The sequence below is a fragment of the Triturus cristatus genome, chromosome 5_2, assembly GCF_964204655.1.
Source record: "Triturus cristatus chromosome 5_2, aTriCri1.1, whole genome shotgun sequence".
Classification (NCBI taxonomy): Eukaryota; Metazoa; Chordata; class Amphibia; order Caudata; family Salamandridae; genus Triturus; species Triturus cristatus.
Window position 1 is genome coordinate 534,939,933 of NC_140588.1, and position 1,128,650 is coordinate 536,068,582.

Sequence of the window (1,128,650 nt, forward strand, 5' to 3'; positions counted from 1 at the left end):
CTGTGCAGGACATGGCAGGCACAGTCCCTAGCCAATGAACTACTAGGTTCCCTCTCTCACAGTGACCACTTCCTGTGGAGTGCAGCATCTGGATGCACCATTTTGCCCACTCTCAAGATGGCGAGACCCCTCTCTTGGTGTACAGACCTCACTAGCCCACTTCTGGGGTGGGGCTACCTCAGGGCTACACGCCCCTGGGGAAAACGATTTGGTAACTGGTTTGCCCTCAGCTTTCCGTGCCAGCCCATCTACCTCTACAATGGGGCAGCCCTCCCCTGGTGCTAAACATCTGCCTGAGTCATTAGCACATCTCACCAGGAGGGCAGAAAGCGGTCTCATGGAACAGGCTTAATGTGTGCCCTGGAAGGCACAGGGGTTTTAATGTCAACATTTTGGCAGCTTTGCCAAAGCTGCACACTGAAACAAGTTACATTAATTTCGACCTGAGATACAAGTTGGGCTTAATGTAACAAGTTGTTTGATACCTTAGAGTGCCCACTTTGGTCGCACTGCTCAGGGGTTAGCACAGCTGAGGAATCAGCATGTAACCCTATACTCACCAATTGGGCGACTAAGTCTTTCCCCTGAAAAACTGTAGCTTCACTTGTTTGACTGCTAGGACATGTTCTGTCTGTGTCATATGTTGCACCCTGTCGTTAGGGCTCGTGGGACTGCCAGAGGGGTGACTTACACACATGTCCTGGGGAAAAGGCGCTTTCCCATTTCTGTCAATGGCAACGTTAGGCTAGCAGTGATTGGCTGCTCTACACGTCTGCAGTGGCGGACTGGGGGACTTGTTTCATTTTGGGGACCTCCAGTGTGGCATAATCAGTGCTGCAAGCCCTGGGGTATCCCTCTAACTTACATGCCCTGTGTTCCACTGTACCATTTACTAGGGGCTTACAGCTAAGTTAGCCATTTGCAGTTCGATACAGCCAAGTCAAAATACCCTTTAGGTTCAGGGCAGTGGCACTAAAGTCTGGTTAGCAGGCCTCAATGCACTCTCAGACTCTACAAACCAGCAGAATAAGTCAAAAGACTTAGGGGTGACCATACAAAAACGAGGCATTTCCTTACATCAATAAAAAGAGAAATATCAATAAATCGCTTTAACATTCATTTAATTACAGAAATTTCGTGCCCGATACGTACCAAGCCGACACATTTTGCTAATATGCTCAGATAAATTAGGTTGCTTTTGTATTGTTGCCTACTAATAACCTCTAAGAAATGACCACTTTTCTTCTATTCCATTATTATATCCTTTAAGAATGTATCACTTTGTTTCTGTTCCGCATCAGAGTACTTACTTAATGAAGTGAAACATTTGTCTGAAAAACAAGCACACCTGGATGGCCCCATAAATGTAGCACAAACCTTTAGCTCTTCTCTTGATCTGGTAGACCTGTACCTGACCCCTTTACAATGACAGAGCTCCTGCTGGCTCTACCAGTGTAAACCTCTGACATAATGGCCTATCTGCGAAAAGCAGTCGAGTTTGAAGTGAAATATCACTACAAAAGTCGGACGCACAGCGTAATCCTTCCAAAAATATATATACCACAATGTTAATCCATTTGAATCAATTTTATTACAAAGTTTTCTATATATTCAACTCAATCAGTTCCTTTAATCTTATCACATGAGAGGCATTTCTGTACTTTAAAGTTTCCAATGCGGCAGGTCTGCCCATCCGGGCCTTTTTCTGTAGCACGAGGCTTACATTCATATCTTCAGTAGTTAATCTTTAACACCCAATGCATTTCAGGCTTTTTCTAAGCCCCTTCATCAGGGGTTCACTACAAATTTTAAAAAACATTAATGTTAGACTTTGTATTCAGACCTCCATACATTGATGATATCTGATGTTACATTAAGCAGTGCATACATTGTCTTAAAAATCACCATATTATCAACGTTTTCCTTCTAAATACGTGAATACACGCTTCAAATATATATATATATATGTGTCTGGATGGAGGATTTAGTAGGTGTGTGACTGACTGCTTAAATGAGTGATTAAATGTGTCTCACTAAATACATGGGTTAGTGACTAAACTGTGTGAATGTCTGTATCACTCTGTCTGTTGTTGCGTAACCTGCTGCATCAGTTGATCACTAGCTACATGAGTGTCTATATGGGTTATTGATTAGTTGGCTGAGTATTTGTATGGGAGACTGAGTGTGTGTGTGGTTGGGTGAGGGGTGTGTGACTCTGTGCATAGATGTGTGAGTGGCTGATTGACTAGGTGTATGAGTTTAGGAGTGCATGTAGAAACAGTTGTATGGGTGAGTGAGTGTATGTATGGGTGTGTTGGTGAGCGAATATATGTCTCAGTGGTACATCTCCAACGAAGTAGAAAAGTAAAAGGCAGTGTATGTCAGAGTTGGTGTATAAAAATAACTATACGTAAGAGTCAGTGATTGTGAGAGTGACTGTATGGATGAGTGTATACTTGTAATAGTGATTATATAAGACACAAAGTATGAGTTACTATCTGTATGAATAGATGAGGTGGTGTGTGTAGAACTGTATAGGTTAGTAAATGTAAGTGTGATTGATTCTTTGCATGAGTGACTAGGATGACTTTCATAACTGACTAGGATGAGTGCTGGTGTGTCAATGTCTATATAGGTGTTTGAGTGCATTTGATAGTGTTCTATTGATCAGTGACTGCATGTATGAGTGATTCTATGGGTGAATGAGTAGATGTGTGTGCAGACCTAGGAATCAGTGAGTGGGTATGTAGTAACTGGTATTGGTGTGTCAATGGTTTCGAAAATGGTACTCAGTATTTTACAGTGAGTGATCAAATGTTATACTAGTGTGTGCGGAGGTGCATCAGATTGTCGCATGGATGATGTCATCAGTGATGTCATTTGAGATGTCATCAGTGATGTCACCGACCATGTCATGAATGATGTAATATGTGACATCATCAGCAGTGCTTTGCGGGGGCGCGAGTTATAGTAAGCTGAACTAACTATAACGGTGGAATTTCTATGGTTTTGTACGAGTGAAATGTCCAGCTAACTATAACGCCCCTGAAACCTATGTTTTTTCAGTGAATTTCTAAGGCTTTTTAAATGCTAATTTCTAACTATAATGTCCCTGAACCTTATGTTTTTTTCAGGGAAAAAAAAAAATCTATATATATGTATTTATTTATAATTGGTATCCATGCATCCATGCCTAGAAACTGTTGTGATGGCGTTTTATTCTCCCCTGCAAAATATAAACAGACCGGTGTATAAAATCAGTAATAACGGGTGCTTAGTTACATAGAGCCTTGTTGTCTAGGTAGGCTTCAGTGTGCTGTAATAACAAGAAGTGGTATTAAGCCACATACTGGTGTTAATGCTACAATCATAGGAACAAAGAAAGGCTAAGTTGCCCCGTCATGTTTTCGAATCGTTGATCTACTTTTTTGCACAAAAATCCATGAAGTCGGTGCATTAACCGCCTGAACAGTCTTTGTCGGAGAATAGTTTGAGAATGAAACTTTCAACTTACTCAAAAAGTCAAAAAGCCTAAGGCGCTGTTTACTTCAAGCAGGGCTAGCATTGCTTGAGTCTAGGTGCAAGGTATGGGTGCTGTAGGAGGACAGTACGCTCTCATATGCCCAGTGCTTTAAGTGGGCTGGGTCCTGCCGGTGCTCAGCACCAGCAGTTCTGAAAAGCAGGTGCTGAGACGGGTCCTTATCAAGCTCTCCATTTTTGCCGTCACCCTCCGGGTGGAAAAAAATCTTAACTCTTCAGCACTGCCACCATTCACTGCCTCTGTACTGTTACTGCCTCTGCTATGGTAGCACACATTTTTAGTTTATGTGTCTGTAAGGCTCGCCCTCAATTACATCGGCCACGCCCCTTTGAGAGAGACCCCCCCACCAGTTTTTTCGTCCCACTTAAAGCCCTACTTATTCCAGATAAAATCCTAAATCTCTAAATGTTGGTTTCAGAGTGACTGGGCCCCACTGCTTTCCTCTCAGAGATGCAGCGGGCGTGGATTGGTTAATAATGGAACAAGGTGGCTTGTGCAATTATGGTCATTGAAATAAGCACGTGTTTTCGTTCCTTTTTTTCTGATTTAAATATACTTTAAATGCAGCATGGAAAAGTGAGATAAGACATGAATATGCAATGTGCAATAATATAAAGTACACTGAATTTTACAACTAAAATACGCACCAGTCACGAAGCTCTTTTATATGAAGTCATATTTGCGCATATTTCATTTTATAAAGTTGTATAGATAGTGTTTTGCAGACTTCAAAGCGCTCCTGGCTTTGGGAGGTAAGAGAACTAAAGCAATAATGGATGGGAGAGTTGCCCACAATCACACCGCACGATTAACTGTACCGCCGGGATTGGAACTTAAATCCTAGATCACCGTGGTTATTCTATATGAGAGACTCTGGCTCTTGTAATTTACACAGTACATTTGTTACTACTGATCTCGTTTGTGTGTACCGGGGTGTCGTATGGAGAGAGAGAGAGAGAGAGAAAGAGAAGGTGTGTGTGTATGTGTGTGTGGTGAAAGTGAAAGGGTGTGTGCGTATGTAGAGAGAAAAGGTGTGTGAATGTGTGCGACGAGCTTGTGTGTGTGTGTGCTGTGTGTGTTCGTGTTTGAGGTGAGGAGAGAGTGTGTGTTTTTGTGTGGCGAGAGAGATTAAAGGTGTGTGAAGAGAAAGGGTGTATGTATTGAGAAAGGCTGTGTGTATGTGTGTGAGAAGTGTGTGGGAGGAATGAGAGAGTGTGTGTGTGTGTGATAGAGTGCTCGTTCATGTGTGAGGTGAGGAGAGGGGAGAGAGTGTGTGTTTTTTTGGGTGGAAAGAGAGAAAACGTGTAGGGAGAGAAAGAGTGTGTAAGCGTGTGTGTCCAGAGAGAGAAAGGCTGTGTATGTGTGTGCGAGAAGTGTGTGTGAGGAATGAGAGAGAATGTGTGTGTGTAATGCATGCTTGTGTGTTTTTTTGCGCCTTTTCTGTCTGAAAAGTTGCCTCAGTGCAGCTGCACAAAGTGAATGCTGTTTTCAGATATAAAAGAGTCCAGATACGTCCAAAGCCACGAGAACAGCTCACCACAAAACTTCACACGTGGTGAGAATCCACCTGACCTGTTCTTGTGCAGTGTTGTGTTGTGACAAAAGTGAAGCAGGTCTTGCAGCTGTGGACTGGATTGCTGTACAGACCTCCCTGCAGGTTAACTATTTGCACTCCGTGTACAAGAAGAAGGGTGTTGGCTGGAAAGTGCAAAACCAGCCGCAAGGGCTATTTAATTGAGACTCTATTCAATTAGTGCTCCCTTCTGTGGTGATTGGGCCCTCAGGCCCTCATGCATAGAAATGAGGGACGCAGACACCGGATGACTGGTACAGCAAACTGGCCTCGAGCACGTGCGCTCGGCCCCTTTTATTGTCAGGGTCACCTGACTGGTGACGCCTGTGGTGGGTGGGTATTCAGTGTGGGTTACATGCCAAATGGAACACTAGAACGTATCCAGCCGGATACTACATCCCTCCCAAACTTTAATGAAGGTCAAACCAAAATGAAGTCTGAACCTGTGGGAGAAAACACAAGTTCCAAACAAACATAAATAGGCGATCATGACTTCCACGTAGTCTCTTGGCTGATGGTCAACTGCCGGCGGGGGTGTTCTGACAGCCGGGACCACTCTGTCTCCTTGGCACAATGTCCGAGTGCTCTATGGATGCGTGATTTTGGACTTACAACGTGGAAGTGCGCTTCACAGTCTCTTTCTTGTACCGCCGTCGGTGGAAGTGTGGGTGGACTGATGGTGGACCCTCGTTATTCTACTTCCCGCTGTATGCCCTGGTAGAGGTGTTATCTCCAACTAGTAGTTGTCTTCTTACAGGACTCACCGTTGCAGGATATCCCTCTCACGGATACCCCTCTCTCGTGGGTGTCCCCTCTCACTGGACGACCCGGAGGCCCTTTTGTTGCCAGGCTTCCACTGGAACGGTTGACCGCGCCTGGTCGCTCCAATCGCGCTGGAGTCGCTGCTACGGGTCCTCTTTCCGTGTCCGAAGTTCCACCTAAAAGGGTGCTGTTAGCACTTGGTCCTTCGCGCTCTGCCTCTGTTCTCCTGGGATCTCCAGAGCCAGCTTCAACAGTCCATCTCTCGTCTTGGGATCCGCTGCCACCGGTGTCCCTGAGGCCTCTGCCCCTTGGATGTCCACGGTCCTGTTTCCGTGACGTCCCAGAGGTGGTTGTTACCAACGGACCGGCCTGCTCGTCTCTGTCATCCCCGGGTGACCTTCGGGTTAGCGCATCGACGTATACTCCCAGTGGGGCTGATGTTGTTTTCCAGGTACTGGGTCTGGGTGTCCATGCACCTTCTCACTCCCCTCTTCGGGTACTCCTTCCGGTGTGTGTGTTGATCTGTCACGCACACCTCTGTGCTCTTCTCCTTTCTTCTTCGGGTGTTCTCCTTCTGGTGTGTGCGTGTTGATCTGTTACGCACACCTCTGTGCTCTTCTCCTTTCCTCTTCGGGTGTTCTCCTTCTCCTTCCATTGCGACGCGATCCAGTCTTCCTGCCTTCTTGCTCGTCCTTACCAGGCTTCTTCGTGTAGCGTGCACTCTACGCGTTTCTGTCTGGTCTTGTCCCGCCACTAGGACACTGTCTTCCTTTCCCTCTGTGACTGGACCGAGCATCGCGACCTTCTGTCTCGTAGTTGCTTCTGATGTTGCTTCTGATGTCGAGTGATGTTACCGGACCTCTCTTCCTGCTCCTCCTGGTCCTCTTTGTGAACCTCTCATGGGGTCCTCTTCACTTCTCTTCTCTCCGGCTCTGACCCTTGGCAGGTCAGTGTGCTCTCTGACCTCTTGTAGGCCTGCATCCTTCTTGCGACCAACTGGTGGTCAGCGCCGTCCTCCTTGCGACCATCTGGGTGGTCGGCTTCTTCTGTGCGACCGTCTGGGTGGTCGGCTTCCTCCGTGCCACCATCTGGGTGGTCGGCTCCTTCCGTGCGACCATCTGGGTCGTCGGCTTCCGTCTTCCTCGCGACCATCTGCTGGTCTGCTGCTTCCTCCTCGCGACCATCGTGCTGGTCGGTTGCTTCCTCCTTGCGACCATCTTGCTGGTCGGCTTCTTCCTCCTTGCGACCATCTTGCTGGTCGGCTTCTTCCTCCTTGCGACCATCTTGCTGGTCGGCTTCTTCCTCCTTGCGACCATCGTGGGTGGTCTGCAACCTTCGCGCGACCATCTGGGTGGCCGGCAACCTTCGCGCGACCATCTGGGTGGCCTGCTTCACGAGGTGCGTCACGTCGTGCGACTACCTGTGTTTGCTGAATTGTCGAGTGCTGGTGCAAGCTTCTCTTCGTACCGTCGCGGTGCATCTTCAGAGTCGCGTTGCTCCTTGCGCCGTGTGGTTTCTTGATGTGGTGGCTTCTTGGCGCCACTGGGTGTACTCTCTGCGCGCTCCTCAACCTCCTTTGTCCCTGGAGCAGTGTCCGCTTTTCTTGCACGTCTTCGCCCTTGCCAGGTGCTGAGCTCCTAAATCTTCGTTCGCTTGTCTGGTGTTGCTCCTTTTCTTACGATTGCAGCGACAATCTGTGGCCACCAGGTGCCGCTGCGCTCTCGCTCTGTCTCAGCTTCGTGCTTCTGGTGGTCCGCGCCACCGCTCCGTCGACCTGCTCCTGGTCACTCCTCTTGGCGCGCTTGTATCTTCTTTCTTCTTCCCTTCTTGGAGTTTCAGCACTCCTGGCGCGTTCCGGCACCTTGTCTCTTCATCCTCCCAGGCAGTGTGACGGCTTGGCGCCACCGTGGCATGGCAGCTTTGCTGCGCACTCGCTTTTGCACATCTGTAGATTCTTCTCTCTTTTTTCTTCCAATCCCCCGGTCTCCTGTTGCTACTGGGTTTTCTATGGCTTGCTGTAGGCTTGTATGCTTCTTTTCTTTTCTGCAGTACCAACAGTGTCCACTGGGTGGCAGGGGAGCACTTTTCCAGGCACCGACAGTCTTTCCTCCAACTCTCTGGGCTTTTCCTAATTAGCAGCTGGGCCTCCGTGCAGCTTTGACGCTGGGATCAGAGCCTCACTCCTGGGTTCACAGCACAGGACTCATGCAGCCAAAGTGAGTGGTAAGGCATTTCGTTTTCTCCTCATCTACACTGTGTGTGCTGCTGCTGGTGAGCGTTTGTTCCTCTCGGTGCACCTGTACTTAATTATGGGCTCAGCAGCCCTCTCCCCTCTCCTGAGTTCTGGTTGGCTCCCGCCTGGGGCACCTCGCGCTTCACCGCGCCGCTGGCCTTCCGCTGCCTGTGCTTTGATCTCCTGGGTCCCTCGCGCTTCCCTGGCTGCGCGGGGACACACACTGCTACTGGCAGCCCGTTTGCGGATACTACACCTTCCAGCCAGAGGCTGCTCGGCGCTATACAGTTCTCGTGCGCAGTCCCCTCTGCTGCTCCCCAGGTAGTCCTCCAGGCGAGACACGCTCGGGGGCAAGCACAGAAATTAGATGTTTGCACGCCCGACGCTGCAGAGACAGCGTTAAAGCGCCAAGACCCCGGCGAGAAAGCGTCGAGGCTCCATTTCATGTCCTCGGTTCTAAACATGAACGTCAGAGAATAATACAAGGGAGTGGTAAGGACAGGTTCAGTAAAGAAGTAACCGGTATTTACGGCTGGGTGACAGGCTGTCAGAGCACGACCAACAACTCCTGGTTACGGTACAATAAGGACCTAACGTGAAGAGTTTAGTTTACTTAATCCCTGTAGGTGTAATTATTAAAATCCAAAACGTGTCAAATGTCCTGGAAACTTAACAGTAGGCACAACAGTATGACTCAGGCGTCGGGCGGGGATGGGGTCGTGTTTCATGGGACAGGTTAGCGCTTCACTGAGGCGACTGAAGCAAATGGCGCTGTTGCTACTACAGCGCTTTGTGTTTATTTGGGCCGGTGTGAGGAATTAGCTGGGTTCAATGTGCTTAATGTGTTTTGGTGCCGCCCTGAAGTAAGCTCATACGATGGGACATTTGGCACCAAAGTGGCGTCCTGCCTTGAAATCACAAGGGTGTACGGGGCGCCGCTTGTGACATGCCTCGAGCACTGGATACCGGACATATGTAAGAATATTTCTTTTTTCGCTGTATCCGTGATATACTCCGCATATTTCGGGTACATTTTAATGTACCTTCTTGTTCATCGTCTCTTAATTTACTCCTCTGCATCTATTTTCCATGCCTTTGAAAAGATATCTATATATCTATCAATCTAACAAAAATGAATCCATCCGTCTACCAAACACTTTTTAAGCATCCACTCAGACATCCATCGATCCATCCACCCAGGTATCAGCCATTCATCCATCAGTCCACAGGCTATGCAGCCATGCATCCATTCATTCAAGCATCTCTAACTACTCCATCTATCCACCATCCAGCTATCCACCATCCATCGATACATCCACTCAGGTATCATCCGTTCATCCATCAGCCCACAGGCTATGCGGCCATGCATCCATTCATTCACGCATCTCTAACTACTCCATCCATCCTCTATCTATCTATCTATCTATCTTTCCACATATCTATCCATCTATCAATCTCTATCTATCTTTCCATTTTGCTGCAACCCACATATCTATCTATCTATCTATCTATCTATCTATCTATCTATCTATCTATCTATCTATCTCTATCTATCTCTATCTTTCCATTTATCTGCGACCCATCTATCTATCTATCTATCTATCTCCCATATCTTTTTAGCTGTCTTGCAACCCAGCTCTCCATTCATCCATTCTCAAATCCATCCAGCCAATTACATAGCCAACCATTAATCCACCCACGCGCAGGCGCGTCTCTTAATCGCCATACACGGACAGTCATAACGAGGTATATATAGAAATGTGACCTGGCGTGTATGTACCCAAAAGACTAGAAACGACCCCTAACTTGATTAAACACAGCTGCAGAAATGACAGCAGGTGAGGGACATCCCAGGGAATGCCAACTGCCCCCACTGCAGGCTTATGAAGTGTAAACCCACTGTCCTCATGCGCACATACTTTACAATATAACTAACATCACACAAGTCAGCGCGTGAAGGGGTAAGCAAGCCCACGCGACTTAAAGATGAGATCCCTCTGAGATTCTATTAAAGGACCGGAGGCTTCGTATTATGCTTCTCTTTCTTATTTATTGCTACTCACAGCAGCCAATGAAAACTTATCTTATGTAAAACAAACTACATTTCCCATGATGCATGCACCACATCACTTCCTGCATAGCCCCATAAGAGCCAGTAGTACCGGAACCTGTCCTCTTTCTTTGCTGCTCACGCAGAAAGATAAGTTGCTGACTTCGTTCTTACTTTTAATTGATGTGATCTATATGTTATTGCAAGCCGCACGGCGCATTGTTCGGCTTAATTGTATGCCTAGAGCCGCTTTGCTGTGTAATGCTTATTGGGGATTTACTCGTACTTTGCAGTGTACGCGCGTTCGATTACGCGCCCTTGGCGCTGGGAGCGGAAAGGTTGGCTGCTTTTCGCGACCTGGAATATTGAAATTTTGGCAGCTTAACGATCCTAATTTCACGACTTCAGCGCTTACATAGCGCTACTTGCTTGAAGACGCGGCGCTCGGCCGCACTGATCTGGGTGCATCCAGCGCGTTCAGCGCTTCATTGTACAAGCACAAGGGTACCGCTTCGCCTTTGGCGAAGTACAATTATATGCATATAAGCGCTGAGGCTCCCCTCGTTAGCCGTGCGCTGGGAGCCTGTCACTTTTGCTTTCTGTTCAGGTTTCGACGTGCGTAGCCCAATTGGGCTATATTTGGTAGGATTTGGGCTACGCACGTCGCTACTGCCCGGTTTTATGTCATTTTCTTTTGTTTTCATTTATTCTGGCTGTGATTTCCACGGAGAGCACTGTTTACGCCTGGCTGGCTGCAAAAACAACCTGGGCCTGGAGGGAGCACACCTCCTTGGACTTCCTTGCTCTTTTTTGGCTCCACTACGCCCTGTGGGCTGTAACAATTGGGACACAGCTTTTGCTGAGGAGCTAGGTACCTGTGCTGTTGTGCTGTGGGTTGGCTCCCCCCTTTTGACTCCTCCCTACTGTTGCCTTATGAGCAAATACGTCTATAAATTTGGCTCCACCATGGAAAATTGGGTGCACTATGAGGAGGATGACACCTTATATGAGGAGGAAGTAGGTACACCTTCCATCGAGGAAAATATTGTTGATGCCCTGGACGCTTCCGTGCAGGAGTCGGTCAACAAGGCCCTGGAGAAGGCAGTTCCGGGAACTGTACAGCAGGCATTGGCGACTGCGTTGAAGCCTATTACTAGGCAGTTGGAGAGGTTCGCGAAGCATCGTGGCTTCACTACCCCAGCAGGGGCTCCGGCAGAAGGGCCACAGCATAAGCCTTGGCCTCATTCTGCCTCTTACTCTTCACTTCCGCGTCCTGAGACGGAGAGAGAGAGGGTTCAGGATACCGACTAGGAACCTGGTTCCACCTCATCGGACACCCCAGATGATTCCCCTCCCAAGAAGAAATCTAGGAAGGCTAAGAATGTGGAAACTCCACAGACGACCGCTACGCCTTTCACGTTTAACCCCTAGGACATTGTTCATCCTAGGTTCTCTGGTTGGCTGCCCGCCCCAGAGGTGGCGGCGTACCTGCATGAGAATTTGCGCAAAAGTTTTGACAAGGAGGTGCAAAACAGACTGCGGTCTGAATGTCCCCGACCGGATCTTTCAGACAAGGTGGCTGAAACGCCTCAAATTGAGTCTAGTCTACTAACTTTCCTTAAAAAGTTTGCCAAGGACCCTAAGAAGGGTATAGATCGCGCCTGGCGGGGGTGTCAAGACAAGCTTCTTGATGTGGTCGGTCCCTTGGCCAAGATCTTGGAGATGGCTCTAGAGGCGCAGGAATCGGGAACCACTATTGATTCCCACGTGTTGGCAGGCTGGACCCAGCGGGCCATCTGCCTCTTAGGAAATGCCAACTGCGCAATCTCCACGGAGCGCCGAAAGTCCATTCTGATGCGCATGGACACTAATCTAACAGAGTTGGCGGCGGCAGAGCCTGGCCCTTTGGCGAACGGAAACCTCTTTGGCGACTGTTTCGTCAAGGATGTGGCGAAATACGTGGGCACTTTCACGACCCTGGACAAAGCACAGGCAGGAAGCAAACGTGTATTTCAAGGTGGGGTTTTCAACAGGGCCGGACGAGGCCGGGGACGCTCGTTTGGCAGTAAATTCTCCCAAGGTCCTCAGCGAGGAGACTTCGGTCGCGGCAGGGGAAAGTGGGGCTCTACCCACGGCGGCACCTTCTACCCCACCAGGCAGCGCTTCAACAAGCGACGCTTTAACAAGGGCTCCTATCGGGGAGAATTCCAGAATACCAAGTCTTCAGGTGAGCACTCCAGACTTATTTCTTCTTCCCTTGGGAGGACGTATTCAGCAGTTTTATCACAATTGGGTTCAACTATCGCAGGATGCCTGGGTTTTGCAGACAGTTCAGGGGTTTCATCTAGATTTCTTCCAGACTCCTTTTCAGGTTCATCGGCCCAGACAGCTTTCTTTTTCCCGACTAGAGTGCGATTTCATAGATTCAGAAATAGAAGGATTGCTGCAGAAACACGCAATAGCTCTTTGCGACGAGGGCCCTCGCGGTTTTTGCAGCAATATTTTTCTGGTACAGAAGAAAGGCGGTGATTACAGGTTGGTACTCAATTTGAAGGATTTCAACCAGTACATGACTTACAAGCACTTCAAGATGGAGGGCATCCATCTGTTGGCAGACCTACTGAAGCAGGGGGACTGGTTGGTCCGTCTGGACCTGAAGGACGCCTATCTATCCATTTCCATATATCGCCCCCATCGCAGATTCCTTCAATTTCAATGGCGGAACCGGCGGTACGAATATTTGGTCCTTCCTTTCGGACTTTCCTCAGCACCATGGTGCTTCACCAAGGTTCTGAAACCTGTCGTAGCCTACCTCAGGGAACAAGGGGTTCACATGATTGTCTACTTAGACGACATGCTCATCATGGCGCAGTCTCAGACATTGGCGGTTCAGCATTTTCGCATGACCATTCGTATCTTGCAGAACCTGGGGTTTGTGATCAACTAACCAAAATCGGTTCTGTGCCCCACGCAGACGATAGATTTTCTGGGGTTCGTCTCTCAGACGGCCCAGCTCAGTCTTCCACGTTCCAAACTTCGGGATATCAAAAAGGAGCTTCGCTCCCTCCTAACCAAACAAATGGTCTCTCTCAGGCTGATTGCCCGGATAGGGGGACTTCTTGCGTCGTCCATTCAAGCAGTATTTCCGGGACCCCTACACTACAGGGCCCTTCAACGACTCAAAATTCAACACTTGCAAAAGGGTCTTTCATACATGGACTTAGTCCCTCTTTCCCTGGAGGTGCGGGAGGAGATACAGTGGTGGTTGGCCCACGTGGAAGCGTGGAACGGCAGAGCAATTTTCGGCTCTCTACCGGAAGTTGTCATATAATCCGACGCCAGCCGTTGGGGTTGGGGAGCGTGCTGCGGAAATATTTCCACAGGGGGACGTTGGTCCCTAGAAGAGTTAAATCTTCACATAAATTGTTTAGAACTCCTGGCAGGATCATTTGCGATCAGGACACTATCTCCCAGACAGGTCTCATGTTGCATCCTTCTTGGGATAGACAACATATCGGCGGTACGGTATATCAACAAACTGGGGGGCACGAGGTCCTCAATGCTGGTAGAGATAGCGAAGGACTTTTGGCATTATTGCCTGAGTCATCAGATTTCGGTCATAGCCAAATACATTCTGGGTCAGTCGAATGTGGTAGCGGATTGGAACTCACGCCATCTCAAGGACTACAGCGACTGGCAGCTGCTCCCACGAGTTGTTCAGTGGTTGCAGGAGATATGGGGTCTTTGCGAGATCGACCTGTTTGCTTCCAGACTGAATCGTCAAATGACGAAGTTCTTCAGCTGGAGGCCGGACCCATTGGCTCTAGCGACGGATGCTTTTGCACAGGATTGGACCCCGACTTTGAATTATGCGTTTCCACCCTTCATTCTCATTCCTCGCGTCTTCACACAGGTGATGCGCCAGAAGGCGGAGGTGATATCGGTGACTCCCTTGTGGAAGTCGCAGCCTTGGTTCCCGTTACTGCTGGAGGCGAGTTGCGACTTCCCCAGGAGGATCCCTTGGTCCTCGACAATGCTCCAGGACCCTCATGGAGAGATGCACCCGATGGTACTATCGGGGCAGCTGTCCCTGATGGCCTGGAGACTTTTCGGCAGCGTTGGCAAATGCCAGGTTTTTCGGAGCAAGCTTCAGGCTTCATCAATCAAGCGTGGGCCCCCTCTACCAGGAAGCAATATTCTTCAGCCTGGGGGTGCTGGGTTCATTGGTGCATGGAACAACATGTGGCTCCCGTGGGGGCAGAATTACCCTTTATTGTAAATTTCCTGTCCGAAAAAGCGTCTGAAGGTTTAGCGTATCGCTCTGTTAATAATTTCCGTTCAGCCATTTCGGCGGGTCACTCTCAGATTGAGGGCAAACCTGTCGGGATGCACCCCTTAATATGTAAACTCTTAAAGGGTATCAGAGTAGCTAATCCACCCAAACCAAAATATTCTTCTTTGTGGGATGTCTCGCTGGTTCTTTCCCTGTTTAACAGATGACCCAAGAACAATATGTTGTCCAGGAAACAATTATCGACCAAACTGGCCATGTTGCTATGTCTGGCGGATGTTAAGGCTCTAGATATTACAGGTAGAGTATTTACTCCGGAGGGAGTTTCGTTTAATATTACGTCTAGAACTAAAACCATGTCACGCAGCGTAGACTATCATGCTTTTCTTGACAATGCTAAACTTTGTGTGGTTCAATGTCTTAAGGCTTATGAAGAATGTACCAGGCCTACCAGGCCTGATGGTGTGGTACAATTATTGATTGCTCTGCAGAAACCATACAAACCTGTTACTGCGGCTACTATAGCCAGATGGTTAAAAAATGTTATGCAGGAAGCAGGTATTGATACTCAAGTCTTTGGTGCACATTCTGTTCGAGGCGCTATGGCCTCTAAAACCTTCATGTGGGTTCTACTGTTCAAGATATCATGCATTCTGCGGATTGGTCTTCTGAGTCTACATTTAAACAGTTTTATTATAAACAGGTGGGTGACATATCCTCTGTAGTTTTTAATCAGCGTTAAACTAGCATAATACGAAGCCTCCGGTCCTGTAATAGAATAAAAAATTAGCTAGCATTCGGGCCAAGAATTTTCAATTCTATTAAGGACACGGAGGCGAGGATTTTCCCACCCGGTTAAATTACTGTATTGTAATTATTGCCCACCCGTTTGCATACATATTCTGGTTATACAGAAGTTACGGGTTGTTCTATCTCTGTTTTTTCAGGATCCGAAAAGAAGATGGATTAGTCGTATTCCTGTTTGAAGCTGACGTTCCTCCCAGCTGTTCTGGTTCTTCCACGTTGGAAGCTGTTGTTGGACTTTTGTTATACTTATTGGACTTTAATGTTCGGAGCAAAGAAAGAGGACAGGTTCCGGTACTACTGGCTCTTATGGGGCTATGCAGGAAGTGATGTGGTGCATGCATCATGGGAAATGTAGTTTGTTTTACATAAGATAAGTTTTCATTGGCTGCTGTGAGTAGCAATAAATAAGAAAGAGAAGCATAATCCTCGCCTCCGTGTCCTTCATAAAATTGAAAATTCTTGGCGCGAATGCTAGCTAATTTTTTATCCAACATCGAAGTCTTGCAAACAAGACGAGTTGGTGAATTAGCAGGAAAGAGCAGGTCAAAATTCAGGAATTAGGGGTAGAGGAAGGACCTCACGGTAACATAAACTTCCCGGCTTGTGCACCACCTGACGTCATATCCTAATAGGCAGTTCCACCCGGGGCATGACACACACGATTTGCAGTTTTTTGCAAATCGAAGGGAAATCCCTTGCCCGAGCGCCACGAGGCGGCTTTTGTGAGGACTGTTCAGCGAGCTAATACTGTCTTTGTGGCCCTGCCTTCATAATGGCCGATAATTGGCGAGTAATTTGTAGTTTCCAATAATCCCTGCGGGGGAGCTTCCGAGGAGGAATAAACCCAGATAAATTGCACCCAAAGGATGCGGCAGATTTTCATGTTACTGGAAGAAAACTTCTCAAATGGAAACCTTTAAAGTTGAAGTGATTAATCAGGGTACAACAAGGGCAGAAGTGGTGGGGGGATTACTGCCAGCAGGCCCGAGAGCAGAAGGACCAGACCAAATAATTCCTAGTAGCGGGGAGAAACGGGGAAACGACTGACACCTTCCCCTCAGAGACCCCACTGTCTGAGCCGGGCCTGAGCCCCTGTGCAGAACCCCTCTGTCCACAAAGAGAGTTTCACACATAAGCACACCTGCCCCCCCCCTTCATCGGCCATCCTCACTGCCCTCTGACCTTTATGGTCATGCCACGCTCCTTGACGCAGCCGGGCACTGTTCTATGGCGCTGCTCGTTTGAAAAAAGATTGATTTTGACACCCCCGCTTCTAATACAACCCAACCGAACTCTTTCATGGCCCTTGTTTCGTTTGGTCGGAAGCCTGGCTCATGTGAAGGTTAATATTGGGCTGACGGCAGCTGTGATTGACACCGGGAAAGGTGTCGAGGGCAGGTCGAGCTGTGATATTTACTGCCAACTGCTTGCTAGAGACCCTTTGTTAGTTGGAAAGCTAATTTACCGCTATCAAAAGTGCCACGGAGTTAAAGGACTGGTAATGGCTGCTAATTTAATTTCAGACTCCTGCACCCAGCTCCTACTGCATTAAAGGCTTGCTATTTAAATACAGGTGAAGGGTATTTTTATCTGGAGCGAGGGGTATTTATAGCTGTACCTCATGCAGAAACCTCGAAAATAATTATGTATATCTAGCGTCTATCTATTTGTCTATCTATCTCGATCTATCTATCTTTCTGTCGAAAGATAGATAGATAGATAGATAGATAGATAGATAGATAGATACATAGATACATAGATACATAGATACATAGATACATAGATACATAGATACATAGATACATAGATACATAGATACATAGATAGATAATTTCGGAGTTTGCTCGTAGTTTATTTAAAGATACAACACATTCATGTTCACTCCCGACCACTGTCCACGATGGATTTTTGTTGTGTAAAAAAATATAGAATTTTCTAATCTAAGATTCCTTCCCGGGAATATCAAAGGGTAGGAGCTGGACATTTTTCTAGTCGGTTGAAATTAGTGGAAAAAAGATTCCCGCCTTTAATCTCTTTTATCCGAGGAGCCTAACAATGCGTGCTCGACCCTGCTAAGTGCACACGCTGGCTCCGCCACCGCTGGCTGGGTCACCTCAGATGTGATGCGGCACTGGGAAGGTAGCTTTCAGAGCCCCCTGCTGCAGCGCCATTCCTGGGATCTGAGTGGAAAGCTCTCCGTTGCGAGACCATCTCGTTTCAGAAGTGAAAAGTTGGATACTTTTGAAGGCGAAATAACCCACAGTGTAAATGGTGGCTTTGTGGAGAGAGAGTGGGGTGGGCAGAAGTGATAGCAATCTGCTGAAGCTCTTCATCAAGACCAAATTACGAGAAAAGTTTCTGATTTGCCATATATCACTGGTGAAGGGCAATATTTTCAATAACGGTCTTGAGATGCGGTATTGAAGCAGCCATGCCGTACATAACTCGCGTTATACACAACTTGCTCCCTGAGGTCACCACAGCACAGTAGGAGATAGCACCGCATTACCGCTGCTCAGCGGCCGCACTAAAATCGACTTCAGAAGGATAAAAACCCGAATCTACCCCCTGGAACCTGTGACCTTCAGACTGTCTGCTGCACATGTCTTAAAAATATACCTTAGCAGCAGACTTCTACACCAACCGAGCTTACAAAAAATACAGAGATTAAACCTACTGAAATAAAAGGTGTACTTTAAGGAAACAGATTTTAATATGACATGCCCCTGGGACTTGGCCCACCCGGGGGCTAAATAATAACGAAGCGCGGGAGCCCACGCTTCGTTTTTTTTATTTTCGGCTGAAATTCTCGCTGGGTGCGCCAATCTCGACAATTTTTTGTTTTTTAAAAATGCTTTTTTTTGGGCCTGGGGGTCCTTGTGGGACCCTCTGAGCAGGCCTAGGGGTCAGGGTGTTTCTACCCTACCCCCTTTTCTTGTTTTGCTGCATAGTTTTTCTGTTTTCTTGTGCCTCGGTTACCGAGGCACAAGATGGCTGCCAACACTTCCTGGTTTGGAGTGTTGACAGCCAATTAACATGAAGCTTGTGGTCGGGAGGGGGCGCGGATCCACCGTGCCTCTAAATATCACTATCTTTGTTTCTTAATTTCTCAAAAACTACTGAACGGATTTACACCATTTTTAAAAAAGGTTGCTTTCTGAGCCAAGCAGTACCTTTTTTTGCCAAATTTGGTGTAATTCCGTTCAGCAGTTTTTGCTATAACAGTGTCTAAAGTTTCCTATGGGAAATTTATTTTTTTACCTCTATTTTTTGAATTTCTCAGGAACTACTGAACGGATTAACACCATTTTAAAAAAAGGGCGCTTTCTAAACCCAGGGCTACCTTTTTGCCAAATTTGGTGTAATTCTGTACAGCAGTTCGGGCTGTAGCTGTGTCTAAAATGTCCTATGGGGAAAACGTGTTTTGGGACACCCCTTTTTCTCGGCCCCGGCTTGACGAATCAAAAAGTTTATCCACAGAATAATCCATCATTTAATCACATGTATATTTCTTTAATTCGAGACTTTATATCACCCATACTTTTCAAATGTTGAAGAAATGCCTATCCGGGCCTTTTCGACAGCACCTGGGAAATACATAGTCCTTGGCAGCCACTTATGAAATTACCCAATTGGTGTATAAAGTCTTGAGTTGAAGAAATATACATGTAATTAAATGATGGATTATTCTGTGGATAAACTTTTTGATTAAAATGGAATATGGAAGGAACCAGAGTGTTTCAGAACTCGTACTTTTTTATTTTTATTTGTTTTTAACTTTATTTTTAACATTTTGCACATTACATCTTTCTACGACACAGCATGAGTAAATCAAAAGGCGAAGACATCAAGCAAGTAAACACTGATCACAGTCCCATCTGGCCACACATTCCCACAGGGGACCTCGACACGCGTCCAGTATTATAGGCTATACACATCTCACCCCGCCCCATGGGTTCCTTATATTGCAATATCCTGATAGTGTTGTGCGGCACAGAGAAAGCATACAACATGTGGACTATACACTCTACCTTCACGTCTCTGGGAGACCGCCCGACCCCGTCTCACTGTATACCGGTGCCAGAAAACAAGCACCAGGGGCGCCATGAACCCCAACCAAGAGCATTCTGCGCTGCGATGGAACAGCCTCCCAGCCCCCCCCCACACCGAACAGTTTGTGTGTCAGTGATAGCCCAGAGGAAGCAAGTCTCCCCCCTAGACCCCCGTATCCTGCTCCAAAGCGGGGGAGTCCAGAACTCGTACTTTGCTGTGCTCTGTGCACGTGGAACGTGATACACGCTCCACTTACTTGGTCAGTTATCAAAGGAGTGCTGCGGGGGCATAGCACGAACGCTGCTGCACGTATAAATTTAGCCCAAGAGCATCAATTACAAAAAAAAGAACATTATAACTTCAAAACAAAGGTGTGCAGACTTTCATTCCAATAATGAGTTTTTGTAAATACCTGTGCCACAGTAGTCTAAGCAAATTGCAGTTGGTGTAAAAGTTTGTCTAGAGATTAAATTAGAGTAGACAAAATGTGCTGAATGATAGTGTTCACTGCTGGTGTATGCAAGGAGAAATCAATGAAGGGCAATATCTTTTAGGAGGGAAAGGTGGGTGAAACAGGTGCAGGTTGGGGGTAGGGACAGGGTATTATCCAAGAGAGCGGCTAAATTCCATACTAGTCTTAAAGGATCTGTAGCCTTCAGGGCCGGACTGGCCGTAGCGGGCACCGGGCATTTCCCCGGAAGGCCGCCAGGGTGGGGGCCGGTTTTGGGCCCATGGGGGCTGTTTTTGTGACAGGGCTGTTTTTGCAGCATAGCTGCAATATCGGAACCTGTAACAAAATCGGCCGAAACCGGCCATGGCAAACAGCTCGGCTGCATCCCCAACCCCCTGGTGGGGGGGGGCGGCCGAGCACTTTGCCAGGGCCGGTTGTGGTTCCCAGTCCGGCCCTGGTAGCCTTGCTGTAGTGTAAAACAAACTTAGCAGTTATTCACTACCAAGCCATTTAAAGCTTAAAAGAATATGTCCTACCTTTTAAATGCACTGCAGCCTGCCCAGGAGGCTGCCTACGGCCTAACTTAGGGGTGCCTTACATGTAATAAAAGTGAAGGTGTGGACCTGGCAAATAGATGAACTTGCCAGGTCGACATGGCACTTTAAAATTGCACACGCAAGCTCTGCAGTGGCAGGCCTGAGACATGTGTGAAGGGCTACTCACGTGGTTGGCACAATCAGAGCTGCAGGCCCACTAGTAGCAACTGATTTACAGGCCCTGGGCAGAGGTAGTGCATTGTACTAGAGACTTATCAGTAGATCAAATAGGCCAGTCCTGGAGACCCCAAATGCCATTACATTTTGTACACAGAGCACACACGCTTTAGCACTAGACAGCAGTGGTAAAGTGCCCAGAGTCCCAAAACCAGCAAAAATTAAGTTCAGCACATAATCAAAACAAGCATTGGCATAGCCAATAGGTCTCGCCTTCGGGACCTTATAAGTGTTTAGCCATGCAGCACATTCTCCTGTTAATAATCCGGCCATACAATTTTACGCCCTATGATGTTTAAGGACGCGATCTGTGTGTCATGGACAGACACATGCTTTGTAATGTACCGTGGTAACACTGGGCTGCAGAAGTCAGTGCAAACTATCAGTCTATGCAGTTCGACCAGTGGAGATGTCTGTTAAAAAAAACATATCTCCCACTCATGTGGTAAAATGCTGGTGTGTGCAAATGGTGGCAACACATCATACTGTAAGTACACCAGCCGGAACATGTGAGGGTTTGGGCGAGTGGAGGACACGTCTTCAGGAAGAGGGGAGCAGAGACTTTTTGAAGCAGTTCAGGGGATCAAGGGGTGGGTGGGCAGGTGTATGGGGAAAAGGGAAGAGAGGAGATCGGAGGAGGAAAGAAGATGGAACCAGGAGGAGAGGACGGGAGTGGATCCGGAGGAGGAGAGAAAGGATGTTCAGTAGAGAGAAGAGAAGTGGTGAGTATCGGAAGGAGGATGTGTGGGAGAGGAGGGGGAAGAGAGGATATTTGGAGAGGTGGAGGGCGGGAGAGAGGACCAGCGGAAGGGTGGGATGTGGGAGAAGGAATAAGAAGGAGAGGTCCAGAGAGGGTCTGTGGGAGAGGAGAGAGGATCAGGTGGAGGGGATATGAGGGGATGGTGGGGGAGAGAATTATCAGGGTTCAGGGGAATAAGGGCAGGTGTTGAGGAGGGGATAAAAGGCTATGAGGAGGAGGAGGAAAGTGGAGGGGGACACGGGAAGGAAAGAGAATCACGAGGAGGGACAGAGAGTGGATCAGAGGCTAGGAGGAAGAGGAGAGGGAATGGGGCAGGAGGACAGGTGTGCAGGAAGGAGAGAGGCCAGGGAATCACGGACGGGCAGAGAGAGGGTCGGTCGAGAGGGGGCGAGTGAGGATTAGTGAAGGGGGAGCCAGGGAATGGTAATGGAGCAGGAAGTGGGTAAGGGAATGAGAGGGAGAGAGGGGGGCAGAGATGACTCATACAGAGGGTGGAGGGGAGGGCAGGACGGAGAGCCGGTGAGGATTATTTCCAAGGATGAAGCGAGATGACAAGAGGATAGGAGTGGCAAGGATGAGGGGGGGGGGGCAGCGGAGACATGAGAGGAGACACATAAGGATGGCGCATGAGCCCAGGCAGTGAAAGGAAACTGAAACAAAGGTCGGGACCGTGAGTGCCATCAGCGTTTTAAAAGGCTGATATCAGATCTATGCTTTCCCAGTAATATCCCTGTGTTCCTCCACATGGTGCCAGGACTTTATCAACATTGTTTTAAAAAAGCAAGCCATTTCTGTGACTCAGAGAGGTACAGCGCAATCTGAGGATGAAACGTATTTTTCCATCTGGGGCTCTTGGGTCTGAATTGACGTTATCGCTGGGCCACAGATGTGAGATGAAAAGCGGAGAGAGCCCTTGGCGGACACGTGCCGTGCGCCACCAGTGCATGAGCAAAGGCACAAGCGCAGTGCATTGCGGGATAAGTGTTACTCTAGCGAGGTAAACAAGCCCGGGAGTGGTGCGCGCACTTGTGCCCGCCGCTGCACGCGAGTAACAGATGGCACACTGTGTGTCTCTGCTCGTAACCGCAAGCCATAGGCCATGGGCAGATACATTTCCTGGGAAAGGTGGGACATGCACCCGCCTTTGCCCAATTGCATGCTGTCTTTGCACGTAAAGCCCAATAGAAATAAAGCACACAAAAAAAACACATGAAAAGTCCAGATTGATTCCAAGAGGTCGTTTTCCTAGAGCAGCACATGCTCGCTGGGCTAGGCTCAACCTAAACAGGAGGTCAGAAGCAAAAAGAGGGGGAAACCAAAGCAAAAGATGCCAGGTCTAACAATGAGCAATATGAAGTATTTTCACAGTCTCCGTCAGAGCTAACCTACACCTGTTTAATACCGATGAATTTTCGTCTATGGATTTGGGGTGGTCTCTTGTACTTCATAAGGAACTCCTGGGACAGACAATGGCCAGCCATTCTTGCACTGTCTTCCTACAGACTCATTCTCCACTTAAAACTGGGAGTCATGCATCCTGAAATGTGTCTCTTGGGACTCTGGTGTACATTTAGACACTTGTACATCCCTGATAAAATGGGACATCTGGTCAACCTTGTTCCATCATCATTGCTGTGCACCAGCTTTAATATGGTGGACAATCCGGGCACCTCCTGACAGCTTTTTCACCCTTGTGCCTCTAATACAGAACAAGATCGATGGTAGAGGGTTCCCCCATGCAAATAAGGGAACTGCGCCCTAGTGAATGCACTGGTGAACATCTTGCACTGGTGTGATCTATATTGCAAAAGGGGCTGCATACGTGCCTGTTCTCCCTTCTGTATTACCAAACACACCTGGGATGCAAAAAATGGGTGCACCCATGTATCTGTGTGCCTAGCAAATTTCAGGAGATAATAACTGTGTAATAACTCTGGTGGTTAATGTACTTCCTAGAGAGATCTATGCTTTGTCTTGCCACTTTTACATCATAAAATAGATTAGGGGAGTAATTGGCCGCTGCAAATCATATCATGTAACATGCAAATTACAACATTGTATTTAATGTAGATAGGTAAGAGGGTTACTGCTCTTGACATGGGGTCATTTTGTTAGTTGTAGTTTATAAGTTGCAAACCTTTTAATATAGCAAAGTGAGCTATCAACCACCCGTAGCAAGGAACTGTATGAAAACTGCAAGTCATGCCCCTCAATCTGTTGTTATTCTAAGGTTGCTAAAAAGAGTTCCCTTCAGTAGTAATAACATTTTAGTTGTAGAAACTACCCCAACCACTGTGTTATGTTTTAAATCCAGCCTTTGTGTTTCTCCCAACCATGCATTCTTAACATATAATACCTTCCAGTACAAACAATATGACTCTACATGTTGTAACCCTCTTATTCTTATGTAATATTTAATTAAACACTTGCATACAAAAAAAACAATAGCCCCAGCACACAGCTCGTAGAGGGATATGACAGCTGTAGCCACAGTAAGTCAAGAAAGTGTAACAAGCCTAGAGGGGTCCTTTCTACATATACTCTGGGAGTGTCCCCTAATCAACACCTACCGGATAAAGGTGCATGAGTGTATGAGGACAGTATGGGGGGTGGAAATTCGACTTGAAGCCAAAAGGTGTCTTCTGAATATCTGGGAGCCTACGGATCTGAATGCAAAGGGTAAAACATGGGTAACGCTTGGGCAGATGGTAGCTAAGCGTAACATCGCCCGCCTTTGGGGAGCAGTAGCACCACCCACACTCAACGCTTGGAAAAAGGACATGGACTGGTGCATGATACGGGAGAAAACAGTGTATGTAGCTCGTGGCTGTCCCCGAAAGAGGATAGCGATCTGGACTAAAGGGAATGTTTACGGTGGAAGTGTATGTGAACCCCCAAATGTCCCCTCCCTTGACGAACCACTGACGCCTTAATGTATGCAAAAAGCAACCACCTTATACTGTTTATCATCACAATGTATGACATCTCTGCATGACTATGAATCTGTAACACTCATATAAGCAATGATTTTTTGTACACAATGACCATTTTCTTTGGAGGTATTAATAAAAAGAGTTATAAAAAAAAAGAAAGTGTAACAAGTATTCGAATGTGTTTCTTTTGTTCTTTATTCTTCTTTTTGTTCCTTGGTTTTCTGTATTTAACACAGGTTACATGCCATACAGGTTTACAAGCCAACACGTGTTTCTGTCGCCAGCAAGGGGATTACCTCGCGACTTTTTCAAGGCTGAATAAAATACAGAATACATGTTCAGCAAACAAGTTGTTCACGGTGCAAACTAGTACAACAGTACTGACCCGAGTGTGAAACAACCATCCGAGAAGTGAATGCCGAAAAAGCCAAAAGGAAAAATGGTAACGTGGATTACCAAAATTCACCCGACAGTAAACACTTGCATAGTTTATTGTCCCTGTATAAAGCGTGTGATGAAAAGTGCTCAGACACTCAATACACTGGAAAAAGTAGTGCTATAAAATACTTACATAAAAAAATAAGTAAATTCTATTCAAATTGTTTGTGTAAGTACTTATACAGAATTACCTCTTACAGTGCATGCATTTCTCTTAAACAGCGGGGTTGATCAAAGTCAAAAGCCTGCCTCCAAATCATAGTGCCTCTTATTCTGTTGTGATAAGTGGAGTAGCTTAGTTTTGCTCCGTTGCATTCGCATGTGGATTTTAAGCACCTGATATCTCCCAGGTAGGATGGTACACGAATAAAACAACGGCTGGTGGCCCTTTAAAGCATAAATTTGTTTGGGCCCAGCTGGAAGTGAAAATAAGCTCTCTTACCCCCTGCAGTTTGGTTCCCCGAACGTAAATCAGTCAACGTGCAGGTGTGCCTGAAAGTTGTCCCACTCCTGGAGTCTGCAATTACGCCGGGACAAAGTCTGCAGCTGCCCGAGGCTCCCGTATGGGGCCACCCTAAGCGGGCGGCCCCCTTTAGTCCCATTTGGGCATTTCCCCACCCCCACTAATAATGGGGGGACTCTAAGAGGAGTCCCCTTACCAGACGCGTCACTTCCGGCACGTAGAGGAGGGGGAGGTATTTATACCTCCCCCGGCCATCTTGGCATCCTCTTTGCGCCAGACACGCCGTCGGTAGTGCTTGACCCTTCGCTGAGCGAGGTCCGCCCTTGTTGCCGTTGTGTGGCCGCTTGGCCAGGGAGCTTCAAGCTTGGTTTTGCGTCGGTTGATGAGGTGAGGGTCCGATCGCAACGGCACTATTGGGGCCAGTTGATTCCGGGCATAATTTTAGCAGTATCGTGGGAGAAGTTGTAGCATAAGGCTTGAGCGTCTGCCCTCCGCTGACCCCGGGGGGGGGTGGTCGCGGGGGAGTGGTAGGCGGTATTTGCCAGGGCACACGTGGTCTCTTGTTCAAAAGGTGGCGGACAGCGCTGGGACAGGGGCATAGTTCGATTCCCGGTCAGGGAGGGGGCACTTCGGACAGAGTGCAGTCGGGCAAATGCACTCACCACGGGGCACATGTCTCCTTGCCGGGGGCCGCGGGGGCTGTGAGCGGTGTGCCCGGGGAGCATTGTTTGGTGTATTGTTTGGCGGGAGTCTCTGGGGATTCGCGCCCCCGCCCTCAGTAGACCGGTTGGCATGCTCCGATGGAGTTGACCTGGAGGGGGCAGGCTCGAGATCACAGCTGTCGAATGCTCGGGGGCCGCCCAGTGCCGCCGAGGGAGATGCGGAGTTTGCCTTCCGCGGTGCCGCAGCTGTGGTGCTGGCCTCGCCCTTCCTTTCCTCCTCCCGGGAGTGGGGGCTGCGTGGCTCAAAGCGCGGCTGGGCGCGGGGGCCATGCAGGGGGAGACGGAGTCCGAGCTGGTGTTTGAAGAAAGGGAGAAAATAATCCACCAGACTTGTCAGGATGTCCCGGGTTTTCGCCGGGGTATTCCGGAAAAGGTGGCATGTCCCAGTTTTAAGACTGGAAATCGCGGGAGGGGCTCCTTTGTGTTTTGAAAGCAGGGAAAGGCAGTTGTTTCCTCCAGTCCGACATAGCCTGGTGTGTTAGCGCTGGCTGAAGTATGTGTACGGGTAAACTATACGTAACTGGTTCGAATTCTAAGACAGCAATTTCATTATGAGGCAAGCGACCGGGTCTCAGAGTTGTTTTCACTTGTGTTCTCACTGCCTGTTCGGTTGTCTCGGCTCAGGGGCACCGTCATCCTGTGTGCAGCGCAGCCGATCTGCAAGAACATTGAGGTGCTGTGTACACCAAGTCACACTGAGGCACTCTGCTGTTCTTGAGGCGCGCTGTCACTCCTTTAGGCACACTGCTCACCGAGGCACACTGTAAACTTACTTTAAGTGTGTCACATAATGTTTATGTTTCCATCGGCGCGTTTCACAAGTCTGCATGCAAGGAAGCTGTTTCTAAAAATGATACTCAAGTGCCAACTCTTATTTTCCCTCTGCAGTAAGGCTTGATAAGGGACATGGTTTTCACACATTCACACTTATGTGCCACCCCAGTGCGCGCCAGACAACAATGGGATATATATCTCCAGAGGTTGCGTGGCTGCGGCAGGGCCACTGCTGTGTCTCGGATCCGGGCGTTGTTGCATACTTGTGGGGTATATATAGTGGCTTGTCTTAGTAACAAAGGGCCTTCGGCGGTGCAGCGGGTGCCTGCTTTCTTGTGACGACGATTTTGTAATTCATTGCTCTCCCGGGCCACACAAACCTCGGGGACTACCGAGCTTGGGGCCTCTTGCGGGGAATCATGCACGTTCCCGAATGCTACCGGATATAGGGCAGATGCCATGGTTGCCTTCTCCACGGCAACGTACGGGATATGGGGGCGCAAGCAGTTACAGAGGGTTCTAAACGAACTTGGGAAACTCTGATCCCCCATCGAGAATCACTTATATAGTCGGTGCCGCCTTGGCATTGCTTTCTGGCCCATGAGACTCAAAATGGCCTCGAGGCGAAAATGGCTGCCACCTCCCAGGGGATGTGCAATGGTGGGGGTTGCATGCAGCGCTTGGGGGAAGGGTCGAAGCATTTGTTACCGCAAGCGTTCACTTCCAGCACAGGCTCTCGCGGTTTATGCGGCAGAGCCCGATCCAATATATTTAAAATGCACGGAAACAAGGTTTGCGCTCACAAGTAATGGGCCGGTTGGCTAGGGGTTTACAATGGAGTGACAACAACAAGGTTGCAGGTTCGATCCCCTGTCGGGTCGCTAATTGACAGTCACATATCACCGTCATCAAAGTGTTTTCAGGACGGCCTTGATGCTTTTGCAGCGCTGGGTGTTAATGTCTTAGAATGGATACTTTGAAGTAATTTTCTAGAAAGCCCCGAGCCCTCCGCATGTCAGCTATTTATGTATTTAGGCCGCGAGAGGGACATGCTACTTTTCCGAGCAACTATTACCGACAATGGTGTAGCACATGTTCGACAGGGACGGCAAGTCCTTCTCATGCACGGCTCCAACATCATTAGTGAAGGAACTGGGGGCACTTCGACCGGCTCTTAAAGTTAAAGAATGTATTATTGTTTGTACACCTGTAACAACTGGTAGTAAGAGCAATTTAGTTGTGGTCGGGTATAAGGGATAATGCATGTTCTCGAATGTCTGGTAGGCTGATGACTATTTGGCTTGAATTTCATTTTGTTCCACACCGGAGGTAGCGCAAGTGGTTACAGGGTGGCGCTAAGAGTGGTAGTAACCATTTTAATAATTACCACAAGTTGTGTTGCAGAGGCATTAGTTGACCCACGAGGAAGGACAAACTGCCAGGCAGGCAGAGGTCACTCCCACCATAGTTTGTAAGGCCGTGGTGGGTATTACCTGGAAGTTAGTGTTGCAGTGGGCATGGTGTTCTTCCTCGTTTCGCCAGTCTCATGTTTCCCATTGTGAATCGTCTGCCACTTTGGGTTCTGGGTTTTGCGGCTCGGCCGGAGCATTGTGCGGAGTAATTACAGATCGGTATGCCTTCCTCACCCCCAGAGTTTGACTTGCTAGCAATAAAGGTCATTTCATAATCTTTTAAATGTCACTGACAGTTGTACTCGGTCGAGGTAAATGTCACGCAGGGCAACCTTAAACCTGGGCAGCTATGGGTAGGGGCCGCTAGCGCTGGGTTGGCTCGGTAACAAAGCTAGAATTGGGGCTCATTTATTGTATGCGACTAATAAGCATGGACTAACCCAACAGTGGGGCCTGCTGCAGGTGCAGTGCTCCTTGGTAGTAAAGATAGGGATGCAATGATATAGCAGATAAATACCGGGCTAGGCCCAGCCTTCACCTGCAAGTGTGGGGGGCTCGGCCGCTTAGGATCACAGCACCTGAAGGTTTGAGGTCAGGAGTGCATTTACTAACATTCGACAGCAGATGCTGTAGTACTCCAGCTGCCCTGGGCCTAATTTGTGGGGGCACCTGCATGGAGTTAAGTGAGCCAGTGCTGTTCTCACATGCCCACTGTGAGGAAGGTTACTGACCGTGCAGGTAATTGGCACTAGGCTGAGACCTCTTCTCCAAGTCAATTGGCATGCTGTGATGAATTCATGCCAAGCCAAGGTCACATGACCGCAGATTGTGCGTAGGTATGTAAAGAAAGCACCTTATGTGAGGTTCCCCCTTATGGCTAGAGCCTTGGCCACCTGGAGCTGTCACAGTTGATATGCCCCCTTTTCAGTCACTTGGCATCCTGTTAATGATTTCGAGTTTCAGACAGAAGGGACAGGTTGTCCGGTATCTGATACGTCGCTACTATGCTCCCGGCTAGTGCTGCTTCTAATGGTTTCGTCTGGGTTTGGCTGGTTTTGCACACATTACCTGTTCCACAGGAGGGGCCGCTGTGCCTCGGGGAGTGATTCTCGCAGCAGCTGCGGGTTGTTGTGCTTTTCTTTGGAGGAGGGATGTTCGGTGTATACCTCGGTGTCCTGCTGGGCACCTGGAGGGCATGCACCGGGAGAAGTCTGTGTCGTATTATTGTAGTGAGCAAAGATTTCGCCGCTTGGCCAGCAAGGTCCTGGGGCCACCAGGAGTTATGCATGTGGCCCTTCGCAATGTCTTGTTGATGAATGGGCTATAGAGGACAAAGGGTAAAATGGTTGTCGGTTCTGGCCAGGGCTCGGCATGCAGGGTTTCATCTTTCTCACCTAATAATCACATCTTAGACTGGTCATTGATAATAGCATGGTTCATCTTTTGCCCCTACTTAAGCGAAAGTCACGGACTGGCCCTGTTTGGCTATGGATAGTTAGCTTTTCTCCGCATGTGCCGCCGTTACAGTACAACAAGGTCAATTTTGTCTCCAACGCGGGGATTGTGAGCCGCTATTCCGTTTCCAAAGCGAGCCCGCTTTCGGTACCTGGCTCATCTGCAGGTGACCTGTCCGGTTTGCGGAAGTTGTTTAGGTAATGGTCCGAATTTTGGTAGAGCTTGCTATACAAGGGAGGGAGACACCTATGGCTATGTTCAGCACGTTAAGGTGACAGCCCCATGAGTTCAGAATGTATGCGTTTTCATGATTCCATGCAGCAAAGCCAGAATTGTGGCTTCAGTTATCCTATGCAGCTAACAAGCATGGTTAAGGCCAGTGGTATTGGCGGGTGGTAGGTGCCTGTGGTTCTGTAGCACATATCCAGAGGCAAGGCCGGAAGTCACACAAGAACAGGTCCGCCTGCCTTGCCTCCGGTTACCAGCCCTAGGGTGGGAAAGTATAATTCTACACTGACTCAGGAAATTACATCGCAAAGAGAAGCACGGCAAAATGTTGAGTCGGCACTGGGCAATTGGCTACTTGGGAACACCTGAGGGTACCATATAGCATCAGATACCAGGTACACTGGGTGGGCATTCCCCTACAGCCCAGGGCAGATATCAGGTCGCTCCAGTTAAGACTTATTCACCCGCGCTTTTGCCAGGGCAACAGGCGGGTGGTGGCAGTTTTCATCCTACAAGGATGGTGTGGTACAGAAAAGTTTGTAGACACTGCGTTAGAATAGACGGCGGCAGGGTACTATTGACCTTTTGGCATCCCAACGGTTCATGTACGGGCAGGTTATGCGCAGTATATTCCCTCTGGTTCCCACTGACTTGCTGCTCCCTGGTTAACCTTAGACTTGTCTGCTCCCTGGTTACCACCTAAGGGCTAGCCAGGTCTGGGGATTTAAAAGTTTTGTTCTCACCATCCCAGGAGCTTTATGAAGGGGTTCAGACTTTCAGCAGGCGGGGAAGATGTAGTCGGAGCACAATTGCCTGTGATCACCCATATAGTTGGCATTTCTATTGCAGAAGGGGCAGGTATAGTTGTTCATGTTTCGCTCCTTGTCCTCATATCCAATTACTTGCCCAACTTTTTGGCACGCTGGGTTAGTGCCTATGTTGCCAGGCTATTATAGACCACCTGGCTTTCCCCATTTTCCTGGCAAGGGCAGGTAGTTGTCTGAATGGCCCCTCGTTTCCCACAGTCTTGTCTGCCCTTTCGGGCATTCCTCCTTTGGGCTAGAACTGAGATGGCAGTTAGGATAGATAAGTATCAGCAAGTGGGTAACATACACTGGCTAGTCAGCGTCATCGTGCCCCAGGGGCATGCGCGCTTTACAAATTCACAAAGCGGCAACCAGAAGGGTGCCAAGTGGCATAACAAGTAAAGATGTTAAGAGGTGTGTCTCTGGCGTTACAGCTGGATGGAGCCAGTCCCACATAGAGGTTCGCCCGGGGGGGTTAATGGGGTGCTCCTTTAGATCCCCATGACCTAGGCGGGGTGTGGCATCTTCCACATCAAAGGTTAGGCAATAGATTACAGACAATGCGCCCGGTAGCGAATCAGCAGTTTCTCTAAGCGGGTATGCCGAGGGGGCTTCCCAGAGGGAGCTGAGCGGTCACAAACCCTATAAAGTATATGGGATGCAGGGCAATTGCTGGGGTGCAGCCGTGCTCAATGTTCATATGCCGTTATGGACATCCATGTGCGCATTGATTTAGCAAGGAAAGGGACGGTGCTACGGTTAAGTATAACCCTTCCCGCCCTTATAGCTTAATTGGCTAGCGGGGGTAGTAACGGTCTCCTAAAAAGTGAGCTGCTGTCCCTGAGATCGGAGACACATGTGTCCAGCCACACACGGTGCCAGAGGGGCGGCATCCAGTGTAATCAGCAAATAGGTGGGGCATCTTGAGCCAGGGTGTCTGAAACTGTCCCGCCCTGAGCGGGTTGGAGCCGAGTCTTGCGACGCAGTGGACCTTTGCTGCGTGAGGTGTATAGTGCTTGGCACAACTTCACAGGCACAAAGGGCGTTTTGTTTCTTCAGACACAGCGGATCAATGCTTACGTTTAGGGCCTGGGATATAGATGGGGCATCATTAACCAGCAGGGATGCTCCCTTGCACCTAGATTTGCAGGAGGCCCTAGACAGGAGAGCCAGCGGGCAAGACGATAGGTGACAGATGCAGCAATTTGATCCCTGCCAAAGCAAACCAAGGTTTTTATGGCCAGACGCACAATAATCACCCGTTCACCCTTGCCTCACTGAAGGTAGTCTGTTAGCAGAGGTATAGAACGGGACGGCTTGCGCCAGGGTGTGGATATTGCAGGGGCAACACAGCAGATAGGCTGCTGCCAGACGAGGGTGCTTGCGGGCTAGGAAGCCAGGCAATGTAGCAGAGCCAATCCTAAGGACCCCTCTCCCCCACCGAACTGCCTGCGAATGCAAGTTCAGTGGGTTTTGCAATGTCGTAGGTATTTTCCCGCCCATACAAGGGCAGAAGGGTACATTGTAGGAAACTGCATAAATAGAGTGGGGGCAAGACCTATAGAGCATCAGGGATCTCAGCTGGTTAGCAGGTACGTTGGCATCTGTGTTAGAGCGTTAGTTAAGCAAGTCTAGTAGTAGGCGTAAGTTCTCTGCAAATTGTTGTTGTGACTGCAATAGTGTGCGCTAGGCGGAAATCAGTCTTGTTCGCCATGGATTATTAATAGAGAAGGTCTGTGCACATGTCGGGTCAACCTCAACTAAGTAGGTGCACTCTGCTCCCAAGTCGGGTTACGGGTCGCTTCAGTGATGCACGAAATGTCCCGTCCAAATAGCCAAGTATATAGGCTGGTTGTGGAAGCGGTTCGATAAACAAGTGTGCTGCGGTTCCATTGAACAAGGGGATAGGGTGCACAAAAGACTAGAAGAGCTGCAACTACAGGGTTCAGGAGGTGGGAGCCTCTTCAGCTTGAAGGAAGATAGCGATGTTTAAGAGTGAGCCCCCTCCTGGGAGGTCATCACATCCTTGCAGGGCATGCGAGGCACTGGTACATTCCCAGAGAAGCATAAACCGCTCCATGCGCAAGTTCGCAGAGCATGGGCCTTTGGCTTCATCAGGCATGAGCCATGCCGGGCGAACACCAAAGGTTATTTTGACAAAGTTGGGGTGCACTTGGCACAGGTGGGCTTGGATCTGTTCCTACTGGACATGAAGATGGCCCGGAAAGTTGCAGGTTTCAGTGAGAAAGGAACTGTTTTGGTGGGGGGGCTCTTTAGGCGACGGTGGCCGCCTCCAGAGCTGTGGCGGAGTTACAGGGCGATCTGGAAGCATATGGGTACAGAACGGTTACCTCTGCAAGAGCACAATAGGGGTGCCAGAGCCAAATCACAGGAACCTCGTGTGGAGGGTCCTGGAACAACTACGTCGGCGCCCCGTTAGTCCTTCGTGCGGTTGTGGGCCTGAACAACCGGGGGTTTGCCTTGCTTCGCTCCACCCTGAAAGGGGCGTGAGTAATAAGGGACCAATGTGTCACGTGATCCAGTAAAGGGATCACCCCCCATAAGGGTAGCGCTGATCGGTTTCTCCACAGTGCTTGGCTCATCAGTCGGGCAGGGCAGCATAGGTTGGTACAGCTGCCTGCCCTTGGATCGCCCGTAAGATAACCCACTGAAGAACCAGAACCTTTTGGGCCTGGCGGCGCAGGGTACGCCTTAATATCCTGGGTTCTCCTGCTTCAGCTAACAGAGACACGGGGACACTCTGTCGGCGTAAAAGATCAGATTTTATTAGCTGCAGCTAGTACAGTTGTCCTAGAAGTACACACTGTATGTTCTCAGGAGACTGCCACTTCACTCCGTGGCGCACAATCTTTTATAGTACATAGGTAACATATACATTAACGAAGGACACACCTAAAACATACATGAAAAACCAGTAGGAATAGCCCGAAGGAAAGTCAGAGCCATTAGAAAAAGTCAGAAAACAAAAGTATCGAGTAACTCGAAGAAGCCTCTCCTCCAACTGTGTTTGCCACCCCTCCCACAGGTTAAGGTATTAACATGTCTGTAACTGGTTTGCAGGTGGCGAGATACGTTTGTGTGTTTTGGAGGACAGTTGTGAAATGAGAGAATACGAGCGGAGGACAGCGAAGGCTAGAAGATGAGATAAAGTCAGAAGAGAATAGTGTGAACCAACAGATAGTTAAGACAGGGATTATAAAAACCAGACAGGGATTAGTGTACTCGGCCAGTCTCTAACACCAGCTTTGTAAACAGGGGCACAAGGCTATTTCGACACAATATTGCAGGAAAAGCAGAAAAGACTTCGATCGTCGTGCTGCCTGAGTGAGGGCAACACAAAATGGCGGCGGAGCACAAAATGGCGGGTCGAAACGATCACAATCGAAAATCGAATTTTCTCAGACCCTCCTTTTGCCAGAACTCAGGCAAGATACATAGACTCACGTTAATCTGAGTCAATGTCGATGGCCATGAGGTCATCGAGCTGTTGCTGTAGCATCATTCTAATATTCTCTGTTCTTTGTGACTTGGGTTTAGGGATGCATATAGTAGCACAAAGATCGCAGATTGCGGGGCCACAATGCATACAAAGGCAACAAGAGAAAATGATGGCTAAAACTATTCCAAGGAACGTCAATACCTTCCAACCCCATTTGGACAGAAGTCCCCAAAACCACTCCAATAATGACTAATCTCCTTTGTCCTGATGAATTGACTCAGAGATTATATGTAACTTTGAGATAGCTTGGTATACTGTAGGAGCGTCATCAGGCATGAAAATACAACAACTTGACCCGATCAATTTGCACACTCCACCACGGTCCGCAAGAACAAAATCTAAGGCAACTCGGTTTTGTAAAGTCATAAGACGATCCGCCTGTAGTTCTGCCGTGATATTACTTAAGGCTCCTACAGTGATGTCTATAGTGGTTTCTACGACACGAACCAATTGCCTTATATTTCTGCTGTTGGCCATTGGACCCCAAAAAGGAAGAAATCCTTTGAGGAAATCTCCTCCCTCTTGTCCTGCTGTGTCTTTAGAATTAATAATCCCTCTGCCATATCTGTTTCAATGATGATTTGCAGAAGCGGTGTATGTAGGGGGAAGAAGGAAAGCTAAATAACAGGTACCAGAAAAAGCAGTTGGCAACCACGTGTAAGCCCTATCGTGGCAGATAAAATACGTGCCTTGAGATGGTACTAGAGGCGGCGAGTTCTGAAGGGAGTAGATATATGTGTGGGAACAGCTGTTTCTTTGTACGATGTCAGTAGACTGACCATTTTTTTGCAGACAGAAATTTCCTTTGAGGAATAGTCCAAATCGGTGGAGATTTTCCTTGTCTAACCTTATCACTAAGGCTAGTGACATAATGGGTGACATTCCAGTTAGTCAACAGAAATCTTACTATTTTCCATGATTTTAGCCATGGCTACCATTCCCTTTATCAATGAGCTGTGACTAAAATCTGGACCACCAATATATGAACTAATGGGTCGTCTGAATTTGCTTTGATAGGTATTGGAGAAGATAACAAAATAAGCCCAAGCAGAACCCTCATAAGAGAACGGAAGAACGAAATACGGCATTCCTTTTTCTGTGGTATGTGGCGCAAGTCCACACACCCAACAGTCAGTTGTATTGATCACTAATTGGTGTTGATGTAATAACTGGACAAATGAATTATTGTAATATTCAGTTCTTCTTATGAGTTCATGTTGAGGAAGTGTATGAAATAGATGTGGAGAGACAGTAGAAGAAGACGAGGAGGTAGAAGGAGAGACAACTTTTCGCTGCAGAGCAATAACAATCCAATTTATACACGCCAAAAGAATACACAATAATATGATAATACATAAAGCTATACTAAAACGATTGTACATTAATCTACAGGATTCTTTTTTCATTTTATCCTTTCTCTCTCTTTTGCCTAATGTAGTTTCCATCTTTCTAATGGATGCTCACAGCAATCTTCCTCAATCACTTGATTATGATTATCTGCCGTCCTATGACACTGCAAGTCCTGCAGGCCTATTGCCACTACTCAGGTCGCAACCAAGACTCCTACCGTGACCCTGCAACCGGGATAGAATACTACATAGGAGAGAGAAAATCTTAAGTGTTCTTTAGTCTAGGTTATAGTGTTCTTTATCAGGTGCAGTTTGGTCTCGGAACAATGTTCGCGGATTTGTCGTATTCATGCGACGATGTGGTGTTATTGCTTCCTGAAGAATGTCGCCGTCCTCTTTCTCAGACAATGTTCCATTCAGGCGTGCATCACTAAAAGGTACAAATCCTGGAACCTTCTCACTCTCAGAGTCACTAATGCCCTTACGCACCCATTGATCGAAGGGTAGAGGCAAAGGCACTTTCTTACAATGCACGCCGTGAATCCAATGTTTCTTTCCTTCGACTTTCACTGCTGTTCTTGTAGTAAGCAAAACCTGACGAGGTTCCTTCCACGAGGCTCTAAGTTCTTCGTTCTTTGGAAATTCTTCACGCAAACCCAGTCACCTGGTTGGATGGAATGACCTGGGTCTGTGGAAGCCTCCGGCAAAGCACTCTGAACCTGTTGATGGAGAACACGCAATTTAGTTGTAAGTTCATGCAAGTAATCAATCAACATTGGATATGGCAAGTCTGAGTATTTCTTAGGGCGAGGGACTCCGCATATATTAGCTGGGCGCCCAAAAACCACCTTGTAAGGGCTAAGTCCCAAAGGAGAGTGTACAGCAGTTCTGGTGGATAGAAGAGCCAAGGGTAAAGCATCGGGCCAATTAAGTCCTGTACTAGCCTGCACTTTCGCTAGTTTTAGTTTTAAAGTTCCATTGTAGCATTCCACTAAACCCGCTGACTGTGGATGGTTTGCCACATGGAACTTTTGCTTGATACCAAGACCCGCACAAACTTTTTGCATGGCTTGGCCCACAAATTCGCTCCCATTGTCACTCCAGACAATGCGCGGCAAACCAAACCTGGGGAAAAATTCTTTTAGTAGAACTTTGGCTGTGGATAAGGCTGTATTGTCTTTTAGAGGGTATGCTTCTATCCACCTAGAAAAGGCGCATACTACCACCATAACATATTTGAGGTTGTTGCATCGTTCTATATGAATGTAATCGATCTGCAACACTTCAAATGGATATGTCGGAGGAGCAAAGTGACCTGCTGGAGTTGGGGTTCCTTTTCCCGGATTGTACATCAAACAAACAATACAATGTTTCACTACATTGTCTGCACACCTTGGGATTCCTTCATTTTGCCATACTGGAGCCAGAAGCTTGCATATACCTTTCGCACTTAAGTGGGCTGGACCATGCGCCATAGTAACTACTGGGAGTACATAGGCATCTGGTAACAGCCAACGTTGGTATTCAGATAATTCCACCAAACATCCCATCTCATCTAACATTCCTGTACTTTCTTTCCACTTGCTCAATTCTTTCTCTGTGGCCTCTTCCTGAATTGACCTTACACTTTCTACTGTATCCTCATACATTCCTCTCTCTCTAACCCAATTCGCAGGACCCGCAACATACATTAGACTTGTAGCATCTCTTGCTGTCTTTTTCGCTACTTCATCTGCAAATGCATTTCCTCGACCAACATCGTCAATAATCTTGTGCGCACTACACTTCACAATTGCTATTTGGGCAGGTAAAGAAAGTGACTCAAGAAGATCAGTCACCAATTGACCATGTTGTATTTTAGTGCCGTGGGAAGTAAGGAATCCCCTCTCTTTCCAAAGACGCCCAAAATTGAACGCCACACCAAACGCGTACTGGCTGTCAGTATACACATTCACTCTTTTTCCTTTTGTCAACACACATGCTCTCGTCAAAGCTATCAGTTCTGCTGCTTGAGCTGAATTGTGTATGATACGTGCGGTTTCCACGACTGTATGTAATGTAGTAACAGCATAGGCTGAAACTGTATCTCCATTAGGAAGCTTGAAACAAGAACCATCCACCCATAGAATTCCATCCGGATTTTCTAGCGGCGTATCTTTCAAATCAATTCTTCCTTTTGTCTCTTCCTCAGTACGGAGGAAACAATCATGTTGTTTTTGAACGTCTTTATCTACTGGAAGAGGCAACAAAGTAGCTGGATTTAAAGTGTTACATCATTTGGTGTGCACATGACTAGCCAAAAGTGTCAGCTCATATCCAGACAAACGAGCACTCGTAAGATGTTGTGTTTTTGTTTGGTTTAATAAGGTATCCACTGCATGCAGCAGCATAACAATAAGTGTGTTATCTAGCACTACTCCAGCAGACTGTCGAATAGAAATTGCTGCTGCTGCTGTCGCTTTAAGACAACTAGGCAATGCTTTGGCTACTGGATATAACGTAGCCGAAAAATATGCACATGGTCGCTGTTTGTCTCCAAAACGCTGTGTTAAAACTGACAACGCACAACCCTCTCTCTCATGGACTTAGAGCGTGAACGGCTTACTGTAATCGGGAGGCCCCAATACAGGAGCAGAACACAGAGCAGCACACAAGTCAGTGAAACTCTTCTGACATTCGTCAGTCCATGGAAGGGGCTGAGGTGTATCTTTCAAAGTGAGTGCCAACAGAGGCTTGGCTAACAAAGAAAAGTTTGGAATCCACTGCCTACAATAAGAAGCAATACCCAGAAAGGCACATACCTCCCTTTGTGTGGATGGCACAGACATTTGCACAATCGCCTGAATTCGTTCTGGGGTTAATCGCCGTCCCTCCTTTGATAGGAGATGACCCAAATAGGTAACCTCTTGACGAACATATTGTAGTTTAGAAGGTGAAACCTTGTGATTCAGATCAAACAAATGACGTAACAATGCAACAGTCACGTTCTTGCAATCTCTGAATCAGCAGCGATTAACAAGTCATCCATGTATTGTATAAGAGCAGCACCAGACGGTAAATGAAAAGTATCAAGATGACATTTTAAAGCTTGGCTGTAAATAGAGGGACTTTCACAATAGCCCTGAGGTGCGCGCTTAAACCGGAAGCTTCGGCCTCCAAGAGAGAAGCCAAAAATATCCCGACTTTCTTCTGCAATGGGAATACTAAAGAAGGCATTCTTTAGATCGATAACAGAAAACCAAGTTGCTGTGGAAGGTATCATTGTCAACAGAGCAGTGATATCTGGGACAACAGGAAATTGTGGTACAACAATTTTATTTACCTCCCGAAGATCAATTACGAAACGATATACAGGAGGCTGAGAAGGATCAGTGCGTTTAAGAACAGGAAGAATAGGACTATTGCATATGTTACCTCTCGTTTCCTCAACCACATCCTTCTGAATCAAATCATGAATGATTTCCAAAAGCGCTTTTTCACCTTCAGTGGAAATTCTATACTGCGGAATACGTGGCAATTCAACATTAGGCTTGAGAGTGACAACATAAGGTGGAATCTCAAGACAGCCCACATCGTTCGGACCCGTGGCCCAAAGCGTTGCCGGAAGAGAAAGCAATTCAGGTGGAAACTGATCTTTGGACAAATACATTGGAGAAGTCAGTTTTTGTCCTAAAGTAAGATGTACACCAGAAGGAGAACAATATATCGTAGCATGCATTCTTTTCAATAAGTCCAAACCCAACAGATTCTCACCGCAACCATTCGTCAAAAGAAGCGGAGCTTCCAAATCATAAGGGCCAATTGAAATAAGCAAAGGGCAAGAAACCGGATTACGAATAGGGGCGCCAGAAAATCCTACAGATACATTCGTTAAGCCAAACAAAGGTGCCCCAGGGAGTTTGGAATGAATGATAGAACTTCTCATCGCCCCAGTATCTAGGAGAAATGGCTCTGAAACACCCATTGTAGTGACATTAACATAAGGTCCATTCTGATCTACTGTAATCGACACAACTCCCTTACTTTGTCCAAGGCTGTCCTAGTTAGCATGAAGACTTTCATTCTCGCCTTCAATATAATGGTCTTCATTGTAATACTGTGTAGACCGAGCGTTTTGCTGATCAAAGTAATTCACGGAATTAGGAGGAGGAAGGACACGCTGTTCTTGAGTCAACACACCTCGACCTCTACCTCTATTTGCTGACTGGAGGCCACCACGACCTCGTGGAGCAGATAATGCTCCACTGCGCTGCAATAAAACCGGACAACTATTCTTAAAATGACCTTCCTCTCTACAATAGGCACATTGATTAGGTCCTAACAAAGGGCGTGGAATATATGGCTCAGGTTTTTGATACAACCTCTGAAACTGCGGAGGCTGTTGAAACTGAGGCTAAACATAGCGAGGAGGATAAGCTTGTTGCAAGAGAACCTTCGTTTTCAATTCTTTCGTCTTTTTCTCTTGCTTTTCTTTTTCTTCTTTATCTCTATTTTCATAATATTGTGCAGTAGCCAATATCTGGGCAGAAGAAGAAACAGCCCATGAACTTTCAGAATCTTTCAATTTGTGTGACAACTCGGGAAGCAAATTAAATACAAATTTGTCCACAAATAATCGCTGTCCACCCTCTGTAGCCATATCTTGACCACTGTGATCAATAAATGTCTCCTCAAAACGAGTAAAGAAATCAGAGACACTTTCATCTTTCTTTTGTTTGTATGCCGCTAAATTATCCCAGTTAACTCTCAAGGCAGGCATCATCGTTTTCATTAATGTAATAATCCTACCAGGGAGTTCTGAAACCAAAGCATCAGGCTTAGCACCACCCACTTGAGCTGCATCCGCGGCAGTTATAGCAGCCCAATCACCACCTAATGCTTGAACATGATTCTCTCTACGAATATTAACCCATAATGCTTGTGGGACTACATTTCCCATCAACATATCGATATTATCTAGATTCATGATGCAAGCATCAACCGTCTGTGATAATTCTTTATAATAACCCGCAGGGTTTTTACGAGGATCCGGTAGAGTTTGTTTAAGTGCTAAAACTTCAGATCTCTTCCATGGGACATGTACCCATATACGCTGGAAATGAGCAGGAATAGCTGGATTATTACCTTGAGCCGCAACTTCCTCCTTCCACACTGGAGGAACCTCTCTCATGGGATAATTTTTCAGTGTCAGTCTAACCGACGGATCGGAATCAAGGAAAGTCTGAGAAGACAATAAGGTTCTAAAGGTAATAAGTGTCCTTACAGCGTTTTCAACCTTAGAACCCACAAGAAGTCCTTTACCAAAGTCGGCCTGAACATCTAACAGACCCTGTGGAACCGAACTCAAATTCACATCCTCCCATTCTTTAATGAGAGTATCACACGTTATAATGAAAACATATCTTTGCGTAGGCGCATTCCATTGTGAGAAGGTAGGCATAATATCGGGCACACTGTACTGGGGACCCCTCTCGATCCATTTACGTGCGAGAGAGTCCAACCTTTCTCGTTCTTCAGAATCTGGGAACTGACTACGAGACTGTCTTCGAGCAAAAGCCGGAGACACATTTAAAGCTTCAAAGAAAGGAGATAAAATACTAGTGACAGTGTCCGTGAGTCGCTTACGCATAGACGGAGAATTGGACATAAGTATAGGGGACAAGGTATTAGGCGAACTAACGGAAGGAGAACCGGTAATTGCAGGAGGAGCAGAAGGCAAAGGAGATCGAAGATCAGGAGATGAGGGCAAAGAAGTTGAAGTTAAAGGCAAAACTGGTAGAGGCGGTAATACTGGAAGGGGCAAATGTGGAAGAGCCGGAGCAGGCGGAGGTACTACTGGCGGCTGAACAGGCTGTAACAACTGGGGTGCATTAGCACCTTGTGCATAGGGCGGAGGCAATCTCAATAAATGAGACATTAGGGGATCTTCTTCTAAATCTTTCTTGTTATCGGACGGGGAAACAGGCAACACCGGATAGCATTTATCTATCGCCATACAATGCTGTCTTTCTGAAATTTCCATCGCATTATCAATTTCATCATCTTTGAATTGTTGGGCAGCCTGTATAATTGTCATACCCTGTGCTTTCCTATCTCGTTTTGTTTGTTTAATTTCTCTCTGTTTGGCTTCCTTACGCCAAAGGCGGAAAGAGTCAAACATTGCCGGCCGGGCTTTTCTTTTAAATAAAACTGCTTCCAAATTATCTAGCACATCAGAATCGAAACTACCATTCTCTGGCCATTTTAAAACACCATCTTTCTTCGTGTATCGGGTCCATGTCTTGTTAAAGGCAATGGGGCCAATACCATGTTTTGAATAGAGCTCATATGTGGGAGTTCCAACCGAAGGAATCGGACAAGAGTCCTCAAGCCGGGAATCCCTATCACAACCAAAGCAACAAAGTTTTCCAAACTTAGTCAGACCAGGCATCTCGTGATTTCACCGGACTTTTCACAAACATCAAGGGGGTAAAACTCAGTTTACGCAGCACAAATGCACTTACCCCTCGGCTTTGGCTATTGCAATAGTCGAATCTAAGGACCAAAGAAACAAAGGAACAAAGAACCAAAGGACCAATATTGTGGGAGCGACCCACCAAATACTTAACTAAGGATGTCTTCTTACGCCAACAGAGGCCCGTCTATCGTCTCGCCTTACCATACATCACCAAAGGAAGGGCCAAGGCAGGGCGGCAGTCAGGGCAGCAGTCGTCAGTAGCCGTCAGGAAGGAGTAACCGCGCTGCAAAAGACCTTCGGACCACTTTCGACATACAGGGGTCGCTTGACGTGGCTCGCGATTCCTCCAGAATTTTCTTGCGGGGTTCCTCACGACCTTCAGGCAGAACCACTACCACTGAAGCCGCCCCACGTTGGGCGCCAGTTGAAGAACCAGAACCTTTTGGGCCTAGCGGCGCAGGGTACGCCTTAATCTCCTGGGTTCTCCTGCTTCAGCTAATAGAGACACGGGGACACTCTGTCGGCGTAAAAGATCAGATTTTATTAGCTGCAGCTAGTACAGTTGTCCTAGAAGTACACACGGTATGTTCTCAGGAGACTGCCACTTCACTCCGTGGCGCACAATCTTTTATAGTACATAGGTAACATATACATTAACGAAGGACACACCTAAAACATACATGAAAAACCAGTAGGAATAGCCCGAAGGAAAGGGAAAGTCAGAGCCAATAGAAAAGGTCGGAAAACAAAAGTATCGAGTAACTCGAAGAAGCCTCTCCTCCAACTGTGTTTGCCACCCCTCCCACAGGTTAAGGTATTAACATGTCTGTAACTGGTTTGCAGGTGACGAGGTACGTTTGTGTGTTTTGGAGGACAGTTGTGAAATGAGAGAATACGAGCGGAGGACAGCGAAGGCCAGAAGATGAGATAAAGTCAGAAGAGAATAGTGTGAACCAACAGATAGTTAAGACAGGGATTAGAAAAACCAAACAGGGATTAGTGTACTCGGCCAGTCTCTAACACCAGCTTTGTAAACAGGGGCACAAGGCTATTTCGACACAATATTGCAGGAAAAGCAGAAAAGACTTCGATCGTCGTGCTGCCTGAGTGAGGGCAACACAAAATGGCGGCGGAGCACAAAATGGCGGGTCGATACGATCACAATTGAAAATTGAATTTTCTCACCACCATATTGCATACTTTTGTATGGAATAAACCTGCAGCAATATTTTTCCCAAACAAAAGTTGTGTTGTGTATTTATTTATGCATGCATACTCTGTTGTGGTAGGGGTGGGGTGTGTTGCCATAATGGGACTATGCGGCTGCCCGCGGCCCCCGCAGGGGGCCACCCTAAGTGGGCGGCCCCCTTTAGTCCCATTTGGGCATTTCCCCACCCCCACTAATAATGGGGGGACTCTAGGAGGAGTCCCCTTACCAGACGCGTCACTTCCGGCACGTAGAGGAGGGGGAGGTATTTATGCCTCCCCCAGCCATCTTGGCGTCCTCTTTGCGCCGGACACGCCGTCTCCCACCCTACCGCTTACCCAGCGTGGGGTTGGCAGGCGAAGTACATAGGATGTTGTAATGTTTTCTTTGTCATTGCAGGCGGAGTTACAGGGCGATCTGGAAGCATATGGGTACAGAAAGGTTACCTCTGCAAGAGCACAATAGGGGTGCCAGAGCCAAATCGCAGGAACCTCGTGTGGAGGGTCCTGGAACAACTACGTCGGCGCCCCGTTAGTCCTTCGTGCGGTTGTGGGCCTGAACAACCGGGGTTTGCCTTGCTTCGCTCCGCCCTGAAAGGGGCGTGAGTAATAATGGACCAATGTGTCACGTGATCCAGTAAGGGGATCACCCCCCATAAGGGTAGCGCTGATTGGTTTCTCCACAGTGTTTGGCTCATCAGGCGGGCAGGGCAGCATAGGTTGGTACAGCTGCCTGCCCTTGGATCGCCCGTAAGATAACCCACCATATATATTGCATACTTTTGTATGGAATAAACCTGCAGCAATATTTTTCCCAAACAAAAGTTGTGTTGTGTATTTATTAATGCATGCATACTCTGTTGTGGTAGGGGTGGGGTGTGTTGCCATAATGGGACTATAAATATTTCACTGGGTCCAGCCTGGATCCCAGGTCCGACTCAGTAATAATACCTGTCGGATCCAACTGATCTCCCCTCATTTCAAGCACTAATCTGCAGGCTCAATGTTCAACACCACGTGTGTTTCGAAACTATGTGGGCAGCTCCGTTCCTATATTAAAAGCCAGGGGCCTAACATACAGTCCAACCCAAGATGGCCTCCTCAATACGAATAACATTCATTCTGGGAAATTACAGCCATCGAGGCAGAAGTACCGAAAATGAAACAGGGCGGAGTCAGTCAGTAGAAGAGAGAAGGGGCACAAGCAGCGCTTCATGGAAGAGCGGTTTTTCTCGTGATCTGGGAAGCCGATTCAGGCTCTTGGATGTGAATGACGGAAAAGATGGTGGTTGTTGTGACAGTGAGATCTCCGAAGTAAACAGCTGAGACCAAAAGGAAACCTCGTAGAACGGAAACGGTGCAAGAGGCAGACACTACTAGAATCCCAAGGCTAGAAACATGAGCATGCGGAAGTGCCGAGGAGGAAGTCGCTCGGTGCTGAAGGGCGGGGCAAGCTTTCCGGGCGGTGATAGGGGGGAACAGGTGTTCGGGAGGAGGAGCCGGAATGGTGCTGACTTTCACTCCCAGCAAGCTCTGCCTTACGCTGCGTGCCTTAAATTGCTTCCTCTTGAACGGTAGTTGTGCCCCTTTAATTGCAGTATGCGAGGAGGACTCGTCGCTGTGCTGATTAGGGGAGCTCGGTGCACCACTGTCGCAGACTTTCATCTCATTTAAATGGGAGGAACATCTATCCGCACCGCGGGCAGCAGTGCACGCTGGCTGCTGCCCTAAACTGCCCATACGCTTTCCACAAAAATATCTGTGCTCAAGCCACGTATCCGCCCCCCACCCGACCTATAAGTGAGCTGACTACCCTAGAAGAGGCGTTCGAGTAGCCCCCCGGGGCACAAGGCACACACCCATGGCCTGGGTGCTGAAGATGATGGACGAGGTGATCGAGTCTGTGGTACAGGATTTCGACGCCAGCCTGTCGGACATCGGGCAGGAGCTGGGAGCCGGAGTGTACAACATGAGGTTAGACGACCCTGTCGCTCGTGTTCACCGCCTGCAGCATCCTCCTGCACCATTCACACAGCTTTCCAAATAAATTCTTGCACAAAGACCTTGTTCTGTAGAACATTCCTTAACTTTAGTACCGGTTTCCAGTTCTAGGCGCATACACGAGGGAACTTCGAGCTGACCGGGCAGTGCAAAGAACATGAAAGCACACTTAACGGAATATCTTTTGCTTGTCTGTAGTGATCTCGACTTTGCTGCTTATATATGAAATTATGCATGTAGCACAAGGAGCTCGTAAAAAAAGGTTAATCTGTGGAATAGTGCATGTGAGAAACCCTAGAGTTGCAGCTTCGAATCTAGCCTTAAATGCAGCCGAAAATACATTACACCCCACAGTCTTAGAGCTTGTATCTCATTTACGGAGAAAGCGTGCTATAATATGACTTTTACCATAGTGTTATGTTACCGTTGCAGGGGTTAAATTGAGAGAGTTCTATTTTCCAGCATTGCCAAATTAATCACCCTTTTGTGTTCCAGGCGAAATATTAAGCATTCTTCTTGGCCCTTCTAGTTTGTGTCAGCAGTTGGGTTGAGTGTTGAGACACGCGGATGTTAATAGAGATTTGTGTAGCGGTGCATTGTCATTAGTCTGACACGTTATCTGATATTAACCAAGGATCACACAATTATAGCCGAAGATTAGAGCTAGGACTTGGAAGCCCAGGGCTCTATTCCAAAGTCAATAATTTAGCGACTAAACTACTAAACTACATTACCCTTTTCTGTGTTCAGGGGAATACCGACTTGGAAATGCACAACTGTAAGTTTACAGTGGATGCATGTTTATTATTGTGAATGCAAGTTTTCCAGTTGGCCTAAAAACGCCAGGGCAGCTATTCTATTGAGGTGACATTCTGCCTCACTTAGTACGACGATTGAAGTTTTTGAGTCGGCAATATGCTATTTTGTCATCCTTTTTACATTTCTTGAACTTTGTTTTGGAGGCAGCGATATTTATAAATGTGATGTTACGTGCCGTAACGTAATAAGTGACAGTATGAGTAACAAGGGAACCCGATCTAGGTAGCTTTGGACCTCGGGTAATTACGTATATTTTTAAAGAACAAAGGTCCTTAGCTTAAACATAAATGATGTAACTATGTTAACATAGACTTAGATAAGAACTATGCACGTTCTTCCAGTGTCCAGCCAGACAGAGGAACATTTATTTCGAAAATTACAAAAGGTTTTAAACGAGATAAAGAAGCACGAAAGTAATGAAACAAGGGCACAATCCTGTACCGAGTTTTTAACAAGGAAATTAAAAAGAAGAAAAGAATCGCAGGCAAAAACTTGGGAGCAAATACGGAGGCTTACAATACAATATAGAACTCAAGTAAGCTCAGACCAACAGAAACCACAATACGTTTTTCACAGTGGATAAATTGTGGAACTGTTTTGGAAAGTCGACGTTTCGATCCCTAGCTCCTAATACAGTGGGATCATCATCAGGACTACAAATTAAAAGTTGCCTGATATGAGTTATGCGCCTGTTGGAATGAACAAGGAAGAAGAAGAAGACAAGAAAACATAGTCTACTGTTACAATAGGAAAGGAAGCATGTCAGCATTCTTAGGCAATATACAAAAACAACTGTGAGGACCTAGGGTGAATGGGAACATAGAATTGTGACACATGCACTGAAAGAAGTAGCAACAGTGAACAAGACGAAGGACTTTGTGAACAATGGTGAGCCAATGGCACTGGCTTTAGCGCGGAAAGATCGAACCGTAGTGCTGGCCATTGACAAGTGAAAGACGGCAGTGGGAGTTAGGCAATATTTGGACGGTCCTGTGAATTTATTCGCACTAGAATGGCAGCTTTTGTGAGGGGGTGAAGAGGGTGACGGCGTACTTGTAGATTGCTTGCCGGGCACTAAAAGTGATTGAGTGGTGAATCTTTTGAGTGCGAGGTGTTGTGGTGATGGTGATCGTTGGTAGCTGACCTTCAGTAAGATAGTAGAGTACGAGGCGTCGTCGTGTTGGCGCTAGGCGTGAACACTGGTAATCGATCTGCGGATGACCATCAGATGGAAAGGTGGAGGTATTGGTATTGCATAATTATGCCTTTTAAAATGAGGAAAGAAAAATTGTTGGCCAACTGATTGGTTTTGGGCTTATGCCCCGGGTGAAAAGAAACGGAGGTGTCAATACCTTGGGGGGAGGAGGAGGCGCCGCTCGTGGTCACGTCAGGAAGGTAAAATATTTGCTCCCAAGTTTTTGCCTGCGATTCTTTTCTTCTTTTTCATTTCCTTGTTAAAAGACTCGGTACAGGATTGTGCCCTTGTTTCATTACTTTCGTGCTTCTTTATCTCGTTTAAAACCTTTTGTAATTTTCTAAATAAATGTTCCTCTGTCCGGCTGGACACTGGAAGAAGCAACGTAATAAGTGTCTTGTCAGAATTTGAATTGGTGTTTTTGCTCTTGCTCTACGGGGATCTGTCTTCATCTAGCCCAGTCATTTTTTTTTTTACTAGGCTCAGATCAGAAGTAGTACTTTTTATAATCTCCGATGTGCTCGGCTTGTGCATAGGGTTTTGGTATATGGCTTAATGCCTCAAGTAAGCCTACACATTAAGAAATAAAACCATAACCATATATATATCGGTTTACATCTTCTGATTCTAAGGGAGTTCTTGATACCTGGTAATTGCTCGACTACCAGTTTGCAAATGTTGGAAATATACCATGGAATTACCCATTGTGAAGGCCCTCCAGGGTTCAGCAGGCGTTAACAATTTTTCATGCTTGTCTCGAAAAAAGACGTTGCCAGAGAAGGGATGTTATTAACAGAACTCACAATTTGGTCAGAGCGAACCATGATGTTTAATGCTAGGACGCATGAGGTGTTTATATACAGGAAATGCTATTTCTAAAAGATGCACTTTATAAGGTCACTCTTTGCCGCCCTCGGCCTAGCTGTTATAAGGTCTAGTTATTAAAACACTTTACTTAATATTTAAAAACACGTTGGTGAGGGAAGCTGACATTTAAATACTAACGTTAATCTAAAGTACTGCATTAACAAACGTTGGTTCTATGTTTGTATGACGCAGTGAATTGGGTGTGAGTACATCACACCTATTGTGAGACAGTGCCTCTTTTAACATGGTTAGCCTCCAATTTTTGCCTGGTATTTAATGTTGTATAATTGTAGTTCACAGAGTCCCTGCCAACCAGGTCCCCTGTTCCAGTGCTGTTCCCTAAAATATATCCAAAATTTGTACTTCTGCCCCCTGTAAGTCCCTAGTAAGTGGTACCCTGGGTACCTAGGGCCTGGAAGCTGAAGAGGGCCCCCTAAGAACCCTCCCTCACTAAGACCATGCCAATGCCCTTGCGAGGGGAAAAACGACAGTCGACATAGTGCCCTGCCTGGGTGCCATGCCAGCCTACACTACCTGTAGATATAGGTAAGTCACTTCTCTAGTAGGCCTTACAGCGCTAAGGCAGGGTGCATTATTCCGCAGGTGAGGAGAGCATATTTGCATGAGTAGATATGCCCCTACAGTACTTAAGTCAATTCTTAAATATTGTTAGTGTCAGGGAAGTGACGAGGAATACATGGGCTGGAAACTCAATAACTATAGTTCCCTTAGCACAATGATGGATTCACTGAAACCAGGAGAGTTTGGTACTAAAACCGCTCCTTATAAAAATCCACATTGATGTCAGTGGGAGATTTGTTAAAACCTGTACTTAGAGGGCATATCAGAGGGGCCCCATTTAAAAAAAAAAAAAAAACCCTACCAACCATGGTGTGGGCACTGGCTGGCTTTAAGCAGCTGGCCACACACAGGCATGTTTCTAGCCTGCTGGGTGGACAGCCACTGCTCTCAGGGACCAGAAACAATGTAAATCCTGGGCAGAGGTGTCACACCTCCTCCCCCTGGATGGGCCAGTGCTTTAAGGGGAAGCTTTAACGGCCTGCCACCTTTTGTAATGTGACCCCCCGTCTCTGCTGCTAGCAGAAGATGGCAAACCCCCCGGTGTACACCCCCACTTTGGGTGGGAAAACTCAGAAAGACCAGGAGGTGTGCCCACCTTTGCCAACCCCACCCCTCAGGAGGAGGAGGCTAAGTTAAGCACACTTTTTCAGTCCCCTCCATCTTGCAGATGAGGGGGGGACTCCAATCAGGGCTAGGATAGCCAATGATGGATAAACTACCGTATTTGGTGCCACTTCCTACAGGCTTCGCAGAGGCCTAGAGACATTGCCTATTCCACCAGTGGAATGGACAATTGTGGATGCGCAACCCTCACCACTGTTGTATCAAGGTTAGGGTCCATCACGTTAAAATCGCTGTAGGACCTGGTTGGAGATTCAGAATTATATCACATTCGGGTTCACTGCGGTGGAATGTATACTCTAAGGAAGTTGTAGTGTTTGCCCTCACGAAGACTGTGCAATCAAACATGCATCTGACAGTGAGGGAGGGATAGAAGGAAGAATTTGCGAGGGAGTATCGTGACTCCTCGAGAACCCCTGGTGTGGCCCTCGTGGAAAACCTTGTCGTATGCAAACTGGGGAAAAACTGTGCAGTGGGTTCCGAAGAGGTGAGTCTCCTGAAGAAACAGCACAGCTAGAGAATGGCACTTGGCAACGCAAAGGTCTATGTTTCGTTAAAAGTGGTAGTTGAGACCGTTGACGTTGCAGGTCATGAAAGTAAATAGGATAGGATAGTATTTGTAAAGCGCACTATACCCGTAGGTGTCAAGGCGCTGGACAGACTAGCAGAGGGAGAAGTGCAAACAGCTGATTAAGAGGGGAATAGACATGTTTTTAGAAGTTTCCTGAAAACTGAAAGAGAGCTTGTGTTGGCAATGGAAGGAGGGAGTGAGTTCCAGAGTCTGACGGCGGCAGCCCAAAAGGAACTTCCTCCCCATCTGGATCTGCAAAATCTGGGCGAGACCAGTTTTTTCTGTGTGGATGATCTCAGAGTCCTCCCTGGAGTGTACCATTGAAACAAGGATTTGAGTTGGGGTGAGCCTTTACTATGCATGGCCTTATATACCCTAATCAAGACCTTGATGGAAATACACTCTCTGACAGGGAGCCAGTGTAAGGTACGGATCCCCTCTCTGGCAGACTGATGTTTGGGAATATTTAAAATCAGTCTTGCTGCTGCGTTCTGTACCACCTGGAGCTTATTCAGTGATGTTGCAATGATATTGAGGTACAGGGCGTTGCAGTAATCCAAGATGAGAGGTAGTCAGTGCGATGATAGTAGGCCGATGCAGTTCGGAGGGAATGAGTGGAAGCACCTTTCTGAGAGTTCTTAAAATATAGAAACCTGTGCTATCTGTCCGACTGACTTGGGCATCAAAGGTCCGGCCCTCATCAAAAATAACCCCCAGATTTTTTGCTGTTTTTACCGGGGCTGGAAGAAGCCCGCATTCTGCAGGCCACCAGGCATTAGACCAGATGGAATTCTGTGAGCCAAAAACATAGTACCTCTGTCTTGTCCACATTGATCTTTAAAGAATTGCCCTTCTTCCAGCGCATGATGTTTGACATACATAGATTGAACTTCTCTGCGACTAATTGCAGGTTGTTGGCGATGGAAACAATAATTTGGGTGTCGTCCGTGCAGGAGAGCACCTGGAATCCGTAAGATCTCGCCAGCTCAGCCAGAGGGGTCACATAAAGATTAAAAAGAGTAGGGCTAAGTGAAGAGCCCTGCGGGACCCCGCACGGGAGGGCAAAAGCTTTCGTTCTGAAGCCTCCACAGCTGCCCGGTGCATTCTCCCTGTTTATAAAAGAATGGAGAAGCTGCATGGCATTTCCTGTAACCCCCACTTCCCGCAGGCGTTGGGTCATGCATGCTGGGGAAACGGTGTAGAATGCTGCCGATAAGTCAAGCAGAATCAACACCGCCGAGCCCCCTTGATCTACCTGCAGCCAAATGCAGTCACTGGCTGCATTAAGGGCAGGTTTGGTGCTGTGACCGGCGCAAAATCCATTCTGGGAGTGATCTAAAATTTACTGTGAGTCAGTGTATTTCATCAATTCAGTATTAATGAATGTCTCCAGGATTTTTGCCGGGGCTGGAAGAAGGGAGATAGAGCGGAATTTTTTTTAGCTCCAAGGGGTCGGCATTGGGTTTCTTAAGGAGCGAAAGAACAATAGCTTCCTTCCAGATAGCTGGGTAGGAACCGGACAAGAGTATCCCGTTGAAGCCCAAGTGGCAGTTAACAACAGGAAGTCAGCCGCCTTTGAGCTGGGCAGGGGGACCCGTCAGGGATGCCCCCTGTCCCCTCTACTGTTTGCCCTAGCACTGGAGCCACTGGCAGCTTGGATACGTAAGGATCTGATGATTAGGGGCATGCTTTGTCCACTATGGTTCTTACCTCCCTGTCTATAAGGACCATGTCAGGAGTGTACGAAAAAGAAGTGAATAGGCCTCCTTCTTTGGATCTGATTTTTCTACAATTTTATGTGGCTGTTTGCAGCACCCAAGCACCCTGTAACATTTTCTTACTCGTGCTGAAACAGAGCAAGCCATCTTTTTTTTTTTTTTTGTTTTTGTTTTTGTTTAAAAGAGGGGATATTCTTCACTTGTACATCCACCTGGTGCATTATTCTCGACGCCGAAGGCTTCCTCACCTCCGCGACTTCAGCAAGCTCTCAAACCTTTTGGTCTTGTCACTCAGATGGCTTCCTAAACTAAGATCTCTGGGAATCTGAGAAATAAGGGTGTCCGTTTAGCGCCCCCTGTCTCTACCTACTCCTCTGTAAACCTTGTTTCTGAATAGCTTTCTCATGTATTGCTGGTCTTTATCCAGCAAGGAGAAAGTGGTAACAAATCTGCCTAACTCTTTATTGAAGGGATCACTGAAGAGACTACTGTCCACCACCACCACCACTGGTTCCAATGATCCATAGATGCCAGTTCGCCCAATTTTCGGTCAATCTGGATCAAGAGAGATGGGCATCTCTCCATAGAGAATGTTGAGTTACTGTCTCTGATGAAACACACTGCACCCTGCGCCTATCCCAAAAATGTCAGGAGAATTGAAATTTTGAATTTTTCTGGCCTCTTTGGCAGTGTCCAGGATTTTTATGAAAGGACTCCATATCAAGAAGCTTGTCCTTGCAAGCCCGCCAGGAGCTGTTCATCCTTCTTTTAGGATCTCTTATAAACTTCGTAATAAAGGTGGTCATTTTTCCATCTATTTGTGGGTTAATGCCACCTGGCCTGTCTTGGGCATTCTGCTTTTGGTTGGGCCCTGCTGTCCTTATCTAGTGTCTTCTGAATCCAACATATTACGTACTGAGTCACTCTTTCTGCCGGTGTTTACTTTGCAGACCGTGGATGATAAATGTCATCTTGATCCAACATACTCGCTGGTTCCTTGACCCCCAGTATCAACTTCAGGAGGGTTGCTTTCCACTATGTGAGTTATGACACCGTTCTCCGGGCACCAACGTCTACTATGACCAAGTTGGTCACTTAAGTCCTTTCTGCTCCTATCACTCAGTCTTCCCCATCACTGAGGACTCCCGATGGGTTGTTGTCCTCTCCGGGGGAATTCCCAGGGTGAAGGTCATCCCCAAGTCTCTTGAAGCAACAGAGGGAAGGGAGGTTGTTGCCGATTTTAGCCTTGGCTTCACCTCTTTTTAGGAGCGATCTGTAGGTGTATGGGCGAGAATAACCCCTCTCCCCAATTCTTCCCCCTACGTGAGGAGAGCCATGCTGCGTTTTTTAATCTAGCATTAAGATCTGTTTGCTCAGAGGCTTTAGAGCAGATTAGACACTTTTTGTGAGGATGCATTAAAGGCATCTACAGATTCTAAATGGTGTTCAGGTTTTCATCGTAGATTATACTGACCGCTTGGACCTTTTATGTAGTAGGGATTATATTCTGGCTATGGAGTATAGTTCTCTTTGGTGTTCCCCCTTAGATACATTGGGTTGGACAAATACCTCACAGGCTCTCAAGTCCCTACATTGTCCCAAGACTGTTTCTGCAAAGCAAAACCAGTAGCCTATTAGCTCCCTAAACTGCCCTAAAACTGTGCTTGTTTCTGTATTCAGAAGCAGTAAACTGCAATTATTATCCATACTATTTTCCATGCGTACCTCACCAGTTCTCCTATCTGCCCCAACAGAAGAAAAACAGCAAGGCATACAATGCTCTTTTCTGGCTCATCCAGTGTTTTGAATGTGGCTTCTCACCAATAAGCCACACCCAATCCCTGCACTCCCACCTGGGAGGCAAATATACCACTGCACCTTTGAATAATATACACTTTTGAGCATGTTTTACCACCCCTGGCACAGCAAGACTTCAACACAAAACAAACAGCACCTTTTGAAAAGGGGTTTTATTTAATAATAAGAATAAGGCTTGGGGTTTATTACATAATACTCTCTAAACAAAGGCTGTCTCAGATACCAAATGCATAATATTCAAATATATGTAGCAAACTTATAATCTAAAGGCATGAATCAATAACTGAGCAAGCAATAACTGATATAAGATAAGATACACTGGATGTCCTGCAAGAGATCAGAACGATATACATATATATATATTCAGTGAAAAAACCATGGGTTTCACACACGTTATAGTTAGGAATTAGCATTTAAAAAACCTTGCAAATTCAGTGAAAAAACCATGGGTTTCACACACGTTGTAGTTAGGAATTAGCATTTAAAAAACCTTGCAAATTCAGTGAAAAAACCATAGGTTTCACACACGTTATAGTTAGCTGGACATTTCACTCGTAAAAAACCAATGAAATTCCCCCGTTATAGTTAGTTAAGCGAACTATAACTCGCGCACCCGCAATCCACTGCTGATGACGTCACATATTACATCACTCATGACATGGTCAGTGACATCACTCATGACATCACTGATGACATCTCAAATGACATCACTGATGACCTCATCCAGTGAATGTGTATTTTTCTGAAAATTAAATATGTTTTATATATGTATATCTCACGGACGATGGAAGAATAAATGGGTATATAAGTGTCTAAATGGATGATTTGTTTTTGAAAAATTGATTGTATAACTGACTGATTAAGTGTGTCTTAGTGAATATATGGCTTACAGAGTAATGTTTAAATATGTAATTATCTGTATCAGTCTCTCACTTTGTGTATAAGTGGCTGCATGGGTTGGTGAGTAGCTCCATGGGTGTTTATATAGGATATTAGGTGGTTTTTTGAGTATCAGTCCGAGTGTCTGCATGGTTCGGTGGGGGGTATTACGTAGTGCATAGGTGCATGAATGAGTGACTCACTGGTTGTATGTGTTGAAGACAGCATGTGTGCAGGACTGTATGGGTGGATGAGTGTGTGTATGGGTGTGTTAGTGAGTGAATGACTGTCTCAATAGTGTCTTTATGAGTAACTACATATGTTTTAAACTAGTATATGTGACTATTGGTGTATATAAGTGAGTATATGTGAGAGTGAGAGATTGAAAGAGTTCCTGTATGAATAAGTATGTGTTTCTATAAGTGATTGTTTAAAAGACTAAGTATGTGTAAGTTTCCGTAGAAGTAAGTGTGGTGGTGTGTGTATAACTGTATATGCAAGTAAATCTATGTTTGATTCTTTATTTTCATGAGTGAGTATGTGTGTCAGTAACTCTGTGGATGAGTGGCATTGTGTAGCAGGATGTATAGGTGTATGAGTACATATGATGAGTGAGTACATGTATGAGTGACTGTACAGGACTGTTCGTGAATGAGTGGATGTGTATGTGGATCTTAGAATTACTCAAGAGGTTGTTGTAACTGGTATTGGTATGTCCATTTTTTTGAAAATTTTAGTCTCTATTTTTGAATGTGTGTTTAAAAGGTTATATTAGGGTGAGAGGAGGTCTGCCACTCTGTCACAAGGATGATGTCATCAGTGATGTCATCAGTGATGTCATGAGTGATGTCACTGACCATGTCATGAGTGATGTAATATGTGACAACATCAGCAGTGGATTACGGGTGCGCGAGTTATAGTTAGCTTAACTAACTATAACGGGGGAATTTCATTGGTTTTTTACGAGTGAAATGTCCAGCTAACTATAACGTGTGTGAAACCTATGGTTTTTTCACTGAATTTGCAAGGTTTTTTAAATGCTAATTCCTAACTATAACGTGTGTGAAACCCATGGTTTTTTCACTGAATTTGCAAGGTTTTTTAAATGCTAATTCCTAACTATAACGTGTGTGAAACCCATGGTTTTTTCACTGAATTTGCAAGGTTTTTTAAATGCTAATTCCTAACTATAACGTGTGTGAAACCCATGGTTTTTTCACTGAATTTGCAAGGTTTTTTAAATGCTAATTCCTAACTATAACGTGTGTGAAACCCATGGTTTTTTCACTGAATTTGCAAGGTTTTTTAAATGCTAATTCCTAACTATAACGTGTGTGAAACCCATGGTTTTTTCAGTGAATTTGTATGGTTTTTTAAATGCTAATTCTTACCTATAACGTGTGTGAAACCCATGGTTTTTTCAGTGATTTTGTATGGTTTTTTTAAATACAAATTCTTATATTAAACGTGTGATTTTTTTTTTTTTGCAAAGTTTTTTACATCTTTTTATTTTTACTTTATATTCTCTTTAAACACTATGCTTAAATTTGAAAAATTCTGCAATATATTATTTTTTCTCATTTTTTTTTTACTAAACAGGTAAGATATATTAGTATAACATAGTGATTCTTTTTTTCCAATTTTTTTTTTTTTTTTTTTACGTGCGCGTACGGTAAGCTTACGTTTTGCGTAATGTACGTAATATTTCTACTCTTTTTGCGTATGGTTACGCAATTTACGTAGACGTGCGTACGCGGCGCATACGTTACACGTGTACGTTACGCGGAAGTGTTGGGGCGTGCCTGTTATGCGCGTGTCTTTTATACGCGCATGCGTACTTTTACCGTAAGCGCTCCGTAAGCGTAACGTACGCGCACGGTGGGTCATGTGATCAAGAAACAAAACTTTTGATTGTTTTAAAGTACTTTCAGTTCTAGAACTCTCCTACACCACACCCATTCCCCTCATTTCTGCTTGTGATCCCTTAGGAGAAGGAGCTGAGTTGTCTTTGGGATACGATGGCAGACCAGCACTCCTCTTCTGAGAGTGAGGCTAGCAGCACCACCATCAGGCAGAGAAGGAGGAAACAGAAGAGCTCTTTTATATGGGAGTATTTTACGTTTCCTGAGGGCCAGAAAAAAGTAAATGCTGCTTTAGTGACTTGCAAGCTTTGCCAGCGTGTACTTTCTAGAGGTAATCCTAACAAGAAGTATTCCTTCGGGAATCACACTATGTTAAGACACCTTGAGGATGTACACCCTAGGACACATGCTCGACATACTGGAGGAAACCCTTCAGTAAGTCGACCAAGCACATCCACAGCAGCTCAACCGAGTCCATCTTCGGCAGCTCAGCTGAGCCCTTCATCTGTGGGGGGAGATTCACCTTTTTCTGGTCCTCTGAAAACTAACCATCGATTTGCGAGGGTTACAATGCGGTGCTCAAATTGCCATGGTCTAATTGTTCGTGGGGAGACCAGTGTTCCCCTAATTAACAACAGAATAGACCAGCACATTTGTCCTACCAGCTAATATTCCCATTCTTCCTTTCCTCTGTCCCTGCATGAACACAACGGCTGTTTTAAGAGCCAACCTTACCTCTCAACTTTTTTTAATTTTTTCTTAAAAACGTATTTTTTTTTTTTTTTTTTTTTTTTTTTTTTAAAAACACTAAAAAACAATTACCACATTACAAGGTCCTTGAGGGATTAATAACGAAATACTGAAAATCTGTTTGAGGAGAAGTGGAAAAAAGGGACCATCAAATTTCTGACTTACCTGACCCACCCAAAAATGTAATTATCAATTTAAATTTTATTGAAATTGCTTGAAAAAATGGTTTTATTTTTCGAAAATTTTCTTTCTCAATCTGAAAAAAAAGAAAAAAGTATTAATATTTAATAAAACATTTTATAATACAGTACACGTATTTACATATTTTCCAAAAACAATTTTTTGCAATTTTTTTGCTGTTTTCAGAATATATTGCATTTCACTATAAATCGTGAAAGCAATTGCATTCATCACTTAACAGCGGGCAAAAAAAAAATAACAATCTCAAAGATTGTTTTAAAAAAGCCCAGAATCTCTTCTCACTTAAACATAACATTATAGAAATGCAAAATATTCAAAAAAAATATCATCTAATAACAATAACTATTTCTAAAAAATACCGTCTGACAATTTTGTTACAGAAGCATAATCACAAAAATAATATATCTCAAATAACTCCACAATACATCTGGTTACCTTTCCTTTAGGCCAAATGGTAATTTTAAAATTCTTTTTTGATTAAATTTCCAATGGTAATCCAATAAAATTCCAAAATTGAAATTGTACAGATGTTACCGATTCTCTCTAAAATTTTGGTTTCCGAAAGATTAATTAGGAATTAAATAAGTCCACAATACAATTGGTTACCTTTCCTTTAGGCCAAATGGTAATTTTAAAAATCTTTTTATTTGAAAATTCCAATGGTAATCCAATAAAATGGTAAAATTGTTTTGTACAGATGTTGCCAATTCTCTCTAAAATTTAGGTTTCAGGAAGATTAGATAGGAATTTGCTAAATCAAAAGGCAAACGTTGCTTAAAAACCAATTGACAATCATTACACATTGTCCAGCCTTTTTTACATTTTAGATAAACTGTGTAATGACCAGAAGTTACAGTAGGTCCATCATGGAAAATTATTGCAACTGTTACAAAAGTTTTTCCTGAAATTGATAATTGCTGTCCTGTAAACTTCTTTATTAAAGTATCCAATCTTGAACCATCAGCTCTACATCGTTGCATCATTAAAATTACATACTGTCCGTATTCCTTTAAAATTAATGTTGAAAACATGTCAGATTGACACTCACCGCATTCCATGCTATGATTAGCATCTTTAACTAATTTAGCAAAAGTGACTGTTTTACTCTCTGGCAATGTTAAACAAATAAACCTTTCAGAATCAACATTAGAGCCACATGTATTGTAACAGTTTTCACAACTATGTTCCCATTTATAAGAGAGACCAAACATATTTTCAATTTGTACCCCTTCTTCTTCCAGTACCTGAAGAAAATACATCAAGAATTCCTGTGCGTCTTGCTGTACATTTTGAGAAAACTGTGTACATCCTGAACATACATCTAAAAGTTTTCTAATTTCAGTAGCACTTTCTATTTTAGTTTTATCATTACTCAGCTTTTCAAAAAGGAGACTCAACTCAGAACAGAATCTTTTTCTCTGATTTACTATTATCTGCTCTTGCAAACTTTCAAGATAAAATACAACATTCAGCACTACATTAGCGTAGCAGTTGACACCAGAGCTATTTTCAAAATGACAACCAACAACCTCTTCAACATTTTCCTTTTTCTTTTTGCTTGCAATTACATCACTCTTCTTTTTTTTTTTCTCCTCTCTACATCCTCATTACAGATATTCTCAATTCTCCTTTTTCGAGAAACAACACGTTTTTCCAACACAGGATACTGACCTAAATGAGGAGCATAGGTTCTTCTTAATCTATTATACTCCTTTACACAATTTGCATCACCACTAACTTTTGAGTCATCCAAGTCTATCATGAATAAACCTGATAATGTTTTCACTCGTGACAAAGCAACATAAGCCATACCTTCTTTGAACACAGTTGAACCAATGTTCACAAAAGCACAATCTACAGTCAATCCTTGAGACTTGTGAATAGTTACAGCATATGCTAGAGAAAACGGAAACTGCTTCCTACGTACATATAAGTCTTTCACAAGCATGAAACGAACTGTACAACGACAAATATCTTTAACTTCTTCTATCTGATCAAATTTTATTTTTAAACATTCAATTCCATCTTTTTTCTGGTAATTAATAAAACCCACAACTCTTCCCATAGCTCCATTCACTAAACCTTTTTCAACATCCAAATTTCTCCTTAAAAATACTCTACAGTTCATGCAAACATATAGATTTTTTTCTAATCCAGCAGTTTTGGAAATGTTCTTCTCTAGTGAATCCAATTTATTTTTCAGTTTGCCTGTTAATGTAATAGTAATTCTTTCATGCTGAATTTTGTCCACTGCTTCCAATTTCCTTACCTCTTCCTTTTCCAATTTCAAAAGTTCCTCATTGAATATTGAGCATTCACGTAGAGTTGGCATTAAGCAGATTACACTTTTCTTTTCTGCAATGTTCTTGTATATTTTCTCTGCAACTATTTCTTCCTTTGGGAATAAATTATGTAGCAACCGACTCTGTAATGCTTTCGTGCCAGCTTCAGTGAGTAGTCCAATTCTGATATCTTTCAGAATACTTCCATATTCTTCATCGTTTGCTTGCCTCATATTAGTAGTAAGTTCCTTGTACTCAAAGAAGGACCAAATATTTGCATTACCAATGCTTCCCAATGACTTCTTTGTGTCTTCATGTGTCACAGTATTAAACACTGGTTGTCCTTTAACTGGAGTAAGCTGTAGAAGATCCCCAAAAACTATGACATGTTTTCCACCAAATAACACGTCATAGTCTGTCCTTAGAATTTGCTGCATTCTTAAATGCACAAAGGCAAGCATTAAGTTTGATACCATTCTCACCTCATCAATAATGAGAACTTGCATCTTCTTCAATACTCTTGAAACTTCCAAGCATGCTTCTCCAGTTAGCTTGTGGTATTGTATTTTGTTCTCATGCTCCACTGGTAACATTAGCAAACGATGTAAGGTGATTCCTTTTATGTTATATGCTGCTAACCCAGTTGGAGCAGTAACCACACAAGACAAAGTTGAATCCGTTTTTTGCTGTAGGTAGCTTCTGATGACTTTTATTAAGAAACTTTTTCCAGTTCCAGCTTGTCCGCTTACATACATCCTGATCGGTTGAAATGATGTGCATGAGCACTCTTTTTTTTCATGTAGTAATCCGTGATCAATTTGGTTTCTGATCTCTTCATAAATTTGTTGCTGCTCTTCATTCAGTTGTCTTTCCAAATTTGGTAAGTCTATTAATTCTTCTTGAGCTTGATTCATAGCCGTTTCCACTTCAGTCATAGCTATTGCAGCTTCATTTTCTACGATTGGTTGTCCTAGGGGATCTTAACTGAGTGTTCCAGAACTTTGGCTGTCTTGAGAACTGTCTCTAGCTACTTCAGCTGCAATTGTAGTTTCCTGTTCAATTTCTTCATTTAACATTTGGACATAAGTTATGAAAGTACTGCATTCTATGCTGTCTTTGCAAGCATTAAAGGAATCTTCATAGCTTTGAAATTCTCCCAGTAGTTCGTCCTCTAAACGCCATGGTTTAAACAGCTGTAAAAGAGCCAAGTAGTAAAATTCCTTTTTGTCAGTAGTTTCGCAACTGAGTTTCCTGTGATTTATCAAACTTCCTTTTGTTTGCTTCACCAAACATCCTTCCTCACCAATGACTTTATATTTTCCATTGTTGATGTCTTCTGTGGCTTTCCGTGAATAAATGTAGTTCTGCAGCACTTCATAGAGACACATGTTCTCAAGATGATGACTTCTCTTTGGGTAATATGTGTCCAACATGTTTGATTTCAAAATATCTGTACTTTCTGGGTCATTCTCGGCCAAATATTCAATTTCTCCAACTGATTTCAGTACCCGATTTCTCATTGCTGCAAGGCCTAAACTTGCCCAAATTATTCTTCTTGATTTCGAGTAGAGACTTGCAGAAGATAACCTATCTGAACATTCGTAGGATCCAATTTCTCGATGCGATAACATCTTTAAACTGAAACTGTATAGCTTCTTACTGACAGTCTTCTCGTGAGAAATCTCTTCCCACATTTCTTTCAATTCAGTTTTTTCTGATTTAGTAATGTAAGACGTTACATATCGAGCAACAGCAATGGAATTGTCAGCTACATACTGTATATCCATGTTAGCATTCCACATGGATAAAATGACTGGGTTGTAGTCATTTATATTTTTTGATTCTTCTTTTCTTTTTAGGTTGTAGGTATTCTTAGATGATTTTCTTGTAATAGTATGTCTCACAGCTGACATAAAACTGTTTACTCTTCCATTTGAAAGAACAGGTCTAGGAAATCCAAATCGACATTTAGTGTAGAATTTATCTTTGCTCTTGTATTTCCGTCGACCAGTATTTTCCACACCGATGACTTTGGAAACGTAAAACTTGCTCCTTTAACTTTTTCTCTTCTGTGCTTTTAGGTATAGCACATGTTGCATATTCTTCAATGAAAGATAACACTGCTTCATCAGTATCTGTTCCACACTTTGGGGCATCCTTGATCCACAACAGCATATGAATATGAGGAGCACCTCTTGCTTGGTACTCTTTTCTCCAAAAGAAATCCACAACTTCTCCAAGAGGTGGATTTTTTTTATTGCAGATGAAGCACATCATGGCCTCTAATCTATGATTGAAATATCTGCAAACATTAACCGGATCCAATGAGCACAGTTCTCCTGCTGTCTTGTATTCGATGTTTTTAATGTTTGAATTTGCCTCTCGTAGAAAATCCAGTAAATCATCCCAAGCGTACTCGGCACAGCTTAGGGTAAGGAACCATGTTGGAGTTCCTAAATTCCGTAACATGCATTTTAATTCACCATGGCGTCGGTACCAATATTCATTTGTCCCACGCTGACAAGCCATCAGATTGATCAGTTGTGTTTCCAAATGATCATCTCTGTGCTGCACTTTCTCCATAAAATCCTTAGCAGACACATTTTGTAAATGTACTCCACTTTTTAAAATGTAATTTACTGCATAAGATAATGCAGACAAGTCGCTTTCAAATAAAAGATGGAACAAATAAGGAATACTTTGTCGAAATCTTGGATCTTCTGCATATAGTCTTGTAGTCCGATACTCAGAAGCTGGAATCTGTTCTGGACGTTCATCGTATCGTCCTCCTTTTCCTGTAGGAAACAGCTGGGGAAAACATCGAGCTTCCAAGCTCTCCTCCCATACACTCACGGGAGTTCCTTTTGCTTTCTTCATCTGAAACAGATCAATAGTGTCTCCCATAACTTCTTTTGAATGAAGAGGATGTATGCTAAAATGTTCTTAAATTTCTTCTTCCTTTGACTTGTCCACTTTTTCAATTTGTCCAGAATGTCCCTGCAAACCAGTATTCTCTCTCACTCTGCATGGATCTAGACTTTGAAGCACCTTAATCTTCTGTTTTACACTTTTTTTACTATATTCTCTTAGAAACTCACGAAATTTATCAATAGATTCCTGACGCACAGTGCAAATACTACTACAATTCCAAGTATACACTGGGGCTTTAGGACGTCTCCCCATAACCTCATCCGCCATCACTTGTTCCTCATCTCTTGGAACCATTTTCTCCTTCTCCATTATACAACCATTTTTCACTTCATAAGCACGACCTCTGGTGTCAACTGCATGCAGCAAACTATTACTTTGAAGATAACTCTCTTCATTAAAAAAAGGTTCTCTACTTGAACTATGCATCCATTCTCCTAAAAACACTTTACAAAAGTTTGTTCTTTTCACTAGTCTTTTCCTTTTGCTTTGTGATTTCAGTACATTGACCATTTTATCTAATGTACGCATCCTGTTCAAAATTAAAATGAATAGTTTCCTTTTTAATTCTAAAGCCTTTGCTACAATGGCTTCAATTTCTTTTTTTTTTCTTATAAAATTTTGCTTTTTTCTTATATTTCTTCACATCGTTTATCAAATTGGACATAACTCTTCTCTGAAACATTTTTCTACGAATCTCTTTAAACGCTGTTTTTCTTTTTAAGTTAATCTTTATTGTTTCTGAAGGTATATTTGCATTAACTAAATGCTCAATTTTTTTCCTGTTGTTTTCTATTTAAAACATTATTTCCAGTACAGACATTTTGTACATTTTTCCTTTTTTTGAAGATATTTTTAAAAAAATCTTTTGTCTGCTTACCAGAAGACTTTCTCTTTTTCCCAACATGAGCATCTCCAACTAACTTAGGTCCTCCAGTTGTCTTCAAATATAGATTTTTTTTGTGGTTTTTCCTTACTCTGGATTTTGTAGGCATCCTAAATTTTGTTCACTGCTCTTCAGCAATACCTGAAAAAAACTAAAAAAAAATTCCTTTATTTTATTTAAATATATTACTATATTTTTTATGATCTTTTCAAATCTTAAAATACTATGTACCCCTTTCCTACAAGTGAAAATCACAATAAAACCATCACAAATTAAATATCTAAAAACAATTCCTCTTTGCACACAGAGTCATGGTTTGATATTAGGCAGAAAACGAAATTTCTTTGCCAATTTGAAAGCACACTTACTACTCTTTTTTTGGCAAGTGATAAGTACTTTTACAGTCTGACACATTTTCAATCCACTTTTCAGATTCTGAAAACAGCACATGTCCAAACAGGTTTTTGAGACCAGGAACATGTGTAACCTGGGTGAATGACTACACTCCAGTAAGGGCAACCAGCCTTAGTGATGCTGAATGTATTTGCATTACTCACTGCAACCTCAAACCCCACTCGGTTGTGAATACTATGCATGATTCTACAGGGTAAGCAGCTTGGTGTGTGCTAAGAGTCTGCTTCTGCAGAAAAATAGCTGCCCCTTTCCTACTAATGCAAATCTAAAATTACCAGAGTAATACGCAATAAATCTCTGTCAACAATTCCTCTTTGCACACAGAGTCATCTTCTGATTCTATGCAGAAAACAGTATTCCTCATTTATACCAGTACACCTTAATTTATGGTGAAAACATAGTCCATAATATTTTACATGTTCCTTACATTTAAATTTCTCCCAAAACACAAAATGATAAACACAACTTCAACAAAAGGAATTCCAATTCTATTATTCATTTCTTAATTTACCACATACATCCCCTCTCAAACTCATAACTCACCTTTAAAATTAGTTAGTTGTGAAAGAAATGTGGCACTCAAACAGCAGATTATCAGAGCCAGGATCTCTGTTCTGTACACCTCTCTCCTCTCAGCAGAACCAGATAATGGCAATGTTTCCCTCTCTTTTTCCACACATATACATGTTAATTTCAAATCTCAGTGCTTCCCCCTTTTTTTCAAATGTAATCACACATTTCTATTGGTTGAAAACCAACCCTTTTCCAAAAGTACCCTTCCCCCAACTTGACTTCTGCCTAGTACCCTTCCCCCAACTTGACTTCTGCCTGCTACCATAGCAACAGCTCATGGAACACTGCTGTGTGGAGTCCGGTCAGAAGTTCACCACACAATGTTTCATTTCCAAAGAGCAAGAGTGCTTGGCTTTTCTAACCTAACAGCAAATCCATAGTAATGTTCATTGGTAATACATTTTTCTGTACCAATACAAAACATGCTTCTATAAATTGACACATGCAGCCTAGTTTTTAGTGTAGAATGGTATGAAACAGCCAATGAGTTCTTTTTATTTTAAAAAAATATGTATGCCTCCATTTCCAAACTGTCTTTCATTTCTTTTTCCCATTCTACTGAAATACACCTCCTGAGTGCATCCAGATCTCCTTTGAAGATGTTCACAGTGTGGATTGTAGGGCACAGCTATGTCTTCTGGAGTGAAAAGTATGCAGAGAAAACAGGTATGGTGAGAGACCTTGCTTTGCCAAATGTAGACATTAAATGGATTGGTCAGAGAGGGTTAAAGTGGCACCAATTGATGCCATTGGTGAAATCCTTCATGCAAATCCAACACCCTGACCTCATAATAGTGCACTGTGGTGGCAATGACCTAGGCACTTTGACTGGGGTAGGTCTGGAAATGCTTATGAAGGAGACCTTTGCACAACTGTTTTCACTTTTCCCTAAAACTGCCTTTGCGAATTCTAACATATGCCAAAGGCAAAAATGGAACTGGTCCAATCATTTTTGTCCACAGATTGACAAAGCAAGAAAGCACGTCAACAAATCTGTTTCTGCTTTCCTCCGAGACTATGGTATGGGTTCCATTTACCACAACAACTTGCGTTACAACATGCAAGACATTTATAGAGGAGATGGTGTACACTTCACTGATGAAGGGAACAGAGTCTTCCTCTTGAACCTTAGACTCTGCATCGGTACTTACTTGTAGGTACCACTAAAAAATCACTTCATAAACACAACGGCTCTTTTTAGAGCCCCCTAATATCTAAACACTTAAATCTGAATTTTATTTCTTTTTTTTAATTTTTTTTTTCTACCGTACGCGTACCGTAAGCTTACCGTACGCGTACTCCGCGATTTTAAAAAAAAATTAATAAATGGTTTTTTCGTACTTTTGTGTCCTTCTTTGACCCCCTTTCAAATGTTAGGGGGTCTGTAACTCTCTTCCTTGCCCCCTTTTCACGTTATCTCCCTTTTTTTTTCTGTGTGAAACACATGAAATGGCGGCCGACACTTCCTGATTTTGTCCGATTCGAATGTTTACAGTCATGTGACAACCAATCAGATTTGAGCTCGCGCACGGCACCGTACGCGTACGGTAAGCTTACGGTAAGCGCACGGAGCGCGCTTACAGATATATATATTGATTTAAATGCTATTTTCTCAGGAACTACTGAACAGATTTACACCAGACCTACAAAAGGCACATCCTTGACCTGCGGACTACCTCTCTGCCAAATTACAAGTAATTCTGTTCAGCCGTTCGGGCTGTAGCTGTGTCTAAAGGTCCTATGGAAAAATGCATGGGGAAAACGCGTTTTGGGACCCCCCTTTTTTTCTCAGCCCCCGCTTCACGAATCACCCCGAGACTTTCAGGGTAGGAGCGGAGCGGAGCGCCCCATTAGTTTTGAAAATTTCGCGAGGATTCGTCAACCGGTGCCAAAGTTATTCAAAATAGAATTTTGAGATTTCCTATGGAAACACGGTCCTAACTATAACTACCTACTGGCGACCGCCAGTAGGTAATATAGAGCAGAGGAGTACTCCGGATGTGCACCTCCCACACTGCAAAGAAAACACCTCAAATGATCAAAGCCACTGGCCACACATCACAATGGCAATAACCACAAAACGTAATACATCACCTAGCATCTTAGCCCACTTCCAGGCGGGGGAGCCTTCACACAGCCGGGGATCAGAGCTTCAGAAACCAGGGTCACTCCGAGATAGACACGTCTGCCCTCGCTCGGATTCCAAACTCCCAGCCTGCAACCCTCAGCTTTAAACACACTAGAAGATTCATGAAAGACCTCCTCCCACCGTCAGAGGATTTTTCCAAGCAAGCATCCTCATGGCAGTAAGGAGCTCTCACAAGGCCTTCCACAGTTCATTAAACAAAAACAATCGCTCAGGAAAACAGCAAGACCTTGAATGTGAATAACCCAAACAACTTGCAAGCACTGCTGTGCACGCAGCAGCAAGGCAGAGTCAGACATGAGGCCCTGTCAAAGGCAATAGTCAGCACCTATAATTCTCATCCACACAACTTACAAGCATCATTGTGCACACAGAAAAGTTTGAAACCAGGTAAAGTCAGAAAGCAGGATGACATGAGGCCATGTCATAGCCAATAGTAAAGACAGCAAGATTACAGGACGGAAGAGAAGCAAGTATATGCAGGACCATCCTACATTAAAGCTAGGGCAATATAACACACCAAAATCAGTTGAAATGGTGGCAGTCGGAGGTCATCACAGGGTGCCAGACTACAAGAGTGGCTCTTTCACTACATTCCACCCCATGACCTTCGACTATCACCATTCACATATATCAAAAATTAAATCTCTTAACTAAAGACACAACTATGTTCGAAAAACACTGGATTTTATAATTGTAAAACAAAACTATGATTGAAACACTGCATTTCTTAAATGAAAGCAAAACCATTTAAAACTATATTACTTAATTAAAAGACAGAAAACTGCATTTCGTAGTTGAAAGCATACCTACAAGTGAAAAACCTCATTACACAACCAAAAACACAACTACTAATAAAGCACATGTTGAAACAGCAACTCTTGTGCTGAAGTGACTGCATAAAAACATAAAATTCAAAGCAAGTCTTCACTGAAAACAAAACTATGTTTGAAAGACTACATTTCAGAACTGATAACTACAACTGTGAGTAAAGAACTACATTCCCAAATACATGTTGAAGCAGCAACTATTGTGCTGAACTGAAAGCACAGAAATAGCTCATACGTATCTGGATACTTGTTGAATAGATATACAAAATAAATGATGCAAGCATATAAATGCTCCTAATGTCTCTAATGGTTAAACTGAAATCCCTACTGCTAAAACAGCCAAACTCGTATATATATTTTGCTAAAAGCAACAGTTTGTTTTCTCTTTTCAATCTGCAGCTCAAAAATATCTACTCTAATTGCAGCACAGCGTATCTGTTGGTCTCCTTCAAAAAAAAAAGTTCCTCTGTGTGAAAAACACACAGCCCTCATGCATTTAAAGTCAACCTCATGTGAAGAAAACCGTTCCAATTGCAGCACATTCTGTTGTTCCCTCTTGTCTTGAAAAAGCAGTCTTTCTGTGTAGGACACAGCTTTCTGACATCTATCTTCATCTCCATCGCCACAGTTCATTCTGCTCAACAAAGGAGGATCCCACCCGTCCGTTCAGCAAAGATGGACCCCATCCGGTCCGTTCAGCAAAGAAGGACCCCATCCGGTCCAGTCAGCCACAGGAGGACCCCATCTGGTCCGGTCAGCCACAAGACTTCAGCTTCCACTGTCGGACGATCACTCCAAGCTTTGGGGGGGGGGGAGGGGAGGGGAAGGAGGGAAGTGGGTCCCACGCACATGGGGACAGGGCATCACACACTCCAACACGTTGCAGTATCATGATCTGAAAAAGAAACCAGCATCACTCTTCTTGCAAAGAATATTTTTCAAAAGCATTCCCGTCTGCATAGCTCTCCGCTGGCTCTGGGGAATTATCTGAGAATTCTACCCACACTTTAGCCTCTGAATCCTTGGTATTAGAATGAAACTCTCTTTTTCCCTGCACAGCAAGAAGGGCTAGGGCAGTCTCCTTCCTTACTATTTTTTCACTCACTGCTGAATACATGCTCCCTCTATCTATTGGCAGAAACCCAAGACACTTCATCTGCTCCGGTAATTTTCCTTTCCTCAACTGGCATTTCACCTCCTATGAGATTTGTCTGGCTTGTGCATTCTGGCACTTAAGAATCACAGTTCTGAGAAAATCTAGGGGGATATACATCCCTTCATTGTCTGCCCATCTGTTTGTATGGTCTTTATCTCCTAGGTGCTCGAAATTAATCATGCACACCAAATTTGAATCCTGTATCACCACCTCTTAGCCTTTTCATCTGTAAGGAAATTAAATGCTCTGTCATGCACAGTAGCTGTAGCTGCGCTTTGCAGTACAATCTGGGGAATCCTATATCTTCATCTCCACTTCCGGACTTTTATTAGGACCTGAGAAATCACATTGTATTTTTCCCTTTCCCTGTTCATTGCAAAAACTATAAAGAACACACTACACATTCCTGAATTGACTACATTTTAGTTTCTAAAATAACATTCCTCCCTGTAAAGCAAAATGTATTATTCACCAACATGTCTAAGTTATACCTACGAAGAGCGATCGTTAAATCTAAAATAAATAAAAAAACGGATCTGTTCATTTTCCTCACGTTTTCTAAACTCACATTTTTTCACATCTGACCCATCCCAGCTGGTCAAAACAAATGGCTTGAGTACATGTTTAATTCTCACTTCAAAAAAGACTAACTTGTTTTCAAATTGCTTTAAAAATACATCTCTTCATCTAATGTTCAAATCTGTTACAAGGATGGCAAAAGGACACCTTTTAACTCCTATTCTCTGTATCTCTTTCCTACATCATTTTTTCAAACTATCCGAAGCTGCTCTCTGTGTGTCTCTCAATCCCCCTTAAGCAGTGCCCTACCTTACACAGGCTACCGTGGAACCTACTGGGTTCCTTGCCAAAAATAACAAGCAGAGCCTTCTTCCTCTGCTGCCTCTAGCCCCCACCTTATCTCCTCCAAGGCCGAAGTGCTATGCACACCTGCCAACTTTCGTCTGCTCCCATCTGCTCTGCAACTCTCCTCATGGGGGGGGGGGGGGGAACCTGTGCCTTTGCAAGCCTCCCAAACATCTATCTCAAAGAAGCTTCTCTCTGTCTACAGGGGCGAGGAGCTGGGATGACCCCTCCCGTAGGAATTCCTCCTCCGTCTTCACAGAAAGTCTGACCTCTTCTCATCGCTGCTGGATGATCTCATTGTAAGCCTCCCAAACATCTATCTTAAAGACGCAAGCACTTCACCATCACTAAAATACAGATTGTGTATTTCATTTCTCCACCTACACCAGATTTTTATGTACCATCCACTCCCAGGATGCATTTCATGTCTGAGACGGAAAACAGCCTCACATTTTTTTTTTTCTCTCAACCCTTTCACCTCTGTCAGAATACACCGCTGTCTCCCTTTCTTCTGTTCTTTTCCCAAAGCTATAAACTGTCCCCTGTCAGACCATGAGTCTGTATTTCACTTGTCCTAGTGCACATTTAAATGCGTGTCTGTGCAGCACAAATTCACACTGGCCTGAACAGTCACAGAACTGCCTTTGATTTAAACGCACATTTCTTTCCTGACATTTCTCTCATGTTAAATCACTTCCTATGTTAAAATAATGTATACATTCTCGTACTTCTAATCAAATCATATTTTTTTACATGTTACATTTTACAAATCAAGAACAACCAGGACAACAAGAAACTTATTCCAGGCATTTTCAGAAAAAGACCAAATTCATTAGTTCGCCTGGGAAACAATTGCAAGTGCTCCTTTTATTTTATCATGTTCTCAAAGAAACCAAACTATTTCAAGCGCTTTTTCCTAAGATGTCAATCAAAGAACATCCCACATTTCAAGGTTCCAGTCAATTCCAACCTTCAAACGCACTGTTCTCTTATTAACCCTGCCTCTGCTTTTCCTATACTTATTTTGCATGATACAAACCATATCCTTTTTCTGCCACAGTCTGGTAGATTTCCCACTTTTCTTTGCAATAATTTATTCTGACAGGTTAACATTGCAGAGGTATTCTTGGCTACAACAAACCGTGTCTCTCATGTCTCAAATTCACACTTCAACTGAACATACTTTGTATACATTTCTTAATAAACACTTGAAAGGGATCCAGCCCTTTCTGCCTAACGTAGCAAATTATTTATAAGCACTTTTTACAAAACACACTTAAACACACACTCCAATTCTCACTCAACCCAGCACCATTAGCTCACTCACGGGCTAGCACACCATATGTACTACCTCCCATCCAAATATATACATATATCAATTGGTATCTGAGAGTCCGCTTTTAATTTCTAGAAACCATATTTCTTCCCCTTTTAAATCAACGTTCACATCCTGCCGACTACGCCAAAATGTTTTGAATGTGGCTTCTCACCAATAAGCCACACCCAATCCCTGCACTCCCACCTGGGAGACAAATATACCATTGCACCTTTGAATAATATACACTTTTGAGCATGTCTTACCACCCCTGGCACAGCAAGACTTCAACACAAAACAAACAGCACCTTTTGAAAAGGGGTTTTATTTAACAAAATGCAAAGACTCTAGCACTTTTAGAATAAGGCTTGGGGTGTATTACATAATACTCTCTAAACAAAGGCTGTCTCAGATACCAAATGCATAAGATTCAAATATATGTAGCAAACTTATAATCTAAAGGCATTAATCAATAACTGAGCAAACTATAATACTGATTAATAAACAAGCAATAACTGATATAAGATAAGATACACTGGATGTCCTGCAAGAGATCAGAAAGATATACATATATATAGAGCAGAGGAGTACTCTGGATGTGCACCTCCCACACCACAAAGAAAACACCTCAAATGATCAAAGCCACTGGCCACACATCACAATGGCAATAACCACAAAACGTAATACATCACCTAGCATCTTAGCCCACTTTCAGCCGGGGGAGCCTTCACACAGCCGGGGATCAGAGCTTCTGAAACCAGGGTCACTCCCAGATAGACACGTCTGCCCTCGCTCGGATTCCAAACTCCCGAACTACCAGCCTGCAACCCTCCGCTTTAAACACACTAGAAGATTTGTGAAAAACCTCCTTCCACCGCCAGAGGAATTTTACCAGAACTGGCCAAGTTCCAAGCAAGCATCTTCATGGCAGTAAGGAGCTCTCAAGTCTCTTCCTCCATTCGCACTTCTTCCAGCCTCTGTTGACTAAGCTCTCACAAGGCCTTCCACAGTTAATTAAACAAAAACAATAGCTCAGGAAAACAGCAAGACCTTGAATGTGAATAACCCAAACCACTTGCAAGCACTGCTGTGCACGCAGCAGCAAGGCAGAGTAAGACATGAGGCCCTGTCAAAGGCAATAGTCCGCACCTATAATTCTCATCCACACAACTTACAAGCACCACTGTGCACGCAGAAAAGTTTGAAGCAAGGTAAAGTCAGAAAGCAGGATGACATGAGGCCATGTCATAGCCAATAGTAAAGACTGCAAGATTACAGGATGGAAGAGAAGCAAGTATAAGCAGGACCATCCTACATTAAGGCTAGGGTAATATAACACACTAAAATCAGTTGAAATGGTGGCAGTCGGAGGTCATCACAGGGTGCCAGACTACAAGAGTGGCTCTTTCACTACATCCAGGAGCTCTAGTGGTGCTGTTAGGACATCGTACGGCTTTTGTGTACCTCTGCAATTGAGCTCTCCACTTTGCCACGCCCAGTAGTAGGCTGCCTTTCCAACGCAATGCAGAGCCATCAGGGTGACCCTCAGATGGATATCAAGTCTATCTCTGGCAGCCAGGCCTCTGTCCCGCCGCAAGTATCCAATAGAAAGTTAGTTCTAGTACATTGCTTGATAACTCGGCAATGTGATGACTGTTATGAAAGTCCCCCTCAATAAATACAGTGTACAGTACATACAGTGTACGAGGAAAAGTACTTAACTCCTGCTAAGCAGCGAAGAAATAGGAAGTGCTTTCCTTTGTACATTGTTTTACTTGGGCAGCTCCAAAGATGATTATTGGATTGTTGATTCTCCTTTTGGACTCATGGGTTTACATAATCCCAATGTTACTGTCTTGTTTACTACATGGCTGGATATGGGCTGCTAAACCCTGACAGGCTAATCACAATTTTTTGATTTTCAGCAGTTGCTTATCCAAAACAGTAATTTCCCCAGCCTTCCTTATGCAGGAACATATTTTTGCAAAGGCTTAACTCCCATCTGTGTTCCTCTCAGTATTCTCAGAGCAGGGGTATCAGAAACGTACTGGATTTCTATGGGTTAGGGATGCCCATAGGTGATAAACAGGGTGCAATGAAATTTGGAAAGCAAGTGAAAGCGAAATGACGGGTAAAGGTACCTGTCATTTGATCAAAGGGATCACCTTTGTACTGTATGCAAACATACCACAATTATATATTTCACAATCTGCACACCCTAAGACTTGTTGAGTGCCAATCTTCCCTTGCACTGATCGACTGGTAGTCCGAATGTGCTGATAATGAGAATTGCCGGATTTGTACCTTTTTTACCCCAGAACATGGTAATTCCCTCCAGTTTCCCTAGTCCAGAACATCTCCCTCCTAAGGCTTCACCAACATCTGTGTTCCTCTGGGTCTAGCTTTGCATCCATACTATATTTCAGAGGTTCTTAACTTGCTGTCCGAGGACCCTGGGGTTCCTGAGGCCTAGCAGGGGGTCTGTAACAGTTTTATAAAATTAAATAACACCAAATTAATCAGTTATAATTAATCAAGTATATACAAATACGGAAGCAACAATAATTAGTAAATATTTTCTATATTTGAAAGTGATTTATTGAAATTACTTAAATTTGTGAGCATTTATATGGCATATGCTTGCGTTTGTATTTTTGTGTATTATTTTGACGTCCAAATCATAGAAATTGCTTAGGCTGGGGTCCCCAGCTTCCAATAATGACCCAGTGGAGTCCCATTATTCCAGTCATGATTCTTTGGGGGTCCACAGAAGTCAAGAAGTTTAGAGCTACTCTATCTTTACAGACACTGTAATTAGACTAAAAATTTAAATTTTAAAAGTTCAAAATGGTGTTTGTGATGACATGAAATGAAGTGGTCACCCTACCTGTGTCTCCTGCACATGGGGGTACAAGACATATATGCGTTTTCTATGGATTTGAGGAGGAATCTATGCACCAGGCAGCACTCATTTTGTGTGAGTAGGGAAGGGGGAGGGGCTTCTGTGGTGTTGAATATGAAATGTGGGCCTGGAGTTGGAGGACAACATACCGGACATTTCTGAAACTAAGACCCATGGAAATCCATGGTGATGTGGCTTGTCTGAATCACAATTTCTTCACTTCTCTATGACGCAAAACTCCTGAAATTAAGGCAAACAGCAAAAGTCCTGTCACCCGTTTCCGCACATCTCTTTATAACAAGCATTTGCAATGCAATAGGTCTCGCATTTACACGAGTGTAAGAGGCATTGTCATTTATAATGCCAATAGCTTATTTATGTTTTAAAAATAAACAAAAATAAAAGGCATTGTTATTTGAAATGTCAATAGCTCAAACTCGCGTAAATGCGAGACCAATTGCATTGCAAATGCTTGTTTCCCTTGTCCAACTGATGCGAGCGACACTTAGAGAAACTGGGTTTCCCTTTGGGTAAGTGCACAAAACCCCACTCGCTTGTGGTACTTCACATCTAAGAACAATATCAGCGTATGTACAGTGCATAGGTCAAAACAAATTCTTGCATCACTCGAGGCAACCGTTTTTTGCTTATTTCAATATGTTGAAAAGTTTGGTATTTTAGATAATGTTTTGCATGATTTGGATGTGTAATTTATGTACAGATCTGGTCGCAATTTGGCCCAACCGAATGTATTTAAATGTACAGAAAAATGTCTCGAAGTTGAGAAAGGGTCTGAAGGGGCGCATGGGGGCCCCCGCCTGCATGCGTAGACCACCGCCAAGTCTTCGCTGAAACGGAACACACATGTTTTATTTAATAAAATTTAGATTTGGGCCCTGAACGAGGCGCATTGAAGCATCTGCGCGTCGTTCCCACAGTGCTAGCTTTCTTCATGGCGCACAGAAGATGCATATACCTCGTCCGATGTCATAGCACACAAGATGGTAACAATACATAAATCATTACGGCGTTAACGGTTCGTCAAGGGAGGGGATCAGGGGAGGTTCACACAGGTTTCCGCGGTACTCATTCCATTTTGACCAAATTGCTACCCATTTCCGGGGACAACCCCGGGCCACATAGACTGTCTTCTCTTGCAGCATGCACCAGTCCATGTCCTTCTTCCATGCACTTAGCGTTGGAGGTGTTCCCGCTCCCCATAGGCGTGCTATATTGCCTTTTGCGATTACCTGTCCAAGCGTCGCCCATATTTTGTCTTTTGCGGACAAGTCTGTGGGCACCCAGATGTTTAAGATGCAGCTTTTAATTTCGGGTCGCAAGTCTACCCCCCAGACATTGCGCATACAGTTGTGCACCCGCTTCCAGTAGGCTTGTATTAGAGGGCACTCTCAAAGTATGTGGAGGGACATCCCCACCTCCCCACACTGTCTCCTACAAAGCCCGTCCACACTTCTACCCATCAATACTAGGCGTGTACCAGAGATGTAAATCCGGTGTAATATTTTTAGTTGTATCAGTCTCAATTTTGCTGAAATCGCCACTTCTCTGGGCGAGTTAAGTGCCTCTCTCCATTCTTTTTTTTTTTTTGTATTTTTATTTTATTAGAAACCGTTAGCACACAATAAAAGACATACAAGGGCCTACAACCACCAGGGCCGGCCGCTATAGAGCCCGAGGGCCCGCAGTGTAACGCCATACATTCAAATGAACCAGCGGCAAAGTACCCGGCAGTCCGTAAGCACCTATAACAGACCATGGCCATAGGCCAGGAGCGGTTCAAGACAACGGTTTCATTTTTTATTAAACATAACACACACTCAAGGCAATGAGAGTCCGAGATAGCAGCGTGCTCTTCCCAGGACGGGGAACAAAATACAGTGTCCAAAACGATTCTGGTCCAGAAGCGGTGAAGGGGGGCAATGGGAAAACAAAGCATGGAACACACATTACACACTCCCGCAGAATGCGCAGCTAGGGGGTCAAAGCAATATCGACCTCTAATGGCAAAGGCGGGGCGCAGATACGGCCTCGATATAAATTCCACGGACCCCATACCCTACTCCATTTCCCTGGCTTACCTCTCGCCACATACACCGTCTTTTCCCTAAACATACACCAGTCCATATTCTCCTTCCATACATCAACCGTGGGCGGCCTCGGGGAGCCCCATAGCTGTGCAATGTTACGCTTAGCCACCATATACCCCAAGGTCACCCACTGCGTCTGTGCCGCATTGCAATCATTCGGTTCCCAGACATTCAACAAACACCTCCTAGCCTCTGGCAACAGGGTCACGTGCGTGACCCCCTCCAGTACAGTATGGAGACCGTTCCAGAATCGCACAATCTCTGGACATTCCCACAATATATGAAGGAACGTGCCTGGCAGGCCACATCCACGCTTACACAATCCATCCATCGAATAACCCATACGCAGCAAACCGGGCCCTGTGACATACACTCTATGGAGGATCTTCAGCTGTACAAACCGGAGGCGGGCCGGGATCGCCACCTCCTTCGGGGAGGCCACCGCCGACACCCAGTCCTCATCATCCAGCTCTAAGCCATCGCCTGTCCATGCCTCTCTCAGACGGAGCAGCAAGTCCGCGCGATCGTTGATGAGTTTCTTGTAAATCAAAGAAATAGTGCTGTCGGGCACATAGCCATCCAACACTCTATCCTCCAGTGGAGAATACTCGGGGATGGCAGCAGCGTCCGGAAAAACCGAACACAGCGCATGGTGGACTTGAGCATATCGGAAATACTCTTTATCGTTCAATTTATATTCCTTTTTAAGCATTTCAAACGTTTTTGAAAGCTCCCTTCACCCAAAGATCACCCACCTTACATATACCAATCATGTCCCATTTCTCAAAGCCTTTCGATCTCCACAAACAGCCCAACCGCCCAGAGGCATACAGCGGCGTCGCCCGAGTCAAGCGATCCCTTCACCCCATCGCAGCATTCGCCGCGTGCCACACACGCACCGCCACCCGCGTGGGTCCCGTCAGCCGCGTGTCCGGGGTCACAGAGTACAGCGCCCTATTATAATCCCCACCTGGAAGCAGGAATTTATCCATCTCGAACGCCGGGTTTAAGGCAGGACCATATATCCCGTGGTTCACAGCCGCCAACTGAGACGCCCAATAGTATCGTTTGATATCAGGGAGTGCAACCCCCCCATCGTACCAAGGAAGCATTAACTTGGCGAGAGCAATCCGCGGCCGCCCGTCCCAAAACAGTTGACGCTGAAGACCCTCAACCTCCCGGAAATAGCGGGCCGGTACGACATCCAGAGTATTTTGCAAGGCGTACAAAAAGCGAGGCAGCGACATCATTTTAAACAATGCCGCCCGTCCAAGCGGTGAAAGCGGAAGTCGTCGCCATCTTGCGACGTCGGCCTTCAGCCGCTGGAGGGGAGGGAGAAGGTATAGCTCATAGCGGACCGCGGGATCCAGTGAGATAAAGATTCCCAAATATTTGAACCCCAGGGTAGCAACCTGAACAGGGCAGTCTTGCGGCAGGAGGGGTCTTCCCCGGAGAGGACGTAGACGCACGATTTGGCCCAGTTGATAACCAGGCCGGAGTTGCGGCCAAAGGAAGTCAACACGTCCACCAATACCATTAGTGACTGTCGGGGGGAAGTGAGATATAGAAGGATGTCGTCCGCGTAAAGGGAGACACGGTCTTCGAATTCCGGCGTCCATCTAATGCCTCGCAACGACGGCTCCCAACGCAGCCAGGCGGCGAGAGGCTCCAAAGAAAGCGCAAAGAGAAGGGGTGATAGTGGACATCCCTGTCGCGTACCCCTCCCCAGTGCGAAGGGAGCCGACACCCTACCATTCACCACCACCTGAGCCAGTGGGTCAGCGTATAACAATTTTACCCAACCAATAAACTCAGGGCCGAATCCAAATTTCGCCAAAATGGCCCAAATATATGGCCACTCCAAAGTGTCGAACGCCATAGTAGCATCTAGAGATGCCAAGATGGCCGGCTCCCGTATAAACTCGGCTCTAGCCAGCACACCGTGTAACCGCCTCAAATTTAGGGCGGTATTCCGATGGGGTATAAAACCGGACTGATCCTGATGAATCAAGTCGCCCGCGACCCGAACCAGTCGGTTAGCCAACACCTTAGCCAGAATTTTGGGTTCTGCGTTCAACAGCGAAATGGGCCTATAGGAGGCGCAGCGGTCTCGCGGCTTCCCATCTTTGTGTATCACCACTATGGTGGCGAGGCGTTGGTCAGGGGGAAGGAAGCCCGCCGCACGTGCCGCCGAAAACATGTCACGAAGATACGGCGCTATCTTATCAGGACGTAACTTATATAGTTCAATGGGAAGACCATTAGGACCACCCGCCTTACCAGACGCGATCGAGCGAATGGCCAAAGCAATCTCATCCGACGACAACTTCGCCTCCATCAATGTTGCATCCGCCTCCGATAAGGTTGGCAGTGCGATGTCTCGAAGCAACAGATGAGAATCCTCCTCCGAACGCACGGAAACCGGAGAGTATACCCCGCGGAAGTGATCCGCGAAGCAGTCAACAATCTCAACAGGGTCAGTCACACGAACTCCATCCATTCTCTCCACAACGGGCACCACCCTGCTCGCTCTCTCCTTCTTATCCAACCAAGCAATCAACTTCACGGCCTTATCCCCCACGTCATACAGACGCCCTTGCTGTTCTCTATACATCCCTTTAGCAGCTTCCGTGACTAGCGCTCTATAATCTGACTGTTTGAGGCTGAGAACATGCAATTTCTCATTCGTAACTCCACGCTCCAAGTCCTCCTCCATTTTAGCTATTTCAGTCTCCAGGCGAACCACCTCAGCTCTCTCGCACCTCTTAGTATGGGAGATAAGAGACAAGGCCTGCCCCCTGACCACCACCTTATAAGCCTCCCATAGGGAGACGGCCGACGACACCGACCCCACATTATCAGTGAAGTAGTAATCAGTGGACTTGACCAACTCTGCGCGGATCTTAGGGTTACGAAGATACCAGGGGCCAATAGGTGCCACTCTTCCCTCTGTGCCAGGGTCAACCCTCAGTTGCAACCATATAGGGGAATGGTCAGAAATACCTCTGGCTACGTGACGCACCTCCCCAATCATCCCCGCTTGGGTCGCCGGCATGAGCATATAGTCGAGTCTCGTGAGACTCCCATGGGCCCCCGAGTGAAAGGTATACTGCGCTTGTCCCGGGTGCATCATTCTCCAGCAATCTACCAGTCCCAAAGTGTCCAAAAAACTCCCCAACCAGGCCTGAGCCCTAGGGAGATCCCTGGGGGGGTGACGGTCCTCCAATCCAGAGACCACGGCATTAAAGTCTCCACCCAGCACCAAAACCCCCCCAGGAAGCCCCAGAACCAAACGCCCCAAGTCAGCAAATGTAGTCGTCTGCAACCCCGGGGGCACATACACAGCCACCAGTGAGATGGTTCTACCCTCCCATCTTCCCACCAGTGCCACATATCGCCCCCTATCACCGTGAAGCACCTCGTCCACTGCCAGTGGGAGGGAGGTCCTAACTAAGATGCCCACTCCCCTAGAGCCAGAAGTGAAGCCAGAGTGAGCGGCCAGGCGATAGCCCCTCCTATTTAGGGCCTGGAAGGAGTTCCCAACCAAATGTGTCTCCTGCAGGAAAACGATGTCGGGCGAGAGCCGCTTCAAGAGCCGCTTCAAGAACTGTAACACCACCCCGCGCTTGATCCTGTCCCCCAGACCATTCACATTCCACAAAAGGATTCGCAATCCCCTATCCCCCATCCCACTCCCGCACATGAATCCCACATCCCGGAGAGCACAACCCGGAGAAATCAGCAAACAACTTCACATTGCCCTGCGAAACGAAAAAACAACAACCATCCCCAACAACCCCCCTCCCCCACAGACCCAAAACCACAACTCCCCCCTCCCTGCACCCCTGCTTGACCTCGAACAGCCCCCCCAACTTGCAGTGTGCCTGTCGCCCTAACATTTACCACAAAAGAACCCCAGAAGGAGGAAAGGACCCCAAAAAGCTCCCCGCAACCCCCAGACATTTGAAGGGCATGATGTGCCGGATTAGAGTGTAATTGAGCCAAGGTGCAATGAATAGTCAATCTAGTCCATCGCCAGGGACCAAGTTCTAGTCCTGCTCCACCACATCCCGTCCGCTCTCCTCCGCCCGATCGTCTCGATCCTGTCCCCGCGGTAGGGCATCCAACCAGTGACCAACCGCCTCCGGTCGGTCAAAAAAGTGGGAACGACCCTGGAACTCAACCCGCAACCTCGCAGGGAATAACATCGCGTATTTCAGCTCCATGTCCCTCAGGCGCCGCTTGACACCCAAAAATCCCAGCCGCTGTTTCTGGACCGCTTGCGTGAAGTCCGGATAAAAGCTGACATTGGAGTTCTCAAACTTCAGCGGCCCAGCCACCCGCGACGCCTGAAGGATAGCATCTCTATCCCGAAAGTTAAAAAGTCGAGCGATTATAGGCCGCGGGGGGGGCACCCACTTTGGGCGCACCACCCGGAATCCTGTGGGCCCGCTCCACCGCAAAGAACTTGCTCAATCCCTTGGGCGCGAGACGGTTGATCACCAGATCCTCCACAAAAAGATCCGCAGCAGATTCCTCCGATCTTTCCGGCACTCCGATGATACGGACATTGTTCCGTCTAGCCCTGCTTTCCGAATCCTCAAGCCGACGATCAGTCTGGTCACTGGCTAGCCGCAACCGACGGACCTCCGTCTGCAGGGCGGCCACGTCCACAGTTAGGCTCGACGCCGCATGTGACAAGGAGTCGACCCGCTCGTTGGTTTTGGACAGATCTGCCCTGACCAAATTCACATCGATCAGTCCCGCGTCCAACTTATGTGCCAGGGTATCAAATCGCTGACCCACAGCAGCCTTCATCTCCTCAATGGCGCCCATAACGTCCTGCAGGGTAAACGCCGGGCCCGCCAGCCCTTTAGACCGCTCAGGCGATTTATGCAGGCCAGCGGGGGATCCCTTTAGCTGCGCGTAACGGTCCATGTTGTTGGCCTGAGCATAGGATCCCCTCCGGGTTGACTTAGATTTCGACTTGTCCCCTTCGAGTCTCGCCGCCATCGTCCGGAGGCCACCAAGGTTGGCACCCGCCAGGGACAGGGACCCGTTGGCTAAGTTAAGCGGACACTGCGATCGCAGGCAGGACGTCTGTGGATAGTCCGAAGATCGGGCCAGTCACTCCGTTGTCCGCGCTCCTCTGAAACACCAGGGTCCCTCAGCCGATCTCAAACAGCAGACTTGAAAACGAAAGTGAAAGTGCGGGGTACGGGGCAGGTCAAGCCCTGCATGCCGCTGTTGTTCACTTCGTACCCGGGCACCTCACCAACTCGAGACCGGGACCTAGGCACCAGCAGGCCGCAAACTTCGGAGGGCAACCATTCGGGTTCCCGGCGTCCGATCAGAATTCGGAAAACGGGTGGCACCTCAGCGCGAATGCATCAGCAAAAGCCCATCGAATTTACCAGGATTTAGTCAGGATAGACGTGGGAGGTTGCGGAGGCCCTCGAGAGCCTTAAGCCTATGCGGCCATCTTGGTTGCGCGCTAGGCTCCTCCCCCTCTCTCCATTCTTTGTCATCAATCTCAAGACCGTCAGTCTCCCACTTTCTCCTAAGGGCAAGCAAGGGGTCAGGGGTGTGATGTATAAGTGTTTTATATTTGAGGGAGATAGCCCTCTCCGGTAAATGGCCGTCAAGCAGTCTGTCCTCTAGGGGGGAGGACTCCGGGAGCGTCGTTCCGGGTAGGATGTTAGACTGGAGTGAGTGTCTGATCAGTATGTATCGAAAGTATTCCGTTTGCGCTAAGTCGTACGTTTGCTGTAGTGAGGCAAATGTCACCATACCATTGGGCCCCCATAGGTCTTTTATACGGGAGATCCCTATCAGGTTCCAGTTGCGAAACCCTTTTGTACGACCCAGTGTACCCAACCTTTCGGGACCCAGAGCGGGGTAGCCAAAGTGAGTCTGTCAGCCCATCCTAGTTTGCGACTCACAATATTTCAGAGTTGTACAGAGTGCTTTGTAGGTCCTGTGAGGGGATATTTGTTAGGTCTAGAGTAGAGTGCAGCCTCAAAGTTCTGTCCCTGGGAGGAGACACCTGTCCATCCCATACCCGGGATCATCCCCACCACTATATGTACCCTGGTTTATGGCAGAAAGGTGCGCTGCCCAGTAGTATTTTCGAATGTCCGGAAGTGCTATACTCCCATCGTACCACCCCAGTGTTAGCTTCTGGAGCGATATACGTGGCGTTCCGGCCCACAACAGGTCCCTCTGAGTGGCCTACATATCTGCAAAATACTTTTGTGGGACTAAATCTGAGTAGTTTTGGAGGGCATATAAAAAACGCGGAAGCGCCATCATCTTGAAAAGAGCTGCCCGACCCAGTAGGGACAACAGGAGCCTCTTCCAAATGGCGGTGTCTCTTTTGAACCTTTGCAGAGGTGGTAAGAGATTTCTCTCGTATCCGGTCGTTACGTCCAAGGAGATAAAGATTCCAAGGTACTTGAACCCCTCTTTGGCCATCTTGATCGGGCAATCGCGCGGTATTGAAGGAGGGGCGCAATGTAGGACATACAGCACTGATTTCCCCCAGTTGATACTGTAACCTGAGTTTCTCCCAAAACTGGGCAAAATGTCTAGGGCAACTTTAAGGGATTTGGAGGGGGAAGCGAGGTACAGAAGGATGTCATCCGCATAAAGCGAAATCCGGTCCTCCTGCCCATCTGAGCCCCCATAGTGAGAGGTCTTGTTGTATCCAGGCCGCAATAGGCTCCAGGGAGAGGGCGAAAAGCAGGGGTGAGAGGGGGCAGCCCTGGTGCGTCCCTCTTTCCAGTGTGAAAACCTCTGCGATCTTGCTGTGCGCCACTGCTTGGGCCAATGGTTCGGTGTAGAGGAGGCGCACCCACCCAATGAAATTAGGACCGAAGCCCTTCTTCCTGAGGACCGCCATCATATAAGGCCATTCGAGTGTGTCGAATGCCATAGCGGCATCCAACGAGACCACAACCGCGTCTTCCTGGATCGTGTGACAGCGTCCTGACACTCCGTGGAGTCGTCGCAAGTTGAGCGCAGTGTTGCGGTGCGGCATGAAGCCCGAGTGGTCTGGGTGGACCAGTTTGGTGATTATCGGCTTGACCCTATTTGCGAGCAGCTTCGCGAGGATTTTGGGTTCAGCATTTAACAATGAAATTGGCCTGTAAGAGGTGCACAGTTCTCTGGGTTTCCCTTCTTTAGGGATGGCCACCAACGTGGCGATGCGCTGGTCTCTCTGTAGTTTCCCCCGAACTTTACTGTCCTCGAACATGTTTTTAAGGTGTTGACCCAGGCAGTCTCGTTTGAGCTTGTACAGCTCAATAGGGAGACCATTGGGTCCCAGGGCTTTCCCAGGCTGGAATGGATTCCCTTGTTAATTCTTCAAAATGCATATAATGATGCTGGACCAAATGTCTGCCTCCGGACTGGAGACATGCGAAGATAGTGGTCTTTCCAAAACCAGATCGCCCTCCCGAATAATGTGCATCCTATCGGCCCGTTTCTTTATTAAATATTGAAGCCAAGATACTCACTAAGATTTTGGCAGGTAGGCTGATTGATACCGCACCTCCCAGCCTAGATCCATCCAGAGCAGGCCGGCTTCATGCCACAACATGCTACTTGACATGATATACAGAGCGCTTATAATGCAACAGCCGCTGTTGATAGACTAGATAGACCAGCAGCCGTACTACTAGTTGACATGGACAAGGCATTCGATTTGGTCAACTGGACATACATGTTCGTTATTGCAACATTTAAATATTGACTATTGAGGGGTGGCGAGTAGGACCCCTCTCCCAAAATGGGATATAGATAATTAATATTTATACGTTGTTACAGCAATGAAGGAACTTCCTTCAATCAACTTTGGAGAGTAAGTCATCCGGTCACCTTCGAAAGATCACAACCAGTTTCTGCAACAGCTATACAAGTCAACGTAAGCGCTATAAATGTGCTGCAGACTGAGTAACAGCAGAACAAGAAACCTACCCACTTCTTCCAAACTACACCCTGTAAAACACTCCTCACGTACAACGTTCACTTACTGGCATCTAGATTTGAACTATGCGGTCCATACACACACCGAGACACACACATTTAAACTGCCTTGTCATGTCCCACTTGGACTACTCTATAATTATGTACAAGTGACCTCCCCCAAAAAATTACTAACCGGTTAGAAACCCTTAGACTTCATTGATTCATCTTTTGCACTAAAGCAGTGCATGCAATTGTTGACTTATGCAATGCCACTGGGTGAGTTCAATATACCACAACAAACCCAATAATGCACATCAATTTAATACATTTAATGCAGTCCACTCCAAAAAAATGGAAAGCACCTGAATGTGTAGGTACATCAATTCTGACAAGTTCTGCAATACCCATGCTTATGTGCAACACACTGTGCGCACAAGCCTCTCACAACACACTAATATGACCCACATAGGCAACACGACAAACCAACCTTTTAAACCATACACTCTGAAGACCAGGAACCAGATGCAAATCAGAGTGCATGATAACTTTGCCAGGGCAATGAACCTATATAAATCTAACAGAGACAACCTAGGAAAGTGCTTAAACCTTTGCAGGGGTAGAAAAAGAGCGTAAAATAAGCCTGGGCCATGTAACTAAAACCACGTCATGTCAGGTCTGAACAATGTTCACTCGCTATGAGTCAAAGCGAGGATCAAACTTAATGTTTCTATCATTGACAAAGCAGTTGGGGGGAAAAGGTCCAACAAACCTGCTGCAATTCCTGTGCTACGCCCCAACTAAAAAGCTCAGCTCATCATCCGCTAACTTGCTCTATTAACGTTCATTCAAGCACATCAAACGAGGAAGGATCCAAGGAATACAAGTTCCAAGACTATGGAACTCCTTCAACCCCTCCTTGAAAACTGAACCTCCTTCAGGACACTTCAAATAGTGAAATATTCAGACCTGTATGGTAATAGGTCTTTCGAGGTACCGGCGCTGTGTTTTTGTTCTTCTGACTAACCGCTTCTTTCTACATCTTGCATTCTTAAGTAAACGAAAGGTTACGTACAGAGCAGCAACAAACCCCATAAAAAAACTACTATAGTAGTCTCTTGGTGTAAAAGGGGCCACCTCAATCATTATTAAGCGGCCTTGCTCTGTTCATTTGCAAGAAAACAGGGAGTTCTTGACTAGCCAAAGGTGTTATTAACCCTTCAAAAGTAATAAACTAAGGCCACGATGACAAACTAAAAAATTGTGGACAATAAACTAATCAGTAAAGTCCCAGCTATGTATATTAAGGATGCCATCCAGAATTTTTGTTAGCAATTGCCCAAATTTGAAAAAGTGCACTTGCTACGAATTGAAAATATACTACGATCTATGTTAACACTCTCCATTTGCAGGGGGCACATAAAGGATGGAGTTGCCTTTTGGACCTTTACCCAGAAAGGCCTTGCTGCCGCACACTGCGCATCCACAGAGCCACCATTTGAAGCGCTTTGATGTGCAACCCAAACATCTCCACAGTGAAAGTATCACAGGGATCTTACCTGACTGTGGGCCTCTGCCCCACCCCCTCACTCCCGGATCCAGCGGCCCGTGTGAACAGGAGCATGAAAAGGCAACGTCCGTTCCCTTTCGCCGGAACCGGATGCGTGAGTGACGTCACTGTGCTGCACACCATAGGTGGGACTGGACATGAAAGACGGACTAAAGACGCCTCGTCCCATCGGTATGACGGTCATAGTGGAAACAAGGAATATGGTTTGCTGTTGTTTGACCCTAATTGCCACTATCATGTAACTTTTTCTCGGAATGAAATTAGTTGCCTGCATTAGAAGACTTTTAGTTTGTTCTGTTGCAGCCGATGCTTTAAACGTTTTTTCTGTAACTGACGTGTTCGTTAGCTGCAGAGTCGGTATTTTTACTTGAACAGCAATGTTATGTCTTGAAAGGGAAGCATGCGATTACTTTTTTTTTTTTTGGACAGATTTCGGCAACATCGTAAATGGATGGCAGTTCGAGTACAAAAGAAACAAGCGCTCGCCATTGCCTTGTCCTCCCCGTGACCCCGTGCGCCTCTGAGCTCCGTGCCTGCTTCACAGCTGTCGTGAAGCCTTTTCTTATCTGCTTGTTAAATAAACAAGCAGATAAGAAAAGTCTTCACCACAGCCGTGAATCAGGCAAGCCAGTCCGGCAAAAAGCGAAAGGAAGGCAACGAAAAACCCTCCTTACCATAAACGCTGGCGCTACCCAATGGAAATGATGGGCGGGGCTTGAGTCCCCTTCTCAAAAGTAACTTGTTTACTATAGCTCTCGCATGCGCTCCAACGCCAGACGAGACCTAAAAATGGTACCCCATGTGTCAGTGTGCCTATTCCACTTAGCAGGAATTGGGCAAAACTTTGTACATTGCTATACCATATGGTCAAAGTTTTGGTCTGTTCCTGTCTATTACAGGAGATCCACCCACAGCTGTGAGATACTGTTTTTATGAATTGAAGTGTTGGAACATTGTGTGGTAGGACATTGCTTTTTCCCTCAAATTCTATGACTTTCTGCCAAAAAATGAGGATGTTTTATGTTTTAAAATAAAGTTTGATGTTTGCAGGGCGTTCTTAGTTTTAAAAAAAACAGTGGAAGCCGCACCACCCTGGCCTCCTCCGAGTGTCTGTTTTTCAGAAATGTCTCAGATTCTGAGAGTTCTTTAGGTCCCTGCTCAACCCAAGCGCAACCTCTGCAGCCACCCACAGTACTTTTGGTATTTTAATTGGGAGAAGTGTGAGAATATTGGATGTTAAGTCATTTGCTATATTATCTGTTGGAGTTCTCAGTATGTGTGGATTCATTTTGTAAATCGATGTCCACAAAATTTTTGGGGGAAAAAAATCTCCAGACTCTCCTTGCTTCATGTGAATCCATAAACCCAAATTCCAGGGTGCTTTTCTTTGATACATAACTTTTCTTCATCTCTATTTTCTTTCCATTAAGTGTTTTGTATTATCAAATGACACATGGATGTACATAGTGAAAAAACAGTGTAAGGCACTGGCCGATTGCAGACCTTTGAGCAAACTACGAACACTACACATTTCTGTGACAAGATTCGGACCGACGAAATAGTGAAAAAAATGAATTCACCCCCCAAATCCATACTTTCTTTTACGTACATTAACAATACCATGATAATGGAGCGCTTCCTGAACTAAGAGAGGGTTTTATAACTAGTACCACCAATTGTATTTTATTTGCACTAGATGGTCTTCAACAAATATTGAAATATGGGTTGTATGATGGACAAAGGAATGCCTAAATAATGCATGCGTTTACAACGTAAGTGTAACCCCGACCATTCCTAATCAATGCAAGTCTAAACCACGCATGCCTAAAGTACATAAGTATATTAAAACACATTAAACATACTTGAACCACGCATACTGTTACCATGCATCACTTAACCGGGCATACTGTAATAACGTACACAATCAAGTACATTGAAAACGCAGTCCTTTAAAAGTAATTCTTTTTTTAACATTGTTTTCCATCTACTTTATTAAATTACACGCAGCTGTTTTACTTTACCTAACTATTTTTAAAAACACAACTTTTAGGGAAAAAAATAGAGAAATGCACATTTTACATTTACAGGTTTCGAGGTATCCCAATTCCACAGTAGTCCTTCCTTTATTTTTGTGAAACATTACGTGTTCCCCCTGTATGAAAAGGCTGATTTTCTGTGCCTAGAATGCAAATATTTTTTTTTTTATTAAACGTTCAAAATAAATACTCGTTCTCACACAAACCTAAGCTGTCCAAAACATTTTTTTTTTTTTTTAATTATGGGACCCCACAGAAAACAATATATAAACTGCCGTCCACCATTTTGTAGTCAGTGGTACATTGACTTAGGGCCTGAATTTGAGGGCGGGTGGACCACCACCGACAGGCCGTCGGTGGCGGTCCAACAGCCCCTTGTCTGCCCATACCGGCGGTCAGACCCACAGTGGTGGGGGGGGGGGAGGGGAGCCTGCCGCTTTCGACAGGATTGGTTATCCCAATAGGGCAGAGGTCAGATTTGTAGTCTTGAATGGCGGCGGTGCAGAGTTTGGAACCGCTGTCAGGATTACAACATCCCTTTCCATTAGCGTTTTCATGATGGGAAGACATGGCACACAGTTCATGTACTTGCAGGAAGTGCTCCTTTTCACGGCGGCTTGTGCTGGGCAGCAGCACAAATGTCCTTGAAACGAAGCACTTTGCAATCGCCAACCCGGCGGTCACATCGTAATGCAGCAGTTGGACCGCTAACTGCTTGTTGGGCGGTCTCCTGACTGCCGTGATAGCGGGCGGCAGTCTGACCGCCCGACATCATTATCAGGCCCTTAGTTCATGACCACACGCACCGTTAGGAGCTGTGAACCGTGAGCCACTGTCTGTGGAGAATACAGCTTTTTAGCTACCGAAATAGGTTAATGTTTAAGAATATCTGTACTAAGCAAAAGCTCAATTTATGCCTCAACATGTATTGAGTTAGTATTTATAATATTTTACAAACTTTGCACAAAATTAATTCAGAGGATAGTTCGAGTTCCCTTGAGTAAATTACAAATCCGGAAGGTATAGGAACTCTAATTTATTGCATTGCCACCGTATTATATGCATTTTTTCTTTTTTTTTTTTAGGCAAACTCTAACCACACACATTTAAGTTTTGCAGATTCGTTGTAGAACATTATTTCAGAGATTAAACCATCAATTTTAAGACACCCTTCGTAACACCTCTGGTCAATTGTTTTACTCTATCCAGAATATAAAAAATAAATAACTGAAGCAGAAGGCTTACCTCAAAGCAGCTGCTGGACAATGATGGGGGGGCTAAGCTAGTATTCTTTATCTGCCGGGTGATTACCTCACGGCCGGAGCTAGACAGTGACCACGAGGCAAAATTAGTATTCTTTTTCTGCTGGGTACTTCTTTCAGGACAGATGCTGAACAGTGACTGGTGAGCAATATTATTATTCTAACTCCGAGTACTTACCTCAGGGCAGGTGCTAGACAGTAACAAGGGGGCAAAATTACTATTCTAACTCAGCTGGGTACTTATCTCAGAGCAGGTGCTGGATAGTGACTGAGGGGAAAATTACTATTCTTACTCAGCCTTGTACTTACCTCAATGCAGGAGCAGGATAGTGATCGGCGGGGAATTATTATTCTAACTCTGCTGGGTACTTACCTCAGGGCCGGTGCTGGGCAGTTACTGGGGGGCTAAATTACTATTCTAACTCAGCCGGGTACTTACCACAGAGCAGATGCTGAATAGTGACAGAGGGGCAAAAATTACTATGCTAACTCCACCAGGTACATACCTCAGGGCAGGTGTTGGCCAGTAACTGAGGGTCAGAATTGCTATTTCTCTGCCGGGTACTTACCCCTGGGCAAGTGTTGGACAGTGACTGGGGGGCAAATTTACTATTCTTACTCCACCAGGTACTGGGAGGCAAAATTACTATTCGTACTCTGCCAAGTACTTATCTGGGTTTAATCCATTGTTCTTTTGCTCACCACGCCACCTCAGTTTGGACCCAGCCATATGCAAATCAGTCATTACACTGCTCCTCATGGGAACAGTCAACCCTGAACTACCAAGCCAGGTCCTCCCATGACTGGAAACAAGCATCCTGGGACCAGTTTCAGGGTATTTCCCCTCATCGGCCAGGCTAGCTTGAATCCAGTGGCACAGTGAGCAACGGTCCCATTTCTGGGAATACCCATCCCACTTAGGAAGAAAAGTGCTACGCAAACATATGGACAGAATGCTGAATAAATCATACATTCACCCCCATGCAAGAGACAGTGGCTGGGGGCCAAATTACTATTCTACGTCCGCCTGGTACTTACCTCAAAGCAGGTGCTCGACAGTGGCTGGGGGGAAAAATTGCTATTCTAACTCTACCAGGTACTTACCGCAGTGCAGGTGCTGGACAGTGACTGTGGGGCAAAATTACATAATAAAACACTATTAATTCTTATCCTTTTTCCTTTCACCTATACATTCTTTACCTTCCAAAAAAAAACAAAAGGCATTGCTTCTAAGGACAAATCAAATTTCACTACTAGTTTTAAAAATTCAAAGTGCTGACAAAAACAGTGACAATGAAAACAAAACAAACATCCAATCCCATACGTTTTTTCGCAAATCCAAAAGGGCCAGTTTCTTTCTTATCGCAGTAAACATCTCGGACAATAATCCAACTCTTTATCCATCCAACAAGACAAAAGCCACATCACCATCAGGTAATGTGAAACTCTTTAAAAATTCAAACCATAAAGTTAGCAATCCTCCAAAGCAGTCAACGGAACGTACAATTTTTAACTCCTGTAGTGTTTTAACGGTTCTCTTTCTCCAGAGGCAAAAACAAATAGCAAATGTATCTTTCCTTTTCCAGGCAAAACAACACAAGTCTACAGTTAAAAAAAAGTCAAGTACACATGTACTTATACATTTTTCTTTCTTCTTTTTTCAACAGATTTACCAGCCAAGCAAATTATGTAAAATCATCACATACAGGAAATAAGCTTTTAAAGTATGGCGACTATCTCTACTGTAAGGAAATATTGACTGAGCCCAGGAGTCATTGGAAGTGTGTGCTATATTTCTCATCCCATTTTACAGGCAGAGTGGTTACTCTGGAAGATACCATTGTTAGGACAACAGAGCATAACCACTCTTCCTCTGCAATGGAAACCGAAGTATTAAAAATGTACAACAAATAAAACTACTAGCACTTACCTCCAATGAACCCTGTGGATCAATCAGTATTGAGGAAGATAGCACAAAACATTCCCATACACATTGCTAGTAGCTTGCCCACCATACTCAACTTTGGGAGAATGGTCCAGAGGCAAAAACTGGAAAGTAATCCCCACTGTGTAACCCCTCCCCGCCCCCCCACCTATGGAGATATTAACACCCCCCTCAACTAACTGTAGATTTCTCCAATGTACCTTTCCCCCAGCATGACCATGAAAACCCTCAAAAAAGAATCTTAATTATTAACACATCCCATAACCTAGTTACACTGGAGAATAGTCCAATTTTGATGATGGATGGCACGTTTAAGTCCACACCCCTTCCATTCACCCAAATTTATAAAATTCATGCCAACATAAATAACACAACTGTCCCATTAGTGTATGCCTTACTCCTTGACAAACAATCCTTCATTTACACTGAGTTTTTAAAAGTGGTTATCAATAAAAATCCTAGAAAAGTGACCATAGATTTTGAATTGACAATGATTAATACAGTCATAAAATTGTACCCTGATACCCAAATTCAAGCATGTATTTTTCCACTTTTCTCATGTGTATTGGCGAAAAATAAAGCCTCCTTAGTTGAGCATTTCTTGGCAAGCAGTTAGCTGTAATATGACTTAAGGAAATTAACTAGGTTTATGTTTTGTACCACCTGACAGTGTAGATGAGTTCTACAGTTCAATTACTGAATCTGAATTTTTTACACAAAACCAAGACAAATTGGCAGCATTACTACAGGACTTTGAAGATGTGTGGATTGGCTTTCTTAGCAGGTTGGGGGCGCAGGAGGAAGCTAAGGTTTCCCATTAAATGGTGGAACTGCTGCACAACGTGTTTGGAGGGTGGTGCAAAAACTAACACTGCCATAGAGGGATGGCACAATTCCATCAACAAATCAATTGGCAAACATCACTCAAACCTCTATCGTTTCTCGGAAATTTGCAGAAGGAACAAAGTTTCTAAGAAATGAGACTTGCGCAGTCGCTGCCAAGTAGCCTGAACCAATGTGTCCAAAAAAGTAAAGAAATGTCTAAAAGACTATTGGGACAAATTCAACAATTTTCGTTGATGGTGGCTTCATACTACCTTGACAGTCTTGCATACATATTACATTTATAACCCTTACTACCACTACCTACATTACTTGCTAGTTTTAAAACCACAATACAATTCATTTGATATTTTTCCAATATTTTTAAAATTCTAAATTAAACGAATTTTGGGGTTCCTACCTAAAGCTGTTTTCTCTTTTTTTTTTCAACCCTTGCGATTAGCCCGCCATCACATTACAATTTACCCCCCGCCATATTACTATGGCGGGGGATACCGCGGCGGACGGAAAGTCCTTGCGCCGCTTTTCCGCCGGTCGGCAATCGTCTCGATTGACGGCCGCGCAGAAAAAGTTCACAATATGGTGGCGGTGCCTGATTACTGCGGTGGGAATGCATTTCCATGGCGGAGACTCCGCTATGGAAAGGCATGCGGAAAATAACTTTGGGGGCCCGTTAGGGTCCCCGGGATGGGTGGGGGGTGGGTGGCGCCTATGGTACCCCCCTTCATTGCCATGCACAAGGTGGCTTGGGGGCAGTATGATTTACACACTTTTAGCTGTCGAGCCTCTTTTTGAGACCATGTGCATGAATATATCTTCTTATTTCCTTCCTTTCCATTTGTTAACAATCCTTTTTAAAGTTTTAGGCACAACGTGCATGAAAAGTAAAGCAAGACAAGTTGGTGAGAAAAAAGTCTTAGAGTTGCAGTTAAATTTTGGGGCATATGACAGGCAGGCACATTGCAATATAGAATAAGGCATAGAGTGCTTCAAAATTCAAGTTAATGTCCACTGAAGAACAGCATAGTAGTGGAGACATTTATGGTCTTTTAGACAAAAGAGAACACCTTTTTCATCAACAAGGGACACTCGTGTACTCAACAAGAGAGGAGGAATGTGGCATATGACTACTCCCTGTTATCCCATGAAGTACATACAAAAAGGGCCTTCTCCTTTCTTGTGGCATTAACTTCTACGTGGCGCATACGTGCCATATTTTGACCAACCAAATTTTGTGTTTTGATGGTGCTTTGGATGGTTTGTGCAAGGTATTGAGTGTGGCAGGGCCCTCCGAGTAATACATACATGTTACATACACGTTAGGCATGACTTTATGCCAGAGTGTACACAAATTTAGTGTGTTCATGTGTGACAGGCTTAGAAGGTAGAAAGTTAACTAGCTTTTTGAATGGTAATGCCAACAAACGTGTGCACAATCCCCAATATTTTAGTCAGAACTCAATTTTGATATGAATTGCTTTAGCAAACCGAGAACTGAATTTTTTCAGTGTGGATGCTGAAGACCTACATGTTGTGATGACAGGCCACAAGGCCATCCTGCCTTGTTATCGATCTGACTTGGAAGGATGCACAGTACTTATATTTGATTGCTTTCCGTACAGTTTTGCAAAAGGTACATTGTCCATGTTCTGAAGCAGCAACATAAGTGCACCCTCAAAGACAAAGGTGTAGGAGGATGCTGAAATTAAGGCGGGCAAGGCATGTGGACTGGTTGCTAAGGGGACACGTCGAAGAGCCAATATCTTAATGCAGATTCAACAGCCTTGTAAAGTATGCCTGGAATGGCTTGGCATAGTGGAATTTATTTAGAAACCATAACCAAACACGTCAAATAATATGGCTGGAAGCATAAATGCAAATTAGTCACAGGTTAGACTAACATAGTAGGGATGCGTGATGAAATATGTGTGATGCTTGTCTAACGATTTCTCTGATTTTTGTTCTGAATGTTGGTTTGTATTTTAATTATATTTTGTAGATGAAAAATTGATAATAAATAACCATATGTAGTAAAATGCCAGTAACTATGTATCTATTGCTTCCGGAAACCTGGGTGAAGCTCTTCTTTCTCTATACCCCTTGCATGTAAGAGATCATGTGAGAGGCTTGTCTGACTCCTAACGCACCCCATCTAAAAGATCATAACTTCTAGAGAGGAGTGAGACACCTGCCAGTTCTCCTTTTTCTGTAAAGAGGGCGCAATATGTACTTTTTGTTTATCTTTTTGTCTTCCCCGCTATTCCCACACCTACTGGTTTTTTTGGGTTTTTTTAAAAAAAAGAGAAACTAAATAACAAACCTAAATCTCAGTAAGAGAGAGTAGATTATAACCAACCACCTACACTGCTGTTTTATTAAATAGAAAAGTAAATGACACCAATTTAGGAAAATAAAAATAATTGAAATATTGGTGAAACACCTGCCATTTGCAACCAGCGGTGATCTGAAATCTGTTGTATTGCCAATGTGACTGCTGGCATTCGTAATCCTGTGCGAGTGCAGCTGCAGACAGTCGGCAGTCGCTGAGAGAGGCCTCGGCGACCTGCGGGGGTGACTCGGTTACTTCCGGGTGCAGCCTGCGGTCTTAGGGAGGATACACAAACAGATGCAACTGTGAAAGTAGGGGCCATGGTGAACATGTCCAGTTTTTCTGGTATACCTACCTTCAACCGTTGTGATGCCCTAGCAGATGTAGATTGACTCTCTAGAGAAGAGAACGGTTCCGTCAGTCTAATCCCAGAGAGGATATGAATTTGTGTGCTAAAGATATCATAGGGAGGGAGATTGGGGAAGGAGCTCTCTTGAACGATACATATAGTAATAGCACTGGATATAGAGCTTAGAAGATTCTGCGAAAAAACATTGTCAGAGTGGTCCTTCTCGCCAATAGTCCTGGTAGTTGGAGATTTCAACCTACATCCTTGTAGGACATGTGCTGAGTAAAGGAGGGATCAGAAAAATTTAGAGGGATTAGAGTGGATTCTTTTTAAGGACTCAGGTCAGGGTGATAATCTTAATCTTTTAGTCTCAGAGTTAAACCTTATTTATCTTTTACCTAAAGAAGAATATGACTTATCCATGGCAATCCTGAATTTTAAGGGAAGAAGTAATAATACATCTATTGATTATTTTTTGGTATCTGCATGCCTGCTTCAGTTTTTGGTAGATTTGAAAATAGTATGGCGCATTTTTAGTGATCACAACCTGATTACGGCAGTATTTGGTTGATGCGATCCTGCGGCCAAGACTTCCATCATTTTATACAGATCTGCTCAAGGGATGCGTATTAGTTGAATTAAAGTCCTTCCGGAGGACTTTCTAAGGAATTTGGTCCAGAAGTGTAGACGTGAATTTAAGGTGTGTCTGAATATTGATGCTCATGATCTTGCCATTTTTAAAATTTATTTTTATCAAAGGTTTTTTATTATTTGCTATAACAAACCATTACAACACATCCCGATGTGCAGTTTCTGTGGTGTTTCTGACATATCTTCTCAATAACATCTACATTGCATGCATTTCAAATCAAACAACAAACCCAAATAAAGGTCCCTATGTGGGGAGGGAGAAGGAGGGAGGGTGGGAGAAGGAGGGAGGGAGGGAGGGGGAAGGGTCTCCCCCATAAGAATATTTTTATGAAAAAAATAAAACGACATGTGTGTCTCAGGGTACAATGGAGTACCACGTCTGGTGGTGATTGCAGCACGGTTATTCGTTTATCTTTACAATCGATTCTTGTCTTGGCACGCTACACGTGGGCTAGATCCTGCCCTAGGGTGCCAAAAGAGTGTTGGGGGCTAATGGGGAGGGGGGCACTTGCCCCCTGTCAATTTGTTGAGGATCTGGGGAGGAGTGAAGGGATGTTGGTTGCGTCTGTTGCAAGTAGCAGCAATAGATATGTCAGATGTCCTTAGGACGAGAGGTTGGGGGCTGAAGTGTAGCATAAATTTCAGTTTGTGTATCACAGTATGACATGCTACGCATCCACATGTCTTTTGTTGGACTTGTTTTTGTTCCCCAGTGCACAGCAATTTCTCTTTTCGCTAGCAACAACGCTAAGGTGACGAATCGTCGGTCACATAATCTTATGGTATTGACTATTCCCAGCAAGGCCAACTTGGGAGATGGAGGAAAAGGGGTAGCTGTCATATCAGAGATCATTTGGAAAACGTCAGTCCAGTAAGTTACTATCCGGGGGCATACCCAGGTCATATGGGCGAAGTCCGCCTCAAGAGCTTGGCATTTTGGGCATGTGGATGGCCTAGTAGGTTCATATTTGTTCAGCTGACACGGTGTAATGTACTCCCTATGCACAAACTTGAAGCGTAGGAGTTTATGCTACAAACTTGTCCATATATGTCAGTTCAGTGCGTGTAGAGAGATTCGTCATAGTTATTGCCCCGTCCGTTCGGGAAGAGGGAGCCAAAAGTATGCAGTTTTAGTTTGGTATGTGTACCCTGTACCACTACTTCAAATGTGAGTGGTAAGTGCGGGTTGTGACATAGTTGGAGCTCTGGGGAGTAGAGGGAGACATCACCTAGTTTCCGGCTCAACCGACGCCAAGCACAACATGTAGGGGAGAGAGGTAGCACATCATTTGGATCCAATGGAATACCCCTGGAAATAATTCCCCCAAGGGGGTGGGAGAAGCCAGGTCTCTCTCAGACTTTGTGTAGTGTATGCGGGCGTCTTGGTGAAACCAGTGACGGGCGAATTGTGCCTGTGCAACCAAGTAGTATAGGTGAAAGTCGGGAACTACGAACCCACCCCTGTCGTATGGGAGCATAAGTGTCCAGTGCTAACCGAGGCCTGCGCCCTCCCAAGATCAAACGTATCAGCAACCCCTACAACTGTGCGAAAAAGGCATTGTTAAGTGGAATAGGTATACTAACGAATAGATAGAAATGAACATTCATTTTATGAAGGGCGATATGACCTGCCATAGAGCTAGGTAGCTGAATCCAATGCTCAACTTGTGAGCTAAGTTGTGTAATAGCTGGTCCATAGTTGAGGCGTATAACTACCTTGTGTTTATGTAGCGTAATACCCAGATACTTGGTAGTATCTGCAGCCCAACAAAGTGGCATCTCTAGCTCCCCCGGAGTGGCAGAATCAGTGATTGGAAACAGCTCTGACTTATTCCAGTTGATCCGCGACCCGGACATTGCCCCAAACCGATTTATTTCTTCAATTGGGGGCTGTAGGTTGGTGTTAGGGTGCCTGACAAACAGTAATATGTTGTCTACGTTTTAATATGTCATAGTCCTTTTTATAATATACTGTTTTATGTAGGCTTTGATCTTGCATTTTATTTATTGTATTGTGATGGTATTTTGCACTTTATAGTTCTCAGCACCCTGCACTTTAAAAAAAAAAGAAGCTATAAATTGACTGCCTTTTAAGAAGCACCTGTGCATACCTGTTATTAAGGCCCTAAACAGGCCCACTAGAATTGTCTTATTGTCAAGGGTTTTTTATGATAAGTTGCCCATATTATTGTATTGTGATATGTGTAAATGTATTGTTCTTTTCTTGGATGTTTTAATATCCGAATAAAGATATATTGAATTGAAAATGTTGTCTACGTAAAAAGACATTAAGAGGGGTCCGGACTGAAACTGGAGACCATGGAACAGATGTTGTTCCTGTAGGTGTCTGACCAGGGGGTCCATAGCTATTATAAAAAGCAGGGGGGATAAGGGGCAGCCCTGCCGAGTCCCTCGTGAAATAGGAATTGGCTTTGACAGGGAGCCATGATCATGCCATTTTGGATTTTTTCTCTATTATTTGCATTGAGACCGATAACATCAAGACAATTAACCCAGGACTTAAATGGTTTGATAAGAACTGCTCAAGGGCCTATAAAGATCTAAAGTTAGCCCTTAATTTAAAACCAAGGCAGATATGCGCTGTTAAAGCGACCAGGAGGACGTATGCATTAGCTCGCAGGAATAGATTAAGCGCCCTGAAGAGGGAAGCCTGGGAAAAACGTAAGGAGGTATGTAATACAAGGTATAGTGCAGACATCTGGAGAGTAGTTAATCAGCCATTATTCAATGAGGGCACAGTACCATACTTAAGTGTTACCATACCTTCGCAAAAATGGGAACATCATTTTGGTCATTTATATGCAGGTGACAGTTATTTCATTAATATTGTCTGTCCTGCTAAAGGAGCCATTGTCTATTTTGAATTGGAAGAGGTGAGGGAAGGCATAATGGAACTGTCATTGGGGAAGGCAACAGGCCCAGATGGGGTTCCAGGTGACCTTTTTAAATCGTGTGTAGATTTGTTGGCCCTACTGATCACCCAACAGCTGAATGTGGCAGCACATGGTCACATTCCCTTTTCATGGACGCAATCGGTCATAGTACCCATTTTCAAACAAGCATTGGCATAGCCAATTGGTCTCGCCTTTGGGACCTTATAAGTGTTTAGCCATGCAACAGTTGCATAACTAAATACTTATAAGGTCCCAAAAGCGAGACCTATTGGCTATGCCAAGCGGGCGTGCGGCCGTGAAAGTGATCGTGATCAAACATCAAAGCGGCCGTGCGGCAGCGAAAGTGAAAGTAATCGCAGTCAAGCGCAGCGCGCCCGCGCACATGCACTGTAGCTCTAGGCTGGCCTAGTAGCACTTTTTGGAGCCCTCTTAAAAAGTCTCGCCAGACCAGCGCATGCGCTGGGTCAGGCGAGACCTAAAAAGGGAATCGAGCTGATCCAGCGTGCTACCAACCCATTTCTTTGATAGACGTGGAAGTAAAAGTGCTGGGTAGGGTCTTGTTGAAGCGTCTAACAGACTGGGCTAATAAGAACAATATTTTGTCAGAAATTCAATATGGGTTTAGGTCGGGACGAGGTACAATAGAACAGTATTTGAATTTATATGTTGTAGTTAATAAATACACTGAGGTTAAAAAAGTAAAGATGTCCAGAGGATAGGACATAGAACGGTCCCCGCTTTGTTGTATGCGGAGGATTCCCTTCTTCTCTCCTGCACAGCTAATGGCCTGCAACTTTTAATATGATTTTATGGAAAATCTGGGACTAAAAATCAATTATTCTAAATCGTATACCATGGCCATAGAACCAAGAGGTACCAAGACTAAAACCTATGTAATAAAGGACAACTACATAGGTAAGTTGGAGCAGTTCAGCTATTTAGTCATCCTGTTGGACAACAAATTGTCCTGGGACCCATTATTGAAAACAATTAATCATTCATTTAATAGGGTTGCCTTTAGCATTGATTCTGTTTCCAGGCGTTTAGGCTACAGTCATATAAAGTCTGTTACACCTCTATAATGCTAAGTGTTTTCCAACTGTAGCCTTTGGAGTGTAGATTTCGGGGTACAAATCTTCAACTTCTGTACAAACGGCAGAAAATAAGTATTTAAGGAAATTGTTACGAATACCACAGAATGTCCCTGCAGAATTAGTACACGATGAGATAGGGGCAGGTTTCATAGTTAATTACATAAGTTTGCGCCCTATACTTTTATGGTGCTCCATATGGACCAAAAAAGATTTAGAATTTAACAGATTAATATTGAGGGACTGTTCGAATATGGACTGTAGCTTGCATATGCCCTGGTTGAGTTGCATTAAAACTACCCTGACAAATTTGGGCTTTTAATTCGCCACAGTTAATGTTCAAATCAGATATTCTAGGAGTTGAGAGAGCATTTAAGGTGTATACGCAAGAAGCTAGAATTCTAGACTCGCAGCACAAACCTTGCTATACACATTATTCCATGGTGAAATCTATAGATAAAATAGAGTTCTATTTAACATTGGAGATGCTGGTTTCTCACAGAAGACTTTTAACATATTTTCATTTGAATATGTTCCATCAGCTAGTAGCAGGATGGTATAAGCCACTAGACCCTCCCAATTTGCAGGTAATGCGTTCTCTGCATTAGACACTTTACATATTGTTTTGATTTTCCCCAAATCGGCCAATCTGCGACATAAGTATATTCGCCCTCTACTTGTACCTTTGAATTTTAACCAAGCAATCCCCGCACTCTTATATCTTCAGTTTTTAGACAATGTTCTGTTTTCTGGTATTTATCCAGATTTTTATCAGGCGTGAATTATGCTTATGTTTGATACTAAATCTTTTATTGGACTTTATATTATGGAATAATACTTATTGATGTTTTTATTGTACTCTTATGATTGCTGATGCTAGTCGACTAAAGTAAATATTGATTGACAGTAGTTTCTTCTACTTTCATATCAAAATCTCTTGTATTCAGCCCTTATTTTTATATAGTAATATAAATGTTAACAGAAACAAAGGTTGCACTGATGTATATATTAAACCTACAAAGTGAATTATTTCTATCAGGGGGGGAGAGGGGTGGAGTGGGGGGGGAGAGGGGGGTGGGAGGGGCTGAATGAGAATGAATGCATGGATATGATGTTTTACTGGGGTTGCACTGTAGACATACGTCTTTGGACAGCACTTTAGATCACCTAATTAAGTTCTATAGTTCTAAAAATGAACCACAACTGGAGAAAGCAGTGGATCTTAAATGGTTTGGAGTTACAACTGTTTATGCACTCTAATATATACAGATCAGTGCATACCTTGGAGATATGAGTGCAACCCCATCAAGTCACTAAATTTGTTAATCTTTTTCAGGTTATCTTGCATAGCTTGAATAGGAGAATATTATGCAGCTCCGATCTTTTGAATATGCAGCTTTATGTGAACAAATACAGATTGGGAATTAATGTGTTGTGTATGGATTATTGCAATGGATGCAAAATAGTAAATTGATCAGTTGTATTCAACACAGACTTAGGTCACACCCTTTACAATCCACCTACTACCAGTAGCTGCATCATGTCCCAGAATAAGACAGTTGGAACATAAGGAAACATGTAGGAAGTCTTTCCAGTTATTTGGGTATATGAGCAAATACTTTTTTGTCATGGTTTTAGATAACCACACTGACTTTCTAGAGCCATCGACCATATGAAAAATCATCAGTTGATTAAACTGCCGATCTCTGCCTGCAAGAGAAATTCAGATTTCCAAAACCCCTGCAGGCTCCATAGTTTTTGGTTAATGGCAGCCATGTAGGCACACAAGATCTGTGGCTGCTTAGAGGAGCACAGTCAGAGAAAAAAAGGGACTTTTGCTAAGGTGATTGGACCGGATTACCACAACTCTTTGCAAGGAGCATTTTTGGGGGAGGAAGAACACGGAATAGCAGGACATGGGATTACCCAAAAGCAAACAAAAATGGATTTTGGGATGTGGTGGGTCCTAAACTAGAGGCTATATTAATCAGGCGGTTGGTAAAGAAAGGATGCCACCAGGGAACCGGTTACTCAGCCTTATGGTGCTGTCTTGTATTTATCAATATCCTAGTTAACTGGAAATGCATATAGTACCCTAAATTGAGCTGTTATCCAAGGACTTAGGCCCCATCTGGAAAGACAGGTCTGGCATTTGAGGGAGAACTGTATTCCCTTCTGGAAACTGCATTTTAGTAAAAATTGGACGTAAAAGGATCATCTTAGAAACGCTTGAAAGATTTGCATGTTTGCGGTAAAAAATCTTCAACTGCGTAGAAGCGTAATTTGATTCCCTGGTTGCAAACTGGATTCAGGAGAAATAGCAGCACCATCGACGATATTGTAGCACTTGGCATGCACCCCTAAACGCATGCCAAATTGATTTTGAAAAAGCGTTTGGCAGCATTGACTGGAATCTGATTGGTTCAAGCTGAGCAAATGAGGGCTTGCAACCAACACACTAAGGGCAAATGTACGACCATTGAATTATGTGACTTGAAAACTGCGACAAATTGTGAGTCGCAAAATGCAATGTACAACAGTGTCTCAGACACTGTTTGCGATTCCCAATGGGGTAGCAAATTGCATGCCTCATGAATATTAATGAGGCTGTCACAATTTGCGACTCCATTGGGAATGGCTAGCACTCCCAGGGATGCTGGCCTGCTGGGGTCAGCAGACCACTATGTCTGGGACTGCTTTGTCAATAAAGCAGTTTTTTTAAAAACGCAGCCCGTTTTCCTCAAAGGAAAACGGGATGCATTTAAAAAAGACAAATTAAACTTTCCAGTTTAATTTTTTAAGGGCAGGCAGTGGTCCCTTAGACCACTGCCTGCTCTTGAAACATATTTGCACACCCATTCACAAAGGAGGAGGGCTTCCCTGGGGAACTCCTCCCATTTGCGAATTGTTTACCATCTACTTGAAGTAGGTGGTAAACAGAGTTTTTTGCGACCGCAAATGTGGTGGCAAAACACTCCTACATGGCATTTGCACTCGCTATTAGGAAGGGACACCCTTGGCATGTCCCTTCTTACTAGCGAGTCGCTAAACCTATTTTGCGAGTCGCAAATAGATTAGCAACTCGCAAAATAGGGTTAGTACATTGTAACACAACAACAATTTGGTCTGGCACTCTGTATTACAGTTTCTCAGGTTACATCACATGGTTATACAAGATATTGATTCAGCAGGTATTATTCCAATTTTTCTTTATTTGGTAACTCTTCACAACAAAATAAAACCGTAGCCAATGCGTTTCATCCTCTCTGACTTCTTCTGGGCAAGGGAAAGCGTGTTTGCCTTCTATTATGGATGCTGTCTGTAACGTATAATCCGTTTTTCTCAAAGTGATGCTGGAAAACCTTTTCAAGACTCTCTTCCTAAGGTAAGTAACTATCTTCCTGATAACCAGTCTCCTGTTAGGTTAAGAACGTTAGCCAGGGTCTGGCATAAGGTGATGGGTGTTATCCCATTCCAACTTTCAAAATGGTAGCGTGTAGCTCGCGTTATATCCACAGACCGTTAGTACATTGTGCATCCGGTTTTTGCGGTCGCAAATGGGCCAAATGTCCCTTTGCGACTGCAAAAAACTATTGTGCATATGGCCCTTAATAAATACAATAATAGTCCTATCTTCCAATAAATGGATACAAGTAAAGCTTTGGGCGAGACGGAACCCGGTCTCAAAAATCTTCATTGATAAAGGTTTGAAACAGGGAAGCGTGTTGGCATCTATTATGTTCAATCTGTTTCTTGGTGACATGGATGAGCAGCTGTTACGTTTTTAAAAATTTGCAAATGATATCGTTCTATTGGTCCACTTCATCATAGGCTCGCTCTCTCTATTAGACCCCTTCACCGTAGGTGTCCAACACTCATTGGCCAACCTGGAACGCTACTGCAGAAATAACAATTTAGAAATCAATGAAGAAAAAACCACAGTCATCCCCTTTTCAGGGATTCGTAATAAACTTAGTAAAATATGGGTGATGGGTCCACTCACAATCACAGGTGCAAACACATAACTACTTGGGTGACATTCCAAGCTTTAGGCCATCATAAGCCGCTTATGGAGTCTCTTGCCATGAAAAAAGCAGGCAGATTTGTACAAAAAAAAGTATGGAGTTATTATACATGCCTTTATTTAACACCACTCTGCAAAGTCCTGAATGACTTACTGTCTCTAACATATGAGCTGACGCCTTCCCTGGCAGATCAGTCACTGGCTCAACCAGTCACAGTCTAAGCTGTATAAATCTATTATCAGCTAACCAAACTAAGCTAAGGAATCCCAACCTTATCTGAAGTTGAGTCCCATAGAGCAGTCATTGGCTCAAAATGCTGCTTTATTAAAATTATTTTGGGGTGGATATGAGTAGGGTGGAGTGTGGTTGATTGGAGTGGGATTAGTTGGGTATAATTGTTTGTAGATTGGAGTTGGGTAGATTGGGTGAAGTGGGGTAGATTGGGAGAGTGGGGTAGTTTGAGTGGTGTGGGGTAGATTGGGATGGGTGGCGTGGTGTAGAGTGGAGTAGATTGGGGTAGATTGGAGTAGGGGAATGGTGTAGATTTCATTGGAGAAGATTGGGGTGAAGGGTAGAGTGGAGTGGGATTTATATGGGGTAGATTGAAGTGGAGTGGGTAGATTGGGGAAGAGTTCCCTGCAGTGGATTGGGGTAGATTGTAGTGCTGTAGTTTTGTGTTGGAGTGGGGTAGATTGAAGTGGAGTGGGGTAGATTTGGTGGATAATGGTAGGTAGATTGGACTGAAGTGGAGTAAATTGGAGTTGAGTTGGATAGAGTGGTGTGGGGTAGATGGGATGGGGTGCAGAAGATTGGAGTATGGTGGATTGGATGAGGTAGTTTTGGGGTGGAGTGGGTAGAATGGATGGGGTGGATGTGGGGTGGGTTAGATTGGACTGGAGTGAGGTAGAATCTGATAGAGACATCTAGCCGCAGATTCTTTAACTTAGAATATCCCCAGGTGTCAGACAGGATCCAGAAAATTCTTTGCAGCGGCACCTCTGCGTGCCGGGGGATGGCCCCACACGACCCCGCCCTGACGCTGACGTCCGTTTCCTTCTTTCCCGCGTGCAACGCGGATCCGGAGTAAGCGGTTCCTCTGGCCTGTTTTCAGGCCCCTTTTGACGCTTTACGTCTGGAACAGTGTGTGATGCCTTCGGGCTTTAAAACCTGTATCTCCTGTTTGCGGCAAATGTCCTTGACAGACCCACATCTTATCTGTATGTGGTGTTTGGGCGAACACCACGACTCGACAGATTGCGACGCCTGCCAACACCTCAAGCCAAAGTCCAGGCGGGAGCACCGGATGAAACTCCTTTCGGCTCGACTGTCCCGGTCGGAGTCCTCTCGTCGTCCGGCCTCTTCGTCGCCGGCAGACCCCTCTGCTTTACAGTTGCGGCGTCGCTCGCCCTCTGGGGCCCGGAGACGTTGTTCACCCCTTCTGGGTAAGTCGCGGCGCATGTCGCAGAGGTCCACGACCTCACTTCCACCTGTTGTTGGGGGCACTAGTTCCCGGAGCCCTCCGGACGTGCGCCCCTGGGAGTCGCCCATCCCCTATCTGGCCTATCCGGGCACGGGGGCGACTCGCACCCAAATGGAGGCCTATGCCGCGGCTCTGCAGGCCTCCCTTGGGTCCGCTCTTGTCTCTGGGGCTTCCTCGGGGCCTCTGCTACTTGCGGGGTCCCCGACCGACTCGGCGGTGGGTTCGCCCCCGGCGCCAATTCAGCCCTTACACCCCAGGGACAAAGGAGATATGGTGTCATCAGGATGCGGCCCGGCGGGGTCCCCCTCTACGACCCATAGCGCCCCTGCTGCGCCGCATAGTCCCGTGGGGCTCCCTGTGGTGTCACAGGTGGATGCTGGTGCTCAAAGCATTGCGTTGAGCACACCTCGGCCTCTGGACAGGCAGCTGCTTGCCCGGAGCCAAGGTCGGCGCCGTTCCGGTGCCGAAAACTCACCTCCCCAGCTCTGACTCCGCTTCCTACTTCAGAGTCGGAGCCTGTTGTGGTTGAGGCTGATTGGGCTCTGGTGTGGAGCTGGTGGATTGCCTCCCCGGCTCCGACGCCACCCCCTTCTTCGGAAGCGGGGCTTGTCGTGGTGGACGTGGAACGGCGCCGGATGGAGCTGACTCGGCGGCGCCGTATGGAGCCGAGTCTGCGCCAGACGAGGCAGGGTCGGTGCCGACCGGAGTCATTTTGGTGCCGCATCGGCACCGGGTTGTAGACTCTTCTCCAGAAGCTTCTGCAGAGAGTTTGGCGTCGCCTTCACATTCGTTTATGCTAGATCTACCCTTGCCTGTCCCCCCCCCCCCCCCCCTCCCTCCTTAGAATTTGTGGACCCGGCAGGATCCCTGCCTCCTCAGGACCACCGTCAGGACCCCCATTCGTCAATAGGGCTTCCTTCCTTTGGGCATTGGTCGCACCCTCAGTGGATTGGTAGGCGTAGTTTACAGCCCTCGCCTACAGATGAGTTGCTGTCCCGTCCTCGGAAGGCTGTCGAGGCCGGTGTGGCATTTCTTAGAGTAGTCTCCTTACCCACTTGTGTTCCAAACATGCAGCCCCCTTCGATCCCCTTGCCTATAGACCCTCTGCTTGGTGTTCTTCACCATGGGTCGGGGAATGTGGAGCCCCTTCTGCCATTTGAAGCTTCTCCTTATGATGCCCTTTTGGGCACCTGGGCTCGACCGGGTTCCGGTGATCCGGTAGCTTGTTCTGTCTTGCACCGCCACCGACCTGCTCCACATGATCCATTTTGCTTATTTGTTCACCCAGACGTACAGGGGTTCTTTTTGCAAACTGCTTTCCCTGCCTTGCCTCATTTAATGCTTTCTCCCTCCAAAGAGTCCAGATGGCTTGAGTCGTGGGGTCGTAATATCTTCACCTCCACTAGTGCTGCCCTTCGCTCACTAAATACAGTGTGTGTCTTGGCTCGGGCTAACTCTGCATTGTGGTACTCTGTGGAGTCTCTTTTTTCAGACGCCTCTGAAGACGCTCCTGTTGACCGCCTTCATCTTCTTCGTGATGGCCGTGACCTTGCTGAATTCACGATCCGCTCGCCCTTGGATACTGCCGATTCATTGGGCCGAGCTCTGGCTGGTTCGGTTGCCTTGAGGCGCCATGCTTGGTTGCGGGATAGCATCTTCCCGGAGAATATCCGGGAGCGACTTGTTGATCTACCCTTTGATGGGGTTTTATTGTTTGATGCCCATGCCGAATCGGCAGTTCAGCGCCTCCTTGCGGGCTTTCGCCCTCCGCCTTAAGCCTATATTTCCCAGGTTTTCTTTTTGCACGTTCTGGGGTGGTTACCCTTCCATTTAGCATCTTTTCGATGCCTTATGCGCTTGAGCTGGCAATAAGCTACTGTGGCAGTGTTCCACAGATTGTTGTGTCTGGCCTCAGACTGTGGTTTGACCCAAGAGGTGTTCCCCATTGTTTGGGGTGTCCTTACCCCAAGTGGGGTAGTTGTACGCTATTATATAGCTCTGCTTTGTTATGTGGGCCTAGAGATCCTTTGGGCTCTATGCGTCCCCTGGTACTCTTGCTGTTGTACGGTGTCCAATGTTGTAACTTGATGCACTCTTCTATACGTCATGGGTCGTCTTGCTTATATGCGTCATTCTCCTCTTTGGAAGGTTTTCATGGTGTTTTTCAGGCTTAAAACGGATACCACCTGCCATTTTTGTATTAGGTGTGCTTCTATACCACCCATGATACATGGTCGTTGCTCGTTTACCCTTCTTGCTATATATAAATATATATATTACCTACTGGCAGTCGCCAGTAGGTAGTTATAGTTAGGACCTATTTTCCATAGGAAATCCGCAGCATTCTATTTGGAATAACGTTGGCGCCGATTGACGAATCTTCGCAAAATTTTCCAAACTTTTGGCCAGCTCCGGTCCGCTCCTATCCTGAAAATTTCACGGTGATTTGTCAAGCGGGAGCCGAAAAAAAAGGGGGGTCCCAAAACGTGTTTTCCCCAAGCATTTTCCCATAGGACCTGTTGATGCAGCTACAGCCCGAACTGCTGAACGGAATTACACCAAATTTGGCAAAGAGATAGTCCTCAGTTCAGACTCGTGCCTTTTGCTTAAATGGTGTAAATCCGTTCAGTAGTTACTGAGAAAATTAGAGTTAAAAAGATAGATATATCTGGGCAGAGCCTAACCTCACATCTCATCGTGAGATCTGATTGGCTGTCAGTACTTCATCCAAGAAGTGTTGGCAGCCATCTTGGGGCCAATATACATGATAGCACCTCATTAAAGAGCATTGCAGATAATAGAAGGTTTTAAGACTTTAGTTACATTATAAATCATTTGTTGATGGTACCATACTCATTTTGCTAATTGTGGTGTGTTCTAAGGTGATTTTACCATGTGAAAAAGCCTTCTGCTGTGATATCATGAATCATGTTTGAGAGAACTATTTTCTCACGCTTTTCACACAGAGGTTTGGAATGTGATCTATAAGCTAAACTGAGAGCATATTTTCTGTAAATTCACATTATCTTTCTCAGTCATGTGAGAATGAAGTTTGACATTCTCAGTAAAACATGTACATCCAACAAGGGCAGAGACTGTCAGTTGAGTTCTTTGTGTTCTACTGCAGCTTCCCAGTGTTCTAAAGAACAACTAGAGCGCTAACAGTCCTACTTATGACAAACGTATTGCACACCTGAAGCCATCTCGATTGGAATAAAGTGGTAACTCTTAAAACATTTAATTTAAAAAGGAACAAAATTCGGGGGTTCATTTTGCCATAGAAAGTATGATTAGTGCTGCAGAAATGAAAATTAGGGCACATTTTGAGTGACTTCTCAAATCCTCTTCTATTTCATTAAAATTCTGACATGCAGACTGAAACATGCACTTTCAATACCAGTAGCAGACTTCCCTGGTGAGCAGTAGCTTTACTACAGTGATCTAATAAGCAACTAGAATGCTAACATTCTGAATTTATGGCAAATGTGTGACACATCTGAATTCCTTCTTGATGTTATCAAAATAGAAATCTGAAAGTATTTCCTACTGAGGAGACTGTAGTAAATGAGGAAATTAGGACACTTCATAACAAATAAGTCTCCCAAAATGGCCACTAGAGACAAAAGAGTCCAAATGTAGCACAAATATCACCCAGATGTAGCCCACGTATAGCCCAATGACAGAATGTCCCAGAGTGTTCTAACGAACAACTAGAGCGCTAACAGTCTTACTTATGACAAAAGTATGGCACACCTGAAGCCATCTTGATTGGAATAAAGTGGTAACACTTAAAACATTTAATTTACAAAGGAACAAAATGAGGGGGTTCATTTTGCCATAGAAATTATGATTAGTGCTGCAGAAAGAAAAATTAGGGCACATTTTGACTTCTCAAATCCTCTTCTATTTCATAAAAAAATTCTGACATGCAGACTGAAACATGCACTTTGAATACCAGCAGCAGACTTCCCTGGTGAGCAGTAGCTTTACTACAGTGATCTAATTAGCAACAAGAGTGCTAACTTTCAGAATTTATGGCAAATGTGTGACACATCTGAATGCCTTCTTGATGGAACCAAAGTAAAAAACAAAGTATTTCCTACTGAGGAGACTGCAGTAAATGAGGAAATTAGGAAACTTCATAACAAATAAATCTCCCAAGATGGCCACCAGAGACAAAAGAGCCCAAATGCAGCACAAATATCATCCAGATGTAGCTCAATGACAGAAGTGTGCAAAACACTTATTTTTTGTGTATTTGCAGTTTTATATAGTGCAGACTTGTCAGGTATTGGAGTGCTTTACATGAGCATTGGTTACATCACACAAGATCAAATTCATTTTGGTTGTAGACATGGGGAGATTAAGTGATTTGACCAGAATCACAGAATGTTGAGCTGAAGCAGAAACTCCAACCTGGTTCCCCAGTTGCAAAGTCTGCAGCTCTGGAAGTAACACCACATCCTCTCCCCTAGGTGCAACATTTAATCAAGTGGTCAACTGGATAAAAAAACATAAAGATTACAAATAATTTAAAAGTTCTTTGTCGCTATTTGAAATCTCAGAAAATATGTCCTCATTTTAGTTTTTTAGAGCACTAACCATAATTTTGATGCAAAGAAGACCCTCTCATATATGTAATTTCTAAAGGAAATGCTCTAGGTAATACAGTTTTGATTACATCAAGATGACGTCAGGTGTTCCACACTTTTGTAATAAATCTAGAATGTTAGCAATCTAGTTCATTGGTATACTGTTGAGAGGCAGAGGCCAGGGGCACGGACTCTGAAAATTGAAGGCAGGTAGGAGAGTGCAGAGGCAACAATTTGACCACACTGGGCAGGCAGGAAGGGCAGTGGCAGCACAACAGACTATGGAGGGCAGTGGAAAGGGGGGCAGGGGCAACAAACCAACAATACAGGACTGGCAAGAGAGGCTGTGGCAATATAATAGACCATTGTGGGCAGAAGGAAGAGGCAGTGGTAGTACAACCATACATGCCAACAGACCCGTTTCAGCCAGGAAACGGCCAATGTTTTTAAACTCAAATGGGCTTTATTTGATCTGTCTCCTGTCTACAATCTCCTCTTTTTCAATGTTACTCAAAGGGGAAAATCAATACCCCAGTTTTTTTTCAAAATCTCCCTCTTACCAAGTTCAAAATGTTTGCAAGTATGGTACATTGGATCATGGTAGGCAGGAGGAATTGGGGTAGGGACATGGACTCAGATAACAGAGGACAGGAGGGACATGGAGAGGTGCACCAAACTGACCCTACAGGGCAGGCATCGGGGTTTGCAGCAGCACAATACACCACACAGGGCATTACGGGACGGGAGTGCAGCACAACAATCCATAGAAAGCAATAGGGAGGGGACAAGACCATGCACATGGACAACAGAGAACAGAGAGGAAAGAGGCAATGGTAGCTAGCTGACCATAATGGACAGACAGGAGAGAAAGCTGCAGCATAACAGACCATAAAGGGCAGGAGGAACGGATCAGGGGCATACAATGGAACAGACAAGCCAGGAGGGAGGGAATAGGGGTGTGCACATGGAAACAGAGGGCTGGGGGCAAGAGGGCAGGGCAGGAGCAGCAAGATAACCATGGAGGTCAGGCAGGATGGGCACTAGAAACAAGACACACCATGGAGAGCAACAGTGAGCTACGAATCCATTTGTGAGCGTAATGGTATGCCGCGTGGGGACTACCTGCTTCATGCGGCCTTGGTGTCGGCTATTCAGCGTCGGTGGAGGAGTGGGTTATCGGAGCCGCAGACGTCTATGGCTTGCCAATATGTGGTGTTGGCGGCGGGCACCATTAAAGCGGTCACATGTTTATATCGGCGGGTGACTAATGAACGGCTGGCCCCCCTCGACAGGTTGAAACAGCGCTGGGAGGAGGATATTGAAAGGGACATACCTGATAAAGTATGGGCTGAATTGCTCGAGCGCCCTTGGAAATGTTCTAGGAATGCCCGTTTCCAACAGATCCAATTTTTTATTTTGCACCGCGCTTATCTTACCCCAGTTAAGATTCAATGCTACTTTCACACACTCACGGCGCCCTGTCCCCGCTGTCGAGCGGAGGGGGCTGACCTCTGCCATATGCTATGGGGTTGCCCTCAGATTAGGGCTTACTGGTGGGAGGTGTGGTCGTTACTCTGCACTATCACGGACAGGGAGATCGAATTTGGTATGAGTCCGTGCTTGTTGCACTGGTTTCCCCACACTTCCAAGAATAAAATAACCAGTAAATTTATTGACCTAGGGCTGGTCTTAGCCAAGCGGGAAATTACTGCCAATTGGAAGTTGCAGCGGGTACCGCGATTGCAGAAATGGAGGGCGGAATTTACTCGGTGGGCAGACTGTGAAGCGGTCATTCGGGTGCAGTTGGCTACCTGTGCTCATAGCGACAGGGCGTTGGAATCAGCCCGTGCCTGGGGTACGCTAGCGGAACTTCTGAAGGCTGCCGACACTGATACGGACGAGGCCTCCGAAACGGAGGTGGTGCAGATCCTGCCCTCCCCTGAGTCTGGTTAGAAGAGTGTTGAGGGTTCGGACACTATCACGCTTGGGTTGCTGGTGGTCCTGTGTTGGGAAAGTCTATGGTGTAGAGTGAACGACATGAGTGCCTTGATATGTATCCAGTCAATCGTCATGCCGGAGGGGGTGGGGGTAGGGGGTGGTGGTTGAGGGGAGGGACGTAATACGGGGCAGTTGCTAGGTTTTTGGATTAGTTGTATCGATAGCATCAAGGAGCCTTGTGAGTGGAGTCTTCGCGACTTATACGTGTACAGGCTGCCAGCATATGGACACTGGATGGTGGAATTACAAGGGACTACTCCGCAAGGTTGCAGGGGGAGCAATTACTCAGTTAGTGCACCATTGGGTTACAATAGAGTTGACGGTGCAAAGGAAGCTGTGCCTTAATATGTCTCATGTAAGTGCTGGATCTTGATTGCATTGTTCTTGAGTGATTTGAAATGCAAATAAAAATATATAAAAAAAAATAAAATTGAGAGCAACAGTGAGACTATGATGGCATACACACAGACCATGGAGGGAAAGTGGGAGGGGGTCAGGGGCAGCTAGCTGACCACACAGGGAAGGTGGGAGAGGCCATGGCAGCACAGAAGACCATGCATGGCAAGCGGGAGGGTTAGTGGCAGCACAATGGCTATGATGGGCAAGAAGGATGGTGCAGGGGCATGCACAAAGGACCATGGAGGATAGAAGGGAGGGTCAGGACCTGGGCACAGACCAGAGAGTTCAGGGGAGGGGGGGGGGGGGGGGGGGGCTCACAACAGAATGCGCGGGGCAGGCAGGAGGAGCAGTTGCAGCACAACAGACCAGGGAGGGAAGAAGGGTGTGGCAGTAAAATGGACCATGGAGGACAGGAGGAAGGGGCTAGGGGCATGGCATGTGGACAGGCAGGGTGGAGGTGGCAGGGACAGGTTACAGTCATCTGACTGCTAGGCAGGTGGGAGGGGAGTGGCAGCTCAACAGAACACTCAGAGTAGATAGGAGTGGCAGGTCCATGGAACATAGTGGGCAAAAAGGATGGAGCAGGGGTATGCACAAAGACCTCGGAGGGCAGGGGGAAGGAGAATTGGGGCAGAAAGCTAAGCACAGAGGCTAAGAAGGAGGTCAATGATGGGCCATAGAATTGGGCAATGGAGGGCAGGAGGAGTGGACTGGTACATAATGCTAAATGGAGGGCAGTGGCAGCACATCAGACCATGCATGGCAGGAGGGAGGAGGCTAGTCCATGGATTCAGACAACAGAGGATAGGGAGGAGGTGGATGGGGCAGCAAGCTAACTGTTCAGGGAAGGTGGGTATTAGGAACTTTATTGTTTTTAAAAAGGGTGTCTGTGCGAACTACTTAAAATATGAACAAGTATGCAGCATAATCTCCCTTTTATTCAGGAAGAAGAGGACGTTTGTGACTGTGACTCCGGGCTCACTTGGCAGAAACACCCCCTGACACTCCACCCCCCATCGCAAAATGTAATGCCCGTGAAAAGGGTAGGTGGACGCAGTGTTATATAGAACATAGTCCTGAGAGCACGATTGAAAATAAAAACTAGATATAGTATATGGTATAAACTATGCACCAAAAAGTGTGATATAAGATGAACCGGGAGTGAAATATAATATGCAATACATTGTGCGCAATGACAGATTCATTGGAGAGCGCGAGATAGCACAGGCACTAGCGCGTGCTATGCGATATGCGCCTTGGAGTGTAATATGCACAGGGCAGTGTTGTGTAACCTAACTAGTCTCTAAAGTTGTAATATAAAATATGTGCTGGGGAGTGTAACGTTGCATATGCACTGTGACAAAGATATGGATCCCAGATTGTAATATATATGGCATAGCGCTGTGCGTTATAACCTAGCCATTGAGGAAGGCACGTTAGATGGGGCAATATAATCCGTGCGAAGGCAAGTGTGGCATGACATATTCACGGGGTGGTGTTACAGTGCACATGGGCTAGAGAGTGTCATAGCATGCGCACTAGCTGGTGGAATACAACACAGAGGTGTGTGGCACTCGGCGGGCACTGGTGGGTGTAACACAGCATTGGGCTCAGCCAGGAGCACGCTGTGGCTCTCAAGTGAGGTTCGTCTCCTTTCCAGAGAGTAAAATGAAAAGTATTACACATCCGGCGGTGGATGTGTGTTTTATTAACCGTGAGGAGGGTTTCTTGCATAGTTTGGTCAAATAAATTTTTGTCGAATCCCCTTTGAATGGCTTGGTGTGCGTGTGTATTAAATGTGCCCGTCAATAGCTACCCATGTTTGTATAAATAAAAAACAAGAGTGTCTACTTGGAGAGTACCCACCGGCGGGGGGGCTGGGATTAGGCACGGTAGGGCGTCAGACACGTCAGAGCTTCACTAGCGGTGTAAATACATTACTTGTGGATTCATTGTATGCATAGTCGCCGTTTAATGAATATCGCGCAAATAGTCATGGTGATAGGTACATGTCCTAGGTGTTTCTATAAATATATATTTTTTAAAAATCATAAAAAACAAAGGCCGGCCCCGGGGATGGGGTCCCCGGGGCCATAAGTGGCCTGAGGAGGGGGGCAACGTAGCCCCCCTCCTAAAGAATAAAAAAAAAAAAAACAGGCCATGACCCGGGGGTTGGCCTTGGGAGGGCCAAATTTATTTTTTCCAACAAAAAAAATTAGGGTGCAGGCCCTGGGGGATGGGGTCCCCAGGGCCAATAAATTAGAATAAGGGGGGCCACACAGCCCTCCTTCTTAAAAAAATAAAATAAATAAAAGACCGGCATCGCGCCGATGGCCACGCCCCCTCCTTGCAGCAATCAGCAAACGTGCTCCCTGGCCAGTGGTAAGTTGGGGAATTAATTCCCCTTCAATACTGAGGGTCCCTGAGGGCCAACTAGCCCAACAGGTATCTCCAGTATGCGCCAGGGAGCTGCGTTGCAGACAGGTGTTCTGAGGCCACGCCCCTTTTTACACCTCTATGCAACGCAGCTCTGTGGCGCTTACTGGAGGTACCTAGTGGGCTAGTTTGACCATAGGGACCCTTAGGATTCAAGGGGACTTAATCTCTCAACTTAGAACGGCCACAGGGCGCGTTTACACAATGATGAAGCGAGGGGACGGGGCCTGAGGTGAGGTGTGCAAACACGCCCAGTGGCGCGTTTTAAGTTGGGGAAATGATTCCCTTTCAATCCTGAGGTACCCTGGGGGCCAACTAGCCCACCAGGTGCTTCCAGTAAGCGCCACTGCTCTGTGTTGCAGAGAGGTGGTGCAGGCCGTGCCCCTTTTTACACCTCTCTGCAATGGCGCATACTGGACGTACCTAGTGGGCTATTTTGGCCCTAGGGACCCTCAGGATTCAAGGGGACTTAATTTCCCAACTTAAAAAACGGCCACAGGGCGTGTTTACACAGTGGGGAAGGGAGGGGACGGGGCCTGAGGTGACGTGTGCAAACACGCCCTATGGCACGTTTTAAGTTGGGGAAATAATTCCCCTTCAATCTTGAGGGCCCCTGGGGGCTATCTAGCCCACCAGGTTCTTCCAGTAAGCGCCACTGAGCTGCGTTGCAGAGAGGTGGTCCAGGCCGTGCCACTTTTTACACCTCTCTGCAACGCAGCTCTGTGGCGCTTACTGGAGGTACCTGGTGGGCTAGTTGGACCCTAGGGATCCTCAGGATTCAAATGAACTTAATCTCCCAACTAACAAGCATTTACAATGCAATGGTCTCGGCAATATTATAGGTAGAGCTATTGGTATTGCTCATTATTTTTTTATCATTTTTGTATCCCTAAATAAATGGCATTGTCATTTCTATTGGCATTAGCTTTTTTTTTTGCATATGTGATGCCTATTGCAATAGCAGAGAGAGAGTGAGGTAGTGAGATAGAGAGAGAGTGAGGTATAGAAATAGAGAGTGAGGTAGTGAGAGAGAGTGAGGTAGATAGAGTGAGGTAGTAAGATAGAGAGAGTGAGGTAGATAGAGAGTGAGGTAGTGAGATAGAGAGAGTGAGGTAGTGAGAGAGTGAGGTAGTGAAAGAGTGAGGTAGTGAAAGAGTGAGGTAGTGAAAGAGTGAGGTAGTGAAAGAGTGAGGTAGTGAGGGAGAGGGATGTTGTGTTGTGAGGTAGTGATATATAAGCATAGAGTGATGTTGTGATGTAGTGAGATAGAGAGAGAGGAAGTGAAAGAGAGAGTCAAAGTGAGTTAGTGAGATAGAAAGAGTGAGGTAGTGAGATAGAGAGTGATTGAGGTAGTGAGTGAGAGAGAGAGAAGTTGTGGGATAGTGAGGTAGTGAGATAGAGTGGAGTAGTGAGGTAGAGAGTGTTATGGAAAACACAAATTATCTAAGGTGAAGATAAATATAAACGGACCCTGCAGCGTGGACTTAGATGGCCATAAGGATTTTTAACGTAGTTGTTGACGACTTAATCAGTATTGTAGAGCACGTCATCTGAGTTCACGTATCTGCATGTATCGCGCCAAAGAACATTCTTGAAGTGTTTGCAGAGAACAGCGCTTCTTCGTTCAAGACCTCTTCAGTTTAAAGTTATTTATGTGGCAGCCGGGAACAGAGGGCCACAGTTCCACAAGCTCTCAACGAAAAGCGCGCGCAAGACACAAACGACGTCAAGATAACAAATACAATACATTGTGCGGGATTACCATAGCTCCTATGACCAGAGACTGCAACTCCTAAGCGCTGTACAGACAGAGCAATAAAGTGTCATGCTCAGTGAATGATAGAAATGCTACAACCTCAAAAGGTATAAATAAAAACTATACCCAACTGAAACCTACTGTGTGTATACTTGTGAACACCCGATGTAAGGAGATAGAGAGGGGATAGTAAGAAAGATAAGTAATGGGCTTGTACCCTGTTTTAACGAGAGTGATTGCCCTGAACTGTCTCTTAAAAGTGTAGCATGGACTCTGCTTTAAACTGCATTATTCATCACTGGAAAGTAAACACATTGCCTTCTATAAAGGTTGTCATATAAAGATGTGATAATGTTATGTATTTCGGATGTGGTGATCTATACCTTGATGTAAAGTCCAATGCATGAGGACATCTCGATGGTGAATAGTTCACGCATAAAATAGAGGTGGATGTAGTAATAATTTGTGGTAAGGTCAGGTCAATAATGAAGGATACTGCAATAGAAAAGAAACTGCTTAATGTTTGAGAGATGGCTACATGATGGGTCTATAACGATTAATGGAACAGAATTCACCATTTGTTCTAAAGGATGTAAGAAAAAGATTAAAGGCCCCTAATACTTACATCGTATATTTTTATTTATGTCTGTGTAGATAAAATTGACATACTGGTGTCTCTTGATAAAAAGAAGGAGCCAGAAATAGGACGATACTGCAAAAAGAAATGAAGGCCACTCAATGCTTCCTTCACATTACGTAATGAATTAACAAAATTACCTGGAGTTGCTATAAGTATATTTAAATGTAAGCCGGAAAAGAAGCCGAAAAAGACTGAGGATTTCAAAAAAGTATGAAAATTATACTTACATCAGAATTCAGACGATGTATATGATATAGGATAAATCTAGGAAATAAAGAAAAACACGGAAAACAATATGACAACCTGCTAGTGAGGGAAATCGGTGTATACATACGATATCACAAAAAGATGTGATGAAACTGGTGAATATGTGGAAACGTAATGGGGATGCGGTGGAGCGACGAAGGGGCAGTAAACAATGATACCCGGTCTATTACCCTCGTCACTCAATGTGTTACATATGAGTGAACCCGCCCACAGAATCAGGGTTCAAAACTACAGAGTTGAAATCTAAATAGGTGTACATGCAACACAAAAGCTGCATAAGTGAAACTCTGTAATATGTTACGGCACGATGGCTAACATGGTAGAATACTGAGCTCTAAAATATATATGTATGCGCGATGGGACAAATGGGCGAACGCTATAGAGGGACTCTGTCTCCTAGATCGGAGGCGTCCAATATTGCTATTCAGCGATAAAAATCTATGTAAATAGTAAGTTAGCGCTGTCTTATTGTAGACTTACTTGAGAATTGCAACATGTGCGCCCGATAACATAATCCTCCTCACGCTTCGATAACCGACGCTGCAACGGCTTCCGCATTATGACATCTTCCTGTATGTCACATGTTAGAATGTGGCCAATCTGGGCCAGTCTCTACGATGTCAACAAAAACTTTAATCGTTCCGTGCGGGCAATCCCCAGCAGTCTCTAACAATGTGGAAAATGCATGGAGCGTGCGGTGTGACCCTCGATTGATTAATATTGCCAGATAAATGTTCTAATAAACAAAAAGGAAAGTATCCAAAAAAGTGGAATACTATAGATAACCATAAATACAGTGGCGTGATCAGGGAAAGACGTATGAATATAAAGAGGGTATCTAAACAATAATATGAAACAAACATCCAAGGGTCTCTCCAGAGGCAGCTCGGTGCCAGCTCCAGCACCAGTCCCTACAGATGGCAGGCTCCGAGACTGGAGGGCGCTCGGCGACTCACTCTTTCTGAGTAACGTGGATCCCCAGTTGCCGTCGGCGAAGTAAAACAGCCAGAGAGCGGCGTGCTCTTTGTTTTCAGTCTCTCCAGGCAACGTAAACAAGGAGATCAGGTGAGGGAGCAACGCCGGGACACCACCGCCTTTCTCCGAGGCACAGCAGAAAATGCCTCGGAGAAAGGGAGTGTCCTTTTCGGATTGGGGGGCGTGTTTTGCTGTTGTCTCCTCCCTGAGACTTCTCGCAAAAAACACGCCCCCCGATCCGAAAAGGACGGGGCTTCAACGGAGTGACTGGACCTCTTCTCCAGTGGCTGGCCAGCATTTAAGAGGCCAGCCAATGGAGAACAGGAGAGAAGAGGGGCGGGTGCAAGCCCCTCTTCTCAAAGTCACTCCAACTCATTAAATCTCGGAGCGAGACTGCGCAAGCGCAGCCTTTCGCAGCCGAGACCTAAAAACGGCCACAGGGCGTGTTTACACAGTGGTGAAAGGAGGGGACGGGGCCTGAGTTAACATGTGCAAACACGCCCTGTGGCACGTTTTAAGTTGGGGAAATAATTCCCCTTCAATCCTGAGGGACCCTGGGGGCCAACTAGCCCACCAGGTGCTTCCAGTAAGCGCCACTGCGCTGCGTTGCAGAGAGGTGTTCTAGGCCGTGACCCTTTTTACATCTCTCTGCAACGCAGCTCTGTGGCGCTTACTGGAGGTACCTAGTGGTCTAGTTGGACCCTAGGGACCCTCAGGATTCAAGGGGACTTAATCTCCCAACTTAAAACGGCCACAGGGCGTGTTTACACAGTGGGGAAGGGAGGGGACAGGGCCTGAGGTGACGTGTGCAAACACGCCCTGTGGCGCGTTTTAAGAGATAGTTTTAATCCCCTGCCCTATTATATACTAGGGGCTTACAGAGGAGGTCATGCTAATTACAGGGGGACCCCAACGCATAGTGTTCCCTAGAGTATGTAGGTGTTTTCACTGTATTCTGAGTGTCTTTTAACATAGCACTGGCTCTAGGACTGGTTAGTCAGACTCAGTTACCACCAGTATCCGTCTGAAAAAGTTGAGGGTACAGGATGATTTTGCAACAAGGCTTCTTTCTGCTCTTCTGTTTGTTCTTTCTGCACGTTATCCTTCTTCCAGCACTTTTCTTCGTCTTTGAGGACTTCTGTTGCTTCTTTCTGCATTTCTTTTTTTTCTTTCTGTGCGTTTTTTCTTCTTTCTTCACATGTCCTATCTCTGTAGGCATAGTTAGAAATTAGCATTTAAAAAACCTTTGAAATTCACAGAAAAAACCATAGGTTTCAGGCACGTTATAGTTAGGAATTAGCATTTAAAAAACCTTAGAAATTCACTGAAAAAACCATAGGTTTCAGGGGCGTTACTGTTAGCTGGACTTTTCACTCGTATAAAACCATTGAATTTCCCCCATTATAGTTAGTTCAGCTAACTATAACTCACGCGCCCGCAATGCACTGCTGATGACGTCACATATTACATCACTCGTGACATGGTCAGTGACATCACTCATGACATCACTGATGACATCTCAAATGACATCACTGATGACATCATCCTTGTGATAGAGTGGCAGACCTCCTCTCCCCCTAATATAACCTTTTGATACACACATTCAAAAATAGAAACTAAAATTTTCAAAACAATGGACATACCAATACCTGTTACAACAACCTATTTAGTGATTCTAAGATCCACATACACATCCACTCATTCACCAACAGTCCTATACAGTCACTCATACATGTACTCACTCATCATATGTACTCGTACACCTATACATCCTTTTACACAACGCCACTTATCCATAGTTACTCACACACATAGTCACTCATGCTAATAAAGAAACAAACATCCATTTACTTGCATATACAGTTATACACACACCACCACACTTACTTCTATAGAAACTTACACATACTTAGTCTTTTAAACAATCACTTATAGAAACACATACTTATTCAGACAGGAACTCTTCCAATCTCTCACTCTCACATATACTCACTTATATACACCAATAGTCACCTATACTAGTTTAAAACGTATGTAGTTACTCGCAAAGACACTATTGAGACAGTCATTCAATCACTAACACACCCATGCACACACTCATCCACCCATACAGTCCTGCACACAGGCTGTCTTCAACACATACAAACAGAGAGTCACTCATTCATGCACCTATGCACTACGTAATACCCCCCACCGAACCATACAGACACTCAGACACTCATACTGATATTCACTAAGATACACTTAATCAGTCAGTTATACAATCAATTTTTCAAAAACAAATCATCCATTTAGACACTTGTATACCCATTTATTCTTCCATCAACCTTGAGATATACATATATAAAACATATGTAATTTTCGGAAAAACACACATTCACTGGATGATGTCGTCAGTCATGTCATTTGAGATGTCATCAGTGATGTCATGAGTGATGTCACTGACCATGTCATGAGTGATGTAATATGTGACGTCATCAGCAGTGCATTGCGGGCGCGCGAGTTCTAGTTAGCTGAACTAACTATAACGGGGGAATTTCAATGGTTTTGTACGAGTGCAAAGTCCAGCTAACTATAACGCCCCTGAAACCTATGGTTTTTTCAGTGAATAAATATATATATATATATATATATATATATATATATATATATATATATATATATATTATGTATGTATGCATATGCAAATTACCATGGGTACTCGTCTTCCTACATCTCCACTTCTCTTCGCTGCTGCGAGGTCTGGTCCTTTAGCTCCATGGGTCAGGGAGCTTTTCAGGGCTGCACTTGGGATTGCACTTTGTCTGCGCTGCAGGGTGTCTTTCAGTACACTTGGGTGCACTTTGTTGCCTTTCCTGCATCTTCAGCGATAGGTCCCTGTTGTGTCCTATGTGGAGTGGTTCCTCAGCTTTGCACTGCTCCCTTTTTGGTGTGCAGATACTGAACGATATCTCTCTTTCTGGATGAGGGTTACTTTTTACTCCCAGTCAGAGGATGTGGTCTACGATTCTGAGACTCTTTCCTATATTTATACGCCGTTTGGTACTCTGGTGCCTCTGCTGCCTCTTCCTTCAGATGTGCGCCTTTCATTGAGTATCACCCTCTACTATGTTGGTTGTGCCTGCAGGACAGCTCTTCTGATGTTCGTCGTGCTAGGGTCTGCACCCTGCATATCTGTATTTCGTGAGTTAGTTCTCACCTTAGTCTTCAAGCTGCCTGGTTGAGCAGTCTTATGCTTATTTTAGCTACGCCACCTTGTTGTCTCTGTGGCTGTCATCTCTATGCATGTTTTAGTGGGGGCCCGCATCAGGTCGCTTCAGATTGTTACTGTTCGCACCTGTCCCCCCTTTTGGTGCCTGGGTGTGCACTTGGCGTGTTTCTTGTTTCCTCCTTTCCTTCTAGGACATTGCTCAGTTCCTACCCCTTGCCCTTTGGTTCCTGGCTGTAGCTTCGCCGGCCTTCCTTCAGTGGGCTAGCCTGGTAGGCTCTGATTGCATCTCTTCATATTTTACCCAACCTTTGGTTGGTGTCCCACATACTATGCCATTAAGCTGAGAGTGGTCCTTCTTCCTCCTTCGTTCGGATATATATATATATCTGTCTCTGTGTCTCTCTCTCTCGGTATGGTGTGGCACCATTATGGCATTTTTTGTGGCTCCTTGCCTCCCGTTATCTTTTGCTCAGTGCTTGGGCACTTTCTACGGTTCTGTCGCAGACCCACCTCCCCCCTGGGGTATGGCTATGGTATCTATTCAAAGTTAAGGAATCTGCGGCTAGATGTCTCTCTCAGATGTACGAGTTACTTACCTTCGGTAACGATGTATCTGGTAGAGACGTTGTCTAGCCGCAGATTCCTTAACGCCCACCCGTCCTCCCCGTTCTGCGAAAACCTTGCCAGGTGGACTTCTCCTCTTGCCTACTTTCAGTTGCCATTGGGTTTCTTTAAGGGGCGCTCACATAGTTGCGCTCCTGTCGGAATTTCCATATGCAGCTGACTCCCTCCAAAGGGCTTTTTCCTGTAAATAGTGCCTTTTCATTCACTGTCGTCAGGATATTCTTCTTCTTCTTGATGATCTCTTCAGCTCTGTTCGTACTTCATTGTTATAAGGGAAGACACCTTCTTCAAGTACATTGCTGTTCTTTCTGTATCGAAGGTACCTTCTTACAGTACATTGCTGTTCTTTCTGTGCTCCGTGCTTGTTGGACGGCGCAGTTCTACATGGTAATGACAATCACAGTTCTACATGGTAATAACAGTCTATTTTTTGGTCTGTTGAGATATTCTTGCCTTGTTGCTCGCACTTTGGGAAGGTTCTACACTTCACTATGCAGGGTTCTTTCTCTTAGCGTAGTTCCGTTTTTGCTTTTCCACTTATATGTAGACAGTGTCTCATATTGTCTTTTATAATGGTGTTTTGCACCATCCGCCTTATTTATTTTGCTTATTTTTCATCCTTCGCACACTGTTTCCATATTTCCACAGTTTTTGTTGGTGGCTCCGTGTTGTGCCGCGGAAAAGTTTCTCTGAAGAAAACTGACGTCAGCGCGCCGGGAGAGACTTATATGAACTATCTGACGTCACGTACATGGATGACGTCAGGGCGGGTCGTGTGGCGCCGTCCCTCGGCGTGCAGATGTGCTGCTGCAAAGAATTTTTTCCGGATCCAGTCTAACGCCTGGGGATATTCTAAGTTAAGGAATCTGCGGATAGACAACGTCTCTACCAGATACATCGTTACCGAAGGTAAGTAACTCGTACTTTCGGTGACATGTGGTAGACTGGAGGAGAGTGGAATGAAGTGTGGTAGCTTATGGTAGAGTGGAGTTGGGTAGATTGGGTGAATTAGAGTGGGTTGATTGGAGTGGGGTAGATTGGGGTGGAGTCAAGTTTGGAGTGAGATAGATTGGGTGGATTGAAGTGGGTTAGATTTGAGTGGGGTAGATGGGGTGAATTGGATTGGAGTGGTGTAGAGTCGGGTGGGCTAGAGTGGTGTGGGGCAGATTGGAGTGGGGTGGATTGGGGTGGGATAGATTGTGGTTGGGTGGAGTAGGTTAGATTGGAGTGGGGTAGATTGGAGTGCAGGGGGGTAGACTTAAGTGGAGTGTGGTAGAGTGCTAGAGTGGAGTGGCATAAATTGGGTTGATTGGCGTGTGGTAGATTGGAGGGGATTGGGGTAGATTGGAGGGGAATGAGGTATATTGTTGGAGTTTGGAGGGGGTATATTGTGGTAGATTGGAGTTGGGTAGGTTAGAGTGGAGTGGAGTTGGATAGTATGCAGTGGAGTTTGGAGAGGAGTGGGGTAAATATGAATGGAGTGGGGTAAATTTGAACTGAAGTAGATTGGAGTGTGTTGGATTGGGGAAGATTGGAGCAGAATGGGGTAGATTTGAGTGGTGTGCGTTAGATTGGGATGGAGTATGATGCATTAGAGTGGGGTGGGATAATTGGGCTAGATTTGCGTAGATACGGGTAGAGTGGAGTGGGGTAGATTCGACCCTAGTGGTGTGGATTAGGGTGGATTGGAGTGGAGTGTGGCAGACTAGGTTAGAGTGGGGTAGATTGAAGTGCAGTGGATTGGGGTGGGGTAAATCGGGATGGGGTAAATTGGAGTGGGGTAGGGTATATTGGGGTACATTTGGAGTGGAGTTGAGTGGGGTAAGTGGTGTGCAGCAGAGGGATGTAGAGTGGAGTGGCGTTTTGTGGAGTGAATGGTGTAGATTGGAGTGACGGGGTGTTGAGTGGTGTGTATTAGAGTATTTTAGAGTGGTAGGGCGTATAGTGGAGTGTCGCAAAATGGAGTGACGTGGCAAAGAGTGGAGTGGCATATTGTGGAGTATGCATGGTGTGGTAGTGCACTGCCATTACAGACCACACACTTTCAATTGAAATGACCATTACATTTGCTCCATAATATGGTTTTACAAACAAATGTGCTCTATTTGTACTAATTCTGATATATTCTGAAACATCAGCACAGTTAATTCTTTTGTTGTGTGCTACAAAAAAACTTCCTACAACCTTGCCTCTTACATATATACTCAGCAGGAGTGTCACATAAATTCTGTTACTTTGAAGTCAGAGAAAGTAAAGTAACCACCAAGCACCCTCAGTAGAGAGAGCTTGACATTTAACCTCTGTTTTTGAATGCACAGCAAATGTAAACACATGAGAGCAAGATTTAAAACCCTGTTTTTAAAACAAAAAGCCCAAATTTTTAAGTATTATGATGTACCACTGATAAATGGATCCACATGTCTGGCTGACCTCTACGTCGGGGAACAGCTCCTGATCCAACATAATATTTTAGGGAAGTGAGAAGAGAACAGATATAAATCTGTGGGAGATTTTGTTACCATTGATACTTGGAAAAAATGGGCAGAGATAGAATGCGGTCTAAGCCGATTTAAAGATTCACTTAAATGGTCTTTCCTCTAAATCAAGCAATTTTTAGCAAGTATAGGCATGATCATATTCTGTGCAAAATTAGAACTTAGCGAGGCTCTTTTAGAAAGATGTAGATCAATAAATAATTAGCTGCAAATTCTCAACGAGCATAAGGATAAAAAGGTGTACGAAAAAGCTTGAGATAAATGGCAAGCAAAAGAAGGTCCACAGATTCCAAGAGTGGTCTGGAACAGAATTAATACATTTAACATAGCATTACTAAGAGGTGCCAATTTTAGGAAAATGCAATTTTACACCAAATGGTTAATATATAGGACCCGGACCTTCTTGCATAGTATATATCCCCAGATAGAGGATAAATGCTTTCGGCGTGCAGCAGAAGAGGGGGGTACATGGACCCACATTGTTTGGGACTGTCCAAAGATTAAATAATTCTGGGAAGAAATTGTGGAATATTGCAGATATAAGCTAGGTCCTAGGATAGTTATCGATAGATATATTGCAATCCTTGGGTGTTCTCCAAATATAATTGTTAGCACTACACAAGCGGAAGGTCTATATATGATGGCTCTAGTGGCGAGATCACTAATACTTCAACATTGGCGAAGCAAGAATATACCTACATTTCACCATTGGCAGGTCAAATTGCATAAAGTCCAAAAACTAGAGAAACGGCATGCCTTATGATCAGGCTTGTATGGAAAGTTTAAGACCCGCTGGACGTCTATAGGAAGTTAGCCAGTAGATAATCAAGGTCAATTACAAAGTGGTTGCTATTTAAATATGATATCTGTAGTTCTTATTGGGAAATGTGCAATAAGCGTTTTTAACACCTCGTTTTAAGTTACACCCTCTTTTTTTTTTTTATATATGGAGTATACTAAATTGTTTAATCATGGATGTTGGATGATATGTGCCAACCAAAAAAAGAAAAAATGTGTATATCATAAGCACTTTTGTATATATGACATTGTGCAATGAACTCTCAAAAATATTATAAAAAACAAGGTTTGGACAATGGAAGGGACAAACTCAAGCTGGGCAGCCTAAAGCAAATAAAGCCCACGTCCAACGATTCGTATTTAACCCTACCCCAGGGACCACATAATAAATATTTTGGTACTATGGAGGTAGTTCTAAAATTCTCACTCTCACTGTATTCACTTCCCCACTCAAAAACAAAAAACCAGTTCCACTGTAATCCGGTATAAATAAATGCTTTATATCGCCATATAACTGGTTCCTATGGTATGAACAGTTTGAATCAAGTTTAATTTAACCGGTTCCGAGTCTTGTGTTTTCCAGCAGCGGAATATTGATTCTGTAAGGTCCATGTATGTTACGAATTGGGTGAGTCCAGACATGTGTTTCTTTATGCAGACGATGCACTATTTTACCTCAGGACACCACAGGAGTCTCTTGGAGAGCTGCGCGTTCTAGATGAATTTGGTGCGGTCTCAGTTTTGTGTTTGAACAGGAGAAAGTTGTTGCGGTTTCCTTGGGTGGCACTGGTGGAAACTCCACAGAAGAACCTTCCGGTGGGAACGGAATAGATTCCGCTGCTTGGGAATTATAGTTGCTCATTTGAAGAAGGCCCAAATGCAATATAACATGTGGTGAGTATTGGACTCCCTTCGTTCCTTGGTAACGTTCTGGAATACCTTGCCGCTTTGGCTCATGGGCAGGATCGTTGTTTATAAAAAGGTGCTCCTGTTGCGCTATCTATATATCATACAGCACATCCTTTGCCCCCTTCCTGCTTTGGTTTTCAGTTATTTGATCTCTCTATGCTTACATTGCTGTTATGGGGGGGGCAAAAGTAGTAGGGTAGCTAGGGCTACACTGATAAGGAGCTATGAGTACCGAGGGCTAGAGGCGCAGTGGTTGGAGTTCTATTACTTTGCAGTTATGATGCATCATGTGGATCGATGGTTAGTGGGAGGCAGTGGTTGGGGGAAAAACAGTTGCTGGCAGGGACTGTGGGAGATGAGGAGCTCTCGGTATTATTGATGGTGGGATCAGGGATAACAGCAGACGGACCCTACTTGGTCAGGCAGACAGCCAGATTATGGCAGCGATTGGTAAACGTGGTGCTTCATAGGGCACCCTTTCATAGGGATTTGCCGGTATGGATACTCACCTCGATTCGACGCATAGAGGCTGATATGACTTATCAAGCATGGCTGGAGGGAGGCTGTGATAACTGGGGACAGCTCTAGCCGGGTGAGACATTTATCTCCATTGACTATGCACAGTCGGAATTTGGTGTGGGCCCTGGCCACTTCTCACAATATGCAGGCCTAGCTGAGTTCGCTTGGCAGACCTGGGGGACTTTTCCCCCTAGGAACTTCCAGCTTAGAACCAAAGGTATGAAAATGCATTATAAGTTGCTACAATTAGCGCTGGTGCTTGCCAGGAGGCACATCGCGATTGTGTGGATGGGGCAGGTCTGGTGGCCTCATCGCTGGGGATGTGAAGGATGTGCTGGAATGGTCTCTTGCAGAGGAGATACCAATGAAGAGTAGCAGAACAGACGGGAAGCTTCAGGAGGATGCGGAAGTGTGTGTGGCACTGTGTGACCGTTTTCTGGCACCCGTGGGAGATCTCAGTGACGAGGATGCTGATGCTTAAGGATGTGTTTGTTCACTCGTGATTGAATACCTTTTGTGAGGTGCCTGTGGGCTGACCCTCCCTGTTGTGCCAATGTCCTTGTGACAATTATTGCTTGCATTTGAACCTCCTATGTGTAGAACTGTGCCTTATTTGAAGTGTTTGACTTCGACCGGGACAATTTACTGGACGACCTTCCTTCTGCACCTATTTATTTATATGATTTCTATGAAATGTTGTTTACAAAGCAAGTTGCGAAATAAAAAAAGGTTTCTAAAATAAAACAAAAAGTTAAAAATTGTCCCTTGTTTATCATAATCATTTATCAACGCTGCAAATGTTAATAGTTGCCCATTTTGGAACAAATCTCCCACTGTATAGAAATCAGCCTCATTCCACTGACTCATTTCTCTGGGCAGAAAGTATCCCTCATTTTGTTGATACCCCAAATATCTAGTCTGGATAAAGCAATCCATGCAAAAAATATTTCCATGTCCTCCTCGGTGCATATGTCTTGGTTTATGTACAAGTCTGCATAGCAATCCTGGAACGCTTGATTTATATCTGTTTGTAAGTGAGCCAGTCTATCTTTTATACATGTGATTGGGGGCATGTGGATGTAAGTGAGCCAGTCGATCTTTTGTACATGTGATTGGGGGTAGGCCCTCTTACCCTTGAGCACTCTGGACAGTAGAACACCAGCTTTGTCAGCATCAGTATTAGTATGGATAGTATAGTTTCCCAAACTCTGGGTGGGTCGTGTGACTATTTTTGGTGGCGCGTGGATGTCTAAGCAATAAATAAAGATGCCTTTAAATTCTGTATTTATCTTGTTAGATTTTCTGGTAGGACATATGTCGGGCTTTGTCTTCTGACAAATTGGTGCTTATTTTATTGAATTTTGTGTATGGGGATTGGGGTTTACAAATTCTTCTCATTTTGTATTCAGAGAAAGAAAAGTGAATTTTGGGACAATCTTGCTGGGGTACAGTGAGTATGAATGGAAAGACTGTAGGATGTTTTTTTTTGGTTTTTTTAACACTCTACAAAACATAAATACCTATAAATGAACTGTACTCAATCAGCAGTCAGGAAAGCCAAATTAATGGAGCACATTTATTGGTAATTCTGAAGTGTGATGGAAACAACGATTTTAATAATATCAAAACAAATCAAGATACTTTTCTTGGTAATGCAGAAATGATAAATAATCACCTAAACCCAGTTTCCAACATATTATTATTTGTGTGCAGTATAGTTTTATCTGTAAAACTAATGTTAGTGTCCATTTCCATTGCAAATATGATGTCTATAATTGTCAGTGTGCTACCACACAAATTAAAACATTGACTGCCCCATGTTCATTAAAGCAAGGTAGGTCGCAAAAGTTTTTCATTCTAAAAAGTGGGTCATGGTTTTAAAGGTTTGGGAAGCACTGCTCTATGTAATCAAAACATCCTAGACGCCCTAATAGTGCCTTATCATCTTTTGCAACCATTTTTAAGTGCTCATAATTGTGTGTGTCAAGTAGTGTATCTTTATCTAGTTTTGCCAATTTCTCTTCTAACCTCTGCATGTGTCTCATCGCAGCCCTTTGGCTACCAACTGTGGTTTTCATTTATGTTCCCCTAATTGCTATTTTAAAAGCTTCCACTCTGTTAATAGAGGATGTGGAACCAGTGTTATTGTCAGCATTTTCCTTTGTGTCTTCGGCTATTATTATTCAATCACACAAAAAAGAGATAGTGGTTGTTTTCTACTGTACATCCTCCAAGTCCAAACCTATACGCAAAAAATATGACCGTTTGTGTGCTCTTTATTCTGACTGGAAAAAGAGATCCTGTCCTATGGGAAACCAAAGACAAAAGATTTGAATTGGAAAGCCTCACCCACATTGTCACGGCATTGGCTGGTTCGCCCATCATGATAGGATAATATCACCATGGTGGTCTTGACCTCTAGAAGAGCGAGATCAGAATAAATAAGTCAGGTTATTTTAGAGGTTCAAATATAACATTAAAAGTACCTCTGTGTATACCCGAGGTAATACCTTTATTATGTGGGTACAGAGGCCAGGGCTAAAAACGAATTAAGATGATATCTTGAGCTTATGTCTCGGTCATTATCATATCTAAGCCGCGGTCCGTGCAGGTAACAGCGGTGGGGCCGTGTGGCGGGGATTTCGAAGGATGATGCAGAGGTAAAATGAAATACATAATTAGTATTTCCTCGGCATCGACCTCCAAAATCACCCCTCCACGCGGCCCCACCATTGTTGCCTGTACAGACCGCTGCTGAATATCTATAATTTGCCAACATGTCTGAACCTCTCTATGAACCCCAAAAATGGTCTAGGGCTTTTAGTCAGGGTAACACCCGAGCCCCTAAAGTCCATCCTACGTCCTCCTGCTTACATGCAGATAAAAATAGGTCTTGCCTCTAATGGTCCTGTAAGTTATTTTCCCCTGTGGACCGAGAAACATAACTGTGTAGGAATTACAAATCAATTTTCTGCAATATCATCTCCCTTTTCTTGCAGTTTGATCATTCTTTTTTTTTTTTCATTTTTAATCCCTTAGACCATTTCTTAAAATGCCAAAACATTTAAGTTCGATAGTGCACAGTGCATATTTACAGTTGTCACAAAAATATCACAGCACACTTGGAAAAAACATTGAGCATGCACGACCAGTGCATCGACCTATCATATTCTCCCTCTAAAAAATAAAAATACTGTTATACCTGCTGCTCAGCCAGGGTGACTGTGTGAGAGAATGTTGGTGAGTGAAATGTTGAGTGTGTGAGGCAGTTGGTGGATGAGCTGAGCAGTAGGAAGGCTGCTCTTGGTGGGTCTCTTCATTGTAATATCATACTTGGAATAAACTTACATGAAAACTACTTGGACTGGACTTTCTTCTGTTCACAACATTTTGGCGACGATTTGAAGAAAAGAACCTACGTGTGTTACCTGAAAGGACTTTCATTATCAAGCTTGATGTAACTGATTGTCTGAAGTTGTACTTTAAGATGCTGGCAGCCCATGGTCAAGGTAAAGGAACCTTTTTGAAATTAGAGCTGTATATTTAAGCAAACTGGCACCCCTGAGCCCCACCAGTGACCTTGTCATCGGTCGCCTTAACCCAAGTGTGCCAGTTCCTCCAGGACTTTCTCTCTCTCTCCCTATCTTGCTACCTTGGGAAAGGTGTCCCTTAAGTATTTTGTATTTCCTTGGGAGAGTGTCAAAAGAGGAGAAACAAGTTAGTGGTTTCCTGTGTGATGTCCTGGGAACTGTAAAGGCGCTCTCTTCGTGTAGAGCCTTGGTTTGGGGAGTGTCTGCTAAGTATCCTCGAGTGTCACAAGCCCCTGTCACTGTTACGTGGGAGAAGCTACGGCATGGAAGAGGAATTCCTGCCTTTTTGTGCACAATGTGCGGTGTTTGGAGTTTTTTTCTACCTAAAGACAACTGGGAACTGTTGCACAACGTTTACTTTTAAAATTTCTGCTCGTGCACCCACCATCTTGCTGCTGCCGTGAGGAGGAGCAGTGGAATCTTTGATGACGTCCTTGCTTCTTCGTTCCTCACTGCTGCCGAGTGATGTCTGCATGCAGCGACACGTCATGAGCCATCCCACTCAGCGTCACGAACATGCCGCCATCTTGTACTTGGAAGTAGCACCGGAACACTTGAAGCTCGAACTGTTCTGCGGTGGAGTCCGTATTTGCCAACTAAGTTCCATAAAGTCTTCAACCTTCATGGGTGTTGTGCACACAGTGTTCCAACCCTTTTTATTCTACAACCCTGCGGTTCCTAGTGCAACCACATGAGGCAAAGTTCATTTTGACTTTGGTAAATTAATTCATGTGTGAGGTGAAGTACTTCACAAGTCTGCTTCATCGGTCAACTCGAGTGAGATTTCGCGCTCTGGTGGCATTACGAGACATTACTTGTAGAGCTTTGCTGAAGGTATCTTCCATTAATAAGCATGCTAAAAGTTATAAATAAGCCTAGCCAGAAAAGAAAGAACAGTATCCCAGTAATTACCCAGAGTTCTACCCAAGGTGATAACAGGTATGTCTTTTTGAGAAAGTGCAGAAATTTTTTGATTTGTTGCTTGCGTGTTTGTTGGGCTGGCGTCATTTCCAGTTCACTTGGATCCAAGGAAAACGTATCAAAGTTCATGAAGTAGCCAGAAGCAGTGCGATCAATTGTTGAAATTGCATTGGGATTTATTAAAATTGCATTTTGCTCTCGTCGAGGCATGTTGAATTCGACGTCTGCATTAGGTCTAATTGCAACCTGGTTATTATTTTGAGTTTGATTTTGAAGTTGAACTACTGTTTCAAGAGGAACGAGTTCCATAGCATTGTTGCATAGTCCTTCATTCCGTACTGGAGGCTCTACAAACGTGATGACTTTGTTTGAACTTCTTGGATTGTAGTGAGAGGAGGGTGTCTGTTACTGTGGAGTCCATGAGGCCTACTGCTCAGTCGCCACGTAGTTTGGTTTGATTAAGTTGATTGAGACAAATCTTTTCTCCTTTTTCCCGGCAAGAGGCGGCAAAAGTACAGTTCTTGTCCTTGTACTACTAGGACCTGTACAGGCTTTCTGTAGGATGACCCGAATTATTTTTTTGTCTGCTATTTTCTCTCTCACCAGATCCCCGACTTTTGGGATCCAGACAAGTCGTGCCGAGACTGCCTTGACTTCCCCAGTGACGGTCTGTTTTTTGTGGACGTTACTTTATCTTGTCCTGGATTCTTTTAGATCCTGTAAAACAGCCAAACAATCACGGTTATCAAATGATTTCTCATCCGCCACTGTGCCTTCACAATCAAGATCAGGTACCCACATTCTTGTCCCAAATAAGACCTCATATGAAGTGACACCCCCTAGAGTACTTCTTGGCTGGTTGTTGAGGGCTCTCTGTACCCCATATAAGTGATTGATCCAACTACCGCCCTTGCCTAATACCCTTGCTGTTAAAGATTCCTTTAAGTCACGGTTTTTCCTCTCCACAACCGAATTTCCCTCAGGATGGTACGGAGAGGAGTACTGCAGTGCTATGCCCATACTTTTCATAGCCTCTTTGTAAGCCCGAGAGCGAAACGCCCGGCCACGGTCAGAATGTAACGTACCAACTGCGTATGTCCCTATAAAGACTCGCAAATCTTTGATAACAGTTCGAGCATCAGCCGAGCGCTTAGGCCATACCCATAGGAATCTTGAGGTATGGTTTGGTGGCAGACTGATTCCGAGCACCCCCACCAGGAATGTTAGCCTGTTTGCATTAGCTAGCTCACAGTGCCACTAGTGTCTCCTCTTATCGGGGAGAGACTAGTTTCTGGCAACCTTAGAACATGACAACCCTGATCCCTCAGGATCGCGGAAACAATGTACTACCTTTCGCTGAGTCACTCGTGCTTACTTATTCGTCTCAGAGAGTTACACAGAAGAAACAGTCGGGCGGGTTACAATAAGTATTTATTGCACAGTTGTTCTTCTAGTGTAAAGTATATGTGCTGCGACAACCATTAGACAGTAGCAGAGATATATGATCAGCAGTACAATGAATATAAAAGGATAGTACACTTCTACCATTTTGCAATAGCCATGAATACATACATGAATATAAAATGCATGGTAAAAGAAAGCACGTACTCCTACGATGCCTATCTAGATGTGCCTAAGTTTACCTAGCATGTGAGTAGGTGTGAAGTCAAGAATACCTTTAGGTTTTAGTTGAACCCCATTACCCGAAGTGTGAGAATGTAGGAGCCCTTCTTGGTCTCGAGTTTGACATCCCGCGAGGGATGATCAGACAACTGTCAGCTGGAGCGTCTGCATGCAGGAGCCTCGGCATCTCTGGTCAGTGTGTCGGCCTGGAAGTCTTGGTTCCCTCTAACTAACACTAGCAAGAGGTGTTGTATTTATACAGAAAGTATCTCGGGTTCCTTTGATTCTTGTATTAGCCATTTGTCGCGCTGGGCAGGTAAAACAGGACACGATGAGTGTTTGTGCCAAGGGTTTTATTTGTTGCATGGTAAACAAAATAACCCTGTCCAGGCGATGTCTTCCTCAGGGGGATCGAGGTTTCTCCTCCTTGGCGTCTCTCTGGAGTGTAGGTCGTCGGGGCGATTAGGGATGCAGGGAAAAAACAAAAAGATGCACTCTGATTAGTGCTGTGCTCTGTTTTCGGCAGGGTGGAGGGAAGGTGTGAGGGAAGAATACACCCGGTCAACTCTCAAGACAGTGCAGGGCAAGGGGCCGTCACCAGAGGAAGAAGGGATTTACGCTGCGCATTTTCCCTGCCGTCTCCCCAGTGGAAGCTTGCTCTATCCGCTTCCCCCGCCTCGCGGAGGTATTGACCCCAGCCTCCCAGTGCCCGAAAGGGGGCACGCACCTGTTCTAGCCACGTCCCTCCTGGCTGCTCCTCGGCTGCCTCATCGATAGTTCCAGTTGCTCCTCTCCGTCTCTTGCTCTGCACCACGCTCTCCGTCTTCTGCACTCGGTCGTCTTCCTCCTTCCAGCCTCTGACGACCCCTCATAGGCTCCTGGGGTCTTATTCGGTGGTGACGCTCTGTAGTCCCACCTCCAAGGGGCGGGGCCGACGTCCTCTTCATCCGGGTTGTTAAAGGGCCAGCTATGCAGGGTATAGGAAGCCTCACGTCCTGGAAGACACACCTCCGACTCCGGCAGCTGGAAGGAAGAAAAAGCGGTGTTTCCATGAGGTAGGCAGGGTCGTCTGGGGTCCGTGGTGACAGGAACCCGACACCATTGTTGGATTTGAGGATGACGTATGGGATGAATCTTGTACGTGGATATGGGGAGGAAGATGGTGTAGCCCCAGCCTGGTTTCCAAGAACCCTTATGAATATTCATTCATACTGTGTCGGTCTAAAGATGAAGACATAGAACGCTATTGTTCAGGGAAACCCTCCTTCTGCGCCCAGGACTAGAACTAGGTAAAGGTTCAATCCTAAAAGGCTTGTTACTGTGTAGTGTAAGGGAGGTGATGTGGATGAAAGGGTATGATGTTACCCGGACCTATATCAGGATACCTATATGAAACATAACAATATATAATAAATATTTTGTTACCTTCTCGCAGGACGCTCATGAGCCTCTCACAAGAGGTCCGGGAGAGGAAGCACACCCTAAGGAAGGATTCTGATTAGTTCATTTGGATGTCTTTATTTAGAAGAAGATGATTCCATCTTTTTTACTTCATTTCACTTTTGGACTTAGGATAGGAGAGCAAGCCAAATATGTCTAATCTCACCAGTTTCCCTTTCAGCAGAAAGAGGTCTTCATCAGATTCGAATGAACAGCCAGGGGCTTCTGCACCAGCTCAACCATGTCAAACACCCAAAGAATCCTTGCTTTGTCAATTCTTTGAAATGAGGCCAGTGGCCAAGAAAGTTTCTGTGAGGTATGTTACCTGTAAACTTTGCAGCAAAGATTTCTACCGGGGGAGCCGAAAAAAAAACCCCAACACTATAGCACGAGTACCACAGGGATGAAGAGATACCTGAAGTCTACACATCCGCAAAGGCTTGCACGGGTAGAGTTGGTTCGTGCTGCAGAGCTAGACAACTCTACAGAGGTGTGGTAAATAATTTAATTACCGGGACTTAATTTGATACAGAAACATAATAAAAATAGCTCAGTAAATAAGAGGCAGAATCCGTGGTATTAGAGGTTCGGAATGGGCTTTATTCCAATGGGCGATTCGAATCGGTTGCTCCAAGTTCCATCACCACGAAGGTTCAGGAAGTGAAGTACATACATTATTGATAATTAATCACTTTTATACAATAGGCATTACAGTGAAGCAAATGCAAGAGGCGTAACAATTGATAGCAAAGATAACATTTCACATGCGTAGCTGAAAGAGGCGTAATTGGGAGTAACAAGGAAACGTCATTGGTTGTGATGTCACATATGGGTGGACCTATGAAATAATTTCGCAATGTCAGCAGAAATACTTGGCAGAGATGCGCGCACAGCAGTATGACGTGTGATTGACGTGCAACTAGGGGGTGAAGGGGACTTGACATTTAGCTCTACGTGTGGCGACAGAAGTCTGGAGGGTCAAGTCAACCTAATCCCAAATCATATCTAACATCCTATGTTTAAAGAACTATGTTATCCAGAAGAGAGGTCTCTTAGAGTAGAATCTTATTCTATACTGACTATACTGACTGTTAGTGCGTGTACAAGCGTCTAAGTGTCTACACTAGATGCGAGGGCAGGAATCTTCCATAGTAACAGGGCTCTGAATTACTTGCATAAAGACAGAGAAACCGGGCCCTTGCTTGGTAGCTGGAAGAATGTTTACTTAAACTACTAGACAGGAATGCATTGGGCAGGGAGCGGAGCAGATAATTTCGAAGGTGAAATACAGTTTCTTGGCAGGCAATAGGCTGATGTCAGACTTCGTGAGCCGCGCAGGGAATGAGACAAAGTTCATGGTCGCAGATGCAGGCTCAGACTGGAGCTTCAGAGACAGAAAGCAAGAAAAGCTTGATGACAGAATCAGGGCCTACTTGCCTGGACTGTAAAATGGCATAAGTGAACCATATAAAGCCGGTGGCCTTTCATACTTAGGAATGGAATATCCGGCCTATTCATGGCGGATCTGAGAGAGGACATGTTGACGGTGGACGCACATGTGTTTGCGTCTTTATAACTAGAACTGGAGGGAACATACATGTACTTGTGATTCATACATGAAACCGTTGGGGTCCAAGATAGGGGACATAACTGATCAGAAAAATCCATATTTCCACATTCCCTCCTTGTCCCCTACTTGCCCGTCAAGAGATATCAATCTTCATCAATCCATTGATCTGTTCATATAGCATCATTTGTTCTTCTTTTTTCTTCTGGGACGAACGAGATCTTGGTGGTGGAATACACGATGTGGCACACAGACCACAGATCGCTGGTCCACATTGTAGGCATAGACAGCAACTGAATAGTATGAGAAAGCCAATACCTAGGAAGGATAGGACCTTCCATCCAAAGGTAGATAATACACTCCAAAACCAACCGGACCAAGTCCAGGTGCCTGGATTCTGGTGTATCTGGCTTGCAATCTTATGAAGGCGAGTTATGGCTTTATATACAGATGGCGAATTTTCTGGTATGAAAATGCAACAACTTGATCCGATGACCCTACAAGCTCCGCCCCTATCGGCCAGGATGACGTCAAGGACAAGACGATTCTGAAGCACAACAATCCGCATAGCAGACTGTTCTTCTGTTAAATTGCCTAAGGCGGAAATAGTTTCGTTCACTACTGCTTCAAGGGTTCTAGTTAATCTACGTATCAGCTTACTATTAGTAACGGTACCTATATAGGGAAAGAGACCTTTATTGAAATCCGTGTATTTTTCCCATGCTGTTTCAGTGTAATCGACAATTGGGAGATCTCTCCTTTCTCTATTGTGTACTAAATGAGTATTTCTGTGATAATCAGGAGGAGCTAGGAAAACAGGTGGCAAAAGGAATCCAATGTAGCAGGTACCATCCCAATCTAGAGGCAAACGTACATATGCCGTCTGACCACATATAAAATAGGAATGGCGGGAAGCTCTAAATATCGACTTGCCTTTATCACTGAATTCTATTACAGTGGTGCATCTACTATGGCCCATATGTATGGAACCATTCTTTCTTACACATAATTCACCTTTTACTGGAAATACTGACATGGCGGGCAAAATTGGAGTAGCTTCGGATTCGACATTTAGGATCATAAGATTAAGCGTAAAATTACCTAATCCATATACTTCATTTTCTAGATCAGTTCCTGTTCTCTTGGGAAGTCCCTCCTTGTTAGGGTAGCAGACTTTAAGTAAAACTAAGTTTAAATTTCCCCATACCCAGTTGTCTTGATAAACTGCAGAATTTGAATCTAGGGGATTAATTAAACTAAACCATGCTCCACAGGAGCCGTTGTGTGTGAATGGGTATGGAAAGAGAGGTAGAATTCCTTTATAATTCTGATAGGGAGGGAGTCGGCCACATATCCAACAATTTGTAGCATTGCTAACCTGATGGGAATGATGTAACATACTAATAAACGTGTTATTGCGCAGCGCAAATCTATAAGACAACTCATGCAGAGGTAATTCACTAAAAGAATGTTCAGCAGTAACATTATAAACATGTCTAGAAATAGGATAATATATGTGCAACAATATACTTGCAGTAATTATTAAAAGACTTAAGAAAAACAAGATTAATAACGTCACTGTGCAATGACTACGCAGTGATTTACAGTATGCATGTCGTTTCAACATTTTTCGGGTGTTTTCTCTATTCAGATCTAAGGGATACATGTCAGAGACAAATTCAACCGCTTCACCTTGGAGAGGACTTAAACAATCAAATTTCCCGACCGGTTAGATCTGAGTTTTAGTTTATATTGTTCGTGACTACTGGTTTCAACAAAAGGAAGTTTTGAGTCAATGGGTGAAGACACACGAGGTGTGGTGTTTACGTCCGATGGTAGTCCATGAAATTTCTTGATATGACTTGAATGTATCCAGCCTTTTCTGCCTTCGATCTTCACGGCTGTCCTTGTGGTGAGCAAGACCAGTTGCGGTGACTTCCACCTAGGATCCAGCTGAGTCTTTCGATCAAAGTTCCTCACTAAAACGAGATCCCCTGGAATTACGTCATGGGGTTTCACCTCAGTGTTGTCAGGAAAGGCTGCAGCTACCTGTGAACGACAAGATTGTAGTGCAGACATCAAGGAAGCCAAATAATCTGTCAGCATATTACAGTCAATATCAGTTATTTTACGTGGTATAGGCGTCCCCCACATATTTGGTGGTCTGCCAAAGATCACCTCATACGGGGATAGCCCTGTTCGAGAGTGTGCTACCATTCTCATGTAAAAGAGTGCAACTGGTAAGGCTACTACCCAGTCGACACCTTTCTCTCTGCATATTTTGGACAATCTGATTTTCAGGATCTGATTATGTCTTTCTACGAGACCTGCTGCCTCGGGGTGTCGGACACAGTGGAATTTCCACTGATAACCTAACAAAAGTGAAACGTGTTTCATTAGTTCGGATGAGAACGGCTGGCCGTTATCTGAGTAGACAGCACGTGGTAAACCGTATCGTGGGAAGAATTCTCGAACTAACTGTTTGGCAGTAGTCGGGGCAGTGTAATCTGAAACCGGGTATGCCTCCTGTCCAACGGGAAAGAGCACAGACAACTACGAGAACATATTTGAATCCTCGACATCGTTCCATCTGGATATAATCCATCTGGAGCACTTCAAAAGGGTGATCAGGAGACTGAAATCCACCCTGTTCTACGGGAACGCTTTTTCCTGGGTTAAACTGACAGCAGATCATACAGGTACGAACTTTTTGCTTGGCTGCTGCTCGTAAATGTTTATTGAACCAAATGTGTTGGATGCTGTCTAGCATAGCTTTTTCTCCTAGATGCGCTGGACTATGTATAGTGTTAATAATAACTTGGACCATTGAATCAGGAAGGAACCACACAGATTTTTCCTTCGTCATCCATCCTTGGTCCGTGTGAATCCCTCCTAATTCAGTCCATTTCTTTATTTCGTCTGGTGTAGCATGCGTCTGTATGTCAATTACATCAAGAGCGGGATCTTTAATCGTCATACAATGTGTTGGCGTCGGGACTATTGTCTTTGTCATGTCGGATGTTTGAGTTTGAGCAGTCTGTTTAGCTGTTCTGTCAGCTAGATCATTTCCTTGAGAAATGATATCAGTAACTTTCGTATGAGCTTTACATTTCATAATTGATATTGCAGTGGGTAGATGTATTGCATCTAATAAGGCATGAATGAGGGGTCCGTGCTGAATGTGGGCACCGTGAGAAGTTAAATAACCTCTCTCTCGCCACAGCACGCCGAAGTCATGTACAACTCCGAATGCATAACGTGAATCAGTGTATATGTTGACTCTTTTATTTGTGGCTTGAATACAGGCTTGTGTCAGAGCGACGAGCTCTGCGGCTTGAGCTGACAAGGTATTTATGCAATTTGTTTCAATGATTTCAGTGTCTGTTGTGACTGCGTAAGCAGCCACTAACTCCCCTGTACTTGTCCTCATACATGAACCATCTACGTACAACGTCAGGTCTGGGTCTGACAATGGGACATCTGTCAAGTCTTGTCTGGGTTTCGTCGTGATTGTAATAACGTCAATACAGTCATGCGCTAGTGGATCTGTTCCAATTACGGGTAAAAGTGTGGCAGGATTCAATGTGTTACAACGTCTGATTTCTATATGTGGCTGAAACAATGTTAATTCATACCCTGTAAGTCGCGCTATAGTCAAGTGTTGTGTTTGCGTTCGATTCACGAGAACCTCTACTGCATGTGGTACTTGAACTGTCAATGGATGTCCTAACACTATGGCATCGCTTTGTCTTATTGCTAAAGCTGTTGCTGCCACCGATTTCAGGCATGCAGGCAAAGCCTGAGCTACGGGATCTAATGTACTAGAAAAATACGCACATGGTTTGTGGGATCCTGCCTGTTCCTGTGTGAGTACTGACAAGGCAGTACCTTCGCGTTCTGTAACAAAGAGTGTAAACTGTTTATTGTAACATGGTGTTGCTAAAACCGGTGCTTGACATAAGGCTTTCTTTAAGCTTTCAAAAGCTTGTGTATGTTCCTGAGTCCAAGGGAGAACAGTCGATGTGGCTGCCTCCTGTGTTGTCAACTGAATGAGTGGTTTTGCTAGAAATGCATACTGAGGGATCCACTGCCTACAATATGAAGTGAGGCCTATGAAAGCCCGCACCTCCTTTTGTGTCTTGGGTATTGGCATGTTAGCTATTAACTGAATGCGGTCGGGTGTAAGCTGCCTTCCCTCCTTGGACAGTGAGTGTCCAAGATAAACAACTCGCTGGACACAGAATTGCAGCTTAGAAGGGGACACCTTGTGCCCCTTTTCGGCTAGAAATTGTAAAACTGTCAGTGATGCTTTTTCACATTCAGGTTCGCTTCTAGCGGTGATCAGCAGATCATCGACATATTGAAGCAGGGCAGTGTTTACTGGCATGAGGATACTGTCGAGTTCTCGTTTCAGTGCTTGGCTATAGATGCTGGGGCTTTCTGTAAATCCTTGAGGTGCGCGTGAGAATTTAAAGCTACGTCCATTTAAACTAAATCCGAACAAGTATTGGCTTTCCGGATCTATAGGGACGCTGAAAAAGGCATTCTTGAGATCAATTACAGTAAAGAATGTTGCTTCAGAATCAATAGCTGTCAGTAATGACGAGATATCTGGGACCACAGGGAATTGTGGCACAATGCACTTGTTTAATTCGCGCAGATCAATAACCAATCGATATACTGGCGGGGCCTTCGGATCTGTTCGTTTAAGAATCGGAATTATCGGTGAATTACATACATTGGAGTCTGTTTCTACAACCACTCCTTGGGCAATGAGCTCGTCAATGATTTGTAGTAAAGCCACTACAGCATCTGGTGGTAACTTGTATTGTCGCATTCGTGGTAGTACCACTCCTGCCTTTAGTGTAACTCGATATGGTGTAATATTCATGCAACCAACATCAGTAGGGCCTTGTGCCCATAGATGTGTAGGTAAAGTCTGCAGTCGGGGATCCATGTCTCTAGACACATAGTGACCTTTGAAATCACGTAAAAACAATCTTACTCCTTCCGGAGAACAACATATTATAGCTCCTAGAGCTTTCAGTGTTTTTATACCTAACAAGTTTTCTGGACATGATTTAGTAAGCAATAAATCTGTAGTTCTGGTCAAGGGTCCTATCGTAAGTGGAAGAGGCTGTGATACTTCATTAACAATAGGTTTTCCTGAAAAACCAAGGGAAATATTCTGTGAGCCTGAGAGGGGTGCCCCTGGAACTTCACTACGTTTTATGGTTGTTCGACTTGCCCCTGTATCGAGTAAAAATTTTCTATCTTGGCCTAATAATTCACTATGTACATAAGGTCCTTCTTGGTCTACTGGGACCTCGATAAGGGGTAAGTCAACTTCCCTCTCTAGGCTTGTTCATGCGTATCGTTGATAATCAGGATAGTCGTACTGTGCGGTCTGGTACAGCTGTCGTGTCGTGGTTTGTGTGGCAGCAACAGGCAGCGCTGGTGCAGCTGGCACAAACTGTATAGACTGTTGTGGGACTGGCATGGACTGTGCATGCTGCGGGGCTCCTTGTTCATTCTGATCCTGTCTAAGTGGCCGTGGTCTTTCTTTTGTAATACCTGTGGCGATATTACGCTTCAGGACTGGGCAATCGTGTATATAATGACCTGGTTGTTTACAATAGTTGCATGTCCCTTTTACAGGTCCTGCTGAATCACCGGAATGTGTCGTACCCTTTTTATGTCCTTCAGCTGGAACTGTCTGGGAGACTAGCATCTTCATTTTCGTGTCTTTCATGCGTCTTTGTTCATGATCTTGTTCCTCTCTAATTCTATTGTGATGATACTGTAACATTTGTAACATTTGTGATGGGGTGTTACCTTGCCAAGTACTCTCGAATTTTAATACTCTATTCTTCACTTGGGGCAAGGAATTTTCAACTAATTTTGTCACAAACAGATGTGGGTATGATTCGCTACTTGCTTTTATGCCACTATTTATACCAAAACATTTTTCAAATCGTGCATAGAAATCACTAGTGTCTTCATCTTGCTTTTGTTTACAGGCTGAAATTGCACCCCAGTCTTCCTTTTTCGTAGTTAATAAACGTGGCAGTACTTGTACTAGTAAACCTGGTAGTGCTTTAGTTTTGTCCCCAAGCCCCGAACCTGGACCTCGGGCCTTTTCTTCATTTTCTAATGCTGTCCAGTCTATCTTTTGGTCTCCCACCTCCCACTCTTTTTCCTTGAGTTTTTCATAAATGCCAGCAGGCATCAATACCTTTAATATTGTCATAATGTCGGGATAGGTATACTCTCCCATGAGTAACATGTCTTTAATTTCTCGGTGGAAACCCGCTGGGTCTTTGTCATGACTGGGTACCACTTTCTTCATTTCTAACAATTCTATTTTCGATATGGGCGTATATACAAATACACGTTTAAACTGATTGTCCTCGCCCTTTATTGGGTGTACTTCTCGTAAGGGATTCTGTCTGTCCATGTAATACATCGGTCTTTCCTTGATGGGCAGTGAGACATGTTCTGGACATACAAAAAGAATGTACTGCTTTCTTGATTCTAGTATTTCTTTAATTAGCTTAGTACCTGAACCTCTCCATCTATTCGTGAGTAATTCAGTCAATATATCAGGTAAGGGACCAGGATCTGAATGTTGGCTTTTATATAGTATAAGAAGTTGTTGAATCATATAAATCCCAGCTAAACGCTGTTCATCTGGGGTGAGATTCAAAAATGTGTGGGCTACGGTATCATCATCATACTTTCCGGGACTGTCAACCCAATGAACGGCTGACCTGGCTAATTCTTGTTCATCCATAGAATCGAGAAAATGATAACCCCTTCGTTCTCGCAGTAATTTGTCAGCGGCTTGGAACGAATGCTCGGGGGACCTTATATTTATTATAGGTGTTTGGAAATTCCTGTTATTATCTGGACATATCGGACGTATCGGGTCAGCAAAACATCTAGTACTATTACAAGATCTTCCTCTACCTACATAGGCTATGGTGTCTGACTGTCCTGTGGGCAGTCCTGATCCTTCCTCCTCCTCGTTTTGTTCGGACTGGTCTACCGCTAATCTCTCTTCGTGTAGGCGTTCTATTTCTTTACGGATCTTTCGGCACATGGCTATTATACAGTTTTGCTTATCATGTCTCCCTTCTGATATATTCTGGCTCCATCTGGTAAGAGTTTGCATTGCTTCCGGGTCTACCCCCGGTCGGTCTTGATTTCTGATCACACAATTTATAAGGAAACGTAACAGTTCCCCTTGTATCTCCACTTTCTGGTATTCCATAGCTCTGTTAATACATTCAGAATCTCGCCCTGTTTGGACAAAATGATATATATTATCTAGATGCATAGTCATTCCTGGTAACTTCCCTAAATACACCGCGGCTCGTCGGATACGTAATGATGCCATGATCATTTCGTCCTCTTTGCCGGGCACAGGGTCATATCTACAATCTATAAGAAGTTCCTTAAGCGTACGGGCATTTATGAGTTTGGGGGTACGTGGATGTGCTGATTCTTGAAAGGTAAGTTTATTTATTCTGGGTGGCGTAGAAAAAATATTAGTAGCACCTCCGGTAGCCCCGTCTGGGGTATCTGGCGTGAAAGGATTTGTTGAACGCGATACAGCAACTATAGGTGTGGGCACAGCTATAGAAGTAGCTGTAGGAACAGATGTGGAAACAGATGTGCTTGCCGTAACTTGTGTCAGGATTTGGTGCTGTAGAGATACAGATACAGGATCTTGGCGTTGAACCTCCCCGGCCAACGGTCTATGTGGGGCGGGGTTAGCATACTCGGGAGCTGCGTCATCTAAATATGAGGAAAGAAAAACATCTTCTGCGGTTCTAGGATGCCCTTTTATTGGAAACAATGGGGGTGGCAAGTCTTTTGGTATCCCCGCAGTAGCCTTAGGTAATCCCTCGGCCAGAAGGGGATACATACCCTTCATAAGGGCATTTCTTTGTCTGTCTACTTGTTCTGATTTCACTCGTGTACCTTCTTCAATTAATAGATTTTCTCGGACTTCATTTGAATTCTCTTTACTCCTCTCTTCCTGTCTACGTGCTTTTTCTGTACGTCTATACGATTCTTTACGCCATAATTCAATGGCGTCTTTCTGTGATTGTCTAGCTTTCTTTTTCCATAATTCTTCCTCTACTTTCACGATGCACTCTGCATCCCAGGTCCCAGCTGCGGGCCACCTCTGACTTTCTGGTAATTCCTTAGTGTAGTCTACCCATAAATCAAGAAATAATATAGCGTCTAAGCCGTGTTTATGATACATGAAGTACCCTGGAGTGTCCCTAGGCGGAATAGGAACAGCTTCTTCGAGTACCCCTTTTCTAGTTGTGATCTGTCTTAATTTCGAAAAGAGCGGCATATTGAGAACTGATCTGATACTTGATCTTGAACAAACTTAATACAATAAACACGATAATGAACAGTCATTCATACCACAATATGCAGAACGTATTAACACATTTAACATTTAACATTTAGATGAGCAAACAATGGTGATGGCGATCTAAAGAAAACTTAATCACTAAACATAATACTCGGCATTATCGGAATTATTCTGAATTTATATACTTGATATACTAGATATACTGCTAAACAGTACAGATACACTGCTGAAACAGTGCAGACCGGATTTGTGTACCCAAACCCGTCTTGACCGGCACAACCTATGTGCACGTCAGAACGCCTCCCCAGTAATGGTACTCACCGGGTAGCTCGGAACGGAACTGAACTGAACTGGACCGGACTGGACTCGACTCGAAAACTTCGGACACTTCTGAGCTTCGGAAACCTGGTGGGCCTCTGTATACCTCGGATCTTGCTCTCTCAGCTAGGCTCTGGTCGGGATACTTCGCACTTCTCACCGCCTCGTCTGGGTGTTGATCGCAGCCTCAGTCGCCCCCGCTTGACCGGAGGGAGATACAGGAAATCCTGCTGGTACGCGTTGTTGTCCGTCCAGCTGTGGCAGGAGACCGGGCCTGCAACGCACCGCCGGCGCGTGAGATGAGAAAGTGTCCCTGTTCGGGCGCCATTCATGTGGTAAATAATTTAATTACCGGGACTTAATTTGATACAGAAACATAATAAAAATAGCTCAGTAAATAAGAGGCAGAATCCGTGGTATTAGAGGTTCGGAATGGGCTTTATTCCAATGGGCGATTCGAATCGGTTGCTCCAAGTTCCATCACCACGAAGGTTCAGGAAGTGAAGTACATACATTATTGATAATTAATCACTTTTATACAATAGGCATTACAGTGAAGCAAATGCAAGAGGCGTAACAATTGATAGCAAAGATAACATTTCACATGCGTAGCTGAAAGAGGCGTAATTGGGAGTAACAAGGAAACGTCATTGGTTGTGATGTCACATATGGGTGGACCTATGAAATAATTTCGCAATGTCAGCAGAAATACTTGGCAGAGATGCGCGCACAGCAGTATGACGTGTGATTGACGTGCAACTAGGGGGTGAAGGGGACTTGACATTTAGCTCTACGTGTGGCGACAGAAGTCTGGAGGGTCAAGTCAACCTAATCCCAAATCATATCTAACATCCTATGTTTAAAGAACTATGTTATCCAGAAGAGAGGTCTCTTAGAGTAGAATCTTATTCTATACTGACTATACTGACTGTTAGTGCGTGTACAAGCGTCTAAGTGTCTACACTAGATGCGAGGGCAGGAATCTTCCATAGTAACAGGGCTCTGAATTACTTGCATAAAGACAGAGAAACCGGGCCCTTGCTTGGTAGCTGGAAGAATGTTTACTTAAACTACTAGACAGGAATGCATTGGGCAGGGAGCGGAGCAGATAATTTCGAAGGTGAAATACAGTTTCTTGGCAGGCAATAGGCTGATGTCAGACTTCGTGAGCCGCGCAGGGAATGAGACAAAGTTCATGGTCGCAGATGCAGGCTCAGACTGGAGCTTCAGAGACAGAAAGCAAGAAAAGCTTGATGACAGAATCAGGGCCTACTTGCCTGGACTGTAAAATGGCATAAGTGAACCATATAAAGCCGGTGGCCTTTCATACTTAGGAATGGAATATCCGGCCTATTCATGGCGGATCTGAGAGAGGACATGTTGACGGTGGACGCACATGTGTTTGCGTCTTTATAACTGGAACTGGAGGGAACATACATGTACTTGTGATTCATACATGAAACCGTTGGGGTCCAAGATAGGGGACATAACTGATCAGAAAAATCCATATTTCCACAGAGGCTTCAACATCATTTGTCCAGTAGATACTGTGCTTTCCCAGGTTCTTAGTGCACAAACTGACAATAACCCTGCTTCCTTCAATAAAGCACTATTTTTCTGCTTGTATTAGCAGATCCATTTTTCATCAGAGACAAGCAGGTCTGCCAAGGAAAGCTTGTCCAAGAGCACCAGTGCCCCCATAAGCACAGGTGTTTTTTATACCGTTTTATGTATGTTTTTCTTTTTTATGTTTTTTAAAGAGTTCCTATTGGTATTTGTTTAACACTTCAAGTTGTATGTTTTTATCATATCCTTAAAAAAAAATGTAAATACCCCAAAAACACACACAAAAAATGTATAGTTGTGGAATACTATTAACAAAAACGTCTCTTTTCAGAGATGCCCTATAGTTTCCTGATGTATGTTGTTGGAACTATATCTTCTCTAAAGCTCTCGCTAGACTCTCATGAGAGCCAGGGAGGCAATCCCTCGTGTGCAGTCCAAGGGGGCAGTGCTTCCTTCTTTGCTTTCGCGAGATCGTACTTTTTAAACTGGACTTTACATTTACATTGAATGTAGCCTGATTTATTATGTATAATTTATATACACCCCAGAATAGTAACAGTGTGTTCATTTTAATGAAATGTAATCCATTATATAATTGTGGTGAAAAGTAAATCACTTCGATTTATGAAACAAAAACACACGTTTTATTTGCATGAGAAGAACATTATTTACTTTGTCCGTTTATTATTATTATTATTATTATTATTATTATTAGAAAAAGTTCACTCTACTTTTTTACGATCCTGTGAGTCTCGCTAGATTGTAAACCTTTTTTTAGAGGAAGAATTTGCACTTTCCTTTATTACAGTACTTTTGCCTCAGAGTCCCCTTATAGAAGGGTGCATGGAGAAAGTAGACTCTCAAATGAGAATTTCTCACAGATTAACAACGGTGCACAGTAGGGTGTAAGGAGACACTGGGATCTCACTGACCCCTCTCCTCAACCTAACAACTGTGTATAGTAGATTATGAGATGAGACCGGCCTCTCTAGTGAAACCTTGCCTGAAGGTAACCAGTGTGTAGAGTAGGGTGTAAACAGACACTACCTCTCCACTCACACCTTTCTCCAGGCTCAGCAGTATGCATAGTAGGGTGAGGAAGGTACACACCTTACATTTAAGACTTACTATTCCACAGTAAGTACACCAAGTACTGGCCTCTCTACTGAGACCTCTTCCCAGGAAAATAACCATATATATCAGGGTGTGGGAATGGATTTGACTGCCCAGTCACAGCCAGTTCTCCCTAGGATGACAGACATATACAATAGTGTGTAGGGAAAAATTCTCTCTGATAACACCTATCTTCGGAACAACAGGAATGTGCAGTACGATGTTGGCAAGGAGGGCCCTCTCTGCTGACACCATTCCTTAGACCAGCAGGGATATGCAGTGTTGTCTGGGAAGGGAGTGACCTGTCCGTTAATACATCTTACCAGGGCCAAAGGTGTCTGTAGTAGGGTTTGAGAAAATATGATCTCTCTTGCTCATACCTCTTCCCATGCTGACCGGTATGTATAGTAGGCTGTGGGGAGTAACTGCCCTGTTTGCTGACTGATCACTCTTGCATGATATGTCTTCATAGTACAGTATGGGGGGAGACTGACCCCTCTCCTGTTACCTGATTTGGATGATGGGTGTGCAAATTATGGTGTGAAAAGGGGCATACCTCTCTTCTCACAGCTCTCCCCAGGATGCCAGATGCCCATGTAAGATATAGGGATAAAATTACTACTTTCCTGAGAAGACTGTCTTGCATAACAACTTTAGAGACTATTGTATAGATACACACTTCCCTGTCAGGTGATACATCTCCCCAGAGTAACATATGTGCAAAGTAGACTGTGGGTAGAATCTGTTCTCTCTGCACATTCCTCTTTTCATGTTGATGAATGTCTATAGTAGAGTATACAAAGGAGTCTCCTCTCTGTTGAAAACTGTATCTTGCACAACTGGCTTTCATATTTGAATGGGGTGACATACTCACCTCTCTTTCAAACATCTCCCAATGACGACAGTCATATGTAATAGTGTGTGCACAGCAGCTTACAGGAGTGTGTCTTAGAGTATGAAGATGCACTTCCCTCTGTGCCAAAACCTCTCTCTTGTATCAGAGGTCCCTATACTATAGCATGGACAAGGACTGACCTCTCTTCTGACACCTCACAGTTGCATGACAAGTCACCATAGCTGCATAACAAAATAGGTGGCTTCTCCATTACTCCGTTTCTGTAGGATAAAAGCTATGCATAGTACCATGGAGATGCATATACATGCACCGGTAAGAATCTATAAATCCACCTTGAAGCTTGCCAAAGCCGCCTACTATGACGCCAGAATAAAAAACTCCTCCAACTCGGCGAGGGAATCTTACCTCATAGCCAAAGAACTACTTAAAATACCAGTGCCACCCTCATCGCACCCACCTCCTCCGGACAGAAGTAAGGAACTGGCTACCTACTTCGATTCCAAAATTGCCCGGATACTAGCCTCCCTCCCACCTACCAGTCCATCCAACCACACGGACAAAGAGGCGGCCACTAACCCTATGGGTAACAGCCTTCACCCTCAGCTGTCCACATTTAGAGCAGTATCTTTGAACAAAGTAGTCTCTACACTGGACACTGGCCAAGATGAAAAGCGGCTCTCCCCTTGACCCTGCCCCTGTAAGATTCTTAAAAACAGTGTCCCCTAGCATAGCTCCCACTATCATGGAACTAATCAACATCTCTCTTTCGCAAGGCTCTGTTCCTCCGAACTGGAAGAGCGCTGTTGTCAAGGCTCTTCTCAAAAAACCTCAATTGGACCCTGATGACATGGCCAACTACAGACCAATCTCGCTTCTCCCATGCATCAGCAAGATGGCTGAGAAATTGGTTAATGTGCAACTTTCCCAGTACCTCGAGGCCAACAAACTCCTGCGTCAGTCTCAAACTGGATTCCGCCCCGGCCATGGCACGGACACCGCACTCCTCGCTGTCATCGAGGAGGCAAGGTGCATTCTGGATTCAGGAGGATCAGTGGCAGTGATCCTCCTGGACCTCAGTGCAGCCTTTGATACGGTGGACCACCGTGTCCTTCTCCATCGTCTGGCCAGGGCAGGAATAGCGGGCGCTGCGCTCGCTTGGATAAACTCTTTTCTATCAGGCCGCTCATTCCAGGTTTGGGACGGCTACTCACACTCTGCCCCTCTACCACTCTCAAGCGGAGTCCCCCAGGGGTCTTCGCTTAGTCCCACCCTGTTTAATGTTTACATGGCCCCCCTTGAGGATGTCGTTACCCCTTACGGGATAAAAATAGTGAGCTATGCGGACGACACGCAACTGGTCGTCTCATTATCTCACCTTGACAACCACCCAGACAACCTATTGAACTGCCTCCAGGACGTTCACAGCTGGATGAGCGAGTCCTCTCTGAAGCTCAACGGAGCGAAAACTAAAATCATGCTCATGGGCAAGAAATGGACAACCATTCCCCCGTCGGTCTGGCCAGACGTTTTCGGTGAGGTGCCAACCCCGAAAAAGGAAATTAAGACACTGGGAGTCTGGCTGGAACCTGAGCTGACCATGAAGACCCAGGCAGCCAAAACAGCAGGAATCTGTTTTGGACTCATGTGATCCATCCGCAAGATCCTTCCACTTCTTCCTCCCCTATCCAGAAAACTACTGGTTCAGGGTCTCATTCTTGCCCGGCTAGACTACAGCAACGCCGTCTACCTCGGTGCCCCCGAATCCACCTTGGCGAAACTCCAAACGCACTCAAAATGCGGCGGCGCGGCTCATTATGAGTCTCCCCCCCCCCCCCCCCCCCCAGAGCTTCGGCCAGGCCTGCCCTCAAGGCCCTACATTGGCTTCCTGTGCGCCAGAGGGTAGAAGTCAAGGCTCTGTGCACTGCCCACAAACTCATCAACGGTGTAGGCCCAGCTGCCCTGAAAGACATGGTCACCCCCTACAAAGCTCCCAGACTCCTGCGCTCGGACAACGAACGCCTGGCCACTGTCCCTAGATTCAGGAAGGTACGCACCGGTGGGCGACGCTTTGCGGTCAAAGCGTCCTCAGGATGGAACTCACTTCCTCGCAGCCTGCGTCTGGAATCCTGTCACCTCCTCTTTCGTAAAAGATTGAAAACTTTCCTTTTTCCCAAATAGTATCCCTCCCCCTCCCCTCAGATCTCCACTGATTTCATAGCGCGGGGATGCCTCCGGGTCACCAGGCGCTCTATAAATCGCTAAATAATAATAATAATAATAATATTTACAGTCCCTGAAGATGAACTGCCAGTTTTAGTGAATATTGCAATACTAGAATAAAATAGAAATGTATAATACGTATTAAGCAAAGAAGTCAAGAGTAACTTTAAAGTTTCTGTTACAACAAAACAACGTAACCACAAAACTACAACTACATTAGCAAGCTATATGAACACCTATTAAACAAACAAAGCAAACCATTATATAATATATAACATTTTTCTTTGACGCTACATGCGCTAATGTCTCCCCCCATTTTGCTTTATTTGCCTACTGGATTTTTATTCACATGGCACTTCTTTTCCAGTCTTTTAACCTCCTTAGCCTGCCAAAGAGTCTTCAGTTTCCTGGTATATCACGGCACACTAAGTGGCAAGAAAGTTTCAGCAAAGTGTCATAGCTGTTAATTACATGCAGAGTTAATGCGTGCTGCTGAACTGCACAGCTGTTAAGGTGCTTCCACAACCTTCCAACCTGAATGCACTGTGCTTGAAGAGGTAGTTATTGCTGAACAGCACAATAATCCTGCTTCTATTAACAAGGCTCTTTTCTGTTGCTTACGTAAGACAATAATTATTCTCTCAGACAAGTTTCCATTTTCTCCAAAATCACACAAAATAACAAACAAGATAATTTACATACTACTCAATAATTCATAACCGTGATGCATCACTATATTGTCTAAGGTTTACTACATTCTTTACCCACAATCACATATTTATATCTAGTGTACCAGTAACTTGTTATTAATTTATCCTGTAACATTCAGCACCCTCAACCAGTTTATTTTCTTTTTTTTTGCAATTAAATTCTAACATGCCATGAACTCTGCTTCCAAAACAGTTTATAAAGTAACACATTCTTCTTGACACACCTTTGCTAACACTCACCACAATTTTTCACTTTAGAAGTAGCAATATAACTACTCAAACATCTCATAGGGCTAAATTATATGCACAATGAGGTTCATAATAACAGTAGTGATTGTATTACATTATTTGTTTTATAATTTACGAAACACTGCTTCCTTTAGAAACCAGTATATACAGTTGAAACACTTAATTTTTTAACAATCTGCAAACCTTGCTTACATCTCTCTACATTATGTGTACCTCTCAAAAGCTATATTAACCCATCTACACCTCCCAAACAGCTTTTCAATCTGATAAAATGGTGTAGAATAAGCTTGCCAACATTAGCACATCTACTGACACTTCACAGCAAAGTTTATAAATATGTTATGAAATACCTGAACTTGAAGTTCTTTCTTAAATGCAGATGAGGACACCAGTCTCCATCCACTCCACTTAATTGACTTCTGCTAAGCAAAACTCACAGACTTCCTCCTCTAAAGGACCAAGGACAAACTGAACTATCTCTGGTTCTACATCCAGTCACATCACAGCATTTATTCAACCATGTACTAAAAATGTTAGCTATTAGTTGAGGCTTGGCCCTTTTTTACTTATTCTACCCACACAATCGTAAAGCACCTCGAGGCATGCCCAGTAATTTTCCTTGCAGGTCTTGCGATTGTCTTGCGGGATCACGTTGGCCTCATGCGGTAAGCCTTACTCACTGAAACTTGCACTCTACTCTTGTGAGACGCTTCCCAGATCGTAACCCAATTATAGGGAAATAGTAGTATATGGGAAGCAACAGCCTCTTCACTGAGAACCCTCAGTTGGATAATGGGTGTGCATACTAGATTATGAGGAGGGACTACCCTCTACTTTCAAAACCTTGCTCTCACATAACAACTATGCATAGTATGGCATGTGCACGGACTGGCCTCTCTGCTGAGACCTCTGTTGTATAACTGTTGTACATAGTAGGGTGTTTTATGGGACTCGCCTCTCCTTTCAGACATCTCTCTCAGATAACGGGTCTGCATACAAGTCTGTGGGAAGGAACTGGCCTCTAATTTCAGACCTCTCTCTCAGATAACGGGTGTGCGTAGTAGGGTGTGTGGATGAAGTAAACTCTCCTTTGAGACCTTTCTCTCAGATGACAGGTATGTGTAGGGTGTGTGGATGGACTGGCCTCTCCTTTGGGACCTCTCTTTTAGATGAAGGGTGTGAGTAGTAGTGCATGGGGAAGGATCTTGCCTCTCCTGACACCTCTCTCTCAGATGGCGGATGTGCTAATAGGGTGTGGGGAGGGACTGCCCTCTCCTGTCAGAACTCTCTCAGATGACAGGTGTGTGTGGTACGATGTATGGAGAGAGACTGGCCTCGCCGCTGACGCATGTGTGTAATATGGTGTGTGGATGGACTGGCCTTTCCTTTCAGACCTCTGTCTCAGACGACAGGTGTGCGAAGTAGTGTGTATAGAACACCAGGCCTTCTCATTTAACACCTCTCTCTGAGATGACAGGTGTGCGTGGTAGGGTGTGTAGAGAGAGACTAGACTCTCCGCTGAGACGTCTCTCTCAAATGACGAGTGTGCATAGTAGGGTGTGCATGGACTGTCCTCTCCTTTGAGGCCTCTTTCTCTGATGATGTATGTGTGTAGTAGGATGTGTGCATTGACTGGCCTCTGCACTGAGATCTCTCTCTCAGATGACGGATGTGCGTAGTAGTGGAGGCAGATGGACGGCCCTTTACTCTCAGATATCTTTCTGACTTGACTGGTGTACATATTAGTGAGTGGAGAGGGACTGTCCTTTCCTTACAGGCCTCTTTCTCAGGTGTCGGGGGTGTGGGAGAGAGACTGGCCTCTCAACCTGTCATCTGAGAGAGAGGCCTCAACGTATGTACGAGGGTGTGTGGATGGAGTAAACTCTCTTCTGGGACCTTTCTCTCAGATGACTGGTATGTGTAGTAGTGAGTGGGGAGGGACTTGCCTTTCGTTTGAGACCTCTTTCAGATGACGAGTGTTCATAGTAGAGTGTGGGGAGAGACTTGCTTTTCAGTTGAGACCTCTCTCATATGATGGGTGTGCGTAGTAGGGAGTGGAGAGGGACTGGCCTCTTGTTTCACACCTTACGCTCAGATGACAGGTGTGCTTAGGTTGTGTGGATGGATTGGCCTCTCCTTTGGGACTTCTCTCCAAGATGACTGGTGTGCATATTAGTCAGTGGAAAGGAACTGGCCTCTCCTTTCAGACCTCTCTTGCAGATGAAGGGTGTGCCTAGTAGGGTGTGTGGATGGAGTAAACTCTCGTTTGTGCCCTCTCTCAGATGACAGGTGTGCGTAGTAGGGTGTGGGCAGGGACTGACCTTTCCTTTGAGACTTCTCTCTCAGATGATGGGGGTGCGTAATAGTAAGTGAGGATGGACCAGCCTCTCATTTTAGATCTCACTCTCAGATGATGGGCCTGTGTACTAGAGTGTGGGGAGAGACTGGCCTTTCCTTTGAGACTTCTTTCTCAGATGATGGGTGTGAGTAGTAGGGTGTGGGGAGAGACTGGCTTCGCTTTTCATACCTCTCTCTCAGATGACGGATGTGCATATTAGTGAGTGGGAAGGAACTGGCCTCTCCTTTCAGACCTCTCTCTCAGATGACTGGTGTGCGTAGTAGGGTGTGTGGATGGAGTAAGCTCTTGTTTGTGCCCTCTCTCTCAGATGACAGGTGTGCGTAGTAGGGTGTGGGGAGAGACTGGCCTCTCATTTGGGACTTCTCTCAGATGATGGGTGTGAGTAGTAGGGTGTAGGGAGAGACTGGCCTCTCCTTTCATACCTCTCTCTCGAATGACGGTGTGCATATTAGTCAGAGGGCAGGAACTCGCCTCTCCTTTCAGACCTCTCTCTCAGATGACGGGTGTGCATAGTAGGGCGTGGGGAAGAACAGGCCTTTTCTTTGGGACTTCTCTCACAGATGACGGGTGTGAGTAGCCTTTCCTTTCAGACATGTCTCTCAGATGACATGTGTATAGTAGTGCATGGGGAGGGACTAGTCTCACCTGTCACACCTCGCTCACAGATGACAGCTGTGGGCACTAGGGTGTAGGGAAGGACTGCCCTCTCCTGTCAGACCTCTCTCAGATGACTGGTGTGCGTGGTACATTATTTGGAGAGAGACTGTCATCTCTGCTGATGGATGGTGTGTAATGGGTTTGTGGATGGACTCGCCTTTCATTTCAGACCTCTGTCTCAGATGACTGGTGTGTGTAGTAGTGTTTGGAAAATATAAGGCCTTCTCCTTTCACACCTCTCTGTGAGATGACAGATGTGCGTGGAGAGAGATTGGCCTTTCCGTTGAGACCTCTGTCTCAAATGATGAGTGTGCATAGTAGGGTGTGTGCATTGACTGATTCTCGTCGCTTCCTCCTCGAGTGATCGCTCCCCTGCCTGCGCTCTCTGTGCAACGTGGTATCGTTATTTCAAAGCTGCACTGTTTGGCGATTTTAAAGCGTGTGCATTTCTTTGCCATTACTCGCTCATTTTAAGTAGACCTGTGCATTGTTTGTGTGAGCCCCCGGCGCCCTGCTCTGCCCTCCTCTCCATTTTGAGCTTGTTGTTGTTGTTGTGCTCCGTCCCTTGAGCCCGCCACGCCTCCCAGCTGAGCCGCCCTCGCCCCTCCCCCTCCACTCTCCATATATGACAGTAGTTCCCGCGCGCAGCGTTTACGCGCAGCGCCCGCGCCCAACCCGCGCCGAAGGTGCGCCAAAGGTAAGCCCGTCTACGCCCGTCCGCGCCTGGACCGCGCCCAGCGCCAGACCCCCTGCCCCTCGCGCTGCGCTGCCCTCCCGCATCACCTACGATGCCGCCACCCTCCTAGCCCTCAACCCCGGTCGCGCCCCCAACTGCGTCCAAGCCGCTCCTGGACACACTCATGGACCTTTCTCCTGCTACTCCTGCAAATTCAGCGGCACCGACAACATCTCCGCTACGACCACACCACAGATTCCCGACCCCAACCACCTACAATGCATCCTTCTCAACACCCGCTCGGTCCACAGGCACACCATTGACCTATGGAACCTACTAGACACCATCTCTCCAGACGTTGCCTTCCTAACAGAAACATGGATGAACGCTTCCTCCGCCCCAGACATCACCATTGCCATTCCTGGAGAATATAAGATCACACGCAAGGACCGTACCACCCACACAGGAGGAGGCATCGCCATCGTCCTTAAGAAATCTATCCGCATCTCAACCAGCTCTGACGCCAACCTCGCCAACTCCGAACACCTTCACTTCCAGATCCACATCGACCCCAAGACCACACTCAGAGGCACCCTCCTCTACAGACCACCAGGACCCCGCGCAAAATTCAGTGAAGACATCACGGACTTCATCACTCCACACGCGCTCCCCTCCAAAGACTACATCCTTCTGGGAGACCTCAACTTTCACCTTGAAAAGACCAACGACCGCAACTCCACCACCCTGCTGGACAACCTCGCCAACCTCGGACTTAAACAACTAGTCACTTCCCCCACCCACATCGCAGGGCACACACTCGACCCCATCTTCACCTCCAGCAACCATGTCTCCTTCAGCCACACTACGGATCTCCTCTGGACTGACCACAGCTGCGTTCACTTCACCTACAACAAGCCAAAACCCACCAACAACCTCCAACCAACTCTGCAAAGAAACTGGAACAAAATCACCACCGACCAGATCTCCGCATCGCTCCTTCTAAACACCCCAGCCCACTCTTCTAACCCAAACCAAGCCGCCGCCAACTTCACCCTATGGCTATCCAACACCGCCGACACCCTAGCACCACTGAAAAAACATCAAAGAAAACCTGGCAGCAAGAAGGCCTCATGGTTCAACGATGATCTTAAGAAGTCCAAGAAACTCTGCCGCTCCCTTGAAAAGGTCTGGAAAAAAGACCCATCCACTAGCACCAAGGACGCCTTCAAAAACGCCACCCGCACACACCACCAACTAATCCGAAAGGCCAAGAAAACAGCATTCAAGGATCGACTTGACAACAACGCCCACAACAGCAAGGAACTTTTCAACATCGTCAAAGAATTCTCCAACCCCTCAGCCAACTCCAACGACATCACCCCCTCTCAAGCCCTCTGCGACTCCCTAGCCTCATTCTTCCACAACAAGATTGCAGACATTCACAACAGCTTCGACAACCAACCCGGAGACCAACCCACCCAACCATTTGCTGAACATTCTCCCCCCGTAAACACCCTCAACGACTGGAACCCAATCTCCACTGAGGACACCATCCGCCTGATGAATTCCATCCACTCAGGATCCCCCACAGACCCATGTCCTCACCACATCTTCAACAAAGCAGACTCCGTCATAGCACCGCACCTCCGAGACGTCATCAACTGCTCCTTCAACTCCGCCACCTTCCCGGAAAACTGGAAACACGCTGAACTCACCGCCCTTCTGAAAAAACCCACAGCGGACCCCACCGAACTCAAAAACTACCGCCCCATTTCGCTCCTTCCATTCCCGGCCAAAGTCATCGAGAAAGCCGTCAACAACCAGCTCGCCGCCTTCCTCGAAGCCAACAAATCCCTCGACTCCTCACAATCTGGCTTCCGAGCAAAACACAGCACTGAGACCGCCCTAATCGCAGCAACAGACGACATTCGAACTCTATTGGACAATGGAGACACAGTCGCCCTCATCCTCCTCGACCTCTCTGCAGCATTCGACACAGTCTGCCACAGCACCCTGTTACAACGCCTCAATAACATCGGAATACAAGGAAAAGCACTTGAATGGATCACCTCTTTCCTCTCCGGAAGAACCCAGAGAGTCCGCCTCCCACCATTCAAGTCCGAGGCCACTGAAGTCATCTGTGGCGTACCACAAGGATCATCACTCAGCCCCACCCTCTTCAACGTCTACATGAGCCCCCAACACAACTTCAACATCATCTCTTACGCGGATGACACTCAACTAATCCTTTCTCTCACCAATGACCCCAGCACCGCCAAAACTAACATACACGAAGGAATGAAAGAAGTTGCCGAATGGATGAAACAAAGCCGTCTGAAACTGAACTCAGACAAAACAGAAGTCCTCATCTTAGGTACATCCCCCTCTGCATGGGACGACTCCTGGTGGCCGGAAGCCCTTGGAAAAGCACCCATCCCGACAGACCACGCACGGAACCTAGGCGTCATCCTGGATTCTTCACTCTCAATGAACAGACAAGTCAGCGCCGTATCCTCATCCTGCTTCAACATTCTTCGCATGCTCAGAAAAACATTTCGCTGGATCCCCACCGAAACAAGGAAAACAGCCACCCATGCTCTAGTCACGAGCCGACTGGACTATGGAAACACCCTCTACGCAGGTACTACCGCTAAACTCCAGAAGAAACTCCAACGAATCCAAAACGCCACAGCCAGGATCATATTAGACATCCCGCGCAACGAACACATCTCCAGTCACCTGAAAGACCTCCACTGGCTACCCGTCAATAAGAGAATCACTTTCCGACTGCTAACTCACGCACACAAATCACTCTACGACATCGGACCAGAATGCCTCAACTCACGACTGTCCTTCTACACCCCCTCCCGCCAACTACGTTCTTCCAACCAAGCCCTCGCCACTGTACCTCGCATCAACAGGACCACCATGGGAGGCAGATCCTTCTCATACCTGGCTGCTAAAACATGGAACTCACTCCCCGCTTACCTTCGCCTCACCCAGAACCACCTGGCATTCAGAAAACAACTTAAAACGTGGATATTTGACAAGTAATCCTCCTCCCCTTTCTAAGCGCCTTGAGACCCTCTGGGTATGTAGTGCGCTATATAAATTCTCTGACTTGACTTGACTTGACTGGGCTCTCCTTTGAGACCTCTTTCTCAGGTGATTGATGTGTGTAGTAGGATGTGTGCATAGACTGGCTTCTATACTGAGACCTCTGTCTCAGATGACGGGTGGGCTTAGTAGTGAGTGGGGAGGGACTGGCCTTTCGTTTCAGACCTCACTCTCAGATGACTGGTGTGTAGATGGACTGGCCTCTCCTTTCACAACTCTTACCAAGCAAATGGGTGTAAATAGTAGACTCTTATAAACACCATAGTCAGTAGTACGCCTTCCTACAGCAGCAAGTGTGTATACTACAGTATATTCAAATGTCACTTACTCCTTTCTACCTTTCACAATCCTGTTAAAAGTCTCACGAGATTGTAAACGTTTTTGAAAATAAGAATTAACTATCTCCTCATCAAAGTACTTATCTCTTACATACTTCCTCTCAAAAACAGGGACCACAATATGTATTCCTACTAATATAGTGTATTGAGAACTCATCTACTCAAGATCATAAAAATGTATTTAAAACAATATACAATTATTTTCTTCACAGTAGTTATCCCTTAGATCATTAAATACTTTATTCTGGCTTTCTGCCCAAAAAAGTACAACATTCAATACAATATATACATGTTGTCCAAAAAAAGGGCACACTGCAAAAATAAAACCCATTACAGAAAATATCCAGTTCCCACTAATCAGTATGAAATAGATAAATAAACAGCCAGTCATCCCTTAAAAAACTTCACAGTTAAATTGGTTTTACAATTATTTAAGGAAAGGTACATCAGTTAAACTCCAGAAATTTATAAATATCATATTTCAAGCTCAACATCAAGAAAACTAAGGTAGAAAACAGCCTTATTTATTACTCCAGTACTTTGCTTGTAATTGACCAGCTCCTGTACAGTAACTTGGATACCGCACATACAACTACCTGATTGGATTCTGTATGGAGGAGCTGCATGGCAACTGCGAGTTTGCGGCAGCCAAGTTGCTTGCACAGCGGAATAATCCATATTTTCCTGGGACTAGTATAGCCTGGACAGAAAAAACAAAGTGCAGTAAAGATTCATCAGCGTGTTGGCAAACAGGACATACAGTACTCAGTGTAGTAAACTGATTCCATTTAGCTAAGAGTGATAGTAAAGGTTAAGTGCAGTTGCAGAATTTAAGAAAAAGGGACTTTGCAGTTAACATGTTTATATAATCCAAAAAAGGCTCCCAATGGGAATTAGGTTTAAAATCTAAGAGGGATGTGGGAGACCCCTCGGTCACATTCTGGATTTCGCTAAGATACATGGGATCCCAGTACGATTCTTTAAGTGCAACCTTAGACAAATAAAGCGTATCGCTGAGGGAGAATAATATTCCCTTGACCCGATTTGTGCCAGCCACCTATAGACATATGATAGCCACATAACTTTTCCAAATCTGTCCAATGTTACTAACTGCTCCAGTGCTCCACAATAGTCTTGCAGATCTCCTCTCTAAATCTAGAGGATCAGCATGCCTTTCTGTTGCCCCCTTATTTAGTTTTTCTTTTTTTACTTTACAGAAATGGTGGCTGTTTCATTTCTAAAATTCCAACAGCCAGCCAATCGGAGCACTTGCCGTAGTCCTTCGCTCCCGCGAGAGCGTGAAGGCTCACGGGGGAAAAACGGGCCTCTCAACTAATCAAAGGGCTCCATTAATTACTTTACCCTCTTGCGGGAGCCCAAATGCCAAAATATACAAATATATTTTACTCTTAATATCTCAAAAACTACTGAATTGATTTACACGAAAATTTACAAAACAAAAAGCACAAACTTCCAACCGAGATTTAGCTTTCTGACGATTTTGGTGTAATTCCGTTCAGCAGTTTTTGCTATAACAGGTCTTAAAGAAGTCTATGTAAAATGCATAGGGATTTCCTCTTTTTTCTCGGCCTACGCTTGACTGGTCACCCTGAAACTTTCCAGGAAGGAGCAGAGGTGGCTGAAATTTTTTTGAGGGGAACGTTTTGTGAAGATTAGTCAAATGGGGCCAAAGTTATTAACAAACCAGAAAGAGCTCGGTCTATAAAAAAGCAGACCTTACTATAACTACATAGTTAAGACCGCCACTAGGTTATATGTTAGTGTGTATGTATGTTTGTGTATGTATGTATGTGTGTGTGTATATGTATGTATATATATATATATGTATATATATATATATATATTCACTGAAAAAACCATAGGTTTCACACACGTTATAGTTAGGAATTAGCATTTAAAAAACCTTGCAAATTCACTGAAAAAACCATAGGTTTCACACATGTTATAGTTAGCGGAAATTTTACTGATAAAAAACCAGTGAAATTCCCCCGTTATAGTTAGTGCAGGCAACTATAACTCACGCGACCGCAATCCTCTGCTGATGCTAATACTGTATTTAGACACTTATTTGCCCATGTCTTCTTCCATACATTTTTAGCTATACATATATTACAAATATTTTTTTTTCATAAAGACACATATGTCATCAGCAGAAGATTGCGGTCGCGTGAGTTATAGTTGCCTGCACTAACTATAACGGGGGAATTTCACTGGTTTTTTATCAGTAAAATTTCCGCTAACTATAACATGTGTGAAACCTATGGTTTTTTCAGTGAATTTGCAAGGTTTTTTAAATGCTAATTCCTAACTATAACGTGTGTGAAACCTATGGTTTTTTCAGTGAATTTGTACGGTTTTTTAAATGCTAAGTTACTTTACGCCATTCGTGGCGTGCGCGCCCACTTAACGCAGTTCGTTCCGTGCGCGCACGGTGCGCTTCGCGCACCGTGCGCGCACAGTAAGCATGCGGTGCTTACTGTGCTTACGGTGCTTATAAGCCATGCACAAATGGTGCCCTTTGGGCACCATTTGCACACGGGGTGGAGAGAGTGTGGATAATTTTTTCTTTGATGATTTTTGTTAAAAATATTATGGTTTTTCATAGCTCTGATAAGCCCTGCACATTTGGTGGCCTGCGGACACCAAAAGCACAGGGGGTGGGGAGAGTGTGGATAGTGTTTTTTTTTTTTACTTTTTTTACCGTACGCGTACGGTAAGCGTAATCGGCGAAATTTGCGAAAAAATAAAAATGGAATTTTTGGCCTTGGGGGGTCTAGGGGGACTCCCTCATCATGGCTATGTGTGTGTGAGCTGTCAAAACAGCTCCTTTACATGTGTTTTGGTTTAATTTAACAAGCTAACTCTCAGTGCGAGAGAGAAAATGGCGGCTGCGCTTCCTGGTTTCAGCCGATTCGAATGTTTACTAAGATCTAAGAGCCAATCAGAATCGCGCTCGCGCACGCCACCGTACGCGTACGGTAAGCTTACGGTAAGCGTACCGTAAGCTGGCTCAGATATATATATTGATTTAAAGGCTATTTTCTCAGAATCTACCAAACAGATTTACACCAAACCTACAAAAGGCACTTCCTTGACCTGAGGACTACCTCTCTGCCAAATTTCAAGTAATTCTGTTCAGCCGTTCGGGCTGTAGCCCTGTCTAAAGGTCCTATGGAAAAATGCATGGGAAAAACGCGTTTTGGGACCCCCCTTTTATCTCAGCCCCCGCTTGACGAATCCTCCCGAGACTTTCAGGGTAGGAGCGGAGCGTAGCGCCCCACCTATTTTGAGAAATTCGCGAGGATTCGTCGACCGGCGCCAAAGTTATTCAAAATAGAATGTTGCGGATTTCCTATGGAAAAGGGGTCCTAACTATAACTACCTACTGGCGACCGCCAGTAGGTAATATATATATTCACTTACAAAACCATAGGTTTCACACATGTTATAGTTAGCTGGACATTTCACTTGTAAAAAACCATTGAAATTCCCCCGTTATAGTTAGTTCAGATAACTATAACTCGCGCGACCACAATCCACTACTGATGACGTCACATATTACATCACTCATGACATGGTCAGTGGCATCACTCATGACATCACTGATGACATCATCCTTGTGATAGAGTGGCGGTCGCCTGAGTTATAGTTATCTGAACTAACTATAACGGGGGAATTTCAATGGTTTTTTACAAGTGAAATGTCCAGCTAACTATAACATGTGTGAAACCTATGGTTTTTTAAGTGAATTTGAAAGGTTTTTGAAATGCTATGTATGTTTTATTATATTTTGTATATATTTATTTTACAATAAGCTACCTATGTATATAGTTATAGATTGACTGTATCCTGTAATATGGAATGGCTCGTTTAAAATGTTATTTTTATTTTTTTTTAAGGTTTTTCACCGTGCGCGCACCCCGCGATTTTTTTTAAAAAAAAGAAAATGTTTTTTTCACCCTTCGGGGTCCTTCAGGGACCCCCTGACAAAGGCTAGGGGGTCAGGAACTCTCTACCCTGCCCCCTTTTCACGTTCTCCACCTTTCTTTTTCACTGTCACACACAAAACACACAAAATGGCGGCCGACACTTCCTGATTTTGACCGATTCGAATGTTGACTGACATGTAACCACCAATCAGAATTACGCTTGCGCACGTTATAGATATTTATGTGTTTTTAAATGCAATTTTCTCAGAAACTACTGAACAGATTGACACCATATAGGCAAAAGGCACATGCCTGACCTGAGGACTACCTCTTTGCCAAATTTCAAGTAATTCTGTTCAGCCGTTCGGGCTGTACCTTCGACTAAAGGTCCTATGGGAAAATGCATGGGGAAAACGCGTTTTGGGACCCCCCTTTTTTCTCAGCCCCCGCTTGACGAATCACCCCAAGACTTTCAGGGTAGGAGCTGAGCGGAGCGCCCCATTTGTTTTGAAAATTTTGCGAGGATTCGTCAACCGGCGCCAAAGTTATTCAAAATAGAATTTTCAGATTTCCTATGGAAACACGGTCCTAACTATAACTATCTACTGGCGACCGCCAGTAGATAATATATATCCAATCCTAGGCAATCGATAACAAATGCCAGGCACTGACTCCGTGGAAATATGACACTGTTGTTTTAATGCCTTCACAACGATAAACCTGACGTGTTCACACACACATATATATATGTATATATTCACTGAAAAAACCATAGGTTTCAGGGACGTTACAGTTAGTTGGACATTTGACTCATATAAAACCAGAAAAATTTGCCCGTTATAGTTAGTTGAGCTAACTATAACTCGTGCACCCACAATGCACTGGTGATGACGTCACATATTACATGCACATTTACTTACAAAACATAAAAAATACATACAAACAATACACTTATGTATTTGAAAACAGGAAACCGAATCCTTGGAGCCCTAATATTAGTTGTGCTGCGAAGAAAACTTACAAGCACCAAAAATACAATTCGCAATTCACATTAATCAAGATCGCCCTCATGTCAACCATGTGTACCAAGCTCCATCAGTACGCGAATCCTATCCGCAATATTGCGCATCCTTTACGAGTTTAGCATTTCGTATCTGACGGCTTCGTAGCACCGCGTCCCGCCTAACATCATATACGTATAAGGTCGCGCCAACTGCTTGTTTGGTATGCGACGGGTGCGCGGTACCAAGCCGCACGTTACGTCATATACGTATGGGGTCGCGCCGGCTGCGCGTTCCGTATGCGACGAGTGCACGCTGCCAGGCCCTGTGTTACGTCATAGACGTATGGTATCGCACCGGGTACGCCATTCCCTCATTTTTTTTTTTTTATGTCTCAAAACTATATCTAAATAAGTGTATATGAGAGCAAGCGATAATCTAAAATATTTTAAACATTTATATATTTCTAACTGTAATAAACTTATATTATGGTAAATATATTTTCTCAAAATCATGTCGAGTGCAGCCTCCATGCGCGCTCGGTGTGTTACACGATGCCCCGTGTGTGTGTGTGTGTGTGTGTGTGTGTGTGTGTGTGTGTGTGTGTGTATTATTGTGTTGCAGTATGCTCTGTTGTCAGGCTTTACCAGTATAGTAGTGTCATATGTGAGACTTTCAGATTCACGTTTGACATGCATTGCTTGACTGTATTGAGCGTTATCACTGTGTATGACGTAGCCTCTCTGCTGATCCTCCCTCCATCCGAGCACATTCACATGTGTGCGCTTCGCGATAGCAACACTTTCAATAATACCGCACACCATTGATATGCGTGTCTGCGCATATCCACAAGCTTGACAACGACATGTGATGTTGTCCATTCAATGTTTTCGGACAGCATCTCATTAGCGATAGTTGCCGCCCTCCCGGTACATGCTACATTATTGTAAATTGTGGATTGTGCGACGTCAAAACTGCAACAGGGACAGACACACGTAAGTACACTTCCTGCCCAGGCAGGAACTGAACAACGCCCAGGGCCCCGGAACATTTATTCACACCCCTACGCTGGCCTGGCGTACGCAAGCCCAGCCCACTTTGCGTACGTATAAATAGGATAACGACGATGCCACATGTCCCAGTTCGTCCACACTGCCTCAGATGATATGCCCGCATCCACCTCGCATATAAGAATGCGCAATTAAAAAAAAAGGGATCCATGAGGTGTACACCATCCTGGCAATCAAAACTAGATCTGAATTGTGAACCCTGCTGGCCGTTGTGTTTGGACACACACCAATGACAGCAGGTGAGCAGTGGGGCCTGGGTGCACAGGGGCTGAATTGAGCGCGGTGCGACCGGAGGGGTGGGGTGCATCAGCCTGGGTGCGCAGGTGCAAACAAGCGATGTTGCCGTGCGTAATGATGTGATCTTTGACCTCATTCAGTCACATCTGTCTCATTTTAAGGACCTGCTGGACCCTACTCTAGGCCTGAGCCAGCGGGCAGCGCTGCCCTACAACAGACACGTGGCGTTGGCTTTTGGGGCACTGTAGTGAGCTGATTACTAAGTGTACATGCACACAGGCTTCCCCCACTGCATTGTACGCGCACATTATGCTTCTAGCATGCGCTCTGTTCCTTTGTATGTGAACGTTGGCATAACATATTATTTAACCTTGTGTATTCTCGTGCACTCCAACTCCTCTTTGAACCACGATTACCACTAACAGTTGGTAGATCGTACTTCAAGAAGGAAGGATGCACTCAACTGGTGTTCTCTATTAAGCTTGAAATAAACCTTCATTTACCTCCGACGTTTCCAGCATTATATTATTTGTCCCTTTTCAGACACTGAGTTAGTGGCACCATAATCGGCGGAGCGGACGTTCAGCCCGTGATGATGCCCTGGGCATTCTGGCGCCTTCCATTGTGGTATCAAGACACTGTCCCCGACCGGAGACCTGCTGTGCCACCCTGAGAGCACCACCCCGGAGTTGGAGCTCGCACCGGCACGTCGTTGGACACACCGGTTGTGGCAGGTGAGCAGTGAAGCCTCGGTGCGCAGGAGCTGCAATTGAGCACAGTGCGGGGTAAGGGGCTGGGGTGCAGCAGCCTGGGTGCACAGGTGCAGGCAAGCGATGTTGCTCTAGATAATAATGTAATCTCTGGCCTTATTCATATCTCGGTTTCATTTTAAAGACTTGCTGGACCGCACTCTTTCTCGCGGAACCCAGCGTCCCAGACACACGGGTGACGGGAGGTGAACAGTGAAGGCTGGGTGCAGTAGGGCGACGCTCTGTCTCCTCCTCCCTCTGTTCTTTTGACTCTCCCTCCCCTTCTCCCTTCCACCCACTCGCTCTCTGTCCCATTCTCACTTTCTTCCTTTCATTCTGACTACCTTTCTTTTTCTCTTGGACATGGCACACATACTTAGGTTTCTTTTTTGTCTTGCAGGTTTTGTACGCTGCTTCCAGGGGAGTCCCACCCACTTATTTCATGTTTTACTGTTTGTTCAAATAAAGTTGCGTTTCCATTTATTTGTGTTGTTTTAATAAAAGTTATTTTTTTTACCAATAAATAAGTGAGTGTATGGGTCTTCTTTTTCTGACACTTGTCTGTAGTTTATTGTTTAAATCGGCGGTTGATTGGAGGTTATGAGGGAAAACATTTTTAATTTTGCGGTGCACCTACCAAATATAAACCAACAGACTGTTACATAAATGAAGCCTTGGTAATTCTACAACTGCAAGGGTTCTATGAGTGTATCACTTTATAACACCATGAGTACTGCCCGTGTGATTACAGAACCAATAAGTCACTGCCTAGGGCCACCGAGGCTTCAGTGACTGTCGACGCCCACCCTGCATATTTAAGTGAAGTCCCGGACTTGAGTTGGCCTCGAAGCCCCCCGAACAATTACTAAACAATACCCGGGGAGGTGGCGATCCCCTAGGCTGCTAAATGTCTCTGCCCTCCCACGCCTAATTTACATGTGAGATTAAGGTCCCCAGTGCTGCAGAGACCCCGTAATATAATAATAGGATAGGCCCCGGAACATAACCCACCGAGGGCTCATTTAAATGAATGGGTGAGACCCCGCTTCATTTTCTTTTTTCCATTTTTACCATCCGGATCCGCTTTATTGAAGCGATACAAGGTTTTCCTCCTCTTGCTTCAACGAGGCAAACAAGGATTTTCTATCACAGGTTGGAAGCCATGCTCCCACCCTTTAATAGCAAACATAAATGTCCCGCGGATGCACACCCCAGGACGTAGTATGAGCTGCGCCTGGGAGGTGGCGCTCCATAGGGCCATGATGCATTGGTTACTGCATAACTACAGAATTAGTATAAACGCATACTAACACTACTTGCACACGTGTTGAAGAGGCAGAGGAAGCCCAAAATCCAAAAATTTAAATACTACCAGAGGTCGGATGACATAGCTCGATGAGCCGACGACCCTGGGATGAGTAGAAACAGCTTCACCAAGAAAACGGGTCTTCAGCAGAACGCAGGAAGCTCAAAATATTGGTGAGTGCTGCCTTCTTTTTACCTTCTCCCGCTCGTCGCCAAATTTATGTAGTGAAGAGGAAGACAGCAGTGGATCCGATAAGTAGATTTATTGCAGGAAAAGAAGACAGCTTAAACAACCACCAAGAGGAGCAGACAGCAAGGCAACCGTCTTCTCCAGCACCGTGTGCAAACTCCCCAAGATTCCCCTCATGACAGCCCTAAATTCTAACATTACATACTTACCTTCTAGTAGCATTACATACTAACATTCTACTATGACTTACATTGGAATACTACACAGAGCACATGACTTTACAGCAATGAGCTCATGGTTTCATCCACGAGTCTTGAGCCCGGTAGGGGTGAGTAGTTCGCTTCCCACTCCCTGTATTGTATAAACGCAAACTAACACTACTTCCACAGGTATGCTACAGCGCCCAGAGCACATCACTTTACAGCAATGAGCTCACGGTTTAATCCCCGAGTCTTCAGACCAGTAGGGGTGAGCAGTTCGCTTCCCACTCCCTGTATAGTATAAACGCATACTAACACTACTTACACAGTTATACTACAGCGGCCAGTATGCTACAGTGTCCAGAGCCCATCACTTTACAGCAATCAGCTCGGTTTGATCCCGATATCCTCTTCTTTCCTACTCTTTTCACCTTTTTTTCCCCTTACTCATTTCAACGGAATCACAAAATGGCTGCCAACACTTCCTAGTTGCAACAGCTCGCAGCCAATAAGCAGCAAGCTCGTGCTCGTAACGCCTCAGCCAATCAGATGACAGAATTCCCAAATATCGATATCTGCAAATTTCTATATTTCCCCAAAACTACTGCACGGATTTACACCAAATCAACAAAAGCGTGCTTTCGAGACCAAGACCCTTCTCCCTGCCAAATTTGGGGTAATACCGTTACCCGTTCGACCTGTAGCCTTGTCTAAAGTTTCCTATGGAAATTGCATGGAGAAAACACGTTTTGGGGCCCCCCCCCCTGACGAATCACCCCCAAACTTTCAACATAGGAGCTGATATGAACAAGGAATGTGTTTGGAAAATGTCATGAAGATTCACTATTAGTCATTAGAGACCTGTTTGTCTTTATTTATATGTTTATCATTCGATTGGGAGGGGCTATACGTATTCATTTTGGATAATTGCTGCGCTTTTATTGATTAGCTATAAAGTTGGTCAGAATGGTTACTGACCGAAAATGGTTAAAGCCAAGAGCAGGGCCAAGTCATCAAAATAACTTTTTTTCTTCTTTATTTATTCAAATTCCAGTACAACCAACAACAAGCCTGTTGCACACATTTTCAGTATTATTTTCTCATTGCACATGTAAGTAATACCATGTAGCACAGAATTCCATTCCTCCTCCCCTCCTCCTCCCAGTCAAAATAACTTTTAATACTATTAACATGTTTGCAATACTTTAATACCCTGCACTATGTCACTGGATTTAATTCACTTTGTTATATACATTTATTAGGATATTGCATTGCTTTTGACTATGAATAGTTTGGTTCGGATGGTGTGGTACTTCTGGTGTAGGACCAGCAACCTGTTTTACCTGTCTAGTTGCTTTCTCAGTGCTGGGTTTGACGTTGATTCTTGTGCTCTAAATTCCCAAGGTGACACTTTATCTGAAGCCGCAGGAATCTTATAGCAAAGCCCTTCTCGCTCTCCCTCCCTCAGGATATTTTGAAGAGGTTCCTCTGCCTCTTAAAGCCTACTCTACATAGGACCCGATGTTAAAGGTCAAACATTACCGATAGCATGGCAAACGTATTAATTGATCAGAACACAAACCTATCCATGTAAATCCTAAGCAGTAATGCCAGAAACACCAACCCATGACAAGGCCAGTACTGTAGCGAAACAAACTCATAACAATCTAACCACCAGGGGCAGCTCATGTGTGTATATCAGGCTTCTCCAATGAGTAGCTCGTGAGCTCCTGGTAACTCTCCAAGTAGCAAGTAGCTCTCCTGTCGTCACCACAATTAAATTGGAAGCTTTTGCTTGGTTAAATGAATACATGTTAACCAAAATTGAAAAGCGTGCATTTGAAACAAAAGTATTTGCATTTTCTGAATTGATAAACTGATGTTTGGGAAAAAGCGGCTGAATTTCTGAAATATATTTACAGCTCAATGTTAGAAGTGAGATTTCTGGTTGGATAGAGTATGCACCTAATCCAGGCAGAACCCACCACTCTAGTCAGGGTGAGGGAGTTACACACCCCCTTAGTAGCTTTGCAGAGCAGTCAGGCTTATCCCAGAGGCAATGTGTAAAGCATTTGCTCAACACACACAGCAGTGACACAACAAATACACCACAAAAGAGACTACACAGTAGTGTAAAAAAATATCCCATATATTATATATAACACATAAACCACAATCACATAAACCATAAATCACTTTGCCAACTAGCCAATTGTCATAACAATACAGGTAGTGCAATAATCTAGACTTATAAGTTGCACACATCATAAAAATATCACCACTGTTCATAATATGCCGTTGCACACATCATAAAAATATCATCACTGTACATAATATGCCGTTCTTGAAATGATACTATCCTGTCTGTATAAGGTCTGACAACATACATCATAAATCAGGGCACAAAACATGAATCAGTTGGATAATGCACACAAACATATTAATCATCTACTAGCATCAGGGGTACATAAATCACAACTGTTGGCCATACCTTGCCAGGAAATGTGAGGCACACCAAATGTATCCCAAAATCAGGGCATGGAATGCAGCAGGTTAGGAAAAGAAAAACACAAGAATCCTCATATTCACCATGAACACACAGGATGCAGCATCCCTGCCTTCCTACTACACTTTATATGGTTTTCTTCAACAGTAGGTGACGGGGACCCCCTGCCTACCTATGACCGGGAATGCAGTAATTCGGGACCTACGCGAGTTTACCCCGATCTGCAAAACGGGAGTTACAGTACACTTAAAGGTATGTGAATGCCAAATGGGTGCAGGGGCACACTCGGTCCAATTCGGTGGAGTGACCTCGCTGGTTCCTCCCTGCGTATTGCCAGGAACACACAGAATGCCCCAAACAGCGAGAAGCATCGGTAACGACGTAGGGGACTACCTGGGTCCAACTAAGGCAACTCTCCCCTCTGCAGCGGTCATATGGGACTACAGGTCCCCAACCGTCGCCTTCCTTGGGGAGAGCTGAGCCTGCCGTCTCTGGGAGAATCTCCAGTGACGCATCCTCTACACCCAGCAGCAGCTGCCCAAGAATTGTAGGGCCGCGATAGGGTCGGTCACTTTGGGAATCTCCGGCAGCACGCTGGTCTGGCGGTCGTGGGCAGGTGGTACATCCGAGCTCCTCTGGGCCATGAACTGCTGCTGCAGCTCCTCTCCCTCGCTGGAGAGTGCGGCGCAATGACAAAATGCAAGCGCTTCACGGCAGGACGAGCCCACGCTTTGGGCACAGGCAACCAACACACAGCCCTCCTTTCTGGATTCAGGGCGCGGGTAGCGCTTCACCATGCACTAGTCTATTATAGTGAATGAAAGGCCTCCTGAAGCATTCACCAAGCGCTATGATTCCCAGGGCAGCAACCAGCGCTTAACACAAGCTCGTGCCACAAAATAAAGCACCCAGTACACGCTAGTTTGGTGTCCAGACCTTCTCCTCCAGATAGGAGCAGCAACTGCAGGCCGATCCACCTGACACACATCAGGGGCAGTGCTCCTCACACAGTTCTCCCAGCTCTCATTCCAGGCAGGTTCTTTTTGATCCAGCAAGGATCTGTTGAATTAATTTATCTCCCTGAGACTTCCAACAAGAGGCAATCACACAGAAGCCCTTGGAGATCTTCTCAAGCAAGATACTACAGCAGGGGAAAGAGCAGGCCCAACTGCTGGTCAACCCACCCCTTACACAACAGAGAGAGTAGTGCTCCTCATACAGCTCTTCAGCTCTTCTTCTTGGCAGGGTCCATTTGTTTCCAGAAGTGATCTAAGGTTCTGGAGTTTAAGGTCTTATACTTGTACCCCATTTTCGTACTGTATTCTTTGTTTCAGAATCTCTGAGCTCCGCACAAACCAGTTCTACCCTCCCTGGTCCAGCCTGACCACAAGGGGTGGGGACAGCATTGTGCAAAGGAGACAGCCTATTCAGGTGCTAGTGAAAGTTCCTCCCACCTCTCTAAATGCAGATGGTCTATTCAGCCTGGCTAGGAGTCACCCAGGAAAGGAAGGACACAACTCAGGTCCCTTGTGGCTGTCTAGAGTAAATGCACATCCTTATCTCCTGTCACTCCAAAACCAGGCGGTGAATACACCAACAGGCAGACACACACAGAATGGTAAAGCAAGAAAATGTAGACTTTCTAAAAGTGGCATTTTCCAACACACAATTTAAAAACCACTTTACTAAAGGGTGAGTTATTAAATTCTGAGTTCAGAGAGCCTAGACTCCATCTCTCTATCTTGTCCCAGTGGAAAGTTACACTTGTAAGATGTTACAAGATGTTACAAGGCAGCTCCCATGTTAACCTATGGGACAGACAGCCTTTCAATAGTGAAAACAAAATGCACGGTATTTCACTATCAGGACATGCAACACACACCAGTATATGTCCCACCTTTCACATACACTGCACCCTGCCCACAGGGCTACCTTGGGCCTACATTAGGGGTGCCTTACATGTAAGAAAAGGGACGGGTAGGGTCTGGCAAGTAGGTGCACTTGCCAGGTCGACAGGGCTGTTTAAAACTGTGCATGCAGACACTGCAGTGGCAGGTCTGAGAGACATTTACAGAGCTACTCATGTGGGATGCACAAGCAGTGCTGCAAGCCCACTAGTAGCATTTGATTTACAGACCCTGGCACACTCAGTGCATTTTACAAAGAACTTACCAGTAAATCAAATATGTCAATCATGGATAACCAATCATAATCACAATTTACACAGAATATGCACCTTAGCACTGATCAGCAGTGGTAAAGTGTCCAGAGTCCTATTGCCAATAAAAACAGGGTCACAAAAATAGGAAGCAAAAGCCAAAATATTTGGGGGTAAACCTGCAAAAAGGGCCAGGTCTAACACTGATAAATATCAAATGATGTTGGAGAGACTATTACTAATAATATTAACTTGGTGCTATGGGCAGATATTACCCATGTAGAAGCATTTCACAAAAAGGGCCAGGTCTAACACTGATAAATATCAAATGATGTTGGAGAGACTATTACTAATATTATTAACTTGGCGCTAGTGGCAGATATTACCCACATTGACAAAGTTTGTTTTACATTACTGCTGGCAACCGTCCCTTAAGCACGCAGGTGATCAATGGAAGTAATCTTTCATATGGTGGCCGCTGATATAATCTTGTCAAATGTAGTTACTACTGCATCTCTAATAATATTAGTAGCTCAAAGGGATTTCCATTGAACACAATTAGGTCTTAGTACAGAAAATATCTGAGACCCCTGGTGTATATCTGTGACATTAGTGAAAAGTTATTTTTCGACAACAACAAGCTCCTCTAGCATCCACCGTGAAGATAAAGATTTTACTAATAAGAACAGCCATATTCAAATAAAAAAAGCACTTGCACGTTTGTACTCACACCCCTAAACCTGCGACCATGAACAGAGAGGAACACTTCACCGCGTCCTTCGTCTTCTAGTGAGCACTATGTTGGAAGGGCATCATAGGAGCTAGTCAACCACTGCTAGTTGAAAGTAGTAAGTTAGTGTGTAGAATCCGGCAGTACAAAGCACGTCATTACTGAATGTCTCAATGACGACCAGTTATATGGCAAACACAAGTAAAGTCATAAGTTACATCTTTACTAAGAAAAAAAGGTGTTTCGAAGTATAAAGGCTGTTACAGAAGGTTTCAAGAACATTCCCTAATGTTATTAAAACAAAAAGCTTCCAGCTAGTACCACATATTTCTTTGCTTGACTATTGTAATATGTTCCTGAGAGGTGTGGCCTAAAGTGATTATTATTCAGTTTGGTGGAAGTGAGGAGCTACTACGGGGAGGGTACAAATAATGCACTAACTAAAAATTCCCTGGCCTCAGATTTCTAAACTGCTTTTGAAATTTCCAAATATCCTGCAAGTGCCAAAGGTTTATTAACAGGAGACACAGACCTAATGGAGAATATCGTAGTTACAAATCAGTAACTTTAGCTTTTTTATGTTCAATGGTTATATTTTCCAGAATGAGTCTCCAAGTATCGAAACGTATCTTTTATTCTGCTTTACTCTTCTCGTACAGACGTGAATCTTTTTGGATAAAAGTGTTGTGTTACTCTTGAAAACATTTTATGACTCCCCAATTAACCTTTAGGAAGCAAATTTTACATTAAATGAATTTATTGCATTTCTTTCTGTGGGGATGGGAGGACCCACAAGAGATAGATAAAATTATCTTTGGTACAGTTGATTTATGGATTAAATTAAGTGAATATTCTGTTGTTGTTTTTTAGTGATGTTTTGGCCTTACCCATTTTCAAGCAAGAAGACTGTAATTTGCAGACGGACAGTGAAGCCAACCAACCGCCATTTAGATATGTTCTCTGCGCTGCCACCTCTCCAGCTGTCAAACTACATGATGAAACACTCACCTACTTGAACCAAGGTACTCATGAATATTACTTCGATTTGTAAGCATGCCTTATATTTTTGGACAAATTTGTTCTGTTTTGGATTTGGTTGTTTGGCTTGGATAGTCTTCTTTGGTTTAAAACTTAGAAATTCACTGAAAAAAACCAAAGGGTTCAGGAACGTTATAGTTAGGTTGACATTTCACTCGTACAAAGCCAGAGAAATTCAGCAGTTCTAGTTAGCTGAGCTGCGGGAGCCGGCATTGCTTTTTATCCCCAGGGACCTGCTAAGATGCAGCTTCCTGGGGGTAAAAATCAAAATGTTTAAAGCAAGCACACTGTTTGCTATGGGATGGCGGTAGCGGCCTAGGGGTCAGGGTGTTTCTACCCTGCCCCCTTTTCTTGTTTTTGTAACATTTTTGAACCTTTTTTCTTGTGACTCGGTTCAGCCGAGCTCCCAGATGGCTGCCAACCGTTCCTGGTTTGAAGTGTTGGCAGCCAATCAGATCTCAGGCTCAAGATGGGGAGAGGAGTTAGCCTAAAGGCTAGGGCAGTTGACCTCGAATCTGGGGAACTGGGTTCGAGTCTCGGCAATGACGCTGAACACCCTGTGATTCTGGACAAATCACTTAATCTCCCCGTGCCTAACAAAAATGAATGTGTGTCCTTCGGGTCAAGTTTGCGCTATATAAAATAGTAAAAAAAAAAAATCGGGAGGGTTCACGTATCCTCCGCGCCCACCGTTGTGTATCTGAGCAATGTTTACATTTCTCAGGAACTACAGAACCGATTTACACCATTCAACAAAAAGAGTGCTTTCTGAGCCAAATTTGGTGTAATTCCGTTCAGCAGTTCGGGCTGTAGCCGTGTCTAAAGTTTCACATGGAAATTAACATGGAGAAAAAGCATTTTGGGACCCCCCTTTTTGTTGTCCCCAGCTTGTCAAATCACCCCGAAACTTTCAACACATCAGCTGACCTGACCGCCACATTAGTTTAAAAAACTTCACGAAGATTCCTCAAACGATGCCAAAGATATTGGCAAAAGGCAAAAGAAAAAACGCTTTTCCTATAGAAACAAGGTCCTAAATATAACTACCTACTTGCGACTGCTAGTAGGTGTGTGTGTGTGTGTACTACACACATATATACTTACCTTAACTATACTTTTGTGTGGTAAAAATGTGTGTGGTAAAGGCATTTCGTGGTAATGCTTGCGTTGTAAAGGCAGTTTCCTAAAGTCAGATATATTAATTTAAATAAAATTCCACTTCCTGATAAAATAAAATGAAGGAAAGGAAAAAAGTAATTTAAAAATACAAACTCACTTTCAAAATGTACATTCATTTGTTGTTAGCTAAAATACATTATAGAAACATCTATTGTCCCAATACTTTGGACAATGTACTCAGCAGTTGAATTTTATTTAATTTCCCAAAACGTGATTGTAAATGTGCGTGGCATCTGTCTGTATGGAAGGTTTAAATTTACCATTGTGTTAATTTCATAACTGCATTTATATACTAGGGTGTATTGATTGAATGATCCATTAAAACCAACACGTCAGCTTTTCCACTCAGAGCTTGTTTCACCAGGCACCAGAGCCATCTCTCTGGATATCGGTTTTGTTTTGTTCTACTTTTCTCCTTCTTGAACTTGGGTATTCCACAGCTCTTCAACAGCAGTGAAGTGGTGGGAATAATGTGCTAGTCTGGCAGTGGCAAGCTTTTCCTGCAGGAGCAACACATGTTCAGTCACGTTTTCTAATACATTGTTTGTTTATTTGGGTTAATTACACTGTAAACAACATTACACTAATCGTGAATGCTACTCATTTTGCTTAATGCCACAAATAGAAAGTTAGTAACTTTATGGAAAATGGCACCTGATTTTGCTGGTAGGACGAGCATTATTTGTTAATAGGTCCGTTAATATTGATATGTCTACCACTTCCTTTCCGTACACATTTCGTCACAATGATGCATATGTGCCCCCGACTATAGCTGAATACCACACAGCCTACACAAGCAAAAATCAAGAGCAGTGCTGTTCCATTTTACCACCAGTTCCAGAAAATGTAACTGGTTCATGTAGGGTAGCATAAAATCCTTGTAGTTCAGGGTCCATTGAGAGTAGACATTATTCAAGCATTATACTAGAATCGAATGTATTGAAGAACCTAGGGTAAGAGCCCTATTGCTGCAAATAATTAAGATCTTCAAGTCTACATAATTGATATATTAACTTTAAGGAATTCTCGAATGTGTTACTAATAATAGAGGAATATTCCAGAAGGCCCCGTAATTGCAAGGGTTTAGCCCCTTGAATCGGCCAGACGAACAAGTGTATTTTGGGTTCAGCCTTCCCAAAACAAGCACTGGGAAAGTCAATAGGTCTCGACAGTGAGACTTATAGGCTCTGCCAACGTCCTTATCTCATGCTGTACAGCATACGCAAATGTTGTACAGCATGAACAAAAGGGAAGAAAAAAGGCTCAATGATGTGGCACTACATCATTTTCTACAAGTGCATACCTTATGACGTATTTGTTTGATGCAGGTGCCTTTTTTAAAAAAATTGCCGATCCAAGATGGATTGGTAAATAAAGTTTCAAAATTAAGTAGAACAATGGCGGTACTTATAAAGTGGAAGGTCCGGCAGTAATTTACTGCCTGCCCCTCGCAAAAACAAAGGTAACATTTATATTTTGTTTAAAAGGACAACTGGGGAGGGGGAAAACGGAGGAGAACGGGTATGGGGAGGGAGGGAAAACGCATGAGAGAGGGGCAAGGTAGCAACAAGAGGGCAGGGAAAATGTAGACGAGGGAGAGCACATACAGGGGCAAAGGGTGAAGAACGCGGGCGAGCGTAACCTGAAGTGTGGGAGAAGAGAAGCACACAGTTGATCAACTTCAGCACATCACATGGGAGAAAAGCAAATGGACAAGAGAGCAGCAGTACGAGGGGGAAAAAAAGCACACATGTAAGACAGCTGGAAAACACACACCCTCTGATGGAATGTTTCTGCAAAAAAAAAGTTAAAGGACACAAGGAAAGAGGCTATTCTCCAGGGATGGACAAGCACAAGATTAACAAGGCAAGCCATTGAAGAAGCAAGCAAATGAGAGTTACAGTAAAGCTAACCAATGGTTAGCAATGGGTGGGCTTTAAGCCAACTGTAAGTTCTTGGTAATCCGACAATTGGTCTTTAGCAACCAGAAAGCTCATGCTGTCTAGTAAGCGCAACCTCAAAACAATAGAATATTGCTATTATTTAGTCTTTTTACTGTCCCACAACGGCTGAACTATAGACTGCTCGATTCTTACCTTCCTCTAGCACAGCCCTAGCTCGGTCCTGATGACGGGGATGGGTGTGGACTTAGTGTGTAAACTGCATCCTTCAGTAAACATTCTTTGAATATCTCCTGCCACTTGAGCTCAGTTGCTTACCAAATAGGAGCACAGTAAGTTATGAGGCGAACTACCTTTGTGTTATACTCTTTTATTTGTGATTGTAGCAAATGGTTCGCACTTCCGTTTATTACAACTCGTTAGCCCTACTATGATCAATGTAGAGCGTGCCCTTTCGCTCTTGAAAGTGGTTGCCATGCAACCCTTTCTTCATTCATGAGCCCTAGATAATTATACTTGTTAAGGAAGTGCGCTGTTATGGTTGCTACACTTCCAAATCAACATTTTTTTGCTCTTCATGAGGTTAACTGAGAGCTGATCTTTGGAACAGTACATCTCTAGTCTGTTGAAAATGTTGTTGCCCAACTGGACAACTTAAAAAAGGCTGGAACATAAGCATTGCTGATATTTGCAGAACCCCATTTATTCTAAGTGGGTTCCCTGTATAGATCAGCAAGAAAATAATTAAATTATATTCTCTACCCAACGATCCAGGTCTACCAATATTGCACATCTAACATTAACATTTTTCTGGGCCGATGGGTCCTTATGCAACTTTCCTCAACCACCTGGTGGCGGATCCCTAATTTCCCTTTTACAAATGTACAAGTTGGAGTGTCTTCTGAATGCTATGTATGGTACTGAGATGTGGGGGAATTTCACATTGTAAGGCAATCCAGCAAGAAGAAAATAGATTGTTTTAGGAGGGTGTTATCTCTTCCCTGGTCTCCTGCCAACTTTATATGTCATAAAGAACTTGGGCTGCCATATCTTGAAGACTTGATCTAGGTACAGCCGGCCTTGCTTTGGCTGTCGATCTCGAAAAACCCTGAGGCTTTTTTGACCAAAGAGATAATACTGGACCACCACTTCCTGGACATGGGGCTACAAATCCCTTGGATTTCCTATGTCAAAACTGTATATTGCCAAATAGTGATTGAATCTATTTTCTCAGACCCCTCTACATGCATCAGTAGAAGTAAGAAGAGCGTGGCTGATATATTTTATGATTATGAGGAAACCCAAAAGTGAAAGGATCTTACAGGAAAACCAATTGTGAGTAGGGATCTTGATTTCTGGGATTTGAATTGCACTACCAACTATATCTGGCTTGCCCGAAGTTGGTCGGAGCATTCCTTCTTATTCCGTTTTAGAGCAGACACTGTTAAATATCTGCTCTGTTTTCTATTGGGCCATGCCTATCACCTTGAACTTTTACCTTCCCCTTGTGTTGATCTATTAGGCCAAACGGTGCCCCATTTTTTTTTGTGTACATTTTATGCATGTTCTTCCAGGCTCTATTTAATTCCACTTTTAAAGAGGCATCAGTGTGATTTTAGCCAATACAGACCTGCTTTTAGATTTTTATTATTTTTAAATGATGAAGTTATTTTTAATGTTGGCTCATTTCTTTAAATCTACCACACGTGCACATAGATTAATGCTCTGACAAAAAAAGTTCCTGCTTTTCTATTTTTTATCTATATTGTATACATATGCACATTTGCACTTCATGTATTTTGAATTGTTTTATTGTTTGTTTGCAATGTGACTTACTTTTATGGGTGCTAAAAATGCTTCCTAAGAAAGTTTTGAACTGAACTCTGCTGCAATCCACTCCAGTGTAATCCACTGTAACGCACTCCACTGTAATGCACTCCACTATAATCCACGCCAGTGTAATCCTCTGTAGTTCACTCCTTTGTAATCCACTCCACTGTAATCCTCCATGATCTACTGTAATACACTTCACCATAATATACTGTAATCCACCAAATTGTAATCTATCCGACAGTAATCCATTGTAACCCACTCCAATTCACTGTAATCCATTCCACTGTAATCCATTCCAATGTACTCCACTTTAGTCCATTCCAATCTTATCAACTGTAATCCACTCCACTGTAATCCACCCCAATCTACTCCATTGTAATCCACTCCTCTGTAATCCACTGGAAACCATTCCACTGTAATATGCTCCACTGTAATCCATTCACCTCTACTGTAATCCTTTCCACTGTAATCTACTCAACTCTAATTGACTGCACTGTAATCCGCTCCACTCTAATCCACTGCTGTGCTCCTCGACACTCTATGCCAGGGGTCTCCAACCATTTTTGTAGTGAGAGCTACTTGGGATCAATTCAAATCATTGTGAGCTACTGAAGGCCAATCCACTTGTGCAATGTTATGAGACATCCACACACCCAGTTTCATTGACTTTAAGCTTAATGTACATAGAGACCGATATTATGGTTTGAACAAAATACTTGGACTAGGGGCACTATGACAGGGCTGTCGTGTGTCACAGTGATAGTGTGGTCTTTGGGATGTATGAACATGTGTGTGTATGAATGGGATACATGTGTATGTGTAACTGAGAGCCTGTGTTATATGTACTTGTGGCACAGGTCATACCTTTTAACATATTTGGCATTGTTACATTTATAACACAAAGATACAACCTTTTTTTAAATGGGAGAAAATTAAAACACAGAAAAATGTTCTGCAAAAATGTTCATAATATGAAACATTTTTCTGCACTTTACATTCCTCTCACTTAAAATAATAGCTGCATTTTTCAGTTATACATATGGCACAGTTTCTAGCAGCCACTGGGAGCAAGATGCCTGCTGTGTGGAAAGAACAACACCCAAGCGAAAGTTTCAATCAATATTTTAAGAAGTAACACATAAATTGGGCTACAATGGTACAATTGAAACAATTGTGAAAGAGGGGTGACATGTAGAAGTAAATACAGAAAATACACTTAGTACACTTAGTATAACAAATAAAGGAATAGTTGGGAAAGTGCGATTTTTGGTAAAGTCCATATGATTGATCGCATTCGCCTCCTGTTCATATGTGAATAGGCTTTTGAACTGAGACATTGCGTAGACTCTTAGTATGCGTCTACGTTTCGACCCTATGTAAGGCGCAAAAGCTTTTAATAAGCGTCACGGCGGGTCTTCTTCGGGACGGAGGAGTGTATGTAGCCTGCGGAGTAAAAGAACTTCTTTAACCCCTTCCATGCTCATGACGGAACGATTCCGTCATGAGCATCGGTTGAGCTGTGCTCATGATGGAACCGTTCCGTCTTGGCCCCGCCCGCACTCGAACCCTTCAGCACCGCGGGGGAATCCGCGCAGCGCTGAAGGGGTTAAGGGTGTGTGCTAATGCGAACAAGTAATTAAATCAGTGTTCAGAAAGGTAATGATGCTTACCCTGCGCAAGAGTCATTAATCACTGCGAGTGTATTATGCTTCTATTTCCAAAAACGGGGTCGATTTATGTTTGACCTGTGGGGTAATAATATCAAATATCAATGAAGTGATAGCTATTACAAGGACCGGACAAACTATGGGCTTTAACCAAGCTCAGACAAATAAATCAGGCTTTGTGCACGTGCATATGTGGCTCAGTGTACAAATAAAGAAGCGAATAAATATTGGAATCTAATAAGCACTGAAATTGGAATACAGGAGAAACCCATGTTTGCTTTTAAACGAGCCAAAAACATCAAAGACTATGTAGTAAGTTCCTTCCTTGGAACGGAAAAACCACAAGACCTGAGACAACAACTTAACTTACCACCATTAATGGGACATTTCAAGTGTAGCACATGTAAGGCTTGTGAATCTACACTAACTGGTATGACTTTTCAACACCATGGAAGAACATATCACCTACGACATCACAGTAACTGCAACAGTCACAATGTGATCTATGCCATCTAATGCCCCTGTGGAAAAATCTACGTAGGACAGACTACCCAGAAAGTAAAAACTAGGATTCTACAACATCAAAGTAAAATCCGTTGTAATGTGCAGGGAGCGCCCCTGGTTGACCACTTCATCACAAACATCCACACAGCTGATGACCTACAATGGTGGGTAATTGAAAAGGCGACACTCCATTCCAGGGGCGGGAGCATACTCCAAACACTCAACTTTAAAGAATGCAGATGGATTCACCTGCTAGACTCAGTTAAAAATTGGTTAAACGAACAGGAGGAGACATATAAGCAAATGACAAGACTTTAGAATCTTTCAATTGCATATGATTTTGTATGAGCATGCCCAGGAAATCCTTCTATGACCATATTTAACTTGTACTACGGTACTTTAATTCATGAATGAAAAATTTTTTATGGAAAAATCAGTGACGATTTTTGTTTATGCATACCCTGAATATGCTTCCTTGTGACTACATATGACTAACTCATTTGCATTATTCTGCTGACCAACCTACTGTTTAAATAAACTGTATTCCATTTGTGTTAATATTTAAATGTCACCTCTCTCATTATTTACCCAGTGCTTAAACGCTATTTGAATTAGTTATCTGAATGTTGGAACACCGTCAAAATGTGGTAATTCATTTTTTAGTCTGTGTCTAATGTCAATTTTGACACCTCCCCTTGACTCATGGCCACAACAGAGTTAGCGAGTTAGTTGCTCTCTTTACATCCCATCCCTTGCTTCTACACAGGTGTTACTAGTGAAATCCCTGCTCCCTCTGTCATGTGTGAACGTGCACGTCAAAGCCACGCTCATCTGCATACATAAACAGGCTCCAATCTCCCGCCTCAGTATCGCTTCGCACTGAGAGCTGGAGAGATGTCATTCTCAGCAGATCGTGGTAAGTGTCTTAACCCCCTGGCCCTTGACTTTCTGTAAATCTAAAATAGAGACTTCTTTTAAATGCCTCCCTTTCTTTGCAGTAAATCACCCGACTGACTGAAAGACTTAACCACTTGGACTTTTGCCAAACCTCTTTGACTCGTGTCTCTTGTGAGGTACGTTCTAATTAACTGTGTATCATGTTCATGCTGGAAATTAATACGGCAATTATTTACCTCCGAACTAGCTTTTTATTAAATGCCTCACTTTTAAATCACCCGACTGGTATGAATAGACAAACAGCAATTATTAAGCTGTCCTTTGACTTCCTTTTAAACAGGCTCCTCTTTAAATCCCTCACTTTCGCTTTGAAATAGACAACCACCTGGCTTTTGACCTTCTTTCCAAACAGGCTCGGCTACAAATCCCTCTCTTTTTTGCTTCAGCTAAATCACCTCACTGGCATGAAGGAATTAATTGCTTAGAGATGTGCTAGTACCTCTATGTTATCCTCATGTTCGGAGCAACTTTTTCTGGGGCGCTTCTTTATTTGTACACTGAGCCACATATGCACTTGCACAAAGCCTGATTTATTTGTCTGAGCTTGGTTAAAGCCCATAGTTTGTCCGGTCCTTGTAAATAGCTATCACTTCATTGATATTTGATATTATTACCCCACAGGTCAAACATAAATCGACCCCGTTTTTGGAAATAGAAGCATCATAATACACGCGCAGTGATTAATGACTCTTGCGCAGGGTAAGCATCATTACCTTTCTGAACACTGATTTAATTACTTGTACGCATTAGCACACACCCTTAAAGAAGTTCTTTTACTCCGCAGGCTACATACACTCCTCCGTCCCGAAGAAGCCCCGCTGTGACGCTTATTAAAAATTTTTGCGCCTTACATAGGGTCGAAACGTCGACGCATACTAAGAGTCTACGCAACGTCTCAGTTCAAAAGCCTATTCACATATGAACAGGAGGCGTATGCGATCAATCATATGGACTTTACCAAAATTCGCACTTTCCCAACTATTCCTATATTTGTTATACTAAGTGTACTAAGTGTATTGTCTGTATTTACTTCTACATGTCACCCCTCTTTCACAATTCTTTCAATTGTACCATTGTAGCCCAATTTATTTGTTACTTCTTAAAATATTGATTGAAACTTTTCTCTTGGGTGTTGTTCTTTTCTCTTCCTGAATCATGGATACATGTTACATGTAATGTATTTATATTGTGAACATCCCAAAGCAATTGTATTTCCCCGACAGAACCATTGTAGCCATATAATACAAATACCCAGGTTCTGAGGGACACAGGGTCACCCCATTATTTTTCATAATTGCTGTGTGGAAATTTAAATTACTCCCATTAAAAAAAATGACTACTTTTCAGTTAGGAATATGGCACATTGTCTACTGGCCACTGGGAGCAAGTGACACGCTGTTTGTAAATGTGATGCTTTGAAATGGGAGAAAATTAAAACGAAAAATTAACTGTTATGCCTGCTACTCAGCCGTGTGACTGGGTTTGTGGAAAGTTGGTGTGGTGATGCTGTGGAATGCTTTGAGTGTGTGTCAGTTGTAGGATGGGGTGAGCAGCAAGCAGGAAGGCTGCTCCTGGTGGGGCTCTTCATACAATCTATCTTTATCTTAACATCTCACTTAATAAATCAACGTACATAATCTGTCCTGGAACTGGACATCTTTCATATACAACATTAACTTAATCACTAAGGTAACTTCATTTTAATTTTCTATCATTTAAAAGCATTTGGAAAAATCTATTTTTTTCCTCACACTCCAATGCAGAGTTAACAAGGACTTTTCTTCAAGAGTTAAGTGCCCCAGTGCTTCAGTTCTGAAACTCTGTGCCCCAGCCTGGGTCATAAATCTGACTGAGCACTGCTCATTATCAGGACTTGCTATCTGCAGCCTGATGACAATAATGTAAAATAAAAACAACCTTCCCATAACTTTAAAAGGAAAATGTGACCCTGTTTTTATTTAAGAATGAACTCAAAGCTGTGATCTGCTCTTCAAGTGTCTGTGAGCTACTGGTTGTTCTTGGAAGCGACTGGTTGGAGACACCTGCTCTACACCAATAACTTTTAGCCGAACAGCAGCCATACTAGTGTACAACATGGCTAAAGCACAAGCCAATAGCTCTCACATAGGCAAGACTTGTTTTTCACGTGCCTACCGCTAGAATATTTTTCAAACACATCAGACAGTGAAGTTTGTTTTGGGGGTGGTGGAAGTTTTGTATAGAATGAACTCAACCCAAAGGTATCAGAGCGCCCTAATGCAGAGAGCCCAGGGGGTCACCAGAAAAGTGTGTCACCGAGTCGCTTGGCGCTTACAAAGGTCAGGCCCAGTCTGAGAACGCAGACTTCTTATTTATAACCGGAAAGTGATACTGAGCTGAGAGCAATAGGTGTCATTTTCAATAATATCCACATGGGCGAAGGAAGCTATTTACGACCCCTACATGAGGAGCAGTATTTACATTTTGTGTGAGAAATCTGCAAATGTAAAATGATGCAATACAGCTCTATAAACAATTGTATCAACCTCATACCTGAGACTTCAGGGCCCAATATGAAAATTTTGTTTCTTGCTGTTTATATTTTTCCATTTTGAGTAAGACGTGTTCGGCCGTTTTGAAATGTCCCTTATGGGGCGTGGCCAGGATTAACTGGCATATGGCTGGACTCTGTCCGAAATGGGACCCACGACCTTAGCAATGAGAATGTGGCGCGCTCTTGTGTTATTTAAATTCTCATTGCTGCCAAGCTATCTCAGTTAATGTGTGACATCATCAGTCAGACTTGGTATTTATGATAGTGGATTTGTGCACTGTGAAGAATGCAAACTGTCGTTGCTCGAAAAGTCGGAGTTTTTACATATGGCTCTATCTGTGAAACGTACTCACCATTAGAGGTAATAAAAAAAACATTTGAACGTGTGTTTAGCAAATAGACATACATTTAGTGTTCGAACGATGATCAGCAAACAATCTGATGTACACACAAACATACAAAGTTGCACTCAACATTTACACTAACAAGCATATGGTCACAGACAACACAAAAGCAAGAGAGATGAACCGATTGATAGTGCACAGGCATGTTTGTGCACACAGACCAACAAAGTCACAAATCCAAATAGACCAGCAGGCAGACATCCATACACACAGGTTAACATACATCCATACACACAGATTAACATACATCCTGGCACCCATGCACACAAACACATTTAAATGTACCTCTGGACACAGACCATAAAATATACAAGCACACCGGCCAACAGACTTTAAGTACATGGACAACATAAAGCCATACACAGTCACAATCATACACACATGGATCATGGGACAGAGGAATTCCCGCAGGGTAGGATTATCCCTCGGCATGTACTGTCATTCATACTATTGCAGCAAAGGCTCCGGTTGGATCAACTCACGCTAGAGGAGCGCACGCTTCGGCTCTGCTGGCTCCGTAGCCAGAGACGAGCGGGCTTTACGACCCCATATGCCCCGGAGATTCCGTTGGGCATGTGCACGGCTCTCCCTCATGGCGGAGACTGGTCGGCGTTGGCAGGTTGGGAGGACCGAGGGGTTCACATGCTTGGCTATCTCTATCGTGACGGAGCTTTGTTGCCGTTCCACGAGTTGCAGAGGGATTTTGATTTGCCCAGGGGGGATTATCTCCTCCACTCGGCTCTGGTGGCTGGGATTCGGAAACACTGGCGGACGGGGCTGTCGGAACCCCCGACGTCCCTGGGATGCCAGTACGTCGCGATGGCAGCGGGTACCGTGAAGGCCATCACCTGCCTCTATGGGCGGCTGTCCACGGAGAGGCTCGCGCCCCTGACGACCCTGCGGGAGCGGTGGGAGGGAGACCTTGCCAGGCCTATCTCGGAGACGACGTGGTCGCAGTTGCTGCAACGACCTTGGAAGGGCACGCGCAACGCTAGATTTCAATTGGTTCAGTTCTATACTCTTCACAGGGCCTACTTAACCCCGGTGAAGATTCTGCAATATTTTGGGGGCTCCTCGTCGGGCTGCCCCTGGTGCCACGCGGAGGGGGCTGATTTCGGCCATATGTTCTGGTCCTGCCCCGGGTTGGGCTCTTACTGGACGGATGTGGTGGCGTGCCTGAATCGCGTGACTGACCGAGTGTTGACAGTGGACATGGGAACTTGCCTTCTGCTTTGGTTCCCACATACCCCCCGTACAAAAATCACAAGCAAATTTATCGATCTGGGGCTGATAATGGCGAAGAGGGAGCTTACCATGCACTGGAAGGCAAGAACGGGGCCGAGTGTTCGGAGGTGGAGGGTGAGCTTCCTGGCCTGGGCGGGGACTGAAGGGACGCTTCGCCTACAGCTGGCTAGACGTACTTCCAATGACAAAGCGCAAGAGGCTGCCGGGGCGTGGGGGGCGCTGGTGGAGGAGCTTCGCCGCCTGGGGGACCGAGAGGAGGGGGGTGAGGGCCAGGCGGGCGCGGCCCGGCCTGGGAGGAGTGTGGAGGGACCTGCTGGGACTCCCGGGGAGACTGCCCAGGAGGGGACTGCCTGAATATTCCACGGGGGCTATCGCTATTTGTGCAAATGTATCATGTTGTGCACGGTGGTCCGGCTTCGGGGTGGTATGCATGTGAGGGGTAGAGTACAGCCTTTGGTACTTTTGGAAACGTGGGTGGGGTTCGTCCTCTGATTCCGCGTTTAGCTCCCTAGTTGCGTGGGGCACCTTACACCCCACTGGATGGAGAACCCGTGGCGGGCACACTGGCAAGGGGGGGTGGGGGTAGAGAGGGAGTGGGGTGGGGGGTTTAGACTGGTTTTGTTGCGAGCTTATTGTCTTTGATATTGTTCCTACTGGCCTGGTTATCCTTCACAGGAATACTGAATGTAATGTGGACTTCATGTTGTTCTACGTCGGGAAAAACTAATAAAAATTGTTTAAAAAAAATGGGACAGAGGAATAGACCGAGGGATGGATGAACTGATGTTTGCTGGATGAGTGATGGATGCATCATTGGTTCATGCACACCTAAACTTTAGTTGCCGAACAGAGGAAATTGCATCAGAGATGGTGAAAGTAGTGTGGTTGCAATCCTTAGTCAATCTCTGGGTGCTTCTTTGAGGAGTAATTTGTACCAGGATATTGCATACTTGAATCTCCATGGCCACCTATTGAACTTCTCTAGATTATCTTTAGGTACTAAGCAATGCACTCTGCAAGTCCATTCCTTCCTTAACATGTATTTAGTATAATCATAAATGTCAGTAGGACATAGATGTAAATACTTAATTTCAGTGCTATACTTGTACTATACTTAGAGTTGCTTTCCTTTTACAATCCTGTTTATCAGGTGTGTCATTGTAAATGGTTCATTTAAAGTTAAAATAGAATACAACTTCCGGAATTCACTGATTTTTCAAATAACAGCCCATATATAGTAACATTTCATTGCATGTAGAGAGATCTGGCATTGCTAATGACCCTGCAGTATACATGCTCTAACTTTACCAAGATTCTTTTCCTACAAACACATAATTTGGTGTTTATGATGCGGGCAATTTAACTTATTTCCTGTTGTCCTACTTTCAGAGGAGTTACTTGTGTTTCCTATAATGGAATGTTCTAAAAGCTTGGATGAAGAAAGCAAAATCTTCAGTAGACTAAATATTTTACTCTACTTTCATTACAATAATGCTAATAATCTGGATTTACATGTCCCTGCAGGTCTGATGGGCCCTATAGAGTGAAATGTTTTAATGGAACATCGAACAGACAAAAGTTACTGAATTATTTCGAAATTAATGCTTTATTATCTCATACCATGCTGTGATATGTGATATATGCCCAGACTATTGCAGTAGGAGGTGCCTGGTCTCATAAAGGAATCTTTGAAGACAGGACTATAATATTATCATAAATTAATCTAAAACAAGCCCAAAGATTAGCTACAGCCCTTATCTATGACATTTATACACTTCTATGAAGGCACAAAACAAAAAGTCTGCCTTTGGGACTCCTAGAATCCCAAATTCATATATTTTATTGATAACTGTTTCCTGGAAAATATTTGAACTGCAAGTTTAAAACGTAGTTGGGGTAAACAAACACACAAATCTGTTCAGTTATTGATTACGCACTTTAAAAAATCCTGTTTGTTAATGTTCATGTTGTAGAACAAAAGACAAAACGGGTGTGCTGAAACATTTTTCAATACCACAGTTAAATAGGTAGTGTTATGAGTTCCCGAAGTATCTCATGGACAAAGAAAATATTGACGTGAACGCATATCAGGAAATACAATGTTTGAATTAGAGTAGAGTAGAAATAAATGCCCCCTGAAGAAGCATCTTGAGTCTAAAATAAAACCAAAACATTTGACAACAAGCATTTGCAATGTAATTGGTCTCGCCTTTTGGACATTATATGTATTTAGCTATGCAGCACATTAGCCTGGGTGCTGAAATATCTACAGTTTTTTAACATGGAGGGAAAGTGAGCACCAAACTGCGTGAAACCCCAGAAATGGGAACACATGGAGAGAAATATTGCCTTTCAGTGGGAAATGGTATAGTCCAACGCTCTGTTTTTAATATAAAATCAGGGCCGTCGGTGGTCATATTACTGAAAATACAAGATTTGAAAAAAATATTATTGTCTACGGGTGCTCGTGGAGGACAATTTCGATGGACTGGAATCTAGAGAATGTTAAAGTGATTCTGGTATTTTACTGACTTCTGCTGGTCGTTTTCTATCAAGAAAGGTAAATAGAGGCAGTTGCCAGAAAAATTAAAGAAAAGAAAGTCCCTCAGCAGAAAGCACATCTGGTGTTTTACTGCTCTACTGGTCGTTTTTTTTTTTTTTGAAACCGTTTATTACAAAATTCAAAAAATATACAAAGATGGGCCTACAACCTTCAGGCCGGCCGCTAGCAAGCAAGAGGAGCATGTGATACAAACAATAGCACGCATGTCGCGGCAAAGGGAAATGCACAGGAGTTAGAAGCGGTGGTAGCCACACCATTCGGACCCCACATAACGGTTTCATTTTAATATAAATAACAACAAAAGAACAAGTCCACAAGGCAACCCACAATCGGAAACAGCAGCATGTGCTCCCCTAGAGGGGGGACCCTACCAATCCATAGGAGTATCAAGGGGGGGAAAAGGTCAAGACGGGGATTAGGTGGACTCGGTGCCCGGAACCGGGGAGATAAGCTGGCTAAGGGGACGGGGCCGGTGACGGATCGGGCAATAACGGCGGGGTACAGATTCCCCCACGGTAGGCGTTCCAGGGGCCCCATACGTTCACCCATGTCCCAGGCTTACCTCTCGCAACATACACCACCTTTTCCCGAAACATGCACCAATCCATGTTATCCTTCCATGCCGAGACAGTCGGCGACCTCTGGGAACCCCACAATTGAGCAATGTCGCGTTTGGCCACCATATATCCCAGAGTCACCCACCGCGTCTGTGGCATCGAATAGTCGGTGGGCTCCCACACATTCAGAAGGCATCTCCTCGCTTCGGGCAGCAGCGACACACGCGTTACCACCCGCAGGACCTCATGCACACCACGCCAGAATCGCTCCACCTCCGGGCATTCCCACAAAATATGGAGAAAGGTCCCCAGAGAACCACACCCACGCTTACACAACCCGTCCACAGCATAGCCCATACGCAGTAGCCTTGGCCCCGTAACATAGACCCTATGGAGTATCTTGAGCTGGACGAAGCGAAGGCGGGCCGGTATGGCCACCTCTTTCGGGGAGGCCACCGCAGATACCCAGTCCTCGTCATCCAGCTCCAATCCATCGGCCACCCATGCCTCACGAAGGTTGATCAGCAGTCCCGAGCGGTCATTGATAAGTTTTTTTATAGATTAATGAAATCGTGCTGTCCGGTACATGTCCATCTAGCACCCTATCCTCCAGAGGGGAATACTCCGGGATGGAGGCAACGTCTGGGAATACGGAGCATAGCGCATGACGGATCTGCATATACCGAAAGTACTCCCTGTCCTGCAACTGGAATTCTGTCTGTAGCATCTCGAACGTTTTGAATCCCCCCCTCGTCCAGAGATCACCCACCCTGCTGATGCCTATCATGTCCCACTTCTCAAAGCCCTTCGAGGTCCACAGGGAGCCCAACTGCTCAGATGCGTATAGTGGCGACGCCCGGGTCAAACGATCTTTCCACCCCATCGCCACATTAGCCGCGTGCCACACTCGTACCATGACACGCGTGGGGCCCGTCAGACGTGCGTCAAGCGAGCTTCTACTGGTCGTTTTTTATCAAGAAAGTTAAATAGAGGCAGTTGAACAGGAAAAAAAAAGTCCCTAAGCGGAAGCAGACAAGTCCTAGGGCTGATCTCCAGAACCCACAAAGTACATACAGATATAAGTATATACTAAAGTACATACAAGAGGTCTTGCATGCTCGACCTAAAAAGTAGTCAGTAACTAGAACAGGATCAGAAATAGCCGCATCTTAAAGCTTTTCTAAGGTTGCTTCTTTAGGCCCTGGTAGTATAGCCATGCATCAACAGTTAGTGTGGCAGAATCGGGATTGTTAATTTTAGGGCACCTCTTTCGTAGTATTGTTGGAGTTCTTTCCATGCCAAGATTATAAAGTTCACCTAAATTTTCTATATACGTAGAGGTGTTCCCTACATCTCTTGGTATTCTTCTGTCATGAGGCCGTTTGGACAACATTTGACATTCACTGGTAGAAGGATGGGATAGAGGAACATTGCAAGAAGTGTAGGATACATCGTTTTACTTCCGTGAAGCAAAACACAGACCTTCTTTTTCGAGTGTTTCTATAGCTAGGGACGAGGTCCGAATGCATATAAATGTAGTTATTTCTGCTTGTCTATGAATAGCTTTTCCAAAGACTCCTTCTGTTTTTCTGCATTTGATTTCAGTGAATGCATAGATAGCCCACTCCTTTGAATGTGTACAGTGCTGCACTGTGGTTCATGGCATCTCCTCCATTTGGCCAATTCAAGTAGGCGGGATCCGGCGTCGGAGGACTGCCTGAATTCTAGCCTTACCTCTCCAATCCTGTCATTGTGGGTTTCCAAAAGCCTTACACATTGCTTATCCAAAAAGGTGCACACCAATACCTTTTCCCATTTTGAATTTAATTAAGGTTAATTCAACTAGTTAATTAAATTAGGTTGAAGTATGTTACAAGAGCCTAATGCTCAGAAGAAGCCAGTGTCTGAAAGTGGCTTATTAGTTCAGGAAAGGGTAGCCCCAGCCAATTTAATTAGCACTATCTGTTTAGACAAAACACAGTTCTTAGAGAATCTCTGCTTAACCCCGGGTAGCTATGGCACAAGTGGCAGGCACTCCCTAGAAATATGCATGTTAAGTTCAGGCAGTACCAGCAATTGTAAAGTAACAAAACAACACAATCCAATTTCCACAGCAATTCAGACAAATAGAGAAAAATGTAATAAGCAAAAAAAAAACACACCAAGACTATTCAAATTTCATAAAGAGAGCTGGAAGTTTGAATTATTTTTTAAAGTGTTAGTGGTAAATGCACCCAGAAAAAGTAAAACACCATTGAAAAATATCAGTTGACAGTTGACTGGGACCTAGGTCTGATTTCAGGCTGACCGCAATGGAGCAGATGTAAGATACATCAAGTGAGTCGCCCTACTCAGAGTTTTTACCATAATGTTTCTGTGGGGGTCTTATTTAGACTTGTGGGGGAGTACCCTCCCTGCCAAACTCTCCATCCACCCACTCCGTTTAGAGTTGGGCTTACTGTCCTGTTTCCACCGGTAGAGCTTCTTCTCATCAAAACCATTGATCGTCTGTCTGTCTGTCTGTCAGTCAATGAACAGCATTTAGTGTGGATGTCCCAATATCATTTTGTTCAGGACTGCAAGGGAAAGCCAGGACCCAAACAGGAAAAAAATGCCCCCCCATTATCTCTATTAGTGGTTTGTTTTTTGGAAACAAACTCCTGCTGTGGCTTCTCTTGGAGAAATATCGATCTACACCAGGCAGACGGAAGCTCCATGGCAAAACTGCAGGTCCAACGGCAGGTTGCTTGCCAGACTCTAAATCTGGCCTTTAGTCTGTGTTATGGATGTCAAAATCCTCAAGCAAGGCAAGGGTGAAGGAGAAAGCGGGTGAGGGTCCCTATAATTCACATATGTTGTTGTCAGGCTCCTGCTGAAGCTGCTAGTTTTGGTACCAAAAGCTCAGAGCGTGAGAAACCTGGATTTTGTAGCCTCTGAGGTCTTCTCACTGCTAGAATACATCTGCCTTGTTCCAGCCAAAAGTTTTACCTTTAGTATTAGTCACTTTTGTGGTTCTAGAAATCCTCCAGTAGGGCAAGGCTGGAAGCAGGACTCCACGAAGCCGGATTCACTACGGGGTCCTGCTGAGTCTATTTTCTGCATGGCAAACAGCTTAGAGCGGAATATACCAGTTTTGGGTGCACCCACCCTAGGTAAACCTCTGCACGTTGTCCCTGTCCTCCAGAGGTGGAAAAAAAAGTCCCACTATTTTCCAGCTGCGGGAAAGAAAGTCTTTGTTTATCCCTGCAATCCCCAGTTGATCTCTAAATTTGACGGACAGTTGTCCATTAGGGTGGCAGATGGAATGTCTTCTGCCACCCTGAGGGCAGGGTACTGTCTGCCAAACTAGATGTGACCCTTAGTCTATCTTGTTTAGGCTCCGAGAAATGACAGTTCAACATTTGGTAGCTTTAGTCCACCTTATCTGAAATCATCAGAAAGGTTTGTAATATTAAGTCAAGATCGGTTAGCTTGCCAAATAAAATGGTTTATATAACAGAGCTCGGTTAGCTTGCCAAATAAAATGGTTTATATAACAACGTTTGCATCCTTTTATATTGGAGGCATAGGAAAGATGAACTTCAACCTTGGTTCCATGGCCATTTTACAATTTGTCTTCTACCCCACAACAGCATTTGAAGGCTGTTCTACCTTTTCACCACTGCTAATTAAAACGTCCAGACTTTTTGATTGAAATGCTTAATGATTTAATTCATTTTGTAGCCCTTAATTTGGCTACTTGGCCATCTTCCTTGACACAATTTGTTTAAAGGCAGGACTTCTCTTTGCTGCCGTTGATTTTGTAACCCTAGAAAATGGAAACTCATTCAATTGTCAACATGTTGTCCAATGGTTGCCCTAATTCCTTGATTATTTCAGGTGGTTAAAGAGAGTATTTCTAAAGAGGAATTAGGGTGTGGCTTCTAAATTATGTCAGCCACACATTTTCCTTTTCTTGGAATACTAGTGTGATTGCATGAATGATATATTTAACCGATACCTTAGGAATCGTACTGAGAGTTTGTTTCCTGGTAATTTCTTGACATGGAATTCTCTTTGGCCATCTCCGAGCTGTCAAGTTTTGGGAGTCTTTTGATTATCTGCTCATATCTGCAGATGCATGTTCAAAATGCAGAAAACATATTGTTCATATCTGGATAGTTAAAGGATCTACCTACTAGCACTGCTTTTTGTCTTTTAAGTAGCATTTTCGTCTATACAAACATTTGCTTTTCAAAAGATTATTTATTTATTTATGTGTTTTTTAATACAGAGTTGATGAAACACAAAAGTGGTGGCAGAACGCTCTCCAAGAAGGTAGCGTTGTGATGAATCTTGTTAATTTTAAGGTATACTATACATTTATTATGAACATAGTTACAAATGATCTGCCACTGTGTTATGGACTATTGGCAAGGATGAGGTAGTTCAGTCTGGTTTAGTTTGCAAGCATTTGGAGTGATAATTCTGGTCCTCCCATTTGCTAAGCAGTGTGTTTTGTCTGCTGCAACTGAGAGACCTGGTTATAAGTACTGTAGTAATGTCACTTGTCTTTTGAAAGTTTCCAGGCATATGATAATACTAACGTTTGGGGGAAAGGCTTTCCATATTCTTGGGCTGCTTCCTGTGAAGGACTGATTTAGTGTTCCTTTTTTTTTTTTTTTAAAGATCGGGATTCCAGTTGGAAGTTGGCACTTCTGAGTGAGGGAAGTGTGTCTGACTGGCGTATGAACTGGCATAGGACAAGCTGAGACAAGATAACAGCTGACAGAAATTGAGTTTTCTGCCCTCTATTATTCCTGGATCTTTCTGCGGCTATTGATAGTGTAATCACCTGTCTCTACTACTAGAGCTAAAAGATATCTGTATTCAAATAAACATCTGCTTGCTTGGGCCTCTTTGTTCAAAATGGAGCATCTAAAAATTCACTGGGGACAGAATCTATCTTGTTTTTAGGATTTAATCTGTTTTTATTAAAGAAAACAAAGTATCGGAACGGCAGCAGCAGCTGGCGCCTACAACCCTTCGGGCCGGCGGATCACAGCTCCTGTAAGTCAGCCCCCCAGGATCCCAACCCGAACCCCATAGGCGGATCCCCTTTAAACACAGCATGTCGCCTACAACCCCTTGGGGCCGGCCGCGTCTTAACTGCAAGGTTCAAGCGGGTCTCCGAATTCTCCGCAGGGTGACTCTGACTGTTCTTCCCCCCGTGCCATCCAGTGGAGCCCGCCCGTGGGGAACCTCCCCGCCATGTGCTTACCCGGGAGGGATATTCCCCTGGGAAGGCTAAGATTCCGTTCTGGGCGTAAGGCTTCGTGACCATGGTCTGCCCTAAAGGGCATCCCCCGCTTCGATACTTCCTGAACCAAAACAACAGGGAAGAACTAAAAACATTCCCCCAAACTTCCCCCCACCTATCCAGCACCCCCACCCCTAACTACCCCGTCCCTCTGCCCTCCCCCCTCCCTCGTCGTCCAGTGCGTGTCGTCAGGCCTACCGGAAAATCACCCGCAGTCCCTCTCAGGTAGCCCGTGTCAGTTGCCGTCAAGAGGCGTTCTCCTCCTGCTCGGCGAGCCTCAGAAGCTGAAGATAGCGTGGGCAGGTCAGTTCTCTAAATTCCATGACCAGTAACGACTGGAACGGCTGCCATATGTCCGCGAACCGTTCCGCCTCGCCCGCTGCCGCCAGCGACATCTTCTCCATACCCAATACGTGCCACAGTCTGTGGAGCCAGCCCGTGACCGAGGGAGGCGTGGCCGTGCGCCAGTGTATCAGGATATTCTGAACCGCCGACCCCAATGCGATGGCTATCTGCCTCCCTCTGCGGGATTTCAAGGGGTACATCAGCTGATTCGGGAGGCCAAGCAAAACATAGACCGGCAGGCGCGGCAGCTCGACTTCAAAGTGGGAGTCTACGTCGTCCAGTACCTCCTGCCAATAGGTGCCCAAGAGAGGGCAATCCCATAGGATATGCGTAAGCGTACCCACCTGTCCACATCCCCGCCAGCACGTCTCCTCTTTACTATGATCCATAGCGTGTATGCGTTCTGGGGTGTAATACCAATAAATCGAGACTTTAGTGAAGGTCTCTGTGAGGCCTGTGTGGTACGCCGAGTGCCGAGCCCTGTAGGCTATCTGTTCCCATTCCTCAAGGCTCAGGGCTCTGCCTAATTCCTTTTCCCATCGCTCCCTCCCTGGGTTATAAAAATGTGACGGGGGCGTTTGGAGAAACTGGTAGAGGTCGCTTATGAGCTTAGTATCCGAGGTCCACGACAGGAGCCAGCGCTCATAAGGAAGGAATCGTCTGTCCGCCGACTCTCGAACCTGAGGGTGCAACGCCCAGTGGCGCGCCTGCGTGTAGCGCATCCTCTCGGTCTCTTGGAATGTATATACCTGTCGGAAGCTCCGAAAGGGAATCACCCCTTCCGTATCGTACAAATGACATAAAGCCCTGCAGCCCGCCGCACGCCAGTGAGCGAACGCACTCCGTTCCATCCCCGGGGTAAAATCAGGGTTATCCACCAGGGGTGTCAGCGGCGAAGGAAAGGTCGTGAGGCCGTGTGTGATGTTGGTGGCGTCCCATACCCGCAGCGGAACTCGGGTGATCAAGGAGACGTATAGGTTAGCGGGGCGGTGCGCCCTACGCAGGAACGGCACCTCCTGTAGAGGCCTGCCCGCAACCGCCTGATCCTGGAAGAGCCAATGTTTGTCGGACTCCCACTTGCTCCATTCTACTAAATAGCGCAATTGTGTCGCTTGAAAATTTTTGCGGAGGTCCGGAATACCTAGTCCGCCCGCCTCCGGCGCCAGCATCGAGTGCGCTCTCCTCATCCGAGGTTTCTTGCCCTGCCATATAAAGCGTGCGAGGTCAGCCTGCATTTTCTGGATCCATCCGGCCGGAGGCTGGAGCGGTAGCGCTCGGAACAGATACAAAATCTGGGGTAAAATCATCATCTTGACCGCTGCCACCCTGCCAAGCAGTGAGAGGGTGTCGCGGTCCCATCGGGTTAGTTCCCCCTGTATTTTCTTGCCCAGGGCGGCGTAGTTCGCCGCGACCATAGCGGGTAACGTGGGGGCCAACATAATTCCCAGATAGGGTACAGTATCCGACGACCAGACTATCGGCACCCGATGTTGTAAAAGAGTTCTGGTTGTCTGTGAGAGAGAAAGGTCTAGAGCTACCGATTTTCCCATATTCATTTTGAATCCCGTGACCTTCGCAAAAGCTGTTAGCTCCGTTATGCACGCCGGCAAGGGCCGCAGCGGGTCTTCGAGGGACAGTATGACGTCATCAGCGTAAAGGCTGACTGCGTGGCAAAAACCGCCAAATTTCACCCCTCTTACCCCCTCATTATCCCGTATCCGCTGCGCAAAGGGCTCCATGTAGAGAGCAAAGAGTAGGGGCGACAGCGGGCATCCCTGCCTTGTGCCTCTCTCGATGGCAAAGCTCTTGGAACTATGCCCGTTTACTCGCACCACGGCCGTCGGGGATTGGTAGCAATTGAATATCATGCGGCGAAACTTGTCCCCCATCCCTATTTTCACCAGTACCTGTTCTAGATAAGGCCAGTGGACGCGGTCGAACGCTTTCTCAGCGTCTACCGCTAGTAACATTCTCTCCCCTGGGATCCGTGACGCCTTTTCAATGAGGTGGGTAATCCTCTTGGTGTTGTCCACCGTCTGCCTTCCGGGAACGAAACCCGCCTGATCCGGATCTAGAAGGCCCGGCAGATGTGGAGCCAGTCGCGCCGCCAATATACCGGTGTACAACTTGAGGTCAATGTTTAAAAGAGATATCGGCCTATATGACCCGCACTGTGGTCTGTCTTTCCCCGGTTTGGGGAGGACTACCAGGGACGCCTGCAGCAAATCCGCCGGAATGGCCCCTGGTTCCGCGAAGGCGTTAAAAAGACGCGTGAGGACCGGTGCTAGTGCCGTACAAAATGTTTTGTAGAATAGGGACGAGTAGCCGTCCGGTCCCGGGGACTTACCATGCTTGAGACGAGCGATGGCCGAAACCACCTCCTCTATCCTTATTTCCTTATCTAGGGTCTCCGCTTGAGAAGGTGTCAGGGACGTCAAAGAGACCGAGTCCAAATATTCGTGTGTCGCGTGAGCGTCTGGGGGCTCCCCGATGTAGAGGTCGGCATAGTACCGGCGAAAGAGTTCCGCTATGTCAGCCTCCTCCGTGACAGGCGAGCACGTCGGGCTGGTGATCTCTTTCACCATCTGCCTCCGTCGCACCTCCCGGAGTTTACTCACCAGTAGCCTGCTGCATTGGTCTCCCCCCGTGTAGTAGGCATGCTTTAAACTCAGCGCCGCATACTCCGCGCGGTCCATGTCTAGCGCCGTCAGTGTCTTTCTCGCCTCCTTGAGCTGCCGCCAGACCCGGGGGGCCCCCGTCCTGCAGTGCATTTGCTCCAGCTCGCGGACCCTCTGGGTGAGTTCCTCCCGCTTCTGCCGCCTGGCCTTATTATCCGCCGCGGAGATCACGATAAATTCCCCTCGCAGGACTGCTTTCAAAGCTGCCCATTGGGTCGCGCTAGATGTGTCGGAACCCCCGTTGTGTGAGAGGTAGTCCTGGATCGCTGCCGTGACTTGCGCGACCACCTCCTTCCTACAGAGTAAGGAGTCTCGGAGCCGCCAGATCCGTGGGGTGCTGAACACCGGTGGCCAGGTAAACGTCGCCATGACCGGGGCATGGTCCGACATGGAGATCACCCCCATCTCCGCCGATGTGGCCAAGGAGTACATTGGTCCCGTGACCAGAAAGTGGTCTAGCCGCGCATAGATTTTGTGTGCGTGTGAGTAGTAGGAGTAATCCCTAGCGGTGGGGTGCAAGCGGCGCCATAGGTCATGTAGATCCATCTCCGCCAACTGGGCCTTGCAACCGGCCGAGAACTCCCCCACCTGCGGGGAGCGGTGTGCCGACCTGTCAAGGGCCGTGTCAAAGACCATGTTATAATCGCCTCCGAAAATGATATGCCTGTCAGGCGTTGCCATGACCTCCCCCATGGCAGATCTAAGGAAGGGTTCCTGCCGATCGTTCGGGCTGTAGAGGGACCCTATCGTAACAGAGAGGCCTGCTATTCTGAACCTGTAGGCCAATAGCCTGCCCTTTTGTTCCGCCTGTTTATTGAGAACCTCTCCTCTAAAGCGGCGGGCCACCAGAATCGCCACCCCCGCCGTTTTCGTGCCGTTAGATGAGAAGAACTGCGAAGGGAACGCGCGGGATCGGAGCCTGAGGCAGTCTCGGGGTAAGAGGTGCGTCTCCTGAAGCAGACAGATATCAGCCTGGGTGTTCTCTAAGAGGGACAGAACCGCCCTCCGTTTGACTGGATTATTGAGGCCCCTGACGTTAAGCGTCACAATGTTAAGAGTCTTGGCCATCTTTGGATGAGACAGCTGCCGCCATATAGCCATGCGTCCCCTCTGCAGCCCCTTGACTCGGGCCCGAGCGTAGCCGCCATAATCGGGACTTTGTGCACGCACTGGACGACCCCCCCTCCCGCTGTGATCTCCCTCCCTCTCGCCCCATGAGCCCCCCCCCCCTCCCCCACTCCACTCCTTCCTCCCCAACTACCCCCCCGCCCGCCCCCCAGCCCCTTCCCCTGGCAACTTGCCATTAACTTAGGGCTGCCCCTCCCCAATCTCCCCCTTCCCGTCCCCCAACCCCAGATCCTCATAGTCCAAGTCCAGTTCCCCTGGAAACCAAACTGTGGCAATATATTCAAGTGGACGTCCAGCCACCCGTCCCTCCCCGCTCACCCCCCCCGGGCCCCAAACCTGCAAATTGAAGATGGCGAAAGCGTTCTCCCCCCGGAGTGATTCATGCAGTTAGCGCCACATCGGTGGCACCGGTGTTCTCCGCCACTTCCATCACCGCGCTTTCCATGCTAGCTCTGATGGTGGGCGAGTCCGGTCTCCCGGAGCGCTCACGGGTCCGCCTCCTAGACACTCGCTGCCAGCCGTCCCCCCCGGAGCGCCCCCGTCGCTGTATTGTCGTGTCGTCCTCCTCTGCTGCGGTGATGCCCAGGACTCCACACGTTTCCTGCAAGGAGCGGAGGTGATGCACAGTACCGTTCCACCTGAAGATTAGTCGAAAGGGGTGTCCCCAAGCATACGGCGTTCCGTGTTCTCTGAGAAAGTCCGTAGCAATTTTAAAAGATTTCCGTTTTTGAAGTGTGATGGCCGATAAGTCTTGGTAGAGGGCCACCGGGTGTCCTCTGAAGGTCAGTGACTGCCGCTTCCGTGCCTCTGCCAGAATGCGTTCTTTGAGCGGGAAGTCCGGGAGAAAGGCGAGAATGTCCGGGGGCGGCGCTGATGCTCTCCGTGGGGGGCCCACCCTGTGCGCCCTGTCGATGCGGATGGGGAAGTCCTCCTCCTCGCCCAGAACCTCCCTAAACAGGTCCCGTAAATATCCCGCTACATCCGCCCCTTCTTCTTTGGACGGCACTCCTCGAACCCAGACGTTGTTCCTCCGCGATCTGTTTTCGAGATCCTCCACGTGTGCCTGGAGGTCAATTTGCTGGTCCCGGAGGCGCAACACTTCCTGCTGCAGGGATTCGAACTCTTCGTCTCGTCTCTGGCCAGCGTCTTCCACCGTGGCCACTCTTTCTCCCAAGCCATCCATCTCCCGGCGTAGCTCTCGCACCTCCCCAGCCACTTCGGTTTTCAGGGTTTGGAAGTCCTCCCTGAGGGAGCTAAAAAGGGACTCCATAAAGGACCTGGTGACCGGGGGCTCTCCGTCAGCAGCCCCCCCCCCCCCGGGCCTCCAGAGGAACCAGGCGATGGCAGTCCTCTGTCGGCTCTGTGTTGTGTTCTGCCGAGGAGTTCGGGGAGTGTGCGCTCCCCCTTCTGTCCACCTCTGCTGCCCGCCATGCCGAGGAGGAGGCAAGGCCCCTCGACCGTACGACCCCGCTCCCCACCTGCGGCGGCCCCCGGTCCTCTGCGGCACTGTAAGGCACCCTCGGTCCAATCCACGCCAGTCCCCTCAACGGCTACTGCGCCCTGCTCCAGTGACCAGGAATGCCGGGCCCCTCAGCCCCTCCGGGCCGGGCCCCTGTCCCTTCCGCCGTCCAGGGCTCTGCGCACTGCCTTTGTCTTGCCTGTGGGAGCGTGGGTCCTCTCCATTGGCTACGTCCCCGCAGTTACCGGCTCAGGCCCCTCAGCAGGTGCAGGTCTCCGACCCCATCTCTCCCCAGTGCACCGGGCTGCGTGTTCGCGCCACAGCCGGATCTCGTGGAGAGGCAGCGGGGTGGGGAGGGAGGCCGCCGTCCCTCATTCCACTCCTGGTCTCTCCCGAGTGGCAGCCCCCCTCTGCTCCGCCGCGTCTGTGCAGGCCGAAAAGTTACTGCCTAGCCCCCTCCTCTGGGGACCTCACCTCTCCTCCGGGCCTGGCTGGGTCCTCAGTCGCTGCGCGCGTTGTCTCCCAGGGCCCACAGCCCCACGTGTAGTGATCCCAGGCCGGTCGCCTCCTCCAGCCCAGGGATAAACTTTTCTCTCCCCGCCGCGTTCCGCCGCTGCCGCTCCGCTCGTGCTTCCCTTTGGCGGCCTCCTCCTCACCGCTGCCCGCAGGGCGCCATGCTCTGGTCCTGCGTGTCCGAGCTTCTCTCTGGTGCCTCTGTATCCACGTGGCCGTAGCGCTCACCGGGGGGGGGGCCCCTTCTGCGTGTCCACTCGTTTGTCGCCTCAGGGAGCTGACCTCAGCTGCGCCCCACTACTCCGAGTCTCACCACCGGCCTCCACCGCTGCTCCGGCGCCTCGTGCACAGGTCGCCGCTCTCCGCCCGGCTGCTTCTCAGGGCCAGCCCAAGGCAGGGCGCGTACCTTCCGGGGCCTGGTCAGCCCCTTGCCCGCTGCTGACGGTGTGTTCGCCCCACCTGGGCCGCTGCCGGGTCTCGCGATCAGGCGCCGATTCTCAGCCTCGCCGGGCAGCAGGCCTTGTACCCCGGCTCGGCCCTCTCGAGGTCGCGCAGCCGGGCACGATCTCTCCGCTCCCGGCCCGTCACTGCGTGTCTTCACAGGGAGTCCTCCCCCGCGATCCGGTGGGTGCCGCCAGCGCGTCCGCGCACTTCAGGTCCTGGCACACCCCCCCCCCGGTGCTCCGCTGTCGCCGCTGCTCCGGCTCTCACCCGGCCTCGTTGGGAGAGGGGGGGGGGGGGAAAGAAGCCCGCACCGGCTCCAAGTTCGGCGTCTCAGGGGCCCGACGGCCGGCCGAGGGGACGTCCCCCGCCCGAACCGCTGCTAGCTACCAGTTTGGCCTCTCTCCGCAAAGCTCGCTCGTACCGCCACAACTCCTCGTATCCCCTGACGCCGGGGGAGGCTCTCTGGCCTTCGGTGTTCGTCGGCCCCTTTTTACCGGTCCGCACAGCTCGAGGGGCGGATCCTTCCTCCAGCTGCCGCCGGGTTGCTGCTCACCCACCAGGGTTGGCTCACGGTCACTGCTGCGCGCGTTCCCGTCTCACCGCCGCTTTCGGCGAGGCCCCGCCAGCAAGACCGGGCTCTCGCGACGATTCCTGGCCGGGGGCGCTCTTGCCCGGCCCGGCTCTATGCTCCACCTCTTCCCGGCACCTCATCTCCGGCGGCGTCCTGCCTACTGCCCAGGCTTCCTAGAGGCCCCGGGCCGCTTCACAGCTCCTGCCGAGGCTCCGCCATCTCCGCCGCCACTTCTCGGCGCTGCTTAGGGAAAGATACAGCTATTAAACCGGGGTCTGGGGCCCAACAGAGCGGGAGCCGGCAGGAAAAGCGTCCGCTCACGCCGCCATCTTGGCCACGCCCCCCCTATCTTGTTTTTAAAAGAGATATTTTGTATTGAATTTATGCATGAGTATCATCCATCATCTCAGGTGTTTCCAACCAGTCAATAGGAAGCTACCAGTAGCTCTCAGACACCTTCAGAGTAGCTCACAGTCATGAGTTCATTGCTAAATAAGCATAGGGTCACATTTTCCTTTTAAAAATTAAGGAAAGGCTGTGTTTATTTTACATTATAATCAGGCAGCAGATAGCAGAGCCTGATAATGAGCAGTGATCAGTCAGATTTAGGAACCAAGCTGGGACACAGAGGTGAAGAATTGGAGCACTGAGGTATTTAACTCTCAAAAAAATTCCTCGTCAACTCCATATTGGAGCATGAGAACAAAATGTTGTTTCTGAATGCGTAGAATGTGGGCTGGGACTCCGATGTAGAGGATGTTTCCGTAATCAAGTCTACTTGTGATAAGAATCTGGGTGACCGTTCGTCTGGTGTTCAGTTTAATTCACTTGAAAATCTTGCGTAGCGTTCGCAGGATGTGGAAGCATGACGAGGAGATAGCGTTGATCTGTCTGTTCATGGAGAGGTTGCTGTCTAGGATGATCCCGAGGCTCTTGGTATGATCATGGGTGGGTGGGTGTCCAAGTTTGGAGGGCCACCAAGAGGCGTCCCTGGGGAATTGGTTGTTGCAGAAGATTAGGACTTCAGTTTTGTCTGTGTTGAGGTGGAGGCAGTTGTTTTTCATCCAAGCAGTGATGTTGCTCATGCAGTTGGCAAAGTTTGCTTTGGCGGTGCTGGTTGAGTTGGTGAGGGAGAGTATGAACTGTGTGTCGTTGGAGTAGGATACTATAGTGATGCCATGCGCTCTGACGATGTCTGCGAGGGCAGCATGTAGGCATTGATGAGGGTTGGGCTGAGCGATAATCCTTGAGGGACTCTTCAAATGGGTTTTTTGGGTTCTGAGGTGTAGCGGGAAGTCTAACTTTTCGAGTTCGGTCTGTGAGAAAAGAGGATATCCACTTGAGGGCTGGTCCACAGATACCCAAGTGCTGAAGCTTTCTGATGAGTGACTAGTGGGCTACTGCATCTAAAGCTGCAGAGTGTTCGAGCAGGATGAGTGCGGCCATTTCTGCTCAGTTGAGGATGCTTCTGATGTCATTGGTGGCCGCATTGAGGGTATTTTCTGTGCTGTGGTTGCTGTGAAAGCCTGAGTGGGAGCTGTCTAGGAGTTGGTTGAGTTTTAGGTGGTCTGCGAGTTGGGTATTGATGGCTTTCTCCAGGACTTTAGCTGGAAAAGGCAGGTCCAAGTAACTAAGTAAAGTTTTATTGTATAGTTAGTAAAAAAGTCCTCAATGACGTGAATTTTTTTTTAAAAAAGTGTAAGAAACCTGCATGTGTACTGCATTCAAACAATTAAAACACCTCAACTGCCCAATTTCAACATACAGTGAAGGATTGTTGATTCACAAAATGGTTATGCCAGATTTTAAAGTAGACATCAGGAGCAACATAGCATTGGGATTCTGCGGTAGTATACTGTCAATATCTAAGGCCATAAGTTGTATATCATGTAGTTGTTAGTCTGCACATTGTGAGGCCGATAGGGAATACTAAAGTGCAAAGTGTGTTTTATTATCTTTTTTAAATTAAAAAATGCTAAGGCAAAAGGCTCTAAAGCAATGGGGTTGATGCTTAAAGCCTGCTTTATGTCCTTGAAGGCATACTACTTTGTTTTTCATCAGTTGCTATACAAAATGCTGGCTGGTGCCCACTATATCCTCATTATTCACAGGTGTGTTGTAAAGTAAGAGTGCGTTAAAAATGAAGGAGTCCTCATTTAAAATAAAACCGCATACGCAAAGGGCCCTAGTACAAGGCCTCGTCCAGCAGTTTCTTACGCAGGCTAAAAAAAATTGTTACCTGGCAGGCTAGGGAAATTGAGGTCCGCTCAGCCAGGAAATGACAGGTTGCCTGCAGGTACAGATATGCTGTTGCAGGACTGCGGGCATGCCCAAAAAATGTGGGTGATTGTCATCCACATAAATGGCAGCAGTTCTTGTCATGCAATTGTGACAAGATTTTTTGCAGAAGTATTACTTAATCTAAAGTAGGCTGCTCTTTCTCCATGGGAACAGCCCACGCTGCTTTAATGCTGAGAGCTTCTATTGTCGGCCCCAAATAGTTCCCCACGATCTTTTTAGATTTTCGCTCATCTACATCTCTATTTCCTGCTAGCACAATTTGTTCAAAGAGCCACTTGCGAAAGCACGGAATGTCCAACATAACCTGACAAAAGCATTCATTCTTTGTTTTTTTACACCAAATTCCAGCCACACATGAGCAGGAGAGGATAACTTGGGCAGGCCAAAGATGGCTTTGTAAACATTCGTTTGTAACAAATTTAGCGTAGCTGCTCTGGTTCAATTTATGATTTCCAAACCCTGTGCTACCAAAGGGACAACAAGCTGGGCTGCCGTGACTGTAAGAAGGTGCTGGTATGAAGGGCAGCTGAGTTTCTTTTGAAACAGTTTGAAAGCAATATTTAGTGAATGCGCTTTTGCCCATAATGAAGCAAGATGTTTGAAGGTCACCTGGTGTTTATGTGAACACGCAGATACTTGTATGAGGATACATCTAAGAGTTTGCCCTTAACAAACCAATTGAATAACTTACTTTGAACTGAGGCAGACAACTTTTGTTTTACTTATGTTTAGCTCTAAGCCTTGTTTCTCTATATATGCTGCCAACTTGAGAGTGAGATGGGTCTATCTATAGCTGCTGAGTGTGCTGGGGTCTGCTGTTGGTTTTTTAAATAGGGCGTTGACTTCTGCATTTTTCCAGGAAGGTGGTGGTGGTTATGGAGGTGTTGATAGCAGTGAGTGCAGGAGAGATGATGGCTCTTCCAAGGTTGTATATGAAGTGGGGGCATGGGTCTGAGGGGGCTTCTGAGTGGATGGTATTTATAAAGGCGGTGGCTTGTTTGTTCGAGCAGGGCTTCCAGTTGCTTAGCTGCTGTTTGACAGTGAACAAGGTTTCTGGTTGTTCGGGGGGAGTTCATATTGGTAGGCTGTGGGTCAATTGTGTAGTAGATCTTAGAAATATATTATGTTAGAAGAAGTTTGAGAGGTTGTTGCAGAGTGCTTGTGGTGGGATGATGATGTTGGCAGCAGAGGGATTGGAGAAGTCCTTGATGATGGTGAAGAGTTCTTCGCCGTTGTTGAAGCTGGCTTCGAGTCATGGCCTTTTCCTTGCATCTCGTAATTGTTGGTGGCAGAAGTTGAGGGCAGCTTTGTATGTGAATCTGGCAATGGTATTTTTGTCAAGTCTCCAGTTTCTCTCAAGCTGTTTGTAGTGGTGCTTGGACTCTCTGAGGTTGTTTGTGTGCTACCTGGGTTGTTTGTTATTTTGTACGTCTTGTTTCTGATGGGAGCGGTGTGGTTGGCACAGTTGTTGAGACATTTATTGAAGGGCTTGGTGTCGACATCAAGGTGCCCGGTGTGGTTGGGTGGGCGTTCCTCTAGGGTCTTGGTTTAGTTATCTTTGGATTCAATGTCTTGATGACGCTTTGGGTTTTTCTGGTGGGGTGACTTGGTGGGCAAATATCTTGAAATATATGATGTAGTGGTCGGACCATATGAGCGGGGTCATGTGGGTAGAGGTGAGCCTGTTGTTGTAGGAGAAAGTAGGGTAGAGGGTGTGGCCTGCTATATGGGTTGGCCCTTGCACAAGCTGGTAGAGTCCAAGGTTGCTGAGGCTGTCGAGGAGGGCTGTGGAATTGGGGTCTGTGGTGTCTTCCAGGTAGAAATTGAGGTCCCCACGGAGGATGTAGTTGGGTGATCTGATGGAGAGGGGAGCGATCCTTTTGGTTGTAAGTTACTAGTACTGACATTTTAATCCTTTTGCTGTTTTATTGCAAATTTCCTGTTTTTCAGTGCTCATCTTACTGTCATGCGAAACTGAATACAATTGAGTTGACAACGATAACACTTAGAGGCTGCTGGCCAGAAGCAAGACTTCTGCTGTGATTATAGACACCATTTGCAATATTGGTACTTAGTGTCCAGTTAAAATATGTTTAGATCTTCTAATGCTGTATAGAGATGTTTTTCCTGTTATGGAACAATAAATATGTTAAATTTTCTTATTACGTAAACCTATTATGGGTAGGATGACTGCATGAGTTCTGTAGGATGCGCCGCATGGTTGATCATTGAGCATGTGGTCATTTTCTGATATACTTGAAAATGCACTCGTTGTTTTGTCACTTTTCCTGAGATAGCTGGCTGTGTAAATTATCTTCATGAATTCCCGATGCTGTTTACTGCAAGACCTAAACACACAAATAGCAGCTTACGTGAGTTCGCTGTGAGCTGTTCGCCAAAACAAGCATACGTAAAAAAGTAGCAAACAGATGTGCTGAGTAAATTTAACAAGGCTGCATCTGTGGGCTGTGGACTGCATTTGGTTTGCTGCCGTTGCTAGGCAGCAAGGAGTGGGATAGGTTGACAGACACCAGCAAGTGTCATGTGCAGGAAATATCCATCACATCAGTTCTAACTCTGCCAAGGGCGCAAATTGTTCTTTGTACCTAGGGACTCAATATAGGTTTGCAGCAGCTGAAACACATTATGTTCCGTGTTGCGAAGTAGTACCAGTTGCATTTTCCAACTGGTAAATGCATGGAGTGAAACTGGAGATTAACTGTTTTTAAAATGTGGGATACTAAGGCAATTCTTTTATGATTAGATTTGGAACCATTCCTTTTATTTACTGTCTAGATATTCGCCCATTAGAGGCTTTTTACCCTGAAGCCCAATTTATAAAAGCAATATATTGTTCTGTCCATCAGACCCTTCTTTTCGCAAGGAATACATCGTGTTTGTTGGTTGTCCAAAAACATGCAATACCCCTGCAGCTTATAATAGTATACTGACCATGCCTCAATTTGTATGGTAAAATCGAATGAATGAAAATGAGTATAAACGAACCCTATTAATTTTTTTAATATGCCCAAATTAGTGAGTTTAGGGATAGTGGGTATTTGTGAAGCTCTGAATTTGTGGTTACAGATACTATCAAGTGATTCAGAGGGCATTTTGCAAAATGAGTTCTTTCTTGCATTCTGGTTTACAGTTAGAAAGCAAAAATGCAGAAGATTTGAATTGATAATACATTTCCTACTATTCTGTGTTCCCATCCTTTTGCAGATAAAATGGTTCTTCTGTCATGTGGGTGGCCTCCCGCCTGCAACACAATAGGCTTCAAAGTACAAGATGGGAGCATCACGTTTTTGCAATGTAAATGGAACCCATTTGTCCTATTGTACGCAGACCTGGGCCATGGGGGTGGCAGAAAGACTGTTGGAGCCTTGGGGGTAAGATGTCGGTCGGACTCCCTGAAACCAAGTCGGTCGGAAATGATTCTGACAAGGAGTTGGTTGGAATGCTTTCCAATCAACATCGTAATGAGGCCCTAAGTATCTCCAGTGGTAATTTATTTGGCATTCAGACACAACACTGGAACAGGCTCAAACCCACAACCCCTTCCAAACAAATATCAGCACAGACAATTCTATCCAACACACACCACCCTTTTGAAAAACCAAGATGACGACCTATTACTGAACCAAATAATACATCCAAAGGAAGATCTGGCAGACATGATCAATCTTTCACTTTCTCTGGGCACTTTATTCCCATTCCTTCAAGTGGTTCCTTTGCAGAACTCTGTCCACAAATCACATCTGAAGTCAGCAGGCTCACTTGACAATAAATAATTATTGACAATACCACATTTCATGCAGCAGTTTACATACTCTCTGTGAACATTTAACAAATACACTAGCAACATGTTATCGCTAACGTGGTGTTGACAAAAGAAAAAGAAGCCGGTAAACAAGATGCCTGGAAAAACTTGTTGAACGCTGTAGGAAAGAGAAAAATTGCACAACTAATTGGATTCGGACAACTGGTTTGTTCACACTATGAAGGAGAAGTTGGCGGTAGGACAAAGAAATTACTGAACGCACGCGTTACTGCTGCCTGCGCAGCTCGGAAATCCTCTTAACAGGCACTCCAAAGATTAAGTAAAATGGAGGCATTTAAGGGGGGGAAGCTCCGTTGATTTTAAATCAAAACATTCTTTCCATTTGATAATTGAAGCAATTATGGTACCGACACAGTCAGTAGTAGGGGGAAACAAGCCACATATTTGAAGCATTCAAACCTAGCTCTGCTACACTTAGGCACTCTGTGTGTGTGTCCTGTGACCTAGCACAGCCATGAGACAGCCCTTCAGTATAATTGGAGATCCCTACAAGGAAGTTCGAAATTTGTTTTCGTAAACACATGGTTGAGGAGATGTGACAAAGCGTTGGAATGGTGCCCTAATGGTAGAACTTTAGCAACAGCAAGGAGGAAACTATAAGAAATTGCACTCACAAACTAAATGGGATCACTCATTCTTCAGCTGTGGAAGGGACTAGAATGATTGGACTACATGTATCTCTATGTTGGACATTTTATGTCATAATTAAGGTATATGTGGGACACTTGTATGTGTGAAAAGTACTGTGGGCTGGGGTCCAGTGGCAAATTCTTTTTTTCTCGAAATATCTTTTGTTTAAAGCATTCTAGTGCTTACCGTTTTGTGCCAGTCAAATGTCTGTATGTGTTTTGTAAATATATGTATGTGTTTTGTAAATATATGTAAAAGTCCACCCGCACTATGTTTCATGTGCCTTATTATGAAATAATAATGATTGATTGAATGGGACATGCAAAAGTTTTTGAAATTACCATAAAGTTATTACCTACATGTACACAATGATTAACCGCTTTATGTACCTATACATAAGTTATTGCCTTGATTGATGGTGAACAGGGGGCTATATTGTTAGGCTTCTATGATCCCTCCCCTGTTTGTCCCTAAGTGGTCAAACCCTGTTAAGTAATGAGTCTTCTGATAGTAAAGGCTAAGGTGTTTAATCACTAGCGCAAATAAAATGGGGTACAAAGACACTTCCCTTGTGCATGTTCTGAGTTTGAGCATGTGCTAATGACTCTTACTCCTGCAAGTGGAGAATGATAGTTGGACAGGATCCAGCCTTTCATTCTGGGCCCTGTTTTCAGTTTAGTTAGGACTGTTTCTAAGAAATCTCAACTCCCCGGGTTAAATGCTTTCTTGCATCAAGTGTTATAAGGAGAGCCGGAAACTCCCTCAGCTTCGATTTATTTCAATAAGGTGGCCTCTCTACAGACTCTTTCAGAGCCCTGTCTACCCTTTAGAAAGCCAAGCTGATCCTCCCTTATCAACAACAAAAGGATCCTGTCCAACCTGTTGATCAAGATTTTGGTATCTGTATTTAAGAGCGTTTTGGGACAATATGGTTTACCTTCCTCTGGTCTCTTCCGGATTTGGGAATGAGTGTGATTTCAGCACCACACACTGACTTAGCTATTCTCACGCTTTAACTGAAAGAATTATATTTGTGAGCTGCAAATCTGCATTGTCCTTATAAAAGGATAAGAGAATGCCATCGGGTCCTGGGGTCTTGTTTAGCTTCTTCACTTTTATAGCATCTATTATCTATTGCTTCTCAATTCTTTTGTCTACTTCTTCTGCCCACTCTAGAGATCTCACCCTCATGTGCGAATCCTGAAATTTGTCTACGACCTTTCTATCAGTTGATTCTGATTCGTAGAGATTCTGGTCGAAGTGGGCAAACACCGCCTTCTTCTCCATTCATCCGTGGTCAGAATACCTGGTGCTATTCTACTTTGTGCTCTATATGCTTTTGCCTTTTATTCATGCATGTACAGTGCTGGCAGTGTGTCTGCACTGTTCCCTTTCTCATAAAAATACTGCCTCCCCCGCAAGAGTACCAGTTTAACCTTTTTAGTTCTGAGTGCCTGAGGTTGTCCCTTCAGTTCATATCTCTGCGTTGTTTCAGTGATTGAGCTTGTTTATATTTCTTCTCCATTGCAGAAGGTTGCTCCATGTGCTTGGATTCTGCTAGTTGGTCGTTCCTACATGCCTTGTGGAGGATTGCCAACGCTTCTCCTCTAAAAAGCATCCCAATGTTTATTTAAGTTGGGTTCTTGGGGAAGATCATCCTCCACAAAATAATCAAGGATACTTTTTCGAAGCTCTTTGCTTAATGTTTTTTAAATGAGCTTATGCACATTTTCCTGGGGTGATAGGTGATGCCCTCCCTCCTTCTCACACCAGGTCTAAATGGGAATGGTCTAATATGGTGCTCCCAACCATCCACAAACCAACCAGCCTGCCTAAAATGGTTTGGGAGCGAAACAGGTCAATTGTGGTGTACGTTCCATTTAAAGCCGAATAAAATGAGTAGTCCTTGATGCCAGGGTGTGCAAAACTCCATTCTGTAGCTCTTAATCAACTAATTTTTCAATCAGCATCTTGAGAAAAGCCTTGTGACAGGATACCAGAGCAGATCTATCAAAGTCCCAAACCAGATTTAGGACTTTTAAAAAAAATCAGTGATTCTCTCAAAACTTTTCTGGGATATAATGTAGTGTCTGGCACACCCTTTTCCCCGCCCAAACTGATTTTTATGACCTCTTCTACCATTTATCACACATTCCTAATGTTCCCTTTAGTAAAAATTGCTTTCTGGCCCATTGATTAAGCTGCATATGGCCCGAGCTGGAGAGAATGGCCCGAGCTGGAGAGTATGGCCCTGGTGCGGAGAGTATGGCCCGACTGCGGACGTAAAGATACGACTCGTAAATGATGTCAGTGAATACCAAAAATTGTAAAGTTAGACTTTTATCTCAGATTACCTTTGTGAATCAGCCCCATTGATTTTGCCCCACCACATACTGTTCCGGCGGTCCCTCTCCGGGCTTTTTCACCCATTGTGGGCCGAGGAGTTGCTCTTTCCAGCCCACTCTTTCAATACAGTACACTCAGACATACATGTGCAGTGTATTTGTCTAAAATCATACGTGCCCTAGGTTGTGCTCCCTTCTTTAACCCATCTCTGAAGACTTGGCTTGTGTGGATATTTCATATGAAATCTGCTTACAAGTAAAGAATAAGGGCCGAGTTCTGTTGCGCACCGTTATTGTTGCTGCTTTTTTTTTATTGACATAAGCACATGTATACATTCAGGCATTTGTTTTGCATATGATAGTAGATTAGAACCATATGAGCGATTGGCAGCGAGAATGGCATATGGAACAAGACAGTCAGACATAACAGGCACACTAGACATTTGTATGTAACTACAGTGGCATTACAATTTTGGAACATCAGAGGGCGGCATATCGAGTAACTAGTGAGCATTACTCCAGGGGGTATGTGCGGGTGAGGTATGGATAATGCATGTGGGATTAGGCATTATTTGGGGAGCGCAGATCCGAAGGGTCTTGAGAAATATGCATAGGGTGTTTCAGTAGGTATGATTGAAGTGGGCCCCGTATGTCCCGAGGGCGTGAGGAAATGGGGAGGAGTTCGGCATATGTACTGGTCTGGTCCTGCCATAGTATCATATCTGTAATCCATTTCTTGAATTTTGGGGCCCGTCCCCTTCCCCAGCGGCAGGCCACACGATGTTTGGCCAGGACCAAGCTGAAAGACACAAATTTGCAGAGGTTAACTGGGATCTGTTTGGTATACCCTAACAGGGCAGTAAGAGGGGACATGGGGATGTGCATTGAGGTCATGGATTCTAACGCTTCAAAGACCTGTTGCCAGTAGGCATGTACCTCCAGGCATCCCCAAGCCGCCCTGCATCTATCACATCTATTTGTGTCTCGTAAGCCAAGCCTTTGGAGTTTCTCCGGGGTGTAATAACAGAGGTGTAGGAATTTGTAATGTATAATTCGAAGACCACTTAACCCTAGCTGCGCATTGAGGGTAGTCAACATCAACATATAAGTTGTGATATAGTGTGGAGACAAGGTGCGATGCAGTGAGTGTGCGAAGGACAAGGTGAAGAGGGGCCACCGTCGTAGGCTCCAAGGGGTACGTTGATGTGCAGTCCATGATCCCATGTCTAAGTCTAGCATATAGAAAGGTTTCCATAGTAGTGGGTGGAGGGTCTGAAAAGAGTTGCTGAATAGTACGAAATTTACCATTAAGATATAGGTCACCCCAACAGTGGATGTGACGTGTGGTAGCAATTTAATTTTTTTAATGCACTCTTGTAATAATGATAGATCCGGGTGGTAGACAAGCGGGAGTTGTGGGAAATATAGGCAAGGTATTTGCAAGCGCTTGGTTATCCGGGACCAGGCCTTGATCGTGCAACCCACAGTTGATGGATGGGGCCCGAGCGTACCTTCCTTGGATAATATAATTCCATCCAAGGGTATAGGGTCCGCCAGCCAGTGTTCGGTAGCGACATGTGGTGTAGTTATTGTTGCTTCCCAGATAGCATGTGAAAATAGATGGGGTTAAGTCCTTGTCGGTCCAGTAAGTGGCTGGACCTTGAATAATTAAAATGAAATGGAGCTTTACTTATAGCATTTGTAAGCGTTGCTGTTGGAACCTGTCACGCAGTGTAACAAATGAATTGTAGTGACGTTGTTGGGATTAATGTAACCTCTGATATTTCCAAGCAATCATGTACATTTATTTCATTTAAGAACATTTTATGTTGCAAGGAAAGGATCATTGCTGAAGCACTTTTAAACCACCTTCAGAGTCTGTTGAGCTGCCCCGTCACTATCTGTGAAAAAATAAAAGGGCTTATATGTGACAAAAAAATAATCATAGCACGTACTTTATAATGTGGGGGCGTGGCTTGGAGGCTGTTGGGAATGGACGCGTGAGCTACGAGCCCCGCATCCAGCCCGGCCATTATCCTATATATTGAAGCCCCGGAACTGCTGTGAGTCCTCCGGGGGCCGGACCTGGCCGCCCCGACTCCTGCCACTGCGAAACGACCAGCCGGGTGCCGCTACGGCTGAGTTAGATTTCAAGACGCGACGGAATTACGGACTGCCGCCGGCCATCTTGTGCGGCCCATCCTCGGAGGGAAGTCCCCGGCGTGGCGTGAATGTAGCGCCGGCCGGAAGTGCGGGGCGGCTGGCCGGGAGAACCGGAAGTTGGGGATCAGCGATAAAGAGCCGATCGCTGCACCGGAGCGGTGAAAAACTCTGTGAGAGGGCGGAGCAGGGGCACCTGTACTGCAGGACAGCGCGACGCCCCAGATACCTCGTAGCGGACCCTACGACAGCGGCGGGATTCTGGAGAGCGGGGCGAGGAGGGCGGTTCCCCCCCATGCGGAGGACACATCTAGGGCTGTGAGGCACCACCCGAGTGACTGCGCCTTGCACTAGGACAGAGCGCTTGGCATGGTAGCCCGCCCAGAGTAGAGCACGAACAGCGGCGAGGACGGCTGTAGAGTTCTCCTGGAGCGCTGTGGGCCTGAAGATGGAGTGGACCCTCCTGCTTTCCCGCGTGGGACACGGAGTGCAAAAAAAAACCCCCGCTCCTGCATCCCACGTCGGCTGGAACACACTGGTGACTGAGTAGGCCCTTCTCAGCGGCAGAACGATCTTAGAGGGCGCTGCGCGGGGCAGCCCTGTTGTCCCCCATTGGCCATCGTGGTGGGTGAAGGGCTGAGGCCTCATCCTGCATCGCGTGGGCAGCCGTGATCTGGGGCGGCGGGGCTCCCGACGAGCCATCCTCGACTGACCGTGGAAAGATGGGAAAGTCACGCCTGAAGCAAGGCGCCACTGCCGTCGATACGACGGGGGACACACCCAGTGAGAAGGAGGGAGACGGAACTTGGGAACTACCGGTGGGCCTCCAACAAAAGCAGCTGGACCAGATCCTGCAGGCCATATCTGATACAAGAATTGCTCTGCAGCAAGATATAGCGCAAGTCTCCACGGACCTGGGGTTGCTCCGGGGGGGATCACCGGAAGCTGGCTGATCGAGTCAAGCAGACAGAGGCCACGCTTGAACAGATGGCACCAGCCCAGAAAATATCTGATGCCACTATAGAGGATCTGAAACGGAGGGTGCAGACACTGGAGAAGAGAGCTGAGGATGCGGAGGGACGCAACCGCCGCAACAACATACGTGTGGTAGGGCTGCCCGAAAAAATCGAGGGGAGTGACATGCTCACTTACATGGAGACTTGGCTACGAGACGTGGCCGCACCTGAGGGACTAACGCAGTTCTACACACTGGAACTAGCGCATAGAGTTCCGACTCATCCTCCAGACCCTGGCAGACCTCCCCGCCCAGTGGTTGCACGCCTTCTGCACTTTAAAGATCGGGACATCATTCTCCAGAAAGCCAGAACAAAGGGCCCCTACCGAGTGGAAAATGTGTCTGTCTCCATCTACCCCGACTATTCCTTCGAAGTCCAACGGCACCGGTCCTCGTTCCTGGCGATCAAAAAGGCTCTCCGGGAAAAAGGCATCCAAAATTCATTGTTGTTCCCTGCCCGTCTGCGGATCATGTTGGGCGGCAAAACATTCTTTTTTAATGACCCTGAGGCCGCATGGGGCTGGCTGGAAACGTATAGATCGGAAGCGCAGGCCCGTACCGCCAGAGGAGAATCGCGGATGTCCTCGCCGAAGCCTCGTTGAAGCCGTCGTAACAAGAATCGGACAACTGGGATGCGGTCCCCCCTGGCGTCACAGACTGAGCTGGAGCGGAGAGCGGCATTGCAGGCGGTCTCAGCCATCTCAGGAGCCACTGCATCGTCCCTGCCGAGGACTCGGGCTCCCCAAAGGGGTCTGACACTCTGCAAAGTGATGAAGTCGAGGAAGATGCTGCGGTGCTGCCTCACGTCACGGCGGGGACAGCGGACGGCATAATGGACACCTGAACTATTCCTGGCTTGCCGGTGACAGTAAGGAGGGTAGCCGGGGGCTGGAGGGGCACCGTGCTGAACTGTTGACTCTGCATTGGGGATGGGGTTGCAGCGGGTCTACAAGGGTTTGCCCGGCTTTCCACGATTGTGGGAGTTGGGAGCTGGGGTGGGCGCACCGGGGGCAAGGAGTGTCCGGGGAGATACTGTAGAGACTGTGCAAGGATGGTCATTGGGAACTCTTACCGTACCCGTTCGGCCCCGGCCCACCTCCTCCTACTCACACTAGCTGTGAGACTCTGGTGGCTACCAGAGAAGTTAGTTAACTGTATTGTATTTGGATGGGTAACTACGGTTGGGCACCTGTTCTGGGCGCGGGTGGGATTGGGGGTTGTTTGGGAGTTGAGGGACGTTGGAGCAATGTCTAGGACTGTGCAAGGTTGGATAGTGCGTGTTAAACGGTGTGATGGCATCCCTTCCTGAGTTGAAATACATCACCTGGAATGTGAGGGGGCTCACCTCCATGGCGAAACGTTGCAAAGTCCACGCTTACCTGGTGCGTAGAGGGGTGCAGGTGGCTTTTCTACAAGAGACTCATTTAGATCGGACAGAAGGGCGGGCCCTACATAGGCGCTGGCGGGGTCAATTGTTTTACACCACCTATTCCAAATTTGCAAGGGGTACCCTTATTTGGGTTAGAGCGGGTCTTCCCTTTCAGTCCCTCACCACGCAGGTGGATCCGGAGGGAAGGTTTGTGGCAGTTCAGGGCCGGTTAGATGGGAGGGAAGTAACTTTATGTAGCCTTTATGCCCCAAATGTAGAGCAGGCGGCCTTCTTCACGCGCATCTCAGGGACTTTAGCGGAGTATCTAACGGGTCCGACCATCATGGGGGGTGACTTCAATTCAATCACTGATGTCCACCTGGATAGATCTCATCCACCCCTTGCCCAGTCGGCAATACATCGGGCGGCTAGAAGTAGACGGGACTGGCAGACTGCGTGGGGGTTGGAAGACACATGGCGGGGGCATCACCCGACGGACCGGGACTACTCCTTTAATTCCACCCCGCACGAGCTGCATGTGCGCCTGGATAGCATATTGTGCTCTTCAGACGTGCAGGCTCTGATTCGTCATAGCGAATATCTGGCGAAAACCATATCGGACCACAACCCCTGTTTGGTTATAGCACAATGGAGTAGGCAGCGTCAAGCTATACCCACCTGGCGCTTAAACCCACGGATGCTGGAGGACTCTGTCTTCCAAGCGGAGGTCCGCGATGGAATAACGAATTATTTTGCAGAGAACACGGGGACAGCATCGCGGAGAGCATGGGAATGAGACTCGTTCAAGGCGGTCATCAGAGGGATATGTATTTCCTCCACGTCCGGGGTCCGGAAAACAGTATTGGGAGACATAGAGAAGGCGGACACCACGCTGCGCACAACGGAAAGGGCCCATAACACGGGGGAGAAATCCCACGATGAGGTGGTTGCTGCGCGCGAGCGAATGACAGTGCAAGTGGAATGGCTCCGCTGTTTTGACTACAAGGCGTACCTCACCAGAGCACACGCGGAAAGGGACAAAGTTAGATCACTCCTGGCCTGGCTGACGAGCCCCACCGCGCGCGGCTCCCCCATACTCTCTCTGACCACCGGGGAGGGAACAGTGGTGTATTCTCAGAGAGATCAATGATCAGTTCCTGACATATTACACCGCCCTGTACACTAACACCATGCGGGACGCTCCCGGGGAATTGGAGGAGTTCCTGGCAACGGCCCGACTACCGAGACTGGATCCAATCCACAAGGAGGAGTTGGGAGGCGACATATCGCTAGGTGAGATCCGAACGGCGATCAAACATATGGCTCGTAGGAAAACTCAGGGGACGGACAGGCTTCCCGTGGAATTCTACGCGGCCTATGTGGAATTGCTTGCCCCGCAATTACAATCCATCTACAGGGAGGCCTGGGAGGAAGGACAATTGCCCACTTCCACGCGTGAGGCACTGGTTATACCTCTCCTGAAAAAAGGAGGGGACCCGGGTGCCAGGACGGCCTACCGCCCACTCTCCATGCTAACAGTGGACTATAAGATCTTGAGCAAAATCTTAGCCACGCGGCTGTTGGATCATATGGCCACTCTGATACACCCCGACCAGGCTGGGTTCATCCCTCGACGTAACACGTCGACGTGTATCCGGCGCCTGTTGCGGGTTATGGAGGTGGACTGCACTGAATACCCTGCCGCCTTGACACTATCTGTAGATATGGAAAAAGCCTTTGATAGTGTGGAGTGGCCTTACTTGTTTAGGGTCCTGCAGGAGTTCGGTCTGGGGGATGGGTTCGTGCGATGGACAAGATTGCTATACACCAACTCTGTGGCTAGGGTGCGGACGGGGACCACAATATCAGCCCCCTATCCAGTGCGACTGGGAACAAGACAGGGCTGCTCGTTATCCCCCTTGCTGTTTGCCTTGGCTGTCGAGCCCCTGGCGTCTCATGCAAGAATGGGACGCGCCTATGCCGGACTACTATTAAGGGGGGAAATCCATTATATTTCCCTTTACGCGGATGATTTATTGCTATTCCTGGCTGACGCGAATGGGGCCCTCCGGGGCGCCAAGGCTCTACTGAAGGACTTTGGTCAATTGTCGGGCCTGAAAGTTAACTGGGGCAAGACTTGTGTATACCCCATAACACAGCATGGGCGGACTCCACCCCTCCCTGGGAACAATACGCTGTGAGGACAGTTGTCTGCCGTATCTGGGAGTACATATTTATCACACCCAGCAAGGCCTGTTGGAAGGGAACGTGGGTAGGGCAATCAGGGGCCTGGTTGGCAGTATCAGATTCTGGAGCACCCTTCCGCTCTCGGTGGCGGGGAGGGTGGCGTTACTGAAGATGGTGGCGCTCCCACGCCTGTTGTATTTTTTCCGTACGCTCCCTATTTGGGTACCGGCGTCGCTATTCAGCAAGCTCACGGCCATGGTTACGGGCTTTATCTGGGGAACTGGCAGGAGGCGGGTGGCGCTGGCCACCCTACGACGGCCCAGAGCTGAGGGTGGGCTGTCAGTACCCGACTTCGAGTGGTATTATCTGGCTGCCCAGTTACAATGGCTCACGCTGGCGGTGGCTAGGGAGTTTAGAGGCCCGGAAGGCCCACAGGGCAGACTGATCCCGCGCCATGTGCTTTCCTTTATTGTCTTACAGCAACGACTCGATTTGTCACAATTAACTCTTCAAGATCGAACGCTCCGGCTGTGTTGGAACCGAAGCCTACGGAAGGCCGGCATTGCTCATCCCTTACGCCCCAGAGATCCCATTAGGCATGTGCACGGCCCTCCCGCATGGAGGGGATTGGTCGGGATTGGCTAACTGGGAAGACCTCTGGGTACAGATGGTGGGGGACCTGTACCTAAATGGAGTGCGTCAGCCATTCCAGGGGCTACGGGACTCCTTTGGGATCCCGAGGGGAGACTATCTACTCCACGCAGCCCTGGTGGCAGGTCTCCAGAAGCACTGGAACGCGGGACTATCGGAACCCCAGACGGCTGCAGGATGTCAATATGTGGTCATGGCAGCAGGCACAATTAAGGCCATTACGTGCCTATACCGGAGCCTGACGACAGAACACCTAGCCCCTTTGAACGCTCTAAAGGACAAATGGGAAATGGATATTGGGAAACCTATCCCTGCACTGACGTGGCCCAAGCTACAGAGACGGGCCTGGAAGAGCACACGTAATGCCCTGTTTCAATTGGTGCAGTACTTCACCTTGCATAGGGCATACTTGACGCCAGCTAAATTATTTCAGTATTTCGGGGGCCCTACACCGCAATGCCCTCGGTGTGGGAAGGAGGGGGCTGACTTCAAACACATGTTCTGGTCCTGTGGGTCACTAAGTCGCTACTGGGACGAGGTTATTGATTGCTTAAACCAGGTGACAGGGTGGGACCTGGAGGTGGAACTGGGAGTTTGTTTGCTGCTACGGTTTCCCCACACTCCGCGTACAAAAATTACGAGCAAGTTTTGCGATTTAGGGCTAGTTATGGCCAAAAGAGAAATCACCCTGCACTGGAAATCGAGTGTTTGTCCCAGCTTTGCGAGATGGAGTGCGACTTTCACCAACTGGGCATGTAGTGAGGGCACGTTCAGGCTACAGTTAGCACTGCGGGGGAACGATGAAAAGGCGCTGGACATGGCACGTGCATGGGAGGCACTAGTGGTTGAGCTCCAAGGGTGGGTAAGGGATGAAGTAGGGGACGATGATACAGTGGAGCAGCCTGCGGAAGTGCAGTAATAGAGATGTACCAGGTAGAACACAAGCGATGGAACGAGTTCACCACTTTTACTTACAGAACTGAGCCTGACCATTGAAGTGGGGAGTAGCCCACAACCAACAACACAGCAACTTTTTTTTTTTTGACACACTTTATTTTTAACAACACAGCAACTTAAAACAAGCATTGGCATAGCCAATAGGTCTCGCTTTTGGGACCTTATAAGTGTTTAGCTATGCAACAGTTGCATAACTAAATATTTATAAGGTTCCAAAAGCAAGACCTATTGGCAATGCCAAGCGGCCGTGCGGCCGCGAAAGTGAAAGTGATCACAATCGCGATCAAACATCAAAGCGGCCGTGAAAGTGAAAGTAATCTCTGGTAGCCCTTTTTGGAGCCCTCTCAATAAATCTCGCCAGACCAGCACATGCGCTGGGTCAGGCGAGACCTAAAGAGAGAATCATCCTTATACCTTGTATTATGGCACACTGACATGGGGGGGGGGGGGGGGGGGGGGGGGGGGGGGAGAGGGTGAATATGCATATAGGAGTGCTGATGGGTACAGAATATCTGGATGACAGCGAATTAGATCATATAACACATTGATTTCCGGAAGTCAGATATGTCCATCAGCATGAGGGTAGTTAATGAAAGGTAATTGTAACTGAAAATATGCAATAAAAATTGTTTTTGCAAAAAAAAAAAAAGAACGTACTTTATAATGCACAGGGAGTAACTACGAGCTCAGTCACACCACTCCTCCTATATTGAGATGAAAGGGGCCATATACATTTTTGGGGAACAAGGAGACTGAATGCTGTGTAAACTTTACTATTTCTTGGTCCCTGCAGGAATCATTCACCTGTCTTTTATTATTACAGTCTCTTCTTTCCAGATGTGGATGCGTTTAGACCCACATTGGTTTGTGGGGTTTTCAGGACTTAGGACGGTGGTGGTGTTTTTACCTTGCTGTGATGATTGTGCCACTGAGTGGCCGAAGATTGTCAGAACTCGATATTTCATTAACAGCATCAATGCCACTAAAATTGCGTTGAATTGCTTGAAAGGTTGAAACTGCAGTGCTTACGAAGGCTGTAAGAAAGATCACAATGTGGCACTCAATTTAAAGTTCAAACAGCGGAGATATCGGCATCGGTGGCAATTTATTTTGGTTGATAAATTAGTGCCATGTAAACTAAGGATGAACGCATTTACCGTACACGTTATTTTAAAGCAATTGTTTACATGGAGCACGTGAAAATTGCAGAGGGGATAAAATATAAAATTTAGAAGACAGAGATCCAGAAAGGAGGTGCCTAAGGCACCTGACCGGGATATGCTGTGTTCATCTCCAGGCAGGGACCCGAGACAAACCCACAAACCTTTAGCCACTCTTATGTGATGGCTGAAGAGGCCTAAAAGGTATTTCTGTATGGTGTGGGTTTATTTGCTCAGGTATGATATTTGAAATATCCATAAACACTCCAACCCACAGTAGAAGTTTCAGGTGCACGATTGCACCAGAAGAATAAAATGTCACCTGGGAAAGTGAGCATCAGCCCTGGCCAGTAGAGCTTAGTTTTTAGGCTGTTACGTTGATAGTGCTTTATCTAAGTGTGTGAGTGCTTTATCTAAGTGTGTGAGGTTTATTTGATGAACGAGTTCGAAAAAGGATGCAGTGCCTCTATACAGAACTAGGTATGTGATTTACTGAATAATTATTTATATTTAGCACCTGTGTTCTTTTCCAAGGTCAGTCGTATGAGCTAAGAATGCTAGATAACCGGACGATGGGCGATTTACCCGAGATAAATGGACAGCTAGTGAAGGTAAGGTAAAAATGTAATATATTTTGTTTAGCTATTTTTCATCTATCCTTAGTTTTAATTTTCATGTTTTAAGTTGGATATCACTCACTACTTAAAGGAAAATACTGAAATGCTCAACCATCGGAGCTGAGATGCCTCAGCGCATGCATGCACAGCTCTCCGTGTGCCCATATCTTACCCTTACGGCCAAGCTCTCTGTTCTGTCCATTGTGAATGTTTCTTTCGGTCCATCTTGTTTTTAATCTGTTGTGCTAGTGTCTGCAGGTAGAACTGCAAAGACTGTGACTCCAATCATCATAATGGAGAAGCTTAGAATTTCTTTACATTACTGTGCTGAAAAGGTCAATTTGTGTAACTGGCAAGATACCTGTGAGATCCACTCTTCCTTGTTGTCCAACAACATTTTGCCATGATGAAGCAGTAGGCAAGTTCCCTTCTTTTTTATATCCCCCGAGTGACTTATCAGTCACGGGTTTGATTAGATGCCTTCACTGCCTGCCACGTCCAGATGGTCTAACAGGGGCATTGCAAAACCAAGTTGTGCACCAGCAATCTGTGTGATAAAATCAGCGAAGGACAAAGGGGCCTGTAAGGCCTAACACCACACTTAGCCCTGAGGTCCATAATACCCGAATGGCACTTCCAGTACCCCTTCTGCAGAATAGCCATACATCATTGCACTACTCCATCTTCCCCAGAGTTACTACTCCAAGCTATGCCTCTCATATTTGGTGCAAACAAGACTTTGGTTCTGTGTCTGTGTGCCTCCTGATTTAACGTGAGCCATTTTGCCCAAGGGTACTGAGAAACCAAAATAAAAAAGACATGGTAGACACATGCAGGCACTGCCCATAGTCAGGCAGCCATCGTGCACAAACTCCTCTAGTGCAAAGGTGGTTGTTTGCTTCTGTCTCACCCTTCTAGAGACCGATCCTTTGCTTAGATCAGGCATTCCATCCATCATCAATGGAACTGGTGGTGGAAAAGGATTCCTGTTTTCCTGTTCCATCCAGAGATATATTTGAATGCCATCATCAGTTTTTCCTTCGGTAGAATCTGTCTTAGCCTATTCAGGGCCTGATAGCTGTACACCCAGTGGCTCAACAGCTATGTGTGCCTTGTCAAATATTACAATTGGCTTAATGTCACCTGGAGGACTCGAAGACTTCATGCCACCACAGGATGCGTTATTCTCCCTAATCACCCTCATTGCAACAGCAATTGTGTACAGTATATATTCAGAACCATTTGCAAAGATGCTATTAGGGCCGGCTTTAGGGCAGTGCGACTGAGACGACCACACAGGCCGCTGACCTGTGGAGGGGGCGCTGACCTCGGGGGGTGCTGTGTTTAGCAGTGACTTATGATTGGAGATATGAGGGGAACTTTTGTCCGGTGGTAGTGAGAGAATCCGAGGAGGTGGTCATTGGGTGTGGGGGCTCCAAAAATGATTGTTGCACTGGGTGCCACCAGCACTAAAGCCGGCCCTGGATGCTATTGGTGTTTCTCAGTCATTTATGTTGTGGTCCAGTTTGCACATCAAGCTTTTCTGCTCCTTTGGTTTAAGCATTATTTTCTTTAGCCCTATCTAGGTGCCCTTGTGAAGAAAAGTGTGCCCTATCTAGGTGTCACTTATTTCGTTGAATTATTTGACAACCTCTCATCCTTCTTGCGTTCCTGCTCAGATATCTCAAATTTGTATTGCATTTCTAGAAGGCTGAAATAGTTGAATCTTCATTCAGTACTCTAATGGTCTAAGACTAGCCAATATTTATATGCATAGATTTAAAATGTTAGGTCTGGCCTAGAGGCAGTGTATGCAGTTGTAAGTGTTTTGAAAATCATACAGAAATAATAAATGATAATACTTGAAAGCTCTTTAGGTTGGCACCCTGCAGCTGTTGTTTTTTTAAATTGCCATTCATATCTTGGAACAGCCCACAGGACATCACACTTAAAATGGGTCAAAGGGTCATTCCCATTGTGGCTCGTCTCATAGGACTGCTATTCCAGGTTTGGAGTGTCAGACCGTGCTACTAATGGCATTTTGCTGATTTATGTTTGACTTTGCATTGAGAAGTGGCAGGACTGAAGAGGCCTTTTTTAAGTAGTCCATCTCAAGCTCTCTCTGCTGCACATTACACATCGGCTCTTCATGGAGCTGTTGCACCATTGCTTCTATTTTATGTTACATGAAAGTGTCTAAGTCAAGAATGCTGCCATAGTCTGCTAATTTCTCTCCCTTGATTATAGGACCTGTACTTTGCTACTGTATTCTTTATAGACTGATGGATTTCAGACACCCTGTCAGTACCTAGCAATTCATGTATTATACTGTAAATTGCATATCTGCATTGTTGCTTTTCTTTTTTCAACATGAGCCACAGGTATCAGAGCGCTGTATTGATACAACTTTTTCATAACATACCATCATGACAAAATAACATATTATCTAACAAAGTTCATCAATTAGGCCATGAATATGATTCCTATGGTGTTCCAGATACTGTGGGCTGATCCAGAGAACGTGCGGCCATATGTCTTTGTTTTTCAAACTCTTGGCCATTGCAGTAGAATGTAACTTGCCCTCCATGGGGATTGGCTACCTCCTGAGAAAGTGAGATTGCAGGCTGGATACTTGGCGGGAGGGGTGGGGGGGCGTCGTGCGGTGCTTTGTAAGTCAAGTATGCTATATTCAGTAAGGTGCTGGCTTTTATTGGACCCCTATGTAGAGACATATGAGAGGGTGTGATGTGGTTGAAACATCTCGGTCCCGTGATTAGTCTTGCTGCAGCATTGGGGGTCGCCTTGGGTGGTGCAAGATGTGATTTTGTTGTTCCGTTTGTGGTAGCACTTCATATTCTGGTCTGGATATGACCAAGGATAGCACTGCAACTTTCAAGTCTGGTGGCGGAATGAACAGTTTCATCTTCTTGACGAGGCTGAGTTGCAAAAGGGTACTGCATGTGGATGTACTGATGTGGGCATACATGTTGAGGTTTTTGTCAAAGATAATCCCTTGTGGTTTTGTTGATTCGAGGATGACGGTTTTACATAGGAGGAACTGTAGGTGATTAAACCGCTCTAAAAGGGGGGAGAATTGTGGGAAGGGGATATGAGGAGAAATTCAGTTTTCATGGCATTAAGCTTAAGATGTTTTTGTATAAGGCAGATTTGGGTTTTAGGTAGAGTATGGTTGAGCCAGATAATATCCTCCAGGTAGGCTATCTTTAAGTGTAGCTGAGTGTCATTTGAGTACATATGGTACGTAAGGTTTATGGGGAGACGGTAGATGTTTGAGGGACCCCCCCCAAGTCTGACTCGGGACGAACCTGATAGTGAACTACCCTGTCGGATTTTTTGCGAGTGAGTCTGTAGATAGACGTTGAAAAAGTTGAGTGTTTCCTGTGTCCCCCATTCTGAGGTCTCTCTAAACTCCGAGCAATGTCTGAGCAACTCTTGCAGCTGTCTATACTTTACATTTTTGTTTTGTTTAAATCTTTTTATTCAAATTTCAGGTATAACAAAGAAGTACACATCTTCAGTATAGTATGTTGTTCGATACTGCATTTCAGTTCTTATAAATGCAAACTTTATTGACAGCTTGGAATCTACTTGCCACCGTCCTAGAAGCCTGCCATATTCCCCTCGGCGGAAGACCGGAAAGGTACAGTGCCGCTTCGCCTCCCTAGCCATTCTCTTAGCAAACAGAGGTATAGCCATGCATTGGGCCCCGGCAGGACCCCCCGAAGCAGCCAGGATAGGAGTCATGAAGAAGTGGAGGGCGGCGGAGGAAGAGGTGTTAAGAGATGAGGCGGGGAACTCGCAAACATCCCATATCTCTAGAATGGGCACAATTATTGCACCAATTCACCCACAAAACGACGCACACGGAATCAGACAGCCTCACAATCTCAGGCCCCACCCCTACCCCCCATGGGACCAGCGGAAGATAATGCAAGACCAGACCCAGACACCTAGAGCTGGACATCTAATAGGACCTCACCAGGCGATCCCCACCCACTGTGTCCAACCGACCAGCCATGGCCCTACCCCGCACACACGATGTTACATAATGCAACGAAACCGCAACCATTCACACAATTAGTACATTCTTGTAGCTCCCCAACAGCTCCCACCGTTCACCCCCAAGGTTCGTAGTCTTACTCCTACATCGGCTGTTCTAAAACCGATACCTTTTTCTTTTTAGATGGGAACGCATTCACTAAACATCATACTAGAGAACACAACACTGGTAAATGAGGAGCTCACATAACAAACCTATGACCGCGGGATCTGTACCCAACCAGGGTCCAGTACGTATATTAGTACAGAACTAACCGCTAGCCAAGTGGGTACCTCCCAGAATGCTCCACTGTACTTTGTATTAAATGTCAGACTTGTAATTAGACTATGAACTCTATTCTCTACAGTCATCTGACAAATGTATGTGAATATATTACAATGCTATGATGTTCAATTGTAGAATGAAATGCAAAATACCAATAAACAAATTTAAACAAAAAACGAGGCCCTGCGTATCTTGGAGGGATCCTGTAGCCATGTACGGTGTGCGTTATTTAATCCGAATCGCTGTGTCCCTGGCATATGTAGAGTAGGAGGCAAAGCATCGGTGTTCTGCTCATCGAGCAGCAAAAACAGGAGCCGTCAAGGGGCTAAGATGTGTCTCCTGTGACATAGCAATTTGAATGTTGTGTCTGTCTAAATAGGCTTAAACCTGTCTGCATTTGCATGGATTACCAAGCCCTCGGATGTTCCAGGTCGCAAAATGAACTTCTGATCTCTCCTGACGCCCTGTCATGGTATCAAGAAGAGGTGCATCAGGATTCCCAAGCGGCAAGTGTCCACCAACATGCATGCGTAGAACAGTAATTGTAGTACATTTCAAGCTGTAACATGCACTATGTACTCCAGAAAATATGATCCCCCTCCTCCTCCTCCCACAACGACAACCCAAACTTGTCAGTCAAGATATCTTCTCTATCCCCAGTATGTTCCACAAGTGCTGGAGCCAACCCGTGTGAGAGGGAATCCGAGGAGTCTTCCAGTGAAGCTAAATGTTTTGAGTGGCCGTTCCTAGCGCTATTGCTATCTGGCGCCCTCTTCTGGACCTGAGAGGGTATGTTAGGGGGTTCGGCACTCCCAAGAAAACGTAGGCAGGGAATATGGGGAGCTCCGTGTCAAGGTGTTTATCAATTTCGTCTAGGATCTGAGACCAATACTGTTGTAAATGCTCACATTCCCACAGGAGGTGAACCAACGTACCGGTGTTCCCACAGCCCCTCCAGAAATCCGAGCTTTGCGTGGGGTCGACTCTGTTTGTGTTCTGGAGTGTAGTACCAGTAGGTGGCTAATTTGGTTAGTGTTTCTGTCGGGCCCATATTGCTTGCCGTGTCCTATAATATACACCCTCCCATTCTTTACTGCTACGTTCGCATCCTAGATCGCTCTCCCAGAGTGTGCGACTTGCATTGTATGCGTGCGTGTATCGAGTGAGCAGCGTCTTATAGGCGTCCAAGATCAATTTCTTATCCGAAGATCTTGTGATGAGCGATCGTTCATAAGGGGTGAGGTGTCTCTACGGGTATGGTCTATTGTCAGGGTGCAATGCCCAATGTCGAAGTTGCAAGTAATGCAGCCTTTCTGACTCAGGAAGTCCATAGTCTGAAAAAATAGTGGGCAAATGGTGCATTTTCAAGCAAATTTGAGGAAGCCGGAAGGTTACTAAAGCAATTGTGAATCTGTTCTAACAAAGACAGTGACTGGCAAAACTGGGTGTAAGGTTAGGTTTGTGCCTGAAACAAGAATATAATCATGCACACATTGACACATGCCCCAGTGATTTACAGCACAAAAAGGGCGGGTGCACGCACTGCCAACCCTTTAAACAAGTTGGATGAGAAATGTACACTACCAGATCTAGAACCAAAAGAAGCCTTAGGAAAACAATCTACCAGGCCAACATTGTGGCAAGTGACGATGATCACACCCAAGCCAGTTCACACTAGAAGGGGGGGGAAAGCCTATTTTGGAAAACTGAGACCATTTTATAGGATAGTTTGCTCTCAAATATCAAAAATGACATATGAGAGAAAATTAGTGAAAGAAAAGGTTGAAAAAAGAGAAAAAAGTGTCAGAAAAAGAAAGGGCGATCAGAATGAGCAAAGGAGATAGTGAACAACCAGAAATAAGGATGGCAGGGAAAGAACAAAGAAGTGAAAGACCGTGGAAGATGGAGAGAAATATGAAGACTAGTGATGGATATGAGAGGAAGGATATAGAATGAACAGAAAGAGAAACTAAGAAGAGAGTTTAGGATGAGTGAGGATGGAAAAATGAGGAAGGGAGGCAATAAGAATGAGTGAAAGTATGTATAGGGAGCAGCAGGGCCGATTGTATGACGCGGGGGACAAGGCGGGAAAGTTGATTGCATGGCTGGACAAAAAGGAGAGAGTGAATCGTGTGGTCCCCGAGTTGCGTGCTGCGGATGGTGTGTGTGTGACTGCGCCGGATGAGATTGTGGAATGCTTCGCTGACCACCTCCGGGCGGTGTACTCCCCGGTGACTGACAGGGACGAGGATGACTCTCGCCTCCTACTGAGAGATATTGCTCTGCCCGGCCTGTCCGTTGAGGACCGGGAGCGGCTGGATGCCCCCTTATCGTCGGATGAAATAGCGACCGCGATTCGTTCCCTTCGCTCGGGCAAGGCTATGGGTCCTAATGGTCTGCCCATTGAACTATACAAATTGCGTCCTGATAAGCTTGCGCCCTTCCTCAGCCGCATGTTCCGCGACTCTCTTGCGGCGGGTTCCCTCCCGGCCGACCAGCGCTTGGCCACTATAGTCGTTCTCCCCAAGGAGGGCAAGCCGCGTGACCGCTGTACCTCTTACCGGCCTATTTCACTGCTCAATGCGGAGCCTAAAATCCTGGCGAAAGTCCTGGCCAATCGATTGTTGAGTGTCGTGTGCGACCTTATTCATCCGGACCAATGCGGCTTTATCCCGCACCGCAACACCGCTCTTAACTTGCGGCGTCTGCACGGGGTCCTCGCCAGGGCGGAGCTCCTCACCGAACCGGCCGTGCTGGTTTCTTTGGATGCCACGATGGCATTTGACACTATTGAGTGGCCATTCCTCTGGGCCGTCTTGGATAAATTCGGCTTTGGAGAGGGATTTATTGGCTGGGTGAGGCTCCTTTACACGGGACCCATGGCTCAAGTGGTGGTGAATGGGCGGGTCTCTCGGCCCTTTGCCCTCGGCAGGGGCACGAGGCAGGGGTGCCCGTTGTCCCCGTTGCTTTTTGCTCTCGCCCTGGAGCCACTTGCTGCCTGGCTCCGTTGGGAGCCCTCGCTCAGAGGGATCCGGTGGGGCCCGGGCTTTGAAGATCGGGTCTCGCTGTATGCGGACGACATTCTCCTGTATCTCACCTCACCGCGGCAGTCACTCAACGTCCTCTTTGACGTTCTGACCTCCTTTGGGAACAATTCGGGTCTCACGATCAATTGGTCTAAATCCTGCGTTTATCCCATCGCTGGTGGCCCTCCTCTCCTGCCGCCTCGGCTCCCGATCCAAATATCTCTGAGCGGCTTTAAGTACCTGGGGATACACGTTTCGCTGGACCCGGTGGCTCGCTACGAACAGAATCTTCTGCGTCCACTTCGGCGACTTCGTGAGGACACGGCCCGGTGGTGCAGGCTGCCCCTGTCCCCGCTGGGTCGGGCCGCGCTGTTTAAAATGATGTCCCTTCCCAGGTTCCTCTATGCACTCCAGAACTCCTTCGACGTTATCCCAGTGGCCTACTTTCGGGAGGTGGAGAGCCTGCAGAGGAGACTGGTGTGGAACGGCCGGGCGCGTATTGCTCTTGCCAAGCTCACTCTCCCCTGGTATGACGGGGGCATCGCGCTTCCTGACATTCGCAGGTACTATTGGGCCTCGCAGCTATCTGCCATTAACCACGCCACGTATGCGCCCGGCTCGAATCCGGCGTATGAGATGGACAAGTTCCTGCTTCCCGGCGGGAACTACAACAGGGCACTTTATTCCCGCCTGGCTGACCGGACCCTTACGGGTCCTACTAAGATTGCTGTGCGGACCTGGAGGGCTGCCACTGCGGCCATGGGCTGGAGTGAGCAAATGACATGTGCTACTCCCTTGTTTGCCTCCGACCGCCTGGGCAGCTTGTGGACCACCAAGGGGTTTGACCAGTGGGACACGATCGGTATTAGCAAAGTGGGAGACCTGTGGCACAAGGGCGCGGTCAAGACTTTCGCGGTGCTCCAGGCCGAATACGAGCTGACCGACAGGGAGTTCTTCCGCTACGCCCAGGTTCGACACGCCCTGCTCTCGGTCTTCGGGGAGGGGACCAAGATCCCTGTTTCCTCGCCCCTCGAGGACCGCGTGCTTGACGGACATGTCCCCGATAGTACTATTTCTTTAATTTATAAAAAATTGATTAATCACCGGGCGGATCTCCTGGTGCGCCTTCGGGAGGCTTGGACTGGGGATGGGGTCGAATTGGACGACGAAGACTGGCAGTCTGCACTGTCGTCCCCCAAGGAGGTTGCCATTCCGGCTCGTCTCCGGTTGGTACAGCTCAAGATTCTCCACCGGGTGTATGTTACGGGTCCGCGCTTGGTCGCGATGGGATTTTCCGACGACGGGCTCTGTAAACGAGGCTGCGGGCTCAGCGCCACCTTTCTTCATATCCTTTGGGAGTGCCGCGAGGTGGCGGACTACTGGCGCCGGGTCCACACGGTTATGGGACAGGTCACCGGGGTTGTGCTGCTGCCGGAGGTGCGTCGCTGTGTCCTGAATGTGTGGGAGCCCAATGACTACAACGCGGCTCAGACTCGGTGGGCGGCCCTAGGGAACATGATTGCCAAGAGGGATATAGCGCAACTTTGGGGCGCTCACCGGCCGCCCACCGTGTCAGTATGGAAGGAGAATATGGACTGGTGTATGTTTCGGGAGAAGACAGTGTATGTGGCCCGTGGCAAGCCGGGGGCATGGGGTAGAATTTGGGGTCAATGGAATGCGTATCGCGGAGGCATCTGTACACCCCCCCTGGTAGACACTGATATCGCCATGTCCCCCTGACCCTTGACGGCTCCTGGCGCTTTTTGTAACAACTACATATGGACGTTCATCTCCCTTGACCCCCTTCCCCCCCCCCTCCGTCCCCGGCCCCCCGGTACTCCTCTCTTTAGCGGATTGCTCAAATGTTCTGACTGGAGTTTCCCGGGGGGAGCCTGAACCGCACTGGTATCCCTCGTAACTCGCCTTTTGTTTTTATTGTTTTTCCTTTTGTTTCTGTTCTTGCTGGACTGACACTTGCTGTTCTTCGAGAACTATCTTGAACCACTGCGGGGCAGTGCCCTGGGAACGGACTGCAGCCTTGATATGTGTGTATTTCCTTATGTACCTAGCGGCCGGCCCGGGTGGTTGTAGGCCCATACTTGTAACCGAATTATTGTTCAATAAAAACTTTTTCAAAAAAAAAAAAAAAAAAAAAAAAAAAGAATGAGTGAAAGGCAGAGTCAGAAACATATTAGACTTGTTCTGCCAAAAGTCCAGTGGGACAGGGACAAATGCAATCGTTTGTCATCCTTGTGCCTTTGAAATATTGCTATTAATAGGGAAAAGCTTGCAGCATAGTTGCTTGCAATAACATCTGTAAAGAATACACAAATTACCAAAACCAGTCAGGGACTATTCACTCCCCATGACATTTTTGTGAGCCATACGGGTCTGTGTAGCATTCCACCCTTTCAGCTACACCCACGTTTATTATATTACCAGAATTCTGCTCCTATTATTATAAATGCACATCTATTCCCATTCTAATCTGCAACAGCACTATCGGGGTGCTCCTACACGGTACCAGTGTTTGAGTGCAAAGTTTCCAGCCCAACTATACTGCGCAATGAGTTATCAGGGAATATTTGATGTATACATTCACACCGCCCCTCTATTTAGCACACATTGGAAGTTTCCATAATACCCAAGTGAGCATATTTACCGTGGATCCTTAATGCTCCATAACACTAGGTTTTTTGGTAAGCAAGGTGTTAAAACAAAGCTGTATTCTGTTAGAATGTAGTTTTGTTAATGTGAAGTGTATGTGACTGGTATTTGTCTTTTTCATTTGTTGAAACTGGAATGGGTATGAGTAAAGGGGATGGGGACAGTGCGTGTCTGGTTTTAGTGCTCTAAAATCAATGATTGACGAGAGCTGTTGAGAGGTGAGCATGAGAATCGTGAATGAACCGGTTTGTGTAGTGTTGGGTTGTGCATAGTAATTATAATTGTGAGATGTGAGGGTAGGAAGGTCTGATCTTTTCTGGTGGTAAGGCTGGTTATGGTGTTAGATGAGGATTATTGGTGAGTGGTAGTATGTGTGGAATGTCTTGGCGAGTGGGAAATAGTGTGTTGTGGATGAGGGAATAGGAAGGGTTCAGGTAGTATTCTGTATCAGATCACACGTTTCACCTCCTGTTCAACTCTGTAGGTAAGCCCTAATTTAAATAACCTGAAATGCTATCACACACTTTAGAATTCTTCTCTAAACATGCCAAAAACTAGTGCTAAGCAGGCTCAAACATAATTGAACACAAACAAAACAAATGAAGCAGCCTCAACACTTCAACTAGGCTTGCGTTTAACTCTTTGGTCCTTTTTTACTACAGTATTGAAAGGAAGCCCGTATCATGCGCGCACAAACAGCAAATTCATAGAAGTGGATTGTACAGCAAAAAAGCTACCTGCTTTTACCAACGTTGCTCTGGCCTTACTCTCTGCGCTGCTCAGTGCTCAGAGGCATTGTAGGGGAACCGAAGGAAAATGGCTATCTTAGTTTCTCTTTCTGAAACTTAATGGGCTGTGCATGCTGGGAGGGAAAGAGGTGTCAAGTGAGGTTATGATAAGCCATACATCTGTTTCAAGAAGGCGGCTGCTAAAAATAACAAGTTTCCACTATCTTTGATGCTTTAATACATTTCTGATTCTCAACTTTGCTCCCATGGGTTTCAAATTAGTATTCCAAAATCCGTCTTAATGGTTTTTTTTACTTCGCTACAATCAATCGGGCATCTCAGAAGCTTTTGGAGGACCCAGGTTACATAGGTTCTGCAGGGCCCCTCTCTGTTTTTACGGCAGCATACAGACCTCGTTCAAAGTAAAAAATGTAATTGGGCACATTTTGAGTCAGCTGCAGCAGAGGACACAACCTTATCATCTACTCCCCGCCGTTCCTCCTTGTCACCGGGCTACCACTCGTGTGAAAAACGTACCGAGCGCTGGGAATTGGAAGCGGACTGGACAGCGCATTTCACACGCGCGGCAAAGGGAACGAAGCCGCGCGGACACGCCTAACGGTCTTTCTCGCCTTCCTCCGCATACTGCGTCACTGACAGGCACTGTACCGTCCTGCTCAATCAAAGAATAGAGCGTGTCTCCTCGTCGATATGCGATACACCCAAGCATGGCAGGCGACACAGTACTATGTGGCGACACAGAGTTTGGAAAGCTCTGCTGTACATCAAAGAGGTGTCCCAAGGCTCGGCACTCTGTGGCATACCAGTGTGTGAAGGAAGTCTCACCTATCCCTGGGCTAAAGTCTGGGATGTCGAGAAGTGGAGTAAGAGGAAATGGGAAGGTGGTCAGCTTGTGTCTCTTGTTAGTCTGACCCCATGTTGTTAAGATGGTGTGTGTAATATGGGAGGCGTAGAGGTTGGGAGGTCTATGCAGCTTTTTAAGGAAGGAGATCTTCCTGAGGGATGTGCTCGCTACAGCTCGGTCCTGAAATAGCCAATGCTTCTCTGACTCAGTGCGGTTCCATTCAACCAGATGCCGTAGTTGCACAGCTTTGTAATAGTTGGATGTCAGGAATCCCAAGTCCACCTTCATGAGGCAGGAGGGTGCTGGCGAGTTCCTTAATTTGTGGTTTAATACCCTGCCATATAAAGAGGAAAAGCTCCAACTGTGTTCAATTTAGCCAACCTGTGGGAGGCCGTAGTGGGAGCGCCTGGAAGAGGTATACAATTTTGGGTAAAACAGTCATCTTAATGGCTGCTTTCCTCCCTAGCCAGGAAATCGGGTAATGCTTCCATCGCTGCAGGTGGGAGTAGATTTGAGTATGTAATTTGGTGTAGTTAACTGATGCCGTGGTTTGCAGAGTGAACGCTAAGTGAATTCCCAAGTATGGGACTGCGTCCCCAGACCATTGCATTGGGTGCTGACTTTCGAGGCAAGCCTGCGCGTGTGGCGATAATGAGAGGTTGAGGGCGGTGGATTTCGCAATATTGACCTTGACCCCGGACGCCTTTGCGAAGGAGTCCAGCTCCGTCAGAAAAACTCCCAAAGCTACAGATGGGTCCGCTAAGGTTACGAGAACGTTATCCGCATATAGACTTATGGTGTGGACTTCACCCCCAAATCGGACGCCAGTGATGTGTGGGTGGTCCTGTACTCTTTGAGCTAGCGGTTCCATGTACAGTGCAAAGAGCAGAGGTGACAGAGGGCACCCCTGTCTTGGGGAATGGGGCCAAGGTGTGTCCGTTAACTCTCACGGACGGCGTAGGGGAACGATAACAGTTTAAAGCTTGTGCCTTCATTTTCTCTCCCAGGCCAACTCGGATTAGTGCCTGTTCCAGGTACGGCCATTGGACCCGGTCGAAGGCCTTTTCTGCGTCAATAGTAAGGCGCATGTAGTCCCCAGGAATTTGTGATGCCTTCTCTGTGATATGTAAGACCCTCATAGTGTTATCGCTGGTCTGTCTTTGGGGGATAAATCCCACCTGTTTGGGAACGATTTAAACCTGACCTGTAAGGAACTAATCTACGCGCCAAGATCCCAGTGTATAGTTTCAGGTCTATGTTCAGGAGAGAAATGGGGCGATATGCCCCGTAGCTAGTTTTATCTTTCCCTGGCTTGGGAATAACCATGTTTGCAGCCTCAAGCATGGATCTGGGAATCACCCCGGTGGATGCAAAGATATTGTAGAGCCTGGTCAGTAAGGGTGCTAAAGTGGAGCAGAATTGTTTGTAAAAGGCTGCCGTGTAACCGTCCGGGCCGGGGGGGGATTTGGCTAATTTAAGTCACGAAATGGCCGCTATGACTTCCTCCACTCGTATGTCCCCTTTTAGTTGTTCCGCCTGTTCCGGGATCCGTGTAGGGAGGTGCGCCTGCGTCAGATAAGAGTCAATGTCTTTGTCCACCAACCTCTGCCCGGTTTAAAGCTGGGCGTAAAAGTCTCGAAACGTCTCAGCTATAGCCGCATCCTCTGTGACTACTCTCCCCGTCTGATCTCGGATCTCCTGGACCCCCTGTAGCTGTCAAGTCTCGCGCAGTTTGTGAGCTAACAGACGCCCACATCTGTCCCCGCCAATATAAAACGAATGGCGCAAGCGCAGTGCTGCATATTCCACCCTATCCTGGTCTATGGCTGCTAATTGTGCCCGGGTTGCCGTCAGTTGGCGCCAGGTTCTAGGCGCCCCTGTTCGTAGGTGCATTTGTTCTAATTCCTGTACTTTCTGTGTGAGGTCGTCTCGCTTTTGCCTGCGCTCAGCATTGTCTGCTGTCGAGATGGCTATTAGTTCGCCTCTGATAACGGCCTTAAGTACTTCCCATCGGGTAGACTGGGGGGTATCGGGATTGTCATTGTGTGATAGTAATCGTCAATTGCGCGCTGTATCTGGGCAACTATGTCTGCGTGCTGCAGAAAGGTATCCCGGAGACGCCACTGTCGCGTAGGGCATTGGAGAGGTGGTAGGGTCAGGGTGGCCACTACAGGAGCATGGTCTGACAGTGATACCACTAGGTTTTCGACAGCTGTCGTGATGTCGCGCAGAGCCGTAGAGTCTATCAGGTAATCGAGTCTCGCGTAAATTTTATGGGCATTAGAGTAGTAGGAGTATTCTCTGAGGTGAGGATAATGACAACTCCAAAGGTCCACCAGACCTAGTTCGTCCAATCTATTCAACCCTGCAGAGGAGAGCGAGCCAACCTGGCCAAAGCGGTGAGCCGACCTGTCAAGAGTGTTATCAAAGAATAAATTAAGGTCAACCCCCAGGAGAATCTTGCGCTCAACTGTAGCAGTGGCCTCGGTCAAAGCCTCATGGAGGAACCTTTCTTGACTTTCATTTGGTGCGTACAGAGACCCAATGACCAACATGTGTCCCCCAACCGTGAACTGGTAGAATAGCAACCTGCCCATGATTTCTCCCACCTTTTGTACCATCTTCCCCCTAAAGGTCCGGAAAACTAAGATCGCAACCCCTGCTGTCTTAGAAGGACTAGAGGAGAACAATTGTGTGGGAAATATGCGAGGCCTGAGGCGGTGACAATCTTTCGAGAGCAGGTGTGTCTCCTGTAAAAGACAGATGTCCACATCGGTACTCTCCAGGTACGAGAGGATCGCCCTACGTTTGATAGGTTTGTCGAGACCTCTCACATTGAGCGTGAGAATTTTGAGGTTAGTGAGGGACATCTAGAGTTCTAGCAGCATAGTGTGCGCTGGGGGACCCAGGACTGAGTCTGTGTGCACAGACTACTGTGTAGGTGTAGAGTGGGCCCAATATGATAACACCAAACCCATGGGTGCCGGGGAGCAGTGGACGGGGACCCAACTAATAAAAAACCCTTCATAAACTGACAAAACAAACTCAAGAAAAAAGATTAAGAGTTCAAAGTACAGTCCGTCACCCAAGGACGATTGGTGGGAAGTCTTTACGGGGACCATAGTGTGGCCAATTCTGTCCCTCTGCCTCCCCCCGCCGCCCACCTCAATGTGAAAAGGAGAAAAGACAGATAGCTCATACTTTGTCCATGGGGTTTGTGTCTTTGCCAGGGCCTCCGGGAGAGTCTCCAGTACCGCCTGCTGCCCCTTCGTGATCTCTGCTGGGTCAGGTCATTTTGTGCGGCATCGGCGTCCTTGCTGCTGCTATCGCAGGTGCGTGTCCCCGGCTCCTGGAGCGGGACTGCGACCCCCGTCATCTTCCTCGGGGATGATGACACCAAGCAGCAGGCTTGCTTCAGGGAGGGAGCGCAGTTGATAGAGCTTGCCATCTAAGCGGAAGATGAGTCGGAACGGATGGCTCCAGGAATATGAGATGTGGCGGTGACGGAGGTGCGTAGTGATGGGTCGAAAGACCTTGTGTTTATGCAGGGTGAGCGCAGCAAGATCCCGATACAGGGTTGGGGTCTGGTCTCGGAAGGTAATCGGGTGCATTAATCTGGCCTTGCGAAGGATCTCCTCCTTTGTGCGAAAGTCTTTAACACGGACCAAGATGTCCGCCCTCTGTCCACGTGTCCGTGCCGCGGTTCTCAGCCCACCAGAGAGGCCCAACATCCCAGCTCAGACTGTGGTAGTCTCAGTGCGCAGTGGAAGGGGAGTGAATGGGCGCCTTTCCTGGTCTCTACTGCATGCTTATGGGGCCCCCGGTACTGTCGGTGACTCCGCGGCTGGGGGATGTCGGCCAGTTTTCCAACAAATCAATGCGCAACCCAGGTGTACCTCCCTTCAGGGTACTATGGGGCCGCTCCCCACCTCTGACCGGTGGAATGATTCCTCATACGGCAATCAGGGGTTCGACGCAACTCAGCTCCTGTCATACCCGTGTTTCCAGAGCCTGATGACTTTGTGCCTAATAGTTATGCTGGACCCCAGTGAAAAGTTGCTGGTAGCTGGCGAAGGGGTAGCGAATGTCCTCTGGGGTGCTAGCCCAGAGTTAGGGGTTGAGCTTTGGGCCACACGACGCACCCACAAGCCGCACCCAGACCTAGCCAGGCCGCTTCTGTAGGGTGCCAGGCCCCGCTCTCAGCAATCGCCTCCAATGGTGGCCGCGCTCAAGGTCTCCCGGGATCTCCCGCTCTCTACTCGCCGTCGGTTCTCTCTCCCGGGGATGTCAGGCGGCTCCAGGACGCGGGTCAGTGCCCAGGGTACTATCCAGGAATTACCACCAGAGGTTAGCTCCTTCGGTGCCCGTGTGTTAAGGTATGCTCAGGCCTCGTCCTAGACTTCGCGCTGGTGTGCCCAGGGCCTTTGGGCCCTCGCCTCTCCAAACTTCAGGGTTTCCTCTCTCGCGCCTCTAGTTGTGGCAGGGCTGTTGTCAGCGTCTCTGCGTGGGGCCCTACATGCCAGAATTGTCGGGGGCCCCCCTGGCTAAGCCCAATCTGTCTTCCTGCCTCCCCGCTCCGGTGCTCCGGTATGGTCGGGCCTTGATGGGTGCTCTCTTGCCCCCTGACACTTTGTCGCCAGCCTAAGGGTGTAGTGGCTTCCTGGGCCGCTCCCTCTGCCGCTCACCTTAGTGCCCAGCCTGTCCCGGTACAACCGATCTTGATGTTGAGGAGGGTTTCCAGGCCTGTGCATTCGGTCGAGCCTCACTGTCCCAGGGCTGCGCCTCTCTGATCCCGGGCTGCACTGTGCACGCGTGTCTCTGCCGGCGGAACACCCAGCTCGTCAGCACGATCCACCACCCGCAGTACTTGGCCTCCCAGAGGTCGTTGTGGTCTCCTATGCTGGGGCTACCTATGGGGAGCAGCAGCACAGCCTCGCGGCACCGAACCAGTCACTGGTGTTCACGGCGCCGGTGTCTCCGTCTCCGCACCTCCCGAGTTCTCCAGGGGTTGCGCCGAGTTGGTGTGCTGTCCCTGGTGTTTCTGGGGCTATGGGTAACCGATAGCCAGTGCTGTGGATGGTGGTCGGTGGGAGAGGCAGCGAGACACGTCCTACCTCGCCGCCATCTTGGCCACGCCCCCGGCAATACATTTTAACAGGCGTTCCATATTCATTCGTTCTCCTCCCTGCCATCTCACATATCTTCCAACTCAGAAATTCTGTGTTCCGCTTCTTCATTATGACTATCATGCTTCTCTAGCTTTTGAGCAATGAAGTCCATGCAGGTGCACATAGTCCATTTTTGTCTCAATTGAGTTGAGACTCTGCATTCTTGGTCATCAGGAGGGATTTCATATCTTCATCTGGGATCTGTGAAGTGCTAAGGGAATGGTCCGCCATGGTCTGATCTGTGTCACCCTGCTGTATTCGAGTCAGCTTGCGGGGTTCGAATGGTCGATTGGCATGTTTCCCCTCAGTTCTGCCCATTGCTGGTCCTTCAATGGCTCGGCAATACCTTCAGCCATCTCAGCCCAGACAGCCAGTGGCTCCCAATGAGGTCTCTAACCCCCGCCGTCCAGCCTTCTCCGGGTAACTCCGGTCCGCAACAGTAGAAACCAGGTGCAGGGCCTCTTCTCCCACAGTGCGTAGACTGCAGCCCCCAAATTCTGTTCTTACTGTACAGTCCTCAATCCGCTTTCTTGCCAGGTATGTAGCATCTGTGGAGCGTTGTCTCCTTCAGGCAGCGTCCGTCTCTGTGGCAATGCCGCTCGTCTAGGTCATAGGCTGCTCAGCTCAAGGCTGTCTCCCGCCAGGGCCTCCCCCATCTGAGCTCGACTCTCTGCGGCTGTTAGCAGCCCCAGTCACTGATCGGGCACCTTCGCTCGGTGTCGCGGGCCTCCCACACCGCTCCTCACCTTGCATACAATGCTGCTTGCTCACGACGGCCCCATCCAGCTGCAGCCTCAGCCGCCTCAAGCTCAAATTCAGCACGGCCTTGTGGTGCCACTGCAGGCCGCGTCCTACAGGCCCCGCGTGGGGAGATCCTTGGTTTCCGGTGCCGGCAGGGACGATGGAGCAGCCAGCAAAGGGGGCTCCGGAGATCCCATGGTGTTTAGAGCAATGCAGCCTTTCTTTGAGTAAGCCGCAGTGGACCACGGAGAAGGATTATGCCGGATATTAGTTCCGGACCGCTGGAGCCTCACACCGATGTGGCCATCTTGTGTGCACGCCCTTTAGCACCCCCCTCGCAAATGTCTATACTTGACTGTTTGAGGGGCATAGGACATGTCTAGGAGGTTGAGTAAGTAGGAGTTGTTCTGGTCCAGGACTTTGAGTGTGTCCTTTATGACCCATAAAGTGGCTGTTTCTGTGCTATGGCCTGGTCTAAAACCAGATTGTAAGATGTCAAGCAGGTCGAACTGTTTAATGTTTTGAGTTAATTGTGTACACATTTTTCTAGTATTTTCCAAGAGAAAGGGGATATTCAACATTGGCCAATCTTTACAACCCTTTCCAAAAGAAAGGTTCACCCACCTTTGTGGAAAGTCTGGCGCTGATCCGATTAAATCAGGCGGGTTGGTGCTGTTTTTTTAGGAATTATGTCACCTGTCCAGTCTTCAGGCAGTCTGAGATTGTTCCTTGGGTTAATGATGCATTAACAATCTTCGTCCAAAGGGGGAGAAGAAGGGACAGATATTTTTGTGATTATTGAGTGAATTGGGTCAGCAAAGTGTGAGGAGAGTTTCAGTGAAGCCATGATATTTTGGTCTCATCTTCATTGAGTGTTTTGAATTCACACCAAGTTGCATTGTTTTTGGGGATTATAGGGGTGGTTGGATGCCAGAACCTTCTTGGTTATTGTGATACTGTGTAGGGGTTTGAGGTAACTACTTGCATAGTTTGTAACTTCTCTCTGTCGTTCGCGATGAAGCTTTCAATTTTCCTTAATTTCTCCTAAAAAAAGGACAAAAATGCCTTGTAGTTCTCTGTTGAACTGTTTTCTATCATGGCTGAAGTGTTGGCACTGGTTTGCTGTTTGACGATGTGAAAGAGATTTACAAGCTGGGTTTTGGGGTTCTTGATTTGGGATCTGAAGAATGACTCATTGGCATTCCATATCAGCTTCTTATAGGTGTTTAATAACTCCCAGAGTTGTCTAACATGCATGGAGGATTGTTCTTGCCTCCATATCCTCTCTGCCAGTCTGAGTCTCCCCTTTCTTCATTTAAGTTATGGTTGTACCAGGTGTGACATTTTTTGTGCCTTTTTGAGGTGTAGGAGGTTACTACCCTCATAATGTGAATCATAGACTGGTTGCAGTCATCAATTAGATCCTGTGCGTTCTACTATTCTCTTGATGGTTTGAAGTTCTTGGGGCAAAGGTAAAATTGGTAATTCCTGTTTAAGGTTCTGGGATCTCTTACCCAGTGTTTGGGTTTGAAGTTGTATGCCAGTAAGATCAGTGACTGACTGCAATCCCACCACCCTGCCATATAGAATGATTAAGTCGTTTAATTGTGTAGATGGTACCAGGGTATCCTTTAGAGGGGCTGAGGAGTGATTTAACCATGTTTCAGTCAGCAATATAATATCTAGGTCGTGTGCTAGGATTGCATTAGCTATGTTTGTGGTATGTTTGGTCTCCGACCTGCAGTTGTGCAGCATATATTTTAGTATCACGCCTGTGGCTGTGGACGGGGTTGCATGATCTGGGATGGGCAGGATCACAATTAGGTTCTCGTGATTCAGGGCCTGCCCTTTCGGGTGTGGTCTTCGGTTATTGGCAATTATTTGTAGGTCATAAGATGTCAGAAAGGGGGGTCTGAAACGCTTCCTCGTAGGTTTGTATCAGGAATTCAATACGGGAGAAGATAGGCTCCGTTTAGCGGCTTTCTCTGAATCCTCTACTTCACACAGACAAACCCGGCCTCCAATGGTTTCCCCACCCGCTGACCCAAGTGCAGCCTCAAGTGGAAATCGAGTAAATGGTCAACAGACGATCCTGTGTGACAGGACCAGTAGGGGTCAAGTCGAAATAAGGTATCCAAATATGGCACCACATTTCGCCTCTTAAATGATATTATATTACCTGACCCTTTATTTGTAATTTAAAATCTTCTTTAATTTAGGGAAATTCTGATTTTTTATTTTTATTTTTTTTTTTTTAGTTCACAATTCTGAAAATGCCACTTTTTGAATGTTGGCATTATCTTGTCCCTACCATTTTGCGCCTTCTGCCAGTGTTCTTGGCCACATACCCATGAATGGCTCTGCTGTTGGGGGTTGTGTATTGCTTCCAGACCTTAACAGGGGACTTGGGTGTGGAGAAGGTGGGTTATCCTGGCAAGGTGGATGGGGAGGGATTGTACCCAACCCTACATTCACTTCAAAGGGCTTTGCCTCTTGCACACACAATGGAATCTGACACCAGGCCAGCCCTGCCTTTTGTCACCCCCAGATTGCTTGGAGCATTGAGGGGAGGAGGAGAAAAAGAGTCCAGAACCAAAGGGTGGGGCTGTGGAAGGGGGTAGGATAGAGCTCCCCCCACACAAAGGCTGGTACCAGGTATAAATATTGGACCTCCTATGCCACTCAGCAGAACACCTCTGAACCTGTGAAAGTGCAGAAGGACTGCTGTGCTGCCAGAGGATCGCCCTGTTGCTTGAAGGACTGCCTTGTTGTCTGAGAAGGAAGATTGGACATGCTTGCCGTCATCCCAGGCTAACCAGAGTGACTCCAAGGGTCACTTGGCTCACCTCCTATGGAAGTTACAATGACAGAACAACCTTCAGAGCACTCCCTACAACTGCCCAGCTGACCTTCTGCAACTGGACCCATCTGCGCTCTGCTGGAGTGAGTCCCTGATCTCCAAGAGCTGTCACCCAGGTCCTGGAGCTCTGGTTGGCATCAGAGTGTACTCCTCCAGATGAAAAAGTAATAATCCTGAAGTTTGGGCTCCTCATGATTGCCAGCTGGCGCGTTTGCCCCAAGACTCTGTTGCACGCGACAACCGCCAACATGAAGCTCCTGTGAGTCCTGCTCTTCGCGTTGACAGCGACTACCAGTGGCGATCAACAATTCGAGACCTGCACTTCATGAAACAGCAACGACAACCTATGACGACTGCTAACACGAAACTACAACATGAACGTCCACGATGCCCGACTAGCTCTTTGCGTTACAGTGACGACAGCCCGCAACACCCGGCCTGCTTTTCATGCAACAGCAACATCTGTTTGCGATGCTCAGCCTCCTACTCGTGGACTTCTCCACTGCAATCGGAAATTTTTGCGCCGTACTTAGAAGGCAACTTTTAAGCTGGGCTAACTTGCTCCTTGTATCTGTCTTGCGCACCTTCTTGGTGGGCCTGAGCTTGTGACATTACCTAGGTCTAGCGTGACCAGATAATCGCCAGTGGCGCATTGTGGTTTTAGATGCTATTTTCACTTTAAACTTGAGTAAATCTGGTCTTATTGATGATGTTTTTGTCAGTCTGGTATACACTTTTTTCTATATGTATTTATTGACATTTCAGCAAAAAACAGTTCCACATTACAGGAAATTTTAGCAAACAGTACAATCACAGTAAGCATCCTGTGGAATTTCAAATTTTGTCAAGGCCATCCTCAACATATGAAATAGCAAGCAGCAAGTAAACGATACAACATTAAAGAGTAACAGAAAGACCCCCTGTGCTCAGCTCCTTCCATACAGTAGTGTTTAAATGTCTCTTGTATTATAGGCGAGCCGCAACAGCTCGTTCACCTACATAGTGCCTGGCTGAGGTGTCAACGTATGTCCATCCAACAGGGTCACCACCCTCCTCTCCATCCTTGTCGGGGGATCTGTATCAGTGCAGCATCCCGGTCTTTCTAAGTTCGCCCCTGTGGTGGGGGTGGCGCGTCCGTTGTCAGTGAGACGATGGATCATGGCTCATCATGCCAACCGGTCGTCTGGCAGTTTGTTGTCGCGCTTTACTCATTTCATGTGTGCTTCTTCCGCGCCAGCCCACTCAGTCAGATTCCGTAAGCAATCAGTCGTCAGGGGGATGTTGAGCTAAAGCATTGAAGGCTATATGCCGTTTGGCCAGAGTCAGTCCAAGAATTGTGAATTTTCTGCTCAATTTCTTTTTGTTTTGTTTTTTTGTAGGGATTAGTCCAAATAGGCATTGATTCAGCTCTCTAGATATCTGGCATCCTCGGGCATCATGAGGATGCCCCAAAACCTCATTCCAATGACTTACTATCTAAAAGCAATTCCACACAATATGAAGGAAGTCCGTCTGTGAGTGTCCGTAACGCAGGCATCCCGTGTTTCTTGTGGGGTATATTGAGCGCAGGTGTTTAGGCGAGAGGTATGTAATGTGGACAATGTTGAATTGAGCAAGTTTAATGGTATAAATTCCTTGTGTTGTGTTATCACTTTCTTACTGTTTGTGTGCTGTATTAATCCTTCACACAGTTAAGCCTGACTGCGTTTGTGCCAAGCTACCAGAGGATTAAGCACTGGTTAATTTAGTGACTTTTGTGGTTCACCCTGACCAGCATTGTGGGTGTGTCTCCCCAACCAATCACTGGATTTCTTACACCTATCATCGATACACCACCGTCAACTTTGTTGAATCTGCGCCCGTCCGCGACCCGACCGCGACCAACGGCAGAGATCTTGCATCTCTGACAACCCACCGCTACAACTCAGCCGCCCTCCACGCACCCAACTCCGGTAGACGCAGAGACTGCCAATGAGCCACACCTAACACAACCCACGGCCAGTTCTCCTGCCTCCACTGCCGCCAGAACTTCACCAACCCTGCCCCCAGCACCACCAAAACCAACACCAGCGACGCCCTCAGATGCATCCTCCTCATTGTGCGCTCCATGCACAAACAATCCGTGGAGATCTGGAACCTACTCGACTCTCTCTCGCCAGACATCGCCTTCTTCACGGAGACCTGGACCAATGCCTTCTCCGACCCTGACATCAGCACCGCCATCCCAGAAGGATACAAGATCCAGAGGAAGGACCGCATCAACCACCCGGGAGGGAACCTCGCCATCTCCCACAAGAACACCCTCTGCTTCACCACCTCCAGCAAAACCGTCCCCTCTGCCGAACACCTACAGATCCAGACCAGCTCCACGCTCCGCGGAACCCTCTTCTACAGACCCCTAGACCCCCGGGCCCTCTTCGCCACAACCATCACCGACTTCATCGCACCCCACGCCATAGCCTCAATGAACTGCACACTCATCGGCAACCTGAACTTCCACCTCGACAACCCCACCAACCCCTACTCCTCCACTCTGCTGGACAACCTCGCCAACATCGGACTTAAGCAATTCGTCACCACACCGACACACAGAACAGGACACACCCTCAACCCCATCTTTGCAGCAGGGAACAGTGTCCACTTCCGTCACACTACGCAACCCCCTTGGACCAACCACCACTGCGTACACTTCACCTTCGACAAACCAAAAGCACCCAAACCAACCCCACACCCACCTCGAAGGAACTGGAGAAAAGTCAGACGAGCAACTCAACGCCACGCTCACCCAAGACAACCACACCCCGGCATCCGACGCCAACATCGCAGCCAGAGAACTCCACTCCTGGATTGCCAGCTGCGCAGACAAACTCGTCCTGCTACGCAACACCAACAAACACCGCCCCAGGAAAGCCGCCTGGTTCACCACCGATCTCCAAGAAGCCAGACGCACCTGCAGATGCCTGGAGAAGAACTGGAGAAACGCCAAGACTCCCGAAAACCACACCACCTACAAGGACGCCATGAGAACAATCACAACCAAATCAGAACTACCAAAAGGACTTTCATCCTAACAAAATCCTCGCAAACTCCACCAACTCCAAGGAACTCTTCACCATCATGTGGGAACTCAACCCCCGCAGCGAAGCCACGGGCATCACCCCATCCCAAGACCTCTGCAACAAGCTTGGAACCTTCTTCTACCTAAAGATCAAAAACCTCTATGACAACTTCGCCAATCACCCATCGGAAGTCACTACCGGCCCATCCGTCACACACCAGCCAGCCCACAATCAACACCTGGACTCCAATCACAGCCGAAGACACCATGTCGACCATGAAAGGCATCCACTCAGGAGCCCCCCACATCTACCACAGAGCCTCCTCTGCCATTGCACCCAAACTACAACACATCATCAACACCTCCTTCGAAACAGGCACCTTCCCAGAAGACTGGAAATGAGCAGAAGTCAGGCCCCTGCTCAAGAAGCCGTCCCCACTGACCTCAAGAACTACCGGCCCATCTCGCTCCTCCCTTTCTCAGCCAAAGTTGTAGAAAAGACAGTCAACAAGCAACTAACACGATTCATCGAAGAAAACGCTATCCTCAAGCCGTCCCAATCTGGATTCCGGAGCAACCACAGCACCTAGACCGCCCTACTCGCCGCCACAGATAACATTCGCATCCTCCTGGACCAAGGACACTCCGCCGCCCTCATCCTACTCGACCTATCAGCAGCCTTCGACACCGTCTCCCACCGCACACTCATCGCCAGACTACATGACGCCGGCATACAAGGACCAGCCCTAGACCGGATCCGATCATTCCTCATCGGAATAAGCCAAAGAATCAGACTACCATCCTTCCTCTCCGACCCAACGATCATCACATGCGGAGTCCCACAGGGGTTGTCACAGAGCCCTACCCTCTTCAACTTCTACGTGGCCCCCCTCGCAGCCATCGCCCAACAACACGGCCTCAACATCGTATCCTACGCCGACGACACCTAGCTCATCCTCTCCCTCACCAAAGACCCCGCCACCGCCAGACTCCACTTTCAAAGAGGGATGCAGTAAGTAGGAATCTGGATGACCAACAGCTGCCTTAAGCTCAACGCCATGAAGACATAAGTCCTTGTCCTTGGAACCACCCCTCGACATGGGACAACACCTTGTTGCCATCCGCCCTCGGAAGCCCACCAGCCCCCTCCGCCCACGCCAAAAACCTTGGCATCGTATTTGACTCATCCCTCACCATGAACCGACAGGTCAGCGCCGCCACCTCCATCTGCTTCAAAACCCTCCAAATCCTCTGCAAGACTTTCAAGTGGATCCCCCCCCTGAGTCAAGAAAGACAGTCACCCACCAGAAAAATAGACCACATAACATCTCTAGTAAGATCAACAAAGTGGCTGCCATTGGAAGTTGGCTTCAGGTCCCACTTTTTTAGGTGATAAAGTATTCTTGGCCTGGACTTGAGTGGTATGCAGAGGAGTACATGTTGTGAACTGATTTGTGTCAAGAAAATAAACTTGGTTCTTACAATTGCTACAAATGACGCTGTGAGTGACAGTCAACATAGTGAACATGGATATTGTAAAGCCAAAAGCATTTGGTTTTGCATAGCACAAGTACATGCATCATGGAACAACAAGCTTTTTGTGTTGATGTATTCTGCACAGTTCTAAACAAAGTAGTACTAGGAACCTATTTTTAAAGTTGATAATTTTCATAAGCTCATTGAACCCCCATTGACAAGGAGTCTGACATGAGAAGTTGTTAAAAATGGTATCAGTCTCAGAACACGTGTGTGCCAGTTGTAGTGATCACAAGCTCGTCTTCTAGAACTACTATAACCTGTTAGATTGATTGGCCGTAGCAGGCACTGGGCATTTCCCCGGTGGGCCGCCAGGGTGGGGGCCGGTTTTGGGCACCTGGGGGGCCATTTTTGTTACCAGGGCCTGCAATATCTGCCCCCTGTAACAAAAGCGGCCCATACAAACAGTTTGGCCGCACCCCTCCCACCCTCCGGGGGCCGGCTGAGCAATTTGTCAGGGCCAGTTTCGGTTCCCAGTCCGGCCCTGGCCAGGGTATTGTTTCAGTGATGCATTACTGCCAGTGACATAGTATTACTGCCTGGGGAAATACAGTTGGGGTAATTACTGAAGCGTGGTATAGAATATTTCTGGCAGAATACCCATATCTATGCATTTGTACCTAAACAAATATTGCCTGATGCTGCATTTTACCGCATGGGCAGTAAGATTTATAAACTTAGCTGTACCAAAAAATGAAGTAGACAGACAGACAGACAGACAGACAGACAGACAGACAGACAGACACACACTCACACACTCACACACTCTCACACTCACACACTCTCACTCGCACACACTCTCAAACTCTCCCACACACACACACACACACACACACACACACTCAAACTCTCTCACACACACACACACACACACACACACACGCACACACACACACACACACTCTGACTTAGATAGATACTCATGGTCTTTACCCAGTTTAAGACCAGCTTAGAACTCGTTTAATTTTGGGTAGTACATTCCTTACCATTGTTTGTAGGCAGTAATTTTTCCTGTAATGTGGATTACTCCTGGTAAAGCAGTTTCAATCGCAATGCATTTACATTAGTAGCAATCTGCCAGTAACAGGCGGGATTTACCCTCCATCTGTATTTATCAGTTACTTTTGACAGTATTCCTGTCGCAGTAGTTATGTAATATTGCTTAGCAGAATAGGTGCTCCCTGGAATACTTCTCTGTATGGATCCAAACTCCACTGCCATGCTTGTGGGCGATGTAGTAGAGTATAGAGTAGTTTGACCTTGTAGGTAAGTGATTGCATCTGGAACCTGGTCCGTGACAAACGGGGCTGTGCTGGAGTTGAATCCTTAAGAAGGGGTTTGTGACCCTACTGGCCTTAGTGTAGATTTGTAAGGCAGCAATTGATTGGGAAAACTTTTTTCAGTGAGTGAGTACCCTGTTTTGCCCTGTATATGCATGCTTAGGGCACAACGCTTGAATAAGTGAACAGGCATACCTAGGAGTAGAACTGAAACACATTTTAACAAAGGAGTTTTAGTATTAAACTTAAAAAAACTATGTTAAAGAAATGTATCTGGTACTTGAACATTGAGCTCTTTAGCACTACAAACTCACCTGCCAAGTTACGTCATGGATAAATGTTACTGATCGCGTCCCTAAGTAATCACGCCTTCCTATCCCAGATTACTTTCAACCGTTTCAAAAATAGAGTAATTCAGAAAATCTCTACCTTTTCTAAAGGTGGATCATGACATCTTTTCATTCTCGCTTTTGAATCGTTAATTGTTAAGACGAACTTTAACTGTTAATATGTAATGAAAAACATTTTGCGTTAACTATGGGATTGACACCACCGCCGATGCTAATGTTGCCCTTCTGTAATTGCGCAGAATACTTGCTGAGGGAGACAGTTGTGCACTATATTCTTTACGGATAACTTTAAGACCTATTTGTAAATGACAACACTGATATTTGTTATTTTTTTTTCCTCCCTAGAGTATAATACGAGTTGTCTTCCATGATAGGAGGTTGCAGTATAGTGAACACCAGCACCTGGAAGGATGGAGATGGAATCGTCCGGGGGACCGGCTTCTTGATTTAGGTAAAGTGAGCAGTGGTATAAGGGAACTGGGTACGATCATGAGTTATTTGTAATTTCCACCTGCACAAATATGATCAGGGAGAAAAATTCAGATCACTATTATATATTGTGCTAGATCGCTATACTGTCCCTGTTATCAAGATAGTTAATTTGAACAGAAGTATCTTGTCCGGCCCACTAGAATTTTTATATCTTCTAAACAAGCGGTTCTTAAACTTTTGTGGAACACCCGTGAAGCACTACTGGAAGCCAGGGACCCCCTGCTAAGCACTTTCTATGATTTGAATCTCAAAACACTACACACAAAAAGCATGAACATCAAACTGATAAACAAGTTATGTAAATTATTTAACTCAAAAACAAAAAATATCTGAATATCGATATTTTCACTTTAATGGATCAGTTGGAGGTTTTTTTAAATCTAGTTTTACTTCTAAAATAGTAAGAAATATGGTAGACTCTAGCATATAACTTACCACTGCTGCTTCAGTTAAAGCCACCAATAGCCCTTACTAGATTCCGTTTGCTGTACTAAATGCTGCTCTCACAAAGCTAAATAATTAAAAAAAAAAATTTTTTGTCGCATATGAAGTTGTCCACAGCAGAATGCCTACATCCCTGACAGGGCCGGCATAGCAAGTCAATATTCAAAGAATAGTTACAGGTGGGAGGGGATGACACAGCAAGCCGGCTACAACCACTACGGGCCGGCCGCGTTAGTTGGAACAGGGAGTCTTGAGGATCCCATATTTCTCTGTCGACATGTGATGTTGGACAACATCTTATGAACAGTAACATTTCCACTCTCGTGTTGTGTGTATTGTAGAATATATTGTGTTTGATATGGCGTATTCTGTGTTTGGGGGTATGGAGCATTGTGTCCAAGTGACCCAGCGTCTCCTATGCGCGGTGTATCGTGCGCTGGATGGGGGACCTTTTTACCTTCAGGTTACTTCACGCCAATGGGGCAGCATTGGGGGGGGAGTAGTGGTGTTGGTGTCAGCAGTGTGTTCCAGTAAATACGTTTGCAGGGGTGCCCATAGATCCCGTGGAAGGGGGTAGGAGTTCTGCATATGTGTGTAATTGTTCCTGGCAGTAGACAAGGTCATGAAGCCAGTACTTAAATTTTGGAGCTCTCCCTCTTTCCTATCTGCAAGCGACCCTCCTTTTAGCTAGCAGCAGTGCGAGGGATGTGTATCTGCGGATTTTAGCAGCTAGGGGTTCGGTGTAGCCTAAAAGCGCGGTCAAGGGATCTTCGGGAATGTGGAGCCCCGTCATTTGGTCCAGCGCGGCAAGTACTTCCTTCCAATAGTGACGAACGGGTGGGCAGTCCCAGGCTGTGTGTTGAAAATCGGCACCCTCACTGCCGCATCGAGCACATTGTCCCGGAATTGCAGGTGGTGTAAGCGCGCTGGTGTGTAGTGTAGACGGTGGACACATTTGTAATGGATAATGCGTAATTTGCTACTGGCTTAGATATCACCCGTCTGTCTACAACAGAAGGACCACTGTTCCTCAGTCAAGGGATGTCCCAGTTCTATTTCCCATGTGGCCTTTCCTAAGGGGGCGCGTATTCTCTGTTTTTATGTACTGTGCGATATAGTAGTGATATTACATGGGTGGGGGCAGTTTGTTGTAGGATGTTGTGCAGGGGGGGCATGATGGGGGGCTCCCGGGGGAAGCAAGGCGTGAGGGCCCTCACATCTTGGTGCAGTCTAATGTAGTAGAAGCACTCTAGGGGGGAAGGGGCCACCGACCCAAAGAATTCGTCACTTGTGCGAAATTTGTTCTTATTGTACAATTGCCCCCAGGTTTGTCTGGACAGTTTACGAAGGAGTTTACGGCAACCCCCTTCTTGCGTGACTGGAATGTCCTGCCTGTTGGCCAGGGGAAGAAGGGGGGGTGGGGGGGGGGGAGTACAGCAGGGAGCTTTGTGTAAGATTCGCTAAGTCTCGCCATGTGCTGGTGGTGCAGTGGACAGTAGTAGAGGCAAGGTGCCGCGGAACTGCGGGGTGCTCAGGTAGGCAGTGCTTGGGATAGGGTTCATGTACCTGTCTTCAATTGCCAGATGTGGCATATAGGGGTGGGGGGGTTCATCCAATAGTAGGCAGATTGGGCCTGGGCGCAGCTAAAATATAATTCCAGGTCTGGTATTTCGAATCCGCCCTCACTGAAGGGATGCGTTGGGGTGTCGCAACGTAGCCTAGCCTGCTTTCCTCCCCAAGTGAGTCGAATGAGTTGGCTTTTGACGGCTGAGAAGAAATGTCTGCTGGGAGCATAGTAGATGTTTATGAGCAAATATAAAAGTTTGGGCAGTATTACCATTTTGATAAGGGCAGCTCTGCCTGCCATGGACAGCGGTAGCGCAATCCACCGCGTGACTTTATCTGTCAGTGAGTTCAGTGCACTTCCATAATTAGCTCTGATGAGGTGTTCTCGGTTGCGCGATATCACTATGCCGAAATAAGTAAGTGTGTCTTCACACCATTTTAGGGGAAAGTCCGGTACAAATTTGGGAGTGGAGTCGGTGAGGGGGTAGATTTGTGATTTCCCCCAATTAATATTTGCTCCAGATAATCGTCCAAAAAGGATGAACAGTCTTAGGATGGGATTCAGCCTATCCTCTGGGTTCCGTAAGTACAGGGTGAGGTCATCTGCATATAAAGAGATTAATATTTGCCTTTGTGGGAAAATTATGGCATGATCACGGAAGTGTTGGCGGATCTTGGCGGCCAAGGGTTCGACAGCCAGGGCGAACAGAAGGAGAGATAGGGGGCACCCTTGTCTGGTCCCTCTGGCTATAGGAGAGAGGGATGACCGTTTACCGTTGACCAATACCGTGGCCTGCAGGTTCGTGTATAGCCGATTTATCCAGGCTAAGAAAGGGAGGGGGAAGCCCATGCGGTGCAATACAAAAGCCAAGTAATCCCATTCCAGGGAGACAAACGCCTTGGTGGCGTCTAAAAAAAAAATGGTGGCTGCATTTTTGTTGGGGTCTATGTCGTGAAGGATCGCGAAGAGGGTGCGCAGATTGTGGGAAGTGCCTCTGGTCGCACAAAACCTGACTGGTCGGGGAGGACCAGCACGGGCATGAGGGGGTTGATGCGGTTAGCAATTCATTTTGATAAAATCTTGGCATCCACATTAATGAGGGACAGGGGCCTGTATGAATCCACCTGCGTGGCCGGTTTTCCCGGTTTGGGCAGGGAGACGACTAGTGCTTCGCGCATTGATTGTGGCAGAATGCCCGTCTCTCGTGCTAATGCCCTTCCCAGTCTTTCTCCTTCGCCATACCGTCGTGCCTGATGGTATTTCCCTCTAAATTTACATTCTCTCTCAGCTGTTTCTTGGTACTCCGTGAGGAGGTCCCGCAGAGCTCTATGTTCAGGGGTAGGCGAGGTTTGGAGGGTGAGTTCCACCTGCTTAATGCTTTGCTCTAACTTCCGCAACGTGTTGCAGATATCTTTCAAGACTCCCCTGCTCGTGGCTATGCATATGCCACGGATGGTGACCTTAAAGGCCTCCCACACCGTAGTATAATGAGTGATCGTTTCGAGGGAAGAAATCTGATATTTCTTGCTCGAGTTAGTCTTTGAAGACAGGGTCTAGTAACGATTGTGGGTTGAGGCGCCAAGAGATGTAAGGCGGGTCTTCATGTGGTGGCGTAAGAGAAAGAAGTACGGGCGAATGGTCCGAATATGTGCGGGGGAGGTGGGAAGCGTGCTGTAGCCAGGTCGCCAGTCCTCTGTCTATTAGCCAGCTGTCTATGCGCGACCAGGTGGAATGGGCAGTGGAGTAACACGTCCCTTCCCTGGTTAACGGGTGAAGGGTCCTCCAGGCGTCCACGATGTCATGTTCCTCCACAATGTCTTTTAGAGTCGTCTGCGCGTTAGTATAATGGTGAGTTTGTGGGTGCGATCTGTCAAAGGCTGGGTTTATGGTCACATTGAAGTCCACACCCCATAGAAGGTGTGTAGAGCCTATGTCCATTATTTTGCCCGACAGGATACAAAAAAATTCCGGATTGTCCGTGTTAGGTCCATAGCAAGAAACAAGGGTAATGGATTGTGCAGATAATCTACCCCAGAGAATGCTGTAGCGGCCCTGTGGGTCCCCATAAGAGCCAATGGGGGTGTATGGAAACGTGCGTTTCACCAAGATGAGGGTGAACCGGGCATATGAGGAGTAGGACGAGAAGCACTTACTGGTAGCCCAGCGGGCCACGAATGTAGGGGATGGATGGGATGGGGAGCAAGGTGTGTTTCTTGGAGCATGGCACAGTGAATGTTGTGACGTTCTAGACGCTTGCGGGGGTCCCCCAACCCGCGCACATTCCAGGTCAAGAAGTTATATTAAAGGGAGACGGTGTGACTCCATTATCTCTGTATATTCTATTCGGATGAAGAGTATCTGGTAGGTATTCAGGGTTTTCAGTGCAGGCATGTGTGTATGGAGTGGAGAAAGAGATAGGCAGTGAATGTGGTTGGGGGGTGTGGCCCGATTTACAGAAGAGAGCCGCGAGATAAACATCCTTTCTCTTTCTGTGCCCAAGGTTACACAAATAATCAGGCTGAGAACGTGGCTCGCTCAAGGCCACGTGCAGTAATGCCACATCTCCTTGTCATACGAGCCCCATAATGAATTGTTGTGTGAGGAATTAGTCGATTGGTCGATTGCAGCGCGAGCGAGCAGGAAGGCGGGAAGCGGGGAAGACGCCAAACTGCTTACCAGCATCGCCGCGGAGCCGTGGAGCCTTTCTCTGGTTGCCGCACTTGAGTCTTTTTCTGGTTGAGTCGCGGCGCCTCTGCTGATTCCACCGGAAGCGCGGAACCCTCTCCCGACCCAGCTCTTGGTCCCGCCGGTGCCGCTCCTTCCGCTCCGTTCAGCGGTGGCTGGGTGGTGCCGAGTGTGTGAAGGAGGCGGGAGGTCAGGTAGCTGGTTCCGGCAGGCTTCTTCTCTGTAGCGGCGGACAGCAAGTGGCATCGATCCGGAGGAGGATCCTGAGGAGCAGGATCAGGTGGTGAGCAGCAACTGGAGCAACTGGAGCAACCGGAGCAAGTGGACCAAGTGGACCTGGAATCACAAAAAAAAAAAAAAAAATTAAAACAACATAATATTGAAGGCGGTGGAAAGCTACAAGATCACCAAGGAGCTCTGCAAGGCAGGATTCAGACTAAACGCTCACCACAGAAATACCAACATCAAGCAGGCAAGTGATTAAACAAGAGTCTTTCCTGGATTTGAAGTTTTTGTGGGGTGTTGTGCTCTTCTTGGGGAGACTTTGGAAAGCATATTCACGAGTGGCAGGCTCCTTACCTGAACATCGCTGGGGAGCTTGAGGGGTCAGACGCTATCTTCCTTGTGTTGGGGCGGTCGCTGTCTTCTTCTTACCGCCGCTGTTGCTGCAGACTTGCCGCCACACGTTGGGAGTACAGGACCACGGCTCCCAGGATTCTAAGTGACTCCGCCCCCACCCGGCTGCACGTACGCGCCCGGAGGCGCTAAATTCAAACGGCTCCCTCTGCGTCGCGGGACGCGCGCGGGCTAAGCCCGGGCAAAGGGCAGGCCCTCTGAGGCCTGAGGAGGCCGGCCGGGAGCATCACTCTGTCCTGTGTGAGGGACTTACATTGAACACCAAACCACTGACTAACCATGGCCGCGAGCCACGATTCTACGACACCGAGAAAGATAGGGGGGCCTACGAAAGGTACATTGGACCGCTATTTCAGTAAGGTCTCTATGGATGGTGGGAGGGAAGATTCTTTAGCAGAGCGAAGGGCCGAGCATCGCCAGTCCGTGGAATATATGAAGAATAGGCCACTTATAGATTTGTCTCAACAAGCTACTTTGTCGGATATTAGCCCCTATATTGAAAGCGATGACTTGCTTTCTACTGATAATGTTCCCGTACTCTTGCGGGAGTTATCTTCCCGAAGTCCTCCGTCTAGTGCGCACGACATTTTGCACGCAAATTTTACCCCCCCCACGCTATTCCCTTCTTGGAAATAGATGAGATAGTTAATCCTTCCTTGCCAAAAGCGGTGATTACGAAAAAGAAGACTAGGAAATCATTGCCGTCTAAAGCTTTTGGTCCACCACTTGCTAAAAGGAGGAAAAAGGGGGGAGACCTATATAGATCTAGGACTAGCCACTCTGATTTTGGGAAAAAAACTATTACTACTAATCTAGTAGCTTCTACTTTAAAGGCCCCCATTGTTAATGTACATACCCCAAAGGTTGCCTCTAATTTAGTTCCGATATCAGTGGAATCGGCCACTACTTCACACTGTTCCTCAAAGGAAAAACAGTCTATTGACCCTTTGCTTAATATTGAACATCTTATAAGGTCATTCATCTTACTAATTATAGAGAGGCTAAAGAGGGTCGAAGAGAAGTTACGGAACTTAGAGTTGGCCGTTTGTAATAAAGCTGGGCAGGCCAAGGACCTAGTGGCCCTGGCCCATTCTTCTATACCCACTTTCCCTACCTCCATTCCTACTCCATGTGAATGCTTATCCATAGTTAATACGACCCTAGGTCCCAGCCAACAGAAGCATATATCCTCTATACCAGCAAGGCAAATGGTTCCTCCTGCTGTCAGCAAAACATACAGGGCTGAAGAAAACCAGGGTGCACGAATTATGGGTGTCGAGAGGAGCTCCAGCACTGTTAAGGTCATAAAATGTATGGAGCCTCAAGTTGAATTACCACCGGAATCTGTTCCCTATGTAGTCGTACTAGTAGGAGTCCCTAAACTACCAGATGGCAAGAGGGAAGGGTTCTCTCAGCTTAAAAATTAATCAGTATACTGGTTGAGTCAGAATCGTCCCCTTCCCTATAATAATAACTATATTAATGGTGAGATTCTCCATGTTCGTTGACTCTCTTGGCTGGGTAGTAGGGTGAAGGATATCGAAGGGGACGTAATTGTTATAAATTTTAGAGATCCCAATGCTGTTAGACACATCCTAAATTGGCCAGCTGGGAATCCTGGTAATTCCATTGTCCCTTTTGAACTTACTTATTTTTACCCTAGAACCCAAGGGACTAGAGTTGGGTACCTTAACCAACGTGCACCTCCTAAAGTTGGTCACGCATCTCTGGAACCAAACTTTATTCCAACGATATCAGTCAATGCCCCAAGGTGGGACATTGTACCGCCTAGGAGTTTCGGTAGTAGAAACAGGAGGATGGATCACTTGTTACCATTCACGCCGTTTGAAGCTGTAAACAGATATGAAGCTCTTTCTGGCCTCGACGGATGTGATTGACATATGTGGTCACCAACCAATTCATCCCCTGCTATTGCCCAACTCAATCCTATTGATATTTGTAGTTTACTGGATATTGGCAATCCCGATCCAATCGAACGATCTGGACCACGTATGGGGACTTTGACCTTAGAACCTTCTGTAGAATCTCCTCCATTTACTTTACCCATTTCTTGCTCTCCTGTAAATTCCATTCCTGTTCAAGGGATTGGTGTTGGGTTTCCCACATTGATCAATTCTAAAAACCCCTTGGACACCCTATTACCCAAGAATACTATGGTTGCTGACCACGTTAAAATCCTTTCGTGGAATGTGGCGGGCCTTAAGAACAAACTTCCTTTGGCAGAATGGGGTGCGTTTATTGCCACATTTGATATATGTCTGTTCCAGGAAACTTGGATGCTTAATGAGAGTGCGGCTCCGGGCTTCGCAACATATGATATTCCGGCAAGCGCAAGCAACAGGGCAGACCCTCGGGTGGCCTGTCTATTTGGGTTGGTACATGTCTAGGTGTGAAGGCAATGGAAATCCAAACAAATTCTCGGGATGTACAACTCGTCCTGTTGGATCCAGTAAATGGCCCAAATATTGCCTTGATAAATGTCTATGTAAGACCAAACAAGCGGGGCCTTGAATCTGAGACCATTGCCGACTTGTCCAAACTCATACAGCCACTTGACCCGTCCACTGTGATAATACTGGGTGGAGACTTCAATTGCCACTTTGAACCTCTTTGGGACCCAAATGTAGGAGATGCAGATGAAGTGGATCTATATTGGAATATTCCAGACCCGCTGATGCCGTTGGTCAAAGCCTGGACCCCTTTTGTTTTGCAATTGCAGTCGCTTGCTCTAACAGTATCCCTACGAGCCTGCAATGGCAGGGTGAAACCAGACAGACCGGGGAAGGCAACATTTAACAGACCTAACCATACTTCAATTATTGATTATATCTTCATTGAAGCTAGGCATTGGGACAGGCTTTATGAATTTGTGGTCATTGAGAGGTTTGATAGTGACCACAATGCTCTAGTCCTGACCCTTAAACCGGGGAGCTTTGGCCTAAAAAATCCTTCCTCGGATATAAACAAAGTAACTAGCCCATTGATTCTCACAAATTGTAGAAGGAGGGTCAAATGGCCTCAACTAATAATGTCTGATAGCAAACTTGCGGAAATTTATAAAATTATCATACCATTTCTTATAGAAATGGGGAGAATTGGCCCTAGGGACAGCTCATGTGATATACACGGCCAACTGGTTATGGCCCTAAAGGACATTTTGTTTCCGTCCAAAAAGGTAACCCAGTCTCGGACCACAATTGTACGGTGGTTTAATATGTCCTGTCGCATGGCCAAAAAGGCTTTGTTACTGGCCATAAAAACCAACGACAGAGAAGTCATTAGAGTAAACCGCTCCCTGTACAAAAAAGCAATTAGCGATGCGAAGAAGGAAAGGGAGGCTGCAGTGTGGGAAGAGCTGGGGTTTGCACTTAGTCAACAATGATGCCAAATCATTTTGGTCCATTGTAGCAACTGGAGATGGTGGGCAACACCTTGCTCCTGTACCTAATATTGCCTCCTCAATCTGGGAAAATCACTTTGGTGACCTATATGGTATGCCTGATCATGATGGCTTAATCGATGGCTCCCCTGAACCTTTGCCACCATTTGGATGCTGTGCTCCTTCTGATCTTTTTACTCTGATTGAGGTAGAAAAAGCGATAGGAAAAATGCTCCCTAACAAGGCTCCCGGCCTTGATAAACTGCCCGGTGATTTGTTCAGGGCACAACCAAAGATATGGGCCCCCTATTTGGTTACTTTATTTAACTGTATCTTACAGGGGGACAATGTGCCCCCAACTTGGCTTGGAGCCGAAATTGTGCCTATCCTAAAAAAGGGCTGCCCTTTGACTCCCTCTAATTATAGGCCCATTAGTCTAATTGATACCTCCCAAAAACTTATGGGGAGGATTCTGTTGGACAGGGTCTTGGGGTGGATTGAAGAGAAAGGAATTTTGTCTACTTTTCAGGCAGGCTTTAGGGCTGGTATTTTTACTGTCGATCAGATTTTTCGCCTGCAGGTCTTGTACTGGAAAACAGCCAAGGTCGAGGGTGGCAGCCTCTACCTTGTGTTTGTGGACCTGCGGGCAGCTTTTGATTTAGTCCCAAGAGCCAAATTGTGGCAGGTCCTAGCAGACTTGGGTCTTCCGCATTATCTACTAGCCGTCCTACGTAGGCTTCATGAAAACAATTTTGCCCAGGTGAGATATGGCAAGTATGGTGAGCTCACTGATCGTTTTCCTGTCCACAAAGGTGTTCGCCAAGGGTGCGTGTTGGCTCCCACACTTTTCAGTCTTTATATTAATGGTCTTGTGGACCATCTGAATTGTGTGGCAAACAATGATGCTCCAAAATTGGTAACAGGTCGAGTGCCCGCTCTGATGTTTGCGGACGACACTTTGTTGTTGTCTAGAACATCATCGGGCATTCAAAAAACACTTGATGGCTTTGTTAATTTTTGCGATCAGCGGGGATTGGAAATCAATTTGGGGAAAACAAAATTTATGATTTTCAACCCCCCTAAACGGGTACGCCCAAATCCAGCTTTATTTGGCATCCCCCTTGAAAGGGTTAAAACCTTTGTTTACCTGGGCCTTATCCTAACTGAGAATTTTATCTGGAATAAGCAGATAGCCAAGTCGACGCTTAAGCTTTCCCAGTTGGCGGGGGGCCTAAATAAAGTTTTTAAAAGATCGAGCTATAAACCAGTATCTCCTGCTTTGGAGATTTTTTGTCGGCAGGCCAGAGCAGCTGTAATTTATGGGGCAGATTTGTGGGGACATAAGCAATTAGAGACCCTCACTAAGGTTGAGCAGTCGTTTTTAAGAATACTCGTGGGGCTCCCCTCTAGCACGCCTTTGATTCCCCTGAGACTTGATCTTGGTTTAGTCTCAATTGAGGAGATTGTAAGTGCCAGACCAATCCTCTATTGGAAAAGGTTGTGGTCGGTTCCTGAGCTGGCCTCATATAGAGCTGAATTTGTCGAAATCTGGCCTCTCCTCAAATCTAAACAGATCCCTTGGCTCCAACATATTAAAGCAGCTAGTGTCTCTCTAAGACTCCCGGAACTTTGGGTAACCCCGGAAAATTTCTGTGCCGGGCTAACTAAGAAAGAACTTTCTTCACTGATATGTACAAGGAACTCTCAAACACTTTTGAGCTCCACAACAGCGGGCAGGTTGACTTCGGAGTTCCTCTCAGTTAAATCTGATTCAAAATTTGAGGAAGTCATGGATCAAATTGAACCCCCGCTTGCACGAAAATTATACATTCAGTTAAGACACGGTACCCTACCGGTTAGATCCTTTTCAGCTAAGTGGCAGACGCAGAATCAGGAAACTTGCCCTGCATGCAACTATAAAATGGAAACTGTTTCACACGTGCTGTTCTTCTGCCCTGCCTACTCTGTAATTAGAAAATGTTGGCTGATTCCCATTTGTAGGAATTTGGGATTTCGTCATTTTAATCAGGCTGCTTGGTCTTTAATATACGACACTCACCCCCCTATTGTTTTTTCAGTATCTCGCTACTTGCATGGCATGTGGCGAAGGAGACGAACTTTTTTAAATTAATTTTCGTACCTATTCCTCTTTCATGATAACTTGTTGTTTAATTCCTTTTTAAAATTGTTATGCTTATTTATTGTCTTATTGTGTTTGTTGATGTACCTATGTGCACTTTTATGGTCTCACGGCCGAAATAAAGTTCTCACTGACTGACTGGCATTGAGATGCAACATAAAAACTTTCCCCAGTCCCTCCCCCCTCCCACAGCAGTGACTCAAACTCACGGTGTCCCGACCCTCACCCCCCCCTCCCAAAAAACCCCAGTTCCTCCACCCCAACAGGGGGCGATGGGCTCAACAAATTACCCATTTACGATAGGAGGTTCTTAGGGTTTGCCTGTTGGGTAGTTTCTTGAGGGCGGCCAGTCTCTTCTCGATTAAACGAGGGTGCTCGGGCGGTATTGTGTATTTTCATCTCGCCGTTTTGTGAAGAATTGCTCTGTATTTAGCTATTTCTACAGGCAGGGTGCCGTTCCCCCCCACACAATGTCTTGTTCAAATACATCAACTGCGGGATGGCTGATCGGAAGACAACTGGAGAGTTCTAGCAGAGGACACCCACTTCAAACAAGCAGAGCAGAGTGGCGGCAAGAGTGTCTTGTAGCCTGGTGTCGTTGACGATAGTCTAGAGGCCGTCCTTGCCCTGTGTTTATGTACATATTCCTCCATGGTCTCTCAGACTTATCTGCGGAGCATGTGTGTGGGATTCTGCGTGTCTTCCATTCCGTGGGATATAGGCGGGAAGGTGTGGGACAGGTCAACATCCTTATATCTGGTGGGGTATAAGCACATGCCTTGGGGCTTGATGTATCGCGTGATAGAGGTGGGTTCCATCTTTGACATCAGACGCGTTTCCCCCACCTTCGGGGTGGTGCGTATGGGACAATGGGCCTGTAGGTATTTTGGGCAGGGATTTGAGGAAGTCCTGAGCATGTTGCGGGTTCGTGAAGAAACGGTGTTTTCCCAAATGTGTTACCTTAAGGCAGGCCGGGATAGCATAGCATAGCATAGGGGATGTTTAGTTGTTGCAGTTTTTTCTTTACCTGTAGAAATTTACGACGTTGATCTTGAACGGCCATGGTGAAGTCAGGATATATTGATATCTCTATTCCCTCATGCTTCAGTTGACCTTTCTCCCTGGAGAGGCGAAGGGCAGTGTCTCTATCCCGATAGTTAAGTAGCTTGGCTATTATGGGCCTGGGAGGGGCCCCAGGGGCTGGTCGGTTCGCCAACGAGCAGTACACTCTCCCGACGATGAGGACCTGCGAAAAAACCTCTCTCCCGAACAGTGCAATGAGAAGGCACTCTACATTTTCCTCTATATTCCCGGTGGCTGTTGATTCCGGTATTCAGAGAATTCTAAGGTTGTTCCTCCTCGAGCGGGATTCCAAATCCTCGTTTTGGCCGCTATCACTTTCAGGACCTTCTCCATTTCGAGAGTACGGTTGGTGGTAGTGTTGGTTGTGTCCTCCAGGTCAGAAATTCTTCGTTCTGCTTCCACGAGGCGGTCGTCTTGTTTCTCTACCCTGTGCGTGAGTCCATCCAGGCTGGCATTCATGGAATCCATTTTAGATTCGATAGAGGTTAAGCTCGAATACATCACCAGAAGTATTTCCTTGAGATCTGCGGTGGAGGTGGATGGAGCATCTTGTTGGTCTTCGTCAGGTTCCGTCTGGGATCGGGTCAACTTGCGGGCATCAAAGGTGAGTTTTGGCTGCCGCCCGTTCGGCTTCCCCATGTCTGCCGAGTGGGGGGGAGGAGGGGAGGGGCGGTGGAGCAGTCTTATTATGGAGGAGTGCCCAGCGCAAGTTGGTTGCGTCTCGTGTCCCACTTCGCTGGACGCCGTCTCAATGTGCGAGGGATTGGTGGTGATGGGGGGCCGGCAGCACTTGAAAATAAATAATTCCCTTGTGTTATGTGCAGAGGTCCTAAGATTGTAGATCCGGTATCAGGGAGTCGCAGTCGCCCACGTAGGCCTCACCCAAGACCCTTTTCTGTCTGGGCGTTGTCATCGGAAGGTGCTGAGTGTGTGGAGGAGCAGTGTTGAACAGGGTTCCCATGCAGGTGTAGGCCTCTGGAGGGTTTGCGTGACTTCGTTTTTGTTCTCTGTGCACCCGGGCTCTAGAGCTATGGGGACCACCGGCGTGGCGGGCGTGGAGCACCAAATTGCCCTGATCAGCGTCAATCCACGAGCGTGTAGGCCACTGTGGGGGACCGCCAGATCCCGTGGGTGAGGGCGATATGTCCCTTTCTGTATTCGTCCTCGGTGTTCGGGGGGGGGAGCAGGGCCCAGTCCAGTGCTCCCTGGGCGTGCTTAAGGTGGTGGGGTGAAGTGAGGCCTGGGGGCAGGCCGTGGCCCCGGGGAGCAAATCTCCACCAGCCCCGCGATATCAGGGTCAGTCTTCCCCCTACGGCCAAAGAGTGGGGAGGCCGCAATGTAAGCCGGGCTACCGGAGCGCAAGTATGGTAGTCTCCTACCTTGTTGGTGGCGGCAAGGATGTCGCGGGTGCACTCCGCACCCGCCTTGGTCCTCCAGCAGCATTGTGCGGCCACAGGAGCTCTCGCCCGGAACTGGCAGCATCCCGTGACCCTTGCGGGTCAGAGTGTGTGCTGCGGGCAGGGGGATCGCACAGGCCTCCCAGCGGTCTTGTAGCTGATGGCAGAGAGAGGCAGCCTCCTCGCGGTCTGCTCCCGCCCCGGGTCCCTCCAGTCGCTGATGCAGGCCCACAGCTATCCATATTCCGCCGCCCACTCAGATCGCAGCAGGCCACAGAGCCGAGTTGGTAGTCCTCGGGCCTCGCCCCCACAGGCAGCGATGGCGGTCTCCGCAACCCGCCACAGAGCAGGTAGGAAGCAGGCAGCGGTAAATTCTGCACAGCGGAGGGGGGGTCGGTGGTTTTCTCTGCCACGGGAGCGACGAGTCCCCGCCCCAGGCACGGCAGCGATTCAGCACGGCTGCAGGGGGATTAAGCCACCATCTTGCCTGCTCTACCGGACAGCCAGCAAGTCCACTTTTCTACGGTTACAGGCAGGAACGGCCGCAGCAAGGCAGTGCAGCGGATTCTCCAGAGTGTCAGCAATAAGATGCAGTCTTTTTCACATGAATACTTCGGGAGATGAAAAGGATTTTGTTCGGATGGAAGCCCGAGCAGCAAGAGCCATCTTGCTTGGCGCCCTCTAGCGTCCCCCCTAAATAATCACAATTTAATTTTTAGCTTCCAATTTTAAATCTCTTCACATATATAGATTTTTTTAAACTTTAAATTTTGCATTTTTATGTGTATCTATACTTTCTTAATCTACTAATATTATTTAATTTTATAAACCGCTGCAGATCCCCCAAGTTTGCGTTGTGTTAAGAACCTATGGCTTACACCCAACGATATCAAATTCTAGCTGCTCCCCGTTCAGGGGTCTCTAGTACAGCATCCAGGATTAGATACGTTTTCAAAGGTCCAGAGCTGACTTGGCTGCACAAAAAAAGACTTTGGCCTTATGGATGAACATCAGCGTCCTCAAACTTAACGTAGCAAAAGCTAAGCTGCTTCTGATTGATCAAGTGAGGCGTTTTTGGTTAAAAACATTTGTCCCCAAACTCCTGAACTTTTGGACATGATCATCATTTATACCAGCCCTACAATATATAAATAAAAGGCACCATAGGGAATCTGTGGCTTGCTTATTAAGTTCAGGCAAGATTACTAATATTTTACTTCAACCTCAGATGGCCCATTTGCAGCTGGTACAAAATGAAGCGGCAAGGTAGCCTTCAGTCACTCTAACCTTGATTCAGAAGTGCTGAACCTCTTTCACTTGCTGCTGATAGAATGGCAGGTTATCTTTAAATTGGCATTCATGCTAGAGGGTTATGACCCCATACCATCCAAACCGCAGCCTTAGATCAAGTAAAGTTAGTATTCTGTGTTTCTCTCCTCGATGGAAAGGAGAGGGGCTTTTTTGTGCTCTGAGACCACAGATTTGGATTTTTTTTTTTACCAACTGATGGGAGAGGACAATACCATGATGTTGAGCTTATCAAAAACTATTGCAGTGTGACTAGTTACTTCGTAAGTATTGCAATCTGTATTGCTTAATTTGTAAAAGAAAAACAAACAAACAAATAAAAGAATAGGTGCCACATCAGGAGGCCACTGCAGCCTGCACCACCGAATCACACTCCTACAGGAGTGACAATTCATACTATTCTAGGCACCCAAAACTATAAGAACGACTTGATCTGCATGTATTAGTTGTTTTTAATGTATATTGAACTGATAAACAACTGTAGTTCTCATCTCCGAATTACACAAACAGCGCCACCATGTGGCAGGCTGTCATAAGTGACGGTGATGACAATTAAGTGCCGGTGCTGAGCACCGGAAACCACCGGCTCAAATTAGGCACTGGCGATCTAAGAGAAGGACATTTTATTTATTTTGAAGGTTTTATATAGCGGGAACATGACCCTTGCAGGTATCAGAGCGCTTTACAAGTGAGGTAATTAAACAAAAGAGACAATGTATAAAAGAAACATAGTATTTCGAAATAATGTCTTATGTTCCAGCTGGATGTTCTAAGAGTCCGATTCAATGTTCAAGTAAATTTCGTCATGAGAAGAGATTTGACTTCTTTTTTGAAGGAGGCAGTTGAGGGGTTAAGTCTGGTTTCTGGGGGTAGTGCATTCCAAATCCTTGGAGCAATACCAGAGTAGGCGCAATTATATGTTTTCTACTTGGCAAATCTTTGAGGCTTTAGAAGAAGATTGCTGGCGCTCCTGGATGATCTGTTTCCACACGAAAGCTCCAGTTTCTGGGCCAGATACCTTGGGGTGTTGTGATGTATGTCTTTATACGTCATGCAGGTGATTTTTAATTGCATTTTTGCTTCGAAGGGTAGCCAATTGAGCTCTTTGAAGTCAGGGAGATGTGGCTATTTCTTTTGGAACCTGTGATGAGCCTGGCCGCTGAGTTGAGTGATGCTCTTAGGGGGGCAGTTGTAGATCTAGGGAGTCCACAGAGAGTTGCACTGCCATATTCTAGTCTGGGAATTACTAGTGCTTGGACTGCCAGCTTGAAGTCATTTACTGGGAGGAAGGGTTTTAATTTTCTCAGTGTTCATCTGAAAGCTTGCTCCTTTTGCTGCGTGCGGCACTGATGTGTTTATGCATGTTTAAGTTACTGTCCAGAGTTACTTCCAATGATTTTGCTGAATCGATTATAAGAGGTTGGCAGTTGAACGTTGTAAGTTGTTTAAGCCATTCGTGTGTGGTGGCTGGTTGGTTAGGTGGGGTGATTAGTAGGAATTCAGTTTTGAGGGCGTTTAGTTTGAGGTGGTTTTCAGTCAACCATGATTGCGTTTTTTGTAAAGTTAGATTGAGAGAATAGATGTCATCCGGAGAATTTATCTTTAAGTATAGTTGCGCGTCGTCTGCGTACATGTGAAAGTGGATATTTGATGAGTCGAGAATCTCAGTGAGCGGCTCCATGAATAGGTTAAACAGTGTAGGTGAGAGGGAGGAGCCCTGTGGGACTCCTAATGTGACTGGGAAGGTCGTGGACAGGAATTGGTTGACCTTAAACCTTTGGGATCTATTCCGGAGGAAAGAGGTAAACCAATTTAGTACTGACCCTGATGAGCCCAATCTGTATTGCAAGAGATCTAAAAGATTATCATGTTTGACGGTGTCAAAGGCCGAAGATAAGTCAAGCAGGATAAGCAGGCAGGTTTCGTTCTGGTCTAGGATTCTTAGTGCGTCATCTACTATGTGGGTCATAGCCGATTCAGTACTATGCCCTGCCCGGGCGCCAGATTGGAATTTATTGAGCAGGTGGAAATTGGTGATGTGGTTGTCTTAACTGGCTGAGAACAAATTTTTCTAGGAGTTTAGCCAGAGTTGGGATGTTGGAAATTGGTCGGTAGTTATTTGGGTCCGTGGGGTCCACCCCGTTGTTTTTTTTAGGAGGGGGGAAACTTGTCCTGATTGAGAATTTCAGAAATAATTCCTTAGACTAAGGAGGCATTGATAATCTTTGTCCAAAGTGGCAATAGCGCCTGTATGAGATCTTTGAGGTAGTTTGCAGGAAGGGGGTCTGAGAAGTGGTTGGAGGGGTTCAAGGACGTGAGTGCTTTTAGAATTGCTTCTTCGCTATAGGTTGTGAAGGTGGCCCAGGAGGCGTTATTTTTGAGGGCGAGCTTAGATGAGCAGGTGATTGGGGTTGCTAGAATGTGAGATGACGAGTCCTTCTGAGTGTTAGACTGAGCTAATGAGGCCTTAAGTAGGTCCGTTTTCAGGAGTTCCGTTTTTGTTCTTCGCAGCTGGGTGGTGTACATTGTCCAGCTTGGGGAGGGCGAGCTAAGCCACTAGACTGAGTTTTGACTAGTTCAAAATAGTTTTTTGCGTCCGTTCTTGGCTTGATCTAGCTGATTTTTGAAAAACTTTGCTTTTGAGTGTCTGATCTTTCTATAGTATGAGTTTCTGGTGGATCTGAGCAGTTTGAGGTGATCCGTGGATGACAATGACCTCCATCGCCTTTCAGCTAATCTAAGGGCTCACCTGTCCTCGTTGAGTCTGCCATCATACCAAGGTTTAGAGTCTTTTGTGGAGATCCTCTTCAGTTGTATAGGCACGTTGTATCTAAAATCGAGGACATAGAGTTAAAGTAGTGTTGTGTCAAAGCTTGAACATCAGTTAGGTCTTCCGGGGGGGAGCAGGAGGGGGACACTGGCGGATATGGATAGGTCTGTGAGGGTTTTTGTTAGATTCCTCTTCCATATTTTAGGTCTTCAAAAGGTTGTACTGAGCATAGTTTAACTGATTCCTTGATGAAGAAGGCGATGGCATGATGATTAGACCAGTCACATGGGAGGATTGTGCTAAGCTGGATAGCTTCTGGGTTGGCAATAACCAAGTCAAGGGTTGAACTTTGACATGTGTGGGGCTATTGCAGATTTGGTTGAGGTCAAGGACCGGAACGAATGTTTTGAGGCTATTTACTGCCGGGTCGTTCAAGTGGAGATTGAAATCGCCAAAGAATATTTGGGTATTATGTTGACCAGTATGATTGGTCATGATATCCATGAATTTCTCGATGAAGGTGATGTTATCGCCTGTGGGGTGGTAGAATATGTGCAGTGAACAGATTGGTCTGTTATTACTTGTGATATCTAAGTAGAGGTATTCACATGAAGATAGATCCAGTGAAGGTGAGCTGTTCACTGAGAGATTGTTCCGGTGAATGCAGGCAATGCCGCCTCCTAGTCTATCAGGTCTGTCTAGTCTGGTGATGTCATGATTAGATCCTGGTGCCTATGTAAAGTTGTAAACTTACTCGGCAACAATATGTGACTTGCTGTGTTTCTACAGTGTGTATAGGGACATTTTTTGGTACAGGGAGAAAAAGTAAAATGTACTAATAGATATTTCCAATCAAAATAAAGGCATTTTCATCGTGCTCTAGTTTGCCATCAAACAAATGTGAGCTGAGGCTCCGAAACACAGGTTATAAACTAGTATTTAAAAACAAAAACTTAACTTGCCACCACAGCAACAGGTTAATTTCACCTCCTTTAGTAAAAGGTGCAACAGTTATTTGAAGAGAAGGCTGTATTTGAAGGTCCTTTGGCATGATGGAGTCAAAGGGTTTACAGCAAAAATCAATAGGAGAGTGGATCACTGGTCCTGAGAGAACCAGGGTATTGCACAGTCAGTACTGTGTACTGTTTAAGAAACCCTCATTCACGTTTGGTAAAGGATCGAGTGAGGCGGTATATCTTGGTTCTCCGCTTGATTGTTGTGATCGCATAATCATTGGGTTAATCCAATGCTTCCTCCACCCGGAGGCTTTTACCACTGGTAGTCTCAGTAGTGATCGTAAATGAAAAAGTGAAGTGACTTGTGGTGAAAAAGGTGTTTTGTTAAAAATCTCGTAAAACCAGTAGATATCTTTATTAGTACTGGGTTCGGGATCGTTTTAAAAAAGTTATTGTAAATGTGCACACATCAGACTTGTTATGGTCTAGTGCACTTTTAAAATTAGTGTCCAAATAAAGGTCGACATGTTTCAGCCCTCATAAGCCCCGAAGGGTCAGGCGGGCTTTCTTCAGGACCTAGTGCAATGTTGAGTGACCTAATATTCAAGGTACTCTTGTGGAAGTGCGTTAAGATAGTTATTCCTCTCTTGTTCGCACGTTCAACTTGAACCTGTTTATAAAGGTGTTTGTCGGGGGAGGGGGGAAGGAAAATAACAATGCAGAAATCATTATAGATCAATTAGACTATTTATGTATATACAGTGATTTTATCAGACAATAGCACAATTAAAAATGGCAAATCTTTTCAAGAGTGAATCCCACTTTCATTTGAGAAATACTCGGTATGGCAAAATTCGTCCCTCCTTCATGTAAGAAATCGACCATTATACAGTGGACTGTATAATGGTTGATTTCTTACATGAAGGAGGGACGAATTTTGCCATACCGAGCGTTTCTCAAATGAAAGTGGGATTCACTCTTGAAAAGATTTGCCATTTTTAATTGTGCTATTGTCTGATAAAATCACTGTATATACACAAATAGTCTAATTGATCTATAATGATTTCTGCATTGTTATTTTCCTTCCCCCCTCCCCCGACAAACACCTTTATAAACAGGTTCAAGTTGAACGTGCGAACAAGAGAGGAATAACTATCTTCCCGCACTTCCACAAGAGTACCTTGAATATTAGGTCACTCAACATTGCACTAGGTCCTGAAGAAAGCCCGCCTGACACTTCGGGGCTTATGAGGGCTGAAACATGTCGACCTTTATTTGGACACTAATTTTAAAAGTGCACTAGACCATAACAAGTTTGATGTGTGCACATTTACAATAACTTTTTTAAAACGATCCCGAACCCAGTACTAATAAAGATATCTACTGGTTTTACGAGATTTTTAACAAAACACCTTTTTCACCACAAGTCACTTCACTTTTTCATTTACGATCACTACTGAGACTACCAGTGGTAAAAGCCTCCGGGTGGAGGAAGCATTGGATTAACCCAATGATTATGCGATCACGTTAATAACAATCAAGCGGAGAACCAAGATATACCGCCTCACTCGATCCTTTACCAAACGTGAATGAGGGTTTCTTAAACAGTACACAGTACTGACTGTGCAATACCCTGGTTCTCTCAGGACCAGTGATCCACTCTCCTATTGATTTTTGCTATAATTGAGACAAGGAAGCTGAGTGGACCTAAGCCTCTTCTTTCTCCCTCTTTTTGATTTTTGACCGTCAAAGGGTTTACACCAGATAATCATTCATATTTCTCACTATTTTCTTTTCACTCTAAATCCTTGTAGAGCAAGAATAAAACTTTCCTCAGATTAACCTTTTAGCACATGCATGATTAGTGATATTAACTTCAAAATAGCACCACAGAAATTAATGCAATGTTTAGCTCCAGTAGCAGGCTGGTGTCATGTAGATGACTGTCTCACACAAGCCCAGTCAGAGCATATAGAAATGTATGTTATTCATGGATATGTCTCAGCATTTCACTACCTAGGACATACCTGGAAATATTGTCTCTTGTCCTTACAAGAAAACAGTTTCTTAGATGCAGAATTTCCACAGGCAACTAGACACAAGTAAGTGACAGGGACACAGCAAATTAGAATAGCAAATATTTGAAAAGAAATACAGAAATATTTTTTGTCGGCCTTACTTGTCATAAAACATTACACATAAAAGGAAACAATAAATCCAATCTTTTTAACAATACTCCATTCAGATACATGGATCCAGTGGTGACCCACTGCACTTGGACCCTCACCTGCACCCACTAACCACACCCGCAACCTCCGCATCATCCTGGACAGCGATCCCTCCCTGAATCACCAAGTCAATGCAGTCAGATTTTAAATTACAATTTGAAAAATGCCACTTTTAGAAAGTGAGTTACAAAACAAAAGGGGGTACCCCAGACATGTCACTAGGACCTGGGTAGTGTTCGGTACAAGAAGGGAATGGTCCCAGTGGAAACCAACTTAAGACTATGACATGAACATCACCTATTAAATCAATTGCAAACAATCTTCTTCATGTTAAACATATTTATTCATGTTGAACATATATTCTCATGTTCAAAAAACACCCCATTGGTCAATAAAAATGTGAAGAGGTGCCCCAAAAGGGAAGGGAGGGATTTTTTCAGCCATTCACTAAGAATTTGTCCTTTTCTGATCCTGGAGCCTGAGGGCCCATCAATATCAGTTTTCTCCACCGCCTGCATCGGTGGACACAGGGTAATTGAGATGCCCATTTTAAATTCAATTTGTTTCGTTTTATTTCAAATTTGGTTCCGTCACCCAAACATAATGAAGGTCCCTTTGAATTATTCATAGGTGCCCCCCACGGTCCTGATGAAGACCCTACTGTAAGGACTACAATTGCCTACACACACCCCCTGGGTTGAAACATCGACAGCTTTATTTTTGTTTACCTAATATGGATGACAGTGATAGATTCACCGTGTCCTTTCAAACATTATGGTTTTGTATATAGGCTAGCCTTGGATAAGGCTGGATAGGCCATTTATGATTTGGATGTACATATTGTTCACTGCCCTCCCTCTCTCACTTACCTTCACATTTGTGCATTGCTGCACTTATCCCTCCCTTCCCTTTTGGGGCACCTCTTCACATTTGTATTGACAAAAGGGGTGTCTTTTTAACATGAGAATACATGTTCAACATTATTGAATATGTTTAACATGAAGAAGATTGTTTGCAATTGGTTTAATAGGTGATGTTGATGTTCACGTTATAGTCTTAGGTTTGTTTCCCCTGGGACTTTTAGAAAGTTGCCATTTTCCTGCCCATAGCCCATTGATGCCTGCAGCCCCCATTGGGTCACATGACTGGGCGCAACTGACAGAGTTTGTGAATTCCTATCGGACAGTCACACAATAGAGCGATTAGGTGTGCCTGAATGGACATCTCCTGGCAGGATTGGGGGCGAAACTGCGCACAGCCCCACTTGCAACTGAATAGGCTGTGTCCTGTCTTAACACAAAGCGCTTTTCACCTCCAGATTGCCTATGTAGCCAGCTTGGAGCCAGGGCAGGGGAGCCAAGAAATTCCAAGCACTTCAAAGAAAAACTTCTGTAAACTTCTACCAACTTCAAGAAAGGGACCACGTATAGAAATAGGGCCCTCAGATCACTTTCTAAACCTTAAGATGGACTCTCAGGACTGACTGCTCCTATGGGCTACTTATGGGCTACTGTATACTCCACAAGACTGTTTTGCTACACCCGGAAGGAATGTTTTGCTGCCTAGAGTTTACCTTGAACCCTCAGAGGCAAACCCTAGTGTTTGAGCCCTGCATCTTCACCTCAACAAAGTACTACCAAAGTGACTCTAAGGGCTAGTTTGCTGGCTTCCTGTTCAGAGCCACACAGACATAAAAGACTCCCATCCGTAGCCACCAGAATCTAACAGGGAGCACAGAGGAGAGAGCTCCTTTCTGCCGTATCTTATAACTACAATTCCCACGGTCCTCTTGAGACAACGGATGCGCTCAAAGGTGCGACGCAGCCCGCGGCTGGCGTAGCCACCAGTATCCAACTGAGAACACAGGGGAGAGAACTCGTTCCTCCGTATCTTGTGACTACAATTCCTGCGGTCTCCTTAGGACCACAGACACGCTCAAAGGTGCGATGCAACCCCAAGGCGCAGGGATGCGCCCGCTCCACGCCCAGGCAAAGCCCGGCCAAGGACACCCAGAGGAGGCTGAGCTGGGCCCCCCTCTGACACGCGGAACCACTGAAGGACCCCGAGCTCGAGTTCTAAAGGTGCAGCCAGAAAAGAAATGGGTAAGCGAAAAGCCCATACTGATCACTTGGGAGGGGCAATAGTGAATACTCTAGATGCGTTCTTATCAAGGACTGCTAATGTGCTTTCTAAGGAAATTGAGCTCACGGAGCATTGTCACTCTCTGGAGCCTTCTCTCGCCCTGCGACGACTTTTACCTGAGGAGGGTATATGGAATTCCGCTCTAATAACGACAACACTTGATGCTCCTTTGACATGCCCGTAGTCTCTGGATTTGAACTTTGTCCTGATTTACAATCAGCCCCCCTGTACATAAGTGTCGCTGACCCGCCTCTTTTATCCAAATCTATAATTCAACCACTGGCTAAGAGGAAAAGGGGAGGCATGACCAAAAAAACAAAGCCTATGAGAACTACCAGAGCGATGAGAATTGGAAAAAAGTACAGATCTATTTTCCCCTATAAACCTAACACATCTGACGAAAGATGAGGATACATGGAAAATGTTAGAAAATATGGTCACCCGGTAAATTGAGCCACTGCTTCACAAACTAGCGAAGATAGAGGAAAGTCTAGCCCTGCTTCAAAGGAGTGGAGCATGTGGTTTGGACCTCTTACAAAACCCTCCCCCAGGGAGCGCCCAGCAGATGCAAGAGAGAGTCCTAGCAGGGGATTTTGATTCAAATACAGCAACTACAGCACATTTTCCTAGACCTGCAGTCTATTCAGTAAATAGAGCTCCTTCCGCGCAGCCTTTGGCCATTCTGGGTGCCCCCCAACTACCCGCACAGTCAGAGACCTCAAGGGCGGGCTTAAAGACGGACTAAACAAGAACAGATGACTTTCAGAGACCTTATGATTTAAGGGGGGGGCAGTTGATTGGAGAGGCTCGGAGGCCAGCTGAAGACTGGTTGGGGTGAAAGAGCCAACTACATCAGGCACTAGACCTTCCCCCGGCAGCTTTACCGCTTGCTCTTGTATTGGCAAATGTACCAGTGTTAAGAGAGGGACAAGGAGAAACAACGGCCCAATTTATGGCTAAAAGTTTACATTGGTTATCCACTCATGTTAGTAAACTTGAAGGAAGTTGTGTGAGTTTGTCAAAACACATCATCATGGCTAGGAGAGTGGGGTGGGTGGGACACTCTAGGAAATCGTTTCTGGGTGATTGTGTGGTAGTAAATTTCAGTGACAAACATGTAGCCAGGCTTCTTCTAGGTCAACTACATGAAGTTGCCTTACCTAAGATTCAGATTTCTGTTCTACCGTTGGAGTACTTTTATAATCATTTGCTGTGTTTTAAAAATGGTCCTAGAAGCGATCTGACTGTAGATGCAAAATATGGAAGCACAGGTAGCAGTGGGATAAGAGTAATAAACAGATTCGACCCTTTGACAGACTTGGAGGCCTGTGACTGACTATGCATGGCTGCCCATAACAACGACAGGAAAGCAAAACGACCCAACGCTATCACCCAAGGGGGATTAAAACATTCAGATTACCCAGCAAGGGATGAAAATGAATGTGTAAAATTAGCTTCCTGTAACATGGCAGGTATTGGCTCAAAGTGGGGCAACCCAGATTGGCTATCCTGTTGGCAAAACCAAGATATTGTTTGCCTACAGGAGACCTGGGCCACCGATCATGTATTCTTAGATGGGTACCGCTCGTTCTAAACGGAAGTAACCCCATCCCCTTCAGGTAGAGCTAGAGGGGGTTTATTAATCTTAATCTCAAATACTGTGCCAAAAAAAATAAAGAAATTTGAGAACACGAGTCCCTACTTCCACCTTCTCTTAGCCGAGGTCAATAGAACTAGGACTGGCTCCTAATAAACAATAACAATAACAACTTTGGGGGGAATATGCAGTCAATTGTCGAGTCACTAGATAAAGAGATTGCTAAGATTAGTAGACCTTGCGCCAAAAAAGGCTTTAATATCATTTGGGTGGGTGACTTTAACGCCCAGCCATGTAAATACGCACAGAATAGGGTATGCTGCTTAGAAGACACCTCGGGCGACCCAATCTATAATTTTTCCCATCATGAATATGGAAAGTGCCTAAACAGGATGCTGTATGCTAGAAACCTGGAAATAACTAACAGAGTTGATGTTTCAATGGGAACTGTTGAAAAGACCTTTAGACGCAACAAATATGAATCCTCAATTGACTTCGTATTAGTGTCCAATTATTTCCGTGAAAAGTTCATTTCAGTGGACACCCTATTTACAACTTTTAGTGATCACACAATTCTCCTAACCCAGATGGCAGTGGAGCCCAGGAAAACCACAGTAGCACTAATAACCCAGAAGCCAACTCTGATTAGGAAAAATGGCTATCCGCTAAAGTGGAGTCAAATTGACAAGTCGAAGATGGTCTCGCTAATCCTATCTCATATTATGGGGAATGTTCTCAATTTTTTGGAGTTTGAGAGCCCTCCTGGCTCACTGCTCCCCAGTTTGTGGATTTGCTTAAAAAAGTGAAATTGGCTCTAACTCGATGTACAAAGGTGAATGAAGCCCCAGTGCACCTCTGGTTTGACCACGCATGCACACAATCTTTATAAGGACTCCATAAAGCCCTGAAATCTCAACCCAGAGACAGTGCCCTGATAAAGACCTTATGAAAGGATTATCGAGCAGCAAGGAAAAGGTTTATGAAGGAGGAAGCTTGGGAAAATCTCAAATTAGCAGCCAGTACTAGAAACCGTAGAGATTTTTGGAAGGTGATTAATGCCCCCTTTTTTAAAAATCTCACGGACTCCATGCTGGACGTTCATGTTAATGAAGATGCGTGGGTGGCCCACTTTGAGCAGATTTTCTGCTCAAATGATATTTCTCTCGATGACCTCCGCAGCTTAGACACGGCCCCGGAGGAACCCCTAACTTTCTCCCTAGAAGAAGTAAGAAGTGGGCTTGGTACATGCAGTTCTGGGAAGGCCCGGGCCCGCTGGGGTCCCTATTGATCTTTTTTAGATCATCATGATCTGCGGGACCCCTTATTAACAAACACATTTAATGCGATAGCTAAAGTAGGCCTCCAACCTTCATGGAGAACTAGTGTAATAATAGCTATATATAAAAAAGGGAGCGAGAGAGAAGCCCAAGAATTACAGACTGATCTCCCTGTTGGACACCACTGCAAAGCTTATGGGCCGCCTGTTGTTACACAGGATGGAAGAGTGGGCAAGGGAGCAGAACATCTTGATTCAGGCTCAGTATGGCTTCCAAAGAGGTAGGGGTACAATAGAGCAATGTTTAAACTTAACCCTGACCATAGATAAATACACTAGAGCGAAGGGTGGCCAGACTTTCATGGCTTTCATAGATTTATCAGCAGCATTTGACTGCATGTGGCACCCTAAACTATAGAACATAATGGAGCTGATGGGGATCGAGTCAGCCACTGCAGAGGTTCCGCCTGAACTTAATTCCTCTGATGTTGGGATTCCCTGCAAGGAGGTTTAGACTTACCGAATTGACACCCTGCCCATGTGACAATAGTTCACAACAGTCTGACTTCCACATAGTTCTGTTTTGCGGGCTCTATCAGGAAGAACGTGACAAATTTATTCTACCAATTTTAAGATGTCACAAATTTAGGCAATGCCGAATTGCACTATATTTTCTGAAGAGACTCTCTGACCCCTTCATTTTTTTCTCGATAGCCACCTTTTTATGGGCCTGTGTAAGGAGGAGGAAAATCTTTGGACCCCTAGTTTTCTGTACGGAGTTTCAGGTATTACCTATGCTTAACATTATGTCTGTATTATACTGTTTCAATTTACCCCTTGAGTAATGTTTTTTACTGGGAAAATGTAACGTTTTTTAAAGGTTGTAGGGATATATTGCTAGTTTTTTTATCCTTTCTTGATTTTTAATTGTACAAAGCTTATGAACTATTAGAGTATTGTATCGCATATAGGGCCAATTGTAAGACCTACACAAGCAGTTATTACAAAAATGAATTTGGGCCCAAATGTTTTTAATATTTTTGTATTTTTCAACTTGTACTTTTGATGATCTGTATTTTAAATGGATCGAATAAAAGAAATTGACTGACTGACTCCCATCATCTTGAACCTGCACGTGGACCCAGCCTGAGTGAGTCCTGAACCCCCAAGTGGTGTCCCTCCAGTCCTGGACCCTTGGTTTGGTGTTTAAGGTGACCATATAGCCAAATCTAAAACTTAGGACTTGCAACATTTTTGGCTAAAAATTGCACTGAGAAGCGAGGGTAGGCTAATACTAACCTGCTTGTTGATTCTCCCACAGTGCATCGCCAGGGGGGGCTTACTTCGCTTCTCCCACTACGTTCTTCTCTGCATCAGCAAATCATATTCAGTGGACCTTCGCCAAAGGGGTATCTAACCTCCTAGGACTGTCATCGGGTGCAGCCTCCTACCTTGCCCCGTTGCAGATTTTCGATTTCCAAAAAACTGACTATGTCCGAAGGTAGAAATCTTCACAGTGAATTCGTCCAGTGGCTCCCCGATGTGCTGCTCCTTCCTCGGACACCGCCTGCACCCTTGTCCCACTGAACTTTAACTTCTCAGAATATTTTTCTAAAAAATTCTTGGAAGTACAAAGGTAAGCACCAACCGGGCCCAATCCACTTCTTGTATCCAACCGCATACCTACATCGTCGGCCATATTTAGTCGACTTTGACCCAGTCTCATGTGACTTGATGTCCATGGTTGGCACTTTCATCTTTTAGGCTCTAGGTTTTACTAAAAACTTTAAAAATGCTTAACTCTGGTTCCACTGATTGGAGTTTTATGATTGTGGTGTCAAATAATCTATTAAGATTTACTTATGTTCGAGGCATATGAGCTGCAGATCACACACTGTGCATAGATCGCCATCTGGCGTCGGGCCCGGATGTTTGCACTTTGTTGTTGTATTGGAAAAAGTCTTTGGAAGTCACGAGATAGGGGACTCCTCCTCTGGACAGTAGTGCTCATGGGCATTGACTCCATCTTCAGATCGTTTTTTTCCGCCATCGGGCTTGGATGTGTTTGTCGTGCTCCAGTTCGGTGTCATTACCGTTCTACCTTTCGACGCGCAATCCTTCACCCATTCTTCGGTATTGTTTTGATCATGTTTCTCATTTGACGCGCATCTCTACCAACTTGAATTCTTCGATTCCGGTCGTCGACGCAGGCCTTCGGGCCTAGCTGCGCCATTAGGCCTTTCGGCTCATGAAAAGGACTCCTTTCAAAAAGTGTCCTCAATGTGGATCTAATTTTCCACACGCTGATCTTCACGAGGTGTGTAACCTCTGCCTTTTGGCCGAGCACATGGCCAAAGACTGTCCAGCTTGTGTCTCTTTCCGCTCCAAGAAAACAATACAGATCGTCGGGCTCGAAGAAGCATGGCTTGATCATCAACATCGATACCGGACGATATCTTCCAAGAAGACATCAATGTACTGGAGCAGGAGCACATCGAAGAGGGCAACATTAGTGCCTCCGAAGCCGACGATTCCGACATCGAAGACAACCCCATCACTCCAGGGCAGCGGGACCGTAAGTACTGACGTCGACCCCTCCTCCCCCCCCCCCCCCACCCCCACCCATTCATAAAAAGGCTTTGGTTATACCTTCGGGCCTAGGTGCACACCGGGACAAAACTTCCCACGCCCGCCTTCGGGCTCGGCAAGAAGTCAACACATAAACCTTCAGGCCACTCTGGATCGAGCCAGCCTGCTGTCGGTACCGCAACCCCATCTCCGGCACCAAAAACAAAAGACAAGCCCAAAGAGAAACCACTGTCTTCGTCCATTCCAAAGCCTGGTTCCACATCAGTGCATTCGGCACCGAAATCCACTGGCACTCCACTTTCAGATCTGAAAAAATCTTCGGAACCAAACAAACAACTGGTTCCATAGAACACTAGCACTGAATCTTCGGATCTGAAAAAATCATCGGAACCAAACAAACAACCGGTTCCAAAGAACACTGGCACTGAATCCTCGGTTCCAAAAAAATCATCGGAACCAAACAAACAACTGGTTCTGAAGACCCCAACGGAACCCAGGAAAACTCCTGATTTGAAACCTAAGAAGCATAAAACAACTCCAAAACTTGTGCCACACAAACAGTCGGGCCCGAAAGAATAGGCACTGAAACAACACACTCGAGAGAAGGAGCTTTTTCGGCCTGATCCAACCCCAAAAACTCTCGAAATAGACCCAAAGGCAGGTCAACTTATACTTAATCCCTCCAGGAAAAGGAAAATGGACAAACCTGCACCAGCTCCACACCCTTTAAAGAAGAGAGACATAGCCACTTCTCCTTTAACAATTCCTTTTCCACCTCCTCCCCCACACCACATCTCTCCTATTCCATCTCCAGTACCCTCACAATCGCCTCCACCTCAGGATGATGACACCTTTGGAGACGAAGGGAATGATGAACCATTAGGGGAACCTAGTCATCCTAATATCCCAAATGACCCATGGGACGATTATGGCACACCAGATGTTCCTGATACACCACAAGATGATATCTATCCATCTAGACCATCCCCTCCAGAGGAGACTATAAAGAAGCGAAAGATCAAAAATAGCACAGATAGTTCCTCCCACCCTGTGAGCAGAAACAACACTGGGGTAGAGCGAGCAATACAGACAACCCCTCAAGCAGATCCACCAATATGGTTGACTCAAATCACGTCAGATCTACAAGCTCACTTAGAAACATTTATTGTAAATCAGTTGAAGCCGTTGGCAAGCAGGCTGGATAAGATTCTAAGTGAACTAAAAAATAGGGAGATAAAAGGCAGATTAGTAGGGGAACTAAGCAATCCCAGTAGCACCCCAGACACTAAGTTAGTGCCCCAAAGGGAGAGTAACATCAGTAATATAAGGGACGCACAAATAATAACTGTACAGACCCATAAAGCCCCGGCTCCTCAAATACAAGTGCACAAGCCCAATAACCCAAATGATAGAGGAGTGCACACTCTTAATGGTCTAGGCGTGCAACAATCGGACAAGCAATCCCAACTCTCTGCTGACCCCAAAGTAAGAACAATACACAATGGTGAGAGGGCTACTACAACAAACTCCATTAAGGTACTACCCACTGTAAATTTACCACCGGAGTCATGCCCGTTGGTGGTAGTTTTTGCTGGGGTCCCGGAATTAAAACACGAACAGAGAGAATCACACCAGGAGCTAAAAAATAAACTCATCTTTTGGCTAACCCAAAATAGACCATTAGCTGATAATCAAGATGGGGAAATCCTTCTGGTTAGAAGAGTGAACTGGTTAGGAATCAGACCCCAAAACATTGAAGGCAATTGTATTATTGCTAACTTTAGGGATAGGGGGGTGGTTGAGCATATCCTCAGACAGGGGCCACTTGGGAGGGTGAGTGGCATAAGGCCTCTGTCACTCAGCTATTTTTATCTTAGGCAGCAGGAAACCAATGAGGGACAGTTTAACACATGGAGAAGCAGGGAGGGACTAAACTCGATCTCAAATAGGGCCCCAAATTGCACACGAGGAATGGCAGGGATTTGGGAAGGAGGACACCCATGCTGGGGAAATAGGTTTAGCCCATTAAGGTCCCTAGAGGAGACTGATTGACTAATCGCCCCAGATACCCCGGTAAAGCAGGCCGACATGGAATACATGAATCTTGATTTGGACGTATTGACTGGGGGAACACCACCCACACATTCTTTGGTCAAAGAGGACAGACAGTCAATATTAGGGGTTGGAAGGTGCAGGACCCCAATAAAGACCACGGAACCCTCTAACCCCATCGCTAAGGGACGCTCGCAAGTACCCTTAGGGATAGGAGCTATAGCCCCAGATCCAACACAGCAGGGCAGGGATCTACAGAGACCACCTCCCAGGAACCAAGAGGGGTCGGTTAACATCTCTCAAGGCATGGCCGGGACAGGGACTGAAAACACTGCGAAAGAGGGACTGAGAATTATTTCTTGGAACATAGCAGGTCTTGCAGGTAAATTCGATAACGAGGATTGCCGGCAATATATGGCCCACTTCCACATAATTTGCCTACAAGAAACCTGGGTAACGGACAACACCCACTTTCACATGGCCGGATACAAATGCTTTTTTATCCCAGCACAAAAAACCACCTCAGGCAGAGCCAAGGGAGGATTGTCCATGTATGTAGACTTAAAGATACAAGGTAAATGGTCCAGTGTGGACTGGTTCGCATGGAACATCCAGGCCCTGAAGTTTAGGAACAAAGGGTTTAGGCTCGTGTTGTTTAACGTGTATAACACTGGTCTCCCAGGAAATGATACCCCCATCCTGAGGGAACTTGATTCCAGATTGAGCCAAGAACTTGTGCCTGTTAACGGTGCTCCGACCCCATCGACACTAGTAGTGGGTGATTTGAACTGCCACTTATGCCCCCTGTTGTTTCCGATTAATGTGAACTGGTCACAATGCCTAGTGGAAAAAGGTCCCCATTTTAGCCACTCATTGAGCGGTATAGAACTGGGAAAGCTTCTTCAATCTTATGATCTGGAACACACGGTGAATATGATCCCACTGGGATCAGATGGCACACTCCCCCCCACTTTTAAAGGGAGAGGGTGCTCCTCTTACATAGATAATATTTTTGGTTCTAGATGTTTAAAGAACCGGATCACTGACGTAGGAATTGAGTGGAGCCCCTTCAGTGACCACAATCCCTTGGTCATGGAGTTTTTGTCTATCACAACAAAGACCTGGGTTTCAGAAGGTATTTTGTGCCATACAGGTTGGTGCGAACCTTGTAGGTCTTTGGTAACGCCCCGAGTCAAAAGATCTTTTTTTGGGGTAGTTGCCAACTAGTTGGCTACCTTCACTTTCTTAAAAACCAGAAAAACGATAGATGGTTTTACTCTCAGCAGTCTCACAAATGATCGTGTAGGTGTCTAAACTCAAATGTGGTACACCTAGGGTTTCTCAATTCAGTTAACTAATGAGTAAACCGTGAAAAAACACATAAATGTGCAAAAAATGTGAAAGAGAAGTGATGGCACCTCACGTGCGCAACCCCAATTGAGCTTGCTGGCTGGTACTCGTCAGCATTGCCCACTCTTCTCATCATCGGCAGCCATCACGCTCAAAAATAATAATAAAGAAGAAGTGTCCAAAAGAAAAACAAATGGTGTGACTAATAGTGAACGTTAAAAAGTGAATCAGATACACCCACTACAGGTTCAAACTTTATTCCTCCTTAGGAGTGCACCTAATTCAATGTTTAAAAAGGTTGCTAAAAATGCATACCCTCCTTAGATGCCAACATGTTTCATCGCCTGGATTCTTTCTGGCGATTTCGTCAGGGCAACAACAGTCGCTTGGCACACGATAAGGACACTTCTTGAAATCACATTCGGAGACTGCCAAAAGTAAAAGACATACACACACAACACTTAACTATGGAGTTCATCCCCTCTTCTTAGATCCACCCGGGTTCTATTAGATATGTCTATAAATCATTGTTCCCTTACCCTCGTGGAGCCTTGGCCTCGCGTACCAGCTCAATGAATGAGGTCTCCAATGGGCTCCCTATGTGAGTCCTCGGGGTTCTGTGTGGCATTCCCCCGTAATGCCAACCTGTTAATAATTTTCAACAATTATACAGAATCTTCTTGTGTTCCATTTCAACCTATTGTATGATCTCCCTCGCCATCCTAGTGTCCCACTGTCTTCGGGTAGTCAGAAAGACTTTAAAATCAAAGCATACTGATCGTGTTCCATCTGTACTATAGACCCCCTCCCTCACCGGCAGGCACGACCCGTTCTGTCCTTGCAAATAAGTAGTGTTCTGGCTAGTGCAGAGCCCAGTTTCTCATGTTATCAGGGGATAATTTCTTGGCCTTCAAAACTGACATAGATATACCATGCTGCAGCCCTCCCCTCTTCTATCACACCTCCTTACCACCTAAAGCCTCACGGAGCTCCTTCTCTCCGCCGGTCACCGATGTTGTGATCCCGCGGCCAATTTATGCTGCCGCCCCTTACGCATCCTCTTCGGCGCGGAGCTAGAATGGGTGCCATCTTGGAATGGGGTGATGTGCATGCATCTCCAACCAGGCACTTCAATTGCCCGGCCCTCGGAATTAGTGTTTTTCTCCCGATCTTGCACATACATTAGGATTTCGCCCCGGTGTATCAGTACAGGCCTTGAAAGAATTATTATAATACGAACCAAAGATTCCCCAAATAGGGACCTCCTCGTAACGAGGCAAAAGCAAGCGCCATCTTGGATCGGGGGGACTCATGTGTATATAGAGTTCTACTATTTATCAACAAGAGTCTCGGATTGAGTTTAGGTTGCTCAGGGGTGGTATCTTAGTATAATCTCCAACCCACCATTTACGGTATTGTAACTTAGTACAAAGAATCGATGAGTCTAGACAAGGGAGGGGTTTGGTGGTATTTCCCCTAATAGGGACCTCCTCATCACGGGGCAAAAACAGGCGCCATCTTGGGTTGGGGGGACTCGTGTGTATCTAAAATTTTACTATTTACATTTAAGAGTCTCAGATTGAGTTTAGATTACTCAGAGATGGTATATTACAGTAATCTCCAAACCACCATTTATGGTATTGTGGCTTAATACAAACAGTGAATCTAGACAAGGGGGGGAATTTTTTTTTACCCACATCTACATTCCTCTTGTGAGTAAACCGCAATCTACATAGCGCCGTGGTCTAGGCTGCATTGATTTAATAACTTGCGGGATCCCCCGACATGTTACCACTTGATACATTTAACATTGTGTCCTAAAGGAGACCTAGTCCAGCAAAGTATGACCACACAAACCCCTCAAGACGTTCCGCAGAGGTCCGGGGTCCACTCAGGGTACTTCTAACAGAACGCACAGAAGGAATGATGGGAGCGAGCCTAGCTCTCTAATATAGGCGTATCTGCGTTTTAAATACTCAGTATCTCGCCTTGCCCCATTCGATTTGGTCGTTCAATCCCTCCCGGTCAGTTTTCTCTTGGAAAATCCATCTCGCTTCCTTAGAAGCCAAGATTTCTTCCACATTTTGAGACGGGCCCATCATTCTCTCCAAGACAACCCAGGTAAAGGTGTGCTTAGCGTGGTGGCAGTGTTGTACCAGCTTTGTCGTTAGTTTGCCTGCTCTAATGGTGCTAAGGTGTTCTTGCATTCTGATTTTCACCTTCCTGGTTGTTAGTCCTATATATTGGAGGTTACATTGGCAGGTCAATCTGTATACGACATTGGCCGTGTTGCAGTTGCTAAAGTACTTTAAGTACCAGGTTTTACCTGACTTTAGAACTACACTCTGGGTTTTCTTCGTGAGAGCACACACTGAACACGACCCACACGGGTGGTGGCCAGGGGGAATAGATGACTCGGTAGACTTCTGCTCTACTTTTACCCGTGAATGCACCAATTTGTCACCCAGGTTGCTAGATCTTTTAAAAGCAAACCTGGGTGGGGGCATCTTGAAGCCCTCAGTGGACAGCAACCCCCAGTGTTTACGGATGGACTGTCGGATCTTCGTGGCCAGCGGGTCGAATGTCATGACTACCGGGATGCAATCTTCTTTACTTTTTTCGTTCTTTTGCAGCAAGACACTACGGGGGGTGTTCATTGCCCTTTTTCTAGCTTGTCTGACGGTCTTCCGTGGATACTGTCTCATTTCAAGTTTGGCGCAGAGTTCCTTGGACTGGTCCAAGAATGTGGTGGTCGAAGTACAGTTCCTACGGTACCTAAGAAATTGACCAACAGGGAGATTATCCCTGAGTGCTCTTGGATGATACGACCTATAGGAAAGGAGAGAATTCTTATCCGTAGGCTTCTGATGTACTTTAGAACATAGCCTACCCCCATCTGCAAAGATGTCTAAGTCCAGATATACTGCTGTTTTGTTACTATAGTTCCATGTAAACCTCAGACTGGTATCCTGATGGTTAAGCCAGTTCAGGAATTGCAATAGACCCTCCTCTGGACCCGACCAGACGCAGAGAATGTCGTCAATATATCTCTTCCAGATACGGATGTTACTCTGGAAGTGATTTGACTGGTGGTATATGACATGCTCCTCGAACTGGCCCACATAGATGCAGGCCAAGCTCGGCGCCATCGTAGCGCCCATAGACGTGCCCGTAGTCTGCAGATACAAAGTGTCCTTATAGCAGAAATAATTTCGTGTAAGGGCCAGTTCTATGCATTGGAGTATGAAAGATTGTGGAGCATCATAGAACCACTCTTGTGCCTTAAGTGCATGCGCTGCTGCCACCAACGCTGCATCCTGTGGTATACAGGTATAGAGTGACTCTATATCGATGGTTGCCATAAATTCATTCTCTGGATCAAATTGCAACTCTTCAAGAATGTTGAGGATTGCTGTAGTATCCTTTACAAATGATTTCTGGTTGATGACTGACTCCCTGAGGAAAAAATCGGCAAATTGCGAGAGAGGCTCAAGTACAGACTGGATCCCCGAGACGATTGGACGACCGGGGGGAGGACGTTGAGGCTTATGGATCTTGGGTAAGATGTAAAACGCCGGAGTTCTTGGCTTGTCATTAACCAGGAACTCGGCTTCTCTCGCTGTTATCCATTTCTTCTCCTTAGCCTCCATTACTATGATCTTAATGGTCGCCAACAGTTCTTTCTGGGGATCCTGTGCCAGTGGATGGTAGTTCTGACGAACACTGAGTAGTCTCAACACTTCAGTGTCGTAGTCAGTGGTATTCATTACTACCACAGCTCCTCCCTTATCTGCACTTTTAATCGTAAGATGTTGATTGTTCTCAAGGCCTTTTACTGCTTCCCACTCTACCCTGCTCATGTTGTTAAATTTAGAGGTTGTATTCTGCTGTTCCAATTGGGAAATGTCATGCAGTACCTTATTCTCAAAGACCGTGACCTCAGGGCCTATAGTTGTATTCGATGGACAGAAATTGGATGGTTTCCTGAGTGTGGTGTTAAACACATTTAGAGTATCTTGTGGTTTATCAGCGAAGAACTTCTTTAGTTTAATTCTTCGCATCGTTTCATGAAGCTCAATCCTACATCTAAAGGGGTCGTGTGTAGGGGTGGGGACAAAGCCTAGACCCTTGTTCAACACCTTTTCCTCATTGGCGGTCAGTTCATGATCGGATAGATTCACCACTATGTTATTCAGAGTCATAGCTGGTTCCGTCCGCGGCTCCGTGTTACTCTTGGGGAATGGGTTTGCCAATGCTGATTTTGATTTTGGTTGCCCCTGCCTCGACCCCTGCCGCGCGGACCTCCCCCTCTGTTGCCCCTGTGGCTCTGACCTAAAAAAGACCGTAGAAGGGAACCCAGGTCTTCGTTGTTTGTCTCCTGCTCGTTGAATCTTACTCTAGGGGGATTAGACTGTGGGCCCAGTTCTTCCTCTTCACTGGAGGTGTTATCAAATGTCCAGTTGTTGGGTGTGCGTTTAGTCTGTTGTTTTCCACCCCTGCCCCTTCCCCCTTTAAATTGATGTTCAACTGCCTGGTCGTAATATTTGTCCTCCACGTAGGGGAAAGCCCATTCGTGGGAGAAACGATCAAGATTTCTTTTAAGCCCTTTGATCTTTTGATTGATCATATAATTTTTGTAATCGCTCAGGTCTTCCTGGAGTTTTTGTACCTGGCGAAACAAAAGAACAGCCCAGCTGGGGGCATCTCTGAAAGAGTGACGGACCAAGGTAGAAGACTTAGGTGGGCAAAATTAAACGGGGAAAGATTTTACCGGTCCTTAATGGAAAAAGGTAAACCACTCATTGATGAGTGTTTAGATCTCTCTGTTGCAGGGGCTCGTTTAATAAATGCATTTGGCCAAATAACTCGCCTGGTGGAAGGGCTATTGCGGACCAAGGCCCCAAAGAAAACCAACTCTAATCCTCCGAGCTGGTTTGACGGGGACTGTACACGAGCCTTGAGGGAGTTAAAAAAAGCTCTTAGCAGTAAACCCAGGGACTCAATAAAAGTCAACATGTGCAGATTAAAATACAGGAAGGAGCAAAAAAGAAGGAAAGCAGCACTGCAGGGTGAAGCGTGGGCGGCCTTGAGGGAGGCCTCCGAAAAAAGGATATCACAGAGTTTTGGAGACTAATAAACACTTCTTGTTTTCAAGATAAAAACGCCCCTGTGGTTGCCACAAATATCCTTCCGGAACAATGGACAGCCCATTTTGAGGGTCTGTACAACCATGGGGAGGAAGACAGGACAGAGGAGATGTGGGTGGTTGCGCAGGGACAGGCACTGGAGTTTTCCCTAGAAGAAATTGTCTTGGGTATTGAGGGACTCACCAAAAATAAAGCCCCAGGCCCGGATGGGACCCCTCCGGACCTGTTTCTGAGTAATGTGGAGTTATGGGCCCCCATTTTAACCAGAGTAATAAATGCAGCCATTATGGTTGGTCTGCCCCGGTCCTGGTCGTTGGCTATTATAGTTCCTATTTTTAAAAAGGGCAACAGAGATAACCCCCAATGTTATCGCCCAATCTCTCTGATAGACGTCACAGCTAAAATCCTAGGAAGAGTAATCCTGAATCGCCTGACCGTATCGGCCGAGGATAATAATATCATCTCGGACGTTCAATACGGTTTTCGAACCGGCAGGTCTACCAGTGACCAATGCTTGAACCTCTACATGCTGGTTGCAAAGTATATTAAAACCAGCAATGAAGCCATTTACCTGGGGTTCATGGATTTGGCCGCTGCATTCGACCATGTTAATAGGAACAAGCTTTGGGCGATGACCCAGGTATAATCTGTACTCTGAGGGAATTGCATAGAGAGACCTCTGCTAGAGTACGCTACAATATGGAAGGGGGGTTGACTGATTCTTTTAGATGTACTAGCGGCGTGAGGCAGGGTTGCATATTAGCCCCTTTTTTATTTACGTTATACATTAACAATTTAGAACAGTCCCTGACCAACTTAAAAACAGATTGTCCAAGGGTGGGGACACGTAACATCCCAGTGCTGCTGTACGCAGACGATGCGGTTCTCTTGGCGTGAACCCCCAAAAGCTTGCAGATTTTAATTGATGGGTTTGTCAAATTTATGGACGCGCTAGACCTGTCTGTCAATTTAAAAAAATCTTATGTAATGACAGCAGGTCACAAATCGCGGACTAGCTTCCCATATAGAATTGGAAATCACACACTAGAAAGGGTGCAATCTTTCTCGTACCTAGGTGTGCTCTTTGATGAGTCACTGAAATTTGCCCCTCTGGTACAGGAAAGGTGTGGCAAATCGGTGGCATCAACTGGGGCTATAGCAGGTTACAGGAGGAGAGTTGGCCGTTGGTGTCCGGAACAAACAATGAACCTTTATGGTTCAATGTGTTGTTCCAAAACCATGTACGGCGCAGAAGTGTGGGGTTTTATAAATCTTGATTCACTGCAAAGGGAGGAAAATAAACTTTTTCGTTCAATATTGAAAGTCCCTAACTGCACACCAGCTGTCATAGCTCACAGAGAATTAGGAAGACCCTATCTAGAGGACTTGATTAAATTTAGACCAATTCTGGCCTGGCTCAAAATTTGGACAAACCCGGAAGCCGCGCTGAGTAGGCAGATCCTAAAAGACTGCCTTGGCAGAGACAAAAGCCTGAAAATCCCATGGCTTAACTATGTCAAAACTAGCTTGGAAAACATGGGTTGCAAGGAGTTTTACTTAAACCCTTCAGTGATCACTTCACAGGATAAGCTTCACCTTAAGAGAATTTTCCTGGACCTTAGATCATCTGTTAGGTCCACACTGGAAGGGGTTAAACCATCAGTGAGTGCTCACAGCAAGCTTGAAACCACTGAGGGGATGGAACCGTATCTTTGTGTTTTGTATAATGCTCAAGAAAGGTTTTTAATGTCACGTTTTAGGCTCAATTTTTTTTATCACACTTGCTAGCCGACCCAGCTGGTTTTAGTCAATCAATTGAGCAGAAGGGTGCCTGCGGCTGCGACAATAGGTCTCCGCAGGACACCCTTCATTTTGTACTCTTATGTCCTCTATATGCAATACCAAGACGGAGATTTTTAAAGGAAATTTTATAAAAGGCCAGGTTTACTCGAGCCAAAGAGGCACTGACTTTTCTACAAAGGGCTAGTGACCCACTAACACTGTGTTCTGTTATAAGTTGTTTGAAATTTGCACTAAGATTAAGGGTAACCAGAGGTCAGTACCATTCGTGAATCCTGCAGGTTCCCCTACTCGTTATCCTGATCATGCCACCAAGGTGGATTCACTGTAAATAATGAATTATTTTATGTATAGAGATTCAGTCAATGTTCTTGTACAATGATTTAATACGATTTTAATTGTATATATGTATACTCTTTTATGATGGTTTTTAACCACCGAATAAAGAATTATTGATTGATTGATTACTATAGGATTCACTCAGCTCATACACAGAGCTGCAGAATACCATGGTGTGAATTTGCACAGAGACCCTATAGAAGAAGATTTCCTCATGGACACTTTTGCACTATCTCAAAGGTCCACTTCCATTCTCCCAATGTTAAAAGGGGTAATCAAACACGCTCCTGAAATCTTTAAGGGTCCTGTAAGGGCTAGAGTCATTAACCCTAAAGTGGAAAAGAAATACAAGTCTGCCCCAGCTGACCCTGTTTACATTAGAGGGCAGCTTCCCTTAGATTCCTTGGTAGTCTCCAACGCCAGGAAAAGGGCTAACTCCCAAACCTCAGGCGATGCCCCACCTCCTGATAAGGAGTCAAAACTGTTGGACGCATCTGGTAAAAGAACAGCGTCCCAAGCAGCCAACATATGGAGAATTGCCAACGCACAGGCTTTGCTGGCTAGGTACGCTAGGGCACACTATGACGAACTAGAGACCCTACTACAACACCTTCCAGATGAATATAAAACAAGGGCCAATGATCTCATCCAGGAAGGCAAACCTATAACTAATGCCTCCATTCGATGCGCTCTGGATGCTGCAGACACAGCCTCCCGAGCTATTAATACCAGTGTCCTTTTGCGCAGACATGCGTGGCTACGTATTTCAGGGTTCAAACCCGAGGTTCAAACTACCATACTAAACCCACCGTTTGACCAGGAACATTTATTTGTTCCTAGTGTAGATTCATCTTCGGAAAAGATGAAAAAAGATACTGATACTGCCAAATCAATGGAAGCTTTGCAATCGCAAACTCCCAGAAGTTTCTTTCGTCGCTCCTCTTATAGGGGCACCTCTAGAGGTTTTACCACTGATAACTTCTCCACCTCCTATAAAAGTCCCACCCAGACCTCATCTACCAGAGGTTATTACAGAGGAGGCTAGAGGGGCAATAACAACAAGGGTAGAGGCAAAACTATCAATACTCGCACTGCCTCCACCTCCAAACAATGACTTCCCTCCACTCCCCCCAGACCATTATACTCCGGTTGGGGGAAGATTGCTACAGTTCCTACCTGTCTGGAACGCCATTACCACGGACAGGTGGGTGAGACAAATCATCTAATCCGGTTTTTGCCTTGAGCTCACTTCAACGCCCCCCAAACATACCACCCAAACAGCGTACAATGTCAACAGAGCATTTAACGCTTCTAAAACAAGAGGTGCTTTCCCTCCTACAAAAACATGCAATAGAACCAGTTCCCCTGCATCATCAAAACACAGGGGTTTACTCCCTGTATTTTCTCATTCCAAACAAGGACGGAACCCTGAGGCCCATCTTGGACCTCAGACCATTAAACCTCTACATACAATCAGACCATTTTCATATGATCACTCTTTAACAGGTCCTTCCTCTACTCAAACAAGGCGATTTCCTTGCAACCTTAGATCTCAAGGACGCCTACTTCCACATTCTCATTCACCCTACTAACAGGAAATATCTTTGATTTGTAGTGAACGGTCAGCATTACCAGTTCAAGGTTTTCCCATTTGGAGTCACCACAGCACCCAGAGTCTTCACAAAATGTCTGGCAGTGGTAGCAGCCCACTTAAGAAGACAACAAATTAACGTCTTCAAATATTTGGATGACTGGCTCATAAAAGCCAAGTCGCATACCCAGTGTGTAAATCACACACACACACACCACAATCCAACTACTTCACCCACTTAGGGTTTACGATAAACCTCACAAAGTCTCACCTCCAACCGTCCCACATCCAACAATATCTAGGTGCCACAATAAACACCTCAAAAGGCCTTGCATATCCCAATCCAGCCAGGATAGCAGGCATGCAACCCCTTATAACAAAATTCCAGCCCCAACACACACTTCCAGCTTGAGTGTTTATGCAACTAATAGGGATGATGGCCTCTTGTATATGCATAGTACCTCATGCAAGACTCCAGATGCGCCCCTTACAGGAATGCTTAGCACGTCAGTGGAACCAAGCTCAGATAACAGATCTGGTGTTGGTGGACGGCTGCACACATCGCTCTCTGCAGTGGTGGAACACCTAAAACCTTTCCAAAGGGAGACCGTTCCTAGAGCCGGTTCGGCAGTTTGTGCTAAAAGCAGACTCATCACTCACCGGCTGGGGAGCTCATCACCTACATCACACCATACAGGGTACATGGATACCTCAGCAAAAGCTACTCCACATCAATCATTTGAAGTTGCTAGCAATCTTTCTGGCATTAAACTCATTCCAGAAACACATATCAGGCTGTCTTAGTCTGGACGGACAATATGACAGCAATGTATTGTTTACAAAAACAGGGGGGACGCACTCTCTGCAGCTCTCTCAACTAGCTCAGAGCATATGGAGGTGGGCTATTCCTCAAAACATATTCCTTTTAGCCCAACATCTTCCAGGAATTCAGAATCAGATGGCAGATCTGTTAAGTCGTCAGACACGACAGATTCATGAGTGGGAACTTCATCCACAAGTTCTTCAACCGTTTTTCCAAATGTGGTGGCATCCAGAGATAGATCTCTTCGCCACACATTACAACACAAAATGCCCAAGCTTTGCCGCCAGATATCCACACCCATTGTCCAAACGCAATGCGATATGGATGAATTGGTCAGGCAGATTTGCGTACGCTTTTCCGCCTCTCCCACTCATTCCATTAGTGGTGCGCAAGCTGCAACACCAGTTACTAACACTGATCCTAGTTGCTCCAACATGGGCCAGCCAACCATGGTACACCACATTGCTGGAACTACCAGTAGTCCTGCACCAAAAATTACACCTCTCCCCACAACTCTTAATACAGAACCATGGAGAGATCAGACATTCAGATCCAGCACAGCTCAACCTAGCAATCTGGCTCCAGAAGTCCTAGAATTTGGTTACCTCAATCTTCCACCTGATTGTATAAACATTATCAGAGGCTAGGTGCCCCACCACTAGAGCCTTCTATGCAGCCAAGTGGAAAAGATTTGTTATATACTGCACCAACAACACCATCAATCCTCTAGATGCGTCTATTCAACACATCATATGTTACCTGCTGCATCTTCAAAGATGTAATCTAGCATACACATCGATTAGATTACATATCGCTGCCATAGTAGTTTACCTACAAAATAGACAACATTTGTCATTGTTCAAGGTACCGGCCATTAAAGCATTTATGGAAGGCCTCAAAAGAATAATTCCTCCCAGGGTACCACCCTCTCCAGTGTGGAATCTAAACATCGTCCTCACTAGATTAATGGGTCCTCCGTTCGAACCTCTACATAAATGTGAGCTACAATTTCTTACATGGAAAGTCGCTTTCCATGTGGCCATTACATCTCTCAGAAGAGTCAGTGAGTTACAGGCACGAAGTATCCAATAACCATTTTTACAACTCCATCATAACAAAGTGGTTCTCAGAACAAATCCCAAATTCCTTCCTAAAGTTATTTCTCCCTTCCATCTCAACCAATCTGTTGAGTTGCCAGAGTTCTTCTCGCAACCACAAACAGTAGCAGAAAGAGCTCTTCATACACTAGACGTGAAAAGAGCACTCCTTTACTATATTGACAGAACAAAACCTATTCGCAAAACAAAACAACTTTTTGTATCCTTCTCACCACCACATAAAGGCAATCCCATATCAAAGTCTGGGATTGCAAGGTGGATTGTCAAATATATACAAATTTGCTATCACAAAGCAAAACGTACACTATCTATTCCTCCAAAAACCCACTCTACCCGCAAAATAGGGGCTTCCATGGCATTTTTAGGGAACATTCCCTTAGATGATATCTGCAGAGCAGCTACATGGTCTACACTGCACACATTCACAAAACACTATTGTGTACATGTGCAGGCAAAGCAACAAGCTAGTGTGGGCCAGGCTGTACTCAAAACACTATTTCAGACTACTGCAACAGATACTGGTGGTCGTCGCTAAAGAGGAGTACTGCTATGCAATCTATGCACAGTGTGTGATCTGCAGCTCATATGCCTCAAACAAAAAATGCTACTTACCAGTATGCATCTGTTCTTGGCATGTAGAGCTGCAGATTCACACACTTGTGGGCACACAAAGCATGTGGACGCTGCAGCTGCTTTCACTATTGACGCCACGTGCTCACTCACCCTCTCCGTCTCCTTTTTGAAGAGTGCTTGTTTCTTTGAGGTTCTGAGATGCTGGTGTGCCTCCCGTCTTGCAGAGGCAATTTACTCACCTCATCTGACCCCTGCCCGGACATCCCTCTGCACTGCAGCGTAATGAGCCTTCTCTTCGGGGACCTTCAGCAAAGGGTCACAGACCTGGATATAGGAAAAGTATTAATACTTAGTCTCAACCAGACAAAGACCTTCCTTACAGCACTCAATGTGTGCTAGGGGCGATAACATTCTAGAGGGCATGCGCAGAGACATCGTCCGCGGGCATGGTTGAATACCTCGACACGCAGCTTCGACATCTGTACAGAGCGGGCTCAGGGTAGAGACGCTGATTATCTTAACATAGCTGCACAGTTCGTACTCAACAGATGGGATAGACAACATATGAGCATGCGTGGTACATACAGCATTAATGCAAGCCATCGATACATACAGCAATGTCGGATAATGACTGCTGCTTACATAGTGTGAAACTTTTTTTTTATAAAGGCTGCCTCACGCCTTCCTTACACACACACACACACCCCATTTCAAGTCTTTATAGACACATAAAGCTATCACCACGGAGTTTATGCGGAGGTTTAGTATTTGTGTAAACTTAAAAAATGGGCCTCGCGCGGAGTGCCCACAGGGGAAATTTTAGCTCTCCTCCGCAGTGCACAGCACATTTGTGTCTCTGCTCCGGAGTGTTATTGGTGTACACAAGGAAGCAGTTCATTCTTCTCCGTGAGGTCAGTGAATTTTTTCAAAAGATAAATGTCTCTTTTTAACAGGGTCCAGCGTGCAAAACAGCACTATTTATTCATCTAAGGTGTCAATGTATGTGCAAAAGGGAGCTCATAGTCGCCTCGAGGACTTAGTGTACTATGGACAAAGGAGCGGCGCCTATCCCAAGTAAGCTCTCTGCTCCAGACCCACTGTGCAGAAGGGTCCAATGTCACTCCATAGTATCGCCATTGGCACCCCTCAGTCCCCCCTCCAACAAAATACGTTACGCAATAATAACCCACATTCAGACTGTTTGATTGTGTACAAAATGCTGTAGGTTTATTACATACACGTTATGTAATAGGTGGGTTATCTTGCGGGCGATCCAAGGGCAGGCAACCAACTGGCCCGCCTGCCCGCCTGATGAGCCGGGCAGCACTGGGGAACCCCGCCTTGCTGCCGTCCAAGTGATTCTCTTCCAGGATCACGTGACCGTTGGTACCTTCTACTCACGCCCCTTCCTGGGGCGGAGCGTAGCATAGCAAACCCCCGGTTGTTCAGGCCCACAACCGCCCGAAGGACTAGCGGGGCGCCGACACGGCTTCCGGGACCCTCCCCTGAGGCTCCTCGGATTTGGCTCCGGCACCCCCTATGGTGCCGCGCAGAGGTACCCTTGGTACCGGCCTGCTTCCAGATCGCCCTGTAACTCCGCCTGCAACGAAAAAAGGAAATATTAGAATCTTCTCCCCCCCCCCCCCCCCCACCTGCCAACCACGCCGGGTAAGCGGTAGGGAGGGATGAGGCGTGCGAGGCGACAAGAGGACGCCAGCATGGTGGGGGAGGGCTATATAGCCTCCCCCCACGCCCAGAGGAGCCCCGGAAGTGACGCCCCTCGCGTCACTTCCGGGCAGGAAACAGGAGGGGGGACACCGGACGGGGGGCGGGGAGGGGTGACCGGTGCCCAGGCGACACTAGGGCACCAACTGCTCTAGTGGCCCCCTGCGGGGGCCGCGGTCAGCGGCAAAGTGTGTGCATAAGGTGCCTATCTCCCCTCCATATCACCACTGAGCGTGCACTGGGAAGGAAGTTCTGTTTCCTCCTGTGTTCGCCAGATTTACAAAAGGGAACAGCGTCTTTTCTCCGGGGTCTGAATCGTAGCGTGCAAAGGAAACTCTCCTGCATGATCTCACCGAGAAGTGTCTCAGCCACAGACAGGCATGCTCAGTCGTAACCGAACTACAGAAATATAATTTCGAACTTTTCGACTAAGTCGCACCCTGCTGGTCTCTAGCTTCTTAATTTTAGGGCTGTCATTGAGGGCTGGCTGTGTCTGTACCTCCACGCTCCTCCTTGTCATCTGCAGAGAAACAATACTTTCACCTGGCAGAATTACAATGGAACTCAGAGGATCTATGCCAGCAGGCCTCAGACCAGGTGAGCAGTATCATGGGTCAAATCTTGGTGTTTTAATGAAGGAAGTTGTGGTGTTGTGGTGTTTTCATATAAACCACAGGTGGTGTGAACTGCCTTGTGATTGGGCCGCCAGCAGGCTACGGATCAAACACCTGCTATGAATGCATGTCAACATTTCAGAATAGGAAGATGGGAGATTTCAAGCAAAAACATCGGAGGAATGTATTTTCTCAATTGACTCTGATTGGAGCAGATGCTGTTTCAGGCTGGAGACAGATAAAATAAGCCATTTGGCTTAACAAACCGGGAGTCTCCAGCCTGAATAGGGACTGTTGGCATGTGTGGTTTCTTAACAGAGATTTCTATAGAACTGTGTAGCATGCCTTCGTAGCCATAACCAGGTTATAAAGGCTTGGCTCTACCAATAATTTATGATAAGTGATCGAGGTTTGGTTTACGACTGACGTTCATATTGTTTACTGGTTGAACGTGTGCGATATTCATGTATTGCCAGGTGCGTAGTTTCAGAAAAACAAGGCGTGAAAGAGTGAATGAATGCCCTTCTTATTATCAAGTGATATTACTCCACATTTCCTGCTGGGGTTTTCACTCTACCTATTTTAATAGGACTTGGTCCCTGCTTATAGGGTTCAAGAGAAGACACCTTGGACTGCTTGGTTGGTGCTGCACAAAATAAATAAAACAAGTTGTTTTTGAGTTAGTGAGTTCTTTTATTTAGGGCCTTGTCCATGGATCATCACGCATGTGAGGACATCCCACGGGGCAAACTTGTCCTCTCACCTCCACATGAAACTGCTTATAAGACCTTAGCTCAACAGTTTGGTGAACGTGGCACTTATGAATGCTTTGCTGTTGGTTCAGTACCTTTTTGCCCTGGCCTGGCAAATTCGTCACAGAGAGGTTTGTTTTCTGTTTGAGTACTATCATCAGCCGTGTTGATATTATTGAAATTCTATTTATTTTTTCTATATGGGTGATAGTTGTGCTTTTCATGTGTGCATCCAGGGATCCTCACATCTAATGGCTCGAAGTGCATCGCTCAATTTGAAGAACATGTTTGCAGTAACTGAGACTGTGGTGTCCTATTGGCTACAACAATATCACTTTATTACTGGCTAGCTGTGCAGTGTTGGGTGCTGGTGGTTTCATGTGTTTTGCGTTTTCTTTTAGGGCAATATTGTTTTATGGACAGTAGTGTTGTGAACTTTGTAAAGTCCAATTTTATGACGCCTCTGAGCCTTACTGGATGTGTGTTGTGTTAACTCAAGTGTTCCTTTAGTAATTGTGAAATTGAGAAGTTGTGATTGTTTATTAACATGGTAGAGTTGTGAGCTCTGATAATCAGCTATATATTCAGTTTTCTATCTAACGTGTTCTGTTGGAAGTTGACTGTTTTTAGTAGAATGTACAGTCACATCAATATTTTCACAGATTTGTGTGTTATTATCATATGTTTGTTTGTGAGTTTGTTGATACACAGTTATTTGAATTATCTGACTTATGTTGGATGGGTGTGCCAGGTATTGCCAAACGTGTTGTGTTGAGTGTTTGTTGATGCTATGTGGATGTTTGCTGGTCTGATATCTGTGGTGTCTTCCACTGCCCGGGAGCATGCAAATGATCACACTACACATGGAGCTCTTTAACAGACCTCTTTATTGGTCTACGTAGCATCACACACTGCACGAGGAGTAGAGTCACCACATATGTGCATCTCCTGTAGACATGCTATCGCCCCTTGGAATTGTTTTAGGTAAGCGAGTACCCTCCGTCTTTTCTCAAATGTTGCCATACCCCGAACATTCCAGGTGATGAATTTCGTCATGTGTGAAGCCATATTTTATGCAATCCCCGCTATTCTTACCCCATGCATCCTTCCTTTCGTGTTTCCCCCACCTCCACCCAGACTGCATTTGTCTTTTAAGCAGGGTAACCAGACATGGCTTCAGTAACACTCCCAACCCCTTTAAAACGCAAACAACTTCTGTGTAGCCAACAACCCGTCTCCCCTCGGGCAGTCCTGTGAGTCCCATTCCTCACTTCTGGTGAAGAGAAAATAACTTGCACATTCCACCCCTTGTCCCACCCTCTCCAAAAACAGGAAATAACAAAAACCCACATCTTTATTGTTCTGAATATATCTGGATCTTCGTTACTATTCTTGTGTGTGGTTGGATAGTTCACCTATAATGGTGCTGTGCCAGAGGCTTGACAACGGGAAGGGTGCGTGTCCTAAAGCTCTAGCTCCCCACGCGGGTTCCATCCTCTGTGGGGGAAGCCCCCATCAATAGCTCTTTTCTCATATTAAAAATTTCTCTTTTATACATATAGTTCTTGTATCTTTCCTTTGCAATATATATCATTTCAATCCCCCCATATGGAGCCAGAGCCCCCAGTCACTTATCTGTAACGCCCTCATACCAATATGCATCGCCGTGGTCAAGCAGCAGCGTCCTCTGGCATGCTAGGGTCTATGACGAGATCCTGGGTCGCCCTTCGGATTCCAGCACGGTCTCTCTCTCTGAAGCGTGTAGTGTTCCATCAGGGCAGACCCGGATCCGCCCCTGACTTCCATCGTCTGCACGAGGCTTCTTCTGTATCCTCCTCCTCTGGTATCGAGCCTGTCCACTGGCTGATGACGATCTGGACGACCTTGTCGATGGAATCAGACAGGCACCCAGCTCTCCATTACAATCCAGCCAATCGCTTGCCTCGGCTGCAGAGAAGAAAAACAGGGTTCAACCAGCTCAGTCAAATCGCAACTTTGCGGGGAACAGAAGGCTGCATTTCATGTTTAGGTCTCGTAGATGCCATTTAACTGCTAGGAACGTTTTCCTCTGGTCTTGGACCCGTTGTGTGTAATCAGGATAAATTGATATGGTGTGACCCTCAAATAATATCAGTCCCTTAGTAAGGGTGGACTGCAGGATGGCATCTCTGTCCCTGTAGTTAAACAAGCATTGGCATAGCCAATAGGTCTCGCCTTTGGGACCTTATTAGTGTTTAACCATGCAACGTTGATATTGTTGTACCAAGGATATTGTGCTGCATAACTAAATACTTATAAGGTCCCAAAAGCGAGACCTATTGGCTATGCCAATGCTTGTTTACCATGGAGATGGAGCTGTGCAATTTTGACACCCTCAGCAGGGCTGACCTTTTGAAGCTTTGCAAACAGAAGGGGCTTGCACGCCCACCAGTTCAATCCCACTGCATGGGTTCTACATCATGACTAACCCTAAATTCTCCTCCAACACTATACATTTTATTTTTAATTAAAAAAATAAGACCCCATAATACTAGCCCTGAAAAAAGCTCTATTACATGTTAACATTAATATATACATTTGAATAATATTAAAATAAATAAGTACCCTTAACCTAACAATACCCATAAAGTAAGTAATAACCTTTATTTATCCCCGGTGACAGCCCTGACCAAATACTACATTAAACTAAATTGAGACATTAAATTAAATAAGTAACCTAAACAAAAACCATAATCCAAAATAAAATTACATGACATTAAAATGCAGTAACTTGCCTTGGCTTACCCTTTTTTTTTGTTTTACACAAATCTCCTTTCAAATAGCGGACTTTGGTAAATACAAACCAAATTCACATTTGTTTAGCGCAAAAGTGCTAAATTAAAAAGAAATACATAACCGTTGAGTGTTTGAGTGGGGTGTGGGAATAACAGACGAATGAGTGAGGGTAGGCAGGGGAAAAACTGCATACCGAGGGCAGGAGAGAGACAACAGCAAAGAAGCACAAGCGTGAGAGAGCACATCACGTAACATATGGTGGGGAGAGAAGCACACGAATCGGAGAGAGCAGCATGGGGAAAGGGAAAGAAGCAGTCCGAGAAGAAAACAGTATGTACCAAGAGAGGGGGCTGAACGAGGAGAGATGCACACAAGGGGGACGGGATGAAAACGCATGAACTGTCATGGAGTGCTTAAGCTAAAAGAAGACAGCAATTCCCTAATCCATGCAACACTGGTTGGAAGATAAAATCCGCTATAATGAATGAACAAGGTTTGTGCACATGTGGATTACAAGTAAAATGCAATGGCCCACATATGCTGTTGGACTGCTTGTGGTTCTTAGAAGAACGGAAAACATTTTTAAACCCTTTTTAACACCTATGAAATTTTTAGTAGGGATCAAGCGCTTAGATTATTGGTAAATATGAGATTCTTAAATGTGACATGCAATGGGAAGATTTTTTATTGCAATACAGTAGTCGCTGAAGGAATTGGTTATATAATTTAAAATGGGCGGGGTAGAAATGTGATGTTACCCATGTTTGGGAATTCCCCTGGCTCTCGCTATTTATGGTGGATATACAAATGTAGACCTAACGTATAAGTGACCCCTTCCCCTTGTTAAAAATGAATTAGGTACCCCCCCATGGTCTGGTAGAGTTGTCTTTGTTTATTTTATCAGGATTTTATTGCGTTTTATACTGTGTTATGGTTATAGTGTTGGTATAATTCAGATTTTAATTGTATGTATTGCGGTACTTTATTTTTATGGCTATATATGCCAAATAAAAATATAATAAACAAACGTAAAAAAATTCCCTAAAAGTGAGTAGTGGAAGGACACAAGTAAAGAGGATGTGACCCAGGGGAGGGACAATCACAAGAAGGACAAGCAACTCATCGAATAAGAAGTAAGCAAATGAGTGACAACCAAGCCAACCAATGGTAAGCCCACTGTAAGTCCTTGATAAGCTGTCAGTAAGTCTTTTACCAACAGACCGCTTACATTGTCTGGTAGGCTTGACATAAAATAGGTATATGGCCCATTTGACAAATTATAGCGTATGTCTGTACTTCAAAAGTAAGTATAATAGCAAGCTTCCTTCATCATAAAGAAGCTTCAATGTGGGATTTATCCGCCATTATGCTATTGTTAGTAGCGTGGAACTTGTATAAAAGTGAACTGTTTCACTTTCCAGTCTCTTGTATTACAGGTTATGTGTCTGTTAACCCCTTGTGTGCCCCGCCCTTTCCCCGCCCTGTGCCGGGCGTTGAATTAGCGGGCGAGGTTCATGACGAGATAGACTCGTCATGGGCACAGCGCAACCGCGCTCCATGACGAGACTATCTCGTCATGGGCACTGAAGGGGTTAAAATCATTCACTGTGTATCTCAATGTTTTTACAGATATTCCAATGTGTGTTGGAATGATTGAGCCCGGAACACACCCAGGTCAACTCAACGCAGTAGAATTTCTGTGGGATCCATCCAAACGTTCCTCTGCTTTTGTTAAGGTTAGTTTGATTTTATCACAAACGGTTAGTTTTTTTGGGAAAGAAAAACATGTTGTTGTCAATGTAGGCTTATTTTCTAGTGCCTACCCCGCTTTGAATGAGTTTTTTGGGAGAATAGAGGTGAAATACTCACTGGCTGGAATGGTTAGACATCTACACGAAAGAAATTGTAACCAGTTGCTTTTGTGAAATTGTCACAGACTCCAAACCTGCTTATTATAAGGGTGCTACGATTAATAATATCATTATGTAAAGGCCAAAATTATTCTGATTTTGAATATTGCTTTTAGCTCCTAAACAAGCAGGGATGATTAGTAAAAGAAGTGCGATTTATATGTTCTACAAAGGCAAATGATGCCCTTTTAAACTGGTTTCAACAAAAACTACATTTTGCACATCTTATAACTTGACTCCACTATATGCCTTTAAGGTAGGAGGGTTTAACTCCAAATATTTACGACTGAATCCCTTCAGCATATGTTGCATACAGCGTCCTATTCTTTGACTGTGTTTCTCCTTTGCAGATGGGATTCCTTGATAATAAACAGGCAATAGTTTTGTAGTATCCCTGCTAAGATGCAAGTGCCAATACAATAGCAGAAAAAAATAGTTCTTCCATGCTTTCTACCGTTTACTCCCCCCTACCCTGGTCATTTCCAGTGATCCGAGAGTTTGTTTTTTTAGCAGATTATCATCTCCTTCTGTTTTTTTCTTCAAATTCGCCTTCTTTTTTATTTGGCTAGCTACTAAGGATAGCAGGTAATAAATCACAATCGATATCGCTGTATGGCGTAAATTTGATTTTTCCTTAATTGACACTTTTCTAAATTGAGATTTGATTGCTGTAAGGATCATATCAAGTGGAAGTGTAACTCTTATTTATGCCATAACTTTTCCTTGATTATCTTTTTATTAAAGCCTCTTTTTTTAAAGTTCATTTTTTACAGTCTTGTTAAGTAAATGGTCAGTGATTCTGTTGACCGTGTGTATGGCCCTAATAACTAAACAAAGCCCAAGTTGGCCCTCCCTTCCCTACTGTTGTGATTCCTTTCTATTATTTTTATGTATCTGCTATTTATGGTTAATTGTATAATTATACTATAACTGACATATATGTATATCAATATCATGTTATGTAACATATATCAGTATCATGTTATGGAACATATCTTGGTCACTTCTGTCTGTCCCCTGCTTCCTTGTGAACGTGGAACATTCCACTACCATTATCCGTGCTGCTTGACAGTTCTAACAGTTACTGGACATTGAGGTTGTGTCTAGAAGAGATTACATCTTCTGCTCATCATTATGAGTGTTTAGTTTTAATTTCAACACCTACCCTTTGTCAGTAGTAGATCTAATACTGTGCCACCTTGGTTAAAGCTTGCTTTACAGTATCCAAGTTCTCATTCCTTCCTGCTTCCTTGATCCTTTAATGTCTTGGCTTATATTTCATCACCTAGTCAATGAGATGTAAGTGCCTCAGCCTTGGTAGGCATGTAAGGTCCCTATTGTCCTTTTCAATATATTATAGAACTGTTAGCCAAGTAGGTAAAAAGTCTCACTCCCCTAGAGTAGTTGCTGTGAAAATCTCTCAAGGGCCATGGTGCCCCATACTTTTGTCACCCACTTCTGCTTTGAAGGTGAGTGTGAGGATTGTGGTGTACGCTATATGGTATGGTTGTGCGACCTTACTGTTTAATACACTCACAAAACTGTCTTGGGTCCAGTCAGTCTCGTTTGTGACACCTTTAGCTCAACCCTGGGTAGCTGTGGCTTCAAGCAGCAATGCTTAAACAAAGGAACTTGTGCAAAGCATTTAGAAGCATCAACAGAATAGGAAAGTCACACAACATAAAAGAAATCAAACACCAATTTATAAAAATAAGTATATTTTTATGAATTTCAGACACCTTAATGAGCAAAATCAATCAGAAGGTTACAGAGATATAGATTTTGAGGTAAAATGTGCATATCAGCTTTTTAGTCCAAAGCCCAAACAAGCATCAGTGACCGTAAAGTTTAGAAACGTTTCTTAAAGTTCGAAGGAGTTGTGTTTGGCTACTCTGGCATGAGTGGGGTGACGCAATCTAACAGGGAGAAGGTCAGAGGGCCCCTAAGGAGCATCTGCACATTTACCTGGTCTGCAAAGAAGTTTCAAGTCAAGTTCTACACTTTACCTCAAAACGACAGATGTTAATGGAGTGGTCCTGATTCTGAGGATCCAGGATGCTGAAAGATGCTCTGGGTGCAGTGCGGTCGATGTGGGTGTCCTTGTGGTTATTCCTCGAGCCACTGATAAGGTGAGGAGATTTTGGCCACAGCAGTCGGTGTCCCTCAAAGTCCTCTTTGAGCAAGTTGAAGTCAAGGTGCGGCAGGTGCAGTCCAGCAGCCACACTGTAGGGGTCCAGGAGTCAGCAGAGCAGTCCTTCGTTGGTCCTTTCTCCAGTTCCGTCAGGAGCTGCGGTTCGGTGCCTGGGGGCCATATTTATGCCTAGAAAGTGTCCTGAGGGATAATGCGGTAACTAGCCAATGGGCTACCAGGATCCCTGCACCCCTATGACAACATCTGGCTATGTGTGGTATCTAGCAATCCCAGAGTGCACTATTCTGCCTACTCTTAAGATGTATGTACTCTTCCTTGGAAATTAGGAGCTTGGTAGACCACCTGAGAGGTGTGGCTACCTGTGGGCTACACGCCCATGGGAAAACTAGTTTGGCTACTGGTAGACCACCTGAGAGGTGTGGCTACCTGTAGGCTACACGCCTATGGAAAAACCAGTTTGGCTACTGGTTTCCACTCTATTATCCCACCGCCAGCCTGCCTACATGAACAAAGGGAAATCCTTCAGGAGTGTGATCGCCATTTGCCCTCCAAAGGCGGAGTCACCTTTGAAGCTCACCTTTTGGGCCACCACACTGAGTGGCTTCCTGCAAGGGGTCATAACACCTCTCCCTGTAGCAGGATTCTATTGTTCCTGAGCCAGGGAGTTATTCACACTCCACAGGAGGCCAGAAGGCTGTCGGATGGCAAGCAACTGTGTGAGGTCACTGGACCCACTGGGTAACAGAGTGGCAACTTTCTAAAAGGTGCCTTTCCTTAAAAATTACATTAAATTCTACTTGTGCATCAAGTCACGTTTAATGTCACACTTAATTTGATACCTTGAAGTCTGTTAGCCAGTGGGGTTACTAACGTTTCAACAGCAAAAACGAAAGGAAAAATTTGGAAGTTTTGCTGTTAGTATCTATTAAAATTATAAGTCTTACTTAATAATATACAGCTCCCTGCCTTAGGGCTCGATAGGCCTTCCTTAGGTGAGACTTGCGCATATTGTTAAGGGGAGTGGGGGCTTTGCCAATGGTTTAAATGGCAAAGTCAAAATAGCAGTTTAAAACTCCTCTTCAAAACTGCAGTGGCAGTCTGGGAGCCATTTTGTATGTTGTCACACCCAGGGTTAGACAACCAGTGCTGTAGCCCTGGGGGGACACTTTGTCTTACATGCACTGGCTACCCTTGTTACCATATTGATGGACATATAAGTAAGTCAGATTATGCCAATTGAGTGTAGCCAATTCAGCATATATGTTATAAGGGGTTAGAACACTGGCACTGAGGTCTGGTAAGCAGGCCTCGCTGCACTCTGAGTTGAAAACCCAGTCGCATCAGTCCAAAACTTTGGGGGTGATCATGCAAAAAGAGGCATTTTCTTACAGTGAGTTTGTATAGTGTCCAGAATTTATTTTGCAATAGGAGTTTTGGCAGGCATCTAACTCTTGGAACATCAGCCTCCACGTCATGCTCATGTGTCCCATCATTCCGGTATAACCCTAGAATAACTGAGGCTCGTTTGTTAGGAGTGGGAAACCAGACATTTCCTTTATTGCTGCCTGCACCTCTTACCATCATCTTGCAATAAAGTAGGCATGTGTACTGTATGCATACTAGGTCCCTCCTATGCCAACACCCCCTCCAGCACAGGTCTGCCAATCCAGGAAACATCTTGCTAAATCTGTCTGGGGTTAACCGTTTGGGTGTTCCTCCCCTGCCTTCAAGGTACTGCATTTTGATTGTGTAGGTAAAAACCGGAGAGGGTCAGTGACAACTTGGCTATAATTCATCGCAATTGGCTGAAGGTTGAGGCTAATTTGTTAGGGGTGGGGGGGGACGACTTAATCCAAAAACTCTGCCTATCTCTATTCCCCCAGTATCTTTACCATATTTTTGGGCATATTGGCGTATCGCCCTCTGGGTAAGCTATTCAGATTTTAGGGCCAATTAATTCACTCCATTTGGCTTGGGGCATCCAAATGTATCACCTTAAGGGTTTGTAATAGTTGGATGGGCTGATGGTATTCTCCAGCCTTTCATAATTTTCTTTCATCCTGAGTGTAGGAAGGTGGATATCTGACTATGGTTACCCCCAACTTTTTGCCTAGTGTCTAGCTGGTTTTTCGACTTAGTTGGCCTGAGATCCTGCCATTCAGGGTCTCAGGCTGTCTGCTCTCTCTTTAAAATGGACTCCATGTACCCTAGGTACATAACCAATTGGTAAGGATCACCTTATTGGACCCTGTACAGTGTACCCTAGGTACCCAGGGCATAGGTGTACCCTAGGCCTCCCAGGGGCTGCAGCATGTATTATGCCACCCCTGGTCTGGCCTTCCAATCAGACACAACTGGCTGATCACTCAGCTGGGGCATGGTTGTGTAATCACCCCTTGCTTAGATATAGTATACCTATATCTACCTTTAAAATAGACACATGTGTACCTATCAGCCACTCCTATGGCAGGCCTTAACAATCCTGGAGGCAGAGTGCTTGGTAACATGTGAGATGGTGCTCTAGCATGAGCTGAGCCTGTCTGCAGCTTTCGGAACCATGTCCTTATAGCTGTTCTATGATATAGCCTACCATATACTCTTAAAGTGCCTTATAATCTTAAACGGTTATGGTAACTATGGTTTGGCTTTATCAAAACATGTCGTGTAAGGTGTCTAACACTTTGGAATAATACCCCCATACCATTTCTGGTGATGAGGATATTATTCCTCCCTTCTAGAGGGAGAGACATGTTAAAATCCTACTTTGCTGTTTAACTCTAACCAAAGCCTCAGCATCACAAAATGGATGCTGCTGCCACAGACACAAGTCTGACCTCCTGCTGCTGGGAGTGATCCCGGCCAGGGAGGCTTGGACAATAGGTTTCCTGCTTGGGGAGGTGCTAGCACCTCCCCAGACAGACTTTAGTGTATTGGGGCAGGGAGGGCTGAAAGGAATGAGACATGCCTGGGGCACACAAGGTGTCCCATGCATAGTCCAGTTCAAACCGGTGCTGGGGCACTCCAGCCCCAGTCCTGGAGCGAAACTGGACAAAGGGAAGGGGGTGTAACCACCCCCCTCCCAGGTCCCACCCATAAGGCGTGACCTAGCAGGTAACCCAGCCCCCCAGATTAGTATAAGAGTGGTAGCTGGGCCCCAGGAGATTAGATTATCCTGAACCTGCAACTTGAACAGAAACTCTGGACCTTCGACATTCGACGAAAGAAGAAGACTGAAGAATCTCCCTTGTGGCCAAGGAGTGGCTACCCTGTGCAAACAGGCACCATCAAGAGACTACCCTTTGCTTTGCTAAAGTTCTACGAGGGACCGACTGCAGAGCCCGACCAGAGCCTTGACTTCCAGACTTCTCCGACCCTGATCCACATCCACAGCCGAGCTGAGATCCGTGGAGGCGACGAGAGACGTGGGACCGGCTACCTGGGAAAAGTGGCGAGTATCTTCCAGCGCAGCTTCTGAGGCACCCTCGAAGTTGTGCACCGGGGATTGAGAAGCCCCAACCCCAAGCACCATCTGCACTGAAGATCAGCCCCCCACACTCCACGAGTCCTGCGTGGGGCCCTTCTGCATTTTCCTGCTTGCCGCGCCTGTCCGGTTGCTTGCCCGTTGGCTAGTGGCCTTTGTGACGACGCATCCAGAAATCTTCACTGCTGGTTTGGCTCCTCCAGACTGGCTCCCGCTTCCTGGCAAAAGAGAAGCACCCCAGACCATCCTGGTCTGCACCAGAAGCAAGTCCTCCGTTCTTCGTGGGTTCCGCTTGCCAAGGCTTGGTGAGTCCTAATTCGACTTCGACGCCGCTTGCCAAGGCTTGGTGAGTCCTAGTTCGACTTCGACGCCGCCGACAGCAAGAGCCTTCGTGGGACAGCTCGCCTCCTGGTCCTGGTCGTCCTCGACGTTCCCTGGTCCTCGTGGCTGCAGCGACAAGCTTCACCTTCACCTGCAATCTTCACAACACCGCCTGGTTCCTTCCTGGTTCCACGTGGTCACTGGCTAGTGACCTTGACTCTGTCCCTTCTGCTTGCAGGTCTCCTCTCTTCTTGATCCCAGCCTTGGGATCCACCGGACACTCTTCACTGACTGCCTGTCAGCAACTTTCCTTCAGGCATCCATAGAAGTCCACGACGAAACCCGACGCAAGTTCACACCTATGCACCCGCAGTCCGTGGGCTAGGTAACTTGGGTACTTCGGTGCTCACAAGGGTAGTGACTATCCTAGGGTCTAGTTTCCGAGTCTCGACTCTCTAGCTGCTTCAGAAGTGTCCTTAAACTGTTAATTTCTAACATCTACTATTTCTATCGACTTGTACGCATTACGCGTGAGTGTTTCCACTCTGCACCTGAATCCTGTGGGCCTCCCACTTCCTAACTGTTGCTAGTGTAGTGTAGCCCCAGCGATTCCCTAGGCCTAGGCCTATCCTATTTCCGTGACAGTGGTCCTTATACCACTTACTTAGTATATGGTTTGCGTGTCCCCTAGGGCCTAACTGTATTACTTACCTGTGTGACTTAATGTATGCTTAAATAAGACTGTGTTGTACTTACCTCTAATGTCATAAAGAGTGCTGAGGGTTTGACTAGAATAAATACACTTTATTTTATATATATATATATATCTGTTGTGGTGTCCTTTCATTTGGTATTCAAGGGATTACATATGGTATAACAGCTGGCTTCACATGCCATTCAGAGTTTAGCCTAAGACTGCTCTTGTCCATGCTACCACTAGGATAGCTGGTCTATAAGGTTGACTTTACAACCAATCACCATAAGGGTTGTTTGGACTGATATAAGGTGTACACTAGAACTAGTGACATCATACATCAGGCCAACTTCTCACACTGAGGCAAAAAGGAAGTCACAAATATGCTAATTTTGCTGCCTCTCACTAGATTTGATGTTTGTTTCTGTGGATCCAGTCATTTTTTTATCTCCTGCCGTATGGTCTAATCTCCCAGCTTTGCTATTGTCTTTGAATTTCAATAACGTTTTCTTTCTTTCTGTTTTTGCCATTCCTGTGGGTAAGAGCACATTTTCTAAGATGAATATGAGCAGCCTTACCACCATCTTAGAAGACTGTTCTTGCAGTTTTTGGAAGGTTGTCCAGGTCAATAATGTTAATTTCAATTCCTGGCTATTTTCTGCTGTAGTCTCATTTGCTCGGATTCTGTGAGTTTCTGCACTCTTGTTCGGTCTGCAGCATGCAAATTGCTTGAGAGAACTTGGCAGAGACTTTATTATGCTGAGGCTGAAACTAAATGTAAGACTGCAATTAAGGGCTGCAAAACTTCTTCCCAAGAAATGTTTAAAATTACTGGATATTTAATTAACTCCGCTTACACCCAACATGCTGTGTCACTGTCACTTTCTCTCTACAAATCCATTTCCAAGTTTTAGTGACACAATTCAGACCATATATCAATCCTTTCCTACACACTTGTTTAGGACATCTTCCTTTTATAAGATTCTGGAACCATGTCAAGTACTTCTGTAAATTTATAACAGTCTCTCTTAGTGCTGCCTTTTAAGTTTTTGAATGCCATCAAATCTGGATTACTTGGACAGTCCTTGACCAACCTACATCTTTCATGTGATAGCTTTCACAGTTGCGTCTTCTTTATGTAAGTTAGTGACCCATGTCTGCCTCTCTTCCTACAGATTGGAAGAGGCCTGTATCATCCCTCTACTGAAGAAACCTTGCCTTGGTCCCACTATGCTAAGCAATTATCGCCCTTTTCTCCTCCTGCCTTTTTGAACCAATCTGGCTGAAAAAGTAGTTAACACTTAATTTATGAAGTTTGTTACAGCTAAATCCCTCTTAAATCTTGCTCAGGCAGGGTTCTGATTGCATCATGGGATGGGGCTGCTAGTTGCAGTACTGAATGAACTGTGGATGGTTCAGGATTGGGCAGAGTTGCAGTTCTTATCTTCTCGGACACAGCACACCACAGCAGTAAAACAAACTTGTGTTTGTTGACAAACTCTCTTTTCAGGGGCAGGTCGTATACATTACATTAAGTGTCTTTCATTTAAAGATTCTTAGAAAAATCCTGTGTTTTCTACTATAGAAGACATACTAGCCCATCCATAAAGCAATGCTAGGTTCCCAGCATCTATTTCTCCAATGTCCTGTGCATAGAGCTCTCTGCTTACACTATTCAACAATTGCTATTGATGGGGGGCGTGGCCAACCACCGAGAAAGATGGCCTCACTGTGAGGCGGCTCCGTCCCAGCACTCCCGTCCGAACACAAATCCGCCTTAAGATCCGGAAACACTGGTACCGCAATAGCTCCATCATGTAACATAACCCGTAGTAAACATTCCGATCCAAGAACCGGGCGGATTCGACAAGTAGCGACAGAGAATGGCTTTCCTGCTTGTTTGCTCTGGTGGCAAAGCGGGAGTGCAGGGGGGGGGGGGGGGGGGGTGCTCTGAACCCGGCCGCAGCCGCTCACTCTACGCTGAGACCGGAGGGGAGTACAGCAGCCGGCGATCCGAGAAGCCCCGTAAAACAGTGATCGAGCTCTGCTCCGGCTGCAGCCTGAACCCCGCGGCCTCGCCAGTGTGGAAATCATAGTTGTGGAGTCTGGGAACGGCCCTGGTGAGGCCTGGGCTGTGCAGGCACAAAGTAACTGAGAGCGACGTCGGACCGTCTCATCAGCCGAGGCCCGAAACACGATTGAGAAACTCAGGGGTAGGAGTTGATTAGATTGGATTTGTCCTCTAATTCGGTAGGTAAGGGGACGACCGGAGGAAGACGACGAGCGAGTGCCTGCGTGGCCCGACTGTCTGCCCTAGCTGACGAGACGTAAGATCAGCCGTCCCAACCAGCGCACAAAGTACTCTGGTGCGAGCTTCACAGCCGTGAGGCCATACCTGATCCTTAAAAAGGCTGGGGCAGAGCAGGTGTCAAGTTGACACTGCGTTGTTTTTTGGTCTCAGCCCAAGGGTGCAGAGGCGGCCCGCGAAGGACGCCGTGAGTGTGCCTGCTGGGCTTAATTGCCTCCACCTACTACTGGATTGGCTGCCAAAACTTGAATAAGTAACACCCAGGGGGACACTCGATAGCCATGAAAGCGCACGCAACTCCAGCGGTGACAGGGCTGAAGTAAGTGTCAAACCGGTACTGCGCCGCTTTAGGGACCCAGCTGCTGGGTTGCTGTCAGTTGCACTAGCAGTCAGGGGACTTATTGGGACTCTGCATAAACATATCATTGCCTCATTCCTAGTGGCCCTGTCTAACTTCCGTGCTACCCCTGTACCACAAGCAGAGAGGCCCAGAGACGATTGGGCTGTCATTCAGCCTGGGCAGGGCTAAAGGGACATTCAGGAAAAGTGCGTAGTAACTCATGGCAGTGATTAACGAACACCGCAACAGAGTATTGGACCGTCTGCATCCGCTCAAGGGGCGAAGATAACCTGGTGAACCTCAACAGGTGGGGCAGAGGGACTCTCAGGCCGGAAATAGTAGGCGGACCTGAAAGCTCATACGTCCCCAAAATGGATGGAGGCCGAAATACCAGGTCCACCATGCAGGCCAAACTAGACAGATACGCCTGGAACAAGGGCGCCGGCGGTAAAGACAAAGAAGTTGACGATGGGCCTGAGAAGAAGTAACTGAAAAGCCAGAATTAACCCTTCGCGACATAATGTCAGCCATTACGACGGTTAGGACGTCACTGGAGTCCAGAATTGACACTGTCTCTACAGAAATCTCATTGATAGGAGCAGATATCAGATCAATGAATACTAGACTCCAAGATGTTTAATCGACCACAAGTTCCCTGGTCAAAGACACATCCACCCTTCAACAAACAGTAAGCGACCTACAGTCTTGCAATGAAAGGATGGAAGCTCAGCTGGATGAATAGGAGGGGCATTCAAGGCGTAACAGCGTGGAACTTGTTATGAAGTATCTAAAGTCTTCAAGATGGTCAAAGTTCTTTACGATTGAGCGGGCACACAGAGTGCTCGGGGGTAGGCCAAAACCCGGTGCTCTCCCGAGGCCTATAGTAGCGAGAGTCTTGAACTACAGGGACAGATACATCATTCTACAAATGGCTCGCACAGCACCTCCAATTGAACTCAAAAACAGTAGGGTGTCCTTCTTCCCAGACTTCACACTAAAGGAAGCTTTCTTGAAATTAAAAAAGCCCTGCATGATAAGGGCATTAAATATGCGATGCTTCTCCCGGCCAAGTTGCGAGTAGAATGGGAGGGAAAGGTCTGGTTCTTCGTTAATCCTGAGGAGGCATGGGACTTGCTCGATGGCTGGCGAACAGCAGGAAAGAAGGGTCACCAAAGCCAACGAGATAGACCAGGGAAACCGCGAGTGGAACAGAAAGTACGGTCCTCAACAGAAGAGAGCGCAGCGGTTGATGGCGACAAAGAGGACTAGCCCTGATTCTTCACTTCTTTTGCAGAATTACAGGAATTCTTACGTTGTGCTTCACACAAACTTGAATCCCCAGCTAGCAAGCATTTAGGAGGGAGGTGAGATAAAATGGGCTACTGTCAACGAAGGGCAAGAGACAACGTAATTTGCAATAAGATGGAGCGAATTGAGAAATCAGGACACTGATTCAGTATTTCAATAATGTGATTGTTGGACAGATGTGGGGTTGACACACGCACCACAAGTTAAAGGGGTGGGCGATAGGCACTCTGCAAGTTTGGGGTGGCGGGATGTTCCGAAACTGCCATGCAGGGAGGAAGGGAGGGGGGTAAAGTTCTATGCAATGGGAGGGGTGGGTCTCAAATCACAGAGAATCTCCAGTGAATACCATATTGCATACACGAAGGATCTGTCAAAACTCAGTGGTGAAAGGAAGCGGGTTGGGGAATGTTCAGTTAGAGATCCCTCCCTGATCCAGACGAAACCAGAGGCAACGACGGACAGAGCGGGGCCTTTTATTCCTGAGACAGGTTCCAGGGAAGGTGAGGTGTAGCCCCTGATCAAGATGGGTGACACTCGCACCCTGTGATTCGGAGGATTGAAACCAAGTAAGGTTGTATTGATTCCAACCTCTATTTATCAAATTTTATTGAAAATCTGGTTTACACTCTACTGTAGGGAGTCAGTAGCACTGATTTGACGTATACAGGTCCTGAAGAAAGCCGTGGGCAATACACCCGGATGGCTGAAACATGTCGACCTCTAATAGCAGTCATTTGTTAGTACTGCTAAACTTTTTTGCACTGGTTTTAATAAGGGTGTGAGGAGTTTGTTTAATTCATAGAAGTGTTTTTTCTCCGCACAACTCCTTTTTAGATTTCACTCACTATATTTTTGCACTGCACCACATAGGATCATCAATCATAGACATAATTGTCTTTCTTCCTTATCGTGAGGTCTAGTTCCATCTGTCCATCCGAGCAAGAGAGCTTCTCAGTGAGGTAGTCTCTATGATCAAGAGACAGACCTCCAATTGGGAGGATGACCAAATGATAATACTGATCACGATAGTAAGATTGATGGGAATCCAGGCTCTGCTCTTAGATTCTATGTGTTGATTCCCTATACATACACCTTTGTTTCTTTGCGCTTCCTTTCATCAGACCCCCAGTTCTCTTTGTGTTGTATTGAGTTAGAATTGGGGATTAGAACTTGGGCAGGTCATTAAAATATCCCTTAGACCCTACTTTTTAAGTGCTTTTGTTGAATGTTCAGTTAGGACAGTAGATAGTTTGGACAAGGTAGACACTCCACGGAAAGCTGTAGATAGTACAATCCACGCATTGGGAAAGTCGAGATTGATAACTGGCAGGTTGAGATGGATGAAAGGTCCTACCCAAAGAAAAGAGACGAGTAGAGGTCTTCCCTTGACGATGCAGATTAATAACTTGCGCAAACATGGTTATAGCATCGAAAGAAGGGCTTAAATTGTTGTCCTGGAACATAAATGGGTTAGCGGATAAGATAAAATGAGGAGTTGTGCTGCAATATATAAAACGCCATTCCCCTGACGTGATTCTACTCCAAGAGACCCATTTATTAGGTAACGCATGTAAAACGCTGAGGAGATGAGGATTCAAACTTGTAGCACATTCAGTGTTCGAGTTCGGGTTCCCAGGTGGTGGGAATAATGACTCGTAAGACATTTCAGATGACGACTGAGCGCACATGGACAGATAAATTGGGTCGGTTTGTGGCAATCTCAGGGAGGTGGGAGGGACGTGCGTTAAATTTAGCATCCTTATACCTACCACCGAGCCTTTGGGCACCAGCACTCAGTGATCTTGGTGACCTCCTGCTCACCCTACCAGAGGGTAGACTCCTAATTGGGGGCGACTTTAATTCAATTGTTTCTGATTTCTTAGATAGATGGCTCCCGAAAGCACTACCACCCGCTCATACCCAAATTCACAACTTTCTGGAAGCAATGGGCCTAGTAGACATCCCGGGGAACAGCAGTAAACATTTTATTCAGGGGCTCACCGCAGTATGTCCAGGATCGACTATATCATAACGCTGGCGGACCAGTTAGAAAACATCAAAAAAGTGAGTCACCTTGCCAGAGGTATATCAGATCACTCACCCATCTGGCCCCGATCGAGATGGGAGAACCCAGAATTGGTAGAGTAGCCCCTATTTATCCATGGTATCTAAGAGAAACCCTCAAATAAAAGAGAAATTTATACAAGACGCAGAACTGTATTTTCAGGAAAACGAGCATTCAGTGGATTCAGCCCAGACACTGTGGGAAGCCTATAAGGTTGTAATTCGTGGGGCTGCTATGTCTCAAATTGATGGGGTTAAAAAACATAAGCAGGAAGAATTAGTGAGTTTAGAAACAAAAATACTGGAACTAGAAGGGAAGCTTGGAGATGCGAACCTAGATGAGACGTGGCACGCCTTAACATTAAAAACAAAAGAGTATTCTGCAGTGGCCACTGATGCGGCCAAGACACTGCCAGGGCAACGCTCAGCAAGATCTATGACGGGGATAAAGCTGGGAAACGGCTGGCCTGGTTAGACTGTAGGGAACAAGCAAGTAGAGTAGTGGTGGAGCTCGCATTGGAGTCCGGGGAGAGACTCGCTGAGCCGGAGGATATGGCGGATGCCTTTGGTGTCTATTATCGTGGTGTATATATGTCTCAGATGCCACACGTAGAAGACATGCACTCCTTTTTGAGGGGTATTTCCTTGCCTGCTCTCTCTGAGGGAGAGCGGTCAGAACTTGACCTGGAGCTGAACAACAGAGGTCGAGAAAGCCATACACGATTTACACATGGGAAAGGTGTCGGCCGAAATGGCTTGCCCATTGATTTGTATAAGCTAGCCTCGAGTAAGACCGCACCCTATCTCACTGGTATGTTTCAGGAGAGCAGAGAGGCGGGATTGCTTTCCATTGACCAGAGGTTGGTGACGATTGTTGTAATTCATAAGTGTGGCAAACCCAAGAATCTGTGCTCGTCGTATAGGCCGATATCGTTGCTCAATGCAGAAGGCAAGATATTGGCAAAAATCCTAGCCACTCGTTTAATAAGCGACATAACACAACTGGTACACCCGGACCAATCTGGCTTTATGCCACCCAGGAACACTTCTCTTATCTTGCGGAGACTACAGGGAGTGCTGGACCGAGCCAACACGATTGCCGAAGACGCTGTGGTGGTGTCCCAGGACGCGGCCATGGCGTTAGACACGGTAGAATGGTCCTACATGTTTGCAGTATTAAAGAAGTTGGGATTTGGCCCGAGCTACTTGGGGTGGGTCCGCCTCCTTTATTCCGAACCGCTTGCTCAAATAATGGTCAATAATAGAAAGTCTCCCATGTTCAAACTCGGTAGGGGTACCAGACTGGGCTGTCCCCTCTCCCCATTGCTCTTTGCTTTAGTGCTCGAACCATTGGCGATGTGGATACGGAAGGATCCCATCATCAGGCAGCTCAAATAGGTGGAGGGCTGGGAAGACTGTATTTTGCTATACGCCAATGATATTCTATTGTATTTGGCATCCCCCTTGGCCTCCCTGAATAGAGTGCTCCACATTTTCATGGTATTTGGAAAATTCGCTGGTTACACGATTAATTGGTCCAAATCGGTCATCTATGTTCTTAGTGGAGGGCTCCCTTCCCTGCCCAGGGGCTTCAATATAGTAGCAGCATAGACGGGGTTTAAATATTTGGGGATCCAAGTCTCTAAAGACCCGACACACTTCTATGATCACAATCTTCTACCCCAGTTGCAGAGACTTAAAAGTGATGTCCAGCATTGGAGGTCGCTCCCATTGACCCTGCTGGGGCGTGCAGCTTTATTTAAAATGATGCCCCTTCCAAGGTTTTTGTATGGCCATTAGAACACACCATACCTAGTGGGGGATGACTACTTTAGAACAATAGATGGTGCCCTGAGAGAAATCCTGTGGGATGGCGAACCACCCAGAATTGCTATGCAGAAGCTTACACGAGGGTGGTATGATGGAGGAATTTGCTTCCCACACATTAAGAAATATTATTAGGCGGCGCAATTAGCCTCTATAAATCAGTGCACATACAGACCATAGGGAGTTCCTAGATTTCACATGGACAGATGGCTGCTCCTGGGAGGAATTTTTGCAGGGGCACTATATACTAATCCCGTCAGAGATTATCAGGACCTACTGGACATGCGATCCAAATGTGGCGGGCTGCTACAAGGAGCCTGGGATGGGAAGGTAAGATACGTTTGCCACCCCGCTTTGGGATACCGACTTACTTGGCAATTTGCTGCACACCTGTGGATTCAACTGATAGGACTTAATAGGTATCGCTGAGGTTGGGGATCTATGGAAGGCAGGAAGAATCATTCCCTTTGCCCAACTACAAGTGGAGTATGAATTGGCCAATACTGAGTATTTTAGGTATTTACAGATCCGACATGCGCTACTCGCGGCGATAGCAAAGGGAGAGACGCCACCAGACTCCACCCCACTAGAAGATAGGGTCCTAGATGGGAATCTTCCGGAAAAAGCCATATCAATAATCTATAAAAAACTCGTCAATAACATGATAGACCCCCTTCTTCAACTAAGAGCCAAGTGGGACTATGATGTCGCAGGCCTGGAGGATGACGAGTCGCTTGAGGCCTTTGCCTCTCCTAGAGAGACTGCCATATCCTCCAGGCTCAGACTCCTGTAGCTGAAAATACTCCATCATAGAATATAGCAAGTGAGACCTAAGTTAGTAAAGATGGGATATAGCGAGGAGACAGGATGCATGAGGGGATGTGGACAAGAGGGCACTTTTATACATACACTCTGGGAGTGCATGATAATCCAGAGATACTGGTTGTCTTTGAAGAAGTGTATGGAATGTGTAATGGGCCTCAAGATCGACTGTAACATTAAACTATCGCTTCTAAATATCTGGGGTCCTACTGACCTACGCACCAAAGAAAAGATATGGGTGACACTTGGGATGGTACTTGCCAAGAGGAATATCGCTAGACGGTGGAGGGCGAGGGAACCACCAACATTGGTTGATATGGACTGGTGGATGGTAACAGAGAAAACTGTATGAATCCAGGGGATGTCACACCAAATGGACACAGATTTGGGGAAAATGGAATAACTACAGGGGAGGTATATGTGATCCCACGGAGCCTGGGCGGGATGCTTTTCCGGGTTGGCCGGTATTAGAGGCCCCAGTGTAAATGGTTTGTAACAATCATGTGATTTCAGATGTATTAAGTTCATGCCAGAACAAAACCACGCGTACACATGTCTGAATGATGTCTAATGAGTATTCACCTTGTACCAAATAAAATAAATGCTATTGATGCAGAATGTGCCTCTTAAATTCAATGACTTGTATCCATTTCTGGGCTACTGCAGACCTTGTCTGGCCCCTAAAAAACAAGGTTCTGTAGTAGGGGATCTCTGTGTATAGTCATAATCTAGTGAATAGTCCCGCCCATGTGCGTGGACCCCGGAGCAATAAAAATTATCTCTTAAATTGTCAAGCCATGCAGACCTGCATCTACACTTAAGAGAGAATTCAAAGACAGATAATGCAGCCTATATCCACAGGCTACACTGTCCAGTACTTCAACTAGAAAATTCCCCCAACATCCACCAACAGCACTGCCTGCCCAGCTTTTTCCACAGAGAAAAACCTGCCTCTACCAGCAAAAGCCTCTGAAATGATAGAGAGGGAGGAATGGACAGACAAGCCCCATAGGCTGCCATTATGTGGCTCAGAACAGGATACTGTGCCTTTCAGAAAACTTTCCAGAACTTTTCCAGTATCCCAGAATGCACAGCATGTCCCTTTTACTTTCAGTTCTTTTTTCCGGCTTCTGCTAGCAGGACCCTGGAGCATTGAGCTCTCCCTTTTCAAGGGTTTATTTGGATTTGTTCACTTTTCAAGTGCTTATTAGGTACCATGTTGCCTTCCTTCTTGTGTGTGCTCTGTGTAGTCAACATGCCTGGCTTGTTTGACAAGTGCCCAGAGTGCGAGAGAAAGAAGGCCAAGTCGGACCCACACAGGGTGTGCATCGTCTGCCTTCCCCAGTCCCATGTTCCAGAGGAGTGTGACATTTGCCAATCTTTCTCAGCCAGGACCCTGAGAGAGAGGATGAAGATCAGGCTCCCAAGGCCTGGAGGAAAGAAGGCTGAGGGCACAAGGTGGGTCAGGACGGGCTGATTCTGCCCATGCTGAGGCCCCTGGGGGGCTCCCAAGGGGCAGGAAGCCCAGCAAACGTCCCTATTCTCTGTCGGCGTCTACTACGGCGTCGAGGGGGATGGCTGCAGTCTGTTCACCGTCTCCCCAAGGCTCTGGGGAGAAGCGGCGTCGACGCTTGCCGTCGAGGGAGCTGAGCAGTCCGCCATTGACGACATCATCATCTCGAGAACAGGCCCGGCGTAGGCGCTCGCCGTCGAGGCGAGGTCGCCGTTCGCCGTCGGCAAAGAGGAGAAGGTCACCGTCGAGGGGATCCCCGACGTCGAGGACCTGTCGGAGGCGTTCGCCGTCGAGGAGGCATTCGCCGTCGAGGAGGCATTCGCCGTCGAGGAGGCGTTCGACGTCGAGGCAGCGCAGGAGGAGTCATGACGCCGGGAGTCCCTCGGGGTCGCAAAGGAAGAGAACGGAGTCACCGGGCTCGGTGTACTCAGTGGTGTATACACCTCCGCTTCCTCCTCCTCCTCCTCCCATTACGCCTCACACACCTTCGGGCCCACCGGTGGCCCCGCCACAGTCGGTGTCGTTGCCGAGGTATCCGACGCCGCCGAAGAGAACTCCGAGGCCGCGGCACCAGGTTACGCCGCCGTCGCCTGCGAGGCCGGCTGAGCGGCCAAAGCCAAACAGATCGCGCTCCCGCTCCGGACGGAGAGGAAGTTCACGGAGCCGTGGACGGTCGTCATCGACATCGGGGCGACGCCGCAGGAGGCGCAGAGCCAGATCCCGCACCCAATCGTCTGCCAGGGACTACTCGCCGACGCTGTCGGACTCGCCAGGGACGGGAGTATCGCCTGTCGACGATGTAGTCTCCTTCCAGGAGGTGCTACTGAGGGGTGCGGCCAAGCTAGGGATCACGGTGACGGTGCCAACACCTACGACGTCCGTGATCTTCGAGACGCTGCACAAGAAGCACCTGCCTCGCCCCCTGCTGCCACTAGTGCCGGGATTGGTGGAGCCCGCTACGGAGTTGTTCCTCACTCCGGCGGTGACGAAACCAGCCCCCTCAAGGCTCCTGAAGAAGTATCAGGCGCCGGACTCGGACCCGACCTTTCTGAGGATGGACCCGAAACCGGACTCGGTCATTGTGACGGCAAGGAAGCAGCATGCTACCACTCCTTCCTCGACAGTGCCGCCTGATAAGGATAGCCGTTGGCTAGACTCGGCGGGCAGAAAGGTCTGGGGGACGGCTTCTACCACCATGAAGGCGGCAAGTGTCGAGGCTCTGTTGGGGCGCTACGACCGTGCCCTATGGGAGTCTCTTCAGCAGTACGCGGAGCTGCTGCCTCGCGACAAGGAGGACTTTCTGGAGACTTTGCGTGAGGGGATGCTGGTGTCAAATCAGATTATCAGCATGGCGGCGGATGTGTCTCTGTTAGCGGCACATGGATATTGTCATGGCATCAACCAACGGCGTCACGCTTGGCTTCGCCTTACCTCACTCAAACCGGAGGCACAACAAAGAGTGGCCAACCTGCCTTTCTCGGGGGAAACCCTGTGACGACGAAATGGCCCGCATAAAGACGGAGGCAGAGACCCTGACGGCTGTCGGGTTAGAGAAGCCTGAGAAGAAAAAGCGCCCGTTCCAGAGACAGTTCGGGGCTGCAGGCAGAGGGCGTGGGCAGGCCTCGGGACAGCAGCACCAACAGCAGCAGCAGTTCCTGGAAACCCTTCCAGAAGCGCCAGAAGGGTAGAGGAGGCCAGCAGTCCGCTACAGCGACCAAGGGCCCGGCTGGGTCTCGGCCCTGAACGGTTACTTCCCCTGCAACCGTTACCCACTCCAGTGGGGGGAAGCGTTCAATCTCTTCTGGCAGAGTGGAGAAAATTACTCAGGACAAGTGGGTGCTGAATATTGTTTGCAATGGATACGGTCTTCGGTTCAGCAGCCCGCCTCCAGCGATTCCGCCGGTAAGCTCGCAGTATCAACTGCGAGAGCTCCAGGCGGAGGCAGACATCCTGATGAGGAAAAAGGCGGTGGAAGACGTACCTCTGTCTCAAAGGGGAAGAGGTCTGTACTCTCGGTTCTTCCTGGTTCGCAAGAAGGACAAGAACGAGTTCAGGCCCATTCTGGATTTGCGGCAAGCAAACAAATGGATTCGCAGAGAGAAATTCCGCATGCTATCGTTGCACCAGATTTACCCTCAGCTGCAACGAGGAGACTGGCTCTGTGCCATAGACCTACAAGATGCGTACTTCCATGTGCCCATTGCACAGAAGCACAGGAAGTTCCTGCGATTCCAAGTCGGCGCCAATCATTATCAATACACAGTACTGCCAAGTCTGCGCCCAGGACCTTCTCGAAGTGCATGGCGGTGGTAGCTGCACACCTGCGGAGGAACAAGGTGTTTGTCTACCCGTACCTGGACGATTGGTTGATCAAGGCCTTCTCCTTCTCGGAAGCACAAGCGCACTTCCAGAAGACGTGCGTTCTCTTGAACAAGCTGGGGTTGCACGTCAACATGTCCAAGTCTGTCCCGACTCCGGTCCAGTGCATACAGTACTTGGGGGGCCTCTATCAATACGCTGTCAGCAAGCGTGTCTCCTTCGGAGGAGAGACGGTTATCACTCCTTCGAAAGGCTCAGGCTCTTATGACCGCTCCATCGACGACAGTGAGGAAGGTGTCTTCGCTGCTGGGATCGATGGCCTCATGTATCTTCCTCACGCACGGCTGCACATGAGACCACTGCAGGAGTGCTTGGAGGATCAGTGGGATCAGAGGACAGGTTCTTGGGACCACAAGATACGGCTGTCTCTGCATGCTCTTCAGTCGCTGAAGTGGTGGTGTTCGGCGGACGATCTCCTCAGGGGGGTTCCCTTCCACAAGGACATTCCCACACAGAGTATCGTGACGGATGCGTCTCTCCACGGCTGGGGAGCGCATTTCGGAGACTTACAGATAAAAGGACAGTGGTCCCCATTGGAGTCGACGTACCACATCAATTTCCTGGAACTCAGAGCCGTTCACTTGGCATTGAAGGCCTTCCATCCGTCCTTCCAGACCAACTCGCTGCTTGTACAGACGGACAATACAACCACGATGTATTACCTCAACAAGCAGGGGGGGGGGGTCGAGATCACGCACTCTGTCGCAGGAGGCGCAGTCGATCTGGCACTGGCTTCTGGCCCGAGGACTGACGATTACGGCCACGCATCTGCCAGGTGTGCAGAATGTTCAGGCGGACGCACTGAGCAGACTGATTCAGGAAAACCACGAATGGGTCATAAACGATGAAGTACTAGGGGACGTCTTCGCAAGGTGGGGGACTCCAGACGTAGATCTGATCGCCACCGCCGAAAACAGCAAATGCCGAGACTTCGCATCCAGGTACTACCAGCGGGGGACGCTGGGGAATGCGCTATGGATCGACTGGTCGAACAGCTTTCTGTACGCTTTTCCACCCATTCCCCTGATTCCGGCGGTGCTCATCAAGCTGTCCCAGTCCGGGGCGCGGATGATCCTGATTGCCCCGGAATGGCCCAGACAGTGGTGGTTCACGGACCTGCTTCACCGGTCTCTCCTTCCTCACATATGGCTGCAGTGCAGGCCGGACCTGCTCATGAAGTTCGGGGGCAGGTGGTGCACCCCAACCTCTCGTCTTTGAGTTTGGCGGCATGGCTCCTGAGATAGTGCAATATGGCCATTTGAATCTACCAGCAGATTGTATGGATATACTGAAGGAGGCTAAGCGACCTTCCACTAGAACGTCCTATGCTTACAAGTGGAAGAGGTTCTGCATCTGGTGCAAGTCCAATCACTTTGACCCGACGACATGTAAGGAAGATGTCATCCTTCCGTACCTTTTGCATTTGGCGCAGTCTGGCCTTAATTTCCATTCCACTAAGGTCCATCTCGCTGCTTTGACTGCTTACATGAAATGCCCTTCACAGCTTTCCTTCTTTCAGATCCCTGTGATCAAGGATTTTTTGGAAGGCTTGAAGAAAGTGTTCCCTCCTGTCAGACTTCCCTCGCCTTCATGGGAATTGAATTTGGTGCTGTCCAGATTGATGAAGGAGCCTTTTGAACCGATTCACAAGGCTTTGTTGCAGCACCTGTCTTGGAAGGCGGAGTTCCTAGTGGCCATTACATCGGCCCGCAGGGTGAGTGAATTTCAGGCGTTGTGTTGTCTAGAACCTTATACGGTATTTCATGCTGCTAAGGTTGTTATGCATACTCACCCTACATTTAATTCATAAGGTTATATCTGATTTTCATGTCAACCAGACCATAACTTTACCTACGTTTTTTCAGAATCCTTCTTCTCCAGCGGAAAGGTCTCTACATTCCCTGGACGTTAGGAGGGTGTTGAAGTTTTATCTTGATAAGACCAAGGATATTCGTAGGTCAGACCAATTGTTTATCAATTATGGATCAGTCAGGACCGGTCTTGCTACCTCCAAACAGTCCATCTCTCGGTGGATTGTGTCCTGTATACAATTGTGTTACCAAAAGGCTAATAAGACCTTAGGGGGTAAACCTAAGGCTCATTCCACCAGGGGCAAAGCTGCCATGACTGCTTTGCTGCGTAATGTTCCGATTGCAGAAATCTGCAAGGCGGCCACTTGGAGGTCGGTCCATACCTTTGCTGCGCATTACTGTCTGGACACGGATGCCAGGGCAGATGCTCAGGTTGGGCAGGCTTCGCTGCGAAGCTTGTTCGCACAGTAGTGGTATTATTTTGTAGTCTTCTCCACCGCCGTTTTGGTGTGGGGATGGGCTTGCCATTCTATTCACTAGATTATGACTATACACAGAGATCCCCTACTACAGAAGGAGTAGTTTCTTTTCTGTAACTCCAGTTCTGTAGTAGGGGTATCTTTGTTATAGTCATAAGCGCCCGCCCTCCTCCCCGGTGGAGAGATAAATGTTAATGTAAGGAATGCTACAGGTCTGGCGTGTTACGCGTTCAAAAAGAACTGAAAGTAAAAGGGACCTGCTGTGCATTCTGGGATACTGGAAAAGTTCTGGAAAGTTTTCTTAAAGGCACAGTATCCTGTTCTGAGCCACATAATGGCAGCCTATGGGGCTTGTCTGTCCACTCCTCCCTCTCTATCATTTCAGAGGCTTTTGCTGGTAGAAGTAGGTTTTTCTCTGTGGAAAAAGCTGGGCAGGCAGTGCTGTTGGTGGAATTTTCTAGTTGAAGTACTGGACAGTGTAGCCTGTGGATATAGGCTGCATTATCTGTCTTTGAATTCTCTCTTAAGTGTAGATGCAGGTCTGCATGGCTTGACAACTTAAGAGATTATTTTTATTGCTCCGGGGTCCACGCACATGGGCGGGACTATTCACTAGATTATGACTATAACAGAGATACCCCTACTACAGAACTGGAGTTACAGAAAAGAAACTACTCCTTATTCTCTCTATTAGCCTCTGCCTATGCTTTAAGGCATCCATGACTGACACCCTTTATTCATCCTACAATTGTTCTCTTGGTGTTCTCCCATGTGGATGTTGCGTTCCTCTTTTGCCTTCTGCAAAGGAGAAGCCGTCCGACGTCCCTGAACACGGTGACACAGGTGAACCCCAGCTAGGATAACATGGTGACTCCCTTCCCCGAAAAGACACCGAAGACCCTCCCAACTGCCGGTCTGCCAACGCTTTCAGCCATGTACCTGGAGATGCATGGCTAGCGCAAGTGCGTGACAAAATCTGTGTTTGGGGTTGAAGGGAGGGTAGAAATGGTGCTCCGCAAGGGTCACAGGAGGGTGCAAAACACTTGTATTATTCTTGCCCCCGTCAGTCATGATAACATAAGAAGGGCTCAAGCGTGGTCTTTTTTGAGCACCAAATGCATTTTGAGCACTAATTCCCTGCACACCTCTTTGTATATTCACGGTGGAGAAAACGGTGGAGCTATAGAAGTATTGTACAATCAGTTACTTACCTGTGTTGTCGTCTTTGCCTCCAGGATACCAGCGGGAGGACTCTGAACACCAGACCTTGGAAAAAAGGCAGAAGATGCTCATTGGTTACATAGAATGTTTCTCGGTTATACTTGAAGCTGAAGACAATAACCTAACTCTCTTGCACAGCACACCCTGTCTTGCCCTGATTCTGTTTTACTCGGTTCGTCGACAGACCCATGACGGGCCTGTGATCCATGCAGCGACTGTGCTATAGACGTCTAATGTGGGGTTCACTATTAAGTTAAAATCCTCCCCTATGATTGTCATCCCTGATAGTGTATTCAGTTGTGAACTGGAGATATGTGTAGGTGTGTCATCTGCAGGCCAGGGAGTAAGCATATGTTAGCAAGTGTCCACAGGTGTCCTTCCACCAGGTGCACAATGCCCATTGGCCTCAAAGGGCTTCAGCCCCCCCTGTCGTGTGTGGCAGCCTGGGCAGAGACAGCTTCCCGGGCACACACAGCCGCACCAGACTACTTCACAGGTCTTTAAAAGACCATTTACTTGTTAAAGAGGCTTTGTTGTGTTTTCACCCCTTCGTAGAGCCCCTGCATCTCCACTCTGCATATTGCTGGAAGAATCAGCCCCCCCCTGACATTTTTAGTAGCCCTCCTGCCCCCCTTGAAATTTGGCTCTAGTTGCACCTCTGCCTTCCACTCGTCTCCTTACTATGATGAATCGACCCAGCGGGTCCATTTGTGCGTCTGATGGGTAGAAAGGGAATCTTTTTGGCAGCATTATAGCAACCCTTCTAGAGCTGTATGTAAACAAGCATTTGCAATGCAATAGGTCTCGCATTTACCCGAGTTTAAGCCATTGGCATTGTAAGCGCCAATGCCATTTATTTATGTTTTAGAAATATTGTAGATAAATAAATAAGGCCATCTTTATTTTTCTTTTGCTCTCTTTCTCAAACGGGTGAACTACCCTTTTTGTATTGTCAAACATTTGTTGAAGTTTTGGCATCCTTTATTGAATCCTGCTTGATCCCTATGGATCAAGTCTTCCCAAAAATCTATAGAACTCCAACACCAGGCTGAGCGGTGCTGGCAGTGGAATCCAATGTGAGCAAAATGTTAGAAGTAGCAGCTTCAGTTCCCCTGACAAGGTAGTTATACTTTTATCTCTTGTCAGTGTAATTGCAATAGCCAGGGTTCCAAGGCTAGTTGAAAGATCAAAGGCGACATTCGTACATGTCTACCTGGAAGAAATCGGATGACAGACATTTGCTGAGAAATATACTGTAGCCATGTGTTATAGACACTGGACCTTCTGAAGGTTTCTGTAACCTGTTCTAGTACAGAAGTCAAAGGTGGCACACGCCACAGAAGCGGAATTAATATGTTATTAACTGTGTGATAGAGGTCTTAACTAAGTCATTCTGCTTTTGGAACACACTTCCCCTATTTCTTATGGGATGCGTTGCAGTGTCAAAGATGGTGTTCTTGCTGCGTTGCCTCTACACTTGACAGCATTCACTAGATTCACTGCCTTGGGCAGTTTTTAACAGACTACATTCCCTTTTAACGATGCTGATATGGGCGGGAGGTCGAAGCAGGGTCACCCATGAGATTCTACACCTACCTTTGGAGAATGGTGAACTAGCCTTGCCTAATATAGAAATGTATTATTTGGCATCCCAACTACAGCACACAGTCCACTGGTTGTCTGAAGAACTCAACTGGGAAATGGACCTACTTATGGATTATGTGAGAGAGGCTATACTTCCACAGTTGCTCCATGGGAGTGGTAGGGGACTTGCCATGCTACCATACCTAAATAAACTTACATCTGCATTGTGGGAGCGTGCAGTGAAGATTGTGCTTCGATGCACCCCATTTGTGTGAGAGTTTGTTTTCTGGGATTACCTGACATTCCCTCAGCTGATTTCAGCAGTAGATACAAGTGCCTGGAGAAATGGAGGTTGTTTGACTCTAGGTGATCTTTATCCCAATGACACCTTTATTACCTTTGAGACAGCCCGGGAGACCTTTGGTGTCGGTGAGGGTCAGTTCTTGTTATATGAAGCATAGTGGACATATCACGAGAAATGTGGCCCACATACACGGAGGTCCTGACCTCTTCTGAATTGTTTAGGACGCTCCTGGAATTTGGTGGGGGTAGGCATTTACAGGCACATGCATCAAAGGAAAAACCGGCCGCAAACGGGCATATTCTCAGAATCTGCGCCTTTGCGACCGGTATTTTTGCATTTGGAATGCATCATCCCAAATGCAAAAATCGCAATTTAAGGAATCTCTAAATTGCGATTACTTAAATTGCGATTTCATTGAAGGAATACCAAATTGAGATTCCTTAAATGCAATGCATTAAAGTAAGAAAATTAGCGATTTCGCTAATAGGGGGAGCAAATTACCATGAAGTTCAACTTCATGGTAATTTGCAAAAACTTAGAAAAATGCACTTTGGTGCATTTTTCAAAGTTTCATGTTGCGCACACACATGCCCTTATGGAATGTGTGTGTGCAACATATGTGCACAGATCAATTTCAAGGGTGCAATAGGGTGTCATTTTGATACCCTTGCACCCTTGAAATTGCATGAGCAATTTGCGAGTACCTACTGGTACTCGCAAATTGCTCATGCAATCTCCAGTTAGGCCCATAGGAATGAATGGGACGATATTCCCTAATTGCGACCCGCAATTTGCGAGTCGCAATTAAGGAATGTGTAGGAATCGCTATTTTTATAGTGATTCCTACATGCATAGGTTTTTGCAATTCCTTAATTGCGATTCCTTAATAATCGCAATTAAGGAATCGCAAAAGCCTACGTTGATGCATGTGTCAGTTAGTTTCACACTTATACAGGGCAATGACTGCAGATCAACCTAGGACAACAATTTGGGCTAGGGCGGCATAGGAGGTGGATCTGAGCTCTCCTCTGTAGGATACACAATGGAAAGGTATTTGTGCACTAGTTAAAGAAGGGACGTGTAATGCACAATTCAAATTAGTGCATTTTAATTACATCCATTGTACATATGTCACCCTGGTATTCATTCCTAGAATAGATCCCTCTAGATCAGATGTATGCCACCGATGTCAGAGTAGTCCTGCTGACTTCCTCCATTTATCTTGGTATTGCCCCCTGGTGCAGGTTTTTTAGGTATCAATAGTACAACGGATGGAGTGTATTGCAGTAACTGTAGACCTGAATTTGAGCACTTACCGTCTAGGGGCCATTAGGAAATGAGAAGCAAAATGGAATGGAAATTTGTAGAATTGGAACTACTGTTAGCAAAAAGGCAAGTGGCCATCTCATGGATGAGTTCATTAGGACCTAGGGAACAGGGACGGATTATAGTTAGAAAAGAATGGACAATAGCCAAAGAGGTCGGGCTCTATCAACGCAGGAGGGATGAGAAGGTGGAGGAGGACCTACTAACATGGAATGGGCTTCTAGCAAGGTCCGGCGAGGAGGGAGGAGCCTCTGTGTTGGACGGGCATGATTCTGAAGCCTAACAACAATACGTACTCGTGGGGGAGGGTGGATGTTGAGAGAGTAGGTATAGCTGGCCATTACTTTGACTGTATTTTTTGTGTTGGTTCCTTTGCATGTAATTACTCCTGTTTTAGGATGTCTTAGATGCTGATTCACTTACCCAGATTGTTATTGGTACAATGTTTGCAATATACGTTTTGATGAAATTAATAAAATTTTTTATCTATTCTATCACTCTGAAAAGGTAGCCCCTCTCCACTCTGCCAAATGCTTTTTCTGCATCAAGGGAGAGGGCTTCATTTGAATCCTTGTTTCGACTTGCCTGCCATATTAGATCTAAAAGCATAGATGGTGTCTTGATGTCAAAGCACACTTGGTTCCTGTGTGTCAGCTGTGGGATGACTTTATGTAAATGTGGCTATAATGCTTAGGTCTAAATTCAAGCAAGATGTGTCTTTAGTTTGTATGTTCTCGTGGATATTTTCTAGGTTTCAGTATCAGTGATTTAAAGTTCTCCCTTTTCTCTCCTGTTCTTGTGCACTCTAGATAGCAGAGGGGCAATCGTTGCAATTGTTATTTCATAAAATTCTATGGGAAGGCCATCTCCAACAGGGGCGTTTTCAGTATTCATAACCTTGACTGTGTTTCTTATTTTCTGTACTGGTATGGCGCCTTCCAAAAGACAGTTGTTTCACCATTATTAAAGGCAGTCTCATATTTGCTTGAAAGGTATTTTCTGATTTTGATTAGTAATTGCCACCTAGAGGGTGTGGCTAATCCAATGATGTAGACAGACGCAGCCAGAATCCCAGTAAACAAAGGTTTACTTACATGACCAATGTAGATACTTCGGGAGGGAAGTGTAAACCTGGGTGGGCTAATCCTCGCCTCTGAGTCCTTAATAGAATTGAAACTTTCCTTTACGATAGCTAGGAAATGTTGCATTCTTTGTCAGGAGTGGAAGCGAGGATTAGGCTAGTTTAAAGCTTGTTCACCACCAAGGATGCCAGATTTACCCACCGGCTTAAAGCAGAATCTCTTGAAGGTGGAGTCTGAGGACCAGTCTGCGGCATTCAGAATATCCTCCAGCTGCCCTCCCAGAGAGAATGGCTCTGAATATGGAGATATCGATCCCTGCTTCTTGCATGGCCCAGCGGACCCACCTCGCAATAGTTGGTGAGGTTACCGCTCTGTGTAGTTTCATGAGGGCGATAAACAGTTGTCTTACGACCTCTGGAAGACTTTCTGAAGGCTCTGAAGTGTCCGAAGTGGGGGCCACAAAGGCAGTGTCTGGCAAACGTATAATATCCGGGAGAGGACTGCCATCTTGAGGGCGGCTATCCGGCTCATCCACGGAAGCAAATGCATCTGCCATCGGGAGAGGTCTGACCTCACTCGTGCGACGAGACTCTGATAGTTAAGTGAGACCACCTCTGCTATTGTCGGGGCTAGTTGGATACCCAGATATGGGATGGAATTTCGTGCCCATAGGATGGTGAGGACTCGGTAAGATATACTCATGTGTCTTGGGAGACTGTGAGGCTCAAAGCCTGTGATTTGGCGAAGTTAATCTGGAACCCCGACACCGTCCTGAATAGTCTCGCCTCTTCCAAGAATCTAGGGAAGGCATCTCTAGAATCATCGAGGAGGCGATGACGTCATCTGCATACAGCGTTATAAGGTGTTCCTCTCCCCCAAAGCGAATCCCTGTAGCCACTGGATTATCTCAAATCCTCTGGGTGAACGGTTCTATATACAGCGTCAATAGTAGGGGGGACAACGGGCACCCTGCCTTGTGCCGCCACGAATGGGGAAGCTGAGGGATCTTCTACCATTGACCCGGACCGAGGCCCTCGGTTCTCCATATCTGCTTAAAATTCATGTGCTGAACCGCTCCCCCAAGACAAAGTGTTTCAATACCGGGCCAGTGAACACGGTCAAATGCTTTCTCCATTTCTGTGGAGAATAGCATGGACTTGTTTTGAGAACTGGTAGCCTTGTCAATGAGCTGTAAGATGCGCTTGGTGTTGTCTGAGGACTGCCTATTAGGGAGGAAACCCGACTGGTCCGGGTCTATCAATCCCGGCATAATGGAAGTGAGGCGAGCAGCCAGAATCCCAGTAAACACCTTTGCATTGATTTCCTGGTTTTAGTATGAGGCCTCTGTCATTGAAGGGAGATCGTCGCTGGGCCCGTGATTGAGTTAAAGTCCCTAGTAAGTAAAGGTGCCAAAGAGTTACAAAAAACCTTATAAAATGACGTTGAGAAGCCATCAGGGTCAGACGATTTATGAGGCTTCAGTCTGGCAGTCGCGGCCATGACTTCATCTATTCTAATTGGGTTGCCTAAGCTTGTCGCTTGCTTCCCAGTCAGACGTGTGACATTAGTTCCTTGCAAGTATGTCAAGATGTCTTGGGGAGGGAGGATTAGTGTGGAGTATAAGTCCTTATAGAAAGCCGCTAATCCAGCCGCCACTGTCTCGTCTCCCCCAATTCCGATCCCCTTGTCCGATATAAGGGCCAGGTCTATCAATCCTGGCATAATGGAAGTGAGGCGAGCAGCCAGAATCCCAGTAAACACCTTTGCATTGATATTCAAGAGCGAAGTAGGTCAATAAGACCCGCACGGTCTCTTGTCCTTTCCTGGTTTTAGTATGAGGCCTCTGTCATGGAAGGGAGATCGTCGCTGGGCCCGTGATCGAGTTAAAATCCCTAGTAAGTAAAGGTGCCAAAGAGTTACAAAAAACCTTATAAAATGACGTTGAGAAGCCATCAGGGTCAGACGATTTATGAGGCTTCAGTCTGGCAGTCGCGGCCATGACTTCATCTATTCCAATTGGGTTGCCTAAGGTTGTCGCTTGCTTCCCAGTCAGACGTGTGACATTAGTTCCTTGCAAGTATGTCAAGATGTCTTGGGGAGGGAGGATTTGTGTGGAGTATAAGTCCTTATAGAAAGCCGCTAATCCAGCCGCCACTGTCTCGTCTCTCCCAATTACGATCCCCTTGTCCGATATAAGGGCCTCAACCACATTGGCCTGACGCTGTCCTTTGAGCTTGTTCGCTAGCATTCTCCCACATTTGTTGCCCCCAACGTAGAAGGCATGCTTAAGGCAAAGTATTGAGTACTCTTCATTAGCCCAGTCAAGCCCCGCCAGCTGTTTCCTAGTAGCTTCTAACTTTTGCCAGACCCTAGGAGCACCAGTACGGTATGCATTTGTTCAAGTTCCCGTACTTGCTGCTGTAATTGTCAACACTTCTCTCGCCTAGCTTTGTTGTCTGCTGCCGACCGAGCTATGGATTCACCCCTAACTACTGCCTTCAAGGCATCCCAGACCATAGCAATTGATGTCGCAGCGGTGTCATTAGTTTCCAGGTCGTTCCTGATCACCCTTTCTATCTGTTTAGTAACCTCTGGTCTGCGGAGTAAAATTTCCCACAACCGCCATCAGCGGGAGATCTGGTTATATGTCGGGTTAGCTAGGTCTAACAAAACTGCCGAGTGATCCGACAGGGAGCGGGGTTCTCTCTCAACAACACATGTTGATGCCTGAACCTCCTGGGAGCCCAGAAAGCAATCCAGTCTAGCGTAGGATTTATGAGCATGGGAACAGAATGTGTATCCCCTTGTCTCTGGTAAGGACACCCACCATAATTCTTTCATACCCAGCTCATGCAACTATAGAGCCCCCCACCCTCCCCCCCCCCCCCCCTTGGACCAAGAACCCCTGCCGTCCCTGGTCTCTAGGTTTATCGATCTTTCTCTTTATTAAATACTAGGTTTAGATCTCCTTCCATAACCATCCACCGGTCTTCAGTGGACATGATCTCCGCCACTGCTCCCTGTAGGAATTGCTCTTGACCCTCGTTGGGTGCATATATGGATCCTCTGATAATTGAGAGAGGACCCAGGTGAATGCAATACCCCAGGAGTCTGCCTTTTATCTCTGCTACCTTTTGTTCCCACTCCCCCTTGGAATGTGTGGGAGTAAAGCAACACCACCCCAGCCGACTTAGATGACAGTGATGAGAAGAAATGCTTTGGGAAGGCTCAAGATTTAAGCCTGGGCCAGTCTTTATGTAATAGATGTGTCTCCTGTAGGAGACAGATATCCACCTCTGAATGTTCTAGGTATGATAAAATTGCCCTCCTTTTGACCGGATTGTTCAAACCTTTAATATTGAGGGTCATCACCCTCAATCCTTTCATTTGGGACGCCATGCAGAGCGTCTAACACATTTTTTATATGCTTTCAGGATCCCGACCTTTACCCCTGCCCCCTGGCATTGCGTTGGTGCTTCTGGACATCATGTGGATATAAACATGAACTTTGGCTTAGTGACTGGCACCCCGTGAAAAAACCCCAAACATGAACAGTAAACATCAAAAGTCCCTGGAGTGAGGAAAAAGACAAGTAGTCCGTCCCCCTACCAGTGGTTGAGTCTCTAACTGGGACCATGGTCAAGTCCATGACACCGCCCCTGGTCCCACCCACCCCGGCCGCCTGCCCCCCGGACAAAATCCCCCAGCCAACCTGTAGTCCCTCAGGCAGGGTCGTTAGGTGCTGCATCCTCTACAAGTTTTCCAGGAGAGCCTTTCTTTCTGATGCCATAGTCGCCAGATCTGACCTGGCCCCTCTACGGTCTGCCAGGATCCGATGCCATCACGGGCTCCATTCTGCGTTTTCGCCCTATCCTCCTCCTGGAGCTCTATCTGCAGTAGTTCGCATGCCTCCTTCAAGGAGTGGATTTGGTAGAGCTGGTCCTCCCGGCGAAAAATCAACCTGAAAGGATAACCCCTGGAGTAGGCAACTTTATTTTCTCCCAGAAAGCTTGTGAGTGGACGAAATTCTCATTGCTTCTGTAGAGTAGAGGCCGCTAGGTCCTGGTAGAGGTGGAGGGTCTGGCCCCAGAAAGCGACCACTGTCGATGCTTGGGCCTCTCTTAAAACCCGCTCTTTAGGGGGGGAAACTGTGAACGCAGGTCAAAATGTCCAGAGTGTGGGACGGGCTGGGGCCCCATCGGCCCACCCTGTGGGTTAGATCCAAGCGAATCTCAGCTGCCGGTGTGTCTCCCAGTACCTGGGCGAACAGAGCCTTCACATAAGCCTCTATGTCTTCCCTCTCTGTGTCGCAGGGGCCCCCCTGTATTCTGATGTTGTTTCACCTAGAGCGATTTTCCATGTCCTCCGCATGGGCCTGTAGATCTAGTTGCTGCTCTGATAAGCAAATGACTTCTTGTTGTAACTGTTTGATTTCCTCGTCCCGTGAGAATTCCCGTTGTTCCAGGTCATCAGTTCTGTTGTCGATGTTTGTCACCTCCTTCGGTACCGCTTGCAGTTCGCTCGTGAGGTCTTTAACTGCCAGGAGGTCTTCTCTCAAGCCTGAGAATAGAGCCTCCAGATATGAGCTCGTAACCAGGGTTTCTATATTTCCCCCCAATGGCGAGGCTGCTCGGCTCGAGCATCCCTTGGGCTCCCCTACATGGGGCCTCGTGAGCACGTCCTTAATGGAGCTCCCTTTCCGACGCCATCCGCTCAACCCTACTGAGGTCTCAGAAGAAGGGTAGATGTGTTTCTTGTGAAGGTCCGTCTCGCCACCAGCCCTCAGCTCAACCAGACCTCTTGCTGGTTCCGTGCCTCGGACAGCTTCCGACAGGGTTTGCTCACAGTCCTGCTCTCCAGTGGCGCCCCCCTCACCAAACGCTACTTAACAGCTACTTAACAGCACTAGCTATTGGACTCCTGAGGCGGAAGCCGGGAGAATGCATAACCCTGTTTTTTAAATCGACAAAAACTTTTAAAAACACTGTAATTTCGTGTTCCTATCACCCCCACCCCCCCTACCTGCACTTCTTGGCTTCTCGTTCACAGCGCTCCTCGCTGCAACGACCCCTCACCTCCAGACGCCATTCTCGAGCGCGAGGCGCGCCACAGACACGCCCACTCTGTTGGCCACGCCCCCTCGACTTCTGGTATATATAAGCGAGCGCTGAAGCAAGCCGCTTCACTAGCTATTGGACTCCTGAGGCGGAAGCCGGGAGAATGCATAACCCTGTTTTTTAAATCGACAAAAACTTTTAAAAACACTGTAATTTCGTGTTCCTATCACCCCCACCCCCCCTACCTGCACTTCTTGGCTTCTCGTTCACAGCGCTCCTCGCTGCAACGACCCCTCACCTCCAGACGCCATTCTCGAGCGCGAGGCGCGCCACAGACACGCCCACTCTGTTGGCCACGCCCCCTCGACTTCTGGTATATATAAGCGAGCGCTGAAGCAAGCCGCTTCACTAGCTATTGGACTCCTGAGGCGGAAGCCGGGAGAATGCATAACCCTGTTTTTTAAATCGACAAAAACTTTTAAAAACACTGTAATTTCGTGTTCCTATCACCCCCACCCCCCCTACCTGCACTTCTTGGCTTCTCGTTCACAGCGCTCCTCGCTGCAACGACCCCTCACCTCCAGACGCCATTCTCGAGCGCGAGGCGCGCCACAGACACGCCCACTCTGTTGGCCACGCCCCTTTCTACTCCCCGCCTCTCGACCATAAATATGTGTCTTGGTAGGAAGCGCAGCGGACGAGCGCAGCGGGCGCGACGATTGCGCGCCGAAGGCGCGCCTAAGGCAAGCCCGTCTGCGCCCGTCCGCGACTGGCCGGGACTAGGGGCCTTATACTCTGCCCCTCCCATCACCTATAGCCCGGACCTACTTCGCAGCTACCAGGGCCCCTGGCCCATCACGACCAGTACCAGCTCTCGCATTTCTGCTCTCGGTATTGCCTCCCTCTCTTCCTCTCACCCCCCTCCTATTCTGGACACCCCGCCCACGACCTGTAGGGCTGCTCCTTCGCCAAACCCTAAAACTCTCACAGCTCTCTACCTCAACACCCGTTCTGCTGTTGCCCACTCGCACGAACTCTCGGTCCTATTAGACTTACAGGCCCCTGATCTCCTTTTCCTAACTGAGACCTGGTTCTGCGATGACTCCCTCCCCGCACTCCTATCCACTCTTCCTGCCCCCTACTACGCCCTCAGGGCTGACCGCCCTCCGGGCAGAGCCGGGGGCGGCGTGGCAGTCATCGCACGCACCGACTTCCCTTTCCAAATTCTCCCTCTACCTAACATTGCCACCACCGAATTCTTGGTGATCCGCACGGTGTCCACCTCCCCTCCTCTTACCTGTTTCCTTACCTATCGTCCTCCTCAGTCCCCAGTGCAGTTTCTCCCAGATTTTTTGGAGGTCCTGACTACCATTGCAATCAACAACTCCTCCATCCTGCTCCTTGGTGACTTTAATTTTTGGCCCTCCGATCCTGCCGAATGTCTGTCATCTAAGGATTTCTCTGAAACCCTCCACTCCCTTAATTTCATTCCCCACGTTCACTCCCCCACTCACATCAAGGGTCACCAGCTTGACCAAATCTGGTCCCTAAACTGTCCTGTGGAATCCTTATCTATCTCCCCTTGCACTTGGTCCGACCATCATTTGATTTCATTTCTCCTTCCTATCCTCCCCCCTGCTATGCCCCCCCGACCCAAAAACATCTGGGTCCGATCATGGGGCCGAGTCAACCTTGAGAACCTCTCCTCTCTCCTTGCTGGCTCTCTCCCGCCTCTTCAGGGCCTCACCACCGTCTCCCAGGCTGATGCTATAGACCAGTGGCTCTCCCGCAGCTGCGACTCCGTTGCCCCGCTCAAGCGCATTACCTCTAAACGCGACAAAGACGCCAACCGGTGGTTTACCCAAGAACTAAAAGCCACCAAACTTATTGTTCGCCGCGCAGAGCGGGCGTGGAGGAGAAACTACTGCCCCACTTTGAAACTGGAATATATCAATATCCTTAACCAGTACAAACAAAACATCCTGGAGGCCAAAACAGCTTATTTTTCCTCCAAAATCTTAGCAGCGGAGAACCAGTCCAAGGAGATCTTTTCCATCGTTCACAATCTGGCATTCTCGGACAGAACTACGCTTAAACCTGCCCCGTCAAATGACCTCTGTCTCTCTCTTAATAATTATTTCACCCAGAAAATTATCACCATCAAGGCCAACATCCCCCCACCCCCCCCCCCTCTTTTGTTGATCCCCAATGCCCCCCTCCCAAAGGCAAACTAACCACCTTTCCCCCTATCACTCGGGAAAACTTGACTTCACTGGTGCCTCTGATCAAATCTGGCTCCCCTCTAGATCCTTGTCCTGCCCATATCCTCCGTCACATCTTTGTCTCCTGTCCAGATCCCCCCACTCACCTCCTCAACAGCTCCCTCGCGCAAGGCATAGTTCCTAGTTCCATGAAGTCTGCGGTAATTGTGCCCATCCTGAAAAAACCTGGGGCAGATCCCTCTGTCCCTGCCAATTTCCGCCCCATCTCCCTCCTGCCATTTCTAGCTAAGGTGCTCGAGCGCCACGTCACCTGCGCTCTGAGCTCCTTTGTGGAGAAACATGGAGCCCTTGCCCCCCGCCAAGCTGGTTTCCGCCCCGCACACTCCACGGAGTCTGTGGTCATGTCGGTCCTCGACACCCTCAGGGAGGGCATGGACACTAATCATCACCAGGCCCTTGTGCTCCTCGACCTCTCAGCCGCCTTTGACACGGTGGACCACAACATCTTACTCTCCCGTGTCAGGGCGGCGGGGATCGATGGGACTGCCCTGGTCTGGTTGTCCTCCTTCCTGAGCGACCGCACTCAGGCTGTACGCCTGGGTGACTTCACAGCGGACTTCCAGAAAGTACAGTGCGGGGTTCCTCAAGGCTCATCTCTTTCCCCTCTTTTGTTCAATCTATATATCGCCCCACTTATCTTTTCTCTCCAACAGATGGAGGTCGCCGTATTTAATTACGCGGATGACCTCCAGCTGGTCTTTGATCTTTCCTCTCCTTCTTCTGTCCTCAACTTCCACACTGTCATGTTTCACATCAGGGACTGGATGAGCCATAATCACCTCAAACTTAACCCGGACAAAACCGAGTTGGTATTGACGGGCGGTTCCTCCAGCCCCTGGTCCCCCCTTTGCTGGCCTCCCTCTCTTGGTCCCCCTCCTGTCCCCTCCTCCTCTGTCAAAACACTAGGCATTAAGCTCAATTCTCAACTTACCCTTCACTCCCAGGTTAGCTCTGTGGTATCTTCCTCTTTTCTTTCACTACGTACTATCCGCAAGGTGTCCCGTTTCTTTACTTTTTCCGCTCTTAAACTTATTATCCTGGCCATGGTGGTGTCCCGCCTGGACTACGGGAACGCCCTGTATGCCGGCATCCCTGCATACAGTTTGTGCCGCCTACAACAGATTCAAAACCAGGCGGCCCGCCTAGCCTTCAACCTTCCCAAATTCCACCACTCCACCCCACTTCTAAAATCTCTTCACTGGCTCCCAGTATGGGCCAGAATTCAATTTAAACTCGCATCAATCACTTTTCTGGCCCGATCGGACCTGGCACCTGCCTTCATCTCCTCTGAGATTGTTCCCTATGTCCCCTCCAGGGACCTACGTTCTTCCTCTCAGTCCCTCCTCACCATCCCCCGCTTCCGGAGAAAAAAGTGGGGCGGCTCCAAATTTGCCTTTCTAGCACCAACCCTTTGGAATTCCCTCCCCCTTCACCTTCGTGCCAGCACCCTCTATCCCCAATTCCGTAAAAATCTTAAAACCTACCTTTTCACAAAATCCTTTGAATGAATGCCCAGCCCTTTCCCCCTGTTTCTTAAACCTCAGTCCCCACTAGCTACAGCGCCAAGAAACCGCCGGTATACGTGCGCTTTAAAAGTGCTTTTAAACTCAAACTCAAACTCAAGTCAGATGAATATTCTGCCTAGAGCCCTCCAGGACCCCCGCCAAGGATCTTCCTGTGTTTCTACTGAATGTCTCTCAGCACAGAGATCCCGACGCTAGGAGTCTTATCTTCACCTGCATAAGAGGGGGGGCCCCAATGTTACTAGCTCTGAATACTAAAAGTAGACTTTCAGCATAGCTGAGGCTTCCTTCTTGATGTGTCTTGCCGCACAGTCTCAAGGCACCGTGTGGGTCATTAACTTTGGGGATGGCGGTGAACATCCGGCTTCTCTGGTGTTTCGTATGGCCCCGGAGTCTCTGGCCACATAAGCCACTAGGCCCACTAAGCCCTCCACTAGTCTCTAGATCCCTACTATTGATCCAGCTCTCCTTCCTGATGAAGCCGCAGCCTCTAGTCTTGTCACTCCACTGGATGGTTGGGGAGGAGTCCCACCTGCCAGATCACACTGCTCGCCACTTAGGCTGCGGCACAAGTCGTGAGGGACAAACCAGTCAAAATCCCTCCAGTACCTGAGTTCGATGTGCTGACCTCCGTGTCCCCACCCTATGGTGCTTCTCAGTTGAGGTCTGCCGAATCATCCACTGCTCTGCTGTGCACAACCGGCCTCCACCCCCGCCACTTTCTCTGGGGCAAAGGCAGGCAAGGCCAGCTCTGGTGGGACTCTAGTGGGTGAGCGATGAGGGGGTCTCACCTCGCTTCCAGTCATGCCGGTGCGCCCTGTGTCAGCTACTACGAGGTAGCGTACTCTCGACCTCTCTCCACGGCGCCGCTATCACGCTGCAATCTCTGCCACCACACCCAAGATGGCCGGTCTGTCTTGCCTTTACGGCATGAGCATTCTCAAGAGGGCCGTCCATGGCCCTGGCAGGTTCTAAAAGGCTTCCTCTGCTTCTGAGCCTGGAGCTGTCGCATTTACCGGTCAGCACTCTGCCAGCGCAGCGTAGGTTAGGAGCCTCTGCCTCCGGGTCTCTTTGGCCATCCGACCTAGAGAATTGCCGCCTGCTACTGCATTCGTGGGTCTAAGTCTCTCTCCTCGCTCGTCTGCGTTGATTGATTTGGACCGTTTTATTTGCATTGAAGGGGCTCCCCCCCACCCTCCCCTCCACTGCGTTGTTGTGGGGTGCAGCTTTTAGATGCTTTGTAGGGGTGCTTTGGGAGACTGAGAAACACGTCTCACGCCGCTGCCATCTTGGCCACGCCCCCCCTTGGTAATGTTTTATAAAGGAGAAAAAAGACAAAAAGCTGACATTAGCAGTACTGACCTCATGGGACTCGTGAGGGCGCTTATCAAGGTAAACATTACATATAGGTGACAGGTCGACTATCAGGAACCCCCCCACTCCCGTCCCACCATCCCCCCCCCGCTCGCTGCTGGTCTGGTAACATGCAATAGTGATTACAACGAGGCTTATTACTAGGTGGTTCGACTATGGTTGTGTGTCTGTGTCTGGCAAACGCAGAAGGCAAAGGTATTTTGGGCAGGTTAATTCCAAGAAGTCTTGTGAGAGCAATGATATGTATGACTTACACAGTTCCCCAAAGAAAGCGCACTAGGTTAGCCAATGAAAGCGAGATCCTTTCCATGCCTAGGATGTGCCATAACTTAGGGAACTACCCTATGTGGGTGGGAATCTGTGTGGTGCCCCAGTGTGAGAGACTATTCTGCACGACTGCCCCTAGTGCTAGATCAATCTGTTTCCCTCTTCTAGATCTTATAGGGTACGTTATTGAATTAGGTAGGCCTAGAATTGTATAAGGGTGAAACGTGGCAGTTTTGTTTGAAGGTGTAGGTCTATGTCATCTAACACCTGCGACCAGTATGGGAGAATTAGCGGGCATTCCCACAGCAACTGAACCAGTGTCCCCTGTGATCCACATTGTCGCCAACAAAGCTCACTCTGTGCTGGATTTACTTTATGTAATCACACAGTGGTGTAGTACAAATACGTGGCCACTTCAGTAAGTGTTTCTGTTAGTGCTATATTGGTAGCTATATGTCTGGTTCTGTGATAGATTTGATCCCAGTCTTTCCTACCCAGTGGTCTCCCCAGCTCTCGTTCCCACCTAGCCTGACTGGGGTTGTGTATATATGTTTATTGCGTTGATTTAGGTGTACATAGATTTCCGAGATGAGTTTTCTATTGGAAGTTTTGGTGATCAGCCGTTTTTCTTATTGGGTGAGGCATCGCTGTGCATTGGGTTTGTTGCGCGGGTCTAGTATCCAGTGCATATAGCAAAGGCGTACAGTCTCGGGGAGTCCATAGTGCGTGCGCATTTGAGTAATGGGGCTCACTCCCTCTTCATCAAACATGTGACCTATTGAGCAGCACTCAGATTTCCGTCATCTTGTAAATGTCCCTGGTCCCACACCTGGGGTAGATTCGGGGTCTAAAAGCGGAGTCATGGGTGAGGGAAAGTGTGAGAAGTTGGCCTGATATATGATGTCACTAATTCTAGTGTACACCTTGTATCAGTCCAAACAACCCTTATGGTGATTGGTTGTAAAGTCAACCTTATAGACCAGCTATCCTAGTGGTAGCATGGACAAGAGCAGTCTTAGGCTAAACTCTGAATGGCATGTGAAGCCAGCTGTTATACCATATGTAATCCCTTGAATACCAAATGAAAGGACACCACAACAGATATATATATAAAAATAGAATGTATTTATTCTAGTCAAACCCTCAGCACTCTTTATGAGATTCGAGGTAAGTACAACACAGTCTTATTTAAGCATACATTAAGTCACACAGGTAAGTAATACAGTTAGGCCCTAGGGGCCACGCAAACCATATACGAAGTAAGTGGTATAAGGACCACTGTCACGAACACAGGATAGGCCTAGGCTTAGGGAATCGCTGGGGCTACACTATACTACCAACAGTTAGGAAGTGGGAGGCCCACGGGATTCAGGTGCAGAGTGGAAACACTCACGCGTAATGCGTAAAAGTCGATAGAATCACTAGCAGTTAGAAATAAGCAGTTTTAGGACACTTCTGGTATAGCTAGAAAGTCGAGACTCGGAAACTAGACCCTAGGATAGTCAATACCCTCGTGAGCACCGAAGTACCCAAGTTACCTAGCCCACAGGCTGCGGGTGCATAGGTGTGAACTTGCGTCGGGTTTCGTCGTGGACTTCTATGGAAGCCTGAAGGAAAGTTGCTGACAGGCAGTCAGTGAAGAGTGTCCGGTGGATCCCAAGGTGGGGATCAAGAAGGAAGGAGCCTGCAAGCAGAAGGGACAGAGTCTAGGTCACCAGCCAGGAGCCGGGAAGGAACCAGGCGATGTCGTGAAGATGCAGGTGAAGAGGTGAAGCTTGTCGCAGCAGTCACGGGTACCAGGAGACGTCGAGGACGACCAGGACCAGGAGGTGAGCTGTCCCACGAAGGCTCTTGCTGTCGGCGGCGTCAAAGTCGAGTCAGGACCCAACAAGCCTTGGCAAGCGGAACCCACGCAGGATGGAGGACTTGCTTCTGGTGTAGACCAGGAAGGTCTGGGGTGCTTCTCTTTCACAGAGGAGCGGGTGCCAGTCTGGAGGAGCCGGACCAGCAAGTTGAAAGTAAAGGTTCGTCGTCGCAGAGGCTACTAGCAACCGGACAACACGTCGAGCAACACAGGTGCAGAAGGGCCCCACGCAGAACACGTGAAGTGTGGGGAGCTGATCTTCTTTGCAGATGGTGCTCGGGAGTGGGGCTTCCCAATTCCCCAAGCACAGCCTCGAGGAAGCCTCAGAAGTCGCGCTAGTCAGTTACTAGCCACTTTTCCCAAGTCGCTGGTCCCACGTCCCTCGTCGCCTCCACGGGTCTCAGCTTCGCTGGAGATGTGGATCTAGTTCAGAGGTGTCTGGAAGTCTCGGCGCTGGTCAGTCTCTGCAGTCGTCCCTCGTAGGATTCAGTCACAAAGCAAGCAGCGGTCGCTGGATGGTGCCTGGTTGCCCAGGGTGGTCACTCCTTGGCCACAAGGGAGATTTCTTCAGTCTTCTTCCTGAGGTCGAATGTCGAAGGTCCAGAGTTTCTGTTCAAGTTGCAGGTTAATCTAATTTAGCAGGGCCCAACTAGCTACTAATATACTGGGCTAGTGGGCTGGGCTACCTGCAAGGTCCCTCCTATGGGTGGGACCAGGAAGGGGAGTGGCTACACCCCCTTTCCTTTGTCCAGTTTCGCGCCAGAGCTGGGGCTGGAGTGCCCCAGCACCGGTTTGAACTGGACTATGCATGGAGCACCTTGTGTGCCCCAGGCATGTCTCAATCCTTTCAGCCCTCCCTGCCCCAATACACTAAAGTCTGTCTGGGGAGGTGCTAGCACCTCCCCAAGCAGGAAACCTATTGTCCAGGCCTCCCTGGCTGGGAGGGCTCCCAGCAGCAGGAGGTCAGACTCGTGTCTGTGGCAGCAGCATCCATTTTGTGATGCTGAGGCTTTGGTGAGAGTTAAACAGCAAAGTAGGATTTTAACATGTCTCTCCCTCTAGAAGGGAGGAATAATATCCTCATCACCAGAAATGCTATGGGGGTATTATTCCAAAGTGTTAGACACCTTACACAACATGTTTTGATAAAGCCAAACCATAGTTACCATAACCGTTTAAGATTATAAGGCACTTTAAGAGTATATGGTAGGCTATATCATAGAACAGCTATAAGGAAATGGTTCCGAAAGCTGCAGACAGGCTCAGCTCATGCTAGAGCACCATCTCACATGTTACCAAGCACTCTGCCTCCAGGATTGTTAAGGCCTGCCATAGGAGTGGCTGATAGGTACACATGTGTCTATTTTAAGGGTAGATAGCAAGGGGTGATTACACGACCTTGCCCCAGCTGAGTGATCAGCCAGTTGTGTCTGATTGGAAGGCCAGACCAGGGGTGGCATAATACATGCTGCAGCCCTTGGGAGGCCTAGGGTACACCTATGCCCTGGGTACCTAGGGTACTCTGTACAGGGTCCAATAAGGTGATCCTTACCAATTGGGTATGTACCTAGGGTATATGGAGTCCATTTTAAAGAGAGAGCAGACAGCCTGAGACCCTGAATGGCAGGATATCAGGCCCACTAAGTCGAAAAACCAGCTAGACACTAGGCAAAAAGTTGGGGGTAACCATAGTCAGATATCCACCTTCCTACAGAAAGGATGTCAGTTCACACCGAACATTGGTCTGGTCCCATGTAACCATTGGTGTACGCATCGTTGTATGCAATTTCTTTAGGAAGGGAAGTTTCCCGAGGGATGTGCCTGCCACTGCTCTGTCTTGAAACAGCAAATGTTTATCGGACTCTGTCCGATTCCATTCCACCAAGTAGCGTAGCTGAGCTGCTTTGTAATACGATTGAAGGTCCGGGATACCCAAGCCTCTCTTATCATGGGGAAGAAAGCCCAGCTCTCTCCTCATACGAACCCTCCTTCCTTGCCATATGAACTGTAGTAGCTCTGTTTGTAGTCCAGGGAACATGCACCTTGGCGGCAGGAGCAGGAGTGTCTGAAAGATATACAGTATTTTGGGACGGACTGAAATCTTGATAGCGGCTATTCTTCCTAACCAGGAGATCTGATGGTGTTATCAGCGGACAAAATCGCTATGTATTTTTTTATATAGTTGTCGGTAATTGATGGAGACTGTTGATTGTGTTGTGGGTGCAAGTTTAATCTCGAGGTAGGGGATCGCCTCCGTCTCCCATTGAATAGGGTATTGCTGTGCCAGTTTAGCCACTAGCTGGAGTGGCATGGAGAGGTGGAGCGCCTGTGATTTCTCCACATTTATCCGAAAGCCCGATGCTGCTCCGAAGGCCTCCAGCTCTTTCCAGAAGGTTGGCAATGTCGCCAATGTAACATCGGCATAAATACTGATGGTGTGGTATTCTCCCCTGTCGTGTCGTTCCTATAAACCTATATAGGATCTGCACGTTCAGACAACATAGACCATGGGATTGGTGTCCAGACTGATCCCTGACACCCCCACTGGGTATGTTTGCTTGTATACCAGCCAGCTCACAGTGCCACTAAAAACCTCTTACCAAGGAGAGAATAGTTCTTAGCAACTATCGAACATTACAACTCTGCCCCATCAGGGATCGTGGAAACAGTGCGATACTTTTCGCTTAGTCACTCTTTCTCACTTTGCCTCAGAGAGACGCAGAATAAACGGTGGGGACGTTTTCAATAAGCATTTATTGAACCAGCGTAATTCTAGTGTAAAATTGGTGTGCTGAAACAACCATAAGACAGAAACAGATATAAATGATTATAAGCACCAACAGAGTAAAAGGATGGTAGATTTCTACCATAGTGCTAAAACAATCAATACAGCAGGTATAAATATACATGACAATAAAATGCGTACTCCTGCGATGCCACCCTAACTAGATGTACCTAAGTGTACCTAGCATGTACGTAGGTGTGGAGCCAAGAATCCCTCTAGGATAAAGGCAACACCATTACCTGAAGTGAGAGACTGTGGGACCCCGTCGTGGTCTGTAGAGGGACACACCGCGAGGGATGTCAGACCACTGCCAGCTGGAGTGTCTGCGTGCAGGAACCTCAGTGTCTTGCGTCAGTGTCAGCATGGAAGTCCTTTTTCTCCTCTCCCTGCCTCAGCAAATATATGGTGTTTATATAGCCAAAGTGGTACATTCAGGGTATCTATCTTGCTCTGTCATGTCGGACTTAGGATCACGGAAAGAATGATCCTTATGCATAGTTATTATGCAGGAGATGGTAGTCCTGCTGAGTTTCCAAGAATCCTCATGCATAATGGAAGAGGCTACTTTTCAGGGAAAACCCCATGTCATTTAGGCATTACCTTAACTGGGTAAAAAGTCAGTACTAAGAACTGTTATGTAGTGTAATGTCAGGGGAATATAGGTGAAAGGTCTGGTTGCTATCTGGGCATATGTCAGGCACCTGTATGAAACATAACACCCCCAAAACTCACTCCGGTGATCTCAGGATCATCCTGGACCCTCTGTGCCAAAGGTTCCATATATAGGGCTAACCGGGGCGTTAAAGGGCACCCTTGGCGTGTGCCCTTACCTATCGGCAACAAGTCAGAGCTGTAACCATTGAACCGAACCGTTGCCATGGGACTATGGTAGCAATTTGAGATATGCGTTGGGAATTTCTCGCCCAGCCTGAAGTATATCAGGACCTGCTCCAGGTAGGGCCAGTGAACTCTGTCGGAAGCCTTCTCTGCATCCGTCTCTAGGAGCATGAATTCATCTGGTATGTGGGTTGCCTTTTCTATGACATGTAAGAAGCGTTTTGTGTTATCGCTTGTTTGTCTCAGGGGGATGAAGCCTGCTTGGTCTGGGTCAATGATGGCCGGCATGTATGGGTTAAGTCTATGGGTGAGGATACCCGTGACCAGTTTCAGTTCTACGTTCAATAGTGAGATGGGCCGGTATGAACTGCACTGTGTTTTGTTTTTACCTGGTTTAGGAATAACTGTGACTGAGGCAGTGAGCATTGAGGTTGGGATCGCCCGGGGGTCGGCAAAGGAGTCAAATAGTCGCATTAGGATGAGTGCAAGAATGAGGCAGAAGGTTTTATAAAAGGTCGATGAGTATTCGTGGGGGCCAGGAGATTTCACAAATTTTAAATGGGAAATGGCAGTTATAACTTTCTCTATGCGTATCTCATATTCTAGGGTTTTGGCTTGTTCCGGCCAAAGGGGGAATGAATGTGCGGATTGGAGGTATTGTGGGCTATCCGTGGGGGTCTAAACTTTGGCACGAGTATAGGCGTGAGTAGAACTCTCAAAATGTCTCTACTATGGCTTTGTCTTCTGTTACCAGTTCCCCTGCTGATTTATATATCGAGGGAACTCCCAAGCCATAGCTTGTTTGCTAGGAGCCGGCTGCATTTGTCTCCGCCATTCTCTTAACCTTTAAATTTAAAAAAAGCTAGATCTATGGCTCATTGGTAGTTTTTCACATTTCTGTGGGTCCCACTTCCAAGGTTTATTTCTTGGTATAAGCTGTGTACAATTGAACTCCCTATTTTAACAGCTCTTGAGCTTCTGGTTCCCCACATCTGAGTGAGCCAAAATGCCTTAGACTATGTATGGTCTGATACCAGGAACCCAATTGTGAATTACCACACCATAGGTTGGAGGGGCAGTCCACCCCAGGCTCTGGATTGGTGCAATTGCCTTTGAGTGAATGAACAGCAATCCTAGTCCCCCAAATGTATTGCTGTTGATTGTGGCAGCCGAGGTCCAGTTGCTCTGAGTTGTTTTTATTTGTTCAGCCTGTTTCATCATGCTCCTGTTTGTGGACAGGCAACTAAACAGGAGGCAAAGTAAATCACAACACCTGGGTGGCTAGTGTTGTTGTTGGCCCCTTATATGGTACATTTATGAATGGACTGGAGTTATCCTCCTCGTGGGAGACTGAGGGAGGTGTCCATAATGATTCAATGTAGTGGTGAGAATAGTTTTCTTAGCGCATCTTGGACGGTTAATAACAATGGTTTTATTAAAATTTTGGCAGGCTGTACTTGGTTCCGCAAGGGCAGCAGAGATATGTACTTGGCTAACCAGGACAGCCTGCCAGATGTAGAGATCACCACTGGCATAGAGACGTTCTCAGTGCCTTAAGAACAGCTACCTCCTCTGAAGGAACTGAAGCGTTTCAGTGTGGGCACCTCATTCAGTGTGCTCAGAAAGTTCTTTGATTTTCAAAAACAAACTCTCAAAACAGGGACGTTGTTTTTGAAAAACAGAAAATAAATGTCCCTTACATGTTGGGTGTTTTTTTTTTTACCAGCGTCTGGGGTTGATTTATTTGTTTTCCTGTTTGGAACGCCAGGCTTTTCCTTTTACCAGTCACAAATGTAACAGTTCTCCCATCCTCCTTATTGCAAATGCATTCGTATTTAATAAGACGTATGTGATATTTGTCACATTTGTGACAGAGCATCCATCCACCAAACTGCAAATCAGGCCCAAAGGACATCACAATGTCCAACCTGAATAGGGTAGATGGTTTGTGGTACGTTGACCAACAGCCCAGTGTCATTTGAGCGGTCTGTCCAGCGTTTGCATTGGTGGAGCCCGTGGGCATTCTAGTGGTTAGAAACATTGATGGTTTGCCCAACTCTAAATAGAACGAGGAGACTCTGGCATTGGCAGACACATTAGTGACAGAATACCCTGTCGACCATATTCCTAAAAAGGCCTTGTATGCTATATCAAAATCATTGGATTGTCTGTGTGCCTCTGCCTTATCATTGGAATCAACCAGCGAGTTGGATAGCTTCCTTGTAGCTTTTGTCCAAGGTTCGCATTTTGAGAAACTTAAAATGATTGCTGCGCCCTCCCATTTTTACTACTTTTATTGTCCTAACATCTGGTATTTGATGTCTGTCTGGTGTATCGTAGGCTGTCTGACAAGACTTGCAGGTGCCTATTGTCTACCCTCTAAATAAAACTGGTGGAATTTAAATGCACATATTTTTCAAATTGTTTTGTCAGCTGTAATTGAACACAAAGCATATCAAAAATGGGCCTTGTTATTTCAGGTACACTGCATCAGCACAGAGTTCACCCCTCGAAAACATGGTGGTGAGAAGGGGGTTCCTTTTCGGATTCAAGTTGATACTTTGAAACAGAATGAAAATGGGGAATACGTAGATGAGATCCATTCAGCTAGCTGCCAAATCAAAGTATTTAAGGTAATCACTATTATTTAGGTAAACATACAACTGTTGGCATCTTTCCATGCATTCTCGTGACATGTTTGCTTATGATTGTCCCTAGGGCTGGCTCCTGCATACTTTATAAGGCTGACTGTTACTGGGCTAGTTGGCCCTCCAAATAATAGAATCTGTTTAAGTTTTAAGAGTTTCCACTAATACTGCAAATAAACTACAATGAAATTCATTCTACGTGAATTCATCTCAGACAAATGCACCATGAAAACATGAATGGATTTAATTATTTATTGAGCTGAGCATCCTACCTGACCGCATAAAAGATGTCTGAAAAAGGGAGGGAGTTGGACCTTGTTGCAGTATAAACATTCTCTCACCAGATATGATAAAAAAAAGCTGGCATAATGCAGATTGATAACGTATTTCAGCATGAAGAAGGTTCATATCTCTTATCTAGGATTTAGGCCTGTGTCTACCGATACAGTTGAAATTGTTTGTTACTTAGGAATAAGTGCCTCAGATTTCCTGGTAATGGCTTTCACCCGTGTTTGTAGCTACTTTGTTTGCCTGCATGGCTTGGTGCTACCTACATCCAGTAGTGTTTCCTTCATTGCAAGTAATCCCTTACCTGCATACTATTCTGGATCTTAAGCAGGTTACCTAAAACCCACCTCCTTCTCTGGGCTCCCTGTACTGTTTGTGGATAAGGCAAGAGGCCAGAAGCCGCTCAGTGGTGCAAGGGACACAGTATGAGCACTAAAGTAATAATGATGGTTGATTAATTCTGGCTCCTGGTTTGCCTTCTGCTCAACAGTGACTGTATGGCAGCTATCCTACCTTATTAACAATTAATTCTCTTAAGACCTTGTCCTTATATGTTGAAGAGGCTCCAGCCACTGGCAGTTCTCCTTAAGTGACTTCATGAGCAGTCTTGCCTGAGCTATTCAGAATATCTCTACAAACGGTCTGACCTTCAGGGTCTGACTTACCTTCACACCTGATGCTACTAAGTCCTGCCCATATTCCATATTTAACAATTGATGTTTTACGAGCTGTGTTCCTAAGCAGTCCAGTGCCTTTCCTGCTAACTTTTGGTGCGGTGAAATGGTAAACCTTAAATTGAGCTTCCCTTCCTTCTTTAAGAGCTTTGTGTACTCTACTATGAAAACATGTCCTGGTTAAAATTAAGAAGTGGGGCCTCGTGACATTGATTGTCCTCATTACACTACTTTACCTGCAAGTAACACAGCACACATTTTCATTTAGCAACAAAGTTACTAGTTTGAGCCCAGATTTAGATGATTCATTGGGTGGTCCATTGTTATTACGCACACTCTGATCTAAAAATATATTCGCAAATTACGTCTATTAACCTGATTGACACAATTCATTGTCAAAATCATTAAATACATAAAGGGAGAAGGATAAAAAATGAGACTATTTTAGGGACTGAGAATGGCTAAAAAACCCAAACAGGTAATGTGTGGGCAGGGTTAGGAATGTTTTCAAAGAGACACGTTTAGTGCGACGTCTGGGGAAAATGGGAAGCAGATAAACAAATATGCATGTTTAGTAGCGGGTGTAAAAACAGATGTACAAAGGCATATATATTATTGGATGGAAAAAGAAGAGTACTCAAAAAGACTTGTTTAGAATTGGGCTGGAAAACCGATATTCAAGGTGCAAATTTGAATGATAGGTTAAGTGTCACCAAAATGGAAAGAAGCAAATATAATATCATGGAATAAGTGGAAGTGGCAAGAGAAAGATATATTTATTCTGGGTTTGAAAAGGGTAAGCTGATGGACAAGAAAACAATTTAATGGGTGGTGATGCTCAGAGAAATTAATTTCGTATCAGGTGCGAAAAGAGAAAGCGAATATGCAAAGACCCACATTTTGTCTCATGTGGGTAAAAGGAAGTGGACACAGAAATAGGGAATATTAAAATTGAGTGTGAAAGGAGGTCATAACCTGGAATCAGATAAGGTAAATATTAATGAAACTCTTGGGTAATGGCCAAGGTAGAAGATTGACAGTACTAGTGGTCTTAAAAACCAGCAGGAATTTTCTCAGGGGTTAAATTCCTGTCTAGCAGACCTGTTAAGTTGGAAAAATGCATCGACATTTGAAAGATGTTTTCCTACTGTAACCTAAAACATAAATGTCAGAACTAGTTGTCATGATTTATGTCTGGACAGTCTGATACTTGTAGACATTCTCATGCATTTTGCTTCCTTGTTTTTGAAGCCAAAAGGAGCAGACAGAAAGCAGAAAACAGATCGTGAGAAGATGGAGAGGAAAAATGCGCAAGAAAAGGAAAGATATCAGCCTTCCTATGAAACGACGGTCCTGGCAGAGGTAAATTTGTTCAATGACTTGTAGAACAGAGAATGATATTTGGATGGTAGACAGTGAGCCAATGATCTGTTAATTACAGCTGCTGCTGGACAGAGGTACAATTAGGTAAACATTGAGTGTAATTTTAGAAAGGGGAGGTCGAAAAGTGAAATGCACTACCAGGAATCATGAATCCCCCTAATTTGTTAGGTTGTTCCCAGACTCTTGACATTTGCTCTACATCCTTTAAATAGGTTCCAAGTGTGCCTATTTCGTCATGTGTTTGCTACTATTTTTAATGGTAAGATCATGCCTGACCAATAAACCATTTTCTTGGCATTTAGCTAAGAATCATGGTTACGACTTCTAACCCATTCGTTTTCTAAATATTTAAGATATAGGTTGGGATACCAAGAAAAAGCAATCTCTGGTGAATTCAGGGACAAATATATATTAGTAATAAGGTAATTCTCCCTGCTCTTATATATTTAATTGCTATGTTCCCAAAATTAGTTGCAATGTAGTACAGTTATCTAATTAAGCAATACAATCCAAGATTCAGCGCTCTCCCAGGTTGTTTCTGACTGGGGTGAAGTCAGAGGACCTTGGGCGAAGCCTTCCTCCCCTTTACATTTCGCAGCTGTTGTATATCAGACCCTTAAAACCTGGGGAAAAATTTGCAAAATTGTTAGATGGTGGCCTTTAGGTGAAAGGTTACAAGAAGCATACTTGTGGGATTTTAGCTCTGCCATTTTTCCCATTGAAGTACATGGCAGCGAATGCCTTGTTTTGAGGGTCACAAAAAGAAACCTATGGAAAGGGTGAGAACATTTTTTGATCACAATATAAGTAATAGCAATATAAATCATTTTTTAGTACTGCTACTCTGATTTTAGGAATTGTGGTTAGTTGTAAGGTGATTTCCCCTTGTGAAAAATGCTGATCTTCTTTTGGAATTTCATGAACCATGCTGGACAGAAAAGCGTCTTTTCTCTCATGCTTTTCTCAAGGAAATTACTTTGCATGCTCCAGAAGCTGGAATGAGTGCATATTTTCTGTAAACTACTTATATTGTTCTTAACCATGTAAGAAAAAAGTGTGGCATGCGGAGTAAAACATGGACTTTTAACAACAGCTACAGTCTCAGTTGATTAGCCAGGGTGTTGTAGCCTCGCCAAAGTGTTCTATTAAGCAGCAAGAAAGCCCTTATTATGTATTCAAGATAGATGAATGCATGTTGCTCGAATAGGAGCTGTAGAGTTTCCTATGCAGCAGATTGCATTAAATGAACAAAATGAAGGCTTATCTTATGCGACTTGAGTTATCGTTAGTGTTCTAGAAACCTAAAATAAGGCACATTTTATATAAAGTTTCATTAATGGCCCTCATGATTTTCAGAAAAAGTCTAGCATGCTGAGTGAAACTTTCAACAGCAGCCGCAGTCTGTCAGTTTATTCCCCAGAGAACTAATATTTTGCATTTCCTGAACTCCAGTTAACTGGATTGGGAGCTGTTGCACGTAAAGTCTTCTCTATGGAACATGTAATCAACACAAGGACCGACCCATACACCCAGTACGGAACCCGGGTCAACTTAGTAAAGAAGTACCCAGCGGTCCAGTGGGTACTATTTTCTCAGAGATCTACAGCACCACTGGCACCTGTCCACTAAAGGTGTGGTAGTATATCAATAAATTTGGTAATAGGCCCATGATCTAATGCCAATGCGATATATATTTTTTTTACAGCATAGCAACATCATGAAATAGAATGTGGGTGTGTAAGTTATACTCTAAGGAAAGTGCAGGCGGCACAAGGTGCAAAAAGCGCTCAGTTCAAAACAACTTATTTACATATATACATCCAAAAGACATGAGCTATCCAAATACAATCCCAATCCTCACTGAGTCTGCCTGTCCAGTGCATATCAGACACAAATTGTTACTATGCGTGCCGGATGGATTCTTTTAACAGAACCCTTTCGTAATAACCATCATTGGGATGTGTTTGTGACTTGCATTCATGGCTGCTCTGCTAGTTGCTTCTGTATAAAGCTATCAATCAGTCAGCACTGTCCTGATGAGACCCATAAATTAGTTCCTTTTGGGTCGAAGCGTCGACAACCTATGGAGTTATTAGGTGAACAAACCTCCATCTTGGGTATATACTCCTGTTCATGTTGAAATTCACTGTGGATACCTTGTGTCTATTGGATGTATAGAAGTAAATATGTTGTTTTGTACTGAGCCCTTTTTACATCTTGTAACACCTACACTGATGTTTCTATTTAATGATGTCATGATGCTGTAAAATAATACACCACATTGGCATTATATTTGATATACTATCTCACATTTTTGTGGATCAGGTACTAGTGGTATGGTAGATCGTTGAGAAAAGTGTACACATGGGACCATTGAGTATTTCTTCTTCTATGGAATAGTCTGAAATAAATTAGCATTAAAGTGTTAATGCAGAAATGAAACCAACCAGCTAGTTAAAAATGTGAGAGGAAGTATGTATGGTAACATATTTTAAATGCTTATAAATAATGAGAGAGATCTGCACCCAAATCCAGCATCCCCTTCCATATCTATTTCCAGAGATTATCCACTCTGTCAATTAGTAGCTCCTTCATTTCAAAATATGACAATTTTGTTAGACATTATAGCATTTTTCAATTGTCCATTTAAATGTATGGCAGGAGATTTTTTTTTTTAAGGTGCATGAAGCTATCTGCAGAATTACATCATATTTAAAATGAATTGATGGGTGTTCCGGTGGATAGTTAGATCCTCCAAATGAGCTGCTACTTGGACATTTAATTTTTATTTATACTTTCCCCCTACTTCGTTTTGTAAGTAGTTGAATCTCCAAGCATTAATATGCACTGGATTCAACATCATTTTTATTATGCGTTAAATACAAGGAAATGATGACACATTTAAAAATGTGTATATATTATTAATTAAAACCTATTTTAAAATAGGTAATAGTGTAAATTAGGCAGAACAATAGGGGTAATATTTTTAAATAGACAGTTATGGGCTACATAATTTCCACACACTTGTGAATATTCATATATATGTCAATGTTCTATACGGACACTTTTATTTCAGGAACTTGTATCTACAGAGATGAGCACCATTTTCTTGTACGTATACAGCCTTCTGCACATGAAAGCAAATGATTCTTCAGCTGTCTTGTTCAGCAACATGTCTACCAGTACAGGCACAGTCTGTGAACAAGGTGAACATTATAGATCTTTATAAGAACTCTAATTTTCACAAGCAACTGTTAGGGGAAGAGGGTTTAGTGAAATGTGGGATGGATCTTTAACGGGGTCTGTCCCAGGTACTAGATCTGAATCACCTTGGTAGATATTGAATGACAAAGAGCCAATCAAAATACAGCATTTTGGTAGTGCACAACTGACTGATTTATAATACATTATACAGAACAGTATGAAGAAGAATGTGTTAAACAGATATGCAACCACAATTAATGTTATTTTGATAAAAATACAGAACTGGGTTGGGCACCATGTGGGCATGCCAATGTTTTGCGGTAAGACTCATGTTTAAAGATCTAAAAACCTTACCAATTGCATAGATAAAAGAAAAAGTCATTGTCTAATGTGAATAATTGTTTCATAGGAAATTTGTAACCTTAAAAAGATGTACATACTTCTAGAAAAGGTTAGCTTGCATGTGTGGCGAGAGCTTAATTGGACGTGTACTGTTTTATTGCAAAACTAAAATGAATGCTGGTCAATTGAATGCAACAATTAAGGCTTATAGATCTCATTTCTTGCTGTGTAATGAATATAAATTGATCACAGTTTTTGGTGTTTGTCCCAGATGAGAACTGAGCCTATAATTGAAGATGCAGTTGAACAAGAGCAGAAAAAGTCCAGCAAACGGACTTTGCCAGCAGACTGCGGTGATTTTCTGGCAAAGCGAGGCAGTGTAAGGGAATTCCGCTTTAATTTTTAATGTGAAAGATGTCTTGTGCAAATTATTGGTGTTAAATATAGGATAAATGTTCATGTCTAACAGTCTTCTTCACTTTTTACGTTGCATCAACCAACCCCATGCTATCCGTGACTTCCAACTTAATGCTTGTTTTCTTGGAAAGCTACTGCTGATTGCCTCTCAGCAATGAACTCTTCCTAAATATAACACTGAAGGAAGCAATGCTGTTTGCTTTTACAGGCGAAACACCTTAGTTAATGCAATATATCAAATATAAGGAAAACACAGTCACACACTTTGACTTTTGTATGTTTTTTGGGGGATGTGTTTCTCCTCTCCTCCTTTAATCTTGTTCTACCTTTGTGTATCCTGTTTTTTTATATAAGGTTGCTTGTAAAGGACATGTGTTCTTTTCAGTTCATCTTTGTTGTTGTTTAGTATAGTTTCACTTTAATCCTACATTAATGAATGAACTATAAGATTTGTTAGGTTCATACTAGCAATAGTGTCTCTTGGCTAATTCATTTTGTACTAAAATCACTTGAATTCATTTGTGAACCACTCAAATTTTGCAAATCCTGATTTTGTTTTTGAGCCATATATGTGGCATGCATTTAATGTGAAAGAAAATGTTAAGCTTAGCGAAACATTAAAATGGGCCTTATAGTGATGACTGTGACTGCTAGGATTAGAATGTCAGACCTTTATGAACTAACAATTTTGTAAACCCTCGTCGGAGGGCAAGTCTTTACTCTAGGGAGAAGTGGAATGGGGATAATGCGTGAAGGGGTTACTCTGGGTACCCTAAGTACAGCATGTAGTTAAGCATGCTTCTGGAATGCTATTCAATACAAGTATGGACTGCCTAATCCAATCCATTGTTTGCAAGATGTAAGTTATACTCTGAGGAAGGAACTACCGAGTAAGTTAATTTGCTTGGAAAGTCCCCATCTGTGGTAGTTATGAAGCGGTAGGAGAAATCAGTTTTGGCTTTGCCCAAAGGCAGAACGAGTTAGTCACATCAACTAGGTCTGGACTCTCGTCCACCATGATTGTTAACATGAATCTCCACTATCTAGTTGTCCTTCCTGTCTGGCTTTAAAAGAGCGAACATGGCCTGAAGAGCACATAGGTTTGCAGACTATATTCTCCACTTGGATTAATGGTCTTCATTAGATGAGGGCCATCTCCATTACACAGGTCTGAAAACTGGAAAAGTTTTGAACCCCTGTAAATTGCTGGAATCCCTGATTCAGTGTTGGCTAGGGACATGGCGGTATTCACTCTACAAGCCTATTGTCAGAAAATACCATATAGCATTCAGCTGTAGGGTGGCTGGAGTGCGGTTGTCCTGAGTGGGAGATGCTATGCCACATTTTTCTGGTCTTTCAGCTGTTAGATTGGCCTGAAATCTTCAGATGCTTCATGTAGAGAACAATGAAGAGCATCCCTTAACCCTGCAGGTTCATAAGCGCTTTATCACTGATATCCTTTCCAACTGCAATTATACCCACTGACAGAACAGCTCATGTAAAAAAATACTGTGGGTGAGGAATATATACAAAGAAGAGCTCCAATGGACTGATCTTCAAAACAACAGACTTTATGAAGTTTTATATGATGCAATCTCGGCCCAAAGGCTTGGATGAGCTTTCATGGCCACCAGTTAAATTACAGAAGGTAAGATTCATTTTGAATGCATGTAGAGATTAAGTGATTTGCCAAGAACCACAGGATGTTGAGTCAATGGCAAGGCCCACACCTGGTTGCCCAGCTCCAAAGTGCAATTCCGGCTGTAACCCCACATCTTTTCCCCTGAAGTGACATCGTCCACTACAATTTAGACATCCATTTCTGTAAAAAATGTTCAAGGATTTGCAGGTTTACCCTATATGCTGCAGTTTGGGCAGGGTTGATCATTGAAGGTTGCACCCAACCTTTTTATTTTATTTTTTAATTTTTTTTTTTAAGTTTCAACAAAACCTTTATTCAGCAGGAAGAAACAATACACAGCCCCTGAGCCTACAACCAAACGAGTGGCCGGCGGCAGAGTATGTGAGATGAAAAATGGCAGTGTACACAGCTGTCCGCCTACAACCCGCTAGGGGCCGGCAGCGTTACAAGAACATTCGACGTATGGTACGGCAGTTAATGGGGCTGCAACATGCTATGTGTCGTGTGACCTGTACTCTATCAGTGACCGTAGGAACATACAAAACTTTGGTATTCGAAAGATCCGACACGCGTGGCAACCCCCCATGGCACGTCTTCAATGTATAACACATCATAATCACAGTAGTAGATCCATAGTTGTCGGACGTGCCGTGAGCGGGAATTATCATCCATCCCCCTCCCGCATCATAGGAGTGGGCTGTGGCAGCACCCCGTCAATCCGCCAGTCATCAGCGGGAGAGCCGGTCCAAATGTCAGGAGGGAAATAACTGGACCACCGACACCCGACTGAATCCCCACCCCCATCTCCCCAGGCCATTCATTCCAGTGGAGGCAGTAGTGTATGGTCTGAGCAATTGGTTATCTGGGGGCATGTTATGTCTGCGGATGCGATAACAGATAGGTTGTGAGGGGACTCCAAATATCTACCGGTCTGGACGCTGAGGGCAAAAGTTCTGCATATCTAAGCAGGGTTTCCTGCCAATGTACCATATCTTTGATCCAATCTTTAAACTTAGGAGCCCTGCCTCTACCCCATCTGCATGCTATGAGTCCCTTTGCTATGAGAAAAGCGACCGTGGTGAACCTGCGAACCGGTTTTTTGACGTTTTTTGTGTAGCCCAGAAGTGCCTGCGTCGGAGAAGGTGTCATAGGGACAGCAGTCATCTCCGAAATGCCAGAGTATACCTGAAACCAATAGTCGGCGATTTCCCGGCAGTTCCAGGCCATGTGCAGAAAGTCCGCTGCTGGTGAGCGGCAGCGCCAACAGAGATCATCCTCTCGCAGGCCCAACCTATACATGTGAGCAGGAGTACAGTAAAGCCTATGCAGGAACTTGTAGTGGATGACCCTGAATCTACTGCTGGAGGAGATCTGCTCGGTCTGTAGGCAGCAAAAGCTCCAAACCTCGTCCTCAACGGGTACCCCCAATTCTGCCTCCCATTTTGTACGTGCCCTGCAGGGTTCTAGGTCCGGTGTAGCGTGTAGTGAGTGATAGAGCTTGGAGACCGCGTGTGCCGGAGTGGTAGCCTTTAGCAATAAGTGCAAAGGGTCTAAGGTGGGTGGTTCATTTGGGAATCCCTCTGTGAGTGCACGAACGCCACTGCGGAGTCGAATGTAGAGAAACGTGTCCATTGGGGTGGGTGTGCCGTCCGCGAAGATGTGTGTCAATGAACGAAATTGTCCGTCTTTATAGAGGTCGCCCCAAGTCTTAATATTAAGTTTGTCCGTAAATTTCTTTGTCCCTGCAGAACGGGTAACTCAGGATGGTATGCCAGGGGAAGCAATGGGGAATACATCAAGGACGTGCGGAGTCTTTTTGCGATATGCCGCCATGCCAGGACTGAAGTGGAAACTGTTGCATGGTGCACAACCCTTGTCTCTGGTGCACTAAATATGGCACCCTCCAATGGGATGGGATCTGCCAGCCAATGTTCTACTGCTATTTGCGGCATAAAGGGAGTGGGGTGGAACCAGTGATATACGTAGTGCGCCTGAGCACTATAGTAGTAGAGCTCAAACTCTGGTAAATCAAATCCACCCTGCGCGAATGGGCGAGTTAATACGTCCCAGCTCAGGTGTGGTCGTCTCCCCCCCCAAACTAGACGAATAAGCTCGGAGCGCAAACGTTGGAAGAAAGACTTGCCCAGATAATATGGGATATTTAAGAAGAGGTAAAGGAGTTTGGGAAGTACCACCATCTTAATGAGAGAAGCACGACCCGCAAAAGAGAGCGGCAGTGTGATCCATCTGGTCACGCAAGTTTGAATATGATCAAATGTGCGGCCGTAATTCAGGCGCATCAATTCTTCCCGATCCCGAGAGAGCAGTATGCCCAGATACCGGACCTCATCCTCGCACCACTTCAATGGATAATCAAGGTGAAATGGCTGGGCAGCCGCGGTGAGCGGGAATATAGTGGACTTTCCCCAATTAATATGGATTCCGGACATGCCCGCAAACCGAATGAATTCCCTCAAGATTGGGTTAAGGTTAGTAGCAGGGTCGCGGATATACAGCGTGATGTCATCCGCGTACAAAGATATGAGCACCACTCGCTGCAAGTAGCGCAAAGCCTTGTCCCTGTGATGCTGTCGGAGCCGAGCCGCCAGCGGCACCATCGCTATGGCGAACAGCAATGGGGATAGGGGGCACCCCTGACGTGTCCTCCTCGATATAGCAAAGGCCTCGGATATCCGACCGTTCACACCAACCCGAGCCACCGGCCGACTATAAAGGATACCTATCCACTGCGTGAATCCAATCGGCAGCCCCATATTGCGCAGGATACATTGGAGATAGTCCCACTCCAGGGAGTCAAATGCCTTAGTGGCGTCCAAGAAGACCGCCGCTATTGGCAACCCAGGGTCTACATTCTGCAATATGGAGAAGAGGGTCCGGAGGTTGAGGGAGGTGGCCCTGCCTGGGACGAATCCCGCTTGATCCGACAGCACCAGACCTCCCAGTAGCAACTGCAATCGATTTGCCAAGACTTTGGTCAGAATCTTGGCGTCGCAGTTGATTAAGGAGAGGGGGCGGTAAGAGTCGCAATATTGAGGTGGTTTCCCGGGCTTCAGCAGGGAGGTAATTAAAGCTTCCTGCATTGATGGGGGCAGTGCACCGGATTCATACGCCTCCATATAAACCTCACGGAGCACGGGAGCTAGGATATCCACATAGGCTTTGTAGAAATCCATGGGCAAACCATCCAGGCCGGGGGCCTTGCCCGGCGCCATCTGTCCAATTGCGTCTCGAATTTCCTCCAGGCTAATGGGCTCAGCCAGGAACTCCCGCTGACGGTCCGAAAGCCATCCCAATGTGAGTTCCCTCAGATAGTCATCCATATCGAGTTCACCTACTCTGGTGGTAGAGTAAAGGGCCGAATAATGGGCAGTGAAGGCATCCAAGAGCGATTTTGTGTCACGCAAAGGTGCCCCTCCGTCGCTCTCCAGTTCTAATACAAAATTGGAGCTCCGCTGGGGGCGAACCACGCCCGCCAGGAATCTCCCGGGGCGCTCTCCCTCCCCATAGGCTCTTGCTCTGAAGTATTTACCCCTGAAATTAACCTCTCTCTCCGCGGTGGACTTGTACTCCGACAGTGCCGTCCGATATTGTGCTTGCGCATCCGAGTTAGTGGCATAATCGGGTCGAGTTTCTAATGTGTGCAGTGTGGTTTCCAATTTGTGCAATGTGGAACGTAGGGTGCGCAATACACCGGAGCTCTTGGAGATACAAACTCCCCGCACTGTGACCTTCAACGCCTCCCATAGGGTGGCGACACGTTCCACTGACCCCTTGTTATGCAATAGGAAGTCCTCAATGTCTTGACACAGTTCTGTGCGGAACAGTTCGTCAAGTAAAATGTTGGGTTGGAGTCGCCAGGATGGCGATCTCCCCATCACGTCAGGTATGCGGAATTTAGCCAGCACCGGGGAGTGATCAGAGAGCGTACGGCCTACATGTTGTGCTGTGACCAGCGAGGGAGCTAAACTTCTGGAAATCAGCAGGTAATCTAGTCTGGCCCACGTGGCGCGTGCAGTATTCCAGTGTGTCCCCTCCTGTTGAGTCGGATGCAGGTGATGCCAGGCATCTATGATGTCCTGTGTATCACAAATGTCACGCAGGTATCTGTGAGTGTTGGTGTAGTGCAGTGTAGAGGGATTGGACCTATCTAGCGCAGGATCAAGCACCGCATTGAAGTCGCCCCCCCATATGAGGTGTGTGGATCCCACTTTCCTGATTCTGTTCCAGAGAGCAATAAAGCTGCTAGGGTCATCACTGTTAGGGCCATAGGAGCAGGCCATGGTAACGGTTTCAACACCTATTCTTCCCCAAGCCATACAATAACGTCCCTCCCGGTCGGCTACGGTGCCCAGGGGAGTATAGGGGACCTCCCTTTTTATCAGAATCGCGGTGCCTCTCGCATAGGATGAGTAGGGCGCAAAAATAGTGTGCCGCCCATCGGGTGGCAAATGTACCACCACGGAGGGGATCCATATGTGTCTCCTGCAAAAAAACTACCTGCACCCTTAATCTGTCCAACGCCCCCAAGATGTGTCTCCGCTTCCTCGGATCTCCCAGGCCTCTCACATTCCAGGTGATAGCAGAGAGCAGCCCTCCCCCTTCCATGTCAGTGTGTACGGTGCGAATCATGTCTGCAGAGAGTGGAAGAATAGGTCCGGGAGCTCACCACGCAAGTCCATCCCGCATGCCACTGTATTGTGAAGGTGTTAGATGGTGCAACGACACTATGCATGTTGACTTTTCCTAAACTTAATTCAAACAAACCAAATACAACCCCCTGAAACCCTCCCCACCCGCCCACTCCGACATCCCAAACATGCCGAGCATCTCCCCCACCCCTTACAAAAACAGAATACCAAGTCATTACCCTTCTGGGGAACACCCAATTGGGGGACACAAGGGGTCCGGACCTGCCTTTCACCTCCCCCGATATTTCACCCGCTGTCCGTCAGGCGCATTAGCCAGTGGAAGGCGCGGGAAGGGGAGGCAAATGCCGGGGCGAGGTCTTAGTTAAGTAACATCAAGGAAAACCATGAGAGCAATAGAGTCCGGTGTGCCGCGGCTCATCATGCGAGGGCCATGGTACAGACCAATGCGCACAGCGGGTGCCCGGGCCCGAGCCTATGGCATGAGCTGAAGCAAGACTGGAGCAACCCGATGGGCCAGAGCAATGGCCATAACGCTTTTAATCAGTCCAGCGCAGAAGTGGGCGATCGGGAGCAAGCCCCCTCCGATGAGGGCCCGGCAGACCCCCGGGAGCCCCTATGATCTTTGAGGAAGAGTTACACTTGAGAAGGGTCCTGAAAAACATGAGGCTTACCCAAATGGACCACCCGTAGGCGAGCCGGGTACAACATGGAGTATTGAATTCCACTTTGGATCAGACGTTTCTTGACCGACCCAAATTTACGGCGCGCATCTTGCACCGATTGTGTAAAGTCTGGAAAGAAGGAGAGTGTGGTGTTTTGAAATTGGACAGGTTGTTTCTCCCGGGCTAGGCGAAGTAGGGTGTCGCGATCCCTATAGTTCAGAAATCTGATGACGATAGGCCGTGGGGGGGCTCCGGGCATGGGACGAGGGCCCAGGGTGCGATGTGCTCGCTCAACCACCAACTGCGGAGAAAAGGCGGACGCGCCAAATAGATCGGACAGGAGCTTTTCAATGAAGATTTCCATTTTGCCAACGGATGTAGACTCTGCCAGACCAATAAGGCGAACGTTATTGCGCCGCGATCTCGCCTCCAAGTCCTCGTTCTTGTCGGCGATCACCTTCAGTAATTTCTCCATGTGCGATACTTTGATGGCGGCGCCCGTCGCCCCATCCTCTAGCCCAGAAATTCGTTGCTCCGATTCCTTAACTCGCTCCTCTTGTTGGTCGAGCCTATGTACTACAGAGTCTAGGCGCCGAGACATACCGTCAATTTTCGTGTCGATGGAGGTGAGGCTAGTCTGCATGTTGAGCAGGAGCGCCTTCCAGTCCACGTCGTCAGCGTCTCCTCCATCAGGATCACCGTCTACCGGTGGAGGGCCGCGGGTTTTTTTCTTTTGAGTTTCGAAGGGGAGTCTGGATTGCTTAGTGTCTGTTTTCCCCATTATAGCCGGGTATCAGAGATAGATTCTCCTATAGGCCACCAGTATGGGGGACTCCGGCCGGGGCTGGTAGGATCCCGGTGTGTATCTTGATAAGGAACAGCCCGGAACCCGGAGCCACTGCCACACCCGGCCCCACTCGTAGTCAGCGAAAAGGCAAGGGCACGATGTATTAATGTGGGGGACCCCAACTGCAAAGATCGCCAAACACAATGTCCATCCGAAAGATGAGTTGCAGCGCACGGCCGCCACCCCGCCGGAGCCCCCCCGCAAAGGCCTCCTGGGGCCTGGTGACGATGAGCAGACAGGCCCGACCAGATGATCAGCCTCCTCTATTAGCGTGTGTCTGGCCTGAAAGAGTCAGCAGTGGCGGGGCAGAAATGCCTGCAGAAGCATTCACCGCGGGTTAGTAGCCATGCCAGGGCGCCATGCGGCAACAGTCAGTCCCCCAGGCCGGAATTCAACCAGGTATGCGGCAAGCGCGTGCCCCGCAGGGGCGTCTCTGCGCCGTGGTTCAGGAGGGGGGAGGAGGGAGGTTACAGGGATGCGGTTCGTCCCGCACCTCCAGGGACAGCTCCGGGCAGGTATCGCACCTCCCCCCCCCCTGTCGAAAAGAGGAGAGACCTGGCAGGTAGCGGCCGGCACGCAGCCCAGAGCTCCCAACAGCGCCCCAGCTCGGCCTTGCCTTACCGGCACTCCAGCAGGTCCTCCCCAGCCGTCAGAGGGTCCGTCCACCGCACCAGTTATCTTCCGCCTCCTCCAGCAGGCCTCCGCGCACCGCGGCCCTCTGTCCACGTGTACGCCTCGGTGTCGCGCAAGGACTCGCGCTGGTCTCACGCTCCGGCCGGAGCTCCGCAGCAGCCGCCGGTACCCTCGGCAGCGATTTCTCCCGTTCCGCTAGGCAGAACAGCCCCAGACTCGCCACAGGTGCTCTCCAGCTCCAGCCCAACACTCGACGGCGGTAAGGAGTTTATTTTCTTGATTTAGGATGGACTATTGAAGTGTTAACTCGCCCGGCTGGCGAGAGCCTCACAGGTGTGTGGCCATTACAGTCCGGCGCCCTCTAGCGCCCTTCGGTTGCACCCAACCTTTGGCCTGGCCTGAAATGGAGACTTGAACTTTGTGCTATGGAGTGAGCTGCTTTGAAGAAGGAACAAACGTGCCAGGGCAACTCTCCCTTAGATGGACAAAAGATGTTTTATTCCTTTGCCGTCTATCTCATTTTTTCACTACTTGGAGCCTCAAAATATTAGGTTCCAGTAAAAGAAAGGTGAATTAGAAATGTGCTCCGATGCTTCCATCTTCCAGAGATATAATAATTCATAGCAGATTTCAGCGCAGCTTGTGGTAACCACTGCTCCTGTGGTTGCTTATTGCTGCTGATGAACATTATCCATCAAATGTAGTATCAATTAGGAACAAGACAATCATTAGTATGGTACCGAAACACTGTGTGCAACATTCCGCTTTCTTTACTGCCTCAAAGTAACTGAGGGTGGTCTGTATTTTATGATACGCTACTAGACATAGAGTTAAATGTCTTACTGTGTAGACTTTTTTCTATGCCTTCTGTCTGTAGCTGTTGAGTCTTCTTATACTGCAGAGTATGGCCATATTATGGACAATAACCAGTTTGGTTCTCCATTATGGCTTGCAGGCCCTCAAGACAGAGACAGTTGCTGTTCTTCTTCTGCTCTTGCACAGCCCGTCTCTTGTCAACACCCTTGTGTGTGCGACAGGATCATGTTGGATGTATGCCTGCTTGGCATGGTGCTAGTGCCTCCGTAGCTGGATTGTATGTTCAGTGGTACTTTGAAAGTCTTGCTCAACCCTTGTCTGCTACTGTGATGACACACTGAGCCTCTCAAACCCCACCGAATGACAGGTGGCATGCATGATATACTCCATCAGAGCATAGTATATTGAATTTCATAACCAGTACAAGCCAATGTGGGACAGTGCGTCCCCACTTGATTCACTAGTGGCTGCCACCAGCTTAGCATGGCACAGGGCAGAGTAAGGGGCCATAGAGGGCCTCATATGAAACACTGGTGTAGAATTGTGAACCAACCTTGCATATCCTGAAATAATTAATACTTTAGGTATTTATGATTAAAGTATTGGAAAACAGAGCAATGATTAATGGTGTATAAAGCTCACTTATGTATAGTTATGTAAGCATTGAAAATTCTAATTGGTCTGGGTTTAAAGGAATGTTGCATGTTTTTTGAAGCATTACAAGTACATACCATGGGAATATATATGTATTTGTGTGGAAGCAGAGAACTGTAGAATAATAGTGGTGTAGGTTAAAAGGTCAGAGGACTGTCGAGCCAGACCTAAAAATCTGTGAAGGTTAATGACCACCTTACTCCCATCTGTACTGCTGCCACAAACAAACAACATAAATTATCTAGTTATCTAGAACACTTTAATAGCATTTCAATGTCATGTGTGTTCCCGCAAAAATGTAAGCTAAAACAGCTGGATAAATAAACAAAATGATCACAGCTGCGTGGAGGGCAAGCCCTTTGTTGTGCAAGTACCCAATAAAGATTCTCTTTAGTGATGCTCACATAATTGTATGGAAACAGCTGTGTTAAGCCAGATCATGAAAAGGAGTTAGGAAAGAGGAATAAAGCCTATTTCCATATGTTTTAGCAAACTTTTTTTTTTTAAATATTGAGGCACCTATGTGTCTCCTTAGTGAGGACTGGAATAAGGAAGCGGCAGAGGTTGTAAGGGTAGATGCTCTGGCCTGAATGTTTTGGTCAGATGGTATCTCAGGACTGCAGCATTGAGAACTGTAGTAAAATTATTCTAAACTCACCCCCTCCATACCTCCATGACATGGCAACTAGCAGGAGCAATCCCAGAAGTAATCAAACTCCCTGTCCCAACAATGATAGTGTAGTTCTGATTCCATTCTTTCAATAATGACACTGCTGCAAGGCTGTCCTTCGGTAAGCCATCAAACTGGGCACAGCCTCTTTACCTTCTTCAAACTTCAAACATACAAGAATGGAAAAAATGAATAAATAAAATATAAAAAGACACTACATAGTATCATGTATGTATGTAGAATCTAGCCCAGTTTATATTTGGTCCCCTAACCCTTAGTGAAAACAGGACTCAGAGATCCAAGCAGTGCAGTATCCTATTTGACAACTAGAACAGGAAGGTTTTGTGGCACTATTTAAAATCTTTCAACCCCATTGCAAATACGTTTATATTTCCTGGTATGCAAAGCACACACTTCCTTTTAGGGAGATGTTGTTTTCAATGGACATCCATAAAAAGTGTTCACAAATATCTGGGTTGCCTGCCAGAAACTAAATAGGTAATCTCATCTGCATCTCTTTTTCTTGTCAGTTGTTTCTCAACGCTGATAGTGCAAGGAGGATTTCTGTTTAATTAAAACAGAAATTGCTAATGCTACTTTTCTAAAAATTCAATTGCAGATAGTATAATTACTACTGATGCAAGCAACAAAGGCCTGGGGGCTGTCTTAACTCAGATGGCTAATAAAGGGAAAGAGCATAAGATTGCTTATACTTCTAGATCTTTGTCCCTGAGTGAAGAGAAATACCCAATCATTGAGAGAGAAGCCTTGTCGTGTTCGTGCTTGGGCTTTAGAACATTTAATATCTTTTATTTGGGGTAAACCATGCACAGTTTGTTGTGATTATAAACCACTGGTTAAGATATTGACAACAGAAGGTCCTGTTAAAGCGTCTTCCAGACTGATGACAATTTCCAGGCGTATGCAGGATTTTGTATACAGATTAGTTTATACACCAGGGAAAGATATTATGTTTGAAGATTTTCTTTCAAGAATGCCTGTGCAGTAGGGCGAATGCAAGGATGAAATGTGGAATGGATTCCAAGTTGCCTTAGTACTTAGTACGAGTTTTTCAGCAATCAAGAAGAAAGATTGGAAAGTAGAATATATGAATGATAAGATGTTACAATATGTTATCCTGGATGATTGGCCTAATAAGGGGACATTAAATGGACAGGCAAAACCTTTTTGGGAAGTGAGGTCTGAGTTATATGTAAATATTTGAATTCTTCTCAGGGGTGAAAGAATTGTTCCTCCCGAGAGGTTACAGAACTGTATTATTGATCTGTGTCATGAAGGTCATTTTGGGATAGTTAGAAACATGTCTGTAGTGGAAAAAGGTATTTTGGCCGCCAGAACGTGATCGAGCTATTGAAAGGTTTGTAAGGGACTGTTTGGCTTGTTCCATGGCTGATAAATCGTTGAGCACACTGCGACACCCAATTAGTGTAGGTTTTATTCTAAAATATCTGTGGGAATGTGTTGCTATGGGTCCAGTTGACTTCCCTCAGAAGTAGATTTTGGTAATGATGGACTTGTTTTCTAGGTGGCTAGTTGTAAAAGTTGTTGATCAGGCAGATACTGATTTGGTCTTGTATCTGTTTCAAGCGACATTGGTGTTCAATTATTGACTAATAAAGCAAAGGTGTATATTGGAAAACTAGGAAAAAAGCATAAAACAATGTCACTATACAATTACAGTGGAAATGGCATGGTGGAAAGGTTTAACCATGCTATAAAAGAAATCATTCAGTTGGCTAAGCATAGTAATACAAATAAACTGTGTGGGCTTATAGCGTGTCATGTAATGAAGCTACAGACCTTTCTCGGTTTGTGATCATGAGGAGAAGAAAGCCAAGGTCAAAATATAATCCTGATCGGTTATTTCGCACAGGTGTTGAACAGTGGTCCTTGAATGAGGCGTGTAATAAAATGATGGACAGTCAAGATAAAAGTTCATCCTGATAATAAACATGGAGTTAAAGCAACAAAATGTGAAGTAGGTAATTGGGTCTGTATTTCAAAAAAAAAAGTTTGCTAAGGAGAGAGTCAATTTTTATGAACCGGAAGTTTTACATAATGCAATTACGTTGAGTATTGGTAAGGTGTAGAACCTTAGAAGAGTTGCCATTGGGTCAAAAGACGTGTGGAGGAAGTTGGCAAGAAATCTGTAAAAGAGGATTTTGATTGCTTACATGATGAAGTTGTCGGAACAAGGAAGGAAGCGTCCAGTGGTAGTTTGTGTGGAGGTACTCAAGACACACAGGTTGCATTGGAAGGTGTTTCTAACTCAAATGAAGCAGTTTCATAGTGTAAAGTGCCTGAGGTGTGTACTGATGTGCCAAAGGTGTTTGGGTGGAAATGGTTCAAAGAGGAATAGGAAACTGTCAGGTTGGCAAAAAAATTACATTGTTCAAAATAATTGTGATGTTAGGTTAATTGGGTGTTAATTTTTCTGTTATGTTGGGCAGTGGCCTAACTGGCCAAGATGGCAGACGTCCCTTCGTGAGCTCTCACTCCCTAGAGGTGAGTCCGAGTTTATCCGGCTGCTGACGTGTGCTATCGGATCCCCTGTTAGGCCGAATGCTCTTCACTCATCCCCCTCTGATCTCGGGGGTATCATTGTCACCCAGGGGCTGCTGAACGACCTGGATTGGGCTGCAACATACAGAGGGCCAGTGCGGCAGCCGTACCATGCCGCGAGAGGAGCCCGGACCATGGGTACAGGGAGGCTGTGGGTGTGCCGGATCGCTGGTGCAACCTTCAGGCTGCAGTACCCCGCTGCAGACATCCTGAGTAGAGGGGCGCATTTTTAAGCACTTTGCTTCTGGGGTAGGGGGTGCGGATGGGTGTTCCCACCGAACAATTCTCAGTGCTACCTGAAGGCCTCATTTGGAGCACTTGTGCAGCAGTTGGGCTGCTCCGTGTGGAGAGCCTGGCTGACGTGAGCAGTGGCTCCTGAGCACACTGAGCCTGCCGGGGCAATAGCTGCCTGTGGAGCCACCGGCACTGAACTGGTCAGTAGGACTGCATAGTTCACAGATGAGTAATCTCGGCCTACGACTCCTGGTGATGGCGGTGTGCCACGCTGCTGCTACTGCGGCAGGGTTAAGTGGAGGCACTTTCAGCTGTTTAGTGCTTTGGGGTGATTTCCTGCTCTTTCACTACAGGCGGCGGACATTAGGGCGAGAGGCCTTCAAGTAGGCCATATTGGGCTGGGAGCCTGCCGAGTTTATCCGTGGGGGCTCCCCTCTCTTTTCTTCCTCTCTGTCCTTCTGGTCTATGTTGTTTACTCTATGAATCCCCTTCCATATTTGACCGCCATATGTTATGTATCTGTCCTCATGCCGTTCACGTATCCTTTCACTGGCATGACACACCCTATATAGCTTAGATTGTTATTGCCTTTTTCGCATTTCTACACTGTCGATTACTAGTCTTATTTATGCACGTCACATGGCATTCTACTCTTACTTAGGTCCATCCACTTACTATACCTTCTACCCTTTCCTGTAAATAGCCACAGGCTTATCCATTCTGTTAGATTCAGGTACTTTCACGGTTATTTTTATTCCTTGCATTATTCTGCCTGCCTTACTTGATTGTACTCTCCGCTTTACGTTAACCACGACCTTCCTTCACTATCTTGTTACACTTTGCTCCCCTTTCCCAGCACACCGTAGAATCCTCCGTCTCCTTCACAACACCGCACTTTTAGCCGGTTCTTCTGGCGTCGTCCTTTTCCTTGGCTTTCATTATGTTATGACAGTGGCCATGGTTCCATTTATTTAATTTATTCTATTTGTTCTAATTTTTGACACCTTGCGTTTATTTATTTTTCCCTATTCCTTTTCCTTCCTTAGCCCTGATGAGTCACAACAGCTACACGTTGTGACGAAACACGTGTCGGCTGATTATTTTCTTATGTATATTGAGTTGAACATTTCATTAAAAGAAATCTTGCACGCAACACGCCTGATGTCGACCAGTGTATATTCATAATAAGAATTCTCAGACACTTTCTGGATTATGTTGAATACAAACAGAACCAGTTAATTATCCATACGTGTGCACAGGATCTCATTTTCAGTTATTGATGTGGGCCATGACCTACGCATTGCAGGGGTAATTTCATTGGGTTTGTCCCCCCTGACCTGGTAGCACCGGACATTATTGTTCTTTATACTCGACTACGTACACGCTTGAGCGCCAAGCTTCCTCCAAATCAATCAAACCCTTACCACTGCCGAGACGTCCTTCTGGTCTATGTTTGGGACCCTGGGACACCATGATACTGCCAGCCGTGGCTTAGGAGGGACCTGGCTTAGGAGGGGCCTGGCTGCTCGTGCTGCCAGGGATTGGACACTCCTTTGCAAGTGGGTCGTGCCACAGCCCCCCTCCCGACTTTGTATTTCTCCTCTGTCCTCCTACCTTGGCAAGCCGACAGCTGGCTTTCTGAAGTGTGGGGTCCCCTGTTGGCGGTCAGACCCTGGTACATAACATATGCAGATTGCAGGCCTGCTAGCACCCCATGTCATTATGGGGAAAAGGGGTCCCCCCTGTTCCTTCCTAATCCGGTAACAGGAAATACACGACCCACCAGGCTGTTGAGGCTCCCCCACCCCTCAGTCGGAGGGTTCGCCAAGTACGAATTACATTTACCTGACTATCCAAGCTTAACTATCCACCGTGAAATCCAAGATCGGGGAGGTTGGTGCTGATGTGGCTCTCTTACGCCAGGATCTGCGCAATCTGGAGGACCGTGTAACATGCACCGAAGGGCGCTTTTCTGACTTGGAGGACTCTGTCTCTACTCTAAAAGCAAAGGTGACCCACCTCACAACAGCATCCCATCAATCAATCAATCATGAACATTTATAGAGCGCGCTACTCACCCGTGAGGGTCTCAAGGCGCTGGGGGCGGGGGGGGGGGGGCAGCTGCTACTACTCGAAGAGCTAGGTCTTGAGGAGCTATATGAAGGAGAGATGGTCCTTGGTAAGTCGTAGGTGGGTGGGGAGAGAGTTCCACGTCCTGGCCGCCAGGTAGGAGAATGATCTTCCTCCGGTGGTGGTTCTCCGAATCCGAGGGACGGTGGTGAGGGCGAGGCTGGTGGAGCGGAGCTGGCGGGTGGGTGTGTAGAACGTGAGGCGGTTGTTGAGGTATTCGGGGCCCATGTTGTGTAGAGCTTTGTGTGCGTGGGTGAGGAGCCTGAACGTGATTCTCTTGCTGACGGGGAGCCAGTGCAGGTCTCTCAGGTGGGCAGAGATGTAGCTGTGTCGAGGTATGTCCAGGATAAGTCGTGCGGATGCGTTCTGTATGCGCTGGAGTCTTTTCTGTAGTTTGGCTGTGGTTCCAGCATAGAGGGCGTTCCCGTAGTCTAGTCGGCTGGTGATGAGGGCCTGGGTGACCGCCTTTCTGGTTCCGGTGGGGATCCACCGAAAGATCTTGCGGAGCATGCGGAGGGTGTTGAAGCAGGAGGATGATACGGCGTTGACTTGCTTGGTCATCGTGAGGGTGGAGTCCAGGATGAAGCCCAGGTTGCGTGCCTGGTCCGTGGGTTCGGGGGCGGTGCCCAGTGCCGAGGGCCACCAGGAATCGTCCCAGGCGGAGGGGGATGGTCCGAGGATGAGGACCTCCGTCTTGTCTGAGTTCAGTTTCAGACGGCTGAGCTTCATCCATTCTGCTACGTCTTTCATTCCTTCCTGGAGGCTGGTTTTGGCGGTGGCGGGGTCTTTGGTGAGGGAGAGGATCAGCTGGGTGTCGTCAGCGTAGGAGATGATGTTGAGGTCGTGGTTGCGTGCGATGGCTGCGAGGGGGCTCATGTAGACGTTGAAGAGGGTCGGGCTGAGTGAGGAACCTTGGGGTACGCCGCAGATGATCTTGGTGGCTGCGGCGCGGAAGGGCGGGAGACGGACTCTCTGGGTTCTGTTGGAGAGGAAGGAGGTGATCCAGTCCAGGGCCTTTCCTTGGATCCCGGCGTGGTGGAGGCGGGTCGTTGGGGTGCGGTGGCAGACTGTGTTGAATGCGGCCGATAGGCCGAGGAGGATGAGGGCGGTAGTTTCCCCATTGTCAAGCAGGGTTCTGATGTCGTCGGTGGCTGCGATGAGGGCGGTCTCAGTGCTGTGGTTGGCTCGGAATCCGGATTGCGATGGGTCGAGGGAGTTGTTCGTCTCGAGGAATGCGGTCAGTTGTTTGTTGACGGTCTTCTCGATGACTTTAGCTGGGAAGGGGAGAAGCGAGATGGGGCGGAAGTTCTTGAGGTCCGTGTGGTCCGCGGTGGGTTTCTTCAGGAGGGCGCTGATCTCCGCGTGCTTCCAGCTCTCTGGGAAGGTGGCGGACGCGAAGGAGTTGTTGATGATGTTCCGGAGATGGGGGTGCGATGATGGAGTCCGCTTTGTTGAAGATGTGGTGGGGGCAGGGGTCAGCTGGGGAGCCGGAGTGGATGGTGTTCATCACATGGGTGGTGTCTTCCGTGCTGACGGGGGTCCAGGCGCGGAGGGTGGTGGTGGGGGGCGTGGTCTGGGCGCCGAAGCTGTCGTGTATATTGGCGATCTTGCGGTGGAAGAACGTGGCGAGTGAGTTGCAGAGGTCTTGCGATGGCGTGATGTCGTTGTTCCTGGCGCTGGGGTTGGAGAGCTCTTTAAAGATGCAGAAGAGTTCCTTGCTGTTGTGGGAGTTGTTGTCCAGTCATTCTCTGAATTATGTCCTTTTGGTGGCGCGGATCAGCTGGTGGTGTTTGCGGGTGGCGTTTTCGAGGGCTGTCAGGTTATCTGTCGTCTGTTCGTGGCGCCAGGCTTTCTCGAGGGTGCGGCAGGATTTCTTCGAGTCTTTGAGGTAGTCGGTGAACCATGAGGCTTTCGTGCTGCCAGGTTTGCTTGGAGGGTTCTTCAGTGGTGCAAGGGCGTTGACGCAGTTGGTGATCCACTGAGTGAGGTTGTGGGCTGCGTCGTTGGTGTCCGTAGTGTTGGAGGGTGGGTTTTGGCTCAGGGAAGTTGTTAGCTGGTCGGTGGTGAGACTGCTCCAGCATCTTCGGGGCACCTGTTGCGGGTGGTGGTGAATCGTGGTTTTCCTGAAGTTGAAGTGGACGCAGCTATGATCGGTCCAGTGTAGTCCGGTGGAGTGGCTGAAGGTGACGTGGTTGCTGGAGGAGAAGACGGGGTCAAGCGTGTGTCCGGCATAGTGGGTGGGGGGTGTTCACCAGTTGCTTTAGTCCGAGGTTGGCGAGGTTGTCTAGTAGGGTGTTGCTGTTGTTGTTGTTGCTGTTTTCCAGGTGGAAGTTCAGGTCCCCTAGGAGGATGTAGTCAGAGGAGGCGAGGGCATGCGGGCTGATGAAGTCGGTGATGGCTTCACTGAATTGTGTGCGTGGTCCTGGGGGTCTGTAGATGAGGGTGCCTCTGAGGGTGGTCTTGTGGTCGGTGTGTATCTGGAAGTGGAGGTGTTCGGCGGTGGCGAGGGTGTCGTCGGAGTTGGACGTGATGCGGATGGTGTTCCTGTAGACAATGGCGATGCCTCCTCCGGTTTGGTTGACGCGGTCCCTCCGGGTGATCCCATAATTTGGAGCTCCAGGCAGAAGACGCCACAAATCAGGACCGGCGGAAAAACCTCTGGTTTGTGAGGTTCCCTAAAAGGGTTGAGGGGACAGTTCTTGAGGACATTTCGGAGAAGTGGATCCTGTCAAGGGTTCCTGAGAGGCATATGTCTTTGTGCTTTGTAGTGGAACGAGCCGTCAAATCGCTCACAGCAGCTCTTCCTCCTGGGACACCTCCACAACCAATGATCCCGAGAATCTTGAGCTGTAGAGATAGAGATGTTGGCTTGTGTTTTGCCTGTGAGTTGACCCCACAAACTTCCAGTCATTCCAGATTCTAGACTTCCCGGACTACACTCGTGTTGTGCAGGGCCAGCACCAATCCTTTGGAGCTGTGAAACAAAAACAGAGCAATGAACCTGCACTACATGCTCCTGTTCCCTGCCTGTCTCAGAGTCATTAATGCCTCCAAATCCTACTTCTTTGACACACCTGAGGCAGCATGGGAATGGGCCACGGAGACTAGGTCTTTGTGCAGTGATACGCCCACCGGACAAGGACATTACTGGTGAAAATCAGCACTGGGGTAGACAGAACTCACCTTATAAGCAGGGCAGACGAGTGGGGTCACTTGCTTCCTCCACTGCGGGGACACCAATTTTATTTTGAGATTCCACAGGGGAAGCAGTGGCTGTAACTGAACCGGATCCGTCTGTGACCTCCGAGGCGCAGACGTCTGTCTCCTAGGATAAACAGGAAATATCGCTGCTCATCAAATCTGTTCTCAGGGGACCGGAGCTTGCCTGGCTCCAAGATGCCCGCAGCCTAAGTAAGCTCCTGAGGCTGTCATATTTATCCGGCAGGTATTGGATAAATTCCACAACATAAAAGTTGCAATAGCATGAGAAACAAATGTAGCGGAACATTAGACACCGAACGCCGTCTTTGTTGTAGCAGCCGACTCATCCTGGGCTTGTTGTTGGTGATGTGCCGCGTTGGCAGAGGCGCGGCCTACCTTACTCCCTGGACACAGGCCCTGAGGGCTACGCTTGCTGGATCCGGGTTCCCGATCGCTCGCCCGAGGCCTCTGCCGCTTGTGGGCTTGCGGCAGCGAGTGGCTGCTCTCGGGGAGGCGTGCGAGGCGGTCCGCCCTACTTCCAGAGCCTGGGCCGGTAAGGACTGAGCCGTGTGAGTGGCTTGGTTGTCCGCCCTGCGGGGCCGCGGGCGTGGGGCTGGCTGTCCTATCAGCATCAGTGGAGGCCTGGCTCTGGGGCTCCACTAGACTGGGAAACATGATAACGGACCACCCGGGTGTGGAGGCAGTGCAATCATGCGCTACAACTGCGACACAGCCACACATAGAAATGCCCTTGCTGGCAGAGAACCGGGCCAGATGACGGTGCAATATCTAAACACGGTGAGCTGAGGTACCGGAGAAGTCGGGGAGGGGGTCATTGACATCGTGCTTAAGTGAATTACGATTTACTGCCACTTACCAGGGTACCAATGCACCCGGAGAGCCCTGTGACAGCAGGGCAGTGCAGTTGAACTACCGAAACACGCTGCAGGCCCCCTCAAAAGTATATTGCAATCAGTGGAACCACGTACAGAGTGTGCAACGTGCATCACAAAGGGGAAACCAAACAAGAATCAACCAAAGATGCAGTTTGAGCAACGCAGAGACAATGTTTGCAGAGCAGGGGGCCCTACTACTGAGCTAGGATGGGATTTGCGAACAATACTAACATCTATGCAGCAAAGCCTCACTACAATAGATGGTTAAAATAGATTCCCTTACATACCGCATGGACTGCATTTCATAACGTATGGATAAACAGGCAGAAAGACTAGACATCTTGGAGAGAATGTATCAGAGGCTGAAAATCTGCAGGTTGAGACCTCAGGGGCGCAGAAACGATTGGAGACACTAATGGCGACACTGCAGAACAAAGCAAAAGATCTCGATGCACAGTCGAGGCGTAACAACCTGCGCATAGTAGGGCTGCCCGAATCTACAGTGACTGGGACCATGGAGCAATTTTTGGAGCGGCTGCTCATAACTTTACTAGGCCATGACATCTTCTCATCTGTATTTATAAATGAACGCGCACATCATTCACTGACTCCCCGACCGGCCCCTGGGGCTGCCTCTCGCCCTATAATAGCCTTGCTCATGAATTACAGAAACAGAGATGTGGCTCTGCGACGAGCCTGGGATCTGCAGGCTTTACATCACATTCCCGAGGGGTCCTGGTGTGGGCACGTCGTGGAGCAGGTATACAAATCTAGGAGGTATGTATTGACCCGGGGTAAAGATATGCGGTAGCATGTTGTCGGAGAGATAACTTGGATGTGCTATTAGTAGCTATTTACGGCCGCAACTATGACCACCCTCAATTCTATTGTTCCCTACACAGTAAACGTGCGACGTATGGTAATATACCACAGCTTTGGGGTGGGGCCTTTAACTGCGTCCAGTCTCTAGACCTAGACAGACCCAGAAGGCCATCAACTGCAGCGAAAGCAATAGCAGCGATAGCGGAAGCAGATGGGTTGGTAGACGTATGGCGCTACCGATCACTGCAAGGCAGGGAATACACCCATTATTCATCAGTATATGACATACACACCCATATAGACTACTGGCTTGTTTTAAGGAGCCTATTGCCCTTCATACCCGACTGCATACACTTACTGCGCACATGCTCAGATCATTCACCAGTTAAAATCACATTGGTTCCCAGAGGGGAACAACCTTTACAACGCAACTGTTACAACGCACTACCTTTACAACCCCTTTTTTTACAACGCATAATCCATAACAACGCATGACATTACAACGCATGACACTACAACGCATTTTCAAAAAATACCTTTACAACGCATTCCATTACAACGCATACTACCATTACAACGCATACCATTACAACGCATAATATTACACTACACTATCCAACACTTACCCTACTGTTGCACCCCCTGGAGTTAGAATAGTAATTTGTACCCCTATACTATCCAACACTTACCCTACTGATGCACCCCCTGGAGTTAGAATAGTAATTTTTACCCCTATACTATCCAACACTTACCCTACTGTTGCACCCCCTGGAGTTAGAATAGTAATTTGTACCCCTATACTATCCAACACTTACCCTACTGATGCACCCCCTGGAGTTAGAATAGTAATTTTTACCCCTATACTATCCAACACTTACCCTACTGTTGCACCCCCTGGAGTTAGAATAGTAATTTTTACCCCTATACTATCCAACACTTACCCTACTGTTGCACCCCCTGGAGTTAGAATAGTAATTTTTACCCCTATACTATCCAACACTTACCCTACTGTTGCACCCCCTGGAGTTAGAATAGTAATTTTTACCCCTATACTATCCAACACTTACCCTACTGATGCACCCCCTGGAGTTAGAATAGTAATTTTTACCCCTATACTATCCAACACTTACCCTACTGTTGCACCCCCTGGAGTTAGAATAGTAATTTTTACCCCTATACTATCCAACACTTACCCTACTGTTGCACCCCCTGGAGTTAGAATAGTAATTTTTACCCCTATACTATCCAACACTTACCCCACTGTTGCACCCCCTGGAGTTAGAATAGTAATTTTTACCCCTATACTATCCAACACTTACCCTACTTTTGCACCCCCTGGAGTTAGTAAAGTAACTTTTACCCCTATACTATCTAATACTTACCTTAAATGTAATTTAATATTATGCGTTGTAATGGTATGCGTTGTAAAGGTAGTATGCGTTGTAATGGAAATGCGTTGTAAAGGTATTTTTTAAAAATGCGTTGTAGTGTCATGCGTTGTAATGTCATGCGTTGTAATGGATTATGCGTTGTAAAAAATGCGTTGTAAGTGCATGCGTTGTAAAAGTGTGCGTTGTAACGTCATACATCCGCTCCCAGAGGCATGCAACCCAGGGTCTTCCCGCAATACTCACTATTATACACAGTGTTCATGAGAAACTAGGTCAAGCAATAGACAAATATTTCCATACCAATCTTGGAAGTGTATCCCATGGCCACCATTTGGGAGGCATTTAAGGCCTATATTTGTGGTGTAACAATCTCGAAACAGGCAGGCGTGCTCCGGCCCATAAGGGGTTGTATGCTAAATTAGAAAAATAATTGACTGTACTGGAGTGGGCCACACAGAGAGTGCCCAAAGCCGAGAAGTTAGCACAGATCAAAGAACAGACATACCAATATAATGAACTGGTGCAAGCAGAGGTAATACACTTAGGAAAATATGCCATTGCCAGGTTGTACAGAGGAGGGGAGAGACCTAGTGCTACATTGGCTGCTCTGCCCCGACCTGCGAAAGGGGATGGGGAGGTATTATCACTACAGGATGACAACGGCACGCAAGTGTGCAGTGTCCCACAGATTGTAGAATGATTTTGCACTTATTATGCGGAACTATGTACCTCGTGATGCTCCAATACAGAGTAATCTATCGAGGATTATTTAGCACACATTTCAATTAAATGACTGACTAACGCCAATAGTGGGCGGGTAATGGCCCCCCTTTGCCCTACCGAAATAACTGCTGCGCTAAAAGAAATGCAAAATAACAAAGCACCTGGCTCAGATGGCCTTAAGGTGGCCTTCTACAAGCCATACCAGGATCGACTACTCCCCTAACTAGTCAATCTCTCTGAATAAATTACCAGAGACGGTATTATGCCCCAGACAATGCGAGAAGCTATATTGTTTACACTATTGAAACCCAGTAAAACACCCAAACAATGCTCCTCATATAGACCATTGTCACTACTTAATCCAGACATGAAACTCTGCGCTAAAATTTTGGTGAACAGGTTGGCCCTTCTGCTCCCAGGATTGGTGGGCCTGGAGGAGTCTGGATTCGTTCCTGACCGTTTTCTCACTAGAAATTTGCGTTCCCTGTTTCGCACAATTACTCGAATAGACCATAACGTCTGGGTGGCGGCGTTTTTATTAGATGCTTAAAAAGCATTTGACTTGGCTGTGTGGAATTTTCTGTTGGCGGTGTTGAGGCGAGTGGGAGTTTTTAAAATTGGTTGAAGTATTATATGAAGAACCAGTGACGCGTTTGTGTGAATGGTTTACTATCCACCCCAATTGTGATCTCTAGAGGGACAAGGCAGGGATGTCCGCTCTCCCCATTACTATATGCATTTGTGGCGGAGCCCTTGGCGGTGCAGTGCGGGAATACCATGCACTCTGTGGCATAAGATTTCCACATTACAATCTGATAATATCTGCATACAGACAACACATTATTATATATGAGAAATGCAGAACATAACTTAACACCAATGCAGCAGGAAGTTGAGAGATTTGGCAGCCATTCAGGACTACGCATAAACTGGAATAAATCACTTATATTCCCCTCACCGCCTCCACCAATCCCAGCCAGATGGGATACCCTTTGTCGTGGACCACTGAACACATACACTACCTCGGGGTCCAAGTACACACATATCCCGGAGTAGTTATCCGCGAAAACTATGTTCGGCCAGTGCAGCGGCTCATGGAAACTATAGTAGAATGGATTAGGCTTCCACTATCATTATTGGGGCACATTGCACTCATGAAAATAATAGTACTACCGTGCTTTTTATTCTTCTTTCTTAACATACCAATCCTACTACAAAGGTTGCTATTTCACACCCTCCGGACCCTACTAATCAGGTTGGATTGGGCGGGCAAACAACCCTGCGTACAATGGACGATGCTGGTAAAACCCTACTCATTAGGAGGGCTTAATGCCCCGGACCTAGAAACATATTACAGTGCAGCACAGCAAATTCATGCATACCACTATATACATGGCCCATGTGAACTACTGCATTTGTACCTGGAAAGAGAAGAAGCAAGTCCACTTACCCTCCCACAATACTTACTCACCAAATCACAGCGGCGATTCCATGTTATTGACCCCTTTGGGATCACCAGATACCAATTACGCAAGACCGCGGATACACAGAATATCACGCACCTTTACTCCCCAAAATTACTTGTGGAATGGTGCAGCTGGTTCTCCTTAAGGGAAGAAAAGGCAGTCATACTGGCGCGTCACACGCTAAATATAAGAAACAAGGGGGACCTGTTCACAAATGGGGTGGTCCATACGTGGGAGCAGCTGCAAGCAAAAGCACCTGAGACATCGCTACTTACTAGATACCATTATTATTGAGTAAGACAGTCGCTGCGCAATCAGCTCAGAGAAGAAATGAAAGAACCACAGGAGTTTGCTTCGTTATCGCACTTATTACAGGCCAAGTCCCAGCAGCGCGGCATCTTATTATTATATACACCGGCAAGAACTAAGCGCAATCCCACTCAGACGAAATCAGGTATGGAGTGGCAGGAAGAACTGGGTATAGATATATCGGAGTAACAGTGGTCATACTGCTACTCGGTCATAAAGACTATTTCTCATAACGGCCGACATCGTTTAATACATTTCAAATATCTTCACAGAGTGTATTACACCCCAACTCAGCTGTCTAAATATGGGTTGTGTGAAGACGATAGCTGCAAAAGATGAAAATCAAAAATCCGATTGGCCGCACTCTGCTCGTCCTACCAGCGTGTTACCCCAAAGCATTGTGGTCCATGAAGTAGCGTCTGCGGGTACGCCTATGCCAAAAGTTTAAAATGAAAATGAGTGTCGCGTTAGCCATCCCTGGACACGTGTTTCGAGGTAGTTGCCTCTCGTCAGCAGGGAGTAGGTATTTTGTGGGGTTGCTGCGTAGGCTGCCAAAAAATATTCTCAGGTAAAGTACCACTCAAGGCGCGCAGGTGCGTAGCCATGGGCTCGTCAGCCCCACCGGCTCAAGGGAGCCTGAATATAAACAAAAATCCGATTGGCCGCACTCTGCTCGTCCTACCAGCGTGTTACCTCAAAGCATTGTGGTCCATGAAGTAGCGTCGGCGGGTACGCCTATGCCAAAAGTTTAAAATGAAAATGAGTGTCGCGTTAGCCATCCCTGGACACGTGTTTCGAGGTAGTTGCCTCTCGTCAGCAGGGAGTAGGTATTTTGTGGGGTTGCTGCGTAGGCTGCCAAGACTATTTCTCATAACGGCCGACATCGTTTAATACATTTCAAATATCTTCACAGAGTGTATTACACCCCAACTCAGCTGTCTAAATATGGGTTGTGTGAAGACGATAGCTGCACAAGATGTGGCGCCCGAGAGTCTAATTTCGCTCATTTGGCCTGGGACTGTCCTGAGGCCATGTGTTCTGGGCTGCAGTTGCCGGGGCACTACAAGACATATCAGAGATAGCATTGTCTGTCACACCATTAGTCGCCCTCCTAGGATATGACAAATATGTGCCTCAGACATCCCTAACATTAGTAGCACTTGACATATTACTTGCAAAAAGGAAGTTCGCCATGCGATTGTTGAAAGGCCCACTACCCACACTAACAGAGTAGTTCACAGACCTATCGTACTTCAATACACAGTTGGACAACTACAATGCCCTTAAGCCAATAAACTGCAGACAGCGGAAAATCTGGGAACCAGATCAGTCATACCCTTGGCATAGGGCAAAAGTTGAAGAGGAAAGGGAAGGACAAGACAAAAGGGGGAAGGTTAGACACATGAAGGCACATGAATATATCCACTTGCATACAATGAAGGGACAGCATGGGTGCTCGGGGGTGCAACGCTCAAAAGTGTTATGTAAATGATAAATTACTATTGTTAGCTATCCGAATTTTAAAATGTATGGAGTATGGTATTTTATTGCGTACCAAACTGATACATAACTTTACTGTCTTGCTCAATGACTCTGGGAATGTTTCTCCTCTCTAAGAAGTGTCCTCCTGTTAATATTTGGCATACTGTTACAGACATGGCTACTGTAATGTTTAAATGAATAGAAATGGAAAAATAAAGTAAGGGTTCTCCTGAGTCCTTCTTCAGATGGACTCTGCGATGAAGGGACGTGGTGTGTGTGTGTGTGCTACGTGAGGTCGATCTTTTTTGTTTGTAGTCATATTATGGAGGCTACTGATGCTTCTGGGGGGGAAGTATGGGTTGGGGAGGGTGGTTGGAGGGGACTGTTTGGGGTGGCTGGGTCTTTTTCGCCACTTGTTTGTTTTTAGTTTAGGCGAGCTGCGACCTTTTTTTTCTTCTTTCCCCTGAATGTCCACCCGGGCCCCTATGGTATTCCGTCATCATGCTGGTTCTTAAGTTAATGATATGGAATGTCAATGGCCTTAATGACCGTATTAAATGTAGTGCAGTCCTGAAGTTTGGGAAGCACCATACTCCTGATATTCTCCTATTGCAAGAGACTCGCCTCGTAAATACCCTATGCCCTTTTTTGGCATGATATGGGTATGATAAAGTATACCATGCAGGTTACATTAGAGGTTCCTGGAGGGTGTAGCTATCCTACACCATAAGCGTCTTCCCCTGGTGGTCACTCATAGCACCTCTTACCCTCAGGGAAGGTTTGGCACAGTTGAGGCAATGATTACTGGTCAGGCATACCATCTGTTGAGCGCCTATATACTGCCCCAACTCCTTGGTCCCACGCTGGAAGCAATACTAAACGCGTTGGCGGGGAGCCCCCATGAGATCACCATTGTAGGTGGAGACTTTAATATGTTGATGTCCCCATCTAGGAATAGTTCAAAGGATTTAGCTGGCTTATTGTCCTTGAATACCCATCTAACGGATTGGGCCTTGGCCTGTGCGACGTATGGCGCACCTGAAACCCTCATACGCAAGTGTATATCCACAATTCGGCTGCTTGTAAAACTAACTCCCACATTGACTATATCTTTATGCCAGCTGCAGATATGCTCTTTATTGCAGGTGCAGGGATCCTGCCTATAGGCATCCTTGATCACGCCCCAGTTACCATCCAGCTGGCCCATGAGGTTAAAGGGGAGCGCCCGATTTGGCGCCTTAGTGCCTGGTGCCACTTCAACGCGCTGCAGTTGAGTAGCTGATGCAGGAACTGAATGTCTTCCTACAACTTAATGTCTGGTCAGTGGGGTCCCTGGGGACTCTGGGCCTCCGGCAAGGCATATTTGAGAGGTAGAGCCCATACCGATTTCCGCAGTTGGGACCAACAACCGCTGTTACAGGTGAAAGGGCCACTCCGCGTCCTACAAGTGGAGGAACCATCAGCTGCGAATCCCGTTGAGCCTTGCCAACTTGGCCTGGATCGTCTCTTACTGCGGCAGATGAGCCCTGATGAGGCGTGACATTGCTGGATTGCCTCTCAGAGCAGCATATCCGGTTGGGGTGACAAATCCAGAAAGCTTTAATACTGGCTGGCCTCTCGCAGTCTTGCTGACAGAGTTAATCTTAGTATCCAAGTACACGGCCTACTTACAGAGAAGAGTGGTATTGTGGCTGCTTTCAAGGACTACTATAGTGCACTGTATGCACAGCCCTCGCAACCCCCTTGATCACAGACCTGCCTCTCGGTTCACTTATGGCCAAGGATGCAATCATGTTAGATGAACCCTACACCCTTACGGAGGTTGAGCTTGAGCAACGCCGTGTCCCGATGGCCTTACCGCAGAATAAAGTTAGAGGCTTCAGTCACTATCACTGCTCCATTTATTGGCATGGTACAATGAGGCCATCCATAATGGCCATTTTTCCAGCAGAATGAATGAGGCCACAATCATGCTCCTTCATAAGTCCAGACGCCCTCCAGAGTCTTGTGCACCCTACCGAAACATCTCCTTCATTAACACCAAACTTAAGGTCTACACCAAAGTGCTGGCTAATCGCCTGCTCCGTGTTGACCTCACGCTGCTCCATTTGGACGGATGTGGATTTGTGCCTAATCAGGGGACTCACTATAGCATCCGGAGGGTGCAGGCAGCTGTAGCATACCGTCACCTACTGCCCGACTCCAACACCTGTCTACTCATTGATTTTGAGAAAGCTTTTGACTCCATTTATTGGGATTTCCTCTTAGATCTACTGGCTCAACTAGGCTTTGGGCCCCAGTTTAGTAGATTTATGCAAACTTTATACATCAGCACAATGGCGAGTATTCGGGTGAACATGGCATTCTCCCAGGTGTTACTGATTCAAAGAAGCACTAGACAGAGATGTCCTCTGTCCCCTCTCCTGTTTGCCCTTGCGATAGAACCCCTGGCATCGTGGGTCCATTGTGATGCACTGATACGGGTCTTTTGGTGGGGGAGAGATGTGGAAGAGGACAGAATTGTGTTGTACGCTGATGATGTAATCCTCTTTCTACATGATCGCTTCATGTCCAGCCCTTGAGCACTGGCTATACTCACTCTTTACGGTCAGGCTCCAAATAAGTCACTCAAAATCCCTGCAGATCCTACTGATGGGCCTCCTGCAGGAACATGTCTGGTGGGGTTTCATACCCCTCCGCATGCTGAGTTTTCTCTACCTCGGCTTGTACATCTCCCCACCTTGGCATGGTCGCTGAACCTCACGTCTTTGATAGCTCGTATGAGGAAAGAGCGCTGGTCTTCCTTGCCCCTCAATCTCATGGAGAGGATTGTGCTTTTTGAAATTGTTTCTAGCCCGTTTTTTATGTTTGGCAGAACTTTCCCCCCCAAAACATCCCCAAATCGTGGATATGCTCTGTTCAAGCCATTATATGTCCCTTTCTATGGATACACCAGCTTCCCTGTATCGCATTTAGCAAATGTGTGCAATCCACCTTTGATGGTGGTCTGATGGCTGGTGACATACAACTTTATTATTGGGCCTCACAATCGATGGTCCTGAATGATTGGTTTCAAGGGGGACGTGAGGACCCAGCATATCATCTGGAACTCTCACTAATGATGTGGGAGACGATTATGGACTGCTTATGTGTCACTGTTGCTCCGAGCTTACCGGACCTAAACGGGGTGGTCTTTAGGATTTGGCGGGCAGCTACAAGGTGGACTGATTGGAGAAGGTAGGATCACGCTACGGCCTCCCCTTTGGAGAGGCACTCTACTTCAGCATGTGGCAAACCTGAAAGGGTTTGGAAGGTGGGATTTGATTGGCATTTCTCATTTTGGTTATGTGTGCCAGGGTTCTAATTTATGCCCCTTCTCCAAGTTGCAGGCCGATTACCACTTACACCACACCCAGTTCTTCCGCTGTCTGCAAATTCGTCATGCCTTGTCTCCTTATCAGTCCGCTCTGATGGAGGTCCCCAAGTTTAGAATCATGGAGATCAAGGTCCTTATGCCACCTCTGTGACAGGGTGGAGTCTCCCACATCTACTGTTCCTTTGCCATTAATCCCCTGGCTTATTCATGGCCGGTCGCACTTGTTTGGAGGCCTGGATGGGTGCATTAGAGGATGGGCAATGTAGAGAAGCGCTTATGTCGCCGCATGAGTTCGCCATCTCCTCCCGGCTTCCTATGATCTAAGTGAATGTTCTTCATATGAGTGGCTCTGAAAGGCAGGTAAGCTGCCAACGTCTGCTTGCCATAGATGTTGAGCTGATAAACCTGATTTTATCATGTAATTTGGCTGTGCCCCACATCAATAATGGTCCAAACTCCTGGAGTTCTTGTCTGCTGTGTTGGATTTGCTGATTGATTGTTTGCCTAAGATCGTTGTCTTGGGATTACTGGAAGAGTTGGGTGGCAAAAGGTCAGAGATATTTGGTGCGTTTTGGTACTCTGATGGGAAAACAAAATGTCGCCCGGCACTAGACTTCCATGACTGCCTCATATCTGCATGGTTGGCATTTGCCATGGACTGGTGTTCAAAGAGGGAGTACTCCGTGTACCCAGCCTGTGGCTGCCCACAGAAACATTGTAATCTATGGGGTTTATTTTGGGAACATTTGGGCTCTTGGGAATGTAATATGGATCCTTCTGCCCGTTTATGACCTGGGGTCGTTGTTGTTTGCCTATACTTTTGTTATGCTTGCTTTGTTTGCAGGTATGTTTTATATGTTTAAAAAACAATAAAAAACGTATTCCCCCCCCCCCCAATAAAATTCTGTTGTGTTTTATATTTGTTTCTCTTATTCTTTCATTGTCATTCTTATTAATCAAATTTTGTATATAGTGTTATAGTATCATCAAATGCTATGTTATTCCTCGTACACTTGCATATATAGTGTTTATATTTTGTATAGAATTGCATATTATTTCTTGTACACTATGTGCAACTGGAATTTTTATTTATATAATTCTATAAATATTTTTATTATATGAAGAAGGGGAATGTGTTTTGGTTATGCTATGAATGGACTGTGAATGGCGTTTCAAGCACTTTAGAATTCCATATGGTGGCAGTTGCTGGAAGAACAGAGACCGAGGTGTATGTGCAGCTGTGCCTTCCTACGGTTAAATAAACTCACTGTAACTTCAAATGAATTTGAGTGGGCAGTTTAGTCCTTACTATTTGAGCTACCAATCACCCTAAATGCTCTGTCAGCCAAGATTTTGCTAAGGATCTTATCCACGTTTCTCAAGGATAGCCGACTGTACAGTTCACAGGCCAATAAATTCCATATAAATTTCAAAGTAGTACAAAAATGATCTCACAGTGTAGGGAATGGTTGTCCACTGTCAGACGTCTGTGAGCCTTTAATGTAATGGTATTTCCTTATAAACCTTGACCAGCAGCTTGTTCCTAACCACCATTTTACCCGATCTTGAGTTACTCACAGCCCAGTGGATGCCATTGTTATCTGTCTGCGTATTCAGCTCTTTTCTGACAATCTTCTTCAAGTAGCTCAAACAGCAGATCACTATCAGCTCAGAACTGTTGTGCAAAGATGTCCATGCAGTTTTCTTCACAGACCAAGATTGATCCCAGCTTGGTCAACAACCCCACACCTCTTGTCTTTTTTAACTCCACTGATAATCCTTCAACTCTTATCTGTAATCACTATCTACATTGGGGATCATTGCTTTGTCCCCCTTGTAATATTGCCCAGAAATATGGTTGGTACCAGTTCTTGGCTCAATAGATAGGCCAGCGAAGCAAAATGAGCAAGGCGCTGGAGCAGAGGAGTGTATCTCACTCCCTTATCTCAAGAACCAAAATGCCCCAAAAGGAAAAGTGGCACTGGCAGCAACTGTGCCTCCGGGGTCCCCACTGGGACTCTCCAAAGCAAATGGCCCAACGTTGCAGCTGAGTACAAGAATGAGCCCTGGCACTAACTGCGCCTCAAGAATCCCCTTTACTGGGACCCTCCCGGTGCCACTCTCGGCACTACATTGCTCAAAGAGGAAATCAGCACTCACTGTACTTCTGGAGCGTTAACACTGCTCCACACACAGCCCCATGTTGCAGCGGCCCGCGGCCTTGCGGTGATGCTGGAAAAAACCAAGCACTGCCACCACCGTGCCTGGGGAGCACTAAACATGCTCCAAACTCAGCCCCACGTTGCAGGAAGACAACACGGACACGGCCCCCTCTGAGCCCCACTCACCGGGGTTCTTCGTCGTGGCTCTCTGCCTCCTCCGGCCTCCTTGGCAGGTAAGGTGCCTCCACAGGTCCCGCTCGCACTCACCGGGCTGCTCTGGAACTCTGCTGGTGTCCCGGGACTCCGGCACACTTCCTTTCACTTCGCCCGGTCCTCCTTCCTGGGACCGGGACTTCGGCGTCGAGCCCGTGAGGCTCCGACATGAGAGGCTGCAGGGCCCACCCACAGTCAGGCGTCTCTTGCCTGGCTTCAGGGTCAGGCCGGAACCTCGACTGCTGCGTCTCCCTTCTTTTGGCGATGAAATGCGTGGTGGGCTTCCGCTTTAAAACAAGGCTCAAATGCAGGGTGGGCACCCGCTTTTCTGTAATATCCAAGGAAGCGGGGTGGGCTCCTGCTCTGATGGCAAAACGCGGGTGGGCTCCCGTTTGGGAGGTAGCACTGCGGGGTGGTCACCCACTCAATAAACCAAAATGCGGGGTGGGCAGCCAGCAATGCACAAATGCTGGGTGGGCTCCCGCTTCAGTAAACAGTACAGAGGGAATCCCACACGCCGGGATTCCCTCAGGGCACGTCACAGCCCCATGCATCCAGGCCATACGCTCCTCTCAGCAGAATAAAAGTAAATCGCTCTTCAGAATACAAGTAAAGTGCTCACAAGGCGCTAGAGTCCAAAATCCAGGGGGCAAAGGCTGGGCTCAGGCAGGCCAGCACACAGGGCCCTCCAGCAGGGAGGCAGTCCCTCGTGGCGGTTCCTCCTGGAGCCCAGCAACAAGCCCCCAGTCACAAGAACAGCACACCGTTCATGGGGTCACAGCCCCTATATTTATATTACATCTTTGCTTTGTCTGTCCTGGCACAGGGCTTGGAGGAACCAGCCTAAACTGGTTCAGGGGGAATTGGAGCACTTTGTTTACAAGGCTCCTCTTCCCCTTTGTCAGGTGGGGGCTCGTCATCAGACACACCACAGGGGGGCGGAGCCAGCATTCACTAGGGCAGGCACAATCCTATTCTGGGTCAGGGGACTACTCCTCCCACTACTCCAAATGCAGATCCCCTATTCAGCCTAGCACTGACTCACCCTGTCCCTCCTGGAGCTACAGACACCTCACCAGCCCCTGTCACTCCAAAGCCAGGCATGCACTCCACATCACGCAGGCAGAAGCATAGCACACAGAAATGGCAACTTCTAAAAGTGGCATTTCTAAAATAGTTATAATAAATCTGTGCACATCATTGCGTAGCATTTATTATCACTATTCCAAATATACCAAACTTGACCACGCTGCTCCTCTCATATCAGGAATTACCACTTAAACACTTATCAGGGAAACCCCAATGCATTCTTATGGGAGGGCAGCCTCACAGTAGTGAGAAACCAAAATGGCTGTTTGTCACTACCAGGACATGTTACACACTTAAGGTACATGTCCTACTTTTTACCTACAATGCACCCTGCCATAGGGCTAGCTAGGGCCTACCTTAGGGGTGACTGACATGTAGTAAAAGGGGGGTCACAGACATGGCACACACTTTAGGTACCACGTCACAGCGGCAGTAACACTGCGCGCACAGGCCCTGCAATGGCAGAAGCCTGGGATAGGTTTGCAAGGCTACTTTGGTGGGTGGTGCAATCAGTGCTGCAAGCCCACCAGTAGCATATAATTTACCAGCCCCGGGTATATGATATACCTCTTTACAAGGGACTGACAGGTAAATTAAATATGCCAAACAGGTGTAGCACAATCCTTGCCATATTTACCACAGAGAGCACACGCACTTTACACTGAACAGCAGTGCTAAAGTGCCCAGAGTCCTAAAACTACCAACACCATGTCAGAAAAAGGCTAGGAGAAAGCCAAAATGTTTAGGGATGACCCTGCAAAAGGGCCAAGTCCAACAGTAGCCCTTTAAACAAGTCTCGGGTCTGCCATTGCAGCCTGTGTGTGAGTGTAGGATAAACTGCCATTTCGACCTGGCAAAGTAAACCTTTTGCCAGGCCCAACCCTTTCTCTTTAATACATATAAAACACCCCTAGGGTAGGACCTGTACAGGGTATAGTGTATTTAAAAAGCAGGTCATGTACTTTTTTTAAATGTCCTGCTAGATTTACATGTCCTAGTAGTGAAACACTCTTACATTTGTTTTCACTATTTCAAGGCCTACCTCTCTTACAGGATAACATTTGAGTTAAGTTATTACATTTGATAAGTGTAATTTCCAAATGGGACTAGGTAATCAGTTCATGATTGGTGTCTCTGGAATCGCATTTTAAAATCCTCACTTATGGTAAAGTCTGATTTTAAATAGTAATTTTGTAAATGCCACTTTTAGAAAGTTGGCATGTAGCCTGTACCTGGGTCATATGACTGGGTGTAGCTGGCCATTTATCTTTGTGTATTCCTCCTAGGCAGCCACATAACAGGGAGCTGAGGTGTGCCTGGATGGCCCATCACTGGCAGTATGGGAGGGAGGATCTGGGTACAACCCCACTTACACTTGAATAGGCTGTGCCCTGCCCATACAAAAAGGGCTGCATACCTCCTGTAGTTAGTCTGGAGGTAAGGCAGTATGCCTGGGGACGTCAATGGGAAACCTCTAGAACATCTCCCCCACTTCAAAGGCATAACTGGGTATAAATACTGGACCTCAGATAACCAACGCTACAGTACACTTCTAGATCTGTGGCTACGGTGCCAGGAAGAAGAACTGCCACTCTGCTGGACTGCTCTAAGGAGCTGCTGCCCTCTTGCCTGGGAAGGAAAACTGGACCAGCAAGTTCATCTTGGACCCAGGACTTCAGAGTGACTCCAAGGGCTAGTCTGCTGGCCTCCTGATCTGAGCCTCAGGGACATAAAAGGCTCTCCAACATCTGGAACAAGCCCCTGGACCCAGATGCATTTATTTCCTGACCCCCCACAAGCAGTGCCTCTCAGGTCCTAGACCCTTTGTGTGGCTCAAGGGCACTGAAATCAAGCTTTTAGGCTCTTCGTCACCCCGATCGGGCTCATTCGCTCCAAGACCACACCACTCACACAGAAAATCAGTGTGAAGCGCTGCCAGCCTGTCTGTGACTGCTAACATGGGAACTCCAGTGTGAAGCTCCATCCCGCCCATCCGCAATGTCCGGCCAGCTCTTCGCATCATGCTTGCAGTCTCTCGCGACATTCTCCTTGCTCAACCCGACCCTCTCCAACGTGAACGGGACTATTGGCACAAAGCCTGTGAACGTAAAACATCAGCGTGATTAATCTGGGACTGTAGCTTGCCTGCGCTCCATCATGGTTGACCTGAACTTTTGACTTTGACGCAGCCCGGCACAACCAGATAGCCGCGGTTGGAGCCTTGTGCCTTTAGGCGCTATTTCACACTATATTCTTTGGAAATTCATAACTCTGTTCTACTGATTGGATTTTTGTTGTTTTGGTCTTGTTTAATTTATTAAATTCGGATCTATATAGTTCGAGCATGGTGTGAGATCTTTTTGTGCTGCGTTTTCATTGTTTTACTTTTTAAAGTGTTGCACAAATACTTTACACATTGCCTGCACGTTAAGCCTGACTGCTCTATTCCAAGCTACCAGGCCAGGGGTCTCCAACCTTTTCTATAACAAGAGCTACTTCTGATTAATGAAAATAGTCATGAGCTACTGACTTTGACACTTGCTGCCGTAGTGACCACATCAAAGGCAATCGCAGTAGTGGCTACACCTTGCAGGATTACAAGTAGTGGCTACCCAGATGTATATCATGATATTGAGTGATACTGTAATATCATATGCAGAATATTAACTAACACATTAATATGAAGTTGCATATATTGGTAAATATAGATTTACTATTCTAAACTCAACATTTACATATCTTGAAACTACATATATTGTCAAGATAATTGGATGTGGAGTTAAGAAAGTAAATAAAATGACTTACCTTTATTAACTTACCTTCATGATGTTGTGGTAGACTATATTCTAGATACAATATATTGGCTGGAGGATATTTAAAATTCAGTGTTATAGTAGAACACCAACAGACCCAACGCAAAAAAACTGGGTTACTACAGCAATGTCAGGAAAAGTTTTATGGTAATAAAATGCCTCCACGCACCTAATGAAATAACAGCTGCTTCAGTGAATGCCCACTGGCACAAAGAAAATGATAAAATCTATGAATCTGCACGATTCACTATGAACTATCATTCGAAGAGCATTTTAATATGTATTGGATTTTCACTAATTATGTTTTCAAACGTCAGCACGTTAGTTTTCAAAATATGTGGCTTTCTATTATGTATGAACTCTCCATTTTAGTTTACCAAATTCAAAGAAAATCTTTTTTTTTTTTTTTTTGCAAAGTCACTTTCTTTATTATGGTTATAATCGACCCTCTTAATTTGAATTAAATACTCTGCTGGGCTGCATTTAAGGGAGCTACTTATAGAGTACTGGCGACCTACCAGTAGCTCCCTAGTTATTCCTTGGTAACACCTGTATCAGGGTGTTGAGCACAGGTTAATTTGGAGTTTGCTTGTGCCTTACCCTGACAAGGATTGTGGTTGCTGCTTGACCAGGGCTCACATCTCAGTCACCCAGTAACCCAATTTTTCACATATTTCTAAAGAAGAAAATTGTTGATGGTGCAAATCCACATTTCTGCCATACTTAGTCTTGTGGATTATTTGCACTGTAGCAATCTGGGGGTAGGTATAGGGGAGAAGGCGAATGCCTAGAAACATGATTTGCATATATGTTCAGGGTACACTGCTTGGGTTTTTTGCGAATCCAATAAAAACAGAAATCTAATTAGATCCCAGGAGGTAGCCTATGACACAAGGATTCCACTTTTTAATCACACTCTGCAAAATGGAGTCAGGAATGAGTACTCAACTGTTAGAGAAATGAAAACAAATGTGTAATTGGTTAAATCAGCTGTAACTCCTCGACAAAGCTGTAATCGGTATTGCAGGAAAAAGAGCCAAGCAATTAGAAAATAAGACAAAGAGGTGCCTGGTATTTATCAGAGTTGTTCCCTGCATGGCTGAGCTGCATGCTTCACAAATGAATGTGGGGGGGGAAATAGTAGCAATGACTTCCTGTAGAAAATATATTTGTTCATTGCAAGAAAGGGGGAAGAGAAATAACATTTTGAAAAACTTTCAGCAAGTACATTAACACGTTTAAGATTATTAAATATCACTTATCTTCTGGAGGTTTCATGCTCATCATTTACTGACTATTTCTCTTTATCTATAGTGCTCCCCATGGCCAGAACTAGCGTACCTAAACACTTGTCCTACGACACCACCTGCATTTACCTCTACTTCACAAAACAGTACACGTAGTGTTCCTGAAAGGTAAGTTCTGACTTTGCTGTCACCATGATTACTTAAACCCTCTCTTGGGTTTTTTCTTCTTTAGTGTTTTTTTCACTGCTGTAACAAATCTTATGAATTGGTTCACAACTTCAAAAACATAAACCCACTGAATAAAAGCTAGATCTTAAGAAGTGGTATGACATACCTATACGTTCAAGCAAGTGATTGTGGTTCACAGATTTTAATGAAGCTTCTGTTTGTTACATTCTCTTTGCCTTTGTGTTGGGAACATTAATTTTCTTGCATTGCAGGTGTAAAATGAGAGAATTTGGTGTAACAGAAACATACTTTGGTCTGTGCTTTCAAGACCTCATGTACTGTTTGTCAACAGTGAGCAGTGCTTTGTCCTTCCATGTGTAGACTCAGCTAGAACCATTCTAAACCTTGAGGGGGCACTTTTGGTAAGACACCACACCTGAAATCTTCCAACGCACTACCAGTTCATGAGTATATATTTTATAAGCCAATCACATTTTTTGGAGCAGTAAACAACTATGGCTTGAGGGAACATGGAAATACTCAAAGATGTAACCATTGTAAATGGCTAAAGCAAGAATCAATGTCACACCACTAGGAACAAGCATTTGCAATGCAATCGGGCTCGCCTTTGAGGCCTTATATGTATTTAGCTATGCAGCACATTAGCCTGGATATTGAAACATCTACTGTTGTGTAACATGGATGGAAAGTAAGCACCAAACTGTGTGACACGCCAGGTATAGGAGCACATGGAGAGAAATATTGCCTTTCAGCGGGAAATGGTATAGTCCAAAGCTCTGTTTTTAATATAAAATCATAGCCTTCGGGGTAATATCACTGAAAATACAAGATTTGAAAAAGTATTCATGTCTACGGGTGCTCGTGGAAGACAATTTCTGTGGCTGGAATCTAGAGAATGCTAAAGTGAGTCTGGTATTTTACTGACATCTGCTGGTCGTTTTCTATCAAGACAGTTAAAATAGAGGCAGTTGAACAGAAAAAAAAGTCCCTAAGCGGAAGTATGGAAGTCCTAGGGTTGATCTCCAGAGCCCACAAAGTACATACACATATAAGTATATACTAAAATATTTACAAACGGTCTCGAATGCTCAACCTAATAAGTATATGCTAAAGTATATACAGGAGGTCTTGAATGCTCGACCTAATAAACGAGTGTTTTGATCTACAAACCTACACAGATTTGGTGTAATAAGACCGTTGCTATGAGTATGTGCTAAATATCCCATAGCAAAGCACCCACAAAATCCGTTGAACTGAGATGAAACAAAATGTCTCCCTAAAGTACCCTTTGCTCACTAGTTTGCATTTTAGTTTAAATGTTTAATCCATGTAGGAGATGATGTGAGACAGATTCACAGAATTTAATCCACTCCAGAGATGAAAGACATAACGTCCACGTAATACGAGTCTTAAGGTTGAATCATTCATCTCTCAAACTAGATATACTGAGGCTAACAGGCGTGTTCAATTCCTATTGTGTGTTTGATGGCACCTAATTGGAATTGAGGTATCAATCTGATCATAATTAAGGGACAGACACCGACTTAGAGGACAGCCAGCTATCAAGCAGTTGAGATTGTGCATGCAAAGAAACGTTACATAATGACTTATTTGTGGCCTTCGGAGTAATTCTTCCAAGCAGGGTCTAAAAATATCAGCAGAACGCTGAACTGCATTAAATAAGTTCCACACCGCAATTACTGCCAATATAAATTGACACAAATTCCCCCATGCCATCCTGAAATCTCCCGGTTTACGATTGGTGAAAAAAATCTGCTTAGACTGGATCCTGTTCTTCCTTTCTACTACCAAGATCTTTGAAAAGTCATACACCAAAACAGAGAGGCAACGCATATATTAGATCCATTTCAAAAAATTATTTAAAGCAATCAGTCCAATAGTTAAAGTATAGAAGTCCATTGTAGCCAATTTAATTTGAATAAATTCTTTATTCATCGTCTCTTCATAAATGAACAGCCAACACATTTCGATCACAATCGAGCTTCAGCAGGGCTGCAACCTACAAAAAAATAAAAAAATATATATAACCTCTTATAAAACCTTATTGAGCAATTAAGTACATACTAATAAAACATGTCTACAAACCATCACATACTTTGACAAACAATATTATCACTACATACATACAATCACATGGACTGATAACAGTTAAATTAATTTTGGCAGAAAGAAATGAGGTTGCGTCATTAATTCAAACATATATTTGTAAACACGTTAGCAAAGGTTTTCCGGCAGGAGATATTAGAGCGATGTATAAGAAAGAGCTCCGACTGTCACTCTCTTACTGCTTTTTGGGTTCCAAAAATTTTACACCCCATATAGTACACCTATACTATTAGCACAATAATCTTCATTGGAACGTTTTAATTCTTCATCAAATTATTTTATTAAAATTTCAAAACACACATTTATGAAACGGGTAATAATGACAACCCAGTACCTAATTAGAAATTAATCAAAAAACTCCTTCTCACTTTCCCGTTTAAATAAATGAGAGTACAAACATCACGTATAACACCTTTATTGATATGTGTGACGTAACCACAGCCACAGTATTCACTGGGGATGGGGCAAGAAGATAATAAAAGAACATGTATCTCGAGATTTTCTTACCAAACTTGCCTAATCGTTTTCAAAAGGATACTAGAAAATCACGTTAATCAAAACCTCCATCGAGACTAGTATATGTAGTCTGAAAGATCCACCACCAGAGAACACCTATGAAGAAATATAAATTGCCTTGCGAATTGTGTCTTTATTGGTAACCAGCGTGCGAAGATTCAAGAATATGAGAAGACAAATGGTTTTCCTCTCCTCTTCATGGACTTAACTGATGTATGTACTATTAAAAATCCCCCACCAGAAAAGACCCGTGTAGAGACAAAAATAACCTCTGTGTATGTATAACTGTCTGTATCAAGGCAAACAGTATCATCACATTACGGATTTGATACCTGCATATATCTTCATGTTCGTCTATAAACCCAGTTGCTGAAGTCCAGCGCTTGAAAGTATAGAAATAAAAGAAGGAACCATTTTTCTCTAACCCACAAAAAAGTTTACAGCACCACATTTTTAACCCCCTGAGATCATATTAATTGAAGACCGGTGCTTGTGCATAAATGCCACATACACCCTTTCCACGAAGTGACATTAATCAGAAACAGGCGTTCATGCAGGTATATCGCATGCTTGATACGTATACTCCTAGGGTAAGTGTAAGCGCAGTTGGATCCAGTACATTCACGTAAACCTACAAATCCTCCATGTGACATCCTACCTGTATTCTCCAACCAAAGGTTGGTATGTACAGAAAAGTACACCATGTCTCAACCGCTCATACACACGTTTCTTGTGTCTCAGTTTAGGGCAACAATGTATAACACACAGTCCTACAAAGGGGCAATAACCGATATTCCAGTAACATTCATAGTCAAAGCACATCTTACAGTGGTGCACTATCCGATACTCCTGTGACTATATTCATAGTCCAGGCACATAAGAAAATTACCTATGTACGTCAACTCGTTCACTCCTCCATTACTTCAAACTGCCAAAGAACCCACAAGCAGTCTATTGTCTCTTTTTATACCCGTCATTAAGCCGGGTGTGGTGGCTTAGTGGACTAAAGCTTCCACTGTAGGGGCCTGTGTTTTACCTCATAGTCACAGGTTCAAATCCTGGCAGGTCCACTCAACCTTTCATCATTCTGAGGTCAATAAAATGAGTACCATTGAGTGTGTAACAATTAACATCTAGTACTCAGTGCCAAGATTCTCAACGGTGAACACGCGCTTTGCAAATGCACATGTTATGTTATCTCAATGCAGCACAGTCCTCATTTGCCCTTATTTGGTTGCCATCTTAGAGTACAACTAGGAAAGGACTGGCGGTGTTCGCGGAACAAGTCCTTGCTATTACATAAAATCGACCAGTAGCGGGAGCATGGAGCCTAAGTTGTAACACAGCAAAGTGATCTCTGCCTGCTAAAAGGATCTACCAAAAGAGGCTCTCAAAAGTGACGCAAAGGGCTATTATTTGAAAACACAAGTGAACAAAAAGATCTCACAATCTGCACCATCTTGACATTACGATACCGATCCCACTTACAATTTAGATCATGGTGGGCTGCTCTGTGTCGCTAATATGGGCAACAAAGCAACGCCAACAATATTTGCAAAGTGGATCTGCCCTGATAGCATCTCGTATATAATAACTTAAAGACACCTCCAAAGTGAGAATCAACCAAGAAAATCTCAAGAAAATGCCAACTTAAAGAGGATGGGTAGTCTGAATCTCAAACAAAAAAATCCTCAATATCCTGCTAAAGCCATGTCCTTGTCAATGATATTACCTATGACAAACGGGTATAGGTTCACACAACAGTGGGCTATTTCACCATTGATTCAGAAATCGACACGGGAGCTCAAACCAAAATACACCCAATGCTGTTAAACGGAAGTGACCAAAAAAATAAAACCCGAATATACCCAATAGTTTCATAGAAAAAATGGTTTAGGATGCTATATAGTAAAGCATTATGGACCCATTTCAGCGCCTTCTGTGAAGCAAAATAGCCTGCATAACAGTTTGAACAAACCCAAGGTAGGATATCCTTCAAATTACTGTAAAAAATTATGCAGCTCCCTATCCAAATTGAGAACTAATTCGACTGCTCTCAACCTAGAAATCTACTTAGCTTCCAATTGTCTAAGATGAAGACTTCTGTCTCCATCTCTTGGGTCGGTCTATACCAAGTCAATTCCATGAAACATGAAATCAACTTTCTTACCATCGATAATACAAATGTGTGGCCAGTGGATAATTAACAACCTTCTTCAAGCATGTTCTACGATGTTCTTGTATGCGTATCAGTAACTGTCTTGTCGTACTTCCCACATAGATTTTATCACGTATGCAGTGAATTACATAGCTGGTTTGACACTTTATAAAATGTCTGTCATACCTTCATGTGAGTTATAGCAGAAATCTTTAGTTTTTTTATCAAGCCTAAAGGGCACATCTTACAGTTCCCACATACAAAAAAACCTTGTGGTTTGTTAAACCAAGTGGCTTTAGAGTTTACATGGGGCAGTGTATAGTTAGGGCTAATGGTTTCTCTAATTGTAATTGCATTACATAGCACTTACTACCTCTGACGAGGCGTCAAAATGGTCTAACTACGTCGATATGTCACAGATGGATTGTCTGTGATCAGAAAGCCCACACCAGGTGCTCCTTTAAGAATGCCCCAGTGTCTCTTCAAGATCTTCTACACTTCCTGGCTATGTCTGTTGTAAGTTGTCACAAAGGATGATAGCATTTATTATTATCTTTAACTGTTCTAGCTTTCTTAGCTGCATCTTGTAATAATTGGTTGTCATATGCTCTCAACTTCAGTCTCGCAATGGTTTGTGCTATGTTTTGCTCAAATGTATTGTCCTTACTACAAACGCTGCTAAATTTCTGCAATAAGTGAATCCATTCCATATGAGACACAGTTTCATTCACAAGCCTTCTGAACTCTCTGGCATACGTGCAATGTGTGTATTTCCCCTCCTAAAGCACCCCTGTATAGTGTATCATCTATGATCCAGGGATTTAGTTGCACCCTCCAGGAATAATAGTAAGCCCTAAAAGCGTATCACAGTATCTTCTTGGATAGAAATAGTGTTTTGCTTCCTGCACCCTAGTGGTGAATGTCTGTAAATACTTCCTTGAGTATCGATACTCTGGGCACTCCCCTTTATTTCCAAATAGATCTTGTATTGTACTGGGGACATCGGCTTGGATGCATTCGGATCAATAATTTCAGTTCTCAAGGGCAGCAGACTACATTTAGTGACATTACATGGTTTTCCTTTGTACACTGCTGTCTTAGCCTTGGGTGCGTCTTATTTCATTAGGACATATATTGCTGCATTTCTATTTGACTCATCTTCCTTTAATTACACAAGAAGGATTTTATCTAGGAATGTTTACTATCACTTTGGAAATTGAAAGATTAGGCAAGACTTCATCGGTAGAGCATACAGACAATACATCTTCTTTTTCTCCATCCCTACATACTAGTGTGTCAGTACAAGTGGCGCTGGCTGCAATGTCAGTAGGAAGGATTTATTAGCAGTTCTACCACTATGTTGGATGTAGAGGTAAAAAAGCATGTGCCAGTTTCCAGTCAGCCACCCAGCTCATTTAAGAATGTTATTGTACTAACGTCACTACCATGTCCCTGTTCAACCTTGGTACACCTTCTTGCCCTGGCGGTGGCTAGGCAGAGCTGGCCATGCTGATTACCACTTCCTGCACATCCCTGTGTGGCATGTCCGACCCAGGAATCGACCAGCTGTTCCCCTTTCTTTTACACTGTTTCTGGGTACAGCTTACCGGAGGGAGCCCCATATCTCAGCCAGCCTCTGTGCCTTGGTACCTAGATTTTGTTCACCCCAGTCTCCCTTTTCTGAACTCCATGCATCACCCCTCTGGCTACATTCTGTCTAAACTTGCCGCTGTGCTGTGCATCTTTCCAGCTCTGAACTTTTGAAGTCTGCAACAGCTGCCTCATCACTCCTGAAAAAAACAATGGAAAATTTAACCAACAAATATAGCTTCAACAGTGACCAAGGTGTGGTCTTGGCAAAGGGACATCGCCATACGGCCCTTGCTGTCACTCACTCCCACTAGTTCATGCCAGCAGGAATTCACCTCCTTTGCTGGCTACACTCATATCTCTGTTCTGTGGGTTATAAACAAGGGTACTCTATGATACTGGGGCTAAATACTGAATTAGCCTTCTCTGAAATCCTCTTCTGACAACTATTAGCCCCACATCTTGCTCACCCCAGGCAGACATCCAAAACAATGTACGGCAATGCTCTCTGGAGGCTCAGTGGGTACATGTCCTTTGCAATATGTAATTTTTCTATAAATATTTTTTAAAGGCATCAGAAAACACATGTATCATATCTAAGCCTAATAAAACACATCTTACAAAAGTTTATTTGATTATGCTCAGCTAATTAAATCCAATGCAAATTGATAAAAACATATTAGACAAACACAGTTAAGAGTAGTGCCAGACACTATTGTAATGTTGAGTTCAGTGAAAATGTAAAATTATTATTACAAATAAATATCACGTGTGAAATTGCGTGATTGCAATAAAAAAGTGTTAGACACTGCCAAAGGTGTAAGATCATTTAAAATATATATAAATCATTGTTTAAAAAGAAATTCATTCTGCACTGTATCAAAGTGTTGCCCTGGTCAACTTTATGGTGTTAGTATGTAAAGCTGGTAACTGGTTTCGGACTTTGAAATCTAGTGAGTGGATTAATAGAAATACGTGATAAACTAAAACCTCAGGCACTGCCGTTGCACCTGTTGTGGTGTAACTTAGAATGTCAATACGTTATTAAAAATAAGCACATTACACGAATACAAGAGATTTTGCCCAAGTCCTCCTTAAGGTTTTTGTATAAAATGCTGGTGTCAAGCTCCTAACATTCAATGGTAGTGTGCGCTTTTGGTAAGCGCTTGTGTTTCATTACCAGTGGGTTAGTGCTACCTGCATTTGTGCTTAATCAAAGGTGCAAATGAGAGATGATAGTTTGCATGCAACTTTTCTTAAACATAGAGGCAGATATTGAAAAGGGATAATGTGTAAGGGTTTATTTTCTAAGAGTAACTGGATAAATGGAAGCTCTTAGCAATTTGTCGGCTTTGCTCAGGAATTTGACCAGGCCACAAATAGTTTGAGGATGAGAGTAATTGAGAAGGAAATCTACTATTGCTTGAATTGTTTGGGACCCTTGTTTAATCCACACTTGATGAAGGAATTTCCTGTGGTCGTCGATTTGGGCTAGACCAAATACAGAGAAGAAGAGATAAGCTCTCCTGAGATTGGCCACAAAGCCAAGACTTTTTAGACTCTTGGTGCGTCGACCATGGCGGTGAAAGCTCCAATGATGTGAAGTTTCCCATCCTAATAGGGCAATACTTGATTTTGTAATGCACTACAAAAGTGTCTGAGATATTTTTTAATCTTTCTTTCGTTGTAGCTTCTCCGTATAAGATGAGTATGCTTTCGGACCATAAGGGCCCAGAGGTCTTGTGCAAATGATGCTTTTTGAAGTGCTCGGTTTAACGCCTTTTTAAAATTTTGGTGTGACAGATTTTGGTTCTAAAGAGCCATAGCTATTTTAGGTTACAACAGCTAGGGAAGAATAGAGTAATTTAGTATGTTAGAGCAGGCCACAGACTACATCTGGATGCCTTTGTGGATGACAAAGATCTGATTTTTTTGTTGCATCAGGTTTGTCAGTTCTCACAGTTTGAAATGGATTGTGATAAGTTGGAATATCTTCCAAGATAAATGTTGCCTCCTCTTCCAGTGACACTGTCACAAACTGGAAGAAATTTATGAGGAAGATGAGTTCTTTAAGAAAGTAAGTATTCTAGTAAAAACTAAATCGGTTACATTCAAATAATAACCATTTGTCCAATTCCATGGAGAGATCATTTAAAGAAGATGAAGATTAATTTAAAAAGAATAATAATAATTTTGTGTTTTTCGCAAGAGGTGCTTGATACCCTAGTGATCACACAAAAAAGTAAAGGAATTAAAGTTACATTTGTATATACAGAAAGGGCAAAATAACAATAAGAAATAATGATATTGGAGCCAAACAAATTGTATGGATCCAGCATGGTTAATTACAATAAGTACTATTGAAGTCAACAGCATTTTAACCCTATTACGATTTCTGGGTCATCATCAGGAAAAAGGTAGTGCTAGAGTATTCATAAGCAGTATTGCAAATAACCTCGCCTTCCTAAGGTATTCTCAAATTAACTATGAAGTGTGAACTCGACTTTTTAGTGTTTTCCCCTAGTTTCAGAATGCTAATTAACTTGGATAGTATACAATGATGGTATACTTTGACAATTGGGAGCGGTGGGTAGGTTTCAGTGTCCACTGAAGCGCAATCTAGGATGCAGTGATGGTTAAAACTTGCAATAATGGACCTTGGAACTAAGCTAAAAAGGCATAAGAAGTTAGACCCATGTGCAGCAGTGTCACTCTTCGTCTCTCTAGTAGTGAGGTGGTTGTAGAAAATACCCTGAAATTTAACCAAAAACAGAGGATTGGTTATTGAGTCTGTATATGATGGGTTTATGCCCTGCCATAATCATCGCTTCCCTGAACCAATCTGAGTGAGCTGATCCTGTTGGATACTTCATAGACATTGAATGCATTATTTTGCTATTGCCAACAAAGTCACAACCCACCTTCTTATATGAACCATCAACCCTGAGATGTCTGACACATCATGCAGCATAAGCTGAGAAACTGAGACAAAGCAGTGGATTTATTTTCAAATATTTCATAATCACTATCAGAACTCACCAACTCATGGTTCATACCCTTAATAAGCAGAGGAAGTTTTTCAAAATGCTCCCAATCAGCATCCAGAAACGGCCATGCATGCCCTCATCACAAGTTAGCTGGACTACAGGAACTCCCTTTATGCCAGCATGAACTAAAAACTCAACAGAAGGCTGCAGACCATTGAGAACTCAGAGGCTAGAATCACTCTCGACCTGTTACGCTGCACTCACATCACATCACACCACACCTGAAGGAGTCCCACTGGTTCCCAAACACAAACCAGCACAATTTAAACTCCGTACTCACACTTTAAAGGCAATACATAACACTGGCCCATCATACCTCAACAATCGCATCTGCTTTCACAAATCTTCCAGACTCCTCCGTTTGTCCGGATTCCTCCTTGCACACATCCCACACATACGGAAAACCACATCTGGTGGTCGAGCGTTCTCCTAGATCGCTCCTAAAACATGGAACGACCTGCTGCTACACACAAGAGCCTCCTCCTCGCTTGAATTCTGCAAGAAGCTGAAGACGTGGCTTCTTGAGTAGTCCCAGTGGGCCCTAGGTTTGGCTAGAATACTCCCCGGGGAAAAGTGCGCTCTACAAATCTACATCCCAGCACATCCCATTACCCATCCCCTCCCCTCCTTTTCCAATATGCTGGACCAGTGCAAACAAAACAATGACTAAACCCCTGGGCGAGATTAATTCATTTAGTGTTAGGCAGCCATGACCCAGTCCGAGTCCTGAGTTCCTGCCTCCATATGGACATAAAACGGGTTTCTCCCATCCCGTGTGGGAAAAAGGCTTATGGTATAGCAGATCTTTTTTAGTTGTTTTAGTTTAGGTGAAATATTGATTTCAATTTTCTTTACTCACTTAGTAATACCCCTTCACCGACTCATCACACAGATGTGAATCCAAAGGGCGCAGAAGAAGTAAGTAGATTAATTTATGATTATTTATCAATTGGAGATAAGAAATGTTGATTAGTTAGGCAGTACCTAGCTTCACTCGCTTTTGGGGATGTTGTATTGTTATCAAAAGCAATACAAATAAATTATGTAAAAAAGTGTGACTCTGCCATGAGCACTGTGGCTCATTATTAAATAATTGAATGTCGCCACTGGCACCTGGTAACGATTAGTCAGGTCTTGTAGAATACATGGCTGGTTCTTTGGTCGACATAAGTAATTTGTGTTCAACTTCTGCATAGTGGAAATATTCTGATAAACTACTTAGTTTGAAGTGGCTTTCTTAAGAATATCAAAACCGTGCCTGTTTACTTCTTGTATGTCCACTTCCTCGTGTAGATACTTCACGTGTCCGCTACTACCCAGGATACTCAGAAATGGCTGCTTGAAAATAGATTCTCCTCATACGCAAGGATGTTTTCCTATTTCTCAGGTATGATGTATTTCTGCTTTCATTTTTGTGGAGAGCGGAGAGATGGGTTAATTTTTAATAATTACAATTGTCATGCATGTTGAAAATCAATCTGAAGTCTAACCCCTTTGTCCACAAATTCCACCGAGTGGTTACACTTTTGGTTTTTAAACTGTATGGAGTGATATAGACCCCAATGCGTACTTTTTTAAAGACAAAGGATGACTCTATTGGCATTCACACTAGTCAGTCATTCTTCTGGGCAGAGTGAAATAACTCAAAATTTGAGGGACTTTTGACATTTTCTAAAATAAAACAACCACGAAGTTAAGGTCGGTTTTCTTTCATCCATATTGTTCACATTCCTGCAGCCACTGACTGCCTCCCAGCAGTAGTGCTTGTCAGTGGGGGAAATCTGTGTTTATAGCTTCGCAATATAGAGTTACGGGACCTTACTACTGGTTAATGCTTAGTAGCTTTATGTAAGGGGAGGGAATATACCTCGTTATCACGGAGTCTTTTTCCCCGCAGGGAATCACAACGCTGTCGTTACAAATTCCGCATACCATTACCCGCAAGTCATAACAGCGACTTGCGGAGGGGGGCGCTGGATGTTGGAATAGTATAATTCACTATTCCAACTCCAGTCTGTGCGGACAGTGGGGAAGGTTTTGGATTTTAAATCCAACACCTTCTTCCCCCCCCTCCGCAAGTCGTTGTTCCGACTTGCAGAGTAATGGTATGCGGAATTACAACGCAGTTGTTGTAACGACCGCGTTGTAATTACCTGCGGGGAAAAAGTTTCGTGGTAAACGTTGTTTACCAAGGGGGGGACATCCCTTTTATCAAAGTGAAAGGTTATTGTCGATTGCATGATGTAACCGATGGCCTTGCACCGTTTTGATATCAAGCTGCTCCCATATAATCCCTGGTGTGGAGGTACTGCCCTCTAATATATGCTATGAATGTAGATTTCTGCTTTGGGAGTACCCCTTAAGAAATTACTATATGCTATAGGCCATCAATTAAGCTAGTGCTCCGGACGAAGAAAAACCCGCTAAATTAGGAAAAGGGAAGGTTCCTGAAATATTTAAGAAGAAGGCTAAAGTCACAAAAACACAACATCCGAGGACCTATCCCACTGTAAGAAAAAATCTTCTACTCCAGACCCACAAACAAACACTGCTTTTGCTATAGAGGGGAATACCCAGGTTTTGATTAATGTTGCCTGTTCTAATAGATAACAACAAGAAAACCCCTCCCCTGACTTACCACCACAAAATCTTTCTATTCCTTTTTCCATTGTTTCTCCGAGCACTGGCCAGAGGAAGCAGTGGGCTTGATTCATGATTTAAATGCCAAAGTTGCCAATTTAAAAGAGTTTACTGGGGGTGGTGAACATTCTCAGCAAACCACCAGGATCTCACATTTTGTTGCCAAGGGTGCCCTTTAGAGACCTCATTTTACCTGCTCCAGTGGGCTATACGGTTTCAAAGAGTCCACCAATTACATTTCAAGAACCTTTTCAGCCGCAATAAGTACAGCATGTACAATATAAAGACTCCACAGGATCAAGATCATTATGGCAGACATGGCCAGTACTCTAGTATTAGATGCGCAGCATTATTGACTTAGTCGTCAATCAAGCCCCCTCCTCATATGGCTACAAGAGCCTCTGCTCCACCAGGCCATTCGCCATTCCCAACCTGCATGTTTGGTCGATGGAAATCAGTGGAAGCAACCTATCAACTTTCTGAAATACTCTACCAAACTTAGTATGAGGAACTCTTATCTGCGGAGGGGGGGGGGGGGAGGGGGGCGGCTCCACAGTATTCATGGTAAAGGTCCCAAAGTTAACATCGGGGTCCTTTCAATGCAACGATTCATTGAAGAAAAAGGTCCTGCATTGGATAAGACAAACTAGACAGTGTTGCTCAATTATTTGCTCCGATATTGTATATGTAAAACACCTCACGGGGCTAGACTGGGACTTAATTGAACTGAAATTAGCCACCGTCGATCTGTTTTAGGCCTAATTTCACTAGACCAATGGACTTCTCCTGTCACTAGTTTATCCAAGATAAAGGGTGGGAATGCTGGTCCGGTTACTGGAAGGAAATTGAATAAGCAAAATGATGATGCTAATCCTATTAATTCCCAGAAAAGTGGTTTGACAGAGATTGATTGACAACTTCCCAAATCAACTAAGTTGCTTGCTATGCTTACTCAATCACCCTCTCTTGGTGAGGATGTTAAGCAGCATTATCATAGCGTAGGGACATCTGTTTCATTTTCAGGTAGGCAGAGGGATCATGACAACTCCCCAGTATCAAGCGATAACAACTCTAGTCTGCCTAGTCCACCCCACAAACCTGAACTCATTTATGTCCCTAGTCAGTTGGAATATAGCAGGGATTTGATTAAATTGAAGAGGAGGATTGAGAAAAATGTATAGACAAGTTTAATATCTGTATTTTTCAAGAGAACGAGGCTCTCGCGAAGATCTGTAGACAGGGCTTTGTAACATTCAGTATAGAAGCTTCGCTCTCAAAAGCAGGTAGACCTTCGGGAGGGCTTACTATATCGATTAAAGTATCTCTTGATTGCTTGATTAAGGTAATAAAAACTGATTCCCCAGACCTACTTGTGCTAAGTTTATCCTCCAAAACTGGGACCCTATATTTGTTGGCCAACATCTATAAGAGATGCTCTTCCTTCACCAAAACATCAGACTATTTCAACCTTGAACACTCTTTTACCGGATCTCAGTTTGAGTCTTCATGTAATCATACCAGGGGATTTTAATGCATGTTTTGAGCCCTAAGGGACCTTCCTGGAATTGTTCTGGATTAAGGAAAACCCCCAAAATGAGCCTTGCTGCACTCCAGGTAGTAGATTTAATGGTGTCATATGGCATAAGAGCATGTAATGGTCGATTCGCCCCTAACAATAGTGTCATACTCACCTTTAAAAGGGGTACCTGTAAAAGTAACATTGATTACATATTCATGGATATACGGATCTGGCATGAAATCGTAGGCACGATTGTCATAGACCGCCATGACAGTGATCACTCCCCCATTACACAGGATTGGAAGGGTTCTCGAATGAGGGATCTATCAAACCAAGAGTTCCCTTAGCACCTAACTATATTATTTTGTTAAGTAACAAACGAAAAGTGAAGTGGGAAGTTATATCCAAATCAGATGAGGATATCTGAGAGATTTATGGAATTGCGTCAGAGAAACTTCATACCGTGGAATAAAAACCTCTTCCCCCCTCCCAGAATATGAAGCTGCACAAGAGGTTTTTTCCCCCGGTAAGCGAGGTATAGTCAATGATGCCAGTAACCTGAAATATCTCCCAAAAATAAAAGCCAATGGATGGTTTAATGAATCTTGTAAAAATGCAAAAAGGGGTCAGAGATATTTGAGGCTAGAATAAAATTATGCCAATATTGTTGAAATCAGTAAAGCTTAGTGGGAGGTTAGTATCTGGAAAAACTTATTAGCTGTGTCAAAAGGCAAGGATAATAGGCGCTTTTGGCAACAAGTTACCCAGGATGGACTTAGAAATTATGTAGGTCCCTAATGTTATATTATAGCAAGGGTTTGGGAGGAGTATTTTTTTCAACTCTCTATGCAGATGACCTTTTAGCTAGCACAAATCGGACATTGTCTCTAACAACTAGCAACAAATTACATAAAAGAGAATTAGTTTCCTTCACTTTAGAATATGCCATATTGACAATATAGGCTCAGAAGATGGGGAATGCCCCAGGGTTGGATAGAATCCCCGCAGACTTGTTTCGCTCCAAACCTCAAATCTGGGGATTGTATATCAACTGCACATCCACTGCCACAGCAGCTGTTGCACCAATCCCAAGCTCTTGCAAAGGCTTAGAAATTATCCCAATTTTTAAAAGGGTAAAAATCAAATCTGGAAAATTACCATCCCCTACGTTTAAAAGACAATGTGCAAAATGTTTATAGCATGAAAATTTTAACAACGCTGTGGGACTGGAGAGCCTCAGATAATGTGCTAACCCTTTTTCAAGCGTGATTCATACCCATTGTGAGAAGTTGGCCTGATGTATGATGTCACTAGTTCTAGTGTACACCTTATATCAGTCCAAACAACCCTTATGGTGATTGGTTGTAAAGTCAACCTTATAGACCAGCTATCCTAGTGGTAGCATGGACAAGAGCGGTCTTAGGCTAAACTCTGAATGGCATGTGAAGCCAACTGTGATACCATAAATAATCCCTTGAATACCAAATGAAAGGACACCACAACAGATATATATATAAAATAAAGTGTATTTATTCTAGTCAAACTCTCAGCACTCTTTATGAGATTCGAGGTAAGTACAACACAGTCTTATTTAAGCATACATTAAGTCACACAGGTAAGTAATACAGTTAGGCCCTAGGGGCCACGCAAACCATATACTAAAGAAGTGGTATAAGGACCACTGTCACGGAAATAGAATAGGCCTAGGCCTAGGGAATCGCTGGGGCTACACTACACTACCAACAGTTAGGAAGTGAGAGGCCCACGGGATTCAGGTGCAGAGTGGAAACACTCACGCGTGATGCGTAAAAGTCAATAGAATCACTAGCAGTTAGAAATAAGCAGTTTTAGGACACTTCTGGTATAGCTAGAAAGTCGAGACTCGGAAACTAGACCCTAGGATAGTCAATACCTTTGTGAGCACCGAAGTACCCAAGTTACCTAGCCCACGGGCTGCGGGTGCATAGGTGTGAACTTGCGTCGGGTTTCGTCGTGGACTTCTATGGATGCCTGAAGGAAATTTGCTGACAGGCAGTCAGTGAAGAGTGTCCGGTGGATCCCAAGGCTGGGATCAAGAAGAGAGGATACCTGCAAGCAGAAGGGACAGAGTCTGGGTCACTAGCCAGTGACCACGTGGAACCAGGAAGGAACCAGGCGATGTCGTGAAGATTGCAGGTGAAGAGGTGAAGCTTGTCGCAGCAGCCACGGGTACCAGGAGACGTCGAGGACGACCAGGACCAGGAGGCGAGCTGTCCCACGAAGGCTCTTGCTGTCGGCGGCGTCGAAGTCGAACTAGGACTCGCCAAGCCTTGGCAAGCGGAACCCACGAAGAATGGAGGACTTGCTTCTGGTGCAGACCAGGAAGGTCCGGGGTGCTTCTCTTTTGCAGAGGAGCGGGAGCCAGTCTGGAGGAGCCAAATCAGCAGTGAAGATTCAAAGGTGTGTCGTCGGGCAAGCAACCGGACAGACGCAGCAAGCAGGGAAAATGCAGAAAGGCCCCACGCAGCACTCGTGGAGTGTGGGGGGCTGATCTTCGGTGCAGATGGTGCTTGGGGTTGGGGCTTCTCAATCCCCGGTGCACAACTTCGAGGGTACCTCAGAAGCTGCGCTGGAAGATACTCGCCACTTTTCCCAGGTAGCCGGTCCCACGGATCTCGTCGCCTCCACGGATCTCAGCTCGGCTGTGGATGTGGATCAGGGTCGGAGAAGTCTGGAAGTCAAGGCTCTGGTCGGGCTCTGCAGTCGGTCCCTCGTAGAACTTCAGCAAAGCAAAGGGTAAGTCTCTTGATGTGCCTGTTTGCACAGGTATGAGAAAGTAGAGAGAGACCCCTTGTGAACTCAAGGGAATAGGATACTTTTTCAAGTGTCTACTAGCAGTTCCTTGAATGTGTATACAATCTTCAGTGATTCAATGTTATGATATTCACACACTCACGTTTAAAAAAAAAACAATTGACATTTATTGTATATAAAACATGTTATACATCACCATTAAAAACACGATCTGTTCTAATCCCTACTTAACACTGATCTAAGCAGAAAATTTAATCCAAAAATATGTTAAATTTAGAAGTGTACAGAAACCAAAAGCTAAGATTTCATTCCTTACACCATAATGCAAATAGTCAAATCTAAAAAATTATTGAAATAAAACCACCTCGTTATGAACCCGCATAACCGAGAAAACACACCATGAAAAAGACATTACACTCTGTCATATATTTACACATCCAAAAACACTACTGGAATTGAACCACTTATGGGATGTTTAGGCTCTTTATCGCTATAAGTGGATATCCGTTTCTCTGGATTGTGTATATCCTATGCGTCGACGCGTTTCGATGGGCTTTCTTTTATGCCACTATCTTTCTCAAGACCATTGATAGGGGTTTTCTCTCAATGTTCAATGCTTTATTCCTGCCTTAATCTGTTTTTCATTAAGCGCTACTTCTTTTCATGGGATATAACCATCCTGAATCATCTTCTACCTTGTTCGTAATTTTCGTTGTTAGCGTTATTATTATACCCGCACTGTCCCTTTGATTAAATCTATGGTCAGGTACACGAGGAAGAGGCTTATTAAGGACCGTAGCAGATGAAGCGTCCTTCGTGTTACTTGCACCCCGTATCCTTTTTTGTTTAGCAATGTTGTTTTTCCCGCATTATCCCTTTAATTCATCCGCGGCACGAGGAAGAGGCTTTTTTGAGGACCGTAGCGAATAAAGCGTCCTTCGTTTTACTTGCACCCCATAACCTCGAACGTGCCGGCTGTTTCGTTAATGCGGGGATACGTCTTTGGTCACAAGGGAGATTCTTCAGTCTTCTTCTTTCTTCGAATGTCGAAGGTCCAGAGTTTCTGTTCAAGTTGCAGGTTCAGGATAATCTAATCTCCTGGGGCCCAGCTACCACACTTATACTAATCTGGGGGGCTGGGTTGCCTGCTAGGTCACGCCTTATGGGTGGGACCTGGGAGGGGGGTGGTTACACCCCCTTCCCTTTGTCTAGTTTCGCGCCAGGACTGGGGCTGGAGTGCCCCAGCACCGGTTTGAACTGGACTATGCACGGGACACCTTGTGTGCCCCAGGCATGTCTCATTCTTTTCATCCCTCCCTGCCCTAATACACTAAGGCCTGTCTGGGGTGGTGCTCGCACCTCCCAAGGCAGGAAACCTATTGTCCAAGCCTCCCGTGCCGGGATCACTCCCAGCAGCAGGAGGTCAGACTTGTGTCATGGCAGCAGCATCCATTTTGTGATGCTGGGGCTCTGGTTAACTTTAACCGGGTAAGTAGGTTTCAACATGCCTTCTCCCTCTAGAAGGGAGGGATAATATCCTCATCCCCAGAAATGGGATGGGGTATTATTCCAAAGTGTTAGACACCTTACACGACATGTTTTGATAAAGCCAAACCATAGTTACCATAACCGTTTAAGATTATAAGGCACTTTAAGAGTATATGGTAGGCTATATCATAGAACAGCTATAAGGACATGGTTCCGAAAGCTGCAGACAGGCTCAGCTCATGCTAGAGCACCATCTCACATGTTACCAAGCACTCTGCCTCCAGGATTGTTAAGGCCTGCCATAGGAGTGGCTGATAGGTACACATGTGTCTATATATAAGGTAGGTATAGGAATACTACACCTAAGCAAGGGGTGATTACACGACCTTGCCCCAGCTGAGTGATCAGCCAGTTGTGTCATAATGGAAGGCCAGGCCAGGGGTGGCATAATACATGCTGCAGCCCCTGGTAGGCCTAGGGTACACCTATGCCCTGGGTACCTAAGGTACACTATACAGGGGCCAATAAGGTGATCCTATCCAAATGGGTAATGCACCTAAAGTACATAGTATTAATTTAGAGAGAGAACAGCAGGGCTGTGGGTCTGATTAGCAGGCCCACAGCCACATCTAAGTCGAAAACCAGTAAAGCAAAAGCAAAAAGTGGGGGTGAACATAGAAAGCAAACCCTACTCTCCTACACCCAATATAAGCACAAAATAGTTTAGTAACTTAAACATTAAAAATGTATCTTTGTGGACATTAGATTGTTCTTTCAATTCAACAAAGGTCAAGAGTAACCCATCATGAAAACTGTCTCCGATGGTCAGTACACCTACAGAGTGCCAGTGCTTTAGGTCAGTCAGTGTTAAAGCATCTTTGCTGCCTTGGAGGTTGGAGGCCTAGAGGGATAGCTGGTGTTCATGTTTAGTAGTTTCTCCAGTCACCATGGGGCATCCGACGAAGCTGTTATCAAGCTGCTGATCAGCCATCTAGTGACACACCCAGTGCAATTGCGCTGCAAGGTAATAATGTTCAAAGTTCGGGGTTTCTAGGCCACCCCTGTCAGTTGGAAGTCTTAGTTTTTCCCGAGCCACCCACAGCATCTGTTCTGGCAGATGAGGTCTCCCAATAGAGTTTCTAAGGCAAAGGTCTCCAACCTTTTCTGTAGTAAGAGCTACTTAAGTTCAATGAAAATCTTCCCAAGCTACTAATATTATTAGTGTTGTAATAGTGAGCACAACAGACACATTTCTATTAGTGGCCACAATATGTAAGATTGTTATGTTACCTGAAATTTGTAAAGTGCACATTCATTTTAAGGTTTCTTGGTGGTGAGGAACACCAAAAGTTGTATAGCCAAACCATGAGCAAATAGCCAGATTATGTAATCTGATAGGTTTACCAGCAGTAATGTGCAAAAGGCTTAGTCAATGTGGAATGCCTTTACTCGAGTAATACATAACAACCATAGCTTCAATGCCCCTGGCACCCAGGTATTAATAGTAGTAATAAATATTGTCTATGCCATATGATTTATCACTCAAATATCAGCTTTAAATATATTTTGAAAATCCAATCATGTTTATCCAAAAGTCCGCTTCTGAGTTTTGCAAATGCATACATTTTGGACTCAAATACACACTTTTAATTGTTGATAGGTTAAATTAACCAAGCAAAAGCTTCTAATTTAGGACACTGGGCGGCACGCAGTAGAGCTACTTATAGGTAGCTGGAGAGCTACTCATTGGAGAAACCCGGTGTAAGGTATGGAAAAAGTTCACCAGTAGCTACAACAGGAGGTTCATGAAGTAGTATAGTAACCCTGGAAACATGACCTTTTTTGGTAGGACAACACATTCTGTCAACGAAAGCAGTAAGGTTTCCCAAACAGTGATGTCCGTGGAAGCACCAACACCACCTTAGTGATGTTGCTATCTAGCAGGTGTTGTTCGTGCTGGTAGATTCTTCCACCCAGATACCAAAACATTCTATTTTGCCACTGGAGGATCCCCTCCCTCCAATATCCTGGCTAACCTAGGGTGAATCTGGGTGAAGGGGAAACAGACATGACTTTTGCCAGTTGTTCTTCAGATCAGACACCTTAGCAAAAGTAGTGAGCATTGACGCTATGTTGTCTGGAACCAAAGTAGCATTCCTAAAGTACAACAGCATGTCATTGGTGTAGATAAAGACAGACTGAGTCCTATTGCCCATTGCAATGCCCCAATCAGTCCTACACTGTATGGGCTCCATGGTAATGGTAAATAGGAGAAGAGAAAGTAGGCCGCCCAGTCTGCTGCCTTTGAGGACTCTTATTGGATTGTAGGCGTGTCTCCCGGTTCTAACCCACGCCATGGGTGCTGCATAAAGGAGTTCGATCATACATACCATATATCTACCATGCCCAAACGTCTCCAATATTTTGAAGATGTAGGCACAATCTAAGGAATCAAATGCTTTTTCAACATCTAGGGCCATGCAAGCTGCATTGTATCAGGAACAGGGAGGAAACTCATTGATACTGAAGAGACTTGTTATGTTGAGAAAAGTGCTCCTGCCTGGCACAAAGCATTTGTGGTCTGGTTATATAAGTCTGCCTCTTTGATTCTGCTTTCAGTTTGTACAATGAAACTTGATATATATGTCTCTACCTGCTAGTCATAAAATGGGACTTTATTCTTTCCCCTTTCTCCCTTCATTGACCGCTTCAAATGTTGTTTTAAGTTCCAAGGAAGGCGCTAGTCTTTGGTACAGAGCAAACACAATACAGTGGTATAGGGCATCTCATTATCTCCACAATCTTTTTCCTGGTTGTCCATTTTCACTATCCGTCCTTTTGGTGTATCCCTACAAGACCGGCAAAGAACACTTCTTCCAGGGAGACATGTGGGGTGTTAAGACGGGTCTTCCCAATGTCCCATGGGCTTAACTGGTCTAGTTAAAGGCTACCATCATTGAGGTCAGGAGAGACTATTCTGCAGGCTTAACCTCCCCATTTAGCATTATTGCTGCAGATACATTCAGATACCTACTCTTGTTGGCCATCTAACTGTAGCACAGTTTTACCGAGAAGTTGTTTTTCTATAAGGTACTATATGAATGTTTCATGGCAATTCATTTGGTTTAGAATCCAAAGGAATCCTGTGCTGACAGAAAATCGTTTTTGAGCAGTTTGAGGTGAATTATATGAGGTCACTGCCTGGCTTTTTTTTAATGACTTTAAGAGCTCATTATTTATTTCCCTTCCTATATTAACTGAGGGATTGCATGGTTCGAGAGAAACCCTCTCTTGCTTAGGTTTATTTTTTCCCAATCAGAGTTTTATAGAACTCAAGAACTATCTGCTCAACCTGTGAAACTTTCTTGAATAGTATTAGTTGATGGAGAAACAAACAATCCTAACTGTAGGACTGTGTGCCAAATTCACCATACCTTTAATTTTTTTTTTATTTCAATTAGTATTTTATAACCTAAAAAGAACAACAAAGGATAACTTCTGCAACTGAAACCACCTACCCAAGGCTGTACATTTTTCATGTTAGAATATTTCTTAGCCATCTTTATTAGCAATATTTATCCACCCATATTGTCTACCTATCTTACGAGATCCATTTGACATTTTTCCAAATTCCCTATACTCAGCGAGACACACTGCTTGGGAGGGATCCATCATTGTTGCAAGCATCTCTGTTCAAACAGCTCGGTCTTCCGTGGCGAATACGTCAAATCTTTTTTCACCAGCATGACCTGTCGAATCTGTGATACGACCCAATGTATGGCCATCTGGCGCTCTTGTGCAAGTTTTATTTTATGGACCTTTCTCTTCCTTAGTATTTCACTATAAAAGAAGGAGATTTTCACTGACCTCTCTAGTGTAAGTGCTGTGATGCGCGTCCGTGTCTCTACCACCTCCCCCCAGAATCCCACTATCTTCACACAAGCCAAAGTCATGTACAGGGAGTCAGCTGAGAGCAGCACTCATCTCCCATATGCCACAGGCCTAGCTGGGTAAATCATCGTCAATTTGTGAGGTGTGAGCTATGTTCTATGCAAAAAATGAAACTGCATCCATCATACGTTTCCAAGCAAGCAGCTCCCCGTATTTGTAAATTTGAAAATCCAGGTTCTCCCAATTTACTTTTCTGTGGGTCCTAGGGAAGTCAGTGATTACTGGGCATTCTATGGGGCAGGCACTTTTATTTTCACCAGTGTCTGAGGTATTTTGTCATCAAATTAAAAAGCTGTAATATCAAAGAGCTCCCTTTGTGCTCCTGACTCAGCAGTGGTAGATTAGGCCAGCAGTCAAGATTCACTTCAATAAGCGGTAGAAAGTTTGAAACTTTGGACAGAACTTTAGTGCCTAAGTAGATAATTATTGTTGCTAAGAAAAAAGTTAATGACGAGCATATTCTGTGGCCACGTTTGAACCCTAAACATTATCCTATTGCTTAGAAAATCCTAGCAGTAGATATCAAATATATATGATGAAATAGTTAAGCTATGTACATTGACTGCGACTAGTGAAGATTTTGCATGTCGGTCCCAGTGCTCGGGTAACCCCAGACACTTCAACCAGCTCGTCAAAAGTTGGTAACAAAGTATGTAAGCTGCAAAGATATGATTGCGCTTTGTCCTAGTTTCCTCTGCTGTCCTTTAAAAAACTAAATACAGACTGAAAAAATAGAGAAAGGAAGCTTATTGGATCAGTGGTTGATCAATAGGAGGAATGTAGAGTTTTTGAACTAACGTTGGTAATTAACCTACTACTAAACGACTAATAGAAGAGTGAGAAAGATGAACTGGGGTTATGTTCCTAATGACATTAAATGTCTCTGTTTTTGAAATAGAAATAATAAGAGTGATGGGAGAGGCTCAGAGAAAGAGATCAGGCGAGAAGGGCAAGGAAGCACAATGTAAACTACTTACATTACAACCCTTCGACTCTTGCTGAGAGATGAAGGCGATATACCAATAGCATTTCTACATCTAAACAGAGAACCACCAACTGCCGGAGTTGGATTTTGATCAGGCTCCTTTCTACTTATGCAGATGGTATAGGATAAACACATTTTGAAAGCTGAGCAAGTTAGTTCCAGGAGCTTGAGCCCACCTTAATGTTGAGATTAGTAGACACCACGAACAAGAAGAGCATTATTCGGATGTGGAACATAACTCCCGGAGAGGCAAGATGGCGACCGGTTAGGTGCCGAGTGCAGGTCGCTCCCAGTCTGCTGATGCTGAATAGCAGATACTTGTATGTGATCTAAGGAATACAAGCTGGTTTGGATTTATATTCTATAACAGCTCGACACCCGACCTTCAGAAAATATATCACTCCAGAACCGAATTGAAGAAAAAACTAAGCGGGCAAAAAGACCTATGCTTACCGTCCTCAGCGTCCTCAGCGTCCGACAATCCTGGTTGCGGGTGGTCTCTGCCTTCCTGAGCCGCGCACACCTGAGGGCTTGGCGGGTGTGGCTCGCAGCGGAGGAGAGGGACGAGGCTGCCTCGATTATCGGAATGCCTGCTCGCAAGGGTGGAGGTTCCTCAGCGGCGAAGAAGACAGGAGAGCTCCAGCCGACCGGCGCTGCCAATGGGGGAAGGAGAGGTCCGGCCGCTGACAGAGCGGAGTCCACGGACAAGGTGGAGAAGCCGGGAAAATCAACCGGATCAGCTGGAAGGATGTCAGCGGTGAGTGGCAGCAAAACCGCCCCGATTAGGGGGAAGCAGGGAGATATAATGGATAAAACTGCCGAGAAACCTCCTTACGGTAATTCTAAGGCTAAGGCTCCAAATCAGGTGGGAACGATACCCTCTGCTACAGACAATCTTGATCATGTGAAAACGCTTATAGTACCCGGGATGTTTGCGGGGAAAAATACGGTGGCTAAAAAACAGATACAGATTCCATCAGTATCTGTAATTAACCCCGCGGGCGTGTTAATAGAGGCTAAGGAAGGCTCTATTGATCTGGAGACTGAAAACAGTGAAAGGGTGGCAGGGACGGAGGTAGATTTGGCCAACTCTGGACCTTCATTGGAAGTATCAAAGGCTATTTCCCCTCAAATAAATGATGATGTTAGTGGAGGGAAGCCAATAGGCTTAAGCGACTCTGCTGTGGCTTCTAATATTTGTCAAACCCCCATTGGAGGGAGGCAAGGAAAAAATAAGGACTCTTTGCTGGAACTGATGGATGGGGATAGCTTTTTTTCCGTACCAGAAGAGTCGGATTTGGAATCTGAGAGAGGGTCTATAAATGATAACTCAACCTCAAGCAGTGAGTTAGGCAGCCCTCCAAGAACAGCGGGCACATCAAAGAAGGCCTCTATTCGGTGCAATAACTCTAAGACTGCTCTCAAACAAGACCTAGAGGTTGATGACAGTGATGGCTCTGAAGCCAGTAATAATCTCCAATGGGATTATACACAAGCAGCTATGAGTCTAGCTGGGCTAGAAGCGCCCTCTGCTCACAGAAAGGAAAAAAGAGAAGATCAAGGTGAATCTACCCCCCCGTCTAATTCCGCGATCTATGCCTTGCTAAAGTCTATACAAGGGGAAGCACGACAAGAGCATAAAAGGGCTCAACTTGCTATGATGAAGATCCAGGGTGGAATTCGAAGAAATACAAAAGCATGCTCTGAGGTCATTGCCAGGACAACGGCGCTAGAGGAGAGAATTGTTGATCTTGAGGCGGGGTTACAAAAGACTGATTTGAAAATCACAACAAATGATGGTAGACTTGATGATATAATGTGGAAACTGGAAGACTCCGAGAATAGACTTCGAAGAAATAACCTTAGACTATTAGGAATAGAGGAGAATTCGGAGGGAGGGGATATTAGAGGTTTTGTTGTAAAATTGTTTAAAGCTGCCTTCCCTGAACTATCACATTGGTCATGGGACACAGAAATACAGAGAGTTCACCGGTTCCCCCTTATGTTGAAAAAGACCTCAGAATTGGGAGCTAAACCAAGAGCAATTTTGATTTTTTTTGGTAATTTTCTTCTGAGACAAGCTATTTTTGAGAAGGCTCGTCCGGATGCTAAAAGATCCGCAGAAGGGCACACCTTTTTCGTTCGCCCAGATTTCTGCCACACGACAGTAGAAAGGAGGTGGCGACTTCGCTTATTGATCACTCCTTTCCAAAAGAAAGGGTGCACAGTGTTCTTAATGAATCCTGCACGACTAAAAGTAATTTTTTCTGGCAGAACACGGGTATTTACATCGGAGATAAAGGCTGAAGAATATCTCAAGGAGCTTGGGGAGGGGTAGGATCCTATCAGATAGTTAGGTTTGGTGGGTTTTTCCTTTCTGCTTATTGGATTACCTTAGAGATCGGGAGCGACCTGAGGGCACTGTGGCATTGGAAGCCATCACATGGGTCTACTGACCTATTTTGCCTTTATTTTGGGGGGGGGTTGTAGAGGGGGGGGGCTGTGGATGGAGATCTGGTTGGGGAGAAGTTAGAAACTTATTCTTTGATAAATCAACTAAATTTGAATTTATATAAAGAGTTAATAAATGGCTATTGGAAAATACTTTTTTTTTTTGTATGGCTAATCTGAGAATTGTATCAATAAATATATGTGGACTGAATAATCCGTCTAAACGACGCCGGATTAGGGAGGATCTGCGCTTCCTGCGGGCTGATGTTCTCTGCCTACAGGAAACGCATGTTGAAGCCAGCCGGCACAAAATTTTGGAGATGGAGGGATTCCAGCTTCTATCCTGGACTAAATTTGAGGCTAAGACTAGGGGTGTTGCAATTTTAGCTAAACCAGGAAAGGCTAATATTATCCGTTCCTCAGCGGATAATCTGGGTCGCTGGGTAATAGTCTATGGTAACTTTCAGGGCAAAAATTTTACACTCTGTTCTATCTCTGGCCCAGTGCTGGATGACCCTGATTTAGTTAACTGGCTTAGCTTAGAGTTAGTGGCATGGCCATCCCCGTTTATCATATGTGGAGATCTGAACATTAATATACATTGTGGGACGTTAAACAAAACAAGGGATGTCTACGCTGGGAGAAAGCCAAGGGTATTCCGCGCTTTACAGCACTTAATAGATTTGCATGGTCTAATTGATGCATGGGCCTTTTTTAATCCGGATGACCCTGGCTTTACATACTATTCCGCACCACACAAAATGTGCTCAAGTTTGGATTATTTTTTTGTCTCACCTGTTTTACTTTATGGCTCTGGAGTTATCAAATTCCCGCGAGTAATGTCGGATCATAATCCTCTTCTGTTTGAATTAGATACACTAGTCTGTAAGACTCAAACTCATATATGGACGTTTAATCGTGCTTTGCTCCAAGATAGGGAGTATATTGATAATATGTCTCTATGGATCACCAGATTCCTGGAAGAAAATATTGGTAGCACAGGTATTCAGAATGTATGGGATACTCTAAAGGCAGGGGTGAGGGGTGAAACAACTCGGTTCGGTTGGGAATCTCAAAGGAAGGAAAAGGTGAAACTGCAACAATTATATATAGAATTGGCAGAAGCTGAGCAGAATTTAGTTGCCCAGATACAGATGGGTGGAGATTGTGATTCTGCTCAAACTCAGATTATTTTAGTTAAATCAGCTATAATTGAGTTCTCTCAGGCTAAGGCAGATAGTAAATTTTTAATTTGGAATTCTAAAATGTTTGAAAACAGTGAGCGGGCAGGGCATTTGTTAGCCTCTAGAATTAAGGAGAGGGAAACTGCTACACGTATCAAAAATATCCAGGATCCAGATGTTGGTCTGGTGTCTGGTGATGGGGACATTCTGCGTGCTTTCCAAAAGTTCTATCAACGACTGTACAGTGAAGATATCAGCAATAATGACATGCTTCAGCTAGATATACAAGAGTATTTGCGGGGGATAGGTGTTGATACACTATCACCAGAAAAACGTGATCTATTAGATGCCGAAATCAGTATGGAAGAGCTTTTCCAAGCTATAGATTCTATCCCGGCGGGGAAAGCTGTTGGCCCTGATTATCTGCCAGGAGAATTTTATAAGATATTCCGGCCTCAACTTACTCTGGTTATGTTGGCTTTATTTAGGATAGTACAGAAGGGAGAATCTTCTCCTGAGTCCTGGCAGAGAGCCCGAATCATTACATTTCTAAAGAAGGATAAAAACCCAACGGATATGGGATCATACCGCCCAATTACGCTTATTAATAGTGACATAAAAATCTATGCAAAAGTGTTGGCAAGGAGGTTTTCTGGGGTGATTAAGACACTGGTCTCAGTAAATCAACATGGTTTTGTTCCAGGACGGGAAACAATTAATCATATCCGTCGCACAATTACATTGTTTGATTTTACAAAGGTTTCAGGGGACCCTATGGCCTTAATTCTGCTTGATGCGGAGAAGGCCTTTGATAGGGTCTCCTGGCCCTTTTTATGGGCGGTCTTGAGACATTATGGATTTGGAGAAGGATTTATTGCAGCAATACAGATCATGTATAGACAACCTACAGCTCAAATATCAATCCTAGGAAGTCAGTCAGGAACTATCAATATCTCCAGAGGCACTCGACAAGGTTGTCCCTGTTCCCCTTTATTATTTGCCATTTATATTGACCCTTTAATAAAAAAAATTCTTTTGAACAACCTGATTAGCCCAGTTAGATCCAAGGGTGGTGAATCTAAAATACTGGGCTATGCAGATGATTTGGCCATTCTAACAGATTTACCTGAACAGGCATTGCTAGAAATACAAAAACTAACAATTCAATTTGGTAGACTGTCAGGCTATCATCTTAATGACTCGAAAACCCAAATTGTCTGTAACGATAAGATCTTATTGGCGGATCCTAGGGTCACTGATACTGCAAAATATCTCGGAATTCTAATAAGCTCAAATCCAGAAGAGACCGTTGAGATTAATCTCAAGCCGATCTTGTGCAAGATGGAAAAAGATACCCGTAGGATGAATAATCTTCAGTTAACTCTTATGGGGAGATGCAATGTTGTTAAAATGCTCTTTCTACCGAAGATATTGTATCTTTTTAGAGCTATTCCTGTACTGTTCGAACCGATATGGTTTAAAAAAATAGAACGTATAGTCTCATGGTTTTTGTGGGCAGGGAAAAGACCTAGACGAGCTTTTAAATTCATGACACTACCAAGAGAAAGGGGAGGCTGGTCTGTTCCCAGTTTTCAGATGTATTATTGGGCTATCACTTTGAGACATATTTCTGTACTGCTCGACTGTCCAGATTTCGAAGATTCGGAACAATCAATCTATAAATTAGTTTATGGAGAAGAAGTTTTAGGGGTTCTATTGAGGTACATAGATTTTGCTTATTTCAAACGTGTGAGGTTTAAGGGTTTACTTGCTGCCTTTAAAGTTTGGACAGCTACTCGGAAACTATTCAATATAGGAAGAATACATATATATACACCAGTTAATAGAAATACTCTCTTGCCTCAAATTTTTTCTGATGGGTTTTTCGAAGACTGGAGGGCTCAAGGAGTTAGTAAACTGGGGGATTTAGTTTCGGACAGTGGGGTAAGGACATTTGACTGTTTAAAACAGAAATTTAAGCTTAATAATAAACATTTTTTTAAGTTTTTACAGATCCGGGACTTTTTTTCTCGGAAAACTGTTAGTTGGATCTCTTTCCCATTATTGGAGGCTCTTATAGGTGGGCACTCCACTATATCCTCAATCTATAAAATAATTAATGAAAAAAGAAAAGATGATTTACATAAACATTTTGGTCGATGGTATATTGGATTACATGCCGGACAGGAGGTCTGCGAAGAGTCATTACGGCTTAGTTATATTGCTACTTTATCGTCAAATCTCCAGGTCCAATGTTTTAAAACCTGGCATAATTTGTATATAACTCCACAGCGTATACATCAATGGGGTGGGATCTCCGGAGTTAACTGTCCCAGATGTGGGGAGTTCGCCGTTGATATTATTCATATGTTTTCCTCTTGTCCTATTTTAACTCCTCTGTTAAACAAAGTTAAACAACGGCTAGAGATATTGTTTCATCGTACGTTTCAATTATCATCTCAGGCCATTATATTGGGAGTAGTCGATGTGAACATGACGTTGTCAGAGCAGAAATTATTTTTTATCTCTATGGCTACACTCAGATTATGTTTAGCAACTGTCTGGCTAGATCCCACACCTCCGTCAGAACATGAGTGGTTCAGTAAATTTATAAATGTTGGGAAATGGGAGCTTTTGGTTTTCAGAAAGAGAGGCCCAAGGGCCCGCAGAAATGGGGAATCAGTTTGGGCACCTTTAATGAATTGGCTGGATGGTGCAAATCATGATGTTTGAATTAAGTCTAGGTTGATACTGGTGTATATATCTTGTATATATTGTGCTCTGAAGATATTAATCTATCGGGATAATTGGTTCAATGTTTAATTGATTTTTCATATCTATCTCCAATTCACAGCCTCTCTGGGGTGGCTGGGTGGGCTTTGTGGGGGGGTATGGGTTTGAAAATTGTAAAATACAGAGTCATGATACTGATGATATAGATGATACATGTTCTTGTATCTCTTCTTTCTTTATGATATTTTATTTTGATGGATGATACCAGTGTCATGTTACTCTCTAATAAAATATTTAAAAAAAAATAAAAAAAAGGAACATAACTCCCAGACTGTGCACAAAAGACAAAACGGAGGGAAAGAAAATCAGTTGACATGATTCAAAAGTGCTTTTCTTTTCCCTAAGTAAAGTATGTCTTACTGCCGGAAAATCAATGGTAGGACATGCATAACCACAGAAAAATCTTTAAGATGAGGCCAGCCAGAAGGCAAAATCTCTTTAGGGACCCCAAGTGTTTGCAGAAACATTTTTTGTAAAAAACTAATTGCATATGTTTTTTATGTAGTTTATTTGGATGTTTACCCAACTCTAACCAACCCTAAGCATCAGAGTGCGTTTTTTATAGCAATCATTTTTATTGATTTTCAGAACAACAGTATCATTGCACATGTGTAGTCATACAATAACAAGTAACTGCCGGGTGTCCCCCGGCCATAGGTATCTACAGAATGCCCCATAGGTGGTTCAGATGCTCCATGTGCGGCCCAGGGGAACCCCTCCTCAGACTCCTCTAGTACCCCGTCCCACCCCCCACCCCCCCCACTACCCCCCTCCCGCCACCCCCCCCCAGAGGCTGCTGCAAAGCGTCCGAAAAAAAAAAAAAAAGGGAAAACAGTTTCAGTCTGTGGAGTGCCAGGTCCGGAAGATACGCATCGTCCTCCACGCTGGCGGGAAGACGGCTGCCGGGAGGCCCCTAGATAAGTAGGTCAGCAACGAGCCCCAAGACTCCTCAAAGGCTGTGGGATCATCCCTAAAGCACATCGCCAAGCGCTCCATCGAGAGCAGGCGCCACAGGCGGGTATGCCACAGTGACATAGCGGGAGCAGCCTGTTTCTTCCACGCCGCTGCCACCGTGAGCTTAGCTGCCCCCACGCAGAGCCACCATATAGCTTTATCTCCTCTGGACACCCCCTCCCAGTCCTCTCCCCGAAGACCCAGGATGACATGAGCAAGGTCCCCGGGGGGTTCAAAGCCCAAAATCTCTTTAATCTGCGCTAAAATTTCGGCCCAGAAAGGTTGAATACTAGGGCAGTCCCACCAGATATGTTTGAAATCCCCGAGGAGACCACATCCCCGCCAGCAGAGTGCAGAAGTCCCCGGGAAGATCCTAGCCAATTTTGTGGGGTATAGGTACCAATCAAAGATGGTCTTGTAGTGAGCCTCCCGTAAGCCTACCGACAAGTTATGCCTGGGAATGTCCCGCCACAAGCCCCTCCACTCAGCTTCAGTTATCTCTCTCCCCAGGAGTTGCTCCCAGAATTCCATATGTCTGGCCCTGGGTGTGTGTAGTGTAGTCAGCAGCATCCCATAGAGAGACGAGATTGCCCCCTTCATCGAGCCCGCCCGCGACAAAACCAGTTTCTCCATATCCGTAAGGCTCCGGCAGCCCGCCTCCCTGAACGGTGGCGCCGTGGCCCAGTGTTTGAGCTGCAAATAATGGAACTGCTCACTGTTGGGGACCCCAAATTCACTCTTACAGTTCTGAAACGAGCGGAACGCCACCTTGTCGAATAGGTCCGCCAGCTTTAGACACCCTCCCTCTCGCCACCCATCAAAGGGACCCTCCTCTCTGGCTGGGGCGAAGGCCGGATTAAAGTGTATCGGGGTGTATGGTGAAGGGAATGTCGTCCACCCCACCCTCCGCGTGACCCTATCCCAAACCTCCAATGTAGTGCGCGTTGGCGTGCTAAGATATGCATTCGGCGGTCTATCTCTCCTCGGTTTCCACAGCAGATCCCAGATGGATCTGCCGGCTATCGCGCGGTCCATATGAAGCCAATGCTTCTCTGATTCCCGTACCGTCCATTCCAACACGACCCGCAATTGGGCCACTTGATAGTAAAGCTCAAAGTCCGGCAGCCCCATCCCTCCATCCGCCCTGTGTTTCCGAAGCACCGTGAAAGGGAGCCGGGCCCTCCCTCCTTGCCATACAAACTGAGTGATCAACGTCTTCAGCTGCGGAAGAAATGCCTTCTCCAGCGGGATCGGCAAGGCCTGAAACAAGTAAAGGACCCGGGGCAGCACCGCATTGATTCGCCCCGACCAAGATATGTACAAGGGCGTCCACCGCCGCAACTCCTGCCGCAAGTGTGGCAAAACTGTGGTGTAGTTGGCCCCATACAGTCCCGAAACCGTCGGTGTCAGCTGCACCCCTAGATATTGTAGCGAGTGTTGGGCCCATGAGAGCGTCGTCTGGGATTTGAGCAAGGCCACCTCCGCTCTCGAGAGTGTGAGATTGAGTATGTAGGATTTGGTCATGTTGACCTTGAACCCTGCCACTCTCTCAAAGTCCCTCAATTCCCCCTGCACCGCGGGCAGAGAGACATGTGGCTCCCCCAGAGCCAGTAGAATATCATCGGCGAAGAGGGAGATTTTGTGGTCTTCCCCTCCAAATCGGATCCCTTTAATGGAAGCATTCTCCCTCACCCGAATGGCTAGTGGCTCAATGCTGAGGGCAAAAAGCAGAGGGGACAGCGGGCACCCCTGTCTAGTACCTCTAGTCAGCTGGAAGGGCTCGGAAGGTGTCCCGTTGACCACCACTCTCGCGGAGGGATGGCTGTAGTTAGCTCGCACCATCTCCATGAAAGCGTCCCCGAACCCAAATTTTTGCAAGGTCAAGAAGAGGAAGGGCCAATCCACGCGGTCGAACGCTTTTTCAGCGTCCAATCCTACTAGCACCGCTGGAATCTTAAATCTGGATGATTTCTCGATAAGGTGAATGGTACGCCGTATATTATCGTGCGTCTGGCGCCCTTTAATGAAGCCCGATTGGTCCGGGTGGATCAATCGAGGCAGCAGGTCATCCAGGCGGCTAGCTAGGATCATGGAGTAGAGCTTGGCATCTAGGTTCAGAAGTGCTATGGGGCGGTATGAAGCACACACCAGCGGGTCCTTGCCCGGTTTAGGCAGGACCGTAATCACCGCCTCTGCCATTGACTTGGACACTCTCGCCTCCTTCGCCACCGCCCGAAACAGAGCCGTCAGATGCGGGGCGAGCTCGTCTACAAAGTGTTTATAAAAGTGGGCGGTATAGCCGTCGGGCCCAGGTGCCTTGTGGAGCTTGAGACGCTTTATGGCATTCCGCACTTCCTCTACGGAAATAGGTTCGTCCAGCCGTTCCCGGTCCAGCGTTGATAGCTGGGGGCACTCCACCCCATCAAGATATGCCGTTTGCGCGTCGTGCGCCAGCGTGCTCCCCCCATACAGCTCGCCATAGAAATCCCTAAAGGCTCTGGTCTTCGCTGCCTCCTCGTGTGTGACTCGGTCTGGCCCTACCCGAATGCCTTCCACATAGGATTTTGCCCGCTGAATGCGAAGCTTTCGAGCCAACTGAGAACCCACCTTGTCCCCCTGTTCATACCCCGCGCGGCGCAGCCTCAGCAAGGTATATTCCGCCCTGGCGCTGTAAATCGCCCGCAATTTACCCCTCACCGCCGTGAGTTGTCGTTGCAAGTCGCGAGTGGGTTTATCTTTGTCTGCCCTCCAACCCCCTAAGTTCCTCCTCCAGTGCCTCCCGTTCCAATGCTTGTTGTCGCCGCAGCGACGCCTGTAGTTGGATGCATTTGCCCCTCATCACCGCCTTGAAGGCGTCCCACGTATTCTGATGTGAGGTGTCTTCAGGCGGGTTGTCTTGGAAGTACTCCCCTATGGCCTCGGTCAGCTCCACCCTCCGCACTTGGTCTCGCAGGAGGGCCCCCGGAAAGTACCATCTGCCACGACCCCGCGCCCCCCACTGAAGCTCCAATAGGACCATCCCGTGGTCTGAGACCGAAATGGGGAGAATCTGCGCCCCTGTCGCCTTCCCCACTAATGCCTGACTAATGAAGATGTAATCTATTCGGATGTATGACGTTACAACGCACACTTTTACAACGCATGCACTTACAACGCATAATCCATTACAACGCATGACATTACAACGCAGGACACTACAACGCATTTTTAAAAAATACCTTTACAACGCATTACCATTACAACGCATACTACCTTTACAACGCATACCATTACAACGCATAATATTAAATTACATTTAAGGTAAGTATTAGATAGTATAGGGGTAAAAATTACTATTCTAACTCCAGGGGGTGCAACAGTAGGGTAAGTGTTGGATAGTGTAGGGGTAAAAATTACTATTCTAACTCCAGGGGGTGCATCAGTAGGGTAAGTGTTGGATAGTATAGGGGTAAAAATTACTATTCTAACTCCAGGGGGTGCATCAGTAGGGTAAGTGTTGGATAGTATAGGGGTAAAAATGACTATTCTAACTCCAGGGGGTGCATCAGTAGGGTAAGTGTTGGATAGTATAGGGGTAAAAATTACTATTCTAACTCCAGTGGGTGCAACAGTAGGGTAAGTGTTGGATAGTATAGGGGTAAAAATTACTATTCTAACTCCAGGGGGTGCATCAGTAGGGTAAGTGTTGGATAGTATAGGGGTAAAAATTACTATTCTAACTCCAGGGGGTGCATCAGTAGGGTAAGTGTTGGATAGTATAGGGGTAAAAATTACTATTCTAACTCCAGGGGGTGCAACAGTAGGGTAAGTGTTGGATAGTATAGGGGTAAAAATTACTATTCTAACTCCAGGGGGTGCATCAGTAGGGTAAGTGTTGTATAGTATAGGGGTAAAAATTACTATTCTAACTCCAGGGGGTGCAACAGTAGGGTAAGTGTTGGATAGTATAGGGGTAAAAATTACTATTCTAACTCCAGGGGGTGCATCAGTAGGGTAAGTGTTGGATAGTGTAGGGGTAAAAATTACTATTCTAACTCCAGGGGGTGCAACAGTAGGGTAAGTGTTGGATAGTGTAGTGTAATATTATGCGTTGTAATGGTATGCGTTGTAATGGTAGTATGCGTTGTAATGGAATGCGTTGTAAAGGTAGTTTTTAAAAATGCGTTGTAGTGTCATGCGTTGTAATGTCATGCGTTGTAATGGATTATGCGTTGTAAAAAATGCGTTGTAATGGTAGTGCGTTGTAAAAGTTGCGTTGTAAAGGTTGTTCCCCAATCTATTCGAGTGTAAGTCCGGTGAACATGGGAATAGAAAGTGTAGTCTTTTGCCGTCTCGTGGAGAGCCCGCCACCCATCCCGCAGACCAAGGGAATCGAAGCGGTCCTTGACTCGCTTGGAAAATACTGATGATCTGGCCCCCGCAACGTGAGAGCCGTCCAGGACACCATCCCACAGGCAGTTAAAGTCCCCCAGCAGAATGATGGGGCCCTCCGCGAATCCGCCCAGGGACCCCAACATGCGGGCTGTGAACACCGCCTGGCCCGTGTTCGGAGCATACACGACCGCAATGGTGCATAGTTGGCCCTGAAGCCGCCTCTTGAGCATGAGCCACCTCCCCTCCTTGTCTCTCTGTGAATCCACTACTTGGAAGGGCATCGAGCTGTGGAACAATATCGCCACTCCATTATGTTTGGTGGTGGCCGCTGAGTGAAAAATCTGCGGGAATGCCCTATGCTTGAGCCTACCCACATCCTCCCTGGTAAGGTGCGTTTCCTGCAGAGCAACTACCTTGACCTGCCGATCCACAATGTACTTCAGGACCTGCTGTCTCTTCTGGGGCGAGTTCAGGCCCTTCACGTTCCATGTAGCCCACGTCACCATCTTAAGTGAGTGTAGACCCCCCTCTCCACCCCGTGTTGTGGGATCCGCCGATACCAGACCTCAGCACCTGTCCTCCTCCCCCTCCCGGGTCCCCCTTCTAATATCTCGCTGTCTCTCCCCGGTCCCTCTCCACGTCTTCGTTGCAGCCTACCCCTGTCACCCTCCCCCCCCGCCCAGACCCCCCCACATCTCCCCCCCCCTCCCGCACCCCCCCACCACAAGCACCCAGCCATGGAACCCCTCATGCCTGGGGTAGTTCCAGGGAAAGTAACCAAGACCCCGCCCCATCGAACTCCTAACCTCATCAACTTGCTCCGCAACCGGCAGAGCATCAACAACATGTGTGCCAGACAAAGGGCTCATAGAGAAAAAACAAAAACCTCAGTGTCCATGTAACCTCAGTGTCTCTGTGGAGACTGCCGCATCTCTCCGCTGGGCCTTCACAGACTCGTCGCCAGCCACCTGGCTTCGCCGCTCGGGCTCCCGGGTCCCTCCCGGCCGGAGGACCCCCCGCGGTCGTTCTTGAACTGCATCCCGGAGAATCCCGTTCTTCCAGCTCGCGACCACTACTCACGGTGAGGCCCTCCTCGCTGGCGTTGCGCCCTGCGCCACTGCTCCCCCTGAGAGCCGACTGCCACTGTTCCGGATGGCCCCGGGCCGCCTCCATCCTCCGGTTCCGTCGGGAGGCCCAGGATACGCAGCCCATCTCCCAAGTCTGTGATGTGGTGTCGTTTATTGTGCCATTCGAAGCTGAGCCCAAAGGGATAGGTCCAACGGTAGCGCACATTGTCCTCTCTGAGTTTGCTGGTCACTGGGCGGAGCTGCTGCCTCCGAACAAGGGTGGCCTGCGACAAGTCCTGGTAAAGAGAGCAACTGTGGCCCTGGAACGAGACTTCCTTCTTCCTCCTGGCCGCTTCCAGGATGGCCTCCTTGACTGGGAAGGCGTGCAGCTTTGCTAGGACATCCCTAGGTCTCCGGCGTTCGCCGTGAACCGGTGGTCCGACCCTGTGCACCCGATCCACTTTTATTTTTAGGTCTGGCTTGTTCACCACCTCTCCAAAGAGGCCTATAATAAACGCCTCCAGGTCCAGACCCTCTGCGCCTTCTTCCAAGTCTCTCACCCGTATATTCTCCCTCCGGGAACGATCCTCCAAGTCCTCCAGCTTCAGAGCAGATTGCGCCAGCTGAGCGCGAAGCTCCGCGCACTCCGACCGGGAAGCCTGAGCTGTATTCTCCAGGGATTGTACCTTCTCCTCCACCTCCAGGATTCGCGACCCCACGGCGTCCACATCACTGCGCAGATCACCAAGCTTCTCCGTCAGGTCCCCACGCAATTGGTCCAGGCTGGCGTGGAGGTCCCTTTTAAGTTCACCACATAAATCCCTCTTGAAGTCCCGGAGCGTGGCCACCAGGTCATCTTTCGTCAAGGCCATGCTTTCCCCTCCGCCTGGACCTCCCTCGTCCGCAGTGCTGGAGAGCGCCTGGAAGTACTTCGCCACGCGGTTTTCCTGAGGCTTCGGCGCCTTTTTTGTCGGGGGCGCACGGGACGACCTCCCCATCAGACCGTCCCCTCCGTGCCACACGACGTCGCCTCCACCGGTTCTATGATCTTGTCGCGTCCGACCTCCACCGCTCAGCCACTGGGACCCCGGAAATCAGAGCAGGGGCCGATTCGGCTCCGCTCGCCGCCTCAGGCACTCAGCCAGGCCCACGTGTTGTGCCTCAGAGAGTCCTCACCAGCGCCAACCCGCACCTATATGTCACAGCATCCTTCCCAACCAGCGTGCCAGAGAACCAGTGCTGCGGAGGCTCCCCCGGCGCCGGCAAGTGTCTTTCTGGGCCGCCATCTTGGGGTCAGGCATCGTCTCTCGCCCGGGCGCGCGGTAATTGCCCCCTGCGCCCCTGCTCCCTCCAGCCTGGCTCGGTCTCCGTCAGGGCGGATCACTTATCTCCTGTTGGCCCTCCGCCCTTCCTCATGGGCTCCGTGATGGCCGCAATCTCCGCCTCCTCATGCACGTCCCACGGTGAGGTGTCCCCTTGTGTTGTCCCGCTTACCGGCGCCGGCAGAATCCGGTGCAGCCCCTCTCCAGCCGCGGCGGTCCCTCCCGTTGCGCGGTCACCGCGACCAGCCTCCGGTCACTCTCCTGAGTCCGGGGAACCGCCGCTCGGCGAGCGATCGTGGCCTTCCGCCGCCATTTTGCTTGGTCATCGCTCCCGAGTCAGTGCTCGCTTCCTAGCCGCACCGGAGCCGCCTCATCCTCGCCGCCGGTCCATTCGCCTCCAGAGGTGTCCCGCGAGAGTTTTCCCCGAAGAGCGCCAGTCTAGAGCCCCCGTTTAGCCGCTCACAGGAGTCCGTGGGGCCGGAGCTGACTCGGTGCACTACCAGTCAGCCATCTTACTTGGCCACGCCCCCCAGAGTTCTTTTTAAAAGGTAAACAATTACAGAAAACACTTTAATACTCAAATGCAAAATTTGAGCCAAGAGATCTGGTAGATCTAAATAAATTGTGTGAATGCTACGCAATCAATTTAATTTGAAGCATGTTATCACTGTGTAGTCAAAGGAAGGAATGCAGAACAGGGCTGAAGCTGTTTATTCACCAAATCCACGGACACCTATCGCTGTGACGTGCAGAACAACCTCCAAAGCGGGCAGTTACAATTTAGGCCGTCCAATCAAGACAGTGAGCCATATGTACAAAAAATAGGAACTGAATTTCCCAATAGTGATTTTTACTGAATCACAGTTCGGGAAATCGCAGTTCCTGATGGAAGAAAACGTACGAACTTCAGATAGCGATTCCTAATGGGGACCCGACAGCCTTAGGGTGGTATTACTCCTAACTTTCTGCCTACCTTCTCCATTTTTCTGATCTCGTTTTTGCTGGCTTTAGGACCTGTGCATTTTGCCATTGGTACTAGTGATAATGTGCTTGTGCTCTCGCCCCTAAACATGGTAATATTGGCTCAACCCCAATTTGTATATTTAATTTACTCTAAGTCCCTAGTAAAGTGCACCCAGGGCCTGTAAATAAAATGCTACCAGGGGGCCTGCAGCACTCATTGTGTGACATACTTAAGTAACCCTCTATCCATGGCTCAGACTTGCCATTGCAGAATCTGTATGTTACCCTGCCATATCAAACTGGCAAAATAAACCTCTTCGCAAACACAAGAAGACTCTGAAACTGGTCCCGGGATGCTTGTTTCCGGTTCAGGGAAGACCTGGCTTGGCAGTTCGGGCTTGACTGTTCCCATGAGGCACAGGGTCAAGACTGATTTGCATATAGCTGGGTCTGAACTGAGGTGGCAAAGTGAGCTAAGGAACGATGATGGATTCAACCCAGATCAGTGACTGGGGGTGAGTGTCTGAAAACTTTCAGCGCTCTGTCCATCATCTCCTTGTGTTTGCCAGGATAAACCTCCTGCCAGGCCTAAATGTTCCCTTTTTATACATACAGGTCACCCCTAAGGTATGCCCTGGATGACCCAGAGGGCAGGGTGCAATGTATTTAAAAGGAAGGACATGTGATTTTAGGTTTTACATGTCCTGCTAGTGAAAAACTCTCAAATTCGGTTTTCAGTACTTCAAAGCCTATCTCTCCGATAGGATAACATTGGGATTACCTTGTTACATCTTGTAAATGTAATTCCCAATTATGAAAAGAAAGAGTTTTCTGGAATCACAATTGATTTTTAAATTGAAATTCTGAAAATGCCACTTTTAGAAGGTTGGAAAGTTCTTATGTTAGCCCTTTTATTCCTGCTGCTTGCCTCTGATACACATCTGTGAACGGTGACAGATGGGCTTTGTGTATTTCCCCTAGTCAGCCAGACACATTGGGAGCTTAGGTGTGACTTGATGGGCCATCCTGGGATGATGGGAGGGAGTAGCTGGGCACATCATCACACTTACACCTGAATAGGATGTGTCCTGTCCCTACACAAGGGGCTGCATACCCGCCTGTAGTGAGTCGGGGGCAGAGCAGGGGGGGGGGGGGGGTGGACCACTGAGCACTTAGAAGATCTGTCTTTAAAGTCTCCTCTACTTCCAACGGATCGACTGGACCTCTGACACCACCACCTCAGTACACGTCTGGACCTGTGAAGACACTGCCAGGAAGAAGGGCTGCTGTGCTGCTGCAGGACTGCCACTCTGTTGGACTGCTGCTTTGCTGGACACAGCAAGGCAGGATTGCTGTGCTGCCCTGCTGTTCCCCTTCCTTGGTGAGAAGGACTGGACCTTCATCACATTTACCCAGAGTGACTACAAGGGCCTGCTAGCTTACCTCCTGATTTGAAGTGTCAGGGAGATAAAATACTTCCAGGTCTTCTGCTGCTACACCTGGACTGGCCAAGTGGTGCCAACCCAGTCCTAGACCCTGTGAGGTGAGGCCTTAGGTATATGCTTTAATGAAACTCATGCATCCTCTCCGGAACCGGCACATAGTCCACCTGTTACATGACCAGAACCGGTGCAATGCCTCTGCTGCGTGAATCCACCCAACACTTCACCCTCAGAACCAGTACTGTGCGATGCTCTACCTGAGGTCTTCAGATCTCCATCGACAACAGCTTCTGTGATGACAATGAGACTCCGCATCTCAGCCCCCTGCGCTCATCAGAGTTGATGCATCGCTGCTGTTGCAGCCCAGGACCAGCGCATGGCTGCTATTGGCAGGATTGACACCGATGCCTCGCTACAACTGCATCCTGCATCTTTTTTTGACTTCAACGCAACCTGGGTCAAGGTACTTTTGTTCACGGGGCCTAACTGGGTCCCTGTATCGGGCCCATGCACCATCACAGTCAGCCTGATTTTTTTTTTTACTTCCTTAATGCGCAACCAGATAACACAAATAATCGCTTTTTGCTTCAAAGCGCTATTTTACTGTTTATTCTTTATAAATTCATATCTTAATTTCTCCTTATTGGATATTTGTCATTTTGGTCTAGTTTTATTTATTAAAGTAAGATCTATGTACCAAACTCGTGTGAATCTATTTGTGTGGTGTTTTCATTGTTTTACTGTTTAAAGTGTTGCACAAATACTTTACACATTGCTTCTAAGTTAAGCCTGACTGTTCTGTGCCAAGCTACCAGAGGGTGAGAACAGGTTAATTTAAGGTTTGCCTGAATCTTAACCTGACTAGTGTTTAGGTTGCTGCTTGACTAGAGCCCATACCCCAGTCAACCTACAACCCAATTTTTTTTTTTTTTTTTTTTTTTTTTTTTGAAACCGTTTATTGCAATCTCAAATATATACAGGTATGGGCCTACAACCTTCCGGCCGGCCGCTAAAGTGACGAGAACAAATGAGAAACATACAATGAGGCACTTAGCTTTGCATAGACACTAGGGCAGGAGGTATCAACAACGCAGGCCATATGGCTCAGAGCCCGCAATACGGTTTCATTTTCTACAACACAACAACATAAATAAACAGACACCCGCAAGGCAACCCACGATCAAGAATGACAGCACGTGCTCCTCAAATGGGGGACCCCAAACCATCCACTGAAAACCCCCAAGAGGGGAAGGGAAACAAGTCCAGGACTGGGGGAACACTATGCTTGGAGCTAGGGAAGGGAGACAACTAAGGGGATGGAGCTGGTGAGGCGGGAGGCAACAACGGCGGCTCGCAGATATCCCCGCGGAAGGCGTTCCAGGGGCCCCATATCTTGACCCATGCACCAGGCTTACCCCGCGCCACATACACCACCTTTTCTCGGAACATGCACCAATCCATGTGTTCTTTCCAGGCCGACACCGCCGGGGACCTCTGGGATCCCCACAGCTGTGCAACGTCCCGCTTAGCCACCATATAGCCCAGAGTCACCCATCGCGTCTGCGGAACTGAGTAATCGGTCGGTTCCCACACATTCAGCAGACATCTCCTCGCCTCAGGCAACAGCGCGACATGCGTAACCGCTCGCAGGACCTCATGCACACCACGCCAGAATCGCTCCACCCTCGGGCATTCCCACAAAATGTGTAGAAAGGTCGCTGAGGCACCACATCCACGCTTACACAGTCCGTCCTCGGCATAGCCCATACGCAGAAGCCTTGGCCCCGTCATGTACACCCGGTGGAGTATCTTAAGCTGGACGAAACGAAGGCGAGCCGGGATGGCCACCTCCTTCGGAGAGGCCACCGCGGAAATCCAGTCCTCGTCGTCCAACTCCAGCCCATCGGCAACCCAGGCCTCGCGGAGGCCAGTCAGTAAGCCCGAGCGATCATTTATCAATTTCTTGTAAATGAGGGAGATCGTGCTGTCCGGAACATGGCCATCTAGCACCCGATCCTCCAGGGGGGAGGACTCCGGGATGGAGGCCACGTCTGGGAAAACGGAGCCCAGTGCGTGACGGACCTGCAGGTACCGAAAGTATTCACTGCCCCGCAGCTGAAACTCCGCCTGCAACGTCTCAAACGTTTTAAATCCTCCCCTCGTCCAGAGATCCCCCACTGTACTGATGCCTATAGTGTCCCACTGCGCAAAGCCCTTCGAGGTCCACAGAGAGCCCAACCTCTCGGACGCATACAGCGGTGACGCCCGGGTCAAACGGTCCTTCCAGCCCATAGCTGCACTAGCCGCGTGCCATACTCGCACCATCACACGCGTGGGTCCCGTCAAGCGGGAATCGGGCACACTAGCGTAGAGCGCTCGATTGTAGTCGCCACCGGGCAGGAGCATCTTGTCCATTTACAACAACCCAATTTTTAACAGTCACAAATAGCGCTACCTCATGAATATTAATCAGGTGTATCACAATGTGTGACCCCTTAGGAATTACAGCTATTACAAGGATGGTGATCTGCTGGGGTCAGCAGGCCCCCATGTATATGTTTGCTTTTTAATAGAGCAATCTTTTTATTTTTATGGAGCCCATTTTCCTTAAAGGAAAACGGGATGCTTTTCAAATATAAAATGAAACGTTTATGTTTAATTTTTTTTGAGAGTAGGTAGATGTCCCTGGAATCACTGCCTGCTCCTAAAATTTTTTTTATATTTGTTACAACATTCGCAAAGGGGAAGGGGTCCCATGAGGATGTTGTGAATGGTTGTTACAAAATTAATGTTTTGCTACCGTAATTTCATTATCCATACATAGGCTGCAAATCAGTATTAGGAAGAGACGCCCTAAACACAACCCTTCCAAATACCAAATTGCTAAACATCAATTGCGAATCAGTAACATTAACAAATCGCAATTTGTGTTTTGTACATATGAAAGTGCATTTTTACGGTTTTAAAAAACCTGATTCCTCATATTGGGCTGTTTCCGACCCAAAAAATCCTTTTGTACATATGGCCCAGAGTTCTCAATATACAGGTGCATGACAGCTAAAACCTGGACCACTCTTCTCATACCCTTGGCGTGGTGTAGAATCTCCGCTTCCTCATACAGTGGCACTAGACAGGGAATTTCAATATGTACATGCAGGTTGAAAAGTTATAACAAAGGAACAATGAAAGCATTTAGTATATGGGATCAATGTAGGTGTAATAACATCCAAATCTATCTTACTTAGCCACTGCTTTACAGAGTGTCAGTGTGCTAAGTACTGAAAGAGTGGACTTCTGACTACTGAGGGTGTAATTTAAGAATGCAAGTATCCATGTCATCCACAGTAGTGTCTAAAGTTTTCTGTTGTGATGCTAGGTAGATAGGGTTTTGTTTGTTTGTGTCTGATGCATCATCCGAAATTCTTTGCAGTGTTTTGGAAACAAATGTTTCAGATTGTTGGTTGGGAAGGCTTTATTACGTATACACTTGTTTTCGCAATTTCTAAATAGGGGCTGATTTACTTACGCTGAGTAGAGAAGATCTAATAGAAATCTGTGGTCCTGCAGATGGAATTCGACTATTCAACGCACTTAAATCCAGGTACTGCACTACATTTCATCATATCTGATTCAACGTTTAATTGATAAGTGCATCTTCTTACTTAGAGCATTTATATGTTTGAAGGTGCAGTGAAATGCATTCTATATGAAAGTTTGAAGCGGATGTTGAGGTAGATGACCTGGAATTAATATTAACTTGTGTACAACTTGAGAGAGTTGGTAGCCAGTCGATGGGTTATGGACACTTATTGGAATTGAGTTTGCATAGTAGTTTGCATTATTTTTCCCTATGCTACTTTTGTTCTATTCCATATTTTCACCTCTATCTACTTTGTCTTTGGTCCTGTCACATGCTTACTGGTGTTGTGACTGCTCCCCACCCTTGATTGTGACAGTTTCCCCCTTCAAGACATTGAGGCAGAGGCAGTCACATGGGATGTGACCACACCTTCCACTCGGGCATAAGTAGCACAGGGCACGCTTATCTCACTGAAGTGCCTAAGGCAATCTTCTCAGGATCCATGTCCCTGGTTCTTTAACATTAGGCATTGCCGATATCCTGCACTCTATTGGCTTAGTGTGATTTATTTTCTTAGCTTTTAGATTCTTGAAAATTTCAGTGCACCTGTTACTATGTAAAAGCCATGGCCCCTTCATGTGGTCCACCACAGTAACATTTAGTCTCCTGCAGTTTCGGTGCTATTCAAGCTCCAAGGTTGATGTCTGTCCAAGTCAAATATTTTTGTAGCTCCTAGACGTAGTTGCCCCAGTTAGTTGTGTACCTTAGAATAAAGTTCCTTCTCTGCAGAAAGAGGCCATGGCCGGCCTTCTTCTCTATAAAGTAGCCCTAAACATGACACAGACCTGCTGTTTCTGACCGCACTAAAATCCTCTGTTGTGGAAACCGCATTTAAAATATTGTAACTAAAAGATCAGCAACTATTTTGTAACTCGCTTTGGGGTCTTGATATCCATCAAGCCATCTTTAAGCTTTACCATTGTTCAAGAGCCAGTTATGCTGCCTCCAGTTTGTAGGGATTTAATAGTGCAGATTATGAGCTGCTCGTTTCCAACTGCTATTCTATATAACAATTCTGTATGTGAGGTCTGCCACAATGCCTGCTCACGCATCTGCAGCAGCTTCAGAACAGTGGTGTAACGCCAAATAATGCCCCCCTGCACACTTTAAAGAGGGGCCCCTGAGTCTATTATATCTCATAGATATTAATTGGCGTTGGAGTTATAGGTGCCTCATGAAGTTTTGGAGTCCCCCTTAAGTGTTGGGGCCCCCCAATGCCGCTTGGGGCTGCATTACGCCACTGCTTTTGAAAACAACACACATTGCAGCCTTACTCTACTCTAATACACTGAAATGTTTACAGATGTACAAGCCCTTTAATCCCTGGTTACCAGTAAACAAGAAAATCGAATACAACAGGCTCAGTTTTGTACACAGGCTATTGATGGCGGGGGCCAACATTTCTGTCAATTTGCTTTTAGCATGTCTCTTTTCACATGGCAGGCATGCACGCACACACGCACGCGTTGGTCCTCTTGTTTTGATAGAACTAGAGTAGGTGGCTGGGTGTTTGCCGTTCAGTAATCGTCACTGTGGAATCTATTTCACTTGAGCTCCGAAGCTTGAACTATTTGTCCTTTGACGTTTCCGGAAACAATGAATTTTTTGCATTTAACGGTGCATTTTTATCATTTAACGCAGAGCTTTAAGTGGGATGAAAAAACTGTGGGGGGGGGATCTCTCAAAGTGGCGTGGCCAATGTAACTAAGGGCGTGGCTTAAAAACACCTAAACAATCAAGGGGAGAATGGATCAACATCATGTCACAGAGCCCGCTGGTCCCCCCTAGGAGGCCCAATTTGTCTAATATAAGCTATAGGTACTATTGACCTGTCACAGAGAAGTAGTGTGACTTAATTAACTACCCTAATAGGATGCTTACAAAATAGCACCCTAGCACTTGAAATAGGTCCTGAAGAAAGCCCTCCGACCCTTCTGGGCATTAGAAGGGGCTGAAACATGTCGACCTCTCACATGGACTACAAGGTGCAGGTTCTCACGCTTGTGCTCGCTCCTGGTGCAATAGAACAGTTACATTACTATATACACACCATTCTATTTTTTTAATCTTGCCACCTCTTCTACCGAATAAAGTTTGTTTGGGCAGGACAGCTAAGCAATTTTAACTTCACTTTTTGTTCACTTTATTCCTGATCACTAATGCTAAAACCAGTTGGTCAACCTCCAGGTGGAGGAAAGCATACTACCAAAAGAGACCCAGTGATGATGCTTTCACGTTCCAAGAAAAGCGGAGAACCAAGATATACCGCACTATTGCTCCTGTACGTGAATGAGGGTTTTTAAGTTGGTTACCATACCTGACTCTGGTATTACAGGTACAAGTGATCCATTCTCCCCTTGATTGTTTACCTCCGACTGGAAGCTGAATGGGTCATAGCTTCATTCTCCCCCTGTTGATTATATCTTAATTACAAACACCTAAGCCAAAAATATGCGCTTAGCATAGTGTGCCACCCGAATCGTATTTTGCTGTTTCTGGCATTGCATCCAGATATGATACAACAACTAATATCATACCTACAAGTCAGAACAATGGTTGTTAGTTGTGTACGATAAATAAGTAGCAACTATGGATTGTTGAATAGAATATTGAAAAAGCTTCCACTTAAAGTACTGGTGACACCACGACGATGTTGCTGCTCCTGAGTTTCAGAAAGCGAAGGGAAATCCAGAGAGAAAATGACTCTTTAAAGGATTTTCCTTCCCCTACAATGCTCACCTGGCATGACGTCATGCCGTAACTTCTCCACTAGTGAGAAGTGAGGAGTGTGAGCTCGCGCACATTATGTGCCTGCTGTCACTGCAGTCCGGGACAAAATGGACCGACTGTGCCAGGGCACAAAACAGAGCCCGATACGCCCCCTTTAAAAAACTGCCGGTGCTCAGACCCGGTGAGACCCGGACCACTTAAAGCCCTGATTTAACCTATGCAGACTGCATCGCTGACACTTTACTGTTCTTTAGCTAGCACCAGAAAATGAGAGGAAGCCACAGGTAAACCTGAAAGACATGTCGCTGTACAATAACGATGATGTTTTGGCCAAAATAATGTTTTCACCATTAGCTGTACCATAGGAAATCAAGGGTGTTTAGTTTGGGGTTTCATAGTCACTGAAACATAAAGAAATTCTATATAGTGCAAGAATGGTCAAACTTAATATACAACAGCCATGAATATAATTCATTCACCATAGTTCCAATTGCTTGTATGTAAAGCAGGCCTGTGTAAATAGTTCTACAAGCCCGATTCTTAACATTTTTGCGCATCTAGGTGTTACTTACGTGCACAAAAATGCAGTTATGAAGGGAAATTATAAATCCTAAAAAACTGAATCATATTTGGTGAAATTCTGTGACCGTAATTTGCACTTTATGGATATCACGAACATTTCCAAGGGAGTTTTTCACCAAACTTACATTCTTGCTCTCCTCTAAAAATAGGGTGTGAATGGATAGAAAAGCTCCTAGAAGTACCCATATTTTTCCAGATGTTGGAGGAGAAATTAGGAAATGTGTGTAAACGTATGTTTCCGTCACAGTTACTCGTGCTGATTTTCTGCATGGTGGACAGACTGCTTATGTAAGTATAGGGAATAAAGAGTGTTGATGGATATAGGAATGCAGCACTACTTGATTTGTGTAAACTCCTCAAAAAAATTGGAAGTCTACTCCAGTCGCGCAAGGAAATCTTCAAGGTATAAATTCACTATTGTTTGTAATCGACCACTATTATTACAGTCAATAATTATTGAAATTCCAAAACGCTTGGATTGGTTAAAATGATTGGATCATGAACTTCAAGAAAAATCATTTGCTATTGTGTTATGGTATCACCATTACTTGCTGCACAAAAAATACTTTGACCGCTTTCAGATTTAACATTTTTATTTTTCATGTAATTGATAACTGAATGTTTCGATTAACATGGTGCATTTTGTCAAATGTAGGTCTGTTAGGCCTCGCCTGACTGTCTATGTCTGTCAGGATCATGCACAGAGTGTAAAACAGGAACAGCTGCAAAATGGCGACTGTAGAGAAAAAAGCAATGGTGTAGCATGCGGTAAGTATTCTGAGGATGCAGTCAAAATTACGCCTTTTGTGGGGTATAACGTGCAACATAACTAAAAGTTCAATCACAACTGAGTGTTTCTGCTGCAGGACTGTTAGCATTCTAAAACAATTAATCTCTCTCTAACATCTTTCCACTAGAACACTGTAGATCTAATTCTTAAATCCCTTTGCACACCAAAGTTGACTACAAGTGCGCAGTTTGACCATTTTGCACACGTAGATTTCCATCCCTTATTTACAGAGTCCACAATGAAAGAATTTCTTGCATGCAAAGCTCATTTGCAACTCCAGAAATTCTGCCAATATGGGGGGCATTTCTTCATTTACTAAGTTAGTAGTAGGAACGAGTCTGTGGGCATTTCTGGGTGTACTCACAAATTCAGGCGGGTATATAAGTATTCTTGCAGCTGGTTTTTCTTCTGGTAACAAAAACAGATATAGCCCGTCTGAGGCAAGGCTTTTTTTCCCACTGAAGTGTTGGGAAGGGATCGCTGTATTGTGAGGTGTGAGTGTTGTCATGACTTCTGATAACTGGACTTACTGTGCTGACCGTATCATTCCTACTGATGACAGTAGGAAGTGGTTGGTGACTTGATTGGTTGTGCTGTAGCTCCATTGGAATAAAGAAGGTGTTCATGTATTCACCATCTTAGACTTTTCCAAAATACTGTCGGCTTTGGGCAACAGCATTTTGTGGTCATAGGCCATCATGATTTTACAGCTAGTCACTGTTTCAACCAATGTCCTTCGTCAACTGTGACCATCTATAAAGGTAATGTCATGGACACATATCAGGTATGTGCTAGCTGCTATCTTTAAAATATATATTTTTTATAGGGCGTGGACACACCGGTGTCCAATATAGCCGTGTAGCGTGAAGCTTCGCAGATAAACCAGCTAAATCCAGCCACAAACGGGGTAATCTGCCACCATCTCCGCTCATGGCTGGGTGCTGCAGCCAGCTTGGACCTTGAGGACAGCAGCGAGACTCAAGCTGGGTGCGGTGAATCAGTCTGTTTCCCCCGCCGAATACCTTGATGTGCTCCTCGGAGACTTGGCGGCTACAGGAGTTACTAGTGAGTCTGAGGCCGAGGCAGTAAGCCTCCCACCGTGATGGGGGCTACATCCTGCTGGGGAGGGGGATCTGCACCACCTGGCTGACCCCGAAGCGGGGAGCGTTAATATATGAGGTGATGGCCGCTGGGCCATGAGGCCGCTAGAGGCAGCCTGAGGCCTACAGCACAGTGGTGAGGGAGGCCATCCCCTTGCGGGCTCTGCCACATCAGCGGCTATGCTTGAGGAGCACTGTGAGTACCCGCTGCGCAGTCTCCTTATTGCCTTCCTTTACACCTTCAGATACAATACAGACCTTCTGACCCAGCCCCTAATGTGATTCCTCGTGGCTTGACTACGCTGGATGAATAATGTGAGTACCAGCTGTGCAGTCTCCTCGCTCCCTCACTCCGTGCACTCAGATACAGTTCGGGCCTTTTGCCATAGCTCATATTATGATGCCTTGGAGCAAGACTGTGCCCACTCCCATGATGCATTGCCGATGCAAAAGTCCATAGGTTGGTTTGCAGGCACCCCTTAGTGAGATTAGCACCTGTCCACTGTAGTCTATAAGATCAGCCTAACCACTGACCCCTCAAAGTGACTGTACCATTCACCTACACCATGGGAAAAGGAACCCGAAACAGGCTAAATTGCATATCTGATACAAAAAGGCAACACGAAAAATTGCATTGGACTCAGATAATGAAGATGAAACTCTAGAGGGCTCTACATAAGGAGGAGATGAGGGTCTACTGCAGGAGCTGATGGTGGGCTACAGTCAATTGGAAACGAGATTGACTCTCTAAACTCAACCGACTTACTGAAAGGCTGGGCAGACTGAATGTGGGTCTGGACAGCAAAGAGAGGCAAATTGGCTAAACAAAATAAAGAAGCTGCTGTCCCAAGTGGTGGCAAAAAACAAAGACTTAGAAGCCCACACACACTGCAATAACATACAGATTTATGGGATTGCCAAGACCACGGCCATGGGCTGCCCTGACACATTTGTGGAACAGCTACTCATCGAGCTGTTCGGTGCAGGGGAGTTCTCCTCCACCTTTCTAGTTGAAAGGGTGGATAGTTCCCTCGGTCAGTGTCCAGTTGCCTCTCATAGCTTGCCTGCTCAACTTTCACGATCGCGACACAGCCTTTGCCTAGCGCAAGAGAAAGGACCTCTTCAATACCAGGGTTCTGCCAATTTCTATCCTTCGAGACATCACCCAAGCAGTGCATGATGCCCGTACGAAGTTCAGGGATGTGAAAATATTGTTGCGCACCAAACTGATAAGAAACAGCATGCTCTACCTAGCGTGGTTTGCCAAAAACTTGTCTTTACTAACCCCTTGGATGTCAGATCCTTTTGCAAAAAACTCTAAATATGGAGTCTCGGTGGAGTTGCTGAGGTAGCAGCTCAATCTAACCCTGGTAGAGACGACAATGTGATCACCACCTGACCCGGGCGCTGGGCCCCGGCGACAGGACAGAGGATACAGATCACATATGATCTTCTAAGAACTCCTACAGAATAAACTGATGTTTGTAAATTGCCTACCTGGGCACTCAAAGGCCCCTTGTTTGTGTGGTAATATTTAAGGACACAAAGTATTGCCCATGCTGTGTATCACTTCTTTTTTGTTAAAGGGTAATTCTAGGGAATCAACACTGAAAGTCCAGGTATTCAGTGAGGGAGCGGGGAGGAAGGAAAAAGGTTTCAGTTTTGCATTTTGGTTTATTTTCTAAACACGTGGTTACCTAGCACCATACACAGAATGCACATAATCCTGTTTCCCTAGGCGACTGCTCCCTTCCTCACTTCCACAACATGATTGACAAAGCTTACCAAAAACTGACATTACCTTCCTGGAACATTCAAGGCATCAATAATCCACATTAAGGTAAAATGGTGTTGCGGTACATGGACAGCCATGGTGTAGACATAGCTCTTCTCTAGGAGACACGCCTGATACCTGGGAAGATACACACATTTGCCGCCAAGAGGGGTGCTCACACGTTTTACTCTTCCTATAGTACTTAAGGGGGGTTTCCATCCTCATACATAAATGAATAAATGTTGTGCTCTCCAGAGCCTATAACAACCAAGAATGGAGATTTATAGTGTTTTAGGGTAAACTCGAGGGGCAGAAAGTAATATTTCTTAACACCTATGCATCAAACGTAGATACGCCTGGGTTCTTCCACTCAGTTAATGTATCCCTACAGCGCACAGGCGCTGCTCCAGTCTTCTGTGGTGGGGACCTTAACTTGGTCCTCAACCCTGGCAAGGACTGTACATGCTCTCCCATAGTGTAGGCCGCCCCCGTGGCGATTCCCAAGTAAAGCCCTAACAGATGAGCTCTAAAGGCGTGAAATACGCAAGGCGATTGAGGAATACATCAGCTTAAATGAAGGATTGGTTTCCACACAACTCTCTAAAATCGAATGCAAACTCTGACAGATTTGTCCAATGCAGCATCACAAACCCCTACATACCAACAAAAACGACACTGGTTACCAAAGCAATACAGGGAATTTGCAGACAGTGAAGTAGCGTTTTTAGAAAAACATGCTCGGACCCGTCGGTACGGTGAGGGAGAGAAACCAGGCAGAATACTGGCCAAGTTACTGAAAGGTTGTTTGCAAAGAACACACATCATTCGCGTTCATACTGAAACGGGAAACTCTTTTCACAACTGACAATATATCGTCAGAATTTGTCATTTACTATGCGCAATTATACACTGCCCATTCGGAAGAATTCCCTACTGCCACTCAGGCATACCTTAACGACATTGCTATGGTGTGGCTAGACCCGAAACGCCAACACTTCATAAACGCTCCTATTACACTTGAGGTAATCCTTGTTGCCATTGAGAGACTACCGGGCTACAAGGAGTATGAGCTGGACAGGCCGACGAGTGAATTTTACAAAGCGTACCAAATCCTTATGGCACCCCACCTCCGAGATGTCTATAGCGGTGTGGAAGGTGATTTTCCTCCTTTGCTCCACAAAGCAGTGATTATTCTATTATCTAAATCAGGGAAAGACCCCACACTTTTAGTGCCTCTTACAGACCCCTATCTCTGATCAATCTTAACAATAAGATATTGGCGAAAGTGATTGATACCAGACTTTCTGTACTAAGGTAACACCTACTCTCTTCCACCCAGATCCGATTTGTGCCCCACAGATCCATAACCACCTGTTGCCGCACCATATTCACAGTGCTAAACCAGATAGCCCCACTTGTGCTAGCTGTGGTGGTGCTCTTTGATGTGTAGAAGGTCTTTGATTCCTTAGAGTGGGCTTACTTCTTGCAAATATTAGCTAAAGTGGGAATCCCTGCCAGCTTCATTGGACTCATCAAGCTCCTGTATATGGAACCAGTTGCTCCCATGTTGATCAACGGCACACTGCAGATCCCATACCAATTTATAGAGGCATCAGAGAGGAATGCCTACTCTCACCCCTTTTATTCATGCTAGCCATGAATCCCCAAGCAAGCCTTTTGCAGAAGCGTAATTCCCATAGACGTCTGGTGTTACACGTGCGACACCTCCTACTATCCATGTATGCTGATGATATCTTGAAGTTTGCAAGAAACCCAGCATTCAGTCTCTCAGCCATCATTCATGACACAATACGATTTGGATGCCACTCCAGTCCGGTCGTTAATTGGTCATAGTTGGATATCCTCCCCCTTGCTGGCTGCACTACGCTGACCCAGCCAGACTTCCCTAAAGGCTGAGTTACTGATTCCGTCCGATACCTGGGCATAATCCTTAACCAAACCAAAGATACTATATTGCAGCAAAACTATGGCCCAGTAATGGAATGGCTGGAGTATGCTACCCCTATCACTTGCGGTCGGGGTAGCCATTATTAGGATTATTATCCTCCCCCACTTTTTATACCACTTTACAAATATTCTCATTCCGCTACCCAAGACCTTCTTTAATACCATTTGCAGTGGCCTGATTAAACTAATCTGGCCTGGAAAACAACCCTGCATTAGTTGGAACATACTAGCATTGCTGCATGACAAAGGAGGACTGGAAGTGCCAGATTTAGAGCTTTATTACCTAGTGGCACAATGCCACCTTGCACCCAGTGGTCCCACCCTGATTCCAGACTTCCTTACTTAAATCCTTAGTGTGACCAAGCACGGGATACACCACTAAAAACCCTGCTTCCAGTGGACCTTCCCAGAAACCCACAAGAAATAATAACAAGCATTGAAAATGCAATAGGTCTCGCCTTTGCTTTGCTAATGGTATTGTATAGCAAAGCAAATGGCTTAAACTTCATAAAAGGCGAGACATATTGAATTTTCAATGCTTGTTTTTACACAGCTGTCCTCGGTCTAAATGTGCGATTTATACGTCCAGATATCTGCAGCTCTATACAGGAAATAAAAATGTAGCAGACATGGAACAATGCAGTGACTTAGTTTAGGTACTCTGATAAAATCGGGTCGCAGGAAGTTCAAATGCTGTGCACATTAATAGCATCATTACTAGAAGCGACTGTAATGTAAATGGAGTTCGCGAATATAAAAAAAGAATCATTTGCAATGCAATCGGTCTAGCCTTTAGGACCTTGTAAGTGTTTAGTATTCCTTTCATTAGAAGGGCACTGGCTCCAAGGAACTGCAGGTACTGAGGAATAGTCTCTTTCGTTCCCTTGCGCCCACTAGGCAGTTGAATAACTCTACGTCTAAAAGTAAGCAAACTTAGTACTTACAGAATGTAATCACAAGACACTAGGCTAAACTGAGCATACGTGCCGTGCCATAATTATGCATAGACGGTGCTCATAATGCCAACAAACACGACTGATGATGCCAAGGACGCATTGCCACGTGTCTGCACAGTGACTACACTGCTAGCCTGATAGCCAAGAAGACAAGGCCCAAAGGAGGTATATGGCAGCTGATTCGCCATGAAGCATTGCCTCTCTGTGAAAAACCGCGTGTTATGGGCCAAATGTGCTGCGCTAAACAGGGCCATGAAACGCATCCCGTGCCCTTTAGAAAGAAGACTGTCAGGTTAGTGCCAATTGCAAACACACTCTGCTGCACTGCCGTCCGAGCCGCTGCCAGCATCTGCTGAACTTGTAGGTGGGCATCTGCGCCGTAAGAAGCCCTACCTACAGCTGTTAAGCTAGCAAAAAACGGCAGCTTAAACAGGAGGTAAGGGAATAACTAATTAAACAATATTCTGTATCTCACTGGCAATACTAAAAATATCTGCTAGATTGCTTTGTCGTTAGCGCGAAACCACAATTATCTAAATTGAAAAGACGAACACTCAGCAGTGACACTAAATGCGCTATTATCTTCTAATGTAGAAGTCATTAAACTGTTATTGAATTGAAATGGTCTGTGTGCAGTTTGCGCAGATGGAAAAGGCAGCTTACCAGCCTAAAAGCACGAGGGGCTCTTTCATCCTGAATGTTCCCTGCCGTCCATAAGCCTCAATGTGCCCCATCCGGACTTCCTATCTGAGATAGAGAGCGGAAGCACGGAGAGCGAACGAAATATGGGTGTAAGTGAAACCAGCAGCATGCGCTGCCCACCCCTCGCGCACACCGGCTCCTTGCGCATGCGCCGCTGCCAGTTTAGGTCAGGCAGCGATGCGCAAGACAAACAAAAAGTCCGAACAGTGCGGACTAAAACTGTAGTTGGTGGCCGCTACTTCCGGACTACACGGAAGTCAGTTGGGCCACTGAAAACAAAGGTAAGAAACACTAAGCCAGCACTAAGCCAATGGCAAGCAGCAGGAGAAACTACCGGCTGCTTGCCAACATATAGAGATTACTTTAGGTCTCGCTGAGACAGCGCATGCAGCGCATGCGCTGCCAAGGCGAGACCTAAAAACTACCACAACCTGCTGGACCTTGCAGAGACTTAGCCGCCTGCTTGGTCATTCCACACTTTACTCACGGCAATTCCCCTCCTGCCCAACGTGCTGCTACCACCTACGACAGACAAATTAGTGCAGCGTACCCTGACACCGTGGGGGGGGGGGGCTGAAGGAACTGTACCACCAACACAAGTTTACGCCGCCCCCACACCAATTTTATACCAGAGGTTACAACACGCAGCACAGACCCGCCTTTCTGTGTTTCCTGACAAACCTAAAGTCTTCTCCCCCTCTGACCTTGAATATAGATGTGGCAGACTCCGCCACGTGGGTGTCCCGACTGTATAATGGGTGCTCCATCTCTCATACTGACGTCCAGGACTGCTCGAGGATTGCATAGCCAGAGATATGGGAACAGACATCACTACGCCCCATTGGAGCTACTGTTGCATGCATAACAGACTGGTCTCAAGGAATCATAAACACAGGTTTATCCATATCAAATTTCTGCACCAGCTGTACTCCACACCTGTGCGAAGAGTAAGAATACACCCCTCCTGAACACATAGATGTGCTAGATGCTTTTGGGAACAAGCCGACCATACACCTGACATGGGAATGCCCTGATATAAAGTCCTTCTGGGGGAAGGCAACAGCAAAGATATGATTGATGCACCGTTTGATCGCATTCCGCTCCAAGCCTTCTTGGGCTTTGTTAAGTCCTTACTGAAAGGAGTGCGCAGATACACTGCAATTGCTTTGCTTCTGGCAAAAAGCAGGATTGCGCTGTGCTGGGGAGGCATGGGTGTCCCATGCAGACAAGACTGGATAAAGGATCTAACAAAATGTAATATTCAAAGCGACATTTATGCAAGTCTGCAGTCCCTGACCTCTAGACCTAAAGATACCTGGATACCTTTGCAGGCCTACTTGGCCCAGTCTACAGACCCATATACAAACTCGGACACAGATTTTGGACGCTGTTGCCTCCCCAGAGTCTACCTTGCTGGCTTCAGAGAGGTTCCCCTACTTAAGGATGGCTTTTGCAAACCATCTCTGGAGATCTGATGCCACTTCCCGTGGTGCTAAGAAGACTCTTAACACTAAAAATTGTACTCTTGTTTTACGGATTGCCCTACAGCAACTGTCCCTCCTAGGTTAGGTGACTATGCTGCCTGAGTATGTGAACGCATATCGCTATAATGTGTTTGGATGTACTGTTTTGTGACCGGCGTATACCGCAATGAAACACTGTATGGTGCTTCTTTATAACATGTCAATAAATAAAAAATATACATTTTTCAGTGTGCCCCAAGGATTCGTCTGTTGGCAGACACATACTTGGCCATGTGCGCTGGCTGCATTTGCTCACGTACACTAATTTACTTATGTGTCTGGAGAATTATCAATAGGCCCTGCTTTCAAGATTCTAGTTCCCCTGTCATCAGCACTAATATTCTTCCTGAACAATGGGTCACCCACTTTGAAAGTTTATATAATCACCAGGGCAAAATACTCAAGACCGGACCATGGGTTGGGGTGAGACCCAAGGAACTGGAATTTTCTTTATTGGAAATCACTAAAGCAATCCAAGGCCTCACTAAAAATAAGGCACCAGGGCCGGACGGTACCCCCCCCGATCTCTACCTAAGTAACATCGAATTATGGGCACCGATCATGACCAGAGTACTAAATGCAGCGATTAGAACTGGGCTCCCTCGATCTTGGTCTACAGCACAGATTGTCCCCATCTACAAGAAAGGGTGCAGGGACAACCCGCAATGCTATAGACCAATTTCGCTGATAGACGTGTCAGCCAAATTACTAGGTAGGGCAGTCTTAAATCGCCTTGCTGAGTGGACTGAAGCACTCCACACCCTAGTAGACACCCAATACGGATTTAGATCCGGTAAATCAAGTAGTGATCAATGTCTCAATCTCTATCTCCTAGTTGCCAAATATACTAAAGCCAGTAACGTTACACTGTATATGGGGTTTATGGACTTGGCGGCTGCATTCGATAATGTAAATAGAAGTAAACTCTGGGCCCTTATGTTCAAACTGGGAATTGACCCTCAACTCATAAACATCTTACAAGAATTACACTGGAACACCACTGCCAAGGTCCGCTATAGTGCGGGGGGGGGGGTGAGCACCGATCCCTTCCCGTGCACCAGCGGAGTGAGGCAGGGGTGTATCCTGGCCCCCTTTCTGTTTTCCCTGTACATAAACGACCTAGAAAGCTCCTTGTTGGACATGAAGACTGATTGCCCTAAAGCAGGATCGTGCCATATACCAGTTCTGCTGTACGCGGATGACGCGGTCCTGCTGGCACGAACAGCAACGAGTCTACAACACCTGGTGAATGGATTTGTAAAGTTCATGGAGAATTTGGACCTCTCCGTGAACTTGACCAAATCATTTGTCATGGTGGCAGGGAAAAAACCCACCAAAAGATTTAGTTTTAAAATAGGAACACAGGTTCTTGAAACTGTTAATACATTCTCGTACTTGGGCCTTCTGTTTGATGGAGGGATTAGGTTTGCCCCCTTGCTAGAAGAAAGATGCAGGAAATTGATCTCAGCAATTGGTGCTATTTTAAATTTTGCACGTAGACTGGGTCGATGGTCACCAGAGCAAGTGATGACGCTGTATAGAGCCGTCTGCATCGCTAAAGCTACGTATGGGGCAGAGGTGTGGGGTTTTAGGGACGCACACCTGCTGCAAGTAGAGGAAGACAAATTCCTACGTAAGATGCTAAAGATACCGCATTGCATCTCAGCAGCGATTGTACATACAGAACGTGGCATCCCATATACTACAGACCAGATAAAAGTAAGACCTATTCTGTCCTGGCTCCGAATCTGGGTAAACCCAGAAGCGGAGCTTAGCAGACAAATAATCAAAGATTGTCTCCAGAGAGATAGATGGCTTCAAATTCCCTGGCTTAAATATGTTAAAGAAACTCTAGGGGCTATAGATCATCAAATACTTTTCACAGAACCATCACTGATTGACCCATTCTGCATAAATCGGATTCAGAAAATGTTATTGGGCAAATATGATTCGAGCAGGAAACAACTTGACTCTATTAAAACATCTGTAACATCACACTCTCTAGTCAGTAACGGAGAGGGCATGGAACCATATTTATTTTTAATGTATAATCAGCAAGATAGATTTTTAATGTGTCATTTTAGGCTCAATTTGTTACCTAACATTTTAGCTTACCCATCTGGTTTTACCCTAACAATTGAGCAGAAGGGTGCCTGCGGCTGCGACAATAGGTCTCCGCAGGACACCCTTCATTTTGTACTATTATGTTCCTTTTATCGTACCCCCCGTCGTAGATTCCTTGTAAATATTTTAAAAGAGTCAAAACTACGTCACGCTAAACCTGCCCTATCATTCTTGCAGAGAGCAACGGACACACGTACTTTATGCTCTATTTTGAGTTTCATAAAATTTGCCGTTAAATTAAGAAATACCAGGGGCTGACTCAGATTGTATTGAATGTCTTTTTTTATCTTGTTTTTAACGTTGTACGGTTCAGAAATGTATGTTATTGATGATTTGTACTATGTACTATGTATTTTTATGATGGTTTTTAATCATCGAAATAAAAATTTACTGAACTGAACTACTTATGTGTCTTATCTGAGAGCCTGCCACAAACACCCCTATATGGAATAGAGGTATAGGTCAAGGGATCCGCTAAAACAAGTGTATGGTTCCAGTGCCGGAACAAAGGATATGAAGTTAAAGGCACATTCTCACATTCAAGAAGTGATCTATGAGGAAACAGATTTCCTACCTCTTTGAAGAACACTAAATCTAGTCATCGCAACTCTTTCTCCTCCTATTGCTTCAGAGGCCTCTCACACCCTCCACCCAAAGCACTCTGCTTATACCTCCCACGTTTAATCTTCTGCTGTGCTGCCCAGGCATAGGTTTGTGCTGTTTGAATATACATACTATGGATACATACCTATGAATATATAAACATTTCAGTTATATTTCTACATGTGAAAATGCCTATCACATATGTGAGTAATTTATGACTGTCTAGATTTGCAAGAATTTGTGAACATCTGCAGATGTGCTTCAAATGCTGACATTTTCCCTTGATAGAAAATGTGTAAATGTTTTCACTGACCGTTTGTAATTCAGTATTGTTACTTTTAGAATTTTGAAACTTTTTAGTTATTGTTTCGAAATTAAAGAAAATAGTCATTGGCATGAGCTGTTTTTCATTGACCTTGCTACTTACTCTAGCAAATTGTGAATTTTCCTTCTGATAATATCTAGGCTTCTGGTGAATCTCATCAACTAAATACAGGCATCATGCTGCCTATTAAATTGTTTTGAATCCTGTAACATGCTGTCTATCAAATACATTTATATCATCCTACGAAGTTGATATCGTCATGTTAATTTTTCTCTCATGAGTTACTGTTCATCGTGACCCAGCTACTGCTACTGAGCTAGAAAATAATTTTAAGGATGTGTGGATTTTAGCCAACTCAGACTTTTGTATTATTGTATCTTTATACCCTCCTGGCTTCATACCACTTAAACGTTTTAAACCTCCATAGTCTAGATCTTTTGTCCTTAACAGTTTGGTAGTTCCTGCATATTTCACATTCCTGCACACAGGGGCGGACATCTTTGAATGGTTTATGTCAAGACAGCCAAGCAATGGCAAAGCAATTAGCTCGGTACAGCCAATTGGATTTGCAGTACTTGTTATATACACCGTATTTTCACAGTTTACATTTGGATTTAGCACATTGTGTCTTTCAAACATGCCTTTCTCAATATGTCGGAATAGCACAGCTATAAAAGCTGGTATAGATATCACAGCACAGACTCACCTCAATTGTTTTTATCAAAGTATTCACAATAGTTGCTGAGCACATAGTATTCTGCAAGTAGCTCACAGGCATTGAAGACTCTAGCCTCATGTCCAGCTCTTCAGCCGAATTTATAGATTGATCCCAGTTTGATTCTGTCTTTCTGCTCCCAGTGATCATAGATATCTTGTTTGGACCCTAAACTGACATGTGAATAAAAACTCATCTTTCCTTGTATTTGCATCCTCTTTAATCGCGAACGGTTAGCCACCTCTATTCAAAATGCTCCTGGTTTAGAGACCTTATACGTTTGTATTCGTGTGCGGGATGATCATTCAGAAATTCTGTCAATTATACATTGCAATGGTGTAGCGTGCTAAAAAGGAAAGGGGTACTTGGTCACAAAGTAAGTATAAACAACCTGTTTTCAAACATAAATGTATGTTTGACCTGGGTGAGAAAATACTTTTCCAGTGCACTAAACTACACTGTTTGTTTTTTAAATTATTATGCAATTTGCAAGCACATTTCAACAACATCCTGTATCTCAACAACTACACTCAGAAGCAAAATAAGGAAAATGGGGGATACTGGTGAGAGTGGCGGTTTAGTGGAAAGGAGCGATGGTGCTCATGTAAAGCGCTCCAAGTTTACGCTATATAAAACTGAAAAACGAGTCTCTTTGAAGTTACATCAAAGGCAGTGTCAGGTTGCAAAGAGGCTCGTATTGCAAGGGTTAAGGTTTTTCATTTCCCACACTGAGGGTAAAAATGGAGAGCCCAGTAGCAACTAAACATCTGCTCACTACTCGTCGGTGTCAGACTCCGTCTGAATCCTGATCCGATCGGATCCGAATCCTTAGGAGAACACCAACACACATTGCCAACTTTTTTTCTTAGCCTCCCATCCTAGTGACCTAGTCGTGGCAGTGCCCTCATTCTCGTCAAAGTATGTGGTGATGGTAGTCGCCAATGTAGTACGAAACACTTGATCTTCCAAATACAAGTGCTGCAACCGCCACATTGAAATAGGTGTGGGAATTCGGCCCCAGCTTAGTGTCAATTCTATGGGATTATGGTCAGATATGGTTTTACCCAGATAGATACTCTGCTTGATTGCCGGGAATAAGTCCGGTTTACAGAGGAAATGATCCAGATGGGTGTGCAACTTGTGTGGGTGGGAATACAAGGAATATTCCTGCATATTAACATGTTGTGACCTCCAAATGTCAAGTAGACCCCATCCCTGTGCCTATCGAGCCAGAATGGTGGCTTGTGTGATAGTGTTAGTACCCGGTAAGGGAGGGTGAGACCAGTCCAAGTGAACTTCAAACACTGTAATAAGATACCCTCCCAACGACCAGGGATATGGCGTCCAGTCTGAGATAGCCTGCAACACTCTGGATAAGAAAGCATCTTGGTCTACATTTAGAGCATAGGTTGATCCTAATACAACTTGTTTACCGTCCAGGGCTCCCCATAGAAGCATGTATCTACTTTGGTCATCAATTCTGCTCTTGGCGAGGTAAAAGGGGTCTCCGGCCCGTAACCGAATCGCTGCCCCCCTTGAGAAAGCCGAATACGCCATCGCATAAAGCTGGCCTCTCCAGCGTCTCTGTAGTTTACAAGTTTCAGATGGTATTAAATGTGTCTCCTGGAGGTAAACTATATGAGCCTTACGGCGGTGTAACTGTGCAACTATTCTATGGCATTTGTGAATAGCCCCCATCCCCCGTTCCAGGAAATTACAGTATAAGCTTTGGCAACCGACATCATTTAAAAACATATTAGCAGGAGCTTCCCCAACCCACCCCCACCGCCCGCCCCCCCCAGAGATCCCCCTCACAAATCACGAACAGACAGTACGGCAACAATCTAAACAATACAACCTTATCCCAATACTGGGTCCAACGATTCAACTTCGGTCAGCCAAACTTTGCAAGAAAACTTAACATAGTGCACTGTAAACAACTGCTGTCGCTTGTGGGGTAAGCTGCGTACTTAGATTACTTGTAGAACATTTGTGACAAGTGGCTCTGCCCAGGACTAGCTGGGCCACTGGACAAGTCTTACCATATTTTACGCACCTCTCTAATACTATATCCATATCACAGTATAACATGCGCTGGCTAGAGATCAACAAACATTATTTACGGACTGATTGTAGGACATACATACAACAACTAAACCACATGGGGGCACCACCCCATCTTGTACATTATTGGATCAGCCCAATGGATCATTACTTAGCTGCGTAGTTTCTGACGGGAACAATGCCACACTCCCTCCTGAGTCCGAATCAGAGTTCACCTCATCAGAGGGACTGGTGCTGATAGGTGGGCGGACAGTCTGCAAGGCCGTGGCGGACCGGAGGGCCTCCTGTCTACCCTCCATAACTATAAAACAGAGTCCTGTGCACACGTATAAATATGGTGGTTGTAGTGTAAAAACCCAAGTTAATGATTTCTTTCTGCTGAAATTATGGAAATCGACATCAGAAGTAACATAGATAAGGATTTAATATCAATCCAGATCAATACCAAGAGAAACGAACCAGCCGACACGTGTTTCGTCACAACGTGATACAATTGTGACTCTTCAGGGCTGGGAAGGACACAAAACAAGCAAATAAAATAAAGCAAAATAATATTCTTGGCGCATTGGAAAAAAAATACATATTTTTTTTAAAAGTGAAAAGGTGAAAACCTCAAATAACGTGGAGACCCTATGTTGTGAGAAACACACAATATTGTTGACTTCACACTACACAGGAAAAAACCCAAATCAGTGTAAAAACGTAGTGAGATGGGCAAAATCTATTGATGGTAGCGCGTATATGTTATTCTGAAAGGCAAAAGGGACAAGAAACCTAGAACATGAGCCCCAACTGGAGCAATAAACATTTGGAATTGAAACATAGGTGAAGACTATAAAGTGTGAAGAGTGACTTGGTGCGAAATAAGTGAGTTTTGCAGAAAATTTGATTATGTACATCGCATGTTATGTAGAAAGTTATTCACAAGAGGCCATACAGCAGTACGAGATGATAATCAATAACATAACTATAGTAGATGAGAAAAGTTGCTCCAAAATGAACGACATAACATTTGTTATAAAACATAACGATGCTGTGTGGACGAGTTCAAACGTAAAGACCAAGAGTTGGACAAGAACAAAAAGTTGTATGTTTCATCCGGACAAAATATGTATACAAAGTCAAAATCGGGGTAAGAGATTGCGCATATGAGAAGCAACAGAGAAAACAATCGACATGATATCGTAGTCTTGAAAGGCAGATGTATAAAAGATGAAGACAGGATGTAAAGTAACACAAGTAGTTTAAAAAGAAAAGAGTTTTAGAATGGCGCTCAATAAGCAGGGAGCAGGTGGGGAATGAGACCATTAGAGAAAATCAAGCAGTATTCAAAAGTCGAAAAGCAACGTGACAGCTTGAGACTGAAATAGTCTTGATTGAAGAAGGAAACCTATGCACACGTAAAGACCCAAAGTAAATGGAAAGTAGCGAGCGCAAAGGTCCTAAGGTGACACAAGGTTAGCAAAAATTATATATATATAAGGATCTACCTGTATGCATGGTGCAACAAGTAGCAATAGCGGTGATGTTTCAGACCCGGCACAAACACGGGTTAACAATGATCAAAAGGGAAAGGGAGGATAACCTTTCTCTACGTCCATAAGTAGCAGGGCGTAGATATTCCAAGACGGGTGCGTCTGTAATGGAAATCTGGGAGAATGGGAGAGAAGGGGGGAAAATCGTAAGGTAAATAAAAAATAAAAAAATGTAAAAGGGCAGTATGAAAAAAAGGCAGTATGAAAAAAGGGGGGCGGCCAAAACGGCTTACCTGCGTTCCAGAATCCTGGTGGTAGGATTCAAATAGTCCGGTCCGGGCTAATGGAGGTGCACGATATGGGAACTGGAAGGTAAATATAGAAAGTAGAGCGAACACTAGAGCGTGAGGAGCACTTCTGCTTCAGTGACACAGGAAGTGAGTATTTGGACAAAAAAGGGTAGAAAGAGATGACGGAGTAAAAAAAAAAAAAAAAATTCGAAAGACACAAACGAGGCCTCGCAGTGTCAACAAAAAGAAAAAAAAGGAAGGAAACGAATGCCCATTATAAAAAAATATGAATATCAGGAGGCTAAATGTTGGAAAATAATGATAATAAGAGGGACAGAAGGGGCAAAGTAGAAAAAAACTGGTTGGTAGCTCAAGCACAACAATAAAGTATAGGATCTAAATAATAAAGAAAAGGAAGGAGGAGATAGAAAGTAGGTGAAATGGTTATTCGAAGAAATTATAAATGAAAAATATGAGACACAAAAGGTGAGTGACAGAAAAGGGAGGGTTTGAGGAATATTAACAGTCCGTACGTAATAGACAGAAAGGCATTCTCTCAAATAACAGCAAAGGAGATACAGAAACAGATTGTATGGACAAAATCAAAATTCAAAAAAAGGACAAGATATACAAAATAACCATCATGTATGAAATAGTGCAAACTAGCCTAAAATTAGGCATACTTTCGGTGCTCGGAGGTTACCTGTATCTAGGAGATTACATTGTCATACATCAAAAAGGTTATAGAGAGGTGAATGGAGTTACAATAATCTAAATTAGACACAGTTAAGAACAAGTAAGTAACTGTGGAAAGGACAAAAAAGTATCACACATTGGATGTGATCAAAGGGTCTTTAGGATCCGAGAAAGTATTGTAGTTCGTGGTCGATGTTGAGACCATGTTTAACTGACTGAAGACGCATTATCCAAGTGGCCTCCAGTCTTCTTAGTGCCAATTCGCGATTGCCACCTCTGACACTATTGTTGGCGACATCTATGCCAAAAAAAGTTAAGCTCTTGTGAGATCCTTGAGTTGCACATCTCGCTATGTGCAGGGACATAGGGTATCTTGCATCTCCGTTGTTCATTGCTCTGATGTGTTCCATAATGCGTTCCTTCAAAGGCCTGATGGTACTTCCCACGTAATGTTTTTTGCATGTGCATTCCAAGATGTACACCACATACTTAGTGTTGCAATTGATGTTACGAATTATATTGTATTTGTGTCCATTCCAACTTTTGAATTCTTTAGTGCCATTATGGGCCCATTTGCAAACTCCACAACATCCGCATTTGTGAAAACTTGTAGTGTGGGGAGTTAGCCAGGAAGAGGCGGTAATGGAGCGTGGAATACTCAGGCTTAGTCTGTATCTAAGTGTCCTGCCTCTCCTGAAAGTGATTTGTGGGTGAGCGGTTATGCAATCAGTAAGAGTTTTATCTGCTAGGAGAGTTTTCCAATGTCTATTGAAACTTTTTCGCATTGTGACACTTATCTCGTTGTAATCCATAATGAGCCTCACAGGTTGTTTGATGGTCTTTTTCTTTTTTTTTTTTTTTTTTTTTTTTTTTTTGAAAAAGTTTTTATTGAACAATAATTCGGTTACAAGTATGGGCCTACAACCACCCGGGCCGGCCGCTAGGTACATAAGGAAATACACACATATCAAGGCTGCAGTCCGTTCCCAGGGCACTGCCCCGCAGTGGTTCAAGATAGTTCTCGAAGAACAGCAAGTGTCAGTCCAGCAAGAACAGAAACAAAAGGAAAAACAATAAAAACAAAAGGCGAGTTACGAGGGATACCAGTGCGGTTCAGGCTCCCCCCGGGAAACTCCAGTCAGAACATTTGAGCAATCCGCTAAAGAGAGGAGTACCGGGGGGCCGGGGACGGAGGGGGGGGGGAAGGGGGTCAAGGGAGATGAACGTCCACATGTAGTTGTTACAAAAAGCGCCAGGAGCCGTCAAGGGTCAGGGGGACATGGCGATATCAGTGTCTACCAGGGGGGGTGTACAGATGCCTCCGCGATACGCATTCCATTGACCCCAAATTCTACCCCATGCCCCCGGCTTGCCACGGGCCACATACACTGTCTTCTCCCGAAACATACACCAGTCCATATTCTCCTTCCATACTGACACGGTGGGCGGCCGGTGAGCGCCCCAAAGTTGCGCTATATCCCTCTTGGCAATCATGTTCCCTAGGGCCGCCCACCGAGTCTGAGCCGCGTTGTAGTCATTGGGCTCCCACACATTCAGGACACAGCGACGCACCTCCGGCAGCAGCACAACCCCGGTGACCTGTCCCATAACCGTGTGGACCCGGCGCCAGTAGTCCGCCACCTCGCGGCACTCCCAAAGGATATGAAGAAAGGTGGCGCTGAGCCCGCAGCCTCGTTTACAGAGCCCGTCGTCGGAAAATCCCATCGCGACCAAGCGCGGACCCGTAACATACACCCGGTGGAGAATCTTGAGCTGTACCAACCGGAGACGAGCCGGAATGGCAACCTCCTTGGGGGACGACAGTGCAGACTGCCAGTCTTCGTCGTCCAATTCGACCCCATCCCCAGTCCAAGCCTCCCGAAGGCGCACCAGGAGATCCGCCCGGTGATTAATCAATTTTTTATAAATTAAAGAAATAGTACTATCGGGGACATGTCCGTCAAGCACGCGGTCCTCGAGGGGCGAGGAAACAGGGATCTTCGTCCCCTCCCCGAAGACCGAGAGCAGGGCGTGTCGAACCTGGGCGTAGCGGAAGAACTCCCTGTCGGTCAGCTCGTATTCGGCCTGGAGCACCGCGAAAGTCTTGACCGCGCCCTTGTGCCACAGGTCTCCCACTTTGCTAATACCGATCGTGTCCCACTGGTCAAACCCCTTGGTGGTCCACAAGCTGCCCAGGCGGTCGGAGGCAAACAAGGGAGTAGCACATGTCATTTGCTCACTCCAGCCCATGGCCGCAGTGGCAGCCCTCCAGGTCCGCACAGCAATCTTAGTAGGACCCGTAAGGGTCCGGTCAGCCAGGCGGGAATAAAGTGCCCTGTTGTAGTTCCCGCCGGGAAGCAGGAACTTGTCCATCTCATACGCCGGATTCGAGCCGGGCGCATACGTGGCGTGGTTAATGGCAGATAGCTGCGAGGCCCAATAGTACCTGCGAATGTCAGGAAGCGCGATGCCCCCGTCATACCAGGGGAGAGTGAGCTTGGCAAGAGCAATACGCGCCCGGCCGTTCCACACCAGTCTCCTCTGCAGGCTCTCCACCTCCCGAAAGTAGGCCACTGGGATAACGTCGAAGGAGTTCTGGAGTGCATAGAGGAACCTGGGAAGGGACATCATTTTAAACAGCGCGGCCCGACCCAGCGGGGACAGGGGCAGCCTGCACCACCGGGCCGTGTCCTCACGAAGTCGCCGAAGTGGACGCAGAAGATTCTGTTCGTAGCGAGCCACCGGGTCCAGCGAAACGTGTATCCCCAGGTACTTAAAGCCGCTCAGAGATATTTGGATCGGGAGCCGAGGCGGCAGGAGAGGAGGGCCACCAGCGATGGGATAAACGCAGGATTTAGACCAATTGATCGTGAGACCCGAATTGTTCCCAAAGGAGGTCAGAACGTCAAAGAGGACGTTGAGTGACTGCCGCGGTGAGGTGAGATACAGGAGAATGTCGTCCGCATACAGCGAGACCCGATCTTCAAAGCCCGGGCCCCACCGGATCCCTCTGAGCGAGGGCTCCCAACGGAGCCAGGCAGCAAGTGGCTCCAGGGCGAGAGCAAAAAGCAACGGGGACAACGGGCACCCCTGCCTCGTGCCCCTGCCGAGGGCAAAGGGCCGAGAGACCCGCCCATTCACCACCACTTGAGCCATGGGTCCCGTGTAAAGGAGCCTCACCCAGCCAATAAATCCCTCTCCAAAGCCGAATTTATCCAAGACGGCCCAGAGGAATGGCCACTCAATAGTGTCAAATGCCATCGTGGCATCCAAAGAAACCAGCACGGCCGGTTCGGTGAGGAGCTCCGCCCTGGCGAGGACCCCGTGCAGACGCCGCAAGTTAAGAGCGGTGTTGCGGTGCGGGATAAAGCCGCATTGGTCCGGATGAATAAGGTCGCACACGACACTCAACAATCGATTGGCCAGGACTTTCGCCAGGATTTTAGGCTCCGCATTGAGCAGTGAAATAGGCCGGTAAGAGGTACAGCGGTCACGCGGCTTGCCCTCCTTGGGGAGAACGACTATAGTGGCCAAGCGCTGGTCGGCCGGGAGGGAACCCGCCGCAAGAGAGTCGCGGAACATGCGGCTGAGGAAGGGCGCAAGCTTATCAGGACGCAATTTGTATAGTTCAATGGGCAGACCATTAGGACCCATAGCCTTGCCCGAGCGAAGGGAACGAATCGCGGTCGCTATTTCATCCGACGATAAGGGGGCGTCCAGCCGCTCCCGGTCCTCAACGGACAGGCCGGGCAGAGCAATATCTCTCAGTAGGAGGCGAGAGTCATCCTCGTCCCTGTCAGTCACCGGGGAGTACACCACCCGGAGGTGGTCAGCGAAGCATTCCACAATCTCATCCGGCGCAGTCACACACACACCATCCGCAGCACGCAACTCGGGGACCACACGATTCACTCTCTCCTTTTTGTCCAGCCATGCAATCAACTTTCCCGCCTTGTCCCCCGCGTCATACAATCGGCCCTGCTGCTCCCTATACATAGTTTTGGCTGCGTCAGTGACCAGGGACCTATATTCGAACTGTTTCAGGCTAAGGGCATGTAGCCCGTCCGGAGTAACATTCGCCTCCAAGGCCGACTCCAGCCCCGAGATGTCAGTCTCCAGCTTCACCACCGCCTCGCTCCTAACCTTCTTGGCCACCACTATCTGGGCGAGGGCGTGTCCACGTATAACAGTTTTAAAGGCTTCCCAAAGGGACAACGCAGACGACACCGACCCCTCGTTTTCACTGAAGTATTGGTCCATGGCCTTAACCAGGCCGTCACGGATCACAGGGTCCCGCAGGTACCAGGGGTTAATGGGAGCTATCCGCCCTGCGGACCGCGACCCGGTGTCAAAGACAAGCCACAGCGGAGAATGGTCGGAGATACCACGCGCCAGGTGTCTGACCTCTCGAATCCGACCAGTCTGCGCCGCGGGCATAAGGAAGTAGTCTAACCTGGAGAGACTCCCATGCGCCCCCGAATGAAAGGTGAACTGGCACTGGGTCGGATGCATTAGTCTCCAACTGTCCACCAAGCCGAAGGTCTCCAACATCCCACCCAGCCATGACTGGGCAGCGGGGAGGGTCCTCGGTGGGTGACGATCCAGTTCACCGGAAACCACAGAATTAAAGTCCCCCCCCATGAGCAGGAGGCCGTCCGGGAGGTCAAGCAGCATTCGACCCAAATCAGTAAAGGTGGAGTTCTGGAGGCCCGGGGGGACGTAGACTGAAACCAGGGTAAGGGGCTGCCCCTCCCACCTCCCAATCAGACACACATAGCGCCCTCTGTCATCTGAGACTATCCTCGTGATCTCCACCGGAAGGGAGGCTCGCAGGAGAATGCCCACCCCCCTGGAGCCAGTTGTGAAACCAGAATGGGCTACGAGGCGGTATCCCCCCCTGTTCATCGCATGGCAGACATTGCCGACCAAATGCGTCTCCTGGAGAAACACCACATCAGGAGTCAAACGACGCAAATATTGCAGTACAACACCCCGCTTAATGCGGTCCCCCAACCCATTGACGTTCCACGACATAAGCCTCAACCCGTCTCCCCCCATCCCCTCCAATAGGTCAAGAGGCCCCCAGCCCGCAGCACCGCTCCCAAATATGGATAAAAATCAATACCTCGCCCTGTAAACAAAAAACACACAAATAAACAACCCCTCTTCCCCCCCAACCCCACCCCAAGTCCAACGCCCCCCACCCTGCACCCCTGCGGGCCAAAGACCCCCCCCAACTTGCAGTGTGCCTGTCGCCCCACTAACCCCATTCTACAAAAAGACCCCGGAGGAGGAAAGGGACCCGAACCCGCCCGCACCCCTCACGGGTCCTGGTAAAACACAGTATGCAAAAGAAGTAAGACCCAACTGTACAGTGCAAAACCGCAAAAGCAAGGACCAAAGGTCAGTCTAAGGGGACCCGTCACCTGCGGTGCCCCCAGAGGGCCCGGGCCGGCCACCCCCGTCCGGCAGCGAGTCCAGCCAGTCACTTGCGGCCACAGGAGTGTCAAAAAAGGCTGTCCGCTCTCCATGTTCCACTCGAAGTTTCGCCGGGTAGAGCATCGAATACTTCAGGCCTAGCTCGCGGAGACGGCGCTTCACCCCCTGGAATCCCATCCGCTGTTTCTGGACCAGTTGCGTGAAGTCCGGGTAAAAGTTGATGGTCGAGTTCTCGTAGCGGACCGGGCCACGGGTCCGTGAAGCCTGCAGAATAGCATCGCGGTCCCTGTAGTGGAACAGTTTAGCCACGATGGGCCTCGGGAGGGCCCCCGGCCGCGGCAGGCCGCCCGGAACTCGATGGGCCCGCTCCACAGCGAAGAATTTGCTTAGGCCAACCGGGGACAACTGTTGCAGGATAAGTTCCTCGACCACGAGGTCCACCGGGCGGCTGTCGGAGGACTCCGGTACACCAATGATGCGGATATTGTTGCGTCGGGCCCGTCCCTCGAAGTCCTCAAGCCGCCGGGCCATATGGTCGTTGACCACTCTAATGTCCCCAAGCGCGGCCCGCAGATCCGACACCTCCGCACCCAGGGTGGAGGTCCGTGTATCAAGGGCCTGGACCTTCTCGTTGGTTTTAGAGAGGTCGGCCCGAATCAGGGTGACGTCGATCGCGACAGTGTCGATCTTACGGGCCAGGGCCTCATATTGCGTCGCGATAGTTTCCCTGATGCCCTCGATGGCACCCATAATGTCCTGTAGGGAAGGTTCCGCAGCTACGGTCGTGCCTCCCCCCGCAGCATCCGGGGAAAGGCCAGCAGCGCCAGGGGACCCCCTGCCCTGGGTATAGCGGTCCATGTTGTTGCTCTGGACCGCTCCCCCGCGCAGTGAAGCCTTGGTCTTGCGCCCCTCCGGACCCCCCTTGCCCGCCATGAGAGCGCAGTCACTCAATGGGGCCTCCGATCAAGGGGTGCGCGGGTACCAGCGAAAGGACCACAAACTGTCGGTGTAGGGGTCGGAGGCGTCAGACCCGCCAGTAGCAGATGGAAGCAAACCTCGGGCAGAGGCCCAGGAGGCACCTCGCCACCTCAAGCACGCACGCCAGCTGATCTCCTGAAGGCCAAAACCGAAACCGAAAGTGCTGAATCGGTAACTGGCACCGCGCTGAGGCCGCTGTTGTTCAATTGCAGCCCGGCCCCACGGGTCACCTTCACCCCGGCCACCTCCGTCGGGTGGGTCCCAAAAGTTCCGGCGACGATAAATCAGGATTCCCAGGTCCGATTAGAGTTTTGAAAAGAGATATATAGTCAGCTGGTCTTCATCTCTCAGATTCCATACACCAAATCAGGATATTCTCAGGATTTATGCCGAGGAGCAGAAAGGGTCCGGGGAGCCCTGTGCTCACGCGACCATCTTGGATGCGCGCTAGGCTCCTCCCCCTCGATGGTCTTTTTCTTGGTCTTGATCTGTACAGTTGTATTCCTTTTAGTGCTCTCAATTCTCTTTGCAGCTTTGTTGATGGTCCTTGGCCCATAGCCACGTTTGGCAAATCTCTGTGTCATATCTGATAAGCACTTTTCAAATTCTGTGTCCTCGCTGCAGTTCCTCCTTGCTCTTGTAAATTCCCCATAAGGGATTGTTTGTATCTGTTGAAATGGGTGTGAGCTATCAGCAGTTGAGGTGGGGGACTGGACCCCGTGCTCTGTGTCACAAGACCTTTTCGCTGCCTCCGAGGGCCCCACTGTGATTTCGGCTGTGAGGTCTCTGGACGCCTGGCTGGCATAGTGTCCGGGAAGTTCCTGTCTAGCCAGTCCCATGCACTATCCGGCGTGTCGAAGAATAAGGAACGCTGGTTATGAATGATTTTCGATTTTGCTGGGAAAAGCAATGCAAATGTGAGGCCCACAGCACCGACCCGTGCCTTGACCTCCATAAGAGAGAAGCGTTTACGTTGGACCGCTAGCGTATAATTCGGGAAATTAGAAATTCTAGCATTGTTAACCTGTAGTGGAACATTCTCCCTCCCTGCTTGTAGCATATGATCACGATCCCTATAGTTCAATTTCCAGGCCAATATCGGACAAGGATTTGCTCCAGGAATAGGTCAACGTGTAGGGACCCAATGAGCTCGTTCCACAGTGAAGTGCGCGGACAGGCCAGTAGAAGTCACACTGGATTTCAGCCACTCTTCCACATAGGTCGTTGGATTAGGGCCCTCCGGAAGACCCACGATGCAGAGATTATTATGTCGAGCCCGGCCTTCTGCATCATCCGCACGGGCCTGTAAGGATTCGATTTGGTGGTGCATGTGTTTCAACTGCTCATCATGTTCTTTCAGCTGGGGCACTAGTGTGGCAACTGTTTGCTCATTGGTCTTGACTTTATCAGCCAGTTTCCTGTGATCGTCTTTGGGCAGATTAAGCTCCACCGAAATCTTGTCCAACTGTTTTTCAAGCACAGGTCTAAAATCATGAATTTCTTGTAGGATCATGTCCAGCTTATCAACTGCAGGTGTGGACGTGGCCCCCTCTTCCATCCGCCGAGAGCGCCCAGACGAGGTCTCCGAAAGGGGGGAGCAGGACCTGGCTCTGTCAGACCTCGAAGTTGTCCTGGTCTTCCCTCTGCCCATGATTTTCGGTGTCAGGACCAGGTATGTGTTACGTGTCCACGCTGCGAAACCGGGCGCCACTCAAAACGCCGCTCCCATCAATCTTGGGGCGTAGGTACAATGAAGTCAGGCCCTCGAAGAGTAGCCGAGCAGTGTCTTCAATGGCGCCCAGTCTCCTCCAAAATCACAGCTTGCAACAGCATTAAGGGCAACGCCAGTCTCAAAGCAGAATAGGCCCTTATGCTTTGGGATATGGGTAACAGGGAGCCTCTTGTGACGTGTGGTGGTGGGGCCAGGCTGTCCGCGTGATTATTCCTAATTGATCAGTTGTGTTGAAGCCCCCCAGAGAGTTATGGCAGTTCACAAAGGGTGGGAGAAGGAGCCACCAAGGGAAACATACAGCCTCCCTCATACCTCAGCGTCTATGTGGCCCAGCTACAATGCGGGAGGGGGGAATCCGCCATCTTCTGCCGCCACTACCCCCTACTGCGGAGACACCGCTGTCGTCCCACGGAACAGGTGCTCTGACAAGCAGGGGCTCAACAGATTTCCTCCCAGTCTCGAGGAGGATCGAACGCTCAGCACACAGCAGGCCGCCGTGAAGGTCCGCCGCCTCTAAGCGTCATCCCCTGTCAATCGTGCCTGAATCCGGGGTTGCATTCGGGAGTGCACACTGTGTCAGCATCCACCCAACCAGTTGCCTCCTCCGGAAAAGGTCAATGTCCCAACTCCTGTCTCCCTGGTGCAGGTCCGTTATGTATGCAGGTCCTCACACAGACCAGAGCCCGGCCGACGACTCGCTGCTGCCCCCCACGAGGCCAGTTTCACCATCTAATTGGCACCAGTTACTCACAGTTTCTAGGGTAGCGCCACACCCGGTTAATTTGAGCCCTCAGATGTCCGGGCCCAATCCGTGCCCAGTGGCAGCTCCCAGTCCTCAGTTAAAAAAAACAAGGTAACCAATTCCAATGTGGACGGGACCAGGGAGGTCTCATCCAGCGCGAGCCGGCACAGGGCTATATGCAATGAGAGCCCTCGGAGGCCGACACCCACGCAACTTACTCTCAATTAAAGGGGAGCAGAGGGGAGGAAAAGAGAGAAAGACAATCCTCTGATCGCACCGCAGATCCACCCACACGTACGGATGATGTCTCTTGAAGCAGTCCAGCACTGCAGTGGGCTTTCACATACTCGGCAGGAGTCACGAACCGCAGGATTTCAAAGCGGTGTTCCTCCTGCCTCCAGGTCGGCCAAGGCCCCCCACAGGCCCACATCCGGGGTCCCACGTGTAGACGCACACCGTCACCAGCCACTACAGCCCCGCACAGGCCACAGGAGAACTCGCTGCGTCCAAGGCCACTCCCCCGACCCAGGCCAGCCACACTGTCAGGATCTTCCGTGGGCCAGATTATGGGCAGCAGTCCACTGCGGTCCCCGGCAGTGCGCTCCACAGTCCTCAAGCTTTCCCTTAATCCCGATGCCGCAGCCACCCGGTGATAATAGGCGAGGTAACACCCCTCCGACAGGGAGGGAAACAACTTGCTCAAGCAATCAGATCCCGAGTTCAATACCCCCGGCAGATGCACCGTCCTCAGAGACAACAGGTTTAATTCTGCCCACTGGCAAATCTGCTGCGATAACAAGTTGAGGGAAGCCACCTTCGCAACCCCCTGGTGGTTGACATAACACACTACCACTGTGTTGTCGGTCCTCAACAGCACAACCCGCTGCAGGACCCAAGCAAGAAAATGCACCAAGGCCAACTGAACGGCTTCCAACTCTCTTCAGTTGGAAGACATCCCTGTTTCCTGACCAACCAGAGCCCCTGAACGGACTCCTGAGTCATCACAGCCACCCAACCGAGCTCGTTAGCATCCGTAGTCACCACCAACCGCTCTTGTAAAACAAACAGAGCCTTTCAAGAGATTCTGCTCCTCCACCAGGACAACTCCTGGGAAATCCCCTCACTGCCCAGAATCAGCTGGTCGTAATTCTGAGACCCCCGACACCGATGACCCAGAACATGATTCACCAGATGGTACAAGTTCAACTGGGCCCGGGGAACAATCATCACGGTTGCAGACATCAAGCCCTGCACTCTCAACCACTGGCGAGCCATGGGAGATGGGGAGCCCAACATCTTCCCCAGTTCTTGCACCAGAGTTAATCTGTGAGGCTCAGACAGGAACACCTTCCCCACCCTCGTTTTGAAGGCCCCCCTCCCCCCAATGAACAGCAGTTCCTGAGTGGGACTCAAATGGGACTTCTCCAAGTTCAGAATCCACCCAAACTTCTGCAGGAGATGGCAGACATCCTGGGTATGAGACTGAGCCTTAAGGAAAGAAGAGGAAGAAATTAACCAGTCATCCAAGTACGGAAATACCTGGATCCTCTGAGCATGTAACAACCCAACTAAGGGTGTCAACACTTTAATAAACACCCTAGGAGAAGCAGAGAGACCAAATGGCAATACCTGAAACTGGTAATGGGCGAGGCCCACGCAAATCCGCAGAAACTGCTGTGAAGCCTCGTGAACCAGCACATGAAAATAGGCTTCCCTGAGATCCAGAGAAGTGAGGAAGTCTCCCACTGACAAGAAGGGCAGAATCAACTGTAAAGTCACCATCTTGAAGGACCAGTGAGGAATGCACAAATGTACTGCTTTCAAATCCAGAACAGGACGGTAGTCCCCATTGGGTTTCCTGATCAGAAATGGGATTGAGTAAACCCCTTTTCCCTGTTGTCCCACAGGCACCCTCGTCATGGCCCCTTTTGAGACCAGGTCCTGAACCCCTTCCAGAAGAGTCCAACACTTGACCTGGGAACAGGGGGGGCCCAGAAAACCTCCCAGGGGGCTCCACAAATTCGATCTGATACCCCAGTCTGATAATCCAAAGGACCCACTGATCCCTGAAGAACTCTTCCAAGACTGGAAGAAAATTCCTGAGGCGACCCCCAACCAGACTCCCCTCTGGAAACCTTGCATAGTCATGATATTGATTGACAGGGAGCACCTGAGAGTCCCTTGTGGGAGGAAAGAACACCCCGGCCACCCACGTCCCCAACCACGAAAGGGATGGGCGGCCATCCTAGACTGAAAAGACTGTCCAAATGCCTGCTTATATACAGCAAACTTTCCGTTTTACGACGAGTGGACCGGAGCCAACAACTTTTTGTCCTCTGTCGTTTTCTTTATCAAAGTCTCCAATGGTTCCCCAAACAGCTTGGAGCCCGTAAAAGGAATCTTCATGAGCGCAGTCTTCACCGCCGTCACAGCCTTCCAAGGTTTAAGCCACAACTATCTCCTAGCCGTCACCGAGGTATCAGATGCCGCAGCTGAAGCACTAAGGGATACAAAGGATAAGTCAGCCAAGAAATGCAGCTGCTGTTCCAACACTGTGAAGGACTCCGAGGGATCCTCCCCCTGCAACAGATGTTCTGAAATACACTGACAGTCCTTCAGAAGAGACTGAACCAGATAACTAGTGTAAGCGGCTGAACGAACAGCAAGGTTGGAAGCCGCAAAGGCCCTTTTCAAAGCCCATTCAATCCTCTTGTCCCTAGGATTAGAAGGTACTGCATCCTCAGAAACCACCAGGCTTTCTGACGCCAGTCCAGTCAATTGAGAATCCACCTTCACCACTGAAGGGAATTCCCCTGAAAACCCCTTCAAAGGATATCTTTTAGCCAGAAACCTGGGAAAGGTATGTTTATCAATATCCTTCCATTCTCCTTCCAGTACATTCCGTACTGACTTGAGAACAGGAAGGCATTCAGGCTCCCGCCTCTGATAATTGGTGGAGAAGTCCTCCGACTCTTCACCCTCCAAAGGTATCAGGGAACCCCAAATTGTCCTGCACATGTTGCAGAATATTTCGAAGGTCCGCCCAATGAATAAACCGACCCTTCACTTCCTGATCTGAATCCTCTTCAGGATCAGGGGCAACCGGAGCATCCAACTTCTGCTTTTTGGCCCTGCGGACTCCCTTGCCAGAAAGGCCGCAGCCACAGCAGCCTCAATTATCTTCTGTACATCAGTCAAGGAAGGTGCAGTGGAAGACACAGCAACCACCTCCTCTTCTGCCAAGTGCTTACACTTCTCTGACCGTTTAACACCATCCATGATATAGGCAGACCACTAACAATCAGAAAAACCAGGACCACATCAGAACCAGCCACCTAGAGTTCCAACCAATTACAGGGCATGAGAAAACACCCCTGACTGCAGCAAATCACAGAGCCCAAAAATCAAGGGAACGTTCAAAGCCCTGTCCTCTACGTGCATGTGTCAGAGCTCAGGAAGAATACCACCGCACAGACACTCTATCCAGTAAGAATACTTCCAAACCAGACAAGAGATAATCACGGCCATTCAATGATGTAACGCTCCAGCATCATCACACCACATGGCCAGAGTGGGAGGGCCGAGAATCGATCCGCCATCCCCCCCCTTTTCCATCACAAACCAGCGAGCCCTTTGCTCCCGAGCCCCGGTCTTGACAGACCGATCGCTCTTCTTCAGCAGCTAACAACTGGAGCTGGAGATAGACTCCACCCCCATACTTGAGGACTTAGCGATCCTGCTCTGACGGGACCGCTGCCTCCCACCACCACTGGAAATGTCTGACGCAGAGAGACGCTCCCCTTCGAAGAGGGGCCTCCCCGCCACGCCCCAGGCACGCCGGTTCAGCACCGCTAAAAATATTCACCAGAAACCCACGCACAATAGCACACCAAGAGGTCCAGCTGAAACAGGAACATCACCAGCACGTGCGTCCCAGGGCTGATAGCTACCTCTCCCACCCCCTCCCTCAACACCTCAGGCGACCGGAAGGGGAGACATACCCCCACTCGAGTATTGAACAGTCCTGCTGCAGCAGGGACTCCAATTAACCCAAAAAACAAACGGTCGGTATAGCAGACCACGCTCGCTCAACTGTAGATAAAAACAGGACGTGGTTCAGTAGGTCAGGTGTTATGTGCCACAGGATGTGGGAGTGGCCTGGAGGGTAAGGATGGGACCAAGGGAGTTTTTTCGCTTGGGATTTCTCTGGGGAGAAGCTATCGCTCATATGTTAAGGACTGTGACGGGGAGGTCTGACGAGGAGGTAATGTGTTCCTTTCCTCCTCATGCTTCAGGAGGCACCAGCATAGAGGTAAGCGACTATACATAGAGGCCCTTCCAGTTTCCTGTTCTGTGTGGTAGTCAACAAAATGTGTGATTAGTCTGAATAATACAGAAGCTTCCGTGGGAAATTGGAGAGAGACCCTATCGAAGAGCATTCCATGACCTCCACTGATCTTTTGTTTTGTCACTCGTCACCGTATATGTCAAGAAGGTTGTTGGTTTCCTAGGGAAAACTGATGGCGTCATTGGACGTTTCTGTTTGTGTTATGCCACAGTCACCTATGCACAGACATTTATATTCAGTATAAGGGAAAGAATGATGGTTGTGTATGTAATGGTAATGTAGTTACAGTGGATGCTTTCAAAGCCTTGAGGTGGAATATTTTCATTTTTTCAACCTACGTCCATACTTCCTTGTAATAGCATAGAACTGCACACAAAGACCTACTTTCTTACCAAATATTTTGAGCAGATTACATGGGCGCGTGTTAGACCTGGCACCGTTGGTGTGGGTCTCCCTTCCATTTTTTTGCTATTGCCTCCTGCGTTTTGCTATGCAGGTCTAGATGCTTTGGGCACTGGGCCACTGCTATTCAGTGCCACAGTGCAAGTGCTCCCTATTGTAAATTATTCTATTGGATTAGTGACTCAATGATTGATTCATTTGATTTACTTGTCAGACCCTAATATAGTGCACCATGTGTTCCCAGGGCCTGTAAATCAAATGCTGCTGGTGGGCTTGCAGCACTGGTTGTGCCACCCGCAGAAGCAGCTTGTAAAATGTACCTCAGGCCTGACATTGCAGAGCCTATGTGCAGCCTGGGTCTGCCATGTCGACTTGGCAAGTGCACCCACTTGCCAGTCCCTAAACCTTCACTTTTCTACATATTAAGGTAGGATATGCCCTGATTTGTGTAGCATGTCACGATAGTGAATTACAGCCAATTTCGTTTTTCACTATTGTAAGGCTACCTGTTCCCATAGGCCAGAATGGGCAGTTTGATTATAACATTTTATAATCCTAACTGACTCAGGGAACTAAGTAGAAATTTGAGTTTAGTATGCCTGAACTCAGAATGATAAAATACATATTTTAGTGAAGTTGGTTTTAATATTCTGTGTGTGAAAATACCACTTTTAGAAAGTATGCACCCAAGCCTGCCTCTGCTAGGTTGTGTGTTCCATGTCTGGTTTGTGAGTGACCGGGGCTGGGGTGGCTCCAGGAGACAGGGTGAGTCAGCACACGGCTGTATAGACCTATCTGCATGAGGAGTGGTGGGAGGAGTAGCACCTGGGCCAGAATAGGGCTGTGCCTGCCTTCCACAATGCTGGCTCCACCTCCTGTGGTGTGTCTGATGACCCTTCCCACACTGACAATGGAAGAAGTTTTGCACTGGCAGAATGCACCCAGAACTGGTTTGGACTAGGTACAGACACTCTCTGCCTTCAGAGACAAAGGATTTTGGTGTATAAAAGGGGGGGACCCAGACCCCAGAACATTAGATCACTTCTGTGAATCAAGAAGACCCTTTGCCAAGGAAAAGAACCAAGGAAACTGAAGGAGGGGACTGCCCCTGTGCTGTGCTGTCGGGGTTGGCCTGCAGTGGTTACTTTATTGCCAAGGAAAGGAGAAAAGGAACTTTATGTGTACTTTCACAATTTTGAAGATGAATCTCCAAGGGCTTGAACTGTGCTTGCCTCCTGCCTGTCTCAGGGATACAAGACTTCACCACCAGCTCCCCTGAATTCCCTTGCTGTGGAATTCTGCCTGCAGAGAGGTGCCTACTGTTGTTTGGGCCCTCTGAGAAGATTGTGAGTCACTGGGAGCTGGAAGCGCGACGCAACGAGGAGAAGCGTGTCGCCACCACAGCAGTTGCCGTCTCATCGCCAAAGAAGCGTGCCGCCGCTGCAGCTGTTCGCCGTCGCATCATCGACGAAGCGCGTCGCATCACCGGAGAAGCGTGTCGCCGGCTCAGAGGCGGCCGTCGCATCACCGTAGAAGCGTGTCGCAAGGCCTTTCGCATCTCAGAAGTTACAGAGTTCGCCGCACGGCCGTTGGGCGTGCACGTATCGCCTCCACGTTGTCACATCGCATCAAATACGCCATTTTCTCGCATCGCACCAGATCGGTGCATCACAGTGAGGCGCCATCTTGTCGCATCGCACCGGATCACAGTAAGAAACCGACGCATCACCTCCCCTGCGCTGCAGTAAGGAACTGACGCATCACCTCCCCCGAAGCAAGGAACCGCTGTTTTAGGATAAAAGCCATAATCCCTCCTTGCCCCCGCCTGTTCTGCCTAATGCCAAAAAACATGTTAACCTTTCCAGACATACCATATCTTCACACAATACAAATGCATTCAAAGGTGTCATCTCGTAAGATCTTCATACCCTGATCACTGTGGCATTTATGTTGCCCCCACTGTGAGATGTCTTGGCTGCTACATGTGACCTTGCAGCAACACTGAAGTACATTTCACATTACATGTGCACATGGAGTCAAAAAGGTTTTGTGTATCTTTTCGTTTAAATTTATTTAACGACATCCTGTTTTTCTGTAGGGAAAAAAAGATGACTTTTTTGTTTTAATAAACAAAATGCTTTATTTAAAAGCAATCAAAGACATAGTAGTCTGCTGACGGCTGCAGGCCACCATCACTGTGATTATGGCCAATCGTAGTGGGTTGCAATTTGCAACCTACCTCATGAATATTGATGAGGTAGGTTGAATTGCGACCTACTAAGATTGAGTATATGGGTGTAATGCGCAAAACAAAAATTTTGCTAAAAGTTGGTGCACAATTTGCGACCACTTTTACCAAATGGATTCTCTGTACATCAAGCTCGTAACCTGTGAAGCTTGTAGGAGTGTTGCCACCTAGAGAGACCCAGGCGCTGAAATTTCATACTGGGAGAAGAGTCAAAAAGCCAGGTTCCTAAAATAGGGTTTTAAAGTGTAAAATGATAACAGTAAAAGATCAACAGGACTATTGAGTCTGACAATTTCTGTACCTATTGCACCACACAGGGATGATAGCTATCATTGGATCACTTTTTTTTCTGCTAATGTTTTGGACGCACAGTCTTGCACATTTGATGTCATATATTTTAATCAAGGTAAGTGGTAAGATTTTTTTTATACCGGGACATCGTCTCTTTTTATTTTGTAGCTCTTTTTAAGTTGAGTGGTGGGAGTAGTAAGAATGTGGAATTGTCATTCTAGACCTTTTTTTGGAAAGGTCTTTCTTTCCAGACACCTTTATGTGTATATAGCCAAGCACCAGCACCTGTGGTTCTTTGATGCCGGTGATACTTGTGGGAACAGGCCCTCCACCCAAACGTGCACTAAAACATCCACAAAGACCGATTGAGGGTCCATGACTTAGTGTCACGGTGGCCGGGATGTTCTCTCCTCAGGATGGCGCTGATGCTCTATAGGGGTCCACCTCTCATCTGCCCCCAGTCCGGAAAACGTATTATACACACGGACTCGGGAGATAGGTGAGCGAGGGAAGGAAGGGGAGGAACAGCTGGGAGAGGGACCTGGAAAGACACAAACACACCATAAGAGATACGATAACTGATTACACCCCTGTCCTGTTACCCAATTCTCTCTCCTGTCACTCTCTCATCTGCCACCTCCTCCACCACCGTGTAGTGAAAGGCGCTAGGCCAGGGGAGTACCCGTACTCCAGTTATGAGGGGGCACTGGATGACGGATATGTAGCTAGGGTGAGACCTAGTCACTGGTCCCTCAGGAGATAGTGCACTGTGCCTCTGGGAGCAAAGGACAGCACTTCCAACCAGTGCTTAATGCTCCCGAGCGCACTCAAATAGCAGGGTCATATGAGTAAACAAAAGAAGATGCCTCCCTGAAGGAAAAAGGCGACCCAGTACTCACGGTTCCGAAGAGCGGTGAATGGAGGCGGGCGCAACGACTCTGTACCCGGAACTCCGTGGGCAGAGGAGCGCGCCTGTTCGCGCTGCGACTCGGAACCCGGAACTCCATGGGCAGAGGAGCGCACCTGTTCGCGCTGCAACTCTGAACCCGGAACTCAGTGGGCAGAGGAGCGCTGGAGCAGCTTCCGGGAGCCTGGGGTGTCGTGGGCGTAGGTTCTCAGGCGCCGTCTTCCAGAGCCCAGAATTCCTGGAGTGGACGTCGGCGCAGGAGCGAAGTTGTCTGTGCGAAGGTTCAGCAGAGGGCCGAGGCAGCAGCACAGGGTCGAAGGTTCAGCAGAGGGTCAAAGGACAACCAGGAATCATCGGCACCGCTCTCTGGACGCGTTGGGCTATATCCGCTCTGCCGAGTGTAATGCGGGTCACGTGGGGCGTGCACAGCCGAGCGCGCCGCGGGTCACGTGGGGCGTGTTCCTCTGGTCTTATGGGGAGTGTAGTTCACGCAGAGTCCGTGTGGGGGAACAGGAGGTTTGCGGTAATGCGAACAGCGCGTTACCGGTACTTGGCTCGTGACACTTAGTAAGGTGCTATACTTCATCACTGTTCATCATGAATAGGGGTCCCCGAGAGTCAAAATACGTTGATCCTAGAGTTGGAATTATGGACCTCAATCCGTCTTTGCAGATGCCTTTCCAAACACAACACACCCCCAAACATACAGATACACCACAACCTATGTAGCAAGCATACATAAAGTAATCTCCTCTGGGGCGTAAGTGCAAAAAGGCAGGTTTGGCTTAAGAGGATAGAAATAAGTGAAGTACTCCAAAAGCGGCACAGAATGAGTGATGTAAACATTGTCACCTATTCCAGTTATTAGCATGAGCAGGATCCGTATTAAAGACCTCACTGGAAACGTTCAGCTTCAAATGCCCACAGTTCTGAAGGTCTAATTATATTCATTGGCACATGCAGGATCATTTTACAGCTACAGTTCCACAAACTGGCTGACAATTGCAAACATGTATTTTTATACCATTCACATCTCCAAGGCAGCAGAGAAAATGGAAGCACACTGCAGCCTTGTAAATAATGATCTGTACTTTAATCTCAAATCTCGAATAGTAAACTTGTTCATGAGTTGATCAGAGCTCGAATTAACCATATAGTTGTGTGATTCAGGGTTTCAGAGATATGGATTGTAAAGGAGCACGTTGTGCAGCAAGGTTAGGAGGGGCTCGGCTGTCAAAATAGAGAGGTGTGTACTGTTTCATGAGGTCCAAACCTCTCTCAGTTGACCTCATCCCGTTTGGCTGTGGTTTTCTAAATTTTGATTGCGGATTGAGAGCACCTATTTCATTGCACACCAATACTAATGCTTGTAATGTGTATATATATTTTTTAAAATATACTTGTTAGATTATATAGTTTTCTTTTGTATTTCAGATATAAAGGTTGAAAGAGTGGAGTTGCCTGGTATGTATAGTCAGATGTGATTTTGTATTTTACGGTTTCTTCTTTTTTTTGGTCTACCGTTAGATGTTCAGCAGTGGAAGGAGCTTTTCGTTGGAGGTTTATAATGGAGTTAGTATCAATCAAGGTGCACAGAGCATACATTTGATATTCTTGATCTTGCACAGTTTAAGACTGATTCAGTAGAACATATAGCGTTCAAGGAGTCAGAAGATTGGACTTGCAGCAAGGTCTCAATTACGGCCCTGTCCTAAAATGATATTGAGAAACTGTATTTATTTGTTTGTGATAGATGGGGAATCGTGAAGGTGGGGTTCTAGTTGCAAAAAAAACAACCTCTTGGGCCACCTGGATACCCATAGAAACAGGAGAGCGGAAACCTCTCTGGGGCAAGAGACAATCTCTGCTTCAAATGGACAGGTGTTCATTTTATCGATTTGTACTTCTACTGATTTACTAGCTTTTTACATGTTTATGATATAGGATCTCACTGCAAGAACACAATCTCTGATTGACCCGAGACTCTGAAGACACTCCAGTGTTTCACATCGAATGCGTCATTTTGCGGTAACATGTTAAAAACCTGGAACATAGCCCCAGAGACACTTTGGATCAGGAATAGTGGCAAGGGCCTCTTTCGTATAGGAGTACATTAAGCATGATGGATTTTTAGGCTCTGGGAGGAAGAAAGATAGTACAAATCAGCAATGTGTAAATGTCATCATTGTATCTCCCTAAAATTTAAAATCTGCTCACAGGAATGTCTGGCATTATCCTTTTTTATGCAGCACTTGGTTGCTTTATGGCTGAGTTTGATCTTTCTAAATCTATTCATATATAAAAAAACATTGAATGAAAGCTATTGTGTGATTCGTAAGAGTTCCATATTTCTTCAGATATTTTTCTAGAGGTGAAGAGGTAAGATATCATTATGGCAGCAAATACAGCACATCAAAGAACATACATGGACTCCAATCTAACAAAGCCATCACCTAAAATCTATAGCGAATTTAAATGGAACAAATTAACCATCCACAAGCTGACAAACGGGTGCTACCTTTAAATAAATGTGTTGTATTTTATGACAGGTAGCCAGGAAGAGTTTTGTAGTTTTCTTTATTAGTTCCAAGTTGATATATACATCAGTCTTAAAGCCGGTGTATCCATTGCGCCAGCTCTTACTCCAGCCCCACCAGGAGCAGCCTGCCTGCTGTTCAGCCCATCTCCAACTGTCACCACTCATCCACACAGGCACCCAAGCATTCCATTCATCACAGTCACACCAACATTCCAATACCATCTCTCACTCTGGCTGAACAGCAAGGAGACAGCTAGGCTGGGTAGCATACAATAACACAGTAAGGATATTACATTATCCCCTTCCTTTTAAATGAAAAATGAAAGTGTGAAAGAATGTGGGAATAACTATAAACAAAACAAGCAAATGTACAGAAAGAGAAAAAGTTCAAACTCAGGGAAGCAAAACTAAATACAACTTCTCGAGAGTAGGAACACTTCGTAACCTGAAGGAAAATGAAAATATTGGCAAGCAAGAATAAAACATTGACAGGCAATATCCCCATCCTTCCCAATAAATAATTTCAAAAATGTAGTGAAGGGTGGGCCACACCCCAAGACAAACACCCAAAACCAAAACAGGTAAAGAGGGTGAAACCAACGAGCAAGGGACAGAACCCAAAAGACCAACCTAGAGTAGGGAGAGACGAAACACATGTGTAGCACAAGATGAACAACACAGAGTGTACACACGGTGAGGCGCGAAGCGATTTACACACAACAACAACACATGAAACGCAGGGCAACTTACACAGAACAACACGTGAGTTGCAGGACGACTTACTCACAACACTTACACACATAACACTAACCAGTGATGCGCAGGGTGACTTACACACAAGACAACAAAACTGGAGGCGCCGGGCGACTTACACACAAGACTACAACATATGAGGCACAGGGCGACTTACACACAACCAGCAAGACGAGAAGCGCAGGGCGACTTACACACATAAACACAACACAATGTGAAATGTAGCGTAAGAACCACAGAGAAGTTGAGAACCACCCACCAAGACAAGAACCACCCTGCGTAAGGGAGTACAGTGTAAAGTGGAACCGAAAACCATAATCATCCCTCAGGGAAAGGAGTACAGTGTGATTACCACGCCCCAAAATTCAAAGTCCAACCATGTGAAATGAAGCATAAACTGTGACATCATGTAATGAAGCATAAACTGTGGTATCACGAAAGAGTATGCTATAGAAGAACATAGAGACAAACGATACAAAAGTCAGTGGAAACTCCAATCCCAAAACTGTAGTACAATTTAAAACTGTAATACAGGCTGGTGAGCGACCTCTCACCCGAGTACTACTAGGCTAGAAACTCCCTTGAGTAAGGGAATCAAATCTTATACATCACTATATATAAATGCACAAGTTGAACATAACATAAACAATAGAACAGGTAGACACCTTTCTTAAGTTATTTGTATGTTATTTTTAACCGAAATATAACACAGACAAGACCAAATTGAAGCTAACTGAAGTGCCAAGTTGTGACATGTCGAAGACTGGAGAAAACACATGCACAACAACTATTAGCCACAATAGACAAGCAGACGTAAACCGTAATATGGCACTCTTAAGCTGTGTTGAGAAAGTCACCACAATATATGTGCAAAGTCTATGGTGTGCCTGTCACTGGAATTGTGTGTCACAGGTCGTGGTACATCAGCAAGTTGTGTGTGTAAAATTTCTTGGAGAGCGAATACACTGCCAAGCTTGACTCTGATAAGGGAAGAGTGAAAAACAAACTCCAACTCACCACCGGAACTTGAGTCAAAGTCCACTGGCTTCCGTGTGTTGCGGCAACTGTCCACAGCATTCATAGAATGACCCTCTAATGCAGCAGAAAATCTAGTGGGGGAACAAACAGACGAACTTTCCCAGCTGGCTGCTGACCTTGGCAAACTACTAACGTGCATGACTTAATTAAGATTACCCATTGCTTGTGGAGACAAACAAAGTGTGCTCATGATGATAGTGAGCACAGCCGAGTACTGTAACACCCAAACTGCAGGACACCTCATTGCGCCTCACTTGCTGCATCCGAAATAACTGTGAAAACGTGGTTGGCATAATGAAAACTGTACAATTACTTGTAACAGCAGTGGCAGCCAACCTAAAGATGGTGGCACGCTGTTTATCCACCACCAGCCCTGATCTGCGTAGAAGCAACTACGATTTCAGGACCCCGAGGAGATGCAGGTATGCTCGCGCACGCTGAAAAACACACACGCATCATTCTCAAACCGCAGCGCTGCAGTTAAACGGACACTATCAAATTGAGGTTGTAAGACTGTAAAAACTTGAATGGGCTCACCAGAAAAGTCCTTGAGGAGTACTCCTCCATACGAGTTAGTGCCAAGATGGTTGTTCCCTTGAAACCACGCAGACCCAAACGATGTGAGGTGCACAACAACACAGAGCGTAATTTGACCTAGTTGGGAAACTCCTCAAACTTACTGCTCGTGCTTTTCATGTAACTCCAAAACACATAATGAGTACAGCCACATCCCTCCAGTGTGACGCTTGTTAAATCCACTCACTGGGACAGACTAATAAGCCTCTAAGCAAAGTGAAAAGTGTCCATAATTTGTATCCGTGCAGCCACTAATATCTTTAAAACCCGATGTAACATAGTAGCAGACACGTTAGGATGTGGGATTGGTGAGTCTTAGACCAGACATCCACTAGCATAAAAGTCCATAAAAGTTGTAATGTCTATGGAGGTTGTCCAGGCTGGGGCTGGCCGATGACAGGGACACTTGTGGGTGGGGCCATCCGTTGATAAGAACACTGGTGGGGCTGGATAGTCTGTGGCTCCATACCTGACACTTTACTTCTTGTTGCTCTTTATTTCCTAGTTTATCCTTGTGCAAACCAAAGATAGCTTCTTTAAATGTGGTATCACACTCGAGGTCAGCTCCAGGTCTTCGCCAAAATATGTTGGACCTTATGACCGGTAGCCAGGAAGAGTTTTGTAGTTTTCTTGATTAGTTCCAAGTTGCTATATACATCAGTCTTAAAGCCAGGTATATCCATTGCTCCAGCTCTTACTCCAGGCTGCTCAGCCCATCTCCAACTGTCACCACTCTTCCACACAGGCACCCAAGCATTCCATTTATCACAGTCACACCAACATTCCAATACCATCTCTCACTTTGGCTGAGCTGCTAGGAGACAGCTAGGCTTGGTAGCATACAATAACACAATGAGGATATAACAAAATGTTTTGGTAAAACATCAGTGCGCACCTCACCTCGCGAGTGGTGCATAGACGCATGTATTCCCACTCAGGCACCAGATCTGGGTAGACCCGCGCCCCAGACTCGCCAGTGTCTCTTGAGAGTCCCATTACACCAGGTAACCCTGTGGGAATAGACAACATATTTATGCCCTGACCCCGCGGACAGCTCGGTTTTTTATCAAGTTTATGTTAAAAGTCTGCTTCAAAGTACACTATTTAACCTCCTTTCAAATAATCTTATTGACTTTGTTCAACCCCTGTATGTGAGGGACAGGCATCATTTATTTTCCTATTTAATTTCTTTTAAAGCGCTATGTCCTAGTGTAGGGTGACATAGCGATTTACATCATACTCACATATTGTACACAGAAAATGAATCATACAAGTGTGTAAATCAATTAATAGGAAATGTTATATAAGACAATGATGGTTACAAGGTGTAAAAGTAGCATATCTTCCATATTGGTTGGTATAATATGTTAAGAGTGCTTGGTCTGGTGAAACACACAAGAATTAAAACATAATGCAGTGGTTGGGTTTGTCTGCACTAATGAGTTTATTACTACCAAAAGAACCCTTTTTAGCAATATCAAAATAAAGCAAGATTGATTAAAAATGAAATAAGTTTCTATGCTTTGCAGTTTGCATGTAGCTCATTGATGCTGGTTCATAGTGCACATAACTAGGGGCACTGGAATTATGTGATTCAGCAGCTACAACATTTTCTGTAAGCAATTTATAATCCATTTTATAGTCTATGCCTCCCTAGACTTTGAGAAGGCAGGCAGGCAACAACTGTCAATTAGCACAAATGCTAGCATGCATTTATGTCATTCTTTGAATGACATCATGACGCAGGGCTTACCTCTGAACAACCCCTGTGTTCCTAACAATGTGGCTTCGGGAAAGTAGCGGCCTCTGCGCACCAACACAATGCAGTCAATGACAATTGTCTGCATCGCCCAATTTGGGGAGAGTGCCTGACAATCGTTTCAAGAGTCCTCATTTATCCAATTATGCTTTAGTTTCAAAGAAATAGGGCATAACCAAAACGAGGTATTGATGATTCCCGGTCACTCCGCAAAGGAGAGAAAGATGAAATGTAAAAGAGATTTTACCTCTAGGCTGGAAAATGACTCCTAATCGTTTATAGGCAGGTGCTATAGTTAGAAGTGGCCCCGCCACTAAAGCAGCCTGTATAGCATATTGCTAATCATTGGACCATAAAACACAAACAACATAGGTGAATCCTAAGTACCGAAGAAATTAGATGCGAGAGAATAAAAGTGGAGAGAAGAAAGAACTCTAATCCCAAAACAAGTATAAAGAAAACAAAATACAGGGTTTATAAAGATAATAATACTTAATGAGATTCGTTAGAGACAAAGGTCTTAACCCAGCCATCCCAGATTTCCCAAAATTAGTTTTTCTTGGTCTCTTTGCTTGCATGGTCAAGTTGGGAGACCCTCTGAATGGAATGAATCCATTCATCCTCCGTTGGGGGACATGGAAGAATCCACTTTACACAAAATTCCCTCCAGGCAAGAATAATCAGAGCAAAAAAAGAGGGCTTTATGATTTTTAGTTAGGGTTCGGTTAACTATCCCCCCTGGAAACACCTCCAAAATCACAGAGGGTATAGTCAACTTGATCCATTGACCCATAATACCTGATATGGTCCTACCCACTGTCTGCCAGAAGGACTGGATTGAGGGACACCGCCAGAACATATGGACCTCATTTGCGTTGTCTTCACCGCACTTCGGGCATTTCTTAATCTCTTGACTCCTCTTTTTTTTATATTTTCTGTGGCATCCAATATGCCTTATGGACTGTGAAAAGATGGTTCTTTTTAAATGATGCAGGTTTCACATAAGACCATAAAAGAAACATAGATACTTGCCCTAATTTTTCAAGGTCTTCATCCGGCAGGTCTCTCTTCCAGATCTCTGTAAATGGATCTTGTTTATCTTCTCCACTTTGAGATAGAAACCAATACCATTCTGCAACCTCTTTCCGAATTGTGGAACGTGTGCAGAACTTTGACACCAAGTCCTCTTTCCCTTCAAGCTCCTTCCCTAAAGATTTTACCCAACTTGACAATTGATAGTATTTGAATTTTTAGACCAAGTTCTCACAAATCGCAGAGAAGTGATGCCATGAGATTAATTCAGAATCCACAATAAGCTGTCCCCACATGCAAATGCCACCTTATCGAAGCGGAACAGCGAGGGTGTTCATTAAACAAGCCGGAGTACCTGGTGAGTCCCAAATAGGTGTTGTGTCACTATATTAGGGAATTTTTAACAATCGTCTCACCTGTGACCAAAGCTTAACTGTAGCCACAAGAACCTTCAATCTCACCATCTTAAAAAATTTAGGGTGATCAAATTTTAGAAGAAAAGACTCTGCCTGGTGGGGAACAATGGCCGTAAGAGCCTTAAAGAGCGGGGAGAAAGCAGAACTATCCATCAGTAGTTGCCGAAAGCTCTTTAGATGGAAGGCACAGTAATACTGGTATAAATCTGGGGTAGCGATGTTTCCATGAGCTTTCTTCCTTCTAAATTTCTTTAAGGATATTCTTGGTTTTTTGTTTCCCCAAACAAAACTAGAAAAAGCCCCTTGTACTTTCTTGAACCAAATCTTGGGAAACTCTCACGGGATAGTATTAAACAAAAAAGTAAATTTGGGGAGAATCGACATTTTTAAAAGATTCGATTTACCCAAAAAAGAAAGTGGAAGAGCCCCCCATCTTTGTAACTGTGATTTGACACTCATGGTTACTTTATCAAAGTTGACCTGTGCTATCTTATCGATGTTATGGACTATTTGGACGCCTAGATATCTAATTTCTCTCTTTGTGAGGTCGCTCCTATAGTGAGTATTCCATTTCATTAACTCGGTTTTTTGTTGGTTAATCAATTATCCGGACGCCCTCCCATAAATCTCCAGCTGTTCCCAAATCACATGAAGCGATTGCTCTAAATCACCTGTCAAAATCATAAGATCGTCAGTATATAGCCCGATTTTCTTTTCCCAACCATTACAAATAAAAGGGTGAATGTTCCGGCAGGCTCTTAATTTACATGCTAAAGGTTCGATACATATATTGAAAAGGAGGGGGTTAAAGAGGGCCGCCCTGTCTAGTCCCCCTGCCTATTTTTAATGATCTTGTAAGGTTACCATTAACAAGGACCTTGGCAAATGGGTTTTTATAGAGGGCCTTAACTGCTGCTAAGAAAGTTTCACCTAAATTGAAACGCTGAATCATTATATATAAGAACGTCCAACTGACCCAATCAAATGCTTTTGCAGCATCAAAGGTCATTACTGCTAGTGGGATCTGGTATGTTCTTGCCATGTCTATTGCCCCGATTAGATTGTGCGTTAGTTCATACAGCTGTCTCCCTTTCATAAAACATTTCTGATATGGGTGTATCAGTAGTCCTATTACCTTATCCAGGCGTTTAGCTATAATATGAGTATATAGTTTATGGTCACTATTTAAAAGTGAGATAGGCCTGTAAGACTCACGGGATCTCGGATTATTGTTTGGTTTTAGGAGAATTGTTATGGTGGCTTCATCCCATGATGAGTGGAGGTATTGACCAGATATGAAAGCAGAGTTGAACAGTTGGAGTAGAAATGGGGCAAGCTCTTTCTTTAAAATAACATAAATCTCGTTTGGGATAGAATCCGGGCCAGCGGCTTTCCCCTTTTTTAAGGTACTAATGGTTTGAGCGACTTCCTCCAAAGTTATGGGGCAACTTAAATTTGTTTTTTCTGCAATCTGGTGTTTGTGGAGATCCAGATCTAAAAGAAATTCCTCCATGAAGTTTTCGCTTAATGTTGGATCCTCTACATAGGGGCCTTGGAAAAATTGAACAAAGGCATCTTCAATCCCAGAATCATCAGTGATGATATTACCAGAGTTCGAACATCTAAGATCTTTTATCAGGTTTCTGGACTGGTCTATCTTCGTTTTCCATGCAAGGAATTTGCCACACCCCTCCCCGTATCCGTGGTGAGACAGCCTACTAGCTTCCCATTTTCTTTGAATTATTTCTTCAAGGTAGTCCGCAAGCTTGTGTTTCACTACCGTCAAAGTTTGTGAGATTTTCAAATTATCAGGAGTTTGTTCTAACGCTTCCTGATTAATGTGTACTACAGCTTCTAGAGCTCTGATTTCATCCTTTACTCTTATTTTGAGCAATAGAGAGAGTTGTTAGAATACCTCTTAAAAAGGCCTTATATTAGTCCCATACTACGTGAAGGGGTGCTGAGTTAAGATTAAATACAAAGAACTCATTAGTTACTATTTTTAGCTTTTCAATCACTGCGGCTTCCAAGAGTAGCGAGCGATTTAGGGTCCACCTACAAAAGGAGGGTTTCATCGCAATAACAATTTCCAAAACCACAGCCGAGTGTTTCGTATCATGGCTGACCTTAATCGTGTTCTTACAGGTGAAGCATCGACCAGGAAAAAATCATTCCTGGAACGATGCCCACACTTTTTGTTATGAAACGTGAAATTCTCCCCAGCTGTCCCTATGTCCCATCTCTCTCCAAATGTCTAAGAGCCCCATATCTATCATCAGCTGTTTTAGGGCCGTTCTCATATTTTGAGTTGCTGCTGCTCTACATGAGGTTGAATCTTGACTAGGTCCAGAATCAGATTAAAATCGCCACCAAATATAATAGGATCATTTATGTTGATTAATTGGAGAAGTAAAGTGTGTAATGGAGCCGAATCATCCAGATTTGGTCCATAATAGCTCACAAAAGTCAGCCAGGAGCCATTAATTTTGGCCCTGGCGATTGCCCATCTCCCCAAAGGGTCGGTGAAGCAATCCGCATGTTTAGCTTGGATAGTTTTTTTAAACACAAGAGCAACTCCTTGTATAGTACACAATTGGTTTGTGCAAATGCAGTGTTTTAACCATTTCAGATTTTTTTAAATCGATGTCCATTCCTCCTTAAGCAAGTGTGACTCTTGAATAAAACGCACATTGCTATCTGAGAGTCTCAGATATTCTAAAATGTTCCTTCTTCTGGAGGGAACCCTGAGACCATTTACATTCCATGATATTATTTTCACATTTTTTGATTTCTCTGTCCTACCTAAGTCTGTCATGAAGGAAGAAGGTGGCCCCTTGGTAAATTAAGAGAGGAAAGCTTATATATGTTGCACGTGATTAAAGAAATGAAAATTTTATATGGGCCTATTTGAAATATTTGATTGTTATTTATAAATGAGGACAATTTTTTTTTCTTTTTTCCCACATGCTTCCCCACCCCGTGCACAAACAGAAAATCTTTATTTTTTGAATTTTATTTTTATTTGTGACCAACCCCCCGCCTTCCAGTCCCCCCCCACCCCGGGAAACCCTCCCTCAATACTAGAGGTATACCAAAGATACCTCTGCTTCGGGGTCTATCTCTATCTGGACAGGAATTCTAAGATTTCTCAGTTGAATGTGCCTTTAATCTGATCAATCAGGGAATTGACTTCAAGAGGGTCCTTAAAATTATACATTTTATTGTTCCACATCACCGTTTGAGAGGCGGGGAATCCTAAGTTTACTGTAGCGCCCAGATCCCTTAATTCTTGGATATATTTCCCTAGTTCCCACTGTCTGTCCTGTGTGATGCGTAAAATGTCTGACCTTACACGAAAAGACCAGTCCGCCTTATTATATACTCCTGCTTTTAAGCCCTCGGCATGGATCTTTTCCTTTACTGAGTATGTTTTAAAATGTACTAAGATCCTTCTTGGCTTTTTTACCCCAGGTCGTTTAGAGTAAGGGTCACAATGGACTCTCTGAATATCCTCTTCCAGGGTCTGTCTTTCTATGTCAGGGTGGAGTTCTCTAAGAAGACTAATAATAAAGGACCTTATGTCTCCTCCCTCAACCTCTTCTGGGACATTCAGGATCCTAATATTATTCCTTCTAGCATTATATTCTAAACGTTCTAGTTTGTCCCTCAGTTCTTTGTCATTGTCTTTTAGTCTCGTGATTTCAGATGAATTCTTTTCGGCTTGTTTTGAAAAGTCTTCCAAAGCTGCCTCCATTACTCCAACTCTTTCCATCATGTCATTCATTTTTTCTTCCAGCGTTTCACAGACTGCCTGGAGGTACTCTATATTGCTAATTAAAAAAAAGTTAAAATGCTTTACATTTTGTAAACCTCCGAGACCATCTGATGAAATTATTGGCTTGATAGAGGAAATGTCATCCTTCTTCCCTGTTTCTGTTTTCTAGAACACAGGACAGTGCATCGTTAAGTGAGGAGGTCCATCTGCAGTGTACGCTTGAACATGCAAACAGGGCAAATACCTGACATTTTCCTCTCAATTTAATGATGTAATTAAACAGCCCAATGGCTTTACATTATTACTTTTCTGCCCTACTGATTGTCAGAGATAACCAGCTGCCCTCCGCTGGTCCTGAGAGTAAGAAGTGAGTAAGGTGGCAACCTTATGCACGTTCCTGCAAGCACACTTAACATGCATAGGGAGTCCAGCCCTCCTACAGCTGATGGCACGGCCAAAACCCCATTGTCAAACCGTGGGTTGTTGGACAGTGCGGAAAGCCCCTATGACAGTTATTGGGTAGTTGCACTGGGCATGGCAGGAACCACGTGGGACTTCACCATCTTTATTAAAGGGTCCCTCTGCCTCTTGCGATGCACCACAGATGCCAAGAAACCGTGCATTATTGAACTGCTTAAATATTTTCTTAGAACAACATTCAGCCATAGTGTATGCATTGTTTGGAAAAGTTAGCAGTAATTAATCAGATATGACTTTCTTTTCTCTGTTTCCCCCAACCCACTCACCTCCCAGTTTATCATGCAATCTACCTTGAAGAAATGACTGCATCTGAAGTAACACAGAAGATTGCAGCAGCATTCAAAATCCCTCTGCATCATATCAACCAGGTTTACAGACTTGGGCCCAGTGGCATTCATATTGTTCTGAGCAATCAGGTAATTATAATTGTTTTGATTTATAATATCTATAGAATGTGAATGTTAACTTAATTTTACTTAATCATAAAAGTATACACAATAAAATACAAATACAATCATGAGAAGAGATGCAACTCTCTGGTATGAAAAGAGAAAAATCCACAACAATCAGATGTAAGAACACAGTCATAGAAGAAGGTACACAGGTGCAAATAGTAGATTGTAAGGTAGACAGAAAACCGCCCAAAGAATGACCAGTTAAATAACAATTCTTCGGTATAGGTAAGGGTTAAATAAGTTCAAATACAATGTAAGATTCCAGATAAAAAACGTGACATAAAAAAGCACTTATGGGGCTACTGTAAGCATTGTAAAAACAGAAGGCCTGGTCTCACCTGCTTGAACATCAAAGGTGAAAGCTGCGGACGGACAAGCTGATGGCAAAAACTATTGAATTTGGGACATATCCGTACTATATGCAAAGTAGCAGGAGTGGAAGTGTCATCACAGGTGCAAGCTTGGAGCTGCGGGGTTTTAATCCAAACCCACTTTGGAAAACATCAACTGATAAAATGTATTTAACCTAAAAATGGTCAACAGCCTGTGATAACTGGTCAGCCCCAATTTCAGATATAGTTCTATCCAATTCACTGATTTAACCATAATAAAATGGTGCATCTGGCCCTTAGTCAAGGCAACAGCCTCTCGTTCTGCTGCCACCCTAGAATAAAAAGCCTTCTTCAGCCAGGCAACGTCCCCCTTCACTATACGATCTGGGTTTGAAAAAACATCCCGTCTACCCAACTTAGTAAAAGTTCCCCTAATGAAAAACAACCAGGTTATATGGGAGATATTATCCAGAGTCATACTATTGTGTACTATGAGTCTTTTGAAATGTAGCTCTTCCTTCAGCCAAAGGGATAACCATAAAAGTAGGTACCGAAAGCAAATGAAATCGGAGAAGTACCTCACCCCCAATTCTTCATGCACTGTCTCACTGGGGATACATTGATGGACATCTAAGAGACTTTTCATGAAATTATTTTCACCTCCTGTAAAGGAGCAGAAGACACATAGCCCCACTAGCTGCAGGAATGCATTTGGCCTTATAGACTTTACGAGTCGACTCAATGTTTGTCTGGCCTAGGCATTTTGAAAAAGCACCAATGCCCTTCCCCACCCTTTTAAACAACAGCATGGTGTTTTTCTTGAGAAAAGGTTGCCAGGAAAAATGGGAGTCCAGTAGGATACCTGGATGAGAGAAGGTCTCTACCCTACTAACAGGGTGACCCTTCACCACAACTTTTTTGGAGCTAGTATTTTTAGGTCCTATAACCATAACATTGGACTTGGAATAGTTAGTCGAGAGGTCAAGTCATCCATGAAAATAACATAAAGATCTAGGAGACACTGCAGTCTCTTGGCCTTGCTATTGGGCGTGCTATTAGAACAGCATCACCTGAATATAAGAGTGCAGGCAATAGGCGACCGCTCACGCATGGGACATCAGCCCCAAGTTCTGCTAGGGCTAACTCCAGACCATTAATATAAAGAATAAAAAGAAATGGGGTCAGGATGCAACCCTGGTGCACCCCTCTCTATAAACTAAAGGTCTAGGTACATTCACCGTTAGCGCCATACCTTACTGAGGCGGTAAGGTCTTCATGCAGGTCACACATGAAAGTGACCAGAGCCAGCTCGACCCCCAATGTCCCCAGCGTAGCCCAGAGCATAGCTCTGTTGACCCGATCAAAGGCCAAGCTGTGGTCCATGAAGGCCAAGTGGATGCCCCCCTGCCCTTGTATATTTTGAGATCAACAGATAAAGATTTTAGTTTTGCTCAACAGTCCCCGCCTGACCTGAACCCATGCTGGTATATTATTGTGGTTAGATTTTGCAAGCATGAGCTGTGACCGATTTGGCATTGATACATTTAACTTTTAAAGGTACGGAGGGTGACACTAAGGAGTTGAGACATATGGTTTTGATATGCAAAAGGTTGTTGAGGTGCATGTCTTGCCGTGACTTGTTTTTTGGGTGGAGTGGTGTACCTAAGAATGGCATTTTGAGACAAGCCAGTTATTCCTTTGTAGGCACAAATAAATGAATAAGATGAAGGAAATTGGAGGAAATGGCTAATCGAAACAGGATCTAGAAGAGTGGGTTCTGAGGCTTATGTGTGACAGGATGAGACTCCTAGAGACTCATCGAGTGACTGATGTCAACATTAAGAGTGTCAGACGTTCGATATCTTACTCTACCTGGTATCTTCGGCGGCCTCCCTAAACAGGGTCTTGAACATATTTCGGGTGTTAGGCAGATTCGCTGGCTACAAAATAAATTGGACCAAGTCAGTGCTCTGCGTCTATTTGGTGCGATGCCTCCACTTCCCCGGGGATTCCAAATAATGGAAGTGATAGACGGCTTCAAGTACCTGGGGATCTATGTCTCTAGGGACCTGTTCTGGTTTTTTGAGCGTAACCTCCTGCCGCCCCTATTACGTCTCAAGAGCGAAGTCCGGCACTGGAATTAGTTTTTTCCCCTTTTGGGGCGCGCGGCCCTATTCAAGATGATGCCCTTCCCTAGATTCTTGTATGCTCTGCAGAATACTCCACATCACGTCGATTCCACATATTTTAAGGAACTTGACTGCATTCTACAAGACCTGCTTTGGCAGTGTAAACCCCCCGGATTGCCACAAGCTCACACTGGGGTGGTTCGAAGGGGGAATCGGCCTACCAGACATTAAAAAAATATTACTGGGCGTCCCACCTCGCAGCAATTAATCAGTGCACATACAGACCGCAGGGTGAGCCTGCTTCCAGATCGACAGGTGGCTCCTACCGGGAGGGAGCTTTGAAGGGGCACTATACTCTAGTTCGGTCAGGCCTGCCTTAACCGGACCCACTGGGCATGCGGTACAGGTGTGGAGGGCGGCCACGAAAAGTCTGGGGTTTGAGGGTAGGATCACACAGGCCACACCACTCTGCCACAGCAAGCAGGCTGATCCACTCGAAGTGCTTTGATTGTTAGGACCTTATTGGCATATCAAGGGTGGGCGACATGTGGAAGGCAGGTGATATAATTCCCTTGACCCGGCTGCAGACGGAATATGAACTGGCGCAAACTGAATTCTTTAGGTACTTGCAAATTAGACATGCTTTGCTCGCTGTACTGCCCAGAGGAGAGTCAATTCCTGAGTGTTCCCCTCTCGAGGATAGAGTCTTAAATGGAGATCTGCCGGAGAAGGCCATGTCACTTATTTTAAAAAACTGATTAACAAGACGGCTGATCCGTTAGTCCGGCTGAGGGAAAAATGGGACCACGATGTAGCGGGACTGGATGACGAAGAGTGGCTTGCGGCAACGCCCTTTCCTAAGGAAGTGGCCATCTCCTCTAGGCTCCGACTAATACAGTTAAAGCTCCTGCATAGATCCTACTTGTTTGGACCTTTATTGGTCCGAATGGGGTATTGTACAGAGGGTGGCTGCTCCAGGCAATGTGGGCAAGAGGTCACATTTGTCCACACTCTCTGGGAGTGCATGGCCATCCAAGGATACTGGGCGGCAGTAGTGGGAAGCATGGAAGGGGTGTTGGGGCAGAAGATCGACTGTAATATCAAGCTGGCCATATTAAATGTCTGGGGCCCTACGGACCTGAATTCCAAGGAGCGAATCTGGGTAACTTTGGGATTGATGGTGGCTAAGCAGAATATTGTGCGACTGTGGAAGGCTCGAGACCCGCCTCGTTGAGTCAACTGGGGCTAAGATATGGACTAGTACATGGTCACAGAATAGACCATATATGAAGCTAGGGGGTTCCCCACCAAGTGGACGCAGATCAGTATGAGCACATGCATTGGGGTTCAGGCCCTCAAAAAGTCTGAGGAATGAGTAGGGTATAAATAATCAAGGATTCCTGGCTTAAGGTGATGTTTCTACGCAAGGTGTCTACACAGTGAAATGTCTGTAGAGGAAACTAAATATACAAGGCTCCCTTGTATTCTAAGCTGGGGAAATATATCTACCTCAGGAGCTGAATGATCAATTTGCCTGAAGCTTTTCTATACTACTCTTCGTGAAGTACAAAAATGCAGCACTTAACCCTTAGATGAAATAAAGCTTTTTAATTGTGGTCTGGAATAAATACTTTGCCAGGCCTGTGAATACTAGATGAGTCTGTTCCTCCATGTACTGGAAGTTACATGTTAGTCAACAGCCTAGTCTTTTAGTGGGACTAATTACATGAACAGTGCTTTGCAGCGGTCCATATCTTCTTCTCAGTAACTGTTCTGGAAGAGATACTGACTTTAGCTGAACCTGTAAAAAGCATTACGTTATACCACTTTTGATGATTTCTTTTCACAAACTTTGTATGAACTCCCTTCCTTTGAGACCATGTTGGAGAGGAGCTAACCAATAACTGAATTCCAGTCCTAGGAGAGAGGATCAGGAAACCAGAAAAAGCCGGCAGCTGTAGGTCAAGAGTAGTATTTTAAGGTTTTTTGATCCTCTAACTAGCACATATTTAAAAAAGGTGGAAGCTTGTATTTTGGCTCAGATTTCTTCATTTCAAGGCCTAGTCCGAGGCTCTGTGTGATGTCCTATTGCTTGTTCTTCCCCCCACTGTAGAAATAGTTGGTCAGTGGTATCTAGTCCAGGCATCACAAAGCACTTCCAGACAGAGAGGTCTCCATTCAAACTAAATGCCTGGAAATCGCGTTGATTCCCCGTCATAGGCAGAAGCAATTACAACGAAAAATTGTTGCTTTGTAGTGTTTTTTATTTTATTATTAAAGTTTTCAAAATGGTAACAGCATAAAGGCCTCATCTTATACATACATTGATACAGTATAGTCAGAGGAATCAATATAGCTAATACAGACGCAATTCCTACATTTGACAATGATATTACAAATGGCAGTTTAATCCACATATAACAGCACAGTGTGTGTAACATCAGCTAAGTCATAAGTTAGTATTACATTGCAATAGATAGGCAGCCAGCGGGCCCCAGATGTCACGCGGCTTTGAGCTGCTAGGTAACTCTTTTGCGTTGATCTCTACAGTATACCATACCTTGCAGCCAACACTTTTTAGTCGGAGCAGGCCTGCCCCCCCAATTAATTGATAGCCGACGCTTTGCAAGCACCAAAGCGAACGCTACCAGGCGTCGATGTGTAGCCTTGAGGTGCGCGACTTTATCCAGTAGGCAGATTGACATTAGACACCCTATCCGTTCCTCAACCATACCAGTAAGGGCTTGGGTAACCTGCCCTCAGAATTCATAAACTTTTGGGCATGCCCATGCTAGATGTTGAAAGTCAGCCTACGGCGCCCCACAGCGGGCACAGCTGCCGGAGTCTCGTAGACCATATTTATGTAGTTGAGCTGGCGTATAGTACAACTGATGTAGATACTTAAAGTGAATAATCCTCAAATTACCATTGGCTGTCAACTTCTCCATTAGCCCACAACAGATGTGCCAGTCAGCCAGTGTCAAGGGTTCCTCTAGGAAAATTGTTGCTTTGTAGTTTCTTCATCAATCATAGAATCCGAATCTTGGTCCATTTAAAGGAAGGTGCAGAGGATAGTTTAAAAGATGGCTTAAGCTGTCTATATTTACCTCAGACGCTGTCAAACTCCTCTGCTGAGTTCCACAAGAATCCTTACTCAGCTCCACTATGTTCTTCGCCTACATGACCCCACTCGCCAGCAACATCCGCGCCCACGGAATCACGATCATATATCCTGTGCAGATGACTCTCCCTCTCTGAAAGAGGCCAAAATCTAGGACCACTTTCACTGCCTACATGACCGAAACCGCCAGATGGATGAAAACCATTTGCCTCCAGCTCAAAACAGAAGTAGGAAGTAGTAATCTTCAGGAAAGACACCTCGCTCTGGGAATCTACTTCGTGGCCTGCTGAACTCAGGTGCACATACCCTCCCAGCAACCCATGCAATTAACCGCAGAATAGTAATTGACAACCAACTCACCATAACCGACCAAGTGAACGCAGTCTTCCAAATACTAAAGATGCTCCAGAAGATCTTTAAATGGCTCACCACCAACACTTGCAGAATCATTACCATAGCCCTCATCGCCAGCAAGTTGGAATACAACAGTGCACTGTATGCTACAAACAAATCTTAACTGACCAGAAGACTCCAGACCAGGGGTCTCCAACCTTTTGTGTAGTGAGAGCTACTTCTGGTCAGTGAAAATCATCGTGAGCTACTAAACCCCAAGTAACTCGCACATTTTTCCGAGAGACCCCCTACGCCCAATTTCATTGATTTTAAGCCTAATTTCTTCAGAGCCCATACTGTGGTTGGAACAAAATACTAAAGAGTTCCCGTCTAGATTGGTCTAGTGGGGCCTTCTAAGGTCTAGCATGGGAATGTGCTCCCTCAGTAGAGTGGTCTGGTGGACTGGTCATGAAGGCTGAACCCGGTTCCCCAGTTCCAAATTCGACAGCTCTGGCCATAGTGTCACATCCTCTCCCCCACTGAACACCATACTTCCCCACTGAGAGAAACTCGCACTGCCTTCAGCTATAACCTCATTGTGCCAGCTATAAACACTTGGATGTGGCTCAATTCAAATTATGCACTTGATAAGAGTAATGCCTAAAAAAAAAAGTTAAAGCAACCACTCATAGGGAATGCAAGATTAAGTAAACAAAGCATGTGAAATGTAAGCAGAAACAACATGGTTACCTTAACAATCTCTCACTCACTATTCAGAAATCAGCGAGTGGTTTTACCTGAAAAGTTAAGGACATGACTAGAGGGCCCTGAAGGGAACCGTTTCAATGTCCATTGCTTATATCCTTACAAAACGTAAGCAGTATGGTTTAAAGACCACATCCATAAACACAGAGCCATGGTACACATTGAGTTTTCCAATCCCCCCATCAACCAGGTATTGCAGTACTTCCAGGAATGGTACACGTTCCCACCTGGGGACAACAATGCTTCAAAGAAAGACGAGAAAACAAAAGTAGCGCTTCACTGGCAAACTCTGTAAAGTGATGCTGATGTATTTGGATGTAAATAAAACCAATCTGGCCACTTTGCAACCCCTCTGTCTTGCTTCATTTAGTAATGTATTTATTTTTCATATTTAAAACCTTCTATTTCTCTCCATTCCGCTGCACTGTGAAATAGAAAAATGTCAGAAAAAGGGCATTTCTCGCAAGAGTGTTTTTCTTTTTTGGATCCATTTCACAGGGAAGCAACTAAATGAAAGAAGGAAAGAGAGGTTGTGAACCGTTTCTTCAAGTCACGGTTTTCAATAAGTGAGAAGCAAGACAGAAAGAGAGGGAATAATAGGAAGAGAGGGGGGACAGCTGCCAGCACAAAAAAGAAGAGGACATTGCCCGAGTCCTATTCCTTCTCTGCCCGTCCCCAAACGTCCATGAAAGCAAGCCGAGCCTTATCTGAATGCCTTTGTCTGCCCCCAAAATAGTGCCGCCTGGGGCGGATCGCCCCCGCCGCCCCACCCTAGCTACGCCACTGAATATCGGCCCAGCCCTAGTCAGTGCCTGAAAAGGCTTTTTAATTGTAAACGTTGCCTGCCACTGCGCTTTTTTACTGAAGGCAGATCTAAAGTGCAGTGGCAGACAATGCTAAAATCAAAAGGCCTTGCAAGCACTGAGTGCTTTTACCCGGCGTCTCGGCTCATGCAGGGTCAGAGGCCCCTCTTACCTCAGAGCTGCTCCGGGAGGCCCAAGTGAAGTCAGTGGAGTGGAAGATGATGGGAAGCGCGGTGCCAGCCTGGAAAAGGCAGGTGGCGCGTTAGTAGGGGTAAAACCGCCCCAACTAAGCTCACTACAGCCAATCAGAGCAGCTGGTTTGTGTGAGGGCGGGCAAGGGCTGTTTAGTTGTGGAAAAGGGCTGAAAGCTGTGAAAGAAAATGACGGGATACAAACTAAAATTGTAAATGACGTCTCAAAAATTAAATAGCAGCGCGAGCTACTCTCAGAGGGTCGGCGAGCTACCGGTAGCTCGCGGTCGACCCGTTGGAGACCCCTGCTCCAGACCATACAAAGTCCAGGCTCATCCTCCCACTCACCACATTTCTCAAAAAGCTCCACTGGCTTCCAATTCACAAACGAGTGCTCTTCAAACTTTTCACGCACACATACAAAGCCTTACACAGCATTATTAGCTCCATGTACCTCAACAACCACATAAACTTCTAAAAGCCTAGCAAACACCTCCACTCAGCTGGACACATCCCCTGCATATGCAGGATGGAATTACCTGGCTTTACACACTCGATCCTCCTCCTCATTTCCTTAATTCCACAAGAAACTAAAGAACTGGATCCTCACCTAACCCTTACCTTAGCTCGTGCCATACAGCTCCTGCTTCAGCACTAGGATACCCTACGGGGTGATTTGTGCGTGATACTAATGCACATATAACGGTGAGAAATAGGGTTATTAGTTGAGTGGGGAGTAAATGCTACTCAAGACAAAAACCACAATCTCTGTCAGGGTAAACGACAAAAAGTCGCTAAATTATGCTGGTTTAACCATTTGGGACCCTATTACAGATAGGCTGCACTTTACTTGTTTGCACCATGGCGCAACTTAAAGTAGGTGCGCCGGGTGCAAACAGGGAAAGTGCGATTCAAGAGAAATACAGAGCAGCTGTTGCATGTTTCTCTATGTAGGTGGCATCCTGCCTGCCCTTTCAAAATGGGAGACAGATTTCTTTGCAGGCGGGTGCAGTGAGTGACTATACCCACCTGCAGAAGGATGTCTGGGGGGGGGGGGGGTCCATGGGACCCCTTTCAACCCTTGACAGAGATGCCCTCAAGGGGGTGCATCTTTTTGTGGTGCACTTTCAGTGCGCCTCCTATGGGCATGTTTGCCTCTGCACCCACCTCGGTAATTCATTGCGGGTGCAAAGGGAAAGATATTACCACATTTGCATAGGGCCACCATGCAAATGAGGGAACATCCTCGGTCTATAGCACAGGCGTTACATGTGGGCCAGCGCTATCTGTATTACAGAAAGGGCTGCAGGAGCATCTGAAGCCCTTTCCGTAATATCAAGTGCCCCAGGGGCGCATAAATCAGGTGCAAATGCTTGTAGCACCCCCAGGTCAGTCCTGTAACACGGCCTCTGGTAGCTTGGCACAAAAGCAGTCAAGCTTAACTTAGAGGCAATGTATAAAGTATTTATGCATCCCATAAATAAGTAACAAAGTGAAAACACCACAGACAAACAATTTCCACACCAATTTAGAAAATAGTCAAATTTAATAAATGGAATGACAACAAAACCGGAATCCAGTCAGTAGAACTGGTGAAATTGAATTTCAAAGATGTATTTGAAAAAAAATAGTCCCTATAAGCAATTAGCACCAATTATGGTTATCTGGTCACAAACTCAGACCAACCGTGATGGGGCGAAGGCTGGGTACAGTACCAATGTGGGTCCGCTGAGACATTACCTTGTGTCCTTGTAATCAAGATGCGAAGTCTGCGTCGAACAGGAGTTGGGAGGTGCGGTCCAGCTTTGCCCTGGGTTGGTGCTGTCAAAGCCACCGATCAGATGCTGCAGGCAGGTGTCGAGATGCGGCATGCTGCATCGGGTCTGATGAAGCCACCAGTCTGGAACTGGCGGTGGGTAGACTTGCATTGGAATGCTTCGCACTGCGTCGGGCCGATGAAGTCACCGGTCAGGAGCCTGTTCCATCCCTGTAGCTCAGAACATGAGGCCAGCTAACTGACTAATGGAGACACTGTAGTAGTCCTAGTTTCAAGCAGCAAAGCAAACCTCCAGCAGCTCGGCAGTCCTCGGGCAGCAAGGAGGCATACACAACAGCCAACTGCCAGCTACACCTAGTCATGTGACCCAGTGTACTGGCTGCAGGCACTAAATGTTCAGGACAAGAAAATGCCAACTTTCCAAAACTTCATTTGAGAGAGGATGCATTAGCTCTAGCAGCTGTAGGGTCCATGTGATTAATTTCAGTTTGTGTGCCTCAAACTCTAATTGTGGATCTTTTCCTAGCCATGTCCTGTTGAGTGGAAACGAGGCTGGACCATGCGGCTAAGCTGAATTTGAAGGCTTGTGTTCTCCCCATTATGGTCACTGTTACAAGACTATATTTCTTCTTTTCATTATAGTGGTAGGAGATATTTTGATAGATTCAGTTCTCCTATGCCTCTTGTTGCTTTTTCCGATCGGACCATTGTTTGTCTGTATCATAAGTTACCCAGGTCCTTTGGGTTAATTTTGGGTTACCCCATTGTTTTGTGACAACGGTCTAAAACTGGCATTTTTGGAATTGTTATGTAAAATCCAACCTTTACCATTAAAGAATATTTTAAATAAAAATTCCATAGTCGCCAAACATGACATTTCTACATGTTCCCAAACAAAAGTTATCAATTATTAAATGTAAAAGGTACCCCAATGTAATCCTACATTGTATTTAACCAACTTTCTCATAGTTTTTCATTGTTGGGAGGTTGGTGACACTCCTACTTTTTTATTTAGTGGCATTGGTCTTTTTCTGTTTTTTGTAAGAAGATGGCCTCATTATTTTTTTGTTAATATCTTCTGTGTTGAGTTTCCCATTTTAAAAAAAAATCTTTGTTTTGTGATCTTAGTAGTCGACTGGTTGTGGTTCCTTGCAGTACATTTGGCTGTAATTTATCTTTGCTTGGCCCCCTTGTTTTCCTGGTTGTCATCTCATTACATTTTCATTCTCGTAAGGCCACAGTCGGACACATTCTAGCCTTTCCATACATTTGCTTGCAGTGGGAATTCTCCACTGAAAGCAAGCTGGTTTGCGCTCATTGATGGATGGGCCAAGGGATGCTGCAAGATCATCTATCATATTCAATTATCGACTGTGACCATAGGCAACGCATGAGGATTGGCAGGAAGACGTTGTCTGAATTTCGAGATACTGCTTCCATGGTTATACCTATTTGATATCACAACAATTTCTGTTTAAACTCTACTCCCTCTTGGAGGGAACGAGAAAATTGCCCTCCGTTGAGGACTTCAAATTCCACAAATAAGCTTAATGTATCATGCAGTAATTTATTATATAATTCGGAAACAGATTTTTCCTTGTTTTCTTAACTTCTGTAAGAGGTTAATGAGTCTGTTAGCTGTACAAACAGGTCTTAATAAATGTTTCATAAAGATAGAATTGTTCGTAGAATCCATTCATGTTTCTTTACAAAGGTCAGAACTGCATTTTCCATCAATTAAACCTTGTCTGTGTCAAACGGTTGTCCAAGTCTAAAAGCTCTTACAGAGCAGTCTTGTATCATTAAAACAAAGCAGCCCAAGACCGCCGTTGACCGGGTGGAGTGGGAGCATCTTTTCCATGTCATGTCCCATATGGGCCTGGGGGGAACACTTCATAGGTAAAGTCTGCCTATTATATGAGGCCCCTACTGTGGAGGTTATCTGCAGAAGCTTTCTCTCCACCCCCTTCAAGATCGGTTGTGGTAAGTAGCAGTGATACCCCTGTTCCCTCTATATTTTCTTTTGGCTTTGGAGCACCTAGTATCATTAGTACACCTCTCAAGGGAGGTAGTGGGCATTTTCACTATGGTTGGGTACATCAAGGCCCTGCTTTACTCGGATGACATTCTGCTCCACATGTCCATCTCAAATCCACCTTTGCGGCTGAAATCTCCATCATTGATAATTCTTCCAAGCTATATTTTACAAGATTAACTGGGTAAAGTGTGAAGCACTCCCCTTGTCCAGGATCAGTACTAGGGCCAGCATACAAGGTTGTGATATGCATGAAATCCTGGAGAGACTTTGATACCTTAGGGTTTTCTATTAATAGGGGGTCTCTCTCTCTCATGGTGGATGGATAACTTCCTCTCACTAGTAGCCCGCAGTTCCTGAAATGTTTGCACCTTAATCTATACCTCTGGGAGAGGGTGCATACAATTAAGATGCCTGTGGCCCCTCGGTTTAAGTATCTTTTCAGCCTGTTGCCCCTTCTGCTTGCTGCCATCCATGCAGATATTAAGGTGTACATCTGGAGTGGGCGCAAACCCGGGCTGCAAGCACCCAGCCTCTGGATGGACAATGCTTTAGGAAGCCTACGGCTCCCCCACATGCAGTTCTATAACCATGCCTTTCCGCTGTCAAAACTAGCCTTCCATCTGTTTTCTCTGAACGCAGCCCCATGGCAGGTCTGCTTGAAGAGATGCCTCCTTGGTTGTCCGTCTTTAACTCTTATGATGTGACATGGAGGGAGGACTACAAGCTCATGGCGTTTCCACCTCTCTTGTATCATAAAGCCCCATTGTGGACAAATGCAGCCGTACGTATCGGTGGTAGACCATTTTTTGGGGCACCTTGGCACGGGAAGGTCTTGAAAAGTGTAGATCACCTGTATAGCGACAGGACCCGCAAAGCTTCCTCTGCTCTGAGCCTTGAATTCGGACCACGTATCGGTGGTAGACCATTTTTTGGGGCACCTTGGCACGGGAAGGTCTTGAAAAGTGTAGATCACCTGTATAGCGACAGGACCCGCAAAGCTTCCTCTGCTCTGAGCCTTGAATTCGGACCACTGATGGTGTTGCTAACTGGCACATTGCCTCCGGACAACTCTGGGGATGTCCCCGCAATATACCCCCCCACCCCCAATCCTTTGTTACTTTCAAACACTGGGCCAATTCAGAGGGGTGTTCTTGGGACTATACGGGGTACTTATTAAAACCTTACACTTGGCTCCATCCTCACGTGACCAGGTTTGACTGACAAACAACATACAATAAAGGCTACTACCTTGGGGACTGGGCATCCCTTTACCTTGACCATGATCAGGTACTCTGCGAATCCACACTGGCATTCATAACTGGCACTGGTCTCCCTGGAATTTGAAGAAAGCTAAACTGCTTCTGCATTGCCTTTGTTAGAAATGCAATTCTGATAACTGTACCCTGTACCATATCCGGTGGTCTTGCCTTGTTTGAATACTGATAGAATGTGTGGTCACTTCTGAGTCGTTATAACTGTGTTCAGGCTCCGACCCTCAACCTATTTAATCAACCTCCATGATGTGTTGGTTAACCCTGATCTGATGACATGCATAGGTGGCTAACAATGCCATTAGAGAACTAAGAGGCAAGCCAATAGTCACTTAAACCCTAAACATGGCCTAGATTCTCATTAAAAAAGGAGCAACATTATAGTCTAATAAATCAATTTTATGAAATCAAAGATTTAATACAGTGCACATCCTGAACTCAAGTTTTAAAAAGAGAGCTCATATGTTATAAAGAAGAAAAGCTAGGGTCTGTGAAATTAAATATTTATTTATAAAGTTTTATATAGCACAAACATAACCCTTGCGGGTATCAGAGCGCTTTACAGTGTTTAATGAGATAGGGAGTATAAAGAACAGCATCATTAGCAAGGATGGAACTGTTGCTCGAATATGAATTTACCTTGAATAAAGAAAAGACAAGAGGTGTTTGGCAAAATAGGACAAGTTGGTTTAAGTTAACACTTCAGCTGGGAGCACAGTTACAGAAGCGGGTCTGAGGACTGTCTGAAAGTACAATCAATCTGAGCGAGTCTTTATCAGTTTTTGGGTATCATAAAAATATTTCAGATGATCCTCGTTTGGTAAAAGAATACAGGCCTTGTCTGTGGAGTCATAAGTAAGGCTACTGATAACAAAAGCAGGTGGGTTTCGACCTTACGTGGACACAGTGGGGGCCAGTGGGTAACGTGTCCAGATGTCTGGCATGAGTGGCATGTGATCATTGCGTGTACTGAGCGTGCGGTGTCCTGATTGGCTATGTGTTCCTAATTTCATGTGGCATTTGACTTTATGGTGTTTTGGGATTGTGCGTACCTCTCTTGCCATCTGTGCTTTATTGGGGCTATTTTTCCTGGACCATTGTGCTGTCACTGTGCTTATCTGAGGGATGGACCTGAGTTTCCTGTTCACACATTTGTCTGCCGGCTATGTGCCAACACACCTGTGACTTGTCAATCAGTAACCTCGGACTTATGTCACAGAGCGTGCCTGACCACATATTTCTGAGTCCAGGTTAATAGAGTTCATGACTGGCGAGCTTGTTAATAGTGATGTGATTTCGCTCATATATGCGAGTGTGTCATTATAAACATTGGCATCGATGTTAACAATATTAATATTTTCCCTGCTAGTTGAATTTTCAGCCACATTATCTAACCTATACTTCATGACAGTCATATTATTAAAGACATGTTGTTCTTCAGTCTTGACTATTTACTACTTTCCTAACTACTTGCATTCTACCCAATTTGAGGACTTCGTTTTTACAGTAGGACACCTCCAATTGCAGGAAACCCCACAAGAACAATAAAAATATGAAAATGTGCAACAGTGACATGCACAGTGGCTTTAGGCCTAGTAGATGTCTGGAGGGCTCGCGAGCCAAAAGCACAGGAATTTACGTTGCACTCTGGAGCACATGGAAGTCGGTTGAAAATCGTTTTCCTGCTTTCTCCATCACTTCGTGGAAGTGCGACACCTAGCGCGGGGCATCTCCGATCACTCCCCCGTTTGTGCAACATACGGGGTGGGGGAGAGGCGAAGTGGGGATCCTATACTGATAAACCCTTGGTATATTAAGATCCCTAATTTAAAAAAAGTCTGCTTTAAGCCACCACTCTATATTTCCTAGAAAATGTGGGCTCGGTCACGTCCTCACAGATGTTATGGGAAGCATTTAAGGCTGTGGTTAGGGGGCAAGCCCTCTCGCTTATAACAGGGCACAAAAAGGAAAAAAGGGCGGCTGTGACTTTGCTCGAAACTGAAATACTTGATTTGGAGGGCCAAGTCGTACAAAATGACGAGGAAGATAAACAACACTCCCTGAAACTTAAACAAGAATATAGGGACTTGGTCACAGAAGAGGCAAGGCTTAAAATTTGCAGAACACAGCTCCGAGTATACGAACACAGTGATAAAGCCGGCAAATTGCTGGCCTGGCTCGATCAGAGACAGAGGGCGGATAGGTGTGTCCCTTTGCTCACGTCTCGGGATGGGAAGGAGATTAGGAATCCAGTAGAAATTGCAGACGCCTTTGTGAACCACTACATGGCGGTCTATTCTGCCAACACCGCATACACAGAACAAGATTCCCTAGAGTTTCTTCGGGATATTTCATTGCCAGTATTAACTAAAAAGGAAAGCCAGCCTCTAGAGGAAGACCTCACAATAGAAGAATTATTACAGACGATGGGAGCCCTAAAGTTGGGTAACGCAATGGGGCCCTATGGCATTCCCATAGTTATATAAATCCATAGCAAAAAGCAATCGCGCCCCACCTACTGGCAATGCTTGAAGAAAGTAACGCTAAAGGTATACTCCCACCAGACCTGCGATTAGGAACCATAGTCGTTATACATAAAGAGGTCAAACCAAGGGACAAATGCACGTCGTATAGGCCACTTACGCTACTAAATGCAGAAGCAAAGATTCTTGCTGAACTGCTGGCTCAACCGCTTCTTCCCCTCCTCCCGATCCTGGTCCACCCGGAACGGTCCGGGTTCATGCCAGGACGCAGTACCGCTTTGAATCTCAGACGACTACAGGGAGTTCTGGGAAGAGCCAGTAGAATTGCAGAGGATTCATTGGTGCTGTCCTTGGATGCACGGATGGCATTCGACTCGATCGAATGGCCATATATGATGGCGGTGCTTAAATGCATGGGGTTTGGTCCGTAAATTCTATCATGGCTGGGCCTCCTATACACGGACCCACAGGCGCAAGTAGTTGTGAATGGTGAGAGGTCTCGTGCCTTTCAGCTCCAATGGGGCACGAGGCAGGGATGTCCCTTGTCACCATTGGTCTTTGTCCTAATTCTTGGACCGGTGGCGGCTTGGATTCGGAAAGATCCTATAATATGTGGGCTGCGCTGGACAGAGGACTGGGAGGATAGGATATCGTTGTACGCCGACAATGTCTAAAACTATGCTCCTGGAGCCGTGTGAAGGGGATCACCTTGCCTCATGCCCAGAGATCTCCCACTTCAGAGATTCCAATATCGTCCCATTGCTTGAAGCCTTTGCTCTTTCCCAACCGGCCCAATTTGTCTGTAACACAGAGGGGCATAGCTAATGTGATCTTATTATGCCATCCTAGCTTTTTACGCGCTAATTTCAATATCTGGAGTGTGTGTTGCATTTGGCCTATCCGGGCCCAGGTCTTGTTGTTTAGTGCTCAAAATAGTCCCTCCTCACCCAGCTCAATTCTATCAAGACCGTAGGCCGTGTCTGTATGGGGAAACATGAAGCCATTGATTTATTATGGTTAGTTGGGATGCCCAATAGTACATCTATATACTGGGGAGTGCGATGCCACCATTGTACCACGTCGGGAACAGCTTTGTCATAGCTATTCGGGCTGGCTTATGATCCCAGAGGAGCTTAGCAACTTCTGCTTCTATGGCTCGGAAGTATGACGGGGGGACAAGGAAAGGTGTTTTGCAATGCGTAAAGAAATCTCGGGAGTGCCATCATCTTAAAAAGAGCTGCCCTTCCCAAGAGCGTCAGAGGCAGCGACTGCCAGTGTTTTGTGTCCCTTTGCAGTCGTTGCAGGGGTGCTTGGAGATTCAGTCTCATTAATACTTCCGGATCATGTGTGATATGTATTCCCAAGTATTTGAAAGTATCTTGTACTATTGTTACTTCACAGCCCACTGGTAGTGTTGGTGTAGGCCTGTGCAGGACATATAGGACCGATTCAACCCAGTTAATAGTATACCCTGAGTGTCTGCCGTAGGAGCTACATATATCTAGAAGACATGAAAGGGAACGCCGGGGAGAGGCCAGATATAGGAGAACATCGTCTGCGTATAGGGATATTCGATCTTCGCAGCTTTCCGTCCAGCGGAGTCCACGCATGACCGGGTCTTGTCTTGCCCAAGCCGCCAGGGGCTCTAGTATAAGGACAAAGAGGAGAGGCGATAATGGGCATCCCTGTCTTGTGCCTCGGTGCAGTGGGAACTCTCTAGAGATATGTCCATTGGCTACTACATTCACCATGGTGGTGGTATACAACAGCCTCACCCAGGAACAGAATTTAGGTCCAAACCCCATCTTTGTGAGGACAGCAAAGAGGAAGGACCATTCGACCGTATCGAAGGCCATTCGCGCATCATGGAACAGAACAATCGCGTCCTCCTGTATAGTACGTTTACGTCCCAACAAGCCATGAAGGCGCCTCAAATTTAAAGCTATGTTTCTACCCGGCATAAACCCTGATTGGTCTGGGTGTATTAATGTAGTTAGATGTGGTGTCAGTCTCGTGGCCAGGTGTTTAGCCAGTATTTTGGCCTTGGCGTTGATCAGGGATATAGGCCTGTAAGATGTGCATTCCCGGACCGGTTTCCCAGGTTTGCGAATGTCTACTATTGTTGTCGTCCGGTGGTCCTGTGGGAGTTCCCCCTTATCCAAGCTGGCCTCATACATCGCCGCTAGACGGAGATCCACGCCCTGGGTACCAGAACTAATTGAGGCCCCGGTCGCTGCGTGGCACGTAGGCCGCACCTCCTGCAGTCGATCGATCACCACCGGGACGCCGAGTTACGGTGTTGCGGGTAGTGTGACTTGATCCTCGGGGATACCGACACCTCCCCTTGTAATTTTTTCGTAGTTTGAAGTACGGATGCGTGTGCGGATAGCTGGTGGAGCCACTGGAGGAACAGAGCTTCGTTAGGCGGTAGCCATCTACATCGGCTGCCGGCCACCCCCCCCCCCCCTCATTGGTCCTTTATTTGAGTTTTGTTACCCTGAATTGTGAAGTGCACTTGAAATGGATGCTTCGCATTGGGGGTTTTGACTTACTGCACATTTGGGTTCTGTGTTTGCGTGAAAGCATTGCCTCCCCAGACAATAATCCTGCCCTGCCGCAGTTGGGTTTCCTGTCTGTTTTTGCTGTTGCCACTCGTTTGTCCTTCAACCTGTTGCGGTGATGTAGTAGCTGACTGACTTCCCTGAGGCTGTGTGTAGGGTGCATTCAGCTTCTCCTGGGCTTGGTTTTGTGGATAGGTGTGTTGGGTGGGGGCTGGCCCAGATTTATTAATTTCTGTTCGTGATATGCTTTTAGCTGGCATCGGTTGACCATGTGGACCATTCTGTAGCAATAGTAACATTCTCTAAGATCTGGCTGCTGCCAACTTCCCTGACATCTGCTGTGATAGCTATGTTGAAATCCTGTGGGGTTTTTGTGGTGGAATCCTCCTAGTGGGTGCGTGTGACTGCCTGCCGATCTCATGCTCGGCTTCCCTCCCTGAGTGGCTGGCGGGGACAATTTCTTGTGGTGGTTTTCAATTGACCTTATGTCCTGTATTTCCTACGGTGGCCACGGGTTTGGGTACCCTATCTGACAGTGGAAGGGGGACTTCAAGCATGGGGAATGCACCACATAGTGCCAGGCATCCTCTTCTGCGCCACTTTCCCGTGTGCAGAGGCTCTAAGGCTGAGCTTGGACGTCCTAGAGGCACGAATTTTCTGATTGTTACCACCATTGCCTCTGTGTGCCTTAGTCCTGCTTCCCGCCTGCCTCGTGGGACCCAGCAGGCATGTGCATGGTACAGTTCCAACTTTCTTGCTTCTTCCATATCTTATTGACTAGCGTGGTTTTCATCCTTTTGGCTGTCTCAACTAAGAGGTGGTGTGCCCGGCATGCCCACTGTCAAGGAAATCTGTTTAATTCAAAGACATTTTCTGTGTATTCCAAGAACACCTCAGCGAAGGGGGTCTGATTGGTGGGGATTGTCCTCACCTGTGTAGATGCGACGCAGGAGTGTTTTAATGGCACAGGCTCTAGGGAAGGAGAACCTTGGGAGGAGCAGGCTATAGATACATTGTTGGCAAAGTGGATGGACATTTTGAGCTTGGTCATCAGGTGTCGCCCTAGTATATTAGCCGGGAAAGTATAATAACCGTTCCCTCACCCTATTCCTCCCTACCTCTAACTCAAGAGGTTCCGTGACAGAGATCCCTGCCACTGTGCCCTAGAGCCCTTGTACATCTGCAGTATTTCTGGATAAGGGGACTAGTCCTTCCCTCAGACATGACCTTGCGCCCCTATTAGTAAACTGTAGGGGGTGTTGTTCACAAGTACCGTGATGGTTGGATCTGTCTCTGGCCGGTCTAGGGTGGAAAGTGGTGTATGTGTTTGGGAACCTCTTCTGCTTCTGGCATAAATTCCCTGTTGTCCTCCTTGGTCAGCTGGGCCAGCCCTGTAGCCATATTCTCGCCATTAGATCCTGGGAGACTGGGGCCCTCACCCTCGCTAGTTGTATCATTGTCCAGAACAGCTATAAATCGCCCTGTCACTTGGGTGTGTTCACCTGACCCGGTAGGAATGCGCGTTCTTTGTGCCCCAGGGGATCGATGCGCTGAATGCGACGTACTGGGGTTTTAAATTCAGGAAGCTCTAGCACTGGACTGGGGTGGTGCTGGGATTGCCCGGGCCTGCTAGATTCTCATGCCAGGACCTAACAGTTTGTTGTTCGGTGGGGACCCTCTGGCTCCGTCAACTGGCGGGTTGGTGTATCCTAATGCGGGGATAGCATCGGGGAGAGCACCTCTATACCTGCATATGGCATAGGAGGTTCAGACGCTTTGCTTATTGTCTGTAGGATAGGATTGTCTGCCTGGGCCTCCTTGAAGATGGGCCACAGCTCTAATAGTGCCTCCCTCCTGTCCTCCTTCTGTGCTGCCTATTTGGTCCGAATGTATGTCCTCATGTGTTTCATTAGGTTAGTGTCGAAAGTTTCCTCCTTTGGCCAGGAAAACACGTGCATCTTAGGGTGTATGTGCCATTCATGGCAATAATTGTGTTTTAACCTGTGTGGGGAACCTGGTTTGAATATGTTTTAGTGGCGACTCCATGAAATGTTGGGTACTTTTTAAGGGACAGATGCACCCTAGTTTTTCTGGTTTTAGGTGATCTTTAAGTTCTACTCTGGTCATTGTGAAATATTATACACGGGGATTGCTGACTTTAACTACTCACTATGAGCTTAACTCTATTTACAGATGAATCAATATGTACATTTCACAAATACAAATAGCAATCATATGAAGGATCACAGCCTAGAAAAAAGTGCAATTGTTAAAATGTCATGAGATTTGGCAGAAAATAGCAGACTTTACTATGATATGAAATAATTGTGAACATTGAGACATCGACAGGACACATTACTCAAGACAAAATACAGTTAAATTTACCAGCACCACAGTATCAAATCACCACAATCATCAAATAAACTTTGCATCAATTTCAATGCTACAGTAAGACAAAACTGATAAAGAAAAAATGATGACTTTTATTTATTTATTTATTTAAGTATTTATATAGCGCACATCTACCCGGAGGCGTCAAGGCGCTTGAAGAATCAACACAAGGTGAACATTGACTGTCACATTCCCAGACCTAACACAGGGTTACAGAGTAAAGAGCCATGTCTTTAGACCCTTCCTGAAGAATAGCAGATCAGAGGCATTTCTCAAATCAAATGGTAGCTTATTCCACCATCTTGTAGTAATGCTAAAGATGCTTTTTCCACAACATTTTTGAAGACGGAACGTGGGCTCTGCAATTAACTTCAGTGAGGTCGACCGAAGTGTTTGTAAGGGGATATGCCATTTAAAGCGCTTCCTCAGGTAGCTAGGACCTGAGTTTTGTAATGCCTTAAAGGCAATGCACAAGGCCTGAAACATTGTGCCCTTTTCCATAGGTAGCCAGTGTAGAGTGTTATGGGCACGTTTTGCTGATGTATGTTTAGCTAATTCGAATAGCAGTCTTGCGGCGGAGTTCTGGAGTACCTGTAGCTTAGCTAGAACCGATTTGTTTACTCCTACCAGAAGCTCATTGCAATAATCGAGTTTTGATAACACTAAGGCTGACATCCCAGTTTTCTGTAGGTTTGTTGGAATGAAGGGGAGCACTTTCCTTAGGATTTTCAAGGTGAAATAGATAGATGAAGTAAGCATTATTATGTGCAGGGAGAAGGACAGGGTGGGGTCCATAATAACTCCAAGATTTTTAGCTTTGGCTGCTGGGGCGGGGACAGATCCCAATTCTGATGGCCACCAGTCTGCGGACCAGAATGTTGTGTCCTTTCCAAAAAGTAAAACCTCTGTTTTATTTGAATATAACTTAAGGCAGTTTTCGGCCATCCAATCACTGACACTTCTCATGCAATCCTTGAATTTTAGTGCAGTGTCCTGCTTTTTGCTTGAGATTGATATAATAATCTGTGTGTCATCTGGGTATGAAACCAATTCAAAACCATGATTTGTGATCATACGAGCCAGGGGAGCAACATAAATGTTGAAAAGGGTGGGGTTCAAGGATGAGCCCTGAGGCACCCCACATGGGAGTCTAAAGCATTTTGATTTAAAACCTCCTGTTTCAACAAATTGTTCTCTGCCAAGCAGGAATGACTTAAGGAGTGCGAGGGCCGAGCCACCAACTCCTGCCTCACAAAGTCAACCAATTAAAATGCCGTGGTCTACCGTGTCAAAGGCAGCTGATAGATCTAGCAGTATCAAAGCTGCCGATCCTCCTTTGTCAACTGCCATTCTGATTTCCTCGGTGGCGGTAAGCAAGGCAAGTTCAGTACTATGTTTTCGTCTAAAACCATACTGAGTAGGATCTAGGACTTGATTATTCTCAATAAAGGCACCTAGTTCCTGATTCATATGTTTTTCCAAGATCTTAGCCAGTAGGGGTAGGCGGGAGATGGGACGGTAGTTTCCTTCATCAGTTTTGTCTAGATTGGACTTTTTTAATAAAGGTAGAATGGATGTCTTTTTCCATAGCAAGGGAAAAGTTGCAGTTTCAATGGCGGTATTTAGGACCTCCGTGAGAGGGCAGGCGAGTGTCTCGACTAACATATGGCTTTTTTTCGGAAACAAGGGTCCAGTGGGGATCCTGACCTAGTTGCTACCAGAATCTTGGTGGTTAGTTCATGAGACATTAATGTAAAGTTTAAAAGACCGGATGGAATGCCAAGGCGGACATGTCAGAACATGACTTTTCCATGACAGTTCGTGGGGCCTGAGCAGTTACCGAGTGGGTCATGAATGTATTACAAATAGCAGAGACTATATCACAAAAGTATGAGGCCAAATTGTCACAGAACGCTTGATCTGCTGTGGTTTGACTGGTCTCCTGTAAATGGCTAAGTTTCAAAACTGTAGCAAATAGCTCCTTAGAATTGATCAGTGCACCTTCTATTTTTTCTGAGTAATATCTGATTTTAGTGTTTTTAATCAATTCTTTATATTGTGCTAGTCTTGACTTGTATTTTTCTTTTTCCTTAAGATCAAAACGTTTGCGCCAGCATCCTTCTTGGCTGCGACAAAGTCTCCTTAATGATCTTAGTTCTTCGGAAAACCACGGTTCCGTGGGTGCAGTCCTGCTAGCTTTACCAGTTCTCTGTGGGATATTTATATGAGCTGCTGTTGAAATCCAGTTATGATACTGTAAAGATGCCATTTCTGAATCTGTAGAAAGACATGGTTTGCTTTGGTTTAGTTGATCAGTGAAGACGTTTTTATTGAGCCACTTCCACGGATAGCTTTTTACGCTGCTTGCTTGGCCATGTTTAGAGCATGTTACAGGCGGTATATCGACGGTTAGCATAACTGCCGAAGGGTCTGACCACGGCAGTTGCAGGTTACTGTTGAATTTAAGCAGAGGACAATTGGAAAAAACAGTGTCCAGGTGATGGCCCGCAGTATGAGTATGTCCTATACTCTGTTCTAGACCTGCGCCTGTCACTAGGTCCATCAAGGCCTGTGAGTCTTTGTCAGACATCATGTCTAAATGAAAATTGAAATCGCCTAAAATGGTGAAGTTTTGAGAGTTTACTTTATATTCCAAGAGATCGCCCATGGTTTGCAGAAAATGGTTTCTGGGCCCGGGGGCCTGTAAACTAGTAGCCCATTGAATGAGAGGACATGACTGGCTGCCATCTTAAGAGAGCACCTCTACATGTGCATCTGTGGGAATCATTTTAAAAGATGCTTTTAAATAATCCTTATAAATTATTGCCAGCCCCCCTCCCTTTCTGCCAACACGGTCTTTCCTAGCTATTGCAAATCCAGGTAGGATTGCTATCGCCAGGTCTGGGCCTGAGGAATCATCCGCCCAGGTTTCTGTGACAAAAATAATGTCTAGGTCACTGAAATTAACAAAAAGGCCAAATTTGTGCTTGTGTTTAATCAGTGACCGTGCATTTAACAATGCACATAATAGTCCTTAAGATCTTTTTTTTTTGTCTTATGGTTATTGAGATCCCTCCTTGTTCCCATCTGAGGGCCGTTCTGACTATCCATAGCGGCCTCGTCAGAGAGACACTTGACTTTTATATCAGTTAGTTTCAATTTCCAATTCGGACAAGTCTGAAGCCTCCTAGCCGCGGTCCTGAACATTTCTGACTCCGGTGAAGTGCATCAAGGAGCTCACCTCTGGTATAGGAGTACTAGGTTGCCATTCCTGACCCAAAACCGGCAGCACGGCTGGCGCTGAGCACTTCCCGGGCGCGGACGAGTGCAGACGGGCTTGCCTTAGGCACGCCTTTGGCGCGCCAGCTCCGCATCCGGGGAGTATAAGTACTCCTCCCCGTGATGTGGTTGCAATGACTAGAGCGCTGACCGCTTCAAAATGGCGGCCGAGCACGCTCTGCTCCGCACGTGAGTGTAGTGGCCAACTCTCTCCACTCAATTGGCACTGGTGCGAGCTGTGGTGGACCGGAGAGCGATACTAGCTAATCACATTAAAAATATCTAAAATAAGGAAGTCACAGTATGCCCTGACTGTTTTAAAAAGCGCCATGCAACTAGACCCATAAAATCACCATACATTTAATTCTGTGCAAAAGAGCTGTGCAAAATATCGCATTTTATTGCAATAAGAGAATGACAGTTTTTGTTAGCAAGAGTGCAGTCTTTGCCAAAAATACCTTAGTTGTCCCCCAGGCCATGCTATTCTGTGACCAGGGAAAGCACTGCTTGGCACACGGGACAAAGTGAGCCCGATAGTCGGTCAATATCAGCTCCGGGACAAAGAAAATTAAAAAAATTAGTGGAGAAAAGGAGCAACTCGAAGAACCACAGGCCCCTCTTGGCCAAACAGAAGCCACACCGGATCTCCCAGATCCAAATCTTTTTCCCTAATGTCCGAATTGCATCGTGTTTCACACCCAGGGGCTTAGCGTACCGTCTGTGTCACGCTCAGCAGTCCAAGCGAACACCACCTCTAACTTCTTTCAGAAACCCCCAGTGTTAGGAAACCTGTAGCACTGAGTAAACCCTTTAGACTTAAAAATAAGATTGAGGTGACGGCCTTATACCATCTGTATCATGCCCAGCAGTCAAAGCAGTGAGGCCCCAACCCTGTATCACACCCAGGTGACAAGAGTACCATCTGTGTCACACCCAGCGTTCCAAGCAATAACCAATTTCACCCTTCCTAACGTGCTGACTATCAAAAAAAGGTGACCTCCACGTGAACATCTCCAAGGCCGCCTTGCGACTACTCAGTTCAGACACATACAATAGGTAACATGCCAGATTTCTGTCAGGGGCAGGACGCTCAGGTTACATTTTGCGCTTCTTCCTAGTTTGCCACACGCCAATTGCTGGGGACTACGGATCAGATGTGGTGTCTTACTCTCTGACGGCGGCTTCAAGAAGGACCTCTGCCCTGTGGATTTAGCAGAACTTCCAATCACTTGCGGCATCTATTCACCTTCTTTGTAGAGCAGATGTGAATCCTCCAGGTCGGATCCCTTTCCTTTAGCTTCAGTCCGGTCCACGTACCCATCTCTCCTGGCCGGCTTGCCAAAACGTTGGCTTGAATTTACCTTGAAAAAATGAAACATAAGAGGCGTTTGGCAAAACAGGAATAGTTGATTTAATCAAACACTTCGGCTGGGATCACAGTTACAGAAGTGGGTCTGAGGACAGTCTCAAAGTACAATCGGTCTGAACGAATCTTCATACAGTATTTGGTTGTCATAAAAATACTTCAGGCGATCCTTGTTTGGTAAAAGAATGCGGGCCTTGTCTGTGGAGTCATAAAAAAAGGCCCCTGATAACAAATGCAGGTGGGCCTCGACCTTGCCTGGACACAATGGGGGCCGGTGGGTAACTCGTCCAGATGTCCGCATGAAAACTGCGTGTACTGTGCCCTGATTGGTTATGTGTTCCTAACTTCATGTGGCATCTGACTTTATGGTGTTTTGGGAATGTGTGCACCCCTCTGGCCGTGTGTGCTTTATTGGGACCTATTTCCATGGACCATTGGGGTGTCGCTGTGCTTTTCTGGGGGCTGTTCCTGAGTTTCCTGTTCGCGCGTTTGTCAGCCGGCTACGTGCCACCCCACCTATGACATATCAATCAGTAACCTCAGGCCTATGTGGCAGAGCCTGCCTGACCACGTATTTCTGAGTCGGGGTTGATGAAGAGTTCATGACGGTGGAGTTTGTTAATAGTGATGATATTTTGCTCATATATGCGAGTGTATCATAAACATTGGCATTGATGTTATCAATATTAACAGAACACGTTATGATAGAAGCCTCAAGAAAGACCAACACAGGGCCCACCACATACAAAAAGCAAGGGATTAGAATATGTGCAGGACTAAGGGGACACATAGTAAAGGATGGAGGTTTAAGAACAATATTATTATCAAGGACAGAACAAGTTATGATATAAGCCTCAAGAGAGACTAACACAGGGTCCACAACATACAGAAATCCAGGGATAAGCATGTGTGCAGGAGTGGAGATCTTTTTTGAATGATGCAGTTGAGGGGTTTAGTATGATTTCAGGGGGTTGGGCAGTCAATATTTTTGGGGCAATGCCTCAGAATGCTCGGTTACGATTTCTTTTTATGGAATTTCAGTGGGTTCAGCTGTAGAGTGCTGTGTTTTGTTGCCAATGAACACACAGTTTGAACAAGGAGGGAAGCCAGTATTGATTCCAGGTAATCTGGTTTCACATTTTGAAAATCAGACACCAGATGGGTATCTCTATTTCCTTCTCTTTCGTTTAATGCAAAGGTCATTGCTATTTCATTCATTCTTGCTCACAATGGGAAAAACTGACACAGAGACGGCAGACATGACTCATTCATCAGACCCAACTGCCAAGCCAAGAATGCATTTATTTGGGGGGTGTCACACCCAAATGCCCCACTTAAAGGTATGCCCCTGCCAACAACACTGCTGCCACAAGCAGCAGATACACAAATGAATAGAGGAATACATTGGTTTGTGGAGAGGGCATTTCCTTCCAACCCGCCATCCCATGCTGCCATGGGGAAACAAAAAGTGTTGATGAAAAAGCAGTCTCAAATAACCTCCCTATTAGCTTTTCTGAAGGTTCTATGTTTCTTAATTTTTATGAAAAGCATCAAAAAAGTGTTGAAATATGCAAAAAGGTGTTACTTTAGATCAGGTACTACAAAATATTGAAATGCGCTAGAGCTGTTGTTCTTAACCCACGGTCTGCGAAGCTTACTCGGAGAGTTCATGACTGCTTAGAAAGTTAAATAATATAAACTGTTTTAATAAAGTGTATATAAATAAAGAACATAATTTTAAAATTCAAAAACATTCTGTAAATGTGAAGGAATTTTGAATTGGAGGCTAAAAATTAAGTTGGTGTCATTAGATTGATTTGTGAGAGCAGTGCAAATGCATAAAATAGAGCATAGTATGGATGATGGGTGGCCTCAGATGAATTTAGAAAAGCCCCAACCTCTCCATTAAAATAAAAAGTTTTATTTTCTTTCTTTGTGAACTATATTAAGCATGTCATCATTCCTGGATTTGTGTGATGAAGTCTTGTTTCTGTATTCTTGTATATTGTTTTGAGGGTCAAATCTTTGGAATTGCTTGAGTTGCAGTCCCTGGCTTCCATTAATGATTCAGTGGGTGGACCTGGATTCCAGTAGTCATTCCGTGGGGGTCCTGGGATTCCAGTAATGATTAAGTGGGAGTCCACAGAAGTCAAAACGTTAAGAAGCACTGCAGTAGATATCTTTTAATGTGATTTCTTTCCTTGTAGATGGTTCAAACCTTTGAAGACGAAAGCGGTTTCCTAATCGCCACAGTAAAAGGTACATTTAACAATACAATTCTTGAGAAAATTTCAAAGGAGCAGGGGTTGTTCTGCAACATCAGATTGTAGGATGTGAGCACAATGTGAAAGGATGTAACAATAGTTTATAGTTTATATATGAATTTGTAAATGTAATATTTTGTGGGTGGCAAAAAAGGACTTATGGAAGATGTGAAAATTCACAGTGAGATAGCCTAGATGATAGAGATTAAGAATGCAACATAACTGTAGTTGAATGTATTTCATATTTCAGATTCCTTAACAGATTCAAAAGTATCAAATTTTCTTGAGCAGCCTATAATAACCCTTTTCAATTAAGAAAACGTAATTGTAGCAAGATGTGTATGTTTCCAGATGAAGTGCAATTGAAATAGATCCATTATAAACACCCAATAAAGGTGTTAAAAAGAATTACATGTTACACATGAAACAATCCCCTTAGTGAATTTCGCACTTCTATAGCAACTTGGACTCAATGCCCCATTGCGCTGTACTACAGTTTGGATAAATAAGCAAAATGATTTTAGCTGATATCAAAAAGTTATTAAACTGAACTCCTCCCAGCCTGGACTTTTGTGGGCTTAGACTAGCAAAAGTGGAGGCCCTTTAAATAATAGGACCTTAGCTGGAACCTCAAAACATGGAGTAGATTAAGCAGGACTTTAAGGAGGTTGAATTTCCGGAACAAGTGAACAAAGCCTCTGAAAGGCATGAAGAGATATGATGTGCAAAGTGAAGCTGATAACCCTAAGAAATGGTTCTCAATATGCACATCATATAAACCAAACAAGGGCTGTGGTAGATGTGATGGATAGCTGACAGCTCTTTAATCATAAACAGGAGCTGTGAGATCTCCCAAGCAGAGTCTTCTGTGTGGCCATTGATCAAGAATCCTGTACTCATCTTGCACCACACACTTGCCACACTGAGTGGCAATAGAGGATCATCTTACAACCACCCTGAAAGGAGGTCTGGCTAAGCTCAAGGTATATTTTTGCAAGAGGTCATCCAGGATGAAGTGATAGCAAACCAGTTTCAGCTAAAGGTAACTAAAATGCGTTCATTAGATCCAGCTTAAATTTTGAAGATCAGAATAGAAGCAATCGGTGTTAAGACGTTTCTTGAACTGGAAATAGATATAAAAGTGCATTATTTTCTAGAGGGTCATGAGTAGTTAATACCATGTATGATGCACCCAGGATCTGTGTAATGAAGTTCTCTCTTCTTAAAGTAGCTCTGGAATTGCAGGTCATTTGAAAGGCCTGCTAGGTTGGCCTCTGTAAAATCAGCATTACTAGGTAGAACTTCTAAGGAAACGGGTCTGCACTTTGGGTTCTTTTGTGATAAGAACACACACTGAAGATGTTTTCTTAGCTCTTGGACTCTGGCCCAGTGTAAAAGCAAAATTTGTCAAGGAGGCTTCTTGGGCGGACACTAGGAGGCAGTACCATGGGCAAATCCTGTATCGCGTCTTCATTTCTGAAGGATTTTGGGTGCTCCATGCTGAATCTCATTCCCCTCAGCATTTCCTTTCAACTAGTTCAAAGGCTCTTGTACTTGCCGGTCCTCAATTAAGAAAGGGCCTCCCGTGCTTCTTAAGCTTGACTTTTTAATGTGTCTACAATATACGAATAGGCACACAAAAGGATTGATGCATCCTGTCTCATCACAAAATAACTTTCACTTTGAATGTAACGTCATTGCACATTGACAATCGGGTCACATTTATGTGCAGTATTGTCATATTCACTAATATATGCATTCTTCTAAAGCGTTCTCAATCGAGGGTATCAATGCGCTGTGCATACAATCAACTGTAATAAAAAAATATAAACATAACATAAGAACATCTGCATTACAGCAAACAATAAGTAAATATGCTGGTAATTATTTACTGTGGTTAATATTCTAGTCCGGTGGGGGTGAAGGGAAAAATCGGGAAAAAGCATTGAAGTGATCAAAAGAGGAGAGTGGGTAAAGGGGGTAGATGTGGCAAGAGCAGAGAAAAAACTGGGAGGTGATGTTAGAAAAGTCAGTGGATGCCAGGTGACGTAGTAGGGCTTTATATATCCCATTCTTTGGGTATAATCATTAAATAACCCCCACCACTGGCCGTATAGGACCTTTGTTCATTGACGAAGAGAAATAAGGAGCGATCATCTACGTAACAATTAATCATTAAAGACTTTTAATACAGTCAAGAAAGAGAATTAGTGTGAGTTTAAAGTTTTTAGTTTCAATCTGTCATGTATCTCAATTTTTATTCAGTAACAATTAATCTATTAGGCATTAGAATTAGAAATGAACACCGTCCAGTAATTGATATTTCAATATGAGGTTACATATATATTAGAATAATAGCAATTATTGTTATAATGCAGCAAGCATGATCCAAAATTGAAGTTCGCGAATCTAAATTGATTTGGAATAATAGAGAAAAAAGGTGTCAGTTTAGATACCCAATGAAGAGTTCTGATAAGAGAATCAATGTACAAGTATAAAGCCTTTGCATATCAGACTGGGAAATATTCAGTGTCACAAATCAGCAAACATAAAGGAAATAGGCTAAATAACCTCTCATGTAGAGAAGTCTAAAAAACTCAGAGAAGAGTGCCCTGCCAGAATGTATGGAATCCAGCCAGCTCCTCTAGGAATACACAACACACAATTTTCTAGGTTGCAAATATTTTCTTTCTTCTGCTTACTCCTACAACAGAATATCAGCAAACTCCTGGGAATACGTAAACTCCCCATGTGCACATGCTGGTACAATAGACTTTCAGACATTAGTCCTTGGAAAGTTATTTCATTGGTATTTTACGTTCCAGACTATTTCTCATGAATCATTTTTCATGTTACCTCCTCTCCTCTTGGTGAGAACTCACTATCAGTTGTTTAATGCAAAGCAAATGCCTATTTATGAGCTAACAGAAAGCTTAGGGAAAAATACAAGTAATAGAAAGAAAAACATTTTGCAAAAACAACTATTCAATGTTAAAAACAAGCCTTTCACTGTTGATACATTATTTTTCAGACAAGATGGCATCAACAGTTAGTCTAACTTTAACCAGCAGTTTTATTTATTTGCAGGCCTATAACATTTAAGTATGATTACCTACTACAGATTTTGCATTTAGCATATGCTTTTACTTAAACAGATGGTTTGCGCTGCATTAATAGAAACCTTTTGTTAGTGAATAAACTTCTCATCAATAGTATCCCCACTTTTCTGGTTTAAAAACCATCGCAACTTTTTTTTCACAAATGAATCCTTAGACTGCATTTTCCTTTTTATTTTTTAGGGTTTCAATTTCCTTCAACTTTTTATAATCTTTACTCTTTCTCTCTTACATTTCTAAATCTCCTCTGATTTGTCTTTCTTTATTCTTTTTCCTTGTTATATTGCATCTAAATCCTTTATACTATACACATATCACTCAGATAACATTTATTAGTATAGGCCTCGATATGACCCTAAAAAGTCCTCCACCCTCTTTTGCAAACCAGTCGCCAATGACAGAAGCTCCTTTGCCTAAGCTCCCTGATATACAAGTTCTTTCTAAAGGCTATAATTCAGGTCAGAAATGTTCTTTGAAAATGTTTCTATTTTTGTACTCTTGTCAGGGATATATGAGCAGTAATGTTGAGCTTTCAGCATTTTGTAGACTTTTTCTTTCTTGGCTAATAATATATCTAAAGCTAATCGATCTTGCAAGACAATTGATCTAATAGCAACTACTTCTGTGTTAACAGCTAGTAATGCAGATATACAAGTAGCCAGTTAATCTACTACTGTTGAAAGATTTCCAATTTTCCTATAAATTAAGACTACTTCTATAGATGGTACTATTGCTTCTAAAATTTCTCCTACTAATTGTGTCTCATCATTAGTATGGGGTGGTGTCATTATTTAAGCTTCTATGTTATTTACATGAAACATTTTAGGAAATAACAAACCAAATAGGAAAACCCTCCCACACAAAATAAACTCCAGAAATACCTGTCTATTCCTCTGTTAAAATTTGAACAGGTCCTCCTGAAATGTTCAATGTGGGTTCTCAATTACTGCTTCCAATGTGTCTCTTTCTAGACTGATTTCTTCTTTTCTAAACACATAATTTCCCTTCTCTCATGTAGCTAACTTTCATTTTGAATAAATCATTTTCTTTTTGTATTCATCTTCTTCCAAACATTCTTTAAAACATCTTCTGCTTTATTTGCACTATGAAAAATATGAGCTCTTCGATCCTCTAATGTTAAAATTACTTATTTTCTAATGGCTTCATTGAACAGGTTAGATTCTTTTTGTATGCTTTAACAGTGTCTGTCTGTGGAGATCTGAAGACTCACTGAGTTCTGCCTGTGAGAAATGAGCGTGTACAGTTGAGGGCTTTTCCTCAAATGCTGGCGTCGTGGAGTCTGGTGGTCAGTGAACAGTGAGAGAAGGTGTTGAAGGCAGCTGAGAGGTCCAGGAGGATGAGGGTTGCCGTTTGGCCCTGGTCGAGGAGGGCGCGGATCTCGTTGGTAGTGGCGAGTAGGGTGGTCTCAGTGCTGTGGTTGCTGCGAAATCCGGATTGGCAGATGTCCAGGACATTGTTGGCTTAGATGAAGTTTGCTAGGTGGGTGTTGACAGCCTTTTCAATGATGTTGGCTTCGAAAGGAAGCAGTGAGATGGTTCTGAAATTCTTGTGGTCTGCCGGGTCTGCAGAGGGTTTCTTCAGGAGGGGGTTGACTTCAGCGTGTTTCCAGTGGTCGGGGAATGTGGCAGTCTTGAGGGAGCAGTTGATCATCTGGCGTAGTTTGGATGCGATGGCCATGGTGACTCTGTGGAAGATGTGTGGGGGGGACAGGGGTCTAAGGGTGCTCAGGAGTGGAAGCTCTTCATGGTCTTTAAGGTGTCTTCTGTCTTGAGCAGGGTCCAAGTGTGTAGGGTCTGTAGGGTGGCATCGCTGGGGGTGGGGACTGGAGCAGTGCAGAGGTCTTGATTGTTGAAGTTGTCATAGTGTCTTAATCTTGAGGTGAAAAAAGGTGCTGAGTCTGTTGCAGAGGTCTTGGGAGGACGGGACGTCTGTTGTTTCGCTGCCAGGTTTGGCAAATTCCTGGATGATGAAGAAGAGTTCTTTGGAGTTGTGGGTATTGGTGAGGATTCTGTCTTGGAGGCAGTTCTTCTTTGTGGATGATGTCCATTGTCAAGTAGACCAAAAAAGTAAATGGCTACTGTCTCCCATGCATGCTTCGGGAGTTCTGATATGTGATCCAGCGGAAAGGGTCAAGTTTACAGATCCTCCCTGCGTCACAGATCTGTTACCACACTTATTCATTCACACACGCATTCATTGGTGGGGCCCATAACACCATCATTCACACTAATGCATTTGTATCTGCACACAGGAGGAATATGTATCCGCTGGACATGTGGGGGGGTACCTTATAACCTATAGGGAAGAAAAAGTTCTTTTACAGAATATACATTAACATTCGCCCCCTATAGATTCCTAATCCCAAACATCAAGCCACTCCACCCACTTGGTCGACGGACCAATTAGTTGGATTGGTTGATTGTGATTTAGAACCAGCTAAAACACATTTTAAGACTCCGAATCCTTCATTCTCTTCATCGAAAAACCACAAACTCGTAATTTCTGTTAATCAAATATTTGTTTATCTAAATTTTGTTTGTAATTAATATTAGCATTTGTTTCATCAAAAGTTTTTGAATTTCTGGATCAATCCATTCAAGTCGCAGGACATTATATTTACCTATTCTTGTTATCTGGATTTTCTCTAATTCATTTGGCTCTGCATAACCAAATTAGCCGTTAAATTGTCCAAATAAAGCAGGCCAAAGCTTAAGGTCCGAAAGTTCTTTGCTCAGCACGTTACAGTCCCAAAGATCTCCAAAGGACCAGAAATCGTGCAAGCATCTGTCGTCGCCTGTGGGGTCAAAGAGGGTGTGCAGATATAGTAACCGCCGAATGCCAGACCCCTCCCTATTCTACTACTCTTTTATAATAAATTTCGGGATAACATGAAACATTTTTAGGCGGAGAAAGTCTGTGATTGGCTGGTCCAAAACGTCCGATTTTTATTCAATGGAGTTCTCATGGATTTTGCTGGTTCACTTCCGTAGCGTATGTTTTGTCCTTATGCTACAATGTTTTAGGTTTGCTTGTATGATCCAATTGTTAATTTAAACCAGTTTTTACTGACTGAAATTTGGCAGTCCACCAAGATCCTATCCTTGACTGAGAACATTGGGTGCTCAGGTCTTCAGGAAGTCAGGAAGTTCACGGAGCCATCTGAGTCTGCGCAGTAGGCATCACGCTCACGAGACGGTGGCCACTTCTGAACTCGATTTCCGACGCCATTTTAGGGTAGGCCCAAATGTCAACTTAAGCGAAACAAACATAAAAATTAATACAAAGAAATGATGATTCTAATGTTACACCCTCACTAATCCCTTTATGTATTAGTATTTTCCTAGCATATAGCAACATTTAAAGCGATAATATTCACCTTTAGGATCCAATCAGGAATGCAAACATCACATAAGCAACATAAATCATGCAATATCTAATTACCACATATACTACTATTATTATACGTATGTATTTTAGTTATTTGAGTTATTTTGCCATGCAAATAGCAATTTCCCACGTGTAATTGGTGTATGCAAAAGGTTGAATTAATATCACACAGCAAACGGTTAGTAATATTATAATCAGTAGGTTATAAAGTTAGTCTTTTCATGCAAAATAGAGGAGGTATACACAATAATTTTGTTCTACCTGCTCCATCAATCCCCCCTTTGGTGATTTTTAACATCACCACATTACCTTAAAAATTGGAATTTTGAGGGAGGAGCCTAGCGCGCAACCAAGATGGCCGCGTAGGTGCGAGGCTCCCGAGGACCTCCGCGACCTCCTGAATTAATCCTGCCGATATCCTGTTCTTGTTGAGGGGACTGTGTCGGTGAACCCGAGCTGAGGCGCCACCCGTTTTTTGGGCTCGAATCGGACCCCGAACGCCGGTGGGAGCATCGATTGAAGGTTGCGGCCTTCTCCTCGCGGGCCCCCCGGATTGGAGTAGTGGGGCGATCCGGGGACGAAGTGAATAACAGCGGCGAGCGGGGCTGGGCGACTCGCGTACCCCGCACTTTCACTTTCGCTTTTGCGCCCTCCTTGCCTCAGGCGGGGTCGGGCTGCGGAGCGGGGTGCGGTGGTGTTGCTTTGTCCAGGTGCCCGGCTGACCCGCCGGCGGTGGGTTGACCCGCGGCCCGGTGGTCGCCCCCGCCCCCCCCCCTGACACCCGTGATTTGGTGTGGCGGCCCGTTTGGAGATCTTGGTACGACGGTGGAAGGGCCAGCATGTCCACCAAACAAGATGGCGACCGGGCGAAGATGAAGACAACCCGCCGTGGCACGGCGCACCAGGCCAATAGTATGGATCGCTATACGCTCCAGAAGGGTTCTCCGGAGACATCGCGGTCATCCCTGGTGGGCCCGACGGAGGCGCCTGCCCAACCGGTGGATCTGACCCTCCGGGACGTCATGGGCGCCATCGCAGAGATGAAGGCCTCAGTGGACCAGCGTTTCGACACCTTGGCGCAAAAAATTGACTCGGTCCTGGTGGATGTGGGCCTTGTGAGGGCAGACTTGTCAAAAACGAACGACCGAGTTGACTCCCTGGCCCACACCACAACGAGCCTCACTACGGACGTGGTGGCCCTCCAGAAGGAGGTGCGCCGGCTTGGCCAGGCGAGCGCCCTGATGGACCGGCGACTGGAGGATTCCGAGGGTCGGGCCCGGAGGAACAATGTTCGCATTATTGGTGTGCCGGAGGGCCGAGAGGCGGAGGCGGCAGATCTCTTCGTGGAAGAACTGATCCTGACCCATCTCCAGCCCCGGGGGCTGAGTAAGCTTTTTGCGGTGGAGCGTGCTCACCGGGTCCCTGGGGGCCGCCCTAAGACCGGTGCCCCGCCGCGGCCTATTATTGCCCGGATTTTTAATTTCCGGGACAGAGACGCCATCCTCCAGACCTCCAGGCAACAGGGACCGGTCAGGCTGGACAACATGGATGTACACTTCTACCCAGACTTTACTCCGGCGGTCCAGAAGCAGCGACAGAGCTTTCTTGGTATTAAACGTCGCCTAAGGGACCTAAACCTCAAGTACTCAATGCTCTTTCCGGCTAAGCTGAGGGTGGAGGTGGATGGCCGTACGCACTTCTTCGACCGGCCCGAGGTGGCTGGGGACTGGTTAGATACTTTGCCTGGAGATCGGGGTGGGGGGGGCGCGGCTGGCGGGGAGGGCCCGCCGGATCAGAATTGAGGGGTGACTGTATAGGCCTTGCTCTGGATATTGTTCCTTTACCATATATTGCTTTCGTATGTTCCCCTCCCATGGAGGTCGGGTGGGGTCTGCTGGGGGCTTCCCTCCTCCTCGGGGGGACTAGTTAGTACTTAGCTATGGGGCGACAGGCACACTGCACTTTGGGGGGGCTGTCTGGGCTCATGCAGGGGTGCAGGGAGGGGGGAGTTTTGTTGGGACCGGGGGGTGGGGGGGGTGTGTTGTTTGTTAGCACCGCAAGGCAAACCCGCAACCGTTTTGTTGTTTTTAAGATGCTCGGTGGGGGGCGACCGATTGTTTTGACGTATGATGGGGGGTAGGGATTTGATTGTGTTGTCATGGAATGTTAACGGCCTGGGGGATAGGATTAAGCGTGGTGTGGTCCTGCAGTATTTAAAACGTATTTCTCCAGATGTTGTCTTCCTGCAGGAGACACACCTTATAGGTAACACCTTTCATGCAATGAATCGGCGGGGATATCGTTTGGCGGCCCACTCCGGCTTCACTTCGGGCTCGCGGGGGGTGGGTATTATGGTCAAGAACTCGCTCCCGTTGGAGATTGACGAGGTGCGCCATGATGAGAGGGGACGTTACACTGTTCTGGTGGGACGAATGGAGGGTAGAGTGTTTATCTTTATATCAGTGTACGTCCCGCCTGGGTTACAAGCCACTACATTTGCGGACCTGGGGCGCCTCCTTCTGGACCTTCCGGGTGGCCTGTTGGTGGTTGGAGGGGACTTTAACGCGGTTGCCTCTGGGTCTATGGATCGCCATCCCCCTAGGGACCTCCCCCGGGCACAGGCGTGGCTGCCCGGCCTTTTAGACACGCTGGGCCTGGTGGATTGCTGGCGCTTAAAGCATCCCGTATTGCAACAGTACACCTTCCACTCGGGGGCCCATGGTAGCCTCTCGCGGCTTGATTACATCCTTGTCCCGGCGGCCCAGGCAGGGAGGGTGGGGGAGGTGCGCCATTTGGCACGGGGTATCTCAGACCACTCCCCATTGTTGTTGCATTTCGATGTCTTCCCGAGGGGGGATGGCAGGGTGGCCCCGATCAATGCATGGTATTTGCGCGACCCCACCATTCGTGCCGACTTGATCAAAGCCTTACAGCGCTATTTCGATGAGAATGTGGGGTCGGTCCCGTCTGCCATCTCCCTGTGGGAGGCTTTCAAGGTGGTTCTTAGAGGGGAGGCTCTCTCCTTTATTTCCAATGCCCGGCGGCGCGAGCGGGAGGAGGTGACCCGGGTTGAGGCCGAGATTGCAGAACTGGAGGGTGACCTGGGGAGCGGGGTAACAGACGCCAAGTTGCATGTTTTGCACTTAAAGCAGGCGGCCTATCGGGCCCTCGTCACGGAGGCGGCCAGGGGCCTCAGTAGAGAGCAGCAGGGGCGATTGTATGATGTGGGTGACAAGGCTGGCAAATTGATTGCGTGGTTGGACAAGAGGGAAAGAGCGAGCCGCGTGGTGCCTTTGATTGAGAGCGTGGATGGTGTGTGCGTCACTGAGCCGGAAGCCATTGTCTCCTGCTTCGCGGATTATTTCCGCGAAGTCTACTCCCCGGTTTCTCCCTGCTCGGAGGAAGATTCCCATGCCTTGCTTCGGGACATCGCACTGCCCTCCCTTACGGTGGAGGACAGGGATTCGCTGGATGCCCCGCCCACCTCGGACGAAATTGCCTCGGCTATTCGCTCGGTTGCATCCGGCAAGGCCATGGGCCCCAATGGTATTCCCATTGAGCTATACAAGCTACGCCCGGATGTGTTGGCGCCCCACCTGCGCGCGATGTTCCTTGCGGCCCACTCGCAGGGCTCCCTCCCGCCGGACCAGCGTCTGGCTACAATTGTGGTGATTCATAAGGAGGGGAAGCCCCGTGAGCGGGTCACATCCTATAGGCCGATTTCGCTCCTGAACGCGGAGCCCAAAATCCTCGCCAAGGTGTTGGCCAACCGCTTGGTTGGCGTGGTGGGCGATTTGGTCCACCAAGACCAATCGGGCTTTATACCACACCGCAACACGGCGCTTAATCTGCGGCGCTTACATGGGGTGCTCGCGCGTGTCCCATTTGTGCGGGAGCCGGCCATCTTGGCGTCCTTGGACGCCACCATGGCGTTTGATACGCTCGAATGGCCATATGTTTGGGCGATGCTGGCGAAGTTTGGGTTCGGCCCGGGTTTCGTCAGCTGGGTCAAATTGCTATATTCGGGCCCGTTGGCGCAGGTGGTGGTGAATGGGCGAGTATCTGCCCCATTCGCGCTGGGACGGGGCACGCGACAGGGTTGTCCCCTGTCGCCTCTCCTGTTCGCCCTGGCCATGGAGCCCCTGGCGGAGTGGTTGCGGTGGCACCCTTCTATCCGTGGTCTCCGCTGGACCCCAGAGCATGAGGACCGCGTGTCCCTCTATGCTGACGATATCCTTTTGTATCTCGCCTCCCCGCGCAAGTCACTGATCGTCCTGGTTGATGTTTTGCGCTCCTTCGGTCGCAACTCAGGCCTGGTCATCAACTGGGCGAAATCCTGTGTCTATGTGCTCTCCGGGGAGGCCCCGGTCTTGCCACGGGACTGTCCGATCCAGATCGCCTCCCAGGGTTTCCGGTACCTGGGTATATATATCACTCTTGACCCGGAGGCCCGCTATGAGCGGAACTTGCTGCCCCCCCTCCAGCGTCTGAGGGAGGACGTGGTGCGCTGGCGGCGTCTGCCGCTCTCGCCGCTCGGCCGAGCGGCCTTATTTAAAATGATGTCCCTGCCGCGCTTCCTCTACGCCCTTCAGAATACCATGGACCTGGTCCCGGCACGCTTCTTTCGTGAGGTGGAGGGCCTCCAGCGGCGCCTGTTCTGGGATGGGAGGCCGCGTATTGCTCTGGCTAAATTGACGCTCCCGTGGTACGATGGAGGGGTCGCCCTCCCGGACATCAAACGGTATTACTGGGCCTCCCAACTAGCTGCAATTAATCATGGCCTTTACGGGCCCGCCTTGAACCCGGCATTTGAGATGGACAGGACGCTTCTGCCCGGTGCCGATTATAATCGAGCGCTCTACTCTGGCGCGCCCGACTCCCGTTTGACGGGACCGACGCGTGTCATGGTGCGTGTCTGGCACGCGGCTAATGCAGCTATGGGGTGGAAGGACCGTTTGACCCGAACGTCTCCGCTGTATGCATCTGAGAGGCTGGGCTCCCTGTGGACGTCGAAGGGCTTCGAGAAGTGGGACACGATCGGAATCAGCACGGTGGGAGATCTCTGGACGAGGGGGGGATTCAAAACTTTTGAGACGCTGCAGGCGGAGTTTCAGCTGCAGGGCAGTGAGTACTTTCGGTACCTACAGGTCCGCCATGCGCTGGGCTCCGTCTTCCCGGATGTTGCATCCATTCCGGAGTCTTCCCCCCTGGAGGACAGAGTGCTAGATGGCCATGTCCCGGACAGCACGATCTCCCTCATATACAAAAAATTGATTAACGATAGATCGTGTCTGCTGACTAGTCTCCGCGAGGCTTGGGTTGCCGACGGGCTGGAGCTGGACGACGAGGATTGGATCTCCGCGGTGGCCTCTCCGAAAGAGGTGGCCATCCCGGCTCGCCTTCGTTTCGTCCAGCTCAAGATCCTTCACCGGGTCTACATGACGGGGCCAAGGCTTTTACGTATGGGTTTTGCCGGTGATGGAATGTGTAAGCGTGGCTGTGGTGCGTTGGCGACTTTCATGCATATACTGTGGGAGTGCCCGAAGGTGGAGCGATTCTGGTGTGGTGTGCATGAGGTTCTACGCATGGTTACGCGTGTCGCGCTGCTGCCTGAAGCGAGGAGATGCTTGCTGAATGTCTGGGAACCAAATGACTACTCGGTCCCGCAGGCGCGGTGGGTGACTCTGGGATACATGATAGCCAAGCGTGATATTGCCCAATTGTGGGGATCCCAGAGGCCCCCTGCGGTGTCGGCCTGGAAAGAGCATATGGATTGGTGTATGTTTCGTGAAAAGGTGGTGTATGTGGCGAGGGGTAAGCCTGGGGCGTGGATGAAGCTCTGGGGCCCCTGGAACGCCTACCGCGGGGGTATTTGTGAGCCGCCGCTGCTACCGGCGGCCTCGCCGGCTCCGTCTCCCTAGATGGCGCCCCTCCCTTGGCCGCGGGCGCGCGGTCCCCCAGTCCCTGATCTACTCCCGTCCCCCTCTTCAGAATTTTGCTGCTGGTTTGGATCCCCCACTTATGGAGCACGTGTTGTCACTTTGGATCGAGGGTTGCCTTGCGGTTGTGGTTTGTTCACGTTGTTTTGCTTTAAGAAAATGGAACCGTACTGTGGGCATGGAGCTGTGAGGCCTGCACCATTGATCACTCCTGTCTTCCTACTGTGCACCGCTGAGAAAGTTTTTGCTGTATGTATGTAATATGCTTTTGATGCTCTAGCGGCCGGCCGTGTGGTTGTAGGCCCATACCTGTAACTTCTATAAACTGCAATAAACGGTTTCAAAAAAAAAAAAAAAACATTGAAATTTTTTGTAAATGGAAATTAATTCAGTTCTCTTAATATTATGTTAGATCACATTACTGTTTCACCTGTCTCTTCTTCTCTTGTTTTTCTATACATATTCTCTTTCCACTCTTCTAATTCTACCTCTTCTAAATTTTCTTTCTTTCCTTTCTTTCTCTCTTTTCTTTACAGGTTCTCTTTTTATGTTATTTCGTATTTTTCTTCTTTTGCTACATAGACATCCTAATCTCAGAATTAATGCTAAAATAATCACACGTTACTGGAAATAATATCTTACCAATAAAGGTACTACCTAGTTTTAGTAAAAAGTCCTTAATAGTAGAAAACCTTTTCCCAATCTTTTCCCAAATACCTTCAGCCTCCAGTGGAACAATCTCCTCCTGCAAATCAGTTATATTTTTAATGTACGTCTTCAAATCTTGACTTTCGTCAGGAATGTAAGTACAACAATGTTGAACTTTCAGCATTCCACAGACTCCACCCTCTTTTGCTAAAATTATGTCAAGGGCAAGTCGATTTTGCATTACCATGGCTCGCATGGCAACCATTTCAGTATTTACCAATAAAAATCCTCCAGCAGTGCTTGTTGACAAGCGATCCACTACTGTTGATAATTTTCTAATTTTATGTGTATACAGAGATATTCCAACTGCTGGTATCAGTGCTCCAAAAATGTCTCCTACAATTTCTGACCAAGATTCTCTTCTTCTACGTGTTAGTTGTCTACCTATCTCATGTGCACCCTCTTTTCCTCTTCCAACATGAAATATCTTTGGGAAAACCAGGCCTAGATAACATATGCCATACCAGTGATCAGGTGATAGATAATATGCTTTGTTCCCGCAGATAAAATATAATCCAGGAAAAACCGGATCATTTCCTCCTTTAAATCCCCATCCACCCATGATTCTATAAGTATCATGACAATCACTTGTGCCTACAAAGTAATTATCATATGCAGTTTGATTCGTTCTAATGCACAACTTCCCTTTTTGAGGCCAATCTAGAGCCATTGTTGGACTAGCTTCTCCTTTCAAATGTTTTTCTCTTTTAACATCCCAGACTGTCTTTTCTTCTTTTCCCTCTGGTACCTTCTTTTGCATTTTTAATCTTCTTTCTTCTACCATATCTAAGAAAGTGTTTTCCTCTCTTTTTAGACTACAAGTTAGGTTATTTCTAAATATTGACTCTATTGTTGATTCTTTAGTTTCTAAGAAAAATTCACCTAACACTTTAGCAGGTTTTACTTTATTCAACTTGTTGACTACAGGTACTTGTGAAAATATGTTATCTACATCTGAAAAATAATATTCTAATCTCCCTATTTAGTAGAACAAACTTGCTAATACACTACAGGTTATTCCATATGTTACTGGGAGGTGATGGTATGTCACTCCCTCAGATACAGATGCAGGCAACTGCATGCAGACGTAGCAATCCCTCACATCCATCGTCTTCACGTATTCGTATAATAGTTTTGAAAAAACATTGTTAGAAAAGTCAGTTAAGGACCTATCTTTATGTAAATAATTTCTATCTATTTTAGTCGGATAAATCTTTTGAATCTTTTCTACATTAGTCTTATTTTCGCTACTTCCTTCTATTGTTTCTAATGTAATCTTAAATGAAACCATTAAAGCTAACGCACTCCACAGAAGCATTAGTAATCCTGTACAACAACAACACATTTTGAACCATCTTCTAAGGAACACACATTTAGATTTTCTACTTTCTGTGTTTGCCATTTCAAAAAAGGATCAGTGTCTTTTGACTTAGCCTCTTCTACTTCGCAACTAGTTTTGTCTAACCCAAGGCTCTAAGCACCTACTTGGTTCTTTCAGTTTGTCTTTTCCGGTAAATTTTAGTTTTTCCCTTTAAATCACTTTTGTCTCTTCAGTTTGGCATTTAATCGTCTTTCACTTTTCTTTCACAATCTTGATTCAGAATTTCCTGAACATCCGTCTCTTCTCCGATGTCGGACAAGATAACTCTCAGGATTTCCGATTCTTCGTCTTCTTCAACCACTTCTGGTACAGTCGCCTCTAGATCTCCTTGGCTGTCTGCCTCTTCACGTACTTCAGGAAGTGCCACATATGACCATTCTGGTAACTTATACTTCTGGTTGGGTTTTCTAGTCCTTTTGCTCTCCTCTGATGGTGTTTGTTCAATGTCTTTTGATTTTTCTTGGCTAGACACCTCATTCACTTGTTCAGCCCTGGATGAATTTACTCGTGTCAATCTGTATCTCAAACTCTTTATTATGTTTGGCCAAATTTCATCCCTTGCTGGCCTTTTTAACTTACATCGCTTTTCATTTCTCTCAGTTCTCCATGCTCTTTTCCTCAGGACTCGACCTTCTGGTACTTCTTCATCACTGCCCTCCGATTCAGTTCCAGCGTGACCTTTACTTTCAGTAGTCTTTCTTTCCACCACATCTTTTCCCTTACCTACTTCTGTCCCTCCTTGTGGATCTTCCACACAATCTTCCTGCTGACTAACCGTCCCTTCTTCTATCTGACTGTATGGTTTCCCTACATCTCCTCGGGGGTCTTCCGCGACAATCTTTCCCTCTCTCTCTGTATCTGGTACCTTACCATCTACTTCTGTTATTTCAGGTGGAATTTCTCTTGACTTTTCATACAGAACTTCTTTATCAAGAATTTCTTTGACAGTCTCTTCACTGTTTTTATCTTTTCTCTTATGTGCTTGTACTGGTTTAGTGTCTGATTCTGAGCTGGTGTCAGAAATTTGCAATTTTCTTCTTAATGGTAGATTCTCTGGTGCTAGAACTGGACTTGGTTCTGACGCCCCCCTTTCAGGAGTTTGTCTTGTTCTTATTTCTTCAGTATCTGATTCAGAACGTGTATCTGATTCTTCAAAGTATTCTCCTTCTTTGTTATCCACTGGATTTGGAATTCGCAAGGTGTGACTAGCATGAATCCAGTGCTTCACTCCTGCACATTTTACGTCGTGGTCAGAATCACCTGACGTGGTTTTCCCCAACGTGGAACCAAACAATTTCTCCTTCTGTGCACTTTTATTCTCACCCAGTCACAAGAGTGGTGGCATCCGATCCAACCTGATGGAACACAGAATGAACGGAATCAGCCACCTCCTTGCAATAATCCAACATCAAGTCATCAGATATAGGCAATAGCTTGTTGACTGGTATGAAAACATGTCGCATTGCTCTCCCCATCACAATTTTGTGGGGACTCAAGCCTGTATTCCTATCTGGAATAGATCTAATAGTCATGAATACCAGAGGCAAGACATCAGGCCATTTCAAACCTGTGGCGAAAAACATTTTTCCCAGTCTGTTTTTAATGGTGCCATATACTTGTTCCACCACACCAGAAGCCTCTGGGCGATAGGCACAATGTAGTTTCTGTTGTACATTCAATGCTTCAGAAATTAACTTCATGATTTCATTATGGAAATGTTTTCCTCTATCTGACTCAATCGTAACTGGAAAACCAAATCTAGGAATGAACTCTCTCAATAATAGCTTGGCTACTGTAATTCCTTCACTTCTTCTTGTTGCGTATGCTTCCACACATCGAGAGAACAGACAAACCATCACTAGAACATACCTCAACCTGTTGCAGGGGGGCATTTCAATGAAGTCAATCTGCATTCTGGTGAAAGGCCCTCCTTCTCGACCTATCGTTCCCAGACTTACCACTGTTTTTCTTCCAGGATTGAATTGCTGACACATAAGGCATCTTTGACAAAGGCTTTCAGCTACAAGTCTAAGTTTTGCATTATACCATGTCTGTTTGAAAAGTCTGATCATAGCATCTCTTCCTACATGTGCTTGTCCATGATACATCCGTGCCATGATAGAAACCATGCTATCAGGCATGACTGGTCTTCCATCCCGATAATCCCATACATGATCTGTTTCCTGTGGTGCACATCCTGCTTTTTTTTTTTTTGTAAATCGTTTTTTATTGACTTTTTCACATCATCATTATCAGTTCACAGTTACAACCATACAATAACTATTAACTGCAGGGTGTCCCCGGCCTTAGGTGTCCATAAGATGCTCCATAGGTGGTACAGATGCTCCATGTCCAGCCATTGGGAATCACCCCCCAACCCCGCCGATATCCCACCAGTCCCCCCAGCCCCCCCTCCCACCCTCCCCCCCGTGGCATCTGCAAAGCGTCCGAATAGGTAAATGCCAGTCTGGAGTAACGCGGGACCCCCCGCATCCCAATCATTTTTGCTGCGTAGCCCTACCCCTCCCCATCCCCGTCCCCTGTCAGGTCTGGAAGAGACGTAAAGCTCTCAAAGTGGGCGGATATACAGCCGCAGGTAGGCCCTGTGACAGGTAAGACAATAGGGCACCCCAAGACTCTGCAAAGGCTGAGGGATCATCCCGGAAACACGATGCCAGGCGCTCCAGTGAAAGCAGGCGCCACAGGCGGGCGTGCCACAGCGATAGAGCTGGAGCGCCCTGTTTTTTCCACGCCGCCGCCACTGTAAGCTTAGCCGCCCCCACGCAGAGCCACCATATTGCCTTGTCATCCCTGGACACACCGTCCCTAGCCTCACCCCGAAGTCCTAGTATCATGTGTTCGATCCACCCGGGGGGTGTGAAGCCTAAGATAACTTTAATCTGCGCTAGGATTTCTTCCCAAAAAGGTCGTATGCTGGGGCAGTCCCACCATATATGTTTGAAGTCCCCTAGTAGGCCGCATCCTCGCCAGCAGAGTGCAGAGGTCCCCGGGAAAATCCTGGCCAATTTCGTTGGGTATAGATACCAATGAAATACAGTTTTGTAGTGTGCCTCCCTCAAGCCCACCGATAGGTTATGTCCCGCCACAATTCCCTCCACTCCGCGTCTGCGATCTCTCTCCCCAAGAGTTGCTCCCAAAACCCCATATACCTGGCCTTGGGCGTGTGTAGCGTAGTCAATAGCATCTGGTATAGAGTCGAAATTGCCCCCTTCATAGATCCCGCCTTACTCAGCACCAGTTTCTCCATGGCAGTGAGTTCACGACATCCCGCCTCCCTCATCGGTGTCTGCGTGGCCCAGTGTTTTAGTTGTAACTAGTGGTAGTGCTCACTATCGGGAACCCCGAATTCTCCCTTACAATTCTGGAAAGAGCGGAACGCCCCATTTGCAAACAGGTCCGCCAACTTTAGACATCCCCCTTCATGCCACTTATCAAAAGGACCCTCGTCTCTGGCTGGTGGAAAGGCCGGATTAAAGTGTATCGGGGTGTATGGCGAAGGGAATGTCGTCCACCCCTCTCTCCGCGTGACCCTATCCCATACCTCCAAGGTAGTGCGCGTAGGTGTGCTAAGATAAGCATTCGGCGGTCTGTCTCTCCGTGGTTTCCACAGCAGATCCCAAATAGACCTGCCGGCAATCACGCGATCCATATGAAGCCAGTGCTTCTCCGATTCGCGTGCCGTCCATTCCAACGCGACCCGCAATTGGGCCGCTTGGTAGTAGAGCTCGAAGTCCGGCAGGCCCATTGCTCCCTCCGCTCTCTGTTTTCGAAGCACTGTAAAAGGGAGCCGTGCCCTCCCCCCCCGCCACACAAACCTCGTAATCATTGACTTCAACTGCGGAAGGAACGTTTTCTCCAGCGTGATCGGTAAAGCCTGAAACAAATATAGGACCTGGGGTAGCACCATCATCTTTACCGCATTGATTCGCCCCATCCAGGAGACATACAGAGGTTTCCACCGCCTCATCTCCTGTCGCAAGTGCGGTAGGACTTTGGTGTAGTTGGCGCCATACAGCCCCGAAATCTTCGGCGTAAGCTGTACCCCCAGATATTGTAGAGAGTGCGTTGCCCATGAGAGCGACGTCTGGGCTTTCAGCGATGCCACTTCCGCGCTGGAGAGTGTGAGATTCAATATATAGGACTTGGACATGTTTACCTTAAAGCCCGCCACTTTCTCAAAGTCCTGCAGTTCCCCCTGCATTGTGGAGAGGGAGAGGCGAGGCTCCCCCAAGGTCAGTAAAACATCATCAGCAAAGAGGGAGAGTTTGTGGTCTTCCCCGCTAAACCGTATCCCTTTAATGAGTGCGTTACGCGCCAACTGTGACCCCACTTTGTCCCCCTGTTCGTATCCCGCGCGGCTAAGCCTCAGCAGTGTATACTCCGCCCTGGCGTTGTAGATCGCCCGTAATTTACCCCTCACCGCTGTAAGCTGTCTCAGTAAATCGCGAGAGGGCGCAGCTTTGTGTCTACCCTCTAACCCTTTGAGCTCTTCCTCTAGCGCTTCCCGTTCCAGCGCCTGTTGTCTCCGCAGTGACGCCTGCAGTTGGATGCACTTGCCCCTCAATACCGCTTTGAACGCGTCCCACGAATTCTGATAGGAGGTGTCCTCAGGTAGGTTGCCCTGAAAATATGCCTCTATGGCCTCTGTCAGCTCCGCCCTCCGCACCTGGTCCCTCAAGATGGCCCCAGGGAAGTACCATCTGCTATGTCCACGTCCCCTCCCTCCCCATTGTAACTCCAGAATAACCATCCCATGATCTGAGACCGATATGGGGAGAATTTGCGCTCCTGTCACCTTCCCCACTAATGCTTGACTTAAGAAAATATAGTCTATCCGAGTGTAAGTCCGGTGGACATGGGAATAGAAAGTATAGTCTTTCGATGTCCTGTGTAAAGCCCGCCACCCGTCTCGGAGACCAAGGGAGTCGAAGCGTTCTTTGACTCGCGTTGGAAACACGGACGTCCTCACCCCTGTAGTTTGGGAGCCATCTAGGTGTCCATCCCACAAGAAATTAAAGTCCCCCATCAAGATGATGGAACCTTCCGCAAAACTGCCGAGGGAATCCAACATGTGCGTCGTGAACGCCACCTGTCCAGTGTTCGGGGCGTATACTACCGCAATTGTGCAGAGTTGGTCCTGCAGCCTCCCCTTGAGCATGAGCCACCTCCCGTCCTTATCCCTATTCGTGTCTGCTACTTGAAAGGGCGTGGAGTTGTGGAACAGTACCGCCACCCCATTATGTTTTGTGTTGGCAGCTGAGTGAAAAACCTGTGGGTATGCCCTATGTTTGAGCCGACCCGTGTCTTCCTTTTTAAGGTGCGTTTCCTGTAGGGCGACTACCTTAATCTGCCTGTCCATAATATACTTGAAGACCTTCTGGCGCTTCTGGGGTGCGTTCAACCCTTTCACATTCCATGTAGCCCACTTCACCATCTTAAATGGTTATCCCCCTCCCCGCTCTGCTCATGTGTAGTCGGAAACCTCCCCCTCGGCGTGTGTTGTGGATTCCATCCACCCCATTCCGCGGTGCCTCTCTGCCTCAACCTGCCCCCCCTTGATGCCTCGCCTCCCCCCAGATTTCCCCCTCCGTTTCGTCGTTGCAGCCTGCCACCCTTTCCCCCCACCCCAAACCCGTCCCCCCTACCTCCCCCCCTCCCCCCCCTACCAACCCCCCCAACCAAAGAAACCCGACCATGGAACACCTCAAACCTCGGGTAGTTCCAGGGATGGTAACCAAGACCCAGCCCCAACGGACTCCAGGCCCAACCTACTTGCTCCGCAACCGGCGGAAACATCAACAAGCGTGCTAGATAGAGGCCCCCAGAAAAACAAAAACCTCGGTGTCCATATGGAGACAGCCGCTCTTCTCACTGGACCTGCCGCAGCCCCGTCGCCGTCCTCCTGGCACCGCCGCGAGGGGACCAGAACCCTCCTGTCGGGAGGCCCCCCGGGGGCGCGCCCTTCCTTCATCCTGGTGAATCCCACGTCGCATCATCCCGGCCATTACTCACGGTTGGTCCCTCCTCGCTGGCGCTGAGCCCGGTGCCACTGCTCACCCTGTGGTCCGACTGCCGCGGCGCAGGACGACTCCGGGACCCCGGCGCCGTCCGTGTCTGTGGGGAGGCCCAAAATGCGCAGCCCCTCCTTCAGCTCTGTGATATGATGCCTTTTATTTTTCCGCTCAAAGCTGAGCCCGAAGGGATATGTCCATCTGTAGCGCACGTTTTCCTCCCGAAGCTTGCCGGTCACCGGGCGGAGCTGCTGGCGTCGCACTAGAGTGGCTTGCGATAAGTCCTGATACAAAGAACAGCTGTGGCCTTGGAACGAGACCTCCCTCTTCTTTCTGGCAGCTTCCAAGATGGCCTCCTTGACCGGAAAGGCATTCAACTTAGCCAGGACGTCCCTAGGTCTCCTGCGCTCTCCGTTTACCGGTGGTCCGACCCTGTGCACCCGTTCAAGCTTTATTTTCATGTCTGGCCGATTCACCACCTCCCCAAAGAGGCCGATAATGAACGCCTCTAGGTCCGAGCCTTCCGCGCCTTCTTCCAGGTCTCTCACCCTTATATTCTCTCTCCGGGTACGGTTCTCCATATCTTCCAGCTTCAGGGCTTACTGCGCCTGCTGAGAGCGAAACTCCGCCCGGGAGGCCAAGGAGGCTCTATCCAAGGCTTGCATCTTCTCCTCCATCTCCAGGACACGGGACCCCACCGCGTCCACATCACGGCGCAAGTCGCCTAGCTTCTCCGTCAGGTCCCCACGTAGTTGGTCCAAGCTGGAGTGAAGGTCCCGTTTGAGCTCTCCGCAGAGGTCTTTTTTAAAGTCCCGGAGAGTGGCCACCAGGTCGTCCTTAGTCAAGGCCATACCGTCTCCCCCGCTCGTTCCTCCCTTGTCGGTGGCGCTGGACAGTGTCTGGAAGTACTTCGCCATGCGATTTTCCTGAGGCTTTGCTGTCTTCTTAGTCGGGAGCGTGCGGGACGTCCTCCCCATCAGGGCGTCTACTTTGTGCTGCAGGAATACGTCCCTACCAGCCTTATGGCCCCCCAGCGACTATACACCTCCACGCGACCACTTGCGCCATCCACTTGAAATCGGGAGCCTTCTTGCCCTTGCCGGCAGACTCTGCCAGTAGTCGCTCTGCTGTCCACACGGGAGCCGCTGGATACCGGTCCCCACCACTTCCAGCCGTCCCCTCCACCTCCACTTGCCCTCTGAGCCAGGCGCGCTATAGGGCCAGCGCTATGGTGCCTTCCACGGTGCTCACAAGCGTCTCACTCGGCCGCCATCTTAGGGTCAGGCACCGCCCCGAGTAAGCGCTGTTGGTGAGTGCCCTTCGAGTCGCCGTCCCCTCTAACCTGCAGGAGTTGCCTTCAGGGAGAGCGAACCGAGTCCCAGCACCAAGCCGCCTCTCCTTGTGATCTCCGTAGTGGTGGCGGACGCGGCCGCTCTTTGAAGGTCCTCCGGTGTTGTCGCTCGGCGTGCGATCCCCGCTCGCACTACCAGCCATGCCAGAACCACTTCATTCTGCAGGATCGCCACTGCCCAGCGCACCGCTCGACATGCCTCCGGTCACTCTTCCGTGCTTGTGGGGATCCCCGCTCGGCGATCAGCCGCGGCCCGCGGCCGCCATTTTATCCGCTCTCGGCGCTCGGGTCATAGCTCGCCCCCCCACATTTCTGGGGTCGCCACAGCCTCACCGCCGCGACATCTGCCTCTTCTAGTGTTCCGCGATCGCCTCGCAGGGTGTGCGCCGATCCAGAGCCCCCGCTCAGCCGCTTTTGGAAGTCCGTGGGGCCGGAGCTGACTCGGTACACTACCTGTCAGCCATCTTACTTGGCCACGCCCCCTCCCACATCCTGCTTTTACCCACTGTCTCATTTCCTCATCTCTTGCTTCTTCCTGCAACTGCCTCACTTCTTCCCATGTATTCACAGTGTTAGTAAACAACAAGGGACATGAATCAATTTCTTTTTCTCTTCCCTGATTAACTGAGTTCTGATTGCGTGCGCAATATTGAGCCATATCGTTGGCAAATTGGTTGCCAGCTGAAATATAGTCATTTGACTTAGAATGGGCCGCACATTTTACCTCAGCTAACTGCTTGGGCAGCTGTATCGCCTCAAGCAATTTTCCAACCACTTCAGCATTCCTTATAGGAGTTCCACTGTATGTCAAAAACCCTCTTTGGGACCAAATTTGCCCAAAGTCATGCACTACACCGAAGCCGTATTGACTATCGGTTATCACAGTCACTCTCACATTCTTTCCCAACTTAGATGCTCTCATTAATGCAAAAAGTTCAGCAACCTGGGCTGATTTGACTCCTTTCAGGCAAGATGCTTCCAGTACAGCTGCTACCGTACATACTGCATACGCTACACTCAGAATTCCCTCATCCGTTCTCAAGCATGATCCATCCACAAACATCACATAGTCACTTTCTGTCAAAGGTACATCTTTTATATCAGGACATGGTTTGGTACAGAAATCAAGCACTTCCAAACAGTCATGATCCACATCATCTCTGACTTCCACATTCTCAGCATCAGGCAGCAACGTTGAAGGATTCACATTCAGACTTCTCACAAGGTTCACATTCGTTGCACCTAAAATGACTTTCTCATATTTAGTTAGACGACTATGCGTCATGAACTGAGTGCGGCTCCTCGTTAAAAGGATTGCCACATCATGGGGTACATACACTTTCACAGGATATCCCATCACAATTCCTTCACTATGTTCCAGACTCTTACAGGGAGCTGCTACAGCTTTCAAACAACCAGGCAATGCTACAGCTACAGGGTCTAACATAGCTGAAAAATATGCAATCGGTCTCCTCAATTTTCCGTGTTTCTATATTAACATAGAAAGTGCACATCCATTTCTTTCGCTGCAATAGAGCTAAAATTCTTTCTCATAGGCATGCCAAGAGCTGGTGCTTCACACAAACTATTTCTCAATTGTTTAAAAGCCTTCAACTCTTCTTTATTTAATTCAATGGGATCTTTTACATCACTCCTTGTCAAACGTACCAAAGGTTTTGCAATCGGGGAAAAGTTACTTATCCACTGATGACAATATCCAACCATTCCTAGAAACATTCTCACTTCTCTTAGAGTCATTGGGGCTCTCATTCCGTTTATTATTTTGATTCTATCTGCAGTTACTTTTCTCAGTCCTTTTTCAATTTTGTGGCCTAAATATTGTACTTCTTTCTGACAGAATTGCAATTTCGATGGGGATACTTTAAGTCCTCCATCTGCCAAATGATTCAACAATGCAATGGTATCCACTACACAAGCTTCTCGAGTCCTCAATGCCACAAGCAGGTCATCGTTATATTGGACCAAAACCGAACTTTCAAGCATTTTTAAATCTTCTAAGGACTTTTTCAATATCTGATTGAATATTGAGGGGCTCTCTGAATACCCCTGTGGGATTCGGCACCATGCCGAAATACGTTCGCCAATCCGGAACGCAAAAATCTGTTGGCTGTCAGGGTGCAATGGAATGGAAAAGAAAGCATGACACAAATCAATTACTGTGTACCATTCTGCATCATGAGGAATCTGATACAAAATCACTGATGGATTTGGTACAATGGGACAACATGATACAACGATTTTATTTATTTTTCTCAGGTCTTGTACTATTCTAAATGTTCCGTTAGGCTTTTTCAGACCCATAATTGGTGAATTACATGGACTGCTCATTATTTCTCTCAGAATACCTTTCTTAATCATCCTGTCTATTATAGGAGTGACTCCTGCAATTATCTCGGGTGTCAATTTGTACTGTGGAATATTTGGGTAACTTACTCCTTCCTTTACAGCAATTTTCACGGGATCTACATTTTTCATTAATCCCACATCTACTCCTGTGAAATCCCATACCTCTGTATTTACTGTCTTTTTCAATTCTTGAGGCAATTCCTCGGGTCAAATACAGCAAATGCCTCAGTAATCTCAGGTTCCATATTAGCCATAGTCATTTTATACAGTACATCCTCATCAGGGGTCTCAAATGTTATACCATCTGGAGTACAAAATATTGTGCAATTCATTTTGCACAGCAAATCTTTCCCTAACAAATGTACAGGGCTTGAATCGCACACAACAAAATGGTGCATTTCAGAAAATTTCCCTATGTTAACTTTAACTGGTTCATAGAGGTACGTTTTTATCTGTCTATTGGATACTCCAACTACTTGGATCGTTTCATCCGAGAGAGGAAGATTTTTAACATCAGCTGACCTAACAGTTGAACGAGAAGCACCAGTATCTACTAGGAAAGCAATGTTTTCATCATTTAACTTTCCATCCACAAAAGGGCCTGTTTGGTCTACTTCTAGAGTTGCGCCAAGTACGCACTCTTCTTCCTCCCCTCGGCACCGTCAATAACTTTCTTCTGACTCACTCTCATCGTGTTGTAGCCAATACTGGGAAACAGCACTAGCGCGCGGCAGCTTAGTTACCTGTTCTTCGTTGTAGAATCCTGTCTCATTACTGTATTTCTGAGGATTTACGCTTTGTGGAAAAGGCGGTTTTGGCGCCTGATTCTGTTGGGCAACAACCTGCTGCTGTCACTGCAGTTGACAACTCACCTCATTCTGCACCTGTGAATTCAATGATGCATTATCACCATTAGCACTTGGGGGAAATTTACACTCGTCTTTCCAATGCCCTATTCTTCCGCAATTATGACATGGCCATTTCTTTTTGCCTTCATCTAGACTAATTTGTCCTTTCCCTTTTCCAATGCTAGGTTTTTGTCTCATGCCCGTACCATTTGCCTGTTCAATCATTTGAGCTTCTTGTCTCTCTGCCACTTTTACTTGAGCCCACATGGCTTTTTCTTTTAATTTACGCTGCTTTGCTTCAATTTCATCACTAAAATATTTTGCATGTCTCAGTACTTCATCTATCTTTTTATTTTGCCAATCTACTGTATGCTGTTTAATCATTTCACTTACTTCAGGTCGCAACCCATACACAAATCGATATACAAAATGACTCAAATCCTTCTCACTCAAATTTTCATCACCACTGTGTTGCTTAAAGGCTAATAACAACCTTTCGTAATAAGCGTGTACAGACTCCTTCACTTCTTGATTAGTTCTATCAATCTTTACCCAATCAGTTTCTTTAGGAGGTGCTTTATTTTTCAGAAAGGTAATTACTTGTTCATATTTTCTCATTACTTCTGGATCAGGGGCACCTGTTTTAGGATCTCTAGGGTATTCTTTTTTATTCTTTTTATTAAACCAATTCGACTGAAATACATCAATTACATCTTAGCAGGCGACTTAATTTTCTATCCGCAACAATTTCTCATTCCAATGTATTGTAAAAGCAATGTTCCTATGCAGCTAGGGGGTTCCACAAGCCTCGTCTTCCGCTTGCTGGCTAGGTGGGGAACACACAGCCCCTCTATAATGGTTCCAGGCTCCCCACACCCTACTCCACTTCCCGGGGTATCACCTGGCAATAAACACCGACTTTTCCCTAAACATGCACCAATCTAAATCCTCCTTCCACCTCTCCAAAAGGGGCGGCTGGACTGCACCCCACAACTGCGCGATGTTTCTCTTTGCAATCATGAACGCCAGTGTAGCCCACTGCTTAGTGCATGCGTTGAGGTCAGTCGGTTCCCAGACATTCAGCAAGCACCGTCGCGCCTCTGGCTGCATATCAACCCCTAATACTGCCCGCATGGTACGATGTATGTCCCTCCAATACGCCTCTATCCGCTGACAGCTCCACAGTATGTGCATGAAGGTTCCAGTGTCCCCACACTCCCGTCTACACTCTCCGCTCTCCACCCGCCCCATGCGCACCAGCCCGGGGCCCGTTACATAAGTCCTATGCAATATTTTTAGCTGCACTAATCTAAGCCTGGCTTGGGCTGCCACCACCCTCGGGGAGGAGACCGCTTCTTGCCAGTCTTCATCGTCCAATTCCAGGCCTTCACTGTTCCACTTGCTCTTAAGAAGCTGCAGGGGGTCCTCCATATTGTTGATTAACTTCCTGTAAATAAGTGAGATAGTCTTCTCTGGGATGTGCCCGTCCAGCACCCTGGTCTCCAGCGGGGAAGCCTCTGGCAGTGTATCATCCCTATTGACCTGCGCCAGCAACGCGTGGCGAATCTGGAGATACCGATAATATTCAGTGTCCATCATGCTATACTGTTTTTTAAGGGATGAAAACGGCACAACCGTGTCCTTCCCCCACACACCTTTGATTCACGTGATCCCAATAAGATCCCACTTATCAAAGCCCTTAGCTTTCCAGAGGCTCCCTAACTTCTCCGAGTTCCATAGCGGCGTGGCCAGAGTAAGCTTACCATCCCATCCCAGATGCTTATTGACTATGTGCCACACCTGGACTGCGTGTGCTGTGGGGCCAGTCAATGGGAACCTACCGGGCTTGGCGTAGAGAGCCCTAGTATAGTCGCCCCCTGGAAGCAACCACCTATCCATAGCGTATCCGGGCTGCAGTATATCCCGTGGTTGATTGCCCCCATCTGAGATGCCCAATAGTATTTTTTAAGGTCGGGGAGACCAATTCCCCCATCGTACCAATGCAGGGTCAGCTTTGTGTATGCGATCCGGGGTCTACCGTCCCAGAGGAGGCTTCTCTGGAGAATTTCAATTTCCTTAAAGTAGGACATTGGGACCGGATCCAGGGTGTTCTGGAGAGCATACAAGAAACGCGGGAGGGCCATCATCTTGAAGAGGACCGCCCGTCCCAGCATGGAAAGAGGGAGGGATCTCCCAAAGTGCCACATCTGTTTTAAGGCGCTGCAGGGGCGGGTCCAAATTACGAGTAAAGCGCAATCTCGAATCCAGGGTCACATAAATCCCGAGATATCGGGATCCCTCCGAAGCAATCGTTATTGGACAACTCTGTGGTATCTCAGGCGGGTCGCCTGCCAGGACAAAAATTAACGACTTGGACCAATTAACTGTAAAACCCGAATATCTACCAAAGATAGTTAGAATGTCCAATAGGCAGATCAGAGACGCCCTAGGAGCGGCGATATAGAGTAGGATATAGTCTGCGTACAGGGAGATCTTATCCTCCCAGTCGTTGGTCCACCTCAGCCCCCGGATAGTTGACTCCACATGCATTAACTGTCAATTTCGTACTTCGACGACAGCACATGAGCAGCTTGCTTGGGCTACTGCAAACTCTCTGGGAGAGCACTTTCGATCATCAGGTTACTGATCCCCTATCTCGTTGCCAATTGTAGCGTCCTCCTCTGCCTGAATGCCCGCCAATGACTGCACCACACACAGAGCTTAGTATTACATGTCTCTATTTTTCTGCATGTAACTGTGAACTCAACATTCTAAACCAGCCTTCATTGCATTCCGCTCTAACACTTAAAATCACATCTCTACTGAGTCCATCAGGAGCCAATAGGGTTCCGTCATTGCTAACCCGCAAGACACTGCGAAATCCCCCTGTTCTTTTTGCCTCTAGATCTACTAATAGTAGAGAATAGATCTGCTGGCTTGTTGAAATGTATCACACTTAGTAAAACAAGACAATTTAGATTTTGGGGAGCCAGTGAAAGTCTTTCGAGCACCGGGGTGATACGATCATACATAATTATAAGTGATCAAACATTTCTGAAACGCGTGAAAATTGGCCAAAATGCACTGGCCTCAAACCCGCAATCAAAAACTGAATACAGACAGGAATTCATCTTGGTGAGCAGTAGAGGGCAGAATGATATCCCAAAGACTACAAACAATTAAACTATGCGTTCTAGACAAACACATTTCCTTGCCATTGTTCTTTATATCAATAACCTGTACTTGAACAAAGGAAAACAAATTTTATCTAGCAGTAAAGCAGCAGCAACCAGACCCGACTGAAAAGGAAAACCAGCCAAACTAGATGAAAGAAACATTTGTAACACTTTATAAAAATGTAATTGGGTTTGAAAGCTGGTAACCTTAAAGGAATTCCATAGTGTGATGCAGAGACCTGCATACTTAACCTACGTTTCCATCATTTCCCAAACCTAGAAGGGGTGCCAAGGGCAGACAAAGTAAGGCAAGAATTAGGAGTTTACCAAACAAAACCGCAGGAGAGTAAAGGGAGATAAAAATGCCCTTACTAAGATAAGAATAGATTGAATCATTAATTAGGGCAATCAACTTTTATAGGGATAGAGACAAACTGAAAGGTTCAGAATATAGCCATGATTGCTGTATTTTGCTTTGTGAATCCAAGACTAAGTCACACAAGTGGTGACTTAGCTTCTGACAGGCCAGCGATGTTCCTTGCTGGCATTAAGAGGGGGAGAGGGGGGAGGTGGGGTGGATATCCTGATTAGGAAAAGATAATTATCTCCGAGGACAGCATTTTCACCTGGCAAATATGGTGGTTTATTTATAGTATTTTTTTACAGCAGTGGGAAAAATGTTACAAATATGAAGTAAGATCTGCACTGCGATGTACAATATTTAAGTCGTTTTGTGAATACCACTCAACTAGGATCAAGGATGTTTGCACATCAGACAGTTCTCTTCGTTCACAGAAACGGAATTTGAATAGTTTTCATCCGGAAGGTTGTGCCTCTTAAGGAGAATGTTCTCCAGGTTTGAGAATTGGTTGCTGGAAAAGAAGATATCAGTGTTTGGGTGGGCAGTTATAGAAAATGTTTAAAACACAAAAAATGTCCAATTGTTTTGGGTTTCACAAACATTTGCTGTATAATTTCCCTCCTTGGAGACGCACGGAAATATTCTCCTACAAAAGGTAAAAATACTTTGTCGGGTGGAGCATGGAACATTCCTATATTTAATAGCGGTGTAAAGTAAATTCTCTGCGACAGATTAAACTTATTTTCCCTGCTGAGTAGAGCAAGTTGAAATAAAAGGGCAAACACACACTAGTGGGATTATCTGGCTGGTGGGTAAAGTCATTTTGTGTACAGCTGGAAATCTACAAGAATCGTGGATTTCCAGGCCTCTTGCCATTAAGGTCTGAAAGTTTTAAATCCCAGCAGTCGCAGGCTTAGCCCTACTCTTGCATTTTGCGACTGCTTTGTGAATCGGCTACCACAATCCAAATAGGACTCATGTCAAATTTTGCTGGGACTTTGGCCCTCTTGAAAATAAAATAAAGTGTTTCTACCTCCTGTATTATCTTCTTAATAACCGGTCTGCAACAAGTATGGATGCAGAGTGCTTGAGATGTAAAAGAACAGAGATGACTAGGTAGAAATCAATACTCTTAATGCATTACCCATTGAAATTGCCAATTCATTCCTCATTAACCCCCCCACTGAGTAAACCAGTTATGTGGTACCCAGCATGTTAGTAGTTTGAGTAAACAGTTAATTGCTTTTAGTTGTCCCTGAAAACATGTCCGCTTTTTTCAGACGAGAGACTAAACACAGCAATATTGTTTTAATAAAATCTTCTTCAGTTTTAAAGAGTTATTCTGGAAGTTTACTGACTGCATGATTTTTCATGAATGACTAACTCTAAAAGGTAGCATTAGATAATCCTTTACCAGCGCAAAGGCATGGCGATCGCCCTGCACTACACCCAGAGATACATCCAGATAGGGTAATAATGTTACTGCATGGTATTAACACAAGGTTCAAAGTGAAAGTGCAAAAAAAAAAAAAGAGGACAAAAGTGCAATGCAGAGTGCGCCTCATGTTTTGCTGGTGGTTGCTTGTCACGCAATGTCTGAGATTTCAAAAGGCATTCAATAAAATGTGGGGTACTGCCAGAAATGTGTAGGTTGCCGCACCTTTCTGTCATTGCCACACATCTTGAAAAGCAGATAGTTCTTTGAGCCTCTTGGGGTCGTTTATGACTACCCAATAGCACATTTTTGCAATTTGCCATCAGGAAATTGCAAACTGTTATGTAGTGCAGTGTGTTTTACACTGATTGCGATTGCCAGTGGGTCACAACATGACCTACCTCATAAATATTCATGAGGTAGGTCGCAATTTGCAACCCATTGGGAATCGCTAAAATCACAGGGATGGTGGCCTGTTGGTGTCAGCAGACCACCATGTTTGTGATTGCTTTTAAATAAAGCAATGTTTTTTAGTATTCTAAAAGGAATACTGGATGCGTTTTATAAACAAAAATGAAAAGTTTTCTAAGAATTTTTTAAGAGTTGGACCACTGCCTGCTCTTAATAAATGTTTTTGCATTCATTCACAACGGGCAAGAGGTCCTTTGACACCCCTTTCCATTTGCGAATGGGTTGCCACAACTCTGAGATGTCGGTAAAATGCGAATGTTTTGCGACAGCTTTTAGGTTGCCAGACAATCACATTTACTACTGTGAGGCACTATTAAAAACACGCCCCTCCCTAATACCGAATCCTTAACCCATTTTGCAATTCGGTACTAGGTTACCGAATTGCAAAACAGGGTTTGTAGATCTGTCCCCTTGATATACCTCTGTAAAAAAAATTGTTGTCCAGAGATTTTCATTTTTAATTTGTGTTTGAGAAGTAATTTAGCTTGGGTAGACATTGCTAATCCAGACCACATTTTTCTGGACGACATTTTTAAAAATGGCCGATGTGTTGCAGTGTTGATGTCATATTTCAGAAACCATGCGACCTATATACTTTATTTTGGTGAGAAATTATAGGTTTTGGGGGTTAAGTAGTCTTATAGAGACAGCAAGAAACTCCTCAGAGCAACCCTTCTGCAATTGTCCAATATGACGGCTATATAATGATGTGTTTTAGCCATTATTTTGGTAATTTATTTTAATAATGTTTTTGTATCAGGTTTTCCATTGATTCAAATTAGTAAACGTTAGCGAAGCAAGTGGTAGCAGAGGACCTTTACCTCCTGACAGAGTGTTGCTAAGTAAAAGATCTGAGGATTCCACCAACAAAGAAAAATGTGCCATATGCCCAACTAATCCAAAAGAAAAGCTTACATTAACTGCAGCTGTACAGAAGAGAGCTCGAGATGCTGCAAAAATACGGCAAGATGAAGTTCACAAAAGATTGAAACTGATGGGTGAAAAGAATCAAGTATTTTATCATTGTAACAATTAGTCATATACAATGGGAAAAAGCCTGGAAAAAATGTGTGAAGAGATAACAGAAACCAGTAAATCATAATAAGAATCGGAGTCTTCTGAGAAAGCAACAACATCTAAACCAAATTCCCATCCACTTAGAAGATTGTTGGCTATCCCTCGTCCACCTCCAACTGATAAAAAAACAGAGGATCTTCAATGTGTTGTTTGTGGTTTTTAGCCAGAACAATGGCCAAAGAGATTGACGAAAAGAAAAAAGTACAGAGTATGTCAGTCTCAAAGGGTATCTCACACAACCAGATGGGGGAGAGACAAAACTTCCCTACTCCGACATCCCCTATCGATAACCACATCACACACAAAGGAGTAAGAAAGTGTACTTAAATGGTGGCACGTGCTCAGTGAGAAAACACTGCAGTCACTCACAAAATTGTGACATGCTTCATCATTGGGCTTGCTTCAATACACCCCTGCGCAGACCAACGCCTGGGGTGGAGCAAAAGGGCGGGGAAAACAATACAAACAAACAAATTGGGAACACTGAAGGAAAGTGCAGTGAAGGTTAAAACTAGCTCTGATGTGTCCCCACTCGAAATTTTATTCCTGGGCAATTCGGCTAGGTTTAAAAACGTGAAGGATGGTGGTGATAGGGGAAAATGTATATTTCTTTCACCCTTCCTTACTGCCAAGGTGTCGACAAGTTTCTGCCGTCTGATCTGTGCCCACAGTGTTAGGTCACTCCGGCATTCATCAGGACCCTCCCGATCCCAACCCAAATCGTGTTAACCTCTGAACCTGGCTTAGGTATCCTTGGAATGCATTACTTCCAACAAAGGATTTCCCAATATAACACACACTTGTGTGTGCAGGAGTGTATTGAAGCAAGCCCAATGATGAAGCATGTCACAATTTTGTGAGTGAGGGCAGTATTTTCTCCCTGAGCACGTGCCACCTTTTAAGTACACTTTCCTACTCCTTCGTGTGTGTTGTAGTCTCAAAGGGCAAACATGTTTTTATCTGCAGCTAGTTTCTTCCAAGATAAAATTTTCAGTCGAGTAGTCGATCTAACCAGCAATATTAATGTATTTGCAGTGGATTTGTATGCCCATCCTAACTGCATGCATGCATGCATTTAGAAATATGAATGTACAATGAGCTCCCAGCAGCAACGTAACCGCCAACCTTCAGTTAAATTTGCAGTCTTTGATAAAGCAAATTAAGTTTTAAAGCCACTCTTGAGTGCTGGCGATGGGTTCACACTCAAGGAGATCACACCAATAATGGTCAACATTCAAGAAACTGTATTGATCCATAATAATGAAATTAAGATTCTTCTGGTAAGAATGTACAATAACAGAATTCGTTTTTGTCAGTCTACCAAAAAGATTGAGCCACTTATGTTGTTCTCAGCTGATTTGACTTCTGAAGTTCTTGCTGCCAAAATAAGATCACAGAATGCAGTAAAGTCAGCAGGAACCATTTATGAAATGCCCTTAAAGATTAAGATTTTGGACTTAATGACGCATTTTGTGATGCCCCAGAGTTTCGCAAATCATGGGAATCAACAAGAATGCCTGATATTGTCTTAACATTTTATAACATCATTGTTTAATATAAGCAAAGCAATACCGTTACAAACTAAAGTTCTTGAGTTGGAAATAGTAGCCTATGACTTTGATGATGGCTTTGAAGATATAAGCAAAGAAGTGGAGGACAATCCCACAAACTGAAAGGCTTATACTGTGCAAATGTAAAGACTTTTCTAAATCATGTTTAATGAATTACATCACGACAAAAAAACTCCGCTACACATGATCACTGCTCATGCAACCTATGAGAACTGCAAAAGTAGAGAGCTAATCACTTCAATGAATAGCACTGGTGTATCTACAAGTTATTATGACATAGTACGGAGCAGGAACTTGTTAGCAGCTCATGCTGTAAAATCTTGTGAATCCGCAAACACACCACTTCAAAGTCACTTTACCAGGAAAGTATTTACAATTGCTGCTCTTGACAATTTTGATTTTGAAGGCAGCTCTTCTTTATCTGGAACATCAAGCACACATGATGCTGCCATGTTGCTTTTTCAAGACTGTACCAATGAAGTAGTTGCTGGAAAACAAGCTGTGTCCGCTTTAGGCATAAACAAATGCAAAATAACTACAAACCATCAACACATCCCAGTCTACCAGAAAGTTTGAAAGTGGCTGAGGACATGGATCTTCTTTACCTGATGCTGCAGTCAGCAAAGCTGATTTAACTCAATTTATCATATCGCTTATTCGGTGCGTACTGAAAGATAGAGAAAAGACATTTCCTCTGTGGGAATTCATACTCTGATCTCCCAGAATCAGTAATACCATCACCAGTCACAAACTACTCAACAGTATACACAGATCTAAACAATTTCCAAAATGTGCATGCTCAGCTTGAAGACCAGACTATACTGCCTATTTTCTGCGATGGTGTTTTCTATATTGTAGCTGACATTTTTATGAGAAATCCAGTAGAACTTGATGATCTTATTCAATGATGGGTGTTATCTGAGTGGATGTGGGATAGACGGTGCACTTATTGAGGCTGAAATCTTTAGAAGCAAAGCTATCCAGTGAGAATTGAGCGGAACTCATTATGTTTATTAATTACAAGGTATGCTCATCATATCTAAGGCTATAGAAACAAAGTGTTGGAATGCCTTCTGGAACAAGAATGACAAATTAGGTTCTGCATATCTTATCAAAAAAAGTGGAAAAGGCACAGGGTGTACTTCATTCAAAAGACATAATGCAAAGCCAAGCAATGTTCAATACACTCAATTCAAAATCTGAAAACCTGAAAATGAAGTTCATAGAGTTTGTCAAAGAATGTTAAAGAAAAATCAGATCTTTGCAAGTACAGGGGAAATGTTTTACACATGCTAGCTCTAGTGTAAACCATGGTACATGCTGATCGGTAAGGTGATTGGGAGCTGCATATGAATACTGTGGAGTCACTGATTTTGCGAATTCAATTACATAAACTGCCTGAGATATGGGTCCTGGTATTTGGAAACCGTGAAGAAGCTAGAGGTGGAAAAACCATACAGCTACAGAAAATTCATCCAAAGACATTTTATGGTCAAAGACAGAGAGGGAAAGTTCAATGCTGTGTCTCCAGATAGGAAACTGGAATAGATGATCCAGAGATCACAGAAAAGCTCCAAGGGAATTGTTGGTCAGACACGTAAAAGTGAATATATTGATCAGTGGCAGCTAGTTTACCATGAAGTCCTTTCTAGTTGCAATGTTTTCAGAGAGATGACAAAGAAAGGGATGAATGGACCATCGTGAAACAGTTTCTCACAACGAACTTCTGAAAAAGAGAGGGGAACATTTTAATAAGCCTTCTTCATTTCATGAAGCAGCAAGGAAACCCCATTGAAATGACTGAGCCAGTGAAACTACACAACTTCGTGACCAAACAATGTGTGGATAACTATATAAATACACGTCTACTGGATTTCCTGGAACATGGATCAAAACTATATGCAGAACTGAAGCAGGAAAGATTTGTATTGAAAAAGAAAAGGCAGTTTGACATAATCACTAAAGCTTAACTTCCACGCTTTAATTGCCATAGTGCGAGTTTTATCCCACCAGCCACTACAAAATAGGGTACAAATAAAAAGCTTTCGCAAGCACATAACGAGATGGATGTAGCATAAGAAAGGGATGAATTTATCAAGGGCATTATGTTGCATGATCTTCCAACAAACGCATTATTTGATGAAGATGCTGCAACCAAACCAGTAAAGTACAAACTCATTCAAGAGCTCAAAGAAAAACCTTTTACCTGAAGAATTTCAATTGAAAAAGGTGTCCTCATTGAAAATTGTTGTTGTTGTGAAATATATGTTACAATTGCAAATGGGCAAGATTTCATCCATGCAAACCTTCGGGGAGGTCGTTCAGGCTGCTACAGATATCGAAGTCAGTGTGTTCCTTGCAAGAACTGCACATTGTCTTTGACAGTTATCTTGAACTATCTGTCAAAGAATGTGAGAGAATCAGACGAATGTCTACAAATGAAACAATTGGCCTTTCCTGCATCAAAAATTCAACACCTATACCTGTGCAACTTGATAAATTCTGGTCATCAACATCGAACAAGATGAACTTGGAAATGTTAACTCACCAAAATATTGTTGATTCTTCAGTGAACACTGAATTTCCAAATATTGCAAATGAAATGATTGTCAATGAGGAGTTGGTGCCTGCATAAATATATTTAAACGGTATGGGCCATATCGTTCAAGATCTTAACAGCAAATTGGAGGAAGCTGACCTTCACTTTGTGCCACATGTTGAGTGGGCTGTTGGAAAAGGTTACAATCGAGTCATTGTACTGTCAAATGACACAGATGTTATTATTGTGCTTCTTGGATTTGTTGCAATGTTCATAAGTCAAGGATTGTCAGAGTTATGGATACGTTATGAAACTGGCGAGAAAAGACACTTAATCCCACTTCATATCCTGTACAAGAAAATTGACCCAGAGATGCTTACGGATGATTACACAATGAGCAAAATTGGAACAAAGCTTGGAGCTTTAAGTGCTGAACCTGTGAAGTTTCTAAAAGGATTTGCAGCGACAGAAGAAGAATGTGACTTTAAAGATGTAGAAAAATACCTTGTTTCTGTGTGGAAAAAGAGTTCTGACTGTCACTCATTTGACGATCTTCGGTACAGTGAGTTCAAGAGATGAGTCATGCTAAGTGCCCTTCCATCGTCATCATATTCTGTGTGTGGACACCTTAAAAGAGCTTTCTGCTTGATCAGAAGATGTGTAAATGTTTTGGAGCATGCATATGTAAAGAAAGATCAGCGCAAATTTGGTTGGGACAATGGGGTGCTAAGCCTACGAAATTTCTGAAACCTCTACCATTGAACTTACCCGTACATGTACTTGCAAAACCTGAGTTGCAAAAAGATGTCCCTGTCAGTTATGCTCTTCTCAAATGTTCAACATTCTGCAAATGTACCATGAGCGATTGGCAAAACAAATAAAGTGAACTATGAAAATGTGTCTAAAACAGGAGTGATAAACATTATTTTTTTTTCATGTTCAAATCATAAACATTGTTTGGTGTATACATAAAAGGATTAAAAACCATTATTATGGGTTTCATTTCTATATGTCTCTTCTTCGTCTATTATAGCCACAATTTTGGAAAATGGCTGAAGGGTTGCTCTGTGGAGTTATTTTCTGTCTCTGTAAGATTACATATTTATGGTTTAAATCTTTTTATCGGTCAAGGAGTAAGTTCACACTGTAAGGGTCACTCAGGACCCGCCATAAATGCTAAGCAGTGCTTTAATGTTATGTACTAAACAATCAACAAATACTTCCCGCCCGCCACCCCAAAAGTTGAAAAAGGAAAAAAGAAAAAAGAGCTAGAGTAACCCTCTCCCTCCTGTCCGCGGTCCATTTTGATGACGTAGCGCTGTGCCACGCAAGGTATCAGCTCCCAAGGTTGCTCAATCTACGAAGAGGCCTCCGGCTCTGTCAAGCGTAGGAGGCGCAAGTACCTCGGGCAGGACAGCTCCCGGAAATCTTGTGCGGGCAGGCTTAAAAAAGGCTGCCATAGATCGCTGAAAGAAGATCCTTTCCCGGCCAGGGTGTGAGAGATCTTTTCCATGCTCAACACGTGCCATAATCTGTGGTACCATCCCGTGTGTGCAGGGATGCGGGGGGTTCTCCAATGTATTAATATGTTCTGTATGCTGTGCCCAGTGCTATGGCTATCTGTTTCCCCATCTGGATTTCAAGGGATAGGTAAGCGAGTTTGGTACCCCCAGTAGAACGTATGCGGGGAGCCTAGGGATCGCTGTGTCAAAATATTTGTCCACATCATCTAAATTGTGTGTCCAGTTTGTCTGGAGGTGTTCACAGTCCCATAGTAAGTGAACCAGTGTGCCCCTCAACCCACATACCCGCCAGAAATCAGAGCTCTGTGACGTGTCAGCTTGGTGAAGTCTCTCTGGGGTGTAGTACCAGTGATAGACTAGTTTAGTGAGAGTTTCAGTGAGACCTACATGTGTTGCTATATGTCGTGCCCTGTAGCATGCACATTCCCATTTCTCTGGGTTGAGAGTACGTCAGAGATCTCTTTCCCAACATGCACGCCCCGCGTGGTAAGTAGGAGTATATCTGGACAATAGCATCTTATACAAATCGGAGATCAGCTTCTTGTCGGAGGATCACTTGATAAGCCACCGTTCATAAAGAGTAAGAAGCTGTGCCGCCTGCGGGCGGGTGCCAGGATGCATAGCCCAGTGTCGTACCTGGAGATAGCGTATTCGTTCAGATTCTGGCCCATTATCGGCCCAGGACTGCGAGAAGGGAATAATGTCGCCATTGATAAATAAGAGGCCTAGCGCGCGGCAGCTGGGCTCTCGCCATGAGTGAATGGATTGCGAGTCCATCCCGGGGCTAAAGTCAGGGTTATCCAAGATCGACGTAAGTGGAGAAGGGAAAGTCGTGAGATCGTGGCGTGTTAGTCCGATCCCACACCGTGAGGGTTGTGCTTGTCACCTGTGAGGCGTATAGATTGGGGGGGCGGTGAGCTTTCAAGAGAAAGGGAATCTTCATAAGGGATGTACCCGCGACTGCGCAGTCTTGAAAGAGACAATGTTTTTTGGATTCGGCCCGGCTCCATTCGATTAAATGTTGAAGCTGTGCGGCATTATAGTAGAGCGTGAGATCCGGGATCCCAAGACCCAGAAGCGCTGGCGAAAGAGTCCAGTTCCCCCAGAAAGGTCCCCAGTGCTCACAGGGTTCTCTAAGGTGACCAACACATTGTCAGCGTATAAGCTTATGGTGTGTGTGTCTCCACCAAAGCGGATGCCTGTAATCTGAGGTTTATCCCTGACCCTTTGCGCCATGGGCTCCATATAGAGGGAAAAGAGTAGGGGCGACAGAGGACACCCTTGTCTCATGCCTCTATGGATAGGAAATGGAGTGGAAGTGTATCCGTTGATCCGTACAGTCGCCGTAGGAGATCTGTAGCAGTTAAAAATATGCATCCGCATTCTTTCCCCCAAGCTGACGCAAACCAGTGCCTGCTCGAGATTGGGCCAATGGACACGCTCAAAGACCTTCTCTGCGTCAATCGTGTGAAGCATATACTTTTCCGGTATACGGGAGGCCTTTTCTATAAGGTGGGCGACACATTTCGTATTGTCACTCGTCTGCCGCTGTGGTATGAACCCAGCCTGGTCAGGGTCCACAAGCCCCTGCTTATAGGGAGCAAGCTGGCTGGCCAGTATGCCTGTGTAGAGCTTCAGGTCGACATTCAAAAGTGAGATAGGCCGATATGACCCGCAATCTGACTTGTCTTTCCCCGGCTTAGGAATGACGGCTATCGCCGCCTCTAGCATGGAGGGAAGAATCGCCCCAGCTGCCGCAAAGGTGTTAGAGTCGGGTGGGCAAGGGGGCAAGCGTTATACAGAACTGTTTGTAAAAGGCCGCGGTGTAGCCATCAGGCCCGGGGGATTTGCCCAGTTTCAAACGAGCAATAGCTGTAATGACTTCTTCTGGCCTGATCTCTTTCTATATGGGCTGCCTGATCTCTCTTTCTATATGGGCTGCCTGATCTGGTGTCAAGGTGGGAAATCGGGCTTGCCTCGATGTCTGCCTCTTCCAGAGATTAGTCATCGTAAAGGTGAGCATAAAAACTGTGGAAGATCTCGACAATAGCCGCATCATCTGAGCAGGCTATTCCTGTGCTGTTCCTAACCTCCAGAACCCCCTCGCGTAAAAGAACTTCTCGAAGCCTATGCGCCAGGAGGCGACCACATTTATCCCCGCCAGTGTAAAAGGAAGTGCTTAACCGCATTGCGGCAAACTCTGTTCTGTCTCGGTCTGTAGCCGTCAACTGCGCTTGGGCAGCCGTTAGCTGTCGCCATATGCGGGGTGCCCCAGTCCACTGGTGCATCTGCTCCAGTTCCTGCACCCCCTGTGTCAGCTCCTCCCTTTTCGCTTTGCGATCCGCATTATGCGCGGAGGAGATGGCAATGACCTCCCCCTTGATGACCGGTTTAAGGGCTTCCCACCGCGTAGAGAGGGCAATATCTGGGCTTTTGTGTGAGAGGTAGTCCTCTATTGCGCGTTGTATTTGGGTAACCATATCTGATCTTTGTAGTAGTGTGTCGCTAAAGAGCCAGTGGCTGACTGGGCGCCGGATTTGTGGGAGAGCCAATGTGATTTCCACCGGGGCGTGGTCAGAGAGAGTCACCACTAGAATGTCGGCCGAAAGCATGGCCTCGCGAAGGGCTTTGGAACCTGGGAAGTAATCCAGTCTAGCATAGGTTTTGTGGGCGTTGGAGTAGTATGAGAAACCCCGTGATTGAGGGTGTTGGTGTCTCCATAAGTCTGTAAGACCTAAGTCGTGTAGTCTAGTGAGCCCTGTGAGTGAGAGGGCGCCCACTTGGCTCGTGCGGTGTGCCGACCTGTCGCAGTCATTGTCAAGCACTATATTGAGTTCCCCCCCCGATTAATATATGTCGTTCTTGAGTGGCAGTGGCGTCTGTAAGGGCTTCCAGCAGGAAACGTTCCTGACCTTCATTGGGGGCATAAACAGAACCCACTATCTGAGCGTGGCCCCCTATATTGAATACATAAGTGAAATGTCTACCTTTTATCTCGACTCCTCTATGCACTGCCTTCCCTTGATAAAACCCCTGAGACAAGGATAGCCACCCCAGTGGTCTTGGTAGATGCGGAGGAAAAGAATTGGGTTGGGAAGGCATGGGACCAAAGTCTGGGGCAGTCCTTGGAGAGAAGATGGATTGTTGAGACCTCTGACATTAAGAGTGAGAACGTTGATCGAAGGTGGTGTCATCTAACATCTAAGGATGTAGGAATGCCAGATAGGAGCAGTAGAGCCACTAGAATACCCCCGTGCTAGCGGAAGAGCGAAGACAGCATGGTGCCCTGGCCCTGTGGACCGGACCCCCCCCCCCCCCCGAAAAAAAGAGAACAGCAAAATATTTGAGTATAGAAAAGGATAGACCCACAAAAACTAAGAGAGGAAAAATAAGGCACAACTGGCACCAAAAAACAAAAATAAGAAAGTTCATGAGTTCAAACAGCAGTCCGTCATTCAAGGATGAGCAGGAGAAAAGTCTATGGGGTTATATCATGGCCAATGTGTGGCTCCGCCCCTCCCTTCCCCCGGGACTTCTGTGAGAAGATGCATCCCAGTGGCCGGATTCAGTTACTTGGTTGTCGTCTTAGCTTAGGCTCCTGGCAGCGCCTCAAGGGCGGCCTGCTGCTCCATCTTGATCACTAGCGGGTTCGGTAGTCGAACGCAGCGCCGGCGGCGCTGCAGTCTCCACCCCAGGCTGCCGTCGCCAGAGCCCTGGTCTGAGCGCTCTCCCTCGTCTGTATCCTCTGGAAGAGGGATCCCCAACAGTATGCTCGCTTCAGACTGGGAACAGAGTTGGAACAGCTTCCCATCGTTCCAGAATATGTGGCGGAACGGGTGCCCCCAGGAGTAAGAGATGTTTTATTGGCGCAGAGCCTCCGTCATGGGCCGGAAGGTCCTGCGTTTTTAGAGCGTGATGGGGGCAAGGTCTTGGTAGAGTTCCAACGATTGGTTGCAGAAAGTAATCGGTTGCTGCAGTCGGGCCTTACGGAGGATTTCTTCCTTAGTTCGCAAGTCCTGAACGCAAACCAATATGTCCACTGGAGGGGCCGTTGTTGCCCTGGGAGGGCCCACTCTATGTGCCCTGTCCAGCTTGAGATCAAAGTCTGGTGGAGTGCCCAGGATATGATATGATTGAAGAGGTCACGGACGTATTCAAATATGTTTCCAGCTTCCTCGTTAGTGCTCACTCCCCGAATTTGGATGTTATGATGATGGGAGCGGTTCTCAAGGTCCTCCAGATGAGCTTGGACGTTCACTTGTTGCTCATGTATTTGGAGCACTTCCTGTTGCATAGCCGCTAATTCAGTGTCCCGAGCATCGCTCTTATTCTCCAGGGACGCCACCCTTTCCCCTATGTCATCCACGCCTTTTCGAATATCTTTGATCTCCGCAGTGAGATCACGTTTCACCGTCTGGAGGTCATCCTGCAGGGCTGCAAACAGGGATTCCAAAAAGGCCTGCGCCACTGGCACCTCCGTGGTGGTGGCCATCTGCGCTGCCGCATCTGTTCTGTCAGAGGCCACCGGCCCCCCGCTCTGCGCTCGGGCAAAGAGGTCCTTGAGCGTGTTCTCTCTCGTGGCTGATTTATCCTTCCTGCCCGACTGGATGTCATGCTCCGCTTTCCCCCCGCGCTGGCCACAAATCAGGTCGTACGAAATGCCACCACTACCTGGTATCTGCCAATATAACAAAATTCGATTTTGCGGTGTCCGGCCCAGGCGGAGGCATGCTCACTCTACCGCTCCTGGTAGAAGACAACGCAAGGTGTCTGCTGGATAGCAGTGGGGTCCCCTCTGATGTGCTGTTCCGCCTCCACCCTCCAAATCTGCAAATGCCACAGGTGTGGTGTGTTGGCATTCAAGGCGCGGGGAAGGGCCAACCTGACATCACGCCGTGCGTATAGACCCTCCGGGCTCAAAGATAGGGAGTGCAGCGGGGGAATAAGGCAGTAAGCTCCCCGCATGGAACAGCAGCCGGCAGAGATGAGGCCCACCCCCTGGGTATGAGGGCGACTAACAGTAGACCTGGTACGGAGAGTCTGTGGTGGGCCGCTATCAGGGCTTTACTACAAGTGGCTCGACAATGGGGGACTGCTCCGGTGCGTCCTAGAAAGCGGAGCCAGCAGAAAGGGTCTAATTTACCAGCTGGACCGCCAGTGCTTCGAGACAGTCCAGATTCACCGATTGGCACCGGGGAGCCAGGGCCACAGCAGGGAAGGGGAAGGGTGCAGGACTTACCACTGCTGGCCTCCGGGTCGCTCCACCGAGTAAGGGGCCGAAATGCCCCAGGTATCATGCTCCACTTGCGGCTGGCCTCAAGTAACCCAGGACTAAGCGCTCCCTCCATCCGCTCCCCAGTCGGGCCACCATTCCTATTTAAAAAGTGGCGGCCACAGCCAGGAGACTGGATATGGCGGGGCCCACTGCCACAGGACTCCGATATGCCCCCTCGTGGATTGCAGGCAGCGAGATATGGCGGGGGCCCGTTGCCGCAGCTCTCGATGCCGCTGCAGTGTGATGGGGACCGGAGGCCGAGATACCCCCCGAAGGCCTGGCCTGCTCCGCTCGCATCCGACCCCAGATGCGCCTCGGGATCACTGCCTCCACCGGTAGCGCTCCGGCGAGCCATCACCACCGCAACTTAAAATGGCGGCCGCAGTAGTGAAAGGGGCTATGGCGGGTCGTGCTGCCGCAGGGCACTGGGATACTGGTGTGTGCTGGAGGCTGAAATGCCCCTTGAGGATCCGCCTGCCGTGGGTGGCGTCTATGTCTGCTGCTCGCCCCAGTCATGGTCCTACGGGCCGCAGCGGCCTCCCTCAAGATAGCGGCTGTCTCTCTTCTGTCCGTCCGCCGTCTTCGGCCGCCAGACCCAGGCGCTAGAAGGTGGCCTCGGTATCCTGCCACAGATCCGGGTGCGCTGCAGTGTTCCGCGCCTCGGTGCCGATGAGTGCAGCCTCCCTGGTATGCTGGCTCCGCCGACTACAACGCCTTGACGCTTCGCCCTCGGGCCGTTCTGAGCCCGCAACCAGGAACGCTGCTACAAGAGCCCCGGGAATCGCAGGATTTCGGATTGCCGGATGCAGCACGGTGTCCTAATCCCCAGGCCAGTGTTTTCAGGTGTGTTTCAGGGCTTGGGCTAGTGCTATAGATCGGCGGGTGGAGAAGAGGAGGCAGAGCACATCCTAACTCTCTGCCATCTTGGCCACGCCCCCTACTTGACCCTTTTGACACCAAAATTAAGTATATAGGTGTAATGGTTCCTGAAATACATTCGCCATTTTTCGAAACTGTTGCCCAGATAAATTCAGCCCAGGTCAGCAATGTCTACCCAAGCTAAATTACTTCTCCAGTGATCCAAAAACACAAATCAAAAATGAAAATCTCTGGACAACAATTTTTTTAGGGAAGTATATCAGGGGCCAGGACTATTTGGTACAAGGTAAAAGGCTTTTTTTCCAGTCGCAAATGGCCCGATTCTGCGAATCGGGGCGTTTGCAACCGAAAAAACCTACATACATCTGGCCCTAAGTATAGAAACGTTCCTAAAAGGTCTTGTTTTAGGGCGGGGGGAAAAGCAAATGTCTCGAAAAAGAAGGGAGACTGGAGGGCTGTGAGTCAACTGAGGATGACTGTAAAAAGTCAAGATCGCCCATCAAGCTCCATTGGGAGCCCATAGGCATGTACAAGGAGCGTGTAATACGATGCGGAGAAGCGTCAGGGGTATGTAAGTGAGTGATCAGCAGAAAGTAATAGCAAACAATGCTGTATCTGATCTTTATTTTTTTCCCTTCCAGCTGAGCATGGCCATGGAATCCATCTCGTACTGAAGTAAGCACCGGATTTCTAATCTGAACTAACGTCACAACGAAAGTGGAGTATTATTTCAACTGTGTGATGAAGTACATCCTACTGTTTTAAGGATTCAACATCACCATATAAAATGTTTCATATTGAAAATACAAAATGATATTTATGATGGATTATTTGAAAGATGAAATTCCTCCTCAGCACTGCTACAGCTGTTTAGAAGGTGAACTTCCTTCTTTGCGCTAACACTGCTGTACTTCCTACAAGGTGTAATACCATCCATATAGGCCACCTTTATAATAGGAACCAAAACAAGATGGTTATGGACAATAAATTCACGGCATTGCTTTTTCACTCTCTATTCAAAGGTTAATTTAAACATATTTTTGAGCTATGTGATCACTTACCATGTGATAGCTTGATTATTTTATGTGGCGGACGGGGCATGGGATGTCAGGCCAGCAGTTTCCATTCAGTATGGAGGCAAAGGCATTGTGAAATGATGGTGTATGCGAAACACACTGTTTGGGATGCTGAGGGTGGTTCAGCCAATCCCACGGCTTAAAATGCAGGGAGTAACTGCTGTCATTTTCACATCATACGAGGTTCACTAAATGTGTTGGACTGGGACATAAAGCAGGCAGGGGAGGTGGTGTGGGTCTGCGTGTAGAGGTAAGACTGAGTGGAAAGGGGATAGCATCCCTGTTGTCTACATGTTCCCAAATGTTAGATGCTATCCATTGCCATTTCCATATCTACATATGGTATGCAAAATGGGGATCAGAATTAGATTAAAACAATAAATCCTGATTGATGATAATGTGAATGCAAATGAGTTGAGTGTAGTGCGATAATCTGCTAAATGGAATGATGTGCATTGGCAGTAACAAAAATTAAATCAGCCTTTAGGGCCTGCTTAGGACTGTTTGCCTGGGGAACTTTCTTCAAAGTCCAATTTCTTTTCTAATGATTTTAGTTGCAGCATCATCTTTAGGGAAATTATGTGATATAGGACCCTCAATTCCTTTAGTAGTCATCCACAATATGTCCTTTATAACCCCTGGGAACTCTGGTCTCCAAAAATCCACTTTCTGTTGTGGGTAGTGCCATCTTCATAGTCTGGTACCACCGTGTCCCTGTGGCCTAAAGCTGCAGATGAGCTTGTTTTTACAACAAACTGTGAGGGGTCTCAAGCCACAGGTGCACTGCCCCACACCCCTTTGTAAGAGTGGTATCTACAGACACACCATGATGTGAAAAGTGACCAGAGCTGAAGACATAGGTAGTACTACACACAGACCTGCCACTAGATTTTATAAATAGATTTTGGACCCATTTTATTGTTGGTGAGGCCCGCCACAAAGTCAGGTTTTTGTCACATTGGTACACATTTAATTCTGATGAATACATCGTCCTTCTGATACCTCGTATGAATATCTTTCCAGGTATCAAAGTGGTCCAGAAACTTTTCCCCAGTAATAAATCTTCCGCACAGTAAGGTGGTACCACGTGTCTTCAGCCACAACTTCAGCCGCTGGATTTAATGTAATTGGAGTATATTAGGCGACAATTAGCTCACCAGCGTCAGTTTCTGTTTTTCTAAACCTAATTGGCTTGAGTATGGAGCTGCCTTAGTGAACACCTGGACCGAGGTCTGGGCATACCTTTCTTGTGTGTCTTGTGTTCGTGACTGGAGGAGTCATAGTTTCACAGTTCGGGCTGGAGAGTTTCTATTGGTGCAGGACCAAGACTGATTTGCCTACTGCTGGTCTTTATTTAGAGTGGCATAGTGAGTGAAAAAGGATGGACTGTGAAGGGACCCGACCGATTGTCGGTGGCTGTGATTAATTCAAGTATTCCATCCTTGTTCATTGTTGAATTAGATGGGCTCTTTGATTGTGACACTGTGGCCTGCATATCTATCAGAAAGATACCAAAATGTTCCCCTTCCCTTTCAGGTAAATCTCTTGGCAAGGAATGACATGTCAAAAGACCTTCCAACAAACAACACCATAGGAAGAAGAATTTCACTTCTTTCTCAAGGAAACTGCCCTACTCCGCGGACTGTTCGGAGTTTCGATACCATTACCTGATGCATGACTCTTCCTTGCTGTCTGAGAACATCCAGACATTGAAAGAGTTGGAGCGCGAGTTTCTGACTCCATCGGCCAACCCAAGCAGGTTGATTCCTTCCTTCTGGCCAAGCTATATTTGCTCAGGATGGCTCTAGTACTTTCTGGACCAGTCCCTGAGGGATGATCCCACTTTTGCAAGTTTGGGGACTCTTGCAGCTCTGGACTCCAGTGGCACCAACCCCAATGTCTTAAGATGAAGTCAATGATTTCAAAAGTGCCTTTTTCTAATTGATTTTCACCACATCCATAGCTATCTTTCATGCCTCCTTCATAGCTTTCAAAGTCAGCTGAGATTTCCTGAGTTGCAAAAGAGAAAATAAAGACTAACCCTTAGTGAAACATCTTCTGAATGCCTACAGAGTTGCCTTAATAGAAGAATTGTTTGAATGTGACTCCAATTACCCTTGCAACGGTTGAAAAGGAGGATTATGGTTGCATAGAGGACTTTAAGACTGATAAACCCCTTCCCTCTTACAACACTAGAAACCAGCATTCGCGTCAAGTTTGTTTATTGTATTGTTGATAAAAACAATTACAAAACCTGTGCAAATGGACAGTAAATACATTCTAAAACTGAAAGCTGTTAACTCCATTAACAAAGTGCAAATGTACATGGAGAACAAGGATACTCAGAAAACACCAGGCCCCAAACCCAGAGACCAAAAATAGGTTAGTCACAGCCTGAATACTTTCCTGCTAGTAATGGTGGGAGACTCAAGCATGTGAGATCGAAGATTCACATTTTGAAAGAATTTTTAAAAGGTTACAAAACAGGCCTGTAGGAAAGAGGATTATTACTTGTGTTGGACAACTCTTCACCTCAAAGAATAAGGCTACCACCTGTTAGATATTACACAAATTAAATTAAATAAACTTGTGATCAATCCCTGGGAACGTGGGACAAAGCAGTCAGGCCTCAATCAACGGCAGTGTGTAAAGTATTAAAGAGCTGCATAAACAGTAGAAAAGTCACCTAAAACACAATAAAGGCCAACAACCAAATTTTAAATGAAAAGAAAATTTGTGTGAGTAAAAAAAGAACAAAACAACAAAAGTCCAATAACAAGAGCTGGAGATAGGAATGTTTAAAGAATTAAAACAAAAAAGTTCTAAGAAAAGTAGAGCGAACAATGTAAGCCAACAGTTGTGGTGGACCAAAACCTAGGTGCAATCTCATGCCGACTGCTATAGAGCCTGGATCTGACAGCCAAGTAAATTGCTCTCATTGAAAGTCTGGGAGCCAAAAAAGTTAGAAACTGTTTTGAAATCCCACTTCAGAAAAGGACTTTTAACACGTTTCTTTAAAAAGGTGGAGGGGCGTGGCTTGGCAGGCAGACATTGCGAACGTGCCTTAGCTCGGCTCCGTCCAGCCCGCCGTTAAATATCCTTCCATTGATCCTGTTGCCCGATCCAGGACTCTCCCCTGCTGCGGTGGGGGCTCGAGGGCATTGGCGGCTGACTCCGGTGGCATCCTGGCATTTCTCGGGCCCGTGGGACGGTGCCGAGCGTGTGGGCGGGGCCTGGGCCTGTCGAGCCTCTGAAGCCGCGGCCTGGATTTGTTGCGGTGGCGGAGTGGATCGTCCCCGTCGGACGGAGCAGCGGAAGCGGAGGGCCGGAGCTGTGGACGGGGGCGGCGAGCGCTGGCTTAGGTGGACCCTGGGGGCGGAGTGCACGAAGACCAGAGATAGGAGCTCCCCGTGAGTGGCCCTGGAAGACAGCGCCAGTGGTGGCCCAGCGGATACCCCGGCGGGGGTGTGGTGCCACAGGAGTAGCGGTGAGTGGACATCGGTGGCGGATGTCTTCCTTTCCGCCACCCCCCCCCGCGAGGCGCATCCATCTCTCTGTGCCTATCGCCATGGGAGGGCCGGGGGTTCGGCGGCCATACCGGGCCGTGTGGTGGTGCGGGGGAGGGGGTCCATGGTGACGGTGCTGCGTATCACGGCTGGTGGGGCCGGGCCACAGATGGACTAGTAGGGCTGGGACCATAACGTGGATGCTGGACTGGTCTTGTCTTTCCCCCCTTCTGTTGGACGCCTTACTGGAGTGATTGGAGTGAGAGCCCGGGCGCTCGGCGGCCATTTCGGGCCGCGGCGGTCGGGGAGGGTTCTGCTGGTGGCGTGAGATGGTGGGGTAGCCGGCAGCGCGCTGCGGGCGGCGGACCCCTCTCCTGGTACTGCAGTGTGTATTATCCTTTATTCGCTTCACTGGGGGCCTCCTTTCTGGACAGTGTCTCGGGGTCTTGGTGCGCCTGGAGTGGGGGCAGCAGCCTCTTGGGCTCGACCCGGTCTCTGTGGCGGGAGCCCCCCCGGGGGTGTGCCCAGGGGCGAGTGGTGAGGGACGGCCGCACCATGACCAGGGATCGAGTCGGCGGGGCGTCAGCCAAACAAGGGCCTATCGACAAGTTCACGGGCCCGGCCGGGGGGGCGGCCTCGGCGTCCCCGGACAACGCGGCCCTGCTGGTGGCCATTACCCAGTCCAGGGACATGCTGGATGCGAAAATTGGTGCGGTGGGCTCCGACGTGACACTGCTGCGACAGGACTTGCGGAACGCAGTGGCTTGCATCACGGAGGCGGAGACCAGGGCCTCGGGGGTGGAGGACGACGTGTCGACCCTAAAGAAACAGATGGCGGCCCTGGAATCCTCTCACAAGAACTTAGTGGGCCGCGTTGAAGATGCGGAAGGGAGGGCTCGCCGCAATAACCTGCGCTTCGTAGGCTTACCGGAAGGATGTGAAGGTTCTAATATGGAGCGTTTCTTGATGGAGTGGCTGGTATCCTGGCTCCCCCCTGACACTCTTTCCAGCTGTTTCGTGGTGGAACGGGCGCATAGGGCGCTGGTCCAAAAACCGCCAGTGGGATTACCATGACCGAGATGTCATCCTCAGGCAGGCCAGGGCGAAGGAACCACTCCACTTCGAAAATTCTCGCATTCTTATTTTTCTGGACTATACGCGGTTGGTACAGCAGCAGCGCCAATCCTTTCTGGTGGCTAAGGCTCGGCTGCGGGAACTCCAGCTCTCCTACGCCTTGTTGTACCCGGCTCGGTTGCGGGTGGTGTACAAATCCCAGACCTTGTTCTTTGATACGCCTGAGGAGGTGTTTAAATGGACGGATGAAACTGTGCAACTTCGTTGTCACACTCCCCCTGGCGGTGGATCCACCTCCTCGCATGATGGGACGTCTCGGCCTGGAGGTCGGCAGAGGGGTGGACGGGGCTGGCGGTCCAGGTCGCGTCGCCGCTCCAAATCTGGTGGAGTGCAGACTGGAGCTGGGGGAGCTGCTGGGCGTCCACCTTCCACTCCTTGATTGCTGCTGCTGCATTGGCGGGGGACTTTATCATATTGCGAACCATGTGTCTTACTTGATGCTGTGTGTGTGGGGACGGGGGGGGTCCTGGGTCGGGGAAATGCATAACGGGCAGGTGCCGCAGTAGCGTATTGCGGGCGGGGTAGTCACCTGCGACTTGTTGGTGGGGTTGAGTTGGGGATCCATTGGTGGGGGGGTCGGGGATCCATGGTTGGGGTCTTGAGATGCTATCCACCGCGACAGATACTTCAGTGGTTTTGAGGTATGGGGTGGGGGGTTGGGGGGGTTGGCAATGTTGTTGTTGGGGTTATGGGGTTTGTTAGACCGCGCACGCCTGTGGGAGCTGCCAGTGGAGGGTGGCATTAAGCTGCTCCTGGAGGGGGATCAGTGGCCTCCATTGACCGATCATGGCTGATACAATTACTAGGGTGGATGGGAGACTGGCGGTACTCCGAGTTCTGAGTTGGAACGTCCGCGGCCTGCTTGATAAGATTAAACGGCGGCGGTTCTGCAGTATGCCAAGCGGGCGTCGGCGTATGTCCTGTTTTTGCAAGAAACGCATCTCCTGGGTACTAAGGCTCCCTGCCTTCAAAGATATGGGTACCTGCAGGTCTTTCACTCTGGGTTCACTAGGGGTTCCCGAGGGGTGGCCATTCTCATTCATAAACGGGTCCGATATTCACACACACGCTTGTGGGCGGATACGCACGGGCGGTATGTTTTTGTGCAAGGCAAGATTGGGGCGGAAGTAGTGATCTTCGGAAGCGTGTATGCCCCACCCCCCTTTTCATGGACCCTAGCCGAAAAGATCATGAGTGTGTGGGCAGAGATGCCGTTGGCGGCAGGAATAGTGGGCGGCGATTGGAATGAGGTTATGGTGGTGTCGCGGGACCGCTGTTCGGGGAGTGGTATGCGAGGAGATGATCGCCCAACCAAGCTACGGGCTCTTGCTGAGGGCCTCAATTGGGTGGATGCATGGTGGCGGCTTAATGGGAATACGCGGGCATATACCTATCTTTCTGCCGTTCATGGCTCGTTCTCTCGGTTGGACTACATTTTCCTCTCGGGTGCCGCGGTGACACGGGGGGTGGAGGCGGATATCCTCCCCCGTGGTTTGTCGGATCATTCCCCTGTATCACTTCGTCTGCGGCTGGGGGGGGGTCAGTGGGCAATTTCGCTGGCGCCTTTCGGGCTGGCATCTTCGGCAGGACGACTACTGCGCCCGCATGACGGAGGCTCTGGATCTTTACTGGGCCCGAAACGTAGGCTCGGTGTCGGGAGTTGATATCCTATGGGAAGCTTGGAAACCTACGTTGCGGGGAGTTGACATCTCATATAGTGCGGCGGCCCGCCCAGCGCGTGAAGCGGGATTGGTTCAGGCGGAGCGGGAGATTCGGGAGCTCGAGAGCAGTAGCCAGGGGGAATCAAGTTGGGCCACACGGTGTCAGTTGCAATATGCCCAGCAAACATATGCCTCGCTCCTGCTGGACGAGGCGAGGCAGGCGTGGTTAGCTACGAGAAGTCGGGTTTGTCAGTGGGGAGACAAATCGGGGACCATGCTTTACAGGCTGTGTCAGGGGCAGCATCATGCACAGACCCTCCCGGGGATCACAGATAGAGAGGGCCGGGTGTTGACTGACCCTGGCGCCTTAGCGGACAGGTTTGCGGCATACTATGCGGAGTTGTACGAACAGCGGGAGACCATAACCGGGGGGCTTGTGGATCGGTTCCTTGATGATCTTCCCCCTAGAGCCCTTTCGGATGAGGCGCGCGCAGACTTGGAGCGCCCGCTCACGGTGGATGAGTTGGGGATGGCGCTGGGGAGCTTGTCCGTCGGGAAGGCCCCGGCCCGAATGGGTTCCCGAGTGAGTTCTTCAGCAAATACTTTATGCAACTGGGGCCCCATTATCATGCGGTGGTGGAAGATGCTTGTGAGCGGGGGGTTTTGCCGGCTGATTGGCGCCACACGGAGATCGTCGTATTCCACAAGCCGGGCCGTCCTCCTGAACAACATGCCTCTTATCGGCCGATTTCCCTTCTGAATGTGGAGGCGAAGATTCTGGCCAAGGCCCTGGCCAACCGGCTCTTGCCTTATATTCCTACCCTGGTCCACCCGGACCAAGCCGGGTTTATGCCCCATAGGGCAACGCGCCACAACATCCGGCGTGCACATGTGGCGATAGCTGCGGTTCAGCGGTGTGCGGCTCGGGCGGCTCTCCTGTTGGCCGACATAGATAGAGCTTTTGACTCTCTTAGTTGGCGCTATCTCTTTGCCTTGCTGCAATGGCTAAATCTGGGGCCGAGCTTCTTATCCTATTTAACACTTTTGTATACCGATCTTACAGCCTCGGTTCGGGTGGCGGGGGCGGCCTCGGCGCGATTCCCGGTGAACCGGGGGACGCGACAGGGTTGCCCCCTGTCGCCATATCTATTTGCCCTGGCCATGGAGCCGCTGGCCGCTTGGGTTCGTATGGATGCGCAATACACGGGGTTTGAGTGGGAACATGGACTCTCGGATCGCATTGCCCTATATGCCGACGACGTGTTGTTCTTCCTGTCGGATCTCGGTAGAACCAGACCGCGGCTGCTTCGCATGATGCAGGTCTTTGGGGAGACGTCCGGGCTCTACATGAACCCGAGGAAATCCACCCTGTGGGTGCTGGGCGGTCGTGACGTGCAGGGGGAGTGGACGGCGTCTCTGCGGATTGCGGCCGGAGGGCTGCAATATCTGGGGGTCTTTTTGACCGACGTACCGACGATCGCCTGGGAGCGCAATGTGGTGCCGGTGTGGGAGAAAGTATGTCGTGATGTTAAGCTCTGGGCGCGTATGCCTCTCACCATTTGTGGCTGTTCTGCCATCTTTAAGATGGTGACACTGCCTCGACTTCTCTACCAGCTCCAAAACCACCCCTAAGAGATTCCTCTCAGTTGGTTTCGGAAGGTCAATGCGGTACTGAGTCACTTTCTGTGGGAAGGGGGCCTGGCCAGGTTGTTGCTGAAGGTTTGCTTTTTGTCCGTGTTCGATGGGGGACTGGCTATCTCCGATATCTTATCCTATTATTACGCCTCCCATTTATTGGTCCTCAACGAATGGTGGTAAGGAGATAGGGGGGACCCGGCATATGCGGTGGAGAGGCGCCTCATGGACCCACATACAGTGCATACCCTACTCTACGCGACTGCGTTGCGGGCGGCACTGCCACCGGTCACTCAAGTGGTGTTTCGGGTGTGGAGCCGGGCTCTGCGTCATATTGGCTGGTGGGGTAGGCTTACCCGGGAGACCCCGTTGTGGCAGAACGGGCTCCTCCCTCAGTTGGCGACCCTCTCTGGATTCAGGGACTGGGACAGAATTGGTGTCTCTACGTTGGGATCGGTGGTTCAGGGCTGTGTGATGAAATCCTTTGAGGTCTTTCAGCATGAGTATCAAATGCCACGGACGTAGTTCTTTAAATACCTCCAGCTGCGCCACGCCTTCGCCCCTAGACTGGAGGGTCTCCAATCCATTCCTGAATACAGTCCCCTTGAGGCTCAGGTGTTTATGGGGGATCTCCAGGAGAAGAAAGTTTCTAAAATAGATCGGTCCTTGGTGATTCATGGGGCCCCGTCCCTGCAGGGTCTGCGGGAACGGTGGGAGACGGATGTCGGGCCGTTGGACGAGACGGACTGGAGGGAGGCGCTGGCCTTCCCCCGTGAGGCTTGTATAGTGATCCGCCTGCGTCTCGTCCAATTTCGGTATTTGCACAGGACCTATTACATGCGACAGCGGCTGTGGCGGGCGGGTCTTATTGCCTCCCCGGACTGCCTTAGGTGTGGACGAGAGGTGGGGTCTTTGGTGCACACGGTCTGGCACTGCCCTACAGTGTATAGGTTTTGGGGGAGAGTGTTTGGGTGCTTATCCGAAGTGTTGGGCTGGGATCTCCCTGTAGACCCCCGACTGGCGTTGCCCCATGTTATGGCTGATATTGGGGGCAATATTTATAAGCGCCACTTGCTGCTTCTGGGCCTAACGACAGCCAAGCGGGATTTAGCTCGTGCGTGGAAGGCCCCGGTGGCTCCCTCTCTCAATGTTTGGAAACGGGGTCTGGATTTCAATATGGGTCTGGAGTTACCGATCTTTAAGGCGCGTGGGTGCCCTCGGAAACACTTCAAGATTTGGAAGCGGTGGGCTGATTATAGGGGCATTTTCCTTGCACCGGTCCCTGCGGATGGAGATTTGGGGCCTACTTGAATGCCAAGCGTGGTACTGCATACTAACTGTATAGCGATGGTTCTGGTGGTGTCTGGCGGTGGTGCGGTCGGGGGGAGGGGGTTGGCCGTTGGGAAGGGAGGGGGGGGGGGGTTTCTTGATAGATGCCGTATGAATAGCTCTCCATTGTTCCTCTATACGACAAAATGTCAAGTGTTGTTGCTATTTACTATGTGGCAGTTCCCCTGGTTTGTCAGGGGCCTGCAGCCCTTGCCTACTTGATTAATAAAAAGTTTTGATAAAAAAAAAAAAGGTGAAGTTCTTCCAAGTCCCAATGCAGCATAGAAATTTGTCACTTTTTGAGAAGGAAAATTATCTCCACTTGGGACACCAGTGAACCGCTGAAACTGTATCTGTCGCCACTGAACCAAAGGAAGACTGCCTAAAGCAGGTTTGTCCCTTTGGTGCTTTAGAGTTTTCCCACTGAAACTCAGAATGGGACTTAATTATTTATTTATATTATTTATTTTCTAATTGTTTTTTTCTCAAAGTTGCAGAGATCTCTTGGTGTGGAACGAAGATGAAATCCAATCTGTCGCTGTGGAACAGATGCCAAGAGCAGCAAGTTCAGTCTGGGACCGTTTCACAAGACCAGATCTTAGGAAGACTGGGTTAGGTTCCAGCTTTATATGGTTTGTCGTTCTGTGGGTGGGGGACATTCTAAGACACTACTTGTGCCTCTGTGACCAATGAAGCAAAACTTCCCAGGCTTGCCTACTTTTTCAGTGATTCCTATTTGCTTTACTGCTAACAGGCCCAAAATGCAACATGTCATGGCAAATCCAAGATGGCCAAAGTTTTCAGCCACACTAAACATGGGCTCTGATATATGTGGTGTGCAGTGGAGTGTACTAAAATCCAGTTTGAAGAAGTCACTGCACCCACAACAGGGAAATAAGGCAGATGTTTAGTAAAACAAAGCAGGGTTCTTCAGTAACCACACAAGGGCTAAACAAGACTTGTGATCTGGGCTTGTTTCGCACACTCGAGAGCAATCAAAGTTTTACATGTGCCTCAGGCAGTTCTGTCATGCAGGATTTGACACTGTATGGCAGCAGCCTCTACCATTAATGTTCAGTTGAACTCAGATGAGCCATCCCTACTTATTCACGTCTACCTGCCAATCAGTCTAATCTATTGTGCAGCTTCTTGGTGGAATTGCACATCCCAATATAGGCAGGATGGGGCTAGCCAGCAGCTGCAGTCTGCTGATATATTTTCTAATTAGAAATAAATCTGACTTTTCCAATTAGCTGTATAAAATAGGAAATGTTTTCAAACTTTTTCTATAGCTGTTTCCTACTGGATAATGCAGAAATAGTGATTTAATCTGCTCTACCAGTATTCCCTATAGGAACAGCTAAACCCAATAGAGTGAACATAGCTTTTGGTGATTTATTCAATGTAGGTAAATGCTAACATGAATTTAGCATGTACCACTTCTAGCCCCTATGCACTGTCCCTTATGGGCAATAAGGTAATTTTAATGAGTGACTTATTTAGTATGTAGAAGCAGGTTTTTTGGGCGGTAAAAGATTTTCTCTTTGCAGGTATGTCTGCAAATAAATGCTTGGAGGATGCAAGGGACCCAAGCCTCAGTGGAGGACTGCCTCATGTTTTCATGGTCACAAAGTGGATGGCAGAATATAATCTTCAGTCCACATATGACACTTAATTCTTCACATCATAGGTGCTGTGTTTACACCCTATACAATGGTTTTATAGTAAAATAAGTATATCATTCTGATAGAGACTTCTTACTGCATATTCTTCACCTTTTCAATATTCCCCTGAGGTCAGACTGGATCCGGAAACCGCGACTCCAAACTGATGCCGTCTCACTCTGGAAATCACATGTGGGGTCTATATAGGCACCACTCCCACATGCGGACGTCAGTTACTTTCTGTCTGCTCCACCAGATGTGGATCTGGAGCTACCTCTCGTCTCTTTGAGACAGTTTTGGAATCAAGACTTTTCAGTGTGCAAAGGAAATGTCTCCAAAGATGACAGGATTACCACCCTGTAGGGACTATTGCAAACAAATGTCTGTGACAGCTTCTCATCAGGTTTGCCTGTTGAGCCATGATTCTAAGGTCTTGAGTGGCTGCACATCTATGAACTCGAAGGCCATACAAGGCTGCAAGGTGAAACTTTGATGCCAAGCACCAGAAGACTCCACGACGAGACCAGTCCAAGTCAAACGGTCTGTCCTGTTCCCTGTCCAGAAGTTGCAGGAGAGTTCCTTCCCAAGGTTAGTCGTTGTTATACTCCAAATCTTTGGCTAAGTTGAAGAAAAAGCACAAAAAATCCAAGCGTGGCTCTCAATCTGTCTGCCAAAGTTGATCAACGTCAGAGCCTATCCCTCAACTTGTCCCGGCACAACCTACGTTTCTGGGGCGGTCTGCAAAATCAAGGCAGATTGAAGAGTTCCATGAGGCCATGCGCCAACTCTTCGGATTCATTCCCTCTGGTGCGCCTTCGGGCCCAAGCAGCCTGAGGCTCTCTATCTGTGGTACGGCTGGTGGGTTTGTGGGTTTGGACCCTACAAATCCCCAATTGGGCCTCCTCTGGTACCAGTTCTGGCACCACGATCCATGCCAGTTATTGGAATCTCGATGCTGATGCCATCAGGGCTGGAGGACGAGGTACCCATTGTGCTTTCTAACTCAGAGTGGGCGCTAACATGACCTCGACCGAGTCCGTGCTCAGATTCCATTGAAGCATCACCTCCCCTACTACACTTGCCACCCCCCAACAAGGGCTGACTCATACATTGCATTCCTTGTTTGGCCCCGTTTCGGACACTGAGTATGAAGCGGGTGACAAAATAGAGCAAACATGCCATGAGGAAAATTGGTATGATGACCATCAAAAGGCTAATGTCCTTGATACATCCCCTGAGACGGGCCTCTTCTCACCCCCTGGTCCTACCCCTGAGGAGAACTCTTATGCAATGGTCATGCGCAGGGCAGCTGATGTTCTTGACTTCCAGCTCCCCACCTTAAAGGTCAAAACCAGTGTCTTGAATAAAGTGCTCCAGCCAGGGCAAGCATCTACCAAGCCCCTCCCGCCATTCAATAAGGCCCTTACAGCTACCCTTCTCGGGGCTTGGACCAAACCTTGCTATGGCCCTCCCAGTTAATCGGCAGATTGCATAACGCCACCGCCCTGCTCCTGGCATCTCTCTATTTTTGTCTCAGCTCACACCCCCTTAAAATTTGGTGTTGCAGGCTTCTAAGCGTCAGATAAACCTGAATACCTTTCTGCCAACTACCCCCGGTATGGAGTCTAGCTGTATGTGTAGAGGCCCTTGGGAACCTCCACCAGCCACCAGCTTGGCCCTCAGGTCTGTGAATACCAGCTACCTCCTGGGCCGCGATTCTCACATTCCTTGGGATCCGGTGGCTCAAGTTCTCCCAGGTCTCCCTGATGATCTCTGACCTGTCCTACCCCAAGCCATCCAGGATGGTCACAATGTGGCCAAGTTCCCAATTCGTTTTGACTTGTACACCACCGATTTCATCGGGCAGGCCATTGGCATCAGCGTTGCCATCTGCATCAACTCCTGGCTGCAGTCAACTGGTTTTTCAGGTGATGGCCAGTCATCCCTTCTGGGCATGCGGTCTGACAGGACTCGTCAGTTTAGGGTTCTGGGCTAATCTCCCCTGTCTCGCCAGCAGCGTCAGCCCTACTGTTACTTTCATGGCTTCAGCAGAGGTACTATCACAAGAAGAGGTGAGACCAGTAGTGCATGTAGGTCCACCATACATGCTCCCAAGGTAAAACCTATCAACTAAGGGTATGCAGTTCTGGGCAGGATAAAGGAGGGAATGTGTTAGGTCAGTGAAAGAGGAATCGGAACTAGGGGGATGTTTCCTTTAGGAACTAGGGCCCTCACATACCCTTGTGGGTGTCATGCTACATCAAAGGGTATGCTCCTCATCGGGCCAGTGCTGGAATGCCCGATTAGCAACCTCAAGGGTCTCTTTTTCTGAGATCTTTTGTTAAGTTAAAAGGTTGACATGTTTCCTGCCATCAAGAAGTTAATAATGATCAAAAGGGCAATTCATCAGGACTGGTGGATTCTAATCTACACAGTGTTTGGAACCTGGGGTGGAATGAAGGATAATCCAAACACTATATATCCTATATTTGGTGTACCTTAATATAATGTTGCCTTAAAGGCTGTCCTGAAATGGAGAAAACAAACCTAAGTACAACAAGGCTGTATTGCATGCTTCAATTATACATGCTGCCAACCGTGGTTACGCACCACGAATATTGCGATAAAAAAGGATAAAACAGAACACGTAACAGGCAGGTGACACACTTATGAATGGAAAAAAGGTCTCATAAACTGTGGTGGACAAAAGCCTGATCACTTACACAATTGGGTAGTATCTTAGCCTCCTCAAGTTAGCGATTGGACCACGCTGTTTTAGCCTGCTGGAAGGACATAAGTAAATCAATGAGGTGGCCCCAGAGGAGTTTCTGATATCAAGAAAGTTATAAAAATGAGTAGTATAGTACTTACAGGGTCAAACTTGTATAAAATGACCTCCTGATTAAGGACCTCCGGTCTGAAATGCCTTGAGGATCTTGACTTCATGATGATTATCTTTCTAATTTTGCAATGAATTCTGGTGAATACAATGGATACTTCAATAAATGGATAATAAATAATGAAGAATTTTTGGTTATAAGTTTTTGACAATACATTATATCAATTAATTTATGAATATGAAGAAATAAGTGTTGAATCCTAATTTGGAACGAAAAGGTAGTGTGAGGGTGGACACTTCAACAACCCAGTACAGTGTATAATTTACAAGTCTAGAGGACACTCAGGATCAGTGAGCATGTGCCCAACCAGCTTACCCATTTTTAATTCTGATGAACAGGGGAGAGCATGGAACAAAATAATTGGTAACTTTGCAACAAGGCACATGTTGCAGGTTAATTCCGTTTCCAATACCTTTGATGTATTATTCAAGACCAAAGGCCAGCATTTGTATTTGTGGCTACATACATTTCTCTTTTCCCGTAGGATAGATGTTACAGAGCCATGACATGCAATTTTATTCCGATGCAAGAATCTCATTATTGAGGTTTTCAAGACCCATTGCTGTTTTAAGAAGCCCAGTTCTAACATAATTTGGATCTGTGCTGTCAAATAACTGGAAGCTGAATGCTAAAAAGTTTGCATTGTGCCAGATCAAGTCAAGGCTCATATTTTGCCTTTCTAAATGCAAGTGTCCTGGATATTTCCCCAGGAACAGACATCTCTTACTCCTCTGGCCCTTCTTCAGATGTCTCTTCATTTACTATGGTGTATGAGAAGCAGCCGCCTTACCCTCTGCTGAGGCTAAATATTGCTAACATTTTGAAACACATCTACTGTGTCATTTCAGTGAGGCTGTTCTGGAACTTGTTCTGGCTGCATGGGAGAAAACCCTTTCGGGTCAAATACTCCACAAAAAAACAGCTAGAAAACATATACCTGTCCAAGGTGACCGACAGTTGCTGTTGTTTTACCCGTCTCCATAAGGTAAAGTTGTTCAAGCGTCTTCATCAAAACTGAACCCAAGTGCCTTTCTCAGAGTGCCTCCTGATGGGAATTCAAAAAAGCTGGACTCTATAGACTTAAAGGTCTTTGACTCTAGTTGGTTTGCCCTTGGTGTGCCTAACAGCACCTGTCTCCTAATTTGCTATTTTCTTGCCTGTGGGAGCAGGGAAAACGTAGGGTGTGATTTAGATCTTGATTTAGATCTTGGCTTATGGGTTACTCCATCACAGCAGTGATGTATTGCCCGTCCTCCGAAAAATAAATCCCATTATATCCTATGGAATTTATATTTTGGCGGACAGGATAGCCATCACTGTTGTGACGGAGTAACCTGTCCGCCAAGATCTAAATCAGGCCCTTAGTTATCAAACTTACCAGACCACATTGAAAAACCTCTGGTGTTGTGGACCCCTACAAACAAATCCTGAAGTGTGACTTTGATTCAGTGGGACACTGTGGCTTGGCCCATGGGACTTTCACACTGAGCCACCATGCATATGTGTTCCACTGGCTTTTCAGGAAATATGCAAACAGCCCTCACGCCCTTCAATAAGGAATGGCTATCCAGAGGGATGGCTTCAAAAACACTAGGGGGCATATTTATCAAATAGTCACGCAACGCAGCAAAACACCTTGCTGAGCTGTCTGCGTGAAAAAAAGAGTCCAGTAATGCACTGTATTTAACATTATACGGTACATTTCTGCTCTCTGCCTGCACTGGTGCACATACTGCTGCCTAGTGCCAGTGCAGGCACCCTTGCACCAAGATGCAAGGGTGCCTGCATTGCAGGCAGGACTGTTTTTTGTGCAGGAAGGGAAACTGATGCTCTTTCCCTCTTTCAATGTGTGCTGCAGAAGGAAAAAAAGGAAAAAAATAAGTATATGGTGAATCTGGGAATACCCCAAAATCCATGGGTGGATGCGTGGGAACACCCGCTCTCCACCTATAGAATGCCTCCCTGGGGCAGAGTAAAGCAAGGCAGAGACTTGCGCTGCCTTGCGTTACTCCCCATTTACCATGCCATGCAGGTTCATACAAGGTGCCCTTGCGTGGCTTAGTAAATGTCCTTCTAGGTTTTGCATCACCCTTGGGCATCCTAGAGCGACAGCTTGTTGCCGGGCCTTGCATCCCCAGTGAGGCAATTTCACCTACAATTTCAAGGCTAATCTGGGGCTCAAGCCTCAAGGGAGCCCCAACCTTCAAAGTCACTTCAAACACCTCAACAGATGTACCACTCCTTTTGGGGGAGAGGTGGATTTAGGGGGTGGCAACAGCAGATTCAGCCCCGCCATAAACCTTGACTTCAGACTGCTGGGTCATTCAGCTAATCTGTAAGACTATGGCATACCTTTTTTCACCTCCCCTCCAGACTGCCCTCCCTCAACCTGCTCTCTGCCAAACACCTCAATTTTAGAGGGTGAGTTCATGACCTACTTTATAAAAAGGTGGTGCCTCAAAATGAAAGAGGCATGGCATTCTACTCCCTTTACTTTCACCGCCATTCCCCCTTGAACATGTTAATTTGGCAAGATGAATTTTAAGATGCTGTCTTAGTATCCCTCAGTGTGGGGGATTGACTGGCATACCTTAACTCCAGGATGCCTGTTCTCTACTATCAAGCCTGCCCACCCCAAGATGTGAGTTGGAGTTCACAGTGGGCTGGAAGCACAAGCAGTTTAAGGTCCTACCTTTCAAGACACCAATATGGGTTATTATGCTTGCTGTGCTTCAGGCCCTCGTGCATCCTGTTGGTGCCACAGAGTAAGTTGTGGGATAAGAGCCCTTAAGTGGTGTCTGTGAAACAGTGGCCCCAGTATCAATGGAGTCTGTTGACTTGGCTGCAAATCTTGGAGTACGTCCATACGAAGCTGCACTTGTGCATGGACCCATTCAGTCTTTTTGGTGGGTTTTCCCTTTGACCCTCCACAAATACGGATTACAGTGGTCATGGACTACCCTTCGCTGGGCTGGAGTGCCGTTCTGAGCAGCATGACGGCCTCAGGCCGTTGGGCTCCAGTGGAGCAACACCAACACATAAATATGCTGAAGCCTCTGGTTTTCTGCCTCGTTTTGAAATCTTTCATTCCTTCCATTTCACAGAGCACCTTTCATAATCAGAGTCCATTATATCAACAGACAAGGTGGTGTGAGACCTTGTGAGGTGATTTGCCTGTGGCAGTGGATGCAGTGACTGGAGTGTATAGGTTCCCTCATTGTGAGGGTGGATGCTCTTAGTTGTCTCTCACGTGAGGACCATATGTGGGAACTACATACCAAACTGACAGAGATGGTCTTCTTTAGTTTGGGGTGTCCTTACTTTGTTCTCTTCACCAAGGCCTAGGAAAAGTAAGCATCCTCAGTTTTGTGCCATACACTTACCACTGAATGGTTTCCTGTGGGGGCTTCTTCAGGTTCAGTTACTCTCAGGGCCTGCAGTACCTTGGTCCATTGATTCCGTTTCGGTCCAGTGAAAGGTGAGGGTGGATCAAGCACAGCTGATCGTGATCACCCTAGATATGATATGCCGATTTGTTGGCACTCAGCAGCAGGCCACATCTACCTCTCCTTCACAGGGTGCACCATCACTAGCAGAATGATGGTTGATCCTCCACCCCTATTCTGAAACACAAGGGCTGTACACATGGAGACTGAGTTGTGACAGCTAGAGTCCTTTTGTCTTCCTCTTGAGGAAACCCGGTATTAAATCATGAATCCAGGTCGCTGGAAGAAGTTTGCTCAGTTGGATGAGGCCTGGATGCTTTTCAGTCTCGAGTTTGTGATGTCTTGAGATTTACCTATCAGGGTCTGGTTGTGGCTACTATTAATGGTTATTAGTCTGCCCAGTCCTCTTTCATATGGCTCTCTGACCATCTGTCCTCGTTTATACCTTCACCATTGACAAATTTTCTAAAAAGTTTACTTTACTTGGTTCCTACTATTCCATTCATTGTTCATCAGTAGGATATGTATCATGTTTTGAGTTTCTTAATAGCATCACAACTCAAACTTAAGTCCGTCAGCTGATTCAAAGTCTTACCCTGAAGATAGCGGTATTGTTGCCAGTAACTTCCCATAAAGTCAAGCCATTTCATGTTGTCTTCCTTTCACTGCCTTCCACCTGGATAAGTTGGTGTTCCATACCTAACACCCTTCTTACCGCAAGTTGTAGCTGCCCATCATAAAGACCAGTCTCTTAATACTATATCTTTATTCCAGCCTCTTTGACAATCAAGGAGGAATTGTGATAGCACAAACTGGGATCCCTGATTTGTAGTATCTTACACCAACCACAGTGGATGATCGGCTGTTTGTGGCTTTGAGGAAGCCAAGAAGGTGAAGGTGGTGAGCACATGCACCATTTCACATTGGGTAACCCACTGTATCTGCTACACCTTATCCAAAATAATTCTTAATAGGGCGTCTGTACCAGCTCCACTTTGGCCAAGTCTGCTTCCAATAGTCTCACTGGAAACATTCTAAGTAGCCATGTGTTCATCCTTGAATACTTTTGCAAAACATTACTGCCTCACATCCCAAGCAGTCTGTCGTGGGTAGGCAGAGCTGTGTTGCATGACTTTCTTAGTCTCCTTGATTCCACCTCCTGTGAGTGTAAGGTGAGGAATCTGCAGAAAGATATATCTATCATAAGAAAGTTTTACTTCCCTTTGGTAACGATATGTCTTGTGGATACATAATCTTACTGCTGGTTCCTCACTGAGCCCCCACTCCCTCCCCTGGTGAACTTAATTCTGTGCATAAGATGATCCCAGTGCTAACATGTTATGTTTGTTGCTTTCTCTCCATATGCCTCGATGGGGCATGGGAAAGTACAAGGATCTAATGGTAGTGTTGGCATCTAATTTATACTGATGTCCTCCTATCCGGTACACAGTCATGTCTGAATCCATTTGGCACTACCTGACGATGCTGGGGAGCTAGTGCTAGGGAATAATTTTCAGGCATGTTTGACAACTGAGAGGCTGCTCATAAAGTAAGGAAACTGCACTAAGATTATGCACCTACCAGAAATATTGTTAAGGAAGGTGAGCAACTTTCTCAAACAGGTGGAATTGTAAGTGTGGCTCATGTATTCATAATGAGCATCTGCAATGTGACGCCCACCAGTAGTGTGCACTTGTGCACCCCTAATAATACCATGTTTACATTTGAAGTGTGTGTGTACCTGTACACAAGTACTCATTTCTAGGAACTTCCATAATTAATGGGTCAGCCTATTTTCTGTTTGTCTAGAGAGATCCCATTGGTTTCCTTGTTTCATTAAACACAATTGTTATATAAATATTAGTAGTAGAGGTATGGTCCCATCATGTCTGGCTGGTGATCTGTTTAAGAGGTGTATACGGCAACTGAATTTTTTATGCTCCTATGAATATGCTCAAATGAACTTATTGTTAAAGATGACTAGCCTCTGCTTGTTTTTCCTCCCATTCAGCATCCTTTTCTGCCTTAGTGGGCTCCTGTCTATGCCACAGTTCACCTACATTAAGTGTGATTCTTACAGCTGGTGGTTATATAGTTTCAGTGTTATTCTCTGTGCGAGTTCAGAAACTTAGTTGCATTGAGTAGTTAACCTTCTCCAGATGCCAGCGGCTTCTGTAAATTGTTCTTTTTGAGCAAAACTTTAGACTGGAAAAGGACTAAAGTCACAGAGTAGAAAGCTCTGGCGATCGCTCCATCTGGAGAAGACTCAGAGAAACCAAGTCTTTACTAATACTTTGGATTCCCCTTGCAGTCCCCTCGACGTAGCCTACTTCCATGTGCCTACTACATGGCAAAAGCTTCGGACAAATTCATGGCTGTCCTATCTGATTTGAAGTCCTGCATGTAGGTATTTATAGATGCTGTCATCTCAACTGATACTAAGCTCTAGAATCGCCCCTAGCTAAAGGGGCCAATGTAATGCTAAAGCTAGAGAATCATATGGCTATTGTACATTTCTCAGTCTCTGTGCTGAGCACACAAGCTTGTGATTTTGAGAAGTTGGCCTGGTATATACTGTCCACTAGTTATAGTGGGCACCTTTCAGCAGTCCAAACAACCCCTTATTGATGATAGGTTAAAGACAGCCTTTATTGAAAGGTATCCTAGTGGTAGCTATGGAGAGCAGCCTTCAGGCTAAGTCTTGAAGGCATGTAAAGCAGATTGTTTTACCAGTCTATAATCTCTTGAATGGCTAAATGAAAGGCAACCACACCAGGTATATATATAAAATATATGTATTTATTTCTAAACACACCCTACTAGTCTCTTTATGAGGCTAGAGGTCAAAACACATAAGTTACACTTCAGTAATCACAAAATAGCACAAATACACGTCAGGCCCTAGGGGCGAGCCAAACCATATACTAAAATAGTGGTATAAGAACCACGACTTAACTAGACACAAGGCCTAGAGCCTGTAGAATCGCTGGAACCCCAAGGAACCACCCAAGGTAATGACACAGGGGACCCACGGGGGCCGTGTGAAGTGTGAGAACACAGCCGCGAGCTCCCGTTAGCTTCTATGGGAAAAGTCGCGGTTAGATTTTTAAAGATTAGGGACACTTAGAAATGGACTAGGACCAAACCCTCTTGGACTTGGGCAGTTCTAGGGTCAACACCCACGGGAGAACCGTAGTACGCGAGTTACCTCACCCAGGGAAGCCGGGTGCATAGGTGTCAAATGGTGTCTGGTCGCGTCGTCGATTTCAATGGAAGCTGGCGAAAAAGTGCTGCTGCCGGGAAGATGCGAAGTGTCCGAAGGGATCCAAGCCTGGATCGAAGATGTGAAGAACCTGAAAGCAGAGGGGACAGAGTCTGGGTCACTTTCCAGTTAGACGAATGCCCACCGATGTCGGGTGTTTCAGGTGAAGGTGAAGCTTGGCTCTTCAGCCACGAGGACCAGGAGGCGTCGAGGACGACCAGGAGCTGGATTCGAGCTGTCCCACGAAGGATGTCGAGTGCTGCGACGTCGGTGTCCAGATTGGACTCAACAAGCCTTGGCAACAGCAACCCACGCAGAAAGGAGAAAGATGCTTCGGTGCAGACCAGCAAGGTCTGAGGGACTCACCACTCTGTGGGGAGTCAGGGCACGTCTGGAGCAATCAGGGAAACCCAAGGAAAATCAGAGTTACTTTCACAGGGACCCACCAGTCGACAGACCAGGGATCGCAAAGGGACCTCGAGAGGAATCACAAAATGGCAGCCCACTGGTCACTCGGGGTGACTAGGCCGACAATCTTCGGTGGATTCTCTGCTCGGGGTGTGGGCTACAAGTAACCCAATGCACAGCCTCAGGGGACGTCGAGAAGCTGATGCACTTGCAAATGTGCACGGTATCCAGGGGTACCGGTTCCACGTCATTCACAAGGGCTGCAAGTCTCCGCTTTGCTGGGGACTCGCGTCGGCCTCTGAGAAGTCTGGAAATCCTCTTCCTGGGCTGCAGGTACTTTGGAGTCCGTCAGGAGCTTCGGAGATGCAGACCGGCAAATGCTTTGTTGGTGCCTGCCAAGCAGGGGAGTCACTCCTTGACCCCAAGGGAGCAAGGGAGATTTCTTCAGTCCTCTAATCTTAAGTAGAGCGTCGAAGTTCCAGGATTCAGTTGCAGAGTTTCGTCCAGGGCTATCTAAAGTCCTGTTGCCAGGGGTTCCTTATTTATACCTACGAAAGGGGTTGGACTAACTCTGGGGACCCACCTATGGGAGGGTTTGGAAAGAGGGGTGGCTACACCCATTTCCTTTGTCCAGTTTCGCGCCAGAGCTGGACTATGCACAGGAACACCAAATGTGCCCCCAGTGCTGACTTCAAAGCACTCTTGTAGTGCTCCCACCCAGCCCTAATACACTAAAGCCTGTCTGGGAGGTGGTTACACCTCCCTGTGACAGGAAACCTATTGTCCAGGCCTCCCCTCAGAATCCAATCTGGTATGTACCTAGGGTACATGGAATCAATTTAGAGAGGAAGCAGCTAGGCTGGGGTCCTGAATAGCAGGGCCCCAGCCAGACTAAGGTCGAAAAACAGTGAAACATCAGCATAAAGTGGGGGTAACCAGAAGAGGCAGATCCTACTCTCCTACAGTGATCAAACTACATACCACCATTTTTGCAAAGAATTATTCAGGTCTGCTACGTCTCTGTATTATTTGAAGTAAAATGAATTATCTCTTCCAGTGGTCTCTTGCCGCCATGTCCTAGAGGAAAGAGGAGAAGTCTCTAGTATTTTTCCACATTAGAGGGTTTTACCTGTGGTTGGACAAATATTTAGATCATATTTTCTTCTTCGTTGTCCATCATTACCTGTAGCAATTCTCCCCCAAGCAAAATTTTGAAAATTCAACAACTGAAGACCCTAAACCTAATAGCGCCTGCATACGAGTGAAGGTTTGTACCCGCAATTTTGTAGTGGCTAAGAAGACTAAAGATTTATAAAAACCTTAATAAACCCCAATATATTTAACATTTTGCTTCTACATATGCCTTTCCAAGTTGGTTACATAGGCTCATATATTAACAGTCTGTTAGACTGGGGTTTAGCTCCACACAATACAATTAAAGAATGTGTATTTCATATCCCCATTTGGCAATGGCACAAGAAGTACCTTTAATTCATGACCTAATTGGTCTATGATCAGTAGTACAGTTTCGTATTAGTCTTTGCCAAGCACCACAGGTTTCTACCAAAGTCATAGTTCTGCTAGAGGCCCACTTGAGTTGTGTTATATGCATCGTTCCCTACTTTAGCAGCAGCAAGGGAAGCCTTGTTGTTTCAGGATTCTTTGAATTCACTGCAGCTTAGCCTTCTTAAACCAGAGTCAACTTAGACAAAGTTTCCCCCTTACGATACTTGGCCGAGCCACCATGTTTAAAATGATAACGCTGCCTCGCTTCCTGTACGCCCTCCAAAATGAATATTTCCCTCTCCCTCCAGACGATAGCAACAGAACTTCGTTCGCTGCTATGGCTAGGGAAACAACCGAGGATTGCGTTAAGTACACTGCAGCGAAACCAGTATAATGGGGGGATATCCCTACCGGACATCGAGGCCTACTATTGGGCGGAATATCTAGCGCTGGTGAATGATTGGCTCCATGCCCCGGCGGATCACCCCACCTACAGATTGGAAAGGGACACCATGGCATGTCGTTCCTGCCTGTTATATTTATATAGGGGTCCGGGTAGGTGACCCCTCCTGCCGGCCACGCAAATAACCTTTGAGATTTGGGACAGGGCGACTAAGGCCATAGGATGGACACGTAAACCGACTAAACAAACACCGATATGGAATTGCACCTGGTTGAGGGAACTTCACAAACTTAAGGGCTTTAGGGGCTGGGATGACATTGGAATCTCCACCCTGGGGGATGCGGTGGCAAAGGGGAAACTTAAAGCCTTCGGGGCTTTGGCGTGGGAGTTCGGGCTACACCCCACCCAAATTTTCAAGTACGCCCAACTACGACATGGGTGGAGGGCGGTGACCGTGCTCTCTGACACCCTGCTGGAATATGCCCCGCTGGAGGGTCGCTTACTACAAGAACGGATAGCCAACAAGACAGTATCTCTGACATATTGAACCCTGAACAATAATATGCCAGACAAACTAGGAAAATTATGAGAAACATAGGAGCATGACGTGGGCGCGATGGACACGGTGGATTGGGAGGCTGCCCTGATGCATCATAGGGAGGTTGCGATCACATCACGCCTCCGTCTCATCCAATACAAACTGCTACACAGGGTATACTTCGACAGATCTCGACTTCACCGAATAGGCCGGGCAAGTGACCCCAATTGTCTGCGATGTGGCCTTCCACGGGGGGACTTCTACAATAGCATCTGGGACTGCCCCGTCATCCACACATACTGGTCACAAATACTGGGAGAGTTGAGTAAGGTGCTTGAGAGCACACTTCCCCTAGACCCTACATTTGTACTGTTGGGAATATCCCACGATGTTGACTTGAGTCGCCCACAACTTATCTTTGCATTATTGGCATTAGTGGTGGCGAAAAGGGATGTGGCTCGCGCCTGGGGGGCAGCGCTTTCCCCACAGCTGGATGAATGGAGACGGGGAATGGACCTCTACATGGCGGCAGATAGGGTTACATATACAGCGAGAGGGTGTCCCCGGAGGTTCTGTAAGGTATGGGGGAAATGGAGGAAGCATCATGGTTTGGATGGGGGTTTGGACCTTGAATAGCGAAGGGTAGGCTTCTTCGAACCTTACTGCAGTTGGGGACGAAGTGCTATGGGACATGTGTAATAGACTATGGGGGAGGACAGGGGGAGAGGGGAGTAGACTCCCAAATATGTCACCGGCTCCAGAGCTGATTCTTTGGTGGGTTTATGTCATGGGAAAGATGCTATGGGAGACGGGTGAGGGAGGGGGAGGGTATTTGCGTGCGAGAGTGACCATCTTTAACACGTTGGTTGTTTGGTTGAAAATGCAAATAAAAATATATATTTTTTAAAAACTTAGACAAAGTTTTCCTTAAATGTCTAATTCCTAGACAAACTGAATCTTAACCATAGTCGTATTTACATAGCAATCTCAACACAAAGCTTCATTGTACCACTTCACCATGCCATAAGTTAAATCCATAAATATACCTCAGTAGATATATGACTAGAATGAAAATCACATTGACCTCGGTGGTAGAATACATGTGTTGCCCTGACACAACCTGCATAATGCTTGCAGTTACTTTCGTTGAGTGTGGGATTCACTGGAATGATATTCCATTTAGAAATAGTTGTCAGGGCATAATCCCATAGACAAATATATGAGATATACAAACAGAAACCTATGCTTTATTTTGTTAGTTATCATCAAATAACCAAATACGTTCCTGCCTCCCCTGCACGGACCTATGTCATGTGCTCAGATCCCTTAACATTTTACCTCAGTTTTTTACAGCACAAAAAGACACAATTTTGGAAGACTGGATGCATAAGTTGCCATGTCCACATTCAGTTTATGCCTTTGAGTTTTTTTTTCCTGCAGTAGACAGTAGTGATTATTGAGGAAATGCCCTGGTGCTTCTAATCTCAGTCCATAAGCACGGTGGGATAGCTGCAAAGTGTGTTGGGGTGGATGCCTCCTGCATACAAATGTTGCCTTCTCTCATATTAACTATGTGCATCACAAAACTACAGCTGTAGAGATTTTTAGAGGTGACCAATGTTGGTTAACAAACAAAACACTCAAGATTTCCGTGGCATTAAGAGTCACTGGGCCCTTAGCTTTTTCACACATTTTGTTGTCTGACAAGCCAACTTCTTAACATTAATATCTTTCAAATTCATATTCTTGAGACATTTATGCTCTTTTACTCTTCGTTGGGAAGCAGTATTCAGTAAGGGTTTAATTTTTTTAAATCTATACATCTTTCAATAAAACCCTTTAAAGCCTTTAGAAAGTGATACCCTTGGCTCATGGACGACTGCTTATTTTCTTAATAGTTAGTTTAAAAAAGATCTTTTTCCCAAATCAGCCTGAATTTATTCTAATGCAGTGAGGATAATTCACAATCTAGACATTAGGTGAGCTGAGGTTTTACCTAATCAGACAAAATCTATTCAAGTATATACCCACTGATTGTTTGGGCCTTCTTCGCTATCCCAGGGTTTACCAAGTTGAGAATATTCCTGCTAGGTACAGCATTTTGGACATAGAAGTAGGATAAAAGAAAGTTGGTAGCTGGTCATTGTCTCATTTCCTTGGCTGTCAGTTATAAGCACTATGCATTGGACATCATCTCCTAAGCAGACTCTGCGTCAGAACATCTTTGGTTAGACCTTCAAAGGCCTAACATTGATATCTGCCTTTTACTATTAGGATTACTTAATGTTTTTAAATCTTCTCTAGTTTAGTGGAGGAGGGGATGGGACATAGGACTAATTACATTTAAGAGTCTATCCACATATGTTGCTACCTTAATTAAAGCATCTGTTCCTCCAGGAAATCCAGTCGCTATCCCCAGTCTATCTATTCTTAACATGTTGGTAGACCGGTAAAAAACTAAGGTGCATATTTACAATGGGATTGCTCCACCAAAATGTCATTTTTACCCACGTTCCGGTGGCGCAATGCCCTGCACCATATTTATAAAGTGGTGTTAAGCCACTTTTTGGGGCTTAATGCAACTTTGTAAGCATGGTACCCTTTCACGCAGGTATCTGCGTGAAAGAGGCGTGCCATGGGTGTTGGTGTAGGCGTTCCACACCAACACATCCATTGGTTTTTGATGCTGCCCCAAATTTACGAGAATCTGTAAATCTGAGGCAGTGCCAAAAACTAACGCCGTGCAATAACGGGTGTTAGAATGGCACAATGAGGTGAAATATCTCCTTGTTTTTGCTATTTCTATGTGTGCGCTGTATTCTGCAACACAAATAGAAAGAGCAAAACGCCATTATTGATTGTTTATGTGCAGGAAAGGACACCTTCCTGTACATAAACAATTATTAAATAATGACTATTTGCTCTTTGGTGCAATGATGTCTGTGCTGGCGCTAGGCATCTAGTTTTAGCACCAGTGCTAGGGTAAACACAGGGGTGTACTTTATTGTTGTAAATAAGTCATATCCCTGCATTTTGGAAATGGTGGAGCGCGGTGCTGCACAATTTGTTGCAGCTCTGCCATTTCTTTGTAAATATGCCCCTAACTGTCCTGTGGCAAGTTAAGGGTTTTTTGAGAGGCATGCCATAAGCCTGGCAAGTGAGTGAGGGCAGTCCCACAACATTGTTTTCTTTTTGTACTGTGCAAGCATTTCTCTGGTCTCCTGCTGTACTATGAGAGAGGTGATGTGTCCTCTCAACTGAGCTGGCTCAGATTTTATATTTGATATACCTTGCATGTTAGGAACTGGCAGGCTATTTATTTGAATATGCTTAATGCGAGCAGTTTTTGCTGTTTGTTAAAGTAGTCAGATAACGAATACAGTACAATATGTTGCAAATATGTGTAGATCATTTTCACGGGTGGCAGATATTTGATTTTTTTTTTTAGAAAGAAATCCTACTTTTCCAAAACTGTATATTCAGTTAGAGCAGGAACAATATAGCATTCCGTGCAATGGTCAGATAAACAAAGTATGTAATCCTTATATATATTCAATGTTCAATACTTTTGGATTTGTGATGGTTTAAATTCCATTTCATGAGTAATGCTGATTTTATCTCTGTATAGGAACGTTAGGTGAAGATTGGACCGATCCACATCCAATAAATAGTTGAACTTCAGAATAAACTATGCTTCAAAATGTGTTTTGAAGAGTCTGAGGAAGTGTAGCATGTGTGGTAACATTCACCAAATGAGAACTCAGCCATGTAGCCAGCGAATCGATTTTCTGTGCCTTTGAAGTAATTACTGTTGTACACATTTCTAATTGTAAATAGTAAATATTTTCCAATCCTTTTAGAACGGTCTTACACTTATTACAAAACCGGAAAACCACATATGTAGCCATTGCAGAGGTGAAAGTTTTATGTCGATCATGGATGTGTTCGAGGAGGAGGCTGTCTAATAAAAAAAAAAAGAAAACAAAATATAACATTTTCAAAGTGCATACTGCACGTTTATACATTTATATACTGAACATCGCCAACAGGGCAAGCGAACCTCCCAACATTGTCTTCACTTTTGTAAAGTCTAATAAACGGTTTAATTTCAGTACATATTGATCACCCATTGAAATAACAAACAGAAGGTGCTATGCTGCAAAGTAACAATAGCCTTGATAAAATTCAAGGGATTGTCTGTGTGGGCTTCAATTAAAAAATTAGACATTACCAAAAATGTGTCTGCGTCTTCTAGTTGAAATTTGTGAAGGCTGATATCTTGTGTTACAGACCAACATGTTCTTGTTACTGTTCATTTTGTGGTTAGGAATAGTATGTTCGTAGCATGTGCTGCTGTAGATACATAGATACACATGCTCTGGATATGCCTGCCATCTAGTATTGGACTCAGAGTTTCCTTTCCACTCCAATATTTGAAAAAAACAGCCTTTGTTACCATTCCTTCATAACAACATCACCTGGATATCAATCCCCATCGACTCTTGAACCGCCAGTGCCTCGGTCTTCTTTGGCGCCTCACGTTCTGCAGCGTCAACTTTCCAGTAGAGAATGTACACAGGATGATGGAATGAATGCTCTTTCAGAATTTTCCTCCGTGTCACACAAAGGTTCTGTGGACCGACCATCACCAGGTGTGTATCCTTTGCCTGACCACAACAGCACGGCATGAAAGGCCCGCCTCACCTTCCATTCGCAGAAAACTCTTTGATATTGATGGGAGAGACAGTGTGCACACCACAAAATGCAATGAAAGGCTTCTGATGACACCCCTGACATGTTTTGGGAATAGCCATCCCATGGCAAAGAAGAAAGTAAGGAGGCCGGCCATTCAGGCATTCCACCCCACCAGCTGTTCCTAGCAAGAGGGCCTTTTCTCCCTTGACTCCGACTTAGTGCATGAAAATCAGCAGGCTTCTGTCTGCTCAATGCCATCTGGACCTCGAACCAAGACTTCGATGAGGAATGTAAGTGTTGCTGAAGCAGAAACACACCTGGTCTTCTAAGAGGCCTCAAGTCGAGGCACAGCACTGCCCCCAAGGTGGACAGATGTGAAGCCCCTTCTCAAGTACTCAGCACTCTGGGGCCCCACTGCCCTCTTGCACTCATTAGCACCGATCAAAACTCTTGCAGCCTGTACCTCTCCCAACCACTGGCACCAACACTTCTTGGCCATTGTGCCCCAAAGGCCACTCGAGAGGACGAAGATCTTCTCGACGCTGGGGCCGAAACTAGTCTCGACCTCAAAACCACCATTGGTGCCCAAGACACAGTTGGATCCGAATACACCGTCGGGTCTGGAGACCTCAGCGGCACCCAAGTCATCAGTGCTGATTATGCTTTCTGTAGAGAGCTCTGTTGATTCAGAAAAACCGATTCTTGAACTGGTTTCAGGAGGAGATGGGCATGAGACAAATTGTTTCTTAATCCACCTCCATACCGACAAGATCTCCACATACTGCCGTCCAAGCCTACCAAGACTTTATCTCGGTGGAGGAAGCATATCTTCGAAGAACAACTTGCACTAGACCACTCCCTCTGGTTTCCAAGTGCAAGAAATGGAAGAACAGGGACACTAGCCATGTCTAATATGTGCCTCCACCACCTCTTCATACTGCACCACCTCCATATTCGTCAGAGGGCTTTTCTTGCTTTATACGGAAAATCCAACCTCCTTCACGCAGTTGACCCCGATGACGAACCATTTAATGCAGTGTCCACTGATGACCAATGGGACAACTACAATGTTGGTCCCCCGGTATATTCCGACCTGGATAATTATCCAGCTAAGCTGTCACCCCAGGATGACACAACCAAAGGTCCTACAGAGGTCTGCCGCTTTCCACAAAATGAATGCGCTCATCTTCCATGAAGACGATGATTTCCTCGTTGACTCATTATCTAAATAAGAGATAACATTCCAATTCCTGCCTATGCTCAGAAGAATGCTTAAGTCAGCCTCAGACACCTTTAAAGAGGCAGCCATAGCCAGGGTGGTAACACTTAGGTGGAGAAAAAATATAAGCCCTCCCTCAATGGCCGAGCCTACATCAGGAGTCAGATACCAAATTCCCTAGTGGTCCACACTGTGCATAAGCGTACCAACTCTCAGGGTTTGAGGGAAACCACTATGCCTGATAATGAGAGCAAAACACTAGACATCGCAGGGAAGAGGGTAGCGGTTGGAGCCAACACCCACCGGAGAATAACAAAAACAGCCTTTGGCCTGCTCTCCATATAGGACAGAGCACAGTGGGGTGGAATGCAAGAGATAGTTAACTGAAGAGGAGTTAAAACAGAGGGCAGAGTAGTTAATGGCAGAACCAAAGACTATTTCCAGTGACACTATCCGGTGTGACCTAGACGCTATGGAAACTGCAGCTCAGGGCATTAACACCAGTGCCCTGATTAGGCCCCACTCATGGCTCTGCATTTCGGGTTTTAAACCACATCTGCGCAATGTGTCCTTCAGTGGGTAACATCTATTCAGTCCGCAGGTTTACTAAATACTTGAGAAAATAAAAATATCAACACCGCAAAGATATGGGTGGCCTCCAGACCTCAACCACTAGAGGCTCTTTTCAGAGAAATCTATACAGGCTGGGTTAAAAAAACACCTCCCCTGAGCCTACCTCCTCCTAGCAGAAGCAATAGCAGCAGACTTGCCAGCGTACCCACCACAAAGGTAAACTAGGGGTGCCTAAAGAGGCAATTATAACTGGTAAAAGCAAAGGGGTTTTTGGCAAGGAGCCCCAAATACTGACTCCCTCCACCTTCCTTTCGCCACACAACACCTGTCGCCGGAAGGCTACAGGACTTCCCTCTTCGCTGGCAGGAAATCACATCTGACAAGTGGGTCTTAGCGGTTGATTGCCATGGCTACTTTCTAGAGCAGTTCACACACCCTCTCAGCATCCCACCCCGCAACCACTCAGGAGCAGTAAGTTGGGTTCAGACCCAATTAAACTTCCTCAGATATTTTTATGCTTTTGGACCATTTGGTTTTTAGATCTCTGCTGTTAGTCTCATTCACTGAAAGATCTGTTAATCTAACTGCCAGTGCTCACCTTTTAAAATAAGGTTTGCTGCAGGGGTGGGAGGCTCTGGCCTGGTTACACGTGATCACACAAATGTTCACTTGCACATGGACTGAGCAATTGGGACTACTGTCAGCTCGGTATCTGTGCACAGGGAGCGTATAGCAAATGGGACTGAATTAATCAATTATAAGGCATGTACAGGCCATAATTAATTTGTCTATTCAAAAAAGATCCCCATTTCTTTTTAGGTTTGGTGTTTTGATTATAGTAAAATTATATACACGATATACTTACCTATAGAGGTTTTGGGCCTACCCTCTTCATCCATTGATCAGTTATGTCATTCACATTTTTCTACTGCCTCTTACTGCATACAGCATTGGGCAACAGGCCAACCTACTTCAGCCATTTGTTAACTTCACTGTGGTTGACAGCATATTGCTCTTTCACAAGCAGCATATCCACACATAAAGTCGTTTTTTTTATTGAGCTTTTTTACATGTGTTACAATGTCGTACATTTTAGACAATATAGTAACATCTTGCAATACAATCTTCACTTCAGCTCGCTCATGGTCCCCTTGTCTTTCCACAAGCAGATTGACGTATAATGAGGTAGGAACAGTGCAGTGCTTTGCTGTTCTCCATCTAAAGCGATTAAATTAACGGTCCACTGCCCATCTATGTTCACCAGTAATGTAGGTCATTCCGTGCAACGTAACTTCTCCTACCCCCTACAAAAACAATCAACTCCCTCACCTCCACATCCCTTCCGCTAGGCATGCCATGGTGTGATGTAGCTCATATGTTCCCATCTTATCCAGGTGAACCCGTTAATATTTGCTGGAGAATTCTCACTGTGGTGTGTGCCAGAGTAGTATGCAAGTGGTCATGTCTGGTCCCCAGATCTTATGCCCCTTCCTGCACTTAATCATCTGCTTCGTTTTCTGGATGCTTAAGTAGTGTCACCAGTGCTTCCCATTCTCTGGCAGTCTCCAGGGATCCCCAGCCATTTCTGGATTCTCTCAATCGCACTGCCCCCTCATATTTTTCCCATATTATGAGCTCCTTCTTCCACCTGACCGCCCCGGCTCCCTCTTGGGCCTTCCAGTTCCTAGCAATCTCCCTCTTGGCTAACAGGAGTGCCAGGTCTTAGAATTGACTTGTTACTTTGGTTTTGGAGGTGTGGGGAAACCAGTTTAAGAGACAGTATCCTGGTGCTGCATTCACCTCTTTCTCTGTTACCTCCGCCATTCCAGTTTTCACTACTCCCCAGAAGCTCTGTAGTTCAGGGCAGTTTCAGAACATGTGCAAGAATTCGGCTCCGACCTCTCCACAGCGGGGGCATGTAGCTGCTCATGTCTCAAAGTATCTATTTATGCGTGCTGGTGTGAGGTAGGCTCTATGTAGTACATAGAAATGGATTAATTGAAACCTGGCATTTCTAGTGACCCATGGTTGTCCACTCAACTAGTATATCCCATATTTTCTCTTCTATTGGTAACCACAAATCGTCGTCCCATCGTTCCCTTAGCTGATTGAGTGCAGACAATTTCTCATTTCTAAGGCGTCGGTACAAGCAATTGACTGCTTTGAATGTCCCGGAGGCGATCACCACGTATTGGTATTCTCCTGACGTTGGTGGTTCGGAGAGGCCCTCTCCCCAATGTTTACGTACTGCCTTTGTGAGAGCACTGTATAATAGGAAATGTCCCCGGGGTACGTCATAACGTTTGCTAAACTCATTAAATTGTAGCAGGGATCTGTCCTCATGTATCATGACGGTGATCACCCCCGACGCTATCCATGTCTCTAGCAATCGCCAGTCTCCACGTGTGGAAGCGCCATGCAGAGAGTCAGTGGGATCTCCGCGGCATACGGCTTTCTGGTTTTAGATCTCTGTAAACTCCTAGCCCAGCATTTGGGTATTACTTTTACTTTGTTGGTTCCATCCCTTCTCTGTGTGGGCAAACATAGCTTTATGCAGGACAATAAGCTTAGACTTGGTATTGTGTCATCTGGATGGTCAGTTCCCCTCACCCGTCCAGCTACCCACATCGTGAGCCACTGCAACTGAGCTGCTAGGTAGTAATATTCAATATCCGGGAGTGCTAGTCCTCCTGCTGCTTTTGGTCTCATTAGTGTTGCCCATGCCACTCTGCGCCTGCCCACCCTCCATAGGAACAAAGTCAGCAATGATTGCAAGTGGTGAAACGTCCCCACCGGGATCCAGACAGGTAACACCCCAAACAGGTATAGTACCCGCGATAGGGTCACCATTTTCCACAGGGATCTTCTTCCCATCACTGACAACGGCAGAGTCGCCCAGAAGGTGAAGCTCGACTTCAGTCCCCTGATCGCTTTTCCTATTTTACCTTCAACGAGGTCTGCCTGGTCATGATAGATGTTAACTCCTAGGTAGGGGATACATCTGTTTTCCCATAGTATGTCGCCCTCCATTTGCTGTCTCTCCTGTCCTGCTTTAGTAGGGAAACGGGCACAATTTCTTACAGTTAAGCTAAAGGCCTGACACCCTCAAGAGATGGAAGTATCTCCCTTGCTCCATCAAGGTCTTCCCTCGTGTTCCGGGGGAATAACAAAACGTTGTCAGTGTGTAACGCTATATGTTGAATCCGGCCCAGAACCTCCAAACCCTGCTAATGGATTCCCGTTCTGTCTCTGGCGGGCAGCGGCTCCACAGCTAGAGCAAATAAAAGTGGAGAGTGGGGGCACCCTTGTCATGTTCCCCTACCCACCCGGTAGTTATCTGATATCAGGCTTCCAGTCTTAACTCTAGCCCTGGATTCTGAATATAAAAGGGTTGTCCATTCTACATAGCCTGATCCCAGCCGAAATCTCTGCATCATCCTGAAGAGATATGGCCATTCTAGGCTATCAAAGGCCTTTTCAGTGTCAACTGCAAAAATGACCGCCTCCTTCTTGTCGTAGGAGTCTGCTTCCAGAATGTGCAGTACCCTTATAATATTCAGTGCCAGGATTACGATTTGGTATGAACCCCTCCTAGTCCCGATGTATGAGATTTGACATATGTGGCAGGAGACATGTAGATAAACTCTTACTCAGGATCTTATAGTCCAGACTAAGCACAGAGAGAGGTCTTATGCTGTTTTATCGACTTGCCTGGTTTTAACAGTGGGATAATCAATGCCTCCCTCGTGGATCCTGGTAGTTCCCCCTCCCCCCCCGTTTTGCTTGGTTATATACTTCAACCAGGCGAGGTCCTAGTATGTCTACGTACATAGAGTAGAAGTCAGCCGGGAAGCCATCGGTCCCGTGCGTTTTATTCCTGGCCATAGATTTAATAGCTGCTCTAACTTCATCTAGTTCTATGTCCCTCCCCACCGTTTCTGCCTCGTCCTCAGTTATTGTTGGTAATCTCAGAGGCCCTATAAAGGCGTCAATGTCTGCCTCCGTACTCGTTATCCTACTCCTGTATAATTTAGCATAGTACTCAACTTATTGATATCCTGCTGTCGGTAGGACTCTCCGTCCAGTTCGTCTCTGATTTCAAGTATATTCGATCCCCTCTTAGCTGGGTTAGCTAACCATGCCAAAAGTGTCCCCAACTTGTCCCTCGCTGCATGGGCTCGGGTCATATAATTCTTAAAGTCAAAACAGCACAGCCTTTCTACATTTTCTGCCACTGTCTCTCTAGCTGTCAGTAACTGCTCTTGAAGCTCTCTGTGCTCTGGTCTTGCTTTTTCCAGATCCCTAAGATTCTTCTCCTCTTTTAGCGTGTCTCTTAAGAGTGTCCCCCTTATTCCCACTACCTCATAAATGCATTCCCTCTAATCACAACTTTAAATGCATCCCACTCTGCAATAGGATTAGTAGCGGTCCAGTTCCACGTCCGTGACACAGTTGTAGTCCCCACCCAAATTTCTGAACCGGTCAAAAGGGGTGCCAGCATTCTGGAAAGGACCGCTAGGAATGAGGACTGGTCAGTATTCGGCCCATTAATACTTCCAATCGTTATGCCCCTTCCATCTAATTTGTCAATCAGCACTAACTACCGCCCTTCGGGGTCTACAATGTGTCTGGTACACTAGGATGGGACTCCTGCTCTAATCCAAATTAGCACCCCCATTGCCACAGCTGAGTAATATATGTAGTACACCTGCCCTCTCCATCTACGCGGCAGTGCCTCCTCCTCCTTAGCAGTTATGTGTGTTTCTTGCAGTATTGCAATTTGTTTCCCCTTCTGGTCGGGTACAGGTGTATCTTGTTGGTCATAGTGTGCATCCCTGTACGTTTCACAAGAGACACTTAAGATCTATGGTGGAGGCCATGGGGTTGGTGCTAGCATTTCCTAGTACTTTTGGTACCCCAGGCACGCCTAGCCCCTAATTGAAAACCCCATTTAAAACAAACTCCCCTACATCCCTTCCCCAGGACAGGTGACATTTCAATACCCATCCAAACTTAATACCAATTGGTATCTTCCTGTGGCTAACCCACACACTTGCACTCGGGGTATGGATTCAACCAGCTAGCTCTGGACCCCTTTCAGCTCATCTCTCCCCATCCGTAGATGCGAGATTATGACCCCTCTCATTATCGTAGGATGGTCCCTTCGGGGTTACATTTACCCAGCATACAGAACGAAAAGGATACAGGAGTTAATGTCACTTGCTCCTTGTCTCACTGTGTTCACATGTTCAATTGAGCTCATCTATGGACTTGACTTGGGAGTGACTTTAGGAAGATCTGTCTCAGAGTCCTCCGCAGAGCTAGGTCTTTGGGAACTGTCTGATTGTCTCTCTTCGTGGTCACTCCGTGTGGATTTGGGACCGGATTCCGCTTGGCTTAGTTCTGCAACTGCCCTGAGGACTCTGTGCCTTTCTTCTCTGGCTTCCTCTGAGGATGGTGTTCTGATTGTATCCGGGATCCCTTGTTTCCTCCAAGATGTTGACCCTGTGGATCCCACCCTTGATCCGCGGCTCGGGACAGTGTCAAGCCAAGCCCAAGTATCTTGCGGAGTGTGAAAGAACTGGGTCCCAGCTGGTGTAACAACTCTCAGTTGGGCTGGAAACCGCATTGCATACGAGATCTGTAGTTGCTGTAGGCGCTTCTTCACCGCCAAGAAGGTGGCCCACTGTCTCTGCACTTCCCTCGTAAAATCTGGGAACACCATGACTTTATTGTTCCCAATTTGTAGATTATTGTTCTGGCGGCCTTGTGATAGATTGTGGTCTCGATCCTTGAAGTGGAGCAGACGAGCCACAATTGGTCGTGGGGTAGCACCCAGTTTGGGGAGTCGGCCTGGGACACTGTGCGCCCTTTCCAGTGCATAGAATGGGCGTTAGACCCTCCGGGGCCACTGTTGTCTTGAGCCAGTTCTCTAAGAACAATACTACGTCGGGAGAATGACAATACATGGTGACCTCCTCCGGGACATTCAAAGCAGTCACCTGCTTGTACCAACACATTAGAAATGAGACATTGTCCGCACTCAATCGTTTTGTGTGTTCATGCTGTTGGGAACAACCCCTGCCTTGAGACTGCGGTTGTGGCCTAATGTGTCCTCTCTTCCAGGCGGGCTACTTTCTCAGAGCTGTCATCTTTCACCCCAAAGCTCTTTGCTGTTCAGGTGTGGCCATCGGCGGGCTGTCGCGTCCGCAGTGGTGTTCCTCAGTGGAGGTCGGGTGGGGTATCCCTCCTCCACCACACCGCTGGCTTCACATTCGTGTCAGCAGGCACCAGGGTAGCATTTGGCCTTCTTGCTTCTGCTGCACCTCTATGTTCCATCTTAAGATGGGGGGGCGCCAGCTAACCCAACTGCGTTTCGTTCTGGGGATTCCTCACCTCATCTAGCATCCACCATCTTGGGAAGTCTCAGGGCCAAGCTTTTCGTTCTCTTCTCTGACTCTTCCTCTGGTAAGCCTCGGGTTCACAGTGTTTACCCCAGGAGCAGCGGGTGTCCCCCAGTCCCTTCATGTGTTTCGTGGGGGCACAGTGGGTCAGAATAACTTTCAATGGGGGATCACCAGGCAGGAGCGCCGCGATTTGAGTCTCACTCCATTGGAGTCTAGCCACGCCCGTAATTTTTCTTTTTAGTGCCTGGAACTACTATGGAAATTTGTGCTTTTTGAACCCAAAAACAAATTGCTTTTAAAAAATCTATTTATGTTGTGAGTGCCTGGCAGCTCCCCAGCAATAAGATTTTACAGAATTCATGGCAAAACAAGCCTGCCCAACCTACTGGCTTTGCCAACGCTAGTTGTCTATAGTTTGAGTCTCTAGTAGTTCATTTTAAGCCTGTAGTGCTTTACTTTTTTCACACTCTAGGTGAAAGCTGCATCAAAGCTGCACCTTTTGATTGGCTCAACCTAGAGAAAAGTTTAACACCTCTTTTCCAGGAAAACAAAGGTCCTGAGTGCAAATAGAATATTAATTTGTCCACATTTGCACTCCTTCACGTACTTTGAGTCAGCCCCTGTTAGAAATGGGGTCTCTAGTTGGCAGAGGTAGGTACCTTTGTCCAAATAGGGACCCTTCTTCCTAGTCAGGGTAAGGGGGATACACTTCTAAAATAACCCCTGCTCACCCCCTTGGTAGCTTGGCACGAACAGACAGGCTCAGAGTGTGTAAAGCATTTGTGCATGCATACAGTAATACAGTACAAATTGACACCACACCAGTTTAGAAAAGTAAGCAAAACTTTCTCTAAACCAACAAGACCAAAAATGACAAAAATCCCAACATACAATACTTGCAAAAAATAGTTACTGTGCAAAATAACTTTTAAATTGCAGGAATAATGTAAAAGCACAGATCCTCTGTCTCTGTAGATCTTTTGGGGGCTACCGCGATACTGAACACAACAGAGCAGTGGCGGTGCGTCCATTAAGGGTGCTGGGGCGTTGCCCCACAAGCCACCCGCCGCTCCCTCGGCATCTCTGAACTTAAGTAAACTCTCAGTTTACTTAAGTTCAGAGACGCCGAGGGAAAACTGAACTGACAATGGTGTCAGTCAGCATGAAGTGGGACCGCCCACCCCCTTCAGAGTCTGAAGGGGGTGGGCGGTCCAGCGTCATGTTGACTGACAGGCATTGTCAGACCAGGGGCAGGCAGCAGCACCAGTGCGCATGACTGGGGAAGGTGGGTGAATGTTTCCGCCGTGCCCAGTCATGCGCACTAGTGTCTGCTGCAGCTGGCACATGCCCATTAGGAGAGCGAGGGTTGAGCAAAGGCTCAAACCTCGGTCTCCTAATGGGCAGGCGGGCAGCGAGTAACTGTGCCCTAAGCCAATCCTGGCGGATTGGCTGAGAGGAGTTGCCACTTGTCATTGCCAGCAGTGACGTGACGCGGTCGGCGGCTGTTCCTGTAGGCGCCAACGGGACCGGGACCCCGGAGCAGAAGCGGCGCGGACCCGATGATTCAAATAAATCCGCTTCCATGAACTGACACCCAAAAGGACTGTGTCACCTGTTTGGGAAATTGCCATGTGGTAAGTGCTTGCCTTATCATGTGCGGAGAGTGCGCTGAGTTTCCTGAGCTGTTATCTTCAGCGGACAAGGAATATGGATATGAGAACAATATCCCAGGAGACAATGGATTTCATGCTGCACATCCTGAAATGAGAATACAGCAGAAAGCATGCTAGGTGTTGTACCAAGCAGGACAGAACCAATTTGTGTATGGCAGTAATTTGCAGCGTCTGCTTCTATATGTTCATGCAGCCATTTCCCCCCCAAAAATCTATTACTGTACTATATTGGAGTGTTAATGTACTCTTGAAACAATACATTGCCACTTGATATTTTTGCACTCATCGCCTCTATCTTTTATTTTTACTACCTTCTAAAGAGCAGCGCCCTATCATTCGCTTCTTCCCAATAAATAATTAATGTTTTCCAATCACAGACCTCGTTTTAATTTAAGTTTACAGCATTTCCGCGGAAACACTAGATGCTGTAAAGAAAGTAAAAAAATAAGCTCCCAGGAAACAATTATTGGGCAAAGTGAATGACAGTGACCATGCAAGTTGAACTATGTAACGCATACTGCAGAGCGGTCCTGTGCAAATATGTATTTTCACTTATGGTCAAAGGTCTCTACGTGTAATTGGGCCTATTTTTGGTACAAATAGAGTTACGGTATGTTTTTCTTCCAAATGCACGTGCTCTCACATTTAAAAGGATATTATGCATTTGTAAACTCGTATGTGTAGCCGCCAGAGCGAATATTAATTCATTTGAACATAGATCCATGTGTTCCAATAGGTACTAAGGTTGCTCCTTCCTGTCATTGTTAGGTCTCGTCTACCAAAAGATTTAGCTCTCTATTGTCCAAAAAAAGTCACCTCTGTGGAGGTGGGTGAAGGTACAAGAGCAAAGCTGTGTGAAGTGAGGGGAGGGGAGGTGCAGTGACCGATCTATGTTTATTAGGCCCAGCATTAATTGCTTTATTAACCTTGCTACTTCCTCAAATGTGCTTAAAAATGCACCGTTTGTCCACTCTTTTTTCCAAATTTTCTTGGAAGGGTACCCCCAAACCCCCCATAGGTTGTTCGAGCTTGCTCGCTACGCTCGCTCGCCGCAGTGCAGTACGACAATAATGTTACGCCTCACCACTTTCAAATGTCACCAGCCGCCACTGCAACAGAGTCTAACAATACCATCCATCCGCGTTCGTACGAGTTAGCTAAAGCGTGGACAGAGACAGTACCTTTCTTGTTGCGGCCAACGGGATGGTACGAGCCGGTCAGGGGCAACCGTCACGGTTGCGATGTGAGATGGAAGTGTTGCAGCGGGCAGGGTCCTCACAGCTCGGTGCAGGCAGCGGCTCGTTGACGGAGTCGGTGGGACCAAGGCTTGGGTTGCAGGGTGAGGCTTTGCTCTATGCGGTGATTGCAGGTCACGGTGCGGCAACGGAGCCGGTTGATGTTTGAGTCAGGCAGCGAAGGAGTCGGTGACATCTCTGCAGCGTGCAGCGAAACAGCGCAGAGTGCGGTGCCCACAGGATGCCGTGCAAGCAGCTGTTCGTTGATGGAGTCGGTGAGACCTGGGTTGTGTTGCGAAGTGAGGCGGTGCTCTCTGCGGTGCCTTCAGGACACAGACTCGGAGTAGGCTGCGGCGACTGGAAACAGCAGAAACAGAGGCGATGCCCAGAAGGATGGTGAGATCTTTGCTGTTCCTGAGACCTCTTGAACTGGGGGCAAGCTCCACTTCAAGCCCTTGGAGATACTTTCTCAAGCAGGATGCACACACAGTTCCTCTCCTTGGCAGAAACAGCCACTTCAGGCCAACCCCAGACAGCAAAGGGGCAGTACTCCTCCTACAGTTTCTCCAGCTTTTCTCCTTGGCAGAGGTTCCTCTTGAAGTCCCAAAAGTGATCTAAAGTTCTGGGGTCTGGGCCCCAATATTTATACAGCAAAATCCTTTGTTCTCTGGTGACAGAGAAGCCCTGTGCTCAGTCAGAACCAGTTCTATCCTTTCTGGTGCAGCTTCCTGGCAGGAAACAGCATTGTGGAAGGCAGACCAGGCCTATTTAGGTGAAAGGAAATCTCCCCCCCTTACTCTAAATTCAGCCCAGCCCTGACTCATGCAGACTCTCTGGCGCCACTGTACATCCACAGCCCCTGTCACTCCAGAGCCAGAAAGTCCAAGCAGAGGCACACTGGATGGCTAAGCAAGAAATACCTTCTGTCTAAAAGTGGTATTTTCAAACCCAGAATGTAAAAATCACCCTCCCTTAAAGATGCTTTTTAACATTCTGAGTTCAGGCATTCTAAACTTTATTTTCCCACCTTGTGCCCTGGGGTTGTTATGTTTATAAGATGTTATAAGCAAACTCCCCATTCTATCCTATGGGAACAGGTAGCCTTACAATAGTGAAAAACGAAATTGGCAATATTTCACTATCAGGACATGCCACACACACCAGGGCATATGCTACCTTTCACATACACTGCACCCTGCCCACTCGAGTAGCTTGGGCCTACCATAGGGGCGACTAACATGTAAGAAAAGGGAAGGTTAGGGCCTGGCAGATGTGTGCACTTGCCAGGTCGACATGGCAATACCGGACTGCACCCAGGCTCTGCGTTGGCAAACCTGAGTTACATTTATAGGCTGCTTATGTGGATGGCATAATCAGTTCTGCTGCCCACTAGCAGCATTTGATTTACAGGCCCTGGGCACACACAGTGCACTGTACTAGGGACTGACTGGTAAATCAAATATGCCAATCATGGAATCACCGATCCATAACAATAATTTACAAAGGGAGCACTTGCACTTTGGCACTGAACAGCAGTCACAAAGAGCCCAAAGCATTTAGACCAGCAAAACGAAGTCCAACACACAGCAAAAACACAGGGGAAACCCATGCCAATTAAGCCAGGTCTAACAGCCCCTAATTACAGTTGATCATTCTCTGTTGGACCAAGTTAATTACTCTGTAAGCCAATAGGTAGATCAAAGCCTCCCCCAAACCATAGGCTTATTTGGAGAGAATAAAATGTGTTCCTGAAAGAGGTAGAGGGTGGGGTGAAACTCTCCATGGGCTCATTGGCAGTCACTCACTGACAAGCCTGGGAATGTCTTTACCAGAGAAAATTAAGAGTAAGGCAGGCTTCTGTCTTTATTCCTTTCAGAGGGCCATTTTGAGGTTTTGGTGGGAAGGAACCAGTTTGGAAGTGGCCTAGGCTCTCGGAGATCTATGACAACTGCCAACGTGAATGGGCCATCTTTTAAAGTCCTACAATGTTGTAAAGGAGGGATGGGGCAGGAGTTTGGGTGCTCAGTGCCCCCACAGGATGGGAAAGACTTGCCACATAAACCACTGCAGGTAAAAGGAAAAATGTGCATATTTGGCATGCCATGCCTCAAAATGTTAAGGGTACCACAGCAGAAGCTGGTTTGTGCTGGGAGCCACGTAGGAGCGGTGGTGGGTCCCTATAAAACTCTACAGGAGGCACACTTAAATTCTTTGTGTGTCACCCTAAATCTCCTCGGTGCAAGGATGCATTACTTTGGAGGACATTTTTTTCTTAGTTTAAAAAGATATATATATTTTTTTTGGCATTTTGTAAAGAACAAAACATGGTATTGTAGATCTGATTGACATGCGTACATATTTCCTGTTTCGGCACAGCACATTTCAGTCCAGTATAATCAATACAATAACTACAGTGAACAGTGAGCATTCCAGGATGACAACAGGGGATCGCACCTTCTATATATATCATTTTGTAGACCACTTCAGTCACTTGCCTCAGAGTACGTGTCTGATCGTGGGGGTTCGCAGATATACCCACGATAAGCATTCCACTTACCTCATAATCGAGTCAATTTTTTGGGGCACCCTCTGTGGGTATAAACAGATTTTTCGACAACCATGATGCCGTCCATGATCCCCAGTGTTGTGCTATGTTCCGCTTTGCCACCATAATACCAAGTGTCACCCATTCCTGAGTCGCAAGGTTAAGGTCCGTGGGTTCCCAGATGTTGAGAATGCATCTCTTTGGGTCCGGAAGAGTCGTGACGTCTGTCGCTTGTGAGACCGTACACATGACCGCCCCCCAGTACCCCACTATCCTTGGTCAGTGCCAGATCGTATGTAAATATGTGCCTATCTCGCCACATTGACGGAGGCAGAGTGGCGTATCGCAGCTACCTATGTAAAAGCGTGTGCGTGTAGTATGTGCGATGTAAAATTTGTAATTGTATTAATTTGAATTTGGAGGATATCACCACCTCTTTGGGGGATGCAAGCGCCTCTTGCAGTCCAAATCATCTAAGTCGCCTAGCTCCGATTCCCACTTCGTCCTTAGGGCTGCGACGGTGTCTGGCTGGTTATTTTTTCTTAGTTGTTAAGTACTCCTGGAGTTTGGACTTGTCACTCTGGGTTGCATGGACTTTTGTTTCTACATCTTGTGGTTGCTGTTGAGCCCAGCCAGATTAAATGTATGGAAAGTCTTATTCACTGCATAATAGTGCACATTGAATACTATTGACATGCACATTCTTGATGATACATTGTTGCAAATACTGATTAATGTAATTGAAAAGTGGTATCATCCTGAATGGGCTGTGTTTTGATCTTCTATGACACCCTGACAAAGCCAGATCAGAATTTGTATTAACTGCACCCACCATGCTGTGTTAGGTACATTAGGGTATTGTGTTTTTAGGGTTCAGTGTTTGCTGCTGTGTGGTCAGGTAGTACAACGTACATTACCTTTTTTTGTTTGCACTCGGTTGGTTTTGTGGCCCCTTAGAGAGTGTGTCCATAGACACTCCCACATGTCATTTTTTATGTATTCATAAATGTTCTACATCTGTAATAAAGTACTTTTCCTTTTCATAAGAAAAAACGTACTGTGTGGACAAGAATATTTAAGTCTTGTTTGTTGCATTGCTAAATGCTGAGCCTCCACGCCACAGCACCTGCAGCCTTGGATTACTTTGCCTTGCTATCCTGAGAGCCAAGAGCGGCTTAGTTGCCAGTTGAGGGCTCTGCAGTAAGAGTCCCCCAGGTCACCAGTGATGAAAGACCCCCAAGTTGTTACAATTGGAGCCCAGTACCCCATGCCTGACTCATATTTCTGAAATGAGTCTTGAGATTGACTGAATCATCCCAGTGTTCTTGAACAGAACTCAGTTTCATTGGCTGCAAGCCATCGGAAAAGAACAGTCGTCTTGTTCTCTCGCATATGATTGAGAACAGTCAGTTGTTCACATATCAAAGAAGGGAAAACAAAAGAAATAGGCTGTGTAACCCTCAAAAATATACCATGTAAGTCAATACACATTAACAAAGCCAATAGTTCTGGTTAATGTACAGGAAATCAGTACTTTACTAATGCTCTACTGGGCCCTCCTGATTAATGCTTTTTTTTTTGTTATGAAGGATCTTGTTGTATTGGAATGAAGTCCAGTAGTCCAGGTGTAGATTATGTAGGATGTTTATTAGGTAGTTATCATGATGAGCCCCACCAGGAGCAGCCTTCCTGCTGCTCAGCCCTTTCTCCAACTGACTCTCTCACTCATTCAACATTCCACAGCATCGCCACACTCCAACATTCCACAACCCCACTCACACAGCAGGTATAACACATCTCCCTTCTTTACAAAAGCGAGAATATCATTAGCAACTACTCCATGCATGCTTTGTTCGCCCTATCATGGCAGGGTATGCCCAGACATGGGTCTCTTGCTCACTTTGCCACTGGATTCAAGTTAGCCTGGCTGAAGAGGGCTGTTAGCCCGAAACAGGTCACAGGATGCTTGTTTCCGGTCCAGGGAAGATATGGCTTGGCAGTTCGGGCTGGACTGGTCCCATGAGGCACAGGGTCAAGACTGATTTGCATATAGCTGTGTCTGAACTGGTGGCAGAGTGAGCTAAAGAATGATGATGGATTCAACCCAGATCTGTGACTGGGGGTGAGTGTTTGAAAAGTTTCAGCACTCCGTCCATCATCTCCTTGTGTTTGCTTTGTTCGCCCTAAGTTGGCAGGGTATGCCCAGACGTGGGTCCCTTGCTCACTTTGCCACTAGATTCAAGCTAGCCTGGCTGAAGAGGGCTGTTAGCCTGAAACCGGTCCCAGGATGTTTGTTTACGGTCCAGGAAAGACATGGCTTGGCAGTTCGGGCTGGACTGTTCTCATGAGGCACAGGGTCAAGACTGATTTGCATATAGCTGTGTCTGAACTGGGGTGTCAGAGTGAGCTAAAGAATGATAATGGATTCAACCCAGATCTGTGACTGGGGATGAGTGTTTGAAAAGTTTCAGCACTCGGTTCATCATCTCCTTTTGTTTGAAGTTAAATACTAGGCACACATCTTTGTTGTGAACCTTGGCCACATTTTGCCAGTACTTCCCACACAACAATGAAAAGTCTCAAAATACACTAGGTTGCTGGAGATGTTCAGCTGTTGCTATGGTAAGAAATGCTAACCTGTACCAGTGTGATGCATGCCCTAGCTGGTAGGCTGTCTGATGGAGCAGGACACTGGTGGGGCTGGAGGGAATTATGTCTATCTCGGTTCTTGTAGGTTGCTTAAGTATCCTTTAAATTATTCTTTCTGTAGTTTCCTCAGGTTTGTTTATTGTAGATTAGTTTCCATAGTTTCTTCTTTCTCTCAGTTCACACACGCAGGTTCCTCTTTAAAATCGTTGCCATAAAATGTATTGGAATGAAGTCCAGTAGTCCAGGTGTAGATTATGTAGGATGTTTATTAGGTATTTATCATGAGGAGCCCCACCAGAAGCAGCCTTCCTGCGGCTCAGCCCATTCTCCAATTGACTCTCTCACTCCAACATTCCACAACCCCAGTCACACTGACTGAGCAGCAGGTATAACAGATCTGTTCCTGGCCATCTAAAAACCTGTCAAATCACTGACCTTTTGAAAAAGCTGAAAGCTAATCCAGAAGATTTAAATAACTTCTGACCAGTGTCAAGTCTACACCCCTCGGAAAGCTCCATAAATAACCAGAATATGTTGAAAACAACGTCCTCCAGTTCAATTTCACACCAGGTCTCTACACCGGAGTCAACCACTCCACGCTCACGAAGATTCTTTATGAGAGAATGTGTTTCAGAATGATGGTTCAACTAACCTTATCCCTCTCCAACATGATTACCTTGAAAGTATCCACTCTCCTTGGTTTTTACATAGTTACTTGCCTCTCTTAAAGTTTGTTTCAATGGTTTTCATTGAGATTTTACATATAGTACATGCACAGGCAGTACAGTCGTAAACTAAGCATCCCTCCATCCAACCTCCACACCAGATCAATCACGTATTATAACATGTGTGAGTTGAGTCAAAGCGAGGCAAAGTGCTGGGTCGAGCAGGCCCTACATGCGAAGCCTCTGTGGGTATGTGATACCCCAAAAACCATGTAAGAGAGAGCTGGGTCCCATAGTTTATGGAGGGGTTGGGACTTGTCCACCAGGTTGTAAGCAGTTTTTTCGTGTCCCAGCAGGTGCCAAAGCTTGTAAAGGCAGAGTTCATATGTAGGGGTAGTGGATTTCCACAAGAGGGAGACGATAATGTGTTTGGTGGCTAGGAAAAGATGTGATTTGTTTACCTGCCGTGGAGTGGGTAGAATCCCTCAGCAAGTCTGCCTAGGAGAGCAAATTCAGGGAGCTTGTCGAGGTGTTGGCCCTGTGTCTAACCGATCGCCAAGAAATGGCATCCCAGAAAGTCTCCAGATAGGGACATGACCATACGATGAGTATGAAGGTGCCAACACCACCACATCCTCCCCAGCAGGCCTCGGAGTGGGTGGGGTTGATAACATGAAGGCGATGAGGGATAAGATGCCAACAATACAGTATTTTGTCATGGATCTTCCTGCCTGGAGTGTGGCGAACAAAGTTGGCGGTGCTGTGGAACACCTCCTGCCATTGTTTAGTGCTTAAGTTTAGGTGCAGGTCGTTCGCCCAGCGTAGTTGGAAAGTTGATTTACCTACCAATGTCTGTGGATTAAGGAGGCTATAAATGTTAGAAACAGGGGGCCAGATTTACTAAAATGTCATGCAGTGCAGCAAAACAACTTGCTGCTCTGCATGACTGGGAGAGAGTAGTAATGTGCCATATCTACTAAGATATGATGCATTCTTGCTCTCTTCCTGTGCTGGTGCTCTGAGTGCAGCCTAGTATCAATACAGGCACCCCTGCACTATGGTGCCTGCGTTACAGGCAACATTGTTTTTGTGCAGGAAGGGGCACCTTGCAGAATGCAGCACCCGTAGAACGAGGAGGTAATGTGGAGAAATAAAGACATTTCACCTTGTTAAGCCTCACCAGGGAAGGCTCAGCATTTTGACACATTCCCACGTTTACTAGAGTTAGTAAATCTGGGAATGTGGCAAAAACCATTGGTGGATACGTGGCAACACTACCAAGCATAGAGTAACTTAAGGCCTGTGCTGCCTTGAGGTACTCCAGAGCCATCACGGATGCAATGCAAGCCCTTGATAACTCTAGCCACAAAGTGTTTGAAGGACTTAAGGGATGAAGAAATTTCTCAAAGGGTGTAAGTGCCCTTGTGGCTTGTGTGTTGAAACGACTATGCACGACTCAATGGTGGATCTGAAAGTAGTGGAAGCACTCGGGAATCCTGTAGTCATGCCTGAGCGCCTCAACTTTTTTTTTTTAACAGAGTTTTATATAGCGCGAACTTGACCCGAATTGGGTATCAGAGCGCTTTACATAGCACCAGTTGCATTACATGAGGACGCATTCATTGTTGTTAGGCACGGGGAGATTAAGTGATTTGCCCAGAATCACAGGATGTTGAGCGTCCCTGCCGAGACTCGAACCTGGTTCTCCAGATTCGAGGTCGACCGCCCTAGCCGTTAGGCCAACTTCTCTCTCCTAAACTCAACTGTTTTCACTCAGTTCTCCATGAAGCAGTCTCGGAGGTGAAAGCAGCATCTCTCCCTGCAAACTTCGAAGGGTCGTGTCGCAAGGCCCCGGGTGAACTCTGTGCTATCTAGAATGGGCGTAAAAGCTGAGGGCAAGGAAGGGAGCCCCTGCTTGTTGGTAACCAAGCCCAGTCTGCTAACGTGGCTGTAGTGACTGGGAAAACATACACGAGTCCCGTAGTTTTGGGAACCCCTGGGACCTCGCCTAGTGGTCTTGCCCCAAGATTCTGATTTAAGAAGCACCAAGGCTTGTTGACTTAAGCCATTCGACCATATAGCACGCTTGATACACCTAGTAATAGTGTATTGATTATGGCACTCCCAGCTCTCCTTCCCTAGGGTGTTTTGTGCAGGTCCTCAAAGCCAGTCTTGGACGTTTCCCCTTCCCAAATGTAGGACATACAAGCAGCTTGGAAATTGGCGATATCCTCCCTGGGTATAGATAGAGGCATTGCTTGGAATAGTTACAGGATGCACGGCAGTAAAGTCATTTTAGGGGGCGCTATGCAGCCCATCCACAAGAGCATGTGATTCCTTCAGGCCGACAATGCGGATTCAGCCTCACATAGGACGGATTCAAGGTTGAGTTCACGGCTGGTGGAAAGGGTGGGCATCAGGGCCTGGAGCGAGCAGAGTGAGAGTGAGTTATTTATTGTTGGCAGAGGCGTACACTTTAAAGGTGTCACTGCAGAATGAGATGCCATGAATCTGTGGGTAGTTTCCTATTTTCTGGAGGAGGGGTTTCAAGAAAGGGTCAAATAGAAGCGGGGATACGTGGTATCCTTGTTGAGTGCCTCTGTGAATCAGGATGGGGGAAGAAGATTGAACATAGACCCTAACCTTCGCATTAGAATTTTAGTAAAGTGCAGAAGGCCGGTATGCGGACTTTGTCTCCCGTTAATTATCCTGACTGGCATTTTGCCACCTGCACTGCTGTGTTTAATTAAACGCGTTACAACAAACAATTGATGGACGGAATGCTGACAATGCAGACATTCTCCCCCAGTCAAGAGATCTGGGTTAAATCCATCGTTCTTTTGCCCACTACACCACCCCAGTTTAGACATGGCCATATGCAAATCAGTCTTGACCCTGTGCCTCATGGGAACAGTCCAGCCCGAACTGCCAAGCCATGTCTTCACTGGACCGGAATCAAGCATCCTAGGACCGGTTTCTGGCTATCAGCCGTCATCAGCCAGGATAGCTTGACTCCAGTGGCGTAGTGAACACGGGTCCCACGTCTGGGAATACCCATCCCACTTAGGGCGAAAAGCGTTACAACAAACAATTGATGGACGGAATGCTGACAATGCAGACATTCTCCCCCAGTCAAGAGATCTGGGTTAAATCCATCGTTCTTTTGCCCACTACACCACCCCAGTTTAGACATGGCCATATGCAAATCAGTCTTGACCCTGTGCCTCATGGGAACAGTCCAGCCCGAACTGCCAAGCCATGTCTTCACTGGACCGGAATCAAGCATCCTAGGACCGGTTTCTGGCTATCAGCCGTCATCAGCCAGGATAGCTTGACTCCAGTGGCGTAGTGAACACGGGTCCCACGTCTGGGAATACCCATCCCACTTAGGGCGAAAAGCGTTACAACAAACAATTGATTCGACGGAATGCTGACAATGCAGACATTCTCCCCCAGTCAAGAGATCTGGGTTAAATCCATCGTTCTTTTGCCCACTACACCACCCCAGTTTAGACATGGCCATATGCAAATCAGTCTTGACCCTGTGCCTCATGGGAACAGTCCAGCCCGAACTGCCAAGCCATGTCTTCACTGGACCGGAATCAAGCATCCTAGGACCGGTTTCTGGCTATCAGCCGTCATCAGCCAGGATAGCTTGACTCCAGTGGCGTAGTGAACACGGGTCCCACGTCTGGGAATACCCATCCCACTTAGGGCGAAAAGCGTTACAACAAACTATTGATGGACGGAATGCTGACAATGCAGACATTCTCCCCCAGTCAAGAGATCTGGGTTAAATCCATCGTTCTTTTGCCCACTACACCACCCCAGTTTAGACATGGCCATATGCAAATCAGTCTTGACCCTGTGCCTCATGGGAACAGTCCAGCCCGAACTGCCAAGCCATGTCTTCACTGGACCGGAATCAAGCATCCTAGGACCAGTTTCTGGCTATCAGCCGTCATCAGCCAGGATAGCTTGACTCCAGTGGCGTAGTGAACACGGGTCCCACGTCTGGGAATACCCATCCCACTTAGGGCGAAAAGCGTTACAACAAACAATTGATGGACGGAATGCTGACAATGCAGACATTCTCCCCCAGTCAAGAGATCTGGGTTAAATCCATCGTTCTTTTGCCCACTACACCACCCCAGTTTAGACATGGCCATATGCAAATCAGTCTTGACCCTGTGCCTCATGGGAACAGTCCAGCCCGAACTGCCAAGCCATGTCTTCACTGGACCGGAATCAAGCATCCTAGGACCAGTTTCTGGCTATCAGCCGTCATCAGCCAGGATAGCTTGACTCCAGTGGCGTAGTGAACACGGGTCCCACGTCTGGGAATACCCATCCCACTTAGGGCGAAAAGCGTTACAACAAACAATTGATGGACGGAATGCTGACAATGCAGACATTCTCCCCCAGTCAAGAGATCTGGGTTAAATCCATCGTTCTTTTGCCCACTACACCACCCCAGTTTAGACATGGCCATATGCAAATCAGTCTTGACCCTGTGCCTCATGGGAACAGTCCAGCCCGAACTGCCAAGCCATGTCTTCACTGGACCGGAATCAAGCATCCTAGGACCGGTTTCTGGCTATCAGCCGTCATCAGCCAGGATAGCTTGACTCCAGTGGCGTAGTGAACACGGGTCCCACGTCTGGGAATACCCATCCCACTTAGGGCAAAAAGCGTTACAACAAACAATTGATGGACGGAATGCTGACAATGCAGACATTCTCCCCCAGTCAAGAGATCTGGGTTAAATCCATCGTTCTTTTGCCCACTACACCACCCCAGTTTAGACATGGCCATATGCAAATCAGTCTTGACCCTGTGCCTCATAGGAACAGTCCAGCCCGAACTGCCAAGCCATGTCTTCACTGGACCGGAATCAAGCATCCTAGGACCGGTTTCTGGCTATCAGCCGTCATCAGCCAGGATAGCTTGACTCCAGTGGCGTAGTGAACACGGGTCCCACGTCTGGGAATACCCATCCCACTTAGGGCGAAAAGCGTTACAACAAACAATTGATGGACGGAATGCTGACAATGCAGACATTCTCCCCCAGTCAAGAGATCTGGGTTAAAGCCATCGTTCTTTTGCCCACTACACCACCCCAGTTTAGACATGGCCATATGCAAATCAGTCTTGACCCTGTGCCTATTGGGAACAGTCCAGCCCGAACTGCGAAGCCATGTCTTCCCTGGACCGGAATCAAGCATCCTAGGACCGGTTTCTGGCTATCAGCCGTCATCAGCCAGGATAGCTTCCTAGGCGAAAAGCGTTACAACAAACAATTGATGGACGGAATGCTGACAATGCAGACATTCTCCCCCAGTCAAGAGATCTGGGTTAAATCCATCGTTCTTTTGCCCACTACACCACCCCAGTTTAGACATGGCCATATGCAAATCAGTCTTGACCCTGTGCCTCATGAGAACAGTCCAGCCCGAACTGCCAAGCCATGTCTTCACTGGACCGGAATCAAGCATCCTAGGACCGGTTTCTGGCTATCAGCCGTCATTAGCCAGGATAGCTTGACTCCAGTGGCGTAGTGAACACGGGTCCCACGTCTGGGAATACCCATCCCACTTAGGGCGAAAAGCCTTATGGGAACAGTCCAGCCCGAACTGCGAAGCCATGTCTTCCCTGGACCGGAATCAAGCATCCTAGGACCGGTTTCTGGCTATCAGCCGTCATCAGCCAGGATAGCTTGACTCCAGTGGCGTAGTGAGCACGGGTCCCACGTCTGGGAATACCCATCCCACTTAGGGCGAAAAGCGTTACAACAAACAATTGATGGACGGAATGCTGACAATGCAGACATTCTCCCCCAGTCAAGAGATCTGGGTTAAAGCCATCGTTCTTTTGCCCACTACACCACCCCAGTTTAGACATGGCTATATGCAAATCAGTCTTGACCCTGTGCCTTATGGGAACAGTCCAGCCCGAACTGCGAAGCCATGTCTTCCCTGGACCGGAATCAAGCATCCTAGGACCGGTTTCTGGCTATCAGCCGTCATCAGCCAGGATAGTTTGACTCCAGTGGCGTAGTGAGCACAGGTCCCACGTCTGGGAATACCCATCCCACTTAGGGCGAAAAGCGTTACAACAAACAATTGATGGACGGAATGCTGACAATGCAGACATTCTCCCCCAGTCAAGAGATCTGGGTTAAATCCATCGTTCTTTTGCCCACTACACCACCCCAGTTTAGACATGGCCATATGCAAATCAGTCTTGACCCTGTGCCTTATGGGAACAGTCCAGCCCGAACTGCGAAGCCATGTCTTCCCTGGACCGGAATCAAGCATTGTCAGCATTCCGTCCATCAATTGTTTGTTGTAACGCCTTTCGCCCTAAGTGGGATGGGTATTCCCAGACGTGGGACCCGTGTTCACTACGCCACTGGAGTCAAGCTATCCTGCCTGATGACGGCTGATAGCCAGAAACCGGTCCTAGGATGCTTGATTCCGGTCCAGTGAAGACATGGCTTGGCAGTTCGGGCTAGACTGTTCCCATGAGGCACAGGGTCAAGACTGATTTGCATATGGCCATGTCTAAACTGGGGTGGTGTAGTGGGCAAAAGAACGATGGATTTAACCCAGATCTCTTGACTGGGGGAGAATGTCTGCATTGTCAGCATTCCGTCCATCAATTGTTTGTTGTAACGCTTTTCACCCTAAGTGGGATGGGTATTCCCAGACGTGGGACCCGTGTTCACTACGCCACTGGAGTCAAGCTATCCTGGCTAATGACGGCTGATAGCCAGAAACGGGTCCTAGGATGCTTGATTCCGGTCCAGGGAAGACATGGCTTCGCAGTTCGGGCTGGACTGTTCTCATGAGGCACAGGGTCAAGACTGATTTGCATATGGCCATGTCTAAACTGGGGTGGTGTAGTGGGCAAAAGAACGATGGATTTAACCCAGATCTCTTGACTGGGGGAGAATGTCTGCATTGTCAGCATTCCGTCCATCAATTGTTTGTTGTAACGCTTTTCGCCCTAAGTGGGATGGGTATTCCCAGACGTGGGACCTGTGCTCACTACGCCACTGGAGTCAAACTATCCTGGCTGATGACGGCTGATAGCCAGAAACCGGTCCTAGGATGCTTGATTCCGGTCCAGGGAAGACATGGCTTCGCAGTTCGGGCTGGACTGTTCCCATAAGGCACAGGGTCAAGACTGATTTGCATATAGCCATGTCTAAACTGGGGTGGTGTAGTGGGCAAAAGAACGATGGATTTAACCCAGATCTCTTGACTGGGGGAGAATGTCTGCATTGTCAGCATTCCGTCCATCAATTGTTTGTTGTAACGCTTTTCGCCCTAAGTGGGATGGGTATTCCCAGACGTGGGACCCGTGCTCACTACGCCACTGGAGTCAAGCTATCCTGGCTGATGACGGCTGATAGCCAGAAACCGGTCCTAGGATGCTTGATTCCGGTCCAGGGAAGACATGGCTTCGCAGTTCGGGCTGGACTGTTCCCAATAGGCACAGGGTCAAGACTGATTTGCATATGGCCATGTCTAAACTGGGGTGGTGTAGTGGGCAAAAGAACGATGGCTTTAACCCAGATCTCTTGACTGGGGGAGAATGTCTGCATTGTCAGCATTCCGTCCATCAATTGTTTGTTGTAACGCTTTTCGCCCTAAGTGGGATGGGTATTCCCAGACGTGGGACCCGTGCTCACTACGCCACTGGAGTCAAGCTATCCTGGCTGATGACGGCTGATAGCCAGAAACCGGTCCTAGGATGCTTGATTCCGGTCCAGGGAAGACATGGCTTCGCAGTTCGGGCTGGACTGTTCCCATAAGGCACAGGGTCAAGACTGATTTGCATATGGCCATGTCTAAACTGGGGTGGCGTAGTGGGCAAAAGAACGATGGATTTAACCCAGATCTCTTGACTGGGGAAGAATGTCTGCATTGTCAGCATTCCGTCCATCAATTGTTTGTTGTAACGCTTTTCGCCCTAAGTGGGATGGGTATTCCCAGACGTGGGACCCGTGCTCACTACGCCACTGGAGTCAAGCTATCCTGGCTGATGACGGCTGATAGCCAGAAACCGGTCCTAGGATGCTTGATTCCGGTCCAGGGAAGACATGGCTTCGCAGTTCGGGCTGGACTGTTCCCATAAGGCACAGGGTCAAGACTGATTTGCATATGGCCATGTCTAACTTGGGGTGGTGTAGTGGGCAAAAGAACGATGGATTTAACCCAGATCTCTTGACTGGGGGAGAATGTCTGCATTGTCAGCATTCCGTCCATCAATTGTTTGTTGTAACGCTTTTCGCCCTAAGTGGGATGGGTATTCCCAGACGTGGGACCCGTGCTCACTACGCCACTGGAGTCAAGCTATCCTGGCTGATGACGGCTGATAGCCAGAAACCGGTCCTAGGATGCTTGATTCCGGTCCAGGGAAGACATGGCTTCGCAGTTCGGGCTGGACTGTTCCCATAAGGCACAGGGTCAAGACTGATTTGCATATGGCCATGTCTAAACTGGGGTGGTGTAGTGGGCAAAAGAACGATGGATTTAACCCAGATCTCTTGACTGGGGGAGAATGTCTGCATTGTCAGCATTCCGTCCATCAATTGTTTGTTGTAACGTGTTTAATTAAACAGCGCAGCACTTGTAGGTGGCAAAAGGCCTGTGGGCAGAGTGAAGAGGGCAGCAAGGGCGTAAAGGGGGCACCTCGTTAAAAAAGACCACAAATGTCAATCACCGTGGGGCAAACACCGGTGTCCTGAGTGTGTCAGTGTTTGTCCTGCTGTCAAATATCCTCAAACCAGAAATCCACCCATGCGTCCTGTCGCCCAGGCCCAGCCTCTTGAGAACCTTGAAGAGCATTCTCCAGGCGACCCTGTCAAATTCTTTCTCGGCGTTTAAAGACGGCAAAAGCCACCCTTCTTCCTGGCTATATCAATAAGGTGGAGAGCTAGTTTAGTCTTGTTGCTGGTGGTCCAATTAAGTATAAAGCCTCCCCGCGTGGACCAGGTTGGGCATCAGTTTGTTGAGGTGATTGGCCAGGACCTTTGCGAAGAGCTTCAAATCGAGATTTAGTAGGGAGATCGACTGATAGGATGCACATGAGTATGGTCATTGCCACGTTTCGGGATCAATACGATCGCCACTTCTGTAATGCACATGGATGCTTCCTTTCAGGCGCGGCTGGCACAGGTAAGAGCAGTGGGGCTGGGCGGTGGGAGGGGGGAAGTCAACAGACAACGGGATAGGAAAAATTAAATAATAAATAAATAAAACCACCTACCTTGCGCTCACCGCATCACTGATGCGGTGAGTGTAAGGTCAAGTGGTTTTATTTAAATTTACTTATCCCGTCATCTGTCGACTCCCTCCACAGCCCCACCTCACCCACCGCTCTTACCTGTGCCAGCCGTGCCTGTTCCCTTTTCTACCATAAGGATGTTGAGAAGAGTGGTGGGGTTCTGCTTTGCACCTGTGGACTTACCTGGGATTTTGCCGCTCCACGCCACTGACACTCTCTGTTTGCCACGTTTCCGTCCCCCGCCGCCGCCAATACCATCTGCGGCCGCGGAGCGGGGACGGGACTACACTCCCCAGCATCCTTAGCGGCAGGGGAGCCGCCGACGCCATTTTCGCGCCAGGAGGCGCACAAAAGATCGCTGTGAATCCCGCGTCGCGGGACCGCGCGCGGGCTAAGCCCGGGCAAAGGGCGGGCCGTCTGTGGCCGTCCGGGGCAGGAAGAGGCAGGGCTGGGCCCACTCTCTGACATCTGCGCAGCTCTACGTAAGGTACAGTTCAAAACTACGTATATGCTGATTGCCACCAATTCATCTATCCTTGCGCACGACTTTACACTGTCCAAAATTTGGCCATATTCATTCACAACTCCCACAAGTGCGTATAGCTGCTCTATCACATCACCATTATGACATCTCGCACTTCCAAAAATAGATCATCATTGCTGGGAGGCACAGTGCGAGGTACGTTGGATAACTTCATTACAAGGGCCGCTTCAGTCCTTGAGAATGAGATCGCCTTGGTGGAGCGACGCCTTTCGGCCGAACATTTGCATGGTAAACGCTCCTCGCTTGGATCTATCCAGATGGCTGTCTCCGGTGCTCGTACCGCCCCCTCCCTGTTTAATAAACAATTCTCGGACTGTTCCTGGATCTTCCTCGCTCATCCAAGACACTGACTCTGTGACACAATCCCGCACACATTTAACACCGCCCGCTTTTAGCTCTCATGCTAACTTTCCTTCTGATACTATACCATCAGGCCCACAGCCTTCAAGGGCCACTATTACTTCCACCACTGAGAGTTTACAAAAGAAGGGAAAGAGAATAACTTGCGGAGGTCCCCCCCCTTTGAAAAAAAGAAAGAAGGGAGTAAAGAAATATAGTAAAATTAACCCACCTGGTAATACTAAGTTTAACCAAGTGGATAATAATACTGCGATTCCTCTCCCCATTGATGTCACTAAACCACATGACTCTGAAACCCAGTCGGAATGCCACAATTGTGAATCATTAATTAGTGAAATTGTGGGTCGACTGGAGCTACTCGTTAAATCACTCCTTCTCCCACTCCTAGAAAGATCAAAGGGTATGACGAAACAACTTGGGTCAATGGAGAAGTTGGTTGCACAAAATACAGATCAGATAAAAGATCTACTTCTGAATATAGCTGCGCCTCAAAACACTATCACTCATTCCAATTTACTTCCAGTGATAGATGACAAACAACCAGGCCCAGATCCAATTAAAGTAAAAATGTCATCACCTTTACTAAATCCAACTAATCCGTCACTAAATCAAAAGAACAATATTGAGTTAGATCACGGTCATAAAACTTTAATTCCCCAAACTAATGGCCCTGACCTTAATTCATACAATGTCCCTGCTGTCACCGCACCGCGTAAAACTTATGGTGCTAATTGTCAGCACATAGATCTCCCCCCGGAGGCGGTCCCCTACGTCGTACTTCTGACAGGAGTTCCAGTATTGGAACCAGGGAAGAAGGAGGGTTATTAAGATTTAAAAAATAAAGTAATGTATTGGTTGAGACAGAATAGGCCTTTACCTTCTAACATCAATGGCGAAATCCTGAACGTCCGTAGACTTGGTTGGATTGGTCCACGGCCAAAGGACATCGAAGGCGATGTAATTATTGTCAATTTTAGAGACTACAGGACCACCACGTATATAACTAATTGGTTTCAACCCCAATGCCAGAGCACTATAAGAACCCATGACTTGACTTATTTCTACCCACAGTCGCAAATTAGGAACCCAATATCGCCTAGAATGCTTATACGGCCCCAAATAGGGTCTCTTAATTTTAACCTTCCTATTTCCAATCGTTTTTACCCTCTTAGAGGATTAGAGGACGTCGATTGACTTTCTTTGGGAGGTCACACCTGGAGCCTTTTTAGTGGCATAACGAAGGCACAATTAAATAGCGACCCCTGTCTTCTTTCATCAACCAATACTGTACCAAACATTAAGATCTTGCTACCGTTGGCATTAAGCACTGACCCCCAACCAACAGACGTATCGACGATATCCACGACTCCTCTATCATCCCCTAAAGTTACACAAGATCTTAATTCAACCAAATTAAAACTAGCGGTTGTATTTTGGAACGTAGCGGGTCTACGCTCCAAATTAGAAAATGACGATTGGACTAATTTTATCGTAAATTTTAACATTCTGTGTTTACAGGAGACATGGCTGACAACAGCGACTCATTTGAATGGTTACAGAACATACTTTTCACCTGCCCAACCCTCTAATTCTGGCAGGGCTAAGGGTGGACTAACCACCTATATATCAAATCTGATTAAGCTGGATGAAATAAGGACAATAAAACTTGACCCTAATTTCCAGCTTTTTAGCCTTACATTAAATACAAGAGATTTTTTCCTCTTGGTCAATTATTAAAATAATCTTTCTGACCGAGTAGCATTGGAAATAATTAATTCCATCTCCTCTTTAATAACATCTTTTATTAAGAAAACAGCCAGAGAGGTGACCATTATTTGGGGCGGTGATTTTAACCAGACCATTTGTGCCGCTTCTAATCAATTTCTATGTGATTTAAATGATGAGGTTGACAATCCCATTTCTCATTTTACACACTCAACTCTAGGCAGTTCCTTAAATGAAACTATGTTCAATCTGGACATGGGAATTGCGAATAACTTACATAATTTAAACGCACTTCCGGCCCCTACCTATCATGGGAGGGGATGTAACTCCACCATTGATTACATCCTGCTTTCTAATGGTGCTACAAAGAGGGACACTACTTTTTATACTCACCAGATTGTACTGAGTGATCCTTACCCTATCAGTATTACATTATACCTTCCTAATAGGCCCACTCCTAAAATTCCTAGTCTTCTGGATCAACAAGACCATAGAACTATCCAGATTAAACGGTTACTCTCTGAAATGGGCCCTAGTTGACCCAATTGAAATTGTGAAAACTGTGGTCACCAGAGCATATTCGTCGATTACGAAATGTCTTGATCTGACCACTTCTGACGCAGACGTTATTACCAACTTTAGCACTGTGATTCAGGTGGTTAAACAAGCTCTTATGGCTAAAAAGCCCCATTCCACAAAAAATAGAAAGGGCTGGTTTAACCACATGTGCACAGCGGCGTATTCTAAGTTAAAATCCGCTTTGCATAAAACAGCCAGGGACTCCGTAGAAATATCCAAACTGAGGAGGGCCTATAATCTTGCTATTAAGGAAAGGAAATCGGAGTTAAAAAAACAACTCAGGGACGAACTACATGAGAGCTGTTTTAGTAATAATAACACCACTTTTTGGAAAGTGGTAAAAAACCCTTTTCTTACTGACAAAAGTAATTCCCCTAGAGTAGAGGTTGCCATAGATGAAAAGGACTGGGTAGATCACTTTTCAAGAATTTTTATGATTGATTCGCTACCAACTGACGTCGGCAATAATGCTCCTTACTGTCAAGAGCCCTCGCCTTTCCCTATTGATATATCTATTACACTTGACCAGGTTACTCGGGCTTTAAATGCAAGCAAAGCAGGGAAGGCCCCTAGGCCGATGGGGTCCCAATAGATTTTTATAAAACCCATACCGAACTCTGGATTCCTCTCTTAACTAGAGTCTTCAATGCACTGTGTTGCTCCGGCATTCCGGAATCCTGGAAAAAATCTATCCTAGTCCCGATCTTTAAGAAAGGGAACAGGAACTCAGTCTCCTGCTACCGCCCCATCTCCCTGTTGGACTCAATAGGGAAAATGATGGGTCGGATAATGCTCGATCGTCTGCAGGAGTGGGCAGCGGATAACAACATCATATCCGATCTACAATATGGGTTCCGTGAAGGCCTGGGGACCATAGATCAGGCCCTGAATCTATCACTCCTGATAGACAAATATGTTAATATCAAGGCCGGAGCACTCTATATGGTCTATGTAGACCTGTCAGCTGCATTCGACTGCGTTAGCCACTCTAAACTCTGGTCCATCCTATTAGATCTAGGGATGGATCAGACTGCAGTCACCTTCATGAGAGAACTTTACGCGGATGCAAATGCCAGAGTAAGATTCGGTATCAGTGGTGAACTTACTGCATCCTTTGGGGTTGGAAAGGGAGTGAGACAAGGCTGTGTCCTGGCTCCATTTACACCAATGGTCTGGAGGGTGAGATGCTGAGAGGAGCTCAGGACCTTCCCATGGTAGCCGGCCGCCGCATACCAGCCCTTCTGTATGCGGATGACGCGGTGATACTGGCTCGCACCCCAAATGAACTTCAGAGGGCTTTAAATAGCTACGCTCTTTTTATGGCCAGTCTGGACCTTAAGGTCAACATAGGGAAAACCTTCGTTATGAAGGCTGGTGTTAGCAAGAAGAATAAAACTAGATTAATTTATTTGAATAAAGAAAGTTTAGCATTCACTGATAAATATCCGTATTTAGGTGTCCTGATTGATAAAAAACTAACCTGGAAACCGGCAGTTGAAGTAAGAAAACTCCAGTTTGCGAGAACCACCTCCGCACTTGTGAGTTTCTCCAGGAAACTGGGGGAAAAAGCACCTGCGGAAATGGTAAAAATGTACAAAGCCAAATGTATACCAGTGGCTTTATATGGTGCGGGTGTATGGGGCCATGCAACAGTAGCCCCCATCCAGCCAATAGAGAACAGTTTTCTGAGATACCTTCTCGCCCTCCCAACCTCAGCCGCAAACTACTCCTGCCACTTGGAACTAGGCCTACCGTATGTGATAGACCTGGCAAGAATCCAGCCACTTTTATTATGGTACCGAATATGGGCATCAGAAAAAACAATCTTTACTCAAAGGACCTTGACAATGCTCATAGATCTAGGTGGTTATCCTACTTTAAAAACTTTTTAATTGATCTAGGGCTAGAAAAATATTATCATGACCCTTCTATGATTCAGGAGTTAACAAGAAAGGCCTTCTACAACCTTTGTTATAACCATCTCGAAGACCTAAGACTTAACTCAGAGGTCATGAAGCAAACAGTTAGGCACAGTCTAACAGTCCAGACGGTTTTTGGGATCCAGCCTTACCTAGCCTACCTCGGCTGTTGAATAGCAACAAGCTGTCAGACTAGGTAGGCAGCATTTTTCTTACTTTTTCTTTCTTATTTTTTAATAAAACCAAGGGAGGTTCTGCCAATGTACTTTAGTTAAAATGTATATTATTTCTGCATTTGTGCATTTGCTAATGATGAACACTCTTGATGTTTGTGGTGTTAATATCTTAAGATGCTTTTTCAAATCCTTACTGCAAAGTGATCTACTTCTCTATTATTGTGAGAGGATTATTCAACTCAAAAGAAAGGTAGATTAAGGAAATCACCAGCAGTCTTCACAACGTGGTCATACAATTCCTCTTCAGTTATCGATTACACTTTTATTCAAACCAGTGGCGTAGCAAGGGGGGGGGGGGAGTCTTCACAATGTGGTCATACAATTCCTCTTCAGTTATAGATTACACTTTTATGCAAACCAGTGATGTAGCAATGGGGGTGGGCAGTCTTCACAACAACCAGTGGCGTAGCAAAGGAGGGGTGGGGGGCACTCTTCACAACATGGTCACACAATTCCTCTTGAGTTATCGATTAGACTTTTATTCAAACCAGTGGCATAGCAAGGGGGGGGTGGGAGCAGTGTTCACAACGTGGTCATGCAATTCCTCTTCAGTTATCGATTACACTTTCATTCAAACCAGTGGCGTAGCAGGGGGGGGGGGCAGTCTTCACAACGTGGTCATACAATTCCTCTTCAGTTATCGATTACACTTTTATGCAAACCAGTGGCGTAGCAAGGGAGGGTGGGGCAGTCTTCACAACGTTGTCATGCAATTCCTCTTCAGTAATGATTACACTTTCATTCAAACCAGTGGCGTAGTAAGGGAGGTGGGCAGTCTTCACAACAACCAGTGGCGTAACAAGGGGGGGGCAGTCTTCACAACGTGCTCATGCAATTCCTCTTCAGTTATCAATTACACTTTTATTCAAACCAGTGGCATAGCAAGGGGGGGCAGTCTTCCCAACGTGGTCATACAATTCCTCTTCAGTTATTGATTCCACTTTTATGCAAACCAGTGGCGTAGCAAGGGGGGTTGGCAGTCTTCACAACAACCAGTGGCGTAGCAAGGGGGGTCAGTCTTCTCAACGTGGTCATACAGTTCCTCTTCAGTTATCGATTACACTTTTATTCAATCCAGTGGCGTAGCAAGGGGGGTGGGCAGTCTTCACAACAACCAGTGGCGTAGCAAGGGAAGGGCAGTCTTCACAACGTGGTCATACAATTCCTCTTCAGTTATCGATTACACTTTTATTCAATCCAGCGGCGTAACAAGGGGGGGGGGCAGTCTTCACAATGTGGTCATACAATTCCTCTTCAGTTATCGATTACACTTTTATTCAAACCAGTGAGGTAGCAACGGGGAGGCAGTCTTCACAACATGGTCATACAATTCCTCTTCAGTTATCGATTACACTTTTATTTAACCCAGTGGCGTAGCAAGGGGGGGCAGTCTTCACAAAGTGGTCATACAATTCCTCTTCAGTTATCGATTACACTTTTATTGAAACCAGTGGCAAAGCAAGGGGGGGCGGACCGCCCGGGTGGCACGAGATTTGGAGGCTTCTCCTGCTCCAACCTGCCGCTTCCCCCTTTGTATGGCGGCCGTTGCGGGCAGCATTCGCCACCAACTCTTGCCAGACCCTCCCCGCCCACCGCTCTTCAAGCGGCCGCAGGGACCGCCACAGGCCGCCATAGGGCTAGATACGCCACTGATTCAGACCAAGATGTTTCTTTTTGTAACATCATCATTATTTTAAAACAACTTAGTGAATGTTTCCATTTTAAACAGTGCACATCAAATACGATATTGCAGTAATATGGTCTAGTCGTAATAGCACATCATTTACCTGCAACATGTTAATGTGCTATGCATGGAGTAATTTGTCATATAATCCACTATGTTATAATAATGTCAATAAGCATAATTTGCACTCCATGTCCTGGTCTCTTTGAAATTCTACATATCCCCATTAATATTCCAAATGACATCAACCATAGTTGGTGTTACACTATCTCTCCATCACTCCTATTTTGTTAGAAACCTTTTGGGCTGCCCAACAGCCCAACAGGCATTTAAAAATATCCCCCTTTCTGCTTCAATACACCAGTCTATGTTTTAGCACCACCCTTCGATAATTGGAATTGGACAACGCAATCTTGGTTCCATATACTTCTTAACCACTACCAGACCCACATTAACAAACAGCTTTTTGATACATTTACCACAATTGCATATTAGGATTGGAGCAGTGAACAACCATGACTGGATCCCCTACGAATAGCACGGTTTCTTCATAGAGTGCCATTCCTAGTATTCTGGCAATTGCTCATGCTGCAAAACCTGGCCCACATTCAATCTTCTCTATCTTCTCCTGTATCATGAAGATCAAAAGCCACTCAACAGAACCAAAAGCCTGCTCAACATCTAATGATAACCAGAATAAAGTCTCTGACTCCCTTTCTGTATTTGTTGGCATTTATACAGCTACGCATATTAAGCCTAGAGGATTGTTGTGGCATGAAACCGCTCTGGATCATGATGAACAATTTGAATATAATGGGGAGTATTTCGTTGTCCTGGATTTTCGCTAGTATTTTCGTTTCCACCCAGAATTTAGAGACAGGGAATTACTAGGAGCACTTGTTTCTTGCTAACCCTTCTTTAAAAACCAGGGCTATTGAGGCTAAACTCAGATCTGCAAGCACTACATGTGGTACTGTAAATTTCGGAACCATGTTGGTAGCATGGTCCTACCATGCCGAGTTTGGTATCAGCGAACCGCAAACGACTAATGCGGTATGTATGAGTGTTTTCGTCATGTTTCCCCGATGAATTCACCGCGTATATGTATACTACATATACGACCCTCGGGTTCCATTTTAGAATGGTAACCATTTTGTGGTTGCCCTCACATAGGCTGCGCATTAAGGCCATTTAGGCCTAATGGACACGCAATCCTCCCGTGACTTCTTTGCGACCTGTGAAAACTGACTCCGCTGCCCGAGGTCAGTCCTGTCCAGCCGGTTCCTTTTACTGCGGCCTTATGGGATTAGCATCAGGGCCCGACACATCATAAAGTCATGCTTCCCACACGAACCCTGACTAATCTCTTTCACACCTGACTCTGTTTCCTACTTTATGGCTTGTTTTACGAGAAGGAGGTGCCCGTTTTATTGGGGTCTGCTGATATCTGATGAGGGTTCTGAGCCTCTCTGGGTAAATAATTATGGGCTGACCGAGCTGAAATGTGGGATTATCATCATGACTTTGCTCTTTCTTTGAAGCGAAAATATGTGAATGACCACTTGTAAAATAGGGGCGGTGTTGCCCAGAGCGTAATATTCTGTATATAAGAAAAGACTGGTTTTGGTTCGGGAGCAGTCTCCTGAGAACATACACCGTGTTGTACTTCTCGGATACCTGTGATTGGTCTGCAGCCAATAAATACGATCTTTGACTTCATCTAGAAGACTCTGTGTTTCTGTGGTCTGAAACAGGAAGAACTCGAAGTCTTCGTGTGTGTCCCCTGGCACTGCTGGGTTGGTTCTGAAAAACCCAGTACTTCAGTTGGCGCCCAACGTGGGGCGAATTCAGCGGTACCGGTCCAAGCCAGAGGTTCGTGAGGAGCTTCGTGTGAAAATTCTGGAGGAAGGCCGCCACTTCATCGACCCCTGCATGTCGACGTGGTCCGAAAGTCTTTACTGCGAGGTTCTCCGCGTCCCGACGGCTTCGAAGGACTGCTGCCCTGACTATCGCCCTGTTTTGGACCCTTGATGATTTGGTAGAGCAAAACGATTTAACGAGTCTTCTGGTGACGTCATCGATACCTCAGTTAAGTATAAGTGGAGCGTCTCCCAGTCCTTAGTTTGGTTCTTAGTTTGGTATCCCTTTGGGATCGCTTTGATTTGGAACTTGCAAGTGCCAAAGCCGAAGGACTCGTGTATTCACGAGATTATCGTATTCGATAATCCTTTGACGTTTGAAACTAGACTAGTGAGCGAAGATGCCTGGTACTAGTATATTTGGAAATTTGTTTTGTCTGGGTTGTAATAAGGACTCCCGAATAGAGGATTCGAGTCCGGTTCCTCCAATTGGAACTCCAACTTATGAGCTTTATGTGAAACATGGGGTGGGCCCCATTACGTACAATGAAGTATGGATCCGATACACCAGGAAAGATGGTGATTTAAAATGGCCCCAATATGGAAGTTTCGACACAGAGATCCTGGATAATCTAGAGGTTAAATTATTTAAAAAGAAAGCCCGGCCGGCGATGTTTGATTCTTTCCGCCTATGGCGAAAGGAAGCCAAACAGAAAGAAATCAAATTAGCGAAGAAAAATAAAAGAGAGAAAGGTATGTCGATAATGCAAGCAGCCTTACAGATTAAGGATAATGAAGAAGAACAAATGAATGAGCAGTTGCGCAGGCAACGTAAACTAGTGATTGATAAATGCTACCCAGTTTTGCCGCCTCTTCAGCAAGATGCGTCAAAAGAAAAGGAGAAAGATCCCCTATTGTCACATTTGCTGAGTTCGCCACCCCTGTATGCGCAGAGTGCTACAGCACCCCCGCAACCCTTAAATGTACAGCCTCTTGTTAATTTGCCGCAAGCCTTCCCGCAGCCGCCAGCTCCTCCTCAGCCGGCTCCTATCCCTACGGCGCAGCCCTCTCAAGGGCTTCCGGTTTCGCTACCTGTCTCTTCTGCGCTCCCTGCGACTCTACCTAGTACATCAGCTGCCTCTCTCTGCGCTCTTCCTGATACGATCCCTGTACCTGTCCCCGCACTCTTTTTTCTTCCCTCGGTCTTTCCCCCTGTTCTTGCCTCAACTTCACCTTCTACACGACAACGAATAGCTAGTGCGGTCACTAGTTTCATATCGCCTCTCTTCGGGTCATCTAGTACGACCCCTGGTTCACAACGTACGCAGTTGCGTAGTCAGCTGCCTGGTTCTGAAGAGAAAGAAGTATTAGACCGCATGGCATATAAATGGATTGTTTTTCCTTCAAGATATGATGTGGAATCTGTTGTAAATGTTTTTCATCAATGGGAAGCACCAAAACAGAGATACGTTTCCGAGAAAATGTGTGAATTCCTCTGTGAGGAATTGGAAGATCATGGTTTAGGTTCAAGCCCGCAGGAGTTGTGCCGTGTACGATTTGAGTTCGAAAAAGGCACGATTGTGGGCCCCGATGTTGATAGAGCAGTTACGACATTGTTGTCCTTCAGGAATGGGGATTGTCATCAGTCGTTGTTCGAACAGGAGTTCCCTGTAGGGAAAAAGGTAAAAGCGCGCCAATGTCCGATGCGTGAGGTTCCTCCAGTTTGGAGACCTGGTGATTTAAATGCTAACCCACCTGTTCAGCCACATTTTCAGCGTGTTTAGGTACATGTGCCGTGGAAGCGAGCTGAAGTAATAGCGCTTAAGCAGACATTGCCTGACCCCCGTAAAAACCCTGCAGGATATTATAAGGAGTTATCACAGACCGCAGAATCGTGTGTCATGAATTTAGCTGACATTGATATGTTGTTCGGGAATGTTGTTCCGCAGCCTTTGTGGGGTTTGATTCGTAATGCGGATCATGCTGCAGAACTAGGTGACACATGGGCTAATATCATTGCTGCAGACACCAGACAAGTTGGTGGTGCCAAGCCTGAGCCCGCGGTAGCAGAACTCCCTGGTAGAATAATTAACTATATGAAAACTTTAATGCCCGCGATGCGTGTGAATTGGGATAAATTATCGGCATGCAAGCAGAAGAAAGATGAGTCAGTGTCCGATTTCTTCACCAGGTTTGAAGAAACATTTATCGATCACAGTGGTCAAGACATGAGTACGGAAGGTGGTCAACGATTATTTGTTGATAAATTTGTGCATAATTTACTTCCCGAGTTGTGCAAGAAATTAAAAGATTCAGAGAGTTCTTGGGCTGTTTCCTCTTCAGCACAAATACTGGCTACTGCACAATATTACGAAAATAGGGATAAAGATGAGAAAGATAAGGCAGACGAGAAAACAAAAGAATTGAAAACGAAGGTTCTGTTACAACAGGCCTACCCACCACGCGGTAGTCAGAGTAACTATCAGCAACCTCAGCAGTTTCAAAGGAACATGCAAAGGTTCGAATATTCCCAACCGCGTGTTCCTGTAGGTCCCAATCAATGTTCGTATTGTAAAGAAGAGGGTCATTTTAAGTATAGTTGTCCTATATTGTTGCAGCGTACAAATAATGCTTATGGCACGAGAGGTAGAGGTGGTCAGCAAACTCCTAGAGGTAGAGGGCGTGGGAATGTTCCCCAGAACGCGCGTCCTCTTCCGCCTCAAAATACGATGAATAGTTTTGACCAGCAAGCCAATGCAACTGGTAGGACAGCTCAGTACTACAACGATGACTATTATGCGGAGGATGAAAATGCGGAAATTAATGATCACTAGGACAGCCATAGACAGAGAGAGGGAGTTGTTTCAGTGCCAGTGGACCAGAGTGGACCGTATGTCAAGGTGACTACAGCGGGTGTGTCAGAGCCTTTTCTATTGGATACTGGTGCTGCAAAGAGCTCTATTATGCACTCAAAACTCCCTGGCGCGCCTTTGTCTGGCGAAATGAATGTTTCAGTAGGTTTTTCTGGCGCCCCGGTTAGGAACCCGATCTCTAGTCCTATGCCCCTTTCTGTTGGACCTTGTGAGCTGAAAGCACCCCTTATCCTAACGACAGGTTGTGGTGAAAACCTGTTAGGATTGGATTTGTTAAAGAGATTACATGCAACATTATATTGTTCCCCCTCAGGAGTACAACTTACACTGGGTAGGGAAGTGATTTCTCCAATGTATTTGTCGAAGAATAAACTGCCAGCTGAATTGTCGTCTCTTCCAGATGTCCTTTGGGCTACTGGTCCTAATGATATGGGCCTCTTGGAAATACCGCCATATGTGATCACTTTGAAAGCCAATGTTAAATTGCCACGCATTCCCCAGTATAAGATCTCTAATGAAGGTGAGAAAGCGTTAGCGATTATCTATGATTTGATTGAAAAGGATGTAATTGAAGAGACAAGAGGCAACGTTTGCAATAGTCCGGTTTTGCCTGTTTTAAAACGTACTGACCCTTCTCAGCCACCTGTTTACAGATTTGTGATCGATCTTAGAGAGGTCAATAAGATAGTTGTGCCACAGTTTCCAGTTGTCCCTGATATAACTGCCTTGTTAACTATGATTCCAGCTTCCGCTGCTTGGTTCTCAGTGATCGATTTAAAGAATGCTTTCTTTAGCATCCCTATTGCAGAGGAAAGCAGGGATATTTTTGGTTTTAGTCTAGGAGGTCGACGCTTCCGTTTTAAACGCGCTCCACAGGGCTACTGTGAAAGTCCATCAATATACAGTCAGGCTTTAAAAGCGCAACTTGATGCACTTGTGTTACCTAGTGGTGCTACCCTTATTCAGTATGTTGACGATTTACTAATCGCCGCGGATACTGAGGAGATTTGTAAAGAAGCTACATTGTCATTGTTGTGTCATTTGTCTACCTTTCATCACAAAGTGTCTCTCTCAAAACTGCAATATTGTCGACAAGAAGTGACCTACTTAGGTCATCTCTTATCGAAAGAGGGAAGGAAACTGACCCCAGAAAGAATTCAGGCCATTGCACAATTGAGCGTGCCAAGAACACAGAGAGAAGTGCGTGCTTTCTTGGGTATTACTTCATACTGTAGGCAGTGGATCCCGAGTTTTTCTTTGCTGGCAAAACCTTTGATAGCCTTAACATGTAAAGATACACCGAATCCTGTCCCGTGGTCTGAAGAGTGTCAGAAATGTTTTTCAGAATTGCGTAATGCATTATGTTCAGCTCCTGTGTTGGGTACCCCCGACTACAGTAAACCCTTCACCTTGTATGTTTATGAGAAGGAAGGATGCGCATTGTCAGTGTTGACACAGTCTTTTGGAGACAGACAGCGTCCATGCGCGTATTTTTCGTCGACTTTGGATCCGGTAGCTAAGGCATTGCCAAGTTGCTTGAGAGCCACAGCGGCAGCAGCTGTGTCTATTCGACAGTCTGCTGGGTTAGTAATGAATAACACGTTGATTGTAATGGTTCCGCATGCAGTGGACACGTTGTTGAACAGGACCAAGACACAGCACTTAACTAGTGCTCGATTGTCAGGTTATGAGTTAACACTGTTAGCGAGTCATGTGCACATAAAGAGGTGCAACACGTTGAATCCAGCTACATTATTGCCGATTTCAGCAGACACAGATGAGATTGAACAACATGATTGTCTGTTCAGAACAGAAGAAGAAACAAAAGGGAGAGTGGATCTTAAAGATACTCCCCTGGTTGAGAGTGATGTACCCTATGGGTGGATGGTTCGTGCTTCAAGCTTCCGAATGGTGATACGACTGCTGCGTTTGCTATCACGACTTTGCGCACGATTGTTGAAACTGCACGTATACCACATAATTCGGCTCAAGCAGCAGAATTAATTGCCCTTACAAGAGCGTGTGTGTTGTCGAAAGGAATGAAAGTGAACATATATACTGACAGTCAGTATGCCTTTGGCGTGGCACATAGTTTTGGGCGCTTGTGGAAAGAACGTGGATTCCTGACTTCGCATGGGACTAAGATACAGAATGGTCAGTTGGTGAATGATCTCCTTGAGTCATTGACCTTGCCATTACAAGTTGCGATTGTGAAATGCAGTGCCCACAAGAAAGTTACCGACGATGTTGGTCGTGGTAATGCATTTGCTGACGAAGTTGCGAAAGAAACAGCAAAAGATGTTACAACTCGAATGTATGTTGCAGGCCCTGCAAGATGGGTTGGTGATGTTGGAATGTGTGAAGACACGATAGAGAGTGTGAAGTCCCTTCAAGCTGAAGCCACAGAGAAAGAATTGAGTATGTGGAAAGAGAGTAAGGGTAAATTGGATGAAAATGGTTGTTGGGTTGATTTGTCAGAACACCGGCGATGGTTGTTACCTGATGCATATGTGCTTCCAGTGGTTACGATGGCACATGGAATTCCCAAGTGTGCAGAGAATGTGGTCAAAAATTGCATGGTATGTTTGAAGTACAATCCTGGTAGGGGAACCCCAACTCCAGCTGGTCATTTTGCGCCTCCAACATATCCGTTTGAGGTTTTGCAGCTATATTTCATCCACATGGTAAGGTGCAACAATTTGAAATATGTACTTGTTGTTGTCTGTGCTTTTTCAAGGTGGATAGAAGCATATCCCCTAAAAGACAATACTGCCTTATCCACAGCTAAAGCCCTTGTCAAAGAATTTTTCCCTAGGTTTGGAATGCCAAGAATGGTATGGAGTGATAATGGGAGTGAATTTGTAGGACGAGTGATGAAGGATGTATGTGAGGGACTAGGTATAAAACAGAAATTCCACGCTGCCAATCACCCCCAATCAGCTGGACTAGTAGAGTGCTACAATGGCACTTTGAAACTTAAGTTGGCTAAGATTCAGGCGAGTTCTGGTCTTAAATGGCCTGATGCTCTGCCCTTAGCACTCCTATCAACAAGAATGACAGTGCATTCACGAGTGGGACTTAGTCCCTACGAAATCGTGTTTGGCCGCCCGGCCAATATATGGGGAGTGCCAAGGCCTACAAAATTCAGTGAGATCGAACATCCAGTACTGCTTGATTATTTGTATGAATTGACGGCTAAATTGCGTGTTTTACACCAACAGGTGCATGATTCTCTGCCTCAGTTCTCTGAAGCTCCGGGACACCCCATCAATCCTGGATCATGGGTGCTGGTCAAAAATTTCCAGCGGACGAAAAATGATGAGCCCCGCTGGATCGGCCCCCATCTCGTCCTTCTTTCGACGAGATCAGCTGTTCGAGTGAAGGGGAAAAAGAACTGGATACACGGCGTTCATTGCAAAAGGGTCCCTTTGCCTTTGCCTTACGACCAGTGGGTCCAGGACGGGATCGCTGACTCAGAGACTGAGACTGTGCCTCGTTTTCTGCCGTTTAGCGATGCACGAGTAAAAGGAACGCTTTCTGAGAAGGAAGGCTATGTTAGCGATTCTTTTGTAGAATTTTATGGGGAATCCACTGGGTCCCTTGTATTCTCCCGTTCGCTGGCTCCACTTCTTCCAAGCCGTCAGGTTCTGAAAACCATAGGGCAAATCAGATTGAGAGCAATACCTACTGCAGATGTAGCATGAAATTCAGTCCCGACCAACTGTGATAACACATGCAGTAAGGATATTTAAGCAGTTGAATTCTCATCTTACTATAACGTTACTTTAAGCTTTGTTTTTTCCACTGAATTTCAGTTTAATAAAAAAAGTAGAGTAATATAGTGTTACCATATTTTGTTACCATATGTAAAGCCAACACCACTCCTGCGGCCAGACCCTGTGGCCACCTCCCCACTCCCCTTTCCCCGCAGGCATCCAAACCTACGCTGCAGGGGGTTTGCCGCAGTCCAACCCTTTATCACTTCCCCTCCTCAAGCCACTTTGGGCCCCGGGGACCCCACCTGCCACGGCCGTTTTTTTGTGTGGGGAGGGGGCACACAACCCCCTTCCCCAAGTCACCGTGGGCCCCATCCCCTGTGGCCAAAAGTTATTTGTAAAGGGAAGGGGGCCCGTGGCTCCTATCCTAGAGCCACAAGGAGCACTGGGGACCTAAACCTCTGGGACCTTCAAGGGGAGGTGGCGCGTGATCCCATCCCTGAGCCTTAATAGGCCCCGGGGAGACAATCACCATGGATGCCAGACAAAAGAGGGGGGGAGCCACATGGCCCTAATCCTGAACCTTAATAGGTCCCAGGGACCCCATCCCCTGGGGCTGAGTGCCGTGAAAAAGGGGAGGGGGTCATGCTGTCCCTTGCTCGATCCTTAACAGGCCCCGGTGACCCCATCACTCTGGGGCCAAATGCCAGACAAAAAGGAACGGGGGGCCACGTGGCTCTATCCTGAGCCTTAATGGGTCCCAGGGGCCCCATACCCCTGGGCCGATTGCCTTAATAATGGGGAGGAGGCGCACAGCCTCCTATCCGAGCCTTAATAGGCCCTGGAGACCCAATCTCCAGATGCCTTTATTACTTTTAGGTGGGTGTCTTAGTGCCCACGCAGGATACCCATCAAACAGCAAGTTGAGGGTTGCGGGAGAACCCCCGTGGCCCCAGCCATCTCCCGCATGCTGCGGGAGCTGGCATTGCTCCCACCCTGTGGGAGTAGCTGTTTTTGATTGTTCCCACCACACAGGACCAATATGTTTCCCTGCCCACAAGTAATTTGGAAAATGCTACCTTTAGAAAGATAATCACAAACAACGTCTCAACTGGTGATATTTGAAAGATTATGAATCAAACGTAAACACATACAGAAAGGAGACAAAAAGGGAAAGAATGAATTGAATATCACGATCTGTGATGGGTATGGTCATGGAAAGGCATTAATTTCAGACAGCAATACTTACCTTCACTATAGGGTGAACGGCGCAAGTGAGGCACATGATATGATGACAGAGACAAAGTTGTAATTAAAATTGGTACATAACATGAAAAATGAGGCTGCAATTAGTGTGAAGCATGTAGAAGCCAAAAAAGCTGTTCTGTGAGAACTCTGGGCCTCATTTATGAGATTTTGGCGCAGGACAGCGCCGCAAGGAATCTTGCGGTGCAGCTGTGCGTCAAAAGAATGAGATACAGCACATTCCTGTCCTTTTGCCCTGCACTGTTCCTCAAGGGCTGCCATGCGCCAACACAGGCACCCTTGCGCCATGGTGCAAGAGTGCCTGCGTTGCGGGGCTGATTGATTTTGTGCCAAAAGGGACACTTTCTGCACAAAATCAATCAATTGAAGTGATTTCCTCTTTCTATGTGTGCTGCACCATGCAGCACACATAAAAAGAGGAAAAAACAATGAGAAATGAAAACATTTCTCCTAATCCCACCCCTTGGGTGGCGTTAGAATATGACACATTCCCCGGTTTACGATTCCTCGTTAATCTGGAAATGCTTCAGATTCCATGGGTGTTGCATGGGAACACCCACAGCAACACACATGGAACGCCCCTTTCAAACAGTGTTCTGCGTGAAAGGAGCACATGTTTACAAGGCCATGAAAAGCCACGTAAAGTGGCTTTGTGTGGCCTTGTAAATATGCTGCGGCACATTGCGCCACCGGAGCGTCAAGAAAATGACGCTCCGGCGGCACACATTTGCCACTAGGGGCCTCGTAAATAAGGCCCTCTGTATTTTGTCGATGATGTTGCGATCTGGCTGATTTCAGGTTATCATTAGGGCAAGATTAAACAAGTTTATTTGAGACTGCTGTGTAAAAATGGAAAGGGAGTCAGGGAGGTGGTACCTAGGAGTAAGGATGATGAGTCAAGCCATTGGCCGAGGGTTAACTACCTGGTGCGTGAGCACGTCTGTAACGGGGCATCCAGACTTGAATGGGCGAGTAGAGGGGTCGTAAGTCCCAGCGACAGGAGTAACAGTGGAGGTACGGACTTACCAAAAGGGGGAGGGATGCCAAGCAGAATTGAATAGGCAAATGACACCCAGAGAAGACCATGAGGGACCATTAAGGGGGGGATGGACGTCGGGGGATCAATAAGCCGGAGGTGACCTTCCCTAAAGACAAATAGGAGCAAGTAACAGATTAGGCTAGTAATGTGTCAACGTCTGTGTGAATAAAACAAAGATGGAATATACATCATGTGGCCACAAGTGAATAGATGCTGGCCATGTATGCACGCTGTGATGGGAGGTTCACAATCCAACCTACCTACATGACCTAATGAGGGCGCGATGTCTATAAGTCTTGCATTAGGGCAAAGGGGGATTGATACGAAGCTTAAATTGAGGGGCATGTGGGGATTAGAAATCAACCTACTTGGGGCAATCTGACGGCTTGCCAGAGCGGCCGTGCGGGAGAAAGGAGGGGGCAGTGAGCGAAACAACTGAAGGTGGGTGTGCCACATTGGTGATGGTGCCTGGAGAGTGGAAGAGACTTACAGGGTAGACAATTTTAGGGAGAAGCATCTCAGGGGAATAGGAGTGCTTCTAGGCAGGACGGATCACTGCCAATGCGGTGTTACTCACACTTGAAGGCATAGGGCCTGCCAGGAAGGCAGTAACTGTCAAGGTGGTTAGAACACTAGACCACATGTAACGTGAGGGAAAAAAGACAGTTTTATCTTTATCCGGTGTAGTTTTACACCATGTGTGATTAATTTCCAGATTAATTAAACTGTTGTTCTGCAGCATGTATAATGTTACCTCTGTCCGGTGTGGTTGTCTCACTATGAGAAATTTATCTCCAGCTTCAAGCTATTGTTCATTAGCCTGTATAAACTCAAGCAAAGTTCCATCATTCTTCCCACTCCTCCCTTCCTCTCGCCTTCCTTTTACCAATCAAGTCTGGATGACCCATTCCGGACATGCTCACGCACCAGGTAGTTAACCCCTTAGACTTTGGCTTGCCTCACCACCCTTCCTCCCAGGTACCTCCTCCCTGACTCCCTTTCCTTATTTCCACAGCAGTCTCAAATAAACTTGAGTAATCTTGTCCTGATGATGACATGAAATCGGCCAGGTTGAATTGCCGTCGACAGAATACAGCGTTCTCACCGCTTTGGCTCAGAACATGTTCTTTTTTCTTCAAGTAGTTTTTATTGAAATTTTCAAAAGAAATACAGTAGTAAATAACAAAATACGAACACAAAATACAAGGAGGAAAGGAAGTTTCCATTATGCAGACATGCTATGAGGGAGAAACTTAAAGTACAATGTGAAGACCATGATGAAATGTGATATGTGTTCGACCTAGGAGTACAGTATTGTAGCCTCACTGCTCATGTTATGTACTAATTTAAATTATGCCTTTGTTGCTGTCACAATATCATGTGCCTCACTTGCTCCATTCACCCTTTCCAGAGCACTGTGTGCACGTTTTTGATTTCACCTATACTGAAGAGAAGTATTGCTGTCTTTAAATAATTTTTTTCCGCTACACCTCTTAATACAGATTGTGATATTCAGTCTTGGCGTCTTTCCCTTTTTTATCTCCTTTCTGTATTTGTTTACATTTTATTAATTGTCTTTCAAATATCACCTGTTGAGACCTTGTTTGTTGCTGCATTACCCGGATCTCAACTGGGTTTACGGAATTCCGCTTGTATTTTTCTGTTAATTTTAGAAAGATGGCATTTTTCTGCTCTTAGCCCGGTTTGCTTGCAGCCTGTCTCCAATACACATCTGGGGTGGGTGACAGCTGGGCACAAAGGTGTGATTTGATGAGCCATCCTGGGCAGGATGGGAGGGAGGAGCTGGACATACCCTCACGCTTATACCTGAAAAGACTGTGTCCTGTCCCCACACAAAGAAATCCTTAACCCCCTGTAGTGAGTCTGGAGCCAGGGCACGAAGGGAGGCCTTCTGTGCACTTCAAAGCCCTTCTTTGAACTTTCCCACACCTCAAAGGCACATGAGTACTGCTGTGCTACTGAAGGACTGCCACTCTGCCGGACTGATCTTCTGGAAGAACTGCTTACTAGCTTTGCTGGCTTGCTACCCTCCTTGCCTGGATGAAGGGCTGGACCCACATCACTTGAACCCTCAACCAGAGTGACTCCAATGGCTTGCTGGGTTGCCTCCTGATTGAAGACTCAGGGGAATATAATGCTTCCAACTCACCTGCTACAGCACCTGGATTCTGCCATCTAGGAGTCTGCCCTGGCAAGTGGTGCCACACCAATCCTTGACCCTTGGAAGTGGATTTGAACTGCTGCCCTAGCAGAATCCATGCATCCCCGTCTATGCAAGGACTCGGAAATGGTGCATCTCCTCCACTGCGGATGCATCACCACCGCTGCGAGGAACATCTCCGACGTATCGTCGACTGCACATCGCTTCGGCTCCTTTCTCAGTGCATCATAGCCGTTGCACGGCTCAGAACTAACACATCACCTTCCTTGGTGGATTGACGACAACACATTGACTTGCCTGCACCTCACATCTCATCTTTGACGACACATCGCCTTGCCTGCACCCCACATCTTTTCTTTGATGACGTAACCAAGGTACTTTGCAGCATGCCAAGGCTGGTCCCTGTATCCGACCCCATGCTCCATCACGGTCAGCCTGAAGTTTTGCATTTGACCCAGTCTAGCATAACGAGATAGCCCTGATTGGCGTTTTATGCTTATAAGCAATACATTTCAGTTTATTCTTTAAAAATTCATTACTCCGGTTCTACAGATTGGATTTTTGTTGTTTTGGTCTTTTTTATTCAAAAATTATGCTCTGTTATTCTAATCTGGTGTGGAGTCTTTTTGTGATGTTTTCACTGTGTTACTGTTTCAAGTGTTGCACATATACTTTACACATTGCCCTTTAAGTTAAACCTGACTGCTCTGTGCCAAACTACCAGGGGGTGAGCTCAGGATAATTTTGGATATGTTGTTACTTACCCTGACTAGGATTGTGGTTCCTGCTTGGACAGGGTGCATACCTCTATCAACCAGAAACTCAATTTCTAACAGTGGACATCAGCATTGCTGGGCCTCTGGACCACAAGACAGCCATAGGTAAAAGGTTCATCCTGCTCTTGGTGGATCATGCCACCTGGTACCCAGAGGCTATCCCTCTGAGAACAGTGACTGCACCCGCAGTGGCCAGGGCACTGTAGAGGATATTTTGGGATTTCCCAAGGAGATGGTGTCAGACAGATGGTGTACCAACTTCATGTCAGCATACATGAAGGCCATGTGGAAGGAGTGTGGGGTAACCTACAAGTCCTCCACCCCTGATCATCCACAGACTAATGGGCTTGTTGAGAGGTTCAACAAAACTCTCACAGGCATGATCATGGGCCTGTCAGATCCCTTGAGGCGGAAGTGGGACATCTTCTTTGTTCGTGTATCAGGAGGTGCCCCAGAACATGTTTGGCTTCAGCCCCTTTGAGCTTTGTATGGGCACTCGGTGCGAGGACCTCTTAGTCTGGTAAAGGAGAGGTTGGGAGCAAGCTCTCAGTAAGGCCCGCCAGGATGTGCTCAGCAACATGCTGGCTCTCCGTACACAGATGAAGCACTTCTGTAAGCAATCTAAAGCAAATTTAGAAGCCAACCAGAAGGTTATGAAAAAGTGGTCCTACCAGAAGGCCACTCTGTTTGAGTTTCAGCCTGGCTATAAGGTGCGGGTCATGGAGCCTGTGGAGCCCTGGGCCCTGCAAGACCCTGGATCAACCTGTAGCTGTCATCAATAGGAGGTGACTTCTCTGGGAACAGAGGTGTAGTGCAACAGAGAGGGACGCCTTTGCAGTGGTCTGTGCACTGAAAAAGCTGAGACTATACCTCCTTGGTGCTCACTTCTGGGTTTAGATAGACCACCGACCCGTCAGGTGGGTAATGCAGATGAGGGGTTAGAATCCCAAACTGTTGAGTTGGTCGTCTCCCTACAGGAAATAGACTTTAATGTGGAACACCATCCTTGAACTGGACACACCAACGCTGATGGTTTCTCCAGGTTCTTCTGCCTTAGTGAAGAGAATTCCCAAGGGGTTGGGTAGATCTCACCTTTCAGCGGGGGAGGAACACATGTTAGACCTGGCATACTTGGCGTGGTTTTCTTCTAATGTTTGCCTTCAGACCTCCTGTTTTTGCTGACTTCATTTTTACTGGCCTTAGGACTCTGCAAACTTTACCACTGATAACCAATGCTAACGTACGTGTGCTCTCTCCGTAAAACATCTTAGATTGTGTTATACCCAATGGGCATATTTAATTTACTTGTAAATCCCTAGTAAAGTGGCATTACCTGTGCACAGGGCCTGTAAATTAAATGTGACTAGCGGACTTGCCACCCTCTTAAGTAGCACTTAAACATGTCTCATGCCTGCCATTGCAGCCTCTGTGTGTGCAGCTTTAATCTGCATTTTCAACCTGGCCAAGTAAACCCTTTCTCAGGCCCAAACCTTCTTTTTTCATACAAACAAGTCACCCCTAGGTAGGCACTGGACAGCCCAGAGGGCAGGGTGCAATGTGTTTAAAAAATAGAACAGGTACTTTTAAGGTCCTGGAAGTGAAAAAAATACGCTTTTCCCTACTGGAAGGGCTACCTGTCACATAGGATAACATTGTAATTACCTTATTACATTTAATAAGTGCAATTTCTCAACGGAACAGGTAACCAGTTTGGTGTCTTTGGAATCGTAATGAAAAATCCTGACTTATGGTGAAGTCGGATTTTAAATTACAATTCTAAAAATGCGACTTTTCGAAAGTTGGCATTTTTCTGCCTTAGCCATTTAGTGCCTGTAGCCTCATTTTCACATTGGCCCTGGGGAATGGGCTCCCAGGGGCCTCACTGAAGCTATCGGAGATAGGCCACATGCCCGCCTCCCCTATAGGAATAATTTGTGCCACCCCTTGTCCTTGGCCTACCAATTGTTTGGGTATAATTTGCTCAAAAACTACTGAATTGATTTACACCAAATCACAAAAATCGCACTCTTTCTGGACCAAGATCTAGCTTTCTGCCAAATTTGGTGTAAATCTGTTTGGGCTGTAACTGTGTCTAAAGTTCCTATGGTAAAACGAATAGGGAAACTGCATTTCAGGAACCCTCCTTTTCCTTGGACCAGCGTGACTGATCACCCCAAAAAGTTCTATGCAGTCATGCAACTAGTCACAAAGTAAGATTTTTTGGGAAAGTTTTGTGGAGATTTGTCAAATGGCACCGAAGTTATTGGCAACACAAAAAGGCATTTCATATAGAAAACGATCTTAACTATAACTACCAGTGGCTATAACATCATGGCAACATCTGAAATGACATCATTGATAACAATCCTGCATGTGCCAAGTCTAGTTACCCTATGGCACCTATTATAGTTACCTGAGATAACTATATCTGGTGAATTTCAGTGGTTTTGTTATTTTAAACCCTTATATCATAGCTCGATGGGTTGAAGACGCTCCTCGCAATCAATGTGACGTACAAAATGGGTCCACCTCTCGATATCCCCATTTCCACTTACTATTAAGGCACAGAATGTTGGGGCGATCAAACGAGTAAAGGGTTGTGGGATGGGGACAGCGAGAAAGGAGACCTGTAAAAGAAAGATTGACTAGGTATTCTCTTGGAAATCTTACTTTTCTAGGCTCAGATCCAGTGTGCTAGGTTGAACTTTGCATAAGGATGTTACCTATCACATATTGAATGTTCCCTTAAATGTGGTTGGCAAGGATGAGGGATAGTCTAAAGTGAGTGCAAAGTCTCCCTCACTGGAAAATGTTACCATGGATGTGCCAGCTTTAAAACAAAGGTTTCATGAAACACCAGGTCATTCACTCAAACAACACAGTTACACTTGCAACCAGAAATAAACTTCATACATACTGCAAACACAGCCTTGGTTTCACCAACAATTCTACTCTCAAGATGTATTCCTCTACACTAGTCCCAATCTCATGGTCCGCAGGGATTGACCATCTTGAATATCCTTGGTTAACTTCACCAAAAGGAATCTTGAATGATTTAATAAAACAAAGGTAATTCAAATAATACTAATAGCTGCAGACAGCAGAACGCTAATCAAGACTGAGTCCCAGAAATTGTTTATTGTTTATTGCTCATGCAAGCCTGACATGATTGCTTCTCATTTGCCCTGAAGATTAGTGCCATGCAGAGACTTATCCGATATCCTCTACTATGAGCTCTGCCGAGCCCGGCATCACACTGTGCTCTGAAGTCTCAAAGGAAGTTTTTAGGGCAGTGCGCGCTTTGCCAGAAAAACCAGCTTACCTACCTGGGATTCCGCTGCCGAGTGTAGCCAGGAGCAAGACTGGTGCTGTCACCGAGACAGAATCAGAAAGTCTGCGGGTGCTTGGGCCGGAAACCAAAAAGCTGCAATTGGAGCTGCACAGGATGTGCTCTGTCTTCTGCAGGATCGTCAGTTATGCATGTCATTCTCATACTCAAGCCCTGCCCAAGACGATCGAGGGTGAGGAATGTCCCAAAGGCCCATGGGACATTTATTCCCCTTACGGTGTCCTGAAAGAAAGGCACTTAGTGAACTGGTACGGCAGCACATTAAAAATGGCATCAAATAAACACCATCAAAGACGTGCAATGGCCCTAACTCCCCCCAATCATATTGCCCCCTGCTGCCCAAGTGTTGAGGACAGGGTTGCCTCAATAGGAAATTTGTGTTTCAGTGTTCTAGTGCAATGTTCTTGTTCATGGCCCTGACGGCACCATGAGTGCTGTTGCACTCCAACTCCGAGTTTACATCCTGACAGGTTATGTTTTTTAAATTATGTTTTCACCTAACTATAACGTCCCTTTAACCTTTGTTTTTTTCAGTGAATTGTTCAGTTTTTTAATGTAAAGTAAGATATTATTTCAATTCCTAACTATAGCATCACTTTAACTTTTGTTTTTTTCAGTGAACTTTTAGGTTTTTATTAACATAAAGTCAGATGGCCATCACCGTGCAACCCCTGCAGACCCAACTCCTCCACTATGCATTGCAACATAGATATACATTAAATACATAAATATAAAAATCAGGAGGTGAGCACATCGACTAAATCCCCTGTGGGATGCCGAGGATGAGTCTGGCAGTGGTGTTCTGGATGGTCTGGAGTTTACGGAGCAGGGATTTGTTGATTCTGTAGAGGGCATTTCCGTAGTCCAGTCTGCTTGTTATGAGTGCATGGGTGATGGTCTTTTTGGATTCGTGGGGGATCCACTTGAAGGTCTTGCGGAGGGTGTTGAAGCACATGGAGGAGACGGCGTAGACCTGTCGGCTCATGGTGAGGGAGGAGTCGAGTATGATGCCAAGGTTCTGGGCGTGGTCCGTGGGAGTGGGGGGGGTTGATGAGGGGGTGGGCCATCAGGTGTTGTCCCATGCTGAGGGGGTGGGTCTGAGGACTTCTGTCTTTTCAGAGTTGATTTTCAGACAGCTGCTGCTCATTCAGGATGCAACGTCTTTCATTCCTTCCTGGAAGCGAGTCTGGTGGTGTCGGATTCCTTCGTGAGGGAGAGGATGAGCTGGGTGTCACATCGGCATAGGATACTATGCTGAGTTCATGCTGTCTGACTATGGAGGTGAGGGGGGCCATGTAAATGTTGAAGAGCGTGGGGCTGAGCGATGAGCTTTGGGGTTCTCCGCAGTTGATCTCTGTGGGTTCGGAGAGGAAAGGAGGTAGTCTGATTCTTTGGGTTCAGCCAGTGAGGAAAGAGCAGATCCAGTCGAGGGCGGTTCCCTGTATGCCGGCGTCGTGGAGTCTAGCGGTGAAAGTGCGATGGGAGACTGTGTCGAAGGCTGCAGAGAGGTCTAGTAGGATGAGGGCCATGGTGTGGCCCTGGTCGAGGAGAGTGCAGATGTCGCCTGTGGCGGCGAACAGGGCGGTCTCGGTGCTGTGGTTGCTGCAGAATCCAGATTGGGAAGGGTCGAGGATGGAGTTGGCTTAGATAAGGAGCGTAAGCTGGATGTTGACTATCTTCTCGGTGACTTTAGCCGTGAAGGGGAGGAGAGAGATGGGTCTGTAGTTTCTTGAGGAGGGGCTTGACTTCTGCGCTGTTCTAGTTGTCTGAGAATGTGCCGGATTTGAAAGGTGGTGTTGATGGTGCATTGTAGCTCGGATGCTATGGCGGCAGTGGCTCTGTGGAAGATATGCGGCGGGCAGGGGCCCATGGGGGCTACTGAGTGAATGTTCTTCATGGTCGTGGCGGTGTCTTCGGGGGTGAATGGGGTCTAGGCGGAGATGGTAGGATGGCTGGTGTTAGGTGTGGTTTCGGTGTCTGATGTCTGTACATTGAAGTTGTTGTAGAGGGACTTGATTTTGAGATGGAAGTAGGAGCCGAGTTTGGTACACAGGCCCTGGGAAGGTGTGAAGTCCGAGGCTTCGCTGGGGGTTTGGTGAACTCCTGAATGATGCTGAAGAGTTCCTTTGAGTTGCTGGAGTTGGCCAGGATTTTGTCCTGGAGGAAGGTCCTTTTGGTGGATTTGATGCGTTGGTGGTATTCGGTCATGGCGTTCTTGTAGGTGGTCCAATTATCCTGGGTTTTGCTGTTTCTCCATATTTTCTCGAGACATCTGCAGGGGCGTCTGGATTCTTGGAAGTCGTGGTGAACCATGTGGCTTTCGTGGAGCGCTGTCTGTCGGAGTTGCGGAGGGGGACGAGCTTGTCTGAGCAGTTGGTGATCCATCTGTGCAGTTTGTTGGCTGCAGAGTTGACGTTGGTCATGGTAGGAGGGGGATTGTGGTTGAGGGTGGAGTTGAGATGCTCCTCGGGGATCTTGCTCCAATTCCTTCGCAGATGGCATGGTGTAGGTTTGTGAGCAGTGGTTTTATCAAAGGAGAAGTGTATGCCAGGGGTGGTCTGTCCAGGGGGGTAGGTGGATGTTGTTCCCTCCAGCAAAGATGGGGTCGAGGGTGTGTCCTGCCATGTGGCTAGGGGTGGTGATGAGCTGTTTCAGTCCGATGTTGGTGAGGTTGTCCATGAGGGTGGTGGAGTTGGGGTCTCTGATGTTGTCGAGGTGGAAGTTAAGGTCTTCGAGCAGTACGTAGTCCATGGAGGCGATGGAGTGGGGCGCGATGAGGTCAGTGATGGTTGTGGTAAACGCGGTTCGTGGTCCGGTAGGTCTGTAGGTGAGGGTGCCGTGTAGGGTCATTCTGGGTCTGGTCTGGAAATGGAGGTGTTCCATGGGGGACGAGGAGTGGTTCGTGTTGGAAGTGGTGATTAGGAGGGAATTCTTGTGCACAATGACGTGTCCGCCTCTTGGGTGGTTGGGGAGGTCCTTCCTCTTAATCTTGTATCCATCGGGGATGGCGGTGGGGATGTCGTGGGCAGAGGTGGTGTTGGTCCAGGTTTCCGTGAAGAAGGCGAAATCTGGCGAGTGGGTGTCGTGGAGGTCCCAGATCTCTACTGCATGTCTGTGCAAGGAGCGTACGTTGAGGAGGATGCACCTCAGAGCTTCGGGTGCACTGGCGTCTGGAGGGAGTGCAGTGGCCGTGGGGGTGCAGTCGTTGGTGAAAGTGTGTCGGCAGGAGAACTGGCCATGGGTGGTTTTGGCGTAGACAGCTGACAGTTGTTGTTCCTTCCAGTGTTGAGTGGGTGGAGAGCAGCTGAGTTGTAGCGGTGGGTGGTCAGGGGACCAGGGTCCCTGGCGCTGGTTGCAGTCGGGTTATGGACGGGCACAGACGGGCTTGCAGTGGTGTGCCCACTGCCATTAAATAGGAAATGGGGGAGGGAATGCAGCTGGGAGGCGGGAGTGGGAACTGGCAAGGGGAGGAGAGGCCGCAGGGGCAGCAGCGGCGGGAGTGGAAGGAAAACAGAACAAACAATACAAACAGGCACAGAACAAAAAGGCAAAAACAGAAAGTCACAAATAGACAGCAGCAGGAAAAACAGACAGAACGGCACAGAAAAAACTGAAAGGCACAAATAGAGAAGAAGAGAAAAACAAACAGAACAACAGAGGCCTGGCTGAGCGGACCAGCAAAAGAGCACGGCTCTCCCACTGGGCCGCCAGGGATGAGGCGCAGGCAGGAGCCTGCGGGTGGAGGAGGGCTTCGAACACCTACCAGAGAAGGGAGAGGTGCTGTAGGCAGCGGAACAGTGATGGAGCTGCGCAAGGGGAGACCAGAGTTCGCTGACCAGGAGGTCAGAGGTCTTGCTCATCCTGTCACGCAGCGGCCGCCATTAAATAGGCAACTGGAGAGAGAACGCAGCTGGGAGGCGGGAACAGGCAGGGGGGAGGGGCCACAGGGGCAGCAGCAGCAGGAGCGGAAGGAAAACAGAACAAACAGGTAACAGGCACAGAACAAAAAGGCAAAAACAGAAAGGTACAAATAGCAGCGAAATAAAACAGATAAAACGGCCCAGAAAAAACAGAAAGGCACAAACAGACAAGCAGAGAAAAACAAACAGAACAACAGAGGGATGGCTGAGCGGACCAGCAGAAGAGCAAGGCTCTCCCACTGGGCCACCAGGGATGAGGCGCAGGCAGGAGCCTACGGGTGGAGGAGGGCCTTGAACACCTACCAGAGAATGGAGAGGTGCTGGGGGTAGCGGCGCAACAACGGAGATGCGCAAGGGGAGAGCAGAGTTCACTGACCAGGAGGTCAGAGGTCTTTGTCACCCTGCCGCGCAGCAGCCGCCATTAAATAGGGAACGGGGGAGGGAACACAGCTGTGAGTGGGAACAGAGGGGGGGGCGGGCCGTGGGGCAGCAGTGGCGGGAGCAGAAGGAAAACAGAACAAACAATAGAAACAGGCAACAGGCTCAGAACAAAAAGGCAAAAACAGAAAGGCACAAAAAGACAGCAGCGAAAAAAACAGACAGAACCGCACAGAAAAAACAGAAAGGCACAAACAGAGAAAAAAAAACAGAACAACAGAGGCCTGGCTGAGCGGACCAGCAGAAGAGCACGGCTCTCCCACTGGGCCGCCAGGGATGAGGCGCAGGCAGGAGCCTGTGGGTGGAGGAGGGCTTCAAACACCTACCAGAGAAGGGAGAGGTGCTGTAGGCAGCGGAACAGTGACGAAGCTGCACGAGAGGAGACCAGGGTTCGCTGACCAGGAGGTCAGAGGTCTTGCTCATCCTGTCACGCAGCGGCCGCCATTAAATAGGCAACTGGAGAGAGAACGCAGCTGGGAGGCGGGAACAGGCAGGGGGGAGGGGCCACAGGGGCAGCAGCAGCAGGAGCGGAAGGAAAACAGAACAAACAGGTAACAGGCACAGAACAAAAAGGCAAAAACAGAAAGGTACAAATAGCAGCGAAATAAAACAGATAAAACGGCCCAGAAAAAACAAAGGCACAAACAGACAAGCAGAGAAAAACAAACAGAACAACAGAGGGATGGCTGAGCGGACCAGCAGAAGAGCAAGGCTCTCCCACAGGGCCACCAGGGATGAGGCGCAGGCAGGAGCCTGCGGGTGGAGGAGGGCCTTGAACACCTACCAGAGAATGGAGAGGTGCTGGGGGGTAGCGGCGCAACAACGGAGCTGCGCGAGGGAAGAGCAGAGTTCACTGACCAGAAGGTCAGAGGTCTTTGCCACCCTGCCGCGCAGCAGTCGCCATTAAATAGGGAACGGGGGAGGGAACACAGCTGTGAGGTGGGAGTGGGAACAGGCAGGGGGGGGCGGGCCGTGGGGCAGCAGTGGCGGGAGCAGAAGGAAAACAGAACAAACAATAGAAACAGGCAACAGGAAAGAATGTGGTTTTTACAGAACAGTTTGGAGGCTTCAAACATAAAATCACTTGGGCGCCTCTTGAGGCTGGATTCCTTAAAAACAAGCCAACAATATACTGTTTCAGAAAAAATGTATATGTGCAGGGAACTGCGCATACAGTCATACATGGATTTCCCGCTACCTTAATATGTACATGTGCAACCGAACAGTCCTAGTTCGTTTCTATGGGTAAGATTTCAGACGGGTGTAATTCCTTCTTTTCCCTTATTGGACCTCCATTCTACATACAAAAATCACAAGCAGCAGTGTTGGTTGTCTATTGATAAAGCAATGTCGGACGGGCTTTCTTTTGTAAGTTTGAGCAGTAGAGGCCACTCGTATTGAGAAGGGGGCAGGGGGAGCACAAACAAAAGTATAAAAGAAATAGCCTTTACCTGCTCTGACGGCCGACGCCTTCCTCCAGATCCTCGCATCTCTTTCAGGAACTGCTGCACACTGCACAGGCTCCAAGCTCCCAATCCCAGCGCTGCTCTCATGCTGGCAATACTATGGGATTGGCCTCAGTTTGGCGCTCAGACATAGACTGGCTGAAAAATAAAAATTATAATAAAACTGTTTTATTATCGTCCTTTTCCTCTGCTGGCTTTCAGCAGGGAGGGGGGGTGGTTGGAGGGGAGACTTCTTATTTTCAGCAGGGAGTCCTTAGCTTTTGCAATACTAACCCGTATCCTGTCAGTGTGGAGCTTTAATTGTTTTGTCTCATTAAGGGTTGGTTATATACTCCTCTTCCGAGATCACCGTTACCACTTTACTCTATCCTTGGGTGTGGTAACCATAGGAAATTCTTCTGCTATCCTTCTTTCATTGTTTTTTTATTTGTGCTTGGAACTAGTAATAATACATTCCTATGCAGGATTAATACAAGAACAGTATTGGAAGAATCAAGACATTAGATTTTTCAGACAATGTGTTCTGAAAACTTGTAGGCAACCTCCCGCAGTCGATAGTCTGTTTTTTCTGCCAGTTCTGATAATGAAGAGTGGAATAAACTATTGGCACACAAAAAGAAAATTAAGAGAATACAGTTCTATGGGGAGTTTATACTTCAATATCTGGGGGCGGGTACAATACCGCTGGGTCTACAAGTAAGGAAATACCTGGCCTGTTTTCTGGAGAAATGGTCACACATTAGTAATTGTTGCTCCAGGGATTGGATGCTACTGATTGTGGAGACAGCTATATAGTTGGTATTGGCACTAACAAATTAAATGCTAGAGATGGAAGAGAGAATAAAAAAAAAATCTAATGCATTAGAAGAAGACAAAAACAAATTAGAGGAGATTGAAGGTGAATTTACCTCCTTTAATAAATATCTGATTAAAAAGAAAACAGATAAACTGCAAAGGGACATCAGATATTTTACTAAGGGAATGGCAAACCCATATGTGGCTGATAATTATTATGCCCAAGGCCAATACAAAGAGAATAACACATACAGACAGGGATGGAACACAAAGAAAGTTTTTACTTTTTCGACCTCATCAGAATCAGAAAATGAGGGAAGTTTCCACCAGTTTCACGACTCAGGCAGAAGAATGCCGTATGGCCAAGATTTAGTACCCATTTTTTATTCCCCAAGAGGTGGGACAAGGGGACCCCCGATAAACCAGATATCAACGCAGATATAGAGAGAGCAATCAGTCAAACAACAGCGACAATCAGTCAAACAACAACCATCAGTACCTCAAGACCAGACATGGACAATTTTGGAGACAACAAATGTAATCCCGATTTTCAATCTTTCGTAGGCACCATTAGATGCAGCCTCTTGTTCCGCATACAGCAGCCAATAAATTCGAATTACTCGAAAATATTGTCTCCTTCTTTAGGAAAATAGAAGTTTTCATAGACCAAGAAGGTGTTAACAATAGGGAATCCAGTGCCTCCGGTTTCTCGTTGCCCTCCACCTTCAGCCCAACACTTGAACAGTTTGGTCCGGAGTTAGCCATCTTTGAGCTCTCCGTGCTCCACAAACTTAAAGAATACACAGAGTTTATCCCCAAACCACCAATTAACTTGGACAGAGCAGAACAAACAGCTCTCACTAATCTTTCCACTAACAAACAGATCACAATCAAGGACAGTGATAGGGGGTGGCATAGTCCTGATGGATACTGAGAATTACACTCATAAAATGAAAACTGTGTTGAATAACACAGGAACACTATATGAGTAAAAGAACTGACCCCACAAAAAGAGTAGCCAGGAAAATACAGCGATCAGCTACCCAGGCCCTGCATGAAGGTGACATACGCACTACTGAATTTGATTTTCTCAATTTCACGAACCCCCTAATGGCTAGTATTTATGGGGTGCCAAAAATTCATACAAACCGAAAGGACCCTCCTTCACGTTCTATCGTCACCACTATTTGGATCGATTACTGAACCCCTTTCCAAATATGCTGATTCGTTTCTATGACCATTGCTACCTCGAATCAAATCATACATCAAAGACACCAGACACACTAATACGGTGGTGGAAGATCTGAGGTTTAATGAGCATATGTAAATCCTATATAAGCACTATATAGTAATAAACCACAGGGAGCTGCCATAACAACTGTGGACACATTCATACAGAAACCTCTCAGGGAAGCACCCAGGACAAGCATTCTTGAATGTCTGAAGATCGTGCTCACGGAAAACACATTTGAATTTGGGATTAAGCATGGGAGCTTTATGTGCTCCAAGCATAGCTAACATATACATGGGCCATTTTGGAATTTAATCTCTTTTTTATTGGTGAAGCACATAGCAAAATCAATACACAGCATGCCGCCTACAACCCAACTTAGGCTGACCGCGTCTCAAAAGGAATGCAAAGGTCTGGTTTGGTGCACAAATACAGGTCAAATAACAAGCAAAATCGAATATCGACGCAGTTTAACACCATAAAGTTGCCATCTTAAATGTATAGCTGCTAAGAAGGCCAAATTACAAGTTTCAAACCCAAAAATAAAAACAAAATCCACAAATCCCCAATCCCCCCACCCCAACCCCGTCCGAACGAGCCAAAAACCAGGAATTATTGTGATCAGGGAAGGAATCAGAAATCAGGTGTTAGTTAAGTGCCGTCTGAAGCTTCATCCACCTCTCGGTTGTCTGGGATCAAACTCAAAATGCATAAGTATTTCGGGCAGGTCAACTGCTGAAACTCATAGGAGAGGATGGAGATAAGAGGGGCCCAGCTTTTAGTGTAGTCTGACTTGTCTGCATGGGTTGCCATCGACAAGCATTCCATACCAAGCAGAGTCCAAAGCTGGTGAAGCCATTGTTGGTGATCCGAGATTCTATCAGTGTTTCAGCTGGACAGTAATACTAGGTGAGCAGCATTGAGCAACAGGGCCATCTGCCTACTTTTAATGGAACGGAGCGGGAACATAAGTGTGTTGGGTAGTCCTAAAAGTGTATTTGCGGGGAATCTGCGAATGGCAGTTTTGAAGGCGCGATCAACATCATCCAGGACCTGTTCCCAGTACTTGGAGAGTTTCGGACAGTGCCACAAGAAGTTAAGTAATGTGCCAGGTCTACCACAGCGCTGCCAGCACATACCATCACATTTAGTTCCATTACTGTACCCGGGAGGGGTTATAATACCAGTAGGAAATGATTTTATAGGCAGTCTTTGTATATCCTGAGGTAGGTGCTATGTGGTCTGCCCTATAGAGAACGTCGTTTCATTCTTTACCTGACAGTTCCTCCACCCACCCTTTCTGACCAGGGGATCTGCCTTTGCCTTAGTCAAGTGTGAGTAGATCTCCGAAATGATTTTTTATCATCTTTCTTGAGGAACAGCCATTTTTCGAATGCGAACATTGGTCTACCTGTCCTAGGCTGCGTGCCCACACTAAGCATCCAGTGTAACATTTGCGTATAGGTGAATCGATCCGAAACCAACAAGTCATAGTCCTCTTTAAGTTGGTCAAATGGTATAGGACTATTGTGATCAAAGAGGCATCCCAAGCGCTTACACCCACCCTTCACCCAACTCTTGCCGACGCCCAGAGCTATGCCCGGGGTAAAGTCCGGGTTTGAGAATAAAGGGGTCATAGGAGAGGGAACGTGGTGAGACCTCCCGAAATCGCAACCTTATCCCAGACTTGGGGTGTCAAGCAAGTTGAAGGGGAGGAATAAAGTCCCCATGCTCTATAGGACCGCGGCAACCACACCTCCCTCCAAATGTGAGTTTCCGGTACCGTCTGGTCCATGAAGACCCAATGTTTCTCCGTGTGAGGGCAGTTCCACTCCACCATATAGTACAACAGCGCAGTCTTATAGTAGGGAAACACGCTGGGCAGGACGTTCATTTATACTGCGGCAAGCCTACCAAACCACGACAGGGAGCCGCTGCCTCTGTATCAAATCCTTGTGGATGAGGCCAAGAAACGTGGAATAATTGGCTTCTGCGGTCTTCGGCAGACTTCCACTTAGGACCAGGCCTAGATATGGGAGGTCCTCAGAGACCCAAGTGAAATCTAACTGAGAGCGCAAGGTGCATTCTGTGTGTGGATTAAAAGTGAGATTTAAGATTTGTGAGTTTTACATGTTGACCCAGAAGCCAGAGGGCATCCCAAATGCTTGGAGTTCTGCAACAATAGCCAGGAGGGAGGTCGGAGGTTGGGTGATTGAGAAGATGACATCATCAGCATAGAGGCTGATCAAATATTGATCTACCCCAAAAGGGATGCCCTTAGCACTAGGGTTGTCATGCAGCGTCTGCGCAAAGGGCTCCATATAAAGGGCAAAAAGGAGCGGTGAAAGAGGACAGCCCTGCCTCGTGCCCCGACCTATATGAAATCTGCTAGATCTGACCCCATTCACTCTGACCGCTGCACTGGGAAAGCTATAGATGCTCGAAATCCAACTTCAAAAACGCATGCCCATTCCGAACTGTTTAAGAGTCACGAGTAGATAGGGCCAATGTGTCCTACGCCAGTAGCAAGGCTTCCTGACGGGAACGCTGTACTTTATCTACCAAATGGCAGAGGCGTTTAATGTTATCTCCACACTGACACCTGGGGATGAACCTTGCTTGATCCGTGTCAATGAGGCCGGGCATCAGGGGACTGAGACACTGGGCTAGGATGCTAGCAAACAATTTAGCGTCAATGTTCGACAGCGAAATTGGACGGTATGAGCTACATAGCATAGGGTCCTTCCCAAGCTTCAGGATGACAGAGATTGAGGCTTAAAGCATCGATTCTGTGAGTGTGCCCATTTCAGCAAAGGAGTTGAACAAGCGTGTGAGTATAGGAGCTAGTTCTGGACAGAAAGTCTTATAGAAGGCAGCACTGAACCCATCCGGACCAGGTGCCTTCAGGGGTTTCAGACGAGCAATCACCGAAATCACTTCTTCAAAATGAATAGGCTCATCTAAAGCAGCAGCTTCCGCAGCGGGAAGGGGAGTAATTGCGGCAGTCTCTAAGTAAGCTTGTGGATCCGATGAGTTCGAGGAGTCGCATGTGTACAACTCAGAATAGTAGGTCTGGAAAGTGTCTGCTATGCTAATAACTTCAGTTGCTTCCGCACCGGAGTCTTTCCGGACCAATTTAACAGCTTGTGTGAGTTGCTTACTGCGATGGCGATGCACCAACATGCGACCTCCTTTATTAGTCCCTACATATTATTTATGCTTCAAGCATACTATCGAGTGCTCGGCTCTATCTAGGTCAAGGCGTTTACGTTGTAGCTGTTCTCTTTCAAGTTGCCTCCAGATCCGAGGGGCCTGGTGCGTTTATGAGTAGATTCCAATTTCCTTACCTTCGCCTCTAATCCCCCCCTCTAGCTTTCCTCATCTTATTTTCATGTTTTCTGCTTTAGCTGTAAAAGCCCCACAGGGTACCAGCTTTAGAGCCTCCCAAATCGAGGACAGTGCCATGAACCCAGTGTTATTAAGCGTTAGATAATCCTGTTTAGTGTTTTTCAAGTGCAGCAGTTGTCACTGGGGAATGGCGGGAGGAGTGCGTAAAATTAGCGTTATATGCGCGTGATCCGAAAGCGAGCGGGCCTCGATGATAATGGCCAGCACATGCTCCCAGGCTAACGGGGAGGCTAGGAAGTGATCCAACCGAGCATATGTTTTATGTCCGCAGAGTAGAAGGTGTAATCCCGCTCACCCGGATGTTGGGCGCACCACACATCTCGCAACCCGCATTCTTTCAGACACTCACGACCCCCTGTTGACAGAGCACCCGTGCTACCAGCTTGCAGGCCTGAACGGTCTAGCTCAGCGTCCATCACCACGTTTAAGTCCCTGCCCACCACCACTGCCACGTCGGGGTATGTAGAATACTGGCTAGGGCTTCTATTAAAAGGGGCTGTTGCTGCTTATTGTGAGTGTAAATTGAAGCCACTGTAAAGTGGAACTTGCCCATCTGCACCCGAAGGGCCAGTAAACTACCCTTAATTTCTGCTATAGGATCCAGGACACTACCAGAGAAGCGGTTGGAAAATAGAATAGCCACCCCCCTTTCTTACCCCTCCCCAAAAACCAGTATTGCTATGGAAACCTCTTAGTGTGCATTCTATGTGTATCCTTTGAAAGTAAATGTGTCTCCTGAAGCATGCATATGTCTCCAAGTGAATGCTCCCGCAAAGACAGTACTGCCCCTCTCTTAGTAGGATCATTGAGGCCTCAAACGTTGAGGCTAATTATTTTAGTCTCCAAAGCCATAGGGGCAAAAGCATGTCTTAATGGATCGGGCTTGTGTCATTCTGACCCCAGCTGAGATGCGAAAAATGTGTGATAGGAAATAAATTCTTCTCCTGTGCCAGAGAGGGAACAAAGCACTGCCGACCTTTCTTCAACACTTGTGTCTGGGTCAGAGCAAAGGCGTTCAAGTTCTATCCGGATTTTGGGCGTCGGCGGCGTCCGGCTGGAGCCCTGTCCCCAGTAGAAGAACTCTGTGGTGCATGATCGCTGAAGTCCAAGTTGAGGATCTTGCATGTTTCATCCAAGGAGCAAAGCTGATGGGTTTTGCCTTCATATCGGAATATAAGACGGAAGGGGTGGCCCCACGAGTAGGCAATTCTGGATGATCACAGATGATTGGTTACGGGCCGAAAGTCCTTTCTCTTCAGTAAGGTGCTTGCTGCGAGGACCTGGAGGAGCTGCGGAGCATTGTCTCTCAGTTGTAGTGTCTGAGCGGATCGGGCCGCTTTAAGTTTGGCTTCTTTTACTTTAAAGTCATGCACACAAACCAGAATATCCGCAGGAGGACGATTGGACTGGCGGGGAGGACCCACGCGGTCGCACCGATCCACTTTAACTACACTCTCCGCTGAGGTGCCCAGGACAGAGCTAAACAGAGCTTGCACATATCCCTCCAGATCTGCTCCCTCTGCACCCATGTGGACTGCCCGGATGCGGATATTGTTCCACCTTGACCCATTCTCCAGGTCCTCTGCTTGAGCCTGCAGATCAATCTGTTGGTCCTGTAGTCAAATGACCTCCTGTTGGAGCGCAGCAATTTCTTCATTTCTAGCAACAGAGCCTTTGTCCAGGGTCACCACTCTCTCGCCAACGGCATCAACATCTCGATGCACCCCTCTCAGTTCCATCTGCAGATCTGCCTTTACAGCTAGTATGCCCTCTTGAAAAGAGGCAAACAACGCCTCCAGGAATTCATGGGTCACTGTGCCGTCAGCTCCCTCTCCAGCGCCGGTCGGTGCTTTGTCACCCTGGGGTTCCACAGTGTTTTTCAGAAGTAAATCATGGACAGAGCGCTTCTTTTTCTCCTTGGCCCCTGCCATGCTTTCGTGCCTAGTATCCACCAGATAGATAGATGACATCAGGGGCGATGAGAGGCAAGTAGCCGGCAGGAGGAACACTTCTACAGATGCGGGGCACTCCATTGACCTCTCCTTCGCTAACGTCGTCTATGCCTACGTACGTTTCTCTAGGCCAAGTACGCCTCAGGCCGTATCAGGCTTTCAATCAGCCCAGTCTATGTCCTCTCTCTAAATTGGTTAGGGCGTCGATTGACAATAGGACCATGTGTATCAAGGGGGGAAAGGCCGTCCACCAGACAATCATGTAGGCCGGTCCTCTTCCACACTATAGTGCCTTAGACTTGGCCCCTAAGGCCAGAGAGCCACTGTGTTGGACAGTGCTCGCCCAACCTACTGCTCAGATGACCACTACATCTCAAGATCAACTGCCTCATTCGACACTCGGTCCCGAAGGCTGGTCTATGATGGAGTCTGTGAAGTCTGCCTCTTCTGGTGATATCATTCCATCCCCCTATAGTGGGTCCCAGGTACCAGTCGATGGGGGGCTTTATGGGTCTCCCCACAGGAGGACCAGGCCAAGTAGGTCACTACGCTTGCTACCTCTACATATATATACAAATGGCGACGTGTGAGGAATAAACAATTCGCACTGATTCTTTGGGTCCGTGTCCGTCTTTTGGGAAATCACTGTCAAGCAACGGAAGAAAACACGTGATATATACACAAATATACACAAATACACACAAATATACATATAATCTACTGGCGGTCGCCAGTAGATAGTTATAGTTAGGACCGTGTTTCCATAGGAAATCCGCAACATTCTATTTGGAATAACTTTGGCGCCGGTTGACGAATCCTCGCGAAATTTTCAAAATAGTTGGGGCGCTCCGCTCCTACCCTGAAAGTCTCGGGGGGATTCGTCAAGCGGGGGCTGAGAAAAAAGGGGGGTCCCAAAACGCGTTTTCCCCATGCAATTTTCCATAGGGACCTTTAGTCCAAGGTACAGCCCGAACGGCTGAACAGAATTACTTGAAATTTGGCAAAGAGGTAGTCCTCAGGTCAGGCATGTGCCTTTTGCATATATGGTGTCAATCTGTACAGTAGTTCCTGAGAAAATCAAAAGTAAAATCACATACATATCTGGGCGGAGCCTAACCACACATCTCGTCGTGAGATCTGATTGGCTGTCAGTACTTCATCCAAGAAGTGTTGGCAGCCATCTTGGGACCAATATACATGATAGCACCTCATTAAAAAGCATTGCAGTTAATAGAAGGTTTTAAGACTTTAGTTACATTATAAATCATTTGTTGATGGTACCATACTCATTTTAGGAATTGTGGTGTGTTCTAAGGTGATTTTACCATGTGAAAAAGCCTTCTGCTGTGATATCACGAACCATGTTTGAGATAAAACTATTTTCTCATACTTTTCCCACAGAGGTTTGGAAGGTGATCTATAAGCTAAACTGAGAGCATATTTTCTGTAAATTCACATTATCTTTCTCAGTCATGTAAGAATGAAGTCTGACATTCTCAGTAAAACATGTACATCCAACAAGGGCAGAGACTGTCAGTTGATTCCTTTGTGTTCTACTGCAGCTTCCCAGAGTGCTCTAAAGAACAACTAGAGCGCTAACAGTCTTACTTATGACAAAAGTATGGCACACCTGAAGCCATCTTGATTGGAATAAAGTGGTAACACTTAAAACATTTAATTTACAAAGGAACAAAATGAGGGGGTTCATTTTGCCATATAAATTATGATTAGTGCTGCAGAAAGAAAAACTAGGGCACATTTTGACTTCTGAAATCCTCTTTTATTTCATAAAAACATTCTGACATGCAGACTGAAACATGCACTTTGAATACCAGCAGCAGACTTGCCTGGTGAGCAGTAGCTTTACTACAGTGATCTAATGAGCAACTAGAGTGCTAACATTCAGAATTTATGGAAAATGTGTGACACATAGGAATGCCTTCTTGATGGAATCAAAGTAAAAAACTGAAAGTATTTCCTACTGAGGAGACTGCAGTAAATGAGGAAATTAGGAAACTTCATAACAAATAAATCTCCCAAGATGGCCACCAGAGACAAAAGAGCCCAAATGTAGCCCAAATATCACCCAGATGTAGCCCAAGTATAGCCCAATGACAGAATGTCCCAGAGTGTTCTTAAGAACAACTAGAGCGCTTACTGTCTTACTTATGACAAAAGTATGGCACACCTGAAGCCATCTTGATTGGAATAAACTGGTAACACTTAAAACATTTAATTTAAAAAGGAACACAACGAGGGGGTTCATTTTGCCATAGAAATTATGATTAGTGCTGAAGAAAGAAAAATTAGGGCACTTGTTGAGTGACTTAAATATAGAATGTTAGCAATCTAGTTGTTCATTGGGATACTGTAGAGAGGCAGAGGCCAGGGGCACGGACTCTGAAAATTGAAGGCAGGTAGGAGAGTGCAGAGGCAACAATTTGACCACACTAGGCAGGCAGGAAGGGCAGTGGCAGCACAACAGACTATGGAGGGCAGTGGAAAGGGGGGCAGGGGCAACAAACCAACAATACAGGACTGGCAAGAGAGGCTGTGGCAATATAATAGACAATTGTGGGCAGAAGGAAGAGGCAGTGGTCATACAACCATACATGCCAACAGACCCGTTTCAGCCAGGAAACGTCCAATGTTTTTAAGCTTAAATGGGCTTTACTTGATCTGTTTCCTGTCTACAATCTTCTCTTTTTCAATGTAACTCAAAGGGGAAAATCAATACCCCAGTTTTATTTCAAAATCTCCCTCTTACCAAGTTCAAAATGTTCGCAAGTATGGTACATTGGATCATGGTAGGCAGGAGGAATTGGGGTAGGGACATGTACTCGGATAACAGAGGACAGGAGGGACATTGAGAGGTGCACCAAACTGACCCTACAGGGCAGGCATCAGGGTTTGCAGCAGCACAATACACCACACAGGGCATGCGGGACGGGAGTGCAGCACAACAATCCATAGAAAGCAATAGGGAGGGGACAGGACCATGCACATGGACAACAGACAACAGAGGGGAAAGAGGCAATGGTAGCTAGCTGACCATAATGGACAGACAGGAGAGAAAGCTGCAGCATAACAGACCATAAAGGGCAGGAGGGACGGATCAGGGGCATTACAATGGAACCGACAAGCCAGGAGGGAGGGAATAGGGGTCTGCACATGGAAACAGAGGGCTGGGGGCAAGGGGGCAGGGCAGGAGCAGCAAGATGACCATGGAGGTCAGGCAGGATGGGCACTAGAAACAAGACACACCATGGAGAGCATCAGTGAGACTATGATGGCATACACACAGACCATGGAGGGAAGGTGGGAGGGGGTCAGGAGCAGCTAGCTGACCACACAGGGAAGGTGGGAGGGGCCATGGCAGCACAGAAGACCATGCATGGCAAGCGGGAGTGTTAGTGGCAGCACAATGGCTATGATGGGCAAGGAGGGTGCAGGGGCATCCACAAAGGACCATGGAGGATAGAAGGGAGGGTCAGGACCTGGGCACAGACAAGAGAGTTCAGGGGAAGGGGCCTCACAACAGACCACGCGGGGCAGGCAGGAGGAGCAGTTGCAGCACAACAGACCAGGGAGGGCAGAAGGGTGTGGCAGTAAAATGGACCATGGAGGACAGGAGGAAGGGGATAGGGGCATGGCATGTGGACAGGCAGGGTGGAGGTGGCAGGGACAGGTTACAGTCATCTGACAATGCTAGGCAGGTGGTAGGGGAGTGGCAGCTCAACAGAACACTCAGAGTAGATAGGAGTGGCAGGTCAATGGAACATGGTGGTCAAAAAGGATGGAGCAGGGGCATGCACAAAGACATCGGAGGGCAGGGGGAAGGAGAATAGGGGCAGCAAGCAAAGCACAGAGGCTAAGCAGGAGGTCAATGATGGGCCATAGAATTGGGCAATGGAGGGCAGGATGAGTGGACTGGTACATCATGCTAAATGCAGGGCAGTGGCAGCACATCAGACCATGCATGGCAGGAGGGAGGAGGCTAGTCCATGGATTCAGACAACAGAGGATAGGGAGGAGGTGGATGGGGCAGCAAGCTAACTGTTCATAGAAGGTGGGTATTAGGAACTTTATTGTTTTTAAAATGTGTGTCTGTGCGAACTACTTAAAATATGAACAAGTATGCAGCATAATCTCACTTTTATTCAGGAAGAAGAGGACGTTTGGGACTGTGACTCCGGGCTCACTTGGCAGAAACATCCCCTGACCCTCCACCCCCCCATCGCAAAATGTAATGCCCGTGAAAAGGGTAGGTGGACGCAGTGTTATATAGTCCTGAGAGCACGATTGAAAATGAAAACTAGATATAGTATATGGTATAAACTATGCACCAAAAAGTGTGATATAAGATGAACCGGGGCGTGAAATATAATATGCAATACATTGTGCGAAATGACAGATTCATTGGAGAGCGCGAGATAGCACAGGCACTAGCGCTTGCTATGTGATATGCGCCTTGAAGTGTAATATGCACAGGGCAGTGTTGTGTAACCTAAGTAGTCTCTAAAGTTGTAATATAAAATATGTGCTGGGTAGTGTAACATTGCATATGCACTGTGACAAAGATATGGATCCCAGATTGTAATATGTATGGCATAGCGCTGTGCTTTATAACATAGGCATCGAGGAAGGCACGTTAGATGGGGCAATATAACCCGTGCGAAGGCAAGTGTGGCATGACATATTCACGGGGTGGTGTTACAGTGCACATGGGCTAGAGAGTGTCATAGCATACGCACTAGCTGGTGGAATACAACACAGAGGTGTGTGGCACTCGGTGGGCACTGGTGGATGTAACACAGCATTGGGCTCAGCCAGGAGCACGCTGTGACTCTCAAGTGAGGTTTGTCTCCTTTCCAGAGAGTAAAATAAAAAGTATTATACATCCGGCGGTGGATGTGTGTTTTATTAACTGTGAGGGGGTTTCTTGCATAGTTTGGTCGAATTTTTGTCGAATCCCCTTTGAATGGCTTGGTGTGCATGTGTATTAAATATGCCCGTCAATAGCTACCCATGTTTGTATAAATAAACGACAAGGGTGTCTACTTGGAGAGTACCCACCAGCGGGGGCGCCGGGATTAGGCACGGTAGGGTGTCAGACATGTCAGAGCTTCACTAGCGGTGTGAATACATTCTACGTGGATTCATTGTATGCATAGTCGCCTTTTAATTAATATCACGCAAATCGTCATGGTGATAGGTACATACGGTTTGTCCAGCATGTCCTAGGTGTTTCTATAAATATATATATATTTTTTAAAATAAAAAACAAAGGCCGGCCCCGGGGGATGGGGTCCCGGGGCCATAAGTGGCCGGAGGAGGGGGGCAACACAGGCCCCTCCTAAAGAATAAAAAAATAAATAAAAGGCCATGACCTGGGGGTTGGGGTCCCCGGGGCCGATTAAGGCCGTGGGAGGGCCAAATTAATTTTTTTCAACAAAAAAAATTAGGGTGCAGGCCCTGGGGGATGGGGTCCCCAGGGCTAATAAATTAGAAAAAGAAAGGGGGTCACACAGCCCTCCTTCTTAAAAATAAATAAATAAAAGACCGGCATCGCGCTGGAGGCCACGCCCCCTCCTTGCAGCACTCTGCAAACGCGCCCCCTGGCCAGTTGTAAGTTGAGGAATTAATTCCCCTTCAATACTGAGGGTCTCTGAGGGCCAACTAGCCCAACAGGTATCTCCAGTATGCGCCAGGGAGCTGTGTTGCAGACAGGTGTTCTGAGGCCACGCCCCTTTTTACACCTCCATGCAACACAGCTCTTTGGCGCTTACTGGAGGTACCTAGTGGGCTAGTTTGACCCTAGGGACCCTTAGGATTCAAGGGGACTTAATCTCTCAACTCAGAACGCCCACAGGCCCTGTGGCGCGTTTTTAAGTTGGGGAAATAATTCCCTTTCAATCCTGAGGGACCCTGGGGTCCAACTAGCCCACCAGGTGCTTCCAGTAAGCACCACTGCTCTGCGTTGCAGAGAGGTGGTGCAGGCCGTGCCACTTTTTACACCTCTCTGCAACGCAGCTCTGTGGCGCTTACTGGAGGTAACTAGTGGTCTAGTTGGACCCTAGGGACCCTCAGGATTCAAGGGGACTTAATCTCCCAACTTAAAACGGCTACAGGGCGTGTTTACACAGTGGGGAGGGGACGGGGCATGAGGTGACGTGTTCAAACACGCCCTGTGGTGCGTTTTAAGAGGTAGTTTTAATCCCCTGCCCTATTATATACTAGGGGCTTACAGAGGAGGTCATGCTAATCACAGGGGGACCCCAACACATAGTGTACCCTAGTGTATGTAGGTGTTTTCACTGTATTCTGAGTGTCTTTTAACATAGCACTGGCTCTAGGACTGGTTAGTCAGACTCAGTTACCACCAGTATCCGTCTGAAAAAGTTGAGGGTACAGGATGATTTTGCAACAAGGCTTGTTTCTGCTCTTCTGTTTGTTCTTTCTGCACGTTATACTTCTTCCTGCACTTTTCTTCGTCTTTGAGGACTTCTGTTGCTTCTTTCTGCATTTCTTTTTTTTCTTTCTGTGCGTTTTTCCTTCTTTCTTCACATGTCCTATCTCTGTAGGCATAGCTAGAAATTAGCATTTAAAAAACCTTAGAAATTCACTGAAAAAAACATAGGTTTCAGGCACGTTATAGCTAGGAATTAGCATTTAAAAAACCTTAGAAATTCACTGAAAAAACCATAGGTTTCAGGGGCGTTATAGTTAGCTGGACTTTTCACTCGTACAAAACCATAGAAATTCCCCCGTTATAGTTAGTTCAGCTAACTATAACTCGCGCGCCCGCAATGCACTGCTGATGACGTCACATATTACATCACTCATGACATGGTCAGTGACATCACTCATGACATCACTGATGACATCACTGATGACATCATCCTTGTGATAGAGTGGCAGACCTCCTCTCCCCCTAATATAACCTTTGATACACACATTCAAAAATAGAAATTAAAATTTTCAAAACAATGGACATACCAATACCAGTTACAACAACCTATTCAGTAATTGTAAGATCCACATCCACATCCACTCATTCACCAACAGTCCTATACAGTCACTCATACATGTACTCACTCATCATATGTACTCATACACCTATACATCCTGTTACACAACGCCACTCATCCATAAAGTTACTCACACACATAGTCACTCATGCTAATAAAGAATCAAACATCCGTTTACCTGCATATACAGTTATACACACACCACCACACTTACTTCTACAGAAACTTACACATACTTAGTCTTTTAAACAATCACTTATAGAAACACATACTTATTCATACAGGAACTCTTTCAATCTCTCACTCTCACATATACTCACTTATATACACCAATAGTCACATATACTAGTTTAAAACATATGTAGTTACTCATAGAGACACTATTGAGACAGTCATTCACTCACTAACACACCCATGCACACACTCATCCACCCATACAGTCCTGCACACATGCTGTCTTCAACACATACAAACAGTGAGTCACTCATTCATGCACCTATGCACTACGTAATACCCCCCACCGAACCATACAGACATCAGACACTTATGCTGATACTCAAAAAAACCATCTAATAACCTATATAGACACTCACCAACCCATGCAGCCACTTATACACAAAGTGAGAGACTGATACAGATATTTACATATTTAAACATTACTCACTAAGCCATGTATTCACTAAGATACACTTAATCAGTAAGTTATACAATCAATTTTTCAAAAACAAATCATCCATTTAGACACTTATATACCCATTTATTCTTCCATCGACCTTGAGATATACATATATAAAACATATGTAATTTTCAGAAAAACACACATTCACTGGATGATGTCATCAGTGATGTCATTTGAGATGTCATCAGTGATGTCATGAGTGATGTCACTGACCATGTCATGAGTGATGTAATATGTGACGTCATCAGCAGTGCTTTGCGGGCGCGCGAGTTATAGTTAGCTGAACTAACTATAACGGGGGAATTTCTATGGTTTTGTACGAGTGAAAAGTCCAGCTAACTATAACGCCCCTGAAACCTATGGTTTTTTCAGTGAATATATATATATATATATTATCTACTGGCGGTCGCCAGTAGATAGTTATAGTTAGGACCGTGTTTCCATAGGAAATCTGAAAATTCTATTTTGAATAACTTTGGCGCCGGTTGACTGATCCTCGAGAATTTTTCAAAACTAATGGGCGCTCCGCTCAGCTCCTACCCTGGAAGTCTCGGGGTGATTCGTCAAGCGGGGCCTGAGAAAAAAGGGGGGTCCCAAAACACGCTTTCCCCATGCATTTTCCCATAGGACCTTTAGTCGAAGGTACAGCCTGCTGTATCTTGCTCTCTATTAGGGGAATGCTGGTGTCCCCATAAGAGAGAAGAGCATTGCACGCATTGCACCGTATATGCACCCTCTTAAACAGAGGGTGTATATCCAGAGGAACAGAAGCAGGTGAAGCTGCCGCCGCAGATGGAGTGCTCGGCTGAGCTGCCGATGATGTGCTCGGCTGAGCTGCTGCGGATGTGCTCGGCTGAGCTGCTGGAGGGTTTTCTCTAGCAGCTCGAGCATAAGCCACAGGATGTACATCTCTAACGTGCCTGATCATAGTGAAGATACTAAAAGAGTATTTCTTGTTAGGATCTCCTCTTGATAAGACACAACCACAAAGAGTGCAGGTGACTTTAGGAGCATTCACCTTCTTCTGCCCCTCTGGAAAAGTGAAAAATTGCCATATAAAAGAGTTTTTCTGTTTCCTCTGTCTCTGTGGCACAAGGGTCTCCTGCTCACTCCCAGAAGATGACTGCTGCTCTGCCATTCTCAAGTACTGGAGTACTGGAAAAGCTGCTCAGCTCCTTCTCCCAGGGAATCAGAAGTAATAATGAGGGGAGTGGTGTTGGAAGTTTCTGGAACTGAAACTACTATAAACCAATGAAAAGTGTTGTTTCTTAATCACATGACCTGAAACTACTATAAACCAACGAAAAGTGTTGTTTCTAAATCACATGACTTGCTGTGCGCGCACGGAGCACGCACGCGTGCGTGTACGGTGCACGCGCAAATGCGCGTACGCGCACGGAGCATGCACGCATGCGCGTACGGAGCACGCACGACGTACGCATGCGCACTTGGAGCACGTACGCATGCGCACACGGAGCACGTACGCATGCGCGCACCATGCGCGCAAGGTCAAAAACACTTTAAAAAAAAATTAAAAATTAAAAGTGTTTATAAGTTTATAGAAGATATTAACTATGCTGTTCAACTCTATCCAAATAAAAAAAAAAAAACTGAGCCATTCCATATTACAGGAAAAAGTTAATCTATAACTATATATATAGGTAGCTTATTGTAAAATAAATATTTTAAAAATATAATAATACATTCATAAATTAGCATTTAAAAAACCTTGCAAATTCACTTAAAAAACCATAGGTTTCACACACATTATAGTTAGGAATTAGCATTTAAAAAACATTTGAAATTCACTGAAAAAACCATAGGTTTCACACACGTTATAGTTAGGAATTAGCATTTAAAAAACCTTGCAAATTCACTGAAAAAAACATAGGTTTCACACACGTTATAGTTAGGAATTAGCATTTAAAAAACCTTGCAAATTCACTGAAAAAACCATAGGTTTCACACATGTTATAGTTAGCTGGACATTTCACTCGTAAAAAACCAATGAAATTCCCCCGTTTTAGTTAGTTCAGCTAACTATAACTCACGCGCCCGCAATCCCCTGCTGATGACGTCACATATTACATCACTCATGACATGGTCAGTGACATCACTCATGACATCACTGATGACATCTCAAATGACATCACTGATGACGTCATCCATGTGATAAATTACCACATCTTCTCACACCCTAATATAACCTTTGATACACCGACTCAAAATTTAAGAGTTCCATTCTCAAAACCATACATACTGCAATACCAATAACTACATACCCACTTATTAACTCTTAGGTCTACATAAACCTCCACTCATTCACCTGTACAGTCACTCATACTTACAGTCACTCCATACAAAACTATCATATGCATTTATACACCTATATAGACACTCACACACTACCAGTCATCCATAGAGGTACTCTCACACCTACTCAGTCATGCAAATAATCACACTCCCATTTACTCACCTATGCGGTTATACACACTCAAGTTCACTTACTCATAAAAATAGTATCACATTCTTACGCTCTTATAGAATCATTGATACAAGCACACACTCATCCATACAGTCACTCTCACAATCACACACTCTCACATCTACCCACTTAAATACTCTTACACGCATATATACTGCCTTTCACATATGTAGTTAGTCACAAATGTACCACTGAGATATACATTCAATCCCTAACACACCCATACATACACTCACTCAACCATACAGTCCATCACAGATGCACTCTTAAAACCATGCACCCATAGAATCACCCACTCACACATCTATGCATAGAGTCACACACACCCTACCCACACAAACGCTCAGGAACCCATACAGATACTGAGACAAGCAATCAATAACTCATATAGACACTTATATAGGTATTTACAAAACCATACCGCCACTTATACACCAACATACAGACACATACAAACATTTACACAGTTTAGTCACTAGTCTGCAGTAAGATACATTTAATGACTCACTTATAGAATCAGTTACGCACCAAAGAAAATCATCCATTTACACACTTGTACACCCACTCATTCTTCAACAGGCCTTTCCCTATATATATTAAACATATTAAAATTGTTCAGAAACACATACTCAATGGATGATGTCATCAGTGATGTCATCAGTGATGTCATTTGAGATGTCATCAGTGATGTCATGAATGATGTCACTGACCATGTCATGAGTGATGTAATATGTGACGTCATCAGCAGTGGATTGCGGGCACGCGAGTAATAGTTAGCTGAACTAACTATAACGGGGGAATTTCATTGTTTTTTTACGAGTGAAATGTCCAGCTAACTATAACATGTGTGAAACCTATGGTTTTTTCAGTGAATATATATATATTCACTGAAAAAAACATAGGTTTCAGGGGCGTTATAGTTAGCTGGACATTTCTCTCGTACAAAACCCTAGAAATTCCCCTGTTATAGTTAGTTCAGCTAACTATAACTCGCGCCCCCACAATGCACTGCTGATGACGTCACATATTACATCACTCATGACATGGTCAGTGATATCACTGATGAGTTGCAACTCGTTCAGATATGATGTTTATGCACAAATGCCCTTCCGAGTTAGCACCCATAAAGAACATAGTAATAAAGGAACATTTTGGATGAAGGTCGTTTTCTCATGCAAGGCGGAACATCGCAGTTCACGCAGCAAGTTTATTTTTGGAGTCAGAAGGACATGAAAATTGCAGCAATGAAACACTGGATAATGTACACGTTTCAGACATCGCTAGCATTTATGTAAATGTTTAGAGTTGCATGAACATGTTTTATAATTCAGTTCTTGTCAATGTGCAATGCATTATGGGAGTGGTAGTGTTTTCAGGGAAGCGCGGGAGTTTACAAGTGACACAGGTGCTAATTATGTGGAGAGGAGGGGCCGGGCTGTCAGCGAGGAGGAGCTGAAGTGTAGTTTAAAGTTAGGAGGGTTAAAGGGAGAGGAGAAACTTCATTTGGGATGGAGCGAGGAGGATGATTGCTTCCTAGCAGGTAGGAGATGAACACGAGGAGAAAAATGTGTGAGATATTGTTTTGAAGATGAAAAGGAAAGGATGTTTACATTTGAAGGCTGGGGTGAAAGGGTGAAAGGTTGGGAAGCAAGACATGGGAAGGGGAAGAGAGATTCGGGAGGGTTATGTTTATATGACGGGGAAAGAAGGAAGGAGTAGATCGAGGCAGCAAGCAGTCATGGTTAAGGTCTGATAATTAGTTACCGAGTGTGAGGTAGCAACTTAGTTTCCTTGAAAAAGTGGGGTTTGAGTATGTCAGTAACACTAGGGGGAGTGATAAGAATGCATTTTAAGTTTTACTTATCATTGAAAGAAAAAAGAGAGGGCAACTCTAAACAGGAGACCTTTGGCATCTGTTCGCATATATTGGCTGATGTAATTTAAAATATGTGTAATTGTTATTTTCAGTTTTCCCTGACGAAGGGCCCTAGAGGCCCGAAATGCATTGGATTTTAATAAAACTGCTACGGATTAATTTGGCTCTAGTCGTGTTCTTGAAGAGAGGTTCGGATGGCCCAGCAGGAGCATTGGAAATTTGGGAAATGGCTTTTTCCTTGCATGAGGACCATAATTAATTCAAACGAAAGTGTGGATTACTAATGGAGTAAAACAATGATTTGAAAAACGAAAAAGAGGAATTTGTGGAAAAAAAGAATATTGCAAATGCAATTTTGAAATTAGCAGTGCCAATGGTTAGGGGCAGAAAGTTGTCCCAAAATACGTTGTTGTTTAGACATCTTTGAATACCTTAGTGTTTACATGACAACACCACCTACTACCTGGAACAGGTAGAATCACATTTAAAGGATGAGAACACCTACATGGAGTTGACAACAAATCCTACAGAGGAATTCAAAGCGATTTTAGCACACATAATACAAAGAGCAACAGATGGAGGCATCATCAATGAAAAAGTGAAGAAATACTTAACCCAAAATCATCCCAGGAGTCCTAAGTTTTATATGGTACCAAAAATTCACAAAGATCCTATTCAACCACCCTGTCGTCCTATAGTCTCGACACGAGGAAGCATACACGAACCAGTGGGTAAATTTTTGGACAGCTACCTACAACCTTGTGTCCTAAAAATGAAATCATTCCTCAAGGATACCACCGATTTTCTCAACAAACTCAACCAAATAAACATCACAGAAGAGGAATCCACATTATTCTGCACCATAGATGTAAAATCTCTATATACATCGATTCCACATCAAGCAGGAATAGAGTCAGTTGAAAAGGCTCTACTGAACACCGAATACGAAGAAGGCATGAAGGTGTTTTTGATGGAACTCCTGCAGTTCACCCTTTTTCACTCTTATTTCAAGTGGCAAAACACATGGTATTTACAAAAGACTGGCACTTCGATGGGCAACTGTGCCGCGCCCACGTATGCCAATATTTTTATGAACACCTTTGAGGAAGAACATATTTTAAACATTCAACCTTGGAAGGATCAAACATTGCTATACTTGAGATTCATTGATGACATTTTCTTGATATGGAAAGGTGCACAAAAAGAACTAGAGGATCAAATCATCTCACTTAACCTCATAGATGATAGAATACAATTCACGTATGAGATAAATGAACACACCATCAACTTCCTGGACGTAAAAGTCACTAAAACCCTGAGAGGCTTTGAAACAAACCTCTATAGAAAAACTACGGACAGAAACAACACCTTGACATATGATAGCTTCCATCCTCAACCGCTCAAACAACATCTACCATATTCTCAATTATTGAGGGTCAAAAGGATTGTCTCAGACTCCACAAAACATACAGAACAACAAGAAGAAATGTTACAAAGATTCAGAACGAGAGGATACCCAGAACATATACTGACACAAGCCAAAGACCGAGCCAAAAACATAACCAGACAACTACTTTCGTCGCAATCCAAAACCAAGACAGAAAGAATAACATGCGTAAGTAAATACTCTACCATGAGTCAACACCTCAAGAGATCCATCAGGAAACATTGGACGCTATTACAATTGGAACAGGATTTCAAAAACATTTTCATCCAGGAACCAATGTTTGCCTACACCCGTGGCAAGAACATAGGTGAACTAATTAAACACCCTACAACGAAGAAATTTCAGGCTACTCATAAAGGCACTATCCCGTGTTTGAACTGCAGCAATTGTCACAACATTATCAAGGGCACCTACATCACGCATCCCATGAAAGGCCATAAAATCAAACTCCAAGTAACGGCCACATGCGACACATCCAACATAATATATTTACTGAAATGCCCGTGCGGGAAAGCCTATGTTGGTCAAACAGAGCGAAAACTAAAAGTTCGGATGAATGAACACAAAAGCAACATCAGGACCAAACAAACGAAATCAATGGTAGCCCACCATTTTATAGAGGCTCAGCATCACAACAGTCAACTAAAAGCTTGTGTCTTAGAGGTAGTGGAAAAACAAGAAGGGAAAGACAACCACATTTCATTGCTGCAAAGAGAAAACTTTTGGATATACCATTTGAGTACACTACAGCCTCATGACAGGGTGGAATTTTCATGTTATCTCTAAACCACGCACAGTATATGGACATTTGAATCAAATCGTAGTAATTGACTACAACTTTGTATATCTACCCATTAGACTCTTTTTGGGTACCATATCGGACTGCCAGCGTAATGCCGTTGAATTAACTTGATCACAATGCATGTTGTAAATTTACAATGTATAATCGCATCATTAATGCATAACCGCACCATAACACAGACGTGACAATCACACGCCAAGGCTGACATTACACACACCAAAGTTTTCCTTTCCCTTTAATAGTGATATTTTTCGTTTAATTTTTTCTGTTGAATTCCTTCGATTCGCTTTATTCATTCACACAACGGGTTTCGACAAACTTAGTCCTCTTTCTATGTTTAGTCAACACACGCAAGCACGCCATTCACGTTAAAGTCCACATAATGGGGAGCTCAGAATCATCACCACACAGACGACAGATTTCCGGGCGAACAAGCACGCCAGCTCACAGCACCGGTAAGATCCCGATAATGCTAGCAACCGTACAATCGGGCACCATAGACTCTTATTAAAAATCTGAGCACGACGGTAACGTTAACATCTACTAGAATTTAATACCTTTATTAATGATCACCAACACGCCGTCCACATCCATCACATTAGAGTCACATCGCGTAGAGAAAAATTAACGCACTTCGAGTAATGGCACATTTCTTCACAGTCCAGTTATATTCACTAACTAATAGACAACAGTACCACGATAAAACACCATAATGTTTCTTTTAAATCACAACAGAATGCGATTAGAAGAGTGAGTCATGAAAAACGTTCTTGTATTATACACAGATAAATCTTTATTTTAGATGTTCCCTGATGAAGGCGATACGCCGAAATGCATTGCAACGCTGAATAAGACGATGCTTTGAAGCAAACATCAATATTGCATTTTGGGAAATGAAGTTCTTTTCTGAATAACTAAGATATGATTGTGAAAATAAAAACAATCTTGAACATTCAGCAAACGATTGAGTAACACATTTACTTACAACCAAGTGAAAAGCTAATTCAGCCACAGACCAGTGCCCAGGGAGACACCCCACGTGGGTGGGGTTGCTACATATTTTGATACTTCAACACTCCTAAGCAGGGAGTGATACCCAGGAGCACGGCACAGACTAGGATCTTGCATGCTACCACGCAGTGCACAATTGACCCTTAAGTGATTTACATGACAAGTAGCCCACAGAGGGCATTGGAGAGGAATATTAAACCCTAGCTGGAGCAGTTGACTCAAGATCTTTGGTTCTGGTCCACACTATCCCTGTCTATTATGGAGTTCTCCTCCTGTGGGACTTCCCATGGAACCATCAATCTCAAAGAATTATCTTGTCCAAATGCTACAAGATGATGTAAGATGGAGGCATTGCTGTTCCAGACGTTGTCTCTTACTATAGGACGTCCCACCTGATCATCATCAATGAATGGTGGTTTCATACCACGGAAGACCCTGCTTTTGTCCTGGAGAGATGGGCAATGAAAGGCAATCCCCTCTTACATCTCCTCTTTGGAAATTCTCCCCTTGAGTCTTTAGCTCTGGCAGCAAGGGTAGTAGTTCAGATTTGGAAGGAAACTCACAAAGTCCTGGGGTGGATGGGACGCTTGACCAAAGGAACTCCCCTGTGATGTGGGACTGCATTGTGACAAGTGGCTGAACTATGGGGCTTAAGTCCTGGGACTCCATTCGTATCTCTGAGCTGGGAGAATTGGGCCAGATTTACAAACCTTTTGTGCTGGGTTTGCATCAGAAAAGTGACGGAAATCTGCCCAAAACATTTGTTGTTGGATTTATTTTCTAGTGCAAAAATTGTTTTGCACTGGAAATTTGCCCAAAAGTGACACAAAGCAATGCAAAGCAATGCTTTGCTTTACTCTGTATCAGAGGTGTGTCAAATAGGTGGTACATGGGTGTTCCATTGATACCACCCATGCTTTTTGATGCAAAATCCTGTCTACTAACAATAGTAGACTGGGCTTTGCACACAAAAAATAACGCCACTTTAAAGCTGGCATTAAAAAGAGAAATACTTTTATTTCTCTTTTCTTTTCTGACTTTGCATTTGTGCTGCACTGTACAGCACACATACAAAGTAGGGAACGTTTTGCAGTATGTCTAAGCATTGTATTTTTGCACTGGAAAGTTACCCTATGCTAGTCTCACGCAGTCACCTTTGCACTATGGTGCAAGGGTGTGTGCCTGGCGCTCGTTAGCCTTATTGTGCGGTTACACCAGGGAGAAGGGAGATGAGTGCCAAGTCGCTGTAGATATAGTGCTTTCCGCCTCTCTCCCTGTTGTGTAGCGCAGCAACTTTGGTTGCTGACCTGCGTTGTGTGACATGGCCATAAATCTCTTTGTCAGGCCTGGTGATGAAATCATTTGCGGACATACAGGGGGAGTACAACCTACATCGCCGTCTGGTTTTCAGACATTCACGGCTACAGTACACCCTCTTGCCCTACATAGTAGCCCTGGCAGAACTGCCTGACCATAGTCCCATAGAGGCCAAGACTCTACTCGACGAATTGACTGACCACACAATATCCTATGTGTACAGCTCTTTGGTGATTCATTTTAAAGACACGTTTAACCCCTTCAGCGCGGCGCGGATTACCGCGCTGTGCTGAAGGTTCTATTGCGCGGGTGGGGCCATGACGGAGAGGTTCCGTCATACGCACAGCGCAACCGACGCGCATGACGGAACCGCTCCGTCACTCGCATCGATGTGGTTAACCAACTGCGATTGTCGTGGACTGGTTTTATGTGACCTCTAATGGATGACGAGTGGAGAGAGGCACTTGCCTCTCCCCGAGAAGCTGCAATCGTCTTTCAATTAAGCGAATCCAGCTAAAGTATTTACAAAGAGTGTATTTCACCCGGGAATATTTGTGGACGATGGGGGGACAGCCTCGTCGAACACTTTGAGATGTGGGGCGCAAAGGGGTGATTTGTTACATAGTGGTTGGACATGTGAAAGTCTGCTTTCCTTCGAGGAGGGGGTCCTTGAATGTTTGAGGCATGTGCTGGGGTGGACACTGCCCAGGGAATCTAAATTCACTCCTCTCCACATCACCACGGACAGTGACAGCGATAGATGCCAGGCGGGTTTGATATGGTAGGCCTTGTCTTGGGCAAAATGGACATTGCCAAGGTGTGGAGAGGTATGGACTCTCTGGGCCAGGAAGGGTGGAAGGCTCGTTTAGACCTTTGTATAAGCCTAGAAATTCTCATTTATTCAGCTAGGGGGTGCTTGCAGAAACACTACAATATATGGGGTGAGTGGCCCAATATAAGGGGATTCATTCCCCTCGAACAGTGTGAAAACACGATCCACTCTCTGGATGAGGAAATTCAGACTTTTGAAAGATCTGGTCCAGCCTAAGGTCGGAGGCTGGCGGGAGGGGGGATGTGGAGGGGTTAGTGGTGAGCCTCATCGTTCATGTGTCTATTGTGGTTGGGGAGAATATGTTTCCTACCTATGTGTACCATTTATGTGATAATGGCCCTGAACCTAATGTTGTGTGTCTGAGTTGAAATCAATGAAATGTTGCATTAAAAAAACTTCGACTGTGTAAGTTAATGTAGTGTCAACGTGGTCTTCACATAGTTAACTTTTTGGTCCGTTCCTATGTTGTGCATAAGACACACCAACACATGTGGGGTTCTTTTTTTATTGGGACACATGGCAATGCAGAATGGTAAGACTTTTGCCTGGAAATGTTAGTGATTGCTGTCATATAAAGATGGAATTCTAGGTAAGAAAACATGCTGGGATCCATGCGTGTCACATGAGCCTCAACTTCTAGTTTTCAGAAACATCCAGGGTTTGTAGGGTTTTCTGGCTGTTGAAGCCACTCCCACTCGAAAGAGAGATGACATTTTTTTAGGTATATTTGTGATGTTCACTTGCAATGCTTGATAAGTAAACATGATTGGATCCATGCAAGCCATACCACCTTGGGTTTCCCTGCATCTCTATTTTTCAGAAATGCCCATGCTAGGGCAAAAATAGCTCAAATGGAGCCAAGATAGGCAAGCGCCCTACCACATTTCTTATCTCACTGTTTTTCTTTGATGGTGTGGTGAACTTCCTTCCGCACAGGGAAAGTTAGATTTGGGTAAACAACCCCAATCTGCCCAAGGGGGCAAATAAGCCCGCTAGAGACCGGTATTAGTGCACAAAAAGGAATGGTGTGGGATGCCGGCCTACCTTGGCACTGAGACCCACGTCTGGGCACCAAATAGCCTTTCTGTTCACTGCACCATGGGGAGGCAAATTGAGGCAGGTTGCCTCTCTCTGCTGGTCTATATGTTAAAATAACTACGAAAGAAATTACACATTTCATCCACCTTGCTATTGAGCAGCTGCAGTACTTAGGCTCTGAGATTCAGGGCAGCAAAAAGACTGTCTGAGGTCCATGCCAGAGTGGGCTAGCCACTCACCCAATTCCTTTAAAATCCCTTGCCCCATGGGTGAGCAGAGCTCGGTAAGCACCATTACTGCCTCCCCAGGGAAGTAGAAAGGACTGTTTGGGGCTGGGAGTGGTGGTGGGCAGCCCAATGCGAGGACTGGAACACCAACTACACCACTCCTTTCTTATTAAAAAAAAAAAGCGCCTGGATACCCTATTGGGTGATTATCCTCGCTTTAAAAATCGTGATTGATTGATTGATTAAAATCCTATCACTGGTGTCTACTGCCTTCTCTGCCTCCCCTCCCCCAGAGGACAGGCGGAGTGAGGGTAAATCCAACATTTTCCCTCCAGGGCAGGCTGGCAAAAAGCCCAATGCCATGCCTCTGCCATTGTCCTGTAATTGCAACCCTTTATCTTGCCTCTGGATGGCCAAAACCCTTGGGTGTTCCGATGTTAAATCACCCTGGGGCCTGGCCATTCTCCTATGAGCTTTCCATCTAGTCTGCAGAAGTTCGAACTCTGGTTCACGAAGGTACTGAGAATTCAGGGTTCAGAGGAGTACCCTGAATCTGCCACGGGATTTTTAGAGGTTCCACGAATCTGAAACTTACATTTTGGCTATGGCTGGACCTAGGCTGTAAAACCCCCACCTAAGCATGCGGCAGATGCTTGGCTTCTGTGCATTGAGAGCGCTGGAGACCTTGCCTTGCCTCCCTATTATTGGCTGCACCAGTTCAACTACGGCTACTGCAGTCTTCTGGTGGAAGATTTCTATCCAATCCTGTGCAGAACACCAGAAAATCCAGCTAGCACCTGGAGCATGATCCCTGAGTTGCCAGTCGTCACCTCGAAAAGAAACCTGAGTCACCAACTCCCACCTGCAGCACAAACACCGAGTTCCTGGCAGGAAGAAAACAAGAACTACAAAAGAAAAACAAGTTAGTGGGAACGACTTGTTGGTCTTTGTAAAAACAAAAACAAAGTTTAGAAAAGAACTGAGCACAAATATAGAGTCATGTTCAGAAAACCTGAAAGTGATTGAGACTTTAATTGGTTATATTAGGTCAAGTATCCTGTGACGTAACAGGGCAAGAGAACTGAAAGGAAAACTTGACAACTGAAAACTAAAAATGCAGTTGTTTCAAAGGACCGGAGATTTTCACTAATTGAACTTCTGTTAAAAGAAAAATATGAAAATACAGTTTTCCTGTTGTAGAAGAGATCTGGGAGAACATTGTCTTCCAGGCAAGGGCTAGATCTCAAAGAGCATTTATTTTTGAGGTAATCAAATCTGTAAAACAGAATCTAACTTGGGAGATAGCTGATTGGTGAGTTATCAGACAGTTGAGCAAATTCTAAATTGTACGGTTTATGTTCTCAGAGAACAGTAAGGTATTATTGACTGGCCAGACTTCTAAGACAGAACAAAGGCCACCCAGCGGGCCGTCCGGCCAGGATCCAACTAGGTTCTCTCAATTTCCTCTCTTCCCCTACACCCGAATCATCACCTAGAGGACCCTGTGACTGCGCACCGGCCACTGATGACCAGACAAGGGTTAGGTTGAGTTTCAGTGGCGCTGCAGCTTCTTTGTCAATGACAGGTCAGTACCCTTTGACAGTAAACATCCGGGCGGCTGGCCACCCCACTTCTATTTCATTAAATTCCCCTCTCAGGTGCATATTGAGACTTCTACACCCCATTTCTGGGAGAGGCAGACTAGGGTTAAAACCCCCAATCTGCTTCCCCAGAAGGGAGAAAGACTTTCTTGTGCCCAGAGTGAGGAGTTCGATGCCTGGACAGCCCTCCAACGTACCTGATTCCTCTTGTGTAATTATGACCGTGGCATATAGTGGGTATACTGCCGTCCTCTTCCCTGGGGTATCCAGTTGATGACAAACTGCACAAAGTGCCCAAAAAGGGGACAGAAAAGGCTTCTGATGCCCAAGAAATAGAGTGGAGGTTTGCTGCTGCCAGGTGGACTAGCCTCCCACCTCATTACATTTTTTTTTTTTTTTAAAGAATCCATTGACTCTATAGAGCTTTCTGCCCCTTTATGGCGGGCAGATATCCGTGTTTAGGGTTTGTTTCACTCCTCATGTGGTCGCTAGGCAGTGTCCCCTTATTACCACCTTGAAGGCCTTCCACTCCTTGACTCTGGATTGGGTTAAGCACTCATTTATCTGTAAAATAGCCGGAGACACGAATGCCCAATGTATTTCGGAAGGTCATACTGTGGCGCGCCTCAGAACGAAACCTCCAGATGGGTATCTTGGCCCTACTTTTACCCCATTGCATTGTAATTGGATTATGGCCCGATACTGTGGGGGCATAGGTATTCCATGTCAATTATGGACCAGTGTAGCCCAGCAGTGAAGAGAAATATGTCCAGCCTTGTGTGCAGTCGGTGTACCTGAGAGTAAAAAGAATACTCTCTGCAGGTTGGATTCTGCACCCTCCACATATCCCACATCTGCATATTCACTACCCATTGGTGGAAGGAGCATGTTGTTGTGCAGGTGGCTCCACAGAGTGGCGGTTTCGTGTGGTTCATATTTGTGTCCAGTATGCAGTTAAAGTCACCCCCCTAGATACACAGCACCAGTGGGTCATATAGCAACGCTGGGGTTATGCTTACCAGAAAGCTGGAGTGGTCCGAATTAGTTGCATGTATGGAAACTATGCATTGGGGAGTCACCATCCAACCGCCCTTATAAAATAAAATAGTGGCCCTTCAGGCCACCCTGTTTGAGACTACCTGCACTGGGACCCTGGCGCTGTGCATATTAGTGTGCCCCTTCCATACGCTGAGTATATTGTGGCCCCCCACTGCTTACATAGTTTTGTATCTTCCATGTTGGTCAGGTGTGTCTCTTGAAGACACACAATGTGTATGTAGATACATTTAAAATATGTGTAGATAGCATGACGTTTATGGGGTATGGCCACACCATGTATGTTCCAAGTCAGGAAGTTGTAAGTGGGTATTGATGCTATCGTGGCATTGTAGCTCTGATGCGGGTTCGAGTGATGTTGCATAACTACGGGAGTATGGGTCCCATGAGATCTCGCCAGGGTCAGTTGCAGGGCGCACTGACGCCTCAATTGTGCCCGGGCTGGCAGTAGAGGGTTCCCTGAGTCCCTATGTTGTTGAGGTAAGGTGAAGTCTGATAGTGAGACACTGTATGTTGCATTATAACCATGATAAACGTTAAAAAGCAAAGCCCCAATTACCCCCTCCCCGGCATTTCGCATGTCATACCTTATGCCATGTAATTAACGAGACCACATAGAAAAATGAAACCACAGTTAGGAAACCAGTTGCGTCCTTTTCGGTATGTGGGGGTCTGTCTCCTTTGGTTTTCCTGTAAGGCCCCTAGTAGGACTATATGGCTGCCCTCACCTCCGAATGTTGATCACCAAATGATCCCTTTGAGGATAGCACTAGATTGCCAGAAAAAGGAAATTGCTTCTAGAGGTTAAGGCAATGCTATCCATCAATCACATTTTGTCATCCTCTAGCCTGGGAGTAAAGGCCGGCACAGTGTGGTGCGAGGTGTCCAATGCTTGAGTTCCATTGTCTATTTCTGAGCCGTTGTCCGAGGCCTCTATGGCAAAGGTATTACGACTATGTTGTAACATTTCTGCGTCCACCTGTGCACGTTCAGCGGCTGCTTGCTTCAAAGTGGGGCGGCTCCCAGGTAATCGGGTTTTCCTTTTCTGATAGCGATTGCGCTCTCCACTGCAGAACCCTTTGTTGCCCTCTGCGGGCACCAGTACTCCATTCCGTTGCAGCCAGGTCCATCTCCTCAGGGGATTGAAAGAAGTGAGTTTTTCACCCTCTACCACCCTGAGTTTAGCCGGAAAGAGGTGAGCATACTTCAGGCTCAGTAGACGCAGTTGTCTCTTTACAGCAACAAAGGAGTTCCGACACTGTTTTACCGCCACTGTGTAGTCTGGGTACGCTGTAAAGGCGGCAACCTCACAGAGCCATGAACCTTTTGTTCTGAAGATCTGCAGGATAAAATCCCGGTCTCTGTAATTGGGTAGTCTGGAAATTACAGGTAGGGGTTTTAATCCAGGTGGTGGCGGTTTTCCCGGGATGCAATGTGGCCTTTCAATGCAGAAGAAGTTAAAGAAGCGACCCTGTAGCACCATGCCTGATAGCCATTTTTCTAGGAACAGCTCCATATTCAGGTTCTCCGTTCGTTCAGGTATGCCCAGGAGGCGTATATTGTTGAGCCTCGAGCGGCCACGTCTTCTGCTTGTAATTGAGTCACTTCAGTTTGCAGGAGTCAGAGTTGAGACTGTGCCTCTTTTAGTGTGGGCCACATTGAGGTGAGTGATTATTCTGCTTCATCCACTCTTTCTGCTATTTTTTTATGATCTGTCCGGTGTAGATTCACCTCTACGATTACCGCATCAATTCTGGATTCTAGTGAGGCCCGTGTGTCTAGGACTGTTCGCAGGATCTTCTCAAATTGGCCAGAATGTTTTTTAAGAGTGAATTTCAAGGCGCCCAGCGGGCCAGTGCCTACTGGAGTCATTGTCGCAAGAAGTTCCATGATATCTCTGGTTGCTGCAATGGGCAGTTTTCCCTGTTTGGGTTTCACAAATATTGTCTGTAGGGGTGTAGTTCATGAGCCAACGTGGGCACAACTGTGTGTCAGGCAGCTCCCATTTGGTCGCAATGCTTGGGTGCAGTTGCTATGCCGCTAGTGAGTCTGTAGCAGACTGCAACCAGTGGGTCTCAAGCGACTTATCCTCACGTTCAGAACGCTCCTGTTTCCCAGCCTGGGCCTCTCTGAAGTTAGGTTTCAGCTGCTCCCAGTGCAGGCGTGGTGCAGGGTGGCCACTCGAGAGGTCAGGTTTCCGAGCTTCATAGCGTGGGCTGCAGACTCAACTGTTCACTTTATTCTATACCCTTCCAAGTCATCTGTTGATGCTGTAGGTGTGTAAGTGGATGAGGGTGGTGCTAGGGTTATGTAGGATATTTTAGCGGGCCTGGGATGGAGCTCAGAAATTTGCATACACTCTGGTGGCCATCTTGGCCATGCCCCCTGCATTATAAGTTGTTATTATGTAACCCTGTGCCTTTCTATGGGAGAGCCAGCCTTGCTGCATTAAAAAACAACTTTAGAGATTGTTCACTGTGAGGACATGTAAAACGTAAGTACACATGTCCTACGATTTAAATGCCATGCATTCTGCCCTATGAGCATGTAGGGCCTACCTTAGGGGCGAGTAACGTGCTAAAAAGAAAGGTTTTGGTTTGATAAAAGGAGGATTTTAAAAGGTAGAAATAGCAGTTTTAAAACTGCCATGCTAGGCTGCAGTGGCAGGCCTAGAGTCATGTTTCCACTTGTCATTTTTGTGGTGGCACAATGGGTGCTTCAGCCCACTGCTAATATTTAACTCACAGACTACCATCTAGTAGGTGTAAGTAAGTTAAGTATGCTATTCAGGAATTAGCCAATTCTACATGTTTTTAGGGGTCAGAGCAGATACACTAGGCAACGGACAGCAGCATCCCAGTGTTTAGAGTCCATCCACCAGCAATGAAATCTAGCAAAAAATGTGGGTTGACCACGCAAAAAGGGTGTTTTCTTGCACCATCCCATTCCAAGTATACACGAGAGTGCTGGTAAAGTTGCTGTGATATGAAGTCTCTGTTGTGTCTTTGTCAGGTATCCAAATATAGGCCTACAATATTGAACAGAGGTAGTTCCTGCTATGTCTGGCAGCTGTCATCACTTGGGCCGCCAGCCACTTATGTCCATTCTGCCACACAACAAGTGTTATATTTTGTATAACTTGCAGGAATCCATTTTCAATCCTCTGCGGTAAAGCTTAGAAGATATATCAAAATCTGGGCAATGCTAATTAAGTACAGTAAACCTCATTAAGGCATATTATTGCATAACAATTTCACAGACAAGGTGTTTACCTTAAAGGTCAATATTGTTTTCAACTCTTCAAGGCTGTCCATAATGTTTATGGTAGACAGTTCAGATTTGGACTTATTTATCTTTAACCCCCATCCTGCTACACACTTCCCGCTGCTTAATGCACCTATAATCCTACACTATACACAAACATGGAGAACACTTCACAATTCTGCACAGCCTTTGACTATTATAAAAAGGTTGAGCAAGCCTTTAATAATGAAAAATTGCCTGTCTTTCTCATAAAATCTTTGTCAGAATCTCATTCAGAGGGCCACTGGGCACACAAGGGGTATTAGGCCTAACCATGGGGGTTGAGGTATTTTACTCATGAAGTCCTGGGGCCCAGTCTACTATGGATCCTGAGCAACTGGACCAAGTACCTCTTCTGCAATTGACCCTTAGTGGTAGACATGACTGAGCAGTCTAAGGCTCTCTTGGTAGGGGGGGGGGGGGGGTGTTGATACAGATTAGTGAATACATCTCATAACTCAAAGAGCATGCAGCAGCAATAAATCAATGCCCAGTCAAATAATTATTTTTTATAACAAATAGAAGTATTTTATTTCAGACTCTACTCGTTCAAAGAAAAATGACAGCAATCAGAGACATCAACACGTTTCCTGTTTGAGCTCGGGGTTCTAGTATTTCATTTGCAAGATTCTGTCCCAGCTGTTCTTCACTATGTGATCGGAGTTATTCCCCATTCACTGCTGGCCACATCTATTGAATGCTCACTAGTAGGCCTGGAACTCAAGAGTCCACCCTGACTCTTTGATTACAGTCAAAAGTGTCTTAGCACCGCTGCGCTCCTAGCAGCAAGTCTCCTGGGGCCCGGGCCCGTTACATGGATGATATATTCATGATCTCGAAAGGCTCACAAGACGCACTACATCAGTTTACATATTATATTAATACCTGTTAACCATATTTAAAGTTTACATATGAGAAACACAGAAAGTATTGATTTAGAAATCAAAAACAAGGACAATCATCTAATTGTAACCCTCTACAGAAAACCTACAGATTGTAACACACTATTGCAATACAGTAGTTTTCAACCACGGGCCTTTAAGGATGGACTTCCCTATGGTCAATTTTTGAGGTTATGAAGAAATTGTATTAAAAAAGAAGACTTTTTCAAGGCGGGATCCATTCTTAGCTGCAAATTGAGGGAAAGGGGGTATCCAAAGCGACTAGTTAAGACCTCCATGGAAAGAGCTTAGTATAGCCACAGAGAGGTAATACTCCAAACAAGGCAAAAAAACTCCTTGTGATAAAATTGTCTGTGTGACTACCTTCTGTCTGGACGTGACCAAAATTGTCAAGACCATCAAACGACACTGGCCAGTTCACAATTCAATTAGTATTTTCAGAGAACTTCTCTTTTTCTCATACAGAAAAGGGAAAAACATCAAAGTAGAGACCATCTAGTGCATTCGAACACTTGTGTTCTTAAGTCCAAAAACACTATACCAGAAATGTGGGGCTTACCCCCCATTAAAGGCCATTTCAAATGTGGAAATTGCATTGCTTGCCAGTACACTTCCAACACTAATGAATTCATACATGAAGATGTGAAAATGATTTTGCAGCAACACACTAACTGCGCCTCTACAAATGTTATCTATTGTATCTGGTGTCCGTGCGATTTGATGTACATCGGGGAAACATCACAACGGGTCAAGGCTAGAATCGGACAACATGGAATCCACATATGCTGTCAAATTGAAACGGCTCCACTTGTACAAAATTGCACAGAGAAAGAACACACAGCCGATGATTTACTTGGCAAATTTTTGAGAAGGCTATTCCTTCTCCAAGAGGTGGAGATGTTTCATTTACTCTACAGAGGCTTGACTGTAAATGGATCGATACATGCAACTCTAGCAGACAAGGACTAAATATGCTGGAGGATTGGACGATATTTGTTACCTTAACATATAACTACAATTCATGATACAGAACTTTCCTCTCTCTAATAAAATATCTGCACTTCAGGGCGCACCATAATATTTCAAATCCATACATGATATATTGTGGGACTAACAATATGTAGTAATTGTATATAATGTGTGCATTTAAGTACCTGCTATCAAAAGTGTCTTTTTATGTGTTATTGTTTATGGACAATGTCCATTGATGCGTAAAAACACATGCATGTTTATGTAAATTCATTTTCTCCCTCAATTACAATTGAATATAATGTTAGATGGGAATCTAGAGACAATTGTTACCCTGAGTTCTGAGGCAAAAAAAAACATTTGTGCCATTATCTATGTCTACTGTCCGTTGATGTGCCAAGTGTCCTGGCTCACACGTATATGTTGTATTTTATTTGGCCTTTATCACTATCGAATGCAATGTGACTAAAATTCATGTATAGTACAGCGCTAAACAAACCACATCCTCTTATGACATATCTTGAAATAGGAAAAACAGAGGGGAACAGTTCCTCTTAGAGGCCAAAGTGATTGAGTTCACTATCAGTCTGCTGTTAGTTGGTCAAGGGGGAGATCTGAATTTCAGATCTTGTTGCCCTCACACACCTGTTAGGGTGTCATGCTTCATCATTGGGCGCTCCTCGTCGGACCGGCGCTGCAATGTCCAACGGGCCTGGTGGCATCTTTTGCGGAGATCTTCTGATCTGAGAATGCCGTGTTTTGTGAAGAATGTGAGTAGGAATGTGGAAGTCAGTGACTCCTAATTAGTGTGGGGACTTGAAAGAATAAAATAGGCCCTGGCCCCTAAATTACTTTAATTGAGTTGTGTGGGGCTGGGACTAAGTAAAACCAGGGAGGCTACTGTGGTGATTCTAGGTATCAGGGTAGCCTTTAGTTGACGAAGGTCAACATGTTTCGTGTCATCTCTGCTCAAGGTAGAGCGACACTTCTTCAGGACCGTGGGTAGACCAATATATGAGTGTACCTTGGTTATTACAAACGGGTAAATGGGATCTACCCCAAAAAAGAAAGAAAACCCTAATTCCGGGTCTTGGTATAAAGTCTCCGCCTAAATAGATGGAGACAAAAATGAAGAGGACAAACAACAAATGTACCGTTAACAGCTCATAGGAGGTAACATTGTCCAAGTGTAACATGTAGGGGGCAGAAAGGCCCAACATAAGGACCAAAAGGTCCCTAATCTCAATTATCAACTAGTTTAAAAAAAGAGACTAATTAAAAATAGCATAAACTAATACATAGAGGAAAAAGAGAAAAAGTAAGTAAGGAATTACTTTCAGAATAGTGGTACCACAGTGACCTCGTGTGGGCGTGGTGGCCACTAGAGGGGGTGTCTTGCAGGTTCTTACCTCAATAGAGTGGGATCGAAGGCTTCATAGGTGAAGGAGGAGCGACCGGATCACTGGAACGGTCCCACTGTAATGAAGGAGTTGTGGAATAATACAGATATAAACACCACCATCACTCAGACGTACCAGTCAAGGGATACCAAGCAGATACAACAGGCCACACGAAATATATTTAGAGCGTGAAGAGTGCTGCACCTGACTCTTAAGTGTAAGGGGAGGGACTGTCGGAGAACAGTGTGTGCCCCCTTACATCTAGGCGCTTGAAAGACGACTGGCAAGTGAGGTCGTGCTGCCGGGGCGTAGCAAGTGAGGTAGTGCACCCGGCTAAACTAAGTAAACAGGGTCCCAGGTAGCGATGAAGGAGGCAGCGGATCCCACTCGTTAAGCGTGGTCCGAAGTTTAGACGTGTGTATAAAATAGTCACTCGGTTGAGGGTAGAAGCGTAGGGAGTGAATGCCTGAGCAAGGGTACCGATAGTGATACGGTTACTAACAGTGTAAAAACGAACCTATTAAAAACGGCCCCAAATGGGTATAGTGCCACAGCCGAGATATCGTGAAGGGTGGAGTACGAAACCAGGCCGGGTGTGCGGAGGTAGAGGAGTATGTAATAATAAACCATCCAAAGGCACAAAAGACCGTCCCAATGCGGGGGATCGTGGTTGCATACACACTGACTAAGAGATGCCTAACGCACACCAAGGGGATGTACAGTGAATATCAAACGGATCGGTGAGCCTGTGCTCGTAGCATGCTGCGTGGACTTACCCTAAGGATGTAGTGGGCATGCCACTTCTGAAAACACGTCTTCTCTTCACCTGGATATTACCGCCACTGTAGAAACTCCTGTTCTTAAACCCAGAAGAGGTGGCGAGATCGCGCGATAATACTCGTGCCACCGCCATCTTGTCCCAAAAGGGGTTGCCTGACTATGACAAGAAAGACTATACGGAGGAGTCGGCAATGTAGATGCCGACGGAAAACAAACCACCACACGGCAGTAAAGTGTGACTGGGAGAGTACAAAACTTAGAAAAAGGCCAAGTAACCTCGAAGCAAGGAAGGATGAATAAAACCCATGTGGCATGTTATAGGTGGCATATCTTCATACAGTGCGATACCATAGTGATAATAAATAGGCATCGTACAGGTTCAAAAAGACCATTAATGATAGTTTTTGATGGCGAATATGTAAGGTCCATAATAGAGTGAGACACTGAATAGAGGGGCTCACAGAATAGTAGTGAGATCAGGAGGGACAGAGACATAGTTAGGCCACTCTAGTACCCCTTATTACATGGAGGAAAGTTCAGGATGATGCATGGTGTGTGTCTGAAATCAAGGTCGGAATGTCAACAAAGCCAGAATATGTGCTCAGTATATATGTATGTTCTTGGTTAGGTAATGTTAGTATTAAGTTATTTCTGTCCACGGGATATCATCGTTGAGACCCCTTTCTTGTGTGGACAGACGGAAAATCCATCTTCGTTCGGTTTCGAAGAGTTTACTGATGGACCATGTTGGATTGCTTTTGACCACAGTCCAGTGTAGTTCATTAGGTCCGTGTGGATGCGAGAGGTAGTGTGTGCTCATTTTAGTGGTCGATTTTCCACACCGTATATTACTGCGGTGTTCCATGATCCTCGTTTTCACAGGACGTGTGGTCATGCCTATGTATCTTAAATTGCACGGACATGTAATGAGGTAGACGCAGTTTTTTTTATTACAGTTTGTATGGCTCTTTTGGGTCCAGACTTTACCTATTTCAAGGGTAAGTTCTTTTGTAGCCTTCGTAAGTTCACACACTCCACACTGACCACATGGATAATGTCCTCGTACTGGAGTTGTGTCCCACAGGGTCCCTTGTATGGTCGTCTTGGTTGTCTTAGGGCGAGTGTGTACCAAAATGTCACGTAGATTGCTAGTATGCTTATTCTCAAACCTGGGTGTGGGTAAAGACAATTTGCCTGTAGTCAGGATCTTCCATTTTTTTTTGATAATCTTCTGTATTGTATTTTATTCTGATGTGAAGGTTGTTACACATGTCAGAGTTTCTTCCGTCTTATTTTCTTTTGGTTCTAGAAGAGATTCTCGGTTGTTATTGAGTGCTCTTTTGTTAGATCTTCTTATGATAGAGGTAGGATAATTCCGTGCTCTGAGATTTTTACTTAGGGCATTCGCTGCTTTTTTATAGTCAGTGATCTTCTCGCAATTCCTGCGAAGACGTAGAAACTGTCCAAAGGGCAAGTTGTCCCTCAGGGCTTTTGGATGATGACTCCCATACAGGAGTAAGATATTGCGGTCCGTTGGTTTTTTGTATGTGTGGGTTGAAAGAGAGCCTTCCCGTAGAGAGTGATGGTAAGGTCGAGAAAGTGGATCTCTGTAGAGGAGGTGGACCGGATGAATTTCAAATAAGGGTCCAAGGAGTTGACCCATGAGAAGAAACTGTCACAAGTCTTTCTATCTCCTTTCCATAGGATGAGAATATCGTCTATGTAACGTTTCCACAAGATGATGTTATTGCCATAGATATTATCTGTCAGGTGGAGGCGTTTGAATTCCGCTACATAGAGGCAGGCCAGGCTCGGTGCGAATGTACTACCCATAGAAGTTCCTTAAGTTTGGTGGAAAAATTGATCTTTAAATTGAAAGTAATTCTCACACATGGCTATCGTGGCACATTCCATGATGAAGGACACTGGGGTGTTGGATAACCAATCTTCTTTAAGAAGGAGTTCTTCTATTACTCTTAGTGTCTCTGTCTGTGGAATGTTCGTGTAAAGAGCCTCCACGTCCAATGTCATTAAGAGATCGATTTTGTAACTTATGGTGGTTTCAGAGAGTAAGTTCAGAACATCCCTGGTGTCCTGTAGATATGAGGGTATTCTTTTGACCAAGGGACAGAGAAAATAATCGCAGAATTTGCTGAGGGGTTCCAATAGTGAACCGATACCAGACACTATGGGGCGTCCCGGGGGCGGGTTAGTCCCCTTATGGATCTTGGGTAATGTATAAAATGCTGGGGTGCGTGGTTGTAAATTAACCAAGAATTCAGCCTCATTCTTAGAAATCCAACCCTGTGTTTCTGCTGACTCTACGATAGATTTTATCCTTGTCATCAATCTCCCTGTTGGGTCCCCTTTTATTTTCTTATAGTACTTTTCTTGTGAGAGCTGACGGAGACATTCAAGGTCATAGTCTGTCGTGTCCATAAGAACAATGGCCCCTCCCTTGTCTGCGGGTTTTATAGTGATTGTAAGATCCTCATTGAGATTTTTTATGGCAACCCTCTCAACTGCTGGAAGATTATTTTAGTGTGATCTCCCGGTGATATTTTTCACTTCTTTGATCACAGTCTGCTCAAAGGTTAATACCTCGTGTGGGGTTATCCCATCGTGTGGTGTGAAGGTCGAGGGGGGTCGTAAGCCCATATCTGTTATTTCCTGAGAAGTTTTGTCTTGGAAAAATGCTCGCAGGCATACCTTCCTGAAGAAGTTGTGAAGTTCTTTGTGTAGGAGCACGTGGTCCACATGGGGGGTAGGTACAAACCCTAAACCCCTGTTGAGTGCTCTTTTTTCAGTTGGAGTCAGATTCCTAGTGGATAAGTTAACCACTAGCTCCTGTTGTTCTTCCTGCTCCTCAATTCCATTTGTTCCTGATGTTGGGGGGCCGGTTGATCTTGCCACTGGACCTGTTTGGATTGACCGTCTCGTCTTCTGCCTCTTCCCCTGCCCCGGCCTCTTCCTAAAAAAGGCTGTTGGTTCTGGTTGAAATGGTACATAGGTGGGGGCACGTGGTACATGGAATTCCAAGGTGGTTGTTGGCCGTAGAAAGGATTCATTGGGCAGCCATACATGGGTGGCGGTGGTGGGCCCCAGTTCTTCTTAAGGCTAGATCGGCTCTCGTTACTCGATGTACTACTGTTCGAGTTGAAGCGTGGTCTGCTCTCAACTGAACTCCCATCTGATGAATCGTCACCGCTGGGTGCTTGATAGTCTTCCTTAGTATACGGGTACACTCTTTCCTTGTCAAATTTGTTTATATCTTTTTGCAATTTTGAGATTTTCTGACGCATAAGATGGTTCTTGTGGTCATCCATCTCGGCATTGATTTCTGCTAGTCTACTTTTAGAAGCCATGATGTTGATTGAGGCTTTAAGGTTATTCTCAGCGATAGTTATTTAGATGAGTAATTTGTCAGCCAGACGTTTGGCAGTATTAATGATAAGTATGAGCCAGTCCCTGGTGCACTTCCAGGCCACCAGGGACCATTCCTTTCTGAAACCAATATCCTCCAGGAAGATTCTTGGGGATTTGTAACCAAGAGGCCGTTCGGGGCGATGTTAGCCCTCAGATATTCTGTCATCATTGCGCCATGGAGCGCAATCTTGGTCTGTAATTTCTTCTGATTGATTATAGAGTTCCAATCTTCAGTAGTACTACAAGATGGATTGCCACTGTCAGCTTGTAATAAAGAAGGAGCCCGTAGGATTTCTGACACCATGTCATCAGAGAAGCTTAGGCCATGGTTGTCCATGGTGATATACTCGGAGTATCACACCTATATCTGATAGTGAGTGGATATTAATGCTCAGAAATTAGAGTAAGGGTAGAGAAGCAGTAGATACTGTATTAGTTCATATGGGGATACAAAGGTCCCTCGGCAAAGATGCCGTGCATGAACGTGTAATCAAGGAGGGGACAAGAGAGCTGGTTATTTAAAGAGGTCCTGTTCTAATGCTCCCTGGTGTGTACATAGGAAAAACAGAGGGGAACAGTTCCTCTTAGAGGCCAAGGTGATGCTGTTAGTTGGTCAAGGGGAAGATCTGAATTTCAGATCTTGTTGCCCTCACACACCTGTTAGGGTGTCATGCTTCATCATACTTGTTCTCACTACTATTATGTGAGCCCCTTTATTCAGTGTCTCACTCTATTATGGACCTTATATATTCCCCATCAAAAACTATTATTAATGGTCTTTTTGAACCCGTACGATGCCTATTTATTATCACTATGGTATCGCACTGTATGAAGATATGCCACCTATATCCATGCCACATGGGTTTTATTCATCCTTCCTTGCTTCGAGGTTACTTGGCCTTTTTCTAAGTTTCGTACTCTCCCAGTCACACCTTACTGCTGTGTGGTGGTTTGTTTTCCGTCGGCATCTACATTGCCGACTCCTCCGTATAGTCTTTCTTGTCATAGTCAGGCAACCCCTTTTGGGACAAGATGGCGGTGGCACGAGTATTATCGGGTGATCTCGCCACCTCTTCCGGGTTTAAGAACAGGAGTTTCTACAGTGGCGGTAATATCCAGGTGAGGAGAAGACGTGTTTTCAGAAGTGGCATGCCCACTACATCCTTAGGGTAAGTCCACGCAGCATGCTACGAGCACAGGCTCACCGATCCGTTTGATATTCACTGTACATCCCCTTGGTGTGTGTTAGGCATCTCTTAGTTAGTGTGTATGCAACCACGATCCCCCTCATTGGGACGGTCTTTTGTGCCTTTGGATGGTTTATTATTACATACTCCTCTACCTCCGCACACCCGGCCTGGTTCCGTACTTCACCCTTCACGATATCTCGGCTGTGGCACTATACCCATTTGGGGCCGTTTTTAATAGGTTCGTTTTTACACTGTTAGTAACCGTATCACTATCGGTACCCTTGCTCTGGCATTCACTCCCTGCGCTTCTACCCTCAACCGAGTGACTATTTTATACACACGTCTAAACTTCGGACCACGCTTAACGAGTGGGATCCGCTGCCTCCTTCATTGCTACCTGGGACCCTGTTTACTTAGTTTAGCCGGGTGCACTACCTCACTTGCTACGCCCCGGCAGCACGACCTCACTTGCCAGTCGTCTTTCACGCGCCTAGATGTAAGGGGGCACACACTGTTCTCCGACAGTCCCTCCCCTTACACTTAAGAGTCAGGTGCAGCACTCTTCACGCTCTAAATATGTTTTGTGTGGCCTGTTGTATCTGCTTGGTATCCCTTGACTGGTACGTCTGAGTGATGGTGGTGTTGATATCTGTATTATTCCACCACTCCTTCATTACAGTGGGACCGTTCCAGTGGTCCGGTCGCTCCTCCTTCACCTATGAAGCCTTTGATCCCACTCTATTGAGGTAAGAACCTGCAAGACACCCCCTCTAGTGGCCACCATGCCCACACGAGGTCACTGTGGTACCACTCTTCTGAAAGTAATTCCTTACTTACTTTTTCTCTTTTTCCTCTATGTATTAGTTTATGTTATTTTTAATTAGTCTCTTTTTTTAAACTAGTTGATAATTGAGATTAGGGACCTTTTGGTCCTTATGTTGGGCCTTTCTGCCCCCTACATATAACACTTGGACAATGTTACCTCCTATAAGCTGTTAACGGTACATTTGTTGTTTGTCCTCTTCATTTTTGTCTCCATCTATTTAGGCGGAAACTTTATACCAAGACCCTGAATTAGGGTTTTCTTTCTTTTTTGGGGTAGATCCCATTTACCCGTTTGTAATAACCGAGGTACACTCATATATTGGTCTACCCACGGTCCTGAAGAAGTGTCGCTCAACCTTGAGCAGAGATGACACGAAACATGTTGACCTTCGTCAACTAAAGGCTACCCTGATACCTAGAATCACCACAGTACCCTCCCTGGTTTTACTTAGTCCCAGCCCCACACAACCCAATTAAAGTAATTTAGGGGCCAGGGCCTATTTTATTCTTTCAAGTCCCCACACTAATTAGGAGTCACTGACTTCCACATTCCTACTCACATTCTTCACAAAAACGGCGTGCTCAGATGAGATCTCCGCTAAAGATGCCACCAGGCCCGTTGGACATTGCAGCGCCGGTCCGACGAGGAGCGCCCAATGATGAAGCATGACACCCTAACAGGTGTGTGAGGGCAACAAGATCTGAAATTCAGATCTCCCCCTTGACCAACTAACAGCAGACTGATAGTGAACTCAATCACCTTGGCCTCTAAGAGGAACTGTTCCCCTCTGTTTTTCCTATGTACACACCAGGGAGCATTAGAACAGGACCTCTTTAAATAACCAGCTCTCTTGTCCCCTCCTTGATTACACATATCTTGAAATAGGCAATACGTTTTAAATGAATTCATCCCTCCTTAGGTATTACATATCATAACCATGCTCATGCCAGTATAGAAGCACCAGCAGCGTGAATCCTTCCATTGATTTCCCTGGTTACTCCGTGCACCACTCTTTTAGTGCGTGCGCGATGGGAATATATATGCATCTTTTGTATTTTTTGTATTATTACGAAAATAAATAACTCATTTCGGCTGAATTGAGTTCCGTGACAGCAATAATTGGCCCATATAAGTTCATTAATTCATTTATGACAGATGTTTTCTGTTTTAAATAAATGTTTCCTTCTATATATAAATTTTCACAGAATTATTCTGTGACAATAAGAATTTTTTTTCTAAAAATTAGTTCCATGTGAACACTTGTTATAAGTTGACACCATTGTAGGTTGCCAGATGCAGAGGAAGGCCAAAATGTATTCCCTCTTACACTTTGTTAGACATGAACATAAGCTCTACACTCACCCTGCACCATACACAAAGGCCAAGATTTACACAAAGTTCACTCAAAGCAGTGCAGCAACTAAACTTGCTATGCTGTGCTGCGTGAAAGGGAGAGGGCAGTGCAACACCATATCTACTAAGATATGGTGCTGTTTTCCTCTAGCCCTACACTGGTGCATTTTAGGCTGCCTTGCGCCAATGCATACACCCTAGCCTCAACGTGCAGGGGTGCGTGGGTTCTGCAAGGAATAGTTTTTGTACTGTAATGGGAACTTTCCAGTACAAAAACTATTCTTTATCACTTTTCATGTTTTCTATGTGTGCTGTACAAAGCAGCACACATGTAAAGTAGGAAAAATAAGGAGAAATGAAAAAAAATTCTCAATGTTTTGCCTCCCTTAATGAGGCATAAACTTTTGGCTTTAAATCTGTCTACAAATTTTTGTAGATCAGGATATGCTTCAAAACCCATGGTGGTTGTATTGGAACCCCTAAATACTACACATAGAACTCCCACTGACACAAAGTAATGCAAAGGCCAGACTGTATATACACCTTTTACTCCTAAGTGGAAGTGAAAGACCAGAATTAAGAGGGACTGGCAGAACCTGATAGACAAAGTAGACCTCAGGTGCTTTCTCCTGACGGTGTCAGATAAAAAAAGTCTGCCCCTTCACTAAAAATGATTTAATCACCCTCTCTAAGAGGGGGCATTTGCGATGTCTATCTTGACCTCTTAGCACCACAATGGGTTTTCAGTCCATGTAACATTCCAGCCCCACTATGGGCTTACATGATGGAAATAAATCAACAGTAGCTGGATAAACAAGGAAATGACAAAGGGCATGGACTTACGCTCTCCAACGCCATGCAGAACACATTTTGTCTCCAAAATTACTTTTTTTTTAAATGTTTCTTACTCCTTTAGTGAAATCCTCCAAAAATGGTCCTGCCCATCCTGATACTGAGGCAGATAACATCAGTCAAGGCGGCACCATACCTACTAAATCTGCTCAAACTGCAGTTGCGAAATGTATTTGGGCTGCTTGTTTGAGACACAGACCTCTGCAGCGTCAGCTGCTTCATCGATCTGACTCGAGGAACTCTATTTTCTGCTTCCAGTTATGTGCTATTTAGCTAGATAAGCTTTATTCAATATATTTTCCTACCACCTACACCAACGTAATGAGGTAGTCTGTTTTGGCATTATTGTATTGTGAAATTAACAACTGGGCCATAAATGGGAACTAGAGAGAAGGAGACAAGGGCGACTGGTCTCCTTTTTCATGCAGTGGAATAAGGCGCATGTGTATTTCCACCAGAAAAGAAACCGGCATTGGGTTAACGTACAAGTGACATAGACCGGGGCAGCTCCTCCATAATGGCGGAGGAGCGTCGCCCCAATGAGTCAGTCAGCAGAAAATAATATAACAATATTATAAAAAAAAATTTGCTGACTGACTGAGACAGGGAGGCTTGGGCTGGCCGGACTGGGTCGGGCATGGCAGGGAGGAGGGGGAAGTGTGCACCGTAAAGTGCGCATGTCCATGTGGCCTGCCGTCTTAGGCTGGCCAAACAGGCATGTGCACTTTGGTTTCTCCAACCTGTGTTGCACAGCCGGGTTGGAGATATGCCACACGCACTAAGGCACTGTCTGAGTGGTTAACGAGGCCGCTCAGACCAATCCTGGTGCTGCTCTCATGCTATGAGTGCAACGTCTGATTGAGTGTGGAGCCTGTGCTGGTGTCTCAGGGAACGCTGGGACACCATCAGGAGAAAAGAGGAGCACCGACGCCTCGGCTGCAGGACTGTACTTTTAATTATATCTCCCTTACCCCATCACCTCCACCCCCCACTGGTGTTTTGTGGCGGCCGCCACTGGACATAGAACAGCTTTATGGAGCCTGCCTTCAAAGGCTACAGCGGATCTCAATGAGAACATCTACATCTCACTCTTGAGTGTCTTCGTTTCTAACTCATATCCCAGTTCGAGTGCTTCCTTTAAACCAGAAATAAATAAAAGACAATGCCTTTAGGTTAGTAATTAGCTTTGGCTCTGATTAAAACAGAACTTTTAGTATAAACAACAAACAAATACAATGCACTCCACCATTTACGTGCCAAATCTGTACTTTTGAAACTAGTGTAATGAGGAATAGAAAATTCAAGTTCTGTATCTCAATGGTAAAAATAGATTTGGTTGAGCCTGAAAGTGACTGTGTTATCATAAGAGCACTTAAAAAAATAAGTAAACAGAAGTAAATGTTGAAAGCTACATTCACTTCCCTCTAGTCCAGACAACTCTTTAGATGGATACGCGCAAGAGAATATATATTTTTTGGACAGACATTTTGCAATCTATGAATACACTAAAATAAGAATACTATAAACAACGCCTGGCCATTGTGAGAATTGTAGTTATGTGTTCATAGTTAAAAAAAATAAATCTAAAATAAATTAATAAATAGAGATATATATATATATATATATATATATATATATCTATATATATATATTACCTACTGGCGGTCGCCAGTAGGTAGTTATAGTTAGGACCCTGTTTCCATAGGAAATCCGCAACATTCTATTTTGAATAACTTTGGCGCCGGTCGACGAATCCTCGCGAATTTCTCAAAATAGGTGGGGCGCTACGCTCCGCTCCTACCCTGAAAGTCTCGGGGGGATTCGTCAAGCGGGGGCTGAGATAAAAGGGGGGTCCCAAAACGCGTTTTTCCCATGCATTTTTCCATAGGACCTTTAGACAGGGCTACAGCCCGAACGGCTGAACAGAATTACTAGAAATTTGGCAGAGAGGTAGTCCTCAGGTCAAGGAAGTGCCTTTTGTAGGTTTGGTGTAAATCTGTTCAGTAGATTCTGAGAAAATAGCCTTTAAATCAATATATATATCTGAGCCAGCTTACGGTACGCTTACCGTAAGCTTACCGTACGCGTACGGTGGCGTGCGCGAGCGCGATTCTGATTGGCTGTTACATCTAAGTAAACATTTGAATCGGTCGAAACCAGGAAGCGGCGGCCGCCATTTTCTCTCTCGCACTCTGAGGGGGGGGCTGTAAACAAAGGCAAAAAACATATAAAGGGGCTGTTTAGACAGCGCCCATGCACATAGCCATGTTAGTTGAGTCCTCAAAGATCCCCCAAGGCCAAAAACGGTAAATTTGTATTTTTTGAAAATTTCGCCGATTACGCTTACCGTACGCGTACGGTGCGCTTACGCTAAAAATTTTAATAAAAAAAAAAAAACACTCTCTGTGCATGGCATATTATTGTCATCACTTACAAATTAAATTTAACAGATTACCTATCACAAGGAAGCGCATAATATGTCCTCCATGTGCGCACGGTGCGTAACGTGGGCACGCGGTGCGCGTAGCGCACTGCGTGCCCACCTTGCGTGTACGGCACTAACTGCGTAAAGTGGGCGCGCGGTGCGCGAAGCGCACCGCGTGCTCACTGTGCGCGCACGGTGCGCGAAGCGCACCGTGCGCGCACGGAACGAACTGCGTTAAGTGGGCGTGCACGCCACGAATGGCGTAAAGTAACTTAGCATTTAAAAAACCGTACAAATTCACTCCAAAAACCATAGGTTTCACACACGTTATAGTTAGGAATTAGCATTTAAAAAACCTTGCTAATTCAATGAAAAAACCATAGGTTTCACACATGTTATAGTTAGCTGGAAATTTTACTGATAAAAAACCAATGAAATTCCCGCGTTATAGTTAGTGCAGGCAACTATAACTCACGCGACCGCAATCTTCTGCTGATAACATATGTGTCTTTATGAAAAAAAAATATTTGTAATATATGTATAGCTAAAATTTAATGGAAGAAGACATAGGCAAATAAGTGTCTAAATACAGTATTAGCATCAGCAGAGGATTGCGGTCGCGTGAGTTATAGTTGCCTGTACTAACTATAACGCGGGAATTTCATTGGTTTTTTATCAGTAAAATTTCCAGCTAAGTATAACATGTGTGAAACCTATGGTTTTTTCATTGAATATATATATATATAGATAGAAAGTTATAGATATATCACACACAAACCCCGGCACGGCGGTCCTGGACGGGCTCCGGAGGCCCCGTACATCACAAACACGACTTTCCGAAATGGCACGAAAAGAAATCCAGAACTCCCAGGGGTGCTGTATTCAAAGTTTAATCCAGGCAAATGTTCTGCCTCACCAACGCGTTTCGCTAAAAAGCTTGTTCAGCACCCCTGGGAGTCCTGGATTTCTTTTCGTGTAATTTCGGAAAGTCGTGTTTGTGATATATATATATATATATATATATATATATATATTCATTCCAGCATGGAACCAGCAAACAAGCATTATGCATTTCGACCGGATGATCTTAATCATATGCCAAAATGAGGGCCAATTATTTGTGCGTTTAAATACTGCTCAATGTCAAAACAGTGAAGAAGGACTGACATGCTCGGGCTAGTAGATGTGTTATTTATTGTGATACTTTTGTATAGATTTTAACACATGGGTGATCAGTGCACATTATTTTGAAACTCCCTACTCTTAAATAGTTTATCTCAAATGTTTTCAATAATGAAAATGTTCGAGTCGGTTGCTGGTCACTTAGTTTATCACTACTGGAACTACCCAGTCCACAATGCATTGTTTTGAATCCTTAAGCATTGCCATGTCCTTCCGTTTTTTCACCACATTGTTTATTTTGTCTTTTTCACAAAAATCGCTTGCACTTTAATTACGTTGCAGCCTTCAAAAGGAATCAACTCCATGCAGGGCTTAGTAACATTCTTTTTGAGTTCATGTGGTTCATTGTTAAAGGACGCCCGCCGGAGGACTTGGCTAAAGCTTGGGCCACTACACGCCCAGGTGACGTTTGCCACTTGAGGAGCGGGCGGCCTGCCTGCTAACAGGGAGCACTTTCGGAAGCAGCCAGAGTCTGGTAGGGCTATTAAACCCCAACACGACGGAGGAGCGAAGATCTCAATAATTGCAGGTACTCGCATAATGGATTCGTTTAACAAATACGAGGACGAACATTTTTCACAAAGACACGCATGTAAAATGTTACTGCGCCCTGCATGGAACTGATTCCTTGCAGGGCTGGTGCGGTGTCACGGGTATGGTCCCCATGTATAATTGCAAACAGGTACGCCTACCCGTAATCCAAAGGAAGCGCAAGACTGCACTCAATGTTCTCAGTCAATAAAGTTTATTGTGGCAACGCGTTCCGACCTGAAGAGGTCTTTGTCACAGCCAGTTATCAATCGTGCCCAACCAACAATAGAAATAACCTTTAGGAAGAAATACTCAAAGCACCGTGTTGCCTGATATATAGAAATTGCGAAAACAGACTATGCAATTGTAAATTATGATATGCACAAAATAATAAATGTTACACTAACACTGTGCTAAACAAAACAAAGAAATATTGTAAAGTCTCGGCATCAAATTTGAGAAAATACTGCTGTGCAAGCAGTAAATCCAACTGGCACACTGTAATTAACAGTATAGTTCCAAAGCTTGAAATCAGCTCGCCGAAATCAAAATTTCATAACAGTGAATCACTCATGGTCTGAAAGAAACATGATCAGCATATTATGTTACACTATTAGCCATGTGACTTGCACAAACATGTAATTCCGCATGATCATGAAAACAAGTGACCAGTTCACCCATAATGTTAGCAGACCAGAGCAGGGATCCACAAGAAAGCTTATTGGCCAAGTGGCCTATTGCGCAAAGCAATGTTTCAAACGGTGCATATGGTGAAAAATACAAACAAAATAAATATCTCAGCCTTACATACATCAATGATTGCAAGTCCTAACTCTCAGTGCGACAAAAAATCTCAAATATGTGATCCCCTGCTCAGACTGAGCAGTCCTTGGAAAGTGCAATAAAAAGAGGGGTTCATAAAGAAAAAAAAGACACAACTATCATAGATAGTAGATGCCCTGATAAACGGGGGGTCGGGAAAGGGGTAGATATCGATTCAGAGAAATAATCCAGTGTGGTACAAAGGATACTCTCAAATATAGTTGAAAGGCCGAAAATCATGTGGCGAGGGACACAGAAGGAGGGAAAGGGGGAAAGCAAATGCTGTAGATTACTTCTGACATCTACAATCATCAAGGGGGAAATGGGAAAGAGGAGAATGAGAAAGACTTCAGCAAAGTACCACATCAGCCGATGGGGGCCTCGGGGGGAGCAGAGCGGAGCGGTCTCCCCCCGGGGTCATTCGCCCGAATAATACGGACGAAGGGTGACGTAGGCGGCGTAGGCGTTAGCGCGCGCGCGCGAGGCGTAGGTTGATTAAGGAGGCAGGGGCGCGAGCCTAGAGTGGTGCAGCGCGTTTAGGAAGCAGTTAGGTGGGGGACGTTTGTTTTCTCAGGTGTTAGTCAGAGAAGAGCTCCCGTGTTGCCGTTTTCTTCCGTCATAATTTCCCATGGTTTCTGAGGAGGATTTAAAGGCAGCGCTCCAGATGCTGCGTGAGGCAGGGAAGGAGGACTGGCTGTCAAGTTCAGCCCCGGCCACTGGGAGCACTGCGTCGACAGCGCCGAGGGGAACACCACGGAAGGCGTCATTGGGGGTGAAGTCGGCGGTGGCTGCATGTTTAGGTGAGCCAGTTCGCCGGGTGGGCAGGTCAGCTGGAAGGCGACCTGCGACAATGGGCGGGAGGAGGGGCAGGCGTCCGAGAAGTTTGAGTGTGCGTTCGGAGGCCCCTTATGTAGCAGCTGTGGAGAGGCCCCCCAGCGCCATGGGGAGGGGGCGGGCACTGCCTAGAGCTAAGTCTGCAACGGGCAGGACTTCTTCCAGGCACGACAGGTGTGTTGGCACAAGGCAGTGGGCAGGGGCCGTCACGAGGGCTGCACAGTTCGGGGAGGAGCAAGGACGGAGGGCTTTTGGGGGGGTGGAAACACTGACCGAGCGGGCCCCCCCCCCGTTTTGTCCAGCAAGCATATGTGGAGTGCCAGCCGGCTCCCCCGATACTAGGACCAGGGGATTGTGTGGGTCTGGTGGCTTATTCATCTGACAGCGAGGAGGATGAGGAGCACGATGGGACAGGGGGCGTTACGGGCCGGCAGAGTGTTTTTGAAGAGACAAGGGAGCCGGTAGTGATAGCCTGGCGTGGGCAGGCGGCAGGCCACAATCCGGCAGAGTGCCCGGTTATGGAGGTTGACCGCCAGGTTGTAAGGGACCCACTAGATGGAGTGGCCTTAGAGCTGGAGGAGGATGGCGGTGAGGGCGATATCGATGAAGATGGTGAATCATTTAGCCAGGTTGGTGACTCGCCGGTTTTGGCAGTGCGCCAAAAGGGCCAGGACCACATGAGCCGTTATGACATGCAGTATATTTTTCCTAAGGCAAGGCAGAGGCCGGGTATATTACAAGGCAAGGATAAAGTTGGGGAGGTTTCGGATGACGGTCAATGGGTGTGGGTGCCGCATTCACAGATGCCGGTGCAAAAGAAGCGGGAGGCAGCTGTGGAAGATCATCCAATGGTGAGATTTCGCACAGCTGTCTGGGGGCAATCCAGATCGGAGGAGACGTCGTTTAGTGGAAGAACCAGGCCTACGGCTGCGTCGAGGGTGCAGTTGGCATCGGCGAAGGGAGCTAGAGTGGCTTCCGGTAAGCATGTTGACATGAGGAGCGAGTCAATTGCGGACTTTGGCGTTGGCAGTTGTCCCTTAGAGCGGGGGCCGCCTGTTGACTGGAGATGTTATGATGGTGGGGTTGGGGATGGTGCGCGCCCTAGTGGTAGTGCACAAGTTGAGCAAAATGAGAGGGAAGAGGATAGGGAGGAATTTAGGAGTATAGGAGATATGGGTTCATTGGTGGACTATGCGGGCAAAGACATGGCCCAGGATGGATTTGGATCAAAAAGGGCACGGGGGGGACAAGGGGGGGCAACATGTTCTGTTTCCTCGTTGCAGCAGTCTAGAGCGGATTTGCAGGCGACGGAGAAACAGCGAAAGAAGACTCATCACCATAGTATGCCAGCGGATCTGCGGGATAGAGAGGCACAGCTGCCTAAAGGTAGGGTGAAATGGTGGGATGTTTGGGGGAGAAAAAGGGCTCAGCCGGGTTTGGGGGTGGAGGGGGTAGGAGGACAGGAGAATATGGAAATGTCACGACAGGAAGGCTTTCCCAATAGGGCTTGTCCATGTGAAGGTGTAGTGGGGGTCTCTCAGGGAGTCCCGGGGTGGGGGAAAAAGAACGAAGAGAGCTTGGGTGCCGCAGGGAAAGAAGTAAGTGTGGCTAAGCAGACGCGGCTTCCTTATATGGGTTTAGCGATGCCCCTTGGGTCTCATTTAGCTGGTAAGACAAAACAAAAAATATGGAACCACGATTTTGTGGATGTATTTCGCCTATTGCATAGGGAAGTGCAGGCCCCGGAAGGATCTAAGGAGGAGGAATTGGAGTTGTCCAGGCGTCCCAGAGTACCACGTAATGTGGATAATTGGACATCAGCGTTCCTTATTTTTGCAAGCATTTATGTGGAGCGTTATCCTGAGAGGGCGGCATCGTTGTTAAAATATATGGACATAGTGCGTAAAGCGCAGATGAATTTTGGAGGATACTCATGGTTGAATTATGATGAGGAGTTTAGAGCCCGGATGAGCGTTTGCGTGGATAAACCTTGGGGTGAAATAGATTCGGAATTATGGCTCCAATGGATGTCATCTGCTAATCCTCCCGCAATGACACATACTGCAAGTGGGTTACCGGTGGCTTATCGGCCTTTTCTTGGGCGTCCCGCCCTTCAAGGGGCGGGAATGGTCGGTAGAGGGCAGGCAGCAGGGTTCGGGGCTTGTTGGAACTTTAATAGAGGCTTTTGTTCCAGGCAACTGTACAGGTTTCGCCACGAATGTTCACAATGTGGGGGAAAACATACAGTCGCCCAGTGTTTCAGTACGGCGGTGGGCTCCGGGGGACAGAGAGGGCAGGAGCACGGGGGGTCAGCTAGAGGTAGGGGGGCAATTGTCCCATTGGTTCCGAAAGGCGCATACCCCAATTAGTTTGGAACATTTAGTGCCATGGTTAAATGAATATCCAGATCGAAGGGCGGCTGCAAAACTTTATTGGGGTTTTTTGGAAGGCTTTAAGATCAGCTACCAAGGGCCACATAGTCGGCGTTGGGCAGATAACTTAAGATCAGCAGAAGAGTTTCATGACATTTTGGGTCAGAAGTTGGCAGAGGAAGTGGAGTTGGGCAGAGTAGCGGGCCCGTTTGAATGCTGTCCTTTGGAGAACCTCATTGTTTCACCTTTAGGTATCATTCCCAAGAAGGCAAAAGGGGAATATCGTATGATACAGCACTTATCCTGGCCAGAAGGACAATCTATCAATGATTACATTGCGACACAGGATACTGCGGTCTCATACACGTCGGTTGACGAGGCATTACACATGATTCATTCCCTGGGGGAAAGGACAGAACTAGCAAAGTGTGACATTAAGTCCGCTTTCAGACTTTTGCCAATCCATCCAACAGATTTTGAGCTATTTGGGATGTGTTTTGACGGATGCTATTATGTGGACAAAGTACTCCCTATGGGATGTGCGGTGTCGTGTGCACTTTTTGAACAGTTTAGTACATTTCTGCATTGGGTACTTTCTTCAAGTGGGGTAAGAGGTGTGGCATGTCATTATTTAGACGATTTTTTGTTTATGGGACGTGCTGGTACGCAGGAATGTCAGCAAACACTAGACAGATTTCAGAGTATGGCGGATCATTTTGGAGTGCCCTTAGCACAGGAAAAGACCGTAGGGCCAGTGACCAGGCTTACTTTTTTGGGCATAGAGATTGACACAATGGACATGATGGCTAGATTGCCAGCGGATAAGTTGGGTGAGATACGCGCTTGCGTGGCCAGTGCCCTGGAGCATAATAAGCTCGAGCTCCGGCAAATCCAGAGGTTGCTAGGATACCTGAACTTTGCTTGTAGAGTGGTGCGGGCGGGCAGGACTTTTTCTAGGGCTCTAGGTATGGCTTTGTCGGGCGCATGGCTGCCCCACCATAGAGTGAGGTTGTCCAGATTGGTTAAAAAGGATTTACAGATTTGGCTGTCATTTTTGGATGACTTCAATGGTGTCCCCCTGCAGTTCATTGATGATCAATACCAGTGGCAGATTCAGATCTATTCAGATGCGGCTGGATCGAAAGGTTTTGGCATTTTTTGGGATGGGCGTTGGTGTTCAGAACCTTGGCCCGCGCAGTGGTTGAGTGAAGGAAGAAGTATCACTTTCTTGGAGTTTTTCCCTTTACTGGTGGCTTTAACACTTTGGGGGCAGGAGTTTCGGAATCGGTCTGTCCTTTTTAATGTAGATAACATGGCAGTGGTTAATCTCATCAACTACCAAAAGGCCAGGGATGTGCGAGTGTTGACGTTACTGCGTGCATTCATGTTGCTTTGCCTAAGGCAAAATATAGTGTTTAGGGCAAAATATATACCTGGTACAAATAATGTGATTGCTGATGCATTGTCCCGGTTCGATTGGCAGCGTTTTCGAACATTGGCGCCGGGAGCAGCAGACAGCAAAACGCCTATTCCGGGCAGGATTTGGGAGCTAGGCGTGGGAGAATAGTTCAGCTGATTGAAAGCTCAGTGGCACCATCCACAAGGAACACATACAGAAGAGCATGGGCGGATTTTGCCAGTTATGTACGGTTGGTTTCTAGAAATCAGTTACATGAGGTGAATGTATCTGTAGTGTTGGATTTTGTTTTGGATTTAGTGGACAAAGGTTTGTCTCCATCCACCATTGGGGGAAAGTTAGCAGGCATTTCGTTTTTTGGCCAGTTATATTGGGGTTTTGACCCAGTGGCCGGTATTTTAGTCAAGCGCATGTTAAAGGGGTTGGGGAGGTTGTCGGTGGGAGTGAGGAGTGGCCGAGCCCCTATTACATTTTTGTTGTTGAAAAAGATTTTGATGGCACTCCCAGCATGTTGTTATAGCCAACAAGAAGTGGCTTTATTCCGCATTTGTATGATATGGCTCTTTTTTGGGGCTTTCCGTGTATCCGAATTGTTGGGTTTGGAAGGTCAGGGAGGTTTGAGGTGGGATGAAGTGGTCTATGAGGGTGATCGAGTGAGAATTTGGCTACGGAAATCGAAAACCGACCAGTTGGGGAAGGGAGTGTGGATTTTCCTTCATGGCAGTGGCAGCAGTAATTGTTGCCCAGTACAGGAATGGGTAGTTTTCCAAACCTGTGTACAGGTGAGAAAGGGTTTTATTTTCATACACTTGACGGGGAAGAGATTGTTGGCATCACAGGTATTGGCTGTGTTGAGGAAGGCACTTTTGTGGGTAGAGGAAAATCCCGGGGAGTATGGGACACATTCGTTTCGAATAGGGGCGGCAACTGAAGCAGCCCGTTTGGGATTGGGTTGGGATGTCATCAAACGTATAGGCAGGTGGAGATCAAGTTGCTGCACCAGTTATGTTCGTAAATGATGTGCATGTGTAGGCTGTTTGCTCATTATGTTTTTCCATATAGGTGATGTTCGAGGCCTGTCAGGCAAGCAGCAAGTGTGGTTGGTAGGCCACTCCTTTATAAAATGGGCTGCTATATTTGCGGAGCAACAGCTTTACGGCAGGAACCTTGGAATACCCAGCAAGGGGCACGAGCTGGTATGGAAAGGACGCGGAGGCATGAGGTGGGATGAATTGTTTCCTACTCTTACACGCATGAAATGTGTTAGAGGGTCTCCAGCGTTCTTAATATTGCACCTTGGGGAAAACGACCTTGTATCGCTCTCTGGGTTGTTCATTAATAAAGCGTATGCAGCTCGATTTAACTGTTTTGAAGAACAATTGGCTTGGTACACAAATTGCATGGACTGAGTTTATTTACAGGCGGCATTGGAGGAATGCAAGAAACGAGGGTGCAGTGGACAAAGCCCGGAAAAAGGTGAATCGTGCAATGAAAACATTCTGCAGTGCTATGGACATAAAGTATGTTGGCCACTCAGACATTATAGGCAAGGATGGCCATTTGTTTCGTTCGGACGGGGTACACCTATCACAATTGGGCCTCGCGTATTATTTACTTGAAGTAAGGGATTGTTTGGCCACGGAGTTAGCAGTGGATTTATGGGGAAATGTTTAAAAAAAAAAAAAAAAAAAGTTGGGTCTGTTTTCCTGGGAAGGTGGGGTCCAGGAAAACTCTTTGGTTTTCCTGGGGTGGCAAGATGGGGAGGGTAAATTTGGAGCGGATTTTACCCAACCCTCGTTTATTGCTAAGTCGTTAAAGAAAAGTGAAGAAAAAGGTTTGAAAACAAAATACGCAAATGCAAAAGTAAACATTGGTTTTGCTTTGAAAATGTACAGTTGGTTAAGCATAGTGATAATAAAATGGTTTTGGCCCAAATTGTGAAATTGTTCTAGGGAATTAAGTTGCCTGAAGTAATGTGAGTTACCTCGTCCAATAAAGTGGCCTTTTCTGCTATCGAAGTACATGTGTAGTGTCCGTTATTTTGGGCGATGGGGGCCTCGGGGGGAGCAGAGCGGAGCGGTCTCCCCCCGGGGTCATTCGCCCGAATAATACGGACGAAGGGTGACGTAGGCGGCGTAGGCGTTAGCGAGGCGTAGGTTGATTAAGGAGGCAGGGGCGCGAGCCTAGAGTGGCGCAGCGCGTTTAGGAAGCAGTTAGGTGGGGGACGTTTGTTTTCTCCCACCCTCCCACCCAAAAAAAAAAAAATATGTATAGTTACATGAAGGGATCATGAGGGTTGGATTGGGGAGGTGTGTTTCGCCACAGTTGGACAGGTACTCACTCAGGTGCGTATAGTTGTGTAGGCAAGATGGGGAGGGTAAATTTGGAGCGGATTTTACCCAACCCTCGTTTATTGCTAAGTCGTTAAAGAAAAGTGAAGAAAAAGGTTTGAAAACAAAATACGCAAATGCAAAAGTAAACATTGGTTTTGCTTTGAAAATGTACAGTTGGTTAAGCATAGTGATAATAAAATGGTTTTGGCCCAAATTGTGAAATTGTTCTAGGGAATTAAGTTGCCTGAAGTAATGTGAGTTACCTCGTCCAATAAAGTGGCCTTTTCTGCTATCGAAGTACATGTGTAGTGTCCGTTATTTTGGGCGATGTGTATGTGAAGCTCCTCACTCTCATTCAGGCCTCCGGGGTACTTGCTGCTGAGCAGAATTATGTATTCCGAATCCTTTTGCCGCAAACTTCTTTCCCTGTTACCAGCTCTTGCTGTTTTTTCAAACCTGTCAATAGTAAAGAAAACAAGAAGATCAGCATTTTGTTGATGTTGGCTAGCCCAATGTCTTGCAACAGGGTATGTCTGGTCTAAGTTCTTTATAGCCCTATAGTGTTCCAAAATGTGTTTCTTGACAGGGCCTATTGTGCTGCCTACATACCAGAGACCACATGGATATACCAGGACATATATGCAAAAGTCACTTGTGCACGTCATAAATTTGTTAATGTGTCTTTGTTGTCCAGTGGCAGTGGTAAATGTTCTGACATTGCTGCTCTTTTTACATGCCTTGCATCTTCCACATTTGTAGAAACCCTTTTGCTCATGTAACCAGCCCTCTCTTCTGTTGTCTGCGCCTGTATTGCTGTGTACCAAAATGTCACTTAGTGATTTGGGCTTCCGATAGGTAATCTGTAGATATCTACTGACTGTTTTGCCTATTGTCGGATCACTTTTGATCAAATGCCAATGGCGTGACAACACCTTTCTGGCTACTGTTGTTGAAGGTGGTAATAAGTCGCACCGGTGTCTGGCCCTCTTCTGTCTTTTTTCTCGTGAATAAGCTGTCCCTAGGTACTCTGGATACTTTGGCAACAGCTGTTCTCAATGCTCTGCCCGGGTAACCCCTAGCTCTAAAGCGTCCTAACATTCTTTTCTGTTCTTCCTCAAAACTGGCTATCACGCTGCAATTGCATTTAGCCCGCAGTAACTTGCCATAGTGTATGCTCCACTAATGGTTAAGAGGATGGTGACTACCAGCACGTAAAATGCTGTTACCCGCTGTCTTTTTGCGGAAAACACTGGTATTCAGTTGCACCCCACTGACCTCGAGCGTAACATCTAGGAAGTCCATGCATGTGGGATGTATTTTGTGTGTGAAAGCCAAGTTCAAATCATTGTGTCCTATGTATGACAGGAATTCTTCTAAACACATTTAGGGCCCTCCCAGATAATGAACAGATCATCAATCTATCTGGTCCACAGTTTGATATGTTTAGTACATTTCTCATTTGCATCCGTCCACACACAATTAGCCTCCCACCATCCCATGAAGATGCAGGCATAGCTCGGCGCAAAGCAGCTGCCCATCGCAATTCTGACCAATTGTCGAAACCACAGATCCCTGAAATGAAAAGGTTTTATTGAGACAGAATTCCAACATTTTTGTAGCATCACTGTATGATCAAATTTAGAGATGGGTTTGTCCCTGAAAAAGTATTTACATGCATCAATACCCGGGGTGTGATCAATGCATGTATATAAAGATGTTACGTCCATGGTGACCAGCAGCAAGTTTAAATGCCACAGTATGTTTTGCACCTTAGTGATAAAGTCGTGCTGTACCTAAAGTAAGAAGGGAGAGTCAGAACATAGGGTAACAGAAAGAAATTCAAATACATGGAAGTATGTTCTAATAGACTATCTGAGGCCAACACAATGGGTCTACCTGAAGGATGTTCATTGTCCTTGTGTACTTTAGGTAACATGGTAGAAGCAAGGAATAACAGGATGTTTGAGACAGACCCTACTCCACGTGGAAGAGAGCCCGCACACGTAGAATGCTGAGTTTCAAGGCATTTTTATTCTAAAGGGCCTCCTCCGACCCAGCAACACAGAGAGATATATATATAATGTTCACTGAAAAAAAACAAAAGTTAAAGTCATGTAGTTAGGTGAAAATGTCATTTGAAACGTGACTCTTTAAACAAAACAAAAAAACACTGAAATTCCCTAGTTATGGTTAACTGAAGTAACTATAACTCGTGCTCGCCAAGCACAGTGTTGCCATCAATGATGTAACTTCAGATAGCATCAGTGTTATCAATGATGTCATAGAACACGTCATAAGTGATATAATATATAAGATCATAAGCAGTGCATGGTGAGGGTGTGGGGACAATCGGAGTGTGACTTCCTGTGGAAGCAAGGCAACCTACAGGGAAAAAAAACACCTTTGGGCAGTCAAATCATTCTATTATTTGAAGTTCTGTGCCCACGGGACATCATGTGAGCCCAATAATCTAGATATCTATACATTTTTAACCTTAATTTGTCAAAAAACTGCTGAACAGATTTACACCAAATCGCAAAAAGTACACTTTCTGGGAAAAGATCTAACTTTCTGTCAATCTTCAGTGTAATTCTATTCAGCTGTTTCAGCTTTAGCAGTGTTTACAATCCCTTCTGAAAAATGCATTGGTAAATTTCACTTTGGGACCCCCTTTTTTTCTCTATCACCCTACAACTTTCCAGGAAGAAGCTGAGGTGAATGAACTTTTTTGGGGGAAAGATTTGTGAAGGTTCATCAAACGATGCCCAAGTTATCAACAAATCAAAAACTCTATTTTTTATAGGAGCTAGGTCCTAACTATAATTACACAAAAGGATCTTTCAGGCTTTAAGTGACTCATAAATTATGCAAAAAAAAGCTGGAAACCCTGGGTCGCTCTTCGGTTTTCGGTAGAAAGTAACTCATTGATATGGAACACTCTACAACACCACTGGCACATCAATTCTCTCACCTCAAATGTGTGTTTTCTATCAGTTTTTAGGTTTAAATCTTTTTTATTAACATGGAGCAAGTGGTCAAGAAAAGTGCCAAATGTCTGGGCCACGCAGGGCGCAATATGGTAGCTGCAATGCCGTGAGATCTCAAAACTCCAATATTATACAAACTACCCCCCACCCACCCAAAGATAAAAAAAAAGAGGAGATGGAGAGAAAGGAAGGAAAGGCAAACTTAAGAAGGGGGAGGAGGGGGAGGGGAGGGGTGCCATTCTCCGCCGACTCAGAGTACCGACTGTGACGGGGGCCAGCGTGTACCAGGAGAAGCCAAGAAGAATCAAGCGTGAGAGTTTGGAGTAGTTAGGTGTAGGAGGCGGAGGTACTTGGGGCAGTACAGTTCCCTAACCTCTGGGGCCAGGAGAGCCTAAAAGGGTCGCCAGATGTCACTGAAGGAGGAGCCCTTACCCGCTAGAGTGAGAGAGATTTTTTTCATACCCAACACGTGCCAAAGACGTTGGTACCAACCCGCGTGGGTGGGGATTCGGGTGGTCCTCCAGTGTGTGAGTATGTTCTGGGTGGCTGAATCTAAAGCAATGGCTATCTGTTTCCTCCTACATGACTTCAGGGGGTAAGTAAGTGGGTTGGGGACACCGAGTAAGACGTAGACGGGAGGCCGAGGAAGCTCCGTTTCCAAGTGTTTGTCAATCTCGTCAATGATGTGTGTCCAGTAAGATTGAATGTGTGGGCAGTCCCAAAGGAGATGAACCAAGGGGCCCTCTGTCCGCATCCCCTCCAGCAGTCCGGGCTATGTGTGGGGTCCGCCTGATGTAGCCGCTCCGTTGTGTAATACCAGTGGTAAACTAATTTAGTTTCGGTTAAGCCTGTGTGGGTGGCTGTATTTCGTGCCCTGTAGCATGTGCCCTCCCATTCCTGGATGCTTAGGTCACGTCCCAGGTCTCTCTCCCATCTAGCTCGCCCTGCGTGATGGGTGTGCATATATCTGGCCAGGAGCATTTTGTAGAGGTCGGAAATCAGTTTCCTGTCAGAGGAGCGCGTGATGAGCCATCGCTCGTAGTGAGTAAGAAACCTTGACGCGTTAGCCCGGTTATCGGGATGTAGAGCCCAGTGACGGACCTTTAGATAATGCATGCGTTCCGACTCGGGGAGGGCGTAATCAGTTTGGAGTTGCGGGAAGGGAACTATCTTGTTCTTGTGGAACCCGAGTCCCTCCACAGTGGGAAGGCCTGGAGGCCCACTGTAGGGCTGAAGTCCGGATGGTCAAGAAAGGAGGTGAGGGGGTAGGGAAATGTAGTGAGGGCGTGACGTGTGTTAACTCGGTCCCAGACTTTAAGAACGGAGCGAGTCACTTGAGAAGCATACAGGTTGGGTCGGTGATGACGCTTCGGCAGGAAGGGAATCTTCACGAGGGACGTACCGGCAACGGCACGGTCTTGGAAGAGCCAATGTTTCTCTGATTCTGCCCTACTCCACTCAACCAAGTACCGGAGTTGCACGGCAGTGTAATAGAGTGCCAGGTCTGGGACCCCGAGGCCGCCCTCATGGGGTGGGAGGAAACTCACCTGACGCTTCAGTCTCGGTTTACGCCCCTGCCATATGAAAGAGGACAGTTCCGATTGGATCTGTTTTGGATCTGTTGTAGCCATCCGACTGGGGGGGAAAGAGGCAGGGTCTGGAAGAGATATAGAATCTTGGGAAGGATGGTCATTTTGACTGCTGCTATTCGCCCCAGCCATGAAATCGGGTGTCGTTTCCATTGTGAGAGCGCAGCCCGAATGTGTGTTTGCAGGAGGGTATAATTGATGCAGCGCATGTCTTGCAGGGTAGAGGCCAGCCATACACCCAGGTAGGGGACGAATCGACGGACCAGACTAAGCGCCACTGATTTCGTTAAGTTAATCTTAAAACCAGAAGCCCTCTATTTATTCTTAAATTTGATTACATCCTCATTGCAGTGTTCTTGAGGAAAACTGAAAACCCTCTTAATTGTTGTTCCTAACCCCCTCTATTTGTTTGATCAACTCAGACTCCAAAATCTACACCCAAATATTAGGCATCTGTTGTAACTACAATAGTCGACCAAATGAAGCATGGATTCCTCCCCTCTCGAAATGCCACCTCTCACATTAATTTAGCTATTACAGCTTTGGAGACTGCATGAATCAAATTGGCTCTCTGGGATGATCCTACTGGACGCCGAAAAAACATCTGCCAGCTCTCTAACTGCGCGTGTAGTAAGTTTGGGCAATCTTTTAGAAGCAATTCATATTCATCGCAGCACTATACAGGGTTCTATCCTGTCCCTGCAGCTATTTGCTTTTTACTTAGGGCCATTAATAAAAGTATTACATTTATCTGCTTAGATCCCTCCATTGCTGCTATATAATAGAAGGTCAAGCTCCTACCCTATGTGGATGACATAGCTGTGTTTCTTCCAGGGATTGAATCCTCTGACCTGCAATATGGACTAATTTCAGGCTTTAAACTAATCATCCAAAAGACTACAATACTAACTAGTCTTCCCCCAAAAATATAGATTTTTCACAGCCAGGTGGGCAGAACATTTGGACTTTATTAAAGATACGAAGGCTAAGATTATGCAATACTCCTTTTATTGCCTCACTTACAGCAGCAAGAACAGCGAGAACCCAGAACTTTAAAACATTTCATTAGTCTATGAAGTCCAGCAACACGCAGCTATCTTTCTTCTTCAAAAGCTGCAAACAAGATAAATCCCAAAACTCAAGACCAGAATTCCAAATCCAAAAGATCCTATTCTGGCAATTCCCCAACTTTTCTTCTCTGAACTCTTCTCACTGGGAAAGAAACCAGAAGAGAATGTATGCTGTCAGGGTGGGTTAATAATGTGTTGTAATAATCTTAGCTTCTGGATCTTTGATAAAATCCAGATTTCCTGCCCACCAGGCTGTGGAAAATCTACATTTTATGTGAGGACACAGAGGCTAATATTTATACAAGTTTAAAGTGCAGTTAAAACATTGTCAATTGTAGTCAAAATCTACTCACAACCACAACTGCCTCTCTCATCACCTGTTTCACCCATCTTGCCAAAGTTAGTGGTGAAACCACCTGATGAGGCTACCTGTAGAACAGTCATAACAGTGCTACATTATTCTTCAAACTCTCAGTCCTTCTTTTGATACTCTGTTAAACATTTTACCATGCACAGTCTCTCATTTTACTCACAATATGGGTAGAAAATAGTATTTGATAAGGTTTTCATTCTCTTTTTAATGTAAAATCAAATGCCTTCTGGGTGATAACCCTACATGTAACATTCAGAGCCTTCACATCTGATGTCCTTCTAAAAGATACCAAATAAAGTAGAAGTGTCAGTTTTAAATTATCACCCCAACTCATTAAAACCTCTAACACCTGTCGTACATTTCATAACGAAGTATATTTCGCCATAGTCGGGTTCAACAACCTCATACTGTGTATTATTTTCTTAGTCAGCAAATTCTGACCAACAGACACACCATTTACTAAACAATGACCTGCAGCGATAGCCAACCTCGATATCAGCACCGGATAATCTATTGCCATTTCCATCATGATTGGGAACCAAACTTGTGACATCCAAACCAGAGTTATAACCACTACTGTTTTCTTGCATCTGCGGATCTGGCACAGAACTCTCATACCATTGCAAACGGAAGAAAACATAAGGTGCGAATCCCTTGTTCTCCAGCTGAAAAACCTTCTCACCTGTGTGTTCAGCCTGTCTGCAGAGAAGATCTACACCTAAAGGTCACAATTTCTCCTGAATTCCCAGAAATATCTCTGTTCAATCTCTAATTGCTTGAATCTTTGAAATTCCTCGAAAACCAATCTGCTGCATCATTGCTTTGACAAGGAATATACTCCATCGCGTGAAATTCCCTTGCTCATACAGTATTTTTTCATCATTGATCATGGGGCACCCATCCTGTTTACGTATCTCACTTCCGACACGTTGTCCATGAAAAGCATTACACAACACTTCATCATTCTCTGATTAAAACAACGTATTGCAAATGAACCTGCCAACAATTACAAACAATTGATATGTAACTTCTTCTTTTGAACTGTCCAATGTCCACCCATGGATGATTTCCCACCTCTTGCTCCCCATCCTTACAAACTTGCACCTAACTCTATCACAACCTCAGGCTTCCGCATTCGTGGGCCACCATTCTATCTCGTTCTCCTCCTGATCTAGTGCTAATATCATGATCATGCTCTCCCCACAGTACAGGGTGTGTAGGGGTACAAGGCAGGGGTGCTCACTGCCCCCGCTTCTGTTCACCCTGGCCATTGAGACTCTCGCTAAACTCTTTAGACAGTTGAGCAAGGGCTCCGGTGTAGTGGTCGAGGGGCAGGAGCATATCATCTCCTTCTATGCGGATGATATCCTTCCATACCTGAGGGATGGAACCATTGGCATTGAGAGAGTAATGGAACTTTTGCGAGAGTTTGAGGGGCTGTCTGGCCTCCGGGTCAACAGGGACAAGACACATGAGTTCCTGGTGTCCCCTGACGTGCTGAGGCCATTGGGCCTCCTTCCGGACCTGGCGTGGTCACCCACCTCTTTTCGATACTTAGGGATTTAGATCTTCTATTCCCTGGAGGACCTCCGAGAGAGCAATTTGGGGAAAGCTCACCAGTTCCTGAGGTCCTGCGTTCCTTTTTGATGCTCCCTTAAACTGCCCATTATGACTCGGATCTCGGTATCTAAGATAGTCATGCTCCCGAGGCTCCTCTGTGTTTTTTCTAACTTACCAACAGGAGTACCGGTCTCGTGGTTTAAACAACTGGACACTCTGCTGCATGACCTGATATGGGATGGAGGCCATCATCGGGTGTCCCTGGCTGTCCTCCGGCGCCCCCTGACGAGGGAGTCTTGGGTGTGCCGGATATCAAATTATATATATTTTCTGGCCTCTCAACTTCAGTGGATCACAATGTGGCTTGATAGGGTTAATCAGGACGATCTGTCGGCCCACATGGGAACCCTTGCTGCAGAAATAACTTTGCCCAACTGTGGCAATCCTGCGCCCGAGGGTGCTGCTATCAGCTGATGAAAAGTTGGCATCGATGTGTCCTGAGAACCCCGGGGACACCTTTGTATGCACAATCGCTGTCCTTAGTGTGGCTTCCCCATGGTGAACCCCTCTCTTGTTTTATTGTTGGTCAACTGTCAGCCTGGACAGATGCCCGGCTGGTGACAGCTGGGGACTGTTATCACCAAGGAGCACTATTGCCCTTGGAAGACCTGATGGCACATTATGGCTTGCCGTCAGGCTAATTCCTTATGTATGAAGCACTGACTCAGGCATTGCTGGACCTGTGGCCCGGAAACCGGGAGGCACCCATGCCTCATGCAGACCTACAGTTTTTGATCTCCTTGGGAGCCACCAGAAATCTGGTGAGCTGGTTTTACTGTTCCTTCTCAGCAATGATTTGTGGCCCTTTATCCTCTCTGTGGGAGAGATGGGCAAGGATCCTACAGTGTGATTTAACAGACCCTGAGTGGGGTAAGATTTTGGTTCCCCCTAAAAAAAATCTCTAGGAACACAAGGTTGAAATGCATCCAATTTAACTATGTTCACATGACATATTTGACACCACCCAAAATCTGGGTAATCCCTGTCCAAGATGCAGACATTTGGATGCTGATTTTATTAATATGATTAGGTATTGCCACCGGTTGTGTCCTTACTTGAATGCAGTGCTTGCTGCCTTGAACTACGCGCTTGGGCGCTCCCTTCCCTGCTCTTTGGAGGCTTGTATCTTGGGGCTATTTCTGAGATCCAACACACACAAGGTGGGCAAAACGTCTGTAGATCTGGCCCTCATGTTAGCTAAAAGGCACATAGCCATGACATGGAAGTCTGTGGTTGGATCTGAGGTTGGAACTTGGAGGCCTGATGTGACGTAATGGGCAAATGCAGAAGAGCGGGCATTGGTCAGGGAAGAGGCTCAAGGGGTGAGAAGATGCCTTACACCAGACTTATGGACCAAGGTGTTGGTGGCCTGGGAGCACCCAGAATATGACTTAAGAGGAGACCCAGAGATTAGCGACAGCTCACCTGAATGAGGAGAAGTGGACAAACCAAGAGATTATGTGGGAAGACAGATGAGCGTTGAACTAGGAGGGACTCAGGTGGCCTTTGCCCTGGTTCCCTGTCCCGGTGCTGTGAAAAGGGGAGTGCTGATCCCTTCGCCTTTTGTCCAGGATTGGATGTGAGGCCCTGGCTGATGTGAGGAGCTATTATAACACCTGGAGGGAGTTATCCGGGGGTGGACTCCCAATTTACCACCCGCCCACCTGATAACTGGTCTTTAGTACTACCCTGTACTATTTACTGGCAGCGCAGGCCCAGTTAGGTCATTCCCTTGCATGATTTATTTGTACCTCTGTTGTTTCTTTCTTTCTCCCCTCCCCTATGTATTATAATTGGCTATCCGTTCGATTGCAATATTTCTTCTAGCACTGCACTGATAATGACCCCCTTTGTTAAAGCCAGGGGATACCTCCTGTGAACGGCTATCGTGTGGATTTACTGGTACACCTGATAAGATTGGAGTAAATAGTTTTTTTTACTGAAGATGACTCTTTACTGCTATTTGGATTGTCCGTTGATTTACAATACAACGCTGTAATTTACAACAGTTTAAAAATGCCAATAAACAGAAGTTTTGGGGGGAAAAAGAAGTGAATGATTGACAGTTGCTGTATACCTGAGTCCTATGAGAGGTATTAGTCCCATTAGACTCCTGTTGTATGAGTACCCCGGTCCTCATGGGCAAATAGGGTTTTCCTTGTTTTGTTGAAACAATTTATACTTGAAGAGTTCTGTATGGAGGCTATCAGTTGTTAGTGCACAACTTATACACCAGGGAAGACTGTTTGTAAAAATAGAAACTCGCCGGGAATGAGGTGAAAGAATTGCAAACTTCTTGTTTCCCAAATTGTCTAGTTACATCCTCTTTATCAAAGGATAAGTACATTGTTTGTTCCTTGCTGTCAGTGCGCTAACCTTCAGTGGCTGTTCTATCCTTCCTGCAATGTTTATTTTTCAGATCATTCCTAGATGATGAATCCAAAAACAAAGATTGCTGCAGGGGAGCAAGGCGTTGGAAACCCCAGGTGGAATTCCTGATCAAGGACATGTGAGGATGGGAAGAAACTGGACCAACAAAGGCTTGGGAAACCTGCTGTGGATTGGGAAGAAAATACTGTACGGAGGAGCAGTAGGTCATTACTTGGTACACAAGATCTTTGGCTTGGTAGCATGAGTGACTTTCCCAGGGATGGGGAATGCATTGTCAGGATGCATTGGAGTCAAGAAGGAAATGGGACCCTGGGGCAACAGTGATGGGATCAAAGAACTGCAGAATGGGCAGTCCATGATAGCTGGGTTCAGTTGTTAAAAAAACTACACACCCCACAACTGCACTAGGTGGGTGGAATGAGGGACAGACCCCTCCTGGCTGGAAAAGAGAGATGGAGGGAGGCAAAGTGACAACTTCTCCATTGGTCAAGGTGGAAGGTGAATAAATATACTCTACCGCCTTGGTGGAGCGAAATGTTTGCAAAAGTGGTTCAATGCTGTATTGGAGATGTAGCAGTGCCATTGAAGTTTTGAAAGACAAGGTGTGGAGCTATGGTCAAAGCATGGAGTGTGTTATGCCTTGTCACCAATTATACAGTTATCTTTAAACTCCACAAAAATTGAAGCTGACACCATTTGGTAGTCACAGGTACTTTTTATTTAACTAGCTCTTACAAAGGGCTTACACCTGTAATCCTCTAGTCTCACGGCATATACTTTTCATTCTCTACCTGTGATCATTCCGTCTGCTCCTTTCTTGCTTCTCCTCTTATATTCTAATTCCTCATGACAAGACCTGGAATGTATCTTCCTATAATATATGGGATTCTATAATCCCTTTATAAATGGCAATCTCTCATTTCTTTATAATAGATTGGAATCTGTAATCCCTGTATAAATGGCAGTCCCCAATTTCTTTATAATCAGCGACTTGTAACACCCCAGTCACAGATTATAATAAAAATACATCAGAAATCGACTATTATAAATTGTGACAGTCGTGCTTTGGTGTCACAAAGGATGCTGCCAGAGCCAGCAGCTGAGGTGAAAGGCACATCAGATCTTGGAGCATAATTGAGGCAGCTGTTTATTTCTTTTTGTTACGCCTGACCTGGGGAGGCGCAGCATTATGATGCTTTCCCAGGTTTTCCAGTAATGGTATATCTGGGAATACAGCAAAATTCATGGGTGAATGTGTGGAACACCCACGCTCCACCCATGGAACGACTCACTGGGGCAAAGCAACGCAACACAGCGATTTGTTATTCTAGATTCATCAAGCCACGCAGGGCCACGCAAGGTGGCCTTGCGCGGCTTGATAAATATGACTTAGTTGTTGCGTCGCCCTTGTGCCCGCTTGCTTGGTGCAAGGGTGACGCAACTCAATGATAAATCGGCCCCTATCCCTAGACAAACTTGAAAACTTTTCCTACTTTCTATATGTGCAACACACACGCAAAGTGGGAATAATTTGAAGAAATAAAAGCATTTCTCATTTTAATGCTTGCTTCAAAGTGGTGTTATTTTATGGTGTTAATGGATAAGGCTTTGTGTCAAAAACCATGGAACTCTCCTTTGACACAGAGTAACACAAATCAGAGCAAATTAATACTTTTAGTTTCTTTGAGGCAACTTTCCCTTGCAAAACAAGCTATGCACTGGAAAATAAATTGTAAAAAACATTTTGCGCCATTTACGTAACTTCTGTGATGCAAACTTAGTGCAAAATATGTGTAAATATATCCCCAAATCTGCTATACAATTCAATTTATATGTTGGAACTTCAGATGGCACAAACTTTCCGTAATTATCATCAAAATTATTTTCTATGCTACTTGACAAACTTAATCTACATATCTGGTGGCCAAAGGAGTCTCAAGAAGCGGAGGTTCACTGTTCCTAGAAGTCCTGAAGTTCACATCAAATGTTCACAAGGGAGGCTACATCATTGTGGAACTCTCTCCAACCTGATTTAAGAATTCATTCCTCTCTCATTGCCTTCAGAATATAGGTATTGACTCATCCATTCAGGTTTTGTTTAAAATAACGTAGTCGACAAACTCAGCAGTAACCTAGAACCTTGTGTGCGGCAACTATAACTCTTTATTATATTTTACTGAAATGTGTATTACTCCAAGTATGTATTTGCTGCTTATGTAGTATGAAAATCTCTTCTTTGTAAAGTGAACTAATGCCATCGTGGTGAGGCTCTGCTCTAGAACACTGCTAAATGAATACAAAAAGCCACTTCTGATCTTTACTGGACTTTTGGAAGAAGTGATTCAGAAACTGCAAACATGTAGCCTTCATAGGTCAAGGTCATATATTGCTGCTTGAGAAGTAACTATTCTTCAACTATAGTTTTCTACTAGACATAGTAGGTAATTCAGGAACCTAGTTTTAAAGGTTGGGCAGCATGAGGTTCAAACATTTAAAAACATCAGTAAATACTGTATTCTTCCAAGGAAGGATGCAAATTGTATTTATTTATGAGTAGGAAATGGCCTCATGGAAAGAATATTGAGACTAAACGGTATGTGGACAGCAATCATCTTGTTGGTACACTTCAGTTTTTTTTTTTTTTTCTTTTTTCAAAACCTTTATTTGAAACAGTGGTTATGTACAATCATGGGCCTACAACCACAGAGGCCGGCCGCTAATGTGCAGGAAGAAGAGGCAATACTGCGGACAAATGAGCAGCTTGCACCGATTGCGACTAAACTGCCCACACCAAGACTCAATGCTACAAAAAGGCTTTGAATTGATATTTTACAAAACAAAACACACAAAAACAAAACCAAAACCAGGCATGAAAACTATATAGGCAGGAACTTGCTCTCCCATGGGGGGGGGGGGGGGACAGCCTCCTATCCGCAGCACTACATGCAGAAGCCAGTTTTGAGCTAGGCGGGAAGCGGGGCAGGGAAGCACACACGTGCCAATTCTAGGCAGGAACAGGAATGTCCGAGCTAGGGGGACAGGGCTACGTCAGGGGCAATCACCAGGGGGGGCGTGCATATGTCACCACGGTAGGAATTCCACGGACCCCACATCTTATTCCATTTTTTGGGTTTGCCTCTAGCAACATACACGGATTTCTCCCGGAACATGCACCAGTCCATGTTTTCTCTCCACTTCGACACCGTAGGAGACCTACCCGAGCCCCACAGCTGCGCAATGTCTCTTTTAGCTATCATATTACCCAGAGTCACCCAACGCTCCTGGGCCGCGTCACAATCAGTCGGTTCCCACACATTCAACACACAGCGCCGCGCCTCCGGGAGTAAGGCCACACCAGTGACCTCCTCCATCACTGCATGCACCCTAGCCCAGAACCGGACAACCACTGGACATTCCCACAAAATATGCAGAAAAGTACCAAGCAGGCCACAGCCACGCCTACATAAACCATCGCTCGAATATCCCAGGCGAAGCAAGCGGGGACCGGTGACGTAGACCCTGTGTAGTATCTTTAACTGCACAAATCTGAGGCGGGCGGGAATGGCCACCTCTCTCGGCGAGGCTACAGCCGCAACCCAATCCTCGTCGTCCAACTCTAGGCCATCTGCGACCCATACTTCTCGCAGGCGGGTGAGGAGGTCAGCGCGAGCATTAATCATCTTTTTGTAAATCAGGGAAATGGTGCTATCGGGCAAGTAACCATCAAGTATACGGTCTTCCAGAGGGGAGGCCTCAGGGATAGCAGCCGGGTCCGGAAAGGCAGAGAGCAGGGCGTGGCGAATCTGCGCGTAGCGAAAAAATTCCCTGTCGCTCAGGCTATATTCGGCCCGAAGGGCATCGAACGTTTTGAAGGCGCCCTTCGCCCAAAGATCCCCGACTCGGCTAATACCAATCGTGTCCCACTTCTCGAACCCCTTTGTGCGCCACAGCCCGCCCAAATCCTCAGAGGCATACAGCGGAGACGCCCGAGTCAGGCGACCCTTCCAGCCCATAGCGGCAGTGGCGCCGTGCCACGCACGGACAGCGTTGTTCGTGGGGCCCGTGAGTTGAGCACGTCCCTTTTTGGAGTAAAGCATTCGATTGAAATCCCCACCCGGCAACAGTAGCTTATCCATCTCATACGCGGGGTTCAAAGCCGGGCCATACGTCCCATGGTTCACTGCCACCAGCTGGGACGCCCAGTAATACCGTCTGATATCAGGAAGAGCTATGCCACCATCGTACCATGGAAGAGTTAGCTTAGGAAGGGCGATGCGTGGTCTCCCATCCCACACCAGCTGTCGCTGCAGGCTTTCCACCTCCTGAAAATATCGTGCAGGCACCACGTCCATCGTATTCTGTAGAGCATACAAAAACCGTGGCAGAGACATCATTTTAAATAATGCCGCTCTGCCCAGCGGCGATAACGGAAGCCTCCGCCACCGGACTACGTCCGCCCGAAGCCGCTGAAGCGGCGGCAGCAGGTTCAGAGAATAACGATCCGCTGAACTCAGGGAGACGTGGATGCCCAAATATTTAAATCCAGCCTGAGAGATTTGAATCGGACAGCCGCGAGGGAGAAGAGGGGGGTCGCCTACCAACACATACACACAGGACTTAGCCCAATTAATAACAAGCCCAGAATTGCGGCCGAAGGAGGTCAAGACATCGAACATCACCATCAGTGATTTCCGTGGCGAGGTGAGGTAGAGCAAAATGTCATCCGCGTAGAGTGATACGCGATCTTCGAACGTCGGGGTCCACCGGATACCCGACATAGAAGGCTCCCACCTCAGCCATGCCGCTAGGGGTTCTAGCGCAAGAGCGAAAAGAAGTGGGGACAAGGGACAACCCTGGCGGGTGCCCCTCCCGAGCACAAAGGGGGCAGACACCCTACCATTCACCACCACCTGCGCCAACGGCTCCACATACAATAATTTCACCCATTTTATGAATCCGGGTCCAAAACCAAACTTGGCCAGTGCTGCCCAAAGATACGACCACTCCAGCGTGTCGATCGCCATCGTGGCGTCCAAGGACGCCAAGACGGTGGGCTCCTGGATACAGTCGACCCTTGCGAGGACTCCATGCAGGCACCGCAGGTTCAACGCGGTGTTGCGATGCGGAATAAAGCCAGACTGATCCGGATGAACCAGGTCTCCAATGACAGTAATCAGGCGATTCGCCAGGACCTTCGCAAGAATTTTGGGTTCGGCATTCAGGAGTGAGATAGGCCTATACGATGCGCAGCTGTCCCGAGGCTTCCCCTCTTTGTGGAGAACCACAATAGTTGCAAGCCGTTGGTCCAGTGACAGGGAGCCCACCCTAAGCGATGCATTAAACATCGCCCGGAGATGAGGCGCCAGTGCCTCAGGGCGAAGCTTGTATAACTCGATCGGCAGACCATTCGGGCCCAGAGCCTTTCCGGAGCGGAGTGCGCGTACACTTCAGTTTTTGCCTGTCTTCACTTTGCTTGTCTTGCATATTTTGCTCCATCTTAGTTTTAGCTTATTTCTCGTTTCTTTTTGCCTTCACACGTGTGCTTCAATTGTACCCGTTAACTGAAATCTCTTCTTTTTCTTATTTGTTAGCTCGGTTCTAGTTTGTCTATCTTTACAAGTGTCTCTATTTTCATTTTTACCTCTCTCACTTATATTGCGGACTAGCTCCATTTTTTATCTCTCTATTTTGATTTGTCTCTCTAATTCCATACTGTTTTGTTTTGTTCTATTCCCATTTTTCATCTGTTACTTTTTTATTCTCTTTTCCTGTTTAAGTGTGTCTCTTTTGTTATTACTCCTTCCACATTTTCTTAATGTTCAGTTAACTGTCACTAGCTGTGATTATTATACCTCCTCCCCATATTCCCACCTCTCATTTTATTCGGCATGCTATGGATTCGGGGGCAGATTTATAATTGTTTTGTGCTGTGCTGCGCAAGGGAGGAAAAGCATCGCAGAGCCATATTTATCAGAAAATGTTGGCAAAGCCAATAGGTCTAGCAATTACTGCCCATCTTCTGGCTTTGTTGGCACTTGTTTTGTTATTGTTTCTGCAGAACTTTATTGTTTGAGACACTGCCGAGCCCTTATAAATCAAAAAATACTTTGGCTAAAAGCAAAAATACTTTTTGTTCTCAAAAAGCACAAATTGCCATAGTATTTTCTGACCCATTAATCCATGGTGAATGCTGTAGTGGGGGGAAGGAAATATTTGAATAATACATTAACCGACTAATGGGAAACTGCATTTACAATGGGGACGAAACCACACATTCCGTTATCACAATTGATAGGCGTCGTAAAGGCACTCTTTACCGGGGGGGTCGAGGTAGTTTTTAGGGCTGGGGCAGGGTCATTTGCAGGGCTGGGGGCTGGGTTTTAGGGCTCAGGGCGGGGAGCTGGGGTGTAATCTTTACCACACATTTACCTTTACCTATCATGCCTTCACAACAATTTTTTTTGTAAAGGCGTGCATGGTAAAGACGCGGTTGTAGTAAAACCCACGTTGTTAAGGCATGCAGTATAAATTCATGCATGGCTCCATCATACAACCCCAATTAATGGATGAAGAGGGCTTACTGAAAGCTGTTATAGGTAAGTATATTATAAATATACTTTTAGTCAAATCAAAATGTCTTGGCTTATGCCAGACCTGAAAATTGCCTTGTGCTGCTCACTAGTCTTGCATTGATGCTGAGACAGGCTGCCTAGTGTCATGCACAGCCTTTGCACCATAGAGCAGAGGTTTGTGCATGCTGTCTAGCATAGGATCTGTACTAGAAGCATACCATTCCAGTATGAATTCCTATGCCTAGACAAATTCTTAAACATTTTCCATATTACATGTGTGCCGCAATGTACAGCGCTCTCTCTCTCTCTCTCTCTCTCTCTATATATATATATATATATATATATATATATTTATATATATATATATATATATTTATTTATATATATATTTATTTATATATATATATATATAAATATATATATATCGCGCTCAATTCCCGTCTTTCCTCCCCTTCACTCGCGATCGGGTGCTCAATGGTGCGGTGACGGAGACCGCACGGATCGACAAAATCCACAGCTCGCGGCACAAATAAATGGACCAAGCACTCACAGGAACGGGCTTCCCAAGATTTATTTCTGGGTTCTCTCACACGACCAGACGCGTTTCGGCTGTCGCCTTTGTCAATGGTGGCCGGCGCCGGTATGAGACACACATAAATCTATGTACATTGTTAAACACAAACAAAGGACACCAACCTTACTTAGGTCAGCGGTGTCGGCCATTACTAAACATGTTGTTTGTTACAGCATAGCAAATGTGTAACAGTGCGAATGTGTGTACATAGGCATTTAGCATTCGTACAGCAATCAGTTAATATTCTGCCCTGAATGGGCTTTAATGTACACATTGCTATGAGTTTCAAATTAACCAAATTCACCATTCTTTTGCCCTGAATGGGCCTAGGTTCATAATACTAGTCAATCTGTAAATTCCCAGTAATGATCAGCCGCCCTAAGTATCTGCACTGGTTGATTAATTCCAACTCTTAATGTGATGTTAGTATCCTAAATTGAATGAAAACTTATTTTCAAAAGGAACATTCCCAAAAGCAAATATTTACAAATTGAACTTTACAGAACTTTATATATATATACTGAAAAGACCATAGGTTTCAGGAACGTTATAGTTAGTTGGACATTTCACTCGTACAAAACCATCGAAATTCCGGCGTTATAGTTACTTCAGCTAACTATAACTCGCGCCCCCTCAATGCACTGCTGATGACATCACATATTACATCATTCATGACATGGTCAGTGACATCACTGATGATATCACTGATGAAATCATCCAGATACTGTGTGTTTCTGTAAAGTTTAATTTTGTTTTATATATATGCCAAGCTGTATTAAGGAATGAGTGGGTGTATAAGTGTCTGTATGGAAGATTTAGTAGGTACATGACTGACTGTATAAGTGAGTGAATAAATATTGTTTTTTCAGTGAATTTCTATGGTTTTTTAAATGCTAATTTCCAACTATAACGTGCCTGAAACCTATGGTTTTTGCAGTGAATTTCAAAGGTTTTTTAAATGAAAATTTGTAAGTCTTATGTACCTCAATCCGATGTTTTTTTTCTCTCTCTCTCTCTCTCTCTATATATATATATATATATATATATATATATATATATATATATATATATATATATACACATATACATAAATATATTTAAAATTGTTTTAATAATTTTTAGTTAGTAAAGCTATATTCATTCTTTTTTTTAAAACTATTATACAGAAGTCGCGCACCCTTCGCGCACCCTACACGATGGCTGGGGGGGGTTGGAGTTTTAGGGTTTAGGGCAGGAAACTGTGCAGTGCAGTGGTGTTCAGGCAGTGTAGGGGATCGTGCTGGGGCTGGTGTTTCAGGGTTTAGGGCAGTGCAGTGGTGTTTGGGCAGTGTAGGGGGTCATGCTGGGGCTGGTGTTTCAGGGTTTAGGGTAGTGCAGTGATGTTTGTGTAGTGGGTCGTGCTTGGGGTAGATTTAGGGTTTAGGGTAGTGCAGTGGTGTTTGAGTAGTGTAGGGGGTCGTGCTGAGGGTAGTGCTTTAGGATTTAGGGCAGTGCAGTGGTGTTGGTGTAGTGTAGGGGGTCGTGCTGGGGGTAGTGGTTTAGGGTTTAGGGTAGTGCAGTGGTGTTTGGGTAGTGTAGGGGGTACTGCTGGGGGTAGTGTTTTAGGGTTTAGGGTAGTGCAGTGGTGTTTGCGTAGTGTAGGGGGTCGTGCTGGGGGTAGTGTTTTAGGGTTTAGGGTAGTGCATTGGTGTTTGGGTAGTATAGGTGGTCATGTTGGGGTAGTGGTTTAGGGTTTAGGGTTGTGCAGTGGTGTTTGGGTAGTGTAGGTGGTTGTGCTGGGGTAGTGGTTTAGGGCTTAGGGTAGTGCAGTGGTGTTTGGGTAGTGTAGGGGGTACTGCTGGGGGTAGTGTTTTACGGTTTAGGGTAGTGCAATGGTGTTTGGGTAGTGTAGGGGGTACTGCTGGGGGCAGTGTTTTAAGGTTTAGGGTAGTGCAGTGGTGTTTGGGTAGTGTAGGGGGTACTGCTGGGGTTGTATTTTAGGGTTTAGGGTAGTGCAGTGGTGTTTTGGTAGTGTAGGGGGTCGTGCTGGGGGTATGTTTTAGGGCTTAGAGTAGTGCAGTGGTGTTTGTGTAGTGTAGGGGTAGTGTTTTAGGGTTTATGGTAGTGCAGTGGTGTTTGTGTAGTGTAAGGGGTCATGCTGGGGGTAGTGTTTTTAGGGTTTAGGGTAGTGCAGCGGTGTTTGTGTAGTGTAGGGGGTCATGTTTTAGGGTTTAGGGTAGTGTAGTGGTCTTTGGGTAGTGTAGGGGGTCGTGCGGGGGTAGTGTTTTAGGGTTTAGGGTAGTGCAGTGGTGTTGGGGTAGTGTAGGGGTTGTGCGGGGGGTAGTGCTTTAGGGTTTAGAGTAGTACAGTGGAGATTGGGTAGTGTAGGGGGTCGTGCTAGGGTTAGTGTTTTAGGGTTTAGGGTAGTGCCGTGGTGTTTGGGTAGTGTACTGAGTCTTGCTGGGGGTGGTGTTTCAGGGATTAGGGCAGGGCAGTGGTGTTCGGGCAGTGTAGTGGGTCATGCAGGGGGTGGTGTTTCAGGGTTTAGGGCAGGGCAGTGGTGTTCGGGCAGTGTAGGGGTCTTGCTGGGGATGGTGTTTCAGGGTTTAGGGCAGTGCAGTGGTGTTCGAGCAGCGTAGGGGGTTGTGCTGGGGATGGTGTTTCAGGGTTTAGGGCAGTGCAGTGGTGTCCGGGCAGTGTAGGGGGTCATGCTGGGGTGGTGTTTCAGGGTTTTGGGCAGTGCAGTGGTGTTCGGGCAGTGTAGGGCGTCGTGCTGGGGGTGGTGTTTCAGGGTTTAGGGCAGTGCAGTGGTGTTCGGGCAGTGTAGGGGTCGCGCTGGGGGTGGTGCTTCACGGTTTAGGGCAGTGCAGTGGTGTTCGGGCAGTGTGGGAGGTCGGGCTGGGGTAGAGTTTTAGGGTTTAGGGCAGTGCAGTGGTGTTTGTGCAGTGTAGGGGGTAGTGCTGGGGTAGTGTTTTAGGGTTTAGGGCAGTGCAGTGGTGTTTGTGTAGTGTGCAGCGCATGCGCTGCATTGCTAGGCGAGACCTGAAAAGCATTGCACCAAGATGGCTGCCAACACTTCCTGAATTGAAGTGTTGGCAGCCAATTAGAGCCAAGCTTGTGCTTGTGTAGTTAGGTCCCGCCCAGATATATAAAGGTTTTTTCCTTTAATATCTCGAAAACTACTGAATGGATTTACACCATTTAAAAAAAAGGGCGCTTTCAGAACCAAGCACTACCTTTTTGCCAAATTTGGTGTAATTCCGTTCAGCAGTTTTGGCTGTAACCGTGTCTAAAGTTTCCTATGAGAAAAATGATTTTCCGACCTCTATTTTTTTAATTTCTCAGAAACTGCTGAACAGATTTACACCATTTAAAACAAGGTCTCTTTCTGAACACCACGTCACCCTCATCAAACTGACACAGATATTATATTACTTTCTTTTCTGCCCACCCCAGGCATTATGCTTAATTGAATTTTTTTAAGGCCGGTCGATATCTTCGGGAAATATTCATTTTTTTTCCCTGTGTAGACAGAGTGCTAGTGAAATCTTTACTTTGTGCTAAAGTCAACAGCTGCCGAGCCCGGGCTCAGATAAATACAGCGGAGCCTCCTGCTCTGGGCAGAGGCTTCACGGCCGGGCTGTCACCGCCTTCAGAGGGCTGTGCAGGTAGGGCCGCTCCGAGCATCCGTAGTCTTATGCTACCTACTGTTTATAGCGCGTCCACTGCAAACGGCGCTGTGCATAATTACAAAGGTACTACCCACTACCGGCTGGGAAACGATGACGCGTAATTGTACGGGGCACTAACGGATAAATTGGTTAACCGCGTTTCGAACTTGGCGTGATCGTTTACACGCAAATCTGGGTTGTTTTGCGTAAATAGCCTTGTTTTGAGCCATGGATGTAAATGGGCGGTTTCAAAATAGACTCTGTATTGACTCACCTTCTTATGTTTTTAAATTAACATCTTTGAGCCAGTACTGCCGGCTACTGACTGCGCTACGATGTAATCTAGGGCGGAATAGATATTATTATTATTATAAGACAAAAAACGATCATAATAAAATTGATAGGAATTGTTAAGCATGCAAATATTTTTCAATACTTAATACTTTCAATAGCCATATTTTTAGCATTAGTATGGATGGTCATGGTTACTATTAGTATTACCTTGACTCATAACAACACCATAATAACCAACGACAGCTGCGAAGCTCGGACGCTGATTGCTACAAACAGCAGAGGTACCCCTACATTCTAGGGTACCAGGACGCCACTCAGGGGTGACGGAGCTGTGGAAACAGCATTGTGCCCCTGAGTCTGACCAGCGCTTCTGGTACATTCCATTTCTATCCGAGGCACGTGGTTTCCCGCAAAGGAAAGCTTGTCAGGATGTATTTATTGGTGCGTTTTCATCTGGCAAAGTTGATAAGGGAGGGATACACGTGGCACAGTACACTCTGGAACCGGTTTGCAAGAACGGGAAAGATGAACGTTTGCGCTGGAAGACTAAATACCTTTTCCCTTTGATGTACTTTGTCAAACATGTATATATCTATAGGAATATATCATTTGTGTATGTGCATGCAATTTATTTTTGCTATTTTATATAGCACAAAGGTACTGGGGCACTTTACATGAGCACCAGATACATTACACAAGGACGCATTCATTTGTTTTTTTGTAAGGCGCAGGGAGATTAAGTGATCTGCCCAGGATCAAAAACTGTTGAGCGATGCTGAGACTTGAACCTGGTTACCCAGCTCCAAACTAGGCAACTAGAGATGTCATCAGTGATGTCACTGACCATGTCATGAGTGATGTAATATGTGACGTCATCAGCAGTGCATTGCGGGGGCGCGAGTTATAGTTAGCTGAACTAACTATAACGGGGGAATTTCTCTGGTTTTGTACGAGTGAAATGTCCAACTAACTATAACTTTCCCTAAAACCTATGTTTTTTTCAGGAAACCCCCCCCCCCAAAAATATATATATATATATATATATATTCACTTAAAAAACCAAAGGTTTCACACAGGTTATAGTTAGGTGGACATTTCACTCGTAAAAAACCAATGAAATTCCCCCGTTATAGTTAGTTCAGATAACTATAACTCGCGCGCCCGCAATCCACTGCTCATGACGTCACATATTACATCACTCATGTCATGGTCAGTGGCATCACTGATGACATCATCCTTGTGATAGAGTGGCGGTCGCGCGAGTTATAGTTATCTGAACTAACTATAACGGGGGAATTTCATTGTTTTTTTACGAGTGAAATGTCCACCTAACTATAACCTGTGTGAAACCTATGGTTTTTTAAGTGAATTTGCAAGGTTTTTTAAATGCTAATTCCTAACTATAACGTGTGTGAAACCTATGGTTTTTTAAGTGAATTTGTACGGTTTTTTAAATGCTAAGTTATATATTTATTAATATATATATTTTTTAAATGTTTTTTCACCGTGCGCGCACCGTGCGCGCATGGTGCGTTTCGCGCACCGTGTGCGCGCTTTGGGTGCACGGTACGCTTCGCGCACCGTGCGCTGGTTTCACTGTGCGCTGTGCGCACTGTGCACTGTGCGCAAACCGAGCGCGCACCCCGTGATTTTTATAAAAAAATATAAAATGTTTATTTCACCCATGGGGGTCCTTCTGTGACCCCCTGACAAAGGCTAGGGGGTCAGGAACTCTCTTCCCTGCCCCCTTTTCACGTTTTCCACCTTTTTTCCCCCTTTCCTTTTCAGTGCGAGAGACAAAATGGCGGCCGACACTTCCTGATTTTGACCGATTCGAATGTTGACTGACATCTAACAACCAATCAGAATTTCGCTCGCGCACGGCACAGTGCGCGCACGGTGCGCGCGTATAGATATTTATATGCTTTTAAATGCTATTTTCTCGGGAAATACTGAACAGATTGACACCAGACCTGCAAAAGGCACTTCCCTGACCTGAGGACTACATCTCTGCCAAATTTCAAGTAATTCTTTTCAGCCGTTCGGGCTGTACCTTCGACTAAAGGTCCTATGGGAAAATGCATGGGGAAAACGCGTTTTGGGACCCCCCTTTTTTCTCGGCCCCTGCTTGACGAATCACCCCGAGACTTTCAGGGTAGGAGCTGAGCGGAGCGCCCCATTAGTTTTGAAAATTTCGCGAAGATTCGTCAACCGGCGCCAAAGTTATTCAAAATAGAATTTTGAGATTTCCTATGGAAACACGGTCCTAACTATAACTATCTACTGGCGACCGCCAGTAGATAATATGTATATATATATACTATTTTTTGTTCTTGAAATGATCTCTGAAAAGTGAAATTTTCCAAGAAAAATGATATTGGGCACCACCGATAATTGTTTCTCTCATATGGAAGATTTGTAGCCCTTGATCGAATTCTTTCCGCCAATCCCCTTGGCTCACAGCACCCTGTCTAGGGGTCATTCTCCATCCTGCTTACCCTGTGTGTCGCAAAGTAGCTTCAGTGATTGCCAGTAGTCCGATCGGTTTCAATACTATGGGGCTGGTGCATTGTGCACAGCATAATGAGGGCCCTCAACACTTGAACAAAATGACCAAATACACTCTATTTACATCTGTAAGTGGTTATTTTCAGTTTCAGTTTAAAAAAAAATAACTTTCACACCTACGACGTAGGAATGCAAGGGTTAAAGAGGCGCCCCTTCGGAATCCTTTCAAGGGTCATGCAGCACTTAGAAGTCCACATCAGCGCTTGGAAGACCACAGCTCTTCCAAAAGCTGCTGGGAATCTTTAGCTCTTTCTTCCTCATGGTCAAGACCTTAGTGTTGGTTGGTCAACAATAGTATAACTCTGAAGCATCTTTGAGCCACATTGGGCATGTTGAAAAGTAACATAATAAATATATATACCTGTGAAAAATAAGCCCTGCTACAGGCATATATTGTACGCATAGCCCTCTTTCTATATCACTGAATTCATCGAGCTTGTATTAGGAGCACATGAAGATGTTCCTTTGTTTTCTAGACACCATCTTCTTTCTATTTTATTTCTGTGAGTTATTATACTTCAAATGGTTTCTGCTGGATCCTGCTGTGGCATATCCCTTTTGGACGAATATATATTGTTTTTCACTTAATGTACTCTGTAATGGTTTCAAATATTACGTGTTGTTTATTTAAATCAAGGACGTTTATACTCCATTAAAAAACATACAACTGTAATATTCACAATCAAAGTCTGAAAGATTTTTTATCAAATTATTTATTGTCATTTGGGCATATTTCACTTCACTGTTTGCTTCGGTATTCTGTTGGATGTCAGCAGCTATGTTCACAAGAATGTTCTTTCTTCTTGCAAATTTACAAAATGTTCCACAGTACAATTGCTTGCAACTTTTTTGTTTGTTAATAGCAGATATAAGGACCCAAGCACTATCAGCACTGAACCTGTATATTTTCGATGTATATATTTCTTTCGGGGGTCATGGGAAGGGGCATAGCCTAGAAAGTGCTTTACATGTACTAAACGTCTCAGAACTCATTGTATAATTTCACCTTAAATCCCACCTATTCATTTGCTATATGTGTCACCAAAGCTAATTTGGCCGAGCTTTTGTTCGTAATGGCAACAGTCTTGCTAAATGCACTTCTCTTAACAGTGACCACAAGCTGGCCTGAAGCTGATGTTGATGACATGCATGGCCACATAACCCGGGGCTGAAAGTACATGACGTCTCCATTTACGGTGGCACCGACTGAAAATGGAAAGAAGAAAGCCACATTGAAACCGTTGACAACTGCTTTTTTTGTTCAGGATATTTGAAACAGAAAAACATTTTGAAAACAAAAATTACATTCTCCAAATTAATTTGGTGCAAATTCCCTACGGACAAGGATTTTTGCTTTCAAAGTGGGCAGTGCTTTGACATTGATTTGTGATACAAGAATCAACAAAGCTGCAGGTAAACTTGGTGTGTAAAATGAGTGCTCTATTGTCAGAACAAATGAATTTTTAATGGTGTTCATCCTATTCTAATGAGTATGAATGCGATAATGTTTGTGGTAAAAATATTTTCCACATGGAGGAACCAACTTCGATTTGCTCTAATTGAACTTGGGGTGTGTCACCCACCCATTCCTAGCCTGGAAATATACAAATAGCACAATCCTACTGAATAGGGTCCATATATATGCATTGCTCTTCCAAAACAAATGCATGTGTGACTTACTCTTGTAATACCACTAGTTACACTTGAATTTCAGAAGTACGAGTGGCTTACTCCTGACTTACTCTGGAAAATCGGGAGTGCGTCAGGAGTACTATAAAATAAACTTACTGCAAAATCTTTATAAAGTGTGCCCGTGTATTTTCAGGGGGGAACACATGCCAACATTCACAGACTTGTTGCTGGAAGGAGCTCACAGGAAAGAAACATAAACTCATACATAAACTTAACTGTGCAAGTTACAAATTAGACCACAAAGAGTCCCACCTGTGATGGTAAAATTCAGTCACACTTGAGTCTACAAAACCGGATTGGGATTTTGAGTTCACAAATTCATTTAATTTGGCACATATGCTGAACTCTGTTGTTCGTGCACATTTATGATTGTGGCTGAATATAATTAGTTAATTATTAATATGTTTTTGATACTTCAGTTGCTAATTCCTCAAATATGCTTAGCATGCAAAGAAGACTGCAGAGAGTTACACTAGAAAAGGAGACTCAAGGGTGCATGTGATTCAAGATATATCTCAGCAAAGCATCCAGCTTCTGTGCACCCATATTGCAAGTGAAACAGTGAAGTGGTCAAATGAAAACTCACAGCCCAATTGGTAAAGATTTTGCTGTAAGTTTGGTTTACTCTTGGAGTACACTCTTGACATACCAATACATTCCAGGAATAAACCAGAGATATTCAATGAGGATATATATATATTTATTTATTTTATTTATTTATAAAGTTTTCTATAGCGCAAACATGATCCCGCAGGATATCAGAGCGCTTTAGAAAGAATGGAAGGATGGACCTAAGTACAATATCGACATCAAGTAACAATACACAATATGAATAATCACATAGTTTCCAGACAACCGAATCAGGAGAGTCATACAATAAACAGGAATATAGCGGGCTAGGAGGGGGGTCACATAATGCTGTAAAGGAGAGCAGTATCAAATAAGGTACAATGGTTGTATCAATGGATCAATGAATTCGAGCAGCATCAAGTGAGGTACAGTGGTTGCATCAACAGATCAATGAATTCGAGCATGAGAAACCTAGGCCAACTTAAGGTAAGAATGTGTTCATTAGGAATCTTTTGGCTTCCAATTTGAAAGCAGTTGTTGAAGAGATTCTGCGTACATCCGGTGGAAGAGAGTTCCATATCTTTGGGGCAGCTCCGGAGAAGGCTCGGTGACAAGATTTCTTTTTGCTAAGGTTGAGTGCTTTCAGGAGGAAAGTGTCTGCAATTCTTGCGGCTCTCCCACCACAGGATAATTCAAGCTTTTACGCTAGGTACATGGGAGTTTTGAAGTGCAGAGCTTTGTGCGCCAGAACAGCAATCTTTAACTGAATTCGTGCTTCGTAAGGCAACCATTTGAGAGATTTTAGGATTGGGGATATGTGCTTATTTCGTTTGGTACCTGTGACCAGTCTGGCCGCAGCGTTCAGTGGTGCCCTTAGTGGAGCCAGGGTGTATTTGGGAAGACCACAGAGCGTAGCGCTGCCGTAGTCTAGTCTCAGCAAGACCAATGCTTGAACCACCTGCTTGAAATACTTTTGCGGGAGGAATGGTTTGATATTTTTAAGTGTCCTCATCAAGTGATTAGCTCCCTTACACACATTGCTGATATGATTTTTCATATTCAAGTGCTTGTCCAGGGGGATACCAAGAGATATGGCTGAGTCTATGATGAGAGGGGTGCAGTTGAAAGCAGTGAGGTGATTCAACCAAAGGTCTAGCTTGGGGATTTGGTTCGTAGGAGAGATGAGAAGAAATTCAGTTTTGGAGGTGTTGAGTTTGAGATGGTTCTTAGTTAACCAATTTTGAGTAGATGTTAGGGTAGTGTTGAGCGAGATGATGTTCTCTGGGGATGAGATTTTCAAATAAAGTTGTGTGTCGTCCGCATACATATGGAAGAGAATGTTCTTGGAATTTAATGAATTAGCTAGTGGCTCCAGGAAGAGGTTTAAGAGGATAGGAGATAGGATGGACCCTTGGGGGACACCCATGAGTACTGGACAGGGCTGTGAGAGGGAGTGGTTTGCCTTGACTCTTTGTGATCTGTGTTGGAGGAAGGAAGAGAACCATTTCACCACCCGACCAGAGAAACCCATCCTCTTCTTCAGAATCAATAGGAGGTTGTCATGATTAACCGTGTCGAATGCGGAGGAAAGGTCAAGGAGGATTAGCAGGCAGGAATCATTTTGTTCAAGCATTTTTAAAATGTCATCCATAACGTGCGTGAGAACCGATTCAGTATTGTGCCCTTTTCGAAAGCCGAATTGATGCTGGTCAAGGAGTTGAAAATTCTCTATGTTGGCACAAAGTTGGGATTGTACACATGTTTCTAGTAGTTTGGCTAGGGTGGGGATGTTGGAGATAGGGCGGAAATTATTGCGGTCGGTTGTATCTCCGTTATATATATATTCACTGAAAAATCCATAGGTTGTAGGGACGTTATAGTTAGAAATTAGCATTTAAAAAACCTTAGAAATTCACTGAAAAAAAACATAGGTTGCAGGGATGTAATTTTCAATAAAAGCACCCCGCGAGTATGAGGACCGGACAGACTGATATAGTTGCGGCTGCACTACGGCGCGTAGCGGGGTGCTTTTACTGAAAATTACGGATTTACTAACTTCACAGCAAGGATACTAGACTCACCCGCAGTCTAAAGGGTGTGGGATGGAATTATCATCACATAGAAAGTTGCTACCAATTACATTGAAGCCTTGAGAAAGTTGCGGGACGATTTCCCAGTTTGTGCGACAAAACACGTGTTGGCTGATCAGAAAGAAAAGAATAAAAGAAAGAGAAGATTTCTGAAACTGTTTATAATTTGTGTATACTTGCATTTTTATTTAATATCGCTCTACAGACGTGTGCTGAGGATTTTGTGAACATATATGTATGTGTGTATATGTTTGTAGGTCTGATTGTGATCTAAGGATGGATGTTCTGCCCCAGCATTTCTGCTATTTCTGGCACACCTCAAAAGGCGTACATGCTTTGCAAAATGCAAAGAAGGCAACACAATTTTGAAAGCATCCGACTGTTTATTTTAAGAAATGAGAAAATTAACAAGATAACCAATTCCGGTTGATGAAATAAGCATTATGTTTGAATCTGCAAGCAGGGAGGCACCGTCCTAGTAGTGCACATTTTAAGTCACTAACAGAGATGCAATTTTAGAATTGGACAACCCTAAAACATCCACGTGAAAGAAAAAGCTAATAATGAAGTATAACAATGCGAGTCAAAAAGCCCTTAAAACTATTCAACAATATACTGAAAATTCTACATTTTATTTTTGCTTCAGTTCTCACACTAAAGCTAAATACTACTAAGGCCTGCAGATTTCTCCTCCTTTAAAGCTTCCATTAAGAGTTCCTTGTTAAATTGCTGCTGCCATCACGAAAGACATCCGTTTACACGAGGGTCACAATTACCAGTGAGCTAGACTATCCCGAATTCTCTGCAACAAAATATCAGCAGGTCAAACTTGCTTGTATTTACTGGGGAAAAAGCTCACTAAATACTGGGAAGTGGATTTTTGAGTGGTAACCCCAAAAATCTGCATGTTATTCCCCATTATTGTGTGAAATCTTGTAATTGTCACTATTTAACCAATATAATAAATAACTATAAGTTGGATGAAATTTGGTGCGGGGTAGTATGGGATCCGGATTCTTATCCCCTCACCAAATTCCTTTTATTTTGAGCTTTCTCTCCAGAATGGGGAATAAATGCAAGGACCTAAATATACCGGTGGCCAGATTGACAAAAAGTTTACGAGATGCAGGGCAGAAAGTAAAGTTGCTGCGCCGAGTTGCATGAACGACAGAGGGCAGAACTGCGCCATACCTACTGAGAAGTGATGCAGTGATGCTCTCTCTCTGCACTGGTGTGCATTTGTCAGGCCCCCTTGTGTCATAGTGCAAGTGTGTATGCGTTGTGGTCAACATAGATTCTTTGCAGGAAAGGGTCCCTTTCTGTACAAAAAGTATATGTTAAGGCATTTTCCTCTTTGAATATGTGCTGTAGAATGCAACACACGTGCAAAGAGGAAAAAACAATTAGAGATTAAAACATTTCCCGTCTTTACGCTTACCTCAGGGAGGGGTTGGATTTTAGCGGAAATCTTTGTCTACAATTTTTTGAAGATAGGGATTTGTGTCAAAACCTATGGATGTTTGCATGGGAACACCCATGCACTACCCATGGAACACCCCCTTGATCCAAAGCAACGCAAGGCAGTGCTATACGCTGTGTGGTGTTACTTTGGGTTACAATCCAACACAGATTTTAACTCCCACCATTACATTTTGTCTCAGGGTCACATTAAAATGTAGCACAAACCAGGCAAAATTGTTGTTTTTAATCTGGGCTGTTCACCATCCAAGTAGGCGGAAAGTGCTGCTAGATTACTGATGGGGATGAGGTTGGTGCAAGCGGGCAGGGTGTCAGGGCTGGCTGCTTTGTGTCCAGGAGCAGCATTCTCTGCTCTGTAGTGCTGCTGTAGGAGACAAGCAGGCCCAGTCTTGGCTGTGGCAAATTGAAGTCCAGTGTCTCAGGGCTTAGAATTATCAGTCTGGAGTTTACAGTCCCATAGTTACAGGCATAGAGATGCTTGCAATTGGAGACGTAGGGGGAGATTTAATAAGATTTTATGCTGTGTTTGCATCACAAGTGATGCAAATAGGCGCAAATTCTTTGTTTCCGATTTACTTCCCAGTACTAAACTTTTTTAGCGTTGGAAATAACGTGAAAGTAATGCAAAGCAGAGCAAGTGATGCAATTTGGCGCAATTTTTTTTTCCGATTTACTTTCCATCACTTAACTTGTTTAGCGTTGGAAATAACGTGAAAGTAACGCAAAACAGCGCATAGTGCTGCTTTGCATTACTTAGCGCCAAGGGGGCGTACCATGGGTGGAGCATAGGTTTTCCCATGCATCCTCCCAAGGTTTCTGATGCTAAACCCAATTTACTAAAGTAGACAGGGTTTAACATCAGAAAACTGCGCCCTTTTGGGGTAGGTGCAACGAAGGAGAAATGCTTTCATTCTCCTTCCTTTTCCGACTTTGACGTGTGCTGCACTTTACAGCACACATGCAAAGAAGGAAAACGGTTAAAGTTAGCCTATGCATAGAAGTTCATACTGCAAGGGTACCCTTCCAATACAAAACTTATGCTAAACTCACGGAGACACCCTTCCACTATGGCGCAAAGGTGTCTTGTGTGGTGCAAGGCAGCAGATTTCAGCGCCGTTGCTAGGGAAGGGGAGGAGAGTGCCATATTTCTGTAAATATGGCGCTCTCCTTCTCATGCAACGCAGCGCAGCATTAGCGGCTGCTGAACTGCGCTGCGTTATAAAGTAGTAAATTTGGCCCTGACTGTTTTTACCCACAGTTATTGCTCTGGGTCAGATTGCATCAGTGATACTGAGGATCTTGGGGGCAGATTAAAAAAATCAGACACAACACAGCCCAGCACCCAAAGAGGCTTCACTGTGTTACAGGGAGAGAGCAATATCTTAAGAGAAATGGCTCTCTTCTCCCCTCTACCTCGCTCCGGCCATGATTTTAGCTACCGAGCGACATGAACATGAATGTGAGTCTAGCATAGGTTTTGTACTGAAAGGGTTCCCTTCCTGTACAAAATCCAATGCCTAGACAAGTTTAAAAGCTTTTCCCACTTTGTATGTGTGCTGCACAGTGTAGCGCACATGCAAAGTCGGAAAAGAAAGGAGAAATTAAAACCTTTCTCCTTTGAAGTGGCGTTAACTTTTGTCACAGAACCCTGCCTACAGTTCTTTGTAGATAGGGTTTTGCGTCAAAAGGGATGGGTGGTTGCATGGGAACGCCCATGAACCACCCATGTAAACCATGAACCACCCTTGGCACTACCTAACGCAAAGTTGTGCTGCTTTGTGCCTCTTTTAGGGTACTAAACCTTTTGTGATGGTTAGTGTCACTTTTGTACCCCGAAGGGTTTATTTTCCTCCATAGGAATCTGATCCCCCCTGAAAAAAACTTTCTTCACCCACACCAATTTTGGCGGTGTTTCTATAGATATTTGACCATGTCAAGGAGAGATAGAAATGTACCTGCAAAACGTTTGTGAATACCTACAGATTTGTATGTAGATGTTGACCTTAGTAGGCAGGCATTTTTGCTCAAATTTAATATTACACCAGGCTGCTGTAATAGTACGTGTGATAAACTGAGCTATCAGTGTAAATTGAGAATGCCAAATATTTGGAGACCTAAGTTCAACTTTGGTGAATAAACGTCTTTGCAAAATGGACCCCCTTTGTAATAGTAGGAAAAGTTTGTGATAAGACGTTTTTTTGTTTGCAATTTTATATGGGCAAACTTAATCCAAATGTATTGGAGGGCTTTACATGAGCACCTGTTACATTACACAAGGTCACATTCATTTTCTAGGCAGGAATAGACTATGGGGCATATGTATCAATGAAAGGTTTTGCGATTTCCAAATAGCGATTTTAAGAGAATCGCTATTTGAGAATCGCAAAATGAGATTTAATTAAAAAATCGCTAATATTTTGCGATTCCCTCATATTCCTTAATTGCGATTAAGGAATCCCTTCCCATTCATTCCTATGGGCGATTTCAAGGGTTTCAAAAGGACACCCTGTTGCACCCCTGAAATGTGCATGTGTGCACATGTGCACACATACATGCCCTAAGGGCATGTATGTGTGCCACATGGCACTTTGAAAAAAGCAAAAAAGTGCTTTTTCAAAGAATTCGCAAATTACCACCAACTGTAAGTTGGTGGTAATTTGCAATATCTTATGCCAAATTCGCACGACTTAGGTGCTTTCTACATCGCATTTAAGGAATCGCAATTTGCGATTCCTTAAATGCAATCGCAAAATAGGGAATCGCAAATTTTGCGATTCTCTAATTTGCACTGCCCATTTGGGATGATACATCCCAAAAGGCATTTTCCCGTTTGCAAACGGGCCGATTCTCAGAATTGGCCCGTTTGTGAACGGGAAAAGGGCTTGATACATATGCCCCTATGTGAATTGGCCAGAATCACAGGATATTGAGCCGGCATGGATACTCGAACCTGGTTCCCCAATTTTAAGGTCTGCCGCTCTGGCCCTAATGCAGGAAAGATCAGGGGTATGAGATAGAACATAGACGATGCACAAGCCCCCACCTCCTAGTAAGGGTTTCTTCATAATCGACCATCGCAGCAGAATGCAGTTATTGGGAGGATGGGTGGGTGGAATTGGCTTCACCAGCAATGGTTAATCTATAAATAAGCAATAGGAACAGACCGTGATGGTTAATAGCCAGTGGGTCTAAATTTCAGTCCACAATACTCATGAATGCTTCTGAACATTATTATATGACATTATTTCACAAATAGGCCATGACTCATCAATGTACAGATGCCATGAGAATGTACTGGAATACTATGTCAGATGTACTGATATACTTATTCAACGTTTAAAAATTAAAATATTTCAATAAAGAAATGCTTTAAAAATGCAATTTTCGGGCCCTGCTGCCGCAAAAGAATACAGTCTTAAACTTTAACGCAGTTTTCTTCATGGTACTCTCATCCTTACATTATTGTTATGTGTAAATATAAACCTATTTGCATACACACAGAAACAAACACATTTATGAAGATTCATCGATCCCGCTGAAGAATGCATAGAGCAGCTGTCTTACTCTTAATTAGGTTGTGCGAAGTTTTTTATGCTACCAAAGTTTGTCAAAGTTCTCGATTTTTGCAGTTCGTTAGGTTTGTGCAGGCGAGGCAAACTAAAACCGGAAAACTGCAAAGTTCCCTCCTCGTTGAAGGATCAATTTAACTGCATTGCGAGAGGATTTTAACTCTAATCAAACGCATCCAAGATGGACAAGTTAAGCACACGTTTCCTCTGGAAGCTTGATTTTTGTAGATTTTTTTTCTATGTACAGTGGCAAATGCTTATTTATAGTTTGTGGTATCAATTGCTACAGAAGCCACATTTTTTAGCAAGTTTTGGATAAAGCATATTTTTTCCTACAAAATTTCACGAAGGTTGTGAGAAAACAAATTTTACAACATAGCACAACCTACAACACAGACCTGTATCAGTATAGCGAGAGATCTTCATGGTGTAAGTTGTCGTGGGAGCTCACCCTTGTACTTATGCTTTGCTCTTGGGCGCTGCAAGGCCGGCATCGAGGGAACATGCGCTTCAAATGCCTACTGAACTTTATCCCAACAAAGGCGTACAGCACCGGGTTCAAGCAGCAGTGAGAAAAGGCCACTTTCTCACAAATGTACAGGGCATATGCAAGATGCCTACTCATCTCACAATCCCACTCCTGTAGATCTGTTGTTCCTAGAAACACCAAAATATTGTAAGGAGCCCAACTCAGAAAATACACCACTATGATGATGAGGATCAGCTTGACTGTCCTTTGCCGCCTTTGGGACGGGGAGCGCAGAAGAGTCCGGAGTATATTGAAGTAGCAGAATGAGATGATAGCCAAAGAAACCAAGAAGAACAAGTTCTGCTGGTATGTGCTGGCCACCTCCCAGTTGCTATTGTCATACTCACACATGAGGAAACCATCGTGGTCGTTATCAACAGTGGTAAAAATGAGCACAGGTATGGTGGCTAGACAGCTAATGACCCAAATGATCCCAGACAGTATTATGCCGGACACGCGCCTGCGCGTCCTGAGAGCCGAGAGGGGGTGGACCACAGCCAAGTACCGGTAGATGGTCATCATCGTCAAGAAGATTATGCTGCTGTAAAATCCAACTGAGAAAACAGCGCTCATGAATTTGCAGAGCGGTTCTCCAAAAACCCATCCGAGCATGTGGTACGCTGCCCAAAATGGAAGCATGGAAGCAAAAACTAAGTCGGTGATGGAGAGGTTCACAATGAAGATGTTGGTGATGGAGGAAAGGTTTTCATATTTCACCACGATCCAGAGGACCAGGCTGTTTCCAAGCAGGCTGAAGAAGAAGATGAAGGAGTTCAAGATGGCGGTGAAGATGGCACCAAACTGAAAGAGGTCTTCATTATCGCAGGGTAAATTCAAATCAGCAATGTAGGCTGTCACATCAATGAATGCTGTTGTTCCCATCTCCATTTGTAAGGGTTACACGTCCTTTGGTTTAGCTTGAAAACAAAGAAACAAATGTTAGATTGTTTAAACAAGCTACCTGTGAAATGCGATACTTTGCATATCTGTTTTGCTCAGTTAGTAGAGTTGTTAATGAAAGCATCCTCACCTCAGTCTCATGAGTACACCGCACTGACAGCTACCGAAGCAGCAGTGAAAGGAGTTGGTTCCTTTCTGTAATATTAACTTGCACTTCCTTAAACTTTAGCAGGTGAAACTTTCAACAAATGAAGCCAGACAACGTCCACAGGTTTGCTTGCTGACCACAGAACATGCACCACCTGAAAGCAGAGGCAGAACCAAAATGACGTCAAGGCTCACCCAGGGCTGAGCTAGGGAAGGCAGCCCGTGCGGAACAGCTCGTACAACTGTTTCTGGACGTTAGTGCGCAGTCATTAACTCTGAAAATCTCCCGGTTAGTACATTAGCTGCAGTCAGCACAGCTCAGAAACAGGGCTGTGGTTGACACTCTGGGCATCATTTACAAGATTGTGATGCAGGGCAGCGCAGTAACTCACTTTACTGAGCAGTCTTGCGTCAAAAGAAAGGGCAGGAATGCACCATATCTATGAAATATGGAGCATTCCTGTGCTCTTTCACTGCGCTGGTGCACACATGGCTGCCCTGCACCAACACAGGCACCCTTGCATCATGGTGCAAGGATGTCAGCATTGTTGGAATGATTATTTTTGTGCAGGAAGGGACACCTTCCCGCACAACACAATGAATGGAGACGTTTTCTTCATAGAAAGAAAAATAAACAAGGAGAAATAAAGTTATTTCTCCCCATTACCCCACAGCTGGGGAGTTGCACAGTTTTTACACAGTCCCAGATTTACGCTATGTTTTAAATCTGGGAATGTGTCAAAATCCATGGCCGTTTATAGGAACACCCACCGCAACACCAATGGCACACCCCTCTGATGCAGTGAGAGGCAACACAGCGACTTATACTGTGTTGCCTTACACCATATCTACGAGGCCATGAAAAACCACTCCGGATGGCTTTGCAAGGCCTCTTAGATATGATTGAGAGGCCTTCATCACTGGAGCGTCATTAAAAGTGATGCTTTGGTTCCGCATTGCTCTTGATGAATTTGCTAGAAAATAACTTAGGCATTGGTGACTTTCTGTGCAATGATCGAGGTCCATATGGACCTGAATTCTTGTAACATTTTCTCCTCAGCCCAGGACCAGAAGATGACTGGAAGGGACAGTCCTGTAGGACTCCCACGGCCCCCACTGCTATAGAAGACCAAGACAACAAAGTAGTAAACTTAAGACCAAGAAAAGAGCCAATGCAGTCCTCATCACTAGGCCCTGCCCACCGGGAGGAGAAATGGACACCGCAGCTGACCAACCCCGTACTGAGGCCTAGAACAGGCAACGTTGCACCAGGAGACATACAGCATGCACAAACCGGTAAGCATGGGCAACCAGCCAGTCAACAGGCAGGAGCCACCAAGAAAACAAAGGATGCAATGCAACACAAGGAAGCCCTGCTCCCTGCCAGTAAGCCCCTGGCAGGCACAGTAAAAAAAAAGGTTTGGGCCCAATGCAGGGATGACCCACCATAGTAGAGATTTGCACCAGTTAATACCAATCGCAGGGCAGACAACATCAAACAAATACCCTCCCTCAACATGACATAGCCAACAGCCCCAAAAACAGATATAGGCTAGAGAAAAACAAGAAGAGAGGGTCCTTCCTCACCAAAGGCTCGCCAGGCACCAATGATGGAGCACTGCCGCCACTCATAAACCCCAGAGGCCAAGACAAACAAGCTAGGACACTCTATATATCACTCTTGTGTTTTTTTTCTCCCTTTTCCCCTCTTTGTTACTCTTTGTCCGTCTTTCTCTTCCTCATTCTTTCTCTCTTTGGAGTTTTTCTCTCCCTTGCTCTGGATCAAAACCTGTGGCAAAAAATTAAGTGCTGGGTCACAAAAATGACTGCCAGTGGGTTCTACCTGCAAACCTGCCAACTTGAAGAACTATCTCACCATGTAAGGAGGGCGTGAGGCCTTGAAGAGGTATGGCCTCATGCAGAGAAGTACCTATGAAGCACTATTAAACTCCACCCTGCCCCAAGCACCCTTTTCCCCCAAAAATGCCCCTTAATGGACGTCGGCAGTTCAAAGCCTTGGAAAATAAGCTGGGATACCACTATTTACAGTGGTTTTCAGATCATTTTCCCTGCCAACATGTGATATTGTCTTCTCACTGGGAGACTGTGTGTTGGGAGCCGATATCGTGTGTCACACTGTGGCACCGTGTGACTTAGCAGGTATACACCTGCAAATACCGCCTAAAATAGGCACTGCCTAGGCCCATATGTTATTTTCAGGCAGGCACTGCTGTACAACAAGTTCCTACAACAATTACATCCTTCCTGTTTTCTTTTGTAGCACGATGGCAACGACTGGGGGTGACATGGACACAGGCCCATAGGAGCATTGCTTGTCAACTAAAACTACCTGTGCTCCTGGGGCAGCACAGCACATCAACATATGCTTGAGCCCTGCAGATGATATTCCTCAATACAATGCATCTACGCCACCAAAAAAAGGGTCCAGAACACACTACAAATGAAATGACACCACATCAGCCCTGCTGCTCTGCTCGTTCCCAGTTTGCGGACTGCTGACTTCCATCAGTTTTGCTGGATTTGAGATTATGCTACTTTTACAGTCACCTTAATGGTCAATGCAGCCGACCCAGACAATGTTCATATTAAAATGAAATATTTAAGCAACATAACACACTGCCACACGATTTGCTAGACATACACTAATTTTGTGTTGTTTGTAGGTTGTCCCCTCCCAAAAAGTCCAATGCCCGCCTGGCATAATTTACATTGGTACACGCTAGTGAGCAAAGATGATAGAGACAATCCGATGGCAGTTCTCTTAAGCAGGTTTCAAGAAGTTCGCATGAATGGAAATGTCTTGTTACTTACCGGTAATCTTCATTACCTCAATTAGGCTCCTCCCCGTCCCAGTCCTTACTATGTGAGGCAGTCCTGCCTCCACCCAGCCAATCACAATGCCAGTATTCCCATACTACAGAAACCCCGCCCACCTACCGCCATGCCTGTTATCAACAAAACTACGACACAAACACAGCGGGAGGGAGGGAGGGAGGGAAGAGGACTGGGACGGGGAGGACCCTAATCGGGGTAATGAAGATTACCGGTAAGTAACAAGACATTACCCCATCATGGGCCTCTCCGTCCCAGTCCTTATTACGTGAGGAACTCACTAGCAGAGAACCAACAATAAAAACGCAGGACACCAGGGATCCATGCAAAGTCCAAAACTTTAATCAAGAAATGTTCAATGAACTGCAGCGTTCAAGACGCCAACAGAAAAACTGTCAGCAGAGGCATGCAAAACATCATGCCGATAATGTCGCACAAAAGAGTGATAGGACTGCCAGGTGGCTGCCCTACAAATCTCCTGGATAGAGACCCCAGCCGCCTCAGCCCAGGAAGCAGACACAGAACGCGTCGAACGGCCCTGCACCTGAGACGGAGGAGGCAGATCCAAAGACTTATAAGATTGACAGACCGCCAAACGAACCCATCGACTGAGCGTGGAAGTGGAAACCTTCTTCCCTTTAGCCACACCCCCACAGGAGACAAACAGGGCAGGAGAAACCCGAAATTCCTGGGAACGTTGAAGGTATACTTGTAGAGCCCTGCGAACATCCAAGGAAGGGGGAACAAGGGAATCCCCCTCAGTAGGCAAATCAGGAAGAATCACCTCCTGTTGCAAATGAAATTTCGAAGAAACCTTAGGCAGGAAAGCCGGATCAAGCCGCAAAATGACCCGATCCTGCAGGAACTGCAAATAAGGAATGGAAACGAGCGAGGCACCCAACTCACCCAACCTGCGAGCAGAGGTTATGGCCAGCAAAAAAGCCACCTTAGCAGACAGCCACAACAAATCCGCCTCCAGCAAAGGCTTAAAAGGGGGCAACTGCAGACCCCACAAAACGGTAGGCAAATCCTAAGAAGGAATGAGAACAGGAGAGACCAACCTATGAAGACGAAAGCTCCGAAGAAGCCGACTGACCAAAGGGGCAAGAACCTCCGAGGAGGCCCCAGGACCCCTACAAGCACAAACCGCCGCCCACTGAGCAGACAAAGTGGAAGGGGAAAGGTCCAACAAAAAACCATTCCTGAGAAAATCCAACACAGAAGCAGGATCCCCCAGCACAGGATCCACCCCATGGGAAGAACACCAAGAGACAAAAGAACCCCAATGCCGACCATAGCATTTGGGGGTCGAAGGGCGGCACGACAACTGAATGTCACGAGCCACCACAGAGGAACAGCCCAAAGACTCCAACGTCAACCGCTCAAGAGCCAAGCCATCAGCTGCAAACGACGAAGGCAAGGCAGAGACAGGAGCGGAAACTGAAGAGTAGCCGGGCACAAAGGAAGTCGGACAAACCGACCCTCTGCCAGCCACCATAGGAGAGGAAACCAAATGCGGCGAGGCCATAAAGGAGTAATCAGCAGGACCGAAACCTTCTACCCCTGAATCTTCTGCAGCACCCTCGGGATGAGGGGAATAGGAGGGAATGCATACAGAAGGCCCGAAGGCCAGTGAATCGAAAGAACATCAACCGCCCAAGCTTGAGGACACAACACCTCCGAACAAAACCAAGGGAGAAGAGAGTTGTGAGGAGAGGCAAAGAGATCAATCCAGGGAGTCCCGAAGACAAAGGGACCGGAACAGAGGAAGAGAGAGATGGTACAGATCAGAGATTGGAAGGTTGCGGCTCAAAGCGTCCGCTTGAAGATTCAACTGCTCCAGAATGTACACCACCCTCAAGGCCAACAGATGAGATTCCACCCAAGCACAAATCAAGGAGGCTAACAGGTTCAGAGACGCGCACCTTGTCCCCCCTGACGGTTCAAGTAACAACGAGCCACCTGATTGTCTGTACGAACCAACAGATTCGACCCGTGGAGCTGAACCTGAAAGAAGCGCACTGCCTCCCAGATGTCTGCCAACTCCCGCCAGTTCGAGGACCGGGCACTGTCCCCCTGCGGGACCACCGACCCTTCCCAAGGTGGCCACCCAACCCCAAAGCCTGGCATCCTTAGTCAACAGTAGGGGAGGCGGAGGCCAAAACTGCACCCCCTTCTCTAGATTGGGAGTGCAAAGCCACCAGTCCAAGTCCAGAACCAGATCCGGAGAGAGAGGAACCAGAGTCTCCTAATCTGCCTGGGAGGGGTCCCACCGAGTCAACAGATGAGTCACCAAGGGCTTGAGATGAAGGCGAGCCCACGGAATCACAGCAGTGGTCGCAGCCATCAAGCCCTGCAACCAAACACGAGCCGGGGCAGAGGGACGGCTCAACAGATCACGCAATAGAGTCTGCAAGAAAGGATCCGAACAGGAGGGCGAAAGACTGCCCCCAGAGAGGTGTCGAACAGACCCCCAATGAACTGAAGTCTTTGAACAGGATCCAGATGAGACTTGGCCAGATTCACCATGAACCCCAGCTCCCGGAACAGGGCCAACGTAGCCTCCACTGCCAGAAGAGCCTTAGGAAAGGAGGAAGCAGAGACCAAACAATCATCAATATAGGGAAAAACAGAGAAACCCCGATGTTGCAAAACCCCCACAGCAGGAGCCAATACCTTGGTAAAAGTCCTGGGAGCAGTGGAGAGGCCGAACGGCAGAACTTGAAACTGGAAATGCATCCCGTGGACCACAAATCTCAGGAACCGCTGACTGGCAGGATGGACTGGAACGTGAAAATAGGCGTCTTCTAAGTCCAGAGAAACCCAAAAATCTCCCTCCTGGATGAGGGGAATGACAGACTGTGACGTGACCATCCGAAAATGATCCAACCGCACCAACTTGTTCAGGGAACGGAGATTCAATATGGGGCGGAAGGAACCATCGGGGTTGGGCACCAGAAAGAGATGGGAATAGAACCCCAGGCCCACTTCTACCACCGGAACCGGTACAATCGCCCCTTTCTGCAACAACAAGGTGACGCCGGTCAACATGGCAGACTGCCGCACGGGGTCTCTTAACAACGGGGTAACCAGAAAACAATCCAGAGGGGATGGCCCTTGAACGGAATCTGGTAACCTCACCTGATGACAGACAAGACCCACTGATCAAAAATCAGAGCTGCCCAACGACCCAGGAAGAAAAGGAGGTGACCCCCCACAACGGCATAGTCACTTCAGTCCTGCACCAGAGGCATTCTGCTGCTGCTGAGGCCGGGACTTATAAAAGAATGCGGCCCCCCCAACCACAGGCCCGACCACGAAAGGGCTGAGAGGACAAAACCCTCTGAAACCCCTGCTTCTGGAAAAAAGACTTCTTCTTAGGAGCAGGCTGAAAAGGCTTCAACAACTTATCCTCCGCAGAGTGCTGCACGATTGAATTCAAAGCATCCCCAAAGAGAAGGGGACACTCAAAAGGCAGTTTATGGACCAAGGCCTTCTGTGCAGCCTCAAGACACCACGGCTTAGTCCACAGAGATCGCCTACCAGCCACCGCAGCCCCAGCAGCCAAGGAGAAGGCCCACAAGGAATCGAAAGTGACATCCGAGAGGAACTGCGCCAAGACCTCCATCTGAGCCAACACCGGAGTAGGGTCCCCCTGATCCTGAAGACAGTCAAACAGCCTCTCAAAATCCTACAGCAAGACCTGCGAGGCATAGGCTGCAAAACTCCACCTTACGCTCCACCGGATCAGTCAGGGAAGCCTCCTCCGATGAGAAAGAGGAAGAAGAGGGGGAAGCCATAGAGGACAAAAGAGAATTAAATTTGGGAACTGCAGGGAACTGAGAGTCAAAATCCGCCAGGCTATACCGCTTACCCAGAAAGCGCAGAATACACTGCTTATCCACTTCAAGCCATTCTTTAGTCAGGATATCCTTCAGGACATCATGGAAGGGAAGGTCATCCACCACAGAGGACCTGTACTGTGCGTAAAACTCCTCATCAGCCAGAGACTTAGGGTTAAACCCCAGCACCTCCTGAATATGGACCGGCATATCAGAAAACACCTTGCCCTGGACATACTTTCCCTTAGGGGAATTGTCCAAGTCCTCCTCATCATTCTTAGCCCGCTTCGCCGCAGGCTCCAGCAACGCAGACTGGACCACAGAATTAATTAAGTCCTGCAAATCAGCCCTAGAAATTTGCAAGACGTCGTCCTCCTGCAGATCCTGAACATTATGCTGCTTGGAAACAGCCTTAGCAGGCACAGGTGAAGAAGCGCCTTCACCCTTGGTGAGAAACCCAGAAGCAACCAAACAGGAAATCACCCAACAAAGGAAGCCCCCAGCAACCTCCAATAAATACTGCCCTCAATCACCGAGTCACGCAACGTGAGACCGGATATACAAAGAAAAGGAGGGCAGCCCTGAAGTCTCCACCCACAGCCACAGTTCAAAAGAGAATGGCCACTGCGGCTGGACGCTGTGATAGAGCAGCAGCGCCGGAACGGCCCGAGGGCAGGACACCATTAAAACTCCCTGCCCCAGCCCAGCACATGAGCGGGGAGCGTACCTGACCCCAGAACAGGAGCACAGCCAACCAGAAAACCGGAGCGGACGGAAAAGAAAGAGAAGAAAAAACTCACGGTACCGCCACCAAAGGAAACTGGATCCAGGGAGCGGAACTGGGAGCATCAGCGTTCCGACTGCCGTCGGAGCAGAAAAAAAACAGGCATGGCGGTAGGTGGGCGGGGCTTATGTAGTATAGAAATACTGGCGTTGTGATTGGCTGGGTGGAGGCAGGACTGCCTCACGCAGTAAGGACTGGGACGGGGAGGACCCATGAAGGGGTAATGACGATACTATAAGAACATGTGTTCCTTCTTCCCCTCGCTTTCCAATCTAGCAACATGAGGCAGTCCTGCCTGCTCAGACAGCCAATAGGACAATGAACTCAGTCGCTGTAGTAACTCATGAGGCGTTCTCTGAATAACCTGCACCTGAGCCTACTCCTTGCCTATGTCCACAGAATAGTCAGGGTGGTACCAGCAGGACCCAGACTACAGTGGGAGAGAATGTGGTTACTGGGGAGGTGGAGGGGTTGTACTGCCCCCACTATAACGCACAGCTCACACCAAACTTGTGAGATGTTCTAATTGGATTGTGTAGTCTTTTTTTCTCCTCTGATATTTAAAGTTCTATCTTTTTCCTAAAGATAAGCACCAGGCTGGATACCATGTTATTGTGTCTGTTGTTTGAGTGTTGAGTTCAAAATATATCCCTTAGAAGCCAGTGATGGCTCGCCTTTACTACGCATAGAGACAAGTGTGAAAAGGGTGCATTTGGCCGATTTTGTAGAGCCATAGCAGGAGAGACCCCAGGGGAAAATGACCTTATGGTAGTAGCCTAGTAGCCACAACTGCCCTGTGCCCCCCCACCCCAACACCAGACAGTTAATAAGCTCATGCACCTTGGGTTTGGAGGAAAGGTGGATGTGCACATGGCTGGGCCTAAAGCCACATTTAGTTTTGAAACCTCTACTATTTCTGAATTTATTTTCGGTAGGCTAGAATCAATACTGCTGCAGTAGTCTAAGCAGGATACTATTGAGACCCTTGGTATCTCCACCTGATAGTTGATCTGGCGGAGTGAGAGCATCATCCATTGAAAGTTACTGATCCAGATTTATGTAATTTGTCTTTTTTTTGTTTGGCTCCAGTATGCAATAATTCATGTTGTAATTTTTTTATTCTCCTTTCCAAAGTAAACTGAGCCACGTAGTGGGTGATCTTATAGACAGCAGCTTCTGAATCACAATGTACATGCTCCAACATTACATACTTCTTTGTTATTTTGACCACTGGATACCCCATATGTAGCATTGATAGAAACCCGGTTTGAGAGACCCATAGCCAACCTTTTAAAATGTATTCCCTAAGTTCATCCCTCAAACTTGTGCCCTTTTACAAGGCAACCAAAAATGTGTTAATCAAACATAATATAATTTCTCCCAACAGCTTTTGGCAACCTGTTTACATAACGTATGGCTTGTAGTGATGTTGCTGCTGTTATTCTTCCTGCGAGTTTGGAGAGCTCAACTTTTCTACTATTCTTGGGCCCTCTCTTATTTTTTTATTGTTTTGATAATTTCTGAACTAGTTATTGTACCAATGAATTGCTGGGGTCTTTCCTAACGTGGTCTTTGGTTATTCCTGCTCGTACCTGGGGCCCGGCTGACATTGTTCCTTGCTGTCTCGCTGCTGCACTGTCCTGCCCCCCCCTCCCCCCCCCGCGTCTCAGTCCTACGTGGCCGCAGCGTGGAGGGAGGGTGTGCAAGGACTACATTTCCCAGGCTCCCCGGGCCCACACTGGAAGCAGCGTCACCCGATCAGCGCCCGGAGGCGCTTTAAAATCAACACCACACCCGGTGGAGCGGGTGTCTTTCCTAACGTGGTCTTTGGTTATTCCTGCTCGTACCTGGGGCCCGGCTGACATTGTTCCTTGCTGTCTCGCTGCTGCACTGTCCTTCCCCCCCCCTCCCGCCGCCGCGTCTCAGTCCTACGTGGCTGCAGCGTGGAGGGAGGGTGTGCAAGGACTACATTTCCCAGGCTCCCCAGGCCCACACTGGAAGCAGCGTCACCCGATCAGCGCCCAGAGGCGCTTTAAAATCAACACCACACCCGGTGGAGCGGGTGTCTTTCCTAACGTGGTCTTTGGTTATTCCTGCTCGTACCTGGGGCCTGGCTGACATTGTTCCTTGCTGTCTCCCTGCTGCACTGTCCTCCCCCCCCCTCCCGCCGCCGCGTCTCAGTCCTACGTGGCCGCAGCGTGGAGGGAGGGTGTGCAAGGACTACATTTCCCAGGCTCCCCGGGCCCACACTGGAAGCAGCGTCACCCGATCAGCGCCCGGAGGCGCTTTAAAATCAACACCACACCCCGCGTCGCGGGATCGCGCGCGGGCGGCGCCGGGAGAAGCCCGGGACAAGGGCGGGACCGTCTGTGGCCGTCCGGGGCCGCTGGAGGCCGGGCCCACCTTCTAATCTCTGGCATTAGTGCACCTGTTCCAATCCAGGTACTGTTACTGTTGTGTGTTGTCATTCGCCCTACGCAGTGGACTCGGATTGGGGTTGTGTTTATTGGACATTATCTGAGGAAGCCGTCCTATGCAATTCAGGATTGATAGTGACTGGGACCCCCCTCATTGATACCTGCTTGTTTCCATTACATATTCCCCACTGTAATCCACTATCTAATTTTCACTCAGGGCTTTGTTTTGCTTTTACCTACGACCTGGTCCTGTATTAGCAATATTAGTAATGTCAACTCGTTCAGGTAAAAGTTTGAGGGGGAGTGAGAGGGGCATGGCGGGTACCATGGACCAGTTTATTACTCGTGTGGCCAACGTTATCGATAAAGAAATTACTATGGCCGAGCGGCGGCTATCTCGAAGCCCGTTTGGCGATAGACGATCTTCGATTGGCCCGATAGCCCGGATACCCTCCCCGGAGCGAACATTGGACCCGCTCCTTCTTACCCCCCCTCCCTTGGACCATCCTCGAGTGGCGGCCTTGAGAGCCAACATAGAAGGGCTCGAAATTTTGACGGCTACAGCACTTAATGCCCAAAACCATGTGGCCCCTGTCCTAGCAGCAAACAAGCCTACCATTTCTATTTCACATCCGGTTGACCTCACTACTCTCCCAATACCACCCTTCCCCCCCCCGGCGGCAATCGTGGTGCAGGCAGAAATCCACCCAGCCTCCACAAAGAAGAAAAAATTTGCCTTCCCACAGAAAAGCAGACTGCTCAAAAATTGTAAGAACCAGAGGCGGGTAAGCGTTAGGAGGGGTGTTTCTAATAATATAGTAAGGGGGGTCTCTAGTCCCTTTCAGGAAGAGAAAGAAGAGGGCACTACTGAGGGGCTTGCATCTATTGTTCCTAATAACCAGATTGTTGGTAGCGTGGCGATTTTTCCCCCAGATTCTTCCCTGATCACAAATATGGAGGAAATAATTAAATCTTTACTCCTTCCAGTACTTGACAAAATTAGATGACTAACTGAGCGAGTAGATAAATTGGAGCAGACAACCTTAGACAACTTTTTCTCACTAAAAACATTTATAAAATTGCAGCTAAGAACGAGGGATGATGGCCTAGGGGGGGGTTTTGATAATAAGGTACCGTCTACTGTTCAACATAGTTTAGCCAACATAGCTGACAACCCACTAGTCGCTTTGGAAGCGACTAGCCGTAACTTGTGCCCCACTGTGTTGGCGGCAGGTACTTCTAGTAACCTCGGCCATTCTTTTTCTAAGCCTGCAGAGAAATTCAAGTCCCCTAAGATTACTACTACTATTCCAGGCAAAAAGACAGTACGTCCCCCAGCCTTGGTTTGTACAGGCAAGGAAAATGCTACTCCTATAGCCACTCTTCCAGTAGTCCATAATGTACTCGAGTCCCCAATTGTTAATCCAGTTGAAACTGTAAAGGTCCACGTGTTGCAGCCAGGGGAGGACCCTTTTAGTGTGAGGGATCCCAATATAAATCTCCCCCCTGATTGCCAGCCCTATGTAGTTGTGCTGACCGGGGTACCGGTGCTTAGTCCGGGTAAGCGTGAGCCTTATACCGAATTATTTAACAAGACTTTATTCTGGCTCAAAGAGAATAGACCCTTGCCCGAGTTTTGGGAGGGTCGGATCATCCATGTACGTAGAGTTGGATGGATCGGCACTAGGAAAAAATCGATAAACGGGGACTGTATCATAGTGAATTTTGAAGATCCAAGGATTGTTAGCTTTATATGCAGGGATCCTAAGAAGGAAGACAGCTTAGTAGGTAGCACGAGCTCAATTGGCACTTGCGACCTCAGTTATTTTAATCCCCCAATCCCGCCCGTGAGGCAAACTGAAATCCACAGGTGGGAGGGCTGGGAGAGCAGACAATCTCGCGGCTGCACCTCTAAATTTAGCCTATTTAACAAAAATCTTAGCCAGCCGCAGGGCCGATTTTGGCAAAGTTACTGACAGGTAATCTGCCCCACACGGGAGTTGTATATTGAAGTTTCTGGGGAGCCACTAACTGACAGTTTACCCAATGGAGAGCAGCAAGTGAGCCCTCCTGTTATTACCCTCTCCCCTCTATTTTTTACCAGGGGATACACACAGGTGGTGCCCCAGCCCAGTAGGGAGTCGCCTGCCGAAGGCTTCCAATCCCCTTATGATGTGACATCACCTGTCGGCGAAATGGACACTACCATTGACAACACCCCTACTATAAGAGCAACAGATTTAGGGCAGGGAGAGGTCTTTAACATGCCCCTGAAGGTAGCTAGCTGGAATATTGCTGGCCTAGTTCGGAATATAAATATCCCAGACTGGAACACATTTATCGAATCCTTTGGGATTTGCCTGTTCCAGGAAACCTGGTGCTTGGAACCACAGCACAAGCTGGGTTATACCACCTATTTCGTACCAGCCGTTCGACCGAACAGAGGCAAGGGGCGCCCCTCCGGAGGTTTGTTAATTTGGGTAAGCATCTCCCTGCGGTATTCTATTAAATGTATACCCACCACTTCCCCGGACCTCCAGAGACTCTCAGTGAGAGGCCCGTGTGGAGGAGGAGTGCTTGAAATATTTAATATCTATGTTAGAGGCACTAGGGGTGGCTTACCTTCTCTCTCCTCAGCGGGCATTGATGAGGAACATAAGAGCTGTGGCCTAGATTCCCTTGTTTTACTAGCCGGGGACTTTAACTGCACATTTGAACCCCTTGCTGCGGACGATGTTTTGGGCACCAGCGATGATGACGCAAGGAGAGGCATCCCATCGCTGTCACTTGCTCCCATTAAAAGGTGGACTCAAAACGCAATTGACCTTAATGTCCTGTGTCTGGAGCATGGTCTCAGAGCAATCAATGGCAGATCCAAATCAGATCAAATGGGGGCTCATACGTTTAATAGAATAGGCCATTCCTCCAGGATTGACTACATCATGTTGAACTTTCGGTTGTGGTCTTTTCTGGTGGATATGGAGGTCTGGCCATCCATTGACAGCGACCATAACCCTTTAGTTCTGTCTTTGTCCCCTCTGTGGAAGGCCAGCTACCCTCTCTCAATCCCCCATGTGTGGAAATCAACACACGAAGTGTGCCCCTCCAACTGTGGCAGGCGCCTGAAATGGAAGAACATCCTCGGTAATGAGGGCAAGATGCGGGAGATACAATCTATAATGGCTAAACTTATACCCCGCCTAGACTCTCCCTCTTTAAGTGCGCTGGAAGTATCCGCAGTTTTTGTACAAACCACAAAGGCTATAGGTGAGTTATTTACAGCCAATAATGCGGGAAAGGGGGACAACAAGAGAGGTGGCAGGAAGGTCTCTGCCGGGTGGTTCTCAGCTGCATGCCGAGCAGCCAAATTGGAACTACTAAAGGCAGTAAAATCCAAGAATAGAGTCCTGGTTTGCATTGCAAGGGGCATCTATAGGAGGACCCTATTAAAGGCAAAGGCAGAATGGGAAGACCAGTTCTGGTGGGACCTGAAGGCCGCAAGCTTAAGGAAGGATGCAAAGGGCTTTTGGGATCTATTAAGATCTAGGGAGAAACCTGTGGACACATTGATTACGTGTAACGTACCTGAGAGTGCGTGGGTTGACCACTTCTCCCAACTCTATTTAATGGTACAGGATGAGGGGGAAAGTATGAGAGCACGACATTCTCATGTCTCTACCCAGCCTAAGGACGAGTTCCTGTTTACATCTAAGGAAGTGGTGGGGGCAATCAATAGCCTGGTGCCCAACAAAGCAGCAGGTCCGGACGGTATACCTGGAGATTTGCTTTGCATTAACCCGGAAGAATGGGGAAAACTCATCTCCGCCCTATTGAACTCCAGTCTCAAAGGGACATCATTCCCGACCTCATGGAAGGGTGCTGAGGTCGTCCCAATTTTTAAGAAAGGCTGCCGGAACGACTCAGCCAACTACCGCCCAATAAGCCTTTTGGATACTTCACAAAAGGTGGCTGGAAAAGTGATCTTGACCAGAATATTGCAATGGGTAGAGGAAAAGGGCATTCTTTCAGACTTTCAGGCTGGCTTTAGATCTGGCACGGGGACAATAGAGCAATCCTTTCGACTTATGATGCTATATTGGAAAGTAGTTTTACTGGGCAAGGGCAGTCTGTATCTTGCCTTCATAGATTTGCGGACTGCCTCTGACCTAGTTCCCCGCAGCCAACTATGGAGTGTGCTTGACGAACAGGGTATTCCACCCTATTTATTAAACATGTTGATAAATCTCCATGCTGACAACTTTGCACAGATCAGGTGGGGTAATCAGGGGCAAAAAACAGTACGTATACCTGTAAAGAGAGGGGTACGCCAGGGATGTGTCCTTGCTCCCACCCTGTTCTCATTATATGTCAATGGAGTGGTGGAGCATCTGCTACAACACCCTGCAGATGCACCATCCCTGGCTGGTAGAAGAATACCCACTCTTCTATTTGCAGACGATACCGTCCTGATTTCTAAAACTCCGGCAGGTTTGCAGAGCTTACTAGTTAACTTTAAGTCTTTCTGTGATGCGAGAGGGTTAGTCATCAACACAGCGAAGACCAAGTATTTGGTCCTTAACCCTCCGAAAAGTTGGCCAAACCACCGACTCTGGATTCTGTTGCCCTTGAGAGAGTCTCAGAGTTCGATTACCTCGGTATTCGTCTCTGTGACTCCATGAGCTGGAAATGCCACCACCAAAAGATGCTGTTGACTCATAAGAGGGTGGTGGGTGCCCTCCTCGAGGAACACCGTGCTTCATCTTTGAAACCCATTGCCCCTGTTCTAGACATCTACAAGGCAAGGGGTGTTAGCGCTGCTCTATATGGGGCTGAACTTTGGGGGGTCTATAAGGTGGATCATTTATCCCGTTCCGAAAGTAAATTCCTTAAAGATCTAATGGGGCTCCCCTATAGTACCCCAACCCTCCCACTGCTTTTAGACACAGGCACTCGGCCAATTAGCGACCAGGCTAGGCTCCGCCCTCTTCTTCTATGGGCGAGAATCTGGAGAACATCAGAACTATCCAGTTATGCGGACGGCCTATCCGATGTGTTGGGGTCTCCAGCCTGGGCCAAGATCGTTTGGTTGAGGGAAGTCAAGCGTCTTCTCTTCAGTCTCGGTCTCGGCGAGGACTAGAACAATAGAACTGCACCTCCTAAGTCTGAGCTGAAAAAGATCTATTGGAGTTGGGTAGCCGGTACCAGAAGTAGCAATGCCAATCTGTGTAGGTCCACTATGGATTTTCTCTTGATTAAGGATGTGCACTTTTGTGAACCTTTCCTGGATGTCATCTCAAATCGTAAGGATAGGGCACTATATTTCCAATTCAGAATAGGCTTACTTCCTCTTGGTGAACTGACATCCAGGTGGAAGGTACCAACTCAGACAATTTCCTCTTGCCCTTTTTGCGAAAAAAGGTCTGAGTCTGTTGCTCACTTTTTGTTTGAATGTCCGGCCTATGCAGCCCCCCGGAGTAGATGGTTAAAGCCACTATGCAGAGTTCTAGGAACTAGACACCATCTAGAGGCTCTACGAATTTTAAAAAACGATCCACGGCCCCTCTTTGCTTGTGGTTTAGCCAAGTTCCTAGGATGGGCTTGGCGTATTAGATCAACTAGGCTTTTGTTTCTTGTTTAATCTGTTGTTTTAACAAAATACACATGGTTTTTAGCTAATTTATTGGCACCTGTAGCAGTATGAAATGTTTGTTATCTCTCCATGCACTGGTTCCCTCTTACTATTTTATTACTTATTATAATTGTATTTCTGCTTTTTAAGATATATTTATATCGAAATAAAGCCTTTTTTGACTGACTGACAATGAATTGCTGAATCTTTTGACTCGCCGACATAGACATTTTGGAACTCCTTCAAGTTTCAAGCAGTCCTACACTTTAAGATGCAGGAGTTGAGAAAAATTATGCTTTTAACTTTCCCAGAATTACATAATTGATTCACCATTAGAAAGTCCATTTTGAGAAGTATCAGAAAAGATGTGGGGCGGAAGTATCAACAGTTTGCGCCAGTGCAAAGTAAACAAGCATTTGCAATGCAATAGGTCTCGCATTTATACGAGTTTGAGCTATTGGCATTGTAAATGACAGTGCCTTTTATTTAAGTTTGTTTTTTTTAAAACATAAATAAAAGGCACTGTCATTTACAATGCCAATAGCTCAAACTCATATAAATGCGAGACCTATTGCATTGCAAATGCTTGTTTCTTCTGCTGCCACAAAGGCAGCCGCAGTGAGGGGGGAGGCAGGGAGCCTGGTTTCCTCCACCTCAGTTCTCGAACCTCCAACTCTTCCAACTGCTCCCCTACAATATTACAACAGCATACAGCAACACAACTGGTCACTCGCCATCCCTCACAGCCCCTTATAGAAGTCACAAGTGGGCCAATCTAGTCTCTGTTGCTCCCCACAAGCCCCTAAAGTCTTCAGCCCTAGCATTACCTCCCCAGCCATATGAAGAAAAGGCTTTTCACCCATCTGCCACCAACCAATCTCGGAAAAAACCCATTGCTGCTCCAGACTCCGAGCAGCCATCTGCAGATAGCAGTCTCTTCTGTTTAACGCTTTATCAAGTAAGCATTTAATCAAGCAAGTACGCAGTCGCAGTTACAGCTGTCTAGGACTAATTAAGGATATACCAAGTTCCAACTATACAAGACCACCACAGCACACCATGAGATCAGGCCGCAGGAGGAGGTCCAACTCTCAAAAGCAATTTAAACTAGCGCAAAACAAAGCCTCAGACATCAGAAGGCTCTGTGGACGAACCACAGCCCAAAATCAGGCGAGACCTACAGCGATACTGCTCTTTAATTAAAATAGACTCTGACAATACCTACTCAAGTGGCGCCTCTACAAGAATGGAAAAAGCGAAAATCCTAAAACGTTGTCCAACCCTCCTTCAGCCAAAGATCCACATGAAATTTCACTTTTTAAAAAATGCGGGCAATACTCTCCTCTCAAGCACCACAGCAGCCCAGGGCCTCCAGACACCCCTCTAGCCACTTCAACTATCCCGTTCACAGGGTAGTAGCAACAATAGGGAAATCCCAGACATTGGGGCTGACAAATCCACGTTCGCCGTCTCAGGACAGACTCCATAGTGCCAAACTACACTTGGGCCACAGAACCCCCAAATTCTGGTCAAGCTGTTGGTGGCTGATGTAACGGCAATCCGAGAGTACGCACCTAAGGGCAATTCTCCCCTGGAGGGCCTGGAGATCATGTATCAGAGACACCCACCACTGGAACCACGTTTCAAAGTAAAAACAAAGGAGGCAACTGCACTACAACTGAGGTACTAACTATATGTGAGCTGGAAAGCCTGCTGTAGGACAGCACACCACATAAACCCACTAAAGACATGAAACCCAAACCTGCACCATCAACATAAGATTCGGAGATAGAACATAAAGCATCACCATCATTACTAACCAAATTAGAGAGGTCACAAAGAATTGAGTCAGAGGATCCTGAACAACTCTCATACCTTGGAAAGGAAGACTGGGAGGGTCTCCTGGCAACCTATACTCAGGGCTCCCCAGCTAAGTATGAGAACGACTCTCCTGCAAAATCAACAGCTGAGGGGCACCAGAAAATTGGGGCGATCCAAGCAGCGGGCAATCCAATCACAGACACAGGAACAGGAGGACCACCAGGAAAGGGGCCCAAACCAGACCCTGGAAGTGCCTGAACAAGCTTGTTAAAAATAGTGCAACTCCCATCTCCTGGTGGAGGCCCTCCAATACCAATCTGATAAAATGTACATACAGCTAACCTTACTGAACACCCTGGCAGTTTCGTGGTTGCCATTGATGGGAAGCTAGGTGTGTTAAACACATTTCTACAAAACATACAGGACCACACACAAGCTAACAATTTAAGCTGTGGATGTGGCCCGGTTGTTAGTAAACTAGCTTCACTTCCATCCATGCTGAGTAACTTGTGCACACAACTCAAAAGGGCATCCCAACGCTCGAATACACTGCCTCCAGACAACAAATCCACTACTGCAATGGGAGGGATGCGAGGGGGGTAGTATTGGGAAGTTAGATTAGAGTTAAATTTCGACGATTACAGGAGCGAATGTCGTGAGAATGCCGTACAATGTGGGACTAATTTCCATAGTTTTTGTTTATTCTTGAACTGGAGAATGGGAAGAAGAGACGCTTCCATGCATAGAATGCTTAAAAAACTTGCATATTACATGTTGGTTCCTTGCTCTCTCTGATTGTATGTATCATTCTGTGGAAATGTGCACGATGTGTGTTTGAACAGACAATAAAGTTTGTTTAAAAAAAGAATAAATCCACTACTGCGCTTCAAGAATCCACAGCAACACACCAGACCACAACCCTGATAGAAGACGTTCCTTCCATCGAGACAATATCAAAACATAACATAATAATATACGAGGGCTGCAAAACTGAACCAACATCAAGCCAACTGGCCGGCTCTTTCCCAAAAGACCAGCTGGACAATAAAACGAATGCAATGCAAAGACGCGCACAAAGACTGAAAGGCCGAAACCAAAAACCGGGCTCAAATCAGGAAGGCCTGCAGGATGCTTCTGCAGGTCAACATCAGCTCAAAACGAGACAAATAAAAAAATGGTTTGGGGCACACTCGCACACAAACCGTGCAGAACAAAAGGAAAGGCGCAGCCCGCCATATGCAAAGCTACTGCTCGGCATGCTGTGCTCCCTCAAGTTGCCATTGTGCAAATCAAAGAAAAACCAGCACAGAATCTTGCCAAATTGCATAACGGGAGTTTGTTAAAGTGCGGCCGCGAAAGTGAAAGTGATCAAACATCAAAGCGGCCGAGCGGCCGCGAAAGTGAAAGACAACGAGTGCTTTCAGGCTGCCAAATGGTGCGCGCGCCCGGAGCACATGCACTGTAGTTGGCGGCCTGAAAGCACTCGTTTGCACTTCCAAAAGTGCTTACTATAAGTCTCGCCAGAGCAGCGCTAAAGCGCTGTCTCAGGCGAGACCTAAAAAGTAATGCAAACTGGTGCAAAGTGTTGATAAACCATTTAATTTCCAGCACTGTTCTCAGACATTGGGGCTGACAAATCCACGTTCGCCGTCTCAGGACAGACTCCATAGTGCCAAACTACACTCGGGCCACAGAACCCCCAAATTCTGGTCAAGCTGTTGGTGGCTGATGTAACGGCAATCCGAGAGTACGCACCTAAGGGCAATTCTCCCCTGGAGGGCCTGGAGATCATGTATCAGAGACACCCACCACTGGAACCACGTTTCAAAGTAAAAACAAAGGAGGCAACTGCACTACAACTGAGGTACTAACTATATGTGAGCTGGGAAGCCTGCTGTAGGACAGCACACCACATAAACCCACTAAAGACATGGTGCAAAGTGTTGATAAACCATTTAATTTCCAGCACTGTTCTTTATTTGCTGGAAAGTAGTCTGCAAAAAATGCAAATAGTGCTTCTTTGTACTACTTTGTACTATTTTGCATTGAGGGGGAAACCCAGGGGTGATACATGGGCATTCCTATGATACATCCCAGGTTTAAATTTAAAAAAAAAAAAAAACATTTTATTGTATTTAGCACAAAATCTGAGGAACATTCCACATATAGATAAGGATACGCTGAAAACTTCTCATTGGGCATTACAGTGTACAGTGATGGACAGATTACACATTCGTAATTACATTTCATTGTCTGATTCATGGTCTATGATTGGGGGAGTACATATACAACCTCTATATACATTCCATTTGCTCCACACTTTCCCCCATTTCCTGGGACATCCCCTATGGACATATGTAGCTTTTTCAGCAAACATGATCATATCCATGTCGTTACACCAGCCTGTCATAGTTGAGGCCTGCGTTGCTCCCCAGTACCGAGCTATGTTTCATTTTGCTACCATCATCCCCGTTATTGCCCATTGTCTGTCTACATGGTTGAGGTCTGTAGGCTCCCATATGTTCAGTAGGTAGCACTTGGGAGAGAGCGGAACTATGCTTCCACTGACTTCAGTGATGATATCCATTACTGCTTTCCAATACGATGTGATCCCCGGGCACTCCCAAAAAGTGTGGTAGAATGTACCCACCTCTGCACAGTTACGTAAGCAATACTGGTCCGAGGCCCTACCAATCTTATGTAGAGTCACTCTTGTATAGTAGGTCCTATGTAATATTTTTAGTTGTATGTGTCTTAATTTGGAGGAGATCGCTACCTCCCGTGGTGATGCTATGGCGTCCTGCCAGTCCGAGTCATCTATGTCCCTGACCTCTGCCTGCCAAGTCACTCGTAGTTGTGTCAGGGGGTCTGTCTGGTTATTGATGAGTTTCCGGTACGTCAGGGAAATTGCATTTTTATACAAAAAGTCGGTCAGGAGTCGGTCTTCTAAGGGGGATGATTCAGGGAGCGAGTCTGTCGCTGGAAGTGATGTTCCTAGTGCGTGTTTCACCTGCTAGTATCGAAACCGCTCCCCAGGGACCATCTCATAGTGTTCCTGCAGGTAAGAAAAGGTGACTACCTTGCCCCCCTTCCATAGGTCTCCTATCCTGGAATTTCCCAGGGTACCCAGTCTACCAGTGTCCCACAGTGGGGTGTGCAGCGTAAGCTTATCGGCCCATCCGAGGTGTTGTGTCGCTGCATGCCAGACATGAAGCGTGTGTGCAGTCGGCCCAGGAATCCCCTTCGTTTTCCTCTTATTGTATAGCATCCTATTCATTCCTCCAGGTCCCAAGGCCACACATCCCAGGTTTTGACGAAAAGCCCAATCTACTTACAATGGTAGTGCTGGGATAGAAAAGTTCTCTGCATGGGAAAGCCATGTAACGTTGCCCAACTGTACTGTTGTCTGGATCCCTAATACTGATTTTTTTTTGTCATAGGCGAACACAGATCATGCATGTGGGCCATGACATAGGACTAACGGACTGCGGTCTTCGTGGACCAAAAGGGTCCCCAAAGTACTATCCCTATAGCGGGGGAAGGCTATAGCCTTCACCAGGAGCTAAGCAGCATTTGCGCGGTGGTGGCAGCATACCATGTAGTGATCAGTAGTGGTGAACAGGACTTTTTTACCCTGTGTCACTGGAATGAGTCATACAGGCTCACTCACCTTTTTAAATGTTCTGCTGCTGTGTGCCTAATTCAGGTATTTGTGGAGAGCTGCATAGCGAGCGCAGGGGTATTGACTCTCTGTTAGTTGTATGTGTGCCTGGCAAAGGTACAGTACAAAGATGGAGCAGTACTATGCAGTGAATGTGTGGTTAGTACATGTGCTGCGTGTATGTATGCCTGAGAGGGATACATTACATGACAGCTGTAGTGCTGTAGGTGTGCCGGGGAAGCATGTACTGGGTGTTTGTGTGCTAGCATGAAGTAAAATATATAAAGGGTGAAGTGTCATGCAGCGCACATAATGAGGGTGTGTGCTGGCGGTGTGTTTAAAGAGCAGATCCTTATAGAAAAGCTTCAGTTTTGAACAGTGCACGTAAATTGAGTGTGTGTACTAAATGCATGTGTACATGTAGAGGTAATGGTGCTGGACCCAAAGTGTGCTGTGAACATACACTGAGGGAGTGTCCCTGCAATGGTACATTGTATGGCGGACCCTGGGTTCCATTTTGGGAAGCCCAGGCTTGCCTGGTAAAGACAAGGGGAGGAGGGTAATACCCCCAGACAGATTTGTGTAGTGCTGTATTCTTGTGAGCTTGGTGGGAACACATTGTAGGGAAAAGGAAAAGACTCCCTTTACATTTCAAAAGACTCCTCTTTAATTCAATGATAGATCATAAGGAAGTGGCCAGGACACATCTCTGGAAGGGAGATGGGGCTGACAAGACATTGATAAAGAGTAATACTGGGTGTCCAGGATTAACGTGTTGACGCAATTCTCACTGCAGCTTACATTCAGGTGTGAACTCTGATCCCTCCCATGAATTGTGCTGTGGACAGTAAACTTTAGAGACGTGCCTGCTGTGGCAGACCTCTTTCATGAAGGAAGATGAAAAGGAGAAGTGCCTACTTCAAGAGAAGCAGAACCCCAACATGAAACTCTACAGACAATGGGCCTGATTTACATCTTGGCGTACGGGTTCTTCTGTCATAACGGTGATGGATAATCCATCCGCCGAAATATAAATCCCATTATATCCTATGGGATATATATTTTGAGGGACAGGATATTGATCACCATTGTGACAGAGTAACCCTTCCGCCAAGATCTAAATCAGGCCCAAAGACCCTAAACTACATTTGGTGTGTGGAAAAGGACTATAAGAAGGGAAGATTCAGTCCCCGAAAAATTGTCATCTGCCAAGCAGTGCCAGATGTACTCTGTGAGAAGGGAAACCTCTGCAAGACTTCTGCCTGTGACCTGGACTGGGGACCAAGGCATGCTAGTCTATTTGCTGGGTGAGGGAACATCACCAGGGAAACCAAGACCATCTGACCTGTTGCCTGGAGCACCATCGCTTGACTTTTTGCCAAGACCAGTGTGCCCTGTGAGGAAGAGGAGAGGATTGGAGGGAGTGAAGTCCAGTGGGGACTCCTTCTGTGAGGTAGGAGGATTCGGCTGTACACCGATCGGGCCGTAGCCCATGTGCAGGACTGTTTTCAGTGACCCCAGTATGCCAGGAGAGGCTTGCAATAGACTGTGCCAAGTATCGAGCGCTGTGCGGAGGGCCCCAATCCCACTCGGCCTCCTTGTGGTGACCCAGTATGCCAGAGGGGGCTACCAGTTAAGAAATTGTGTGACCAGTGTGCTAGAACTTGTGAACGCCTGAAGGGCGTCTCAGTAAGCCAGGTGTGGGCGATTGCACCTGAGGAGTCTACGTTGCATACGGAAGGTACCACGGCAACTTCATGTGCCAGGAGAGGCTGCCGAGACCAAACCACCAAAGACTTTGGGCTGTCGCCTGGGGTGGGAGTGAGGCTGAGACCAGCGGGTCTAGCCCCGCCAAAAGATCTACCCTGACTGACTGTTGTGGACTGGGAGGATGCAGCGTAGGATGAGGTGTCCTCGCAGGACTCCAGTCAGGCGCCAAAGGACTGAATTCCCCCCTCTGGAGAGAACTTGACTTACAGCGTCGCTGTGAGATGGAAGTTACTCTGAATGATGGGGAGAGTGGCCACGCCACTCTGGAGAGTGAGCCTGTGCCCGCCTGCCGCTGCTGTGTGTACTGCGAGAAATTCAGCTTCTCTGAGCAGGATCTGACCTCACGAGTGCCTGCTCTGAGGGCCCCCTATGTAATATCGAATTCTTCCATGCTGCCAGAATGGGTAACACTTGAACTAGGCCTGTAGACACCGGGAGATTAGTTCTGCTGCGGTACCATAGGCTCTTTTGACTGAAATCCTGAAGAGTCAAAAGGGAACTCTTAAATGCAGCCAAATACTTTGCAGTCCTTGATGTGGGCCTTAGAGAATGGGGTTTAACCCTGAACATGTTACTCAAAAAAGAGTGGGACAGAGATTTGCCTGAATACTATTAGAGCCCCGATCTCAAGAGGAATTGTGTTATTGCATTTGAACGTTGCATCTCTTTTCAAGTGTAGAATTAGAAATAAAATACTACTTTTTCTTTTTGAAGCAAGTATTTGGTTGGACATTAATTTATTGTCCATACTGTTTGCACTTTGAGTTATGAGTCATGTGTCATGTCCGCTGACCTGAGGGAGCCTTGACTGCTCGACCACAGCTTCCACTGACAGTCAAGTGCAGAAGGAATACGTGGCCCAGTTGAGTGGTATCCATAGTAGGTTGGGCTCCGGGACATCAGGTGTAAAAGGCCTCAAGTGAAAATGGGTAGGAGCGCACTGCTTGCATGTAACAACACCTTTACCCCATAGCATCTTGGTAGTTGTAATTCAATTTTCCACACAAAGTTCATATTATTTTTCAGCTAATGCCGTCTTTCAAAATCGTATCTTTAGACACCAGTGTTTCAGGATTCCCTCCTCATCAGTAGAGAATATTCACAGGGTGTTGGACATGCTGCCAATTTTCTCAGGTATAATCTCACTCATAGCGTGCAGGCGATCCAAAGCTCGTCAGCTTGGGGGCGACTCACGAGAGCCTTTTATCAGTGAAAATGGGTGGGAGAGCACTACTTGCATGTAACAGTGCCATTACCCCATAGCATCTTGGTAGATGTAGTTCAGTTTTTCACACAAAGTTCATATTATTTTTCAGCTAATGCCGTCTTTTGAAATCGTATCTCTAGACACCAGTGTTTCGGGATTCCTCCCTCATCCGTAAAGAATATTCACAGGTTGCTGGACATGTTGCCAATTTTCTCAGGTATAATCCCACTCATAGCGTGCAGGCGTTCCAAAGCTCGTCAGCTTGGGGGCGACTCACGAGAGCCTTTTATCAGTGAAAATGGGTAGGAGCGCACTGCTTGCATGTAACAGCGCCATTACCCCATAGCATCTTGGTAGTGTAGTTCAGTTTTTCACACAAAGTTCATATTATTTTTCAGCTAATGCTCCGAACAGTAATGGCTCCTTGAAGCAGGCGTTGGAGAAATTGTTTAATCTCCCCTAACTTTCAAACACTGCATGCGTGTTGCATTGTATGGCACACTTCCAAGCTGTGAAAAGCTTTAAACTTTGTATAGACATAGTATTTCGTACTAGAAGGGTCGCCTTCCAGTACAAAACAAGAGCAAGGCATCACGCACATGCCTTTGTACCACAGCGTGTCTCTAGGCAGCCTAATTTTGCACCAGGACTGGGGAAGAGAGCAGCAGCACCTTACTTAAGTGGATATGGCTCGACAATGTTCTTTTCCGCTCTGCAACACAGCACAGCAACTTTGGTTGCTGATCTGCGTTTTTTTCGAAATTAGTAAATCAAGCCTGTGATGTTTGAAGAACTGTTGTCTAAACAAGAGAAGGAGAGGCTCGGTAGCCGGGCCATCGAGTGGTCATCCAGGGCAATATAAATAGCTACGCTGAAGGACATATCTGGGGGAAGTGGGGAATGGCGCAGCTGGGGAAAGACGTGTGCGTACGGCAATAATGGCAGCTTTGTTGGAGTGCGAGATGCCACTTTACGTACGAGCGGAAAGCCGCAGTGTCAGATGCCGGTGGAGCAGGCTCATTGAAGGACTGCACTATTACGTATAGCCGTGACTGGGGACGTTGGAGACGGATCTGCCCTGTGAAGCTAAGCTGTCTGTCAGAAGAGTCCCCCGCGGCGCGGTTAATCGGCAAGTCTTTCTACATTTGATTGTGGCCCAGCGCGAACTCCTGGGACACGGTGGGGAGCGCCGCCCTGCGGAAAGCGAGCAGCCGATGCATCACAGTGCGGTGGAGCCGGCCGGAGGGTACCGAAGACACTGCATGGGAAAGCCACCCATTGCTGCCTATGCGCAGGGGAACTGGGGCCCCCTGAGAGCCATCGGTGAGTGAGGAGGCCAGCGGCTGCGGGCTGTATCAATACACGGAGTGACCCCCCTGACTGCCTGGGGGAGAGCCGAGAGGCGGGGAAGTACCGAACAAGTTAAGAAACCTCCCTGAACGGGCACGGTTGCCGGGCCGTCTAGTGGTCATCCAGGGCAATATAAATAGCTACACTGAAGGAAACATCTGGGGGAAGTGGGGAAAGACGCAGCTGGGGAAAGACGTGTGTGTACGGCAATAATGGCGGCTTTGTTGGAGTGCGAGATGCCACTTTACGTACGAGCGGAAAGCCGCAGCGTCAGATGCCGGTGGAGCAGGCTCATTGAAGGACTGCACTATTTCGTATAGTGACTCTTAACGAAACATCAGTGATCTGCGGTGAGGGGGGGGGCGGTGATCCGATTCTCTACAGACAATACCCGGAAATAGTGTGTTTGAACAGCTCTCCTGTATGCAGACTACTAAATTAGCAGACCCTGCTAGGAATTTCCAGACACTGTTTGGAGACCTACGGAGCATCGCATTGTCAGCGTGTGGATAGCGAAATACAGCAATTACGAACGCTGAGTAGGTGGCTACATGCGGAAGATCGATGCCACTGAAAAAACAGCTGATCAGCATAAAGTTTACCCCAACTTTAGAGGCCACATAACACGGCATTAAAGTGCATGCCATTGCTCTACGTTAAAACGGACAGTACAGGGGATAACTACAATCGCCACATGATCCCAGTGAAGTCCTACCAGGGCTGTGCCTGATCTCAAGATGGCATCTGGAATTCATTCGGACCATGGTTTCTCCCCCCCGCAAATCTGACAATCTCTGACTACTCCTGATCTCCATCCTGACAGCGGAGTCTGAGCACTATGTCCGACGCCCGGTGGAGCTGCTCTGTTCAGCTATTGAGGAGATCGGCCTTGATTCAACCCCTGACCGTCACCTACCCAGCCGGACTTTGGGCATAGTTTTTCTCCCTGTCTCCCTGTCTCGCCCACCCCTCCCTCATCGTATTTCTGTAACTCTGCTTTTTCCTTGTCTCCTATCTATCTATATGTTCCCATTTAGCACTCTTTCTTTCTTTGTCTTACTTCCTTTGCTCCTATCCCCTCTCACTTGAATCTTTCCCCTTGCCCGCTACACCGCCTAGCCCCCTGTCCTTTTGTGACCTTTGACTAAGCACTCCTTCTCCCCTTGTTGGGGAAAGATCCTATATTTATACTCTGGAGTCTCAGCGAACCCGCTGAGAGAGTCCACAGCGCCTAGGAGCCACTCACAGTTGAGGTATGGTATGGCACCCCTTGCCAAGGCACTCCCTCTCCCCTTTTTGGGGAAGGATCCAGTATGTAGGCCTTGGAGTCTCAGAGACCCTCTGAGAGAGTCCACTGCGTATAGGGAGCCTCTCGCAACAGAGATGGGGAAATGATACCACTTCCCCTGGGATCACAGCTTACTGGACTTTGGACGCAACTCTGACTCGTCTACCGGTTTGTGTCCCCATCACCCTCCCCACCTCTTTCCATTCTGTGTCTCTCACCCTGCCCTCCTCTTTCCCTCCTCCATTCTCTGTCTACTAACCCTGCTCTTACCCCCTCCCCTGAATCTCTCCCCTTGCCTGCTTTTTCCCTTACGTATATGTCCTTTTTGTTTGTCTCGACCTTACTTGTCACTATGTTGCCAGACTCTAATAACTGTGTAACCTTTGTAACGATGTAACCTGCAATTATGGTCTGATACTCATGTAAAGCGCTCTGATACCTCCGGGTCTAGCCAGCTCTATATAAAACCTTTAAAATAAATAAAATAAAATAAAGAGGAAAAAATCAAGTGGGACTGAAGTTTCATTATACACCTCTGTGGGTTGCAAGCTGTTCTATTCAAAGTTATATGCTCATTCAACATGGTTTTTTATTTTATTTGTATGCAAAAAGTGCTTTCATGGATGTGGCAGGAGCAATTGTTACTCAAAAAGACATGCTACATCAAGACATCCCTGCCATGACAAGGTGAGATACTGGTCAGCATTTTTATTTATTTCTGAAAGCCAGATATTTTCAACTGTTAGATTTGGGGGTCTCTGGTTGGCATAGGTAGGTACCTGTGACAAATAGGGACCCTTGCGTCTAGTCAGGGTAAGAGGGTACACTCCTAAAATAACCGCTGCTCATCTCCTTGGTAGCTTGGCCAGAGCAGACAGGCTTATCTCAGAGGCAGCGTGTAAAGCATTTGTGAACACATACAGTAATCAAGTGACAACACTACAGATGTACACCACACAGGTTGTATTATAAAAATAAGTATCTTTTATATAGATTTAACACAAGACCACAAACGACAAAAATCTACAATACTGTGCTTAAAATAGTAGAATTAGCTTAGTTCTCTTAAGATGGTAAATGCGACACTCAGAGTTCAATGTACCTTAAGATGCGTAACGCAAGGCAACAAAAGTGTTGCAAGGAAGGGGATGCGTTGAAGATCTGGTGCAAAGAAACAAAGATGGCGTATTTTCTTCTTGGTGCGACATGATGCAAGCCGCGACAGGCCCTGCGACACGCTTCCCGGTGATGCGGCCGCGTCTGATGCGATGTCGATCCTCTTCTCCAGCGATGCGAGTTGCTTCGTCAACGATGCAAGCCTCGACAGGCCCTGCGACACACTTCCCGGTGATGCGGTGGCATCTGATGTGACGTCAATCCTCTTCTCCGGCGATGCGAGGTGCTTTGGCAACGATGCGAGCCGTGACAGGCCCTGCGACACGCTTCCCGGTGACGCAGCGGCGTCTGATGCGATGTCGATCCTCTTCTCCGGCAATGCAAGGCGCTTCGGTGGACCTGCGATGACTCAACTGTTCTTCTGGGCCGCGACAGGCCCTGCGACACGCTTCCCGGTGTTGCGGCGGCGTCTGATTCGGCGTCGATCCTCTTCCCCGGCGAGGCGCTTTCTCGTTGCGAAGCGGCAGTGCGGCGACACGCATCTTGCTCGTGAGTCACGCTTCCAGCTCCTTGCGACACGCAGTCCCTCAGAAAGCCTCGCAAAACAGCAGGCACTTCCAAAGAACTCTTGGGGAGATGGTGGGTGTAGTCTGTTGTCCCTGAGACTTCATCAGGAGGCATGCTCTTTTCTCAAGCCCTTGGAGATCCTTCACAAGTTGAATAAAGTATACACAAAGTTCCTTTCTCCTCTCTTTGGCAGCCAGGCAACCACTGCAGGCCAATCCCTCAAGCAGCACTTCAGCTTAGGGATAGTCTCTCCTCAGTTTCTTCTGGTTCCACTCCTCAGCAAAGGTTTTTTCTTGTTTCCCAAAGTGATCTAAAGTTCTTGGGTTTGGGTCCCAATATTTATACTAAGTTTCTCTTTGTTCTCTGAAGGAAGAGAGAGGCCTTTGCCTAGTCCAAACCAGTTCTGGTCAGTCCTGGAGCACTCTGTTTACATGACTCCTTCTTTCCTTTCAAAGTGCAGGGCAGAGACATCAGACGCACCACAGGAGGTGGAGCCAGCATTGTGGAGGGAAGGCACAGCCCTATTCAGGTCCCAGGTGCAACTCCTCCCACCTATCTAGATGCAGATCTCTCTATTCAGTCCTGTGCTGACTCACCCTGTCTCCTGGAATCCCCCAGCCTCTGTCACTCAAACTCCAGACAAGGAATACACAGCCTAGCAGAGGCAGGTTTGGATGGTTAGACAGGAAAATACCTACTTTCTAAAAGTGGTATTTTCAAATACAGAAAGTTAAAACCAACTTCACTCTAAAAGATGCCTTTTATCATTCTGAGTTCAGGCATACTAAACTCGAATTTCTACCATGTTCCCTGAGTCAGTTAGGATTATAAGATGTAATAATCAAACTGCCCATTCTGGCCTATGGGGAACGGGTATCCTTGCAATAGTGAAAAACAAAAATGGCTGTAATTCACTATTAGGTCATGCCACACATACCAGGGCATGTCCTACCTTCTACTTACAATGCACCCTGCCCTTAGGCCTACCATAGGGATCTCTGATATGAAGAAAAGGGAAGGTTTAGGGACTGCCAAGTGGGTGCACTTGCCCAGTCAGCATGGCAGTACCAGACTGCACACAGGCTCTGCAATGGCAAGCCTTAGACACACTTTAACAGGCTGCTTCTGTGGGTGGCACAACCAGTGCTGCAAGCCCACCAGCAGCATTTGGATTACCAGCCCTGGGCACTCCTGGTGCACTGTACTAGGGTCTGACAGGTAAACCAAACCAGATAATCATGGAATCACTAATCCATACATCAATTTACCATAGGGAGCACTTGCACTGTGGCACTGGACAGCAGTGGCACAGTGCCCAATGCATCTAATACCAGCAAAAACACATGAGGCAACAGCAAAAAATGGAAGGGAGACCCACGCCAAGGTGCCAGGTCTAACACGTGTCCCCTCCAGCTGAAATGTGGGGAGAACTACCCTACCTCCTCACTAAGGCGGAAAAATCTGGACAGACCATCAGCATTGGTGTGCTCTGTACCAGGGCGATGTTCCACCGTGAAATCCATCCCCTGTAGGGAAATGGACCACCTCAACAGCTTTGGATTCTCAACCCTCATCTGCATCAACCATCTGAGGGGCCTGTGGTCTGTCTGAAAGTGAGTCCCAAACAGGTATGGTCTCAGCTTCTTCAGTGCCCAGACCACAGCAAATGTCTCACGCTTAATAGCACTCCACCTCTGTTCCCATGGAAGTAACCTCCTACTGATGAAGGCTACGGGTTGATCTAGGCCCTCCTCATTCATCTGTGACAAGACAGCCCCCAGACCATGCTCTGAAGCGTCTGTTTGCACTATGAACTTTCTGGAGAAGTTGGGTGCCAGGAGCACGGGCGCCGTGCACATGGCAGTTTTCAGGGCCTCAAAAGCTTTCTGACAGGTGTCAGTCCAAATCACTTTCTTGGGCTGCTTCCTTGAAGTCAGCGCTGACAAGGGTGCAACAATGCTGCCATACCCCTTGACAAACCTCCTGTAATACCCTGTGAGTCCTAAAAAGGCTCTCACCTCTGTCTGGGTTTTGGGGGGTTCCGAGGCCAGGATAGTTTTAATCTTGGGCTGTAGGGGCGCCACCTGGCCGCTCCCAACCTGGTGTCCCAAGTACACCAGGCAACCCTGCCCGATCTGGCACTTACTCGCCTTGATCGTGAGGCCTGCCCTCCGCAGCGCCATCAACACTTCCCAGAGGTGGCGCAGATGTTCTTCCCAATTGGCGCTGAACACTGTGATGTCATCCAGGTAGGCGGCACTGAACTCTTCCAGTTAAGCCAACACCTGGTTGACCAACCTCTGAAAAGTGGCAGGGGCATTCTTCATCCCAAAGGGCATCACCCAGAACTGGTAGTGCCCATCTGGTGTGGAGAATGCTGACCTCTCTCTTGCCCCATCGGTCAAGGCGATCTGCCAGTACCCAGACGTTAAGTCAAACGTGCTGAGGTACTGTGCAGCCCCTAGCCGATCTATGAGCTCATCAGCTCTAGATGGGGTGCGCGTCAGTCCTCGTGACTGAATTGAGCCGTCGGTAGTCCACACAGAACCGGAGTTCTGGCGTGGCACCCGGTGCGGCAGCCTTTGAGACCAGGACCACCGGGCTGGCCCGAGGACTCAATCACCCCTAGCGCAAGCATTTTAGAGACCTCCTCCTTAATGCAAGCTCTCACCCTGTCAGTCACCCTGTAAGTTTTGTGCTTCACAGAAGTACTATCTCCAGTGTCCACATCATGGATGCACCAATCAGTGACACTGGGGATCAGGGAGAACAGATCAGAAAACTGTCCCAGCAACTGGCGGCAGTCATTCTGTTGCTCAGGGGTCAGGACCCATCTTGCTCTGTCGCCGACAGCAGGTCAGGAAGAGGCTCAGTCTCCTCCTCCATTCCAGCATCTGTTGCTAAGAGCATGCCCACTTTGGACCTCTCCAAGTGGGGCTTCAGGCGGTTGACATGCAGGACCCGCAAGGGGTTCCTGGGAGACCGCAAGTCCACCAAGTAGGTAACTGGACTCTTGTGCTCCACCACCTCAAATGGTCCGGTCCACTTATCCTGGAGCGCACAAGGCTCCACGGGGGCCATGACCCACACTTTCTGACCAGGCTGAAGCTCTACCAGAGTGGCATTCTGGTCGTACCAACACTTCATCTCCTCCTGGCTGGCTTCCAGATTCGCCTCAGCGAGTTGTCTGAAACGCCTAGTTTGGTTCCTAAAGGCCAGCATGTAGCTATATACATCCTGGGGAGGTTTCCTGGTAGATTGCTCACAGCCTTCTTTGACCAAACTTAGAGGTCCTCTCACCGGGTGTCCATAGAGAAGCTCAAAGGGCTGAACCCTAGAGATCTCTGTGGCACCTCATGGTATGCAAAGAGTAGGCATGGTAAGAGGACATCCCACTTACGCCTCATAGGTTCCTCAAGGCCTAGAATCATGCCTTTCAGGGTTCGGTTGAACCTTTCAACCAACCCATTTCCTTGGGGGTGGTAAGGAGTGGTAAACTTGTAGGTTACCCCACACTCCTGCCACAGGGACATCATATACTTAGAAATGAAGTTGGTACCTCGATCAGACACCACATCTATAAGGAATCCTACTCGTGAGAAAATTCCCATCAGTGCCCGTCCCACCACGGGGGCCGTCACTGTCCTCAGAGGTATGGCTTCCGGGTACCGTGTGGCATGGTCCACCAAGACCAGGATGAACCGGTTGTCCATGTCTGTCTTGGGGTCCAGTGGCCCCACAATGTCAATAACCACCTGTTCAAAGGGGGTGGTGACCACAGGGAATTGCTGGAGAGGAGCCTTTTGCTTCCTCCCACTCTTTCCACTTGTCTGGCAAGTCTGACATGTACTGCAATGAGTGTCTAAACTCTTGTGCATTTGGGGCCAATAAACGTGGGTGACAAGCCTCTCAAAGGTCTTGTCCTGCCCCAAATGTCCTGCCAATGGCACATCATGAGCCAGCTCCAGTAGGAAGGCTCTGAAGCGCTGGGGTACCACCAGCACACGGGCTGACCCAGGCTCAGCAACCTTAGGCTCTGTATACAGGAGACCGTTCTCCCAGTAGATCCAATGTGATCCAGAATGATCACCTGCTGCCTGGTTTGCAGCCTGCTGCCACAAACCCACAAGAGAAGGAAACTTGTTCTGCTCCTCACAGAACTCCTCCCTGGAGGGTTATCCTTCTTGCTGCCAATGGGTCAGCTCAGGCAGGTCCCCTAGTTCAGCTACCTGCTCCCCTGTAGGCTCCAGGGCATCCCCCTCAGGGTCTACCTCCTGGACCGTGGGAACTTCGGGGGCCGGTTTCCCGTGCCCCCTGCCTCTTCTCTTTAAGGCAGGTACCTGGGCCTCCCTCTCAGGCTCCAGGTCCTCTTGAGACCCTTTACTGGCTGCCATGGACCCTGTGGTGACACACGCCCAGTCAGGCAGACCCAACATCTCCAAATGAGCACTCCGCTCCACCTCCTTCCAAGGTGAGCTCTCCAAATCGTTACCTAACAAACAGTCAACAGGCCTCACAGCCACCTGAAGAGTACCAGAGCCCCCCCCACTCAAAGGGAACCTGAGACATCTTGCAGTGGCTCTCTGTGTTGTCAGAAGCAACAACTGGATAGAATGCATTGGGGACAACCTGCTCTTGAGATACCAGGTGACACTTGACAACTGTCACACTGGCTCCTGTATCTCTAAGAGCCTCCACTCTATGGCCATTGATGGTCACCCACTACCTACTTCTTAGTGTTATCAGTCAGTTGGGTCCAGGGGACCACCTCACAGTCTCCAAAAGAGACAAGGGACATCTCTGCTGGCCCCCACCCACCTTGGACACCCCTCTCCTCCCCCAGGGCTACACTTGCAATCTGCCGGGACGGAGCACCAGTGGGTGCTGTCTTTCCAAACTGTGGGCACCGGGGATCATTTGACTTATGGCACAATTCTCCACACTTGTAGCACTTCAGGGGTCCCTTGTGAACAGGGGTACCTGTCGGGGCCCCGTGCTTCTTTTCAGGGGGAGGCTGGGATCCTTTCCCTTGGTTCCCTTGGGGACTACTTTGGGGCCCTTAATGGAACTCCCTCTGTTTACCCTTGTCCCCCCTACTCTTCTGCTGGGGACTCCTTTGGCTGAGTCTCCCACGTGACCCTTGTGGACCCGGGTGCTCACCCAGCGGTCCGCCTCTTCAGCAAGCTTCCTAGGATTAGTCAGCCTACTATCAATCAGGTGCTGGCGTAGCTCAGGAAAAAAAATACTTGACAAGTGCTCCCATGCAATTAAATCAAAGAGCCCCTCAAAATAATTCACTTTGCTACCCTTTACCCAACCATCCAATGCTCTGCAAAAGAAAGTTACATATTCTACCCAGGTACTTGACTCCACCTTCTTGCAATTTCTAAACCTTTGTCTATACAATTCAGGAGTTAACCCATACCTGGACATCAATGCTTCCTTCATGTGGCTGTAAGAATTATAACATTCAGAGGGCAAGTCTAACAGTGTATCCCGCCCCTCACTAAGGAACCACCCCTACAACCCTGCTCCCCAATCCTTCTCAGGGACCCAGTGGGAAGACAAGGCTACCTCATAGGCCTTAAACCACTGCCCAATGTCATCATTTTTGTAAAAATATTTTACCACATCTTTGGGAATATACACTCTAGCTTCCACAGGCATTGTCAGTGTGCTGCCACCAGAGGGAGTAATCTCTAAGCTCCTTGCTTTCAATTCCAACTCCCTCAAACTCTTCTCATGTTCAAACTGCATCCTCTTTTCTTCCAGGGCTAATCTCTTATTCTCTAACTCCAGTTGTCCACCCAACTTGAGCTTGGCTAGCTCCATTTCATGCATCCTACACTCCTTCCTGTCTGCCAACTATTCTGGGGACAGGCCTTTGGCAGAAACACTGCTACCTATTGGGGACATTACTCTCCTCCCCCCTAGACCCACTGGCCCACCCAGCTGCTTCTCTGCATTCTCAACCTTTCCCATCCTCAGAGGTATTTCTAGCTGCGACCCAGGCCCTCAGCGCCTTCTGGAACTCCTCCTTCTTGGAGAGACCGGTCATTGCAACTTTGAATTTCCTGCAAAAGTGCTTCAGCTGTTTGACATTGTAGCATTCCAGTTTCTCCTCTTCCCAATCACAATCAATAGATGCTATGGATGCTGTTTTCTCCATGGTGGATAAACTTGGCAAAAATAGAAAGTCCCAGAAAAAACAATCTATCAAAAGTATGTGGTCGCGTTTTGGTCTGCACTCACTAGTAGTGTTCACCAATCACTGTACATGAGTCACAAATGCAAGTCCAGAATCCTCACCACTGCCCACCAATGTTAGATTTGGCGGTCTCTGGTTTGCATAGGTAGGTACCTGTGACAAATAGGGACCCTTGCATCTAGTCAGGGTAAGTGGGTACACTCCTAAAATAACCCCTACTCACCCCTTGGTAGCTTGGCATGAGCAGACAGGCTTATCTCAGAGGCAGTGTGTAAAGCATTTGTGAACACATACAGTAATCAAGTGACAACACTACAGATGGACACCACACAGGTTGTATTATAAAAATAAGTATCTTTTATATAGATTTAACACAAAACCACAAAAATCCACAATACTGTACTTAAAATGGTAGAATTAGCTTAGTTCTCTTAAGATGGTAAATGCCACACTCAGAGTTCAATGTACCTTAAGATGGGTAACGCAAGACAACAAAAGTGTTGCAAGGACGGGGATGCGTTGAAGATCTGGTGCAAAGAAACAAAGATGGCATATTTTCTTCTTGGTGCAACACGATGTGAGCCGCGACAGGCCCTGCAACACGCTTCTTGGTGATGCGGCGGCGTCTGATGCGACGTCGATCCTTTTCTCCGACGATGCGAGTTGCTTCGGCAACAATGCGAGCCGCGACAGGCCCTGCGACACACTTCCCGGTGATGCGGCAGCGTCTGATGCGACGTCGATCCTCTTCTCCGGCGATGTGAGGCGCTTCGGTGGACTTGTGATGACTCAATGATTCATCTAGGCCCTGCAACAGGCTTCCCGGTGATGCGGCGGTGTCTGATGCGACGTCGATCCTCTTCTCCGGCGATGCGAGGCGCTTTCTCGTTGCGAAGCGACAGCGGCAGTGCGGCGACACGCTTCTTGCTCGTGAGTCGCGCTTCCAGCTCCTTGCGACACGCAGTCCCTCAGAAAGCCTCGCAAAACAGGCACTTCCAAAGAACTCTTGGGGAGCTGGTGAGTGAAGTCTGTTGTCCCTGAGACTTCAGCAGGAGGCAAGCTCTTTTCTCAAGCCCTTGAAGATCCTTCACAAGTTGAATAAAGTATACACAAAGTTCCTTTCTCCTCTCTTTGGCAGTCAGGCAACCACTGCAGGCCAATCCCTCAAGCAGCACTTCAGCTTAGGGATATTCTCTCCTCAGTTTCTTCTGGTTCCACTCCTCAGCAAAGGTTTCTTCTTGTTTCCCAAAGTGATCTAAAGTTCTTGGGTTTGGGTCCCAATTTTTATACTGAGTTTCTCTTTGTTCTCTGAAGGCAGAGAGGCCTTTGCCTAGTCCAAACCAGTTCTGGTCAGTCCTGGAGCACTCTGTTTACATGACTCCTTCTTTCCTTTCACAGTGCAGGGCAGAGACATGAGACGCATCCCAATGAGGTGGAGCCAGCATTGTGGAGGGAAGGCACAGCCCTATTCAGGTCCCAGGTGCAACTCCTCTCACCCATCTAGATGCAGATCTCTTTATTCAGTCCTGTGCTGACTCACCCTGTCTCCTGGAATCCCCCAGCCCCTGTCACTCAAACTCCAGACAAGAAATACACAGCCTTGCAGAGGCAGGTTTGGATGGTTAGACAAGAAAATGCTTACTCTCTAAAAGTGGTATTTTCAAACACAGAATGTTAAAACCAGGTAAACCAAACCAGCCAATCATGGAATCACTAATCCATACATCAATTTACCATAGGGAGCACTTGCACTGTGGCACTGGACAGCAGTGGCACAGTGCACAAAGCATCTTACACCAGCAAAAAAACATGAGGCAACAGCAACAAATGGAAGGAAGACCCACGCCAAGGTGCCAGGTCTAACAATAACTTTGACAAATACAGTAATATATAGGATGGGTCTGATAGCAAAATGTGGCAAGTAATGCTACTAGAAAAACAAAGTTGCCTCTTAAGTGATTCCCTGCTCCCAAGAAATTCCTGCAGTCTCATTGAGGGAACTTAATTTAGAACACCAAACAGTTAAATCTGAAGGAATGATGGCCAAGTCATAGGTCGAGCTCGAAGTGTCCCCATATTATGAAATATGATGAGGGAGGGAGCTTCAAGTTTGTTTATTGTTTTCAGCAAGTATGCCATAACAATTTCTAAAAATCTCAATATATTAAAACAGAAATTCAAAAGCAATTACTGAAATACATACCTTACAATTAAAACAAATTAATCAATCAATCAAACCACATTTGTAGAACGCAATACTTTCACACCTAGAGGTCTCTGGGCGCTGTGTCTCTGTCAAAGAGCCATGTCTTGAGTCTCTTTCTGAAGTCTGCGAGCGAGAGGGCTGTGCAGAGCAGGAGGGGAAGGTCGTTCCAGGTCTTGGCAGTGATGTAGGAGAAGGAGCGGCTGCAATGGATGCTGGGAGTGTGTGCAAGGGTGAGTGAGGAGGAGCACAGGTGTCTGGCGGGTTTGTGGAAGTTCAGTCGCTACTTGAGGTAGGCAGGTCCTAGATCATGGTGGGCTGTGTAGGCGTGTGTGAGGATCTTCAACTGGCATCTTTTCTGGATGGGGAGCCAGTGGAGGTCTCTCAGGTGGAAGGAGATGTGGGTTCCATTTGGGGAGGTCCAGGATGAGTCTGGCTGCAGCGTTCTGTATAGTCTGGAATCTTCTGAGGAGCAAGGTGGAGATGTCGGCATAGAGGGCATTGCCGTAGTCAAGTCAGTTGGTGACGAGGCCCTGGGCGATGGTCTTTCTGGTGTTTGTTGGAATCCATCTGAAGATTCTGCAGAGCATGCAATTTGTGTGGAAGCAGGAGGAGGCAACTGCGTTAACTTGTTGTTTAATGGTCAGTTGGCTGTGGAGGATTGATGTCAAGATTGTGTGCGTGGTCGGTCAGTGTGGGTGAGGGTCCAAGTTCTGCAGGCCAGCAGCTGTGGTCCCATGCAGAGGTGTTCTTCCCGAAGATCAGCACTTCGGCTTTGTTAAAGTTGAGTTGGAGGCATTTTTCTCTCATCCATTCGGCTATGTTGGGCATGGAGTTGTAGAAGTTGGTTTTGGCGTTGGAGGTTTTCTTGGTGAGTGAAAGGATCAGTTGAGTGTCATCTGCATAGGAGATTATGTTGAGTCCGTGAGAACTGACAACCTCTGCAAGGGGGGTCATGTAGACTTTAAAAAGGGTGGGGCTGAGGTATGATCCTTGTGGTATGCCACATATGAAGTCTTTGGGTGCTGAGGTGAAGGGAGGCAATCAGATGCCTGATTGAGAGGTGTTCTTTAGGTGGTTTTGTTCCAGGAATTCAGTGAGCTGCTGGTTGATGGCTTTCTCAAGAACTTTGGCTCGGTAGGGGAGCAGGGAGATCGGGTGATAATTTTTTAGATCATTGGGGTCAGCATAGGTTGAGGTCTGGCGGTGGGAGGTGGTGAGAGCCTGAGCCCACTGCGCTTCAGTGACCTTGCTCCAGCTGCGGTGAGAGGAGAGCTGACGCCTTGTGATTGTTTGCTGGGTGTCGGTGATGGTGAAGTGTACGATGACGTGGTCAGTCCAGGTGAGTTCTGTGGTATGGCTGATTGATCCTGTCACCTGGAGGTGAAAATAGGGTTGAGTGTGTGTCCAGCTTTGTGCATGGGTTGGGTGACCAGCTGGGTGAGGCTGATGTTGTTCAGGTTCTCCAGGAGTGCGATGGGGTTGGCGTCGATGGTAGTCATCAATGTGGAATTTGAGGTCACTGAGTAGGAGGTAGTGGTGACAGTCGATTGCTAGGGGGCAATGAGGTTGGAGATGGCGTTGCAGAATGTAAAAATGTATTACTCTTTCGTATAAAATATCAATAACTTACAAAATGCCTTTTTTTAATTTGATCTATTATGACACAGGTTCAAACCAATGAGTCTATGCATATGTTTCAATTCTCTAGTAGCAAATAGTGCGAGAATAAAACTGGAAGCTCATGACATATATCGAAATTTGATGTCACAGCAGCGATGTACGTACTTATTCTCCTGGGAGTTAAGGAAAAAACACGTTTTTTCAGTAATGTGCAAAATTTGAGGTGATAACCTACTACCCTACTGCATGAGCCAATTTTAAGTGATACGATCAACTCTTATGGCGGGCTGTTCCCTTGCGACATCCCAGATGTTTGGATCAATCTCGAATTATCTCATCTCTCTAACAGCAGGGGGTCTCGATCAGGCGCCCCCCGTGCCTAGGGGAGGGGCGGCCTTAGTCGCTCCACGGGCCTGAGCTAATTCAGGACCGGGAGAGGGGCTGAGAGAAGGGCAGGTTGATGACGTCATCAGGGGGCGCCCGGGGAACCCGGACGGCCATTTAAGGCTGCGCACCAGGGTTTCCGGCCTCTTTGTCCCCTTGCACCGCAATCATGCAGCATCGGTGTGTCTGGAACCACCTACCTACCCGGCAGAAGAGCAAGGCCCTCGCGGAGCACTGACAGTTAACAACAAATGGGAATGCACAACAATAGAGGTTCAGCGGCTGGATGGACAACAGAAGGGGGTAGGATTGGGGTGTACAACGGGTAGGCGGGGAGGGGGGGGAGTGACCTGCTGGTGGTCCTGGACTCTCCTGCCCTAACCCGGAACATATGGACTGATTAGAACCTTCGGGAGATTGCCTGGCTTCAGGTACCCCGGTGGGGTGGGCCGGTGCGCTAGGCGGTGCCCTGGATTTCATGGAGTGCAACAGTTTGCTGTAGCGCGTTGGGGCCTGCTGGCACAATGTGCGCAGAGAGTGGTTGCTTGGTGGGTCGAGAAGGCCAAGTTCAAGATCAAGTTTAATGTCGTGCTTGGTGGGCAGAGAAAGGACAAGTTCAAGTATAATGTTGTGCATAATTGCCTTACTGCCTTTGAAATGTTGATGCCCCTAAAGTGTGATGTTTTAAATATTTCCTTTATACAAGTAGGATACTTGTACTTTCGTATTGGTTTGTGGTGTGGAATTACCTTGGTTCATGTGAATAAAAGAAGGCTACGCCTTGGACAACATAACCAGAATCTTAGAGTTCTTGGGGAGTATGGGGGGAGTGAATGGCACGTTGTGCGGGTACTATTATGGTGTAACAAGCGTTAAATCTCTCCCCCACCTTTCAACTTAAAACTGAAAACGAAGACTCTTTCGAAACTTAGTCAACTACCAGTGTTTTCTAAAATGACCAGTCAGATAAGTTATGTAAATGACAAGACCAAGAAGGTACAGTAATGCATAGTAGCAGTGCTAAGCGAGTGTGTTTTGCGATCAGCCGCATAAAAGGCTTTGGCCTTAGCAAGCTTCCATTCACTAAGGCTGCATGGAAATTAACAAAAAGTTACAACAACATGCAGAGTAAAAATGTATTTACTTTCTACGCAACGTAAAAGGCCCTTGACCCAGACTGGATACGGGCACTCTATGACAGCCCTGTTTCAGTTCTCCTTATTTTCTGTTCTGTAGCAGAATGCAAGCACAAATCTGAAGCATTGTATATTGTATTTCAAAAAAAGAGCAGGAAGGATGTTTCTGCAGATTTTCAATGAGCTGTCAGATAGCAGCATAACATGGGTGACTGTTTCAGTGCCACCTAGGGAGCACCAACAATTGTCTGGAGTGTTATCAGTAACCTTGGACCATGATTTGGTAAAGGACAGTAACTGCAGGGTTCCTGACCTGAACTTGAAAAAGAAGACTTTTCTAAGCTGGAAATATCAGATCAAGATATGGCCCGAAATGAGTCTCTGGTTTTAGTTTCAGATATTTAACAAGAAGTTGCTTTTTTGGCCTCTGCTTCCTTCTAGTGTAGGTCCAAAGTTGCCTTTTTATCATTTGTAGTGCAGCCTTGCTCATCTGTTCAGGATTGTTCCACAGGTCTTCACACCCAATAAGCGTGAAAGTATCCTCAACATGCCTGAACACTGGTAAGGTTTTATATTTCTGGCCTCTGCTCTGTATGATCCTACAGAATCTTCCTGTATGCAACAAGGGCTGGCTTGGTCCCCATATTGAACAGGGCAGAGGACTATATAAATTTTCATTTTACCCATGCCCAGCTCTGAACTTAATGCTGCTGCCACTGGGGTTTGATTGTTGAGAGCCCACCCACACAGGGCCGCTCATAAACCCTCTGGGCCCTGTGGTCTCTCCATTGATGTCTGTACTATGGCTGGTCTCAGGCTGATCTCTAGTTTGTTCCTGTCCCAATAATCAGCTCCTTCCCCTTGATTAGGGCGGGGTCTGTTAGTGGTATTGGACAGACTAGATTGTGTGTGAGGCATTTCTCTGGCTCCTAGTGGGATCATGATTTCATTGCTGCTGACCGCTTGTTCTTCCACCCCTTGCGACTGCGGTCTCAGGCGGGTGCAGGAGAATCTAACCTGTTGGCACTCTACTGATATGTGCATGAATTATGCACTATTTGTTGCACAAAAAGGCCTGAATTAATATTAATGATTGTATTATAAATTGTCTGTTGATATTATTCACCTCAAACTCTGACAAATTAATTTCTTTTTGATTTTGCAATGGTTGTGTTACAGTGATCGGTTTCGCTGTTTCCACCTGCAATTCAGTATGTTCCCTATTTCAGTTCTCCAAAGTCGGCCTTTTTAACGTTTTCTTTAAGTGTTAACTTTTAGCCTAGATAAGACTATATTTCTTTCCTGCCATCAATCTTGACTTTATTATTGCTGGAGTATGGTCGTTTTTTTTGCCTTGGGATCAGGCTCAGGAGACAGCTGGGGGACTATACTCCAACGCCATGATTAGAATTGCTCCGCTCTCGTTATGTACAGTTGGGAACATTTGCTAATTTTCTAGATAGTTTCACCTCACAGTCCACTAAGATTGAATTTATTACTTTTGGTACCTCTACAGTTCAAATGGGGGGGCAAGCACAAGACTCTTTTTGGGCTGCTGTCTGATTAAGTTTGTGTGTCATGGCTTCTTCCATTGCAGCCATTCTGCGATCGATGTTGGCTCTGAATGTGGAAGATTCTCTTAGCACCTGCGTTTGGTCATCACATTGTATGGACTGTGGTGTTAATGCTCCCGCTATAATGTCTAAAGTTCTGCACATCGCTTTCTTTAACCTTAGGATTAGTTGAGCCGGTGGTGTTTCATATTCTTTGAAAAAAATCTCATTTTGGTTTCTTCATCTTCAATAGAAGATTCTGTCCAACAGAGTTCCTTACTAGGCAGGCTACTTGATGCATGCAGAATGATGAAACATATCTTTGAAGTCATCATCATCATCGAGAGGGAAAACCTCAGCCGAGGGTATCCTCAGCCTAGGTCCCTTGTTCAGGGTGTTTGATGTGCCAGGTATGCACTGAGTCTGGTTCTCCATTTAGTGCTTGCACTGGACTACTCGTCAGAACACATCAGTCCTAGATGAATCTAGAATATTTGGTGGCTTTTGATGAATTTCAGCAGATTTAATGTCGCTATTACTACCTGAATGAGCTGTCTGGTTCCTATGAGCGTCCTGCTCATAAAGGCGTCTGAAGATTTTGTTTCACCTTTCACTGGACAGTGTATCTTTCTATATAGGATCCTTGGATTTGATAAGGGAGGAGGAGGTGGGCAAGTCTGCTCGCTAGTTTGGGCATGTTCCTTAGAGACTATGTTCGACACATAAGACGCAATAATCATTCATAATTGGATTATTCTGAGGTCGATTTTTCAAGTTTGACGGTGTCATGGATAGAGTTGGGTTCGCCTTCTTCATTCAAACAAAGGACAACTGTGAATGCTCCTGTGGAGCCTCTGTGCAGATCTGACCACTTATGCCTGTTCCTGCTGAGGCAGGTGTTAGGCTTTCCGAGTCAGGACCCTCTGTATCAAGGTTACAAAGCACGGTGCAGCGGCCTTCTAGTGTAGTGCTTGTTCTCTCCGCTCCCTGTCCTGGAAGACCTTTCGAAAGTATGCTCTTTGATGGCCTCACACATATTTTCCCTGGCCCGTTTCTTTGCTCTGGTTGCTCGCACGATGGCTGCTAATGGGCGCTCTCCTCTGCGAGGGTTCCTTTGAGGAATCATCCGCCTTACGCAGGGTGTGGCACTTAAAAATGATTGGAAAAAAACCGTGTGGCTGTATCTGGCTGTCCCTCTTGCGGCTGCAATAACTCCAGCAGTTACCTAGAAGGGTAAACCCAAATAGAATCACTGGGACCTGAGTATAGAACAGTACATTGGAACAGTGGTCCCAGTAAATGGATTATTGTACATAAAAAACAAAATTATATATAGTTGAGCAAAGTATAAAAGAAACATAATATTCTTGATGTACAGTGTTGTTTAATCACACTGAACCACCAGTAATGCATAACATTTGTTAGCACAGTTTTTAAGCAGTGCCCCAGGAGGGAAGGGTGAGGGTATGGTGAATGAGGTGAGGTTCAGGAAGTGAGTGAAAATAGCGTACAATTCGCAAAGTCAATTGTTTTACAAAACAAAAAGGGGCTCATACACAGACAGAGCCAGGCTATTCACATTAAATCCAATGATAGAAACCGATAGCTTCAAACAGAAACACAGTGATAAATCAACCACACTAGCCAGTTTGACCAACAGAGATTTATCACTGTTTCTGTTTGAAACTATGGCAATCTATCATTGGATTTAATGTGAATAGCCTGGCTCTGTCTGTGTATGAGCCCCTTTTTGTTTTGTAAAACAATTGACTTTGCGAATTGTACGCTATTTTCACTCACTTCCTGAACCTCACCTCATTCACCATACCCTCACCCTTCCCTCCTGCGGCACTGCTTAAAAATTGTGCTTACAAATTGTGCTAACAAATGTTATGCATTACTGGTGGTTCAGTGTGATTAAACAACACTGTACATCAATAATATTACGTTTCTTTTATACTTTGCTCATCTATATATAATTTAATTGTTTATGTACAATAATCCGTTTACTGGGACCACTGTTTCAATAACTCCAGCAGCACGGAACCTTACAGCTCTAGATAGTGGCTGAGTTTCCAAGATTGAGGCTCTTGGAATGGATAGTTGCAAGACTAATACTTCTGGGAGCCAAGAAACCGCACCAAGACCGCCTCACCCCAAAGACTACCTAAGCTCATGCCAACAGGCACTCGAGAGAATTCTGTTCACCACTGTACCAAGGCACCTTGAACCAGCCTCTAGCCTGCCTCCAGCCAACTCTCCCTCAAAACACCGGCCCTCCAGTGTCGACAACCTACTGAAAGAGTGGTACAGATGGCCAGGGCCCAGGTTACAGGCTTCCTTAGGTCTTAAATTAAGGTAAATGGCCAACAAGGGGATCATTTACAAGAGGTGTGAATCAATTAAATATATTTGAATGCCCTATTGCGTGGCATCTAGAATCAACCAATACAGTATATATCAATGAACCAGAGTATCATATAATATAGAACTGATCAGTCAGCACCCTGGCTGGCTCCGTGGGGAATCTGCAAGCCATTTGATGTTGTAAATAGTTGTAACTGGCACAGGCACTACTACAGCTATTGTTGTAACTGGCACTGATACAGACTAGTAGAAGCAGGTAGACGCTGTTACAAGCTAGAGCAGTTGAGTATTACCAGAGATGCAATTTAATTGTACTGACACTGGCGTCACACATACAGTGCTGTGACAGCGTCATATAGTGTTATTGAGCAGCGTTGCTGGACAATAGTTACAGATGCAGCAAAAAACTCTAACTGGAGTTACTGGAGAAGGGTAGAGCAGGAGATGTGGTGGATTAGAAAAAATAAGGCTAACTAAGGAGCTAGAGGAAAGTTCCAGATACCTTCAGCTATCCGTAATTTTTTTTTTTTGGAGAGGTGTGGTGCAGGGCCAGGGCAGCTGACTTTGGAGCATAGGGCTCACGGTTCGATCCCCGGCTCCGGCGGCAGCTCAGCTCAGCACCATGTGACTCTGGGCAATAGCTCACTTAATTTCCACAACGGTCTCCAGCGCCTTGAGACCCGTAAGGGTGAGAAGTTTGCGTTTTACAAAATACGGATTTGTACCTTAAGCTATAATAGTTCGATAACATTAATTTGCCAATGTGCACCAGTACCTCCGGGAGCTCTCTCCACTCCATTCACCTCAGGTCGACTCAAGTCAGCTCCTCCACCTCCAGTGCTTGCCAGTGCCCTTTACCTTCCAGGGGGATACCCAAGCTTCAGTATCCCCCCTGGCGCACCAGCAGCTGGTGCAGTGTTGGCCCTTTAACCCTGTGAACGCCTGCGCCTTCCACCTTAGACTCAGTCTGTCGATGCAAGGGAGCCCAGGCAAGACCTCAGGCGTGCATTGGGGAAGGGGCCATAAGGACTGGGAGAGACTGGAGAAACTGGGTGGGCCAAATGGATAGCAGAGGATGTCAATTACATGTGCCTCACCTCCATGTCCTCCTACTCCTCGCTCACTGTGACCTGCCCCACACGCCGTCTACAGCAGCTAACTGCTCTCTCTCAAATGTGGAATACTCCCTTAAAGCAGACCAACGCAAAGCAGTGCTTTGTGCTGCTTTGCATTACTTTGAGGCACCTTTCGAGCATGAAACAAGTTTTGTGCTGGAAAGTAAATTCCCAAAAATATTTTGTGCAGGTTTGCCTCACTTTTGGACGCAAACAGAGCAAAAATGTTTGGAAATCTGATCCAGAATGTTTTGCATTGGTCATATGCTGTCCAACATAAAAACAATGCATTGGGTTCTGGTTTCTTGTGTGCATCTGCTTCCACTAGGTATTTATTTTTTACTCAATCCCGGTCTGACTATCTCAATAGAATGAGTTTTGCATCTAAATGTTTGGGGTTTTGTGCTGATCTGCCCTCAGTAATACTCTTAGGTGAAACTGCAGAGAAAAGTGTACCTTTCAAGTGCAAATCACCTTTTGCACTGGATAGTAAATTGCAGCTGCTGCTTTATATTGTGTTAGCACTGGAGCAAAGCCATAGAACATCTAGGTGTGGAATCCTTACGTGTTGCTGTGGGATTCCATTCTTGAACGCACTGAGGTTTGGGTTGTGTAAGTTTAAACTGAGTTTTTTTTGGGGTAGTTTTGTACAGCATGTGAATGCCTAAAGGCGTCATGGCGCTGCGTCTAGGGCACTGGAGGGTGACGGTGACATAGATAAAAATTACAGAAGGTGGCCTACCCTCTGTCTTACAATACCCGCAGGTCAGATACCAAAGAAATGATGAAGCTCAGTGTAAAGAGAGTCTATCTCTTTTTACCTGCAAAGTGCCAAGTTTTAAGATGTTACCTAAAACTAAGAAAATTAGATGGGCTTCTGAGATGTTTGGGAATGCTGTTCCACAGAAGAGGTGAGTTGTGAATAAAACTCCTGCCTCCCCATTACAATCTTCTAATATTCTGGACATTGACTGTCCTAGAATTGATCAAATGGAATGTTCTTCTAGGCCTGTACCAGGAGAGATTGTTCTTCAAGTAAGCTGGGCCATTCCCATAAAGGGCTTTGAGTGCCAGACACAAAGCTTTGAAACTGATTCTCTCGTTCACGTGGAGCCAATGCAGCTCTTGTAGCACCTCAAGATACTGGCTTGAACTTGGGAATCTTTTTTAGGAGGCAAGCTGCCGCATTCTGTAGGTATTGGAGTTTCCCCCGAGAGCACTGATAAATGTCTAGATATAAAGCATTACAGTAGTCCAGCCTTTATAACACTAAGGACGTGACCACTGATTTTCAAAGTTCTAATGGTATGGAAGAACATTCTGGATTGTACGTGGTAAAAAAACATGAGCTGGTCAGTTTATTCATTGAAGCATAGAAAGATAGACTAGGGTAGAAGATTATTCCCAGGTTCCTGAACAAAGGAACAGAATCGAGACAGGGGGCCAATGTCAGAGCCACCAAGATAGATCCCAGAAAACTGCATAGTTCCCAAACAGGAAACCTCAGTTTTAGTTGATTTAAGCATGAGGTAGTTGTTGCCCATCCATTGTTCTGTGGCTCCCATGCAGCTATTAAAGTGATGAGCAGTTTCCTCAACATTTTTTGAGATAGACACCACCAGGGCCAAACCAAAATAGAGAATCAGTTTTGTCAGGGGAGCAACGTAATTGTTAAACAGCGTGGGGCTTAACGAGGAACCCTCGGGAACCCCACAAGGTAGTGAAAAGGCCATGGACTTAAAATTCCCTAGAACGACTGTCTCTTTTCTCTTCAAAAGAAAAGACCACAGCAGTTTGAGAGCAGAGCCTCCAACACCGATTTCCTCCAGTCGATCTAACAGTACCTCACGGTTTACTGTGTCAAAGGCTGCTGATAGATCCAGCAGGATCATTGTCGCCTTCCCTCCATTGTCAAGTCTGCTTCCCAACTCCTCTGCGGCAACAACCAGAGCAGATTCTGTCCTATGGTTTGGCCTGAACACAAATTGTCTAGGATTTCGGTCTCCTCTAGAAATTTGGAGAGAGTAGTGTTCATATGTTTTTTGAAGTTTTGGTTGCAAAGGGTCGCCTAGATATAGGTCGGTGGTTCTTTACCTCCTTTGCATCTAGTGAGGGTTTCTTCAACAGTGGGAAGATAGAGGCCTTTTTCCACTCTGTAGGAAAGAGTCTGGAGTTCAAAATGGCAGTAGCGGTCCGTGGAGGGAGTTCGGTGGGGCAGTGAGGCGGGGCGGGGGAGGGGCAGAGTGGGGAAATGTAAACACCGGAATATGGGTGAACGGAGGTAAGTACACATTTAAATAAATAAAACGAATTTCGTTGCGCGTGCTGCATCGCATTTTGCCCCATCGAACTCCCTCCACGGACCGCTACTGCAAAATGGTTTTCAAAGTGTATTGAGGGGAGGGGTAACTGCTCCTGCAATCTTATGGATCATTTTGGGGGAGGCAGGGGTCTCACGGGGTCCCTGATTTAGTTAGGCTTATAAGTTCTGCTATTCTTTCCTCTGTGAGTGGCAGAAAGCTATGAAAGGCTTTTTGACTGAGGCTGTACTGAGCGATTCTGAGATGGAAACTGAAGGCCTACTAATAGTGCTTAAATTGCTGTGAATTTCCCTCCACTTTCATTTAAAAAAAGTCTGCAAATTGACCGCCGAAGATCTGGGTGGGGATTATTACTATTTGTTCAAGGACTGGAGAGAAACTGAACTATCTTAAACAGTTCTGTAGTGGATTCTTAGCTGACTCAGTCTTTTCCGGGAAGTATTTCGTTTTCTTTTAAATAATCCTCTGTTTATTGCCTCAAATATATTCATTATATCAGGTTTTTTCTTCCCTCAGATAATTTTTCCTCCATACTTTCTCCTGTCCTTTACATTTTTGTTTTTTTTCCTGAAACTGAGGCGAGAACTAGAGGGCAAAAGATCTGTTTCTGTGATTTTTCATAGATTTGACCAGCGCTAGCTTGGTAACAGCGGTCCTCAACCAGTCGGAGTATGTCTCGTCTGTTAGTTTAGAAACATTAATCAACAGAGGGCTGGATCTATCAGTCAGGTCTGCTTTATGAATTTAGTTCCAGGTCTGAGCTTTTTTATGTTTTGCACCACTTTTCAGAACGTTAGTGGCGGAACAGACTCTTAGCTTAACATAACAGCTTTGTGGTCAGACCAAATTGTAGGTAGGATCGCATCAACTTTTAGGTCTGATCTGATACCATCCAGGGTATGCCTGCTCTATGAGTAGTGGAAATAACCCTCTGAGAGAGATTAAAACCATTTAAAATGTCTATAAGTTGCTCAGTATCCTTGTTACTGCTATTTTCCAAATTAAAATTAAAATCACATAGAATAGTAAAATTAGAATAATGCATGCAGGATTCCAAAATTTCTCTTAAACCTTCTAAAAGCACGCTTTGGGTGAAGGCGGTCTATAGATTTGCAGGAAAATAGCATAGTTTCGCAATTATTTATTAAAGTGGGTTTGCCTATAGCTTCAATGTGGTCACAATAGACTACTGCTAGGTCGCCCCCTCGCTTGCCTGATTTATCAATCCTAGTGATTGCAAACCCTGCAGGTAAAGTGTCAACCAGGTCTGGGTTGGAAGTTTCATCCACCTAAGTCTCAGTTAGGAATGTTATATCTGGGGTGTGCATGTCAAAATAGTTGAAAAACTCAAACTTATGTTTAATAAGCGAACATGGATTTAACAGTGTGCAATTCAGTGCTTAATTTGAGACGGTGGTTTCTGGTGCTCAGCACCGGCACTTAATCATCAACACTGGCGCTTTTCATGAAGTTGGTTCTGTTTTAGGCAGAGTTAACAGGAGAAATGGGCTGGTGCAAGCTGCCTCCTGACGAGAAAAAATTAATCACTGGTGCAATTCAAATTAGAGCTGCTCTCTCCCGCTTCCTCAGCAAGTCGAGGGACCGAGGAAACCACTGTCTTACCTTCCAAACACTTTTTTCTACCTGGTCCACCCAATTACACTGCTGCAGCACATGTGATCCCCAGCCTGACTTAAGTTAACCGCATTACAATGCGGAAGCTTACCCCTGTTTAGCTGCAACAGCATCTCCCTGGAAAACATTTGGGAGAGAGTCAGACAAGGGGTCTTGGCACGATCTTGGCGCCGACGGATGCAGACGGACTTGCCTTAGGCACGCCTTTAGCACGCCAGTGGTGCGCCCGCTACGCGCATCCACATTTCTGTGCTCATTAATAGGAGGCCTGGGACAAAGACTAGACTATCAACCTTGCAGTCCCGCTGCCTCCGGCTCTGAACACAGCCCGCAAGATACGATAAAACGTGCAGCTTTCCCTGTGCTTCCGGTGAGAACTGTGCAAAATATCAGCAAATTAAAAATATTACAAGTGGAATTGAAATATTAAAAGATAGATTCACCCTAGCAAGCATACACCCACATTCAATCAGTGCAAATGACTTGGATTGTGGATGGGGTGTATGGAACTGCTGGCCATGGAGTGCTTCTTGTGCCCTGTCCTGAGGGCACAATGTTTTCACTGGTTTCACTGTTTCACAATGGTTTCACAATACTTCACTGGTGACAAGGATGGGACGAGTGTAAAGTCACCTCTACTTGTCATGAGGCTTGTGTTGACATCGCCCTGGAACAGGTTTCAACTGGACTAGATTGACAGCAACTGGTGTCTTGCCCACACTGAAAACTCCTGGTGATGATAGTCATTCACCCTGAATGGACAGATAACAGTTGCATTTGACACATATGAAAGTTGATTTTCATCTAGTTTGGGGCAAAAGGCTGGAATTAACACTGGCAAAAATATCCTTTTACTTTGCATTTGCTGAGCATATGGCTTGGTCCAAGCTGAGATGGCATGTTGGTCAAAAATGATGGACTGGGATATGGCTCGAGCAATTACCAGTGGCTAAGATTAATTTAAGCTCTCCACCCATCACTTTTGTTTAAATATTTCTTATTGTTCTATTAAAGACATGTCAAATGCCACTTTGAATGCAGCCTGCCAAAGTCACTCTTCCTTAGACTAACATAGCTGCTGGATCCTTTCTGTTCTTAAAATGTCTTTTCTTTTAATGAACTTGTGAAGCCAACAGTAATTTATAGACTTTCTCAGGTCAATGAACCCAAGACACAGACCTCCAACAATTCCCCTCTCTTTTATAAGGGGAGGTGCTCCGTCTATCTGGCGCCTTCCTCAGATTTTAAATTACCTTTTGCTCTCAGACCCTCTGTTTTACATTTCATTCTGCCTGGTTTTGTCCTTCCTTCTCAGGAGTCGATGGGGATGGTGGGCATCTTAGCAGTGCTCAGGGCTGCAGTGGATGGTCTCTCTACAATCATATGAAACTTTTCTGAAAATAACACTTCTCTCCATTTGTTTTAACTTCAAATCAAAGTCGAGGTTCCTATTGGGTACATTCTGTTTTGGAAACGTATTATTCCTTTTCTAGACATTTACTAAATCAAAAAAGGAACCGATCTTGGCTCAAAGAGAAGGAAATGAAAACACAACAGTAAAGTTGTGCTAACATCCAGTTTCATAGAAAAAGGGATACGCTTTGCTGACGCACATATTAAAGAAGAAATGGGTGCCGGCTGTTGTCAGAGTAGGGTTGCAGATCAAGAAGCTCTGACAATCAACAATTTCTGATTCTACAGGTAATGTTTGTTTCTTACCCATTTACCTTACAAAATACTGAATTCATAGTGTGACTAATTAGCTAACAGGACGCTATTATGCAATCCATTTGTGACAATTGTCTTTCAGAATACCACTTCGTATTTTACAATAATGCAAGTGAACAAATTATTTGTGCAGCTTTCAAGTCAAAAGTTCACATCTTGATGGCTGAAGTGAGCATTTAATCTATAAAGTGTGTACAAACATTAGCAGCATCATGCTGCATACTATAACGAGTTATTACTACAGTTCTTTGAGACTAATATGATACATTTCTACATGACAAAAATAAATATATGCTTGCAGTACAAATCCTGAGAAAAATAAGTATATGGTTCCAGTGAAAATCCTATCTAGGCAGTGCACACTGGCCTCAGCACCAAGGTGTGAAACTGTGCCTCGCGAAATGCAGACTGTTTGTGTGCCAGCACAGTCAATGATGCCAGGAGCAGGCCAGTCTTTGTACAGATGGTGCTGTGTTTTCTCTTTCAGGTGACAAAGCAACACATTTTGACCCTGTACTGTGTTACATGAAATCTTAGTAAATCTATGCCCAAGTGTGTGTAGTGTTCAGTCTCAATGTTGTGACCAATGTTTTTTCTTAGGTAGTGGCAATTTACCGGGCGAGCGTGCAAATAGCAGGAAAACTAAATTTTTTACCCAGCCGCTGGCTAAACAGCAGAAATTCTGAACTAGTCGGCTGGAGGCCATGCAAATAGTAGAAATCTTCACTATTTACCCAGCCACTGGTTAAATAATAGAGGTTCTGTACTGTCCGGTTGGCAACCATACATATAGTATGAAAGCTTAAATATTTACCCGTCTGCTTACTAAATATTAGAGATCTTGTGCTGTCTGGCTGGCAGCCTTGCAAATAGCAGAACAATTTCACTATTTTCCCGGCCACTGGATCAAAAGTAGAGATTCTGATTTGGCTGGCAGCCATGCCAATAGTAGAAAAACGTCACTCTTTGCCCGGTAGCTGTCTAAATAGTAGAAATTCTGCACTTTTTGGCTGGTAGTTTTTAGAAAACTCCCAGCCTGCCTTCCCACCCCAAGACTGTCAACATCCTGTTCTAAGGGGATCCTTTCCCCTTTTCTAATTAGTTACCATCCCAGCTCGGGGGTCGTTAGCTCATCAATGGTTTCCAACAACAATTGCAGTCTCAAAATATCAATAAATTCCTTTCAAAATTGGAAAGGGGAGTGAGAAAACCCATTTCATGAACCCTCCTTTTTGCAATTCAGAAACAATCGCAAAAGTCTTTTTACAAGCTTAAAGAAATTTGCAACTCATAAAAAGGGTTTTGTAGATAATGATAAGAATTTTTGTGCTCACAAACCTTGTGATTTTGCGACATAAGACCCTTAGTGCTAAAACTGGCTTAGATGCAAGCATTAACTTATAGGTCAAAATGTCCCAGATGTTTGAATGTTATTTTGACAGACCTACCACAGAATGCCACTTTATTACACCATGGGCCAAGACATTACGACTTGGGAGGCCCTTTATGGAGCGGTCTCATGCCCCACAAATGCTCCAACTCCTTTACATTTAGCTGCATATATGACTAATGATAAAGATGATTAGAACCTTTGCAAGACCAGTTAAAGCAGTTTACTATTTCAAAGCTATATATTCGCTCTTAATCACTAAGCTATGGGAATGTACAAGGCAAGGGCCAGATATAGGATTACCAAAAGGCTCAATGTTATAAGAACACCTCTTTTTCTGCAGCAAATGTTTAGGGTGATTTAATTAAAATAGAAACAATTGCACAGATCCCTTTATGAAGTGACCAACACAGTATAATTGAGAGGTTTCATTCCAATTTCATGACATGAAGTAGAAAAACTATGAGCCGTATTTATAGTTCTAAGTACAGAGTTAACTCCACCAGGATGGCAGAGGACAATATCTCCAACATCCTGAGGGTCCTCCATCTACCAAATTTAGAGTTGTGTGCTGTCCCTGTGGGCAGCTCTTTACATTGACAGGAACTGCCGTCATTGTAGTTCAGGTCAATGCACGGAACATTCAAAAGACAGTACAGTCAGACAGGATGGCTGACTAGCAAACTTTAAAAAAAAAATGTTTTCAAAAGCAAACTCACAAAGCAGGAGTTTGTTCCTGAAAAACAAAAAGCTAATAGTTTTTGCTCCTGATGCTCCTGATACTCTGGACCATTGTGAATTGAGCTTCCTTTTACCCTTGGTTGTGGTGCCACTGGTCGCTTAGCTCTTGTCATGTTGGCGCTGGTAGCCAGACCATCTCCTTTTTAGGTCGAGCGTCAGCGCACATGCGCTGTCTGCAAGACCTATTGCAATCAATAAACTGACTTTATTCCCACCTCTAGTCAACCTATTGGTTGATTCATACACCGTTCTTCTTTCCTGCTTCCTAAGTTGCGCAGGCAGCCGATACTAAACTTCCCTTAAAGGCTCAGGAGCACCGGCTAAGCACAGTCTAATTACGCATGCATTCTTCATTTGTCATTTTGGCGAACTCTTATGTGTAAATGTTCCTTTGTGCACCGTCGCTGGTTGTGTTTTTTAGGCTTCTTGTGTCTTCTGTAAAGAGGCTGCTTGTATCTTTGTCTATGGTGCAGAGCCCGGTGTCTTTTATTCTACTTAGCGCGATACTAGCAACCGCCTTTCTAAAAAAACAAAAACATAGCTATGACAGAAGTGCTGCTTAATAACATCATGAATGAGCGCTTTGTTACTTTCTTAATTACTGTGCACAAATGTTTCAAAAATGCGCCAAAAAATGCATTCAGTAGCGCAAGTGCATTTCCAGTCTTGTGGAAGTGCGGTTTAGTAATGTTTAGTAACGTTTTTTCTGGTAATGGCAGCCTAAACCCTGTAGTTCCAGCCGTAGTTTATTTTCATCCTGTGGAATGTCTCTCATGTAGCATTACATAAGACACAGCAGCGAAAATTATCAGTGGCCTCACTTACAGGCAGGACGCTCCATGCATGTCAGCACTATTGATTTTTTTGTTTTATACAAATAAACCCCCGCTTCTTTGCTGTGAACGCTATCTCTAGTGCAGTTAATGTTCAAAACTTGCCTGCACTGAGATCGCGCCACCTCTGCCTTGAGGCTCCCTTTCCTGATTCAAGATGGCAACCGAAAGTTAGTGGCAAAAAGTTGTTTGCACCATGGCGCCACTGCAAGTACCAGGAAAGCAGAAGGTGTGGGAGGGGCAGGCACAAGAGGGCGCTTGCCGTGCCTGGAAAGCAGTAGGGCATGCGAGATGGGGGACATACACTTCTCCATCCCAGAGACTGAGGCCCGCAATGGAGAGGGCAGCGCCACCTACTTGGTGAGTGATTGGGTCTCTGAAGGTACCCTGTGCCTCTCACCCCTCTTTTTACCCTGTTCCCATGCTCACTTTGTGCCCTTCTCACCTGACCCATCTCTGGCTGACCCGCTGTCTATCCCCCTCACCCCGCGGATGTTGTCACCCTCTCCTCCTGTGCCCAGCTGGCAGTCCAGCCCTCCTTTTTATTATGTTACATTGCTCGTGCCTGTCACCCCTCTTCTTACTCTGTACCCCATCCTGCCTGTACATTAGCATCCTCCTGTCTTTACCCCATCTTTCTGCAGGGCCACTCTCCCTCTCTGCTCTTCTGTTTTTACTCTTACCCTCCACAGGCCTTCAACCCCCTGTACCCACCCAATGGCTCTCGTTTATCCACTTGCGTTTATATGCAAGGCCCTCATTAGCTCTGGTTGCACCTCTTCTACTGCCTGTGCCACCCCTTCCCTTTAAATACTGTAGCCCCAATATCTCTGTAGGCCCCCCACTGCTGGTGTCACCTGTGCTCTTAATTCCGCCCTGGCATTTGCACCATTTCTTAACAGTACTGCTACAAGTGGGTCCTTCTCCTACCTGCAGGATCTTCCTATCCACGTCCTCGCACCACCCTACTTTGTCCCTTACCCTCCATCTGGCCTGTCCCACTTTTCTCCCTCCCTGCCACTCTGATTTCCCCCATCTTCCCCTATTCTTTTCGTCCTGGATCACTGCCCCCTCCTGCCTGTCCAATCCCCACAAGCCTCATTGCTTTGTGTCCTCCTATCTAACACACACCTCTACAGTCCTGTTCCTCGTACCACCCTCACTCTTGTCTATACAGCCATCCTTTCCCATATCACCCTGCTTTTATGTCCCTCTGCATCTATCATCTCTCTTTACTATTCACCGTCCTGCCTATACCACCACCCCTCCAGCTTCACTCCCTGTACATGGCCAGCTTCCTGTAGCATTCTCCTGCTGATCTATACCATCCTCCTTTCCCATTTCACTCTCCTCACACAGCCACCCTCCCTTCTGTACCCCCGCCCTCCTTCCAGTCTGTGCCATTTATGTTTCCTCGTTACCACCCTCCTCGTAGTACCTTCACCCCATAGCGCTAGTGCCAGCTTTCATAACCACTATATACCCCTTGTGCCACCCTTCATTCGCACTAAATGTCCATCTCTTACTTATGCCACCCTTTTTGGCCATATGACCTTGCTCTATCCTGCCTGGACCACCCTTCAACCTGTCATTCCACCCAGCCATCCATCATTCCCTCTGTGACCTTGCACCCATACCCTGTACCAACTTTCATCACTCTTGACTGCCATGTTCCCTATTTTAACACCTCCCTCTGCCATCAGACCCTTTTCCACTCCTCCGTTTTCTGGATGTTCACATTGTTTGCATCCTCACCTTGTCACACCTGCGTCCAACTGCCAGTTTACCCTCTGCAGCGAGACCCATCTTTGACCTAGTTCTGTTAAAATAAAGAACTGATAAAGATTATTGTTGAGAAACGAAGTCAAAGTAGTTGAAAGTTATTTATTATGTAAATAACAATGAACAAGACCAACACGCAGGTGGAAGTGAAAAGCACAGCTCCTGATCAGGAATAAATCAAATCTGTCCCAACATTCCATTGCATCATATATATATACAGCTAGAAGGTATGAAGTGACATCATAATTAGTGCAAGGTGTGATTGGACAGGAAATAAGGATGAGAGGAGAAAGCAAGGAGAAAAGGTACGGTGTAGAGAAAACTGAGGGATAGATACTATGAATAGGTACAACATCTCCTTTCTTTCAAAAGGAAAAACAAAAGATCAATAAAGTACAAAAGCATCAAAATGTTTGGGTTGTTTAATTACTCTTCTACTAGGTAAATTCTCGTTAAAATGTGAAGTACCAGGTAAGTTACAGTTTCCAAATGCATTAAGTTCATGTTTAACAGTTGAACCCGAATAACCAGTAAGTCTTTGGGATTGAGAAAAAACAGCAAGTTCTCCTGAAGTTTCAAGAGTTTCATTGTTTTTTTTAAACAAATTAGAATGTGATGTGGGTGAATTGACCATTTCATCATTAACTTCACAATTAGCAAAACTGTGATTGAAAGCTTCTTCTTCAAGTTCATCAAACTCCCAAATCCTTCCTTCAATTCCAGTATCATCTAAAGTGTTTTCCTTTAGGAGAATTTCTTACTGACCAGGTTTAAGACATACAACATCACTCTTACTCCACCATCCTTTTTCACCCAAGTTGACTGAACCATTAGATACACTTATAACTTTGTATGGTCTGGTAAAAGTAGACTCACCTTTCTGTACTCTAATAGGTTTTTTGATGATAACAAAATCCCCTTTTTTGTATATCTTATTCTTAGTTTTGTTACTTACATCATGATAAGCCTTTGCCAAGATTTGCTTGTCAACAATTTTCTGATGTACATTTACAACTTTATCATCAATCTCAGTGCTTTCTGAATTTTCTTGATACCAATTCTTAAATGTAGGTGTTAAAATGGTATTACCTTTGCTTCCCCTCATCAAACAAAATCGTGTGTGTCCTGTAATTTTATTCTCAGTGTTGTTATAGCTAAAAACCTTTTCTCGAATATGTTCTTTAACTGGCAAATGAGAAGCAATAGCTAGTTGAACACCTTCTTTTAGGAATCGTTTAACACGTTCCACTTGTCCGTTAGAGGAAGGGCTATATAAAGGTGTTTTTTCTTGCCTTATACCTAACATCTTTAGGTAACTACACATTTTGGAAGAGACTAATTGCGTACCATTATCAGATACTAAAACCTTTGGTTGTCTCTCAATAGCAAAAACTCTGTTTAAGTAATCCATTATGATATCAGTAGTTATATTTGGAATAAATTCGTAATGAGTCCATTTAGAGTAGTAATCAGATAACACAACAAGATATTTACAATTGCTTTCTAAACATTTGAAAGGTCCTGAAAAATCTATTGCAACTTTAGACCACGGTCCTTTGGGTATTTCAATAATTTACATTTCATTTTTGCAAACTTTCCAATGCTTATCTGCTTTCAAGCATTCTACACAAAAGTCAACATGTTTGTTAACATCAGAATTTAATCCTGGCCACCAACAATATCCTTTAAGAATACTCTTAGATCCTGGATGACCTCTATGTGCACGACATATGAGTCTTTTCCTGAGCTCATAAGGTGGAATGAATAAATCATGTCTCATAAGTAAACCATTGACAACAGTTAGTTTATCCGCAACTTGACGATAACATTTTAAGTCATTGTTTAAATTACGTAATGGTGGCCCATAGCTAATTTCAAACTCTTTAACTTTTGAAGTTTTTCAACCCATTCACTTTCTGTAATGGTCCGTTACTTAAAATGGTAGCATCAATTGGAGCAACTACACATTCCACTTCATCATTAATTTCTTCTTCACCACTTACAAGTGGCATTCTTGAGAGGAAATCAGCACAAGAATTTAAATTACCAGGAATGTGTTTGACTTTAAAATTATATTCTTGCAATTTTGCAATACATCTTACAAGTCTAGAGGATGCTTTACCATTTTTTTTTTCCTCATATGACCTCCGTAGCAACTCTTGCCTCTCGACCTATCCCACCACTGGCGCAGATGACTATTTGGTGGTACTTAGTCTTCAGCTGAAGTATTCCAAACAGGGGGCTACCCGTTTATACTCAACTTGAGCTGACCCAGAGGTATTAATCATTGGAAATTTCCTATAGAGTACAGACCTTGGGTGACCCAAAAAGTACTCAGAAGAGGTCATCCAACCAATTCCAAAACAAACCGTTGTTTGGCCTTGCCCTGAAAACATTAACCCTCTGATCTACAGCTCGGTAATACTTGACTGAATTCCACCAAGCATTCCAACTAGGGGGGGTTTCCTGACGCCACAACAAACAGATCTCTCTCCTGGCCAGTAAAGTCAAATAGAATATCAATTTATGTTGGGATCTATGTTGGGATCCATGGTGATCTCGAGTCTCACCCGGCTTAGGCACAAAACCAAAAAGAATAAGAATTGGGCTTACCTCCACTTCCGCACCCATGACCCTGGAGATAGTCTAAACTACATCCGACCAGAATTCAAGTATCTTAGGGAAGGACGCAAATATGTGGACATCATCTGCCTTCTGAAATCCGCACCTCCAGCATTTAGCTTCTCCTCCAACCTTCAGTTTAGAAATTTTGAAAGGGGTCCAGTATATCCTGTGGAGTGTGAAGAAATGATTCCTTCTGAGTGCAACAGATTTAACCACGGAATAACGAAGATCATTAGATACTTGCCATAACTCTTTCCAATCCTCGCTTGGCAAGTAGTTCTCCCAGAGGCTTTTCCAACCCTCGTTCTACTGCAGCCAGAAAATAGTTGTACCATAAAGCAACTTCTTTCTTCCTCGGACTCTGATTTTGCAAGTCACTTTCCATGAAGTTTTCCTCACAAGACAACCAGTTTTGGGAACTGCATCAAGAGGAGAGCTGGTAATATTTAAATCTGGACAAAGTTTCTTTTGTGATATGGTGCCAGACCTCCCAAGGATGACATTTACTGTCCTCTACCAAGTCCCCCCAATGGAGGACTCCTGCTGCTATCAGGGGCTGAGCTAAAGCATCCAAAAGGCACTCGGGAGTTCCAGGTGAGTGCCACACCGGAGCCCATTCACTGTAATAAGAAAGCCCCAAACAGGTTCGAAAATCCGACCAAAGCTTGGCCGCCATTCGTAGCGTCCTCAGCCGGACCTTTTTATAGAATTTCGGAGAGCCGAATTTATACATAAAACCATGCTCCTCTGAACCCACCAGCATGGCTTTAAACATATTACCAATTAATGAAGTATCCGGTGTGTGCAGAAGCATCCTGACATTTTTCAGCTGATAGGCCCAACAGTAAAGCTGAAAGTCATGTAAACCCATACCACCCTGTGTTAGTTTGCGCCTGAGTTTTTTCCAGGACAGCCTAATCCCTTTTCCTGCCCAAATAAAAGAAGAAATCCTGCCCTGAATTTTAAGAATCTCAGCTCTTGGGAATTCTAAAGGAATATTATTAAAAAGGTAGGCATACTTCGGGAGGATACACATTTTAACCAGATTAACCCGACCATAGTGAGATATAGGAATGTTCTGCCATCTTTTTAACAGAGACTCAACTTCCTTTGAAACTCTATCTAAATGAACCTTTGGGATTTTCCTGATTCCGAGATATCTAAGTTCTGTCGCAGATGGCTGAACCTGATTAACAATGTTCCAAGCCATAACCTCAGTCTTATCTTTATTTATTTCATAACCTGATAGTTTCCCAAAGTTTTGAGTTGCAAGTATAAGTTCATATAGGGTACTGTCCACATTAGAAGAGAACACAACGAGATCATCGGCGTATAAGGCTAATTTCCTGCTATACCCACTAGATTCAAAAGGAACAATTCTATTATTTAATCGTAAACTTTGAGCCAAAGGCTCTATATAAATATCAAAAAAGATGGGGGTTCGAGGGCAGCCTTGCCTAGTGCCACGTTCTATGTTGGCAATAGAAGAGAGATTTCCATTGTCTAAGATCCGGGCCCGAGGAGTACTATATATTTTTTTTATAACATCTCTAAAGCCGGGAGTAAAACCCATAACCTTCAGGGTTCTATCTAAAAAGTGCCAGTTCACACGATCGAAGGCTTTAGCCGCATCAACCATGATAATTGACAAAGGAAGACCCCTAGATGAAGCCAGATCCACTGTACCAACTAAAGTATATACCAAGTCTGACATTTGTCTACCCAGAAGGAAACCCTTTTGATCTTCATGGATTATTTGGGGTGCAATTGTGCAAAGTCGTTTGTTCAATATGCCTGCAAAAACCTTATAATCAACATTTAATAAGGAAATTGGGCGATACGATTGACACTGAGAGGGGTCCTTCGCAGGCTTCAGAATCAGGGTAATAACCGCGTCAGACCATGAATCTGGCAAAGAGGATGTACCCTTTAATATTTCATTGAACAGTTTTAACCAAACTGGAATAATTTCATCCTTCAGTATGGAATACACCTCCATCGAAATCGCATCAGGGCCTGCTGCTTTCCCCTTTTTAGCTACCTCAAACACTTCCAAAATCTCAGCAACTGTTATTTTCGAGAAGAGGAATCGTTGACTAGCCTCAGTTAATCTCGAAAGCTGTTTTTGTTCCAGCCAACTATCAATGGACTCTTCTAGCTCCTGGAGATCTTCATGGTAAAGATCTTGGAAGAACCCCGTAAATACCTGTTCTATTTTATCTCTTTCCACAATTAGTTGTGTACCCACTTTAATCTTGCTGATATACGTACTAGCTCTATCGATCCGTGACTTAATAGCAAGGAGCTTACCGCAGTTCTCCCCTTGATCGAACTCACGCATTTTACTTATCTCCCACTTTTGGTGTAGGATTTCTTCTGTCTTGAGTTTAAATTTTAACTGCCGCTCCTCCACTCTCTTTACCCAATATTCTTTCTCTGGGTCGTCATGAGGTCTTACTTTCAAATCAGTTTCAGCCTCCGCTACCTGTTGCTCCAACTTAACAAAATCTTCCCTCCCCCCCAATTACCGCCCCTTTTAAGATCCCCCCCAACAGGCCTTAAAGGCGTCCCAGGCGATATGTTGGGGGGCAGACCCTAAATTGTTGTGAAAAAAGGTGTCCGTTTCAGACTTCAAGAAGCCTGGAGTAGAAGATAACAGGAGAAACCTTCTATTTAATGTCCATCTCCTTAAACAATGATCCAGAGGAAAATCTTACTTAAATGCCATGGCTCCATGGTCCGATAAGTGAATGGGCAGATATTTAATTAAGCTCACCTTATGAGATTCCGCCTGATCGATAAACACATAGTCTATCCTGGAATAGTGGGAGTTCTTTTTACTATAAAAAGAATACTCTCTAAGATCACCATGTTTTTTCCTCTACAAATCACATAAATTGAAATTTTTCAAAATATTCATCAAGTGAGCTTTGACCCGTGGGGCTGCAATATGAGTTCGAGGGGAGGACCTATTGAGGTTATCGTCTAAAAGTATTTTAAAGTCACCAGCCAAAATCAGAGGAGCATCAAAATCTGCAAGGGTCAAACAAAGGTTATGCAAATAAAAATATCATCTTCGTTAGGCCCGTAGAAGCTCACTAAAGTGTACTTAATCCCTTTAAATTTGATTTGGGCAATAACCCAGCGTCCTCTACTATCTAGCTGAGACTTAATAAGCTCGACTCCCGAGTTCATTTTTAATATTATAGCAACCCCCTTAGAGCAACATTGCTGATCTGAAGCAATGATTTTATCCACCCATTTTTGTTTACCGAATAATGCCTTACATTCTGCGAGCAAAAGATGAGTCTCCTGGATCAAGAGCAGTTAAGCTGAACTATTTCTTAAATACTGCAAAATCAAACGTTGCCTTCTTCTGACTCTCAAACCATTAACATTCCAGCTAAGACACTCAAGATACTGATTCCCATTACGAGCAGAGCTATCCCCCATCATGGCACCTAGTTCTGTTAAAATAAAGAACTGATAAAGATTATTGTTGAGAAACAAAGTCAAAGTAGTTGAAAGTTATTTATTATGTAAATAACAATGAACAAGGCCAACATGCAGGTGGAAGTGAAAAGCACAGCTCCTGATCGGGAATAAATCAAATCTGCCCCAACATTCCATTACATCATATATATACAGCTGGAAGGTATGAGGTGACATCATAATGAGTGCAGGGCATGATTGGACAGGAAATAAGGATGAGAGGAGAAAGCGAGTTGAAAAGGTAGGGTGTGGACAAAACTGACGAGATAGATACTGTGAACAGGTACAGCAATTATTAACCTTAATTTCGAAGAACGGGGTTGTTTGACGTCTCCTGGTTAAAAATCTATCTAGCTATAAGTTGGAGTCACAAAATCACAGTTTTTCTGTACAAAAAATGCATATTTCTGGAGTTCGTGGCTTCTTTATATGTAGTTTTGCGGTGACCCCAGCCGCTGAGAAATGATGTACTTGTGGGTTTAGGAAAGCTGCAGAGTAATTCATTTGGCCTACTTGTGTGTTCTTGAATGAGTTCATGCTGTCATCCGTTTTATTTTTTAATGTATGTGTGTTGTGCAAAGGTTCCATTAATTTGCTACATAAACTGTAATCATATCTTCAAATCTTGACTAAGGAAAAAACATCACCAGTTACTGGGTTTTGCCACAGTGAACATTTGTAAGCTCTGTTGGTACTTGCATTAGTCACCGAAAGTTATTTTTGTCTTCTGACCTTGCTTTTTCAAAATCATCTTGGCTTCTATTGTCTGTAATGTGTTTTCAAGGTTACCATTTCTTCTTCTCTGGATCACATGTTCAATGACACTCCGCTTTAGGTCCTTCTTAGAGTGGTTGTTGATTAATAAGTGGGTCACCATGGGAGCAGTCTTGAATTTGTTTCAGATTTTAGATTTGTGATGACTGACTGTCCTCTTTGTTGGGTTTTTCTTCCAAGGAGCTACCTCAGAATTTGTCTAAAAATCATGGCAAACATGCTAGTCCCACTGCATAAGCCTAACCATTATGTGACAGCAGGACAAATGAAGCACCAGTTGGCATGCTGATGGTGGGTCGTGTTTTTCTGCACTTCATTGACTTGCATTTGAACCACTCTCAATCCTTCACCATCGAAATTCCTGCACTTTTCGCAGAAACTAGGTCAAATACCTCCTAATGTTTTAGAATTTACGTTGGAAATGGCCCTTTCTGCAGGGTCACCTCCAAACTTTTTGCCTTCTTCCTCCCATTTTTGCAAAATTTGTTGTTGTTGCCTTTAGGAATCTAAACACTTCACCACTTCTGACCAGTGCTAAAGTACATGTGCTCTTTACTTAAAACATAGTAAAATTGGCTTATACCCCATTGGCATATATCATTTACTTATAAGTCCAGAGTAAAGTGCATTACATGTGCCCAGGGCCTGTAAATTAAATGCTACTAGTGGGTCTGCAGAATTAATTGTGCACTTGGCCCTTCAAACATGTCTCAGGTCTGCAACTGCATTTACTGTGTGTGCAGGTTTGAACTGCTATTTTGACCTGGCAAGTTAACCTACTTGCCAAGCCCAAAGCTTCCTTTTTAGCTCGAGCCTGGCCGGCGCATATGCTTTCTCTCGAAATGCTGTATTCACTCAGGGGGCTTACAGCCTGCCTCCAGCTTCTGATTAGCTTTTGTGAGTGTTTGTTGCTCCAAAAAAGAAAGTACCATTTCACATAATTACACTGTATAACACACATACCACTCCACATGATTCCAATACACTCAGTACCACATAATTACAATCTACATAATTCCACAGCACACCATACCACATTATTCCACTAAAGAATACCACTCCACATAAATCCACACTACACGATGCCAAAACTAACTAATACAATACAACCCACATAATGCCCCTACAAACCACATACATACACTCCATAACACATAGGGAAAAACCATTGCCATTTACAATGCCAATAGCTCTAACTAAAAAAAAAAATCCAAGGCCTATTGCATTTCCAATGCTTGTTATTCTTTCGGTCCTGTTCTCCTAGTCTTCCTCACTCTCTCAGTCTGGTTTGCCTAGCAATGGTCTTCCTATTCCTGGTCCTCACAGTCTGTGTTCTCCTCCTGGTTTAGTTCCCACTAGACATGATCCTTGTGTTTCTGCTCCTGCTTCTTTGGGTCTCTGTATACTTAATTCTCTTGGTTCAGGCCCTACTGGCCATCCTGGTCCTTTCTGGCCCCCGTCCCCTAGCCTTTCTTTTCTTTCCTGATCTTCTTGACCCATGTCCATTTAACCTGGTCCTTCTGATCCTTCTCACCCTGCTCATCTGATTCCCAGTAGATCAGATGTGAGAGCCTGCAAGCCAACAATTGTTAATTTACACTTGGTAGAACTAAGCATGTTGTGTTGCTGATCTGTTTCTTTATTGTATTACTTGATAGCAGCCGAACGTGGTATTTTGCACATCGTTCTTTTATTGTCCCCTGTCTTGTGCGATTTTGAAGTTTCTAACATCTTATGTAGGGTTTTTAACTACTCACGAATAGAATTGCACCATCAGTGGGTTAGTTGGTAGTTTTTTAGCAACAACTAGTGTCTTGCCCCATTGTTTTAGTATGATGTTAAAATTAAAAGAAATTATCACGGTTTAATTGTGCCTTAACCAAAAGGACTTCTCATTTAAATCTAGTCCACATTTAAACAGCATGAACAGATGGAGACTACATATTTTCTAATGGGTGTTGATTAGTTTTGTTTTAAATAACTATTTATTGTTAAAAATAATACCCTCCCATTATTTGTTATTAATAAGTGACGGCATTAATGAATTAAATGGCCGCATTTAGGCTTGCTTATAAAAGAGCATGAGGAAATAATGTAAGTAAAGATACAGAAGCTCGGTTAACGCTCTTTTCTATTGCTCCCATGTTTAAATATTTTAGCAACTGTCTGACATACGTTTTTATTGTCGCAAGTCCGTTATTGTATTGATTTTTGTTAATCAAACAATAAAGTATTCACAGAATAGCAGTAGATCAGCTCCTGGTCGTGCTGGTCCCATCAGTCTACCTGGCCTCCTGTTTCCTGGCCCTTTTAGGCATTGGCATTTCAAACTTTGTCTTCCTGCTTTGGATCATCCTTGTCCTCCTAGCCCTGTGCCTTGCCATCATAGTCCTTCTGGCGCTGCATGAAATGGTCTGGGCTATCTTGGTCCTGGTTCTCTTTGTTTGAGTCCTTCTGAGACTCACACTTTTGGTCTTTGTCTTCCTGGATATTCAGGTCCAGTCCCCTCAGTCTTCCTGGTTCTGGCTGTTCTGATCCTCCTGATCTTCCTCACCCTGGTCCTGCTACTCCCCAAGTTCTGATCTTTTTTTTATCCACTTTGTACTCTGGGTCCTGGTCCTATGGTTATGGTCCCCCTGGCACTCCTAGGCCTGCTCCTACTCCTATTGGTGCTGGTCCTGTTAATCCTCCTTGCTCTGGTCGCGGTCCTCTTGGCTCTACTCCTCCTGGCCCTTGTCTTCTTTGCTTATTCTGGTCCTATTGGTTTGGATCTTGTCTTCACGGATCTGGTTCTGAACCTCTTGGTCATGGTCTTCCCGCTGCTTGTATTGCTACCCAAACTCATCATGGTCCTCTTTTATCAGGTTCTCCTGGGCCTGCCACCCTGATGCTCATTTTCCTGGCCATCCTGTTCCTATATCTGTGGCCTGGACCTCAAGGCTGTGATCATCCTGATTCTGATATCACTGATCCTCCTTTTCCTCCTCACCCTGGTTCTCCTGGTGCTGGAACTCAAGGTCCTGATCCTCTTTGCCCTGATCTTCCTAGCCCCCTTAATCCTTTTTTTCCTGTCCCTCTTAGAACGTTTCCTTCTGGCTCTGGTTGCCTGTGTCCCTGGTCTCAGCTACCTGGCACTCCTGACCAAGGTCATGCTATTCTTGATTTTCATGGTTCTTGTCCTTCTCAAGATTTTCTGCGCTCATTTTTCCTGATCCTCTTGGTCCTGTTCCTTATAGTTTGGGGTCTCCTGGACCGAGTTCTCCTGGATCTGACCCTCTTGTCCTATTGTGCTAGTTATCATAAACTTTGACATTTGGCCATCATGGCCCTTTTTGGGTCCCCCAATCGTGGCCTATCTGACCCTGTTCCTTTGTGGTCCTCTTGGTCCTGGTCACCTTTTCCTGTTTCTCCTCACCATCAACTTCTTAGCTCTGGTACCACAGGTCCTGGACCTTCTGCTCCAGATCTCACTGGACCCAGACTCTCTTATACTTTATGACTCCCTGGTCATTCTAATCTAGGGTCTCCATGTCCTTCTAGCCCTGGTCCTTTCTGATTCCGGTCTTCCTGGTCCTTTTGCTTATGGCCCCTTGCCTCGGACTGGTCCTCTTTGGTCTGTCTACTAGGGTCTGCTACTCCTGGCTCTGGTTGTCATCATCTCTATGGTCCTTGTTGGTGCACACAGTCCTCACCGCCCTTCTTGCTGTTATGTTCCAGGGTCTTCTGTTCCTTCTATCTCTTGTCCTCTTGTTCTTTCAGGCCCTGGTCCACTGGGTCCAGATCCCCCTTTTCACATCCTCTTGGCCCTCCTGATCATTCTCTCCCTGGTCCTGGTACCCTTAGTGCTGTTTTTCATTGTCCTCTTCCTCATTTTCTTTTTGCTCAATGTTCCCTATGGCATTGTTAACCCTGGTCCTCTTAAATAAGATTTCTCTGGGCCTGGTTCTTCTAGTCCAGGTCCTCATGGTTTTGGTTACCCTAGGCTTCCTAGTGGTCCACCTGTTGTTCCTTATTCTCCTACTTTTCATCCTCCTCCTCCTATTGCTTTGTTACCTAGTGCCCCTTCCACAATCACTTTATTCAGGTACAGCATCCAAGTCTGCCGCACAGATTTTTTTTTTTTTTTAGCTTCCAGATTTCTTTTGCTGAGACAGCACTGCAAAGTACAAAAATGAGGGCCAAGTAGAGACAGTCCCTTGCCCACTTAAAACACTGCTTAACACGTTAGAAATCAAAACTAATATTCCCAAGATGCACTGGGCAGGTGACTTAAAAAGTTAGTGTGGCTGAAGGGGCCGCTCAAGTCATGGGACCAATAAGCATCAATGACCTCAACCTATTCTGCTGGGTGAATAGTATGAAAAAGTGTGCTTATTCACAGACAACAGAGTGAACACTTCTTGTGAATTACCCAGAAGTAGCCAAGCAAGAGGACCTTATTTCCCATCACCCATCAACACAGGAAGCACATCACTGGATCTCCTATCATCTACCTACACAGGAAGTGACATCACTGAAATTCCCATCATCCATCTGGCTAGGAAGTGACCTTACTGGTTTTCCAGGCAAAGCCTTTTTTAAACAAGAAGCCAGGCAAGTGGTCTTCATTTCCCATCACCCATCAACACAGAAAGTGGCATAACTAGATCGCCCATCATCCACCTACAAAGGAAGTGAAATCACTGAATTACCCATAATCCATTTGGACAGGAGTGACCTTAATGGTTTTCCCACCAAAACCGTCCTTGAAAGAAGAAGCCAAGTAAGAGGATTTCCCATCACCCATCAGCACAGGAAATGACATCATGGTACTCTGCATTGCTCCTCTTCTAGGACCTACTTAATTGCAGCTGCAACACAGATGCACAGTGGGTGCGCCACTGGCATGGTGAAGGTGTGCCAAAGGTGAGCCGATCTGCACCTGGACTGCGCCGAGTGACAAGAACTCTGGTCCAATCACCGCCCAGCGACACTTTGCAGTACTCCTTAGGATGCTAGACCCGAACGGCGTTCCCCCAACTGCTGTTGTATTGCGCCTCACATCACAATAGGAGCTTTAACCCGCAGCCACTGCTGGCTCTCCAGCAGCCACCCGCTCACACACCCAAGGAAATACTAAAACCACCCTCAACATCCACTACACAAGCACCAACAATGCCTACACACCACCCTACAACACACGCCACAACAAGCCCAAACACCAACACCCACTCACTTGCATGCTTTTCAACACATGATCACTCAGCAAACAAACAGCGAAATATGGGACCTGCTGAGTAGCATTGCACCCAACATCCTCTTCATCACAGAGACCTGTCTCAAACCTTCATCGGCTTCCTAGATTGCCACGCCAATCCTAGCAGGCTACAAGATCACTCAACAGGAACGCCTTCACAAGCCAGGAGGACTCGCAATAATCTGCAAGGAATCCATAAAATGCACACTATCCATATAGAACACAACCCCATTTTTGGAACACCTGCACTTCAAGCTGAAAATCTCTGAAAACGTCACCCTGAACGGAACCACCTTTACCAACCTGATCAGCAACTCTGCTCACCATTGACTCCAGAGCCTACATTCTCCTCTGTGACCTCAACTTTTACCTGGAAGACCAAAATGAAACTTGCTCCACAGCACTCCTCAAAAGCTTGAGAGACATCAGACTTACCCAGCTCGTTCCAGAGCCAACACACTGCAGGACTCGCACTGGACCCCATCTTCTCCACAAGCGACACCACCAAATACTACTCCACCACACCACTCACATGGACCAAGCACTCCATCATCCACTTCCAAATCAACACACCACAAGTCAACACCCAGCCCAGGTTCAGCATTCCAAGCCTCAGCTGGGGCAAAATACCAGAAGCAGAATGGCTCAGCGCCCTCAGCACTGATCAACCTAGCCCCACAGACAACCTAGACAAGGACATCAACAACTGGATCAAGAACTGGGTGTACTCCCACACCCATCAAACCCAACAAACATTGTGGATCAAACAATCATGCCAGCTGTTATACAGAAGACCTCTGAGACACCAAGCGACACTGTAAACAGCTAGAAAAGAAACGGAGAGCCAGCCTTGACACCACAGACAGAACTCCCTACAAGGCTGCATTCAAACGCTGTCACCCTCAAATAGGAAACACTAAGGAAAAAGCACTAGAGGACCGCATCGAAGAAAGCTCAAACAGCTGCAAGGAGATTTTCTCGACCGCTATGGATTTCACTTCAGCATTAACCACTGTCAACAACATCGCCGCCTCCCAACAACTCTGTGACGACCTATCCAACTTCTTTGAGAGCAAAGTCACAAACATCTACAGCAACTTTACACACTAACACAACCCCAAAGAACTTGTTGCTAACCTACCCACCACCAACCAAGACAGCCACATGACAAAATGGATAGACCTCACCAGAAACGACACAGCTGCAATCATGTAGATCATCCACTTAGGGGCCTCAATGGACCTATGTCCCCACTACATCTACAACCTGGGAACATCAGCACCACACTGACCCACATCATCAACACCTCCATCATGTCTGCTACTTTTCTGGATAAATGGAAACTTGCAGAAATCAACGCCATCCTCAAGAAGCCCACAGCTGACCCGAATCAACTGAGCAACTTCAGACCCATCTCCCTGCTCCCCTATCCACCCAAAGTGGTTGAGAAGGCCATAACAAGCAGCTCACAACCCATCTCAAACTTCACCATCTTTTAGACAACACTCATTCACGATTCAGAAATAACCACAGTACCAAAACAGCAAGCATCGCGGCCACTGACAACAATTGAATTATCCAGGACCAAGGCGAAACAGCGGCCTTTATCCTGCTTGACCTCTCTGCGGCATTCAACAGTGTCTCCCATAGCACCCTCATCAGAAGACGCCACGAGATTAGCATACAAGGATCTGCTCTCAAAAGGATCTGTTCCTTCCTCATGGAAAGAACCCAAAGGGTCAGACTGTCACCCTTTCAACATATACATGACACAGCTCGCCAACATCAACCAATCCCAAGGCATCACAATTATCTCCTATACCAATGACAACCAACTCTTACTCTCCCAGATGGACAAGACAACCACCACTAGGACCAACTTCACCAACTGCATGATCAAGATAACAGACTGGATGTACACCAACTGCCTGCAGCTCAAATCCGACAAGACAGAACTACTGGTCTTTGGCAACAGGACCTCCCATTGTGACTCCACTTGGTGGCCGTCAGAGATAGAACCCACATGCACAGACCACAAAAGAAACCCAGGGATCCTCCCAGACAACAAGCTCAACATGATGACTCAAGTCAACACAGTGTGCACCTCCTACTTCCACATCTTATACAAGCTATGAAAGACCTTCAAATGGTTGTCTCAGAACACCAAAAGGACTGCCACTCAAGCACTCATCATCAGCAGGCTGGACTACAGCAAAACACTCTACAATGAAATCTCCAAACAACTCCTACACAGACTCAAGACCATCCAGAAGACCGCTGCGAGACTCATACTCAACCTCCCATGCCATACCCACATCACACGGCACCTCAAGAAGCTTCACTGGATCCCCATTCACAAGCACAGGCAGTTCATACTTCTCATACACACATACAAGGCCCTACACAACACAGGGTCAGAATACCTGAACAGCCACATACACTTTCACTAACCCACCAAACACGTATGCTCTGCCTCATTCTCACCCACATACAATCCCTGCATCCACAAACGCAAAACTGGAGGTTGCTCATTCTCTTACATCACACCCAAGACATGGAACGACCTCCCTCAATACATCAGAGCCTCCTCCTAACCTCTTAAGTTCCGCAAGAAGCTGAAGGCCAGGCTCTTCATATAAGTACCTTGGGGAGCTCACACCTACACACCTGCCCAAGCACCTGGGTACTCTTTCGGGTGAATAGTGCACTATACAAATCAATATAACATAACATAACCCAGAAACATTATTTACCTGTCTCCTGCTTTCACTTCTCCATACCACAGAAGAGCCATTAATGTGGCTCACTCAATTTACCTCCTGGAAGGGCCCCAAAGCACTGTGCCCCCAAACACCAATTATCTACTGTACGTATACCTCTCTCTGTTTGCTGCTGCTTGTTGACTGCTGCTGTGTTACCAGATTTTAAATATCAAGCAAGCACAATACCCCTTTGAAAGAACCCTAAAGCTATCACAAGGCCTTCCATAAGAAGCCCAAAAAGAGTCAAGCCCTAAAAAACCATCAAAAGATGTTTTTTGTTTTCTCATGAATGAATAAAACATTAATGTAACTTGCTTTAAAAATCATACTCAGTATTCAATGCTGATAGCCAAATACTACCCGACTGATGCGCAAAATATCTGTGTGCCATATCCCGCATCTTCTATTTGATTTCTTCATGTCTTATTTGAATATGAAAATAACAAATATTTGTATTCACAATACATTTTATGTTTTTCCATCTGTAAAAAGCTTAGCTTAATTTGTGCACTTCCCTTTTTACAAACTTTTGTACATTTGTAGATGTACATACTTTCCAAAGCTTAACAAATATTGCATCCCCCTTACAAGATGGCCACTACACTACCAGTGCCTGGAGTCCCTTTTTTCTTTATGGCCAACAAAATAAAGACCTTGTTTACATTATTTATCCGATCTCTAGCCAATTGTCCATCATCTGTACTATTAAGCCCATGGGTGGCTAAACAGCAGAGATGTTGTACTATATTCCGGAGGCCTTCTAAATAGACATTTCCTTTGTTTTAAGGACAAAAGACAAATGGTTATGGGTAGATCTCATGAATTAACTAATAGCATTCCATTGTTCCTGGATGCATGCAAAATAAAAATCCATCAAATGTATACCTCATGTTTTCCCCTCACATCAGCATTTCTTCTTGCCCCCACAAGAATGTTTTAAAGGCAAACCAATACAAATGTGGATTAAGTGCTTCTCAAGTTCAAGACAGCCTGCAAGTGGTGGTTCTTAATTACTAATTTACATTTAGGTGAACCAGGGGATGGGCACAGTATAAGAGACCATAAACTACAGCCACCTAGAGGAGGAAACCTCCTTCAGGACCTCAAGGGTGGAGAGGATACTCCTAGTGGGGATACGTCCTCCTGTTCTAATCATCTACCACAACAAGTATTCCATGGGCTTCTAGACGAAGTCTAAAAGTTCAAATAAATGGGAAAAATGAAAGAGACCTTTCAACTATTACCCACTAGATTGTGGGAAAGGAAGCAATTCCTTTTGTTAATATAACCCTCACACACTCTAGTAGTGTGATGCTTCATCATCGGGTTCACCCTGACTCCTAAAGGTCAGGGTGGGCTCGACCATATTTCAGGGAGCACTTAGGAAGAAATGGCCAGGGGTATAAAGATTAAAAATCCTCCTGCAGATCTCGGTATCCCTTTATTATTGGAGCCGCAGGGGATATTAAAATACAAAAAATGATGTGGGTCGCAAGGAGTATTATGGTACTATGACCCCAGTGCCAACATGTTTCAGTCCGTAAGTTGGCCTAAAAAGGTCCCGGACTTTCTTCAGGGCAAAAATGTCCTCCCTGGTAAATATCACGAAAAGGTTCCTCCCTATCACTATATATGTAAGGGCAGATAGCTGCTCCTCAGTGTGACACACCCGAAACAAAGATCACTTATCTTATTCCTCAGTAGGTGTGCCGTGCTCCATCTGTGATAAAAAAAGGGAAAAAGAACAACCATCGAAACAATTCTTACATTACAAAATTCACACCTGGGATGTGCTTTGTACACCCATGCTTATCAGTCAGGGAGGGTGTGTAGGAGCCATCATACGTCGTAGCCATCTGTTACGTGATCTTAAATCAAGTTCTAACAGAGCCAACTGCTCCGTAAAATAATTAGTGAAGTGGCAATATGACGAGTCTCTAACAGCACAAGCAGCTCTTTTTCTTCTTTTTCCAGTAAATATCACTCCCTCTGGACCAATATGACCAGAGTTACAATATAGGGCTACCCGCACTGCTGCGGTCCCCTGCGAAGCAGACACTCTCCTAAATTGGGGTAAGGGGCTCTACACAAATGGTCATTGTGATTTTAATGATTGATGACGTGTGTGAGATGTAGTGTGTGGTTTGAGTGAGAAGGGTGTGGTGTGGGAAAATAATTCTACAGAATGTGCTTTCACTTCACTTGGATTAGTGGCAGAATGCAAGACATATCGCCACTTCACTAATTATTTTACAGAGCAGTTGGCTCTGTTAGAACTTGATTTAAGATCACGTAACAAATGGCTACAACATATGATGGCTCCTACACACCCTCCCTGACTGATAAGCATGGGTGTACAGTGAACATCACAGATGGGAATTTTGTAATGTAAGAATTCTTTCGATGGTTGTTCTTTTTCCCTTTTTTTCTCACAGATGAAGCACGGCACACCTACTGAGGAATAAGATAAGTGATCTTTGTTTCGGGTGTGTCACACTAAGGAGCAGCTATCTGTCCTTACATATATAGTGATAGGGAGGTACCTTTTTGCGATATTTACTAGGGAGGACATTTTTGCCCTGAAGAAAGTCCGGGACCTTTTTAGGCCAACTTACGGACTGAAACATGTTGGCACTGGGGTCATAGGACCATAATACTCCTTGCGACCGACATCATTTTTTGTATTTTAATATCCCCTGCGGCTTCAATAATAAAGGGATACCAGGATCTGCAGGAGGATTTTTAATCTTTATACCCCCTGGCCATTTCTTCCTAAGTGCTTCCTGAAATATGGTCGAGCCCACCCTGACCTTTAGGAGTCAGAGTGAACCCGATGTGAAGCATCACACTACTAGAGTGTGTGAGGGTTATATTAACAAAAGGAATTGCTTCCTTTCCCACAATCTAGTGGGTAATAGTTGAAAGGTCTCTTTCATTTTTCCCACAGTATAAGAGAGCCATGGTGTTTGAAGCTGTAGGGCATATTTACTAACATTTTGCAGTGGGCTTGGTAGTAGAATGGGTTTTGTGCCTCTTCAACATTGGCATTAAAAAAATGCTTTTCTTTCTCCAAATTTGTATGATTTTGCACTTTACAGCACACACCCAAATTAGTTCAAAACCAATGCTAGACATGACAACCATTTTTGAACTATGGTACAAATACAATGCAATACAATACAATTTGATATCGTGTACGAATCACCCCTATGAAGCTATTTCGGTACTCGGTCAACTCAAAACTGAGTTTATTGTAATGTTAAAAAGCACTTGTATCATGCACAGCTACTCCAAGGAGTGTCCTGGCGTGTGCCCTGCAGTCGATTAGACTAGAAGCAGAAAACTATATATAAAAAGTAGGATCTTCAGTCTCTTTCTGAAAAACTTAGGGTCACTCAGAGCACGCAACTCCACTGGGAGTTGGTTCCAGGCTACAGTACCCATCAGTGAGAGGGAGCTGCCACCGATCCTTTGCTTGTGAAACCTGGGGGCGCATTCCATAATCTTGGTGGATGAACGTAACTGCCTAGCCGGAGCATAAAAACTGAATCTTGCTCTCAGATAGGCCGGGCCATGCCCATAGAGAGCGGAGTGAACAATTACCAGAGATTTAAACTTCACCCTCTCCTTCACCGGCAACCAATGGAGGCCATGAAGGTGTTGCCTCACGCTTACACTGCTAGGGAGGTTCAATACTAGTCTGGCTGCAGCATTCTGAACAACCTGAAGTTTATTCAAAAGGTAGCCAGGCAGACCAACAGTTTTTTAAGACTTTTTTCAGTTCCATCAGAATATCAAAGCAGATTCCAGATAATATTTTGATCTGAGGACCAAAGCACAGTTTTTCATTGAACCAGATACCCAAGTTCTTATTAGGCCCCCCGGGGGTGAAGGCAGGGGAGACTCGTTAGGCCAAAAGGAGCACCAAAACTAAGGAGTCGTTACCAAAAAGAGTATCTGTGTCTTGTCCTCATTACACTTCAATTGGGCTAGTGTTAGCCACTGAAAGATCACGGTCAGGCATGTTTTAGCATAGGTACAGCTGGACTCACTTTTACTCCAGGAGAAAAGGAGCGGAGTATCATCAGCATAAGAGAAAACTTTGGCTCCAAGTTTATCTGCTAGCCGAATGAGGGGAGACACATAGAGGCTTATTTATGGGCACTTGCATCACTTTTGCGCTGCCCGTGCGCCACTTTTCGTGACGCACCAGCGGCGTAAAAAATGCGCCATGTTGCGCCATATTTACGAAGTGACGCATCTAGATAGATGCGTCACTTTGTAAACCCCTGCGCCACATTATACCTGAGCCAGGTATAATGTATGCTGGGGGGCGTTCCGACGCAAGAAAGGGTCATAGAAGTGACACAGTGCAATCTTTAAGATTTCACTGCGCCACTTCTAGGATGCAAATGCGTCAATATATTACGCCTGCCTCATGGCAGGTGTAAGACTGACGCAGGTACATTTAACATGGGACTTTTCCATGTGTAATGACCCATTGCTGGAGTTGCATCTCTTTTGTGACACACTCCAGCAATGCGTCATTTTTGTGCCTACAGATACGTCAGAAATATTGACGTATCTGTAACTCCTTGTGACATGATGCGTCATACTGTAAATATGATACATCATTGGTGTCGCAAGGAGGGCCCAATGAAAAGTGACACATCGCTGTTTTATCGCAGCGATGCGTCACTTTTCATAAATGAGGCCCATAAATGTTAAATTGCAAAGGGCTCAATGGAGAGCCTTGATGAACCCCCATACTCAGATTCTGGAGGGCAGCCGCACAAGGCGCGATCCAGATTTGCTGAGTTCTATCCTCTAGATAGGATTTAAGCCAGTTCCAGGCTGACCCTACCACACCAATTTCCGGAAGGCGGGCCAGGAGCAGGGCAAGCGTGACGGTATTGAACGCAACCGATAGGTCCAAAAGGATCAGGGCAGCCCCCTGAACCTAAGTTTTCACGTATGGCCTCAGATATTTCAACCAGCGCTGATTCCGTGCTGTGTGAAGATCTGAAATCTGATTGGGCCAGATGAAGAAGTTCATGCCATTCCACAAAGTCAGATAGTTGTTTGTGGAGCTGTTTTTCAAGGACCTTAGCCACAGCTGGAAGAAGGGAAATGGGGCAATAGTTAGAAGGAAGTACAGAATCCAGTGTGGGTTTCTTGAGCAGGGGAACAATCATAGCCCGTTTCCAGGCAGAAGGTACCCTAGCTGACGATAGGGATAAATTGAGCAGAGTAGTAACCACAAGGTTAATAACCTCCTTTGCACCTGCCAATAGTTTTGTCAGACAAGGATCTATAGGCGAGCCAGATTTAGGAGTTTTTAAGGCTGCTAGTGAGTCACTTAAGGATATGGCTTCAAATACCTCCAATTTAACCGAAGGGATGGGAATCTTTGCAGGAGGAGAGTCCATTACCAACAGCTGGCTATCACAGGGACCAAAATTTGCTTGTATAACACAAACCTTGTTGATAAAGAAACTCGCACCATTCCTGCGACGGTGCATAGACACTGATCTCAGCTTTGGGCGGGAGATAGCTTTTAACAATTGCAAATATTTATTTGGCATTATTGCTAGAATGGGCAATACACTCCACATAATTGAGGCTTTTAGCTTTAAAAATAGAAGCATAGTATTTCTTTTGAGCCCTTTTAAAGATCACTCTATCCTCTGGACTATACTTCTGTCTCTATTTGCGTTCTACATTTTTGCACTGTGGTTTCTCTGATATTAGGGGGTGTAAAAACCAAAGCTTCGTGGTGGAGTTCCTATTACGTCTTAGCTGCATCAAAGGGGTGAGATGATTGACCACTTTGTTCATCCAGCTATTATAGCTCCCAAGTGCTATCTCAATTTCTCCTAACAGCACGAGAATTGACTCGGCTAACGCTAAACTAAATTCCCCAGGGTCGACCTTATTAACAGCTTTCCTCTGTTGCCTATTGGCCTTACTAGCCTGCTTCAGCATATTCTGAATTTGCCAGGTGAATTTGATCTGGGAATGGTCTGACCAAATCATCGACAAGGGATCCTCCCTAATAGTGGCATATTAGAGCAAACAAGATCGAAAATGTTGCCACTCCGATGCGTGGGAAGAGTGACCAATTGTTGCAGATGGACTTGATTCCTGGAGTCAAGAAACTCCAGCGTATCCCCAGCTTCTCGATTATCCACATGGATGTTGAGATCACAGAGGAGGACAAAATGAGAATAGTGAAGTGCCAGCAGGATGATCACATTGTCCAGGACTTTGAGAAATGTGCCAGCTGGACCAGGTGACTTGAAATCAGGACTCTCACTAAGGTATATTGCGGGGAGGAGCTGATACAAAAATCCAGTGCTTGAGATTCCGCTAGTTCCCCTAACTCATTCCATTGGCAATTCCAATGTTCCCTTAACACCAATGCGACTCCACCACCACGCCCCAATCCCTGATCAGCCCTGATGATTTTAAAACCGGACCAGAGCTCTCAGATAACCAAGTTTCGGTGAGGAAGAGCAAATCAAGAAGCTCATCATTGAGTAAATCAAAGATGTCCTGTGTATGCTTAGACTCAGAGCGGGCATCAATCAGGATTGCTTTGAATGTGTGTTTATATTGTCTCGCCTGAGGCTGCCCTCTAGGTTGAGGCAAACACGTAAGCCCAGGCGCTAGCTTGAAATTGCATTTGCTACATTCCCTCCCATGTTCCCCCACCACATTCCAGCTGCAATTCCCTGTGCAGTTATCAGGATCTGAAAATTAAAAGCTCCTTCCTACTGTACATTAGTGGAGGACATTTAGTGTTTATTGTGCCACGGGCTGCATGGCTGGCTGCTTCTGGGACGCTGACGGGCGCAGATGAGCTTGCCTTAGGTGTGCCCACTGTACTCATCCGCTGCGTGTCTGCACAGCGTGGGTTTTTATTAGCATTTCCCCCTTGATGACAAGAGCATGCACAAACTCAAGATGGCGTCTCTAGTCATCACAACCAGGAAGACTATCTTCAACCCAGGAGGGGCTTGCTCGCTACCCAGGAAACCCCGAGCACAACAAATTCAAATTCGACAGTTTAAAACAAATTCATCTGGCAATATTAAAAAGAGCAAATGGGGCAGCAGCATGCATTAATGTACCGACAGTAACAATCACCAGGCACAAAGATTAAAAGAAGTAAGACAGAATAAGACCAAATAAACAGTTAAAAAACCGAACGTTACTTAAAAGAAGTAGTTGATGAAACAAAGGACAACCACTCAAGGCAAGCGCGTATAGGATCTAGAAGAGCTCTGTTTTTAGTGCTTTCCTGGAGTTTCTGTAGTCAGGACAAGTTTAGAGAGAGAAAGGCAAATTATTCCAGAAGGTGAGATCCAACTCTCTGCAACCACATCTAGATTGTCGAATGTGTGGTATCAGAAGAAGCTCTTTATCACTGGAATGCAGATTCCTAGTGGAATGATAGCGCTTGAGCTTCTGACAGAGGTATTGGGACTCTTTTCACTGCAGAGCTTTATCGGTTAAGCAACACATTTTGAAAACAATTCTTTTCTTTACTGGCAACTAGTGTAAGGGTTGTAGAAGAGGAATCAAGGGAGTTCTGGGAGGCTAGTTACAGATCAGCCGTGAAACTGTGTTTTTCACAACTTGTAGTTTGGCTATTAGAGTCTTGTTGATGGAAGACAGAAACGTGTTTCCATAATCCAGTCCACTAACCACAAGAGCCTGTATAGAGGTATTTCTGTCTGTCAGAGAAAGGAACGGCAGGGCTTTCTTAAGTAGGTGTAATGTGAAAAAGCAAGTGCCTGTGGTACATAGGATCTGCTCCCTATTTAGTTCCTGGTCTACCTGAACTCTGAGGTTTTTTGCTACCTTACTGAGAGTGGGGGCATTGTCTAGCTCCGGAGGCCACCAATCTGGGATCCACAGGTCTTGGGCTTTCCCAACCAAAATTATCTCAGTGACACGGAGGCCAACATTATGCAAATCTCCTTTATTGCGCAGCTCACAGTAGCAACAATGGAGAGATCTAGAACTTCAGAAACATTCCAACATAGTATACAGTCCATGTGCACGTAGTCTTCTCCCTTCTTTGCTGCTGCTGCTCACAAGATAAGTACTCTCTTCTCTCTTGTCTTTCATGTATGCCTGTGTTCAGCATGTGATTTGAATGAAATGGGTTGCTATTGGGGTGACTGTGCCCCCTTCCCCATCCCACTCATTGATATGTCTAGCTTTACTCTGTATTAACTTTAATTTAACTCTGTTATCTTCTTTTGTGCCTTGTACAACATTGTACACACTGTCTATTACCCCCAATCTATAACAAGGTTTTTTCCTTACACGGCTCATAACACTTATGCCCTTTCTCTCTTCGTCTCTTATACAGACAGAATTACCCGTTTTTGAGGTGGACACCTTCCGTCTTCCCCTCGCAAAGCCACATTACTTTTGAGCCAAATGAGTTGAACGGAGATCCTCTGCCTCCATCCGACTCATTTTCTTCAAGCTTTCTCCGAGCCCTTCAGCCTGTAGAAAGCTCTTTGTACACGGGAGCGGCATTTTTCAAATGCCGATCCCGTAGCGAGCGTCGCGCTTGCTCCGTGTCCATGGCAACCCTGCGGCCTCAGCCGAAGCACGGCCGTCGCCGCGCAGGGTTGCCTTAACAACGCACTGATTGCAGACCTCCGTATGAGCTTTTAACATGCTCACGGAGGCCGATTATCTCACCTGACAATCGCGTCTGCCTCTCCGCTGGTTAATATTACCGGCCGGACTGCAGCGCCTCAATTAATACTTTAAAAAAAAAGAAGAAGAAGAATGCAAGTGCAACTGCAACAAGGGGCAAGGCAGGCGATAGGCCATGATAATTGAAGTAGGACTCTGAGCTTAAGCCCTCAATACCTCGATTAGAGGGAATTGCCCTTAACAAGGGTGACAATAAAGCACTAAACAGCCGACATTTAAAGGAAAAGCACCTGGCAACTTCGGCATCCATTTTGAGGAGCCTAATTAAGCACCACAACAAACAGGACAGCCATTTTATGCCCCTAACATTTCAAACAGTTTTTGACAGTTGAATCCTCACTATCTATTTGCTAGACCTCTGTGCCTACTTATTCTACCTATGTCCTCAGATCCCTCAACCAGCTCAATGGAAGACAAAATAGAGGGACTAATTAATAAAGCCCTAGATAAGGTAATGGGGTCACTAGACAACACCATTAATAAAAAATTCAAGAGCCTTACAAATAAAGGCTGGCGATCCACAACGTCTCAGGAGGAGCCCAGAGAGCCTACCATGGTGCAAAGAAAAAGGCCAATTATTGATAACCCTCTCAAAGGTATTAAAAAACCTAAACGCTCCAACCCTACCATTTTCATCTCACTCTCTGGCGGTGACAATGATAGTGCCTCGGGCACAATAGATGGGCAGAATAAAGGCCCGAGTTTGCCCATCCCCATTGACAGTGATGAAGGGCAGGAGGATGAGATTGACCTTTCCTACTCCTCCGACTTTGATTCTGAGGAGGAAGGTGAAATTGTGGATACCCCAGGAGAGGCATCAAAGGCCTCAGGGTCTACTATGGGAATCGTTGACCCCTTTGGGGAATACATGTTCGACCCACTTCTTATTAAACACCCCCTCTCCCCTGAGTGGGTCTCCTCTCAACACATAGGGGAATACCTTTCCTTTTGGCTCCGTAAGGAGATCCCCAAAGAAGTCGGATCTCGACTTAGATCTGAATGCCCTCGCCCCTCCCTCCCCGATAAGGTAGCTTTGACCCCTGATTTGGACAGCAAAGAGGTGGCATTCATTGCCAAGACAGGGAGAGACCCGAGAAAAGGTCTTGACAAGGACCTTAAGTCCTGTCAGGATAGACTCCTGGACATTACGGGTCCCCTGACCAAAATGTTTGAGCTGGCCGAGGCAGCCTATCTCAATGATACTCCAATAGACCCAAAAGAGCTGCGCCAATGAACGCAAAGAGCAATCTGCCTATTAGGCAATGCCAACACCGCGCTCTCAAATGAGAGACGGAAAAGTGTGCTCTTAAAGATTGATCCAAAGCTAATTGAGCTAGCTAACAAAGAAGGGGGACCGACTTCCCAAGGCCTTCTCTTTGGAGAATAATTTATTAAAGAAATGGCCAAGTATGTAGGAGTATTCAACTCCATTCAGAAGTCTCAAAAAGACATTAAAAAAGTCTTTAATAACAGAGTTTTTACCAGGGCCGGGAGAATGCGGGGTTGATTCCCCGGCCGCGGAAGTTTCTCATCAAGATCCTTCGTGGGACGAGGAGGAAGATTCTCCCAATCTGGCTTTGGAGGCCAGTCCTCATTCTATCCCCAAAGGCAAAGGTTCCGCTCAAGAGGCTTCAGGGGTGAAAGGAAACAAAGAGGTTTTTCAACAGGTAAGTCAAACCAAAGACCTTTTAGATATCCCTATAAAGGTGGGAGGGAGACTATGGAACTGGAATATGGTGAGTCGAGATCCATGGGTGCTAGATACTGTCAAGGGTTACAAAATAGAATTCATAGATTTACCTATCCAGGAGAGACTTCCCTGAGAAATCCGATTCTCAAAGAAAGATTCCACTCTGGTGTCTCTGGAGGTAAAAGACCTCTTCGCCAAAGGTGCGATCAGAGAGGGAAAAGAGATTGGCTTTGTCAGCAATGTCTTTCTAGTAGAAAAGAAGGACAAAAAGATGAGACCTGTGATAAATCTAAAGGAGCTAAATCATTGGGTGGTTTACCACCACTTCAAAATGGAGGGAATCTACCTCCTCAGGGATATCCTAAGAAAAGGAGATTGGCTTACTCATCTAGACCTAAAGGACGCTGATCTAACCGTCCCTATCTGGCCTCCACACCAAAAATTCCTCCAATTTTTCTGGGAAGGCAAACTATGGCAGTTTTCCAGCCTCCCCTTTGGTCTATCATCAGCCCCTTGGTGTTTTACCAAGGTCCTACCTCCAGTAGCGGGCTGGCTAAGAAGCAAAGGTGTAAGACTAATTTTATATCTGGACGACATTTTAATATTGGCCCAGTCCAAAGAGGTAGCCTCTCAACACACAGATCTCACTATAAAAGTTTTAGAACACTTGGGTTTTGTCATAAACACCAAAAAATCATCAACAATCCCAAGCCAGGACGCACAGTTCCTGGGTTTTAAGGTAGATACAGTTCAGGCAGAGTTAAAACTGCCTGGGGAAAACTCAGAAAACTCAGGAAGGAGTTAAGGAAAATCCTAAAGAACCAATCTTTCTCTCTAAGGACTTTAGCAAGAGTACTGGGCCTCTTGTCTTTGACTATCCAGGCCATATATCCAGGCCCTCTATTTTACCGGGCCCTTCAGAGACTCAAAGCGAAAGCCCTGAGAGCCAATCAATCCTACTCTCAAACTGTGTACCTAGATCCAGATTCCAGGAAAGAGATACTCTGGTGGTTGAGGAATGCAGAAGCCTGGAACGGCAGAGCCATCTTTGGGGAAGAACCAGACCTGATAATAGATTTGGATTCGTGCCTACAGGGATGTGGTGCCACATGCGGCAACTCATCAACAGGGGGTCTTTGGACTTCTCAAGAGAAAGAGTTACATATCAACTGCTTAGAACTACTGGCAGGATCCTTTGCAATCCGGAGCTTTACCAAGGATATGATCAAATGTTCAGTCATGCTTCGCATGGACAACGTTTCCGCTGTGAGATACGTGAACAAAATGGGGGGCCCTCACTCCAAAGGTCTTTCGGACCTAGCCAAGAATTTCTGGGTGTATTGCCTTAACAAGGGCATCTCAGTGGTTGCCGAACACATTCTGGGCCTAAACAATGGGGTAGCAGACTGGTTCTCCAGGAATTTCAAAGATTCGAGCAACTAGAAACTGGACAGACAGATTTTCCTATCCGTTCAATCGTTATGGGGACCCTTTGGAATAGATCTGTTTGCAGACAGACTCAACACTCAATTGCCCAAATTTTTCAGTTGGAGGCCGGACCCACAGGCATTGGGAGTAGATGCGTTCCTTCAGAACTGGCTAGGTCTGAACCCTTATGCCTTCCCTCCTTTTGCCATGCTCCCACGGCTCCTTCTACATGTTCGGAGAAACAAGGAAATAGTGGTAGTAATAAACCCCCTCTGGAGATCCCAGGTTTGGTTTCCCATTCTGATGGAAATAAGCATAGATTTTCCAATCCTCATTCCTACCTTCGAGGTAATAATTACAGGCCCTCACGGAGAACGCCACCCCCTTGTGACTCAAGGCCTCCTGTCACTGATGGCTTGGAGGATTTTAGGAGACAATGGCGCCTCCCAGGATTTTCGGAGAATGCTTTCAGACTCATATCAGAGTCTTGGGCACCTGGCACAAGGAAAGCTTATAGACTGGCTTGGCGTGAATGGATTTGTTGGTGCGTTAGACGGAATTACGATCCCATTTCAGTTGGTCTAATTCAAGTTATTAATTTCTTGTCTGAAATCTTTGCTTCAGGCCTGGCTTATCGATCTGTTAATGTCTACGGATCGGCCATTGCAGCTGGACACTGCCTGGTAGACGGTACCTCGGTAGGCCAGAGCTTGCTAACAAAGAAGCTTATGCGAAGTATTCGTGTTTTAAATCCACCTTTACCCAAATATTCTGCTTTATGGGACGTGAGGGATGTTCTTAGACTAATCACCGGTTGGGGTGAGGATTCTACCCTCTCTTTAAAGGGACTGTCCTATAAACTCACTGTTTTATTGTGTCTTGTCTCCTTCAGACGAACGTCAGACGTCAAAGCCTTAGATGTCTCTAGTAGTGCTTATCAACCTGAGGGAGTTTGTTTCTTCCTAAAAAAACGGACTAAAACTCTGTCAACTTCTGTTTTCTATCCCTCTTTTCCACAGAACGAAAGCTTGTGTGTTGTGAAATGTTTGTTGGAGTACGAAAAAAGAACCTTGGGGTTAAGAAGAAGTTTTGTTGATCAATTATTAATATCGCATAGATCACCTCATAGAGCGGTTTCCTTCCCCACCTTAGCACAATGCGTTAAAGATGTTATGAAAGAATTGATACTTTTGTTTTTGGTGCACATTCTCTTAGAGGGGCTTCAGCTTCCAAAGCCTTTATTTTGGGTGGTGGCCTTTAAGATATCCTTAGGGCTGCAGACTGGTCAAATGAATGCATTTTCAAAAGTTGTTATTTTAACCCCTTCGATGCTCATGACGGAATGGTTCCGTCATGAGCATCGGTGCTCCTGTGCTCATGACGGAACCATTCCGTCATGAGGACAGGGGCACGAAATCCCTCTGCTGCAGACAGCATAGGGATCTCCTTTTCTCCCCCAGAGCCTCAGGAGTTGGGGAAGAGCTTCCCCAGCTCCCGAGGCCCCCTCCCTGGTTTCTGTGAAAGGACGATCAGCGCGCACCTCGCGCTGTCGTCATTTCACAGAAACCGAAACCAAAATGAACCTTAATGTTCATTTCAGTTTCACTTTCTACGTGCTCAGGGGGCTATCTCAGCCCCCTGAGCACGTAGAAAGACGGGAGAGGTATCATTGGAAAAGGGAGAATCTCCCCTTTCCAATGGTACCCCTCCCCAGTGGATCCCTGCTTGGGGGATCGCCCCAGGAGGGCGTCCGCAAGCAGGGATCCACCCACTAGACACCAGGGATGGGGGAATGGCCCCTTGGGCAAGGGCCTTTGCTCCCCCCATATAAATTTGGGCCAATATAGACTTTCTGCCCCCCCTGGGGGGCAGATGGGGCAGTAGCCCCCAATCTGTCCCCCGGGGGGGCAGAAAGCCCACTAGATACCAGGGAATTAAAATATATATATAATTAGGGGTGGGGGCTGCCCAATACGGGCATGCCAATGCCCCCACCCCCTAGCCACAACTTTCTGCCCCCCTGGGGGGCAGTAGCCCCCAATCTGCTCTCCCGGGGGGGCAGAAAGGCCACTAGATACCAGGGATTTAAAAAAAAATGAATAATTAGTGGTGGGGGCTGCCCAATATGGGCATGCCCATGCCCCCACCGCCCTGAAAAAATGACAGCCTTTCTGCCCCCCAATGGGGGATAGATGGGGCAGTAGCCCCCAATCTGCCCCCCCGGGGGAAAAAAAGCCCACTAGATGCCAGAGATTTTTGGGGCAAATCGGAATTACCCTTGCCCCACAAATATTACAGCCTTTCTGCCCCCCTGGGGGGCAGATGGGGGCATCAGCCCCCAATCCGCCCCCCCGGGGGGCAAAAAGCCCAGTAGACGGCAGGGATTTTTTGGGGCAAATTTTAATTAGGGTGAGGGTATTGGCATGCCCATTTGGGGCTGCCCCCACCCTAATTAAAATGTGCCCAAAAAAATCCCCGGCGTCTACTGGGCTCATCCCTGGGGGGCAAAAAGCCCACTAGTCGCCAGGGATTTTTTTAGGCAAATTTGAATTAGGGTGGGGGCTGCCCAAAACAGGCATGCCCATGCCCCACCCCCTCCCCCGCAACAATTACAGCCTTCCTGCCCCCCCTGGGGGGGCAAAAAGCCCACTAGACGCCAGGGATTTTTTTGGGAACATTTTAATTAGGGTGGGTGCATTGGCATGCCCGATTTGGGCAGCCCCCACCCTAATTTAAATTTGCCCAAAGACTCCCTGGTGTCTAGTGGATTTTCAGCCCCCATCTGCCCCACCGGAGGGGGGGCAAAAAGCCCTCTAGATGCCAGGGTTCTTTTTGGGGCAAATTTGAATTAGAGTGGGGCAGCCCAAAATGGGCATGCCCATGCCCCCACCCCCTCCCCCGCAAAAATTACAGCCTTCCTGCCCCCCCTAGGGGGGGCAAAAAGCCCACTAGACACCAGAGATTTTTTGGGGAACATTTTAATTAGGGTGGGTGCATTGGCATGCCCGTTTTGGGCAGCCCCACCCTAATTTAAATTTGCCCTAAAAACTCCCTGGTGTCTAGTGGATTTTCAGCCACCATCTGCCCCACCGGGGGTGGGGGCAAAAAGCCCTCTAGATGCCAGGGTTCTTTTTGGGGCAAATTTGAATTAGAGTGGGGCAGCCCAAAATGGGCATGCCCATGCCCCCACCCCCTCCCCCACAAAAATTACAGCCTTCCTGCCCCCCCTGGGGGGCAGAAAGCCCGGTAGACACCAGGGATTTTTTTGGGCAAATTTTAATTAGGGTGGAGGCAGTGGCATGCCCGTTTTGGACAGCCCCCACCCTAATTAAAATTTGCCCCAAAAACTCCCTGGCGTCTAGTGGACTTTCACCCCCCCCTGGGGGGCAGATGGGGGCATTAGCCCCCAATCTGCCCCACCGGGGGGGCAAAAAGCCCTCTAGACGCCAGGGTTTTTTTTGGGGCAAATTTGAATTAGAGTGGGGCAGCCCACAATGGGCATGCCCATTTCCCCACCCCCTCCCCCAAAATAATTGCAGCCTTCCTGCTCCCACTGGGGAGCAGATGGGGCAGTAGCCCCCAATCTGGCCCCCGGGGGGGCAAAAAGCCCACTAGACACCAGGGATTTTTTTGGGCACATTTTTATTAGGGTGGGGGCATTGCATGCCCGTTTTTGGCAACCCCTACCCTAATTAAAATTTGCTCCAAAAAATCCCTGTCGTCTAGTAGGCTTTCTGCTCCACTTGAGGGGCAGATGGGGGCATTAGCCCCCAATATGCACCCCCGGGGGGGCAAAAAGCCCACCAGTCGCCAGGGATTTTTTAGCCAAATTTGAATTAGGGTGGGGGCTGCCCAAAACAGGCATGCCCATGCCCCCACCCCCACCCCTGCAAAAATTACAGCCTTCCTGCCCCCCCCGGGGGGCAGAAAGCCCGGTAGACACCAGGGATTTTTTGGGCAAATTTTAATTAGGGTGGAGGCAGTGGCATGCCCGTTTTGGGCAGCCCCCACCCTAATTAAAATTTGCCCCAAAAACTCCCTGGAGTCTAGTGGACTTTCACCCCCCACTGGGGGGGGGCAGATGGGGGCATTAGCCCCCAATCCGCCCCACCGGGGGGGCAAAAAGCCCTCTAGACGCCAGGGTTTTTTTGGGGGCAAATTTGAATTAGAGTGGGGCAGCCCACAATGGGCATGCCCATTTCCCCACCCCCTCCCCCCCAAAAATTGCAGCCTTCCTGCTCCCCCAGGGGAGCAGATGGGGCAGTAGCCCCCAATCTGGCCCCCGGGGGTGCATAAAGCCCACTAGACGCCAAGGATTTTTTTGGGAACATTTTTATTAGGGTGGGGGCATTGGCATGCCCGTTTTTGGCAACCGTCAACCTAATTAAAATTTGCTCAAAAAAATCCCTGGCATCTAGTAGGCTTTTGCCAGGGATTTTTTTGGGGCAAATTTGAATTAGGGTGGGGGCTGCCCAAAACAGGCATGCCCATATCCCCACCCCCTCCCCTGCAAAAATTACAGCCTTCCTGACCCCCCTGGGGGAAAGATGGGGGCTGTAGCTCCCAATCTGCCCCTCCCGGGGTGCAAAAAGCCCATAAGAAGCCAACGATTACGCTAGCAAAGTGCCTAGCTGTATTTTTTTAAACCTAGCTCTGCCGGCACCTAGGGAAACCTACCAAACCCACACATTTCTGAAGACTAGACACCCAGGGGATTCCAGGGATGTATGGCTTGTGTGGATCCCCCAACGTTTCCTTACCCAGAATCCCCTGCAAACCTCAATTTCAGCTGAAAAAAAATCACTTTTTTCACGTTTTTGTGTGGGAAATTTGTGACATCACGGAGCTGACACAAATTTTCTACCACCCAGCGTTCCCCCTCATCTCCCGATAAAAATGGTGCCTCACTCGTGTGGGAGGCCCAAGTACCCGCAACAGGCAAGGACCCAAAACCTCTTGAGGCGACATCAAAATTGCCTATCACCAAACAACCTGGTTTTGCAAGGGCGGTCGCCTGGGTTTTTGGCCGCGTGCTCGACGGCCATCTAGGGAAAGCTACCACACCCATACATTTCTGAAAACTAGACTCCAAGGGGCTTTCAGGGAGGTATGGCTTGCGTGGATTCCCCAACGTTTCCTTACCCAGAAGCCCCTGCAAACCTCAATTTTACCTGAAAAAATCACTTTTTTCACACATTTTTGTGTGGGAAAGTTGTGGCATCACCGGGCTCACACAAATTTCCCACCACCCAGCGGTCCCCCAGGTCTCCTGGTAAAAATGGTGCCTCACTTGTGTGGGAGGTCCAAGTACCCGCGACAGGCAAGGGCCCAAAACATAGTGAGGCGACATCAAAATTGCCTATCGCAAAACCACCTGGTTTTGCAAGGGGGGTCACCTGGGTTTTTGGCCCGGTGCTCGCTGGCCATCTAGGGAAACCTACCAAACCCATACATTGCTGAAAACTAGACACCCGGGGGCTTCCAAGGAGGTATGACTTGCGTGGATCCCCCAATGTTTCCTTACCCAGAAACTCCTGCAAACCTCAATTTTAGCTGAAAAAATCACTTTTTTCACACATTTTTGTCACAATATCAAACCTGTATGCTCTAATAACTTTGGCTAGGGGTGCCACATAAATATTAAACAATGTAGGGCTCAAACATGACCCCTGAGGTACCCCTTTATCAACCCACCTAGGCCTGGATTTAAAGGCTCCCAGTGAGATGCACTGCCTGCTATCTTTCAGGAAGTCTTGAAACCAGGCAGGACAGACCCCGTAATCCCAATCTCTTGTAGTCTTAGAAGTAGCTTGGCATGGGACACTGTATCAAATACAGCAGATAGGTCTGAGAGCACGATCATGGCTGGGATGTCAGCATCCAGTGATCACCTAATGATATCAGTATGGCAACCAGAGACGATTCTGTGCTATGTCCGACTCTAAAACCTGATTGTGAAGGGTCCAAGATCTGGTTGACTTCAAGAAACATAGTCAGCTGTTTGTTGATTAAACTACAAGCAGCTTACCTAAAAGAGGGGGTAGAGAGATCTGTCCGCAATTCGAGACGATTGATGGATCCACATTGATCTTTCTTTGAATTGGTATAATCTGTGCTGATTCCCATGCTGGGGGGATATCTGATTCTATCAAAGTGTTGAATAACAATCTTACAGCAGGGGCAAGCTGGCTAGCCAGAAGGGCCATAATCCTGGGTGTACACAGATTCGTTGGGGATCCAGATTTCGCTCTTTCAAGCACGTGCTGAATTTGCTTTAGTGTAAAGGTTTGAAAACTGTCTAGCCTATAATCCCTGGATTTAGGAAAGGGGCTGTTGTTGTATTCCACCCTGAATTGGTGTATGATATTCTAAAATGTTTGATAGATTAAATTGATCTTCTCCTCAAAGTAATCAGCAAGAGAGTCGCATAGTTCCTGCGATGCTAAAAGTGGATGTGTACACGCAGGAGGACGGATACATTCCTTAAGAGTTTTAAACAATTGTTTAGAGGAATTGCCCGCCGGATCGATTTGCTTGCTGAAATACAATTTACATGCCTTTTTGATATCTTGATGGTATAGAGAGAGAGCCGCCTTATAAGTATCTTTCATCTGAGTCATAGCTCCAGCGTCAATGTCTCTCTAATTTCTTGCAGAAAGCTTTTCCAGCTTAAAGCTTTGAGTTATACCAGGGTACAAGAGGTCTAAGTGTAGTATTAGTGTGGGTACTAAAGGAACAACACTATCAAAGGCAGAATTTAAAGCAGATTGAAATTCCGCTAGCATATGAGTAACTTCAAGGTCCTGTTTGGACTTGGTAAAGCCTCAGACAAAGAATTTGGCGAGACATGACGCCATTGTCTCATAGCTCCTTTGCTGCAAGGGTTGACTCAAAGCAGACTTTTCTTGATAGGCATTTTGGAAACAGATCAAGGTTTGATCTGTAGAAATGGCAAAAGACTTTGTCCCTTTCTATCTCTGCATGGATGGCACTATGCTAATCCTATGCTTGAAGACTTTGATAGAAAAGCAGACATTTGAGGTGAGCAAATTTAGAGTGTAGCTGGTGTTGAGAGTGCTTTATACTGGAGCTGCTTTCCACTTAAACTTGAGAACCCCCCAGAGTTCTCTGCTTCCTTTTTTGCATAATTTATGCATCACTCTATGCATCACTCTATGTTTTGAGAGAGAGTTATATATCTATATATATATATATACACTTAAAAACCATAGGTTTCACACATGTTATAGTTAGCTGTACATTTCACTCGTAAAAAAACAATGAAATTCTACGTTATAGTTAGATCAGGTAACTATAACTTGCGCACCCACAATAAACTGCTGATGACGTCACATAGTACATCACTCATGACATGGTCAGTGACATCACTCATGACATCAATGATGACATCTGAAATTACACATTGTGGATTGCGGTCGCGCAAGTTATAGTTACCTGATCTAACTATAACGTGGAATTTCATTGGTTTTTTACGAGTGAAATGTACAGCTAACTATAACATGTGTGAAACCTATGGTTTTTTAAGTGAATTTGCAAGGTTTTGTAAATGATAATTCCTAACTATAACGTGTGTGAAACCTATGGTTTTTTCAGTGAATTTGTACGGTTTTTTAAATGCTAAGTTATGTCTTTATTTTTTATTTTTTTTTCCTGGTTTTTCACTATGCGCACACCCTGCGCGCACGGTGCGCTTAACGCGCCGTGCGCGCGCTGTGGGCACTTGGTGCGCTTCGCGCACCGAGCGCCCACATTGCGCAGTCCATGCCGTGCGCGCATCTCCTTTTTTTACGCAGTTACATTTGTTTTTTTCTCCCTTGTGGGTCCTTTAATTTATTTAATAAATGTGATTGTTACTTCTTTATTTATTTTTTTTATTTTTTTTGCCGTGCGCGTACGGTAAGCTTACCGTACGCGTACCCCGCGATTTTTTTTTAAAATTATTAAATTTATTTTTCGTACTTTGGGGTCCTTCTTGGACCCCCTGACAAACACTAGGGGGTCTGCAACTCTCTTCGTTGCCCCCGTTTCACGTTCCCCACCTTTGTTTCTCAGTGCGAGAGACAGAAAATGGCGGCCGACACTTCCTGATTTTGACCGATTCGAATGTTTACAGTCATGTAACCACCAATCAGAATTGAGCTCGCGCACGGCACTGTACGCGTACGGTAAGCTTACGGTAAGCGCACGGAGCGCGCTTACAGATATATATATTGATTTAAATGCTATTTTCTCAGGACCTAATGAACAGATTTACACCAGACCTACAAAAGGCACTTCCTTGACCTGAGGACTACCTCTCTGCCAAATTTCAAGTAATTCTGTTCAGCCGTTCGGGCTGTAGCTGTGTCTAAAGGTCCTATGGAAAAATGCATGGGGAAAACGCGTTTTGGGACCCCCCTTTTTTCTCAGCCCCCGCTTGACGAATCCCCCCGAGACTTTCAGGCTAGGAGCGGAGCGTAGCGCCCCATTAGTTTTGAAAATTTCGCGAGGATTCGTCGACCGGCGCCAAAGTTATTCCAAATAGAATGTTGCGGATTTCCTATGGAAACAGGGTCCTAACTATAACTACCTACTGGCGACCGCCAGTAGGTAATATATCTATATATATATATATATACACTGGCGGTCGCCAGTAGATAGTTATAGTTAGGATCGTGTTTCCATAGGAAATCCGCAACATTCTCTTTGGAATAACTTTGGCGCCGATTGACGAATCCTCGCGAAATGTTCAAAATAGGTGGGGCGCTCCGCTCCGCTCCTTCCCTTCCCTGAAAGTCTCGGGGGGATTTGTCAAGCGGGGGCTGAGAAAAAGGGGGGGGTCCCAAAACGCGTTTTCCCCATGCATTTTTCCATAGGACCTTTAGTCCAAGCTACAGCCCGAACGGCTGAACAGAATTACTTTAAATTTGGCAGAGAGGTAGTCCTCAGGTCAGGGATGTGCCTTTTGCAGGTCTGGTGTAAATCTGTTCAGTATTTCCTGAGAAAATAGCATTTAAAAGCATATATATATCTATAAGCGCGCACCGTGCGCGTACGGTAAAACTTACCGTACGCGCACGCTGCCGTGCGCGAGCGCGATTCTGATTGGTTGTTAGATCTTAGTAAACAATCGAATCGGTCGAAACCAGGAAGTGTCGGCCGCCATTTTGTCTCTCGCAGTCTGAGGGGGTGAAAAACATAGGTGGAGAACGTGAAAAGGGGGCAGGGTGGACAATTCCTGACCCCCTAGCCTTTGTCAGGGGGTCCCAGAAGGACCCCCAAGGGCCAAAATTTCTTTTAATGTTGTTACGAAAAATCGCGGAGTGCACGTAGCGTGCGCGTACGGTAGAAACGGAAAATTTCGCGAACTGCGTAACGTGGGCGTACGGTACGCGCACGGTGAAAAACCTTTAAAAAAAATAAATAAATACATAACTTAGTATTTAAAAAACCGTACAAAATCACTGAAAAAACCATAGGTTTCACACACGTTATAGTTAGGAATTAGCATTTAAAAAACCTTGCAAATTCACTTTAAAAACCATAGGTTTCACACATGTTATAGTTAGCTGGACATTTCACTCGTGAAAAACCATTGAAATTCCCCCGTTATAGTTAGTGCAGGCAACTATAACTCACGCGACCGCAATCCTCTGCTGATGACGTCAGATATTACATCACTGATGACATATGTGTCTTTCTGAAAAAAAAATATTTGTAATATATGTATAGCTAAAAATTAATGGAAGAAGACATGGGTAAATAAGTGTCTAAATACAGTGATGTAATATCTGACGTCATCAGCAGAGGATTGCAGTCGCGTGAGTTATAGTTGCCTGCACTAACTATAACGGGGGAATTTCAATGGTTTTTCACGAGTGAAATGTCCAGCTAACTATAACATGTGTGAAACCTATGGTTTTTTAAGTGAATTTGCAAGGTTTTTTAAATGCTAATTCCTAACTATAACGTGTGTGAAACCTATGGTTTTTTCAGTGAATATATATATAGATATATATTCACTGAAAAAACCATAGGTTTCAGGGGCGTTATATTTAGCTGGACATTTCACTCGTACAAAACCATAGAAATTCCACCGTTATAGTTAGTTCAGCTAACTATAATTTACGCCCCCGCAATGCACTATGGTTTTTCAGTGAATTTCTAAGGTTTTTTAAATGCAAATTTCTAACTATAACTTCTGCAAAACCTATGTTTTTTTCAGTGAATTTCAAAGGTTTTTTAAATGCTAATTTCTAACTATAACGTACCTGAAACCTATGGTTCTTTCAGTGAATTTTAAATGCTAGTTTCTAACTATGCCTACAGTGGTAGGATGTGAAGAAAGAAGAAAAAATGCACAGAAAGAAGCAAAAGTAATGCAGAAAGAAGCAACAGAAGTCCTCAAAGACGAAGAAAAGTGCAGGAAGAAGGAAGACGTGCAGAAAAAACAAACAGAGGAGCAGAAAGAGGCCTTGTTGCAAAATCATCCTGTACCCTCAACTTTTTCATATGGGTACTGGTGGTGACTGACTCTGACAAACCAGTCCTAGAGCCAGGGCTATTCTAAAAGACACTTAGAATACAGTGAAAACACCTACATACACTAGGGAACACTATGCGTTGGGGTACCCCTGTGATTACCATGGCCTCCTCTGTAAGCCCCTAGTACATAATAAGGCAGGGGGATTAAAATGACCTCTTAAAATGCGCCACAGGGCGCGTTTGCACACTGGTGAAGGGAGGGGGGGGGCCTGAGGTGACATGTGTGTAAACACACCCTGTTTTAATTTTGGGGATAAAGTCCCCTTGAATCCTGAGTGTCCCTTGGGTCCCACTAGCCCACCAGGTATCTCCAGTTTGCGCCACAAAGCTGCGTTGCAGAGGGGTGTAAAAAGGGGGATGGCCTGGCCCACCTCTCTGCAATGCAGCGCAGTGGTGGTAACTGGAAGCACCTGGTGGGCTAGTTGGCCACCAGGGGCCCTCAGGATTGAAGGGGAATTATTTCCCCAACTTTAAACGTGCCACAAGGCATGTTTGCACACATCACCTCAGGCCCCATCCTCTCCCTTCACCACTGTGTAAACGCGCCCTGTGGCCGTTTTAAGTAGGGAGATTAAGTCCCCTTGAATCCTGAGGGTCCCTAGGGTAAACTAGCCCAATAGGTACCTCCAGTAAGCACGCCACAGAGCTGCGTTGCAGAGAGGTGTAAAAAGGGGCACTGCCTGGACCACCTCAGTGGCGCTTACTGTAAGCACCTGGTGGCTAGTTAGCCCCCAGGGGCCCTCAGGATTGAATGGGAATCATTTCCCCAACTAAAAACGCGCCACAGGGCGTGTTTGCACACGTCACCTCATGCTCCGTCCCCCTCCCTTCCCCACTGTGTATACACGCCCTGTGGCCATTTTAAGTTCGGAGATTAAGTCCCCATGAATCCTGAAGGTCCCTATGGTCAAACTATCCCACTATGTACCTCCAGTAAGCGCCGTTGCAGAGAGGTATAAAAAGGGGTACGGCCTGGACCACCTCTCTGCAACGCAGAGCAATGGCGCTTACTGGAAGCACCTGGTGGGCTAGTTGGCCCCCAGGGGCTCTCAAGATTGAAGGGGAATTATTTCCCCAACTTAAAACACGCCGCAGGGCGTGTTTGCACACGTCACCTCAGGCCCCGTCCCCTCCCTTCGCCACTGTGTAAACGCACCCTGTGGCCGTTTTAAGTTGGAAGATTAAGTCCCCTTGAATCTCGAGGGTCCCTAGGCTCAAACTAGCCCACTAGGTACCACCAGTAAGTGCCACAGAGTTGCGTTGCAGAGAAGTGTAAAAAGGGGTGTGGCCTCTGAAGACCTCTCTGCAACGCAGCTCCCTGGCGCATACTTGAGGTACCTGGTGGTCTAGTTATTTGGAATAACGTTGACGAATCTTTGCATAATTTTCCAAACTTTTGGCCAGCTCTGGTCCGCTCCTATCCTGAAAATTTCACGGTGATTCGTCAAGCGGGGGCCGCGAAAAAAGTGGGGTCCCATAACGCGTTTTCCTCGTGCATTTTCCCATAGGACCTGTTGACGCAGCTACAGCCCGAACTGCTGAACGGAATTACACCAAATTTGGCAAAGAGGTAGTCCTCAGTTCAGACTCGTGCCTTTTGCTTAAATTGTGTAAAACCGTTCAGTAGTTCCTGAGAAAATTAGAGTTAAAAAGATAGATATATCTGCGCAGAGCCTAACCACACATCTCATCGTGAGATCTGATTGGCTGTCAGCACTTCATCCAAGAAGTGTTGGCAGCCATCTTGGGACCAATATACATGATAGCACCTCAATAAAAAGCATTGCAGTTAATAGAAGGTTTTAAGACTTTAGTTACATTATAAATCATTTGTTGATGGTCCCATACTCATTTTAGGAATTGTTGTGTGTTCTAAGGTGATTTTACCATGTGAAAAAGCCTTCTGCTGTGATATCATGAATCATGTTTGAGAGGAAACTATTTTCTCATGCTTTTCCCACAGAGGTTTGGAAGGTGATCCATAAGCTAAACAGAGCATTTTTTCTGTAAATTCACATTATCTTTCTCAGTCATGTGAGAATGAAGTCTGACATTCTCAGTAAAACATGTACATCCAACAAGGGCAGAGACTGTCAGTTGATTCCAGAGTGTTCTAAAGAACAACTAGAGCGCTAACATTCCTACTTATGACAAAAGTATTGCACACCCGAAGCCATCTTGATTGGAATAAAGTGGTAACACTTAAAAATTTTTATTTACAAAGGAACAAAATGAGGGGGTTCATTTTGCCATAGAAATTATGATTAGTGCTGCAGAAAGAAGAATTAGGGCACATTTTGACTTCTCAAATCCTCTTCTATTTTATAAAAAAATTCTGACATGCAGACTGAAACATGCCCTTTGAATACCAGCAGCAGACTTCCCTGGTGAGCAGTAGCTTTACTACAGTGATCTAATGAGCAACTAGAGCGCTAACATTCAGAATTTATGGCAAATGTGTGACACATCTGAATGCCTTCTTGATGGAACCAAAGTAAAAAACTGAAAGTATTTCCTACTGAGGAGACTGCAGTAAATGAGGAAATTAGGAAACTTCATAACAAAGAAATCTCCCAAGATGGCCACCAGAGACAAAAGAGCCCGAATGCAGCCCAAATATCACCCAGATGTAGCCCAAGTATAGCCCAATGACAGAATGTCCCAGAGTGTTCTAACAAACAACTAGAGCGCTAACAGTCTTACTTATGACAAAAGTATGGCACACCTGAAGCCATCTTGATTGGAATAAAGTGGTAACACTTAAAACATTTAATTTACAAAGGAACAAAATGAGGGGGTTCATTTTGCCATAGAAGTTATGATTAGTGCTGCAGAAAGAAAAATTAGGGCACATTTTGACTTCTCAAATCCTCTTCTATTTCATAACATTTTTTTGACATGCAGACTGAAACATGCACTTTGAATACCAGCAGCAGACTACCCTGGTGAGCAGTAGCTTTACTACAGTGATCTAATGAGCAACTAGAGTGCTAACATTCAGAATTTATGGCAAATGTGTCACACATCTGAATGCCTTCTTGATGGAACCAAAATAAAAACTGAAAGCATTTCCTACTGAGGAGACTGCAGTAAATGAGGAAATTAGGAAACTTCATAACAAATAAATCTCCCAAGATGGCCACCAGAGACAAAAGAGCCCAAATGCAGCACAAATATCACCCAGATGTATCCCACATGTAGCCCAATGACAGAAGTGTGCAAAACACTTATTTTTTTGTGTATTTGCAGTTTTATATAGTGCAGACTTGTCAGGTATTGAAGTGCTTTACATGAGCATTGGTTACATCACACAAGATCAAATTCATTTTGGTTGTAGACATGGGGAGATTAAGTGATTTGACCAGAATCACAGAATGTTGAGCTGAAGCAGAAACTCCAACCTGGTTCCCCAGTTGCAAAGTCTGCAGCTCTGGAAGTAACACCACATCCTCTCCCCTAGGTGCAATATTTAATCAAGTGGTCAACTGGATAAAAAAACATAAAGATTACAAATAATTTAAAAGTTCTTTGTCGCTATTTGAAAACTCAGAAAATATGTCCTAATTTTAGCTTTTTAGAGCACTAACCATAATTTTGATGCAAATAAGACCCTCTCATATATGTAATTTCTAAAGGAAATGCTCTAGGTATTACAGTTTTTATTACATCAAGATGATGTCAGGAGTTCCACACTTTTGTAATAAATATAGAATGTTAGCAATCTAGTTGTTCATTGGGATACTGTTGAGAGGCAGAGGCCAGGGGTATGGACTCTGAAAATTGAAGAGGCAACAATTTGACCACACTGGGCAGGCAGGAAGGGCAATGGCAGCACAACAGAACACTCAGAGTAGATTGGAGTGGCAGGTCCATGGAACATGGTGGGCAAAAAGGATGGAGCAGGGGCATGCACAAAGACATCGGAGGGCAGGGGGAAGGAGAATAGGGGCAGCAAGCTAAGCACAGAGGCTAAGCAGGAGGTCAATGATGGGCCATAGAATTGGGCAATGGAGGGCAGGAGGAGTAGACTGGTACATCATGCTAAATGGAGGGCAGTGGCAGCACATCAGACCATGCATGGCAGGAGGGAGGAGGCTAGTCCATGGATTCAGACAACAGAGGATAGGGAGGAGGTGGATGGGGCAGCAAGCTAACTGTTCAGGGAAGGTGGGTATTAGGAACTTTATTGTTTTTAAAATGTGTGTCTGTGCGAATTACTTAAAATATGAACAAGTATGCAGCATAATCTCACTTTGATTCAGGAAGAAGAGGACATTTGTGACTGTGACTCCGGGCTTATTTGGCAGAAACACCCCCTAACCCTCAACCCCCATCGCAAAATGTAATGCCCGTGAAAAGGGTAGGTGGACGCAGTGTTATATAGAACATAGTCTTGAGAGCACGATTGAAAATGAAAACTAGATAAAGTATATGGTATAAACTATGCACCAAAAAGTGTGATATAAGATGAACCGGGGCGTGAAATATAATATGCAATACATTGTGCGCAATGACAGATTCATTGGAGAGCGCGAGATAGCACAGGCGCTAGCGCGTGCTATGCGATATGCGCCTTGGAGTGTAATATGCACAGGGCAGTGTTGTGTAACCTAACTAGTCTCTAAAGTAGTAATATAAAATATGTGCTGGGGAGTGTAACGTTGCATATGCACTGTGACAAAGATATGGATCCCAGATTGTAATATGTATGGCATAGCGCTGTGTGTTATAACATAGGCATCGAGGAAGGCACGTTAGATGGGGCAATATAACCCATGCGAAGGCAAGTGTGGCATGCCATATTCACGGGGTGGTGTTACAGTGCACATGGGCTAGAGAGTGTCATAGCATACGCACTAGCTGGTGGAATATAACCCAGAGGTGTGTGGCACTCGACGGGCGCTGGTGGGTGTAACACAGCATTGGGCTCAGCCAGGAGCACGCTGTGACTCTCAAGTGAGGCTCGTCTCCTTTCCAGAGAGTAAAATAAAAAGTATTACACATCCAGCGGTGGATGTGTGTTTTATTAACCGTGAGGGAGGTCTCTTGCATAGTTTGGTCAAATTTTTGTCGAATCCCCTTTGAATGGCTTGGTGTGCATGTGTATTAAATGTGCCCATCAATAGCTACCCATGTTTGTATAAATAAACGACAAGGGTGTCTACTTGGAGAGTACCCACCAGCGGGGGTGCCGGGATTAGTCACGGTAGGGCGTCAGACACGTTAGAGCTTCACTAGCGGTGTAAATAAATTCCACATGGATTCATTGTATGCATTGTCGCCTTTTAATGAATATCACGCAAATCGTCATGGTGATAGGTACATACGGTTTGTCCAGCATGTCCTAGGTATTTCTATAAATATATATTTTTTTAAAATAATAAAAAACAAAGGCCGGCCCCGGGGATGGGGTCCCTGGGGCCATAGTGGCCTGAGGAGGGGGGCAACGCAGCCCCCTCCTAAAGAATTTAAAAAACAAAAAAGGCCATGACCCAGGGGTTGGGGTCCCCGGGGCCGATTAAGGCCTTGGGAGGGCCAAATTAATTTTTTTCAACAAAAAAAATTAGGGTTCAGACCCTTGGGGATGGGGTCCCCAGGGCCAATAAATTAGAAAAAGAAGGGGGGCCACACAGCCCTCCTTCTTAAAAAAATTAAATAAATAAAAGACCGGCATCGCGCCGGAGGCCACGCCCCCTACTTGCAGCACTCTGCAAACGCACCCCCTGGTCAGTTGTAAGTTTGGGAATTAATTCACCTTCAATACTGAGGGTCCCTGAGGGCCAACTAGCCCAACAGGTATCTCCAGTATGCGCTAAGGAGCTGCGTTGCAGACAGGTGTTTTGAGGCCACGCCCCTTTTTACACCTCTATGCAACGCAGCTCTGTGGCGCTTACTGGAGGTACCTAGTGGGCTAGTTTGACCCTAGGGACCCTTAGGATTCAAGGGGACTTAATCTCTCAACTTAGAACGGCCACAGGGCGCGTTTACACAGTGGTGAAGGGAGGGGACGTGGCCTGAGGTGACGTGTGCAAACACGCCCTGTGGCGCGTTTTAAGTTGGGGAAATAATTCCCTTTCAATCCTGAGGGACCCTGGGGGCCAACTAGCCCACCAGGTGCTTCCAGTAAGCGCCACTGCTCTGCGTTGCAGAGAGGTGGTGCAGGCCATGCCCCTTTTTACACCTCTCTGCAATGGCGCTTACTGGACGTACCTAGTGGGCTATTTTGCCCCTAGGGACCCTCAGGATTCAAGGGGACTTAATCTCCCAACTTAAAACGGCCACAGGGCTTGTTTGCACAGTGGGGAAGGAAGGGGACGGGGCCTGAGGTGACGTGTGCAAACACGCCCTGTGGCGCGTTTTAAGAGGTAGTTTTAATCCCCTGCCCTAATATATACTAGGGGCTTACAGAGGAGGTCATGCTAATCACAGGGGGACCCCAACACATAGTGTTCCCTAGTGTATGTAGGTGTTTTCACAGTATTCTGAGTGTCTTTTAACATAGCACTGGCTCTAGGACTGGTTAATTTACGTAGTGGGTCGCAACCATGCTCGTCATACTAGCAAGTAGCCCCAAAGAATTCTGGATAATGTAGTGGCAGCGGTGAGTACGCCTATGCCACGAGTATGTGAAATAATGCCATCCCTGGACACGTGTTTCGAGGTAATTGCCTCTCGTCAGCAGGGAGCAGGTAGGTGTGCGGGGTGCCAAGTAGACTGCCAAAATATAGGTATAGTACCTTTCAAGGCGCGCAGGTGCGGGATCCAGGCTTGTCAGCCTAAAGTCGCTCGAAAGAGCTTTAAATAATTTACGTAGTGGGTCGCAACCATGCTCGTCATACTAGCAAATAGCCCCAAAGAATTCTGGATAATGTAGTGGCAGCGGTGAGTACGCCTATGCCACGAGTATGTGAAATAATGCCATCCCTGGACACGTGTTTCGAGGTAATTGCCTCTCGTCAGCAGGGAGCAGGTAGGTGTGCGGGGTGCCAAGTAGACTGCCAAAATATAGGTATAGTACCTTTCAAGGCGCGCAGGTGCGGGATCCAGGCTCGTCAGCCTAAAGTCGCTCGAAAGAGCTTTAAATAATTTACGTAGTGGGTCGCAACCATGCTCGTCATACTAGCAAATAGCCCCAAAGAATTCTGGATAATGTAGTGGCAGCGGTGAGTACGCCTATGCCACGAGTATGTGAAATAATGCCATCCCTGGACACGTGTTTCGAGGTAATTACCTCTCGTCAGCAGGGAGCAGGTAGGTGTGCGGGGTGCCAAGTAGACTGCCAAAATATAGGTATAGTACCTTTCAAGGCACGCAGGTGCGGGATCCAGGCTCGTCAGCCTAAAGTCGCTCGAAAGAGCTTTAAATAATTTACGTAGTGGGTCGCAACCATGCTCGTCATACTAGCAAATAGCCCCAAAGAATTCTGGATAATGTAGTGGCAGCGGTGAGTACGCCTATGCCACGAGTATGTGAAATAATGCCATCCCTGGACACGTGTTTCGAGGTAATTGCCTCTCGTCAGCAGGGAGCAGGTAGGTGTGCGGGGTGCCAAGTAGACTGCCAAAATATAGGTATAGTACCTTTCAAGGCGCGCAGGTGCGGGATCCAGGCCCGTCAGCCTAAAGTCGCTCGAAAGAGCTTTAAATAATTTACGTAGTGGGTCGCAACCATGCTCGTCATACTAGCAAATAGCCCCAAAGAATTCTGGATAATGTAGTGGCAGCGGTGAGTACGCCTATGCCACGAGTATGTGAAATAATGCCATCCCTGGACACGTGTTTCGAGGTAATTGCCTCTCGTCAGCAGGGAGCAGGTAGGTGTGCGGGGTGCCAAGTAGACTGCCAAAATATAGGTATAGTACCTTTCAAGGCGCGCAGGTGCGGGATCCAGGCTCGTCAGCCTAAAGTCGCTCGAAAGAGCTTTAAGTAATTTACGTAGTGGGTCGCAACCATGCTCGTCATACTAGCCAATAGCCCCAAAGAATTCTGGATAATGTAGTGGCAGCGGTGAGTACGCCTATGCCACGAGTATGTGAAATAATGCCATCCCTGGACACGTGTTTCGAGGTAATTGCCTCTCGTCAGCAGGGAGCAGGTAGGTGTGCGGGGTGCCAAGTAGACTGCCAAAATATAGGTATAGTACCTTTCAAGGCGCGCAGGTGCGGGATCCAGGCTCGTCAGCCTAAAGTCGCTCGAAAGAGCTTTAAATAATTTACGTAGTGGGTCGCAACCATGCTCGTCATACTAGCAAATAGCCCCAAAGAATTCTGGATAATGTAGTGGAAGCGGTGAGTACGGCTATGCCACGAGTATGTGAAATAATGCCATCCCTGGACACGTGTTTCGAGGTAATTGCCTCTCGTCAGCAGGGAGCAGGTAGGTGTGCGGGGTGCCAAGTAGACTGCCAAAATATAGGTATAGTACCTTTCAAGGCGCGCAGGTGCGGGATCCAGGCTCGTCAGCCTAAAGTCACTTGAAAGAGCTTTAAATAATTTACGTAGTGGGTCGCAACCATGCTCGTCATACTAGCAAATAGCCCCAAAGAATTCTGGATAATGTAGTGGCAGCGGTGAGTACGCCTATGCCACGAGTATGTGAAATAATGCCATCCCTGGACACGTGTTTCGAGGTAATTGCTTCTCGTCAGCAGGGAGCAGGTAGGTGTGCGGGGTGCCAAGTAGACTGCCAAAATATAGGTATAGTACCTTTCAAGGCGCGCAGGTGCGGGATCCAGGCTCGTCAGCCTAAAGTCGCTCGAAAGAGCTTTAAATAATTTACGTAGTGGGTCGCAACCATGCTCGTCATACTAGCAAATAGCCCCAAAGAATTCTGGATAATGTAGTGGCAGCGGTGAGTACGCCTATGCCACGAGTATGTGAAATAATGCCATCCCTGGACACGTGTTTCGAGGTAATTGCCTCTCGTCAGCAGGGAGCAGGTAGGTGTGCAGGGTGCCAAGTAGACTGCCAAAATATAGGTATAGTACCTTTCAAGGCGCGCAGGTGTGGGATCCAGGCTCGTCAGCCTAAAGTCGCTCGAAAGAGCTTTAAATAATTTACGTAGTGGGTCGCAACCATGCTCGTCATACTAGCAAATAGCCCCAAAGAATTCTGGATAATGTAGTGGCATAGGCGTACTCACCGCTGCCACTACATTATCCAGAATTCTTTGGGGCTATTTGCTAGTATGACGAGCATGGTTGCGACCCACTACGTAAATTATTTAAAGCTCTTTCGAGCGACTTTAGGCTGACGAGCCTGGATCCCGCACCTGCGCGCCTTGAAAGGTACTATACCTATATTTTGGCAGTCTACTTGGCACCCCGCACACCTACCTGCTCCCTGCTGACGAGAGGCAATTACCTCGAAACACGTGTCCAGGGATGGCATTATTTCACATACTCGTGGCATAGGCGTACTCACCGCTGCCACTACATTATCCAGAATTCTTTGGGGCTATTTGCTAGTATGACGAGCATGGTTGCGACCCACTACGTAAATTATTCTAGGACTGGTTAGTCAGACTCAGTTACCACCAGTAGCCGTCTGAAAAAGTTGAGGGTACAGGATGATTTTGCAACAAGGCTTTTTTCTGTTCTTCTGTTTGTTCTTTATGCACGTTATCCTTCTTCCTGCACTTTTCTTCGTCTTTGAGGACTTCTGTTACTTCTTTCTGCATTTCTTTTTTTTTCTTTCCGTGCGTTTTTTCTTCTTTCTTCACATGTCCTATCTCTGTAGGCATAGTTAGAAATTAGCATTTAAAAAACCTTTGAAATTCACTGAAAAAACCATAGGTTTCAGGCATGTTATAGTTAGGAATTAGCATTTAAAAAACCTTAGAAATTCTCTGAAAAAACCATAGGTTTCAGGGGCGTTATAGTTAGCTGGACTTTTCACTCGTACAAACCATTGAAATTCCCCCGTTATAGTTAGTTCGGCTAACTATAACTCGCGCGCCCGCAATGCACTGCTGATGACGTCACATATTACATCACTCATGACATGGTCAGTGACATCACTCATGACATCACTGATGACATCTCAAATGACATCACTGATGACATCACTCATGACATCATCCAGTGAATGTGTGTTTTTCTGAAAACTACATATGTTTTATATATGTATATCTCAAGGTCGATGGAAGAATAAATGGGTATATAAGTGTCTCAATGGATGATTTGTTTTTGAAAAATTAATTGTATAACTGACTGATTAAGTGTATCTTAGTGAATACATGGCTTAGTGAGTAATGTTTAAATATGTGAATATCTGTATCAGTCTCTCACTTTGTGTATAAGTGGCTGCATGGGTTGGTGAGTAGCTACATGAGTGTCTATATAGGTTAGTAGTTGTTTTTTTGAGTATCAGTATGAGTGTCTGAGTGTCTGTATGGTTCGGTGGGGGGTATTACGTAGTGCATAGGTGCATGAATGAGTGACTCACTGTTTGTATGTGTTGAAGACAGCATGTGTACAGGACTGTATGGGTGGATGAGTGTGTGCATGGGTGTGTTAGTGAGTGAATGGCTTTCTAAATAGTGTCTTTATGAGTAACTACATATGTTTTAAACTAGTATATGTGACTATTGGTGTATATAAGTGAGTATATGTGAGAATGAGAGATTGAAAGAGTTCCTGTATGAATAAGTATGTGTTTCTATAAGTGATTGTTTAAAAGACTAACAGCCTCATGCATCAACCCAAAATCCAGTCGGTAAAATACCGATTCGCTAATAGCTCCCGGTATTAAGTTAAAAATACCACATCCCAATGCATCAACCCAAAAGCAGAAATCGCTATTTAAGGAATCCTTAAATAGCGATTCTTTAAATAGAGATTCCTTAAATACCGATTCCTTAAATAGGGATTCCTTAAATACCGATTCCTTAAATAGGGATTGCATTTAAGGAATCCCAAAGTGAGATTCCTTAAATGCAATGCATCAAAGTTAAAAAATTAGCGATTTCGCTAATAGGGGGAGCAAATTACCATGAAGATGAACTGCATGGTAATTTGCAAAAACTTTGAAAAATGCACTTTTGTGCATTTTTCAAAGTTTCATGTTGCGCACACACATGCCCTTAGAGCATGTGTGTGTGCAACATATGTGCACATATCATTTTCAGGGGTGCTATAGGGTGTCATTTTGACACCCTTGCACCCTTGAAATTGCATGAGCAATTAGCGAGAACCTACTGGTACTCGCTATTTGCTCATGCAATCTCCGATTCATTCCTATGGGCCTGGAGGCCCATAGGAATGATTGGGACGGCATTCCTTAATTGCTACTCGCTATTTGCTAGTAGCAATTAAGGAAAGTTAAGGAATCGCTATTTGAATAGCGATTCCTACATGCATAGCCTTTTGCTATTCCTTATTAGCGAATCCTTATTTTTCGCTAATAAGGAATCGCAAATGCTAATGTTGATGCATATGCCCCTAAGTATGTGTAAGTTTCTGTAGAAGTAAATGTGGTGGTGTGTGTATAACTGTATATGCAAGTAAATGGATGTTTGATTCTTTATTAGTGACTATGTGTGTGAGTAACTCTATGGATGAGTGGCGTTGTGTAACAGGATGTATAGGTGAGTGAGCACATGTATGAGTGACTGTATAGGACTGTGGGTGAATGAGTGGATGTGTATGTGGATCTTAGAATTACTGAATAGGTTGTTGTAACTGGCATTGGTATGTCCATTGTTTTGAAAATTTTAGTTTCTATTTTTGAATGTGTGTATCAAAGGTTATATTAGGGGGAGAGGAGGTCTGCCACTCTATCACAAGGATGATGTCATCAGTGATGTCATCAGTGATGTCATTTGAGATGTCATCAGTGATGTCATGAGTGATGTCACTGACCATGTCATGAGTGATGTAATAGGTGACGTCATCAGCAGTGCATTGCGGGCGAGCGAGTTATAAAGCTGAACTAACTATAATGGGGGAATTTCAATGGTTTTGTACGAGTGAAAGTTCAGCTAACTATAACGCCCCTGAAACCTATGGTTTTTTCAGTGAATATATATATATATATATATATATGTGTGTGTGTATATATATATGTATATAAATGTATATATCTTCCAAATGCACCGCCGGGCCTTGTTTTAATGCAAAAATGGATATGAGGCCTTACTTCATACTGTGCTGCAGAAGGGGTTTTTGAAATTTGCTATAATCACGGGTACCAACACCAAGATTTTCCTGAGGCCTTGTAATTTTAGTGAAGCGATGCCACGGCCAGCCCCCCAGTGTGAAAGGAGTTCCAGCTCCAGTGTAGTCCACCATCTGCCACTTTTATGGACAGATCAATATCTTGTCTACAGACTGAAAAATACATATCCAAGGGTGTGGTCAAGGTTGTGACATTTATAAAAAAATTGCTGTTAGAGAGGAACACAATACATCGCAAAGAGTATGCAATGTTGGTAATTCACAGTATTTTGAAAGCTGGTTTTACATTAAAAATTAACCCCATATTCTCATATCTGTTAAAGCTAGTTGGGTCGCAAAAGTTTGTTGTTCTAAAAAATAGGTTGTGGATATAAAATGTTTGGGAAGCACTGCTCTAGACAAATTAAACACATGAAATACATAATAAAATTCCACAATGAATGTTTCCTGGATAACAAAATCAAGTTTAAGGCCCTAAAGGCATCTTGCACAAGGCCTGTTGGAAAAAGGGAACTGAATACCTTAACATCAATGACTCTCACTACACTCACAACCAGAAACCCAAGCTCAACACAGATTGTTTAATTTATGCAGTCACAATTTAAATCGTGCTCACTCAGACATAAATGGTTGTGGGTGACAGATCCCCTTTCCAGTGTATAATTTTGGCCACATTTAGAGTTGTAGAGCAGGAGCGACACCATACATTGACAGAAATTGCACCCAACCTAACTCAAGATTCATGTGCATCATTTAAAATTATTGAACTTAAGGTTTTCCGATGGCAGAGTCTTCCCTTTCTCTGTCTTAGGAACCCTTGACTTGATGATCCATCCACCTCAGGGATTCCAGGTCAAAGTACCCATAGTCCTGCCCTATATAGAGCAGGTGACCATCACTCATCTGACAGCACAGAACTTAAAAACAAAATTATTAACAGTTCCTTTCCTTGACTTATGACAGAGATCTCCAACTCTGCACCAACTCCGTCTCCTAGTCGACAGATCTTTGCCTCTGTGTTAGAATGGAGCACAAATCAAATTTAATTAACTTACTGTATTATAGAGTTCAGTCATTTATGAGAGGTATGGTAAAGTTTTAAAAGCTTTATTTATCATTAAAAGATTAGTAATTGCTTTTGGTTCTTTTATTCAGGTTATTCAGATAAGTCTGTTTACAGTCATATCAAGAGAAATTTGGTTAGATTCAACATGCAACACAGCAGCGTGTTCCATAAAGAAAAGAGTTCCTATCTTAATCTAAAGGACCTAACCTATTCTATGAAGAATTCATAAAGAGTTCCATTTGGAAAAGAGCAAGATTTCTTGGAGCCACAAGTTAAAACTAAGCCTGGGTGGTGTTCATGGAGTTTTACCCCACGGAACTCTGCGAAGTGATAGAAAAACTCTTTCGCGCTCCGCAGAGTTATGCCAGCGGCAGACTCTGTTAAGTTGCGCTGCTCGCACTGATTATTAGCGCCGGGAGTTTGCCCTGCACGGTAAAATCAGCACAAGCGGCACTACACATCGTGCCAAAGGGCGCTGCTGTTTTCTACCGCTCTAGTAAACATTCTACTGGAGCAGCAGCTTCCTCAACGCGAATAGCAGATTTCTCAACGTGAGTGGTCACAACCTGCGGCAACCACCCGCAATGAGAAATATCGCCGGGAGGAGGTCTAGCGCTTGATTTTTTCCTGCAAGGGCTCCCCAACATACCATTGGCGAGCCGCTTAAGAGAAAAAACTCTGCTCCATGTCACTTTGCAGAGTTTTTTGGAACTCTGCATGGTGCACGGAGTGGGCAAAACTCTGCGGATTTCCGCAGGCGGAGCAACATTTTTTCACCCACCCCAAGTTAAAACCTATAAAGCATCGAACTCCCCATAAAGGCAGTTTTGGAAACTCAGTTGAGTTCCCACACCAGTCGCAGTAGCAACCGTTAAATCAAGTAAAGGGAAATAATCACAGCAGTAGCTATGATCAGCACAAAAAAGTAGTGAGCTACCTACAAAGGTTAGGAAAGAGAAAAATCACTGTTAGCAGTAGCTTACAGCAATTCGGGCAAGAGTAGCACAGTCGAGTGGAAAGGGGTATGGTGGGGAAAGGTGCATAGAATGCCTTAACTCTTCAGCTAGGAACACATACTATACAGAAACGTGAAAAAATATGTTTCAAACTCAGGGGTTAAGTCAATTCTTTCTTTATTAGGCCAATATCACCATAAAAGCAAACAAACAGCCACAAACAGGTGATATAACAATTATGCAAGAATATGAATCCCAATAAACATACAAACAATGGACAGAATAAAACTCACAAATTCATCTAAAATATAACAGCAGTCCTTAAAAATCTGTGCAAAGCACAATGTGATTAAAAAGAAACTACTAAAAAGAGGAGGCAGTGGAACATGCCTATAAATATGTGATCCGGTGGATACTCAAGCTAAGAGAACCTGACAACAAAAACCTCTAACTAGGGTCTGTTATGTGGGCAGGGAAAAGATCGAGGCCACCGGGGCGTTACCACTGGTTATATCAATAGAAGACCAGAATAAGCATAAAACAGTTGTATAAGAAAGTGTAAGTGCGATATTACAGTACCAGATAAATGTGAGTGGAAACAGAAAGCTAGCCCTACCTAGCACCAGTTAACGTAATAAAATGCCACTTGGCGATGAATAATTTTTTTTCGAGTCTCATTGCCCCAGCGAGGAAACATGCTACCCCATTATAAATTAAGGGGGGAATACAACATTTGTAAAAACATCAGAGCTGGTCTTACTTGTACAAAATGTCTGTTTCACACCAGCGGAAGGATGTATTCAGTCCTTAAGACACAATAAAAGTCACAAAAAAACATAAAATGTAAAATATCTTGGTCTGAGAAATTGTCACAAGAACAGGGTTTTTGATCACCATGTTTGTGAAAGCCACTGGGGACAGCCAAAGACCAACGGAACCTTGTTAATAAAAAACGATGATGAGCATTAGGGACAAAGGAAAGGTAGGCTTGCTCCCGGGGCGGGTTTTTAGCAGGGTATATTTTCTCACAGTGGGTTTAAGTAGCTTCTTGCCCTCTCTATCACTTTGCCACCTAGATAAAAACATGTTTTTTAAGACCTTGAACGCCCCTTTTCGTAGCTGTCTGGGTTTGTAAACAAATCTATACAGCCCACACTTGATAGTGTCTGCTTGATATACATACCTAAGCCATGGTATGCTAAGGGCGCCAGCGAGTGAACTACAATCGTTGATCACAAGCTGATTTAACTCAAGGGCAGGGCTTGACCAGATTTTTAACCACTGCAAAATGGGTTCTAGGGTGACAGTGTCAGTGATATAGCCAAGGCTCACTTCCTCATGTACCAGAAAGGATACTGTACAAGCGGGGACGGCAAGGAGATTACGCAAGAAATGATTCTCAATCACTTGAAGCTCCCCGACATCTTTGTACCCCCAAACATCACGCCCATAGAAAGCCATTGGGATGCACTTCTCCTGATATATTTTAGCCATGACATGCACCGGTTTAGCCCCAAGCCTCTTGGCAAAATCTGAGGTCGCTTCTAGCGCTCTCAATAAGGTGTTCTTTTTCAGTGATTTTTGTGCCAGCCATGTCTCCTTATCATCGAAGAGTACTCCGAGATACAGGAATGTCAACACTTTGGTAAGTTCGGTCCCTTTACCAAAGAACTTGGTTCTGGCAGCCTTCCAACATCTAATTGTCCAACCAAATGTGATTTTGAATAGTTGGTGGACAGATCTAGGGAGTCCATATAATCTATAAAGGTGTTCAAAAGGTGTTCTAGCCCCACAGCAGTCCGTGCGATCAGGACCGCGTCCTCTGAATATAAGAGGGCTAGAGTAAATTGGGAGCTCACTTTCAGAATGTCCCTGCAAGTGGCTGTCATGACTTCCTCCAGTTTGTCGATATATGGTGTAAATAAAAGGGGAGCCAAATTGCACCCCTGCCTTACCCTCTTCTGGACCTCCCAGCAATCTGACAACCTGCCATTCTCGTCATATCTTAGTGAGGCTGTTAAGTTAGAATGTAACCTGTGTAAGAAGGCCACTATCTCCGGTTTGATACCCAGATCCACGAGGATGGGCCAAAGTTTAGATCTGTTTACTTGGTCGAATGCCAATGTAAGATCCATAAAAGCAAGGTGCAGGCATCCCCCCTTAGCTAAAGTATATTTATCTATGATCCACTGTAAGTTAATACACTGGTCCACGGTATCTCTACCCTGTCAAAAGCCGTATTGCAACTCAGATAATATATCAGATGTTACCAGCCATAATGTTAAGCGCTCCAAGACAACCTTCCCCATGGTTTTGGCATTGGAATCAGAGTGGATTATCCTTTGCACATTTTAAAAAATGGGTAATATAATGGCTTTGGACCATGAGGGTAGAGGACCACGGTTACAAACCGCGTTTAAAATGCGGGTCAGCACCTTAGCACAGATTGTGGGGTCTGCCTTATAATGATCTGGGGGAACCCCATCTGAGCCAGGGGATTTATCCCCTGCTGTGGCAATAATGGCATTACGTACTTCGCCTACAATAAAAATCAGCAGTGGGATGGCCTTATCCGGTACCCATGGCATGTGTATTCCCTCCCCGAGCTGCCCACTATACATCCCCTTGAAGTGAGAAACCCATATGTCGAGGCCACGCTAGAGTTTGCTGTTCCTACAACGAAAGGTCTGTTCACCATCTCCCAGAATTTAGAACTATTCAATAACACACATGTCTACAATAGGTCCTCCCAAGCCTGGTCATTAATTTCTTTTTTCCTGTACAGAGTCGCTGAGTTAATGGCTTTCCTACAATCCATGGCCCTTGCCCCATCCCAGGGCTGCTGATTCAGGGTTTCCATTAGATTTGTATGGGTTCTAGACCATCTTCTGTCAAACTATTTGACTTTGAAATGGCCCAGTGTTTACCTCGGTTTAAGAGGTTAGCAGCAATCTGCTCACAGAGACTACCAAAGGCATCAAGGACCTCATCATCCTGTGAGCCACTTTCTAATCAGAGTACTATGTGTCCCACGTTTGTTGTATAGCAGTTATCTAAGAAAGCCCCTGGGACTATCCTATCCCATTTCAACCTCTGTGGTTGGTCCTTAATGCCAAGAGTGTCATTTGATGGACATTTTTTCTCCATGAATTCCTGGTTGAAATCCAAGGCTAAAACCAACGTTATCGGATTATGGTCACTAAAGTTGTTCCAAGATACACTCAGGGATGTTATGGCTGGTATCAAAGGAGTTGGAAAGGATGAGAAAAAACAATTATACAGGAACAGCCCCATCCAGTAAAAGAAGGTATTGCTTCGCCCACCCCAGTCTGCTCTGTTGCGTAGTTCCTACTAATCTGTAGGCTCTGAGCAGTGTTTGGACAACATAAACTAAGGGCTTGGTGCCTAGACTGATTCCGGACACTCCTGCAGGATATGTTGTCATATAGACCAGCTAGCTCACAGTGCCACTGTAAGCCCTCCTAACCTACCAGGGAGCAAACAGTTTATTGCAACCACTGAACAGGACAAACCTGAACACTCAGGGATCGTGGAAACAGTACAGAATCTTTCGCTCAGTCCCTCGTGCTCACTTGTTCTCAGAGAAATATACAGAGAATACAGTGGGACGTTTTCAACAATATTTATTGAACCAACGTTGTTATTACATAAAATACGTGTGCTGCAATGATTAGGGGACAGAAGCTTAAAAAGGAGATTATAAGCACCAAAAGAGTGAACAGTAGATACATTTCTACCATGGTGCTGAAGCAATGAATATATGCAATGTGGTAATCTAACATACTCCTGCGATGCAAATCCTACTCTAAGTGTGCCTAGAGTCTGTGTAGGTGTAGAGCCAAGAATCCCCGCTAGGGACGATCCAGCCCCATTACCTGATCCGATAGAGTCTTGGTCACGAGTTGGACACCCTTCACGGAATATCAGACCAGTTTGTGCTTGATTCTCAGCTTGCATGTGCATTCAATGTCAGCAGAAGTGCCTCCTCTACCAATCCATAGGGATGCCTACAATTTATAATAAAAAGCAGCCTTTGCGATGTGTGCGTTAGATTAGCGATGTTATGAATATGTAGATAGTGTCGTCGCCCCATGGATGAAGATAGGACAACTTTTGTACCTAGTGCGTAGAGAGGACTATTACATGATGTTCAAGGCATTGTGATAATGTTGTGCGCAGCTGGATGTGTAAACAAAGTAATTTCAGAGAAACTAATCCAACATTGTTGTACACGGAAATGTGTGCAAAAGTTCACTGCTGAAATGTTATTTTCTAGGACAATGTAAGGAATAAACTGCTTCGCTACATGGGCCTAATCTGGGAATATAACAGTTCCAGACAGAACAGGTTATATGCCTGCAAATACCTCCTTTAGTATATTGCCTTGCTCAGAGTGCTCAAAATGCGTTTGGGCAGGGATGTTATCAGATATACTTTCCAGAAGGACATAGCCCTGCTGAAACAAATGAATATTAAAATCGCCCAGTATCATAACCTGGTAATAGGCGTCCTTAGCCTCTCCATAAGCTTGCAAAAAATGCTTAAGAGTGTAAATGTGTTCTGTGTCTGTTTTCCTGCAGAAGGAATTATAAACGTTCACCACCAACAAGGGAGGTTTATTGTTAAATCTCATTTCCACTGCTAAAATATTTGGTGAAGTGCGTTTCACCATGGAGGTAATTGAGGGGATCTTAAGGGAGACGAAAATAGAAAGACCACCCTTAGCACACCCTGCCTGTGAGGGAAGCGCAGCTTTAAAAAAAAAACGAGAACCCGTCTGTAAGGAGAGAAATTTGCGTGTTCCAGGTTTCCTGCTTAGCTATGATAGCCCCCAAAACATTCCAGCCATCTGGGGTCATACAATTTGGACTTTAACCCGGCAATATTCCAGGTCATGACTTTAAATGTAGGGGTATGTGAACACAGGCTTTCTGGTATGACTACCAAGTTTCCCTGGGGGGTCTGATGCCTAGAATTAATAGGGTCCAATTGGGGTGGCAACAGTCAATCGTTCTCATCTAGCCTGCTCAATGATGCAAACCTATTGTATAGTAGTATGTCAAATCCTGCCGCTTCCCTCTGGGCCCTCGGGTTCCTTAATATGGATCTGGTAATGGTCCATCGTCAGCCAATGGTGAAGAATCTTCGGATAGTCTGTCATCTTTCCTCTCGATGCCCACGATAAATGGTTGAGTTGACATGGTGTTATCTGTAGTTATCTAACCTTTTATACAGTTGCTATAATAGAGAAGGTTCTGACAAGAACCTTTGCAAGCCTACTCTGTTAGTTGTTCAGTGTTCCATTGTGTTTTCAATAGACTAGCCTATTAAATATCATGGTCAAATCATGAGAACTATAAGCACACAGCAAATGCATTTGCCAAACCGATGAAATAATATGGTGTGAGGAAGAAGGAAATACATTTTCTTTAATACAGCACATTTCAAAGCAATGATGAGTTCTGCAGTCAAATACTAGCACTAAATTGGCATTTTCAAAAAGCATTCATTTTATTTAAAGGAAAAGGAAAGAAAATACAAAAGAAAATAAGGCCTAGTCGTGAAAGGTCAGTAGAAATGAGAGCTTTCTGCAAAACATTATGTTGCATGGTGATTATTAGCACATTTAAGAAAGGCACATTTTGCACAGTTCACTTTGTTATGCATTTTCTATGTTAATGTCCGGTCACATATATCATTTAATGTAAGGTTATTTTCGACTATATTTTCAGCTACCCCAATGCTGTCAGTGCATTTGCCACACCAGAAATGTGGGAGATGGTCTGCCACAAGGGTAGCAGAGACCAGGGCCTCAGTTGCCCTGACGGGCAGGCGTTGCACCTGCAGAACCTTAAATCAGCCCCTTGACTCCAGTGGGAATATCCACATGAATGTCTGCCAATTCAAAAACATCTTAAACGCCCATTCCCAACTAGGCATTTGACACATCAACAAACACCACCCGTGAGGCTACAATAACCCATCAATATTAAGATGAGTACAAGCCTCCCTTACACCCTAAATGTCATTAGTGTCATACATGTTCTGTTTTACGTTTGTACTGGTTCGAAAATACAAAAAAGGAACATAAGATATACAAAATGTTTAAAAAAAATGAATCAAGCAATGCATAATACTATAAAAAATACACACTAGCAAAAGATTTCCAAAAAGGCGTTACACCCACAGTAGCAGAAACCAGTGCATACAAGCAGTAACACATTCTCCTTCGTGTTTTTGCATTTAAAGGAAAGACTAACAATCAAAAGAGGGGCAAGGAACTCTACAGCATAACAACATCAGGATGGTCGCCCCGACTGAGAACAGCTTCCTGCCAGCGAGTACCTTCTATGACTATGACGGCACACTGGACTACGGCCCCCTTGTAACAATGTGCACGAATGAGAACGTGATTAGGTTAGGAGAAGTGCTGGTACCATTCTTTTATTACCTACTATTTGCCCTCAGTATGATTGGAAATGGATTGGTCTTGTATGTATTGCTAAAACACGAGGACTGGAAAAACATCACAACTATTTTTATGTGCAACATGGCCACCTCGGATTTGGTTTTTGCCACATCGCTGCCTTTCTGGGGGGTGTACCACTCCTCTATGTGGATCTTTGGTGACACTGCCTGCAAGATAGTGAGCAGCACCTTCTTCATTGGCTTTTACAGTAGCATCATATTTCTCACCTGCATAGCAGTAGACAGGTACTTGGCAGTGGTTCATGCAGTCACCGCTACCCGCAATACTCGTTGTGCTGTACTTGCAGGTGTTGTTATCTGGAGCATAAGTGTGATGCTTACCATCCCTGAATTCCTATTCACTGAAACCAAAACAGATGAAGAGGGCGGTATTAGCTGTGAATATGTTGGTTATCATGGCCAAAACAGGTATGTTTGGGAATTTCTTCTATTCCTCCAACAAACTGTGCTATTTTTTCTTGTGCCTCTTGTGGTCATCCTGTTCTGTTATTGTAGTATTGTCAAAACCCTAGCCGGGTGCAGGACACAGAGGAGGCACAGGGCTCTGAAAATGATATTTAGTATTATACTGGCTTTCTTTCTTTGCTGGACACCCCTGAACATAACCATATTCCTTAAAGCGTTGCAGGATTATGGATTGCTCGATTTGAGCACATGTAAGGCACAGGAAATACTGAACTATTGCTTGTACATTACCCGAAACTTGGCTTTTTTTCACTGTTGTCTTAATCCCATGTTGTACATGTTTCTTGGGACAAACGTCAGGAAGCATCTGAGGTGTCCTTGCTTAAGGTGGCCGGTGGCTCTGGGCCCCACTGTCAGACCCCGGATCTTCAGCAACAGCAGTGCACCCTCCTCAAAGGATTCTTCAGGAGGGAACAACCGACCCCGAATATCTACAGCCCTATGAGGGAACGCGATACCAAGCAGGACTTTGATGAGCTGCCACACAAGCTTCTGTGTATGAAACACAGTGTAATGCAGCAGTACTCAATTTAAAAGCGCTACTTAGGCGGTGCACGTGTCTACGTTTGCATTCCTCTTCAATTACATACATGGTTCCAGTACTTTTGGCAATGCTTCCCTCATACTAAGCCTTTTATGTCAGCAGATGTGAGAACATATAAAGCAACACAATGTTTATTTAAAAAACCTGGATGTTTTGCTTGCCAGACTTTTTTTTATATCATGTAGGAAACATATTGTGTAACTTTGCACCAAGGCAGTGCACTTTTCTGCTAGCATTTGTCTTGTTAGAAAATTGCGAAAGCTACATTATTACCGACCAACAAGTGAAAAAAATTGTACCACAAAGTTGCTGTGTTTTTTTTTGCAGTAGTAGTCAGTACAAATGTCATTGGTTGGTCTGTGCTGAATTGCAGAGCAAGTTCTTTTCATTATACTACGTTTTTATGAAGACCTGTTTAAAAAATGACATTTAAATAAAATGGAAAAACAAAAGCTGTGTTTTTTAATAAACCTTTTTTCACAGGAATGTAAAGGAACGTGTGACAGCTAATCAGTTTATTTTGGTGTTTGCAAGCAAATTATGGGAATCAAGAATCTGGTAAAATATCAATATAAAAGACAGACAGAATTTATCTACTTCATCAAATATCTGTTCACTGCTATTCTAAAAAAAACAACAAAATAAAGCAGACATTTCAACTTTATTCCATGGTTATCTCCACATGAACTACTTATCAGCATGTTCCTCCCAATCTTCTGGCCCTAATGAGGCCTGATTATCAAAGTTTACCTGAAACGTTTGCTCATCATAGCTATAATGAAACACTGTAATTTTCCTTCATCACCATCCTTCATTTGTGGTGGGGTGGGGGTATCATGAGGTCTAGCGCAGATTCTGCTTATAATGTGCGTGAGTTAGTAGGAGCACTCAGATGTGATAGAAGGAGGCAAGAGAGAATGGTTTGATGGACTGTAGCCATCAGTCCTTTCAGAATCCACCAAAGTGACCTCCTTCCACTCGTTCCATTACAACTTTGGGGAAATGAGCCACACAAAAAAAGGATTATAGGAGGGACGTGAGGGGTTTGAGTCATAGAATCAGCCACTTTTGTGACTTCTCAATGCATTCAGGCATCACTTTATGTGGTGTCTCATGCTCAACCCTAGTGAAGGTTGACTTTGGGTGTGGCCAACGCCCTTTCTTTTTTAGGTCTCTTAAAAGACAGCTTTAGATGTCTTGCCAGCCTCATGTTTTCCAAACACAGTATCATACGGAAAATACATACATATATAGGGCCCCCGAATCAATGTTCTTTCACCATTGATCTGTTGACATGTCACTAAACTATACTCCCTCCCACCCAAGCAAAATGTATAGATCCACAGACCAACCACTTCATCCATCGGATGTTTTCAGTATTGAGTGACTGCATATTTTCACTTGCACATGTGCACATACACTTAAAAAAATAGAAATTGTTGGACACTTTCCTTTGACTGATAGTCCCTATATATAGTTGTTGGAGATGTCCCTTTTTGCAGGGTTATCCCTAAACTTTTTGCTTCTTCCTCCTTTGTTTTTCCTGACCTGTGGTTGTTGGCTATAGAACTCTGGGCATTTTACCACTGCTGATCAGTGCAAAAGTGCATATGCTCTCTGTGTAAATTGTTATTGTGATTCGTTATCCATGATTGGCATATTTGTCTTACCAGTAGGTCCCTAGTAAAGTGCACCGAGTGTGCCAAGTCTGGTAACTCAAATGCTTCTTGTGGGCTTGCAGCACTGATTGTGCCACCCACATAAGTAGCCTGAAAAGATGTCTCAAGTCTGCCACCGCAGTGCCTGTGCGCAGTTTGTCAACTGCCATTTTGACCTGGCCAGTGTAACCACTTAACAGGCCTTACCCTTCCCTTCTCTTACACATAGGACACCCCTATGGTAGGCCCAAGGTGCCCCCCTGGGCAGGGTGCAGTGGATGTAAAAGGTAGGACATGTACTGGTGTGTGTACCAGTGTCCTGATAGTGAAAAACTGCCAATTTCGTTTTTCACTATTGAAATGCTATCTTGCCCATTGGACAGAATGGGGAATGCTGTGTAACATGTTTACCTGCATACCTTCCCATAGGAGTGAGATAGAAAATTGGAGTCTGGTATCTCTGAACTCAGAATTTAAAAACACATCTTTTAGTAAAGATGGTTTTTAAATTCTATGTTTGAAAATAGCACTTTTAGAAAGTGGCTATTTTCTTGGTCAACCTTTCTGTGTGCCTCTGCCTGTTTGTGGATTGACTGTCTGGCTTGAGAGTGACAGGGGCTGGGGTGGCTCCAGGAGTCTGGGTGAGTCAGCACTAGGCTGAATAGGCCGATCTGCATTTGGAGTGGTCGGAGGAGTAGCACCTGCGCCTGAATAGGGCTGTGCCTGCTTTCCACAATGCTGGTTCCAGCTCCTGCGGTGCGTCTGAAGACCCTGGCCCACAATCACAAAGGAAGAAGTTGTGCACTGGCAGAGTGCACCCAGAACTAGTTTGAACTGGATCCAGGACATATAACACATAGAGAACAAAGACTTTTGGGGTATAAAAGTAAGAGCTGAAACCCATGAAATTTAGACTACTTCGTGATCAAGAGGAACCTCTGCCAAAGAGGAACAGCTGGAGAAACTGAGGAGAAGTACTGCCCTTGCTGTGTGCCCTGGGGCTGGCCTGCAGTTTGCTGATTTAACTGAGGAGAGGGCAGGGGACTTTGTTGCGTGCTGTGTTCCCCTGCTTGATAAGGACTTTGCTGTGTGCTGTGTCATGAAGGAAACAAGTCTCTAAGGGCCTGAGACGAGCTGGCCTCCTGTTGGCAACACTCAGGGATATAAAAGTTTCCAAACCTCCCTTTAAGCGCTGTGCTTGTGTAACTGCACCCAGCATGTATTCCCCGTGAAGCCCGTACTCCTGAGAAGCGCTCTACTGGTGAGAGCGCCTCTACGTCGCCGAGGGCGTGTTCCAGCGCCCAGCGTGTGTCTGCGGGGAGCTTTGGGAAAAAGTGGGACCGGTCAAGATACAGTGCGTCCCGTCACCGCCGCTTGCCCGAGTTCGTAATCACAAAGAAAAGAAAGCTGTGCTGAGTTCCCCGGCTGCGAGCCGTTGCCTGGCAACCGGGATTCACCTGAGACGTGCGGACGTCGCAGAGGGAGTCGCCCAGCAGGACGTCAACTGGAGCCGAAGGGAAGCCGTGTTCAAGTGCGGGAAGGCGGTCCAGTTCCTCCCCGTGAAGCGCCCTCGAAGAAGGAGGTTCCCATCCCAGATATCACCTGAGGCGCGGTCCGCTGCTCAAGACCAGTTCCCCAGGTAACACTCCGCTCCGCACTGCTACTAACTGTAATACCATGAGTGGATTGGGAGTCAGCGGGGCTGCCCGGACCTGGAGTCTGGTTGGCGGGCCGGCGGGGACAGTGTGAGTGCGATCCGAGCCTCAGACAGGGGTGGCAGCTGATCGTGTGGCCGGGCTGTTGAGAGCCCATTAACCTAATTGCCGGGGCCTGTGGGGGCCTATTCCAGCATTTACCTATGTGGTGGGGAACCATTAGTAACTTTTGCCCTGATTTTAGCCCATACCGGCACAGTGGAGAGTTGCGGTACCAGGGCATGTGGAAAATAAGCAATTTCCCTCACTTCAAGGCATTTGGGGGCATAGTGTGGCAGCGCTGACCACGGAGTCAGCCGATTAAAAGGTACAGCGGTCTAAAAGCCACGAGTGGCAGCGCGCACCGGTAACAAGTGCCAGGCACTGGGGACGAAACGTTTTCAAAACCAACACAGATCTGCCAAAAGAAAAATACATCTGTGACTGTGTTGCATTTTCCAGGAGGCCTACATAACCTACCAAATCTGTGCGTGTGTTGATAATAACATATTGATTAGTAAGAAACTTTCCAAAGAAGCTTTCCAAGAAGAGAATTAATTGTGTATGTGGAGTTTTGTCGTTTTGGTCTTGCCTAATTTAGACAAAGATAACTTTATTTTTATAATAACCTGTGTGGTGTTCATTTGTGGTGTTTCACTGTGTTACTGTAAGTGTTGGTACAACTACTTTACACATTGCCTTGGAGATAAGCCTGTCTGCTCGTGCCAAGCTACCAAGGGGGTGAGCAGGGGTTATCTACAGTGTGTTTCCCCCTTACCCTGACAAGAAGCATGGGTCCCTATTTGGTCAAAGGTACCTACCTCTGCCAACTACAGACCCCCATTTCTAACAATAGTAAGGTTCCTGCAACTATTCTCATAACTCTCAAGACATTTATTGTAAATCACGATATTCATTCCTTTCTTTAAACCAGCTTTGGAATATTTATTTATCCTATTGAAAATTAGCACAAGTCCTAGAGTAGCTAGAGCACATATGCACAGTTTTAGGTTGAAGCCATGCCCCCCACACGCAAATAATGAATCCTATGAAAGGCAAGCAAAACTGGTTACAATGGCAAAGGTGAGTATGTAAATGTAAATACTAAAGCCACACACCCTCAGCTTGGTACAGGTAACTTTTCACAAGGCTGCAGTACACAAATGGACTTAAACGCTCGCCCCCAGAGAAACTGTACTAAATAATGGCTTAGTGGAACACAAGGTTTTGCTAACATAAACAACCAAAGTCAACTAATGGATGTATGACATTACAACGCGGGTTTTTACAAAGCGTGCAGTTACATCGCATGCGTTACAACGCATGCGATGTTACAACGCTATGCCATTACAACGCAAGTCTTTACATCGACTTGCGCTAGATGGCGTGCTAACATTAAAAAAGTGTAATTTACCATTCCAACTCCAGTCCACTTAACAGTAGGGAAGGTGTTGGGATAGTAAACTACACTATTTGTAATGTTAGCACTCCATCTAGCGCAAGTCGATGTAAAGACTTGCGTTGTAATGGCATAGCGTTGTAACATCGCATGCGTTGTAACGCATGCGATGTAACTGCACTGCGTGGTAAAAACCACGTTGTAATGGCTGTTCCCCTCAACTAATAAACTGTGTTGTACTTACAAGTGAATTCAAGTTCCTATAAATAGTACAATATGATCACAAACTTAAAAAATAAAATCAAGAAATATACTGAAATCTCTCATTTGGATTCATTATTATGAAACAGCTTTGGCAAATAATTAATCCTATGGAAAACAAGCATAACTTGTGAAAATCGAAAATATGTGTATGCAAATGTATGTACTAAAAGCCACACCCCCTCAGCTTGGTGCAGGCCAATCTCTCCAAGAGAGAGCTGACACTTGCCCCTATTGGGAGTATCAATAAGGCTGCATTAACACTACTCACCAATAGAGGGAAACCTCACAAGGCTTCTGCATTTGTAGTGGTCGGAGGAGTAGCACCTGCGCCTGAATAGGGCTGTGCCTGCTTTCCACAATGCTGGTTCCAGCTCCTGCGGTGCGTCTGAAGACCCTGGCCCACAATCACAAAGGAAGAAGTTGTGCACTGGCAGAGTGCACCCAGAACTAGTTTGAACTGGATCCAGGACATATAACACATAGAGAACAAAGACTTTTGGGGTATAAAAGTAAGAGCTGAAACCCATGAAATTTAGACTACTTCGCGATCAAGAGGAACCTCTGCCAAAGAGGAACAGCTGGAGAAACTGAGGAGAAGTACTGCCCTTGCTGTGTGCCCTTGGGCTGGCCTGCAGTTTGCTGATTTAACTGAGGAGAGGGCAGGGGACTTTGTTGCGTGCTGTGTTCCCCTGCTTGATAAGGACTTTGCTGTGTGCTGTGTCCTGAAGGAAACAAGTCTCTAAGGGCCTGAGACGAGCTGGCCTCCTGTTGGCAACACTCAGGGATATAAAAGTTTCCAAACCTCCCTTTAAGCGCTGTGCTTGTGTAACTGCACCCAGCATGTATTCCCCGTGAAGCCCGTACTCCTGAGAAGCGCTCTACTGGTGAGAGCGCCTCTACATCGCCGAGGGCGTGTTCCAGCGCCCAGCGTGTGTCTGCGGGGAGCTTTGGGAAAAAGTGGGACCGGTCAAGATACAGTGCGTCCCGTCACCGCCGCTTGCCCGAGTTCGTAATCACAAAGAAAAGAAAGCTGTGCTGAGTTTCCCGGCTGCGAGCCATTGCCTGGCAACCGGGATTCACCTGAGACGTGCGGACGTCGCAGAGGGAGTCGCCCAGCAGGACGTCAACTGGAGCCGAAGGGAAGCCGTGTTCAAGTGCGGGAAGGCGGTCCAGTTCCTCCCCCGTGAAGCGCCCTCGAAGAAGGAGGTTCCCATCCCAGATATCACCTGAGGCGCGGTCCGCTGCTCAAGACCAGTTCCCCAGGTAACACTCCGCTCCGCACTGCTACTAACTGTAATACCATGAGTGGATTGGGAGTCAGCGGGGCTGCCCGGACCTGGAGTCTGGTTGGCGGGCCGGCGGGGACAGTGTGAGTGCGATCCGAGCCTCAGACAGGGGTGGCAGCTGATCGTGTGGCCGGGCTGTTGAGAGCCCATTAACCTAATTGCCGGGGCCTGTGGGGGCCTATTCCAGCATTTACCTATGTGGTGGGGAACCATTAGTAACTTTTGCCCTGATTTTAGCCCATACCGGCACACTGGAGAGTTGCGGTACCAGGGCATGTGGAAAATAAGAAATTTCCCTCACTTCAAGGCATTTGGGGGCATAGTGTGGCAGCGCTGACCACGGAGTCAGCCGATTAAAAGGTACAGCGGTCTAAAAGCCACGAGTGGCAGCGCGCACCGGTAACAAGTGCCAGGCACTGGGGACGAAACGTTTTCAAAACCAACACAGATCTGCCAAAAGAAAAATACATCTGTGACTGTGTTGCATTTTCCAGGAGGCCTACATAACCTACCAAATCTGTGCGTGTGTTGATGATAACATATTGATTAGTAAGAAACTTTCCAAAGAAGCTTTCCAAGAAGAGAATTAATTGTGTATGTGGAGTTTTGTCGTTTTGGTCTTGCCTAATTTAGACAAAGATAACTTTATTTTTATAATAACCTGTGTGGTGTTCATTTGTGGTGTTTCACTGTGTTACTGTGAGTGTTGGTACAACTACTTTACACATTACCTTGGAGATAAGCCTGTCTGCTCGTGCCAAGCTACCAAGGGGGTGAGCAGGGGTTATCTACAGTGTGTTTCCCCCTTACCCTGACAAGAAGCATGGGTCCCTATTTGGTCAAAGGTACCTACCTCTGCCAACTACAGACCCCCATTTCTAACAATAGTAAGGTTCCTGCAACTATTCTCATAACTCTCAAGACATTTATTGTAAATCACGATATTCATTCCTTTCTTTAAACCAGCTTTGGTATATTTATTTATCCTATTGAAAATTAGCACAAGTCCTAGAGTAGCTAGAGCACATATGCACAGTTTTAGGTTGAAGCCATGCCCCCCACACGCAAATAATTAATCCTATGAAAGGCAAGCAAAACTGGTTACAATGGCAAAGGTGAGTATGTAAATGTAAATACTAAAGCCACACACCCTCAGCTTGGTACAGGTAATTTTTCACAAGGCTGCAGTACACAAATGGACTTAAACGCTCGCCCCCAGAGAAACTGTACTAAATAATGGCTTAGTGGAACACAAGGTTTTGCTAACATAAACAACCAAAGTCAACTAATGGATGTATGACATTACAACGCGGGTTTTTACAAAGCGTGCAGTTACATCGCATGCGTTACAACGCATGCGATGTTACAACGCTATGCCATTACAACGCAAGTCTTTACATCGACTTGCGCTAGATGGCGTGCTAACATTAAAAAAGTGTAATTTACTATTCCAACTCCAGTCCACTTAACAGTAGGGAAGGTGTTGGGATAGTAAACTACACTATTTGTAATGTTAGCACGCCATCTAGCGCAAGTCGATGTAAAGACTTGCGTTGTAATGGCATAGCGTTGTAACATCGCATGCGTTGTAACGCATGCGATGTCACTGCACTGCGTGGTAAAAACCACGTTGTAATGGCTGTTCCCCTCAACTAATAAACTGTGTTGTACTTACAAGTGAATTCAAGTTCCTATAAATAGTACAATATGATCACAAACTTAAAAAATAAAATCAAGAAATATACTGAAATCTCTCATTTGGATTCATTATTATGAAACAGCTTTGGCAAATAATTAATCCTATGGAAAACAAGCATAACTTGTGAAAATAGCAAATATGTGTATGCAAATGTATGTACTAAAAGCCACACCCCCTCAGCTTGGTGCAGGCCAATCTCTCCAAGAGAGAGCTGACACTTGCCCCTATTGGGAGTATCAATAAGGCTGCATTAACACTACTCACCAATAGAGGGAAACCTCACAAGGCTTCACTAACACCACTTGCTACTAGAGGAAGAGCAAAAACATAATCACAACCTGTCATGGAGTGTGGAGTACATGAGACATTATTGTCTCCAAACAATAAATAATCAATATAAACAAAAACATTGTGCTCTACTTGCCAAAGAATAAATGTTCCGATTAATAGTATGGCATGATCACAAACTTAAAAAAAAGAAATATATTGAAATCTGTAATTTATATTAATTATTAGCGAGGTATGGCAAATAATGAATCCTATGGAAAAAAAACGTACAATTGGATAAAGTTGAAATAAGTGTGTATCCAAATTTATATACTAAAGCCATGCCCCTTCAGCTCGGTGTAAGCCATTTGAAGCAGTTACTTCTGACTTGAGTTGGACCTCTGATAACAAGTGGAACTGCAGTTTTATGAAAATATTAGAATACCTTGCATTTGACTAGGAGGGGACATCTAGTAGCAAATTGTGGAGATAATGCTTCTTGAAAGGATTGCAAAGCATTTCCATTCTGCTTTTAAGGGACACCTAGTGGCAACTAGTGGAACTGCATGTTTGATATCGGAATATCAATGCTTTTGCTTTTGACTCGTGAGGGATACCTAGTAACCACTTGTGGAACTACACCCTCACGAAAGAAAATCATTGCATTTGCATTTGACTAGAGGGAAACCTAGTAAAAACTAGTAGAACTGCAGTGTAAAGTAAGAATTTCAAGTATTTTGGATTTGATTAGTGAGGGACATCTAGTAACGACTTGTAGAATTGCACCTTCGCCAAAGCTAATCAATGTTTTTGCATTTTAACTTGTTAGGGACACCTAGTAATGACTAGTGGAACTAAAGCTCTGTGTAAGAATTTACACATTTTTGCATTTGATTTGTGAGATACACCTATTAAAAACTTGTGGAATTGCACCTTTATGAAAGAATATCAAAGCTTTATTAGAGTAGCAAAAGTGGATATGTACATTTTTGTGTTGAAGCCACACACCCTCAACTTTGTGAAAGACATTTTAAGTAGTTGCATCTTACTCAAGAGGGACATTTAGGCCCAGATATAGGAAGCCCTTGCGTTGCCATTGTGTCACGTAAGGCTCCACAAGGGCTTCAGTGAGATTTACTAAGCTGCACTAAACCACTTTACATGGCTCTGCACGGCTTAGCAAATATGGAGGAACGCAAGTCACAAGTTGCTACCTTGTGTTCCTCTGCCCTGGGAAGGCATTCCATGGGTGGAGTGTGTGTGCTCCCACACAGCCATCAATGGATTTTGGTGCATTCCCAGAATTATTACGACTAGTATACCTGGGAAGACACTAAAATGTTAAGCCTTCCTAGGTGAGGTGTAATAAGAAGAAATATGTTTATTTCTCCTTGTTTTTCCTCTTTCTATGTATGCTGCATTCTGCAGCTCTCATAAAAAGAGGAATATGCCTCAGGGGATTGTTTTTGGGCAGAAAGGGCCACCTCCTTACAACACAGGCACCCTTCCACAATGGTGCATAGATGCCTGTGGTTAGTGCTAGGCAGCCAAAAGGGTCAGAGCGCATGGGAAAGGACAGGAATGCATTGTATTGCCTTAAATATGGCGCATTCCCGCCCTTTCCCTATCACACAGGGCAGCGCAGCAAGGTGACTTGCTGCGCTGTACTGTGTGACTTGGCCATAAATATGGCTCTAAGGTTCTGTTCTATTTCTGCCGACAGTTTCCTACTAAGGTTACTACCCATCTTGAATTGTGCACTGCTGAACAACTGTGATCTGTGATCGGCTTTAAGCTTTGAAATTCCCTGATGTCTCTTTGGTAGTCTGTTCGTGCATCTTATTGTTACATTTCATTAATCCCAGATACTGGAACAAAATCCATCTCATCTAGAACAAAGTACTATTAAGATTGGTATTATGTTAATGTAGAAATATAGATACGTTTGATGCTGAGGATTTAAAGTGATTTTATTTTGTGTTGCAGTATGTTTTATTTTGCTTAAACACAAATCCTGGGCAATGTTATTTCAAGATCTCACAAAAGCCTCTGCCACCCAAAAAGGTGACTTCCTATGAGATGATTTATCACACTGCTCCTCTGTAGGACCTGCATCTGCACTCACTCCTGTAAAGGAGGCGAACAACCAAAGAGGTATACTTAAATATGGAAGCATGTCCGTTTTGTTCAATTTTGCATCTATTATATATCCTAGCAGTATTTTTCTGTGCATCAGCTAACTAACTATGCATTGTGCCGTCATGATAATTTTATTTCATCCTATGAAAGTCATACTGAACTCTGTCCTTCAGAAGGGAGATCACGAAAGCGATTATGTTGTGCGTCTCTCAGATGCATTGGAAACACTCTTGAGTAGCCAAAATGGCGAGAGACTTGCTCATGCTCCTACTTGACCCTCGCCCTGATGCTTCTACGTTTGCATTCTTTCACTGCCCTGACTTCTGATCACCATTGCTTCCTCCAGGTAGGTCTAGAGGTGGGGGCTTTTGACAAGATTTGTATTATACAGAGTGTTGGCTATGGGCAGATAGATTCTGGACGCCAGTCAGAGAACTGTGGCATAACATAGGCCCCCTGCAGCCCACTCCATGTACTTTGCCAGGGCCCCCCTCAAATGTCATTATGCCACTGTTGAGGAACACAAGGATTTTGCAGTGGGCGAGGGCGTGCGGGTTCGGACGGGGGCTCTTTGTGACTACGTTGCGACGTTACTGCTGATATTTCAATGTAACCAGTGCCATTAATCAGGGGGGAGCCGAGGGGGTGGACTTGACAGTGGCTGAAGGTGTCGGCCAAGGGTCCTAGCTCCTTCTGACTGCTCACTTCCCCTGATTCACTGAACTGCCTTCCTTGGTATCCTGCATCCTGTGTCCAAATTGGGATTTGGGACATGGCAGAATTGAATTTGAACTGAGCTGAAGCAACTGCTAGAAACGGCCAGAACAGGATGAATCCTGTAGAAAGGCGTGAGTGAAGCAGAAGAAGACGCTGTAGCAAACGATCATATTACTACTATTTTATCGTAGATTTTAAAACGTAATGATTAGTGGATTGGTTGGACAGGGTTTGGCAAGAGGAGTTCGGGGAAGGGAGAACATGATGATAATGCTATAGTATGAAATCAAAAAAAAGAACAGCATAACTTAACACCCAAAAGAAATCTCAATAGGGCTACCGTCAATGAAGGGGAAAATCGGGTTCCACCCACTGAAAACGAAAAGAGATGTAGCTCTGATTTTAACTTTGATGACAGTCATCAAAATCACACTGAAAAAGAAATCATTCGCAAACAAATTAGGCACAATGAATTGAAACTCTCAAATAATGGATTACTTTGCTAAAAAGTCTCACAATGTAGAGGATATTACCAGATTGACGAAAATAGAATGGGAAATTTTAAATTAAATCGAGGTCTATAGAACACAAGGGGACGTAAATCAGAAGAAAGGCAGTATTAAAGACAAAGCAAAAGAAAAAGGAAAGAGCCTATTTACACTAACGGACACTAAAATAACAGTTTAGGTGGAACTACATCTCAATAATACACTGATGCATGGTATTAGCTCAATCCATAATTACCAAGAGTCTCTGACATCTTTCCTGGGCAATGAAATAATGAGGTGAATCATATTGGAGCAAGCATTGGTAAATGCATTAGGTTTCGCCAATATGTTTATTATTAAGGTTTTATTTCTGAAAGTTTAGGTTTGTGAGCAGTCGAGCAATACAAATAAATGAAAGCGTGAAGGAGGAGGGAGGAGGTGGTCGTGAGTTGAAAACAACGGCAGAGGTCAACAAAAGAGGCAACATGCACTCTTTACAAGTGTATTCAATTCAGTGAATTCATATTTATGAAGGCCTCCCCGCGCAACATTTAGTTATCGGGAGGCGAGTGCTTGAATATGTGAAGCACAGGCACAGGCAACCGCGGCAATGCTCAGCTTGTGTACAGTGAGGAAAGCTAAATGCCAACCACTAGAGAGCGTCAAACCAAAATGGCGCAGCATTTGCTATGCATTAGGTCTCGCAGTCACACGAGTTTGAGCTATTGGTATTGTAAATTACAATGCCTTTTACTTATGTTTTGGGTTTTAAAACATAAATAAAAGGCATTGTCATTTACAATACTAGTAGCTTAAACTCTCGCAAATGCAAGACCTTTTGCATTGCAATAAAGGGACTTCTTGACTGCTTGTAACATTGTAAATATCACAGGAAGAGACCGGCCTGTGGCGTCTTCAAAGTAGTGATAAATAGTGCAGTGAAGAAGGTGTGTAAGTGTTGTAAATTACACAGACACAAAGTGTGAAATGAGAGTTGCATATGATCTGAGCTATAAACATTAACGAAGCGCTCCAACAACTTTCTCTCTGTGATTACACTGTCGTGGCACAGGAGGACGAGAGGGAGGAGGGGCTATTTCCTACCCTCTCCATGATTTGAGTGTGCAGTGTGGCATTGCATAATGTCATTGTTATATTTGGCCTAATAAAAAACACTCAAGCTGTAGTAGGGCCCTGGCTTCACCTCCTGGTGCAGAGCTGGCTGTGCTTTATGGCAGGATGGAGGGAAGGAGGGATGGTCTCGGCTACAGCTCTGGCCTCGTACAGTGCCCCTGCTATTACTAGTAAACAAGCGGTGCTGAGGTGGTGGTATTGGTGGTGGTGCTGCTGGTGGTAGTGCTGGTTTTGGTGGTATTAGTGGTGGTGGTATTGGTGGTGGTATTGGTAGTGGTGGTGGTATTGGTGGTGTTGGTGTTGGTGATATTGGTGGTATTTGTGGTGGTGGTGGTATAGGTGCTGGGGGTGGTATTGGAATTAGTGGTGGTGATATTGGTATTGGTGCTATTGGTGGTGGTGGTATTGGTAGTATTGGTGGTGTTGGTGGTATTGGTGGCATTTGTGGTGGTGGTGGTATTGGTATTGTTATTGGTGGTGGTGGTATTGGTGTTATTGGTGGTGGTTCTGGTATTGGTGGTGGTTGTGGTATTGGTGGGGATGATAGTGATGGTGGTGGTGGTATTGGTGGTGGTGGTACTGGTATTGGTGGTGGTATTGGTGGTGGTGGTTTTGGTAGGGTTGTTTTGGAGGTATTTGAGGTGGTGGTAGTGGTGGTATTGGTGGTGGTATTGGTGGTAGTGGTATTGGTGGTTGTACTGGTGGTACTAGTTGTACTGGTGGTATTGGTAGTGGCGGTGATGGTATTAGTGGTATTTGTAGTGGTGGCATTGGTGGTGGTGGTATTTGTGGTGGTGGTATTTGTGGTGGTTGTATAGGTGGTGGTGGCATTGGGATTGGTGGTGGTATTGGGTGGGTGGTGGTATTGGTGGTGGTATTGGTAGTGATGGTGGTATTGGTGGTGGTGGTGGTGGCAGTGGTATTGGTGGTGGTGGTATTGGTGGTGGTATTGGTGGTGGTGGTATTGGTGGTGGTGGTGGTATTGATGGTTTTATTGGTGATGGTGGTTTTATTGGTGGTAGTGAAATTGGTGTTGGCATTGGTATGGCTGGTGGTATTGGCGGTGGTGGTATTGTAATAAAACATGCTTTTGAAAACAACCGCTCAGGTGGATTTAGTGCAGATGACATGTAACACAGATGTGCTGTTGTCAGCTTCAGCCCATTAGCACACGATTATGTGCTACTGGGAATTCACATGACTAATCATTTCTAAATCCATTTTACTTGGGGGGTTTAAACAGACCCAAGATAATGCCGGGTTATGGGGTGCGGCCGTGCTGCTTGAAAAAACACAAGCGGTTTCAGGCGTGAGTGAAGCAGAAGAAGACGCTGTAGCAAACGATCATATTACTACTATTTTATCGTAGATTTTAAAACGTAATGATTAGTGGATTGGTTGGACAGGGTTTGGCAAGAGGAGTTCGGGGAAGGGAGAACATGATGATAATGCTATAGTATGAAATCAAAAAAAAGAACAGCATAACTTAACACCCAAAAGAAATCTCAATAGGGTTACCGTCAATGAAGGGGAAAATCGGGTTCCACCCACTGAAAACGAAAAGAGATGTAGCTCTGATTTTAACTTTGATGACAGTCATCAAAATCACACTGAAAAAGAAATCATTCGCAAACAAATTAGGCACAATGAATTGAAACTCTCAAATAATGGATTACTTTGCTAAAAAGTCTCACAATGTAGAGGATATTACCAGATTGACGAAAATAGAATGGGAAATTTTAAATTAAATCGAGGTCTATAGAACACAAGGGGACGTAAATCAGAAGAAAGGCAGTATTAAAGACAAAGCAAAAGAAAAAGGAAAGAGCCTATTTACACTAACGGACACTAAAATAACAGTTTAGGTGGAACTACATCTCAATAATACACTGATGCATGGTATTAGCTCAATCCATAATTACCAAGAGTCTCTGACATCTTTCCTGGGCAATGAAATAATGAGGTGAATCATATTGGAGCAAGCATTAGTAAATGCATTAGGTTTCGCCAATATGTTTATTATTAAGGTTTTATTTCTGAAAGTTTAGGTTTGTGAGCAGTCGAGCAATACAAATAAATGAAAGCGTGAAGGAGGAGGGAGGAGGTGGTCGTGAGTTGAAAACAACGGCAGAGGTCAACAAAAGAGGCAACATGCACTCTTTACAAGTGTATTCAATTCAGTGAATTCATATTTATGAAGGCCTCCCCGCGCAACATTTAGTTATCGGGAGGCGAGTGCTTGAATATGTGAAGCACAGGCACAGGCAACCGCGGCAATGCTCAGCTTGTGTACAGTGAGGAAAGCTAAATGCCAACCACTAGAGAGCGTCAAACCAAAATGGCGCAGCATTTGCTATGCATTAGGTCTCGCAGTCACACGAGTTTGAGCTATTGGTATTGTAAATTACAATGCCTTTTACTTATGTTTTGGGTTTTAAAACATAAATAAAAGGCATTGTCATTTACAATACTAGTAGCTTAAACTCTCGCAAATGCAAGACCTTTTGCATTGCAATAAAGGGACTTCTTGACTGCTTGTAACATTGTAAATATCACAGGAAGAGACCGGCCTGTGGCGTCTTCAAAGTAGTGATAAATAGTGCAGTGAAGAAGGTGTGTAAGTGTTGTAAATTACACAGACACAAAGTGTGAAATGAGAGTTGCATATGATCTGAGCTATAAACATTAACGAAGCGCTCCAACAACTTTCTCTCTGTGATTACACTGTCGTGGCACAGGAGGACAAGAGGGAGGAGGGGCTATTTCCTACCCTCTCCATGATTTGAGTGTGCAGTGTGGCATTGCATAATGTCATTGTTATATTTGGCCTAATAAAAAACACTCAAGCTGTAGTAGGGCCCTGGCTTCACCTCCTGGTGCAGAGCTGGCTGTGCTTTATGGCAGGATGGAGGGAAGGAGGGATGGTCTCGGCTACAGCTCTGGCCTCGTACAGTGCCCCTGCTATTACTAGTAAACAAGCGGTGCTGAGGTGGTGGTATTGGTGGTGGTGCTGCTGGTGGTAGTGCTGGTTTTGGTGGTATTAGTGGTGGTGGTATTGGTAGTGGTGGTGGTATTGGTGGTGTTGGTGTTGGTGATATTGGTGGTATTTGTGGTGGTGGTGGTATAGGTGCTGGGGGTGGTATTGGAATTAGTGGTGGTGATATTGGTATTGGTGCTATTGGTGGTGGTGGTATTGGTAGTATTGGTGGTGTTGGTGGTATTGGTGGCATTTGTGGTGGTGGTGGTATTGGTATTGTTATTGGTGGTGGTGGTATTGGTGTTATTGGTGGTGGTTCTGGTATTGGTGGTGGTTGTGGTATTGGTGGGGATGATAGTGATGGTGGTGGTGGTATTGGTGGTGGTGGTACTGGTATTGGTGGTGGTATTGGTGGTGGTGGTTTTGGTAGGGTTGTTTTGGAGGTATTTGAGGTGGTGGTAGTGGTGGTATTGGTGGTGTGGTGGTGGTATTGGTGGTAGTGGTATTGGTGGTTGTACTGGTGGTACTAGTTGTACTGGTGGTATTGGTAGTGGCGGTGATGGTATTAGTGGTATTTGTAGTGGTGGTATTGGTGGTGGTGGTATTTGTGGTGGTGGTATTTGTGGTGGTGGTATAGGTGGTGGTGGCATTGGGATTGGTGGTGGTATTGGGTGGGTGGTGGTATTGGTGGTGGTATTGGTAGTGATGGTGGTATTGGTGGTGGTGGTGGTGGCAGTGGTATTGGTGGTGGTGGTATTGGTGGTGGTATTGGTGGTGGTGGTATTGGTGGTGGTGGTGGTATTGATGGTTTTATTGGTGGTGGTGGTTTTATTGGTGGTAGTGAAATTGGTGTTGGCATTGGTATGGCTGGTGGTATTGGCGGTGGTGGTATTGTAATAAAACATGCTTTTGAAAACAACCGCTCAGGTGGATTTAGTGCAGATGACATGTAACACAGATGTGCTGTTGTCAGCTTCAGCCCATTAGCACACGATTATGTGCTACTGGGAATTCACATGACTAATCATTTCTAAATCCATTTTACTTGGGGGGTTTAAACAGACCCAAGATAATGCCGGGTTATGGGGTGCGGCCGTGCTGCTTGAAAAAACACAAGCGGTTTCAGCTTAAGCAGCGCATGTCCGGCCTGCAGTAAGAGAAACTCAATAAAGTAAATAGTGCTTTCAGACTCAATAACAAGTCACATGTAACAACCAAAGTAAAGGATCCAGTAGCCTTGGGAGGTTACAAATGAAGACAAGGCTGTACTAAGGAGGGACTAACAAGCCTGTTAACTAATCTGAAAGCAGCATTTACGAAAGACAATGACACAAGCCAGTGAAAAATATGGGAAGAGAGTGGGCGCAGCTTCTCTCCCATACTCTACCACAGCAGTCTCATAGAGCGAGCAGGGCATGCAAGCTGCTGCTAGGCTCGACCTAATAAGGACAGTGCCATGCACTATTAATTGGAGCAGAAATGGGGTGGACAGAGGTCATCGAAAGAGACTGCAGGGACATGCACTATCTAGAGTACAGGGCTGAAATAAAATAAAAGCAAAGTGCTGCGGTGTGGCCAACATGTTAAGTCATGTTATACACATCATCTTTAAAAACATTGATAATGCCAATTGGTCTAGCAGAGGCAAAACCTATTGGCTTTGCTGTGCTAAGAAGTGCGGGTATTCTCCCATTAAAATTAAAGAAGTGCAGGTACTCAGTACAGGAGAGTACCAGACCATTTAAAGCACTGGACAGAGGCACCGCATAAAATAAAGCACACACAAAAACTTTGATAAAGGGACACTGCTTACAATGTCTGATAGGAACCAAACACATTTGCCTGTTTTTCGACCTGTCTGCATACTTTATTCTGAAAAATATTCGTCATGATGATAGATCTAATATAGAAGAACACTAAGGAGAACAATAGAACGTATCAAATTTAGTAATTGGCCAAATAAATAAAATAGGGGATAATTAATACACCTTTATAAATGTAACACAAAAAGGACCTTCAATAACTTTGTATATAGGTAGGAGGGTGGTGAGATACATTTTAGAGCATGTAGCTATATGTTTTTCGTGTGCTTTTATGTGTGTGTGTGTTGTGTGTGCCTAAGCTAGCAGGGGTTGGTGGGGTGAGGGGGGACTAGGTACCAGTAAACACACAATTTGCATCGTCTTTTTTACACAGCTGCTTCGCAGCAGACGTTCATAGCAGTTCAAATGTGCTCATACTCTCATCCCTTGGAATGCCTCCTCCACGAAGGGTATCATGCTTCTCAAGCTGCCGTCTCTCAGCTGGAATGCCACGAAGGACGTGATAGTGTTTAATTGTCCAAAGTAAACCGTGCTAGTGTGCACTGAATGAGGGCTCCTGGAGGTGGCATTCGCCGAATGTCCACCCCCGGGCAGCTTCGGGCATTTTGGAACATTCCAAGGAACAGTGTGCAGTTAATTGGCTGCGTGCAGGACTCGGTGGTTGGGAAACGACCGTTTAGGTCATTGAAGTTCTTCAGGCTCAGGCGGTGAGGTAGAGAGCTTAGATTTCAAATTGCTGTTGTCACTTTTTTTTTAAAAACATTTTTATTAAGGTTATACACATCGAATAGAAATGGTCACCATTATTGACTATTACAGTTTGTTGTTGATATGACATACTATGCAGCACCACTATACCTAACAATTCGGATTAGTAGTACAATTACGCCCATCCCACAGTTGTACAGTACTTAAAAACTCCACCGCCTTGCATTGGGGACTTTCCGTTGCGAGCATACTTCCAGCTAATCAGTCACTGAAATCCGGATCCGAGTCCTCAGGTGGCGGGGCACATATGTTTCCCTGAAATGAGTTCCACTTCCCCCATACTCGTAACCATTTTCGAGGGCATCCCCTGTTAATAAAAACCGCTCTTTCCGCAACTATGACACTGTCTAGGTCACAGCACCACTGCCAGTAGGAGGGGCTCGTAGGCGCCCCCCAGTGTTGTGCAATATTCCTCTTTGCTAGTGTGATACTTAGGGTTGCCCAATTCTGTTCTGCGTGGTTGAGATCTGTGGGCTCCCACACATTAAGCAGGTACCTCCGTGGGTTGGGGGGGGAACTCAAATTCACATACCTGGGTGATCGTGGCCAGAACCGCCCTCCAATATTGTGTGATGCGGGGACAGTCCCAAATTGTATAGTAGAAAGTGCCCTTGAGCCCACACCCCCTCAGGCAAAGTGGCGTATCCGTATCCGTCCTCCCTATTTTGTGTAGTGTAGTTCTCGTATAGTATGTTCTATGCAGTATCTTAAGTTGGACAAACTTTAATCTGGAGGGAGTCGCCACCTCCCATGGGGAGGCCAGCGCCTCCTTCCAGTCCTGTTCGTCCAACTCTCCCACCTCCGCCTGCCATTTCTCCTTAAGAGTATTAGTAGGATCCTTCTGATTATTAATCAACTTTCGATATGTGAATGAGATTGCCTTTTTGGTTAGGGAGTCTGTTAACAGACGATCCTCGAGTGGAGAGGACTCAGGTAGATCGGTTCCCGGCGGTATGGCCTTCGTCAGTGCATGCTTAATTTGCATGTATCAGAATTGTTCCGCCCCTGACATCTGATATGTTACCTGGAGTTGCGCAAACGGAACCACCTCACCCTTTTTCCACAGGTCGCCCACCCTGGATATACCTATGAGATCCCATCCTGTAAAGCCTTTGCTCATGCGCAGCTTGCCAAACCTGGGGGAGTCCCACAGTGGCATATGTTGAGTTATCACCCTTTCCCAGCCTAGCGCTTGTTGCGCTGTGAACCAGACCAGCACTGTGTGGGCCGTGGGTTCGATCAGTGTGGTTTTCTTTGATTTATCATATATGACGCCCAGAATTCCATTTGTGCCAAGAATATGTCTGTCCATACGTAAAGCTGGTTCATCCTGTGGGGCGTGCAGCCATTGATTAATCACTTTGAGCTGGGAGGCCCAACAGTATAATTGGACATTAGGCAGGGCAATTCCACCATCATACCAGCTCCGAGTTAATTTACACATAGCTATACGATGAGGCTTTCCTTCCCATAGGAGGTGGCCCACGTCTGCCGCAATGGATTTGAAGTAGGAGTCAGGAACTGGCATAGGTGTGTTTTGCAGTGCGTATAAAAATCAAGGAAGGGCCATCATTTTAAACAACACAGCTCTCCCCAGAAGTATCAATGGTAGGGAGTGCCAACTTTTAACGTCACTCCTAAGTCTCCTCAGAGGTGGGAGCAGATTACGTTCAATGAATTGCTCAGGGTGGTGCATGATGTTTATCCCGAGATATTTAAAACCATCCTCTGCAATCTGTGGCTCAACTCCCCGGGGCAATCGCAGTGAAGGACCTTTCAGAATATATAGCACCAATTTGGCCCAGATGATTGAGTAGCCTGAGGCCCTACCGTAGGAATCACAGATGTCGAGCAAACAATTAATGGACCTTCCCGGTTTTGTCATGTATAGTAATATATCGTCTGCGTATAGAGAGATACAGTCTTCCCTTCCCTCTGTCCACTTCATTCCCGTTATCACTGGGTCCCTCCGTAGCCACATCGCCAGTGGCTCTAATACCAGATCGAACAGTAGTGGGGAGAGGGGACAGCCCTGTCTAGTCCCTCGCCCCAGCGGGAAGTCCTCTGACAGTCTCCCATTGACCACCACTTGCGCTAACGGCCGTGTGTAAAGAAGCTGTATCCAGGCACAGAATTTGGGCCCAAAGTCAAAATGACACAGCAACGCGAAAAGAAACAGCCATTCTACTCGGTCAAAGGCCATACTGGCATCTAGCGACAGGATGACCGCCTCCTCCTGAATATAGGGCCTTCGAGCCAGTACACCGTGCAGTCGTCGAAGATTCATCACTGTATTCCTACCCGGCATAAAGCCGGATTGGTCTGAGTGTACTAGTGCTGCAAGATGGGGCTGCAGCCTGGCCGCCAGCGCTTTCGCCAATATTTTCGCTTCCACGTTAATGAGTGAGATCGGCCGGTAGGAGGAACACTCCAGAGGGAGTTTACCGGGCTTGAGTATCGCTATCAGTGTCGCCACCCTTTGGTCTCAAGGAAGTGTGCCCGCTTCCATGCTGGCTTGATACATTCTCAGTAAGTGCGGCACAATCGTGTCCGCCTCTTTTTTAAACAGTTCTACTGGGACACCATTCGGCCCTAGTGCCTTCCCTGGCTGGAGTCCCTTAAAGGCTGCAGCGATTTCCTCTCTACTGAGGTCTTCCTCCAGTAGTTGTACGTCTTGTGGTGTCAGTCTTGGAAGCTGTATGTCTCTTAGGAATGCTAAGTTTTCCTCAACTGTTGTCGTTGCAATGGGAGTGTGTACTGTTTCATAATGTTGTGCGAATGCCTTGACGATGTCGTTAGGGTCCGTTATTGTCTCCCCAGTGGGTAATCTAAGTTGTGCCACCCAGCGGCTGGCCCTCTCCTTTTTATCTAACCACGCCAGCAGTTTGCCTGTCTTGTCCCCCACTTCATAAATCGTGTGCTGCGTTTTTGTGATTCGTGCCCTGGCAGCCTCCCATACATGGTCCCTGTAAGCTTGTTTAGCAAGGTTAAGAGTATGGGTATTTGCATCGCTAGGGTCTAAGGTGTGCTCTCCCTCTTCCCGGTCAACCGCCCGCTCTAGCTCCAATACCTGTTGTGTTATGTCTCATTTGTGGGCAGAGATCACAGAGATGGCTTGCCCGCGCATGATCATCTTGTAGGCCTCCCAGAGGACGATTGGGGCAGTGGCGGCTGGTGCATAGGGGCGAATGGGGCGTTGCCCCACTAGCCTCTGGACGAGGATCGGGGAGGAAGACAAGAAGGACACCACACCAATGCAGCGGCCTCAAAAGAAGTGCTCTCTGCCCCATGTGTCGATCACAATACATAGACAATACATGAATACAATTAAATGAAATTGTCTGACTATGACTTTTTTTCTTCATGACACGGACGACGACGAGGTCACAGCAGGTCAGAGACCTCCTGCGCATGTGCTGGCCGGGGCGAGGAATATTGCTCGCCCTGGAAGCACATACGGAAAGAGTGATGTCATCATGAAGGGAGTGGCCAGAGAAAGCGTAAAATGCCTGGTTTCAAATGTGGCGCCTGTGCTGCGCCCCAGGCGTCTTCAGCATTGCGCCACTGAAATCAATGGCAAGGGGCAGGGCAGTGGGTGGCCACAACCGGAACACGCCCCTTTCCCTCGCGCCAGTCCCAGGCCTCCTGATTGGACAATGGGAGGCGGGAGCTTGTGCATTGCTCAGGACGGCACCGGCCACAGTCACAGCACCGCACTGCAGAACACTCTCCCTCCAGTCTCTCACACGCCACAGGCCCTGATGTGTTTCTTGGGCAGAGATCGATGTCACTTGGTAAGTGGATCGTGCAAAATAAACAGTGCAGCGGGTAGCGCTCATGAACATTCACGAACGATGCAGGTTGTGTTGAAAAATAATGAATCGATTCGGCAGCTAGGAAAGCACAAGCAGAGTGACGCCAGGTAGGCACAAAATTAAATAATCCAGTTTCTGTAAAATATTGTCTCAATAAAACCTTTTTGTGCTATTTTTATTATGTTTATATGAGCAGGGAAGGTGATAAAAATTGGTATTACGAACAACAGTTGAAACTTTCTTGGAATTATGGCTTTAAATGTAATCGCCGGTACCTGTTTGGGAGCTGTAACTTACCGCACATTTTGCAACAAACGGGTCATAAATGAATTGCCAGCGCAGTCTCTCTCTACCGAATCACAGATAACAGATTACAGAATACAATCTCCCATGAAGCGCGCTCGTTCCAGGCTTCCCTCCCTGGATTGGCTTCACATTGCAATCAGCGTACTGCCGCCTCTGGTGCAGGAAACCAGGGTTCGAGCCTCGAGGTCACGTCCACATCCTGTGATTCTGGGCAAATCACTTTAATCTCTCCGTGCCTGAATGTGTAATGTAAATCCGGTGCTATGTTAAGCGCTCCAATACCTTCGGGTCGAGTTCGTGCTATATAAATATACAAAAAAAAAAAATGTTTCTTCTTTTTTACAGAAATCAGTGGCCCATTAATGAAGAGACATTTTATTACTATCCTTTCCTGTCAAGGCTGTAATAATATTCTTTCCGCCTAAAAAAAGCTTACGAGGCGATGGGTTAAATTTGAGCCAAAGAGAATTATAAAATGTTGGGTTCCTGTTGAGGGAACCATCATAACATTAATGTAGAGGTGCTGTCAACACTCGGAAAAACAGTATTGATGTGGCATAACATTCACAGTTTCAATTATGTTTTAACAGACATGGCATGCCTGCATGGGGGAAATTACGGCCTCAATGCCAAGCATGCCCTCTTCTCTCATTAAATTATGATTTTCACGATTTACTTCCTCTGCGCTATTACATTCTCGCGTTAGCCAGGCTTTAATTATAGTTATGAGAGGAGGTGCGAATGTAAAAGATCGACTGTGGTGGTGACTGCAGTGCAGAAGTCTTAGAGTAGCGCACGTGTACAGTACTTTCAGAAGTTCCCGATTGTGGCTTGGGTGGTTTAATTTATAGATTTGCGCGCACGCGGAGTTGTGCTTTGGCTGTCAAAAGGAGGCATCAGGCATTGTTTCTGTTTGGCAGAAGTCAGTTTAACCCTCCCAAGCCCCCCTCCCACCACCGGGCACTCAACTCGGACCTCTACGCCCTACCACCTTCAAATGTCACCAGCTGCCCCTGGATTGGAGAGGCCACTGAATGCGTGTTTTCCTGAAAGTATTGCTTCGAGGTCTTATTCATGGCTTCCCCAATGCTAGAGACTTTAAGATACCCCGGGTGAATGGGGAAAATTTGTCTCCGACCCGTAATGTGTGATGTATATGTTAATAGTATTGGCGAATGATCAGAAATGCCTCTAGGGAGGTGTCTGATCTCCTGTATGTTGTCTATGTCCATTGGTGAGGTGAGAAAGTAGTCTATTCTGGAAAGACTGTTGTGTGCACCTGAGTGATGCTTATAGTGATGTTCAGTGGGGTTGCGCATCTGCCAAACGTCCAGTAGCCCAAGTGCGTCAGTGAAGTCCCGCAGAGGGGATGAACCCATTCCCTGACCTCTCGGGGGGGTGCCTATCCCACCCACCGTCCATTGTGGCATTAAAGTCGCCCCTATTATGAGTTGCCCAGGAGGCAAACCGAGAAGTAACCCACCTAGGGCCGGGAAGGCGAGTGTGTGTAGCGCTGGAGGGATGTAAACGGAGACAAAGTTAAATATGCGCCCCTCCCATTGACAGGAGGCCGCTGCAAAGCGCCCCTGATCATCCATCCATGTCCGGGTCACTACCAGAGGGCAGCTCTTCTGGATCAGGATCCCGACTCCCCTAGAGCCAGATGTAAATTCGGAGTGTGTTATCATTTTAAACCCCCATCTGTCCAGTGCTATGATGGCCGTTCCCACCAGGTGTGTTTCTTGTATAAGGGTGACTGATGGGGCATGTCTCTTGAGGTACTGTAACACTAGGCCCCTCTTTATCTTGTTACCCAGACCGTTCATATTCCAGGAGACCACAGTCAGGGGGAGCCCAGTGTATATGTGTTATCTAGTTGTGAGCGTGAAGCCTCAAATGCCATAGTCTTTGGAATCTATTGATAATTACACGGTAGTGGGTCTTGTCTAGTGGTGTATCAGGCATATCTAGCAATGTTCGCATGACTAACTCTGTCAGCTGTATATGAGCTCGTAATTGCAAAGTGAATTGAACAACCAAGAACAAGAAACAACCCCCCCACCTCCACCTCCCTGCTCCCCTGCCAGACGGATTCCCAACTTCCCGCCACCCCAACAGTGCAGAGTGCTTCGATCCCATTAAACAGTACTTGCGTGTGGGGGGGAGGAAGTCCGAGAGGCACCTCAGGCGTCCCCCTACTCCAAGACAATTATCCGGTTCTGAATCATAGTGTTCAGGTACATCTTCGGAGTTCCAACGTGCTATGCAATTCCTCGTCTAGATGTGCCAGTCCGGTCCTGCAACCTGACACCAGCTAAATGATCACTTCGTGGTTTGCTGCCAGTGTCAGGCAGGCCCTCGTGGTTGGATATGGCCCGACTGTTTAAAGTCACCTGTTGTCACATCCCGGACTCCGTCAGTGAGGAGTCCTCCTCTCCGTTCTCGTTTTTACGATCACTTGACTCGTCCCCCTCCCGGAGTAGTTGTTGGTGTCTTCCTGTCCGCCAGGGTCCTTCCGCCTGTCGCCAGCCCTCTAGCCAGTCCTGAGCCTCCTCGGGTGTTTCAAAGAACCATGTTTTCCCGTCCACCATCACTCGTAGTTTGGCCGAAAACAGCATAGAATAGGCTAGCTCTTTACTTCTGAGTTCCTTTTTTACCTCGAGGAAGCTCCTTCTTCGCTTCGTGACTGCCGCAGTGTAATCAGGGAAGAATGAGACCGCTGAGTTCTGTATACGTAGTGGAGGGGCCCCCGTGCTGTCTGTAATATGACGTCCCGGAAATTAAAGATACGGGCCAGAATGGGTCTGGAGGGAGCCCCTGGCTTGGGCTTGCCCCCCGGTACTCTGTGCGCTCTTTCCACTGAAAAAAAGGTGGAGAGCCCCCTGGGCTGAGTTTTTATGAGCTCTTCTACTTAGAGGTCCATTGCTGGGCCTCGTTCGCTCTCCGGGACGCCCGTAATTCTAACATTATTGCGCCGGGAGCGCCCTTCTTGGTCATCCAGCTTGGCCGCCATGATCTTGTTTTCGGCTTCCAACTGGCTGACCTTCTGTTGCAAGGTGGTGGTGTCTTTAGTGAGGGTTGTCGCCACCTTTTTTTCTTCCGTGACTCTGGTGGCCATCTTCTGAAAGTCCACCCTCAGGAAGGAGACATCCGAGTAGATCGATCCCACTGTCGTTTGTACGTTGTTGAGGGTGGATATTATATCCTCCAGCGTGACCTTGGATGATCCCTCAGGTGTTGGGGCCGTTTCCGTTGGGGCCTGCCGTTCAGGCAAAGCTGGAAAATCCTTGGAGTCTGCATATTTATCCAGCATGATCTGCAGAGTCATGCGTGGCCCCCTGCCCCCCATCTATGGCTGATTATCTGGGTCTCTATGTGCCCTTATCCGAGTGCTGGACGGTACTCGCCGCCGCCTGCCGTGTGTCTGCTTGCCACGCACAGCCTGTCGGTTTTCCCCGGCACTCAGTAAGCTAGGGGTTGGCAGGGCAGTAAAGACAGCAGGCAATGCAGACCGGGGCTCCTCTGTATGTGTCGCAGCAAAGTGGGCCTGTTGCGGGGTGAGATTGGAGATGGCACCGCCCGTGTCTGCCTCCGGCTCCTGTGGCCTGTTCCTGTGGGTCTGCGGGCATCCTCACCTTGTAGCGTGCAATAGAGTGTGTCTTCTGCCCCTGAGTGTGCTGTATTTGGAGGCGCTGGATATCGGGTTCAGGGGGCACTGATATCGCCCCCCCTCACTTGCCTTTGTAATTTGGGAGAGCCGATCAGCAGGTAGCAGTCATGGCCGGCGCTCAGCCCCACACCCCTCTCCCGGTATTTCCGGCTCCGGCTCCCACTGGGGCCTCACTCCGCCGTTCCTCCTAAAGTGCTGGCAGGGCTGTCTAGCCTGGACGACTGCCTTTTCTTTGAGTGCTCACCCTGGATGCCGTAGTCGCGCCGATCTGTGTGCGTTCCCACCGGGCCCCCTGCACTAATCGAGGCCCCGGCTTCAGTCACGCGTGTAGGCTGCTTCGGATATTTCGGCCCCGGTTTCTCGTGCGGTGCAGCTTTGCAGCTGGAAACGGGGTTGGAAGGTGCCCCTTGTACTCCGATGCTCGCTGGTGTCTTTGAGGGCAGATTTATGCCTGGATTATGTAGCGGATTGATGGGGGAACTCGCACCGGTCTCGGAGCTCCTCTAAGCTGCGGCCAGTCCGCTCAGCTGCAAGCCACGCCCCCGCTGTTGTCACTTTTAAGTAAGTCAAGTCTAATAATGGCTGCGGCAGCTGCAGCGGTTAGAGAGACCCTGAAAATCCTCTATTATGCAGGAAGGGAGGATTTATCACAGCCTGGTGTTCTGTCACAGGCTTGGGTGGGAATGGAGCGACCGAGGAGTGTAGCGGCTGATGGTGTAACAACTGCCGTTTTGGCTTGCTCGTCTTTGGATGATTCCCCTAGGATTGTTAAGGACTTCCCCAGTGCAAGTAGTGGGGTTTGTGAAATAAATGCAAGAGAGGCTTCCCTTACCTCCTCAGTGCTTGGTGCCTTGTCTATTAGGCGAGGGAGGGGCTGCATGCGCAAACGCGCATTTAAACCTAACCGGTCGGTCAGTGCTAAGCTCCTTAAAGGTGCAAAAAGAATTAAAGGCGAGGCCAGGGCAACATGCAGGAGCTCAGCATTGCCCCCTGGTGGGCTGGCATCAGAAGAAAGCTCTTTTGTTAGACTAAATAAATCAGAAATGAAAGTTTCTGATAAACAAAGCATTCTTATATATTTAAAAAGATGTTAAAATTTGAAGGCAGTGAGGCTTCTTCAAAACCTATGGAGAGATCCTTATCTCCAATAGTGTGCAGCATAACAGGTGATAAGGCATTGCATGCAAGCCATTCTCCTGTTTTTTGTTCAGTGGTTCAGATGGTACACAAGAATGCAAGAGGGATCTGTGCAAATTTGAGTCGTTGGCTAAGGATCTTGGTGTACCGTTAGCAGCGGAGAAAACGGAAGGTCCGTCAAACTGTTTAGTTTTTCTAGGCATTGAGTTAGACACCGTGAAAATGGAAGCAAGATTACCGGACAAAAAAGTACAAGAAATGATCAAACTGTTCGAACAAGCCAAATTGTCTCCTAAATTAGGGCATTTGAATTTTGCTTGCTGTGTGGTAAAAGCCGTAAGAGCCTTTTGTAGAAGGCTAGATTTTTCTATGTTCAGGGCCACTCTGCTGATTTAGAAGTTTGGCTAATGTTTTTGAGAGCATTTAATGGAGTCACTATGTGGTCACTGGATGAGGACCTTGTGTGGTTGATACACATTTTTTGGAACACTGCAGGAGCTAATGGCTTTGGGCTCTTTTGAGAAGGCAGATGGTGCGCTGAGAAATGGCCAAAGAGATGGATATTAGAAGGGAAAAGTATATCATTTTTTAAATGTTTTCCTTTGCTGGTAGCCTTAGCTGTATAGGGTACTAAACTGGCAAACAAGACAGTCATCTTTTACGTTGACAATGAGACTGTAGTGGATTGGATCAATGGTCAGAAAGCCAAAGAGAAACATCTGCTGAAATGTTTTCTTTTTATTATTTAAGTTTTCTGAAACGTATGTCCAGCACACCATATACAGTACACAGGTAGATACATGCTTAATAGCGAAGTTTAGGTCACATGTAAATACATACCAGTGTCTGGAACGACATTAACAGCAGTAGGCACATTTTAACATTGACCGTATGCAACAAATCCACAGATGTTATCAGGGAACATATCTGAGTAAGCTTAATAAATAATTTTGCTGCCACGTGTGTATACATAATGCAGCGGCGGCAAGTAGCCAAAGTATTGTGTTCAACTGCCAGTTACGTGTGTAGTGTTTATGGCATCAACCGGATGTTGCAGGAGATACACCTTTAGGGGGTCCCAAATATCTCGAGTGCGCGAAGTGAGGGGGAAGAGTTCTGCATATGTGAATGTTTGTTCCTGCAAAAACAACATGTCATTGATCCACTCCTTTTAAATTTGGGTGCCCTATCTCGACCCCATCTACATGCTATTCTCCTTTTAGCCAGTAGGAGACCAAAGGAAACAAATTTCCGATGTGCCGCGACTAGGTTTTCCGTGTATCCTAGTAGGGTCAACATGGGAGATAGCTGGAGCTTCAGGGAAGTCATCTGCTCTAACGCTGTAATCACTTATCGCCAATAGGCCTGGACAGTGCTACAATCCCAGGCAAGGTGTAGGAAGTCCGCCGTCTCCACACCACACCTATCGCATTTGTCATCATCCCGCAGTTTATATCTGTGCATTTTGACTGGTGTGTAGTATGCGCGGTGCAGAAATTCGTAATGTGTGACGTGCGAGCGGCTACTAGATGAGACTTGTTCAGTCTGAGTACAACAATATGTTCATTGCTTGTCAGTGATATCATGTCCCATCTCAGCAACCCATTTGTCTCTAGCAGCACAAGGTGTTAAGGTTATGTTGGTGTATAAGCTGTGGTATAGTGTAGAGACTAAATGTGAGGCAGTGTCAGGGCGTAATATTGTGCGCAATGGGGTGACTTCCTGGGGTTTCAGTGGATATGAAGGGGTGTACTCTTTCATACCCTGTTGAACCCTGACATATAGGAAAATACCCATTGGGGAGGGTGGTTGTTTTGAAATTAGTTGTTGGAGTGTACGGAACTTTCCATTTAAATAGAGATCTCCCCAGCAAGTGATGTCGTATTTAGCTTTTGTGTTTTTTAAAAGCGTCTTCCTGCAAGACCGGCATTTTAGGGTGGTAAACAAGAGGAAGTAGAGGTGAGTACAGCATGGGGGCTTGAAGACGTCTGGCAATGTGTTGCCATGCTTTCACCGTGCAGACGACCAATGTTGGATCAGCCGCCCGGGGTGTGTTTGTGGTCAATATGGCACCTTCCAACGGAACAGGATCCACCAGCCAGTGTTCCATTGCCACGTGAGGTGTGTATCTAGGGGGTTGAAACCAATAGTGGGCATAGATAATATAATTCAAGATTAGGGACATCCAACCCTCCCTGGGAATAGGGTCTAGTGAGTGTTTCCCACTGCAGCCAAGGTTGTTTACCACCCCAAGTCAGCCAGATCAGTTTCGAGCCAAGTGCAGAAAATAAATGTCTGTCTGAGTCATACGGGATATTTAAAAAAAGGTATAGCAGTTTAGGGAGGTGTACTGCTCGATTTTCCCGGCCTTTCTTGTGTTAAAGAGGGACCAATATGACTTCAGTCTCTTTCCATTCAAGTTTAAGGGTTAGAGTAGTGTATAGAGCCTATTTACTAGGCACTTCAACATGATCCTGTGTTCTTCCCCATAGATCAGGGCTTGCACACATAGCCTAGGGGATAGATTCGTTAGTATTAGGGGTAACCTGTCCTGTAGTGAGGGTATTTCATGGAGCCGTGCTGAATTCAGGCCTGGTAGGCCTCAATCAGGAGAGACTCCATCTTTCTTTCTGCTCCGGCAGCTTGGGATGTTTTTAGGTCGAGGGTGATGTTTTAGTTATGAGGTGTTATTCGCTTGGAGAGAACCGGTTCAGGCCGGCCCTTATCGAAGGATTGTATTTTTCTTCATGCCGAAGACACTACATCAGGCTGGCCGGCTGGGAACGTGTCCTTGGCACGGGGAGGTACAAGAATTTGGTGGGCGGCAGGTTACGGGCTGGAATTTTCCATGAGGAAATGCACATCTATATTAGTAAAAGTTTGAGGCAGATACTGGCACTTGCTTTTAGTCCATAGGCGGCACCTGGCCGTTAGCAGTAAAGCTACTACTTATTCCAGGGAAGACAGATGACAAACTTGAAGGTGGAGAAAAACCGAGAAATAGATATTCCAAAGAGAAGAGAGTAGCCGATGAGGAAGAGGTCCCAGTGACTCGGAGAGGGAGACGGGAGTAAATCCGTGATTGCGGAGGTGTGACTTCCAGGCGAAGCCGAGGCGCAGACGAGAAGGGAACCTAGATGACCATTGAGTGCAGGCTACATACGACCAAGGTGATGTCAACCCCTTACTATTAGAGTGTACAACTTAATCTCTCACTTTTCTTTGCAGGTTATGTGATATGTATTATGTTCCGTGAGCGTGCATGTAATAACTAAATAAAGTATTCAGTTTGTAGTAAAGCAATATGTGCTACGTGTTCTTGTATAAGAGGGTAACCTATTCTTCTAGTCAGCTGTGACTTGACATGAACAGATGTTAATCCTGATCAGGTAGGTGGTAACTGAATAAGGGAGAAAGGAGCCCCTCGAACTGGGGAACAGGTTGTGCTCAACTAGCCGTCTTTGTGTGATCTGATACATAGTAACACTGATTCCCTTGTTGTTAACTCCCTTGTTGCATGTCGTGGTAATTATAGGATGAACTCGTAAAGGCTGCCGTCTGGGCAGGAAGTCCTGGGTCCGTTTGGGACCGCGAGGCTGTGGCTGCCGTCTGGGCAGGAAGTCCTGGGTCCGTTTGGGACCGCGAGGCTGTGGCTGCCGTCTGGGCAGGAAGTCCTGGGTCCGTTTGGGACCGCGAGGCTGTGGCTGCCGTCTGGGCAGGAAGTCCTGGGCCCGTTTGGGACCGCGAGGCTGTGGCTGCCGTCTGGGCAGGAAGTCCTGGGTCCGTTTGGGACCGCGAGGCTGTGGCTGCCGTCTGGGCAGGAAGTCCTGGGTCCGTTTGGGACCGTGAGGCTGTGAGGTCTTGGTATACATGTATGTAATAGGAATTCCCTGTCCTTAGGTGGTATATATATGTGGTTATTTAGGTGTAAATAGGCCCTAGGGAGGGGGTAACGTTCTGGTTTGGGTTAGAGAGGCTCTGTTGAGCGGGTTCCGAAAACCCAAGCAGAACATTTGGCGTCACGAACCGTTTACGAAACCTGTGTGCGTTGTGTTGTACTGTGTTTGCTTTCGGCGCGTGCGTGGTTTTGTTTGCATTTTATTTTTGTATAATTGTGTGTGTAGTTTTTTTTCTCTTTTTCTTTTTTTTTTCTCTTTCTTTTTTTTCTCTTCTTCTTTTCTTCTTTTTCCTTTTTCACGATGTTTTCTAGAAGGTCTAAATCTACTTTTAAGTTGCCCGTTGATATTCCCGGATGGGATTCAACGCCTTATGAAGCCTTGGCCCGTGAGTGGGCTGATTCTACTGGTTTGAGTGAGAATTGGAATTCTTCTTTGGAGCTGGCAGAGCCGGCTAATGTGATTGCTTGTTTGCAGAAGGCACCCGTATCGAAGGGTGAGGAGATTCCCATTTTGGGGCGCAGAGGTTGGATTGTTTTGTCTGCGTACAGGATTCTACATGAGAGATTGTTGAAGTTACAGATATCTCTTAAAGATGTGGAAGCGCACTTTGTTGAGATTCAGAATTCTCATACTTTGTTGCGGTGTCAAAATAAGTTGCTTGCTGATAAACTTGAGACTTACCAAACTATTGCCGAACGGGCGGCTGTGCGAATTGCTCGTTATAAATACAAGAACAGGCGCGGTCGGGTTTCGACGCGAAAGGTGCGTCTGGTCGTGGCGACAGCCGGGCTGGATTGGAATCCTGATGAATGGGATGGTAATATCTGGAACTCGACTGATTCTTGTTCCTCGGGTGAGGAGTCTGCCAAGCGCGAGTCTTCTCGCTCCCGCCATGATTGTAAGTCTGCTTCTCGCACCTCTGATGGTGCACCCCGTGATTACGCTCGTTCTTCGAGTGGGATCAATGCCTCTTACACTGATTGTCCCTCTACGAGTACTGATCGGGCTCCTTGTGATGCTCGTCCCGCGGTTTCTGCGCATCCAGTTTTCCGTCGGAAGTTGCAGCAGTCTCCCAATGCTCCGCAGGGTATTTCTTTGGACTGTTTAGAAGACTTTACTCAACAGGAAATTAGTGATATTTTGCAGCGATTTCGGCAGCGAGCTGGTGAGTCCTTGCTCACATGGATGGTGCGCCTTTATGAACTGGGCGCTGCTGGTATTATGTTGGATACTGGCGATTGTTTAAAGTTCTGTTCCTTGAGTTTGGATTCTACTGTGCAGGATCATTTTCGTAACTATAATGGTGGTGGTCAGATTTCTTTACTCCAATTGGCGACTGAGGGTTGTAATCAAAAGTATCCTACTGAGTCTGACTGGCCTGTGAATGACAAGCCGTGGTATACTTTGTGTGATGCTGCTCAACGTCTCAAAGAGGAGGTGATGAAAACGGCAATTTTTCTGGGTACTGCTGACAGATTGCTTGATGGTTTGTTGACATCTTCTGTGCGGAACCGTATCATTCGATCTTCCCCTGTTGCCTATAAGCAGGTCATGATGACTTTATTGATTAATCAGACTGGTAACGTGTTATCTACGGTTTTGGAATCGGTGCGCCAACTCGGTGAGTTGGGTGAGTGGTTTAAACCTGAACGTCAGTCCCGGCCTGACACTCGTACTCCTGGTGAAAATAAACTTACTAGACGTGATATTTTTTCTGGTCTTCTGGCTGATGGTGTGCGGAGGGAGGACATTGATGGTGAGACTACCGCTCGTTTGTGGGAGTTATTTCGCAAACGTGGCTTGGATCGAAAGGAGGGTGCCCGGCGTGTTCGGACCACTGAGTGTGATCGTGGTGGTTCTGACGGTAGCGGTGATGACGACCGCCGTGGGCGCTCTGTTCGTCGTGATGATCGACGTTCTGTACGTGATGTGTCCCCCCGTCGAGAGAGAGACAGGGAGAGAGAGGGGGAAAGAGAAAGGGGGAGAACTGACTATGTTTACAGCAGACGTAGAGATGATAGGGATCAATCCCCTGAGTTGAGGAGGAGAGAGGATCGTCACAGTTTGGTCGATCGTAACCCGCAGTACAATGCAGAAGATACGAATCCGTTCCGTACTGGGAATGGATATGAACAGGAGGTACCGATACCTAAGAAGCGTGAGAGTCTTTATCCTGATTTATCCTGGTACACAGAATGCAGTAAGAATGATTAGGAAATAGGTCAAGCTCCGGTACACAGATGGGCTCACAGAGATAATAGACCCTATGTAGATATTGACATTTATTGGAGACATCGTAATATCCAAAGGGCCCGAGCATTGGTAGATACAGGAGCGGAGGCCACTCTTATTCATGGAAAATCGAAGAAGTTTACAGGTCAGCCTTTTACTATTACCGGATTAGGTGGAAAAGAAACCCCTGCAGTTCAAACTTTGCTTGAAATGAGAATAGGTAGAATTCCTAGAAAAGAGTATTCTGTACTAGTAGTGCCACTCCTAGAATTCATAATTGGGATTGATATTTTGAAAGGAATGACTTTGCATCTAGATGACGGATGTTACCAATTTGGAACAACGCCTTATATATCGTCCAGACCTATACGGGTTGGTCGTTTAAGAATGCCCCCCATACAAGTTCCCCAGGCGACAAAAGTGGTTTGTCAGAAGCAGTATCGTATTCCAGGTGGTCATGAGGAGATTAGTACCACTATTCAGGAGTTGGTGGATGCAGGAGTCATAACCCCAGTTACTTCTGCTTGGAATAATCCTGTTTGGCCGGTGCATAAGAGTGATAACTCTTGGCGCATGACCGTTGATTATCGAGAATTGAACAGACACACACCCTCTTTGACTGTTGCAGTACCGGATGTTATTACACTAATTGAGAGAATCCAAAAGCATCCAGGTACATGGTATGCGTCGATTGATATTGCTAATGCTTTCTTTTCGATTCCGATTGCCCCAGAGTGTCAGGAACAATTCAGTTTTACGTGGAACGGGCGTCAGATGACGTTTAGAAGCCTTCCCCAGGGCTATGTGCATAGTCCTACGATATGTCACCGGCTGGTGGCAGAGCATTTGGCTGAGGTACCGGTTCATCCCCAAATTCAGCTATGTCATTATATTGATGATGTTTTGATCCAAGGCGAAACCCAAGAGGAAGTTCAGACCCAATTAGACAGAGTCATTGAGTGCCTGCGTGAGAAAGGTTGGGAAATCAACCCAGATAAATTGCAAGGTCCGTCCCAGGCTGTAAAATTTTTGGGTATTAATTGGCATGAAGGGCACCGTGAAGTGATCCCTCAGGTTAAACAGAAGATTCTTGATTTTGCAGTTCCTAGAAATAGGAAAGAAGCCCAGAGCTTCATTGGTCTGTTTGGCTTTTGGCGCCAGCATATTCCTCATTTGAGTCAAATATTGGCCCCCTTGTACCGGGTCACGCGTAAAAAGAATGCATTTGAATGGGATAAACCACAGCAAGATGCGTTTAGTCTGGCAAAAGAGGCAATTCAACATGCTCTGGATTTATGGCCTGTACGTGATGGTGACGTGGATTTGAATGTGTCTGTACAGGGCCTTTATGCAAATTGGAGTTTGTGGCAGAAACAAGGCAGGAGTAAAGTACCGTTAGGTTTTTGGACCAAAAAGTTACCTGATGCTGGTGAGCGTTACACACCCTTTGAGAAACAGTTACTTGCTTGTTATTGGGCTCTGGTGGATACCGAGCAATTGACTTTGGAACATGATATAGTTCTGCGTCCGGAAATTCCTATCATGCAGTGGGTTCTGAGTTCGCCGAAAACTCACCGAATTGGACACGCTCAAGAGGCGAGTGTGATTAAATGGAAATGGTACATACAAGACAGGGCACGTGTGGGCCCGAAAGGAGTTGCTTCTTTACATGAGCAGGTGGCGCGAGCGCCATCGACTGAGACTGAGAGTGAATGTTCCGTACCTTTAGCACAGGAGTCTCCTGTCAAGTGGGGTAAGCCTTTTGATGATTTGTCCGCAGCGGAAAGAAACCATGTTTGGTTCACTGATGGTTCAGCGAGGTTTATAGGGATGACACGGCACTGGAAGGCGGTGTCCTATAATCCGATTACACAGAAATTGTTGAGCACAACTGGTGAAGGTAAAAGCAGCCAATTTGCCGAGCTTTACGCTGTTTACCAAGTTTTGAAACAAGAGTTACCTGGTACATGTCATATTTTCACCGATTCTTGGTCTACTGCCAATGGACTGGCTGTTTGGTTGCCAACTTGGCATTCCCATAATTGGAAGTTACATTCCAAAGAATTATGGGGAAAAGAGTTATGGCAAGAAATTTGGGAGATGCTCCCACAGAGTACTGTTACCATCTTCCATGTGGATGCTCACACCCCGATAGATTCTCTTGACAAATTTTTTCATAACATTGCAGATGAGAAGTCTAAAATTGCTGAGGCAGTGGTGGACAGGCAAGATTCTGATATTGCGGGATTGGCAAAATGGGCACACCAGAAGGCAGGACATTTTGGAGAGAAGGCCACTAGCAGGTGGGCTGCTGATCGAGGAATTTATATTCCCCTAGATTTAATTAAAAATGTTATTTTACACTGCCCCGTTTGTCAGCATATCAGACAGCGTAAGGTGCCCCAAATTGTTAAAGGTCATTTACATCGCGGAAAACTGCCCGCTCAAATTTGGCAGATTGATTACATTGGTCCACTTCCCATGAGTAGGAATTGTCAATATGTTTGCACTATTGTTGATACATACAGTGGCCTGCTGGTAGCCCTTCCCTGTAAGCAAGCTACCCAATTGAATACCATTAAAACATTAGAATTGATTATGATGTACTATGGTGTGCCATTCCAAATTCAATCTGATAATGCATCCCATTTTCGTGGAAGATTGGTACAGGAATTCTGTGCGGAAAACAATATTGAATGGATATTCCATATACCCTACTACCCACAGGCCTCGGGCCTGGTGGAGAGATTGAATGGCCTGCTAAAGGACCAGCTGCGTAAGTTAACAGATGACAAGTATAAAAATTGGCGAGACTTTTTGCCCCAAGCACTATTGATTTTGAATAATCGTCCTTTTTTAAATGCTGAATCTCCACTTATGCGTTTGTTTCCCCCGAATGTTGAGGCTATGCCTAATGAAATCAGAGAAACTGTGATGTATTGGGAAATTACTCCCGGAGCTTTGGCTCCATGTAGAGCGACCCCAGGGTCGGCAGGTTTAGACTTGCATGCTATGGATGACATTGTTATAAAAAGTAGAGATCGAGTCATCATAGAGACAGGTGTTGGTGTTCAGATACCACCTGGAAATTTCGGATTGATCGCCCCTAGATCGGGGCTGGCTGTAAAAGGCATTCAGGTGCTTGGAGGAATTATCGACAGTGATTATCAGGGAGAGATTAAGGTGCTCCTGCTGAATAGCAGTGAGGTTGACTTACTGATACATCGCACTGACCGAGTGGCTCAATTACTCATAATGCCTGTTTTCAGTGGTGCATTAATGAAAGGCACTGCTCCAACGTTGCTAACTGTACGAGGCCAGAAAGGTTTTGGCTCCACGGATAATCCTGGGGCCAGAGTTTGGGTGCAGTCGCCTAAGAATCCCCCTGAACAAGCAGAGGTCATTGCCACCGGTCAGGACAATACCATTTTGATTATGAGACCAGGGAAAGATAGCTGGGAAGCGGTCCCGGCTGATAAATGTTATTTACGAGAATGATTAATGCCTGTATTTGGTTCTCTTTCAGATCATTCTTTGGATTGTTGCTGCAGGATGTGTCGGAGCCGGACTGTTTTCGGACTGATACGACGAGAAAGGAGGGATCCTATCAACCCGGGATGAACTGGGAACCCGAGTGTTGCGTTCCTTCGCTGCGTGGGATTCATCATCGAACTTTTGGACCGCACTAGCCAAGAGGGTGACTGACGCCCCTCACTTCTGTTTGACACCGATGAGATCTGTACATGACATTCTGGCGACCTGTCTGGTTGCTGTCCCCGCCTCATTGGAAACTTTAATTCATATTTTTAATGTTTCGAAGGCCCGTCCCAATATTCTCCTGGGTGATTTTGCTACCCATGTATATTGCCCCCTATGTATTGAATTGCCGAACGAGCAAACCCCCATCCAGTCCCAAATACTTACTTATAATATCACACAAGGTGATTTGTGCTTCTTTCTTACGTGTAATCCTAGTGCGATCTCTGAATGTCTGCGCCTAAAACTAAAAGGCGCCACTTCATTTACAGCTCATGAACGGACTTTGTGCTTTCAAAGGACACCGACCACATGTGTTTCAGTTCAGAACAATATGACTTGTAATAGTTTGGTAGTTACCCCCAGTCACTATCGCACGATGTTACTACCTGCCGGATGGCTTTTCTCATGTGGTAATACTTCCTGGCCATTTGTCCCTGCAAACATTTCCGGAGGCCCTTGTGCCATTACGAGACTCAGTTTGCTGATGTTCGCATCACATCCGAATGCCAACTCTCGTGTGCTTCGAGATACTGTAATGTTACAGGAGGATTGTGACCCATCTTTGCATTTATATTCCAAGTCTGAATACCTTAGCTTAGCTGTTTCAATTATTGGTGTTCCTGCTTTGGCGGTTTATAATGCCAAATCTATTGGGAAAATGGCCTGCTGGATGGTGAAATCTATTAATCATACTTCTACAATCTTGTCTGACATGCTATTAGACGCCCAGGGTGAACGTAGGGCCATTTTGCAAAATAGAGCAGCCATTGATTATCTTTTGCTTAAACATGGACATGATTGCTCCGACTTCGAAGGTCTCTGTTGTTTTAACTTGTCTGACCATACACAATCCATTCGTGCACACATCGACAAGTTGCGTGACTTAACAGAAGAAGTTAGAAAACACATTGACCAGGGCTGGTTTGACTGGCTCTTTAATTGGTTACCCGATATACACATGCTACGCCAAACATTAGGTGGTATTTTGATTGCTGTTGCTGTTTTGATTTCTATCTGTTGCTTTATTCAGTGTATTCCTTCACTACTTCAATTCTGTACACTTGGTACTAGACATAGATCAGTTAGCTTTGTTTCATATTATTCTTCCACAGATGTTAGCTCCATTTAATGAATGTATAATAGACTGAAGTCAAGGGTGAAATGTACTGCTCGATTTTCCCGGCCTTTCTTGTGTTAAAGAGGGACCAATATGACTTCAGTCTCTTTCCATTCAAGTTTAAGGGTTAGAGTAGTGTATAGAGCCTATTTACTAGGCACTTCAACATGATCCTGTGTTCTTCCCCATAGATCAGGGCTTGCACACATAGCCTAGGGGATAGATTCGTTAGTATTAGGGGTAACCTGTCCTGTAGTGAGGGTATTTCATGGAGCCGTGCTGAATTCAGGCCTGGTAGGCCTCAATCAGGAGAGACTCCATCTTTCTTTCTGCTCCGGCAGCTTGGGATGTTTTTAGGTCGAGGGTGATGTTTTAGTTATGAGGTGTTATTCGCTTGGAGAGAACCGGTTCAGGCCGGCCCTTATCGAAGGATTGTATTTTTCTTCATGCCGAAGACACTACATCAGGCCGGCCGGCTGGGAACGTGTCCTTGGCACGGGGAGGTACAAGAATTTGGTGGGCGGCAGGTTACGGGCTGGAATTTTCCATGAGGAAATGCACATCTATATTAGTAAAAGTTTGAGGCAGATACTGGCACTTGCTTTTAGTCCATAGGCGGCACCTGGCCGTTAGCAGTAAAGCTACTACTTATTCCAGGGAAGACAGATGACAAACTTGAAGGTGGAGAAAAACCGAGAAATAGATATTCCAAAGAGAAGAGAGTAGCCGATGAGGAAGAGGTCCCAGTGACTCGGAGAGGGAGACGGGAGTAAATCCGTGATTGCGGAGGTGTGACTTCCAGGCGAAGCCGAGGCGCAGACGAGAAGGGAACCTAGATGACCATTGAGTGCAGGCTACATACGACCAAGGTGATGTCAACCCCTTACTATTAGAGTGTACAACTTAATCTCTCACTTTTCTTTGCAGGTTATGTGATATGTATTATGTTCCGTGAGCGTGCATGTAATAACTAAATAAAGTATTCAGTTTGTAGTAAAGCAATATGTGCTACGTGTTCTTGTATAAGAGGGTAACCTATTCTTCTAGTCAGCTGTGACTTGACATGAACAGATGTTAATCCTGATCAGGTAGGTGGTAACTGAATAAGGGAGAAAGGAGCCCCTCGAACTGGGGAACAGGTTGTGCTCAACTAGCCGTCTTTGTGTGATCTGATACATAGTAACACTGATTCCCTTGTTGTTAACTCCCTTGTTGCATGTCGTGGTAATTATAGGATGAACTCGTAAAGGCTGCCGTCTGGGCAGGAAGTCCTGGGTCCGTTTGGGACCGCGAGGCTGTGGCTGCCGCCGGGGCAGGAAGTCCTGGGTCCGTTTGGGACCGCGAGGCTGTGGCTGCCGTCTGGGCAGGAAGTCCTGGGTCCGTTTGGGACCGCGAGGCTGTGGCTGCCGTCTGGGCAGGAAGTCCTGGGCCCGTTTGGGACCGCAAGGCTGTGGCTGCCGTCTGGGCAGGAAGTCCTGGGTCCGTTTGGGACCGCGAGGCTGTGGCTGCCGTCTGGGCAGGAAGTCCTGGGTCCGTTTGGGACCGTGAGGCTGTGAGGTCTTGGTATACATGTATGTAATAGGAATTCCCTGTCCTTAGGTGGTATATATATGTGGTTATTTAGGTGTAAATAGGCCCTAGGGAGGGGGTAACGTTCTGGTTTGGGTTAGAGAGGCTCTGTTGAGCGGGTTCCGAAAACCCAAGCAGAACAGGAGGACAACCATTTTTATGAGAGAGGTGCGTCCTGCAATGGAAAGAGGAAGAGCAATCCATCTCGTTATACTGCTTGTAATGTTCTCTAATGCTCCGCTGTAGTTGAGCCGTATCAGTTCCTCGCAGTTAGCCGTGATGTGTATCTCTAAGTATTTCACTTCAGTAGCGCACCAATCTATAGAAAAATCAGGGGTGAATGCTGTCACTGAGGTAGTGAGTGGAAAAATCTGGGATTTAGCCCAATTAATATGGATTCCGGAAAGTCCCCCGAATCGCACAAACTCCCAAAGCAACGGGTTGAGGTTGTGGTTCTCTAACATATAGGGTGACGTCGTCAGCATAAAGGGAAATGAGTATTGGGCGGAGGAAGCAACGTAATGCCTTATCCTGATGATGCTGCCTAATTTTGGCCATGTAGAGAGCGGGCATCTCTGCCGGGTGCCCCGGGTAATAGGAAAAGAGGAGGATGTATGTCCATTAATTAGAACCCTTGCTTCCGGAGCAGTGTACAAAAGGTGTATCTATGACAGGAAATCTTTAGGCAGCCCCAAACATTGAAGAATGACAAACAGGTAGTCGCATTCCACTGAATCAAAGGCCTTTGTGGCGTCTACAAAGACCTCCACTAGTGCCAACTGGGGATCTACATTTTGCAGGACAGAGAAGAGGGTATGGAGATTATATGATGTTGCCCTACCTGGAATGAATCCAGCCTGATCCGGAAGGACTAACTTCTCCATCAAGAGGCTGAGCCGGTTAGCCAGTATTTTGGCGAGGATTTATGCGTTGTTGTTGATTAGAGAAAGAGGACGGTAGGAGTCACAACTAGGTTTACCAGGTTTCAGGAGAGAGGTAATGAGAGCCTCCCTAATCGAGCCGGGAAGGATCTCTCGTTCCTGAGCCTCTTCATAGCCTTGTTTTAGTATTGGAAGCAATTGATCAATGTAGATTTTAAAGAAATCAATGGGGTGGCCATCTTAGACCGGGGCCTTCCCAGACTTCATCTGCATAATTGCAGCTCGTATCTCATCAGCTACGGGAGGTGCTGCAAGAAACTCTCTCTGAGCATCACCCAGCCAGCCTAGAGCTATGTCCTTCAGGTATATGGAGACGTAAGGGGGCTCGATTCTGCGAGTGCTATATAAGTCGGCATAAAACTTGGTGAAGTCTTTAAGAATTTCAAGACTGTCTCTATGGAGTGTGCCAGTGCTATCAACAATTTCTAGGATGTAATTAGAGAAGCTGGGCAATCAAATCTCCATCGCCAAAGCTCTGCCCGGTCTCTACCCTTTCCCATACTTACGCGCTGTAAAGTATTTTCCCCGGAATCGAGCTTCTCGCTCGGCAGTACTCTTGTATTCAGAGAGTTTATCTCTAAGTTTTACCTGTTGAGACCCAGAGGTGTCCTGACAAAGGTCACCTTCCAATTGTCTCTTTTCTCTTCAAATTTCCGCAGACTACTTCGGATGTCTCTTAGGACTCCGAAGCTCTTAGGTATACAAGACCCACTCATTGCCACTTTGAAAGCCACCCAAACCGTGCTCATGTTTGTAACTGAACCTGTATTTCTCTGGAAACATCTGCTGAAATTGTTACAAAGATTTAGCTTAGGTTGTATGATGTATAACATAATTTTTAAAGCTAAACATGTACCAGGGGCAGATAACAATATCGCAGATGCATTATCTAATTCCCAGTGACTGAAATTCAGTGGTTTGGCACCCGGAGCAGATCTGCGTAAAATTAAGGTTCCTCAAGAGGGATGGGAACTGGCAGAGTGAGAATGCTTCGGCTAATTGAAAAATTGCTTGCAGAAAGTACCAAATTAGCTCATAGAAGGGCATGGTTAGAATGTTTGGAGTCAGATGCATCTTATAAGACTCACAGTTTAAAAGGTTTAGAGAAGCGTAGAGAGGATCAGCTACATTTCATCATGGCTAACATAGGAAGAAACTTTTCAGCCACTACGATCGCTGGTAATTGGCAGGCCTCAATTTTTATGGTACATGTTTCTGGGGCTATGAGCCATCTGCAGGCGAGATGGGGAGGCGACATTTGCAAGGTTGGGCAAAGGAGAAGAAGAGAAGTCAGCGTGTCAGAGAGCCTGTTTCATTGAAGATGTTATGGGCCATAATAAAGAGCTTACCTGCTATTTGTTTTTCCAATTTTGAATGTTTATTATTTAAGCATTGCATGTGTTGGCTATTTTTATGAGCTTTTAGAATTTCAGAGCTTTTAGGTAAGGGTCTTAACGATGATCTCAAGGTTAAAAACGTGGTTAGTTCCAAAATAGCAAAAAGTATTTTTCTGGAGAAACCTAAAACAGATCAGGTAGGTAAAGGAGCAAATGTTACTCTTCAAAAGATCAGCGGTTCATTATGTCGAATGGCAGCTGGGCAGGATTTGAAGGCTGCGGGTGGTGCTTCTTCTGAATTTGTTTTTAGACATCAAGACGGCTCTCGTCTTAAGGCTTCTCAGGTATTGGCAATAATGAGAAAAGTTTTGCTTCATTTGGGAGAAAATCCTTTTCGCTTTGGTACGCATTCTTTTAGATTTGGTGCCGCTTTCAAAGCAGCCAGGTTGGGTTTCTCCATCAAAGAGGTCAAAAGTTTAGGTAGATGGTCTTCAGACTGTTGTTTAAGATATATTAGAAATTTAGAAGTTCTGTAGAGTTTAGATAAGTGTTAACTTTGTGTTTCTTTTTCAGGTCATATTTCGGGTCCTCCTGTGGCTCTTGTGACCATTTGGATAATTGGACATTCTTTCATAAAATGGGCTGCGAAACAGGCTGAAAAAACACATTTTGGAAAATCTAGGTTTTCGTTGTGATGACATACCAATTGATTGGTGGGGAAGGGGGGCATGAAATGGGGCCTGTTAATGCCATGTTTTAGAAGAATTATTAACAGTACTTCTTTAACACTGGCAGCAGAGAGTTCCAGAACATAGCCGTACCCGCTATGAAGCTTCTGCCACTCCATGTGGCTCTTCTGACCTTTGGAATTACAAAATCCGCTGTGGAGGCAGATCGTAGAGACCTTCTAGGTATGTACCATTGAAAGTACTGCTTCATAGAATCAGGACTGTCACTGTGTGATGCCTTAAATGTGATACATAAGGATTTGAATTGACCTGTTTTTTTACCAGTAGCCAGTGGAGTGCCGGGAGGACATGGGAAACTGATTGAAAGCCCTTTACTCCCGGTACATAATGCGTGCTGCAGGCAGTATGTGTAATTATCTGGCGTATACAAAAGCAGGCTCTGCAGGGCCCATGACTAAATTTTCCTCAGAATGGTGATTGGTGAATTGCGATCTTGTTAGTTGGGGCAGTCAATAGAGTTGTCCAGCCGAGGAGATATCACTGTATAGTACTATTATAAATGGGAGGAGGGAAAATAGATGCATTTTGGAAATGGAAGAAGCATGCGCTTGCCCGGGGGAGACTGAGGTGGCCTCTAATGAAAGTCTCGCCTCGCACGATGGTCTCTTTAGAGTAAACAGAACGGGGCTGGGCAAGAGTTCCCTAAATGCGTTCAGCCTTGGGAAGACAATAAAAGCTAAATAATAAACATCGTTCAGCAATCAAATTAAACAAGATCCACCCATGAAAGCGACAAGTGGTGCATGAGAATGAGTACATGGGTCACGGGAGCCTGATAAGAGAAAATTGCACAAGGAACACAGGAAAAGAACGCCTACAACCAAACAAAAAGGAGCAAAAGAAAATTGACAAGCACACAGACCAATAAGAAGGGAAGGCGAAGGAAAGGAACTTTTAAGATCTATTTAATACACTATATTTCACAAGCACAGCACAAGTTCTGTGGAGGCAAAACCTAAAAAGAAAGTCCCTCTTTGGAATGGGAAATGGATATTGATTTTTATTTAGTGAGCAGGAAAACAATCATGGAAAAAGCTCCACTGGAAGACATGCAAAAACAACAAAGTGAAATGCCACTGTATTCAAATATGTATGGAGATTGAGACATTTTCAAGATGATAAGAACTCCATCAGCTATGAAGGATAGTAGACAGCAGAATGGAAGTTTCCTTTTAGACCAACCATGTATAAAACAAAATAAATAATGTCTTTCCCTTATTTATCAGCTTTATTCTTGGCAAACTCTCTGTTAACCTTGGAGGAGGCTTTCACACCTATATCAAGCTTAAAGAAAGACATAAAAGAAAAACAGTACCTTCAGTAATGGACCCAGTATTAGGCTTTTCAGCGTTGACGCCAATCAAATATATTATGGAATGAATTCTCCGACTCATAGACAAATTTGGTAAAGATTTACATCATATTAGTGATTTATTAACAAAAATTCAGCAGGCAATGGCGGGTCAGAAGGCAAGCAATGTCAAAAATGATATCAGTTTGCAAATGAATACTGAGCTTATGTTGAAGGAAAATAATAGTTGCAATTGTTAATGGTATTTATATAACGGTAAGTACCCCATTGGAGGCACTGAAGTGCTTTATGGCGAGTAGCAAGCTACTCCGGAACACAAGATTAGAGGGTAATAGTTAGTAGGTTAGAATACATTTTCTTTCATTAGTTGTGTTAGGTGCGCTCTCGATTTCTTGTGTATTTAGTAGACTTTAGAGTAAGGATAGGATGAAGTGAATGGATTTGAAAGGAGAAGTAGAAAGTCATTTTTGTAAGAAGTAGTTGTGTGTGCCTGTTAGTTAGGTGACATGGGCTGCTAGTTGGGTGACATGGCTAAAAAAAGGAGGTGAAAGTTTGAGAATGATGATTGGGGGTTCATAGTATTCAGAAAGGTTTGGGATGAGTCAGAGAGAGGAGGTCTGGACAAAGGTTGAAAGAAGGACCTTTGTAATAAAAAAACTGAAATTATCTTATACATACATTTATTCACATAACACTTGGTAAGGCTTTATTGGCTGAAGAAAATCCCTCTATATAAATAACCATATGTGCATAGAAGCAGCAACATGTACATGGTAGGATGTGCACATTTATCCTGTGGTGAAGTATGCACATTTTTCACGACATATCTTAAAGTTTTGGTTGCAGGCATAAACTCCTCTATTCATGCCCCTGTCTATACACAGCAGCAGCAAATATGACATTGTCTTATATACACATGTAACTTGTGGTGAAATATGCATTTGTTTCCTTTTTATAAATGTACCTGCTTATAACAGGTCCCATTGTTCAATTTACAATGACACATGTATAATGATAATTTCATCTCTATGCCATGAGAAGCATAGTTTGCCATGCCCATGAATACTGTTGTGGTATACTGTTGTGTTGTAAGTACATTTGTTATGAGGGGAAGAGCCAGCTCTTGACCATTCTTCTGAAGTTATGATGGTTGTCAGTGGATCCTATGTGTGTTAGGAGTAAATTCCATAGCTTGGCTGCTTGAACAGAGAAAGATGTTCCACCCATGTTTTTTTTCTTCTATTTAGGAATGTTGAGGCCGGGAGTCATTCTGAGCCTATGTTCCTTTGTTGCATCTTTGGATTTTCCTCCTGATGAATAGTGCTCTTTGCTGTGTATTGCTATGTGCATGATACAAAGCAGTTTGAAGGTGGATCTACTGGCAACTGGGAACAAGTGTAGGGCACTCAAGGTGGGGGAGATGTGTGTTTGTGGCTTTACATGTGGGAAGAGGAAGAACTAAGGAGCTCATTCTTCAGTAACAAAAAGAAAGTGCAAGACATTTCTATTACAGAGGAGTCGCCTGGCTTGGGAAGGAAAGGGGTCTTCATGTCCCATGATTAATATGTACAAGAAGCGACATCTTTAAAACAACAAGCTTGGTAAAAATGACATAATTTCCCATCATCCGTCTGCACAGAAAATTATATCACTTTATGCCTTCTCTGTACTGCAGTCATCTCTCCAGGACATTCCATCATCCGGACAGAACCACAAAGAGTGAGCACAGGCAAAGACATTGCCTGTTTGGGCCTGTTAGGGCTAGAACACCTGTTCTACTGAACTTTGCATGGTAAGATATACTCATGTGTCCTACCAAAAAAGAAAAAAGACACAGGTGAACAAACCAGGATGATTACTGGATACAATGCTTACCACTCTAAAGTGAGGGATAGTATGTGGAAGCACTGGTATCTAGTTGAAAGGGTTCCAATCCTCAATGAAATGCTGCCTCGTAGACCGTTAATAACCTTTAAAAAAGCAAAATCAATGAGAACAGAATTGGTCAACAGTAGTCCCGAGGTGAGCAATGGGGAAGGATGGTTGAGAGCAAGTTCAGGGTTTCACAAGTGCTTCAAATGTAAAGCCTGCAAGATTGCAAGTAATGAGAAGCAACTCAATCACCACTAATGAGAAGTCCCTGGAAGATCAGAACTTCACTAAACTGTAGAAGTGAATTTGTAGTTTATGTAATGAAGTGTACGTGCCCAAAACTATACGTAGGTAGCACCAATCATATGGTGCACATCCGTATATTACAACACATGAGGGCTATTAAGAACAATGATAAGAACTATCCTGTTGTACAACACATAAATGAAGTCCGTAAGGGAGATGTGAGTAATCAGTCGTATTTTGCAGTGGATCAGGTGCCCAAACTGAGGAGGGATGGAAATCGTGAGATAAGGTTACGCCAGTTGGAATCAAGATATATATTGCTGTTTAAAACTAGAATTCCAGCAGGTCTTAACGCAGATGAAGATTTGCATGTTCATTTGAGCTAATCCAGATATTTGTAATCAGTGTTTTTTATTTGATTTTTAATGTCTTGCAGGGTATGGACAGTAAGAGGAAGCAAAGAGAGTAGAGATGTTCAACAAAGATGAAAGAAAATAAGAGGATTTGTCATAGTATTGTTTTTCTGGACTCAAGGGGAAATTTGTCATTTGAAACTTGATTACAGAAAGTAATGATCAGTACAGGCTTCACTGCTATTTTCCCTCAGGGGCTGTAGTTCCAAGAATAATCAGGTGATCACGAAGATAGATAAGTCGATACTGCTCCCCATTATATACATTGAATGAAAGCACCAGCACTTTATGTTCATTATCATGAATTTATGCAACATTTTGCCCTTTAGTTCTATAAAGCACTTGCACTTTAGAACTAGATTTAGCACATATGCATTTGCACTTTATTCACAAATGGATGTTTAGTGTTTTTAATAATCAATATACATTTTAGTGCCTGTATGCCTCTGTTGTTAAAACTATTGAAGGTTTAAAATGTTGTATAAAGTATGGAAGCACTTGCACTTTCAATGCTTTTTGCACAAAGAGAAATTTGAGTGTATTAATTATAATGTGGTGGAGCAGCCAACAAAATGATGGATTTTAAGTTCATTTACTATTTAAATATTTATCATGGTCTAAATCCACGGGATTTTGTGTTAATCCGAATGAAGCATTGTGTGCAAAATTTAGTGTGGCATCCCGATCTTGGCATTTGCATGCAATTGTAGGAAATAGAGTGGGTAAATCTGATCATGTAAAGGTTTAAACTCTTTGCATGAAAGTGAGTTAACTACCTGTAGAGTGGTGAGAATGAATGAGAGCAATGCCAAATTTTCGCCATTTTAACCAAAGTAGAAATGTGAAGTGATGCTGTTAGGGACAATGTCTTTTTTTAAATTGTCTCCGCACTCACGCGATATATCAGAATAGGATTTTAGTGTAAATAGTTACATTTCTCAATTTCATGCCTCCAATGAATTTGTTTGTATTTAATGAAAAGTAATGTCACAAAGGTCAGGCATCACTCACGTTGTTGAGTCTGTTCACCTTATCTATTGAAACTGTGCATCAAGTGATGTCAAACCCTGCATTTTTAATGGTGAAGATATGTCAACGCTGTGTTGTGTGAGCAAGGCAGGAAGTGCTGAAACGAGTAACAGGGAAAACTAAAATAAACAAGAAACTGATTGTCTGATCCAACTCCTGTGTCGGTGTCCGATTCTTGAACTAAGGAATTTGAGTTGGAGTACATATATATATATATATATATATATATATATATATATATATATATATATATATAATATAGATATATAAAGATATATATATTATCTACTGGCGGTTGCCAGTAGAAAGTTATAGTTAGGACCGTGTTTCCATAGGAAATCCGCAACATTCTATTTGGAATAACTTTGGCGCCGGTTGACGAATCCTCGCGAAATTTTCAAACTAGGTGGGGCGCTCCGCTCCGCTCCTACCCTGAAAGTCTCGGTGGGATTTGTCAAGCGGGGGCTGAGAAAAAAGAGGTGTCCCAAAACGCATTTTCCCCATGCAATTTTCCATAGGGACCTTTAGTCCAAGGTACAGCCAGAACGGCGGAACAGAATTACTTGAAATTTGGCAAAGAGGTAGTCCTCAGGTCAGGCATGTGCCTTTTGCATATATGGTGTGAATCTGTTCAGTAGTTCCTGAGAAAATCAAAAGTAAAATCACATACATATCTGGGCGGAGCCTAACCACACATCTCATCGTGAGATCTGATTGGCTGTCAGTACTTCATCCAAGAAGTGTTGGCAGCCATCTTGGGACCAATATACATGATAGCACCTCATTAAAAAGCATTGCAGTTAATAGAAGGTTTTAAGACTTTAGTTACATTATAAGTCATTTGTTGATGGTACCATACTCATTTTAGGAATTGTGGTGTGTTCTAAGGTGATTTTACCATGTGAAAAAGCCTTCTGCTGTGATATCACGAACCATGTTTGAGAGAAAACTATTTTCTCATACTTTTCCCACAGAGGTTTGGAAGGTGATCTATAAGCTAAACTGAGAGCATATTTTCTGTAAATTCACATTATCTTTCTCAGTCATGTAAGAATGAAGTCTGACATTCTCAGTAAAACATGTACATCCAACAAGGGCAGAGACTGTCAGTTGATTCCTTTGTGTTCTACTGCAGTTTCCCAGAGTGCTCTAAAGAACAACTAGAGTGCTAACATTCAGAATTTATGGAAAATGTGTGACACATCTGAATGCCTTCTTGATGGAATCAAAGTAAAAAACTGAAAGTATTTCCTACTGAGGAGACTGCAGTAAATGAGGAAACTAGGAAACTTCATAACAAATAAATCTCCCAAGATGGCCACCAGAGACAAAAGAGCCCAAATGTAGCTCAAATATCACCCAGATGTAGCCCAAGTATAGCCCAATGACAGAATGTCCCAGAGTGTTCTTAAGAACAACTAGAGCGCTAACAGTCTTACTTATGGCAAAAGTATGGCACACCTGAAGCCATCTTGATTGGAATAAAGTGGTAACACTTAAAACAATTAATTTACAAAGGAACAAAATGAGTGGGTTCATTTTGCCATATAAATTAGGATTAGTGCTGCAGAAAGAAAAACTAGGGCACATTTTGACTTCTGAAATCCTCTTTTATTTCATAAAAACTTTCTGACATGCAGACTGAAACATGCACTTTTAATACCAGCAGCAGACTTTTGTGGTGAGCAGTAGCTTTACTACAGTGATCTAATGAGCAACTAGAGTGCTAACATTCAGAATTTATGGCAAATGTGTGACATATCTGAATACCTTCTTGATGGAATCAAAGTAAAAAACTGAAAGCATTTCCTACTGAGGAGACTGCAGTAAATGAGGAAATTAGGAAACTTTATAACAAATAAATCTCCTAAAATGGCCACCAGAGATAAAAGAGCCCAAATGTAGCCCAAATATCACCCAGATGTAGCCCAAATGTAGCCCAATGACAGAAGTGTGCAAAACACTTATTTTTTGTGTATTTGCAGTTTTATATAGTGCAGACTTGTCAGGTATTGGAGTGCTTTACATGAACATTGGTTACATCACACAAGATCAAATTCATTTTGGTTTTAGACATGGGGAGATTAAGTGATTTGACCAGAATCACAGAATGTTGAGCTGAAGCAGAAACTCCAACCTGGTTCCCCAGTTGCAAAGTCTGCAGCTCTGGAAGTAACACCACACCCTCTCCCCTTGGATGCAACATTTAATCAAGTGGTCAACTGGATAAAAAAACTAAGATTACAAATAATTTAAAAGTTGTTTGTCGCTATTTGAAAACTCAGAAAATATGTCCTCATTTTAGTTTTTTAGAGCACTAACCATAATTTTGATGCAAATAAGACCCTCTCATATATGTAATTTCTAAAGGAAATGCTCTAGGCATTACAGTTTTGATTACATCAAGATGACGTCAGGCATTCCACACCTTTGTAATAAATATAGAATGTTAGCAATCTAATTGTTCATTGGGATACTGTTGAGAGGCAGAGGCCAGGGGCACGGACTCTGAAAATTGAAGGCAGATAGGAGAGTGCAGAGGCAACAATTTGACCACACTAGGCAGGCAGGAAGGGCAGTGGCAGCACAACAGACTATGGAGGGCAGTGGAAAGGGGGGCAGGGGCAACAAACCAACAATACAGGACTGGCAAGAGAGGCTGTGGCAATATAATAGACCATTGTGGGCAGAAGGAAGAGGCAGTGGTCATACAACCATACATGCCAACAGACCCGTTTCAGCCAGGAAACGTCCAATGTTTTTAAGCTAAAATGGGCTTTACTAGATCTGTTTCCTGTCTACAATCTTCTCTTTTTCAATGTAACTCAAAGGGGAAAATCAATACCCCAGTTTTATTTCAAAATCTCCCTCTTACCAAGTTCAAAATGTTCGCATGCGGACGGGAGTGCAGCACAACAATCCATAGAAAGCAATAGGGAGGGGACAGGACCATGCACATGGACAACAGACAACAGAGGGGAAAGAGGCAATGGTAGCTAGCTGACCATAATGGACAGACAGGAGAGAAAGCTGCAGCATAACAGACCATAAAGGGCAGGAGGGACGGATCAGGGGCATTACAATGGAACCGACAAGCCAGGAGGGAGGGAATAGGGGTCTGCACATGGAAACAGAGGGCTGGGGGCAAGGGGGCAGGGCAGGAGCAGCAAGATGACCATGGAGGTCAGGCAGGATGGGCACTAGAAACAAGACACACCATGGAGAGCAACAGTGAGACTATGATGGCATACACACAGACCATGGAGGGAATGTGGGAGGGGGTCAGGAGCAGCTAGCTGACCACACAGGGAAGGTGGGAGGGGCCATGGCAGCACAGAAGACCATGCATGGCAAGCGGGAGGGTTAGTGGCAGCACAATGGCTATGATGGGCAAGAAGGAGGGTGCAGGGGCATGCACAAAGGACCAAGGAGGATAGAAGGGAGGGTCAGGACCTGGGCACAGACAAGAGAGTTCAGGGGAAGGGGCCTCACAACAGACCGCGCGGGGCAGGCAGGAGGAGCAGTTGCAGCACAACAGACCAGGGAGGGCAGAAGGGTGTGGCAGTAAAATGGACCATGGAGGACAGGAGGAAGGGGATAGGGGCATGGCATGTGGACAGGCAGGGTGGAGGTGGCAGGGACAGGTTACAGTCATCTGACAATGCTAGGCAGGTGGTAGGGGAGTGGCAGCTCAACAGAACATTCAGAGTAGATAGGAGTGGCAGGTCACTGACCGTGTCATGAGTGATGTAATATGTGACGTCATCAGCAGTGCATTGCGGACGCGCGAGTTATAGTTAGCTGAACTAACTATAACAGGGGAATTTCTATGGTTTTGTACGAGTGAAAAGTCCAGCTAACTATAACGCCCCTGAAACCTATGTTTTTTTCAGTGAATATATATATATATATATATATATATTTCTTCTAAAAATGTCACTGAAAAAAAGAAAAATTCCAAGGACAGTCTAGTTAGGTTCAGATTTCACTCGTAGAAAACCAGTGAAATTAAGCAGTTCTAGTTACCTGAGCTAACTATAACTTACGTCTCCGCAATGCACTGCTTATGATCTCACATACTGCATCAATAATGATATGATCAGTGATGTTACTGATGTCATCACTGATGTCATTATCAAATGAGTGTGTTTTTAAGCCATTGCAGTTAGCAAACACTGCTTCACTTCATGGAAGCAAAAGCATGGAAAACGCTTCCATGAAGCAAAGCAGAATTGCTTTTGGGCAGAGTTAGCTGCATGTTTGCAGCTCCCTCTGTCCAAACGCAATGCCTGCTCAAGCAGGAGGCGGGGAGCCCACAGGGACTGCGGGAGACTTCGGGTTCACCGAGGTCGCCACCAAGAGGCCAAGCCCCAGGTTATGGGGTCCCTGGGGCCGAAAATGGCCTGGGAGGAGGGCCACCCGGCCCCCTTCCCTTTTTTTATTAAAAAATAAATAAATGGCTGGTCCCCCGGGGAAGGGGGAATGATGTCAACAGTGATGTTATTTGAGATGTCATTAGTGATGTCACTGACCATGTCATAAGTCGATTAATATGTGAGGTCGTAAGCAGTGCATTGCAGGGGCGTGAGTTATAGTTGCCTCAGGTAACTATAAAGTCTGAATTTCACTGGTTTTCTATGAGTGAAATCTGAGCCTAACTAGAACGTCCCTGTAATTTTTGTTTTTTTAAGTGTATATATATATATATGTCTTAAATGCAAGGCTTGTAAAAAAAGTACTTGATTACAGGGTGCCAGGAATGAGAGAACCAAGAAAGATAAAGAGCCTGATGAATTGTAACACCATACACACGGTATACTGTTTGGTATGTCCGTGTGGGTTGCGTTACATTGGGAGCACTATTCATCCCACAAAGATTAGAATTCTGGAACACCTCAGGGCCATACAGAATAATGATTCCACCTATCCGGTGGCGAGGCATTTTGAGAGGTTCCATAAAAGTAATAGAGATCTTCTGAGTTTCTTTTGTATGGACCAGGTACCTATGAATGTCAGAGGGGGAAATAGGCAATTACAGCTACGCAGACTGGAATCACAATACATTATTGAGAATCTGACAAAAAAGCCATGTGGTCTCAATAGTGGGGAAGAAATGGCTGTACATTTGTAATGTTTTCTGGACTAATGTGATTCCATAAGTTTTGTACGGTAGGTTGACAAGTTAATGATGGGGACAGTTATTAAGTTATGTATAATACAAGTGAAGGAACATGCCTTACATTCTATATGTTGTAAAGAGAGGACCAGCCCATGCAGGGCAAAAATTAGTGTTTTAGTGTCCAGTATCTCTAATACGGTGAATACTAAGAGAATATAGTTTTTTGTAGTATAGCCCATCCAGGGCCAGTACAACAACAAGAAAAGGTATAAAATTTAAATAATTTTGTATACAATTTTTTTTGCAATTTATACACAGCTATCCATTCAGTAATGACTGACACTCTGACTGAAGAAAGTCGGGTAGTCCTCTGTCTATGTCAAATGCTACCTCTGTATTTAAATCTGTGTCATGCCGGCGCCGGCCTCTATTGACAAAGGCGGCAAGCCGAAACGCGTCTCAGTGTGTATACATTATCCGATTAAATTTTGGATTTATACGTTCCTGTGAGTGCTGGTATTTTGAATATTGTGGTAAATAATTTAATTACCGGGACTTAATTTGGTACAGAAACATAATAAAATAGCTCAGTAAATAAGAGGCAGAATCCGTGGTATTAGAGGTTCGGAATGGGCTTTATTCCAATGATCGATTATAATCGGTTGCTCCAAGTTCCGTCACCACGAAGGTTCAGGAAGTGAAGTACATACTTTATTGACAAAGAATGACTTTTATAGAACATACATTACAATGAAGCGAATGTGGTAGGCGTAACAATTGATGAGGAAAATGACGATTCATATGCGTAACCGAAAATGGGCGTAATGAGGAGAAAAAAGGAACATAATTGGTTATGATGTCATATATAGGTGGATCTATACGATTATACTTGGCATAGATGCGTGCGCAGCAGCATGACGTATGATTGACGTGCAACTAGGGGGTGAAGGGGACTTGACATTTAGCTCTACATGTGGAGACAAGAAGTCTGGAGGGTCAAGTCAACCTAATCCCGAATCATATCTAACATCCTATGTTTAAAGAACTATGTTATCCAAAAAGGAAGGACTCTCGGACAGAATCTATTCTATACTGACTGTGAGTGTGTGTACAAGCGTCTAAGTGTCTACACTAGATGCGAGGGCAGGAATCTTCCATAGTAACAGGGCTATGAATTACTTGTATAAAGACAGAGAAGCCGGGCCCTTTGCTCGGTAGCTGGAAGCATGTTTACTTAAACTACTAGACAGGAATGCATCGGCTGGGGAGCGAAGCAGATAACTCGAAGGTGAAATACAGTTCTTGGCAGAGAATAGGCTGATGTCAGGCTTCGTGAGCCGCGCAGAGAATGAGACAAAGTTCATGGTCACAGATGCAGGCTCAGACTGGAGTTTTCAGAGGCAGAAGGCAAGAAGAGTTTGATGACAGAATCAGGGCCTACTTGCCTGGACTGTAAAAATGGCATAAGTGAACCATATGAAGCCGGTGGCCTTTCATACTTAGGAATGGAATATCCGACCTATTCATGGCGGATCTGACAGAGGACATGTTGACGGTGGACGCACATGTGTTTGCGTCTTCATAACTGGTACTGGAGGGAACATACATGTACTTGTGATTCATACATGAAACCGTTGGGGTCCAAGATAGGGGACATAACTGATCAGAAAAATCCATATTTCCACAATATCGTGAGCTGTGGATGAAAATCCAGCGCGGTGTCCGTCACCGCGCTTTAAAGCACCCGAACGCGAGTGCAAGGGAGGCAAGGCGGAAAGTCATAAGTGTGATATATATATATATATATTCCACATGAAGCTGCCCTGAAATTGAGGCACCACACATCAGCGATGAAACGACCTTTTTATTCAACAAGGTGGCAAGAACAACGGGGTCTCCGAACAGTAAGTAATTTGAGTCCAGATGCGTTTCAGGCTATCTCAGCCCTTGGTCACTGGTGTTCAGGAGGCAAAGCTGTGCAAATCTCGCACCATGTTGATAGCGCTTATCTAGTTGATTGCCGTAGTGGGCGTGGCTGTTGAGCACTTTGGTTCTTGTAGTTTTTAGTCTCTAGTAGTTTGCCACTGTGTCTCCTTTAAAATAATACTTCCATTAGTAGGTTTACTGAAAAGAAAACCGCCGTGTTTCTGCCTGTATTTCCTTTTGAAAATGGTCTCGCTGTTCCTTGGAATGCCGCTTTTCTCTTCATTGGCGTAAGGAACCGCACTTCAGCGGCGGGGTGCCTCGCGACCCGAGCCGGGCCGCATACATAATCCACATGAAGCTGCCCTGAAATTGAGGCACCACACATCAGCGATGAAACGACCTTTTTATTCAACAAGGTGGCAAGAACAACGGAGTCTCCGAACAGTAAGTAATTTGAGTCCAGACGCGTTTCAGGCTATCTCAGCCCTTGGTCACTGGTGTTCAGGAGGCAAAGCTGTGCAAATCTCGCGCCATGTTGATAGCGCTTATCTAGTTGATTGCCGTAGTGGGTGTGGCTGTTGAGCACTTTGGTTCTTGTAGTTTTTAGTCTCTAGTAGTTTGCCACTGTGTCTCCTTTAAAATAATACTTCCATTAGTAGGTTTACTGAAAAGAAAACCGCCGTGTTTCTGCCTGTATTTCCTTTTGAAAATGGTCTCGCTGTTCCTTGGAACGCCGCTTTTCTCTTCATTGGCGTAAGGAGCCGCACTTCAGCGGCGGGGTGCCTCGCGACCCGAGCTGGGCCGCATACATAATCCACATGAAGCTGCCCTGAAATTGAGGCACCACACATCAGCGATGAAACGACCTTTTTATTCAACAAGGTGGCAAGAACAACGGAGTCTCCGAACAGTAAGTAATTTGAGTCCAGACGCGTTTCAGGCTATCTCAGCCCTTGGTCACTGGTGTTCAGGAGGCAAAGCTGTGCAAATCTCGCGCCATGTTGATAACGCTTATCTAGTTGATTGCCGTAGTGGGCGTGGCTGTTGAGCACTTTGGTTCTTGTAGTTTTTAGTCTCTAGTAGTTTGCCACAGTGTCTCCTTTAAAATAATACTTCCATTAGTAGGTTTACTGAAAAGAAAACCGCCGTGTTTCTGCCTGTATTTCCTTTTGAAAATGGTCTCGCTGTTCCTTGGAACGCCGCTTTTCTCTTCATTGGCGTAAGGAGCCGCACTTCAGCGGCGGGGTGCCTCGCGACCCGAGCCGAGCCGCATACATAATCCACATGAAGCTGCCCTGAAATTGAGGCACCACACATCAGCGATGAAACAACCTTTTTATTCAACAAGGTGGCAAGAACAACGGAGTCTCCGAACAGTAAGTAATTTGAGTCCAGACGCGTTTCAGGCTATCTCAGCCCTTGGTCACTGGTGTTCAGGAGGCAAAGCTGTGCAAATCTCGCGCCATGTTGATAGCGCTTATCTAGTTGATTGCCATAGTGGGCATGGCTGTTGAGCACTTTGGTTCTTGTAGTTTTTAGTCTCTAGTAGTTTGCCACTGTGTCTCCTTTAAAATAATACTTCCATTAGTAGGTTTACTGAAAAGAAAACCGCCGTGTTTCTGCCTGTATTTCCTTTTGAAAATGGTCTCGCTGTTCCTTGGAACGCCGCTTTTCTCTTCATTGGCGTAAGGAGCCGCACTTCAGCGGCGGGGTGCCTCGCGACCAGAGCCGGGCTGCATACATAATCCACATGAAGCTGCCCTGAAATTGAGGCACCACACATCAGCGATGAAACGACCTTTTTATTCAACAAGGTGGCAAGAACAACGGAGTCTCCGAACAGTAAGTAATTTGAGTCCAGACGCGTTTCAGGCTATCTCAGCCCTTGGTCACTGGTGTTCAGGAGGCAAAGCAGTGCAAATCTCGCGCCATGTTGATAGCGCTTATCTAGTTGATTGCCGTAGTGGGCGTGGCTGTTGAGCACTTTGGTTCTTGTAGTTTTTAGTCTCTAGTAGTTTGCCACTGTGTCTCCTTTAAAATAATACTTCCATTAGTAGGTTTACTGAAAAGAAAACCGCGAGATTTGCACAGCTTTGCCTCCTGAACACCAGTGACCAAGGTCTGAGATAGCCTGAAACGCGTCTGGACTCAAATTACTTACTGTTCAGAGACTCCGTTGTTCTTGCCACCTTGTTGAATAAAAAGGTCGTTTCATCGCTGATGTGTGGTGCCTCAATTTCAGGGCAGCTTCATGTGGATTTTATATATATATATATATATATGCCAATCGTAGATACCCGAAGTATGAAGGCGCCACACCCAGCGTAGTTTCAATCTTTATTACTGGAAGACAGCAGCACACACAGCGAGACCCTCGCAGCTTAATCCTTCGTGCCATACGCGTTTCAGGAGCAATCTCCCTTGTTCACTGGCTTTCGTCGAGGAGGAAACAGCTGTGCTAGTTTGAATCGCACTCGCGATCTTTTGAAGTGAATCAGGCCCCAATGGGCGTGTCTTTGCAAGGTGTTCTGGTCATTGTGGTACAGGTAAGTTCTTGTATCCCAAGTGGATATTGCCGTTCACTTCCCTGAAGTATTAAAATCCGATTAGGTCGCTGGTTAAAGTCTGGCTGGGCTGCTGCTCGTTCATGTCTCACCAGAGAAAACGCCGTTCCATTCGCGCTCTTTGAATTCACAGGCGCGTGGACCTGCTGGGGTACGCAGTGGGGCAACCTTCGTGGCCAGGGCAGACCACATATATGCCAATCGTAGATACCCGAAGTATGAAGGCGCCACACCCAGCGTAGTTTCAATCTTTATTACTGGAAGACAGCAGCACACACAGCGAGACCCTCGCAGCTTAATCCTTCGTGCCATACGCGTTTCAGGAGCAATCTCCCTTGTTCACTGGCTTTCGTCGAGGAGGAAACAGCTGTGCTAGTTTGAATCGCACTCGCGATCTTTTGAAGTGAATCAGGCCCCAATGGGCGTGTCTTTGCAAGGTGTTCTGGTCATTGTGGTACAGGTAAGTTCTTGTATCCCAAGTGGATATTGCCGTTCACTTCCCTGAAGTATTAAAATCCGATTAGGTCGCTGGTTAAAGTCTGGCTGGGCTGCTGCTCGTTCATGTCTCACCAGAGAAAACGCCGTTCCATTCGCGCTCTTTGAATTCACAGGCGCGTGGACCTGCTGGGGTACGCAGTGGGGCAACCTTCGTGGCCAGGGCAGACCACATATATGCCAATCGTAGATACCCGAAGTATGAAGGCGCCACACCCAGCGTAGTTTCAATCTTTATTACTGGAAGACAGCAGCACACACAGCGAGACCCTCGCAGCTTAATCCTTCGTGCCATACGCGTTTCAGGAGCAATCTCCCTTGTTCACTGGCTTTCGTCGAGGAGGAAACAGCTGTGCTAGTTTGAATCGCACTCGCGATCTTTTGAAGTGAATCAGGCCCCAATGGGCGTGTCTTTGCAAGGTGTTCTGGTCATTGTGGTACAGGTAAGTTCTTGTATCCCAAGTGGATATTGCCGTTCACTTCCCTGAAGTATTAAAATCCGATTAGGTCGCTGGTTAAAGTCTGGCTGGGCTGCTGCTCGTTCATGTCTCACCAGAGAAAACGCCGTTCCATTCGCGCTCTTTGAATTCACAGGCGCGTGGACCTGCTGGGGTACGCAGTGGGGCAACCTTCGTGGCCAGGGCAGACCACATATATGCCAATCGTAGATACCCGAAGTATGAAGGCGCCACACCCAGCGTAGTTTCAATCTTTATTACTGGAAGACAGCAGCACACACAGCGAGACCCTCGCAGCTTAATCCTTCGTGCCATACGCGTTTCAGGAGCAATCTCCCTTGTTCACTGGCTTTCGTCGAGGAGGAAACAGCTGTGCTAGTTTGAATCGCACTCGCGATCTTTTGAAGTGAATCAGGCCCCAATGGGCGTGTCTTTGCAAGGTGTTCTGGTCATTGTGGTACAGGTAAGTTCTTGTATCCCAAGTGGATATTGCCGTTCACTTCCCTGAAGTATTAAAATCCGATTAGGTCGCTGGTTAAAGTCTGGCTGGGCTGCTGCTCGTTCATGTCTCACCAGAGAAAACGCCGTTCCATTCGCGCTCTTTGAATTCACAGGCGCGTGGACCTGCTGGGGTACGCAGTGGGGCAACCTTCGTGGCCAGGGCAGACCACATATATGCCAATCGTAGATACCCGAAGTATGAAGGCGCCACACCCAGCGTAGTTTCAATCTTTATTACTGGAAGACAGCAGCACACACAGCGAGACCCTCGCAGCTTAATCCTTCGTGCCATACGCGTTTCAGGAGCAATCTCCCTTGTTCACTGGCTTTCGTCGAGGAGGAAACAGCTGTGCTAGTTTGAATCGCACTCGCGATCTTTTGAAGTGAATCAGGCCCCAATGGGCGTGTCTTTGCAAGGTGTTCTGGTCATTGTGGTACAGGTAAGTTCTTGTATCCCAAGTGGATATTGCCGTTCACTTCCCTGAAGTATTAAAATCCGATTAGGTCGCTGGTTAAAGTCTGGCTGGGCTGCTGCTCGTTCATGTCTCACCAGAGAAAACGCCGTTCCATTCGCGCTCTTTGAATTCACAGGCGCGTGGACCTGCTGGGGTACGCAGTGGGGCAACCTTCGTGGCCAGGGCAGACCACATATATGCCAATGGTAGATACCCGAAGTATGAAGGCGCCACACCCAGCGTAGTTTCAATCTTTATTACTGGAAGACAGCAGCACACACAGCGAGACCCTCGCAGCTTAATCCTTCGTGCCATACGCGTTTCAGGAGCAATCTCCCTTGTTCACTGGCTTTCGTCGAGGAGGAAACAGCTGTGCTAGTTTGAATCGCACTCGCGATCTTTTGAAGTGAATCAGGCCCCTTCAGGGAAGTGAACGGCAATATCCACTTGGGATATAAGAACTTACCTGTACCACAATGACCAGAACACCTTGCAAAGACACGCCCATTGGGGCCTGATTCACTTCAAAAGATCGCGAGTGCGATTCAAACTAGCACAGCTGTTTCCTCCTCGACGAAAGCCAGTGAACAAGGGAGATTGCTCCTGAAACGCGTATGGCACGAAGGATTAAGCTGCGAGGGTCTCGCTGTGTGTGCTGCTGTCTTCCAGTAATAAAGATTGAAACTACGCTGGGTGTGGCGCCTTCATACTTCGGGTATCTACGATTGGCATATATGTGGTCTGCCCTGGCCACGAAGGTTGCCCCACTGCGTACCCCAGCAGGTCCACGCGCCTGTGAATTCAAAGAGCGCGAATGGAACGGCGTTTTCTCTGGTGAGACATGAACGAGCAGCAGCCCAGCCAGACTTTAACCAGCGACCTAATCGGATTTTAATACTTCAGGGAAGTGAACGGCAATATCCACTTGGGATATAAGAACTTACCTGTACCACAATGACCAGAACACCTTGCAAAGACACGCCCATTGGGGCCTGATTCACTTCAAAAGATCGCGAGTGCGATTCAAACTAGCACAGCTGTTTCCTCCTCGACGAAAGCCAGTGAACAAGGGAGATTGCTCCTGAAACGCGTATGGCACGAAGGATTAAGCTGCGAGGGTCTCGCTGTGTGTGCTGCTGTCTTCCAGTAATAAAGATTGAAACTACGCTGGGTGTGGCGCCTTCATACTTCGGGTATCTACGATTGGCATATATGTGGTCTGCCCTGGCCACGAAGGTTGCCCCACTGCGTACCCCAGCAGGTCCACGCGCCTGTGAATTCAAAGAGCGCGAATGGAACGGCGTTTTCTCTGGTGAGACATGAACGAGCAGCAGCCCAGCCAGACTTTAACCAGCGACCTAATCGGATTTTAATACTTCAGGGAAGTGAACGGCAATATCCACTTGGGATATAAGAACTTACCTGTACCACAATGACCAGAACACCTTGCAAAGACACGCCCATTGGGGCCTGATTCACTTCAAAAGATCGCGAGTGCGATTCAAACTAGCACAGCTGTTTCCTCCTCGACGAAAGCCAGTGAACAAGGGAGATTGCTCCTGAAACGCGTATGGCACGAAGGATTAAGCTGCGAGGGTCTCGCTGTGTGTGCTGCTGTCTTCCAGTAATAAAGATTGAAACTACGCTGGGTGTGGCGCCTTCATACTTCGGGTATCTACGATTGGCATATATGTGGTCTGCCCTGGCCACGAAGGTTGCCCCACTGCGTACCCCAGCAGGTCCACGCGCCTGTGAATTCAAAGAGCGCGAATGGAACGGCGTTTTCTCTGGTGAGACATGAACGAGCAGCAGCCCAGCCAGACTTTAACCAGCGACCTAATCGGATTTTAATACTTCAGGGAAGTGAACGGCAATATCCACTTGGGATATAAGAACTTACCTGTACCACAATGACCAGAACACCTTGCAAAGACACGCCCATTGGGGCCTGATTCACTTCAAAAGATCGCGAGTGCGATTCAAACTAGCACAGCTGTTTCCTCCTCGACGAAAGCCAGTGAACAAGGGAGATTGCTCCTGAAACGCGTATGGCACGAAGGATTAAGCTGCGAGGGTCTCGCTGTGTGTGCTGCTGTCTTCCAGTAATAAAGATTGAAACTACGCTGGGTGTGGCGCCTTCATACTTCGGGTATCTACGATTGGCATATATGTGGTCTGCCCTGGCCACGAAGGTTGCCCCACTGCGTACCCCAGCAGGTCCACGCGCCTGTGAATTCAAAGAGCGCGAATGGAACGGCGTTTTATCTGGTGAGACATGAACGAGCAGCAGCCCAGCCAGACTTTAACCAGCGACCTAATCGGATTTTAATACTTCAGGGAAGTGAACGGCAATATCCACTTGGGATATAAGAACTTACCTGTACCACAATGACCAGAACACCTTGCAAAGACACGCCCATTGGGGCCTGATTCACTTCAAAAGATCGCGAGTGCGATTCAAACTAGCACAGCTGTTTCCTCCTCGACGAAAGCCAGTGAACAAGGGAGATTGCTCCTGAAACGCGTATGGCACGAAGGATTAAGCTGCGAGGGTCTCGCTGTGTGTGCTGCTGTCTTCCAGTAATAAAGATTGAAACTACGCTGGGTGTGGCGCCTTCATACTTCGGGTATCTACGATTGGCATATATGTGGTCTGCCCTGGCCACGAAGGTTGCCCCACTGCGTACCCCAGCAGGTCCACGCGCCTGTGAATTCAAAGAGCGCGAATGGAACGGCGTTTTCTCTGGTGAGACATGAACGAGCAGCAGCCCAGCCAGACTTTAACCAGCGACCTAATCGGATTTTAATACTTCAGGGAAGTGAACGGCAATATCCACTTGGGATATAAGAACTTACCTGTACCACAATGACCAGAACACCTTGCAAAGACACGCCCATTGGGGCCTGATTCACTTCAAAAGATCGCGAGTGCGATTCAAACTAGCACAGCTGTTTCCTCCTCGACGAAAGCCAGTGAACAAGGGAGATTGCTCCTGAAACGCGTATGGCACGAAGGATTAAGCTGCGAGGGTCTCGCTGTGTGTGCTGCTGTCTTCCAGTAATAAAGATTGAAACTACGCTGGGTGTGGCGCCTTCATACTTCGGGTATCTACGATTGGCATATATGTGGTCTGCCCTGGCCACGAAGGTTGCCCCACTGCGTACCCCAGCAGGTCCACGCGCCTGTGAATTCAAAGAGCGCGAATGGAACGGCGTTTTCTCTGGTGAGACATGAACGAGCAGCAGCCCAGCCAGACTTTAACCAGCGACCTAATCGGATTTTAATACTTCAGGGAAGTGAACGGCAATATCCACTTGGGATATAAGAACTTACCTGTACCACAATGACCAGAACACCTTGCAAAGACACGCCCATTGGGGCCTGATTCACTTCAAAAGATCGCGAGTGCGATTCAAACTAGCACAGCTGTTTCCTCCTCGACGAAAGCCAGTGAACAAGGGAGATTGCTCCTGAAACGCATATGGCACGAAGGATTAAGCTGCGAGGGTCTCGCTGTGTGTGCTGCTGTCTTCCAGTAATAAAGATTGAAACTACGCTGGGTGTGGCGCCTTCATACTTCGGGTATCTACGATTGGCATATATGTGGTCTGCCCTGGCCACGAAGGTTGCCCCACTGCGTACCCCAGCAGGTCCACGCGCCTGTGAATTCAAAGAGCGCGAATGGAACGGCGTTTTCTCTGGTGAGACATGAACGAGCAGCAGCCCAGCCAGACTTTAACCAGCGACCTAATCGGATTTTAATACTTCAGGGAAGTGAACGGCAATATCCACTTGGGATATAAGAACTTACCTGTACCACAATGACCAGAACACCTTGCAAAGACACGCCCATTGGGGCCTGATTCACTTCAAAAGATCGCGAGTGCGATTCAAACTAGCACAGCTGTTTCCTCCTCGACGAAAGCCAGTGAACAAGGGAGATTGCTCCTGAAACGCGTATGGCACGAAGGATTAAGCTGCGAGGGTCTCGCTGTGTGTGCTGCTGTCTTCCAGTAATAAAGATTGAAACTACGCTGGGTGTGGCGCCTTCATACTTCGGGTATCTACGATTGGCATATATATATATATATATATATATATTTTTTTTTTCCGCTAAAAAAACCATAGGTTTCAGGCACGTTATAGTTAGGAATTAGCATTTAAAAAAACCTTAGAAATTCACTGAAAAAAACATAGGTTTCAGGGGCGTTATAGTTAGCTGGACTTTTCACTCGTACAAAACCATTGAAATTCCCCTGTTATAGTTAGTTCAGCTAACTATAACTTGCGCGCCTGCAATGCACTGCTGATGACGTCACATATTACATCACTCATGACATGGTCAGTGATATCACTGATGACATCACTGATGACATCTCAAATGACATCACTGATGACATCATCCAGTGAATGTGTGTTTTTTTGAAAATTACATATGTTTTATATATGTATATCTCAAGGTCGATGGAAGAATACATGGGTATATAAGTGTCTAAATGGATGATTTGTTTTTGAAAAATTGATTGTATAACTGACTGATTAAGTGTATCTTAGTGAATACATGGCTTAGTGAGTAATGTTTAAATATGTAAATATCTGTATCAGTCTCTCACTTTGTGTATAAGTGGCTGCATGGGTTGGTGAGTAGCTACATGAGTGTCTATATAGGTTATTAGTTGGTTTTTTGAGTATCAGTATGAGTGTCTGAGTGTCTGTATGGTTCGGTGGGGGTATTACGTAGTGCATAGGTGCATGAATGAGTGACTCACTGTTTGTATGTGTTGAAGACAGCATGTGTGCAGGACTGTATGGGTGGATGAGTGTGTGCATGGGTGTGTTAGTGAGTGAATGACTGTCTCAATAGTGTCTTTATGAGTAACCACATATGTTTTAAACTAGTATATGTGACTATTGGTGTATATAAGTGAGTATATGTGAGAGTGAGAGATTGAAAGAGTTTGTGTATGAATAAGTATGTGTTTCTATAAGTGATTGTTTAAAAGACTAAGTATGTGTAAGTTTCTGTAGAAGTAAGTGTGGTGGTGTGTGTATAACTGTATATGCAAGTAAATGGATGTTTGATTCTTTATTAGCATGAGTGACTATGTGTGTGAGTAACTATGGATGAGTGGCATTGTGTAATAGGATGTATAGGTGTATGAGTACATATGATGAGTGAGTACATGCATGAGTGACTGTATAGGACTGTTGGTGAATGAGTGGATGTGTATGTGGATCTTAGAATTACTGAATAGGTTGTTGTAACTGGTATTGGTATGTCCATTGTTTTGAAAATGTTAGTTTCTATTTTTGAATGTGTGTATCAAAGGTTATATTAGGGGGAGAGGAGGTCTGCCACTCTATCACAAGGATGATGTCATCAGTGATGTAATTTGAGATGTCATCAGTGATGTCATGAGTGATGTCACTGACCATGTCATGAGTGATGTAATATGTGAAGTCATCAGCAGTGCATTGCGGGCGCGCGAGTTATAGTTAGCTGAACTAACTATAACGGGGGAATTTCAATGGTTTTGTACGAGTGAAAAGTCCAGCTAAGTATAACGCCCCTGAAACCTATGGTTTTTACAGTGCATTTCTAAGGTTTTTTAAAATGCAAATTCCTAATTATAACGTGCCTGAAACCTATGGTTTTTTCAGTGAATTTCAAAGGGTTTTTAAATGCTAATTTCTAACTATGCCTACAGAGATAGGACATGTGAAGAAAGAAGAAAAAACACACAGAAAGAAGAAAAAGAAAGGCAGAAAGAAGCAACAGAAGTCCTCAAAGACGAAGAAAGTGCAGGAAGAAGGATAACGTGCAGAAAGAACAAACAGAAGAGCAGAAAGAAGCCTTGTTGCAAAATCATCCTGTACCCTCAACTTTTTCAGACAGATACTGGTGGTAACTGAGTCTGACTAACCAGTCCTAGAGCCAGTGCTATGTTAAAAGACACTCAGAATACAGTGAAAACACCTACATACACTAGGGAACACTATGCGTTGGGGTCCCCCTGTGATTAGCATGACCTCCTCTGTAAGCCCCTAGTATATAATAGGGCAGGGGATTAAAGCTACCTCTTAAAACGTGCCACAGGGCGTGTTTGCACACGTCACCTCAGGCCCGTCCCCTCCCTTCCCCACTGTGTAAACACGCCCTGTGGCCATTTTAAGTTGGGAGATTAAGTCCCCTTGAATCCTGAGGGTCCCTAGGGTCCAACTAGACCACTAGGTACCTCCAGTAAGCACCACAGAGCTGCGTTGCAGAGAGATGTAAAAAGGGGCACGGCCTAGACCACCTCTCTGCAAAGCAGCGCAGTGGCGCTTACTGGAAGCACCTGGTGGGCTAGTTGGCCCCCAGGGTCCCTCAGGATTGAAGGGGAATTATTTCCCCACCTTAAAACGCGCCACAGGGCGTGTTTGCACACGTTAACTCAGGGCCCGTCCCCTTCCTTCACCACTGTGTAAACACGCCCTGTGGCCGTTTTTAGTTGGGAGATTAAGTTCATTTGAATCCTGAGGGTCCCTAGGGTCCAACTAGCCCACTAGGTACCTCCAGTAAGCGCCACAGAGCTGCGTTGCAGAGAGGTGTAAAAAGTGGCACGGCGTGGACCACCTCTCTGCAATGCAGCTCAGTGGCGCTTAATGGAAGCACCTGGTGGGCTAGTTAGCCCCCAGGGGCCCTCAGGATTGAAGGGGAATTATTTCCCCAACTTAAAACGCGCCATAGGGCGTGTTTGCACACGTCACCTCAGGCCCCGTCCCCTCCCTTCCCCACTGTGTAAACACACCCTGTGGCCATTTTTTAAGTTGGGAGATTAAGTCCCCTTGAATCCTGAGGCTCCCTAGGGGCAAAATAGCCCACTAGGTACGTCCAGTAAGCGCCATTGCAGAGAGGTGTAAAAAGGGGCACGGCCTGCACCACCTCTCTGCAACACAGAGCAGTGGCGCTCACTGGAAGCACCTGGTGAGCTAGTTGGCCCCCAGGGTCCCTCAGGATTGAAAGGGAATTATTTCCCCAACTTAAAACGTGCCACAGGGCGTGTTTGCACACGCCACCTCAGGCCCCGTCCCCTCCCTTCCCCACTGTGTAAACGCGCCCTGTGGCCGTTCTAAGTTGAGAGATTAAGTCTTCTTGAATCCTAAGGGTCCCTAGGGTCACACTAGCCCACTAGGTACCTCCAGTAAGTGCCAGAGAGCTGTGTTGCATAGAGGTGTAAAAAGGGGCGTGGCCTCAGAACACCTGTCTGCAACACAGCTCCCTGGCGCATACTGGAGATACCTGTTGGGCTAGTTGGCCCTCAGGGACCCTCAGTATTGACGGGGAATTAATTCCCCAACTTACAACTGGCCAGGGGGCGCGTTTGCAGAGTGCTGCAAGGAGGGGGCGTGGCCTGCACCCTCAATTTTTTGTTGAAAAAAGAAATTTGGCTCTCCGAAGGCCTTAATCGGCCCCGGGGACCCCAACCCCCGGGTCATGGGCTTTTTTTTTTTTTTTATTCTTTAGGAGGGGGGCTGCATTGCCCCCATCCTCAGGCCACTTATGGCTCCGGGGACCCCATCCCCCGGTGCCATCCTTTGTTTTTTATTATTTTTAAAAAATATATATTTATAGAAACACCTAGGACATTCTGGACAAACCGTATGTACCTATCACCATGACGATTTGCGTGATATTCAGTAAAAGGCGACAATGCATACAATGAATCCACGTGGAATGTATTTACACCGCTAGTGAAGATCTGACGTGTCCTACTGTGCCCTACTGTGCCTAATCCCGGCGCCCCCGCCGCTGGGTACTCTCCAAGTAGACACCCTTGTCGTTTATTTATACAAACATGGGTAGCTATTGACGGGCACATTTAATACACACGCACACCAAGCCATTCAAAGGGGATTCGACAAAAATTCGACCAAACTATGCAAGAACCCCCCCTCACGGTTAATAAAACACACATCCACCGCCAGATGTGCAATACTTTTTATTTTACTCTCTGGAAATGAGACAAACCTCACTTGAGAGTCACAGCGCGCTCCTGGCAGAGCCCAATGCTGTGTTACACCCACCATTGCCTGCCGAGTGCCACACACCTCTGTGTTGTATTCCACCAGCTAGTGCGTATGCTGTGACACTCTCTAGCCCATGTGCACTGTAACAACCCCCCGTGAATATGTCATGCCACACTTGCCTTCGCACGGGTTATATTGCCCCATCTAACGTGCCTTCCTCGATGCCTATGTTATAAAGCACAGCGCTATGCCATACATATTACAATCTGGGATCCATATCTTTGTCACAGTGCATATGCAACGTTACACTCCCCAGCACATATTTTATATTACAACTTTAGAGCCTAGTTAGGTTACACAACTCTGCCCTGTGCATATTACACTCCAAGGCGCATATCGCATAGCACGCGCTAGTGCCTATGCTTTCTCGTGCTCTCCAATGAATCTGTCATTGCGCATAATGTATTGAATATTATATTTCACGCCCCGGTTCATCTTATATCACACCTTTTGGTGCATAGTTTATACCATATACTAAATCTAGTTTTCATTTTCAATCGTGCTCTCAGGACTATGTTCAATATAACACTGCGTCCACGTACCCTTTTCACGGGCATTACATTTTGCGATGGGGGGTGGAGGATCAGGGGGTGTTTCTGCCAAGTGAGCCCGGAGTCACAGTCACAAACGTCCTCTTCTTCCTGAATAAAAGTGAGATTATGCGACACACATTTTAAAAACAAAAAGGGTTCCTAATACCCACCTTCTCTGAACAGTTAGCTTGCTGCCCCATCCACCTCCACCCTATCCTCTGTTGTCTGAATCCATGGACTAGCCTCCTCCCTCCTGCCATGCATGATCTGATGTGCTGCCACTGCCCTCCATTTAGCATGATGTACCAGTCCACTCCTCCTGCCCTCCATTGCCCAATGCTATGGCCCATCATTGACCTCCTGCTTAGCCTCTGTGCTTAGCTTGCTGCCCCTATTCTCCTTCCCCCTGCCCTCCGATGTCTTTGTGCATGCCCCTGCTCCATCCTTTTTGCCCACCATGTTCCATGGACCTGCCACTACTATCTACTCTGAAAGTTCTGTTGAGCTGCCACTCCCCTCCCACCTGCCTAGCATTGTCAGATGACTGTAACCTGTCCCTGCCACCTCCACCCTGCCTGTCCACATGCCATGCCCCATCCCCTTCCTCCTGTCCTCCATGGGCCATTTTAATTGCCACACCCTTCTGCCCTCCCTGGTCTGTTGTGCTGCAACTGCTCCTCCTGCCTGCCCCGCGTGGTCTGTTGTGAGGCCCCTTCCCCTGAACTCTCTTCTCTGTGCCCAGGTCCTGACCCTCCCTTCTATCCTCCATGGTCCTTTGTGCATGCCCCTGCACCCTACTTCTTGCCCATCATAGCCATTGTGCTGCCACTAACCCTCCCGCTTGCCATGCATGGTCTTCTGTGCTGCCATGGCCCCTCCCACCTTCCCTGTGTGGTCAGCTAGCTGCCCCTGACCCCCTCCCACCTTCCCTCCATGGTCTGTGTGTATGCCATCATAGTCTCACTGTTGCTCTCCATGGTGTGTCTTGTTTCTAGTGCCCATCCTGCCTGACCTCCATGGTCATCTTGCTGCTCCTGCCCTGCCCCCACCCTCTGTTTCCATGTGCAGACCCCTATTCCCTCCCTCCTGGCTTGTCTGTTCCATTGTAATGCCCCTTATCCATCCCTCCTGTCCTTTATGGTCTGATATGCTGCAGCTTTCTCTCCTGTCTGTCCATTATGGTCAGCTAGCTACCATTGCCTCTTTCCCCTCTGTTCTCTGTTGTCCATGTGCATGGTCCTGTCCCCTCCCTATTGCTTTCTATGGATTGTTGTGCTGCACTCCCGTCCCGCATGCCCTGTGTGGTGTATTGTGCTGCTGCAAACCCTGATGCCTGCCCTGTAGGGTCAGTTTGGTGCACCTCTCCATGTCCCTCCTGTCCTCTATTATCCGGGTCCATGTACCTACCCCAATTCCTTCTGCCTCCCATGATCCAATGTACCATACTAGCGAACATTTTGAACTTGGTAAGAGGGAGATTTTGAAAAAAACCTGGGGTATTGATTTTCCCCTTTAGTTACATTGAAAAAGAGGAGATTGTAGACAGGAGACAGATCAAATAAAGCCCATTTGAGCTTAAAAACATTGGACGTTTCCTGGCTGAAACGGGTCTGTTGGCATGTATGGTTGTACTACCACTGCCTCTTCCTTCTGCCCACAATGGTCTATTATATTGCCACAGCCTCTCTTGCCAGTCCTGTATTGTTGGTTTGTTGCCCCTGCCCCCCTTTCCACTGCCCTCCATAGTCTGTTGTGCTGCCACTGCCCTTCCTGCCTGCCAGTGTGGTCAAATTGTTGCCTCTGCACTCTCCTACCTGCCTTCAATTTTCAGAGTCCGTGCCCCTGGCCTCTGCCTCTCAACAGTATCCCAATGAACAACTAGATTGCTAACATTCTATATTCATTACAAAAGTGTGGAATGCCTGACGTCATCTTGATGTAATCAAAACTGTAATACCTAGAGCATTTCTTTTAGAAATTACATATATGAGAGGGTCTTATTTGCATCAAAATTATGGTTAGTGCTCTATAAAACTAAAATGAGGACATATTTTCTGAGTTTTCAAATAGCGACAAAGAACTTTTAAATTATTTATAATCTTTATGTTTTTTTATCCAGTTGACCACTTTATTAAATGTTGCACCTAGGGGAGAGGATGTGGTGTTACTTCCAGAGCTGCAGACTTTGCAACTGGGGAACCAGGTTGGAGTTTCTGCTTCAGCTCAACATTCTGTGATTCTGGTCAAATCACTTAATCTCCCCATGTCTACAACCAAAATGAATTTGATCTTGTGTTATGTAACCAATGCTCATGTAAAGCACTCCAATACCTGACAAGTCTGCACTATATAAAACTGCAAATACACAAAAAATAAGTGTTTTGCACACTTCTGTCATTGGGCTACATGTGGGCTACATCAGGGTGATATTTGTGCTGCATTTGGGCTCTTTTGTCTCTGGTGGCCATCTTGGGAGATTTGTTATGAAGTTTCCTAATTTCCTCATTTACTGCAGTCTCCTCAGTAGGAAATACTTTCAGTTTTTTACTTTGGTTCCATCAAGAAGGCATACAGATGTGTCACACATTTGCCATAAATTCTGAATGTTAGCACACTAGTTGCTCATTAGATCACTGTAGTAAAGCTACTGCTCACCAGGGAAGTTCGCTGCTGGTAGAATTTTTTTATGAAATAGAAGAGGATTTAAGAAGTCAAAATGTGCCCTAATTTTTCTTTCTGGAGCACTAATCATAATTTCTATGGCAAAATGAACCCCCTCATTTTGTTCCTTTGTAAATTACATGTTTTAAGTGTTACCACTTTATTCCAATCAAGATGGCTTCAGGTGTGCCATACTTTTGTCATAAGTAAGAGTGTTAGCGCTCTAGTTATTCGTTAGAACACTCTGGGATATTCTGTCATTGGGCTATACTTGGGCTACATCTGGGTGATATTTGTGCTACATTTGGGTTCTTTTGTTTCTGGTGGCCATTTTGGGAGACTTATTTGTTATGAAGTTTCCTAATTTCCTCATTTACTGCAGTCTCCTCAGTAGGAAATACTTTCAGTGTTTTACTTTGATTCCATCATGAAAGCATTCAGATGTGTCACACACTTGCCATAAATTCAGAATGTTAGCACTCTAGTTGCTTATTAGATCACTGTAGTAAAGCTACTGCTCACCAGGGAAGTCTGCTGCTCGTATTGAAAGTGCATGTTTCAGTCTGCATATCAGATTTTTTTAATGAAATAGAAGAGGATTTGAGAAGTCACTCAAAATGTGCCCTAATTTATTTTCTTTCTGCAGCAGTACTCATACTTTCTATGGCAAAATGAACCCCCTCATTTTGTTCCTTTTTAAATTAAATGTTTTAAGAGTTACCACTTTATTCCAATCAAGATGGCTTCAGGTGTGCAATACGTTTGTCAGAAGTAGGACTGTTAGCGCTCTAGTTGTTCTTTAGAACACTCTGGGAAGCTGCAGTATAACACAAAGGAATCAACTGACAGTCTCTGCCCTTGTTGGAAGTACATGTTTTACTGAGAATGCCTGACTTCATTCTCACATGATTGAGAAAGATAATGTGAATTTACAGAAAATATGCTCTCAGTTTAGCTTATAGATCACCTTCCAAACCTCTGTGGGAAAAGCATGAGAAAATAGTTTTCTCTCAAACATGATTCATGATATCACAGCAGAAGGCTTTTTCACATGGTAAAATCACCTTAGAACACACCACATTTCCTAAAATGAGTATGGTACTATCAACAAATGATTTATAATGTAACTAAAGTCTTAAAACCTTCTATTAACTGCAATGCTTTTTAATGAGGTGCTAGGATAAGATAGGATAGGATAGTCACTTGTATAGCGCGAACAAATGCCGAGGCGTCTTGGCGCTGGTCCATAGAAAGAGACTACTTCCACTAAGAGTGGATCACCTCAAAAAGGCATGTTTTTATCAATTTTCTAAAAACTTGATGACTGTCAGTACGTTTAACAAAGCCTGGGAGATCATTCCATCGGCTACCCGCCTGATACGAAAATGCTCTACCTCCCCATCTAGCTTTTTTCACACGGTTAAGTTTAAGCAGACTTTGGGTAGAAGATCTAAGTGTCCGACCCGGACGGTAAGGAGTAAAGAGCTTCTCCACTTCCTTAGCTCCCCCCCCAAACACCGCCTTATGAACTAGGCATAGCGCCTTGAACTCTATCTGCTGCTGGACAGGGAGCCAGTGCAATGCCTTGATTCCCTCAGCAACAGACTGGTCTCTAGGTACATCCAGCAGAAGTCTGGCTGCTGCATTCTGCAGAACCTGCAGTCTCTTCAGCAGGGACTTATTCAGTCCCAGGAGAAGTGGATTGCAGTAGTCCATTTTGGACAGCACTAAAGCCACCACCACATTCTTGTGGAGGTCAGGGTTGATGAAAGGGAAAATCTTCCGCAGTATCCTAATTAAATACGAGCAGGAAGAGGCGTAATTGCTAACATGTGCCGAGAAATTGAGCTGGTCATCGAACACCACTCCCAGATTTCTAACCTTGCGTACAGGGGTGGGACATTCGCCTGCCTCTGCCGGCCACCAGGAGCTATTCCATGCGGGCTTTCCCGGGCCAAATTCAATTATCTCGGTTTTCTCTGTGTTGATTTTGAGGAAATTCTCTCGCATCCATTTCATAATTTCTGACATACAGCTATGAAACTTAGTAGCTGAGTCATTTGTTTCTTGCCCTGCAGAGACTATAAGCTGTGAGTCATCAGCGTAGGAGATTATAGTAAAGCCATGTGCCTTGATGAGCTTGGCTAGAGGGGCTACATAGATGTTAAAGAGTGTTGGTGATAAAGAGGAGCCCTGTGGCACCCCGCATGGTAGGTGGAAAGGGTCCGACTGTAGACCATCCCAGGACAGGCTATGGTCTCTACCCTCCAAAAAGGAGGCTAGTAGAGCCAATGCCCTCCCCTGTACGCCAAACTCCTGAAGCCTTCGAAGCAACACCTTATGATTGACGGTGTCGAAGGCAGCCGAGAGATCTAACATCACCAAGACTGCACGACCTCCCCCGTCTACCATAGCCCGCACCTTTTCAGTTGCCATTAGGAGTGCTGACTCTGTAGAGTGCTGGGCACGAAAGCCATGCTGAGAAGAGTCCAGTAAGTCGTGGGCCGCCAAATGTGTCGTAAGGGCACGGTTCAAATCTTTCTCCAGAATCTTGGCCCCCATAGGCAGGGCGGCAATTGGTCGATACGTTTTTAAAACAAGGGGGTCTAACGTGACTTTTTTTAATAAAGGTTTAATTATAGCCCTCTTCCAGCAAGAGGGATAGCATCCGGATTGCAGTGCTGTATTAATTACCTGGGTCAGCTCTTCTGCTATTACATCAACGGCCAGGTGAAAAACTGATGGAGGGCAGGGATCTAAGGGAGATCCGGAGTTTGTTGAGATAATCAACCTCCTAGTTTTATCCGCCGTGATTGGGGTAAACTCCCTGAGACCCATGTGTTCCAGGAATCTGCTTCTGGCGCTAGCTCTTTCCCCCCAGTGCTGGAAGGCCTACTACTAAACTCATCGTAGATGACCTGGACTTTTTCTTGGAAATATGCTGCCAGCTTTTGGCAAGTTTCTTGATCCGGACGATAATTATTTTCCTGCGGCGGTTTGGCCAGAACTGTTATGGTCCTAAACAGCTCCTTGGCCGAGTTGCCAGCATCCATAATTTTGGCTGAGAAATAGGCGCTCTTGGCTGCCACTATTGCCTGCTTATAGGCTGCGAGGGAAGCATTATACTGTGATTTTCCCTCCGCACTATAATCCTTTCTCCAGGACCGCTCCGCCCTTCTGCAAATTGCCTTCAAGGTCTTGAGCTCAATGCTATACCAAGGTGAACTTGGTTTAGTTCTCCTGGATCCAAGCAGCTTCTGAGGGACTACCCTGTCTATCGCAGCTTCCAACCAATCGTTAAAGCGCTTTGACGCCACGGAGATATCATTGGTGTGGACAGGGCGTGACCCGGCCAGTATGGGGAGTAGTTTCTCCGCGGTAACCTGAGACCATGGTCGGATCAGGCGTTTCACTTCTCTATGGCCTGAAGGAATAACTGATATCCCAGTCATGACAGTGAAATTCACTGCCTTGTGGTCGGACCAGGGAAGTGCCATGATGTTGACCTCCTTCAGAGCTATATTATTAATGAATATGCCATCTAATGTATGTCCCCCACTATGCGTGGGGCTGGCTACTACTTGGTTAAAGTCCAGCGCTGCTAGGCTCTCGATTAGTGTGTCCACCTCTGGTTGATTCGTGCGTTCTAAATGATAATTAAAATCGCCCAGGATCATAAAAGGGTGATGGTCCATCCGGGACTCTAAAAAATGCATGAGCATAGCCGGAAAAGAGGACTTAGGGCCTGGGGGACGATAGACTAGAATGCCATGGAAGTTATACATGTTAGCCACGTAAATAGTAAAATACATAGCTTCGGCGGCAAGATCTAGGTAGGTTTCCACCCGAATTTTAAGATGTGATGCATGTACAACCGCTATTCCCCCCCCTTTCTTATCCCGTCTATCCTGGGAAGAGACAGCATACCCACTTGGTAGGGCAATGTTCCAATCCGGCCCAGACGTTTCGTCTGTCCACGTTTCAGTTAGAAACACTAGGTCATATATGCCACTTTCTATCAAATCGTGAATTTGGTAGCTGTGCTTATGAAGTGACCGAACATTCACCAGAACACATGTGGTAAATATTTCATTACCGGTACTATTTTTTATGCGGTAAAGTCTAGTAAGAATAACTCAGTAAATATAAGAGGCAGAATCCGTGGTATTAGAGGTTCTAAAAGGCTTTATTCCTATACAAAGGAATACAATTCGAATTGCAGGCTTCTATTCCATCACCACGAAAGTTCAGGAAGGAAGGGCATACATTATTGACAGATAATCAGTTTTATAGAAAATGCATTACAGTGAAACAGATGCAGGAGGCGTAACAGCTGATAATACAGATAAAATATGCATACGTAACTAATAAAGGCGGATATATGGGCGTAATTTAATAAACGTCATTATACATGATGTCACAAGTGGGTGGATCCATAAGAGAATCCTGTAATGTCAGCAGAAATATTTGGCAGAGATGCGCGCGCAGCCGCATGACGTGTGATTGACGTGCAACTAGAGGGTGAAGGGGACTTGACATTTAGCTCTACATGTGGAGACAGAAGTCTGGGGGTCATGTCAACCTAATCCCAAATCATATCTAATATCCTATGTTTAAAGAACTGTGTTATCCAAAAGGAAAGGTTTCTAGGATAGAATCTATTCTATACTGACTGTTAGTGCGTGTACAAGCGTCTAAGTGTCTACACGAGATGCGAGGGGGTAGGAATTTTCCATGGTAACGGGGCTATGAATTACTTGCATGAGGACAGCGAGGCCTGGCCCTTTGCACGGTAGCTGGAGGAATGTTTACCTAAACCACTAGACAGGAATGCATCGGATGAGGAGCGGAGCAGATAATCTTGAAGGTGAAATACAGTTTTTGGCAGGCAACAGGCTGGATCAGGCACCGTTAGCCGCGCAGGGAGTAGGACAAAGTTCATGGATACAGATGCAGGCTCAGACTGGAGCTTTCAGAGGCAGAAGGCAGGAAAAGACTTGATGACAGAATTCTGGGCCTACTCGCCTGAATCTGTAAAATGTGGAAAGTGAACCACATAAAGTCGGTGGCCTTTCATACTTAGGAATGGAATATCTGACCCATTCATGGCGGATCTGAAAGAGGACATGTTGACGGTGGACGCACATGTATTTGCGTCTTCAAAACTGGAACTGGAGGGAACATGCATGTACTTATAGCATGCACATGGAGCCGTTGGGGTCTACGATAGGGGACATAACTGATCACAAAATTCATATTTCCTCATTCCCTCCTTGTCCCCTACGGACCCTCAGGAGATATCGATCTTCATCAATCCATCGATCTGTTCATATAGCATCATTTGTTCTTCTTTCTTCTTCCGGGATCTTGAACGAAAACTTGGATGTGGGATACACGATGTGGCACACAGACCACAAATCGCTGGCCCACATTGTAGACATAAGCAGCAACTGAATAGTATGAGAAAGCCAATACCTAGGAAGGATAGGATTCTCCATCCCCAGGCTGACAACACGCTCCAAAACCAACCGGACCAAGTCCAGGTGCCTGGACTCTGGTGTATCTGGCTCATAATCTTATGAAGGCGAGTTATGGCTTTATATACTGACGGCGAATTTTCTGGTATGAAAACGCAGCAACTTGATCCGATGACCCTACAAGCTCCGCCCCTATCGGCCAGGATGACGTCAAGGACAAGACGATTTTGAAGCACAACAATCCGCATAGCAGACTGCTCTTCTGTTAAATTGCCTAAGGCGGAAGTAGTCTCGTTCACTACTGCTTCAAGGGTTCTGGTTAATCTACGTATCAGCTTACTATTAGTGACTGTACCTATATAGGGAAAGAAACCTTTATTGAAATCTGTGTATTGCTCCCATGCTGTTTCAGTGTAATCGACAATTGGGAGATCTCTCTGCTGTCTATTGTGTACTAAATGGGTATTTCTATGATAATCAGGAGGAGCTAGGAAAACAGGTGGTAGAAGGAATGCTATGTAACAGGTACCATCCCAGTCTAGAGGTAGACGTATATATGCGGTCTGGCCACATATGAAGTAGGAATGACGGGAAGCTCTAAATGTAGACTTGCCTTGATCACTGAATTTTATTACAGTGGTGCATTTACTATGGCCCATGTGTAGGGAACCATTCTTTCTTACACATAATTCCCCTTTTACTGGGAATACTGACATGGCGGGCAAGATTGGTGTAGCTTCAGATTCAACGTTCAGGATCATGAGGTTAAGTGTAAAATTACCTAATCCATATACTTCATTTTCTAGATCAGTTCCTGTTCTTTTGGGAAGTCCCTCCTTGTTAGGGTAGCAGACTTTAAGCAAAACTAGGTTCAGGTTTCCCCATACCCAGTTGTCTTGATAAACTGCGGAATTCGAATCTAGGGAATTAATCAAACTAAACCATGCTCCACAGGAGCCATTGTGTGTGAACGGATATGGAAAGAGGGGCAAAACTCCCTTATAGTTCTGATAGGGAGGGAGTCGGCCACATATCCAACAATTTGTGGCATTGCTGGTCTGATGGGAATGATGTAACATACTAATGAATGTGTTGTTACGCAGCGCAAATCTATAGGACAACTCATGCGGAGGTAATTCGCTAAAAGAATGTTCTGCAGTTACATTGTAAGCACGCTTAAGAATAGGGTAATACATGTGCAATAGTATGCTGGAAATGATGATCAGAAGACTTAGAAAAAACAAAATTAATAATGTTACTGTGCAGTGACTACGAAGTGATTTACAATACGCATGCTTTTTAAGCTGCATCTGTTGATTTCTTTCTCTATTCCGGTCTAGAGGACACATGTCAGAGACAAATTCAACCGATTCACCTTGGAGAGGACTTAAACAATCAAATTGTCTGACTTGCTAGACCTTAATTTTAGTTTATAAAGTTCTGGTTTTGACTGCTCAACCAAGGGGAGCTTTGAGTCTGTCTGTGAGGGAATGCAGGGTTGAGTATTCACACTGGATGGTAGTCCATAAAATTTCTTGATGTGACTCGAGTGCAACCACCCTTTACGTCCCTCGATCTTCACGGCTGTCCTTGTGGTTAGTAGAACAAGCTTCGGCGACTTCCACCTAGGCTCCAGTTGGGTCTTCCGGTCGAAATTCCGGACCAGAACCAGGTCGCCCAGAACCACGTCATGGGGCTTCACCTCAGTATTATCGGGAAAAGCTGCAGCTACCTGTGAACGACAAGATTGTAGTGCAGACATCAAGGAAGCCAGGTAATCTGTCAGCATATTACAGTCAACATCAGTGATTTTGCGAGGTATAGGCGTCCCCCACATATTTGGTGGTCTACCGAAGATCACCTCGTACGGGGATAGCCCTGTTCGAGAATGTGCTACCATTCTCATGTAAAAGAGCGCAACTGGTAAGGCTACTATCCAATCGACACCTTTTTCCCTACATATTTTGGACAATCTAATTTTCAGGGTTTGATTATGACGTTCCACGAGACCTGCTGCCTCGGGATGTCGGACACAGTGGAATTTCCATTGGTAGCCTAACAAAAGGGAGACGTGTTTCATTAGTTCGGATGAGAATGGCTGGCCGTTATCTGAGTAGACAACACGTGGTAACCCGTACCGTGGGAAGAATTCTCGAACTAACTGTTTGGCAGTAGTCGGGGCAGTGTAATCTGAAACCGGGTAGGCTTCTGTCCAACGGGAAAGAGCACAGACAACTACGAGAACATATTTGAATCCTCGACATCGTTCCATCTGGATATAATCCATCTGGAGGACTTCAAAAGCATGATCGGGAGATTGAAATCCACCCTGCTCTACGGGGATGCTTTTACCTGGATTGAACTGACAACATATCATACAGGTACGAACTCTTTGTTTAGCTGCTGCTCGCAAGTGTTTGTTGAACCAAATGTGTTGAATGCTGTCTAGCATAGCTTTTTCTCCTAGGTGCGCTGGACTATGTATTGTGTTAATGATGACTTGAACCATGGAGTCGGGAAGAAACCATATAGATTTTTCCTTCGTCATCCATCCTTGATCCGTTTGGATCCCTCCTAATTCAGTCCATTTCTTTATTTCTTCTGGTGTAGCATGTGTCTGTATGTCAATTACATCAAGGGTGGGATCCTTAACTGTCATGCAATGTGTTGGTGTCGGAACTATTGTCTTTGTCGTGTCAGTTGTGTGAGTCTGATTCTGAGCAGTCTGTTTAGCTATTCTGTCAGCTAGGTCATTACCCTGAGAAATGATATCGGTAACTTTTGTATGGGCTTTGCATTTCATAATCGATATTGCAGTAGGTAGATGAATCGCGTCTAATAGGGCTTGAATGAGGGGTCCGTGTTGGATGTGGGCACCGTGAGAAGTTAAATAACCTCTCTCTCGCCACAGTACGCCGAAGTCATGGACGACTCCGAATGCATAACGTGAATCTGTGTATATGTTGACTTTCTTATTTTTGGCTTGAATACAGGCTTGTGTCAGAGCGATGAGCTCTGCTGCTTGAGCTGACAAAGTGTTAATACAATTTGTTTCAATGACTTCAGTGTCTGTTGTGACTGCGTAAGCGGCCACTAACTCTCCTGTATTTGTTCTCATACATGACCCATCTACATACAATGTCAAGTCTGGATCTGACAAAGGGATATCTGTCAAGTCTTGTCTGGGTTTCGTCGTGATATTAATGACTTCGACACAATCATGTGCCAATGGATCTGTTCCGCCTACTGGTAACAGTGTGGCAGGATTTAACGTATTACAACGTCTGATTCCTATGTGTGGCTGAAACAATGTCAATTCGTAACCAGTGAGTCTTGCTATAGTCAAGTGTTGTGTTTGTGTGCGGTTCAAGAGAACCTCTACTGCGTGTGGTACTTGTACTGTCAATTGGTGTCCTAACACTATGGCATCGCTTTGTCTGATTGCTAAAGCTGTTGCTGCCACCGATTTCAGGCACGCAGGAAGAGCCTGAGCTACTGGATCTAATGTACTAGAGAAATAAGCACATGGTTTGTGTGATCCTGCTTGTTCCTGAGTGAGTACCGACAAGGCAGTACCTTCGCGTTCTGTAACAAAGAGTGTAAACTGTTTACTGTAACATGGTGTTGCTAAAACAGGTGCTTGGCATAAAGCTTTCTTTAAGCTTTCAAAGGCATGTGTATGTTCTGGAGTCCAAGGGAGGACAGTCGATGTGGCTGCCTCCTGTGTTGTCAACTGGATGAGTGGTTTTGCTAGAAATGCATATTGGGGGATCCACTGCCTACAGTATGAAGTGAGGCCTATAAAAGCCCGCACCTCCTTTTGTGTCTTGGGTGGTGGCATGTTAGCGATTAACTGGATGCGGTCGGGTGTAAGCTGTCTTCCCTCCTTGGACAGCGAGTGCCCAAGGTAAACAACTCGCTGGACACAGAATTGCAGCTTAGAAGGGGACACCTTGTGCCCCTTGTCGGCCAGAAATTTCAAAACCGTCAGTGACGCTTTTTCACATTCAGGTTCGCTTCGGGCGGTGATCAGCAGATCATCGACATATTGAAGCAAGGCAGTGTTAACTGGCATGTGGATACTGTCAAGTTCTCGTTTCAGTGCTTGGCTATAGATGCTGGGGCTTTCTGTAAATCCTTGAGGTGCGCGTGTGAATTTAAAACTTCGTCCATTTAAACTGAATCCGAACAGATATTGACTTTCTGGATCTATTGGGACGCTAAAGAAAGCATTCTTGAGATCAATTACAGTGAAGAACGTTGCTTCCGAGTCAATAGCTGTTAGTAATGAAGAGATATCTGGGACCACAGGGTATTGTGGTATAATACATTTATTTAATTCGCGCAGATCAATAACTAATCGATATACTGGTGGTGCTTTTGGATCCGTTCTTTTAAGAATCGGAATTATCGGGGAATTACATACATTGGAGTCGGTTTCGACAACCACTCCTTGTGCAATGAGCTCGTCAATGATTTGCAGCAAAGCCACAACAGCATCTGGTGGTAACTTGTATTGTCGCATTCGTGGTAGTACTACTCCTGTTTTTAGTGTGACACGATATGGTGTAATGTTCATGCAACCAACATCAGTGGGGCCTTGTGCCCATAAATGTGTAGGTAAATTCTGCAGGCGGTGATCCATGTCTCTGGACACGTAGTGACCTTTAAAGTCACGTAGAAATAATCGTACTCCTTCCGGAGAACAACATATTATGGCTCCTAGAGCTTTCAATGTTTTTATACCTAACAAGTTTTCTGGACATGATTTAGTAAGTAATAAATCTGTAGTACGTGTCAATGGACCAACCGTGAGTGGAAGAGGGTGTGTTACGTCATTAATTATAGGTTTTCCTGAGAATCCAAGGGAAATATTCTGTGAGCCTGAGAGGGGTGCCCCTGGAACTTCACTGCGTCGTATAGTTGTTCTGCTTGCCCCTGTATCAAGTAAAAACTTTCTGTCTTCCCCTAATAGTTCACTATGTACATAAGGTCCCTCTTGGTCTACAGGAACCTCAATAAGGGGTAAGCCAACTTCCCTCTCTAGGCTATTTCATGTGTATCGCTGGTAATCGGGATAATCTGCTTGTGCATACTGATACATCTGTTGTGTCGTTGCTTGTGTTGCAGCAATAGGCTGCGCTTGTGGTGGTGCTACGATCTGTTGTGGAGCTGCCTGTTGCGGAGCTAGTTGTTGCGGAGCTAACCTAGGTTGTGTATGCTGAGGGATTTGTTGTTGATTCTGATCCTGTCTAGGGGGACGTGGTCTTTCCTGGGTTCTACCTGTGGCAATATTATGTTTCAGGACTGGACAATCGTGTATATAATGACCTTGTTGTTTACAATAGTTGCATGTCCCTTTCGTTGGACCTGCGGAATCACCCTTTTGATGACCATCAGCTGGAACTGACTGAGCAACAAGCATTTTCATTTTTGTATCTTTCATACGTCTTTGTTCGTGTTCTTGTTCTTCTCTAATTCTATTGTGGTGATATTGTAACATCTGTAACATTTGTGACGGGGTGTTACCTTGCCAGGTACTTTCGAATTTCAATACTCTATTCTTGACTTGTGGTAGGGAATTTTCAACTAATTTTGTCACAAACAGATGTGGATATGACTCGCTACTTGCTTTTATGCCACTATTTATACCAAAACATTTTTCAAATCGGGAATAGAAATCACTAGTGTCTTCATCTTGCTTTTGTTTACAGGCTGAGATTGCACCCCAGTCTTCCTTTTTCGTAGTTAATAAACGTGGCAGTACCTGCACTAGTAATCCTGGTAATGCTGTAGTCTTTTCCCCAAGCCCTGCTCCTGCAGCTCGGGCCCTTTCTTCGTTTTCTAATGCTGTCCAATCTATCTTTTGGTCTCCCACCTCCCATTCCTTTTGTTTGAGTTTCTCGTAAACACCGGCGGGTAGTAGTACTTTTAATATTTTCATAATGTCGGGGTAGGTATACTCTCCCATGAGTAACATGTCTTTTATCTCACGGTGGAAACCTGCTGGATCTTTGTCATGGCTGGGTACTACTTTTTTCATTTCTAATAATTCTATTTTAGTTATAGGCGTGTACACAAACACGCGTGTAAAGTTATTACCTTCACCTCTGATTGGGTGTACTTCGCGTAACGGATTCTGTCTATCTATGTGATACATTTTTCTTCCCATAATGGGAACTGGAACGTGTTCTGGGCATACGAAAGCTATATACTGGTTTCGAAATTCTAGAATTTCATTAATTAAATCAGTACCTGACCCTCTCCATTTGTTCGTGAGTAGTTCTGTCAATATGTCAGGTAAGGGTCCTGGATCGGAGTGTTGGCTTTTATATAATATAAGGAGGTGTTGAATCATGTATATACTAGCTAAACGCTGTTCGTAGGGGTCAAGATTCAGAAACGTGTGTGCTAGTGCATCATCATTGTATTCGCTGGGACTATCAGCCCATTGTACTGCTGACCTGGCTAATTCTTGTTCGTCCATGGAATCGAGCATATGGTACCCCCTTCGATCTCGGAGTAATTTATCAACGGCTTGGAATAGGTGTTCAGGGGATCTTGTATTTAACATAGGGTTTGGAAAATGTCTGTTATATTCTGGACGTATTGGACGTATCGGGTCATTAAAGCCTCTAGTATTATTATGGGGTCTTCCTCTACCTACGTAAGCTATCGTTTCTAATTGTTCTGAGTCTTGCTCCTCCTCTTCTTCTGATTCTACTCTGTCTGCTTCTCGTCTTTCTTTATGTATTCGTTCTACTTCCTTGCGGATCTTTCGATACATGGCGATTATACACGCCTGTCTATCATGTTTCTCTTCTGATATGTTCTGACCCCATTTGGCAAGTTTTTGCATGGTATCATGATCTGCCCCAGGCCTGTCTTGGTTCCTAATCACGCAATTTATGAAAAAGCGTAGTAGTTGTCTTTGTACATCCACTTTCTGGTATTCCATAGCTTCGTTAATACTTTCTGGACCTCGCCCTGTTTGGACAAAGCGATATATATTGTCTAGGTGTTCAACCATTCCTGGTATCGTCATTAAATATAATGTAGCTCGTCGTATACGTAGTGATGATATGAGCAATTTGTCCTGTCTACCTGGCACTGGATCGTATCTACAATCCACAAGCTGTTCTTTAAACATGTCGGATGTCGCTAATTGGGGTGTACGTTGGAGTGCTAAATCTCTAAGGGTCTGTTTATTTCGCGGCGGGGTGGCAAACATGTCTGTCGTACCTCCTGTAGCACCATCTGAGGTGCTGGGCAAGAAAGGATTCGTTGGACGTAGGATAGAGATTGTAGATGCGGGAAAAACAGTAGAAACGGACGGACCTGTGGGAACTTGTGTAGGAGTTTGTAGTTGCGGGGATACAGACGGATGCTCTTGGTGTTGAACACCATCGGCAAGCGGTGTGTGTGGTATGGTATTAGCATACTCGGGAGCTACGTCATCTAAATAGGAGGAAAGGAAAACGTCCTTTGCTGTTTTGGGATGTGTTTTGGGATGTGCTTTTATCGGGAGCAATGGAGGAGTTAAGTCTTTTGGTATTTCCGGGGTAGCCTTAGGTAACCCTTCGGCCAGAAGAGGATACATACCATTCATAAGAGTGTTTCTTTGTCTATCTACCTGTTCTGATTTTACTCGGGTACCTTCCTCAATTAATAGATTTTCTCGGGTTTTATTTGACTTCTCTCTACCTTTCTCTTCCTGTCTGAGCGCTTTTTCTGTACGCCTATATGATTCTTTACGCCATAATTCAATGGCATCTTTCTGTGACTGTCTGGCTTTCTTTTTCCATAATTCTTCTACTACTCTCATGATGCTATCTGCATCCCAGGTCCCCGCTGCGGGCCATCTCTGATTTTCTGGCAAATCCTTGGTGTAGTCCACCCATAAATCAAGAAATAATACGGCATCTAGGCCATGCTTATGATACATAAAATACCCTGGAGTGTCCCTAGGTGGGATGGGAACAGCTTCTTCGAGTACACCTTTTCTAGTTTTGATCTGTCTTAATTTCGAAAAGAGCGGCATTTTTAGACGGTTACTAGAACACACTTTATACAATGAACACAATAATGAACAGTCATTCACACCACAATATATATATAAAACGTATTAAAACATTTAACACTTAACAGTTTAACGAATGATGATAACTAATAGAAAACTAGTTACTGACATAATACTGACACTAGATAATACTTATTTATATGCAAGACATACTATATATACTGCTAAACAGTACAGATACACTGCTGAAACAGTGCAGACCGGATTTGTGTACCCAAACCCGTCTTGACCGGCACAGATTATGTGCACGTTAAATGCCTCCCCGATAATGGTACTCACTGGGTAGCTCGGAACGGAAGGCCTCGGAACGGAACTGAAACTGGACCGGACTGGACTCGACTCGATTGGACTCGGAACTTCGGAACCTGGTGGGCCTCTGTATACCTCGGATCTTGCTCTCTCAGCTAGGCTCTGGTCGGGATACTTCGCACTTCTCACCGCCTCGTCTGGGTGTTGATCGCAGCCTCAGTCGCCCCCGCTTGGCCGGAGGGAGATACAGGAAATCCTGCAGGTACGCGTTTTTGTCCGTTCAGCTGTGGCAGGAGACCGGGCCTGCAACGCACCTCCGGCGCGTGAGATGAGAAAGTGTCCCTGTTCGGGCGCCAATTTATGTGGTAAATATTTCATTACCGGTACTATTTTTTATGCGGTAAAGTCTAGTAAGAATAACTCAGTAAATATAAGAGGCAGAATCTGTGGTATTAGAGGTTCTAAAAGGCTTTATTCCTATACAAAGGAATACAATTCGAATTGCAGGCTTCTATTCCATCACCACGAAAGTTCAGGAAGGAAGGGCATACATTATTGACAGATAATCAGTTTTATAGAAAATGCATTACAGTGAAACAGATGCAGGAGGCGTAACAGCTGATAATACAGATAAAATATGCATACGTAACTAATAAAGGCGGATATATGGGCGTAATTTAATAAACGTCATTATACATGATGTCACAAGTGGGTGGATCCATAAGAGAATCCTGTAATGTCAGCAGAAATATTTGGCAGAGATGCGCGCGCAGCCGCATGACGTGTGATTGACGTGCAACTAGAGGGTGAAGGGGACTTGACATTTAGCTCTACATGTGGAGACAGAAGTCTGGGGGTCATGTCAACCTAATCCCAAATCATATCTAATATCCTATGTTTAAAGAACTGTGTTATCCAAAAGGAAAGGTTTCTAGGATAGAATCTATTCTATACTGACTGTTAGTGCGTGTACAAGCGTCTAAGTGTCTACACGAGATGCGAGGGGGTAGGAATATTCCATGGTAACGGGGCTATGAATTACTTGCATGAGGACAGCGAGGCCTGGCCCTTTGCATGGTAGCTGGAGGAATGTTTACCTAAACCACTAGACAGGAATGCATCGGATGAGGAGCGGAGCAGATAATTTTGAAGGTGAAATACAGTTTTTGGCAGGCAACAGGCTGGATCAGGCACCGTTAGCCGCACAGGGAGTAGGACAAAGTTCATGGATACAGATGCAGGCTCAGACTGGAGCTTTCAGAGGCAGAAGGCAGGAAAAGACTTGATGACAGAATTCTGGGTCTACTCGCCTGAATCTGTAAAATGTGGAAAGTGAACCACATAAAGTCGGTGGCCTTTCATACTTAGGAATGGAATATCTGACCCATTCATGGCGGATCTGAAAGAGGACATGTTGACGGTGGACGCACATGTATTTGCGTCTTCAAAACTGGAACTGGAGGGAACATACATGTACTTATAGCATGCACATGGAGCCGTTGGGGTCTACGATAGGGGACATAACTGATCACAAAATTCATATTTCCTCACACAACTGAGCGACTGCGGAGAATGAAGCCTCGTCACAGGTAGGGGGACTACTATGCTCTCAGTCGTATATTCTCCATCCTCCCGCCTGTTGGCGGGAGGCTGCCGTCTATCCTCCCAAACATCGTTCCAAGGCTGGACAGCGCATTTGGGGCATGATGTCATCCCAGAGACCCTCTGGGTTACATCCCAATCATGGGGCCTGCATGTGGAGTTATTCAGGTCTAATAATTCCTCTCTGCTAAATCGAAGCAAATGGCGAAGGGCAGGGGTCCTGGCGCTGGGCGCGGATCGAGCGCGGACGGGCGCAGACGGGCTTGCCTTTGGCGCGCCAGCGGCGCGCCCGCTGCGCGGCCGTCCCAGCGCCATATTTATTGCCAGTGGTTACGCCCCCTATCTGACGCGTCGATCCCAGGTGCGGTGCGGACCTGCCTACAGCCGGGTCCGCCTGGGTCGATGGTCGGTGATTTGAAGCAGGGAGAAGTGCACGAGGGCACCTTCCCGGTAAAATTTCCTAACGTGCCACAAGCAATGTGCAAATTAATGCCAATAACATAAAAACCTGTGCAAAATTGGTAATACTTGTTTAAAAATGAACAACAGCTATAGCAATTATTAAGAACAGCAGCGTAAAAAATCCCGACAGTTCAGTGCAAATTTTTGTGAAAGCTAGAACAGTCCCTGAGAGATAGTGCGAGTTAGACCCAGAGGCCAAGCAAAAGCTCTTTCTACAGACCGCTGCGCGGCCGTCCCAGCGCCATATTTATTGCCAGTGGTTACGCCCCCTATCTGACGCGTCGATCCCAGGTGCGGTGCGGACCTGCCTACAGCCGGGTCCGCCTGGGTCGATGGTCGGTGATTTGAAGCAGGGAGAAGTGCACGAGGGCGCCTTCCCGGTAAGATTTCCTAACGTGCCACAAGCAATGTACAAATTAATGCCAATAACATAAAAACCTGTGCAAAATTGGTAATACTTGTTTAAAAATGAACAACAGCTATAGCAATTATTAAGACAGCAGCGTAAAAAATCCCGACAGTTCAGTGCAAATTTTTGTTGAAAGCTAAAACAGTCCCTGAGAGATAGTGCGAGTTAGACCCAGAGGCCAAGCAAAAGCTCTTTCTACAGACCGCTGCGCGGCCGTCCCAGCGCCATATTTATTGCCAGTGGTTACGCCCCCTATCTGACGCGTCGATCCCAGGTGCGGTGCGGACCTGCCTACAGCCGGGTCCGCCTGGGTCGATGGTCGGTGATTTGAAGCAGGGAGAAGTGCACGAGGGCGCCTTCCCGGTAAGATTTCCTAACGTGCCACAAGCAATGTACAAATTAATGCCAATAACATAAAAACCTGTGCAAAATTGGTAATACTTGTTTAAAAATGAACAACAGCTATAGCAATTATTAAGACAGCAGCGTAAAAAATCCCGACAGTTCAGTGCAAATTTTTGTTGAAAGCTAAAACAGTCCCTGAGAGATAGTGCGAGTTAGACCCAGAGGCCAAGCAAAAGCTCTTTCTACAGACCGCTGCGCGGCCGTCCTAGCGCCATATTTATTGCCAGTGGTTACGCCCCCTATCTGACTCGTCGATCCCAGGTGCGGTGCGGACCTGCCTATAGCCTGGTCCGCCTGGGTCGATGGTCGGTGATTTGAAGCAGGGAGAAGTGCACGAGGGCGCCTTCCCGGTAAGATTTCCTAACGTGCTATCATGTATATTGGTCCCAAGATGGCTGCCAACACTTATTGGATGAAGTACTGACTGCCAATCAGATCTCACGATGAGATGTGTGGTTAGGCCCTGCCCAGATATATCTATCTTTTTAAATCTACTTTTCTCAGGAACTACTGAACGGATTTACACCTTTTAAGCAAAAGGCACGAGTCTGAACTGAGGACTACCTCTTTGCCAAATTTGGTGTAATTCCATTCAGCAGTTCGGGCTGTAGCTGCGTCAACAGGTCCAATGGGAAAATGCATGGGGAAAACGCGTTTTGGGACCCCCCTTTTTTGTCGGCCCCCGCTTGATGAATTACTGTGAAAATTTCAGGATAGGAGCGGACCGGAGCTGGCCAAAAGTTTGGAAAATTTTGCGAAGATTCATCAATCGGCGCCAACGTTATTCCAAATAGAATGTTGCAGATTCCTATGGAAAATAGGTCCTAACTATAACTACCTACTGGCGACTGCCAGTAGGTTATATATATATATATATATATATAGGACTGGAAGCTACAAGGCAGTTGTGAGACTACTCAGCCTCATACTGGGTGGCATGCATTGACACTGCTACCCCTGCTGAATATTTTCCTGTGATTTGGGGCTGAAGCGGTGTGGGGACCCAGGGGAGCGCTTGTTTGCTACTACAAGCAGGACAATTTGGCTCACATCTTCATCGGAACCCTGCATTCCGCCCGATCACTGGGTCCAGCAAGCACTCCACACGACACCTACCTGGAAGCAGAGTGCTGCATTCTGGGAGTTGCAGTTTTCGACCACTTCGAGAGCTGCAAATCAGGTGGAGTTACGTTTTAGAGGGCGGAGCCTTGGTGCACGATTACTAAAGGCAGCAGGATTTTTCACCATGTGAGGAAGAAAGCCACCTGTACACTTGGGCGCTGAGGAAGGCAGCACTATGCCGAAATGCATTCGCCATCTTTGTACCAATAAAGCGCTTTCATGATCATCCCCCGCTGTGGTTTCTGCTCTTTCGTGAGGAGGAGATTCAGGTGTATTTGTCTGCGTCGGCCAGAGACGCATTTCAGAGACCCCCGCTTTGCATCCTGGGCCGGACCTGACTGGCGCTGCTCCGGCTGTTCCGTTACTTTTCACGGTAGTGAATCGGTCTATGCCCGCCTCGAGGACTGGAAGCTACAAGGCAGTTGTGAGACTACTCAGCCTCATACTGGGTGGCATGCATTGACACTGCTACCCCTGCTGAAGATTTTCCTGTGATTTGGGGCTGAAGCGGTGTGGGGACCCAGGGGAGCGCTTGTTTGCTACTACAAGCAGGACAATTTGGCTCACATCTTTATCGGAACCCTGCATTCCGCCCGACCACTGGGTCCAGCAAGCACTCCACACGACACCTACCTGGAAGCAGAGTGCTGCATTCTGGGAGTTGCAGTTTTCGACCACTTCGAGAGCTGCAAATCAGGTGGAGTTAAGTTTTAGAGGGCGGAGCCTTGGTGCACGATTACTAAAGGCAGCAGGATTTTTCACCATGTGAGGAAGAAAGCCACCTGTACACTTGGGCGCTGAGGAAGGCAGCACTATGCCGAAATGCATTCGCCATCTTTGTACCAATAAAGCGCTTTCATGATCATCCCCCGCTGTGGTTTCTGCTCTTTCGTGAGGAGGAGATTCAGGTGTATTTGTCTGCGTCGGCCAGAGACGCATTTCAGAGACCCCCGCTTCGCATCCTGGGCCGGACCTGACTGGCGCTGCTCCGGCTGTTCCGTTACTTTTCACGGTAGTGAATCGGTCTATGCCCGCCTCGAGGACTGGAAGCTACAAGGCAGTTGTGAGACTACTCAGCCTCATACTGGGTGGCATGCATTGACACTGCTACCCCTGCTGAAGATTTTCCTGTAATTTGGGGCTGAAGCGGTGTGGGGACCCAGGGGAGCGCTTGTTTGCTACTACAAGCAGGACAATTTGGCTCACATCTTCATCGGAACCCTGCATTCCGCCCGACCAATGGGTCCAGCAAGCACTCCACACGACACCTACCTGGAAGCAGAGTGCTGCATTCTGGGAGTTGCAGTTTTCGACCACTTCGAGAGCTGCAAATCAGGTGGAGTTACGTTTTAGAGGGCGGAGCCTTGGTGCACGATTACTAAAGGCAGCAGGATTTTTCACCATGTGAGGAAGAAAGCCACCTGTACACTTGGGCGCTGAGGAAGGCAGCACTATGCCGAAATGCATTCGCCATCTTTGTACCAATAAAGCGCTTTCATGATTATCCCCCGCTGTGGTTTCTGCTCTTTCGTGAGGAGGAGATTCAGGTATATATATATATATTACCTACTGGCGGTCGCCAGTAGGTAGTTATAGTTAGGACCACGTTTCCATAGGAAATCCGCAACATTCTATTTTGAATAACTTTGGCGCCGGTCGACGAATCCTCGCGAATTTTTCAAAATAGGTGGGGCGCTACGCTCCGCTCCTACCCTGAAAGTCTCGGGGGGATTCGTCAAGCGGGGGCTCAGATAAAAGGGGGGTCCCAAAACGCGTTTTTCCCATGCATTTTTCCATAGGACCTTTAGACAGGGCTACAGCCCGAACGGCTGAACAGAATTACTAGAAATTTGGCAGAGAGGTAGTCCTCCGGTCAAGGAAGTGCCTTTTGTAGGTTTGGTGTAAATCTGTTCAGTAGATTCTGAGAAAATAGCCTTTAAATCAATATATATATCTGAGCCAGCTTACGGTGCGCTTACGGTACGCTTACCGTACGCGTACGGTGGCGTGCGCGAGCGCGATTCTGATTGGCTCTTAGATCTTAGTAAACATTCGAATCGGCCGAAACCAGGAAGCGGCGGCCGCCATTTTCTCTCTCGCACTGAGAGTGATGTTTACAATATAAAGCACAAAAACATGTAAAGGGGCTGTTTGGACAGCTCCCACACACATAGCCATGTTGAGGGAGTCCCCAAAGATCCCCCAAGGCCAAAAACGGAATTTTTATTTTTTCGCTAATTTTCCCGATTACGCTTACCGTACGCGTACGGTAAAAAATTATAAGAAAAAAAAAATTATCCACACTCTCCCCACCCCGTGTGCAATTGGTGCCCGAAGGGCACCAATAGGGCATGGCTTATTAGAGCTGAGTTAAACTAAAATATTTGAAAAACACAAATAATAAAAAAAAAAATTATCCACACTCTCTCCATCTCTTTGTGCATGGCATAAAAAAAATACGAAAAATTAAAATATTACCTTTCAAAATGAAGTGCATCATATGTCCTCCATGTGCGCACGGTGCGCGAAGCGCATCGTGCGTACATGGCCCATCTAGCGTAACGTGGGCACGCGGTGCGCATAGCGCACCGCGTGCCCACCGTGCGTGCACGGCACTAACTGCGTAAAGTGGGCGCGCGGTGCGCAAAGCGCACCGCGTGCTCACGGTGCGCGAAGCGCACGGAACGAACTGCGTTAAGTGGGCGCGCACGCCACGAATGGCGTAAAGTAACTTAGCATTTAAAAAACCGTACAAATTCACTGAAAAAACCATAGGTTTCACACACGTTATAGTTAGGAATTAGCATTTAAAAAACCTTGCAAATTCACTGAAAAAACCATAGGTTTCACACATGTTATAGTTAGCGGAAATTTTACTGATAAAAAACCAATGAAATTCCCCCGTTATAGTTAGTGCAGGCAACTATAACTCACGCGACCGCAATCTTCTGCTGATGACATATGTGTCTTTATGAAAAAAAATATTTGTAATATATGTATAGCTAAAAATGTATGGAAGAAGACATGGGCAAATAAGTGTCTAAATACAGTATTAGCATCAGCAGAGGATTGCGGTCGCGTGAGTTATAGTTGCCTGCACTAACTATAACGGGGGAATTTCATTGGTTTTTTATCAGTAAAATTTCCGCTAACTATAACGTGTGAAACCTATGGTTTTTTCAGTGAATATATATATATATATATATATATTCACTGAAAAAACCATAGGTTTCAGGGGCGTTATAGTTAGCTGGACATATCCCTCGTACAAAACCCTGAAAATTCCCCTGTTATAGTTAGTTCAGCTAACTATAACTCGCGACCCACAATGCACTGCTGATGATGTCACATATTACAGCACTCATGACATGGTCAGTGACATCACTGATAACATCACTGATGACATCTGAAATGACATCACTGATGACGTCATCTAGTGAGTCTGTGTTTCTGTAAAGTTTTAATATGTTTAATATATATATTGAAAGGCCTGTTGAAGAATGAGTGGGTGTACAAGTGTGTGAATGGATGATTTTCTAGGTGCGTAACTGACTCTATAAGTCCTTGCAACGAAGCCTGTAATGGTCCTCGCAACGAAGCCTGTAATCGCGGACATAGGTCCTCGCAACGAAGCCTGTAATCGCGGACATAGCGCTGCTCCTACCTGGCATTCTGGGCACCTGTCAGCAGCTTCTAAACCTTTGTGGCCGTTTGTTTCCCCCGCCGCCTCCTGCCAACTGAGGCCGCAGTAGGGTGGAACTACAGGCCCCAGCATTCTCCTCCGCCCCACCCACTTCCGCCGGACAACGCGCCCGGAGGCGCTACATATAACGAGGCTCCCTCTGTGGAGCGGGGGATCCTCGCAACGAAGCCTGTAATCGCGGACATAGCGCTGCTCCTACCTGGCATTCTGGGCACCTGTCAGCAGCTTCTACACCTTTGTGGCTGTTTGTTTCCCCCGCCGCCTCCTGCCACCTGAGGCCGCAGTAGGGTGGAACTACAGGCCCCAGCATTCTCCTCCGCCCCGCCCACTTCCGCCGGACAACACGCCCGGAGGCGCTACATATAATGAGGCTCCCTCCGCATCGCGGAACGCGCGCGGGTGACGCCGGGCTGAGCCCGGGCAGAGGGCGGGCCGTCCGAGGCCGTAGGAGGCCGGGCAGGGCCACGGATCCTGTCCAAGGTTACTGGGTTCTGGACTTGTAAGTAAGCTACCCTATTGAACAGTGGTGTTGTCTTGGTTCATGTAGTTCGTAGCAGGGCACGCTGATTGAATGATAGTTCTTAACACCAGGTGAAGACCTTGTCACTTTACTCACCTGTAAGTTTTAACAGCTGCCTATCTTGATGTCGAAGCCCAGGTCTACCAAATTACCTGCCACAAGTGATAACAGGACTATGGACAATTATCTTGTTAAAGTGGTAAACAAGATTAACAAAGACAGGAGACTCTCCCTTGGTAGACCGAGCCCAGAAATGTCACCAACAAGGTCTACCACTCCTAACTCTAGACTACCTTTTCTAGAAAGTAGCAGCGATAACATTAACACCGTAGACGTTAACATAGATATAACTAATGACTTGGTAAATGTTGAAAGTATGGAAGAGCATGTAACTCTAAACGACCCAATTTCCTCCCAGAGTCTAGTATCTTGTTCAAAGGACATTCCAACTCCATCTCCCACACACAGAAGGGTGCGTGCTTGCAGGAAGGCCCCAGCGAAGAGGTTGGTAATCCGAAAGCCAAAAAAACAAGGCTCAGTACAACCAAGTAGGGGGGTTACACCAGAGTCACTAAATGATACCCCAGAGCCCACCAATAAAGCTGAGGGGAGTATCCTCCACCCAGCCCTTATAGATCACTTGGCTTCTATTTTAGAGTCCAAACTAGAGTCACTGCTTAGCCCTTTGTTGGCAAAGTTAGATCTAGTCTCTCTAGAGGTAAACAGACTGAAAGGTCTCTTGGATTCCCACCTGACCCGGCCTCCTTCTCTGATAACCCCTCAACCCGACCTACCGGGCCCCTCGTGCCATAGCTTATCGGAATCTATTTTGCACCCCACTGTCAACACCAGCGAGGGAGGTCCTGGGGGCCCTGGGGGTAGTAGTCAGACATGTTGGCCTGTAACTGCCTTGCCAACCACTTTATCACCACATCCACCAGTGGCAACCCCATCTGTTTTAGTACCTATCTCACGACAATTACATTTAGTACAAAAATTTTCTCAGAACACCCAGAAGAACTTAGTCGAGGGAGAAGCTTCGGGGTGCACTAAATACAGGAGAAACAATACTGTCAACCTCCCACCACAGTGTTTTCCTTACACAGTGGTACTGAATAATGTCCCTGAGGTTGACTCCTGTATGTCTAATTCTAGGCAGGAAACCCACGATGCTTTAAAAAATAAATCACTTGCCTGGCTGAATAAAAATTGTGGTTTTCCGCTGGCTTTTTCAAATGACATAATATCCACTCGTAGAGTAGGCTGGATTGGGTGTGGAAGGAAAACCACAAGAGGGGACTGTATTATAGTCAACTTTAAATACCCACAACATGTGGCTACCGTCCTCTTAAGAGCTGCCTCCTTACCCAACCAGGACAACTCAGTTACTGTTAGACCTCTTGGATATTTCTATAGTCACCTGACCAGCACTCAACAGCGACGGCCCCAACTGCCCGAGCATCGTGGAAATGGCACCACTAGGGGAGGGGTCGGCTGTTCTATTAATATGCCATTGAGAGTTCCTATGCATTCAAACGATGGGGATTTTTATGGCCATCAGCCAGCTAACAGGCAGTGGGATTACATTTTTCCCCTCTCTAATCGTTACTCTGCTCTGTCCTCATTGGAAGAAAACGATTGACTCCCTGATGCAACCAGGAAGCCACCCGAGTCATTAGCCCCATTTCTCAAAATTGCCACCTGGAATATTGCTGGCATAAAGAACAAAATGGGGAACCCGGAATGGCTATCGTCACTTAAAGCTTTTGATATTATCGCGCTACAAGAGACATGGGATTTGACGAATAGTTTCTCTTTGGATGGTTATAGCTGCTTCTGTATTCCAGCTATCAGTAGCGTGGCTGGACGACCCAAGGGGGGCCTGTTAACTTTACTTAAACTAGACATAAAAGGGATACTTACCCAACGTTTATCTGGCTCTGAAAATTGTCTGATCGTTGAACTTGCTTCGCAAGAAAAGGCTAAGATTCTTTTCGTTAATTTTTATAATTCTACTGCCAATGATTGCACCAGTCACAATCTAGAAGTACTGGATACATTTTTGTCAGCCTATAGTACTAATGTACACACTTATGAATTAATATTATTAGGGGATTTTAACATACACCCATGCCCTTTATCATGTACTAGTCAGGATGTTGATGTCCCCCCCTTCTCCTCCCTAGTGCATTTAGAGCATACCAGGCGTGGTGAACTTCTAGAAATTTTTCTAGCTAGATGGAATTTATACGAATCAGCCTGTGGGGATGGAAATAATAGAACCCCTTCATTTAAAGGAAATGACAAGGGCACCATTATAGATTATATATTTTTGACTTCTTGTTTGTTGAGTAATGTTATTAAATATTATACAGAGGTATCAGTTTTTAGTGACCACAATCCTGTTCTTCTAGAGTTATTGTTTGCCAACGTATTCTCCCTTAAATCAGCTAAAGGTAGAGGGGGAGCAAATCTTGTGGCAAAAGATCAAAATCGCAGGTTGAAATGGGCAAAAATAGTTCCTGAAACTTTTTTAAAGAAGGTGTTGCATAGGACCGAGGACGAAGTTGCAATATGTTTATCAAATAGAATTGAATGCAATGAGGTCATAGCAGCCTTTGATAACATTTGCATAGAAATTGACTGTAGTCTTCAGAAAAAACCTAGCCCGATGGTGTCCGTGGGAAAAAGATGGTTTGACAAGAAATGTTCTAACGCCCATGGGGACCTACTAAAAGCCCTGAAGGCTACACCCAAAATTCGCGCGGACATAGTGAGTGCAAGGTCTATATATAAAAAAAAAATTTGGAGAGAAAGAGGGTTCTAAAAGACAATGCTTTAGCGCAGCTATTGGACCCAGTAACACTAAAAAATAGTGGCCTTTTTTGGAAAACTATAAATCAGCCACTTTTTTCGGAGGACCCACACACCCCTCTTGAGGCTAACATCCCCGATGAGGGTTGGATTAAACACTTTAGTGAGATCTACACAGATCCCATTGGCACTGATATCATCGTTGCCCCTTTAGTAGTGGAAGGAGCGGTTCTGTGTCCCGCCAAGCAAATTGTTACTTTTGCACCGGTAGAAGTGGAACGGGCAATTGATTTGTCCCCGAAAAATAAAGCCCCAGGCCCTGATGGGGTTCCAGGGGACGTTTTTAAATATGCACCCAAGTTTTGGTCCAAAATCCTATGTAATGTTTTTAATGTTCTTACCACCGATAAAATTCCGGACTCATGGAAAAAATCGATTATCATACCGGTCTTTAAAAAGGGCAACAGGCAAGATCCATCCTGTTATAGACCGATATCTTTAATCGATTCATCGGTGAAGATATTGGGTAGGGTTATCCTTTCTAGGCTGAACGATTGGATTACTGAGAAAGGGGTACTATCCAACGTCCAGTACGGCTTTAGACCCAAAAGGAGTACAATCGATCAAAGTCTTAACTTACACCTACTGGTCGAAAAATATACGAAGGCCAGAGAGGGGCTCATGTACCTGGGATTCATGGACCTCTCGTCAGCCTTCGATCTTGTTAATCGCTCTAAATTGTGGAATATCCTGCTTAACATAGGACTGGACAGGGCTCTTGTTTGTCTTCTAGCTGACCTCCACTCTAACCTAACAGCTGCGGTCAGAGTTACTTCGGAAGGGCGCTGCACCAACCACTTTAAGTCAGAAAGAGGGGTGAGGCAGGGTTGTATCCTGGCACCCCTCCTGTTCACAATCTATATAAACGCCTTGGAACCCTCCCTTAAAGCGGCAACTCTCGATGTCCCACGTATAGGTGAACTTGGTATTCCAGTTCTCCTATACTCGGATGACGCCGTTTTGCTCTCTCGTACTGGCGTGGGCCTCCAAAGGCTATTGAATGCTTTTGAGGCATTTATGAGTACCCTGGGTCTAAAGATCAATGTTAAAAAATCTCAAATCATGATCATGGGTAGGGGTACGAACAACAGGCCAACAAAAACATTCACATGTGGGAAACAAGAGCTTTGTAGAGTAGCCACCTTTCCATATCTAGGGATAACGTTTGACGAGAAAGGTACTTGGGGGCCCAACATAAAAAATAGAAATATTGCTCTTGCCAGATCTTCTTCCTAGGAGCAAGACCGATAGTCACTCTGTTAAAAATTTATGAAGCCAAAAGTTTAGCCGTTGCAACATATGGCAGTGCCATTTGGGGTTATTGTCCGACGGAAAGTATTCAGATCACCGAAAATAAATTTTTAAGATCAGTCCTTTCCGTCCCCCAGTCAACTCCTACTTACATCGTACATTCTGAACTTGGCATGGGTCATATTACTGATCAGATTAAAATGGCCCCTGTTCTGGCCTGGTTGAGGATCTGGCTGAACCAAGAAATTCCCATCAACCACACTATCCTAAAAGATTGCATGCAGCTAGATAGAGCATGCAAAATACCGTGGTTAGCCTATATTAAAAACAGTCTCTCCAAGATAGGGAGACCAGACCTTTACTCATCCCCGTTTACAATAATTGCAAAAGATCTAGTCCAGATTAAAGGCCTGATGGGAGATATGTTACGATCAGACAGGGAACAAATAGAACTTGAGAAACCTATGGTAAGGGCGGGCATTATTCTGAGCACTCACGCTGGCCCAGAACCATATTTAACTATCGTTAACTTGCCTTATCATCGCTTTCTCTTAACCCGTTTTCGGTTGAACCTGATCCACTTATCTTTGGGTCACTTTCCGACTTGGTGTTCTCCCGAAAACGCCCTGCCATGTAATTGTGACAACTTCTCGACCCAGAACACTTTGCATTTCTTGATGTTCTGTGACCATTTCACGGCCTTAAGAAGGCAATACTTGCTTCCGATCCTTAAAGAGGCTGGGTTCATACAGGTCAAGCCCGCACCCTTTTTACAGTTATTACAGACACCAAGGATAACCTTCCATGTTGCCAATTTTTTAGTGGGGGCTATCAGAGTTAAGAAAAGGTTGTCGATTGACATCACCCCGAACTTTGGTCCCTAAACAAGTTGAATGTATTTTGCCCATTGTTAGTGATCACTCTATGAAAGACCTTTATATTGATTTTACGTAAATGCTTTGTATAGTTCATTTTATCTTAACTGACCTCTTTTTAATGCATATTTAGGATTGAATTTTATAGAATGTATCTATTTTAGTATTATTTATGTGTATATAATGATTGAATGTATATAAGATATGTATTTATCTGGTATCAATTGTATTTTCTGTCTGAGTGTACATATTTTGTTCCCTTGTCTTTTTATGATATTGATTTATCGAAATAAAGTACTATGACTGACTGACTGACTGAGTCATTAAATATATCTTACTGCAGACTAGTGACTAAACTGTGTGAATGTCTGTATGTGTCTGTGTGTTGGTGTATAAGTGGCTGCATGGTTTTGTGAATAGCTATATGAGTGTCTATATGGGTTATTGATTGGTTGTCTGAGTATCTGTATGGGTGCCTGAGTGTTTGTGTGCGTAGGCTGTGTGTGACTCTGTGCATAGATGTGTGAGTGGGTGATTCTATGGGTGCATGGTTTTAAGAGTGCATCTGTGATGAACTGTATAGTTGAGTGAGTGTATGTATGGGTGTGTTAGGGATTGAATGTATATCTCAGTGGTACATTTGTGACTAACTACATATTTTAAAGGCAGTATATATGCATGTAAGAGTATATAAGTGGGTATATGTAAGAGTGTGTGATTGTGAGAGTGGCTGTATGGATAAGTGTGTGCTTGTATCAATGATTGTATAAGAGCGTAACTATTTTTATGAGTAAGTGAACTTGAGTGTGTATAACTGCATAGGTGAGTAAATGGGAGTGTAATTAATTATTTGCATGACTGACTAGGTGTGAGAGTACCTCTATGGATGATTGGTGGTGTGTGAATGTCTATGTAGGTGTATAAATGCATATGATAGTCTTGTACGGAGTGACTGTAAGTATGAGTGACTGTACAGGTGAATGAGTGGGGGTGTATGTAGACCTAAGAGTTAATGAGTGGATATGTAGATATTGGTTTTTGAGTATCTATGGTTTTGAGAATGGAAGTCTGAAATTTTGAGTCGGTGTATCAAAGGTTATATTAGGGTGTGAGAAGATGCGGTAATTTATCACATGGATGACGTCATCAGTGATGTCATCAGTGATGTCATTTGAGATGTCATCAGTGATGTCACTGACCATGTCATGAGTGATGTAATATGTGACATCATCAGCAGTGCATTACGGGGGCGCGAGTTATAGTTAGCTGAACTAACTATAACAGGGGAATTTCTAGGGTTTTGTACGAGGGAAATGTCCAGCTAACTATAACGCCCCTGAAACCTATGGTTTTTTCAGTGAATTTCTAAGGTTTTTTAAATGCCAATTCCTAACTATAACGCCCCTGAAACCTATGTTTTTTTCAGTGAATTTCAAAGGTTTTTTTAAATGCCAATTCCTAACTATAACGCCCCTGAAACCTATGGTTTTTTCAGTGAATTTCAAAGGTTTTTTAAATGCTAATTCCTATCTATAACTTATCTCTGAAGATATCATGAAAAGCATTCTTTTTTAAAAGTAGGGTGCACATTAGTTTTGTGGAAAAGCATCTTTGTGATTGGTTAAGAAAAAGCAGTTTCAACGTGGAGTACATATCATAGGATAAAATTTGCTCAGATCAACCACACCTGCTACTTGCATTTGGAAGGCACTGTTGGAACTTAAAACAATCATCAACTTTTAACCTGCACGTGTTGTTAAATATTCAAGAAAATGTTACAAAAAAATATCGTTAAGTTTCAAAAAATTGATGAACTTTTAACCTGCACGTGTTGTAGAATGTTCTAGAAAGTGTGTTGATAGAATACGTTGCACTTCTGACTTCTATGTGTTGTTGAATATTAAACAAACGGTTCATATGGAAAATTAAAAAGAAACCAATAGAGAAGTTTTCAAACTTAAAAGAATCAAGGAACTTTTCTAATTTATTGTTTACATGTATTTATGTGTGCAGCAACAACATTATAGGCACAACAGCACTAGGAAGAGGAAGAGGAAGAAGCAGGGTGTGGGGGGAGGGGGAAGATGGGCAGAATGGCACACATGCACAATTAAGTACAACACAAATATAGACTAACAATGTCCAAAATGAAACACATCAACAATGAGCACAAGTCACACAACCCGCCAACATCACACCACTGAACGAGTATAGAAGTGAAAACCACGCTGCATTCATACAGGATGTGTACAAAGGCCAGTCGTTGGTGTTGTGGGATGTCTGCGACCATGGTCATCATGGATGAGATGCCCAGCATGTGGCACATGGTCGAGTTCACTGTTTGTTATGTTGCCAAACGGCTGCTCCTCCCTCCCACGAGCCCCCACACTTTTGTACGGTGAGCTGTTGTATCTCGTGCACTCGTACGGCACGCCATTGTAATGCCTATTTGCGCATGTCCTGCTACATTCCAACTACAGCATCACAGTGCCGTTTGGAGGTGGTGCATGCCACTTTACAACATCGACTGCTGCAGCTCTTGCAACAGGCCACACCAGAACACAGAGACACACTTACCGCACTTCCTGTACACGGACATGTCCGAGACACCCCGTTCCCCTTGCCGGATAGGCACACCCCTGCACTGACCTGTGAACCCCAGACCAGCACACGCCAGTTGTGCATGGAGGAGGATGCGTACATAGCTACACATCTAGGCTCATTGCCAATGCTGAGGTGACAGCACACTGTGATGTTGCAGGGCTCGTGCCTATCATGCTAAGACAATGACCACAGGGACACACTTACTAAGATATGGGTTTGGGGGGCATTGGTGTTCCTGGAGTTGTTGCGATGAGTCTTCTGGCCCTCATGGGTATCCCTGTATCATGCTCATTGACTCTATGGCACCTGTGGGTGTTCTGGTGTGGCTCTTGGCTGTGTTCTCTTTCATGGTGCAGGTAGTTGTCCTGCTTAACACCAGCAGAAAGCAGGTGTAAAATCCCTGGTGCTAACGTGTCTTATCGCCGGAATTTGTTTCGCATTCCAATTGCTGTGAAAGTTGTGATGTGATTTTTTTCGTGTGCAGAACAATATACGAACTGAGCAGTGTATCTCGTCAAGATCCAGCACCTGACGCACTATTCCCAATCAATATAAATACAATGAGATTTCTTAATAGATTTCGTGTGTACACTGTAAGTGCAGCCAATACCTCAGTGCAATACAATACAGGATTTTAGTATTTAGAATAAATCGCCAACGTGCACCTCATGTCTTTTTGCATGGGAACGGCCACTCTCTATTTCATTATCAGCACTTTAACGGAAGTAAAGTTGAGATAAATCTAACACACTATTCAGAAGTTGGTGCAAACTGCAGATATCACCAGTATTCCAGCGATAAGTGCCCCAAAATTTAACACCATGGTGGACTCCATCAAATAACAGTAATAAGAACAAGAAAGAGTCACACAGCAGTTAAGAGAACAACCCAAAACTTTATTCATTTTTTTTTCAAACTTTATTTTTTATAATCATAAATATGTAAACGATAAACTATTTTCAAACTTTATTTTTTTATTAACATATATATGAACGATAAACTAATAAACAAAATGTATCAAAAATAATACAAAACAACAAGGCGGAACACTCCTGTAGGGACCATGGATGTCGACAACAGACCTGGAAAATCAGAAAGATTGTTAAAAAAAAAAACAACATGCTATTCTCTACAAAATACCACAAGTAACAAATCACAGATATATAAAATGCATACAGCTAACAACATTTTATAAGTTTAACTTACAAAAACTGTAAATGTTGCCGCTTTAAAATATTTACAGAATCTGAGGAATTTTTTTTGCAGAAGGCACCACGCCCACAACGTTTTCCTTCAGTGGTGTGGAAATGTTTTACTTTTCCCAAGGGGCAAACAAAGATCAATGCCACCTTGGTCACGTGCAAGATTTGCAAAAGAGTTCTGTTGCGAGGGGATCCTAACAAGAAATACTCGTACGGCACGGCAAGTATGATGAAACACCGAAGGACCCTTCATCCAAACAATCTTGCACGAGAAGAGTGCAAACGGATGAGAAACACTCCTATTCTGTATCTGTAAAAAATAAAAATAAAAATAAATGTATATTAATAACTTTCAAATTTATACTATTCCATTACTGTACAAACACATTTTATATAAAAACTGACTAAGAAACTATAGCCCTGAACCACAAGTGTGACGATCGTTAAAACACTACATGCATAGTGCATACTACTTTGAAGCAGTTCATGCCCTAAAGCCTACCTCACTAAAAGACTACATGCTAACTGACTAAATGATTACAGTACTATAAGGAGACACACTGGGTGAGTGACAGGGTGTTTGCTAGAAGAGTATGAATACTAACTAGGGAATTCAAGGTGTGAAACACAACTGTGTAGGTGATTAGAGGACTGCATCAATACTGCATAGGCATTTAAAGCAGTCCATGTGCTAAGGCCTGGCTCACTGCATGACTACTTGGGTACTGACTGAATGATTAGACTACAACAAAGAGAGTGCCTAGGTGAATTTATTAGTGCTAGGCTTTTCGCACAGGGAATGGATTAGTACTTGGTACTGAATGACTCACTAGAGGAGTGCAAAGGCAGTCACAAGTGCTGGACTGTATGGATACTGACTAGGAAATTGAAAGTGTGAAAGACAAGTGTCTAGGTGGTTAGAAGACTGCATGCATAGTGCATAGGGGTTTGAAGCAGTCCATGTGCTAAGGCCTGGCTCAGTGTATGAATACGTAGGCACTGACTGAATGATTAGAGTACTGCAAAGATAGTATCTTGGTGAATTTATAAGTGTTTGGGTTTTAGCACAGTGAATGGATTAGTAAATGATGCTGAATGGGTCAGTAGAGGACTGCAAAGGGAGTGACAGGATATTTCCTGAAAGTGTATGGATACTGACTAGGGAATTGAAGGTGAGAAAGACAATTGTGTAGGTGGTTAGAGGACTGCATGTATAGTGGATAACAGTTTGAAGCAGTCCATATACTAAGGCCTGGGTCACTGAATGAGTTCTTGGGTACTGACTGAATGATTAGAGTACTGCAAGGAGAGTGCCTGGGTGAATTTATTAGGGTTTGGCGCAGTGAATGGATTAGTACATTATGCTGAATGGGTCACTAGAGGAGTGCAAATGGAGTGACAGGGTGTTTGCTGGAAGTGAACGGATAATGACTGGGGAATTGAAGGAGTGAAAGACAAGTGTGTAGGTGCTTAGAGGACTGCATGCATAGTGGATAGGTGTTTGAAGAAGTCCATATGCAAAGACCTGGCTCTGTGCATGAATACTTAGGCAGTGACTGAATCATTAGAGTACTGGAAAGAGAGTGTCTGGGTGAATTTATAAGTGTTTGGTTTTTGGCACAGTGAATGGATTAGTACATGCTGTTGAATGGGTCTCTAGAGGACATCAAAGGAAGTGACAGGATGTTTCCTGGAAGGGTATGGATACTAACTAGGGAATTGAAGGTGTAAAAGACAAGTGTATAGTATGTTAGAACACTACATGCATACTGCATGGACATTTGAAGCAGTCTATTTGGTACTTAGATTTTGACTAAATAATCAGACTACTTCTAGGACAGTGCTTAGGTAAAACTTTTAAATTTTCAGTTCTGCCACAGTGAACAGAATAGTACATGGTACTACACCTTAGTGTCAAACCCTGACTCATTTTATCAATGCATAAGCAAAGACTAGCTTCTAATGCTACTAAAACTTGACAACATAATAGGTTTTAAATTAGTTATCTGTCAGCAAATACACGATGTTACCAAATGCCTCTCTCACGGTGGTTCACAAATGCACACAGACTCACAGTGTGATTCTACGCAACAACCACTATACCTAGAAGTTTACCAAAAAGCATTCACTACTGTGGAAGTGGTAAGCGAACTGCACACAATCTTCATATTTCAGAACTGCACTTTTATGTCAAAGCCTGACTCATATAATCAAAGCATTAGCAAAGACTGGCTTCTAATTCTACTAAAATGTCACAACATGACCGGTTTTAAAACAGGTATATGTCAGCAAATACACGATGTTACCAAATGCTTCTCTCACAATCCTTACCCAAATGCACACAGACTCACAGTGTGCTTTTAGACAAGCAACACTATCCTAGGAGTTTACCAAAATCTATTCACTACTCTGGAGGAGTTAATGGTACTGCACACAATCTACATACTTAAGTACACCACATCAGTGTCAAAGCATGACTCATTTAATCAACGCATAAGCAAAGACTGGATTCTAATCCTACTAAAACTTCACAACATGACAGGTTTTAAAACAGTTATCGGTCAGCAAATACATGATGTTACCAAATGCTTCTCTCACTGTGATCCCAAATACACACTAACTCACAGTGTGATTCTAGACAAGCACCACTATCCCTATGAGTTTACCAAAACTCATTCACTACAGTGCAAGTGGTAAGGAAACTGCACACGATCTACATATTTCACAATTGCAATTTACTGTCAATGCCTGACTAATATAATGAAAGCATAAGCCATAACTGTCTTCTAATGCTACTAAAACTTGACAACATAACATGTTTTACAACACTTATCTGTCAGCAAATACAGGATGTTACCAAACACTTCTCTCACAGTGGTTCCCAAATGCACACAGACTCACAGTGTGATTCTAGACAAACAACACTATCCCTAGGAGTTTACCAAAACTCATTACTATGTCAGTAAATACACGATGTTACCAAATGCTGATCTCACACTCCTTACCCAAATGCACACAGACTCACAGTGTGATTTTAGACAATCAACACTATCCTAGGACTTTACCAAAAATCATTCACTACTGTGGAAGGGGTAAGGGGACTGCACACAATCTACATATTTAAATACAGCACATCAGTGTCAAGGCATGACTCATTTAATCAACATATAAGCAAAGACTGGATTCTAATGCTACTAAAACTTCACAACATGACTGATTTTAAAACAGTTATCTGTCAGCAAATACATGATTTTACCAAATGATTCTCTCACACTGATCCCAAATAAACACTAACTGACAGTGTGATTCTAGACAAGCACCACTATCCCTATCAGTTTACCAAAACTCATCCACTACAGTGCAAGTGGTAAGGGAACTGCACACAATCTACATATTTCAGGACTGCACTTTTATGTCAAAGCCTGACTCATTTAATGAAAGCATAAGCCATAACTGTCTTCTAATGCTACTAAAACTTGACAACATAAAATGTTTTAAAACAGTTATCAGTCAGCAAATACACGATGTTACCAAATGCTTCTCTCACAGTGGTTCCCAAATGCACACAGACTCACTGTGTGATTCTAGACAAACAACACTATCCCTTGCACTATACCAAAACACATTTCTTCATCTAGAAGTAGTACTACATTTTAGTATAGAAATATAACATAACTCATTTCACAAATTCATAAACAATGACTGGTTTCTAATTCTACCAAAATATAAAAACTGCACAGTTATCTGTCTACAAACACATGAAAAACACAGATGCCTATCACAGAATGGTTTCTACATGCACACACATTGTAGAGAAAAAAAGTACTCCCTACACTTTAGCAAGAAAAATACATTAGTCTGATTAAAATAGTCTACATACATCCCCTCACAATTAAATAACTCATCTTTCAAGTTCTTTTGTAGATTAAGGAGTATATCAATCACTCACCATATTTTCTTGTAAAGAATCTCTGCACTGTGCACATCTCAGCAAAAGCAAAGAATGACAAAGTTTCCCTTTCATTTTCCACACATATACATGTAAACATCAAATCACAATCCTTCGCACATAAACTCAAAAGCAAACACACATTTGTATTGGTTAAACATTTCCACCCTTTCCAACTGAAATACATTGCAACCCTTCCCCCAATCTGCCTTCTGCCTGTTACCATAGAAACAGGTCATGGAACACTGCACTGAGCTCACTGATCACACGTTCAGCACACAATGTTCCTACACAAGACAGGAAGTGTGCTTGACTTTTCAACATATCAGCTTATCATATATAATGTTCCTTACAATCTGTTTTTGTTAACCAATAACAATCATACCTTTAAAAAACAAAAATTTATACACCCTACCTTTCAGTGTAGAAAGTTGTTATACAACCAATGATTTCTTGTCGTTTTTCAAAAAACGTTGCCGTGGATCCGCGCACTCACCGCGAGAGAATCCGTGCATCCAACCCGATAGGATGCGCGCACCGTTCGCGCATTTCGCCGCTTTTTTTACAAAAAGGGAGGCCCCAGGGGGTCCTTCTGGGACCCCCTAAGCACCTCTAGAGGGTCAGAGTATTTCCACTCTGCCCCCTTTATATGTTTTACGCACTTATTCCCCTTGCTTCTTCAGCCTCGCTTCTACCGAGGCAGAAAATGGCCACCAACAGTTCCTGGTTTCGAATGTAGAGAGATGCTCGACAGCCAATTAGCATTCAGTGCGCGATCGGGAGGGTGCGCGCTCCATTCGGGGAGGGTTCGCTTACGGTGCGGGTAGGGTCCACTAACTTTTTTACCCTAATTTTCTCAGGAACTATTGAACAGATTCACACCAAATATGCAAAAGGCACGAGTCCGAACTGAGGACTACCTCTTTGCCAAATTTGGTGTCATTCCGTTCAGCGGTTCGGGCTGTAGCTGCGATAACAGATCCTATGGGAAATTGCATGGGGAAAATGCATTTTGGGACCCCCCTTTTTTCTCAGCCCCTGCTTGACGAATCCCCACAAAACTTTCAGGGTAGGAGCGGAGCAGAGCTGGCCAAAAGTTTGGAGAATTTCGCGAAGATTCGTCATTCGGCGCCAAAGAAATTCCCAATAGAATGTTGCGGATTTCCTATGGAAAATAGGTCCTAACTATAACTATCTACTGGCGACCGCCAGTAGATAATATATTAATATATATATATATATGTATATATACACACAAGCTCCAAAGTTCCCAAAGGGTAATCGTACCCAAATATTGGAAAGCACTCTCGAGGGTGAGTTCCGTTATTTTATTAGTCATACTCATTCATAAACAGATGGGTTTCAGCTAACGCCTCCCTCAATGTTAGTTGGATGCACCCAATACCACCATTTTTTTTAAACAATGCTTTCATATGATGACACTGAAAAGGGAACACATTTCAATTATGATTGGTTCCGCCATCTTAACATGGTGCCATTACTTAATCCTTTCCGAAACGAAAAATACAAAAGCACATGATTCCTTTCATATCATATTCATTTCAATTTTAATTCATTCATTACCTGATTTCCAGACTCATCCCGCCCTGAATGGGCCATGTAGAATGAAAATGTATATTCGTTTACTCTAAGCCACCTGTTATCGGCTTTTGGAGCAGAATTGGTGTATTCATAATGTACATTTTATATGATCACTTGTAAAATGCCAATATATCAATGGCTATTTATCAGAAACCATAAATGTGGTTATTTCATTTGAATTTACTCTAAATCAAAAATTATATAATCTTTACATGACACCCCCTGAATGAGACTCCTTAAGTGCAATATATAGTTGATCACTCATGCCCTAGATGGGCTAATTCTCCTAATCAATTGATCCTGGGTTACCCACTTACATGCATATAAGTATTTTCTTCCAACCATCATAATGTCCCTTGTGTTCATATGTTTCACTTTTGACATGGTGGCATTGATGCTAAATTCACCGAGCAAATTCATACAATAACAATCAATTCATTTCAATCCATTTGAATTCCTAGCAGATCTGGAGCGATGACAATCACATTCCCCCCTTGCCTTCCATTGATTGGGAGGAATGAAAGAGAAGGAAGGAAAGGAAGTAAGGAAGGAAAGAAGTGAAAAGAAAGAAAAGAAAGAAAGAGAAAAGGAAAGGAAAAGAAAGAGAGAAAAGAACAAATGAGAAAATGAAAAATTAATAAAAACAGAGTGGAGGTTTTAGTCCTTTTTAAACTGCATCACAATTCTTACCATAAATGCCGGGAGATGGTATAGACGTATTTGCAGAATCAGTGAACAGAGATTTATTGTGCCTATGACAAAGTAAATACAAAAAACATCAAGTGAGGAGGAATTTCTAAAAGGATCAACAGTTGGCATTTTACAACTTATGCCTGGAGACATCAATAGTCTACAAACCGTCAGACAAAGGTGGAATTATCGTTCTGCAGACATGAGAACAATATGATCAGGAGGCTAGCCGACAATTGTCAGATAGTAATTGTTATACAAAGATAAATGAAAATATCTGTAATCAAAGTATTACAGCTTATCACCAGATGACACGTAAATGGTTTGAAAGAAATATGCTGGAAACCGAGGAATATCTATTTCTCAGGTGCCTGCATCCAATAACACCGACTTTTTTATCATCTTCTGAAGATTCACAAGGACAACCAAAACCCCCTGGGTAGACCAATTGTCTCCTCGCAAGAGAGTTTGACTGAACTTGGCCCATATGTATGAAAAACGCGTTTTGCGATTCTCAAATTGCGATTTTTAGGGAATCACAATTAAAGAATCCCAAAATGCAATGTATGAAGAATTTGCTAAATATTTTGCGAATCCTACATATTCCTTATTTGCGAATCGCAAATCGAGATTTGCAAATAAGGACTACCTTCCCATTCCTTCCTATGGGCTAGAAAGCCCATAGGAATGAATGAGAAGACATTCTCAATTTGTGATTCCCAATTAGACAATTGCAAATTGACAATGCAATTTCAAGGTCGCAAGGGTGTCAATAGGACACCCTGTTTACCCCTGAAATAGGCATGTGTGCACATGTGGCACACAAAATGCAAAAAAGTGAATTTTTCAAAGAAATCGCAAATTACCACCAACCTGAAGTTGGTGGTAATTTGTGATTCCTTAAGCCAAAATCGCACAACTTGGGTGCTTCCTACATTGCATTTAAGTAATCGCAATTTGGGATTCCTTAAATGCATTAGCAAAATAAGGAATAGCAAATTTTGCTATTCCTTATTTTGCAAGTGGGTTTTTGTTTGCTGCATTGCACACTGCCTAAATTGCGATCGCAAACGCTGAAATTCTCAGAATTTCAGCGTTTGTGATCACAATTTGGCTTCATACATATGGCTCCATATGTCTACTTATATAGACTATTTCCTTTCACAATCAGTGGAGAAACTAGTATCCTCTATCAGAGACATTAAAGACTTTTTAAGACACATCAATAAAATAGAGTGGGAAAAAGCATTTCAGCTCATAGTGTTGGACATTTCTAGTTTATATAATGTATAGCCCCTGTAGATGGATTGAGGGCAGTACAGTTTTTCTTGGGAAGTCGCCCTCTGAAATTTCTAGAACACAATGCTATACTGACTGATTTAATTGCATGTTGTCTCAACAATAAACATTTTCTTTTTCAGAATCAGTACTTTAGACAAATTTCAGGGACTGCCATGGGCACATGCTTCACCCCAAACTATGCAAATGTATTCGTTGGCTGGTGGGAGAAGCAGGTTGCCTGGGCAACACCTAATAAAAATTGGACTAACAACATAGTAACTTGGCATCGTTATATCGATGATCTCTTTATAATATTGCGGGGGTCATCTGAACCAGCTAATGCATACATAGGGGGTTTGAATTCCAATACATTCAACTTAAAGTTCATGTGAAAGTAAGTTTCCAGGCAGTGAACTTCTTAGATTTAAGAGTCTACATATCTGAGTGGAAACTATGTACTATGCTATACAGAAAACTGACAGCAGGGAATTCCATGCTCCATGCTAACAGCAGCCATCCTTATAACCTAATCAGTAGTATTCCTTATGGTGAGCTATTAAGATTAAAAAGAAAGAGTACAAAAAAACAAGATTTTTAATTAGCCGCAAAAGAAAGTATTGCCACTGTGATCCTCCAATCAATCAGGGCGATGTTAAAATGGTTTGAACTGTAGGGGGTAACTAACATTGATGAAGGCCACAGAGCCGAAATGCGTTCGTTAGTTTGGAGGGTTGAATATTGATTTCCAAATAAATTAATGAAATAAATCCCAAAGCCTGGAGTGCCCAGAGTTTTTCTGCAGGAGTAAAGGTGTTCCGTAGTCTGTCTTCGTGAGCTGGCAGCACCCGCTGTGCGGAGAGTGGCAACGATTGGTGAAGAGTGGTTCACAAGAAGTATGCAGTAGTTCTCTACTCCACCGCCGAAACCAGCAACATTTAGGAACTAACCGACAATTGTCAGATAGTAATTGTTATACAAAGATACATGAAAATATCTGTAATCAAAGTATTACAGCTTATCACCAGATGACATGTAAATGGTTTGAAAGAAATATGCTGGAAACCGAGGAATGTCTATTTCTCAGGTGCCTGCATCTAATAACACCGACTTTTTTATCATCTTCTGAAGATTTACAAGGACAACCAAAACCCCCTGGGTAGACCAATTGTCTCCTCGCAAGAGAGTTTGACTGAACTTGGCTCATATGTATGAAAAACGCGTTTTGCGATTCTCAAATTGCGATTTTTAGGGAATCGCAATTAAAGAATCCCAAAATGCAATGTATGAAGGATTTGCTAAATATTTTGCGAATCCTACATATTCCTTATTTGCGAATCACAAATCGAGATTTGCAAATAAGGACTACCTTCCCATTCCTTCCTATGGGCTAGAAAGCCCATAGGAATGAATGAGAAGACATTCTCAATTTGCGATTCCCAATTAGACAATTGCAAATTGAGAATGCAATTTCAAGGTCGCAAGGGTGTCAATAGGACACCCTGTTTACCCCTGAAATAGGCATGTGTGCACATGTGGCACACAAAATGCAAAAAAGTGCATTTTTCAAAGAAATCGCAAATAACCACCAACCTGAAGTTGGTGGTAATTTGTGATTCCTTAAGCCAAAATCGCACAACTTGGGTGAAGAGTGGTTCATAAGAAGTATGCAGTAGTTCTCTACTCCACCGCCGAAACCAGCAACATTTAGGAAATGCTATCGGTCAGCAGCTGGTGTCTGATTCTCGGAAAAACGGCGACACACGAGAGTGCAGAAGGAGGTTTTAGTCCTTTTTAAACTGCATCACAATTCTTACCATAAATGCCGGGAGATGGTATAGATGAGAGTGCATAAGGAGGAACAGCAGGATCACCGAAGGTTCAGGATTCTTCAAGTTGGATACGGGTCGGAAGACGCGGTGTCATGGGAGTAACCTGCTCTGGCGAGTGAACCCTCCTGCGTGCCTGGAATGTAATAGAGATATGGCAGTAGCAGCGTTTGGGCAGATGTAATACCTTGAACATTATTACACAATAACCCTCCAATTCAGAATATATTATTAGCTCTATGTTTAGTGATGCAGAGTGACTGGAGGCAGCAGAGACAGTATTTTGTGGAGTCTCATTAGTGAATAGAGTGGAAACCAGAACACAGGCAAGCAAAGGACTAATAAAACAAATTTATAAGGGCTCTTTTTATCACTAGAAAGAGCCTATGAAAAGGAAATAAGAAAATGGTGGGAGGCAACCTCACTACAATGTTATTTGGACATTGAGAGAATCCCAAGAGGTCTCAGAATTTTCACCATACCGTTGTATGAAAATCCCAATCCAGATTTACTAAAAGAGTGGGCAGAATTTACGACACAGTCGGCAAAACGTATGGTAGCAATCCTTGTGAAATATGCAAAGAGTGACAGAAGTAAATTACTTGAAGAAATAGAAAGGATAGAGTAAAAGATTGCACAGAATCCCAATAAAGAGACAGCTGACAGACTTAGGTCGCAGATGAAGATATGTCTCATGACGTACGAATACGACATCAAAGCAAGGAAACAAAGCAAATTTGCATGAGATCAGAGGGATTATGAGACAGGAAGAGTCTTAACTTTTGCCACAAAGAATGACGTCCCATAGAGGACAATGCAAGAAACTAGAAATCTGAAAGCAGCTGATGTAAGACACCTCAGAGTCAGAAATTTAGACCGATCAATCAGAATCTGGACCATCCCGAAGATTGGAGGCATCAGGTGACAATACATGGGTAAATATGCCGCAGGAATGTCAACTTATCAAAGAAACCTGGTGAAGATACCCGCAAAGGACAAGACCTCCAGAATCAACAGGAGAAGGATCAGGAGAAGCTCAAAGTGAAGGAATTTTGGGGCCGCAAGCGAGGGTTACAAGAACCAAGAAGACTTCCTATTGGAGATAAAAACAGACAACCTTTCCAATGTCAACCTATCCAACCATAAATTGAACAAGGCGGAGACATCAGTGCTACAGAGGGGTCTTACATTTTGCCCACGCAGGGTGGGAACTATACTGAGACAAGGATCGATCTATACTTATTTGTTAGAATATTGAAGTTGAAGAAACTATTTATGCTGCAATCTAAACGTAAATGACCAAATATTGTGGAAATGGCAAACCCCATTTATATTCTCACAGGCAAAGATCTAAGCACTTTAACAACCTGGATCAACAGCAAACACTTGCACTACTTAACGACTTAGGTACTGAACAAACAAGAGGAAGAAGCAAATTAAAGCCAAAATCGAAATTCATACCTAAAAGTCCATACAATGTCATCAATTGTTTTCATGGGGCAGTCATTAAAGATCTGGGCAAACTGAGGACATCTGAAAATACGCATGGGTGGCAAACAAAAAAATTCAATTTAACAAAGGAAGAATATACCTCCGTTTCTGCTTTACAAAAAGATACAACTCTAGTAATTAAGCCATCGGATAAAGGCGGGAATGTGGTACTAATGAGTAAGGAAGCTTATCAAGAAGAGGTATATCGACTGCTAAGTGATCCCCACAGCTATACACAAACTAATAGGACTTTCACATGCTGCTGGACAGTTGGTGGGACAAAGGAGTCTTGGAAGACACAAGTATAAATTCATCAAGGTTGACCATCTCGTATTACACACATTTTATTACTTGCCCAAAGTCTATAAAAACAAAGAGAGACCTCCTGGACGCCCAATAGTGTAATCAAAAGGAAGTCTGTTAGAAAGGTCTCAATCTAGGTGGCCTCTTATCTGTTTCCCATGGTTAAAGATCTCAGCTCCTTCATCCAGGATACAACGGATTTTATTTGTCTTGTACAGGATATTCAATGGGAAGAGGATTTGATCTTAATCACCATGGACATTGCTAGTCTTTATACCTGTATCCTGCACGAGAAAGGACTTATCGCATTGAAATACTTCCTGAGAATCAGACACTGAAATTTTATTAACACAACCAAATGCTGATACAGTTAGCCTCTTTCTGCTTCAAAAATAACATCTTTCTGGTGAGCTGTACTAGCAAATACGGTGGACGGCCATGGGGACGTGCTTCGCCCCCAGCTATGCGAAGTTGTTTGTTGGCTGGTGGGTAAAGCAAGTGGCCTGGGCAGAACCCAATGAGAGATGGGTTGAAAAAATTGCCCTCTGGGCGAGATATATAGATGATTTGTTCAAAATATGGCGTGGCACCCAAATTGAAGTTGAAGAGTATATTGAAATCTTGAATGAGAATGATTTAAATCTAAGATTCGCAAGTGAGATAAGCAAGTTAGAGGTATACTTGTTAGATCTAATGGTTTTTATTCATGATAATAGATTATGTACGAAGCTATTCAAGAAGTCTACGGCAGGCAATACTGTCCTACATGCTCAGAGTCATCATCTGCGATGTCTGATAAATAGTATCCACTACCGGGCACATTTGAGATCAAATAGAAAGTGCTCTCTCTCCTCATTGACTATGAGAAAGTAGAAGGAGAAACAATTAGAAGATTCAGAGAGAGTGGCTACTCTCTGTCGGTACTGAGAGATACAAGTGAAAAAGTGTGGAGGCAAGACAGACGGTAACTATTCACTAAAACAGAGAGTAGATCAGAGATAGGGGAGGGTATCACAAGTGAGAAATCGAGATTAATACTTAACTTCTCCACAGAGCCAGACTGATTCTGGGGATAATAGAAAGGAATTGGGGTATTCTCCAACTGGACCAGACGTTAAATATAGTGCTATCCAGTAAGCACCATATTACATACAGGAAGAGTGTCTCTCTTAAGGACATGTTGGTCCATAGCCACTTCCAAGAAAAGCCCAGCAAAAACATCAAACTGGCAGGCTGTGGTAAATATTTCATTACCTGTACTATTTTTTTATGCGGTAAAGTCTAGTAAGAATAACTCAGTAAAAATAAGAGGCAGAATCCGTGGTATTAGAGGTTCTGAAAGGCTTTATTCCTCTACAAAGGAATTATGGTTCGAACCATAGGCATCAAATTCCATCACCACGAGGGTTCAGGAAGGGAAGGCAATACATTATTGACAAGTAAAGATATTTATATGAAAAGCATTACATTAAGACAGATGCAGGAGGCGTAACAGCTGATAATACAGATAATAATACACATACGTAATGGAAAAAGGCGTACATATAGGCGTAACTAGAAACGTCATTAAACATGATGTCACAAGTGGGTGGATCCATAAGAGAATCCTGCAATGTCAGCAGAAATATTTAGCAGAGATGCGCGCGCAGCCGCATGACGTCTGATTGACGTGCAACTAGAGGGTAAAGGGAACTTGACATTTAGCTCTACATGTGGAGACAGAAGTCTGGGGGGTCATGTCAACCTAATCCCAAATCATATCTAATATCTTATGTTTAAAGAACTGTATTATCCAAAAGGAAAGGTCTCTCGGACGGAATCTATTCTATACTGACTGTTAGTGCGTGTACAAGCGTCTAAGTGTCTACATGAGATGCGAGGGGGCAGGAATCTTCCATGGTAACAGGGGCTATGAATTACTTGCATGAGGACAGTGAGGCCTGGCCCTTTGCTCGGTAGCTGGAAGAATGTTTACCTAAACTACTAGACAGGAATGCATCGGATGAGGAGCGGAGCAGATAATCTTGAAGGTGAAATACAGTTTTTTGGCAGGCAACAGGCCGAATCAGGCACCGTTAGCCGCGCAGGGAGTAGGACAAAGTTCATGGATACAGATGCGGGCTCAGACTGGAGCTTTCAGAGGCAGAAGGCAGGAAAAGGCTTGATGGCAGAATTCAGGGCCTACTCGCCTGAACTGTAAAACGTGGAAAGTGAACCACATAAAGTCGGTGGCCTTTCATACTTAGGAATGGAATATCTGACCCATTCATGGCGGATCTGAAAGAGGACATGTTGACGGTGGACGCACATGTATTTGCGTCTTCATAACTGGAACTGGAGGGAACATACATGTACTTGTAGCATGCACATGGAGCCGTTGGGGTCTAAGATAGGGGACATAACTGATCATAAAATTCATATTTCCTCATTCCCTCCTTGTCCCCTACGGACCCTCAGGAGATATCGATCTTCATCAAGCCATCAATCTGTTCATATAGCATCATTTGTTCTTCTTTCTTCTTCCGGGATCTTGAACGAAAATTTGGATGCGGAATACACGATGTGGCACACAAACCACAAATCGCTGGCCCACATTGTAGACATAAGCAGCAACTGAATAGTATGAGAAAGCCAATACCTAGGAAGGATAGAATCCTCCATCCCCAGGCTGACAACACGCTCCAGAACCAACCGGACCAAGTCCAGGTGCCTGGACTCTGGTGTATCTGGCTTATAATCTTATGAAGGCGAGTTATGGCTTTATATACTGACGGCGAGTTTTCTGGTATAAAAACACAGCAACTTGATCCGATGACCCTACAAGCTCCGCCCCTATCGGCCAGGATGACGTCAAGGACAAGACGATTTTGAAGCACAACAATCCGCATCGCAGACTGCTCCTCTGTTAAGTTGCCTAGGGCGGAAGTAGTCTCATTCACTACTGCTTCAAGGGTTCTAGTTAATCTACGTATCAGCTTACTATTAGTGACCGTACCTATATAGGGAAAGAAACCTTTATTGAAATCTGTGTATTGCTCCCATGCTGTTTCAGTGTAATCGACAATCGGGAGATCTCTCTGCTGTCTATTGTGTACTAAATGGGTATTTCTGTGATAATCAGGAGGGGCTAGGAAAACAGGTGGCAGAAGGAATGCTATGTAACAGGTACCATCCCAATCTAGAGGTAAACGTATATATGCAGTCTGGCCACATATGAAGTAGGAATGACGAGAAGCTCTGAATGTAGACTTGCCTTGATCACTGAATTTTATTACAGTGGTACATTATCTATGGCCCATGTGTATGGAACCATTCTTTCTTACACATAATTCACCTTTAACTGGAAATACTGACATAGCGGGCAAGATTGGTGTAGCTTCGGATTCAACATTCAGAATCATGAGGTTAAGTGTAAAGTTACCTAATCCATATACTTCATTTTCTAGATCAGTTCCTGTTCCTTTGGGAAGTCCCTCCTTGTTAGGGTAGCAGACTTTAAGCAAAACTAGGTTCAGGTTTCCCCATACCCAGTTGTCTTGATAAACTACGGAATTTGAATCTAGGGAATTAATTAAACTAAACCATGCTCCACAGGAGCCATTGTGTGTGAACGGATACGGAAAGAGAGGCAAAACTCCCTTATAGTTCTGATAGGGAGGGAGTCGGCCACATATCCAACAATTGGTAGCATTGTTGGTCTGATGGGAATGATGTAACATACTAATGAAAGTGTTGTTGCGCAGCGCAAATCTATAAGACAACTCATGCGGAGGTAATTCGCTAAAAGAATGTTCAGCAGTAGCATTGTAGGCACGCTTAGAAATAGGGTAATACATATGTAGCAATACACTAGAAATGATGATCAGAAGACTTAGAAAAAACAAAATTAATAATGTCACTATGCAGTGACTACGAAGTGATTTACAGTACGCATGTTTTTTAAGCTGTATCTGTCTATTTCTCTCTCTATTTCGGTCTAGAGGATACATGTCAGAGACAAATTCAACCGATTCACCTTGGAGAGGACTTAAACAATCAAATTGTCTGACTTGCTAGACCTTAGTTTCAGTTTATAGAGTTAGTTCTCCGTCCTTTCAACCAAGGGGAGCTTTGAGTCTGTCTGTGAGGGAATGCAGGGCTGAGTGTTCACATCGGACGGTAGTCCATAAAATTTCTTGATATGGGTCGAGTGCAACCACCCTTTACGTCCCTCAATCTTCACGGCTGTCCTTGTGGTCAGCAAGACGAGTTTGGGCGACTTCCACCTGGGCTCCAGCTGGGTCTTCCGGTCGAAATTCCTCACAAGAACCAGGTCACCTGGAACCACGTCATGGGGCTTCACCTCAGTGTTATCGGGAAAAGCTGCAGCTACCTGTGAACGACAAGATTGTAGTGCAGACATCAAGGAAGCCAGGTAATCTGTCAGCATATTACAGTCAACATCAGTGATTTTACGAGGTATAGGCGTCCCCCACATATTTGGTGGTCTACCGAAGATCACCTCATATGGGGATAGCCCTGTTCGAGAATGTGCTACCATTCTCATGTAAAAGAGCGCAACTGGTAAGGCTATTATCCAATCGACACCTTTTTCTCTACATATTTTGGACAATCTAATTTTCAGAGTTTGATTATGACGTTCCACGAGACCTGCTGCCTCGGGATGTCGGACACAGTGGAATTTCCATTGGTAACCTAACAGAAGTGAAACGTGTTTCATTAGTTCGGATGAGAATGGTTGGCCGTTATCTGAGTAAACGACACGAGGCAAACCGTACCGTGGGAAGAATTCTCAAACTAGCTGTTTGGCAGTAGTCGGGGCAGTGTAATCTGAAACCGGGTAGGCTTCTGTCCAACGGGAGAGAGCACAGACAACTACGAGAACATATTTGAATCCTCGACATCGTTCCATCTGGATATAATCCATCTGGAGGACTTCAAAAGGGTGATCGGGAGGTTGAAATCCACCCTGCTCTACGGGGATGCTTTTACCTGGATTAAACTGACAACATATCATACAGGTACGTACTTTCTGTTTGGCTGCTGCTCGCAAGTGTTTGTTGAACCAAATGTGTTGAACGCTGTCTAGCATAGCTTTTTCTCCTAGGTGCGCTGGACTATGTATTGTGTTAATGATGACTTGAACCATGGAGTCGGGAAGAAACCATATAGATTTTCCCTTCGTCATCCATCCTTGATCCGTTTGGATCCCTCCTAATTCAGTCCATTTCTTTATTTCTTCTGGTGTAGCATGTGTCTGTATGTCAATTACATCAAGGGCGGGATCCTTAACTGTCATGCAATGTGTTAGTGTCGGAACTATTGTCTTTGTCGTGTCAGTTGTATGAGTCTGATTCTGAGCAGTCTGTTTAGCTGTTCTGTCAGCTAGGTCGTTACCCTGAGAAATGATATCGGTAACTTTTGTATGGGCTTTGCATTTCATAATCGATATTGCAGTAGGTAGATGAATCGCGTCTAATAGAGCTTGAATGAGGGGTCCGTGTTGGATGTGGGCACCGTGAGAAGTTAAATAACCTCTCTCTCGCCACAGTACGCCGAAGTCATGGACGACTCCGAATGCATAACGTGAATCTGTGTATATGTTGACTTTCTTATTTTTGGCTTGAATACAGGCTTGTGTCAGAGCGATGAGCTCTGCTGCTTGAGCTGACAGAGTGTTAATACAATTTGTTTCAATGACTTCAGTGTCTGTTGTGACTGCGTAAGCGGCCACTAACTCTCCTGTACTTGTTCTCATACATGAACCATCTACATACAATGTCAGGTCCGGATCTGATAAAGGGATATCTGTCAAGTCTTGTCTGGGTTTCGTCGTGATAGTAATGACTTCAATACAATCATGTGCTAATGGATCTGTTCCGTTTACTGGCAAAAGTGTGGCAGGATTTAATGTATTACAGCGTCTGATTTCTATGTGTGGCTGAAACAATGTTAATTCATAACCGGTGAGTCTTGCTATAGTCAAGTGTTGTGTTTGTGTGCGGTTCAAGAGAACCTCTACTGCGTGTGGTACTTGTACTGTCAATTGATGTCCTAACACTATGGCATCGCTTTGTCTGATTGCTAAAGCTGTTGCTGCCACTGATTTCAGGCACGCAGGAAGAGCCTGAGCTACGGGATCTAATGTACTAGAAAAATAAGCACATGGTTTGTGTGATCCTGCTTGTTCCTGAGTGAGTACTGACAAGGCAGTACCTTCGCGTTCTGTAACGAAGAGTGTAAAAGGCTTACTGTAACATGGTGTTGCTAAAACAGGTGCTTGGCATAAAGCTTTCTTTAAGCTTTCAAAGGTTTGCGTATGTTCTTGAGTCCAAGGGAGGACAGTCGATGTGGCTGCCTCCTGTGTTGTCAACTGGATGAGTGGTTTTGCTAGAAATGCATATTGAGGGATCCACTGCCTACAGTATGAAGTGAGACCTATAAAAGCCCGCACCTCCTTTTGTGTCTTAGGTGGTGGCATGTTAGCAATTAACTGGATGCGATCAGGTGTAAGCTGTCTTCCCTCCTTGGACAGCAAGTGCCCAAGGTAAACAACTTGCTGGACACAGAATTGCAGCTTAGAAGGGGACACCTTGTGCCCCTTGTCGGCCAGAAATTGTAAAACCGTCAGTGACGCTTCTTCACATTTACGTTCGCTTCGGGCGGTGATCAGCAGATCATCGACATATTGAAGCAGGGCAGTGTTAACTGGCATGTGGATACTGTCAAGTTCTCATTTCAGTGCTTGGCTATAGATGCTGGGGCTTTCTGTGAATCCTTGAGGAGCGCGTGTGAATTTAAAACTTCGTCCATTTAAACTGAATCCGAACAAATATTGACTTTCCGGATCTATTGGGACGCTAAAGAAGGCATTCTTGAGATCAATTACAGTAAAGAACGTTGCTTCTGAATCAATAGCTGTTAGTAATGAAGAGATATCTGGGACCACAGGGTATTGTGGTACAATACATTTATTTAATTCGCGCAGATCAATAACTAATCGATATACTGGTGGTGCTTTTGGATCCGTTCTTTTAAGAATCGGAATTATCGGTGAATTACATACATTGGAGTCGGTTTCCACAACCACTCCTTGTGCAATGAGCTCGTCAATGATTTGCAGCAAAGCCACAACAGCATCTGGTGGTAACTTGTATTGTCGCATTCGTGGTAGTACCACTCCTGTTTTTAGTGTGACTCGATATGGTGTAATGTTCATGCAACCAACATCAGTGGGGCCTTGTGCCCATAAATGTGTAGGTAAATTCTGCAGCCGATGATCCATGTCTCTGGACACGTAGTGACCTTTGAAGTCACGTAAAAATAATCGTACTCCTTCCGGAGAACAACATATTATAGCTCCTAGAGCTTTCAATGTTTTTATACCTAACAAGTTTTCTGGACATGATTTAGTAAGCAATAAATCTGTAGTTCGTGTCAATGGACCAACCGTAAGTGGAAGGGGTTGTGATACTTCATTAATGATAGGCTTTCCCGAGAATCCAAGGGAAATATTCTGTGAGCCTGAGAGGGGTGCCCCTGGAACTTCACTGCGTCGTATAGTTGTTCTGCTTGCCCCTGTATCAAGTAAAAACTTTCTGTCTTCCCCTAATAGTTCACTATGTACATAAGGTCCCTCTTGATCTACAGGAACCTCGATAAGGGGTAAGCCAACTTCCCTCTCTAGGCTATTTCATGTGTATCGCTGATAATCGGGATAGTCAGTTTGTGTATACTGGTACATCTGTTGTGTCGTTGCTTGTGTGGCAGCAATAGGCTGCTGCTGTGATGTTGCTACGGTCTGTTGTGGAGCTGCCTGTTGCGGAGCTGGCCTAGATTGTGCATGCTGAGGGATTTGTGGTTGGTTCTGATCTTGTCTAGGTGGACGTGGTCTTTCCTGGGTTTTACCCGTGGCGATATTATGTTTCAGAACTGCACAATCGTGTATATAATGACCTTGTTGTTTACAATAGTTGCATGTCCCTTTCGCCGGACCTGCGGAATCACCCTTTTTATGACCATCAGCTGGAACTGACTGAGCCACAAGCATTTTCATTTTCGTGTCTTTCATACGTCTTTGTTCATGTTCTTGTTCTTCTCTAATTCTATTGTGGTGATATTGTAACATCTGTAACATCTGTGACGGGGTGTTACCTTGCCAGGTACTCTCGAATTTCAATACTCTATTCTTAACTTGCGGTAGGGAATTTTCAACTAATTTTGTTACAAACAGATGTGGATATGATTCGCTACTTGCTTTTATGCCACTATTTATACCAAAACATTTTTCAAATCGGGAATAGAAATCACTAGTGTCTTCATCTTGCTTTTGTTTACAGGCTGAGATTGCACCCCAGTCCTCCTTTTTCGTAGTTAATAAACGTGGCAGTACCTGCACTAGTAATCCTGGTAGTGCTGTAGTCTTTTCCCCAAGCCCTGATCCTGCAGCTCGGGCCTTTTCTTCGTTTTCTAATGCTGTCCAATCTATCTTTTGGTCTCCCACCTCCCATTCCTTTTCTTTGAGTTTCTCGTAAATTCCGGCAGGCATTAATACTTTTAATATTTTCATAATGTCGGGGTAGGTATACTCTCCCATGAGTAACATGTCCTTTATCTCACGGTGGAAACCTGCTGGATCCTTGTCATGGCTGGGTACTACTTTCTTCATTTCTAATAATTCAATTTTAGTTATAGGCGTGTACACAAACACGCGTTTAAAGGTATTATCTTCACCTCTGATTGGGTGTACTTCGCGTAAGGGATTCTGTCTATCTATGTGATACATTTTTCTTCCCATAGTGGGAACTGGAACATGTTCTGGGCATACGAAAACTATATACTGGTTTCGAAATTCTAGAATTTCTTTAATTAGATCAGTACCTGAACCTCTCCATTTATTCGTGAGTAATTCTGTCAATATGTCAGGTAGGGGTCCAGGATCGGAGTGTTGACTTTTATATAATATAAGGAGGTGTTGAATCATGTATATACCAGCTAAACGCTGTTCGTCTGGGGCAAGGTTCAGAAACGTGTGTGCTAGTGCATCATCACTGTATTTGCCGGGACTGTCAGCCCATTGTACTGCTGACCTGGCTAATTCTTGTTCATCCATGGAATCGAGCATATGGTACCCCCTTCGGTCTCGGAGTAATTTATCAGCAGCTTGGAATAGGTGTTCAGGAGACCTTGTATTTAACATAGGGGCTTGAAAATTTCTGTTACATTCTGGACGTATCGGACGTATCGGATCATTAAAGCATCTGGTATTATTAAAAGATCTTCCTTTACCTACATAAGCCATTGTCTCTAAGTGTCCTGTAGGCATTTCTGATTCCTCGTCCTCCTCTCCCTCTGATTCATGTTGATCTGTCTCTAATCTTTCTTTATGTATTCGTTCTACTTCTTTGCGAATCTTTCGGCACATAACTACTATACATGTCTGTTTATCATGTTTCCCTTCTGATATATTCTGACCCCATCTGGTAAGTACTTGCATTTCCTTCTGCTCTACCTCAGGCCTGTCTTGGTTTCTGATCACACAGTTTATGAAGAAGCGTAACAGTTGTCTCTGTACATCCACTTTCTGGTATTCTAAGGCTTCGTCAATACTTTCAGGGCCTCGCCCTGATTGTACAAAGTGATATATATTGTCTAAATGTGCCACCATTCCTGGTAGCGTCGCTAAATACCTTGAAGCTCGTCGTATACGTAGTGATGACAGCAGCATACCGTCCCGTCTACCGGGCACAGGACCATATCTACAATCCACTAGATGCTCTTTAAACATGTCAGAAGTTGCTAGTTGGGGTGTACGTTCGTATGCTAAATCTCTAAGGGATAATTTATTTCCTCGGGGTGGCGTGGCAAAAATTTCTGTCGTACCTCCTGTCGCACCGTCTGAGGTGCTAGGCACGAAAGGATTTGTTGGATGTAAGATAGAAACTGTAGATGCAGGGAAAACGGTAGAAACAGATGGACCTGTGGGAATGTGCGTAGGAGTTTGTTGTTGCGGGGATACAGACGGATGATCTTGGCGTTGAGCACCATCGGTGGGCGGTGTGTGTGGCGGAACATTAGCATATTCAGGAGCTACATCATCTAAATAGGAAGAAAGGAAAACATCTTTTGCTGTTTTGGGGTGTGCTTTTATCGGGAGTAATGGAGGTGTCAAGTCTTTCGGTATTTCCGGGGTGGCCTGAGGTAACCCTTCGGCCAGAAGAGGATACATACCATTCATAAGAGTGTTTCGTTGTCTGTCTACTTGTTCTGCTTTTACTCGGGTACCTTCCTCAATTAATATATTTTCTCGGGCTTTATTCGAATTCTCCCTACTTTTCTCTTCCTGTCTGAGCGCCTTTTCTGTACGTCTATATGATTCTTTACGCCATAATTCAATGGCATCTTTCTGTGACTGTCTGGCTTTCTTTTTCCATAATTCTTCTTCTACTCTCATGATGCAATCTGCATCCCAGGTCCCAGCTGCGGGCCACCTCTGACTTTCTGGTAAATCCTTGGTGTAGTCCACCCATAAATCAAGAAATAATACGGCATCTAGGCCATGCTTATGATACATAAAGTACCCTGGAGTGTCCCTAGGTGGAATGGGAACAGCTTCTTCGAGTACCCCTTTTCTGGTTTTGATCTGTCTTAATTTTGAAAAGAGCGGCATTTTTAGACCTTATTACTTGAACACACTTAATACAATAAACACAATAATGAACAATCATTCACACCACAATATGTAGAACGTATTAAAACATTTAACATTTAACATTTAACGAACGATGATAACTAATAGAAAACTAGTTACTGACATAATACTAACACTGGATAATACTGAATTATATGCAAGACATACTAGATATACTGCTAAACAGTACAGATACACTGCTGAAACAGTGCAGACCGGATTTGTGTACCCAAACCCGTCTTGACCGGCACAACCTAATGTGCACGTCTAACTGCCTCCCCGGCAACGGTACTCACCGGGTAGCACGGAACGGAAGGCCTCGGAACTGAACTGAACTGGACCGGACTGGACTCGACTGGACTCGGAACTTCGGAACCTGGTGGGCCTCGGTATACCTCGGATCTTGCTCTCTCAGCTAGGCTCTGGTCGGGATACTTCGCACTTCTCACCGCCTCGTCTGGGTGTTGATCGCAGCCTCAGTCACCCCCGCTTGGCCGGAGGGAGATACAGGAAATCCTGCGGGTACGCGTTGTTGTCCGTCCAGCTGTGGCAGGAGACCGGGCCTGCAACGCACCTCCGGCGCGTGAGATGAGAAAGTGTCCCTATTCGGGCGCCAATTTATGTGGTAAATATTTCATTACCTGTACTATTTTTTTATGCGGTAAAGTCTAGTAAGAATAACTCAGTAAAAATAAGAGGCAGAATCCGTGGTATTAGAGGTTCTGAAAGGCTTTATTCCTCTACAAAGGAATTATGGTTCGAACCATAGGCATCAAATTCCATCACCACGAGGGTTCAGGAAGGGAAGGCAATACATTATTGACAAGTAAAGATATTTATATGAAAAGCATTACATTAAGACAGATGCAGGAGGCGTAACAGCTGATAATACAGATAATAATACACATACGTAATGGAAAAAGGCGTACATATAGGCGTAACTAGAAACGTCATTAAACATGATGTCACAAGTGGGTGGATCCATAAGAGAATCCTGCAATGTCAGCAGAAATATTTAGCAGAGATGCGCGCGCAGCCGCATGACGTCTGATTGACGTGCAACTAGAGGGTAAAGGGAACTTGACATTTAGCTCTACATGTGGAGACAGAAGTCTGGGGGGTCATGTCAACCTAATCCCAAATCATATCTAATATCTTATGTTTAAAGAACTGTATTATCCAAAAGGAAAGGTCTCTCGGACGGAATCTATTCTATACTGACTGTTAGTGCGTGTACAAGCGTCTAAGTGTCTACATGAGATGCGAGGGGGCAGGAATCTTCCATGGTAACAGGGGCTATGAATTACTTGCATGAGGACAGTGAGGCCTGGCCCTTTGCTCGGTAGCTGGAAGAATGTTTACCTAAACTACTAGACAGGAATGCATCGGATGAGGAGCGGAGCAGATAATCTTGAAGGTGAAATACAGTTTTTTTGGCAGGCAACAGGCCGAATCAGGCACCGTTAGCCGCGCAGGGAGTAGGACAAAGTTCATGGATACAGATGCGGGCTCAGACTGGAGCTTTCAGAGGCAGAAGGCAGGAAAAGGCTTGATGGCAGAATTCAGGGCCTACTCGCCTGAACTGTAAAACGTGGAAAGTGAACCACATAAAGTCGGTGGCCTTTCATACTTAGGAATGGAATATCTGACCCATTCATGGCGGATCTGAAAGAGGACATGTTGACGGTGGACGCACATGTATTTGCGTCTTCATAACTGGAACTGGAGGGAACATACGTGTACTTGTAGCATGCACATGGAGCCGTTGGGGTCTAAGATAGGGGACATAACTGATCATAAAATTCATATTTCCTCAAGGCTTTTATCCCTGCACCAAGTGCAAAACCTGTAGGGGGAACTCAAAGGTAAAGAAGTATGAGATTCCAGGCAGAAAGGACAAAAAGAAAATCACAAAGCTGTTAAACTGCAATTCAGATATTGTAATCTATTATCTAATTTGTCCCTGTGAAAAGAAGTACATTGGGAGTACAGTTCACCAAGCAAAAAAAGGGGTCTTAGAACATGTCAGAGGCATTAACAACTGTGATAATTCTTATCCGGTTGCTAGACGTTTTGCCAAAGTTCACCACAGCAAAGGGGAGAAGTTGACATTTTTCTGTATTGATCAAGTACAGCATAGAGAAAGAGGGGGTGATAGAGTAAGAACCCTCAGGCAGTTGGAGTCTAGATACATAGTGAATCTCCAGCCCAGGATTCTGGCAGGCCTAAATACAGAAGAAGAGCTCAGGATTCATGTGGGATAATGGAAACCATACATTTCAGCCCGAATGATTACCATATATAGTTTTCCGAGAAGTAGACTCATAAAGCGCATTAGTTTAATTACATTTTCTTATATTAGTTGTTTTATTATTTTCTGAGCTTCACATCTATTTTTATGTTGTTTGAGAATAGTGTCGGCCTAAAAGAATAAGAAAGGGTGTATGTAAACGTTTAGCACACTTTTTTGGGGAGACTGCAGAAATTACAACAGACGATGTCATCCCAACTTCCATGCATCATTCATGGCGATGTGATATAAGTATTTGGATAATTAGGTGGAAAAGTTTGTATTTACACATGCAAAAGTAGGCCCATTGAGGGCTTTATATATAAGATGACGTTAATAAGATGATACTATGCATGTATCCTTTGAATTAAGATGGGCGACATTGAAATTGGGCTCTTAGAATGATCGAAGTTTTAGTGTGTCCCACTGGTTATTTAAATGACAATGCCCATTCAGGGCGAAATGGCAATTTGGGATTACTGGGATTAAGAAACATCATGTGGAATTCAATTTCAATGTTCTCACATGTACCGGTTGGAGTAAATTACAAATATGGACCTCTTTATGATAAAATATGTATGGACGATATCCCATGAGGCATGGAAGAGGTTAGAAAATCATGTGAATAACCCCATTGATATGTACATTTAAGTATCTTGATTATGAAATCAGCCAAATAACACCTAATGCATGTAATTATATGAGTATTTGACACTTCAAAATGGCCACTCGATTTGTGATGCATTCTTTAAATGATAGTCTGTTTTGATGAAATTGTCACTGCGATCCTCCAATCCATCAGGGCGATTAACAAATCCAATCAAACAGGAACCCATTTGAGGGAGGCCACACAAGTTAAATGATGCTCACATTTCTTTATTGAATGTTTGCCAGCACCGGTGGAGGTTGGTGTCAGCTTTGGCTCTTTTTGACTGTTACAAAGTGGGGCAGGTTCCCTTCAAGACTTTGCACATCAGTTTTATGATTTTATTTTAACAATGATAACGCACCCACTTGGTAACATTGGATGCACTATAACACACAGAAGGCCCTTGGCACGGTAGTGTTTTATTTGTTATCACGGCACTGAAGAGAGGTTATTCCTTGAAACGTGTCTGGTGAAAGAAGTGTTTGGTGTCTTGTTCCTGTACCTTCAGGTGCGGCAGAATCGGAACGATGTTACGCTGAAACCGGTGCAGGTTTGTGTCAGCTTTGGCTCTTTTTGACTTTTACAAAGCGGGGCAGGTTCCCTTCAAGACTTTGCACATCAGTTTTATGATTTTATTTTAACAATGATAACGCACCCACTTGGGAACATTGTATGCACTACAACACCCAGAAGGCCCTTGGACCACGCCCACTGAGGCAGGTGTTTAAAATGACTGTGCACTGTAGCGTTTCATTTGTTATCACGCCACTGAAGAGAGGTTATTCCTTGAAACGCGTCTGGCGAAAGAAGTGTTTGGTGTCTTGTTCCTGAAGAGGTACCTGCTGGCAAACATTCAATAAAGAAATGTGAGCATCATTGAACTTGTGTGGCCTCCCTCAAATGGGTTCCTGTTTGATTGGATTTGTTAACGGCCGGTCCCGGTCGTGAGGAGAGGCCCACCGCCTGAACAGCGGATCCGTGACTGCACCATCGGGTGCGGCAGAATCGGAACGATGTAAAGCTCACACCGGTGCATGTTGGTGTCAGCTTTGGCTCTTTTTGACTGTTACAAAGTGGGGCAGGTTCCCTTCAAGACTTTGCACATCAGTTTTATGATTTTATTTTAACAATGATAACGCACCCACTTGGGAACATTGGATGCACTACAACACCCAGAAGGCCCTTGGACCACACCCACTGAGGCAGGTGTTTAGAATGACTGTGCACGGTAGCGTTTCATTTGTTATCACGCCACTGAAGAGAGGTTATTCCTTGAAACGCGTCTGGCGAAAGAAGTGTTTGGTGTCTTGTTCCTGAAGAGGTACCTGCTGGCAAACATTCAATAAAGAAATGTGAGCATCATTTAACTCGTGTGGCCTCCTTCAAATGGGTTCCTGTTTGATTGGATTTGTTAACGGCCGGTCCCGGTCGTGAGGAGAGGCCCACCGCCTGAACAGTGGATCCGTGACTGCACCATCGGGTGCGGCAGAATCGGAACGATGTAAAGCTGACACCGGTGCAGGTTGGTGTCAGCTTTGGCTCTTTTTGACTGTTACAAAGCGGGGCAGGTTCCCTTCAAGACTTTGCACATCAGTTTTATGATTTTGTTTTAACAATAATAACGCACCCACTTGGGAACACTGGATGCACTACAACACCCAGAAGGCCCTTGGACCATGCCCACTGAGGCAGGTGTTTAAAATTCAATAAAGAAATGTGAGCATCATTTAACTCATGTGGCCTCCCTCAAATGGGTTCCTGTTTGATTGGAAGAACCTGCAGCCTGGGCTAAACTTATTGCCCTAATAATGAACATGATCTCTAAGGGACACCCAGTCTCTGATTTGTGGAAGGGAGCAGAGGTGATAACCGTGTATAAAAAGGGTGCCAGAGATGACCCTGCCAATTACAGACCGATCAGTCTGATTGACGTGATCCAGAAAGTGGTTGGCAGGTTCATTATTTTGAGGGTGGGCGCCTGGATGGAAGAGGAGCACGTTCTTTCTCATTTCCAAGCTGGTTTTCGTCAAAAGGTGGGCACGATGGACCAGGTCTTCCGCTTTTTTGCGATCTACTGGAAGTCTGTGACTATCAACAACGATAGTCTTTATCTGGCCTTCATAGATATCAGGATGGCGTTCGACTTGGTCCCCCGTGCAAGGCTTTGGGATATTTAAGAGAAGATGGGCTTCCCAGGACCACTCTTGGACTTCATAGTGAAGCTCCACGAGGGGAATTATGCGAGGATCAGATGGGGCACCCAGGGACAACTGACTGAGAAGGTGCCGGTGAGGAGGGGAGTTCGCCAGGGTTGTGTTATGGCACCAACCTTGTTCTCTCTCTTTGTGAATGGTGTGGTGGACCATCTAAGAGAGGAACCGGCTGATGCGCCCTCCCTGGCAGGGGAAAAAACTCCAACCCTCCTCTTCGCGGATGACACGATTTTGATCTCCAAATCCCCAGCTGGCCTCCAAAAGCTTTTGCACCGTTTTAGTGAGTTTTGTTCCGACAAAGGTCTTACCATCAATACCTCTAAAACAAAGCTTATGGCCCTTTCACCCTCTAAGAGATTTAGGAATAATTTCTCGCTCAATGGCGAGTCATTGGAGATGGTAGACTCCTTTGATTATCTGGGTGTTAGGGTAAACAGTCGGATGAGCTGGAGAGACCATCTGGCCAAAATGTCACTAAATTTTAAAAGAGTGTCAGGGATAGTCATGAGAGAACATCGGGAATCAATTAGTAAACCTGTGGCACCAACCCTCGCAATTTACGAGGGCCAAGTACTACCATCCGCCCTAAATGGTTCCGAACTATGGGGGTTCGAGAACATAGCAGAGCTAATTTCATCAGAAAATACGTTTTTGAGAGATTTGGTAGCTTTACCTGTTTCCACTTCGTTACTCCCATTACGTCTTGATTTGGGTAGGCGTCCCCTCAAAGACTTAGTGCGCCTCCGTCCATTACTTTTTTGGGTTCGACTGAGAAGGACGGGGGAGCTTAAAAATTATGCAGCCGCTTTAGATAAACTTATTTTGCTCAACACGGGTAATAAGATCAAATGGCTGAGTAATTTGAGGCAGTTGGTTGTGCAATTGGGCTTGAGTGATTCCTGGAAGAGCCAATCTCCGCCACCCAAGCTAGTCATTAAGAAGCTGTACTGGGATTGGGTCCAGAAGGAGGCCATATGTAGTGGTGCAGGGGGTTCACTCACAGAGAGGTTCTTGGAGTTCAAATGGTCTAGGAGATTCGAACCTCTCCTTGACTTTATAGAGAAACCCCTGGATAGATCACTCTACTTAAAAGTCAGGTTCGGGATTCATCCAAAGTGGCACATCCAAGGCTTGCCCGGGTTGTGCAGCCCCTATAGAGTCCGTGGCGCACCTCTTTTTTGCCTGCCCCGCCTATAGGGTAGCTAGGAGGATATGGTTAAAACCTCTATGTAAGGGGATGGGCCTAAGATGTCACAAAATGGCCTTGCGGGTCCTTTGTATCGACACGTCCTCTTTAGTCATGGTGTGTGGGGTAGCAAAATTTCTTGGTAGTGCTTGGCTGACACGCATGAGGAGAATCAAGTCGTCCCTTATTCAATCTAATGGTTAGAGGGCTCCTGATAGGAAGCACCTACGGTATTGCTAGCCGCTCCATACACATTTCATTAACACGGATATTGTGTTTACAAGATGATGTATAAATATTATGCCCGGCGGGTTTTTGATTTATTTCATCTGCAGTGTATAGCATATTTTTTTATGATGAAACTTTTTAATTTTGGGAATCTTATTCAACACACATATGGTCTTTGTACATAGATGTTAATTCATGTGCCCGGTTGTGATCAGACTAAATTGCTGCTAAGTTTGGTGACTAGTTCGCTAGAAGAGACTATCAACGGGCTATTCTTAAATGTCATTGTTATTGACTTACTTGTACTTTACCGTATGAAATGTATTTTAAGATGTTCTCTTTTATGGCTGGTATACAGCCGAATAAAGCATATTTGATTGATATAAATATATATATATATTATCTACTGGCGGTCGCCAGTAGATAGTTATAGTTAGGACCGTGTTTCCATAGGAAATCTCAAAATTCTATTTTGAATAACTTTGGCGCCGGTTGACGAATCCTCGCGCAATTTTCAAAACTAATGGGGCGCTCCGTTCAGCTCCTACCCTGAAAGTCTCGGGGTGATTCGTCAAGCGGGGGCTGAGAAAAAAGGGGGGACCCAAAACGCGTTTTCCCCATGCATTTTTCCATAGGACCTTTAAACACAGCTACAGCCCGACCAGCTGAACAGAATTACTTGAAATTTGGCAGAGAGGTAGCCATAACGTCAAGGAAGTGCCTTTTGTAGGTCTGGTGTAAATTTGTTCAGTAGTTCCTGAGAAAAAAGCATTTAAAGCAATATATATATCTGTAAGCGCGCTCCGTGCGCTTACGGTAAGCTTACCGTACGCGTACGGTGCCGTGCGCGAGCTCAAATCTGATTGGTTGTCACATGACTGTAAACATTCGAATCGGACAAAATCAGGAAGTGTCGGCCGCCATTTTGTGTGTTTCACACAGAAAAAAAAAGGGAGATAACGTGAAAAGGGGGCAAGGAAGAGAGTTATAGACCCCATAACATTTGAGAGGGGGTCAAAGAAGGACACAAAAGTACGAAAAATACGCGCGTATGGTAAGCTTACCGTACGCGCACGGCAAAAAAAAAGAAAAAAAAAAAAGAAATAACAATCACATTTATTAAATAAATTGAAGGACCCGCAAGGGAGAAAAAAAAATTGTTACTGTGTAAAAAAAGGCGAGGCGCGCACGGTATGGACTGCGCAATGTGGGCGCTCGGTGCGCGAAGCGCACCTAGTGCCCACAGCGCGCGCACGGTGCGCGAAGCGCACCGTGCGCGCAGGGTTTGCGCACGGTGAAAAACCAGAAAAAAAAATAAAAATAAATACATGACTTAGCATTTAAAAAACCGTACAAATTCACTGAAAAAACCATAGGTTTCACACACGTTATAGTTAGGAATTAGCATTTAAAAAACCTTGCAAATTCACTTAAAAAACCATAGGTTTCACACATGTTATAGTTAGCTGTACATTTCACTCGTAAAAAACCAATGAAATTCCACGTTATAGTTAGATCAGGTAACTATAACTTGCGCGACCGCAATCCACAATGTGTCATTTCAGATGTCATCATTGATGTGAAGAGTGATGTCACTGACCATGTCATGAGTGATGTAATATGTGACGTCATCAGCAGTTTATTGTGGGCGCGGAAGTTATAGTTACCTGATCTAACTATAACGTGGAATTTCATTGGTTTTTTACGAGTGAAATGTACAGCTAACTATAACATGTGTGAAACCTATGGTTTTTTAAGTGAATATATATATATGAGAGGAACTTCGCCTCTGCTACCACATCCTCTGGAAGGACGAAACAGGACCCAAATAGTTCAGTGCGTGAAGAATTTTAATCAGTAAGTGCAACACGAACCACCATGACGCGTTTCGGCCTCCACACGGAGGCCTTGATCACATGACGCCTGCAGTACAAGCCAGATTATTTAAAATGCCAGTGACTAGAACACGTGATGACTGGGCCAATAGACATAGAAGACATATAGATGTAAAATACAAAGTGAAACTCCAAACATTAATGAAATAAACAATATAATAATTGACAAATTTCACGTTGTGCATAGTAACTGCGTGTGCAAAATAGCTAGCTTGGTAAGAATTATAAAATACCTCAACATTCGTGAAACACAGGCTATAGATGACTGTGAGTTCATCATTCGAGTGGCAGAATATTGTTAATACAAAAATGCTACCCTATTCGAATAAAAACGAATGTGCAAAAATAGCAAAGTGCAAATAGCTGCAAGTGCAAAAAAAGGGGCAACAGGACATCGAAGCTCCTTGGAATGAGGTTATAACATCAAAATCTCAAACAAGCTAAAGTGCAAATGCCCACAATTTAGTGCAAAATAGCAGTTACTGTTCAGGTTTCATCAACTTTGCGATAACATTTAAATCTGTGATGGATAATCCAAAAAATTGTTTTTCTCATATCTAATCTGCCCTGAAAACATCACGCTTTAGTGAATTATTAAATAAATATATATATATATATATATATCTCAAAGACAATCCGAGTGCAGATGATGCACAAACATATACTACACTCCACACAGCACGTAACAATTGTTATTTTCAACTGGTCAGCAAACTACAAGCTGACAACAATATCATTGTTCGTCAATCTGACAAGGGGGGCAATGTGGTGCTATGGCCTAAAGAACTATATTTGGAGGAAGCCCACAGTCAACTCAATGACCCACTTTGTTATAAACGCTGTGATGCAATTTCAGTGAAGGCTGCTAGAACTGAATTTTACTCCCACCTTGTTGCCTGGCGGAGCACGGGATTACTCAGTCAAGATGAGCTGAAGTATTTGAAAAATGACTTTCCAGTAACTCCTGTTATGTACTTTATTCCGAAGATACATAAGAACTCTGAGAAGCCTCCAGGCAGGCCAATCATCTCGGCGCGAGGTGGACTATGTGAAAATACCTCTGTATATATTGATGCCTTTTTGCAGGATCATGTTAAGATGTTACCATCCTATGTGCAGGAAACAAGTGATTTCTTAAGGAAAATAGCAGGGATTGATTGGGATCCATCTTTCTGGTTGGTTACATTAGACGTAACCTCCCTCTACACCAGCATTTATCATTCTGACGGTGTAAGAGCAGTCCAGCATTACTTGGGAACCCGACCCCTTCATATGGTCAACCACAACAAGATGTTGCTAGCTATGCTTTCCTATTGCCTGCACAATAATTTCTTTATGTTTGGAAATCAATTCTATCAGCAAGTTAGAGGTGTGGCCATGGGGGCCAGTTTTTCTCCCAGCTATGCCTGTCTCCATATGGGCTACTGGGAGGAGCTGGTCCTCTATGGCCAACATCTGGATATACTGTCTGATCATGTAATCCATTGGTATCGTTTTATAGATGATATTTTCATGGTTTGGCGAGGCACTAAACAGCAGATCCTTGATTTCATCGAGGTCATTAATTCCAACTCCCTTAATCTCAGTTTCACCTCAGACATCAGTCAAGACAGGGTGTTCTTTTTGGATGTTGAAGTCTTTATCGATTTTGGCAAACTCCACACTCGCCTCTATAGGAAACCGACCGCCGGCAATACGGTTCTCCATGCTGCAAGTCACCACCCTGTACATCTCATTCGCAGCATTCCCTACGGGGAGATGCTGCGCATCAGACGCATTTGCAGCACAGAGTCTGAATTCCTGACGGCACAGAATTCAAGCAAGGCTCGTTTCCTAGCTAGGGGCTACTCTGCTTCAACGATTGACAGTGCCATTCGTAAAGCTAACTGTTTAACCAGAGAGGAGACTCTAATCAACAAGGGATCAACTGTCACACCACCTTGTACCAGGGAACCAGTTAGACTGATTTGGACATACAATCGTCAACACCAAGCACTCAGAAAAATTCTGAGGAAAAACTGGAGCTTGGTTTGTAATGACCCTGTCATTGGGGACCTAATGGCAGCCAGTCCAAATATTACCTTCAGGAAAGCTCGCTCTATGAGCGATGCTTTAGTTAAATCCAGTCCTGAAGTAACTTCTAACGCAACCTGGATGCAGTTTTGTAAAGGTTTCAAAAGATGCCCGAACTGCAAAGCGTGTAGACAGGGAGTCAATAAGACGTAGTACACCATTCCGTTCTGCGACATGCCTCGTTTCATCACAAAACCACTCACATGCAAAACTGAGTACGCTGTTTACGTGCTGGAGTGTCCTTGTGGCCTGCAATATGTGGGTAGCACCAAGTTGCAGGTCCACAAACGGATACTCCAGCATCTGCGCGCAATCAGTGGCAGTGATGCGTCTTACCCGGTGGCACGCCACTTTAAAGAACTACACAATAACAAAAGCGAACTACTAAAGTTCTTTGTTATTGATGCAGTGCTTCCATTAAGACGTGGTGGAAACAGAGAAGCATTACTCCGTGCCCTAGAAACGAGATACATCCTCGAGTTAGACACGAAGTCACCGCAGGGTCTCAATGCCAGTGAAGATTTCTTCACTTGTCTGTGAATTTAGTTACATCAATTTCTATCCCCTATGTGTTAGGCTGCTATGCGTGTTGGTCACACCTCCTCTACCCATTGTAGGTTTTAAACACAGTATAGATGACACATTTTTAGATATACACGGAGTATCATATTTTTTTCAGCATCTAGACATATTTTTGGCACTTGTCAAAAATTTGGGTTTAAGCATGGATTACTAAGGGAACTAAGGCTTCTTTACATTGGATTTTGAATTATATGTGGCACTTCGTTTGTGAGACAGGCAGAAGTAATAGTGTAATTTACCCTGGCTGATGGACCAATGTTTTGAACTGCCGGGGGCACCTCAATTGTAAACAGTTTGAGTATACCCACTTGGGTCCCTTTCCCAATAGTTTACAATAGATGCATGCTGAACTTTTGCAGGAATGCATAGGTATTAGAGTTTGTTACACAAAACTTTATTGCTTTCAGTCTTTCGTGCACGTAATGAAAAATCAAATTTATACTTGCACAAATAATTTGTTGATTTGAAACAACGTGGTTTTAAATTGTAATTACTTGCCAGTCTTGTGGAAATGATTTTTAGCATATTTTTATGCATTGTGTTATTTAATGAAATTTGCACTTTAGCACTTTCAAATCATTTAACGCAGGTGCCTTTGTTGCCAGCTCCCCGTTCCTATCCTTGCTCCAATGTATGTATATAACCTTTCTATGTCTATTGATGCAATGTTTGAATTAGCCAATGATGTCATCTTATCAATTAGCATTGTGCACTTTAAAATGCGGGATCACAACTCCCATGGCGTCATGTGATCAAGGCCTCTGGGAAGGCTGAAACGCGTCATGCAGGCGGTGCTGTGAACTAAATAAAGAAAAACAACTCACTCGCTAACAGGGTCGGTCTCCGTTTGTTCCTGCTCTCCTCTTGGATTGTTGGCGTGCAGGTGTGCTCCAGGCGGAATCCTGTCATATATATATATATATATATATATATATATATATTTCTCCAAAGATGCCCCTGCATGAAGACGCACTCCTCCAGCTGGTAAGTAAACACTTTATTTATTCCAAGGAAACAAATTAACAGCTCCGCATAGTTTGTCCATCCACCTGACGCGTTTCAGTGCATTCATGCACTTTCTTCAGAGGTGACTTCACGCAGCACAACAGTTCCAGGCTTTCACCAATCCCCTGCGTGCTTCATTCTTTTAACTGGCCTCAGGTGTGCCGATTTTCATTTAGCATTTAGCAGTGTCATTGCATGCCGGGATTTGTAGTGAAACATTCAAGCCTAATTAAAACCTCCAGTGGTTGTGTGCTGAATAAAAGCATTTTTGGACCGATAACAGCCCTCCAGTGAGCCCAGAGCTGTAAACTTGTTCCTTCACTCCACGGAAACCAACTGCGCCGTAAATCCAGTCCTGACATTCAGGTCTGACGGGCCCTTTCAATTGTTCAAGGGTGGTGCGAACTTCTACGGCTGGACTCGCCGCATATTAATTTCTCCAAAGATGCCCCTGCATGAAGACGCACTCCTCCAGCTGGTAAGTAAACACTTTATTTATTCCAAGGAAACAAATTAACAGCTCCGCATAGTTTGTCCATCCACCTGACGCGTTTCAGTGCATTCATGCACTTTCTTCAGAGGTGACTTCACGCAGCACAACAGTTCCAGGCTTTCACCAATCCCCTGCGTGCTTCATTCTTTTAACTGGCCTCAGGTGTGCCGATTTTCATTTAGCATTTAGCAGTGTCATTGCATGCCGGGATTTGTAGTGAAACATTCAAGCCTAATTAAAACCTCCAGTGGTTGTGTGCTGAATAAAAGCATTTTTGGACCGATAACAGCCCTCCAGTGAGCCCAGAGCTGTAAACTTGTTCCTTCACTCCACGGAAACCAACTGCGCCGTAAATCCAGTCCTGACATTCAGGTCTGACGGGCCCTTTCAATTGTTCAAGGGTGGTGCGAACTTCTACGGCTGGACTCGCCGCATATTAATTTCTCCAAAGATGCCCCTGCATGAAGACGCACTCCTCCAGCTGGTAAGTAAACACTTTATTTATTCCAAGGAAACAAATTAACAGCTCCGCATAGTTTGTCCATCCACCTGACGCGTTTCAGTGCATTCATGCACTTTCTTCAGAGGTGACTTCACGCAGCACAACAGTTCCAGGCTTTCACCAATCCCCTGCGTGCTTCATTCTTTTAACTGGCCTCAGGTGTGCCGATTTTCATTTAGCATTTAGCAGTGTCATTGCATGCCGGGATTTGTAGTGAAACATTCAAGCCTAATTAAAACCTCCAGTGGTTGTGTGCTGAATAAAAGCATTTTTGGACCGATAACAGCCCTCCAGTGAGCCCAGAGCTGTAAACTTGTTCCTTCACTCCACGGAAACCAACTGCGCCGTAAATCCAGTCCTGACATTCAGGTCTGACGGGCCCTTTCAATTGTTCAAGGGTGGTGCGAACTTCTACGGCTGGACTCGCCGCATATTAATTTCTCCAAAGATGCCCCTGCATGAAGACGCACTCCTCCAGCTGGTAAGTAAACACTTTATTTATTCCAAGGAAACAAATTAACAGCTCCGCATAGTTTGTCCATCCACCTGACGCGTTTCAGTGCATTCATGCACTTTCTTCAGAGGTGACTTCACGCAGCACAACAGTTCCAGGCTTTCACCAATCCCCTGCGTGCTTCATTCTTTTAACTGGCCTCAGGTGTGCCGATTTTCATTTAGCATTTAGCAGTGTCATTGCATGCCGGGATTTGTAGTGAAACATTCAAGCCTAATTAAAACCTCCAGTGGTTGTGTGCTGAATAAAAGCATTTTTGGACCGATAACAGCCCTCCAGTGAGCCCAGAGCTGTAAACTTGTTCCTTCACTCCACGGAAACCAACTGCGCCGTAAATCCAGTCCTGACATTCAGGTCTGACGGGCCCTTTCAATTGTTCAAGGGTGGTGCGAACTTCTATGGCTGGACTCGCCGCATATTAATTTCTCCAAAGATGCCCCTGCATGAAGACGCACTCCTCCAGCTGGTAAGTAAACACTTTATTTATTCCAAGGAAACAAATTAACAGCTCCGCATAGTTTGTCCATCCACCTGACGCGTTTCAGTGCATTCATGCACTTTCTTCAGAGGTGACTTCACGCAGCACAACAGTTCCAGGCTTTCACCAATCCCCTGCGTGCTTCATTCTTTTAACTGGCCTCAGGTGTGCCGATTTTCATTTAGCATGTAGCAGTGTCATTGCATGCCGGGATTTGTAGTGAAACATTCAAGCCTAATTAAAACCTCCAGTGGTTGTGTGCTGAATAAAAGCATTTTTGGACCGATAACAGCCCTCCAGTGAGCCCAGAGCTGTAAACTTGTTCCTTCACTCCACGGAAACCAACTGCGCCGTAAATCCAGTCCTGACATTCAGGTCTGACGGGCCCTTTCAATTGTTCAAGGGTGGTGCGAACTTCTACGGCTGGACTCGCCGCATATTAATTTCTCCAAGGATGCCCCTGCATGAAGACGCACTCCTCCAGCTGGTAAGTAAACACAGTAACTATGGGTACGTGCAAAAGAGATGTGCTTTTTTAAATCTGCCTCTGATGAAAGAGCATAAATGCTCTGAAATGCGTTAGGTAAATGGACATAAAAGCGGAGCTGGAATCCTGTTCCTAGCAATAAAAGGTTTTGAACTTACTGGCTGGAGGAGTGCGTCTTCAATGCAGGGGCATTTTTTGGTGGATATATATATATATATATATATATCTCAAAGACAATCCGAGTGCAGATGATGCACAAACATATACTACACTCCACACTATTGTACTCTATGCCGCTCGATTGTACGCCACTTCAGTGTACACCATAGCACTATATTCCATTGTGTGCCCTTTCAATCTACGCCACTCTACTGTATGCCACTGTACTATATGCCACTCCACTCTAGGACAATCCTGTGTACGCTATTCCACTGTACATCACTTCAATGTAGGCCGACTCACTCTACGTCATTACACTTTACGTTACTACACTCTATGCTATTCCACTGTATGACACTGCATCCTCTCCACTATATGCCACTCCACTCTACGTCACTACACTGTACACCACTGTACGCCACTAAACCCAATGTTATTTCTCTGTACACCACTCCACTGTAGGCTACTCCACTGCATGTCACTCCACTTTACACCACTCCTCTTTATGCCACTCTTTATGCCACTCCACTCTACACTATTAGCCTGTATGCCACTCCACTATACAACACTCCACTCTATGCCACTCCACAATATGCTATTACACTGTATGCCACCACAGTCTATCCCACTACATACTTTCCCACTCCACTCTACCACACTCTACTCTACAGTATTTGTCTCTACCACACTCCACTGTATGCCACTACAGTGTAGGCCACTCCTCTCTATGCGACTCCAGTCTATGCTATTCCACTCTATGCCCCTACACTATACCTCACTCCACGCCACTTCACTGTACGCTACTCTACTGTACACCACTGCAGCCTAAGCTATTCCTCTCTATACCACTCCACTTTAGCCCACTCCAGTGTACTCTATTCTGCTGTACGCCACTCCAGTATGTGCCACTTCACTCTACACTATTCGACTTTAAGCCACTTCACTGTACCTCACTTCACTCAACGCTAGTCCACTTTACACCGCTCCACTTTACGCTACTCCAATCTACGCCATTCCAAATGCTATTCCACTGTATGCCTTCCCACTCTACTACAGTCCATGCCACTGCACTATATAGCGGCACTCATCTCTAACACACTGCCATGTATGCTGCTGCATTGTACAGCACTATACTGTAGCCTATCCACGCTATACCATTGCACTGTACCCAACTCCACTGTACAGGAATCCACTCTATGCTATTCCACTCTACGCAACTCCACGGTACGCCACTCCGCTGCACACTACTATAATATTTGGTATTCCACTGTACGCCACTTCACTGCATGCCACTGCACTCTAGTTTACCCCACTCCACTTTATACCATTCCACTCTACTCCACTGCACTCAATGCTACTCCCCTCTACGCAACTCCACTCTCTCCACTCCACTCTACACCACTGCACCATAGGCTATACCACTCAATGCCACTCTACTCTATGTCACTCCACACTATGCCACTTTATTCGATGGCACTCCAGTCTATGCCACCTTCTCCATGCACTGGTTATACCCTTCCATACTACATCACTTATACAATGTGAATTCATATAGTTCATAACAACATTTATGACAAGAGGATTACCCAACACAGGTCGCGCATCAAGTGTAAAATTCAGAATGCACCAATGGTACATCACTATGCAGAAATCAATCATGGACCATTGGACATGAAATGGACAGTGTTAAAGAATGTGAAGGGCAGGCAGGTAGATGCCATTCTATCCAACGGGAAGCGAAAATGATTTTACGTCTGGGCACAACCAACAATGGCCTTAATGAAATCAGTGAGATAGTCCACTGTCTCTAGAGAGTCAAACAAGACACATTTCACAGGAAAGTCCATAGGGCACTCCATGCAGATCCATACCAGAGGGAACTTAAAGGCTCACAGATCCCATACACAGTACAGCTATGTTGCAATATAAATTATAGACTCCACTCTGTCTGTAAATCAACCCTTCAGCAAGAGTGACACTACGAGGCCAATCACCTTCCGCTTACAAACACTGCACACCATGCACAAGAACTGTAATATAAGTATGTAAACATTTTTCGTTGACAATCACACGTGCAGGAGCAGTTATACCTGCCACAACTTATGTATAAGAAGAACAACACAAGTATGTATACATTTTCGTCTATAATTGTATGTGTTATAGCAGCAACAATAATACAGATGCAAGACTCCATAGAGGTTTACAACAAGGGGGGATGCACACTCATTGTGTAAAGCGCATGCTCGCATCATGCAAGAAAACAAGATAACCTCAATTTAAAGGTGTAACCTCTGAGTGCCTAATGGGTTCTGCAAAAAAAAATTACAAAATTTCAATCCGTAGTGCTTGTGGAATCTGAGAAGATATTCAGTATGTATCAATAGAGTTACCAGTGTTTGCGGCATTTGAGAAGATACTTAGTATGTATCAATAAAGCTACCAGTGTTAAAAAAAAACGGGGAGAGGCAGTGTGCCCCGTAGAGGAAGTCAGGCAAAGTGGGAAGGCCAGGCAAAGCTTGTCCCGCCACCTTAACTTCTGCTTTCAATGCGGAATTGTTTGAAGACTAAGATAAAGAACAGCAGACAGGAGGAGTGTGGCACCGATGGCTTAGAATCACTGCTGCAGTAACACACCGGTTCAAGTGAACACCGGAATCCAACATTAAGGTAATAGGCACAAGTATGAGGGAGGCAGGGCTCTGATGGGAAAGAGAGAACCATACGATGCCCAACGTGATAGTGGCCTGAGAGTAATGCATGCTTTCCATGCTACTAGGGGAACAATGAAGAAACCGTGGTCCACTCACTTCAAACGAGGGGATTGCATGTAGAGTTTTTTACAGTGACAAGGGACACAACTTGAGGGAAACATGCACCCCCTCACAAGACGCCCAGTGCCACACACGGACTTAGCATCTGGTATGCTGAGGGTCACGTGAGCTGCACCATGCAGACAGCTTTACACCATGCAGAGGGCTTTACGCCATAACCTTATCGATTGCATGTACCTGCAAACAACACGCACTATGATATGCCCACATAGTATCCATTCACAACAGGGCCAGCATTGTTCCACGATGATAGTTCAATCCAAAAGTGCATGCCAGGCTTCACCATGCCACCACTCTCCTATTGGTTTAACTAACTCCCTGACAAGATACCCTCTGTTCTCCTGTAGGCTCCCGGACCAAAAGTGGCAAAGGGTCCCAAACATCACACATTTCAAGGTATGATGTCTACCCCTCTTAATTTACATGAAATTAAATATCAAGTAATTCCTCAGCTTCTAGAAAAGAATTTTCTCATGTTCCAGGGCTGAACCAGCACGCAGGACCCAATGACCTGACTTGAACACGGAACAAGAAATAAGCTAGTTACACCGAATAAAGAGGTGACAACATATTCAGGAGAACGGTACGTCCTCCATCAAGTTTTGCGAACTAGTAGAACTTCTTCCACATCGGTCAAGGTTTTGACATACACAAGACAGTAATTGTTTCTTTTAACATCTCCACAGTGTATATAAATAAACCTGCCCTGAAGAAGACCTTCCCCGAAATTACCCACAGGCCCATCTTTGAAGTTCAAAACGTGTCAGCCGAAACACAAAGGGGCCAAGAGTGACCATAAATTGAAGCATTGTGTTCACAATAGTAGCGCACTCTGAGGGATGCCATCCCGGCATAGACTGGTGCTCTGACCCCAACCACAATAGGGCCCAGCAGTAGTGTTCAACACTACACACAGAGAGGACACAAGTGGCAGAGGTCCCAACGATAGCATATTTCAGGACACTAGACAAGCAACTGCATATGTTCTGTTGCATGCCCATAAATTCATTCATGAACTGTACTTTAGATGAGGTATTATTTTTGTTGTACAGTAATTGTTTTTGGGATTAATCCTTTACATGTATCCAAGAAATGTTGTCATGTCAGTCATGTTTCCTATTAGTTTTGTCTCTTGTCATTATGTCTACAAATGTATAGTATGTTTTCTTTAAAAAAAATCATTTTTTTTTAAAAAACAAGCAAAAATATAAAATCGTTATGATTCATGAAAAGTTTCAGTGATTAATTTCAGAAAAATGACCGAAAAGTCACACATACAGGCGTGAGACTTAGGAGTGTACAACCTGGATGAAAGACTGAAATAATTAAAGGTCAAATTAAAGACAGTAGAGCGAACAATGTTTTGGCTTCTTCCACTTCAAATAGAATTTGATTAATGGTCTGGTAGGAAACATTCCAATTTTGATTTTTTAAGTAAATAGGTGCACAAATCTCCCATCATTGAAATGTGTGAGTTTGCAAAGCAAAACCTGGATTGCCTATAGGAGGATAACTCAGTTGACTTTATATTATTCATCAGTGTAACCATAAATAGGAATTGGGGTAGAAATAACAATCAGATCTCCCTGTCAAGATGCACATGTGGATCTTCCTGATCAACTAACTCAAAACTCACAGGAGCCAAGAAATTGATACTGAACGTGCTTTAAATGCATTTTTTCCTTAAATATAAGTAGAAAAGGGAGAATGGTGTTGGGGAATGAAAATTTTAATTAGTGAATTGAAGTAATATTCTTTCAATGAGAAGTGCCTGCTTGACAGAAAGCTCCTGACAGAGAACTCCAGTCAGATGAAAAAATAACCAAAATAAGGTTCCTAATGTAATGCCCCTCAGAGAAGAAACATTCTATGTAAAAATGAAGAAGCAAACCTTGTCATCGTTAGGGGCCGAAGTACAAAGGAAAAGTCCATCTGAGAAACTCCTTGGGCTCTTGCAGTATGCAGTATTCCGATACCTCAAAATGGCGGGCGCTTTTGAAGGCAAGAAGCACGTCACTGCTGATGCATGTCTCTTCCAATAGCCTGCAGTTTGAAGCCTCGTAGAACAATCAGCACAGTGCTGCATTAAGAGAGCCGCTTTAGCGGGGTAAGTCGCCACAGAACATCATTTCTCCTGCACTTTCCTGAGGAGGCTACACGGACGCCGCCATTTTCCGCAGGTACCAAGCCCCGCCCGATACAGAGCTACAAAAACTATTCTGACCCAACACATACACACTTGAATTCTGGCACAAGAATGTCTGCAATGGTGCTAGTCAGCACAAAGAAAGCCAACACCGGAAGAGAGGAGAGCTACATGATTTCACAATGGTATCGCTGGGCGGCCCTCACCATTCTTAATGGTCAGCAGGATCGGCGAATGATTCGACAGATATCGAGGCAGATAGGACAGTCCATCCATCATTGCGGAGAGATCGGGGGTAAGACAACAGTGATCTATGCAGCTGAATGTATTAGACACTGGGATGTGACAGGAAAATATTCACTTTAATGGGTTACATGCCCTCCATTCATCTTGCAGATGTATGCCCTGCATAATGGTCATCAGAGATGCCACCATTCGAGGTTTTGTATTATTTCTCGGGGGTTCCCTTTCCAGTACTGCATCACAAACACAGTTAAAATCCTCATTGAGAATAACCTCCGCACCCAGGTATGGTGTCACTGCCTTTATAATCGTTGGGAAGAAATCGAGTCAATCCGAGATTTTGGTGTATACATTTATAGTGTATAATTCCCTTCCCTCCCATTTTCCATGCAAGATGACATATCTCCCTTCCGGGTCTAGCATGTGATGCATGTGTTGGAAAGGGGTCCTAGGTGCCACTCACATAAGCGCCCCCGTGCAAACCCGGAGTACGAAGTGGCAAAGAGCTGTCCCCCCCATATTTTACGCACACTAGGGACCGCATCGCCCCATATATGTGTCTTTTGTAAGCAGGATATCTTTGTTTTATAACGTTACAGGAAGGCATGTACCGAGTGTCTTTTCTCCAAACCTGCTATACCCCGCACATTTCAAGTTAGGAATTTCAGTGTTTGTGCAGCCATTTGTCGAATATTTCCCTCCTCGTTCCACCCCACCCTTCTTGAGAATGCAGATCTCCTCCCTCCAAACACTCAGGGTTTGACTTTGAGACCAGGTTCTTAGACATCACAATGTTAACTTCTCCCAACAATTTAGAACATAACCAACCGAACACCCCCCGCCTCCCTCCCTCCCTCTGGGCAGTCACGTAAAAACTGTTTCTGTAATTGCAACAACAAATGGCACGTGCCGCCCCTATACCCCCAAACCATCAACTTTGTCTTTGAACCTCATCTCTATTTGTTAAATCCTATGTTCATCCCCCTCCATGACTTAGGGTAAACCTATGTGTGTCTCTGTACGTTGGTGCTGTGCCAGTGGTCTGGTATCCACCAGAGTGCGAGGTGATGCCTCGAGCTCCCCCTCCGAAGCCCAGCATCTGATTGGGGGCACCTCCCTCCGGCAGCCCAACTAAGTCTCAAGGATATTACCTCAGGCATATGAAGAGCCCCACTTCCCCTGAATCTTCTTCCAACTCTTACTTCTGAAGGGCACCTAGATGGGGAGATAACCATGGAGGTGATATGTCAGCCTTTTTGGTGCTCCAAACCACAAGTCACCACAGGAAGATGGCTTCCCTGAAGAACTTTATAAATTATGTAGATGGGATTTTACAAAGTTCCTATATAATGCATTTAAGAAGGCAGGCAATTAAGGCTCCTTGAGAGCTATTTTTAATATGGTGATTCCCGAACTAGACAAAGGGCCTTATTTAGATCTTGGTGAACAGGTTACTCCATCACAACCGTGATGGATATCCCTTCTCCCGAAATATAAATCCCCTTTGATGTAATGGGATGTATATTTCACCAGACGGGATAACCGTCACTGTTGTGATGGCGTAACCTGTCCGCCAAGATCGAAATCAGGCCCGAAGACTTCTCCTGTGCAGCAGTTACTCCTCAATCTCTCTGCTTAATGTAGACATTAAACTATGAGCCAATGTCCTAGCCAATCGACTCAGCAAAGTAATCCTTATGCTGACACGTCATTCTCAGGTTAGGTTTGTTCCAGGGAGGTCATTGAGAAACTATCATTAAACACTCTTGCACCTTTTATGGACTATGAAAAGGCCCCAGGGGAGGCCTTGTCTCACTACCTGGACGCTGAGAAGTTATTTGATTGCATCGAATGGGACTACATGTTTTGTACCCTACATAGATTAGATAAATAGCTCTGGTAAACTGTGAAGGGTTCCTTTCTGACTTGCTTACGGTTTGTGGCATTGTGTAGGGATGTCCTTTGTCACCAATCTTATTTTTGCTTGCTCTATAACCTTTCGCTGCTGCCATCAGACACAATACATTCTTAGGAGGCACAGAAACTGGAATGTCAGAAATTCTGCTCTACGCAGATGACATCCTGCTTACCTTGACAGTTCCCTCCCAGTCCTTATGACAACAACTTCCTATTTCTAGTCTACCTCAGCCTAAGTGAAAAAGTATAATTTCCAGTGGAAACAGGATAAACTGAAGGTATATATATTATTAGAGGATGTGAACGTACTATCAAAGAAAAACTCACACCTCTCATGAACAAGACAAGATATGACTACATTTGTTGGTCTCATTTACATCTATTGCCATGGGGCATAACCCAAATGGTGAAATTGGTGGTGACCTGTCCCGTTTTACTTATGTCTTAGGCCTGATCCCATTACTGGTACCATAGACTCATAGACAGGGACATACTGGCTTTCGAATTGAACAACACATAACCACAACTTAACTCATTAAACTAACAACCTTTGGATCAACAGACGGTTTAGATCTACCAAGTATAGAAAACTACTATGATGCATTACACCACCCATAGCAAATTTATAGAACTTCTCGTGCTACTGATGTTTCCTTAGGGTGTTACTGGAACGCCAGCTGTATAAGAGTCAACAAGGGCTGGCCCTCCTAAGGAGTTATCTCCCAACCCAAAAATCAAGACACAATTAAATCATGGCTCTAAATTCATACAGTTAAAAACCGATGCGAGGCTCCACAAGAATGCAACTATCTGGAAAAACATGATTGATGAACTGATCAGGGTGGGAGCAAAAAAGAATGCACCCCCTTGGTCAACTCTTTTTGGATTTGGCCTGCCAAAATCCCAAACATTAACATATTTAAAATTCTACTATATTGGTGCTGGACTCCACAAAAAATTAATGAAGTGGGTCTAACTACCAGCCTAAAATGCTGGAGGTTCTATTCAGTTATTTGATACACATCCTATGAAAGTGCCCTATGATAAAGACCTACGGGTCCTTGGTATGGAATATGGTAACAACATGTGTGGATCCCACTGTAGTGCACTCCAACAGATTAGCCCTATTAAATGCATGCATAACGTCCCAGACCTGTCCTTCCACACCAGGTGACGGCTTTCTAAGGGGTTGGCAGTGGTAAAAATGTGAATACTAAGACACTAGAGATCCCCATGCTCCCCGCAAATGATAAATTGAAGACCAATGTATAAAATGTACTCATACTAACAAATCATCTACAGGGTGCAAGACAAGATGGGTGCATTTCTCGTAATTCGATCCTCTTTCTTGGAGAATGATAGTTAGACAGGGACGTATATGGCAAGGTAGGTCAAAGCAAACATCGATACATGTAGAACCTGGCAGGGGACTCGGTGCTCTCTGCAGAGATTTTCTCTAACTCATCCCCCAGACCATCTAATGGCAGAGACTGAAGAGAGGAGTTCTGGAGGGTTTGTTGTCAGGAAGGGGCCAGCAGTGGACCAACTGCATCTACTCGATGCATAGGGTCTATTCAGAAAGAGGTTTATCCAATCCAAAATACTGATATACTTACAGAAGGACATTGTTTGTCAGACGTGTCTGCACTTTCGATATCGATGTGTCTTTCTATGTGCATGCGTCTGCTGTATATGCCTGGTGCATGTCTGCTGTACTCGCAGACTGCATGCGTGCCTATTTGTGACTATGCCCGCTGTGTGTGTATGTGTGCGTGCGTCATGTCGTGTATACTCTAAGTGTGTGTTCTCTAAAGGAATGCATTTACTGTTGTAGGTGCAGTTTCTGTGTGCATTCACTTCGTCATCTGCTATGTAGGTATACTTTATGCACGCTGTATGCGTGCGCCCTCTGTGAATGCCGTACGTGCAGCCTCCTGTGGGTTTATGCGCCGTCTGCTCTGTCTGCATAGCACAAGCATGATGTTTTGTACTGTGAGTTGGGTCTATCAAGGTATCAAGCGAGCTAAGACACAAAGCTGTAGGGAAAACTAGGCTGACGGCAACTGGTGCCAGTAATTCCTATAGCACCATAATGCCGGGATCAAATGCAGCGCTTAAAATCCACATAACATGACTGATCCTGCCACCTAATGATCCCTTAAAATAGTAGCGTCTGTGTCTTAATCTTCCGGATGTACTGTTAAATAGCCCATATTCTGCACTATGTATCCAGACAGTCGGCTAAGTATTACTACATTCTTCCGCATGCCCTTTCAAGTAGTGTAGTTTCACAATTAGATGTCTGTGTCATGTTAAATACCACAGATGCAATGAGTTGTTTATCTGGCCTGTTTGGGAAATACATCACATAAAGCCTTTTTTAGCCGGAAAGATGGCTAAACAGCAGATTGTGCCCTAGTGATCAGGGTGCTCTGTTAATTAGCACAAATTAATCTGTGGTATTTGGGGCGCTATGTTAAACAACTCTGATTCTGCACCATTTATCCGCGTAATATGTGCTTTAATTTATCACACTACTGTCTTTTCACACAGTAAATAACAGGTTTTAATATTACCCAATGTAACAATATTCAAGACGTCCTGTTAAAGGGCACTAACCCTTCGGCCTGACCGTGTCCATGATGTTAAACCAGCAGTGTCGGGGGAAAAACGTATTTCTATAAAGAAATGCTGCAGCCGCTCAGGAAAAAATAGCATTACCATATGTCTCTGATCACACTTCGACTATGATTGCCTAATATTGCCTATTGGCCTCAAACACTTCATTTGCATGTGTGACTGGCCGCCTTGTCGCCACCAGAGCCAAACAAGCATTTGCAATGCAATCGGTCTCGCATTTACGCGAGTTTGAGCTATTGACTTTGCAAATAAGTGGCTTTTATTTCGGTTTTCATTTTAAAAACATAAATAAAAGGCATTGTCATTTACAATGCCATCAGGTTAAACTCGGGTACCTGCAAGACCTATTGCATTGCAAATGCTTGTTGAGATTGGTGTTGAACAACATTATCATCGAATCACTGACAGATTTGCTGTTAATACTATATATTGGAAATGTGGAATTTTTTAGAACCCCTTTTCCCTTGACTCTAAGAGCTTGGGATTCAGTTTGGAGAATTATCTGATGTACCATTCTATATATTGTCATGGTAATAAGTCATGTATCCCTATGTTTTCTTCATTGGGATTTTACACAAAAAACACTGCATTACAGCCAACATCAATAGGTGCCACCACAGCCTTCAAAATACCCCAACATTGGTTCTAAAGTGACATTGTGCCAATTCTAGAACTCCTGGATGGCTTATATTATTAGGCACACAGCAACAAGAAATCTGTTGTTGATGTCTGCGAAAACACACATTATATCCAGCTTACTTGTCGACCGCTGCGAACATGTTTGCACGCTATGAGGTCGCACAAATTATGGGATGATGTCATATGTTGTGCACCAGTATCATGGTGGACCACGTAGGTTACCATTCGGCCCTGTCGGGTTTTTACTGCGGCAGACCGGCTTACTAGTTGGTGTTTTACAGGGCTCGCCATTATCAAAGGTGTGTGTTTCATTCTGCAAACGGATAAAAATGGAGGGGAAAAAAATCTGTACCCCTAAAAACCCTTTTGCAGTTAATAAACAAACTTAAAATCATTTATATATTAACTGACCAAAAGAGGAAGGCTGGGTTGAACCAATATAGCTCACCATAAGGTGGCTTTTCAGTTAATTTGATTAGGGTGAGTACATGGCTATACATAACCATTGCATGGACTTTGAAATAGCAGTGTTTGCATGTGAGGTTACTGGTAAACCACCGGCACTAGTATTTTAATACTCCATATGGGATACTTTCTCTAAACCTTGCACCATTTCATAATTTTTTCACGGAGGACATAGCCAAGGAAACAGATGTAATTCACTAGTTTGAATCCAAAATAGGGTTTGGCTTATTTTTTATACATCCTTCTGTACTTTACACAATGTTTTTGCCTAGAATTTAGGTTGTGGGTAGTGTAAGGCTAAGACCTCGCTTCTGAAGAAAGTCTAAGACCCAGTAGCTGCTTTTTCTAGCAGCTAAAACATGTTGTTCACACAAGGATACATTGGATGATGCACACCCCTAGGGCCAGATACATTTTTAACCTTACCCTAGGGAGACCTTCACAAACAGTGATCTTGTATACCCATAGATAATTTTAGATACAATTAGGGATCCTGTACGGCCTATTGAGAAGTTCAAATAAATTAGGTTGTACTGATTGATGCAAAAATAGGCAGATCATTGATCTGGGGATTACAGTATATCATCAAGTCTCCTACCAAGAACTCCTACTCAGGAGCTCACCCTGGATATAAAACAATTTATCCAGGGTGAGAAGCAGAAGCAGTAGCCACTGTACCATAGGTCTTTATAGACTAAGCTACTCAGAGGTTAAGGGTACAACATCCTTAACAAGGTATCTTTAAAGCACCCTTAAAAAGAGAATTCCATCTCAAGCATAATAAGGTCTTATGTTCACACTAGCAAACGTATAGTTAATTAGGGATCTCGGGCCTATCGTACTTTGGTTGTTGTGCTGATTTAAGTACCCCTGAATTGCAAAGACCATAATAACACCAGCATTATAAATGACTCACTATCTCTGGAGTGCTCCTTAACTTGAAATCTGATGCATACATCCCTCTTACACTATGTTTACTTTGAGAATAATGCAATATACCTAGCAATGTTTTCATGACTGTCTATAACAAGCATTGGCATAGCCAATAGGTCTCGCCTTTTGGACCTTATAAGTGTTTAGCTATGCAACAGTTAATGTTGTTGCAGTAAGGATATTGTGCTGCATAACTAAATATTTATAAAGTCGCAAAGGCGAAACCTATTGGCTATGCCAATGCTTGTTTTGTAGTGGATCCGAGGTTGGTAAACTTTAAGCCATTCAAACAAACATGGTAAAGAACAACAACAAGTTAAAGATGTAGGCTTGCAGAGAGGGTGTAGTCTCGACAGTTGTAAACTGTCAACATGAGACCCACATTCTAATCCTTCTGCTTCTGGAATTGAGTGTGAGAGGGAGTAAGTGGCAACGTGTCTCTTACAGCTCTGCCACTACGTGTGGGTATGTGACAGCGGGCATTGGCACATACGCATACATTCAAGAAAATTCAAGTCTGCATTTGAGGCGACCTTCAATTTATTTTTTGTTATACATGTGGCTGCGTGTGGTGACCCTGTACAGGCCACGCGAGCAGGGTGTGGGGCCAGGAGACCACAGGTAGGCTGGATACTGTTTAGCCGGAAAGACCCCGAGCGGTCTTCCGTAACTTTATTTATACCCGCAAGGCGAGCCCGCCTCGAGGGGTGGGTGATGCATGTACAGAGTTATACATTGTATGGTAGAGGCCGAGTGTTAGCTTTCACCACGTACTACAGGTCCCATAATGCAATAAAACAGCGAGAGTGTGTACTTTCCCACAATACATTGGGAAGCAGCAGCTGGTTGGAACCCGCTTATAAGCAAGCTGTAACAACTCCCAGGTGCTTGGCTTTGTTGTTTGGTGCTTGAGCCACGCCTAGATCTGGTAGCCGTTGAAGTGGACGTGCGTTACACTTCTCTGTGATCCTTGTTTTGGACCTGAAAGATTCAGAGCTTCAAGAGTAAAACCCTTTGTGTTAAATCCTTGGAACCCGAAAATAGAGACTACTTGGAAGCGCTCGTCGCGCTGTTTTGCTTCGTTTGTTTTCCTGCTACTTCATTTTTTTTGTTTTGAACTTTATTCGTACCTCAAGCGCGAAGTCAGCGCTGAACCTGCTACTTCATTTTTTTTGTTTTGAACTTTATTCGTACCACAAGCGCGAAGTCAGCGCTGAACTTTAGGTGCCCCCTTTTGTGCCTGCTTTCGGATACCAGGACCCCAGGGGCTGTCTGTTTCCTGCCTGTAAGACCGACCCTCGGACGCCGAGACACTGGAACCGGGTTGTTGGGCGATTCGCGCTAGGCAGCGCATTCACGACAAAGATCACTTGGGGAAGTCCGGAGTTTTGTTTACCTAAGGAGAACAATACGAACAAAGTGAACGAAGTATTCCAATCGCGCTGGTAGCGCCCGCAGCTGATTCCAACTAATCGCAAGTATACCTCAGGGGTTTGGGAATCGTTTGTATTTGCATAAGAACCCCGTTCGTTCAGACTCTAGTAGGTGAACCATTGGAACTGTGACATTTGGATTATTCTTTTTTGGGTGTCCAGGGTTCCTGAATAGAAAGATTTATACCCCCGTCATTTCAGTTACTGCTTGAATACTTCCTGAACAAACTACCTATTGGTCTAAGGGAATCAAGATATTATGTGACAATCCTATTACTCGAAGCTCCTTAATGAACCTATATGTAAGTGACAAAGTACACACGCTTGCTTAATTAGAGATATCACCCGTTAAGTTAAAAAGTGTTAATCCATACTTTGTATCTGTTTATTTCCTACTACAGGTATCACGTTCCCTTGACCATTCACCACAGACACCACTCGAGCCTTCCTGGTGGCTCATTCCGGTCTTCCCATTTTCCCTGATATTGCGTACCTCTTTAGCTGTTACCTCAGCTGGGGTGCGTGGTCTCTGGGGAAAGGGGAGACATCATCTTCGCTCCCGAGGACTCTGGCCTACTCTGTTCTGAGACTAGCACAGTCCCCACACCGAGTGGCTCTCTACATCCCTCCAACATTTTAGATAATGTCAATCATTAAAGTGTTCCTTTAAGGCGAGGGGCACATAAAGTCTCTGAGTCTTTGGCTTGGAGCAGGATTACCTCGCAACCGGGAGCCTGCTCCTCTGCTGGAACCACCTCCGTCCTCCAGGCTCCGGGAAACGGGCTCTTCTCTTTGAGCTCGGTTTTCCTGGTGGCTGCCTGCAGTTCGCTCTGGTTCGCTCTGTACGCCTTCACTTCGCCTTGAGGATCCCCTCTCCGGGGCGGCCAACCAGTCTGGGAAATCGTCGTACTCCATCCCTACTTATTCGCTGTCCTGTTCTCCTGCTAGTTCCCCGTCAACCTTCTTGAAGTACGAGGCATTCCTCGTCACTCTTACATCGCCTCTTCTAGCCGTGATCATAGTTCCTTTTTTGTCAGCACTGTCCACACCTCTGGTTCGAAAGGTGTACGGAATTTCCAGCCAGGGTGCCGATCTTTTACTACCACCCTGTCTCCAGCCACTAGGTGATGCTCTCGGGCTCTCCTGTATTCACTGGCCTTGTTGTTCGTCTTCTCCCTTCGATCTTGCACCGCTTCATCGTCATGTGCCGGTGGACTCCAAGACTGATCGGTCGGTATCCCGTCTCGCGGGGCTTCTTTGAAGAGGAGATGGGCTGGCGCACACTTTGTCGTGCAGTGAGGCGTGTGTCGATACGCGTCGAGGAACTTGGTCAAGGCTATCTCCACATCTTGTCCTTGTTCAACTGCTATGCGCAGGGCTCTGTTCAGAGTGCGCATCAGCCTCTCCACGTCCCCATTCGCCTGCGACCACAGAGGGGTTATCCGCCTGTGTTTGATCGCTCGCCTTGCCAGGTATTCTCTGAATTCTTGGCCGTGGAAGTGCGGCCCATTGTCTGATCTGATCACCATGGGGTTCCCTAGCAAGGCGAAAGTCTTTTCCAGAGCCATCCGTATGTGTTGGAACGACGTGGACTCTACCACCTCTACCACCGGGAATTTTGTGTAGGCATCCACGAGTACTAGCATCTGTCTTCCATCCGGAAAACTGCAGAAGTCCACACTCACGTTGGCCCACGGGTGATTACATGGTTCTTCGGTGATGACCGGTGCTGCTGGTGGGTCACCTCCTGTGATCGTGCATGCTCGGCATCGCCGTACTAGCTCTTCTGTTGCTGCGCGTGCTTTTCTTCTCCCGTGAGCGCCTGGTTACCTTCCAAGAACCTCTTCCAGTCATGAGACACCAGGGCCTTCTTGACTTTGGTCAGAGTCTCATCACTGTCCGTGGCTTGGCCAACTTCTTCCAGGGTCACCGCATCTGGGCAAGCATCACGGCCTATCATCTGCACGTAGGCGTCGGAGTATTTGACGTCCGTGGGGACGCATGCCGGGGGAAGGTCCTCCGGGTGTCGGGATAAGTAGTCCGCAGGGTTGTGTGCCCCCGGGCGAAAAAGTACCGTGAACCGGTATTGTTGCAGCTGCACTGCCCATCGTTCAATGCGGGGTGGTGCTAGCCGTGTGGTGCCTCCGAACAGTGGGACCAAAGGTTTGTGGTCCGTGACCACGTTGAAGTCTTGTCCAAACAAGTATAAATGAAAATGTTGGCATGCCCACTTTATTGCTAAGGCTTCTCTTTCAATTTGTGCGTACCTCGTCTCTGTATCGGATAGCGCACGACTGGCATAGGCGACCGGTTTCCATGTGTTGCTCTCAACTGGGTATGATGGTCTTCTAGTGTACACGAAAATACCAGGATATCGTCGCTTAGATTGATTACCCCTGTCAGGCCTGACAGGGTTTCCTTAATGGCGTTCTGAAATACCTCCACCACCGAAGATACTCCGAAACTGAGTCGCTTATACCTTCTGAGACCCACATGTGTGGCGAAGGTCGTGATGTACCTGCTGTTTGGTTCTAGCTCCAACTGGTGGTACCCTGCGGTAAGATCCAGTTGTGAAAACCATTTAGCGCCGTTTAGGTCCGCTACGATGTCATCCATGGTTGGTGTTACATGGCGCTCTCTCTTGACAGCAGCATTGGGTAGCCTCATATCGACGCACAGTCAAATCGCTCCCGGTTGTTTTGGCTTGGGAGCGACCACTAGCGGGGATACCCAGGGCGTGGGACCAGTGACTTTCTCGATGACGTCCAGCGCTTCGAGCTTAGCTAACTCCGCTTCAACCTGGGGCCTCAAGTTGTACGGTACCTGTCAGTGTCGCAGGGCTACCGGTTTGACTGTGGGATCTATGTGGAGCCGAAATTGTTTTCCATTCAGCTTTCCCAACCCTGTGAAAAGTTCGGGGAACTCCTTCATAATGTCCTCGGCGTGTGCTTCATGTACTTCGTTTGTGAAAAACACCAGCCCCAAGTCCTCAGCTGTGTGGCAGCTTAGGAGGGTGCCTTTCCTTCCTTCTGTCACATGGAATCTGGCCGTGGTGGTGAGAGGACCGCTGGTGACTGTTGTCTCAAATGACCTCTTAAGGGAAGGGGGTCAACGCCTCCAAGTGCGTATATTCTCGCTTTGGTTGGTAGCAGAGGGGGTCGGTGCACCAGTGCTTCGAACTGCTGCGAGTCCATGACGTTCACTGTTGCCCCGGTGTCTATGAGTGCCCGGAGATCGGTACCAAATACCCTGACTGAGCACATGGGCGGCGGCCTGTGCCGGCTCCCTGATTGTCCTACAAAGGAGACATCGTATATCTCGTCGTCCTCGTCTTCCAGGTCGAGATTCGGGTGGTGCATTGACCCCTTTTCCGCTTCATCTGGGTCAGCTATCGACAGTTGCCAGACTCTTTGCGTGAACCCTCTCGGTCTCCTTGGGGCAAACCGTTGTTGACCACTGCGGCACACTTTGGCATAATGGTTCAATTTCCCGCAGCGGGAGCACTCTCGCCCTTATGCTCTGCACGTGGCCGTGGGAGGATGATCTTCTCCGCAATTCTCGCAGGGTCCTCCAGGTGGCGGTCTTGACCTGACCGGTGCGGGCGTTGGTCGCCTTTGAATCACGTCGACGCGTTCCTCTTTAATCTGAGGAGGCCGCGTGGTGCTCTGTGCCGGGGGCGGTTTGTGGAGGGCTGCGGCCATCTCTTCCGCCCTGATGTCCGAGAGTTCATGCGACCTGGCTAGCACCAGGATCTGGTCCAGCGTGATGCCTGGCTGACGCAGTATCAGCTTCCTGAGCAGTATTGATTTGCATCCCAGTATGATCTGGCTTCTTATCTCTTCCCTCTGGTCGGCAAACCCGCATGTGGCCGCTAGCCTCCTCAGGCGCGCATGAAACATGTCAACGGACTCATCCTCCAACTGAAGGGAGCATCGAAATTTGAATTTCTCAAAATCTGGGTTAAGTTGCGGATCAAAGTGTTGATTGAGAGCCGCGACTGCTGCGTTGTGATCATTTGCGGTGCCTGTGTTTGGGAGGGTCTCGAATAGATCATATATCTCTGGTCCCCCATAGAAGATTAACAGGGAGCGCTTCACCGTGTCGTCCGTTTCACGGGTCCCCGTGAAATAGTTGTTGAGCTGGCCGACCCACGCTCTCCATCGGGGGGCTGTGGTGGCTGGATCCCCCATTTTGCTGGAAGGCGGAAGTGGGTTGACTGTTGCATGATTGTGGCGTGGTTCGTTCACCCTTCCCCCGCCGCCTTGGGCCGTCTGCTGGGCTGGTGGGGCATTGTTGCCTGCTTGTGGCGGGACGCTCATGCTCGCTGGCGGGTCACGTCAGCGCCTGTCGCCGCGCACGTGAGGAGCGGCTGGGCTGGAGGAGGTGGGAGGCCTACGGGCGTGGTGCGAGCAGGGCGGTGCACTCACCCTACTGTAGGGTAGTCCGAAGCCCCTCTTCGCAGTCGGCTCCTGGCAGCAGGTAGGGTGAGGACGGCACAACAACACCCGGGCGGTGAAGTCCGTCAAACCAGCCGGATCCCACAGCAGCAGATGGGGGACTTGCCATTGCCAATGCTTGTTAGCCGCTTGAGTCATGCAGTTGCCAATGCTTGTTGGAATCAGTGGTGCTTGGTTTTCTTTTTCCCAATGCGGGTTGACTGGGGGAGACTCACACGCCCTTTCAGACCGTCTTGGCTGCCGGCCAGGTGGTTATTCCCTGGCGCTCTGGGACACACTGCCTCTGCTCCGCTGACACTGGGGGCGGGGCGCCCTGGCAGCCACGTGGAGGGGCAGACTCCTGCAGGCGAGGTTTCCCCAGGCACATCAATAGCTGCCGCAGGTGCCGACTCAGCGCGCACAGCGCTCACCGTGTGATCTTGGCCAGGACGTGCCCTGCCCCTGGAGCGTGTCTCCGATGGAAAGGGGGACACGCAGGCAGGCGCGGAGGAGCTGAGCGGCTGGGGTGCTGCTGCCGGGAAGCGCAGCCGGGTGCCGGATAATCGCCGGGAGCGAAGGAGCGTCGCGGGTGGGCTCCGCTGACGCCGCGGCAACAGCAGCGCCTCGCTGGTAGCACGCAGCGGGACTTCCGGCCTCGTCGCCAGTGTGGTGACCCTGTACAGGCCACGCGTGCAGGGTGTGGGGCCAGAAGGCCACAGGTAGGCTGGATACTGTTTAGCCGGAAAGACCCCGAGTGGTCTTCCGTAACTTTATTTATACCCCCAAGGCGAGCCCGCCTCGAGGGGTGGGGGATGCATGTACAGAGTTATATATTGTATGGTAGAGGCCGAGTGGCTCTCTACACTGCGGTCTGTTTGTGTGTTCTGTGCCTCGGCTCACTACCTCCTTACTCAGTCAGTTCACTGAACACTCAGCTCTTGACACGTACATCAGGAGACATGGCAATCATCATCTTCTATGTCATACGTGCAGGACCAAATTTTTGGCAGTTTGATATAGCTCGAATTTGGCCCATGGCCATCAGAGCATTTTAAATGACACTCAGAACATTTGCATTAAAGCTGACTTTTCTTAAGCACTGTAACCCCCATAGTTACCCCTGCAGGCCATGCTGTCACCAACACGGAAGGTGCTTCCTTGCTGTAGCAAGGATGCCAGTTTGAATCAAGTGCCCACAGAATGCAGTACACTCACTGGTTGCCTTGGCGACCACGTGGCCAATCTATCTCCATTCATGGAGGAGCTTTTATAGGTGAATTAGTAAACCGAAGAGATGCGCTACTCGAGTGTTTCTTCTATTATTACTGCAGTATATGTGTTTTTTTCAGTGTTAATTTCTGAACTGGTAGCTCATGTGCGATGCGCTTTCAGTGCATGCGCCTACAAGCTGCACATACGATTTACCACCCTGTTTCGCTCGCAGTGCCTTGTTTTGGATTCCTATATAGTACGGTAGTGACGGAGCATCATTTTTGCGAAAGAATTAAACTGAAGTAACTAAAGCATATGCTTGCTAATTAGGAGGCAGTACAGAAGAGTGACAACGATGTTAGATGATGGCGAGCGAGGGCAGGCTCCAAGCCCTTTATTGTAAACACCTTCCAGACAGAGCATAGAGCATGGGCTGTGCAGGCGAGCCTACCTAAAAAGAGAACAAGTGAGGCCTGTAATGGCGGCGGCTTTGGCATGATGACAGAGGCAGGTGTCTGTCGACTGCTGTAAAGAGTAATGCGACCTGGAACGACCAAGTAAACATGCTGGTTCCCCCACTAAACACGGTCAGCCAGTCAGACAGCATGGGTAGATTAATTCAGGGCAAAAGACATGTTTGCTGCGGAGGCCAGCAGCTGGATCCGCTTCGGAGTCCCAGCGCGCTGGTGTTCTAAATAGCTGTAGCCTGAGTACATGGGAATGTAACTCCATAGTACAGGAGGGCACTGTATGCGCCACTCTGTCTTAATAAGAAGGCCTGCATGCAGAGAGTCAAACCCTGTGTGCCAGCTGCGAGCGCCCCTAAACAAAGCCCAATCCGGTGCCAGTTGCCAGCACCCCTAAACAGAGCCCAATCAGACAATCTGATCGCACACTTCTTTATTAAACTTCCAAGCGGCACAGAATGGCCATCAAAGCGCATCCGAAGACCGCCCCGGCACTGCTGACAGCCATCACATAAAGAACAAAAGTAGTCCCCAAACAAAGACGTAAACATGTAGGGCATAATAATGTAGTAGTTGGGCCGTGTTGCACGAATGAAACCGGAAAGGAGGAGGGAGAAAGACGGCGAGTTGCCCATTTGAAAGCAAGCATTTTTAAAGGACACAAACAGAGACCGATAAAAGCAATCGGCTAACAATGGGTGGAGTTCAACTCCTTAACCATACACTAAAGGTGCTAAGCGACAGCGCAAGCGCTGTACTGTCGACCTAAAAACCAGGATCTCAGCAAAGGAATGTTAATATACAGCTCATATTTCCAATACAGCAGTCTAAAGTTAATGCGCTTGACCATATTTCACTGGTTTTGACAGACATATTGTGCTTCTTTAATGAAAGGAGAAGGTGCTTTCAGAGTCTAAATAAATACAGAAGTGGGAGTCAGAAGACCCAGCCTCCGACGCATTAAAAAGCAGAAGTGGTTTTATCTGTGGTTTATAGTAGGACAATGATGAAATTACCGAAATGTGAATAACCTTCATACCTAAAGGCATGCTCCAGAAGTCCAGCATGTCAACAACATCAATTTGTAGAATGGGAGGGGTTACCAGTTCCCTTCTCAGCTAAGTATCAGTTCTCAGTGTTAACACAACTGGGGAGAAATCTATAGAATGAAAAATTGATTTACATGGCACATTATTATACGCATAACGCACCACAGCCTAAATTTACAAATATTTTGTGCAATGCAGCACATATCCAAATTTTCAATGTGCACAAAGGGGAATGACAGTTAAGAGCCATACTGACCAACTGATGATATGTCATACTACGGGTGGTGCGAGGTCTAGGGCCCGCCTCACGCAACTCCACGGTGTGCCCCTGCACATATCTCCCACTATGTGCAAAACCGCAGTCTGGTAAAAGCACATGCAGCATCCCTTTCCACACGCTGGTGGTGTCAGTGTTCTTATCTACAATAGTGTGGGCCCAACTCCTACACAGAGCAATGCTGAAGTAATCTGATGTGTTATTTTTAAACTGTTGTGTTGTTTTTAAACGGTTGTAGTCATTGGACTACAATACCCATGTTTCCTAGTGGCATCCCTATTGGGTGTGGCAGGTCTATTTAGCCAGCCGCACCCTAGCTTCAGCGTTCACAATTCAGTAATCCTGGGCAGAGTTCGCGTAGTTGCACTTCGCGGTACTCCGCGAAGTGCCCAAAAAACTCTGCCTCACTATGCAGAGCTCCGCAAGCGGCGGAGTATGATAGAAAAATGCAGTCGAGGTGATTGCACAGTCCGCACTGTGCAATCATCGCGAACGGCACCATGCACAGTGCAAGCGGTGCCTGCTTTCCTTTTCTGCCTCTTGAGTAGATTTTTACTCGAGCGGCAGCTTTCTCAACGCGAACGGGCTGTTTCTCAACGCGAGCGGACGCGAGCACACGCGACCACTCACAATGAGAAACCTGACCCCCGTGTCGAGAAATCTTGCCGGGAGGTGGAATTTCCATTCTCGCGCTCGCCAACTAGGAAAAATCTTGCCGGGAGGTTGATTTTCCTCACTTGTGGTCGGCAACTTGACGTTGACGAACGCAAGCGAGGTGAAAACTCCGCTCCGCTACATAGAGTTTTTCAGAACTCCGCGAGCTCCGTGTAACGCGGAGTGCGGAAAACTCCGCAAACTCCACAAGCGGAGCGGAGTTCACCGCCCAGGGTTACTATTCAGCTGAGGCTCATCAGGTTTGGAATGCCTTCCTGTTTGGGGCTTGGGCGTTGGCTCCTTTGTCTCTTCGCCAACAGCGAGCGTGGTTTTTCTTGTCAGGAGTCGGTCTTTGGGATCAGCTGCTTTCTCCTGCTGGTCTTTGAGGAAGTCCTTTGAGCTTAGCTGGTGTTCTTCTTTGGTGATCTTCATTTTGGGAATCTGCCGACTCCTGCAGTCATCCAAGCCTGTTCCCGCAGTAAAGCAGCCGGCTCCCTCAGTCTTCCGATACATCAGCTGGCTCCTGCTGTTCTCTGCTGCGACGCAGTTAAAAAATGCTTAACTCAGAGTAAGTCTTACTTTGGACGGTAAGAATAGACTATTCTAGTAATTACAACTTGCGGCTGTAAGTTGTTGCGCTTCCTTTTTTTGTGTTTGGTTAATGGTAATTGGTGAATATTCAATAGAAGCACATATGAACAGATCTGCATATATAACAATAAGATGTCCTGGTTTATGCTCATGATTTAATGGGTAGCCTTTACCAAAAACATCTATATATATATATTCACTGAAAAAACCAAAGGTTTCAGGGGCGTTATAGTTAGCTGGACATTTCCCTCGTACAAAACCCTAGAAATTCCCCTGTTATAGTTAGTTCAGCTAACTATAACTCGCGTCCCCGCAATGCACTGCTGATGACGTCACATATTACATCACTCATGACATGGTCAGTGACATCACTGATGACATCACTGATGACATCTCAAATGACATCACTGATGACATCATCCAGTAGGTATGTGTTTCTGTACAGTTTTAATATGTTTAATATATATAGGGAAAGGTCTGTTGAAGAATGAGTGGGTGTACAAGTGTGTGAATGGATGATTTTGTAGGTGCGTAACTGACTCTTTAAGTGAGTCATTAAATGTATCTTACTGCAGACTAGTGACTAAACTGTGTGAATGTCTGTATGTGTCTGTGTGTAGGTGTATAAGTGGCTGCATAGTTTTGTGAATAGCTATATGAGTGTCAATATGGCTTATTGATTGGTTGTCTGAGTATCTCTATGGGTGCCTGAGTGTTTGTGTGGGTAGGGTGTGTGTGACTCTATGCATAGATGTGTGAGTGGGTGATTCTATGGGTGCATGGTTTTAAGAGTGCATCTGTGATGGACTGTATGGTTGGGTGAGTGTATGTATGGGTGTGTTAGGGATTGAATGTATATCTCAGTGGTACATGTGTGACTAACTACATATGTGAAAGGCAGTATATATGTGTGTAAGAGTATATAAGTGGGTATATGTGAGAGTGTGTGATAGTGAGAGTGGCTGTATGGATGAGTGTGTGCTTGTATCAATGATTCTATTAGAGCGTAAGAATGTGGTACTATTTTTATGAGTAAATTAACTTGAGTGTGTTTAACTGTATATGTGAGTAAATTGGACTGTGTTTAATTACTTGCACGACTGACTAGGTGTGTCAGTGCCTCAATGGATGATTGGCGGTGTGTGAGTGTCTATATAGGTGTTTAAATGCATATGATAGTCTTGTACGGAGTGACTGTAAGTATGAGTGACTGTACAGGTGAGTGAGTGGCAGTGTATGTAGACCTAAGAGTTAATGAGTGGGTATGTAGTTATTGGTATTGGAGTATCTATGATTTTCAAAATGGCCGTCTGAAATTTTGAGTCGGTGTATCAAAGGTTATATTAGGGTGTGTGAAGATGCACTAATTTATCACATAGATGATGTCATCAGTGATGTAATTTGAGATGTCATCAGTGATGTCATCAGTGATGTCACTGACCATGTCATGAGTGATGTAATATGTGACGTCATCAGCAGTGCATTGCGGGGGCGCGAGTTATAGTTAGCTGAACTAACTATAACAGGGGAATTTCTAGGGTTTTGTACGAGGGAAATGTCCAGCTAACTATAACGCCCCTGAAATCTTTGGTTTTTTCAGTGAATTTCTAAGGTTTTTTAAATGCCAATTCCTAACTATAACGCCCCTGAAACCTATGGTTTTTCCAGTGAATTTCAAAGGTTTTTTAAATGCTAATTCCTATCTATAACTTATCTCTGAAGATATCAGGAAAAGCATTCTTTTTTAAAAGTAGGGTGCACATTAGTTTTGTGGAAAAGCATCTTTGTGATTGGTTAAGAAAAAGCAGTTTCAACGTGGAGTACATATCAAAGGATAAAATTTGCTCAGATCAACCACACATGCTACTTGCATTTGAAAGGCACTGTTCGAACTTAAAACAATCGTCAACTTTTAACCTGCACGTGTCGTTAAATATTCAAGAAAATGTTACAAAAAAATATCGTTAAGTTTTTAAAAATTGATGAACTTTTAACCTGCACGTGTTGTAGAATGTTCTAGAAAGTGTGTTGATAGAATACGTTGCACTTCTGACTTCTATGTGTTGTTCAATATTAAAAAAACGGTTCATATGGAAAATTAAAAATAAACCAATAGAGAAGTTTTGAAACCTAAAAGAATCAAGGAACTATTCTAATTTATTCTTTACATGTATTTATGTGTGCAGCAACAAAATTATAGACACAACAGCACTAGGAAGAGGAAGAAGCAGGGAGTGGGGGGAGGGAGGAGATGGGCAGAATGGCACACATGCACAATTAAGTACAACACACATATAGACTAACAATGGCCAAAATGAAACACACCAACAAGCAGCACAAGTCACACAGCCCGCCAACATCACACCACTGAACGAGCATAGAAGTGAAAACCACGCTGCATTCATACAGGATGTGTACAAAGGCCAGTCGTTGGTGTTGTGGGATGTCTGCGACCGTGGTCATCATGGATGAGATGCCCAGCATGTGGCACATGGTCGAGTTCACTGTGTGTTATGTTGCCAAACGGCTGCACCTCCCTCCCATGAGCCCCCACACTTTCGTACAGTGCGCTGTTGTATCTTGTGCACTCGTACAGCACACCATTGTAATGCCTATTTGCGCATGTCCTGCTACATTCCAACTACAACATTACAGTGCCGTTTGGAGGTGGTGCATGCCAGTTTACAACATCAACTGCTCTTGTAGCAGGCCACACCAGAACACAGAGACACACTTACCGCACTTCCTGTACACGGACATGTCCGAGACACCCCGTTCCCCTTGCCGGATAGGCACACCCCTGCACTGACCTGTGAACCCCAGACCAGCACACGCCAGTTGTGCATGCAGGAGGATGCGTGCGTAGCTACACATCCAGTCTCACTGCCAACGCTGAGGTGACAGCACACTGTGATGTTGAAGGGCTTGTGCCTATCATGCTAAGACAATGACCACAGGGACACACTTACTAAGATGTGGGTTTGGGGGGCATTGGCGGTCCTGGAGTTGTTGAGATGAGTCTTCTGGCCCTCATGGGTATCCCTGTACCATGCTCATTGACTCTATGGTACCTGTCGGTGTTCTGGTGTGGCTCTTGGCTGTGTTCCCTTTCATGGTGCAGGTTGTTGTCCTGCTTAACACCAGCAGAAAGCAGGTGTAAAATCCCTGGTGCTAACGAGTCTTATCGCTGGAATTTGTTTCGCATTGCAATGGTGTGAAAGTTGTGATGTGATTTTTTTCGTGTGCAGAACAATATACGAACTGAGCAGTGTATCTCATTAAGATCCAGCACCTGACGCACTATTCCCAATCAATATAAATACAATGAGATTTCTTAATATATTTTGTGTGTACACTGTAAGTGCAGCCAATACCTCAGTGCAATTCAATACAGGATTTTAGTATTTAGAATAAATCGGAAAGGTGCACCTCGTGTCTTTTTGCACGGGAACGGCTACTCTCCATTTCATTAAATGCACTTTAACGGAAGTAAAGTTGAGATAAATCGAACACACTATTCAGAAGTTGGTGCAAACTGCAGATATCACCAGTATTCCAGCGATAAGTCCCCCAAAATTTAACACCATGGTGGACTCCATCAAATAACAGTAATAAGAACAAGAAAGAGTCACACAGCAGTTAAGAGAACAATCAAAAACGTTATAAAATTTTTTTTCAAACTTTATTTTTTATAATAATAAATATATAAACAAAAAACTATTTTCAAACTTTATTTTTTTATTAACATAGATATGAACAATAAACTAATAAACAAAATGTAACATCAATAATAAAAACAACAAGGCGGAACACTACTGTGGGGACAATGGATGTCGACGACAGACCTGGAAAATAAGAAAGATTGTTAAAAAAACAACAACATGGTATTCTCAACAAAATACCACAAGAAACAAATCACAGATATATAAAATGCATACAGCTAACAAAATTTTATAAGTTTAACTTACAAAAACTGTAAATGTTGCCGCTTTAAAATATTTACCGAATCTGAAGAAAATGTTTTGCAGAAGGCACCACACAAACAACGTTTTTCTTCAGTGGTGAGGACATTTTTTACTTTTTCCAAGGAGCAAACGAAGACCAATGCCACCTTCGTCACTCGCAAGATTTGCCAAAGAGTTCTGTTACGAGGAGATCCTAACAAATAATACTCGTGCGGCACAGCAAGTATGATGAAACACCTAAGGACCCTTCATCCAAACAATCTTGCACGAGAAGAGTGCAAACAGATGAGAAACACTCCTGTTCTGTATCTGTAAAAAAGAATCACAAATAAATGTATATTAATAACTTTCAAATTTATACTATTCCATTACTGTACAAACACATTTTATTTAAAAACTGACTATGAAACTATAGCCCTGAACCACAAGTGTGACGATCATTAAAACACTACTTCCATAGTGCATACTACTTTGAAGCAGTTCATGCCCTAAAGCCTACCTCACTAAAAGTCTACATGCTAACTGACTAAATGATTACAGTAGTATAAGGAGACACACTTGGTGACTCACAGGGTGTTTGCTAGAAGAGTATGAATACTAACTAGGGAATAGAAGGTGTGAAACACAACTGTGTAGGTGATTAGAGGACTGCATCCATACTGCATAGGCATTTAAAGCAGTCCATGTGCTAAGGCCTGGCTCACTGCATGACTACTTGGGTACTGACTGAATGATTATCGTACAGCAAGGAGAGTGCCTAGGTGAATTTATAAGTGCTAGGCTTTTCGCACAGGGAATAGATTAGTACTTGGTACTGAATGGGTCACTGGAGGAGTGCAAAGGCAGTCACAAGTGCTGGACTGTATGGATACTGACTAGGAAATTGAAAGTGTGAAAGACAAGTGTCTAGGTGGTTAGAAGACTGCATGCATAGTGCATAGGGGTTTGAAGCAGTCCATGTGCTAAGGCCTGGCTCAGTGTATGAATACTTAGGGCACTGACTGAATGATTAGAGTACTGCAAAGATAGTATCTTGGTGAATTTATAAGTGCTGGGGGTTTTAGCACAGTGAATGGATTAGTACATGGTGCTGAATGGGTCACTAGAGGACTGCAAAGAGAGTCACAGGGTATTTCCTGGAAGTGTATGGATACTGACTAGGGAATTGAAGGTGTGAAAGACAATTGTGTAGGTGGTTAGAGGACTGCATACATAGAGGAAAAGGGTTTGAAGCAGTCCATATACTAAGGCTTGGGTCACTGGATGAGTACTTGGGTACTGACCGAATGATTAGAGTACTGCAAGGAGAGTGCCTGGGTGAATTTATTAGGGTTTGGCGCTGTGAATGGATTAGTACATGATGCTGAATGGGTCACTAGAGGAGTGCAACGGCAGTGACAGGGTGTTTGTTGGAAGTGAACGGATCTGACTGGGGAATTGAAGGTGTGAAAGACAAGTGTGTAGGTGGTTAGAGGACTGCATGCATAGTGGATATGGGTTTGACGTAGTCCATGTGCTAAGAACTGGCTCAGTGCATGAATACTTAGGCAGTGACTGAATCATTAGAGTACTGGAAAGGGAGTGTCTAGGTGAATTTATAAGTGTTTGAGTTTTGGCACAGTCAATGGATTAGTACATGCTGTTGAATGGGTCTCTAGAGGACTGCAAAGGAAGTGACAGGATGTTTCCTGGAAGTGTATGGATACTGACTAGGGAATTGAAGGTGTAAAAGACAAGTGCATAGTATGTCAGAACACTTTTATTTGAAGCAATCTATTTGGTACTTAGAAACTGACTAAATAATCAGACTACTTCTAGGACAGTGCTTATGTAAAACTTTTACATTTTCAGTTCTGCCACAGTGAACAGAATAGTACATGGTCATGCACCTTAGTGTCAAACCCTGACTCATTTTATCAATGCATAAGCAAAGACTAGCTTCTAATGCTACTAAAACTTGACAACATGAGAGGTTTTAAATTAGTTATCTGTCAGCAAATACACAATGTTACCAAATGCTTCTCTCACAGTGGTTCTCAAATGCACACAGACTCACAGTGTAATTCTAGACAACAACCACTATACCTAGGAGTTTACCAAAAATCATTCACTACTGTGGAAGTGGTAAGCGAACTGTACACAATCTTCATATTTCAGGACTGCACTTTTGTGTCAATGCCTGACTCATATAATGAAAGCATAAGCCATAACTGTCTTCTAATGCTACTAAAACTTGACAACATGACAGGTTTTAAAACAGTTATCTGTCAGCAAATACACGATGTTACCAAATGCTTCTCTCACAATCCTTACCCAAATGCACACAGACTCACAGTGTGATTTTAGACAAGCAACACTATCCTAGGAGTTTACCAAAACTCATTCACTAGTCTGGAAGAGTTAATGGTACTGCACACAATCTACATATTTAAGTACAGCACATCAGTGTCAAAGCATGACTCATTTAATCAACATATAAGCAAAGACTGGATTCTACTGCTACTAAAACTTCACAACATGACAGATTTTAAAACAGTTATCTGTCGGCAAATACATGATGTTACCAAATGATTCTCTCACACTGATCCCAAATACACACTAACTCACAGTGTGATTCTAGACAAGCACCACTATCCCTATAAGTTTACCAAAACTCATTCACTACAGTGCAAGTGGTAAGGGAACGGCACACAATCTACATATTTCACGACTGCAATTTACTGTCAATGCCTCACTCATTTAATGAAAGCATAAGCCATAACTGTCTTCTAATGCTACTAAAACTTGACAACCTGACTGGTTTTAAAACACTTATCTGTCAGCAAATACACTATATTACTAAATGCTTCTCTCACAGTGGTTCCCAAATGCACACAGACTCACTGTGTGATTCTAGACAAACAACACTATCCCTTGCACTATATCAAAACACATTTCTTCATCTAGAAGTAGTACTACATTTTAGTATAGAAACCTAACATAACTCATTTCACAAATTCATAAACAATGACTGGTTTCTAATTCTACCAAAATATAAAAACTGCACAGTTATCTCTCCACAAACACATGAAAAACACAAATGCCAATCACAGAATGGTTTCTACATGCACACACATTGTAGAGAAAAAAAGTACTCCCTACACTTTAGCAGGAAAAATACATTAGTCTGATTAAAATCAAAATAGTCCACATACATCCCCTCACAATTAAATAACTCATTTTCAAGTTCTTTTGTAGATTAAGGAGTATATCAATCACTCACCATATTTTCTTTTACAGAATCTCTGCACTGTGCACCTCTCAGCAAAAGCAAAGAATGGAAAAGTTTCCCTTTCATTTTCCACACATATACATGTAAACATCAAATCACAATCCTTCGTACATAAACTCAAAAGCAAACACACATTTCTATTGGTTAAACATTTCAACCCTTTCCAACTGAAATACATTTCAACCCTTCCCCCAATCTGCCTTCTGCCTGTTACCATAGAAACAGGTCATGGAACACTGCACTGAGCTCACAGGTCACAAGTTCAGCACACAATGTTCCTACACAAGACAGGAAGTGTGCTTGACTTTTCAACATATCAGCTTATCATATATAATGTTCCTTACAATCTGTTTTTGTTAACCAATAACAATAATACCTTTAAAAAACAAAAATATACACCCTACCTTTCAGTGTAGAAAGTTGTTATACAACCAATGATTTCTTGTCGTTTTTCAAAAAACGTTACCGTGGATCCGCGCACCCACCGCGAGAGAATCTGTGCATCCAACGCGATAGGATGCGCGCAACGTGTGCGCATTTTGCCGCTTTTTTTTTAAAAAGGGGGGCCACAGAGGGTCCTTCTGGGACCCCTAAGCAGATCTAGATTGTCAGAGTATTTCCACTCTGCCCCCTTTATATCTTTTACACACTTATTCCCCTTCCATCTTCAGCCTCGCTTCTACTGAGGCAGAAAATGGCCGTCAACAGTTCCTGGTTTCGAATGTAGAGAGACGCTCGACAGCCAATTAGCATTCAGCGCGCGATCGGGAGGGTGCGCGCTCCGTTCGGGGAGGGTGCGCTTACGGTGCGGGTACGGTCCGCGGATCCTCCGCGGCCATAGATATCACTAACTTTTTTACCCTATTTTTCTCCGGAACTACTGAACAGATTCACACCAAATATGCAAAAGGCACGAGTCCAAACTGAGGACTACCTCTTTGCCAAATTTGGTGTCATTCCATTCAGCGGTTCGGGCTGTGGCTGCGACAACAGATCCTATGGGAAATTGCATGGGGAAAACGCGTTTTGGGACCCCCCTTTTTTCTCGGCCCCCGCTTTACGGATCACCGCAAAACTTTCAGGGTAGGAGCGGAGCTGGCCAAAAGTTTGGAGAATTTCTCGAAGATTCGTCAATCGGCGCCAAAGATATTCCCAATAGAATGTTGCGGATTTCCTATGGAAAATAGGTCCTAACTATAACTATCTACTGGCGACCGCCAGTAGATAATATACATCAAAAAACTGTTCCAGCCCCGCAGTACAAGGACGAGCGAGGATCCACTGGCGAGAACCTCTTGAAGAACAGCCATTAAAATTAGATCAGGAACACATCATCTTGAAGTGCAAAGTGCATATTTATTGAAAAGCACATAACAATCCAGAGATTACTCGGACATAGTGCCCGCCACTGACGCGTTTCGCTCGCATCCATGAGCTTGATCACATGACACGCTTGAGGACGGGAAGTGCTAAATGCAAAAAGATGCACTATCTCCTGTGAAAAAGTGACTACAATTTGCATAGCAATAAACAACAGACTTAAAATACTACAGAATGCAGAGAAACTACCAACAGTTCATTATACAGGCAAAATTGTATATTTAAAGGTTGTATCTGCAAATAGTCGCATAGATTGTAACAGCAGAAAATCACATTGCTTGTAGTGTTCCCGCGTAGACAAACTGCACATTATAAATATAAACTCAATACATCTTCAAAAATTGCCAACATAAATATGCATACTGCCTGGTCCCGATTCTCATCGATTCCTCTGGCATATATCAGCCAGTTATCAGTGAATTATTAAATCAAACAAAAATATGCAAATGTCCATAGTAATCCAATACTTGGGCAGTTATATAAACACATGTAAAATACATTATACCTACTAAAATACCGAAAGGACATTAGCTCAAGTGCAAGTGCAACCTTGAATATTACAGTACTGAACATACAGTAAGAGCCACTGAAAAAGTGCAAGTGCATTGGAGTATCAGAGAATCGTGTAATTAGAGATGTAAAATAATGTGCAAGGACTCCAGCTGGGAAAATTAAAACAGCTTTTAGACACACAAAGGCATTGTGTTGATGTCAAAAATGTGCAAATGAGCGTATTACTAATCAATGTGCAAAATAACGCAGATTTAATTATATGCCCAAAATATATCTAAATGAGAGCTGTCTGGTCTAACATTCGACATAATTACCTAATAAGTCTATAAGTGCTCTAGTGCTTGATGTATAAAAATAGTGCAAAAACATCTCAACTTTAAATAGCAAAAATTGAATAAAGCAGCTCATAAGGTCTGTTCAAGCCTGAACAAACATTCCTAAAATGCCATTAAATGACGCTACGACGCGGAAAAGCTGGGACTTTCGCCTGCCGTTCTTTGTGATATTCGGAGCAAGATCGAGTATAACAGCAGTTTGAGTGACGTTATATTGCCTCAACCGAGTCTAAAGAAATTGGATCGCCCTGGACTTAGTAATAATCACGACGGCCAATACCGAGATACATTCAATCTTGTGATCCTAATAATTAACCATTAACTGCGGAAGGATTGAAAACCCCGCCTACATTATAGGCCATCATCACGTTGCTTTTGTCCTGACGAAGACCCGCACCGACTTAATTTAACAGGGTTGAAACGTCGACATTATTCCCCGGACCAGTAATTAGAGTCTGCTTAAACACTGAATTGTCTTAGTTCGCAAGACTACTGTAAATCTTTGTTCGCTGGCCAATAATAACTGAGACCTTTTAAAACTACACTGTATCTGTCTTGCACTTTGTTCACTGAGCACCAAGATTCACTTTGTCACTATTTGTTATGATTCTGCATTGTGATGGCCTTTACAAATAATCCTTGGAGATAAATGTATAAATGAATGAATTTATATAAAAACTGAAACATTAGAAAATTTGGTTTTTGTTCCTTGTGTTACCTTTTGACTCACTCAGACTTTTGCTGTGTGTTTAGTAGGATATGGTTTTACCCGACAGAACCATTGTGCTTTTGATATTAAATGACAGACGGCAAACATAAAAATACATAGTAAGATACATATTTACACAAGATCGACTGTATCTCAACAGCATTCATCTCTCAATTAGGTAACAAAAACTAGAGAAAGGCTCTTTATGCTGTAGGGAGATTGGAATATACATAGTGCATCATAAGAAGTTATGGAAGTCCTCGCTGTTGTTGAGGCCGTTAGGCATTTTGGTATAGAGGGTATAATTAGGATCCGAGTTGACAATGGCCCTCACATGCTGTAAAATACGTTTATGAACGGGGAGTTTCATACTCCCGATGTAATTGAGACCACAAGTACAGCGGAGTTTGTATATCGCAAATTCAGTACGGCATGTCAAGTGTTCCTTTATAGGAATTCTTTTGTTGTTAAATGCCGTGGTATAATCAACACTATTGGTAGCAAAAATGCAAGCGCGGCAAGAATTACACTTAAAAAAGCCCTTTTTAGCCAACCAAGTGGTTTTAGGAATGATTTCTGGGCTTGATTTAACAAGTGCATCCCTCATGGAGGGTGCTCTTCTGAATGTAATAGCAGGTTTTTCTGGCAAAATGGATTTAAGTGTAATGTCTGTTAGTACAATAGGCCACTGCTAATATATAATGTTGCATATCTTGCTTTCCTGCTGACAAAAGGTGGTGATAAATCTTACATTCTTTCTGTCGGTCTCTACATCAGGATTAGATAAGGCAAGAGATACTGACTGATCTTTTTTGCAAATAAGTAATTCGTCCCTAGCTGGCAAGTTAGCTTTCATAAGTGCTTGATTCAGAATATCTCTAGTGTAACCTCGCTCAAGGAAACGAAGAAAAGCCTCACTTTGGCATGTAGTGCATTCTGATTCCTCACTGCAGATGCGGCGAATTCGAAGGAATTCGCCGAAAGGAATGCTACGAATTGTATGGTGGGCACTATCTGCATACAGAATAGAATTTGTTGCGGTGACTTTACGATGTAGTTTGGTATGCAATTTGCTCTCACTGATATACAGAGACACATCAAGAAATTCGACATTGGAATCATCGATAGTAGCAGTAAATTTCAGATTCAAATTGTTGACATTGATGGAATCAACAAACTCACTAGCCGATTGTCTGCTCCCCTTCCATATCATGCAGATATCATCAATGTAGCGCCAAAAATACATTACATTGTTACCCCATTCTGTCTGATAATTGGCCCTGAGGACATGCTCCTCCCACCAGCCCACATGCAAGCTTGAATAGCTGGGGGAGAAGCATGCCCCCATCGCCACACCTCTCAGCTGCTGGTAGATTTCACTGCCAAAGAGAAAATGGTTATTATGGAGGCACAGTTCAATCATTTTCATCAGCATGGTGTTGTGTTCTCTCATTCCTATTCCTATTTCTGAAAGATAGTAATTGACAGCTGACAGACCATTTGTGTGGTTAATGCTAGTATATAATGATTTGATGTCCATCACAACTAGTAGATAGTCAGGTTGCCACGATACGTTCTTGATTTTATTCAGAAAGTCAGGAGTGTCTTTGACAAACAATGGTAAAGCAGAGACAAATGGCTGAAGAAAGTGGTCCACATACTTAGAGATTTTTTCCATTAGACTTTTCTGTGCAGATATAATTGGCCAGCCGGGAATAGGAACTGTTTTCTTGTGTACTTGCGGCAGAAAATACAAAATTGCTGTTACAGGAAATTCCACTTTTAAAAAATTCAGTTCATCTTTCGTTAGTAGGCCATATCTTTTCCACTGCATCAAGCATTGAGTCACCTTCTCTTGGACCATGCGCATTTCTTGTCTGATTAGTTTGAACCAACCCCTGAGGCGGAAGCCGGGGGTAATGCTTGCTATGTTTTAAAAAACTTGTAACTGTTTTAACTTGTGTAGTGCTTCACTGACCCCTGGTCATTTACCTTCCGAATCTGCTCGGTTCTCCTCGCGCACCTGATCGAAGCGCTGCTGCGGGCTGGAGAATCCATCGACGCCATTCCTGGGGAAGCCCACAGGCCACGCCCACTGCCATGAGGCCACGCCCCCCTTAACTAGATAAGCCGCGCCTCCTTCTCAACGCACGCATTAGTTTGAACCAACCCCTGAGGCGGAAGCCGGGGGTAATGCTTGGTATTTTTAAAAAAACTTGTAACTGTTTTAACTTGTGTAGTGCTTCACTGACCCCTGGTCATTTACCTTCCGAATCTGCTCGGTTCTCCTCGCGCACCTGATCGAAGCGCTGCTGCGGGCTGGAGAATCCATCGACGCCATTCCTGGGGAAGCCCACAGGCCACGCCCCCCTTAACTAGATAAGCCGCGCCTCCTTCTCAACGCGCGCATTAGTTTGAACCAATCCCTGAGGCGGAAGCCGGGGGTAATGCTTGCTATTTTTTTTAAAAACTTGTAACTGCCGTGAGGCCACACCTCCCCCTCCCTTTAAATAATGTGCCTCCCCTGGCCGCGCAGCGGGCGTGCCGCCAGCGCGCCAAAGGCAAGCCCGTCTGCGCCCGTCAGCGGCAGACCGGAGCAAGGGGCCACCCCCCTAACCTTTTTCCTCCCTTGTCTGGGAACAAGGAGACAATATAGCTTTGAATGTCTCTACCAGCTGAGGTACACCGCAACACCTAAATATTGCCAAGAGTTTCATCCCCTGGAGATTCCTCATTTGTGCCCACATTGTAAGACAGAGCTCATTAGCTCTCCTCGCAAAGACGAACTGCGGGTCTACCATATGTTTCTCTTAAATTGTAGATCCCTACCCAAATACAGCTTGGAAATATCAATGCTGTTGAGTGAGCACATGCCGGACATAGTCTTTTTAACTGAAATATGGCTCACTCAGGTTTCAGACCCTGACCTGGTACAAGCCCTCATACCAGGCTATCAGATCGCCCGCCTGGACCGTGCCCAGGGAAAAGGTGGGGGGCTTGCTATTATTTATAAAGTACAAGAGGGACACGACCGATTCCAAACTTAATGAAACGTACACGTGGGCAGAGGTTTATGCCTAAAGGAGAAATTTCAGGAAAACAACAAGCCAGACATCTTCAGAGGAAAGCATTACAACTGATAAAGACATTGATCCTACAAGAGCTCCTATTGCTCAAACTCAACAACAAGAGAAAGCACAAATGAGGGAAGCTGTGGACCTTTCTAAAGAGGCAACCACTTCGACTTTTTTGGCCTCAGGCCATGACTCTGGACAACCACCGAACACAATTGGGAACGCAAAAACAGTAAGTGGAAAAGGAAAATCCACAGAGGAAAAAGGTAGAACCTCAGGAGCCAAAACAAAGCCTAGTCGTTAACATCTCGTCGACCACAGTAACTAATAATCAATTAAGAGTTCTGGAAAAAGGGACATAAAGCTGGGTCTCACTTTTTAGGGAACGACTGTGGAAAAACAGAGTGTTACGCACTCCTAAAATGTTTGATGTGTAGAGGATGGTAATAGAGTTGGTGGTGCAGTCAGGTGAGTCCTCCCGAGTATGAGGATAATATGAGCTTGATTGCACTTTCTTGAGTTAAGAGAGTGTCCCCCTCGTGCACTCGGTGTGGGTTTCAATCATTAATACATTAGTTCAATCGTAGTGTCATCAGTATCGTTAATTTTATTTTCTGTTCTTCATAAACTTTCAAAACAGAGATGTTTTCATTTTGAACATGTCATCAACTTTGAATTGTACATTCACTCAAAGTGCCCAATGCATTTCAGACATGTGAGCCCTTCATCAGGGGATGATGTGCTTAAAAGAAGCAAAACAGGTGTCAGCGATAGACGCAAATGAAATCTATTGATACAAGAGTACAATGGATTGGTGCAGCGGCTGCGAGTGTATCTAGAATGTTTCGACGTGCTGGGAAAAGTGAACAGTGCACGTGATGGTACAACCAATGTCCCTGTACGGTAAACATAGCGGAAAAGAATGTGCGTCCCAAATTGATTGGACCATGCGGTGTAGACAAAAAGAGACGTGATAATGTGCTCCGGATGTTGGGTACAACGAGTTAACCCGAGTGATAGAAATACGAGAAACGCGGGGTGACTCGTGTCATAAAAAAGTGTAATCGAGAATCATATCGAACGAGTGGGTGAACAATCATGCCAAGTGACTTGTTCAAATGTGACACGGTGACAGGTGTAGGCCCGTGTAATACTCACGTGTGGGATACGTAAATTACAAAATATCAAAATTTCTGGTATCTGTGAAATGGAACAAAGATACCGTTACCGCGGAGTGGGTAATAGAGTGCTGTGAGTCTATAGCATACGCCGGTAACAAGAACTTACTAGGAACTCGGTAATGATGTCTTCAATACGTTCCTCTAGGTGGTGTCAGGAAAAGTGAATGCCCAATGGTGTCTTTCCTTCTCGTAGTTCATTTTAGTTGAACGCTCTTCCATCACTTCCGGGTTATGCCCGTCACTTCCGGTTCGTCCACAACTTTTTACGCGATCACCATTGGGCATTCACTTTTCCTGACACCACCTAGAGGAACGTATTGAAGATATCGTTACCGAGTTCCTAGTAAGTTCTTGTTACCGGCGCATGCTATAAACTCACGGCACTCTATTACTCGCTCCGTGGTAACGGTATCTTTGTTCCATTTCACAGATACCAGAAATGTTGATATTTTGTAACTTACGTATCCCACACGTGAGTATTACATGGTCCTACACCTGTCACTGTGTCACATTTGAACAAGTCACTTGGCATGATTGTTCACCCACTCGTTCGATGTGATTCTCGATTACACTTTTGTATGACACGAGTCACCCCGCGTTTCTCGGCATTTCTATCACTCGGGTTAACTCGTTGTACCCAACATCCGGAGCACATTATCACGTCTCTTTTCGTCTACACCACATGGTCCAATCAATTTGGGACGCACACATTTTTTTCCGCTATGTTTACCGTACAGGGACATTGGTTGTACCATCACGTGCATTGTTCACTTTTCCCAGCATGTCGAAACTTTCTAGATACACTTGCAGCTGCTGCACCAATCCATTGTACTCTTGTACCAATAGATTTCATTTGCATCTATCGCTGACACCTGGTTTCCTTTTTTTAGCACATCTTCCCCTGATGAAGGGTTCACATGCCCGAAATGCATTGGGCACTTTGAATGAATGTACAATTCAAAGTTGATGAAATGTTCAAAATGAAACATCGTCTGTTTTGAAAGTTTATGAAGAACAGAAAATAAAATTAACGATACTGATGACACTACGACTGAACTAATGTATTAATGATTGAAACCCACACCGAGTGCACAACGGGGACACTCTCTTAACTCAAGAAAGTGCAATCAATGTCACTTTTTAGGTTCATGCGCACCTTAAGGTTGCAACACTTTTTCACCAATATATTGCCACTTCAAGGCACTCTTAATCCAATAGAATTCTTGGAGTTTAAACCAAGAAGCATGTTCCAAGCACCCGTGTCACATAAACTACTGGACACCTTTGAACTTCTAGTTAAAGGAGTATTCAACAAGCTTTAATTTAATTCAAAGCTGAGAAGTAACTTAACGAAGGCAGAATTAAACATACTTCATTTTTTGGCAACTAATTCGGACATAACAATCCAAAGCGCTGAGAGAGGAGGGGATCTAGTGCTGATGGACCGTGAGTTCTATAAAAGAAAGATAGAGGAACACTTCAATGATACTGCAACGTACACGCTATTAGACAAAGATCTGTTGACAGAAATCTCAGAGGTCTTAAAAAACATACTATCAAAAGCTGAGGAATTAGGGTGGATTTCAACCTCCGCCATATCGTTTTTGACTACAGCATTTCCCAGAATAACAATGTTATACATGTTGCCAAAGATCCACAAAAATTTACTTGATCCATCATTCAGACCCATAGTGTCAAGATGCAATTCCATTTTTGAACCCATTGGGAAATATCTAGATACTTTCAGTCAACCTTTTGTGCAATCTTGGAAGACCTACATTAAGGATACCAAGCATTTCCTCAACAAACTTGATGCTTTGCCAAAAGATGATTTTGAAAATTGGATATTATGCACTATGGGCCCAACTCACAGAACGAACTTAAGACAAAATCCTAAACTTACTACCATTTTGGTATTCACAGAAGGCACTTACACATTTTGGTATTCACAGAAGGCACTTACTCATTTCGGTATTCAAAGAAGTTAGGAGTCCTAATTTTAGGACTCCTAAATGCCTTCTGTGAATACCGAAAGTCTTAAAGTTAGGATTTTTCTCAGTTTAGGAGTAGTAAAGTTAGGACTCCCAACTTTAGGACTCCTAAATGCCTTTGGAGAATACCGAAAGTTTTAAAGTTAGGATTTTTCTCAGTTTAGGAGTAGTAAAGTTAGGACTCCTAACTTTAGGACTCCTAAATGCCTTCTGTGAATACCAAAAGTCTTAAAGTTAGGATTTTCTCAGTTTAGGAGTAGTAGAGTGAGGACTCCTAACTTTAGGACTCCTAAATGCCTTCGGTGAATACCGAAAGTCTTAAAGTTAGGATTTTTCTCAGTTTATGAGTAGTAAAGTTAGGACTCCTGACTTTAGGACTCTTAAATGCCTTCTGTGAATACCGAAAGTCTAAAAGTTAGGATTTTTCTCAGTTTAGGAGTAGTAAAGTTAGGACTCCTAACTTTTGTGAATACCGAAATGAGTAAGTGCCTTCTGTGAATCCCAAAATGAGTAAGTGCCTTCTGTGAATACCAAAATGGTAGTAAGTTTAGGATTTTGTCTTAAGTTAGTTCTGTGAATCGGGCCCCAAAGATGTAACTATACACATCAATTCCACATCAGGAAGGCTTGGAGGCAGTTGAGTGGGCTCTTCTGCAACAGTTGAAAGTAAAGGCTCATTGAGTATTTTTACTTGAATTTTTACACTTTTGCCTTTTTCATAGCTATTTTCAATGGCAAGACCGTTTCTTTCTTCAACTACGGGGGACATCTATGGGCTTTGCTGGGGCCCCAGCATTCACCAATATCTGATTATGTTTTGCGTATACTGTCCCTGTTTTGTCTTCACAGGCACTTTTCCTTTCTAGGATTTCAAGGAAGGATGTCTCCCCACTGTAAGTACAGGAGGGGTTTCTAAGTTAACCAAGGGTAGGGGTAGGGTACACCTTAGCGTGTGTAGACCGCCCTGGTTATCAAAACCGGTCCTGACGAAAACCTGGAGATTTTTTCCACTCGGTTGAAACATGTAGACCACCACCCCTTTTTCTTTTCACTGTACTTCACTTATTAAGATACCTGGGGTCAGTCTAAGCCCAGACGGTATCTCCTGATTTTTTTTAACAATGTCCAGTTGCTCTAGATTAAAAGATTCTTTACTCGTAAAGAGTTAAACCTGGCCAATTTTTAAATCACCTTTTCTTTTTTTTTTTTTTTTTTTTTTTTGAAACCGTTTATTACAAGACTCAAAGATATACAAATATGGGCCTACAACCTTCCGGCCGGCCGCTAGCAATGAAAGGAGCATACGATATACATTTATAAAACACATGGTGCTGCGGCAGAGCATGCATAGGAGTTAACATCGTTACGAGCCACACCATCCAGACCCCACTATATGGTTCCATTTTAAACTTAAAGAACAACAAGTACAAACAAACCCACAAGGCAATCCTCAATCGGAAATAGCAAACACGTGCTCCCCTAAAGGGGAAATCCTAGCCATCCATAGAAGTCTCAAGAGGGGGTAGAGATCAGAACTAGGGCTGGGGAAACCCAACGCCCAGGTGCCGGGGGGATGAGTTGGCTAAGGGGACGGGGCCGGCGACGGATCAGGCAATAACGGCGGAGCACAGATTCCCCCGCGGTAGGCGTTCCAGGGGCCCCACACTTTCACCCATGTCCCAGGCTTACCTCTCGCCACATACACCACCTTTTCCCGAAACATGCACCAATCCATATGTTCCTTCCAGGCTGAGACAGTCGGGGGCCTCTGGGATCCCCACAATTGGGCAATATCACGCTTGGCAACCATATACCCCAGAGTCACCCACCACGTCTGCGGCACCGAATAGTCGGTAGGCTCCCACACATTCAACAGGCATCTCCTCGCTTCGGGCAACAGCGCCACATGCGTAACCACTCGCAGCACCTCATGCACACCACGCCAGAACCCCTCCACCTCCGGGCACTCCCACAGGATATGCAGAAAAGTCCCCAACGCACCACACCCACGCTTACACAAACCGTCCTCAGCATAGCCCATACGCAGGAGCTTTGGCCCCGTCATGTAGACCCTGTGGAGTATCTTGAGCTGGACGAAACGAAGGCGAGCCGGTATGGCCACCTCTTTCGGGGAGGCCACCGCGGAGGTCCAGTCCTCGTCGTCCAGTTCCAGCCCGTCAGCTACCCAAGCCCCACGAAGGGCAGTCAACAAGTCTGAGCGGTCGTTGATCAGTTTTTTGTAGATCAGTGAGATCGTGCTGTCCGGGACGTGTCCATCCAGCACTCTATCCTCCAGGGGGGAACACTCCGGGATGGAGGCAACGTCCGGAAAGATGGAGCCCAGCGCATGACGGACCTGCAAGTTCCGAAAGTACTCGCTGCCCTGCAACTGAAATTCCGTCTGCAGCATCTCGAACGTTTTAAATCCTCCCCTCGTCCAGAGATCCCCCACTTTGCTAATGCCTATTATGTCCCACTTTTCAAAGCCCTTCGAGGTCCACAAGGAGCCCAACCGCTCAGACGCGTATAGTGGTGACGCCCGGGTCAAACGGTCCTTCCACCCCATAGCTGCATTGCCCGCATGCCACACTCGCACCATGACACGCGTGGGGCCCGTTAGGCGAGCGTCGGGCGCGCTAGAATAGAGCGCTCGATTATGGTCACAACCTGGAAGGAGCATCTTATCCATTTCAAATGCCGGGTTTAAGGCGGGCCCATATAGGCCCTGATTAATCGCAGCTAGCTGGGAGGCCCAATAGTACCGTTTGATATCCGGAAGGGCAATCCCCCGTCATACCATGGGAGCGTCAGCTTCGCCAAGGCAATACGTGGCCTCCCGTCCCAGAACAGGCGGCGCTGCAAACTCTCCACTTCGCGGAAGTAGCGCGCTGGGACGAGGTCCATAGTGTTCTGCAACGCGTACAGGAAACGCGGCAGCGACATCATTTTAAACAATGCCGCCCGGCCGAGCGGCGAAAGCGGCAAACGCCGCCAGCGCGCGACATCCTCTTTCAGACGCTGGAGGGGGGGGAAGCAAGTTCCGATCATACCGAGCCTCCGGGTCCAGAGTAATGAAGACACCCAGGTACCTAAATCCCTGCGGGGCGACCTGGATCGGACAGCCCCGCGGGAGGATAGGAGCCTCCCCGGAGAGAACATACACACACGATTTAGCCCAGTTGATGACAAGACCGGAGTTACGACCGAATGAATGCAAAACATCAACCAGTACTATGAGTGATTTACGTGGGGAAGCTAGGTACAAAAGGATGTCATCAGCGTATAGGGATACGCGGTCCTCATACTCGGGGGTCCAGCGGAGACCACGGATGGAAGGCTCCCACCGCAGCCACTCCGCCAGGGGCTCCATGGCAAGTGCAAAGAGGAGCGGCGATAAGGGGCAGCCCTGCCGCGTGCCCCGGCCCAGCTCGAACGGAGCCGATACTCTTCCGTTCACCACCACCTGCGCCAATGGGCCCGAATACAGCAATTTGACCCAACTGATGAACCCTGGGCCAAATCCAAATTTCGCAAGCATCGCCCAGATGTATGGCCACTCAAGCGTGTCAAACGCCATGGTGGCGTCTAAGGACGCCAAAATGGCCGGCTCCCGTATAAACGGGACACGTGCGAGCACACCGTGCAAGCGCCGCAGATTAAGGGCTGTGTTGCGATGAGGAATAAAGCCGGACTGGTCCTGATGAACCAAATCGCCCACCACGCCGACCAGCCGATTGGCCAGTACCTTGGCGAGAATCTTGGGCTCCGCATTCAGTAGTGAAATGGGCCGATAGGATGTAACCCGGTCCCGAGGTCTCCCCTCCTTGTGGATGACCACGATTGTAGCCAGACGCTGGTCCAGCGGGAGGGAGCCCACCGAGTGTGCCGCCAGGAACATAGCCTGGAGGTGGGGTGCCAGCGTATCCGGTCGCAACTTGTACAACTCGATAGGGAGACCATTCGGACCCATGGCCTTGCCGGAAGTGACCGAGCGTATGGCGAGGGCGATTTCGTCGGAGGTGGGAGCGGCGTCCAGCAACACCCTGTCATCCCCGGAAAGGGACGGCAGCGCGATATCCCTGAGGAGGGCACGGGAATCCTCTTCCGAGCAGGGAGACACCGGGGAATACACCCCACGGAAGTAATCCGCGAAACAGGAGACGATTTCTTCTGGCTCCGTTACACACACACCATCCGTTTTCTCAATCAGCGGGACCACACGATTCGCTCTCTCTTTTTTGTCCAACCGCGCTATCAGTTTACCAGCCTTATCACCCACATCATACAGTCGCCCCTGTTGCTCTCTACTGAGGCCCCTGGCCGCCTCTGTGACGAGGGCCCTATAGGCCGCTTGCTTGAGTTGGAGGACATGTAATGCGGCATCCGTCACCCCACCTTCTAAATTACCCTCCAACTCGGCTATTTCAGCCTCCATCCGGGTCACCTCCTCCCGCTCGCGCCTCCGGGCGTGGGAAATAAGGGATAGGGCTTCCCCTCGGAGTACTGCCTTGAAGGCCTCCCACAGCGGTACAGCCGAAGGCATGGACCCCACATTCTCATCAAAATATCGCTGAAGGGATTTAATCAATTCAGCGCGAATGGTGGGGTCGCGCAGGTACCAAGGATTGATTGGGACAACCCTACCCTCACCCCTCGGAAAGACGTCAAAGTGCAGTAGGAGCGGGGAGTGGTCCGAAATACCCCGTGGCAAATGACGCACCTCTCCCACCCTCCCAACATAGGCCGCCGGGACAAGGACATAGTCTAGTCGTGAGAGACTACCATGGGCTCCCGAGTGGAAAGTGTACTGCAGCTGCGTGGGGTGTTTTAAACGCCAGCAGTCCACCAACCCAAATGTATCCAAGAGGCCGGGTAGCCACGCCTGTGCCCGGGCGAGGTCCCTAGGGGGGTGACGATCCACAGTCCCAGATACCACCGCATTAAAATCCCCCCCCACAACTAAACGCCCCCCCGGAAGGCCAAGGAGAATGCGCCCCAGGTCTGCAAAGGTGGTCGACTGCAGCCCCGGTGGGATGTATACTGACACAAAGACAACCACTTTGCCCTCCAGTCTTCCCACCAAGACCGTGTAACGTCCCCTGTCATCGTGGAGCACCTCATCAATCTCCAACGGGAGCGAGTTCCTCACCATGATGCCCACACCCCTTGAGCCAGACGTGAAGCCCGAGTGAGCCACTAGGCGATAGCCACGCCGATTCATGGCGCAGAAGGAGTTGCCAATGAGGTGTGTCTCCTGCAGAAAGACTACATCGGGCGAGATTCGCTTCAAAAACTGCAGGACCACACCTCGTTTGATCCTGTCCCCCAGTCCATTCACATTCCAAGACAACAAAGTTAATTCCCTACCCCCCATCATACACAGAAGCCATCATTCGTCCCCCGGAGAGCACTTTAGAACTAACACAAAAGTACGTTTGCCTTGTGATAAAAACGAACAACACCCCATCCCTACCCACCCACCCCAACAGAACTCCCCCCTCCCTGCACCCCTGCATGAGCCCGAACAGCCCCCCCAACGTGCAGTGTGCCTGTCGCCCCATATATAGTTAAACTAACTAAACCCCCTAGAGGAGGAGGGAGAACCCCCAACAGACCCAACACAACCTCCATAGGAGGGGAACTTACAAAGACTGACACAGAATCGAAAGTGGCATCATTTTCGTCCAGAGTAAGGCCCAATGTTAAACCCTCAGTCCTGATCCAGCGTGCCGTCTCCCCCCGCCGCCCCCCCCGCCCCCCGATCACGATCCCCGGACAGAGTATCGAGCCAGTCCCCGGCCGCTTCGGGACGATCAAAGAAGTGCGTGCGACCATCCACCTCCAGTCGCAGCTTAGCTGGGAAGAGCATGGCGTATTTGAGGTTTAGGTCCCAAAGACGGCGTTTGACGCCTAGGAAGCTCAGTCTCTGCTTCTGGACCGCTGGGGTGAAATCAGGGTAAAAATTTACCTCCATATTGTCAAACTTGACCGGTCCATGCAGTCTGGATGTTTGCAGGATAGCGTCTCTGTCCCGAAAATTGAAAATCCGGGCAATGAGAGGTCTCGGAGGGGCTCCGACCTTCGGCCTTCCCCCGGGAACCCTGTGGGCCCTCTCCACAGCGAAGAATTTACTCAGCCCCCGTGGCTGGAGATGGGTAGCAATCAGGTCCTCCACAAAGAGATCCGCCGCCACCTCCTCGCGTCCCTCAGGCACCCCGATGATGCGGATGTTGTTCCTCCGTGCCCGACTCTCAGAGTCCTCCAGGCGGCGATCCATAAGCGCACTCGCCTGACTAAGCCGGCGCACCTCTGTTTGTAAGGCCGCCACATCTGTCGTTAGGCCCGATGCGGTGTGGGCCAAGGAATCCACTCGGTCGTTGGTTTTGGAAAGGTCGGCCCTCACCAGGCCAACATCCACGAGGACCGAGTCGATCTTCTGCGCCAGTGTATCAAACCGCTGGCCCACCGAGGCCTTCATCTCGGCAATGGCGCCCATGATATCTCGCAGAGTCAGATCTGCGGGCAGGTCTGGGGCATCAGGAGGGCTCTCAGGGGACTTGCGCGGTCCATCGGGAGATCCCTTCTGGAGGGTATAGCGGTCCATACTATTAGCCTGATGGACGGCGCCACGCCGGGTCGATTTGGTCTTTGCCCGGTCTCCATCTTGTTTCGTGGCCATGGCCTCCAATCTCTCAGTCGCACCAGCCACGTCGTGTAAGGCAGGAAAGCAGGGCCACGAGCTCCGGGGGGGGCCACCTCAGAGCAGCGGGGTGGATCACAGCCTGCAGGCAGGCAGGGCCTCCCAGCAAGGCCACACCAATCACCAAGGGCTCCGCAACCCAACCTCGCAGAGACAGCAAGGGGGTGCGAAAGCGAAAGTGCGGGGTACGCGAGTCACCAGGCCCTGCCTGCCGCTGTTGTTCACTTTGTCACTGGATCACCCCACAGCGCAAATCCGGGGTCCGGCGAGGGGAAGGCCGCAAACCTCAATCGGTGCTCACTCCGGTGTCCGAGGTCCGATTCGGAAGCGGGAAACGGGTGCCACCTCAGCTCAGGTTCACCAACATAGTCCCCTCATCCAGGGCAGGATAATTTCAGGATAATCGTAGGAGGTTGCGGAGGTCCTCGGGAGCCTCGCACCTACGCGGCCATCTTGGTTGCGCGCTAGGCTCCTCCTTAAATCACCTTTTCACTGGCACACACCACAAGAAAAAAACCAGCTCCACTGTAAACAGGTGTCGCAGCACACCCGGATGGCATTCGGCTATCCGGGTGGACCAGGATGATGAAGCATGTCACCAATTAGGTTGGTGAGTGAGGGGTCTTCTAAATAAGGACAAACTCTGTCCTTTCAGTGCACATCTCCTCAATCTGGAGGCACTTAGGTACCTCCTAGGGTGTACTCCTCATAGTGTTTGTTTAAATTTAACAAACAACGGTTGTGGTCTGGCCACGAAATTTGATGACCGCTTGGGTTTGAGCTTCGCACGTCGGCAGGCCCTATAGGGATGCAGCAGGCACTTAAAAGCTGTTGGGGAGACCAGAAAGACCCAGGCAATGTTGGCTTGACTGGCGTAACCACCGGGGGGCCTGCTGACACAGCAGCGTCCGCACCGTTAGAAGTGTGACAGCCTGGGCTGAACCCATTGAGGAGGGCCTACAGGGAGAGTTGAAGCGCTAGCCTCGAGTGGGGGCCGGCGTGCCTCTCCTCACATCATCCCTGGGATGGTGCCTGCCAGGCTGGATGCCCCCGCCCAATTGCATGGACGAGGGGCACAGACATCGGGGAACACCAGTCCAGGCCCAGTCACTCTGACAGAAGCCACAGAGACAAAGCCTGCTTCTTTGGTTTCCAGGAATGTGTTGAGGGCGCGGACATCAGGGGTTCTTCAATGGTCTCCTCCCAACCGTCACTGGCCTGACCTTCACCCCACCACTGGAACTCCAACAGGCGCACCCTATTGGCCCGTGCACCAGGACCAAACAGGCAGCCTTGCTCCATCATTGTCTGCTTCCTTCAGCATGCGCAAGTGTGGCAGCTCCTAACCGTGGCCTATTAGCATGACCCTATGACCACCAGGGGCAAAAACTCTGCATAGCCACAGATTTTCACGAAGAAAAATGATCGTCGAAAGGCGTTTCTAGCCCTCCGGCCTCAGCTCCACCAGATGGATATTAAGTACGGACTGTTCGAACCAGCCCAAATGTGCATAATGAAAGACGGCAGGTACAAAGACTTTTTTGACCTGTAATCTCTGCACCTTTTCTTGGAAGGACTCTCTGTCTATTCTAGGGGCACTGCCCCTCTGGAGTCACGCTCTTGCCCCTCCGCCATGCCACCCCCTCCTGCATCCTCAGGAAGTCGATGGCACAACAGTGGGAAGCGAGAAAGGGGCAGAGATCCAGAGAGGGTAGCAGCCATCACACAAGACCAGGGCAGAGACAAATCTTCATCACCACTGAAGCCCACACTCTGTTGGCTGAGACGCCCGGTGGACCTTGCAGCTAGTCACCCCCCCATGCCTAGGGTACTGCTGACAGGAGGTTGTAACCTCCCAGCAGCAGATGGATGTGTACACTGTTGCATACCTGTTCTTCCCCTTAACGCTGCATAAAATGCACAGCTAGCGGACGATAGATTTGGTGCGGCTGCGCTATGTTTTGTCACCTGATGCATTGCCTTGCTTAATATGCACCCGCAGGCCTCTGTCCCACTCTATGCAATAGTGTTTATTATGTATTTTGATGCATCTTGATATATTATAATGTTCCGCACTCTTTGGCCTGCTGGGCCTGTTAGCCTGCAGCTAACCACTGCGTACCTGGCGATAGGAAGGCCCTATGATAACTGCTCACCACTACTGGTAACACCACCCCATCTCACCCTTCGGGGCCTTCTTATTCATCCTCTTACTCCTACACTTACTCTGCTGACACCCTCCTCCTCTTTCCTGCTACTGTTGACACTGCCAAACTTCCTTGCTCTGCCGCCCCTGGAATGCTCCATTAATTGCTGGCTGGACATCGTGGTGTGCCCTGAACTGCAGTCACCTGGACTCTCAATACGACCCTCCCTGTGCTCTAGTCATCCAAATTCAATTTATGCCTTGCCCTTTCCCGAGGGGTCCCCCCGGCGTGCTGGTGCCGTAAGCCTAGACCTGCAGTCTACAGACCCCTTGAGGCCTGAACTCAGCTTAGTGCTGGCTAGATAACCCATCTTAGCCCTAGCTCCGATATCCCTCTCCTCTTCCCCATGTTTCTGCACATTTAGCAGCCCACACCGGGATGTGTCTGAGGGGTTCATGTACCAGAGACTACGACCTTGCCCTCTCTCGCAAACCCTTCACTCCTCTTTTCCCCCTGCTTCACTTCTCCTTCTTTTCTTCTAACTCCCTCTTTCTGCCTCCCCCGGACACCTCCCCCCCAGGCTACACTCCGCCTCATCGGCCTCCCCCCTTAAGTTCTTTGCCACCTGAGTCACCTAAATGGCATCGTAAACACCTGCTGCCTTCTCCCCTGTACGTCATCTCGTGGAATGTCAACGGGCTAATGCATTACATAACATGCAAGAAGGTGTTGTCGTATCTGCATTCAAAACAGGTGGGTGTAGCTCCATAACAGGAAACACATCTGGCCAGTCTAGAGTTTGAAAAGCTGAGTCGGGACTGGGTGGGGAGAGTGGTACACAGCAGTTGCCCAGCGTCATCGGGGATAGGGGATGGACCACCCAGAAAATGTGGTGTCGCTATTGTCCTTCACAGGTCACTGCGCATCACTGTCATTAAATCATGGTCCGACCCAGATGGCTGGTATGTCTTTGCCAAGGTGAAGCTTGGGGAACAGACACTGCCTAGGCTGCGTGTACGACCCTATGGGAGCTAAGCACCTTTATCTCCTCCAGCTCAATCGCTTCCTCATCAATATTGTGGCCTACCTCTACCTAATTGAGGGTGACTGGAACCTAGCATAGGATGCGATGTTGGATCAAACTGGCCCATTGGATGTGGGCAACAATGCATATTGGGCCCTCCTGGGGGACATGCTCTCCAATCACGGCATGGTGGACCACTGGTGTCTCTCCCACCCAAATTATAGGGAGTATATCTTCCTCTCGCCGGTAAATGGCACCCAATCCAGAATGGACTACTTCCTAGTCTCCCACCAGAAGCTGCGCTCTATGACCATGCACTGGTTTTATTATCCTTGGACCTAGGCCTCGCCTCTCCAGGCCACAAGCCATGGTGCCTGAACATACATCGATACTGCACCCCCAGGGTAAAACCCAAATGCGTGCACATGTCCCCACATACCTAGATGGCAATAGGGGCTTGGAATCCTCCCACAGGATCCTGTGGGCAGCCGAGAAGGTGACTATCCGTGGCCAGCTCATGAAGGATGCAGCTTTGGCAAACATGCAGAGTAGCTCGCCAGAAAAATTTAGAGGGTGAGATTATGACCCTAACACACCTATACACCACAAAATCCTCACCTCCTGAATGCCCGGCGACTAGGGAAGGCCTGCATGGACCTAAATGCGTTATACACATACAAAGCCGTATACGTGTTACAGAGACTTAAAGGCTGCCACTATGAGCAATGCAAAAAGGCAGGCCGCCTCTTGGCTGCACAATTCCTCCAATAGGAGGCTGATCTGGCCATATCTGCCATTTACTCTGCGGGTGGTGAGGTCCTCATCTGTCTGCAAGACATAGTCAATGAGTACACATCCTTGTGTACCCTATAAACTCCCGAGACGACGGCCAGTGCTCACCAACTGGAGGCCTTTATCAAAGGTGTACACCTCCCCAGTCTCACAGCGGAGGGAAGGGCCCTATTGGTTGGGGAAATCAATAAGAATAAGATAGCACAAGCTCCCCTACCATAAGAGTCCTGGCATTGGAGGGGATGTCCTCAACTAAGAATAGTGGCGAGCGGTGGTCATCCACGGCCTGGACCCGATCATTGCAGGTGGGAACCTAAAACCCTTTGAGCATATACAAGAGGAGTTTGGCCTACCACTCCAAAAAGCGTAGCAGCATCTTCAGCTGCAGCACTGCGTTCAACGCAACCTGGGAGCACGGCCAGGGGCCTTAAAGGCCTCACCAGTAGTATCCTACCTCAGGATGTGGGGCCGCTTCCCGTGGGCCATGGCGTGGTTCAACGACCTCGTGAACTCCCACTTATTTTTACTTCTTCTCCTCAAAAAATCTCTGAACCAAATGGCAAACATGGCTGCAGATGACGTACAAGGTGGAAGACTGGGCGACACACCTAAAAGCACTGGACAGGGGACAAGGGCGGAACGCCTGAAATTCTGTCTCTTCAAAACACTGCACAATTGGCACTGGACCCCGACGAAACGGCATCAGGTGGAATGTTGCCACATGTAAATTATTGGAGGTGCCGGGCCAACCGCTGTGACCTGGTGCACATAATATGGAACTGCCGCTCGATCCAGCCCTTCACAGATGTGGAGAGGACGGTACTGGGTGAGACCATGATGTTCAGGACCCTTCTCACCCACTCTCTGATTCTACTGCATCATCATCGGTGCCTCCCCAGACCTCTCTCACACTCAGAGTCCCCTCTTGCACATGGCCCTGACAATAGCCAAGTTATTCATCCTCCGCCTGTGGCACTCCACATGCCCTCTCACATGAGGAGTGGCTGGCAGCAATGTTGCAGGCAGCCACCCACGAGCGGATTATATAGAACCTCCAGGACAGAGCGGAGCTATTCTTACAGATATGGACACCCTTCCTCCACGACACAGCGCAGTGAATATGGCGAGTGGTGGTGCCTTACACCAGTCTACTGCACTCGAACACTCTCACCCCCAGGGTTGCCCCCCCCAGTCTTCCTAATTTCCTCCCATCAATCTTCTCCTCCACCCTCTGCACATTCACCTTCTATTCTAATTCCCCCCTCACTTCTACCTCCCTCCTGGCCCTCCCCCTGCTCTCTGTCTCTCCCCCATACACACCACGCCCCATGACATGCTCTATCTCGTTGAGCTTTACGCAATACCACCCCCGCAAGTGCAAGTCCTTTGCCAATAACAAGGGCCACCCTTCCTCCTCTCCCACTCCACCTCAAATTGGCAAGGTAGACTGTGACCTTACATTCTAATACTCACCAGGCGCTGTGTCCCGCCTTCCAGGACAACTGGACCCATTCTATCATAGACTGAGGTGTAACTCTAGAGGACAGTGTATGCAATTAATGCTCTGCTCAATTACTCTCTGGCCGCATCTCATTTCCCTCCCCCTTCCACGTTTTGTATTATGTATTAAGCACTGCATCACTGTTCTGTTTCTACTTTTTCCAATAAAGAATTACAACACAAAAATAAATTCAGGCAATTCATGACAAAATGGTATGCTATCTTAAAAATGTTTTCATTAGATTTGATTCTGCTGATTATTGAAGAATTGTCTTAAGTCTTGAAGGATTGGAAGCAGAGATCCATGATTTAAAGAAACTTAGGAGGAACGAGTAGAAGCAGATACCTGGCAAATCTCTCTCAATTAAATCAACACAAAGCTAGACACGTATGCCAAAGAGATTCACAAATGGAAAGTACGCAATTTGAAAAGAGATACCATTGACTATATGCAAGGTGAAGTGTATAGGTGGGCAAAAGTTTGCACCCAGAAACGAGTTTAAAAAAAACCAACCACAACATCATCGGGGGAAAGTATTGCCACTAATTGTGACACTTTACCCCCTCATCCACCTGCCATCACTAGCATTTGTCCAGCTGTAAAACAAGCCACATCAGCCTCAGACCCTGCCTGTGGGAAAGTGCCTCTTGTGCATGGTTAGCCCCCCACTTTCTGAATGGTTTTGATGTGGTTTCGAACGTAGTCCATAGGGTCCCTGCCAACCAGGTGCCCTGTGCCAGTGCCCTTTCCCTAAAAAAAAACAATTAGTACTTTCGCCCCTCTGTAAGATCCTAGTAATTGGTACCTGTGTGAGGGAGAAACAACAAAGTCGACATGGCACCCTGTCTGGGTGCCATGCCAGCTAACACTACCTGGCAGCCTAGGTAAGTCATCCCTCTGGCAGGCCTCACAGCCCTAAGGCAGGGTGCACTATACTACGGGTGAGGGCATATCTGACTGAGCAGATATGCCCCTAAAATATTGGGCATCATTGCCTAATATTGTAAATTTGGGTGAAGCTATAGACAGCACATTAGCTGAGTACTTGACAACTTGAGTTCCACAGCATCATGATCGCTTCACTGAATACAGGAATGTTTAGTACCAAACTACTCCTCACAATGAACCCACACTGATGGGAGTGTGGGATTTATTGTACCATGTACCCAGATGGCACCTCAGAGGTGCCCCTTGAATCCCTACCAACACTGGTGTGATCTCTGACCAGCTGTAGGCAGCCAGCCAGCCACCACCTGATGTGTCTGGACCCCTGTGTAGAGACCCATCGCTCTCTGGGACCAGAACCAATGCACCTCCTGGCTAAGAGGTCTCATGCCTCCTGCCCTGGGATGGGTCAGTGCTCGAAGAAGGAAAGCTTCAAAGGCCTGCCTCCTTTGTAATGCAACCCCCTAGTCTCTGCTGCTAGCAGCAGATGGCACCCCAACTTTGAGAGGGAAAACTGGTGCTAAAATAAAAAAAGATAGGGGGGTGTGCCCACCTCTGCCAACCCCACCCCTCAGGTGGGGGGAAGCGAGGTAAAGCACACTTTTCAGTCCCCGCCATCTTGAGGATGGGAGGACCCCTCCAATCAAGGCTAGGTCTATGCCCCCTCCCATAGAAGGGTGGCATAATACAGGGTGTAGCAAGGTGCAGTGCCCATTGGCCCTACCTGCTACTCCCCTAAAATGCCTCCTAAATGTAGTATTTAGGTGGGTCCCCGAGACCTGGACCCCAGGCCTGCGATGACCTAAGAAGCAAGAAGACCCCCTGCAGCCGAAGCCAGAAGATGACAACTGCCTCGGCCACATCCCATCCGGCCTGTCTCCAATTTCAATGAAACCTGTGACCTGTCTTGCAGCACAACCTCAGAAACCCCTGGGGGGAATGCTGTCTTCAATAAACACCCAAATCTCCCGAGGACAGCCGACCTGTCCAACAAACACAAACTCCAAGAACCGCCACAGGGAGGACTGACCCTGATTGACATAACTCCCTGCTGCACAAGAACTACAAGAACCAACACTGTAAAGGACCGACACTTGTGTCAACGCGACTCACTGCTACCAATGATCTCCCAAAGGAGGGGTGCTAGCGTGCCGGCTGCAAGATGGCCGCCATATAGTGAGGCTCTGCAGGCTGGAAGGCTAATCCATCATTTATCCTGCAGTCCTGATGCCCATCAGCGCTTGTAAAAGCGTGCATGTGTTCCTAATTTGCAGCAGCTGCCGCAACATACCTGTTTGATACTTGTTGGGCGGATGAAAATGGTGGCCCAGGCTTAGGTGGAGCGCACTCCAGTAGCTGCTTCGGAGGAGCCCGCATTGCCCTGGAGCCCCGGCTGCAGTCTATGGTGTCCGGACCTGTGGTAGCTGCGATTGGAGTCCGGTGTGAGCCCCCTGCTGCTTAGAAGCCTGCCAGTAGGCTCCGTTGCGGTCCTGTGAGACGCGCTTCCTGGAGGGGCCTGCGATGAGGACTGCCTCCTCCAGTCTACGGCCAGCGCAGGTGAGGAGAGATCAGCTGGGATTTCGCCCGGCAGGGGGGAGTGCTGCCGTGACCGCCGCAAGGTGACCCAAGTAATCCTGGTGGCCTGGGAGGTCGTGCTGCCGGGCCTGCCCCTGAGCTGGCCCAGCTGGGCCTACTCCCCGGTTACCTCTTGGGGGGTGAGCTGCCATGACCTGCTGTGTGGCCGTGGAGACCTGGTGTGGCTCACTGGAGCTGTGGCGTGCGGGGAGCTTGGGTTGCCGGCCACGTGGGACGAGCTTGATCGGGACATGTAGCAGAAGGACTTTGGAGGTCGGAGCCCCGCCATCCCCACGCTGGCCGGCCCTGCTGACTTTTCTGCTCCTTATCTGGCTGCCCCCTGGGGCCTTTCTTTGTCTCTTGCCTCCCCCCTGGATGCTTGTTGGACCCTACCCAGGCCAGGAGGATTGGAGTGCGTGGCTGCCCCCGGGCCTGGAAACTGTACCTGGCCCTGCCTGCCTGCCGCCGGGACCCCGCTGACTTTCCACGTGGGTGCCTGCGGGTGGGTGGGGGAGGGCGTTGCACTGTGGCGCTTGCTGTTTGGCGACCCCCGCCTTAATAATCTGGAGAGGGGATCCAGTAAGACTTTAAGGGCACCTTCCTGCTGCTGGATTACCTGCCCCTGCTGTCACCCGTCGCCCTTGCTCCTCTGCGTGCTATCTCTTTGTGCTTCGTGTCTGGGGGTGTGGAGCAACGTCCCTATCCAGTTGGGCACACCTGGACTGGCTGTCCGGGGAGAGGGCGAACAACGCATTGGGTAGCGACTGCTGATGAGGTTGAACGTCCTGCGGCAAGCTCCCCTGCTTCATTCAACCTGCTCACTGGAGGTCGGTTGTGGGCCTCAGGTGCAGTGTGCCCTTTGTGTGGGCACGCTGCGTTGCAACAAGGGCATTGACGCTTTATGTGGTGGGCTGGACCCAGTGGCCACGAGACTCATCTGTGCTATGTGCTTTCCAGTGCACTCCCTGGCACCGAACGTATCCGCACAGGAGACAGCCCTCTCTGATAACTCGACCAGTCAGCCTGCCATGGGTAAGGCGGACGCGAGGCAACCTAAACTCTCAATTGAGTAGCGGAAAACGCAGAGAGGAACCACCTCGTCGATGGAAGACCCAGCTGCAGTGACCATGGATGCCACTTCTGCCCCCGAGTCCATCATCAGTGAGATGTTTGCTGATTTGAAACATTCATTATCCACCATCGATTTGAAAATTGACTATGTCGGATCTTCTGGATCGGCTCCGAGACAAGGTGTCGAGTCACGATGAGTGCCTTGCAGGGGTTGAACAGCGGACATCCGCGCTGGAGGATGAGGGCACGACAACCCGGGAAAAGCTGCTCTGCATGGAGAAGGTGCTGGAGGTAATCAAAAGTAAATATGAAGACCTTGAAGCGCGGTCCTGGCGCAACAATCTGCGCATTCTTGGAATCCTGGAAACAATTGCGTTGACCCGAGTGGAGGACTTCGTTGAAGAAATGCTGCAATCCCTCTTTGGCGATGCTCTATCCGCTATGTGCATTGTGGAGCGCACCCACAGGTCCCTCAGCTCAAGGCACCCCCCTGGAGCCCAGCCCGCCCCATCATTGCACAACACTTAAACTATAGGGACCGCGACACCGTGCTGCGAAAGGCACGGATCATCACAACCTCAGATACCAGGGTAATTCGGTCTCCTTTTTTCCCGATTTCACCTTGTCTGTTCAGGCTACCCGCCGTGAATTCGTGCCCGTCAAGAGACAGCTGCAGCAACAGGATATCAAGTATTCCTTGCTTCACCCTGCGAAGCTTAGAATCTTCCACTCTGGCAAGACATCCTTCTTCACAGATCTCAAGCTTGCTGCCAAGTTTGCACGCTTCCTCAAGCGTGCGAGACCGGAAGATCCTTGAATGGAGATCAAGTGGTGGAAGACCCGATCAATGAAAATGACTGAGTCCGTTTGGAAGGCCGGTAATATGCGCACTCGTCTCTAGAGACTTTATCATTTATTTGAAAAGGTTTATAATGCACGAACAAGACAAAGACAGGTATCAGAGCGCTGTACAAAGTGGAAAATTAACGTCGGTGAGAAGAAACAATAAAAGTACAATACAAAAAGGCAACATAAGAGGAACCTTAAATGTGGGTGCTAGGGGGAGATGAGGTAGCAGGTAATCAAACAGGTAAAAGCCCTACCAGATGGGGTCGTGCAGTTTTAGCAGCGCACTATGTCCAAAGAATGACAAAATACATTTCAAATCCAAAGTAAAAATGATTGTCAAGTACATATTTCAAAATAGAAAGAGAAAATGATTGTCAAGCATAAATTTCAACACACAAAGTAAAAATGATTATCAAGCACTAGAGGGAAGTGTCTATCACATGACAAAGAAGCTATTGCTGCTAAGGTTCTTCCAAAAGTATCCATTTGACCTGTTTCTTGAATGAAGCATTTGAGGGGTTGGCTCTGATCTCTGTTGGTAAGGCATTCCAGATTCTCGGAGCCAGCCCTGAGAAGGTGCAATTGTAAGTTCTTTTTTTGTTGAATTTAGGTGGTTTCAGGAGTAGGGTATTGGAGCTTCTTAAGTTTCGCCTGGAACCAGAGAGCTCAAGTTTCTTTGCCAGGTAAACGGGGCTATTGAAGTGTATAGCTTTATGTATCAGACAGGCTATCTTGAAGCGGATCCTTGCTTCAATGGTTAGCCAGTTAAGTTGAATTAAGTCACGTGTAATATGATCATGCTTTCTGGAGCCTGTGATTAGTCTGGCATAGGTGTTGAGAGTTGCCCTTTAGCGGAGCTAACCTAGATTTAGGAAGCCCAGCTAGGTTCACCAGGCCACATTCTACTTGCGAGATAACTAGGGATTGGACTGCTGACTGGATGTCCTCTGGAGGTAGGAAAGGTTTGATTTTCCTAAGAGTGTTGAGTTGATGATTGGCTCTCTTAATGGTGGCACTGATGTGTCCTTGCATGTTTAGAAATATGTCCAGGATGACACCTAAAGAAAAAGCGGAGTCCACCATATGTGGGGTGCAGTTGAGTGCAGAGATTTCTTTGGTTCAGTTTTGCGTTGGGGCCTCGTGGTTGCAGGGTGTAATCAGGAGAAATTCTGTTTTGAGGGAAATTAGTAACAGACGGTTATGTGTTAGCTATTGTTGAGTTTTTTGGAGCGCTCCATTAAGAGTTTTAATGTCATCTGGAGAGGAGTTCTTCAAATACAGTTGAGTATCGTCCGCGTACATCTGGTCCTGAATGTTTGATCCGTTCAGAATAGCAGTTAGCGGTTCCATGAAGAGATTGAAGAGCGTGGGCGAGAGTGTAGATCCTTGGGGTACCCCAATAGAGACCGTGGTGCTGGCAGCCAAAGATTGGTTGACTTTGACTCTTTGTGTTCGGTTATGCAGGAAGGAGGAGAACCAATTTAAGACAGGGCCAGATAACCCCATCCTCTACTGAAGAAGGTTAATCAAGTGATCATGTTTGATAGTGTCAAAAGCAGAGGAATTAGAAGACAAGGCATATCTTGGTCAAGAGTTCTCAAGGCCTCATCAACAATGTGAGTTAGAGCTGTTTCTGTACTATCACCTGATCTAAAGCCTGACTGATGTCGGTCTAGGAGCTGAAGTTTCTCGATGTGGTCGCAGAGCTGTGTGTGAACGCAATTTCACTAAAGACATGATGCTGGTGATCGGCCGGTAGTTATTGGGGGCTGTTAGGTCTGCATTGGGCTTCTTGGGGATGGGTGTGACTTGCCCCATTTTAAGGCAGTCAGGAATCTTCCCCTGTAAGAGAGATTGTTGGATGATCCTGGACCAGAGAGGGAGAATGGCCAAGTTGAGGTCTTTGAGCAATTTGGCGGGGAATGGATCACTGAAATGGTTGGATGGTTTAAGAGATGTCAAGGAATGTGACAACTCCTCCAAATCCGGGAGTATGAAGGTATTCCAGCAGGCATTGTTTTTGGGTGTATACTCTGTGGGGTAAAGCGGAGCACACACTGCTGCAGGTGCTGTTGAACCCAAGGAGCTCATAGACAACAGGTTAGCAGCGGCACGTTGCAGCTCACGATCAATACTCCTAGACTTTTCAGAAAAGTGCACTGAGAAGTCCTCTTCACTGGGACCAGCGGTTTTGATTGCTGGAGTAGGATTAGCCTGTTGTTTGATGATATCAAACAGTTTCTTGGGACGTCTTTTAGCGCTGTCCCGCTGATCTCTGAAATGATCTGATTTAGCAATGCAAATGTGTTTGTTATAAGAGCTTCTCATCTTCCTTAACTGTTTTAGACTAGAGGTGGAGGGGGCATTTCTCCAACGTCTCTCAGAGAGCCTTAGATTGCATTGTTCATCATTAAGGGCACCATTGAACCAAGGTTTGGTTTGTTTGCAAAGAATCCGTTTGAATTGCTTCGGGACTGCAGAGTCAAGAATATTTGGCATAGCGTTGAAGGAATGATCAGTCAACTCTTCCAAATTACTCATGTTAGTGGGAGGTTCTAGAAGATTCTTGTTCAAGTTGGAGAGGTTAGGGATGTTGATGTCTTTCAGATTACGAGTCAGTTGCATGTTTTTGAGAGGTTGACCTTGTCTGAGCAATAACTTTTCCTGAATATGAAAGGAGATTTGGTGTTGATACGACCAATCACAAGGTACTATGTCATCCAGTTGAATGATGTGATCTCTAGCTATGATAAGCGCCCTTGGAGTAGGTGGGTCCTTTGCAGACCTGTATATAGTTGAGGTTAGAGAGGAACGTCTTAAAAGAGCAAACTAGTGGATCATTAGTGTCATTTCAGTGAAGGTTGAAGTAACCTAGGAAGATATAATTAGGGTGTAGGGTTGAGCTGGTAGAGATGGATTCCTTCAGTTGCTCTACAAAACGTAAGTTATCTCCAGGGGGGTGATAGATCAAGTGAACCACACAGACAATCATGCCCTTGTTCCAAATTTCAGTCACTAGTATCTCACAGGAGAACATCAGATCCTTATTAGTCTGCTCTAGAACGAGGCTAGATTGATGGATGCAGGCAATGCCCCCTCCAGATTTAATAGATCTATCACATTTGATAATGTCAGAGCCAGGAGGAATTAAGATGTCAAGTATAGGGGAGGAGGAGTCATTAAGCCAAGTTTCTGTAAGAATCAGGAGATCTAATTCTTGTGATATGATGAGTTCGGAGATATTCGCTATGTGTTTCACTGCTGATCTGCAGTTGAGAAGCATCGATATGATATTAGAGTTTGTAGTTGCATCCACTCGGTGCGACGTGGCGATCTGAAGTAAGTTATCCTTATTCAAGGATCTAAATTTAAAGCTGGGTTCTCTATCCGGATCAGATGTTATAGTGGGTATGATGCTAGTATAGACCGCAGAGTCATCATATGATAGTAAGAGTGCGAGCGTGTCCTCCTCCAACATCTGAGGCTTGAATCTAAGGGGTCTAGCATGGAGGTTGGGAAGAGGGCGAGAGGGCCAGCGTGAGTTACTAGGGTGAGTATCAAAGGACCTTTCCATTCCATCATTTAAAGTAGTTGCTAGGAGATCAGACCCTGGGTGAGGATAGGGTTTACACAACTTCTCTTTCTTCAATGAGTAGAGTAGGAGGGGCTGGAGGTTCTCCTTTACAGTAAGAAGGTCAAACTTCAGTTCAGCCAGTTTTTCCTCAATCCGGCGAAGGCTGTCACAGTCAGGTACCCGCCCAGAATAAGATGAAGGGAGAGGCCCTTTCTCCTCACAGCGCTTACACGGGGAGATGGACCCCTGCTTGAGCTTAGCTAGGGGTTCCAAATGTGGGGTGGGATTGGCATAGATGGTGTTAGGGATCTGAGCAGTAGGTTGGGGAGAGCACCTTTGAGTATGCAAGTGGGGGGGGCCCAGTGAACGTATACTGTGCCATAGAAGTAGCGCTAGAAGATGCAGAAGGTCGACGAGGGTTCATAGGAAAAAGGGGGCCTGATGTAGTATCCAGTGTAATAGGTGAAGAGGTAGAGGAGGAGGGAGGATGTGAAGAGGTAGAGGAGGCGGGAGGACGTGTTGCTGGCGATATCAGAGCGGATCAGCATGGGAGAGGTGGAGGTGGAAGGAGTGCCCCTAAGTGTGAGATAGCAGGTGGTTCCGTAGTAATGGGACGACTAAAATATTTTGGTCTGGTAAGAATGGGGTTGTTGTTCAGGATGTTTGGAGGGGAGAGATAGGAAGGGAGGGTGCGGAAGGTGTAGCCGTGATGGTGAGATTGGGATGACCAAAATTGGCAGGATTACAGTTGTTAAGTGAATTTTTAAACTTATTAAAAATACTGTCAAACCGATTCAAATACAAGTCAGAGGCTTAAATAAGGATGTTGCTGATATTGTAGAGAGAGATGGTCAGTTCCGCATTGAGGAAACGAAACGGAGTTATGTTCATATGCAAACCGTGAGGGGTTTTACATAGAGCTTTGTAACGAAGTGTATCAGTAAAAACTCTTTTCCTTTGGACTCTTCTGGTTGTGTAGAAGATAAGGTCTGTCACCACTATGCCCTTAGATGCACATAGGCAGGTATCAGAGATGAGGGTTTCAGGGTATCGTTTGAGTAGATTGTGTTTAAAAGTTTTAGCTGCCTTCTTCGAGAGGTTGGGAGGGTAAATAATCTTGCAAGCATTAGTGCCTACCTGTGTCAAGCCCTTAAAGGAACGAGTAGCAGGTTGCGCCATGGTAGCTAGTTGAGTTGATGAATCCAAACAGAAGCTTAGAACCTTGTGTCGGCCAGGTATATTGCAATCAGGTCATGTCCGAGACTCTTATAGCCGGCAGCACCGGCGCATGCCCCGGACCTTGTGGGTCTGAAGACCCTATGAGCATGTGAGACAACTGGTACTGAAATGGGCTACCTGACTGCTTGGATGCATAGCCCTTTCGGGCACCTTCTTCCAGTCACCCAACTCATTGTTGTTGGGCTACGCCGAGCCCCCTGGCGCTACCCTTTGGGATGAGTCCCATGTTCTATTTTTCTGTTGGCCTTGGTTGGCTGTGTACTGGTGGGGTAGATGCTCTCCAGCCATGTTGGGAGGCTGTAGTGGGTGGGGAGTGGGGTGTTTGTGTGGTGGCTGAATTTTTGCAATGGGTTGTTTTTCTTCTTGTATGTCTCTTCTTTCCTCTTCCTTCCCCTACCCCTCTCTGGTCCGAAGTGCATTATTGCGGGTCCCTGCTCTTCAAATGGCGTGTATGTATACATGGGGATTGAGGGATGACTGTAACTTCTGATGGGGCTTACGCCCTCAAAGCTGTAAGCTGGAACGTGAGTGGTCTGAATGATGGCAGAAAGATGCGATTGGTAGCGGCGCTCCTCAACCGGTATGGGGTGGACATATGCTTTTTGCAGGAGCTGCATCTCATGGATACCAGTTGTTCGCGCTTGCGGGCGGACTGGATGGGTGAAAAGTTTATAGCGGGCTACTCCAATTATGCCAGGGGCACAGCTATTATCCTCAAAAAGGGCCTCCCTTAGTACACACGCACTGCAATATGTGATCCCCCAGGGCATTAGACGTTGGTGGCGGGGGTCCTGGCAGGTCGCCCGGTTAGACTCATATGACCCTAATACAGACGACCCCCAATTTTTTAGTGAGTTGTGGAGGTTGGCGGACTCCCTATGCCCCGGGGCGGTTCTCTGGGGAGGTGACTTTAATGTAATTCTTAACCCGGACCTTGATCGAGCGGTTCTCGTTGGCCTCATCCCCATGCAGCGGCGCAACTTCGGACCCTTATGGACGACCACGATCTGATAGATATTTGGCGAACCACTCACCAGCATGGCCAGGAGGGTTCCTGCACTTCCTCTGCGGGCCCCACTTGGTCTCAAAACGATTAGTGGCTTGTCTCTCGTGACGCAGACACTTGGGTAAGACACTGTACTCATCTCGCCCGAACGCTCTCGGACCATAGAATTTAGAATTTCAACTGCCGGACGTACCGAATAGAGCTTTCACCTGGAGAATCCCTGCTGGAGCTCTTCGGGATAAGGTGTTCCGGGAGGAAATCGGGTCCACCATACAGGACTTCTTTGAAACTAATGTTGGATCGGTGAGCTCCCCATCCACGTTATGGGAAGTGTTTAAAGTTGTCATCAGGGGGAAATATATTGCCAGGCAGACAGGCATTTTGTGTTCATTGAGGAATGATCTGCGGTGACTCGAAAGGCAGATACGCTTGCTCGAGTCAGAATTTTTCGCGTCCAATCAGCTTATGGTCCACGGGCAGATTAAGGCCAAGATAGCTGAGTTTGAGGAGCCAGCACACAGAGAAACGCATTACTTGGGTCGTGAAGCACGCGCCCGTCAGTACGGCGAAGGCGACCGGGCCGGCAAAACCCTGGCGGGTCTCCTTAAAAAGCCATAGGCAAATAATTACGTTACCGAGCATTGCACGGACGAGGGTGCGGTTGTGGCCGGGCAGGCACAGGTTCAAGCTGAAATGGTCAAATATTACTCTTCGCTATATGCTGCATGGCATCGGGAGGCTCTCCCTGACCTGCTTCCCTTTTTTGACACCCTAGAATCATTATGGCTCAGCGATGTGCACCGGAAGTATCTGGACGAGCCTTACACGGAAGAGGAAGTGATTAGGGTAATACGGGCTATGCCAGGGGACAAGGCACTGGGGCAGGACGGATTGACCCCTGCTTTCTACAAGGAGTTCATCCCGCTTCTCGTACCTCACCTCCTCAACATGTATGAGGACTCACTTGAACAAGGCGCTCTCCCCCATCCCTTCGTGATAGTGACTAACCTTAAGCTGGACAAGGATCCATTCCTCTGTGACTCGTACAGGCCACTATTGATGATTAATGTGGATAATAAGATCCTTGCTAAGTTATTAGCTACACAACTTCTTCCGCTGCTCCCCACAATACTCAGACCTGACCAATGCGGTTTCATGCCTGGCCGGAGCACTGCTCACAACCTCCGCACTCTCTGCTGTAATGCAGGGGGTAGATTCCTCCCTCCCTGCCGCCGCTGTATTTCTGGACATGACTAAGGCGTTTGATATGCTAGAGTGGCCTTATCTGTTCTTGCTTCTGACCCGTATTGGCGTGAGCCCTGCCTTTCTCCAAAAGATTGCACTACTGTACACTTCCCCGGCTGCGAGGTTGCGGGTTAATGGCATGATATCTCTCCCAATTGCGATAGCCCGAGGTATGAGGCAGCGGTGCCCGCTGTCACCCCTCCTCTTTACTATAGCAATGGAGCCTTTGGTGTCCAGACTGTGGCAGGTTCACGGCCAGAAAGGACTTGACTTCACACCTAGGGTTATATTGGAGTCCATGTATGCGGATTATCTAACTCTTTATGTCAATCACACGGAGACCAATCTTGACCCCCTTATACAGAAAATCACCAGATTCGGGGGACTGTCTGGCGTTGGTATCAACTGGGTGAAGTCAATAATTTTCCCACTTACGGACGCCACAGTTATATTTCAGTCCGAATTCCCTCTTAAATGGGCAACCTCTCCGGTGAAATACCTCGGTATCTGGATTAGCAGGGGCCACGAGGAGCTGTGGCGATGCAATTATGGTAAGTTCATGGAGTGGCTGGAAAGCAGACGTCCCCACTGGAGAACGCTCCCTCTCTCCTTGGCTGGCCGGATTGCTATCACTAAGATGGTGATTTTACCAAAGTTCCTTTACATCTTCGTGAATCTCCCACTCCCCCTCACCTCCGAATTCAAGAGGAGGCTGCGTTCAAATCTGATTTTCCTCTCATAGGCAGGTGGGCAACCTCAGGTAACCTGGGAAGCCCTCACACTCCCGTTTGAGCAGAGGGGCTTGGAGGTGCCCGACATGGAATTGTATCATAGCTGTGCGCAGGCCCAATTTGGGTTCCACTGGATCTACCAGACCCTTTTCATGGCACATACTGCTCCTGAGAGCGACCTGGCGGACCCGGGTCTGCTCCACATTGTACTGTTCCATGCGCAGTGCCACCTACGGCCTGGGATTGACACTGTGGGATGTACAGTGTGGGCATGGCAGCAGCTCCGTCGTAGAGCACTTTTGGATGGTATGTTTGCATTGTCGGTCCTGCTTACTAGGCACCCAGCGCTGCCTTTTACGACTAAGACGGGGTCTGCCAACGTTTGCGCAAGCTCCAGATACATACACTTAGATTTGCTTTCCCTGAAGGTGTTTTTATTGACCTCGACGCTGCATTAGGAGAGGACCACACTGGAGTCCTTGAGAGGATGACCTACTTCCAATTGCGGGCCGTGCGTCGAGCCCAGTATCCTTCATTCCCGATTGCGCCCCCAACGTTCGAAGCCCTAGAAGCGTTCTTAACTAATCCTTTGCCCTGCAAACTCATCTCACATATATACTCTGACATGCAGCGCGAGTCTCCAGTTTGCGTGCCCCCCACTCAGCGCAAATTGGAAGCACGCCTGGGTACTCCATTCGAGGAAGGGGTCTGGGTCTACTGTTGCGCACAATCAATAGAAATTTCACCCAATAATAGATTGCGGTTAATCCATTTTAAATTCCTGCATCAGTTATATAGGACTCCTGTGTGGCAGTGCAAAGTGGGATTGAGTGCGGATGCGAGGTGTGTGCGGTGTGGAATGCCTAAGGCCTACTTTATGCACTTGGCCTGTGAGTGTTTGGAGGTAGCTAACTATTGGACCTGCGTTTTTGAGGCGCTGAGTGAAATGTTGGAGTACAGGTTGGAGCGCTCCCACTTCTTGCGCTGCTAGGTTATGTCAAGGACCTCCCGGCAGACATCAAGAGATTGGCTGCCATGATGCTGCTGCTGCCAAGAGGCGGGTGGCTATATGCTGGGGCCGAAAGCGTAAACCGTGTTGGGATTATTGGCTTAGGGACGCTGCTTTCTGCCATAACCATTTGTCAGAATTCTGGGAACCTATGCCGACACAGTCATTCCCTCACGACATCTAGCAAGCTCTGCAAACTTTCCTGCAACTCCACTCTGCTGACCGTGCGGATGCCCCGCTGCCTGTGGTGTGAACGGCCATGACGCTGCACGATCCATAGGTTGGAATACTCCCCCCAGGTATTTGACCAGAGAGATACCTCTAATTCCCCTGCCTTCCCCCTCTGAACTTCGCTCCCGACCCCCCTTGTCTACTCTATCCTCTTTTTTTTTTCTTTCTTGTAGCTGAACGGCTACCGCTGCTCTCTGAGTTGATGCACCAGCTAGCAGGAAACATGGGCAACCACAGAATTTTAAATGTATGGCCGAATTACCAACTGCGTGAATTGCTGGTTGTACAATTGATTGTTTACGATTAATGCCTTGTCTTTTCGGTGATTCTTTAATCACTTCCCTCTCGGGGCAGTCTGTTGCAGCTTTGTATTTGCTAAAATCCATTAATAAAGTTTACAAAAAGAAAATGATCTTCAATAGACCGCAGTGGTAGAGGACCGGCACTTGTGATGATGACACTCTGCCCTGCCTACAGAATGCTCTGCAACTGGACGACCTCCACGACCTTAAGGGATCCTCTTGGCCCCACACCCCGAGTTGCCCACAGTTCTGGGCCTGAGAGCCCGTACCCTCCTTCTAGTGGCCCTGCTGGTCACCTCCTGCACTGCCGACAGGAATATTCGACGACGGCGGAGCCCCATTCGAACTACAGCTATCGGCCACCAGCGACCACGCCGGTCACTGTATCGACCGCCTGCTGAAAACTATCCCGCTATTTCCCTCTGCTGACCGCAAAGGTACTGAAATCCACATTGTATGGGTTCCCTAGTCCCCCATGACAGACCCTGCACTCTGTGTGGGTCTGACCACCCGAGGACTGTAACTATATTTTGTATGCTCGCTTGATTCCCTCCTCAGGAATATTGAACCTATTCGAATATTGCACAGTCTATTATTGAACGTGAAAAGTACTTTTACTTGAACCGTACTTAACTTGTTGCGAAGTCTTGATCTTAAAATAAAAATTCAAACGAAGTATAATTTTATAAAATTGATCTGGATCTCTTTCTTAAGTTGTGTGTCCAATAGATGTCCTACACTCCCCTGTGCTAGGCCTAAGGGTGCTCTCCACACTACCACTAATAGAGCACTTTGGGGTTTGCATTGAGCCCTGTACACTTTTGGGGAACCCTGGAGTCTGTGCACGGTAGTATCACCTAGTGATAATATCACATACAGAGCCGGCTTCCTACATTGCCCAAGCCAGGATTTCTTTTTTGTTGACAAGCCCTGCTGCCAACCATCAACCAACAGCTGCCACCAGCCATAACATCTCAAGAACGGCAACAGATAAAGAGTAAATGACTTTCAGGAGTTAGGGGAGACATTAGTCATCAATATTTTCTCAATAAGATTCGCCTCATTACAGGAGGCAGTTCTCAACAAAGGCACATCATTCATACCTAGAAAACAGTCTAATCAGTTGGAAACAAATGTTATTATTTTTTTTTTTTAAAGTAAATGCCCAAATTACGTTTACGCTACTTTTTTGAAAATCTGGAATCTTCCTTTGATCAATGCAAATAACTTGAATACCAGAAATTCAAACCTAGGAGTGTATTTTTAGCACCTACATTACACAAGACCCTTGATATGTTTGAGTCATTGGTCAAAAAGGATTTACAACATATTCATTTCAGCCATTCACGCACAAGTAACATGACTAAACGAAAACAAGGAGCTTTATTATTGTTGGCCCAAAACAAAAATTTTGTATTTTAACCTGCAGATACAGGGGGAGCCTTGGTGGTCATGGATTGCACCTTCTCCGAAGACAGAGTGACATCACATGTTTCTGATGAAAACACTTATATACCACTCTAGTATGATCCAACCACCAAATTCATTACCACTTTGAAAGTAATACTTGAAAAAGCTTCAGAGTATGGCCGGATTAACGACAATAGACAATGCTATTTACTCACATTTTGTTCCCGGAGACCTCGTCTCTAAATGCTACCCAAGATTCACAAGAACATCACAGATCCCCCATTCAGACCCATTGTGTCTGAGTGTGGGTTAAGCCATGAACCCCATCGGAAATACCTAGATACATTTTCACAACCCATTGTTCAGAATTGGAGTTTGTATGTTGAGGATACTACGGATTTCCTCAAGCATTTGAGGCATCTTCAAATCATTGACATGGATGATTGGTGGCTTTGCACAATGGACATTGCTTTATTATACACCTCTATGCTGCACAATGAGGGCGTTGAGGCTGTGGAATGGGCATTTACAAATAGGATGAGCTTCAAGCCAACAAAGGTATTTTGTTGGAAGTGTTACATTTTCGTTTGTTCCAGTTATTTTTTTTGGAAGAACACTTATAATTTGCAGAACAGCGGCACTTATATGGGCTTTTCCAGGGCCCCTAGTAATGCCAATATCTTCATGTAAAAGTTTGAAGACAGTTTCATTTATGCTTCTGAGATCTGGCAAACACATTTAATTATTTATCTGAGACACATTGATGACATTTTGTTTGTCAAAATCTGTTTATTGGTTTTAACAAAAGTTTAACAACTTTGGAAGCTCTGCCGAGCTATTACACATCCCAAGCTCATCAGATAGCTATAGACAGTACACAGTTTCTCCACAAGTGCTTGGCAAAGTTCTTGATGAATCTAAGCGCCAACACCCCATTATCACTCTGTATGCATTAAACCTACAAAACTCTTGTGGCGACTAGGCACTACGATCTGGAACCATCAACATAAACAAAAGATAAGAAACATAACAAACAATCCCATGGAATTCCTTCAACCAAATCATGAAGTGAATGAGGAAAGTGTGGGGCAGGTTTATCATTGCCAGGGGGATGGCCAGGGCTCAACCCCTCCAGTCAGGCTGGAGTGGGAGGGGGGGCACACTAGTGGGACGGCAGGGACCCCGCCAACCACTGCACCCAAGGTAAGCGCCGCCAGGCCAGTTATGTTTGGAAGAGGTGCCATCTAGGGCCACAGGCACAGAGCGGGAGGCCTTTTCGACAGATATCCCACCAGAGGACTCCAGATATAATCAAAGCCCTTTCGGGAGTCTGTTATGATATTTGTCATGCGTTCCAGGTCAAGGCCTCGCCATAGTCGGGCATGCCTTTGAGTGAACGAGGGGGCATCCGGCCTCTTCCACGCCATGGCAACTGCCATTTTAGCCTTCCCCAGGCAAAACCACATAATAGAGCAGTCCCCGTGGGTCTGATACTTCAGACCCGGGTCCCGCACTTCCAAGAGAACATGCCCCAGAGATGGGATATCCCAGAATCTGTTTAATTTGAGAAAGGATTTCCTTCCAAAAGGGTTGAATTGAAGGATAATCCCACCATATGTGGCAGAAGTCGCTCAAGATCCCACATCCCAGCGAGCATCTATCTGAGGTGTTAGGAAAGAGAGTGTGTAGCCTCTGATGATGCAGGTACCAATCGAACATAATTTTGTAATGGGCTTCCCGCAGAAACATGGATTGATTGTACTTGGCAATATCTTTATAGAGGGAGCTCCATTGCTTGTCTGCTGGAGGGGAAGGCAGTAGGGCATCCCAGAATCTTCTGTGGCGTGGTACCTGAGACGGGACCAGCGTTAGAAGGAGGGCATAAAGGAACAAGATGCAGCCCGTGGTTGTGCCACCCACCTGAACAAATCTCTCTATTGGGAGCAGGTCCCTGGTTGCTGCCAAGTGTATCTGAGGCTGTTGTACCCAATGTTTTAGCTGGCTATAGCGACATTCTTCCACAGGTGGTCGTTTAAAGACAGTGGCACAGTCTGTAAAGGAGAGTAGTTCTCCTCTATGGGAGAGGTCAGATTGCATGAGGCACCCACCCTCCCTCCATCTGTCAAAGGGGCCTTTTGTTATTGATGGAGGGAAGGTGGGATTAAAATGAATGGGAATGTAGGGCGACGGAAAAGTCATTAGAGGCAATGTCCTGGTGGCGTTGTCCCATGCCTTAAGAGCAGTGGCTGTAGGGATGCTAAGATAAACATTTTTCAGCCTGTCCTGTTTTGGTTTCTAGGGCAGGTTCCATATGGTTCATCCTGCGACTTGCCTGTCCATGTGAAGCCAGTGCTTGTCTGAAGCTTTGAGGGACCACTCCACCAGGACACGTAGTTGTGATACTCTGTAGTAGAGAGGGAAACCCGGAAAAGAAATAGACCCTATGTGGCGTGTTCTGGTCGCTGAGATAAGCGTGCCCTACGCCCCTGCCAGATACATCCTGTCATCATCCCCTTCAACTCAGCGAACAGTTCTTTATCAACTGGAATTGGTAGACCCTGAAATAGATAGAGGAGGCGGGGCAGCACATTCATTTTGATCGCGTTTATTCAACCCACCCAGGTTATATATGTGGAAGCGGTACAAAAGGGGGTGGTGATGGACGGAGCATCAGAACCAATCAAACACTCACACCCAGTCAACAGATCCGGGTTTTATCCATCACCGTTCTTTAGCCCACTCTGCCACCCCAGTTCAGACATGGCCATATGCAAATCAGTCTGACCCTGTGCCTCATGGGAACAGTCCAGCCCTAACTGCCAAACCATGCCTTCCCTGGACCGGAAACAAGCTTCCTAGGACCGGTTTCTGGCATTTCAGCCGTCTTCAGCCAGGCTTGCTTGAATCCAGTGGCAAAGTGAGCAAGGGACACACGTCTGAGCATACCCTGCCAACTTATGGCGAACAAAGCGGTACAAAAGGGGGTGGTGATGGACGGAGAATCAGAACCAATCAAACACTCACACCCAGACAACAGATCCGGGTTTGATCCATCACCGTTCTTTAGCCCACTCTGCCACCCCAGTTCAGACATGGCCATATGCAAATCAGTCTGACCCTGTGCCTCATGGGAACAGTCTAGCCCGAACTGCCAAGCCATGCCTTCCCTGGACCGGAAACAAGCTTCCTAGGACCGGTTTCTGGCATTTCAGCCGTCTTCAGCCAGGCTTGCTTGAATCCAGTGGCAAAGTGAGCAAGGGACTCATGTCTGAGCATACCCTGCCAACTTATGGCGAACAAAGCGGTACAAAAGGGGGTGGTGATGGAGGGAGCATCAGAACCAATCAAACACTCACACCCAGTCAACAGATCCGGGTTTGATCCATCACCGTTCTTTAGCCCACTCTGCCACCCCAGTTCAGACATGGCCATATGCAAATCAGTCTGACCCTGTGCCTCATGGGAACAGTCCAGCCCGAACTGCCAAGCCATGCCTTCCCTGGACCGGAAACAAGCTTCCTAGGACCGGTTTCTGGCATTTCAGCCAGGCTTGCTTGAATCTAGTGGAAAAGTGAGCAAGGGACTCACGTCTGAACATACCCTTCCAACTTATGGCGAACAAAGCGGTACAAAAGGGGGTGGTGATGGACGGAGCATCAGAACCAATCAAACACTCACACCCAGTCAACAGATCCGGGTTTGATCCATCACCGTTCTTTAACCCACTCTGCCACCCCAGTTCAGACATGGCCATATGCAAATCAGTCTGACCCTGTGCCTCATGGGAACAGTCCAGCCCGAACTGCCAAACCATGCCTTCCCTGGACCGGAAACAAGCTTCCTAGGACCGGTTTCTGGCATTTCAGCCGTCTTCAGCCAGGCTTGCTTGAATCCAGTGGCAAAGTGAGCAAGGGACTCACTTCTGAGCATACCCTGCCAACTTATGGCGAACAAAGCGGTACAAAAGGGGGTGGTGATGGACGGAGCATCAGAACCAATCAAACACTCACACCCAGTCAACAGATCCGGGTTTGATCCATCACCGTTCTTTAGCCCACTCTGCCACTCCAGTTCAGACATGGCCATATGCAAATCAGTCTGACCCTGTGCCTCATGGGAACAGTCCAGCCCGAACTGCCAAGCCATGCCTTCCCTGGACCAGAAAAAAGCTTCCTAGGACCGGTTTCTGGCATTTCAGCCGTCTTCAGCCAGGCTTGCTTGAATCCAGTGGCAAAAATCCGGGTTTGATCCATCACCGTTCTTTAGCCCACTCTGCCACCCCAGACGGCTGAAATGCCAGAAACCGGTTCTAGGAAGCTTGTTTCCGGTCCAGGGAAGACATGGCTTGGCAGTTCGGGCTGGACTGTTCCCATGAGGCACAGGGTGAGACTGATTTGCATATTGCCATGTCTGAACTGGGGTGGCAGAGTGGGCTAAAGAACGGTGATGGATTAAACCCAGATCAGTTGACTGGGGGTGAGTGCTTGCAATGTTCAACACTCCGTCCAACATTTCCTTTGTTTTTTGCTTTGTTCTCCATAAGTTGGCAGGGTATGCTCAGATGTGAGTCCCTTGCTCACTTTGCCACTGGATTCAAGCAAGCCTGGCTGAAGACGGCTGAAATGCCAGAAACCGGTCCTAGGAAGCTTGTTTCCGGTCCAGGGAAGACATGGCTTGGCAGTTCGGGCTGGACTGTTCCCATGAGGCACAGGGTCAGACTGATTTCCATATGGCCATGTCTGAACTGGGGTGGCAGAATGGGCTAAAGAACGGTGATGGATTAAACCCAGATCAGTTGACTGGGGGTGAGTGCTTGCAATGTTCAACACTCCGTCCATCATTTCCTTTGGTTTTTGCTTTGTTCGCCATAAGTTGGCAGGGTATGCTCAGACGTGAGTCCCTTGCTCACTTTGCCACTGGATTCAAGCAAGCCTGGCTGAAGACGGCTGAAATGCCAGAATCCGGACCTAGGAAGCTTGTTTCTGGTCCAGGGAAGACATGGCTTGGCAGTTCGAGCTGGACTGTTCCCATGAGGCAAATGGGTCAGACTGATTTGCATATGGCCATGTCTGAACTGGGGTGGCAGAGTGGGCTAAAGAACGGTGATGGATTAAACCCAGATCAGTTGACTGGGGGTGAGTGCTTGCAATGTTCAACACTCCGTCCATCATTTCCTTTGGTTTTTGCTATATATGTGGAAGCCCATTTTTTAGGGTCGATTTAAGCTGCCGGAGGAGGGGGAAAAATTTGCTTTATAAAGGTCTGCTGTATTAGGAGCTATTTTGATGCCTAAGTAGGTGATTTCTTTGTGAATGCATCAGAAGGAAGATGCATCCGTAACGGCTGTCATCATCATCACTGGGGGTAGTGTCAGGTTAAGTAAGAAAGATTTCGAAAGATTGACTTTGAATCCCGCTACTGTCTCAAACATACGTAGTTCCGTTGTATAGCCGGGAGAGACGAGTGAGGTTCAGTGATCGGGAAAACCACATCATCTTCAAAGAGTGAGATTTTATGTTCCTCTGCGCCAAATCTAATCCCCTGAATGTCTTGGTTGGCTCTGTTGCTCGCAGCCAAGGGTTCGATGCAGAGGGCAAAAAGCATGGGTAAGAGGGGGCTTCCATGACGGGTGCTTCGCGATAGGTCAAAGAAATCCGAGGCCACTCTGTTAACCAGAACATGAGATCTGGGGGCGGCGTAGTTGGCCCTCACCATGCTCAGAAAGGACTCACCGAACCCGAAGCTGCGTAGGGTGCACATTAAGAAGGACCAATCGACTCAGTCGACGGCCTTCTCTGCATCTAGTGAGAAGAAGGCAGCTGGAATATGTTTCTTCCGTACTGTATCAATGAGATGGATAATCATGCACAGGTTATCATGGGTTTTGGGTCCCTTAATGAAACCAGATTGATCAGGGTGGATCAGGTTCAGAAGGATATCTTCTTGTCTACTGGCCAAAATCTTGGAATGGATTTTTGCGTCCAGGTTCAGGAGTGCAATAGGTCTATATGATGCGCATTCTTGGGGGGTTTCCCTGCTTTGGGGATTAGAGTGATTAACGCTTCCCCCATCGAGAAGGAAACTTGGTGAGAGTTTACTATGTCATTGAAAAGCGCCGTTAGGTGTGGGGTAAGTTCGGCTGCAAACGTTCGGTAGAACTGGGCGCTGAACCCATCAAGGCCCGGGGCCTTTTGGAGTTTAAGAGAGTAAGAGACTCATTATTGGCCAGAGAAACCTGTGGAAGAACAAGTGAGTCCAGGTAATGGGATTGGTCATGCCCTAGTGAAGGATCTGCCGTGTACAGTGATCTGTAGAAGTCTCGGAAGGCGTTCGCCTTCCCCTCCTCACTGTCAAGCATGGTGCCATTGGCATCAACTATTTGTTTAACATACTCCTTTTCTGGCTTAGCTGGGAGTTGACGGCCCAGTAGAGGACCGATTTTGTCATTTCCATCATACCCTCGAGCTTGAAGACATAAGATGCTTTTTTCACCCTATTAGTATATATTGCCTGAAGCTTCCCCTTCAGAGCAGTCACTTTCCTTACAGTTTGGATAGAAGGGGCCCCTTTGTGTGCTTGTTCAGCTACCCACAGCTCCCCCTCCAGTGCTATCCGTTCCTCGGTTTGTTGTTTCCTCAGGGTGGTAGCTAAGGTGATGCATTTACCCCTTATAACCGCCTTGAAGACGTCCCAGTTTGTCAAGAGGGAGGTGTCCCTGGGATCGTGGTGAACAAAAAAATCTTTGATCAAATTCCTCAAGTCATCACGCATGAGACGATCCCTACTTAGGAAATACCATCTTGTGAGTTTGGAGTAAGGCGTGGCCCATTCTAGTCAAATTTCCAGGGGTGCGTGATCTGAAAGAAATATCGGGTGCAGCTTTGCTCCCATTAGCGTCTGGCGGAGCGCCTGACTGATAAAAATGTGCTCAATCCTAGATTATGATCTGTGGGAGTGGGAGAAGAAAGAGTAGTCCCTTGTTGAGGGATGAAGGGTCCTCCAAACGTCTATCAACCCCAGGCGTTGTATTAAGGATTTAAGGGTCCTGCTAAAGACTCCTGCTGCTGTTCTATGTGGATGGGTAGTGACCACGGCGGTGTCCGAGATTAGATTCAAATCTCCCAGTAAGAGAACGTCCCCAGATGCAAAGCCTGCCAGTGTTGAGAAGAACGTGAGGAGGAAGTCTGCCTGTTCAGAGTTGGGGGCGTACACCGTGGCGATAATACATGGGCGACCCATCAAAACCACCTTACCATGAGGAATCGCCCCACTTTGTCAGCCTTTGTGTCATGGAGGTGAAAGTGAATGGAAGAGTGGAGCAGGAGAGCTACTCCATTTTGCTTAGTGGAAGCTGAGGACCTGAAAATCAAGGGGTAGGTTATGTGGCGTAAACGGAGTTCTTCACCTCCTTTTAGATGAGTTTCCTTCTCCATATGAGCATGGTGGACCCCAAGAATTTCCATAGGTGTTGCCTCTTGTTAGGGGAGGTTAGACCACTAACGTTCCAGGACAAACAGTTGAGCGACAATAAAACATGTGTAGGGAGCACATTTGCCACAGTAAAGAACCCCCCATTAGTACCTGCTACCCTCCCCCTGGGTCTCCACCCACCTCTCCATCCCCCCCAATCCAAGCAATTGACTCACAATGATGGTTCCACGGCATGTAAAGAACAACCAAACAAATAACAAAACTTTGAACTACCAGGTCTCCCACATGATGAGAAGTTTCACTGTTGGTGACTGTAGAGGCGAGTCCAGTCCTGCATCCAGAGCCCCGCATATGCATGTTTTGGGATGCAAAGCTACTCAGGGCCTACCACATGCTGAAAAGGAGTAAATGAGCAAGACTTAGGCCCGTGACCCACAAGGGACCTGTTGCATCTTTACAACCCTCCCACCCCTGGCCCCAAGGCACCCTCCTGCAAAGTCACAACCACCTCAAGGAAGCGTTTCCGAGTGTTCAACAGGCCAGGGGGAAGGGCCAATGTGTTAAACAGCATTGGGACATCATGCCCGGGACTATCAGCGTCTTGTCGATCTGCCAACCTTTTTGGGTGTCTGCCAGGAGCCCGGCGAGAGCCTCTCCTCTGAGAGATCTAGACCCTCCCTCCTTGGAGACACCGTCGGTTGTGGCGAAGAGTGTTAAAGCCCAAGCAGAGACACTGCCCCTTCCATTTCAGTGAAGTGGTGCTGTTTGTTGCTGAACTGGAAGGCAATACCAAAAAGATATGTCCACCGATACTTGATCTTTCGTTCCCTCAATGCTGCCAGCGTGTCCAGAGCAACGTCTTGGAAGAGTGAGCAAGTGGCCCTTTGAAAAGTAACCACGTTGCTGCTTCTAGCTTCCGTAGGACCAGCTCCTTTGTCTTGAAGGAACTAAATTTGGCCAATATGTCTCATGGGCGCCTGTTGTCTCCCTGGAAACTCTACCCACCCTGCGAACTCGTCCCAGCCGGACCTCTGGATGATCATCACCAAGGACACAGGAGAAGAGACCCACCATGAAGGTCTCCAGGTCGGGACACTCGCTTCCCTCTCCAGGCCCCTCACTCATATATTGTCTCTGCAAGAGCGATTCTCCAAGTCCTCGCATAGGACGGAGTGCAATTGGGTAGTCAGGCTGGTAGGTCCCTCATCCAGAAGCTTCATTCGCTCTTTGAGCTCCTGGCATTTTGCTTCTAGATCTGTGGTGCGGGTTCCCACCGAATCCACGTCGGCCTGGAGTGACAGCACCTCCGTCCTTCTCTCCGCGGGATTCAGATGGGGCAAAATAACTAGAGACTCTATTAGTTAGAGTCTTTTTCTGCAGCATGAGGGCTACTTCTCCGATTATTACGTTGCCAATGCTGGGCTGGTCGATCACCCAGTTGGAGTATTTCAGTCTGGAGCAGGGGGTGCTGTCCGGGACCAGCCAGGGGGAACGGCAATGCTAGGGTTACTGAGACCCCCACGGCCAAGCTCGCGTCAGAGTGTCTCAGAGTGCATCTGGAAGCACCCCCCTTCCCACAGACCATCTCTTGCAAGGTGGGTTTCTTTCTTCGGTTGCACCGAACTCTGGTGCCTCTCTAGTTGATTTGTTCACTGCATTAAGTCAGCCACAGGAATTTCCACTGTCCCTCCAAGTGCCATGGTGAGGGATTGTATCTTCGGGAAGGCCCAGGGGGCCTCTCCTCTATTCTGCTTTCGTGGGGGTCCCGTAGTGCAGATGATGTGAGTGCTCAGGGCGCTCCCCACCCACAGGGAGAGACGCACAGTCCCAGCGACCTCCTCATTCAGCCCCAGACTCAGGGCCTGCTCTTCACTGCCCATCTGCCGGGCGCCTTCTTGGGGTCAGGCACTGTTGTGTGCGCCCAGGTGAGGCCTACCCCCGCTTTGCTCTAACAAGGCCCAGTGACGGGGACACCTCAAGCACCCCTGGGCCCACCCTCTACTGCAGGCCCACCTGCACGCTCCCACCTGGTTACTGTAGCTTGCGGCTGGGCCTCATCCGGCACAGGCAACCCATCCTCATGTGCCTCTCGGGTCCCAAACATGACCGGGATCCGGCAACTCTCCAGGGCCTCCGACACTGGAGGGGGGAAGGGAGGGCAGGACCACACGGCGAGCCCGTGACCACAGGGCCATCTGCACCTGCAGCCAGTGGAATCTGGTATGGCCAGGCAGCTCAGAGCTTGGCGATCGCAGGCGCCATTTTGTCTGCTCTACTGCTCCTCGGCCTGGCCCGTCCCTCTGCTTCGCAGCTGTTCCCTCGGTCAAAATTCTATGCTGCAACGTGTCCTCGAATGACAGCGGATTCATGGCCTGTGTTGTGCTGTGTTTCCCTGAAATGCAGGGCAGATCCGTATTACATCCACACAGCCATGATGGATGGCCGTGCCCCCAATTACATATTTTTGATTTGGAAAGGTTCCAGAGATTACCTTGAACAGCAGATTCTTGAACTCAATCAGAAAAATCCCAGAATCCAGTTCTCTCATTCCATAGATAAAACAAGCATCACCTACGTGGATGTTCACTTTGACCTCACACCATCGAGACTTTCTACCAAAGTCTCTAAAAAGCCAACCGATCGGAAAAATATATTATTGTTCAGCAGCATTCACCCACCATCTTTGAAGCAACATTTACCTTTATCGCAATTCATACGCATGAAGTGGATTGATTCTGACTCCAGCACATATACATAGAAACTCAGTTTATCAAACGTGGGTTCCCAGAACTAGTGTTGGACTCTGCATTACAATGCGTATCTACCATGGGGCAATGTTGTTGCAAAAAAAATAGATTGTGAAACCATCACGAGGAGTTTTTGTGTCTAAATCTTCCAATCAATTGACAACCATTAAACACATGATCATCCAGCATTGGGAACTTCTCCAAACAGAACCAGACTTGAAAGGCCTCTTTTGCAATTAACCCCCTATTTGCCCATGCACATGCACCTACCCGGAACATGAAATTCTATCATCCAGTGCACAGAAGAATGTCACGTTCCACAAAGGTATGAGGAAATGGCAGAACTGCACAAACTGCAGTAATGTGGGCAATACCATTTCTCACCCACAAACCCACAAACAGGCAAACCGATCCATCTTAAACACACGGTAGACTGCAATACCCAATCAGTAGTCTGTGCCATCAAGGTCTCTTGTGGCTTATTAAATATGGGCAAAACAGAGAGAAGCATCAAGGTGTGTTTTACGGACACAAGAGTAGGATTAGGAATAAGAACAGGAATTCATCACTTGTGGTACATTGGATGGATCATCAACACAACATCGCTCAACTTTGTGTTACAGTTTTGGAAACCATAAGGTCGAACCCTGAGATCAACACCCAAAAGCGGCTATCACAACGTGTAACCAATTAGATTAAGCATTTGAACAGTCTCATTCCAACAGGCCTTAATAATAAACTAGAAATAGCCTGCTTCCTGTAGATCTCCACTATGGTTACTCATTCTTTTTAACTTCTATGACTACCACCATAGGATATGCAACCATTTTATAACTTCCACACATTTATTGACATATTGGGGTCATATAGTAAGCAGTCTTGATGATTTCATTGTTCATAGCCTGTATCACATTTTTAAATGATTTTTCAACATGTGTGAAATGCAGGACATCATTTTTTCTGACGTAACAAATCATATCATGTTTAACTGATGTCATACTATGAAGTGACTTATCCTTTGAAATTGAGCAAGCCTTGCATATTAGGATGCTCTGTCTTTGTTTAGACAGCTATATTGTGCATCTCGTAATGATCCGTGTTTAAATTTTTGTGTTCACATGTTGTCATTGTTCTCAATCTCATGTACAATTTGTCATTTAATATTTCTGTTTACCCATTCATTATGCATATGGGGTATTTTTACCTTGTTCACATACTTTGCGGTTGTGTTTGATACATGTTTGTCACTCGCTCATCAGCACACTTCCATAAAAAAGAAATCATGGCAACACAACTCGCTTTCCAAATTACATGGATTTTGTTGTTGTTCTAGTTGTTAAGTAGACCGTTGTTTGTTTTTATGTATTCGTGCGTAATGTTACACCGCTTCCCAGCATCTTTAAAACTTTCAATGTACTCTCTGGGGCATCTCCATACTTTATGGTGTTGTGACGTCGAACGAGTGCTTAGATTCACCATGTCTTTCAGGTATACCATGATCTGCTATTTTATTTATTTCTGTATGACTCCCTATCACTGCACATTTTTAACCATTTGTTACAATCTGCAGAGCCAGTAAATTAAGACAGCTCTCCGGTTCTGGATCATGGCTGAACACCTTGTTTAGCCTAACGGATATGGTGGCTGTGTCACCAATCACCACATTTCTCATGGCATTCTTTCACTCGTTATACATAGGGGGTTCCTTTGGTTCACCTCATTAAGTCATTCGAGAATGTCATTGTTGTGAGCCAGTTGCTTTTCCCTGTGGCATGAGATCTTAGTGCCACAGTACCAAGCTTCTTGCACACTGTTTATGGTTTAATTCAGGTGTTATCATATGTTTTCGGCACTCCACACTCAATCACTATTCTCCATCTTACATAGGTGATTCTTATCAATGTTTTAACTCCATAACCATAATTATGTGTTTGGTTAATCTGGGGAATCATTATCGTCAAGAGAGGTTGTTCTTGGCAGTTATGTTTTAAACCCTGAATATCCTCCAAAGCTGAGAATGTAATTTCTACGCTGCATACAATTCTAAAGCAACATTTGTAACAACACGACAAGCCTACAAGGAAATGATTAAATGATTCTGCATAATTGTATCATTGTTTCACTATTCATTGTCTTGCGTCACTTTGCTACCTGGTATATGTTGGTTTATTATGTTACTATGAAGCCCTAAGACATGTAGCTGTGCGTACTGTGTCTAGCACACCCCGGTGATCTAGTTTTTTGAAGTAGGTTAAATTTCCAGGTCGAAATGGTAGTTTAAACTGCACCCACAGGCAGTGGCAGGCCTGAGCCATGTTTCAAGGGCTACTGAGTGAGTGGCACAATCAGTGCTGCAGGTTCACTAATAGCATGTAATTTACAGGCCCTGGGCACATATAGTAATGCTATGTTATGTCATTTAATCTTATACCGCGCATAGATACTCCAAGGAGTGTTCCGGCGCGAGCCCAAAGAGAGAAGGAGTAGATACAGAGAAGTGAGGATAAAATTAGTCAAACAGGTAGGTCTTCAGTTTTCTTTTGAAAAGACCAAAATCCTGACTACTGCGGTGAGCCAGCGGAAGTGAGCTTCAGATTGTAGCCGCTGTAGCAAGTGAGCTGCCCCCCATTCTTGTGAGCCGAAAACGATGAGTGTGGGCCAGGAACTGAGATGATGATCGAAGGTGTCTGGCGGGGGTGTAAAACAGGAACCTCTTCCGGAGGTAAGAAGGTGTTGTGTCCTGAAATGACTTGAGTAAGTCCAAGAGTAGAGTAAAAAAGATAGATTGATTCGATAAGAGAGTACAGCACAAAAACTCCTCACAGAGCGTCTCTCTTCATTAGCCTCCTGGGAGACACTGCTCAACTGGAGCTTCCAAGAGAGTAACATTCCACAGTGCTAGGCAACTGATACAATAGAAAGATGCAAGATAGAGTACATACATATTGAGAGCAAGGAAGAGGATATAACACACCTTCCCCCTTTAACAAGAAAATCAAAATATGAAAATAGCCTACAGCGAACATGTAAAATACAATGCAGAAGGACACTAAGTGATATAATCTTCAAGAGACTTAGGCTTGAACTTTTGTCTAGAGCAAGACGATTCCATAAAATTTGAACAACCAGGTGCAGAAGAATCTTCAAACCTGTCTGTAGTTTCTTTGGATAATGTTTCTTTAGTTGATCCTGAGTTTGAATCTCCTTCCTGCACATTTTCCTGCTCAAAAGCAGCAGAAGGAAAGTCTGCTTGCTTAGAAAAATCATTGTTAATTTGAACATCCGTTTGTGAACAGTCATCATTTAGTACAAACTCAGAATCTACCGTTACATTTACATCAAAAGGAACATTAGAATTTCCTATAACACCATGTGAGGGATTCTCATTATGTAGAGAATCAGTAGAAATAACAAGGCTATTTTTTACTTTAGCAGCATTTCTTTTACTACACCACTTTCCACCTGACACCATGACAGCATGTTTGCTAATTTTAACAATTACGGTCTCAGGATAAAATTTTGAACCTCTTTTTTTAAATGGTCTCTTAACTCGAACTCGTTCACCCACAGTGAAACATTCCTCTTTAACTCTTTTGGTTTCATTATACCTGATTTTGGATTTGGGTTGACACTCTTCCACTCTTAATCTTACCTGCTCATAGTGAGAAACGTAGTTATGAAAACCAGAGTTAGCAATAATCCATTCTGGAGAAAGTTCGTTGAATGATTGTCTACCCCTCAACATAGCAAAAGGAGTAACACCTGTAGTGGAGTGCGGAGTATTATTGTAGGACCAAATTCTATCACTCACCACCTCTTGTACATGTAACCTAGAGGATGAAGCAAGTTGAATGGAATATTTCAAAATACGGTTTACCCTTTCCACTAAACTATTTCCTTGTGGACTGCAGAGGGCAGTGGTGAGATGTTTAACCCCAAGGTTGTTTAAAAAACTTTTCATATTGTGTGAAACAAATTGTTCTCCGTTATCTGAGACCAAAAATGCAGGTATGCCTTCAGAGCGAAAAAGCTGTCTCAAACATTTGATCACATTCTCAGTGCTGGTTTCTCTCATAAATGTATATGAGACCCATTTTGGAAAATAATCTACAATTGTCAAGATGTATCTAAATCCCTCATTTAATCATCAAATGGGACCAACAAAGTCAATCCCTAGTTTCACCCAAGGTTTCTGGGAAAAATCAACAGGGGATAAAGGAGAGTTATAAGTGCAAAGGGTTTTCTCAGCATGTCCACGCTCAATGCAATTGCTTAGCATGGTTTCAACCAAAATGTCCATTCCGGGCCACCAATAATATAGGCGTAATCTTTTTTCGTTCCTGTGATGCCTACGTGACTTTTATGTGCCAAAGTAATGAGTCTACTTCTTTTAAGATGGCAGGGGGAACAAGTGAAGAACTTCTCATGATGAGATTACCTTCAACACTTAATTAATCTTTGACCTTAAAGTAAGAAATAAACTCTTTACCAACTTGACCTTCTCTAGGCCAACCATTACAAATACATTCTTTAAGCGTGACTTGGCATGTGTCAGATAAAGATGCTTGTTCCCAATCAAGATGAGAAATAACCTCCTTGGCCTAAACTAGACTGTCTAATAAACCTACCATAATTTCCTTTTCATCAGCAAGTAGTTCATCATTACTAGTATTGGAGGGGAATCTGGACAAAAAATCTGCTTTAAAGGTTGTTCCTCCTGGAATATGGCTCATGGAGAAGTTGTAATCATACAGTTTGGAAAATAAACGTATCAACCTAGGGCTAGCATTTTTTAAACCTTTGTCATTCCAAATGAAGACCAAAGATTTGTGGTCAGAAATTAAAACAAACTCTCTTCCCCACAAATATGTGTCAAAATGTTTGACCCCCCCATACACAAGCAAGTGCTTCCTTTTCAAAGGCGCTATAATTCTTTTCCGATGAAGAGAGTCTACGAGAGGCAAATGCAACCGTGTTCTCAGCACCATCAACGATTTGACTGAGAATAGCACCATAACCTAAATTGATTGCCTCAACTGTGACATAAGACATCACATTCTCATCAAAAGGTTTAAGAGCAGGTGCATTTATGATTAAATCCTTTAAACTTTTGAAAGAATCTTGTTGTTCATATACCCAAATTAATTTCACATTACATCTGACTAATTTTCTCAAGGGTTCACTAACCAACTGCAAAATTCTGAACAAAACGTGAATAGCATTCACTTAGACCCAAGAAAGATCTTAACTGATCTTTGTCAGATGGTTGGGAGCAATCACGGATAGCTTTTAGTAGATCTTGTTTGGGACTAATACCAGTGGCAGAAATTACATGACCTAAATATTCAACTTCACTCAATAAAAATTTGCATTTTTGTTTTTTAACTGTCATGCCATGTCTTTCTAAAATCCCCAGGACTTGATTTAATTTGACAAGATGCTCTTGAACATTGTTAGTAGATATTAAGATGTCATCTTGATAGGCTAGTACAACCTTGATGTTGCCAAATAATTGGAACATAAGTTTCTGAAAAACTGAAGCTGCAGATGCAAGTCTATAGGACATTCAAAGGAAGCAAAAAGCACCAAATGGGGTATTAAAATCAGTCAAATCTCTTGAATCCTTGTGTAATTCTATTTGATGATATGCTGCCCTTAAATCCATGGTTGAGAACATTTTAGTGCTCTTTAACTGAGCTAATACGTCATGAATACTTGGTACTGGAAAGCAATCAACTTGAATATTCTTATTTAAGGATCTCAAATCAATGCAGAGCCTAAGTTCATCACAGTTTTGTTTAAGGCTACGACAATGGGAGAAACCAATAAAGAAGAAGCAATGGGCTCAATGACTCCATCAGAACAAAGTTTTTGGAGATGATCTTTTAACCTTTCCCTGATACTTAAGGGAACATGTCTAACTTTGTGAATTACCGGAATGGCATCAGGTTTAAGAATGATTTTATGTTGAAATCCCTTGACTGAACCAAGATTGTCTTGAAAAACAGTTTGATGATTAGCAATCACATGATCTAAAAAAGTAGCATCAACTAAGGAAATGGGAACATCTGTGCCAGGTCTTAAAACCATTCCAAATTTGCCTTGATGCCTCCAACCAAGAATATTGTAACCTTTCTTAGCAACATAAACTTTTGAATGAATAGATCTGTCTTTGAACATGAGATCATCAGTAAACGAACCCAACATGTCAATCTCCTGACCACCAAAAGCTACTGTGCGTATATCTTAAGGAAGTAATTTAATGCCTTTCCATTCTTTTAAGAAAAATAAATCAGAAAGGATGGTAACTGGAGAACGAGTGTCTACTGTGACTTTAGGGAGAACATTGCACATTTGGATGTCACAAACCGGATCACCTTTTCCAGAATCAGTAGGAGAGTGTAACATGTCTACAGACAACAGATTTTTGTTAACTTGAAAATTGTCAGTATGTATATTTGAGGAAACATTCAATTCTAAAGTATCCAAACTCATCACATTAGCTTTATTTTTGCAGACTATTGCAAAATGTCCACACTTTTTGCAATTAGTACACATTTTTCAAATAGCTGGACAAATAGGGGCATTGGCTAAATGAGATTTAGAACCACATCTATAGCAATGAGTAGTTCTGTCTGCTTTTTTTATTTCAGACTTATTGAAAGAAGGTTTGTTTTGCTGAGAAACGTTTGGAAAAGGTTTATGTGAAATTTTGTTTACAGTTTCAGAAACAACATTTTTAACTTTGCCTAGTTCTTTAGAAGCTAACACTGAACGTTCAATCCCTCTGGCTATTTCTAAGGTTTCTGCTAAAGAAGGGTTTCTACCATAAAGAATTCTTTCTCGAACCTTGGGGTCAAAACAGTTTACAACAATTTGATCCCTTAACCCCTTCGATGCTGCGCAGATTCCGCCGCTGTGCTGACGGAATCTTGCGCGGGTGTGGTCATGACGGAATGGTTCCGTCATGAGCACAGCTCAACCGTGGGTCATGACGGAACCATTCCGTCATGAGCACCGAAGGGGTTAAATATTGTTCTAGGGGACCTACAAATTCACAAGAGGAGGCAAGTACTCTTAATTCAGCTACAAAGTTGTCAATGTTCTCATGTTCATGTTGTTTATGACTGTAAAATGTATGTCTCTCTACAATTATACTGGGTTCATCTTTAAAATGTTTTTCTAATCTACTAATGGCTTCTGTAAATTCATTTCAGTCATCAGAAGGAGGACGAACAATAGGGAGTTGATGATCGAAAATTCTTTGACCCTCAGATCCTAGAAAATTGTATAACATAGCATTTTTCCTAACAGCTGAACATTTTACCCCATCAATGGCTACTAAATAACTGTTAAAAGACTTGTACCACTGTCCATTTAATTTTTGGAGTTCTAGGCTCAGAAAGGAAAGGAGCCGGAAGAATAGCTGTTTGGAGAGCCATGCCTGAAAAGGAAAAGTTGAACACACCGTATAGTAACAATAAGATGCAAAGAAAATAAGCAGTAGACAACTGAAGAAACTGTTCTGTAAAAAATATGTAGCCATTACCTGTATTGCTTAAGAAAAATAAAAACTGGGAAAAAATTTACTAAAAGTAAGGTGTGCGCATCACCGCGCTAAAATACTTGTAAATTAAGTCAAAATAGAAATCAGGTGTGCGTATCACTGCGCTGAATAATACTCACGAAAATGCAGTTTGTTATGAGAAGTTTCTTCTCAATGCAGGATGAGTATTGAAGAACGCAAATCCTGACGAGGTGTGCGCATCACCGCGCAGAGTACAGAGAAAATAAAACACTTTTCTTCGTAAAAGTGTTACGTCTCGTTGGTATGTAAATTTGAAGGGTATGCGCGTCACCGCGCAACTTGTGAAATTGAAGAGAAGATTTGATCGTGGTGTTGCTAGGGAACAGAGCGCAAACACAGTCTGAGCGTGTAGAATGCGCGACGTGAAACGTCGCCGACGCGCAGAACGTGTGAAGTGAGTCAGGAGTGAAGCACAGAAGAATGAAGAATCCAGAAGAAGGAACGAGTCTTCTAGGTGCCAGGAATTCTCGGTAAGAGTTGTAGAACGCATTTTGTATTTGAAAAAATACCAAATGCTTTAATGTAGATCCGCGATGTAACTGTATTGACAAAATTGTCAAGTAAAATGTCTCTGAAATTCCTCTGAGACAAATTATGGAGGCACAGTACCACAATGAAGGGAAAGAAATGCTTGAAAGTAAATCGAAGCAGGGTCCTCAAAAAAGTAAGGAATGGAGGCCACTGAGAAATGAAGCCCCTGTTCAAATGAAAGCAAATCCCCAATAAGTTGTAAAAAGCAAGGCCGAGTCTGTTGGAAGCAAAACAGATGAGCCAAACAAGTCCTTGAAAGTATAGCAGTTCCAATAGGAAAAAAATCAGTTGGCCAAAAGTTGAAACAGAGTGGCAGTAGATTTTGAATAAAACGTAGAGGAGTCCACGGGGAAGCAGATGAATAGGATTTCCGTAAAAAACAAATTAGTAGGAGAGAAGTCGCTGAAAATTTTCTGTGAGGTCTGAAATAGAAATCCAGAGGATGGCAATTTCAAATAAATTGTAGGTAGCAATTGGTTTGTTGGGTGCTGACTCCGCCCGCTCATCGCCAATTTATGTTGTGCCCTGAAATGACTTGAGTAAGTCCAAGAGTAGAGTTAAAAAGATAGTACAGCACCAAAGATCCTCAAAGAGCGTCTCTCTTGATCAGCCTCCAGGGAAAAACTGCTCAACTGGAGCTTCCAAGAGAGTAAAATTCGACAGTGCTAGGCAACTGAAACAATAGAAAGATACAAGATAGAGGAAGAGGATATAACAGAAGGGCAGAGGGCATGCAGAGTGAAATAGGCTAGGGTCAATGCTTTGAACTTGACTCGATTGGCCACCGGCAGCCAATGTAGTTGACACAGATACTGCCGAACACTGCTTCTCATAGGGAAGTTAAAAACAAGTCTAGCCGCAGCATTCTGGTCAGTCTGTAATCTCCGAAGAAGATAGTCCGGCAAGCCGGTATACAGAGCAATCACATAGTCGAGTCGAGAGAGTATAAAGGCCCGAACCACTGTTTCCTTAGCTGCTCTAGGGAGAAGCGGGAGAAATTTCTTGAGGGTTTTAGGTAGCCCGAAGCAAAACCCCATCAGCTTCTTTATCTGGATAGATTTTCCTCAAACCAGACTCCAAGATTTAATGCACGCTGCCCCGAGGATGCAGGCACGGGAAACTCGCTGGCCATAGAGATTCTCGAAACTGGGGAGGGAAAGGTACCATACAAAAGAATTTCCGACTTCTTCTCATTGCATTTAAGCTGTGCTGAGGAGAGCCATTTAAAAACTGCTGCCAAACAGTGTTTTGCCAAGGCCGATATAGTGCATTCTACTAGGAACTTATAAGTAAATTAAATATGCCAATTGTGGATAAGCCAATGCTACCATGTTTTAGGCACAGAGTATATGCACTTTAGCACTGGTTAGCAGTGGTAAAGTGCCCAGAATCCCAAAGCCAACAGAAACAAGGTCAGAAAAAGGAGATGAGCAAGGCAAAAAGTTTGAGGGCGGTCTTGCAGAAAGGGCCAGGTCCAACACAACCCCCCTCCAGCCTAAAGCCAAGGTGGACTAATCAATACCTTAGTGGACTTCCCTGCTTAGGGCGATAGAACCGGGACAATGGCCTACAACTGCAGGGGCACTTGCCAGTTCTACGCCTCTTTGAACCCAGTTGGATCCCTCTATCGATACTCTCGGGCCCACTGAACTGATCCATGGGGAACCCTACTCCTGACCTGTGTACCTCATCTGTGCAACACTTAAAATGACTTTGCTCACAGATGCATCCTAGTAGGCAGACACTACCACCATGGCCAGCAGTGTGATGTGGCCCATTCCACCCCTTGAGTCTGACTTCTGTCCCTAACCCAGGGAAAACTTTTACCACAAGGGAAACAACCAACAGAGGCCACTGGCAGCTCTCAGTGTCCGGGGCCAGGCCCCAGACCATCCAGGGGCCTCTAATCTCTGTAGTTTCTCAAAGTGGGGAACAGTAGCCCCAGGTTCCTTGCACCCTATTTCTACTACACTTTCCATCAGTTCAGGGGTGGCATCCTGACACTGGCCCTTCAACCTAGGTGCTGTACCCTTAGGCTGAACATGTGCCTGGCAAACCAGGACTTCAAGGTGAGTACAACTACCCCCTCCAAGAGAAACACATTCTTCAAGGGTTGTGCAAGACTCTGCCTTGCACAGGTCCCCAGGACTCTGTCCCTGTCAGAAATGTCAAAAACATAGCCAGTATTACTCCCCATAAAATGGCAGATCGTAGGTTTTGGAGGGCTAGGATGTATCCACAATGGAAGAGGTCCGGAAGAATTTCAAATTTGGTGTTGCTAATTGTTTTGCAGGCTTGCAAACGGTTTTAGACCCTGCGATTCTGAGATGGCTGCCGCCATCTTGGAATCATCTAAGTCAGCGCTCTAGTTGTTGGACTGCGCTTGCTGAAGACAATCAGCATGACGCGTGATAGCACCTAACGATCGGTGCACTTCAACTGAAATACTTGAGCCATTGGCTGAGTTTTCCAAGCACTCCATGTATAGGACAAATCTTGGTTTAAAGATTCATTTTCTCTACAGAGAAAATTCGGAATTCTTGTAAGAGCAGCGTATCTTCTTGCACATGCTCAATTCAGAGAAGAAGAGTTTCCGGTGAGCAGCGCATCTTCTTGCACATGTTCATTAAAAGAAGAAGAGTTCCTGCCGATAATATGAGACAGGTAAGCGTCAACAAGAAGGTACAAGGGCAGACGGCAGAGAGTCTAAAACTTTGAAGACAGACGGTAAGATGCTCCTGTTAATTCAAACGATTCCAAATTTATCTATAGCGAGTGCGTAGCTCCAACGTCAAATCAGACTTTATTTAAAGCACAAGGGTAGTTAGCGCCGTGCAACGTGCAGCATCATAAAGTCAGACTGTAAAATATACTGAGGCAGTAGCGCATGGCTCCATCTGCAAGGCAGATCTTGTCAAGGTTGCAAGCCTAGTTCTTCCAGAAATAGGTTTTGGGATCAGATCTCTGCAACAATTAGCAAAGGACAGTTTCAATTCAAGATGAAAAAGAGATTTTTTATATTTGAGAAACCAGAAGTTTAAAAAGACAAGAAAACATTCAAATGAGGGAGAAAGCATCTTTTAGCAAACCATTTGGCACTTTCAAGAGAGGGGCAAATGCCTGAACTAATTTGGGCAATAGAAATTATAAATAGTAGTCCTCTAGTGAGAAATTTGTTATGAAGTGCAGGTTTGTAAGATAGATATATGTTGTAATTTTCTTCCCTCTGCAGGTTCTGTCAGCTATAAGGTTCTGAAGCAACATCCTATCTAGAAGGTATAGAAAGCAGAACAGAAGAAGCAGTAGGACCCAACAGGCAGTCTCTCTTTTTCTTCCACTTCCCATTTCCCACAAACTGATGCTAGAGCCATAGTTTTGATTTACTTGTGGCTTGGGCACTGGTGAAGGGGCGTTGCGACCATCTTTTGCTCCTGTGGGGTTACAGATAGTAGGTATCTGACAGTCCCTCCGATAGTGTATGGAGCCCCCCTGGGCCAACAATAGCTACACCAGGGTCAATGTCGGGGTGCTCTGATCTCAGAACTGGCAACCCCCTGACCCAGTGGTCCTCCCACTGTGGACTGTTTCCACCTCCTGCCCCTCCGTCGGGGCCTGTGTACCTCCCACTGCGGCGCAGTACCCTGAGAAATAGGAACTGGTATAGTGCTTGTGGCAGCCCCCCTCCCAGCTCTTCTGACACTGTAGGACTCCCATCAGTGGATGGTCTCCTGGTGCCGACCTGCTCCCCTGCCTGTGCCCACTCTGAGAGCAATGGCACTAGAAATAGGGCACCGTGTGCCTCTGCCCACCCCCACCCCTCTTCCCAATTCTTGGAAAGGATATGGGACTCTCCCCCGCAACTACACTGGGACCTGTCAGAGTTGCTATGTACCACCCCCCATCTCTGTTGCAAGGAACCTGAACCACCTTCTTTAGGATCACTCTCCGCTGCCATCCCAGACACTCTGCTATTCACCCAGAGGTCTGCCTCCTTTGCAAGTTCCTCTGGTCACACAACTTACAATCCACCAGGTCTTGGCATAGCTCTGGAAAACAGTGACTGAACAGATACTCTCTAGCAAATAAATTGGAAAGCCCCTCAAATGTGTTCACCATACTACCCTTGACCTTGACTCAACCATCCAGTGCCCTGTAAAAGTGACCCAGGAAATCCCCCCAGGATGGGTGAGACAGTTTCCTACCACCCCTGAACCCCAACCTGCACTCTTCAGGGGGTGAAGTCATATCTGTTGACAAGGGTTACCTTCATGGTTGGATACCTCAGCTTGTCTCTCCCATCTAGGGCCAGTAGGGCATCTATACCATCACCAGGTATATGCCTTCATAGAAAAGCTCCCCATTTGTCCCCGGGGATCCTGTGCGAAACTAGAGTGACCTCATACACCTCAAACCACCTGTCTATGTCACCCCTCCCTGAAGTCCGGCACCAATTATCTGGGTGTGTAGACCTTTCCTCAAGCACTGGACATGGTACTTTCTCTGTCACCGCTGGACTCTACTTGCTTTACTTTTAAGTCCCGCTTCTTTAGACTCAGTTTGTGAGTCCACAAGATCTTTCTTTCTTCCATGGCCCACTCAGCCTTGGCTGCCTCCAGGGCAAGTTTTTCTTTGGCTAAGGCTCTCTCAGCCTCAGCCCTACTCTCATCCGCCAGGGCTTTGTCTTCTCTCCTCTGCAGCCAGTTGGGCCAGCTGCAGGTCCCTCTCAGCCTGTCTGTCATTGAACTCCTCAGGGGATAGGGTGTGTGAGCAGACACTGCTCCTAGCAGTATATCCAGCAGGGGACTTCCCCTCTGTGGGCTTCCCTCTCTCCTCTGGAGCCTCTGCAAAGTAATTTTCCTCCTCCTCTTCCTCCATGTCAGACTCTTCCTCTGGGTCGTCCCTCTTTAGGTCCTTTGCTTCCTTCATCCTTTATCCAGCATGCTTCCTCATAAACATACAGGGCTTTCTGCAGGTCCCACATTGAGGACCTCTTTTTCACAGGCAGCTCCCTCTCCTTGCAGAAGTCCTTCAGCGCCCTTATTTTCTAGTAGGCGATGGAGTTGAGATCCATGGACCCTCTGGCAAGGTATCACTGGTGCAGAAACAAGAGTCCCAATTGAGAGAAAAAGGAGAAAAACTACTAATCATCTGAAGATGTGGATGGTAGTATACACCAAATTACTGTAAGGTACTGCACAAAGTATGCACCCTGTCCAAGTAGCAGTCACAATCCTCGTCAGGGTAAATCAGGTACACAACCTAAATTAATCTGTGCTCACCCTCTGGTAGATTGGGACAGAGCAGGCAGGCTTAACATAAGAGGCAATGTGCAAAGCATTTGTGCAACACTTTGATTACAGTTACACAGTGAAAACACCACAAAAAAACTTCACACCAAATCAGTAGAAGTCGAGATATGAATTTCTAACAAAAACAGAGCTTAGAAGTCAATAGCGCTAAAAGGTTACTTAAAGTCGCGCTAGACTGGGGTGAATCCAAAGTTCAGGCTGACCGCGATGGAGGGCAGGCCGGCTATAGAACCCACGCAGGGCCTGCTGAAAAAGTACCTCTGTATGGAGCAAGTGTCGACGTCGAAGAGTCCGTTCCGATTCACGCAGTTGGGTCAATGTGTCAGAGTCGAGCCTCGCAGTCGGTGTCAAATGATCGGCACTGTGTCGACGTTGAGCCTCGTAGTGGCTTCTCTTGGATCGGCATTGCGTTGCCATCAGGACCTGCGTCGTTGTCAAATTGGCACTGCGTCTGCGAGCACTGTATCGGTTTCGGTCGGCGCAAAGGGGTCACTGTCGATTTTTGCAGAAAACAACTGCAGTACCCACTTCTGAGGCCCAGGACTGGCGCGAGGGGCATCTCCGGCAAGGTGAGGACTCACAGATGGCAGAGTCCAACCAGTAGAAATGCAATTAGTCTTTTACGGCCCTGAGACTTCAGAGAACAGGAAGCAAGCCAGCAAGCCTTGGAGAGACTTGAGTTCATGGATGTAGAGAACAGTTCCAGTGCCTCTCACTCCCAGAAAAGAAGCAGCAGGCAGCAGGCCAACACAGCAGTACAGGCAGCAAAGTGGCAGCCCCTCCTACAGCACAGCAATCAGCAGGCCAACACAGCAATGCAGGGAGAAAGTGGCAGTCCCTCCAATAGCACAGCATCTCTTCTTCCAGTCAGAATTTCTTTAGTTCCAGCAAAGTGCTTAGTTGGTGGTGTCAGGGGTCCAGGATTTATACCAAAATGTGCCTTTGAAGTGGGGGCGACTTCAAAGACGCCTTTGAATATTGCGAGTTCCCTGCCTTTCCTGCCCTTGCTCTAGACTCACTAAGGGAGGGGGCATGCAGATCTTTGCGTGGGGACAGGCATAGCCCTATTCAGGTGCAAGTGTCAGCTCCTCCCTCCCAATCTACCTCAGGAAGGCCCATCAGCCTGGTGATGGGCCATCAGGATGCAAATGTCACAACCCAGCTCCCTTTGTGTGACTGTCTATACCCAGACGCGTATTCAGTTTAAAATCAGACTTCACTATAAGTTGTGATTTTAAATTGTGAGTACAGAGACACCAAACTCCAAATCTCTATAGTTTCCCAATCAGAAATAATTCTTAAAAGATGTTTTAAGGCAATCCTCATGTTAAACTATGGGAGAGATAGGCCTAGCAGTAGTGAAAATCTAAATTAGCAGTTATTCACTACCAGGACATGAAAAACTCAAAAGTACACGTCCTACCTTTTAAATACATTTCACCCCTCCCAGAGGACTGACTTAGGGGTGACTTATATGCAATAAAAAGGAAGGTTTGGGTCTGGCAAGTAGGTTAACTTGCCAGGTCGAAATGGCAGTTTAAACTGCACACTGAGGCTCTGCAGTGGCATGCCTGGGCCATGTTTGAAGTGTAACTGAGTCAGTGGCACAATCAGTGCTGCAGGCCCACTAGAAGCATTTAATTTACAGGCCCTGGCACATGTATTGTACTGTACTAGGAACTTATAAGTAAATTAAATATGCCAATTGTGGATAAGCCAATGTTACCATATTTTAAGTACAGCGTTTATGCACTCTAGCAATGGTTAGCAGTGCTAAAGTGCCCAGAATCCTAAAGCCAACAAATAGGCAAAATATTTAGGGGTGACCCTGCAGAAAGGTCCAGGTCCAACAACCACCTTTTGTGCTGAAAAGTAAATCACGGCTGTTGCGTCATTAAAAATCCTCAGTAACTCTGGCTATGGATCAGTGCCTAATTTGATCCAGTGATTTCCGGTGCTTAGCACCGGCACTTAATTAGTGACGTTTGATATCACCCGCTACTAGTTCTCTGGTAGTATAACCTTGGTGTAGATGAAACTCTCATACAAGCTCATGGTTAAGGCTTTGAAACATTTCTCCTCATCCACAGATCTGAAATGATTTAACATTTAAGTACTATTGATATATATGGAAATATTTCCCTTACGCTTTGCTCTCAGTGGTTGAGAGAGCAGTGACATATAGATTTTATTTGATGGGCAAATTCAGAGAGTATGCACTGCCTCTTTAGAGCTTGCAGAAACTTTACTCATTTGAGGCTCCAACATAAAGGGGCTGTTTTCTTAAAACAGTATTTTTCGGTTTTATTGAGTAATTTGTGTGACTTTAGCCTCTCTCAAATAGTGCCTTATTGAGAACTCATGAAAGTGAATGTTAGATCACATGCATAGCTGTAGTAAAATATGTCTCCCCTCCATCTATATATGGTGCTTAGTCACAATTCACACAGAACAGAGCTAGAGTGTTATGGTGTGTGGAGTGTTGGCTAAAGCTGGTGATGACAAATGCCGAGCTATGAACACTGAATGCTTTTGGTGGGCTGAAACTACCTACAAACTTGATGATTAAGAAGCCAACTTGACTTTGGCCAACTTTTTCTTCAAGCTGTACTTGAGTGGTCACTTGCGGACACCACAGTAGCTTCCTTTACTAATTAAATCAATATGTGGGACCAGCTCTTAATATTAAGCAGCTTTTCACATCCATGGTTCAGAAGAATTTCTTCACTGCACTACCATGGGAGAGTAAGGCTGAGATTGCTTCGCGAAGATTGAAAACAATTGGATAGGATGTTGGGCACCTATGTTTTAGCTTGCATAGACAGAATCCGCTTCTCGATTAATGCAGATACTCTGCTGACCAACTTAATGAAGGGGTCATGCTGTAATAGGTGAAAAAACGTCCATCACTATGTGAACTCAGAGAGTGCCTTAATAAGGTTTAAACGAGCGATAGCGTTTGTAGAAACCTTTGAGCTTGTTTTCAGCTATAAGGCACCCAGCTGAAGGCACAGTAATGAGCTCACTGACTTGCTGGAAAAGCTGTCAAGGGAGTTGTGTCTGTTTTACAGGCTTCATAGAGACCTACCTGGTAATATGAGTGCAAGAAAAAAGGGGCATAGCAGAACCATAAGAATATCCTTAAAGAATCGACCCAATGTTATGTTTTGTGTGAGTGATCAATGTATTGGGGAAGCAAGAGGCCGAGAAAAGCAAGAGCTGGTGGAGGGCACGTATATTTTTAAGAGGACACCTGGAGAGATGGACATTCTGTAAAGCCGCAAACAGAGGTAGAGGTGAGAAAGGTGCTATAGGTGACAAAAGATGTGGTGTTTTATCACTGAGACCTGGCTCCAGGACTCCTCGTCAGTGAGTGTAGCCACTGCATTTACCTCCCAATATCATTTGACTCGACTCGATAGGAAAACTGGAAGAGGTGGCGGCATTGCGGTTGCAACGGCGGCCCCTTTAAAGATTCGCGTATTAGATTCCCTTTGCTCTATCAAGCTAGAAATGTTAATCTTTTCTATTGATACGCCTGGTCCGGAATCCTGGAATGGGGCCCTGATTTATAGACCCCCTGGTCCCAAGGCGGATTTTGCTAATGTGCTGTTAGAAGCTATTGCCCCGTATGTCTTAGCCGCAAACTATTTTATACTACTTGGTGATTTTAACTATCACGCAGAACTATTGTCAGATTCAGATTCGGCCCTCCTCTTCGATGCAATGCTCACTTTGGGACTCATACAGCAGGTGATGGGACCTACTCATTTAGCTGGTCACACCTTAGATTTAGTATTTACTAATTCTTTGAATCTCAATATCGAACTTCCTCGCCCTGTCCTATGAACTGATCATCCTACCCTTAAATTTAGCATGCCTATAAAGACCTCTAGCATAATGAGCCCTAAAGGCAGTATTTGGATTCGGCCTTGGCGCAAACTTTCCATGGACACCTTTTTGTTCCACTTTGAGCCTTTATTGCGTGGTAAGAAGGCCGATGCGGTAGAATCAGCTGCTTTCAACTTGGAGTCTTCTATAGTGAAAGCTTTGGATACAGCTCTTCCACCTATTAAGGTACAAATAAAAAATAAAGCCTCCCCTTGGTTCTCTGCCTCATTAAAAAGCCTTAAACAACAAACTCGGGCAGCCGAACGTCAGTGGAGGAAATCCAAATCTGAAGAACACCGTAGGAAATATAAACAGCTCCCTTCAATTTATATTAACAATATTAAATCCTCAAAAAAGGCCTACCTCACACAGCTCATTAACAATGCGGCCCACTCGAGCAAATAATTATTTAAAATATTGAAGGAATTCACCGTTCCTATGGTTGAAAAATCCTCTTGCGTGCCCACTCAGGAGTGGGTTGAGTCTATTTCACTGTTTTTTGATAACATGATTAAAGCAATTTATGCCTCTTTTTGTTCTCCAGAAACCACCCTGAGCGGCCCTACGATCAATACCAGTGAACCGCCCCGCCTATGGAACCCAACAGTCCTCTCTTCCTTACTGAATTCGATCCCATAACAAGTTGTGAAGTTTCTGAAAGTCTAGGTAGGATTAAATCTGGCTCCCCTGCCGATCCTTTTCCTCCTCGTGCCTGTGCCAACATTTTACCTCTATTTGTGGATGCCCTTACGTCAGTTTTTAATTTATCTTTGGATCAAGCCACTTTCCCTCGTAAATGGAAACATGCGCTGGTTAAGCCTATACTTAAAAAACCTCGATCTGACCCCAGTCTGCCTGTCAATTATCGTCCCATTTCTTTGCTCCCTTATTTTGGGAAGGTTTTGGAACTGTTAGTGAATAAACGTTTGACAGTCTTTCTTGAGACGAATAGGCTCCTTGAACCCTCCCAATCTGGCTTCCGTGCATCTCATAGCACTGAGACTGCTGTTATCGAAGTAGTGGATAATATCAGGCTAGCATTGGACCATCAAAAATCTGCAATTCTAGTCCTTTTGGACCTGTCTGCAGCTTTCGATACCATCTCCCACAGCATTCTTACACGCCGGCTGTGAGAGGTGGATATCAGAGGGAAGGCCCTCAAGTGGTTTGAGAACTACCTGGCAGACCGTCTTACTACGGTATCTGTCAACGGTATTGCTTCCAAAACCCACCCAGTTACAATCGGGGTTCCTCAGGGCTCCATTCTTAGCCCAATGTTATTTAATGTCTATCTAACTCCTCTTGCTGACAATATTAGGACTTACGGATTTGAAACAATTTCTTACGCTGATGATACTCAGTTGCTTGTCACCTGTAAGTCGGATCTAACTGATGTGCAAGTCCGTTTTAATAGCTGTTTGATCCTGATAAATGACTGGATGAACTTGAATAAGCTTCAACTAAATGGCGGTAAGACAGAGGTTATCCTATTGGGAAAAGCAGAACAGCTTTGGTCCAGTGACTGGTGGCCGGAAGAGTTGGGCATTTGTCCACAGCCAAAGCAAGCAGTGCGTAATCTCGGCATTACGATTGACAAGTCTTTGTCCCTGAAGACCCATATAAATCAGGTGCTTGGGACTTGCTTTGGGATTATGCGAATGCTGCGGAAGTGGCTACCCCTGGAAACAACGAAACCTCTGGTTCAGGGTCTTATAATAAGCCGTTTGGACTATGGCAATGCCCTGTTCGCTGGGCTTTGACTTGCTTTGGAAGCTTCAGATTCTTCAAAACACGGCCGCCAGACTGGTTCTTAATCTTCCCCCTCGGTCCTCCTCTGACCCTACTCTTAAAACTCTGCATTGGCTACCTGTTCGCCAAAGAGGGCATTTTAAAATTTTTAGTCTTACCCATAAGGTAATCCACGGAGCTGGTCCATTGTATCTTGCTAAGAAGCTCCAATGGTATGTTCCTGGACGCTCTCTGCGGTCTAGCTCTAGATTTTTTCTTGCCCAGCCGCGTGTCCGGACGGTACGTAATGGTGGTCGATCTTTTTCCTATCTTGCCCCTCTACTGTGGAATAAACTCCCTTTGGAATTAACGTCTATAACTAACCATCTACTCTTCTGTAGAAAGCTTAAGACCTGGCTCTTTGCCCTTTAAATTCAGGCCGAGCTTTATAGTTGCTGTACTCTCCTTTTGTCTTTGGCTGCAAAGCGCCCTGAGACCGTTTGGTGATATGCGCGCTATATAAAAATATCTGACATTGACATTGACATTGTTTGTTGCCAGACGATGTACTCTGAGAGGTTACATTAGAAAGTGGTAATTACTAAAAGACTCGTGGCCCCATTCTTTTCCAGTCTGCAATGGATCTGATGTCTTATTGTGGGATTATTTTTCCATCCTGGTAGCAACAATACTATGTGAAACCTTTGTGGTCTTGTTGGAAATAAGAACGACGAGAGATTAACTTTTGTCAGCTGTGCCTTCACTAATCGCGAGATGCCTGTTGATCATGTGTAGCTAGTCTTTCTTCTATTTCAAGACCACTATACTCTCACTAATCACACGCCAGCCCACACTGAACCACTGTAAACTCCCTTTTGGCCTATTCCACTCATTGAATGTCTATCCTGGTTCTTGCGTCCTTCCTAGATAATTTGTGAGATACCAAGAGGTAGCAGGTAGCAGTTGCGTTTACCCATTTCTCAACTCCAACATAGCAGCAGGTAGCAGGCAGGGTGTTTATATTTTGAGTCCAATTTCACACCTCTTATAAAGTGATTCACAAACTAATTTCTCCTATTTGACATGCTTCTAAACATTTCCTGATATCAATTGTTTTTTTACATTTCTTTATTAGTATTTTCCTACCTAAACATCGGCTTTGACATTTGTAAATACCTTCACAACGTGGTAAAAAATAGCACAGTGAGTGAATCGAATGACAACAATCAGGAAATTCTCATATTCATTACTATAACATCTCACTAAACAGCTCAGCAACATAAACATAACAAGCATTGGTAATGCATTGGTTTCGGTTATGTAATAAATAAAGAGCTGTTTTCATCAATCATCCTCTGGCAGAAGGATAGAGCTCCCTGACAGATAACACGGGAGAGGATGTGGCTCAGCGGCCAGAGCTGCTGGCTCCTGAGCCGCCCAACATCCTGTGATTCTATGCAAATCACTTAATCTCTTTGGTTGATAAATTGTTTTATAAAAATCTGCTGCAAGAGTAAAAGGCAAAAGTTATGAAAATATAGTTCCACCAAAGCGGATGTTAACAGTATTTTGGCTGTGGGAAACTGATCAGAGAAGCAGACAAAGAATAAGCATTGGTAAATGCAGGAAAATATGCTACAGCTAATACAAATGGAAGAAAGGTATGTGGCACGCACAGGAACCAATGAGGAGCCAGGAAAGAGAGGAGGCGGGATGTAAGTCCCTTCTAAGTTTGTATTTAAAACAATAGATTACTCAAGCACAGCGCAAGCACTGTGCAGGTGAAACCTAAAGAGGGGGTTACCTCAGATACCATAGTCGTGCTGTATGTGCAGTCAGCAGTGCCAGTTTAGCACATTGAAACCATGTGGTGGTTACGCCTCATCTGTATCTTAATTCTTGTCCTTCTGAAACTGTGAGGGGAGTGCCCCTTTCTGTCATGTCTTTAAATTAGTTTCATTCGTAATCCAAGCAGTGCTTCCATCGGGTGGGCCTGTGTTGTCTCTTTTAGTCAAGTGTAAGAGGAATTTGTCTGTCAGGTCCCGTTCAGTGGACCACAGGCCAGACAGGCGCTACATTGCCCCAACTTTGGTGGTTGAGGTTGTTTGTCACAAGTGTCCTGGGGTCCATCCTACTGTGGCACTAAAACATAAACTTTTTCTGCACTTGACCCTGAGGGTAGCAGGGAGTGAGCAGTCCAAGACATCTCAGGGAGGTAGTGTCCAAGATCAAAACTCGACAGTGAGGCAACAAACACAATAACGTATTGTTTAAGCCAGTGCTTATCTTTCAGTTAAAAGAAAGTACTTTAATCTCACAACAGAACTAAATACTACATAGTTTATCAGGAATGTAAGACAGGCTTGATATCTTAGTTACAATCTTTAGTAAAGTGCTACTCACCCCTTCGATATTCAATCTCCCCACTTTGGGAGATATTGTAACTACAGTCCCCAGTGTACTGTTTGCATAGTCACTGATTAGGCACAGGTGCTTCATTTTTTTACCCCTTGTGCTTACTTAGCAAAAACTTCTAAGCCAATTTAGTGGACTGGTCTGCTTATTCAGGGCTCCTTCTAACTGTAGGCTAAGCCACGCGTTTACCTGTTGGTTGGCACAGCAGTTCAAATGCTGCAGCTAGTGTGCCCCTCCCTAGAAACAGCCTCAGATTGAACAACAGAAACTGCAGCCGCACCCCTCACCCTACCATCTAGCAAATGGCAGTGCTGCGTAAGAACTAATCAGCAGCTTTTTTCAAACAAGGTCCTCAATATTTACTAAGGGAAGCCCTCTCTCCACCCCTAGCCATAGGAATGCAGGCAATACATTTCCACTGTACAGGGAAGCTGGGTTCATCCTCCATCTTGAGCCATGCTCAAGCAGGGGCATCTGAAATGGATCCCTAGTACTCAGGCTCATTCCACACATTCAAAACAGTCATACACATGTTACACATTCTCTGCACACACAGTCACCTGACAAGCATATGGGATTCAAGTGAAAGAGGCTCAGGTTCACATCATAGCAGACCTTTACACAAGAGGATCACACTCTCTCAGAGACCGAGAAAAAGTTCTGATTTTACTAAAGATTCACAAAACTCTGCACACTTCCACCATTGATTTACGTGTCAGTTTTCTGATGTCAACTGTGAGAGTACGTTTGATGAGCCCTCTTAGGCTTAGGCCTCTGTGCGTGTGCTAGATTAGTGTGATGCTAGGGCCAAACATAAAGTCAGGATACTGATTTTGCATACAATTGGGCACCCAGGACAGGGGTACACACCAAGTGATTCTGCAGTAGGCCTTCCTGTCCCAACAAATGCCCCTGCAGGTCACACAACCCACTGTGTTGCACAACTGTTGAAGGACGGTCTTCGGATGAGCAAAGCCAGTGGAAAGTTCATCTGCATTCTCATGATTCATTCCAGCTTTCTGCTCTACCATGTACTCCAGTGAGTCCTAGAAAGGCAATTTCTTGAGTCTGAGCGTAGGAAACATCCCACTCCAATAGAGGCTTGAGCATACCTTTCAACAAGGTTACCTTCTCAATATCAACCTGAAACCCAAGGTAGACTATAGAGGAGTCTGGCATTTGGTGGACTGAGGGCCAGTTTCAATCCTCAAATCTGGCCCAACATATGTTCAAGGAGTCTCAGGTGGTCCTTCTGTGAATTGCTAAAGATTACAATGTTCTGGATAGGCTACCCTGGCCTACCCTGTGGAACATAGTGCACCAGATGCTGAAAAGTGTCAAGAACATTCCTGAGCCCAAAAGGCATGAGCCTAACTGGTAAAGCACTCTGGTGTGGAGGATGCAGAGTTTTTATTGACACTAGGAGGTAATGTGATCTGCCAAAAGCCATTGTTCATGATTAAAGGTATTCAAGAACTGAGTAGCATCCTACTGGTACACTAGCTCATCAGTTTTGGGTACCGGGTGTATATTTGCCATGGCCCGGTAGTCCACAGAAAATTTGTGGATCCTTGCTTGGGTACTGTTAGACCTGGCATCTTCTGGCGTGTTTTCTCTGGTTTTTTGCTTTCTGACCTCCCGGTTTTGATGGTTTTATGTCTCTGCGCACTTTCTTACTGCTGTTCAGTATTAAAGTCTAAGCGCTCCTGTTGTAAATTGTGTTATGGGTTGGGCGTTTCCATGATTGGCATATTTAGTTACCAGTAAGTCCCTAGTAAAGTGCACTGAGAGTGCCTGGGCCTGTAAAATAAATTCTGCTAGTGGTCCTGCAGCACTGATTGTGCCACCCACCCAAGCAGCCCTGAAAAGGGGTCTCAGACCTGCCACTGCAATGTCTGCTTGCATTTTTTAACTGCCATGTAGACCTAGCAAGTGCACCCACTTGCCAGGCCCTAATCTCCTCTTTTCTCACATGTAAGACACCCCTAAGGTGGGCCCATGGAACCCCTTTGGGCGGGTTGCTGTGTATGGTAAGGTTAGGACATGTACTGGTGTGTGTGACATGTCCTGGTGGTGAATTAAAGTGTATTTTGTTTTTCACCACTGCAAGACTATCTGTCCCATAAGAAAGAATTTGAGTTTTACTTATAACATCTTATAAGCATAACTTCCCATTGGGACAAGATAGGGAAATTGATTTTAGTATGCCTGGACCCAGGAAGTAAAAATGCATCTTTTAGTAAAGATTATTTTTATGTTCTGTGTTTGAAAATACCACTTTTATTAGGTATTTTGTTGCTTAGCCATCCTGTGTGCCTCTGCTGGGTTTGTGGATTGTCTGTCTGGCTTTGGAGTGACAGGGGCTGGGGATGTGCATTCTCTTCAGACAGCCACTGGGGGGGGGGGAGGGTCAAGGTGTGTCCTGCCTTCCCCGGAAGAGTCAGAGATGGGCTGAAGAGACATGGGCTGTATTTAGAGTAGTGGGAGGAAATTCCCTTACACCTGAATGGGCCTGGTCTGCTTCAGACAATGCTGTCTCAACCTCCTCCTGGGAAGCTGGGCCAGAGAGGACCAACCAGGTTTGGACTAAGCATAGACACTCTCTGCCTGAGAGAACAAAGGAATTTTGAGTATAAAGTATAAATATTGGTGCCCAGGACTTAAGAACTCGCTGGAATCAAGGAACCTGCCAAGAAGAAGAGCAGGAAGAGCTGCAAGGAGGAGAACTTCCCCTTTGCTGTGTTGTTGCTTTGTTGGGTTGGCCTGCAGTCGCTGCTTCTGCCTTGGGCAACGAAAGGACTGGACTTTTCTTTACTTGTACTGAGTATGTCCATGGGCTTGAAGTAGAGCTTGCCTCGTGTTCCGAAGTCTCAGGTACTGCAAAGACTTCACCAACCTCTAGGTACCGCTTCTGGAACCATTGTTTCAGTTGCCACAGAGAAGGGAAAAGCATCCGACTCCGTCGCTGGCTCCGTGTCCTGAAGGCACTGCAGAAAGCACCGCCGCATCTCACACCGCAACCCTGGTGTCACCGACGACGACGACCGCTGCCGCCGCAACCGAGCCTCTGCTTGCACCGTGACCTGTGGGTACCCCACTCTGCACCGCCTCGCTTCACTTTGCTGCCCTGGTCTCACCGACGCTGTCGCTGCCTGCTGACTTCGACACCCGTGACCTCATGTTGGCTGGGGGCGGGCATATAAGTTTCACGACGCAACGCTTCATCCCACACAGCAGTCTGGGCGGACAGACCCCAGCTCCTGCTAACCGGCTCTGTCGCTTGCACCATGACCTGCCAGAACCGCAACGAGCACCGCCTCACTCCGCATCGAACCCTTGGTCTCACTGACACTGCTGGATGACCGTCACCGAGCCGCTGCCTGCACCGCACCTTGACGGAAACTCATGCTGCACCGCTTCACTTCACATCAAAACCACAATTGTTTCCACAATCATCCCACGCTAATGTGTCGGCCCCAACACAAAAGGTACTGTTTATGGGTCTTTCGACGCCCCTGACCGACATGGTCAGACGGAACTGTTGGATTCTGTTGTTTACAGTACTGCGGTAGCCCGGACAGAGCTACCGACTCGAAAGATCTGTGGTAGAATGTAACAGGATGGAGGTGAGGGAGGCTGTGCAAAGCATGTTATGGGCGCATTGCACAACACCAAATCAAGTATTCAGGAAAGTGGGGTTTGCGTATGATGCCTGGGAGTGTTGGAGAAGTTAAGAAAAAGCCTACCTCTGGTTCTAGATGTACTGACGAAGAACTAGGAGATTCTACTAGGATGGTATCTAAATTCCAGGTGGGTGATTAGATTAGGATCAAACTTCCTCACAAAGTCGCTACGGGATTATATAAGTTTGGTCCACCCACTAAAGTTGATGCCACGTCTCGGTATGCTGTGAGAGTCAATGGCAGAAGTTGGTGGAAAATATCTAGAGTGTACAAGATTCCCAGACTTGTTATTAACAAGATGAATTTAGAGGGTGTGTCTGGAGATGATAGAAGTGGGCAGGTTATCGATCAGGTTTCGGTACCCTCAGAACAGCAGCAAGTTATTCTAATGAATACAGGAGTGACAAGAAATGAGGGAAATAATTCTCTAATTGGACCTTGGGAACAATGGTGTGAGCCCCGCAAGTGTGGTAGGAAAGTGATCCCACCTAAACGTTTAGGTTGGTAATATTCCTGATGATGATTGTGTACTTTCAACTTGTTTCTATTTCTTTTTGAAAATTAATCCTATAGATGATGTGGTTCACACACAAATGTGCTCAGAAAACCCACACTGTCGCGGAAAGCATATTGTCACCTCTATGAGAACCAGCATACAAAATACAGGTCTCTTCACCCTGGAAGTTCACACCCAACAATAATAAATGAATATTCCTTAATGAAGATAACTTTCCACCACTGCTCTTGGACAGCTTGCTGCCATGCCATGTAGTCGTCCAGATGCGTTGAAAAACTGGTGTGCGCTAGGATGAACAACACTGACATAGACACATCAGCAGCTGCACCCGGCTCACTGTGGTAGGCAAGGTAAATGAAACTACCCCTTTGGCTGCCTCACTTGCCCCAAGGTAACACCTGCATAGGAGCCATTGAGAAGGTTAGCAGACTAGCTGAGGAGAAAACGTGCCACTTAGGATATCCCCCTTATGCGTACAAGGGACAATCAGCAATAGCGCAGGTGCGTCATAGATCAACTGACCTGTCTCCATTGGCGAATCTGACGACAAGATTCTTCAATGTCATCAGTTGACTGTGAGAACTCGACATAGATGGACCTCTGCAAACACAGCAGAAGTCACTCACCTCTGCAAGACTGCCAACCACTGCTCAGTTTGATCACCGGGACACAGCATAGACAGCTTTACGCGCTGAAGTGAATGCGCTCACTCTTCACCCAATGATCTGGCACGTCAAGGAATCCCTTCTGGTCTAGACGACACCACCGGCACACGGCACAGGAAACTTGCCATACTGAGGGCAATCCATCCACCCTCTACACTCACTACTGTAAGGCTGCCAACCGCTGCACAATTCGCCCACAAGGACTCCGCTTCAGCTGCCTTTTGCGCTGAGGAGGATGCGTTCACTCTTCTTTTGATGAACTAGCAACGCAATCAGATATGAAATGCCTGTTGTACATAGGCCAAATAAAAATCTCAAACAGGCAAAGAAGAGTCCAAACTACACACATGGGTGGAGATGAGGTACAGTCATCCTTGTCGCCAATTTTGTAGTGATCACACTGAGGCAGGTAAGAGTAGAAACACTATATTTACTGACAGTACATCTTCACAGCTTCCAGAGAGATAATGGTATAACCAGCTCTTACATTCAAACAACAACATTCTGTAACCTAGGAGATGGCATCACAATGAGAATAGTGCTGACATATTATCTACTACAACAGTCTAGTTCAGTTCAAAATAATATGGCACAACTACATTACAGCCAAGCAAATAGCCAGGTTCCACCCATATCTGAAACCTGACTGCAGGAGGTGCAAACACCCAATGCTGACTTTGTGCACCTAGCTAGGTTGGGTGCTGAAGTCAGACACTTCTAAGCATAAGTACTGGACTCAGGTTAAAGAGACAACAAATATAACTGGCTCACCAGTACTAGTCCTTTTAGGATATAGTGCAGAAAATCCAAAGGCCTGCAGGATGCTGGTGGCTATGGCATTGATGCTGCCTAAAAGAAGGATAATCAGACACTGGATGGGTAACAACACCCCTTACAAAAAAAAAATCAGCTTACCGATATTGCTTTATATAATCAATTGGAGAATAAATATGTAGTTATGATACATAAGACTGCCAAACCACAAGATTTCTTGGAACCCCTTATGCAGTATCTAACTTAAAGTAATAAGACAAATCCACAAACCCCCCCACAGATGCTCTAAAAATATATAAAGCCCTTGGGGAAGTTGCGCAATTGCTAGTAAGTCGAGATTAAAGCCCTATATCAGACAGACATGTAGGGTTATGTCCTCAAGTAGATGAGATCAAACAATGTTATGTAATAGAATGCATTATATGATGCCAAGAGAATGTTCTATGAATGTAAATGTGATGTAGTCTGCACATCCTGCACTGTTCATGTTGTTAACTGGAAACCAAAATAGGGTTTAAAAAATACTGTGCTGAGACTGGCAACCACACGGCCAGGGAAATATATCAGACCTCTCTTTATACACTCAACTTTCTTGGAGCATACACATTTAACAAATACCCTGTTTTAGAAGCCTGTTCTATGTTTTTATTCCCTTCCTGGAATTAGCAATAATGTCAACTCTCAGTTTCTACTCATAGGTGAGTCCTAAGTCATTGTGTGAGTCTGAATCTTCACCTCACAGCTGGACTTGAAGAACCAGGTACTGGGACTGCCCATTGCGGGTCAGCACAATACACATGATGATTCTGAGATGGTGTACCATCATGGGTTTTATTTTATTTTATGGATTCTGTGACTGTAGGCATATTCTGAGAATATTTAATCTATTAAATTGCACCAAAATACTGTGCCGCTGCCACAGATTCTACAGCAAGTAGATGCATCAAATACTAACAGCAAACACTAACCATCAACGTTTTAATACATTAAAATCATTTCATCACATGAGGGCTAGGAAAACCCCTTTTACTTACGATGTAAGCTTAAAAGATGGTCTGGCATCAGGTTTCATTATGATATGTCATTTCAAGAAATGCTGGTGTTTCCTTGGAAAAAGGAAGCGTCAACATACTTTCACAATAGGAGTCCCATAACTATAGATTTTTCAGAAACAGAAGTAAGTATGAACAAAGCATAGAGAACACCTTAGGTAAACAGGAATTTAAAGGGATTTGGGGCAACCTCAGCCTATTCCTTTATGAAACAATTTTAATTATTAACATTTCCAATAGACAAAAGGAAGAAAGCAATAATTATTCAGTTACACCACATTGGTGCCAACAACCCGGAAATCGGCTTACTATATAGAGCTTTAGCAGTCTAACCCTCAACTCAGTAACCACGCCCATTCCAATTAAACCTGTTCATGAGTTTGATTACGTCAGAGAGACATTGTGCCAATTAAATACTGTACTTGCCTCTATACCTCACTTTATCTTTCTCATTACTGTCTTTGGTTAGTTCTGCTTGTTTTAAAGAATGGGGATCTTTTGATGGTGGATTTAAGATGTGTAGAACCGGCAAATATCTTGTGCAGGTGAGGTCCCTAAATTCCGAAGAAAGGAATGTGATGGAAGAGGCCCAAAATATGTGTTTAATCATTGTACATAATAATGATTAAACACTATAAAATATTAGAGCTAAAGATCCTCTATCTATTTCGAATGCTGACAACCTCTATACCACAGGAGGATATCAAACATCGTCAGCAAGACATCAGTGCCTTCATCTCGGGGGAGGGGGTGGGTGGGGGAGGGGGTGATGACCCAGATTCTCAAACTCTGTGTTGATGCTCCCTAGGGACCAAGGGGGACTCGCTTGCCCCAATGTCCTCAAATACTATTCGGTATCACACCTCCTTTTTATATTTGAATGGGCAGCACGGGAGAGCCAAAGGCACTGGTTCTACATGAATCGGCCTAACGCCTGCAGACCCCTTTAGGACCTTACTTGTCTCCCTAAACATGCCCGACCATGGAGTGCTTATACCTCGACCCCCACAAGGGCTGTCCTTGAGATTTGGGATAAGACTGCGCTTAAATGCAGGCTCATGACATTTCACTTCTCAACACCCCCCTGGCCCGAAACCTGTACTTCACCCTGGCCCTGGAATGTCACTCATTTCTCAGCTGGGAGAGGGGAGATTTCTGCACCCTCCATGATCTGAACAGGAACCTCTATTCAAATATTTGAACAATGCCAACAGGAATTCTAAAACCTGAAACAGCTAGGCTGCAATATTGTCAGCTGCGCCACTAGGCAGCACACCCCATGAATATCCAGGAGGCGACGAGGCAATTTTCTCCTTGGCCAAGGCTTATGATGGCACATGAGGTTTAATATCCCGTACTTACCAGGCCCTTCAACACTCAGGCACAGCGCGTTTGCACACATATCAATCAATTGCAAGCTGATACCACTGAGGATATCTCACCGAAACAGTGGGAGATGCTCTGGTGAGATATCCCCTGGATTTATTGCAGAATACCACAACACGAGTCAGTGTACAAACTGATGACATGATGGTATTACACGCCGGCACGCCTTTGTAGCATTTATCACACCACACATCTGATCTTTGCTGGCGCTTTTACTTGGCCCCTCGAGATTTTCAACACATATGGTGGCCATGCACTGTCCTTTCCATTTATTGGAAAGAAATCCTAGGCCATAATTAGAGCGCGCTGGGCTTCCCCCTCCCTGCCTCCTATCTCACAGCTGTCTTGGGCATCCGTCCCATGGATCTAGAGGCCAAGACCCACATGGACTGGCGTCTGACGGCCACATGCTGAGTGATGCCAGGCAACCTATAGCTCTCCATTGGAACAGACTCTCTTTTTCCCCCATGATTTATGGTTTACATGCCTTTGGTACGTTATGGCAAAAGAGCTTTTATCGCATAGAATCGAACATTCTTACACTAAATTTACTTGCATCTGGCAGCCTTTAATAAATCTGTCTTTAGAACAAATGGAGACACCTGATCCTACAATAACCCAAATACTTTCTGATCTAGAGATCAATACACCAGTTCACTTAGACTGCGGCAAAATGGCGCGATTTATAACTAGTTGTAGTGTTTATACCCAGTCCGCTTTCTATGCCTAGTTTACTTACGTTGACACGCCGGGCTCCTTCTCAGATAAAGGGAAAAAGGACTAAGGGGCAGTTCATTGGTCGATTCTCCTACGGAAGTTAAGACGAGGTTACGGGTGCCGTCGACAGGTATGTCGGGTTATTTTCATCTTGAAAGCAGAGTCTCCAATCTTAAATGCAGCCAGCTTTGATATAGGTCTACTGATAACCAATACGGGGTTTAGTTTCTAAATACTGCAATATTTGAATGTAACAATGACTCTGCCATTTACTAACAGAGTTTAATTTCATTATGCTCTAACTATGAGGGAAAACGAGATATTTCTGGCTGGGTAACGTTTTACTCACTTTGGGTCTTTCTCTTTTATTAAACCGTTGTTAGTGTGGGGTATTTACTTGACGTGCCTAGCATACTCATTACCCATAACAAGGACTTGTTTTTAATATATGAGCTGTACCGCTCAACTAGTCGCAAGATGTGTCCTACGCGACCCTTTAATGCTAAACTATGTCCGTTGAAGTTCCTGGTTATGCGGTGTTCACAATACTTTAGACTCATAGGTCATTACACATGATTTTCCAAATTTATTTTAGGTTTATCACGACCTGCTCGGTAAACTTTTGCTTGGAAGGCAACCCTTTTTGGGGGAAACTTTCGACAAGGACTATGATGGGATAACTATAAGAATACAAGTGGGTTCCAACATCACTGATGGTGACAGGGGTCCTTCATAAGACATTGGAAAGGGACCCAGACGTTCTGGTTAGAATGCTTGGTTACGCGCATACCTAGCAATAAGAACGTTTTGTTTTGGTTTTTGTCTTAATAACAGTCAGTCTGAATTATTCATTGGATAGAGCGGATAGATTAATAGCCTGTTACCTACAAGTAAATGGGTTTTTTCACTCGTCAAAATGGTTATTCTATAGGTACCTCCACAATCATGAAGCTCTTGTTTAATCAGTAGCATTCGGGCCACATATATGGCCATATATATTCTTTATACATTGAGTTCGAGACCTTTTTTTAATGGAACATGTGTTCTTTGGTACACAGGTATATCAGTACCTTAGTGTTATGACGTCTGCCTGGCCGTGACAATTTGATCACGAGCGTGGGGAGTGTTCGAGGCATTAGAAAGAAAATTATCACATGGAACACTGACCTTTTAATGCCAGGACTGACCAATGCGAACAAGGAGTGGTCATTTATTTCTGATTCTATGTATATGGAGAGAGACTCTACTTTCCAATGAGGTTAGTTCCACGCTACTACGCTATTAGCACACACTAATCTGCTATCATACTATAATGTGTCTTATACTCCAACAGGATCTTGATGGTTCTTCTGGTGGTGGCTCTCTTTACTCTATTGCTAACATCTTCTTCACCAGCTATATACTTATGGCCTTCTTTTTCGTTGTATTTATTGACACCAGCCCCTCATTTGTATTGAGTGTCAATATATAAGGAATCGATACAACATAAATGTATGTAAATTTGTCTTTTAGTAAGAGGACCTTTTTAAAGCAAAAATGTGTTTTTAAACATCAACACTTTGTATAGCTATTGTTTTCATGTGTTTTGTAATATTGTATATTTGTATCTATTTGTTACAGCCTTGAAAAAGTCCGGATGGACGAAACACGTGTTGGCTGTTATGTGTTATAATGAAATTTGGACAATCCAAGAAAAGAATAATAAACAAATGATAACTAACGAAATTCTTTGATTTGTTTGTGGACTTCAAAATTCTCTTTGACTTTTTTGCTATATGAAATTTTTGTAGGACTAATACCTATAATGTGCCTCAACTGATGTGTAATTAGTGTGTGACCTTAGTGGAATATCCTTTGGGCTTCTCTACGGGTCTATGTTTTTCCTTCTACAAGCAGAGGAGGAGGTTAGGTTTGAGAGCACTATAGGCTGAATAGGAAGGAAAGTATAAAAAAAACAAAAAAAACAAAAACATATTGATAATTATCGTGAAGCTAAAACTGACAAAAAGACTAATGTGGATGTGCATGTAAATTCTGACAAATTGCTGCTTAGGTGCATGTGTGTCAAGATTCATTTTATTAGTTTGCCAGACTTTGCACTCCATTGTTGACTAGATATCTATAAATAACTGTCTAACTGCATTGTCACTTGTTTGTACTATCTTGGGATTAGTACTTGATAGTCACTATAAGTCCACAAAGATGGCAAATTTTGATGATAACAGAGATGATCTATTAGAAGAATTATTTGGTATGAGGACCAATGCTAAGCAAGTGCAGGATAGTGTTCCAGGGCAAGAAGGCTTAAAAATGAAATTTATACGTCTGGAACGTCTCAAAAAACAGGAACTCTCACGCTGGTGGGATGCGACTATTCTGCAGAGGTATCTGGACATTAAACAGGTACCGAGAGGACTAAGAGTGGTGATCTTTCCCTCCTTTGACGATCTGGGGGCAGATCTATTACAGGTTTGGGAACACCTGATTACGTCCTCTTCGGTTGGCATGATAGGGATACTGATTAGAGATGCCAACGTCAAACGAGAGCGACTACTGTTGGAAATCAAGGTTTTAGAGGAGGAGATTAAATCCATCAATCTTCCTGAAGTGATAGAAAAAAACTACAAAATCCTTAAAGGGGTTCTACAGAATCACCAGTTATATAGTAAGGATAAGAAGATGCGTAAATTGAGACGTGACGATAATGATTATCGTAATGGCCGTGTCTTCACTTATGCTAGCAAGTTTGATAATCTAAATGTAAATGTCCAACAAGAGAGACCAAACAGACCAGAGAGAGAAACTCTCAACAAGGGCGTATCTAGTGATACTGACCTTTCTAGTATTGCTAGTCTTACTAGTGAAGAGTCTAACACTTCGGAAGGACCATCAACCAGTACAAATAAGGGTCAATCTAATTCCTTTTTTTTAGAAATGGAGAGATTCAGAAAAGGGAACAGACAGAGAACACAAAATATAGGCCCAAACCCAAAAAGACAAGAAGAGGGCAAAAAAGAGGACAAAGGGGTAAACAAGGGAAAAGAGAGGATGACGACAAGATCGACGGCCAGAACAGTGCAGAAATAAATTTTGTGCAAAAAAGAAGCAGTGAAAATGTGAATGTAATAAATCTTTGCGATCATGTATTAAATGAAAATGAAATAAAGATCTTGAGCAGAGGTTTGGGTTTCTGTCCTGCTTCCCTACCTGATTTTACTGAGTATCACATTGGCTTATTTAGGTTTATTAGAAATCTTAAACTTTTTGCAAACAAAAATGATAATGTGGTAGAACGACTGGAAACTACAACACAATGTGGGATAACTGTGGGTGATGCAAAAAACATACAACTGCTTCTGTCTTTAGAACAAATGGAGACACCTGATCCTAAAATAACCCAAATACTTTCTGATCTAGAGATCAATACACCAGTTCACTTAGACTGTTGCAAAATGGCGCGATTTATAACTAGTTGTAGTGTTTATACCCAGTCCGCTTTCTATGCCTAGTTTACTTACGTTGACACGCCGGGCTCCTTCTCAGATAAAGGGAAAAAGGACTAAGGGGCAGTTCATTGGTCGATTCTCCTACGGAAGTTAAGACGAGGTCACGGGTGCCGTCGACAGGTATGTCGGGTTATTTTCATCTTGAAAGCAGAGTCTCCAATCTTAAATGCAGCCAGCTTTGATATAGGTCTACTGATAACCAATACGGGGTTTAGTTTCTAAATACTGCAATATTTGAATGTAACAATGACTCTGCCATTTACTAACAGAGTTTAATTTCATTATGCTCTAACTATGAGGGAAAACGAGATATTTCTGGCTGGGTAACGTTTTACTCACTTTGGGTCTTTCTCTTTTATTAAACCGTTGTTAGTGTGGGGTATTTACTTGACGTGCCTAGCATACTCATTACCCATAACAAGGACTTGTTTTTATTATATGAGCTGTACCGCTCAACTAGTCGCAAGATGTGTCCTACGCGACCCTCTAATGCTAAACTATGTCCGTTGAAGTTCCTGGTTATGCGGTGTTCACAATACTTTAGACTCATAGGTCATTACACATGATTTTCCAAATTTATTTTAGGTTTATCACGACCTGCTCGGTAAACTTTTGCTTGGAAGGCAACCCTTTTTGGGGGAAACTTTCGACAAGGACTATGATGGGATAACTATAAGAATACAAGTGGGTTCCAACATCACTGATGGTGACAGGGGTCCTTCATAAGACATTGGAAAGGGACCCAGACGTTCTGGTAAGAATGCTTGGTTACGCGCATACCTAGCAATAAGAACGTTTTGTTTTGGTTTTTGTCTTAATAACAGTCAGTCTGAATTATTCATTGGATAGAGCGGATAGATTAATAGCCTGTTACCTACAAGTAAATGGGTTTTTTCACTCGTCAAAATGGTTATTCTATAGGTACCTCCACAATCATGAACACTTGTTTAATCAGTAGCATTCGGGCCACATATATGGCCATATATATTCTTTATACATTGAGTTCGAGACCTTTTTTTAATGGAACATGTGTTCTTTGGTACACAGGTATATCAGTACCTTAGTGTTATGACGTCTGCCTGGCCGTGACAATTTGATCACGAGCGTGGGGAGTGTTCGAGGCATTAGAAAGAAAATTATCACATGGAACACTGACCTTTTAATGCCAGGACTGACCAATGCGAACAAGGAGTGGTCATTTATTTCTGATTCTATGTATATGGAGAGAGACTCTACTTTCCAATGAGGTTAGTTCCACGCTACTACGCTATTAGCACACACTAATCTGCTATCATACTATAATGTGTCTTATACTCCAACAGGATCTTGATGGTTCTTCTGGTGGTGGCTCTCTTTACTCTATTGCTAACATCTTCTTCACCAGCTATATACTTATGGCCTTCTTTTTCGTTGTATTTATTGACACCAGCCCCTCATTTGTATTGAGTGTCAATATATAAGGAATCGATACAACATAAATGTATGTAAATTTGTCTTTTAGTAAGAGGACCTTTTTAAAGCAAAATTGTGTTTTTAAACATCAACACTTTGTATAGCTATTGTTTTTATGTGTTTTGTAATATTGTATATTTGTATCTATTTGTTACAGCCTTGAAAAAGTCCGGATGGACGAAACACGTGTCGGCTGTTATGTGTTATAATGAAATTTGGACAATCCAAGAAAAGAATAATAAACAAATGATAACTAACGAAATTCTTTGATTTGTTTGTGGACTTCAAAATTCTCTTTGACTTTTTTGCTATATGAAATTTTTGTAGGACTAATACCTATAATGTGCCTCAACTGATGTGTAATTAGTGTGTGACCTTAGTGGAATAACCTTTGGGCTTCTCTACGGGTCTATGTTTTTCCTTCTACAAGCAGAGGAGGAGGTTAGGTTTGAGAGCACTATAGGCTGAATAGGAAGGAAAGTATAAAAAAAAACAAAAAAAACATATTGATAATTATCGTGAAGCTAAAACTGACAAAAAGACTAATGTGGATGTGCATGTAAATTCTGACAAATTGCTGCTTAGGTGCATGTGTGTCAAGATTATTTCACATGCCTGGACTATACCTGCTTCAATCCTCCCAAACTGAAAGTGTTCCAGCTTTTTGTTACTGAGATGCACTTAGGTGGGAGAGGCATGGTCTAGGCGCCTTTGACATGCCCCACATACATCCTTTCTCCCCGCCCGCCCCTCCCAGCAGCTAACCATATTTCACAAACACCTACCCTTTCATGTGGACCTGAGGCATCCCTAATAATAGGCTCTAATACAGTCTGCCTTCTCGACCTTTTGTTATTGTTTGCTAAGTTCTATTATTGTGTAATAATCGCAGGTTCATGCCAAGCTTACAGACTTGCTTATCCTTCCTGCTGTCATTCTGTATGGGGAATGTATTGTTATACGCCTTCTCTGCTTACTATAGTGATCCATTCTCTGCTGTTTCCTTGGCTAAAATAGAATGGGCGTTATTATGCATGAACAGTCATATGCTTGAACTGCTATGTCGATTCGTTAAAACATTTTCAATAAAAAGATTTCAAATTAAAGAAAATATCTTAAAGCTAAGAAAATACCTACAAGCACCTGTATCACATTTTCCCTGGATTATCGTCTCCTACAGCCAGGTCTAAATACCAAAGTCATTCACACCAGTTCTGCTGGTTTTGAAAAAAGAAGTTCTTGAACTCTCTGATCAGTTTGGGAGGTAGGCTGAGGATAAGCCTTGCTTTTAGAAGCATGGAGAGGTCTCTAATACAATCAATAAAGTAAAATTCTATTAAAATGATTAGTAATTTTTGACTACAAAGGAAAATAACAGGACAGGAGCAAAGACAAAAAATAAAATAGGAGGCAAATATCAAAAGCAGAGCACAAGTTGTGGAAAAGGATCAAGAAGCGCAGAGGTCTCTAAAAGTCCAAATGTTCCCAAACCTAGCTCAGCCATCCTTCAAGGACCAATGTTTGTCAACAATGATTTTCTAAGTTGACAAACTGCTTTTGCTCATACTCCTTCCATCACTGATGTTTCCTTTCTTATTCCTGTCACACCTCGGTGCACACCTCTTTGAGATGGACCTTAGATTTGGGTATACCCCTCTTGCTATAACTGAGCTCCCAAGGTCTAGCACAGGGAAGTTTGAAATATCCTGAAGACTCCCTCTTCCTGCTTCCTTGATCACACCCATAATGAATGTGAACCACAGATAGCCATGACCCCTCTTTCTGCACACTTAGCAAGGCATGAGGAACTTCTAACACATTATTGTTTATTCCAGAACAAATAAAGTTCATGACAACATTTTTGCCTGCCTGTGGTACACACATGTGATGCAAAAGGGATGTCAACGCCAGCTCTTTGGGCACTTGGTTTGTAAGTCAATGTCCTTTTACAGTAGTGTACTTGGAACGAGGCAACTGACCAAGCTTCTTCAGATTTTTGGAGCTCTTTGCATACACAGACACTACATAGATTATAGTTCTAGAGATCTGAGAGGTAGAGACTAGGTAAGTAAGGGGCCGATTTATAAATTGGCGAACGAAGGTTTGGTAATCAGGGCGCCTGCCAAATTATGAAATGACAACCAAGCAGGAGGTCATTTCTCAAAGCATTGTCAGGAACCACCATCATGGCAGTTCCTGTCAATGCTTTTTGCATGTTTAAGGCACAGCTTCCTCAAGCATGATGGAGCAGTACGTCAAATTGTTTTATTTTTTATTTTCAAAAAACAAAATCCCAAAGTGGGATTTTCTTTTTGAACAGACAAAAGACAACGCTCCCCTTGCCATGGGAGTTCTCTCCCATCGAAAAGCGTGCATTTTGTAGTTTTCAGCTCCCTTTACCGCTAGGGATTTTCCTGGTGGTGATGGGCAGTTAAAATGTATTTCTATTTCTGGATATCTAAATTATGTGGGGGGTAATTAGAGGTCACCCTTCGACGGCCCGTACTCTGTTGGGCCATCGGAGGAGTTTAATCAAAGTGGAGATGAAGTAGTGTCTAGTATGATTAAACCAAAGGTCCACCTGTATTTAAATCAGAGGGGGAACCGCGGTCTTAGCGATATGCATGCTCTGTTGTGAGAGTACCCACACCTCCAAGATATAAATCAGGCCTTAGAGACAAAACATTAGAAGTAAATGTTTACTCCAGGACAGGGGACTTAATGATTCCACAGAAAGCGTACACATTTTTGATTTTGCTGATGTAAGAAACGTCACTTAATTACTGTACAGTAGTATAGAGAAACCTGCAGCAGCAGCCTTGCACTCAATGTACTTCAGAATTGCTGTAAAAGTGGTATTAGAAAACTAAAAACTAAAAGGTTTGAGATGACGTACGGCATACATTTCCCATCTTGGAGTTATCAGCTTATCGCATGTCATGGCTTGTCCGACGTGCTCACCTGCACTCCAATCCACCTCTGGTCTTTGGCATTACTGGCTGCCCCTTCAATCCCTTGCTTAGGGCATTGCCACACAGGATGTCGTCTGCACTGCATGATAGCGTTCATCACACCCAGGATTGTGGCTGTCTCATGCGTGCTGCCCAGCTATTCTTTTCCCATTACCGATAGAGTCAATCCCAAGCCACATGCAAGCGCACAAAAAGCCCTGACTGTGTGTCCCGTCTGAGTGGAAGGCTACAGTGTGATTTCAGGATCTACTGCAACATTTGTGAAACCTGCAGTCTATAAAAGCCACACACAGGGAGTGGACAGGGTCTTGGCTATCCTCCCAATTGATGAGTGGAAGCCTCTGCTCTCCACCCCTGTGTTCCTTTGCTTGGGTCCACCTGGTTTTCATGGCTTTCTAGACAAGATCATCTTCAAGCCAGACATCAAGAGTATCTTTCTAGATGTTTTCTATCTGTGGCGCTGTTAGACCTGTCAGCTTTAGGGTGACCGTCCCCCAAACTTTTTGCCTACTTGCCTTCTCTTTTTGCTCATTCTTTTTGTTGACCTTAGGGCTCTGACCAGTGCTAAAGTGCATGTCCTTCTCCCCTAAAACATGGTTACATTGGTTTATCCACAATTGGGATTGTTCCTAAACAGGATATTTAATTTATCTGTAATTCCCTAGTAGAGTGCGTTAACTGTGCCCAGGGCCTGTAAATTAAATGCTACTAGTGCGCCTGCAGCACTGATTGTGCCACTCACAACAGTAGCCCTTTAAACATGACTAAGTCCAGCTACAGCAGAACCTGTGTCTGCAGTTTCATTATCATGTCAACTTGACATTTAAAACCCCTTGCCAAGCTTTAAACTTCCCTTTTGTTACACCTAAGTAGGCCCTTGGCAGCCCATAGGGCAGGGTGCTGTGTAAGTAAAAGGTAGGACGTGTACGTTTACTTTTTTCATGTCCCGGTGTGAAAAATACCTAAATTCAATGTTCACTACTGTGAGGCCTTACTCCTCTCATAAGTTAACATTGGGAATTCCTTATTACACCTGAATGGGCAGTGTCCTGTCTCCACACAAAGGACTGATTATCACCCTGTAGTGAGTCTGGAGCCAGGAATAAGAAGAAAAAACATCTGTGCACATCAAAGATTCTTCTTTGAAGTAACCCCCACTACGAAGACACACTTGGGTATAAATGCTGGGTCTCTGACCCCCACCAAATTTGACCCTTCCTGACCTGTAAAAACCCTTTGTCAGAAGAACTGCTGTGCTCCTACAAGAACTGTCAATCTGCTGACCTGCTGCTCTAGAAAGACTACTTTTCTGCTGCGCTGCCCTTCTCCACTTTGACCCTGCTGAGGGAGTGCTGGACTCTGCCTTGATCCCATAGTGATCTCCAATGGCTTGTTGGCTTACCTCCTGTTGCTTGAGACTCATTGATCAAAGTCTCTGTGCCTGGTCCATTGGAAGTGGACCCAGCTGCCTGCTTCATTCGAACCAACGCATCCCCTGTCTGCAGGAAGCAGATCTGAGTCATAGTTGCTGTTGTGGGAGCAGAATTAGTGCATCGCACTCGGGAACCGCCGCATTGCATCCGGAACCACTGATTTGGAATCAATGCATCGCTGCCACTGCGTGGAGATCAACGCATCGAGCCTCCAGCGTGGATCAACCTGGCATATTGCCTCCAGAACCACCACACTTGGAGCTGCCGCTTCACTCAATGGACTCAACCCATCACTGCAATTGCATGGGGAAATTCACTGCAACACACCATCGTCATGGAGATCATCGACGCATCACGTGTTGCTGCAAGGAGTGAGGCACTTTGCACAGCAGGCCCGTGTGGGTCTTGTAGACAGCCTGCGCTCCATCGCGGGTGGCCTGAACTCTTGACTTTGTGCCGGTCCAGCGCAACCAAGTAACTCTGTGAGTGGTATTTGCTTCTAAGCGCTAGTTTTGCATTTAATCTTTAGAAATTCATATCTCGACTTCTATTTGTTGAATTTGTGTCATTCTGGTCTTGTTTTATTTATACAAAATCATACTCTATGTTTCTTAACTGGTGTGGAGTCTTTTTGTGGTGTTTACATTGTGTTACTGTGCGTTTCACAAATACTTTACACATTGCCTCTTAAGCTAAGAGCTCCTGCTCTGTGCCAATGCACCAGAGGGTGAGCACAGGTTAATTTAAAGTGTGTAGATGACGTAGCCGAAGTAGGATTGTGGTGCCTGCTTGGACAGGGTGCATACCTTTTCCAACCAGAAATCCAATTTCTAACAGACACTTTTTGAAATTCTTTCCATGAATAATGCAGCTTCACCTCAAAGACTTTACTTACAATTATTCTGCCTCTCCCAGTACTGCCTTGAGAGGCCTTAGGTTTGTGACAGTGTGGCAATTCAAGTTATCTCTTTGCCATGAGCAGATGTAGTACAAAGAGTCAGGAGAGGAGTTAATGGTTCAGGTTTCTTTATTCACAGAAGCACCCAGCCATCCATCAGCAGGTCTCACTCCAACTGACACATCTCTTTCAAGGAGTCACATTCCTCCCCCATGGAAACCCACAGCATATGACATCATAGTGACACCCACAACTGTGCCTGATCAAGACACAGCTGTGATTACCAATGCAGCATGCCCAAGAGGGAAAACCACAGACAGCTATAGAGAGTAAGACATTACTTGTTTGGAATGTGCAGTTACAGCTGTCTCTTGGGCATCTGCAGTCTTTTTTTGATAATTTTTTTTTGTTGAATTTGATGAATTACACCAGCCAGTCAGCACAACACCATGAAAATCTAGGATTACTTAAAAGAGTTTGCACTACCCTGTTTGCAGACACTGGTAAAAGCAAAGCAACATGAATTTGGACATTCCCTTTATGACTAAGCCACCCCCCAACCATTTCCCCCAGACCCTACGGTATTTCTTGGGACACCCACGTGCCTTATACATGACTTTCTCTTGAATGGCGCACCAGTCCACCGCAGTCCGCCATCGTCCAACGCTCGGGGGTTCAGGGTGTTTCCAGGAGGCTGCAATGTCCCTTTTGGCAACCACCATTGCTGTAGTGAAAAACAACTTCTCATTCCGAGACCCATCCAACCCGTCAGTGATGCCCAGGATTGTGTGTTTTGGGTCATGGGGGACCTCCCACCCTAAGACCTCGGTGAGATCTTCCTTGATTTCCCCCCAGAACCGTGTCAAGCGGGGGCATGCCCACACCATGTGGAGGAAGTCAGCTGGGTCATGGACACACCTAGTACAAGCAGAGGTCGGGCTAAATACCGCTCGATGAAGGCGCACCGGGGTGAGTTATGCAGCGTGTAAGTAATAGAGCTGCACCAAGTGGAGCATAGCGGATGCGGTGACCGTCCTAGGGGCCATAAGGGCGTCGAGCCAATCCTCTTCCTCCAAGGTGCCCACCCAACCCTCCCACTGAGCCCACAGTCGGTCTATGGAAGTAGGGGTATTGTTGATCATTGTGCGATAAATGCAGGAGATGCCACCCTTCCCCAGGTCCCCAAACATAATCTGAGCCTCAGGCGGGCTGTGATCAGGGAACCGTCTACCTGTTGCAAGGTGAGTGTCGCTGAAGGAACGCATGTGATCCCCCACCCATACATCGTCTGATTGTGAAATGCCTATAAGGTCCCAAGCTCTGAAGCCCTGCAGCTCATTAACCTCCTTGAGCCAGGTCCCCTGCCACAAGGGTGTACATTGGGTCAGTGTGTGTGTCCATTTGGTGTGCCGCAGTGCAGCCCGCCAGGCCAGTAACACAGAACGTGTCACCTCTGGTAGGCGAGAAGGAATAGGGGTCCCATACAACATGGATTAAATCCTGGCGAGGCCCAATACACCAATTCGAGCCTGTAAGCCGGGTCAGACCATCCCCCGTTGAACCAATCATGTATGGAGAGAAGTCGCGTGGCAAGGTAATATATATAGAGGTGAGTCATCCCCAGACCCCCGTCAAACGAGGGGATCCTTCAGACATTTAGCACCAGTCGGGTCCTACCTTTCCCCCACAGGAACTTGTTGGCCATGCTATTCAGCTCGCGGAACCAGGCCCTGGATAAGCACATGGGGGTGGTTTGAAGAACGTAGAGGAAGTGGCAGAGCACCATCATTTTAAAGAGGGCGACCCTCCCCATGGGGTTCAGGGGCAATGACTGCACTTCTGGAGGTCCACCTTGGCCCATTTCACCAGGGGAGTGACGTTGAGGGCCCAGCTAAGCTCAGGGAGAAAGGTCATCCATATCCCCAGGTATTTGAAGGATTGACGGCGAAGAGGTATATCGGATTGCCAATCGAAGCATTCACGGGACAGGTGGAGGGGAACTAGAACCAATTTGTCAGGGTTCAACTGGAGGCCTGAGGCCTGTTTGAAGGAATGCAGAATGTGGAGACAATGGGGGCCTGCCCGGGCGGGATCTGCTAAATAGATGAGGACGTCATCTGCATAGAGGGTGATTTTGTCTGGTTCGGTGCTGGGCCATTCCATCCCCGCACATGCTCACTTGACCGCATCAGGGGCGCCAAGGGCTCCATCACCAAGGCAAGGAGCAGGGGGGAAAGAGGACAACCCTGCCTCATTACCCTGCAAACCGAGAAGGGCTCTGACAGAACCCCATTCGCCAGGACACAAGCCAGAGGAAGGGCGTAGAGAACCTTGACCATGGCACGAAAGCGGGGACCGAGTCCCATCTTATCAAGGACTTCCTCTAGAAAGCCCCAATACACGAACCAAAGGCCTTCTCAAAGTCTACAAGAAGAATCGCAAGGTACGGGGTGAGGAGATGACGGTGGGCCAAGGCGGATTGCAGTCTACGGAGACAGTGCCGAGTGCCTCGTGAGGGCATGAACCCGCATTGGTCTGGATAAACCAGGGTGGACAAGTGGGGTTTGAGCCGCTGGGCGAGGATAGTGGCGAACAATTTAATCTCGGTATTAATAAGGGAGATAGGGCGGTAGTCTGCACATCGTGATGAGGGCGGCTGGGACTTAGGAAGAACCACAATGGTGGCCATGTCCGTCTCCTGGGGGAAGGAGCCTTTTCAGCAGGTTCCCGAAACAGTTCTGCAAGATGTGGGGGTGAGAATATCCCGGTAGTGCACATAATATTCTTGAGGGAAGCCGTCCAAGCCCGGTTTCTTGCCAGAGGAAATAAGGGCAATCACTTCCCCAATCTCCTCACGGGTGATGGGGCGGTCTAAATCATCTTGAGTAACGGGGTCCAAGCTAGGAAGGTGGCTGCCCCCGACCTCCAGCAGGTCCGTGAGAGAAAGGGCCAGTGTTCTAGCTTTGTATAGTTGGCGGTAGTAGGAGGCAAAGGCACGGGCCATCTCCACTGGGGAACGGCACACCGAACCATCCTGCGCCACGATTTCGGGGATTATGCGGTTTGCCCTAGGATATGTGGCAAGGTGGTGAAGGAGTGAGTAATTTTTGTCACCCCAACCATATGCCTTGGCCACGGATGAGCGCCAAAGGAGTTTGGCCGCTTCCAGCGATAACTGCTTGATCTCTGAGCGGAGCTGAGAAAGAAGTCTCACATTGGAAGCATCCGGGGATCGGGCGGAAGGACGCTCAAGGCGCAGAGCCTGCGCCTCCCGTGTAGTAATTTGTTCCAATTGAGCCTGCCGCTGAATCTTGAGCTGGCCCTTGGCGAACCCTCTAATCGTGGCCTTGCCCGCCTCCCACAGGGTGCCCGGGGAGGAGACGGATCCGTCATTAGAAAGTATTGTCTGAGTTTCCGTCCCACCACCTTCCGAAACTCCCTGTCCTGAAGAAACCAAGCATTTAACCTCCATGTTTGCCACAGAGAGGTGGGGGGGGGCTCGTGCGAATCCTAACCGGGGATTGGTCGGAGATACCTCGTGGGAGGATAGCAACATCCTGAATCATGAGGCAGTCCGCCGATGGAACAAAGATAGCATCAATGCGTGCCTGTGTGTGGTGCGCCGCTGAAATGTGTGTAAACTGTTTAGAGTGAGGGTGCCATATATGCCATGCATCACATAGACCCAACGATTCGGACCAAGTCGTCAGCTGATTGGCCTGTGTGATTCTACTAAGGGAGGGGGACAGGTCGTATCAAGGTCAGGCGAGGAGACCACATTAAAGTCGCCCCCGAGGAAAGTGGGACCCAAGGGTAGGGATGCCAAGAGGTCAGCGGATTTGGTTGGGGTTGCCGTTAACATTGAGGAAGGAGAGTAGAGTGACACAAGATTGAGGGGGCTACCGTTTAGTGTGCCACTGAGGGCCACAAAGGTGGCCTGGGCATCAAGGATTGTCTGCACAGTCACAAGGGGAAGAGAACGTTTCACCAGGATTGCCACCCCTCGGGATCCCAGAGTGATCCCTGAATGCTAAACCCTGTCGTAGCCGCAGCGTGTTAAAAAGGGGCAGTGATTACCCATCAGATGTGTCTCTTGCAACAGTAGAATGTGTACCCCAAGGCGTTGCACACAATGTAAGACAGCCATCCGCTTAAAACGGTCCAAGAGGCCATTAACATTCCAGGACATAATGCACAGGGAAGTGCTTAGTAGAGGTGTGTCAGGCATAGTGGCTGGGTGTGGCAGTGTGGCAGTAAAGTCCCAAAGGGAGGCCCGGCATCGAAAGGAGACGCCAGAAGGCCCAGTGAGGTGTCCAGAGGGAAGTCTGCATGTCCCACCAGGTGCAAGCCAGGGTGCCAAGTGAGTGCTAGTGCGACAAAACTAAATAACGAAGGAAACAAAACTAAAGGAAAAACTCGGGATGTCCCCACCCCCACCCCCCACCCTACATTTCAAGAACGGAAGCATCTGTCGCCCTAACAATAAACAAGTGAAATAAAGACCAAACTATAACACTTGGGAATGGGGAAGCATGGAGGACCCCTCCTCATGACAGGATGTACATACACGAATCCATCAGGAAGAAAAGAATATAATGAGTATAAGCGCAGTCTGCGGCTGCGGAGCAAAGCCTGGCAGGCAGAGACGAGTTCAAGCAGGGTCTCTCAGGAGCATCAAGCTACGCGAGAGGTTCGTGCTAGGGAGATCAAGCACAGAGGGCCGGGGCAAAGCACCTCCGCAGTCCAGGTGGCCAGATGAGCCAGAACGCCTCCCGGCCAAGGATTCTTCAGAGAGCACTATTGGTTGTCGGGAGTGGCCCGGCGGGGAGTCCGACCGGGCTTGTCTCTGCCCGCAGCCCCTGCGGGAGCGGTTGCATTGATGTTGGGGAGTAAAAGACGCGGGATGGACGGGTCCACCGTCTGCCCCCCCACCAGAAGTGGAGTCCGATGGCCAGTCCGCAGAGGGCTCTCCTCCGTCGCCCAGGCCCAGGGTTCAGTAGGATTGTCAAAAAACAAGGTCTTGTTAGCGAACACCACTTGCAGGTGTGCTGGAAAAAGGAGCTGATACTGGATGTTGAGTCCCCTCAGTTTTTGTTTGACTTCACCAAAGGAGCGGCGCTGACCCTGGACCTCACGGGTATAGTCCGGGAAGATCATGATTGCACGGTTTTCGTAGTGGAGCCGCTGCTGTTTGCGGTCTTCAGTCAGGATGGCGTCGCGGTCCTTGAAATTGAGAACCCACATTATGACTGGTCGGGGGGGCCGCACCCGGTGGTGGTTTAGGGGCGAGAGATCGGTGGGCCCGCTCAATCGCAAACCATGGAGAGAGAGAGCCCTCAGGGACCTACGATCGTAACCACTTTTCCAGGAAGTCCACTGTGTGGCCCTGCTCCGCTCCCTCCAGGAATCCCACCAGGCGGAGGTTGCTGGGAACTGTTTTCTGCATCCTCCGCCCGGCGATGCAACTCCTGGGTGTGTGACTGGAGACGGGCCACTTGTCCCTTAAGTTGCTGGACGTCATCCTCTATGGTGGAGATTCGGGTTTCAGTCTCCTTGATCCGGGCTGTGGCATTCTGGAGGTCCTGCCAGATGAGGTTCATGTCCACCCGCATTTCCGCGATCTTGCCTTCCACTGAGGTTTGTGAGGCATGGATGGCTAGTAAGATAGTGGACAAATCCGCGGACGGTGGAGGCTCCTGTTCAGCGGCACCCCCGGTCGCCCCCACATCCGATGTGGTGAAACGATCCATTTTTGTTTGGGTGGCAGGGGTCTTTGCCGATCTGTCTGTTCTGCCCATGGTGATACTCCATTGAGCTGCGGAATCCGAGAGTCCCGGCAGGTGGACCCCACAGCAGGGGGCTGGTGGTCCCCCTCCGGATGGGCCAAGATCAGGTAGGGGGAACAGCCAGAGCAAAGGTGAGGCTCAGACAAATCCTCCACCGCCCAATTTGTGCGGCTGACTCCGCCTCTATGGGCAGGATGGCCCCTCAGGAGCAAGGAAGGGGGGGAGAGGAGAGAGTCGTGGACCGGGGCCACAGGTAGGCCCCCGCCCGCCAGGGCCACAGAGCACACAGGTAGGGAAGTAGCAGAGAAGCCAACAGTCAGCCTCACCCCTTTAGGCCAAAACTCCAGTGTGCAATGGTACAGGGAGGGGGACCACTCCAGAGCCTCAGCCCCAGCAAGATGAACCTGGGGACCCAGGAGACGCAGGACGGGGGCCACCGGTGGAGACCCTCACTCGTAGTCGGGCGCCGCTCTGTATGCATGGCCGAAAGACCCGGTTGTCGGATTTTTCGTCGCTGGCGATGGCGGAACGGAACCAGGATGTTGGGCACGACCGGGGGGGGTCCTCCCCATACCCGCTCCAGCGCTTTCTTGGCGGTAGGCCGGGGGCTAAGAAAGCGGTTGAGGGGCCCAGTCACCGGCCTCCCGCCGCTTGATTTATGCAGCCGATGACCTCCCTCAGGCCACCCCTAGCCCAGGGACTGCCGCGTGCCACGGAGCGTCACCTCGGTGTGTCCACAGGGCCTGGGGGAGCCGGTCCAGATATCGCTCGGCCTAGGGGAGAAAGGGAGATACAACCGGGCCAGACAGTGAACAGAACCAATCGGTGCCGGCCCCCACCCCAGCCGGCCTCCCACATGCATGGGGGGCCCCCAGCAAATGTTCTCAACCCCCCCACCGCCGGGACTCACCCACCTTATGGTCCACCACGCCTCGGTCTTGGGGTCAGCAAAGGCACCTCGTGGTGTACGGGCGACTGCAGGCCGGGGCACAAGCAGAAACCCCATCGCAGGAGTAGGCTCCTGGATCACCGCACACCGGGCCCGCTCCTTCCAGCGCCGGCAGGGGAGACCAGGAGGCGAGGAGAAGGGGGCGAGCGCCACCTCAGACCGGCAATTTCTTCCGGGCAAGTCTGCAGCAGAGAAGCCCCCTCGCTCACCCAGATGTCCAGATACAGGGCCAGGTGGAGCACTCCAAGGATGGCCAGCACCGCATTCAGGGTGAGGGAGCCGCCATCTTAACCAGGAGGCACAGCCGGCCGGTTTGCAGCAGCAGGACGATGAGTCGCGAGGATCCGCACTCCCAGCCAAAGATATTGCGCTGGGTGAGCAGCAAATTTCAGGGCAGGATGGCTCGCTTAGCGTGAGGATTACGGGCAGATGGCGGAGGGGTCCGGGAGCACTCTCAAGGTGCGTCCACCATCTTGGCCCGGTAAGCCACACCCCCGGCATCTGCAGTCTTATTTGCAGATGTTATGTTCCCGATCAGTGTTTCAAAGTGTGGAGCGTTAACAACTGCTGTAGGAAACTAGAAGACAAGTCTCATGACAATTCTTTTGGCTCTAACCAGATAAAGGTACCATCACTGATATGCTGAATGTTTACCATAGAGTGCACGTTACTAGAGTAAACCTTGTGTATGCCTCACTTTCTATAGATTGGTAATATTCACTTAAAATCCATGAAATATAAATAATTGTGATGATTTTAAGGTGATGTAAAAGCAGTGAGTAACAGTAGTCTTGTGTTCTGCTTAGTATAAAAAAAAGCAGTCACTTGTGAGAGACTGCAGTAAATCTGAGAGAACCTTCATATGAAGAAACAAGATATGTGATTACACCCTGATATCTTGTGTGCCCTCTCTTATCTCCCTAAACACTTAAGCCCCCTCTTTGTTGTCAGAACCAAGCACAGTCTTGGACGTGTTTGGCATTCTCAACAGAGAAGTCGACTGGGGGTTCCATGTCGTTCCCACAGCAACATTCGTATATTTAGGTTAGGTGTGACTTGAGTCTGACAGCGACCTCTGTTATTCAGTCCTGCACAGGTTAACACAAACTTTGCTGCAGATAAAGAATAGTAATAAGCATGACGTAGAGCTTCCCTCAAAGACATTTTGGACAGATGTTACATACAGGCTGCAGCAAATTACAAGAGATCCCCAGAGCTCACGTGTAAGCAGTGTCTGTTATGGATAGTCCTAGGTAGAAAGATCTCTAATATGAAATGTGGCATGCAACTGACTTGGTTTTTGAGTCTCCTCATGCTCTGTTAGGTCCCTGCTGCTGCGTTTTCTAAGCCCTCCTTCCTTTGCAGAACACTCTCAGGTGGTGATTTGGGACATTAGCCCACCTTCCATTGCAGAATACCCTAAGGTGGTGATTCAGGACATTAGCCTACCCTATACTGCAGAACACCCTCTGATGGTGATTAAGGACATTAGCTCACATTCCACAGTTCAGGACATTAGTTCACCTTGCTTTGTTGAACACCAGTAGTCGGCGAATCAAGACATTAGCCCACCTTCCTCTGCAGAACAACCCTCAGGTGGCAATTCAGGACATTAGTCCACCTTCTTTTGCAGAATACCCTCAGGTGATGATTCAAGACATTAGCTCACCTTCCTTTGCAGAACACCCTGAGGTGGTGATTTAGGACATTTACTCACCTTTCTTTGCAGCTTACCCTGGGGTGGTGATTCAGGACATTAGCTTACCTTCCTTTACAGAACAGCTTGAGGTGGTAATTCAGGACATTAGTCCACCTTCAGTTGCTTAACTCTCTGAGGAAGTGATTCAGGACATTGGCCCAAATTCCACTGCTGAACACCCTGAGGTAGTGATTCAAGACATCGGACAGGATGCAAGGACAACAGCGCCTCAGCTGAGCAGCAGACGACAAGGTATAGCGGAGACGACAAGGGAAGCAGTGTGGAGCAAACAGCCTAGTGGACAGCATCTGGGCCTAATGGGATAAGGCTATGGGGGACTAAGGAGGCAATGAATGAACCTCAGAGGTCAGATTGGGCTGAAGATGGTTAAAGTGGCCTGAGATGTGCCAGTCCACTGAATCATGTGAGCGGTAAGAGGGTTCCCGTGACAGCAAAATCGTTGATATTTATATATTCAATCATATCGCCGCTCCACTGTGGCTCTCTACATTGCCTGGTCAGCTCTGCTTAGTTCCATTGAACTGAGTCCTGCAGGGGGTTCCTGCTGGTTACCTTTGTGTTTTTCAACAATTCGCTCCCGTAAACCAGCTGAAATGAAATGTTATAATCAGTACTGATAATGCAAACCTGCAAAGGCAAAACAAACTCATGAATCTTCAACACAGTACTGTGATTAAGGTGGCGGGTGTGTTACCCAGCTGCTGCAAATTTGTCAATCTATTGATAATTAAACAGCAGCAAGATTAATTTTAAATGTGTTTTATTGGAAAGCAAAGACCTCCTAAACTATTTATTCTCACTGCAGTCCCTCTGCCTTGGTTTTGTGATATCTCACTGTGTCCTAATATTAACAAATGCGAAAGGTAGTATGGGTCAGGTTGCCTAGACCCCAAATGGAGCTTCCCGTGTTGGAGGGCCAAAAAACCACAAAGGTGATTGTTCATTCTATAGTGTAATTTGCAAAGGTCATATAAACTCCAACTTGACACGTCTGTGAGTCAGTTAAAATATTTTGTAGTTAAAACCTCCAAAAGATTATTGAAACAAATGGAGAACAAAGTAAACTGTGTACTCAGTGCCTTAGATCTAGGAAACTTTGTATCAAAGGGGTTGTGAAGACCTAATGGTTTAAATGACAACGACAATAAAGGTATGCCCTAAATTGGTAGCCCGTTCGGTGGGAAAGGCTATCCCATTGACGCAGGAGTCAAATCCAAGAGACAGACAAGTAGCTTGAGCAGAGGAAGACAGCCAAACAAAGAGTTCTTCACCCACACTAACAGAATCAATTCAGAAGTTATCAGACATCTTAAAAATCCTCAGAGTAAGGGGATATCTGGTGAGGATAGGAGAATAAAGATAAAAAATTGACGAAACTGAAAATATCGTTGATAATGCAGTGGAAAAGGAAATTAGTGAAAAAATGTAGTCCCTGATTGAGCAATCTTTCGTTTGGTCAAATCAATGAGACCCTCATTATGTATCATTTCTCAACCTAAATTTTATAGCAAGTATACCAGCATCCATGGAAAGGGCAGGAGACTAGCTCATTACGCAAAAGCTTAAATGTAAGTAATAAGCTGGTTGAACCTTGCAAGCATAGACAAGTAGGGGGTCATAAAGATCATTCTGTTGATGGATTGATGGATCATCAATGTTCAATAACTTCAAATAAATGTGACATTTCCCCCACCCCTGAATCATCACTGTTAGATGCAATGGTCTTGATGCTAGGAACACTGCAGGGCAAACTAGAAGCTCTTATATTGTAAATAAGGATCAACAGAAACACTCAGACTTATAAAAGGATAAATCATCTGAGTTACAAAAAGTTAATGTTTGTCTACCAACGCTTAGTTTCTGGTGGGTGGTGTTTCATAGCTAAAGGAGCCAATTAGAGATGAGTAAGGTGTAAGAAATTTAGATCGTCAAATCGAAGCAGGTATTAGTACAGATCTACCTGTTAAAGAAACCCCAGAAAAGATCTTACGGGCGATTGACACAGAGAATTAAAAAGTAGGATCGTTTATATCTCAATGAAACCAATGCTGGTAGTGAGGAGATCATTCAAGCATGGGTTTACTAAACTATCATCTCATAAAGTATTATCATTTTATACAGCCCTAACTAAGCAAAAAGGGGAACTCATGTAAAGAAATGACATCAATGTAAAGAAAGGGCCGGGAACCATAGAATTCAAGATCAGAAGTCAACACCACTAATAAGGGTGAACAACAAATCGAATCATCACCTAGATAAAATACATGATGATAGTAAGATAGATACAAAGAGAGACTGATTAATGGGAGAGGCGGGGTGTAAAAGCAAGAACGGCAGTTCTTCACAGGCTATAGATACTCATGACACTCTGAACCCCATGAAAACTAATCCAGGCAAACGTAGGCCAGCAATTAACAGAATGGATTTGAAAAAAGCTGCCCATGGGGAAGAAGATAATGAAGAACTGGTCAACTAATTGGACAATTCCCGTAAAGGGAAAACAGTAGGAAATTATAGCCACTGAACAGATAAAAAATTCTGCACGTTTTTAAACAAAGTCCAGACATTGCAGAAATGAATTTAAAAGATCTCCAATGTGTAGGTTTCATCAAAAAGTAGAATGGTTAAGAACTTACAAAAATTACTTTATTTTCACCCTTTGTGAAGAATGTGATTTTAAAAACATCAGACAATTTGAATGGCCTTGGATTAGAATTAAAATAAAACTATGAAATATTAGTATAACCTCAAAGTCATCTGTGAGCCACAGTTTCTAAAAAATCACAGTAGGATACTGGCAAGTCCAATAACTTTTCACAACTGTAAAAACAACCCTAGTGGAATCAATGATTGCAGAGAACAATAAAACCAAAGCCTTGTGTAATGCAACTGAGTATGATCTTATAAGATCACCACTAAATGGTATACCTTCAATAGATATAATATTCTTTCTCATCAAACTAATTGTTTTCAACAATCCCCATGTAATAGGGTAGTACAGGATGGGGGTATGGGTGCTCACACAACAGATTAATGAGTTGGAAAGTTCAGGGTTTTGATTGGTTATTTAAAAAGTAAAGGAAGTTAGAAATATTTAAAACTAGCACATAAATGTTACAGCAAACATGGTTGTTGGAGAAACCCATGGTTGCAGGTTTTGTAGCTTTCTGTGTGACTGGCTCCCAGATAGGTACCGGGAGACACAGGTGGCTTACTGATATTGGTGTCTACAACAATCATAAAAGACTCACTAATAGTGAATGTAATCAACAGTAGAGTTTTCATTACTGTCAAACATGGATTTTCTGAGGTAAATTGCACTTTGGCTCTGGTGAATGTATAAATACATAAGGAAATCACAAAGTTTAAAATTATGGAAGAAATTGATTCTGACATTGAATGATTGAAGAATCAGTATCTGAAAGCAAAAGTAGTTATGGCAGAGGATTTTCATACAAATTAGCAAATTCAGCTACAGATGAGATTGTAGAGGATGCTTTAGAAGCTTATAATGTTCCAAAGGCAAACTTTCCTATCTGGAGATGTTCCACTGATAGGCAATCTATAAGTAGGTAGTTGGCTTGTTGCAGGGATTCTGCGGAGTCACAGAACTATGCTTGGAATCATGAAACCTTAGTAGGCAGGGCCTGAGTCATCCTACCACCTGAGTACCCATGAGCCCGGGGAACGACTAGCTATAGTGTCTCACTTGCCCCCCTACTCACTCACAGAGGAACAAGTGGTTATATGCCCCAAAGCACAACACTCCAGACCCTCTCAGGAATTGTGGTTGCAGGACACACCCTTTTGTTCTCACTCTCGTATCAGTCCACAATAAGATCTGACAGAGACAATAAGAAAGTTTAAAATGTTTAGTTTAACTAACGTGTCCTAGTATGCAGAATATGTGCCACAAGTAGAAAAATGCCTAACACCAATACAGTAAGCATTGCAAGTAGTCTGTAAATCATAAAAGGTGCTGTCATTGTAAACGACAGAGTAGCCTAACCTCCCTCCCCTTCTACAGAAGCAAAATGAATATATATCAGAAGATCTCTGGGTGTTTGCAGCAGACCCCATACATCAGTCTATAGCTGGAAGATCTACATCACAGGTGCTGTCACGCTCCTGTCTCTGGAAAGATCCCTCTCCAAATATGTGTCACTCATTTGTGTATACCTATATGACCAAAGTACATGTTCCTAAACAAGAGCTGCATCTGCATGTTTTGTCAAGGTGCTAGGCCTGACCAGAACAGAATAACAGGGGGCATTGTTGTTCGACCTTGTCGGCAATGTTCAGACTAAAGAAAGAACAGAACGCAAAAACAACAGCATGTTCTGTGCAAAAGTTGCAATGTGGCACAAAGCAAAATACATTTGTGTAGTAACATGTACAAGCAGAAGACAGTCTGCCACGGGCCTCATGCTAACATAGGGAAAACGACAATGGCCACATGGCCCACGTGACAAGCTAAAAAGTAATTTGTCTGGATGGTCTCACCATCTGATTCACTGGCAAACAAAACCTTTCACCATGGAAATCAAGTATGTCCTGTTCATTATGTTTTTGTCCTAACATGGCAATGTCCTTAGGATTTCAGTTCTTCCGATCCAATAATATCCCTTACCCACATAGAATGACTACAGGACTTGATCTAACCCATTTACAAATGCTTAATGAGTACCAATGAGAAACTCACATGTAAGATGAATTTCATAAAAGCACTAATAAGCTTAAATGGTACGAAAATGCAAGTTTGCAAAGTTAAAAGTAAACCAACAAAAAAAGAGAGATTATTGTTATAGAAAGGCAAGTCCTGGTGGGGCAATTTTTTTTTATTTGGAGTGTCGGGAGTTGAAAAAGAAAATGCGTTTGAAGCATAATCTAAATAGGTCACTAAAATGCAGGGGTTCAGTTTTGGAGATTGGTTAATACTAAATTTAATACAAACCCATCCTCATTATTAAAAGAAAGCCCTGAGAAAAAATTAGATTGGACCTACATAAATTATTTGGAGTGTCTGACCAAATGACAAATCAGGATATCAAAAAATTATTTTCAATAATGAATGTCAGAAATACTATTCAGAAGTTCAAACGTACAAGTGCTGTAGAACTGGATAATTTGCCGGCACTGATGGTTCAAAGTAATATAGAGTGGTAAGCAAATTTTTGCTTTTTTTTTTTTTTTTTTTAAAGTAAATTTCAGCTAATGGAGATGTACCGTAATCCTCGAGTCAGCTGAGGTAAATCAAAGGCTTTGTGTGTGCTTCGTCGGCTTTCAGACTGCTTTTGATATAGCAGATAGAGGAAATCTTTGGGGCAAATTAGTGATGTGGGGCCTTCTATCAGTTGTACATTCATTAATTCAGTGATTACATACATCTAGCTGGGTAGCGGCAAAAATTTACAAAAGAGGACAGTTATAAACAAAATACTGATTTTTTTTAATGGACTAATCACAGGGTGTGTCCTCTTGCCCACTTTGTTTGGTCTATATTAAGTTACTCTTGAAGCAATTCTTAAATCAACTCATTTCTTTTCACCTAAAACACATGATACACATTTCCCTTGTCTTCTCTAGACCGATGACTTGATTACACAGCCTCTGGTTTACAGGGAAAAATAGATGCTCAATACTGTATGACAAATTTTCTAAAAATAAACACAGACAAGAAAAACATATTGGTATTTGGCAAAATGTAACCAAAATATATATATTTTTAAAAAGGGCGAATAGAGGATGTTAAAAGTTATAAATACTTAGGGGTGACTTTTACAAGTAATTAAAACTGAATAGTTGATTTTCAATCTTTGAAAATTGGAGCAGCAATATTGGTAGGAGAGTTAGTACGGATCAAAAGGAAATATGGATGATTCTGTTTAGCCCACCTTTCGACAGCACGATCTTCAAAAATTCCACCTATGGTGCTTTATGGAGCAGTAGTATTATGCTTGAATACCAAAATGTTTTGGGAAAATTTGGGAAGCATCAATTTAAAAAGAATGTTACATTTGCCCAAAGTGTCTATGATTCAGGCTATTAGGCACAAATTTTGTCTGACCTGATGATCCGACATGGCTAAAATACATCAACTGCATTTTTTAAAATAAATTATCTCAGGATGAAAATCAGGATGAAGTTTCATATCTTTGTTGGAGTGAAGCTGAAAATAGCGAGAGCGAATGGGACTTGCTGATAATAAACCAGTATAAAGAAAAGACATCAAATGATCGGTAATATAAAAATCATTGGATCCGTTTCCCCCAAAAAGGTCTAAAAGATTCTGATGCTATAATGTCAAAGAATCCTGACATGGAATACCTATGGAAGAAGCAGTCAATAGACTTAACAATAGAAAAATTGGTGGAGGAGGATGTGTTCCCATATACCCTTAAGTTTATAGATTGCATTTTAGAGGAATGCATCTAAATTGTGTTTCAACCGTATTGACTCAAGGACTGAATTGTATCAGAAAATTCAAGGGAATGATGAGAAATACCTCTGTTTGCACATAACTAAGCGCACTTTACTTCTTAAAACGTCTCTTACACCTGTTTTTTAAAAACAATATAGCACGTGGACACAGAAATTGGTGATTTAACCTTTTGTGTGTATGTGCCACCTGGATGTGACCATAACCTTAGTTCATTTTATAAATGCTGCTACAAGTATGATGTATTGACCAGATAATATTAGGCAATTGTTTAAATTGTTCATGGGGCTTTTAGAGTGTGTTTATTTATGTGGTTTTATGAACTAATTTGTCTAAATAAACTTAATTTTTTACTTGACTTGAATATGAAATATAAATTTGCTGCATTTTGGACAATGTTTGCTAAGAGACACGTTGTAATTCACAGGTTAAGGCTAGGCCTGGGCAGAGTTCTAGCAGTTCTACTGCACTGAACTCTGCGAAGTGCCGCAAAAACTCTGCCACGCTCTGAGGTGTTCTGCCAGAGGCGGAGCCTATTAAGTGGCACTGCTCACACTGTTTTTAAGCGCTGGGTGTTTGTCTGCATTGCACCAGAGGGTGCTGCTGTTTTCTGCCATTGGAGTAGACATTCTATTCGAATGGCAACTTCCTCAAAGCGAGCGGCAGATTTCTCAACACGAGAGGTTGTGACCTACCGCAAATGCTTGCCAACTTAGCGTTGATAAGCCGCGCAAGAGAACAACACTCTGCTTCACGTCACTTTGTGGAATTTTGCGGGACTCCGCGCTCTGTGGGGGGGGGGGGGCAAACACTGCAAACTTTGCCGGCAGAGCTGGATTCTTGGCCCACTTCTAGGGCGCTGATAGACGACAGATGGGCAAGAGATTATTGCATGGGCTAAATAGGGTGGAAAAGCAGATTAAAATATTGAGACAAGATGACATGCTGACAACCTAGCCAACTGGACTGAAATGCTCTAGTACTCGTTGGAGCTTCAAGTCACTAGACCGACATAAACAGGATTGTACTGCATTGACGTTAGTCACATACTATGGTGGTAGGCACACAATATTTGATTGTAGGAGAGTTGGGTAGTTGGTGATATTAATAAACAGAAGTGTTGAGAGAGTCCTGCCTGCTTCATAGGATTACGGCAATATTATTAGGGAACTAGCAGAATCTGTTGGGGGTGTAGGACTGATAAGGGGCCTGGAGTGATCTGACTCTCGGATGGTGGAATCCTCTCAAAATTGTGAATGATTGCCACTGAGGTATTTGTGGGGCTGCTGTGGTTTAATATATTAATGATTCTTATTGATGACCGTAGAGAATGTTTTTGCGGCACCTTTTCTATCGGCTTTGTAGGGCTTAAGCAATGCTTTACTGTACACAGAGTATGATTCTTTAAAATCTACAAAAAGAAGTAATATTAGCAGGAGACTGCAATGTAATGAAATCGGAGCCACATGTACAACCATTTTTGGTGATCGCAAACAGAGAATCGGGCTGCTTGCAACTGCCAAAACGGCTTTTGCAATGTACTAACCCTATTTTTCAAGTCTGTAACCTATTACGACTCACAAAATACGGTTTGAGAGTCGCTATTAGGAAGTGGCAGTTCAAGGGCATCCCTTCCTAATACTGAGTTGCATTGCATGTATGAATGTTATTGACTCCATGAAGGAGGTGGTAACCCACTCGCAAACAGGAAGGGGTCCCCAAGGGACTGGTTCCCCTTTGTGTATGTGGCAGCAAACATTTTTTAAGAGCAGAATGAGGTCCCACGGTCCACTGCCTACTCTTAAAAATGAAAAGGAAACTTTTCATTTTTCTTTTTTTAAATGCGTCCTGTTTTCCTTCAAGGACAACGGGCTGCAGTTCAAAAAACAAATTTCTTTATATAAAAAGCAACCAGAGACATGGCAGTCTGAAGACTCCAACCGGCCACCATCTCTGTGAGTGCAGGCCATTCCCAATGGGATGCAAATTGGGACCTACCTCATGAATATTGATGGGGTAAGTCATTTGCGACCCCATTGGAAATCTCTAAATGTGTATAAGATACATTAGTACATTTATTTTGTGACTCGCTAATTGTGAGTCGCAAAAAATCGCAATTTGCCACTCGCATACTAAAATGGTCGTACATGTGGCCCTTGGTGCATAGACCAATTGAAACTTTCTCAATGGTTCTTTTAGGGGTAAAGTCATTCTAACACCTCTTTGCCCAGTTAACCTTTTTGAATTGCTCAATCGAGAGTGCAGCTATGCTCCCTTACCCACTCACAACATTGAGCTAGTATCCAGTGAGCTGTTAAAAGGCTATGAACTGGGCCCGGGTTTTAGAAGGCTCCTGGGTCATGATGGTCTGGAACGTGGGATGAAGAGGATGCATATATTCCCTGCCAACTGGTGGCAGACACACTACAGGCCCCTGCTCTATTGAGAAATGTACTGATCATGATTGTCAGCCCTACCAACTGCAGGGCTGGAAGCACTTCTCTGAAGTGAGTCCGGTGTACTTCCCAACTAGAGCATTCAACTATAATGTTATATATTTAGGTAGCAGTGAAGTCTTCTGGCACAGACAGGACCCTGCTGACCATCCGCTGTAAAGTAGAAAGGGCCTTCTTCATCCCTGAGGACATGACTGTAAACTGAAAGCGCCCTTCTGGCATAAAAAAAGCTGACCTTAACTTACCACCATCTGTTAGGACTATCTGCCGGCACAGGAATGTTAAATGAAAAGCATTAACTGGCGGCAGGTCACTGCTGCACCTCTGCTAGAGTGGAGAGAGTACTACTTCTGCCACTGAGACATTCTTCCTGTTGTGAGATATGAATCAGGGAGGGGTTCATGCTCCTATTCCCCATCTCTATCTATCACCATCAAGATTCGTATGTCAGCCATATCATAGTGGTGGTGAGATGGTTAACATGCCTAACTCTGAGGGTGTTTCTTGAGGTGGCAAAGTACATCAGCTTGCTTTTTTTCTACAACACAGCGTGGGGCCCAGTCCTCTTATGCCCAGTGTTGTCTTGCTCCACCACTCACACATTCTGGTAAGGTTGGTATGCAACCAAAATCACCTTTGGATCATACCATTGTTTCATCATCTCATGACTAGCTTCCAGAATCTTGTTTGCCTTTTTTATGCAATGGGTAATATTGATTCTTATCGCCAGCACTTAACCCTGTGTGGGTTTCATGAGGAGTATCTGTTTCCCTTCTCATCCACTCCGGTCCCTGGAACCTTCTGCTGGGCAAACATTCCAGAAGCTGAATCCTATACTGAGCAGGGTCGGAGCATAAAGAACCCACCCACCAACACCAAACCCCTCTCAAACAACAATAGCGGTATAATACAGAAACAAATGTTGCACACTCCTTTACACACCTTTTGAAAGACGCAACCCAGAGGCAATCTGAGAAGAACATAGGCAACTATCCAGAATACATGGTTCATTCAGAGACTTGCAGCTAGGATAAGCATGGACTGAACATTAGAGAAACACCAGTTCCAGGTGATTGAGCTTCCTAGAAGTGATGAACAGGAATCAGAGAGTCACTTGAAAATGTACTCAGATTATTTTCTTACATTCAAGGGGGCCGATTCACAGAACTAACTTAAGACAAAATCCTAAATTTACTATTTTTGGTATTCACAGAAGTTAGGATTTTGTCTTAAGACAAACTTAAGACAGACTTAAGACAGTCTTAAGACAGACTTAAGACAGTCTTAAGACAAACTTAAGACAGACTTAAGACAAACTTAAGACAAACTTAAGACAAACTTAAGACAAAATCCTAACTTAAGTCTGTCTTAAGTCTGTCTTAAGTCTGTCTTAAGTCTGTCTTAAGTTTGTCTTAAGTCTATTTTAAGACTGTCTTAAGTCTGTCTTAAGACTGTCTTAAGTTTGTCTTAAGACAAACTTAAGACAAAATCCTAACTTCTGTGAATACCAAAAGTAGTAAGTTTAGGATTTTGTCTTAAGTTAGTTCTGTGAATCGGGCCCAAAAACATTCTTCAGTATTCCACTTTTCAGCAAATCCCCAGACCACAGGTGGAAGTTATCTTTGGGCAAGACAGCCACATGCAAATAAGGACGACATTCATAAGTTTAAAACATAATTAACTATATCCTATAATGCAATCCATGTGAAGTATCATGGGGAGCCCAAATATATATTAAATGATTCTGAGCTAGAGACCATATTTTTTTTTAAACAACCAAACCATGTGACGCCAACCTGAGCAGATTAGTAGCACTGAAAATCCAAACAGGTGAGATATTTAACTACTGAATCCTCAAGGCATTGTAATTTGGTATTATGTTGGTGAGTAATACCCAGTAGCTTGTCCTACTACAGGAGAAATAGCCTGGGTTAAGCACATGCACTCACAAGGTATGTTGGTTTAGGTTATAGTGGTAGAACGGCAGAAGTCACTTACCATTATGTATGGAATTCCCAACCTGTTCTTTGTTTGTCTTATAGAACAAGTGTCAGAATCTGGACTACAATGGGCTTCTATCGGGAAGATCAAAATGCACAAAGGAAAACCCAGGCAGCTGTAGCATTCTCTTTCTCTTCTTTCTAATACTGTTCCTCATAAAAAATGATTTTGCAGTGACCTGTATATTTAGGTACAATGTTAAAGAGGTGTTGGGAGGAAGATGTGGTATGTCTGAATTTGTGATGCCTTTTTGTGGTAGATAGATGATATGCCTTGACACTGTGACCAGACAGAATGTAATTTTCTTACCGACATCAGCAGGTATGGCAGAGGTTACTGCTATTTTCTGGTGGTTAGTGCCCCCCCAGATCCCACTTCAGGGCAACCACTGAACCTCACTGTCTACATTCACCGTGCATTAACAAATTAAATAGACAATCTGTTTGGAGACAACATTTGGCATCAGCCAGTGTCTGCACTTATTGTGTTTGGAGGGATGAAGTCCAGGATTTAAACTCCCACCACTTCACGAAGGAAAACTAGTCTAAGCACCCCATTTCCCACACTGAGACAATTTGAAGAGGCCACGTATTCTCTCTTGTACTGTGTCTGCAGGCAATAAAAACAACACTGCCTTCATAGAGCGGGATCATAAGGTTCCTTGTTCATGTACCTACCCTCTTATGATCAGAAGTAGATTAGAATGTCCTGCTTTCTCACAGAACTCCTCCTGTTCTTCTACTTGCTCCATCTTCTGTCCTCTGCTGCTAATTCAGATGTCAACATTTCTCACAAGCTGCCTGGGGTCCGTGAGTCTGGAGTCCATTTGATGCGAGTGCAGCTCTGTAAAGGTAATTCAAAAGGTGCTCCTTCATAATCAAATTAAATTGGCCATCATAAGTTGTCACTTTGCTGCCCATCACCCAGTCTGTCAATGATTACAATCAGGCATCTCTCATAGCTTATGAGATTCACTGGTACTGTCCCTATATTTTCTGAGACACTTCATTAACAGCAACCCTGTCATTTCTTACACTTTGCCTCATCTAAAGTAAGGACTGCATCCCTCCCCTGAACAGGTACCTTTCCAAAAAGATGGTACTCCAGTGTTTTTCTTTTTCTCATGCATACCTAATGGCAATTACAACAAATAAACACGTTTGCTGTCTAACCTTCATCCATAAAGTAGGGTACTACTTTTTTTGGTAAGCGAGGCTTCGACTTCACCACCACTTTTAGTTCACACAAAAATATGTTTTATTGAATGCCTTGGACGCTCCTATAGTCATTGTTTTGTCCTGATGATGACCATCTAATTACACTATGGTCGAAACACCGTCAACGCATATATGTGGTTCAAATTGAAGAGGACGCATTTTTTGATTTGTGTTGTTTCTGTCTTGTCCTGAACTTATTTTGTATAATTACTTCCTCAGCCACTTTTTACTCACACATTGTATTGTTTGTTCTGTTGTATGTGTATCTTGTTGAGCGCCATTATTATATTATATATTTTGGATCTAACTATTTATCTTTTGTTAATACATTTTCTATAAACTGAATTTATATAGGCACGGGTATTCTGTATCAAAAACAGCATATGAATGTTTTCTTCTCACTGTCTATGATTCCTTTCTCTATTTTAAATAGTTTAATATCCTTTTGTTTGATGTATGTTTTGTGGATTTAAGTATTACACTTGAACCTTTGTTAGGATTCTAATATTGTTTGCCCCTGGTTCAGGTTTCAGGGCTGCCCCTGTTGTTGATAATTACTTCAGTACAGCTGCTTGCTGTGAGGGCTTCTAGCCTCAACATTTTGTCTAAATCATTATAACTAATGTTGATACTCCAACCTATTCTGAGGAATATATTTCCAAAATCAAGAGTGGTCCCTCACTATTAGGACCCTCACTTACAACACCAGTTGAAGAGAGTTTTAAGAATTGTTGGATGAATTGGAACAATGTAGGACGAAGCATGTTCGTACCACTCTTCATGCTTTGATGATGACTGAATATCTTAAAAAGGAAACAATACCAGTGTGCATAATGTTCCTGTAATTTTCACCAATGACCCCAAGTTTAGAAAAGGTTTTAGCCATATAGGGGTTACTTGCTTCCGCCATGTGCTAGTCCATGGCATTAATACAGCTCTGGAGCACAGCAAGAAGGTATTAGAGATCATTGCTGACCTAGAAAGACGCCTGAGGGAGGGCAATGTGGTAGCGGATGCCAAAGCCGTACTAGAAAAGGTGACTAAGACCATCACTGAGTTTGAAGAAATCGAACGGATGAAACAAATTAACAAAATCCGAAAGGATATAATTAACTTTGACCAAGTGAAGGCTCATCCATACCTTTTGGATGAGTTCTTCTCCCAACCTAAACAACAATATACTGATAATTATCAAACTTGGGGACGCTTTAGGAGAAATACAGACATTACATTCTTTGAATCCTCTGCTAGTTTAGCAGATGAGTCAGACAGTGGCGCCAACCCAGGGCAGGGACCTTCAACATCTGGTTATAACCCTTTTTTAGGACAACGCGGTCGCAGGAGAGGTCGAGTGAAAACCAGACCCCTGCCACAACTTCCAGACAGGGGAACGTAAAACCCGCCGGCAATTCTATCATTGGAGCCCACCGTAATAACAGATGTAACTATCTCAGGATCCATCCCTGACACTATCCCGATTTTCAATTTGTCGGACCACACTTTGTCCACTGTTGAAATCACCCTATCAAGTAAAGGACTCCGTTTTGTGCCAACTGAAAAAACTTGCCTCTTTGACACACAGATTGAACTTTTACAGTTTTTCCCAGAAATTGCGTTTAAAAGCATTTTTTTCAGATACAGTCCACAATTAAATTTTTAATCCATCTAGATTGAGACCTCCATCAATGTTCAATCCTCACGCTAATAAGATTGCTGCTCATAGCATGTCTTTATCAGGGAATCTGGGCACAGTGTTCCGGTCGAAAAATTGTGTAATTCCATCTTTTTTATAGGTGCTGGAAGTCTTTCTCTTGGTCTCTCCTACAGCTTCTGGACTCCGATGGAAGGCTGCTATAAACAAGTGCAAAAAGAACAATTGATGGACAGAATGTAGAACAATGTCTTACATTCACCCCAGTACAGAGATCTGGTCCTAAAACCATTGTTTTTTTGCTCACCATACCATTCCAGTTTGGACCCAGCCATATGCAAATAAGTCCTGCGCCCAATGGGAACAGTCCAGCCCGAACTGCCAGGCCATGTCCTCCCTGGACTAGAAACAAGCATCCTAGGCCCGGTTTCGGGCTTTCAGCCCTCACCAGCCAGGATAGCTTGACTCCAGTGGCATTGAGAGCACGGGACCCAAATCTGGGCATACCCGTCCCACTCGGGGTGACAAATGCAAAAAGAACAATTGATGGACCCTTGACCCTGGTTCCAGGCATGTCGCTCCCTACGCCGCACAGTTCCATCTGTTGTGCATGTGTTCCTGCCCCGCTGCTTCCGCGAGTTCACGCCAGTCCTCGGCCTCTGTTTTTTTCACCCATCTGCATGTCTGCTGTTTTTTGCTGCATCTCAATTCACTATCTTTCACTTTTATTCACTTTTCTGCTTATTTGCTGCTTATTGCTACTATCTCTCTTGACTTCCCCTTCCCGCCGCTGCGTCCCCGCCCCCATTCGCTCCCCGCACATGCCTCCCAGCTGCACCTTCCTTCCACCTCCCCTTCTTAATGGTGGCCGCTGTGCGGCAGCGCCTAAGGCAACCCGTCTGCGCCCGTCCGCACCTGGACCGCGCCCAGCGCAAGACGCCCTGGCCCTCGCGAGCGCCACGACACCCGACGCCACTCCGACGCCAACCTCCTCCACGAACTCAATGCCGGCCGATCATCCACCTGCTTCCAGGCCACCCCGAAGCTCACCCACGGACCCTTCATCTGCCGAAGCTGCAGCTTCACCAGCCAACTAACTTCGGCACGTCCTGCCCCTCCCACCAGGGCATATCACAACCTTCTCAGATGCATACGTCTCAACACCCGATCCATCCACAGGCATGCCATCGAACTCTGAGACCTACTCGACTCATCCTCCCCGGACGTCACCTTCCTGATGGAGACCTGGATGAACCCCTCCTCGGCACCCGACATTGCTATAGCCATGCCGGACGGCTATAAGGTCACCCACAAGGACCGCACCAACAAACCAGGAGGAGGAATCGCCATCAACCACAGGAATACCCTCAGAATTTCAACCAGCACTGAAGACACCTCAGCACTGCCGAACACCTGCACTTCCAGATCCACATCGACCCCAACACCACTCTCAGAGAAACCCTCGTCTACAGACCCCCCGGACCTTGACCACAGTTCAGCGACTCCATCACTGACGTCGTCAGCACGCATGCCCTTGCTTCCACAGACTACATCCTCCTCGGAGACCTGAACTTCCACCTTAAGAACGCCAACGACAGCAACTCCACCACCCAGCTCGACAACCTCGCCAACCTCGGACTCAAACAGCTCATCACGACACCCACCCACTCCGCCGGACACACGATCGACCCCATCTTATCATCCAGCAACCACATCACCTTCAGCCACACTACCGAACTCCACTGGACCGACCACTGCTGCATCCACTTGTCCTGCAAGAAACACACCTCGCATAACCACCCACAACGAATCCCCCACCGCATCTGGAACAAGGTCACTGAAGACCAACTAATAACCACCCTCGCCCGAGACCCACCAACCTACCCCACCGACACCGACACAGCCGCCCTCAACTTCATGCCAGGCCATGTCCTCCCTGGATTGGAAACAAGCATCCTAGGACCGGTTTTAGGCTTTCAGCCCTCATCAGCCAGGATAGCTTGACTCCAGCGGCATGGAGAGCACGGGACCCCTTTATGGGCATACCCGTCCCACTTGGGGTGACAAATGCAAAAAGAACAATTGATGGACAGAATGCAGAACAATGTCTTATATTCACCCCGGTACAGAGATCTGAGCCTAAATCCATCGTTTTTTTGCTCACCATGCCATTCCACTTTGGACCTAGCCATATGCAAATCAGTCTTGACCCTACGCCCAATGGGAACAGTCCAGCCCAAACTGCCAGGCCATGTCCTCCCTGGACTGGAAACAAGCATCCTAGGACCGATTTCGGGCTTTCAGCCCTCAACAGCCAGGATAGCTTGACTCCAGTGGCATGGAGAGCACGGGAGCCACGTCTGGGCATACCCGTCCCACTCGGGTGACAAATGCAAAAAGAACAATTGATGGACAGAATACAGAACAATGTCATACATTCCCCCCAGTACAGAGATCTGGGCCTAAATCCATTGTTTTTTTGCTCACCATGCCATTCCAGTTTGGACTCAGCCATATGCAAATCAGTCTTGACCCTATTTGTTTCTTTTGAATATGTCACCCTAAGTATGCCCAGACGTGGGTCCCATGCTCACTACACCACTGGATTCTATCTAGCCTGGTTGATGAAGGGTGATGCCCTGAAACCGGTCCCAGGATGCTTGTTTCCGGTCCAGGGAGGACCTGGCTTGGCAGTTCGGGCTGAACTGTTCCCCAAAGGAACAGGGTCAAGATTGATTTGCATATGGCTGGGTCCAAACTGGGGTGGTGTGGTGAGCAAAAGAATGATAGATTAAACCCAGATCCTTGTGACTGAGGGGGCAATGTTTGCATTGTCCAGCATTCCGTCCATCAATTGTTTCTTTTGCATATGTCGCCCTAAGTGGGAAGGGTATGCCCAGACGTGGGCCACGTGCTCACTACACCACTGGATTCAAGCTAGCCTAGCTGATGAAGGGTGATGCCCTGAAACCGGTCCCAGGATGCTTGTTTCCGGTCCAAGGAGGACCTGGCTTGGCAGTTCAGGCTGGACTGTTCCCACAAGGAAAAGGGTCAAGACTGATTTGCATATGACTTGGTCCAAACTGGGGTGGTGTGGTGAGCAAAAGAATGATGGATTAAATCCAGATCCTTGTGACTGAGGGGGGAATGTTTGCATTGTCCAGCATTCCGTCCATCAATTGTTTCTTTTGCATATGTCGCCCTAAGTGGGAAGGGTATGCCCAGACGTGGGCCACGTGCTCACTACACCACTGGATTCAAGCTAGCCTAGCTGATGAAGGGTGATGCCCTGAAACCGGTCCCAGGATGCTTGTTTCCGGTCCAAGGAGGACCTGGCTTGGCAGTTCAGGCTGGACTGTTCCCACAAGGAAAAGGGTCAAGACTGATTTGCATATGACTTGGTCCAAACTGGGGTGGTGTGGTGAGCAAAAGAATGATGGATTAAATCCAGATCCTTGTGACTGGGGGTGAATGTTTGCATTGTCCAGCATTCCGCCCATCAATTGTTTCTTTTGCATATGTCGCTATAAACAAGGTCTCACTCTAAACAGGGCTTTGGCAGGATCCAGTGCCAACTGGGGAGCTAATTCTTTCCCTCATGAAAAGCACTTCTTGAGTCTTTCTCGACCCTCTGGCTAACTGCATACCAGGTAATTGCTCATTAGAAGGCAATTTCTGTCCCTGGATAGAAGAAGAGAGCAGATCAAGTGTCAGTGTCAGCCTTCCCTTCAGGCAGCTGCAGAAGGTCCTTCTTATGTTTCTTCACCGCATCCAGTTTTGTTCTGAGGGGCTGGTGGTGAGAAGACAGTTCTATAATACACTGTCACTAGTGATTAGTGAACATTTCTGACTCAATTCCAAAATAATTTGTACTACCCAGCTTGCATTTTGTTCAATCAATTTTTTTCCCTGACAAAATATCATTGAATACCCTGCTTTGTAGCCTTTCAAGATGTCAATACACCTGTCACTCGTCTAGAGCTCCTAAACTCCATCCAGGGCCTGCCTTATTGAAATGAGGATATACACCCAACATACCTCCGTGACTGTTTCTGAAAACGGGTTAACCCAACCATGAGAAGAGTTAAGAGTATAGCTGGGAGAGAGCCCAGTTCAAAAGTATTTCTCAAAGTGGGTGCTAGTCCCACTTTTGTACATTGAACACCACTCCTCATAGGGGAAAAGGCACACTCAGAGTAAACTTAGTTTTGACATGTAGAAAAGCCTCCTTTTAAGCATATATGTTTTGTTTTGACTTTTATTGTAGTAACATTTTAGGCTACAACCAACCTACATTGGTGAGCCTGAAGCAGGTCTTTTAACATGATACCTGTGGGTGGTGTAAATGTAACTCTGTGTACCAAATTGCTGTGCCTTGACTAAAAGTCAAATACATCAAGTGGGTTTAGATGATCTTACACAATTTTCAGGGGTCAGAACACAGGCATTGGGAGGCCGACATGCAGTTTCATGCTAAATATGGTAAAATTGGCAAAAAAAGCCATAAAAACAAAAAGGGGCACACTACTCAAAAACATATACTTTCTCATACAATGGATATAGGTAAATCTAATATATCAATATATTAAGAATTAGGAAAAGACAGTGAACCATAAAAATGTGCCAAAGTAAATGGCAATCATATACCATTCAAATTTCCAAAATAAAATATCACTACTGTGGTATAAAACAAGAAGCATTTCTCCTATGTTACAATCAGCATACATTTCTATTAGTATTTCGAATTGTATTAAGCATGAGTATATAGGACCGTATCCTTAATGTATATCTTTATTGGTTTTAAGTAGCTTATACCAAATTTTACCTTACATACCAGTAGAATAAGACATTTGTAGCTCAGAGTCCCAAATTAGTCTAATTATTTGATTTCAGGCAAGTGTTATTCAATTCTTGAACAATCTGTAAATCAAATAGGTTGTTTTCCACAATGTTAACACTGAACAAGTGACATTAAAGCAGGATTAAAAAGAAATTTCTTCTGAATAATGTCATTAGATACGTTATATAAAGTTTACAAATTATTGAAGAAAATAACAGAAGTAGCTTTAATGACCTGTGCCTGTAGTTAGAACTAGGCCATGAGAACGTCAGTAAAAATGTAGTGTCCTTTATGGCCCTCCCAATTAAATATACTATGCCATGTGGTCTCAATGGCTGCAGATCTCAAACCATTTATGCAAAGGATGTTGTTTTGGAGAAAGTTCAGCACTTTCCTTACCTTGGTGTCAAGTTTGATTCAGATGCCTCATTGGTGCCCTGCCTACCTGGTAGATGACAAAACATTTCTCAGTCTATTGGTGCCACTTTCAATGTCAGTTGTAATATTGGTAGTTAAGCTATTGCACCACTTTTAGATATCTATAGAATGCAAGGTGCTTCCATTGTGTCCTATGGTGTGGGTGTGGGGCTAACCTTACTCCAAGAATCTGCACATTCTCTCCCTACATCCCAGTTCCTCACATTTTGTGTCACAAGGAATTTGGGGCTGTTCTATGTTTGAAGACCTCATCAAGCTAGCTCCAATACTTTTATGGATTTCAATAAGGAGTAATCCTCAAGCAGTACTGAATAAAGATGTTATTGAAGATTGCTTAAGCTGTGTAATATTGGCCTAAAATACCGTGGTTGCCTTAGATTAAGTCAGTCTTGACATATTTAAATAGGCACTCTTTATTCACTAATCCTTTTTCTATGTGTAAATCCGATAAAGTCTGGCCCATTCAATGAATCTTTTATGAATAAAAGGAGAACAGCTAGAGGATAGGCGGAGCTCGAAAAATCCACTATAAGGAATTGCGCTATTATTCAGACCACCGCATCAATTGAACTATATCTTATAATAGACTTGGGCGCATGGGAGAGAGATCTTTGAACTAGATTTAGGCTCCGCATTGTGATAAGATTGTTATCTTTTCCACCCGGCCAAAATAGCACTGATTCAGTTTGTGTGCCCATGCTGCGAATCTTCTGAGCAGACACTGCTGCATGTTATTTTTTCTGTAAATATCATCTGCCTTGTTCTAAAATGTTCTTAAACCCAGTGCTCCATAAAGATGATTTTCGGCAATGTATGCCTGCAAATGTTAGATCTGCTGCAGGATTCTTTTTAAAATGCACTGTAACCGTAATTCTATGATGTTTTAACATTCGTAATCATTGTTATTTTCTTATAATTTATAATCACTGTAATTTTCTATGTTGTTTTTGACTTTTATGATTATATTGCTATATTCGAATAAAGTTAGTTCTGATTTTTATTTTGAACTGGGAAATCGAGGAAATACCTTTTCCAGGCCACTCGGTTCCAAAATAGGTTTAATTATTTTTAATATAATTATCAAACCAAAATAAATGAGCCAAAACGACTGTTAACAAATGAGAATGCCAAGTAATATATTACGACCATGGTCAATAATAGGATGTTTCTTTACAACAGGCTAATTGTACATGTATAACATTTTAGAAATAGCTTTTTGTGAGTCCAGCTTTCTAGTCTAATTGAGATCCTTTTTATGTCACCTGTGCAGTCATACAAAATGCTTGTGGGAGAATGTTCCATTGAACAGGGAATGGATAGTTGAAGTTTTGGCTGATGAAAGGACCAGACATTTGTTGTGCTCATCCTTTTTGACACTGAAACAATTCGTGCACTGTTGTATATTTGTGGAACAAACGTAGTTAATTTTTTTCTTTCCTAACTGCTGATATCAGCTGAAATATGTTTACAGTACAATTACAGGTATTTATATTATTTTGTGTTACAAACAAACAACATCTTACAGGCTTTCCTCTCACACTCCTTGTACCCCAGCAAGATTGATGAAAAAACCCCTTTCATTTTGCTGTCAGACAAAGAAAAATAAATACCAATGCTGTTTAAAAGCATATGCATCAATTTGTCAGAAGACATAGCCTGACAATTGACCTCTGTCTTTGAAGCACAGCAAATGTGACAAGATAAATACAAAATGCGAACTCATCTTTATTTATTGTACGCTGTTCTAGGGTACAGGCTGCATGTACCACAGAATAGTGCCTACAGACGCTCTTACTCTATTTGCGTACTACAGACATGTTGTTAACTGTACTTATATCTTAATTTTTGCGTCTAAATTACCACCACTGATTGCAGTCATTTTTTATTTTGTAACGTTTGGCTGTCTGTGTGGCAGCTTGCAATATTATTAAAGCTGCTCAAATGACAACACGCCTAAGAAAAAACACCAGTTGATGCCTTGACAGGTAAACCTATTCTGTAACTTTGAAACTACACTGAAGATGGCATCAAGATAGTGAATGGATATGACCTCAGTATGTCACAGCAACCTTTCTGCAATATAATCTAGTAATTGACTGGCACTGACCAAATACACTTTCAACCAGAATCACCACTACCATTTCAGAGGAAAAAGGCAATCACTGAACCATCACTTTACTTTCATAGTGAAAGGTCCGGCAACCCTAGGACATCAAACGTTAGTAGACGTAATAGAAAATGCAGTGCTGGGACACATATTCCACCGGACTCACCACATAACCTGTAAGGACCAACATCAAGCAGTGAGTGTTTCTGTTAACATTACTATGACTACAATTCTGGCGCTGACCCACCGAAGTTTATGGGATCAGCTGCACATTACTGGTCTTGCTGTCAGCCAGATGAAATTACAAGAGATAGTCAGTGAGGGCCTAGCATCTGTATAGGTCAAATGACCGCTTTCACAAGAGTTACATTTGTGGACTAACAAGTAACATCACCAGGGAGGGGAAAAACATATTCTGCAATAAGGACCTGTGTTGGCACTAGTTCCACCACACTTAAAGGGATGCAGGTAGTAGGAATACATCTGAGTCCATTGTGGAAAGGGACCTGCAGGCAGATGATACTTAAAATTTTGAATCTCTTTTTCAACACAATTGGGCTGTCATTTTTAAAAAGCAATATCATCACAATACTGTTTGGTTCTACCTCATCAGCTGCTTTTCAATGCAGCACTAAGAAACAAGAAGTGCCTTCCACTCGTTTATGGTTCCACCCCGATGGGTTAGCCTTTGGAACATATTTATTCAATTTTGAGCAGATTGCATTAACCTGGCTCATGATTGTAATCCTATTCCCAGCACCATCCATGAATCAATCAGTCAAACATTTGTAGAGCGCACTACATACCCGTGAGGGCCTCAAGGTGCTGGGAGGGGAGGGCCGCTACTGATCGAACAGCCAGGTCTTGAGTAGCCTCCTGAAGGTCAGCAGGTCTTGGGTCTGTCGTAGGCTCAGTGGGAGGGTGTTCCAGGTCTTGGCGGCAGGGTAGGAGAGGGATCGCCTGCCGGTGGTTGTTCTTCGGATGCGCGGGACGGTGGCGAGAGCGAGGTCGGCGGAGCGGAGCTGGCGGTTGGGGATGTAGAAGGAAAGTCGTTTGTTGAGGTAGGCTGGGCCGGACTTGTGGAGTGCCTTGTGTGTGTGGATGAGGAGCTTGAAGGATATCCTCTTGTTGACGGGCAGCCAGTGCAGGTTTCTCGGATGGGGGGTGATGTGGCCGTGGCGTGGTACGTCGAGGCTGCCCCCAGTGCCATCGGCCACCAGGAGTCGTCCCAGGCTGAAGGGTTGGAGCCGAGGATGAGGACCTCTGTTTTGTCCGTGTTCAGCTTTAGTCGGCTGATCTTCATCCAGTCAGCGATGGCCTTCATTCCTTCGTGGAGGTTGGCTTTGGCGTGGATGGGGTCCTTGGTGAGGGAGCGGATCAGTTGAGTGTCGTCGGAGTAGGAGATTATGTTGAGGTTGTGATGTCGGGTGACGTGTGCGAGCGGAGCCATGTAAATGTTGAACAGTGTCGGGCTCAGGGAGGATCCCTGGGGTATGCCACAGATGATCTCGGAGGCTTTGGATCAGAATGGAGGGAGGCGGACGCTCTGGGTTTTGCCGGAGAGGAAGGAGGTGGTCCATTCCAGGGCTTTGTCTCGGTTCCCTACGGCGTGGAGGTGTGCGCGTAGTGGCAGACGGTGTCGAAGGCGGCGGAGAGGTTCAGGAGGATGAGTGCTGCGGTCTCACCGTTGTCCAGCAGGGTCCTGATGTCGTCGGTGGCGGCGATGAGGGCGGTCTCAGTGCTGTGGTTGCTGCGGAACCCTGACTGGGAAGGGTCCAGGATTCAGTTTTTTTCGAGGTATCGGGTTAGCTGTCTGTTGACGATCTTCTCGATGACCTTGGCCGGGAACGGGAGCAGCGAGATGGGCCGGAAGTTCTTGAGGTCTCTAGGGTCTGTCTTGGGTTTTTTGAGTAGGGCGTTGATCTCGGCATGTTTCCAGCTCTCTGGGAAGATCGCGGTCTTGAAGGAGAGATTAATGACGTTGCGCAGGTGGGGTGCGATTGAGCTGCTGACTTTGATGAAGAGGTGGTGCGGGAATGAGTCTGACGGGGAGCCCGAGTGGATTGTGCTCATGGTCTTGATGGTGTCATCGATGCTCACGCTGGTCCAGGCTAGCAGGGGGTCGTGGTCGATGGTGTGCGGAGAGTCTGTTGTGTTGCTGTCTGTTAGGGCTGTCTGGGTGTTGAAGCTGTCGTGGATGTCTGCTATCTTGCCGTGGAAGAAAGTGGCGAGGGAGTCGCACAGGGCTTGCGACGGCGGGATGTCGTTGGTGTTGGAGCTGGGGTTGGAGAGTTCCTTCACGATGTTGAAGAGCACCTTGCTAGTGTGTGAGTTGTTGTTGAGGCGGTCTTTGAAGGAGGTCCTCTTGGCAGTCCTGATGAGGTGATGGTGGTTGCGGGTGGCGTCCTTGTGGGCTGCGTGGCTGTCCGGAGTCTGTTCGCTGTGCCATTTCTTCTCTAGTTTCAGGCAGGTTCGCTTGGAGGCTAGGAGTTCTGGGGTGAACCAGCTGGCCCTCTTGCTGGTGTCTCTGTGGGGGGGTTTCTTCAGCGGGGCGAGGGTGTTGGCGCAGTCGTCGATCCAGCGTCTGAGGCTGTGGGCAGCGTCGTTAGTGTTGGAGGGTTCGGTGGGTGGGCGGAGAGCGAGGTTTGCGTGTAGTTGGTCTTCGGTGATTTTTCTCCAGCAGTGGCGAGGGATCTGTTGGGTGCAGTGGTGTGTGGTGGGTTTCTGGAAGGAGAAGTGGATGCAGCGGTGGTCAGTCCAGAGGAGTTCGGTGGTGTGGCTGAAGGCAACGTGGGGGCTTGCAGAAAAGATGGGGACAAGCGTGTGGCCGGCGGAGTGGGTAAGCGTTGTGACGAGTTGCCTCAGCCCGAGGTTGGCGAGGTTATCGATCAGGGTTGTCGAGTTTCTGTCGTTGTTGTTATCAAAGTGAAAGTTCAGGTCTCCAAGGAGGATGTAGTCGGTGGAGGTCAGGGCGTGCGTGCTGATGAAGTCAGCGATGGAGTCGCTGAACTGGGGTCGGGGTCCGGGGGGTCTGTAGATGAGGGTGCCTCTGAGGGTGGAGTTGGGGTCTGTGTGGATCTGGAAATGCATTTGTTCGGCGGTGCTGAGAGTGTCGCCGGTGCTGGTCGAGACCCTGATGCTGTTCTTGTGGACAATGGCGATTCCTCCTCCGACTCCGTTGGTGCGGTCTCTGCGGGTGATCTTGTAGCCATCTGGGATGGCTATGGCGATGTCGGGTGCGGAGGAGTCGTTCATCCAGGTCTCTGTTAGGAAGGCGACATCTGGGGATGATGTGTCGAGCAGGTCCCAGAGCTCAACGGCGTGTTTGCGTGCGGAGCGGGTGTTCAGTAGGATGCATCGGAGGTGGTTGAGGTATTTCTTTGCGGGTTGTTCGGCGGCTCTGAGGCTGGTGTAGCTGCAGTTCCGGCAGGTGAAGGGACCGTGTGTGCGTTTTGGGGCGGCCTTGAAGTAGGTGTTAGTTCCGTCCGGGGTGGAGAGCGTGGAGTGTGCTGGCATCGTAGCGGTGGTGGTCGTCGTGGCGGGTGCGGGGACCAAGGGTTCTGGCGCTGGGTGTGGTCCAGGCATGGACGGGCGCAGACAGGCTTGCCTTAGGTGCGCCTTCGGCGCGCCAGCGACACGCTCCCTGCGCGCGGCCGTGCAGCAGCCGCCATATATGGGGATGTGGGAGGGAGGAGCAGCTGGGAGGCAGGGGCAGCGAGGGGGCCGGGCCGCAGGGGACGCAGCAGCGGGAACGGGAGCGGCGAGGGCACCTGAAGGCAACCGGGCACAATCAGGGGCAGCGAGGGGGAGCAGAAGGCAAAACGGGCACATTTCAGGGGCAGCGAGGGGGAACAGAATAAAGAGCCGACGAGGGGAACAGAAGGTAAGCAAAACGGGCACAGATAAGAATGCAGGCAGTACAGGGAAGAAAGACAGCGACAGAGATACAAACCTAAGGCCTATCACTGGCCATCAGGGATGAGGCACAGGTGGTAGCCTGCGGGTGGAGGAGGGCCTCAACCTCTACAGCAGCGGCAGCTGGGGCAGGGTTAAGTCACACAGGTGGAGCTGTGTGGTGGGGGAGCGACCTACCAACAAGGTCAAGGGTCGCTCTCCTCACCACGCAGCGGCCGCCATATATGGGGATGTGGGAGGGAGGAGCGGCTGGGAGGCAGGGGCAGCGAATGGGCAGTGAGGGGGGTGGGGCCGCAGGGGACACAGCAGTGGGAACAGGAGCGGCGAGGGCACCTGAAGGCAACCGGGCACAATCAGGGGCAGCGAGGGGAACAGAAGGCAAATTGGGCACAAATCAGGGGCAGCAAGGGGGAACAGAAGGCAAGAGGGCACAGAATGAAGGGGCGATGAGGGGGAACAGAAGGCAAGCAAAACGGGCACAACTCAGGGGCAGCGAGGGGGAACAGAAGGCAAGAGGGCACAGAATGAAGGGGCAACGAGGGGAACAGAAGGCAAGCAAATTGGGCACAAATCAGGGGCAGCGAGGGGGAATAGAAGGCAAGAGGGCATAGAATGAAGGGGCAACGAGGGGAACAGAAGGCAAGCAAAACAGGCACAAATCAGGGGCAGCGAGAGGGAACAGAAGGCAAAACGGGTGCAAATCAGGGGCAGCGAGGGGGAACAGAAGGCAAGAGGGCACAGAATGAAGGGGCAACGAGGGGAACAGAAGGCAAGCAAAACGGGCACAGATA

General features: G+C 45.9%; 3 protein-coding genes across 9 annotated transcripts; 2 read left to right on the top strand and 1 right to left on the bottom strand.

Annotated features, from left to right (window-relative positions):
- Positions 1 to 44,532: 44,532 nt before the first annotated feature.
- On the top strand, positions 44,533 to 578,187 carry UBP1 (upstream binding protein 1). 7 transcript variants are annotated; one of them, XM_085607613.1, is made up of 18 exons: positions 44,533 to 45,031; positions 172,107 to 172,258; positions 219,208 to 219,284; positions 246,260 to 246,365; positions 296,913 to 297,019; positions 342,679 to 342,831; positions 345,060 to 345,170; positions 349,009 to 349,116; positions 385,953 to 386,053; positions 396,376 to 396,430; positions 396,806 to 396,899; positions 428,949 to 429,039; positions 433,046 to 433,158; positions 468,017 to 468,046; positions 479,224 to 479,366; positions 506,453 to 506,504; positions 550,608 to 550,641; positions 578,063 to 578,187. In XM_085607613.1, exons 1-18 carry the CDS (start codon positions 44,919 to 44,921, stop codon positions 578,073 to 578,075), a joined length of 1,653 nt encoding a protein of 550 aa, XP_085463739.1. In that variant the 5' UTR covers positions 44,533 to 44,918; the 3' UTR covers positions 578,076 to 578,187. The 7 variants fall into 7 exon arrangements, with proteins under 7 accessions (XP_085463739.1, XP_085463737.1, XP_085463740.1 ...); XM_085607611.1 differs by lacking the exon at positions 578,063 to 578,187 and adding an exon at positions 560,799 to 564,995; XM_085607614.1 differs by lacking the exon at positions 578,063 to 578,187 and adding an exon at positions 552,579 to 553,098.
- Positions 578,188 to 723,483: 145,296 nt separating this feature from the next.
- On the bottom strand, positions 723,484 to 725,550 carry XCR1 (X-C motif chemokine receptor 1). The gene has a single exon (XM_085606634.1). It carries the CDS (start codon positions 725,528 to 725,530, stop codon positions 724,517 to 724,519), a length of 1,014 nt encoding a protein of 337 aa, XP_085462760.1. The 5' UTR covers positions 725,531 to 725,550; the 3' UTR covers positions 723,484 to 724,516.
- A 50,613-nt stretch (positions 725,551 to 776,163) lies between these two features.
- On the top strand, positions 776,164 to 840,474 carry LOC146823260 (C-C chemokine receptor type 4-like). The gene is made up of 2 exons (XM_085606635.1): positions 776,164 to 776,240; positions 838,774 to 840,474. Exon 2 carries the CDS (start codon positions 838,829 to 838,831, stop codon positions 839,921 to 839,923), a length of 1,095 nt encoding a protein of 364 aa, XP_085462761.1. The 5' UTR covers positions 776,164 to 776,240; positions 838,774 to 838,828; the 3' UTR covers positions 839,924 to 840,474.
- The last annotated feature ends 288,176 nt before the right edge of the window (positions 840,475 to 1,128,650 follow it).

Bases quoted from the DNA above. Each gene is read 5' to 3' on its own strand.
- LOC146823260 (XM_085606635.1), top strand. From the start codon at position 838,829: ATGGTCGCCCCGACTGAGAACAGCTTCCTGCCAGCGAGTACCTTCTAT.
- XCR1 (XM_085606634.1), bottom strand. From the start codon at position 725,530: ATGGAGATGGGAACAACAGCATTCATTGATGTGACAGCCTACATTGCT.
- UBP1 (XM_085607611.1), top strand. From the start codon at position 44,919: ATGGCCTGGGTGCTGAAGATGATGGACGAGGTGATCGAGTCTGTGGTA. The intron at 342,832-345,059 runs GTAATCACTATT...TTGTTTTTGAAG, and splicing joins GCCAAATCAAAGTATTTAAG to CCAAAAGGAGCAGACAGAAA. The intron at 468,047-479,223 runs GTATGTATAGTC...CTCACCTCCCAG, and splicing joins TGAAAGAGTGGAGTTGCCTG to TTTATCATGCAATCTACCTT.